Raw genomic sequence first — 1090723 nt, forward strand, 5'->3', positions numbered from 1 at the left:
CCCCGGCCTCTTTATTACATTTAGTGGGCAGGGAATGATTTACTGTGGAAGTTCTCATACCAACAGTTATGTTTACTCCAACTTATAACCGCACATCTGCAGGTGACTAAAATTGTGCAAGCGGAAAGTGAGTTCAAACACTGACATGCATACCTGTTTGAATCAGTGATTTGAACCCTAGGAATACATTAGTGTATACAAATATGGAAACCACAGGGAAAAAAAAAGCATTTCTAGTTATTACTATGATAATGAAGAATGAGAAAAACAAGAAAAACAGGAAAATAAGAAGTCATAAAATGCTAAGTATTCTGTGATGAATGTACTTTTTCATTCAGGTAAACTCATTTTTTTATTTAGGTAAAATACAAATAAATACCTAAATTTTATTTAGGTAACCCTCTCTGTTAAAAAACAAATGGATCAAATGCTATCCAAATTACCTAAAGTGGGAGGCGGGGGTATGATTAAATAATATAAACATATTTAAAAACTATTTTCAAAAGGATGTAATATAGGTAGACAAAGTATCCAGAAAGATACAATGGGCACAACCTAAAAATATTTAAGTCTAAGGATGGAGGTAATCTGGGCACTGGGAAATCAATTAAGTATATATAGAAATGATTCAAATGCCTTCCCTCAGCAAGAATTTGCCTATTCTATGTCTACCACAGTTGGACACTAGATTAGTTTGGATCTACAGCAAGAAATAAAAATGATAGTGGTATATCTTTAATAGTTTTCATAGAGAATACTGACATCCTATTCTAGTTCCTAGTAGTAGGAGGAAACAGAACATTAACTAAAGGTACTGTCTGTCTCACTGTATCCGTTTTAAGAGATAACAGTTTAAGATATCATGTTAAAAATTCTCTCCTAATATTTTTCGCTTGTTTCTCCAAGAAATTCTCATATGCCCTATATTCCAGTAAATCATTATTTACAAGTTAAGGTTAAGAATGCATATAAGATCAAAAGATACTCTCTATACAAAACCTAAGAACTTTAATATAACAATAAAACTAACTGGTGGTTTGAAATATCCTGTTTCTAGAGAACTTGATCTATGTTCAAGAGAAAAAACTCAATTCTTTTATGGTTTCAGAATGGGGAGAGGCGGGGGAGGAACAGCAAACGCTGGTAAGGTTCCAGAGAAAAGGGAACACTTATACACTGTTGGTGGGAGTGCAAATTAGTTCAACCATTGTGGAAATCAGTATGGCGATTCTTCAAAGAGCTAAAAGCAGAACTACCATTCGGCCCAGCAATCCCATTACTGGGTATACATCCAGAGGAATATAAATCACTCTACCATAAAGACACATGCACGCATATATTCACTGCAGCACTATTCACAATAGGAAAGACACGGAATCAACCTAAATGCCCATCAATGACCAACTGGATAAAGAAAATGTGGTACATGTACACACCATAAAATACCATATAGCCATAAAAAAGAATGAGATCCTGTCTTTTGCAGGAACAAGGCTGGAACTGGAGGCCATTATCCTTAGCAAACTGACACAGGAACAGAAAACCAAATACCACATATTCTCACTTATAAGTGGGAGCTAAATGATGAAGACGCATGAACACAAAAGAGGGAAACAACAGATAGGGGTCTACTTGAGGGTGGAGGGTGGGAGGAACTAGAGGAACAGAAAAGATAACCTTCGGGTGTTGGGCTTAATACCTGGATGATGAAATAGTCTGTACAACAAACCGCTGTGACACAAGTTTACCTGTATAACAAACCTTCACATGTACCCCTGAACATAGAAGTTTTTTAAAAAATAATAATGTTGGGGGAAAATCTAGTTTGAAGCAGGAGCTGCAGATTTCAGAACTATCAGGGCGAAATGTATCATTTGTGTTCTTACATCCTTATATTCGAAAAAGCAATCTATTAACCGTAAAGATAAATCAAAATATTTTTCAAAAGAATGAAACCTGTATTCATTAGCTATATTGTGGAGTCTGAGGCTACAAAACAGATCAAAGCAAATACTAAATATAAATACATCCTAAGATATGATACATTTAAAATATGAAACCTTGACAATTTTAATAGGAAATCCTATATAAACATAATTACTTAACAGTTTAAAGAAACCAACACAACATTCAAGACAACTTAAAACCTTAACTTACTTTAATGATAAAACACTTGAAATTGTCTTCAAATTTGAACATTTTAAAATAATTGTAAATGTTAGCTGAAAAATAAACAGGTAAAGTTAAAAGGATCAATGTGGGTTTTCAAAGATGGTTTTAGTATTAGAAGAATGTGCTTATCTCAGTAGCAAGTAGATTATTTTAAATGGCATGACATGAGTTGATTCTTTAAAAAAGCCCAATTTAGTAGAAAGGAAATACAATTTCTCTTTTGATAAACATATTTATATTTTCAGTTACTTCCTTTTTTAAAAAAAGTCCCCCAATCTTAGGAAGAATGGAGAAGCAAATAACAAAAAAACCCTAAAAACATTTTTGCCTAGTATGTGTAGCAACAGCTACACCCAGTGGCCAGAGATGAGTGGTGACGGTTTCTAGCTATATTATTATAAAAGGAAAACCTGGAAAGAGCCATTTTTCCATTTATTTAAGGTTTTAGGATAAAAGTCACCTTTCACTAAAATTAGGTTTTAAGGAAATACTCAAGAATCTTTGGGAACAAAAGCCTTAGCTCATCAGCTTGACGCAAGAGTCCAGAATAATTCAGTAGCTAAAATAAAACTCAAACCAAAGAGAGAACTTAACAGATACTTTATTGCTCACCTTTCACACAAAGCACACCTCCAGCCATTTTCTTTCACAGCTTGACAATGTTTACATGTACAAAAACCCAGCAAGAAGCATCATGTCATGTAGATTTCAGTAAGGGAGAATGTAAAACATCAACTCAGCCAGGCTTTTGTTTTCTGCAGCAATAATAAAGGGCCTCCTGCACTTAGCAAAAATCTGTCTTAACTTTGTAGTGCATTTCTTCCATTACAAAAAAAGTTACCTGCTTAAAGCAAACTAACTTGTATTTGCTGAGCCAGTGGTATTAACTCATGCATAAAACAAATTTCGGTTTGCTATTTCTTCTAGCAAATTTCAAGTAAAAATAAGGTTGAAGGAGGAATTTGTTTTGGATGGATGCAGGTCAGTTTGAATTGCTATACTTAACTAAATGCCTACATGTACTATAGCTTCACAACTTAGTTTGCTTTTATAATCTTTATGGATTTTGGCCGTGTTCAAGGTTTTCAGAGTTGAGCATATGATACAGTATTCCATCAACAAAATAAGGCTACTGAATGTGCTATCTGCAAAAGAGCTCATTTAATAGGAACTGACCTAAAAGTTCCATCATGAAGCACACGTGGCATAAAAGTCAACCGGGGGGCAGAACTGTGCTTGGAAAATAGGCATTGGAATACTTTAAGCAAAACACATATAAATGGTTATTCATATGAGGAAGGTTTCCTAGTAGTAAATCTAAAAAAGTCTAGGTGAATCCTCATTTTCAAAACTGCATATTGAAAACATGAAAACTACTTATTCAAGTAATTTCTTCAAAAAAGTTTGCATGTTCTGACTGTGGAATTAGTCTACTGGGCAATTAAAGGCAATTTTAACCACCTTTTAAAAAATTTTTCATAGAAAGGAGAGATGTTATGTGTTTCTCAAATAAACGGCATTATGTAAGTCCAATAAAAAAATCTAACAGAATTGAATGAAGACCTACAAATGCTTATGCCAAGCAGGAATCTGCCTGCCACCTGTGGTCTCACATTAATTCAAAATAGGTGCTGAATTCAGGATTCTGAAACTAAGTTTCTATTACTTGAGCTCTAGCAAAATGTAAGGTTCGGTAGCCTCAACTAGTGTAATGTCTTCCCTGTCCAAATCCAGAATGATTATACTGATAACCTCCATGCTGGAAATGCTGTTCAAATTGACCCCCTTGGTGATAATTCTGGCTCCCTCTTCCTCCCCAGCCTCCTCCCTGGCCTGCACGACCACCTCGGCCTCCACGACCACCTCGCCCACCACGACCACCACCACGATCACCATGGTGCCCGCCATCTTGGTATCTATTGTCCTGCTGGTAGCCACCACCCTGGTATCCACTTCCTGTATATGAAGAAGATGTTTGGAAGCCACCATAACCTCCGCCTTGATAGCCACCACTGCTGTGGCCACCATGATAGCCACCTGGCTGGAAACCTGAATCTCGATAACCACCATCTTGGTAGCCACCTCCTCCACCACTCCCTCCATCTGTCCAGCCTCCTTGATGCTTATTTCCTCTTCCTCCCCCTCGGCCACCATGGTCATAGCCACCACGTCCACCTCTCCCGCCTCCTTGTTCATGACCTCCTCGTCCTCCGTATGAGGAATGTTCATAGCCACCTCTCCCTCCTCCTCGGCCTCCTGTTTGCTGCTGGGGGCCATCTTGCCTCTTCTGCCACGGTGGCATCTCTGGGGGTGGAGGTTCGATTTCATTGGGTCTACCACCTCTGTCAGGCACCCTGCCCATCAACACCTACAGAATAGGAAAGATATTTTAAACTTTTATTTTATGAACAGAAATAAATGCATTTGGAAAAAATTAAAGGTACTCTAATCACCTTATTGATGGCACAGGCAGTCTTTTCTCTTATAGAGCCGCTGCTTGTCCTTAAAATCTTTGACAAGTCCTGCCTTGCAGCCAAAAGATGGGCAACAGAAATAGTAGTTTTAGGGGATAAGACTGAACGTTTCGGCTGGTAAACCTTGGCTAATTTTTCTGTCTGGCTCTGTTGAAAGAAAAGTGTTCAAAGAGAAATGTCAATTTTCAAAATGACATAAGAAACACATATTAAATAAGTTAAAGGTCTCCAAAATATCTGATAATGATATTTACTAGGCTCTAGATGGTAGGAAAAGTTATATACTCACTACTGCTCCTACATAGTCAAGAACTACCTTAAAAGTACAGCTGCCAGACTTGTTGACACAACAAGGAGTGACAGGGACTGTGGGGGCAGGGGTGGAGTGAGAGGGTGCCCCTTTAGGGTTATGAGGCCAACGTGATAAAAAGGTTCCCCCATCATTGGTCTCAGATCAAACATACTCATTTTCTCTATTTAAATATAAGAATATAAAGCTATTTCAACAATTTTGCTTTTTAATTTTCCTATCTTTGGTTTCTATGAGGTAATAACTATCTGCTGAATGACCAAGGTCTTTACCTGGATTGTCTCATTTAGCTGAAAAAAAACTTAAGTCTTACCAAATTCTCCAATTGTCTATAAATCATACCAAATCCAATATTTCTAACTTCTATTAGCAAATTAAATTATTTAAAGTAAACAAGTAATTTGAAATCAATTTATTATTTTAGTAATTTTCAGAATAACTCCATTTCTCTCATAATAAGAACTTCTCTCTCCAATAAGAACTGTAAAATTCAGATTTGTTAAAAAATAGAAAATTGAAAAATAAATGTTTTCATCATTGCTGAATAGTTGAAAGAGCCACTACTCAATAACTCACTAAGGAAAAATCCCTATGTGTGTCTTCTATGTACTTCTCCCATAGTTGCCAAGTAGCTAAATTGTTTAGATGTTCAGGGATCATGTCTATAAATAGTCTGCTCTTTTAAATTATTTAATGTGTACCTTAGCTCTGTCAGACCAGCCAAAGGATTGTACAGTGACATCCAAACGTTTTATTAGCAGCTTTCTCCGGACTTCATATTCATTGGCTATGGCTTGGTTAATTGCTTCTATCTTTTCCTGAAGCAAAATTAAAAAGACTAGTTAGAGTTTAAATCTGCTTGATTCTCTGTCCCAAAAGGGCAAAAACTACGTCTGTGTCATTCATAACTGAGATCCCGGCCATTTAACAGTCAAAAGTTCTTATTCCATATAATATACTAACAATTAATGAAATGATAGGTGACAAAAAGCTGATTCACAAAACATAATGAAGAGTATGTGAAGTACACAATTCTTATTTATCTTTCCCATAATTTACTGTGTGAAGCTCAGCCCAGTGAAGTTTTTGGCTTGAAGGCAATCCATTTGGCAACGAGAAACATGCACCATACTTAATTTCAGTTTACTTTTATCAGCTGTGTGAAATATTTACAAAGTATGAGAAAAGTGCTTCTAATCTTACACAAATAAAAATATTCTGCAGAAATCCTGAGATTCACAAAATGATTCTAAGGGTGTTCAACTAGAAAACTATGTATAAGAAAACATAATTTAAAAAGCACAAAATGTAAGTGTTGACATGAAAATCATAAACTCTATAGTTCTTTACAAAGTTTACTCAAGATGATTACTACTCACCCAGTGGGCTGGTCCCATTGGCTTCTTCAGTAAAGGCTTTCCCACATGATTAGGTGGAACTTTTGCTAATGTTTCCTTTAACTGACACAAAAACATAAATAAATGAATAAAAACTCTAAAAGTAAAACATCCTCATCTTCCCAATTCCCATCATATCTTGCCATCAAAAGAAGATTCCTGACAGAGGCAAAGGTGGAGGATGTTTTGAAATGCAAATGTAAAAGACCCACAAGATAAAGACACTCACTGGTCCCACTCCTCACGCCTACAGAAGTCCTTCATTGCACCTAGAACAGTGCCTGACAACAGTAGGCACTCAATGAACATTTGCTGAATGGATGAATGAACACACAGGAAAATATGGACTATGGATACACTGCTGCTCCCCTGTAGAGTTCAGCCAAATTTGTGCATCATGGTGCTGGTCTACCCCACAATGCAAATGTACCAATTCTTAAGAGTCCAGCAGATAAGCGTATAGGGAATAACTGTGCTTTAACAAATACCGTTCTCTTCTACTCATTTTTGTTAAAATTGCTTGTTCCTAATTAATTATATAGAAAATCTTAACTGATAATGTGTGGTATAAAAATAATTCTAATTTCTTTTCACATACTAGATTATGTTAGCAGTCAACAAATCTATTTTGTCAATTGAAGCATGAGGTTTGAAGTGACTGGATTAAAAAACAAAAATATTAATATCCTTTCTGTCCAGTCAATGGGGAGGAGGGTGGTAACATTTAGTGATAAAGAACTTAAATTGACTGTATCAAAGTTCAATGATAAAATAATTTTTAAAAGGACTGAAATCTTAATCCTTTTTACATTATATCTAGCTTACTTTAGCTTACAAACCAGTGTAAAGTTTCCTTTTTGAAAAAGAAACATGCTAACATGTTTTTAGGAAAATACTAAAATACTAATTTATCTTTAAGGCATCTAGGATTTAAAACCCAAAACTCATTTCGTAACAATTACTTAATAATATATGCACATTAGGTTCCCATTAAGAGAAATTAAATTAATTGCTTCATTTCAAACAAATGTAGGACTATGCCTTTAATACACTACAATTTGGTACTAAAGGTCTTACTTTTTTTTCAATCCCGCTGAAGAATTGGAACATAGTTATATTGGCTGGAGGTTTGGACATTCCTAGAGCAATACATATGCCTTTCAACTCTTGAAAGACCTCACTACCGCCTCCTTCTTGAGCTTTTTTTGGAGGAGCATTCACACAGAGCATTCTGGCAGCTTCTAGTTCTGAGATGAGGTATGCTGAAGTAAACAAAATAAGATTTCAAAATGAGATACAGCTATAGTTATAGTCATAAGTCTGGAGTCACAACTATATAGACCTATTGATATGTAACTGTTAAAGCTGCAAGAATGGATAAAAACAAGAAAGAAAAACTACTTTTACCTGCAAATGAAATAAGAAATAAACTGGTTATGTAATTCAGTTATTTAAGCGATATATAATGTTTAAATGTTAATTTTAAAATAAGCGATTCTCTTTGAAACCGAAGGATCGAGGTAAGTAACATCTAAAAATTTGGAATCTTGAATTCTGGTATTAAGGAACCTCCAGAACAGGGGTTGGCATCTGTTAAAAATTTTGCAAAAGAAGGCAGGTGACCAATTTTTAATGACAATTAATTTTTTTTTTTTAACTTCTCACTACTTGTGAGCATCAATGACACAACTACCTTGCTCTCTTGTCTCCCATTAATTAGGAGCCTGTCCAGAAGAGGTGTGAAACAACATTTATAAGAAGTCAAAGCTTAACTCACAGGAGAAGCAGGAAGGCACCCCAGAGCTCCTTTCCCATGGTCTCCAAATCTTATGTTGCCCTCTGGCTAATCAAAGAGAGCCCTCTTTCATCTATATTCTTCTCAGGACTCCCTTCCCCCTACTTTCCTCACCCCATTCCCTTCAAAACAACCATAAAACCTTCAAAGCACTTTTTGGCATGGTTCCCTTTGTGTCAGTATCATCCCCTTGTGTGCTGATTTCAGCCTGGTATAATGGGGGCTGCAATCTGTTTCAGGTAATTCAGTTGAAGGTATAAATATTCAATCTCATTCCTTTAACATTCCCAAGGACATTTCAATTTTTATAAAAGATGATTAAGAATCATTTGAATCTTAGGATTTCTGGTTATGTGACAAAGTGAGATTCTTCTGACAATATAACAAAACCAGTTTTGGGAAAAGATATTTTCAAGGCCCTCAGGTCCTATTAGAAGTAGAAAAAAGTCAACTTGTGTATCAAATTTCCTATACCCAAAATGTAATGCTAGAAGGACAGAGGCCATAATTTTGGCAAATCATTTCTGAAAGGCTGCCAACTCCTGTTCTAAAACAATAAATACAGCTAAGTTTCTGGAAAGGTCATTCTAAATGGATTTGACACTGTAAAATCTTAACATGTTCCATACAGCAAACTGTATTTATGAGTTAAAACGTCAAAACAGTAAAACCCCACTGTTAAGACAACAACCACTGTTTTTGTACATAAGGTTTCATTAGGACACTGCCACACTCACTCATTTATATATTGTCTATGGCTGCTTTCATGCTGTAACAGCAAAGGTATGTAGTTGTGACAGAGAACTTAGGGCCACAAAGCCAAAAATATTTACTATCTGGCCCTTTTAGAAAAAGTTTGCCAACTCTTGTTCTAGAAAATCATATACTATATGATTTAATATATTGGTTCTGTAAATTTGGGATAACATAGTTCAGGTATTCACAAAATTAGGTTACCAATATAATTATCATGAAAAAACTTTAATCGTAATCAGTATGTTCAAAGCACTGGGAAAGGCACTGAAGATAACATTTTTTAAAACATCAAAAAGATGACCTCTTCCGATAATCTAGTTAGGAATAAAGAGTATATGCAAAAATAAAAGATGAATAGTTCTTCATCTATTAGGAACTCAGACATCTTACTTAATTTACGTAAGGGCAACACTCTGAGAACCATAAAAGGCCAATGAAGAGCCAAACAGAGTCCTTAATCTGATACATGAGAGCTTTTCAGCCTCTCACTCAAAGGCTATTCTATTTTTCCAACAATTCTAATGAGGCTGGTTTGTTTTCCCCCCTAAAATACAATGTGATAAAAGATTCAAGTTAGTGAGGTAAGGGTGCTGGAAAAGTAAAATTATAGCATCCAGATGTGACAACTGATACTTCAAAAGATGAGAAATATTTACATAGACCAAGTCAAAAATGAGTACATGTAGGTAAATGCTAGAATGAAAGAGAGGTTACAAACTGGGGAGAATATTTTAGAAAGGGAGAATCGGCAGAAGCAAAGATAAAGAGGGAAACAGTGTGTATATATGTATGTATGAAGAATATAAAAAGTGAGTGACCTCTAGATGATTTAGTCATTTAATTGAAGAGCAAATAGTGGTATATTCTTGAAAAGCATTTGAGGTGATGATAGCAGATTAAAATAAAGTCTAGAATTATGACCCTGAGTCCAAAATAATGTTCACTGAAGTCTGCTTAAGAAACAGAAAAGTGTGAAAGGCATTTTATACTTACATTCAAGTGGTTTGTATAAGTATCAGTGCTAAAAAGGCCAAACTCTGAGCTCTTTGGAAGAATTAGCTATTCAGGGTCATTAGTAAGCATTCCACACAGCTATTATCTTCCTATGTAGATAACATATTCTAAGTGCCAAATATTGGTAAAGGATAAGCAATGCTATAAAGGAAGAATCAGCTGAGTATACTGCTATTGAATCAGTTACAGAAATTGTACAATATGAAGAATATTAAATGAATATGTAAGAACTACCAGCAGCAATATCAGTATCTAAAGCAACACCTAACCTTACGTGCACATTCCCACAATAACAATCATTTGACAGACAAAGGGGAAGTTACAAAAGTGATTCTGGAATAACTTAGTGCCTAAGTATAATGGCTATGAACACTTTTTTTTTTTTTAACAGAACCTTAAAAACTGAAGTTGTATAATTTTTTCAGAAACCATAATAGAGTTGTAAAAACAAAGATTTTAAAAATCCTCTGAATTGTCTGTCATAATGAGAACTATAATAGCCAGTTAACCAAAGCTTAATGTAAATGTGCTTCAGAATGCTACATAAATTCTGAGTTAAGACTATAGGTTGTATTTATTGGAAAGTTTATAGAAGGCAATAAAATTTTTGAATCTACTTACTGTTTTTCAGTGTGAAGAGACAAAACAGTAGTAAGTATGTAAAAAACATGGAAGGAAAGAACTTTTCATAAAAACTCATTTCTCAGAATAAGTACCAGAACAATGCAAGTATTATTCCAGAATATTTACAAACAAAACCAAAATCCCCAATTACCCAACCACAAAGAAATAGCAACAAGACAAAATACTTTAAATTACATTAACCATTAACTGTATCTACTATTATAAATGCTTACTCTCCTCAAAGAAATGAATTTCTAAACAAAATCTCCATTATTTCCATACTATCTTCCTAATATACTTAAAAATGTGCTTCTAGTCTAAAATGTAAGTTTAATGATCACACACTTGAGCAACACTCCAAAACTACCAGTGATCACATTAGGAGAAGCACAACGGCCTGAGTACCACTGAGGCTGAAATATTGAAAGAGTATCAGTTACAAAAACAATAATGCTACCAGTGCACACGTCTACCCTCAGCTCCTAAATTGGAAATTTAAGAAAGTTTTATTTTAAAATGAATTTTGAATTACATTCATAATGAAATAAACAAACAAAAAACCATGGTCAGTTTATTAGTCATGGAAAACATAAACAGAAAGTAATAGCTATATTCTAGTAGCCATGAACTTACTGAGCAAGAGGAGGCAGTTCTTCTGAATGAGAAGGCGCTTGGTCACATCCCCAGATGTCAGTGAAAGATACGGGCAGTTCATCTCCCCTAGTAGCCCACTCACCTCAAGCTGGAATTCTTCAGCTTCACTCGGACCTTTTAAGAATTAAAATAATCTTATTTAATGATAGTGATTATTTTTCCATTAGCATAACAATTATTATATATAATTGAAATTGTTAATAGGATTTTCATAACTTGAGTTTTTTCCCCTTCTAATTTATCCTTTCTTACACCACTGCAAAGTTTCTTCTTTTTTTTTCTTTTTTGAGATAAGGTCTCTGAGGCCTAGGCTGGAGTGCAGTGGTGTGATCAGGGCTTACTGTAACCTCAAACCCCTGGGCTTGAAGGATCCTCCTGTTTAAGTCTCCGGAATAGCTGGGCCTACAGGTGTATGCTACCATGCCTGGCTAATATTTAGAAAATTCTTTTGTAGAGACTAGGTCTCAGTATGTTGTCTAGGTTAGTGTCAAACTCCTGGCCTCAAGTTATCTTCCCACCTTGGCGTCTTCAAGTGCTGGGATTACTACAGGCATGAGCCACTGCTCCCAATCTAAAATTTTCTTTCTCAGTGTTCATTAGGTCATTCTCTTATTTGGGAGTCTTTAATGGTTCCCTAATTTCTCCCTCATCCAATCTGATTTTTTTCTGTCTGCTTTTAAAGATTCTTCATAGCTGCTTAGGTTTGTTCTTCCTAGCATATTCAGCTATAATCACCTACATTCCCTCCACAAATATTTCCTGTGTGTGCCAGGCCAGTCTCCTCACTGTCCCATGAATAGCCAGTCTTATTTCCACTCTGTGCCTTCATTTAAGTTATTCCCTGTGACAGATATGTCCTCTACTCTCTTCCCCTCTAGCAAATCCCACCCATCCATCAAAGCCCAGTGGCCTTGCTCCTTGATGAAACCTTCCTTGTACTTGGCTGAAACTTCACCCTCGTACTTGCTGATTTCCTCTCTCTGTGAACCACAAAGTGGTTCAGCATTTAAGTACTGTACTTGGCCGGGCACGGTGGCTCATGCCTGTAATTCCAGCACTTTGGAAGGCCGAGACGAGTGGATGGTTTGAGTTCAGGAGTTCGAGACCAGCCTGAGTAACGTGGCAAAACCCCGTCTCTAAGAAAAATAACAAAAATCAGCCAGTTGTCGTGGCACATGCCTGTAGTCCCAGCTACTAAGGAGGCTGACCTGGAGAATTGCTTGAACCTGGGAGGCAGAGGTTGCAGTGAGCCCAGATCGCGCCACTGCACTTCAGCCTGGGTGACAGAGTGAGATCTTGTCTAAAAACAAACAAACAAAAGGACTGTACTTATCTCCAGTTGTTTAATTTGTGCCTAACATTCTCAATTAGAAAAAATTTGAAGACAGCAAACATGACTTACAGTCTTGTATTCCCACAGCATATAAAAAAAGGTATAGAGTTCACTGGGTGAACCAAAGGAAAAACAAAGCTCTTTCTTCATTATTTTGATTGTTCTCTATTCACTATCACAAAGGGGAAGAAATTAACAAACTCTGAGAGAGTCACTTGATCACCTGAGTCCATTTTCTAATCTGTAATACAGGAAGCCTACATTATGAATATTTTGCAAACTGTGATCTGTGAGCCCTTGAGTTCCACAGAGCTCTTTTAGAGGCAGCTGGGAGGATGAGGAGGAAAGAGCTGGGCTAAAGGTACCTCGTCTCTACTTTGTTAGAATACCTTCTAACCTGTTTTACATGTTAGCTTCTGTATCATGTTTCATTTGAGAAAAAGGGGCTCCAGGTTAAATAGAGGTATCATCTAGTACTGGTGTTTTCAAAGGTTCCTACAGTCTCTCAAACATCTGGTCAAGAGGCAGTATAGCACAGTGTTCAAGCACACTGGCTCAGAACTTGACTACTGTTCTGGGGTTGAAACCAGGCTTCACCCCTACAGGTTGTATGACCTCAGGCAATGTATTTAAATTCTCTGGGCTTTCTTGTTAAAGGTATAACAGTAATAAAACCTGCCTCATAGGGTTGCCCTGAGGTTTAATGAGTTAACACATATAAAGTGTTTAGAACATAGTGAGTACACAATAAATGTAAGCTGTTGCTATCATTACTGTTACACTATACTCTCCTTAATAATTAGAACTGAATGCAACTAACACGTACACATTAAATATACCAGCATGCAAGCCATCATCCTCCACAAACTAACACAGGAACAGAAAAAAAACACCACATGTTCTCACCACTAAGTGGGAGTTAAAAAATGAGAACACATGGACACAGGGAGGGGAACAACACACACCAGGGCCTGTTGCGGGTTAGAGGGTGAGGAGAGGGAACTCAGAGGACAGGTCAATAGGTGTAGCAAACCACCATGGCACACGTATCCCTATGTAACAAACCTGCATGTTCTACACATGTATCCCGGAACATAAAGTTAAAAAAAAAAAAAAAAAAAAAAAAATTATATATATATATATACACACACACACACACACACACACATACATACACACATATATATATACACACATATATATACACATATATATATACACACATATATATACACATATATATATACACACATATATATACACATATATATATACACACACACACACACACACTAGCATGCAAGAAGGTGAGCTCTTCAAAACGTGATTATGTGGAAAAAAAGGAATTATATGTATAGCTCTCCATAAGGGTGGGTTAACAGGTGAGTATTTTCCTTGGTCTCCTATTATAGGTTTACCTACAGCAGGAAGGAACCAGATGGTAGAGTGGTAGGTTCCAAGCTTTTGCCTCTTTTGCAGTGTCGACAAACTAGTGCAACAGTGGAAACAAAATTGGTAAATGCAGAACAGCTCTCAGATCCATAAATTTGATTGTCCTGGATCTCACTGTGATGTATCTAACGATGCATTCTTATGATAAACAAAATGTCTTAACAAAGTGTTCTCTTTCTCCCCAAGCATAACAGAATAATAATGCATTTACTCTACATGCTATAGATGCTTCTAGAATCTGGTAATCCTAAAAGAAAAATATCCCAGTATCTAGTTCTAGCCATCAATCTAGGATCTTACATTTAACATCTTACAAAATATAGGAAGTTCATACATTCTATGCTTGTGGTCTCCATTTCTCTGTATCCCAGTAATAGGGTCTTTTCAGCATCCACGAATTTTTAAGTTACATGACTTTATTCTGGTATTTCAACTTCTGAATCACCTCTAAAAACAACGGACGGAAAAAAAATCTTGGCTTCTTTACAAATTTTTTACATTTACAAAAACTTGCAACTTTCAGCTTTAGTATTGATAATGTTCAGTTGACAATACCTCAATGTTATTTTTATACTTTGTACCTAAAAGTGAATGTTTACTTACTGTTAGTTGCTTGCACGTTTTCCTCTAGTTTACAGAGCACTCTTAATTCAGACACCAGCCAAGCACAGAGTTTGGTAAACTCGGGGGAACTGGCTCCAGCAGAGACTGCCTGAGAGAGCGCTCCATCTTCCAACAATGGGCCCTTGTAACTGGTGAGCAAGAAATTACATTTCAGAAGAAAATACAATCATACCTAATATATTACAGATAAAACATATCTATGTCTTATTTATATAAGCAATAATTTAATAAAGATAAGTTAGTACTTATCTTTATTTTAAATGGACAAATATAAACATAATTTAGAACTATACTGAACCATTACAAAAAGCAGCTAAATGGTAGCTGCATTTCAACCTTTCAAAATGTAGGTGAATATCTAACAGAATTGCATATACTACTAAATTATGTCAACTTCTGTACATTTACTAAAAGCTTCCATTGTAAAAAGATTTATTTTCTTACTGTAATTGAATTGAGTATTAAAAGCAAATTAACAAGTAATAGCTAATTATACTGTAACTTATTTCAGAAATAAAACTTAGGTTATCTTTTCTAAAAATTTTCCAGAAAACAACTAGATTATGTTTTTATTTTGAGATGAGGTCTTGCACTGTCACATAGGCTGAAGTGCAGTGAAGGCACAAGCCACCAAACCTGGCTTTTTTTTTATTTTTTATAAAATAGCCAGGGGTCTTACTATGTTGCCCAGGCTTAGTTAGGTTTTTAATGACTTCCTTTAAAAGTAAAAACTTTCCAGTTAACCATTTATATCATTTTTATAAATTTAATGCCAGTTAAGACTAGTAAGACATTCTAGTACCAAAGAAACGTCAGGTTAGGTTAATAAATATTGGCAGTTAATGAACTGGCGCATCTGAATCCTAATCCTTTGTAAGTGATTCCAATATAATTTTAAAAAATTTAAAAATGTTCAAACATTCATAAAAGATGACAGTCATAATGAACTCCAATCACCAATATTCTAAAATATAAGATTTCTGTCACTCCAAGTAATCTTAAATACATATTATTCAGATTGCTTTACATTCTCTTAAATATTGATAATAATGCTTACTTAAGATGATACAATAAATATGCTTAAGATAATATAATGTTTAGGCCAGGCGTGGTGGCTCACGCCTGTAATCCCAGCACTTTGGGAGGCCGAGGCAGGTGGATCACGAGGTCAGGAGACCAAGACGATCCTGGCTAACACGATGAAACCCCATCTCTAATAAAAATACAAAAAAATTAACCAGGCATGGTGGAGGGCGCCTGTAGTCTCAGCTACTCAGGAGGCTGAGGCAGGAGAATGGCTTGAATCCAGGAGGCAGAGCTTGCAGTTAGCCGAGATCGCACTACTGCACTCCAGCCTGGGCGACAGAGCAAGACTCCGTATCAAAAAAAAAAAAAAAAAAAGATAATATAATGTTGAGAACTACAGGTATGTTAGAGAAATGACAGTTCTCAAACCCTTTAAAATATGATTATAGGTTTATACAGTATATGCAACAAAATGAAAACAAATCATACATAAAAAAATGAGATCACATGTAGTCTGGCATCTAGATTTATAAACTATGTATTATTAGACACTGAAATCAAAAGACTAGGCCTAGAAGTTTCTCCTTGAGTTTCACATTTAGACTTCATTAGTTTATTCAACAAGTAGTTACTGAATTCCTACTGTGTGCCAGGTAAGAGATAAAAGATGACTATTTGCCAGGATCAGTGGCATACACCTGTAGTCCCAGCTACTCCGGAGCCTGAAGTGGGAGGATCGCTTGAGGCTAGGAGTTCGAGACCAGCCTGGTCACCAGAGCAAGACCTCATCTCTTAATAAATAAATAAATAGAAAAGGTAGTCATTTAATTCTAATATTTCTCAGTTAATCCTTTAAAAGTACATTTCAGTTAATTAAGGCTGACTTTTAATATTTGAATGCCACCAAACTAAGTAGTTAAGGTTAAAATTTATAACAGTTTTCAGAAAATCCATGGTTTACATTACACTCTATGTCAAGTAGTTATGTGATTACAATTACTACAGTAACAATTACTTGTACAGTACCCAAAAGAATAAAAAGTTAAAAAAAGGAGGGGGAAAAAAAAAGACAATAATGGGAAGAAACAGCATCCGTGGCCAATTCTTAAGTGACCACTATCCATGCAGAAAGACTACATTTAATAAGGTCTACCCCCTTCCTTTCATTCCACTCATTCCACTACAGTACTATAGTGTCATTTATTCCAGAAAGAAGCTTCTAGGATTTCATTTCCTTTCCCAGTAAAGGGACCCTCCTCAGGGCTCCTCACAGCATATTTTCCCAGTATCCTGTGAACCCCTCTTCCACCTCACCTTGTACTCTAAGGGCCTAACACTGCCACAAAGAAACTGTTCCTAAAAAAGTCCTAATGAATGAATGGTTTCATGTGTGAACAAGCGATTCAGTCTGAGATGTCAACTAAAGAGACTATTTTGCTGAATGACTTTAACATATGCCCTAATGAAAGAAAGAAGCCCCCTAAAGTCTGGAATATTTATAAAAATTCAGAGCAAGTTTCCAAGAAAAGAACAATAGTATTTCACTGTGACAAAGACAGATGATAAGCAAGACTACTTCGTTCCTAAAAATTTCTACTAGGGTAGTAAATTATTCAAATAGGCAGACTTTGGGAATCCTCAAGGTGTTTTTTCCTAAAGAAAGGTTTCTCTCAAAGGTTTCCTTGTCATGGAAAAACCTAAGAGAAAATTTTGATAAAGAACTTGTTACTTAGAAATACAGCTAGCTAAATCTGTACTTTGTTTTGATACCGTACCTGTAGGTAAGTATCTAACCATACAATTTGTTTCTGGAACCACATTTAGCCCAAGAGGGTCCACGTTCTCAAGTTTAATAGAGTACACTGATCTGGGTGACCCAGTGAGATAACAAACCCTATTTCCAGCTTCTAGATACTGATGAATTATGGTTGAATAAATATCAGGAGAAGGAGAGACACAATGCAAAACAAATACGCAGGTTCTTCGTGGGTGAAGACGACCCTGGTCTAATGGGGCTCAACGAGGCAGAGTATCACAGAGTCAAAGCAAACTGCTGGTGGTTCCCAGGGACGTGGTGATAGGTTAGATGCACAAGCGAGCTGGCCAGCGGAACAGATGCAGCGCCCATACAAGTGGCTTAGCGAAGCCTGGGTGCATGCAGAGATGACTGGGCAAAGGAGAAATTTTGAGAGAAGTGGGGTGGGGTAGGAGGAGGGGCTCAAGATGGGAGTAGGAAATTTGGAGAACAAGTAGGAAAGCAGAATCAACTTTGGCAACCTTTAGAGTTGAGGGGTTAAGGGGTAGGGCAGGAGGATGAAGCGAGGAGAGAAGCTCGGGGAGTGGGGGTGGCGAAAATCAGAGCCCAGACAATGACACGCATGACTGACAAACGCTGCGGGTAGCTCGCCTGCAGGGAGCACTGGGCAGGCCTAGGGGTGTTGGGATTGGAGGACCCCGAGCTAGCAGTGCAGACAGTGGACGTGGCATTGGGGGTGCCGGGGCCAAAGGGAAGCGACAGCCAGGAGCCACGGGGTGCGGCGTGGAGAGGCAGGTGTCTCAGACTGGGGCGCAGGAGGTGTTCCCAGGGGGCCGGCAGCGTGGGGCTTGGGAGACCCGTGCCCTGACAATCTTACCCTAGATCTTCCAACGACTCCAAGATGTCAGTCTCCATGAGGTCACACTCCATGCTACTGTGGTATTCAAATTTCCGAGTCGTCAGGCTCCCCTCTTCGCCGGCAACGCGTACACTCGCGCATGCGCGACTTCCCCGGAACTTCCAAATCCACAGCTGGCGCCTCAGCTCCCGCACTGCGCATGTCCGGAGCGTGCGCAAGAAACTTGGTCCCACTGACCGCCCCACCCCTGCCCACTAAAGAATTACAGGGCCCGCAGTTTTGCACATGCGCGTTACTGGATCGTGAAGCTAGCCGCCCAGAGAAGGGTAGGAGGACCGGCTGCGTGGCAGCTGGGCGTGGGGACCACGCGAAGGGGAGCGCTCTCGGCTCTCGTTATTGGGTGTACGCATGTGCGAATGTAGGGGGCGCGGCGGGCCGGGAAGGAGCTTGGAAGAGTCTCGGGACGCGGGTGGAGTCGGCTGTTAAACCGAGTCTCTGCATCCCAGACAGGAGATCGGGTGGCTCTTCGTAGGGTGCCGGCATGTGCTAGCCTTAGCTTGCAGGTCATGTAGAAAGGGAGAATTCTTGCGCTCCCGTCTTCAGGACGCGGGTGCGGGCCAAGTGCAGACGGCAGATAGCGTGCCATTTGATTTCCTCGTGGCTGCAGTAGCTTTATTTCAGGGTTAGGGATGAGCCAACTTTCCGCAGACTATGGATGTTCAGAAAGTTGGGTCGTTTTCCCTCATGCATTCTCTACCTGATGTCTAAAGCCCTTCCCAGACACTAAGCATGTTATTTTAAGGAGAAGGGGAGCTTCACTCCATAGCAAATAGAATAGAATATTTTTAAATCCACGTAGTTTAGACAGTGAATAAACTTTTTGGCTGTACTGTCATTACTTTTGACATTATTTGCCCGGGTGAAACATTGAGTTCACGATGTGGATGTGTTGTGATATCTTGGCAGTTACTGAGGGTGTGTTTAGAAATTACTGAAAAATCAGAAATGTTTTCAAAGTGATGGCATATTTAGAAAACTATATTTAACCATAAGTTGGCGTACTGTTAAATCGTGTAGGCATTTAATTAAAGAGTTTTCATATTGATACCTGTTGATTTTATTCTATAGTTCTCAAGCATTTTTGTGTCTGATGGATAGATGTTCCTATCCTTAGTAGTACCTTTTTCTTTTCTTTCTTTTTTTTTTTTTTTTTTTATGAGACGGAGTCTTGCTCTGTCGCTCAGGCTGGAGTGCAGTGGTGCGATCTCGGCTCACTGCAAGCTCCGCCTCCCGGGTTCACGCCATTATTCTGCCTCAGCCTCCCAAGTAGCTGGGACCACAGGCGTTCACCACCACACCCAGCTAATTTTTTGTATTTTTAGTAGAGACGGGGTTTCACCATGTTAGCCAGGATGGTCTCGATCTCCTGACCTTGTGGTCCGCCCACCTTGGCCTCCCAAAGTGCTGGGATTACAGGCGTGAGCCACCGCGCCCGGCCAGTAGTACCTTTTTCAGTTTCCTTATTTTGCATCATCTGAAGTGGGGGTAGGTTTTCTGCACTTACCATGGGCACTTGATATGGCCCATTATGATGCAGTCACCATAAGGCTGTGTGAATATTAGTCACATTCTACAGATGAGGACACTAAGGCTGAGTGGCTTAATAATCTTCAGCGATCTTAATGCCTGTAAGTATGAAACTAGATTTTGAGATTGAGGTATATCTAAATCCATATTCCTTCTTTTTTGACTAGTCAAATAAGGATTTATACGCAGGATGTGAAAAGAGGAAAATTTAGCTAGTTGAATTTGTTTAAACTTGTATATATTGTACATAATTACCTTATAATAATTGAATAATTATTTTCCTCATAGGGTTGTTGAAGGTGCTAAACAAAAAGTCATGCCTAATACAAAAATCAATTTTGAAAGAAAAAGGGTTTCATTCTTGACTCACTTTTGATGTAAGCTGTGTTCAATATTGAACTAATATTGAATATAATATTGTGTTCAATATTAGTGAATGAACGAGTGATGACTTCCCTAAAAGTATTAGTATTCCCTTTCTTTCTTTAAAAAAAATCCAGCTTTTGCAGGAATAGTATTCTCTTTCTAATTCACATCGTTAGCTTAAATGAAGGATTGCTGATATGAAATTTTTATATATTATGGTTTAAAGGAATTCTACAATGGCTTTCTCTGCAATTAAAAAAAGCTTTTAAATACTACTTAAACAAAATTGTGTTCCCTACCAGGCAGGCTCAGAAAGAAAGAAAAAAAATTGTCATCATTTTAATGGGATCTACGAGGAATCTTTTGCATTTTATTTAGAAATTATTTATGTTTATAATGGAACCTGATATCTGAAGACCTCTTTGAAACTGAGTTTACTAGAATGAAAGGAACAATGATTTGGAAGTGAGGAAGCTCTGGTTTTTGCATCAGATCAGTATAAGAAAGAATTTTTCTAACACTCTAAGAGTAGTCTTAAAGTGACTTAGGTATCGTTGAGAGATGATGAGCTTCCTGTCTAGAAGGTGTTCACCTAGAGGCTGAATAATTACTTAAGGGTACTCTTGTGAGAAGGCACACCCACAAGTGCCAGCACATGCCCTTTTACTGATGACTTTGATTCTAGATTCTTTCTCAAAAAAGAATATAAAATACCAACTTAAAACCCTTCTAGGGTCTGGCGCGGTAGTTCAGACCTGCAATCCCAGCACTTTGGGAGGCTGAGGCAGGACGATTACTTGAAGCCAGGGGTTCAAGGCCAGCTTGAGCAACATAGCAAGACTCTGTCTCTGTTAAAAAAAAAAAAATTAATTAAAAATGACTTCCAGGTGGGACCCAAGTGAGGCAGAGGGGCAGGGGCTGGCAGACCAGCGGTAAGCATGGCATATCAGGGCCTCACCATACGTCTCATTGCAATGAGCGTGTTTTAGGGCTTCACTGGTTTCTTCATGCCTTGGTTCATCCCTAAGGGTCCTAAGTAGGGAGTTATCATTACCATGTAGGTGACCTGTTCAGTTTGTTGCTGTCTCTTTTGGCTGATTGCAATCCTGGCCAACTCAACCCTCTCTTCAGACTGCAGTTGAAACATGAAATCATCTGGTATCCGAAGTGTCATTGGCCTTGAGGAAGACAGGCTTTACAGTGCTCAGTCTTAGCAGTCATGAGAAAAGAATTCCTTCTAGATGCAAAATCCAAACCACACCACTTTTCTTGACTTGCTTATTTTGGGCATCAGCTGCCTTAAACATTCACACCACATTTGAATGTCTAACACAATGCAGCATTTTTTTCTTCAACTTTTTTATGCTTTAATGAATTATGTGCCTACTTAACCTAAACTGTGCCAACTCCTCAAAATGATAATGCACTCTTTTGAGAGAGAAGATGCTTTTCTTCTGAGAAATGTGTTATTATGTCCTTGGAATTTGTGGATTTGTAGTGGCTCCTGCCTTCTCATAACATGGGAATCAGTGAACTATTTAGAACGTACTACTGCCTGACAAGACTCCAGTGGGGCAGTCAGTAGGAGAGGACGTTCAGAGGAAAGAGCTCTCCCAACAGAATTACACCAAATTATGTGTTCTTTTTTTTTTCTTTCTTCCTTTTTAAACAGAGTTTTGCTCTGTCGCTCCCGCTGAAGTGCAGTGGTGATCTCGTAGCCTCAACCTCCTGGGCTCAAGTGATCCTCCTGCCTCAGCCTCCCAAGTAGCTGGGACTGCAGCCGCTGGCCACCATGCCTGGCTAAGTTTTTTTATTTTTTGGTAGAGACGGTTTTGCCATGTTGCCCAGGCTGGTCTCAAAATCTTGGGCTCAAGCAATCCGCCCACCTTGGCCACTGCACCCCGTCATGAGCCACCACATCCGGCCCAAGGTATATTTTCAGCATGAATTTCTCATTTCTGCCATCTTTTGGAATAAATCATTTTTCTGTTTTCTATAGATAAAATAAAATATAAAATAAAGCTATTCTAGTGTCCCATCTTTGAGGGAGTCTGGTTACTGTCCATATTCTTAACTGCTGCTGCTACAGATTACCACAAATTTAGAGGCTTAAAACAAGACAGATTTATTATCTTACAGCTCTGGAGGTCAGACACCTGAAATGGATCTCACCTGGCAAAAATGGGCAGGTTTGCATTTCTTCTGGAATCTCTAGGAGAGAATCTGTTTTCTTCCCTGTTTTGGTTTCTAGAGGCCACCCACCTTCCTTGGCTTATGACTCCCCTCCTTCATCAAGACCAGCAACACCACTCCGACCCCTGCTACATGGTAGTCATGCCCTCTTACCTTCCTGCCTCCCTCTTTTACTTATAAGGACCCCCATCCTTGTGCCAGATAATCCAGAATAATCTCCCAACCTTAAGATCTTCAATTTAACCACACCTGCAAAGTCCCTTTTTCCATAGTCTCATGTTCCAACGATTATGATGCAGATAGTTTTCGGGGGAGGGGGGTCCATACCACACTGCCTTTCCTGGAGAGTAGAAACAATGAATGATCTTAAAGATCAGCCTTTTCTAGCTCTTCTTGAAGAGAATAAAGACAAATTATTTTTTTCACTTGTGAAAGAAATGTAAATGGGAAAATTGAAAACTGATTTCAGTTTCCAGAGGAACATGTTTTATAAGTCATAACCTTAAAAATTATTAGAAGGTTTTTAATTATATAGTAATTAAAAATTTATGCAGCTGACATCTTTAAGAAAGTTACTTCTAGCATCTATAGAAGTAATTTTTTATCATGGAAAAGAGGTAGGTATAAGCTCAAATATAAGATTTGTCATGGATTGGTTTCTAAGAGGTGATTAAATAGGCATCTAAAACAAATAACTTTTCTATCAAAAATAAAAGAACACTGTCTGAAAAATAGCAGCATTTTCCATTTTTAGTGAATTTATCTTTAGAATGACCCTCCAGCAAGGAGAAAATAGAAAGACCATAGATTTACTGGTGTTGCTCAGAAATGCAAGTTTGTATATGTTGCTAAATAAAGTCCTTTTCAGCTTGCACAGTGAAAGCACAACTCTTTTTTTTTTTAAGTTAGCATGTAGAATTAAATCTTGTATGGTCTCAAATACTTTATATTACTAAAGAATGCTGTTTTTTCAAATCATTCCTCTGGCTATGTTAGTATAGTTTCTGAGCCCTGGCAATTTTTAGAGAATATTACAAAGTTTGAGAACAACATCTTGCCTGTGTTTAAACTAAACAAAGGAAGTGCTATGTGTGTGAATGTACGTGTGTATATATATATATATATATATATTCACACACACACATTCACACACACAAATGTGTATATATATACAAAAACACACACAGAGATATATCCAGATCTTTCCAGAATAAAAGCTCCAAATTTGATTTCTGTTGTTCTCCCAACAAAGCTTCAGCCTAGTTGCCATGTTCTGCAATCAGGCACACAGTGAACCAGATAGAAACCCATCTAATTTGGATGCAGTAAGAGCTTATTAGACTGTAGCCTAGAGGTAATAAACTAGCCTTCACACCAGACCAAGCGTTGTATTTTGTTTGGCCTGTTTAATAAGTTAAAGAACTGAGCTTACATTTAAAAGTTTGGAGATTTTATTTTAAAAATCTGAGTGTCTGGCTTTTCTGGGGCGAAAACGTCTGCTGATTTGGCAGCATTGGAGGAACCTCATTGCCCATAAAGGCAATGATTGGCTTGGGTTGAGCAGGTTGCCCCTTCAACATGGGGTATGGATCTACCAGTTCCCTCTGTTTTCTGGACCCTGTAAGTCACACATTATGTCATATGTGTGAACATCCAGGCATTTATTTGCCCTGCATTATGGTTTGGGATTTCCAACCTTGTTTAGTCTTTTACTTGTTAAGCAGGTCTATCACTTTTTCTACCCTGTCTCCCATGGGCCTCTCCTCCTTTCTCTGCCTATTCCAGTCTCATGGAACTCCTCCTGGTCACTTAACATAACTTGCCCTTTCATGCCTCTATACTTTTGTACAGACTTTGCCTGGAATCCTGTTTCCCTCATTCGTCTGCCTGGCAGATTCCTCCTGCTCAGTCTTTGAGACTCAGTTTGGGAGAAGCCTTCTCTAACTGCCTTGGGCACTCATTCTCTCCTCCCAAGCCTTCCTTAGCATTTTGGCACAGGCAGCTTCAGGTGAGCACACGTGTAAACCCTCTGCTCTGTCAGCTACTTAGTTCACATCTTACCCTGTCCTCATGTCACAGGCCGACTAGTTCTTCTTGCCCGCTGCCCTAAAAGAACCAGTGAGAACCGGTATTGCAGCAAAGAAAGAGTTTAGTAATCGTAGGTCTGGCCAAGCAATAACAGGGAGAAATTTCTCAAATCTGTCTCCCTGATAATTCAGAGGCTAAGATTTTAAAGGGTACTTTGACTGACAGGGGGCTGGGGACCTGAAACAATTGACTGGCTGGGGTGAAATCACAACAGTGTCTGTAACTGTCTTCATGCAGCTTAGTCTGTTCTCAGGACCAGGTGGTACTGAAGTGCTGAATCTAAAAAATATCTCAGTGACCCAGTTCTTTAGGGTTCATAATAGTAAGGTTATAGGAGTAGTAGAGGAAGTTATAAATGTTGTGGCCCCAGTTACGTGACTCTGGGTCAGTTAGCAACTTGTAGGAAAACACATTAAGCAATGGCAGGTAATTGTTTATGCCAATTTTTCTTTTTTCTTTTTTCTTTTTTTTTTTAGATGGAGTCTCGCTCTGTCGCCCAGGCTGGAGTGCAGTGGCGCAGTCTCGGCTCACTGCAAGCTCCGCCTCCCGGGTTCACGCCATTCTCCTGCCTCAGCCTCCTGAGTAGCTGGGACTACAGGCGCCCGCCACCACGCCCGGCTAATTTTTTGTATTTTTAGTAGAGACGGAGTTTCATTGTGTTAGCCAGGATGGTCTCAATCTCCTGACCTCGTGATCCACCCGCCTCGGCCTCCCGAAGTGCTGGGATTACAGGCATGAGCCACCGCACCCGGCCTAACTATGCCTATTCTTTAGCAAAGTTCAAGCTCCTACCATAATTTTACCCGTGTCTTAAGAATGTGGCTTCAATCTCTGGATAGTGTGTGTGGGCATGGTAGGATAAGGCAGAGGCAGGGGGGAGTTAGTTTCCCTTGCCTCCAAGTTTAACTATAAACTAAATTCCTCTCATAGTTATCTTGGCCTCTGTGCTAGAATAAATAAAAAAGCAATTTAGCCTGTGAGGTTAGAAGCAAGATGGAGTTAGCCCTGTTAGATTTCGCTCATTATTTATAATTCTGCAAAGGTGGTTTCACTCAGGCCCCATCTCAGCTTCACTGCTCCACAAAAAAGTTGTTCTCTGATAGTACTGGTTAAAATTAATTTTCCTCTCTTCTGCATTTCTGAGGTAGCGGTGCTTAACTTGATTGAGTAGCATAACAACCTGGCAGACTTAAATGCAGATTCCTGGGCCCTGCCTCTGATGAGTCTATGTCAGCATTTCTGATATTATGGCATTCTGACATAGCACAGCAGTTATGGGGTGGGGTTTCTATATTTCTTTTCTTTTTTTTCTTTCTCTCTCTCTTTCTTTTTTTTTTTTTTTTCTGAGACGGGGTCTGGCTCTGTTGCCCAGGCTGGAGTACAGTGGGGCAATCTCAGCTCACTGCAACCTCTGCCTCCCAGGCTCAAGTGATCCCTCCACCTCAGGCCTCCCGAGTAGCTGGGACCACAGGTACACGCCACCATGCCCAGTTAATTTTTTTTTTTTTTTGGTAGAGATGGGGGTCTCACCTTGTGTCCAGGCTGGTCTTGAACTTCTGGGCCCAAGTGATCGGCCCGCCCTAGCCTCCCAAAGTGTTGGGGATTACAGGCGTGAGCCACCGTGCCTGGCTGGAATCTGTATTTCTTAGTACCACTTCAGATAGCTTCATAAGTAGTCTTTCATAATTTATCATTTATTAGTGTTTTATTTTTATGTTGCTTATTTCATGTGTTGTGATCTTTTCTCTCCAGTGGTTGTAAAACTGTAACCACCTAATGGGTTCTCCTTGCCTGCTGCCCAGATAGAGCTGACTTATCAAGGCAGGGACATTGCAATGGAGTTGAATTCATGAGAGCTGGGATTTCAGGGACTAGGGCTTTTCAAAGATAGTCTGGGGGAAGTGGTGGGGGTGGCTGCTGATTGGATGGTGGATGCAATCATAGGGTTGTTGGAAATGATCCTTCTGCATGCTGAAACCCTTCTGGGTGGGGCCACAGGAGCAGTGGGCGGGTCCAGGTTGGAGCCAGAGGCGTAGATGTCAGACATGTAAAAACCCTGAAAAGATATCTCCGAAGGCCACTCTTAGATTCTACAATAGATATGTTATTTGCAGGAGTAATTGGGGAAGTTGTATATCTTGTTACCTCCAGAATAAAGACTGGCAATCATTTATGTCTACACCTTAGCAGAATTCAGGCTCCTCCCCTCCTGCTAGCCTGGTGGCCTCTCATTAGCTTTACAAAGGCACTTGAGTTTTGGGGAAGGGCTATTATCATTTAAACCATAAACTAAATGTCTCCCAAAGCTAGTCTAGTAATAATTAAAGGCAGCTCGATTGCTTGAAGGCTAAAGGCAGGAGGGGAGTTGGCTAGATCAGATCTCCCCCACTGCCATAATTTTCTCACTGATACAATTTTTGCAAAGGCAGTTTCAACCCACCCATGTCCTACATAGTGCCTAATACATTGATGCCTATCCAGCAGCCATAAAAAAAATTGATTAGTTGATTGACAAGAAAATTTTCCTTTTTTCATAACTAGATTTTGCTCTCTTAAAGAATAGTGGTTCTTTGCAGCGAATAAATAAGTATACAATAATGAATTATGCTCTGAGCTCTTGGATCATCCTGGAACTCAGTCAATGCCTATTTAAAACTTGGCTATTCTGGGAGGATGATATATTCTCTGCTGACTTAGATTGTTCTTAGCAACTTTGTATTTTATCCTAGTGCAGAGATTCTTTTTGGTGTCTATGTGGGGGAGGGGGTGCATTAGAATCCTCAATGAGACTTTTCATGCTCTACAGCCCCCCTAGTCCCCATGAGAATCACAGCATTGTGATGAGAGATGCTACTGATTAGGAGTGTACTGGGAACAAAACAGGGTTAAATCAGAATAGCGGCTGTGAATCACTGTCCTAGAGAGAGTTTGCAAATATGACCATTATGATTAGATAAATGAACTAGAGGCTGATTTTGAATGTCCTCAGCAAATCATAATTTCCAACTCTTAGTAACAGTTATATATTTACATTCTTCATTATAACAATAGGATCATTGTTTGTAATCACAATAGAGATAAGAAAATACATTTTAAGCCAAAATGATTTTTTTTCAAATCCTTGGTTAGATTACTTTATGTTTTGGAAAACTTGGGTTAAGTCTCTATAAACCAAAAATAAAATTCTAAGACCTCCCAGCCATCTGAATGAGCTTCCTCCTCGGCCAGGGTGCTCTTAAAATTTAACCTGAGAGACTGGTTCAGGCCATGATGGGAAGTGGGGGTTGGACATGCCTCATTATACCCTCCAGCATTAACATCAACACAGACCTTAAGTCTAATAAGAAGCATTTACAATCTATTCTTTCTGAAGCCTGCTACCTGAAGGCTTCATCTGCCTAATAAGAACTTTGGTCTCCACAGTCCATTACCTTAACTCTGATATTTCCTTTCTATATTGATCCCAGGTTTTTAGATAAACTCAACCAATTGTCAACCAGAAAAATTTTAAATCTACCTATAACCTGGAAGCACCCCTACCACCCCCTATTCCCCCTTCAAGTTGTCCCACCTTTGTGGACCAAACCAATGTGTGTCTTAAATGTATTTGATTGAAGTCTCATGTCTCCCTAAAATGTATAACATCAAGCTGCACCCCAACCACCTTGGGCACATGTTCTCAGGATCTCATGTTCTCAGTATCATAGGCCATGGTCACCCCTATTTGGCTCAGAATAAATCTCTTCAAATATTTTACAGAGTTTGACTATTTTTGTTGACATCATGCAAATTTACTCTGAAGAAAACCTTGGGGGATCATTCTAGATTTTTCCCTTCTCAACCACTCCTAAGAGAGAATTAAGCCCTCCTGCCCTAAGGCATCCATTGTATGTAATAACTAACTTATTTCCCAGTATCTTCTAAAATGCCAGCTTTCTACTTGGAAAAAATGACAAGAGTCACTGAAATAATTTTCTCTAAAGCTCCAGTCTCTCCTGTGATTGAGAAAGGCTAAATTACCTAGATTCCAGTGGTTTTCTAACACTGGTGTGCATCAGAGTTTCTTGGACGTTTTTTAAAACATAGATTTCCAGGCCCTGTCCCTGTTCAGTAGGTCCAGGATAAAGCCTCCAAATTTGCAATTCTAATGATCACCGGGTCCCAGGTATTTCTAATGCTGCTGGGCCAGGGACCATAATTTAGGAACCACTGGTCTAGACCAATTCTTACATTGTTTGAAAAGCTCATGCCAATCAATAAGAAACTCATTTTACATCATGTCTCAGTACACTTAGGAACACACACACACACACACCCCTGAAACAGTTTTGAAACTGCCTTTGCAAAATTATAACTAAGGAAATTATGAAAGTGAGAGACATCAGACCTAACCAACTCCATCTTGCTTGTAACCTTTAAACTGTCCTTGTCCATTCCTGGATGTAGGCCAAACTAGCCTTGGGAAGGAATTTAGTGTATAGTTTAAGTAATAGCCTGTTGGGAACAGGCTCCCCAAAATCTGGCCATAAACAAAATATCTGCAGTACTGTGATATGTTCATGATGGCCATAATGCCCATGCTGGAAGGTCGTGGGTTTACCGGAATGAGGGCAAGGAACACCTGGCCCGCCTGGGGCAGAAAACCGCTTAAAGGCGTTCTTAAACCACAAACAATAGAGTGAGCGATCTGTGCGTTAAGGACATGCTCCTGCTGCAGATAACTAGCCAAACCCATCCCTTTATTTTGGCCCATCCCTTCATTTCCCATAAGGGATACTTTTAGTTAATCGAATATCTATGGAAACAATGCTAATGACTGGCTTGCTGTTAATAAATACGTGAGTAAATCTCTGTTCGGGGCTCTCAGCTCTGAAGGCTGTGAGACCCCTGACTTCCCACTTCACACCTCTGTATTTCTGCGTGTGTGTCTTTAATTCCTCTAGCGCCTCTGGGTTAAGGTCTCCCCGACCAAGCTGGTCTTGGCAATAGCCCTTCCCAAAAGCTAAACTGTTCTTGTAAAATGAATGAAAGGCCACCAGCCACCAAGGTAGAATGAGAGGGGCTGGAATTCTAAATATTACCAGCCATTATTCCAGAGGCCATAAGATTCACAACTTCCTCAATTACTATTAGAGGTAACATCACTATTGTGAACCTAATATCACCTTTTGAGATGTCTTTTCAAGGTTTTGCATTTCTAACAACCAGATGGTCCCACCTGGACCTGCCAACCAGTTCTGTGGCCCCCACCCAGGAACTGACTCTGTTACGGGATGGTCTTTGTTCTTCAAGCTCCCAAGATGGTGGGGGGCCACTCCCAAGATGGTGGCAGCTGCTCCCAAGTTGGGGCAGGCCTTTCGTTCTCTGACCTGGGATTCTTGGCTTCACAGATTCCAAGGAATGGAACCTTGGCCCATGCGGTGAGTGTTATGGCTCTATTAGAAGCTGTGGGTCACAGAAGAGAACCGTGGAACCCAGCGACTAGTGTTCAGCTCGATTAGGATGAACCCGGGCACTTAGCTGCACAGGTACAATGGCGAACCTTTAGCCCAATTGGGAGCAGCAATGGGCGCCTCACTGGATCAGGAGTTCAGGGGACACCCTGCTGGATCCGGAGGGGTGGAAGTCAATGGTGGGTCTGCGACAGCAGCAAACAGCAGTGGTAGATAGTGAGTGAAAGCTCAGCTTGAGCTCTAACAAACATGGACCAGAAGAGTGTGCAGTTGCAAGATTTAATAGAGTGAAAACAGTGCTCCCATACAATGGGAGGGGACCTAAAAGGGGTTGCCCCTCCCTGCTCCAATGCCTGGGTTTATATCCCAATCATTGTCCCTCCCCCTGTGCTCTCAGGCGATACATGATTTGACTATTTCTTTACCTCCTGCTTTTAGCCTAATTTGTATTTTAGTGAGCCCTGTTTACTACCTTATTGGTCAGGTGTGAGCTGAGTTACAAGCCCTGTGTTTTAAAGGTAGGTGCAGTCACCTTCCTCAGCTAGGCTTAGGATATCTTAGCCTAGGAAATCCAGCTAGTCCTGTCTCTCAACTCAGCATAAGTGAACAGCTTTGACTCCCTGTGACTTCATCCCCGAACCAACCAATCAGCACTCCCAATTCATTGGCCCTCTACCCACCAAATTATCCTTTTAAACCCTGATCCCAGAGTTTTTGGGGAGACTGATTTAAGTAATAATAAAACTCCTGTGTCCTGCACAGTCAGCTCTGCGTGAATTACTCTTTCTCTATTGCAATTCCCCTGTCTTGATAAACTGCCAGTGTCTAGACAGCAGGCAAGGTGAACCCACTGGGCAGTTACAAATTTGGGGGCTCGTCTGGAATTGCCCTCGTGGGTCTGCCCATGGTTCAGCAGCCCCCCTCCAGTGATGGATTCAGAGGCCAGCCCAAGCAGCCACCTAGTTCTCTTGGACTGGAGGCTAACTCTGGTCCTGTTTCTACTGGTGGGGTGCTGCCAACCCAACATGCAAGGATCTAATTGCAATAGAGAAGTAGTCCTGGGGAGACGTCCCATAACTGTATCCCCATCACAGGGTGTCTGTCTGTAGGCCCATTGCAGGGTGTCTGGGTTGGTGAGTATCCTAGGCACTGCCAATGCCTCCTTCCTTCTCCTGACTGGTTCTCTCGCCCCATGGTGGAGTGTCTGTCTGTAGCCTCATTGCACAGGGTGTCTGTTGCTCCACCATGGGGTGTCTGTCCTGGTTTGGCTCCTGAAAGGCCTTGGTTGGCTCTCCCTAAATAATAGGAAGGGTATTGGTTGAGGAGACTTCTCCTCAATCAGGAAGATTTCGGGGAGATTTCTCACATGGAGAATAGGAGGATAGTTGGGAAGGTATACTCTGGAATTCTTGGTTAGGGATCTTGATTCGGAAGGCCTTCTGTCCATCTTGTCTTTGTGTATGTGTTTGTATATGTGGAGAATATTTCTGAAGGAATTGCTGATGGAAGTCTAGCAGGCCTAACTCAGAGAACCCTCCTTATCTATCTGGTCACATTCAGTGAGTCCGGAAAGAAGTTTAACAGGCCTGATTGAGGGTAACTGCTCTTCATCTTGCCCAGAGACAACCCATTGAATTCTGGATTGGAGGTCACCCCTCCCCACCTTGAGTGGATCAAAGACAACAGGGACCAATGGGAAAAAGTTTCAGCATTGCCAGGTTGATGTTGGGTGCTGAGCGAGGTGACCAGTGTCCATTGTGTTATGTGTATTTTGCTTCTGCTGGGATGGAAAATGTTAATTTGGTTCCCTATGCAGCTCATCAGGCAGCATCTTGCATAATTGAGAAGCTTTTGCTGATGGTTTCATAAAACAGAAAAGGATTATTTTCTTTTGTAATGGGGCTTGGTCGCCGACAGCTATGGCACAGTGAACAGGGCCATCAAAAGCCTCTCCATTCTTCTGGAAGCTGCAGAGAAAGGGGACCCAGAAACCTGGTATACCAGCAAAAAGGGTAAGAAATTCTTATCAGTCAAGTTTCTGGCCTGCCTCTCTTTCTCTTTCTTTCTCTGCATGTCGGGTGATGGTAAATGATAAACATCACTGTGTCTCCTCTGCAAGGGTTTTATTAATAGTAAAAAAAGGATTTGTGAGACTAGTCATAGGCTATAGCAAATCTGGTGCACTTTGTGCCAAGAATTTGTCTTTCTGTAATGGAGAGGAGGGTATCACAGGATAGAACGTGGGCTTAGGACCCCTGTAAGCCAACTTTTCAAGCCAGCCTGGCAGGCTGGTCCGTTACAGACTTTGCTGCGAGTCCCTGAAACCAATACCAGATGAAATTTGTCTTGTTTTGTGTCCTTAAGAAGTTAACATTGTGACCATGTGGGGATACTTTATCTTGGTCTCCACCATCCAGAGGACAGGAATTTTGGGGTTCATGTCACAGCCTTAAAAATTACCTTGAGCAGTTAAAAGTCTTTGCAAGCTTGAAATTGGCTGCTGCAGACTTCTTCTGGGAGAAACAATGCTCAGTGCTGTGTAGTTTAGTAGCTAAGGCTTTATCTTTTGACAGCGGTGGCCCAGGTTCAATTCTTGGCTTCCGAATGATTCCTTTCTGGTTTGTTATTTGTGTAACTTTGCCATGTATGGAGGTTCCCTCCCTCTCCCCATGGATAGCTTCTGATTTCCTGTCTTGAATTTTCCTTTCTCTGAACTAACCTTGGGAAGATTCTAAATCTTGTTAAAAAAAAAAGAAAAAGAGAAAAAAAAGAAACTGCTTACCATCTCTTTAAAACACCTTATGCGTTAATGGTTAAGTTATAACCTTAGTTAAGACTTACTATTTCATGTGGGAGGTTACCTGGGGTAGAATTCAAAGGCCGGAAATATTGGCTGTCCTGGCTAGAGTCTGGTAATAAGAGATTTAAAAAAGAATTTTTTAACAAAAGAACTCTGTGGTTAAAATTGGCTTAATTAAAAATGGATATTCAAGCTATATATATTTAAAAGACTTTTTTTCCTTTTCTTGAATCATGTTTTTCTTCTAAAGAAAAGGGAAAAATGTTTTTCTTATCAGTCAACTAACCTGTTTTTCTTCATTTTGTCTTCTTGCCACTGTTGATGCCCACATGAGAAAACATAAGATAATTACTAACAGCCTGGGCTGCCTGGGGAAAAACAGGAGGTACCATGGACCCCATTCTGGGAAAAACTTCTGTTTTCCCATGGAACCCCAGGAATTGAAAGAAAATAAATCCCTCTCAAAATCTAAGGCTCTGTTCTCTTTTGCACTGTGTTAGCTGATGGTTTTGACTTTTGGGGGTATCAAACATTACTTTGCATTGCATTAGCTGATGATTTTGACATGTGGGGGTATCAAATTACTTTGCATTTTAGCCTTGGTGTATAATAACTAGGTAGAAAATATACTTTAAGGGATGGCTGAGGCAGTTATGGAGAAATACTTTGCTCTTTGCACACTTGGATTAGAGAAGCATGCTCTTGGCCACCTGGAAGATATGGAAACATCCCAATCCCCCCAACTGAGAGATAAGACTTCCTTGGGGGATGGGGTGATTACAAAATGGGCTGACTGTCTTTGAGTTGCCTTGCAATAAAATGCATGGTAGAAGCACACCACTATCTTCTCCCATAGTATTCCCCTCCTTTTTGGGGATCCATGATCCAGTATAAAATGGCACCCTTAATTTTGGGGATTTGTTTTTGCCTTCCTGCTGTGCCTGCTTATTAGGTCCTAGAAACTGCAAGCTTTCCTGGTTCTGTTCCTCCAAGGGCTCCACCCTGAAGTCAGTAATCCAATTAAGAAACTGGCAAAAGGAAGATCTTACAACTGCTGGATCTTCTGTCTGTCTGTCTGTGTATTTATATGTGTTGTGTGTGTGATGTTTATATAGAAGAAATCTGATTAATTGGCTTAGAAAAATAAGCGCTTAAATAATATTTTTTTCAGAAAAATAGAAACTTTAGAACAATGCCTTTTTGTTCACGTGACTTTAATAATCATTTGGAAATAAAGACAGCTTTAAAGATGATTGGTAAAATAAAAATGTCTTCAAAATTTGGACATTTGGTCTAAATTAAGGTCAAATACCAAATTCGCTAAATGCTTTAAGGTCATAAACTGCTTCTTTGACTTTTGAAAATTGTTCAATTTATCTACTTTGAAGCATTAAATTCTAGATAAGGCCTGGGGACATGTGGAGTAAAATTGCTTACTTATCAAGTATTTCACCAAAAATAAAATTTGCTAAGAGTCAACATTGTAACATGTAATTAAGACTACTAAGAAAACCAGTTTTACATACAGGATGTATAAGAAAAGTAAAATGTATTTTTGGTAAAAAAAAAATTATAAGATGGCATGAGAATGTAGTTTCTGTTAAAGGAAATGTAATTTTGTCAGAGGGTTTTATAGATTTCTTACCCTAAAAGAGTAATGGGACAAAACTTAAGGCTTAAGAGAGTTAAAGAGGGGTCATAGAGGACTGCTGTTGTAAAAAAAGTTCTGTGGATATAAGCTAGTTGGCTAAGATACAATGATGACTAATTTTTTTTCCATAGGTTAAACATTAGAATAAAAGCACACTGATGCGGGGTCAGAATCTGGGCTCATATGTCCAAATAACAGGGTTTTATTAGAAAATTAATTTGCTGGTTTATAAAAAAAATTGTAAAGCATTCTTAAAAAAGTTTACAAAAATCTTACCTTATGGTCAAACTAATTAAAACTGGATAGATTATAAAATATGTTTTTAAAACTAGCTTTTGCATTTAAGATGCACTAAGGTAAACATAAAAGTTGGTTTCTTCTTTTTTTAAAAAAAAAAGATTTTTATGTAATACTATGAAATGCTGAAAGATTTTTGTTTGCCTTTTAAGTAAATTACAAAAAATGTGGGAATTGGAGAGAGAAGAGACAGATTCAGTTAGCTTTATGCTATCTTATTGGGTCTTGTTTGGAAAACTGAGTCTCCCATCTAGCAGAGTAAAGGGTTGTCTCTTTTAAAACTTTTGAGTTATCGTTTTGGCTAAATAAATGACTTATGGTGATCTTGGATTCTATTTTGTGATATCCAGTGTTTTAAACCTTTGATATTTGACAAACCTTCCAAGATCAAATTCTAAGTTATTAACGTAATAATTAGGTCCCCTAAGTCCAAAAAGACATATTCATCTTATTTAATGTATTAAAATCATGCAGTAAATTGTCAAATATAAAATGGTGTTTAATTTTGGGTTATGTTCATACATATATGTTATTAGTATCTGTTTCAGAATTGTATAAGATTCCTATAATTCTGGTATGCCTCCGTATATGTTATCAGTAATAATTATAATTGTTATGTTAAATTCTTTTGTGCCACAGAGGTAATACATTTCCTCGTCAATTGTGCCTTTGTGGCTGCCCTAAAATGTTTTTGTCATCCACAGACAATTGTTGTCTCATTTTGGTTCTCTTCAGAAGACGGTTTTATAATCAGGTATAAAACTTTTGCAGGTGCTCTCAAATGCAAGTTTCTGATAACTTTGGAGGTTATGACATTAGAATAAAATAAGAAACTTTCAGGACTGTCATGGATAGCTGAAGTGATCATGAATATCAAACACAACACGAGTTAATTGAATGGACTAAACTAATAAAAAACTGAAGTAATCTTTTTTTTGACTTTTTGCTTAAAACATTGCTGATCCTTTTTGTTTTCCAGAGCCAAGAACACTTTTCTTTTGAGCTATTTACTGCTTTTGACAATTGAGTAAAACATACTCCTGTGAATAAAATTTGGAGCATATTTGTTTCTCTCTATCTGATTTCTCCAGAATTTGGAAACTATTTGTGAGTATTCTTAACTTATGGCAATATAGTTATTTGCATAAGTGCATTAAGAATGTTTTCTTTTGAAGAGACTGGTTGTTTCACCAAGGCTTTTACTGGAATGGCATGCTTTCCTTTAAGGAATCAAACTTGACTTATAGAGCCAATAAACATTCCCTGGGAAAACTGGCCTCATACCTTGTCTACACAGTCCCTGTACAGGAATCCTTGTAACCACCCAAGGGATTCACCTTGCCCACTGCCTAGACAGAGTCGATTCATCAAGACAGGGGAATTTCAATAGAGAAAGAGTAATGCATGCAGAGCCAGCTGTGCAGGAGACTGGAGTTTTATTATTACTCAAATCAGTCTCCCTGAGCATTTAAGGATAACTTGGTGGGTTGGGGGAAGCCAGTGAGCCAAGAGTGGTTATTGGTCAGAAGTGAAATCACAGGGAATCAAAGCTGTCTTCTTGTGCTGAGTCAGTTCCTGGGTTGGAGCCACAAGATCAGATCAGCCGGTTTGTTGATCTGGGTGGTGCCAACTGATCCATCAAGTGCAGGGTCTGAAAAATGTCTCAAGCACTGATCTTAGGAGCTGTTTAGGGAGGGTCAGAATCTTGTAGCCTCCAGCTGCATGACTCCTAAACCATAATTTCTAATCTTGTGGCTAATGTTAGTCCTACAAAGGCAATGTAGTCCCCAGGCAAGAAGGAGGTTTGCTTTGAGAAAGGGCTATTACCATCTTTGTTTAAACTATAAACTATAAGTTTTTCCCAAAGTTAGTTCAGCCTAAGTGCAGGAATAAACAAGGATAGCTTGGAGTTAGAAGCAAGATGCAGTTGGTTAAGTTAGATCTCTTTCACTGTCTCAGTCGTAATTTTGCAAAGGTGGTTTCGTCCTGACTTGTGGTAAGTAAAGAATGTCACTTTCTAACAGGCCCAGGAGCCCCAGATTATCTTGGGACTTTCAGAAGAATTTACCCAACTTGTAGGTATTTAAGTGTACAAACACATGGCTGGGCTCAGCTTAAAACAGTCTTATCTGAAATTCCTTATGGAACAGAGTTCCATCAAAGCCAGTTTAAAAAGCCCATATGAAAAATAATTATTCTTGGTGCACTTATACAAATAATCAGGCCAAGTATAATAAAGCAAATTGGTGTTACCATTATTTGTCTTTAGTAAAAATGAAAAACTGGAGAGAGAAAAATCATGTTTGAAAAACTATAGGATACCTGTTGTTAGATGTTCTTAAGTTTTTCTTTTTTTCTGCAATTTAGATTAAATCCTAATATTTTTGTGGGCTACAGGTCCCTAAATTAATGTTTTCAAATCTTTACTTTTAAAACTGGGAATTGCGCTTTTTATCCTAGAACTCATTATTTACTTTATAGGACACTGTCCACTTAAATGCTGTACTGAAAGGTGTTAGTATAGATAACAACACTAACACCTTTGTCATGCAAGCCTTGAAACCCCAGCCAGGCCTGCCTGAGTATGCTTGGACAGTTGCAAAGCAGTTCTACTCTCCTCCCCTTGGGGTCAACACCTACCCTCACCACAACAATTTAATTAGTTACAGTTTGTTTTCTTTTCTGTACTGTTTGTTTTTCTTTTCCTTTCTAATTTAAAAGAGTGTGTTTAACCCTCCATCTTAGACAATGTGATAGTCATGAAGTCTTTGTGTAAGAAAAGAAGAAGAAAAGATAATCTGTAATGAAGATCAATAAGGGTCTTCTCTGGTGCCCTTCAGTTAACTACTGTCTTTTACAAAACAACGTAGGTAAGGAAAAAAGTTAATCTATAACAGAGAAATAAAAATCACATTGGCCTAGGTGACAGCTGCCTGCTTATGTTGACTCAGGTACCATAATCACATTCCCTTAAGGCTCAGATATTTTAAAGTTCCAACAGCTTAGATTTTAAGTGACCTATTTTTACAGAGGAAGGATTCTGAGCATATTCTAAGGCAATGACATTTAAGTGGACTTTCAGCCTAGTTCAAAGGAAAACCGGGCCTGATTCATAAAGAAGGAAAATTGAGGATAAAGAACTATAGGGAAAAAAAAAGTTACCACTATAGGTGTATGACAGACATTTAGACTACAAGGAAGCCTTTGATGACCCAAAGGCCTGGAAGGGGGTAGGGGGAGGTGATAATCAGGGAGAAAAGGCTCATGTTATTGTAGTGGCCTTGGAAATGGGAAAACTGTGGATGAAAATGTCGGTAGGATGGGCACCACAGTTACTCCAGAAGTGATGTCAGGAGCCATGCTAATAGATGGGAACAGATTGACTCCAGGATTCACTAATGAGGACTGTCTGAAGACTGATAATTTGTTTGGGGTAATTCACCATCTGTAATTGTTCATCAGGCTAATATGTCTTGGGCAGTATAGTTACTTAGGAAAGAGAGTTTCTGGTTTGTGTGAACTGACCTGCTTCAGTCCATGAGAGGTGATGAACTGATACTGTTATTGAAATGCCAAGGGTTCAATCTAGGTCCCATTACTTGCCACACAGAAAGCCAATCACTGAGACAACAAGTATTGACAGGGAAGAAGGCTTTAATCGGTTGCTGCAGCCAAGGAGATGGAAGATCATTCTCAAATCTGTCTCTCTGACTGACTAAAATTGGGGGCCTTTATATAGTGGAGGAAGTGATGTAGCTACATAGGGAGAGGAATTAGAGAGGGTTAGGAAGCAATCATGATGAGTGAAGAATCTGGTGCCTCATTGTCTGGATCTGGAGAGCTGATGGGTTTCAGTTCCTGAGGAAGGAACTCAGATGTGACAAACGTAAGTTTCAAGTTTTAAGCACCAGGAGGGTCAATTTCTATGTTTATTGAAAAAGCCTTAAATGTCATTTCTATGGGACAATTGGGCTGTTTTCAACACCCGAATCTATAGTTTCTGATTCTCACTTTTTGTGTGTGCATTATTGTTGTTGTTTATTGTTTTTTATAAGGGGAGTTTTCTGTATGTAAAAATACTTCTCTTATTGCGTTGAATTGGTTGTACAATTGATCATAAGATACTCTATCAATAAAATAACAGATTTTGGGGAAACAAAAATACTGCATGACATGCATGTACATTTCTTTTTCACATTAAAAAATACTATGTACTACAGGATCACAATTAAGGTTTGCATTTAATCCTTTTATACATTTAAAGTCTGAAGATTCTTCTAGGTCACTTTTTGACATTGACAAGCTTGTACAACATCACGGTGACACTGACATCACTTGGATATGATGACTGAGCAAGATTGAGTATGAAGAATGACCCCCTAGGATGACTTTTATATGACTGAATGGAGGGTGATGCCTTTTAGTTGCTACGTAGAGCCATGGAACAGATCTGTGGAACTAGATCATGAGATGAATTTTGGATATGTGGAAGCATTTTGAAACATTTCTTTGAGAAATTCAAATGGAGCTATCAAATAACCAACTGGGGCCAGGTACGGTGGCTCACGCCTGTAATCCAAGCACTTTGGGAGGCTAAGACAGATGGATTGCTTGAGCCCAGGAGTTTGAGACCAGCTTGGGAAACATGAAGAAACCCTATCTCCACAAAAAATGCAAAGATTAGCTGGGTGTGGTGGCACACACCTGTAGTCTCAGCTACTCAAGAGGCTGAGATGGGAGAATGGACCCGGGAGGTGGAGGTTGCAGTGAGCCAAGATCACGCCATGGCACTCCAGCCTGGGTGACAGCGCAAGACCCTGTCTCAAAGAAAAAAAAAAAGCCATTGGATAAAAGTCTGGAATTGAGTGGCAAGGTCTGTAAATCTGTGAGTTACCTCCATCAGGATGGGACTTAATATCATAAAATGATATTTTATAAAGGTTGGCAGTGGAGAGGATCCAAAATATTAGGGTATGGGTAAGGTTTAGAGGCTGGAAGGATGGTAATCCATGATATGCAGTGGTGAAACAGTGGATAAAACTATCTCCTGCAAAAACTTGGGAGAAGTATCGTATATCTAATAAAGTTTAGCTTTAGACGACAAGATGGAAAAATAGAATATTAGAAGCTCATGTGGGTTTCTATTGGATGTATTTGCCAGACATTATTAGAAAGAGATGAACTCAGAAAATAATTACTGTGTTTGGAATCAGGAATGAAAAGGAGGACAGAAAATTATGAAATTCAGGGACTTATTCTTGGAAGAAGCAATGGCTTTTCAACTTCAACTAGAGAAAGCTAATACTAAGAAGGCTTCCGAATAACAAAAGCTGATTAAAACTAAGCTTTGTGTCAAGGGTCAAACCCGCTGATATTAAAACAACTGAATGAAATAAGATGTTTCAGAGTAAGCGTCCAGCCAAATTTGTCCAGCCCAGTAAATAAATACCTTTAGTGACTCAGAAAAAAGAGATTAAATGTGAGGCAATCCCTGTGCAGCCTTATAAACAGCAGGTATGCACAATTAATTTGTGAGAGAGCATTTTGAATGTAAGAAAGCAAATACAGGGCCAGGTGCGGTGGCTCACGCCTGTAATCCCAGCACTTTGGGAGGCCGAGGCGGGCAGATCACGAGGTCAGGAGATCAAGACCATCCTGGCTAACATGGTGAAACCCCGTCTCTACTAAAAATACAAAAAATTAGCCAGGCGTGGTGGCAGGTGCCTGTAGTCCCACCTACTCGAGAGGCTGAGGCAGGAGAATGGCGCGAACCTGGGAGGCAGGGCTTGCAGTGAGCTCAGATGGCGCCACTGCACTCCAGCCTGCATGACAAAGCGAGACTCCGCCACAAAAAAAAAAAAGAAAGCAAATACGTAGGCATTCTGAGTACCCTGTCTAAGGAGAAAAATAAAATCTAGGGACATAGAACTGACAGGAGTCAGAACATAAGGGGCTTGTTTTAAGGAGGTGATAAGCTGGGCATGGTGGCTCACACTTGTAATCCAACTTTGAGCAATCCCTCAAGGAGAATTACCTGAGGCCAGGAGTTTGAGACAAGCCTGGGCAACATAGAAAGACCGCCACCCCTCCGCCAAAAAACAAGCTGTCCATGGTGGGTACCCCTGTAGTTCTAGCTACTTGGGAGGCTGAGGTGGGAGGATTGCTTTAGCCCAGAAGGTCGAGGCTGCAGTGAGCCAAGATTGTGTCATTGTACTCCAGCCTGGGTGATAGGACAAGACCCTGTCTCTAATAAAAATAAACACATAGGCCAGGGGTGGTGGCTCATGCCTGTAATCCCAGCACTTTGGGAGGCCAAGGTGGGCGGATCACCTGAGGTTAGGAGTTTGAGCCCAGCCTGGCCAACGTGGTGAAACCCCGTGTCAACTGAAAATACAAAATTAGCCAGGCGTGGTGGTGTGCGCCTGTGGTTCCAGCTACTTGGGAGGCTGAGGCAGGAGAATCGCTTAACCTGGGAGGCAGAGGTTGCAGTGAGCCGAGATAGTGCCATTGCACTCCAGCCTGGGCAACAAGAGCGACTCCATCTCAAAAAAAAAAAAAAAAGAAAAAGAAAAAGCGAAATACATAAAAAATTAAAAAAATAAAGGAGTGATCTGGCAAAAGAACCACATGGTCAACCAGAAGCCCGTGACTAACTGAGACCTAACAATGACCCTGGGTCATCAACCTGCTATGGGCAGGAAGTAGCCTGAGAAAGCTTCTCAGTACTCAAGGAGGAGCTTCTATCCAATTCCACTTCAAGTGTGACCAAGGAGGGTGACAGAAAAGGAAGAATCTCCCAGAGGGTGAAGCCAAAGGTCAAGGTGGCAGTTTCAGAGTCTTCTTCTGTGCCTTTCCCACCAGAAAGGCTGTTGTTTAATGGTCAGAGAGCCAATGGGAGGCATTTTTTCAGCTACTGAGTATAGCCATCCTTAGGGGTGACTATCATACATTTAGGGGCTGGGGAAAAGAGCAGAGAGTGTGTCTATGTGACTAACAGTGAGATGGATTTGATTTATAACTTCCTTTATTCTTTGGTCTCCATATGCTCCCATGCTAAAGTGTGGTAGGCATGATGGCATTTTGGTTCCCTTAATACCTGTGTCAGCTCAGACTCTGTATCATACAGTCGTGAGTATTCCCTCTGCTCTGTGAACAGTTATTCTGGAAAACGGCCAAATATGCACCTACACATTGGAATAATACTCTACATAAATGAGAATGAACAAACCACAACTTTACACAACAATATTGATGAGTTTCGCAAACATAAAGTTGAATAACAAAAGCAAGATACAGAAGAGTACATAGTATATGATTCCATTTATATAATCATTAAAAACAGGCAAAACTAGTTTATCATCATTGAAGTCAAGATAGGTAACCATTGGGGGGCTAGTAATTGAGAAGAGAAGAAATATGGGATTTCTGAGAATGGTTGTATTGTTCTTTCTCTTGATCTTAGTGTTGTTTACATTGTCATTCTCTGAAAATGCATCAATCTTTACATTTATGACGTGCACTTTTCAGTATGTATGCTATACTATTAATATTTTTGTATAAGTCTTTGCGGGTGGATCTACATCTATTATTTTTATATCTTCATTTCTTTTAGATAATTACCTATAAGTAGGGCTATAAGGTCATAGGCTATGTTTAATTTTTTTTTTTTTTTTTTTTTTTTGAGACAGGGTTTCACTCTGTCACCTACGCTCAAGTGCAGTCAGTAGCACCATCACAGCTCACTGCTTGACCTCCTGGGCACAAGCAATCTTCCCACCTCAGCTTCCCAAGTAGCTGGGACTATAGATGCACACTACCATGCCCAGCCATTTTAAAAAAATTTTTGTAGAGATGGTGTCTCCCTGTGTTGCTTAGGCTGATCTCAAACTCTTGGACTCAAGCGATCCTGCTGCCTCAAAGTGCTGGGATTACAGGTTTGAGCCACCATACCTGGCCCTGTTTAATTTTTTTGACTACTGAATTTCCTAAAGAAGTTGTAGCATTTTACACCCCTACTAGGAGTAAATGAAAATTCCAGTTGTTCTACATCCTTGTCAACTCTCGTGATTGTCTTCTTCATGTTTGCCATTCTGGTAGGTGGTCATGATTTTATCTCTTTGTGGTTTTAATTTTTACTTCCCTGATAGCTTATAATATCAAGTGCCTGTTCACCATTCTAAATACTTAGAACAGGGTCAGGCACAATGTTAGTGTTCAATAGATGTTTAATGAATAAAGGAATTAAATATCAGGAATTTCAACGTTATACCTTTTACTAAGTATGTACCAAGCTCTAAACCACAATTAACAGCAGTATGCAAAATATGACTTTTCTTTATTTCTACATGTGAAGTTCCTAAAAGCAGAGTAGTATTAACTGTTCTCTTTTTATGTATAAAAGAGTGGTTAAAAGACTGGGTTCTAGCAACAGACTCCCTGGCTGTCTCATCTATTATCTGTGTGATTTTAGGAAATTTAGAAGATTGTTTCATGCCTCAGCCTCCTCATCTGTACAATTGCTGCCATAATAGAATCTACTTCATAGTGTTGTTTTGAGGATTGAATGAGGCAATTTATGCAATGTATTTAGAACAGTGCCTGGCATATAGTAAGCTCTCAGTAAATGTTAGTTTTTGTTATTTTCCAGATATGTTTAAAAAAAAAAGCTTACAATTCTTTTCTATAAACTGTGTATATGAGTAAGAAAAACATGGCTCCTTTTTACAGTTAAGAAATTGAAGCTCAACGAGTTATTGGTTTTTGTTTTGTTTGTTTGTTTGTTTGAGATGGAGTCTCACTCTATCACCCAGGCTGAAGGCAGTTGAGATACAGCAAACGCAGGAACTCTCTGCCCTCCCTTTTACTGCCTAAAAGCAGGGCGTAAATGTCCCCCATCTCTTGTGCCAGGTTGAGGGGAGCAGGCCTTATCATTGAAGATGAGACAGCTGGCACTGAGATGAGTCTGCATAAACAAATCTTACTAAAATAACCCCTATCTTCCACTAGTCTCCCCCATATATTTCGTAGTCACTTTTCCACATTTATTGGCCCTGGAAGCCCAAACCTCTTTTCCTTTGACTCATCATTTCTCCATGATTATTGCCCTTGGCTAAAATGGTATATAAACCTTGAGTCTTAACTCCTTCTTTGGGTTTTCACTTCTTTTCTGTGAAGACCCTGTGCATATAAAAATATTAACATCAATAAAATCTGTATACCTTTTCTCCTGTTAACTTGTATTTTGTCAGTTCAATTTACAGATCTCAGTTACTAAACCTAAGGAGGTAGAGTAAAAGTTTTTTTTTCTCCCCTACACTATATTCCCTTTTTTTCACTGTTACCAAGTAAAATTTCATTCATTTCTCACCCCCTTTTTAACAACAAAATTGACCTCTACAACCTTCTTTTTGCTTACATTTCTAGTGAGTACAAATATTTCTATTTAAGGAAAGAGGCTCAGGATGAAGAGAAAGAGAGATCTTCTCTGTTTTGCAGCTTTTGGGTGAGAGTGCTTTCTGTATCATTGAAAGCATTTGAATAATGTAATTTGATAAAGCACTAGAAACATTCATTAGACTCCTAATCTTGCTTTTCTGTGCAATAAAAGAGATTCCTGTGAATATTTATAACTGTTTCTAACTTGTTTCTTGCTTATGTTAATCTGCCCTTGAAAGCAAAATTTAAACAAAGAGAACTTGTAAAATTGCAGAGACTTTAGAAAATGGTGCTGTATCCCATGAAAATAACCTTCAAAGAGAAACATGTAATTCTGATTAGTTTTCTTACTTGTTTTTTTTGTTCTGATAATAATGTTGAAATTGACATCTCTATATTCCTAAAAAGAAAAAATATATTTATGAGTTGTTTTTCTTAAATCAGTTAACCTTTTCCCCTTCTGGTGTGAATGGAGGGGGGAGTTGTATGACTGCTAGACTTCATCATTTAAAAATGATTAACAATCTCATTTAAATAAACAATTGTGAGATATACTTTTATTAGCTCTAATGACTTAAATGATTTTCTTTGTGTATTTGATATGGCCTGTTTCACCAGCTTCGGGGAAAAATCACTTCATATTTTCATCTCCACACACCTTACTTGGCAAGAACTTAAATATCTCCCACTTTGATTTTCTTCTGCTCTTCCCAGTTGCCCAAGAGTCTTTGGACTGAAGCTTGAGTGCTTCCACACATCAGGCAGAGTGCAAGGTGGGAAGTCCAATCAGCCCAATAGTTGATGGTTGCTTTGGATGCTGTCACTCAGTTACGCTACTGAATATCTTGGACAGCCGGATGAACTCTTGTCCATTATTTCACTGATACCCTTCCTGGCACAGATCCTGGCAAAAGCTGCTATTGATGACCTGGAGTTGGGCTCCAAGGTTACATTTACATGCTCAAAGGGTCAACCTCCACACTTTGCCTTTTAGTTGAGCCCATGGTACCAGCCGAAACTCCCTGTTTCCTTGCAGTTGTTCCACTTTGAGGCTCATGACATCTTTTTAAACTAGTGGACTACTGTTTAAGCCACCCAGGTCCACCTGGGTCAAATGAGGCTTCAGTATCCACACCTCCCCCCACCCCTTTGGGTCTTGGGATCCTTAAGCAAAGTGGTCAATTTCTCCTTTTGAGTAGTGCGTTCAAAGGGGCCTTAGGTGGAGGCTCCTTTATCACACCCACAGGATTCTGTTACATCTTCTCCCGGGACAATGGCTGTATGTCTGCCTTATACCTGCATCACTAAAGGAGCTGCCATTCAAGAGATAGCTCACATAACAAGACAATCTATTCCTAGGTAAATTGTGCCTCAACTTTGGCACCAGAGGCAGCTATCATAATTTTGAATTTTTTAAATTTTTTAAATCAGAGACTCTAAACACTTATTGAAGGCCATATGTTACCAAGAATAAGGCCAATAGAAGGAAGGATTTGAGGCCTGGACATACGAAAGAAGTTATGGGTTTTTAGATCTGTTTGTGTTCATATTGTTCAGTAGAAAGCTCTGTGTGTACCAAAACAAATTAGGCCTCTGTCTGAGAACTATAGAAAAGGAAAAAACTTTTCCTTTACTCACTCAGGGTTAGTAACTGGGGGCTTGTGAATGAAATTGACAAAAGACAGATTACCAAGAGAAAAAACCGAGTTTATTCTTGCAAAGTACGTACACATGAGAGTGTTCAGTGCTGAGTAACTCAAAGGGGTGGTTAGAATTTGGAGCTTATATACCATTTTAATAGATAAAGGGGAGGAATAGAAAGGCACTATGGGAAAACAAATAACTTTTTAGCAGCATAAATGAGCTCTATGGAGAATAGATAAGAGATCTGAATCTTGTGTCAATGTCTGTTTAGATGTGGTGTCAAACTCACTCCTAGTCTCTGAGATTAGAGTTGCTTCTGGAGAGAGGATTTATGACAATTAGTTATTTTGGGAGGCTCTACTTTTGGGCAGATAAAGGATTTCCAGAGCTAAAATACCTTCATCTCAAAATAATTTTTATGACACAATGGCATATTTTGAAGTGTCATATTTTGGTCCCCTTCACAAAGGACCAAATTATTTGAACATTATAAAATACAACAAATTCAAAAAATATACAGAAAATAGTTTATCTCCTGTTTCTTTTGACATATAATTCACTTTAAAATTCAATGTAAAAAATCTAAATACCCCCAATCTCCCTAGATAGCTAACCACAGGTAATTTTAACCCTACATATATGCTCATTCCAATTAGATCATGGATAAAGGAGCTTTGTGATCTTGGAATTCCCTTTACTTTGAAGCCTCAGCCAATAGCAGGAATAAATTCTTAATGTCAATTTACCAATGGTAGCCTATCTGGTACATTGGTATAAGATGGGAAAATGCAATTAACTCACATGAAGAAAGCTTGGCTTCATGCTTTTCATATTTCTGATCTTTAGATTTTAGTGTTTACTTGCCAAAATCTTAACAATTTTCCTTCCTGCTCGGCATGTTTGTAGCTGCATGATGGCTCATCAGATAGGTCTATCCTTTTTCTTTTTTTTCTTTTTTTGAGATGGAGTCTCACTCTGTTGCCCAGGCTGGAGTGCAGTGGTGCAATCTTGGCTCACTGCAACCCCTGCCTTCTGGGTTCAAGTGATTCTCCTGCCTCAGCCTCCTGAGTAACTGGGACTACAGGCCTGTGCCACCATGCCCAGCTAATTTTTGTATTTTTAGTAGAGATGGGGTTTCACCATGTTGGCCAGGTTGGTCTTGTACTCCTGACCTCAGATGATCTGCCCGCCTCAGCCTCCCAAGGTGCTGGGATTATAGGCGGGAGCCACCATGCCCAGCCTAGATTGGTGTATTCTAATATCTACTGAAGACTGGATTACATTATTGTTATTTTTAACTAGAAAGATAAAATTTAGAGAAAGTATCATTTTCAAGTAAATTGTGTGCCTATGAATCTAAAGAAGACAAAAGATTAGTTGACTAAGCCCTAATGAAGTAGAAAATATCTGTATTTTGTTTAAATAACTATGGGTCCGTAGCCTATGGGGACACTTAGTTTTTTAATTCTATACTGCAGCAGATACTCAACAATGGCCTTGGAATAGTGTCTTTTTTATGTGGCCAGTGAAGTTTCCCTGCTGATGGCAGATGGCAATTTATTTTTAAATTGGCCTACACAGAAATACTTTTTTTTTCTACCTTGGCTATGGTGCTGATTTCAGGAAGACAAGCCTCCATAGAATGTTAATACTGGCAGGTTAGATTTTTCATGTAACCTTAATTGGAAGAACTGGGAATAATGACTGAAAATTCACCTATAAATACCTCCCACAGAGGAAAAATCTACACAGAGTTGTTGCTAATGATGTCAAGGTCTCCGGCTTCTTCTACAGCTGATGACTGTTATAAATCCAGACTTCTCCCTCGTGTCTTATCTTGGTAGAAATGCTTTGAAGACCCATTCTCCCTCTGCTACAACAAGGCCTTTAAACATTCCTGCAAAACTGCTCTTTTATATTAATGTTTCCTCGATGACTCCCCTGAGCCAATGACAGCATCTGCTCCCACAGTTTGCCAGGACATTAAAGCAAGAGCTCCTCTCAGCTCTGTATGATGTATGATGGACAGGTCTTATCAACTGCATTTTAATCAGGTTCTTTCTTCTCTGCTCCTAAGGAGAAGTGTTTTCCGTGTTGTGGCATTGACGTACAGAGGCTCTCACCAGCTCTTTTCATAAATTCATAAGAAAATTAGTTTATAGTTATGAAATAATACCTTACATTTTCCTTGTCCAGATTTGCTTCTGTCAAAAGAGGAAGATTTGCTATTTGCTTAGTAAGGGTGGGTTGAGTCAGTGTCTCTCTCTGTGTGTGTTTATTCATTTTATAAGAAGATAAGACATTTATCTGTTATGTAGTTTATGTCATAGAAAAAGTTGTAGATATAATAATTCTATTTTAGAATTATTTCTAAGTGGAAATAATTCTAGATCCAAGCTGTGCTTTGAAACTATCATTTCATTTTATGAGAATTTTATTTCTGAAATGACATTCATGATCTAATATTAAATGACTTCTTGTGAAGTTATTTCGTAGCACTGAAAAAAGGAATCATGGAAATAAATGATGTAAATATATGCATTTCCCAAATCTATCACTGTTTGATCCAAGGGCCATTGTATGGGTATTGCTGTGGAGTCTTGTATAATGAAAGAATCTTAGAATGTTTATCTTAGAAATTATTTTAGGTTAGTGTTTCCCTATTGATATGCTTTGGCTCTCTGTCCCCACCCAAATCTCATGTTGAATTGTAATCCCCAGTGTAGAAAGAGGTGCCTGGGAAGTGATTGAATTGGTGGGTGGTGTCTAATGCTTAAGCACCATCCCCCTAGTGCTGTCCTGTGTTAGAGTACTTATGAGATCTGGTTGTTTGAAAGTGTGTAGCACCTTCCCCTTCACTCTGTTTTCCTCTCGCTCCTGCCGTATTAGACATGCCAGCTTCCCCTTTGCCTTTTGCCATGATCGTAAGTTTCCTAAGGCCTCCCCAGAAGCAGAAGCCTGTACAGCCCACAGAATGGTGAGCCAATTAAACCTTTTTTTTTTTTAAATAAATTACCCAGTTTCAGGAACTTCTTTATAGCAGTGCTAGAACAGACTAATAACCTATGTTTTCCACAAAACAATGATTCAGAGAACTGCCAATCAGTTCAAAGGAAAAAAATGATGAGGAGAAAACCTGGCCTGATAGATTTATGGGGCAGATTAAACACATAAAGTTTTATTTATTATAATATTTCACATATCCATATAGCATTTAAAATGCTAATATAGATTGTGGTGTCCAAGAGGCAATGTTTTGCTTCCCAAGATGATTGGACCACAAATTCATTTCTCCCCCCAATGTATAATTTTGTGGGGCTCACGTTTCATCATTCTTGGGCAAGTGCTGATCAAGCACAACTCCTTAGTGATTCAGTGGAAGAAAATGGAACCCGTAAGAGGTCATTGACATGTCCAAGATCACTCAGATGCAGACTCAAAGCTGGAACCAGAACTCCCCATGTCTGTGTTTTTTCCGTGATTCCATACTAGCTCTACTTGCTTATACTTCACTACACGTAGACTACTGTTAGAGTAGTTTCTATGTGATTTCCTTTTATGATATGCTTTTAAAAATTAGATTATTATATTCATATGTTATAATAGTAATCTGAATTTGTTCACATTTTCTTTTTGCATTTTTTTTTTTTATGGTAAAAATGATACAGGAGGGGGCGGGAAGTGCTGGAAGGAGAAGGGCGGGTCCCTGGCTAGAGTTAAGGATTGTTTTTTCTATTTCTGTGGAGAATGTCATTGGTATTTTGATAGGGATTGTATTGAATCTGTAGATTTCTTTGGGTGGTATGGACATTTTAACAATATTGATTCTTCCAATCCATGAACATAGAATATCTTTCATTTTTTTGTGTCCTCTTCAATTTCTTTCATCAATGTTTTAAGAATTTCATTGTAGAAATCTTTCATTTCTTTGCTTGCTTCCTAGGTATTAATTTTATTTGTGGTTATTTTAAATAAGATTGCTTTTTTGATTCTTTTTCAGATCGTTCACTGTTGGCATATAGAAATGATACGGATTTTAGTATGTTGATTTTGTATCTTGTAACTTTACTGAATTTATTATCAGTTCTAAGTTTTTTTGTGGAGTCCTTAGGTTTTTCCAAATATAAGATTATGTTCTTTGTAAACAAGGATCATTAGACTTCTTCCTTTCCAGTTTGGATGCCCTTTCTTTCTTTCTCTTGTCTGATTGCTCTAGCTAGGACTTCCAGTACTTTGTTGAATAACGGTGGTGAAAGTGGGCATTCTCAGCCTGTTGTAGAGCCATCCTCTGGGAATATTTTTTGTCACACCTTTGGATCCATGTTGTTTCATGGATACTAAGTCTCTCTGTTTCTGTTTTTTTTCTGTGTTTTTTTCAAACCTTTATAAATGACGTTTTACATGTTTACATTTTTTTCTTTCTGAAAGCTTTCATACCCTTCTCTGTAACCTTGGTGTTCTGGAATTTCATAATTATATGACTGGGTTGTGGGTCTTTTCTCATTCCCTGTTCTGCTTTTTGTAGTCTTTTCCAGTCTCTGGCTTCATGTACTTAAGTATAACAATGTCCTCTCATCTGTTTTTTTTGTGTGTGTGTGTATGTGTGTCTTTTGTTTGTTTGTTTTTTACATTGTGGTAAAATGCATGTAATATAAAATTTACTGCCTTAACCATTTTTAAGTGTACAGTTCAGTGGCATTAAGTACATTAATATTGTTGTGCTGCCATCGCTACTATGCATCCCCATAACTCTTTTCATTTTGCAAAACTGAAACTCTGACCATTAAACAATAACTCTGTATTCCCCCTTCCCCTAGCCATTGGCAATCACTATTTAACATTCTGTCTCCTTGATTTTGACCACTCTAGGTACCTCATTATAGTAGTTACGGTTTTCTAGAGAAACAGAACCAATAGGATGTGTGTGTGTCTGTGCGTGTGTGTGTGCATGTGTGTGTACACATACATTATACGCACACACATACACATATAGAGACAGAGATTGATTGAGAGAGAGAGAGAGATTGATTTATTTTCAGGAATGGCAAGGCCAGCAGGCTGGAGACCCAGGGAAGAACTGATGTCAACATATACAATTAATCATCCTCATCCTGTAATCCCTGTGACTCAGGAGGCTGAGGCAGAAGGATTACTTGAGGCCAGGAGTTTGAGACCAGCCTGGGCAATAATAGTGAGACTCGTCTCTACAAAAACAAAAGGTAAACAAAATATTTAACCATCATACTCACATAAGTGGAATTATACACTATTTCTCCTTTTGCGTCTGGCTTATTTCACTTAGCATAGTGTCATTATGTTATGTCTTCTCCTTCTCCTCCTCCTCCTCCTCCACCACCTCCTCCTCCTCCTCCTTTTTCTTCCCTCTTCCCCTCCTTCACCTTCTCCTTCTCCTTGACTTAGCCTGCATTTCTTATGTTGAACAAGCACTGCTTTGGAGTTTATGAGGCAATTTAATCATGTTTACTATTCCCCTTTTATTATTCTGTGGCACTAGTTCTTTTAATTTTTATTTTTAAGTAAAGACAGGGTCTCATTATGTTGACCAGGCCTATCTGGAACTCCTGGCCTCAAACAATCCTCCCCCTATGGCCTCACAAAGTGATGGAATTACAGACATGAGCCACTGTACCCAGTCAGCAGCTAGTCCTTTCTTTGTCCTTGTATAAAATTTAATGCCATTCCCCTAGCTTTTCTCATCATTTTCAGATAACCAAAGATGCTTTCCAGTTCCATGTCATAGTCAAATATTTCATCTTGGTTTTAAGTGAAATCATCTTCGTTTCTCCAGCTTATGCTGCTGCAGATGGAAAGTCTGAAGTCACAGAAAAGTATATTCTCCTTCTTTTCTTCTTGTTACCTGGATCTTTATTTTATTTTATCTCCCACGTTATTCTAATTGCATTTTCTGATCTCTCTCCCCTCCAGGGCAGGAATCCTTTGAAGGGATAAAAGAAGTAATCAGAGACCTGTCCATGGTGACAATAGGGTCAAGGTGTGTGGTTTCTTGTAGGTAGTATTTTCTTATATGATTTTATGAGAAAACAGGCATTATGTTTTTTTTAAATTAAGTAGTCTATATATATTTTAATCTCATTAATAGATATGAAATGTTAGTATTTAACAAATCATAATACATCAATTCAATTATGTTGAAGCATCAGCTCTTCTGAGAACCCTTCCATAATATCTCCACAACCCCTTCACTCTCTAACAGGGTTAACCTCATCCCCATCCTCCACCACAGCTGGTGCCTGCTTCTATTTGACTCATAACAGACTGCATTGGAATCATCTGTTTGCTTGTCTGTTTCTCTACCACTCAATAAGCTCCTGAGGGGCCTCATTATCTCTCCAATGCCTGGATTATAGTGTTGTTAAATAAATTTCCACAGAATTGAACAGACACAGTTCAGAGGCCAAAAGATCAAAGATTCAGCAAAAGAAGGCCCCGAAGTGCGTGCTGATTCCAGAAGAGAGGCTGCTTGTCTGTTTGGGAAGAAAAACCTCCCAACTCTTGCTTATGATCTCTGGTCCTATCTCTTTTTCTCCTGCTTCAGTGAGTAGGGGGTTTGGCAATTTAAAACATTTTTATTTTTATTGTTTTGAATCGGGCAGCCTCCAGAATCACAGCAGATTCAAAGAGATTCCCTCGGGGTGGCAATTTTACCTACTCTCAGCTCAGGGCTGCCTCTGCTCAGCAGACATTAGACAACAGTGCTGAGAATATTTTCCTCCTAATAAGAAAATTCCAATCACAATGATCATGCTCAGATACCTAAAGAGCTGCTGGAATCTGAGCTCTGAATACCTGGGGAATTACTATACTGTGAAAAAAGGCAGTCTGAAGAAAGAAAGGACAATAAGGTAGGCTTGTTTGTAAATATGTGGTTCACCTTTCTGAGAGGCATCTTTAAGCTATAAAAGTGTATGGAATGTTTTATGGATTTTGTCTTCCTTCATAGCTCTATAAAATTTCAGTTTTATTGGTGCGAGCCCTCTGTGTGAAGTAAATGATAGATAAGCAGATGATCATTTTATTTCATGGTTGAGACAAGATGTGCTGGGCTTTATTGCACCTAATCTCCCAGTGAAAGAAGAGTTTTAAAGTGCATAGTAGTTAATTCTCTTTGGCAGACATGAGCTATAAACATGTTTTCATCTGCTTTCTGTTCTTATTAAATTAGAAATTTTCAGTGATTATAGGTTTTTACTTCTCTTGTGGGGAATTTGGAAATAATTTTAAAAATCGATCTTTCCTATTATTTAGATGCCTGGAGTGACTTGGAATAAAGTATTAATTAGTTTCAGCATATTATTATTATTGGTGTAAATGGCGTTTTGGCTCAGAATCCCAAGATTAGTCATCCTTACCATAGCCAAAACAGTGATTCCTGATCACCCCAACCAGAAAGAGTTCTTCTGTCTTTGTGCTACTCAGTCATTTCTTGTCAGCACTTCATAAACCAAGTTCCTTTTATTTGGGCACCTTGTGTAATAACATGGCCTATTCCCAGGCCCTTCATTCCTTTTATCCCTACAGATGGGACTGCCTAACTAGTATAGGACAGAAAAATTGATCTTTTTCATACCATGTCTGATAAATAGTTTTTGGCTTTGTGGAGCATTGAACCTATATAAGATGATAAGGTGACATGTAGACTCAATATTAAACAGATCTTTCACCATCTACAGTTGGTTAGAGACTCCCTCCCCAGGTTCAGGAGCAGGAACACAGAGGATGTGCATTTGTGGACCCTGGCTGCACTCTGTCTTCATAGGTCCTGGTGTGAGAATCATGCAGTTTTCTATTAGGCAGTTTATGGAATGGTGTTCATAGCTATGGTCCTGTCTTAGTCCATTTGTGCTTCTAGAACAAAATGCCTGAGACTGGGTAATTTACAAAGAACAGAAATTTATTTTCTCACAGTCCTGGAGGCTGGGAAGTCTAAGATCAAGGCACTAGCAGGTTTGGTGTCTGGTGAGGGCTCATTCCTCATAGATGACCCTGCCTAGGTGTCCTTACCTGGTGAAAGAATGGACGACAGCAAATCCACTTCCTCAAGTTTTTTAAAATAAGGGCCGTAATACGATCCATGAGGGCTCTGCTGTCATGCCTTAATCACCCCCTAGAGGCCCCACCTCTTTTCTTTTTTCTTTTCTTTTTTTTTTTTTTAGATGGAGTCTTGCTCTGTTACCCAGGCTGGAGTGCAGTGGCACCCTATCGGCTCACTGCAACTTCTGCCTCCCGAGTTCAAGTGATTCTTCTGCCTCAGTGCCCCGAGTAGCTGGAATTACAGGCACCCACACCACCCCTGGCTAATTTTTGTATTTTTAGTGGAGACGGGGTTTTGCCATGTTGGCCAGGCTGGTCTTGAATTCCTGACCTCAAATGATCCGCCCACCTCATCCTCCCAAAGTGTTGGGATTACAGGCATGAGCCACCATGCCCAGCCAGCCCCACCTCTTTTGGCAATGAAGTTTCAACATGAATTTTTGGGGACACATTCAGACCATAGTGGGTCCCAATAGAGGGAGAGAATTTGTGATTACAGTCAAAGCCCAAATTATTAGATTACATAGGTGTTGTGGGGAGGGCAGTTGGAGATCACTCTTGAAGTCATGAATTTTAGGTCAGGTATGATTCCATAAGAGCACCATGAGTCCAAAGGTTGCCCAGTAGGAGGAGAAAGTCAATTAGGAAAGGGCCTCAATTCTACTAGTAGGCAGCCTCATGTCTCCCTTTTCAATTTCTCTAAGCTATTTCCAATTTCCCAGTCAAATATATTCAGTGAAAGTAAGAGAACATACAGGTATGCCAGGAAAGCTTACATGAAAAATGCTTTCAAGGAAAAGAGCCTCACACATAATGGGATGTCTTATGGCAAGACCTTTCACTTTATCCCAAGCCACTCCAAGAAGTGGTCAGTCCAGTGTCCACAGGTTATTGAAAGATCTGGGCCCTGTCTTGCATACCTGTGCTGCCTAAAGGAGAGAAAGAGAGGGAGAATGTGGAAATTTGGTTACTAGATGGGTAAAAGGAGGTGCCTTGGAAGAACAGGAGGGTTGTTTTAAAGCTATTATCTGAACTTGTGAGTTTTTAAATTTTTCATTTTGATATCTTAGGGAAACTGGCCGTTTGTTGAAAATCTGTCTGACGGAAATCCAAAGAAGGTTTGACCTATCTCTTCTAGTTTCATACAATTCTGCTTGCAGACAGACAAACCTAGTTGACTTGACTTGCTAGCTCAATAATCTCATCTTTTTTCATTTTATAACTCAGCAAATAGCTTATAGTTTTTCACTCTCTCCTTAGCCTTTATGCTTCTGTTCATGTTGTCTCCTTGTCTAGAATGCCCCTCTCTAGCCCTGCCTGCTCCTCAAGCCACTCCTTCCTATGTTCACTTAACCTGGCATATCTCTACTAGCATGTTAAAATTTAGCTCAAGGATTGCCTTATCTAGGGCACCTTCCTTGTTTCACACCATGGCAGACCTCAGCTGCCTCCCCATATCCTCTCTTCTTTCCACTTAACAACACTCTGCTATTTTTAGTGGTGCCATGCATCGGAGGTGGCAGGGGCCTCTTCCTGGACCTAGGGGTTGAATCTTGACTGATTTAAGCCAATTGTAATAATTCTGTTTCCCTTGCCAGTGACTGTGTTAGAAATAATCATGTGATGTAATTCTAATTACTAACACAAGGGAAATCTGCTGGGAGGTTCTGGGAAAGTGTTTCTTACCTTAAAAAGGAACCTTAGCTTTCTGCCTGTGGACACCACCGAGGAAGCATCATTAAAGTCTCTCTTCCCACTGCTCTCATGTCAAACTCAGAGTCTCCAAAAGAGCCCGAACAGCTGCAGAAGCTCTTTATTGGAGAGCTGAGCTTTGAAACAACTGATGAGAGCCTGAGGAGCCATTCTGAGCAATGGGGAATGCTCATGGACTGTGTGGTCATGAGAGATCCGAACACCAAGTGCTCCAGGGGCTTTGGGTTTGTCACATATGCCACTGTGGAGGAGGTGGATGCAGCCATGAATGCAAGGCCACACAAGGTGGATGGAAGAGTTGTGGAACCAAAGAGCTGTCTCAAGAGAAGATTCTCAAAGACCAGGTGCCCACTTAACTGTGAAAAAGATATATGCTGACAGCATTAAAGAAGACACTGAAGAAATCACCTAAGAAATTATTTTGAGTAGTATGGAAAAATTGAAGTGATTGAAATCATGACTGACCGAGGCAGTGGCAAGAAAAGGGCCTTTGCCTTTGCAACCTTTGACAACCATGAGTCCGTAGATAAGATTGGCATTCAAAAACACCATACTATGAATGGCCACAGCTGTAAAGTTAGGAAAGCCCTGTCAAAGCAAGAGATGGCTAGTGCTTCACCAGCCAAAGAGGTCAAAGTCGTTTTGGAAACTTTTGTGGTGGTTGTGGAGGTGGTTTTGGTGGGAATGACAAATTTGGTCATGTAGGAAACTTCAGTGGTTGTGGTGGCTTTAGTGGCAGCCGTGGTGGTGTTGAATATGGCAGCAGTGGGGATGGCTATAATGGATTTGGTAATGATGGAAGCAATTTTGGAGGTGGTAAAAGCTACAGTGATTTGGCAATTATAACAATCAGTCTTCAAATTTTGGACCCTTGAAGGGAGGAAACTTTGCAAGCAGAAGTTCTGGCCCCTATGGTGGTGGAGGCCAATAATGTGCCAAACCACAAAACCAAGGTGGATATGGCCATTCTAGTAATGTAGTAGCTATGGCAGTGTCAGAAAATTTTAATTACTGCCAGGAAACAAAGCTTAGCAGGAGAGGAGAGCTAGAGAAGTGACAGGGAAGCTACGGGTTACAACAGATTGTGACCTCAGCCAAATGCAGTGGTGGCAGGACCTAGCTGCTACAAAGAAGACATGTTTTAGACAAATACTCATGTGTATGGGCAAAAAACTTGAGGACTGTATTTGTGACTAATTGTATAACAGGTTATTTTAGTTTCTGTTCTGTGGAAAGTGTAAAGCATTCCAACAAAGGGTTTTAATGTAGATTTTTTAAAATTTGCATCCATGCTGTTGATTGCTAAATGTAACAGTCTGATCATGGCACTGAATAAATGTGTCTTTTTTTTCTTTTTGAGAGAGCCTAAGAAAAATATCTCTTTTCTAGTTTGTGGATGTTATTGGTGAGGAGGTGACATGTAGAGCTATGGCAGTCCTCTTGTGATCATGAGGGGACATGCCTAAGAGAAAGGCCAAAGGGCTGAAATGGAAGAACAGAAAGATGGAAATAATTGGAACTTTGAAACTAACATTGAGTTACTGAGTTAATTGCCCTGGAAATGTCATTCCTCAAGACTACTTGGTATGTAAGACAATAAATCAATTGAATAATTGAATCAATAATTCAATTATTGTTGAAGCCAGCTAAAATTAGGTTTTCTATTATTTGCAGCTGAAATCATTCTTACTGGTACCAAACCAATCCATATCTTTCATCTATGCTTCTTTTAGAACTCTGTGAATTTTTCGTCTTTTTTTTTTTTTTTTTTTGTTACAGGATCTTGCTCTGTCACTGAGTGAAATGGGTCAGGTGTAACATATGTTTTATCATGCCATTTCAATGGTCTGTGTGTCATTAATGTCTAGTACATACCAGTTACATAAGTACAGGTACATTAATGGATCTGATAAAACCTTATTTGTAGATTGGGGATATAAAACTTATAGACTCATTATAATGACCAAATGGTGGTTCACAGCTTGGACATTAGAGTAAATCACCTTAGATTCTCATCCAGGCTCTGCCTCTTATTATCTGTAATTTCTTTTTTTTTCTGAGACGGAGTCTCACTTTGTCTCCCAGGCCTGGAGTGCAGAGACATGATCTCAGTTCACTGCAATCTCTGTCTCCCAGGTTCAAGTGATTCTCCTGCCTCAGCCTCCCAAGTAGCTGGGATTACAGGTGCCTGCCACTGCACTCAGCTAAGTTTTGTATTTTTAGTAGAGATGCAGTTTCACCATGTTGGCCAGGTGGGTCTTGAACTCCTGACCTCAGGTGATCCTCCCACCTTGGCCTCCCAAAGTGCTGGGATTACAGGCGTGAACCATCTCACCTGGCCTATTATCTGTAATATCAAACCTTATTTAAGGTTACTTAGCTTTAGTTTCTTCATCTGCAAAAGGAGGAAAAAAGTTGTTTATCTCTCCATGGTGGTGTGGGGATTAAATGAGAAAATCTAAGCCCATTTTTGAGTACAGTGCTTGGTACGTAATCACTGAAAGAGTGGCAGCCATTTCTTAAGAGATATTAATTCCTGAACAAATAGTGCAGTACCTTTAACCATGCCCGCCCAGGCCCCTGCTACAGTGAGTGCTGGCTGCTTAGTGCTCATTGCTACCCCCTTTCTCCAGAACATGGGCTTGGCAGAGCATTGCCTTGGCCCACTTAGCCCCTACTTCCTCCTACAGACAGCACACAGACTGACCAACCCTTCATGCAAAAGACTGGGCCCTGGCCTCAAGGCAGAATGGGATTTGTGCTTCAGAGCACAATCTCAGCTCACTGCAACCTCCACCTCCTGGGTTCCAGTGATTCTCATCCCTCAGCCTCCAGAGTAGCTGGGATTACAGGTGCCTATCACAACACACGGCTAATTTTTGTATTTTTAGTACAGATGGGGTTTCACCATGTTCGTCAGGCTGGTCTAGAACTCCTGACCTCAAGTGATCCGCCCACCTTGGCCTCCCAAAGTGCTGGGATTACAGGCGTGAGCCACTGAGCCCGGCCACAACAACTTGTGTCTTTTAAAGAATTTTTTCATAATCCCAGTGCTTGGGAAGCTGAGGCAGGAGGATTGCTTGAGGCCAGGAGTTTGAGACCAGCCTGGGTGGCATAGTGAGACCCTGTCTCTACAAAAAAAATATATATATAAAAGAAAATTTTATTTCTTCTATGTTATCTAATTTGTTGGCATACTGTTTTTTATGGTAGTCACCTATAACTCTTACGATTTCTATAAGGTGATCGTTATGTTCCCTCTTTTATTATTGATTTTAAAATTTTAAGTGTTTCCTCTCTCTTAATTTTTTGTCAGTGCAGCTAAAATTCCATTTTCTTTATCTTTTCAAATAACTAATTTTTGGCTTCTTTGATTTTCTCTGTTGTTTTCTATTTTTTTTTTTTTGCCTTCACCTTTAGTATTTTCTTTCTTCTGTTTGCTCCCAATTTAATTTGTTCTTCTTCTTCCAAGTGTTTTTTTAAATTTTAGTTATTTATTTTTTTTGAGATGGAGTCTCGCTCTGTTGCCCAGGCTGGAGTGCAGTGGTGCAATCTCGGCTCACTGCAACCTCTGCCTCCCAGGTTCAAGCTATTCTCCTGCCTCAGCCTCCCAAGTAGCTGGGACTACAGGCATGTGCCACTATGCCTGGCTAATTTTTGTATTTTTAGTAGAGGCGGGGTTTCACCATATTGACCAGGCTGGTTTCGAACTCCTGACCTCAAGTGATCCTCTTGTCTTGGCCTCCCAAAGTGCTGGGATTACAGGCGGGAGCCACCATGCCCGACCTTCTTCCAGTGTCTTAAGCTGCAAGTTTAGATTATTATTCTTCTCTGTTAATATAGATGTCTACAGCTTAAAATTTCCCTTTGAGTATTGTGTTGGGGCTCAAAAACTGAAGCCCCAAAATGTGGTGCTTTGACATGCTGAAATGAAGAAGAAGCCTTATGGTCTCTCTGACCTCCCCCTACCACCTACTCTCACAAAGCCTTGAGGAAGTTGTTCTCCAAAGCTCCTTTATCTGCCCCAAATCCTGACCAACAACAACAAAAACAATGGTTTTGGCTGGGTGTGGTGGCTCACAACTGTAATCCCAACACTTTGGGAGACTAAGGTGAGAGGATTGTTAGAGCCCAGGAGTTCAAGACCAGCCCAAGCAACATAGTGAGACCCTGTCTCTACAAAAAAAGTTTAAAAATTAGTCAAGTGTGGTGGTGCACACCTGTGGTCTCAGCTACTTGGGAGGCTGAGGAGGGAGGATCACTTGAGTTCAGGGGGCTAAGGCTGCAGTTAGCCATGTTCATGTGACTGCAATGTAGCCTGGGAGACAGAGTGAGACCCCATATCAAACAAACAAACAAACAAATGAAAAGCCAGTTTTTTCTTCTCCCTGTAAGACCAAGCACGAAGCAAGATCTGAACTGACCCTTTCACAAGATAATGTCTTTCTCCCAGGGTCATTCAAATCCAAAGAGAATTATGTACCAGTTAATCTCTGTTCCTCTTTATTGCCCCTCAACAGAATTCTTTTTCTCCTCTCTCCCATAATCTGTTTTGCCAGGATCCAAGCCCCATTCTTTGTGTAACCTCAAAATGGTATATAAGCTTCTGAACTCTGTTGGTGGATGGGTGATCACTCTGTGGTTCTTTCTGTAAACATGTTAATACATTTGTATGCCTTTTCTCTAATTAATCTGCCTTTTGTGAGTAGTTGACTTTTCAGCAAAACTTCAGAGGGTGAAAGGGAAGTTTTTCCCTTGGTTCCTACAATTGATTTAGCTGCATTGCATTAGTTTTGGTGCATTATGTCTTTTTATTCATTCATTTTATTATCTAATTTTGCTTGTGGCTTCTTCTTTGTCTCATTGATTATTTAGTAGTATGTTGTGTAATTTTCACATATTTATAAATTTACCAATTTTTTTTTCTGTTACTAACTTCTAATTTCGTTCCATTGTGATCTGATAACATATATGATTCCAGTCCTATTCAATTTATTGGAATGTGTTTTATAGCCTAACATATGGTCTCCTCTGGAGAATGTTCTGTGTTTCAGGAGAATGTGTATTCTGCTGTTTTGGGGTGAAGTGTTGAATAGATGTCTCTCAGGTCTAGTTGGTTTACAGTGTTGTTCAAGTCTTCTGTTTTCTTGTTCGTGTTCTGCATAACTGTTCTATGTAGTGCTGAAGGTGCAGTATTTGTCTCCAATTGTCCGTGGTTGAGCAAAACACACTCTGTTTCTCTACACTTTCAGCCAACACTTTGGATACCAGATGCGTGAATTTTTTTTTCTGCACCAAGCACTTCTCCAACTCTCTGAACATCAATTGGGTGTCTTACAATTTAATTTAATTCTGACCCTATATACTTGGAGTTAGCATCAGATTCCACAACTTGAGGGCTTACTAGCTATGAATTAAGGGCTCCCATGACCCACTTCTGTGTTTGACAGAATAGCTTAGGGAAATGCTTTACATTTACTGAACTCAGAGAAATGCTTTGCTAACATTGACTGGTTTATTATAAAGGATACAACTCAGGACCAATCAGATGGAAGAGATGCAAGGTGTAGGGGAGAGGAACACTGAGTTTCCATGTTCTCTGGACAGGCCACCCCCAGCACCTCCCTGTGAAACTCATCAAATCTCCTTGTTCAAGAGTTGTTTTTTTGTTGTTTTGTTGTTGTTGTTGTTGTTGTTGTTGTTGTTTTGAGACAGAGTCTCGCTCTGTTGCCCAGGCTGGAGTGCAGTGGAGAAATCTTGGCTCACTGCACCCTGTCTCCGGGGCTCAAGCAATCCTCTCACCTCAGCCTCCTGAGTAGCTGGGACTACAGGCGTGCACTGCCATGCCTGGCTAATTTTTTTGTATTTTTAGTAAAGACAGGGTTTCACCATGTTGGCTAGGCTGGTCTGGAACTCCTGGCCTCAAGTGATCTGCCCACCTCAGCCTTCCAAAATGCGGGGATTACAGGTGTGAGCCACCACACCCGGCCATGTTCAAGAGTTTTTACATGCCCTTTTCATGATATATCCTTTTTATCTTTTTATTTTCAACCCATTTGTATCTTTCATTCAAAAGTTTGCATCTGTAGACAGCATATGATAGGATCTTATTTTTTTAATCCAGTGTGATAATTTCTGTCTTTTAGTTTAATTGTTTCATCATTTATATTTAATATTATTATTGATACAATTAAATTAATGTCTGTCATTTAACTTTTTGTTTTCTGTATGTTTCATGGCTGTTTTGTTCTTCTGCCCTTTGTTGCTTTCATTTGTACTAAGTGAATATTTTCTAGTGGAAAAACTTAATTCCTTTAATGATTTTTTTCACTACATTTATTTTCTCAGTGGTTGCTCTAGGGCTTACCATGCACATCATAACTTAATGGTATCTACAGTTGACCTTGAATGATGTGGGGTTTGGGGAGCCACCCCCACAATGCAGTTGAAAATCCATGTATAACTTTTGACTCCCCCCAGATTCAACTAAGAGCTTACTGTTGAACTGAAGCTTTATGGATAACATAAACAGTCAATTAACATATATTTTGTATGTTACATTTATTATATACTGTATTCTTAAAGTAAGCTAGGTGAAAGAAAATTTTATTAAGAAAATCATAAGGAAGAGAAAATGTATTTGCTATTCATTGAGTGGATCATCATAAAGGTCTTCATTCTTGTTGTCTTCAGGTTGGAAGTGGAGGAAGCAGAGGTGTAGGAAAATCCACATATAAGTTGACCTGTGCAGTTCAAACCTGTGTTGTTTGTTCAAGGGTCAATTGTACTTTAGATTTACACTAACTTAAGTCCAGTGAGATATTGAAACATTACTCCTATATATTTCTAGTCCTGCTTCTCTTATTTGTGGTATTATTGTTATACATATTCTAGTTATATGTTACAAGACCAAGAATACATTGTTATAATTATTACTTTGTATAATTTTATGTATTTTAAAGAAGCTGCTAGAATAAAGGACAGCAACAATATATTTATAGAGGGTGTTATATTACCTTTCTTACTTACAACATTTCTGGTCTCTTTCTTTGTTCCTGTTGATTCAAGTTACCATCTGGTATTATTTCCTTTTTTCCAATACAGCTTCTCTTCCATCCCCTCCTTTGTTCTGTTATTTTAAGACACTTTACATTGGCATATGTTGTAGGCCTGATTATGCAAAAAGATACATACTGTTTTGTACATTTGTTTTTCCAATAAGTTAAGAGATGAAAGGAGAAAAAATGCATTTTTGCTATCTTCTATAATTACATAATTACCTTTACTGGTGCTTTTTGTTTATTTCTGTGCATTCTAATTATTGTCTGAGATCACTTGCTTTCAGCCTGAAGAGCTTCCTTTAGTGTTTCTTGTAAAGAGAGTCTACTAGCAACAAGTTATTTCAGTTTTTGTTTTCTTCGGAATGTCTTTCTTTTGCCTTTATTTATTTTTATTTTATTTTATTTATTTATTTATTTTTTGAGATGGAGTTTCACTCTTGTTACCCAGGCTGGAGTGCAATGGCATGCAATCTTGGCTCACCGCAAGCTCCACATCCCGGGTTCAAGCGATTCTCCTGCCTCAGCCTCCCAGGTAGCTGGGAATACAGGCATGTGCCACCACACCCGGCTAATTTTTTTGTATTTTTAGTAGAGACAGGGTTTCTCCATGTTGGTCAGGCTGGTCTCAAACTCCTGACCTCAGGTGATCTGCCCGCCCCAGCCTCCCAAAGTGCTGGGATTACAGGTGTGAGCCACCATGCCTGGCCTCTTTTGCTTTTATTTTTAAAAGATGGTTTTGTGGGATATATGATCCTTATTAAAAGTTTTACTCTTTCAGCAATTTAAATGAATCACATGATTGTTTCTGGCCTCCATTGTTTCTGATGAGGAGTCAGCTGTTAATCTTATTAGGGTTCCCTTGTACTTTATAACAGGGCTCCTCAACCCCTGGGTAGCCAACCAATACCTGTCCATGGCCTGTTAAGAATCAGGCTGCACAGCAGGAAGTGAGTGACAGGTGAGTAAGCATGACCGCCTGAGCTCCACCTCCTGTCAGATCAGTGGTGACATTAGATTCTTATCGGAGCACCTGCCCTATTGTGCACCACACATGTGAGGGATCTAGGTTGCACACTCCTTATGAGAATCTAATGCCTGATGATTGGAGATGGAACAGTTTTATCCCAAAACCACCCCTGCCACTCCCATCCCCAACCCCCACTCCCAGTCTGTGGAAAAATTGTCTTCCATGAAACTGGTCTCTGGTGCTGAAAAGGTTGGAGAACACTGCTTTATAAGTAGTTTTTTCTTTCTGCTTTCAAGATGTACCCTTTATCTCTGGCTGTCAACATTTTACTATGAAGTATATCTCTTTGCATTTATTCTTTGCATTTATTGTTGGAGGTTTTGAACTTTTTGGATATGTAGATTTATGTTTTTTATCAATTTTGAGAAGTTTTCAGCCATTATTTCTTCACATATTTTTTCTGCTCCTTTTTCTTTCTCTTCTCCTCTGGCACTCTCGTTATGTGTATTTGTTGCTCTTAATAATGTCCTATATTTCTCTGAGGCTGTGTTCATTTTTCACCATTATTTAATCTCTTTCTCTTTTTTTTTGACTGCAACATCTCTATTAATCTATCTACACAGTCACTGTTTCTTCTGCTAGTTTGGATCTATTGTGGAGCTTTGTTGGTGAATTTTTTATTTCAGTTATTGCATTCTTCAACTCCAGATGTTCCATTTGGTCCTTTAAAAATAATTTATATCTCTTTATTGACATTTTTTATTTCATGAGACAGTGCCATCATACCTTCCATTACTGGTTGAAGCATAGTTTTCTTTAGTTCTTTGAACATATTTATAATGGCTCATATGAAGTCCTTATCTATATATCTGAATTTTGTCACAGGCATTTTTTTTGCTGTCTGCCTTTTTTTTCCTGTGTGTGAGTTACACGTGAAGGTTATTAGAATAAAAATGGAATGAATTCCTTGTGTTAAAAACAAAACAAAAGAAACAATCTGACAAATAGAGCTGAGGAGCGCCATGAAGGTACGGTTCTCATGCATAAATGCTTGATAAAAACTATTACAAAAGACTCTGCAAAACCGCAACCTTATACAAAGGTCATGATAATCTTAAACACAAAGTAATAATTCTTCAAGGACACCTACCCAGCAACTACCCGTCCAACCCCAGACTGGTGTCACCCTTATGCAGAGGAACTCCCATTTGTAAAACCATCAGATATTCTGAGACTTATTCAATACCATGAGAACAGTATGGGGGAAACTGCCCCCATGACTCAGTTATCTCACCTGGCCCTCTCCTTGACACTTGGGTATTATTACAATTCAAGGTGAAATTTGGGTGGTGATACAGCCAAACCATATCAGTGAGGGTTATTAGGCCTTCAGTGTTTTTGGCCTGCTATACCAGACTGGGGTAGACCCTCCACCCTTTGTGTGGAAACTGGGTGGAGGCAGGGAGCCCTCACTGTCTTGGCTATATTCACCTAGAATTTAGCCTCTGCCACAGGAAGCTTGAAGTTGGGGGATGAGCAATGCTAGCAACATGACTCTCCTGGCAAGATTTCATAGCTTCTGACTGGGAACTGGAGAGACAGGGAGCCCTGTGTTCTTAGCCTCGCCTACCCAGATTGAAACTTTCCTTAAGCTGAGCTCAGGGGGTGAGGGAGGGAGTGGGTCATGGGTTAAATGCCATAGATTCTTGCTGTTCTTACCAATATTTAGTATATTTCTTCATTTGCTGTATGCCCTTCCTTAGGGAAATTTGAAGAGACATTAAATTGTTGCATGCTTATAATGTTTGGTTTTTAGGGGGAGTAGTCCTGGCAAAATCCTCACTCCACTGGCATTCCAGAAGTCATCCTCTATTTTGACTTTTGCTGGAAACATTGAAGGGACTTCCTTAGAGTATTCTTGGTGCTATGTATGCTGTGGAAGAGATACGTTAGAGGCAGTTTACTTTTATGGAGGAGACAGAGAACTCTGAATCTGAGTTGCTTTGCCTCCCTCCAGACTTAGAAGTCAGTGGGCATATGGTGTGGATGAGTTCCCATTCAGCTACATACTATATAAATGAATGTGGTGGAAACAAGATTTATTCATAAAGAATGAGTTCTCCCACCCTTTTACTAACTAAAGGTAATTTTATATTCATTTACACAGATTCTCTCCTCTTTTTAGTGTCTAAGGAGAGTTCTGTCTCTACCAGTGTGATTCCAGGATTTTAAAATTATCTGGGGCTGGGTGTGATGGCACACACCTATAATCCCAGCACTTTGGGAAGCCAAGGTGGGAGGATCGCTTGAGCCCAGGAGTTTGAGACCAGCCTGAGCAACATAGTGAGACCCTGTGTCTAAAAAAAAAGTATCTGGAATTTGAAAAACTAGTGGATAGGTATAAGACAAGAAAGATTAGAGAAAAGGGAAAATAGTTAAGTTGGGAAACTAAGAGATGAGTGGGAAGAAGCGATGAAGATGTGTAGGGGGTTGCGTACCTAGCTAGCTGCTGGAGAGAGACAGTTTTCTTGGTGGGGAGGTGTGAAAAAATTGGGAAGAATAAAAAAAAAAGGATTTAAGAAATTTTGTTTTGAGTTATGAGTGGATTTTCTATCAGGTACCTTGAGAAATGCAAGGAAAGTTTGTTATACTGTCTGAGTTTCTTTCAGCTGATGAGCCATACTCTCTATGCAAATACACATAGAGACTGCTCTATGTATTGCTCTTGTTCTTATTATATCCTAAGAAATAAATTCTAAATATCCTCTCTTCCTGCTTCTTTTTTGGGTTTCTCCCAGAAGTACTGACTATAAAGGATGTTGATTGTTTTATCAGACTCAGGAAAAACGGAAGAGATTCAAACTCTGTCTTAAGCATCTCATTGACGTGTAATTCTTTTTCTCATTAAAAAGATATAAAACCTGGCCAGGCACAGTGGCTCATCATGCCTGTAATCTCAGCAATTTGGGAGGCCGAGGTGGGAGGATTGCTTGAGCCCAGGAGTTTGAGACCAGCCTGGGCAACATAGTGAGATCCCATCTCTACAAAAAATAACACAAATAAACTGGATATGGTGGTGCATGCCTGTAGTTCCAATTACTTGGGAGGCTGAGGTAGGAGGATTGCTTGAGTCCAGGAGTTCAAGGCTGCAGTGAGCTATGATCACACCACTGCACTCCAGCCTGGGTAACAGAGTGAGACCCTGTCTCAAAAAAAAAAAAAAAAAGATATAAAATATTTTACTCTATTTTTTTTCCTAGAAAACCATTTCTTCAACAGTTATATGTATTTTAATTTTAATTTGATTGACACATTCATTGTAGGTGTAGTTTCTATAATCCCTAAATGCTCAGGAGTTGTGGCAGGAGGTCACAAGATTTGTGACTTCCCCAATTGTTCTTATAGGTAACATCACTATTGTAGAACCTAAGATTGGTTTTTTTCTTTGTTTGTTTGTGTTTTTTTTGAGATGGAGTTTCACTCTTGTTGCCCAGGGTGGAGTGCAATGGCACGATCTTGGCTCACTGCAACCTCCGCCTGCCGGGTTCAAGTGATTCTCCTGCCTCAGCCTCCCGAGTAGCTGTAATTAGAGGCATGCACCACAACATCTGGCTAATTTTCTATTTTTAGTAGAGATGGGGTTTCTCCTTGTTGGTTAGGCTGGTTTCTCCATGTTGGTTAGGCTCCCGACCTCAGGTGATCCACCTGCCTCAGCCTCCCAAAGTGCTGGAATTACAAGTATGAGCCACCACGCCAGGCCTGATTGGTTTTTTTAAAGATGTTTTTCTGACTGACTCCACCCAGACTCAACTGTACTGTGGTCCCACCCAGAGGTGGACCCAGTGCATGAGGACCATTTTCCACACTCTTATTATTTCATCCCCAACCCATCAGAAGCATCCATTCCCTAGCCCCCTGCTCATAAAATTGCCATAAAAATCCTAACCTTCAAGCCTTTGGGGAGACTAGTTTGAGTAATAACTCCATCTGCCACATGGGTGGACTTGAATTAATTAAACTCTTTACTGCAATGCCTTGGTCTCAGTGAGCTGATTTTGTCTGTGCAGTGGACAGGAAGAACCCACTGGGTGATTAAAACTTTACAAGTTATAGGGCAATGGAAAGGATGGAAGATTGATCTGAATTGGAGGTGGGAAAGCTGACAGATGGAATGTAATATGCTGCTTAAAAAACTTGAATGAGAAGGAAGGAAAAGCTAGACCATCAGCTCTCGTACTGGCAATCAAGCCCTAAGTTAATGTCTTCACTTTTTTATTTTCTGTACTCAATACTTATCTGGCCTGATACATACTAACTCAACAAATACAGTTTAAAAAAAGGAAAGATAAGGGTCCAGGGAGTTGAGAGTACAAACAAGAGAGAAGTTTGGGCTCTGTGTGGTGACACACAGCTGTAATCCCAGCATCTTGGGAAGCTGAGGTGGGAAGATTGCTTGAGCCCAGGACCTCAAGACCAGCCTGAGCAACATAGGGAGACCCTGTCTCTACAAAAATAAGAAATTAGCTGGATGCAGTGCTTCGTGCCTGTAGTCCTAGCTATTTGGGAGGCTGAGGTGGTAGGATTGCTTGAGCCCAGAAGTTCGAGGCTATAGTGAACTATGATTGCACCACTGCACTCCAGCTGGGTAGCAGAGCGAGACCTTGTCTCTATTAAAAAAAAAAGAGAGAGAGAGAGAGAGAGAGAGAGAAGTTTGATGGAGTCTGTTCTGCTTTCCCTTGTCTCAGTTCCCTGGACTCAAATCCTTCCTTGATTCTACTATAGTTAAGACAACAATTGGCTAGCAAGCCTCTGGTTGTGGCTGGCCTTTTGTCTATGCCTGTAAGAGATGGTTTAAAAATCTTTCTGAGGTGCATATTGAGAGTACCATAAACATATCCTTCCAATATGTAAATATATCATTCTGAAGCCCAAGAGAAATGCTAAATGAAACAATTACTTCCTGGTACTTGTTTCCCTTCCTGCTCACCACAGAATAATCTCTTCAGACTCATTAAATCCCTCAGTCACTTCAACCATTAGTTCCACTGCCTTTGCATACCTGAACAAATGGTTTCCTGTTTAAATCATGTTCAATTAGTTTTGTCTTAAATGAGAGGTTCTCAGCTCTGACTACGTGTCACAATCACCTGGGGAGATTAAAAAATACTGATGCCAGGGTCCTACCCAAAATTAATTAAATTAGAGCCTCTCAGCATAATGCCTGGGCACTGGTATTATTTAAATTCCCCTGGAGATTCTAATGTGTGATTAAAATTGAGGACCAATTTCCTAAACCCTTGCATGGACATGGTTCTTAATTATGCCTCCAAATAATGACTCTATCCTTACCCAGGAGAAACTGGCCATTGACCTTCATCCCATCCTTTGGGAATGGAAATACAGCATCACGTATTCTGAATTTGAGGACATTCCATTCCCATATACCACGGAATTGCCCCATTTTGTGCTCCCAATGCCAATTAAGTAGACTGAGCTGGCTACACACAGTCATGCCAGGCAGGAGCTCATTTTAGTGGGGAAGATGAACGTGTCTGTGCTATTAAGAACAGAAGCAACACCATCTGAATGCAATTGAAAATTTGATCTCAAGTTGGTAGACTGCTTAGAAGAAGCTGAGTTCCTAGGACAAAGTATTCCTGCCTGAATAAATCTATGGTAACCTCTTTGGCTTCAAGGAATCCTGCTGTCTTCTGCACATTCTTGTACTATTCCACCTCTATTCTAAGGTGATGCTGTGAAAACTTTAATTTTTTTTTTCAGAACAATCTTTCAAATGCAATTCCATGCAGAAGCTGGATATAGAGGTGGATAAAAGTGTAGTTGCTCTAGCTGAAGCAGAGATGTGGGAGGTTTCCACTCCCAGCTCTTACCTCCTCCTCAACTACCTGGAGGTGCTTCTGCTGAGTTCTCCAGTTTTCAGGAACACAGATTGAAAATCACCACTTTAGGATGACAGCAGCAATATCAAAAGCCAACAGGCAAACGATAACACTAGAACAGAATTTTGAGTTGTTTTGCTCCATAGAATGAAAAAGACACTCTTATTGAGTAGTCAAGGATACAGAAGTCAACACTCTCAGGAAGAATTCGAAGAAATGTGGAGGAAGCATTAAAGGAAAGGAAACAAGAGCAAGAAAAATGGAGAGTAACCAGGATAATGAGATTAAAAAAATTACACTGTGGGAGATATGGTTGAAAGAAATGACAATGTTTAACCTAGAGAGAAGGAATGTGATAACTTTCTTCAAATATTTTTAGTACTGTCACATGTAAGTAGGAGTGAAGTAGTTCTGTGTGGTTGCAGGAAATAGAACATGCACCATTGAGTGGGTGGCAGTTTTAGGGAAAAAGCTTTCGGCTCAAAATCTAAGTAAGTTTCTAATATTATAATGGGCCACCTAAAGAGGTAGTAAAGTCCCTGTCCTTGGAGATATTGAGTCATTGACTAGATGACAAAGTCACTTATTTACTCCCTCTTTTGATTTCTCCCTTTCTCATGTTAAAGAAGAAAAATAAATAACTGATAGACACTAGGATTAATACCTGGGTGATGAAATAATCTGTATAACAAACTCCCATGACACGCGTTTACCTATGTAACAAACCTGTGCATCCTGTACCTGTACCCCGAACTGAAAAGTTTAAAAAATTATTCATGACACTTGTTAAAACATGGTGAAGTAGACTTTGTACAGGACCATCAAGATAGGTACAGGGACCATTTCAATCACGTTTTGCAGAATGGTAGAGAGACCGGGCTCACCTTTGAATATAGAAAGGAAAAGTGGGAATTTGGAGTGAAGGAGCAGGGTGGAGTCCATTGGATGGAAAATTACTAAGAGGAAACATCAAGAGGAAGAAGGTTTATGGCTAAATCAACCTAACAGGATTCTTGCTGAAGACAGGCCAGGATGATCAGACATCACATGGTGGTTGGTAGAGGTTGAGAAACTTGATAGATATTGAGGATGATCAGATATCATGAATGGGGGATTCTGGCTAAAATGACTTAGCAGGAATTTTACTAGAACTGGACTCCACAAAGAAGTCCAAAGGAACCCAAAATTGGACCTAGTGAAAAAGATTGCTCAGAAGAGCTCGACTATGGTTTGGTCAAGGAGACAATCTTTGCTACTCACATGCTTGATCTCAATACTTACATTAATTTAAGGAAAATTATAGCTTTCATCCAAAAAATTAAAATTTGAGTACCTACTGTATGCCACATGAGTGGTTCCTAACTGCGGTGTTGACAGAGAGATATATCACAATTAGCTGTGAAGTATGTCGCAAGAAATTGATTTCTAGAAATAAACTATTAAAGCTTACAAATGATTTGCTTTAACATTAATGATAATTTAGAGTGTATTCAGTGTTGTACCTGTACCACAGTTACTTTCATTCTTCTGTATTCTGTGATTCATATTTGAGTGCGAGAAAGGTGCAGGTTATTAGCTAAAGCATTTCAAGTTAATTATAATCTATGTTATATCAAATTTCAATTATGGCCTGGAATAATTTGACTGATGATGATCTATCATGGAGAAGTGTGGCAAGAAACATGATCACCTCTATGTGTATTGCCTCTGGTACTATTTGTTTCACTTTCCTGCAAATATTTTGGTGTTTCTTCAAATTCTTAAAAGCCCCATGGGGATGTGTCCATCTGTCATAGGAGACACTTGGACAAGAACTGTAGGGTCCCTGCCTTTACCAGACTAGAAGGTGTAGCAAAATTGACAGAGCTTTGGTACTGGACACAACTCAATGTGATGGTAGTGCTGCCATTTTCTAACTCTGTCTCCTCTGGCAGGTCACTTAACCTTCCTAGGCATCAGTTTCCTCAGCTGTGAAAAGGGAATATTAACTTCATTACAAGGTTATCAGGAGGGTAAGAGACAATAAACATACATTGTTAAGTGCATTTGTTTAAAAAATGTATATACTGAATATGATAGCTGTTGTCCTTATTAATAACATCTGAACAGAACGAGAGGTAACATCCTATTCAACTGAGTTCAGATTCCTTCTGATAATATCAGAGCATACTCACAGTTCTGGGGGAAAAGTAATTCCGTAGAAAATGACTATTTTTGAGCTATTTTGTGAGGAAATATTATCTTCTGAGCTACTTAGTTTATTTTGTTTGTTTATTTTCTTCTTGTGAGACTTTACTATTTCAAAGCAAAACCTAAATTTGAATACTAGATGCAGCTACCAAGAAGTTATCAGCAAAACACAGAGCTACAGATAATATTCTTTTGAGTTTTTTCTTACACATCATTTTCAATGCTGAGCAGTGGCTGGCAATCCGGGGCCTAGTTGGTGAGACTTGCAGATTATTAAAGGGCTTTGAAAGGATTTGACTATTTTTACATGGATGAATTTTATGTATTTCTATAAAATGTAACTGACGTGAGCAGGCTTCACTGGACTGTGAATACCAGGTGGGAAATTTGTTAATGTCCATGTTATTACAGCTCTGAACTTCACCCAATCCCTTTGTAGCCCAGCAACAGGGCTGGCACAGAAGTGAGGCAAAGGAGGTGCTTAGGGTGCCAAGAATGCCCTTTTACAAATGCAAAATTTCAATAGTTGGAAATTATAACCATATGTGTAGCTGCTACTTAGAGTAAGCTAATATTTTAATAGAGGAAGAAGTATTTTTGGAACTCTGATGAGAATTGAGAGTCACAGGCTGATCTGAGGATTTCAAAGCTGTTCCATGCTAAACAGTTTCAGAGCCCAGTGAGAAGATACCCTGCTGGGATCTGGTAATTACCTGTCTATCTATCTATCTATCTATCTATCTATCTATCTATCTATCTATCTATCTGTCTATCATCTATCTATCATCTATCTATCTATCTATCTATCATCTATCTATCTAATCTAATTTCTCTCTCTTTCTGTCTCCCCAATCAATCAATCAATATTTATTTATTCATTTTTGAGACAGGGTCTCACTCTATTTCCCAGGCTGGAGTGCAGTGTTGTGATCGTAGCTCACTGCAACTTTGAACCTCTGGGCTCAAGCAATCCTCTTTCCTCAGCTTCCCTAGTAGCTGGGACTACAGGTGCATGCCACCATGCCAGGCTAATTTTTTGATTTTTTTTTCTGTAGAAATGGGAGTCTTGCTATGTTGCTCAGGCTTATCTTGAACTCCTAGGCTCAAGTGATCCTCTTGCCTTGGCATCCTAAAGTGCTGGGCTTACAGGTGTGAACTATCATGCCTGGCCCAATCATTATTTATCTATTTATCTGGCACTATCTTGTCTGTCAGTGTTACCTCATCAATTTAACCCATAAGTCAAGGTATTGATACATACAGGAGGCAGAAAAATGCCTAGGTAGATAAGGGCAGGTCCCCAATGAAACCCCACCTTCAAGTCAAATACAGTTTAGAGCCTGAAAGCCAAGCTACGAGTTAAATCCGTGAACTGGATTGAGAACCTGTTTTCCTGTTTGGTGCACTTTCCTCTGATTGATCTCCCCCCTTCACCTATTTTACTGATACCTACCCTTCCCTAACTGTTTTTTGACCCTGTTATGCCCATCTTTGAGCAAGGCCTTTGTTTTAACCTTTTCTCCATACTCACAAACCAATCAGCACACACTCCCTATTCTTTGCCTATAAAAACCCCGAACTCAGTCACACTGTGAAACTGCCCACTTCTGGGTAGTGGGGAGACTGCTGCCCACTTTCAGGCGAGAGGTCAGAGATGACCTGACCTTCCCATCCCCTCTCCGCTGAGAGCTGTTTCATTCCTCAATAAAATTCTCCACCCTCATCACCCTTCAATTGTCAGTGTGACCTCATTCTTCTTGGATGCAGGACAAAAATTTGGGATCCACTGAACATGGGTACTAAGTGCTTAGTTGTGATGGCCACGGGAGCTGTGGGCTGGAGTGCAAGCCAGACGTGACCCAGTAGGCTGAGTAGATGGGGCACCCTCTGCTGTGAGCCTGGCAAAAAGGCTGAGAAAAATCCTGCATTGTATCTGGGGGCTTGTCTGGGATTTGTTGGAAGGGTGACTGAATGTGGACCCTGCTACCTCCACCAACCTGTCATCCCGGGTGTTGGGAATGGTGGCTTTGTTTCCTTTCACGGAGGTCTAACCGTTGCGTAGGAATGGAAGGAAGTCCTGGGGCAACTGAGGGCATCTGGTTGAGGCTACACCTCAATGTTATCCAAAGGCCCCTGGATTGACTCCAGTCTCTGACCACCCGATAGGTTGTTGGCCAAGACCTCCAGTCTTTCCTATGGTATATTCTTTCTTTCTTTCATGGTGATGATGGCTCCTACCTCTCTTTTATAATGTTAAGTGTGTTGTTGCAAACTACAGAAATATTACTGGGTAGACTGGGCACTTGGCCCAGTCATCAAAAATGTAATTCAGAACAATGGAGTTTCTGTCCATTCTTAGAAATGGGGAAAAGGCAGCAGTTAAGAGCTTTTTCCCTGTTGAAGGATCCCATTTGCAGAAGAGCAAGAGGCTTACTCCCCCAGGCACCTTCTCCTCCCTGCGCTTAAGCTGTTTTGTTTCTTTTCTCCACCATGTTAGGAGTTAACATAGACCTGTAAATACGGGGAGCTTTTCTATGCAAGAGATTTTTTTTTTCCTTTTAGAAGGCGTCTTATTAGGCTAGGTCCCCTTTCTCTCCATTGTTTGAGGACAACCTGGTTCCACAGCTTCACCTTAGCACTCTGCTTATAATAAGGAAGCAACAGAGGAGTGCTCCCACTGGCTGCTGGCTGCAAGTTTGGAGAGGGCCACCTGGGACTTAATTTTATGAGTCCATGCATCCTCCTGAGGCATCTTTTTGTCCCAAACTCAATTCCAAGCTTTAGGTTGAAGCCTTAGAAAGGAAAATTGGATCTGAGGGATCCAGAGGCAGGCAACAATGGAAGCTAAGGGGCACAGCATAGGTGAGCCTGACTAATTCCTGCCAATTAGGCACCCCTCATTTCATGGATGGAGGTCATGCCTGTATGCATGGCATAGATGAAGTTACTGACAGCAGGGATGATAGGCTAGTACGTAGGTGGGTGCAGATAATTCCTACCCTCTAGGCCTCCCTGTTACATGGATGAAAGCCACATTGGCACCCATGGGCAGCAACTGCCAAGGTTCCTGGGACTTGGGGATATAAGGACAGAAGAAAAAAGGGGATACCTTTTTTTCTCTCCCTCACATACCCTGGGTATTTGCTAGGAAGAGAGAAGAACTAAGGGGCGCCTTTTTCTCCTCTTTCCAGATGGGTAACCAACCATCTTCAGTCTGTATGTCTCTCCAATGCATCCTGAATCACTGGGATTCCTTTGAAAAGAGAAAATCAACCTTCTTCTTCCTGTTTCCTCCTCTGTCCTCTCTTCATGGATGAATAATCATGTCTCCATACCACAGGACATTTCCCTCTGTGAAAAGTTTAATTTCTGCATTAAACCACTTGGCTTAAAAAAAAATGAACTGGGAAGACATTATAACTCACATTCCCCTCTGTGAAAAGTTTAATTTCCATAAACCTTAAATCACTTGACTTAAAAAAAAAATGAACTGGGAAAACTCTAACTGAGCAATCTCTTGAGGAAGGACAATGTTTACAGTATGCAAATAACCTATTTGTCTGCTCCCCCTTTACGGAACTCCAGGGTCAAAGGGCTTCATAGCTCGGGGGAAGGGAACCCAGAAGCCTGACATGCTGGCAAACGAGTAAAAGTTTTTTACCCATCAGACTTCTGGCTTTTCTCTCTCTCTGTGCAAACTGTTTGAATGAATGATAAAAATCACTGTTTATATACTCTGAAACGTTGTGATTAATGGAAAAAGGATTTGTGAGGTGAGTCTTAAGCTATAGAGAATCTGTGATACTTTGTGTTAAGAATTTCTCTTTCTGTATCTTTCTATCAGAAAGAGGGGTACCTTAGGATAAAATGTGGGTCTAGGCCCAAATGTCCAACAATGATAGACTGGGTTAAGAAAATGTGGCACATATACACCATGGAATACTATGCAGCCATAAAAAATGATGAGTTCATGTCCTTTGTAGGGACATGGATGAAGCTGGAAATCATCATTCTCAGTAAACTATCGCAAGAACAAAAAACCAAACACCGCATATTCTCACTCATAGGTGGGAATTGAACAATAACACAAGGACACAGGAAGGGGAACATCACACTCTGGGGACTGTTGTAGGGTGAGGGGAGTGGGGAGGGATAGCACTGGGAGATATACCTAATGCTAGATGACGAGTTAGTGGGTGCAGCACACCAGCATGTCACATGTATACATATGTAACTAACCTGCACATTGTGCACATGTACCCTAAAACTTAAAGTATAATAAAAAAAAAAGTGGGTCTAGGACCCCATAAGCCCATTGTTCAAGTCAGCCTGACAAACTGGTCAGTAGCTAATTTTGCTATAGGTCTCCGAAGAAAAAAAATGGGATGAGGTCTCCGTTTTCTTTTACCTACTTGGGAGCTTGACCTTGTAACCACATGGCAATACTTTTTTGGTCTCCGCCGTTTTACAGTGGTGGCCCAGGTTCAATCCTGGCTTAGGGAATGAGTATTTTCTGGTTAATATCTGTGTGACTTTTTCCATTTGCTGATTCTCTTCCCCTCCATGAACAACTTCCATAATAGCTTCCTTTCTTAAATCTTCCTTTCTCTGAGTTACCTTTAAAGATTCTAGATTTTGTAAAAACTGCTTACCACCTGTTTGAAAATACCTTGTACACTCACGGTTAAGTCATAGCCTTAGGTGAGGCTTGTTGGTTTCACCTATGAGGTTACTTTTGGCAAAGTTTAAAAGCCAGAAATATTGGCCACTTGGTGTGGCTAAAGTTGGGTAATAAGGGATTTAAAAGGATATTTTTTTGAAAGAGTGTTATGGTTGAAAGTCAGCTTAATTAGGGCAACCCCCTTTGGGTCCCCTCCCATTTTATGGGAGCTCTGTTTTCACTCTATTAAATCTTGCAACTGCACACTCTTCTGGTCCGTGTTTGTTACAGCTTGAGCTGAGCTTTCACTCGCCATCTACCACTGCTGTTTGCCGCCATCACAGACCCGCTGCTGACTTTCACCCCTCCGGATCTGGCAGGGTGTCTGCTGTGCTCCTGATCCAGTGAGGCGCCCATTGCCACCCCGGATTGGGCTAAAGACTTGCCATTGTTCCTGCACGGCTAAGTGCCCGGGTTCATCCTAATCGAGCTGAACACTAGTTGCTGGGTTCCACGGTTATCTTCCGTGACCCACAGCGTCTAAGAGAGCTATAACACTGCATGGCCCAGATTCCATTCCTTGGAATCCGTGAGGCCAAACCCCAGGTCAGAGAACAAGAGGCTTGCTGCCATCTTGAGAGCGGCTGCCACCATCTTGGGAGCTCTAAGAACAAGCCCCCACCCCAACCGGTAACATTTTGGCGACCATGAAGGGACCTCCAAAGCAGTGAGTAATATTGGACCCTTTCGCTTGCTATCCTGTCCTATCCTTCCTTAGAATTGGAGGAAAATACCAGGCACCTGTTGGCCAGTTAAAAACGATTAGCATGGCCACCAGACTTAAGACTCAGGCGTGAGGCTGTCTGGGAAAGGGCTTTCTAACAACCCCCAACCCTTCTGGGTTGGAAGCATGGTCTGCCTGGAACCAGCTTGCACTTTCAATTTTCCTGGGGAAACTGAGGGCCAACTAGAGGCAGAAAGCTGTCGTCTGGAACTCCCAGCATTAGCCGGTTGAGATTATGGCACAGCCAGAAGTCTACTCAACAGTCGCCCATGCGTGCGCCCCTGCCTTTCCTTCTGACCCATACCTTCTGGGTCCTGACCACAAATTTCTTGAAAGTATAGCCCCAAAATTCTCCTTACCTCTGAATCTACTTCCTCTGATCCCTGCCTCCTAGATACTGATGCTTCAGACTTTCACTTCCTCTCCCAAGTATTACAGCAGGTTGTATTTCCAAAGGGTTCTAAGGAAGATCTATGCTGCACCCTTAGGCCCCTAGGCTATGAACCCAGGGAGTCTTATCCCTGGTGTCCCTCCCAATTTAGGCATAGAGCTCTCAACATGGGCAGTTATGTGGGACCCGTTCCCCACCACCCTTGCCAGGGCCTTAGAATTGATAACCCAGTACTTTAACAACTGGAACTGGTTCTACAACAACATAATAGATCAGGATGAAAGCAAATTGAGTAAATAAAAGGGAGGCGCATATTCCTATAGTGGCAAATGGGGCAATGAGCGAACGTCCTTCCACTGTGTTTCCAAAAATCCATCTACAAAGACGGAAAGGAAAAAGTAAGTGAGAAAGAGAAAGATAGAAGTAGTAAAGAAAAAAACAGTGTACCTTATTTCTTTAAAAGCCAGGGTAAATTTAAAACCTATAATTGATAACTGAAGGTTTTCTCCGTGACCCTATAACACTCCAATACCACTTTGTTGTCAGTGTAAATAAGGGCATAGCCTGAAAGCACTGAGGCCACTGACAACTAGTAGCCGTCCTATAAAAAATCCTTAATCCAGGAACCCACGGGTGCCCAAATGCATTCAACCTGTAGCGGCAACTGCTTTGCTAACAGAAGAAAGTAGAAAATTAGCCTTTAGAGGAAACCTCACTGTGAGCACACCTCACCAGTTCAGAACTATCCTAAGTCAAAAAAGCAAAAAGATAGCTTACTAACTCAAAAATCTTAAAGTATGGGGCTATTCTGTTAGAGAAAGATAATTTAACATTAACCACTGAAAATTCCCTTAACCCAGCAGATTTCCTAACAGCGGATTTAAATCTTAATTACCATACAAAGGTCCGACCAGACCTAGGAGGAACTCCCTTCAGGACAGGACAATAGATGGTTCCTCCCAGGTGATTGAGAAAAAAACCACAATGGGTATTCAATAATTGAGGGAAACTCTTGTAGAAGCAGAGTTAAGAAAATTGCCTAATAATTGGTCTGCTCAAACGTGCGAGCTGTTTGCACTCAGCCAAGCCTTAAAGTACTTACAAAATCAAAAAACTCTATCTCAATCCTGACTCAAAAGGTTACCCATACCCTCTCTGAAATGAATTTGCATAAGAACTGTTGTTTGTAGGAATGCATCTTGATGGGGCAACTGGGTTATTATGAAATACCCAGGAACCCAGCCTGTCTCCAGAACTCACCCTTGAGCTCAAAGGCAATGTTGGGCATGCTGGTAAAGGACCACTAGAATCCAGCAGCCCAGACCCCTTTCTTTGTGGTCAAGAAAGGTGGGAATACAGGTGCAGGACTGCTACATCGGTGAGTGTAACTAATCTAATAAGCAGAAGTCCATGGGTGGTTACACACCCTGGAAAGGAATAAGCATTAGGACCACAGAGGATGCTCTAGGACTAATGCTTATCAGAAAATGACTAGGGGTGCTGGCATCTCTATGTTCTTTTTTCAGATGGGAAATGTTCCCCTCAAGGCAAAAACACCCCTAAGATGTATTCTGGAGAATTCATCCCAGCCAGAGTGTATATAACTTTTTCCCTCTCAGACTTGAAGCAAATTAAAATAGACCTAGGTAAATTCTCAGGTAACCCTGATGGCTATATTGACATTTTACAAGGGTTAGCACAATCCTTTGATCTGACATAGAGAGATATAATGTTACTGCTAAATCAGACACTAACCCCAAATGAGAGTTTGGCGATCTCTGGTATCTCAGTAAGGTCAATGATAGGATGACAACAGAGGAAAGAGAACGATTCCCCACAGGCCAGCAGGCAGTTCCCAGTGTAGACCCTCACTGGGATGCAGAATCAGAACATGGAGATTGGTGCCACAGACATTTGCTAACTTGCATGCTAGAAGGACTAAGGAAAACTAGGAAGAAGACTATGAATTATTCAATGATGTCCACTATAACACAGGGAAAGGAAGAAATTCCTATTGCCTTTCTGGAGAGACTAAGGAAGTAGCATACCTCTCTGTCACCTGACTATTGAAGGCCAACTAATCTTAAAGGATAAGTTTATCTCTCAGTCAGCTGCAGACATTAGAAAAAAGCTTCAAAAGTCTGCCTTAGGCCGAGAGCAAAACTTAGAAACCCTGTTGAACTTGGCAACCTCAGTTTTTTATAATAGAGATGAGGAAGAGCAGGCGGAACGGGACAAACGGGATCAAAAAAGGCCACCACTTTAGTCATGGCCCTCAGGCAAGCAGACTTTGGAGGCTCTGGAACATGGAAAGGCTGGGCAAATTGAATGCCTAATGGGGCTTGCTTCCAGTGTGGTCTGCAAGGACACTTTAAAAAAGATTGTCCATATAGAAATAAGCCGCCCCCTCGTCCATGCCCCTTATGTCAAGGGAATCACTGGAATGCCCACTGCCCCAGCAGACGAAAGTCCTATGAGTCAGAAGCCACTCACCAGCTGATCCAGCAGCAGGACTGAGGGTGCCCGGAGCAAGTGCCAGCACATGCCATCACCCTCACAGAGCCCCAGGTATGCATGACCATTGAGGGCCAGGAGGTTAACTGTCTCCTGGACACTGGCACGGCCTTCTCAGTGTTACTCTCCTGTCCCGGACAAGTGTCCTCCAGATCTTTCACTATCTGAGGGGTCCTAGGACAGCCAGTCACTAGATACCCAGCCACTAAGTTGTGACTGGGGAACTTTACTCTTTTCACATGCTCTTCTAATTATGCCTGAAAGCCCCACTCCCTTGTGAGGGAGAGACATTCTAGCAAAAGCAGGGGCCATTATACACCTGAATATAGGAGAAGGAACACCCATTTGTTGTCCCCTGCTTGAGGAAGGAATTAATCCTGAAGTCTGGGCAACAGAAGAACAATATGGATGAGCAAAGAATGCCCGTCCTGTTCAAGTTCATCTAAAGGATTCCACCTCCTTTCCCTACCAAAGGCAGTACCCCCTTAGACCCGAGGCCCAACAAGGACTCCAAAAGATTGTTAAGGACCTAAAAGCCCAAGGCCTAGTAAACCATGAACCATGAAATAGCCCCTGCAGCATTCCAATTTTAGAAGTACAGAAACCCAAAAGACAGTGGAGGTTAGTGCAAGATCTCAGGATTATCAATGAGGCCGTTGTCCCTCTATACCCAGCTGTACCAAACCCTTATACTCTGCTTTCCCAAATACCAGAGGAAGCACAGTGGTTTACAGTCCTGGACCTTAAGGATGCCTTTGTCTGCATCTCTGTACATCCTGACTCTCCATTCTTGTTTGCCTTTGAAGATCCTTCAAACCCAACGTCTCAAATCACCTGGACTGTTTTACCCCATGGGTTCAGGAGTAGCCCCCATCTATTTGGCCATGCATTAGCCCAAGACTTGAGCTGGTTCTCATACCTGGACACTCTTGTCCTTTGGCACGTGGATGATATACTTTTAGCCGCCCATTCAGAAACCTTGTGCCATCAAGCCACCCAAGCACTCTTTTTTTTTTTTTTTTTGGGATGGAGTCTTGCTCTGTCACCCAGGCTGGAGTGCAGTGGTGCAATCTTGGCTCACTGCAAGCTCCGCCTCATGGGTTCATGCTATTCTCCTGCTTCAGCCTCCCAAGTAGCTGGGACTACAGGCACCTGCCACCATGCCCAGCTAATTTTTTGTATTTTTAGTAGAGACGGGTTTCACCGTGTTAGCCAGGATGGTCTCAATCTCCTGACTTTGTGACCTGCCCACCTCAGCCTCCCAAAGTGCTAGGATTACAGGCATGAGCCACTGCACCCAGCCCCACCCAAGCACTCTTAAATTTCCTCACCACCTGTGGCTACAAGGTTTCCATACCAAAGGCTCAGCTCTGCTCACAGCAGGTTAAATACTTAGGGCTAAAATTATCCAAAGGCACCAGGGCCTTCAGTAAGAAACCTATCTAGCCTATACTGGCTTATCCTCATCCCAAAACACTAAAGCAACTAAGAGGGTTCCTTGGCATAAAAGGCTTCTGCCGAATATGGATTCCCAGGTACAGCGAAATAGCCAGGCCATTATATACACTAATTAAGGAAACTCAGAAAGCCAATACCCATTTAGTAAGATGGATACCTGAAGCAGAAGTGGCTTTCCAGGCCCTAAAGAAGGCCCTAACCCAAACCCCAGTGTTAAGCTTGCCAACAGTGCTAGACTTTTCTTTATATGTCACAGAAAAACAGGAATAGCTCTAGGAGTCCTTACACAGGTCTGAGGGACCAGCTTGCAACCCGTGGCATACTTGAGTAAGGAAACTGATGTAGTGACAAAGGGTTGGCCTCATTGTTTACTGGTAGTGGCAGCAGTAGCAGTCTTAGTATCTGAAGCAGTTAAAATGATACAGGGAAGAGATCTTACTGTGTGGACATCTCATGATGTGAATGGCATACTCACTGCTAAAGGAGACTTGTGGCTGTCAGACAACCATTTGCTTAAATATCAGGCTCTATTAGTTGAAGGACCAGTGCTGCGACTGCACACTTGTGCAACTCTTAATCCAGCCACATTTTTTCCAGGCAATGAAGAAAAAACAGAACATAACTGTCAACAAGTAATTGCTCAAACCTGCACCGCTCAAGGAGATCTTCTAGAGGTTCCCTTGACTGATCCCGACCTCAACTTGTATACTGATGGAAGTTCCTTTGTAGAAAAAAGACTTCAAAAAGTGGGGTATGCAGTGGTCAGTGATAATGGAATACTTGAAAGTAATCCCCTCACTCCAGGAACTAGCGCTTAGCTGGCAGAACTAATAGCCCTCACTCAGGCACTAGAATTAGGAGAAGGAAAAAGGGTAAATATATATACAGACTCTAAGTATGCTTACCTAGTCCTCCATGCCCATGCAGCAATATGGAGAGAAAGGGAATTCCTAACTTCCGAGGGAACACCTATCAAACATCAAGAAGCCATTAGGAGATTATTATTGGCTGTACAGAAACCTAAAGAGGTGGCAGTCTTACACTGCTGGGGTCATCAGAGGGGAAAGGAAAGGGAAATAGAAGGGAACCACCAAGCGGATATTGAAGCCAAAAGAGCCACAAGGCGGGACCCTCCATTAGAAATGCTTATAGAAGGACCCCTAGTATGGGGTAATCCCCTCTGGGAAACCAAGCCCCAGTACTCAGCAGGAGAAATAGGATGGGGAACTTCACAAGGACATAGTTTCCTCCCCTCAGGATGGCTAGCCACAGAAGAAGGGAAAATACTTTTGACTGCAGCTAACCAATGGAAATTACTTAAAACCCTTCACCAAACCTTTCACTTAGGCACATAGCACCCATCAGATAGCCAAATCATTATTTACGGGACCAGGCCTTTTCAAAACTATCAAGCAGATAGTCAGAGCCTGTGAAGTGTGCCAAAGAAATAATCCCCTGCACTGCAGCCACACATTTCAATCCCTGTATCTTTAACCTCTTTGTTAAGTTTGTCTCTTCCAGAATCGAAGCTGTAAAACTACAAATGGTTCTTCAAATGGAGCCACAATGCAGTCCACAACTAAGATCTAGTGCAGACCCCTGGACTGGCCTGCTAGCCCATGCTCCAATGTTGATGACATCGAAGGCATGCCTCCTGAGGAAATCTCAACTGCACGACCCCTACTATGCCCCAATTCAGCAAAAAGCAGTTAAAGCGGTTGTCGGCCAACCTCCCCAACAGCACTTGGGTTTTACTGTTGAGAGGGGGGACTGAGAGACAGGACTACCTGGATTTCCTAGGCCGACTAAGAATCCCTAAGCCTAGCTGGGAAGGTGACCACATCCACCTTTAAACACAGGGCTTGCAACTTAGCTCACACTTGACCAGTCAGGTAGTAAAGAGAGCTCACTAAAATGCTAATTAGGCTAAAACAGAAGGTAAGGAAATAGCCAATTATCTATCACCTGAGAGCATGGGGGAGGGACAATGATCGGGATATAAACCCAGGCATTCAAGCCATTGGGTCCCCTCCCATTTTATGGGAGCTCTGTTTTCACTCTATTAAATCTTGCAACTGCAAAAAAAAAATTTTGAGTCATCTTTTTTGCTAAATGACTTATGGTAACCTGGAATTCTATTTCATTATATCAAGTGTTTTCACCTTTAACATATTTCATAGGCTTCCCAAAATCAAATTTCAGCTTTGAAACTGTCTTTTCTGACTCCTGAATTTTGAATGCTACAGAGGGCTCCTGAAGCAACTAACAGAGAGGTAAACAGGATTATTTTACATATTTAGTTACACGGGATTGTCAGAATAAAAATAATGTTTAATCTTCTTCAGGTTATATTTTAGTGAATAATAGTAATATATGTTCCAAAATTTTATGGGATTTCTAAAATTCTAATGTCTAAGTATATGCTATCTAATCATAATTAAGGTTACTATGTTAAGTTATTGTAAACCACAGAAATAACTGAATTTGTCAGTCATGTTTTTTTTTGTCTTGTTTTGATCCTTTTCAAAAGATGGTTTAAAATCAGCTATAGAACTTTGACAGGTGCTCTTAAATTCAGGTTCCTGATGTCTTTGGAGATTGTGACATTGGAATAAAGGAAAAATGTCCAAGACTCATGAAGAGATGAAATGTTCATGAGTATCAAGCAGAAAAGAGTTAACTGAATGAACTGAACTAACAGAGAACTGAAGTAATCTTTTTTTAACTTTTTGCCTAAAACATTGCTTAACCTTGTTTTGTTTTTGAGAATCAAGGAAACTTTTCTTCTGAGCTAGCTACAGTATTTAACAATTGGGTAAAGTATACTCCTGTGAACAAAATTTGGAGCATATTTGTTTCTCTCTGCCTGGTTTCTCTAGAATTTGGAAACTATTTGTGAGTATTCTTAACTTACGGTGATATAATTGCTTGCATAAGTGCAAGAAGAATCCATTTTCTCTTGCAACAGGATGCAATTGGAAAGACTGGTTGTTTTACTAAGGCTTCAACTAGAAGGATGTGCTTCCCTTTAAGGAACCAAGCTTTACTAGCAGAGCCAATAAAAGCCCCTTGGGAAAACTGGCCTCATATCTTGTCTACACAGTTCCTGTACAGGGTTGCTAACCTGTGGTGAGTAAAGAATGTAACTTTCTAACAGGCTTAGGAGCCCCAAGTTATCTTGGGACCCCAACAAGAGAGGAATTTGGAAACTCAAAGGTATTTGAGGATACAAACCCATGTCTGGGCTTGGCTTTAAAAAGTCTTGTCTGAGATTCCTTATGGAACAGAGTTCCATCAGAGCCCATTTAAAAAGCCTATATGAAAATAATTATTTTTGCTGCACTTTATGCAAATAATCAGGCCAAGTATAAGACTAAAGTTTATTTTGCAAGCAAATCAGTCCTATCATGATTTGTTTTTAACAAAAATGAGGACTGTAGAGAGAAAATTATGTTTCAAAACTTATACTTTTGTCATTAAATTCTAGTCACATCAGTTGTTTTTAAGTTTTCATGTACATTTTAGACTAACCCTGCTTATTCATGTGAACCAACCAGTGATCTCCAGCTGCAGCTCAGAAGGAACAGAAGGAATGGGTAATGTAAAAATCTGAATCAAATATTCTAGTTCTGGGCAATTATCTTGCAAATCTTGCCCGGTGATAGGAGTAAATGGGGTGCCCATAACAGGAGGTTTCTTTTTTGGGAAAATAAGACCAAATCAGCTAACTAACCAAAGCCAATTCCCATGCACGCAAATCTTAGCAGGCGTAACTATTAATATAGCATGTCAACAGCCTGGGGATTTTTGAGCTGTCCTTATTCGCTTGTTCCATTTTAATCCATGTCTTCTAATAACCCTGTTTGTCTCATCTTGCTTTCAGGCCATCAAACTCCAATGTTCATGCAACCAGAGCCTTGGATGATGGCTCCTTTTTACCAGGGACTTTTAGATAGGCCTCTGAAGGATATCTGACTGCTGTTTTCCCAAAATAACAGCCCCTGTCAGCATGAAGTAGTTAAAATTGGTCATCGTTCTTATCCTAATGGAAGTTAGATGTACCTCTTCAGAGGAGGGAATGATAGAGGTAGGAAGCAGAAAAATGCTTAGGCAGATAGGGATGAGTCCCTAGTGAAACCCCACCTCCAAGTCAAAGACAGTTTAAAGCCTGAAAGTCATGCCACAAGTTAAATCCACAGACTGGATTGAGAACCTATCTTCCTATTTGGTGCACTTTCCTCTGATTGAGCCCTGCCTTTCATCTATTTTACATATACCTACCCTTCCATAATTTTTTTTTACACTCTTGTGACCACCTTTGAGTGGTTCCTTAGTTTTAACATTTTTTACATACTCACAAATCAGTCAGCACGCCCTCCCCATTCTGTGCCTATGAAAACCCTGAACTCAGCCACACTTTGAAACTGTCCATCTTTGGGCAGGGGTGGGGACTGCCTGCCTTCAGGCAGGAGAGAGAGACAACCTGAACTTCCCCTCTCCTCTCCACTGAGAGCTGTTTCATCACTCAATAAAATTCTCTGTCCTCATCACCCTTCAATTGTCAGTGTGACCTCATTCTTCTTGGATGTTGGACGAGAATTGGAGACCACTGAATGCAGGGGCTGACTGCGCTGTCACAGCAGCCATGGGAGCCGTGGGCCATAGTGCAAGCCAAACATGGCCCAGTGGGCCGAGTAGACAGGGTGCCCCCTGCTGCAAGCCTGGCAAAAGGGCTGAGAAAAATCCTGCATCACTATTATTTGGACTCTGACATGCTATTTAAAAAGAAATTAATTCAGAAATACAGCCCAGCATGGCAATGTAATATTAGAAATAAAATCTAAATTATTTTCTTGCCTATGGAGTTATGTTAAAATTCATTTATTAAGTGAAATCTGGAGGCTATTTTGTTTAAGTGTCATCTCTGTGACAAGTCATCCTCTGTTGATAAAAGAATAAAAAGCTTTTGGAGTAAGTGTTCATGCAGAACACCCCTGCATGGATTCCTGGAATGGTTAGGGCTACTTCTTCTTTGCATTCCATCAATAAGCTAAATGCAGTGAAGATAAAAAGTGAGAGGCTATGACAAAGAATCCTCTGTGGTCCATTGTGTGAATGATTTATAAATAATAGATGATGTTTATAATGATGCTGTCAGGTCAAAAACTGTGAAAACCAGAGTAGTAAAGAAGATTGCCTGAGGGGTAGGATCATTACTCATGATATAATTGTTTTGTTCTTTTATTTAGTAATTCTTTTATTTAGTAATAAAAGTAATTTTATTTAGTAATTTATTTAGTAATTTTATTTAGTAATTTTGCAGAAATCAGCCATGTTACACCACCCTAGAGATTCAGGATTCAGCCCCCTATATGTCAAAACTGACTTTTTTTTTTTGAGACATGGTCTGTCTCTGTTACTTAGGCCAGAGTGCAGTGGTGTGAACATGGCTCACTGCAGCCTCAATCTCCTAGGTTCAAGTGATCCTCTCACCTCAGCCTCCAGAGTATATGGGACTACAGGTGAACATCATCATGCCTGGCTAATTTTTTTACCTTTTTAATTTTGTAGAGATGAGGGGCTCTCCATGTTGTCCTGGCTGGTCGTGAACTCCTGAACTCAAGTGACTTCCTGCCTCAGCCTCCCAAAATTTGGGATTACAGGTGTGAGCTACCACACCCAGCCCAAACTGACTTTATTAGATAGATACAGATGTTGACAAATCAGCAGTGATCAGAAACTTTTTCAATAAGGTAAGATTTGATGATACATACATATGTCCCTTGTTCTTCAGACCTGCATTACAGGTATAAATCTAATATTATAATTAATTCAAAGGAAATATTAAATTATGTGTATTTTATGTCATAAAGTAAGTTTTTGAGCTTGGGTCAAAGAAATATTCAAACTTCTATTGTAGTCTACATATTTAAACTATGAGAAAACTAACATCGAAAGTCAGGGAATTGTCTGGGCGCGGTGTTTCTCTCCTGTAATCCCAGCACTTTGGGTGGCTGAGGTGGGATGATCACTTGAGCCCAGGAGTTTGACACTAGCCTGGGCAACATAGTGAGACCCTATCTCTATAAAAAAAATAATGTTAGGGAGTATGTCTGAAGCTGCACACAGCAGAAAATTCATAGTATCAAATGCTTGGAAAAATCAAAATAAGAAAGTTAGATATTCAATAAACTAGGAAAAAACAATAAAGCAACTGTGAAAACTAGGATAATGTATTAGTTTTTAAAAAGCGAAAATGTATTCCTTGAAACACTTTAGGACTTGATTTGTTTAACATATATTTTTTGTTTGCCTTCCCTGACTATTCATACACAAAAATACTGTATCTGCGGGAGTGCCAAGTGACTGTCTTTAAAGGGAGGATATGATTTTGGAGTTATGTGTAATTTGAGACTTTTGAATGAAATAGGTGATCTGTCTTTAATGATCTAGATGATCATCTGTCTCTAATGAAATAGATGATCTGTCTTTAATGATCCAGATTTGTTTTTGATGCAGTCAAAAAAGAGATGAGGGCTGGGGGCGGTGGCTCACACTTGTAATCCCAGAACTTTGGGAGGCCAACACGAGTGGATCACAAGGTCAGGAGATCGAGACCATCCTGGCTAACATGGTGAAACCCTGTCTCTACTAAAAATGCAGAAAATTAGCTGGGTGCCTGTAGTCTCAGCTACTTGGGAGGCTGAGGCAGGAGAATGGCATGAACCCAGGGGGTGGAGCTTGCAGTGAGCCGAGATAGCGCCATTGCACTCCAGCCTGGGTAACAGAGTGAGACTCCATCTCAAAATAAATAAATAAATAAATAAATATAAAAATAAATAAATAAATAAAAAGGTGAGACCAAGCTACTCAACCATTGTTGGACTTTACTCAAACATTGTTGGACTATGCTTTGAAACTAAGAAGACAGACAACACTCCATTAAACGAACAGAGTATTCTCAATGTTCATAGTCATACTTCAGTTTTACTCCTCAGATACTGAATTTCCCTACTAAAAGCTAACCATTTTTTGATAGAATAGTTTCTATATATTCCCCTGGCAGCACAATATGATACCACTTTGACCCCTGTTTTTCCTTCTTAACGATATATCTTGGAAGATAATTCCATATGAGTACATAAATAGCCTCTTGCATTCTTTTTATGGTTGCATAGTATTCCATCTTGATAGGTCAAGTTTTTGCTCATTTCTCTTCATTTTCATACTTACTTTTCAATGTGGCTTAGAATCCGCTTGTTTAATTAAAAATCCTTTTGGAATTTAAAGTTGAGAGTATGCTAAATTTAGGTTAATTTATAAATACTTGACATCTTTATGATGCTTTGTCTTCCAAGCCAAGCACGTGATATTTCTCCATATGTTTAAGTCTTTTTAACCTCAATGAACATTTTATAGTTTTTGTATATTTTTAATACAGTTCTTTTTTTTTGAGATGAGAGTCTTACTCTGTTGCCCAGGCTGGAGTGCAGTGATGCTATCTTGGCTCACTGCAACCTCCACCTCCTGGGTTCAAACAATTCTCCTGCCTCAGTCTCCCTAGTAGCTGGGATTACAGACACTAGCCATCGTGCCCCGCTAATTTTTGTATTTTAGTAGAGATGGGGTTTCACCACGTTGGCCAGTCTGGTCTCGAACTCCTGACCTCAAGCAATCTACCTGCCTCGGTCTCACAAAGTGCTGGGATTACAGGCATGAGCCACTGCTCCCAGCCCAATACAGTTCTTAGATTTGTTTCTACATAAATAATCTCTTCTGTTATTGTTTTAAATGATCTCTTTCTTTCCAATATATCTGCTAATTGGCTGTTTGACTGTTGAAGGCTATTAATAACTATAGATTAGTTTTGAGCCTACCCACTTTAGAGAATTATTTTATTGTTTGTGATGTTTCTTTTAACCTTTTTGGTTCTCCAAGTATTACAATTATATCATTTATAATTAAATGACTCTTTTACTTTCTCTCCTGTCTAATTGAATTGGCTAATACCTACTAAAATAATATTAAAAACTAATGAGCATAGCGAAAATCCTTGTCTTATTCATTTTTTTCTTTTTCCTAAGTAGATTGTGGTTGGAATCATTTATGTAAATCTTCTCTTGATTGTAAGGGATGCTCCTAATAAGGAAATGCTATAATTAGAACAGTGATAGTAGGACAAATGGGCAACCGGAGACTCACCAGGCTTTCCCAGCTCAGTCATGAGGTATCAGTAAAGCAGTGTAGGATACCAGGTTGGGCCAAAGGATGAAAAGGGGTCCATACACTGAACAAGAAACTAGTAGAGACAGGCATGCTTAAAGAGACTCTTCCACCCTACAGCACCACTAGGTGGCTGGTGAAAAAGCCAATGGTATTTGATGCCTCATTGTGGGTTGCCTCAAGCTCTTTGCTGCAGCGGTCCTCCTTGTCCCTGCCCTGCCAGGTGTAATAATCACAGAGTCCATTGGGTGGACTGGGGAGCCTGGCTCATGCTGGTGGACATACTAATGTTTTCTTCAGATTCTACTGCATCCTTACGATCAGACACTGTTTGACTTCATGGGACTTGGATTACAACTCATATTCAATATGCGCCTTAAAACGACTTTAAATCTCTCTTGATTTTTCACCATTGAATAGGCTGAGACACAGGAAACAATCAAACCTTACCAGAGCTGTCTTGCTACCATTACAAGAACGGCATAATTCTTACTGTTAGAGATAGGGACAGCATACTATCTGTCCTAGATAAATAGTCAACTGTCTGAGTTTTGGCTTAAAAGCCTCCCGAAAACCCAAATTTTGCAGTGCCTATGGTAAACTTTTTCAGTATTTTGGATGTGCTTCTTACCTCATGTAGGGATTCTCCTCAGCCCAGCCATTAGATTACTGGAAAGGCATCCACTGTGACCAGCAACATGCCTTAGAAACTCTCTAATGATCGGTACAGACTCCTTCAGACTGGCCAGTCACCTGGACAGCATGTTTCAGTGATGGCATTTTATAGAACAGAACTCATGGGAAAAACATGTGGCCATGAGGCAATGATGCCCTTTGGAATTTGTTAGTAGCACTTTCCTGGCACCACCATCTCATTTCAGAGAGTATTCCTTGCTTTTTAATGGGGGTTGGTAGACACAGAGTAACATAGGCAGAGCTTAAGCTCTGTTTTCCTTATCATTCGATGAATCCCAAATGAGAACCCCAACAAAGTGGCTGGCTCAAGAAACACCCATTTTTAAGTGAAAGTGGTGTATGCATGGAAGAAGTAAACCGGGTATTAAAGGCATCTCAGAGGTAAAGGGAAAACATCTAATTACCCTCTCTTTGCATGTTTTGGAGCCAAGGACTCAGCTTTCCTGATGGCTTCAATACCCCCAGGTTCCTGAGGATACCTGGTTCTGGTTGTAGATGCATCAGCTAAGTTAAAGGCAGTTCATATACAAGGGGTTGCCAAACCTGTACAGCACCAAAAATCAATCCTTGCATCTCTAGTTGGAATCTACAATCTGTTAAATGGGTAGAGAATGAGCACTGTGGTGCTTGCCCTGGAGAAACAGTCCCCCAAATGAACCTTGTTACATTTTGATAGGTTCCTGGACAGGTACCCTCCTTGTCTTATTTTTATTTTCGTTTCACACTATTAGGCCTTTCTGGCATTATTCCTGACTCTAATAGGATTGCCTTTAGTCCTGACATGTTGGCTTTGGGATTGAAATAGAACTATACATATATGGCTAATATAAATAAGTATAATATTTAAATAGTATAACATATAACAAATATAAATACATCACTATATAATGTATTCTGGAAATATCTACCTATTTCTATTTCAGTATTTAGGATAGTTGTCATATAAGTTTCCTGCTTAGATATTTTAATATGGTGAGTTGTAACACACTATGCATTTCCAGAATAAACCCTACTTGGTTTCCATGAATCTATGCATAAAAAATACAAGCTTACCCTTAAAATATCCTTCACAGAATGACTGTAGCAGACACTATTTATCTACTTGCCTACTGTAACCCATTCCTTATTCCTTTCCCCCTTCTATTAAATTCCAATTTGTGAGGTGTTATACGCATTGCTGTAAATGGCCATCTGTTTCATTAAGCCAAACATTATCAATTATGTTTCTTGACCAGTAATTGAATCAGGATGCATTAGTCTGCTAAAGATGTGTAGTGCTCAAGAAGGCATTCATCTCACCCCATTACATGTAGTTAGGAAGACAGTGGATAAAGATATCATCTTGGAGAGTAAAACCAGAAGTCCAGGTGGACAGGGGACAAGAGAGATCCTCCCAGGAAACAGACTCACAGAGTGACAGTTGGGTCACCAAAGGGGGACTCTCTCTGTTGCTATGATAAGGTTTCCTTGCATTTCTGTCCAGCAGGATATGTAAAATAGGCACTATCAATTAGTGATTACTGTACTCTGTTCCCTCTCTGTCTTCCTTTAGTTAAAAGAAAGATTACTTTCATGGATTTTTCTTCCTTACTATGGGATACTACACAATAAAGGCAAAAAAAAAAAAAAAAAAGGCTGGATTGTCTGTAGAGAATTTAAAAACAATAATAAAATTGACTAAAGTCTATCTGGTTTTGATGATCACCATATGCCAGGCATTCTGAACAATGTCAGTGATAAAAATATCATTTTCCACCAGGGTGGACAGCACCTACTGGCATCTTCCTTCATATTTCACTTTTGATAACATCATGAAAGTAATGCTGAATTAATTGCCAGATTAACCTAGCCTGGGGCTTTTGTATGTTGGGACTTCTTGTTATGTGAAGTATTATTGCTAAAGCCACTTTGAGTCAAGTTTTCTGTTACTCCTCTAGGAGGCCTTACTTGATCCTCTGCGAGGGAGCTAATCTGTATTATCATCCTCTATGCTAACACTATAGCTTTTCTATACCTCTTTGGTCACACTTGTTTGTAATTTTTTATTTGGTGTTCCAATGATATTTTGAAGTCCTTGAGGTCATACAATTTATCTTATTCATATTTATCTTCCTAGGACAATACATGTCATACTGGTTGCTCAATAACTTACTGTCTCCTGAATATATCTGTAGCCTTATCTGGCTAGTGTTATGCAGTCATCAGTGTTAGCATGTTGCTTTTTTGGAATACTCATGCTGCAGTGTGGACAACAGAAATTTAATAAGACTTAATAACTATATATTTGCTTTGTATTCCTCAGACTAGCCATCTCTGTCTTATAAAATAAAACTTCATGGTGTGGTAAGCAATGTGTTTTCTAGTTACCTTCAGGTCTTTTGTTGGTTATGTCTACCCACGTACTTTTTTTTTTTTTTTTTTGAGACAGGGTCTTGCTGTGTCACCCAGGCTGGAGTGCAGTGGTGCAATCTTGGCTCACTGCAACCTCTGCCTCCCAGGCTCAAGAGATCCTTCCACCTCAGCCTCCCGAGTATCTGGGACTACAGGAGTGTGCCACCACATCCAGCTATATTTTATATTTTTTGTAGAGACAGGGTTTCACCATATTGCCCAAGCTGGTCTTGAACCCTTGAGCTCAAGCGATCCACCCACCTTGGCCTCCCAAAGTCTTATGATTACAGGCATGTGCCACTGCCCCTGGCCCAGATACTTTTGGTGAGGGTGTAAGAAGTCTCCTAAATATAAATACAACAAAACCTTTTTAAAAGAAACGTACACTTTCCCTAAATCAGAGCTTAGAATTTGTTAGTCTCCTGTGTTATGGCTGAGAATCCACTAGATGGTACTATTACATAAGTGATCATAATGAAAACAATACACTGAAATTTTCTTCTCTGTTAACTGCTTACTGAAATATTTTGTTTTTCATTTCAAACTGTAGCAGCTTGATTAATGATGTAACTTGGTCTAGCGTGAGGAAGTAAATTGTCATTATTAAGATTTATGATAAACTCCTTGCAAAATAAATGAGTAAGGCAATCAATTAACAGTCATCTAGTAAATTATGTGCATAAACTATTGTGAACTACATGTTATATTTGAAAACTGAGCTCCTTTCAGAAAAAACTCTGGTGTTTATGAGAATGAAATTGTATTTGGTGTGGATTTGAAATTTCCTGCTCTGTAGATGGCAATTTATTGACTATTTGGTGTTTACAAAGTTTTTCCAGGAAATCAACCACTAATCTGGGAAAGTCTAAGCATTACACATTATGCAATTAGAAGATTTGGCTTAGTGGAGCAGCAACATGGAAGCCTCCTTGTCATATTTTCATCAGTATCATGTTCTAGATCTACCTTGGAATATCCTTGGAAGAATCCTTGGAACTAATTCAAGATGAACATGCTACATATAGAATTCTCTTCGGGCTAGGTGCGGTGGCTCACACCTGTAATCCCAGCACTTTGGGAGGCTGAGGTGGGAGGATCACTTGAGCCCAGGAGGTGGAGGCTGCAGTGATCCAAGATTGCACCACTGCACTCCAGCCTGGGTGAAAAAAAGAATAGAATTTACTTTATAGTTTCATTATAACAGAATCTACAAATCACTAAAGTAATGAACATATGGAGAATTCAGAGGCTTGAATGTAAGGGATAATTCTATACTTGTATTAAAAGCAGCAATTATACATATCAGCACCAAAGTCACTACAGTTATTTAAGTACTAGGAAATGTACCCTAATGATGAGCTAATATTGCATTTTTTTCTTTAAGCTCTTTTTATTTTTCTATTTTTAGGTACAGGGTCTTGCTCTGTTGCCCAGGCTGCCGTGCAGTGATATGATCATAACTCACTGCAGCCTCAAACTCCTGGGGTCAGGCAATCTTCCTGACTTGGCTTCCCAAAGCACCACACACAGCCCCCTTTCTTTAAGCTGTTAAATTCCTCTAACTAGGAGTTCTTAACCTCGTCCATGAATCCCTTGAGTGTTCATGGATTAGAAACAGGGGTCCAGCAGCTTTAAGTGGAAGAATTCCACTTATTCTAATTGATATCCATCATTTCCTTTGGTTGTGAATGTAGACAATACACCGTGGAAGTATTATTAGTACCAGTGCTTTTAACATCAACAGAAATCATAGACATTTACATGACATATTACATTTCTTGCAGCATCTCGAAATATCTTTCCTGTTAATCATACTTTAAAGTTATGATGGTCTGGTTCTTTGCTGAATTTTCTTATTAATATGTTAATAAATAAAAAATGCATTATTCTGTAATAGTTTAGAAATGATTTGACTACCATATTTCAGTGTAATTGTTTCCTTTCTAATCTTGTACATTACTTTATGCAATTGAAAATATCATTCTGACAAGGGTTCATAAGTTTCACACCAAACCACCATGGAGATACATAATAGAAAAATGTTCAGAAAATTTGCTCTAAGTCATATTTTGAGATAGAACATTCTGGCTAAGCTAAGCATTGCTCCTCTTCCTTAAAAAAAATGTAGCATCCTTTGGAAGGTGCCATCCAAGGGCGTGACTGACCTAGACGGTAGATGACCTTGAATAGAATCTGTGATGATTCTCCCATTTAGCTACAGGAGTGAATTTAGAAGGTGATTATTTCAAATAAGACAATATTCAGGATTTCTAAATTTATCAGCAAAATAAAGCTTTTTAAATGCAGAGCAGTTGACTTTCAACTTTGTGTAGCAAATGAGATTGAGAATTGAACTAAAAAGGCAGGAATCTTATTTCTTAGTATTCACTTCCCCTAAAGCAATTCAAAGTTTGAGGGGCTAGACTGAAGTTAACCTCTCCATTAACTTACAGGTCCAGGTAACTTCAAGAAGCTAAGAAACATCAAAAAAAATTTCTACCAGGAATAGAGTCAAAAGTTTGTTCAGTAAAATACAGTCACGCCCTGCATAAAGATGTTTCAGTCATCAACGGACCACATATATGATGGTGGTCTCATAAGATTATCGTGGAGCTGAAGCATTCCTATTGCTTAGTGATGACAGGCCTAGACTAATGTGTGAGCTTATATTTTATTTTTTAAGAAAAATATTTATTTATTTTTATGTTTTAATTTTTCTTGAGACAGAGTCTCACTCTGTCACCCAGGCTGGAGTGCAGCAGTGTGATCTTGGCTCACTGCAACCTCTGCCAAGCGATTCTCATGCCTCAGCCTCCCGAGTAGGTGGGATTACACGTGCCCACCACCACACCCAGCTAATTTTTGTATTTTTAGTAGAGATGGGGTTTCACCATGTTTGCCAGGCTGGTCTCAAACTCCAGACATCGGGTGATCCTCCCGCTTCAGCCTCCCAAAGTGCTGGGATTACAGGTGTGAGCCACCATGCTCGGCTAATTTTTTAAGAAAAAATTTTAAAAGTAAATTTTTTTTCTTGAATACAAAAATACTTATAGAATACTGCTGTACAATATGTTTGTATATTAAGCTGTTATTACAAAGGAGTCAAAAGTTATAAAAATTAAAAATTTTATAAAGTTAAAAAGTTACAGTAAGCTAAGGTTAATTTATGATTGAAAAATTGTTTTTTTGTTTTTTTGGGTTTTTTTTTTGAGACAGAGTCTTGCTCTGTCACCCAGGCTGGAGTGCAGTGGCACCATCTCGCCTCACTGCAAGCTCTGCCTCCTGGGTTCACATCATTCTCCTGCCTCAGCCTCCCAAGAGCTGGGACTACAGGCACCCACCACCACGCTCGGCTAATTTTTTGTGTTTTTAGTAGAGATGGGGTTTCACTGTGTTAGCCAGGATGGTCTTGATCTCCTGACCTCGTGATCCACCCACCTCAGCCTCCCAAAGTACTGGGATTACAGGCATGAGCCACCGCATCCGGGCTGAAAAAATGTTTTTATAAATTCAGTGTAGCGGCCAGGAGTGGTGACTCACGCCTGTAATCCCAGCACTTTGGGAGGCCGAGGTGGCCGGATCACTTGAGGTTGGGAGTTCGAGACCAGCCTGACCAACATAGAGAAACCCCGTTTCTACTAAAAATACAAAATTAGCCCTGCATGGTGGCACATGCCTGTAATCCCAGCTACTCGGGAGGCTGAGGCAGGAGAATCGCTTGAACCCGGGAGGCGGAGGTTGAGGTGAGCCAACATCGCGCCATTGCACTCCAGCCTGGGCAACAAGAGCGAATCTCCATCTCAAAAATAAATAAATAAATAAATAAATAAATAGATAAGTAAATAAATTCAGTGTAGCCTAAGTATACAGTGTTTATAAAGTCTACGGTAGTGTACAGTAATGTCCTAGCGCTTCACATTCATTCTCCAGTCACTGACTCACCCAGAACAACTTCCAGTCCTACAAGCTCCATGCGTGGTAAGTGCCCTACACAGGGGTAGTATTTTTAAATCTTTTATAATTTATACTGCACATTTTCTATGTTTAGATATATTTAGATACACAAATACTTGCCAGTGTGTTACAAATGCCTACAACATTCAGTAGAGTAACATGCTGTACAGGTATGTAGCCTAGGAGCAATAGTTTATACCACATAGCCCAAGCATGTAGTAGGCTATACCATCTAGGTTTGTTACATTCTATGATGTTCACACAATGATGAAATAGCCTAACAACACAGTTCTCAAAACATATCGCTGTTGATAAGCAATGCATGATTGTATAAGACAATATCCTAAAAATATAAAAAGACACTGAGAAAACCAGGCCATAATCAATTACACTATTAACTTCAAATTACTGGAATGTTGTAGAATCATCAGTAAATATTGTCTTGGTAGACATACTGCTGATAGACATTGCAACAATTATCTGTGACTAAAACTTTAAATATGTGTTTCATTAAACATTGCCCACATCTCATTCCAATTTAACTATGAACCTCGGCAAAGATTTCTATGATCAATGTGTTCTCTTGGTTCTCTCTCTTTCTTGCTAAAAATGCCAGTTTAGATAGAACAATGTATTTAAAGGGAAATTTGAAAACTTAGGGGAGTTGACGGAGGAAAGAAGGGAGCTTTATGATTTGTCTACTTGGTAGAAAACACTGCGTTACTTTTTCTTGATCTTGTAAAGACATTAATAATTTATTTATTTGTTAAATGTGATTGTCTCTGTTTTCAAAAAAAGGCTTATGGTGCCAAGTTCTCATTTTGTACAGTTCACCAGTGGGAAAGTTAGAGCTTCTGGGTGTGGGGTCAGTGCCCTTCATCCAGAAGGATTTATTGCTGGAGAAATCCAGGCATGAACACTTAGGGCAAGCTTGAGCTTATTGTAATGTAGGGGCCTCCTGTGAACCGTGGTTCATTTGCATGTGGAAAATCACCAGGTTTCCTGCTAGGTCCCTGAACTCTCTCCTTCTGCTCCACTAATGGCTCATGCTCTAGGCATGTTTCTGCCCCTTCAAGCATTACCTTTATTTTTCTTTGCAGCTTCTCTCCTCAGTCTCTGAGACACTCTTCTAATAATGCACCTCAGAGTTACTGGTAACATATTTACTCCACTCTTCTTGCTCAGTCCTTGAAATTCTGCATTACATTGATCAGAATTGATCAGAAACTCAGAAAAGAGTTTTCCGCCTCTTATTCTATATTGCCAAGTTAGTACCTTTCCAAGTTAGTTATCTAGTCCCTAGTTCTATCTATCTGTCTATCTATCTATCTATCTATCTATCTATCTATCTATCTATCATCTCTATCTATATCTATCTATATCTATCTCCATCTATCCTATTTATCATCTATCTATTCATCCTATCTATCATCTATCTATCTATCATCTATTCATCCTATCTATCATCTATCTATCTATCTATGGCTATACACCATGAAACTAATTTTCTATTATGGGTTAAAGTTTCTATCTTTTCACATTAGGTTAGAGTTGTGCCAATCACCATTTTCTCATTAATCTTTTTTTCTTTTAATTCAATACTAAATGCAATATCAGCCAACTTGTCACTGAGATTATGCCATTTTAATCCCTGAATCTCAGTGCCTCCCTGCTTTCCTCCTCATCAATGCTTCAGATGCAGTCAGCATTTTGTCAATATAATTTTGTTCTCATATCCCAAGATATGTTTTCTTATTCTCTCTGCACCTCCTGGAAGTCTGTTCCTCATTTCATCTGAAAGCCATGCTTCAATCTTTCTCCACTATTTCCCTTCTTTAATGCTTTAAAAACATCACCTCATATCCTGGATTTTATTCCATACCTTTTATAGCTCATTCTTTTTTTTTTTTTTTTTTTTTTTTTGAGACAGAGTTTTGTTCTTGTTGCCCAGGCTAGAGTGCAATGGAGCGATCTCGGCTCTCCACAACCTCCCCCTCCCAGGGTCAAGTGATTCTCCTGCCTCAGCCTCTTGGGTAGCTGGGATTACAGGCATGTGCCACTACGCCCGCTAATTTTGTATTTTTAGTATAGATGGGGTTTCTCCATGTTGGTCAGGCTGGTCTTGAACTGCCGACCTCTGGTGATCCACCCGCCTTGGCCTCCCAAAGTGCTGGGATTACAGGCGTGAGCCACTGCACCCTGCCTCATTCTTAATTATTTAGAAAATGTGGGCTATTAAGCCTCAACCAACTGGCATATCCCCAGTCAGTGCTAACACTTCTGTTACATACAGATGAGGATTCACAATTGCAAACATCTCAAAAAAGAATTAAGGTACCTACACGTGCTTGCATGGTGGGTTCTTTATGTGCAACTGGTTCTAGCCCATGAAATATTTTATCAAAGCTACAAAGGTGATCTCAGAAGCTAGAGTTTTATCTTGTGGGGTTGAGTTATAGACCACATCCTCTGGACTGGCCAGTAATGAATCATTCTTTTCATACATTCTTAATCTATAACAGCTTCTCTACCTCCAATTAGAAAAATAATTTGACAGGAAAAAGATACAGAATTTTGGGAAAAGTTTGGCGAAAGCATATAATCAAGGCTGGTTACACAACTTGCTGAACCCAGTGTAAGATGAAAATGCAGGGCCCTTGTTTAAAAATAAAAAAACTTTCCCTTTTCTTCCACAATCTCTCTTGGTCTGTCACAGTGTCTTTTATTTGCTACTTCATGTTGTACTGCCTCAGGCACGGGGACACTTGAGGGACGCCATCCTGTGACTTATGCTTGTGCCCACCAGCTGCCGGGGTCCCCCTCCCACTAGCGCCAAACCACTGAGAGAAATCTGTTTCCCTTTCCTCTGGAACATTTGCTTTAACCAACAGTGGACAGGTGATCCCCAAGGGATTGCAACCTCCTCACCATGATACATAAGGTACCTGGATTGGGTTAGGCAAAAGCCTAGCCCCCCACCACATCTCCTACTAAGTGTGCTGTGGAGCTGCCAGCCCAGAAAGAGGACCTGGCCACTGCCATGTCCCTCCCTGACATATGGGCAAGTGCGTTCTCATATGCATGACTCTGAAGGCTCCTCATGCCCATACCCAGGCCTCCACTGCAGGTGGAGGGTGGCAGCACTAGCTGAGTGGTGATGGGAATGGAAATGGAGGGTTGGGTGGGGCTCAGAGCACCCTGGAGATAAGAGCCTGGCAGGCCAGAGTCTGTCCCAGGAAGGCAGTGGGAGGCAGGACTGCTCTGGAGCCAAGGCTTCAAGTCCTCTGGCACATGCTCGATTGTGCCATCAGACTTTACTTACAAAAAAACGAATTGGAAGATAACATTGGTAAGAATTTTAAGACAAAGACTGCAGCGCATTAAACCCCAAACGAGAGGCTGTTATGAATGGGAATCCCTGGGCGGCTGCACTGGCAACTGGCCCAGGAAGCAGCCCCTGCATGCATCCCTAAGTCCTGGTTGTTATGTACAGCATTTCACACCAAGATAGAAAATCCTTTAAAATAAAAAGTAGGGACGATACCATAACACATTATGTTACTCTTCACGAGTGGCGGTGCTGCATATTCATTGAGTCTCAGAACCCCACAGTATTCAAAGCGGCAGCATATGCGAAAGTATTCACTGAATATTGAAACAGCAAGAAAACAACCCAACAACAGGATCGAATCTGAAATTAAATACATGAATGAGCATTCATTTAGCCAGTAAAGTTTATACACTAGGCAGAGATGCCAATTTTACACACTTATGTTTCCTAAATCTGAGAATATTTTTACAAAGAATGGTACCACTTAGGTTATTTTTTCCCTAGTGAATTGATCATTGTTTAGGAAGTAGTAGCATTTACATATGGAATCCACAAGAAGGAGCTCTGAATTCATTTTAAATATCAGGATTGGAAGTTTCTGTCTCAAGTATATCCGTGGAGAGTAGGACTGTCTTGAAGTATAATTAGTTCCAAGACAGAATTTTATCAGCTGAGTCTTTGGGGAGTGATAGTATGTAAACACTTATTAAAATGGTGGGAGGGAACACAAATTCTGCATAAGTCAATTTAGATAGATGCAAATAAAACCAAAGACTTTCTGCCCTCTGGGATTATTTGTTCCTTGGTGGAAGATATACGTCATATGCTAGATTTTCATCCATGTTAAGAGATAGCAAGAAAAGAGTAAGGATTATTTTGCAGCTTACAAGTGGCTCTGACAAACAAAGATATAAACAGTGTAGCTCGCAGAATCTGGTATTTCTCCCAGGGCACGTTTTGGGGGGTGAAAACATTTCTATATAATTGAATATATGAAAATATTGAGTTTTATTTTTATATATTAAGTTCTCACACCACAAAAGCCTGGACTAAAGTGTATTACGGGATGTCTTGTACAAATATAAATAAGTAAATAGTGTATTGTAAACAGGTAAGACAAAACAACAGAATAGTTTATAAGACATATATTGAATCGCAGGCTGTTTTTCTACCTCTGTTCTGTATCTATATAAAGCCACCTAGTCTTTTAAGCAAGCTGGAGAAATAAAAAGTGTCATATAGGAGTGAGGAGTATGCTGGGCAGCACCTGATGATACTCAAAGGGTGTGACCATGTCTTTAATCTTTCTTCTTGGTTCCCCAACCTGGCTTTGGGATAAAGATTGCATATTTTGCAAAAATTGGCTGGCTTTAACTGGCAAGGCTAAGTATTCGAGATTTTGTTGGTTATACTCAGCTGGGGAGTTTGGGAGATTTTTTTTTTGTACCCTTGTTACAAGGTTAATAGAAATGAACTGAGAAGGAGTTATATTGTTTGACATTGGCACTTTCCAAATAAAGGGTTGGGTTAGACTCAGATGGCAAAATACTAGAGGTCTTTCCTGGCAAATAGCACCACTTGCTCTTCTACTACCATTCCTTTGCGTTGCTTTTTTTTTTTTTTTCACCATCTGGCCTTATGGTGTGTATTTATTTGCTTTTAATCTGTTCCCTCCACTGAAATGTAAGCATCATCCTGCACACAGTGATTTTGCTCTGTGAGCCTATCTCTAGAATGCAGAACTGTACCTGGCACAGAGGAGGTACTCAATAATTATTTGAGAAATGAATAAATGTATAATGTACATGATTTTTAAAAAATTGGACTTTTTATTGAGGTCAAAATATATATAAAATTCGCCATCTTTATTGTTTTAAGTATACAGTTCAGTGTTAATAAATGTATTTATATTCTTTTTAAAAAATTCCTTTAATTCCTCCCTCCTCCATACCCTTCCTAGACTTTGGTTACCACCATTCTACTCTCTGTCTTCATGAGATCCGCTTTTTTAGCTCCCACATATGACTAAGAACATGCAATATTTGTCTCTCTGTGCTTGGCTGATTTCATTTAACATAATATCCTCCAGGTTCATCCATGTTGTCATATGGATGTACATACACCACATTTTCTTTATTCATTCACCTGTTGCCGGGCACTTAAGTTGATTCCATATCTTGGCTATTGTGAATCATGCTGCAATAAACATGGGAATGTAGATGTTCCTTCAGTATACTGATTTCCTTTCTTTTGAGTATATACCGAGCAGTGGAATTGCTGGTTCATGTGGTAGTTCTATTTTTAGTTTTTTGAGGAATTTCCATACTGTTCTCCATAGTGGCTGTATTAATTTACATTTCCACCAACAACGTATGAGGATGCTCCTTCTCCACATCCTTGCCAGCATCTGTTATTCCCTGTTTTTTGTTTGTTTGTTTTTTATACAAGCCATTTTAACTGGGGTAAGATATCTCATTGCGGCTTAGATTTGCATTTGATGGTTAGTGATGCTGAGCATTTTTCATATACCTGTTGGCCATTTGTATATCTTCTTTTAAGAAATGTCTGTTCAGATCTTTTGCCCATTTTAAAATTAGATTATTTGTTTTTTGTGATTGAGTTGTTTGAGCTCCTTATATATTCTGGTTATTAGTTTCTTGTCAGATGGATCATTTGTAAATATTTTCTCCCATTTTGTGGGTTGTCGCTTCACTTTGTTGAATGTCTCCTTAGCAATGCAGAAGCTTTTTAATTTAATATAATCCTATTTGTTTATTTTTGCTTTTGTTGTCTATGATTTTGAAGTCTTATACAAAAAATCTTTGCCCAGGCCAATGTCCTGGAGTGTTTCCCCAATGTTTTCGTCTAGTAGTTTCAGAGTTTCAGGTCTCAGGTTTAAGTCTTTAGTCCATTTTGATTTGATTTTGATGAATGATGAGAAATGGGGTCTAGTTCCTTTCTTCTGCATATAATTCTCCAGTTTTTCCATCACTATTGAGAAGATTATCTTTGCCCCATTGTATGCTCTTTGTGCTTTTGTTGAAGATGAGTTGGCTGTAAATGCATGGATTTATATCCGGGTTCTCTATTTTGTTCCATTGGTCTATGTGCCTGTTTTATACCAGTAACATGCTGTTTTGGTTACTTTAGCTTTATAATAAATTTTGAAGTCAGGTAGTGTGATGCCTCCAGCTTTGTTCTTTTTGCTCAGTATTGCTTTGGCAATTCGAGGTGTTTTGTGGTTTCACATCAATTGTACAGCTTTTATTTCTATTTCTGTGAAGAATGTCATTGGTATTTTGACAGGGATAGCATTGAATCTGTAAATGGCTTTGGGTAGTATTGTCACTTATCAATATCAATTCTTCTCCTCCCATGAGAATGGATTATCTTTCAATTTTTTTCTTCTTCATTTAAAAAATCTGTTTTATAGTTCTTACTGTATAGATCTTTTACTTTTTTATTAGATTGATTCATGGGTAATTTATTTTTTGGTAGCTATTGGAAATCTAATTCTTTCTTAATTTCTTTTGCAGATTGTTCACTGTTGGTGTATTTAATGCTACTGATTCTTGCATGTTGATTTTGTATCCTGCTACTTTTCTGAATTTGTTTATCAGCTCTAAGAGTTTTTTGGTGGAGTTTCTAGTTTTTCTGGGTATAAGATCATATTATCTTCAAACAAGGCTAATTTCTCTTCTTTCTTTACAATTTGGATGCCCTTTATGTTTTTCTTTTATCTAATTGCTCTGGTCAGGACTTCCACTATTATGTTGAGTAATAGTGGTGAGAGTGAGCATCCTTGTTTTGTTCTAGCCCTTAGAGGAAGGACCTTCATTTTCCCCCATTTATATGATGTTAGATGTGGGTTTGTCATATGTGTTCTTTGTTATTTTGAGGTATGTTTATTCTATACTCATTTTGATGAGGGTTTTTATCATAGAGGTATGTTAAATTTTATCAAATGCTTTTTCAGCATCTATTAAAATAATCATATGGTTTTTCTTGTTGATTCTGTTAATCTGATGTATCATGTTTATTGATTTTATTGATTTACGTACATTGAACTAGACTTGCATCCATGGAATGAATCCCACTTGACCCTGGTGATTGATCTTTTTAATGTGTTGTTGAATTTCATTTGCTAGTATTTTGTTGAGGAGTTTTGCATCTATGTTCATCAGTGATATTGGCCTTTAGTTTTCTTTTTTTTGTTTGTTCTGCCCTCATCTGGTTTTGGTATCAGAGTAATGTCGACCTTGTAGCAAGAGTTTGGCAATATTCTCTCCTCTTCAGATTTTTTGAAGAGTTTCAGTAGGATTGGTATTAGTTCTTCTTTAAATGTTTGGTAGCATTCAGCAGTGAAGCCATCAGGCCCTGGGATTTTCTTTGATGGGAGATTTTAATTGTGACTTCAATCTCATTATTCGTTATTGGTTTGTTGAAGATTGCTTAACTGCATATGAGTGGGTATATTTTTGGTCCCTTTCTGTTTCATTAACCTATCTGTCTTTATGCCAGTAACATACTGTTTTGATTACTGTAGCTTTGTAATATATTTTGAAATTAGTACATTTGATGCCTCCAACTTTGTTCTTCCTTCTCTGGATTCATTTGGCTATTCATTGTCTTTTGTGGTTCCATATGAATTTTAGAATATCTTTTTCTGCTGGGTGTGGTGGCTCACGCCTGTAATTTCAGCACTTTGGGAGGCCGAGGCGGGCAGATCACAAGGTCAGGAGATTGAGACCATCCTGACTAACACGGTGAAACCCTGTCTCTACTAAAAATACAAAAAATTAGCTGGGCATGGTGGCGGGCGCCTGTAGTCCTAGCTACTCAGGAGGCTGAGGCAGGAGAATGGCATGAACCCGGGAGGTGGAGCTTGCAGTGAGCCAAGATTGTGCCACTGCACTCCAGCCTGGGTGACAGAGCGAAATTCTGTCTAAAAAAAAAAAAAAAAAAAAGAATATATTTAAAGAATATATTTTTCTGTTTCTGTAAAAATGCTATAGGAATTTTGGTAGAAATTGCATTGAGTCTTTAGAACGCTTTGGGAAATAGAGACATTTTAAAAATACTAAAGGTTCCAATTAATGAACACAGGATATCCTTCCATTTGTTTGTGTCTTCTTTAATTTCTTCCATCAGTGTTTTTTAGTTTTTGGTTTACAAGTCTTCAACCTGTTTCACTAAACTTATTTCTAAGTATTTTATTCTTTTTGATGCTATCATAAATGAGATTGTTTTCCTAATTTCTTTTTCAGATAGTTCATTGTTAGTGAACAGACACACAACTGATTTTTGTATGTTGGTTTTGTATCCTGAAACTTTACTGAATTCATTTATGAGTTCTAACAATTTTTATGGAGTCTTTAGGATTTTCTAGATAAAAGAATATCCCATCTGCGATTGTGACAATTTTCTTCCTCCATTCTGATTTGTATACCTTTTATTATTTGTTTGCAGTTGCTTTGTCTAGACCTTCCAGTACTAAGTGGCAAGAATGAGCATTCTTGCATTGTTCCTTATCATAAAGGAAGAGCTTTCAGGCTTTCACTGTTGAATGTAATGTTAGCTGTGGTTTTGTCATATATGGCCTTTATTATGTTGAGGCACTTTTTTCTGTTCCTAGTTTGTTGAGACTTTTCTTTTTGTAATCAATAAATGATATCAGATTTTGTCAAATGCTTATTCTGCATCTATTGAGATTATTGTGTAACTTTTATTCCTTATTCTGTGATTATGGTGTATCACATTAACTAATTTTTGTATGTTGAGTCATCCTTACATTTCATGGATAAATCTCATTTGGTCATAGTGTATGATCCTTTTGATGTTCTGATGGATTTGGCTTGTTAGTACTTTGTTGAGGATTTTTGCAACTATAATCATCAGGGATATTGATCTGCAGTTTTCTTTTCTTGTGATATTTTTGTCTGGCTTTGCTATCAAAGTAATAATGGCCTCTTAAAGTGAATTTAGAAATGTTCCCTCCTCTTCAATTTTTTGGAAGAGTTTGGGAAGAATTTCATTAATTCTTCTTTAAATGTTTAATAGAATTCACCAGTAAAGGCATTTGGTCCTGGCCTGTTTTTGTTGGTAGATTATTGATTACTGTTTAATTTCTATGTTAGTTACAAGTCTGTTCTCTTTGTACTTCTTTAAGATTAAGTCTTAGGTTAGGTTAGGTTAGGTGTGTTTTTAGAAATTTATCCAGTTTTTTCTAGGTTATCCAGTTTGCTAGCATGTAATTTTTGATAGTAGTCTCTTATGATCGTTTTCATTTTGTGGCAGCAGTTGTAATGTTTTCTCCTTTGTTTCTGATTATATTTGAGTTTTCACCCTTTTTCCCTACTTAGTTTAGCTAATGGTTTGTTGATTTTATCTTTTCAGAAGCTCAAATATTTGTTTTGTTGATTTTTAAAATTTGTTTACCCCCATTTTCTTTTTTGTTTATGTCTGCTGTAATTGTTATTATTTCTTTCCTTCTGCTATCTTCAGGCTTAGTTTGTTCTACTTTTTCTAACTCCTTTAGGTGGAAAGTTAGGTTGTTCATTTGAGATATTTCTTCTTTTTAAATATAGGTGTTTATTTAATACAACTTTTGCTGAATTTTATAAGATTTGTTGTGTTACATTTTTGTTTGCATTTCTCTTGAAGTATTTTGTAATTTAAAAAAAATTTTATTTGTCCAAATGGCTGTTCAAGAGTGTGTTTTTTGGTTTCCAAATATTTTTGGTGTCTTGTTTTTAAATTAATTTAGTCACTATGTATTTTTATTGAGATGTTTAATCTATCTATATTTAAAGTAATTGTGAAAGGGAAGGATTTAGTTTTGCTTTTGTTAGTTTTCTCTGAATCTTATAGTTCTTTGGTCTGTCTTTTTATCTTTTGTTGTCTTCCTTTGTGTTGTATTGAGTTTTGTATTGAAATGCTTTTATTTTATTATTTTATTCTCTTTTTCTTTTGTGTAACTTCTATATACTTTGTGGTTACCTTTGGGTAAAATAACCACAGTCTATTTTAAGCTAATAACAGTCTATTTTAAGCTAATAGCAAATTCAGTTGCATATAAAAATTCTACACGTTAATATCTTCCTCCTCATTTTATGTTATTATAGTTATAATTTATGTCTATTCACATTGGGCATCTTTTAAGATAATTCTAGTTATATATTTTTTAAACAGTTTTGTCTTTTAACTTTTATGGTAGAATTACACATGATTTACCTACCACCATTACAGTAATACAGTATTCTGTGTTTGTCTTTATATTTACCTTTACCAAAGAGTCTTATTCTTTGTCATGCTGTTATGTTGTTGTTTAGTATTCTTCCATTTTAACTTGAAGAACTCCCAGTAGAATTTCTTGCAAGGCAGTCTATTAGTGATAAACATTTACAGATTTTGTTTGCCTAAGAAAGTCTTCATCTCTCTTTCTTTTTTTTTTTTTGAGACAAGGTCTTGCTTTGTCGCCCAGGCTGGAGTGCAGTGGCACAATCTTGGCTCACTGCAACCTCTGCCTTCCAGGTTCAAACAATTCTCCCACCTCAGCCTCCCGAGTAGCTGGGATTACAGGTGCTTGCCACCACGCCCGGCTAATTTTCGTATTTTTAGTAGAGACGGGGTTTCACCATGTTGACCAGGCTGATCACGAACTCCTGACCTCAAGTGATCTGCCCACCACGGCCTCCCAAAGTGCTGGGATTACAGGCATGAGCCACTGCGCCCAGCCTCTTCTTCATTTTTGAATTATAGTTTTGCTGGGTATAGTATTCTTGGTTGGCAGACAGTATTTATTTATTTATTTATTTATTTATGAGTTGCTGTCTTGCTATGTTGCCCAGGTTGGTCTTTAACTCCTGGGCTTAAACAATTCTCCCACCTAGGCCTCCCATGTAGCTGGGACTACAGGTGTGTGCTATTGCACCAAGCTGGCAGGTTTTCTTCTTTTAGCACTTTGAATACATCACTCCACTTTCGTCTGGCTTGCAAGGTTTCTGTGAAAAAGTCACTGATAGTCTTTTGGGGATTTCCTCTTATGTGACAAGATACTTTTCTCTTGCTGCTTTCAAAAATTTCTCTTTGTCTTAGACTTTTAACAATTTGATTACAAAGTGTCTTGGTGTGAATTTTTTGGGTTTCTCTTATTTGGTATCCTTTGGGGTCCTTGGATCTGGGTGCTCATTTCTTCCTCAGATTTGGGAAGTATTCAGCCGTTATTTTTTAAATACGCTTTCTCTGTTCTCCTTCTCAAACTTCCATAATGTGTATATTGGTCTGCTCGATGCTGTACTATAAGTCCCTTAAGTTTTCTTTACTTTTTTAAATTCATTGTTTTTTCTTTTTTTGATGTTTATTTTAGGTTCAAGGATACATGTGCAAGTTTTTTATATAGGTAAACTCATGTTAGGAGGTTTGATGTACAGATTATTTAGTCACCCAAGTACTAAGTCTATTACCTAATAGTTATATTTTCTGCTCCTCTCCCTCTTCCTAACCTCCACCCTCAAGTAGGCCCCAGTATCTGTTGTTCCCTTCTTTGTGTCTATGTGTTCTCATAATTTAGCTCCCACTTATAAATGAGAACATGCAGTATTTGTTTTCTGTTCCAGCCATTAGTTTGCTGAGGATGATGGCCTCCAACTCCATCCATGTTCCTGCAAAAGACATTATCTTGTTCTTTTTTATGGCTGCATAGTATTCCATGGTGTACATGTACCACATTTTCTTTATCCAATCTGTTATTGATGGGCATTTAGGTCGATTCCATGTCTTTGCTATTGTGAATAGTGCTACAGTGAATATTCACATGCATGTGTCTTTATGGTAGAATGATTTATATTCCTCTGGGTATATACCCAGTAATCAGATTGCTGGGTCAAATGATAGTTCTGTTTTTAGCTCTTCAAGGATTTGCCACACTGCTTTTCACAATGATTGAACTAATTTATACTCCCAACAACAGTGTGTAGGTGTTCCTTTTTCTCTGCAACCTCACCAGCATCTGTTATTTTTTGACATTTTAGTAATAGCCATTCTCACTGGTGTGAGATGGTATCTCATTGTGGTTTTGATTTGTGTTTCTCTAATGATCAGTGATATTGAGCTTTTTTTCATATGCTTGTTGACCACATGTATGTTTTCTTTAGAAAATTATCTGTTCATGTCCTTTGCCTGCTTTTTAATGGGTTTATTTGTTTTTCTTTGGTAAATTTGCTTAAGTTCCTCATAGATGCTGGACAGATGCTGACCTTTGTCGGATGCATAGTTTGCAAATATTTTTCCCCATTCTGTAGGCTATCTACTCTGTTGATAGTTTACTTTGTTGTGCAGAAGCTTTTACGGTTTTTTTTTGTTTGTTTGTTTTTTGAGACGGAGTTTCACTCTTGTTGCCCAGGCTGGAGTGGAATGGCACAATCTTGGCTCACTGCAACCTCTGCCTCCTGAGTTCAAATGATTCTCCTGCCTCAGCCTCCCGAGCAGCTGGGATTACAGGCATGTGCCACCACACCCAGGTAATTGTGTATTTTTAGTACAGATGAATTTCTCCATGTTGGTCAAGCTGGTCTCGAACTCCTGACCTAGGGATCCGCCCATCTCTGCCTCCCAAAGTGCTGGGATTACAGGCATGAGCCACCATGCCCAGCCAGGTTTTAAGTTTAATAGATCACATTTGTCAATGTTTGCTTTTGTTGCGATTGCTTTGGCATCTTCATGATAAAATTTTTGCCTGTCCTTATGTTCAGGATGGTATATTGCCTTGGTTGTCTTCCAGGGTTTTTATAGTTTTCAGTTTTACATTTAAGTCTTTAATCTATCTTGAGTTGATTTTTGTATATGATGTAAGGAAGGAGTCCAGTTTCAATCTTCTGCATATGGTTAGCCAGTTGTCCCAGCACGATTTATTGAATAGAGAGTCCTTTCCTCATTGCTTGTTTTTGTCAGTTTTGTCAAAATCTAGATGGTTGTACATGTTTGGCTTTATTTCTGGGCTCCCTATTCTGTTCCATTGATTTATGTGTCTGTATTGTACCAGTACCATGGTGTTTTGGTTACTGTAGCCTTATAGTACAGCATGAAGTCAGGTAATGTGATGCCTCCAGCTTTCTTCTTTTTGCTTAGGGCCTTGGCTCTTTTTATGGTTCCATATGAATTTTTAAATAGTTTTTCTAGTTCTGTGAAGAATGTCATTGGTAGTTTGATAAGAATAGCATTGAATCTGTAAATTGCTTTGGGCAGTATGGCGATTTTAATGATATTGATTCTTCCTATCCATGAGCATGACATGTTTCTCCATTTGTTTGGGTCTTCTCTGATTTCTCTGAGCAGTGTTTTGTAATTCTTATTGTAGAGCTCTTTTACTTCTCTGGTTAGCTGTATTTCTAGGTATTTTATTCTTTTTGTAGCAATTTTGAATGGGATTTTGTTCCTGATTTGGTCTTCGGCTTGGCTGTTATTGATGTACAGGAATGCTAGTGATTTTTGTACATTGATTTTTTTTATCCTGAAATTTTGCTGAAGTTGTTTATCAGCTGAAGGAGGTTTGGGTCGAGACTATGGGGTTTTCTAGATATAGAATTATGTCATCTGCAAACAGGGATAATTTGACTTCCTCTCTTCCTGTTTGGACGTACTTTATTTCTTTCTCTTGCCTGATTTCTCTGGCCAGGACTTCTAATACTATGTTGAATAGGAGTGGTGAGAGAGGGCATCCTTGTCGTGTGCTGGAATTCTGGGGGAACGCTTCCAGCTTTTCCCCATTCAGTGTAATGGTGGCTATGAGTGTGTCATAGATGACTGTTATTATTTTGCAGTATGTTCCTTCAATACCTAGATTATTGAGATTTTTAACATAAAGGGATGTTGAATTTTATTGAAAGCCTTTTCTGCATCTGTTGGATAATCATGTGGTTTTCGTCTTTAGTTCTTTTTATCTATTTATTGATTTGCATATGTTGAAACAGTCTTGCATCACAGAAATGAAGCCTACTTGATCACAGTTGTATCAGTCTGTTTTTATGCTGCTGATAAAGACATACACGAGACTGCGAAGAGGCTTAATTGGACTTACAGATCCAAATGGCTGGGAAGGCCTCAGAATCATGGTGGGAGGTGAAAGACACTTCTTACATGGTGGCAGCAAGAGAAAATGAGGAAGAACCAAAAGCAGAAACCCCAGATAAACCCATCAGATCTCAAGACACTTATTCGCTATCACGAGAATAACATGGGAAAGACCATCCCCCATGATTCAATTACCTCCCCCTGGGTCTCTCCCACAACATGTGGAAATTCTGGGATATACAATTCAAGTTGAGATTTTGGTGGGGACACACCCAAACCATATCATCCCACCCCTGGACCCTCCAAATCTCATGTCCTCATATTTCAAAACAAATCATGCCTTCCCAACTGTCCCCCAAAGTCTTAACTCATTTCAGCATTAACCCAAAAGTCCACAGTCCAAAGTCTCATCTGAGACAAGGCAGGTCTCTCCTGCCTATGAGCCTGTGAAATCAAAAGCAAGTTAGTTACTTCTTAGATGCAATGGGGGTACAGGTATTAGGTAAATACAGCCATTCCAAATGGGAAAAATTGGCCAAAACACAGGGGCTATAGGCCCCATGCAAGTCCAAAACAAAGGGGTTAGAGGCCCCATGCAATTCCAAAATCCAGCAGAGCAGTCAAATTTTAGAGCTCCAAAATGATCTTTGACTCAGGTCTCACATCCAGGTCATGCTGATGCAAAAAGTGGGCTCTCATGGTCATGGGCAGCTCCGCCCTTGTGGCTTTGCAGGGTGCAACCTCCCTCCTGGCTGCTTTCATGGGTTGGCGCTGAGTGTCTTTTCCAGGCATACAGTGCAAGCTGTCAGTGGATCTACCATTTTGGTTTCTGGAAGATGGTGGCCCTCTTCTCACAGCTCCACTAGGCAGTGCCCCAGTAGAGACTCTGTGTGGGGACTCTGACCTCACATTTCCCTTCCACACTGCCCCAGCAGAGGTTCTTCACAAGGGCCCCGCCCCTGCAGCAAATTTCTACCTGGGCATCCAGGTGTTTCCATATATCTTCTGAAATCTAGGGAGAGGTTCCCAAATATCAATTATTGACTTCTCTGTACCTGCAGGCTCAACACCACATGGAAGCTGCCAAGGTCTGGGGCTTCCACCCTCTGAAGCCACAGCCTGAGCTCCACATTGGCCCCTTTCAGCCATGGCTGGAGTGGCTGAGACACAGAGCACCAAGTCCCTAGGCTGCACACAGCACCAGGACCAAGGGCCTGGCCCATGAAACCACTTTTTCCTCCAGGGCCTCCAGGCCTGTTATGGTGGCAGCTGCCATGAAAGTCTCTGACATGGCCTGGAGACATTTTCCCCATGGTCTTGGGGATTAACATTACGCTCCTTGTTACTTATGCAAATTTATGCAGCCAGCTTGAATTTCTCCTCAAAAAATGGGTTTTTCTTTTCTACAGCATCAAGTTGCAAATTTTCTGAACTTTCATGCTCTGTTTCCCTTTTAAAATGGAATGCTTTTAACAGCACCCAAGTCACATTTTGAATGCTTTGCGGCTTAAAAATTTCTTCTGCTAGATACCCTAAATCATCTCTCTCATGTTCAGAGTCCCACAAATCTCTAGGGCAGAGGCAAAATGCTGCCAGTCTCTTTGCTAAAACATAACAAGAGTCATCTTTGCTCCATTTCCCAACAAGTTCCTCATCTCCATCTGAGACCATCTCAGCCTGGACCTTATTGTTCATATCACTATCAACATTTTTGTTAAAGCCATTCAACAAGTCTCTAGAAGGTTCCAAACTTTCCCACATTTTCCTGTCTTCTGAGCCCCTCAAACTTTTCCATCCTATGCCTGTTACCCAATTCCAATGTTGCTTCCACATTTTTGGGTCTCTTTCACCAATGCCCCACTCTACTGGTACCAATTTACTGTATTAATCTGTGTTCATGCTGCTGATAAAGACATACCTGAGACTGGGAAGAAAAAGAGGTTTAATTGGACTTACAGTTCCACATGGCTGAGGAGGCCTCAGAATCATGGTGGGAGGTGAAAGATACTTCTTACATGGTGGCAGCAAGAGAAAATGAGGAAGAAGCAAAAGTGGAAACCCCTCATAAACTCATCAGATCTCATGAGACTTAATCACGATCACAAGAGTAGCACAGGAAAGACCAACCCCCGTTATTCAATTACTTTTCCCTGGGTCCCTCCCACAACATGTGGAAATTCTGGGAGATACAATTCAAACTGAGATCTGGGTGGGGACACAGCCAAACCATATCTACAGTGGATACTCTTTTTGATGTGTTGCTAGATTCTGTTTACAAGTATTTTGTTGAGGATTATTGCATCAATGTTTATCAAGGATATTGTCCTGAAGTTTTCTCTATTTGTTGTATCTCTGCCAGATTTTGGTATCAGAATAATGCCAGCCTCACAGAATGAGTTGGGGGGGAGTCCCTCCTCCTCAATTTTTTGGAATAGTTTCAGTAGGAGTGGTACCAGCTCTTTGTACATCTGATAGAAATCAGCTGTGAATCCATCTGTCCTGGGCTTTCTTTTTTTGGTTGGTAGGCTATTTATTACTGACTCAATTTTGGAGCTCATTATTGGTCTGTTCAGGGAATCAGTTTCTTCCTGGCTCAGTCTTGGGAGGGTGTATGTGTCCAGGAATTTATCCTCCTCTTCTAGGTTTTCCAGTTTGTGTGCATAGAGGTGTTCATAGTAGTTTCTGATAGTTATTAAATTCCTTCTTCTTTTTGTTCCTTTAACTAAGCTACTTCCAATTACCTGTATGTGAGTTTTCTATCATTTCTTCTGCTTGATCTAATCTGATGTTGAACCATTCTAGTAAAATTTTTAGTTCAGTTATTGTGTTCTTCAGTTACATGATTTCTTTTTTTACTCTGAGAGAAGCTGGGGCTAGGTAGTCTCTTCCAGATCATATAGCACTGTGCCAGGGTTAGGGATTCTGGTGAGAGGGTGTCCCAAATCTCCCTACCAACTTTAGAGTCTGGTTTTGCATTTACCTGGGGTGCAGTAGCCTTTCAATTAGTTTTTGAATTTTTCAGAAAGGGAATTTGTAAACTTTTCAGAAAGTGAATTTGTTGCTGAGTCAGTATGTTTTTTGCGGGAAAGGAGGGTCTAGGGCTCCCTACTATGCCATCTTGCTAATGTCACCTCCTCTATAAATATTTTTTGTTGTCATCTTTTATTTCTTTTTCATCTTAATATTTTTCTGGTTCTCTTCTGTCATTGTAGTTTCACCTAATATGTCAATAAGCAAATAAAATGTTTTGTATTTTATTTGTAGGTACAGTTTATTTAAATAATGTCTGGTTCTAAAGATCTTACTTGTCTGCATGTAAATATTTCTTCAGCTTTCTTAGGTACCAGGAAAAAAGTTCATATTATAAGTGAAATTTCACTCTACCAATCAACATTTACAAAGGACTTTTCATCTCTGTGCCACCGCTTTCAGAAATGTCCTCCTTGGGCCTGGAGTTTTTTCTTTTTTGAGTGACTTCATAAGTATTTTCTGAGAGTACTTGAGGGAATGTTATGTTTAGAAACTAAATACATGTATTTTAATTACTATTATCTAAAATACGTATTCAAGAATGATTAACTTACCATGACTATATTTGAAAATCAGACAAAAGGTCACTCTTAGAGATTAGGGAGAGAAACATGCCAACGGTTTTCTTTTTTTCTTTTTTGAGGGGGAGGGTCCGCAAATGTCCTGAACCAACATCCTAAGATTTTTGTGTAAGTGTTAAAACACAGAACAAATGTTTCTTATTTCCCACTGCCGCTATCGTCCCTCTACATTGAGATTTTAGTTTGCTTGATGAGAGAAGCTCTAACTTATATTTTCCTTTGTGGACCATCTAGCAGAGTATTGCACACCTTACAGTGTCCAAATAAATTTATGATTTGAAATTTTGAAAAGTAACAAATCAGCTATAAATGGAAAAAACTGTGAATAAGTAGAAGACCTAACAAGACAAATAAGCCATATATTTAGCAGATAGAGGCACAAATTGAGAGGATATTTAATGACATTTCCTATGAACATTTTAAAGTTGTATAAGTGATTATAATAAGCAATCATTAGCCATGTTTTATATTGTTTATCCAAGATATTTTAATTTTAACCTGTAGTTAGGTTTAACTACAGAGCTGGTATCTGTTTCCTCCTCGCAGCTATATTCATGTATTCATCTAGGTAAAGATTCAGAATGCTAAGATAGCATCATTTTGCTTCATTCATATTCCTCAGTGATGATCATACCATATTTCCTCAGCTGATTAAAAAAAGGCAGATTCTTTGTTCTGTCTTGAAAGGTGATGTGGAATGAACTCAGCCTGCCTTTGTTTGTCCATATCACATGCCATATTAGTCTTAGTGAATAATCAAATGTCAGGAAAGGCTGTCTTTTCTAGCTCTTGGTGGTGCTGACACACAGAGAAACACAGTGTTTTATACTGTACAAGTTTAAGAGGATACTATATAGAATACAGATTCATAAAAATAAGGTTATACAAGTATGCAATAAATTAAACAATGCTGTCATGGATGTGATAAGATATAGGTAGGCAACATCAAACTGTTAGGCTTACTGCTATAGTTTATTCTTTAACTGATGCAAAATGTAAAATACTCAATTTTCATGTCATTGGAATCTCTTATTATATTTTTTCCCCTCAATTTCATCATGTCTTTAGGTATGTTACAGTTTAACCCTACACATGCTTACTATTTATGTTATATATATTGCATATAATTATAGATACAATGTTTGATCCAATTACAGTTTTGGGCTTGATAACAGAAAATCAGTAATGCAAACAGAACTGTCTTTTGGACAAATTTTCATTAAAAAAATCCCAAGTCTATAGCAAAGAAAGACTATCTGAATTTAGCTTTTCCTTCTTTCTTTTCTCTCTATATTTACTTTCTCATTGCTGAGAAAAAAGAAAGATAAAAACTGAGTGTGTTTGACTTGCTCTTTCCATACCTGTTACAGTAAAATTTTTAAAGCCCAAAATATCAGAGATCTGCTAAGGGGTAGCAGGGCTTGATACTTCATATGCCAAAGAGAATAGGAGAGGGCATGGTGATGTAACTTAAAGTCAGGAAGAAGACAGATGCTCCTTTAATAGAATATGATCTAAGATTGCACTTCCAAAATAGTGGAGTAATAATCCTGGAAAATCAACTTCTCTGTAGAAGCAATGAGAATGTTGGCAAAAATGGTCAAAATCAATATTTTCAGAAATTTGGAAATTAGGATGTGAACACTTGATGAGCAGTTATTCAAGAAAAGTGACTAAATCTTGGTAAAACAGTGAGCTTTGTGGTATTTTAACTTGCTCTATTCTCAGCCTCTTTTCACTTGAAGATAGATCAATTGAGGTTTTCTAGTTTGACAAAATGAAAAAAGAACAATGAGCCTCAGAGACAGAAGGACACCATGAAATATGTCAACAAATGCATAATGGGATTCCCAGATGGAGGGGACAAAGTGAAAGAGGGTGAAAGAATGTTTGAGGAAATAACATTCAAAGCTTCCCACATTGGCTGAAAATAATTAATCTACACATTTCATATGGTTTGGCTCTGTGTCCCCACCCAAATCTCATCTTTAGCTCCTGTAATTCCTATGTGTTGTGAGAGGGACCTGATGGGGGATGATTGAATCATAGAGGTAGGTCTTTCCCATGCTGTTCTCATGATAGTGAATGGATCTCACAAGTTCTGATAAGGTTAAAAACGGGCGTTTTCCTGCACACGCTCTCTTTTTGCCTGCCATTATCCATGTAAGATGTGACTTGCTCCTCCTTGCCTTCCGCCATGATTGTGAGGCTTTGCCAGCCATGTGGAACTGTGAGTTCCCCATTAAACCTCTTTCCTTTGTAAACTGCCCAGTCTTGGGTATGTCTTTATCAGCAGTGTGAAAATGGACTAATATAACATCCAAAAAGCTTAACAAACTCCAAGTAAAACAAACTCAAAGAGATACATATCTAGACACATCCTAATCAAACTGTTGAGGGATAAGCAAGAAGACAGAATATAGAAAGAAGACAGAACCAACTCATCACATACAAAAAATTTCAATTTGGTTAACAGCTAATTTCTCAGCAGAAACCAGGGAGGCCAGAAGGCAGAGGTTTAATGTATTCAAAGTGCTGAAATTAAAAGACTATCAACCAAGAATACAATATTTGACAAAACTATCCTTTCAAAATGAAGAAGAAATTAAGGCATTCTAAGAATAAATAAAAATGGAGAGAGTTTGTTGCTAGCAGACCTGCCCCACTAAAAATACTGAAGGGAGTCTTTCAACTGAAATGAAAGGACGTTGTAGAGTAACTTGAATCCATATGAAGAAATAAAGAGCACCAGTAAAATAAATAATAAAGATCAGAGTAGAAATAAATAAATAGAAAACAGACAAGCAATACAAAAATTAATGAAAAAGAAGTTTGTTTCTTTATGCCATCAAGAAAATTGACAACCCTTAGCTAGGTTGATCAAGAAAAAAAGAAATAAAATTCAAATTACTAAAATCAGAAATGAAAGAGAGGAAATCATTTTGACCTTAAAGAAATACAAAAGATTATAAGGGAATACACAAATGACCATATAACAAAAATTAGGTAACTTAGATACAATGAATAAAATTACAAAAAGTCACAATCCACTGAATTGGCTCAAGAAGAAATTGAAAACTAGAAAAGACATGTAATAGGTAAACAGATTGGATATGTCATTTTAAAACTTGCCATAAAGAAAAGCTTGCTGGAGCTCTCTCCAGATTGCTTCAGTGGTGAATTTTACCAAATGTTGAAAAAAGAGAATGAGTACTACTTCACAAATTCTTCCAAAATTTGTGAAAAAATAGCTCCTCAAAAAAATTCACATCTAAATTCCTGGAACCTGTAAATATTACCTCACATGGCAGTCTTTGAGGTGTTATTAAGTCAACCATCTTGACATGGAGAGATGATCCTGGATTATTTGCATGGCCTTAAATGCAATCATAAGTGTCTTCATAAAAGAGCGGGGTAAACAGACAGAAGAGAAAAGGTAATATGACCATGGAGGCAGAGATTTGAATGATGCAGTCACAAGAGAAAAAGGAAAATGCTGGCAGCCACCATAAGCTGGAAGATGCAGCAGAAGGATTCTCCTCTAGAGTCGCTAGAGCAAGCATGGCCCTGTTAACACCTTGATTTAGCCCAGTAACACCAATTTTGTATTTTTACCTTTTTTTTTTTTTTACTTTTTAGGATGGGTCTATGTTGCCCAGGGCATGCACCACCATTCCTGGCAAACATTATATTTTGATGGCAAAATGATGAATGATTCCCCCTACAGTTGGGAACAGCATGTCTGCTCTTATCACTTTAATTCAGCGTTGGACTCTCAGTTATAGACAGGGTAATTGGCAAGAAAAATAAATGAAAGGCATCCAGATTGAGAAGGAAGAAATAAAACTCTCCCTATTCACAGAAGGCATGTATAGATAATCTTAAAAAATCCACTAAAATACTATCAGAATTTCGAGCCAAATGGCGGACTGGACACAGCCAGCAAAAACATCTGCCACTGAGAGACTAGGACATTGGGAAGACTGGCATTGGCACACTCTAAGCAGATCTTCGAAGGGAATGCATTGGGACTGGACAGAGGGAGGATGCAGACACTGGGCTGAAGGAGGAGGAAGCTGGGAACCCTGCACAGAGCTACTGAGCACCGGGACTCATTCTGGGCTCTCAGCGACTTCTGGGGAAGGAGTGAGTTGAATAGTCCAGGAATGGCCAACTCTTGCCACAGACCTCTGGAACTTGACTGGCACTTGAGCTGGCATGGACACTTGAGCTGGCAAAGAGAGCCGCTTAAAGAGATGGTAGGAACAGGACTCCAGGCTGCGTGGAGCCCAGAGGTTTTGGTGAGGGAATGTCTGCAGTGGAATATGGCCAGGGACACCCATCTTCTAAGGCTTGCCATGCTTCTCTAGGACACTTTGGCCACAGGGTGACTGTCTGACCTAGAGAGAGCAGGACAAGCTCTCTGGTGAGATAAATCCAGTCCTATCTGAATGCCCAGGCCATTCTCAGGGCCCCAGCCTGGCCATGCTCGCAGAAAGCCCAGCCTCAGCTGCCCAACCAGGGTGCTTCCTGGGTGCCTTCATTATAGCTCTTTTGCTGGAAGACTCTGCCTGATCATCAGAGAGCTCCAACAGAGCAATCTCCATCAACATGCACCAGCCCACCTGCACCCTCCTCCCACTGCAGCCTCCGCTGTGCTGCTTTGCCAGCACATGCTTGCCCATGGCCACCTCCTTACTGCTTTGCTGGAGCATGTACACAGGCTGACCTCTTCTTCCCTCCCCCGCTGACATGCATGTGCACATGCGTTCTGTTGCACCACTGCTGCTGGCATGAATGCAACCTGCTTACATTCCACTGACACATGGGCACTCATGGATGTCAGCAACTCCACGGCTCCACCAGCAACTCCACACCACTGCTGTTGGTGTAAATGAGTGCACAGACACCAGTGTCCCTGTCCACTGCCTTTGCAATGACACCACCAATAGTGTAAATGCACACACAGGTGCTAGCAGCCCTGCTCTCCTACACCAACACTATCACTGGCTGAAATGTGCTCATGGATGCTGGCAGTCTGTTCCCCACCAACACTGCCACTGCTGCCTCTGTGAACATGCGCACAGAGGCCAGCAGCCTGCACCCACTAATGCCTTGCCTAGACTGCCACCACTGCTATTGCAAGTGCAAGTATGGACACCAGCAATCACTTCCACCTGTGCCCAGTCACTGGTGCAAGCACATGCAGGAACACCACGGTCCTGCTTCTGCTGGTTCCCCATCCCTGGCAATGCACATGCACCCTGCCATGCTGCCATGGCTGTGGGCACATGTGAGTGAGCATGGATGCCACTGCCACCACCCTGATGAAGTGCTTTGGCTGGCACCACCCTTCATAGTATTGTGGCTAGCAGACCAGGAACACCTGAGCCCCTCCAGTGTAGCAGGTTCCTAGCCATGAGGGTCCACAGAACAAAGCTGGAGGCCTGGTATCAGCCCACAGAGTTAGAGTACACAGACCAGGAGTGCTGAGCTGTACCTTGGCCTACTAAAATCTTCCAGAAATGAACGCAGTCAACTGAACCCACCTTATACCACAATCAAACTTCCAAGGGCATCAAAGAAGATAAAAGCGAAAAACAATCTATCCAAAGGACAGCAACTTCGAAGATTGAAGGAACATAATCCAACACAGATGAGAAAGAACCAGTGCAAGAACTCTAATGACTCCAAAAGCCAGAGTGCCTTCTTGACTCCGAACAACCATGCAAATTTCCCAGCAATGGTTTTTAACCAGGATGAAATGGTTGGAATGACAGAAATAGAGTTCAGAATATGGACAGGAACAAAGAGCATCTACGTTCAGGAGAAAGTTGAAACCCAATCCAAGGAAGCTAAGGAATACAATAAAATGATACAGGTGATGAAAAATGAAATGGTCATTTTAAGAAAGAACCAAACTGACATAATCGAGCTGAAAAGCTCACTTCAAAAATTTCATAATACAGGCGGGGCACAGTAGCTCACGCCTGTAATCCCAGCACTTTGGGAGGCCGGGGCAGGCAGATCACGAGGTCAGGAGATCGAGATCATCCTGGCTAACACAGTGAAACCCCGTCTCTACTAAAAATACAAAAAATTAGCCAGGCGTGGTGGCAGCGGACGCCTGTAATCCCAGCTACTAGGGAGGCTGAGGCAGGAGAATGGTGTGAACTTGGGAGGCGGAGCTTGCAGTGAGCCAAGATCGTGCCACTGCACTCCAGCCTGGGCGACAGAGCGAGACTCTGTCTCAAAATAAATAAATAAAATAAAAAGAGTGCGGGGTAGTGGCAAGTGCTCGTAGTACTAGCTACTCAGGAGGCTGAGGTGGGAGGATCACTGGGGCCCAGCAGTTTAAGGCTGCAGTGATCTATGATCCTGCTACCACTCTCCAGCCTAGGTGACAGAGGGAGATCCTGTTTCAAAAAAAAAAATAGAAGTACTGATCAAAATAAACATTATGGATTTTAACCAACTACAAATCAGATGAAATAACACTAGGAATGTTGTATTGTTTTCTTACATGAAGCCATCCACTTCTGGTAAATTTAGCCTTGGGTGAATGTGCTTTAGAAGTTGAGATTCATTCTTTAAAATACTAGAGAGTTTACTACCATATTTTTGCTTATTTTTATATTTTACCTTTCTTAACGTCTTTGGCTGCCTCATATTAACTTAATCCAGAACATTTTTGTGTTAGTTTCTTATTGATGCTGTAACATATTACCAGAAACTTAGTGGCTTAAAGCAATACACATTTATTTTCTTACCATTGCAGAGGCCAAAAGTCTGAGATTAGCTTCACTGGGCTAAAGTCTAAGTGTGGCCCTGGCTGGGTTTTCTGGAGGTTCTGGAGTGGTGGTAGTGAGGGAGGAATGCATTTCCTTGCTTTTCTAGCTTTTGGTTGCTGCCTGCATTCCTTGACTTCACCTCTTCTTCACATCATTCCAATCTCTGGCTTCTGTCATCGAATTTCCTTCTCCTCTTGTGTTGTCAAATCTCCCTCCACCTTCCTATTATAAGTAAATTTATGGTTACATTTAGGGCCCACCTGCATAATCCAGGCTAATCTCTCTATTATAAGATTCTCAACTGAATCATATCTGTAAAGTTCCTTCTGCCATTTAACGAATCTTGAACAGGTTGCAGGAATTAGGACCTGAATATCTTTGTGGGCTATTATTCAGTTTATCACAATATATAAAACATTTCTTTTCAAAGGCACTTAACCTTATTTCTGTTTTGTGCCAGTGCTTTTCTGTCCAAAATGCAAAGTTTATCCTATCACCAACTTTGGATCTGAAATTTTATAGAAAGGACACTCAGGCAACTGTCACCCTTTCTGGGATGTTCCCTGTTTATATGGTGTAAAGTGCTTCAACTTCCCAGGCATAAAGCGTCTTGGTGCTATGGATACATTTAAACCAGCCAGCCAACCAACCAACCAACCAACCAACCAAACAACACAAATACTCTTAACTCTTAAAAAGACATATCCTAATTTTTCTTCAAAAGAAGTATTATCTCTTTTTCTTCTTAACACTTTGTTCTGTTTTTGTTGATCTCGTTTCTCAAATCCCATATAGGTGGTATTTTGTTTGCTTAAGCAGGGTCTACAACTCTGCTATAGTAAGAGGACTGGAACCAGGACTGGGCTCTTTGCTCCCCACGTCCTAAAATATGCCCTTTTTGCTCCACATTCTTAGACCTTGCTTAACCCCAGTGGTCCCTATTTTCCCAAGGAAGGAGAGTTCCCATGGTATTTTTTGCTTGCCAGTTTCTGGTTCTTATGGTTCTTTCATTGGCGATAATCGTTCCTCTCTGAGTTCTTAGCGATAAAGACAAGCGGGTAGTTGGGGCACCATGAATCTTTCTATCAACTGACCCCTGATTTCACTCAGATTATATTAGAAGTCTCTTTACTACAGCAGGATTTTACTTCAGAAGAAAAAAGATGATACAGAGTAAGAACATGCAGTAATTGGAGGTGAACAGTGGCAAATGGCCATATAATCCCTCAATCTTGGGGATGTGTATTTGTCCATTTCATTTAAACATGGGGAGGATTAGTGTTCTGAAAATCCAAATTAAATTATGCAAACACTATCTGTATATAGAATAAAAAGACTGAAAAACTAACTAGAATTAATTGGAATTCCTAACCAATTTTCTGCACATTCTTTCTGCTTTGTTATGATTTTCCTTTTGGAAATGGACTAATGTAACCTACTAATCTTAGGCAGAATTGCTTACTTTCTAGGATAGCAAAGTAATTAAAGACTTGTTTTTATGAGAGAATTTTATTTTTGTTCCTGTCTGGAATAGAGTAAACAAAGATCTAATTTACGTCAACAAAACACTTTATAAAGCTGAGTAAATGACAATGTCAATAAACACATGAAAGGAAGATTTGCTTCCAATTCATTGGAATTCATTGACCTGACAAAATCTCATATCAACATTTCTTCCGGAACTAAAGCTTTGGATAAAGTAAAAATGTATTAGCACACTCTTTTTGCCTCTATCTTTTTGCATCCTCATTTCTCTCCATCTTTTTCCTGTGTAACGAAGTGACATTCAGGCAACACAAAGATGGGCAGCAGTTAGAAAAGGACAGGCCCCCTAATGGATTCTCAATGTTTGGTTATAAAGTCGGATTACTTGCTGGCACCTAACATTAGACTACTTGATGCAAAACCTCCGTTCCAGCCTGATGCTCCATTCCATCAAGCTAATTATCCCAAGCTAGAAGCACAGAGGGGTCACTTATGTGTGGGCCTTCCCTGTTAAAGCAATTTTTTTTTATGGGCCAAGGAGGAAAGTCTTCAATTTGGACTCGTACAGAGGATTTCCTTTGTCCTGTGAAACAGTCAGATGTTCAGGAATGATCCTTTATTTACACAGGAAGTTTCTAACAATAGATCCTGATTCTGCTATTAGGTTTCCTCTTTCTCATTTATTCTAAGAGAATTTGAAATTCAAAAAGAAAAGAGAAGAACTGTGAAAAAGCATGATGTCTTGAATGTGCTATTGAAGTGAAGATTAACCTTTATAACAGGGCATCTGCTATGCCACAGCTCTATGTGTAAAGTCTGTTTACTAAAGAGGGCATTAATCAAGACATAGGCATCCATTTATAATCTCTTTGCACTGTTGCTAACTCCAGAGTGAGCTAGTGAGTAAGATGGCTGAAGCCTGACAGCTAATTTAAAGCCAGGGTCTTCACTGTCCAGAGATTTATCAGAGAGTCAAGCAGCTTGTATCTTTTATGACTTGCACCTTCTTCTTTTTCAGAGGTAGTAAATGAAAAAGATGGAAAAAGGAGGTGCCAATCTATTGCAGCTGTGTAAAATCACATAAACACCATGCCCTGGGCTTTCATTATAACACCACCTTGTTAGCTAATTACTGTCAGCATTAAATTACAGAGTCAGGAGGACCCACTCAATACCAATTCATTCATTTCAGGTCACAGTTTGGCAGAAAACATGTAGCGAAAGGCCAAACCTTTATCCACTGAACCTTTTATTTGTGACTAAACAAAAGTCTTGACAAGTAATATAACTTGCATCAAGCAGGGCTACAGCAAAGGCCGATTAATAGTTTTTTGTTTATTTAATAAAGATTTGCTTTATCCTCTAGTCTACTTGACAGGACTTATCATTTTGCATACCAAAAGACACAAAAGCTTGTAGATTATTTTTTTCTCAATTCAAGCATTGTGTCTAAGTATTACCAACCTTACAATCAATGAGTAACATGATTAAAAAAATAAGCTCAACATTTTACATTTCTCAGATCTGAGCAGTTGGTTTTCCATACTGTGCTGTGGAGGTAAATTTTTGGTGGGGTTGGTTTTATAATACGTTGATTGGAGAGATTTACTATCACAACCTTTTAAAATTCCATTATTGTACAATTTAGAACACAGGTGGTGAGACCAAAATGGGCTTTTCAGAAGTGTAGAAAGCTTTTAATCTGCTTAGGTATTTTCTGGGATGAAAAGGTATATAAAGCTACTAACTTTGCAGAGGGGTTGATTTTCTTTTTTACTATCTAGCTGTCATTCTTCAAACAGCTTATTTAGGGAAAAAAATCAAATGTATTTCAGCCTCGTATATATGGTTGGCAGTCTGTCATAGCTTCTTAAAGTGATTTTCTGATTATATAGAAGATTGACATGAGAAATTCAAAATCAACATATCTTAAACTCATGCCGGTGAGTTTGAATGATGATATTAATCCATAAGAATCAATTTCTTCTGATTTGCTGTGCTTGGGTTTTACAACATAAGGAAAATGCATTTGGTGAAAACACTTCTTGCTTTGAGTGAAGAGTTATTCAAACCTTAATCAAGCAAGAGCCTAGACTAGGCACTTTCTCACATATGACCTTATTTATTTAATTCTCACAAGTATGGTGTGAGTTACAGATAATTCTGTATTACAGATGAGGAGAGTCAAGCTAAGCGAAGTTAAATATCTTCCTGAAGGCCACATGCTCTTAAGAGAATTGAAACACAAGTATTCTAACTTGAAAGTCACTGACTTTTCTGCTAGAACACTGTCCCTTCTGAACACAAATTGTCAGGAGGGTAAGATTATATCTCTTGTTGAGCTCATCATTGCTGTTCTCAATGGTCAATTTTAAAATGCAGCGCCCCCCAGGAAGGTTTCTGGAAGCATACTCTTGTTCTCTGTTAATTGGCAAACCAAGAGTTCTTCTTCAATTCATGGATGGCTTTGGTAGCTTTCACACTTGTGAACATAAACAGTTCACTCAGGTGTTGCTCTGATTTGCCCACTGTGTTTTCTCTCATTTTAAGTCAACCGGAAGACAAATAAATACTCATGACAAGTTGTTAACAGAGTGGAAACTGCTAATTAGAGGGTTTAACGGAAGTGGGTGAGTATGAAAATGTAGTAGTCTGTGGGAGTCCTCTGATTGTAGACCTCTGAGACTTGGCGGAGATTGGGGCCCGGCAGCTACATTTACAATACAAACGTTGTACATCTGCCCCTCTGATATGGTTTGGCTGTGTTCCCACACAAATCTCAACTTGAATTGTGTCTCCCAGAATTCCCACGTATTGTGGGAGGGACCCAGGAAGAGGTAAGTGAATCATGGGGGCTGGTCTTTCCCGTGCTATTCTCGTGATAGTGAATAAGTCTCACGAGCTCTGATGTGTTTATCAGGGGTTTCTGCTTTTGCTTCTTCCTCATTTTTCTCTTGCTGCCACCACGTAAGAAGTGCCTTTTGCCTCCCACCATTATTCTGAGGCCTCCTCAGCCATGTGGAACTGTAAGTCCAATTAAATCTTTTTTTGTTCCCAGTTTTGGGTATGTCTTTATCAGCTGTGTGAAAATGGACTAATAGACCCTCCTTTATTAGGGCCTAGTGAAAGGTAACCTTTCTACTATGATGGATTTCATAATTGTAAAATGGTTGCTAGTAAGGCATCACTTTTACAAATATGTTTTGTGTCTTGTCTATACTATTTTCCTAATGAAATCAGGGTGAGGCAGGCTTTTTGAGTGTCTCGGAAGGGCTTGGCACTGAAGGGGGCGATATTAAATAGGACATAGTCCCTGACTTCAAGGAAACGATAGTGCAGTTGAGCAGCAGAAATGGGCAGATGTTTACAATGATATGTACAACAATAAAAAGTGTACAGTATAGAGTAGAGGCACAAGAGGGTGTTAGGAACTCTGGGTATGAGGGCTAAGGAAGGCTTTCAGAAAAGGTGGCCTTAAAGAATAAAAAGGGATTTGCTAAGCAGAGAAAACTACAGGTTCAAAGGCAGGCAAGAGGATGTGAAACAGCATAACTCAAACGCCATGGGTCCAGGGTTGAATCAGGTCAGTGGAAGGGGTACACAGGAAGGCAGATGTTAGGTTGTGAAGAGACCTGTGGACCATGGAGCTCGGCCATTGTCTTCAAGGCCACTGAGTGCCACTGAAGGCCTTTAGCAAAGGATTGCCATGATCAGATTTGTGGTTAGGAAGCAATACTCAACAGTGTGGGTACAGATTTTAGAGTGACAAAACTAAAAGAATGGACACCAATTAGTACTTCATGTCATATTATCTTTAATTACAAATGGATTAAAAACACTGGCACTCTTTTTTTTTTTTTGAGATGGAGTCTTGCTCTGTCGCCCAGGCTGGAGTGCAGTGGCTCGATCTCGTCTCACTGCAAGCTCCACCTCCCAGGTTCATGCCATTCTCCTGCCTCAGCCTCCCGAGTAGCTGAGACTACAAGCGCCCACCACCACGCCTGGCTATTTTTTTGTATTTTTAGTAGGGGGTTTCACTGTGTTAGCCAGGATGGTCTCGATCTCCTGACCTCGTGATCTGCCTTCCTTGGCCTCCCAAAGTGCTGAGATTACAGGCGTGAGCCACTGCACCCAGCCAAAACACTGGCACTCTTAAATGATTTCTAAATTTGGTGATGGTGCTGCTGTTATATTTTATTTTTTTGATACAGACTCTTGCTCTGTAGTGCAGCCTGGGGTGCAGTGATGCAATCATGGCTCACTGCAGCCTCAAACTCCTGGGCTCAAGCTATCCTCCCGCCTTGGCCTCCTGAGTATCTGGACTATAGGTGTGTGACACCACACTCAGATGATTTTTTTTTCTTTTTCGATAGAGATGGGGTCTTGCTTTGTTGCTTAGGCCTGCTGTCATCGTTTAATGTTTATAAGTAACTAAATTGATCAACCTTGGTTTTAAGCTGGATGCCCCAGGGAAAGAGATGCTGAGATGGAAATCTGTGGAGAATCGCTCTCAAAATCAATACCTATAGGGCAGTGAAGAAAGCAGGACTGGGCAGAGAGAGGAGGTGGGCTGTGCTGCAATCAAGATAGAAGAATCAAGCCAGCCCATGGGGCACTAAGGACTTGGATGACTCTTGCGAGGGGTTGAATTTTTATAACTCTGTGGCCAGTCACTGGATGTGGTCTGCTTCCAGGGAGGTGGAGAGACTGTCTTAGGCTCTGGGCAATTCCTGGAGTGGGATTCAGCTAAAAGACATCAGCTGCGATAGTCTCGCAACTAGGGGAATGAATGCTTTATTCTATGAGAACTCAGCCGAGTGATCAGATGCAAGAGGGCATCCACTATCACTAAAGACATTAAAATCCCCCTGAGTACACTCTTGTAGCGTAATCACGTTCATGTACAGACTCTCTTAGGCCTTTGCACTTGCTTTTTCCTCTGCCTGGTTATTCTTTACCCGGATCTTTTATGCTGCTGAATTTTTTCTTGATACTTGGTTTTCACTTCTAATATCTCCACCGAGAAGGCTTTTCTGACTACCCTGTGTAATCAGCCACCACTCCTAACAGTCACTGTCTAGGACATCACCCTGTTTTCTTTTCTTTATATAGTGGAATAAGATAAATATAAATCTCATTATCTGTCCTCCCATCCCTAAAATGTGAGCTCCAGGGACCTTTTTCTGTCTTGTTCACTGCTGCATCCCCTGTAGGCAGAACAGGGCAGATCACATAGTAGATGAACAATCAATATTTGATGAGTAAATAAATAAAAATGAAATTTAAGAAAATGGATACCAGAAAAATTAGAATTTTTCAAATAACAAATTTTGAGAAATTATTTTGCTTTTGACACTGGTAAAAAATCAAGTCCAGGCTGGGTGCAGTGGCTCATGCCTGTAATCACTTTGGGAGGCTGAGGCAGGCGAATCATCTGAGGTCAGGAGTTCAAGACCAGCCTGACCAACATGGTGAAACCTCTTCTCTACTAAAAACACCAAAAAATTAGCCAGGTGTGGTGGTGCATGCCTGTAATCCCAGCTACTCAGGAGGCTGAGACAGGAGAATTGCTTGAATCCAGGAGGCGGAGGTTGGGGTGAGCCGAGATCACACCATTGCACTCCAGCCTGGGCAACAAGAGCAAAACTCCATCTCAAAAAAAAAAGAAAAAAAAAATCAAGTCCAGGAAAAGAATATGTGTCTCACCACTCGTATACAGTTTTCAGTCACCCACAGAGAACTACTGGAGAATATCTCTTGATCATGTGAGACGGATAGGCCTCTGGCAAGAGCTGAGCTCTAAGATCTCACATTGAGTATAATTTTTTTTTTTTTTTTTTTTTTTTGCCTCTGGGAAATTTGAGGGCTTTTATTATTGTAAAAAAAAAACTATCTTAGAGGAACATAAATTATGTATTAAAGAGACTTTTGGAATTTCAACATAGAAATCACAAGTGGAATTTGGGTAGAATTGACCAGCTACTCCTCTATAATCATCTAAACCATCTTCCTTCAAATAGAAACAAACTGAAAAATGTAGTAATTTTCATGTGTAGAGGCAAAAAGGCACTTAGTACAGCTTGAAGACTCAAATTATTCTGGAAACAACACTGCGGTACTTGGCTTTAATTGGAACTCCATCTCTTAGAAACAGATTTTGAGTCAAGCCTCATGACAACTGCTGACTTCAGAAGGGCCGAAGATAGCAAGGCATGGAGGCAGAGCCCTTCTTATCCCTTCCTTTAGCCTTCCCCTGCCTGCTTCATCCCTGTTATTGTAACTTACATAGTGATCCCAGTCCAGGAAACACTCCTGTGTTTGTTTAAGAAGAATGGAAGGAATCTCTGGAAGTCATTTATTCCAGTTCGTTTCACTAGCCAGGAATGAATGGATATTATTTACTATACATTCACTTTTACTCATATTTAAATATTTAGATTCTTTTACTAAAATGTTGAGTTCTCTGATACAAGTAAGAGTCCAGAGAGAAAAACAGGCAACATTTTGGTAGTTATTAAAAGCACTGAGAATACTTAGGGCAGATCTGCAGTATTTTAAGCAAAAGAAGAGAGTCAAGAACTGCAGGGTAGCACAAGAGACCATGCCTGGTATGCAGATTTGGCTTTACCTAAGGAAGTCCCATTTAAGAATTTGAGAAGCAGGCCGGGCACGGTGGTTCACGCCTGTAATCCCAGCACTCTCGGGAGTTCGAGACCAGCCTGACCAACATGGAGAAACTATGTCTCTACTAAAATACAAAAATTAGCCGGGCATGGTGGCACATGCCTGTAATCCCAGCTACTTGGGAGACTGAGGCAGGAGAATCGCTTGAACCCAGGAGGTGGAGGTTGCAGTGAGCCGAGATCATGCCATTGCACTCCAGCCTGGGCAACAAGAGTGAAACTCCGTCTCAAAAGAAAAAGAATTAGAGGCCAGGCGCAGTGGCTCACGCCTATAATCCCAGCACTTTGGGAGGCCGAGACGGGTGGATCACGAGGTCAAGAGATCAGGACCATCTTGGCCAACATGGTGACACCCATCTCTACTAAAAATACAAAAATTAGCCAGGAGTGGTGGTGTGTGCCTGTAGTCCCAGCTACTCAGGAGGCTGAGGTGGAAGAATCACTTAAACCTGGGAGGCGGAGGTTGCAGTCAGCCAAGATTGCGCCACTGCACCCAGCCTGGGCCATAGAGCAAAAGAAAAAAAAACAGAAAAGAAAAGAAAAGAATTTGAGAACCTTAGCCAGGCCACTGGCTCATGCCTGTAATCCCAGCGCTGTGGGAGGCTGACGCAGGCAGATCACTTGAGGTCGGGAGTTCAGGACTAGCCTGGCTGACATGACAAAACCGCGTCTCTACTAAAAATACAAAAATTAACCGGGTGTGGTGGCACATACCTGTAATCCCAGCTACTCAGGAGGCTGAGGCTGGATAATTGCTTGAACCTGGGAGGCAGAGGTTGCAGTGAGCCGAGACTGCGCCATTGCACTCCTGCCTGGGTGACAAGAGCAAAACTCCATCTCAAAAAAAAAAAAAAAAAAAGAGAACTAAAGAAGCTCAAGTAGAGAGTGGGGCCTCAGTACATGGCGAATGCTCAGTCACTATAGGTGTTCAAATAGAGCATGTACAGCCCTTGCAAAGGGTATCCTAGAAAAAATTCAGGAAACAGAAGCAAGTTGATCTCTAAGGGCCCTTGCAACCTTAAATTTCTGTGGGTACAGAGAGTGGCTCTCCATGATTTTGTGTCTCTAGATAGTTGTTTGTTGTGATAAATGCTTTACTTTTAAAATTGTAATTGTTATTCTCTTTAAATTCAAACTTTCCTTTGGAATTCCTTATCTTCCTAGACATTTAAATATGAAACTTATAAGTTATTTATAGATCAGTCTCTGTTTCTCTTTTTCTCATGCACGTCTCTCCCTCATCCTTGATCTGTTGATTTTTTAAATTAAAATAGTCTTTTATTTAGTTTTTATTTTTATGAAACTTTTACATACACACAGTTAAAACAAAAGTGTCCCTCACCCTTCATTTCCTCTTCTCTACAGGCAACCACTGTAAGTTCCTTTCACTGTTCCATTTGGTATATATCATCATACATCTACATAGCAGGTTCATATTTCTAGGTATTGATTTTTTATATTTCGGCATGATTTATTGAATTCTCACTAGGAAAATAAGGATTTTATTCTCTTTCACCACTTTCCTTACCTCCTTTCTCATCCTTTCTCCCATTGTGTTATAACTTAGGCTAAAGCATTACTCAGTCTTACAGTATTATGACTGTTTACAATTGAGGCACACAGTTTGCATTTTCCTTCATGATTTAAAATTTGTTTGGATTTCATAATTATGCTTTTTGTTTGTGTGTGTAGTTTCTTTGCTTCCTACAGACATACACATCATTAATTCAAACCCAAACTCTTCTACATTTTTCCAAGTCTCTTCTCAATTCTTTAGTTAGGTGTGTCAGATAATTTATTGACGTTATCTTCTTGAATAAATGCTCTCCTAGAACCTTTTGGCTTGTTCTGGCCTGCTGCAGTCTGGACTGGTTGCCTCTGTAGCTGGTGTACAGCTGACATCCTATCTTGGGATTTTCCTTTCCCTGTTGATTCTTAGGCCTACTTTGTAGAACCTTTTCCTGTATCCCATGTCTTCTTTCTTGGTTGACTCTGTAAACCAAAAATAAAATTTGAAGGCCCCCCCAACCATCTGAATGGACTTCCTCCACTAGGCCAGGGCCCTCCAAATTTAACCTGAAAGACTGGTTCAAGCCATGACAAGAAGGTGGGGTGGTGGCGGGGGGGTGGGGGGGTTGGACACACCTCATTATGCCCTCCTACCTCTTGGAATTCAGCAAAAGCCCACCAGCTTTTAGCAGCAACGCAGACCTTAAATCTGATAAGAAACATTTACAATCTATTCTCGCTGAAGCCTGCTACCTGGAAGCTTCATGTGCATGATAAAACTTTTATGCAACCAAGACATTCCTTTCTATTGATAGTAAATCAACCAATTGTCAATCAGAACATTTAAAAATCTACCTATAGCCTGGAAGTCCTTGCCCCTCTTCAAGTTGTCCCACCTTTCTGGACCAAACCAATGTATATCTTAAATGTATTTGATTGATGTCTCATGTCTTCCTAAAATGTAGAAAAGCAAGCTTCACCCTTACCATTTTGGGAAAATGTTCTCAGGGTCTCCTGAGGGCTGTGTCACAGGCCGTGGTCACTCATATTTAACTCAGAGTAAACCTCTTCCGATATTTTACTGAGTTTGACTCTTTATAACACTTTCATTTTTGGTAGAGTCACAAGATTCCACTGAAAGATTCTTTGAGGCAAATTTTTTGAGCCTTTCAGAAGAGAATGTTTTTCTTCTACCCTCATACTTGATTGATAACTTTTGACTGAAGGTAGAATTCTAGAATAGTTTTCCCCTAGATTTTTAAATGCCTTATTTTCTGCTTTTTACGGTTAATGTTAAAAAACTAAGTCATTCTGGCTCCCAAAACTTTGTATGTAAACTGTGTTTTTCTCTCCTCTACCGCCTTGGAAACCTGTAAGATTTTCTCTTCTCTCTGAATATCCTGAAATTGCACAGTGACATCTATGTTGATGAAAAATGTCAAACTCTGTAAAATATTTGAAGAGATTTATTCTGACCCAAATATGAGTGACCATGGCCTGTGACACAGCCCTCAGGAGGTCCTGAGGACATGTGCCCAAGGTGGTTGGGGTATAGCTTGGTTTTATGTATTTTAGGAAGGCATGAGACATCAATCAAATACATTTAAGAAACACATTGGTTCGTTTTTGATGTTCGTGACCTTCGGATTGAAGACTGGATAAAGAAAATGTGGCACATATACACCATGGAATACTATGCAGCCATAAAAAAGGATGAGTTCTTGTCCTTTGCAGGGACATGGATGAAGCTGGAGACCATCCTCCTCAGCAAACTAACACAATAACAGAAAACCAAACACTGCATGTTCTCACTCATAAGTGGGAGTTGAATAATGAGAACACATGGACACAGGGTGGGGGCATCACACAATGGGGCCTGTTGCGGGGGTGGGATCCTGGGGGAGGGGTAGCATTAGGAGAAATACCTAATGTAGATGACAGGTTGATAGGTGCAGCAAACCACCACGGCATGTGTATACCTATGTAACAAACCTGCATGTTCTGTACATGTACCCCAGAACTTAAAGTACAATTAAAAAAAAAAAAGAAAAAAGAAATACATTGGTTTGGTTTAGAAAGGTGGGACAACTCAAAGCAGGGCAGGTTGGGGGGGCTTCCAGGCTATAGGTAAATTTAAACATTTCCTGGTTGACAATTGGTTGATGTTGTCTGAAGACTTGGGATCAATGGGAATGTTCAGGTTAAAGAAAAAGAATTGTGGAGACTAAGTTTTATTGTGCAGAGGAAACTCTTAGGTAGCCGACTTTAGAGAGAGCAGGTTGTAAATTGTTTGCTATCGGACTTAACAGGGTTCTTAGTTGATTATCTCCTGGATCTGGGAAGGAAGGAAGGAAAAGAAAGGAGGAAGGGGATTCTCTATAGAATGTGGATTTTTCCCACAAGAGACTTTGCAGGGCAATTTTAAGGTATGGCAAGGGAATGTATTTTGGGGTTAAATATTTTTTTCCTTGTCTTATAATGTTATGCCAGAGTCAGATTGAAAAGTATAAGTCACGATATATAAGGTCAAATAAAACCCATCTGATGAGAATTTATGGTTTGTAGAGCATGACTCCCTAGACCCTTTAGGTAGGAATTTGGGTAAGATAAAAAATCGGAGCTTAGTCCTCATCTATTTTTATTATTTGTGCTGGCCACGTGAATTAAGCCTTTAAAGTCTAGAAAAACATGTCCTCTAGCTCTGGGCTATTTTCTTGAATCATTCCTTTAATGGTTTCCTCCCCTCCATTCTCTATATTCTGCTGGAAACTCTACTATTTGGCTGGTGAATCTCCTGGGATGGCTCTCTGATGTTGCTGTTGTTCCTCTCCCGGTTTTCAGCTCTCTTTTTGGTCTCCTCTCTGGGAGACTTCTCCACTGTTATTTTCCAACGTGTCTACTGAGTTTTTCATTTCTACCCTTGGATTTTTAATGCTTTATTTTGTCTCTTCTCTTTATTTTGTTTTAATAGCATTCTGTTTTTGTTTCATGGATATAATATCCCCTTCTATTTCTCTAAGTTTATCAACATTAGTTTTATTCCCCATGTTCTCTCAAGAGTTCATTCCCCCAACTTGCTTTTCTTAATCAGTTGATTAAATTTTGGTTTCTATCATTCAGCTTAGTTACTTTCCTCATGTGTCTGGTGATTCTCCTGTGTGAGAGTAGGGAATTAGACTTGTATAGAAAATCTGCACAAAGCCTGGCATGGTGGCTCGTGCCTGTAATCCCAGCACTTTGGGAGGCCGAGGCAGGAGGATTGCCTGAAGCCGGGGTTTTGAAGAACCCCATCTCTTCCAAAAAATACAAAAATTAGCTGCGTGTGGTGGCATGTGCCTTGACTCCCAGTTACTTGGGAGGCTGAGTTGGAAGGATCGCTTGAGCCCAGGAGGTGGAGGCTGCAGTGAGTACAGATTGCACCACTGCACTCCAGCTTGGGTGACAGAGTAAGATTCTGTCTCAAAAGAAAGAAAAGAAAAGAAAGTCTTACTGGTCTTAGTGGATGGTTGTTGGTTGTCATTTATGGGATGCACCACAGGATGATTTGGCTGGGCCTTTGCATATCTTCCAGTATCAGTTTTTCCTTTTGAGCTGGTCAAATTCACCCAAAAAGAATCTTTTCATCTCCTGTCTAGAAAATTTATGTGTATTGCTAGAATTCTGGGATCCAAATTGGAGAAGGGAGCTGGAAATCTTAGCACTGGACATGTAAACCCTAATTTCATACTCCCGCCTTCATTTTCCATAAATCACATTCTTTTCCTTATCTGTGCTACATACTCCTCAGTGTGGAGACCCTGTATTTTATTTTTTTAGAGAATAAAACTCTTGTTTGCAAGGAAGGAGGGGTTTTAGTGAACTATTTCTCAAACAACAGACTTCCAACCAGTCTTTTTCTTTTGACACAGAGGACAGATTCTCGCTCTGTTGCCTAGGCTGGAGTGCAGTGGTGCAACCTCGGCTCACTGCAACCTCGGCTCACTGCAACCTCTGCCTCCTGGGTTCAAGCAATTCTCCTGCCTCAGCCTCCCGGGTAGCTGGGACTATAGGTGCATGCTGCTACGCCTGGCTAATATTTTGTATTTTAGTAGAGATGGAGTTTCACCATGTTGCCCAGGCTGGTCTCAAACTCCTGAGTTCAGGCAATCTGCCCGCCTCGGCCCCCCAAAGTGCTGGGATTACAGGTGTGAGCCACCGCACCCAGCTTTTCTTTTTTTAGAGACAGGGTCTCTCTTTCACACCCAGGCTGGAGTGCCATGGCATGATCACAGCTCTCTGCAGCCTGGAACTCCACGGCTCAAGCAATCCTTCCACGTCAGCCTTCCAAGTAGCTGGTACTACAGGCATGCACCACCATCCCTGGCTAAATTTTTAAATTTTTGTAGAGACGAGGTCTCCCTATGTTACCCAAGCTGGTCTCAAACTCTGGGCTCAAATGATCCTTCCACCTTAGCCTCCCAAAGTGCTGGGATTGTGGGTGTGAACCAACGTACCTAGTCCACTCCTCTTATTTTTAACTCTGTTTCTATAAGTACCTGGTGCTGCCAATTCCTCAGGTTTTGGGAGATTCTGTGTTATAAATTGGGTTGCTTCAATCCATCATCTTTATCCATGAATTCCATTCTTAGAAATCTCTTATCTATCAAGGACATGTCAGTATCTTTATTATTTTTCAAATGTATGACGTTAATAGCTTTTAAAAATAACTTTGTTCTCTGTGGTAATATTAGTTTATGGTTCTAATTGGCTTACACTCTTTATGAACAAGCATAGAATACTGCCCAAATTTCACTTTGCACGTGTCACTTCTTGCTCATAAAACGGTAATGAATCACTATGTAATTAAATACTATTTTTTATCCTGCATTCTAGGATCTTCGTGATGAATGTACATCTTTCTGGGCTAATATTCCATTACTGTATACATTCAATTAAATAAGTATGGATTCTTCATGATTCCCTCTCCTGCTTTATGACTTCTTGTCTCTTTGTCATTGTTTCTCACAGTTCTTAGAGCGTGGAAGTTCCTCCCTACCCTTTTCTGACTATTGCAATGTTATTTCCCCCTCAGTGCTCATTTCCAGGGTGACCTCTTTCGTGAAATCTTTATTTCAGTATTCCTTCATTCATATGGTCATCTTTTTGCTCATTCACTGTATATTTACGGAGCCCCTAGCATGTGCTAGGCAATGTGCTAGGCTACAGGGATACAAAATAAGCAACAAAGACATTGTCCCTGCCCTCATAGAGCTTACAGTGCAGTGGGAACAGGATGGAAGCGGGAGACAGATTTAAATAATGACACAATAAATACCTAGCTATGAGTTGTGATGAGCATTAAGAAGAACCGATTGTGTCTAAAAAGTGAACAAAGTCTTCCCTGCCTAAGTGACGTTTGGGCTACAATGTGAAGATAGGGAGGGGATGGAGCATTCTTGGTAAAGGGAAGAACAAGGGAAAATCTAGGAAGTGTGAAGGACTGAGGAATGTTCAGTGATCCGAAGGAAGACCAAAGTGACAAGAGAGCAAAGCGATACGGTGGCAGATGATGGGACTGGAGAGTTAGGCAGGGTCTAGATCAAGCAAGGCCTTGTGGTCTAAATTAAGGAATTTTGCACCTTACCATAAGGCTAATGTAAAGTTCCTGAAGTGGTTTGAGTGGGAAAAGCTATGACTAGATTTGTATTTTTACCACATCACTCCACCTGCAGTGTGCAGAGAACATTGGGTAGGCTCAGAATGGAAGCAGGGAGGCTATTTAGGAGGCAGTGCAATTCATGCCTATGGGAGATAATGGCAGCTTGAACTCAGGCTATGGCAATGGTGATGGAAAGAACGTGAAAAATATTTAGAAGGTAAAATTGACGGGACTTGATGGACTGGATCTGGTAAGGGAGAGGGAATAATGAGGGAAGATTCCTGAATTTCTGGATTGTTCAAAGGGGTGGATGTTGATTCACTGAAATGAGAACATTGTCTCCTCTTTTAGGATATAAAAGAATAATGCAAGCCAAAATGTGCTGTTTTGCGTATGTTTTTTTCTGACTCTCCCCACTAAACTACAAGCATAGTGAAGGAGAGAATATGCTTCATCTCTGTATTTGCAGATCCTCCTATCCCCAAAGTGTCCAGTCCAGTGTTTATACCAGTGGAAGGAAGAGATAATGCTTGATTCTGATTTTGGAAACTGGAATGTGACTGAGAGTTGGACTTAAAAAAAAAAATAGGCGGCTGGGCGCAGTGGCTCATACCTGTAATCCCAGCACCTTGGGAAGACAAGGTGGGCATATCACGAGGTCAGGAGATCGAGACCATCTTGGCTAACACAGTGAAACCCTCTCTCTACTAAAAATACAAAAAAATAGCCGGGCCTGGTGGCATGTGCCTGTAATCACAGCTACTCATGAGGCTGAGGCAGTGGAATAGCTTGAACCTGGGAGGTGGAGGTTGCAGTGAGCCAAGATTGCACCACTGCACTCCAGCCTGGGCGACAGAGTGAGACTCCGTCGCAAAAAAAAAAAAAAAAAAAAAAAAAAAAAAAAAAAAATTGGTTTAGGAAATATTTTTACCTCCATCTTCTAATATTTTTTTCCAAGTTGTATGAAAAACAAATGAGATGGCAAATATAAAAATATTTGTGAGAGAAAAAGGTCTCTCAAAAGGGATTTATGTCATTATAATCATTATACTTATGTTTTCTTTGGCCCTCACTTTAAGTTCCATATATTTCTCTTATTTGTAAAAAGGAGAACAAGGTAAGACATATTAACAAAGGATCTAATCAGTGCCAGATATAATGAGATAGATTTGTTTTTGCTATGCACACCACTCCATGGGATGTCTGCTGGACCACTTCCAGCTATTATCCTATATGTGTTTGCAGAAACTTCTTCCTTACTTAGTGTATTACGTAGTATTTGTCCTCATTGAATCTTAATCAGTCTTTAAGTAAAAGCAATTACTTAATAAATGTTGAAATTAACTAGTTCTTGAAAGCATACAAAGGTTTTCGTTAGGAAAACCTTTGTAAACATCATTAAAACAAATGTCATAGGACATTTGGAAGACAAAACGTCTTTCTGGTTCATAGATTTCAAATACTGTAAGACCCATAAAACAGTGCAGCTTATCACCTAGCCAGTGTAAAGTATTGTGAAATACCCAGTGGTGCTGTCTTTGATGGTTAAAAAGGGTTTTTATTTATCTTTTGGGGTAAATTAACTATTTGGAAAATATCAATAATGAGGGACAGTCTTTTGCACTTTGATATTTTCTATTGCCTTATGTTACCACTGTACTATCAAGCAGAAAAATATTATATCCCTATCTGAGTGATATATCTACATTAAAGTTCAATTTCACCTCTGAAGTGAATATGAATTGTATTTAATGAAACTCTAAGAGCAGTTGTACAGAGTGAAAAGGCCAAATAATTTGGAATCAAATTTGTCAAGTAACATTTTACAAAAGTGACATATTTTCTTTTTTCATTCTTCATCATGCTCACAATTCAAAACTGAGTCCAAATGTCACATCACCTGTTTTGATTCGTCTCTTCTCTGCCTGACAGAATTAGGCTTTTTCCTCTGGGCTGAAACAGCCCCTTTTCCTTTCCTCTGAAATAAAACTTGCAGCATGATATTGTAAATTTTGGGTTTCCTGAAGGGAAATGATTTTCTATTACTCATCTTTGAACCCCCTATGCCCATCAGAGTTCTTGGCCCACAGCAAGAGCTCAACATGTTTGTTGAATGAATAATGTAAATTCCCCCAAAGCACATGAACTCATTTCATGCTAAAAAATTTCATGTTCAAATGTGTATTAGCTAGTTTCTGTAACAAATAAACTCCAAAATTTCAGAGGCTTGACCAAATGGAATTTTATTTTTTATTCATATAACAGCAGTGTGGTTGTTCTTGGTCAGCAGGAGGGTAGCTTTCAAGGACTCATACTCCTTTCTTTTATCTCTGCCTTTCTCTAGGGCCTCAGTCAGAGTCTTAAATTTGTGTTGATTTACATCTTTGTAATATATAGAAATCCCTGGATATATTCTTATATAATGCAATGCATACTGCCTTAGGCAAGCCACTTACCTCTCATTAGTTCATATACTTAATATTTGAGAGTCTACGATATATAAGACAATTCTTTAGGCTCTTAGGATATAACAGCTAATGAAACAAAGATCTCTGCCCTTGTGGAACTTACATTTTATCGGAGGTAGACAATGAATAATGAGTTAAATAAATAAAATCATACACTATGTTAGATGGTGATAAGTGCTATGGAAAAATAAAAGGTGTGGCAAGGCAAAGGAGATTAGGAGTATGTAGATGGTTAGTTGAAAACGGGGTAGATTTACAGCATAGTGGAAATCAACAGTTCTGTTTTGGCCACTCACTTTACAGAAGGGCTGTGAAGGAGGCAGGAGGTTTGAGGAATCTGGAGTTTGTGGGAGAGGAGTAATCCTGACATAGAAACTTGAGAGTCATCAGTGTGTGAATGCGATTTGCACCCAAGAAGTGCATGGGACCTCTGAGGGAGTAAGGTTAGATTGAAAGGAGGTGAGACCTGAGGACTGAGCCCTGGGGACATCCCAGCATTCATAGATTTGTAGAGAAGGCAGAGCCAGCCTGAGACCGAAGAGTGCCAAACCAGGGGAAGGTTTGGGTGTCGGAACTTGATGTAGAAAGTGTTTCAAGGAGAGTGTAGACAAGCACATCAAATGCGGCCAAGAGGATGAGGAAGATGAGGACTGAGAACTGTCACTGGCTTTGGAAGAAAGGAGATAATTGCTGATCTTGGTAAGAGGCATTTCCATGGAGCGGAGGAGTAGAAAGCCTGATTAAAGTCGTTGGAGAGGGAATGAGGAAGTGTGGGTGGTAAATACATAGCACTTTTCCAAGGAGTTTTTCTGTGAAAGGGGGCAAAGAAGTGAGGTGGTAGCAGGGTATCACGCGTGTGTGTGTGTGTCTACCTATGGACAAAGGAGGTTGTTTTGCTTTCTTTTCCTCTTCTTTTAAAAAAAACAAACATGGGTATGTTATTATGACATGTGTGCCACCAAAGGGAATGACCCAGTAGAGAGGAGGCATTGTTGAGGTATGAGAGATAGGAGAATTTAAGAAGTGAAGCCTTGAGATGGCCACAGAGGATGCGATTCATAGCTCAAGTGGAGGGTCTTTCTTGAGGGAAGTGACACAGAGGGCAGCATGGCTAATAGAGAGCTTGGGCTCTGGATGAGGCAGCATCCCCTCTTTTATCCTATTGGACAATTCTCTAGTTTCAAATACATTCTTGATATGGATGCTTACCTGGATTTGAAGGATCTTATAAGGCTGAAATTCACAACATGTTCTCAATTTGGTGGTGGAAGAGATAGTGAGAAGCTGTAACTTATGCAATGGTCGCCTGGCTGACTCTTCCTATCATTTTACTCTCAGTTTATCACTTCCTTGAGATACCACCCTCATCTAAATTATGTTCTGCTGTTTGCTAATACAGAACACGTACTTCTCCCGTTATGGCACCTACCACATTTTATTTTAGTTTTTTGATAAGTTTTCTTGTTCTTTCGCTTAACTAAAAGCTCCATGAGGAAAGCAACCATATTTCTCTTTCTCTCTATTGTAACTCCAATAACTGCACAGCCCAGCGTCAAAGAAGAATTGAATACAGATATGCCTACCAGGCAGTGGGAATGTAATACATATATTTGTTGAAAGAATAAATAAATGAGATTGTGTATGAGAGAGTGTTCAGATTTAAACTAACTACCTTTTAGATTTTTTTAGCAAGATCTCAGGAAATCCTTTTCTAATTCAATGAGAGGTAGGGATTTATGTGGAGAAGAGTCTTTAATGATATCCACCCAGACATCCATTTTTTTCCCTTGCATTGTCACAAAACATCTGAATTAGATTATGGCTGAAAAAATATAATTGCGTTACATTCATGTGATTTAGTGACACAAATTATTTGTTAATAAAGTTTCTTACACATATGTAATAGATACCAATTTTTTTCCTGACATTCAGGGAATAATTTTATCTTTCTTGAGAAGGATTTTATGAGAAATGGTATTAGCTCCCACATGTGCAAACCAGTGAAAAATCCAATATTAATCATTTTTAAAGTTGTCCAACGTTGTTTTGTACAGTCATGCTGTAGGCTTGTGTCATCCTTATAAAATGGTCCTGCAGCCTCTCAGTTCTTGAGTGGGGCAAATCCCTGGTCTCATCCAGGGTTGCAATTATGGCTGTTATTCTTATGGTCACATGATGCTGTGGCTCAGATGCTGGGTCCATTTGTGGTCCCATTTATGGGCCCAACATTGCTATTCCACATCTCCAGATCCAGGTCCTTGCTCATGTTCTGCAGAAACTCCACATGAGAGCATCTTGGGTAGGTCCCCAGACTGGGCTCCTGATGTCCTGCCCTGTACCCTTTAAGTGCCTGACACCTTTAAGACCCTGCCCCTGAGCTGCTGCAGAATCTGCAAACCTTGTCCTTATTCACAATTCTGCATTATCTAGTGGAGCAAAGCCTAATTCTCCCCTTCCAATGTCCCCAATACAGAAAAATTCATCCTGCTTCTTCTTTCAAAACTAGGGCTTCAGGAAGCACTAGATAACCCAGAGCACCTAGCCTCAGACCCACCGCAAATGAACCTGTGTTTTTGGGAGTGAAAAGGACCTGACTTCAGGAACACAGAGGCTTGATTCCTTCCTTTCAGATGGATCTACAGCAACTGGGAACAAAAAAAGCAGAAATTAATTTCCCAGTTGGCATCCTGCTATATAATATTTTCAATAAGTCACGTCGTAAACACTCAATACACGTTTGCTGAATGCACTGGTTTCTAACACTATACAAGAAACCCCTTTAATATACAGATAACATTTTTAATTCGCACTTTGCATAAATGGTTGGGCTAGAAGCCTTAAAAATTTGTGGTCTGGAAAGTAAACTTAAACATTACCTTTAACTTCACTGTTTTTAATATTCTTAATTTGTCTGAAACATTTTCCACACAAAACTGACCTATTTCTATGTGGCTGACTGAAGATAGTAAGCTCATGTAGGATTTAGCTCTTGATATCTTATTTTCTCTAGCTTACAAACAGAAATATTTATTTTAGTTGCCTGAAACATATACTCACGGTCAGATCTGGGGGTATGTAACCATTGTGTTTATAGGCAAAGAATGATCAAGTATCTGCATCTCTCTGTTCCTCTCCGGGATTTACTGTCAAAAGCCATGCTTGCCCGGTCACAGTATCGCCTGGTCAGTCTAGCTTCTGTGGAAGTCTGTTATTTTCCTTGATTTCTTGGGTTAGAATGAGTGACCAGAAACACATTCTGTCTCCCAGGATACAAGCCTATTGAGGTTGCTGGAAAATGAGCACAATTTGGATCAGCTCATTAACTGCAATGGTTTTCAGAGCATCACACAGAGCATGTAACCCTATGTGGTCAAAGACATTGCCCATTAGCCAGCATCTGGACAATCACCTTTCCATGTGGTTTCTCTGAAAGATTTCACACTCTCTATAACTGAAGCAAGGAAAATAGAACACCTTTAATGAGCAATTACAATTAACACACTGACTCACTGAAAAGTCAAAATTGTGGTATGTTAGGTATTAGTATATATATTTGTAATCATGTTTGATTTTGATTGTCTTACAGCTAGCACTTTTTTAAGAAGACTTTTTGAGTATTTTCTGAAAGAAATGATAGTTCTGATTCAATATAGGTTCAAAGAAGACTACAGAGATATATGTGGCCCTGCCCATGACATTCTAGGTGGCCTCAGGCAAGCCATTTTACAGGTAATGAGGGGCTGGGCTAAATCAGTGCTTCCCCATGATGACTGAAAAATTAAAAATCCCCTTGGGAGCTTTTAAAAGTACCAATTTTCAGGTACTGCCCCAGATTGATTAAATCAGACATTGTGGGGTGGGAGCTGGCAGTTGTATTATTTAATAGCTTCTCCAAATGATTTTACTGTGCAGCCAGGATTGAGACCATTAGACTGGATGATCTATACATGTTTTACCAGCTTTCACAGTCTATGAATTATTTCAATGTGTTTTCCCTGGAAGGAAGTTTCTATTATACTGCAGTCTTTTTATTCAAATTTTTGGTGGCATTTCCCTTATTTTTCAATGTAAACATTGTTTAGATAATTTGAAGAAATAAACATCACAATTTTGTATTTGAGGTTTCTAACAACATAGAGCTGGAGAGGAGGGCAGTTTTGGTGTTAGCTAGGCTGTGAGTCTATATGCAAGTGAGGGGTGGTCTCCAATGCCTGTCAGTTACTTGACCAGTGTGTCTGTGATCCAAGGGCCTGGCTGACTCCCTCAAGGGTAGTCCTGCCTTTAGCACTAAGGTTAGGACCCAGAATCATCTGAGCACTGCTGAATAGAAGTCCTTTAACTTGACATGTAAGAATCATTGCACAGAACTCCAAGTGTGAAGGATGCTAGGTGGTGTTCATGTGCAGCTGGGTTGAGAAACATTGACCACACTGATACAATCTAATTCCTTATAAAATGTAAAACATAATTGGCACCTTGTAATTTAATTACCATATGCATAGCATAAGACTAGCTGTGTAGTTTAGGCTAAATATGTTCTGTGTGCCAGAATTTTGATCTGTAACATGGAGCTAATAATAGTACCTTTTAATTGGATTATAATGAAGCTTGGTTGAGATGATTGAGGAAATGAGCTTAATTTAGTGCCTGGAACATGGTAATCACTCAAAAATGTTACCTATTATTACTAAAACTATGGCTATCACTATTGTTATATTATTATTTTTTCCTGCTTTTACCTTTATATTGATATTAAAAAAAATTATGGGTGTGGGTGTGGGGGAAGGGGCAAGCCTTCTTTTCTATGATTAACAGCAGGAGCTGATGGGAACCAAAAGTTCCAGGGAATTAAAAAATATATATATACACACACACACACACACACACACACACACATTTATATATATTGCACTATGCACGTGAGTCCCAGAGAAGCAGGAAGCAGCAGCAAGAAGCAACTAGCACACAGCAACACCCGGGCATGTGCACCACACACTCAAGCAAAGCCATTCCTCCGGCTAGGGCAGCAGCAATCCTCACCTTCCCATCAGCTCACAATAGAGAAAAAAGAAACCTCCTTTTTTTTTTTTTTTTTTGAGACTGAGTTTCGCTCTTGTTGCCCAGGCTGGAGTGCAATGGCATGATCTTGGCTCACTGCAACCTCTGCCTCCCAGGTTCAAGCGACTCTCGTCCCTCAGCCTCCCGGGTAGCTGGGATTACAGGTACCCACCACCATGCCTGGCTAATTTTTGTATTTTTAGTAGAGACAGGGTTTCACCACGGTGGCCAGGCTGGTCTCGAACTCCTGACCTCAGGTGATGCACCTGCCTTGGCCTCCCAAAGTGCTGGGATTACAGGCATGAGGCACCGTGACCGGCCATTTTTTTTTTTTTTTTTTTTTTAGAGATGGGGTCTGGCTCTGTTGCCCACGCTGGAGTGCAGTGGTGTGATCTTGGCTCACTGCAACCTCTGCCTCCTGGGTTCAAGCGAGTCTCCTGCCTAAGCCTCCTGAGTAGCTGGGACTGTAGGCACCCGCCATCACGCTGGGCTAATTTTTGTATTTTTAGTAGAGACGAATTTTTGCCATGTTGCCCAGGCTGGTCTCGAACTTCTGACCTCAAGTGATCCACCCACCTTGGCCTCCCAGAGTGCTGGGATTACAGGTGTGAGCCACCCTGCCAGGCCGAAACTTTTTTTTTTTTTTTTTTTTTTAAAGGCCACCTAGTAATTTCTGCCCTCATGACCAGGAAAAAGAAAAGAAAGAAAAAAAACCCAAGCTGGTACTGCCTTGAAGGGCGGAAGTGGCCATTTTCTCCTCTCTGCCAGAGCAGGACATGTTGTTTATTTATTTATTTACTTATTTCTTTCCACACGCTCTGAAGGACACCGTGTTAAAAGGACACAGTGTTAAATGTTATTTTTAACACTGAGGCTGGAAGGCCACATCACTGTCCCTCACAAATACTTCAAACAGTTGTCTTCAAGATCTTACGGTTCTTTGCCTGACTTTTTTTTTTTTTTTTTTTTTTTGATACCGCGAAGAACAGTTGGGATGAAAGGGATCCATCCATTGCTTCCTTTAAGATGGCCTCTAGGCAGTGGGTTTTCTGTAAGTCTGGCACAAATTCTGGAGCCAATCTCTGGCAAGGCAGAGTGCTAGGCGAGGTCTAGGGACCCAGGGTCTGCGCTTGAAGCCTCCCGCTCACTGGAAATTATTGACTTCCAGAGATACATACATTTTTTTTAATTTAAAGGGGAGGTGCACAGCACACCTTCCTCCACTGGGAGAAAGGGGGCCCAATTCCCACTCCCCCAAACACACACAAGTACACACTGACTAAGGCACAGCTAGGGCGGGGGCGGGCAGAAGGCCCCTTGGGAGGACGTGGCGCCACAGCTGCAATGGGTGTGGGGGTGTGGAGCTCATCACCGCTGGAGGTGCTTGGGGGCAGGAGAAGAAAAGCCTCAGGGCTCCCCAGGAAATAGGAGAAGATGGTCGGGAAATAGGCAGATAAGAAAACCAACAGGAAACCTAGAAAAGAATTGAGAGGAAAGAAACAAAAGAGAGAGTGGAAAAAGAGAAACGGGTGAAAACAGGTTGTGGGCAACAGAACAAAACAAGAAGGAAACAGCAGAGGAAAGGGAAGAACATACATCAGAGAACTGGGAAAGTGCGATGAATTGGGAAGGAAAGAAAAGGGGAGGAGGGGAGATAGGGAAGAGGAAAACCCAGGAAATGAATACTCAATAAAGAAAACTCAGCGGGGGCAGGATGAAGAGGTTGGAGAGGCAAACGGGGCCCTTTGGGAGTCTTAGACCTTGACAAAAACCAGGTGGGCAGAGTACACCAGGTCGCCCACATAGGCCAGCAAGTTGACGGCCGTCAGGTTGGTCACAGCCAGTCGGCGGTCCCAGATACACACAAGGTAGGGGTTTCTGTCGCTGCAGCTCACATCTCTCGTCTGCCAGGGCTGGACACCATACTTCTCGTTGAACTGGTAGAGGGGCCAGAGGACAAGGGCAGTGGCATAGAGGAGGACGGACAGCAAGGCCAGCCCCAACAGGAAACTGGGGAAGCGGATGGGCAGCATGTTGGTGCAGTGCCCCAGGCTCAGCAGGATAGTGAGGGCCGCCAGGACGAAGCAGAGGGCGTACACCGCCACCCACCACTCCAGGGCCGGCCGGTTGTGGTACACGTAGGGGCTATTGATGAACACGAAGATGAGGCAGGCCACGAAGGTCTCCAGCACCTTCAGCAGCCCCAGCTCGGAGGCCATGTAGTCAGTGATCTCGCCGGGCCGGGCCCGGGTCCAGGTTACTTCGGTGGCGTAAGCCACACAGGCGATGCCAGAGAAGACGATGGCGGCGATGGCGTGGTCGCGGGAACGGCCGTGGGACAGGAACTGCAAGTAGGTGGTGGGGTAGATGATGGAGGCCGAGAGGCACAAGAGGGCCGCATAGCAGGCAAAGGTGATGGGGAAGTTGCGCCAAAACAAGGGGAAGCGGGCCTGGGAGCCGCCCAGCTCCACGAGGAGGATGACCAGGGTCATGGCAAAGCAGAAACACTAGGTGAACATGGACCAGTTACCCATAGGCCCCTTCCAGGCGCCCACGCTGGCCACCAGTGACAAGGCCACGCAGGTGGACACCAGCTGCAGCAGGCGGAGGAGGCCCAGGGGCTGGATCAGGGCCCTAGAGGACCCTACGACGGTGGGGGACCGCATGGTGGTCGTGACGGTTGGGTGGGTAACAGTCACCGGCATGGCAGCAGTCCTGGCTGAGGAACTCACGGAGAAAAGGTCTGGCTGTGGAAACGGATTAAGTCACACGCCTGGAAAAGGCTGGGAACAGCGAGAGACAATGTCAGTGTCCACTGGGTCTGGGCTTCTCCCTCCCAGGACCCGCCACCCCGTGGAACAGGAACATAGCACCGAGCAGGGAAGAGACCTGGCCTTGACCCGGAGAAGTCCCGCCCCTCTCCTTCCACCAGTTCCACTACCTGTGTGGGCTGCGGCCCAGGAAACCCAGCGGAAGTGCACACCCCGGGCAGGCGTGGGCACGTGTGTGATGGTAACCCCGCTCTGGCAGGGGCCAGGGGGCAGGCGGTGGTGGTGGCAGGGCCTGGGGCAGCACTGAGGGGCCAGCGGCCCAGCAAGGCCCGACTCTCTCTCCTTATAAAGGCTTCAAGTCAGCCTAACCATTTTTAATTTTTTAATTTTTTTGAGATAGGGTCTCACTCTGTTGCCCAGGCTGGAGTGCAATGGCATGATCAGGGCTTACTGCAGCCTTGACCTCCCGGGCTTAGGTGATCCTCCCACTTCAGCCTCCCAGGTAGCTGGGAGTACTGACACCAGGCACCACCTGCCTGGCTAATTTTTTGTGTTTTTAGTGGAAGCGGGGTTTTGCCATGTTGCCCAGGCTGGTCTTGAACTCCTGGGCTCAAGTGATCCACCTGCCTCAGCTTTCCAAAGTGCTGGGGTCAGAGGCGTTGGAACCAAAGCAACTTCATCTTGAATAGGAGCTGGGTAAAATAAGGCTGAAACCTACTGGGCTGCATTCCAAGAGGTTAGGCATTCTAAGTCATAGGATGAGACAGGAGGTCAGCACAAGATATAGGTCATAAAGACCTTGCTGATAAAACAGTTTGCAGTAAAGAAGCCGGCTGAAACCCACCAAAACCAAGATGGTGATGAGAGTGTCTTGGTCATCCTCACTGCCAAACTCCCACCGGCACCATGACAGTTTACAAACGCCATGGAAACCTCAGTAAGTTACCCTGTATGGTCTAAAAAGGGGAGACATGAAGAATCCACCCCTTGTTTCTCATATAATCAGGAAATAACCATAAAAATGGGCAACCAGCAGCCCTCTGGGCTGCTCTGTGGAGTAGCCATTCTTTTATTCCTTTACTTTCCTAATCAACTTGCTTTCTTTGGAGTAGCCATTCTTTTAACTCCTTTAATTTCCTAATCAACTTGCTTTCACTTTACTGTATGGACTGTCCTTGAATTATTTCTTGATCAAGATCTAAGAACTCTCTCTTGAGGTCCAGATCGGCACCCCTTTCTGGTAACAATGGGATTACAGGCAAGAGTCACCATGCCTGGCTGTTGTTGTTATTATTGATCTATGGCCAAGACTTGCTCCAGGAAAATCTGCAGTCATACATTCATTCTGTTGCTTGTCATTCTTTGAGGTCCACACCCAAAGCCTAGTCTCTAGGGGCCACAGGCTCTGGGGAAGTGGGGGGCTGAGAAGCCATGCACTCACCTTCACCCTTTCTTTGCATCTGCTTTGTGCAGCTCTACTCTCTCAGGCCATCTGCCCTTGGATGAATAAGTGCCCTGGCTCTCTTATAGACCCCAGTTTCAAAGTTCTTCATATTCATGTATTTGTTCATTCATTCATAAATTCATTCATTTATGTACTTCCTCATTCAAAGCGATACTTAGAAATTAAATATACTGAAAAGTTTCCTGAGGCAGAAATAATTGTATTCAAGCATATAAACACAACCACAGTTTCATTCTCTGCTGTTTTGAGAGTGAAAGCGTGTTTTTAAAAGAAGAAAAGACCTCAGAGAAAACTGCATGTTGATTGTGAGAGGCTGTGGAAGCAGTAAAGAAGCCAGCTAAAACCCACCAAAACCAAGATGGTGATGAGAGTGTCCTGGTCGTCCTCACTGCTACACTCCCACCCGTGCCATGATAGTTTACAAATGCTATGGAAACCCTCACAGTCCAAACCATGTGTGGGAGCAGTTGCCTCATTGGGGTACTAGGAGATACCAGCAGCACCCGGACTCCAGAGCCAAGTCTCTGCCCAGCACATGGCAGACACTTGCTCGTGCTACTTCTCTTCACTGTATGTTTACATTAAACGAGCATCTGTGTTCATCACATTATTGGGCAGGTAGCCATGTTCAGTATACATTATTTGTTTGAAGGTGTGACCAGCTTACATGGGGTGAGAATTTCAGTTGAGTCATTGGGTTTGAAGTCCCAAGTAGAAAATGTTATTTCCATAGAGCAAAAGGATGAGGAATGTTTGTAAACTTGTATTTGTTGCTTTTGTACTACTGAGGCTGTTGCTCATTGATGTTCAGAAAATCTAAGTCGGACTTTCAATATGGTCACTGAACTGGGTGCTGCAGGAAGTGACAGGCTGCTGCTAGTGTTACCCACATAATGCAAAGTTGCTGCAAAAGCTCCTCCAGTCCTTTTTATGTAAATTCTAGTGACTAAAGAGAACATCTGAAGGCCCTGGTTTACAAAAGATGCCCTTATTCACCAATGTTCTTTTTAAAAGACATTTGTATGAGAATACATTACTGACAATTATAACATGTTCAATTTGGTCAGTTTGCTTTTTTTTTTAAATGTATCTGATATTCACCTGCATTGCTGATTTTAAGAAGTGCTTTCATATATGTTGCCTTGATTTTGATGTCATGTTTCTATAGATCTCTGAGACACATCTTCTGTGTGCATTATATTGTCAAGCATTAGGAGTTTAGTTCTTATCTCTACCTTGAGGGACCAGAATGGACCTGTGATGCAGGAAGGATGCCTGCACACTGGCAGACTTATTGTAGTCAAGGATTTTGTATTGGAAAACCTTAAAAAATAATTTTCCTGGCTTTAAGATATAATAGATATTTACTGTAAAATGTTTGCAACTAGAAGAAGTTATAAAAAAGAAAATAAAATTACAATCTGACTGTGTATGTAAACACACATAATTATTACCTCCCTTAACACCTCTTCCCTGGATCAATTTAACAAAATTATACTCTCTTTGCTTACTCAGCATTATATTTGAAAATTTAACCATATCATTATATATATATATGCATCTGCTTTGTGCAGCTTTTATATATATAATAATATATAATAAGTATATATATTATATATATATAATTTTAATAAGTATATATATTATATATATATATAATATATATATATTATATATATATATATATATATATATAATATATATATATACTTAGAGGCAGGGTCTTGGGTCTTGCCCTGTTTCTCAGGCTGGAGTGCAGCAGCACAATCATAGCTCATTGCAGCCGTGAACTCCTGGGCTCAAGCAGTCTTTCTGCCTCAGCCTCCCAAGTAGCTGAAACTACAGGGGTATGCCACCACGCCAAGCTAATTAAATAATGTTTTTGTTTTGTTTGTTTTGTTTTATTTGTTTTTAGAGACAAGCTCTTATTATGTTGCTCAGGCTGGTGTTGAACACCTGGCCTCAAATGCGCCTCCTGCCTCAGCCACCCATAGTGCTGTGCCTGGCTCATCATACTTTTAAAAATAGTTATTTTTAGTGGTTGCATAACATTCTGTTCTTTGGATAGATAGTTTACCATCTGTCACTTATGTTTGGTCATTTCAATTGTTCCTAAGTTTTTTTGCAATTATTCACAATGTTATAAATAGAAAATAAGTGCTGGTATGATTTATAGATGGTACTAATAGTATTCTAAAATGTTGGTATTAATCTGGATTATGGCAAAATCCTAATCTGGATAATATTCCAACATGCTAATCCTAATCTGGATTGTGGACTCCTCCCAAGTCTATCTTTCCTGCCTGTCTTTGGTTCTGGCTCCCACATCACTTCTCTCATCTGCCTTTCCTTAACTTCAGGACATACTGGGTTCCAGTATGTCCTTAACTTTCCTTAACTTCAGGACATACTGGGTTCCAGCCCAGGCTCTGCCCCTCACAGTTAGTAGAAGGTTAGAAGTTTATGCATTATGACTAACTTTTGTGTTATGATTAATATGTAGCTTGGTTTGAAGTTTGTTCCTAAGATTACACAGCAATCAGTTTTTCAGTGAATGTAGTCATATTCTTTTTTTTTTTTTTTTTTTTTTTTGAGACGGAGTCTCGCTCTGTCGCCCAGGCTGGAGTGCAGTGGCGGGATCTCGGCTCACTGCAAGCTCCGCCTCCCGGGTTCACGCCATTCTCCTGCCTCAGCCTCCCAAGTAGCTGGGACTACAGGCGCCCGCCACTACGCCCGGCTAATTTTTTGTATTTTTAGTAGAGACGGGGTTTCACCGTTTTAGCCGGGATGGTCTCGATCTCCTGACCTCGTGATCCGCCCGCCTCGGCCTCCCAAAGTGCTGGGATTACAGGCGTGAGCCACCGCGCCCGGCCGTCATATTCTTAATTCAGTATTCTACTTCTTTGTTTAGTGAGCTACTCTTTAAGACCCAAAAAGGACCAGATAATACGGTAGAAAAAAGTACAAAACCTTTCAAGTGTATTCTCCTATATTCATGGTTACTTTCTGGAATAAATACTGAGAATAGTCCACCTCATTCCATGAAGTAGTTCTTATGATTTAAAAGAATCATAAAATAAAAGAAGAAAAAAAGACAAATCAAAATGGAATCATGAAAAATAAATCCTGACTCAGATAAGAGTTTAAACCTAAGGGAAAGCTTTAGAACCACAGAAATGTGGCCCAGATGGCCCCAACGGTTATGAATGTTGAACTTGAATTAGGCCCTGAACTGCTAGATCAAAATGAGAACGATGTTCTGTCCCATAATTCGCAATAATCTCAAACTGAAAACGTACCCTGCATTATGGGTTAAAGCAATTTGTGAAGCACAGAAATAGTTTTACCTTATTCAACCTATCCTTTAAATTTCGCTAAAGGCATCCTGGAATATTTTATGATTGTTCATGATTAAAGGCATCCTAGAATATTTTATGACTATCTTCCCACTGAGGCATACTCCATGAAAAACTGAAAAGTAAAACACAGAAATGGTGACCTCCGTTGTACATTCAAAATATCTATGGTTTGTTCATCTGGGTGTGATTTGAGACTCCAAACCTCTCTTTAAATATATGTATTCATTTTTGACTAGATGATATATTCACATCACATGGTTCAAAACACACAAGGCGCAAAAGGACATACAGTAAACATCTTCCTCTCATCTCTGTCCCACAGCCACCCAGTTCCTCCGCCAGAGGAAACCCATGTCACCCAATCTTTTTTTTTTTTTCCCCCTGGCTGGAGTGCAGTGGCTGGATCTCTGCTTGCTGTAAGCTCCGCCTCCCGGGTTCACGCCATTCTCCTGCCTCAGCCTTCGGAGTAGCTGGGACTACAGGCGCTGGCCACCATGCCCGGCTAATTTTTTGTATTTTTAGTAGACACGGGGTTTCACCGTGTTAGCCGGGATGATCTTGATCTCCTGACCTCGTGATCCACCCTCCTTGGCCTCCCAAAGTGCTGGGATTACAGGCGTGAGCCACCGCGCCCGGCCACACCCAGTCTTTTTGTAGGGTCTTGGGGATTAGGTGAAACCATCAAATGAGATCAAGAAAAAATAAGTACAGTTTATCAGATGATTTCAACACTTGGCTTGAGGAAAGAGGAATGCCAATAACCGCACTCCCAAAGTGTTGACCTAGTTTAGCTTTTGTGATTTCTGCGGTCATGGCTGCTTCCTGGGCATGTTACCTGTAAAGTTGCACTGAGCTCCCTGTGCCTGGCTTAGTGCTCTGCTCTCACCATCTTGAAATTCCTAATGCATTTTCATTATGGGCCGGGTTCTGCTAATTATGTAGCTAGTCCTGTTAGTGATACTTTTGAGATTAAAAACAATAGGATAATTTATGACTCGAGTAGTCCATGACTGACATGAGACAGTTGCTTGCTGTGAAAAAAATTCAGATTCTCACCTGTCTCTGAGGTTCACAGGGTTGAAACATTTGCTAAAACAGTGAGAAACCTCCTGATTGAATAAAATTTCTAAAAGAATGGGAAAATACCAAACTGAATAGTAATGAGCTGCTTTTGAATATTAAATTCCAGATAGATTTATTATGTTTACACAATTGTATGTTTAATATTTACTATATTCTTAAAGACTATAGGTTTGTTTTTGGCAATTGACATTTTAACCATATTGGAGTGGGGTCAAGGCTCCGGTAGAAATCTGTCAATAAATATGTAGTACCCTGTGGTTGTGTTTTGAACATGAGCCCTTACTAAGTCTTCATAATAAGGGATATGAGGCCAGAAGGTGACATTCCAGCCTAGTGCAGACCTCATGGGAGTAGGGTTGCCAGATAAAATATAGGACACTCAGCTAAATTTAAATAAACAACAAATAATTTCTTTAGTATAAGTATGTGCTAAATGTTGCATAATTATGTATGTGCTAAATAAAACTAAATATACTAAATATAACACTTGAGACATTTATACTAAATATTATATAAATAAATATACTAAATGTAACATTTGCAACATAATATACTAAAAAATCATTAGTTGTTTGTCTGAAATTCAAATTTAACGGCATTTCCTTTATCATTACCTACTAAATCTGGTCATTCCATTTGTGGAACAAGATAACCAAGAGAATTGTAGAAGAAGTTGCAGACTCGACTTGAACTTAGCGTCCCACTGCTTAGGGTCAAATGCTGGGTTATAGTGGGGAGATGTGAAAGTTAGGTAAGAGCCCACTGCACACTTGTTACACAGGTTGAATATCCCTTATCTGAAATGCTTGGGAGTAGATTGTTTTAGATTTTGGATAGTTTCAGATACTTGCATATATATTAATATAATGTGATATCTTGGGGACAGGACCCAAGTCTAAACATAATGTTTGTTTATGTTTTATATGTATCATATATACATATCTTGAAGGTAATTTTATATAATATTTTAAATAATTTTGTTCATGAAACAAAGTGTGTGTGCATCGATCCATCAGAATGCAACCCTTTTGGACAATATGTGGTTGTTTGGCCTCACCATAATTCCTGACTCTGAATTTATATGCTACTGATAAGCAATCATTTTCTCACACTTATTCACATATAAGTACTTAACCATAAAAAGTATGATATATCATTAATACAGTGAAAAAATGTGTTCAGGGTAGGTAAGCAGCCCAGTAACATCACTAGAATACCAGTAATCTGCTATTAAAAATCAGCAATAACAAGTGACAGGCTTTCAGTCTCCACCTATGATGCTATGTTTTGATTAAATGGTTACTATGTACTGGTTTTTTTTCTTTGTAAGAGGAAACATCAGAAGCACTTGAAAGACCAGGAAGTGAGTCCTCTAGGGATGAGAAGGCATTCTGCTGGATGTCTTTTTAAAAATATTCCTCCAAAGTCATCTGCCTCATTAACAACATTTTTGTCTTGAAAGTCTCCTTTGATTTTACGAACTGACATTATTTCTTGTTGTGTTATGAACAAACACTGCTCTAGTCCTTCAATAAGCCCATCACACATTTTCACCATGTTGTCTATAGGCACCTTTTCTGCAGTGTTAATGTAATCTTCATCATCACTGTTATGATCACTTGATTCAAAACTATTTCAGGCCAGGCGTGGTGACTCATGCCTGTAATCTCAGCACTTTGGAAGGCTGAGGTGGACAGATCACCTGAGGTCAGGAGTTCAAGACCAGCCTGGCCAACATGGCAAAACCCGGACTCTACTAAAAATACAAAAAGTAGCTGGGCGTGGTGGTGGCCGCCTGTAATTCCAGCTACTCAGGAGGCAGAGGCAGGAGAATCACTTGAACCCAGGAGGTGGAGGTTGCAGCGAGCCGAGATCACACCACTGTACTCTAGCCTGGGTGAGAGTGAGACTCTGTCACCAAAAAAAACCAAGAGAAAACCCCAAAACTAATTCAGTTATTTTACCATCAGCGAATGAACATGTGGGGCTTCATTATTGATGTTAAAAACTTCTTTGATTGGCCAGGCGCAGTGGCTCACACCTGTAATCCCAGCACTTTGGGAGGCTGGGAGGATCATGAGATCAGGAGATCGAGACCATCTTGGCCAACATGGTGAAACCCCGTCTCTACTAAAATACAAAAAATTAGTCGAGCGTGGTGGTGCGTGCCTGTAATCCCAGCTACTTGGGAGGCTGGGGCAGAGGAATTGCTTGAACCCGGGAGGTGGAGGTTGCAGTGAGCCAAGGTCACGCCATTGCACTCCAGCCTGGGCAACAAGAGTGAAACTCCATCTCAAAAAAACAAAAACAAAACAGGAAAACAAAAAAAAGCTTCTTTGATCTCCATGTCCTCCAGCTCACTGACACACTGTGAGGGTCTATTTTTTGCATATGTAAGGAGGATAGACATTATTTTATCTCACTTGACATATAGGATCCTTCAAAATCACCACCTTGTTCATCATTATCACTGAACATAGCTGCAGGCCAGAGGTTGTGCCAGGTATGCACAACTGTGTCTTCAGTTAGAACTATGTTCCAACAGTTGGCAATAGCATACATGGCATCCTTCATGCTAAACTCCTTTTGAAAACCTTCCACATTCATGCCTCTGTTCACTGCTGCTAGCATGCTGTTCAAGAAAGTGTTTTTATATTTACTCTTTATTGATTTAAGGATACCCTGGTCACATGACTGAATGAGTGAAGTAACATTTGGGGAAAAGTACATGGCATACACAGTGTTTTTTGATGAGAATTTCAGCTGGAGGATGAACAGAGCAGTTGTCAAGGAATAACAGTCTCGTAGTTGTCATTTACTCCAGCTTCCCTGTAGTGAGCACCAGCAAAATGTTTGTAAAACCAATCAGAAAAGATGTCCCTGGCGATCCATGCTTTTTTGCTAGTGTAAAAATGGGCTGGTGAGAAATTCACTCTTCAAAAACAATGAGAATGCAAGCTTTTGCCTAACAGCAAGTTTGCACTTATGTGTGCCTGCTGCATTAGTACATCCCAGCACAGTTATTCTATTGTTGGCATCCTTAATTCCTCTATTGACTATCTCCTCAAGTGTAGTCAAGTGTCTTTCTGGGGCAATAATGCCAAAATGGTGATGTTTCATCAACACTATAGACTTGTTTTGGTGTCAGATTTTCATCAGCAACAACCTTGGCAAACTCATCAATTAATTTTTCTGCTGCTTTGTAATCAGCAGATGCTTAATCACCACAAACTGAAAAAAATTTTGCCATGCTTTTTCTTAAATTTCAGCAACCAGCTCATTGAATATTCACAGTTCCTTCCATTTTCACTTCATCATGACAGATCTTTGTTTCATGATCAACATACCATTAAGTGGCATGTGTTCACTGCAACACTGATGGATTCAAGACACGATTGAGAACTTCATTTATCTGTAGCTTTTTTTTTTTTTTTTTTTTTGGAGACAGATTCTTGCTCTGTCACCCAGGCTGGAGTGCAGTGACGCGATCTCGGCTCACTGCAACCTCCACCTCTGACTCCCGGGTTCAAGTGATTCTCCTGCCTCAGCCTCCCGAGATGGGATTACAGACGCCTGCCACCACGCCTGGGTAATTTTTGTATTTTTAGTAGAGACAGTGTTTTGCCATATTGGTCAGGCTGGTCTTGAACCCCTGACCTCAGGTGATCTGCCTGCCTCGGCCTCCCAAAGTGCTGGGATTACAGACGTGAGCCACCATGACCAGCCGAGGTATTTGCTTTATTGGGGTGGTCTGGAATGGAACCCTCATAAACTTAGAAATATGCCTGTACTATGTGCTGGTAACTGTGTTAATGTGCTTTGCTTGATTAATTTAATTTTATTATCACAACAATATTATGAGAGAAAAACTAATATTAACCTATCTTAAAAGATGATAAAAAGGGTCCCTACTGCAAAATTGTAATATAATACCATAGAAATTCACCTTTTTAAAAGTATATAATTCAGTGATTTTTGGTATATTCACAAGGTTATGCAACCATTCCCATGATATATTTTTATTTTTTAAATTTTAATAATATATTTTATTTAACAAAATATACCCAAAACATTGTAATTTCAGTATGCAATCAATAGAAAAATTATTGAGATATTTTTTATTCTTTTGTCATACTAAATATGGTATATATTTCACACTTAAAAGACATCTCAAATGCTCAATAGCCACATATATCTACTGGCTACTCTACTAGCATAGCATTAGAGAGATATAGAGACTACTATTGACTTTTTCAAAACAGTTTATTTTTAACTAATTATAGATTCACAAGATGACAAGAAAAGTGGAGTAAGGCCTTGTATACCCTTCATTCTGCTTCCAGTAATGCCGATATCTTATTATAATAATTATAGTACAATAAAAAAACCAGGAAATCGATTCTCGTCTGTTGTTGCCTTTTTAAAAATCTTTTCAGTGTATTAAAAAAATTTTTTTTCAATAGGGTTTTGGGAAGCAGGTGGTGTTTGGTTACATAAATAAGTTCTTTAGTGGTAATTTCTGAGATTTTGATGTATCCATAACCCAAGCAGTGTACACTGTACCTAATGTGTAGTCTTTTATCCATCACCCGCCTTCCACCCTTTCCCTCTAGTCCCCAAAGTCCATTGTATGGACTTATTTCTTAAAATAAGAAATTGCATCCTCATAGCTAAGCTCCTGATTGTGAGAGAGAACACGTGATGTTTGGTTTTCCATTCCTGAGTTACTTCACTTAGGATATAATTCTCTCTCTCTCTCTCTCTCGTGCTCTCTCTCTCTCTCTATATATATATATCACATTTTCTTTATCCACTTGTTGATTGGTAGGCATTTGGGCTAGTTCCATATTTTTGCAATTATGAATTGTGCTGCTATAAACGTGTGTGTGCAAGTATCTTTTTTGTATAATGGCTTCTTTTCCTTTGGGTTGATACCTAATGGTGGGATTGCTGGATCAAATGGAAGATCATTTTTAGTTCTTTAAGGAATGTCTACACTGTTTTCCACAGTGGTTGTACTAGTTTACATTCGCACCCACAGTGCAAAAGTGTTCCCTTTTTACCACATCCATGCCAACATCTATTAATTTTTGATTTTTTGAATATGGCCGTTCTTGCAGGAGTGAGGTGGTATCACCTTGCAGTTCTGATTTGCATTTCCCTGATAATCAGTGATGTTGAGCATTTTTCCATATGCTTGTTGTCCATTTGTGTGTCTTCTTTTGAGAATTGTCTATTCATGTCCTTAGCCCACTTTTTGATGGTATTGTTTGATTTTTTTCTTGCTGATTTGTTTGAGTTCTTTGTGGATTCTGGATATTAGTCCTTTTTCAAATGTATACATTGTGAAGATTTTTCTCCCACTCTGGGTTGTCTGTTGATTCTGCTGTTTCTTTTGCAGTGCAGAAGCTTTTTAGTTTAATTAAGTCCCATCTATTTACCTTTGTTTCTGTTGCATTTTCTTTTGGGTTCTATGTCATGAAGTCTTGCCTAAGCCAATGTCTAGAGGGGTTTTTCCAATGTTATCTTCTAGATTTGTTATGGTTTCAGGTCTTAGGTTTAAGTCTTTGATCCATCTTGAGTTGATTTTTGTATAAGGTGAAAGATGAGGATCCAGTTTCATTCTTCTACATGAGGCTTGTCAATTATCCCAGCACCATTTGTTGAATAGGGTGTCCTTTCCCCACTTTATGTTTTTGTTTGATTTGCTGAATATCAGTTGGCGGTAAGTATTTGGCTTTATTTCTGGGTTCTCTATTCTGTTCCATTGGTCTGTGTGCCTATTTTTATACCAGTACCATGCTGTTTCAGTGACTATGGCCTTATAGTATAGTTTGAAGTCAGGTAATGTGATGCCTCCACGTTTAATCTTTTTGCTTAGTCTTGCTTTGGCTATGTAGGCTCTTTTTTGGTTCCATATGAATTTTAGGATTGTTTTTTCTAGTTCTGTGAAGAATGATGGTGGTATTTTGATGGGAATTGCATTGAATTTGTAGATTGCTTTTGACAGTATGGTCATTGTCACAATATTGATTCTACCCATCCATAAGCATGGGATGTGTTTCCATTTGTGTTGTGTATAATTTCTTTCTGCAGTGTAGAGATCTTTCACCTCCTTGGTGAGGTATATTCCTAATTTTGTTGTTGTTGTTGTTGTTGTTGTTTTACAGCTGTTGTAAAAGTGGTTGAGTTCTTGATTTGACTCTCAGCTTAGTCACCATTGGTATATAGCAGAGCTATTGATTTGTGTGCATTAATTTTGTATCCTGAAACTTTACTGAATTCATTTACCAGTTCTAGGAGCGTTTCGGATGAGTCTTTAGGGTTTTATAGGCATATGATCATATCATCAGCAAACAGCAACAGTTTGACTTCCTATTTACCAATTTGGATGCCTATCATTCCTTTCTCTTGTCTGATTGTTCTGGCTAGAACTTCCAGTACTATGTTGAATAGAAGTGGTGAAACTGAGCATCTTTGTCTTGTTCCAGTTCTCATGGGGAATGCTTTATATTTTCCCCCATTCAGTATAATGTTGGCTGTAAATATGTCCTAGATGTCTATTACCTTAAGGTTGTCCCTTCTATGCCGATTTTGGTGAGGGCTTTAATCATAAACGGATGCTGGATTTTTTCAAATGTTTTTTCTGCAGCTACTGAGAGAATCATGTGATTTTTGTTTTTAATTCTGTTTATGTGGTGTATCACATTTATTGACTTACTTATGTTAAACCATCCCTGCATCTGTGGAAGCCCACTTGATCATGGTGGATTATCTTTTTGATATGCTGGTGGATTTGGTTAGCTAGTATTTTATTGAGGATTTTTGTATCTATGTTCATCAGGGATATTGGTCTGTAGTTTTCTTTTTTTGTTATATCCATCCCTGGTTTTGGTATTAGGGTGATGCTGGCTTCATAGAATGATTTAGTAAGGATTCCCTTTTTCTCTATCCTGTGGAATAGTGTAAGTAGGATTGGTACCATTCCTTCTTCGAATGTCTGATGGAATTCAGCTCTGAATCCATCTGGCCCAGGATTTTTTGTTGTTGTTGGCAGTTTTAAAATTACTATTTCAATCTTGCTGCTTATTATTGATCTGTTCAGAGTTTCTATATCTTCCTGGTTTAATCTAGGGGGGTTGTATATTTGCAATTTATCCATCTCCTCTAGGTTTTCTAGTTTATGTGCATAAAGGTGTTCATGGTAGCCTTGGATAATCTTGTATTTCTGTGGTGTCAGTAGTAATATCTCCTGTTTCATTTCTAATTGAGCTTATTTGAATCTTTTCTTTTCTGGGTTAATCTCACTAATCAATTTTGTTTATCTTTTCAAAGAACCAGCTTTTTGCTTCATTTATCTTGTGTATTTTTTGTTTGTTTCAATTGCATTTAGTTCTGCTCTGATCTTTGTTATTTTCTTTCTTCTGCTGGGTTTGGGTTTGGATTATTCTTGTTTCTGCAGTCCCATGAGGTGTGACCTTAGATCGTCTATTTGTGCTCTTTCACACTTTTTAATGTAGGCATTTAATGCTGTGAACTTTCCTCTTAGCACCACTTTTGCTGTATCCCAGAGGTTTTGATAGTTTTGTCACTATTATTGTTCAATTGTTCAGTTCAAAGAAGAATTTTTAAATTTCCATCTTTTTTTTTTTTTTTTTTTTTTGAGATGGAGTCTTGCTCTGTCACCCAGGCTGGAATGCAGTGGCGCAATCTCGGCTCACCGCAAGCTCTGCCTCCCAGGTTCACGCCATTCTCCTGCCTCAGCCTCCCGAGTAGCTGGGACTACAGGTGCCCGCCACCATGCCCAGCTAATTTTTTGTATTTTTAGCAGAGACAGGGCTTCACTGTGTTAGCCAGGATGGTCTCGATCTCCTGACCTGGTGATCCGCCTGCCTTGGCCTCCCAAAGTGCTGGGATTATAGGCGTGAGCCACCGAGCCTGGCCTAAATTTCCATCTTGATTTCATTGTTGACCCAGTGATTATTCAGGAGCAGGTTATTTAATTTCCATGTATTTGCGTGGTTTTTAGAGTTCCTTTTGGAATTATTTCCAATTTTATTCCACTGTGGTCTGAGAGAATACTTGAAATAATTTCAATTTTCTTAAATTTACTGAGACTTGTTTTGTGGTATATCATATAGTCTATCTTGGAGAATGCTTCATGTGCTGATGAATAGAATATATATTCTGCAGTTGTTGGGTAGAATGTTCTGTAAATATCTGTTAAGTCCATTTATTCTAGGGCATAGTTTAAGTCCATTGTTTTTTTTGTTGACTTCCTGTCTTGATGACCTGACTAGTGCTGTCAGTGGAGGATTAAGTCCTCCACTATTATTGTGTTGCCATCTATCTAATTTCTTAGGTCTATTAGCAATTGTTTTATAAATTTGGGAACTCCAGTGTTAGGTGCATATGTATTTAGGATTGTGATATTTTCCTGTTGGACTAGTCCTTTTATCATTGTATAATGTTCCTCTTTGTCTTTTTTTAACTGCTGTTGCTTTAAAGTTTATTTTGTCTGATATAAGAATAGCTACTCCTGCTCACTTTTGGTATTAATTTGCATGGAATATCTTTTTCCACCCCTTTACCTTAAGTATATGTGAGTCCCTATGTGTTACATAAGTCTCCTGAAGACAGCAGAAACTTGGTTGATGAATTCTTATCCATTCTACCATTCTGTATCTTTTAGGTGGAGCATTTATTCCATTTGCATTCAATGTTAGTATTGAGATGTGAGGTACTATTCTATTTATTGCCTTAATACCTTTTTAAAAAAATTTTGTTATTGTCGTATAGGTCCTGTGAGATTTATGCTTTAAGGAGGTTCTATTTTGGTGTATTTCAAGATTTGCTTCAATATTTAGAGCTCCTTTTTTTTTTTTTTGAGACAGAATCTCACTCTGTTGCCCAGGCTGGAGTGCAGTGGCGCAATCTTGGCTCACTGCAAGCTCCGCCTCCCGGGTTCACACCATTCTCCTGCTTCAGCCTCCGGAGTAGCTGGGACTACAGGTGCCCGCCACCATGCCTGGCTAATTTTTTGTATTTTTAGTAGAGACGGGGTTTCACTGTGGTCTTGATCTCCTGACCTTATGATCCGCCCACCTCGGCCTTCCACACTGCTGGGATTACAGGCGTGAGCCACTGCGCCCAGCCAAGATTTAGAGCTCCTTTTAGCTGTTCTGGTAGTGGTGGCCTGGTAATGGCGAATTTTCTCAGCATTTGTTTGTCTGGAAAAGACTGTATCTTTCATTCATTTATGAAGCTTAGTTTTTCTGGATACAAAAATTGTTTGTTTAAGGAGGCTAAAAATAGGACCCCAATCCCTTCTAGCTTGTAGGTTTTCTGCTGAGAAATATGCTGTTACTTTGATAGGTTTTCCCTTATAGGTTACTTGATGCTTTTGCCTCACAGCTGTTAAGATTCTTTCCTTTTCATCTTGACCTTAGATAACCTGACGACTATGTGCGTTGGTGATTATCTTTTTGCCATGAATTTCCCAGGTGTTCTTTGAGCTTCTTGTATTTGGATTTCTAGATCTCTAGGAAGGCCAGGGAGGTTTTCTTCAATTATTCCCTCAAATATGTTTTCCAGATTTTAGATTTCTCTTCTTCCTTGGGAACACCAATTATTCGTAGGTTGGATGCTTAATATAGTCCCAAACTTCTTGGAGCCTTTGTTCATTTTTTCTAATCCTTTTTTATTTCTCTTTGATGGGTTGGGTTAATTCAAAAGCCTTGTCTTTGAGCTCTGAAGTCCTTTCTTCTGCTTATTCGATTCTATTGCTGAGACTTTCTGAGCATTTTACTTTTCTCTGTGTCCTTGATTTCCAGAAATTGTGATTGTTTTTTGTTATCTATTTCACTGAAGATTTTCCCTTCATATCCTGTATCATGTTTTTGATTTCTTTAAGTTGGATTTCACCTTTCTTGGTGCCTTCTTGATACGCTTAACAATTGACCTTCTGAATTCTTTTTCTGGCAATTCAGAGATTTCTTCTTGGTTTGCATCCATTGCTGGTGAGCCAGTGTGATCTCATGGGGGTGTTAAAGAACTTTGTTTTGTCATATTACAAGAATTGTTTTTCTGGTTCCTTCTCATTTGGATAGACTATGTCAGAGGGTAAGATCCTGGGACTCAAGGGCTGCTGTTCAGATTCTTTTGTCCAACAAGGTGCTTTCTTAATGTAGTATTCTTCCCCTTTTCCTAGGAATGGGGCTTCCTGAGAGCCAAACTGTAGTGATTGTTTTTGCTCTTCTGAGTCTATCCATTCAGCAGAGCTATCAGGCTCTGGGCTGGTACTGGGGAGTGTTGAGCAAAGATTCCTGTGATCTGATTTGTCCTCAGGCCTTTTGGCCGTGGATAACAGCATCTGCTCCTGTGGAGGTAGCAAGGGAGTGAAGTGGACTCTGTGAGGGTCCTTGGTTGTACTCTTGTTTAGTGCACTGGTTTTGTGTTGGTTAGCATCCAGCCAGGAGGTGGCACTTTCAAGAGCGCATCAGCTGTGGTCCTATAGAGAGGAAGCAAACTTGCCTGAGGGTCTCCTGGTTAAGTATTCAGGTTTCGCAGGCAGTGGGCAGGGCCATAGAGCTGCCAAGAGATTATATCCTTTGTCTTCAGCAACCAGGGCAGGTAGAAAAAGACCACTAGGTGAAGTAGAGTTGTTCAAGGCCTTGGGAGCCCACCCCTTGTATCGGTGTGCCCTGGATATGGAGCACAGAGTCAGGAGATTATTTTGGAGCTTTAAGATTTGGTCACTGCCTTGCTGGGTTTTTTACTTGTGAGGGGTCTGTAGCCCCTTTCTTTTGGCTGATTTGTCCCTGTTGAAACAGAAATAACTACCCAATGCCTGTACCCTCATTGGATCTTGGACATAACTAACACGTTTTTTATTTTACAGGCTTATAGGTGGAAGGAACTTGTCATGTCTCAAATGAGTCTTTGGACTTTTCAGTAAATGCTGGAATGAGTTAAGACTTTGGGGATTAGTGGGAAGGCATGAATGTATTTTGCAATGTGAAAAGGACATGGGATTTGGGATGAGCCGAGGTGGAGTGATATAGTTTGGATGTTGTCCAAGCCTAAATCTCATATTGAAAGGTAATCCTGTGTTGGAGTTGGGGCCTGGTGGAAGGAAGGTGATTAGATGAATGGGGGTGGTGGATTTCCCTCTTGGTACTGTTCTCACAGTAGTGAGTGAGTTCATGAGATTTGGTTGTTTAAAACTGTGGTGCAGTGGCTGGGCACAGTGGCTCATGCCTGTAATTCCAGCACTTTGGGAGGCTGAGGCGGGTGGATCACAAGGTCAGGATATCGAGACCATCCTGGCTAATGCGGGAAACCCTGTCTCTACTAAAAATACAAAAAATTAGCCGGCTGTGGTGGCACATGCCTATAGTCCCAGCTACTCGGGAGGCTGAGGCAGGAGAATAGCATGAACTTGGGAGGCGGAGCTTGCAGTGAGCCCAGATGGCGCCACTGCACTCCAGCCTGGGCAACAGAGCGAGACTCCGTCTCAAACAAACAAACAAACAAACCTGTGGCACGGTGGCTCAAGCCTGTAATCCCAGAACTTTGGGAGGCCGAAGTGGGCAGATCACCTGAGGTCAGGAGTTCGACCAACCTGGCCAACATGGTGAAACCCCGTCTCTACTAAAAAAAATACAAAAATTAGCCAGGCATGATGGTGGGCACCTGTAGCCCCAGCTACTTGGGAGGCTGAGGCAGGAGAATTGCTTGAACCGGGTACATGGAGTTTGCAGTGAGTCAAGGTCATGCCACTGCACTCCAGCCTGGGCAATAGAACGAGACCCTGTCTCAAAAACAAAAAACAAAACATCTGTGTAGCACTTCCTTCCTCTTCTTTTCCACCCGCTCCAGCAATGTGGAGATGCCTTCTCCGGCTTTGCCTTCCACCATGAACAAAATGTCCCTGAGGCCTCCCCAGGAGCAGATGCTGCTGTGCTTCCTGTACAGCTGGAAGAACTGTGAACCAATTAAACCTCTTATCTTATAAATTACATGATCTTAGGTATTTCTTTATAGCTATGTGAGAATGGCCTAATATGTAGCACAAAAAAGGATGATGATAGGGAGATCCCTCTGCTTTCCCTGTTCTCTGTCTCATTTCCAAATCCTGTACTTCTCAGTGCCTGGGTTACTGAAAAAATAGCAAGTTACATATAAAAGAAATTGTAGCTTCTTTTGAAGCTTTACAAAGTTTAATACTTCCTATCAGTCTTCCTGTTTCTTGTGTTACCAAAGAATAGAAAATAAAAGCAAGAAAATAAACACATACACAAAAAACATAAAGCAAGAGGGAAATGGTTTGAGGGCTACTGTTGTTTTACTGCTTGTGTTGATTTCACTCTTTTTACACTACCCAACTGTGTAAAGGCCCACAACTCATGCATGCAATAGGCAGCAGAGAGAACAGCAAATAAACCAGAAAGAGCATCCCATTTCACTCCTTAGTAGCAACTCACTAGAATTCCTCCCACTGTAAATGAGAATCCCAAAATGCAGGGAAGAAATAGTACATTTTTTCTTCTTACAGATCCAGTTAGTCAATATTTAACCATTCAGCTCGGAATCATACATGCCTCATTCCAGTAGTAGCTTCTTTTATACAGTGTTTTGTTAGAGGGAGTGTGGAAAGGGGAGAATGTTTGAGTCAAGCTGTTAAAACAAAGCACATGTGCCAGCTAGTCAGAAGGAGGCACTTTCCCCTGGGCAAGATTTCAAGCAGGGGCAATAGAAGGTAAAATCTTAAGTTCACTTTCCTGTTAAAAACCGAGATTATTATTTTGATCCTGCTGTTCAGTGTTCTCTTTCTCTCTCTTCTTTTACCAATTGAAAAATTCCCAGTCTGAGGTCTCAGAAATAATGCCACACGTCTACAGCCAACTGATCTTTGACAAACCTGACAAAAACAAGCAATGGGGAAAGGATTCCCTATTTAATAAATGGTGTTGTGAAAACTGGCTAGCCATATGCAGAAATCTGAAACTGGACCCCTTCTTTACACTTTATTAAAAAAATTAACACAAGAGGCCGGGCGCGGTGGCTCACGCCTGTAATCCCAGCACTTTGGGAGGCCGAGGCGGGAGGATCACGAGGTCAGGAGATCGAGACCATCCTGGCTAACACGGTGAAACCCCGTCTCTACTAAAAATACAAAAAATTAGCCGGGCGTGGTGGCGGGCACCTGTAGTCCCAGCTACTCGGGAGGCTGAGGCAGGAGAATGGCATGAACCCGGGAGGCGGAGGTTGCAGTGAGCCGAGACAGTACCACTGCATTCCAGCCTGGGCGACAGAGCAGACTCCATCTCAAAAAAAAAAAAAAAAAAAAGAAAAAAAATTAACACAAGATGGATTACAGACTTAAACGTAAGACCTGAAACCATAAAAACCCTAGAAGAAAACCTAGGCAATACCATTCAGGACATAGGCATGGGCAAAGACTTCATAACTAAAACACCCAAAGCAATGGCAACAAAAGCAAAATTGACAAATGGGATCTAATTAAACTAAAGAGCTTCTGCACAGCAAAAGAAACTATCATCAGTGTTAACAGGCAACCTACAGAATGGGAGAAAATTTTTGCATCCTATCCATCTGACAAAGGGCTAATGTCCAGAATCTACAAAGAAGTTAAACAAATTTAAAAGAAAAAAACAACCCCATCAAAAAGTGGGCGAAGGTTATGATCAGACACTTCTCAAAAGAAGACATTTATGCGGCCAAACAAACATGAAGAAAAAGCTCATCATCACTGGTCATTAGAGAAATGCAAATCAAAACCACAGTGAGATACCACCTCATGCCAGTTAGAATGGCAGTCATTAAAAAGTCAGGGCCGGGTGCGGTGTCTCATACCTATAATCCCAGGACTTTGGGAGGCCGAGGCAGGTGGATCATGAGGTCTGGAGTTCAAGACCAGCCTGAACAAGATGGTGAAACCCTGTTTCTACTAAAAATACAAAAATGAGCTGGGCATGGTGGTGGGCGCCAGTAATCCCATCTACTTGGGAGGCTGAGGCAGGGAATTGCTTGAACCCAGTAGGTGGAGGTTGCAGTGAGCTGAGATCACCCCACAGCACTCCAGCCTGGGTGACAGAGTGAGATTCTGTCTCAAAAAAAAAAAAAAAGTCAGAACAACAGATGCTGGAGAGGATGTGGAGAAATAGGAATGCTTTTACACTGTTGGTGGGAGTGTAAATTAGTTCAACCGTTGTGGAAGACAGTGTGACGATTACTCAAGGATCTATAACCAGAACCAGGTCAAGGATTTGACCTGGCAATCCCATTACTGGGTATATACCCAAAGGATTATAAATCGTTCTACTATAAAGACACATGCACACGTATGTTTATTGCAGCACTGTTCACAATAGCAAAGACTTGGAACCAACCCAGTGCCCATCAATGATAGACTGGATAAAGAAAATGTGGCACATATACACCATGGAATTCTATGCAGCCATAAAAAGGATGAGTTCATGTCCTTTGCAGGGACATGGATGAAGCTGGAAACCATCATTCTCAGCAAACTAACACAGGAACAGAAAACCATACACTGCATGTTCTCACTCGTAAGTGGGAGTTGAACAGTGAGAACACACGGATACAGGGAAGGGAACATCAGACACCGGGGCCTGTCGGTGGGGTTGGGGGCTAGGGGAGGGATAGAATTAGGAGAACTACCTGATGTAGATGACGGGTTGATGGTGCAGCAAACCACTGTGGCACTTGTATACCTATGTAACAAACCTGCATGTTCTGGCCGGGCACAGTGGCTCACGCCTGTAATTTCAGCACTTTGGGAGGCTGAGTTGGGTGGATCATCTGAGGTCAGGAGTTTGAGACCAGACTGACCAAAATGGTGAAACCTGGTCTTTACTAAAAATACAAAAAATTAGCCAGACTTGGTGGCAGGTGCCTGTAATCCCAGCTACTTGGGAGCCTGAGGCAGGAGAATCCCTTGAACTGAGGTGGTGGACGTTGCAGTGAGCTGAGGTCGCGCCATTGCAGGCCAGCCTGGGCAACAAGAGTGAAACTCCATCTCAAAAAAAACAAAAACAAAACCAACCAAACAAACAAAAATCCCTGCACCTTCTGCACATGTATCCTATCCCAGAACTTAAAGTATATTTAAAAAAAAAAAAAAAAAAAGAACCTTTCTGTCTCCCTGTAGCAGAGGCACATAGCCCAACCACACATTAAGGCTCCTACACAGTGAGACTGCTCAGAAGGCCCACGGATGCTCTGATGTTGCTTCCTCCCTCATAGCAATGGGTACCAGGAATGCTTTGCTCTAATTCTGGGGGGTTACACAATTGGAGCAAACCACTCAACTTCCCATTGTCTGAATTTAACTTGTGAAATGAACAAGAAGCAACTTATCCACAGGAGTTTAAGGGAACTGATTAAGGTTTGTAAAGACCTTATTGGATGAAAGACAATAAAATTATGATCATAAATAATTTGACTACAGATTTCTACATTATCCTCCCAATGCATGGGACCCAAAGTACTTCATGTATGAGTCTATTTAAGCTGCACAGATTCCTGATGAGACAGAAAAAAGAATGATCTCTAAACTCACATTCTGCAATGGGAAACTGAGGCCTCAGATAAACTGAGTTTGCATTCTTGTTGCTTAACTCCCAGTGGAATGCATTTGTTATGAATTCATATTGCACTTTAGGTAAAATCAGGGAGAAAGCTTGATTTATGATCTAGATTTGTCTCCCGAGAGCACTGTTTGTATTTTGATTACTTAGTAATTTACATAAGAGGAAAAGAGTGCTGATGTACTTGCTCTACAATGTCATAGCATATGAATAATATGGAGAAAACAGACATTGAAAGAAAAAAGATGACACAGAATAATTCAACAAAACACTTCAGATATGACTGATACATTTCTGTCCAATTGAGACAGTAACACACATGCACAAAGCCTCTTTGGGGAGAGTCAGTGAAGACAAAAAGGTACAGATTATATCTTTATATATAATGAAAATTACTCTCCAAATGGCAGTTTAACTTATCTTGATGGAATATTACCAGTATTTTACAAAATGCCTATAAATTACTCAGCTGGCTTTCATCATACTGACCTATTTTAAATATTTCAGAAGTTATACTCTGCTTCTAATTGGACTTGATGCAACTGGTTAGAAAAGAATACATAGCTCACTTTGGGGAAATATAATAACTCTTCTGGGCAATTTGGGTGTCATTTAGTACATCGGATGGGGTAATTTTCTAAATGCTATCCTAGAATTAATGCATGTTTGAAAGAGAATAATTTGCCTCTTTCTTAGTGATAGGTTCAGGCTCATTCTTTACAATAAAATTCATTGGTTAATCTAATTATAGCAACAGTCACTTGAATTTTCATGTTTGATCAGTCCTGGTCCTGAACACAGAGGAGTAAGTCCTCCTCTGTGGGGACTTCAGGATCCCAATAGCTCTGGTCAGTGCCATTTACAAGGTTTGGATTTAAGATTCTGTTTAATCCCACTGCTTTCCTGAACAAGTCATGGAATTTTAGAGTGAATACAGCTGTTGTTGTATCTTTTGAGGAGGTTTATTTGAGTCCCCTCTACCTTTTCTTCTCTTCTACTCTATGGGATCTGGTGACTAGAATGTTTTAAAGCCTCAATATATATGACATCCCTGTCTAAGTTTGAATGAACAGAGGTTGCTTGAAAAACGTGTGTTGCATACATTCTTTGATTGCCTATCTGTGAGTCAAGGGAGAGGACATTGACTTGAGAAATGGGATTATGATCCAGAATTTTGGCTATCTTGGTATATGTTGTATGGGTCCTCGAAGAGGATGCGTATTCAGTTGTCAGTAAAATGTTCTACAAATGCCATTTAGATCCTGTCGGCTGATTGTGTTGTTGAGTTCTTCTGTATCTTTGATGGTTTTTATATCGTTGTTCTATCTACTTTTTTCTTTTTTTGACACGGAGTGTCACTGTGTTGCCCAGGCTGGAGTGCAGTGGCATGATCTCGTCTCACTGCGAGCTCCGCCTCCTGGGTTCACGCCATTCTCCTGCCTCAGCCTCCTGAGTAGCTGGGACTACAGGCGCCCGCCACCAAGCCTGGCTAATTTTTTGTATTTTTTTAAGTAGAGACGGGGTTTCACCGTGTTAGCCAGGATGGTCTCGATCTCCTAACCTCGTGATCCGCCTGCCTCGGCCTCCCAAAGTGCTGGGATTACAGGCATGAGCCATCGTGCCTGGTCCCTGTTCTATCCACTTTTGAGAGATGGTTGTTGTATTCTCTAACTATAAATGTAGATTTGTCTGTTTCTGCTTTTACTTCTGTCAACTTTAACTCAATTATTTTGCACCTCTGTGGTTTGGTTGCTTACACATTTAAGATTGCTATGTCTTCTTGGAGTATTGATCTATTTATCATTACATAATAATGTCTCTCTCTGTGTCTGATAATTTTCTTTGTTCCAAGGTCTACATTTCCTGATATTAATATAGCCACTTCTTTTTTCTTTTGATTAAATTTCACATACTATGTCTTTTTCTGTACTTTTATTTTCAACCTGCCTGTATCATTGTATTTGATATGAGTTTTTTTGTAGACAGCATATAGTTGGGTCTTATTTTTAATCTACTCTGCCAATCTGTGTCTTTTAGTTGGTGTATTTAGATAATTTACATTAAGTATAATATTCATATGTTGGGGTTTAAGTCTGAAATTTTATTTTTTGTTTCATTTCTCTTTTTTTTGTTTTTGTTTTCTTTTTCTGCATTCTTGTGGGTTACTTGAACTTTTTGAAAAAATTATATTCTGGTTTATCTTTAGTGTTTTTGAGTGTATTTCTTTATATTACTTTTTAAGTAGTTCTACAGGTGTTAATTTGCATTGACATAATTTATCTTGGATTACTACTGTCAGCATTTTACCAGTTTGAGTGATTCATGGAAACCTTAGCTCTCTTTATGTTTCTATACTCTCTTCCACTTATAATTGAAATGTTTTCTCTATATACATTGAGAATCACATCAGTGTTATAATTTTTGCTTTATTCATTAAACATAATTTAGAAAACCCAAAAGGAGAAAAAAAATCTGTTGTTTTAACCCATATTTTTGCTTACCATGTTTTCTTCTTTCCTGATGTTTCAAGGTTCCTTTTTTATTGTTTTCTTTCTGTTTAAAAACTTTTAAATATTCTGTTAAGACAGGCCTGCTTCCAACAAATTCTCTTAGTTTTTCTAATCTGAGAATTCTTTGATTTTTCCTTCACCCCGATGGATATTTTTGCTGGATATAAGATTAGGAATTGACATTTTTTTTTTTCAGCATTTGAAAAATGTTGTGTATTTCCTTTTGGTCTCTGTGATGAGATTTCTGCTGTCATTTGAAGTGTTTTACCCCTCTAAATAAAGTGTTATTTCTCTCTCACTGTTTTCAAAACTTCTCTTTGTTTTTAGTTTTCAGAAGCTTGACTACGATGTATGTCTTTGGATGTATCCTGTTTGCATTTAATACAGTTTCTTAAATACGTAGGTTTATATTCTTTGCCAAATTTGGGAAATTTTCATCCATTATTTCTTTGAATACTTTTTAGTCCATTCTCTTTCTCCTGTGATACAAATGTTAGATTTTTTTTTTTTTTTTTTTTTTTTTTTTAGTTTAAGAGTTCCTGGAGTCTCTGTTCCTTTATTTTGTTTTCCTATATTATCTCTATTGTTCAGATTTGATAATTTCTATTGTCTATCTTCAAGTTCACTGATTCTTTCCTCTATCCTCTTGATTCTGCTGTTGAGCAGTAGAACAGTTATTATCTGAAAGTTTTATTTTCTGTATTGCTGGGCTGTCTCTTTCCTGATCTTTTGGCTAGAGAAAGGTAGCAGGCTTTTCTTGGGGTGATTTTTTTTTTTTTTTTTGTCTGTGGGGAGCTGACATATTTGTCTGTGCCCATTGGCATTTCTGGGTTGCTAGCTTCTCAGTACCCAATCTGGGTATGTATGAGCAAGAAGAAAACTGAGGGAACTCACCACTGAGTAACATTCCTCAGGTATGAGGTCTCTATCTTGTCTACCTGCTTTTCTCCATCTTTCAGGTCTTCTCATGTTTGTTTTATGACATCCAGGATCTTTAGCTGTACTTAGGGGAAGGACTAGGGGAAAATATGTTTGCGCTGTCTTTCCTTGGATCATAGACTTTTCAAACTGGGAAGAACTTATTAGTCAACTTGGGCTACCATAACAAAATACCATAGGTTGGGTAGCTTAAATAACAGAAATTTATTTTCTCACAACTTTGGAGTCCAAGATCAGGATGACAACATGCTCATGTTCTGTTGAGGCCTCTCTTCTTGGCTTGCAGATGGCTGTTTTTTAGCTCTGTCTTCACATAGTGAAGAGAGAATGAGAACAAGCTCTCTGGGATCTCTTCTTATAAAGGCACCAATCTCATCATGAGGTTCCTTCTCTCATGGCCTCATCTAGTCCTAATTACCTGCTAAAGCCCTCATTTCCAAATACCATCATATTTGTGCTTAGGAATTCAGTATAAAAATTTGGGGGAAAAACAAACATTCAATTCATAACAGAACTTCAAAGATATTACAGATGGACATCTGAGGCCCACGGACATTCATTGAGCTCTTTCAACTACCCACTTAATACTTGGCAAAAAGTATTAATAGAATAAAGGCAGGGTGTCCTAATTTTTAGCCTGTTGTTATTCGTGTTGTACTATATTACATCATGACTAACTACTGAAAAATTATTTTTGAAACATGAGAGAGAACTACATCATGATAATTCTACCTCCATCCCCCCCAAAAAGAGCCTATCCAAAAACCTGAGACTTATTCCTAACACAATGTTCTTTGTTATAAGACTAGTTTTTCTTTTCTTTTTTTTTTTTTGAGACGGAGTCTTCCTCTGTCGCCCAGGCTAGAGTGCAGTGGCGCCATCTTGGCTCACTGCAACCTCTGCTGCCGGTTTCAAGTGATTCTCCTCCCTCAGCCTCCTGAGTAGCTGGGATTACAGGTGCCTGCCACTGTGCCCAGCTAATTTTTTTGTAGTTTTTGGGGTTTCACCATCTTGGCCGGGCTGGTCTTGAACTCCTGACCTCGTGATCCACCTGCCTCGGCCTCCCAAAGTGCTGGGATTACAGGTGTGAGCCACCGTGCCCAGCCTATAAGACTAGTTTTTCAAATATGAATCTGTTAATATAGAATGATAGAATTTTTTTTAGTTCGTGTGTGATTTTCCTCTCAACTTGTTAATATTTTGAAATGACCAGGGGCATACTGTTTCACAATTAAAGAGAAAATTGAGGCATTACATAAAAACCATAAGAAAAGAGTTTCAAGTCTTTTAACTGTGTCTTTTTTTTTTTTTTTAGTCTAGCTCTGTTGCCCAGGCTGGAGTGCAATGGTGTGATCTCGGCTCACAGCAACCTCCACCTCCTGAGTTCAAGTGATTCTCCTGCTTCAGCCTCCTGAGTAGCTAGGATTACAGGCATGCACCACCACACTCAGCTAATTTTTCTATTTTCAGTAGTGACGGGGTTTCTCTATGTTGGTCAGGCTAGTCTCGAACTCCTGACCTCAGGTGATCTACCCGCCTCGGCCTCCCAAAGTGCTGGGATTACAGGCGTGAGCCACGGCGCCTGGCCCGTAAATGTGTCTTCGAGTGCAAATAATAGCTAGTTTAGTGGCTTTAGGAACTGCTGTGTTTCCTAAAACATGAAGCTTTTTGGTAAAGCTGTGAGTGAGATGAAGAAGGTGTAAAGATATTACCTTCTGTGTTAAAATTGATTATTGAAAAAGGCTATACACTGGATTACATTTTTAATTTTGGTGCAATTGGTCTCTTAAGGACCCAGATCTCAAGGGCAAAGAGAAATTCCCAAGATCCAAGAGTGTGGATAACTATGATGTTGGGTGCAATGATGTTAAACTAGTATTAAGTCAGAAATGGTGAATAGTCTGAGATTTTACCCTACTTGTAAGCTAATAAGTTAGTTTGCCATACATAGGAGATATATCTATGTATCTCTATCTCTATCGCTATCTCTGTCTCTCTCTATCTCTATATCTCATAAGGCACTTGAGCCAGAGACACAAATGGTTTATTATTCATAGCATAGTAGTCAGAGTAGCATCTTGCATCAGTTCCCCACATTTTAATTTCCCACAGGGAGATGTGAATGAGGGCCAGATTCTGCCTGTGCATGCCTTGGGTTTTCATTATAGAAGACAAACCCTGAACTTAGGAGACTCTAGCTTTTATTAGGGTTGCTGGTGATCTGCCCATTCTTCCCTCTGGAGAGCTATTCCTCATAACCCTGGAACTAAGGAACTATCCTCTGGGAAGGAAGCAAACCTTTACTATTCTGGAATGCCTTTGGAGAAGGAGATGTTCTCTGTTTTAGGGTTGCTATTCAATTATCCTTGAACAAAACTTGTCAGTGCCCCTTGCTCAGAAAGTCTGGACGATGTAGAAAGTGAGGAATCCAGGGAGAATTGTCTCCCAATAAATGCCAGTGGATATTTAACTGTGCTAGTATTTTTATTTGGATTGGGATTGTTGGTGTAAATGCTCTGGTTACAAAGTTGTGCAGGTTTTGAGTGATCTGTTCCAACTTTATTTTTTCCCATAAAGTCTCTAATTTTTGAAGCATAATTTTGCAGAAAATAAAGTTTATCAGAAAAACGTACTTACATTATAGCAGCAATGTCTATTACCTCCAAATCTGGAAAGAAACCAAATAAGCAGATTTATCTTTTCCCTCCTCTGACTCGAGGTATTAGAATGAGGATGAAATACAAGGAAGGGAATGGCCCAGGGGTTCACATGCATTGGAGAGACACTGTAAGACCTGAGGATGCCCATTCATGCAGAGGCAGATTTACAGTAAAGATAAAAAACTTAAGCTTCAGAGACTCTGACTTGCCCAGGCCCTTTCTAATGCTGTGAGAGGGGCCTTAGCACAGTGTTTTCACATCATCGTGTGTTTTTGTAAAATTTGCGAAAGGAAACTATTTTAACTTCAATCAGTTAAGAGAGCTGCTTTTTCCATTATAGCTTTCCCTTGTGCTGGCAATAGAGCGGCCAACAGCAGTTTTTGGGAACTAGCTAAGGGAATGTTGAGCTGCGGATATAGTTAGAGTGGATTTAGTAGGATATATTGAAGTGGCTCACAATTTCATCCATGAATATTGAAATTGTTATTAGCCCTCCTGGTGTAGAAATTGCCTCCAGGAACACTACTTTCTGCTGTGTAAGCTCAACTGGAGTCATTTTAAGCAACTGCAGAGCCAGAGGCTGTATAATGATACGAAAGTGTCCTGTTGTACCTGGCAGTGGAAATTTGTGGGTGCTAGAGGAGAAACAAGGTTTGAAAAGTTTGGAACCAGAAGTTAGAACATGGAAAAAGATTCAAATATGATAGTTTACATATGAAAGAAAAATGACAGAGAACCCCAAATTTGATAATTCCCAAAGCTTATATGACCACACCAAGAAAACATTGTGATGATTAAAGAAATTTGGCTGGGTGCGGTGGCTCACGCCTGTAATCCCAGCACTTCGGGAGGCCGAGGCAGGCAGATCACAAGGTCAGGAGTTCAAGACCAACCTGGCCAAGATGGTGAAACCCTGTTGTGCTAAAAATACAAAAATTAGCTGGGTGTGGTGGTGTGCGCAGGTAGTCCCAGCTACTTGGGAGGCTGAGGCAGAAGAATTGCTTGAACCTGGGAGGTGGAAATTGCAGTGACCCAAGATCGCACCACTGCACTCCAACCCGGGTGACAGAGTGATCTCAAAAAAAAGAAATTCTCAGCAATAAAACTAATAACAATGTAAGCATATTTTGGTAAATATGCCAGTAGACACTAAATTATCTCTAGTCTCCCCACTAAAAATGATTTTACAAAAATTGTCATGTTAAGGAGTAAATGAAAGATTGTGTCCATAAATATAGAAAAAAAGTATTATAGAAATGTGTAGGCAGTTAGCTAACTATTCTTCCGGAATAGTTTTGTGGGTTTTGCTAGTCTTTTAATACTCATAATGTTTTGGTTTCTTTTTTCATTCTGAATAAAAATGTATGTAGAATTTGGACCATAACTTGTGTTCTTTTTCTTACAGAAAACCCATCAAATTGTATAAATTGTAGGTCTCATAAAATCCAGATCTATTCCTTTTTTTTTTTTTTCTTTTTGAGACAAAGTCTCACTTTGTTGCCCAGGCTGGAGTGCAATGGCACGATCTCGGCTCACTGCAAACTCTGCCTCCTGGGTTCAAGCAATTCTCCTGCCTCAGCCTCCCGAGAGCTGGGATTACAGGTGCGTGCCACGATGCCTGGCTAATTTTTTTTTTTTTTTTTATTTTTAGTAGAGACGGGGTTTCACCACGTTGGCCAGGCTGGTCTCAAACTCCTGAACCTCAAGTGATCCACCTGCCTCGGCCTCCCAAAGTGCTGGGATTACAGATGTGAGCCACCACCTTCACTACCTTTCCCACATGGATGGAGCAAATACTCTCAGAAGAAGAATGGAGCCCATGTGTTCTTCCAGAGCCCGTACATAGCATCAGCTGACCTCCTTCTTTTCTTATACTCACTCCATCCTGCTGTAACTCAGTCTATGACTGAACATGAGATGTCCAACTCTCTAATTGTAGCTGAGAAGAGAAAACAAACAGGTATTAGGCACAGTTATAAAAGGGAGGTAACCCCACTATATCAGAGAAAAATTATTGGGATAGAGCAGCTCAGATTGAGCATAGTATCATGAGAAGAAATGGCAACACAAAGATGGAAACATACTCTAGCTGCAATAAACACAAGTATGAACAAAAATAAAAAGTAACAGTAATCCAGTCTGGGAGGCACCATGACAATGACCCAGAACAAAAGAAAATTCCTCACAAGAGCTCTGCGTTATTTAGCAACTTCATAAAGGTGACAATCACATGGTGTCTCAGGGAAGAGATGACAGATAGTAATGAGGATGCTGCAGAGTAAATAAGACAAATTAAGGATCAGACCAACACATGACAGAACCAACATGGTGATTTGAAAATCAGGGAACAGATAGCATAGGTGAAAATAAACATGCTAATATACAGAAAAGGCTTTAGATAATGAATGCAGGTGAAAAATATGATATTGAAGTAATTGAATATAAAGTAACAGACATGGTGAATAGACAAAGACAATCCAATGTAAAGATAACTGATGACCCTGAAATACATAATCCAACAGATGGAATTGAAAAAGCATTCAGAGATTTATATAATAGAAGAAAATTCCCTGAAACAAAGAAAGAAGTGAATAAGTATACTGGAAAAGGCTACTGCATCTTAGGTGAAAGTAAAAAGCAGTTGACATCAAGCCATATGCTGATTAGGTGTAATTTGAGGGATAAAGAGAGACTTCTTGGCCAGGCACGGTGGCTCACGCCTGTAATCCCAGCACTTTGGGAGGCCAAGGCGGGTGGATCACGAGGTCAGTAGATCGAGACCATCCTGGCTAACACGGTGAAACCCCGTCTCTACTAAAAATACAAAAAAAATTTAGCCGGGCGTGGTGGCGGGCGCCTGTGGTCCCAGCTACTCAGGAGGCTGAGGCAGGAGAATGGCGTGAACCCGGGAGGCAGAGCTTGCAGTGAGCCGAGATGGCACCACTGCATCCAGCCTGGGGGACAGAGCTAGACTCCATCTCAAAAAATAAAAATAAAAATAAAAATAAAAGACTTCTTTAGGCCTGGAGGCAGAAAAAAGAGCTTCACATACAAAGAAAAACGTAACATGTTGCCCTCAAGGTTTTTCAGTGTAACACTAAGTAACACATTGGAAACAAAATGATTTCATATTATAATTTTCAGGTGAGTTGTTGTTCAAGTATAAAGGAAACATGCATTCTCAATATTGTACCAAATACTTCAGGCAATGAAGCACTCATGAACCCTTTTCCAAAAACAACAAAACAAAATTTAATGAAATTAGAGAAATAGAACAAAATCAACCCCCCCTCTGGTAGGAAGAATACTATCCATCCCTTCCCCTCTGTAAAGATATCCACATTCTAATCCTCAGAACCAGTGAATATATTACCTTATATGGCAGGGGAGACTTTGCAGACACAATTAAGGATCTTGAGATGGGGAGACTACTATGGATTATCCTGGTGATCCCAGTGTAGTTACAAGGGTCCTTATCAGCAAAAGTAGGAGACAGGAGGGTCAGAATCAGAGAGATACTTGAAGATACTACACTGCTGGCTTTGAGGATGGAGGAAGGGGCCATGAGCAAAGGAATGCAGGCAGCCTGTAGGGGTGATGCTGGGCAGGTGAGCCCCAAAGTGGAACTTAGCCTACAAGGCTTCTTGGCCTTGCTCGGGAAAGAATTGAAGGGCAAGCCAGAAATAGAAGAAAACAACTTTAGTTAAGAGGCAGTGTTACAGCTCTATCACTGCTCCTGCAGAGCAGGGCTGCCCCATAGGCAGAGAGTAGCAGCTCAGGGAGTTCTGCAGCCATATTTATACCCACTTTTAATTGCATGTGGATTAAGGAGTGGTTTGTGCAGAACTTTCTAGGGAAGGGGTAGTAACTTTTGGGCCACTGGGTCATTGCTATGGAAAGGGGCAGTAACTTTGAGTGCTGCCATGGCAACACTAAATTGACATGGCACACTTGTGGATGTGTACGATTGGAAAGCCTCTGCCCCGACCCTGTTTTAGCTAGTCCTCAATCTGGTCTGGTGTCGGAGTCCACCTCCTATCTCAGAAGCTGGAAAAGGCAAGGAAATGGATTCTCTTCCAGAGCCCCCTGAAGGAATGTAGCCCTGCCAACAACTTGATTTTAGCCCAGTAAAATCTATTTTGCAATTACGACATACAGAACCATAAGATAATAAATTTGTGTTGTTTTAAGGACTAAGTTTGGGGTAATTTGTTATAGTAGCAATAGGAAACTAATATGCCACCAAGCCAACCAACCAAAGAAAAACAAAAGAAGAAATCGCCAAGAATTCAGGAATAGGGACACCCTGGTAAAAGGCATTGTCAGGGAACATTGAATGCTTTTAAATATTGAACTCAGACAAATTAACTCTAGGAATTATCATTTCAGTGTACACAATAATGATATAGTCTGTTGATATATTAGTTGAGATATTAGTCAAGGTGCAGTTAGGATTCTATAAAAAGAAACCTAAAAATAAATTGGCACGAATGAAGTAGAAATATATTTCATTCCTATATCACAGTCTGCATAGACAATCCAGGACTGGTTTGGATATCAAGGGCACTGGGGACCCGGACGTCTATGACTTTGCTGTCCTGCCATCATCAGCATATGGCTTTCATCTTATGTACCCACATGGATGCTTTAGCTGTCACTGTTGTGTCTGTGTCTTAGCCTGGAGAAAGGTGGGAAGGGGACAGAGGCAAGGGTACGGTTCTTCTCTTTGAAGGCACAATCCAGAAATTGCATCCATTCCTTCTCCAACATTTCCTTGCCCAGATTTGGTCAGATGGCTACACCGAACTACAAAGGAGGCAGGGAAATGTAATCTTTATCAGGGGAGTCTTATGCTCAGCCAAAACTTGTATTATAACTGAAAAAAGGAGAAAACAGAGATTGACGAAGACCAAGCAGTTTCTGCCATACTTGATAATGTAAAAATAATGATACAACCTGAGTCAAAGGGTGGGGAGGGTGGGGGAAGCTGATGTGATCTGCTTCCTTCCTCACGTTTTTCTAGCAGGTACCCAGTGCACTGGAAGCATCTTAAGTTGAAATGTAATTAAAATAATTTCAACTTACAGCTTTTCATGATCACCTTTTGACCTAAGAGTGATTTTTTTTTTTTTTTTGGGTTTTGGCAAGTAATTTTTTTTTTCTTTTTTTTTTTTTTTAATTGATCATTCTTGGGTGTTTCTCGCAGAGGGGGATTTGGCAGGGTCATAGGACAATAGTGGAGGGAAGGTCAGCAGATAAACAAGTGAACAAAGGTCTCTGGTTTTCCTAGGAAGAGGACCCTGCGGCCTTCCGCAGTGTTTGTGTCCCTGGGTACTTGAGATTAGGGAGTGGTGATGACTCTTAATGAGCATGCTGCCTTCAAGCATCTGTTTAACAAAGCACATCTTGCACCGCCCTTAATCCATTTAACCCTGAGTGGACACAGCACATGTTTCAGAGAGCACCGGGTTGGGGGCAAGGTCACAGATCAACAGCATCCCAAGGCAGAAGAATTTTTCTTAGTACAGAACAAAATGGAGTCGCCTATGTCTACTTCCTTCCACACAGACACAGCAACAATCTGATTTCTCTATCTTTTCCCCACATTTCCCCCTTTTCTATTTGACAAAACCGCCATCGTCATCGTGGCCCGTTCTCAATGAGCTGTTGGGTACACCTCCCAGACGGGGTGGCGGCCGGGCAGAGGGGCTCCTCACTTCCCAGACGGGGCGGCTCCCAGGCGGAGGGGCTCTTCACTTCCCAGACGGGGCGGCTGCGGGCGGAGGGGCTCCTCACTTCTCAGACGGGGCGGCCGGGCGGAGACGCTCCTCACCTCCCAGATGGGTTCGCGGCGGGGCAGAGGCGCTCCTCACATCCCAGATGGGGCGGCGGGGCAGAGGCGCTCCCCACATCTCAGACGATGGGTGGCCGGGCAGAGACGCTCCTCACTTCCTAGACGGGGTGGTGGCCGGGAAGAGGCGCTCCTCACTTCCCAGACTGGGCAGCCGGGCAGAGGGGCTCCTCACATCCCAGACGATTGGTGGCCAGGCAGAGACGCTCCACACTTCCCAGACAGGGTGGCGGCCGGGCAGAGGCTGCAATCTCGGGACTTTGGGAGGCCAAGGCAGGCGGCTGGGAGGTGGAGGTTGTAGCGAGCCGAGATCACGCCACTGCACTCCAGCCTGGGCAGCACTGAGCACTGAGTGAACGAGACTCCGTCTGCAATACCGGCACCCCGGGAGGCCAAGGCTGGCAGACCACTCGCGGCTAGGAGCTGGAGACCAGCCCGGCCAACACAGCGAAACCCCGTCTCCACCAAAAGAACACGAAAACCAGTCAGGTGTGGCGGAGCGCGCCTGCAATCAATCGCAGGCACTCGGCAGGCTGAGGCAGGAGAATCAGGCAGGGAGGTTGCAGTGAGCGGAGATGGCAGCAGTACAGTCCAGCTTCGGCTTGGCATCGGAGGGAGACCCTGGGGAGAGGGAGAGGGGGAGGGGGAGGGGGAGGGAGAGGTAAGAGTGATCTTTTAGGAAATACTTACAGTGGAGAAATATTCCTTTAATATTCAGGAATCACTTCAATTTTGCTTCAGTTTTTTTGTAGTTAAATAAAATTAAAGAATTTTTAAAGTTAAAATAGCATTTATGTAATGATTTAATTTTAATGAAAGTTGATCTACCTTTCTGAATATATGAATAGACAGTCAACTAGAATAATATTCACATAATGTTGATTCTGGCTATTTTTGGGAAGTAAGATTTTAGATAACTTTTTTCTTTGTTAGACTTTTCTATGTCAGTTTAATTTTTATAATGAGCACACATCATTTTTAACAAAATGATAAAGGCTTTGTTCTTAACAAAGCTACAGTCATTACTAATGTGAGGAGGCAGAGATTTTTAAAAAATATTATAAATATTATGGAATATCTTTAATTAATGCAATAGCTTGAATTTCTAAAACAAATCTCTTTAGCAACTCTTTTTAATGTATTAATTATGTTTGCTATTTTACATATCTCCTTTCTGTTTTCCTGTCATGATTAGCAGTATTCAAGAGTGAATATTTTTAGATAGCAAAATTAAGGAGGTGTTTTCACTCCAAGTTCTTGCGTAGGCCAGGATCTCCAAGAAGCAGAGGAGGTGGTGACAGCTTTGAAGAGAAAAAGATGCAGATTGCTTTCCAGATTATGGAAAGAAAGAGACAAACCTGTGGGTTATCTGTCTGGGATTGATAAAAGAATGTACCAGACGTATCAAAATGCTATCCCCTCAGAGCCGCACACAGCCTAGAACCTGTACTGCCCTAAAATGGTGTTTTCTAGCATACAACATATCTTCCTGGCCATAGCTTATTGGATTAGGAGTGGGCACTTTTATCTAGGGTAGCCAGTATTTCATCTGGTTGGTGACCACCTATATGGCTTGGCTTAATGATATGATGCATAAACCTCTGGGGCATGCTCCTGTCCCTGATTGGGCTCCAGGGAAGCTGACTCTGCGAGGGAGATCAGTGTATAGGAAGTTTATCAGGAGTGCTGTTGAGATCAACATCTATGCAAGAAGAGAGGAGGGAAAGGGAGGGGAAGAGAGTAGCAGGAAGGGATAGGAGCAGGAGTGGGCAGAGGGAGAAATTGAATGGTGATGTAGTCTCAATTCAGGGCTGAGCAGATACCACAGCAGGTCCTACAGCTGAGATGACCCTTCAGAGGTGTCCTGAGTTGGGACAACAGGACTGGGCCTTTATCCTCTTTCTCAGTCAGTTCCAGCTGCCCTGGAGGGGGACATGACCTTGGATGAGGCAGCTCTCTTCAGCTGAAGCAACCTCTCTGTAGGGGGCTGACAGCTGGGGGCTATCTGCAAGCAGCACTCCCAGGGGCTAGGGCAGAAATCTCTTCATTTCTGAAAGGGATCTGGGTGGCACAGCTCAGTGCCCGCTGCAGCTCTTTTCATCTTTTGGCTGTAGTTTGAATCTCTGTTTTGGGATTTAAAGTAGGTAACAAAGTGTGCATTATCATTGTCCTTGGGAGAGAGTAAAAGTCACTGTGAAGAAGGGGCCATCGAGGCCATTATGAGGCACACAGAGTTAATGTCATGAAACAGAAACTGTGAGTACACAAGGAAGCTGCTTGAAGCAGGAAGCTGGTGTGACGCACAAGAGAGCAGAGGTGTGTCACCAAGCACTCCAATGACATAGCTGGAATTAGGGTGTATGAGATCTTGTGGCTGAGCCCTTAGAGACACTTCGAGCTCCAGTGTGTCTTTTTATTTTATATAGATGACATTTTCTTTGTGGTTCTACATATATTCTTTCTTTAGATGGTAGCTTAAATATCTGAAATTCTGTGGTGACTTACGTGTACATAATCCCATGCGTGAATACAAGGAACTCAGAGAAGATCAAGATACACAGACCATACTGTTTTTTGGGCCATTTATCTATGTCTCTGTTGTTGTAATAACATGGCCCCAGGCAATGCAGGATGATAAAAAGTTTAGGTCTGTATTCAATGGCCTTTTATCACATTGATCCAACTCCATTTCTATGTTCTTGCTCTGTGGCACTCATTCCTAAATTGTGCATATGTTTACGTTGTATGCTGGAACAAAAAATTCCTACAACAGATATTTAGTTAATAAATATCCTGAGAGTATTTAGTTAAATAAATGAGATGGAGCACTATTTGTTATTGACCTTCATAATACTATGAAGAATATAAGCATTATTCTGTATCTATTACATGCCAAATACTAAGCAAAGGCCTTTACATACGTTATTTCAATGAACACGTGAACACCATTATGGTAGAGAAGTTTTTTTTTTTTTTTTTTAAATCCCCTTTTTACAAATGAGGAAAGTGAAGCTTAGGCAATTTAAGCGTCTCACTAAAGGTTACAAGGTTAGTAATTGGTAGAACCAGCACTTCAACTAGGCAGCTTAACTCAAGACTGTGTGCTTAACTATTCACTCCTCCGCATCGTAGATCTAAAGGATTGTAATCCTTATGTCAGCAGTGCTGGGCTTTTGATGGGGTCATGGGTGGTGGTCTGGCAAGCTCTGTTCTCCTCATCCAGGGGCTGTTCTGTCTGAAATTCAACGCTTTGAAGTTTCCTCTTCATGCTCTTCTCTCAGCTGTCCTCTTTTAAGGGGCAGAAATTTTACAGGACACCAGACGGCTGAATTAATTCTCACCAAGATGTTATTGTATTTTTGAAACAATTTAATCCTATAAAACCACCCTCAGATATTGGATGTCTGGGAGTCTAGGGCACACTGAAGAGAGGTGACAAAGTTGAAGGGCACTGGAGACAGATTCACCTTGGAGGCATTTTCCCTACCATTGACTCTATTTAAAGAAAAGCTTGTGCATAGTCCATCTTTTTGAGAACACAGAAGATAAATCCAGGTGAATTTTAAAAGTTGGATGCATTCCAAATAAGGTTTATTTTACTTATTTTGTAAATCAACGTTTTATAATTGGTAAAATATGCTCACATACAATTTTGGGAGAATGGTGGTGGTTCTGAGCTGTACTTCAACTCCTTCCTGTCAGTGTTCTTTTGTTGCTGAAACAAGACCCTTCAGGTGGTGGCAGCAGTGTAGTTTGTTACTTTAAATGCTAAGGCCTGTGCTAGGCAGTTGCCTAGCAACCCTTGTCTCTTTTGTATTCCTTTGTAAGGAGGGTTTTTTTTTTGTATTGTACAATGCAAAATTTTGTATTTGTATTTATTGACGATTTAAAATGAGATTCTTATGTGTGTGTTAGAATACAACAAATTCTATATGAGCCCATCAAACCCCCTGAGTAATAATTATGAGACAGCCAAGCCTTATTTGGTGAAACTACAAACACTAACAGGCCCACAATTATTTCAGAATCCTGCTGGAAAGCATAAAGGTCCCAAAGAGTGAGCGGCATCTAATGGAACTGCGTGTTTCTTATGAAATGTTGCTTTTTAAATACATAGACTATTAGTGTTTTCATGGGCTACATGTACTTTTATTGAAGATATTATCCAAAGTTGCTTAGTACTCCAAGCTACAGCAATAAAAAAGATACAAAACAATATAAAACGTGTAGAATATCTTTCATTATTTTTTCCCAGAACTTATGAACACAGTGACTTGCTATTTGTTATGTTGTTAACTCCGAATGAGGAAACCCTTAGGTTTTTATGTGATTTAAATTCTAATTTTCATTTTTTAAATTGGCTTTCCTTGGTTCTCAAGGGTTCCACAGGTTGATATCTAGAAGGCTTGAGAACTGATCTTCCGTAAGTATTCATGTCGGAAGCCATGATCTTTTTAAAGCCTGGGAAAACTAGATTCTGATCTGCGGAGATAATCTTATGGCAAATATTTAGCTGCCCCAAACATAGAAGCTAAGTTTTTGTAAACAGTGAAACCTAAATATAGAGTTGAAACAGAGTTTAAGGTCTTCACCAGAACAAAAGATTCCCAATTAAGTAAAGTCAGGATCAAATAGAAGAATATTTTTAGAAGTTAATGTGATCCTCTCAGTAACATGGAGCTAGTATTAAACAGTGCTCAGAAACGTTCACATTCTCTTATGTTTGACAGGTTGTTGGTATATGATACGACTGGTTATAGAAACAGCCATGTTAAGCACATTCTCTAACTGGTCTACCCAAATGTTCTGGGGCGGAAGCAAGAAACAATGGATCATTCATTTGCCAGTGGCTCATTTGGAACAACCTCTCATCTGCAATATGAGAATTTTATTTACTATACATTCTAAAAATAAGATAGGACTTGAATAAAGCAGTGGAGGGAAGACCTCTTTGTCAGTACTGCCCCAGAGCTTGCCCAGTAGGGGCTATTTTGCTAGGGGTCAGCCACGTGGAGATTCAAGAAGGTCCCAGGTGACAAGAAAAAGGAAGCTAAATTAACCGATGTTCAGAAAAGACCTAAGGTTGATGTTTATTCCATTATGCTCTAACCCAGTGACCAACACCTCCATGATTTTGGCAAACTGAGTTTGTGTGTATGTGTGCACGTGTAGTGACCTCTTGCTTTTCATTCATTTCCTGTTTGCAGTTTTTATAACTTTTAAATGTTTTTTCTCCCTTCATCCTACTGTAGATAATCATCCTGAATAAGTTTTGCAGATAGGAAAATGTGTGTGTGTGTATGGGCATGACTGAGGAAAGACAAGAACATGAGGTTAGTAGGTGATTCGTAGCAGTGTCTATCCATTCATCCTTTTGAGTTGACTTATGGACGTAGCATGTCTTTGAAAAATTATATTCATAGGCGGTATGGGTGAGGAAAGATTCTGAATTTGAGAATTATCTGATTTTTATTCCTTCATACTTTAGGAGGGAGAGACATGGAATGAGGCAGCTCTCTTCTTGGAGTCAGTTACGCTTAAATATCTAAATCTTTTGGATAGGGAGAACTACTTGACTTACTAGATGCAATGCCCTATTATAAGAGCCATGGATAAATAAGTGTGACATTGGAATCAAGTTCCCTTTCTTCTGTTCTTGAACAGAAAAAAAAAAAATAAGAGACACTTGAAGTCTTCCCAGTCAAACATGCGTCAACATTAGTTCCTGAATTTCATGAGCTCGTTGGCTGTTGCTTGACTCACAGGTGGACCTCAGCCCACTTTTAAAGCTTTCTACTTTTTATGTATTTCTTAGAGTTCTCAGAAGAAGTCTTCTGTGTTCTCACAGATCAGACCTTTTGCTCCTTTCTGCTCCTGGGCTAGTCCATGTCACGCCGTTGCTTCCAAGATGACTTGCTTGGTTATAATTTTTCATCTTTCCCTTGCGGTACTATATCTATTGCGCCATGTGAGGAGACGTTGCTGCTTTGCTCTGGGACTCTGTTTATCTAGGCTGATGGTCTCCTGGGGCCAGTGTGCTGCTTGGAAATCCCTTCCTCTGGTGTAGATTCCCTAGGATGGTCTAGTCGCAAATTCTCTTGGTCCTCGTACTGCTGCAACATTGTATCAGTCTGCTCAGAACAGAAGGGTTGCAGTAGACAACTGGTTTTGCTCATCCAATTCTCATTTTCTTCATCTCATTTTTTTTTTTTTTCCTGTGGGGAGCTATGCCTCCCTCTTCCATGTGGTCTAGTGGGATTGTCAATAGCAGTGTCTTACATACATGGCCTGTGGGTGTCCTCATGCCCCAAACTAGGACTAGCTGACTTCTCTAGGAAATCTGTACCTTGACGGGAGGGACACATTATTAGAAGGAAGTTGTTATTCCAATGGAATTGCCTTAAAAAGATAGTCTATGTGTTTTTGACAGTGATCCCTTGGGCTATGCTGATTTCTGTCCTTCCTGGGTTTACATGGATTATGGCTGAAATATCCAGAGTCAGTTTGGATTGCTTAAAACCAAGGAACTGTTGCTGATGCTGAAGAGGAATGGTTACTTCCCTGATCACTTAGGGTTAGTTGTAACAGATTGCTCAGTTTTTAAAGAGTTAGAAGATTTAATGAGATGCTCTTTTTGGTTATAATGATAACTTCTGTCTTTCCAGAGGATCTGCTGGTTTCCGAGGTGACTGGGGTGGAATGGGTTCAGGGGATACCCCTCCAAGCCCAGGCCCTGTTACTAAGGCTCTCTTGTAACGTGATTCTCCACTGAGGGCACAAGGTCCAGTGGGGCAAATAATTGCCTGGAGATACAAGTAATTTGAGAAAGTGTATTGAATATTATATAGTTACGTGAGTTACAAGTTGGAAAAATTTGACATATACAACCATGTGGTAAGCATATACCATGCTTCCACCACAACTTCTCTCTTATTCAACTCCATTTTACAAATTCAAAACATTATAGGATCTGAAGATATAAATGTATTCTATATGTTAACTGTTCTTGAAGCACTCACCATTCAGCAGCAGAAAGAACCAGCTTAAACAACTCACTTTAATAAAAGTGCATGATTAGAGGCAAGTGCAAAATGTCCTGGGAGCTCAGGGAATATTAATTCTTCCTGTGTTTGGTTCGTGAAGGAAGACTTCTTGGAGGAGGTGACTTCTGGATTGGAATTTGAAGATCAATAGGAATCTACTGGGCTAAAGCTCTCCTTGCCCTGCTCAGAGTCTGACACCCTATGCCAAACAGTGTGGACTCCTATCACTAGTGTGAAGGGTAGTTGGGCATTCTGCTTGGTGTCACCTAATGACTTTTACACTGAATAGTCCAAGAAGGGAATGAAGGGATGTGATCCAAAAGTAGGGAAGGGGATGGAAGGGAAATGAAGGGAGGGAAAAGCAGGAGAAGGGTGGGGATTAGAGAGGAAAATGAAGGGAGTGAAGAGGAGTGGAGGAGAGGAGAAGAAGGAAATGAGAAGAGGGAAATTGTGTTTTAGCTTTTCAGTTCTTTCATTTTTAGCTGGTGCTTATTATTCCATTGCACGAAAAGCCCACAGTTTATCCATTCTTCTAATGAGGAAAAGTTAGCTTATTTCTGTATTGCTCTTAAACATGTGGATCAGCTTTTAATGTACATGCAGTTATGAGAACACTGGAAGATAACTAGCATTAAACTTTAGTTAACTGTGGTCTCCTTTGCATATTTTCCATGTGTGAATCTACCACATTTTTTCTCTTGCTTGGGAACAGCCTTGAATTTTAAAACAAATTCATTAGGTTATTTAATCTTATAGATCTATATTTGAACATTCTTTGGATATCTCCTCATGTTAGACTGGATGCATTAGATAAACCTGGATTTAAAAAAAAATGATATTGGATGTATACTTTAACAATTAAAATAAAAACTTCTACACTCTAAGTTTAGATTTTGCTTGCAGTTCTAATTCTTATTGGAACTTGTGTACTTCATTTAAAACTACATGAGACTCCTGGGAAAAGTATTTTTAAGGCATGGCTCAGAGAGGTGGATGAAGGCTGAGAGTGAAATAGCTAAAATTAAACATTCCTGGGGAGGTTTTTAAATGTCGTATAGAAATTTCTTCACTTTTAATGGACATATTTTTCAAAAATAGGATATTTTGAAGGATGCTAAACTTTTATGTAAAAGTATATGTTTCATTAAAAGGATATTATCTTATTTTGAAATTAAGCTAGGTCTTCCCCAGTTTCAGCAAAGCCTTTAGGGCTCTGTGTATTTCTTTGTTCACTCTTTTCCTTACTCATCTCTCTCTCCTTCATTCACTCAGCAAATATTTGTTGATCACCTACTATGTACAAAGCACTGTTCTAGTTGCTGGGGTTATAGCACTAAACAAAAGAAACAAAAATCGTTGCTCTCAGGAACTTATGTGCTACTGGGAGAGAGAGAGAATAAGCAAGAAAACAGCTGTATATGTTTAAGTAAGATGTATACATTAGATTGTGATAAGTGTAATGGAGTAAAGCAAGGAAGGGGAATAGGCAGTGTTGGGGTGTGATGGGACAACCTTAGATAAGGTAGTGACATCTGCAATGAGATGGTAACGTGGGAAGGAAATTCTGGGCCAAGGTAGCAAGCGCAAAGGAATGTGAGATGCAAATGTCCCTGACAGGTTTAAGGAAGAGCAAGGAGGTGAGTGTGGCTCACAGAGGAATGGAAGGAAGGGTAGGAGGAGACAAGTCACAGTGTTAATGGGGATGGAAGTGCAGGGCATATAGGGCCTTGTAGATCACAATAGTGACATTGCAGTTTGCATTGAGTGAGACAGAAAGGGAAAGCCATCATCCTGACTTCTTGTACTTGATCTTTCTCACTTCTAATGATCTATGGTTCGAATGCATGTATACCTCCAAAATTCATATGTTGGAACTTAAACCTCAAGGTAATGGTACTAAGTGAGACCTTTGAGAGGTGATTAGGCCATAAAAGATGACGCATTTCGTAAAATGTCTTTTAGTATCTCACAGGAAGACTATGTGATTTATCTCCTTCATGCTTACTGTGATGAATCTATTAATACGTATTGACTATTTTGTCATTCTTGGAATGAAGCTATTTTGTTGTAGCATGTAATTCTTTCACTATACTCTCTAACCTTCTTAGTTTATATTTTAATTGGTTTTTCTAATATTTATAAATGAAATTTGCATGTTTTTTTGGTGCATTCCTTTTCAGGTTTTGATATATGATATGCCGGCTTTTAAAAATTAAGTGTTGTTTCTTCCTTTCTCCATTTTCTTTGATAATATATTGTTTTTATAAAAATGATTACTATTTCTTATAAGTAATTCAAGTTTGAAAGAAAAACAAGGCTGGGTGTGGTGGCTCATGCCTGTAATCCCAGCACTCTGGGAGGCCGAGGTGGGCGGATCACGAGGTCAGGAGATAGAGACCATCCTGCCTAACATGGTGAAACCCTGTCTCTACTAAAAATACAAAAAATTAGCCAGGCATGGTGGTGGGAGCCTGTAGTCCCCACTACTCGGGAGGCTGAGGCAGGAGAATAGCGTGAACCTGGAAGGCAGAGCTTGCAGTGAGCCCATATTGCGCCACTGCACTCCAGCCTGGGTGACAGAGTGAGACTCTGTCTCAAAAAAAAAAAGAAAGAAAAACAAAAGAGAAACATTCTAAATTCTATCATTCATTCAAAAATAACTGTCATTAACATTAGATGGACCTACCAGATATTTTTTGATGTGTATGTATTGTTTTTCTGTATGTGTGTGTATTGTTTTTCTGTGTGTGTATAAAAAACTGTTCCTGGAACATAGTAAGTGCTCAAGTAATGATATTTGTTGATTGAACAAGTAGAACATTAGATGGAATGAATTTTGCAAACATGGAGTCAAACTAAATTCTATTTTTATTTTTAAATTGTATTAATATATATTTTAAATAAAAAGTAACAAAATTAATTTTACAAAAACGAAAATAAATAACTGAAATAACTGAAACTGTAGGCAATTTAGAAATTTAGGTGAAGTTTTGTTTTTGTAAAGTATTAATTTCTAAAAGAGCCCTATATTGTTCAAGAAAAACAATGGCATGATGAAAGGAAGGTTTGATTTATTACATTTACTTTTACTTACTTTTTACTCAATTTATAGATGAAATTGATTGATAACATTTAAATATGCTTTTTATCTCATTTTCTATTAGCTTTATGTTATTTTACATTATATTTATTTTGCTTAATTTCTATTCTTTACTCATTTTCCAGTTTGCTTTAGCTGTATTACCATAATTTAATACTTTCAATACTTACCAGTCGTCCTTTTAACCAGCCTTCTTTATTCATCTCAGTTGCCTTGCTTGCACTGTTCAGGAGAATTTGCAAGAAAGTCTTGTGGGTGCTGAACTCCCTGAGTTCTTTCATGTTGAGAACATTATAATTATTCAACCTCTTCCTGGATAGGTTCTTGATTTTCACATTCCCTCAGAACTTTGCATATATTGTTAATATCTTCTGGTAGTGAATATTTCTGTGGAGAGGTCTAAGGCCATCCTGTTTTTAAGTTTTATTTCATTTTATTTTATTATTAGGCCATCCGTTTTTAAGTTTTATCTCATTTTATTATTATTTTCTAATGATACCTTAGAGTTTCTGTAAGAGAGGAGGACCCCCTGTATCCACATTTTCACCCACCCCTCTCTTCCCCAAAGCCTTTCCCACTCTGTCTGATCACAAACGGGAAACAATAAGGCCATCTCTCAGCTTCTGGTCTTATTAGGGTAGACAGATACCCTGTCATGATACTGTCGTCTTGCAGTCACTCAGTCCACTTCTCTGTGAATTGAGGCTATTCGTGTGACTTAAAATTGAATTTCAGAAAAACAGTGAATCCTTTTTTAGTATAAGTGTGTCCAAATGCAACTGGACATCCTGTGATTTTATTAGCGAAATCTGGCAACCTTAGGTACTACTTGTTTTCTGGCCTTAGGTGGGGTGTGAGTGGGTGAAGAGAACTTGCCTGGGGCCTTGCAATATTCCTTCTCTCCCCTGGCTTACTATTCTCTCAGACGATCTCATTTCATTAATTTTCTCATCTGTTTTCAACCCTGCTGAGTCCTTGTTCCTTGCTGGGGATGATTACGTCTGGGTGGAAGTAATAAATACACCTTCCCTGTCTGCGTTTCACCTGGCCTGTGGAGATGGTAGCTGCATTCCTCCCTCCTCACTGGGAGCCTAGAGAAAGTTGGCCAGGGCTTCTTCCCCTCAGAATTAGTTTGTTCAAGTCTTTCCAGGGAATGTCGTCTTCTCGGTCACTCAGTTCGCTTGTCTGTGAACTGGGGCTATTAGTGTAACTTCTCAACCTATCTTGCATCTGAACTCCCTCGCACCTCTTGTGATGTGGACTAAAGGTCCCACTGCACCATGCCACACCATACCAGCGTTTTGCCTCTTTTCCTCTGGAAATTTATGGCAGAAATTTGGGTTCTTACTTGTTTGTGTGTGTGTTTATTCAAACACATACACACAAATTCTTGTTTGGAATTTCATGTTTTTGTCCTAGTTTTTTTTTTCTAATTTTTTGAGGGTTTTGACATTTTTAGAAAGAAAATATATGCACTTTAAAATTATCTTAGTTTTCCTTGTATCAGTTATCACTTATCTTTCTCATTCTTAAATTTGTGTATTTGTGTTTTATCTCTTTTTACAGATCTTTGGTAGCATAGTGGTATATTTAGTTTATTTATCCCCCTACCCCACCCCCACCTCCCACAGGACTAGCTCTTGTATTTATCAATCACTTCTTTTTTGTTTTCCAATTCATTAATTACTATTTTTTTAATTAAAACTTTTTCCTCAAGTTGCAGTATCATTTACCAACGTAACATGCACGCTGCTTAAGTGCGGAGCCTAATGAATTTTTACCTTCACGTTTACCCTTATGATCACCACCCTGGTCAAGTTATAGAGCTGTTCATTACTTCCAGAAAGTCCCTTTGTGCCTTTTTCCTATTAATACCATTTAACCCCACCCTAAAAGATAATCCCTCTGCTGATTTCTATGGCCATAAATTAGAATGGACTGTTCTTAAGCTTCTAATAAGTGCAATTACATTACATTATAATGTGTGTGTGGGTGGCGGGGGGTGGGGGTGTCTGGCTTCTTTTGCTCAACATTTTTTTTTTTTTTTTTTTGAGACAGAGTCTCACTCAGTTACTGAGGTTGGAGTGCAGTGGCGCGATCTTGTATCATTGCAACCTCCACCTCCCGGGTTCAAGCAATTCTCGTGCCTCAGCCTCCTGAGTAGCTGGACCTACAGGGACATGCTACCATGCCCGGCTAATTTTTTGTATTTTAGTAGAGACATGGTTTCACCACGTTGCCCAGGCTGGTCTCAAACTCCTGAGCTCAGTCAATCCACCCACCTTGGCCTCCCAAAGTGCTGGGATAACGGGGATGAGCCACTGCACCCGGCCCAACATGTATTTTTTAATTCATTCATATTATTGAGTGTATCCATTCATTTAAAATGGATTTAAATTCTGTTTTTATGTACACTTTTTAATTTTTCCAACTCAAATGTCCCAGTTGTTTTATTCATATTTGTTTGGTAACATATAAGTGTTTCAGGCCATAGATTTTCTTTGCCTGCAGTGTTAGTTTTCCCCTTAGGTTTTAGTAAACGTTGCCTTCATGCTCATGGTTTCTAATTTCTCTGCTGTTGCACTTTGATTCACACTTTGACCCACAAGTTATAAAGAAGAATCTGTCTCAAAAATTTGCAAGAATCTGCGTTTTTAATTTCTACCTCTGTTTTGGATTTCTAATTTTATTGCACTGATTATAATCAGAAAATTTGTTTTGTGCTATTTTTGTTAAAAATTATATTAAGATTTCCTCTACTATGTATTATATACTCATTCAAAAATGTTCCACAGTACCTTTAGAGAGCACTTTTTGTCTTTTTAAAAAAGTTCATGGAATATTTACAAAGACTGATTACAGGATAGACCACAAAAGCTGAACATTACGATTCTCAAAGTTAATAATGTATTTTTTTCCCCTCAATCTGTAGACATTATTCCATTGTCTTCTGGCATTTAATATTGCTGAAATGTATGAGTTTAGCTTGATTTTTTCTTCTTTTGTAGATTTTGTTTCTTCTGTTTAATTACTTACAGACTTTTTCTTTGACATTCAATAGCTTGACTGTATTTCTGTTTCAATGGTTTGCTAATAATTTTACTTGTATAGTGTGAGCCCTTTCAATCTGTGCATTCCTATCTTCTTTTACTTCAGAAAAATGGTTTTCTATTATCACTCTATATGTTTTTCCTTTTCACTGACACCACTTTTTTCTCTAGGACTGCAATTCAGATGTTAGATGTCCATTATCTTTATTTCATGCCTATCATCTTTATCTCTAATCACTTTTATACATTTTACTTTTCCTTTTGCATTCTGTTTCTCCTCTACCCAGTCCTTCATATCACTGACTATTTTTGCTAATTTTGACTTCTTGCTGCCATCATTGTGGTTTTCACAATGTAATGTTTTTATTAATCTTATTTTTTTCCTTTTCATTTTCTTCTATTGTTTTATCTCTTAGTTGATCTCATTGAGAGGTGACAACATCCTAGCAGCCCTCGCTTGCTCTCAGTGCCTCCTTGGCCTCAGTGTCCACTCTGGCCGTGCTTGAGGAGCCCTTCAGCCTGCTGCTGCACTGTGGGAGCCCCTCTCTGGGCTGGCCAAGGCCGAAGCTGGCTCCCTCTGCTTGCAGGGAGGTGTGGAGGGAGAGGCATGGGCGGGAACCGGGGCCTCCTGGTGCTTGCAGGCCACTGCGAGTTCTGGGTGGGCATGGGCTCTGCAGGACCTGCACTTGGAGTGGCCGGCCGGCACCACTCGGCCCCGGGCAGTGAGGGGCTTAGCACCCAGGTCAGCAGCTCAGCACCCAGATGCTCCAGCTCCCCCAGCATTGCTGGCCCGCCCACGCCCCGCTCGAATTCTCGCTGGGCCTCAGCCGCCTCCCCGCGGGGCAGGGCTCGGGACCTGCAGCTTGCCATGCCAGAGTCCCCCCACCCCCATGGGCTCCCACGCAGTCCGAGTCTCCCCGACGGGTGCCACCCCCTGCTCCATGGCACCCAGTCCCATCGACCACCCAAGGGCTGAGGAGTGCAGGCGCGCTGCGTGGGACTGGTGGGCAGCTCTGCCCACAGCCCCAGCAGAGGATCCACTAGGCTAAGCCAGCTGGGCTCCTGAGTTGGGTGGGGACTTGGAGAACTTTTATGTCTAGCTGGAGGATTGTAAATGCACCAATCAGCACTCTGTGTCTAGCTCGGGGTTCGTGGATGCACCAGTCAGCACTCTGTATCTAGCTAATCTGGTGGGGACTTGGAGAACTTTTATGTCTAGCTGGAGGATTGTAAATGCATGAATCAGCACTTTGTGTCTAGCTCGAGGTTTGTAAATGCACCAATCAGCTCTCTGTGTCTAGCTCAAGGTTTGTAAACGCACCAATCAGTGCTCTGTGTCTAGCTAATCTAGTGGGGACTTGGAGAACTTTTATGTCTAGCTAGAGGATTGTAAATGCACCAATCAGCACTCTGTGTCTAGCTCAGGGACTGTAAATGCACCCATCAGCACCCTGTCAAAATGGACCAATCAGCTCTCTGTAAAATGGACCAATCAGTAGGATGTGGGTGGGGTCAGATAAGAGAATAAAAGCAGGCTGCCTGAGCCAACAGTGGCAACCCGCAGGTCCCCTTCCTCACTGTGGAAACCTTGTTCTTTTACTCTTTGCAATAAATCTTGTTGCTGCTCACTCTTTGGGTCAGTGCCGCCTTTAAGAGCTGTAACACTCACCGGGAAGGTCTGCAGCTTCACTCCTGAAGCCAGCAAGACCACGAACCCACCAGAAGGAAGAAACTCTGGACACATCTGAACATGTGAAAGAACAAACTCCGGACACACCATCTTTGAGAACTGTAACACTCACTGTGAGGGTCCGCGGCTTCATACTTGAAGTCAGTGAGACCAAGAACCCACCAATTCCAGATGCATCATGAATCTGAATCTTCTTTGATGTCAATTTTTGTAAAGTCTTTGTCTTCTCTGATTTTTCCAATACTTTGAGAAGTTCTAATCTATAAATGAGTTCTGTATTATGAGGCACTGTTCTTGGAATAACTGTTCTTCCAATATTCCAATAGTCTTTATTCCTATTTGTTTAGTGGAGTCTTTTTTTTTCCCTTACACCACCTCCTCCTTTTTTTTTCTTTGTTTTGGTTTTGGTATGAACTCTGCATAAGTGCCATGTTTGAAACTTCATCTTATTTATTCTGTCGGTCTGAATGCAGGCACTTCTCTTCTGTCTGGCCTGTTATTTACTCAAGAAGTGGATAGTGGAATTGTCTTTCCCTTGAATGTATTCTTCTCCAGATAAATTTGCAAACTTTAAAATTGTGCTAATGGACGCTAAGGTGGAAAGTTAAACTCTGTTTAGTCCTTCATGTGTTTGAGGGACAGACGGACAAAATAAGGAATCTTATTTTAGGTGTAGTGTCTTCACATTCTTTGTAATTACATATGATGGATCCTCTGTTCTGCGGCCCATCACCCCTCAGCTTCTGTCCATTTCCCACTTTAGGTCTGTGGTTCACTCTGGCAGGAGTCTGGGTGAGTGGGAACCCTGGGACTCAGTTTCAAGACCTTTTGTTTGCTGATTAGAGTTCATTTAATTTAGCCAAGCAAATGTATAGGCTTCCATTTATTGTCTGTCCTCATCGCAAGGATTTTTAGTGAATAGATAGTAAGATAGAAAAAAAGAAGCATGATTTCATTTCCCTGTCTTGCAGCCACTCCTCTCAGCATGTACAGTTGTTCAATAAATATTTGTTGAGTTGATCGTTGTAGCTCCTCCTACTGACTGTTCACAACTCCTGCTCCCATTTTCACATCCATAGAATTTTGGTGTGGGCACTTTAGGGCTCTTGCTTTTTGTAAGGGAAATTTACATTCTTCCTATGGGGTGTGGAGTCAGATGTTGGTTTCCACGCATCTTTAACTTGTCCTGAATTTTGGCATGAACAGATATTCATTATGGTGTCTTTTATGCCATTTTCACCATTCTCTAGTTTCACCATGGGTGATGGTTCTCTGGCTCTGTTTTTGGTGGTGGTTATTCATTTCAGTGAGTTTCTGGCAAAGGAACTAAGTAAATGTGCATTCATTTTGTCACCTTTTAGCAAAAATTCTCAAGTTGTTATTCTAAGACAAAATATAAATAATGAGACAACCGTTCCTATGGGTCATATTTATGAAACTGTTTGAGATAGCTGTCACCTCCATTTCCAAGACTCCCTGTTGCTAGTACTAGGGTGTGCTGTTTGGATTTCTGACACTCCAGACTTCATGAGGTCCTCAACTCATGACTAATCCACAGGGTTTTGACTCACGTTCTTTTGACTTATGGGACCCATGTTTCTGTGGATACATGACTGTACTCTCAGCCTTTTTAGCCAAGTTTCTGAACCTCTTGAATTTAGCTAATTTCCAAGTTGTTACTGATCTTGCTTTTAATTTCTCACCCTCCAGTTTCCAGCTTTGTATTCCCAAGTCCGCCATCACTCATGGTCTAGGTTTAGAGCTTGTTTGTAATAAGAAATTCAGCACTCTGCATTTACTACTTTAAGTTCCTTTGAAGTTAACCCAATCTTGTTTTCCTACATTTGAAGGAAAATGACTTCTGTGAATGGAGGTTGTTAAAAACATATGAAACTGAGCTACAGAGATCCTGTGGCATTTCAATTTAATTGGTTTTATTGCACCAAAATGTCCAGAATGGTGAAAGAACAACGTAGACCCAACTCTCTGTAACCCTCACTATCCCATTTGTACAACATCTTGCTTGGAACAAAGCAAGGAGCGGAGCACACTGGAGTTACGTCTAATGCAGTCTTGTTTGTATTTAGAGCAAAGCTGTGGGTATATAGGGTGAAATAGAGGGTTGTGGCTCAGTGCCTGGATTTTCTTCAAGGATTTGCCAATGCCTTAATCAGTGATTATAAGTCACCCATTAACTTGGCTATTCAGTGCTTCTGATTCTCTGTTATGGAACTGGAAACTTTATCTATCATGATTTTTGTAGTCTAATAGATGTTGTGATGATTGATGAGACAATGTAAGCTCACCAGATGTCCTCAGCTATGAAGAAAGCCTGGGGTTCTACATACTTGGCTAGGATTTGTAATTGTTCACTTTAGTCTTGGATCAGGATTTCAGTAGCCTGCTGGTAATCAGTCCAAAAGGCAGTTTCAATTTTTTGCAGATTGAGACAATGGTAGGGAAGTAAACATTTTAAGGTTTAAGTTATGGTTTCCTTTCAAGGTAGCATATTTTGGCCAGACTAGGTTACTTTAAATAACAAAAGATTCCTTACCCTTTTTTTTCATTGTTTTACAATGCTCATTGTAGAATTTTTTTCAATTAAAATTTTTACATCACTAAGCAATGAGATTTTTAATTTGGAATTTCAAATGAAGTCTGAAATTATAGTCATAATTTTTTTTGTTTTGTTTTGAGATAGAGTCTCACTCTGTCACCCAGGCTGGAGTGCAGTTGTGTGATCTCGGCTCACTGCAACCTCTGCCTCTTGGGTTCCAGGGATTCTCCTACCTCAGCCTCCCGAGCAGCTGGGATTATAGGCATGCACCACCATGCCCAGCTAATTTTTGTATTTTTAGTACAGACAGGGGTTTCGCCATGTTGGCCAGGCTGGTCTTGAACTCCTGACCTCAGGTGATCTGCCTGCCTTGGCCTCCCAAAGTGCTGGGATTACAGGCCTGAGCCACCAAGCTTGGCTGGTCATTAGAAATTGAAGCAACTTTATGTTTTTCTCTTTGTGTATGTTTTGTTGTTAAATTGTGCTTTTTATTTTTATTTTAGGAATTACCGTCCTGTGCTAGGTATTCCCTGGAATGCTCAGGATCACCCTTGGCTGCTCCTTATTGTCACTCAGACCTTAGCGAGCCCCTCCTTGATGATCCATGAAAAATAGCTACTGGTCACTCCCTTTCACTTTCTCTTTTCAATTCTGTGCATAGTGTTCATGGTCATCGAGTATTTCCCCTCCCTTCCCTTCCCTTTTTCTTTATTCCCTTTTCCACTCCACCACACCTTCTCTCTAGTTTTAGATACTGGCCTTGTTTAGATATCTGTTCACAGCTACTCATAAGATTATGTGAACTCCAAAGTATTAATAGTAGGGACCTTGTCTGTCTGAGTCACCTCTGTTTCCAGCATCTAGATTAAGACTCAAAGAAGGTACATGATCAAACATTAAATGAATTAATAAGGTATTAAGTTTGGTTCAAAGCTGCCTCCCTTTGTATTTTAAATTTGGCTTAATGGTTTCTGCATACATAGTGGGCTGTAACCTGACTTGATGTGTCAACAGACTGTAACCTCCTCTTTTGTAACAAGTAGCCGAGTTTCAGCCAATTACAGGTAGCCAACTGTTCACACCAGGTTCAAATAAGGCAAGCACCCAGCTATAACTAATCTGGCTGTTTCTGTACCTTGCTTCCGTTTTCCATAGGTCACCTTCTTTTTCTGTCCCTTAATGTTATTGGACCATGTGGTAGCCCTGTAGTTGCTCTGAACTTCTGGTTCTGGTGGCTGCCTGATTCGCGAATTGTTTTTTGCTTTATTAAACTCTATAAATTTAATTTGTCTAAAGTTTTTCTTTTAACGGAACACATGAATTAGAAGTTTCCTAATAGCCTATTGAACACGATGTTGAAGTAATTACAATTAGTGAACATTCCATAAAACATCATTTAATGTTTGAATGAATGTCCAAATGACGGAACTGCTACATCCTCAGGGAAGATGTGCTTCTTTGTACACTCCCTTGTGTAAGTGTTTAACACATCCCTTCTGATTGAGTATGTTTGCTTTTTCCAAACTCATGGCTCTTCCTTTGATCCCATTTTTATGTCTATCCTGAGCTCAACCGCTGGCCTTCTTTTTTTGTTTTATCTGGGCAAATATGATTACTTCAAAATTGATGTGATTATATAGCAGGAAGGACTAACCCCACACAATGTTTAGTTACTAAAGTATTTGTTGAGTTTTGGATTGCATTATATTCTTTTAGCACTTTACATATTCAGGAAATAAGTTCATGCTCACTGTGTTCTAGATACTGGAATATATAGATGAGAATGCAAAGTTCTTATTTTGAGCTAATATATTGTTGGAGAAGATAAAAACACATAATCTGATGAATTCAAAAAGGTATCACAGGACAGGTAACATTGTTTCTTGAAAGTTGCATAGAAATTTTCCAGGAAGGTAAGAACAAGAAGAAAATTCTCAACAAGTGCCGAGTAGCCTCTTAGGCATGAAGTTCTACTCAACTCCAAGTTGCTTCTACACTGATGCTTACCCTTTACCAAGTAGGTCTAAGCAGTGAGGAGGCTGCTTAGCATTGTCTGGCAAATGCTACACATTTAATAAATGTTCAGTGAATAGATAAATAACTTCGCCCTTTGGGTAACAAAAATCCATCAAAAGTTTCCTTGTGGGCATACATGAGTAATGTTTTTCTTTTTTTTTTGAGATGGAGTCTCGCTCTGTTGCCAGGCTGGAGTGCAGTGGTGTGATCTCGGCTCACTGCAACTTCTGCCTCCTGGGTTCAAGCGATTCTCCTGCCTCAGCCTCCTGAGTAGCTGGGACTACAGGCACACGCCACCATGCCCAGCTAATTTTTGTATTTTTAGTAGAGACGGGGTTTCACGTTGTTGGCCAGGATGGTCTCCATCTCTTGACCTTATGATCAGCTGAAAGTGTTGTTTGTTTTAAAGGAGGCTCACACTGACAGAAGGGTGGAAAAATCTACAGGTGGGGAGAGCCTGGGGCCTGTGGGGACAGATGGGGACAAACAGGAAGGAGCCCATTGTTCCTGCTGTCCTCAGAGCCCCTGAGCGACAGCATGTATAGCACATATGCAAAGTGTGTGTGTGTGTGTGTGTGTGTGTGTGTGTGTGTGTGTGTGTGTGTTGGGGGATATGTTCAGGAAAAAACAAAGTAGAGATGTTTAAAGGAAGAGGCAAGGGCTATTCTATTCATGGACAATTGGGCACTGTGGCTATTCTTTCTAAGTTGCTCAGAAGTGTTCTGAAGCAAAGGTTCTATGAATTTGAATCATTGGGTTGTTACTGTTACTCTCTGAAGTTCCAACTTCCGAAATGAAATCTTTTGCTGTTTTTCCCTAGGACCTGATATTTGTCAACCTTGGCTCCTGCTTTAGGGTAATTTGGCTTATTTTTAATTTTTTTTCTTAAAAAAAAAAGCATTGCCAATCCTTCTTCCATAAGGATTTGTCTGTGATGGAAAAGTCTCTCCACCAGCATTTCTCCTACATTGACAGTGATTGAACTCAGGGTAGAATCCATTTGTCAAAGCAGGCTGGAGAAGGGAGTCCTACTCTGTGGGCTGCCACTAACGTGCCTCTCAGGCTAAGATTCTGTGGTGGCCACTAGGATACGGCGTTGTGGTCCTTCCTGAATCTCAGTCAGGCAAAAACTAACCCAGAGATGTACCACCTGTATTACTATTAATATTTTTCATTAAATACAAACTTTAAATTTACTTTAAAAAGTTAGGCCTGTTCCAAACAATCACATTCATGGAATCACAGACTTTGTGTGCTGGTTGTTCCCTCTCCCTGCCCCAGCACCCCAATGCACATAAGATGAATTTATAACTCATAAAATATGTTTATTCTTGTATCAAATACAATTAGCTTGTGTCTCTTCAATGGTACAGGACCTCCACACTGGGAAACCCTAACATAGTGTATTTAAGCTTGCTGGGACACACATGTCTTAGTCCTTTTATGTTGCTATAAAGAAATACCTCAGGCTGGATAATTTATAAAGAAAACAGGTTGATTTGGCTCATGTTCTGCAGGCTGTGCAAGAAGCATGGTGCCAGCATCCGCTCTGGCATGGGACTCAGTAAACTTCTACTCTTGACAGATGCAGATCACATGTCAAGAAAGGAGGCAAGAGAGAGAGGAGGGAGGGGCCAGGTTCTTTTTAGCAATGGGTTTTCCCAGGAACTAAAAGAGCAAGAGCTCATTTGTGACTGGGCGAACAACACCAAACCATTCATGAAGGATCCACTCACATGACCCAACACAGACCTTAATGCCCAGCAGTGCTGGCTAAAATCCAGAAGTGCATAAAGAATATAGTGGAGGGGCCTGTACCTCCATCCGTTGACTGCCGGCTCAGTCAGCTGGCCCACTGAGGAGAAGAAAGAAGCTCTTAGCAAATGAAGAGTGAAGAACACACATTTTTCTTCCCAGAGAGTTGACAGTAAGCCCAGAAAAAGGAAGTTAAGCCCTAGCTTTGGTGTGGCAAAAGAAGAAATGATACCAGAGGCTTAGAGATCTTCTGTGTCCTTTTTGCCCAGACAACGCGAAGCCCAGGAGGTGGAGCCACAGCCCCACATGAAGTGCAAGAATCAAAGGGGCCAAGGAAGGAATCACGGTAGATGAGAGAATTGTGTTTTCTCTGGAACCTTGGCCCCCAGTCTGATCTTGGCTGCTTGGGGAGTGACCAGATCTCCTGATGGCTTGGGCTTGCTTGCTCACATCGGCTGCAAGGCAGGGATATATAGGTTTATAGCTCATATATAGGTTTATAGCTCACACATAGGTTTATAGCTCATGAAGCATCAGGATTCTCATTGACCAAGACATTGCTCTGTTACATTTATTCAGTAATGGAGAAACTAAAGGAAAAAAGATGACTGCTTTTCACAGCAACTACAGGGGGAATTCAGGATGACAGAAATGTAGTTGCAGTGGCACTTCGATTAATAAAACCCATGGGAAACATGCCCTTTTACAAGGAAATCATCATGCTTGAGAAAATACGAAACAAAAACGACTGTAAATCACAAAGTTGCCTGTACGTGCTTTTACTTGACTTAAAAAACCCAACAAATAAAAAGTCCAAGCAATCAACCAAAAACCTGTTTCCCAGCTTGTGTTGTCTCCTCACATTGTGAGGTGAACAAAAAATTCTTTGAGCAAAATTTCTTTTGAGCCACCAATCACAGCTTTCTGTTACTTGCTAACATTCTGCCCAGTCAACCCCAGCACTCACTCCCTCCTGGATCCAGTGGTCATTCCCTCCCCAGCCTTCAATGTTTAAGACCTTCTTTCATTTTTCTTCCTCACCAAAACTGAGAAAAATCCACAACCCCAAACTATTTATCACTGATTGCTAACTGATGGTATCTTAGCATACTGTGAGTATGGCCCTTGGACAGTGTTTCAGATATCAGTGGGCAGGTGCTTTGTCACCAAAAGGAAAAGATTATGCATCAAATAAGATTGTAAAGTTCTGGGTTGAGCAACTTGAATGGGTTTCATTACTGCAGGACTTTTCAGAAACTTTAGTGTGTGTATGTAAATTAGGAATCATAAGAAGGGTATAGAGTGTTCAATGTTTTCCAAACTTTGACCATGGTAACAATTTTTTTTGAGTATCTTGAGGAACTAATGTTTGTCTTACACACTCTGAGAAATGCTGTTTCAGGTAAAACTCGTCTACGTGTATCTAAGCAACCTGTTAACATTGTACATCTGTAGTGGGTTGAATAGTGGCCCCCAAAAGATATGTCCAAATCCTAACCCCTAGTACTTGTGAATATGACCTCAATTCAAAATAGGGTTTTACAGATGTAGTGAGATTAAGAATTTCAAGATGAGATCACTCTGGCTTCAGGATGGGCCCTAAATTCAATGACTGTTCATATAAGAGATGAGAAAGGAGGAGACACAGAGACATACAGAAAGAAGGCCATGTGAAGAAGGAGGCAGATTAGAGTTATGCTACCAGAAGCCAAGGAACACCAGGAGCCACCAGAAGCTGGAAGAGGCCGAAAGAGATTCACTCTGAGAGCTTTTGGAGGGGACATGGCCCTACTAACACTCTGATTTTGGACTTCCGGTCTTCAGAATTGTGAAAGAATACATTTCTCTTGTTTTAAGCTCCCTGGTTTGTGGCAACATTGTCAGCTCTAGGAAACTGAATGCAACACTATCTCTAATTGTGGAGTGTGCTGACTCAGGCTTTGGCCTTTCATTACTGTAAAAAGACTAGGCATCTGTGAGCAGAGGGCAGATATTTTTGAGGTCAGAGCCTGATTCTACTTTTGATCACTGAAAATAAAATCTGTTTAATCTGAGGTGATTGGCTGAGGAGTGTAGTACATTAGAAGAAATAGCCATGATTCTCTCCAAAGACAGTTCTCTTCCTTTTTGGTCCTTTTCTGGTGTTTTCCTGTTTTGGTGAATGGTGACTGCATCTGTTCTGTCTCTTTCACTTTCCACACTTGATCAACCACAAATCCTGAAAATGTTAACTTCCAAATATGATTCCCATCCATCCTCTCATCTGCCACTTACTTGTTGCTTCTGAGTCCAGGCTTCATCACCTCTTGCTTGGGCTACTGGGATCCCCTGACCAGTCTCCCTGTATTTACTCTTGCTCCTCTCCAAAACATTTTACATGCAGGCGGAGCATGTTACATTTCTCCCACCTCCCCAGCTACCACTTAAAATACTACCATGATTTTTTACTTCTTTTAGATAAAGGAGAACATCCTTAATACAGGCTACAAAGCTTGCCATGTTATGGTCTCCACCGACTCCACAAACTTGTTTCTTCACAGCCTGCTTCCCTCTGCTGTCTTATTTGTAGTCATAGTAAATTTCTTTCAGTTCCTCAAAGACGCTTTGCTCAACTTGCTATACAGCCTTTGCTCATACTATTTCCTTTGTCTGAAACATCTTTCACTCCTGTCCTGTGACATAGCTAATTTTCACTCTTTTTTCAGATTCCAGCTCAGTCATCAGTTGCTCAAAGAAGTCTTCCCTGGATTTGATGATGATTAATTCTCCCTATAATATGGCTCTTTCCTGAACAGTTATCACAGTTGCACCTTTACATTTATTTGTGTGATTATTGCCTACTAAACTACATGTACATGAGAGGAGGGACCATGTCTGTTTTTGCCAATTGGCACAGAGTAAAGGTTCAGTAAGTAGTTGCTGAATGAATGAATGAACAACTAAATGACTGAATGACTGAATGAACAAAATCAATGAAGTAATGAAGAGAATGAACAAAGGTTGTTTCAACTGAAGATGTTGAAAGTTTAGTCCTTACAGGATTTGAGAATTATAAAATCTTACTTCCTCCAGAACCTGAAAGCATCAGTCACGGTTTTAAGTTACAAGCAAAAGAAACCAACTCTTATTAATTAAAGCAGAAAGGGGATTTGCTGAAATATGGTGGTGACTCACAGAATCTCTGATAAGTCTGGAAATCCAGGCTTGGAGGTTCTGTAGCCAGCACAGTGCTCACATTATGCATCAGAACACAGCCTGTGAAGATAGTGTTATTAGGTTGGTGCAAAAGTAATTGCAGTTTTGGCCATTGAAGGCAACGGTCAATTGAAAGCAATGGCCAAAACTGCAATTACTTTTGCAGCAACCTAATACTACCATACCAATGTTGAACAACGGGTGCTACTGATAGACTCATACCTGCTGCCGCCTCTGGAAGCCAAGTGCAGCTTCCATGCCTGCTGTTACTCTCACCAGAATAGCTTCTTTGCAATCCCTGCTTCTTCAAGCCACCTTCCCAAAGTCTGAGGGGGAATCTGGGAAGTGAGTGTCTGGCATTTTCAGTTTCACTCGTGAGCGGTGAGGTCAGTCTTATAAAGTTGGGGTATCTCCAGCCATCGTAACAGTGTGCAGATGTTGGAGAACACAAAGAATAATGGTTGTTCGCTGTAACCCACTTGGCTGTACAATGTTAACGTATCGTCTTTCCCCCTTATTAACATTAAACAATAAAAAATGTACCTGTCTAGTAATGTTAGCACCCCTCATCCAGGTGGTATGTGGTCAAGGCACAACAGTTACTATATCTAGCCCCAGAACCAGCATCTCTGGTTCCATTAGGTCATTCTTCAATATTCTGGACTAAATTCTAAAGCTTACTTCTATGACAGCACCATATATAAAAGAGTAGGAGAAAGGAAGAGAAAATAAGAGAAAAGAGTCTCATAAATAAATATCAGGGCTGCAAGCCTACAAAACTGTATTCCTTATTTCTAGAACTAACCCCAAGGCCATAGTTGATACTTTTTCTTTGTCTTCAGCCACCTCAGCTGGTCAGCATCCTTTATCAGCATTTTCCGTCTCTATCCCTGAGGGTTCTAAAACCTATCTGTGTGGGTTGCTGTTGTCTTCTAGTAAATTTTACCACTAAATATGGAACTATAATAAAGTCCCTCAGGGAAACTGTCCCCATACTGAAACAATAACACTGCTTGCCCTTGACAATCAGGATTACTCATCCTACTCAGCACCCTAATACTCCTTTTTTGCCTTTCCTCCTGACGAGCCCCAGATGAGATGTCGCAGCTTCCAATTCAATGTTGCTATTGTTGGGTTCCTGAGGAACACTCCCTCTGAATCATCTGAGCTCATGTGGACGAGATGGGAAGCAGACATTTTGAGATGACTTGTTAAGAGTAATAGAGGTGTTCCTGCCTTCTACCTCTTGGTTTGAATATATCCATATATTTTGACTAGCGGAGAAGACAACCACCCACACATATCGGTTTCTGGTTCAGAGTATATTTGTATCTTGTTGGAGAGCACCTCAATCTCACAAACTGGTATCTAAACTGAGTCTTCAATAGGCCATCCCACTGTTTTGTGAGGTCAGCTGCTTCTGGGTGGGGTGGCGTACGTAGTAAAACTGGAGGATTTCCCGAATCCAGATGTTCCAGGTTGCAGTGAGCTATGATCACACCACTGCACTCCAGCCTGAACAACAGAATGAGACCTTGACTCAATTCCTCAGTGTCCCTGAGAAATCTCATGGGCATTGGCCAACTGTCATGTTTATTTCACTGCAAAGTGAGTTCCTCAATTAGAAGCAATAGTATGTATGTATGTATTTTATAGTTCTTTTTTTTTTTTTTTTGAGACAGAGTCTCGCTCTGTCACCCAGGCTGGAGTGCAGTGGCGTGATCTCGGCTCACTGTAAGCTCCGCCTCCCGGGTTCACGCCATTCTCCTGCCTCAGCCTCCTGAGTAGCTGGGACTACAGGCGCCCGCCACTATGCCCGGCTAATTTTTTTGTATTTTCAGTAGAGACGGGGTTTCACCATGTTAGCCAGGATGGTCTTAATCTCCTGACCTCGTGATCCGCCCGCCTTGGCCTCCCAAAGTGCTGGGATTACAGGCGTGAGCCACCGCGCCCAGCCTATGTATGTATTACATAACGATGGTGACTATAGCATTCGGTAAGTCCAGGGATAAAGAAGCTACCAGAGACATTGTGATCAAGGGTAGTAAATCTGAATCCAAAATAAGTGAGGGCAAAGTAATCACAAATACCTTCTCCCTCCATGATAGAATGAATATAAGGAAATCAAAGCGCCAGGTATCTGGCTGTTCCCCTGTGATATGGTACCATAGACAGGACTTAGTGTTGGTCTCTGCTACTAGCAAGTAGGACCCATAGATATACAACAGTGTCAGCCTTGGTGAGAGGAAGTCTATGCTGCTGCATAACCTCCATTCCTATCTTCACAGTCATCCTGTTCATGAACCTAATTAGCAAGCATGGGTTGGCAGGGGAAAGAGACTAACAAATAACTGTTTATAGAAACCTTCCTTCCCAGTGAGAGCTTTTGGGTCATCATTCATATGGAACAAAAAATATCACTTCATGGTGGGTCCATTGTGATAAATCCATGTACATACAGCTCTTTCTCAAATATCTTTTTCCAAAATCCTCCAAGGAACTTGATCCTTTCAAGTTTTCATTCTCTTTCTCTCTTTTTTAGAGACAAGGTTTCATGTTCTTGCCCAAGCTGGGGTGCAGTGGTGTGATAATAACTCACTGTAGCCTTGAACTCCTGGGTTTAGGCAATCTTTCTGCCTCAGTTTCCCAAGTAGCTGGGACTACAGGCCCACACCACCATGCCTGGCTAATTTTAGTTTTTATAAAATTAAAAAAAAATTACTTTAGAGATGGGGTCTTACTATGCTGCCCAGGTTAGTCTTGAACTCCCGACCTCAAGTGATCCTTCTGCATTGACCTCCCAAAGTACTGGGATTACAGGCTTGAGTCACAGTGCCCAGACCCTTTCAAGTTCTTGACAATCTAGTGGAACTATTAATCACTGCCCATGAATTGATATAAATTCTTATTTTAGGTTTTCTCTGCTTCTCAGCAAGTGGCCCAGAGGAAGAACTGCTTAAAGTTCTACTTGCTGCAGCAGTCTACGTCTGGTGCCAGCAGGTTAGATAAAAGTATCTGTAAGTCAGGCTTAAAATGTCCTGTTGGTCAACTGGCCATAGCAAACTTCTCGCCAAACTTTAAGTCTGTAGATGGAGAGGTCATAACATAGCCTGTAAGAGTAAGACTTCTGCAGTGGATACACCATGAGTGTGAACCACTGACTTATGCCTTCAGGACATCCTGAAGCCTGATTTCATAAATACTATGTCCACTTGAAAATGGAGTGCTCCTAGGCACACCTGTATTTATGGATTGTTGAAATCAAATAACACCTAGTTTCCACGTCTCCTGATTTCCTATGATAAGTCATCCAGTCTCTCCCAGGGCTAAATAGCAAGTCAAGAGCTGTTTCTTGAAATGAGAATTAGTTATTTAACAAAGAGTGCATGATTTTACTATGAAATACTTGAGGTCACTTTTCCCATTGGGGGTAACTGTAAGGTCCTTACAATGATCTATTCTTCTGCAGACAGTTCAAGCACCGTTGGATCCTCTAGGTCAGAATTCCAGTGAGGCCTTTGGCTCTACTCACTGCAGTCTTTGGGAGCCTCCAGTAAATGTCACAGAATCAGAGTACAGGTCCTTTATTCTTCCCTCCTTTTTTCCCCTTTGCTTTTCTACTTTCCTTCCTTCTTGCACTCATTTATTGAGTTCCCTTTACTCCAGTCTATCCTGCCTGACTACAGAAAGACCCTGCCTCTCACTTCTTGAATGTAATGGAATCCCTGCCCTTTTCTCCCTATACCCCAAGACTCTCAGCTATAACTTTTATAATTCTGGCACTTTTGACATTATAATAATTAGCAGTTAATTCATTTTTTAGTAATGTAACTCTTCCTTTTTCTGGAGTCCTGGAACACATCACTAACTCTCCTACATCACTTGACCTTTGTCAGAAACTTTCTAAGTAGAAGAAATGTGTTGAAGCCACACGTCCTCTTCGTTAGTAGAAGTGTCACATATTAAGCTGAATTGCCGTGGGATCTGGGTTGCTGCTGAAACTGGGTGTTGGGACACATAATAACTGCAGGGAACCAGGATTTCAGCCTTATTCTTATTTGAGAGATGTTTCCTCTGAGAGCAGGATATATGTTTCTTCCTATCATAAACTCTGCCTCAGAAGAGCTCTATGGTCGTTTGGTCTATTACGCCAACAGGCTGTTATCACCGGAGGAAGGACACAGTCTAGCATCTCATCCCAGGTGGTGCTAAAGGCCTAGAGACATGGACTTGCTGTTGCTCCCTGGGCAGCTTTAGATTCATGGCTTCACTCTTCATGGGTTTGCCAGGTTATTGCACTTTATTCCTCTTTCTTAAAAATCCCTTCTTTTTCTTAATTTCTGTTCAGACAAAATGCAATCCCCCATTACACATCATTTGCACATACTTATGGACTAATATTATGAGCCTCCCATTTCTTATGAGCCACTCAGTTACTCTTTCTTGTTTCTCGGAGAATTAGCGTTCCTCTTACTACTCCTTGTCACACATTCCCTTCACTTCAGACATGACTTTGTGGCCTTCTGAAGCCCCAAATCTGGTGCGTCATCCTCAGAGAAATCTCAGTAAATTCACATTATTTCTTTGCTCAGAGGAATAACAGAATTTTGTATATGTACCCAAACAGTGGCATTTGTTTTCCTCCCTGGCCTAGCTCGTAATATAAACTTCTTTCTAATCTGCTCTTCTTGTTTGCCCCTTGGTGCTTTTTATCATTATTAGTTTCCTATTTCTTCCAGTCCCTTGGGCATGGTGAATATCTCAGTTGAATGAGTTAGCATTTTTACATTGAATTTTATACAGCTGTGTCTTACCTGTGTTTCCAAGCTTATTTTATATTAAATATGCTTGCGTTATTTTACCTTTGCTTACTGGTATTTGCAACATCTCTCAGGTTAGAAACATCCAGAAAATCTCATTAAGTTACTGATCACTCTATCTCCCAGGTCTTCATTAAGATATAAAGATTTAACACTTCAGCACTCCACCCATCATTTCAGTTTCACAGAAGTCTTTGAGGCAAAATGAGAAAGGACCCTGTGGACGCATCTGTCAGTTTTATTAATACTTTACCTTGTGTGTCATCTGGATCTGCTAATTCATGCATGCTTCTTAGACTTTCCTATGTCTTCCTTCACTTTTACTTTTCCGTAAGAAATTATCTTTATAAGATGATTCCTATTTATTAATTGTCCATATTTAGAGTCTTTCAGTATTAAAGATGGACACCCCCCTCCATCTCCATAAATTGTCAAATTGTTGTAGAGGCTAGGGCAACATTCATAGAGTTATTATGTTTTAATATGTTAATTTTTTTTATTCAGGGCTGGGCACAGGGGCTCACACCTGTAATCCCAGCACTTTGGGAGGCCGAGGCAGGCAGATCACGAGGTCAAGAGATCGAGACCATCCTGGCCAACATGGTGAAACCCTGTCACTACTAAAAATACAAGAAGTAGCTGGGCGTGGTGGTGTGCACCTGTAGTCCCAGCTACTAGGGAGGCTGAGGCAGGAGAATCGCTTGAACCCAGGAGGCAGAGGTTGCAGTGAGCCAAGATCACACTACTGCATTCCAGCCTGGGTAACAAAGCAAGACTCGGTTTCAAAAAAAAAATTATTTTATTCAACAGGCAGCACCCCCACATAAGAAGGTTTTGTAGATTTTGAGGGTGAGATGCAAAAAGGCTAAGTAACTTTATTCTTGGCCCAGATGGGTTTGATGCAGGTCCAGGCAATACCTGCTGCACCACTGACTCTGGAGGGCCAATCTGTCAGCCAGGCAGCAACACTGTTCTGTGGCCCATTGGCTCTTTACCAGTGGTTTTGGTTTACTTGGTGAAAACCCAGAGAAAATATCCAGTGAGTCAGCACATCGCTGAGGATGAAGCAACCATAGAGTACTGCTGGAAGGGTTTCAGGAATCTCATGGGGAAGGTGACACTTAAAAGGCTGCTCTAAGGCTGGGTGTGGTGGCTCACGTAATCCCAGCACTTTGAGAGGCCAAGGTGGGTGGATCACTTGAGGCCGAGAGTTTGAGACCAGCCTGGCCAACATAGCAAAACCCCATCTCTACTAAAAGTACAAAAATTAGCCAGGTGTGGTGGTGAGCACCTGTAATCCCAGCTACTCGAGAGGTTGAGGCAGGAGAATTGCATGAATCCAGAAGGTGGAGGTTGCAGTGAGCCAAGATTGTGCCACTGCACTCCAGCCTGGGAAACAGAGCAAGACTATGTGTCCAAAAACAAACAAACAAACAAACAAAAAGTCTGGGTGTGGTGGCTTACGCCTGTAATCCCAGCACTTTGGGAGGCCCAGGCAGGTGGATCACAAGGTCAGGAGATCGAGACCATCCTGGCTAACATGGTGAAACCCTGTCTCCACTAAAAATACAAAAAATTAGCGGAGTGTGGTGGTGGACGCCTGTAGTCCCAGCTACTCGGGAGGCTGAGGCAGGAGAATAGCATGAATCCAGGAGGCGGAGCTTGCAGTGAGCCAAGATCGTGCCACTGCACTCCAGCCTGGGGGACAGAGCGAGACTCCATCTCAAAAAACAAACAAACAAACAAAAGTCTGGTCTAAAAAGCACCTGTGTGGCCACCTCCTCCATTTGTGACTTCCCTTCCAGACCTCCTGCCATTCTCCTACAGGGTGCCACAGACTTTCTGATTGTGCCTCCCTCTCCACGTTTGCTATGGGACACTTTGTGTCTGTTTAGAGCATTACCACCTTGGAAGCATGGTATTCTTTTAAAGATCATGAATCTCTTTTCCCACCTCTGTCTCTGGTGTGGCACAAATTTAGAAAGACACAACTATTTCATTCTCAGGAGAAAGCTAACACAGAACAGTCTAAAGAAAGACACAGAGAACAGTCAAGGTAAATATGTACAAGATTGCTTTAGTAAACGGGAGGAAGGGTTTTGTCCAAATGGGCTCAGTGCTATCCGTGTGGCTACAGCTGCTTTGTGAGATTATCTCAGTCACATGCTCTTGCATCAGGACCTCTTCCATGGCAACCCCTGAACGCACTCTCTCAGTCGTGCCCGCCCTTCTGCTATAGACCCTTCCCTTCTCATCCACACTTGGTGCTGTGGATCCTGCCTTGCCTTGGGTCTGGAACTTGTTTCCTTGGGTCTCAGCATTGAATCAATCCTTCCAACTTCCATGCCTCACTGCAACTGCTTGAAAACTAACCCAGCCTAGGTCAGACTCCGGATTATCCTGCTAAGTCAGAAGAGGCGTCAGATGAATTGACGGTTGATCCCTTGGAACAAGGAGGCACCAAAGGCTGAGTGCTGGAAACACTGTATTCTGTAATAGCCGTCTTCAAGTTTGTCTAGATTAAATTACAGTCGCTCAACTAATCAACATACACTTTGAGCACTCAGTATCGTGAAGTTCTGTTCTGAGCATTTAAAGTGATACAGGTGTCCCAAGTAGAGTTGCTGGATTTAGCAAATAAAAGCACAGGTGACCCAGTTTAAGTGAATTTTAGAGAAACAATAACTTTTTAGTGCGTGTTCTAAATACTGCATGGAAACTTTTTTTTAGATTGTATAGAAACTGTGTGGGTGCCAGATGGACAACTCAGCTGACAACCTCTACCCTGAATGAACTTGAAATTGAAATATTGCACAGGACAAACTTATGCTAAAAAAGTGTTGTTTATCTGAAATTCAAATTTAACTGGACAACTAGTTGAATTTTATTTGGCAACCCTAGACCCTAAGGAACGTGCCTTAACTCAAGTAGTCAACAGCCTCATTGGGAGGATGGAGTCACCTGTGCAGCCTGTATTGGTACTAGGCAGCTCCTCACAAGGGCCAGGAAAATGCCATAGAACAATGAGCTCAGAAATAGAAAACTTTGGCCAGGAGCTGTGGCTCATGCCTGTAATCCCAGCACTTTGGGAGGCTGAGGCAGGTGGATCACGAGATCGGGACTTCAAGACCAGCCTGGCCAATACGGTGAAACCCCATCTTTACTAAAAATACAAAAAAAAAATAGCCAGGCATGGTGGCGGTCACCTGCAATCCCAGTTACTCGGGAGGCTGAGGCAGTAGAATCACTTGAACCCTGGGGGTGGAGGTTGCAGTGAGCTGAGATCGTGCCATCGCACTCCAGCCTGGGCAACAAGAGTGAAACTCCATCTCAAAATAAAAAAACAAAAATTAGAAAACTTCAGCTACATTCAAAGAATCAATAGGCAGAGTTAAAGTGTGCATGGGAGTGGTGGCTTACACCTGTAATTCCAGCATTTTGGGAGGCTGAGACAGGAAGATCACTTGAGGCTAGGAGTTTGAGACCAGCCTGGACAACACAGCAAGGCCCCATCTCTCTAACAAGAAAAAAAAGTGTGCATGGGGAAGGGATTGAATTTCAGGTGGCTGGCCAGGCATGGTGGCTTATGCCTGTAATCCCAGAACTTTGGGAGGCTAAGACGGGATGATCACCTGAGGTCAGGAATTCGAGACCAGCCTGACCAACATGGTGAAACCCTGCCTCCACTAAAAATACAAAATTAGCCAGGCATGGTGGAGCACACCTGTAAACCCAACTATTCAGGAGGCTGAGGCAGGAGAATCGCTTAAACCCAGGAGGTGGAGGTTGCAGTGAGCGGAGATTATGCCACTGCACTCCAGCCTAGGTGACAGAGTGAGACTCTATCTCAAAAAAAAAAAAATAAAAATAAAAAATAAAAAAAATAAAAGAATTTCAAATGGCTGAAGGTATAAAAGCTCAAGTCATTGTCAGGGGATAAGTAGTCTCAGCTAGAAGAGTAAATTGAGAATGAATGGAAGGGAAAACCAGTTTTGAACTCGGTTGTCCGTGTTTTTGTTTTTGTTTTTTTTTTTCTGGTTAGTGTGGAGCCATTAAAATTTTTCACCATGGGGGCCGGGTGTGGTGGCTGACGCCTGTAATCCCAGCACTTTGGGAAGCCAAGGCGGGCAGATCACAAGGTCAGGAGATTGAGATCATCCTGGCTAATATGGTGAAACCTCGTCTCTACAAAAACTTAGCTGGGCGTGGTGGCCGATGCCTGTAGTCCCAGCTACTTGGGAGGCTGAGGCAGGAGAATGGCATGAAGCTGGGAGGCAGAGCTTGCAGTGAGCTGAGATCACGCTACTGCACTCCAGCCTGGGTGACAGAGCGAGACTCCGTCTCAAAAAAAAAAAAAAAATTACCATGGGGAAGAAACACTGTGTCATGTTTTTAGATCATAATTTCCATGGGAAGAACCTGAGGAGAGAGAGAGAGAGGTTAAGTAATTTGCCTAACACCAGACTTGTCTTATTGTAGACAGGAGAAAGGCCATGTGGATACAGTCAACTTTAAACAACTAAGAGTTATACAGATGTTCCTTGCTTATGATGGGAGTCTGTCCTGAATTACCCACCGTTAAGTTGAAAAGATCTTAATTTGAAAATGCATTTAATACACGTAACTTACTGAACTTCACAGCCTAGCCTAACCTGCTTTAAGTGTGTTCAGACCACTTACATTAGCCTACAGCTGGGCAAAATCATTTAATACAAAGCCTATTTTATAACAAAGTGTTGAATATCTCATGTAATATGTTGAATAATATATTGAAAGTATATCGCTTTTACTCCATCAAGTTGAAAATTTGCAAGTCGAGGACTGTCTATCTAAAAACATGACTTTAGGACTGATTTTTTCTTTGTCCATCTTTACTGGATTGTGTAGAAACTGTGTAAGTGGCAGAGATGCACAACTAACAGCCTCTACCTTGGGTGAACTGTTCTCTTGGCCTCTCGAGATATTTGTAGTTTAGGAAGCATAAAATTTAATATCTACTAAGGATATTTCTCTCAATACAGGTTCACCTGCTTTACCCTGGCCCAAACACTGGGGTTATCAGGGAGGGCCATCGCCACCTTTATTGCTGCAAGGATCTGGCTTAGTTTAATCTACTAAACTGTTGTAATGGCCAGCACAGACCCACCCTTTGCCCATTTGTCTCTCTTTTTCAAGAGACATGTAGTGCAATAAGCATGTGAGCTTTTATCTAAGAGCTGCCAACGTTAGAACTGTTTCTAATCTGTGAAGTTCATAGTGATTATGCTATTTCTGCCTAAGTGTGAGGGCAACATTTCAAGGAAGCCCCATTCTGTGTGGATAGTCTTAGTGCTTTGATGCTACCCTTATGTGTAGGCAAACCCTAAAATCACACGTCAAATTAACATCAGGAAAACATGAGCGAATCTTCAGCCTTGTAATTTTCTGGGTGACTGAAATTGCTTCTATGTTAAGTGTTTATAATTTTGTTTTTCATCTGCAGGCTTATATTTTCTACTTTCTGCATTAACTAATAAATTCCTGTTTTCTGGAATGTACTAGGCCAGAATATCACCTATGAGTGGAGCTGTAGTAGAGACTTAGGAATTAGAAGGGATGTTCAACTAAATGACTTTTAGGTTCCCTTTCATTTATGATAATTTGTTATTCTACTTCCTTGGTGACTCAGAATAAAATTACATACTGATTTTCCTACTTGAAAACTGTAGTTGATAGGAAAAAAAAGGAGCACAAATATTGATTGCTCATCCATCCTACCTTTTGTTTAGGTTTATTTGAGTGATACATTACTGAAATTTGTCTTTTGATAATGATGATTTAATTCTTTAGCAACTATTTATACAATATTGGCCAGTGAAAAATTTCAGATGGTTCTCCATGTTTTAGACTATCAGAGCAATGCATTGGTCTGAAACATAACACCCTAGAAGACAAAAGAATGAAAAGAATGAGGTGCACAATACAAGAGTCATTCCGATTAAGATATGGTAGAGAAATCATTTTTTTTTTTTTTTTGAGACAAAGTCTCACTCTGTAGCCACTGCACCCAGCTAGTTTTTTGTATTTTTAGTAGAGACAGGGTTTCACCATGTTGGCCAGGCTGGTCTTGAACTCCCGACCTCAGGTAATCCACCGGCCTCGGCCTCCCAGAGTGCTAGGATTACAGGCGTGAGCCACCGTGCCTGGCTGAGAAGCCATTCTTAAATAGTGGATGACAGTCCTCATAACTCAGAATCAGATAGGAAGCTTTCCCAAAATATGGACTGCTAGACTTTACTTTGTACATTTGGGGTATGACATTGGAATCCTCTCTTAACTCAGAAGAAGCTGGGCTCTGGCCTTCTACCTACCTAAAAAAAGCTGAGCACTCCCTCTCCCACCAGTGTATGTGCAGATGGGTTGGGATTATTCTGGGAAGCAATCATTTCTCAGAGTCCCAGACATGATGTGGGGCAATCCCTGCCCACAGCCCTTCAATTCATTTCAGTTTATCTAGTATCCCTCCTTTGGCTGTGCCAAATCCTGTGCATTTTACACCCAGGTTCTCCTGACTTTCTCTCTCTTCTCCCCATGCATCAGTAAAATCGATCAATCCTATCACTACCACAAAACACAGACCTTTCTGCCTGTGGCACCTGCCTTCCTGAACCCCCCTCCTACACTAACCTTAAGATAGGATCCTGAGGCCGTGCGGTGGCTCACGCCTGTAATCCTAGTGAGAGGTGAAGCCAGCTGGGCTTCTGGGTCTGGTGGGGACTTGGAGAACTTTTCTGTCTAGCTAAAGGATTGTAAATGCACCAATGAACGCTCTGTGTCTAGCTAAAGGTTTGTAAACACACCAATCAGCACTCTGTAAAAACACACCAATCAGCGCGCTGCGTCTAGCTAAAGGTTTGTAAACGCACTAATCAGCACTCTGTAAAAATGGACCAATCAGCACTCTGTAAAATGGACCAATCAGCACTCTGTAAAATGGACCAATCAGTGCTCTGTAAAATGGACCAATCAGCAGGATGTGGGTGGGGCCAAATAAGGGAATAAAACCTGGCCACCCGAATCCGCAGCGGTCACTGGCTCTGGTCCCTTTCTTAACTGTGGGAGGTTATTTGTTTTGCTCTTCGCAGTGAATCTTGCTGCTGATCGTGTTTGGGTCTTCACTACCTTTAAAAGTTGGAACACTCACTGTGAAGGTTTGTGGCTTTACTCCTGAAGCCAGCAAGACCACGAACCCACTAGAAGGAGGAAACTCCAGGCACGTCTGAACATCTGAAGGAGCAAACTCTGGACACACCATCTTTGAGGAAACTGTAACATTCACTGCGTGGGTCCACAGCTTCATTCTTGGAGTCAGCGAGACCGAGAACACACCAGAAGGAACCACTTCTGGACACACCAGCACTTTGGGAGGCTGAGGCAGGTGGATCACCTCAGGTCAGGAGTTCAAGACAAGCTTGCTCAATATACTGAAACCCCGTCTTAACTAGAAATACAAAAAATTAGCTGGGCATGGTGGCAGGCGCCTGTAGTCCCAGCTACTCAGGAGGCTGAGGCAGGAGAATCGCTTGAAGCCAGGAGGCGGAGGTTGCCGTGAGCGGAGATCGTGCCATTTCACTCCAGCCTAGGCAACAACAGCAAAACTCCATCTTAAAAAAAAAAAAGGACCCTGCAGGGAAAGATCAGTCTACCAATGCAGGATGCCAAATTGACAGGAGATTCTATAAATAGGTGTATTTCAATACCTTTATAAATCTGAGGAATAGTGTACCATTTCATTTTATACATTGACCAATAGATTTTTTTTTGCATTGTTGGCAGATTGAACTTAGTAAATATTTTTGCTTTTAGCATGGACCTTAAATCACAAACCACAAAATACACAGTTCTGTCGTGCGCACTGTTTCCAAAGGGAGAGAAAATTACCTGCCCAGTCTAAGGTAGTTTAACTTCTGAAAGCGTAGGAAGGTTTATGTTGACTTGTTTGTTTTTCTTTTGGTGCAAGTTTCACTCCATCCTTAGTAATTGCTTTTGGAAAAGACACTTTAACAGAAAAGTAAACTGTTATACCTGGAAGATTGATTATACGTTTTCTTCCATTTCTCTGTCCTTATTAATTTTCTGTGACATTTGTGAAAGTCAATATATTGTTCATTTTTTATGACGACATGAAGAAAATGCTCAGCCGTGAGAACCTTTAAAAAACAAATGAGGCCGGGCAAGGTGGCTCATGCCTGTAATACTAGCACTTTGGGAGGCCGAGGTGGGTGCATCACGAGGTCAGGAGATGGAGTCCATCCTGGCTAACACAGTGAAACCCCGTCTCTACTAAAAATACAAAAAACTAGCTAGGCGTGGTGGGGGTGCCTGTAGTCGCACCCACTCGCGAGGCTGAGGCAGGAGAATGGTGTGAACCCAGGAGGCGGAGCTTGCAGTGAGCTGAGATCGCGCCACTGCACTCCAGCCTGGGTGACAGAGCGAGACTCCTTTTTACAAACAGGGACTCCCTGTCCCGAGTCAATTGAACATGTTTAGCCCGAATATTTTCTAATATGTATATGGGTATTTTAAAGTCTTTTTCTTTCATTGTGAATGTTACATATGGTTATTTTTGAAAATGTAGAAATTGAAAAAAGATTTAGGAAGAAAATAAAAACCATTAGTAATTTCTCCATCCAGATATAACCATTATTAATTTTTTTTTTTGCAATCACTGATAAATTATATGCTGGTATGTGCATAGTATATATGTTCTCTTTGTTGGACACAGTGATAGCATTTTCACACAATTCTACATTTATTTTAATTTACCAATATATCATGTAGTCACCCTATATCAGCATATGTAGAGCTACTTTGTTCTTTTTAGAGGCTGTGCAGTGTTCTGTTGTATTGTCCCTGAAGGTGTTTAGTGTTCTATTGATGCCTATTTAAGTTGTTTTAAATGTTTCGTTATTTAAAATGGGGCACTGAATATCCCCGAATGATACAATTTTATCCACATGAGTGTATTTGTAAGAGAAAGTTCTAGAAGCAGAATGCAGGGTCAGAGAATGTGCATTTGTAAGTTTGATAGATTGCTCTCCAGAGAGGTTGTAGCAATGAATACTTCCATCAGCAAAGTTTCAAACTGTCTGCTTTCCCACACACTCATGCTATCAAACACTTTGGACCTTGTCATTCCAATAGGTGATACTTGTTATATCATTTAATTTGCATTTCTCATTATGAAAGAGTTTGAACATCTCTTCCTGTGTTTAAAAACTATTTTAATTTCATTTTCTTTGTATTCACTCTTCAATCTCTTAGCCATTTTTCTATATTTTCTGTCATATTTTTAACATTTACTTTTAGGCACCTTTTAAAGAGTAAAGAACATAGCCCTTTGACTCTAATGTGCTTGCAAATTGTTTTTTCCTTTCCATTTTGTAATGAGTGTTTTTAATATTAATGATGTTCTCCCCCAGCCTCACCTGGCGTGCCATGCAGGTATTCTTAAAGTTTTTGTGTCATCAAATTTATCAGCATTTTCTTGTGTGGAGTTTAGATTTTGTTTTCTGTGGAAATACCTTCTTCCTTCCAAAATTATACAGAAAAACTTTTATTTGTCTTCTATTTTTCATTCTTTGTTTTATTTTACTTTGGCTAAAATTGGAAGCATTGGTTAAAATATTTTTTTTTTCTCAAATGGCGACTTAGTTTGACTATAGTATACATATACATTAAAAAATCCATCTTGCTTGTTTTGAGTATCATATTTATCATCTCAAATTTCTGTATATATTTGTGTCTATCTTTGGAGTGTCCTGACCCATTTATTCATCTATTCATGTGCCAATACTTCCTGTTTCTGTTATTGTAACTTTTAAATATGCTTTGTCATCTGGTAGGACTAGTGATCCCTCGTTACTCTTCTTTTTCAGAATTGTCTCCTTTAAAAAAATCTTGTTGGTATTCTTATGTAGTCCCAGATTTTGAGACATTGGTTTATTTCCAAGTTCGTTTATTTCCAAGTTTTAACTATTATAAGCAATGGTTTTAAGATTTACTATCAAGATAATTTTGGGGTTTTTTTGCAAATAATCTTTCATTGCATTCTGCTTTATTTCTTTATAAAAGAATCTTAGATGTGGAATTATTGGGTAAAAATAATTAATTTTCTAAAAGCCTCTTGATGCATACTGTCACACTAACTTTCCAGAATCTAGAATACATACTAACAATATGTATTAGTTGTCTTTGGTTGTCTTATGCTGTGTACAAAAATTACCCCCAAATTGAGCTTAAAATAATAAGCATTTATTAATGGGTCAGGTATCTGGCCGTGGCTTAACTCAATTCCTCTGGTTCAGGGTCTCTCATAGGACTGCAATCAAGGTGTCTGCCAGTGGTGAATTATCTCAAGGCTCCACTGAGGCAGGATTTGCTTTTGAGCTCATTCAGGTCACTGTTGGCACACCTCAGGTCCTCGCTGGTTCTTGGCCGGAGAATTATCTCAAGGCTCCACTGAGGCAGAATTTGCTTCTGAGCTCATTCAGGTCACTGTTGGCATACCTCAGGTCCTCGCTGGTTCTTGGCCGGAGATACCTGGTCCTTGCCACATTGGTTTCTCCATAGGCCAGCTCAGAACATGGCAGCTGCTTCTCTCAGAGGGAGCAGGGGAGACAGTAGGAGAGAGGAAGCAACATGAAAGTCATGGGTTTTTTATTTTTTATTTTTATTTTTGTAGGTAGCTTTGGAAATGACATCTCCCACTTTTGCTCTATTTTGTTTGGTAGTAGCAAGTTACTAAGTCCAGCTCACTCATGAGGGTGAGGATTACACAAGGCATGAATTCAAGGAGGCAGGAATCACTAGGGACAATCTGAGAGGCCACCTACCACGGAGCTCTAGTTTCATTGCATCGTCACCAGCCTGGAGTGTTTGTATGTTGTTAAAACCTTTCAGTTTGATATGTAAAAGTCATTGTATTTTGCTGTAATTTCATTTTCTATTTCTTTTATTACTAAGGAAGAAAAGACAATTTATTATTTATTGATTGTTTGTTTTTTATTTTTGTTTTTTTTGTTTTTGAGATGGAGTCTTGCTCTGTCGCCCAGGCTGGAGTGGAGTGGCTCACTGCAAGCTCCACCTCCCGGGTTCACGCCATTCTCCTGCCTCAGCCTCGCAAGTAGCTGAGACTACAGGTGGCCGCCACCATGCCCAGCTAATTTTTTTTTTGTATTTTTAGTAGAGACGGGGTTTCACCATGTTAGCCAGGATGGTCTCGATCTGCTGACCTCGTGATCCGCCCGCCTTGGCCTCCCAAAGTGCTGGGATTACAGGTATGAGCCACCACGCCTGGTTGATTATTTGTAATTTTATTCTTTAAATTGACTATTTTCCCCCTTTTTCCTCCTTAAGGATCTTAGTTTCCCCATCTCCATAGATTTGTAATGCTAACTTAATTTGGAATTGTGACCCTTCTATGGAAGAAAGAGTGCCCTGTTAACTTCAGGGAGCTGAGGGAAATACGTATCTCATTTTGTTCTGTGGTTCAATGCTAGTACTTTTTTCTTAACAAAAAGATTGGGGTATTAACTGCAGATACCATTGGGTGGTACTACTGAAACTCTCAAACAAAATAATGAAAACTTTGACATTTATTTCCCTGGTTGCCACTGTATTTGTAATAACATATTGACATTTAACGTTTTAACACATGTTACAGAAGATCTACCAATTTGCAGGCTAATCATTATCATCTAACTTTTTCAATGCAAAATTGGTTAAAACTAATTAAAGTGCCATGCTAAGAATTTGCAGAACTATAAAAGCCTTATCTATTAAAAGGTTCCAAGAAGGCCAACTCTCAGATAATAAAAAACTTGAATTTTGCTTAGAAGATCAAGAGTTGAATTGCAATAAGTAACATCACGTGCAATTGCAGGAAGCTTATTATTTCCTAAGACAATAAAGAAATATTGCAAAGAGAACATCAGACTTGCATCAATCAATATGTGACCCTGGGCAAATCATTTAAGCCTGTCGATTTCTTCATCTACAAAAAGGAGACCTATGGCTTTGTTACATATTTCGAAATGCCATGATCATTAATGAAGTAATATCTTGAAGACATACCATTTATGGGAATATTTCTTTTTATGACTCTTGATAAATTTTCTGCTTTGGAATTCAGCCCCTTCTGTTGCTAGACAGCTTTAATTGTAGGACAGTTATTCCTTACTTTAAGCTAAAGTCTGTCATTTGCTAACTTATCTCCATTCATTGCTGTTTTATACGTTGAAACCACTCTAAGTTTAATTCTTCTACTACATTATTAGTACTTAAATACTTTAAATAAACTCCTTAGTTCCCCTAGAAGATTTGTAAAGAATCTGCCCCTAAGCAGTATTCAGTCTAAAATAAAATTTGCCTTTTTATTTAGGAAAACCTACTAGAAAACCTGTTTTGTTTAGGAAAACCTGTTTGAGAACCTAGGGGAATTGTCATTTTCTTACGTCAGATCATAATCACTAAAACCCTTCAATAAAATTCAGCTACAAGTAGTGCTTTAGAATAAAATGACAATTACACACATATATTTGGTCATTATTCTGTGTTTGCTTAAACATAGAGCAAAATACGGGGCCGACAAAACACAGAAGCATTCTGATAGCTGAGCTCATGCGCATTTGTAAGATGAATTAGACTCACAGGAAAGGCCTGTTCTGGCAGAAAGATGACTCTAAGTGGGGTGGAGGGCAACAGGGAGCTGGAGGAGGATCTGCTTTACATTTAAGGTTGGACCGTGGGTTGGATGAGAATGTAGAGAAATTTTCTTTCTAGTGCTATTCCATAGTAAATGCTTAATATATTTATTTGATCTTTTAGTAGGATGATACTTTGCTTTAGTCTTTTGTCTGGGGTTGGTGAACATACAGAACCTACTATTTTGTTACTGGTCATCTTAAATCTTCATGAAATTCAATTTGTTTCATCAATTCATATTTTTGAAGTATGTGTTATGGGCTATACATTGTACTGGGCACTGGGATTGTTAAAGTGAAATAGGCAAGGTCTCCTTGCTGAGGAAGTTTGTGTTATAGATGAGTGAAAAATAAGAAAACAAGGAAGATGTTTTCTCCAACGGTCCAGAGAGCCAGGCCTTCCCATGGAGGTGGATCACAAGGCAGAAAAGGGGGTCCCTCGAGGCTTCGCAAAGGGAGGCTGAGGCTGACTCTTGAAGGCTGAGTGAGGGATGGGAAGGGCATCCGTGGCACAGGACAGAGTACATGCAAAGGCACTGAGGAAAGAAACCACAAGGCCTATTTAGACAACCACTAGTGGTTGGAAGCAGCTTGAATTAGGAAGCGCAAGAGGAGCAGTGGTAGGAGATAAATCTAGAGAAGGAGCAAAAGGCCAAATCATATCAACCACATGCAAAGCCCTTTAAAAGAAATTGTATTATGTACTCTCCTTGCTTCCTGTTTTCCCTTAGACTAATTTTCTCATCTTCTACTACAAAACTTATTCTACTGACTGTCATTTCCTGATTTATTTTCCTCCAGGCACTACTTCTAAGCACTTCTCCCTGTATGCACACAACCCTGTCCTTATCACCCAACAGCAGGCCTTTCATTTTGGCTTGGACTCCTGGTTATGGGTTCAGTGAGGCCAGGCTATTTAACTATACTGCTGCTTGTCAGGGGGTTTATGAAATCCTTAATCAGGGGTTTATGTAAATCAGTGTAAGTTAACTTCTAAAACCTTTATAAAACTGTTTTTATTTTTTTAAGACTAAATCACAGGTCAAAAGTTTAATCAGTCAACACAACTCTAAACTAGCTTTAAAAAAGAATATATTCATCTTACTGAAAAATCCAAATGTAGATCATTACCTGTCATTGCTAGCTCTGGGGCTCAAAAAATGTGAGCAGAACTTTGGCTGTGACTCCCTCCTTGTGTTTTGGTTCTTCTTTATCATGTGCTGGCTCTATTCTCAGCTGGCTCTGTCTATGTGGTGGCCTCTGGCAGCTCCAGATTGGTGGTACCAATAGAGTCAGGATTCTCAGTGTAGAGAGTGCTCCTCCTCCTCAACATTTCTACCTGATGCTTCGGATTTGAGTCTTATTGGCCTGGCTGTGCCATGTGTCCATTCCAAATAAAGGATGAAACGCAGATAAGCAACCACATGCCTATATCGGGAGTGGGATGGGAGCTTTGAGGGAGCCAAAGTTCAAACCACGTGTACAAAAGTATGGAAGGAATGGTTTCTCCTCATCACTAGGATGTCCTTACCAGAAGAAGGAGAAAGGAGTGCTTGTCAGCAAAAGCAAAATGTAACTAACATGAAGATTTTACAGTTGATCATTCATTCAATGATATTTATTGAGTGTCTGGGATTTCAAGGTATCACGATAAATAAATGTGGTTATTTACTGTCTTCAGGATGGTCAGTCTTCAAGTAAAAAATGATAGGTTAAGGTATCATATTAATCAACAAGCAACACTTATCTTTGAATCCACATTGTTTAATCTCATCTTCAGGGTTACAGGAAATTGTGAAGACTTTGATAAAATCATTATGCATTACAGAGACTGGAAATTTCAGACCTGAAAAAATGTATAAATTAAATCATTTTTATTGCATTAGAATGATTGTATTAAAAATGTTTTGAATACTGTGCCAGGGACTATGAAAAAAAGACTGTGACATATTTATTAGAGGAGAGTCAATGGGTGAAAACCAACTGTTTTTGTATTACTTGAGTAGAAGGTTGGAAAAGCCGAGACTTCAGAAGATTTTAAAAGGATAAAAGAAATGAATTTGACAATCTTGGGTGCAGAAATTATCCATAAAATTATGCTTAACCATAAAAAGGATGGTTAAGGATGATTGTAATCTTCAGGAAGAGAGATGATTGTAAGTGAAAAATAACACAGACAAGATACAAGATAAGTAGGCCAGGTGCAGTGGCTCACCCCTGTAATCCCAGCACTTTGGGAGGCTGAGGCGGGCAGATCACGAGGTCAGGAGATCAAGACCATCGTGGCTAACATGGTGAAACCCCGTCTCTACTAAAAAAATACAAAAAATTAGCCAGGCATGGTGGTGGGCGCCTGTAGTCCCAGCTACTCAGGAGGCTGAGGCAAGAAAATGACATGAACCCGGGAGGCAGAGCTTGCAGTGAGCCAAGATTGTGCCACTGCACTCCAGCCTGGGCGACAGAGCGAGACTCCGTCTCAAAAAAAAAAAAAAAAAAAAGATACAAGATAAGAAAGAATACAAGTCTTCCAGATGATAACACCTTTTAAAAAGTCAGCATTCCATTGGGATTCTTATTGGAATGTCAAGACACTCACCTTAAATATACTATAGTTCTGAAGGTGTCATGCACATCTTTGTAACCAACAATCCTAAACAATGTGGCATCTTACATTTACCCAGCCCTGTGTCTCCAGGTCCAGTCAAACCTCCGGGACGAGTGCCAAATCTAAGTGTCTCACTCAAGGTCATGCATTTTACTGTCTTCTTCTTCTTTTTTTTTTTGTTTGTGAGACAGAGTCTCACTCCGTTGCCCAGGATGGAATGCAGTGGCATGATCTCGGCTCACTGCAACCTCTGACTCCTGGGTTCAAGCAATTCTTGCGCCTCCGCCTCCAGAGTAGCCAGGTACAGGTATGCGCCACCACAACTGGCTAATTTTTGTATTTTTAGTAGAGATGGGGTTTCATGATGTTGGCCAGGTTTGTCTCAAACTCCTGACTTAAGATGATCTGCCTGCCTCAGCCTCCCAAAGTGCTAGGGCTACAGGCGTGAGCCACCGCGCCTGGCCAAGTCTTATTCTTTTAATAGTTTAAATAAAATTCTAACCTGATCTGATAAAAGCATATGTGACAGCTTGGATTTAAACCTTCCTTTTTTGGGAAGGTGGGTAGTGGGATTTGAGGCTCTGCTAGGGAGAAATTAAGAAGAAAAATGCAGAAATGTGCTCTGGAATAGTACAAATATTCTGGTTAAGAATCTCAATATGAGAAACATAACCTACTCTCTCTGACTTGAATTGTTTATTAGAAACAATCCTTTTTTCCTCACTGTTTTTTTATTAAGTTGACAGAACAGTATTTAAAAAATATGTGAATAGCCTAACAAACAGTGAATACAGTGTACTTAAGTTATTAGAAATTTAGAAGGCTTTTTACTTATCTTTACTAATTCTGTACCTTTCGCTTCCTTCTTACATAAATTATTCAGTTTTCAATGTTTTTGAACCTTATATGAAAGGAACCAAACTGAGCTTTTAATTTTCTTCAATATGCTTTTAAGTTTTGCTTAACATTATGTTATTGAGATTTATCCTTGCTCTTGCACATAACTGTATTCCCTTCATTTTTATTTGTGTAGTATTCCATTGTATGACTACATCACCATTTATGGATTCATTCTACTGTTGATGGTGTGTGTGTGTGTTTATAGTTATTGAATCCATGTTTTTTGGATTGAGTGGAATTGAAGGGTCATAGATATGCATCTCGGTAGATAAATGCCAAATTATTTTGTGAGGTGATTTTAACTACTGCTAGCAGCAGTGTAGAAGAATCCCAGTTGCGGCTGGGCGCAGTGGCTCACCGCCATAATCCCAGCACTTTGGGAGGCCAAGGTGGGCCGATCACAAGATCAGGAGTTCGAGACCAGCCTGGCCAATATGCTGAAACCCCGTCTCTACTAAAAGTACAAAAAAATTTAGCCGGGCATGGTGGCGCACACCTGTAATCCCAGCTACTCAGGAAGCTGAGGCAGGAGAGTTGCTTGAACCTGGGAGGTGGAGGTTGTGTGAGTTGAGATCGTGCCAAAAAAGAATCCCTGTTGCTGCATGTCGTTTCAACTCTTGATAACCAGATATAAATTATTTTTAGCCTCGTAAATTTACAATGGTAATTGATAGTGCTTTATTTTGTATTAATTGCTCACTAATGAAGTTGAGTATCTTTTTAGTTATTACCCTTTCAAGTTTCTGTTCAAATCTTTGGGCCATTTTCCATTGGGTTTTTTTCTCTTTTATTTTTAGTATTTCTTTATATATTGAATTAATCTTCACGTTTTCATAACTTGCCTGTTGACGTTCTTCTATAAGAGTCTTTTGATGAATGAAAGATCATGATTATAATGTTCTTAAAGTTATCCATATTTCCTTTATTGTTTGAACTTCTTGCATTAAGAAATCCTTTTTGATTCCAATGGTCACATATAAAGAATGTGACCTATTCTTTTTATATAGGTTTTATAGTTTTGCTTTATTTTACATTTCCCCCAAACATTTTCACATCAGTTTCTTTGGAACTGACTTTGCATTATGTGAGAGTTGCATCCCTCCTCCTCAATGTGAGTAACAAGTATTGTAGAATCATTTTTTTTTTAAAAGCACCCTTTCCACACGGACTGGTAGTGCCATATTTGCCATACATCTATATTACATCTATATGAGTGAGTATCTTTTTTGGAGTGCTCTTTATTCTGTACCTTTTGTCTGTTTTCTGTTCTGCCAGAAGCATACTGTATTTACTGCTATAGATTCAAAATACTTTTTGTTGTCTGCTATGGCATTTCTCATTTTATTTTCTTCTTCAACATATCTATTCTGTTTTGGGCCATTTGAAAGTAAGTTGCAGATACTGTGACATTTTACCCAAGAATATCCCAGGGTATGTAATTATCACAGTAATGAAATTTTATATTGCTATAACACTATTATTTACTATATATTCTATTTTAAAATTTCAACAGTTGTTCCAATAATGTCTTTTATAGCAACATTATTTCCCTGTTTCCAGATCCAGTCTAGGGTCACACATTACATTTAGTTGCCACATCTCATTAGTTTCCTTTAATCTGGAACACTTTCTCAGTTTTTTTGTCTTTTTTTTTTTTGAGACGGAGTCTCACTCTGTTGCCCAGGCTGGAGTGCAGTGGTGCCATCCTGGCTCACTGCAACCTCTGCCTCCCGGGTTCAAGTGATTCTCCTGCCCCAGCCTCCTGAGTAACTGGGACTACAGGTACTCGCCACCACACCCGGCTAATTTTTTGTATTTTTAGTAGAGATGGGGTTTCACTATGTTGGCCAGGATGGTCTCGATCTCTTGATCTCGTGATCCACCCACCTCGGCCTCCCAAAGTGCTGGGATTACAGGTGTGAGCCACCGCACCTGACCTTGTCTTTTATAATAGTGACATCTCTGAAAGTACAGCGCAGTTGTTGCTGTGAAATGCCCTTCAATGTGGATACAGTTGCTTTTTTTTTTGAGATGGAATCTCACTTTGTCACCAGGCTGGAGTGCAGTGGTACAGTAGGCTTACTGCAACCTCTGCCTCCTGAGTTCAAGCGATTCTCCTGCCTCAGCCTCCCGAGTAGCTGGGACTAGAGGCACGCGCCACCACACCCAGCTAATTTTTGTATTTTTAGTAGAGACGGGGTTTCACCATGTTGGCCAGGATGGTCTCGATCTCCTGACCTTGCGATCCACCCGCCTCAGCCTCCCAAAGTGCTGGGATTACAGGTGTGAGCCACTGCGCCTGGCCCAGTTGCATTTTTAATGGAAATGTTAGGTAAGTTACATCATTCCCTTCTCAGTGCATAATATCAAAATGTCAGTTTCTGTTATTATTGAGGCTTTTTTTTACCTTGTTACTTTTGTTTACCTGGTTAAGATGGTGTCATACATAAAGTTTTCCATTTTTTCCTATACAATTAATAAGTAATCATTGGAAAGAAATGTTTAGACTGTGTAAATGTCTTGTAATTTATCAAAATTTTATGTAATAATTTTAACATCCATTGATGATTCTTGCCAAAATCAACTATTTTTCCTATGGTTTCTAATCAATTCTATTTTAACTATTATGTCATTCCTTCTACATTTAACATTGCCAAAAGTAGATACAAGTTCTAATTTGCTCTTTAACAAATTTTCTTGATCATTTAGAAATAACTTTTCCTTTTCACTTGTCTCCAGGTTTTTTATTTCATACTATATAATAAATTTAGCTAGTATTTTATATGTCTTTGTTAATTCCAACATCTGATCTACTTGGGTCTAATTTTCTATTTGTTATTTCCTTATATGTTTTATTGTTTTTGACTATGGACTCAATTTTTTGGGTACTTTATCTGAGGCAATTCTTTGCCTTTCTCTGGGCACTTCTGGAAACTCCAAACAAATACTACTTTACATAAAATTCTTTGGTGAGGGTTTATAGGCCATTAAGGAAGTGTGAATTTGGGTTACAAAATTCTGTGAAGGCTGGCTTGTAGGTAAGGACTTTTAAGGGCAAATTTTTTCCTTACCACTCAGCACTGAAATTCAGCAGGCACTGTTTTTTTGTTGTGCTTGGCGTGAGGAGGTATGTGGGTTTATTTGAAATTCACCCTTTCCCTGAGGCTGTAGCTGTTGGATAGTCAGCTTCATGTGGTGGGATCTTCTATGGGATTCCTTGCCTTTGAAGGGCCCTGGCTTTATCTTCTGCCCCCAGTCCCCCAGAGGCCATGACAAATGAAGCTCAAGTTCACCAGTGTTGACATGCCTCAGGACAAAATCTGGCTCTAGTGAGTGACTCATGTCTCTGAATTCCTGTTTCCACTTAAGTTTTGGCCTCTGGATATTTCTTACCATTTTTGTTTTCCATTTGATATATCTTAAAATAAGCTTTTAGTAATTTAACTAGCCTCCTAGTTGTTTTTAGAGAAAGAGTTCTCTGGGTTTTTAACCGTCACACTGTTGGAAATGGAGTCCTCCGTGGTCTCTGTCTTTACATTGAGATCCAGGAACCACTTTGCCTTTAATAAACTCACGCAAGGGTGAACATATTCACACATACCAGTGGGGTAGATTTGCATGTGTCTGCTTATTCTTCTCGTAGAATAATGCGTAAGGCCCACTAGTTTAATACTTAATGAGGTTATTTCAGGCAGTTGTAGTAAAAAAATACGGAGTTCCCCTTCCTGTGTCCATGTGTCCGGGGCCTGTTGTCGGGTGGGGGGAGGGGGGAGGGATAGCATTAGGAGATATATCTAATGTTAAATGACGAGTTAATAGGTGCAGCATACCAGCATGGCACATGTATACATATGTAACTAACCTGCACGTTGTGCACATGTACCCTAAAACTTAAAGTATAATAAAAAAAAATACGGAGTTTCATAGGTGGTTTATTTGATCACAGATAATTTTCCAACTTTTTGGCTGAGTTGATCAAACAGTAAATACAATGTTTGGCAGGGAATTAAATGGGATCTTATGGTCTAAACAAATTTAAAGGATTATTTTATCTTTTCTTCTAAATATTTGTTTGAAATAACTCTCATATAATAAATAGGCATTCCATAAATATTGAATGAATGAGCAATGAATGAATGAACAAATGAACGACTGTTGTTCAACTGCTCAAACCCAGTTTAGTGTACACAGGATAGCCTGCGATTGGCCATCATTGAATGAGTAAGGTTTATACCTGGCCTCTTCCATGCTTACTAGCTTGCATAGACCTGGTCATGGGGGAGGGGTGGAGAAGGACGTTTTCAGTGAAACATTGTAAATGCTTGCCTCGCTTCAGCCTGTAAATTGAATTTCCAGCATAAATCCTATCCTAGGCATCAACAGTGCAGTATTATTTGGAAAGGTACAATTGATGAAAATATAAGAGCTGACTATTTATCAAGCTATCTCGTTCTTTTTCCACCAAGAGGTAAACAGCCTGTAGCATTTGCTGTCATTGAAATACATCGAATTTTCAAGGACTGCTTCCTAAATTCTGGTTATTTTATTTGGAAACATTTTGCCTGAAATTTTGGCAGCTGCTGCTCTGAGCAGGGTGGACTATGAGGCTAGTCAGAGACTGGAACAGAATTATAAGGACCTTAAACTCTCAGAGGGAAGCCTCAACTTGCTCTGGATTGTGGCCCAAAGCAAGACAGAAAGTTTCCTGGGCAGGATAGATGATTAGAAAAAAGTCCTCTGACTGGGCACAGTGGCTCACGCCTGTATATCCAGCATTTTGGGAGGCCAAGGCGGGCAAATCACAAGGTTAGGAGATAGAGACCATCCTGGCTAACATGGTGAAACCCCGTCTCTAATAAAAATACAAAAATTAGCTGGGCATGCACCTGTAGTCCCAGCTACTCAAGGAGAATCTCTTGGACCCGGGAGGCAGAGGTTGCAGTGACCAAGATCGTACCACTGCACTCCAGCCTGGGTGACAGAGCAAGACTCCATCAAAAAAAAAAAAAAAAGAAAGAAAGAAAAAAGTCCTCTGATTGGTACCCATGAGGTAGGTACCAGTCATAGGAAAAGCACAGGACTGAGTTTTCAACACACAAGCATGGCTTAAGTCTGGCTGGATATAGCACCTGAATATGAATTGAAAAATACCTTAGGCTATAAATCAGGTCCATCTAAGGCACTTCTTAAAGACGTTGTACCTTCCACCTCATCTCCCACTCCCCTTTGAACAGAACAGAACAATTTGTAGTTCTTTATGTTTTGATTCTTTGTACATCTTTAATGGTAACTAAAGCCTTATTAATTCATTAATTCAAATATGTTTGTACAGTGGCCTTTTCTAAGGGATTCCTCCCATGTGATTTGCTAGAAAGGAACATAGAGAGCTGCAAGACCAGGTTTCCTACATTCTAGAAAACAAGTTTCACAGATTATGAAAATCTTTATTGTTATTCATTCCTTCATTTCAGTTATAAATAAAAATATTATTACCACCTCCCTCCCATACATTACAGCCAGTGGCTAGGTGAAGTTATCTATTTGCAGGCTGCCTGCACTTTATATAATCTCTGGAAAGTCATTCCAACTAAATAGTTCATATTGAGTTTGGTCAAAAAATTGATGAAAAATTTATTATTCCAAAGCTATTTCATTTGTTCTTTACCTTTGCCAGTGACTAAACACTGAAGGGGTAATTATGTAAATTTTAACTAGCTATTTATGTTCAAATATTTTTGGTTCAGTAACCAAGACTGTAATCTGCTCAGTACAGAAAACCCTATCAGATGTTGTTTTTTGACATCTGGTTTCTGAGCATGATGGTGAAGTGTTCGTCAACTGCAACAGAACAGAGGTATAAGGAGCCTCACTTTTTGTAATGATCTGGCTCTCTGTCACTATCCACTGATCTGGAACGTAAGTATTTGTGGGTGACTCATCAAATGTAGAGAAGAGCTTTGAATGTGAGAATGTTTAAATTGCTTGAAAATATCACCTCTAAAGATAAAGTCTTGGCACAATTTAAATTCAAGATACAACTTAACATGGTTTTGAATTTCCCAAGAGATTCTTGAATTGTTCTCATAGGCTGAAAAACATACAGCAGTAATAAGTGACCAGATAACATCCATTTCACTTATTCCATTTCTTTGATAAGAACAGATATTAATATTTGATATAGAGAAAGATCACCTTCAGCATTTGCATTGTCTGGTTTAATTTGGTTTGGTTGTTTGAACTACATAACGCCAGATTTTCTGTGTTTTCTGAGAGAGTACAGGTATAAATCCGAAATTTATAGATGATTCGTATATTTGGCAAAATGATTAATCGAGAACATTTTAAACCAAATCCTGAGATGGAGAAGAAATTCTAAGATATAAAATTATACTCACAGAGAACAATGTGATCTGAAGAAATTCTAAGATAGAAAATCATACCCACAGAGCACAATGTGAGGTAGCAGCATCAACTCAATAAATCTCAGGTGTGTGGAGCAAATAGGTTTTGGGAAGATGACTTATGTGGATTGTGGACAAGAACCAAAATTTTAACAACAAAAACAGGTTAGCATGATTTTTCAGTATTTCCAGTGTCATAACTTGTGAGGGTTAGTATTTATGAAGAGGGCACTGAATAGTGATAATAATACTGAGAGTAATAATAACTATTATAATTCTAGCTACAGCTTTTATTCAGAACTTAGGCTGTACTCACTGCCTGTAGCTATAATTCCCAATTGTAAATATTATTATTATCCATTAAAAAATCTTTATTTTCCTCTGGGATGCGATCCTGTTTGTGCAGCTTGGTTCTTTGTTTTGTTTTGTTTATTGTTGTTGTTGTTTTGAGACAGGATCTCACTCTGTTGAGTGCAATGGCACAGTCATAGTTCACTGTAACCTCGAACTCCTGGCCTCAAGTGATCCTCCTCCCTTGGCCTCCCGAGTTGCTGAGATAATAGGCGCGAGCCACTGTGCCCAGCCTATCGCGTCTGTTTTGCAGTTGAAGAAACTGAAGTTCAGAGATACCATGTAACTTATTCTACTAGTAATAAATAATAAGGTAGCTAAGAATAAAGAATCGAGATTTCATTGGTGCTTTAAAAATTAGTAGGTTATGGAATCAATGGGCTTAAAAAAAACATATTCCAGGACTAGATAACAGAGTAAAAGTGGGGGAAACAATTGTTTGCTTAGATGGCACACTGTAAAGGATGGCATTTTGGAAATAGTGTCATGGCATGCTTCTTATACATCAGGTGGGTGAGTGGGCAGGAGTAAGATGTCCAAGCCTGTCAATGATCAAGAAACTTCTGGCAGCTGACTCTTAACTGCTGTGTCTCATTTCTTCTGTGTTGGGCTGGAACAGCTTTAAAGTAACATATTCTGGTTGCCCCAGGCCACTAGTGGGATGGGGTGGGATTAATGACAAGAAAAGGATAGTGAAAAAATACAAGATATGCTTTTATGAGGTGACCTCTTCTTTCTTTCCTAATGTTTCCTGCCCCTCTATCCTCCCTTGCTCCCATTTGGGCTTCTAGTACAATCTGACCTACTTGTTTTCAAACATGCTGTTTCTTTTGTTTGTAGCCTGACTGTCTATCTTGCAAACTGCCCCCTTTTTTAAAGTCAGTTGAAATCTGACTTCAGTGGCAAAGCTTCTCCTGACTCCCCATTAGGGAAGGCTTCAGTGCTCAGGCTGATGTTTACACAGCCCTCCACTGAAACAATAGTGTTAGAATATTGTGATTGTTTGCTTGTTTCTTTGACTTCCCACCAGATTGTATACTTACCTAAGACAAGGAGATTTTACTTTTTTTGTATCTTTGTGCTTCCAGTGCCTTACACATGGTACTCTATAATAAAAAATGTATTGAAGTTCAATAACTGAATAAATGAATAAATCAGTCATAGTTTGGAGAGAATAGTGTAGTGGCATAGTAAGGACATACGTAAAGAAGGCATTCAGGGGACTATTTAAATATCTACAAGTGCAGCTCACAGGAGAGAGGTGGGTGAGGATGAAAGACAAGAGCAGCTAAGTGATATTATTGTGGGAATTGTCAACAGACTACACAGCTAAGCTGAAGTTATGAATTGTACACACTGCTCAGATTATAAAATAGGCAAAACAGAAAAATGTACCGGTGATAACACAATCCAACTCTCTGGATAGCTGCTCAGAATTTTAGTGTGCTAAAAGCAGAACATCTGATTAATATTTTACAATTTCAGCTCTCAGAAGGCACCGGAAGGAGCAAGGGGAAGGCTGATCAGGGCCTAGCGTTAACGTAGTGCTGGCAGGCATGGTGTGGAAGAGACAGAAATCCCGGGAAGGGGAGACTTGGCTGTCTTTGCAATAAACGAGTACTTTTATTGTTCTAGCCATTAAAATTATGCACATATTTGTAAAAAGTGGAATGTAAAGAAATGTAGAAAGAGAAAAATATAGCCCTAATCTTTGATCCCCATTACTGCTAACATTTGTGGTATTTCTTCAAATCTTTAAAAATAATGAATGTATGTATAATACATGCATTTTTCACACATTTGGGATGTATTTTTCCACTTTCCACTAATTTTCACTAATTTGGTAATGTATTTTTAAAAATTAATATTATTCCAAGAGTCTTTTTCCCATATTATTTTATTTATTTATTTATTTATTTTTTGAGACAGAGTTTCGCTCTTGTCACCCAGGCTGGAGTGCAGTGGCTTGATCTCAGCTCACTGCAACCTCTGCCTCCCGGGTTCAAGCGATGCTCCTCCCTCAGCCTCCTGAGTAGCTGGGATTACAGGCGCCCAGCACCATGCCTGGCTAATTTTTTGTATTTTTAGTAGAGATGGGGTTTCACCATGTTGCTCAGGCTGGTCTCAAATGCCTGACCTCAGGTGATCCACCCGTCTCAGCCTCCCAAAGTGCTGAGATTACAGGCGTGAGCCACCGTGCCCAGCCTTCCATATTATTTTAGATTCCTTTATAATATCACTTTCTTAGATGTATAATATTCCATCTATGTATAAATCATAACTCGGAAATACTTATCTATTATTGTTAGATGCTTGTTTTCAGTTTTTGCTATAATAAGTAATGCTGCAATGAATAACTTTATTGAGGATGTAACTCATATCTTTTGTATATATTTTCTGGATGGATTTCTAGAGTGAAATGATTGGTAAGACTTCATACTTTCACTAATTTCTTTCCAGAATTACACTTCCACTAGTGGATTACAGAAGTGATATTTTCATTTTGTCATGTCTCCTATATAAATATACGTATACACATATGTTTGCATGTATATGTCTTCGTTTGTTTTCTGTTGCTATAACAGAATACAGACTGGGTAATCTATAAATAATAGAAGTCTATTTGGTTCACAGTTCTGGAGTCTAGGAGGTCCAAGATCGAAAGGGCACATTTGGTGAGGGCCTTCTGCTGTGTCATAGCATAGTCGAAGGCATCCACATGGTGAGAAACAGTGTGCACCAGACAAAGAGAAGAAATTGGGCTGAACTCATTCTTTCATTAGGAGCCCACTTTCGAGATAACTAACCCATTTCCACTATAATGGCATTAATCTATTTATGAGGGTGGAGCCCTCATGACCTAATCACCTCTTGAAGGCCCCCCACTTCTCAACACTATTAGAATGGCGATTAAATTCCCTCCTTCTCTCCCTCCCTCCATCCCTCCTTTCCTTCCTTCCTTCCTTTTTTTTCCCTCTCTTCTCTTCTCCTCCCCTCCCCTCCCTTTCCTTTCCTTTTTTTTTTTTTTTTTTTGACAGGGTCTCGCTCTGTCACCCAGGCTGGAGTGCAGTCGTGTGACCTTGGCTCACTTTGGCTTTGACTTCCTGGGCTCAAGTGATCCCTCCACTTCAGCCTTCCAAGTAACTGGGACTACAGGTGCGTGCCACAATGCTTGGCTAATTTAAAAAAAAAAAAACTTGGTAGAGGCAGAGTCTCATTATGTTGTTCAGGCTGGTCTTGAACTCTTGGGCTCAAGCTATCCTCCCACCTTGGCCTCCCAAAGTACTGGGATTACAGGCATGAGCCACTGGGCCTGGCCTGGCAATTAAGTTTCACATGAGTTTTGCAGGGGATATTGAAACCATGGCCATATATGTACACGTGTATATATAATTGTAAATGTACGTCCGACATATATGTTTTGATTTGCATTTTCTTGAGTACTAAAGAGCATCTTTGATTGATTAGTGGGTACAAATACACAGTTTGATAAGAGAAATAAGACCTAGTGTTTGATCTATCACTAGGGGGATTATAGTTTATAATTGCCTTAGTCCATTCTCACATTACTGTATATAAATACCTGAGACTGGGTAATTTATAATGAAAAGAGGTTTAATTGGCTCACAGTTCTGCAGACAGTACAGGAAGCATGGCAGCTTCTGCTTCTGGGGAGGCCTCGGGAAACTTCCAATCATGTAAGGAGCAGGCGTCTTACATGTAAGAAGCAGGGGTGGGGGAGGCGCTACATACTTTTAAGTGACCACATCTTGTGAGAACTCACTCGCTATCTCTAGGACAGTATCAAGGAGGATGGTGCTAAACCATTCATGAGAAACCACCTCCATGTTCCAATCACCTCCCACCAGGCCCTGCCTCCAACACTGGGGATTACAATTTGACATGAGATTAGGTGGGGAAACAGATCCAAACCATTTCAATAATAATATGTTGTATATTTCAAAAGAGCTAGAAGAGAATAAATCAAATGTTTCTAGCATAAAGAATAGACAAATATTTAAGGTAATGGATATCCCAATTCCACTGATTGGATCTTTACAAATTATATGAATGTATTAAATTATCACATGTATCCAAAAATATGTACATCTATTATGTATCAATAAAAAAGAGTTTCTTTGACTACTAAAGAGTTTAAAGATAACTAAGAGTTTAGAATACTTTACGGTCAGCAAATTGTCCCTTTAAGACCTTTGCCCGGTTCTTTCCTGTTTAGTTCTTATTTATTTTTCCTTTTCCTGACGTATAACACTATCATTTTAACAACAGAGAGGCAAAAGACTTGATCTTGCCTTGAAGTTATCCCGTCCATGTAGAATATTTAGAAATCAATTAAAATAATTACTGAAGACTTCTAAAGATAACAAAAGTTATCTTACTCAAAATGTACAGGGAAATTTTTTTTTCTTTTGAAATAATTCCAAATGCACAGAAAAGTGTCAACAAAGTTACAGTTATGTTTTCTGCACCATTTGATTGTTATGTTACTGCTATGATGCACCAATCATTTCTGAATACTTTAGCATGGAATTCTGACAACAAGAACATTCTCCCAACCAGTATGCAACCATGAAAATCAGGAAATTAACATCAATCTAAAACTGCCATCTAATCATCAGACTCCTTTCAATTGTCTCCATTCGTCTTCAGGATCCAGTCAAAGGTTATGTGTAGCATTGGTTTCATGACTCTTTAGTCTCTTTCAATCTGGAACAATTCCTCAGTCTTTCCTTAACTTTTATGATTTTGACACATTTGCAGATAAATTACTCTGTAGAATATCTCCCAGTTTGGGTTTATCTGATGTTTCCTTTTGATTAGATTGAGCTCATTCACCTTTGACAGGAGTATCATACAAATAAGGTTGTGTTCACCATGTTATCGAGTGGCAGTGATTTTAACATCCCATTACTGGTGATGTTACCTTTAATTAACTGAGGAAGGTGGTGTCTGCCAGTCTGCTGGGCTTCTCTGCTGTCAAGTGATAACTCTTCCCTTTGTAATTAATAAGTTTTTTTTTTTTTTTTTTTTGGTGAGGAGTTTCATTGTGACTCTGTACACACCTGTCTGTAATTTTTTTTTTTTTTTTGTAGAAACGGGATCTTGCTCTGCTGCCCAGGCTGGTCTCAAAACTGGCTTCAAGTGATCCTCCTGCTTCTGCCTCCCAAATCCTCCCTCCTGGGATTATAGGCATGAATCACCACACCCAACCACTGTAAACATCTCAATCTTAATCAAACTTTTACTTTATTCATTATTTATATTGGTATGAAACTCATGAATACCTATTTTATACAGTGGATTATAATATGATACTATGATTGTTTACTTTCATGCTGAAATTGTCCCAGATTTGGTCATTGGAGACTCTTTATGCTGGCTTCTGTGTTCTTTTGACTTGTCCTCATTATTATTTAAGCCCTTCCCTTTTTCTAGCACACAAAGTTCCAAGTTAATCTTATACTTTTCCTGTCCCTTTTCTGGAATTCGTCATTTCTCCAAGGAGCCCTGTTCACTTTTAATGGAGAGTGGCTTTTAGAAACCAAGATCTAAGCTTTAAACGTGTTCATTGCTATCTAGATATAGTTGCTTCCAAGCCCTTTCAGTGACTAAAGCTAGAGTGTATATGTGTACGTACACACACACACACACACAAACGCACACACACTGTCTTCTATATTTATTTATCTCTCTATCTCTCTTATTAAGATTCAACGTGGTGGCTCACGCCTGTAATCCCAGCACTTTGGGAGGCAGAGGCGGGCGGATCACGAGGTCAGGAGATGGAGACCATCCTGCTAACACGGTGAAACCCCGTCTCTAGGAAAAATACAAAAAATTAGCCGGGCGTGGTGGCGGGCGCCTGTAGTCCCAGCTACTCGGGAGACTGAGGCAGGAGAATGGCGTGAACCCGGGAGGCGGAGCTTGCAGTGAGCCGAGATGGCGCCACTGCACTCCAACCTGGGCGACAGAGCGAGACTTGGTCTCAAAAAAAAAAAAAAAAAAAAAAAAAAAAAAAAGATTCATGGGGCCGGGCGCAGTGGCTCATGCCTGTAATCCCAGCACTCTGGGAGGCTGAGGTGGGTGGATCACAAGGTCAATAGATGGAGACCATCCTGACCAACATGGTGAAACCCCATCTTTACTAAAAATACAAAAATTAGCTGGGCGTGGTGGCGCGTGCCTGTACTCCCAGCTACTCTGGAGGCCGACGCAGGAGAATAGTTTGAACCCGGAAGGCAGAGGTTGCAGTGAGCCGAGATCACGCCACTGTACTCTAGCCTGGCGACAGAGCGAGACTCCGCCTTGGAAAAAAACAAAAAACAAAAAACAGATTCATGAATTCTCAGTAATATCCACTATTCTAATCAAACACTACAGGGTTTTTTTCTTCTAGTTATTTCTCTTTCTGGATTTGTAACTTCCTTTTCTTTCTTTCTTTCTTTTTTTTTTTTTTTTTGGAGACAGAGTCCTGTTCATTCGCCCAGGCTGGAGTGCAGTGGCGCGATCTCCGCTCACTGCAAGCTCCGCCTCCCAGGTTCACGCAATTCTCCTGCCTCAGCCTCCCGAGTAGCTGGGACCACAGGCACCCGCCACCACGCCAGGCTAATTTTTTTTTTTTTTTTTTTTTTTGTATTTTTAGTAGAGATGGGGTTTCACCATGTTAGCCAGGATGGTCTTGATCTCCTGACCTCGTGAACCACCCACCTTGGCCTCCCAAAGTGCTGGGATTACAGGCATGAGCCACCGCGCCTGGCTTGTAACTTCCTTTTCTAACAATGAGGACTCTGGCCTCCATTATCTTCAAAAATATTTATTTATTTTCTCAATCCTCTTATATGTAACCCATCTCCTGTCTCTGCTGCCAGCATCTTCCTCCCAGAAACACTGCTCATCCTGCTTGGGCTGTGACACCCTGGCCAGTGCTTCTGTCACTGCCACCCACGATCCGTCGCTTGATGGACACCCTCCTTAACCCACTCTAGCTCAGTTTTCCCACCCAGGCCTCTGCTGCTACTTGCCCCATGTAGATATCTTTTAAACCCCACTGAGGCTTGGATGCTCCCTGGTGGCCACCCTACCACATCCATCCCCTGCAAGGACAAACCCTGACCCCGCTTGGACACAGGACACCAGAGCCGGAGCCACTGCTGTTGCTTCCACTCATTCTCCCTTTGCTTCCATCTGCATGAATGCCTGCCGTCCTCAGCCCAGCCTAGTTTCCTTTGGATAGAATTGCTCAGGAAGGAAGGGGGGCAGGTAGGAAGGACAGAAGCAGTGGAATTTCTCAACATCTGCCTTCTTCACCTTTCTCTCACTTCCACATACCTGACAGCAACTGAAATAGAAAAAGAAAATCAATAAAGCAACTTTCTTCTCTCACTTTGTAAACTACCTGCACAACTTTTTACCTTTTTTCTGTCAGATCTTTATTTGGAAAATCGATTTATATTATCTGAATTCTTTATATTTCTTCACCTTACTTTGCTTCTGCATATAAAGGGAAGAAACTTCAGGAGATGACCTAGCAAGTAAGAATCCTCAGTCCTTACAAGAACCAGATTGGAGTAGTGGCTAATGTATATCTTTTATTTCTATTATGGTGAATTTTTCTGAAATTGGTGTGACTGCTGGAGAAAGAGAAACTAACAAAGAGGGGAGAGAGAAAAAGGACTCAAGGGCGTAGGTGGAGAACGAGAAGAAAGGAATATATTGGAAAACAAAGCAAGAGAGAGTTTGAAGAAGGAGGATGTGGTCAACAGACATAATGATCCAGAGTAGTCATGTAAGATAGGAACAACAACAAATAAGCAAACTGGGGTTGTTGTCAATAAGATTGTCTGTTAAGCATTTATCAAATTTCATTCATTGTTTAGTGCTTTATATACTATCCCTACTTAATTCTCACATTAATTTTGTGAAATTGTATAATTATTATTATTCCCATTTACAGATTAGGAAGTGGAGACTTACGGAGGCTAAGAATTGTGCCTAAGATCACACCACTGGTATGAGATCAGATCCAGATTTTTCTTCCTCTAAATTTGAACTATTTCACCACCATGATTCACTATTCATTGCATTGTGAGGAACAAGGAAAGATTTCAGGAGCTAGATTGCACAAGAAGCTGCTTTTGAAGTACTAAGATCGCCATTATTTATTAAGCAGACATTAGATAACCAATTACTAGGCATGTTATGAAGGGAATTCTTAAACAGGAAGGGACACGTAAGGTTCTTTTGGAACACTATAATTGTTGGGTTTGGTGGTCTTCCCAAAGAAGAGGTAAACTTTCAAGCTTTTCTGTTAAAAGAAGGTGCCATATTGCCATTTCAGATCTTTTTGTTTTGTTTTGTTTTAGAGACAGAGTCTTGCTCTGTCACCCAGGCTGGAGTGCAGTGGCGCAATCACCTCTACTCTGCCGCTTTCTTTCCCAATTTTCCACTAGGAAGCCTCCAGGATGCCACTAAAACCATCTATAACTTTCAGTCCAGCCTATCGGGTGGGCCCTCAGGAAATGGGAACAATGTTTATACTTTTCAACTTCTTTCAGGCCTAAAACTTTGTCTTACCTTCAGAAAGAATTGTTTTCAGACATCTTTTTTTTTTTTTTGAGACGGAGTTTCGCTCTTGTTGCCCAGGCTGGAGTGCAATGGCACGATCTCAGCTCACCACAACCTTCGCCTCCCAGGTTCAAGTGATTCTCCTGCCTCAGCCTCCTGAGTAGCTGGGATTACAGGCACCCATCAGCAAGCCCAGCTAATTTTTTTTTTTTTTTTTTTTTTTTTGGTATTTTTAGTAGAGACTGAGTTTCACCATGTTGACCAGGCTGGTCTTGAGTTCCTGAACTCAAGTGATCCACCCACCTCAGCCTCCCAAGGTGCTGGGATTAAAGACATGAACCACTGCGCCCGGCCAAGACATCTCATATTCCTTTAAGTGATATAATGCATATCTCTGGCTATCATATCTGAAGGTATTTTGTATTTTTATATAAATTATATCTACACATGGATTTTTAAGTAAGAGGTACAGATCATCAATATTCAGTTAGTGGTTTAAGGGGAATGTTTAACATTAATGCACTACTGATGCTGGGACTATAAATTTCTGAATGAGGAAAAACAATCCATATTTATATTTCTAGATACATTTTAGTTTAACCTGTGTTTTACTAAATTTGCAGAAGATTGTTTCAAGCATCCTTGCATATTTCTGTGCTCATAACCTTTATAATTTAGATAATGGTGAGTGATCAGTGACCACACACTTACTAACACATGTAGCTGCAAAGACCTCTGTCTTCCTGTAAGTGGCAATTTATTTGGTTAATTTGAAGCATATTCTGAATTCATTGCTCATCTACTGACTGTGGGCTCTGTTCAGCACAGGTCAAGAGAGTAACATAATACAAATTATAAAAGACAATTATGGTACTATCCAAACCGATCAAATCAAGGCAGATAGCTAATTTCGACTTGCAAGTTCAACTGATAGTGTTTATGTGATCTGTCAAATACATTTAAAAGCAATCCAAGAATAGTCGTTCATAATGTATAGATAGTAAATTCTTGAGAGCACAGACTGTACGTTATTCATCTTTTTGTCTGCAGCAATTCCCACAAATCCTGGCATAAAGTAAGTGCTCAGTGAGTGTAGGCATATACACGTTTGTGATTTGGAGTAGTGACAAATCTCACCTTGTGACTATCAACAATTGTGTGTTTTGATTTGTAATGTAAAATGAATCTACTAGGAGATTTTTCCATTGAATTTGATTTAGTCATGTGTTTAATGACTTTTAGGGAAATTTAGTAAAACATGTATCAATTTATTATTTTAGTAGAGTTATTAAATTTTAATTTTTAATGATATTACCAAATCACAATGTAAAAACACTCTTAAGATGGCTAAAAAAGCCCTGGCGTCATGGCTTATGCCTGTAATCCCAGCACTTTGGGAGGCTGAGGCAGGCAGATCACCTGAGGTTGGGGGTTGAAGACCAGCCTGACCAACATGGAGAAAGCCTCTCTCTACTAAAAATACAAAAAAATTAGCTGGGTGTGGTGGCACATGCCTGTAATCCCAGCTACTAGGGAGGCTGAGGCAGGAGAATCGCTTGAACCCGGGAGGCCGAGGTTGTGGTGAGCCAAGATCGTGCCATTGCACTCCAGCCTGGAAAACAAGAGTGAAACTCCGTCTCAAAAAAAAAAAAAAAGTCTAAAAACAAATCTTTCTGAAGGTAAGACAAAGTTTTAGGCCTGAAAGAAGTTGAAAAGTATAAACATTGTTCCCGTTTCCTGGAGGCTCACACAGTAGGCTAGGCTGAAGGTTATAGATGGTTTTAGTGGCATCCTGGGGGCTTCCTAGTGGAAAATTGGGAAGAAAGGGGGAGAGTAGAGGCGGGGGCCAGAGAAGGGACAGGGTGCCAGGAGCAACTGAATATTATCTTGTTAATCTCCTCTCTCTCTCTGTCTCCTCCAGTCTCATGAAATGAAACACCTACACCACATGAGTTTGTCATCCTCTCAACTCTATTTGGGGAGGGATTGGGTGAGGAGGAGCCTGGCATTTCTGGGGTTCTCAAGCAAGGAGAAGTACAGGGGCCTCTCTCCAGTCAGTGCAGCCCAGTTGTTGTGCGGATGAGGCCTGGAGGGGCTGAGAACCCGACAAAGTGATCTCTGCCTGAGCGCCAGGCACCCTGGTTACTTCTGGCACAAAGAAGATATGATTTATTTGGGAAAAGGCGCCACTTACTTGCCCAGCTTTGGCCCAGAGGGGAGTACTTTTATTGCTGTGTGAAGAGCATTTGATAGAGAGACAAAACTAGGCACAGGAACCTGGGCCTCTCCTGAAGCTCTGATTGAGTGCCCAGGGCCCTGGAGTTTGAGACCATGATGTTTTCCTTAAGGTAGCCAGCCCTAAACCCAACAGTGACCTAAGCTGAGTTTGTCCTGGATATCTGCCCAGCCTCAGTTGGCCAACCTTTCCCCCAAGAAAACTCATTGTTTGAATTCTGGACCGCAGTCCGCCACAGCAAAATCCCTTTGACCCTCAGGGTTTGCATGAGAATTGCTATATTCACTCTTCCTCCAGTCCTGTATACCTAGGGTCAGGCTCTTCCATAAGATGGCAGGGTAAAGCTATATATATTTTATATTTATTATAAAATATTTCAAACATTCAAAATATTTTAAGAAATTCATTACCAAATCCCACCTACTCATGGGTCAGCTCTATCTGTTTTGACATTTGCTTTAGATATTTTTTAACTTTTAGGTTCAGGGTTGCCTGTGTGGGTTTGTTAAATAGGTAAATTGCATGTCACAGAGGTTTTGTGTACAGATTATTTCATCACCCAGGTAACAAGTGTAGTACCCGATACGTAGCTTTTTTATTCTTTCCCTCTTCCCCTCACTCACCCTCAAGTAGGCTCCGGTGTCTATTGTTCCCTTCTTTGTGTCCATGTGTACTCAATGTTTAGCTCCCACTTACAATTGAGAACATGCAGTATTTGGATTTCTGTTCTTGCATTGGTTCGCTGAGGATAATGGCTTCTGGCTCCATCCGTGTTGCTGGAAAGGACAGTATCTTGTTCCCTTTTTTGGATGCATAGTATTCCATGGTGTATATGTACTATATGTTCTTTATCCAGAGTACCATTGATGGGGATTTAGGTTGATTCTATGTCTTTGCTATTGTGAGTAGTGCTACAAGGAACATATGCATGCCTGGGTCTTTATGGTAGAATGGTTTATATTATATTATATAATGGGATGTCTGGGTCGAATAGTACTTCTGTTTCAAATTCTTTGAGAACTTGCCACAGTGCTTTCCACAGTGGCTGAACTAATTTACATTCCCACCAGCAGTGTATAAGTGTTTCTGTTTCTTTTTTTTTTATTATTATACTTTAAATTTTAGGGTACATGTGCACAATGTGCAGGTTTGTTACATGTGCCATGTTGGTGTGCTGCACCCATTAACTCGTCATTTAACATTAGGTATATCTCCTAATGCTATCCCTCCCCCCTCTCCCCATCCCACAACAGGCCCCGGTGTGTGATGTTCCCCTTCCTGTGTCCATGTGTTCTCATTGTTCAGTTCCCACCTATGAGTGAGAACATGTGGTGTTTGGTTTTTTGTCCTTGCGATAGTTTGCTGAGAATGATGGTTTCCAGCTTCATCCATGTCCCTACAAAGGACATGAACTCATCATTTTTTATGGCTGCATAGTATTCCATGGTGTGTATGTGCCACATTTTCTTAATCCAGTCTATCATTGTTGGACATTTGGCTTGGTTCCAAGTCTTTGCTATTGTGAATAGTGCCACAATAAACATACGTGTGCATGTGTCTTTATAGCAGCATGATTTATAATCCTTTGGGTATATACCCAGTAATGGGATGACTGGGTCAAATGGTATTTCTAGTTCTAGATCCCTGAGGAATCGCCACACTGACTTCCACAATGGTTGTACTAATTTACAGTCCCACCAACAGTGTAAAAGTGTTCCTATTTCTCCACATCCTCTCCAGCACCTGTTGTTTCCTGACTTTTTAGTGATCGCCATTCTAACTGGTGTGAGATGGTATCTCCTTGTGGTTTTGATTTGCATTTCTCTGATGGCCAGTGATGATGAGCATTTTTTCATGTGTCTCTTGGCTGCATAAATGTCTTCTTTTGAGAAGTATCTGTTCATATCCTTTGCCCACTTGTTGATGGGGTTGTGTGTTTTTTTCTTGTGAATTTGCTTGAGTTCATTGTAGATTCTGGATATTAGCCCTTTGTCAGATGAGTAGATTGCAAAAATTTTCTCCCATTCTGTAGGTTGCCTGTTCACTCTGATGGTAGTTTCTTTTGCTGTGCAGCAGCTCTTTAGTTTAATTAGATCCCATTTGTCAATTTTGGCTTTTGTTGCCATTGCTTTTGGTGTTTTAGACATGAAGTCCTTGCCCATGCCTATGTCCTGAATGGTATTGCCTAGGTTTTCTTCTAGGGTTTTTATGGTTTTATGTCTAACATTTAAGTCTTTAATCCATCTTGAATTAATTTTTGTATAAGGTATAAGGAAGGGATCCAGTTTCAGCTTTCTACATATGGCTAGCCAGTTTTCCCAGCACCATTTATTAAATAGGGAATCCTTTCCCCATTTCTTGTTTTTGTCAGGTTTGTCAAAGATCAGATGGTTGTAGATAAGCGGCATTATTTCTGAAGGCTCTGTTCTGTTCCATTGGTCTATATCTCTGTTTTGCTACCAGTACCATGCTGTTTTGGTTACTGTAGCCTTGTAGTATAGTTTGAAGTCAGGTAGTGTGATGCCTCCAGCTTTGTTCTTTTGGCTTAGGATTGACTTGGCAATGCAGGCTCTTTTTTGGTTCCATATGAACTTTAAAGTAGTTTTTTCCAATTCTGTGAAGAAAGTCATTGGTAGCTTGATGGGGATGACATTGAATCTATAAATTACCTTGGGCAGTATGGCCATTTTCACGATATTTATTCTTCCTACCCATGAGCATGGAATGTTCTTCCATTTGTTTGTTCTCTTTCTGCACAACCTTGCCAGCATCTGTTACGTTTTGACTATTTAGTAATAACCATTCTGACTGATGTGAGATGGTATCTCATTGTGGTTTCAATCTGCATTTCTCTATTGATTAGTGATGTTGAACATTTTTCATATGCTTGTTGGCCTTGTGTACGTCTTCTTTAGAAAAGTGTTTGTTCATGTCCTTTGCCCATGTTTTAATGGGGTTATTTGCTTTTTGCTTGTTAAGTTCCTTATAGATGCTGGATATTAGACCTTTGTCAGATGTGCAGTTTGCGAATATTTTCTCTCATTCTGTAGGCTATTTACTCTGTTGAGAGTTTCTTTTGCTGTGCAGAAGCTCTTTAGTTTGATTAGGTCCCATTTGTTAATTTTTGTTTTTTAACAATTGCTTTTGGTGTCTCTGTCATGGAATCTTTGCCAGGGCCCATTTCCAGAATAGTATTTCCTAGGTTATCGTCTGGGTTTTTATAGTTTTAGGCTTTAAGTATTTAATCCACCTTGAATTGATTTTTGTGTATAGAATAAGAAAAGGGTCCAGTTTCAGTCTTCTTCATAGGGCTAGCCAGTTATCCCAGCACTGTTTATTGAACAGGGAGTCCTTTCTCCATTGCTTGTGTTTGTCAACCTTGTCAAAGATAAGATGGTTGTAGGTGTACAGCTGTATTTCTGGGCTCTTTACTCTGTTCCATTGGTGCGTGTGTCTGTTTTTGTACCAGTACCATTGCTGTTTTCATTACTGTAGCTTTATAATACAGTTTGAAGTTGGTAATGTGATGCCTCTAGCTTTGTTCTTTTTGCATAGGATTTCCTTGGCTATTTGAGCTCTTTTTGGTTCCATATACATTTTAAAATAGTTTTTTCGAATTCTGTGAAGAATGTCATTGGTAGTTTGATAGGAATAGCATTGAATCTGTAAGTTGCTTTGAGCAGTATGGTCATTTTAACAATATTTATTCATCCTATACATGAGCATGGAATGTTTTTCCATTGGTTTGTGTCATCTCTGATTTCTTTGAGCAGTGTTTTGTAATTCTCATTGTAGAGATATTCTGCTTCTCTGGCTAGCTGGTAAAATATCTAGTATTCCCAGGTATTTTATTCTTTCTGTGGCTATTGTGAATTGGATTGCATTCTTGGTTTGGCTCTCAGCTTGGACATTTTTTTTGTATAGAAATTCTACTGACTTTTATATATTAATTTTATATGCTGAAACTTTGCTGAAGTGGTTTATCACATCTAGGAGCTTTTAGGCAGAGACTGTAAGGTTTTCTAGGTAAAGAATCATATCATCTGCAAACAGAGCTAGTTTGGCTTCCTCTGTTTCTATTTAAATGCCTTTCATTTCTTTTTCTTGCTTGATTGCTCTGGCTAGGACTTCCTGCTTTATCATTTTTTTTTCCTGCAGCTAAGACATACAGATACAGTTAAAGCTTCATGAGTATCTCCCACTGATTCTATTTCCATCTTTCTGGCCCTGAAGAAACAGTTATCCTGAATTAGTGATTGTAATTCCTATGGATGCTGTAATCAATTATTATTACTATCCATACATTATATAGAATATTATTTTTCACGGCTGGGCGTGGTGGCTCACGCCTGTAATCCCAACACTTTGGGAGGCTGAGGCAGGCGGATCATGAGGTCAGGAGATCAAGACCATCCTGGCTAACACGGTGAAACCGCGTCTCTACTAAAAATACAAAAAATTAGCCAGGCGTGGTGGTGGGCATCTGTAGTCCCAGCTACTCGAGAAGCTGAGGCAGGAGAATGGCATGAACCTGGGAGGCAGAGTTTGCAGTGAGCTGAGATGGCACCACTGCACTCCAGCCTGTGCGATAGAGCAAGACTCCGTCTCAAAAAAAAAAAAAAAAAGAATATTGTTTTTCACACTTCTAAAATTTATATAAATGGGACCATATATATCATTTTACAACTTTTCTTTAACTTAACACTTTGAAATTTATCCATGTTGATACTTGTAGCTTTCCTTCATTTCCTTTAGCTGTTATTATATATATCCAATTATATGAATCATTAGAGGGATTGCAATAATTATTCAACTTTCCCTTCTACTTTGTGCATTTTTAAATCTAAAATTCTCCCAGATTACTTAGCAGCACAGCCATAGAGTTTATTCAGTTATCTACAAACACATCAAATGCCTCTGTTTAAGGAACGTTGATATGGTGCCTTGCAGCTTGTCAAGTCCCATGTATCTGTGCAGAGATAGATAACACATGGGTGTAGTATGAAGCAGAAGACAGATACACAAACAAGCAGTGAGTCTGCAACCAGAGCTGTGTGATGTTTGGAGATGTACATTGTGCTTTAGGATCAGGGAGGAGGGACTGAGGCAATGAAAACAGAAAGATAGCAATTAGGGAAGCCTGCACAGAGGAAATGGTGATACTTGAATTGCTTTTGAAAGAGTGAATTCTCCTGGGAGCCAAGTGGAGAACCACCTTTATAAAGGGATTAGTTTGTATAAAGACAGGCAGGGGTGTTTTGAAAGGGAATAGTATGATCGGCAAACTGTAAGTGGATTGGTCAGCAAAGTAACTGAGGGAGAAAAATCACCTGGCTATCATAATTTTTCTTCCTTAGAATTGAATGAATAAATGGTGCCCACTACTCATATATAGCAATTGTGGTGGCTTTTTGTAACCACTGAAAAATATAATGTATGTGTCCATTCTTCTAACTGAAATGGTTTAATAAAACTCTCTTCTGCATTTCCTTCTTCAGGGGTTTAAAACATGTCTCTGGGGTCTGGCAGACTTATATTTAAAATCCAGCACTGCCACATTTGCAGGTATGTGACCTTAGGTAGATTACTTAACTTTTTTTAAGTTCTCAGTTTCCTCAACTGTGAATTGGAATAATAGCAGTTTCCTGTAAGCTGTGGACTGAATATGTCTCCCCCAAATTTATATATTGAAACCTAAGCCTTAATGTGATGGTATTTGGAGATTGGGTCTCTGGATGGTGATTAGGTCTTTAGGGGAGAGCCCTCAAGAATGGGATCAGTGCCCTTATAAGGAGCTGAAGAGACCAGAGTTCTCTCCTTCCACCATGTGAGGACACAGCTAGAAAGTGTCATCAGTGAACCAGAAATTGATCCCTCACCAGATACTAAATATGTTGGTGCCTTGGTCTTGGACTTTCCAGCCCTCAGAACTGTTAGAATAAATTTCTGTTGTTTAAAAGTTACCCAGTATATGGTATTTTGTTATAGTAACCCAAACCACAGTTTCTGCAGGCATTTCCCATTCCTGGGCTGGCAGGACTCACACTTGGCCGGGCTTCTATAGACATGATAGGCCAGACTGTGGAGTTCCTGGTGGTCCTGAGCTGTGTTAGCTCAACAAAGGGGATGGGCTACTTGATACCATAGTGTTACAAATTTGAGGGCAGAATGTTTATAGAGATTTCATCTAAACAGTCTTTTTTTTTTTTTTTTTTTGCTCAAAAAAGTTTCAGGAAAACCTAGGTTAAGCAATGTGAAACAACTTTCTTGAGTGACTGCGGGATCTCTCAAAGACTTTAATATATTAATGAATATTTTGAATCTCAAAGAATGAGGTGATGGTACACAATATTTTCCATACTTATTTGATCAGAGAATGTCCTTTTCAGGGTGCTTCTTTCACTGTCTTCCTGAGCAGTAATGCTTCAAAGAACACAGCTTGGGAATTGACTTAGACTTCATTCAGTGTCAGGACATAAAGCAAATTCTAAGATCCTTGAGTGTTCTGATTTTATTTTTTTCCCTGGAAGTAACACAGAGAATGCATTATAGGAATCATGTTTGTTTTGTGAGATGTTAATTAATCTCCAAGTATTTGTGTTGTCTTAGAAAAATAGTATCTCTGGTTTTCTTTATTAGTCTATTATGACTCTATTTTCCCATCCTAAAAATTTTCTAAGTCTTTCTTGAATCCATTGGATTTTTAAAAATTATGAATAATTAAAAAATTTACTGTTTTATAAGCATAACATTCCTTATTTGCCCTCAAATTTCTTGTCTCAGACTTCAAGTTGAGCCTCATTTGAGTGTTCTAGGACTCTATTTTTGCAGAATGTCAGATACGGATCCCTTATTAAATCAATAAACCAATTGATTAAAAAAACTGAATATTCTAAATTTCTCTGCTCTGGAAGATCAATAATGGTGTAAAATTCACAAGGGAGTATACGTTAAATATCAATAACGAATGACAAAATATGATCTTTTTCTATTTATAGGTTATGAAGTGTTCCTTTTTTGCTTCCATAAAGGACTTGAGAAATTTACAATCAAAGATACATTTTCAATACTATTTTTAAGCAGAAAGAAGATAATCAACACCACCACCAATAAACTATACAGATGGGAGAAATAAGTGTGCCAAAATGTAGGTTAATGTTACAGCAGTTGAAAATTAAATTAGGTTCAGGTCTTCCTGGAAGCCAAGGGAAGACAAAAGGAGCAGGGCAGGGACAAGGCATTATGAGGTTATAACATAAATCTTTAATTAGCAAAGGTATTTCTTTGAGGGTTTGCAAATGAGATAAGAATACATTGCTCCGTGGTGAACCAACTAGGTCTAAGGATAGAATTAAGAATTCCCAGGAGAATGAAAGTCTCATTGTATACCACTCGGGCTTTTACAACTTTTACTGGGCAGAAAAATTCACTCAGTTGAAGATGGTTTTCTTTGAAATTATCCCATTAGATTGCTTAATATCCTTACGGTGAGCAATCTCATGGAGGCTGTGGACCAAAGAGCCAGGAAGTACCATACATTGAATTAAATCAATGTCACTTCACCACTGATCATTGTTGGAAGGACACCTTCAGCCTTTTCAGATGCATGGGTCAAAAGGCAGCCCCTTGGCGCATATCCTTGCATGCTATATTATTTATCTATCTATCCATCTCTCTCTCTGTCTGTCTGTCTCTCTCTCTCTCTCTCTCTCTGTGTCTCTGTCTCTCCAGAACTCATTTCTGTGTCACTTCTGGACCCTTGAATGTCCTAACTCCTGAGAATGGTCCTGGGAATCTGTACCTGCAGCTAGGCAGTATTCATATGGCTTCTTGAGATCCTGAAGGATACTGTTCCCTGGTGCTCCATTCTACAAACTGCTGATACTTTGAGGTTTAGAGTCATCTGCTGATAAATGTTTTCACAAGTAGACACATGAGTCCAATACTTTGATGTACTTTAAAAATGATATTTTTCAAAAAGCCAATAATTATTTATGTACAGGAGAGGCAGAAAATATATGAGGGAAGGAGGAGAAGGAACTCTGGTGGTGGCACTCAACCTCTCCTTTGTGGTCATCTGTGACCCCAAATATTCACATCACACTCATTAAGACAAGAGTATGCAACCAACTGGTCACACCTCATGTAATGTAATACTGATTCCTTAGGTTTCTGGGGTGTGCCTCTTGGAGGTCTCAAGTCCCATCCCAAGTGGCTTATCAGAAATTCCAATGACTTACAGTCTCCCTGAGAGGACTTCTGGTAAATGTAGCCTTCTCCATTTAATTGCATTTCCAGTGATGTTTTAATGCCTCTTATTGATTGGTGACCCGGTCAGGTGCCCAGCTGGCTACCCTTTGATCTAGCCCTGGTAGGCCTCAATGAAACTTTCTGTGGGACCTTTTACATATATATCTATGACCCTTTAGCTGTACTGGAGGCTCTAGAAATCAATCAAATTCCAAGCAAAGCCTACAGTGAAGCCACATTTTAGCAAATGAAACATGAAAAACCTTGCCTGGGGAAAATGTGGAAGAAACTTGGCCTGTTTTGCCTCTCGATTGCATTGCCTCTTGATTGATTGCATTGCCTCTTCTTGGTTGCACTTTTGACAAGGGAAAAGAAACAGAAATTTTTGCAGTTTAAAAACCAAGCAATGTGTACACAGGAGAGGCATGCACAGAATAATCTAGCGCAGAACTATTTCCCTCACATTAGGGTGAGCACCACCTAGAGTGTGTTAAAGGCCCCTATAAGCCCTATAAGTGAACATGCCATTTTTGATGAGTAGTGCTCATTGTATGCTGGGAAAAGTTGTCATATCTGGGAAATGCAAAATGGGTGAGCATTAGAAAAAAAAACAGAATATTGGCAAGAAATTTTAATTACTTGAAACTTAGTGTTTAGTTGGGAAATACCTCATTATCATATGATCTGTCATCCATCATTGCCTTCCAATCTCCCTTTATCATTAGAAAATTGAAATGGTTTAGATGTTAGAAACAAAAGGTATAAATACACTTCAGTAGATTTGGAGAAGTGAAGAAACTGGGCTGTGAATCTTTACCTATTTAAGAGGAGACTTGTTGATATGGTTTCGCTGTGTCCCCATCAATATCCCATCTTGAATTGTAACCCCATAATCCCTGCCAGGTCATGGGAGGGACCTGGTGGGAGGTAATGCAATCATGGGGGCAGTTATCCTCATGCTGTTCTCGTGATAGTGAGTTCTCACGAGATCTGGTGGTTTTATAAGGGGCTTTCCCCTTTTTGCTCGGCCCTTCTCCTTGCTGCCACCATGTGAAGAAGGACATGTTTGCTTCCCTTTCTGCCATGATTGTAAGTTTCCTGAGGCCTCCTCAACCCTGCAGAACTGTGAGTCAAACCTCTTTCCTTTAAAAATTACCCAGTCTCAGATATGTCTTTATTAGCAGCATGAGAATGGACTAATGCACTCATGTACCCAATTTTTCCTAATATTTTCCCTAAATATACAACTAGAATTTCAGGAGACATAAAAGGTGTATTTTTCAATGTAATGCATCAAATTGGCTGATAATAGGGTGTTGCATTCATGAGAGACCAGGAAGTTTTTACTCATCTGTTCACTTATCCCCTTAACTATCCATTTCTCTCTTTATTCTTCATTCCTACACACTGTGGTGCTCTCTGAGGCAGTTATCAAAACTCTTATGACATAGACCTTGCTCTTACAGAACCCATAGCTGAATGTGTGTCACAGACTCATTAATGACAGAGTATATGCTTTAAAGCATGTGAGTCCAAGGTGCTCGGAGAGAACTAGAAGAGAATAGCTTTCTTCAAGGGATTAAAAAACAGAAGAGGTATGTAGGGAGTTGTAGAGGGGAGGCAAAAAGTCTTCTTGGGGAAGAAAATACATATATCCTTTAAGATTTAAGTGTATATGTGATTATAAAAATAATATCAAATGAAGATTAATGTGGAAAATGTGGATATCTTAGTCTGCTTTGTACTTTTATAACCGAACACCACAGACTGGGTAATTCATAAGAAACAAATTTATTTCTCACAGTTCTAGAGGCTGAGAAGTTTAAGATCAAGGGACTGACATCTGGTGAGTTGAGAGAGTAAGAGAGATAATGGGAGATGGAATTCACAGGCTCAAGCCTTTTTATAATCTACGTAAATTCATTAATCCATGAAGGCTGCATTCTTACGACCTATACACCTCCCATTAGGCCCCACCTTCCAACACCGCTGCATTGGGGATTAAGTCTCCAACACATGCCTTTTCAGGGACACATTCAAACCGTAGCAGTGGGCACACTGAAATAAAAAAAAAAGAATAAATGAAAGCCGGATTCCCCAACTTGGGAAGTCCACACTCTTCTTATAACATAGTTACTGCAATAATCACTAGTGGCTGATTACAGTTGATGAGCCGAAACCTGTTGGACATCTCTGTAGTCTGACCCTTTCACTTGATAGAAGTAGAAACCAAGGCCTTGGGTTGGGGGCTTGGGGTCATAAAAAAAACCATGTCTGCTGACACACAGTGAGTTAATATCTCAGCTGGGACGAAATCCTTTGTCTTACTCCCAATGAGAAGTTCTTTCTCTGCCCTACTACAAAAACAGCTTCAAATAAACTTTCAGCCAGAAAATAACAGTGTGGAGCATATTCTGGAGCTTGGTATCTGATTGCTGTAGTTTCCATAATTGCCCTGCATTTTCTGGGGGCTTTACGATGAACTGATATCAGAAAGTTAAGGTATGTACGTAACTCGAAGGTGACTTCAGAGTGCGGTTAATCTCCTGTGTACAATGAGTTTTTTAAAAGATTCATTTTATTGAAAGCGGAGGCAATGCCGAGCAGTGATCCTATTTGAATGCAATAGCATTTTTAAGGGAATCAGGTCCAGCCAATTTCTGATTCTGTAAGGCTAAATTCTATTAGGCATTAAAACTCAAATTTCAGGCAGCTTGCACTGACGAACACAAGGAACATCTGTAGAAAGTTTCTAGCATTATAACCTCTGAATACTGATTACTATAGAAAGATCTAGGCTGCAATGCTAACGGGCTAAAGTAAAAAAGCATTTCTTCCTAAAAATGCGTAAGTATCTTTCTTGTACCTTTCAAGTGGACTGAGAGGATGTTGATAAATACAACCTGTATGTTTTCAGTTGATTTTGTTGCTCCAGAGCATTTATAGGCTTAACAATAGACATGCTAATAAAAAGTACCATTAATTGTGCATCAGCCACATTCCAGACATTTTATGTACATTATTCTAATCTTTATAGTAACCCTGAAAATCAACAGTATTATCTTCATCTTACAGAAAAGAACATGAGAGCTCATAGAGGTTAAATACCTTGCTCTGTCCTCCTTTTCTCTTCCCTTTGTCTGGCCATGGTGGCTCAGATTATGAACTTGGCTTCACTAGCTGGGTTGAATGTACCCACATGCCCTGACCTGCTTTGCGAACTGACATATATTCTGAGAGATGATTGTTATCCAAGTTGTTGGATTTGTGGTTTCAGCCATTTCTGATTTGTTCTGCCCAGCAGTTCTTCCTGACCAGCTGTCAGGGCAATTAGAAGGAAGGATTGATGCTCAGAATAACAGGAGTAGGGGAAGAGGGCAGGGATCTATCCTTGAGGGTTGAGAGGCCAGGAATTGATCTCATGTGATGACAGAAGATTTTAGGGGGATATGTGGGGGTTGACTTAGGGGACAGACTATATTTCCATTACATGGCGAAGAAGGGATAAAAAATGGGTATTAGTTAGGAATTTTGCTGTTGTTGCAAGTTCAGTAATTAAACTTGGCTAAGCTAAGTAAAGGAGGACAATGCTTGGGTGTCTTCTCACAGTATTCAAAGACAGGAGTGCGGCTGCCTCTTGGTAATAACCTGCAGCTAGGGACCTGAATAGGACTGCCATTCTCCACATCTTTCTTCTGTGCTTCTTTCTTTCTGCCTTATTTTCCTCCCCTCCAGCTGCTGGTCCACAGGGCAGGAAGCATGGGCACTAAGATGCTCTTAGTCTTACATGTAGGAGGTACAGTAACTAAGACAGAGACTAGTCTTCGGGTTTTCACTCTTGCATTTTCTTTCTTTCTCTTATTTTCTTGTTTTTGCTCCCTGCTCTCCTCTTGAGTCCCACAACTTCCAGGAATATAAATAATCATAGCAGCATGGGTAATGTGTTAAGCCCTGGACCACCTGTGGCACGGACAGTGACACGTGTTAGAAACATGGCAGGTTTTGCTGTCATCTGGATGGGGTAAGGAGTGGCAATTTCTAGGAAGGTGGTACAGGGAAGACAATTCTACCGCAGCTACTCTCAAAATCCAGAATCCGATAGCACCAGGCCAAAGGTCCAGTAAGAGTATTAATTAATAGGGTGATTATGTGCAATAATGAAAACAGCCAACTTTAATGAGCCCAACCAGTACTGTGCCAAGTGTTTTATATACATTATCTCCTTCAGTCATCACAACTCTTAAAAAGTAGGTAGTAGTAGTCTTATTTTATAAGTCAGAAACCAAGGTCAGTGTACCCTGTACAGTTAACTACTATACATACTGCCTTACATAATGACTGGCCAATCTTTATAGAAGTATAACATGAGACTGGGTGACGTGGCTCACACCCGTAATCCCAGCACTTTGGGAGGCCGAGGCAGTCGGATCACCTGAGGTCAGTCATTCAAGACCAGCCTGGGCAACGTGGTGAAACCCTGTCTCTACTAAAAATACAAATATTTGCTGGGCATAGTGGTGGGTGCCTGTAATCCCAGCTACTCGGGAGGCTGAGGCAGGAGAATAGCTTGAATTCAGGAGGTGGAGGTTGTAGTGAGCCGAGATTGTGCCACTGCACTCCAGCCTGGGCAACAGAGTGAGACTCCATCCCCCCAAAAAAAAAGAATTATAACGTGAGGTGATTGAGGAGATTTATTACATGCTAGTGCAAATTAACTCTTTCCAATACTCTTTTGTTATCAGCAAACCAAACGGTTGCCACAATGCAAAGGGCTATGTGAGGTATGTTGATATGCTTTATGATCATGCATAGTTTTTTATTTGAGTGCTTAAAGTTGTCAGCTGTCTGTATTTTTGTCCCAGTTGTATAGAGTGAGACACAGATACACAAAATGACTTCTAGAAAGTCCAATGTAAAACCAAAGCTAAAGTGAAGAAGACAAGTGAAAATACAATTCAGGTTTCTGATTGCCCAGATTTTCTGATGCCCCTACCTCTTTTCACTTGAGTAGCTATAGAAAGTTTCTATTTCTAGAGAAAAAAAATTGACTCCATGGTTCTGAATAATAACTGATACCTTCTACATTGTTTTATGATGCTGGAGAGGAATTGACAATATATAAAATTTCAGAAAACTATGAAGAAGAAAGGCATTTCATAACCTTGGACACAGCAGCGGCGCCTCAATAAATATATTTATCTCCATTTGATTTAAGACAATATGATTTAACTCAAGGGCAAAAAAAGGATAAAGTAGGATGGTTGTACCCCTGATTCTACAGTCTCACTTACCAAGTGTTAGCATATCTAAGGAGGCATGATGATTCGGATCCCAAAGAGCTTAGTTGTGGACTTGCTTCTCATCTGTTTATTACTTGTAGAATTTTTTTTTTAGCCGTGGGTGTTTCCTCCTTTATGAAATGAAAATATTAATAACAACTACCTTCACTATCTCACAAGTTTACCTTGTGAATCAAATGAGAGAATTTATTTGAAAGCACGATAGACACTAAAAGTATTACACAATCTTTATCTTTTATATTTAGCACTTACTTCAGAAATTCACAAATTATAGAGAATTATAAAATGAACGCCCCTGTATCTACCACACAGCCTAAGAAATAACGGATTGCTGGGCCAAGCGTGGTGGCTTACGCCTGTAATCCCAGCACTTTGGGAGGCCAAGGTGGGCGGATTGCCTGAGCTCAGGAGTTTGCAACCAGCCTGGGCAACATGGTGAAACCCCATCTCTACTAAAATACAAAAAAATTACCCAGGCGTGGTGGTGTGTACCTGTAGTCCCAGCTACTTGGGAGGGTGAGGCAGGAGAATTGCTTGAACCCAGGAGGCGGAGGTTTCAGTGAGCCGAGATCACGCCACTGTACTCTAGCCTGGGCGACAGAGCGAGACTCTGTCTCAAAACAAACAGACAAACAAAAACAACAAACAAAACAACAACAACAACAAAAATAACAGATTGCTAATTTCAGGTCCCTCTCATCTCACCCTGGTATACATTTATTTCCCTGATCCAATCACTCGCCTTTGTCTCTGTAATTAATGATCTTGAATTTATTTAGCATTCCCAAAGTGAAATAATTAGTAAATAATTAGAAATAATTTAGTAACATATATATATATTTCTCTAGGCAATTCATAAGCAACCCTTGTATACACAGTATAATATAAATTATATCATGCTGGGGCATTCTTATGCCACCTACCTTTTTCACTCAAATTATTTTTGCAGATTTTGTCCATGTTACATGATCATAGCTTATTTACATAATCATGTTACATGATCATAGCTCAGCTTATTTTCAGTGTTGTGTAGTATTCCATTATACGAACAATCCATGTACTTATTCATTCTCTCATTGTTAAAAAATTAACTTGTTTTTTGTTTTCTTTTAAAATTTGTTGTTATATATAATTCTGCAGTCCATGTTCTTTTGAATTAAAAAAATTTTTTTTTGTAGAGGCAGGAGTCTCCCTATGTTGCCCAGGCTGTTCTCAAACTCCTGGGCTCAAGTAATCCTTCTGCCTCGGCCTCCCAAAATGCTGGGATTACAGGTGTGAAATACCATACCCAGCCCCAGTTCATGTTCTTTTAAAATCACTTTGGGCACACAGCTTTGTTCCTGCTCAAGTGAAGGCCTTCTTTTTTCTTCATTATAGATATTTTTATTTCTCCAAATTTGTTGTTTATCAGGAGTAACTGAAATAAAAAATATAATTGACTCCTATCCTCATCATCATGGAAATGGCTTTAAGAGAAAACTGGTCAGATGAACATTATTGCTTCTCATTTTCAACAGCAAATAGTTGCCACAGATAAATTGACAGCCAGGAGTCTGTCAAGAATGCTCAGGACATGTTATATAATACAACATGCCTGTTCACCAGGAGAAAAATCCTAGAAAACAACTTATGTGTACTTCTTGATTTCATTATGCAAGACAAGCACAAAAGCACCACCCGTGCCTCTGAAAACACTGGACCATGCACCCTTAAAGGAAGCTTTGCCTCCTACATCACGAGCAATCTTCCTCCAGCAGTTAAGCATGCCTGTGTACATGATGTCAGTTCCTTTGCACCCTGACTGCATCATCATGTGGTGGCGAATGGTGTCAAATGGATAGGAAGTCAACCCAGCAACAGCAGTGACGGTCTGTGTGATCATCTAGCTGATGAGGATGTGAGTGTTCTTGGGATCCGGAAGCATTCCCTTTGCAGTGTCATAGATACTGAAGTAGGCGGCTCGGTAGATGATAATACCCTGCACAGACATGTTAAAGCCTTGGTAGAGGCCCTTAATCCCATCAGATTTGTAAATCTTAACCAGGCAGTCACCGAGGCTTCGGAATTCCCTTTCAGCTCCAGCTTTACCCACATTGGCTGCTAGACGGGTAAGAGCAAAATCAAGAGGGTACACAAAACACAAGGATGTGGCCCCAGCAGCACTGCCTGATGTCAGATTCCCTTCAAAGTAGCGCCAAAACTGGGTCCTCTTGTCCACATCACCCAGGAAGATCTGCTTGTATTTATCTTTGAAGGCGAAGTTGAAAGCCTGGGTGGGGAAGTATCTGATGACATTGGCCAAGTTACCGCGCCAGAAGGACAGGACTCCCTGCTCCTTGGATATGCAGACCACGCAGTCTATAATGCCTTTGTATTGCTTATCTGCGGTGACTTGTTTGCTGGCATGCTGCACCTGCAGCAGCAGCTTGACCCGCTGGATGGGCACTACAGCCATCTTGGAGATGGCTGCGGCCACTCCACCTGCCAGGAAGTCCTTGGCAAAGGACACTGTGGCATCTGTCATGTTGAAAGGAAAGAGGAGGCAGGCTGCTAAGGGACGGGACTGGGCTGGGAACTGGCTTTGACTCGGGCTGTGAGAAGGACCATTTTAATGTCCTACACTGCTCATATCGGGCCATGGAGGTGGGATATGCATCCTCCTCAGTGTTTTGTTGATGCTGTGAGACCCTGCTCCCTCTCTCCTACTTAGACTCTATAAGGTCTGAATGTCTTAACAGACCATCACTCCCACTGTCCCCCCGTTGAGTTGTCTGCTTTCCCCTACTTCATTGTCCCTTATTTCTCAATGATTTTTGTCAATTCCAGCCTTTTTTCTTAATTTAAAATTTTAATTTTTGTGGGTACATAGTACCAGTACATAGTATATACACTGTCAGTCTTTTAAACAACATTCCTGGGCCAGGCGCAATGGCTTACGCCTGTAATCCCAGCACTTTGGGAGGCCTAGATGGGCGGATCACGAGATCAGGAGATGGAGACCATCCTGGCTAACGCGGTGAAACCCCGTCTCTACTAAAATTAGCTGGGCGCCGTGGCGGGTGCCTGTAGTCCCAGCTACTGGGGAGGCTGAGGCAGGAGAATGGCGTGAACCCAGGAAGCGCAGTTTGCAGTGAGCCGAGACTGTGCCACTGCACTCCAGCCTGGGCGACAGAGCAAGACTCCGTCTCAAAAAAAAAAAAAAAAAAAAAGGGCCAGGAGCCGTGGCTCACGCCTGTAATCCCAGCACTTTGAGAGGCCAAGGCCGGAGGATCACAACGTCAGGAGATGGAGACCATCCTGGCTAACATGGTGAAACCCCATCTCTACTAAAAATACAAAAAAAAATTAGCAGCGCGTGGTGGCGGGCGCCTGTAGTCCCAGCTACTCAGGAGGCTGAGGCAGGAGAATGGCGTGAACGCAGGAGGTGGAGCTTGCAGTGAGCCGAGATCACGCCACTGCACTCCAGCCTGGGCAACAGAGCAAGACTCTGTCTCAAAAACAAACAAACAAACAAACAAACAAACAAATAAACAAATGAAAAACCCCACAACATTCCTGTCTTAATTCTTGGTAATTTTAATATCCACAGAAATGATTCTCTACCACCATGGCCTTGAATTTCTTCAGTTCCTCCCCTTCAGCCTATCTCAGCCACTCACTCACATGGTCATAGCACAGAATTTCCATCACCTTTTCATAATCGCAGGTTCAGCCATTCCACCCTCTGTATGCCTTGTCCTATCTTGCTCATTTTAGTCTCACCACCTGAACAAGCCCCAGGATCTACAATCAATCCACTGCCCGGTGCAATTTTTCGTATCCCTGATTCACACTCATGTACTTTTGACTCTTCCCACGGTTTAAATTCCATCATTAATCATTATAGCCATTTCCTCACATACACCCTCAACACCCTTTCCCCTTTCCTGTGGTACTTACTTGCTTGGCAGAATTTTGATCCTGGTGAAGTCCAACTCTCCTCCTACTTTGCATCATCACAGCAGAAGAAAAATACATAGCATGCTTACTGGTCTCACTTTAAGTTCATCCTTAGTGTCAATGGATCTTTCATGCTGTCTGACAATCTTGTTTCCCTTGTCTATTTCTTACTCTACTGTGATTGTTTTGCCTTTCTTTTCTCAAAACTCCAACACCTCACCAGCGCTCCTGGCTATCATCTGATGAACTGCTTCTTATTTTACTGGGGACATAGCAAAATAGAACTTCCACAAGCTCCTGCCACATCCACTACCTACTGGCATCTATGCCCCTGTACCCTGTGTTCCCTCCTGGCTACTATAAAATGACCATCTGTGCTTCTGTATAAATCTGAGCCATATGCTGCTTCACGTAATGCCATTCGCTTTCATGTACTCAAGCACATAAACGTGTAGGAGTTTCTCGCATTTCGGTTCTTGAAACAAATAAAAGCACGCATACATACACAAACAAAAATCTCTGCATCTCTCTTGTCCCTCCAGCTACTACCTCATTTCTTGGTTTCTACCTGGTTCAAACCTCCATCACCTCTCCTGTACTGTTACAAGACTTCTAACTTCCTGCTTCCACACTTGCACCCTTATAGGCTAGTTTTTATTATAGTGATATGGTTTGGCTGTGTCCCCACCAAAATCTCATCTTGAATTGTAGTTCCCATAATAAGCACATGTCATGGGAGGGACCCAGTGGGAGGTAATTAAATTATGGGGGCAGTTATCTCAATGCTATTCTTATGATAGTGAGTGAGTTCTCACAACATCTGATGGTTTTATAAGGGGCTTTTCCCCCTCTTCACTCTGCACTTCTCCTTGCTGCCGCCATGTGAAGAAGAATGTGTTTGCTTCCCCTTCTGCCATGATTGTAAGTTTCCTGAGGACTCCCCAGCCATGAGGAACTGTGAGTCAGTTAAACCTCTTTTCTTTATAAATTACCCAGTCTCAGGGGTTTCTTCATAGCAGGATGAGAACAGTTTAATACATATAGCACCAGGGTGACTCTGATAAAAATTTAAATCAGATCACTCTTCTGTTCGCAACTCTTCAATGGTTCTCCATCACACTCAGAGTAAAATTCAAAGTCCTTTAAAGTCCTGCAAGGACCTAACCATCTAGCTGCTTATGATTTCTTTGATCCAGTCTCCTACTACTTACCTCTTGCTCACTCTGTCTTGTTACACTGAAGCCTGCCAAGCATGCCCTGACCTCAGGTATTTTGCACTTGCTTTACCACTTGCCTGAAATTCTCTTCCCTCATATATCCACATGACATTCTCCCTTACCTCCTTCAAGTTTTTGTTTAAAGTATCATCTTCTCAATGTGTCCTTCTCTGAATACCCAAACAAAATTGCAGTTCCTGCCCCCAGCTTTCCCTATACCACTTTCCTGCTTTATTTTTCTCCATAGCATTTATCATCTTCTAGTATAACATACACTCATTTACTAATTTTGTCTATCGTCTGTTTTCCATGACTATAATATAAGAAAGGCCCATGAGAGCTGGGCCTTTGGTCTCTTTGTTTTCTTTCTTTTTTTTTTTTTTGAGACAGAGTCTGGCTCTGTCACTAGGCTGGAGTGCAGTGGCGTGATCTCGGCTCACTGCAACCTCTGCCTCCTGGGTTTAAGAGATTCTCCTGCCTCAGCCTCCAAAGTAGCTGGGATTACAGATGTGTGCCACCATGCCTGGCTAATTTTTTGTATTTGTAGTAGAGATGAGGTTTCACTGTATTAGGCAGGATGGTCTCAATCTCCTGACCTAGTGTTCCGCCCACCATGGCCTCCCAAAGCGCTGGGATTACAGGCCTGAGCCACTGTGAAATATTTCTGAAATATGAAGGTTGTATATTATTTCTTAGAATTATTTATAGTTATCTTTCAGAATCTTCTGTTATTAAACAGAATATTTTTTAAAAATGCATTTCCTAACTATGCATAGGAAAATGATTGCATTTTGTACATAAATCTTATATTTAGTAAACTGGCTAAATTATTCATTGTTCTACAAGATGTTCTGTGAATTCTGTGGCTTTCTGAATAAAAATGTTTACCTTGAGATAATTATAGTTTTGCTTCTTTCTAATCTTTACCTTCAAATTCGTGTGTGAGTGTATCTGTGTGATGCATAGACATGTTGGAAGGCAGAAATGATATTGAGAAGCCTGACTTGTTACTGATTTTAAAGGGCATGCTTTTAAGGTTTAATCATTAACTATGATTTAAAACATCCATTTATAGTAGACATGATTTCTTAGATTAAGGGAATTCCCTTCTCTTCCTAGTTTGTAAGTTTGTTATTGAATCATTCATAGGTATTAGATGATATTTTCCTACAATTATTGAGATTGTTATGTGGTGTTTTAAAATGTTAAATCTTTTAAATGGACGGATTTTATCTTTAGAATTTCTAAGGTAGAACCATTCTTGCATTTGTGTGACAAATCCAACTTGTTCATGATGTATTATTTAAAAAATATATTGTTGGGTTTAGCTAGTTGATATCTTACAATTTTGTGACTACGTTCATGAAAATATTGTCCTATAATATTCTATTTTTACACTGTTCTTGCCTGGTTTTGATTTCAGTTATACTAGCTTCATACTGTGGATTGGTAAGCATTTACTTTTTTTTTCTATTCTCTGGATAATTTCCACAATGTTGGAATGATCTCTGACTTGACAGTTGATTGGAATCACCTGTAAAGTATCAGGCACTGGAGACTTCATGTGTAAATATGTTTTAACTATGATTCAACATCTCTAAGGATTCCAAAAAAATTTTAGATGTTCTATTTCTTTTTGTCAGTTTGGCAAGTTACATATTATTTTCTCAGAAATTGTACATCATAGCTAGACTTTCAAGTTTACTGGCTTAACATACAAAATCCTTCTTTTCTTTTTAATTTTGACTGTAGCTATTAGGTTACCTTTTCACTACTAATATAATTTTTAACACCTCTATTTTTTGTGATCAATCTTGATAGAGTCTATTTTATTTGTGATTCCAAGAAACTTACTTTTGCTTTTGTTTGTTCTTTATATATTTTTCTCTTCCATGAATTTCTAGTTTTAGCTGTAATATTTCTTTTTTTTCCCTACTATCTTTTTTTTTTTTTTTTTTTTTTTTTTTTGAGATAGAGTCTTGCTCTCTCATCCAGGCTGGAGTGCAATGGTGCGATCTTGGCTCACTGCAACCTCCGCCTCCCCGGGTTCAAGTGATTCTCCTGCCTCAGCCTCCTGAGTAGCTGGGATTACAGGCACATGCCACCCCACCTGGCTAATTTTTGTACTTTTAGTAGAGACAGCGTTTCACCATGTTGGCCAGGCTGGTACTGAACTCTTTACCTCAAGTGATCTGCCTGCCTTCAGCCTCCCAAAGTGCTGGGATTACAGGCATGAGCCACCGTGCCTGGGTGCTTTTGGGTTAGATGCCTACCTAATTACTCGTTATCATTTCTTCTTTTTTAATATACACATTTAAAGTCATACATTTCCTGGTGAGGAATTAGATATGTATTATATTTATTACCATTTGGTTCTATATATTTTAAAATTTTTATTATGATTTATTCTTTAACTCAGTAGTTATGTAGAACAGTGCTGTTTATTAGAAATATAATGTAAGCAAGTGTAATTTAAAAAACTTTAGCAGCCACAATAAAAATTGAAATTAAAAAATGAAATTTATTTTAACATAACATTTTATTTAACTCAATATAAACGAAGTTATTTTAACATGTAATCAGTATGAAAATTATTGTATTATTATTTTACACTTTTTGTTTTCTACTAAGTCTTTGACATCTGGTGTATATTTTATTCTTTTTTGTTTTTTTGAGACAGAGTCTTGCTCTGTCACCAAGGCTGGAGTGCATTGGCACGATCTTGGCTCACTGCAGCCTCCGCCTCCCTCTCGGATTCAAGCAATTCTCTGCCTCAGGCTTCCAAGTAACTGGGATTACAGGCGCCCACCGCCATGCCTGGCTAATTGTTTTGTATTTTTACTAGAGACAGGGTTTCACCATCTTCGCCAGGCTGGTCTCGAACTCCTGACCTTGTGATCCACCTGTGTCGGTCTCCCAAAGTGCTGGGATTACGGGTGTGAGCCATCGCACCTGGCCGTTATTCTTTTTTTTTTTTTTTGAGACAGAGTCTCACTTCGGCTCACTGCAACCTCTGCCTCCCGGGTTCCAACAATTCTGCCTCAGCCTCCCAAGTAGCTGAGATTACAGGCCCCTGCCACCATGCCTGGCTAATATTTTTGTATTTTTAGTAGAGACGGGGTTTCACCATATTGGCTAGGCTGGTCTCAAACTCCTGACCTTAGGTGATCCACCCGCCTCGGCCTCCCAAAGTGCTGGGATTACAGGTGTGAGCCACTGCGCCTAGCCCCTTTATTCTTAAAATACATCTTCATTTGGACACTAAATTTTCATTATAGATTCTTCATCTGTATTTAAACTTAACAAAATTTACATTTCAAAAGTAGATTCACATAATTGAAAGTTTTCTAGTAATTGAACTGAGTATCAAAAACTGCTTTTCCAGCTGGGTGCAGAGGCTCACGCCTGTAATTTCAGTATTTTGGTAGGCTGAGGTGGGAGGATCACTTGAGCCCAGGAATTCAAGGCTGCAGCGAGCTATGAGTGCACCACTGTGCTCCAGTATGGGTGAACAGAATGAGACCCTGTCTCAAAAAAAAAAAGAAAGAAATTTTCCTTTAGTTTTTAAACCCACATTAACAAAATTAGTTCCTCTGTTTTAGAATAGCTGATTTGATTTTGATGCAAAAGTATATCATTTTCAAACTGTAAGTGCAATAACTTTACTATTTTTCAACTCAGTATTAACATTTAATTGAAAGGGTATTGTATAAATTCTAAATTTACAAATATCAACAATGTGTTATTCCTTTTACTTACTGTCGTCAATCAAATCTTCACGTTGATTCATGCTAGAAAAATGCGTAAAATTATTACCATTGCTTTTTATGTAAGTTTTAATTTCAGCATAAATTTTCATACCTGTCTAGCTAGATCACAAGTAAACTTTTCCTTGCAACTTCACAGATAACTTCTTCATATGCAGTGTGATATCTGTGAGGAACTATAAATCACATTGCTATTTTTCTGTTTTTTGATTATTGCATATTTGGCAAATATATTTCTATTTCAAGGAAACCTTGAATAGGAGTTAAAGGTTGTGCCATAAGCTGTTAGCTCAGTGGGCTTGGTTTGCTCAAACACCACATATTCCATGGAAAGGACTGGCCCTTCACCTGCCTCCTAGGAGATAACCCTTAAGCCTTTGTAATATCCTGCTTTATCAGTGTCTTTGTATATCTGAGGCTTTGGTCCACATCAGATAGTTTATGCTAACAATATGATTTATGGTGAATTTCTGCTCTTGTTCGCTTGGGGCCCTGGACCACGCTGTATCAGTTTGACTTCTAGAGAAAGAGTAGTTAAGGTGAGCCATGCAGACATGCCCACTGACTCCTAATAAAAACTCTAGACCTCAAGGCTCAGGTGAACTTCCTTGGTTGGCAACACTTTGCATATGCTGTCAAACACTACTGCTGAGAGAATTAAGCCCTATCTGTGTGACTCCACTTGGAGAGAACAACTGGAAGCTTATACCTGGTTTCACCTGGTGCCTGTTTCCTTTGCTAATTTTAATTGGTATCCTTTAGGTGTTATAAGCCATAATCATTAGTTTAATAGCTTTTCTGAGCTCTGTGAATCATTCTAATGGGATGTTAAACCAGAGGATGGCCTTGGGAGACCCCCCAGTATAGTTGGGATTGTAAGTAGGATTTGTTGGGATGACCCTTACTCGCTGAAACATGGCAAAAGCATAGTTTGGGAAATGAAAGAATGAGAGGACAGGGGTGGACAAACTTTTGATTCCTATATGGCCACTAGATATGAAACAGCTTGAAATAGCGGCTGTGCCATGATTCTTTACTATAGGTAAAAGTCTCCAGTGGAATTTAGAAATGGTAAGTCCAACTCTCAAGTATTTGGGTTCCCTGTATACATCAGGAAATGCAAAACAAGAAACTAGCCAAATGTACAATTCCTTGCTTAGTGTTATCCATAATAGCTGAAATGAAAGTAGAAGATAGTGTTGGGGCAGATCCTAACACTGCATATATACCAAGCTCAGATTTCAGCCACTAAGCCTCAGGGCCACCACCAAAAGGATAATTTATGGTGGGACAACAGATAGAACCTCTGCAATCTCTGTTTACCAAGCAAGCAGTCTAAGTGGGAGAGGAGGGCCAAACCAAGAAACTACTGAAAGCAGAGGGTATGGCGTGAAGGAGTTGTCTCAATTTGTGGATTAATATCAATAACTTCCTAAAAAACCTTTACTAAAATGGATCGTGAGAGTGGCCAGTTCAGGGGCAAGTCACTCTCCTTGCTTTTGAATTCTGCAGAATGAAAGAGCATGTTTGGGTTGACACATAGCTATTGACTAATCACAGATGACTGTATGTGATTCAGACACATAGCATGTTATTTCCAAGGAGACAGATTGTGTGGAGGACTGAGTGGAATTCATCTGAGCATATGAATTCTCCTTCTCCTCCTTTAAATGCGAAAAAGAACTCCACAGATGAAGTGGCCAATATGTTGCATATGCAAGCCATGCTAGATTGACTTTATGATGATCAGGATGTCTCATAACCAGGTCATGGTAAATGCAGTGATTAAGGGAAGCTCTTTTGTGTGGGCACCCTATGTAAGCTTACTGCTGTAAAATCAAGCAATGGTCTGTGGGTGGGCCTTGTTAGGTTTGTTGTCTCAGCTTTGCCTTCTGGGTCTACAGATGCTGAGAAAGAGCAGTTCGCAAAAGAATGAGGCAAAGACAAAGGGTAGATTCAAGGGACTCTTCCCAGCAGGGTGAAAAATTTTAGATGGCAATTATTAAGTAGCATGAATAAAGCAAACATTGATGGGTTTGAAACAAGGTCTTGAAGCAGCACTGTGGGAAGCTGGGTGTACATATGGGAGCCCCTGATGGACCCCAGCATTGAAAAGCCATAAACAAAACCACTCTATTTACTTAATTTTAAAGAGTTTAAAAAGTTAGAAAGCAAAGGTGATAATGAGAAACCTGACTTAATTGCTGGGGGTGATGGTCTGGCCAGTTAATCAGGATGAAGATTTATAAAGGAATGAGGGTGTTGTTGTGCAATCCCTACATACACATATGTGGGTAAAATGGCCATCAAGTGGAAAAGAAAGTTTCCTGGGACTCCTTAATATGGGAGTCAAATGCACTGTGATTCCAGAACCTTTTGGTGAATTTCTAATAGGGCTACAGTTAGATTGAAGGATATTGGAGATGCAGTGGTTGATGGGATTTAGGTGAAAGTTTGGATAAAAATTAGAATATTCAAATGTACTTTAAGTGAAATCATTGTGTCTACTTTTCCTGAATGTGTTATTGGAGTAAATATTATGCTTGACTGGGGAACACTTGTCTACCTAGTATTGTAAAACATGAGGCATGTAGGTTATCTTTCAGCTAGTATTAATTGGACATTCCAAATGAGAATCTATAGAATTGCCTGATCCCATACAGGTTGTTAATCTGAAACAGTATAGAATACCTGGTGGACAATAAAGACCTTACTACTTTAATTAAGGACAATATTAGAAGCTGGAGTGCTGGTATCAAAAGTTCTCTGTACAATAGCCCTGGGTGACCCATGAAAAAGTACGTGACTAATGGAGATTCAAAGTATACTACTGAGGCTGGAATAAAGATGTGCAGCCTGTAGCATCAGCCGTCCTTGATATGGTTTCAATAGTGCAAAAATACAGTAGGCCAAAGAGAATGATGCTCAGTGATTTATCTTGCAAATTCTTTTTTTCCTGTATCAATCAGAAAAGAGCCAACCATAGTTTGGCTTTACATGGAAGGATCCCATTTTACATTTACTGTATCGCCACAGGGTTATTTGATATAACCAGCTTATTTTCATAATTTGATTAGAAGAGATTCAGACTTGATGCAGGTCTGAAGTTTAATAATGCACATATATTAATAATATAAAAAATCAGAAACAGAAGAATGAGCAAAACTGACATTAATGCAATGCTGGCGCACATTGCCAACAAAAACCTGATTGATAAATCTAGCAAAGATTCAGGGTTCTGCCCAAATGATAAAATTCTTAGTAATAACCTGGACAGGAGCCACCACAGGCATTCCACAGATGACTGAAAATAAGCTGCTGTTGTTGTCTCTCCTGAGAACTAAGTAAGAATCACAGTACCTTGCCAATTTCCTTGTATTTTGGAGGATACATATTCCACATCTGGGAATATTGCTAGATTCTATCCATAAAACTACCTGAAAGAAGGTCATATTTGAATGGAATCCTCGACAAAACCAGACTATGTCTGAATTGCAAAAAGTGGTAGCCCTCTCAATCCTTTTGGCCCTTATGATCCACACTCAGATAGGATTTTGGAAGCATCTGTAACACACACTTATGCAGACTAGAGCTTATGGCAAAAGTCTGTCACTACCACCCGGAGTGACTGCTGGAATTTAGAAACAGAAAATTTCCGTATGCAGTAGTATTGTATATACCCTTTGAGAGACAATTACCAGCTTGCACTGACAATAATCGAAACTGCCCCTATGACTGAAGGACATAAAATAATGTGGAATCCTGAAATATCCATAATGTCTTGGATGATATTAGAGAAACATTTTAATATGGAATGCAGACACAAAATAGTTCCATAATAAAATGGAAATGATTTATATGGGAACATGCTACTTGGGAGAGTGCAAGGAGGTAGTCATCACATTTAAGAGCAGATACCCCTCTTCCCCCTATAGCTGACTTTGGAACCACAAGAGGAACTGCAGGATGTTACTGTCACACCAGTGGTGCCCTATGAACAGCTCTCTATTGGCCAAGAAAACACTGCTTGGTTTATGGATGGCAGCTGCCAGGTGGACCGACATCACCTTATTTGAAGGCCTGTCACACTGTGACTGACTGATGGAAAAACTGATTGAAGAAGGCAAGAACCAATCACCTTAGTAGACTGAATAGCATGGTGTTTTTCTTGCAGTGGTGGAAGAATTGAACAATGATAATAGCCCCTATGTTTGGGTTTTTGCCAACTCATGGGCATTGGCCAATGGTTTGGCTATATGGTCAGTTAGATGGGCAATGAAAAATTAGACTAATAAAGAGATTCCTGTATAGGGTATGCCCCTATGGAAATGACTACGGGAATATAAATGATGCATTAAAGTAGGAAATCTTGATGCCCATCAGAAGAACATCCTTCTAAGATTGGAAGGTGATTGAAACCACCAAATCTGGTGTTTTCGCTTGAGGGGGCCACCTAGGTCCATGAAATGAATGAATATGGAGGAGCTGTAGGAATGCAAAGATGGTCTGGTCATCAACATACACCTTTTACACCTCTGCGGCACAAAATGTCAACAAGAACTGTCCAGTCTACCAGCAAGAAAGACAGAGACTGTGGAGGGCTATGGGACAGGCTCCCCAGGGAGAAGGACCTGCACGGAGCTGGAAAATAGGCTACATTGGACTGGTGCCAGTATCTCAGAGAGACTGTAATTGTATCTTGACAAGAATAAACACTAACTTAGGACTGGACTTTGCCTACCTGATGGGAGAAGAAAATGCTCACAATGTTACCCAAACATCAGACTTCAGTCTAGATCCTGCTGTTCACTGCACAGAAAAACGATCACTGAGACAAGGAGTATTGCCAGGGAAGAAGGATTTATTTGCATGCTGCAGCCAAGGAGAACAGGAGATCAGGCTCAAATTTGTCTCCTCAACTGACTGAAATTTGGGGTTTATATAGCAGGGAGGAAATGTAACCACATGTGAAAAAATAGGAATTCGGGAAAGATAAGGAAGAGGAATTGGTCAACAGGAAGCAGGTGGTCGGTTAGCCAATCATGATGGGTGACAGGTCTGGTGTCTCACTATCTAGATGTGATGATATGGTGAGTTTCGTCTTCTTGATACTGTCTGGGTGGCCTGTGGGTCAGTTTCCAAGAAAGGAACTCAGATAAGACAAATGTAAGTTTCAAGCTTTAAGACTGAGGAGGTCAATTTCTAAGTTTATCCAAAAAATAGTAAACATTACTTCCATGGGCCACTTGGGCTGATTTTAACAAGACTAAAAGGTCTGTACTGGTCCATTCTTGCATTGCTATTAAGAAATGCCTCAGGCTGGGTAGTTTATAAGAAAAGAGGTTTAATTGGCTCACGTTTCTTCAGACTGTATGGGAAGCCTAGAAGCATCTGTCTCTGGGGAGGCCTCAGGAGGCTTACAATCATGTCAGAAGGCAAAGGGGGAACAGGCACATGACATGGTGAAAGCAGGAGCAAGCAGGAGAGGTCAAGGGAAGGGGAGTGCCACACACTTTTAAATGACAGGATTGTGCAAGCACTCACTATCATGAAGACAGCACCAAGCCATGAGAGATCTACCCCCCTGATTAAAATACAATTTGACATGAGATTTGGGCAGGGACAAATATGCAAACTGTTTCAATCTGCCCTGGCCCCTCCTAAATTTCACATCTTTCTCACATTGCAAAATATAATCATACCTTCCCAACAGTCCCCCAAAGTCTTAACTCATTCCAGTGTTAATTCAAGAGTCCAAAGTTCAAAGTCTCATCTGAGACAAGGAAAATCCCTTCTACCTATGAGCCTGTAAAATGAGAAATGAGTTAGTTACTTCCATGATACAATAGAGGTATAGGAATTGGGTAAACATTGTTGTTCCAAAAGGGAGAAATTGGCTAAAAGAAAAGGGCTACAGGCCCCATGGAAGTTTGAAACCCAGCAGGGCAGTCATTAAATCTTTAAGCTCCAAAGTAATTTCCTTAGACTCCATATCCTGTACCCAGGGCATACTAGTGCAAGGGATGGGCTCCCAAGGCCTCAGGCAACCCTGTGGCTTTGCAGGGTGCAGCCCCCACAGCTGCTCTCATGAGATGGAGTGCTGCATCTTTCCCAGGTGCAGTGTCCAAGCTACTGGTGGATCTACCATTTTTGGGTCTAGAGGATGGTGGCTTTCTTCTCACAGTTCCACTAGGCAGATCCCCACTGGGGACTCTGTGTGGGGGCTCTAGCCCTACATTTCTCCTTAGGGGGCTCTAGTAGAGGTTCTCTGGGGGCTCTGCCTCTGCAACAGGCTTCTGTCTGGGCACCCAGGCTTTTCCATACATCTTCTGAAGTCTGGGTGGAGAGTGCCAAGCCTTATTCACTCTTGCACTCTGTGCACCTGCAAGCTTATCACCAAGCTGCCAAGTCTTATGGTTTGTGTTCTCCAAAGTGGCAGCCTGAGCTGTACCTGGCCCCCTTTGAACCATAGCTGGAGCTGGAGCAGCTGGGATGTAGGGAGCAGTGTTCCCAGGCTGCACAGGGCAGTGGGTCCCTGGACCTGGCCTACAAAACCATTCTGTTGTGCAAAACCATTCCATCCTCTTAGGCCTCTGGGCCTGCCATGAGAGAGGCAGCCACTAAGGTTTCTGAAATGCTTTTGAGGCCTTTCTCCATTGTCTTGGATATTAGCTCTTGGTTCCCTTTTAGTTACGCTAATTTCTCTAGCAAGTGGTTGTTCCAGAGCCTGCTTGACTCTTTCTATGCCACATGGCTAGGCTGCAAATTTCCCAAGTTTTACGCTCTGCTTTCCTTTTAAATATAAATTCCATCTTTAAGTTTTTTTTTTCCTCCTGTACGTGAGCTGAGGCTGTTAGAAGCAGCCAGGCCACATCTTGAACACTTTGCTGCTCAGAAATTTTTTCCACCAGATACTCTAAATCATCACTCTTAAGCTTAAACTTCCACAGATCCCTAGGATCTGAACAAAATTCAGCCAACTTCTTTGCTAAAGCATAACATGTGGGACCTTTGCTCAAGTTCCTAGTAAGTCCCTCATTTTTATCTGAGACCTTGTTGGCCTAGACTTTACTGACTGTATGACTATCAGCATTTTGGTCATAACCATTTAACCAGTCTTTAAGAAGTTCCAAACATTTTCTCATTTTCTTTTCTTCTTCTGAGCCCTCCAAACTCTTGTAACCTCTTCTCATGACCCAGTTCCAAAGTTGCTTCTACATTTTCAGTTATCTTTATACCAATGTACCATTCCTAGATTCACTCTTGAACTAATGTTTTGTTTTAGGCCATTCTTGCATTCCTATAAATAAGTGCCTCAGGCTGGGCAATCTAAAAGAAAAGAGGTTTAATTGGCTCATGGTTCTGCAGGCTGTACAGGAAGTGTAGTGGCATCTGCTTCTAGGGCGCCCTCAGGAAGCTTACAATCATGGCAGAAGGTGAAGGAGCAGGAGGCACCTCACATGGCAAAAGCAGGAGCAAGCGACAGAGAGTGGGAGGGAGGTGCCACACACTTTTAAATGACCGGATTTTGTGAGAACTCACTATCACAAAGAGCACCAAGCCATGAGGGATCCACTTTCAAGATCCAAACACCTCTCACCAGGCCTCACCTCCAGCACTGGGGATTACAATCCAACATGAGATTTGGCGAGGGACGAATCTACAAACAATACAGATTGTAATAGAAGACAAATATACAAACTATATCAGACTGTAAAAGAAGATACTGTGCCAACTTGGACCACCAAGTTACTTTGTTTTTTATACCAAATATCATACTTTACAACCCATAGTGTCCAACAACAAGTAAATAGATCAACCAAGTAAACATGTTGCATATTATCCTCAAAGTAATGGTTTAATTGAATACTGTTGTTTAAAATGGGGGTGGGGGATAAAGGCATGAAGGGCTGGCTTACATGCCTTCATGAGTGTGTGCTCACATTTAATATGATGGGGGGGCTAGGAGAGGGATGGATATTATGTCTGACTGAGAATAATTCCCTACCTCGTACTATAAAACAGAAGACAGGTAATTTCACCTAGATAGATTCCTCTGCCTTTCCATGGAACTTGTGGAAGGGAGCTAGGGGAATATGCTGGTACAACAATACAGTTCTTTCCTACATGTCCTCAATTATTTTGTTTCCTACCTGATGCAGTAGTCCCAGGACCGGGGCTGCAACTGCAGATGCCAGAAGCAGGGATGATTGCTATGCAAGAAACTGTAACAATATCTTTAAACTTTTATGCCGGAATTCCTGAAGGCCTGATGGAATGGAATTTGCCTTCATCCTATCTGGCAAAATTGGAGTTGACAGTAAATGCAGCTGTATTGGTATTGCTTAGCGGTTGTAATGGCCTACAAATTCTGTACCTATGTAATCCTACCCTGAATGGGTGGTGCTATGGTTTGACTGTTTCTCCCAAAAAGCATGTGTTTCAAACTTAATTCCCAGTGCAACAGTGCTGGGATGTGGGACCTAAAGGGATGTGTATAGGTCATGAAGGGTTCACCCTTATGAGTGGATTAATGCTAATTACAAAAGTGCTTGAGGCTGCAAGTTTGATCTCTTGATTTCTTGTCCTCTTTTTGCCCTTCTGCCACAGGATGACACATCTAGAAGACCCTCACCTTATGCTTATGCTGGCCCCTTGATCTTGGCCTCCAGAAATGTGAGAAAATAAATTTTCGTTCATTATAAATTAGTCAGTGTTCTGTTATAGCAGCACAAAATGGACTAAAACAGAAAAGAATGAACTGAGGAGACACTTGACAGCCTGGTGTTTGTGCTCACAATCCAGACCAGCGGAGTGGCTATATAACTGTAATATGTTCATTGTCCAATGCACACAGCAAGTCAACATGCTAAGACACTGGCTTGCAACAGAGAAAGAGGCTTAATCATAGGGCTGCTGAATGATGAACAAAGCCATCTCCCCAAGGAGTTTGGGGATGGGGTTTTGGAGTGGGTAGAAGTGTAGAGATCTTTGATGGGTTGAAGAGTGCAGGGTGAAGTCATGGGACAGGGAAATAAACTATATTCTCATACTGATATGGTTTGGCTCCGTGTCCCCACCCAAATCTCATCTTGAATTGTACTCCCGTAATTCCCACTTGTTGTGGGAGGGACCCGGTGGGAGGTAATTCATGAGGTTGAATTATGAGGGTGGTTTCGTCCATACTCTTCTCATGGTAGTGAGTAAGTCTCATGAGATTGATGGTTTTATCAGGGGTTTCTGCTTTTGCATCTTCCTCATTCTCTCTTTGCCTGCTGCCATTTGTCTTAAGACAGGACTTGCTCCTCCTTGCCTTCCATCATGATTGTCAGGCTTCCCCAGCCATGTGGAACTGTAAGTCCAATTAAACCTCTTTCTTTTGTAAATTTCCCAGTCTGGGTTATGTCTTTATCAGCAGCATGAAAACAGACTAATACACATGCTTATTCTGTTTCTCTGTGGGGCGTCTTCAAATTATTTGGGGTCAGCTGTTTTTTGGGTTTTTTTTTTTTTTTTTTTTTTTTTTGAGATGGAGTCTCACTCTGTCGCCCAGGCTGGAGTGCAGTGGTGCAATCTCGGCTCACCGCAAGCTCCACCTCCCGGGTTCACACCATTCTCCTGCCTCAGCCTCCCGAGTAGCTGGGACTACAGGCGCCTGCCACTACACCCGGCTAATTTTTTTGTATTTTTAATAGAGACGGGGTTTCACCGCGGTCTGGATCTCCTGACCTCATGATCCACCCACCTCGGCCTCCCGAAGCGTTGGGATTACAGGCGTGAGCCACCGTGCCCGGCCTGGGGTCAGCTGTTATACTGGAATTCAGGATCTGAAAAATATCTTAAGCAATTCTTTTTTTCCCCCCAGAAAACCCCTTTACTTTTTACTCCACATTATATTACACAATGATCAGGTATTACATGACCTGGTTTTTTGGCTTTCTGACAATGAGATCTCTCTCCTTAAGTGATGAAGGGTTTCAAAGCTCTTAATGGAGATAAAGCCTGTCCCTGCCTTCTCCATCACCAAACATCCATTCTTTCTTAGGCAGATCAGGTAAAAATATGTTTGTCCACGAAGCACCATGAACACAACGCAGTCATCACCACTGCCCTTCCTTGAGGGAACAGCTTCCCTATGACACCTAAGAGGACTGGCATCCATGACGTCAAGCTGCAACTTCTCACCTGAGGCATAGATAGAGAGGCTGTCACAAAGTAGCAAGGATGCAAAACATGACAATTGTCTCATGACAATTCAAAACAAAGCTAAAGAACATCCTATGATCTTCAGCAATTCTTTGTTAAACAAACACCTTACTCTTCTAATGTCAGAGATCCTATCTATCTTAAACAAAAGCCTTGTGATTCTAACATCAGAAATCTTATCTATAGGAACAATGGGGATGCAAATGGTTAGTATCTAGTGCTACGTGGCTTTCAATTACAACGAAGTGGGTCAAAATGCAGTCCAATTAATGCTTAAGTATAACTATATTTTTGTTCAGAATACTTGTTAACTGGTGAGGATGGCTTCAGCTAAACCTAACATCCATTCCAAAAGTGGAAAAGTTTAGGTAAAAAGTAATGACAAATAGGTTGAGCTTGGTGGCTCATGTCTGTAATCCCAGCATTTTGGGAGGCTGAGGCAGGCGGATCATGAGGTCAGGAGATCGAGACCATCCTGCTAACATAGTGAAACCCCGTCTCCACTAAAAATACAAAAAATTAGCTGGGCGTGGTGGCAGGTGCTTGTAGTCCCAGCGACTTGGGAGGCTGAGGCAGGAGAGTGGTGTGAACCTGGGAGGCAGAGCTTGCAGTGAGCTGAGATTGCACCACTGCACTCCAGCCTGGGTGACAGAGCAAGACTCTGTCTCAAAAAAAAAAAAAAAAAAAAAAGAATGACAAATAAAGAGGAGAAATAGTAGCTGAGGGTAAAGAAAGGAATGAATACATGGATTATGAAATGAGGGAAATCCAATACTACAACAGCCCTTTGAGAGAGGCTGAGAGCAAGAGAACCATATTTTCTTTTAGTACAATATATCAGATACCCAAAAAGGGTGGAGCCATGTGTTTGCTGACATTACTCTTGCTTTTTGAACCTGACAAGTTCAAATGAAACCTGCAAAACCAAGTAGCATCACTCTGGGAGATATTTTGGTGATGGAATGATGAACTGGATCAATTGTTAGTAACTGAGTAGAACTCTAGTAATATGCTCATGTCTGTGGATTCTTATTTCAGGATACAACTATTACAAATAATATCACTTGGGAAAGAATTTCCAGGAACTATTCCCTACTGGGCCATCATACTTTGGTGTACAACTCTTGGCAAGACTCTTTACTGTGTAACTACAAACATTGATGATCAAATACTTAGAAAGTTCTCCGATTATAATGAAAAAATATATAGCAATCGTATGCCGAACGTCTTGCCATGTGCTGTCTACAAATACATATAACACGTGTTTTGTGGGTGGAAAGCTATTAAACAGAATAGGAAAAGACAATAGGTTTCTGAAGGTATTAAAGCAGTAGGCATCACGTGAGAGTGTGAATTCCCTGGGGGACAGCCCCATCCTGAGAGGAGGAAGGCTATGGAAAGCTTTATGGTTTAGTCAAAGTAAATCAATCTAGGTGTGACTACCACTCATCTAACCCCAGTATGGAGGACCATCATTTTGGGGTACAAAATAGGTATCCTAATTGCACTCACGCAATTAGTACACAATGGCAAAACATGCATGGTAGATTTAAACAACGTTGGTTCAGAAGACTGAAAGAGGGCTTTAGGAGAGAGAGACACCTGTCTAGGCATCATGGAACAAGCTGGTTTTGCTTTTGATGAAGAGCAGCATCCAGAGGAAATTATTTATTGACTAGATTGGGCAGATTAGAGGAAATTCTATTCCAGGAGGAAGACAGGAATGGAAGTCAACCTCAAAAGATTATAAAGTTTAGGGAAGACTCAAAATAATGCTGGATCCAGTGTTGAGAAAGTGCTTGTACTCTGAACCAACATGGCCTTTTGATTATTTTAATATAGTTGGAGGCCAAAGTAGCCATGGGCAATGTATTAGTCCATCTTCACACAGCTATAAAGAACTGCCCTAGACTGGGTAATTTATGAAGAAAATAGGTTTAATTGACTCACAGTTCTGCAGGCTTAACAGGAAGCATGACTGGAAGGCTTCAGGAAACTTACAATCATGGCAGAAGGTGAAGGGGAAGTAAGCACGTCTTATCATGGTGGAGCAGGAGAGACAGTGAGCGAAGTGGGTAGTACCACACACTTTCAAACAACCAGATCTTGTGAGAACTTACTCACGATCATGAGAACAGCAAGGGGGAAGTCCGCTTCCATAATTCAGTCACCTCCCACCAGGCCCTTCCTCTGACATGTAGGGATTACAATTCGAGATGAGACTTGGGTGGGGACACAGACTCAAAGAACGTCATTCTCACATTTGAAACCAATCATGCCTTCCCAGCAGTTAATGAGTTCTTAACTCATTCCAGCATTATCTCAAAAGTCCAGGTCCAAAGTCTTATCTGAGACGAGCAATTCCCTTCCACTTAATGAGCAGACATTGAGAAAGAAAGAAAATATAATCCAGGTTGCATCCAAACCTGAATCACTGCCCACCTGCAGCAAGAAAACACATTTTTCTACCACTCTTGCAATATGCATAAACTTTATAAAACCCACCCTTATTTCCCCTTCTCCTCTGCAAAAATTTCAGAAAGTCGGTGGCTATGTTTTTCAGGAGGGCTCAGAAGATGGGAATGTGAGAGAGGTAAGCACAGAGAATGGATTTGAAGGGTATTTTCTTTGCCATCTCATTTTCAGTCTCACTTCTGATCCTTTTAGCTGAACGGAAGTCTTCTGATCAGCGTTTCAACCTCCTTCCTTCCCCTCCTGCGGCTGTGTATTGTGCACACCAAACATTTACAGTGGCTAGCCATGGCTTTTACTATTGATCCTTTTTCTTTGTTGTGTTTTTCCTCTGAAAATTCCATTCAGTACTTCGGCATTAAAAAAGCTCGGTATGAATAAAAACAACATAATTCTCCCCTTTTGTGTCTCTGTGAGAAGCCAACACCACAATACTTTGTGACCATCTTCTGTGGCTAAAATGACTTCTAAAACTTGTGGTTGTGCTCGGAGTACTGAAACAGGATGTGCAGAACATTGGAACGGGGCCATTCATCAGCGAACAAACTTCCCTGGGTAGATATGCAGGGAGGATCTTGCAGGCTAAAGTTTCGTCTTTGTTTTTCCTGTTTGCTGCCAACTACAAGTTACAAATTGGATACAAATTCCTTAACCTTTGGCCGGCAACCCTCAATTTCATGCTGTCTAATTTATATGTAAACAAGGTCATACATTTGCCTTAATTATATTTGCCTTAAGTTTTTCCACCTTATTTAGGGGAGGTTTTTAGTTTCTGATTTCCTGAACGCTGGTTAACTCTTGACTTTCTGGAACGTTGTACCGCAGCATTACTCTGGAAATGTCAACATTAAAAAAAAAAAAAAAAAGTTGAAAAAAACAATGCCAATCAGTTGGCCTGATTTGAACACCAGGGTGCAGCCTTACGGTCACAGACTATTCTTTAGTATTGAAAACAAGATCCTAAAGACCGTGAATCAAAAATCAAGTCTCCATTTGACAAATAATTGGTAGCACAACCTTATTTTGTTTAAATACAATTAGGTAAGGGAAGTGAGAAGGAATTAAGTGATGGTAGAGACAGCTCTGACTTCCAATGTTGTCTACAAAGCCTCTCAATAGAGTGAAATCTATATTTTTCTCATCTCAATCGGAAGAAATGTTTTTATTTCATTTCATATGGCCTTGGCCTATAGTTTATTTATTTATTTATTTATTTTTAAAGTCTGTTTTCAGGAAAACTCCTTCCCGCATCCTCCTAGGAACTTCTCTGCAATCTTCTGTGTTGGCTGCTATGTTAGTTTTCTAGGGTTGCCATAACAAATTACCACAAGCTGAGTGGCTTATGTCAACAGAAATTTATTCTCTCACAGTTCTGGGGGCTAGAAGTTTGCAGACGAGCTGTTGGTAGGGCCATGCTCTTCTGAAGGAGTTAGCCAGCTTGCTTTAGGCAGAGAGCGAGGGAAGGGCCTGCAGAGAACATCCGACTCACCTCACAAGTGCCTACATCAGATGTTTTGTGCAAGTAAGGGAACTTGCACAGGGGGCTTGCCTAAACATACCTGCCACAGACTAAAGGCCAGCATGCACTGAGGTGGGGGGTGGAGGTACCCGGAATTCATGCTTTATGTAGCGCTATCAGCTTTTATAAAAAGTCCTTGTATTCAACTGTGAGGGGGGCAACTGGGAACCTGGTTTCAGGACCCCTCTCTTTGCTGAGGACTTTCCTTTCGCTTAATCAGTTCTACTCCACTCACTCTTCAAGTGTCTATGTGCCTACTTCTTTCTGGTTGTGAGGCAAGAACTCAGACCTAGCTGAGCTAAGGAGCAAAAATACCATGCATCACCTCTAAAAGGTCTAAGGAAGAATCTTTTCTTGCCTCTCCTAGTTTCTCGGGGTTGCCAGCACTCCCTGGCATTTCTTGGCTTGTAGAGGCATTGCTTCAGTCTCTGCGTCTGTCTTCACATGGCATTCTCCTTTCAGTCTCTCTGTACGTCTTTTTCTCATAAAGGCACCAGTTGTTGGATTTAGGGCCCACTGTAATCCAGAGTGACCTTACCTTAACTAATTACAGCCTCTAAGTCCCTCTTTCTTTTTTTTTTTTTTTTTTTTGAGACAAAGTCTTGCTCCGTTGCCAGGCTGGAGTGCAGTGGCGCAATCTCGGCTCACTGCAACCTACACCTCCCAGATCCAAGCGATTCCCCTGCCTCAGCCTCCCAAGTAGCTGGGACTACAGGTGTGCGCCACCATGCCTGGCTAATTTTTTGTATTTTAGTAGAGACGGGGTTTCACCATGTTGGCTGGGATGGTCTTGATCTCCTGACGTCATGATCTGCCCACCTCGGCCTCCCAAAGTGCTGGGATTACAAGCGTAAGTCACTGCACCCGGCCCACCCTATTTCTAAATAAGGTCACATTCTCAGTTTCCAGGTGGACATAAATTTTGGAGGACACTATGTAACCCACAAAGTTGTCTTTCACTCATTTAAACTAAGTATACGTGATACAGATGTGAAAATGTCAATCACATATTGTTACTGAAATGCCAGGAGTTTGGTCTAGGTCCTACTGCTCACCACACAGAAAGTCAATCACTGAGACAATTATTATTGCCAGAGAAGAAGGCTTTAAGGGTGCTTCAGCAGAGGAGATGTGAAATCAGCCTAAAATCCATATTCCTGACTGACTAAAATTAGGGGTTTATATAGCAGAAATGAAATGTAACCATGTGTGGGAAAACAGGAATTAGGGAGGCATAAGGAAGAGGAGTTAGTTTACAGGGAGCAGGTGGTCAGTTAGGCAATCATGATAGGTTAGGAGTTGGCGTCTTATTGTCCAGATGCAATCATCTGGTAAGTTACGGTTCCTTGACACTATCTGGGAGGACTGATGGTTGGTTTCCTGAGAGAGGAACTCAGATAAGACAGTAATAACTTTCTCAGGTTTTAAGATTGGGAGGATCAATTTCTATGTTTATTCCAAGAAACCATAAATATCAGTTCTGAGACAATTGGGCCAGTTTCAACATCTGGAAATTTTGTTTATTCAGTCACCTGAGGCTGGCATTTTGAGGATGGAGACCTCTTATTTTTTTAGGGATGTTATCAAGGTTTGTTATATAGGACTTAGTTATTTCTTTTGTTCACATGTGGACAGTCTTCAGACCTTTCCCATGTATTCAGTACAAACAGATAATGTATAGGAGTTGTCAGCACTAATGGACTAACTCCAGAACGCATGGGGAGCACTTTGAATCCTCCCTGCCAAGGACAGTGCAAAGATGCACCCTGCTAAGTCCCACAGAGGAATTTAGACCAACACCTACATTATCATTTCATGAAAATTTCTCTGGCTTAAGCTGTTGCTTATACTTGAGTTTTACAATTGAGAGACAGTATATTGTGTCTGGAATTGGTGGGTTCTTGGTCTCTCTCACTTCAAGAATGAAGCCGCGGACCCTCACGGTGTTACAGTTCTTAATGATGGTGTGGCTGGGGTTTGTTCCTTCTGTTGTTCAGACGTATCCAGAGTTTCCTCCCTCTGGTGGGTTCACGGTCTCGCTGACTCCAGGAGTGAATCTGCAGATCTTCACTATGATTGTTACAGTTCATAAAAGCAATGCATCCGGAGTTGTTTGTTCCTCCTGGTGGGTTCCTGGTCTTGCTGACTTCAAGAGTGAAGCTGCAGACCTTCTTGGTAAGTGTTACAGCTCATAAAGGTGGTGTGAACCCAACAAGTGAGCAGCAGCAAGATTTACCGGGAAGAGCAAAAGAACAAACCCTCCACAGGGTGGAAGGTGACCCAAGCAGGTTGCTTCTGCTGGCTTGGGTGGCCTGCTTATATTCCCTTATTTGGCCCCACCCACATCCTGCTGATTGGTCCATTTTACAGAGAGCTGATTGGTCCATTTTACTGAGTGCTGATTGGTCCATTTTACAGAGAGCTGATTGGTCCATTGTACCGAGTGCTGATTGGTCCGTATTACAGAGTGCTGATTGGTGCATTTACAAACCTTTAGCTAGACACAGAGTGCTGATTGGTGCATTTACAATCCTTTAGCTAGACAGAAAAGTTCTCCAAGTCCCCTACCTCATTAGCTAGACACAGAGCGCTGATTCATGTGTTTACAAACCATTAGCTAGACACAGAGCACTGATTGGTGCATTTACAATCCTTTAGCTAGACAGAAAAGTTCTCCAAGTTCCCACCCGACCCAGAAGCCCAGCCGGCTTCACCTCTCAGTGCGACCTACACTTCTAAAATCCAGTGAAAATCTAGTTGAAAAGGGATAATAACTCCTTGCCTTTCACTCTAGAAAAAAAGTCCTGTCTGGGTGTTGCTAAAATAGTTTAGTGATATGCTGCTAATACAGAGCAATTGAAATGTACTCATTTAAAAATATCTAACCTTGAGTAATCCATTAGTGGAAAAAATCCATTTTTTTCATTCATCAAAAACTGATATTCTGGAAAGAAGGAAAAAGAAACAAAGGATGAGGATAGTCACTGCATGAATTTCTTTCCAGATTTTTAAACTTAATTTCTGGTCTTTAGTCTCTCATCCTCTTTTCTGAACTTGTAGACATCTGTTTACTGGTATACACTGATAAGAGAAAATTTATGTAAGTAAAATTTATATAAGTTCCTGAAGGTTCTGCTTTAGATGTATAGATGGTGAGAGGTCTAGAATCTTAGGGAATATAGAAGATTGGCCTTGATGAGAAAATGCTGGAAGTCAGAGAAGCACCTGCGCAGAGAACAGCAAATGGATCTAGGTACAGGGGACATCAGGAAGCTTGAAGCAGAGAAATCTAATGAATCCCAAGACAGACATAGTGAGACAATTACAGTTAATCCATATCTTGAAGGCATTCCTTTGACATACAATCTGCAATCTGCCCTACTAACAACTATTTTCCCACATCTGCTAAATTTATAGAGTTATGCATGGGTTATCCCTAAGAGAGCATGATAAATGATATAGATAAATAATTATAACAGCGGTTTGCTTTATTGTTTTATAACAAGGAGACATATTAGGAAGAATTTGTTAATTCCTGGTTATCAATTGCTCAAGCTGTTTATGATTATTTTAGGGTTTTGAAATAAACTATGAATTCTTCTCTATTTGAGAATTGATAGGAAATGGAATTTGAAAAGAAAGAGTATTTTGATTTTTCCTCCCACACTGATCACTTTCTAGTTTACCATGGTTTCTGAATTCTGTTTATTAGCCATTCTGTTAACTACATTAACTAACCTAGTAAATTTAGTAGGTTAAGAAACTGAAATATAAATTAATGAGTATAATCCATCAATGTCTGCAGTTTCAATCATAATATTTATACAGTGTGAAAAAGATGTCAGATGACTGCTAGGATTATCTTCTTTGAAGAGATTTATTAAATTTGCAATTATTTTGCCTGGAATGCCAACATTAAATTAATGTATTCCAAAATGTTAGAAACAGACCCACTTGTGAAGATATCATGTTACCATTTTTGTTTCTAGGCAAGCATAATAGATACCCATTCCACCAAAGGTAAAGTACATCAGGCAAATAATTAGTTCAAGCTGTAATACAGTATTTCCACCTGATTTTCATTTGTTTATTCATTCATTTACTCAACAAATGGTAAATTTTGTGAGATCCAACTATGTGTCACTCACTGTTCTAGACACCAGTGATATAGGAGACAACACAAACCCTACACTAACACTAGAGCTCACATTTCAGTGGGGGGAAGGGAGGGAAACAGGCAATATACAACAACAAAAAATAATTAACATCTCGGTGCGGTGGCTCAGGCCTGTCATCCCAGCACTTTGGGAGGCCAAGGCGGTGGAATCACCTGAGGTCAGGAGTTTGAGACCAGCCTGGCCAACAGGGTGAAACCCCGTCCCTACTAAAAATATAAAAATTAGCCAGGCATGGTGGCATGCACTTGTAATGCCAGCTACCCAGGAGGCTGAGGCAGGAGAATCGCTGGAGCCCGGGTGGTGGAGGCTGCAGTGAGCTGAGATTGCGCCACTGCACTCCAGCCTGGGTGACAGAGCAAGAGTCCATCTCAAAAAAAAAAAAAAAAAAGGAAAAAAAGAAAAATAAAACAACTTAACATCTCAGGTGCTGTCAAAATGTAAAATGCCATGAAAAAGTGTGAAGCAGGGTAAGAGGATGGTGAAATAGGATGGTAGCTTTGCTTCAGAGACTTGGAGGAGTAAGGGAGCCATGGGCAGAAGTGGACTCATTGTGAAGCAAATGAAGCTTAAAATTCAGGGACTTTCACTTGCTTGGGTCTCTGTGAGTGGTGGGACTTGCAGGACACTGCAGAGTATTCTTAGTGGAGAGTGGAGGCCAGTTTGCTTTCAGGAAATATTTCTCTGTAAGTGCATTCGTCATAACACTGAAACTCCAAAGAAAATGAAAGATGACTTCAAAGACATCTCCAGAGCTCCAGTAATTTGCTGTAATTTCTGTTCTCATTCTATATAAATATTAACCTAATTTTGTGTTTGTGATCTTATTTCTTTTTCTAAAACAGCATCCTTGACTATAATTATATATACTTCAGGTCAGTATATGTCATTTCTAGGTATTGCAATTATACATATGAGTAAGATATGACCCCAGCCTTCAGCTCACTTCATGATCTTAATAACTTTTGATATATTAAGGTGTAGAAGAAACAGAACTCAGCCAAGTTGATATCAAGTCGATAACTTGATATTTCCTTGAGTCTAACCGTCAGTTGTAAAAAACAGAATTCATAATAACTTCATGAGAAAAAAGAAAATGCTACTAAAATTAACATTTTCAGTTTTAAGACTAGTTGATTTTTAGATACAGAATATAAAGAAATATATATTAGAATTTTAAAAATTAACATTAATTAGAATTTATTGGGCTCTGATTTTCTAACGTCTTGGTATGCTTAACTCATTTAATCATCAAAACAAAACTTTGGGATAGCTACTAATAGTATTCTAATTTTTCAGATGAGGAAACAGGCATACAAAGGTTAAGGGAAGTGGTAAAGCTAGAGACCAAACTGAAGCTATCTGACTAAAAGCTGGCATTTAATCATTTTGCTAAACTTACTTCAAAAGTCATGGGATTCCATTTTTAAATTTCTAGTCCAGATTCTACTTCTAAATTTTGGGGTATCTCTCCTTAGATTTTAGCATCATCATCAGTAAAGTTGGATTAAAAAATCTTGACATTTTTCAGAATCTATTAAGGTTGTAACAATAGTCAATACATTTTTTTATTATGAGATATAGCTCTCAATGTTTTTTTAGACAGAGTCTCTGTCATCCAGGCTGGAGTGCAGTGGTGTGATCTGGGCCCACTGCAACCTCCACCTCCCGGGTTCCGGCAATTCTCCTGCCTCAGCCTCCCGAGTAGCTAGGACTACAGGCATGCGCCACCACCCCTGGCTAATTTTTGTATTTTTTAGTAGAGACCGGGTTTCACTATATTGGCCAGGCTGGTCTCGAACTCCTGACCTCGTGATCCGCCCACCTCGACCTCCCAAAGTGCTGAGATTACAAGCATGAGCCACCACACCCGGCCACAGTTCTCAATTTTAAAATGGCTTAGATTATAAATATATTATTTGTTTGATACCCACAATGTGCAATGTGCTTTATATGGGTTATGTAATTGAATAGTCACAATAGCTCTGCAGGGTCAGGATTAGTATTACTGTGTTATTGTTGAAGAAACAAATTAGCCAATTTGCTGAAGGTCAAACAGTTGTAAAGTTTGGAACCGGATCTGACCCAGTTCTGAATCCAAATTCCATGCTCTTTCCACCAGGTTAGTGATTCTCCAGAAAAGTAGAGCTTATTCTAAGGCAAAACTCCAAAAAAAGGTCAACTCTCAGGAAAAAAAAAACAAGACATTTTTGGGTATACCAGACTAGTTAGCAGAAGAGGGTGTTAGAATGCTGAAGCTGTTTGCTACAACTTCAGCCTAGTCAGTGAATTTCAAATAATGCTTCAGTTTGGCAAGCTTTTTCTAGAGAAGAACCTGCCAAGATCTACCCATTAGTAGAAATTTAAGATTTCCTTAGGAAGCTCTGCTGTCATTAATATCATATTATGTAAATTATCCTATAGACATTGAAATGTTTAGGAAAATAGAACCATTCTGAGCCTTCTTGGAAGTCTACATTACAATGACAATTATTTATGTGGCTGCTTTGGGCATGAAGTATACTGATAATTGTGTTTATTGGAATCCTTAATTTAATTGAATTAATTATTTTTTTTTTTGTTTTTTGAGACAGAGTCTTGGTCTGTCACCCAGGCTGGAGTGCAGTGGCATGATCTCGGCTCACTGCAACCTCCACCTCCCGGGTTCAAGCAATTCTCCTGCTTCAGCCTCAAGAGTAGTTGAGACTATAGGAATGTGCAACCACACCCAGCTAATTTTTGTATTTTTAATGGAGACGGGGTTTCACCATGTTGCCCAGGCTGGTCTCAAACTCCTGACTTCAGGTGATCCTCCTGCTTCAGCCTTCCAAAGTGCTAGGATTACAGGCGTGAACCACCAGCCTGGCCAGTATCCTTAACTTTAAACATAAACAAATGTAGAAGGAATAGAATAAGATCCCCATAATCCATTAACCAGCTTCAACAATTATCAATATTTTGCCAATATTATTTCACCTATAATTCCTCTACTGCCTACTCCTTGCTGTTGTTTTCCCTTGTAGCTTTATTGAGGCACAATTTACATTCCACAAATTAATCCATTTTAAGTATACAATGATTTGTAGTAGATTTACAAAGTTGTGCAACCATCACAACAATCCTGTTTTAGAAGTTTCATTACTCCAGAATATTCTGTCATGTCCATGTGCAGTTATCCCTCTCATACCCAGGCCCAGGAAACTATTTGCTTTCTGAATTTATAGATTTGCTTTTTCTGGACATTTTATATAAATACAATCATACAATAGTTTTTCTTTTGTATCTGGTTTCTTTCACTTAGCAAAAAGCTGTTAAGGTTCATTCATGTTTTAACATGTATCAGTAGTTTGATGATTTTTATTGCCGAATAGTATGCATTGTATGTATATACCACATTTTGTTTATTTATTCACAACTTAATGAACATTTGGGTTGTTTTTGGCTTTACTGTATAATGCTGCTATAAATATTCATATACAAGTCTTTGTGTAGACATATGATATTTACTCTTTGGAAGATTTCTATGCATGAATTGCCAGGTTTATGTTTATGTTTAGTGAGTTTAACTTTTTAAGTAACTGCCAAGCTCTTTTCAAAAAGGCTTCACTATTTCCCAATTTTACCAGCAGTGAATAAGATTATAGGTTTTCCACATCCACACCAAAACTTATCTGTTCTTTAAAATTATAGCCATCCTAGTGGGTGCATAATGGTATCACATGGTGGTATTGATTCCCTAATTGTTACTGAAATGCCAGGGGTTTGATCTAGGTCCCATTGTTCTTTGCATAGAAAGCCAATCACTAAGACAACAATTACTGCCAGGGAAGAAGGCTTTACTCAGGTGCTGCAGCCAAGGAGAATAGAAAGTCAGTCTCAAATTCATCTCCCTCACCAACTAAAATCAGGCATTTATATAGCAGGGAAGAAACTAAAACAGGAATTAGAGAAGGTAAAGGAAGAGCTGTTGGTCAACAGAAAGCAGGCGGTTAGATAGGCAATCATGATGGGTGAGGGGTCTTATGTCTTACTGTCCAGATGCAATGATCTGGTAAGTTTTAGTTCCTTAATACTGTCTGGGAGAACTGATAGTTGGTTTCCTCAGAAAGGAACTCAGATAAGACATTTTTAACTTTCATAACTTATAAGACTAGGAGGGTCAATTTCTATGTTTATTTAAAAGAAACCATAAACATCAGTTCTATGGGACAATTGGGCTGGCTTCATAATGACTAATGATGTTGAACATTTTGCATGCACTTATGAGCCTTTTATAAATCTTCAGTGAAATGTTGATTGAAATATTTTGCTTATTTTAAATTTGGGTTGTTTGTCTTTCTGTTCTTGAGTTTTAATGTTTCTTCATGTACATTAGATACAAGATCTTTATTAATTATATAATTTGCAATATTTTCTCCCAGTCTCTGTTTTTCATTTTCTTAGTGATGACTTTTGACATGAGAAAGTTTTTAATCGTGATGAAGCCCAATACATCATTTTTTCTCTCTCATGGGTTATATATTTGTTATAATATCTAAGAATTCTTTGCTTGAACCGGGGACACAAAGATTTTTCTCCTTGTTTCTTTCTAGAAGTTTTCTAGCTTTAGCTCTTACATTTAGGTCTATGATACATTTTGAGTTAATTTTTGTACAGTACACTGTGAGGTAATAACTGAAACCAGTGATTCTCATCTGGGGGCAGTTTTGCTCCTCAGAGCACATGTAACAATGTCAGGAGACAGTTTTGGTTCTCACAACTTCATAAGAGGTGCTGCTGGTATCTAGTGGGTAGAGGTCAGAGATAATACAGAATATCATCCTATTAATACAATGCACAGAACAGCCCCTTGCCACAAAGAATTAATTACTGGCCTCAAATCAATAGTGCCAAGGTTGAGAAATCCTGGAGTAGTAAAATAAGAAGGTAGCATTAATAATACATCAGATAGGCTGGGCGCAGTGACTCATGTCTGTAATCCTAGCACTCTGGGAGGCTGAGGTGGGCAGATCACAAGGTCAGGAGTTCAAGACCAGTCTGGCCAGCATTTTGAAACCCTGTCTCTACTAAAAATACAAAAATTTGCCAGGCATGGTGGGGGGCCTATAGCCCTAGCCACTCGGGAGGCTGAGGCAGCAGAATCACTTGAACCCCAGAAGTGGAGGTTGCAGTGAGCCAACATTGTGCCATTGCACTCCAGCCTGGCTACAGAGCAAGACTCTGTCTTAAGGAAAAAAATAAACATAAAAATAAAAATAAAAATAATACACGGGATATAGACCCAGACATGCCCCTCTGGAAGTGAAACTGTTGATTTTTTGCTGCTTTCCCTGCCCTGGTAGAGTGACCATGGAGCAGCTCCAGGCCAGAACACCAGAGACATCCACTGTTCTTACTTAAAGTTGAGTGGTTTTTCCATCAATAACCACTTCTTAATTGTTTGTATGCCTTTGATCAATTTCCAGAACCCTGAAATGATTGCTTTTGAAAATGTTGCCCTGTTTGTCATTGGTTTTCAGGAGTATTTGCTGCCATATGGAAGTTCCCCACGTTTTGAAAGAAACAAAAAAGTCTATGAACAAAGAAAACATTAAGTGTATATTTGAAAATATATTTATTTATTGATTCAGGAAATATTTATTCAACATTTATAATACAGCAGCTAGTGATGTGGCAAGGGTATACAAAATACCATCCTGACTCTTAAGACGCTTATGATTAAGTGGAGGAGACGGAAAAGTAAATGAGCATGATGCCTAGAGGCTCAGGGGGTGGGTCTGCCTTCAACTCTTGATGTTCTTACTTACTGCTGTGTGATGTTGGGCAAGTTGTTCAAGCTGTCTAAGCCTCAGTTCCCTCATCTGTGAAGTAGGGTAATTAAGAGCATCTACCTCATGTGATTTCTGTGAAGCTATTTTCATGTATGTAAACAGTTTAGCACAGTGCCTAGCATCTAGTAAACACTAAAAAATGGTTCACTTTTCATTTTATAATGTGATCATTGTTATGCTAAGAGTAAGCATGTGATACTGATACAAAGAGGAGACAGGGAAATACTGGGTAGAAGAGGGCAATTCCCTGTTAAAGGCCCCACCCACAAGCCTGGAAACCCACAGCCCTAAATGAGAACAGGCATTCCTGTTTTCAAGCCCAGCTGTTTTCAAGCCCAAAAGTTGTCTTTGGCCCACCATGCCCCCCCTATCCTGTACCCATATAAACTTCAGATCTCAGGGTCCAGAAGCTAGATGACAAGGAGATGAGCAGACGAACGGCGAGTGGCTCAGCGGAGAAGGAGCATCTGAATGCCCAGAGGAGTTCAGCTGGGGATGACTGTAGAGGAGATCAGCTGCTGGATGGCCAAACTCCAGCAGGAAGATCATCTTCCCATTCCATTCCCCCTTCTGGATCCTCATCCATCCCACTGAGAGCCACCTCCACCACTCAGTAAAATCCCTGCATTCATCCTTCAAGTCCATGTGTGACCTGATTCTTCCTGGATGCTGAACAAGGACTTGGGTCCCAAGGGGGTCCACTGAGCTGTTTAACACTTAAGCTATCTGCGAATGGCAGAGCTAAAAAAGCACAGTAACACTGGGGCTTCGGGAGTCACAGGCAACCACCCCTAGATGCTGCCGTGGGGTCAGAGCCCAAAAGTGCTCACCTTGGTTCCCACACTTGCCCATCTGTGTGCTCCCCCATCTCGTAAGGGATTTGAGCTTGTGGTGGCCCAGCCCAAACAGAGAGCCACACCCCTGTCCCATATCCTGTGAGGAGGGCCAGGGAACTCTCCCATCTCAATACTATTATCCAGAAGAAATGATTTTAAAACCGAGATTGGAAGGACAAGTAGGAATTATCAGTGAGTAGGTGGAGAAAATATGCAGGGAAGAGATTTCCAGAAGAGGCCCAGAAGGAAGAGGAACATGACCCAATATGAAGACAGATAAGTGAACAGATTGCACAGGCACTGGAAGCCTTAGAAGGATATGCAAAATAGTTCTTATATTTCATTAGAGCTCAGTCTTTATGATGTATATAAGGGGGAGAAATTGAGTTTGCTCGTTTGTTTTTTGTTCTTACTCCCTTTTCTATTCCCAATTTCCCTATCAAACCTGGACCACCCAGAAGCCACAGTTATACACTCTATATTTAACTCCCTCCCTGCATATCTTAACTAATTGCAGTACAAATTAAGAAAGATGTAATCCCAGCACCTTGGGAGGCCAAGGCTAGAGGATCACTTTAGTCCAGGAGTTTGAGACCAGCCGGGGCAATATATCAAGACTCTATCTCAACAAAAAATAAAAAGTTAGCTGGGCATGGTGGTGGATGCCTGTAGTCCCAGCTACTTGGAAAGTTGAGGTGAGAGGATCGCTTGAGCCTGGGAGATTGAGGCTACATCGAGCCATGATGGTGCCACTGTACTCAGCCTGGGTGACAGAGCAAGACCCTGTCTCAAAAAAAAATTGAGAAAGAAATTGTGTCATATAGATTAGAAATATTGATTACAACCATTCTGCTTTCTCAAAGTAAGATTTTTGTGCCCTTTTCAGTGTGCAGTCCAACAATCACCTCTCATTAGAAACTCATACATATAAGCTTATAAACAACAGAAATTTATTTCTCACAGTTCTGAAGCCTGGGAAATCTATAATCAAGGTGGATTTGGTGTCTGGTGAGGGCCTGCTTTTTGGTTCACAGATGGCCCCTCCTAATGGTTTCACATGGTAGAAGGGGGAGAAAGTTAATTTTGGAAGATGATGTATGTCCCTCAAAATAAGGGAACTCCAAAATGCATCTGTTGAGGAAAGTAATAGAGAAATAAAGCCACAATAGGAAGTGTGTGGCTTTGTTTTTGGCAGCAGCTTTGTTGTGATATCATTCATATACCATATAATTTACTCATCGAAAGTGTACAGTTCCATGGTTTTTAGTATATTCACAGGGTTATGCAACAATTTTAGAACATTTTCATCATCCCACAGAGAAACCCTTTATCCCTTAGCAGTCATCCTCATTTTCCCCATCCTCCCCAGCCCTAGGCAACTACTAATCTACTTTGTGTCTCTCTAGGTTTGCCTATTCTGGACATTTCCTATAAATGGCATTATATAATATGTCATCTTTTGTGACTGCTTTCTTTCACTTAGCTTGTTTTCAAAGGTCTTCCATATTACAGCACCTAACATTCCATTATATGGATATACTACATTTTATTCATTCATTCATCAGTTGATTGACATTTAGATTGTTTTCATTTACCAGTTATTATAAATAAAGCTGCTGTGAACAGTTATGTACAAGCTTTTTTTGTGGACATATTCCTTCATTTCTTTTTGGTGTATAGGAGCGGAATTGCTGGGTCATATTCTAACTCTATGTTTAACCTTTTGAGGAACTGTCAGACAAGATTGGCATATGCGTGTTGTTTTCCAAAGCAGCTGCACCATTTTGTATTCCCACCAGAAAGGTAGAGTTCCAATTTCTCTACATCCTTGATAACACTTGTTATTATCTATCTTTTTGACCATAGCCATCCTAGTGGGTGTGAAGTGGTATCTCATGGGTGTATGTTTTTGTAAATTGTATGTTTCCATTTACAGGAAACGTCTAGAGTGGGCATCTGTAGAGACAGGAAGTAAATGAATGGTTTCCTAAGTGTTTCCCCTTCCCCGCTTTCCTAGGGAAACCTAGGAAACCATTCATCATCCTGGGGGAACTGGGGAGCAATGACCAGAGACTGCTAATGTGGCGTTTCCTTTTGAGGTGATGAAATGTTCTAAGATTGATTATCACATCTGCGAATATACTAAAAGTTACTGAATTGTATGCTTTATGTGGGTGAATTGCCATATTTGTGTGGGTTTATTTCTGGGCTCTCTTTTTTTCTGTTGATCTGTGTGCATATCTCCTTACCAATACAAACTGTCTTAGATGAGTGTCCCTCTTCCACCTTTTTTCTTATTTTTCAAAATGATTTTCGCTGTTCTACTTTTTTCCATTTCCATATAATCTTAGAATCAGCTTGTATATATCTACAAAATTTCCTGCATGGATTTTTGATTGAAATCCGTTAAATCTGTGGGTCATTTTGGGAAGAATTGACATGTTAACTATGTTGAATCTTCCACTTCCTGAACACATTATGTCTCTCCATTTATTTTAGTCTTTTTTGATTTCTTTTTTATCAGTTTTACGGTTTTTGATTTCTTTTATCAACATTTTACAGTACAGATTCTTTACATGTCTTGTTAGACTTATACCAAAGTATTTCACTTTAGGGGGCAGCTATTGTAAATAGCATCACTTTTAGAATTCTTGTTTTCAATTGTTTATTGCTAGTATATAGAAACAGTATTGAATTTTTAATTTTGACTTTGTATCCTATAACGTTAGTTAACTCACTTACTGGTACTTGGACATTTATTTTTGCGGAATTATTGGGATTTTCTACATGAACTTTCATGTCATCCATGAGTAGGGTCAGTTTTCTTTTTTTCTTTTTAATGTGCACATCTTTTATTTTATTTTATATTGTTATTGCCTTGGCTAAGACTGCCAGAATTATGTTGAATAGGAGTGAATGGAATGAAAACCTTTGCCGTCTTGCTGATCTTAGAGCAAAGCACTCAGTGCTTCATTATTATTATTATAGCCTTTTTGATTTTGTCGATTTTTTTATTAGATTGAGTAAATTACCTTTTACTTCTGGTTTGTTGAGAGTGTTTTTCGTAGATGGATTTTGACTGGGGCTGCGATCGCATTGCCTAGGGATTGGTGAAGCAGAACCAGGGACCATGCAAGATTGGCATATGCATCGTTGTGCTGGGGGTTGATGTGTGTTTCCTGCTGGTGCAGTGCTGTGTGGCCATGTGGGTGGGTTATTAGGTGTGCTCAACCAAGCTTGGCTATGGCATCATCCTCTCTTAGGTCATTTTGACTTTAATTTCCGTAATGACTAATTATATTGGGCATCTTTTTATGTGCTTATAGGCTATTTGCATATCTTCTTTGGAGAAATCTCTACTTAGATCTTTTACCCATTTTTAAATTGGGTTGTCACTTTATTATTGCATTATAAGTGTGCTTTATATGGTCTGCAATAAGTTTTTTAACAGATATTTGATTTATACATATTTTCCCATTTTGTAGGTTTTATTTTTACCTTCTTGATGGTGTCTTTTGAATCACCATTTAAAATTTTCACTATAGTTCAATTTATTTTTTCTTTTTTTGCTTGGGTTTTTGGTGTCCTGTTAAAGAAACCACTGCATCATCCAAGGTCATAAAGATTTACCCATTTTTTTTTAATAAAAGTTTCATAGTTTTATATTTTAGTTGAAGACCCATTTTGAGTTAATTTTTGCATATGGTGTTATGTAGGGGTCCAACTTCATTTTTTTGGCATGTGAAAATCCAGTTGTCCTAGAATCATTTGTTGAAAAGACTATTCTTCCTCCCACTGAATTATCTTGGCACCCTTGTCAAAAATCAACGGGTTATAAATGTGAAGGTTTATTTCTTGACTCTTAGTCTGATTCCATTGATCTCCATGTTTACCACCCTTCCAGTACCACAGTCTTGATTATTGTAGCTTTGTAGTAAGTCTTAAAATGGAAAAATGTGAGTCCTCTAACTCTGTTCTCTTTCAAAATCATTTTGGGGGGGAAAGTGTTTTTACTGTATGATAGTGCATGTTTAAGAGGCACTTTAAGGTTAAAAAAATGGCAGGCCTAAATATTTTAATCGTACATTCTTTTTTCTATCCTGGGGCCTTCCAATCAAACAAATCTGACTCAAATGCTGCTCATGCTGTTAAAGATGTGTTCTTCCAGGCCCGGCGCTGTAGCTCACGCCTGTAATCCCAGCACTCTGGGCGGCCGAGGAGGGTGGATCACGAGGTCAGGAGATCGAGACCATCCTGGCTAACACAGTGAAACCCCGTCTCTACTGAACAAAATACAAAAATTAGCCAGGCATGGTGGCGGGCGCCTGTAGTCCCAGCTACTCGGGAGGCGGAGGCAGGAGAATGGCGGGAACCCGGGAGGCGGAGCTTGCAGCGAGCCGAGATCACGCCACTGCACTCCGGCCTGGGCGACAGAGGGAGACTCCATCTCAAACAAACAAACAAACAAACAAACAAACAAACAAACAAAAAGGTCTGTTCGTCCAGTTGCATGTGCTGTAGCAATTTTGCATTCACCTAGCTTATTCTCATCTGCTAATCTTCATTATTAAACCTGCCCAACACTTCATCTTTGGATTTGTGTTCTATTCCGGCCAGCCCCAGATTAACTTTTGAGCTTGAGATTTTCTGTATACATATTTTCCAATTGAGTTTGCTGAAACACTCACACTCTATATTCTTGTTTGTGCTCTGTGTATACTCCTTTTGGAATAAGATCATGCTCCACCTTGAGACATGCCCTGGCATCACTGGGACTCTTTGGACAGTATTCTAAGCTATGTATTGGTATTTTTCTTGTGGCTTGGTGCCTAAGTACATTTCTGATATTCATTTGAAGTTTAACTCTTTTCAACCAGCGGCGAAGAGTTCTGATGTTGAGATAGCACAACCGTGTATTTGTCTATGCAGAAATGCTGCATCTAGTGTTTCTTTTCGGTTTAAATGGATAGGTTAATGTAGTGCAACAGGCCTGCCAGTTCTTTAACCTTCAAGTGTCTCTTAAACATGTACTATCCTACAGTAAAAACATTTTCCCCCCAAAATGATTTTGAAAGAGAACAGAGTTAGAGGACTCTGGTTTAAACTCAACAGTTATGTCCTTTACATGAAGCAGTCAATATGCCTTTCAATTCTCTGGATCTTTATTTTGACTTTGGTTTTGAGGTTAACAATGTTCAATCAAGTTTTATCCCATTTTTAACGAATTTTTTTCTGAAATGGTAAAAAATGATGGAAAACAGGTAATGTATGTCAGTACACTCAGAACCTTATGTGTAGACTTGGGCTAAATGATGGCCCCTTACTCTGAAAACAAAAAGGCAATTGGTTCTCTCTACTGATATAACATATTTGTAGGAGGCAGTCTAACCACTGGAGAGAATACGAGTGTTTATAGAGCCACAGCAGTTGGAACTTACTGCTTTGTAGATAAGAGCCTGTGGGACTTGGAGGGATTTAATCAACATTCCAACTATAAACATTCTCTGTGCCAATTCCAGGTTATATTTAAGTTTCAGGTTCATTTCCCAAGAAGCAAGAGGTTCAGCACTTGTACCAGGATGTTTCGATGTTTCTTTTTTAACCTGGAATCCCAGTTGTTTATCGTTTCTAGAAATCAATGGCATTGTTTTGGAAATGGGAATGGAAAATTCTCCAGAGTCCTGATAAGGTCGGGTCAGGCTCTCCCTGAAGGTTGTTTGAGAGCCCAAGTTTGAATCAGTTGCATGAATAACAATTTTTACTGTGCCAGGGTCAGGATGATTTTTATTCAGCCCAATGCCTCGTCAATCGGCTAGCCTGGCTAAATATAATGAATCTTTTTAAAGGGGCTTACCTACTTGTCCTTGAATTCTTGACTGGGCTGATAAATGGCCCCAGTTGAGGCTCAGTTACCCTGTTTCCAATATTTATGGAGAGAGAAACGTTACAGTTTAGCAAGGCTGTCTTTAGAGATTAACATGCCTGGCCCTTTCTTCTTTCATTTGATTGAGTTCTGTAGATTTTTCAGTGGTTTCTGGAGTGAGCCTCTTTCCAGGCTGTACTAGCTATTCTTTGCCTCCTTCTCCCTTTATCCTTCTTGTACATAAAAAGAAATGAGGTTTTATCCTTTGAATAGAATAATCCACACAGTCTCTGAAACTCTGGTCCCTTAATTTCCACTCTGATTCTGGTTTGACAAGTGGCAATCTGTTTTTTACTCCTTCACATCTTTCCTGGCCATTTTAGAAACACTGAAGTGATTACAAACACAGAGGAAGCCTCCTTAGGAGAACTGACTCAGCAGCCCTCTGCTGAGAGAAAAGGCTATCTCCTTCTCATCCTTCTTTGTGACCAGGGCCAGTAAAATTATCTGTCTTCAGGAAATGCCTTGGCTTGCTGGGAGCACTAATGGGCATGACAATCAATATTGCTTCTACCGATACATCACACTCTTGGTAAGGGATTTCACCAGTAAATTTTCTTTCTCTGGGGATTCAGTCAACAATATTTATACAACACTCACAGCATGTAAAGCATGCATGGTAGTAGACAGGACAAAGAAGCAAGAGAATCACAACGAATGGTTCCTGCTCTTTAGGGCCATCTTTAATAGTTGAGAGATTGATAAGTATATTAGACAGGGTTCTCCAGAGAAAGAGAGGAAGCAAGTGAGAGAGAGAGAGAGAGAGAGAGAGAGAGAGAGAGAGAGAGAGAGAGAGAGAGAGATGAGAGAGGCAGATGAGAGAAAGAGACGAGAAAGAGACAGGGAAAGAGAGAGAGAGAGAGAGAGAAACTGATGGATTTATTATGAGGAATTGTCTCACGTGACTATGCAGGCTAAGTACCAAGATCAGCAGTCAGCAGGCTAGGGACCCAGGAGAGCCAACGGAATCAATTCCAGTCTGTGAGCAGAAGAAGACCAGTGTCCCAAGCAGTCAGGTCAGAGACGTTCCCTCTTGTCCTGTCTTTTGTTCTATTTAGGCCTTCAACTGATTAGAGTGGGCCACCCACATTAGGGAGGACAATCTGCTTTACTCAGTCTACTGATTCGAATATTAATCTCATTCAAAAACATCCTCACCAAGACACCCAGAATAATGTTTAAATAATATTTGGGTCCTTTGTGGCCCAATTAACTAGACACATAAAATTAACCGATACAATAAGTACATGCAGACAAGAACATGAAAAACACCAAGTAACTTATATACAGTTGGCCCTTTGTATCTGTGGATTCTGTATATGTAGATTTAACCAACCTCAGATCAAAAATAATTGAAAAAAAAAGAGTCTGTATTGAAGATGTACAGACTTTTTTTTCTTGTCATTGTCTGCTGAACAATACATATAACAATTATTTACATAGGATTTACATTGTATTAGGTATTATAAGTAATCTAGAGATGATTAAAAATATATAGGAAGATGTGAATGGGTTATATGCAAATACTATGGCATTTTATATAAAGGAGTTAAGCATTCACGGATTTTGGTATCTGAGGGGAGTCTGGAATCAATCCCCCATGGATACCAAGGGACAACGCTTTTGATGTGCATTGTTTGAGCTTGTGTTTAAATGCTGAGTGAGATTAAGCAGCTGTGTGCCCCTTCTCAGGGATATGATGGAGCTCAAAGAGGACAGGACAACATGGCAGCAAGAGCCACTTCCAATTGAATCATGTGGGCATGAGTGGGGACTGCCAGTGAATTCGCCCGGTTGTGGGGATCTAAGGGAGACCTGAGGCCCGGTACTAAGCTGATTTGGAGAACAAAGGGAACAAAGATGTGATCGGCCCACATCTCTGACGTTGAGGAGAATCAGAGGGAAGAGGCTACAGCTGCACTGGGGCCTTTGGTAATAGGATGGCACCGAAGGACAGTTGTATCCAACCAAAGCCTTTATTTACAAAACTGTCCAGGTCTGTCAAGGTTTATGTATCTGGTAACCAAGGCCAAGTGTCTGCTTCCCCTTTAAGAATCTTCTGAATTTTCTGCCGGTTGCAGTGGCTCACGTCTGTAATCCCAGCACTTTGGGAGGCCAAGGCAGGCGGATCACGAGGTCAGGAGATCGAGACCATCCTGGCTAACAAGGTGAAACCCCTTCTCTATTAAAAATGCAAAAAATTAGCCAGGCATGGTGGTGGGCACCTGTAGTTCCAGCTACTCGGGAGGCTGAAGCAGGAGAATGGCGTGAACCCAGGAGGTGGAGCTTGCAGTGTGTCAAGATCACGCCACTGCACTCCAGCCTGGGCGACAGAGCGAGACTCCATCTCAAAGAAAAAAAAAAGAATCCTCTGAATTTTCGATGCCAGGCGTGGTGGCTCACACCTGTAATCCCAGCACTTTGGGAGGCCGAGGCAGGTGGATCACCTGAGGTCAGGAGTTCGAGACCAGCCTGGCCAACGTGGCGAAACCCTGTCTCTACTGAAAATACAAAAATTAGGCAGGTGTGGTGGTGGGTGCCTGTAATCCCAGCTACTCAGGGGGCTGAGGCAGGAGAATAGCTTGAACCTGGAAGGCGGAGATTACAGTGAGTCGAGATCACGCCACTGCACTCCCTCCTGGGCGATAACAGCAAAACTCTGTCTCAAAATAAAATAAAATAAAATAATCCTCTGAATTTTCCTCAAAGAGATAATTATGATTTCAAGGAAAAAGGAGAACTCAGTGACAGCCAGATGCAAATTGGCCCCAGTGAAGACTTGGTCTTTTGCCCTGTGATTCTGTACTTGATTGAGCCTGAGATGAGGCATAGTTTGGATTTGAATACTTTGCACAGGGTTGTGGATAGGGCCTTCAGGGGACAGAGATACAGGTGGCAGGGCAGGGGTGTCATAAGGCAGCTATTGAGAGAAACAGTGTTGTGCTGAGAGTGTATAGTCTGAAGAGGGAGGAGCCGAGGGAAGCTCACAGAAAGCAGACATGTGCAGGTTCCAGAATCGGGAAACCATACAAGCTCAGTATGAGTTACTAACATGCAGTTTCTCGAGGCTAAGATTATAAAGAAATCAAGACTCCAGGTAGTCAAGATCTAATCAGAGAAGTTAAGATGGCAAAAGAAAAAAGGTCTTGGCAAGTCAGCAAGAGGAGACAAAGTTTGCATTCCTTTTTTGTTCTGGGTGACAACTAACCACACATTTCGTAGCTTAAAACAATACACATTTATTATCTCACAGTTTCTGTGGGTTGGAGGTCTGGGAAGAGTTTAGTTGGGTCCTCTTTCCAGGTTATCACAGGCTGTGGTCAAGGGATTGGCTAGAGATACAGTTTCATCTGAGGTTCACAGTCCTATTCCTAGGTCAATGGTTGCTGGCAGAATTTAATTTTTTGGGGCTGTAGGGCTGAAGTCCTCTGCTCCTGCAGACTGCCTCCCATTCCTTGCCCCCTGCACAGCATACTGGTTTCCTTCTTCAAGGCCAGTGGAAGAGCATTTGCTGATGCTTCCTGTCTCTTACCTCTAGATGCTCTTTTAAAGGGCTGACCTAATTAGATCAAGCCCACCTAGGATAATGTACATTTTGATTAACTCACAGTCAATTTATTAGGGACATAAATGACACCTGGAAAGTCCTTTCACCTTTGCCACATAAAGTAATCTAATCACAGAGTGATACTGGTCATATTCACAGATCCCAGACACGCTCGAGGGGTTGGGATTACACAGGGCATGTATACCATGGGCTGATAATCTTGGGGGCCATCTTGGGATTCTGCCTACCACAAAGAGTAATCAATCAAACTAATGTAATCATCTTGACCTTAAGAAACAATTTGGCTCTTCAAGTGCCTTGTATATATATTTCCTGTGAGGTCAATTCTAATTCCAATCACTAGAGTCTGCAGAAAGAGTAGATAACAGACTATACCTATGGGGCCAGAGTGTGTTCAGAGAATGGGAATGCAATAAGTAAGTCTCTTGGGAGGTTGGGAGTGATGTGATGAAAACTGATCTGTTGAAGATGATTTCATCTTCTCTGAGATCAATTTTGGGGATGGAGCAGGGGGTCCGAAATGTAATTTAGAAGTTGTTAGAACAGCCTAGCTCAGAAGATAATTATGTCTATACTTTGTAAAAAATCTCTGGGAAGAGAAGTGTAAGTTGAAACATACAATATATATTTTTGAATTAAATTTATACACATTGGGTATGGATTGGGTTTTGGGGGGTGTGTGGAAAGGAAAGGAGAAATTGGAAATGCCTCTGAGGCTTAAAACTAAAGTACTAGGATGGAAATATCAATTTTTTTCATTTAACATATCTTTTGAGGCCTCTTATGAGCAAAATAATATTAGAAGGAATATAAGGATATTTAGGATATAGTTTCCCTCTTCATGAGCTTGGAGTGTTGTAAAAAAAGAGAGGGTAGGTAAGGAGTCCCCGGTATCAAATGCAATAGAAAGATGGAGAAGATATAGGTCATGAACAGCAGTATTCTCAACGAAGTGGGTAGAAGTGCAAGTCACATCTCAAAAGACAGTAAAAAGAACTGCAGGATATCCATTTGAAAAGCAGGACTGAAAAATGAATTGAAAGGAAAGCAGCATTATATACAGGGCAGTAAAGCAAATGATTTCCTTTGGAGTTTGGAAAGAGTACAACAGTACTTAAATGACACTTATTATTATTTTTAATGATAAGGCTCCAGAGTAATTTGAACTTGTATTTGTCAAAAGAAAAACTGTAGACAAATTAAATTTAACAGAGTTCAGTTGAGCAAAGAACGATTTGAGAATCAGGTAGCCCCCGACCAGAATAAGTTCAGAGAGACTCCAGTGCTACCAAGTGGTTAAAGGAGAATTTATGAACAGAAAAAGGAAAATCATGGACAGAAAACAGAAACAAGGTATGGGAACAGCCAGAATGGTTGCACTTGGGTGTTTGTCTTAGGTGATGGTAAAATTAAGTGTCAACTTGATTGAAGAATGCCTATATGGCTTTGGTAAGGTATCCTTTCTGGTGTGTCTGTGAAGGTGTTGCCGGAGCAGATTGACATTTGAGTCAGTGGACTGGGAGAGGAAGACCCACACTCAATGTGGGTGAGCACCATCCAATCAGCTGCCAGCGCGCAGCTAGAACAAAGCAGGTGGAGGAAGGTGGGATCAGCTGGCTTGCTGAGTCTTCCTGCTTTCGTCTTTCTCCAGTGCTGGATGCTTCCTTCTGTTCCTCCTGCCCTTGACATAAAACTGCAGGTTCTTCAGCCTTTGGACTTACAGTGGTTTGCTGGAGGCTCTCAGGCCTTTGGCCACAGACTGAAGGCTACAATGCTGGCTTCCCTACTTTTGAGGCTTTGGACTCAGACTGAGCCACTATGGGCTTCCTTGCTCCCCAGCTTGCAGACGGCCTATTATGGGACTTCGCCTTGTGATCATGTGAGCCAACTGTCCTTAATAAACTCTTTCATATACACATATATCCTATGAGTTCTGTCCCTCTGGAGAACCCTAATACACCTTATTTGAACCCAGTTTGAACAGTTTTAATTGTTTGAAACTTGGTGAGTCTGGTCAAACATCCAGTTTGGTTACAGTTCATGATGTATGAAGAAACCTTTAAAATATGTAAATAGGCAGCTTTAGGCTAAACTTTTAACAGATTCAAACAGATACCCACAGTAGGACTCTTACCACTGTAAAGAGTGCAGATATTCATCCATATTCTCAAAATGGCTGTTTGGGATGCCATTCTAAGCTACTCCGTCACTCATGTAGGACTCCATTTTAAGCATCTGAATAGTCAAATGCCTCTAGAGAAAGGAAGCTCACAATTTTCTATTTAGATAATTTTGTTGTTGAACGGTTTTATTAAGTTTTCATTTCCCACCTAAGAGACTTACTTTTACAATAAAAAAATTTCTTGTTCAGCATACCTGCACTAAACTAGAAAAAAGGCTCCCAGGTACTTGTCTTCGGGAAAAATGCCCATCAGAGCACTCTTCACTGGGAGAAAAAAACCGAAGGTCTCTTTTTCCAAGGATAGTGGCTCCTCCAAACCGAGGATTGTATAGTAAATGCACCTGTTAGCAGTAACATACACTTATGCTGAGAATTACCCTGTATGGCAGATGTACCTGAATGTGAGTTCTGAGCTACGTAATCTGGGACTGGCTGACCAAGAGATTTGTTCTTTGTCTATGAGGAACATCTGAGCCCCCATCCCATAATGGAGGTTCCGAGTTTTGGGTTGAAGATTGCCAGGTAGAGGTTATTAGGGAAAGGGTGCTAAGTGAAAATGACACACAAACTACATGCCTTTTGCAGGTGGCTGTGGTTCTCTTGTCCAGCCTGCCGCCACTGGACTCTCTCCCCTCCACATAGCCTTCAGTAAAACCCCATGTCTTGTTTTGTGGCTCCGGGTCTCTTCCTTGGCCTCTTGAACCTGGTGCCATCCCCACTGGAGTTGATAGGAATTTGGCATAACCAGGATTTCTGCTCCCTCTGATATGGTGTAATCAAGCAAGGATCGTCTTCAGGATGCTGATCTCTTTGCTTTTATCCCTAGCCTGTTGCCCTGTGATATGATTTGGGTCTGTGTCCCCACCCAAATCTCATCTCAAATTGTAATCCCCAGGTGTTGAGGGAGGGAAGTGATTGGATCATGAAGGCGGTTTTCCCCATGCTGTTCTCGTGATAGTGAGGGAGTTCTCATGAGATCTGATGGTTGTAAAGTGTCTTGGCATTTCCCCTGCTTGCACTCACTCCCTCCTGCCGCCTTGAGAAGAAAGTGTCTGCTTCCATTTTGCCTTCTGCCATGCAGAAGGCAACACTATAAAATAGTGTTAGTCACCAAGCCTCAAAGGAGGAGGGAACTGGGTAGTATATAATGGGGTGTGGGTGCCTGTGTGTGTGTGTGTTTGTGCGCGTGTAAGTTTCCTGAGGCCTCCCCAGGCATGCAGAACTGTGACCTAATTAAACCTCTTTCCTTTATAAATTACTCAGTCTCAGGTATTTCTTTATAGCAATGCAAAAATGGACTAATAAAGACACCATCTCTCAATGGCCACCATTGGTGACATTTTCTAAATGTAGACTATAGCTACAGGAATTATATAGTCTATATTCTCTCACAGTCTAACTCTCTCTTTCTCTCTATATATAACCCACATGTAATATTAGCCTTATCTTTTTTTTTGAGATGGAGTCTCGCTCTGTTGCCCAGGCTGGAGTGCAGTGGCACGATCTCGGCCCACTGCAAGCTCTGCCTCCTGGGTTCACGCCATTCTCCTGCCTCAGCCTCCCGAGTAGCTGGGACTGTAGGTGCCTGCCATCACGCCTGGCTAATTTTTTTGTATTTTTAAGTAGAGATGGGGTTTCACCGTGTTAGCCAGGATGGTCTCGATATCCTGACCTCATGATCCGCCTGCCTCGGCCTCCCGATGTGCCGGGATTACAGGCGTGAGCCACCACACCTGGCCCAATATTAGCCTTATCTTAAACAATACAAACTCGGCCGGGTGTGGTGGCTCATGCCTGTAATCCCAGCACTTTGGGAGGCTGAGGTGGGTGGATCACCTGAGGTCGGGATTTCGAGACCAGCCTGACCAACATGGAGAAATGCCCTGTATACTAAAAATACAAAATTAGCCGGGTGTGGTGGCACATGCCTGTAATCCCAGCTACTTGGGAGGCTGAGGCAGGAGAATCACTTGAACCCAGGAGGCAGAGGTTGCAGTGAGCCGAGATCATGCCATTGCACTCCAGCTGGGGCAACAAGAGTGAAACTCCATTTCAAAAAAAGAAAAAAACCTCATTTTAGATGTCTGTTTGAATTGTAGTCTTGCTTGAAAAATAATGTTGTGTTAGCTAGTTAATTCAGTCTCATCTGATATCAAAAATTTGAAATTAGTCTGAGAAATCTGCTTTCGAAATACAAGTGCCCTATTTTATTTTGTAGATGTTTCCAGATTTACTGAGTAGTTTATCTTTAATTAATGTCAGTAATGAATTTAAAATTGGGAAAAATCAAGCAAAAATGACAGGCAATAAAAATATAACTCTGAAGTATCATTTATTATAACTATTATGGAGAGATATTTTGATAAAGTTTGCATGCAATAAAATGTGAATCTTGTATAGCAGATACCAGAACACCAGTGAAATTTTGGGATTTCAAGAGGGGATTAGTTAATGATGACTTGAAAATGTATTCTAGCAAGTACCAAAGTGCCTTATGACAAATTGATCAGTATGAAGTAGTAATTATTATGTTCCACAACTCCGGAGCCTACTAAACTAACAAATGTAACTTTCTCCCACAGAACCCAGAACAGCAAGATTTTAGGAATTATTGGAAAAGCATTTTTTGAACTGTGTGTTCATCTTAAAAGCCAAATTCTCCCTCCCTTCAAAGGACAGCATGAGGTAAACTATTATATCAGGCTGGAAGAAGACATAATGCTTTTCTCAAAGTGTAAAGTGGGTCTACTGAGGTCTGGTGAACCAAAGCAATATAAAAACTTTCCTGCTTCAACTCAGAGAAATCTAACTCAGGTATTCTTTGCCAAAAGGTAATAAAATAGTGTTAGTCACCAAGCCTCAAAGGAGGAGGGAACTGGGTAGTATATAATGGGGTGTAGGTGCCTGTGTGTGTGTGTGTGTATGTGTGTGTGTGTACGTGCATATATGGTGTTATAACTAAATGAAAATAGGTAACTCTTGGTCTAGAGAGTAGGAATTTCCTAAATAGTAGTACTATCTTGTAACTTTTTTTTTTTTTGAGACAGAATCTCACTCTGTTGCCCAGACTGGAGTGCAGTGGTGTGATCTTGGCTCACTGCAACCTCTACCTCCTGGGTTCATGCCATTGTCCTGCCTCAGCCTCTCCAGTAGGTGGGACTACAATCGCCCGCCACCACGCCCAGCTAATGTTTCGTGTTTTTAGTAGAGACGGGGTTTCACCGTGTTGGCCAGGATGGTCTCGATCTCCTGACCTTGTGATCCGCCTGCCTTGGCCTCCCAAAGTGCTGGGATTACAGACGTGAGCCACTGCAACCGGCAGAAAAGTACCTATTTTTGTAATGATTCTTTATATTTTGTAACTCAGAGATTTCACTAAGTTAGAGTATCTTTCCTCTTTAGTCAAGGTTTATTAATGAGAATGTTGTTAAACTATAAGATTAGTTCAACAGGAATGGCTTTTAACTTGGTCAGACACATACTCATTGTATTTCATATGTAGTATTCAGATAAGAACGAGTGTACAGATATTTGTATGTACCACAAAATTAGATTATGAGTTATCTGCTATATTAAAAAGAAGTGTATATCAGTGATTACTGGCTTTATCTGGACAAATTAAGCCTGCCTGGAGTTTTTCTAACAATAAGATCTGTTAATTAGCTCAGCTCCACACAGCTTGGTTAAGCTTGCAAATAATAGACCTATTGCCCATTGACTCCGTCCTGTTCTAATTCAGAAAGAGAGCTATCTCAGATCCTAGAATCAGAAAATCATTACCTAAAGAGACTTATTTTGACTTTCAATCCAAAGAGTTTGATGGATTCCAAACATTTTTGCCAGTGTTCTTAACTTACCTGGCCAGAATGGAAAAGGGTTTGGATGATGCAGGCATCCCATCATCACCCTTGAGAAAATCTTTGGAGTCCTTCTGGTTAAGAGGAGAAAGCCAAGATTTTTCAGGCTGTGGATGAGTTAAGAAGCATTATCCCATGGTCTCCTGTGGTCATCTCCCAAATCCTATTTTGTGTCTCATAGAGCCCTTGGAAAGATTTCTGTGCTGGCTCTCCCCCTTCCACATTTGTGTGCTGTAGTCATCCTACCTTCCCTGGTTGCAAGCAGTTGGAGTTTTGTTCTCCCTACTGTGTGGGGACTGGCATAGCTCTGCTTCCATGAGGAAGAGGCCCAGGGTCTCTCCTGCAGCTACTGCATGCCTGGAACATAGACTCCAGCCCCCAGGCTCACTGACCTCCTAAGTGTGTGTGTGTCTGTGTCTGTGGTAATTCTCTACCTCTATTCTATAGGGATATGACATCAGTGCTTAGGACCTAACACAGTGTCTTAGGCTGAAGGAAAACATCTACAATTCATTATTATGTGGAATGGTAGATCATCTGAAATCCACATGCAGCCATTGCTCCTATAGCTCCAGCTTTCATAATGCAAATTGATTATAACAGGATTGAATCATCAAAGGGCGCAATTTGTATTCTGAGGACCAGCATATGTTATAACTTGAACATACCTGGAAATGAACATTATTGCTGGAGGAAGGGGATATGGTAGAGGTGTCAAGTGCTTCCTTTGAATAGGTCTTTGCTTTGTTTTTCACAATGACTGGACAATGAGAAAATGAGAAAGTAGAGAAAGCTTGTGCTGATGGGTAGCTCACAGTTGGGAAAAGGAATGACTTTCATGTGGCCCTCAGCTAGATGTAGTCAAGGGCAGCAACATGCACTCAGCTATTTGGATTATATAAGCTGTGAAAAAACACTCCTGCTAGAAAAGTGAAGCTTATATTAATAGCTTGAAGCCCTCTATCCCCTAGTCTTGCTGATGTTCATTTAAAAACAGAATGCACTCAGGCCAGGTGCAGTGGCTCACACCTGTAATCCTAGCACTTTGGGAGGCTGAGGTGGGTGGTTTGCCTGAGCTCAGGAGTTCCAGACCAGCCTGGGCAACACAGTGAAAAACCCCATCTCTACTAAAATACAAAAACTTATCCAGGCGTGGTGGTGCGCACCTGTAGTCCCAGCTACTGGGGAGGCTGAGGCACAATAATCACTTGACCCAGGGAGACAGAGGTTGCAGCGAGCCAAGATTGCACCACTGCACTCCAGCCTGGACAACAGAGTGAGACTTGGTCTCCACAAAAACAAACAAACAAAACAAAAACCAAAAACAAAACCAGAATGCACTTACTTCCTACTATGTGCCAGGCCCCAGGGACATACTGTTGAGCAAAATTAATTGTATTCAAATACAGTTTTTGTTAATGCATGCCATTTTAGGACTTTAAGTATATTTAGGAACAGGAGGTTGTTTGGAGGCCACCATTCTCTCACAACAGCAAAACAGACTATGTTTCGAATTCGGAAACTCCCCAAATGCACTCTGGATCTCCTATATTTTCTTTTTTTTTCCTTTCTCTACTTTTAATGGACGCAGCTTGACAAGCATTAACTGAGTACTCACCATGGTCTGGAACCCTTAAAAAATCTGGGGAGAAGGAGATAAAGATGGTCCAGTTCTTAGTTTTATGGAGCTCACAGTCTATCAGGCATTATTTAATGAAGAAATAATGAATTGGGCTGGGAGCAGTAGGGTCACAATCTATCAGACTTTAATTGATAAATAAATAATAACGGGCTCACGCTTGTAATCCCAGCACTTTGGGAGGCTGAGGCAGGTGGATCATGAGGTCAGGAGTTCAAGACAAGCCTGGCCAACATGATGAAACCCCATCTCTACTAAAAATACAAAAATTATCCAGGCATGGTGGCATGCACCTGTAATCCCAGCTGCTTGGGAGGCTGAGGCAGGAGAATCGCTTGAAACCGGACGGCGGAGGTTGCAGTGAGCTGAGATCGTGCCACTGTACTCCAGCCTGGGCGAAAGAATAAAACTCTGTCACAAAAAAAAAGAAAAGAAAAAAAAAGAAATAATAAATTGCACCATGATGAGATAAAGGCAGGAACAGAGATCTACATAAAGCCCTTCAGAGGGTAAGCTACATGTTACAGAGCCAGGAAAGTGTGAAGAAGTCTCACCAAAGCAAATGAGATAATAATATCTAACTTACAGGTTTGTTTTCGGAATCGAGTGAGATACTCTATAACACTCAGCACATGATAATCCTACACTTATGCTAGTTACTATGATGATGACAGGTTAACCTTGTTTCTTATTATTCTTGGACTAAATACATTTTATCTTAAAACTATCTCAATACTCTTAGACTACTGAACTACTGTCTAATTTCTTCTTAATCTCTCTCTAAAACTTCCTCCTTCTCTATTTTTTTCTCTCACTCTAGAATACTTCTCTATCAACTTGACTAAATTAAAGCAAAAGACTCAAGGCAGGGCTGAAGTGGAAAGTGGAATTGGGAAAATGAAGGCAAATGGAAATTAGAATATTACAATTCTACATGCATTTTTGATTATCCACAGAAATTGGAAATCATATAAGGAAATTGAGATGTTTCTCTTCTGCTGTATCTGACAATAATATCTGCCACTGGGGACTGGACTGCGTTTTCCAGTCCACAAATGGAAAACTTGGGACACATCATTCTCAGCATGTTCATAGTATTTGAGTGGGAAGGCTACAGCTAGATTTAGAATAATAGAATTAATTTGTACTTACAAGAGTTTTGTAGAAAGGTACTTAGTATAATTTCCAAATGTAATATATAAAATATATTTTTCTGGAGGTAAACAATCTCGGGATAGTGATGCACTGTGTGCATGTAAGTAAATACCATCTTTGAAAAGTATTTAGGGCATTAACAAACTGCATGAAAATGAGCAAATATAGTTACAGTCTTACTCTATGACATTTAGTATCGTTTTTCTAAAACATTGAAAATAAGTAAGAGGCAATGTTGTATAAATGTTAAGAGAGCAAAGTCTATCACTAGTTATGTGACCTTGAAGCATCAGATTCTTAAACCCTAAAAGTGAGAGGTGAAGCCAGCTGGACTTCCTGGGTTGAGTGGGGACTTGGAGAACTTTTCTCTTACAAGAGGATTGTAAAATGCACCAGTCAGCACTCTGCAAAATGCATCAATCAGCACTCTGTAAAATGTACCAATCAGCATTCTGCAAAATGCACCAATCGGCGCTCTGTAAAACGCACCAGTCAGCGGTCTATAAAACGCACCAATCAGCGCTCTGTAAAATGCACCAATCAGCAGGAGTCTAAAGGTAGCCAATTGTGGGAAGGACTGAATAAAGGGCACTCTGATAGGACAGAAACAGAACATGGGAAGGGACAAATAAGGGAATAAAACTGGCCACCCCAGCCGGCAGTGGCAACCCACTTGGGTGCCGTGAAAGCTTTGTTCTTTCGGTCTTCACAGTAGATCTTGCTGCTGCTCACTTTTTGGGTCTGTGCCATCTTTAAGAGTTGTAACACTCACCTCAAAGGTCTGCAGCTCCATTCTTGAAGTCAAGGAGACCACGAACCCCCCAGAAGGAACCAACTCTGGACACAAAAGGAAAGGAATAGCAGTTATGTCTCAGGGTTTTTTGAGGATCAAACTGGAAAATGCTGTCAACTATAGTTATTAGTATACAGTAAGTGCTCAGCAGATTTTAGTTGTCATCAAATTATGTAGCATCTATCATTATCAAGTAACATCTGAACATGATGTGGACCATTCATATCCTAAAGACATAGGTGTTACCTTGTTATAATAATGCTCTGTTTCACTTTTCAGTGTTTTTGAGGATAAGGAAAATAAGTATGGTAATGTTTCTGTATGACTTTTTAGTTTAAGAAACCCTTTGCTTTATGGATTTCTGGATGTGTTCCAGGACTTGGGGACGGGGGACGTGGCTTTTCCCATTACTTCTGCCACAAAAGTCTTACCTGGCACTCAACCTAATTTAAATGTACTAGGTGGGTCCTGGCCCTGTAGCTCATTTGGGTCTGTTATAAAATCAACACTCCCTCTGCAACTCAGGCAGTCTGCCTCAGAGGAGACGAAGCCAGCAGAAATGCATGCTGCCTGCCAATGTGGGGCTTGTCTTGGAGTCTGAACAGAAGGAAACTTCTCTATGTTTGTGCCAGGTTTTAGTGGTAGCATTTTGGGTCATGTTGTACAAACGTGACACTTAGGATCTGAGTTGGAAATCCATGCTCTTAGACTCTGCCACACCTGCCTGCCTTCCCAGGTGGTTGGAGGAGTTGAGAGACCTGGTTAGTTTTATTCTTTATATATGAGTTTGTATTCTACAGGAAAGAAGCTTCTAGAAGTGCCACTTCCAGAAGTAAGCAGCCAGAAGCGTAGGAGGAAAAGGAATAAATCTTGATCAATGTATTGAAAATTATTGATCTCTGAGGACTTTGTTGTTATTGTTTCAGATTGGCCTGGCGAAATGTGCAGAATGCCTTAAAGCTTCTATTCATCTTTCATCTGTTAATTAGCTGTTACCCTGCCTGCATGTATTATGATCAGTGCTGTCATCCTCTGTTTCACAAGGACATGGAGTGAATAGTGTTAGGGGCCCTAAGTGCTCATAAGAGTGGAGCTCTAGCCTATACTATGTGATGCGATGGAGCAGCTGGTGAGATGTGGTGAAAGTTTAAGCAGCATTTTTCCAACACAGGCCCTCTGACATTTTAATTTGTCTACATGCCGATTCTGAATCAGTAATTTTGACTAAATTGACTTATCAAGTCATTAAAAAATCAGTTACACATAGTTTTTGTTTATTTCATGGCTGTCTGAATCAGCTAAGTCGATTGTCTTATTACAAAGTAAAATGGGCTGGGCGTGGTGGCTCACACCTGTAATCCCAGCACTTTGGGAGGCCGAGGCGGGCGGATCACGAGGTCAGGAGATCAAGACCATCCTGGCTAACATGGTGAAACCCCATCTCTACTAAAAATACAAAAAAATTAGCCGGGTGTGGTGGCGGGCGCCTGTAGTCCCAGCTACTTGGGAGGCTAAGGCAGGAGAATGGCGTGAACCTGGGAGGCGAAGCTTGCAGTGAGCCGGGATGGCACCACTGCACTCCAGCCTGGGCGACAGAGTGAGACTCCATCTCAAAACAAAGGAAAACAAAAAAAGGCAAAATGGCATTTTTTTTTTTTTTTTACAACAGCCAAATGGAAAGAGAACAGAACAGAATCCAAGCCTCATTTTCTTTATTAGTCAAATATGGGATTTATGCTTGCATCCGGGAGGCGGAGGTTGCAGTGAGCTGAGATTGCGCCACTGCACTCCAGCCTGGGTGACAGAGTGAGACTCCATTTCAAAAAAAAAAAAAGAAAAAAGAAAAGGGATTTAATACGAATGTCACAGGTCTTAATAAGATAATGTTAATAAGGAAATAAGTGAAAGTGCTTTATAAACTATACAGCCCAGTATGAAAGTAAGGTGTTAGATTTAACAATATGTCATTAGGCTCATTAGGTTATTTTCTTGAGGCTTTTCCTGCTTCATTTCCATTAAATATTCCAATTCATTTGGAGCTTTCAGCACATGCATAGGTTACATTTATTACTAAAGCTATGTTTTTTTTTTTTTTTTTTTTTTTTTTTTTGAGTCAGGGTCTTGTTCTATCACTCAGGCTGGAGTACAGTGGTGTGACCACGGCTCACTGCAGCCTCGAACTCCTGGGCTCAAGTGATCTACGATCTACCTGCCTTAGCCTCTTGAGTAGCTGGGACCACAGGCACGTGCCAACACATGTGACTAATTTATTTTTCATTTGTGGAGATGAGTTCTCACTATGTTACCCAGGCTGCTTCTGGACTCTTCAGATACATATCCACAATTACAATTTAACAAACGAGAGTGAGACAGTAAGACACTTTTTATGTTGTGGGATGGAACCCAGCTGCCAGTTACCTTGACCCTCAAATTCTCATTCTCATCCCCATCTCCATCCCTATCTCCAAAGCGAAGCTATGTCTCCTTAAAGCTGATATTTTTGGAGCTTTCTTATTCCCCATCCCTATGAATGTGATTTTAAAAAACATTTAGAAAAATTATATGAGCTGTAGTGCCAAAAAGAAGTCCAGAAATGTAAGACTACTGAACTGACACTATGAATATGTTTATTTCCTTGTGATATTTTTGCTTCATGTTCATAGCTGATAGCAACAGATACGTGCAAGTAAGGGTGTGGGACTTGTTTTCAGCTGGCATTCATTCTTAGTGGTTGGTGCCAATGGTACCAATTGTTACAATGTTACACATGTCATTTGTATCTATATTTAGACTAATAACCTCCCACTCCCCTTCCCTCCCCTGTCATCTAAACAAGCCACCTTATCTTAGCTTCTCCCAGGCCCCTTCTAATAATACCAGGTCCCCATCACCAAGGGTGACAGGAATGTGTCAAAGACATCTTTATGCCCTAAAATAAATTTTTAAAAGTTCAAGTTTATTGTTTCACTAAAGAATGCAAACCCAGACAACTTCCATGGGAAAATAAACTTTTTTTTCTACTTTTCAAAATAAACCTTCAAGTTGAAAAATCAAACCCTGCCTGTGAGTTAGTGTTGAAAGTTTATAAAGACAATTATTTTGCAATTAGTGTCTGTAGAACTTGTTGGAATTACAAAGGACAATGACAACTGACTTCTTTATTTTGCAAAACTAAGGAGGCTAGCGTTTGCCAACGCTTTTTATGTGTACATCTTGTCTAACTGAAGTCTTTTAGTTAATTTTGTCTTAGAGTTCTTTGGTGTCCTTTGTAGTTACTGAGAAGCTTGGCTTTAAGCTGCATCCTACTCTTCTGTTCTGCATGTGAATGGCCAGATCCAGAAATATACCTGTGTTTAGATCCAGAAAATATACCTGTGTCAGAGGTGTATGAACCAGAGCAACTCCATCTTGAATAGGGGCTGGGTAAAATGAGGCTGAGACCTACTGGGCTGCATTCCCAGACAGTTAAAGCATTCTAAGTCAGGATGAGACAGGAGGTCGGCACAAGGTACAGGTCACAAAGAACTTGCTGATGAAACAGGTTGCAATAGGCTGGGTGCAGTGGCTCACGCCTGTAATTTCAGCACTTTGGGAGGCCGAGGTGGGTGGATCACCTGAGGTCAGGAGTTCAAGACCAGCTGGCCAACATGGTGAAACCTCGTCTCTACTAAAAATACAAAAATTAGCTGGGCATGGTGGGCGCCTGTAATCCCAGCTACTCGGGAGGCTGAGACAGGAGAAATCACTTGAACCCAGGAGGCAAAGGTTGCAGTGAGCCAAGATTGCGCCATTGCACTCCAGCCTGGGTAAGAAGAGTGAAACTCCATCTCAAACAAAACAAAACAGGTTGCAATAAAGAAGCCAGCCAAAACCCACCAAAACCAAGATGGCGATGAGAGTGACCTCTGGTTGTCCTCATTGCTACACTCCCACTAGCACCATGACAGTTGACAAATACCGTGGCAATGTCAGGAAGTTACCCTATATGGTCTAAAAGGGGAGGCATGAATAATCCACCCCTTATTTAGCATATAATCAAGAAATACCCATAAAAATGGGCAACTAGCTGGGCGCAGTGGCTCACACCTATAATCCGAGCACTTTGGGAGGCTGAGGCGGGCGGATCACGAGGTCAGGAGATCGAGACCATCCTGGCTAAAGCGGTGAAACGCCGTCTCTACTAAAAATACAAAAAATTAGCCAGGCGTAGTGGCGGGCACCTGTAGTCCCAGCTACTTGGGAGGCTGAGGCAGGAGAATGGCGTGAACCCCGGAGGCAGAGCTTGCAGTGAGCCGAGATTGCGCCACTGCACTCCAGCCTGGGTGACAGAGCAAGACTCCATCTCAAAAAAAAAAAAAAAAAAAGCAAGCAGCAGCCCTCGGGGCTGCTCTGTCATTGGAGTAGTCATTCTTTTATTCCTCTACTTTCTTAATAAACTTGCTTTCACTTTATGGACTCACACTGAATTTGTTCTTGTGCAAGATCCGAGAACTCTCTCTTCCAGTCTGGATCCAGACCCCTTTCCAGTAATACTTGTGGTCATTTTGTTTTTCCTGAAAAGGTTACTGTAAAGGGCTGAATAATGGCTCCCAAAGATGTCCAGATACTAATTTCTGGAAACTGTCAATGTTTTTGATACCAAAGGGACCTTCAAGATATGATTTAGTTCAGGATCTCAAGATGGAGGAATTATCCTGGAGCATTTGAGTGGCTCTAAAGGTAATCATATGTGTCCTTATAAGAGGATAATGGAAGGAGATGTTACTCAGAAGAAAAGTAGGAGATGTGACAATGGAAGTGAGAGATTGGAGTGACTCATGGAAAGGGACATGAGTCAAGGAATGTAGGAGGCCCCCAAAAGCTAGAAAAGCAAGTAAATAAATTCTCCTCTGGAGTCTACAGAAGGAACCAGCCCTGCCAGCCGTTAGACTTCTGACTTCCAGAACTGTGAGAGAATGCATTTGTATTATTCTAAACCACCAAAAGTGTGATAATTTGTTACAACAGCCATGGGACACTGATACAGGCACAACTTTTCCCTTCCCTTTGGAATCAGTTTCACCACCAGGACCAACAGATTTATGTGGGAAATTACGGCACACAGGTAGGCCATTTCCTTGGAGAATGGAGCCTGCCTAGGGAGAGAAAAGAGGCCACATTTGTTGTTTTCCTTATGTTCTTTTCTTTCCTCTCATGCAAATTGAGTGCTCAAGGTTTTAGGGTTCCATCGTGGACAGTGCTCTTACCCTTGGAGGACCAAATAGGATCAGAGTGGTGTCTGGAACAATGCCAGAACTGAGGGCCTGCTTGGGGTTTCTTACCTGTAGCCTTTGAGCATCTGGTAAGATGAAGGCTAAAAAGGCTGGGTGCCTGGCTCATGCCTGTAATCCCAGCACTTTGGGAAGCCGAGGTGGGAGGATTGCTTGAGCTTGAGTTCGAGACTAGCCTGGGCAACATAGTGAGACCCCCATCTCTACAAAAAATTAAAAAAATTAGCTGGGCCTGGTGACACATGCCTATAGTCCTAGCTACTAGGGAAGAGGGAGGATTGCTTCAACCCAGACAGGGGAGGATGCAGTGATCTGTGTTTGGAGCACTGCACTCCAACCTGAGCAAAAGAGCGAGAACCTGTCTCAAAAAACAAAAGACAAAAAGATGAAGGCTAAAAACCTGTGAGGATATTAAGAAGTGAAAAAGCCACTTACAGGAAAAGCTGACAATTGACAAAAGTTGCAAATGCTGTGTTTGAGGGGAAGCTCTCTTCTGCCTTGCCCCTGCTGGGCACAATTTTATTAGGACAAAAGCCACAAAGAAAACCAAATCAACATAAAACTCATTAAGTCAGTTTTTTTTAACCGTAATCTTTGTAGTGGACTGATTAGTGTCCCCTAAATTCATGTCCACGGGAATCTAAAAGAGTTGAACTCACAGAATCTGAGAGTAGAATGGTGTTACTAGGGACCTACGGACAGGGGAAAGGTAGTGGAGGAGATGTTGGTCTAAGGATACAAAATTTCAGCTAAACAAGAATCAGTTCAAGAGATCTATTGTGCATCACACGGTGACTATAGTTAGTAACAGTGTATTCTTAAAAATCACTGAGAGTTGATTTTTTTTTTTTTTTGAGACAGAGTCTCGCTCTGTTGCCCAGGCTGGAGTGCAGTGGCGCAATCTCAGCTCACTGCAAGCTCCGCTTCCCAGGTTCATGCCATTCTCCTGCCTCAGCCTCCCGAATAGCTGAGACTACAGGTACCCACCACCATGCCTAGCTACTTTTTTTGTATTTTTAGTAGAGACGGGGTTTCACCATGTTAGCCAGGATGGTCTCGATCTCCTGACCTTGTGATCTGCCCGCCTCGGCCTCCGAAAGTGCTGGGATTACAGGCATGAGCCACTGCACCTGGCCCACTGAGAGTAGATTTTAAATGTTGTCACAACAAAAAATAAGTATGTGAGGTAACGCATGTTACCAGAACACCAGGGGTTCAGTCTAGGTGCTGCTGCATGGCTCACAGAAAGCCAATGACTGGGATGAGGGGTATGGCCAAGGAAGAAGGCTTATTTGGGTGCTGTGGCCAAGGACATGGCAGCTCAGTCTCAAATCTATCTCTCTGACTTACTGATACTAGGGGTTTATAGCAAGGAAGAAATGTAACAATGCGTAAGAAAACAGGAACTAGGGAGGGGAAGGAAGCAATCATGATGAATGGGGATTCCAGCATGTCATTGTCCAGATGTAGTGATCTTATGAATTTCAGTTTTTTGATACTTTTTTTTGAGAGGCCTAAAGATCATTTCCTGAGAAAGACAAAACAAATGTAAGTTTCAAGCTTTAAGGCCAGAAGATTCAACTTTCATGTTTATAAATAATAAAAAAGATCTATGAGAATATCAGGTTGGCTTCCCATATGTTAATTAGCTAATTTTAGCCATTTTGCAGCATATACAAATTTTAAAACATGTTTTTACACTATATATGCAGACATTTTTGTTAATTAAAAATAAATTAATTGAAAAAATTCACATCCACCTGGGACCTCAGAATGTCACCTAGTTGGAAATAGGAGGTCTTTGCAGATGTAATTAGTTAAGGATCTGAACTTGATATCATACTGGATTTAGCGTGGACCTTAATTAAATCCAATGAATGGCATCTTTATAAGAAGAGGGGAGGGGACACAGACACAGAGAGATGGAGGCCATGTGAAGACAGGCAGAACTGAGAGTGATGTAGCTGCCAGGCAAGCAATGCCAAGGATTGCTGGGAGCCATCAGAGACTGGGAAGAGGCAGGAAGAATACTTCCTTAGAGCCTTCGTAGGGATCATGGCCCTAACACAAACTTGATTTTGGACTTCTAGCCCTCAGAACTGTGAGAGAATAAATTTCTTATGGTTTAAGCCACCAATTTGGTGGTAATTTGCTATAGCAGCCCTAGGAAATGAACATCTTCTTATAGCAAAGATGTCCTTTCCTTTCTTTCTTTCTTTTTTTCTTTTTTCTTTTTGAGATGGAGTCTTGCTCCGTCACGCAGGCTGGAGTGCAGTGGCATGATCGCGGTTCACTGCAACCTCTGCCTCCTGGGTTCAAGCACTTCTCCTGTCGCAGCCTCCCGAGTAACTGGGACTACAGGTGCCTGCCACCATGCGCGGCTAATTTTTGTGTTTTTAGTAGAGATGGGGTTTCACCTTGTTGATCAGGCTGGTCTCGAACTCTTGACCTCAGGTGATCCAACTGCCTCGGTCTCCCAAAGTGCTGGGATTACAGGCATGAGCCACCATGTCTGGCCCTCCTTTCGTTTCAAATGTCACTTTCGTGATCTTTCTGGAGGCTAACACTTATGCAATTTATATATACACAATTTGAGAGGACTATATGTGGTCACAATTTGTAAGAGCTTACTTATATTTAAAGTGGGCTTTCTGTAGGTCACATAGTTGCAGCTTTTCTTTTTCTCCAATATGACAATCACTGTCTTTTAATTGGCCTGTTTAGACTGTTCATATTTAATGTGGTTGTGGATATAGCACCATTATGTTTTATCATATTTGGAATTATTTTCTACTTGTTGCATTAGTTCTTTTCCCCTCTTTTTCTGGTTTTATTTTACATAATTCAGTTTTATCTTCTCTCTTGGTATCTTATATATATATATATGTGTGTATATATGTGTGTGTATATATATGTGTATATATATGTGTGTATATATGTGTGTATATATATGTGTATATGTGTGTATATATATGTGTACATGTGTGTGTATATATATATATATATATATATTTTTTTTTTTTTTTTTTTTGAGACGGAGTCTTGCTCTGTTGCCCAGGCTGGAATGCAGTAGCGCAATCTTGGCTCACTGCAAGCTCTGCCTCCTGGGTTCATGCCATTCTCCTGCCTCAGCTGCCTGAGTAGCTGGGAATACAGGTGCCAGCCACCACACCCAGCTAATTTTTTTTTTTTTTGTATTTTTAGCAGAGATGGGGTTTCACCATGTTAGCCAGGATGGTCTTGATCTCCTGACCTCGTGATCCACCCGCCTTGGCCTCCCAAAGTGCTGGGATTACAAGTGTGAGCCACCGCGCCCAGCCTATATTTCTTTTTTAAAAAACATTTTTAGTGATTGCTCTGTGATTTACAATATACTTCTAAGTTCATCTTTAAATAGTACTATACCATTTCATGTGTAGTGTAGAGTTTGCACCAGACTGTTCTCAATAACTGTTTCCTGTCCCTCATGATATTGTGATTTATTTTACTTATTCTTATGCTATAATCACCTAACACATTGTTACTATTATGGCTTTTAGCAGTTGTCTTGTAGATAAATTAAGAAAAATTGTTTTTACTTTTATTCCTTCTCTGATGCTCTTCTTTTCTTTATGTAGATCCAAGTTTTTTACCTCTTTAAATATCCATCTGCCTCAAAAACTTCTTTTAATATTTTTTGGAGTGTTTGAGTTCTTGGTAAATTCTGGATATTAGTCCCCTGTTGAATGGATAGTTTGCAAATATTTTTCCCCATTTTGCAGTTTCCTTATTCACTCTTGATTTTTTTCTTTTGCTGTGCAGAAGCTTTTTAGTTTTAATTAAGTCCCATTTGTCTATTTTTGTCTTTGTTGCCTATGTTTTTGAGGTCTTAGTCATAAATTCTTTGCCTAGGTAATACTATTCAGCCATAATAAAGAATGAAATCACATCTTTTGCAGCAAAATAGATGGAACTGGAGGCCATTATTTTAAGTGAAACAACTCAGAAACAAAGACAAATACTGCATCTTCTTGCTTATAAGTTGGAGATAATGTGTACACTTGAACATAAAGTGTAGAATGATAGTCAGTAGAGACTTGGAAAGGTGGGGACTATGGAAGGGGTGTGGATGAAGAAATTACTTAATGGGTACAATATACGTGATTTGGGTTACACATACACTAAAAGCCCTGACTTTTTTCAGTATATTCATGTGACAAAATTACACTTATACCCCATACATTTATACAAAGAAAGCTAAAGCAAAACACCAAAACATTAACTGTAGGACAGATTTGCTGGCAATGCATTCTCTGTCTGAATAGGTGTTTCACTTTTGAAAAATAATTTTAGGCCTGATGAGGTGGCTTATGCCTGCAGTCCCAGTACTTTGGGAGGCTGAGGTGGGTGGATGACATGAATCCAGGAGTTCGAGATCAGCCTAGTCAACATGGTGAAACCCCATCTCTACTAAAAAATGCAAAAAATTAGCCACACATGGGGGCTCATGCCTATAGTCCCAGCTACTTGGGTGGCTGAGGTGGGAGGATACCTTGAGCCCAGGAGGTCGAGGTTGCAGTTGAGAGCTGATCATGCCACTGCACTTCAGCCTGGGTGACAGAGTGAGACTCTGTCTCAAAATAATGACAATGATAATAATAATTTTGTTGAATGTAGAATTCAAGGTTGGTATTTTCTTGTTTAGTTTCAACATTTTAAAGATTTCACTCCACTTTCTTTTTCTTGTGTGGTTTCTGATGGGAAGTCTACTATGATTTTTATCTTGTTTCCTCTGTAGTTAAGACACTTTATTCTTCTAGGGTCCTTCAATAATTTCTTTTTGTCTTTGGTTTTCTGCATTTTGACTATGATATGCTTAAGTGTTATCTTTTGATGTATATCTTCGTTTTTAAAAATAACTATTTTTTTTTGTTTTGTTTTTTGAGACAGAGTCTTGCTCTGTCGCCCAGGCTGGAGTGCAGTGGCACGATCTCGGCTCACTGCAAGCTCTGCCTCCCCCGGGTTCACGCCATTCTCCTGCCTCAGCCTCCCGAGTAGCTGGGACTACAGGCACCCGTCACCACGCCTGGCTAGTTTTTTGTATTTTTAGTAGAAACAGGGTTTCACCGTGTTAGCCAGTATGGTCTCCATCTCCTGAACTTGTGATCCGCCCGTGTTGGCCTCCCAAAGTGCTGGGATTACAGGCGTGAGCCACTGCGCCCAGCCAAAGTAACTTTTTTTTCTTTGAATTTCATAGATCTGTGGTTTGCCATCTGTCATTAATTTTGAGAAGTTGTTTGTCATTGCTACATAAAATATTCCTTCTGCCCTATTACCTTTTTCTTCTCCTTCTGATATTCTAATTACATGTACATTACTCTTTTTAATGTTGTCTCACAGTTCTTGGATGTTCTGTTCCTTTTTTTTTCTTCATTCCTTTTTCTTTTGTAATTTCAGTTTGGGAAGTTTCAGAGGACATGTCTTCAAGTTCACTGATTGTTTCCTCAGCAGTGTTGAGTCTAACGAAGTACCCATTAAAGACATTCTTTACTTTTCTTAATGTGTTTTGATTTCTAGCATTTCCTTGTGGTTTGTTTTTAAAATTTCTCTCTCTCTGCAGACAGTACCAATCTAGCCAGTTATCTATCTTTTCCCTTGTAGCCTTTAACATATTAATTTTAGCTATTTTTTTTTTTGAGACAGACTCGCACTCTGTCGCCCAGGCTGGAGTACAGTGGCATGATCTTGGTCCACTGCAACTTCCACCTGCCAGGTTCAAGCAATTCTCCTGCCTCAGCCTCCTGAGTAGCTGGGACTACAGGAATGCACCACCATGCCTGGCTAATTTTTTTTTTTTTTTTTTGTATTTTTAGTAGAGATGGGGTTTCACCATGCTGGCCAGGCCGGTCTGGAACTCCTGACTTAATGATATGCCTGCCTCAGCCTCCCAAAGTGCTGGGATTACAGGCGTGAGCCATTGCACCCGGCCCCAATTTTAGCTATTTTTAATTCCTTGTTTGATAATTCTAACATTTGTGTCATAGTTGAGTTTGGTTCTGATGATTGCTTTGTGTCTTCAGAGTGTGTCTTGTCTTTGGCATAGTTTGTATTTTTTCTGAAAGCTGGATGTGTTTTATGGGTGACAGATACTGAGATAAATAGGTATTTATTACAAGAATTTGTGTTAAAATATGGTGAGGAGATAGAAAGTTATTTAATGTTTGTTGTAGTGACAGCTATCAGAGGCATCAAATTCCAGTAATACCTTGTTTCTTTTCATTTCTTGGCTTTGGGACTTTTCTCTGTATTGCTCTCAAGGAAGAGTATGTCTTGCAGTTCTTTTAACTTGAATCCACCATTATTATACTGGGACTTGCTAGTGTCATGGTGGGTGTTGGGAAGAAAGAGCATGCTTTAATTTTCTGATTAAGTCTCAGTCTATCACTAGGCCTATGTCTTGGGGTATGTCTTTTACAAGTGTTTCTGTCCCTCCTCTAGGGCTATAGCATTTCTCCCTTCCTCCATGCCCCCTACTCCTTTTCTTTGCTACAGCATTCCAGATCTGTTTTTACTTTCGTGGCCCTGTCTCTGGTTGAATATGGCTCCCCATCCTCCTCTTGGGGTGAGAAAGGAGGGTTGGCATGGGCTGCAGTGGGCAAGAGCCATCTTCTCCCAGGAAGAATAAAATTGCAATATTTCCCCCCCGGTGAAGTCTTTTCCTCTGGAGTGTTGGCTTTTGTTTTGAGCTGGTGAGGTTATGGTGGGGTGGAACTTTGGGGGCTGGGGAAGGAGAGAAGGATCCATAACTTGAGTGCCTGCAAAGGAGAACTGGAAGAGAGGCAGTATGAGGAAAGAAAGTCAGCAAGGTCTACTGGCTTGTCTCAATCCAAGGAATTGGGAAATGTGGTGGAACCAGGAAAGGGAAGTTTAAAAAGAGGAAGTCACCAAAGTTGACAAACCTTGCCCACTGTCTTCAAAGGGGAAATGCCTGGGAATGGTATTGTGTCCAGAATTGGTGGGTTCTTGCTCTCAGTGACTTCAAGAACGAAGCCGCGGACCCTCACGGTGAGTGTTACGGTTCTTAAAGGCGGCGTGTCCGGAGTTTGTTCGTTCTGATGTTGGGATGTGTTCGGCCTTCTGGTGGTTCGTGGTCTCGTGAGTGAAGCTCACAGCGGTGTGGGGAGGCTCAGGCATGGGGGGCTGCAGGACCCAAGCCCTGCCCTGCGGGGAGGCAGCTAAGGCCTGGCGAGAAATTGACCACAGCAGCTGCTGGCCCAGGTGCTAAGCCCCTCACTGCCCGGGGCTTGCGGCCGGCCTCTCCGAGTGTGGGGCCCGCCGAGCCCATGCCCACCTGGAACTCGTGCTGGCCCACAAGCGCCATGTGCAGCCCCAGTTCCCGCCCACGCCTCTCCTTCCACACCTCCCTGCAAGCCAAGGAAGCCAGCTCCGGCCTTGGCCAGCCCAGGAAGGGGCTCCCACGGTGCAGCGGCAGCCTGAAGGGCTCCTCAAGTGCCGCCAGAGTGGGCACCCAGGCAGAGGAGGCGCCGAGAGCGAGCGAGGGCTGTGAGGGCTGCCAGCATGCCGTCATCTCTCAATCCCCCCTCTAAACAGGACACCCCAACTGCTGTTGGGAATTTGGCTGATGACCACTCTAGCTACTTCCTGCTGGATAGGGGCAAAGAAGGGGCCCTGCAGTTCTAGTGTCCTCCAGAGGGGAACTCTCTAGGCCAGTGGAAGTGCCAGCGGGTCAGTCCAGGGGTCCTTGGTAGAAGTTGTTAGTTGAACTCTTTTGGGGTTCCATTTGTGAGACCATCTGTAGCTTAGTGGCCTCGATTCTAGAGGAAACAAATTTGGCAAGAAGGTTAAAAATACAGGTTCCAAAGGTGAGTAACAGTAAGATGGCTGCCACGGGACCTAGAAAGGGGAGAAGGCATGTTGCCCAACTCCAGGGGTTGGTATAAGAATTTGAAAGGTGTTGTCTGATTTCAGAAGCCTTTTCCTGTAAACGCCGGGCGGCATCTCATACTATCCCTGACTGGTTAGTGTAAAAACAACACTCTTCCCCTAAGAAGGTGCAGAGTCCTCCTTTCTCAACAGTGAGGAGGTCTAGGCCTTGGCGGTTTTGGAGAGTCACTGCTGCCAAAGAGTCTATTTGGGATTGTAGAGTAAGGATAGGTTTTGTTATTTCTTGCAAACTGTCTGAGAGGCAGATATGGGTTGAAGATCCACATAAGTAGAATATGCCTTGGCTGGGTAGACAGAAATTTACCCTGGCTTTTAAAGGAATAGGGTACACTGCTTTTTTCTTTACTATTTCTTTCTCTCTCTTTCTCTCTTCGACTTCTTCTTTGTCTCTTCCTCTCTTTCTAACTCTGTCTTTGACTTTCTGTGTCTGTCCCTCTTTCTCTCTGACTCCTTCTCTGTCTCTCTGTTTCTTCCTCTCTCTCTCTTTCTCTGACTGTATGGCATAACTTGCTTATAAAATAACTTTCATTTTTGGAATTTGTTTAATAAATTGCTATGTGGGCAAAAATTATTTTTTCTTCACCTGTATACTAGCAAATAGTTTATTTTGTCTTCTCATATTTTTCCAGAAAATATATTTTTTATTTATCATTTGTTCCCAAAGTTACAAATCTAACAAAAAGGTATACGAATTAACATTGTTGGCTCTGCAATATTGCATTGACCACAAATCGTTTGATCGTGAACAAATTATTTAGCTTCTTTAATTTTCAGTTATTTATCTGTAAAATCTGAATAACGCATCTCTCATGGAGTTATTGTAAGTTTTCAGTGAGATAATATAGGTAATATGCTTGTTTAGTGCTAGGCACTGCCCTGGTAAAGAGTAAATACTAAATAATGAATAGTTATCATTCTTATAACTTCTATTGCTAAACATATATGATATATATTAAATGTTATGTAAATATGAAATAATATATAATATAATATACATGATATAATATGTTTAATATAAATATACATATAATTAATAATGAAGAATTACAATATAATTATAATTATATATAATTAGTATGATATATTTATATAATAAATTTAGATATATATAATATAAATATTAGATATGTTTAGCATACATAATATATGTTCAGCAACAGAATACACACACACACACACACACATACACACGCTTTTTTTTGAGACGGAGTTTCGCTCGTCGCCCAGGCTCGAGTGTAATGGCGCAATCTTAGCTCACTGCAACCTCCACCTCCTGGGGTTCAAGCAATTCTCCTCCCTCAGACTCCTGAGTAGCTGGGATTACAGGTGCCCGCCACTACATCTGGCTAAATTTTTTGTGTTTTTAGTAGAGACGGGGTTTCACCATGTTGTCCAGTCTGGTCTCAAAGTCCTGACCTCAGGTGATCCATCTGTCATGGCCACCCGAAGTGCTGGGATTACAGGCATGAGCCATAGTGCCCGGCCACATATTTTTTTCCTATAGGAAAATACAGCTATGTAAAATGGCAAGATTTTATTTCTGAGTTCCCTGCCAAAAATCTGGTTTATATGATTGGCTTCTAGCGTAGTTATCAGCACCAGTTAATAAAGAAAGATATATGTAGTATATATACCTAAACACACACATGGGCTGTGTGTGTATGTGTGTATATGTGCATGCTTATATATACACATATATTTTTATACACACACACTTGTTTTCTTGGAAAAAAATTCTGGAAAGAAAAAACTTTTTGTTATTTCTGGAGAGTTAAAATGGAAAATGGGGAGAAGAATAAAAAAGTTAAAGTTTTACATTTTATTGTATGTTTTTCTATGTGATTTAATGTTTTATATTGATTTATTTTATTTATTATTTATTTATTTTTATTTTATTTCTATTTTTTTGAGACAGAGTCATTTATTTATTTTTATTTTATTTATTTATTTTTTTTGAGACAGAGTCTTGCTCTGTTGCCCAGGCTGGAGTGCAGTGGTGCCATCTTGGCTCACTGCAAGCTCCGTCTCCCAGGTTCAAGCCATTTCCCTGCCTCAGCCTCCAGAGTAGCTGGGACTACAGGTGCCCGCCACCACGCCTGGCTAATTTTTTGTATTTTTAGTGGAGATGGGGTTTCATCGTGTTTAGCCAGGGTGGTCTCTATCTCCTGACATCGTGATCCACCTGCCTCGGCCTCCCAAAATGCTGGGATTACAGGCATGAGCCACCGCTCTCGGCATTTATTTATTTATTTATTTATCAGATAGAGTCTCGCTCTGTCACCCAGGCTGGAGTGCAGTGGCGTGAACTTGGTTCACTGCAAGCTCCACCTCCCAGGTTCGTGCCATTTTTCTGCCTCAGCCTCCCAAGTAGCTGGGATTACATGCACCAGCCACCATGCCCGGCTAATTTTTCTGTATTTTTAGTAGAGACGGGGTTTCACCGTGTTAGCCAGGATGGTCTCAATCTCCTGAGCTCGTGATCCACCCGCCTTGGCTTCCCAAAGTGTTAGGATTACAGGCGTGAGCCACTGCGCCAGGCCTTAATGTTTTATTTTATGATTTATATTATGAACAATATTATTTTCTATAATGAAAATCACTTAGATGCGTGATATATATCTATGTATAGATATCTCTAACTGTAGACTCTCTTTAGATATCTCTAGACTTATATGTATATACAGAGAGAGAGTTTTCATCCCAATGAATTTTTTTCTTGCTTTACAGTCGTTCAAAAGCACGAGTCCATTAAATGGTATTAATTTCTTAAAAGCAGAGATAAAACCTCCGTGTTTATAATTAATAACTGTTGAAGCATACAAATATATGGAAAACAATTACACAAATATTTCAGTATTTAAATTAAATGTTGTTTCTATAATTGTGGTATAAAATGGGTTTTATTTCATGGTAAGATGAGTGGGAAAACATTCTTCACATCAGAGTGACTTTTTTAAAAGTACACAAGAGAGATTGGAGAGATATTAGTTAAAGGATATAAAATTTTACTCAGACGGGAGGAATAAGTTCAAAGATGTACATTATGGTGACTATAGTTAATGACAATATATTTTATTCTTGAAAATTCTAAGAAAGTAGATTTTAAATGTTTTTACCACAAAAAAAGTATGAGGTAGTACATATGCTAAGTACCTCAAGTTTGCCATTTCATGATGTATACACATTCAAAACATCATGTACACCATAAATATTTATAATTTTTATTTGTCAGTTAACAAAGAAAAAGTGCACAAAATAAATATTGAGAATTGTTTTGGACATGCTATTGGAAGCTTCAGCAATAGGAAGGTGTTAGGGACCCAAATGTGCTTTTTCATGTTGTCAGACTCTTGACTGGAAATCACATCAAGAGAATACTGTGGAGATTTCTGCAGGGCATAGAACACAATTCTGGGTTTTATCAGAAGGACACACATCCTTGCGGTTGTCTGACCAAATGCTTCATATGCAAGTTCAAACCTTTCAAGAAAAAAAAATACCCACTTAACACCCTCATCTTTTAAAAAGAGAAAAACACATCCTTCAGGCTATTTTAGTGAACATGCACAGCAAATCCAGCCCTTCTCTTTTGTTGTGCACTCAGGATCCAGATGTAAGCACCCATAAAGCCTCTGTAAGCCTTTCCCAGGAACTGAGGCTCTTTGCATGCTCCTCTGGGACCAGACACAATATAAATCTCGAATAGTACTTGGAATTTAGCTCACATAGGGGTGGGCTAAGTTATATCAAACAGGTTTTCTGGTGCAATGATGATGATCTGAGCCATGAAAAATGTGTTATTAGCACTGTCAGTTTACATTCCCCACCAGAGAATGAACACAAGCGCCAGAGTTAATATGCTAATATTACCTTTCAATCCCTAGCTTTAGAAGAGGTTGAATTACAGAGATATTAAAGTACTGGGGGTGTTTTGAAGACATAAACTTTGTCTGATTTCATTGATCCAGACTGTACTGCTAACTGTAGGTGGCTGACCTGTAAGTGTGTGCAACTGATCAAAAGGCAGGGGCAGTGGGGGTCAGGTAGGAGAGAGGATTCTTACTAGACCCTGAGAGCTAGAAATGCCTTTACGATAAGGTGTGTCAGCTTCCCCTTTTTATACGTGAGGCACCTGAGGCATAGACATATGATGTGAGTTGCCTAAAGGAACAACATTTACTTAAAAATAAATTACGTTATTTGGTATTCAGATGATTACTAAATATTTATTACCAGATAATTTATTTGGTTTTTTAAATATTCCAAATTCATAAATGCCACGTCTATAAAGACAAATCTATTGGCCAGAGTTGAAAAGCCTCCTTCTAATTTATTTGTTTGATAGTGATTTAGTCTTACCACTAAACTGTATGTTCTACATGGTGCTGACAGACCATTTTGGCTTCTTAATTGGTTATTCAGTTGCCTTCATATTGACAAATACATTCAGTGATTAGTGGGATGCAAACAGGTGATTCGCTGAGGCGTTGATCATAGTAGGCTTTAGTAGGTTTCACAGTGACCTTTGGGCACCTTCTGTGATACTCTGCATAAAAAGAGAGAGAAAGATCAAGATCAATGATCTCTGGCATTATCTTCCTCTTTACTTTGGAGGTCACTAGTCCTACTTCATTAGGGCCATACTGTATAGGTTTCATTTAACCTTAATTACCTCCTTAAAGGACTTATCTCAAAATCCAGTCACATTAGGGGTTAGGGCTTCAACATATGATTTTTTTTAGGGGGGGTCGCAATTCAGTCAGTAAGAGAGATGGAAGACCTGGGGTGTGATGTGACTCTGAGTCTGACTTAGAAACTCATCCTTATTCTTTGGTGCCTGTTGCTTCTTAGTGTATGACGTGGCAATAGTGGTATTTTTCCCTATCAAATTAATGTATATTTTTGTACCATAGCTCAGAATTAACTGTATTGCACTCCCCTCCAATCCCCCTCTTGTGGTAGGTAGGAATGGCCAACGATTCTAACTAAATGATACAAAATAAAATACTTTGATGTTACTGGTATACTTTATCTCCAGAAAGGAGATTCCTTCTGCAACTGTGTTTGTGTGCTGACCTCCGATGTCAGATTCAAGCTCCAACTATCAGAGCTTGGAAAATGGGTTACACCATTAACTCATTCCAAGCCAGGATAGTCATTTAACATTCACTTGATCCACACAAATATATATTGAGTGCTATGTGCTAGGAGCCCTAATGGCTGGCAGTATGGCTGTGGAAAAGGCTGATAAAGTTCTTGCTGTCATGGAGAAGATGGGAAGGTAAGCAAAGAATAAGAATTCCATACAAGATTGCTACTCTGAAGAAATGAAGTAAGATGGTGAAATGGATGGGATCAGGACGTGGAGTAGTATAGTTTGGTGGTCAAGAAACCCTCTTTGCTATAGTGGCATTTGAGCTAAAACGTAAATGGCAAGAAAGGGTTAGTCATGGAAAGATTTGGGAATTAAATGGTCCAGGCCAAGGAATAAGAAGAGAAAAGGCTCTGAATGGGAAAATATGATTTTCTTGAGCAACAAAGAAAGAGGCCAGTGATTGAAGTTGGGTGGGGTTGGCCCAAGATGAGACGGAGAAGTCGACTGTAGCCAGGTCAGAAAGGGAAACTATGGGAAGGAGGTTGCCCTTTATTCCCAGTGCAATGTGACTCTCTTGCAGGGTGTTGTGCAAGAGAGTGACATGGTCTGATTGGCCTTTGTAAATAATCATGTTGGCAGCAACACATACCGCTTTCAACAATTGGGATTCTGTGTCTCTCTCTGACTTGAGTATCTTCCTGAGGCAGAAGGAAACAACGTATTCTGCAGAAGGGTCCATTTAAAATTTGTTTTGGAAGAGCTGCTCTGTCAGATAATCAGAATAGAATGGCAATACAAATGTAAGCTTTGCTTGTAGCTAACCCGTGTCTAGTCAGTGAAGAAACTCAGCCACTTGTTGGTGACTGCCCATCTTTTTTCTCTGTTGTTCAGATAATATTGATGATGTCTTAATGAGAAGTGACTTGCAGCTTCCTTTCTTCCTTCCTCTCTCTCTTCCTTCCTTGTAACGACCCTTCTAATGAGGGAGGAATTCTGTTGTCTGTCAGTACGTGCTCTTTTTCCTATGCAGATTCATCCTGTTCTAGGTTTATTTTCTGGGCACTGATTTCTTCTCTTTTGGCACTGATTTTATTGTCTGCTTATGAAGTCCTCCAGCTGTCAGAGACCAGCCTGGCCAACATGGCGAAACCCCGTCTCTACTAAAAGTACAAAAATTAGCCAGGTGTTTGTGACACATGCCTGTAATCCCAGCTACTTGGGAGGCCAAGGCAGGAGAATCGCTTGAACCCAGGAGGTGGAGGTTGCAGTGAGCCGAGATCACACCACTGCACTCCAGCCTGGGCAACAGAGCAAGACCCTATCTCAAAATAAAATAAAATAAAATTTAATTTCTTCCAGTTAGCAGAATTTGAAGACTATAATGGGAGCAGATCTGAATCTGAACCTGGGAAATATTTGTTGCGGGCTTGCGTAGTAGCTGTGAGCCAGACTTACTCACCAGGGAATTCCCAGACGGGAAGCTGTGCTGCCTCCACCTGTGGGCACTCCTCCTCTCTGTGCTCTGATGATACCTGTTATAGGACAGCTGGTGTGGTTTGGGGACATCTGAAACTGTTAAAGTCACATGCTCCCACAGAGCAGCTGGTGGCTGTAAGCGTCATCCATGGTGGAAGCAGGGAACGTAATAAATATATATATAGTAAAAAATATATATATAGTAAATATATATATATATATATATATATATATATATATATATATATATATATATATAATCAGAGGTACAAGGAAGGAAGCCTAGCAGATCAACATTGAGAAATAGGGATATGATGGGGAAAAATGAAATTGAGAGGACACAGAAGAGATCATTCTAATTTCATGTGAAGAAATAGGAAATGAATGATGGAGTAGGGACTGGGGAGAGGGACAGGATATGCACATCTGTGCCCGTTCACTGTGTCTGTGACACTTAGAGTCCAAGTCTTTGCCACAGCCCTCTCAGGAAGTGGGCTTGTGCACGTGGAGGCACAGCTTTCAAACAGGGCTGTCCTCTGGTGGTTCCTGATTAGCAGTGTAACATTAATCAAGTGCAATGTTATGTGGCCTTATTTCTCCTGCAGGGCCATATACTAACCTGTGCAAACAACCCCCATATCAGCCCTGAATAATGCCTCTGAACTTCTCTCTCTTTCTTTTTTTTCTTCCATGTTTTTGGTACCCTGTACCCCCTTGTACCATGTTTACCTTGGAGGCCAGGTGAAGTAAAAATTAAAATAACTAGGGCTACAAAGGAACCCAATTATATTACAAATGCTTTCTCTCTATATATAATTATATTGAAATATATCATCATATTAAAAAACAAACGTGTGATATAGCAATACATATGCATTTTATTAACATGTTAAATAACAAGATCTGATGTGCCTAGTAACTTCCATTATATTGCAACAGGATGAGCATATTTTGAGATATCTGGACCAGTAGTAATATGGTATAAAAATATCTGTGATTTCCATTGGTGACAAAGTAACAGGTACCATTGATTCCACTATAGTTTTTTTTGCTTATTCATAGTTAAATAACATGCTAAACTTCAGTTAGTTGTTAGTAAAAGTAAAATAAAAATATATATAACCTCCAATCAAATTCATAGACCCCCTGTATTTATCCATGGACCTTGGGTTAAGAGTTAAGAATCTCTGCCCTAGGAGGTCTCTGAGGTAGAAAAATTAGGTGGCCAGCCTATCCATCCTTAAATTGGTAGAATGTACTCTGGTTCTGGGTTCTTTCTCTAGGGTTAAAGGATCCCTGAGAATATGGAAGAATTTTGTTGATACCTGGAAGCTTAATGCTTTCTGAGCATGTGCTGGGTAATCAATGCTGAAGGATATCACCAGAATCAGCTGGACTAAAGTTTACAATCCACAGACTTTTCCAACTGACCTGCTTCCCCAGTGACCCATAATCTTGGCCCTAGAAGAGGCCCCTATGGGATAACTGTGGGCTGACGTAATTCCTACATGTGCATCAAAATGGCCCCATGGTGGCTACAGTCACAGCCTCCAAGCCACAGAAATATTTGTTCACATATCAAAGTGTTTCCTTCAAGAAGAAATGAGATTGATTTTCTTCGCTACCTATTGAGATGATTACCTCTATGCCAGTTTTCATTTGTAAATATCAGGACAAGGTAACCCACATGCTATTAGACATGAAGCCACAAATTCTCATGGTTGGGGAAATGATTAATGATGATTCTTTCACCTGAAGTGCAGAGGTACTGCCAGAACCAGTGACCTGCCTCCTGCCCAGGACATCAGACATTTCCTGTTGGTGGAGTACAAACTTTTGTAGTCTTCTCTTGTTTTCCTGTTCTCTTGTCTTACCAACTTACTGCTCTGCCCAATATATAATTTTGCTGTGTGCTTCATTGCAAAGAAAATGATAAGTATGAATATTCTGGACCCTCCTCGTATGGATCTCACATGGTGCACTCAGGAGGAAATAAGATTATTGGAGGGTTCACATAGATTGTGTGACTGTGTGGGGGGGATGTTGTATAGGAGACAGAAGGTTTGGACACATGTTTGGACGTGATCATCTTTTTGGCTGCTATCAACTATAAAAGTCATGATTCAGTGATTCTGTGAAATGCTCTGAACTGCTATGATAAAAGATGCCATGGACACAAAGAACATTATTATTAGCTCCATTTTTTGAAGTGATGTTGTAATCTTTTTTCATTTTCAGTTTTATTATTCATTTGAGCTCACTGAATTTTCTCACCAGCTCTTCTTTTGTATTATTACAATATCTAACAGGTTTAATCAGCCAATTTGTCTTGACAAAAATTACATGCATGGCTGTCCCTATTCATAGCACTGTTTTGTTTTTTAAATCTCCATTCAGCCATAGCTTCCCTCTCAAAGAATACCCCATATGTATATTCAGTCCTAGTGTTTTGATTTTGCCAAAAGGCCCCTTATCTGTTTTCCACAAGCAGAACCTGCTTTAATACTCATTGTCTGAGAGAATTGTTTTTAATCACTCCATATTCATGTGGAACTCATAGGTAGCTCCAATATCAGATTCAAAGTGAACCAGCATTACTTAATAGAGTCTTTAAATAGATTATTAGAAGCAATTTTATTCCCTTGTGCTATTTAGTTCCATGCTCCTATTTTATCAAGAATATTTCCTTTTACCTGGCCTTGTCAGACTTTATTAGAGAGGGAGTGCATTAATAAGTTAAAAGTCTTAGTCAATATGAGAATCTTACATGAAGCTTCATGTTTTGCCTACCTTGGAATTATCTGGAATACTGGGCATGTATTCAGTTTTAAATTCATTACGTTGCTTTTTTGTTGGTCAAACCTTCAGCTCTATTGCCGCAAAGCTCAAATTCTCTGGACTTCTAATGAATCATCTTAAGAGAATTTATAGTACATATTTCTCACCTTGAACTAATATTTTAGACTTTGATTTGGGAGATGGTAATGCTTGCACAAATTTCTAAGCCACTTTGACCATTGCCGAGACCATCGCCGAGACCCTAACCCAGCGGTGCTAGAGGAACTGAAGACACACACACACAGAAATACAGAGGTGTGAAGTGGGAAATCAGGGGTCTCACAGCCTTCAGAACTGAGAGCCTCGAACAGAGATTTGCCCACGTATTTATTAACAGCAAGCCAGTGATAAGCATTGTTTCTATAGATTATAGATGAACTAAAAGCATTCCTTATGGGAAACGAAGGGATGGGCCAAAATGAAAGGATGGGTTTGGCTAGTTATCTGCAGCAGGAGCATGTCCTTAAGGCACAGATCGCTCATTCTATTGTTTGTGGTTTAAGAGTGCCTTTAAGTGGTTTTCTGCCCTGGGCGGGCCAGGTGTTCCTTGCCCTCATTCCGGTAAACCCACAACCTTCCAGTGTGGGTGTTATGGCCATCATGAACATGTCACAGTGCTGCAGAGATTTTGTTTATGGCCAGTTTTGGGGCCAATTTATGGCTAGATTTGGGTGGGGGGGCGCTGTTCCCAACATGTCCCCCTTCTTTGATTTACAAATCGATAAAAGGAAAGGCAGCTTTGTCATGGTGAGCTACTTCTCGCAGGAATCAGGATCTGCATCTGCAGACTATACAGTGACAAACAACACAGATTAAAAGCACAATCATCGTTTAAATTACAGAGCTTCCAAGTATTTTTATTCATTTTAATGGGTTACTAGCTGCTAGTCTGTTTGCAGCTCCTTCAGGCACTCCATTTCCTGGCATTAAGGTCAGGTGTGCCTGGGATGCTTCAAATATTGGTTCTTTTAATTTTGCAACATCCAAAAACAAGTTTGTAGAATGTGCTTCTAGATGCTTTTTTATTCTTTCCCAAATTTTGATCTTACTAAGAGCTATTAATAGTTTCCATAAATCCTTATGTTTAGCTCCTACAGCGAGCCATATCATTTGAGGTTGAGGTGCCACTATACCACCATGGTTCCAGATAGTAGGAACTCTGGCCGTACTTCTTGCCATTTCTACCATCTGACTGTTTGGTTCGGATCAGCTGAACATAGTGTGGCTGTGGCATGCAGGCTGAGAGGTACAACTTAAGCTAAACATCCCCTTAGGGGACCAATTAATAATGATTCCATAGGAATCGTTGTGCAGCTCCTCTGCCTGTTCTGCAATGCAATCTTCCTAAACAAGTATGTTCATTTTTTCTGACTGGGTCCAATCCTGTTTACAAAAAAGTTTTTGAGGGTGATATACTTCAATTATAGGAGCAGGTTTATTATGGTAAATACTGAGATCAGAAAGCATGTGTAACTGTGTTATAGAGTGATTACATCCAGGCACTATTGCCAGCCAAGATTGATAAATATGCCCAATGAGTATAATTGTTCTCTGAGTCAGCCCTTATTGAAGGAATACTCACGGCAGTGGTGATCACCGTTATCATAGCTACCATTAAATTACTTATTGTGACTGGCTGTCCTGCCTTCCTTAGGTTTTCTTTTGCCATCTGTGACAGCTTTTTGATCTGTCCCCAGGTGGGTGTCTGTGTTCAACGGGTGTTGCTCGTGACAGTTGGGGTCCTCCTCAGTGTCAGTATCGACATGGCTGCAACTGGGGGTCCTCGGGATCCTCCCCAGAATCTCTTCCTTGGCATCTGGCTTGTGATAACTTTTCAGGTGTCTTGATGGTATCCAAATCGGCTGTTGATTTTGGCCTGGAGAAACACAAGCATAACCTCTACCCCAAGTTATTATTTTACATATTTTCCAACTTTTTGTTATCGGATATCTCCACCAAACCAATTGTTTTGCTTCTGTCTTTGCAGCTGGTTTTTGTAGATGCTGTTCAGCTGCTGATAACATCTGGCCTTTGGGCAGGCTCAAAAAATTTAAAGTTAATAATGCTAGATTCAATTGTGTATGGGCTGTCCCGTAATCCCTATTTCTCCCCCTTTTTTGTTTTTGTCATCAGTTGTTTATCTGTATGAAATCATAACTGAGCATTTTTAATTAACTGTGTGGAATGAACCACGTATGAAGAATCAGAAATTATATTAATAGGCATATCAAAAGCAGTCAATACCTCAATTACAGCTACAAGCTTCGCTTTTTGAGCTGAAGTATAGGGCATCTATAAAACTTTACTTTTTGAGCCAGAATAAGAAGCTTTACCATTATTAGACCTATCTGTAAAACAATGAAAACACTTAGCAGGCTGCAGGTTGTTTACCGCAGGAATTGTAAATGCAAACCATTCAGTCTTGCTCAGCTAAGGGGATAATAAAGAAACAGTCTTTTAAATCTATGACTATTAAAGACCAGTTTTTTGGAATTATAGCAGGAGAAGGCAATCCTGGCTGTAATGCTCTGATAGGTTGTATAACTGAATTGATGGCTCTTACGTCAGTTAAGATTCTCCATTTACCTGATTTTTTCTTACTTACGAAAACTAGAGAATTCCAAGGGGAAAATGCTGGAGCTATGTGCCCATTTTTTAATTGTTCAGTAACTAATTTCTCTAAAGCCTCCAGTTTCTCTTTACTTAGTGGCCATTGTTCTATCCAAATTGGCTTATCTGTTAACCATTTTAAAGGTATAGCTTCTGGAGGCTTAACAGTGGCCACCATCAAAAATTATATACTAATCTTTGGCGGGAACTTTGTCCTTCTGCTTGAAGCGGTTCTTTCAAACCTTGCACATTTTTTCCTAGTCCCATACTAGGGACGTACCCCATTTCATGCATCATATGTTGACTTTGAGGGCTGTATAATTGTTCTGGAATTAAAACTTGTGCTCCCCATTGTTGTAATAAATCTCTCCCCTATAAATTTATAGGTACAGAAGCTATACTTGGTTGAATAGTCCCAGGTTGTCCATTGGGCCCTTCACAATACAAAATATAACTACTTTGATATACTTCAGGGGCATTACCAACTCCAACTATGTTAAGTTGAGCTGGTTGAATTGGCCACGTGGATGGCCAATGCTGTAGAGAAATGATTGAAATGTCCACTCCTGTATCTACCAAACCTTTAAACTTCTTTCCCTGAATAGTTATTTCACAGGTAGGACGTTTATCAGTAATTTGATTTACCCAGTAAGCTGCTTTGCCTTGTGTATTTGTGCTTCCAAATACTTCTGTTCATTTAAATTTTACTTTTCCCCATTCCCACATATGGCACAATAAGGAGCTGTGCTATGAACTCTCCTGGCTCTGATTTCCAGGGAACAGAAGTAGATAAAACAATTTTAATTTCTCCACTGTAATCTGAATCAATGACTCCTGTGTGTATTTGTACCCCTTTTAAATTTAAACCAAACCTGCCTAGAAGTAATCCTATTGTCTCCGCTGGCAAGGGTCCACAGACTCCTGTTGGGACCTTTTGTGGGGGTTCCCCAGGCAGAAGGCTCACAGCTCTTGTGCAGCATAAATCTACTGTGTGTGGCACAACCAGCTGTGGCAGGGGACAGTCATTGTACAGGGGTGAGGGAATGGCCTGAGCTGGAAATGCCCCTGTTTGGAATGGGGCCCGGGGCGGGCCCCTCATGTTGTTTCCTGAAATCGGGTTCCTGTCTTTATCAAACTTAGAGTGACACTGATTAGCCCAATGTTTTCCTTTTTTACATTTTGGACATATTTCAGACTCAGCAGTTTTCTTTTTTCCCCTATCTGGTGGCCTGACTCGCTGAGTTTTTCTACATTCTTTTTTAGTATAACCATGCTTCCCACAGTTAAAACAAGCTCCAGGAAATGGAGTATTTCCTTTATCCATTCTCAGTCCTGCCATTCCCTGTGCTAGCAGAATAGCCTTATGCAAATTACCTCCAATACCATCACAGGCCTTGATATAATCAACTAAATGTGCTTTCCCTCTGATAGGTCACAGAGCAGCCTGGCAATCAGGATTAGCATTGTCAAAAGCTAATAACTGCAACACTATATCCTGAGCAGCTTAATCTGCAATCACCTTTTTAAGAGACTCCTGTAACCGAGCTATAAAATCCACATATGGTTCTTTTGGTCCCTGTTTCATAGCAATAAAGGAAGGGTATTGTTCTCCACTTGAAGTGATTTTTTCCCAAGCTCTAATACACACTCCTCTAAGCTGTTCTATGGCATCATCCTGCATGACCACTTGTGCATCTCAACCAGCCCAGCTGCCAATCCCCAAAAGTTGGTCTGCAGTTATATTAATTTGAGGTTGGGCCTGGGCGTTGCAAGCAGCCTGAATGGAAGCTTCATCTGCCCACCAAGTTTTAAATTGTAAGAACTGAGCAGGAGTTAGACAAGCTCGAGTAAGAGCATCCCAGTCAGTAGGAATCATCCGACTGGAAACAGCAACATTCTTTAACAGTCCCATTACAAAAGGAGAACCTGGTCCATACTGATTAATAGCTTCTTTAAATCCTTTGACTAATTTAAAAGGAAAAGGCTCAAATGTAGCTATAATATTTCCCTGTTGATCTGGGGGGTGTATTCTAATAGGGAACTGCCAAGCCTCTAAATCACCGTCTCATCTAGCTTGCTCAATTCCTGCTTGAATAGAACTAAGAGCGGTCACTTGAGGTGCTGCTCAAACAGTCACTGGGGCAACTACTTTTTGCTCAGTGTCCTCCAGAAAAGAAAGATCTGGAGGGTCAGGCCACTCTTTTTCTTCAAAATAATAATGAGGGGGGTGCAGAAGGGAAGGGATGAACCTCTCTCTCCTTTGCTGCTTTAGCTTTAGCTGGCAAATAAACCTGCTCTGTAACCTCTTCTGTTACTTTGTTATACTCTCCTTCCTCCTCATTATCAGTGTGAAAAAGTTCCAAGGTAGAATGAACCAGAGCCCATACTTGTCCCATTGTTACCCTGACACTTCTGAGCTCCTCTTCTTACTCACCACAGGGATTGCTTTAAGAGTACTCAGGTGTCCTCCAGCTAGTTCCACATTCTCCAGCCATCATTCCGGTGACCCTTCAACCTGGATTCGAGCCCCCACAATGGACGCCACTTGCTGAGACCAGCTCGGTCAGGGAGACCCTAACCCAGTAGTGCTAGAGAAATTAAAGACACACACACAGAAATATAGAGGTATGAAGTGGGAAATCAGGGATCTCACAGCCTTCAGAGCTGAAAGCCTCGAACAGAGATTTACCCACGTATTTATTAACAGCAAGCCAGTGATAAGCATTATTTCTATAAATTATAGATTAACTAAAAGTATTCCTTATGGGAAATGAAGGGATGGGCCAAAATAAAAGGATGGGTTTGACTAGTTATCTGCAGCAGGAGCATGTCCTTAAGGCACAGATCGCTCATTCTATTGTTCGTGGTTTAAGAATGCCTTTAAGCGGTTTTCTGCCCTGGGTGGGCCAGGTGTTTCTTGCCTTCATTCCGGTAAACCCACAGCCTTCCAGTGTGGGCATTATGGCCATCATAAACATGCCACAGTGCTGCAGAGATTTTGTTTATGGCCAGTTTTGGGGCCAGTTTATGGCCAGATTTTGGGGAGCCTGTTCCCAAAAGACCGTGATCTCTAGAGTGTTACAGAGTATTTGGCTGGGGCCTTATACTTTAGAGAGAGCAGGTCTGTTGCCATGTTTTGCCTCCAAAAGTAAAAATGCAAGCTGGCCAATGAATTCATCTTTTGTCTTTTAAAAAGTCAGTCCCAGGTTGGTCAAAGGAATGCTTAAGGTACAGATATTTTGAAGGGGTTTCACTTTTAAATGCAATTTGTTTGAAAAGCATCAGTATGTAATACTCTGCCCCTGAAATCTTTTACTTTGCTTTTATTCTTTGATCAGTTAAAATCAGAGGACTTGCCCTTTGTCACACTCCATGATATTTTATTAAGAACTACCCTCAAATTACAGCACTTGTTGGGATTCTATTCCTGGGTCTACTTCTCATAGAAATTCTGCTTAGTATTATTCAACTTCAATTTATGCACATGGAAAATTATATTTCAAATGCCAATCTTTGGATTATTGAATTATTTTGGGTACACATCTAAAGCAAATAAGAAATATAGCCAAAAGTTAAAATGAAATTATTTTGTTGCTACTCACTATTTGATGTCATGTTTCTCTGCTCTTTCCATGATCATGAATAATTTTTTTCTCTTTTGTTTTTCTGAGACAGGGTCTTGCTGTGTAACCCAGGCTGGAGTGCAGTGGCGTGATCTTGGGTCACTGCAAGCTCCGCCTCCCGGGTTCACGCTATTCTCCTGCCTCAGCCTCCTGACTAGCTGGGACTACAGGTGCCCGCAAGCATGCCTGGCTAATTTTTTTGTATTTTTAGTAGAGACAGGGTTTCACAGTGTTAGCCAGGATGGTCTTGATCTCCTGACCTCGTGATCCGCCCGCCTGGGCCTCCCAAAGTGCTGGGATTACAGGCGTGAGCCACTGCGCCTGGCCGATCATGAATAATTTATGTCTATTTGTGTATCAGTATTACAGAAGATAGATATTTTATAGATAAGAGAGTAGGAGAATTTAATTATAAATATTAATCTGAGAGTGACTGCTGAATTCCTTAGATCTTCAATTTTCCTATTTACCCAAAGGAACAAAGACACAAAGACAGGCATATTTAGTTCTAACAGTAGCTTGTGTTTCCCTGAATTTGCATTTAATTAATTGCTAGCAAATCAAATGATATTTTTAGTACCTGGAGGTGGGATGTGGCATTGGCATGCTATTTAAAGAAATATTTTAATGAATTTAACAAATAACCCCCTAATACATCTGTTTTTATAAATTTGGATTTTTAAATAATGGGTTTTGGTAGAAGAATGATTCAAGTTTCATAAATGATGTCATATTTTACATGCTCTAGGGGTGCACTCTTATTAAAATTCAACCTTATATTGAACACTTCTATAAATAATGTTTTCTGATTCATTTCATAATTTATATTTTTGATAAATTCAATTTTTATAAATCAGTTTTTCTTAAAGTAGAGCACAGCTGGATTACTCTTCTTTTTCCTACAGATGCATAGTGTAGGGTAATTAGTTAATCTCTACAGTGTCCTGAAAAGATGAATAAAACATGGAGTGCTATTCCTACCAATCTCCTCTCTCACCTTTTCTCCTCCTCACTCTCAGGTGGGTTTGTAGTGGTTGAATAGATGTCAAAGAAATGGTTACTGGCTAATTTACTCTACCTCAAGGCTTGCCAGTGCTCTCTTGGAGAAACATTTTTATTTTATGAAAAGAAAAATAAATAAAAATAATCAAGTAGAAGTAAAAGAAAACAAGGAAAATAGGAGCTTGAAAATTGCAGGTGTATTACAGATAAAAGAACGAACAGAGGACAAAATAAATCTTGAATTTTATGTAATTATTGAATTTGTTTTAAAGCCTAGAGTGCAGTAGGGAGAACAAAGATCTAACTTACAGTCTTCCATCTCGTGTACGCCTCCTCTTCAGGCGTAAGGAAATTCTGTATCATCTCTGCTGTGTTCTAGAAAACTCTAAAAATGCTCTAGGTTCTGATGTTCAGCCTTAGCTCTCCCAGAAACCTTTGCACCCGAGCTACCAGCACACATAGGCCACACACACACACACACACATATGCACACACACACGTTTGCTGCTTTTTCTTACTTGGGCTTTTTTTTTCGGGTAGGTGGTGTTCACTTTCTCCATTGTACAAATGAGGATACCACTGGTGTCTGAGGCATTTTGTCTCTTCTGATTTTAAAATAAGATGCTTGAAGGTTCTGGAAATATTGCAGCTGAGATGAGGCTCTTTCTTTCCTTTCTGGCTTCTCAAAGCTTTGTGTGTGCTTAAAAGTGGCTCTTGAAGGAAATGGATGTTCTCTATTGGGAAAAGGCATTAACTTTAAGAGCAAAAGTCAAAGAACTGACCCTCTGTACCCTGGTTTCTGTCCTGCTTAACCTGTAGGCGTTATTAAAGACTGGGAAATATGGATTTGGGGTCCTTACTTCTATAGACAGATCATCACCTGTTTCTATAATTTTCTCAGGCCTAAAAACCATGCATGTTTCCATCTAATACTCTTTTCAGGGAACTATTTAGACCATGCCCAGGTTTTGTAACTTACTATTGTCCAGGGAAATAGACTTCTGTAGGTTGATATTGCCTACTTCCTTTAGGTTATCCTGTCTTCCGTTTATATCACCTTAAAGAAATGTTTCTGGGCAAATGTGTCAGTAAGACTACCATCACTGAGGGAAAAAGACACCAACAAAAAAAATAAAAAATAAATTTGAACCATAAAGGGTTAAGAAATTTGCCAATGTTACTGGAGTCTAGGGAATCACCTGGAAGCAGAAATCTTAGGGATCTTGTTTCATTATTGGCTCAAAGTGGGGCCTAGGACAAGTTGCTTCTCCCCTTTTGGACCCGTATTCTGAGAATACAGTAATTCTTGTCACTAGGGAAGCACCCAATATCCAATGCTGTTTTTATTTGTGTTTGATTTTTTCAAAAGGAGCTTTGCATTTATTGACAGAGAATTCACATCATACAGCTCATCCATTTAAAGTGTAAAATTAATTGTATGTTTTTTTAGCACGTTCACAGGGTTGCACAACCATCGTCATAATCTAGTTCTAGCACATTTTCATCCCCCTTCAAGGAAACCCTGTACCCATTATCAGTCAATCCCCATTTCTCTCCTGTATCCTTCCCTCAGCCCTAAACAACCCCTAACCTACTGTCTGTCTCTGCAAATTAGCTTATTCTGGACATGTACCCTAAATAGAATCATACAATATGTGGCCTTCTGTGACTGGATTCCTTCACTTTTCATAATGTTTTCAAGAGTCAAACACATTGTAGTGAGTGTCTTTGTAGTGAGTGTCTTCATTCCTTTTTATGGCCGATTAATACTTTACTGGATGGATATACCACATTTTCTTTATCCACTTATCAGTTGACCAGCATTTGGGTTCTTTTCATTTTTTGGCTATTTGTATTGAGATACAAATCCTTTATCACCTATATGATTTGCAAGTATTTTCTTGTGTTTCATGGGTCATCTTTTAGCTTTCTTGATGATCTCATTTGCAACACAAAAGTTTTTAACTTTGATGTAGTCCAATGTCCAATATATATATATTTTTTGAGATGAGGTCTCACTCTGTCACCAGACTGGAGTGCAGTGGCGTGATCTCGGCTCACTGCAATTTTCACGTGTGGTGTTCAAGTGATTCCCCTGCCTCAGCCTCCCGAGTAGCTGGGACTATAAACATGTGCCACCAGGCCCGGCTAATTTTTAGTTTAGTTTTTTTTTTTTTTTTTTTTGAGATGGAGACTCACTCTGTCACCCAGGCTGGAGAGCAGTGGCGTGATCTCAGCTCACTGCAAGCTCCGCCTCCCGGGTTCACGCCATTCTCCTGCCTCAGCCTCCCGAGTAGCTGGGACTACAGGCGCCCGCCACCAGGCCCCGCTAATTTTTTGTATGTTTAGTAGAGACGGGGATTCACCGTAGCCAGGATGGTCTTGATCTCCTGACCTCTTGATCCGCCCACCTCGGCCTCCCAAAGTGCTGGGATTACAGGTGTAAGCCACCACGCCTGGCCAATTTTTTGGATTTTTAGTAGAGACGGGGTTTCACCATGTTGGCGAGGATGGTCTCCTGACCTCATGATCCGCCCAGCTCGGCCTCCCAAAGTGCTGGGATTATAAGCATGAGCCACCACGCCCAGCCTAAGTGTTTTCTTTTGTCACCTATCTTTCGGTGCCAGATCCAGGAAACCATTGTGTAACCCAAGGTTACAAAGACTTATTCCTTATGTTTTCTTATGAGAGTTTTATAATTTTAGCTCTATGATTGTTTATCTCTTTTCACTGTAGAGTTCATCCAAACACTGAATACTTAAAAAAAAAATGGTCAAAATGATCCAACTCCTGGTAGCTTCAAATAATGGAAAAGCTGGCAAGAATTGAGGCTTGTGTTGAATATTTCATTTCAGGCAGTTGTATCATGATTCCATGCTCCCATCCATATTTCCTTTGCTATAATAAGTTTTAACTTTAATTTGTTCTGCCCACATTGCTTGACAATTTAAGAAATAGTTTCTTTAGTAAAGTCTGAAACTGATAGCTATTATATTTTTCTATGAAATGTTTTGCTCTTTATGTGTTGCCTATACTGCAGTCTATCCTCTAAAATCACTTTTAGTTTTTCCTTTTCACGTGCTTTTTTTTTCAATCTCTTTTTAATTTCTCACTTTTATTATTATGTCCTGGGAGATTTTTAAAAACCCTTCATTTTTTGACAGGGCTTTTTTTTTAAGATAATAATGTTTTGCCTAATTATCTTGCAGTATCTACAGCCCTTAATATGTGGTGAGAATTTAATACACATTTAACAGCAAAAGATTTATGCTTGACCTTTTCAGATGGATATCAATTGTATTAGATTTCCTAATTAGCCATTGGTCTAACCTCACTGGTGCTTCAAAATTTAGGTGGTGGCCCCTCAACATGTAAAGCTCTAGTGTTATTCTCAATAAGAGAATAACAAGAATGTGAACTTGTAAAGGCTTTTAGTGATGGTAATGGCCAGGCTTCATAGCATTAGCCATCACTTGCAAAACCTTGACCTCCATGTTTCTTACTAGATATGGTCACACATGTTATTACGGGAGCCCTTGGCTTCTCCCCTTCACCTCTAGGGAAGCAATTATTTCTATTCTACTTAGAAAAACTGTATCCTATATAGTGGTTGTCTTCCTGCTTCCCAGGAAATAATCTGCTGGAATTCAAAATACAATTACCACGCTTGACCACTTTCCTATATCCTGGAGCTGACCATTATTAATGGCATCCAATTATTCATAGCAATCAAGCAGCTGACCTTGCTAAACAGATCACCGCAGTGGGCATCTGACAGTCAGTCTGCTGGCTGGGCATAATAGAAGGAGACAATGTCATATCCTGGTCCATCTTTGGTGAAAACAACATGTCACTTGCAGACTTACTGGAATGCTATAATGACTTGATTGCTAGATTTAGCCTGTCATTATTTTAAAAGCATGTGTTTATATATGCTGGCAGGAGCAGGAAAAAGAAGTTGGTTTAGGTAAGCTTGGTGTCTGAGAATGTCTTTGGCTTGCTCTGTATCACTGCAAATTAACAGAGTGACCTTTGATTAATCATTTAGGTTTCTAAGCTTGAATTTTTTTGTCAATTCTAAAATGAGGGCATTTTGCCTACTTTCAAGGGTGGGCATGAGAGTTGAATGATATAAGCATGATGAAACAATCAGGTAAGCAGCAGTTGCTCCATCACTGTCAGTTTCCTGTCCATTGAGTCAATCTGCGCCTTGGCTCCAACAGAGATAAAAGGAATAACATACGGGCTTTTTTATTCCTCCCTAAGGTGCAGGATAGGTTTTGACTCCCACATGAATGCTGCTTTTTCATTTTTCTTTTTCCACAAGCCCACAAGTCAAAGGTTTTTCTTTATTGTGCTGTGGCATTAAAGTGTGATATTTGTTTGCAGTGAAGGATCTTAAGCATAAAAACTGACATAAATTTCCAGGTGGTTGGCTTTTGACTCTTCAGTTTCCTTGACTCTATTTTCCCTTTGAGTTGGCATGATCTATAACAGCTCTGCTCCAACTGCAGAAAGGAGCAAATTGTTTACCTTTGAAAGTACATTAATTCTCTCATGCCACCAGGAGGGGGGTTTTCACAAGGAACCAACTTTATTTGAATTTTAAGCCAAGCAGTTTGAAGGGGGATGGAAAAATGCACACAGTTAATATTCACTAGAGTGTCACTGACAGGTCTAATTCAAAGTGACCACATAAAAACTCCTTTATTAGTCCTTTCTCCTTGTCACTATGAGTTATGCTCTAGTGTCATTTGCATCCCGTTTAAAAATCCATACTTTTATAAGTTTGCTAGATTGAAATGAAGATGAAATATTCTCTTTAGAATTTCTTATCTACATTGCTTACCAGTGGTGAATATGCAATGCATTTAACTTGCCATGAACCTTATGAAGCATCAAGCAGAACTTACTAAGAGAAATGGGAACTTAATTTTAAAGAAGTTGGCTGAGAGTGTCTGATTAGCCCTGAGGGCAATTGGGAATTTCCTGCTGACCTGTGAAATAGCCTGTATTTCTGCACTCCTGGTGGGCCATATGGCTATACAAATAGGTGAAGGAGGGTGCACAGAGGGACCTTGTGGTGGCTTAGGACTCTGGTACATTCAGCCTGTAGGCTGGGCAATTTAGAAAGTGGCCCTGTCTGCTTTGTAGGTAGTAAAATGCCATAGCGGCTAAAGGAATAGACTTAAATCCTGACAGATCGAGGTTTTTTTTTTGTTTTGTTTTGTTTTTTTTTTGAGACGGAGTCTCGCTCTGTCGCCCAGGCTGGAGTGCAGTGGCGCAATCTTGGCTCACTGAAAGCTCTGCCTCCCCATTTCATGCCATTCTCCTGCCTCAGCCTCCCGAGTAGATGGGACTACAGGCGCCCACCACCACGCCCAGGTAATTTTTTGTATTTTTAGTAGAGACGGGGTTTCACTGTGTTAGCCAGGATGTTCTCGATATCCTGACCTCGTGATCTGCCTGTCTTGGCCTCCCAAAGTGCTGGGATTACAGGCGTGAGCCACTGCACCTGGCTGACAGATCGAGTTTTAAATGTTAGCTTTTCACTTTTATCACTACGGTTTTCTTATGTGAGAAATAACAGTAACTGTCAAGGCTCTTGAAGACTTGGATGAGATGATACATGCGCTAGTATTCTCTTGCTACATGCAGTATATTGAATAGTGCCCCCTAAAAGATATGTCCAGGTATAAATTCCCAGAACTGTGAATATGATCTCATTTGCAAAAATGGTCTTTGCAGGTATAATGAAGAATCTTGAGGTCCTCCTGGATTACCAAAGTGGGCCCTAAATCCAGTGGCAGAAGACACAGACACAGAGAGGAGACCAGGTGAAGACAAAAGAAGAGGCTGGAGTGATGCAACCATCAGGTAAGGAAAACCAACAACTATCAGGAGCCGGAAGAGGCAAGAAACGGAATCTCTTCTACAGGATCTGGAGGAGTGTGGTTCTGTGAACACCTTGATTTCAGACTTCTGATCTGCAATTCTGTGCGATAAAATGCTGATGCTTTTTTTTTTTTTTTTTTTTTTTTTTTTGAGACGGAGTCTCGCTCTGTCGCCCAGGCTGGAGTGCAGTGGCGGGATCTCGGCTCACTGCAAGCTCCGCCTCCCGGGTTCACGCCATTCTCCTGCCTCAGCCTCCCAAGTAGCTGGGACTACAGGCGCCTGCCACTACGCCCGGCTAATTTTTTGTATTTTTAGTAGAGACGGGGTTTCACCGTTTTAGCCGGGATGGTCTCGATCTCCTGACCTTGTGATCCGCCCGCTTCGGCCTCCCAAAGTGCTGGGATTACAGGCGTGAGCCACCGCGCCCGGCCAGATGCTTAAAATCACTTTTGGCTGGGTGCTGTAGCTCACGCCTGTAATCCCAGCACTCTGGCAGGCCAAGGCAGGCAGATCACGAGGTCAAGAGATCGAGACCATCCTGGCCAACATGGTGAGACCCCGTCTCTACTAAAAATACAAAAATTAGCTGGGCATGGTGGCCCGCGCCTGTAATCCCAGCTACTCGGGAGGCTGAGGCAGGATAAACTCTTGAACCCGGGAGGCAGAGATTGCAGTGAGCCGAGATCGTGCCATTGCACTCCAGCCTGGCGACAGAGCAAGACGCCGTCTCAAAAAAAAAAAAAAACAATTGGGATTCAAATGACACTCAGACATCTCTCATAGTGACAAGGAAATAGGACTAATAAAGGACTTTTTATGTGGTCACTTTGAATCAGATGTGACAATGACAGATTAGTAAATATAAACTGTGTGTGTTTCCCCATCCTCCTTCAAATTGCTTGGCTTAAAATTCAAATGTTAGTTCCTTGTGAAACTCTCCCTCCTACTGGCATGAGAGAATTCATGTATTTCTGAAAGTAAACAATTTCCTTCTTTCTGCAGACACAGACAAATAGAACACAAATCTTCACTGCAGGATTAAATGCTATGACGAAATCTAGTTGGGTTTGGGACAAAGAACAGAAGGATTACTTAAATGGTAGAATCAGTGTGGTGGGCTCCTGGCAAAGATGGGAACAGGGACAGAAGTAGAGACATTGGTTTTAAGCAAATGACTAAGCATGGATAACAGAGGCAGAAGTCTTAGGGAAAAATAAGTATTTTTGTAGAGGACTTCTGTTATTAAAGCAAAGTGTTGACTTCAAAATTTGACATTGCCATCAGGCATGAGAAGCAGAAGACTTTTGCTGGGTCGAATATTGTTGTTCTGTGTACGGCACAGCAAGGGAACTTCCTGGATGTTCTAGGGAAGGGATGGGCAATCTTTGACCCTAAAGAGCCAGGTGGTAAAGAGCTTATGGGCTATATGGTCTGACTTTACATTATAGCATGAAAGCATTGATAGACAATATGTAAACAAATGAGTCTGAGACAGTTCCAAACTTTATTTATTGGACACTGAAATCTGGGTTTCATATAGTTTCCACATGTCTTGATACATATTTTTTGTCAACCATTTAAAAATGTAATAACCATTCTTAGATTGAAAGTTGTACCAGAACAGGCAGTGAGATATATGTGGCCCTTTCACAGTTTGCCAAGCCCTGTTATACAGAGTGCAGCTTCTGTTCCTACAAGGAAAGGAGCAAGCTTTTATGTCTAGATATTCTTCTGCAAGCAGCAACAAGCAGGCAGAGTGGAGAGTTATATGGGGAAGAGAAGTTTCCTTGGGCAAAGCCGTGTGATCTCTGCAGAATTCTCAGCTCCTGCTGGCCCAATAATCATGGGCCTGAGCTTGACTAAAAAATATTATTTTTTGCTTCATGAATCAACATTTAATGATAATGTTTCTACTTGATGTTTCAGTGACAAAAGTGCAAATTGTGCGTGAAATTGATGTACATTATTCCATAATGAAGTAATCTGAATAGAAAAACACATTAGGTATTTATATTGACAACAAGCCATTTAAAACTATTAGGACATTTTGAAAAGGAGAACCATGTCCCTGAAAACATGAATGACTGGAAATTGGAGCTATTTAGTTGTGACCAGGGAGATGGAGCATTCTGTTCCAGCACTGCCCAGTTGCCTTTATGGTCATAGATTTTAAAATGATGAAAGACAGTTTGTATCTCTTGTTCTGTGACATCATTTTCTCAATGATAATAAATAGTGCATTCCTCTATAACTTCATTTACAACCTTCACCACACTTTGGGGCTCTGGAAATATGCTGATAAACAAATGGTTATGAATTTGAATGTGAATTTGTGAAATACTCTGTGGATTTAAGTATCTTATTATTCAGATCTTGTGGGTACTCCACAAATTATTAAGCTTAAGTTATGCCATGTCAATTCTGAAGTATCTGCCTTCCACCTTCTTTTAAAACTTTGCATTTTATACTCACCGATTCCATATCAGTTTCCACAAAAGTACATCCTCTTGTCAATAAGCTTTTGTAGGTTTAAGATTAAATGTCAATGTAAGTGGCACTACTCTGTACAGATAATAGATTTTTAGAGCTTAAGGTGGCCTCAGAGATGACCTAACCCAACTTCCTGATTTTACACCTGAAGGAAATGACAGCGAAGTGACTTTGTGATTCATTAGTTTCACCATTGGCCATAGGTGGTTTCTATTTCACCCTATACTGAAACTTGGCCCTCCACTATACAGTCTGAAATACTTGGTCAGCGGTTTGTAAGAGAGACAAATTATTCTCAGCGTCTCTTCTGTAGCCTCTATTTTTCTCATAAATATATCTGAAAGATCAGGAAATCACAAGCGGGTTGGATTAGGAACTTTCTTTTCACTTAGCCCATGGCTTTGGATCTTGATGCTAGAAACTATTCCATTAATATTGTTACTTGTTAAAAAAAAATTAAATTCGATTTTTAGATTTGGAGGTACATGTATGTGTTTATTCCATAGGTATATTGCATACTGGTGGGGATTGGGATGTTACCTTTACTAAGAGAGTAAATTGGGCCTGGCGCAGTGGCTCATGCCTGTAATCCCAACACTTTGGGAGGCCGAGGTGGGAGGATCACGAGGTCAGGAGATGGAGACCATCCTGGCTAACACGGTGAAACCCCATCTCTACTAAAAATACAAAAATTAGCCTGGCGTGGTGGCAGGTGCCTGTAGTCCCAGCTACTCGGGATGCTGAGGTAGGAAAATGGTGTGAACCTGGGAGGCGGAGCTTGCAGTGAGCTGAGATCGTGCCACTGCGCTCCAGCCTGGGTGACAGAGCGAGACTCCGTCTCAAACAAACAAACAAACAAACAAATAAACAAACAAAAAGACTAGTGATGGGGTAGAGGTCAATGGGTACAGGAAGCAACAGTTAGTATAAAGGCATCTAGTTGGGGCAACTGTGTCACACAGAGAATGGTCAATATTTGTCTTTGGGCAGGCAGCAAAACTGTGCGAAACTGCAGAACTAATCCCTGGATTTGGGGCAGGATCCAACTTTTGGGAAGAACTCTAGCAAGACATATCCACATCCTCAGCTGGGGTTTAGAGGGCTAGGAATGAGAATTTTCTAGAACTCATTCTAGGGGAGAGGAACCTAGAGAGAAGCCCAGAAACCTTGTAATGGAAAAAAGGCAATGAGAAAGGGGAGGAAAAGAAGCTGAGTAATTAAACATTTAAGCTCATATTTCCTCTGTGTGGCCTTAGGGAGTGAGTTCTCAATGCAGTCACTCAAACAGATATGCAGAGGTAGCAAAGGCAGGGTTGAGGGCAGTGGCCTGGTCTGCCCCTGTCACTCCAATGTAGATTATCCTTAATCATTGTGTATGAGCCTTGTCTGTTTTTTGCATGGTCTGTTGAGTCTAGCAATGCTTACTTTCTCTGCAGAGATTTTCAATTTGGAAAGTTTTGTGATTCTGTGAAAACCAATTCTTCATGAAATCTGGAGACAACATTTTTTAACTGCTTTTATTGCAGAGGAAAGAATAGACAATAGCATTCCATATCATAAATTCCTATTACTAATATGGTAGAGCTATAGAAAATGAAATGGCCTTTTATGTATTTAAGTTTGCACTCATAGGGTTATCAGAGTATCAGCCAATGGGTTTTGCTTCAGCAATTCTTGTGTCGGCATTTGATTATTAGCACTAGTGCTATGTATAAATACCTAAATCATAAAAAGTATTTAAAAAATATAACGTTTCCTTAAAACTCATTGAAAAACCCAGTCTCGGAGGTGGAAGTGATCTGGTCCTTTCTTGACTCACCTTTGCTCCCAGTAGATGAGCCTGCTTACCAGAGTGCTTTCTTTTGCTTGGTCTCAGTTCTGCTTTTGGGCAATTCCACAAGATCATAAGCAGGATCTTGGGTCAGCTTCATGCCCATCTTGCTGCTCTTTTTCCTGTTAACCAGGATGCCCATATGTGGATCTGGGTGAAGCTTCACATGCCTAACAATGGCATATCCTTATCGGTGCAATGATTATATTTACATCCCCAAGGTGGGAACTCAATAATTCCACTCTATAGGATCTAAGCTGATCTAATTTCTGGGAGTGCTGCTTGCTGAGATGTAGTTACTTTGGGTGGGTTTTTGAACCCTGACTCATGTATAACTCTGGGCCTTTCTGACCTGTCATCCGAGGTTCCTTTCTGAATACCTGAAACCTACATTCTATGTTTTGATCTCTAGTGCTATGCAAATTATGGGTGTGAAGCTTGATCTGCACAACCTATTTTCTTCACCTGTTTTCTACTTCTTTGCATTCTGTCATGAACGTTAAACTTCTCTTACTTGTTATAAGAGTAAGAAGCCTCTTCTAGGATCTGATTCAGTCTTAGCGTACTTACTGCTCCCAAATCATTTCCTAGCCTCTATACAGATGCCAGTGTCTTGATTCCTTCACCCCTCCTGCCTTTTCTCTGGTTCTCTGGGTCCCTTAACAATCTCATCTCAATTATCTTGCTAACCAATACCTTTTCAATACCTCTTGAATATCTAAAACTATCCTCATTCTTTCCTATCTCAATCCAAGACTAAATGTCAATGCCAGAAGCCTTCTACATTAAAATAAAAACAAGAACCAAACCAAACCGAACTATACATACTTAAGAAACATTTAGAAGCACCCTACCATCATTGGATTAGTGAAAAAACAGGGTCGTATACCTAGATAGCCTTATATGCATTTATGTCACAGCCTGACCAGGTTTATTTTGATAGATTGCTGTCTACCTTAAAAGGAAATACTTTCTGCAGAGCTCCATGTACAACATGAAAAACTACCTTTAGTTGTATTCATAAATAATATTTGAAGTAGAAAACAGTTTGCCTTACCAGAACCCTTCTTTACTTTGAAATGACTGATAAAATTTCCTTAAAATATTTCAATGATATGAAAAATATGTTAGGACATTTTATTATTTATTGCTTTCGATATAACATGAACACAATGCCTGCAACTGGTTTTCAGAGGATTTGAGTTTTGATCATTTATCTTTTGATTTATTGGTTGGAAACATTTCCCTCACTGAGAGGCTTCTTTCATAAATTGTGGGATATCACACAGTTTGTAAAATAACCTGGAAAAAGAAAAGAAAGTAATAATTTTAAAAATCCATTTGATAATTTTAGCTGGATTTTGTCTTCTGATGTAGGCTTTCTTAAGCCTGTTGAGAGAGGCTTCTTTCAAAACTATTTTCTTTTTAATAAGAAGGAAAATTAACATAAACTTTATTTTTTAAATAAATTTTTAATTTAAGGCCCAGCATATGGACTGTCTTGGTTAATATGCCATCTGTGTTTTAAAAGAATGGTATGCTACTGTTGGGGTATTCTTTGAATGTCAAATTATGGTTATTTTTCTATATGATTACTAATTTTCTATGTACTTGTTCTATCAATTACTGAGAAATAAGTTTTTGAAATCTTCAATTATAATTACAAATTTGTACTCCATAAAATCTGTAGTTTTTTATTTATTTTTAAGTTCTATTTTTAGGTGCGCTCACATTTAGGGTTTTTATGCCTTCTTTATGAACTCCTTTATCATTATGATTCTTTTATCTTTATCCTTGTTAATATATCTTCATTTAAAGTCTACTTTATCTAGTATTAATGTAACCACATCAGCTTTATGATTAATATTTGCCTGGCACATATTTTTCCACAAACTTACTTTCAACATGTCTATATATTTTTTAATATGTCTTTATATTTGTAGCCTGCCTGCCTTCTTCCCTTCTTTCTCACCTCCCCTTCCCTCCCCTCCCCTCCCTCCCTGCCTCCCTCAGTTCTGCTTTTGGGCAATTCCACAAGATCATGAGCAGGATCTTGGGTCAGCTTCATGCCCATCTTGCTGCTCTTTTGCCTGTTAACAAGGATGCCCTATGTGGATCTGGGTGAAGGTTGCATTTACAACCTTCACCACACTTTGGGGCTCTGGAAATATGCTGGAAATATCCCTCCCTCCCTCCCTCCCTCCCTCCCTCCCTTCCCTCCTTCCTTCCTTCCCTCCTTCCTTCCTTCCTTCCTTCCTTCCTTCCTTCCTTCCTTCCTTCCTTCCTTCCTTCCTTCCTTCCTTCGGACAGTATATAGTTGGGTCTTATATTTTATACAGTCTGACATGTCTACCTTTTAATTGGAATGTTTGGACTATTTATATTTTAGGAAAACATTTATTTAAGATTGGAGGATTGTAGTTACTTCTTCCTGAAATGTTTGATGATATTTACCAGTGAATTTCAGTTTCATTGATTTTTCTCTTTTGTTTGTCCACTTTATATTTCATTGATTTCCACATTTATTTTTTTATTTTCTGCTTTCTACTTACTTTGGGTTTATTTTGCTCTTATTTTACTAGCTGCTTTTTTTAAATTTTATTATTATTATACTTTAAGTTTTTGGGTACATGTGCACAACATGCAGGTTTCTTACATATGTATACATGTGCCATATTGGTGTGCTGCACCCATTAACTTGTCATTTAGCATTAGCTATATCTCCTAATGCTATCCCTCCCCCCTCTCCCCACCCCATTATTTTACTAGTTTCTTAAAATGAACCTGGATTATTAATTTTAACTTTGCTTTTTCTCTAATGTAAGCATCTCAAGATATATATTTTCCTTTAAGGATTGCTTTAGTTGTAACACACAAAGTTTATTTTAAAAATTAATTTATATTTTATGATATTTTTCTTTATATTAAAATTAACATATAATTGTACATATTTATAGGGTACATAGTGGTGTTTTGATATATATATATAATGTATAGCAATCAGATCAGGGTAATTGGCATATTCATTATCTCAATTATTTATGGTTTCTTCATGTTGGGAATATGCAATATCTTCCTTCTAGCTATTTGAATTTATGAATTATTAACTTTGGTCATTCTACAGTGCTATAGAACACTATAACTTATTCTTTCTATCTAGCTGTAATTTTGTATCCTCTAACAAATCTCTCCCTATAACCCCCTTATTTCTACTCTTCCCAGCCTCTGGTATCTTCTGTTCTACTTTTTACTTCTATGAGATGAACATTTTTTAGCTTTCACATATGAGTGAGAATATGCGGTGTTTCACTTTCTGTGCCTGGCTCATTTCACTGAACATAATGTCCTCCAGTTTCAACCATGTTCTGTGAATGACAGGATTTATTTTTTTTTAATGTCCAAATAGTATTCCATTGTGTGTATATACCACATTTTAAAAACTCATTCATCTGTTGTTAGACACCTAAGTTGATTTCACATATTGGCTATTGTGAACAGTGCTGCAACAAACATGGGAATGCAGATGTGTCATCTAGATACTGATTTTCCTATTCTTTGGATAAATGGCCAGCAGTGGTACTGCTGGATCTTATGGAAGTTCTGTTGACAGTATTTTGATGAGCCTCTGTACTATTCTCCATTGTAACCATACTACTTTACATTCCTACCAAGAGTGTATGAGTTCCCTTTTCAGCATTTGTTATTTTTTGTCTTTTTGATAATAGCCATCCTAACTGGGGTGAGATGATACCTTGTTGTGGTTTTGATTTGCATTTCCCTGGTGATTAATGATATTGAGCATTTTTTTCATATATTTGTTGGCTATTTGTATGTCTTTTTTTTGGAGAAATGTCTATTCATATTATTTACCCATTTAAAAATCAGATTGTTTTTTGCTGTTGAGATGTTTGAATTTCTTATATATTCTGGATATTAATCACCTATTTGATGGAGAGTTTGCAAATATTTTCTCCCATTCTGTAGGTTGCCTCTTCACTCTGATTGTTTCTTTTGTTGTGCAAAAGCTTTTTAGTTTGATATAATCTCATTTGTTTGTTGTTACTTTTGTTGCCTGTGACTTTGTGGTCTTCTTTATAAAGTCTTTTCTCAGACCAATGTCCTGAAGCATTTCCCCTATGTTTTCTTCTGGTAGTTTATAGTATGGGGTCTTAAGTTCAGGTCTTTGATCCATTTTGAGTTGATTTTTCTATAGGGAAAGAGGTGGGGGGTCTAGTTTCATTCTTTTGCATGTATATATTTAGTTTTTTCAGAACCATTTATTGAAGAGACTGTCCTTTCCCCATTGTGTGTTCTGGATTCTTTTGGCAAAAATCAGTTGGCTATAGTTATAGGGACTAATTTCTGGCCACCCACGAAGTTTAATTTGTTGTATTTTCATTATTCAGGTAAAAATATTTCTATTTGCTTTGGTAATGTTTTCCTTTTACTCATGTTTTACTTAGAATTATGTTGTTTAATTTTCAAATATTTGGGGATATTACAGATATAATTTTGTTACTGATTTCTAATATAATTCTATTTTAGTTAGAAAATGTATTCTGTATGTTTTCAATCATTTGAAATTAAGGTATGTTTTCTGACCCAACATATGGTCTATCTTGTGCACATCAAAAGAATGCAATTGCTTTGAGTAGTGGTCTCTATAATTTCAATTAATTTCATTTAGTATTTTAAAATTGTTTAACAGTGCATTTCACATCATCAAGATCCTTTGATTTTTTTAAAACATTGTGATATGCTCCTCTTTGTTTTTACTGTTATTCCTTTTCTTGAAGCACTTTTTGTCTAATTTTTAAATATAATCAGTCTGTTTATAAAAAGATGTCCATCTGCAAGTTAGAAAGAGAGCCCTCCCCAGAGACTGAGTTGGCCAGCACATTTTTCTTGGACTTTCCAGACTCCAGAATTGTGAGAAATAAATGTCTGTTATCTTAGTTACCCAGTGTATGGTATCTATAATAGCAGCCTTAAGTGACTAAGACGTACCTCTTTGTGTACAACGTAAAACTCTTTGATATGGTGTACCTGTGTCTCCACCCAAATCTCTTCTGGAACTGTAGTTCCCATAATCCCACTGTGTTGTGAGAGCGACCCAGTGGGAGGTAATTGAATCATGGGTGGTTACATCCATGCTGTTCTTGTGATAGTGAGTGAGTTCTCATGAGACCTGATAGTTTTATAAGTGGTATCCCTCTATCCCCGGCCTTTGCTCTGCATTTCTCCTTGCTGCCACCATGTGAAGAAGGACATGTTTGCTTCCCCTTCTGCCATGATTGTGAGTTTCCTGAGGCCTCACCAGCCATGCTGAACTGTGAGTCAATTAAGCCTCTTTCCTTTATGAATTACACAGTCTCGGGTATGTCTTTATTAGCAGCATGAGAACAGACTAATACACCCTTACACTGCAGTGATTCCATTTACTTCTTTCCTATAATTGCTCCTGTAGTTGTCACATATTTACTTCTACGTATGTTTAAAACCCACAATTCACTGCCATTATTTTTGCTTTAAACAGACTTTCAAACAAATTTTAAAAATGAGAAAAGATTTTTAAAATATTTTCTCATATATTCACCATTTTCAGTGCTCTTTATTCTACCCACTTTTTTTTTTTTTAATACCAGTTAATAAGTATTTTAGGCTTTGCGGGCAATACAATCTGTGTCATAATGACTCATCTACGCTCATGTGAGTAAAATAAGCCATAGATAATTTATAAACAATTGAGCATGGCTGAGTTCCAATCAAACTTTATTTGTAAATACCAAACTTTAAATTTCATATATTTTTACTAAACTTTGAAATTTACATAATTTTCAAAATATTATTCTTTTGATTTTTCTAATTATTTCAATATGTTAAAACTATCTTACCTTATGGACCACATAAAAGATGGCTGGATTTGGCTTATAGTTTATAATTTGCTAACTTCTGCTATAGATCCATGTTTATTTGTGGTACTATTAAGCCTCAACTTAAAGGCTTAATAGTAATATTCTGCAATATTCTTTAGTAATCTGTAATATTCTTTAGTGCGGATTTACTAATGACACTTTTTTGGTTGTTATTTGTCTGAAAATCAACTTATTTCTCCCTCAATTTTGAACAATATTTTCATGGGCTATAGGATTCTAGGTTGACAGGTTTTTGTTTTTCAGCACTTAAAAGATGTTGTTCTGTTGTTTCCTGGTTAGTCATATCTCTATGCTCTGTTTCCTCTGCCACAAAGTGAAGTCTTTGGTTTCCACAGCTGCATCTTGGAAAGGTAGAATACTTTTTGCAAATGCAAAAATCACCTCCTATGTTTCTCTTCTCTTATGAGCAGCCTACATTGCCTATTTTCTAGTATCTAAAAACAGTTACTTTACATAGTTTGTTTAGTTATCTATTTATTTTTACCATGAGAATACATCCTATACCTGTGATTTTTGTCATGGACAGATCCAGAAATCTTTTGTATATGTTTAAAATAGAAGTGGTGATTAGCTTACATTGTATTCATACAAAATCATATTTGAATCCCAAGAAATGTTTAATATTTAAATTTCACTTTGTCTTTTCAAAACCTTTAAAAATATAAGTCCTAGACCATTGGATTATGAGGCTGTAGCAAAGGGTTACCTTAGGCCATGAAACTTGAGTGTTATAACATCAACCAATCAACATTTATTGAGCATCACCTATGTACCAGATGCTGGTGGATCTCAGAATTGTTGCTCTTGCAAGTTCAATATTATATAATAAATCTTGATATTCTAATACCACTTTTTGAAGAAAAGTTGAATAATGTCACAAAAACAAACAAGATTCCATAATTCTAAAGCATTGGGAGCTGGGCTCTCTGCAAAAAATGAATTAAATAATTACTGAGAATTACTGAGAAAAAAATAATTACTGAGAATTAAATAATTACTGAGAATTTTAGTCCTAACTCTGTTGGAATGATACTACGAAGTTCACATAATCCTTTTAAGCCTTACTTTCCTTTTCCATAGCATGAAGCTGTTATGCTCAATGATCTTTAAAGTTCCCTTTCATATCTAAAATTTGTGATTTTCTGTATGTCCTTGTGTGACTTGTACTTTCTTCTGCCTTATTCAATTAGGACATAAATAGAAAAGCATAATATTTTTGAGATTCTGCATTCTGAAGGCGGTCTTGATTATTTAAAATAGGAAATGTTAGAGTGCATTTAAGTTGCAAAAAAAGATTTTCTAAACATAATAGCTAGTTACTTACATATATGCTTTTATGTGTCTTCTGAGTCATATCTACTCTCAATAGTTGCTGACAAAACAAGATTTTACTGCTGAAAGAGCAGCAGATCTAATATTGCTGCAAAAGAGCAGGCTGAATTTTATTTTGCCTTGGGTCATCGATAAAATTCTAGTCATTCTCTGATCCTACACTCTTTATTGTTCCCCATGACACATCATAGGTAAAAGAAAGCTTTGCTTTTGCAGGAATTGCAAAACTTTAAATGAAGAACTGGAAAACACCTAAAATGTCCCATGTAAGTCTTAGAGAGCTTGGAAAACATTCTCCTGGACTTAGGGGCACATGCAAATGGGTGTGTCTTTGTTGGGTAATGCTGACAGCTGTAACATATAGACCTACATATAAAATGGCTTGCAGTAATAGGAATTTGTTTCTTGTGCTTGTAGCTCTCTCTGGCAGGTGAGCATGTCACCAGCGAGGTTTCCTTCTTGTGGTCATTCAGGAATGCCCATCGATGGAGGCTCTGCCATTATTCAGGGCCTTCAGCAGATCAGGACTGTGCCAATATAACACCTTGTTTCCATGGCTGCTGCAGATATATCCATCCCACTGAATTAGAAGGGGAAAAGAGCATGGATAAATTTTTGAGATATTTTTATGGGCCTGTCTTTAACCCTGTTGACTTCATCTATCTGAAAGCAAAATGGAGACATCTTAGAACCAGGAAAAAAGCCAAGTCTGTATGACTCCAGAACTCATGTTCTTAGCTACTTTTTTTACCTTTTTTTGTGTGATCTTGAAGTATTTGTTCAACTCTGGAACTCTACAAAATAATCTCTTATTATAACTCAATCTTGAAATGAACTTGCACTGATGGAGAGCAATAAAATTTTATTTGTATGTTTCCTATAATTTTCCTGATTTTTCCACAGAGACCCCATTTCTGTCTTTCCACTCAGCTCTAGAAACTGGATGTGAGAGCAGAGTTCCTCATTTTGCTGACTTGGAGATCTATGCTTGCCCTGGGAAATGAAAGGAACATGGATGGGCACGCAATCCAATATCAGCAGCTGCTTCTTTCTTGGGGCCGCAAGTTTCATATATGTCAAGGAAGATGGGTTTTAAAACTCTCTAAGTTAATCCATAGCCCTTTTATATGAAAGGGGTCTTTCACCTCTTTTTCTTCTGGATCAAAGAGGCTGAAAAGATTTCTTTATTTGCAATAGTATTTACTAGCCAATAACCTTAAGTTTTATGTAAAAATTCACTTCGCACAGGTGTCTGCTTTAAGGTAAAAAAAATCTCAATAATTGTTAGTGTTCAATTTTTAAGTCCCCAGAAGTATTTCTGTATTCTTCAATGCATGCAACTCAATTTCCAGATGTGCCCCTTGAGGCTCTTCTGCTTTTTGTTATTTTTCTGGGCAGCCATCTCATAAGTCTCATCAACAGAACACATAATTTCAACTGTCCAGAGACTATACTACATTTATATGGTATTGCTAAGATGAAAGACACTTTCCATCTGTCAAAAAATTGAGGCAGACTTGCCAAATGTCTTGCTTCTTTTAAAAACATATTCATCTGATATTGTTTGGATATTTGTCCTCTCAAAATATCATGTTGAAATTTGATTCCCAATGTTGGAAGTTGGGGGTCTAATGGAAGGAGTTTGGGTTATGGGGGTGGATCCGTCATGAATGTCTTGGTGCCATCCTTGTGGTAATGAGTAAGTTCTTGCTATATTAGTTCCCTAGAAAAATGATTGTTAAAAAGGGTCTAGAACTACCCACCCCCTGCTTCTGCTGTCTCATCGTGTGACTTCTGAACATGCCAGCTCCCCTTTGCCTTCCACCAGGAATGGCAGCAGTCTGAAATCCTTCCCGGAAGCAGCTGCCGGTACTGTGCTTCTTGCACAGCCTGCAGAACTGTAAAGCAAATAAACTCCTTTTCTTTATAAATTACCCAGCCTCAGATATAGATATAGATATAGATATATATATATATATATATACACACACATATATATATATATATATACACACACACACACATATATATATATATATATACACATATATATATATATGTATATATTTTGAGATGAAGTCGCACTCTGTCATCCAGGCTGCAGTGCAATGGTGCAATCTCAGCTCACTGCCACCTCTGCCTCCTGGGTTCAAGCAATCCTCCTGCCTCAGCCTCCTGAGTAGCTGGGATTACAGGTGCCCACCACCACGCCCAGCTACTTTTTTGTATTTTTAGTAGAGATGGGGCTTCATCATGTTCGCCAGGCTAGTCTTGAACTCCTGACCTCAAGTGATCCGCCTGCCGCGGCCTCCCAAACTGCTGGGATTACAGGTGTGAGCCACCGCACCCTGCCTAGATATTTCTTCATAGCAACACGAATGGACTAAGACAGAAAATTGGTCCTGAGGAGTAGAGTGCGGCTATAATCCCAGCACTTTGGGAGGCCAAGGCAACTGAATTGCTTGAGCCCAGGAGTTCAAGACCAGCCTGGGCAACATGGTGAAACCCTGTCTCCACCAGAAAAACAAAAATTAGCTGGGCGTGGTGGTGCATGTGCCTGTAGTCCCATCTGCTCAGGAGGCTGAGGTGGGAGGATTGCTTGAGCCTAGGTCCGAAGGTCAAGGCTGTAGTAAGCCATGATTGCACCACTGCACTCCAGCCTGGGCAACAGAGTGAGACTCTGCTTCAAAACAAACAAACAAACAAAACAACAACAACAACAACAAAAACTCATTAGTTTTGTTTGTGATTAATCATATTTATTCATTTGTATATGTTGAATCAACCTTGTATTCCAGGGATAAAGCCTACTTGATTGTGATGGATAAGCTTTTTTTTTTTTTTTTTTTTTTTTTGAGATGGAGTCTCACTCTGTCACCAGGCTGGAGTGTAGTGGCATGATCTCAGCTCACTGCAACCCCTGCCTCCCAGGTTGAAGCAATTTTCCTGTCTCAGCCTCCTAACTGGGACTACAGGTGCATGCCACCACACTCAGCTAATTTTTGTATTTTTAGTACAGACGGGGTTTCACCATGTTGGCCAGAATGGTCTCAATCTCTTTACCTTGTGATAAGCCTGCCTCAGCCTCCCAGAGTGTTAGGATTACAGGTGTGATCCACTGCACCTGGCCTAGATAAGCTTTTTGATGTGCTGCTGGATTTCCTTAAGACGGAAATACCGTTTGACCCAGCAATCCCATTATTGGGTATATATTCAAAGGAATAGAAATTGTTCCATTATGAAGACACACGCACTCATATATTCATTGCAGCACTATTCACACTAGCAAAGACATGGAATCAACCTAAGTGCCCATTTATGATAGACTGGATAAAGAAAATGTGGTACATATACCCCATGGAATACTATGCAGCCATAAAAAAGAACTAGATCCTGTTCTTTGGAGGGACATGGATGGAGCGGGAAGCAAACTAATGCAGGAACAGAAAACCAAATACCACATGTTCTCACTTATAACTGAGAGCTAAATGATGAGAACACATGGACACATAGAGGGGAACAGTAGACACTGGGGCCTGTCAGAGGGTGGAGGGTGGGAGAGAACAGAGAGGATCAGGAAAAATAACTAATGGGTACTAGGCTTAATACCTGGGTGATGAAATAATCTGTACAACAAATTCCCATGACACAAGTTTACCTCTGTAACAAATCTGCATATGTACCCCTGAACTTAAAATAAAAGTTAAAAAAAACACATCCTTTCTCCTGATTCTGCACACATATGCATACAAGTGCACACGTGTAAACACCCTATGCACACACACTTTGTAATTGAGCAAATATTTCTCTATAAGGCTTATCATTTATGATACCCACAGAGTTTCAGTAAAAGTTAATGCCTATGATAATAATCTCATGGAGATGAGCTCCATTTTACATCATTAGCATAGGAATATCAACAGAAAAATCCTGTCTTTGTACAGGTGTACTTGTTATCCAGCAGTGTGCTATGCCACAATTTATTCCTTCTGAGGACAATATATAAGGCTCAGGGAGTTGTATACAGCCACTAAATTTTACTTAGATGAATCCAAGGGGCCCTGCTACTTAACATCTTTGTAAACCAGTGTGAGTTCCTAATGACTCTGAGCTTTAATTGCTACTTTACAAAATTGGGAGAATAGGATTAAATAACATCTAGGTGCTTTTGCAGACTCTGAAATCTCTGATTTTAGGATCTGTAAAATCAGATCAGATTAGACCAACCATAGAGTTGGTCTGATTGTAAACTCATGTCAATGCCCTTGAAATTAGGTAACAGATTACGTCCAAAACAACCCACTGCAAGAATAAATTAACAGAACTAGAAATAATTTCTAGCAATCTGAGTGAATTTTTAAAACTGCAATAAGAAGATGACTGTGATTGTATGAGATCTGAAAAAGTTTGTAGTCTTTCAAGGAAAAAATATATAAAAAGTGAAATGTCATGCTTATTAGTGTATGATTAATACAAATAAGGTAGTGCTTAGAGCACCTCTGTCCAATAGAATATCTGCAATGGAAATAAGGAAATGTTGTATAACTGCACCATCCAGTATGGCAGCAGTAGCCAGTATGTGGTCATTAAGAACTTGCAATGTGACTAGTGGGACAAAAGAACTGAGAGTTTTTAATGTTATTTGTTTACTAAAATAGCCACATGTGGGTGGTGGCTACCTTTCTAGAGAGCACAGTTGTGGAGAATGTGGTATGTTCATTGAATTATAAGCTTCTTTAGGGCAGGAAATCTGTCTTATTTATCTTCGTATGCACTTAGGAAAATCAACAGAGGACATATAGTAGTAGCTCAAGAAATAATTGTTGTGACAATAAAGAACATTCCTTGAAAAAAATGATCCGTGCTCAAGTATATTTGGAAAACACTACCTCCTGTATCACTTTTTTGGAGATTCATAATGCATATTAACATATATGCTTTGAGATATCATCTAACAAATAGAACTACTTTAAGTCTACATCTTTCAAGCTTATTTCATTACAAACTCCTTTGTGTATGTGTGTGTGTTTGTATAAAAGAGAGGAAGAGAGAAAAGAAGGAAGTGGGGAGACAGATAGGGAGACACAGGGAGAGAAAACATCCCATAGAATACAAGTCTGTAGAACACAGTATGGAAAACAGCTTATTTATTGGGAGACTGGTTTGGTTGGTAGATGACATGACCACCTATTAGATGTATGAGCTCATTCCTGTCAGGAGCCTGCATTCTGCTCTCAAATTTAATACAGATGAAAAATATTGATGGAATGAAGGGCTTTGGAGCAGAAACCAGAGGGTAAGCATCCAGGTAACTTGGATGTATGATACTTAAAGACTGAGAACCCTCTGTGGAATTGAGAAAGGAGGCTTGTAATCTGGGACTCCACATGAGGACTCTTCATGAGGTGAGTGATTCTCCATTGAGAAATACTCACTGTTTCTGGATATTGAATGCAATGTTTGTCGATATTTTTAAAAGTCTTTTAGGGATCATTTATTTAGAAGTCCTCTGTGTTTCTTTTTGGAAGGACATCAACTTTGAATCTGAATTTGCTGTTTAAGGTACTAGGACATCCCCCATAAAGACTTTTGAAATTTACATTAAAACAAAATTTAAAAAAGCTTCAAGCCTTTACCCCTAGGTTATCCATGATTGAAATTTTGGTTGGAGCTGAATAACGTTTAACGAGAAATTAGAAATGGTTAACGTCTAATTCAAGGAGCAAGAAGAAAAAGATCAACGCTTCTCATTTATCTAGCTTTGTGTCTTCTTGCAAGTCAATGCATAGAAGTATGAGTGAGAAGTGGAGCTGTTGGAAACTACCTAGTATAACCCATTTTTTTTTTCCCAGAGAGTGAAAATACTCAGTTACCTCCTGGTTTATGAGGCAATGAAGTATTCCAGCACATAAATATTGACGCTGAGACCCATGGGATGTAGGAGTGCTGAGCACATTTGCAAGACATAAAGACCGAAGGTAAATGAAGTTACATCTCTTCCTATAAAATGCAATCTGTCCCTCAATGGATTTTACCATCCTGTTGTTTTTATTTCCTCCGTCTTTATAATTGGAGACATTCTGCCGGCCTGTTGAAAACACCACTAGTATTTCTTTCTGAAAGTTAGCCAACCTACTAATTCTCCTTAAAATTCTGATTAGGTGTTTGCAGCTAAAATGAACACATCAGAGAAATGACAGAATTTTTGAGCGAAAAACTGAGAACAAGAAAATGACTAAATAAAGGCATTTAAAAAATAATCTGTAGGAAGAGTATTCTGAAATGAAATACATTTTTTTAAAATGGAAAATATTGTGTTGCTTTTTACTTGCCTTGGAGCAGGAATAATCATAATTTTGCATATTGAATACAGCTGCTCTAACATTTACTTAGTTTTTATTCAGATGGATTGGGGCGGGGGAGAGATATCATATTAAATATTCTGTTATAATTTTCTTTTCTTTTCTTTTTTGAGATGGAGTCTCGCTCTGTCGCCCAGGCTGGAGTGTAGTGGCACAATCTTGGCTCACTGCAAGCCCTGCCTCCCGGGTTCACGCCATTCTCCTGCCTCAGCCTTCCGAGTAGCCAGGAGTACAGGCGCTTGCCACTACGCCTGGCTAATTTTTTGTATTTTTTAGTAGAGACGGTGTTTCACCGTGTTAGTCAGGATGGACTCGATCTCCTGACCTCGTGATCTGCCCACCTCGGCCTCCCAAAGTGCTGCAATTACAGGCGTGAGCCACCACGCCTAGCTTATAATTTTCTTTAGAAAGTTGCATAAAACAAGTTCTGGACACAGTGCATTGAATCTCTAGGATTCCTGGGGTAAACATGCATTTCCTGATTAGACCCTGCTTTTCAACACAAGAATTCCCTGGTGAGCTATGAAGCTTTAGAAATCTTATTTTACAGCTGGGTGCGGTGGCTCATGCCTGTAATCCCAGCACTTTGGGAGTCCAAGGTGGGCAGATCACGAGGTCAGGAGATCGAGACCATCCTGGCTAACATAGTGAAACCCCGTCTCCACTAAAAAATAAAAAAAAAAATTAGATGGGTGTGGTGGTGGGCACCTGTAGTCCCAGCTACTCGGGAGGCTGAGGCAGGAGAATAGCATGAACCCAGGCAGTGGAGGTTGCAGTGAGCAGAGATTGTGCCACTGCACTCCAGCCTGGGCAACAGAGTAAGACTCTGTCTAAAAAAAAAATAAGAAAGAAATTTTATTTTACTTGCATGTATCTCTAATTCCCCAGCCAGATCATAATATCTTTAAGAAAAAAAATCATAATTAATATATTCAATTAAGAAACAATTATCTTTGTCCTGATCCATCCCAGGTGTTGTTCTAGGCATTGAATCCAGCAATGAACATTACAGTTGTAGTCTTTGCTCTGAGAGCTTACATTCTACTATTAGGGAAGAGACAGATAGTGAGCAAATGAAGGGCTGAGTATGTTTTAGATACTCATGAGTGCTAAAAATAAATGAAGAAGGTGATATGATAAGAACGAAGGTAGTCTAGGAAGGGGCTTCTGGGAATAGAACTTTAGAGCTGAGACCCAGGATTAGGAAAGATTCTGAGTCAGAGGAAGACAGATTGAAGTAAGAGAAATAATAAGCACAAAGGCCTTAGAGTGGGAGAGTGTGTGCTTTTGAGAACAGAAAGATGACCAGTCCAATGTGGCTGGAGTAGATAATCCACTCGGAGAGTTGATCCAGATCACTTAGGACCCCACAGACCAGGTAAACACTGCCATGACCTCACCGACCTTGTTCTACTTGGCGAAACCACAACTCTGACTTAAATTCCAACTCTGTTTACTCAACCATACCAGCTGACCTCAAATCAAATTCATGACATGGATCCTAAACTGGCTTTTAATGCTGCCTGGCAGTCATGGCAGTCATGCTACATTTCTTTAGTCCAATTATTCTCTCATTCCTTTAGATGAGGGTTTCACTTCTATCACCCAGGCTGGAGTGCAGTAACATGATCTCAGCTCACTGCAACCTCCGCCTCCTGGGCTCAAGCTGTTCTCTTGCTTCAGCCCCCCTATTGGCTGGAATTACAGGTGTGTGCCACCATGCCCAGCTAATTTTTGTATTTTTAGTAGCGACAATGTTTCGCCATGTTGTCCAGGCTGGTCTCAAACTCCTGGCCTCAAGTGATCCACCTGCCTCGGCCTCCCAAAGTGCTGGGATTACAGGCATGAGCCACCATGCCTGGCCCCTTTAGATACTATTTCATACCTTTCCTTCTCTTCTCAAACCTAGCACATCTTCATTCTGAGATTAAGACCTTGCTCTTACTGTACTGGGAAAATTGAACTGAAGCAATCAGAAGAGAACATCTCACACTCCATAACTACATCTACTCATCTACCAGCATCTACATGGACATATACTAATTTCTGCATTGTTACTGTGAATGTAGTGTCCACACTCTTATAGAAAACCACTCCTGGCTGGGTGCGGTGGCTCACGCCTGTAATCCCAGTAATCCCAACACTTTGGGAGGCCAAGGCGGGTGGATCACGAGGTCAGGAGATCGAGACCATCCTGGCTAACGTGGTGAAACCCCGTCTCTACTAAAAAATACAAAAAAAAATTAGCCGGGCATGATGGCGAGTGGCTGTAGTCCCAGCTATTTGGGAGGGTGAGGCAGGAGAATGGTGTGAACCCGGGAGGTGGAGCTTGCAGTGAGCCAAATTCACGCCACTGCACTCCAGCCTGGGCAACAGAGCAAGACTCTGTCTCAAAAAAAAAAAAAAAAAAAAAGAAGAAGAAAACCACTCTTTCCATATGTACACTAGATGTCAGCTTCTCTCACCTTCTCATGGACTCGCCTATAATTCTTTTTCTTTCTTAATTTATAATTATTTCCTCTTTACCAGATCATTTCCAATAGTATATAAAAATGCAGATATTTTTCTCACTTAAAAAAAGCAGGCTGAGCATGGTGGCTTACGCCTGTAATCCCAGCACCGTGGGAGGCCAAGGTGGGCAGATCACCTGAGGCCAGGAGTTCAAGACCAGCCTGGTCAATATGGTGAAACCCTGTCTCTACAAAAATACAAAAATCAGCTGGGCATGATGGCAGGTGCCTGTAATCCCAGCTACTTGGGAGGCTGAGGCAGGAGAATCGCTTGAACCCAGGAGGTGGAGGTTGCAGTGAGCCAAGATCGCGCCATTGCACTCCAGCCTGGGAGACAGAACAAGATTCTGTCTCAAAAAAAAAAAAAAAAAAAAAAAAGAAAAAGAAAGAAAAAGCAACAACACTTCCTTCACCCTATTTCTTTGGCTTACCTTTTCAACAAAATTCTAAAAGACTCATCTATCTGCCTTTGTTGACTCAATTCCTTTATTTGTAATCTAAAAACCTATACCAGTCAAGCTTTTGTGCTCACCACTCTACCGAACTACTCTTATGAAAGTTGCTAATGACCTACGCTGCTAAATCCAATGGCTATTTGTCAGCCTTCATGTTAATCCACAACATCTGGCAGTAGATTACTCCCTTATCTTTATTCCACTTTCTTTTCTTGGCTTATAGTGTACAAGAATCTTGTTTTTTTCTCTCACCTTATTGATAACTCTTTTTAGTTTTGTTTGCTGAGCCATCCTTTTCTGATTTTTGTTTGTTTGTTTTCCTGAGGGATTACTTACATACAGCAGAGTGTATATATCTTTCTTTTCTGTTTTTTTTGAGACAGAGTCTCACTCTGTCGCCCAGGCTGGAGTGCAGTGGTGCAATCTCGGCTCACTGCAAGCTCCGCCTCCCGGGTTCATGCCATTCTCCTGCCTCACCCTCCCAAATAGCTGGGACTACAGGCACCCGTCACCACGCCGGGCTAATTTTTTTGTATTTTTAGTAGAGACGGGGTTTCACCGTGTTAGCCAGGATGGTCTCGATCTCCTGACCTCGTGATCCACCCGTCTCAGCCTTCCAAAGTGCTGGGATTACAGGCGTGAGCCACCGCGCCTGGCCATAGCAGAGTGTATATAGCTTAAGTATGAAGATGCTACTTATGTAATCACCACCTACATTAAGATGTAGAACATTTACAACATTCCGGGTGTCTCTCTCATGTTCCTTCCTAGACAGTACAAAGTTTACCTGCTATTCTTACCACTGTCATTATGGCCTAATTTTGCCTGTTCTTGAACACAATACTAAGAGAACAATATAGTATGTGTTCTTCTTTGTCTGATTTCCTTCACTCAACATTATGTCTGTGAGATTTATACTTGTTGTTTCATGCATCAATAGTTCTTCCTTGTTCATTGCTGGGTAGTATTCCATTGTTTGAATATATTGTGATTCACATATCCATTCTACCTACTGTTGATAGATATTTGTGGATTTTTCTTTTCAATTTTTGGATAATGCAAATAAAAATGCTATAAACATTCTTATAGAAGTCTTTTGTTGAATACAGCATTTATTAATGTTGGGTTTTTTTTACCTAGGAGTGGAATAGTGGGGTCATAAATTAAATGTATATTCAGGTTTTATAGGTGCTGTCTAACATTTTTCCAAAGTGGCTGTACTAATGTGTTCTCCTATCAACAATTTAAGAGAGTTCCAATTGTTCCATATGCTCACAAATGTTTGATATTTCTATTCATTTAAATTATAGATATTTTGATTTTTAATTCCCAAGTACTCCTAGGCTCCTGTCCTATTCTCTATCTAAACTTACTGTTGTGATGATCTCATCTGCCTCATGACTTAAAAACTGTGCATGAACATGTAGTTAACTCACAGATTAACATTAAAATCAGTCTGAACTCCAGATGACTGTCTACATGACATCTCTGCTTGGATGTTAAATAAATGTCAAACTTAACATACTCAAAACTCCTAATATTCCTTCCCACATGTGTTCCATCTTCAGCCTTCCCCATTTCAGTTGATTGCCACTCCATTCATCCACTTGCTTGAGCCAAAAGCTTTGGGAGTATTCTCAATGTTTGTCTTTGGTACTGTGCAAACAATTGCTTAGGAAATATGTTGGATTTACCTTCAAAATATATCCAGATTGTGTGTATTTCTCAATACCTGCACCTGCTACCACCCCAAACACATCAGCCAGAGTTATCCTCTTTATTCACAAGTCAGATCATATCATTCCTGTTCTCAACATTTTCCTCAAAGTAAAAGCCAAAGTTTTTACAGTGAGGTGGGTGTGGTGGCTAGTGCCTATAGTCCCAGCTTCTCAGGAGGCTCAGGCAGGAGGATCACTGGAGCCCACGAGTTAGAAGCCGTAGTAAGCTATGATTGAGCATCACTGCACTTCAACCTGGGTGACAGAGCAAGACCCCATCTCCAAGTACCACCACCACCAACAAAAAACAAAGTTGTTATGATGATTTGCCAGGTCCTACATCATCTATCTCTCATTCTCCTTCCCGATTACCTTTCTGCTCTCATGTCCTATGTTGTTCATGCTCACTCTCATGCTAATAAGTGACCTTATTGTTTCTTGAACATGCCAAGTATATTCCTCATTAGAGGATTTGCCCTGCTTGGAATGCTTTTTCTGCATAGCTAACTCCCTCAGTTCCTTCAAATATCAACTTCCCAGTGAGGTTTACTCTAACCATCTTATTTAAAATTTTAACCCCCTCACACACCCACCCAGATTCCCAATCTCTCTCATTTTGCTTTTTTTTTTTTTTTTTTGCTCATAGAATTTATCGCCTTCTTATATAAATTATATTATAGGCTGGGCACGGTGGCTCACACCTGTAATCCCAGCACTTTGGGAGGCCGAGGTGAGTAGACCACGAGGTCAGTAGATGGAGACCATCCTGGCTAACACAGTGAAAACCCGTCTGTATTAAAAATACAAAAAATTAGCCAGGCATGGTGGTGAGCACCTGTAGTCCCAGCTACTGGGAGGCTGAGGCAGGAGAATGGTGTGAACCCGGGAGGCAGAGCAAGACATATATATATATATATATATATATATAAAATAAAATATATATATTTATCTTGATTACTGAGTGTTTTGTTATCCCTTTATTCTTGGTCCTGGAATCATATTATTTGTTTTATGGGTGAAGAACCTGAATTTTGGAGAGGGTGGATCACTAGCACAGGCTTACATCATTAATAAGATTAGAAACCCAGAGAATGGCTTAGTTCCAAAGGTTTTGTTCTTAGCCACTATGCTATATTACCTAGATTCTTGTTAACTTTTGTGTCTTGTTTAAGTTTCAACCTGACATTCAATCCAGAGCTCCTTTTATCTATACACTTAAGGAGCGCTTGTTAAATTTGCCTGAATTTTTATTCCAGATAACACTTCGTTATTCTCCTGGAGATATTGTTCAGCATATGAGAGATTTGCACCCATCATTCACACAACAACACGTTTCTGATTAGTCAGAAATATATGTCCATGATAACCATTATTTTGAACTATAATGGGATCACTCATTCTTATCTAACAGCTTTCTGATACCCACAGTCTACAGGTAATAGTCTTTTAAGATTATTTTTGAACTTTCCTGGTAAATCAATATTTGTCCCATCCTGACTTCCATTTTTCCAAAAGGAGTGAACAAGCTTTGGATAGCTGTTTCTAATCTGGCCATGTTCTACGTGGTTTTCATTTTCTTATCACATTTCCCACCCACATCCAAATTCATAAGACATACTCCTTTTGCTTGGCTGAGGCTAGAAGGCCAGTGTATTAGTCTGTTTTCATGCTACTGATGAAGACATACCTGAGACTGGGTAATTTATAAAGAAAAAGAGATTTAATGGACTCACAGTTCCACATGGCTGGGGAGGCCTCACAGTCATGGCAGAGGACGAAAAGCACATCTTACATGGTGGCAGGCAAGAGAAAATGAGAGCCGAGAGAAAATGAGAGCCAAATGAAAAGGGAAACCCTTTATAAAACCATCAGACTTATTCACAAGCACGAGAACAGTATGGGGGAAGCCACCTCCATAATTCAATTATCTCCCACCAGGTCCCTCCCACAACACATGGTAATTATGGGAGCTACAGTTCAACATGAGATTTGGGTGGGGACACAGCCAAACTATATCAGCCAGGCTCCTTCAGTGGCATTGAAGTAGCTTGGCATTTGCGTCCAAGTGGATCCAGTGGCTTCATTGTGGCTGGTTAGTGCTAAGACCAAGCGTGACTAGCTGATGCATTACACTGTGACTTTAGACAATGTAGTGCTTATTTTAGTTTTAAAATCTTAATAATATCAATTGTCACAAAAATTTAGTCACCAAACTTAGGACAGTCACAAATTTTGGTCACACTATTCTCAGACAGCAAATGATATATCTTTCTTTTTTTGAAACAGAGTCTCGCTCTATCACCAGGCTGGAGTGCAGTGGTGTGATCTCGGCTCGCTGCAACCTCCACCTCCTGGGTTCAAGCAATTATCCTGCCTCAGCCTCCCAGGTAGCTGGGACTACAGGCGTGTAACACCATGCCCAGCTAATTTTTTGTGTTTTTTATAGAGATGGGGTTTCACCATGTTGGCCAGGATGGTCTCTATCTCTTGACCTCGTGATCCGCCCACCTCAGCCTCCCAAAGTTCTGGGCTTACAGGCGTGAGCCACTGTGCCCGGCCATCATTTTATTTTATATATAACTTACCTGATTCTTCACAAGTCCATATGTGTAAGTCAGAAATTAAAAGAGAACTGATAATTTAATTTGGTAGTATGGTATATTTTTAATTTACTTCAGAAGTAGGTTGATTATATTCTGTAATTCATGGTACATTTAAATGATTAGTTAGTATAGATCCTTATTTATTTTGTTATTATTATTTCTCCTTCTCACTCTCCAACGTATAGGCACTCTCTCCTGAATTTAAAGTATATACTCCCAGTCCAACTTCCACAATTTGTAATCTCTTAAAAATGTAGAGTAATGTTGGCAAAAGGCTCCTGGCCTCACTGTTCTATTGAGTTTATTTAATATCATTTCCACCAAGGGTCAAGGCCCAGGGAGAGAGGTCAAGGCACAGCTGCCTCCCTCCCTATCTCTTCCACCAGTCTCTCTTTTCTTCTTCCCACAGGCCATTGGTTCAGGAAAAGGTAGCTTTTCTCCCTTCTTCCTCCTGTCTTCAATAGACTTCTCTACAGGAAACCTCTGTGCTGCAGTTTGCCAATTCTACCTATTGATGTGTTTAAGAATGAGCAGCACTCAGCGGGGGCAGGGTGTGGAGGGTGGTGTTGGATTATTATTATTATTATTATTTTCTGTATTTATTTATTTTTGAAATGGAGTCTCGCTCTGTCACCCAGGCTGGAGTGCACTGGCGTGATCTCGGCTCACTGCAACCTCTGCCTCCCAGGTTCAACCGATTCTCCTGCCTCAGCTTCCTGAGTAGCTGGGACTACAGGTGCACGCCACCATGCCCAGCTAATTTTTGTATTTTTAGTAGAGACGGGGTTTCACCATGTTGGCCAGGATGGTCTTGGATCTCTTGACCTCGTGATCTGCCTGCCTCGGCCTCCCAAAGTGGGAGTTGGATTATTTTATTAAGACATTTTCCCTCCCTTCATAAGCCCTCTTTTTCATGAGATTATTTGTGGTAAAGTATATGTGACATAAAGTTTAGTATTTCAAATGTTTTCTCATGTACACTTTGGTGGTATTAAGTGCATTCACATTGTTGTGCAACCATTACCACTGTCCATCTTGAGAACCATTTCATCATCCCAAACTGAAATTGTGTATTGAAGAAAACACTAGCTCTCTATGGCCTTTTCCCCCAGCCCCTGATAACCACCATTCTACTTTCTAATTCTATGAATTTGACTATTCCAGGTACCTTGTACAAGTGGAATCATTACAATATTTATGCTTCTGTGTCTGGCTTAATAGCCACATTTTTTCACAATAGCTGAAAGATATTCATCAACAGATGAATGGAGAAACAAAAATGTGGAATACGCACACAATGGAATATTATTCAAAGGGAATTAATTCTGATACATGCTGCGCATGAATGAAACTAGAACACAAAGCCTCTACTTTCAAGACCATTGTCTCACCAAAGGGGTCAAGAAAACCAACTCTGAGACTCAAAGGAGATCAGTGGCCTCATTGTTTACTCTTTCTTTCACTGGGACAAATAAAACTTAATGACTTAAATTCAGAGAGTGAAGAAAATCAATATGGTGCATTTTAATATTTATAAAATATTATTTTTATTGCCTCAATTTAATTCATTAGATAAGCAGAGTTTTAAAATGGATGCTAACGAAACCTCTTACAGAGTGCATTAAAAAGTGTGTGTGTTGGCCAGGCATGGTGGCTCATGCTTGTAATACCAGCACTTTGGGAGGCTGAGGCAGGAGGATTGCTGAAGTCCAGGAGTTTAAGACCAGCCTGAGCAACAAAGTGAGACCCCATCTCTACTTTAAAAATAAAGTGTGTGTGCCAAGAAAAATATTTTCCTTGTTTAATCATCTGACCACTATTTGAAGATTTTTGCATCTGGTTTATTAGATCCATACTCCTGGTGGACATTTCACCATTTAGTCCTATGGTCACACCCTCGATCTGGCCATTACCAGTGGTGGCACCACCAGGCTCTGAGGGCATGTCATATTTTTGCCACTTACTCCTTCTGATCCCCTGCTCCCTCACTCCATAACTCTTTGATCCTGTCCACTTTTTAAAATCACATATCATCCACTTCCTGGTCCCATTTATCTCCCCACCCCAGGTTAGGGTCAATGACTTGTCATTATAGTTATGCCTTTTATACATCTTTAATTCCTTTGCTCATCTCTATTCTATAGTCCTGTAAGATTTCATACTCTATGAAAACAAACTGTGTACCAACTCTAGGCCCAAAGTAGAGCAGCTGGACCTGGCTGGAGAAAAACATACAACTGTTTGGATTGCTCTTATTTTAAATTCACATTTGCACATCTTAAGAGATTGGAAGCAACCTAAGTGCCTATCAACAGATATCCATTGATAAAGAAAATCTGGTACTTATATACATGATAAAGCACTATTCAGCCATGAAGAATGAGATTCAGTCATTTGCAACAACATGGGTGGAACTGGAGGTCATTACGTTAAGTGAAATAAGCCAGGCACAGAACAACAAACATGGTATATCCTCACTTATTTGTGGGATCTAAAAATCAAAACAATTGAACCCATGTACATAGAGAGAAGAAGGACGGTTATCAGAGAGATGGGAAAGGTAGTGGAAGGGAGCTGAGGATGGTTAATGGGTATAAAAAGTGGTTTGAATGAATGAATAAGGCCTAATATTTGATAGCACAACAGAATGACTATAGTCAATAATTTAACTGTATATTTAAAGATAAAAGATTATAATTGGATAGTTTGTAACACAAAGGATAAATGCTTGAGGGGACGAATATCCACTTTTCCATGATGGAATTATTACAAAAATAAAAAAAAATAATAATAAAGGGAGCCCTCAGCAGTGCCTGGCAACCCTTCCTCATGAAAGTGCATCCACTCTCCTGCTCTTCAAGTTATTGTTTCGTACCTTCTCGCTCCTCAAATTCCAATCCTCGTCTTCTGCTTATGTCAGCTGATGCTGTCAAGGCTTTCCTCTGATGATACAATCAGAGGAAACAGAAAAGGACCTGCTCATGCTCTCGCCTTCTTCCCTTTGTCCGCTCCTGCCTTCCCTGCGGTTGTGGTGCCAGGACTTTTGTCAGTACTTATCTCAAGCAAGTCCATCTCTCTCACCTGCTGAAGGACGTTCCTTCTCCAATCCCATCTATAGCATCATTTGTCTTTCTACTCTGCCCACTAGATTACTCCATTCAGGATATAAACATAATATTCATTTTTTTCTATTAAAGTTCTTGGACCTTGTGCCCCTTTTTAGCTCCTGCTTTAATATCTGCTTCTTTTCTGGCAAAACTCCCCAAAATAATGATCTTGTTTGCTGTCTCCCTTTCCTCATATCTATTTCCCCTTTAGCCTACTCTGATTAAGCTCTTAGCTTACCACTTTACTCAAACTGGACTAAAATGACCACCACCTTGACAAATCTAATGGTTAACCTTAATCTTCATATCTGATTTGACATGATCAGTCCCTTTTTCTTCTAGTACATTTTTTTTTCTGATTGGCATGTAGGACATTAGCCTCTGATTTTTCTCTTTCCTTGCCTTCTCTTTCCTCCCTGGAAATATTGAGCTGCCTTGGGATTCAGTCCTTGGCCTCTTTATCTACACTCTCACCCAGTACCTCAGCTTTTATTACAGATTTATGTCCTCTCTGCCACATATATCTGACCACAGCTTGATATTTCTACTTGTAATTCTAATGTGAATCTAGGAATTTACACAACTAAAACACATATCTGGATTTTCCTCATCCCCAAATATCCAAACTTGCTTCTCCCCAACCCATCCCCATTTCAGTAAGGGCATCCTCATTCACCCAAGGGCTCAGGCTACAAATCAAGGTGCTGGCAGTGCCTCTGTGTTTCTTCACTTCTCATCTAATACCTCAATACATCTCATCAGTTCTACCTTGGCAACATATCCTAGATCAGGTCCTCCTTTATAGAATTCCAGTGCAAGCCATCATTACCCCTCAACTGGAAAACCGCAGTCACCTCCTGCTTCCATTGCTGCTCCCTGTTGCTTATTCTCTACACAACAACCATATCAATTATTTTAAGGTCACACATTTAGTTGTTGGAGGCATTCTTTCAGAAACCTCCAACCTCTTGCTGTTGTCTGGACCAGTTCCTCCCTAAGCCTGTTGTACAAGTGTCACCTTAAGACTTCCTTATACCATGATCCTTTGAATTCTTTTGATTCCTACATTTAATCCCACATTTTGGGATTCCATGTCTTTTCCTTATTTCTGTCCTCTATTTTTGCCAAAGCAATTCTTTAGTCACTAGCTGAGAAAAACAGCATGGGAGAGAAATCATGAGACCTTGCATGCCTGATTATGTCTATATTCTACCTTCTCATATAATTGATATTTGGTTTTATATAAATTCTAGGTTTCTCCCCTAATGTAGAAGGCATTCCTCTGTTGTCTTCTAGCTTCCAGTATTTTTTTATTGATAAATTTGATCATTCTAACCCCAGATTCTTTGAATGTATCTAGCTTTTTTCTCTTTGAAAACCTTTAGGATCTTTTCATAATTGTACTTCAGACTTCCACTATAATGTGCCTTATATGACGCTTCTTACATTCACAGTGCAGAGCACTCAGTGGAGTCTTTCAATTCGGAAAATTGCAACTTTATGCTCTAGAAAATTTTTTGAATGTTTTCTTCCTTAATTATATTTTTCTCCCATTTCTTTGTCCTTTTTTTTTTTTTTTTTTCTGAAAAGCCTTCTTAATGTGATATTCGACTTTCTGGGTTGAATTCCTAGATTCTGTATTCTTTCTCGCCTATTTTCTCTTTCTCTTTATATTTTCTGTAAGATTTCCTCAATATTATCTTTCCATACTTCTATTGATATATTTGTTATCTTACTTTTAATATCCAAGGGCTCTTTCTCTTTCTCCAGTTGTTTTCTTAGGATAGCAATTATCCTTGTCCTATTTCATGAATACAATAACTTTTCTTGTCATTTTGAGAATATTAATATTAATATTCTTTACATCATTTGTATTTTTTTATGTTTTCTTGCCAGAGCGGGACTTCTCATATTTGAGACTAATATACTAATGAAGCTTATTGGAAGCTCTGTGTTCATGGATGAAGTTTGTAGCTGGCACGGTGGCTCACGCCTGTAATCCCAACACTTTGGGAGGCTGAGGCGGGTGGATCACGAGGTCAGGAGATCGAGACCATCCTGGCTAACACAGTGAAACCCCGTCTCTACTAAAAATACAAAAAATTAGCCGGGTGCAGTGGCGGGCACCTGTAGTCCCAGCTACTCGGGAGGCTGAGGCGGGAGAATGGCGTGAACCTGGGAGATGGAGTTTGCAGTCAGCCAATATAGCGCCACTGCACTCCAGCCTGGGCGATAGAGCGAGACTCCATCTCAAAAAAAAAAAAGAAGGTTTGTAGTTAATGGATTTAACAGGTGAAAATTAAGTTTCATTCATCCTTCTCTCTTTTGGTGTACTCCTTTTCAATTGAGGATTCTGTCCTCTACAGCTCAATTCTTTTATTTTATTTTTGAGATGGAGTCTCGCACTGTCACCCGGGCTGGAGTGCAGTGGTGCAATCTCGGCTCACTGCAACCTCCGCCTCCTGGCTTTAAGGAGCCTGTAATCCCAGCTACTTGGGAGGCTGAGGCAGGAGAATCCCAGCTTCCCAGATTCTCCTGCCTCAGCCTCCCAAGTACCTGGGATTACAGGCGCCCGCCACCATGCCCAGCTAATTTTTAGTAGAGACGGGGTTTCACTATGTTGCCAAGCTGCTCTCAAACTCAGGACCTCGTGATCTGCCTGTCTCAGCCTCCCAAAGTGCTGGGATTACAGGTGTGAGCCACTGTGCCCGGCCTCAATTCTTTTATTCACATAGGACTCATATGTAAAAGGCTAGGAGTTGCAGTCTTTGTTGAGATCTTGTCTCCTACCATGTGGACATTATTTTCCTATATGCTAATGGAAGACACACACACACACACACACACACACACACACACACACACACACACACTCACTTCTCTGGAGAACCCTGAACCCTGACTAATCCAAAATCTGATGAGTGGAATGGGCAGGATTCAAATTAAGATTTGTTTGACTCCAAAGCCTCTCCTCTGTCCTTAGTCCTCCTACTGTAAGTAGTGAATCTTTATCAACAATATCCCAAAGAAGTTGACGTTTTCCAATAAGTATGTGTTATTGAGTACCCTAAAAGTGGGTCAGTTATGTAGTTCTACATTGAATGTTTCTATGCTTTAATTAGCTTAAACAATTAATTTTCTTTGTGTTTTTCTACATTCAGTGTTGAGAGAGAGAGAGAGAGTGTGTGTGTGTGTGTGTGTGTGTGTGAGAGAGAGAGAGAAACAAAGAGAAGATTCAAACTCAATAAATGGCATCTTGGGGCAAGTTCACTAGACACAAACCTTGAGAGGATTCGTGTGCAGGCAATCTATTAAGGAAGTGTTCGCAAGAGTAACCAGTAAGGGAATGAGGAAAGTATGACAAAGGAGAAGCAGTGCTGCAAATGTGTGATTTCAGATGAAGCCCCAGCCTGCTGGAGCAGGAAGCTCTGAGGTGTAAATTGTACTTTACAGTCTGTTCCAACTGGAGGCAAAGGAGCTAGGTTTTAATCAGTCATTGGCTAAGGGCCACTCCAGAGGGATGTAAATTTCCAGGCACTTCCAGTTGTGTGTGAGCTGTCAAAACGGCTCTCGTAACCACAGAGCAATTCTTCGAGAGTCTGTGATACAAACCATTAGAAGAAAAAGACCACACACCTGGGAGAGGGCAATAGAAGGATTTGAGATGATTTGGGCAGAGCACAAGTAAATGATGAAAGGATCATGGGAATTATGGTCATAAAGCTAAAAAGCCCAAAGAATAGAGCTGTGAAATTCTTACTACAGGAATAAGAAAACGTTTATTACCATTGCAGATGGCTTGATTTTTAAGCATATGTTAGTTTACAAATGCTGTTTATCTGTCTGAGAACTTGAGAGTGCTACTATAAAAGACATATAAAATATGTGTGTTAAAATAGAAATAAAATTCAAACCATATAGCTATTTGGAAACACAAATTTAACAAAAGCCTAGGCTCCTATAGTTACTTTTTGTTGTCGTTGTTGTTTGTTTGAAACAACGTCTTACTCCTCCCAAAGTTCTGGGATTACAGGCATGAGCCACCGCACCCGGTCATTATTGAATTTTTTAAAAATAAATTTAGACTTGAGTTTTCTGAGAGTCATTGCAAAAAAGGTGGGTGAAGAAGTAGAGGAGGAAGAAAAAAGAAGAGGAAGAAGCCACGGCTAAGTTTTCAGAGGAGATACATTTTTATAAATCCCAGTTTATTACTACTAGTTTTCCCATGGAGATTTATACTAGGAAAGGTGAACAATCAAATAGACAATATTATTTAATAGTCATCTATTGATAGAAACAGAAATGTTCATTACATGACCAGTCCTCATTTTGATCCTCCAATCATTAAAAGATAATCCATGAACACGTATTTCTTTGGAGGGGGTTAAAGTAATGCAGCTGAGAAACACAGCTTTCTGCTTTCAGCATTAATGAGGACAAGGGAGCTAAGTCTCATCCCTTCTTTCTGAGACGGTTTAATTCAGTCACAAAAAACATATTGAAAATGGCACCAAGGTCATCGATTGATCCAGACTGCCTGAGTGTTTGTGCTATCTGCTTTGTGTTACTGAACATAAGCACATTCTTCCCAGTCCTTTTCAAACTAGTTCTCTAAAACAAACACTTTAAACATCTTAATTTGTGAATACAAAACATTAACAGGCAGCCTGCTTATGACTGGTTGACATATAAAGAAGTATAGGCAAAAAAACTTCTAGGCAAGCCTGCCTGCTGCTACCAGTTTTGTTAAGAGCCTACGTTATCTTTTAAGTAGGGAAGGAATATACAGCTCTCCTTAAGACACTGTTTTCATGTGGCATTTTACAACTGCATTATTACATCTCATTTCAGTGACACTGCAAATGGTGATAACCTGCAATTGGCAGGAGCGATGAAAAAAAAGGAAAAACAAGAGCGATTAAGGATTTTCTTCCCTCCGAATCCCTTCTCAAAATCCATCCCCATGTTTTGACCTGCTTATCAAATTAGGAAATCCAAGAAGATATCTCATTCAGCACAAACTTACATCATCTGGTTCTGAAGCCCACTCATCAGTGGCTATCTGTCTGTCTCTGTATTATACACAGTATAAGATATATAGTATATATATATGTGTGTGTGTGCATGTGTGGGGATATATATGGCCTAGCCTGCAGACTTTGAACTTGAACTTGCCATGTATGGGAAGACCCAGAGAAGAGTTGCAGTTTGAGTCCATAGGCAATTTGCTGGCAGAATTGCCTATTTTAAATATATAACCTACCCTGCAGATTTTAATCATGCTTAAGTTAGCTTCCTAGCAAATTTTAGATAGCTCTTATTCCACATATGGATTCAGTCATTTCTAAACAACAACAAAACTTGTAGCGCTTTTATAATTTATTACACATATAAAGTCTTAAAAATATCAGTTTGATTAGCTATGTGTGGGCTGTGAGATCCTTCGCAGATCACTAGTCAATATCCTGTAGTCTGAAATAGGTACATCAAGTAACCAGCAACTTACACGAACGTGATCTCAGCCAGGCCAACTTATGTCCGGACATGCCACTAGTTATAAAATAACTCTAAAAATGAGTGCTTAGGTCGATTTAGCTGTTTCAAACAATAGAACATTTATTGCTTTAAATCAGGTTGAAGAAAAGGTACTAAAATTTTTTTAAAATGTTGCCAAAGGAATCTGAAATGTCCAAGTTTTCTCATTTATTTACAAGTGGAGTGATTGTTGAAAAGGAGAATGGGAATTAGTTATAAAACTAAAAAGTCCAGGCCGGGCGTGGTGGCTCGCGCCTGTAATCCCAGCACTTTGGGAGGCCGAGGCGGGCGGATCACGATGTCAGGAGATGGAGACCATCCCGGTTAACACGGTGAAACCTCGTCTCTACTAAAAATACAGAAAATTAGCGGGGCATGGTGGCTGGGGCCTGTAGTCCCAGCTACTCTGGAGGCTGAGGCAGGAGAATGTCGTGAACCTGGGAGGAGCTTGCAGTGAGCCGAGATCGCCCCACTGCACTCCAGCCTGGGCGACAGAGTGAGACTCTGTCTCAAAACAAAACAAAACGGAAAAACTAAGAAGTCCAGTGAGTGAAGCCGTGAAATGATCACTACAGGGGAAAAAAAGCTTTGTTAGAAACACTTCTGAGGACAGTTTAGCTATGGAGGTGGAGTAAAATAATGGTCAATCAGGCTCTGGACATAGTTAGTAGGAAAGATATTGATACCCCACCCCCCTCCTAAGGGAAAGAGATGATTCTACAGGGAAGTTATACTTCTGGAAAAAAATAATGGGAAGACATCATTTAAGATAGAGACTGGAGAAGGAGACCACGATCAAATTTCTGTCCCATCATTTCATTTAGTTCATGGGTTATAGCAACACCCTTTGACTGTGTGGTTGCTGTGAAATTTTAGAAAAGGCTTATGGTAATGTGTCCAGTCGGAAAGAATGGTCATTCATTTCTTCTTATACATTTTGTAAAAATTAACAGATCAAATTGTATTTATGTGATTCAGTTCTTATAGTTAAAGAATAGCAAAGAGACAGCCTCTGCATATTTGTGTGGATTAAGCACCAGTTGTAGTTTGACTAAGCCAGCCAAGGATTGCACTCCTGCGTGATGCGATCATTCTATTGGGAGATGTTTTCTTGAATCTTTGCTAATTGCACTAAAAATTAATATAATAACCACAGTTCCCTTTGGAACACGTTTATCCTAAGTTTTCTTTAAGGAGAAGGAAGAGAAAGATCATACCCAGAGTAGGAAAGAATAAAAATAATAATGAGTGATGGTTCAGTACACCTCATTTTTGAACTAATTATGACACCGAAAGTATCAAAGTATGTTTTGGAAATCACGCGTTAGAATGTCAACATGGACAACTAGGGGTAAATAGTTTAAAGTTGTCCTAGTTGAGAACAGATTCAGTTAAAGAAAGGGAAAGGTCTCTGGATCTCATTATTTCTGTAAGAAGGAACAGCATTTACTTCTTTTTTTTTTTTTTTGAGCTGGAGTTTCCCTCTTGTCACCCAGGCTGGAGTTCAGTGGTGCGATCTCAGCTCACTGCAACCTCTGCCTCCCAGGTTCAAGTGATTCTCCTGTCTCAGCCTCCCAAGTAGCTGGGATTACAGGTGCCTGCCACCATAACCAGCTAATTTTTTTTTTTTTTTTTTGTATTTTTAGTAGAGATGGGGTTTCACCATTTTGGCTAGGCTGGTCTCGAACTCCTGGCCTCAGGTGATCCACTCACCTCGGCCCCCCAAAGTGCTGGGATTACAGGCGTAAGCCACCATACCTGGCTGAGCATTTACTTCTAATATACAATATGAGATTAGCCATCATGCATATAATTGTGGGTATCATATGAAATTAACTTTCTTTAATTATGTGTATTTCAGTTCTCATTAAGAATAAGAATTCTATGCTTCTCCATGCAAATGTATTTATAATTTCATATCAGTTAATGTAAAAAGTGATCCCCTAGTTGGATTTCAGAATATTGGGTATTATTACTAGGGAAGTTGACCTGAGTTTGAATGAATATAAAGAAACTGCTTTTAAATTAAACATGTGAAAACTTTCAGTTTTTTGCTTTCCTTTTGGAAATGCTTATAGTGTGGAATGCAAACATTCACCTAGTTAGAGAGAAAGCATCCCTAATCCCCATAAATTCTGTTTCGAAGCACATCAGCTTATATTGTACATCCTTTCCAGAGTAAAACTATTAATATTGTACCACCGTGAACTCATGTGTGTGCTGAAATGGAGTTTCTGTAAGAGCTAGTAGTTTTGTAGTTGTACTGTAAAAAATATTGATTATGCCTTACAAAGAATCAGCAATAAAACAAACATATTCTGATTGAGATAAAAAGAGATTGAAATCCTTAATTTGACACTAGATTTGTGAGCACAAAGCAAATGGAAGTTGGGCCATATTTGGCATTTCTTCAATAAATAATGATCAATGTTTAATATCCTTGTGATGAAACTAATTCATCTTCTGGTTATTGACCTGTTCAGATTTTCTGTTCATATAGTATCTTCCAGGGTGAGACACTTCTTCACTTTAAACTGGCGCTTAAAAAAAATCAGGTGAAGGTTTCTCTGTGGACAGAGGCAGATCAGTGATTAAATTTTCTCAAGTCAGTAGAGAAATTACAAAAAATAAAGTCAATGTTGTAAGTTTTTCATAAGGGTAAACTCATTCCATTAAAAATGTCTTTATGATTGCCTTCTATTTACTTACCTGGTTTTAAATTTGTCTTTTATGAAATGATGGTAACAGAAGGCAGTACTTACATTTTTGCCTTTTTAAATATTCTCACTTGACAAAAGAAAAGTTGATACCATATATTGTAAAAAAAAAATCACTAATTAAAAAAAAAATCACCCAGTTAAAAAAAATCACTAATTGGTATATTCTAGGACTTGTAAATGCTAAGCATCTACAGCTGTACTGGCCATGAAACTACTGAAATAAAGTTATTATTAAATAACTATGCCTTAATTGCCTGCCTTCACACCCACTCTGGCCACCCAATCCCCTTTCTTGGGACCCTAGACCTCCTCAAAATTAAGTATCTACAGGGTTAGTCCCTGTCATAGCTGGGGTCACCAGGATACTTTCTGACTGCTCATACTTTACCAGCTGTTAAATATATATATATATATATATATATATATATATTTTTTTTTTTTTTTTTTTTTTTTTTTTTTCTTTTCTTCCTGAGACAGAGTCTCTCTGTGTCACCAGCCAGGCTGAAGTGCTGTGGCACCATCTCGGCTCACTGCAACCTTCAACTCCCTGGTTCAAGTGGTTCTCCTGCCTCAGCCTCCTGAGTAGCTGGGATTACAGGCATGTGCCACCATGCCCAGCTAATTTTTTTATGTTTAGTAGAGATGGGGGTTTCACCATGTTGACCAGGATGGTCTCGATCTCCTGACCTCGTGATCTGCCTGCTTTGGCTTCCCAAAGTGCTGGGATTACAGGCGTGAGCCACCGCACCTGGCCTGTTAAATATTTTAAATAGGGTCCATGGTAAATTCCCAATGCTTGGGAACTACTGGTGTCATATGAGTGTTGTTATCTGTTTCTTTAAAAAAGTCAAAAACACTACAGGCTGTCAGGCCATGTAATTAAAATAAAAAATACGATTAAGTTACTATTGACAATAGTCACCCTGTTGTACCATCAAATAGTAGGTCTTGTTCATTCTTTCTATTTTTTGTACCCATTAGCCATCCTCACCTCCCTCCAGCCCCCCACTACCCTTCCCAGCCTCTGGTAACCATCTTCTACTTTCTATGTCCATAGGCCATGTAATCTTTTAAAAACCACATTCAAGGTAATTTGGCAACTCCTACTTTGATAACTGTAAGGATAGCGTTGTTTTCGTCCGTTCCTAGAGAATTGATACTGTTAGGCTTTGTGTCTCCAGCTAAATCTCATCTTGAATTGTAATCCCCACAATCCCCATGTGTCAAGGGAGAGACCAGGTGGAGGTAATGGCCTAAATGCAGCCACCAATTAAGAAAGCATTTGAGTTCTTTAATTGAATCATGGAGGTGGTTTCCCCCATGCTGTTATCGTGATAGTGAGTTCATTCTTACGTTATTGCGGGATCTGATGGTTTTATAAAGGGCTCTTCCTCCTTTGCTTAGCACTTCTTCCTGTCGCTTTGCGAGGAATGTGTCTTGCTTTCCCCTTCACCTTCCACCATGATTGTAAGTTTCCTGGGTGCTCCCAACCACGCTGAACTGTGAGTCAACTAAATCTCTTTCTTTTATAAATTCCCCAGTCTGGGGCAGTTCTTTATAGCAGTATGAAAATGGACTAATACAGTAAATTGGTTCTACAGGGAGTGGTGTTCTTCTTTAAAGATACCCGAAAATGTGAAAGCAACTTTGGAACTTGGTAACAGGCAGAGGATGGAAAAAGAATACAGTGTAAAATGTTCATAAATAAAAACACAGGGCTTTATGCTTCCTAGGAATAATAGTTCTATGATGAGAAAGAGTAAGTAGCAGGACAGAGATGGACATCCTGTGTCTTTTTCTCTCCTCAGAATTCGTCCTTCGGTGAGAGAAATTTGATCTGTACAACTAGGAAGAAAAAAATATATTGCTAAAAAACCCTTGTAGATTTGACAGCACATTTTAGACCCCCCAAAAGAGGAAAAATACCTAAAAAGACTTTAAAATACATTAAAGAGAGTAAAACAAGTTTAGAATCTTGTCTCAAATCTGTTAAAGCACATTAAAAAAATAGTTCGTATATACTTGTCTTCAAAGCAAAAGATAGGAGGAGCAGAATGTGTGGTCAACTTGGCTTGACCTTTGAGCAGGTGCTGTATTAAACTTCAGAGAGAGCACACCCCATTGCTGCAATCAAGTGACTACAGCTGGTACTGCCCCTGAGCATTTAAGGTGCAGAAATGCTTTAAAGAGGTAGCTAACCTCCTTTAGCATCTGAATCGCCAAAATGTATGACGCTCTCACGTGAATGATATTGCCATTTACAATGGCAATATTTGAAAAAAATAAAGGTAGTCACTTTGATTTCGCTTTAATTTCTTGAAGGTCTGATATTTCTGCAGAAGAGTTGTGTTGAAGGTTCTCTATTATAAGATACATAAAACATTTTGATGCCACATAGAGGTTTGAAAGTATTGAAAATATTATTTGGTTATGATTTAAGGTTTCACATTACTTGTCCTTAGAAGGAGTTTGGGATAGAAAGAGTTCATGGGTACACTAAAAATGAGCAGAGGTAATGTCTCCACAGGTTTGCTTTAATGGGGCTTTGATGGAAAGACGGGCATAAAAATGGGGAAATTTGTGAAAGAAGGTATTGAAATAGCTATTATAAAACAGGAGTCTGTGACAATGTAAAACTTTAATTCTTAAAATTGTTTTGGCTTTTCTTGAGAATGCTGCTTTTCTTTTTTTGCTAGCTTCTTAATAATCTCAATTAGCTTCTTGTTATCTAGAGAGAACAGGACAATTCGAGTAAAATTTTCAGAAAAAGAATTATTTAATCACACATAAGAAGCTACAGATTCCTCACATTCATTTCACAAACTTAAGTAAAATGAGTTACTTATCTAGGTTTTCTTTATTTATAAAGACTTTATATATTAGGAAATTTACAACATATACATTAGTAGAAAGAACAGTATGATGAACTATTTATCCAGCCTCAACAATTATTAACTTCCCCTGCAACTTCCTGGCTTCTAACCCCCAGGTTATTTTGTAGCAAGTCCCAGAGATTCTATCAATATATATTGACTATTACTAATATTACAATATAATCTAAATAACAAATATTCATTACAAACATACCTTCAACATTATCACAGCAAAGAAACCCCACATTATATTTATTGTGCCATAAATAATATAACAATAAAATACCCAGTGTTCAAATTTTTGTCTCTGTTTATTTTTGGTTTATGTGACATAGGACATAAGTAATATCTATACATTGCAATTGGTTAATGTGTCTCAGGTCTCTCTCTCAGGGGTGTGTGTGTCTGTCTGTCTTCTAGTGGGAACCTTACCTCCCTCTTTATTATTTTTTTAAAAATTGATGGCCAGGCACTGTGGCTCACACCCATAATCCCAGCATTTTGGGAGGCCGAGGTGGGCGGATCGCCTGAGGTCAGGAGTTCAAGACCAGACTGGCCAACATGGTGAAACCCTGGCTCTACTAAAAATACAAAAATTAGCAGGGCATGGTGGCGGGCGCCTGTAATCCTAGCTACTCGGGAGGCTGAAGCAGGAGAATGGCTTGAGCCCAGGAGGCAGAGTTTGCAGTGAGCCAGCCTGGGTGACTGAGCCGGACTCTGTCACAAAAAAAAAAGAAACAAAACTTCACAAAATTTGCACATATTTATGGTATACAACACGATGTTGTATACATCGTGCAATGTATGTACAATATATGTGTATTTTGCAATATATGTATGGATTGCACAATAGCTAAATAAAGCTAATTAGCATATGCTCAAGCCTGCTAAAGGATTCCTTTTACTATGTGATTTTTATCTTTCTTTTCTTTCTTTTTTCTTCTTTCTTTTTTTTCTTTTTGGAGATGGAGTCTTGCTCTGTCACCCAGGCTAGAGTGCAGTGGTGTGATCTCGCCTCACTGCAAGCTCCACCTCCCAGGTTCACACCATTCTCCAGCCTCGCCTCCTGAGTACCTGGGACTACAGGCACCCGCTACCACGCCTGGCTAATTTTTTGTATTTTCAGCAGAGACAAGGTCTCACCGTGTTAGCCAGGGTGGTCTCAATCTCCTGGCCTTGTGATCCACCCGCCTTGGCCTCCCAAAGTGCTGGGATTACAGGCGTGAGCCACTGTGCCCGGCCTTGCATTTATTTCTTTTTGGGTTGTTTTTGAAGCAACTGGGCAGTTTGTATATAGAGTGGGTTTTGTTGATTGCATCCCTAAGGTGGTGGTTACATGTTGCTCTGATTCCTGAATCTTTTGTAAATTGTTGGTTAGATCTAGAGACTTAATTAAATTTAGGTTTGATGTTTTTTAGTAACACTACTTCATAGGTGGTGTTTTAGTCTTTTATTGCTGCTGTAACAAAATACCCAAGGTGGGGTAATTTATAAAGTACAGAAATTTAATGCTCATGGTTCTGGAGGTTAGAAGTCCAAGATCGAGGCTCTGTCAGGATTGGTGTTCAATGGGAACCCAGCCTCCTCTTCCAAGATAGTACCTTGTTGCTGCAACCTCCAGTGGGGATAAATGTTGCATCTTCATATGGCAGAAGGGATTGAAGGGTGAGAAAGGTCTACTAGTTTTCTTTAGTCCTTTTATAGCATCACTAACCCCATTTATGCAGGCTCTGCCTTCTTGACTTAATCATCCCCTAAAGGCCCTGCCTCCTTTTACTATCACAATGGGATTTAAGTTCTAAAAAATGAGTTTGGGGGAACACATTCAGCCCATAGCAGGTACTGTTGTTTACTTTCTTCAGATGTACAAAATATGTCTTGTTACTTCTTTTTTTTATGTGTAGGATATTAGCAGCCATTGAAGATCTTTACCTAGATATTTTTCTGTCATTTCTTCTTATCAAATATTTGGCTACTCTGAAATACAGTCATCAAGTCAAGGCAGAATAATTGCTTGATTTCCTCTTTCTAGTTACCAGTGTTCCAAATAATGAACCAGTTCATAGCTTCCTCTAAAGAAGAAAAGTGATATTTTAAAGTTATATTTTTGTATCATTATAAACTCATTGATTTAAATATACTTGATCCATTTTGATCACAGGTAGTTTGTTTTCTTTTTTCCCCTGTGATTGGAAATGGAATCCTCCATTGTATCCTTCACCTATTTTTGAAAGTATAGACAGATACCATTGTTTGTAAATTAATTTAATTACCTGCTACCTTATTAATTTTTAAAATTGTTTATTGTAGTTTTTGTTGATTCTGTAGGGTTTTCTAAATGTATACTATACTATCTGCACAGAAATAGTTTTACTATTTTAATTTTTATCTCAATATTTTTCTTGTCAATGTTCATTGGCTAATACTTGCAACATAATACTAAATAGCAATGGAAATATCAGTGCTCTTTGACTTATGATGGGGTTACATCTCAGTAAACCCATTGTGAGTTGAGAATGCATTTAATCCATCTGCTCTACTGAATATCATAACTTAGTCTAGCCTACCTTAAGTGTGCTCACAACATTTACATTAGCCTACAGTTGGGCAAAATCACCAAACACAAAGCCTGTTTTATAATAAAGTGTTGAATATCTCTTGTAATTTATTGAATATCATACAGGCATACCTCAGAAATATTGTGGGTTCAGTTCTGGACCATTGCAATAAAGCGAATATCACAATAAAATGAGACTCACACAGTTTTTGATTTCCCAGCACATATAAAAGTTATGTGTACATGGTACTGCAGTGTAGTAAGTGTACAATAACATGTCTAAAAAAAGTACATACCTTAATTCTGAAAGAGCATGAAGCGAGCACCTGCTATTGGGGAAATGGCACTGATAGACTTGCTCAACTCAGGTTACCACAAACCTTGGATTTATAAAAACTTGCAACATCTGTAAGCACAATACAGTGAGGCACAATAAACTAAGGCATGCCTATACTGTAGCCTATACTGGAAATGAGAAACAGAATGGATGTATGGGGACTCAAAGTACGGTTTCTACTGAGTGCATATCACTTTTGCATCATCAAAAAGTTGAAAAATGATAAGTGCAACCGTTGCAAGTTGAGGATTGTCTGTAGTGGGCTTTCTTTTCTTGTTTCTGGTTTTATTGTGAAAATCTCTAATGCTTCTCCATGAAGAAAAATCACTGGCTTTGGGCTAGGAATTATATATCCTATTTTATTGAGCATTCTTTTAATATGGGTAAATGTTGAATTTTGTTAAATATCTAATTTTTGATATGTATGGAGATTTAATATGATTTTTCTCATTAGCTCTATTAATGTTATGAATCAGCAGTGTATTTCCTAATATAAACTGCCTTGCACTCTGGGACTAAATTATACTTCATGATGTATTAATTTTTAATATGCTCTTGGATTCTGCTGACCAATTTAAGATTTTTTTGCATGGATATTCACAAATGAAATTCTTCTGCAGTTGTATTTTGGGATGAATTTTTTTTCAGATTTGTGGATTGATGTTATATTTACTCTATAAAGCCAATATTTTAAGTATTTTTTGAGTCCTGCTTTCATTTGCTTTACTTTTCTGGGTTTTCTTTCACTAGCTTTCTGAATTGATTATGCAATACATTTTCTTTCCATTTTTATTTTTTGTCAAATAGATATTTAATGCCAGAAAATTTCTTTCATTGCCTGTCTTAGTTGTTTTCATAATTTCTCACATGCATTGCTTTCATTGTTATTTTGAAGAAATTCTGCAATTTTATTTTGTATTTCTCCTGGGATCCGAGTTATGGTGTTTTTGTTTAGTTTTATTTTTTAACATCAGGTGGAAGGGCCTTTAAAAGTTTTTGTTATTTGCCTGCAGGTCCACTGCATTATGGACAGAGAATTTTATTTGTATTATTTCTGTTCTTTGTGACTTATTCTCTTGAGACTGTCTTTGTAGCCTATGTATAATAAGAAACTCTCTTAAAGATTTCGGGAGCGCTTGAAAACATATCAGGTCTACACAGACACTGGATTCAGGTGCTTTATTCAGGTATGACATAGATTGCATCCCAGAAGCTGAGGGAAAAGACAGACCTCTTATTGGGCAAAGCAAAATTATTTACTATACACTGTCATTTAATAGCTAAAGGTAATCAGTGAGTTTCTTCTATTTTTCGTGTGTTTTTTTTCTCACTAATTTCTCATAGTATATGACATCCACCCTTAAGTCAGTTTTATATTCCAGAAATAAAATAGATAATGCAGTGTATATACTACTTTAGTTGCTTTCATGTACTTGCTATATCATCTGTGTATCTGTGTCTACATCCACACCTGTCTATTTATATGTTTAAATTGGGCTTTATAATTTTGTTATACTCCTTTCCGTCTCTCGGGAGGAGATAGGTTATGGACTGAATATTTATGCGCCACCTGCCCCCTCCCCCCAAATTCATGTTGAAATCCTAACTCCCAATGTGATATTAGAAAGTGGGACCTTTCGGAGATGATTAGGACATGAGGGCAGAGCTCATTTAAAAGGGACTCCAGAGAGCTCACTCACCTCTTCCATCATGTAAGGACATAGTGAGAAGTTAGCTGTCTATGGACCAGAAAGGAGGCTCTTACCAGACACTAAGTCTGCTAGTGCCTTGATCTTGGAATTCCCAGTATCCAGAACTGTTAGAAACAAATGTTTGATGTTTAAGACATGCAATCCCTGGTATTTCTATTACAGCAGCCTGAACGGATTAAGACAAAGCCTGTTGTCTTTTGGTTATATACTATACCATTTGGTTATATATATACCATATATATAGTATATACCATGTTTGTATATACTATACAAAATATTGAAATTAGCTTGTCAGCTTGTTGTCCCATCATTCCTTGCATCCAACATTTCATATGCAGTATTATCTTTTTTACTCCCTACCTAGAATTGACCAAACTGCAAAGGATGAGGGCATGGTCTTCTAGAATGTCAAGTCTGCCAAAACTTCCGACACCAACTGCAAGGAGTTAGGGTCCAACTACAAATTTGGAGGAAAGACTCCATACAAGACAACCCTTACTTTTGATACCAAATGCAAGATTGAAGGGTTCTCCAAACCATGCTCAGCTTTGATAATTCACTAGAAAAGCTCACAGAACTCACTGAAAGCTGTTAGATTCACAGTTAGTTTATTATGGGAAAAGGATAAAAATAAGCCAAAGAAGGGGCATGTAAAGAAGGGTTTGCAAGGATTCCAGACACTAAGCTTTTATTGTCTTCAGGTTATGTTCTTCTTCTGACATTGACGTGTGACCGTGTGCATGGGGCATTGCCAACCAATGACACCCACCCAAGTCTTGGTGTTCACAGTTTTTATTGGAGCTCCATTACGTAGACATGATTAATTGACTGATTGCTGACATGGTCAGTTTCAAACTTCAGGATGACTGATACTGTGTGAACCCCAAACCCCCATCCTAAATCCTACAATTTATTTTCCTGCCATAGCCAGTCTATACCCTAAGATTATCAGGTATGACCAACTCCATCCTGGTGTGGTCAGCCCCCCAACCCTAAATAATAACAATGTTCCTATCAAGTATGAAATAGATTCACTTCCAGAGGCTAAGAGCAAAGCTAGACTTCTTGTTGGGCAAGGTCAAATTTTTTACTGTACACCCTCATTTAATATCTAAATGCAATAAATGAGGTTCTGTTTCATATGTGTTTTTTTCTCATTCATTCCTCATTTTGATAGCAGTTCTAAGTATGTAGCCATTATATACTATTGTCAATATATGTAGCCATTATATACTATGCTATCTCCCTTAATGGTTTTTTTTTTAGGTATATAGGTAAATATATGTTTTATGCACACTCCAAGTTTTTACAGTAAGTGATGTAAGGAATAGATCACATCTTCATCCACTGGAGATGAAACTTCAGTGGCATAGATGGATTCTCCATATCAACTGTTAGGCATAATCAGTATGGATATCACCTACAGTGAGGAGACCAAAGGTCTGACTGCAGCAGAACGGGTTCCCCAGGTATAATGTATAGGAAGACTGAATACATGGGGAGAAATACTTATCACATATTAGTTTTCTTGTTTTGTTTTTTAAGATAGTTTAAAGCTATAAATTTCTATTAAATACCACTTCAGCTATAACCTTTAGGTGTTGTTATATATGGCACATTCATTAATGATCAGTTTAACGTATTTTATAAATTGTGTTATGATTTATTGGACCTATGGCTTATTTAGCAGAGTGTTTTAGATTTCACAGTAAGAACTTTCAAAATTGCTTTCTGGTTACTGTTTGCTAACTTAAGTGCGTTATGGACAAGAACTTAGTCTGTATAATACTGATTTTTGGTATTTTGGGAATATTTTTGTGGCCTGAAATGTGAATTTTTAGAAATGTTCCAAGAGTCTTTGGTATGAGTGTGCATTATCTCATTGTTGGTTACAGGATTCTAAATATATTCAATAGACAGTTTATTGAAATTTAGAGGAAAAGAGTTAATGCAAAGCTATAATTCTCTGACAAATTTGTGCAGTATTAAGTGAAGGGTTGGAAATAGGTGACAGTGTCTTGCTGGGGTTTCTGTGTTCCTTTTGATCCAAGGATGTATGTAAGTATGCTTAGAATTATTTCCTATGTAATCTATAATTTATGACATTCTGCAGTCCTAAAAAAAAAAAATCAGATCTAGCTATGATCTAGGTGATCATCTCCTATGAGCTAGCAGATTAGCACATGATTTAAGCAAGGGGTCCTGGCCTGAGGTTTCTATGTTCTACTGTGATCTTCACTTATGTCAATTTCTTGTCATGTCTCCCAGTCAAAATTTTCCCTGTGCAGTAATGAGCTACATCAGAAGCTGAGTCTATACGTCTGAGACCTCGTCATGTTGCTGACGTGCTACTCATTTGTTCCCTGTCCTGCATCCTTTCTCTATGCTAATTAAACATGGTGAAGAATAAGCCAGTTGTGTTTTGTAAGTTATGCTGACATTTAAACCTGAAAACCACTCTGGGATCTTGCAGTTAGGACTGCTATTTGGCCTGTTTTTAAATTTCTCCTATACATTATGGAGAGATCTATGTTAAAATTTCCCCCTTGAATAACGGTTTGTCAGTACCTTCTTGCAAACTTATCAATTTTTACTGTATATATTAAGCCATAGGTGAGAATTTCTATAACTTCCATCAGAATTTTTCTCTATAAAATTGATAAATAGTGTTAATTCACTACACAAATATTTATTGATTATTTAGTATGCATGAGGCTTTGTTTTGGGTGCTTGGGTTATATCACCTAACAAAACAAAGTCTCTGCTGTTATACTTGCATTTTTATTGGTGGAAAAAGATGAATGAATACTTGTATGCATCAGGTAATAACAGCAATGAAGAAAATGCACATCAGGTAATAACAGCAATGAAGAAAATGCACAAAGTAAGGGGATTAAGAGGGATGATGAAGTTACAGGTAAAGAGGGAACGTTTGATCAGAGACCTAAGTGGAGTGAGTGAGTGAGACTGCTTGTAGCTGAGGAAGAGCTTCCAGAGAAAGGAAATGACAAGGGCTAGGATGATGGAGTGAAAACATTCTTGGCATGGTTGAAGAAAAGCAAGGAGGCCTGCAAGAATGAAGAGAGAATGGAATAACAAAACTGAGTAAGAGAGCAAAAACAAACAAGAGTGAGGGACCAAACTGAACATCCTTGCTTTACTAGAAATCTGAGATCCATGACTCGGGCCTGAGCTTGGGAGAAAGAGGAGCAGATGTTAATAGGATGGAATTAAAATGTTAAATTTGGTTGGATTGGATTTTTAAAATTCATTTTTATTAAATATTGAATATATTTAAAAGGTTACTCTATATATGTAAATTACCAACACCCTCCCCCCTCCACCAATATAATTACACCTGTGTACTCAATTTCCACTTAAGAAGAGTATCTGAATTTTAGAAGCCCCTTAGATGCTTTTCCTGATCTTTCTCCCATTAGCCCCCAAACTAGAGGTGGAAAGATTTTTTATACTTTGACTTTTCTTTAAAGTTTTACTGCATTTTATTGCATTGTTGTGAGGGTTAATCAGACGTTATCTGGATGTGTCTGTGAGAATGTTTTGTAGATGAGATTAATATTTAAATTGACAGACTTTGAATAAAGCAAATTGTCCTCCAAAATTTGGTGAGGCTTATTCATAAGCTGAAAGCCTTAATGGAACAAATACTAGCAAGAAGGAATTCTGCTAAAAGACAGCCTTCAGATTTGAACTGTAGCACTGGCATTCCGTGGGCCTTTAGCCTACTGGCGTATCCTGTAGATTTTATACTTGACAGCTTTCAGCTTTCTTTTTCTTTTTATTTTTTTCTTTTCTTTTCTTTTTTTTTTTTTTTTGAGATGGTGTTTTGCTCTTGTTGCTCAGGCTGGAGTGCAATGGCACAATCTTGGCTCACTGAAACCTCCACCTCCCGGGTTGAAGTGATACTCCTGCCTCAGCCTCCCGAGTAGCTGGGATTACAGGCACGTGCCACCATGCCCAGCAAATTTTATATTTTTAGTAGAGACGGGTTTGCTCCGTGTTGGTCAGGCTGGTCTTGAATTCCTGACCTCAGGTGATCTGCCATCCTTGGCCTCCCAAAGTGCTGGGATTACAGGCATGAGCCACCGTGCTGGCCTATACTTGTCAGCTTTCATAACTGCATGAACTAATTCCTTACAATAACTCTCTCTATATATAACTAGATATAGATATAGATCTATATATAACTAGATATAGATATAGATCTATATCTATTTAGATCTATATAGATATAGATCTATGTCTATTTAGATCTATATAGATATTTATACTATTGACAATAGTACATATATAATATACAGTATATACACTATTGACAATAGTGTATATAGAGATATATCTCTATATTGATACATATGTAGAGATATATCTCTATATTGATACATATGTAGAGATATATCTCTATATTGATATATATGTACACACACAGGAGATATATACGTATGTATCAAAACATGTAATATACGTATACACACGTCTTTTTTATTGTTTCTCTAGAGAACCCTGACTTACACAATTGCTAAACAAAATTTATATTCAATAGATTTTTTTCTGAGTGTGTACCAGTGAGGTGTTTACATTCTACATCAGAAACCACTGCATTAGAGAATGCACAGTCAGCAACAAATTTTAAGTAAGGAAATGCCTTGATTCTACTGTATTAATAAATGTTGTAAGTTATAAAACTTATACAATGATCACATTAAAGTAGCATTAAATAAAACATACAAATAAACATTCAAATTTGTTAGTGTATCATCCTTGCAGACTCATCCAAATATGCATACCTTGCTTTAGATAATGGAAGTTCAGAAACAATTTTTTTTTTTTTTTTTTTGAGAGGGAGTCTAGCTCTGTCTCCAGGCTGGAGTGCAGTGGTGCAATCTTGGCTCACTACAATCTCCGCCTCCCAGATTCAAGATATTTTCCTCCCTCAGCCTCCCGAGGAGCTGGGATTACAGGCATGTGTCACTATGCTCAGCTAATTTTTCTGTTTTTAGTAGAGATGGGGTTTCACCGTGTTTGCCAGTATGGTCTCAATCTCCTGACCTCGTGATCCACCTACCTCGGCCTCCCAAAGTGCTGGGATAACAGGGATGAACCACTGTGCCCGGCCCAGAAATGATTTTTTAGCAAAGAAATGTTGTTGCGGGAAGTCAGGGACCCCCAACAGAGGGACCAGCTGAAGCCATGGCAGAACATAAATTGTGAAGATTTCATGGACATTTATTAGTTCCCCAAATCGATACTTTTATAATTTCTTATGCCTGTCTTTACTGCAATCTCTGAACATAAATCGTGAAGATTTCATGGACACTTATCACTTCCCAAATCAATACCTTGTGATTTCCTATGCCTGTCTTTACTTTAATCTCTTAATCCGTCATCTTCGTAAGCTGAGGATGAATGTCGCCTTAGGACCCTGTGATGATTGTGTTAACTGGACAAATTGTTTAAACAATATGAAATCTGGGCACCTTGAAAAAAGAATAGGATAACAGCAATGTTCAGGGAACAAGGGAGATAACCTTAAAGTCTGGCTGCCTGTGGGCCGGGTGGAGCAGAGCCATATTTCTCTTCTTTCAAAAGCAAATAGGGGAAATATCGCTGAATTCTTTTTCTCAGCAAGGAACATCCCTGAGAAAGAGAATGCATCCCTAAGGGGAAACCTCTGAAATGGCCGCTTTGGGGACATCTGTCTTTTACGACTGTAGATAAGGGATGAAATAAGCCCCGGTGTCCCGTAGTGCTCCCAGGCTTATTAGGACGAGGAAATTCCCGCCTAATAAATTTTGGTCAGATCAGTTGTCTGCTCTCAAACTCTGTCTCCTGATAAGATGTTATCAATGACAATTCATGGCTGAAACTTGATTGGCAATTTTAATTTCACCCCGGTCCTGTGGTCCTGTGATCTTGCTCTGCCTCCATTTGCCTTGTGATATTTTATTACCTTGTGAAGCACGTGATCTCTGTGACCCACACCCTATTCATACACTCCCTCCCCTTTTGAAAATCACTAATAAAAACTTGCTGGTTTTACGGCTCGGGGCATCATGGAACCTGCTGACATGTGCTGTCTCCCCTGGACACCCAGCTTTAAAATTCCTCTCTTTTGTACTCTTTCCCTTTATTTCTCAGACCAGCTGACACTTAGGGAAAATAGAAAAGAACCTATGTGAAATATTGGGGGCTGAATTTCCCCTGATAGAATGTCATGATGAAATCAGTGCTTCAGTAAGATCATTCTGGGTGTGGCGAGAAGAGGTTGGATTACAGCAGCATTTCTCACCCTTAACTGCCCATTAAGATTAGGATTGCATTGAAAGCTTTAATAAAATGTTGATCCTGGAAAGATTTAATTTAATACTTAAAAAAAAAAATTCCAGGAGATCCTGTTGTCAAGACAGTGTTCAGAACCACTTAGCCAAAGCAGTTTAAATGGGGGCAAATATTTACATTTAAGAGATAATTGCAAAATAGAATTGCATGACCTGATGGCCACAGCTGGACATGGGATAGTGAAAAATAAAAGACAACTCTGAGAATTATAACTTAGATGGCTGAACAAATGTATGATAGGCCAACAGTTGTGTCACTATGTATCAGGCTAAGTGGCAGCTATCTGGCAAATATCTGTTAATTTAATCTTACCTGTTCACCAAACTCATTTTCCTTTCCTCCTGTGCACAGAGGTAGGCTATATTTTCCAGCATGTTTTGCAATTAGGCCATGTGACCAATTTTTTTTTCCCCCGGAAGAAATGTTGGCTGAAGTAATATAAACTATTACCAGGTCTAGCCCATAAAAACAAGAGCTTTTAGGAAATCCTCTTTCTTTTAATTTTTTGTCTGACATTTGAGACTGATGCCTAGGATGTGTTATAGACAGCATATTTTTCTTCTTTCCTGAGTCCCTGAATAAATGGATAAAGAAGGGCAGAGCATTACAACATTTTTTCCCTCCTGCCATTGAAATTAAAGGGAGTGAGAGATAAATTCTTGTTTTGTGAAGTCACTGAGATTTTTGGGTTTATCTGTTATAGCAGCTAGTATTGCCTTAATAATTCTACAAAATAAGTACAGTTATTAGCCTTCTTTTGAAGATTAATATAGCAGAGAAAATAGTTTTAGGTGGAAAGATATTAAGCTGCCTGTATTACTTTTAGGTAGAGGGACTTATAAATATAGGTCTGAAGCTCAGGATGAGGCCAGTGTGATAATCACCTTGTGAGTCATCAGTGTACAGGTGATTGTTGAAGTCATGGAAGTGAAAGTGATCCCTTGAGGAGACAAAGCAGGGAATAAAGGAAGTGGACTCATTATAGAATTTTAGTACAAGCAGTATTTCAAAAGAGGATACCATGTTGGAGACCAAGAAAAAAAGTCAGCGAGGTTAAAAAAAAAAAAACCCAGGATGGAGGATTGTCAAGAAAAGCAAGAGAAGAGATACTTATAAAATGGAAGGCCTATCAGTAGTGCCAAAAGCGACAGAGTTATGTGAACTAAAGACCAAAGAAAAGGCCACTTATCCAATTAGGTGGTGAATGCTGACCTTTCAGAAAGCCCTTGCAGAAAGTTGGTAAGATTGCAAGCCAGGCTGAAGTGGTTTGACATGTGACTGAGACTGAAATGTGTGGGCAGTGCATGCAGAGCACCTTTTCAAAAGAATTGGCAGCAAGAAAAAAAGGTGTTCTATAAAATAAGCACTGCGATCCCTCTATCAGCTGAACACTAGAATAAGTGAGATTTGGGACATTAGGGAATGTGTCAGACCATTTCCTATCCCTTGAAAAATGTCTGTGTTTATGGGAAAATAAACGAATAGTAATTATGATTTACTTCATAATATTTCCAAGTTAATAGTTGATGTAAATGGGACTATGTTTGAAAAAGTTAGCACCTTGTAAGGCAGGATGGTGATTTAAAAGTTATTTTGTAAAGTTGGAGAGTTAGGCTGAAACAAAGTGACATTGTAAGCATCGAGTTTAGAAATTAAAAAAATAAGGACCATATTGTGTGATCAGAAAATGGAGAATAAGTATGTTCCAGGAAAACAGGAAAGAAATGATCCTGGAGATGGATTAGGCATCATGATGAGTTGCTAATGTAGTACTAGTATTGTACAAATGTTATTAATAGTTAATGGACAGGGAGGGAAATCCATGTTCCTTTTTGTATTTAACTCTTCTCAGGCAGGAACACTGTATTCATATTGAAGTGTCACAAAGTAAGGATACTGCAGAGACACTGAAGAGGCTCATGAGGAATAATATACTTAGAGAATTGTTCATATATGGTATGGAAAGGGAATGGAGATATTTAACATAAGATCAAGTTATGATGAGTAATTTCAACTTTTCAGTAAAGTTTTGCAATTAGATGTGGCTTAAAAAAAGAAAACACAGGAGCACAATATTGGAAGTGGAATAGGATACAGGAAGATATTAGAGGGGCCAGTGTGATAACATGGTATCTGTATGCCAGATGGGACCAACGTGGGATCCACTAACAGGAAAGCCATCATGAGACTGGGAGAGAGAAGCACAAATATCAAGGGGCACACGTAGCATGCTGAGTTATCACAAGACTAACTCGGAGGAGAACAAGGCACAGGCGAAAGCTAGGCAATTATTCTAGGTCCAGAAGGATGGAGTGTTGAGAGGTTAAGTAGACTGGACTCCATTGTACAGGGGGAGGTGGGTTAGTCACAGACTAAACAGTAAATGCAGTATCTGAGCCAGAGGAGAATTTGCCTTGAGCTGAAGGAAGCTGAACCTTCAGAGCATCTTCTCAAGCTCTGGGGTAGGGTGGGGGTGGGGTCCTAGCAATGTGTTCTTGTGATTGTATATTTCTGTAAAGTTTGCAAAAGTAAGATTGTCCTGAAATTTTTTTGGCAAAATCCCCATTTCTTCCAAAATTATGTGTTGAGCCTCACTAAATCTGTGTTCGTCTTAGCATCAGTTCTGGGGCACAAATATCAAGAAAAAGAGTTGTCCCTTTGCTTCAGACTTGGGGCTTCCATGTTTCCTTCACTGACAAAATAATTGGAGATAAACTTAGCCAGATAATAATTGAAAGCAGCTGAAGGGAGCAGCTAAGAAGGTCAGTTTCTAGGAGCAGGCTGGAATTATGTGGTTAAGGAGAGATCAGGCCATGGCCATCTTTAAGTAGATGTGTCTGTCTTTCAGATTTAGTTTTTGTGAAATTATCTATTGTTATTCTCTTTTTTTACTGAGTTATTTCTCTGTTTCTCTTAAAATATTTATATTTTCTGAATATGCTATTTGGTCCAACGGATATGAACTCAGTTTTGTACCTCCCTTCCTAGATTAGGAGCTCCTTCAGGGAAGGATTATTTCTTATTAGAATCTGGCTACCTTACTGAAGCCTAGTTGGTGCACAATACATGAAATTCCTAGGCTTTCTAATTGTTCTTCACTGAATTGGGAATGGTGTAGGTAAGAAAATGTTTCCTGGAAAACTGAGGCACATGCGTGCAAAAATGTAAAATTTTAAATAATCTGAGCAAATTTTATACAACCCCTCTATGTCCTCATCCCACATTGTGCATATATATATATATATATATTTTTTTTTTTATTTTTTTGAGATGGAGTCTCACTCTGTCACCCAGGCTGGAATGCACTGGTGTGATCTTGACTCACTGCAACCTCTGCCTTCCGGGTTCGAGCGATTCTCCTGCCTCACCCTCCTGAGTAGCTGGGACTACAGGCACATGCCATCACGCCCAGCTAATTTTTGTATTTTTAGTAGAGACAGGGTTTCACCATGTTGGCCAAGACAGTCTCGATCTCTCGACCTCGTGATCTGCTCGCCTTGGCCTCCCAAAGTGCTGGGATTATAGGCGTGAGCCACTGCGCCTGGCCATCGCTTATATTTTAAACTCAGTTCTAAGCTTATTGAAATAATTCTGAATGTATTCTATTATTACAGGATAATTGATCAAGAATAAAAAGAGACATCACCTAAATCAATCTTCTTAAATTCCCATGATGTGGGAAAAATTGTTTGAAAATAAATATTTGATTTTAATATGTTGTTTGTAGGTCTCGTTCATTCATTTATTCATTCATCCAACAGACATTTTTAAGTATCAAATACATATCCAATTATTTAATAATGTCTAGGACGACACTGGTAAGCAAGGACGAGATCTGTGCTCTATTTGACTTATAGTCCAAGTGTGGATTAATCAAAGGCACATGCCATTTGAAATTATATAGAATAAGATAGAAATGAATGTATCTGGAAGCCATACAACAATAGAAGCTGATCAAGACCTATGGTTGCATGTATTTGGGTAGAGGGGATATTCAGAAAAGGCTTCCTAGAGGATACAATACTAGAATTGAGGTTTGAAGGATGTCGAGGAGATCCTGGTGGAAAGGGAGTATGGAAGGTGATGAAGGGGCTGGTAATAAATGTTCCATGTAGAGGAAACACAATGGCCAAAGAGTCTGTTGCCAGAAGGTGCAAAGACTGATAGAAAACTGTGCTTAAAGTGAGAAGAAAGATAAGATTGATGCAAGGTGAAGATGGAGATGGAGGCAGAGGTCTGTGTCCTACATGGTCTATGTAGGACATTCCGAACTATGATAAGGATTTGGCTTTTTCATAAGAACAGGGAAAAGCCATCAGATAATTTAAGGTAGGACTTGATGCGATCACATTTGTGTTTTTGCAAAGATCACTCTGGCTCCATTGTATGGAAAATATTAGAGGGGCCTAGTGTGTATGCAGGAAGTACAGTTAGGAAGTTACTGCATTGGTCGAGGTAGAGATGGCAGCTTGAGCTGTCGTGATGGAGACAGAAAGAAGTGGAAAAATGTGTAAGATACTTAGAAGTTAAGTGGACAATATTTTGTAATGGGTTACACCTAGGTAGGGTGAGGGAGAAAGTGGTGTCAAGATGACTTCTAGATTCCAGCTTATGCAACTGGCTGGATGATAAAATATTCACTGAAGCTGCAACTAGTGGTAGAAGATGGGGTTTGGTGTGAGAGATCACAGGTTTGATCATGGATATGTTAGATATGCGGTGCCTATAACATAACCAAGTGCTATATTAAGTAGGTGGTTGGATATGTGAGTCTGGAACTCAAAGCATAGGTTGACCCTACAGATGTGAATTTGTCTCAGAATATTTGGTTGTTTATGATATTTCTTATAAGAGTAGAGAAGGGGCCGTGCGCGGTGGCTCACGCCTGAAATCCCAGCACTTTGGGAGGCTGAGGCGGGTGGATCATGAGGCCAGGAGATTGAGACCATCCTGGCTAACATGGTGAAACCCCGTCTGTACTAAAAATACAAAAAAATTTAGCCAGGTGTGGTTGCAGGCACCTGTAGTTCCGGCTACTCGGGAGTCTGAGGCGGGAGAATGGTGTGAACCCGGGAGGCGGAGCTTGCAGTGAGCTGAGATTGTGCCACTGCACTCCGGCCTGGGCGATAGAGGGAGACTCCGTCTCAAAAAAAAAAAAAAAAAGCATGAGAAGGGAAGAACATCTAGGAGTGAACCTTAAGAATGACAGCCTTTAATGGTGGTTAAAAAAGGATGAATCTGCAGAGGAAGCCTAAGATGTAGAGAGAAAACACCAGGTGAGTGTTTCCCTTGGGAGCCAAGGAAAAGTAGTGCTTCTAGGCTAATGTAATAACTGACATTGCCAAATGCTATTAGCAGGCGAGGTAATATGAACAATACAAACATTAATGGATTTTAGGTTTTAGCAATATGGAGGTCATTGGTGATTCAACAGAAAGCTGTTTTAGGGAGGTAACTATTTAGAGAGAAGTAAACTAGGAAGTTCGTGGGAAAAGCGGGGAGTCAAGTCAGTTGTTTGAAGATAGTTGGCTACAGAAGGAAGGAGAGAACTAAGATGGCAGAAGGTAAACACAATAGAATATAATGCTGGGAAACCTTTTGGATGACTGTCCGTTGAAATCTCTTGTGTAATCAATGGTTCAGAAGTTTATGCTCTTTAGGTAGGACTTGAATAATTTTGGTACTTAGAAATGTATAGTCATGGCTTGTATGATACATTGTTGGCAATAGCTATTATTTGTTTATGGAAATGTCTTTCCATTACAATATTTCTTTACCATGAAAATATATGATCTACTTAACAGTGAAGCCATTGACTTTATGAGACCATTTCAAGTAAACAGAGGGTGGTGAAAACCAGGGGCTATTCCTTCCTGTTTTCTTGCACTGTAATAAAATTTTGTGTACTGGAACTGGCTGGGTTTATACCCCATGGAAATGGACAGTGCTGGAGCATGCACATATGTAAGATAAATAAATATAAAATACCATAAAATACAGGGGGATGTCTGGCGAAGAATGCTCTATTATAGTTTTGTGCTTTGAGATGGTAGCTAAGATGTGGTAGAAGGGGAAATATTTTGAGAACTGCTTTATGGAAGTGCCTGTTTGTTGCAGAAATTCACCTTTTCTACTAGTTGCAAGATCCTAGGAAAAGTGGTCAATCACTTTTGGTCTGCTTTGTTATTTGCAAAATTGGTATTAAATGCAAAATGGTATTGCAAAAATGGTATTAAAAATAGTAAATAATAGTACCTTCTTCATAAGGTAGTTGTGAGAATTAAGAGGTGATGGTTTTAATGTAGGAAGCACTGTTCGATGGTAATGATTATTATGAGGGCTTTGAAATCTCTTTATCATCTAAAGCACTGCTTCTCAAATGAGTACAACTGGGATTAGGTGGAGGTGGCTGGAGAGGTTACTGGAAGTCACAAGAGAAATGGATATCTCCCAGAAGTGTTGATTTTGTTGATATTTGCTACATTTTTATAGTTTTACATGGAATATTTTTAAAACGCTTTTTTAATTTTTTAGAGAAAGAGAAGGCTTCAGAGCAATATGCTGTTCTTGGAAGAGAGGGGGTGAAGGTTCAGACTACAGTTCTGGAGGCTGGGGATATGTATCCATTCATTCCTCAGTGACAATGGCTAAGAATTACTGGTCAGAAGGCTGAGCTATTGTTGAAAGACATAGAAGTAAAGACACTTCCCCTTCTACCACTGATTTGGGCAGATTAAATGTCAAGAGGATTATATGGATTTGCTTGTGCAAATCCTAAAGTGATTTTCTGGATCTGGGAAAAATCTTGACATGTTTTAACTTAGCACTTTAACTGAGAAATGTTCCCAGCATCTTGCTGTTTTAAGTAATTGAAAACACTGCCAACTCAGATTGCTTCCGAAAAAGGCAAACCAAGATGTTTTCAGAGACACTGCATAATATGCCTTGCATTTATTTTGGTAAATATCTTGATTTCCTTATTTACTGTGTCTAAAAGAATTTGGCAAATTATCAATTCTGGAATACATAATTCTTGGAGAACACACTGTTTTTTTTTTTTCCAATTCGATAGATTTGCTAAATATATACTTCCTTATTAACATTTGGGTGTTATTTTTTTTAAGTCTACATTTAATTAAAACATAGGCACAAGGACAAAATAGATACATACAAACAGCAGATTTTATGTCAGCTTTTTCACATGTGTAGCTTTTGTATTTGGAGTTTTGAGTTTAACTTTTTAATTATTTTGAGAGGAAATTTGGGGCTATAAGTGAAGAGGCTGGAAGAGGAGTTTGATTCTTGTTTTCTTAGGGAAAACATTCCTTTTTCTTATTTGGAAGGATGTCTTCCTTTATCTTCTAGGCTAATACAAAGCCCACTGTGGATATTGTTTCTCCTGTGAAGTCTGTCAGATCGTCTTACCCATGAGAATTGATTATGTCTTCATCTGTGTAACTTTCTGTACTCACTAAAATATGGAGCAATTATTTTCTTGCATATCTGTATTTCCCATAATTTGAGCATCATTGCTTATATTACAGGGACAGGTATTTAGTAAGTGCTTAATACCTGTCAATTAATTGGAGTTGACTCTAGTGGCAGGTGGAATTAAAAGTAGAGAGGAGGTTCACAGAGACCTTAAGGAGGTATCAAAAGAGCCACTCATTAACAGAGTGTCTCACGGAAGTACTCCTGAAGCAAAAACAGGCCTTCAGATGGTAGAAGAGTACAGACTTATACCAGAATATATTGGGTGTTTCTCAACAACTCAGTAAAGAAAGGATTGGTGTCTGGGTGTATAGGCAGGGCAACTTGGGAATGAATTCAGTCAACTTTCATTAACTTTCAAATTATGAATCTATGCTATGGAAAGTAATTACATATTTATTACTCAAGAAATTTGTTAATCAGGTAATTTATTAATCAAGTAACCTATAAGCCCTACAACCTTTGAAAATAATATGACAAGTAATTACATATTTATTAATCAAGTAATTTGCACCCAGCTTTGTGGTAGTTGCTCAGAGTAGATTGGGGATGCAGAAGCGTTGGAAAGCCTGTCCTCTGACATGAAGCAGCTTACATTCAGTGGGAAGCAAGCAAAGCTAGAGTTCATGGAATAAGAGGAGACGACAGAAACTCGTATAACAATGCAGAAGGGGAGGTATCTTGTTGGTAGGAATTGATCAGTTCTCAAAGCTGAGGATATCAGGTGATAAAGTGTGCTCAGGTTCTAAACGAGAACTGCTAAACAAATTTCCATAGATTTAAAAAGATGCAGCCAAAGTGGACAATCAACTTTCTACTCCTGTCTCTCACTTGGGTCCACAAGAGCAAGCTGACAGGAGATGCTTTGCAGAAATACCACAGCATTGGGAAGCTTTGTGACCCTTCACCAGATGTATAGAATCAACTTGGGGGAGATAATTTCAAAAAAAAAAAAGTCAGTGAGGTGTGGGAGAACACTTGGAAAGATTAAGGGGTATTTTCTAGAAGTGGAATGTGGCATACAAACATTGCCAGATGTTTGCTGAATTGCTGAAGTGCAATAAGGATTTTTTTTTTTTTTTTGCAATAAAACTGACTGGGTTTATATCCCCCTGAAGTGGACAGTTTGGGGAAGGGACACATGGAAGAGAAATGACAAATGGAAGAGGCCCTGAAATGCAGGGGAATGTCTGAAGAAGGGAAAGTGATACATTTTTTTGTGGGAGAACTGGAGATTGACCCCTTTAGTTTGCAGGGAGATCAACTGGTGCTGGACTCTGGCCTGAGGACATCTGAAGTCAGGAAATGGCTGGAGCTTCCTCTTTCTGCAGGCAAGAAGGAAGGGATGATTCCTGAGCCCATAAGCTATATTCAGAAAATACCCTGGACAAGAGTGGGTAAGTTTCCATAGGAGGAGTAGATACTAAGGATAGTAGTTATGTTAGGTCCTGCCCAAAAGGCTGTCTGAAAAAGGGAGACCCAAGCAGAAAGAGAGTATGTAGGGAATACTACTGAAGGTTGCAGCTGAGTGGCTGCCAAGAAATGTTAGGCAGAGAGTACATAAGACATGTCAAGGTTCTTAGCAGAATTAGCTTCACAGAAGGCACAAAACTGTGCCCCTGAAGAAAGAATGAGCATTACACACCTGTATCACTGTGTTAGACCATTCTTGCATTGTTGTAAATAAATGCTTGAGGCTGGGTAATTTATAAAGAAAAGAGATTTAATCGGCTCATGGTTCTGCAGGCTTTACAGGAAGTGTGGTGCCAGCATATGCTTCTCATGAGGCCTCAGGAAGCTTGTAATCGTGGTGTAAGGTGATGGGGAGCCAGCATGTCAATTGATGACAGTGGGAGAAAGAGTGGGAGGTGTCACAACTTTCTAAACAACCAGATCTCATGAGGCTCAACTATCATGAGAACAGCATCAATACATTCATGAGGAATCCACTCCCATGACCCAAACACCTCCTATCAGGCCCCACCTCCATCAATGGGGATTACATTTCAATATGAGATTTTGTGGGGACAGACAATCAAACTATATCATGCTGCCTCTGGCACCTCAAATTGAATGCCCTTCTCACCTTGCAAAATATAATTATCCTCTGCCAATAGTCCCCAAAATTCTTAACTCATTGTAGCCTCAAGTCCAAAGTCATAAGTCTCATCTGAGACTCATCTCCTTCCACCTATGAGCCTGTAAAATCAGAACAAGTTATTTATTCCCAAGATAAAATGGTAGTACAGGCATTGGGTAAACATTACTATTCGGAAAGGGAGAAATTGGCCAAAAGAAAAGGTCATTAGTCCCCACACAAGTCTGAAACTCAGCATGGCAGTCATTAAATCTTAAACCTCCAAAATAATCTCCTTCAACTCCATGTCCCACATCCAGGGGACACTGGTGCAAAGTGTGGGCTCCTAAGGCCTTGAGCAGCTCTGCCTCTGTGGCTTTGCTTGGTATTCTGATGGTCTAGAGTTGAGTGTCTGTTTTCCAGGTATAGGGTTCAAGCTGCTGATGAATCTACCATTCTGGGGTCTGGAGGGTGGCACTCACCTTCTTCAGCTCCATTAGGCAGTTCCCCAGTGGTGACTGTGTGGCAGCCCCAACACCATACTTCCTCTTGTCATTGCCCTAGTATAGATTATCTGTGAGGGCTCTATCTTTGCAGCAGGCTTCTACTTGGGCACCCAGGCTTTCTCATACAGCCTCTGAAATCTAGATGGAAGCCACCAAACCTCCTTCACCCTCGCATTCTATGTGTTTTACACCATGTGGAAGCCACCAAGGCTTATGGCTTGTGCCTTCTGGAGGGGTGACCTGAGCTGTACCTGGGGCTCTTTAAGCCACAACTGTAGCTAGAGCAGCCAGGATGTGGGGAGCAATGTCCCAAGGCTGAGCAGGACAGGGGTTTCCTAGGCCTGTTCCCCAAAACCATTCTTTCCTTCTAGCCTTCTGGGCCTGTGATGGGAGGGGCTGTCTCTAAGATCTCTGAAATGCTTTTGAGGGCTTTTTCCCATTGTTTTGGACATTAGCACTTTGCTCCCTTTTTAGTAATGCTAATCTCTCTAGCAATTGGTAATTCTGCAGCCTGCTTGGATTCTGTCTGTGCCACATGGCCAGGCTGCAAATTTTCCAAATTTTTATGCTCTGCTTTGCCGTTAATTATAAGTTTCAAATTTCAGTCATTTCTTTGCTTCTCTGATTATATGCTGTTAGAAGTAGCCAAGCCACATCATGAACGCTTTGCTGCTTAGGAATTTCTTCCATCAGATACCATAAGTGATTACCTTTAAGTTCAAACTTCTCTGATCCCTAGGGCGTGAACACAATGCAGCCAAGTTCTTTGCTAGAGCATAACATGAGTGACCCTTATTCCAGTTCTCAATGACGTCTTCATTTCTACCTGAGACCTGGTCAACCAGGCTTTTACTATCTGTATTTCTATCAGTATTTTGGTCACAATCATTTAACCAGTCTCTAAGAAGTTCCAAACTTTCCCTCATCTTCCTGTCTTCTTCTGAGCCCTCCAAACTCTTCCAACCTTTTCCTCTTACCCATTTCCAAGGTCACTTCCACATTTTCAGGTATCTTTAGAGGAACACCCCACTCCTCAGTACCAATTTTCTGTATTAGACCATTCTTGTATTGCTATGAAGAAATACCTAAGGCTGAATAATTTATAAAAGATGTTTAATTGGCATGGGCAAAGACTTCATGACTAAAACAACAAAAGCAATGGCAACAGAAGCCAAAATAGACAAAAAGGGTCTAATTAAACGAAAGAGCTTCTGCACAGCAAAAAAAAACTATCATCAGAGTGAACAGGCAACCTACAGAATGGGAGAAAATCTTTGTAATCTACCCATCTGACAAAGGGCTAATATCCAGAATCTACAAAGAACTTAAATTTACAAGAAAACATGAAACAGTGTGCAAAGGATATGAACAGACACATCTCAAAAGAAGACATTTATGCAGTCAACAGATGTATGGAAAAAATGCTGATCATCAGTGGTCATTAGAGAAATGCAAATCAAAACTACAATGAGATACCATCTCACACCAGTTAGAATGATGATCATTAAAAAGTCAGGAAACAACAGATCTTGGAGAGGATGTGCACAAATAGGAACGCTTTTACACTGTTGGTGGGGGTGTAAATTACTTCAAGCAAGGTGGAAGACAGTGTGGCAATTCCTCAGATCTAGAACTAGAAATACCATTTGACCCAGCAATCCTATTACTGGGTATATACCCAAAGGATTATAAATCATGCTGCTATAAAGACACATGCACACGTTTATTGTGGCACTATTCACAATAGCAAAGACTTGGGACCAACCCAAATGTCCATCAGTGATAGACTGGATTAAGAAAATGTGGCACATATACACCATGGAATACTATGCAGCCATAAAAAAGGATGAGTTCATGTCCTTTACAGGGACATGGATGAAACTAGAAACCATCATTCTAAGCAAACTGTCACAAGGACAGAAAACCAAACACCACATGTTCTCATTCATACGTAGGAGTTGAACGATGAGAACACGTGGACACAAGGTGGGGAACATCACACACCAAGGCCTGTTGGGGGCTGGGGGATGGATAGCATTAGGAGAAATACCTAATGTAAATGATGGGTTGATGGGTGCAGCAAACCACCATGGCACATGTATACCTATGTAACAAACCTGCATGTTGTGCACATGTACCCTAGAACTTAGGGTATAATAATAATAAAGATGTTTAATTGGCTCATGGTTCTTCAGGCTGTGCAGGAAGCATGGTGCGGGTATCTGCTTCTGGTGAGGCATAGGAAGCTTACAATCATGGCAGAATATGATAGAGCACCAGTATGTCACATGAGATGAGCAGCAAGAGAGAGGGAGGAGGTGTCACACATTTTTAAACAACCAGATCTCATGAGAACACACTCGCTATCTTGAAGACAGCACCAAGATGTTCATGAGGGATCCACTCCATTACCCAAACACCTCCCACCAGGCTCCACTCTCAACATTGAGGATTACATTTCAACATGAGATTTGGAGCTGACAAATACACCCAAACTGTAACAACCACAGAGGACTCTAAAGAACAACAGTATTTATCAAAGAAGTGGTTGACTTAATCATCTTCTTCCTGCCCCTGCCTCTGAGTGGTAAGAAACAGCAGAATAATTGAGGATGATGTGGGGCAATGTGGGGAAAAGGAAGAAACTCAGTGTTTGAAAGTGGCCTGGGGAGCTGTAGGATTTCCCAGGGTACTGTATAAGAGCATAACAGGGACAGCCAGAAAAGAGTGTTAGAAATCAATGGTAGGAAAATAAAGTCTTTTCTTGATTTTATCATATTGAATTGAGCCCACTCAAAGAAGTGTTGTATACCTTTAATTAAATTGTGAGTAGTTTTGGAATGACTTAAGCATCATAGATGAAATTCATCCCAGGTGAATGGCAGGGAAAGCCTCAGGGAGGGGCTGCATCTTTACCTAGCTCCTTAAGTGATGACTGAGAGGAGCAAGAAAAGCATTTTATTAATACTTTTTCCATATAAACATTTTTCCTACTTTTACACAAATAGCATATTGGATACACTGTTCTAGGTTTGCCTTTTTTTTTTTTTGCACATAACAATGTATGTCAAAGTTTATTTCTTATCAGTATTTTAAAAAACTTTACCATTTTGTTGTGACAGGGTCTCACTCTGTCATCCAGCCTGTAGTTCAGTAACATGATCATGGCTCACCACAGCCTTGGCCTCCTTGACTCAAGCAATCCTCCTGCCTCAGCCTGCTGAATGGCTGGGACTATAGGGGTACACTACCATGCCTGGCTAATTTAAAATATATATATATATTTTGTAGAGATGGGGTCTTGGTATGTTGTTAAGGCTTGTCTTGAACTCCTGGGTTCAAGAGATCTTCCCTCCTTGGCCTCCTAAAGTGCTGGGTTTACAGGTGTGAGCCACAACACCTGGCTATTCTTGTTTTTTGGCGGGGATGGGGTGGGGGGAGTGGCGGGCGGTAGGAGGGAGTCTCACTCTGTCACCCAGGCTGGAGTGCAGTGGTACAATCTCCGCTCATTGCAACCTCTGCCTCCTAGGTTCAAGGGATTCTTTTGCCTCAGCCGGCTGAGTAGTTGGGACTACAGGCGTGTGCCACCACGCCTGGCTAATTTTTGTATTTTTAGTAAAGACGAGATTTCACCATATTGGCCAGGCTGGTCTCCAACTCCTGACCTCGTGATCCACCCGCCTCGGCCTCCCAAAGTGCTGGGATTACAAGCGTGAGCCACCACACTTGGCTGCTGCTATTCCTTTTTATGCTTACATCTTATTCTGTGGTAGGACTATATTAAAATTTATTTAACCAATAAACTTTGAGTGTTTAGGTTATTTCTTTTTTTTTTTTTTCTGTCACTAACAGTGCTGCAAAGGATAACCTGTGCACGTGTATCAGTATAGAATAAATTATTTGACATGGAGTTGCTGCATTTTAAAAACAGATATTGCCAGATTACCCCATATGAAGAATGCATTGGATTTCCGCTTGTACCAGCAATGTGTGAGAGTCACTGTTCCCCTTTCCCTTAAAAGCATGGAGTGTTATCAAACATTTTAATCTTTATCAATCCGATAGTTGCAAAATAGTATACCAGTACAGTTATCTTTAATTATAACTAAGATATATTGGTATTTCCTTTGCTGAGTATTGTCTATTCATATTCATTTTTTTTTTTTTGAGATAGTCTCATTCCATCACCCAGGCTGGAATGCAGTGGCATGATCTTGGCTCATTGCAATCCCCGCCTCCCGGGTTCAAGTGATTCTTGTCCCTCAGTCTCCTGAGCAGCTGAAATTACAGGCGTACGTCACCACACCCAGCTAATCTTTGTATTTTTAATAGAGATGAGGTTTTGCCATGTTGACCAGGCTGGTTTCAAAGTTGATCTCAAGTAATCCACCTGCCTCAGCCTCCTGAAGTGCTGGGATTACAGGCGTGAGCAACCATGCCTGGCCTATCTGTTCATATTCTTAGCACGTGTTTCTATTGGCCTTTTTTTTCTGATTGGTTTCTAGAAACTCTTTGTATACTAAGGAATTTAGCTACTTTTTTGTGACATATGTTGCAATTTCCCTTAAATGTTTTGCTTGCTTTTAGGTTTTACTAATGGTATTTTTGGCATGCTGAAATTGTTGTTTGGATTTATTAATCTTCTATTTTAAAATATATGTGTTTTGTAAAAAGGACAGGCTCTTCAATAAAGATCAACTGAAAATAGATTAAACACTTAAATGTAAGACCCCAAACTGTAAAGCTACTAGAAGAAAACTTAGGGAAAAAGCCTCATGACATTGGTCTGTACAATTATTCTTTTGGATATGACCCTAAAAGCACAGGCAACCAAAGCAAAAGTAGACAAACAGAATTATGTCAAATAAAATGCTTCTGCACAGCAAAGGAAACAACAGAATGAAGAGACAGCATATAGAATGAGAGAAAATGTTTACAAACTTTAATAAGGGGTTAATACCCAAATGTAAGAAACTCAAACAACTCCATAGCAAGAAAACAACCAGATTTTAAAATGAGCAAAGGACCTGAGTAGACATTCCTCAAAAGAAGACATACAAATGGCCAATCAGTATATCAAAAAATGCTCAACATCACTAATCATCAGGGAAATGCAAATTAAAACCACAATGAGACATGACCTCACACCTGTTGATTGACAATTATCAAAAAGCCACAACAAATGTTAGTAGGAATGTAGAGAATAGGGAACACTTGAACTCTGTTGGTAGCAATATAATTTAGTTCAGCCATTATGGAAAACAATATGGAGATTCTTCAAATATTAAGAATAGAATTCCCTACAGCTAACAAGGGAAAGAAGATATCTCTAGAAGAACTAAAAACCACTAAGATATCAGAGATGATGCAAACAAATGGAAGAATATTCCTTGCTCATGGATGGGAAGAATCAATACCATTAAAATGTCCATACTGCCCAAAGCAATTTACAGATTCAAAGCTATTCCCTTAAACTACCACTGACATTCTTCACAGAACTAGAAAAATCCATTTTAAAATTCATACAGAGCTAAAAGAGAGCCTGCATAGCCAAGGCAACCCTGAGCAGAAAGAACAAAGCTGGAGGCATCATGTTACCTGACTTCAAACTATACTACAAGGCTACAGTAACCAAAACAGCATGGTACTGGTACAAGAACAGGCACATAAACAATGTAATAGAACAAAGAACCGAGGAATAAGACCACACACCAACAAGTATCTGATCTTTGACAAACCTGACAAAAACAAGCAATAAGGAAAGGATTTCATATTCAATAAATATTGCTGGGATGACTGGCTAGCCCTATGCAGAAGATTGAAACTGGACCCCTTCCTTATACCATATACAAAAATTAAGATGGATTAAAGACTTAAATGTAAAACCTAAAACTATAAAACCCCAGAAGACACCATAGGCAATACCATTCAGGACATACGCACAGGCAGAGTTTTCATGAAGAAAACACCAAAAGCAGTCTCAACAAATGCACAAATTGACAAATATGACATAAGTAAATGATAGAGCTTCTGCAAAGCAAAAGAAACTATCAACAGAGTAAACAACTGACAGAATAGGAGAAAATTTTTGCAATCTGTCCATCCGGCAAAGGTCTAATATCTAGCATTTATAACGAACTTAACTTTACAAGAAAAAGAAACCCCATTTAAAAAGTGAGCAAAGGACATGAACAGATACTTCTCCAAAGAAGACATGCATGTGGCCAACAATCGTATAAAAAACTCAACATCACTGATCATAGAGAAATGCAAATCAAAACCACAATGAGATACCACCTCACACCAGCCAGAATGACTATAATTAAAAAGTCAAAAAATAACATGCTGGTGAGGTTGTAGAGAAAAAGGAACACTTTTATATCATTTGTGGGAGCGTAAATTAGTTCAACCATAGTAGGAAACACTGTGGCAATTCCTCAAAGACCTAAAGACAGAAACCATTCAACTCTGCAATCTCACTACTGGGTATATACCCAAAAGAATAGAAATCATTCTATTACAAAGACGTATGCATGCATATGTTCATTGCAGCACTATTCACAATAGTAAAGACATAGAATCAACCCAAATGCCCATCAGTGATAGACTGGATGAAGAAAATATAGTACATATACAGCATGGAATACCATTTAGCCTTGAAATGAGATCATGTCCTTTGCAGGGGCAGGATAGAGATGGAAGTCGTTGTCTTCAGGAATCTAATGCAAGAAAACCAAATACCACGTTTCCACTTATAAGTGGGAGCTAAATGATGAGAAAATATGTACATGCAGAGGGGAACAACACACACTGGGGCCTGTTGGAGGGTGGAGGTTGGAAGGAGGGAGAAAAGCAGGAAAAATAACCAATGGATACTAGGATTAATACCTGGGTGATGAAATAATCTGTACAGCCAGCTCCCATTTTTACCTATGTAACAAATCCGCACATCCTGCACATGTATCCCTGATCTTAAAATAAAAATTAAAAAAAAATTACCATATGATCTAGCAATTTGTTGAAAAGCCTGTCTTTTTCCCATTTTGTGTTTTTGGTACCTTTGTTTAAAATCAGTTGATTGTAAATGCATAGATTTATTTCTGAGCTCTCTATTCTGTTGCATTGGTCTGTGTCTGTGCCGCTTTGATTACTATACCTTTGTAGCATATTTTGAAGTCAAGTAATGTAATGCCTCCGGTTGTGTTCTTTTTAATCAAGATTGTTTTGGCTAATTGGAGTCTTTTGTGGTTTCATACATATTTTAGGATGGTTATTTCTATTTCTGTGGAAAATATTGATATTTTGATAGGAATTATATTGAATCTGTAGACAATTTCAGGTAGTATGAAGTTTAATGATATTCTTCTAATTCATGAACACAGGATGTCTTTGTTTTCATTTGTGTCTTGTTCAATTTTGTAATCAGTGTTTTACAGTTTTCAGTGTAGAGATCTTTTACTTTTTTGGTTGAATTTATTTCTAAGTATTTTTCTTAGCCATTGTAAATAGGATTGCTTTATTGATTTCTTTTTCACATAGTTCACTCTTATATAGAAACATGGTTTTTTGTATGTTGATTTTGTATCCTGCAACTTTTCTGAATGGATTTATTGGTTTTAGGAGGTGTTTTGGTAGAGTCTGTAGTGTTTTCTATATGTTATTTGCAAACAAGGATAATCTAACTTCTTCCTTTCCAATTTGTGTGTATTTTCTTTTATTTAATTACTCTGGCTTGGACTTCCAGTACTATGTTGAATAAACGTGGCAAGGGTAAAAATTCTTGTCTTCATCTTAGATGAAAGCTTTTAATTTTCTTCATTGAGTATTAGCTGTGGGTTTCTCATGCATGACCTTTTTATGTTAAGGTACATTCCCATACCTAATTTGTTGAGAGTTTTTATCATGAAACAATGTTGAATTTTGTCAAATGCTTTTTCTGCTTCTGTTGAAATGATTATATGACTTTTACCCTTCATTCCGTTAATGTGGTGTATCATATTTATTGATTTGAGTATGTTGAGTCATGCATGCATCCCTGGAATGAATCCAACATGGATCATAGTGAACGAACTTTCTAATGTGTGGCTGAGTTTAATTTACTAGTACTTTATTGAGGATTTTTGTGTCTGTGCTTATCAGGGATACTGGCTTGTATTTTTCCTTTCTCGTTTTTGGTAGTATTCTTGTCTGGTTTTGGTATCGGATTAATGCTGGCCTCATAAAATGAGTTTGTAAATAGTCCCTCTTCAATTTTGTGGAAGAGTTATAGAAAGACTGAATTAGTTCCTTAAATGTTTGGTAGAATTTACTATGAAGCCATCGGGATCTGTACTTTTCTTTAATTGGAGACTTTTTTATTACTAATTAAATCTCCTTATTTGTTGGTACATTCAGATTTTTTTTCTTCGTAATTCAGTCTTGGTAGGTTGTATGTGTATAGGAATGTATCAGTATTGTCTAGGTTATAGATTTTTTTTGTCTGGGCATGGTGTCTCATGCCTGTAATCCTAGCACTTTGGGAGGCCAAGGCGGGTGGATCATCTGAGGTCAGGAGTTCAAGATTAGGCTGGACAACATCTGTACTAAAAATACAAATATTAGTATTTTTACTATCTGTACTAAAAATATAGATAGTAAAATATTAGCTGGGCATGGTGGCAGGTACTTATAATCCCAGCTACTCGGGAGGCTGAGGCAGAATCGCTTGAACCCGGGGGATGGAGGTTGCAGTGAGCCAAATTGCGCCTCTGCACTCCAGCCTGGGTGAAAGAGTGAAACTCCGTCTCAAAAAAAAAAAAAGAAAAGAAAAAAAAAAAGAAAAGAAAATTTGTCATGTAATTGCTCATAATGGTCTCTGATGAGTCTTTGTATTTTTCTTGTATCAGTTGTAATGCCTCTTTTTCATTTCTAATTTTATCTTCTCTTTTTTCTTAGTCTAACTAAAGGTTTGTTAATTTTGTTTATCTTTCAAAAAACAAACTTGTCGTTTTGTTGATCTTTTATTTTTCTATTTTCTATTGCATTAATTTTTGTAATCTTATTTTTTTCTTCCAACATTGGACTTTGTTCTTTTTCTAATTTCTTGAGATGCAATTTTAAATTGTTTGTTTAAGATTTTTCTTTTCTGTCTTGAAGTAGTCTTGTTTAGATTGAATCTTATTGAAGTCCCTTGCCCTTTCTCTACCTGGATATTTATAATTCTCCAGGTTTATAAAGATTTCTGCCATTTTTTCTATAAATACATTTTCTACTCCTTTATCATTCTCTTCCCTTTCTTATATTCATATGGCTCAAAAATTTGCTTTTTTTTGATGCTTTCCCATAAATCCTGTAAGCTTTCTTCATTTTTATTCTTTTTTTCTTGACTGTATATTTTCAAATAACCTTTCTTCAAGTTCACAGATTCCTTCTTCCACTCAATTATGCTGTTAATACTCTCTGTTACATTTTTCACTTTATTTACTGTATTTTTCAACTCCAGAATTTCCATTTATGTTTTTAATAATAATTTCTATTATTAAAATTAATTTCTATTTAATTTTGGTCATTGTTTTTCTCATTTTATTGAATTGTTTATTTTCTCAAAGTTTGCTGAGCTTCATTAAAACAGTTATTTTGAATTATTTGTCATACTGTTCATACATCTCTATATCTTTAGGGCTATTCACTGGCACTTTGTTGTTTCCCTTTGGTCAGGTCTTGTTTCTCATTGTTTTTAATCCTTGTAGCTGTGGATTGGTATCTGTACATTTGAAGGCATAGGTACCTATTTCAGTCCTCACAGACTGACTTAATCTGGGAAAGCCCTTCAACAGTTAACTTGTCAAGAGATTCTGAAAAGGTCATTTGGCATGGTCCACAGATGGACTTCTTGCTACTGGAGTCCTTGGCCTGGATAATCTGGTGTCTGGGTCAGCAGGAGGGTGAGCCTGGAGCCAGGATACACTTGGGTGGACATATTGATTGCATCTGCTGAGGTGGGCCTGGAGCCTGTATCCATGGGGATTGGCCTAAAACCTGTGTCCTCATGGGCTGGCCTGCTGTTGGAGTGGGCCTAATCCCCAGTGCTGCTGGGGCTGGCCTGGCACTGGGGAAGTCCTGAAGCCTAGTATCACTGGGCCAGCCTGCTTCTGAGGGATATTTGTAGCCTGGAAACAGTGAATTTGATCTGGTGGCAGTGTGGACTGGAGATCAAGTCTACCATGTAGGTCTGAAGCCTGAGGCTGTGGAGTCCAGCTTACTGCCAGGTTAGGCTTACAGGCTCAGTGTGAGGATATTGGGCTGGAATCTGTTGCTGTGGGGGCCTCTACAATGCTGGGTTTTACTGTGGCAGGTCTGTTGCTGGGATCCAGGACAATGTCTTGTGTTCGCTTCTTCTGTTTTTCCAAGTGGAGGGTTATCTATCTCTCTCTATGATGTGCTGCCTAGGTATGGGGGAGGGGTGATGCAGGTAACATAAAGCTGTTCTTCCTACCCTCTTCAGTGCATATGTTTTCTGTGTTACACTCAGGTACTGTGATCTCTCACCTAGCTTACTTATCTCTTGTGAAGGTATTTTTATGCGTGGATAGTTGCTGTCTTCATGGTTTCTCATCTTGTCCATTGTCACTTATGAATTGAGAAATGACTTGAGGTAGACAGTATAGAATTTTTGGTTTGCTGAAATCATTTTTCCTTCGATCACAAATCTTGTTACCTCTTCAATGGCTTAAAGCAGATTTTATTAAAAAATATTTTATCTGTATGTTCCAGTTGTTCTCATTAAGAAGTAGAATTCTCCCAGTCTTTGTTTTTTGTGCACTTGTTTTGTTGTGCTGTTTCTCTTTTGTCACTGAATTATTTTTGTTCTTAATTTTGTTGTTTTTCTCTAAAAAACTAGCTCTGTAATTTTTAATTAGTACTCATTTTTCTAATTTACCCAATGCAGTGTTTTTAAATTAATCTTTTCTTTTGCTCTACTTAGATTTATTTTGTTGTTCAGCTTGTTTTGTTTCTTGAGTTAGATGTGTGTATATGCATATATACCTATATATTGTATTTGTAAGATAATATATATATATCATTTATGTATAGCAAATTGATATATATTTAGGACTATAAATATTTCTCTAAGAATGAATTTAGATATAGCCTACAAATTTTGGTATGATGTATTTTTATTATAATATGTAAAGATAATATGCAATTTCAATTTTGACTTTTTTGACAAAATTTAATTAAATGGGTTTTTTTTCATTTTCAGATTTGATGCACTTTTTGATTTTGGTTTTGTTTATAATTTTGCTACATTATGATCAGAGAGTTTGTCTGGACCATTTCTTTTTTTTTGAGTTTACTGACTTTTTTTGTGGCCTAATAATTTTAATTTTTTTAATGGACTCTTGAAAGAAAGCCTACTCTATATTTTCATGGTAGATTTTAAAATATATGTCCTTTAGATGTTCTTCATTATGTTGTATAGATTGCTTCTAATATGCTTCTATGTTTTTCTTTGAATAGTCTCAGGTTTATTTATGAATATTGATACCATTTTTCATAATATATAGATATTTCTACCATTATAGTTTCACTGATATTGTGCCCATTATTTTTTATGTTTTATTTTTATTTTTTGAGGTGGAGTCTCACTCTGTCACCCAGGCTGGAGTGCAATGGTATGGTCTCGGCTCACTGCAACCTCTGCCTCCCGGGTTCAAGCGATTCTCCCGCCTCAGCCTCCTGAGTAGCTGAGACTACAGGTGTGTGTCACCACACCTGGCTAATTTTTGTATTTTTAGTAGAGATGAGGTTTCACTATGTTGGCCAGGCTGGTCTCAAACTCCTTACCTCATGATCCACCCGCCTCGGCCTCCCAAAGTGCTGGATTACAGGCGTGAGCCACCATGCCTGGTCTGTGCCCATTATTATTATTGTTTTAGAGAAACAGATTTTGCTCTGTCATCCAGGCTAGAGTGTAGTGGTGTAGTCATTAACTTGCTGTAACCTCAAACTCCTGAGCTGGAGTTCCTCTCACCTCAGCCTCCTAAATAGCTAGGGCTACAGGCTCGTACCACCATGCCTAGCTAATTTTTTAAACATTTTTTTTCCAGAGATGGTGGTCTTTCTCTGTTGCTTAGGTTGGTGTCGAGTTCCTGGCTTCACGTGGTTCTCCTGCCTCAGCCTCTCAGAGGTATGATATGTATGATAGCTGGGATTAAAGTGTGAGCCACTGTGTCTGGGTGGTACCCTTTATTATTTTACAGATTTTTTTCTTTTTTTACTTTATTTTTTTGTTATTAATCATGTGATACTATGATTTCTGCCTCTTTGTCTCTTTAATAAGCAAATAATTTAACTTGCTTAAATTCGTTTTCAAGTTTTCTGAGTTAATGTTTTAGGTTTTACTTATATTTATAGTATTTATTTGGTTTTGCTTTGTAATTGAATGTGGAAGACTTTTGATGGACAAGTTTAATCTTCTATTCTTATGGAAATGGCAAATGTGTTTGGTCTTAGTTTTGTCATATTGTTGTATTTCATGCTTATGTTTTTATAGCTTTACAAATATTTCATGGCCTGCTCTGCTTTCTCTGATTTATGCTTGTGCTTCTTTTGATAATTAGAAAGGTTTATACTTTTGTTGTAGTTGTTTCCTGTAATTTTATATGATATCCTTCTTTCCTTGGACAGTATTTATTAATTTTCTACTCTGATTAATGATGAAAACAGTACACTTTCTTCTTTTTTCCTTTCCTTGCTTCTCTTTCCTTCCTTGCCTCTACCTCCTAAGTTTAGTTAATTACAGTTTAGTCTTCCCTTGGCATTATGGGTTCTTAGAAACTGCAACTTAAGGTAAAACAATACATAACAAAACCAATTTCTTTTATTTTAAAAAATATTTTCTTTTTTTTCCCATTTTTTTAATACTTTTAAGTTCAGGGGTACATGTGCAGGTTTGTTACATAGGTAAACATGTGTCATGGGGGTTGGTTGTACAGATTATTTCATCACCCAGGTATTAAGCCTAGTAGTTGTTATTTGTCCTGATCCTCCCTCTCCTCTCACCCTCCAACCTCTGATAGGTCCCAGTGTATGTTGTTCTCCTCTGTGTTCATGTGTTCTCAATCATTTAGCTCTCACTTATAAGTGAGAACATGTGGTATTTGGCTGTTTCTACATTAGTTTGCTAAGGATAATGGCCTTCAGCTCCATCTATAGCCCTACAAACAACATGATCTTGTTCTTTTTTATAGCTGCATAATATTCCATGGTGTGTAAGTACTATATTTTCTTTATCCAGTCTATCATTGACAGGCATTTGGGTTGATTCTGTGTCTTTGCTATTGTGAATAGTGTTGCAATGAACATATGCATGCATGCGTCTTTATAATAGAACAATTTATATTCCTTTGGGTATATACCCAGTAATGGTTCTGCCTTTAGGTTTTTGAGGAATCACCACACTGTCTCCCACTATGGTTGAACTATCATAATCTACAATTCCATCAATAGTGTATAAGCATCCTTTTTTCTCCACAACTTCACCAGCATCTGTTATTTTTTATTTTGTGGCTTTTCGTAATAGCCTTTCTGACTGGTGTGAGATGGCATCTCACTGTGGTTTTGATATGGACAGGAGACAGGGAAATACTGGGTAGAAGAGGGCAGTTCCCCTGCAAAGGCCCCACCCTCAAGCCTGGAAACCTGCGGGCTTAAATGAGAACAGGCATTGCTGTTTTCACAACCAAAAGTTGCCTTTCAGCCTGCCATGTCCCCTTTTGCTGTACCCATATAAACCCTAAACCCTCAGATCCACCAGAAAATGAGCAGACAAGCAGACAAATGGAAGAACGGTGCAGCAGAGAAGGATAGAAGAGATGGAGCATCTGAAGATTGGGAGGAGTTTGGCTGGGGATATTTGGAGAATTGGTCATTGGATAGCAAAACTCCAGGGGAAGATCATCTTCCAACTCTGTCCTCTGTCTAGCTCCTCATCCATCCTGCTGAGAGCCACCTCCACCACCCAATAAAACCCGCATTCACCATCCTTCAAGTCCGCATGTGACCTGAGTCTTCTGGGACGCTGAACAAGAGCTTGGGATACAGAAAGCTGTCAAACTGCCCTTGCAAAAAGGCAGAGGGTCCACTGAGCTGGTTAACACTTAAGCCATCAGCAGATGGCAAGGCTAAAAGAGTACACTGTAGCCTATGCCCCCTTAGGCTCCTGCACCTGTTCGTCTGCATGCTCCACCTTCCATAAGGGGGTTGAGCAGCAGCAGTGACCAAACAGATGAGCCACACCCCTGTCAGATGCCCTGAGAGTGGGGTCAGGGAACTCTCCTTTTTCAGTTTTGATTTGCATTTTTCTATGATCAGTGACACTGAACTTTTAAAAATATGATTCTTGGCCACATGTGTGTCTTCTTTTGAGAAGTGTCTGTTCATGTCCTTTGCCCACCTTTTTAATGGGGTTGTTTGTTTTTTTCTTGTAAATTTGCGTATGTTCCTTATATATGCTGGATATTAGACCTTTGTCAGATGGACAGATTGCAAAATTTTTCTCTCATTCTGTAGGTTGTCTGTTTACTTTGCTGATGGTTTCCTTTTCTGTGCAGAAGCTCTTTAGTTTACTTAGATACCATGTGTCAATTTTTGCTTTTATTCCAATTACTTTTGGCATTTTCATCATAAAATCTTTGCCTGTGCCTTCATCCTGAATGGTATTGCCTAGCTTGTCTTCCAGGGTTTTTATAGTTTTGAGTTTTAAATTTAAGTCTTTAATCCATCTTGAGTTAACTTTTATATATAGTGTAAGAAAGGAGTCCAGTTTCAATCCTCTGCATATGGCTAGCCAATTATCCCAGCACCATTTATTAAATAGGGAATCCTTTCCCCATTGCTTGTGTTTGTGGGGTTTGTTCAAGATCAGATAGTTGAAGGTGTGTAGTCTTATTTCTGGGTTCTCTATGCTGTACCATTGGTCTATGTGTCTGTTCTTGTATCAGCACCATGCTGTTTTGCAAAACCAATTTTATTTTTCTAATCAGTGTTATAACAGAACTACTTGAAAGAAACAATGTTATTTGAGGCCTGCCATATGTCATTTCACTTAAAATCACAGTTTCCAAGAATCTGTTGATGAAGTTAAGTGAGGACTTGCTGTTAAATAATATTTCTGAGTATTTGCTTTTGTTATATCAAGTAAGTTTTTTTCTCTGGTACTGATTTTTCAGATTTGACTATTTTAACCCCCAACTACTAAAAGCGATGAAGTTGGGGCACACATTACTTGTCATCCTTATGTCACCTTCCCTCCTAACATTTTGGTTATGTACATTAAGAGTTACAACATCTGTTGCCAACCAAACTCCCCAAAGTTGTTTAGTCTTAGTACCACAGTTACAAAGATGCAACGCTCACTGATACTTCTGCCATTCTCTCTCCAGTCATCCTTTGGTGGGTATATAGGAGATTCATACAGAAACCTTCATGGTAGCAATATTCTTCATGTTTTTGCTGTTCTCCATACATTATCAGATTTAATTTTTATGTTTTTGAATAGAGACATGTTAAAATATCAGTGAGGATAGATGAATGCTTTTTGGATAGTGAATACTTTTTGTCCTTCTGTTCTTGCTCCTGCCTGCTTCTTGCCATCTACCTGGTTATAGAGGCAGGGATCTCAGCAGCTTTGGTTTTATGAGATGACTGTATATCCTTTGGCCACAGTTGATTGGTCCAAGGTAGGCACCAGATCTAAGTTTTGACAATGAGAGTCCCAACTATGGAGATTTGGGGAGAGGAGTGAGAGCAAAAGAAAGAAAGAAAGAAGAAAGAGAAATTGAGAGAAAGACCAGTCATTCTCTGGGTGGCTGGACCTGTAAATAAGGCTGTTTATGGCCATGTTTTTAGACAGTAATTAGGAAAAGCAGAGAGAAAAAAATAAATAGGGCAGAGGCACAGAGAGATGCAGAACTAAATAAGAAAGAAGATCTTGTACGTTTCCTCTAGCTTCCAGTTTATTCCAGAGGCCTGGCTGTTTCTCTTGTTTCCATGTGACATTCTTGTAACTGTATAATAAATTCGCTTATTTTACTTAAATAGGTTTCTGCTATTTGCAACTATAGGAAACCAACTTATACGCTGTATGATAGCATAGGATAGGAGTCTTCTTAATGAAAAAGAGTGAGAAAAATCATATTCGATTGATCTTTCTTATCCTATAGGATTTTTTCAACTACGGAGTTACCAAGTGAATTCAAACACAGACTCTTTATTAGCTGGCTTAATTAGCAGATTAGATCTGGTTTCAGTATCGGACACACTGGCTGTGTCAATATAATACAATAGTGCAAAATTAAAAGCAACTGAGGGATTCAGTCGTTTGGATTTGCAGTGGCTCCTTAAGTCAGCCCACGAGCTGCAGGCAGGTACATTTGGATTGCCACAGCTCGCTAATCTTTCCCTCCAGTTCTCTTGTGGTTGTTATACTTGTAGCCCAGCCATTGGCTGCCCTTCTTAAAAGCTTTCTGATCAAAAAGCACACTTCCCCAAATAGTGCTGTTTCAAAAGTGCTCACACCCTAAAAGCCAATGCTTACCAACAGGGTCAAAGTGTCTCCAGACAATTGAATATTATCTTGGTACCTTGAAAAAGAACCTGAATTTCTCAAACTTCTGTTTTTTGTCGTTGCTGTTGTTATTTTGTTTTGTTTTATTGTGGGAAGGTATTGGGTGGCTGAAGGAGAAGCTGTAGTGCTAGGAATCAATACCCAGTGTCAGGCATCTTGGGAGCTTTTCAGGCCAGCCCAAATACAGCTTATATATATATAATAATGTAAAGTTTAATTAGTCTTTAGCTTACAACTTGCCTTAAAACTCGATTAAAATTTTATTTTTCATTAAAAACGAGATGTTTTATAAAACATTTAAAAGTAAAATAGAACAAAGAAATAAAGTCACTCTCCCACCAACCAAAGAAACACTGTTACATTCTAACATTTTCAGATTTTGTTTTTAACTTGACAATGTCTTTGCTTATTTCATTTATGTGGTACATGTTGTATACCACATGTATCATATATATGGTCAATATACGTGTATATTGACCATTCTGTATCTCCTTTTTAATCCAAGAATTTTCTATATAATTATAAACTAAATGTTATCAAAGTCTTCATGGGACAGATATCAGTTTATTAGTCATAATTTGGGGGCATTCGTGTTTCTAATTTTTTGATATTTTATTGTTGCAATAAGTATCTTTTGCATAAAACTTCTGTGTGTAGGATCCCTTGTACATTAGATCCTCATAAGTCTCTGCTTCCATTTTGAATGTTTTCATTCTGGCAGTACAAGTTCACCTGCCACTTCTTCCCGGTTTCCGTTTAGATTTGCAGGCACTAGTCCTGGGTCTGTGGAGTGATGAGGAGGCCCAAGATAGGTTTGGGAACACTGAATGTGAACTGCAAATTTGAAAGAATCTGAAATCCGTGTTAATCCCTTTGTTTTCATCTCACTGAGCCCCAAAGATGAAAACTGGCTGAGAATGTGCCGGGATTTGCTTGGCCAGCTGGCGAGGCATCCCCGAATAATGGGAGATTATTAGAATCCTGCCCTTTTCCAGCAAGCCTTTATCCACATTCATTTTTGTGTTGTGCCAATTAGGGATGGCACAGTGGTTTGCTTTGTGTGCATTCTGGCAGCCCCACCCACACATATTTGGGAGGAAAATCTCACAGAACGTGTATGTCACTTTGGCTTTCTGTAACAAGGCATGACAGAGGGATCTCGGGTCCCTCATCCTAAGTGCATAAGTAGCTGTATGCCTGAAGAGATTATCTGTGAACCTTTTAGTGCTCTGGCATCTTTAGGCACGAAATGTCTCTTATAGAGGACCAGTAATCACACTGAGTATGGAGTGGAAATCACTCTCTGAAGTTTATTTTTCAGTGATGACATTATATCAATCCAAACTGGAGCCACAGTGGGACACAGCAATAAAATATAATTTGATGCAAGGTGGAGTTCGTTGACCCCATTCAATTGTATTTAGTGATTAAAATATGTAAAGTAACTCACTATAAGCATTTTTATCTATGTTGCACAGCTCTGCCCCATGGTCAGTACTATGAAGAATCTTCAGCATATAAAGAGCCAGACTCCAGTGTACTGACCCAGGGCCCTTAAGGGGATCTGTATTAAAACCCAAGTTCTTCTTCGTATCCAACTGCTAGGGTTTATCCTCTTTTCACTTCTTAGGCATCTGCTTTCCTCTTTATGGGTTTTATAGATGCAAAAGTAATACCCCAGCTACCTCTTACTAATGCATAACAGGCTTTGTTAATTTTAGCCAAAAGATACTTGTTATGTCAGCGCAGCTGTGTCAGCTGCAAGTAAGAGCCCAACTACTACGATGCCTGCGTGGAACTCCACAGATACCCATTTCTCTCATAGCCATACAGTCTTGTTGAGGTTAGCAATTGATGTAAAACCAGAAGAACCAGAGATGGGGCTTCTCTGTGGGATGACCTGATGGATTCAGTTCTTTCTTTAGGTGTCTTTGTGTGGCTCTGCTTAAATCCTTTGTGCAGAACTATGGGGGTGCCCCTCCTCTGTTAGTGAACTCAACACTTGCAGTATTAGCAATTAACGAGGGATTGATGGAGCCCAGAGAGGGTTTAACTGCTTTCCTTCTGGTTACGGTCATCAGTGGGCATGGGGACATACTCAGGTGGTGTGTAGGAGCTGTGATTCCATATAAAAGCAACCCCTTCATCTCGACAGTATCTCTCCCTTTGTTCCTGGGCCTAGGATGTGGGGTTATTTCTCTTCTGATATTCAGAAGAGAAATGCCAATATATTCCCATGGTGTGTGTGTGTGTGTGTGTGTGTGTGTATGTAATGAATGAACTTTACTGCCAGAGGGGAGCTTACCGTATTTCATTGAATACTATAATTTGAGCGCTAGAAGACACCATACAGATCCTTTAATCCAACCACCATAATTTACACATCAGGAGAGAGATATAGAGTGATTTTAGGGATTTTCTCAAAGTAAGAGAGGATTGACACAGCCAGGTCTACAACCTGGGTGTCCTGATCTCAGCCAAATGACTTTTAATCACACAATGTCTAATTTTAAAAGACAAGAGAACACTTATTTCAGTAAAAATACTTTGCTGAGGCAGAAGAGAAACACCAAAGTGTTTATCATTATTGTTCTTATTACTATTACTAATTAGCATAGTACTTTGTGCTTTTTCTTTTTTTAACCACTTTAAGTATAATTGACCTACAAAAAGCTGTACATATATAATGTATACAACTTGATGAGTTTGAAGATAAATATATACCTGTGAAACCATCACCACAATCAATGCCATAGATGTATCCATCACCTTCAAAAGTTTCCACCCATCCTCTGTTTGTTTATTTATTTGTTTGTTAGGAATATTTAACGGAAGATCTACCTTCTTAGCAGATTTTAAAGTATGAAATACAGTATTGTTAACTTTAGGCACTATGCTGTACAGTAGATCTGTTGGACTTACTCATCTTGTATAAATGAAACTTTGTACCCTTTAACTAATACCTGCCCCGTTTTCTTCTTCTCCTAGCACTTGGCAACCACCATTGTACTCTCTACTTCTGTAGGTTTGACTATTTTAGATTCCTCATATAAATGGAATTATGTAGTATTTGTCCATCAATGTCTGGCTTATTTCTCTTATTTCTGAACCTCTAGGTTCATTCATGATGTCACAGTAACAGAATTTCTTTGTTTTTAAGGCTGAATTCCATTTATTCCATTTTATTTCATTCCATTGTGCATATAGAGGAAATTTAGAAATGTGTTAGTTTCCAAATACTTGGGGATTTTCTAGAGATATTTCTGTTATTCATTTCTAATTTAACTGCATTGTGATTAATGAACATACTGTGTCTGACTGGAATCTTTTTACATTTATTAAGACTTGTTAGTGGCCTAGAATATAATCCATATAGGTCAATGTCTCGTGTGCATTAGAATATGTATTCTGCCTTTGGTGGAGTTTTGTTTTTCCATACTTCAGAGTGTTCTATTAATGTCAGTTAGGTCAAGTTGGCTGATGGCATTATTCAAATCTAAATCCTTACCAATTTTGTGTTTACTTTTTCTAGAAACAACTGGAAGAGAGGTGTTAAATTTTCTAACTGTAATTGTGGATTTTTCTGTTTCTCTTGGCAGTTCTATCAGTTTCTGCACCATATATTTTGAAGCTCTCTCATTAGGGGCGTAAACATTTATTAATACTATGCTTATTGTTCAATTGACCCCCTTACAATTATAAAATGATCTTCTTCATTCCTACTAATCATCTTTGTTCTGAAATATACTTTGTATGATAGTAATACTATCATTCCAACTTTGTTTTCATTCATGTTAGCATGGCTTATATTTTTCAGTACTTTTTCTTTTCACTTATTTGTTTCTTTATATTTAATACATTTTTCTTGTATTAGTATATGATTATGCTTTAAAAGAAAAATCTATCTGACAGAGCTGGGTGTACTGGCTCATTCTTGTAATCCCAGCACTTAGGGAGGCTGCGCAGGAGGCCCACTTAAGCCCAGAAGTTTGAGACAGCCTAGGCAACATAGTGAGACCCATCTCTACAATTTTTATTTTTTTTTAATTAGCCAGATGTAGTGACACGCATTTATGATCCCATTTACTTCGGAGGCTGAGGTGGAAGAATTGCTTGAGCCCAGAAGGTTGAGGCTGGAGTAAGCCATGATCATGCCGTTATACTTCAGCCTGGGCAACAGAGCAAGACCATGCCTCAACAAAATAAAATTTATTTGACGATCTCTGCTTTTTCAGATGTTTAAAATATTTACATTTAATGTGATTACTGATATGGTTGCATTTCACTTGATCATCTTTCTATTTGCTATTTGTCTTATCTCTTTTTGTTCCAGTTTTTCCTCTTTATTCTTTTTTAGATTAATATTTTTTATAATTCCATTTTATCTATATTGTTGGTTTATAAGTTATAACTATTTTAGTCACTGCTTTATGCTTTATATTATACATATTTAACTTACCACATTCTACCTTCAGATAAAATTACACCACTTCATGAGAATTACAAGAAATGTTCAACATTATATTTTTTTCTCCCCTCCCCACTTTTGTAGTATTGTTATGTATTTTATTTTGACATATGTTATAAACCATGCACTCTTATTTTTGCTTAGATATTTAATTATCTTTTAAAGGAGACTTTGATAGGCCGGGTGCGGTGGCTCGTGCCTGTAATCCCAGCACTTTGGGAGGCCGAGGCGGGCGGATCACAAGGTTAGGAGATCGAGACCATCCTGGCTAACACAGTGAAACCCTGTCTGTACTAAAAATACAAAAAATTAGCGGGGTGTGGTGGCGGGTGCCTGTGGTCCCAGCTACTCGGGAGGCTGAGGCAGGAGAATGGTGTGAACCCGGGAGGCGGAGCTTGCAGTGAGCTGAGATCCCGCCACCGCACTTGAGCCTGGGCGACAGAGTGACACTCTGTCTCTTAAAAAAAAAAAAAAAAAAAAAACAAAAAAAAGAGAGACTTTGATAATAAGATATATATTTTCCCATGTTGTTACCATTTTTGGCGTTCTTTTTATCTTCCATAGATCTTTATTTCCATTTGCTGTTGTTTTCTTTCTGCCTGAAGGACTTTCTTGACATTTATTGTCGTATAGATCTGGTGATAAGTTCTTTCAGTTTTTGTATATCTACCAAAGCCTTTGTTTCATCTTCATCTTTGTTTATTTATATTTTTAGAGACAGGTCTTGCTATGTTGCTCAGGCTGGGCTCAAGCTCCTGTCCTCAAGTGATTATACTGCCTCAAGTCTCTCAAGTAGCTGCGATTACAGGTGCAGCCAGCTTGCTTGGCTCATCTTCATTTTCGAAAGGTGTTTTTCCAGGGCACAGAATTTTAGATTGATAGATGTTGTTCTGTCTTTTAGTTTGCATTGTCTCTGACAAGAAATAAGCCATAATCCTCATTTTTATTTCTTTGTATGTGATATGACTTTTTCCTCTGGCTACTTTTAATATGTTCTCTTTATCATTGATTTTGAGCCATTTGAAAAGATGTGCCATGGCCTATTTTCTTCAGTTGCTAGTGTTTGGGGTTTGTTTGGCTTCTTGCATATACAAGTTTAGTTTTGATCAAATTTTGAAAAATTTTGACTATGATTTTTTCAGATATTCTTTTATGCCACCTCCATTCTCTCCCAACCCAGTGATTGCAGTTACACATGATTGGGCTGCTTGATATTGTTCCACATTTCATGATGTTCTGTTCATTTTTTTAAAAAAACTCTTTTTGATCTTTTCATTTTGGAGAGTTCTCTTGCTATGTATTCAAGTTCATTAATTTTTTTTGCAGTGTCTAAACTGCTCTTTATCAGGTCTTTTTCCAACTCACACATTATACTTTCATCTCTAAAAGTTTGATTTAGGTCTCTCAAAAAATGTATCCTCCTCTCTATACTTTAATTTTTGAAGGTATGATTATATAGTGGTAACATCTATTTTAATGTCCTTGTCCTCTACTTCTGACATCTGCTTTTATTCCGAGTCAATTTTGATTGATTGTATTCTTTCTTTATTATAAGTTGTATTTTCCTTCTCATCTGTTTGTCTAGTAATTTGTTATTGGATTTCAAATGTTGTGAATTTTAACTTCTTTGCTTTTGTGTTCTTTTTTATTTAGATAACTATTGGCCTTTGTTCTGGAATGCATTTAAGTTACTCAGAAAAATTTGGCTTCTTTAGATTTTTACCTTTAAGATTTGCTAGGTGGAAGTACAGAAGTGCTCAGTCTAAGGAGAATTATTTCTCCCTACTGAGGCAAGATCCTTCTGTATAATCTACCCAATGCTAAGTGGGTCATGAGGATATTTATTTTCCCCAGTGGGAACAGGCATTATTCTATGCCTGTCTTGCGTGAATGTTGGGCGCAGTTAACCACTAATCCTTTTGGGGGCTTCTTTCCTTAGCCTCAATGCATTTGCTGATCATTACTCAGCTGAACGCTGAGGAGGTCTCTTTCCAAATGTTAGGAGTTCCTCCTCTGTCCAGTTTTCTCCTTTCTTGTGCGTTGTCTTAAGAACTGTAGCCACCTTCACAGACTTTTAGCTCCATTTCCTCAAGTCAGATGGTTCATTGTGCTTTGCTTAGGTTTCTTCTACCTGCACCATAATTTAAAACCTTTTAAGAACATAAGCTGAGTAATTATATAGGGATCACCTTATTTGCTTTCTGTTTTTTCAGGGATCACTTTCCTTCATTTCCTGACATACGACATTGTGAAAATAATTTTTAAAGAATATTTTGCCTTTTGTTCAGACTAGAGCATGAATTTGGCCAGATTAGAAGTCCTCAAGTGAACTGAAGTCAGATTTCAATATTGTATACATTTTTCAACTTCTTTGTTTATATCTAATCACCTCTCAGGAAGGGGATTCATCTTAAACTTGTGCATATTCCCTGTGATACTGTATTTGCTGTAAATTTACAAATGTCCTGATATAAGAAATAATGATAGCATAGGAGTAACTTGCAATTAAAAAATGTGTGTCTATCATATGATGTTTAGTACTGTTCTCTTGGGTTTACTGTATTTTTATCTAGATTCCTGTAATATAAGAAGAAGGGCTGGACCAGTCTGACTTTGAGTGGAAGGTGGGAGTCCGAGGGCCTGGAATCCTGGGGTTTAAACTAAGTCAATAATCAGGTAGAAAAGTTAAAGTCCAAATGGTAAAAGGAAAGTCATGAGAAAGAGATACAAGGGAGTTCAGTGACTGGGATTCAAATCTCGGTGAGAAATCGAGTGTGGAAGCTGGAAACAAGGAGAGAGTGGAGAAAAGCAACACTGTGAATATCCTGAGAGATATACTGGGTGTAGATGGCCCTCCCCTTGAAACTTAAAAAAAAAAATAATCTGCACTTTGGGAGGCCGAGGCAGGTGGATCACTAGGTCAGGAGTTTGAGACCAGCCTGGCCTATATGGTGAAACCCCATCTCTACTAAAAATACAAAAGTTAGCTGGGCATGGTGGGCCTGTAGTTCCAGCTACTCGGGAGGCTGAGGCAGGAGAAATAGCTTGAACCTGGGAGGCAGAGGTTGCAGTGAGCCGAGATGGCACCACTGTATTCTGTCTCAAAGCAAGACTCTGTCTCAAAAAAAAAAAAAATCATCTGGCATGGATATGGTGAAAGGATGAGTGAACCTGACATAAAGAGATAGAAGTATGATGGAAAATCATTTACAGCACATAACTACAACAAATTCCTCTCTCAAATCTGTTAGTGTGGCTCTAATTACTACATTAGGTCTATAAACTCCGCCGCCATCCTGCTTATTCACAGTGGTTTCCTGGCTTTGTTGCTTTATAACTAAGATATATGTAAACATAATAAACACTCACACAAAACATCTGTCTCAAATTGGTTCTTTTTCTTTGTAAAGAAGCCAGAAACTTTGATATGATCACAGTAAAAAGATCATACTGTTTGTTATACTTAGGGCTTTTAATTACCTTAGCAAGTGTTTTAAATGAATAATAAGTTTACAATTCAAACAGAATACATAAGGTTGTAATTTCTTAAAACATATTTCGTGTTGATTTGTTCTTTGTACAGATATAGCTTCTAAATATAGTAGCATCTTGATAGGCTTTAATATAATTATAAATTTGTATTATTTCTGCCATCCGTCACATTCCATAAAAGCCAGATAAAAACTTCTGAAAACCGTTTAAAGTAATGATAGTGCTATGTTCTGGCACTTTACTGAAGGTCATGCAATGCATAATCTAATTTAATACTCACAATAATGCTATGAGGTAGTTATTACCATTTTCTAGAAGAAACTCCGGTTTGGAAAGTGTAAGTATCTTGTCCAAAGTTGCAGTTATCAGGGAGAGCAAAGTCAGGTCTGTTTGACTTCAAAATTCTTAATCACTACTTTGCTCTTATTTCTCCCTCTTTCTCATTTTCTCTTTCTGTCTGTTTTGTTTGTAGAGGACTGAGCTGCAAACTCAACAGGCTTCTCAGTGCCCCACCTTACTATCATCTTACTTAGCCACAAGACCATCCTAGAATCTGTTGTTGGAATTCATCAAACGGGCTTGCCAGCTTTGTAAAGAGTTTGGATGAATTAGGAGGTTCTCTGTCACTCCCTGTAATGCCTTAGAAACATACTTCAGGATGATATTGCACAGGCAACCCATAAAAATTAACATAACACAATATGTTTTCTTTATCTCTGCTGTTGTAAAGTTCAGATTAAATTTCCTTTTAATACAACCCAGTAGAAACCAAATTTTCATTGTTTATTGGACAGGAGAGAAGCTTGAGTCTGTGGGCGCTGCCTCACGATGACTGACGGGGGCAGCAGAGGGCTTTCCAAGTGAGCTTGCACAAGGCCAAGTGAGAGAAGCATCCCTTGGCTATGTTGGAAGTAGCGGCGGGGGGAAGGGTGAGTTGTGGCACGAAAGGTTATCAGGAGTCATGGGAAGAAAGAGAAAGAGAGATCAAGTCATGATTGTAGCTAGGCCAGGTATGAGAGACTTGGAGAAATTGGTAAGATTAGAGTTGAGGATAATAACCAGTTGAATAGACAAAAACCCCATTTGTAGATACAAGGCTATCTGGCCCTATCCAGCTTCAAGCTATAAAGTGCCATATTTATGGCTTTTCAAAATCCTTCATGGTGTCTCTTAGGATGTTATAAATTTTGTATTTATTATGGTTATTATGTTCATTTAATATATCTGTTTATATTATTTAATTTTCTTACGTTCTAGTAAAAATCTCACAAATTCTCATAAAAATCCTATGGTGGATATTTATCCAAATGTTACATAGAAAGAAACTGAGTAAGGTCAGAACATTTGGGGTTAGATCTCAGGTCGAATCCAATCTCAGATACCAAATTCTCCCTCAATTTCTCATACCTTGACAATTTTCTTCTACCTAAAGATTATTTTTGTAACTAGGAAATGTGAAGAAAATCAATGCAGTGATATTTCAAAAGCCCAAATTCTCTAAATCTATTTTCGTTTACTCAATGTTCTTTAGAATGCATTTATTGGAATGAAAATCTTTTCCTTGGAGATTGAGTTCTTTGGTGCACAATTTAAATCATTTTATTATTGAATTATCTGAGGGTAATATGAGAATAGTAGATGTTATAAGACTAGGGATTCCCTAATAGTCTCAGTTGCAGAAATGTAAATGACCCTGAGAGCTTCAATAACTCATAGAATTGTCACCTCATTTTAGGAGCTGATGCATGTTACCATATAAACATGACATATTAAGCTGAGATGAAAAATTGAAACAGCCATTTATACATGTTCAAAGTGTTTATGAAGTTGCATACTAATATATTGGTTGGTATATACAAATTTTAAAACAGTTTAAACATATTTAAAAGTTTATTTTCCAGTATAATTCTAGAGGAAGGGCTGGCATTTGTGGAACCCTGATTTTCTCAGGGTTTGATTGAAATATTGAATTCAGCAAAACTTGAAAAGGTTAAAAGTCAAAAGTGATTTTAGTGCTGGCGTAGCCATAGACCACACATTAGGATGCTCTGCCTAATCTCAACATAGCCTTTAGGAAAATAAAAATATATAAGTAAAAAGAATGTGTGTGTGAAACAACTACTTTTCAAATGGTTTAATTGTATACAGGGAAACCAACAATAGAATTTTCCCTTAAGTTACCCAGATATGGCAGTTTTATGCATACATTGTAGGACTCTGCTTAGATTGATACATTTTGCTTAGATTAAGGCTATGTAAAATTAATGGATGGAATCTTCAAACCTAATCCTTGGGTTAATTCTGTTAATTTTAAAATGTTAATTTAGGCAAATGCTTTGCGTGTCTGTATGTGTATCTGTGTGTGTATGAGCACATGAGTTTAATGTGTCCTGTTCACCTTTGCACCCCTTGCCTAGCAAAACTCTCAGCGGGCTGCTTTCACTTAATGTTTATGAACAAAACTATACGGTTGTAGGAAAATTACATCGATTTTTGCTTTGTAACAATGACAATATCAGCTGATAAAATTGAAGAGTCAGATGAAGATCAGCAAATCCAAATTCTAGTGTATCATTTATTAACCATGTGACTTTGGGAGAGCCATGCAACTTCTGCTTTTTCATTTCTACCGTGGAATAATTATAATTCTTTACTCTAAGGATGGTTTAGTGCAGCAGTGCACAACCTTTTTGGTACCAGGAACCAGTTTTGTGGAAGACAGTTTTTCCGTGGACCAGGGTAGATTGGGGTGTGGTTTCAGGATGATTCGAGTGCATTACATTTATTGTGTACTTTATATTATTATTACATTATAATATATAATGTAATAGTTATATAAGTCAACATAATGTAGAATCAGTGGAAGCCCTGAGCTTGTTTTCTGGCTATTAGATGGTCCCTTCTGGGGATGATGGGAGACAGTGACAGATCATCAGACATTATAAGGAATATACCTTAAGGTATTAAAAGCCATCTATGACAAATCCACAGCCAGCATTATGCTGGGGAAAAGTTGAAAGCATTTCCCTTGAGAACTGGAACAAGACAAGCATGCCCACTTTAATCACTTCTATTCAACATAGTACTGGAAGTCCTAGCCAGAGCAATCAGACAAGATAAATAAATACAGGGCATCCAAATTAGTAAAGGGGAAGTCAAACTGTCACTTTTTGCTGATGATATGATTGTCTACCTAGAAAACCCTAAAGACTTAGCCAAAAAGCTCCTAGATCAGATAAATGAATTCAGTAAAGTTTGAGGATACAAAATCAATGTACACAAATCAGTAGCTCTGCTATACACCAACAGCGACCAATCTGAGAATCAAATAACACAACCCCTTTTACAATAGTTGCAAAAAAATTTAAATACTTAAGAATATACCTAACCAAGGGAGTAAAAGGCCTCTACAAGGAATACTACAAAACACTGCTGAAAGAAATTATAGACAACACAAACAAATGGAAACATATCCTATGTCTATGGATGGGTAGAATCAACATTGTGAAAATGACCATACTCCCAAAAGCAATCTACAAATTCAGTGCATTTCCCATCAAAATACCATCATTCTTCACAGAACTGGAAAAACAATCCTAAAATTCATATGGAACCCTAAAAGAGGCCACATAGCCAAAGCAAGACTAAGCAACAAGAACAAATCTGGAGGCATCATATTAACTGACTTCAAACTATACTATGAAGCTATAGTTACCAAAACAGCATGGTACTGGTATAAATATATGCATGTAGACCAATGGAACAGAATAGAGAATCTAGAAATAAAGCCAAATATTTACAGCCAACTGATCTTCGACAAAGCAAACAAAAACAAAGTGGGGGAAAGGACACCCTATTCAGCAAGTGGTGCTGGGATAATTGGCAAACCACATATACAAGAATGAAACTGGATCCTCCTCTCTCACCTTATACAAAAATCAATTCAAGATGGATCAAAGACTTAAATTTAAGGCCTGAAACTGTAAAAATTCTAGAAGACAACATTGGAAAAACTCCTCTGGACATTGGCTTAGGCAAAGAGTTCATGATCAAGAACCCAAAAACAAATGCAACAAAAATGAAGTTAAATACATGGGACTAATTAAACTCACAGCAAAATAAATAATCAGCAGAGTTAACAGACAACCCACAGAGTAGAAGAAAATACTCAAAAACTATGCAGTCAACAAAGGACTAATACCTAGAATATATAAGGTACTCAAACCAATCAGCAAGGAAAAAACAAATAATAACATCAAAAAGTGGGCAAAGGACATGAATAGACAATTTTTTTTTTTTTTTGAGATGGAGTTTCACTCTTGTCGCCCAGTCTGGACGGAGTGCAATGGCATGATCTCGGCTCATCGCAACCTCTGCCTACCGGGTTCAAGCAATTCTCCTGCCTCAGCGTCTTGAGTAGCTGGGATTACTGGTGCCCACCATCATGCCTGACTAACTTTTGTATTTTTAGTAGAGACGGGGTTTCACCACATTGGCCAGGCTGGTCTTGAACTCCTGACCTCAGGTAATCCACCTGCCTTGGCCTGCCAAAGTGCTGGGATTACAGGCATAAGCCACCGTGCCTGGCCATGAATAGGCAATTTTCAAAAGATATACAAATGGCCAATAAACATATTTAAAAATGTTCAGTATCACTAATGATCAGGGAAATGCAAATCAAAACCATAATGTGATACCACTGTACCCCTACAAGAATGGCCATGATTAAAAAATCATAAATAGATGTTGGATGTGGTGAAAAGGGAACACTTTTACATTGCCAGTGGGAATATAAACTAGTGCAACTACTATGGAAAACAGTATGGAGATTCCTTACAGAACTAAAAGTGGATCTACTATTTAACCTAGCAATCCCACTACTGGGTTCCCAGAGGAAAAGAAGTCATTATATGAAAAAGACACTTGCACATGCATGTTTATAGCAGTATAATTCACAATTGCAAAAATATGGAACCAGCCCGAATGCCAATTAATCAATGAGAGGATAAAGAAAATATGCTATTATATGTACATATATATGCTATTATATATATGAGATTATATATAATATATATATATATCTCTCATATATATGGAGTTGTAGATCATTATTCTAAGTGAAATAACTCAGGAATGGAAAACCAAACATCCTGTGTTCTCACTTATAAGTGAGAGCTAAGCTATGAGCATGCAAAGACATAAGAATGATACAATGGACTTTGGGATGCAGGGGAAACACTGGATCAGGAGTGAGGGATAAAAAACTACACATTGGGTAGCGTGTACACAGTTCAGGTGATGGGTGCACCAAAATGTCAGAAATCTCTAAAAAACTTATCCATGTAACAAAACATCACCTGTTCCCCAAAAACTATTGAAACTTTAAAAGATTTTCATAAGGAATGAGCAACCTAGATCCCTTGCATGTGCATTTCACAATAGGGTTTGCACTCCTATGAGAATCTAATGCTGCCACTGATCTGACAGGAGATGGAGCTCAGGCGATAATGTGAGTGATGGGGAGTGGCTATAAATACAGATAAAGCTTCACTGGGTTGCAGCTGCTCACCTTTTGCTGTGTGGCCCAGTTCCTAACAGGCCACAGACTGGTACTAGATTGGCCTGAGGGTTGGGGGTCTCTGGTTTAGTGGAAACTGAATTAATGTGTAACTAACATGTGTATAAGCTGTAAATTCTATGTAGATCGAAGTATCTATTTTCTTGCTTTGAGATCAGATTTTTATTTCCAAACTTCATAATGGACACCAGCTCTGTTTTATATAGGCTTGGTACTGTTCCCACATGCCCACATGCCCACATGCTGGGGAGAAGGTCACACTGCTCTTTGGGCTGAATGTGGATTTCTCCTACTGCTAATGACTAACTCACAAACTCTTGTGCCTCTTACAGGACATAGGCACAAAGAATGACTAGGAAAGTCTGGCCGAGTTCAGTGGCTCACGCCTGTAATCCCAGCACTTTGGGAGGCTGAGGTGGGTGGATCACGAGGTCAGGAGTTCGAGACCTTCCTGGCTAACACGGTGAAACCCCGTGTCTACTAAAAATACAAAAATTAGCTAGGTGTGGTGGTGGGCACCTATAGTCCCAGCTACTCAGGAGGCTGAGGCAGGAGAATCGCATGAACCCAGGAGGCAGAGCTTGCAGTGAGCAGAGATCATGCCACTGTACTCCAGCCTGGGCAACAGAGCGAGACTCTGTGAAAAACAAAACAAAACAAAACAAAAAAACAAAACAAAAAAAAACCTACTAGGAAAGTGTTGGAGTGAGCTTTCCTTTCTATTGTTAATACTATAGCAAAATGCTGAAGTGTTTTTAATCTGATAAAGAAAAGACATTACTGGAATGTTCATATTGCAGCCCATTTAAAAGCATCTTGGAAGTGCATCCGGTGGTGATTGAGAGGCAGATTAGATGGAGAGAAACTAATGAAGTGAGTGAGAAAATGATGTTGGGGAAGATTCTTGTCTCTTTTCTTTCTTGAGATACTAGAGCCACCTGAACCCTGATAAATATGGGTTTTTTTTATTTTTAAGGCCTCACACATATCAGGAAGGTAGCAAAGCAGAATTAAATTGCATGATTTTCATTTTCACTGGGCTTTAATGTTTTACGTGCATGTTGTTTATGGCTTTCCTGGTTTTACTACTTAGACACATCATTCTTGCCTAGGGTCAACATAGAAGCAACAGAAGGTGTTTTATCTGAATTTATTTTTGTAGATTTCATGGCCAGAAAGTAATAAAAAAATAATAATGTTAGATTTTCATTCAACACGAAGCACAGTGCCTGGCCATAGTGGGCAACATAATACGTGTTGGCTGAATGAAAGAATCAAAATAAGCTTAGAATAAAATCTCAACTGATCACTGGGAAGTTGTGGTGCTTACTTATGTGTGATCTGGCTCCTGCTCAATTCTCTAATCTTTTCATGATGAACTTGCACTGTTTCCCACCTGCTCCCCACCTGCTCTCCTGTATTCCAGCCATCGATGCCTCCTTTCCGTTGCCCTACCTGTCTGAGCTCTTTCCCACTTCAGGGGCTTTGCATGTGCAGTTCCCTCCATCTATCACACCCTCCCTTGGGTCTTTCCATCTCTGGCTCCTTCAAGCCACTGCTCTCACCTCCTTTAAAGTCCTCTGTGACACGCTCTGGTGTGCAGACTCTACGGTGACCTCCATGATCCCCGCCTGCAGTGTTCATGCCTTTGGATAATCCCCTTCTTTGAGTGTTGATGGATCTGTGACTTGTTGCTAACCAAAAGAATATGGTAAAGGCAATCAGATATGCCCGTGATTATGTTACATTATATAAGACTGTCTTGCTGGAGACTTTCTTTGCTGACTTGATGAAGTAATCAGCAATGTTGGGAAAGCCCCTGTGTCAAGGAACTATGGACAGCTACTAGGAGCTGAGGGCCACCTTCCACCAATGGCGAGCAAGAAGCCCAACCCTCATTTTTATAGCTGCAAATACATACGTACATACATACATACATACATACATACACACATACATACTTCTGCCAGTAACTTGAGTGAGTTTGAAAGTAGATTTTTTCCCCATTCAAGCCTACAGGTGAAAATACAGCCAAGTTGACACCTTGATTGCTGTCTTTTAAGACCCTAAAGAGGACCCAGCTAAGCTGTGCCTAGACTCTTGGCCTGCAGAAAACATGAGATAATGTGTGTTGTTTTAAGCTGCTAAGTTTGTGGTAATTTGTTATGCACTAATATATAACTAATAGACACTGCATCTAGCTAATATTACTCTCAATTACTCCCTAATATCACCTTGTTTAAATTTTAAAATCTAGTGGCATGTTCATTTACTTTCAGTTATTTAATATCCCTTCTCCTGAATATATTACTAATTTTATAACCTCTGAAAAATCACTTGAATTCTCTGAAGTTGTTTCCTCATCTATAAACTGGGGTTTTGGAAGGTTATGGAAGTAACTAAGCTTGTGTTTGGGAGGATCCCTTGTGATCTTTTAATTCCTGCCTTTTCTGACTTCTGCATAGCTTTAACTGGATGATTCATCCTTTATGCCCTAGATTTTGATGTATACAGGGCCCTAACATCTTGTGTTACTCCCTGGATTCTTGACTTTTCTACCTGGCTTTCCAGGTGGAAAACAACACTGTTTATCTCTGTCCCCTTTATTACAATCCGTGGGCTGAGCTTATTAAACAAGAAGGATAGTGATGGCTACCAGCCTGTAGCAAATGAGAATTTTGAGTCTGGTATTTTTCTAAGTACTGTGATGGTCATGGAAAAGAGTGGTCTCACCAGGCCAATTCCATGGCCCTTTTCCCACTAGATAAACAGAATGTGTAGATTATCCTTCTGGCAGCATTGACTGGGAACTTCATGAACAGATTGTGCTCCCAATTAGCTGGCGAATGAATACTGAGCCTGGACTATTTAAAAGAGTTAGGAGCAGATCCTCAAGACCTGAAAAATGGTAACAGAGTTCTTGGATAACTGTCATACTTCATCTGAACTTGTGTTTCGTAGGGTCCCAAAGATCTACCTCTGCCTTCATGGCTTCCACAAATAATCACCCAGCTTATTTGTATCTTTTGATATAAATCTTATTATATGTTACCCTAGCCCTTTAACAAAATGTATGTGGATGAAATGCCACAGAATTATAGAAAGTTGATGTAGAAAGGGACTTAGCAACAATAAAATACTAATGATGGGTAGCATTTTTTAATACTCCGTGTCATGGACTGTGCAGAGTGCTTAATACGCAGTGTCTCATTTAATGTGATCCAACTCACTCATTTTACAGATGGAAAAATCTGGCCATTTGGTTTATTGGTAGCTTTCACTTATAGTGTGGACTCTACTTCATCATAGTGCTTAAATATGAACGATTGAGTGTATAAACTGCATTTGTATGACAGCTTAAAAGTGGACAATGTAGCACAGTAGTTAGCAGCTCTAGTCTTTGGGTAATACAAATCTTGATTTGAATCCTGGCTCTGCTACTTACCAGCTGTGTAACATTGAGTCAGTTACTTAACCTCTATGAACCACTATTTCTCCATTGGTATCATGGAGATTATAATGCTACACTGGGTTGTGGTAAGAATGAAATAACATCTAGAATGTAAAATTAATACTACCAAGTGATTGTGCATAGATGATAGCTATTATTATAAAGTGATTTCATACCAATTAAACTTCATGTCATATCTTTACTGTTGTAACCCATATTTTATTTTAATATCTTATTTTACACATTTCACAGATGAGGAAATGAAGTCACAGAAGGAAGGGTCATTTCCTTAGTAATATTAGGCAAGAGCTAGGCCGGGCGCAGTGGCTCACGCCTCTAATCCCAGCACTTTGGAGGCCGACGCAGGCAGATCATGAGGTCAGAAGATAGAGACCATCCTGGCTAACACAGTGAAACCCCATCTCCACTAAAAATACAAAAAAATTAGCCGGGTGTGGTGGTGGGCGCCTGTAGTCCCAGCTACTCAGGAGGCTGAGGCAGGAGAATGGCGTGAACCTAAGAGGCAGAGCTGGCAGTGAGCCGAGATCGTGCCACTGCACTCCAGCCTGGGCCACATAGTGAGACTCCGTCTCAAAAAAAAAAAAAAAAAAATTAGGCAAGAGTTGAAACTCAAATTGAGATGATCAGGTTTCTCTATTTGCTGGAAACTTAGCTCTTTGCCTTAGGCTTTAACTCCTTGAGTACGGGAATTTTGCTTCTCCAGGGAAACCAGCACATTAGGTCTTTGATAGCTATGTGTTTATTTTTTAACAACAAGTTAACACGTAATTCAAAAGACATATGTCAAGTCACTTATCCCTTAAACCAAATCTTAAATGTAAAAGAGGTATCACAGGAGGGCAAGTGTAGCATGACATATCCAGGGATCTGGTAAAGGGCACCACAGCAGTTACTTGGACCTGTTCTGGAGGAGTTAATTATATAAGCCAATTATACATATATTAGTCTAAGGATCAATACATGTATATATGCCATACTTTTCCTCCATGCTTTCTGTCTGCCTGAGCACAGTTCCAGAATTTTATTCTCATAGGAAAATTGGGCTTAACTAATTAATTCACTTAATGGGTATTTATTGAGATCCTCACATGTGTCAGGCACTGTATTAGACCCTGAGTCTACAATAATGAGTGAAAGCTATTTCCTTATGAAATTCATAGGAGGGAAGAAAAATGAAATGTTGACTAGAAAAACATGATTGTGATAAGTACTATTGAGATTGAGATAAGCTTAAATTGCTCTTAGAACACGTAGTGGGGATACCTGATCAGGATTAGGAAGATCAGAGGAGACTTGTTGAAAGAAATGATAGTGAATTAAGTCCAAAGGAGTTAACCAGGCAGATAATAGAAAAGAGACGTATTAAGTGCTACATGCTCAAAGACATGGAAATTTGAATTATCAGAGACCATTCTGGAACCTATAGGTAATGCAATATAGCTGAAATTCACAGAGGGAGAGGGTCAGGGCAATGAATATAAGTGGTGAAGCAATCATGGGCAGATCTTGAAGACCTTATAATCCACAAGAAGGATATTGGACTAAAACCTATGAGAAACGTTGAAGGGTTTTAAGCAAGAGGATGGCATAGTTATGTTTACAAAGATGACTGATCATCTGTGAAGAATAAGACTCAAGGGTTAGTGCTGCTGGCAGAGGAAACTTCAAGAGGCTGGTGTCATAAACCAAGTAGAAATTGTAACAATGACTTTGTAATCAAAAACAAAGGATTGAAGATAAAGAAGAAGCTGCAGGTGATTCCTAGATATTTGACTTGGGTGACTAGGAAATGGTGGTATAATTCACTGAACTAAGAAATAAGGAGAAGCAGATTTTAATGGAAAATGTGATTCTGTTTTGGAGCTATTACATGTGAAGAACTTAAAGGGCTCTCGTATGGAGATTTCTAGCAGGCAGTTTTTCAGGTTGGAAGAGGAATCAAAGGTAGGGATGTAGATTTGGGAGTCATTGAGGTACAAATAATTAGTGAAGCCAAGGGAAAGGATAACTTAAGGAGAGCTTTCATGGGTGCATGTAGTGAGAAGAAGGGAGAGGAGAAAGAATGGATCAGGATTTTGGAGGGAAGCAATGGTGTCACTGAAATTAAAGTTGGAGAAAATGATGAGGTTAGGGAATAATTTATAGTCGCAAATGTTGTAGAGAGAGACGGAGCAGGAAAAATAAGGACTGAAAAGTGTTAATTGAATTTAACCACACATAGGTCACTAGTGACCATGGTAAGAACAGTTTCAAAGAAGAGCCAGAAACCAAGATGGTTATATGAAGGATAAAGTAATGGCAGCAAATGGAGACAATTCTTTTAAGAAGCCTGCATATGAAAAGGATAGAAAAGAGGGACAGAGCTTTGAAGGAGTTTTTTGGGGCTCTTTGTGTATTTGTTTGTGTTTGTGTGCACACGCATAGGTTTTAAAGATGAAAAAAAAACTTGTATATATTTATATTTGGAAGGTAAAGAACCGGTGGGTGGTGTGGAATTCATACTCAATTTTTCTACCCTTTGGGCGCATAGCAGATAAGATTTCACTTTCTCACACCCTTTGAAGTTAGAGCTATGTGACTTGGTATTGCTAGTGAAGTGTAAGCAGATGTGACATTGTCAGTTGGGGTGGAAACTAGAGCCAGTGTACAATTTTCTACCTTTCCCTTTCCTGTTTCCGTGTTCTAGAAACCATGTGTCAAGATAAATCTCCCACTAGCCTGAGTCCCTGAAAGAATGCAGTGAAATGAACACAGCTTCCCAGGTGACCTGAATTGAGTATGTAACATGAGCTAAAAGTCAGGAACTTATTTAATGCTGATTTCTCTTATCTCGCATTCTGCATTGCATCTCAGCTCTGTGTCTACCATTTCCTTTTTTTCTCTTCAGAACTATTCTGTGCAATGTACAACATTTCCTGTATGACCACCCCATTCATTTCAGGCCTTTGGACTCAAACCTGGATTTACATCATTGTACCCCTGTACCCCATCCTTTCCCTGGCCTTTGGACTTAGACTGAATGACAACCCTGGCTTTCTCGGGTCTCCAGCTCGCAGGTAGCAGATTGTAGAACTCTCAGTCTTCATAATTATATGAGCCTTTTCCTATGGTAAATGTCTCTGTCTCTCCTCTCCTTTCTTCTCATCTCCTATTGATCCTGTTTCTCTGGAGAGCCCTGACTAATACACTATTCACGTGGTCTTTCTAGATGTACAATATTTAGGTGATTAAGATAATTTCTTATTAAAACTTCATTTTACAGATAAGAAAATTAAGACCCAGAGTGGAGTGAAATGAAAACCCAGGTTTCTTTCTCTTCTCAGTCTTCTTTTTCCCATGCCCTGACTTCCAGTTTCTTTATGATGCCTGGTCACATATCTAGCTTTGATTCATGACTTACATTTGGCCCAGGGTAGAATCCCTGACTTTCTCATGACTTACTCTTTTCCTTTGAGCCTGGCCTTTACCTTACTTTACCTGCTCCAATTTTTAGCTATTTTCTTCCTCTGCTGTGCCCTGAGTTTAGTGTGACACTGGGGACTTGCCTATATCCAAAAGCTGTTATTTTAGAGCACGCACATTGTGAGGCCTTAAAACACAAAGAATCAGAAGGGCTGCTGAGCGAGGTCAGAAGTGTCTTGCACCTGCCCAGGGTTGAGCAGGTGGAATAGTGGCCAGTAAGGCCGCAAGGCTCAGGGGTGCACCAGACCCTGAGGCTTCCTGTGGAGAGTTACAACTTAAAAAAGCATTAGAGGCCCTGAGGCCAGCTCTGTGTTCTTAAAGTACTCCAGGGATGCTTTTAGTATTTTAGAAGAAAGAGAGCTTTCTAGAAGGGAATAAGTTTGCCACTCAGAGATGGAAGCAATTCTCTAAACCAAACCTTGAGAAAAATTCTGATGATTTATAAGCTTAATACTAGCTTCTGTCTATCAGCAAAATTTTGAAAAGCTAGATGAGACTTTACTAGTTTAGGGAATACGTACAATGACTATTTTTGGTTAAATTTAAAAAAGCTATACATTATTATTATTCATTGAAAAGTATTTGAAGAATAGTTGTGAGTTGTACAAGACTAACATTTCAAAGCAAGAGGGACCAAGTAATTTGAATATTCAAAACTGACCTTATTTTATCCCTGGGTTGCCTTTAGTACCCATTTTCCAAAATGCAAAGCAGCAACTTCCCTAAAAAGCATTCATCTCTGTCAGATTTGTTTATCAGATTAGCTAGCAGAGAGCTAGTTTGGCCTACTTCCTGCTGCTCAGGGCTGCCTGGAGGCAAAACTGAGACTGGGAGAAGACTAGATGGGCTTGATTAAAGGTAGAGTTTATTGAAGTTTCTTTGGTTGGGAAGGAGGAAAGGAAGCCTTCTCTAAAAGAAAAAAGGCAGTGGGCCCTGAACTAACTTGACCCAGGGCCTGAACTAACTTGACCAGTTTGGGCGATTCAATTAAAATAAATATTCAAATGCATCAAACAGGTTTTAAATAATTAGGAAATATATGCAAAATAGTTTAAAATTTGTGTTTGTTGTGGTTATCTGAAACAACTGATCTCGAAGCCTAATTCTATCAAAATAACAAAATGTAATTCATAGCATTAGGAATAGAACTCATCTATCCGCATGTGTTGGTGTCCTTTGTCCTTCTGGCGGTTACCATTTCTTGTTTACATTGAGGTGGTTGGTCGTGGTGAGGAGGGAGGAAGCATCAACTTGCAATTGCAAAATGTATACTGGAATTCCAAAAAGCCACGCCTATTAAATTCTCTCCATCTTCTCTCCCTATTCAATAACTTTTTATCTTAATTTCGTGGGTCAGATATTAGGATGAGCCAGAATTGCAGGTTCTGCCAAGAAGGAAATGGCTAAGAGAAAAATATTTTTTACTGCTTAATATTTATTGAATCCATCTATATCTAATTACAATATTGTGTTTCATCTCCTACAAGATTGCTTTTGTGCATGGAGTGAGATGACCTGTAACGTATGCTACCATTATTATCAGGGCCTCCTTATAGTTATCATTGTTGATTTAAAATCTTAGCCAACCACAGTGTGCAGAAATCTGAAGCAAAATTAGCATCCTGTGACTGTACATTTCTACTCGATTAAAAAAGGTCCTTATGAAACCCAGTATAATTCCTTCCTGCACATACCTTCATTTGCTGCTAAATGGGCTGATACACACAAAAATACAATATAGAACATTTTGAATGGTGGGAGTGTGAACTTTTTTAGCATGTATTTTTTTGCATATGTTTGTGCACATAATATATTCAAAACTACTACTCTATTCATTAAGCAGATTTTTACTGCTAAATTAGGAAGGAAGAGTGGGAAGGATAGTGCACGTACTGCATGTAGTGGGCACTCAGTATAGGTTTGCTGAGTTGAATCAGATCCTCTGTATGCCTGAGACAGTGTTGGAGTGATGGTGAGACAACAGAGGCTATGCGTTCCTTGGGAGAAGTCTCAGAGGTTGGTTGACTCCTCAGTTCTCACATTCCCAGTCTTTAACAATGGGGGTACTTTTGTTCTTCTTAAGTTGTCTAAGTCCTTATTTATTTTTTGATAGAGACAGTCTCACTGTGTTGCCCAGGTGGGTCTTGAACTCTTGGGCTCAAGTGATCCTCCCGCTTCAGCCTCTCAAAGTGCTGAAATTACAGACATGAGCCATGGTCCCTGGCCTAAGTCTTTAATTTTGTTCCTTCTTGTCTGTTGACTTGAGAAGGCCACCTGCAAAGGGAGGGTGAACCATGAATTGGTACAGAGAGAAATTTCTCAAAAAGAAAAGTTAGGGAAGAGAAGAAAAGGGACTAAATAAGATACATATTTTTCTTTAATTTAACTCACAAACACAGAGAAAAATTTAGCTGGAAAGGTTTTCTTTTTTAACTCAAAAATTTGAGCTTTCTAAACCAATAAAAACACATAGCAAATTCTTTTTTGTCTTCCTTTATGGAAAACTACCTGAATCCTTATAAAGGAGACATAATGACTGAAAATGAATTTTTTATTTTGGAAAAATACACTAACTGTATGTATCTGATGATGTGTAACCCACTCATTTATTGAAATAAAAATGGTAAAAAGTAATGTCATGCTTATATCTTTTGCTTGACCTTTTAACTTCTGTTTTCCTATTTTTGTGCGACTGATTTCTTTGAGACCAGAAGACATTCATTTTAGTCCTTACACACACACACACATACACACACACACACTCTTTCATTATTATCTGAAAGGTAAGTTATTTTTTGTGTGAAATGATTGGAATCCAGGAAGGCTAATCTAGTCATTCTGTACCTTCTAGAATAAATTAAAGAAATTGAAATTGAGCTTTCTAAGTGAAAGGTCAAAGTGATCCAGTATTACTTTTGCATCCATTAAAGTACCAAAAAAAAAAGACCCAATATTACTTTTAGAGATAATGTCAATGATATCTTACATGAAAAATATTGCCCTAGCCGCTTGTGTGTTGTGATTCCATGGTGAAAGATATTGCAGAATCAGTAGTATTGTATTCGCTCAGAAGTTTGTATTTTGTTAATCTATCACCTAAAATGTGATGGAACCCAAATTTAAATTTCTAGTCCTAACATTTTCCTAAGTTCAAGAGAGTTACTTTCAAATGCCAACTGTACATTTCTAACTGCTATAGGTAGACTTTTAGGATGGCCCCATGACTTTTGCCCTGGGTGTTGCTCTGGTGATATATTCAATTACATGGCAAAGATTAGTCATCAGTTGGCTTTAAGATAGGGATATTATCTGGGTGGGCCTAATCAAATCATGTGAGTACTTTAAAAACAGAAAGTTTTCTCTAGTTGGTAGCAGATAGGAAAATCAGATAAATTCAAAGCATGGGGAAGATCTGATGCTCTGTTGCTGAATTGAAGATGGAGAAACCCAAGAAGCAGGAACCTAAGAGTGACAACCTGGATGAACTTGGATGTGGATTCTTCCTTCTGGCCTCAGATAAGAAAAAGCCCAGCCTTGACAGACACTTTGATTTTTCTCAGCAGAAAACCCAGTTAATCCTGCCTGGACTTCTGATCTACAGAACTGTTGCTCTCTGCCCCAGGTCAGGGAATGGCTGTGGGTGTGGCAGGGCTCAATTCAGCCCCTGGGCCCACCAAACCTTGGATGGAGCAAGGCAGTACTTATCCATCTAGACGTGGAACATCACAGCACATTTAAGTGACTCAGCAGAGTCTTCTTGCCAACCCCTGATCCAGGTAGTGAGAGAGTATCCTGGCATGGAGGTGCCAACACCTTGGGGGTCTCCTATCCAGCATTTTTTGTGGCAGTGGGCCATAGAAAGAAGATATTAACTATGTTCATAATTTTTTGCTAAACAGGCTTCCTTCTATTCAACTACTTTTACAACTGAAATTCAAATCAATCTTTTGGTATACAGTACCAGTCACCAAGAAAAAAGTGTCAGTCATCATTTGTGTATCCATAAATCACTACTGTTTGCCTATAATTCATTTTTGTCACGTAGTCTTCATGACCTTTGCATTTGGGTACTCAACTATCCTTTCATGGATTGTATTGTGTTGTGTTTGAGTAGGTTTCAACTCAGTAATTCCTGGATTGGCTCTATGTTCAGTGCCCATCCTTGTGTTCCGTCATGTGGTCATGAAAGGAAACAAAGGGATTGTGCAAGGGTCTTGGAGCTTCAGTTTGCATTGAGAAGCAAGATGACATGTAGCATAAAAGAGTAGGTAATATCGGCCGGGCATGGTGGCTCATGCCTGTAATCCCAGCACTTTGGAAGGCTGAGGCAGGCGGATCACCTAAGGTCAGGAGTTCAAGACCAGCCTGACCAACATGGAGAAACCTTGTCTCTACTAAAAATAAAAAATTAGCTGGGTGTGGTGGCACATGCCTGTAATCCCAACTACTTGGGAGGCTGAGGCAGGAGAATCGCTTCAACCTGGGAGGTGGAGGTTGCAGTGAGCCGAGATCTCACCATTGCACTCCAGCCTGGGTAACAAGAGTGAAACTCCATTTCCAAAAAAAAAAAAAAAAAAGTAGGTAATATCTGCAAATATGTATTCTGTAGTAAGAAGGCTTGAAAAACAACTAACCTCATGGGTGGGGTACTTGAGTATACCTCCATCTCCACCATGAATATGCTGTGTTGGCTTTTTTGGAGCCAGCTTCCTGGAGTCTCAGTTTTTCCATCTGTAAAATGTTTGTTCTGAATAGGTCAGTAGGTATGGGAATGGAAATAAGGTCATCCCTCAAGAGCTCCATCCATATACCCTCATACTTCTCATGGAAATACCTTAGAATGGAAATCGGAGCTTTTAAATCAACAAGCAAATACGGAAGGCCTAATTATGTGATACGCAGAGAACAGCCAATTTAAGGATGCCCTCCCCTCTTTGGGGGTAATTTAACGATCCCACAGCTATATATTTGATTGTGCTTTCACACTTGATAGCAGATTAAATATTTTTGAACTGGAGAAGTATAAGACTTACGTGTTTGCGCTTAACAGTAGTGCAAACTCCATTAAGTTACCCTAAGCATTGGATTTTCTTAAAAAAAAAAAAATCCAGAGATGGTTTTGGCTAGATAATCTTACTTTACCAGCTCATCCTTAGATAATCATAGTTTGACAATTATCTATACACCAAGACTTGTTTATCAATATTGTACAGTCTGGGATTATACTATAGTAGTCCTGACAGTATCATTGCCTTATATAAAAATTTCTGTCTTATTTATGGAGAATAAATAATAAACAGGCCAGTTTCTGCATCTGACCAATTAGTGAGTTTGGAAGTAGAATTTTTAGGACAATTATACAGAATTTCAAAGGCAGGGCATTTTAACAGGGCAGTGGCCCTTTGAACAGTCATGCGGTTGCGTTCATTGCAAGGGCATCTACATTGAGGAGGCAAGGACACATGTCCCCAGCCTTTATACAAATGTGTTCTTTTTCTCTTCTTTCTCTTTTCATTTAACATGACATTTCTGCCTTGATTCCTTCTGACCTGAATTTTGAACTCTTGCCCACAAAAAAGATGTAAAGTCTTCAAAACACACAAAAAACCACTGCATTAGGCTACTTCATATTGCACCCAGTTTTAGACTTGATTTGCAGAAGGTTGTTCCTTTAAAATCCTTTTTGTCCTTTTTGAAATTAATATACTGCAACACCTGTTAATATGGCTGGACCATTCACAGTTCTAATTTGAATCATTTAGCTGTTTAAAAAATGATAGGGAGTAGCTTTCATCCCTTTGGTGGTATGCTGAGATTAAATGCTGACTTTCTCAAGCCTTAGCAGGCAGTCTAAGTGAGGACACTTCAGAAGAGATGCTGAACAGACCTGAGAAGCCGCAAACATCTATGACACTCTCAAGGTGAAATTCAGCAGGCTTCTGCTGTTATAGTTTCTAAAAGTGAATACAGGATTTGGCATTGCTGAGACTTACCTCTACCCAAAGAACTCAAAGATTTGAGGGAGAGGAGAAGGCAGAGAGTTGGAACAGATGCCAAGGCAGCTGGAGACAGACCCTGAAATACATAATTGTAATCAGTTTAGTTAATAAACATGGGGTGCTTCCATGCACCATGTTTTTAAAGAAGTAATAGACTTTTTATTGCTACTAAGCCTGAAATAAACAAGTGATTTGATCATTTTGTCTAGATTGATTGGTAATGAATCAATTAGCAACCATTAAATTCAGTCAATAGCCTAGTTACTAATTGGTTTACAAATCTACCACTCCAGTAAAATGGGTCAAATGTCTACATAAAGGCTTGGAAACTCAGTGTCCTAGAGAAAAGAGTATTTAAACACGTATTTATCATAGGCTTAAGTCAAGTGTATGAAATCTTTTATATCTTGATCCATATTGGGACAAATTGATTGAGTAACTGAAGGCCAGTTTTTGCAGAAAAGACTACCTGAAAAGGAAGAATTGTTATGTCTAGCCAAAAGGAAATGCCATGTTCCTACAATTCTCCAGCCTATAATAATATAAGCACTTTTAAAGTTCTGATTTACACTTTTTTTTTTCCCAAATACAATGTACCAAGCCTTGCAGTTTACTTCTGGGTATGTGAAGAATGGTCTCTGTAACAGCCCATGGTTGGTACCTAATGCAGTGCCACAAACTGCCTGGAGGCCATGACCAGAGATCTAAATATAGGTTGGAAATTTGGCTGGGAAATTCCTCTGCAGCCCAGGAATGAGACATGAGGCCTAGAGCATAAACACAGCAGCTTATACATCTTTTCAGCAGCCTCTAGGCTATGATTGTTAAGTAGCCAGCACAAAAGAGGCTATCTTCTCCCCTCGTTAAATTTAACAAATACTGAAACATTCAGGATAAAAACACAAGCCCAGGTGCTTTTGGTTATGCCAGCAAACATATTTTAAAAGTGGACTATTAAAAGCTTCCAATTAAATTCAAGTCAACTTTAAAGAATGCTACAGGAACAAACAAATCTTGCTATTTCAGTGGCTTAACATATAAAAATGTATTCCTTGTTCAAGCAAAATCTTCTGCAGGCTCAGTGGTTCTTACCTTTACCTCCCTTCCAAGTGGTAATTCAGGGCTCCCGATTGCTTCTGTCTTGTAGCCCCTCCACTTTTCCACACAGGAGTCCTGGGTTGCTGCAGCTGAAAAAGAGAATTTAGAGGGTTGTTTGTAGACTTCTCACTGTTTCAGCTCTCAGGTGACAGATATCATGTCCCAGCCATGGATGAAGCTGGAAACCATCATTCTCAGCAAACTATTGCAAGGACAAAAAACCAAACACTGCATGTTCTCACTCATAAGTGGGAATTGAACAATGAGAACACTTGGTCACAGGAAGGGGAACATCACACACTGGGGCCTGTTGTGGGGTGGGGGAAGCGGGGAGGGATAGCATTAGGAGATATACCTAACGTAAATGACGAGTTAATGGGTGCAGCACACCAACATGGCACATATATACATATGTAACAAACCTGCACATTGTATACATGTACCCTAGAACTTAAAGTATAATAAAAATATATATATAAAAAAAATCATGTCCCAGCATAGTTTACTGGCCTGAACTAATCACTTGGCCCACCTAACTGCAAGGTCTCTGAGAAGGGGGATCTGTCTTAGGTCTCAGATACTCAGCAAATCCAGCTATCAGTGTTTCAAATCCACCTACAATGTGCTGCTTGTTTTACTAGGTGGTGAGGGTAACAAAGATGAATGTGATAGAGTTTTTCCATATAAGAAACTTACAATCCATTGGCTCAAGATCAGTCATTCAAAAATGTGAATATTACAGTATAAATAATGGCCTTCAAAATTCAAAGCTTAATGCCAAATTCGACATTTATTGAGACTTTAAATTGTACATTGGCTACCTGTATAACTTTGGCTTCCTGTAATTTAGTGGTATTGGAAATGTAAAATTTAAATAACCCTATTTGTTAGTATGAACTGCTTCTAATTATAAGGAAGAAGTAAGTCAACATATAGAAGAATTGTGCAGGATTTGAGACCAAAATTCAGAACTGTTCCTAAGGGAGGGTGGGCAGATGGGGATCCCCAAGAAGAAATGATAACTCCTTAGAATTAGAGAACTTTCACCAACTGGAAAGAGGCCAATTATCATCTCACTTTGTCAGCTGAATACATTATAAAAAGGAAAGACCTTTGCCCCTTTTGAGTTACGTGGTGTTCAGAATTCCAAGTCCCTCAGGAACTGTTTTCTTTCTTACCATTTTTAGAGTTGTTTTTTTCTAGAATGTAAGAGCAAAATGTGATCATTGAAGAACATTTAGGAAGTACAAGAAAGGTTTTAAAAAAAGAAATCACTCTTAATGCCTTTACTCAAAGACAACTTCCATTAACATCTTGGTATACTTTATTTTGAACGTTTTATATACATTTTATTTTATGTAATTAAAACCAAGTCTTACAATTTTATATTTACTTTGTTTATACAGATATCACCTCATTCTTAAGTTTCATAAGCATATTTTTAAAAATGTGGGAAAACAGTTTATGAAAATTCCAAATGTTACTTAGCTATTCCCTAATACTAGTCACATAGGTTGGTTCTAAGCTTAAGCTATTTAAATAACACTATGATGAAATTAGCAATTAGTAGATAAGGCATTGAAAGGATGCAATAGCCTTCCTCATGTAGACTTCAGTCCTTTTTGTTGACACAAGTGTTTCATAGAACATCCTCCAAAAGATAAAACTTAATACTGTATTAGCTTCAAGGGACCATGAGGAAATGAGACAATACATTCACCTCCCCCATGTTATAAGGCTTCTTAAAAGAGTAGATTTTGATTTAATTTGGAAAAAGATGTCAAGGATGAAAGCACAACCTTGTGTGAAAAGCAAGTGTATTAGTTATCCTTGGCCATAATATGGCTAAATGAAAACCAACTGAAAAATCACAGCAGCATAAAAAATAAACATTTATCTAGCTTATTCATCTGCAGATTGGCCAGACTCATCTGCCCTAGGACGGGCTTCCCCAGGCAGTTCTGCCTCAGGTTGCAGGAGGTGAGAGGCTCTGCTTCTCACTTCAGGTGTGGCAGTTGGCTGAGGCAACTCTGAAGTGTCATGCATCCTCCTCAGACCAGCAAGAAATTGAGACATGAACTTCTCATATCCATGGCAGAGCCATTTCAGTCTCTTAAGTCTTGTCAAGCCTTTTGTCATGTCTTGTCTGCTGACATTTCACTGGTCAAAATAAAACAGATAGCTAAGCCTGAAGTCAAGACAGAGAGAAGTAAACTCGGGCTGTGGAGGTGCTAGAGAGAAAGAGTGGATATCTCCTAAGAATCGACCACAGCAGACAGAAAAATCACAGTGTCCTATGATGCTTCGTCTTTATTAAAGAACCTCAACGTTGTAGAAATAGGTAAAGGACCTCTTGAGGTCTGGGATAGTTAATTTTACATGTTAACTTGACTGGGTTAAGGGACACCCAGATAATTGGTTAAACAATATTTCTGGTGTATCTGAGGATGTTTCTGGAAGAGATTACCATTGGAAACGTTAGACTGAGTAGAGAAGATCTGCCCTTACCAATGTGCATAAGCATCATCCTATCCATTGAGGGCCTGTATAGAACATAAAGGAAGAAGAAGGATGATTTTCTTTCTCTTTACTTGAGATGGAACATTCATCTTCTCCTGCCCTTGGATATTGGAGCTCCTGGTTTCTGGGCCTTTGAACTGGACTTATACCAGTGTCCAACTTCCCCATCCCCTGGTTTGCAGGCCTTTGGCTTCTGAGTGGATGCTATACCATCAGGTCTGCTGGTTCTCAGGCCTTCAGACTTAGACTGAATTATACTACCAAACTTTTCTGGTTCTTCAGCTTGCACACAGCATATCATGGGACTTCTAGGCTTCTGTAATTGTGTGAGCCAATTCCTATATTAATCTCCTCCTCCTCCTCTCTCTCTGTTTCTCTGGAGAACCCTAATACAAAGTCTCCTTGTTTTTTTCTTTTTCATACATGCACCTAATTATGAACAGGATGCTTCTGTGGACAGCCTAGACAACCTATGAGCAAATTGAGATAATGGGGCCCTGACTTGAACACGAAATCCCTTAAACTAACAACATTGTGTTGGACACAACCTCCTCATTCTCTGTTCTTTAAGGAATTAGCCTTCATAGAAGAATCTGTTTCATTTGACAACCCAGTGTCAGGCAACACTCACCTTATTTTTTCTCTAGGGCAGGGATTCGCAATCTAGCTGTGCATTAGAGTCAGCCAGGGAGCTTTTTAAAACTGCATGATGCCCTAGTCCTACACAAACCAATTAACTCATAATCTGTGGGATTGGAGGCCCTCGCATAGATATATTTTAGGTGCCCAATGATACCACTGTGTATTCAGCATTGAGAACCACTGCTCTGGCACAGTCATTTTTTCCTTTTCTCTTCTTTCAATCTACTTTCTGTTTTCCAAGACCCCACATTTGATTCATAGTCATATTTAATTCCACTCTTATCTGTCATGGAATACTAAAAACCTGCACAACCAGTTGAATTTTTATCAAAATTTCTCAGAAGAGCTAACTTAGCCAACCTATATATTCTTCTACATTAAGAAATTGATTACCTGTGCTGTATCTTACCCAGTATAGACTCAGTCTTGGCTGCACTTTGGAATTACTTGGGGAGCTTAAAACCAAAACCAGAACCCAGAGAGAACACTTGCCTAGCAGCAAACCCCTGAGACTCTGGTTGAACTATTATGGGGTGCAGCCCTAGCCAGTGCTATTGTTTTTAAAGCCCCTTGGATAATTATAATATGTAGTCAGTTTTGAGAACCACTGAGCCCCAGTAGGGCTAGGAAATCGGCCATGAAAACATAACCCTAAGGCACAACCAATGAGTGACTGTATCTTCCCTGGTCCTGAGGATTCTTTGAATAGTGAGAAGTATTTCTTTGGATGTGGCAGAATGGAAAATTGAATACAAGTAATGACAGTGATACAAGTAGTTTGCTTGGCTGTGCCAAAGGCTGTGCATGTGGGAGTGATGGGAAATAGACTTGTCAGGGACAGATGTGGACACAAGGGATCATGTAGTAAAATCTCAAATACAAGGCCAAGGGGTAGAAACATAACTTACTAGACAACGAGAAGCTCTCATAAGTCCCCAAGCAATACAAAGCTCAGACATCAAGTGTTTCTTAAATTGTCTTCTGCTTTGAAATCACAATGTTTAATTCTATTTTGACTATTTGTGTGGGTGAACCTTTCCATTCTTGCTTCTGCATATATGTTGCATATTTGATATATTGAATAAGCGTGCCACTTGAAATAGAATCATTAATTTTTCTTCTGTCCCTTTAAAAATATTCATTGGAACTAGTTCCCTTGCCTCTGGGCAAGAATCTGGGTGGTCTATAACTTCTCTAGCAAGTTCCCCATAATTGGCATATCAAAAGCTGGCTTTTCCCTCTGGCCATAGCAGGTGTTTAAGGCTGACTCTTCTCATGAGACATTCAAGTGTTCTTTGGAGGAAAACCTCGCTCATACCTCCAAATTTTGAGGGATCTCTAACTTGTAGCTCCATTGATAATAGAAAATATTTATCTATTCTGTCTGGCAACTTAGTCTTTCCACAGCCACTAGAAATAAGGTATTGCCCACAACTGTCCTCTTCTCAAGTCTGTTCTTCCTTTGGATAGGTCTAATAGCACTCTCTTTCTCCTGCCTAACCCACATCTGGTCCATGGGAAATGCTTATGCATCTTTTGTGCCAAAGATGCCAATAAACTCTGGGAGTACTGTCTGAACCCAACTCAGTCACCATTCCTTTGACTTGTCAGTAGTGGCTAGTCACCTTGTCTCTGGACCATTAAGTTTGCAGGAGGTAGTTAGATACCAGGCTCCAAAGGTCTTGTTACTAGGAGGGACAAGCTCTTGGAGTGGTCTGTTGAATCCTCTTTTACCTGTATGAAGCGAGGGCTAGCATTTCCCTACTCTGACTTGGAATTGGGAGTTAGACTCATTGCACATTAAAGAGTTTCTCCAAAAATGCCTCTCCAGAGCTGATGAATTTAAAAAATATATTAATTACCGTTAATTACATAAGTCATTGATGCTACTTAACCTGAACAGTTTTACCTATAGTTATCCAGGCAAGGAGTGGCTAGATTGCAAACCATACCTGTGTTTTTAATGATCAATTTGGGACTCATATTTAAAACTACCAATTGTTTTCTCTGTCCTTGGCATATTAATGCAAAATCCTCATACTTATGGCTCATTACTCCCTTTGGCAGTCTTATGGGCCTCTTATTTCACCTCCGATTCTTCTCTAGTAAATGACTGCCTGCTTCCCCCCAAGAGGACCCCAAAGCAAATTTTAGGTATGCCACATAGCCTATATTTAAAACCATGTTGCTCAAAACACACTCTCCAAATTTGATAAAAATCTGTCAGGCTGATTTTGCTTGATGTAGTAACAGAGACATGTAAAAACATATACAAACATTTTTGTTTAGCTATACATAGATGCAGTTAAAAAGAAATAAATACTAGGCAGTAAATTCAACTGGCTAAGGAAAAGAGTATTTTGATGGTGTTGTTAGAATAGATGGGAATTTGAGTGGCATTGTTTCTCAGGCCTGCTGGAGGCTGGGGGATAGTAAATTTTCTCAAATACCATTTAAGTCTTTGTGCCCTTGCTATTTGTCTTGCCAGGGCTATCATAGGTCTTGATGGATTTGGTATGTGCAGTCATGCTTGGCTGATGGTTTCACCTCTCTAATTGTCCCACTAGGAATTCCGTTATGGGGCCATCCATTGAACTCTGCTGTTTGCTAGAGCCTGTTGCGTTGCCGTGTTCCCTGTGGCTTTAGTCTGGTAAACAGTTCTCCCTGTTTATTTTTCTCTATAGATGTGAGCTAGAATAAAATACTTAATTTTGACCTTCTCAAATTTCTAAATATAATTGCATCTTATTATGCATCTTTGCTACACTGGAGATATTGCTGCACACAGCTAATCCTTTCAGAAGAGAGAAATAAGTTCTTTGACTTCTTGGAAGGTATACATTCATCTTCATTTTTGCTCTTGTAGCTGTCATCTGAAAATAAATGATAAATGAGCTCCCTCTGCATTTTACTGGAGAACTTAGCTCCTCCCAACACAAATGCCTGGGAGTTTGAATTTTCATTTTATTTATTTATTTATTTATTTTTATTTTAAAAATACTTAATCACCAGCAGATTTGGGAGCTCACCAAGAGGTCCCAGAGTTTGTTATGCATAAGTAACAGCTTATAAACAAGCTGTGATTTCTAAAATTAAGATGGCTTGTCTAGTGATGTTGAGGGCTGTCTTACATTTAGTGACTGTGTTGGGGGAGATCAGAGGGGAGTTAGCTTAACATTTACCTTTTGTAAATACCTTTTGTCACTCACTCCTCCATCATTTGGACTCCTTAGAAGGACCTCTTGCTCTTGGTGGCAAATATTTATTCTTTACAAAGAGGTTGTCAGGGAATGAGGAATGCTCAATCCTTACTGAAGTCCTGGCTTCTGAATATTTTCTGATAACAAATGGTTTGAAGTTTTTGTACTTAATGCAGAGAAGTGTTGCTTAACTCTAAATTTTTTAAATTAAGTGTTCTTAAAGAAAAAGGTACAAACCATACGATTGTTTAGTATATTGCAAGCAAGATATTTCTTTCTTTTTTTTTTTTTTTTTTGAGACAGAGTCTTGCTCTGTCGCCAGGCTGAAGTGCAGTGGCGCGATCTCGGCTCACTGCAACCTCCACCTCCCGTGTTCAAGCGATTCTCCTGCCTCAGCCTCCCGAGTAGCTGGGACTACAGGCGCGTGCCACCATGCCCAGCTAATTTTTGTATTTTTAATAGAGATGGGTTTTCACCATGTTGGCCGGGATGGTCTCGATCTCTTGACATTGTGATTCAGACACTTTGGCCTCCAAAAGTGCTGGGATTACAGGTGTGAGCCACAACACCTGGCCAAGATACTTCTTTGATATCTTTATTTTTGAAAGTCCTATAACGTTGACATTCAAATCTGTGTTATATTTGTAACATTTATCTATGTTTAATGTAAACAATTTACAGTTAAAATTAAATATTTTTTCTCATAGTCAATATTTGAGTAAAATTAATATGTAATTATTCTTGCTGTAGGTAGAAATTAAATGTAGTCTGTTTTTTTGATTCCTCCCATTTTACTCTTTCCTGGGTAATTATTCTCCTCTTGGCTTTCCTTTCAGTGCATGTTCTATGTGGTGAAGGGTATTGTCTCTCTCCTCCACTGCAGTAAGCTTCAAGCTGTACTTTCCCATGCTATGACTCTATATGTCCCTCAAGTTAGCCCTCTTTAAATTAGGAGCTGCCTAATTTATTGCATGTATAACTGCTGCCCCTGGCCAATGTAAAATTCTGCAGTAAAGGACAATAACCTGCATGGTCATCATTTGTTTATTTATTTTTTTTTAATACAACCTCCTTCCCCCTCCTTCTTCCCTCTCTTCCAGTGCATTTTAAGTTCACTTCGAAGGCTATTTGCTACAAATCCCTTTCAACAATTTTATCTTATTCCCCACCTACTTCTTCTAGAAATACGTTGTTCATTTCTTAAAGATCTGCATATTTTTCTCAGATAAAGTATTCAAATCACAGCAAATGTATCCCTGGGTTCCTTTCTGAGTGAACTATTAATGCTCCTAATAGAGCTACGCATGTGTGTGCACACAGTGGATAGCAGTCAAAATATTACTGTCACTAATAATTCTCATAATTGGGGATTCCACAGGTGATGTGTCAGTTCTCCTTTTGCTAAGCAGTCCTTCATGGTTCTTCCCCAACACCCATTTTTTTGTGTGTTTGTTGTACTCGCTTGGAATCTCTTTAAAAAAGCAAAGATGGGCCAGGCACGGTGGCTCACACCTGTTATCCCAACACTTTGGGAGGCCGAGGCCGACAGATCATGAGGTCAGGTGTTCGAGACCAGCCTGATCAACATGGTGAAGCCCCGTCTGTACTAAAAATACAAAAATTAGCCAGGTGTGGTGGCGTGTGCCTGTAGTCCCAGCTACTCGGGAGGCTGAGGTGGGAGAATTGCTTGAACCTGAAAAGCGGAGGTTGCAGTGAGCCAAGACTGTGCCATTGCACTCCAGCCTGGGCAACAGAACAAAAAACAAACAAACAAACAAACAAAAAAGAAAAAGAAAAGAAAAAGCAAAGATGATGCCAAGACGCCAATAGGAACAGGGCCCTTTTTTCTTCCTGGGTATTCTACTTCCTCTCTTATCTTTTATTCTTCCTATTTCTGGACTACACATATCTTCTAATAGTTCTCTGTTAAAAATCAACAGTAACACATTAATATTTGTGAAGGTGGTATGCAAAAGAAAATTTAATTGCATTATTTATACTTGGAAACTGAGAACAGAAATGGGTTAAATTGTTCTAGATGAGAAACCAGGGTTTGAACTTACTGCCATTGACTCACGGCTATTTCTCCCTCCCTCCCTTGCAATAGCACTTCAAAGTAGACCATAGCATAGATTTCCAGACATAAATAGAATCCTTAAATTAGAGCTGTGACCTGCCTTTAATAATTAACCAATAATGAGGTACTAGAAATTCATCTAATTACCTAACATATGTAAAGTTTCTGCTAAGCTGCTTTGATTTGAAGGGACAAATTAATTTAGGTTAGAATCAAATCCATTTAGTTGAAATTGTGCCTTAGCTGTAGATGATCCTGAAGCAATACATACATAAGTAACTGTGTGTCTCAGAATGCTGGTTAGTACTTGGAACTTCCAATTCAGAAATTTCTAGTCAGATTTTACAGAATGTAGTTGGAGTTATTATAATAGTTTTTGGTTCTCACTGTTAAGCTGTAGTTTTCTTGCATTCATACATTCAACCAATACATACTGACAGCCTAATAAGTGTCAGGTACTGTTCTCGGTCATGCGAGAATTACTCCCTGAGTGACAATGTTTACAATTTAACAAATCAACCATCATTGCAAGGTGGATCTAGAAACAAAGACAAATAAGGATAGTATGAAGACATAGATTCAGTATCTCTTGACTTCAAATTACAGTCTCCCCTCTCCATTGGTTGTTTAAATGTGGAATCATAGAATGTTTGGGCTGCGTGAAATCTATTCCATTCTTCTCCATGTAGAGAAAACTGAATCTGAGCAGATGAAGGGATATGCTCAGGATCACAAAGCAAATTATTGGCAGGTGGGTTCAACTCAAGATTGCTGAGTATTAGGCCAATGTTTGTTACAAGACAGTGTTAGGAATGACAGGTGCATCTTAGCAAGACCAAAGAAGCCCCTTAGGCTTTGTGAAGTCTCAGATGAGCCTTGATGGGAAATGCAAAATATGTATTTTAGGTTGTGGTCAGGGTTCTCACATTCAGGTTGGATGGTACAGTCATTGGTGCTGATTAATGTATTAAATATAATCAAATAAATAAATGTTTTTAGACAGAAAAGAAGCAGCTGGCATCTCTGAGGATTGCTCCAACTTAGGTGAAGCTGATTTCTCCCTGCATGGCCTTTATACTGATCTCATTACTGTTGAACACAGGTTCATGGACATAATAGAAACTTAGAGTTGGATGGAACATTAGAGACTATAACACATTCGTTTCACTTACCAGTTGGGATAACAGACTGAGTAAAGAAAGTGACTTGCCTAGTGATGTGCTAATAGCTAGAGACAGAGCAAAGCATCTTGATTCTTAATTCAGTGTTCTCCTGTCTCCCTATCTCGTGTTCTGATGTAATTTGGTAGAATATCAGAGCCTTGTTTCACAGGTGGTAATCAAAGGATTTACCCTTCTTTGGCAAGCAAACTCTCTGCTAGCATTATAAGATGATTCTGGGTCTGTTTGCATCCACTCTTGGATTTCTGCCATCTTTTCTTCCAGTGTGCTAAGGTATAATCATCTCTTGTTTCACAGAACATGACCACAATTCAGGAAAGGTTGTTCTGGATGGACCTTGGCCTTATTCCTTTAAGAATAAAAAAGTCATGTACATTACAGTGACTATAGTTAATTATACCATATTGTATACTTGAAATTTGCTAAGAGAGTAGAGCTTAAGTGTTCTAATCACACACAAAACAAAAGGTAACTATGTGAGGTGATGGATGTGTTTATTAAACTGTGGTGATCACTTCACTATATATATATATATATATATATCAATTTATCACATCGTATACCTTTAATATATATAATTTTTATTTGTCAATTATGCCTCCATAAATCTGGGAAGAGAACCAGTGCCCAGAAAATACATGTTTGATAAATAATACAAAAAAGAAAAGGAAAGGTGATCATTGGAGTAGAGATGAAAATTTTCTATACCCCAAAAAGAAGTTATTTAAGAAAAATCCCTACTCCCTTTATGGTTACTTCTGTCTCTGGATATAGTTCATTCTCTCAAGCATCTTATTTTACAATGATATGAGAGACGTATGCATATGTATCTGGAAAGCTATACAGATATTTAAGCAGAAGAAGCATGAAAATTATGTTGATTCCCAACACCTCAAATAATCATGCTTGAAAAAACTAAATTGTGGCTGAATAATAACCATGACTTTCACTGTAAACGATGGAAGTCCATTAGAAATCTGAGGCACAAGGTTGGTGGACCATTGCTGGCAAGCAGCAATGCTTACGTGTTAGTGGTGATTTGAAAGCCTTCAAAAGTTCAATCTGGAACGAGAGGTTTGCATAAAGCCCTTTCTATATAAGCTGATGAAAGTTCAGAGATTGGCTACTGCTGTTTGCTGGGGATGATCACAACAGAATTGCTCATGGTCTCCACACCTTCACTCAGTTGCTCTCACATTCTTTCTTCTCAGACCACATTTCCAAAATTGGCCATGTCCTGGTTACGCAGAAGTCATTATACAACAGAAAAAGGGATGCATTCCTGTTGGTCTATGTGAGCTAACAAATCCCTGATCTCAATCAGGGAAAAGTTCAACCTCATTAAATTTTCTTATTTTCTAAGCTCCTTCTATATATCCACAAATATGCTAGCTATTTATATAATTTTATGGCATGACCTGCCATGTCATATAATGTGTGCTTGTATTCTGACCTTCACCCTTTTTCTTTTCTTTTCTTTTCTTTTTTTTTGAAACGGAGTCTCCTCTGTCACCCAGGCTGGAGTGCAGTGGCGAGATCTCGGCTCACTGCAAGCTCCGCCTCCTGGGTTCACGCCATTCTCCTGCCTCAGCCTCCCGAGTAGCTGGGACTACAGGCGCCCGCCACCATGCCCGGCTAATTTTTTGCATTTTTAGTAGAGATGAGGTTTCACCGTGTTGGCCAGAATGGTCTTGATCTCCTCACCTCATGATCCGCCTGTCTTGGCCTCCCAAAGTGATCGGATTACAGGTGTGGGCCACCACTCACGGCCTTTTTCTTTTTTTTTTTTTTTTTTTTTTTTGAGATGGAGTCTCGCTCTGTCGCCATGGCTGGAGTGCAGTGGCACGATCTTGGCTCACTGCAAGTTCCGCCTCCCAGGTTCCTGTCATTCTCCTGCCTCAGCCTCCCAAGTAGCTGGGACTACAGGCATCTGCCACCATGCCCAGCTAATTTTTTGTATATTTAGTAGAGACGGGGTTTCACCATATTAGCCAGGATGGTCTCGATCTCCTGACCTTGTGATCCGCCCACCTTGGCCTCCCAAAGTGCTGGGATTACAAGCGTGAGCCACCGTGCCCGGCCCACCCTTTTTCTTAATACTCTCTTGTACCTGTTGTACTAAGATCTAACTCCTTCCCTCTTACTGCTTCCCTGGTGTCGCTCTACTTTTCCACTTTGACGTCTTCATTCTCATCATGAGAAAAACCTCAGAGTCACCAATGATATGCCTAGAAAATCTTCTCTCTCTCTTTTTTTTTTTTTTTTTTTTAACGTGTTTGCTGATAAAACAATTGCACAGAGTAGCAGGAAGATTTCTGTGGTCCTACTACTCTCACTACCTTATAATTGTGAAGAGTTCCAGATTTCCATATTTTACTGGATTTTTGTAACACTGTGAGTTAACAAACGTTTCAATCATGTTGTTTAGGTAGGAAATTGAGTCTCAAAAGATAAAGTAACAGTAAAAGTCATAGAGCCAGTTGGTAATAAAAGCAAGACTGGAGAAAGGATCTCATTTTTGTTTTAGAACATTTCCCTAAAGTATCCCAGTTTTTCATATTTTCTTATCTGTAAATTCACAGTTTGTTTCCACATAAGTAGCAGAGTCCTCAGCCTACGAACCAAGTCAATACATGATACAAGCCTGATCTACCTGACCTGTGAATGTTGCTGCTGGTAAAGGTGACAGTGAATTGCCATTGAAAAGGTAGAAGATTCAGTGAAGTCCAGAAAGTCTCTATGCAATACAAGTGTAATCTATTCATAACTTCAGGTTGTAGAGGGAAGGAAAAGGAATGCAATGAGCACTTGTTGTCTATTGGGTACGAATGCTGTGCAGGTGCTTTACTTGTGAGTGCAGCAGTCCTGTGACAGTGTTGAGTATTTTCTGCATTTTCAAAATGAGGAATGTGATGCTTTGAGAGGTTAAAGAACCAAGATTACGGCCGGGCGTGGTGGCTCACGCCTGTAATCCCAGCACTTTGGAAGGCCGAGGTGGGCAGCTCACGAGGTCAGGAGATAGAGACCATCCTGGCTAAAATGGTGAAACCCCGTCTCTAGTAAAAGAAATATAAAAAATTAGCCGGGCGTGGTGGTGGCCATCTTTAGTCCCAGCTACTCGGGAGGCTGAGGCAGGAGAATGGTGTGAACCCGGGAGGCGGAGCTTGCAGTGAGCCGAGATTGCACCACTGCACTCCAGCCTGGGTGACAGAGAGAGACTCCGTCTCAAAAACAAAAAAACAAAAAAAAAACCCCAAGATTATGCAGCCAGAGAGTAGCACATTTGTGTCAATGCGTTGCTGTGGACCATACACTTCTTCCTTGAGTAAAATTTGACTTCTCTGTCAGAGCAAATGCATTCACTTTCTCACTAAAGAGAACTAGATGCTCTCCTATACTGCAGCAGTTGAGGTATGACAGTGAAAGACATGACTTTCACTGTCTACGATGGAAGTCCATTAGAAATCTGAGGCACAAGGTCGGTGGACCAGCAGTGGAGAGCTGTTGAGGTAGTGAGTTAACAAAAGAAACAGGCCATGATTGGAATTTTAATTCAATAAATTATACTATATTATTATCATTGTCAGACTCAATAAACTTCCATGTTTCTTATCTTCTTTATTCTTTTCCTAAGAAAAAATAACAATCTTTCTTCCACTTAAACTGGTGTTTTCTTTCAGTCATGCAATCTTCAACTGTGTATTTGTGCGGTGTCATACTCATAAATTTGCATATTCTAGTACCCAAAGGAGTCCTGGGAATTTCAAGTTTAATGTAAAATAAATTTTGGAATAGAGACTCTCTAGTACTTATGCTTCCAGACATTCTCTGGAGACTTCTAATTAAAAAATAAATAAAAAGCTTTTCCAAAGCTACCAAACACATCTAAGAAGTAAAATCCCATTGACAAATACTTTGGCTGAATGCCATCAACTAAAACTTCTGCTAACAAATTTCATTGAGGCTTTATTGGGGAAAAAAGCAATTCCATTAAAACAACAACTGAATCAATTCCAGGTTGTTGCTAAAGACTGTGCTTCGGAGAGATGGTTCGGATCATTTAATTTTTTTTAATGGAAATGTGTGCATAATGAAATTTCCTCACATTCAGCCTCTTTTCTTGGCAGCAAAACATCCCTATGGATACACTTGTCAACATAACAACTAACACAGTTTTTCTTTCATCCAAGAGATAGCATTTGCAATCACTGATGAGATCTGGAAAGATCTACTAGATGGATGGTTAGCCAAACAACGTCCTAACAGTAGAAGCTTTTCCGGAGATGCTGGTGGAACAGTGTCACCAAATGTTGGTTTATTCAGTCCTCTAATGAACATTTATTGAGTTTCTGGGCGAAGTGATTGAAAGAAAGGAATTCCTCTAAAGTAGTTTTGCAGTTATAAAGCTCTATCTAGCTTAAGGGATAATAATCCATTTCCTGATTTTTTTCTTGTTACCTAAGACTGTGCTTAAGATAGTATCCTGTTTGGGGTTGGGTTAAAGGATAGTTGGAGAAAGGATGGCACTAACATTTCAAAAATCTTTCTGGTAATGAACTGAATTCACAGACTCCAAAGAGTAAATGAAAATCTGTTGGTGTAAATTAAGTGTACCCTAAGATACCTGTCAATTGCTTCTCTAGTTTATTTTAAAAATGGAATAAGCAGGCTTCAGTACTAAAATTTGAGGAATTTTTTACAATGTGAGTTGCGGGATTCTCTTACACACAGTATATGGTTATTTTCTCTAACATTATTTCTTGATTGAACCACGTTGGATATTTCTTTTTTTTTTTTGTTTTGAGACGGAGTTTCGCTCTGTCGCTCAGGCTGGAGTGCAGTGGTGCAATCTCGGCTCACTGCAACCTCTCCCTCCTGGGTTCAAGCAATTCTCTGCCTCAGCCTCCCGAATAGCTGGGATTACAGGCACCCACCACCACGCCCAGCTAATTTTTGTATTTTTAGTAGAGATGGGGTTTCACCATCTTGGCCAGGCTGGTCTTGAACTCCTGACCTCGTGATCCACCTGCCTCGGCCTCCCAAAGTGCTGGGATTACAGGCGTGAGCCACTGCGCCCGGCCCACATTGGATATTTCTAATGGTCTTCAAAATGCTTGAGCTTGTAGGAATATATCAATACGAGACCCAGAAATAGAAGGAGCGGCTTTAGAGATAAATTCTGGCTGTAATACAGAGGCTGAGTGATGCATTTTCTAAATGGTATAAGGAGACAGAGGAAACCAGCACTTCTGTATCTGTATGTTGGGCTCAGGCATGAAGTGTTAAACTCATGGTCTGCTTATAGGTTTAAAAATTCATTATAGCTGGGCGCGGTGGCTCACGCCTGTAATCCTAGCACTTTGGGAGGCCAACACGGTCGGATCACCTGAGGTCAGGAGTTCAAGACCAGCCTGGTCAACGTGGTGAAACCACGTCTCTACTAAAATACAAAAAAATTTAGCCACGCATGATGGCGAGTGCCTGTAATCCCAGCTACTCAGGAGGCTGAGACAGAAGAATCACTTGAACTGGGGAGACAGTAGTTGCAGCGAGCCGAGATCGCGCCACTGCATTCCAGCCTGGGCAGCTGAGCGAGACTCCATCTCAAGAAAAAAAATTTCATTATAAAGGTACCAAAGGAAAGTCCTGCTTGAGAGACAACATTAGGCTGATCACTCAACTGGCATGGAGTGATCTCCCTCATCTACATGGCAGGGAAGTGTGGGAGCTGCCGCTATTCAACCTCTGTCCCAAAATGCCTCAGCATGCTCTACCATGTCTTAATGTATGTATTAATGAGAGAGAGCAAAAACTGGAAGGAGATTATGCTTTTAAGTTATAAAGACACTTTCTACAATTTTCTCACTGGGCCCTTTGAATCTTCCCCAGAATGTTCTGGAATCTTATTAATAGACTTCCCTATCACCTCCAATTCCATCCCACTCCAACATCTGTCAGTTAATAAACATGGGCCTCTGTAGCAGAGTTTCTCAGACTTTAATATGCATAAAAATAGGTATACAGATTCCCTCAAGGTCTTGATAAAATGCAGATTTTGATTCAGTAGGTTTGGGGTGGGGCTGGAAGCTCTGTATTTTGAAAAAGAAGCTGGGAGATGCAGATGCTTCTGGTCCATGAACCATCCTTTGAGTAGCAAAGCTCTGGATCTGCTTTCAAGGGAATAAAATTGAATTAACATTTGTGAGTCAAAACTCATAAAAGCTATAGGCTACATACAAGGCAATGTACAGGTAATGTTTCATCTCTTTTTCTCAAGTACGTGCAAGGTGCATATTATGTCCGTTTAACAGATGAGAAAACTGGGGCTTGGAAATGTTAACTTTCCCCCAAATCATAGCAAAGCTAACACTAGATCCTAGTTTCTCTGACCTGAAAGCTCAATATCCTTTTGCCAGACTAGTGCTTCCCAGTGTTGATGCTTCTCAGAGTATGCTGACCTGCCAGCGTTTTCTAGTTTGTCAAAGAACATTCCAGGGAATAAGTAGACTGGCTTTCCACCCAAACACCGCTAATATAATTGCAGTGTGCTTTTTTTTTTTCTTCCAAAAGCCATAAATGCAGAGGGGCAATAAGAATAGAATAAAAAAATCTTTGGCATGCAAAAGAGCAGATAGGCAAGTGGTACCTGTACTAAGAAGCCCGGAGAGTGCTGAGCCGAGGTAGTTGGTGGGAGGAGTGGGAAGTCAGCTGACAGCACATTAGTGATCCTCTGCCTCAAAGGCCATCTTGAGAGTTTGCATCGTCCACCAGTCGAATAAAGTTCTAGAACTTTTAGAGTAGCTCGGATAGAGCTTAACCTTAAGCTCTACATATGGAGGACAGTAGTGAAGCCCTGAGAAGGAAAAGGCAGAAATAATGAAAAGGACAAAGAAAACGAGGATGATCAACATTATTGCCACCAATGCTTACTGTAAATGTCATAAAAATACAGGCACAAGGGAATCCCTGCCATTAAGAGACATTAGCATAAAGCAATGTCTGATGGAGCTGAATAAAAGTGACTTTTTGTCTATTTATTAAAAAGCAGAAGGGGGTCTTGTTGAAGAGGTGGCACTCTAACTGGGCTGGGGAAAAATGTTGAACGTATATGGAAGAGAAAGAGCTCTTTCTAATCCGTGTGGATCTGGAGAAGAAAAGAAACTAATACTAAATTCTTTTTAGTTCTATAATAGAAATCAGCAACCTAAAGTACTAAAACTTGAGGACTTCTTACAAGGTGAGTTGTGGGATCCCCTTTTATACAGTGCATCATTTTTTTCTCTAACATTAACCAGTTTAAAACTAACCTTAAAACCTGTTTATAGTATATAATTCAGTAGTTTTTTGTATGCTGATAGAGTGTGCAAGCATCACCACTATCTAATTCCAGAATGCTTTCATCACCCCCCACGGAAACAAAAAACACATGCCCGGCTGGGCACAGTGGTTCACGCCTGTAATCCCAGCACTTTGGAAGGCTGAGGCGGGAGGATCACAAGGTCAGGAGATTGAGACCATCCTGGCTAACGTGGTGAAACCCCATCTCTACTAAAAATAAAAAAAATTAGCCGGGTGTGGTGGCGGGCACCTGTAGTCCCAGCTACTTGGGAGGCTGAGGCAGGAGAATGGCATGAACCCGGGAGACGGAGCTTACAGTGAGCCGAGATTGCCCACTGCACTTCAGCCTGGGTGACAGAGCGAGACTTCTGTCTCAAAAAACAAAACAAAACAAAATGCCCATTAGGTGTTACTTCCCACTGTATGTCATTCTTTTTTATAGCAAATAATAGTCCATTGTTTACCCATGCCACATCTTCATCAGTTTATAGAGTCTCGGATTGTTTCCATGTTTCCTCTATTATGAATAATGCTTCCATGGACATTTGTGTACAAATTTTTGTGTGAACATAGGTTTGCAATTCTTGTGGGTGTATACCTAGGAGCAGCCTATGGTAAGTCTATATTTGACTTTTTGAGAAACTGTCAAACTGTTTTCCAAAGTGACTGTTCCATTTTGCAGTCCTACTAACAATTGTATGAGGCTTTTAATTTCTCCATATCCTCACTGACATTTATTATTGTGTGTGTTTTTCATTTTAGTCATCCTAGTGAAAGAGAAGTTGTAGCTCAGTGTAGATTTTATTTGCATTTCTCTAACAATTAATGAAGTTCTAGAATGATGTTGAGCATCTTTCCATGTGCTTATGTTCATTCAAATCCTTTGTCTATTTCCCCCCAGGTTTTTCACTTTATTTGGCATTATGGTGGGTAGTTTACCTGGGTCTGGAGGCTACGTTCTTTTTTTTTTTTTTTTTTTTTTTAGACAGAGTCTTGCTCTGTCACCCAGACTGGAGTGCGATGGCACAGTCTTGGCTCACTGCAACCTCCGCCTTCCAGGTCCAAGCGATTCTCCTGCCTTAGCCTCCCGAGTAGCTGGGACTACAGGCGTGCACCACCATGCCCGGCTAATTTGTTTGTATTTTTAGTAGAGATGGGGTTTCACTATGACCTCATGATCCATCTGCCTTGGCCTCCCAAAGTGCTGGGATTACAGGCATGAGCCACTGTGCCTGGCCACGGAGGCTACATTCTTGACCCAATTGTCTGCAACCATCTCGAGAGCACATTCTGCTGCAAACCACAATGACAAAACTGTTTCTTGGCTCACTGGAGAATAAAGTGTGAGTTACTGAATCATTGACAGCATTGTTCTCTACTTCTAACAGACTTCTTTTAGGAGGTTTGGCTAAGGAGATGTATGAACCCTGTGGTTACAGGGCACCCAAATGCATAGTTGTTCTATCTGCAAGATGACAAACAATCGTATTAGTTGTTTCTTTTTATTTTAATCCCCATAAGAAGAGTCATTAAAATAATGATTTGTGTATATTTTCTGCAGCATCTTTGCATAATGTTTATTATATTCCAATGCTTTATAAATATTGTCCCATTTGCTTGGAGGAAGGGTACTGAGTAGGTCATTTAAAAGGTCAAGAGATAAGAAAAGATCATTATAACCTAACAACATGATTATTATTATTTTATTATTTTTGATCATATGATACTAATACTTCTCAAACTGATAGGTAAAGAAGAGCTTTTTTGCTCAAATTAATTTGAGGTATGCTATATAGAGTATATCTCTCAGACATTCACAGTGCATATCAGTCTCTGGGAAGTTTAAATAGAAAGTTTGATTTCATTTATCTTATGTTTTCATGTATTATTTGACCACAGAATTCTTATCACACAATACATTTTAATCCTTGGCAGAGCTAGTGTCCCTTAAGAAGTGCTTTGGGAAATCATGGTGTCATACTCTAGATAAGATATTACAGCTCTGGGAATTTGAAGGCCAGAACAATTATTTTTAACTGTGTAGGTGGGAAGGGAATCAAAAAATCTTCATGCAATGGTGACAGCTAATGAAATATGACAATATTGTGAATCTTACTTAGAGCATAGAGCTGCTATGGTCATCATATGAGAGGGTCCTACAAAGTACAGCTGATCTTTGAACAGCATGAGTTTGAACTGCATGGGTCCATTTAGATGCCAATTTTCTTTTCTTTTTTTTTTTTTCATTTTTTTTGGGGGGGAGGTGGGGGGACGGAGTCTCGCGCTGTGGCCCAGGCTGGAGTGCAATGGCGCAATCTCAGCTCACTGCAAGCTCCGCCTCCCGGATTCACGCCATTCTCCTGCCTCAGCCTCCCGAGTAGCTGGCACTACAGGCGCCTGCTACCACGCCCGGCTAATTTTGTTTTTGTATTTTTTGTAGAGACGGGGTTTCACCATGTTAGCCAGGATGGTCTTGATCTCCTGACCACCTGATCCACCCGCCTCAGCCTCCCAAAGTGCTGGGATTACAGGTGTGAGCCACTGCACCCGGCCTAGATGCCAATTTTCTTCCATCTCTGCCACCTTTGAGACAGCAAGACCAACTCGCCCTCCTCCTCAGCCTACCCAACATGAAAACAACAAGGATGAAGACTTTTATGATGATCCACTTTCATTTAATGAATACTAAATATATTTTGTCTTCCATGTGATTTCTTAGTATTTTCTTTTCTCTAGCTTATTTCAAAGAATGTAGTATATAATACATATATCATGCAAATTATGTGTTAATAGACTGTTTATGTTGTTGGTAAGGCTTCTGGTCAATAGTAGTTTATTAGTCATTAAGTTTTGGGGGAGTCAAAGGTTATACATAAATTTTCAACTGCACAGAGGATCAGAGTCCTTAGCCCCCACATTGTTCAAGGGTCAATTGGACTCGAAAAATTTTAGTAATTTTGGCCTTAAAAAAATGAATGTTATTTCAGCAGTCAGAGACGCAGAGCTATTAGGATCCAGACCTCTCAATTTTAAATCTTATCTCTGTCACTTGTTAGCTGTTTCTCGACCTCTTCTGCAAGTTACTTAACTTCTCTATGACTTATATAACTCCCCAGTTAAATGAGAGTAACCTAGGGTTAAATTATCTAATATACATAGAATGCGTATAATAATGCCTTCGGAGAGTTTTTCAACTTTGACATGATTGACTTTTTTGGCCAGTTAATTCTTTGTTTTAGGGGGTTGTCCTAGGACCCATGGCATCTGCCTACTCGATGCCACTAGCAGCTGCCAACTCCCCAAGTTGTGGCAATCAAAAATGTCTTCAGACATTGCCAAATGTCCCATAGGGGGCAAAATTGCCTCTGGTTGAGAACTGCTGCCATAGAATAGTAATAATAATATAAAGGATATAGTAAGAATTTAATATTCTTTTTGTTTACAGGAGAATTAATTGAATATCCATTTTTCCCTGAGATAAGTATCAGTTCCACATATTTTACATCTTTGGTCCATCCCCTATTCTCTGTTAGCCTTTAATCCTGTGTTGAACAGGTAATTAATTGGCACAAATTGAAAGATAGACTGATGATAAAGGGAAATTGTCCCTGCTGGAGAGAGCAGGAAAAGATAGTTATACAGTTTTTATGGAAGATGAATAGAGAATAAATTAGGTACATCTATGTGTATATATTTTACTAAGACAATAAAATAACTTAATGATTCCAGAGAGGAAAATTACATAGGTATAAATGAGAGGGAAGCATTAAAAAATTGATGCTCAGGCTTCATGACTGAGTTCAAGTTGTGACGAATGGATAGAGTCTCAATGTCTTGTATAGAACTCCCGTCTTTTGCTTAGTCTGGCTAAAGATTTGTCAGTTTTCTTTATCTTTTCAAAAAACCAACTTTTATTTTCATTGATCTTTTTTATTGTTTGCCTTGTTTCAATTTCATTTATTTCTGCTCTGATCTTTACTATTTATATTCCTCTACTAATTTTGGGTTGGGTTTGCACTTTTCTTGTTTCAAAAGATGCATCACTATGTTGTTTATTTGAAGTTTTTTTTTTTTTTTTTACTTTTTTGATGTAGGCACTTATAGCTATAAACTTTCCTCTTTGTATTGCTTTCACTGTATCCTACAGGCTTGGGTATGTTGTGTTTCCATTTGTTTCAAGGAATTTTTCAATTTCCTTCTTAATTTCTTCATTGACCCACTGGTCATTCAGGAGCATATTGTTTAATTTCCATGTGTCTGTGTAGTTCCTAAAATTCGTCTTGTTATCGAATTATAGCTTTATTCCATTATGGTCAGAAAAAAATGCTTGATATTATTTCAGTTTTTTAAAATATTTTAAGACTTATTTTGTGTCCTAACACATGGTCTATCCTTGAGAATAATCCATTAATGAGGAGTTGACTGTATTTTTCAGCCATTGGATGAAATATTCTGTAAATATCCATAGGTACATTTAGTCTATAGTGCAAAGTCCAATGTTTCCATGTTGATTTTCTGCCTGGAAGATCTGTTCAATGCCGAAAGTGGGGTGTTGAAATCTCCATCTGTTATTGTATTGGTGTCTATCTCTCTCTTTAATTCTAATATTTGTTTTATATATCTGGGTGCTCCAGTTTTGGGTGCATATATATTTACAATTGTCGTATCCTCTTGCTGAATTGACCCCTTTATCATTACATAATGACCTTCTTTGTCTTTTTTCAATAGTTATGTCTTGAAATCTTTTTTGTCGGTATAGGTGAAGTGTGTTTCTTGTAGGCAGTAGTTCACTGGGTCTTGTTTCTAATGTATTCAGTCATACTCTATGTATTTTGATCAGAGAGTTAGTCTATTTGCATTCAATGTTATTATTGATAAGTAAGGACTTACTTTCGCCATTTTGTTATTTGTTTTCTTCTTGTCTTGTGGTCTTCGCTTCCTTCTTTCCTTCCTTTCTATTTTCATTTTAGTGAAGGTGATTTTCTCTGGTGGTCTGTTTTCATTTCTTGCTTTTTATATTTTTGTGTGTATCCATTGTATGATTTTTGATTGAGGTTACCATGAGGATTGTACATACTATGTTCTTGCCCATATTATAAATTGATGACAGTTTAACACTACATAAACTAACAAGCAAAGATAAAACTAATGAAAACGCTACACTTTTACTTTTTCCCCTTGCTTTTTAACATTTTGTTGTTCCAATTATATTTTATTGTACTATGTCTTGAAAAGTTTTCATTATTCCATCACTGTTTTGGATTGGGTCATTATTTAATCTTTCTACTCAATATATGAATAGTTTACACACCACAATTACAGTGTTATAACATTCTGTGTTTTTCTGTGTATTTACTGTTACCAGTGAGTTTTGTGCCTTCCGGTAATTTTTTATTGCTCATTAACATCCTTTTCTTTCAGAGTGAAGAATTCCCTTTAGTATTTCATGTGGGGCAGGTCTGGTGTTGATGAAAGTCCTGAGATTTTGTCTGAGAAAGTCTTCATTTCTTCTTCATATTTAAAGGATATTTTTGCCAAATCTACTATTCTAGGGTAAATTTTATTTTCCTTCACCCTTTAAATATGCCATGCCACTGTCCCCTGACTTGTAAGGTTTCCACTGAAAAGTCTGCTGCCAGACATATTGGAGCTCCATTGTATGTTGTTATTTGTTTCTTTTCTCTTGCTTCTTTTAGAATTCTTTCTTCATCCTGGGCATTTGAGAGTTTGCTTATTAAATAGATTGAGGTAGACTTATTTGGGTTAAATATGCTTGCTGTTCTATAACCTCGTACTTGAATATTGATACTTTCTCTAGGTTTCAGAAGCTCTCTGTTGTTATTCTTCGAATACGCTTTCTACCCAGATCTATCTCTTTCTACATCCTCTTTAGGGCCTCCTTAGATTTGCCTATTTGAGGCTATTTTCTAGGTCTTGTAGGTCTGCTTTAATTCTTTCTTATTATTTTTTCTTTCGTCCCCTCTGTGTGTTTTCAAATAGCCTGTCTTGAAGCTCACTTATTTTTTCTTCTGTTTGATCAATTCTGCTTTTAAGAGACTCCAAAGCATTTTTCAGTATGTCACTTGTATTTGTCAACTCCGGAGTTTCTACTTGATTCTTTTTAACTATTTCAATCTATTTGTTAAGTTTATCAGATAGAATTCTGAATTTCTTCTCTGTGCTATCTTGGATTTTGTTGTGTTTCCTCAAAACAGCTATTTTGAATTCTCCATCTAAAAGGTTACATGTCTCAGTTTCTGCAGGATTGGTTCCAGGTGCCTTATTTAGTTTGCATAGCAAGGCCATGTTTTCCTGGATGCTGTTGATGCTTGTGAATGTTTGTTGGTTTCTGGGCACTGAAGAGTTAGGTACTTATTGTAGTCTTCACAGTTTAGTTTGTTCGTACGCATCCTTCTTGGGTATGATTTCCAGGTATTCGAAGGGACTTGGGTGTTGTGATCTGTCTTTGGTCACTATAGCCATATCTGCATTAGGAGGCACCCCAAGGCTCAGACTCATGGAGGTACCACCTTGGTGGTCTTGGGTAAGATTCGGAATTCCCTGGATTACCAGTCAGAGACTCTTGTTCTCTTCCTTTACTTTTTCCCAATCAGCCAAAGTCTCTGTCTGTGCTGAGCTGCCTGGAGCTTGGGAAGGGGTGACACAAGCACCCCTGTGACTACCACCCTTGGGACTGTGCTAGATCAGAGCTGAAGCCAGCACAGCACTGGGGTCTTACCCATGGCCTGTGGTAACCACTGCCTGGCTATGCTTATGTTTGCTCAAGGCCCTCGGGCTCTTTAATCAGTAGGTGGTGAAGCCAGCCAGGCTTGTGTCCTTCCCTTTAGGGTGGTAAAATTTCCACAGGCCTGGGGTGTCTAAAGATGCCATCCACAGGCAGGGCCTGGAGTCAGAAACCTTAGGAATCTATTTCGTGCTCTATTCTACTGCAGCTGATTGGCATCGCAGGTACAAGACAAAGTCCTTTCCACTCTTCCCTCTCCTTTCCTCAAGCAGAGAAGTCTTTCCCTGTGGCCACCACGACCCCAGGCCTGCCGTAAGTACTGCCTGGCTACCATTGATATTTATTCAAGGCCCAAGGGCTCTTCAGTCAGCTTGTGGTAAACGCTGCTAGGCCTGGGACTCACTCTTCAGGGTAGTGGGCTCCTCTCCAGCCTAGGGCATGTCAAGAAATGCCATCCAAGAGCCAAGGCCTAGAACTGGGAGCCCAAGAGTTTGCTTGGTGCTCTTCTTTACTATGGCTGAGCTGGTACCTAAGCTGCAAGACAATGTCCCCTTACTCTTCCCTCTCTTTTTCTCAAGCAGGAAAAGGCCCTCCTCTTAGCCAACACATCTGAGAATGTGTGGGTTCACTCCTGATGCAGACATTTCTGTGAATTTTATCTAAGGTCCTTGGCAAGTATTGCCCGGGCACCAATGCTGATTATTCAGGGCCCAAGGGCTCTTTATTTAGCAAGTGATGAATCCTGCCAGAATTTGGTCCTTCTCTTCAAGGCAATGTGTTCCTTTCTGGCCCAGATTGTGTCTAGAAATTTCATCTGGAAACTAGGATCTGGAATGGGGACCTCAGAAGTCTGCCTGGTGCCCTATCCTACTGTGAGCTGACAAGTTACAAGACAAAGTCCTCTTTACTCTTCCTCTCCTCTCTTTAAGCGGAGGGAAGGACCCTCTCCCAGATCTGTAAGCTTTACTGCTTGAGGTTGTGGGAGTGGTGGCCTAAGGACCCCCTTGGCCACCCTAGCTGGTATCTCTTAGGTCACGTGCTCCCCAAGTCCACTGGCTCTGAGCCGAGCATAACACTGGGACTTGCCCAGGAATTTCAGTCTTTGTGGCCTAGACTGCTTTTCAAGTTTATTTAGGACCCCAGAGCACTTTGGTCCACGGTGGCAAGGCTTGGTGGAACTCAGGTTCCAACCACTGAAATGGGCAGTTTCTCTCTGGCTAGGGCTGGTCTAAATGCTGTCTGTGTGTGTGCTGGCTGAGTTCTGCCCTCTGTTGCTTTCCACTGTAACAGGGCAACACTGAGTTTCAGTGCAAAGTCCCACAATCATGGCACTCTTCCTCCCCCAAGGGCACAGATTCTGTCTCAGCACCATGCAGCCACTGCTGGGGGATGGCAGAGGGGTAGCATCAGCAATTCAAGAGTGTCTTTCCTACCTTCTTCAGTGCCTCTTTCCTTGATATGAAATTAAAACCAGGTACTGTGATAACCTGCCTAGTTTTTGCCTCGCAGGAAGGTGCTTTTATGTGTGGACAGCTGTTCAATTTGGCATTCCCTCAGGGAGGACTGTCAGTGGAGGCTTCTACTCAGCCATCTTGCTCCGCCTCCGTTTGTATAGAACTCAGATAGGTTATCACTAAAGCTGTTGGGACATTAAAAACATAATTGACATATTTTAGCCGTGGATATTCATCCTTCAGTTTTAGGTGTTGGCAAGTGGCTGGAGAATATTGGCGATTAGTCCTTCTTCAACTCTCATAATCAAAAATACTTACGAGAGCTCTAGGAAGTTTACTTCCCAGGAATAAATAGTGTGTTTAATTATATCTAATATTTACTTTGTTTTTCATCATTTATTTTAATTTAGTTTCAAAACTTTCCCAGAGTCAGTACCTTAGCTTTTTATTTTTTGTAGAGAATAAGATGCTTTGTGTAACAAACAAAAATGAGCAAGCAAAAATGACTTCAGTGTAGCTTGGCTAAATAGCATGGGGAAAAATGGCTTAAATTTTTGGATTTGAAACACTGTAATTTCCATTTTCTGTTTCAAACTGTGCAGCAGAGGAATAAACAGGGTCCCAAATTTCTTATGATGTGGCTGCCAATAACCTGGATGATCTTGGGTATGTCATTATCTTTCTGAGTCTCAACAACTTGAAATATAAAAGGAAAAGGCTAAACTAAGTCATCTCTGTGGTCCTGAGAGTTCAAACATTCTATGATTCTGAAGATGAAATCTCTCTTTTATAGGTCTACATTTATGTCAAGGAAAATGTCATTGTGAATGTTTCATCATCACAGCAAAAAATGTGAAGTAGACGATTGAGCAGTACATGTGTGTATCATGATGCAACCAGTCATCCCTTATTTATACAAATCTTGCAAGATACATGACAGTCAAAAGCCTTTCTATATTCAAGTATAAAAAAATCTATACAATTATATTCGACTGGTTAGCAGCTTGTGCCTGGGGTTTTTATAGAGTTATATTTCTTTTCTGTGTTCAGAGAAGGGTTTTCTAAATGAATATAAGATATGGGACACTTTACTTGGCAGTATCTTTTAAACTGAGGACTAAAATTATTAAAATATAGCTCATGATTTATTCCCTTTATTTGTTTCATTAAGCCTCGTTTTTATTTTCTCAGAAAATAATATATATTTTGTCATCATAGAAATGAGTTTCAAATAGGAACAAGGAATGAGATTACAGATTTAGCCCACATGCAACAAATCTGACGTATGAAAACCTAAATTATTCATTTTTTCCCAAATATTTATAAATATGAATTTATTCCTCAAGAATCATATTACTATAGACCATTTAACCTGATATGCATTCATTCATTTATAATTAAAACAAATTCAATTTATACACAATTTTTAGGATTTCATTTATTGCTTAAAGTCAACTTAATGTATTTAAGCAACTTTTGATTTTTTAAATGAAACTGCAAGTAAAATTTCCATTTGATGAGGTGAGAGAATTGCTTCAGCCCAGGAGATCAAAGTTGCAGTGAGCTATGATCGTGCTGCACTCCAGCCATATGTGACAGAGCAAAACCTTGTCTTGAATATATGTGTATATTTAAGACAAAAACCTTAAATATATATATATTTAAGACAAAAACCTATATGTAAGACAAAACCTTGTCTCAAATATATATATTTGAGGGTTGTAATTGCATTGAACTTGAAAAATAATGCAAAATGAGGGGACAAATAAAAGTTAAAAAAATTAGGTTAATATGAAACAAAAGAACTACTGTTTCCAACTTTGAAGCTGAATAGACTAAGAAAAAATAAATACAAAATCAAAATAGTGGCCTGATTTTGGAATTTAAGGATTAAGAAAGGGATCCCCTTGCTCAACGTGCCCCTCTTTTTCTCTCTCCTACCCACCACACATTTATAATTGGGAGCAATAGGTTCATTTACATTTTGTTTCCCACATGGGAGAAACTGAAATCTGGAAGTTTTGTGAAGATTCTGCTACACTAGGGATTCAGATAGGATTGCTCAGCTGATAATGCTGAGTTTCCAGAATGGCAAACTTCATATTGGCCTACATCTCCATAAAAATGTATTTAAGAAATTGAACATTCTTTGTGTTTGGGGTCAGGAGGGTTCTAAAGATGAAAAAGAAGAACTGATTCATTTTACACCTACCTTGAGCTTAACACTGTGTTAGTCACTTTATGTGTAAGGCTGATAATATTTTCTGTATTTCACTGAATCAGACATTAAAACCCCTTTATGCCTAGTGTTCCATTATAGGAACGCTAAGCATGTGGGAGTTATTTATATCCAACTGCTCAAAGTCATCAGCAAGGTCTGATTGCAAAAATTCAAAAAATTGCAACCTCAGGCATAAATGGGTTAATGCCTGGCAAGTATAGCAACTGGGCCTCAAACCTAGCCATCAGATTTAATACATCATCTCTTGTCATATATTAACTCCCTAAAATATAGTCATAGTCTACAGGTTGCTTATCTGCTGGTGTTTTCTTATGATTGCAGAAAAATTAACACTTGTGGGTGTGGTAATTAACATTAGGGAAATATAAAATGGTGTTGGAGGAGATCAGGGTAGGAAATGATTGTATTTAATGGAGCAACTGAAAAGTCTTTGTGGGAAAAATGGTATTTGAGACCAGTTCTCAAGAAATGAGAGAATTTTAACAAGTGGAGATAGGCTCTGGGGGATTCTAGAAGAAAGGAAGGACTCAGCTAAAATTACATAGGCAAGAAAGTACAAAAGTAATCAAGAAAAAGAAATTAGAGTTTTATGGAGGTTTTAAAGTAAAAAAAAAAAACCAAGGAGTTATTAAATACTAAGAAAGTGTTTAGTTTAAAAGACATTTAAAGAGGATATCGGATGGAAGTATTATTTTAAAGGACTTTGAGGAAAGTTGTGACTAGTGAAGAAAGATTAATGTTGCCTCACAAAGAGACCAAAAGTACAGAGCTCAATTAGGAAATAATTATAATAGACCAAATAGATGTGGGTCTTGGCAACTGATTGTATGTGACAGCATAAGAGAGGTGTTAGAGACACTTTTCTGGTATTGTTTTCTGTTCTTTTCTTTTTAACTACAAAATACTACTTCCTTTTGTACTAGTTAGTGGTTTCTTATATTAAAGTTTCCCTGATCAAATTACTGGTGTGGTTTCTGTCTCTGACAGGATTCTCACAGACACATTATTGTTCTACATATAATAGATATCACATAGATGTAGCATTGGGTAATTTCAGAGTGTGCCTTCTAAATGTTGGTATATTTTCTTTTCCAAGCACTAGCAATTTATCGTCATGCAGCAGAATCTACCTCCAAATTTAGTCCAAGAACCCGTTACCCAAGTATATGCTGAAATAAAAACAAACACCATAAAATTCCTCTAGTGAAATGAATTTGAAAAATGTATAAAAATATTTTTTCTCTCCTGCAACAGGCATATTAAAGAAACAAATATTTGAATAAGAACAAGATAGAATAAAAATAACTTAAGATTTAACTGTGATTTGTTGAAATTGTATGATCTAAGATAGATAAATCATCAAATGAAGAAATCAAACACAAAATATGTTTTGTCAATCCTCTATGTCCACACTAGTGAAGAGAAATAAGAATATTGGTTAGTTCTTGTAGAAATTATTGTTTTTTTCTAGAGACATCGCCCAGGGACATTCTAAGATCTAGACCAGAGGTAAGAAATTATGGCTACAGGTTAACCTCCTGTTTTGTAAATAGAACTCTAAAGACAATTTACATGTTGTTTATACCGCTTTTGCTTCACAGTGCAGAACACAGTAGTTGTGACAGGGACCACATTATCCCCAAAGTCTCAAATATTTTCTCTCTGTTCCTTCAGGGAAGTTTACCAACCCTGGAGAACATCAGCTCTCCCTTTCTTCCCTCTTTGCAATTGAATCTTGAAAGAAGCTAAACAAATGGACATGGATGTGTTTCAATAAAACTTTATTTACAAAAACCAGCTGCGGGCTAGATTTGGCTTAGAGGCTTTAGTTTGCTGACTCTTCTAGAGCAGAGTATGTAGGTAATAAATATTTACTGAACAAATGAAACAAATGGATTGTTTTTACATTCTAAAATTGCCTGCACGTTCTCTTCTTTTTTCAGTGTGTGTGGTATCTAGATGAGATGCATGGTGATGACTGGAGACTGGGCGTGATGAATGACTTAGGAAACCTCTGGAGGGTGCCTGCTTTGTGGCCATAAACCACTGTGCCCATGTGGAAAACACTGCAGTCCTGGGGCAGAAGATAAACTTCATGCTTGATAAAAAAAAAAAAAACAACCAAAAGGTAAGGTTTTCTTCTGGTGTGCTGCAGTCTTTAGTCTTCTTCTGTTTTCCATTCCCACTGGCAGTTCAAAGATGTCCTTAATCCATCATATGCCTCTTGAATGTGTGCTGTGGGTTTACTGTCATGATGAAAAACTACTTCATGAACTTAGTGAAGGAACTCGGGATTGAGTCCGAGCTGCTTACATAGCTTCTGGGGAAAATTCACCCAAATGTGGGGGAAGCAATCCAAGAGGCACTTCAAGTATTTGTTTTGAAATAAAAATATTGACAGTGGTACATATTTTTTTTCCCAAAGGTGTTTGTTATTCCATAAATCCAGATAGGTGAATTTCATTAGCGAACTTCAGATCACTGATTTGATGATACTACCTCTGTTATGTCTCAAATCTGCCCCGGCACCTCTATCCTACTGCTGCTAGTATAATTCAGACCCTCTCCCCTGAACTGTTACCTTAGACTCCTCATGTCTCTAATTTGTTTTACCTTTCTCAGCTAGATTAATCTTCCTGAAGCACAAATCCAATCATGTCAATATTTTTCTCAGAAACAAAATAGTATCCCTTTGCCTGGAGAATAAAGTCTAATCTTAGCCAGTTGACTCAGCTCCGGCTCCATTTATCTCCACCATTCATTACCTCTCCTGCTTATAACCAATTACTGGCATACCTCAGAGACATGATGGGTTCAGTTCCAAACCACCACAATAAGGTGAATATCTCAATAAAGCAAGTCACACAATTGTTTTGGTTTCTCAGTGCATATAAAAGTTATATGTACATTGTAGCTTATTAGGGTACAAATTGAATTATGTCTAAAAAAATCTATATACCTTAATTTAATAAAAACTAGCATATTACTAAAAAATGCTAACAATCATTTGAACCTTCAGCAAAGTATAAACTTTTTTCCAGTCTTGCCTTAATGTTGATGGCTGCTGACTAGTCAGAGAAAATGATTGCTGAGGGTTGGAGTGGCTGTGGCAATTTCTTAAAATAAAAAAATGAAATTTGCCGCATCAATTGACTCTTCCTTTCACAAAAGATTTCCCTGTAGCACGTGATGCTGTGTGATAGCATTTTACCCACAGAAGAACTTCTTTAAAAATTGGAGTCAGTCTTCTCAAACCCTGACGCTTCAACTTAAAGTCACTAGCTGCATTAACCCTTGCTAACAAGAGAGTCAGCCTGTCCTTTGACGTTTGAAGCCAGGCATTGACTTCTCTCTAGCTATCAAAGTCATAGACGGCATATTCTTCCATTTTAAGGTGGTTTCAGTTGCATGAAAAAACTTGTTTAGTGTAGCCAGCTTCATCAATGATCTTAGCTAGATCTGGATAACTTGCTGTAGCTTCTACATCTGCATCGGCCTGCCTCATCTTGAATTTTTATGTTATGAACAGGGCTTCTTTTCTTAAACCTCATAAACCAACTTCTGTTACTGTCGGACTTTTTTTCTTCAGCTTTCTCCCCTCTTTCAATCTTCAGAGAACTGAAGAGAGTTAGGGTCTTGCTTTCGATTAGGCTTTGGCTTAAGGGAATGTTGTGGCTGGTTTGAACTTCTATCGACATGGCGAGTGACCATGGCCCGTGACACAGACCTCAGGAAGTCCTCAGAACATGTGCCCAAGGTGGTTGGGGTGCAGCTTAGTTTTATACATTTTAGAGAGGCATGAGACACCAATCAAATACATTTAAGAAACACATTGGTTTGGTTCAGAAAGGCAGGACAACTCAAAGTAGGGAAGGGTGGGAGGAAGCGGGTGGCTTCCAGGCTATAGGTAAATTTAAACATTTTCTGGTTGACAATTGGTTGCATTTGTCTAAAGACCTGGAATCCATAGAAAGGGAAAGTTCAGGTTAAGATAAAAGATTTGGAGACCAAAGTTCTTTCGAAGTCTCATAATGGCTGCCCTTAGAGACAATAGATGACAAAGTTTCCTATTCAGATCTTAGTTAATCTCTTTAGGATTGGGAGAGTCTGGAAGAAAAAGAACTAGCAATGTTAATAGAGATTCTTTATAGATGCATATTTTCCCCCCAAAGAACACCTTTGCAGGGCCATTTCAAAATAAGGCACATAAACATGTTTTGGGGTGAAGTAAGTTTGATTTTTTTCCTTGTCTCATAATGTTATGCCAGAGTCGGGTTGGAAAGTAAGTCACGATATATAAGGTTCAATAAAACCTATCTGATGAGAATTTATGATTTGTAGGGCATGATTCCCCAGACCTCTTAGATAGGCATTCGGGCAAGATAAAAAAAAAAAAAAAATCAGAGTTGGCCGGGCATGGTGGCTCACACCTGTAATCCCAGCACTTTGGGAGGTCTAGTTGGGTGGATCACAAGGTCAGGAGTTGGAGACCAGCCTGGCCCACATAGTAAAACCCTGTCTCTACTAAAAATACAAAAATTAGCTGGGCATGGTGTTGTGCACTTGTAGTCCCAGCTACGTGGGAGGCTGAGGCAGGAGAATCACTTGAACCCAGGAGGCGGAGGTTACAGTGAGCTGAGATCATGCCACTACACTCCAGCTTGGGCAACAGAGTGAGACTTCATCTCAAAAAAAGAAAAAAAAATCAGAGTTTAGTCCTCACAGACCACTAAAACTTCTTTCATATCAGCAAGAAGGCTGTTTTACTTTCTTACCATGTATATTCATTGGAATAGCGCTTTTAATTTCCTTCAAGAACTTTACCTTTGCATTTACAACTTGGCTGTTTGGCACAAAAGGCCAACCTTTGGGCCTACTGTGGCTTTAGAAATGCCTTCCTCACTAAGATTAATTATTTCTAGCTTTTGATTTAAAGTGAGAGACCTGCAACTTTTCTTTTCACTTGAGAACTTAGAGACCATTGTAGAGTTATTAATTGGCTTAATTTAAATATTTTTATGACTCAGGGAACAGGGAGGTCCAAAAGAGAAGGAGAAATGGGGGAGCAGCCTGTTGGTGGAGCAGTCAGAACACACACAACATTTATTACATTTACCATGTTGCTTGGGCATGGTTTGTATCACCCCAAACCAATTATTATAGTAACTTCAAAAATCATTGATCACAGAGCACCATAAAGGACATAAAACAATGAAAAAGTTTAAAATTTTGCAAGAATTAGCAAAATGTGATGCAGAGACACAAAGTGAACATATGCTGTTGTAAAAATGGTGCCGATAGACTTTCTTGATGCAAGGTTGGCACAAACCCTTAATTTGTTAAAAAAAAAAAAGAAAACAAGAAACTATTATTGAAAGTGCAGTAAAGTGAAGCACAATAAAAGGAGATGCTCCTGTACTTCCTTTCATGGAAGGTGGCCAGATAAAATACAGGAAATCCACTTAATTTGAATTTTATGTAATAAATGGGTAACTTTTTAGGATAAATATATCTCAAATATTGTGTGAGAAATATTCAGAGGAAAAAAGTATTCATTATTTATCTGAAATTTAAACTCAACTGGGTGTCCTGTATATTTATTTGCTAAATCTGACAACCCTACTTTCATGTCTACCATGTTTACCGGATTAAAATAATCTTTGTTCTTGGCTGGGCATGTTGGATCACACCTGTAATCCTAACATTTTGGGAGGCTGAGGCAGGTGGATCACTTGAGGTCAGGAGTTGGAGACCAGCCCGGCCAACATGGTGAAACCTCTTCTCTACTAAAAATACACAAAATTATCTTGATGGAGTGGTGCCTGTCTGTAATCCCAGCTACTGGGGAGGCTGAGGCAGGAGAATCGCTTGAGCAATTGAGGTTGCAGTAAGTGGAGATCACGCCACTGCCTTCCAGCCTGGGCAAAAGGGTGAGACTACGTCTCAACCAAAAAAAAAAAAAAAAAAAAAAAATTCTTTGTTCTCTTGTTCTCTATATGTACCTCATGATTTTCAGCTGTTCTGATTTGGCCAGAATTACCCCCTAACTACCTAGATGCTATAAATAAAAGTATAGGGCATAGTGCATCAACACCCCTTTTGCAAAGTTGACGTGATGTAGAGAAAAGGATATAGATGAGAGAGCAGGAGATATACTTTGATTATCATCATGACTTCAACTTGGCCAGCTCGGTGACTTTAGAACAAATGACTTAATTTATCTAGCCTTCAGTTTCTTCATCTACACGGTGAGGATAATGACACCAACTTCACATGATTGTTTTTAGAATTAAGCATGAAACTTTAAAAAATCTTTATAAAAACATATAGCTCATTGAAGCACTTCAATAAATGACAGCACGTTATTGATTTTATCCTCATATCAGCGCTTCTCAAACTTGAGAACCCTCAACGTACCCACCCCCAAAACGTATCTGTGGATTCCAATGTAAGAAGTACTTCATTAAATAGTTCAATGTAAAAGTGGTTACTGTAGATGATCATTTCGTATCTTATAACTGTAAATGCTAATCAGACTTAAGCAATGAAACTCGGTGGCAAAACAAGGTCACTAAGTATTTATCTAGATAATCCAGAATAGAATTTTAGTTTTAGATTCTCAACAAAAACAAAATATTTTAAAACTGTCATAAAAAAACTTTATGGAGTCACAAGAATATACCAACAGATCCTCATTACGGAAACACTGTAGTGTATCATACTTGTACACGTGCTTTATTCTCTGCTAGACAGATTGTCTTTGGAAAGGCTACATTTTTGGGGTCTCTGTTTCTTCTCCATGGATTCTTCTGCAGAGTGGAATGTTATATTGAGGACTGGAGGGCTAGTTAACTAAACAGATAAATACTGACCTTTTGATGAATTCAGAAGTATAGGCTTTAAGTGGTGACTTACGTGTATGTTCAGCCAATTTACCACTGCATTAAAAGCCCCTTCTTGATATTTTATTCATTTCATCTCTGCTAGGTAGGAAACGTGTTATGTGGCTTTGGTCATGGTATACTGGACATCTCACCTGGCTGGCGTGTACTGAGTCAACCACATTTTCTCTCGCAGGATACAGAAATTGTTGTTAGTCTCTGGTGGGTGCTTAAAATGAAAGTTGTTCTCTGGCTCCCACAGGGCATCTGAATTCTGCTGGGAAAAGCAGAGAAAACTGTCTGCAGAGGGTAATAGTAATGCAGTAGTTACTGAATATAAGTATGGAGAAATTGCAAAGTAACATTATGACCTGGCTTTCTACTTTTTGATAGAGTCCCTTATGGGAATAAAGTGGTCATAACTTCTATTGTTGTTTAAGGGAATTTGAAGCAATTTTTTGTTACAACCAAATAATCAAATTCAGACACCTGGGTCAAAATTGGAACTGGACTATACCTGTCAAGAGAGTTGCTTGGAATAGTGAGGAACACCTGTGGGCAGTGTAAATTTTAGAGCAGGTGGTATGCATAGTGCTGCATCTTCACGGAGGAAGCTAATGGAGAGTGAGTGGGAATGGTAGATGGGTAAGAGAAAAGACCACTGATTGGCTGAGTGGCCATCAAAACACTTGGAGAAATTGTCTAATGAAATTTTTACTCAGTCATAGTATACAGTCTGTACCCTCACTTTCCTTTTCCCATGAAATGCTTGGAAAAGTTATAATATTTACTAAATTTTGGAATGTCTTATATTTTTTAAAATAATGAATATGCAGGACAAATAAGTTAGAGGGTGAGGTTGAAGCCTGGTTTGACTAAATGTAGCAATGGGGCCCAGAGTTGGGTTTCAAATATCCTAGGCTGTTGCTTCAGTTTTCATTTGAAGAAAGGGTTTTGCTGATAACATTTTTTTCATGAAACCAGTATAGAAAGAGCCTTGGATGAGGAATTAAAAGATATGGATTAACATCCACGATGCCTCACCTCTTTGTTGCATCTCAGGTTATGTTACTGATAGAATAATCCTGAAAAATATTAGAAGGTTTTTATAAAGCCTGAATATTATTTTTAAAAAGATGAAAGCAGTTTGTAAACTGTAAAAGACTAAAGAGGGAAATGATGACATTATTTCATTATTACCTCATTGTTTATTTCATCATTACCTCTTATTGTTTAAGAAGTAAAAGATAACATCAGCAGTTTATTTCCATTAGGGATTCAATCAAAAAGTAGAAAGCCAGGGCACAATGTTACTTTGCAATTTCTCTACATTCAAAGACTAAAGAGGTAAAAGATGACACTGTTTAGGCTTACAATTTAGATTTGAGCTGTTTTGTTTATTTTTACAATGCATATCTCAGTAACATAGGAGGAATTTATAAGTTGTTGAATGAGTGAATCTAGGCTTCAAGGTCACATATATGTTATTACATACAGTCTGCCCTCTGTATCTGTGGGTTCTGCATCTGTAGATTTAACCAAGATTGAAAATACTTGGAAAAAAAGAACAGTAAAAAATAACAATACAATAATAAAGTATAACAACTACTTACGTCGCATTTAGATTGTATTAGGTATTATAAGTAATATAGATGTAATTTAAAGAGTACAGGATACAATAAATTAGCCAGGTGTGGTGGTGTGTGCCTGTAATCCCAGCTACTCGGGAGGCTGAGGCAGGAGAATCGTGAACCCGGGAGGGGGAGGTTGCAGTGAGCCAATTTGGTGTCATTGCACTCCAGCCCAGGCAACAGTGCAAGACTCCATCTCAAAAAAAAAAAAAAAAAAAAAAGTACACGAAACTGTGTGTAGGTTCTATGCAAATCCTATGCCATTTTATACAAGGTACCTAGCATCTGTGAGTTTTGGTATCCATAGGGGTCCTGGAACCAATTCCCAGGAGATACAGAGGGACAACTGGACATATAAATAAGTCAATCTCAAAGTATTCATTGACAAAGAGTATACAAACTGTCCTTGTCTACTGTGGAACAAAGGACAGAAAATAGCAACAGAAATGACATAGGTTAGAGTCACATCTGAGAGTTCAAATGATACTTGACAGTAGAATGGTAGCAGAGAAAGAAGGGATATCCCTTCTCTAGAAGAGATTCTGTTCTCCTTGGAGCAATTTAAGGCTAATCTTGATGCGCTTGAAAATCTCTCAACATGTTTTTTTCTATCCCTTTAATTTTAGGATTGAAAGGAACCCAAAATCTTCTTTACTGCTGGGATAGACATTGATGTCTTCTGTATGGGTTTAGGTAACTCTGATGCAGTAGAAAGTGTCCAACAAACACAGTGCAGTATATGAGTAGTTTGGTTGGTTTCTCAGTGGGCTACTTTAAGTAAATTTATTGAAGCATTTTTGATGTATAATTCTATAAGGCGTAAAACAATTTATGGGCCTTTTTACCTCCAATGAATCACCCTGAGGGCATATGGCAGGTTCATCTGGGCCTTTTGATGTAACAAAGGGAGATTGTGACTTACTGCTCTTGTGACTAATTTCATGTAGGTTGCTTTTGTTTATGGACAAACATAAATGAATCACCACATACATTTCAATGGCTTTACAGAAATATATAAACAATACATTTCAGTTTCTGACTGTGACAGCTTCCAAAATGATGATAACATACAGACTGGAAGATACGGCAACTCTACAACTTCCTTTCATAGTCTTCCTGGCCAGATGATTCTTACTCTTAGAATTTTACCTTTAGACTGGGCAAGGCAGACCCCTGTTCCAGGTCCTGCACTTTATGAGGCCTCATGTATCACACAAAAACACAGAGATTACATTTGTTAAATAACGTGATATTATATCACCTTGTACCTGTTAGACTATTACAGTGAAGATGAAAGATAACAAATGTTGGAGAGGATGTGAAGAGAACCCTTGGATACTGTTGATGGAAATGCAAATTAGTAGAGTCATTATGGAAAATGATATTGAGGTTCCTAAAATTATTAAAAATAGAATTACCATATGATCTGGCAATTCCACTACTGGGTATATATCCAAAAGATATGACATAAGTATGTCAAAGATATATCTACACTCCTGTGTTTATTGCAGCATTATTCACAATCGCCAAGATACAGAATCAACCTGAGTGCATCAGTGAATGAATGGATAAAGAAAATGTGATATACATACACAATGGAATACTATTCAGCCTTAAAAAAGAAGGCAATCCTGTTATTTGCAACAACGTGGAGGAACCTGGAAAACATCACATTAAGCACAGAAAGACCAACTACTGTATGATCTCACTTACCTGTGGAGTCTCAAAAGGTTTATCTCATAGAAGTAGAGAATAGAATGGTGGTTACCAGGAACTATGGGTTAGGGAGCTTGAAGAGATATTTGTCCAAAGAGACAAAATTTCAGTTAGATAGGAGGAAGAGTTTCAAGATACCTGTTGTATAGCGTGGTCACTATACCTAATAACAGCATGTTATATTCTTGAGAATGACTAAGAGAAGATTTCATATTCTCACCACAAAAAATAAGTATGTGAAGTAATGCATTAATTAATTAGCTTGACTTCATTATTCCACTATGTACGTTTCAAAACGTGTTGGACATGATAAATATATGCAATTTTTATTAACTTTTTTAAAGAACATGTGTTTACTTCTGTCACTTGGGATCCAGAACTTAGCACTGGCACAGTATAATCTGAAACCATGAACATTCATTCTCATGATTAACACTGTTCAGGCCTCAGAGAAAGCACTTCTCTATGTCTTGCCCTGTGTTTTCAAAACAAAAGGCAATTATGTCCAAATGCTATAAAAGTTTGTGAGTTGTGCTGCTGCCAGTGTCACAGATGGATAGTGCTTTGAAATGAGAGAGGATCTGAGTGGCAAAAGCACATAGATTTTTTAAAAGGCAAATAATTTGTATCAATTTAGGTTTGGTTAGGACCACTTTAGGTGTTATGAAAAAAGGACATTTATTAAAGGAATTAGGGTTAACACAATATGGGGAAGAGCTGAGAGAGTGAACACTGGAAAATCTTCAACTGGAGGGTCAGGGAAATGGTCACTAATAGTTACGCTGAAGCAATAAAACACATGATTTCTAAAAGGTTATTAGGAAACTTCTGCAATATCAGTATCTCTGGGAATCTTCCTACCAACTGTCAGGCTACCACAGAAATGTGAGTGCCTCTGAATTGCCTGGGAAGCCACAGTGCATCCTCATCTGCCCATAATTCTAGACACCATGAACTCCTAAGAATAATGATCTCCCCTCCATTCTGCCTGCAAAGTACCACAGGAGTTTTTCTAATTGAAAAACTATAACTCAGAACTATACAAAGTTGTGGATCCTGGAAAATGTAGTTCCTGACTACTCTGCAAGATGAGGCAGAGAGAAGGGGTGATGGTGAGTTGACAGCAGAGAACTGAACACAATGCACTCCTTTGTCAACTCAGCAACCGTGCATGACACTTCTCCCTATATTTAATTTCGGAATAAAGGCAAATACAACATCTTGCTTCCAACTAATACTATGCAATTAACCTTAATTCAAGTGTACACATTCTTTTTCCCAAAAGGGAAAATGCCAAAGCTCAGATGTCACTTTATTCATCTCAGATAGTTCATGATTTCAATATTGAAATATAGAGTTGACTACTTTGAGCATATTTTATACTTGGTGGTATGAGGATGGAGGTGGAGGTTAATTTATGCAAATATGTACCTATCAAAGAATAAAGAAAATTACTAGCTTTTTTTTTTTTTTTACTAGCAATTTGTCACATGGCTGTTGTTGGTATTTATGGTATGAAAATACCAAATTGTCTTCCATGAAATGGGTCCTTGGTGCCAAAAAGGTTGGGGACCGCTGGCCTAGGGCAAAAAGATTCTGGATACCCTCTCCCATTACCCAGTGCATAATTGTTTTTTGCCCTAAACCAGTGGTCCTCAACCTTTTTGGCACCAAGGACTGGTTTTGTGGAAAACAGTTTTCCCGTGAACTTGTGGGGCAGGGGAAGGGATGGTTTCTGGATGGAACTGTTCCACCTCAGATCATCAGGCATTAGATTCTCATTAGGACCACACAACCTAGTTCCCTCACGTGCGCAGTTCACAATAGGGTTCCCACTTCTATGAGAATCTAATGCTACTGCAGATTTGACAGGAGACAGAACTCAGGTAGTAAAGCTTGCCCAGATGCCACTTACCTCCTGCTGTGCACCCCAGCTCCTAACAGCCACTGACTCAATACTGGTCTATGGCCTGGGGACTGGGCATCCCCGCCCTCTGCAAGTACATCAGGTAGTCATAGTTTGCCTAGTGGGAACTCAGAACTTGTGCCTATGTTGCTAACAAGTTGCTCTCTCAGCAACGCTTGTAGCCATATCAGCCATGGTGAATGAAAATGCATGTTTCTGAGCCTACACTTACTCTCCACAACTCTGGCCATGGTTGATACACACAGAATAGAATATTTTGTCCATCTCATTGAGGAGCCTGTTCTGCTGTGTTTACCCTGCTAGAGTTACATGAGACACAAATATCGCTCACATTTTGTGCTCATTCTGATTCATCCACATCTTTTCACAGTTTTTCCAATTTTTCCATGTAGCTTTTTAAAAATCCCCAGCCATTCAGCTAAGTTGTTAACAACTGCCCACAAATAAGTGGAGATTCATCACTCATCTTCACTCTTCTTTCAGACAAAGCAGATAACTGCTCAAAGGTCTACCGGCAAGAAGGATATCCTTTAAAAAGTTCCCCTTCAAGACTCCTGCTACCATCCATTTGAGTGGTTTTACATTACCTTCTAGAACCGTTTATAAGCCATGCCCAACTGTTTTTCCCCTTCCAGTGAAGAGAAGATTCCCTGAGGCCATAATGTGAGGTGAGGAAGAAGAGGTATTGCAATAGGAGTAGACAACAGAGGAGTTTAAATCACTTGCGCATGCAACTGAGGTATCTTCAGGACCCAGTCTCAAATACAGCACTTCTGCTTGCTAATCTATTGCTGTCACCCACTTCAATCTTTATGGCTTTGTAGTTCAGAGAGTGCTCAACTTATGATGAGCAGTTCAGGTTACATAGTAACTCTGTGGCTTATGCCATGTATTCTGGGCCCAGTGTATAGCAGAAGCTGTAATTCAAAAGGAGAATGGGTTTATGCAGAAAAGGGTATGATTTACGCCAGAATCCCAGGGGTCTGCATGGTAATTTATCTTTAGGGTCTTGCCGAAGGCTCATACACATCTCTGTCAGATACCTCTTGTACTGGAGCACTGTATCATATGGCACAAATGGCTGAGCAGCTTGCAGAGCAATGTGGACCTGTCACAGAGCCTTTTCTTTCCTTACTCTGGATTAAAAACTAGAAATCTTACAAGTTGTTTGATCAATGTATCCCAGAAGCCTTCATGCCCAACTCTGACATATGTTGCCTTCAAAGCTGAAAGAGGCCACAGGCATTGTGCTTCTTTCTTGGTGGTGGTGGGTACCAGATATACCAGCTGTCTCTTCACCTCTGAGCTGATACATTGACATGCCTAAACCACTAAAAGGATGGAAACTTTATCGAAGCTACAGTATCCTGATTTATTGAGGGGTTTATTTCACATGCTTTGTCATACATGTGTGCAATCAAAGTGTCTAGCAAGGGATTGGATAAATTTTTCTGTAAAGGGCCATTTAGTAAATATTTTAGGCTTTATAGATCACAAACAATCTCTGTCTCTTCTTTTTCACCTTCCTCCTCCTCTTGTGCCCTCTCTTTCTCCTTCTCCTTTTCCTCCCTTTCTTCTTCCAACCCTTTAAAAATGTAAAAATCATTCTTAGCTAATGAGCTGTGCAAAATTAGGGTAGTTTGTAGAGCTTTACTTTGGGGCAATATTTTTCAAATTATCTGTGGTATGTAATTTTTAAAAAATTTTAAAATTTTCAACCCATCCAGACTGCCACTTTTGTAAAATACAATAAAAATGAGGAAAAATAAAATTATAAAGAAGTACAAAATACAAGTTTAAATTTTAGAATATTAACAAGTGGGGCAGGGTGGCTTATGCCTGTAATCCCAGCACTTTGGGAGGCCAAAGAGGGCAGATCACGAGGTCAGGAGATCGAGACCATCCTGGCTAACACGGTGAAACCCCGTCGTCTAAAGATACAAAAAATTAGCCGGGCGTGGTGGTGGGCGCCTGTGGTCCCAACTGCTCGGGAGGCTGAGGCAGGAGAATGGTGTGAACCCAGGAGGCAGAGCTTGCAGTGAGCTGAGATTGCACCACTGCACTCCAGCCTGGGCGACAGAGCGAGACTCTGTCTCAAAAAAAAAAAAAATTATATATATATATATATATATATATATAAACAAAATTTTAACAGACATAAAGTTATGCTGTCAAATTGCTGTAAAATTTCTAAATGCTTAATCTGAATTTCAGTACTTAATTCATTGCAGATTAATGACAAATAACCTTTAAATCCCCACCAGTATGGAGATTACGCTTTGCCTAATACTGATCTAGAGTATTTGTTACTTTCTGCTCACCAAGGCAATCAACATTTAATGGACTGCTGTCATGGTCAGTGGAATGGCCAGATTATTAAGATCCTTATACCCTAGATTAAAACAATAGTCTGGAAAGTTAATATATTCCTGAAAGAAGGGAGAAGAGGCGTATTGCTGCCCCTTCCTTTGTTTAAAAAAAGAAAAGATACAGAGGTGGAAAGGGAGAGGGAGAAAGATAATTCACAGATCAGCAGTTGCGTATCAGGTAGTAGAGTTTTTGTTGATTTTCTGGAGTAGCAGCTGTTAATTGGAGTCACTCCTCAATTAATTTATGACATTTTCCTGTAATTCTCCAAGATTCGTCTGGCTGAATAGGTGAGTTCAATGGGTATGTGAAACAAATAACTGTTGCTCTGTCTTGTAAATCCTTGTTGGTGGCCATAATCTCTATGGTCCCTTTGGCAACGCAGTTTTCCTTTTTGTTTTGCCACTCCTTGTCATGGACTGTGAGTGCCAATGGGGTCTTTGTAAGACAGAGTTATCGTTATCTTACAGCTGTACTGGGACACATCTGTTCTTATCTCTGGGAAATCTGGAAGTCTTGTATTGACACCTAAGCAAGATAATGATAGGTAGAGTAGTAATGTTGAAAGTGCTATTAAAAGTTCAAAATTTCCTTGGTGGAAGCCAGAACCGACTTTTTTACATTTTTAAGGGGGTGCAAATTAATGAGTTACACCTGATTTAGCCAGTTACACCGGCTGGTTTTGGCTATGTGGTGAGTGGGGCACAGAAGACCCCAGGGGAATCCTTTGCCTGAGCTCTCCTGAAACACTAAGAATCCTCACACATATCTTGATGGCTTATAAGCCTGAAGTAAGGCTCGTCCTGTGCAATTGAGGAAGGAACCTGGAGAGCTCTGCCTGGAAGTCCTTCGAGCCTCTGGATCTTCCTGTGCTGGCTTTCTTCCCATCTACCATTCACTTTGCTTATATATACATTTGTGTGAATGTATTCTGAGGAATTTTGTGAGACCTTTCAGTTCTCTGACCATGTGTAATCATTGTAAGGTTCTTATTTATTTATTTATTTAGAGGTGGAGTCTTGCTCTGTTGCCCAGGCTGGAGTGCAATGGCCTGATCTTGGCTCACTGCAACCTCCGCCTCCCAGGTTCAAGCAATTCTCCTGCCTTGGCCACCTGAGTAGCTGAGATTACAGGCACCTGCCATCATGCCCGGCTAATTTTTTTTGTAGTTTTGTACAGACGGGATTTCGCCATGTTGGCCAGGTGGTGTTGAACTCCTGACCTCAGGTGATCTGCCTGCCTCTGCATCCCAAAGTGCTGGGATTATAGGCGTGAGTCACGACGCCCGGCCGGTCATTACTCTCTTCAAATTTAATCAATCAGAGAACCAATTCCAGATTCTTATTCTTAAGACTATTATCCCTAGAACACTTTCCATACCAACAAGGCATATCAGTTTGAGTTTTGTCAGGAATATGGGAATAAAAGGGTTTAATAGGAGTTAGGGCTTCATAAATGTAGAAAGATTTTTGGGAATGAGGTTTGGAGAGGCTGTAGGCAGGAGGTCACAGTCACTGACCACCATTGATGTGGGTGATATTAAAAATGACTGCCATTTTCAGCATTTGTTGTGAAAATTCCCACTAGTAAGGAAAAAAGTAGCTATTTTTAATAATTTTGACTTAAAATGTTAATTATTAACTCTTAAATATTCAGACATGTAGTATATGGGCCTGCAATCATATTCTTGCCTGGTCCCTGTAAGTACAAGGGGCAAGCCTCAGTTTTCTCATGTTTCCTTGACAGAGCCTTTGCTTTGTGGAAATCTTGGGTTCGTTTACTATGTATCCCCTGATGATCATATTTGACCAACTCAGATTTTTCCTTCACTATCGTGGCGATCCGCTTTGTGCTTGTAGATGGTCTCCAGGGCTTTATGTTACCTCTAACATTGAGTCTTGAAGCCAGTATTATTAAGTTTGTATGAACTTAATAGACTGTCATGTAGTAAGTTTATTGTAGTATATTTGCAATTAGTGAAATAATTTCTTGGTAAATATGGGGAAGATTTTAGAGCTTATTTACCCCTATGGTTAAAGGAAGAATAATATATAATAATAAATGTTGTATGGCATTTTCTGGGAGTAGATGTTGAGCATTGTTAGACAAAGGGAGTGATTTGGGGCTCTCCCCTTTTACCCGTACTGTTTAACCAAAACCAAAGATGATTTGTTTTTATTTTATTTGTTTATATTTCTTGGTAATATTTTGTTTTAAAGTAGCTGTTTGGAAGTTAAAAAATGTTTAAAATACACTAAACTAATGCAAGTCCTTATTTTATATTTGAGGAGATTGAGGTCCAGAAAAATAAATGAACTTGCTTAAGTTTACATAATGAAATAATGATTGATCTGGGAGTAACGCCTAGGTCCCTGCAACCTGACTGTGCCCTTTCCAGTTTTCTTACAAGTGCTCAGATTGCAGAGATCAAAGAACTCTTGGAGCTCTTTAAAAAGAAACATGAAATGCCCTGCTAACTTGCTTTATTTAAATGCAAATAAAATTTCATGTCAATTAAATAATTTGTTACATTCTAGAATATATGAACATAAGCTGATGTTAGAAACACACACACACGCACACACGCACAGAGAAAAATAACTTGAAATTTAAAACATCAATATTTTCCCACATGCTTGTTTCCTTCAAGTTGGGAAAATGCTGTGTTAATGGTAGAGTACCTAAGTGTAACTGGAGAAATATCACTATTATCTGAATGCAGATGCAGAATTTGAGAACCTTATCCCACTTCATGCCATTTTTCACCCACAATTCCTAAGGCTCTGATTAAACGAAATTATAGCTAGTGTTTTATATATTTAAAATTGGCATCTATTTCATGTAATTGAAAAACAATTTCCTTAATCTCTCTCAGAAAGCTTAAGGAAATTAAATTCTGGTCTCTGGTAAGAGATTTAAAATGCATTCCAAAAACATGTTCTTTAATGTCTCTGAGTTTGGTCTTCGGTTGAAAAGTGTAAAGATTCAGAGAACAGTATTCAAGTGATCTGAAAACGTCTTATGATTTTTTAAGCATGTTCTAATATAAGTCTAAATTTTCTCTTTGATAAATCACTTTTTGCTAATCTAAAAAGAAGATTAATGCATCACAAATAGTTCAATTATATGTTATGGAGTTGAGTGTCATAAACATTAATAGAAAATTATCCAAAGTATGAAGATAAAAAATGAACTCTTAGGTAAGCTGAATCAGGTGCTCTTAGATCAAATTGGACTCTAAAAAATCTTATTTAACCCCTCAAGGGCTGTTTACCAGATATTTCATTTACAGTTGGGATGTTATATGACAAGTACATCCAATAGGGTGACAATCCATGAGGCGATTTGAAAGTTTGAGCATGTCTTTTCATTCTGCCTCTATAGTTGCTGAAATCTGTCTTTTGAATATTTCTGCTTTGAGGTTAAACAGTTTTAAAATATGGCAAAGCTGGTGAATAAAAATGTGATTTGTCATCATTGAGTATGGTGACAGTGTAGTCAGTCACCAATAAATGTTGAATATATTTATTCTATGTGCCAGATATCCAGGTGGTGATTCTGGAGGTGGAGATGTGAAAGGATATGGTTTTAGCTTGGGGTCTTCAGAATATGTGATGTAATGGATGAGGATGTGGGAGGTAATACTCACGATTATAGAGTTGCCCTAGGTGTTGCCAGACTAGAAATTGTTAATTGACTGGAATACAGTAGGTGGCTAAGAAAGATTTTAAAGTGACCGGCAGCTAAAAAGGAACCTTTCCAGGCAGAGAAAAGCAATGCATTAAGAGACAGTGAAGAAAGTGGTTCTTAGAAGAATCTTTAGAGGTCTTTAAATCGGGACTTGAGATACTATGGAGAGTAATTAAGTAGAACTGCTTGGACCTGGGATTGGGACAAAAAGAACTTCATTTTCTTAGGGACCAAGGATCCTGAGGAAACTAATTCTGGTTTCAACAATGGGGAGGGTTAACTGTGGAGAATGAGAATGAAGAGTAATGCTAGATGTTGATCTACTGGAAGATAAAATGCAAACAACCCCTAAGATTTAGATTAATTTCCTAAAATAAAGAAGATGAACGTTTGGCCTAGACACTCAGAATTTCTCACCTAACTGTTTACAATTCTATTCTGAGTACATACTATGCCTTTTCTTACTATTACTTTTACATTTTTTGCCACTCTCAACATGTCTCTCTCCCTTCCCTAAATCTTTATTCTAAGTAAATTCTTATACAGCTTTACTGAGTATAAATAGGTCATAAAAATGAACTCAAAAGTTTATATAAACATATAAAAAAAGACTGAATATGGTAGTGAAGGAAAAGATAAATTGTATTAACACATAGAATTGTCAGATTAAGCGAGTAAAAATACAGGAAACCAGTTACATTTGAATTTCAAATAAACTAAATATATTTTAATCTAGGTATTTCCCATGCAACATTTGGAAGATACTTATACTAAAAATGTATTTGTTGTTCATCTCAAATTTGTAATTAACTAGGTGTCTCATATTTTATCTGACAACCTAGTCCCAACTTCTTTCTGCAACTAAATTTCTTTCCATATCTTAATCCATTAGCTCCTTTATTCTGATTTCTTGGAAGATGTATAATTTTTTTGTAGAACTGATCCATTTATCTGTACTCTTGATTCCACTCTTTCCTATCTTTTCTGGGACCTTACTGTATCAGTCATTTTTTCCATTTTAAATTTTGTCTCCTCTCTCATGATATCCTCTTGTTTCCCTCCTACTGTCTTCATTAGCTCCTTTCTTGCTATAAAGTGTCTTTATTCAACACAATTTTCCTTCAAGGTTTTTCTTTCTCAAGCTACTTCCCTTACCTGCTAAGCAGTGGATCTCTACCTACTGATTTTTCTTCTTCACAATACTCTTGTATTTTAATTTTGTATTAATGTCTCAGTGTCTAAGCAGTAATAAGTCTCAAGAGTGGAAAAAGGGTAGTCAGGAGTCAGGGTGGGGCGTGAGGATCAGTGTGTTATCTAGAAGCTTCTAAGAATGGCAATTTGAGAAAAGGCTAAATGACAGCCAAAGGAAGAAGTAAAATTTAAAGTGAAAAACAATCATCCAAATAATAAAAACAGGTTTCAATAACATTTCTTAACATTTACTGAAACCTTCTTTGGTCCAGGTGCTCTGCTAAGTATTTATATTCATAGTCCATTTAATCCTTTCAACAGCTATATGCAATTTTATCACTGGTTCTTAGATTAAACAACTGAGGTTTTGTGGGGTTAAAAAAGAATACTTGCTCAAGATCACACAACTACTGAGTGATGAAGCAGGCATTTGAATATATAGGTTTTCTCTAAAACCAATGAGGTGGGTTCATAAATAACCATCACTTAAGCAGTTGAAATAAACAAATGCCTACCCAATTGCTTATATCAGTTTTAGTTAGCTCTTGAACTCTATGTTGTGTCAATATTGTAATTAATATTTACTCAGTTATTGGATGAAACATAAGTACTTAATTTTTAATGATATGATTGTTTTATTGTTTGGGGAAAGGCAGTCTGGATCGATGAAGACTAAAATTTCCATGTTATTCATTTTCCAGATGACATTTTTAATTGATACTAAAACAGTAACTTGGCCTACTGCAAATACTTACGAGTCTCCTTTAATTAACCAAGTTTCTGATATACCTTGAAATTTAACATCTCTCAGGCATTAAGTGATGGAAACATAGGTTGTAAAATGTGGACTTGAGTCTTAGTGACCATACAGTGTATTGTTTACGTTTTCAGTATTTTTATTTTCAAGTTTAGTTTGATTAATTTCAAAACCTCTCTCACTCCAGTTCAATAAACACTTACTCAGCGCTTGCTATGTGCATAGACTATATGGGTCTACAGTTAATAAAATAACAGCAAAGTCTTTGATTTTATGGAGGTCATTGGGGAAATGAAACTCACACATGTTATACAGGATGTTTAAAGTGATGCTGAGATCCTGGGCTGTGATGGCAACAGTAAGGCTCAAATGGAAGGCACCCATGTCGGGGGCATCATTAAAAATCGGTGACTGACGGAATATGTCAGTCAAGAGAGAGCTAAAATGGCAATTTGGAAAGCAAAAAAGAGAGGGAAAAGAATGAAATAACATCAGCTATATCAAGAAGTTTGGACAAGCAATTATTGACCAAGTTCAAAATTGTATTTCCTTGAAGTATTTCAACTTTAAAGGCTTCTTGTTCCAAAACTAAAATTTAAAATAGAATTTATCCTCTCTAATCCTCCTGCCATTCCAGTTTTATCATCTTCTCGTGTTCTGATTCTTCTCCATCATTTTCACATCAGTTTGACTATAAGAGAAAAATATTCAATATTGACATAACAATTATAGAATTTAGGTAGGATATCCTTATTTTATTTTAAAATGCAATGGGAAGTTGATACTTTGACCTTATTTAAAGCAAATGCATACACAATTTTTGGAAAAGGAATAATAGAATTTTCACTTGCATGTAAGGGGGCCAGGATTTTCAATGCAAGGGGCCCATGATTAAATACAACACAGGGTATTTAGAACTCAAAATAGTTACATGGCAGTTCCAATTCCAGATGCGTAATGTTTAGTCCTGACTTGACAGAAGACAGTGAGTTTTGATAAACAAGTATAAAAATTTCCTTGTTTTTAATTGGTTTTTACAATCTCATTCTTTTCCATTTGAGCAATTACTCATTAAGCACCTTCTATGTGCATAGCCTAATTGGTCCTATGGCAGATAAAATAATAGCAATAATCCCAGTGTTTGTGAGATTGCCCTGTCACCCAATTACAAACGCATCTGTTCTTTGGATGCCTTTGTAATTCATAGCTAGTATTAGGAAGTTCATTTTACTCATACTCATCTTGGAAACCAATCTCTTTAATTAAGAAATGCAAAGCTTTTCCAGGCTGAGGAAACATAGGACAAAATTTTATTTTTTCCCCTTTAAGTTCCTTATTCATTCCTTTGAGATACAGAGTTGACTAAGTAAGTTTGCTTTGTGATTTTCTCACTCAAGGTTATTAATTTGATTTCCAGATGGGTTACAGACACATACGATTTGCCCAATTGTAGTTTCAGTGCACAAACATAGACACTGACTCATGCAAATTTTGCAGTTAGCTTCACAATTCTCTAACTAGCCAATCTTTAACTTGTAATTATAGGGCAGAGATAGTAGGCAACGTCTGATTATCGTGTAGTTACATGAACAGTGGTTTGTTTAAGGGTATGATAAGGACAGTGCTCAGACCAACAGGGCTATTATTACATTTCTCTCCATGTACAGCATAGGTTCCTCCTTGAGAGATCAGAGTATTTCTAGCCCTGTGCATTTTCCTTTCTTTTCTGTATTTCTTTCTTTCTGGTAACAGTTTTATTGAGGTGTAGTTCATACATCATGTATACAATTTACCCATTTAAAATATAGAATTCAATAGTTTTTAGTATATTCACAGAGTTGTGCAACTATAACCAGGATCAATTTTATGACATTTTCAACACCCGCCAAAAAGAAACCCTGCACCCTTCAGCCATCAACTCCTAATTCCTCCATCCATTTCAGCTTTAGGCAACCACTAAGTTACTCTGTCTCTATAGATGTTTCTATTCTGGACATTTTATATGAATGGAATCTTATGTAGTCTTTTGTAACTGTCGTCTTTCACTTTGCATGATATTTTCAGGGTTCATCAACGTTGCAGTATATATCAGTACTTCATCACTTTTTGTGGCCAAATAACATTCCATTGTATAGATATGTCACATTTTATCTATTAGTTGATTTTTATCAGTTTATATGTACATTGTTTCCATCTTTTGGCAATCATGGACAGTGCTGCTATAGATATTAATTTACAAGTTTTCATATGGACATGTGTTTTCATTTCTCTTAGTTATATACCTAGGAGTGGAGTTGCTAAGTCAAATGGAACCTTTATGTTTAATTTTATGAGGAACGGCCCAGATGTTTTCCAAAGTGGCAGCACTTTACATTCTCATCAGCAGTGTATGAGGATTCTGATTTCTCCACATCCTCACCAACATTTGTTGTTATTTGTCTTTTCAGTTACAACCACCTTAGTGTGTAGAAAATAGTATCTCATGCTGTATGTGTGTGTGTGTGTGTGTGTGTGTGTGTGTGTGTGTGTGTGTGTGTTTGCATTTTCCTGATAACTAATGATGATGAGCACCTTTTCATGTGATTACTGACGATTTGTATATATTCTTTGGAGAAGTGTCTATTCATATCCTTTGCTAATTTTTAAATAGTTGTTAGTCTTTTTATTATTGAGTTATAATTGTTCTTATATTTTAGATACAAGACCTTATTAGATATATAATTCTAAATGATAGTATCTCCCATTTTGAGCGTTGTGTTTTCACTTTCTTAATAGTAGCCTTTGAAGCACAAGAGTTTTTAAAGTTGATAAAGTCCGAATTATCTTTTATTTTTTTTGTTACTTGTGCTTTTGGTATCATATTTAAGAAAATACTGCCAAATCCATGGTTCTGAATATTTATGCCTATGTTTTCTTAAAATTTATAGTTTTATCTTTTACATTTAGATCAGTGATTTTAAGTTAAGTTGTTCATATGGTATAAGGTGAGGGTTTAACTTCATTCACTAGCAATGGGGATATCCTGATTGCTGGTCCTGACACCATTTTAATATGATAAGTTTTTATTGTGGTTACCTCTCAGAATTTCATTAACTTCCTTATTGTCAATGTAACTGAATAATTGACCAGACGAATTGGTCTAGAATATATTTGGCAGATATTCTATGATTCAGCCAATTTTTCTAATTTCCCATAGGACAAAATTTGAGGATAGAAGAATATTCAGAAATTTTCTTCAAATATCAGATGTGGGTGATCTATTCTGAAACATTTTACTCACTCTCTATTATTTAGGGCATGTATTTTCTGGGGTGGTTTCTTAGTCTATTTGGGCTGCTTTTACCAAATACCTTAGAATGAGTAATTTATAAGTAAGAAGAATTTATTGCTTATGGTTCTGGAGGATGAGAAGTTTATTTTATTATACTTTAAGTTTTAGGGTACATGTGCACAATGTGCAGGTTTGTCACATATGTATACATGTGCCATGTTGGTGTGCTGCACCCATTAGCTCGTCATTTACATTAGGTATATCTCCTAATGCTATCCCTCCCCGCTTCCCCCATCCCACGACAGGCCCTGGTGTGTGCTGTTCCCCATCCTGTGTCCAAGTGTTCTCATTGTTCAATTCCCACCTATGAGTGAGAACATGTGGTGTTTGGTTTCCAGCTTCATCCATGTCCCTACAAACGACATGAACTCATCCTTTTTTATGGCTGCATGGTATTCCGTGGTGTATATGTGCCACATTTTCTTAATCCAGTCTATCACTGATGGACATTTGGGTTGGTTCCAAGTCCTTGCTATTGTGAATAGTGCCACAATAAGCATACGTATGCGTGTGTCTTTATAGTAGCATGATTTATAATCCTTTGGGTATACCCAGTAATGGGATGGCTGGGTCAAATGGTATTTCTAGTTCTAGATCCTTGAGGAATCGCCACACTGTCTTCCACAATGGTTGAACTAGTTTACAGTCTGGAGGATGAGAAGTTTAAGGTTAAGGTGTAGAGTCATTGTTGGTAAGGGCTTGCTCTCTGCTTCATAGATAATGCCTTGCTGCGTCTTCACATGGGAGAAGGAAGAAGGGAGGTTTTTCTGTGCCTTTTTAAGAAGGGCATTAATTCTGTTCACGAGGGTGGAGCCTCATGACTTAATAACTTCGCAAAAGTCCAACCTCTTAATACTATCACAGCAGGTCTTAGGTTTTAAATATGAATTTTTTGATAGCAAGGAGGAACAGCATTGAGTAGCAGTGAGTAGATCCCTTATTATTCATAAACAGCATGATCTAAGTGAGGTAATATGAACTTGTCTTTGTATTATGCTTTAGCTTCATTAATCCAGAATAAAGATTGATTGATTTTCCATAGTTTGTATCTTGTTGGGGGAGAGGGGCATGTTTGTGTGGAGTTATTAGGAGTCGTGGTTATTGAACCGTTGTGGGGGATTCAATGTGGAAAAATTTTCTATGGATAAAAGCAACCTGTGTTTTAAGGCACAGATGATAGGTTTTATAGATACTATGGTTACAAAATCTTTGATCCATAGGAGTTTCCTGAGTAGACTGACTTTCTAAGCAGAATATCCTTGGCTTGGTTTAATTGAGGAGCCTTCTTTTTAATTGTTTTTCAAATTTATTATTTTTTAAATGATATTGTATTTATTTATCATGTGTAACACATTTTGAAGTATATATACATGTGGAATGGTTAAATCTATCTAATTAACAAATTAACTTACATGGTTATCATTTTTGTGGTAAGGACACTTATTCACTCTCAGCATTTTTCAAGAATTCAATATATCATCATTAGCTATAGTCGCCATGCTGTACAGTGTGTACAGTAGATCCCTTGAACATATTCCTCTTGTGTAACTGTAAATATGTATCCTTTTACTAACATCTCCCTATAGCCAACCCTGCATAATCATTCTAGCCTCTGGTAGCCGCCTTTCAACTCTTTATCAATGAAATATAAACATTTTTAGATTCTACCTATGAATGAGATCAGTCATATTTGTCTTTCTGTGCCTGAAATTTCATTTAACATAATGTCTCTACGTTTATCCATGTTGTTGCATAAAAACAGAATTTTCTTCTTTTTCATGGCCCAGTAGTATTCCATTGTGTGTTATACACCACATTTTCTTTATCCAGTCATCCACTGATGGACCATAGTTTGATTCTGTATCTTGGCCATTGTGAATAGTGCTGCAATAAACATAGGGAGTGTGGATATCTCTCTGCCATACTAATTTCAATTTCTTTGGATAAATACCCAGTAGAAGGATTCCTGGATCATATGGTAGTTATATTTTAATTTTTACCCCATACTGTTTCCCATATTAGATGTACTAATTTGCCTTCCCTCCAACAGTGTGGAAGGGTTTCCTTTTCTCCACACTCTCATCAACACTTGTTATCTTTTGTCTTTTTGATAATATTCATTTTAATTGCAATGAGGTGATTTCGTATTTGATTTGAGTTAATTTCCTGATGATTAGTGTTGTTGAGTATTTTTATATATCTGTTGACTATGTGTATATCTTCTTTTGAGAAATGTCTATATGGGTCTTTTGCCCATTTTTAAAGTTATTTGTTTTATTGAGATGGAGTTGAGTTCCTTATATGTTTTGAATATTACCACCGTATCAGATATAAATGTTGTAAATATTTTTTTCATTCTGTAGCTTCTTTCTTTACTTTGTTGTTTCTTTGCCATGCAGAAGCTTTTTAGTTTGAAATATAACCATTTGTTTATTTTTGATTTTGGTGCTTGTGTTTGTGAGATTATACCCAGAAAATCATTGCCCAGACCAATGTGATTGGGCTTTTCCTGTATGTTTTTTTTCTAGTAGTTTCATAGTTTTGGGTCTTATATTTAAGACTAATACATTTTGAGCTGGTTTTCTGTATAGGTTGGTAGGTAAGAGTCTAATTTTACTTTTCTAAATGTGGATATCCAGTTTTTCCAACACTATTTATTGACAAGACTTTTCTTTTCTCATTGTTGGTCAAAAATCAGTTGGCTGTAAACGCATGAATTTATTTGTGTTCCATTGGTCTTTGTGTTTGTATATACCAGTACCATGCTGTTTTGGTTACTATAACTTTGTTGTATATTTCGAAGTTAGGTAGTGCAGTGCCACTGGATTTGCTCTTTTTGTTCAAGATTGCTTTAGCTACTTGGGATCTTTTTCTGGAAACCATCGTTCTCAGCAAACTATCGCAAGGACAAAAAACCAAACACCACATGTTCTCACTCATAGGTGGGAATTGAACAATGAGATCACTTGGACACAAGAAGGGGAACACACACTGGGGCCTGTCATGGGGTAGGGGGAGGGGAGAGGGATAGCATTAGGAGATATACCTAATATAAATGAGGAGTTAATGGGTGCAGCACACCAACATGGCACATGTATACATATGTAACAAACCTGCACATTGTGCACATGTACCCTAGAAGTTAAAGTATAATTTAAAAAAATTTTGAGGATTTTTTTTCTATATCTGTGAAGAATATCATTAGAATTTTGATAGGAATTGCATTGAATATGTAGATGACTTTGAGTAGTATAGACATTTTAACAATATTAATTGATATCTATTTGTGTCATCTTCAGTTTCTTTCATCAATGCTTGATAGTTCTCAGTGTAGATTTTTTGCCTTTTTGGTTAAATTTATTTCTAAGTATTTTATTTTTTGCGGCTGTTCTAAATGGGATTGTTTTCTTGGTTTCTTTTTGAGATAGTTTGCTCTTAGTATATGGAAATGCTACTTTTTTTTTTTTGAACAGTTGAGTGCAAAGACATTTACTGTAGTAGCATTTGTAATACCAGAAAACTTTCAGTTACCTAAATGTATGTCAAATCCAACCACACAATAGAGTAGCTGCTAAACAATAAGGCAGGTCAGTATATACTAACAAGATGACTGATGACTTTAATATACTTTTACAAAGGAAGTGGATGAACTGGCCAGGAGTCGTGGCTCACGCCTGTAATTCCAGCACTTCGGGAGGCCGAGGCGGGCAGATCGCGAGGTCAGGAGATCGAGACCGTCCTGGCTAACACGGTGAAACCCCGTCTCTACTAAAAATACAAAAAAATGAGCTGGGTGTGGTGGCAGGCGCCTGTAATCCCAGCTACTCAGGAGACTGAGGCAGGAGAATGGTGTGAACCCGGGAGGCAGAGCTTGCAGTGAGCCGAGATGGCACCACTGCACTCCAGCCTGGGCGACAGAGCGAGATTCTGTCTCAAAAAAAAAAAAAAAAAAAAAAATGGACGAACTGTTAAGGTGCAATTTTCTAAGCCTTAAAAAATGACAAGTATTTTGCATAGATGTAATTGATTGACTATGCACAAAATGGGAAATTGGACACAGGCTAATTTCATGTTCAGATTTATGTAGAAATGTATTCTTTCCATTTTTAACAAGGAATATATGTTATGCTATTTTGTTTTTTTTTAACTTTTAAGTTCGGGGGAACATGTGCAGGCTGGATATATAGGTAAACTTGTATCATGGGGGTTTGTTGTACATATTATTTCATCACCCAATTATTAAGCCTAATACCCATTAGGTGTGTTTTCTGAACCTGTCCTTCCTCCCAACCTCCACCTTCCAACAGCCTCAAGTGTCCATTGATCCCCTCTTTGTGTCCATGTCTTCTCATCATTTAGCTCCCACTTATAAGTAAGAACACATGGTATTTGGTTCTCTGTTCCTGCATTAATTTGCTAAGGATAATGGATTCCAGCTCCATCCATGTTCTTGCAAAGGACATGATTTTGTTCTTTTTTATGGCTGAGAAGTATCCTATGGTGTATATGTACCACATTTTCTTTATCCAGTCTACGATTGATGGGCATTTAAGTTGATTCCACGTCTTTGCTATTGTGAATAGGGCCGCAATGAACATAAACACGCATGTGTGTTTATAATAGAACAATTTACATTCCTTTGGGTATATACCCCACATTGGAATTTTGGGAGGAATTGCAGGGTCTAATGGTAATTCTGATTTGAGGTCTTTGAAGAGTTGTCACCGTTTTCCATAATGATTGAACTAATTTACACTCCCACCAGCAGTGTATAAGCATCGCTTTTTCTCCACAACCTCATCAGCACTTGTTATTTTTTAACTTTTTAATAGTAGCCATTCTGACTTTTATGAGATGGTATTTCACTGTGATTTTGACTTGCATAGAAATGCTACTGATTTTTGTATCTTGACTTTGTATGCTGCAACTTTACTAAATTTGTTTGTAAGTCCTAACAAGTTTGTTGGTGGAGTCTTTAGAGAAACTCTTTTAGTCTTTATAATATGTTGTCTCACAAAATTTGATAATTATTAAATGTAACATTTTATTAACAATGCATCTCTTAATGAGATGAATATACATTTTTAAAAAGTGTTGTTTACATGGGCAAGCATTGTTTATTAGTAGAATGGGAGAAGGTTTAGTATCAGATTTATTCCTAAATTAATAATTTGTTTGTTTTTCATAGTTTAAAGACTAAGGACATGTATTTATATTAACAAGCAGATGGGAATAGCAGAAGGATGGTTATATTAATTTTGTCCAATTACATGAACTTCAGCATTATATATCTGAATCACATCATCTATAATTTAAAATAAATAATTTTAAATTACCAACTTATTTTTGAAAGTAGTGAACTGGGAGGAGACTGACCTGCCAAATGTTTTTATCAATTGGCTACTACTAACAATTGCATGAATACTAAATCCAGGAAAAAAATAGCATAAATTTACAAAAATTAATTTATATACATATTCTTGTTGCAGAAATGTAAATAGGATGTTAAATCAAAGACTTTCAAACATAGAAACATGTCACTCAGATAAAATTCTGTGGGAGAAGTGAAATGGAAATACAAATTAAGGTTAAAAACGAGTCATGTGAAATATTAATCATTTAAAGAGGAACTTATTCACGTATTTTTATAATGCATGGCACATATTAAATTGCCATAGTAAGTATATTAAATATATTACATTTTTAAAGTGATATATCAGTTTTAAATTTTCAATATTTACAACATGGTAAAAATTATATTCTTAGCATTTACTTGATCTTCCAGTGAGAAATTAGATGTTAATCTAAAATTTTCTTTACTCTTTTTTTTCTTTGAGACGGAGTCTCGCTCTGTCACCCAAGCTGGAGTGCAGTGGCACAATCTCGGCTCACTGCAAGCTCTGCCTCCTGGGTTCATGCCATTCTCCTGCCTCAGCCTCCGGAGTAGCTGGTACTACAGGTGCCTGCCACCACGCCCAGCTAATTTTTTTGTATTTTTAGTAGAGATGGGGTTTCACCGTGTTAGCCAGGATGGTCTTGATCTGACCTCGTGAACCGCCCACCTCGGCCTCCCAAAGTGCTAGGATTACAGGCGTGAGCCAACATGCCCGGTCTAAAATTTTCTTTCCTCTTAGCTACACTCTTTCCAGAACCTTGTACTATTATTTTTAACTTTGCTGTTTATTCTTTCCAGGCATTGGGCTCCAGTACTGTTTTCATATAATCAGGTTCCATAGTCCATTGTACATGTTTCCATTACCTCAAGGCCTGTTCATCTCTTCCTTCCTTCCTTATTCATTTCTTGCTTATGCCCTTAGTATTTTGCGCCATTCACAATTAATCATACTTCTTGGAAAAGTTTCAATTTTGAAACTGGATAAAAATTATTTTTTCAGATAAGTCTGCATTTCTCAGTTGATGATAGTTAAAAAAAAGCAAATATTGACTGGTCTGACTGTATGTTAAATAGTTTTAGTAAATGTTTATGTACTAAATATTTTAAATAAAAGCAGAGGTTATTAGAGTGTATAAATATCAAGATTTAATTGTATACTGTCTACAAGAAAACCACTTTTTATTTATTTATTTAGAGACATAGTTTCCCTCCGTCACCCAGGCTGGAATGCAGTGGCGTGGTCTGCAACCTCTGCCTCCTGGGTTCAAACAATTCTTGTGCCTTTGACCTCCTGAGTAGCTGGGATTATAGGTGCACCCCACCACACCCAGCTAATTTTTTTGTATTATTAGTACAGATGGGGTTTCACCATGTTAGCCAGGCTGGTCTCAAACTCCTGGCCTCAAGTGATCTGCCTGCCTTGGCCTCCCAAAGTTTTGGGATTACAGGCGTGAGCCACTGCGCCTGGTCGAAAACCACCTGTAATATAAAAATACAGACGGGATACAAAAGAAATGATAGGGAAAGATATTCCATACCAACACTAATCATAATAAAGTTATATAAAAAATTAATCAACAATACATAAGAATACAATATTATGTACACAATAACCTATAAAAATGCATGAAGGAAAAACTGATAGAACTGAAAGGAGAATTAGGCAATTTCAGAATTACAGTTGGAGATTTCAAAACTCCTTTCTCAGTAATTGATAAAGCATGTAAACAGAAAATTAGTGAAGATATAGTAGGTTTAAACGACACTATCAAATGAGTTAAATCAATTCACATTTATTGATTTTTCTGTCCTCAAATAACAGAATACTTTGTTTTTAATTTTCTGAACTATACGTGTAATGCTCATTAAGATAGGAGACATTTTGGCCATAAAACAAGTCTCAGTCAATTTAGAAGTATTGAAATAAAACAGCATATTCTCTAACCGTAATAGAATCGAAGTTACTTTATTCTATGTAAAGTTCTAAATGCCACTAACAAAAGGATATATAGAAAATCTCAAAATTTTAAAAATTAAGGTAGATGGTTTTAAATAACCAACGGATCTAAGAAAAATTGAAAATGAAATTTTTTGTTAATGAAAAGGAATGCACCTAAAGCAGTATTTATTATTTTAGAAAATAATAAAGGCCTAAAATCAATTATTTAAGTTTTCAATTTAAGAGAAAAAGAAAAACACCAGACCCAAAATAAGTACAAGAAAGTAAATAATGAAGTACTAAAATTATTAAAAAGGGATGAGAGAAATCAATGAAGCCAATACCTGGTTTCTCAAAATAGCAATAAAATTGAGAAATGTCTAGTTAGATTGAGCAAGAAAAAAGAGATGACGTAAGTTACCGTATCTGAAATAAAACAGGCAGCTACTTATCCTACATACATTAAAAATAATAAAAGAGGCTGGGCGTGGTGGCTCACACCTGTAATCCCAGCACTTTGGGAGGCCAAAGTGGGCGGATCACCCGAGGTCAGGAATTTGAGACCAGCCTGGCCAACATGGTGAAACCCGGTCTCTACTGAAAATCCAAAAAATTAGCCAGGCATGGTGGCAGGTGCCTGTAATCCCAGCTACTCGGGAGGCTGAGGCAGGAGAATTGCTTGAACCCAGGAGGCGGAGGTTGCAGTGAGCCAAGATTGTGCCACCACATTCCAGCCTGGTCGACTGAGTGAAACTCCATCTCAGAAAAAAATAAATAATAATAATAAAAGAATATTGATAAAAATGTATTCATTATATTTAAAAACATATACAATTGGTAAGTACCTTGAAAGGAACAGGCTACCAAAATTAATGCAAGAAAAAAATTAAATGTGTTTATATTTTAGAAACACCTGTAGGGCCAAATGCTTCATAGGTGAGTGGTATAAAACACTTAAGGCATGAATTATACTCATTTTATATAAACTCTTTCAGAAAATTAAAAAGGGCAAGCTTCTTAACTTATTTTATGATACTAATACATTAGTCTCCCCCTTATCTGCAGGGGTATGTTCCAAGACCCCCAGTGGATGCCCAAAACTGTGGGTATTACCAACCCATGTGGTTACTGTAATATGATTGTTCACATACATGCATACCTATGATAAAGTTTAATTTGCAAATTAGACATAGTGAGAGATTAACAACGATAATAATGGAACAGTATAACAATATTTTGTAATAAAATTATGTGGCTGTAGTCTCTCTTTCTCAAAATATCTTATTATACTGTACTCACCCTTCTTGGAATGATGTGAGTTGATAAAATGCCTACACGATGAGATGAAGTGAGATGAATGACATAGGCATTGTGATGTAACATGAGGCTGCTGTCATCTGCTTTGGGTGATCCTGGGTCATCAAGCCATGATGATGTTGATGGTTGGATGTCAGAAGCAGATGTTGATGTCTAACAGGTGGGCAGTTTCTACAGAATGGATCTGCTGGACAAAGGGATGCTTCCTGTCCCTGGTGGAACAGAGTGGGATAGTGAGAAGTTTCATCACATTACTCAGAATGGCATACAATTTAAAAGTTATGCATTTTTTATTTACCGAATTTCTGATTTAATATTTTTAGACCACAGTCGACCTCCAGTAACTGAAACTGCTGAAAGCAACACCATGGATAAGGGGATACTACTGTATTATCCTAATGAAAAACCAGAAGGTAGACATTATGGGAAAAGAAAACTACTTAATCATATCCCTCACAAACATTAATGTTAATATCTTTGGTATAATATTAGCAAAATAAATCCAGCAATATATAAAAATGATAATATGCTAAAACTAAGTGGAGTTTATCCAAGGAATGTAAAATAAGATTAATATTTAAAAATTAAGATTCTAGTTTTATCCAAGACTGAATAAGTTCACTACAGTCTAGCTCTGTATCCCACTCACTGAAATGAAAAAATTCTGGAAGGAAAACACACACACACACACACACACACACACACACACACACACCCATCTCTAGCTGGGAAGTAAACAACAGTAGACAGATGGGGAGGGAGCAAAAATTAATGAGTGACCATAAATGGGGTAAGGCTAAACCTCAGATATATCTCTTTTCCTGGACAATAAAGAATACTATAAGCAATTCTATGTTCATAAATTTTATAACTTCAATTGAAGGGTTAGCAAACTGTGGCCTTTGGGCCAGTTTAACCGGTTGTGTTTTTATAATTAAAATTTTGTTAGAAGACAACTACATGTTAATTTATTGTCTATCGCTGCTTTCATGGTACAACATCAGAGCTGAATGCTTGTGATAGAGACAGTATGATCTGTAAACCTGAAATATTTACTGTATGGTCCTCTATCGGGAAGATTAGTTCACCTCTGACTTTCTTTCAGGGTCAATCTTAAGTCAGATATTATGGAATTATTCTTGACTTGGTATCAAATCTATCAGCAAATATATTGGTTCTACCTTCAAACAGAATCCAGAACTCAAATATTCCTCTTTATCCTTACAGCTAATCTTCTGTTCCAGACCACAATTTGCTCTCACCTGAATTATTGCTGCGCATTTCTCTACGGTTTATGTTGGTTGGTTTGCTTTCTTCACTACACCTCTGCACTCCTTATTAACCACTGAGAAGCAAAACTGATTTGTTTGAAATGGAATTCTGCTCATAACCTTCCTGTGTCTTCCCAGTTTGCTTAGAGTAAAAACCAAAGTCCTTACAATGTCCAAAAGACCCAACATAATACTCCCATCTACTTAGCATCTCTACATCCAGCATTTGATATATCTTATTTCCTGCTCCAACTCATTTCCTGATACTCTTCCTGATTGACCCACTTTAGCTCCATTGGACTCTGAGCAGTTCCTTGAAAATGTCAGACCCTCTTCTGGTCAGGTTTTCAGCACTGTGCTTCAGATTTCTACTCAAATGTCATACGATCAGTGATATCTTTTGTGAGCACTCACAGTTACAGTGTTATCCTCCAAATCCCCACTCTCCCTTCACTTTACCTTGTTATATATTTTTTTCAGTATTCATCACCATCTAACAATAAAAAATATTTATTGATGAATATAGAAGCATATATAATACTTGCTCGAGAAAAAACATTTAATATTGAGAAATTTTTCAATATATATTCGGAGAAATACATGCTCCCCTGAATAGTCCCCAATTCTGTAAGTAAATTATATATATATATGTGTGTGTGTGTGTGTGTGTGTGGAAAAGGATGTATAGGTTTACCAAGATTTTACTTCTTTGAGGAAGAATGAGTGGTTTTGCTTTTCTTCTTCAACTTTCTACAGTTAGTTTATTATTTTATAAATGGGCCCAAATATTATAAAAATGCAAATGTATTAACTGAAAAAGGTGGTTAATTGAGAGAACTCTTTATCTTAGTCCTTCTGTTTGGCATTAGGAACAGATATTTATAGGGCCCTGAGTTCAGGGACTTCAAACAGCAGATATGTTTCCAGACAAGCTATTCTTGAATGTGTACTGCTGAGGAGGTACTTATTTTAAGGGGCTGGAATATGGGTTGAGGACATCACATTATCTGCAATTGTCTCTTTTTTTTTTTTTTTTTTTTTGAGACAGAGTTTCACTCTTGTTGCCCTGGCTGGAGTGCAATGGCGCGGTCTCAGCTGACTGCAACCTCTGCTTCCCGGGTTCAAGGGATTCTCCTGCCTCAGCCTCCCAAGTAGCTGGGATTACAGGCGTGAGCTACCACGCTCAGCCAATTGTCTCCTCTTTTTAAACCTATGTTTAGGTGTCTAATCATTCAAACTATCTTTCAGAGGGACGTAATTTTAATAATTTAAGATCATTCAAATGTAGCAATTCACACTCCACATTAATTTGATAATTACTTTTGACAAGATTACAAATTTAATTATTTAAATACATGACTAGACTTTTGACATGTGTAAACTGTGGATATATTATTCATGCCTCAAGTCGTCTTCCTGTTTTCATCAGGGCTTCAAATAAACCAAAGCCTTAACACCACGTGGATTGCTTTCACTTCTAAATATATCTATGTGAAAACTTCACCGACCACAGCTAAACTAGGTGTTATCAGCTAATTGTACTGTCAATTTTAGATTAACAGATTCCAGGAGAAGGTGGGAAAGTCTAATAACCCATGGCTGAGAAATTTGTTTACATTTTTTCACCTTCTGAAGAATTAGTGAGCATTGTCTTCAGAGATGTTCCAAGTTGAAACAGCATGTATGTCCTAAATAGAATAACAACTTTTTAAACAAAGTGAGTTTACTTCAAAGAAATGTACCTTTGTGAAAAAATAAATGGAATTGTACAATTTTAAAGTTCACTAGCCACTAAAATTACTTGTCACTGTATAGAAGAGTCATTTAGACGTCTCACTCATTTGGTTCCATAAGATCTGATATGAAAATACATCGCCAACTCTTGTTTGAATTCGAACAAATGGGTATTTATTTACTACACTACCAGCCACAGAATTTGATGACCCTAGTGTTACGGGAAGTAGAATTTCTAAAGTTTTCCTTGGAAAACTCTTTCTTGGTCTAATTTTTGCAGACACATACATTTCTTGGAAGTTTTCTGGCCGCTTCCTCTAATAAAGTGATAACTGCTATAATCTCTCTATCTCTATAGCCTCGTGGCATCTAATATCTGTTAACTCTTGTTGTTGAATAGTCTACAAATTCAGATGTTTTCTCCACAGAACTCCTATGTCCTGCCACAAGTCTCCCTTCCTCCATTGATTTTTGTGTTCATGGTAAAGGGGAATCTCCTGACTAGAAGTGTAAAATTAGCCAATTGTTAGAAGTAATGAAAATAAGTAGAATAGATTCCTTGTCCAATGTTGACTGGGAACCTAATGATGCTTTTGAAAGCCTGCAGGAAATAAGGGATAAGCTCTTGGCCAACAGACCTTGGAAGGGAGAAATAACTTCCATTGGCAGTTGGAACAGATGGTATCTTTATATATATATATATATATATTTTTTTTTATTATACTTTAAGTTCTAGGGTACACGTGGGCAACGTGCAGGTTTGTTACATAGGTATACATGTGCCTTGTTGGTGTGCTGCATCCATTAACTTGTCATTTACATTAGGTATATCTCCTAATGCTATCCCTCCCCCTCCCCCCACCCCATGAGAGGCCCCAGTGTGATGTTCCCCTTTCTGTGTCCAAGTGTTCTCATTGTTCAATTCCCACCTATAAGTGAGAACATGCGGTGTTTGGTTTTTTGTCCTTGCAATGGTTTGCTGAGAATGATGGTTTCCAGCTTCATCCATGTCCCTACAAAGGACATGAACTCATCCTTTTTTATGGCTGCATAGTATTCCATGGTGTATATGTGCCACATTTTCTTAATCCAGTTTATCATTGTTGGACATTTGGGTTGGTTCCAAGTCTTTGCTATTGTGAGTAGTGCTGCAATGATGGCATCTTAAGCATGACAGATTTCCCACCATTCCAACTAGGATCAATACTCAGTAGCATGAAATAAATTGGCTAGCAGTTGAGTGAGAATTCTGCCTATTAGTTTGATTTAGGTATTGGTTGATTTGCATAGTTTTGCCATGATACTTTGTTTCAGTTCATTACTTGTGAGTGGATTCAATAGCAACCATCCCAAGGATTGTGTGAGGACCAGCTCATTGACATGAAGTTGAAACTGGAAAGATTTGAAAAGAAAGAGCAAGTGAATTGAAGGGGCTAAACTACATCTCTATGTTGGCTTTCTTCCTCTGTGGATATTCAGATAAAGCAATTTCATAGGCAGCACTTTTCTGAAACAGAGAGTAAGTGAAGGAAATTGGCAATGTATATGGAAAAGAGACCAATATTTATCATGAGTTTACTTTATACCTAGTGTTTTTCAACTGGAATTCTTTTAATTCTTACTGCAGATCACACAGTAGGTGACAAAACCTGGCTTCAAATCCATGTTTGAATCTGAAAGCCATTCTTTTTATCTTTCAATTACATCGTGGATGGTCAGTCTTCCATTAGCCTTTAGCTCTTTTCTTCCTCAAAACATTATGCCTGAGCCCATTCTTAAAGGTTTTTCTCCTCAGGAAATTCTTGTGTTCTCAACCTGGAATACTGGTATATTATATTCATTGAATATAAGAGTTAATTGCATTTTAACTAAAAACCCAATAACAATGCAAAGAGATAAATTTCTAATGATGAATTATGAGATAATTTATTTACCTACTCATGCAACAATGAGCTATTCACCAAGCATCTATTATATGCCAAGTACACTGCTAAGTACTGAGAAAACAATAGTGAACAAAAAAATGACAGTTCTTGTTTCAAAGAGCATAGAGCTTCATAGGAACAAAGACACTGATCAAAGAACACATAAATTTATATTAAATTATGATTGCTAAGACTGATACAAAAAAAGTTAAAGGATGCTTATAATATTAGAGACTTGGGTTGCAGGTTGGGTTCCCTGGAAGCAGACTTCTAAGATGAAAATTAATGCCTAGGATGTTTATCAGGGAGTATTGTTGAGATCCACACTAGTAGGAGGAAGAAGAAGAAACAACTGGGCTAAGGTGGAAGTTGGGTTGTGATGCAGGCTCCATGAAGGCCTCAGCTGACCTACTGGGAACCATGATACTTAGATGAGCCTTTAGAGTTGCCTCAAGTTGGAATGAGGGTCCAGGTCTTTATATTCCACATCAGTTAGTCATTGGACTTCTGCTGGTTCAGAAGGGCAGTATTTTGATGACAGGGTAGAATGTATGGAAGTGGACACAACTCTTTCCTAAACATTTGGCTTAGGTAGGGAGGAGAAAGATAGAGAATGGCCGCTAGAGGGCAGTGTAGACCACAGTGAACTTTTATTTTCAATAGAAGTATTTGAGGCATGGTTGTATTGAAGAAGAGAGGCTGCATGGAATATTACTGGGGGAGATGCTTCTAGGTAGGCATTTTAAACATATCTCACCATAAAACAATCTTTGTGTATATCCCACTTTGTTCTTGACCTGGGTATAAATAAGTATGGTACACATAGACTTAAAACTTTACACTCTTAAATATTGTACTTCCTACCTTTTTCAAGATATTTACTGGTAGACCTACCTCAGTAAAGGAGGAAGATGAAGGTTAAACATGGTAGCATGAGTCATAGTCTGTATATGGGATAAAAGAGAAATGTATTTGGCATAGAATATTGGGAACAATCATTTTAGGATGTCGAATCGTTCTTCACAATCATACCAGAAGATGTGACTATTGATTAATCCAGAAATATAATTTTGTGCCTTTGCTGTAAGTATTAGAAATTTATCTGGTATAATTTGAACCAGCAGGTATGACTAGTCCCAAAAAGAGGAGGTCTCAAGATGCAACAGCTACTGGGTATGGTGATAGGAAATTACATCAGATATTAAGACTCAGGGTTAAGCTTATCAGTAATCTGGATGTATTTGGAATTGAAAGTAGGGAAATATGAATTTTAAACTTTATGACACTAATATTCTAAACATGTCGCTGTACCATTTAATTATAAGGTGCATTAGTCAGAATTCTCTAAAGAGACAGAACCAATAGGACAGGTAAATATATGAAGGGGAGTTTATTAGGAGATTTGACTCACACGATCACAAGGTGAAGTCCCACAACAGGCTGCCTGCAAGTTGAGGGGACAGGAAGCCAGTCCGAGTCCCAAAACCTCAAAAGTAGGGAAGCTGATAGTGCAGCCTTCAGTCTGTGGCTGAAGGCCCAAGAGCCCTTGGCAAATCACTGGTGTAAGTCCAAGAGTCCAAAAGCTGAAGAATTTGGAGTTTGATGTTTGAGGGCAGGAAGCATCCAGCATGGGAGAAAAATGGAGGCCAGAAGACTTAGCCAGTCTTGTCCTTCCACGTTCCTCTGCCTGCTTTCATCCTAGCTGTGCTGGCAGCTGATTAGATGGTGCCCACTCAGATTCAGAGTGGGTTTGCCTCTCCTAGTCCACTGACTCAAATGTTAATCTACTTTGGCAACACCCTCACAGACACCCAGGAACAATACTTTGCATCCTTCAATCAAGTTGACACTCAATATTAACCATCACAGGAGGAATTTGACTGTATCCACTTTCTCTCTGGGTATTCTGTTGTTTTCACCAAAACATTCATGGAGAAGGGCCATAGTATGTTTATTCATTCAACAATTTTTTTTTTTTCAATGTGTATTGTGAGATTGGCGCTGTGCTAGTAGCAGAACATAGGTTAGTAGGGGACAAAAGGATATAGAACTGTCTTGTGTGGGAATACAGACAATGGCATATAAAAGTATCAAGCTGTACTGATTGCTACACATGCTTTAAAGTGAATTAAGTGCCATGGTAGAGAATAATAGAGCAGGAATGACATGGTAGGTGAAGGAACCCACTTTAGACACAGTGGTCAGAAAAGATTTTTCCAAGCAGTTGACTCTTATGCTAAGACCTCAGGGTGAGATTGAGCCAGCTACAGGAAGTGGAAAAAGCATCCCACGGAGAGGGAACTGCATGCATGAAGACCCACAGGCAGGAGAGGCCTCGGAGGTAAAAGGAACTGAAGATGTCCAGGAAGACTTAAAAGATTGCAGAGTAAAGAAGGAGTCACATCACAAGAATCCACTGGGAGCCACATATCAGAAGCAGAAATTTTATTTTCAGTGCAATGGGAAGCCATCACAGGGTTTAAGAAGAAGGACCTCATGATCTGATCCACACATTAAAATGATCTTTCTGGCTGATTCGTGGAGAATAATTGTGGTAGCAGAAAGAATAGAAGCAATAGTCTATGTAAGAAATGATGATGGTATGGGAAGAGAAATGATTGGATTGAGTTATAGTTTGGAGGAAAAAAGTGGCAGAAAATATTAATCAATTGAGTGCGGGATGTTAATGGAGAGAAATAAATCCTGAATGACTCCCAGATTTCTAGATTGAGCACTTGGATGAACTACAACACAATTTACCGGAAAGGAAAAAACTTAGGAGAAAAAGATTCGAGGAGAGATGGACTACTAAGTATTCAACTGTGGGCACGTTATGCTTCAGATACCTATAAGCCATCAAAGTGGATATTTCAGGTAGGTAATGGGACATGTGTATGTTTAAAGATGAGAACAATGATCTGTGTGAGAAATAAATTTTGGAGTTGATGACACTTAAATGATATATAGTCAGAGTAAAGCATAAGATCATTTAGAAAAGAAAATGACCAGGGGAAAAAATGAAAATCCATCACAGAGCTCTGAGGAACTCCAAAATTTAGATTTCAGGTGGATGAAATAGAGATCTTGGTGCTGAAGTGAGAATTATCCTGGTATGACAACATGATATCTGGTTACATTTTCAAAATGACAGGAATGCAAAATAACAGTTTCCATTTATGAAGCACTTACTGTGGCAGCCGCTCCTCCAAGTGCTCTGCCTACATTGACATATTTTATCCTCACTACAATCTTATGTAGCAGGTACTACTGCTATCACCCTCATTATAGAGATGAGGAACCCAAAACCTAGAAAGAATAATTGCTATAGTCTGAATGTTTGCGTCCCTCCCTTGCATATTCTTGTGTTGAAATCCTAAAGCCCACGACAATAGTATTAGGCCATAGGGGATTTGGGAGGTGATTAGGGTCATGAGGCAAAGCCTTCATGAATGGGATTAGTGCCTTTATAAAGAGAACCAACAGAGACCTCTCACCCACTTCCAGCATGTGAGGAAACAGCAAGAGGGCACTATCTATGAACAAGGAAGGGGCCCCTTACCAGACTCTGAATTTACTTGTACCTTGATCTTGAACTTCCCAGTCTGCAGAATTGAGAGAAATAAGTTTCTGTTGTTTATATGCCATGCAGTTTATAAGATTTTGTTGTAGTAACCTGAACAGGCTGAGACAATGACTAACTTGCTTAAGGTTACAAATGGAGTCAAGATTTGGATGCAAGCAGCCAGGCTCTAGAGTCTGCTCATAATTATGTAACTATTTTGCCTCATAAAATGCTCTTTACACATTGTATAGTATATTATCCCAGGTAGCATAGGTTTTGAAACCAGGCTAAATCTAAGGATGCGCATAACTAGTAGCATCTTGGCATGGTTTGCTTTAAACAATTAGATAATTCACCGTAAGGGGAAAGAAAGCCAGAGTGCACAAGTATTAACCAAGGATAAAGTCTCATAATAGCATCTGTTTCTTGATAATTCTCTGACAAGTACAATGAATTCTGGTCCTAGTGATAGAAAGCTGCAAGCAAAAATGGGTTAGTGTTTCCATGCTCTCTCTCAGACAGTGGGAGCACGAGGCAAACTCTGCAACCAAGTGTAACACGGAAGTAGGTGTCTGTTCCTTCATTTCAGCTGAATCCACAGAGTGGTTTCTGGGTCTGGAGGGCTCAGGCATAGTGGCTGGGGCTTTCAGCCCTTGGATTCTTTGGGAATTTAGTGGTAGCAGATCAAGGAGACAGCGGCTTTGGTTATGGCAGCGTGTGTTCTACAGCAGCTTCATGGACTCTGTGTGAGCTTCGTATCATGTGGGAGAAACTTTATTGTGGATTTTCAGGTATCAGAAAGTTTAGAAGACATTCTGGGAGACAGAATAAGGGATAGAAAAAATAATATAAACCATGTGTGTCAGCTACTAAGTTATTTTTTCTTGGCTCCACATTCACCCTTGTAAATTCACCTCGAGTTGCTGGAGAGCAACTCTGAAACCATGTCTGCTTCCAGCTGGGTCCATGTTAGGCTCTGCCAACAGGAGATACCAGAGGGAGACTTCAGAGCTGTAGGAGAAAAGAGATTTTCTCGTTCATCTTTGCTTCCTGTGAACTTCCTGTCTGCTTGCTGTTCTTGGGGGTGTCACTTCAGCCTTACTTTTTTTTGCCCCAGCTACAGCAGCACCTTCCTATAGAAGCAGCTGAACCCAGATTGAAGTTTCCAGCACCTGAAGAAAAAGCTTCTTTGTCTTGTTCTTAAAAATCTGGGTCTAAGTTCTATGGTGCCCTCCTCCAAGCTCAGAGACACCAGCAGGCCAGCAGTCTTTCCTCAAATGGCTGAGTTTCAGCTTCACAGGATCCCTTGTAGGTTTTAATACTTCCAATCTCTTCCTTTTGTTCCCTGGCTTTTGGAGTGATAGCTGCCTCTTGCAGGTACTATTCTCATTATACTTTAGAGATCTCTTTTTATTCTTTGATTTTTCTAGTTATCAACTACTTATCTAGTTAAGGCATCTTTGTATTAAATTTTCCCTGTTCAAATAACTGATGTGGTTTCTGTCTCTTGCCTGGGCCCTGATGGATACATCATGTGTGTTGATGAGAATGCATTAAACCCACGGACAGGAAGGATACTGCCAGAAATGGTTGTGAAAAGAATTTACCTGCCATCTGGTCCTCTCCATAACATGACTATTTGCTTTCCTAAGGCTGTCAGGAGAATCTCTGTGGGTTCAAAGCTCTTTCTTCCAGAAGGGTCCAGTCCCTTTTATGGGATCACCTGGTTAGGTCAGGTTTACCTAGGATAATCTCCCTTTTGATTAACTCAATGTTGATTTACTTGGCACTTTACTTAAATCTGCAAAATCCCTTCAGCTTTGTCAGCTAATTTAACCTAATCATGGGAGTAAGATCCCTCATATTCACGGACCTACTCATATTCAGGGAGAGAAGATTATACAGAGCATGTGCAATGGGGGTGGGAATCTTGAGATCTACCTTACGATTCTGCCTACCAGAAAGACGGTAATTACCTACCAAGGTGAGTTGGCTTCAACCTCCTGAATCCTGAACATACTTGGGATCATCTGGGCATGGTTAATTTGTATGTTTCTCATTTAAGTATGTAGATTGGAAGCTACTTCAATCTAAGTGATCTCATTTACCCTTCCTCCAGAGTAGACCACAGCTGCTCTAGAACTGAATCGCGAGAGCACATGCTGAGTGAGTTGATTTGGCAATGGACGCATACTCCATTCTATCTGAACGCTAGTTGAAATGGTTTTTGCAATGGCATTGCTAAGCTGAGTTGAAACTAAAATGTTGCAGCTTGTGGAAATCCCAGAGGTGGCAGAAGCTCAGAGTGAATGATTACCTGAAAAGCCAGCATAACCTTTTGCAACATACATAAGTTCACAATATAGATTCATTATAATTTTTCGTCCAAAGTAATGCATATCTTCTATTACCATTATTAGTTTACTAACTAGTACCTTTTATATAGCAAGTATGCAGCAGATATTTGTTAAACCAAATTGCCTTTTCAGAATGGTTGCTTATATGTATCTGAACCAGCACATACACAATTAGAATTACCATGACCTTGAGCTCTCCCAAACTTGCTTTTAAACTATTAAAAGTATAAAAACATCAAATCGCTTTTGTCTAGATAATTATATTTCTGACTAAAGTGACCACTGTACCTTTAGAAATCATGCTCATTTGTCAGTAGCAAGTACTGTAATTATTCACTGTATTGTTCACAAGAGTGAACAACTTGCTTTTTGTCATCCAAAGGCTAAACAAAATAAAATTACCCAATAGCTCTGCAGTGAGTTGCTGAAGGTATTTCATTCCCGTGGTGCTTATGAGTAATCCCATGCATAGAAACAATACCAAAAAAGCATTCTTATCTTTTGAGACAACAATAATTTCCCATAGTTCTCAGGACTCATTTGGTCTTGCCACATTGTTTTCCAAAAAACATTGTTAGTTCCTTGGGTTATTAATAGGAGTTACTGACAAGAAGGTTTCTGTATTAGTTCATTCTTACACTGCTATAAAGAAATACCCGAGACTGGTTAATTTATAAAGAAAAGAGGTTTAATTGGCTCATGGTTCCACAAGGTGTACAGGAAGCATGGCAGCATCTGCTTCTGGGGAGGCCTCAGGGAGTTTTACTCATGACAGAAGGCAAAGCAGGATCAGGCATATTACATGGCAGGTGCAGGACTGGGGGTGGCGGAAGTACTAACACATTTTTAAACAACCAGATCTCGCGAGAACTTTATCACTATATAGTACCAAGAAGGCAGTGGTGCTAAACCGTTCATGAGAACTCCACCCCCATGATCCAATCACCTCCCACCAGGCCCCGCCTCCAACAGTAGGGAATTATGATTTGACATGAGATTTGGTGGGGACACAGATCCAAACCATACCAGTTCCTGTTGCATAGAATGTTGGGAAAGGTAGCATGCTTTGCACTGAACCTACACCCCACCAAAGGATCACAATTTAAATTAGCAATTAAAAAACTCTAAGCCTTCATAAAAACAGGTATTTCTCAGCTAACTTGTCCATAGACACTACTTTTACCCTCCTCAGTGGCTCTGTGGACATCTAATTGTAATCCAAGAAAATAAAGTTGCTGAAATACACTTTGAGGAATGCTAGATAGATTAGCAAGGCATTTAATAACAAGGGTTGTAATTATTTGTTCTAGGCAGAGTTCTTCTAATTGGGGTGGGTGAATTGGGAGAATAAACGTTGATTGAGCACTCGTTACAAATGGAACAGTGCACAACATCTCTTCTTAATGTTTAGCTGTTCCTAGAAGAGAGAGAATCTGAATCCTATTTTGCAAATGCAGATGCTGGGGTTCAAGAGAATAAAACGTCTACAGGCAGTCATGTAGCCTATCACATACAAGGTCTGGGCCCTTGGCACTACTTAACGTGCACTCTCATGTATAGAACCCTCAAAAACAAAATTGCTGACAGCACATTTTCACTTTTGTTATGAAAACATAGATTTCAAGAAAGGGCCCTGTAGAAGTTCTTGGAGAAAAATTAAGAGCCTATTCAAGTCTTCAAGTGAAGCTTTGAATATTGTAGGTTAGGCAGGGACACATCAATACTTTTATTAACTAGGGCCACTGAGGTTGAGAATGATGAGTGCTAGTTGAGCTGGATGTCAGACCAGAATACCGTCTGCCTTTTGAGATGAAATGACCACCTCCAGCTCCTAAAAAGAAACTGTTCCCAAGCTTTATTAATGTTCTGACTCCATCATTTGGATCCTGACTGGGTATGTGCCGCCTTGTGAGATTTTGATTAAAATTGTGCCTTCTGGAATTTTCTCCTTAAAGAAAAGGTAAGTACTCAACCAATCTCTGAAACATGCGTCAGCAATAGTTGATAAATACTTTAAAGATTTTATTTCCCTGAGATATACTGTAAGCAGAACAATTTAGGGAAATAATTTCTTAGGGGAAAAAAACTTATAGCTAGTTTACTGAGGACTCTGACGTATAATGGTAGTCTATATTTTGAGGACTGTCTTCTCTGTATTATATTTTAGGCCTTTTTTTGGAAAAATTGCTCTTGTGCTATAACCTGCTGGAGTGATTTTGAATAATAGTGTTAAGAAAAGGCAGTTTGTTGAGGTTCAGGGTTTTATTTGTTTCAGTTAGTAGGGAGAGCAGTATTAATATGTATTACAATTGCACAGTAAGAAAAACAGGATGTGTTTATTTTTTCCATGGGTATGATATATGATGTGGTTTCAAATCTCAAATGTTACTCAATTTCATATATACGGGCATTTAATCAAGATGGACTTTAAAATATCACATATGATATTACCAATTACTGTTACCATGAAAGGTGAGGAAGATTTCTTTAGTTGAATTATTTATAACCAAAATGGCCCAGATACAGGCTTGCTGCATGCTTTCTCCAGGAAAATGCCTCAGTCACCTTGTCATTGAATGACTGAGCCTTATTTCCCCTGTATTTCATTGTACTCCAACCAGCTCAGCCAAGCACAAAAGTGCAACCCCACAGACAACAGTTCATTGCACTTGGCAAGTCTTCCCATTAAGCAGGAATGTTTACCGTATTTATATTTGTGTATGTACTGTACTCATAAACATGCAAGCTGTACTCATTTCTGTTATGATTTGTGGCTTCTAAAATCAATCAGTCACCTAGATAACAGGCTACCTGGTTTCTTCCCATGCTATGATGAGGTATGAGTATATCTGTCTATGTGTATAGCTCAATGAGATTATTCTCATTTACTGCTACTCATTAGAATTCCTTAGCAATCTTAAAAAAGAACAAAAGCGGGATATTAACAGAACAATTACATCAGAATATCTGGCAGTGGGATGAGGGTATAATTATTTACTTACGTACTTGTTTTAGACTTTTTATTTTGGAATATCTTTAACATATATGTGGAAGTGAAAAAAATAAAATAATGAATCTACAGGATGATGTAACCATTGCTCAGCATCGACAATGTCTGATTCATTGTTAGACTTGTTTTATATATAGCCAACCCCACTTTCACTAACCCTTCCTTTGGGCTATTTGGATAGAAGTCCTAGCTATGACTTCATCTGAAAAATATCTTAGTGTGGATGTATGTGTAGTTAAAAGAGGATAATTCATTGAAAACTTGTAATACCATTAGGACACCAAAAGTTTAACTTACTTCTTTTGTATAATCAAATATCCTGTCAATGTTCGCACTTCCCAGATTGTCCCATATATTTATAATTTGTTGGCTCAAATCAGAATTCAAAGAAGGTATATTTATTGAGATCGGTTAATGTGTTTCTCACATCTTTTAAAATCTATAGCCTACGTCTCCATCTCTTTTTCTTGCAAAAAAGAGAGTGAGTCATTTGTTTGCAGTTTTCCAAAGGGTTAGGAATAATTGAATTTCTGTTACATCATTTCATGTGTTCCTCTGTTCTCTTTATTTCCTGTAAATTGATAGTTAGAGCTAAAAGCTTGGTAGAATTTAAATTGGATCACTTTGGAAAGATTGTTTTGTAAATGTTATTGGGCACACCCATCATTAGGCAAAATATTTCTGGTTGTTTCTCTTTTTGAGATATTAACAGCCTCTGATGATCAATGCCCAGACCCATTTTTGAATTAGTTTACAAAGTGATGCTATTCTAATTCAATTTTTCCTTTTACTTACTAGCTGCAATAGTTCATTCTATAATGAAGTTTTCCATCATCAACTATCTAATTACCCTGAGATTATATAGTTTATACAGTAAAGAAAGGAAAACTCCTTGATTCTTTTCTCTTATTTGCTAGTTTTCAAATGAGACCACATACCAGTTTCTTCCAATGAGGTTTAAAATTTGATATGATGAATGCATGAATTCTTAAATATGTGATATATTTTAATACTTGCAAATATTTTTCTTATTTGTGCTTAAATTGTCTCAACAATGGCCAGGGTATCCTCTTCATTTTGGATTCTGAGCCCTTTGGACACAATCCTAATAGTCACTGCTTTCTTGCTTTCTGGTATGAAGGCTCATCTTAAACATTCCTAAAAACAGCCATTTCTCTAAGAAGCCCTAGTTCCTTTTATGAGGAAATGTAATTAGAGACACAGATCTGATAGCTTGACATGCTCATTGTTACTAGATTGCTCATTTTAGAGCAGTTCACAGTAATATTGAGCAGAAGATACAGAGATTTCCCATGTACCTCCTTCCCCAACACGTGCACAGCCTCTCTTGTTACCAACATTCTCCACCGGAGTAGTGCATTTGTTACAATCTATGAACCTACCTTGACACATCATTATCACCCAAAGTCCATAGTTTACATTAGGGTTCACTTTTGGCATATAGTCTATAGGTTTGGACAAATGTATGATGACATTATCCACCATTATAGTATTATACAGCGTAGTTTCATTGCCCTAAAAATTCTCTGTGTTCTGCCTGTGTATCCATCTTCCCACTCAAACCCTGGCAACCACCAGTCTTTTAATTGGCTCTTTAGTTTTGACTTTTCAGAATGTCCTGAGGTTGGAATCCTACAGTATGTAGTCTTTTCAGATTGGCTTTTTTTCACTTAGTAATACGCATTTAAGTTTCCTGTATATCTTTTCATGGCTTGATAGCTCTTTTCATTTTAGTATTGCATAATATTTTACCTTCTGGATATATTACAGTTTATTCACCTACTGAAGACATCTTGGTTGCTTCCAAGTTTTGACAATTATAAATCAAACTGCTATAAACACTCATGTGCAGGTTTTTGTGTGGACATGTTTTCCACTCCTTTTGTTAAGTACCAAGGAGCTTGATTGCTAGATTCTATGGTAAGAATCTATTTAGTTTTGTAAGAAACTGCTAAGCTGTCCTCCAAAGTGGCTGTACCGTTTTGCATTCCTACCAGCAATGAATGAGTTTCTGTTGTTCCACATTCTTGCTGGCATGTGGTGGTGTTGTTTCTGGATGTTTACCATTCTAGTAGTTGTGTATTGGTATATCATTGTTGTTTTAATCTGCATTTCCCAGATGACCTATGACATGGAGCATCTTTTCATATGCTTCTTTGTTTTCTGTATATCTTCTTTGATGAGGAGTCTGCTAAGGCCTTTGGCACATTTTTTAATCAAGTTGTTTGTTTTCTTACTGTTGAGGTTTAAGAGTTCTTTATATATTTTGAATAATAGTCCTTTATTAGATATATCTTTGCTTTTTACAAATATTTTCTCCCAACCCGTGGCTTACGTTTTCATTCTATGACGGTGTCTTTTGCTGAACAGAAGTTTTTAATTTTAATGAAGTCCAGCTTATTATTTCTTTGATAGTTCTTGCTCTTGGTATTGTATCTGAAATGTCATTGCCAAACCCAAGGCCACCTAGATTTTCTCCTATGTTATGGGATTTTTATAGTTTTGTGGAAAATAGAAACATATTTTAGAACTCAGGAATATGGTGTTTTTCTTTAATTTTATTACCCTTACTTGTGAATCTTCTTTCTTTCATGCCAAAAATGTCAGTTTCTAATTACATTAATAGAGGGACTCACTTATTTGTCCCATATGGCACATCGAATTTTCTAAAAATTGTCACAAAAGTGTTTCCAATCCTGTGTGTGCATCCAGAATCTTGTTGCTTCTGCTTCCGGATGTGGAGTCAGTTTTCTTCCCTTGAAATTGGATATGACTTTCTGTCTGCCTCAGTGAATAAAAAGAGACAAAAACAACATTGTATGATGTCTGCATGGTAGGCAGGAGGTGATTCAGCTTCTTTTGGACTTTCTCTCAGAATGCTTACTCTTGGAAATAGCCACATGTTTTAAGGAAGTCCAGGTTCCAGAGAGGTCACCTGCAGACATTCTGGCCAACAGTCCCACCTATGATCTCAGCTGACAGGATCAACCACCAGAGTTGTAAGTGAGGAAAATTTTAGATGAGTCCATTTCCTCAGGTGACATGGATTGGAACAGAAATAAGCTATTTCCACTAAGAGCTGCCCAAGTATTTTTTTCAAGAGCAAAATTAATGTCATTTTGTTGGTATTAAGTTACTCATGCTTTGTTGCTTTTAAGTATAGCCCTCTCTCTTACCTTTTTAATTATATAGCTTTAGTGAGATATAATTTGACATAAAAAACTGTGGAATTTAAAGCACATAATTCAGTAAGTTTTGACTTGTACATACACTGTGAACCCATCAGGGCAATCAAGATAATGAGACAACAAATCAGTCCAAGAGTTTCCTTCCTCTCCTTCGTATTCTGTGTAATCCTTACTTGCTGCCCCTCCCTGGTTCTCACCCCTCTTTGTCTCCAGGCAACTATTGACTGGCTGTTATTATACATTAGTTGCATTTTATAGAATTTTATATTAATTGAATCATACATTATGTACTCTTTTTGGCCTGGCTTATTTCATTTAGCATTATTATTTTGAGATTCATCCATGTTATAGAGTTATCGATAGTTCATTTCTTCTTACTATTGAATAGTATTCCATTGTGTGGCTATACTATAATTTGTTTACCCATTCATCTCTTGATGAGCATTCAGATTGCCTCTAGATTTTGTTTGTTTGTTTATTTTTAACAAATAAGGTTGGTATGTGTGTTCATGTGCAGGTATTTGTCTGAACATCTGTTTTCATTTTTCTTGGGTAACTAGGGGTGAAATGGCTGGATTATATGGTATGTGTGTGCTTAACATTTTATAAGCTACCATACTGTTTTAAAAACGGTTTATCAATATTTTATATTGCTACAGGGAATGTTTAAGAATTCTAGGTAATCCAGGCCGGGCGCTGTGGCTGACGCCTGTAATCGCAGCACTTTGGGAGGCCGAGGTAGGTGGATCACGAGGTCAGGAGATCGAGACCATCCTGGCCAACATGGTAAAACCCCGTCTCTACTAAAAAATACAAAAAATTAGCCGCCTGTAGTCCCAGCTACTGGGGAGGCTGAGACAGGAGAATGGCGTGAACCTGGGAGGCAGAGCTTGCAGTGAGCCGAGATCGCGCCACTGCGCTCCAACTTGGGCGACAGAGCAAGACTCCGTCTCAAAAAAAAAAAAAAAAAAAAAAAAAAAAAAAAATTCTAGGTAATCCACAGCATCACCAACACTCGTATGTTGAGTTGTTTTTAAATTTTAGCCATTCCGTTTGATGTGTCATGATAGCTCATGTTGGCTTTAATAGGCATTTCCCTAATATCTAAAGATGAACATATCTTCATGTGCTCATTTGTCATTTGTATATCTTTTGTGGTGTACTGTCTGTTATAATCTAGTGCACATTTATTAAAATTGAAGTTTTTCCTTCTTATTGATTTTTGAGTTGTTTGTATCCAGATATAAGCCCTTTATCAATGTCATCATATTTTAAAACCATGCATTTTGAAGTAATATATGATGCAAACATAGGAATCAGGATATCCCTTACCACACACACAACTGCCTAAAAGTAACAATGCGAACGCTATCACCAAAAGCATGATTGCTTTGTTTGCCAATGTGAATGTTTTTCCTTTTATAAATTAATCTCATTTTATATTTACTGATATGATCTGTATGTTTGACCTCTGGTTCTGTAATATTGGTTTTCATAATGATTATGTATACATACCCTTTCACTGTGTATTCTATTTTATGTACTTGTGTTCTCTCTCTCTCTCTTTCCTCCTCTCTCTGGCTATTTTTTATTTGTTCCCTCCTGCTAGAATTTTTGAAATTTCCTAGTACTAACTTCTTTTCTGTTCCCCCCGCCCGCCCCCAGCATCTACAGGCACACCTCCTTTTATTGCATCTCACTTTATTGTGCTTCCCATATGTTGTGTTTTTTTTTTTTTAACAGATTGAAGGTTTGTGGCAACAGCGCATGGAGCAAGTTTATTAGCACCATTTTTCCAATAGCTTGTGCTCACTTTGTGTCTCTGTGTCACATTTTTAAAAATTTTTGCAATATTTCAAACTTATTATTATATGTGTTATGGTGATCTGTGGCCAGTGATCATTGATGTTACTATTGTATTTGTTTTGGGATGCCACAAGCCTTGCTCTTATAGAAGGTGAACTTAATGAATAAAGGTGTGTGTTCTGACTGCTCCACCAACCAGCCATTCCTTTATTTCTCTCCCTCTCCTTGGGCCTCCCTATTCCTTGAGACAGAACAACATTGTCATTAGGCCAATTAATAACCCTACAGTGGTCTCGAAGTGTTCATCTGACAGGAAGAGTCATATGTCTCTTACTTTAAATCAAAAGCTAAAAACGATTAAGCTTAGTGAGAAAGGTATGTCCAAAAAGCTGAGATAGGCCCAAAGCTAGGCCTCTTGTGCTAAACAATTAGCCAAGTTGTGAAGGCAAAGGAAAAGTTTAAAGTGCTGCATGTAAATGATGAGAAAGCAAAACAGCCTTTTTGCTGATATGGAGAAAGTTTAAGTGGTCTGGATAGAAGAGCAAACCAGCCACAACATTCACTTAAGCAAAAGCCTAATCAAAAGCAAAGGCCCTAACTCTCTTCAATTCTGTGAAGATTGAGAAAGGTGAAGAAGCTGCAGAAGAAAACTTAAAGCTAGCAGAGGCTGGCTCATGAGACTTAAGGAAAGAAGCCTTCTCCATAAGATAAAAGAGGTGAAACAGCAAGTGCCGACATAGAAGCTGCATGTAGCAAGTTATCCAGAAGATCCAGCAAAGATCGCTGATGAAGATGGCTACATTATAGAGTAGATTTTCTATATATTAATAGATTAAATAGCCTTCTGTTGGAAGAAGAAGGCATTGAAGACTTTCAAAGCTGGAGGGAAGTCAGTGACTTCAAACCTCAAAGTACAGGCTGACTCTTGTTAGGGGCTAATGCAGTTGGTGGCATTAAGTCGAAGCCAGTACTCATTTACCATTGTGAAATTCTTCAAACCCTTAAGAATTGTGCTAAATCTACTCTAGCTGTGCTTTATAAATGGAACAACAAAACCTGGATGACAGCACCTTCTGTTTACATCATGGTTTGCAGCAGTATTTTAAACCCACTGTTAAGAACTACTGCTCAGAAAAAAAAAAGTTTCCTTTCAAAATATTACTGCTCATTGACAATGCACCTGTTCACCCAAGAGCTCTGATGGAGGGGTATAAAGAGATTAATGTTGTCTTTCTGTCTGCTAACACAACATCCATTCTGCAGCCCATGGATCAAGGAGTCAACTCAACTTTCGAGTCTTATTATTTAAGAAATACACTTCATAAGGCTATACCTCCCATAGATAATCATTTCTCTGATGGATCTGGGCAAAGTAGTTTGAAAAGCTTCTGGAAAGGATTCAGCATTGTAGATGCCATTAAGAACATATGACACTAACAGGAGTTTGGAAAACGTTGACTTCAGTCCTCATGGATGACTTGGAGGAATTCAAGACTTCAGTGGAGGAAGTCACTGCAGATGTGGTGGAAATAGCAAAAGAACTAGGATTAAAAAGGGAGCCAAAAGCTGTGACTGAATGGCTGCAATCTCATGATCAGTTTTGAAGGGATGAGAAGTTGTTTCTTATGGATGAGCAAAGTAGTTTCTTGGGATGGAAACTTTTCCTGGTGAAGATGCTGTGAACATTGTTGAAATGAAAACAAAGGATTTAGAATGTTCTGTCAACTTAGTAGATAAAACAGTGGCAGGGTTTGAGAGGATTGACACCAATTTTGAAAGGCTTTCTACTGTGGGTAACATGTTATCAAGTAGCATGGCATATGACAGAGAAATCTTTCATGAAAGGAAGAACCAACTGATGTGGCAAACTTCACTGTTTTATTTTAAGAAATTTCCACAGTCACCCCATCCTTCAGCAACCACCACCCTAATCAGTCAGCAGCCATCGACATCAAGACTTATCACCAAAAAAAAATTACAACTGGCTCAGATGATTATTATTTTTTAGCAATAAATTTTTTAAATTATATACATTGCTTTTTTATTCATAATGCTATTGCCCACTTAACAGATTACAACATAGTGTAAATGTAACTTTTATATGCACTGAGAGACAAAAAAAAAATCAAATGTGTCTCATTTAATTTGGATATTTACTTTATTGCAATGGTCTGGAACCAAACCTGCAATATCTCCAAGGTATGCCTGTATTTGAAATGTCCTTTACTCCCAGAAGGCAATTTATGCAGAAAACTTTATTGCAGAAGGCAATAAGTAAGTTCCTTCTCTTTTCATGTCTGTTCCTGTTTCTCTGTCCCTGTTTTATTATACCGTCAATGTGTAGCCATCATAAACTTTAGTTTTTCCACTATAGCCATCATTTTATCTTAGTTCTATAGATAAATATATAGTTAATATTCACTGTCAGAAATTATGCCAGTTTTTTTCTAGACATTTGGTTATCTGAAACTTTCTTTAGAGAAATAGTGCTTTCTCTTTTTTGCGAGGGTTGTGGCTGTAGTGGTTTGCTTACTTGGTAAATTAATAACTGTGCCCTTTTTACTTGGAGTTATGTTTGGCTGGATGATACACTAGTTCACATTTTCTTATGTATGTTGCCTCATTTTGTTTTTGATATAATGCTGAAATGTCTGATGACAACCTGATTTTCATAGAAGTGACTTGGAGGCAGGAGTGCTAGACATTTTTTCTTTTTATTTAAAGTCTGATGATTTTATCAGAATATGCCACGGCCGTGCTATGATGATTTTCCCACGTATGTGGTATGCCTTTTCCATGTGAAGTTTCAAGTCTTCTTATTTTTATATCTTTAAACTTCATGGAAGTTTTCTTGATTGATAATCTTCGTATTTGTTCTCTGCCTTTGCTTTGCTTTTCGCTGGGGATTCTTAGTACAATGTCCAATCCTTTTTGCTTATCCTCGATAGCTATATCTTTCTCAAGAATAGTTTAGATCTTTTTCAGTGTTTCTTTTTGATGTTAAAACATTTCTTCCTTTCACTTTCTATTTTTCTTAAGGCATTATTCTTTATGTTCATTTACTTTTGAGTGACTTCAAGTTCAGACTTCATTTCTAAAATGGTTTTTTCTTTTATGCTCTTTCTTAAATTTTGTCACCCTATCTTTTCATGCTTCCCCTTTTCTATTCACCTCATTTCCAGGTGTTTCTACTTCTGTTTCATGCTGTTATTTAATAGTTTCTATTACTTTATTATAAATCCTTTCACTTTTTTAGAAATATTAGATTCTGCTCCTTATTGATTAAAAAACACCTTTGTATGGGATTTAATCACATTCCTTTTCTTTTGTTCATGCTTAAAACAAATAAGTTCCTGTATATTTTAGACAGAAAGGGTGGTCCCGGATAGCTTTTCTAGATTCAGGGCTTTAGCACTATCTTATCTGTTGTTTCCATGCGGTGACTACTAGTAGTAATCATAATGGCTTCAGTGAATTCTGAGATCTAACTCCGGTGCACCCTTTCCCCACTTTCATCTGAATTTTCTTTCCCTTTGCTTTATTGTACCTGTCCTATTCAAATGGCATTCTCCTCAGAGTGGGATTTTGTCTTGGGAGGTAGCTTCCCTTTATTCATTTTGAAAATTCACAGGGCTTAGCTTGCCGGTGCCACATCTAATCTTACACTGGTCTCTGTCCCGCACAGTCGTATGGGGCTACTGAAAGCTGCGCTTGCTTCTGCAGCGGTTTCCAGATTGGAATACACTTTTTATTTATTATTTTTAAAATTTTTCTTTAAGTTCTAGGGTACATGTGCACAACGTGCAGGTTTATTACATATGTATACATGTGCCATGTTGGTGTGCTGCACCCATTAACTCGTCATTTACATTATATACATTAGGTATATCTCCTAATGCTATCCCTCCCCCCTCCCCCCACACCATGACAGGCCCCGGTGTGTGATGTTCCCTTTCCTGTGTCCAAGGGTTCTCGTTGTTCAATTCCTACCTATGAGTGACAACATGTGGTGTTTGGTTTTTTGTCCTTGTGATAGTTTGCTGAGAATGATGGTTTCCAGCTTCATCCATGTCCCTGCAAAGGACATGAACTCATCCTTTTTTATGGCTGCATGGTATTCCATGGTGTATATGTGCCACATTTCCTTAATCCAGTTTATCATTGATGGACATTTGGGTTGGTTCCAAGTCTTTGCTATTGTGAATAGTGCCACAATAAACATACGTGTGCATGTGTCTTTATAGCAGCATGATCTATAATCCTTTTGGTATATACCCAGTAATGGGATTGCTGGGTCAAATGGTATTTCTAGTTCTAGATCCCTGAGGAATCACCACACTGACTTCCACACTGGTTGAACTAGTTTACAGTCCCACCAACAATGTGGAATACACTTTTAAAATAAGTGTTTGTTAGCACTTTGAGGGCCCTCCAGTTCTCAGAGCCATTAGGAGTTGCTTTGCTTTCTTGCCGTTTCTCTCGCATGGTGTGGACAACGCATGGTTTTTGCTACTGGTGGTTGTATCCACTTTTTTGTGTATATTTTGGGGTTCTTATATACTACTGGTTTTGTTGTAGCTGTTGCCTGTGGGTGTTTGCATCTATTCGCCCAGTTGTTCTGCTAGATTTAGTTGGATGGGGGAGGAGGGACTTTGGGTGTTTAAAAATCAGGGAGCCACTGCTGCCATTTTCCCCACATCCTTGGCATTTCTCTTTCACAAGTGTCCCTGGTGATTATAAAGTGTGGCCAAAGTTGAAAAATGAAAAGATCTGAACCCTTGCTCTATCTCTATTACTTTGTGGCAACGTTAACTTTTTAAAGCCACTTAAATTTTCTTATCAATAAAATGAGCACAGCCATACCTGTACTGTCTTCCTCATAGGGTTGCTGTGCTATACAAGATTCATGCATGTGAAATTCTTTGAAAATGTAAAATTAGATCAAATCTATAGTGTTAGCAGTTTATGCTTAAATAAACACTGGATATCGATAGCTCCAGTAAACACACCTTTGATCCCCATGATCCAACATGCTTATATACTTATTGCAGAGGGAAGGGGAGGGGGTGCTTATGTTTCTTACTAAAGAAACTTAAGCTCTAGTATTACTTTGAGACACTGGTCTCTCTTTGTCCAGAAAGGTGTTTCTCAATGTGTGTTCTTGAAGGAGAGGCCTGGAGGTTGAGCTGCTGGGTTGTGATTCATCCAGAACTGCCTTCCCCTTTTTCTGTTTGACATGTATTCTCTTACAGACAATTGTGTTTATAAAAGAGTTCCTCAACAACAATGACAAGAACAACAACAACAGTAATATACTAGTTTAGAAATGTGCTGGATAAAGGCAATCCCTAGTTTATGTAGAGATGATGAAGCAAATTTTTATTTCCTCTTTGGTTGTTGGGAATGCTATGCATTTTCTATCAAACACACATATTACATGCTAGCTAATCCCCAAGCTACCCTTCAAATGATATTGAACCCACAATGTAGCCAAACTACATGCTTGTAACATCGATCTAAGTATACTCTGTGGTATTCTCTGATGGCAAGGAATAATATGAAGCCGAAGATAAAATGGAATTTTTTTTTCTTAACAATTCCTGGTACTCTGATGATTTTAGAACAAATTTTAAGTAGTAAAGTTTTAATTTTCCATCAATTTACCTTTCTTTCTGTGCTCCTCTTCAATACCCTAGGCCCCTCTCCTCCCGGCCTCTAATGACTTCAGCCTACACCTGTGCAGCATTTTAACAGAGGGCAGAACAAAGGTTTGGGCCTCTAAAATGATTTACTGACCTCCTCCGGCCCCAGACTACAGTCTCTTTCCCACAAAGCAGCTGATCTTTGTCAGCCATTAGAAAATTAATGTAATTAATCCATTCACACTCGTGAATGACTGATGGCCCATAACCATTCTGCAGCTATTAATATTTTAAAAAGATGATGCTTGGATTGCTAATTGGGGAATGTTGAACACTGTTGCTAAAAAATGCAAAGGAAAAAAGCCACCAAAAACCAAAACATCGGCCATAAAAGGGACGAAGTTTGCACAGATGAGCTAATAGGTGGGTCCCTGGGTTAGGACCACTGTTAAGCATGCAAGCTGTGCTCTGCCGATTTCCAGAAAGTGCTTCCGTTACGAAATGTGCCCTGAAGAGCTGAGTCATTCAGTGGCCTTATTAGAGTAAAAGTCCATCACACATGTTATTGCTTTTTTCTGTTTTATTGCATAGTTTCTTCTATTCTATTTCATCTTCACATTACGTTTCTCCCCAAATGGTAGAGCCAGGTCACTTGTAAATACAGGTTTACACACCAGATGTTTTGAATTGGGGGCTGTCTGTAGGCCTTCTTGGACTCTCAAGTGGGTCCGGTGTCAGAAGCTGCCAGTTGTCTTCCCCAACATCCATTCTCTCATTTTCTTTCTTTCTTTCTTTCTTTCTTTCTTTTTTTTTTTTTTTTTTTGAGATGGAGTCTAGCTCTGTTGTCCAGGCTGGAGTGCAGTGGTGCAACCTCGGCTCACTGCAAGCTCGGCCTCCTGGGTTCACGCCATTCTCCTGCCTCAGCCTCCCTGGTAGTTGGGAATACAGGTGCCCACCACCACGCCCAGCTAATTTTGGTTTTGTATTTTTAGTAGAGATGGGGTTTCACCGTGTTAGCCAGGATGGTCTCTATCTCCTGACCTCGTGATCCACCCGCCTCAGCCTCCCAAAGTGCTGGGATTACGGGTATGAGCCACATGCGCCCGGCCTCATTTTCTTTAATTAATAGAATGCTGATATGTTGGGGGTACAGGCAGTGTGGCTACAAAAGGCTTACATTTCCTAATATTCCTTGTGGATAGATTGTAGGCATATGTAAGGAATACTAATACATAAGCAAAAGTGTTGTATGAGTTTTCAAGAAACACACTCTACAAAGAGGGGCAACCCCTTTGTCTTTACTCCTTGTCTTCTGCCTATGGGCTGGAACTTGGACTCGACAGCTAAAGATACAGTAACCATTCTAATGAGGCAGACAGATAAGAGCCAGTGTTCTTGATGGCAGTGTGAAGCCAAAATACCAACTCTGGTCAATGCATATGTGAATAGCTTTTATTTGAGAGAGAAATAAACTTCCGTCTTGTTTAATCCTCTATTTTCCAAGTCTTACTAACAACCAAACCTATTACTATTATAAGCTCCTAACTCACCATTTTACTGGAGTCAGGGCACTATTCCAATGTCATTTATAGTTAAAATAAATGGCTTTAATCCTGTTTTAAAATGTATAAAGTTTTAGTTTAAACTGTTTATTCTACCAATAAATTAACTTCTGAAAGCTGTTAAGACCATAGAAATTCTTTCTTATTCATACTTAAACTACAACAGGAACGCAGAGGGATGTCTAATTTATTGCTTCTCAGTTTTCAATATGTATTTGAATCATCTGAGAATGTTAGTAAAATCCAGATGCTGATTCAGAAGGTCTGGGATGGAGCTGAGACTCTACATTTCTAATAAGCGCCAGGTGATAAGCAAGGCTACTGATAGGCACCTTGGATGATCTGCATTGAATCACACAGGGGGTCTCCCCTCATCAGAAATTCTGAAAGTGGGGATCAGAAAGCTGCATGATGAATAGACATTACATAAAGTTCTTAAAGAGAAGTTTAAGAATCATAGGTATGGCACATACATTGTTATTCGCAAATTTCAAACAGCACAGTAGCATTGGAGTCTGGGAGAGAATTTGTTTCCTTCTTTAAGAAGAAAGAGTAAATCGCCTTCCAATTTGGAAAAGATAACCTCTGTTTTTAACTTACAGTGTACAGAAATCATCACAGTTTTAAACTTCCAGCTTCTTTCTTGCCCATAGTGGAACAGAAGGGTCAGCCTCTGAAAAGAAGAGCCAGAAGAGAGATTCTCTTTGTCTCTGAAATACTTGCTCAAGTGTCTGATTGGGAATTGGAGGAGGCTGAGAAACATTCTTTAGGTCAAATAATGCACTGTTACCCTTAAGGATTATTTGAAATAAGACAAAATCATAGAGATCTGCTTGATCTCAGGGTTATGTTAGATTTTTTTTTCCCCAGAATTACATCACTTGTAGAGTTTATGGTCTGTGGGCCATTTCTCTGGCTGGATAATCAAGCTCTTTGAATAGGGTCAAAATCTGTACATTCAAGGTAAAGTAAAAAATTACAGCAGTCATCCATATTGATTCAGGCAAATAAGTTTCCCTGGAAACATTCAGAAATTATGAGAGAAAAAGGTTTCTTTTTTGGTTTCAGTAGTTTGTAGAAATACCTTGAGACTCTCACATGCTTTTGTGTATAAATTCAGTCATGTATGATTATGCATACACAATGAAGTATTTTTCTTCTGAGTAATGTTTTATCCTTTCCCTGAATAAATACCCTCTCTGAAAATCTTCTTTGATTTTAGTTTAAAAATGGGCCTTTGATAATAAGTTCTGATTTACTTGAGGTTTTCTTTATGCATTTTTTTGTTTTTGTTTTTGAGACAGAGTCTTGCTCTGTGGCCCCGGCTGGAGGGCAGTGACACAATCTTGGCTCACTGCAACCTCCACCTCTCAGGTTGAAGTGATTCTCTTGGCTCAGCCTCCCAAGTAGCTGGGACTACAGGTGTGTACCACCATGCCTGGCTAATTTTTGTATTTTTAGTAGAGATGAGGTTTCACCATGTTGGCCAGGCTGGTCCCGAACCTCTGACCTCAGTAATCTGCCCACCTTGGCCTCCCAAAGTGCTGGGATTACAGGCCTGAGCTGCTGCATTTGGCCATCTTCTTTATGTGTGTATGATGCATTATGTTTCTTGTTTACCTCTCCCTTTTTGTCATTGCTTGGTTGAGTGAGGCTTCTTGCTGTTTTTTCCTAGCTTCCCTCCTCTGTTTGTTGGAAAGTATATGATCCATCTTATTCTTTTAGTGATTACTCTAGCTATTTTAACATGCATATTTGTGAAAGTCTAGAGTTAGCTAATATTTTTCTTTTCCTCCAGAATTACACAAGCATCTTCAAGTATTTAACTCTGATCTTCACCCTTACTGCTTATGTGTCATTGTTGTTCAGTGTTTTAATTTTCCCTGTATTATTGCTACCCGTGGCTAATTATTGTTGCACTCGTTGAGGTTGTTGTTGCGGTTGTTGATTTATGCAGTCAATGTTTGTTTAGATCTACCCACTTATTTTTCATTGTTACTGTTGTTGATTATTTTTCTTCTACTTTTAAATTTCATCTGGGATTTTTTTTTTTTTTTTTTGGTCTGAAGTATACCTGAGGAATTTCAGATAACGAGGGGCTTTTGATGATAAATTCTTTGTTTTTCTTTGTGTAAGAATGTCCTTATTTTGCTTTTATTCTAAAAGTTCAGTTCCCCCCTTCCCAAGTTGCATAGGGATGAGACAGAGGCAGGCCCGGATGAATGCTGCACACACAGTGGATCTATGTCACAGCTGAGAATGGTGAGCCCAAGAAACTCTCAATCATATAAAGGCATCTCTAGCAAGCCTGCTCATCCTCCTCTCTGGGGACACACACACACACACACACACACACACACACACACACACACACACACCCCAGAGAAGGGAAGGAGAGGTCTTTATTTTCCTGAAATATTCCAGGGAGGGAAACATTATTTATCTTCACTTTCGTGAAATACCTGTCAATTCCTGGATGTGGAGAAACATGAGAGATTGATGGAGAATTGTCACCTAAGACATATGTTCAATTCATTACAGTTATAAAGCATTTCCACATCTGTTATGAGAATTTAAATGAGAATGAGACTGGGATTCTGTCCCTCACAAATCTGACAGCAGGTTGAAGGGGGGAGACAAGGGAAACATTCAGAATGATTTGATCCAAAGGAAGTTACCTGTTTCTAGGACTTGAGATTTATTTCAGATGAGTAAGATTAGAGAGAGTAAAAATGAACTTAGCCCAAGCAAATAAATGTTACAAATGTCTACTGAATGGATGAAGTTTTCAAAACTTGAAAAAAATAAAAAATTTCGATAACGTACTCAATCTAAATATCAATTTAGAATTATGATTTTACAAATTAATTTTTATTGACAAAAGTTGTATATATGTATGTTGTACAATATGATATTTTGAAGTACATATTCATTGTGGAATGGCTAAATTAAGATAATTAACATATGTGTTGCCTCATATTTTTTGTGGCGAGAACACTTAAAATCTCTCTTGGCAATTTTCAAGTATATACATTATTTTTAACTATGTATTATGTCACCCTGTTGCACAGTAGATGTCTTGAACTTATTCCTTCCGTGCAAGTGAAATTTTGTACAGAATTGTGATTGTAAGGGATGGAATTTACTATGGCCAAATAACTGTATACTGAAGCTATTCACTGTTTAGATTGTAAACATAAGCATATGTTGGATATTAAAACTGAAAAGTCTTTGATAAAAATGGATAGTTACATGCATATGATCAATAATAATTACCACAGGTTATTCAATAGATATTTAACTACTGTGCTGAGGTAGACTTCAGTTGTTTTGCTAAGTCTAAAAAAATCTAAAAGAAATAAGACTAAATCCTTGACCTTGATGTAGGCTTGCAAGACTAAGACCTTAATGGAGGTGAGTATGTGCATGCTAGTGGTAGAAGGGCCACTGTAGATAGAAGGTAGTGAAGCTAAGAATGACAGTACCATGTGTCTATCATCTTGTGAAGGCACGGCTTTAGGCAGAAAACTTAAACTACCCTCTTTTGATAGGGATGCTAGGGAAGCAGCTTCATTGCCTTGGGATTTATGCTCTGAGAAGAGTGAATATCCAGACGTGAACCCTTGAGTGATGCCATGTTTCAGTCTGCAGCTTATTAGACAAGATCTAAGAGGGTGCAAAAATTACACCTCTGATGTGAACTTCAGAGATCAAAGCAGATCATCTCAACCAGATTATGTAGACGTTTAGATGTTCTTTGTTTTTTTTAACCCATGAACAGTTAATAAAATCAACTGTTAGTGTTCTAAGTTTGACCAAAGTGCTCTAAGGGATCTTAAGGGAGAAGATTTCCATTCTTGAATCGGAATATCAAAGGGTGAGTAACACTTTCTAAGAATTGTGTTGTGCTCGTAGCAGTCCCTCAAGAGATTATTTCCCAAAGAAACCATGAATGCTTGACTTGGCACTACACCAACCAGACTTCCCTCTGCTTCTAGAAGTTCCCCTTTTTAAGACCAAAACTTGCTGGGTGTGTGTTTTTATAAAAATGTATTATCTTCTCTGCAGTTTCAAAGTATGATATCATTAAATAATTTAGAAGGCAAAGAAAAAACAAAAACCATCAGATCTGGTTAATAGCAGTAGAGTGACAGAGCATCTGTTCTTTTCCACGAACTGTTATCCTGTCAGAAACTCCTCATTCCTCAATCCTCACCTCTTTAACTGTGGTAGGTGCAGTAATGCCACTCTCCACAAAGATGTACATGTCCTAATCCCCAGAACCTGTGAATGTGTTACCTTATATAGCAAAATGGACTCTGCAGATGTTACAAAGTTAAGCATCTTGAGATGGGCAATCAGTCCTGGATTATTCAGGTAATATAATCAGAAAGGACCTTGTAAGAAGAAGGCAAAAGAGTCAAAGTAAAAGAAAATGATCTGATGATGAAAGCAGAGAGGAAAGACAGAACATGTGATGAGAGAAGCAGAAGTTGGAGTGATAGAGTTTAAAGATGGAGCATGAAGCCACAAGCTAAGGAATGGGAGGTTGCCTCTAAAGCAACCTAGAAAAGGCAAGGAAACTGTCAGAGCAGAAGGAATGCAGCTCTGCCAACCCTGCTAGTGGGTAAGACCCATTTTGGACTTCTGACTTCCAGAACTATAAGAAATTAAGTTTTTATTACTTTATGGCACCAAGTTGGTGGCAATTTGTTACAGCAGCTCTGGCAAACTCAAACAGTAACCATGCTGTGCTTCCTGGCGGAGTGGGCCTACTCCTGTCTGACCCGTGATCATTCATTACAACAATCTCTGCTATTATTACCAAGAAGAAATTTGAACACAGGAAACCTGACTGAAAAGAAAGTAGGAATGAAGAGGTGAGCATGATATAGTACGATGGCTTTTTCACATTAATTTATGAGGAATGGCCTGCTAAAAATATTTTTCATATTTGTAATTGTCAATTATATGAAAAGCACTCTAAACGTTACATTTTGCAAACTGTATTTATAATTATATATTTAATACATTTAAAATAATAAAATTTTGTCTACGTGTGACTCTTCTAAAAGTTCCAGCCTGTATATAGGACGAGAAAATATTTTAAAGCCTGAATTATTCAATTAAACTAAAAATTTCCAGGCTTTCATTTTGTAATGCCAGGTTACAACCTTAATTTAAAATTCTCTATCCATTCAACTTTTTGCAGATGTGTATTTTCTCTATTTTTTCATATGCAGGAAAATGGCTTTGCTTCTGATCAGTACTATGGAGAAGAAAAGCATTTTGCTTCATCCATTTTGTGAGTTTATATTTTGGTGTCAGAGATAACACTCAAGGACTTGGAGTTCAGAGTATCAGTCACAGAGCAATATTTTCTGAAAAAAATTAAAAGCGATTTTTTTTCTCACAGGGAAAAGAGAATACATAGAGTATGCAGGGAAGACAAAGAAGGTATGTAGGAGGGGGTGGTGTTAATGGAAAAGCAGTTGGGAAAACAGATTAGAGTAGATCATAAGTGACCCCCAAGTCTAAGTTCTGGAAATAGTTTCATGAATGAGTGTCTTAGTTCAAGCCCAAAAGCCATAGATCAAGTGGTTTACATCACAAACATCTATTTCTCATGGTTCTGGAGGCTGGGAAGTCCAAGACCAAGATGTGAGCTGATTTGTGTCCTGATGGGATCCCTCTTCCGGTTTGCAAATGGCTGCTTTCTTGATGTATCTTCATATGACACAAAGAGAGATCATCTCTCTTGTGTCTCTTCTTATAAGAGCACTAACACTATTATGAGATATTCACTCTTAGGACCTAATTATCTCCAAAAAGCTTTATCTCCAAATACTATTGCACTGGGGATTAGGGCTTCACCACATGAATTCTGGGGGGACATAAACATTTAGTCCACAGCAATGAGAGTATAGTCATAAGCAATCTTAATGATATTTGCGGTGTTGTTTGTTCTTTTGTACATACTTAAAAATCATGTATCAAGGTGATTGTATTGTTTTCAAACTCTTACATTCCACAGTTTTAACTAGGAAACAGGGGAGACTGCAATGTCTTAAATTAATAATGAGTTTTAATTTATAATGTATCACTGAATGGTTGTGGGACTCGTAATTCCTTTACTTATCTATTGCTGATGATTCTTTAACTTTTAGAAGTTTCCAAATTTTGGTGTGTATGAAAACAAATCACCTAGGGAGCTTGTTTAACTGACTCTTACTGGATATGTTTGAGGATGAGGCCCTGGTATCTTAATTTTTAGTAAATACCTCAGGTGATTTTTTGGGTGGTTGTTCCACAAACCACACATGAAACAGCAACACCGGTCTCCCAGCCTCCACCCCATGCCCATTCTCCTGAAGGCAGCCTTCTGAAGTTGGGATGCAAAGCCTGTTGACTTGCCACATAGAGGTGGTTCCTATACCAGCAGCATGAATATCACAGGAGAGTTCCTTAGAATTGTAGACACTCAGCCACATCCCTGACACAGAGTCAGAATCTGCATTTTAACAAGATCTTAGACTTGAGTGCAGTGGTGGAATTGTTCACAAGCACATTTAATTTTGAGAGGCACCATCCTCCTAGAAATTAATCAGCCTCCCCACCAGTGGTTCTCAATCCTCTAAGGAGCTCTGAAAAATTACACAGATTCACTTCAGGCTCACTGACCCTTCAGCAGTACAGAGGCAGGAAATAGCTTTTTAAAAAAGATCCAAAGTTGACTCTTGTGCACGCCCTGGTTAAAAACAATTGCTCCGTAGGGCTTCTTGGCAAGTCAGAACATTTGTGATGACAAAAATCACACCAGATCACTCTGAAATCTCAGTTTTCCTTTGTGATGTGACAGCCTAAATTTCAGAGCAGACATTTGTATTACCTCAGGTAGCCTTTGTTCTTTTCAGCTTTCGCGTCCTAGTTGTCACACTGGGAGAACTCAAAGAAGTCAGAGAGTTTTCATCTCTGTCTTGCGCCCTCAGGGGAAGGCTGATTTATTCCCAAGTTCTGCCTCTTTAATTTTTTTTTTTTTAAGTTGAAGGCTGTACTAGTGTAGGTCAGCAATTCATAATTCACTCTGAGACTGGGGAAAGGACTTTGAGGTCCTCATTTTCTTTAGGACTTGAGTGGTAGTTTGTTAAAACTCCAGAGCTGTCAGCCTTCCCTATAACTGTGGTCCTTATAAATATGAGGAAATAATGAAACTTTATTAAAGGACAATCCAGGCATGAATCCTTAACTATTTTATTTAATGGATCTTGTATTAAAGTAACTTTTGAGACACTCTGAGGTAATTTTTAACTCAGCCATTTGTGAGGTAGTTTACTGAAGGTATTTTAGTTGATAACTGAAAGGAACTCTGAATTATGGCCTTAGTTCAGATATGTCCTTAACGACCTACCAACCAACCTTTCATAGGTAGGATCTGAACCAACCGAGGGCAATCAGATCTTTGCTTGATGGTCTGTGGCTGAATCAACTTGCTACTTTTCCTGAATCCTGGAAAAGATACAGGAAATTGGGACCGATTATTTGAGGAAGTTCTGTTGCTGGTGAGGAAATTCTGTTGAGTTCTGTAGGAATTTTTATAGCTTGTTTTGCATTCAGTTCTATCAACAAGCCAGCAGCAACTCAAAGGGAAGCCTCCTTCTGGCATATCAATCACACAGGCACATAGGATCATATAGCATATAGGATCAGTCCCAAGAAGAACTATGGGGTGGGGGAGAGGTTTTTCTTCCACTTCTTGGATTCAGTGACTTTGAGATGGACCTCTTTTTTCCTGTGGACAAAATGTCATCACACCAACATCTTATTGCCCATGCTCTTCACCTTGTCTATGTTTTGGAATGGGACCATGCTTAAATAAAATTGCTTCTTTCCATGATAATGCATTTTGGGGCTGAGGAAACTATATGCCTTTTAAGTAATCCTTGCTTTGCCCTAGCCTGCTCTGCCCCTCCAAAGTCCGGCCTCAGCTCATAGTTTAGAAGGCATTAGTTTTAAGCTGAGGAGTATTAGAAAGTAATCTTTATGGTAAATGGTTTTTCCCTAAAGGAGGTGGCCTACTGATAAGTGAGAGAATAATATCCATTGGGCCATCTTGCCACCTAGGGGAACCCATTTGCTTTGAAAATAAGAAACATCTCTTTCAGCAGGCGGTGATTTTCTTCAAGGATTTTATAACAAAGATAAAAATTGTGGTTGACAAGTGTGATGGTTAATATTAGGTGTTGACTTGGTTGGATTGAAGAATGCCTAGATAGATGGGAAAGTATTGTTTCTGGGGGCGTCTATGAGGGTGTTGCAGAGGAGATTAACATTTGAGTCAGTGGACTGGGAGAGAAGACCCACCCTCCATGTGATTGGGCACCCTCCCATTGGCTGTCAGGGCAGCTAGAAAAATCAGACAGAAGAAGGTGGGATATATTGGTGTATTAGTCTGTTCTCACACTGCTAATAAAGCCATACCTGATACTGTTTAATTTATAAAGGAAAGAGGTTTATTTGACTCACAGTTTCACATGGCTGGGGAGACCTCACAACCATGGGAGAAAGTGAAGGAGGAGCAAAGTTACATCTTACATGGCAGCAGGCAATAGTTGTGCAGGGGAACTCCCATTTATAAAACCATCAGATCTCATGAGACTTATTCACTACCATGAGAACAGTGAACAGTGCTGGGGAAACTGCCCCCATGATTCAATTATCTCCACCTGGCCCCACACTTGACACATGGGAATTATTACAATTCAAGGTGAAATTTGGGTGGGGACAACACAGGCAAACCATATCAGTTGGCTTGTTGAGTCTTCTGGCTTTCATCTTTCTTCCATGCTGGATGCTTCCTTGAGCATCAGATTCCAGGTTCTTTGGCCTTTGGACTGTTGGACTTACACCAGTCATTTTCCAGAGGCTGTCGGGCCTTTGGCCACAGACTGAAGGCTGCACTCTTGGCTTCCCTACTTTTGAGGCTTCTGGACTCAGACTGAGCTACTACTGGTTTCCTCCTAAGCTTGCAGGTGGCCTATTGTGGGACTTCACCCAGTCATTGTGTGAATCAATTTTCCTTAATAAACTCCCTTTCGTATATACATATATCCTATAATTCTCTCCCTCTGGAGAACCCTGACTAATACATAAACTTAGTAAACAGGGAAGTTTTCGTGTTACGTAATAAGTGAAATAACATGCAAAGTAGCCAGGAAAGCAGGTCTCTGCTGCATCATATTGATAAATGTGTTAGCATTTAGCCTGAAAAGGAACCTTTGCATATGACTGGTTATGAGACTGAAATGAGTTGAAGGAAGGAATAGGCACCAGGAGGAGGATCCTAACTTCACCACCAAGGTTAAGGATGGCGGCTCCTCTTCTGTGAAACTTTACCACGTGCTTTTCACAGCGGTAAGCCTCATATACTTTTTTGTCAGATTGGAATATCACTAGTGATTTTGTGCTCATGAAGAAGTACCTTGATTTTCTGAAGCTGTGATTCAGCAAATTATACTTGGGAGTCATCTAGTTTCAGTCACTTGGACCATGATTATGTCATATTATAGCAATTTTTATCAAGGAGTGGAGTGACCTGGTACAACACTTTGTGTTAACTTATTGCTGACTTATGTGACTACTTTGTAAGAGAAAAAGTAAAAATGTAAGGAGAATTTTGCCATTTTTAATATTTTGGCATTAGACAGTCTTTTCGGCTCATGAAAGTTGCTGAAGACTTAGAGAAATAGGTCTCCCTTCACAGTCAACACCAGGCCTGTTTCTCAGCCTATAGGACCTGATGCCTTCTGTTTTATCTCATAGATTTCCTGGGGCCTTCTTGAAAACTCCTTACCCACTGCTCTTTGGATCATGGCAACTGACATAGGATCCATTTGAATAATTCTACTTTCTTGCAGCAAGATTCCTAAGGCATAAATAAGAACTACTCTAAAAATCATATTCTTATTTCTGTCTTTATTTCTTAACCCTTATTTAGGGACATAGGTCTTTTGGAGCTGTATAACCCAGAATGAGTTGAAATGCCCAGAAAGAAGAGTGATATAGTAGAAAGAGCAGGGTTTAAAAACCAAATACTTGCATTTGACCAATTTCCTACCTCATATTTAACAGCTAGGAGAAACTCAAATTGTAATCAGAAGGGGGTATGTCTCTCTGTTCACCATAGCAACGCTAGGGCAGAGCAAACATGTAGAATATGATCCTTTGGAAAGATGTGTTGATTAGTTGACTAATTGACTAATTGGAAGATCCCATGAGATGTGTATGTAAAAGCACAGGAGAGGAACTAAATGAATGTTATTTACTTTACTCTTCTGGTTTGTGGGTGGTAAAAATCATTGTTTTCTGTGAACGTGCATCAGCCATGCAGTCCTGGTGCTCAAAAATGTCAGGGATCAATTTGTTCAGTAGCCGGTGTCCAAGGAGACAAAGTCCAGCAGGAGTCGTTGAAGAGATAGCATAGCCAGGTTTTTTTTTCTTTTTCTTTTTCTTTTATTTAAGTTTTAGGGTACATGTGCACAAAGTGCAGGTTAGTTACATATGTATACATGTGCCATGTTGGTGTGCTGCACCCAGTAACTCATCATTTAACATTAGGTATATCTCCAAATGCTATCCCTCCCCTCTCCCCCCACCCCACAACAGTCCCTGGTCTGTGATGTTCCCCTTCCTGTGTCCATGTGTTCTCATTGTTCAGTTCCCACCTATGAGTGAGAACATGTGGTGTTTGGTTTCTTGTCCTTGCGATAGTTTGCTGAGAATGATGGTTTCCAGCTTCATCCATGTCCCTACAAAGGACATGAACTCATCATTTTTTATGGCTGCATAGTATTCTATGGTGTGTATGTGCCACATTTTCTTAATCCAGTCTATCATTGTTGGACATTTGTGTTGGTTCCAAGTCTTTGCTATTGTGAATAGTGCCGCAATAAGCATATGTGTGCATGTGTCTTTATAGCAGCATGATTTATAATCCTTTGGGTATATACTCAGTAATGGGATGGCTGGGTCAAATGGTATTTCTAGTTCTAGATCCCTGAGGAATCGCCACACTGACTTCCACACTGGTTGAACTAGTTTATAGTCCCACCAACAGTGTAAAAGTGTTCCTGTTTCTCCACATCCTCTCCAGCACCTGTTGTTTCCTGACTTTTTAATGATCGACATTCTAAGTGGTGTGAGATAGTATTTTTTTTCTTTTTGTTTTCTCTTCATATGACACATTTTCAATTTCTTACCTAATCTTGGTTTATAATGACATTTTTGGAGGTTGGAGGGGAGAACTCTAATCAACACTATAGATACAAAAACTATGTAAAAATAAGGCAGATGTAGCTCTTTAATTTGACCCTTTCTGCTTGCTTCCATTTTATCTTTTTGTGTGTGTGCTGCCAGGGTTTCAGTCTTTACAAATCGAGAATGTAGAATACTAAGCATTCTGACAAGCTAAACCCACAGCATCAGTTACTAGCTATCTTTCTTCTGCTATCACTGAGCAGTTATTGAAGACTCAGTGTACAGGACTGTGCTAATTAGTGTATAGACTATGCAAACAAAAATTAGCATTGTAGAAGCAGTGAACAATATTAAGAGTGCTGCCGATCTGGATTTCTTCATTCCAGAAATGAGAATCTTGTCTGCAACGGTCTCCCTATGAAAATAGCAGGAGTTCTTTAATTAGAACTTTAGGGAGGCAGAGAAACAACTTGTTGGAAGTGACTAAATGCATTAGTTGTGAATAAATGAAAATAGTATATAATAGGCTGGGGGTACAATTGCTCAAGCCTGTAATCCCAGCACTTTGGGAGGATCACCTGAGGCCGGGAGTTTGAGACCAGTCTGAGCAACATAGTGAGACCTCATCTCTACAAAAAATAAAAAATAAAAGATGCATGGTAAATACATTTGAAACTATTCCTCCAGGGAGTATTGTAATAATTTTATTTATTATCCAAACATCATCTTCTGTTGAGCTCTTAAGGTAAAATTGCTTTCTCTTTTCTATCTTTGTTCAGCTTCTCTTAATAGTTTGTGGGGTGAGAGGTTAATCTTGGGTATATATGTTTAAATAGCTGAATGTGATCAACTATAAAGAAAAAAAAATATTAGAGCCTAAAAGTATTTGGTCAGCCAGATTAAGAAAAATCTTGTATCCTCAAGTATTCTGTTTCATCTCTTTTATGAGAAAATAGGCAGTTGTACTGAATTTGAAAAATGCTTGTTACATGCACGTTCTTACAGTCTGTAGGCTAGTTTAGTGATATATGCAGCTGTTGAGTCAAACAAGAATGACTAGAAAAAACTGCTGAAGCTCGATCAGTAATTGTGGATTAAAGTTAGTGACAACTAGCCTAAGGGTGGTTGTTGATAGTCCTAATGATTATTCAAAAGCATTGTAAAGCTTTTGAAGAATCTTTTTAATCTCTTCATCTCTCTGTTCTATTACTAATAAAATGAGGGGCTTTACTTGGATGAGGACAATACATATTTTATAGATTTGTATGGCACTTTACAGTTTACTAAGTGTTTTTACATTTTTCCTTTCCTGAGGTAAATTAAGGCTTTTTTTTTTTTTTTTTTTTTTTTTTAAGATGGAGTTTCGTTCTTGTTGCCCAGGCTGGAGTGCAATGGCATGATCTGCAACCTCCGCCTCCCAGGTTCAATCAGTTCTCCTGCCTCAGCCTCCCAAGTAGCTGGGATTACAGGTGCCTGTCACCATACCCAGCTAATTTTGTATTTTTATTAGAGATGGGTTTTCGCCATGTTGGCCAGGCTGGTCTCGAACTCCTGACCTCAGGTGATCGACCTGCCTTGACCTTCAGAAGTGCTGGGATTACAGGTGTGAGTCACCACACACAATCTTGGCTCACCGCAACCTCCGCCTCCCGGGTTCAAGCGATTCTCCTTCCTCCGCCTCCCAAGTAGCTGGGTTTACAGGCATGTGCCACAACACCCAGCTAATTTTTTTAAGAAATTTTATTTTTAGTAGAGATGGGGTTTCTCCATGTTGGTCAGCCTGGTTTTGAACGCCCGACCTCAGGTGATTCACTGCCCTCGGCTTCCCAAAGTGCTGGGATTACAGGCATGAGCCACCACACCCAGCCATAGGGGTGATTATTTAAATAAAGAGAATAACAGCTGTGTGGGATCTTGTGGTGGGGGCGAACAGATAGGGCAGCAGGCTGTTTAGGAGTGATTCTAATAATTTATTGTGCAGATTTGTATCAGGAAAGGAGACTCTCGAAGAAATAGTGGCGTTCAACATTAATGCCATTGAAGCCCTGGCCTAAATTCTTGCAGAGAAAATTATTCCCACTTTTAGAACTCACCTTGAACTTCACAATGACTGGAGAACCCACTTTACCAGTCTTTTAATAAAGCAGGTACGTTCAGTTTGGCCAATTTTACAGCATTTCCATTGTGCCTACTATCCAGTCTTCTGGCTCAGTAGAGCAAACAAATGGAACTATTAAAATACAGTTGGCCAAATTTATGGAAACCATATACCTTCCTTGGCCTAGAGTTCTTCCTTTGATATTAAATTTTAGAGCCACTCCCTTTAGAGCTCAGAAACTTTTAGCTTTTGAAATAATCACAGGCTCTCCTATATACTTCACTCCCTCTATTTTGACTCTCAGTTAACAGCAAAGAGACATACTTCAGTATTGCAAAGACATTATTAAAGTGATGGATAAAAATCATACTTTGGTAGAACAGTCTTCCCACAGTACTCTCCTGGGAGACAAGGACCTACAGTACCGTGATCTGTAACCTAGTGACTTTGTCTACTAAAAAAGGCACCTACATAAGGATTCTCTCAAACCACATTGGAAGGGCCCATATTCGGTCCTTTTCACCAGTCCCTATGCTATCAGACTCAAAGACATTGACTCTTGGATTTACATCTCTTTTTTAAAAATGGTCCCTACTTCTGACTGAAGCAACTCTCCAACAGGTGATTTAAGACTAAAATTTACCTGGAATTGAAGCAGATGATGTCTACAGTAGATCCCTATTTCAGGATGCCTAGATCAGGTCACTGTATTCTTTCCCTTTTATTATTGATCTCTTCTTATATGCCTTTATTTTCCTGGAAAGACAATGCTCTAATTTGCACTTTCCAATCTATTACAAGGAGGCGGCATTACTGACTGTTGGATTTGTTACCAAAAACCTTGATCTGTCATGATATAAGTAGACCTTTAGTCTACCCCATAACAGATTTTGTTAATGTTCCCAATGTAACTGTGGTTCCAATTTTGTATCCAGTCCTTTGTAAAAAGTCAAACTTTTGGACCCAGATATTGAGATTCCTGGCTTCACCCTAACAGTACCAGCAGTCTACATAAAAGACTTTGGAATTAGACTAAGATTGTGAAAGTAAAGGTATGGTATTAAGATTCAAGAGAAAAACAATTTGACAGATTACAAAAACATTGATGATCCTGGTCTTCTAATTACTGATAACCTCAAACAATGTAATAACTCAATAATAGAACCTTGGATAAATACCACTGACATCTCCCTATGAGTAACAATTAATACACAAGGTACTCCACATAGAATTAACTGTTATGTTTCATCAAAATACATTTTTATTTATGGAGGATTTAACAGTCAATCATAAGCATGGACAACATCATGTCTCAACAAATGGAAAATAAAATGCCAGTGTGGTTTAAGATATTTCCGGATTCAACACAAATTAACAAAATCTGAACATTGGTTGGTACCTTTTAACTTAACACCATTAAAAGATATACCTTACTGGGAGACAGAAATCCAGCGGGATAGGCCTCAGCTGTTTAGATACTTTTTCTCTTGGATTGCAGTTAACCACTTAAAAACAACGATCAGAAATTTATCTTTTTTTTTTTTTTTTTTTTTTTTTTAGGTCAGAGTTGCTTTATTACTACTCTGTAGAGGCAAATATGGGATAAAGCTCTCTTTTTCAGTATCAGTGTAATCTTTGCAAAAATAGAATTTAAAATACTGTATTAGACCACTCCTAAGACACTATAACAATATTTTGAGGCAGTGATTAAAATTACATACAGAAGTTAGTAGCTGGTACAGTGTCACTATGAATTTTACCTGTAAATGATAGTATGGACTCATTTCCTTTGCTGAGTGATTTTTGTTGTTAGAAAAAAATTCTAGGCCGCTTATTTGGCAGTCTCTCTTACCCAGATGAATTCTTTTTTTTTTTTTTTTTAGTATTTATTGATCATTCTTGGGTGTTTCTCGAGGAGGGGGATTTGGCAGGGTCATAGGACAATAGTGGAGGGAAGGTCAGCAGATAAACAAGTGAACAAGGGTCTCTGGTTTTCCTAGAAGGAGGACCCTGTGGCCTTCCGCAGTGTTTGTGTCCCTGGGTACTTGAGATTAGGGAGTGGTGATGACTCTTAACGAGCATGCTGCCTTCAAGCATCTGTTTAACAAAGCAAATCTTGTACCGCCCTTAATCCGTTTAACCCTGAGTGGACACAGCACATGTTTCAGAGAGCACGGGGTTGGGCGTAAGGTTATAGATTAACAGCATCCCAAGGCAGAAGAATTTTTCTTAGTACAGAACAAAATGGAATCTCCTATGTCTACTTCTTTCTACACAGACACAGCAACAATCTGATTTGTCTATCTTTTCCCCACATTTCCCCCTTTTCTATTCGACAAAACTGCCATCGTCATCATGGCCTGTTCTCAATGAGCTGTTGGGTACACCTCCCAGACGGGGTGGCGGCCGGGCAGAGGGGCTCCTCACTTCCCAGAAGGGGCGGCCGGGCAGAGGCGCCCCCCACCTCCCTGATGGGGCGGCTGGCCAGGCGGGGGCTGCCCCCCACCTCCCCCGGACGGGGCAGCTGCCGGGCGGAGACGCTCCTCACTTCCTAGACTGGGCGGCTGCCGGGCGGAGGGGCTCCTCACTTCCCAGACAGGGTGGCTGCCGGGAGGAGGGGCTCCTCACTTCTTAGAGGGGGCGGCTGCCGGGCAGAGGTGCTCCTCACATCCCAGACGGGACGGCGGGACAGAGGTGCTCCCCACATCTCAGAGGATGGGCAGCCGGGCAGAGACACTCCTCACTTCCTAGACGGGATGACGGCCGGGAAGAGGCGCTCCTCACTTCCCAGACTGGGCATCTGGGCAGAGGGGCTCCTCACATCCCAGACGATGGGCGGCCAGGCAGAGACGCTCCTCACTTCCCAGACGGGGTGGCGGCCGGGCAGAGGCTGCAATCTCAGCACTTTGGGAGGCCAAGGCAGGCAGCTGGGAGGTGGAGGTTGTAGCGAGCTGAGATCACGCCACTGCACTCCAGCCTGGGCAACATTGAGCACTGAGTGAGCGAGACTCCATCTGCAATCCCGGCACCTCAGGAGGCTGAGGCTGGCAGATCACTTGCGGTTAGGAGCTGGAGACCAGCCCGGCCAACACAGCGAAACCCGTCTCCACCAAAAAAATACGAAAACCAGTCAGGCGTGGCGGCGCACGCCTGCGATCCCAGGTACTCGGCAGGCTGAGGCAGGAGAATCAGGCAGGGAGGTTGCAGTGAGCCAAGATGGCAGTACAGTCCAGCTTCGGCTCGGCATCAGAGGGAGACCATGGGGAGAGGGAGAGGCAGAGGGAGCATGAATCAGAAATTTATCCTTAAAACTTGGGTCTATAGCAGATTCCATACCTAAGGCTATTGTAGCTCAATAAACTTTCTTAGAATCTCTTGCTAAAGTGGCATTGGATAACAGGATTGCCTGGATTAGTTATTAGCTGAGAAGGTGGTGGTTGTATAATTGCTAACACTGCTTGCTATGCATGTATGAATTCCTCTGGGAAAGTAGAAACACAATTATACAAGATAAAAGAAAACCCAAGCTAGCTGGCTCCAACAAATCTCACCAGATACATCGGAACTTTTTGATCTGTTCAGTTGGTTGCCTTAAAATTTAAGTTCATAATCTAGGACTATTCAAACTGGATTTATTGTATTGTCACTAATGACTTTTTGCATTTTCATATTAAAGTTTTTTTTTTTTTTTTTTTTTTTTTTTTTTTTTTTGCCTGACCATTCTTTGTAAAGCCAGCACTCCCAACAAGATAATGTTAGCCCAGTGTCTTGAGATGATTGCTAATACCTATGGGTCTAATACAGTGAAACTCAATGTTGAACTCCAGGCAAAGCTGCAATGAGAAAGATTTTCCTTTTGGCCTCTCTTTTGCTAAATGTGGCCCAGGTCCCTGACATGGACTCTCATACCTAACCCCCAAAAGTAGGACAGAGGAAACTCGGACAGGTTCAGACCCTGCAGTGAGGGACAATTACGCCTAACCTCAGAATAGTTAATCAGTGACATTTTGAGAGAAAGATCTTGATCAAAATGGGGAAATGTGAAATTTGATTATACAAACTGGGCTATTCTTGTCATACCCAACGAAATCAGAGTTGAAAGGTCAGGGGAGAGAGCAGTCTGGCGCACATAGCACTTGGTCCAAGAATGATCCACCAGCTTGGCTGCTGAAATGGCCTGCTGTAACCTTAAGATCAGTTTTACCTAGTGGCTGCTGATACGGACTAGATGTGTGCTGTGACGTTAAGACCAGTTTTACCTACCATTGTCATTCACTAATTAAAGAGTGTCAGGTCCCCAAAACTTCACTAGTGCCACTGAGCTTCCTTTCAAATGTGTAACATGTCCCTTTCTAATAGAACTTCCAACCTTTTCTTTGTTCTTCAAACATGCCAAAGACCATGCCATTCTGTATGTATGCCCTAAATAGTGATTCTGTTTTTATATGCATTCCCAAATGAAACACTTTGCATAGTGATTTGTTTCTATATTTTTATTTGACTTTAACAGCCCCAACTGTCGCTAATGGCAAAGTCAAGAACTCTGTCTCTGTAGGGTGATGATGCTTTGGGAACCCAAGTGACGTTGCCTCCATTCCTTTTATTCCCCTCTTCGCGTTAGTACTTAAGGAGCTATCTCTTTATCTCCATAACTGTAATGTGCAAGTAAAGGATAGATTTTTTTAAATCAAAAATATACTAAAGAATATTCCAAAGACAGCAGTTAAATATGCTTTTCTATCAAAATGACTAAGTGGGTCCCAAAGGGAAAAGCTTGTTTTCTTATCTCAGAATTCTGGTGAAAGAAACAAAGAATGCCCAATTAAGATAAATATTTCAGTATTTTATCTATTTGTTCCTATGCGGTAAAAAGGAAACTCATAGATAAAATATAGTATTCATATCACTAAATGTATACTGATCTTAACATTCCTTTCCCAAAGGATTCTAAATATCTTTTGTCCAATAATTCTTAAATTTTGTACAGTTTCACAAAATTAGGAAAATAGCCCAATATTTATAATTTTCTTTTTGTAACTTCTGGAAGTGACAGTTATGCTGAACGTGTTCCTAGAAATCAATGCTGTAAAACATTTTCCCATATATAATATTAAAGATGGAAATCATATTTCTTATCTAGGTTCCAGTAAGCCATAAATCATACCCATGACCCAAAACATTTAATAAAATCTGGAACAACAAGCTATCACCATAAATATTTAATAGGTGGCTTTTATTCTTAGAAAAAAAATATAGAACATTAGACTGTATAAGAAATTTTCATTTTTACTGGTCCAAAATGGTTAAATAATGGTATTCTTTAATAGTTTGACCTGTTCTAGAAAACATATGTGAAGCTCACAAAAACAGAATTTTGATAAGTTATAAATTTGGTCACAACCAATATATTATCTTAAACATGTTTTTGAACTTTTGTTTAAAAATAACATTGCTTGCCTGATTTGAAAAGTCTCTTTTGGGAGAATCTGGGTGACAGTCCTAGCAAGTTTGCACTGATCATTCTTTTCCTCACAATTTTTGTTCCTGTAGTGAACAGAGCATCAAAATTCATTCTGTTGACCTCAATTTTGTGCATAAAATACCAGCAGCACAATTGGTGGTATTGTACATGAAGTTTTGATGATGCTGTTAGTGAAAAATAATATATATGAAAGTGTTAGTATAAGCATTAGGAAAGTATACAAAGATATAGCAATATAAATTTTATTGAAGCATTATTTATTATAGTGAAAACATGAAAAAAAATGCCAGAAGAAAACGATTAGCAAAATATGTTACAGTACAAGGGGCAGGTTTATAGATATCAAAAAGAATGCTGTAGAGACTATTAATATTGGAAAATTATATTGTTAAGTGAAAAACATAGATTGCAAAACAATGCAGCATAAAAATCCATTGATATACATAGGTAAATAACAAAAGGGTATTCAACAATGGAATTGCTAATCATTTTTCTAGTTGTATGTATTGTGTTAGTTTCCTTCTTTTGCCAGTCTGAATTTCTAGGTCTAAAAATTTTTTGAAGAATATGTTTTATCTTGATATAAAAAGGTTTCTTTATTTGTTATAAAATAACATGTTCTCATTATAAAAAGTACAGAATGGCATAAAGTAAAAATACTCCATCCAGATACCTCTCCCATCTGGATTTCCTATTTCAATTCTTTTGAGCAATTGCTTTTAAAATTTCCTTGGGTTTTCTTCAGAAAATCTTGATATTGTTTCATACCATCACATATGGAACAAGTTTTTAATAGTCATTTAGATTTTTGCTTAATGAATGTGCGATAATGGAATCATTTCTGTTTCAAAGAAAATTTAGGGCTTCCCCCTCCCTACAACATTTTTTGTGAATTATTTTAAATTATGCCCTGGTGAATTACTTGTAGGTATGTTTTTATATTCTTTAAAACACATTTTTATGGGATAAATTGCTCACAGTTGAGTTTTAGGGTAAAACGATTTTAAAATGTAATTTTTGTAGGTATGAACAAAACTATAGCATTCAATATAATATACAGAAAATGATACGAGAAGATAATTGATAGACACATAAATACAAATGTTCAATAAGTACGTTCAGCTCTATCTGTGGGCTCTGCATCTGTGGTTTCAGCCAGCTGTGGATTGAAAACATTCAAAAAAAAAAAGAAATGGATGGTCACATCTGTACTAAACATGTACAGACTATTTTTTTTCTGGTCAGTATCCCCTGAACAATACAGAATAAAAACCATTTACATAGCATTTGCATTGTATTAGGTATTATAAGGAATCCAGATGATTTAAAATATACAGAAGGATATGCATAGATTACACGGAAATACTACGCCATTTTATGTCAGGGACTTGAACATCTGTGGATTTTGGTATTATCCGGGATTCTTGGAACCAATCCCCATGGATTCTGATGGATGATTGCATATGAAAATCAACAGTAAGTCAAAGTAACATGATTTTTCATTTATCAGATTTGTTAAAATTAATGAGTTTGGTATATCAAGTTTTGACAAGAATAGGGGAGACATATAGTGTTGAAGGAAATGTAGTTTGGTACAGTGTGCTATTCTTTCCATTAGGGAAATAGTAAGGGCTGATCTTTACCTTATACTCTCAGTTTTTCAAAAGCACGGTAGGCTTTAGCTTTGAACTTACTAAAGAATCCTTCCCCGTATCTACAGAATAAACAAGACTCTTAAGAGATATCTTTCATTTTTCACAGCCAAATTTCCCTTCCTCTAGGCTCTGTTAATCCAACTGACCCTGCAAAGAAGGTCTATATTCTACATGTTCTTTAAAAACTCTAGAATATGGCCCATGCATTTTTTACTAGTCAGTCTTGCTGTGTAATGACGTCAAAATCACTGAGGCTTATAACACTAACATTTATTTTTCTTCCTTTAGGGGCTGTGGGTCAGCTGGAGAGGCTCTATTTCAGGCTGCGCTTCAGGTTCCATTCTACTGCATGTGTTTTTCCTTCTTATTGGATCTGGATATTAGGACACATTCTTTTCCTGCCTCCTAGGAAGGCAAGGGGGCAAGCCAAGCCATGAATGCATATTTAAGCCTCTGCTCCCGTTATGTTCACTGACATTCCATCGGAAACATGCCCAAATGTCAATGGGGGTGGGGAAATATACTCTACCTGCTTTAGTGGGAGGTGCCACAAAGTCATACAGTAAGGGCAGGAAATGCGTATGTGTATACCACACATGTTCATTTTAACATCTCGAGTGACAGAATGTAATTGGCATGCTATAGAAGGATAATGTGCTTTAAAAAGAATTCCCTAGTGGATCTCCAAAATACAAAAGTTAGGACTGTAGTGGTTACATAAAATAGGAGTATCTATGTTATCAGGATTGATAAAATTATTTTTCTTGTGAAATTTTTGTTAATGGTCAAAATAATGAACATACCAAAGCCTTTATGCCTGGTATATTTTACCAGCCATTTTCTCATATAGTCTTTTAAATTTGATTTTCATAGCTACTGTGAGAATCATCATTTCAAGTACACTGAATAGTTAAATGAATTGGGTGGAGTTCAATAGTTGGACTTTTAAAAATAAATAAAATACTACAAAATGACTCCAGTCATATGAATTTTTAAATTTTCTTTCCCAAGGTCACAGACAGTATGTGGTGAAACCAGTCTTGGAACTCCTGTGTCCTGTCTCCTTCTAACTCTGCCAATGCACATCTTCTGTAATCAATGGCCAATAGATAGTCTAATTTTTCCAAAAGCCTCTTCTATAACCACGTTAAAAAGAGATTAGCCTAAAGGTGTAATCAGGTTTAGTACTGACCTTATGACAGAAGAGGCTTGTTCAGACAGCCAAGCCCACATGGCTCAGGGAGTTTAGGCACCAGGCATAATTTCTGTGAGAATAGGAATGAATAAATATTTACCTCAAATTTGGCCCAGGCCATTGCCTGACTGCTTCATTGCTTTTGTCATTATCTTGCAATATTTTCATCAGCACTTATTTAACTTAGGAAAAAAATCAAAATTCAGGAGCCTCAGTTGTAATCTACACTGGGGCAAAATGGTTGTTCCAGATAGATTTCGTGATTACCTTTGGCCTATTCTAGCTAAGCCTGTAGATTAGGCAAAGCTCATTCATCCATTAATGGAGCAAGTGACTGGATTTGTGAAATGACAGAGATCATGAAAGATCAGTGAGGTGGCTGTTTCTATTTACACTACCTTAAAGGAACATTAATTTGGATAAACCTGACCCAACCCCTAAATTTCTATTTGCAAATCATCTTGGGATTTCATTTTTTAGGAACAAAATTGATACTGTGATACAAAGAAAAGAAAAATGATCTTTTTTATGTCAGTCTCTCACAAACTGCACAGAAGTGGGCATTGTTATATTTCAATTCTCCTTTCCAGAAGAAATGTAATTTTCCTTCCTCCTTTAAAAAAGAACACTAAAATATAATGGTAGAGGCAGATCTTTTTTGTTTCACTTAATAACTACTTCATCCTTGAAACAAAAGAGAATAAAACATAAAAGCTATTCTTAATTCCAACTTTTATTGTTGAACAAGAATAGGGATAAAAAAACGTTATTAATGAAAGAAAATTGTTAGGGACCAGAGACTCTAAAGATGAAGGAGCTCTTTTGGTTACCTAAAACTCTTCTAAAGTAAAAGAAACGAGGTTTTCAGTTAGGTTAGAGAAATTGTAATCTTTCATATATAACTATTTTAAGTTTTCAGGAACTAGAAAATGTGAGTTAACTTATGGTTACGTCAATGTCCTCATATTGCCCACATGATATCTAAAATAACAGTGTCCTAAAAAGTGCCTAGCCCTAAATCACCCCCTACTTAAACAGGGGAAACACGAATCTTCAGGAAAATCGTTAATTTCTATCTTTGAGCTTGAACAATAGCAATGAAAAAGCCAGACTTAAAAAAAATGTCCCTATAGAGAAAAAAATATCTAAGTGACATCACCCCATGCCCCAAAACACCCAGACATTTAGATACTGGGTGTTAAATACTTTTTATTCACAAATCGTTTTAAAAGCCCTATGTAAGATGCATAAAGTCATCTTCAGAAATGGCTGTATGTTCAAGAAAGTTAGAAGCATGTATCAGCCATAATAGATCAGGGAAGTTTCCCCAAGGGAACAAAAGCAGCTCAGCAGGAAATAGACATTAGAAAATGTAATTTTGGGCTTAGAGGCATAGACTGAGACTTTGCAGTGCTACTTCCATACTAGGTGTGATGTTAATTCCTTATTAGGCCATGAAAATGCACTGAAGAAGCAGTTTCCCCAGTTATGCAATATGTTCTTTTCCCTCACCGAATCACTTAAATGGAGATTTTTTTTATCTGTAAATATTTGGGGGCCACTAAGTGCCTTTTTTTTAAGGACTTTTGATATCACTGTCTTCTTATTTCTTCTACAACTACCTGCAGATATTATATATCAACTCAGCATGAGTATTGAGGAGAATAAAGAGGATAGATCTTGGCCAACAGCATGAAGAGGGGCAAGAAATGAGAAAGAAAAAAATAAAAATAGTGGTTGCATTGGAGCTGGAAAATGGCTTGGAGGAGCTCCTACCTAAATAACTGGTAGCCATGAGAACAAAGAGAAAAGGCTAGGTGGGGTTCTGGGCTGCTTGGCTGAGCAGTCACTGAGTGGGAAGTATACTTCTCTGTGTTGCAGACAACAGCCTTGGGCAGCCTGAAAGGAGCTGAATGGCTCACCCACTAGGCCCTATACACTGGGTGGCTTCAAAGATCAACCTAGAAGTCTGGGAAAGAATAGGAATGAGTTCAGGGAATTCATTTCTTGGTCACAACATTCAACTTTGGACTTGGTCTTCCGAAAGCGTGCTCTTTTCTGAATGTGCTGTCTTTGACTTTCTCAGGGCCTTCCATCCCCCAAATCCAACATCCCAGTACTTGTTTGTCCTTCTGGGCTTCCTCTGCAATCCTAGAAAATACTGAAAGCATGTTAAAAACTTAAGATAGAGTTGGTGCTTTCCTTCTCACCCCTCTATTCTTTTGCTCCCTGTTCCTTGTTATTATGATTATTTGGCTGTGGACAGCATTATGTTTTCCTACTTATCTTTTAATGGCCTGTCCTTCATGTTTCCTTGTCAAAACCCAGCCTACTTTTCAAAATCCATTTGAAGTTCTACTACTTTTCACTTCTTTTTCCTTTCAGTCAGAATTAATAGCTTCAGTCTTTATGTTCCTATCACTCTTGGCATCTTTATTTTGGAATATAAGACTTTCTGCCTTGAATTAGATTTCGTTGTACAGATGTTGTCTGTCTCACTGGACCACAAACTTCTTGAGAGCAAGTGCAGTATCCTGTTTGTTGTCATAGACTTCACAATGTGTAGCACAATGGTGTGTCCAAAATTGGTGGGTTCTTGGTCTCACTGACTTCAAGAATGAAGCTGCGCACCCTCGCAGTGAGTGTTACAGTTCTTAAAGATGGTGTGTCCGGAGTTTGTTCCTTCTAATGTTCAGACATGTTCAGAGTTTCTTCCTTCTGGTGGGTTCATGGTCTCGCTGGCTTCAGGAGTGAAGCTGCAGACCTTTGCAGTGAGTGTTACAGCTCTTAAAGGCGGTGCATCTGGAGTTGTTTGTTCCTCCCGTCCGGAGTTGTTCATTACTCCCAGTGGGTTCGTGGTCTCGCTGGCCTGAGAAGTGAAGATGCAGACCTTCGCTGTGAGTGTTACATCTCATAAAGGCAGTGCGCACCCAAACAGTGAGCAGCAGCAAGATTTATTGCAAAGAGCTAAAGAACAAACCTTCCACAGTAAAGAAGGAGACCCCAGCGGGTTGTTGCTGCTGTCTTGGGCAGCCTGCTTTTATTCCCTTATCTGACCCCACCCACATCCTGCTGATTGGTCCATTTTACAGAGAGCTGATTGGTCCATTTTACAGAGAGCTGATTGGTCCGTTTTACAGAGAGCTGATTGGTCTGTTTTGACAGGGTGCTGATTGGTGTGTTTACAATCCCTGAGCTAGACACAGAGTGCTGATTGGTGCATTTACAATCCTTTAGCTGGACATAAAAGTTCTCCAAGTCCTCACTAGATTAGCTAGACACAGAGCACTGATTGGTGCATTTCCAAACCTTGAGCTAGACACAGGGTGCTGATTGGTGCGTTTACAAACCTTGAGCTAGACACAGAGTGCTGATTGGTGCATCCACGAACCCCGAGCTAGACCCAGAATGCTGATGGGTGCATTTACAATCCTCCAGCTAGACACAAAAGTTCTCCAAGTCCCCAATCAACTCAGGAGCCCAGTTGGCTTTGCCTAGTGGATCCCACGCCAGGGCTGTGGGCAGAGCTGCCCTCCAGTCCCACACCATGCGCCCGCACTCCTCAGCCCTTGGGCAGCCGATGGGACCGGGCGCTGTGGAGCAGGGGGTGGTGCTCGTCAGGGAGGCTTGGGCCATGCGGTAGCCCATGGGGTGGGTGGGGAGGCTCAGGCATGGCGGGCTGCAGGTCCCGAGCCCTGCCCTGTGGGGAGGCAGCTGAGGCTCAATGAGAATTTGAGTGCATCGCTGGCGGGCCGGCACTGCTGGGGGACCCGGCGCACCCTCCACAGCTGCTGGCCTGCGTGCTAAGCCCCTCACAGCCAGGGGCCAGCTGGCTGCTCCAAGTGTGGGGCCCGCTGAGCCTGCATCCACCCGGAACTCATGCTGGCCCAGGTTCCTGCCCATGCCTCTCCCTCCACACCTCCCCACAAGCAGAGGGAGCCGGCTCTGGCCTCGGCCATCCCAGAGAGGGGCTCCCACAGTGCAGTGGCAGGCTGAAGGGCTCCTCAAGTGCAGCCAGAGTGGGCACCAAGGCCGAGGAGGCACTGAGAGCGAGCAAGGGCTGCCAGCACACTGTCACCTCTCAATGCCACACACTGTATGTGTTCCACACATTTACATTGCTTAATAGAGAACTTAAAATATGTTTCTCTCTTAGGGAGTATTTGCATTTTTATGGGAGATTTTTCAAAAATGCAATGTCTTCACCCACTAAAGAATAATCTCCCATGAAACTTTCAGAAAGTGGAAGATACATTTTGGCAGGAACCTTTTCCAGTGCTCTCCAAATCCTACCACATAGGCTCCTTTTTGCAATAATCCTAGCTCTGGTTGCTCATGACATGTTTTGAGTACTAATATTATCTTGCAGAGAATCCCTTTGATCTATTCAGTGTAACTAATCAGAACCATATGGCTTTGTCAGTGATGAGGCTCCCTAAATGACTGATTGGCCGCCTAGTAGTTCCAACTCAAACAGCAGGATGAATTCCTCTGGGTACTTTCATACAGTACTAATGTGCAACTTAATTTGCTTGTATTAAAAAGAAACTAACAAACACAAAAATGGTCTTCCAATACTAGCAATGATAACCAGAAAAACCAGTTTCTAAGCATAGCTCTGGTTCAGTTAGCTGTGAGACTTTTAAAGTTATTTTATTTTTTATTTTTTAGAAACAGGATCTTGCTATGTTGCCCAGGCTAGTCTTGAACCCCTGGTCTCAAGGGATCATCCTGCCTTGGCCTCCTGAGTAGCTGGGACTACAGACATGAGCCACCATTTCTGGCTAACAGAGAGACTTTTGCATATGGACATTTCTCTCTATTTATTCATTTATTTAATTGATATTTATTGACCTCCCACTAAATACCAGGCACTGTATAATGGCCTTGATATATAATAAGAAATGGTAGGGCATGGCTCTTTCTCTCTAGAACTATTCTGTAAAATAGTGAACTTAAGTGAATATAAGAAAATTACACAATTTAAATAAGTCTTTCAGTCTTAGAAAAATGGTGATCTTAGTTAACTGAGGACAGATTTTACTTTCAGTGTTCTATGTTTCACTGTTCATCCTTCTATATCTTCCTCCAGCTTCCTATAAATTTATGCATTTTACATTTTATAAGGAAACATCTGCCATTTATTGAGTATTTTTCTGTTTTAGGTCTTGTAGTAGGTTGAATGATAGGCCTCCAAAAACTCATGTCCAAAAATTTATGAATGTGAACTTACTTGAAATTAGGGTCACTGTAGATAAAGTGAAGTTAAGGATCTTGAGATGAGATGAGATCATCCTGGATTATCCAAATGGGTCCTAAATTCAATGGTAAATGCCACCTAAGAGACAGAAGATAAGAAAACACACAGAGGGGAAAACCATGTGAAGACAGAGTCGGAAATTGGCGTGATGCAGCAGGAAGCCAAGGAATGCCTAAATCCACCATAAGCTAGAAGGCCCGGGGCCTCTAGAGAGGTGCAGTCTTGCCAACACCTTGATTTTGGACTTCTTGCCTCCTGAATTATGAGAGAATAAATTCCTAATATTATTCCTAAAATTCAGAAAATCACTAAAGCCCAGAGTGGTTGATGAATTGGCCATGTTCTCATGCACAGTATTTGTTGGAGACTTAATCGAAACCCATTTCTATTTGGTTCCAAAGCCCCTACCCTTTCTACCACCCCAGGCTTATTTAACATTAGGGCAGGAATGAATGATAATCTCAAATGGGCTATCTTGCTCATAATGCAAGGCATTCTTTATTGGTTCTGTATCATAGTACCCACCAGGATATTCAGGTAAAGTCAGGGCTGAGTGTTTTTCCCCTGTACCATTTTTCTCTCTTTTTCTTATTTAATTTTATCTTCAAGTTTTTTTCTTTCTTACCAAATTAAAATTATGTTTTATTCATTTATTTATTTATTTTCCAGGCATAATTCCCATTCATCTTTCCCTTTGCCATCAAGCTCACAATAACAAAAATATGCAGGCAACATAGTCTTTGCTGTAAGTTACAGTTTAGTACTGCTGCTAATGTGCGATAATGACATATTTCCCTTGAATGTTAAAATACCACCTTCTTCCTGGTGACTATACACCATATATAATCTTGTTTCAAAGATTTGTGGTTTTGTTTTTAAGTTGAGCTGGTTGCTTGTATTTCTTAAGACACTGAAGGCATAGTAGTTCAGAGGATATTTTCTCTCAGAAATATAACATTCTTCTGGATTTTAAAAATTAAAAAGATGTTATACTTTACACACTTATATGTAGAATTAGTGTCTACTGGAAACTAGTTTATCCCATTGCTGAGAAAGCATTTACAGAAACATTTAATGAGAAAGGAATGCATTGTGTTTAAAGTAGTTAGTTGTCATTGATCTCTGATCTTGTCTACAAAAGATTTCATCCCAGTAGGGAATTATTTGTAGTGTCTGAAATTATGTGGTCTTACCTTAATTTATCCAAGATTTAAAACAATTCTATTAGCCTGACACTTACTGACCAATGTCATTTGTTGATTACATCCTAGTCCTTGGATTCCTCTCCTAATTCTTCTCTGATTCATAAAGCTGATTACCATAGCACTTGCGTTCTTTATTGAAGTAACTTTCGATTAAGATAAATGGAGGAAAAGGGAATGTCTAAACTATTTATATCACTTACAGAGGCATAATTTAGTTGTGGAATAAGAGATTTCAATAACTTTTTCAAAAATCAATGATCAAGGAGACTAAGCTTGGATAAGACACAGTCACAATGCAAAAGGCATTTTAAAGATGGAAAGAGGCCGGGTGTGGTGGCTCACGCCTGGAATCCCAGCACTTTGGGAGGCCGAGGTGGGTGGATTGCCTGAGGTCAGGAGTTCATGACCAGTCTGGCCAACCTGGTGAAACCCTGTTTCTACAAAAAATACAAAAAAATTAGCTGGACGTGGTGGCATGCACCTGTAATCCCAGCTACTCGGGAGGCTGAGGCAGGGGAATTGCTTGAACCAGGGAGGTGGAGGTTGCAGTGAGCCGAGAGCACACTACTGCACCCCAGCCTGGTGACAGAGCAAGACTCCATCTCAAAAAAAAATATGGAAAGAAAAAACAATTACTTACCGAACTATGGCATGACTGTGATTTGTTTTTCAAGGAATAGAGATGTATTTACTAAGTGTTTCTTTTATCAGGTTCTATATATAGCCAACAATTTTAGTGAATTAAAAGTCCATAGACTTTGAAAGAAGAAAGGACCTTGACAACATTTAGACCAAAGACTACTAGAATTTCAGAGACATTGACCTGGATTGAAAATAATGAGGATGAAATCTGTTACTCACTGGCAAAGTGGCCAAATAGATCTGAGTAGACGCAAAGAGATGTTAAATTGCAGACATCTATGCTTTTCCTTTCTCTTTGGAGAGTTTTTGAGTGTCTCTTTCTTCTAACAAATATATGTTCTTTGTTTGGAGTTTCCTGCTATGTCTGAATTAGAATTGAAGGGAGTTTGTAGATTAGACTCTAATGATGGATAACAGGTCTCGTTAAAACTCTTAAAACTTTGCCTTTACACTATAGCTATCTAGGTCTACTTAAGGTAACTTTAAGATTACCAGGCATCTGTACATTTACTTTTATTGTGAATTTTTTTTCATTAAAAGCCAAGTATAGGCCAAAATATAGTGGAAACTCAAAATAGTTTCATCTCCTTTTTGCCTAAACTGTTTTATGGAAAAATGCCTTCACCACCCTGGTTAGTCTCTTCCCTGACTCACCTCATCTGTAAAGTTCTGGTATTGTTGGTCATGGTGGTGGTGGGGGAAGTCGCTGTATTTTAGCAGTGGTTTTAGACTCCTTGGAAAGTGCTTTAATGAAAGGAGATAAGAATGCAATTGTTACAATAAAATTACTAGTAACTATTCTTTTGGTTCCTAATCATTTGGCAATTATAAGTCTACCTAGGGCCTTGGATTCTAACTCCCATTAGATTTACATAAATCTCCTTGAAAGTTGGATGCTGTTTGATAAACAGCTTGTGGCATGTGTTATGGAATCTTTGGGCTGTTGCTTTTCTGGCCAGAAACCTCTGTGGCCAATGACACATTTGCCCAAGTTCTTGTCCTGCGTCTGGGAAGAATGAGTTATGCAGACAAGTGGAGGTTGAGCAAGATAAAGAGGAGCTTTACTGAGTGTTAGAACAGCTCAGAGGAGTCCTGCAGTGGGTAGCTCTTCTCTGTAGGCAGGTCATCCCCGTTGAGTGTCCAGCTCTCAGCAGAGAGGAGGCCCTGGACTGGGTGGCCCCTGTCTGCAGGCAGGTCCTCCCATCTCTGCAGCTCTTAGCAGAAAGGAGGCCTGGAGTGGGTAGCTCCTCTTTGCAGGCAGGTCGTCCCCATGGAGTGTTCAGCTCTCAGCAGAGAGGAGACCCTGGAGTGGGTGGCTCCTCTCTTGTAGGTAGGTCATCCTGATGAGTGTTCAGCTCTCAGCAGAGAGGGTAGCTCCTCTCTCTAGCTGGTCATTGGGATGTCTACAGCTCTCTGCAGCTGGTTGTCAGGATGTCTGCTCTGCTTTGCTCTGGCTGAGTCCTGAGGATTTTATGTTCTTCAGAGGGAGGAAGTGCATGCTGGTGAGTCCATGGGCAGCCATGGGTGGGGCCAGGAAAAAGCACCATGAGTTCCCCCTTGAGTTAGCAGGTCTGGCAGCCCCTACAGAGGCTTTAGGCCTTCCTAACACTGAAGGTGAGGCTTCACCAGGACCCGTCTGCTTCCGCCTAGGAGCCTATCCGCATCCTGCCATGATCTATGGCCCAAGAGCCTGTCTGCCTTCTGCTACGGTCCATGGTCCCTGGGCTGTTCTTGCTGAGGGGTGCCTGCAGGCCAGCGCTGAGCTGCCTCAAACCCCCTTCAGCTTCCCTCCTGTGCTCCTCAGTGCCCAAAGTCCAGAGGGGACAGAGGTGGCAGGGGGCTGGCATGTCAGGTCTCCCCTGAGTGTGCGCCCACCCCACTGGGCTGCGAAAGCCCCCTGGCTCAGCCCCAACCTTGCTCCACAATTGAAGTGGGTGCCCCGGGGGAGTGGAGAGAGGCCAGGCAGTGGGAGCAGGCACTTCTGGGCCTTCAGAGGGCAGGAGGTCGTTCCTGGGCCTCCAAGAGCACCGATATACCTGGGTCCACGGCTGGGCTTGGGTGGCTGCAGCTGCACCTGTGAGCTCCTACCCAGCAAAATTGGAAAGGGCAGGGCTCCCGCTTGTCCCCGGCTCCCCTGGCTCAGTATAGCATGCAACCCCGGCCATGCCTCTGATATTGGAGCAGGCACTGACAGCAGGGAGAAGGCAGGCAGCAGGGAAAGGCACTTCCAAGCCTGCCCCCAAGAGCACAGAGAGGCCTGAATCTGGACAGCTGCAGCAGCACACAGGACTCCTGCCTGCTCCGTGGAGTGTGTGTGGAGCACGGTGCTCCTGCCTGCTCCGTGGAGTGTATAGCCCCAGCTGCACCTCCCTGCTGCAGCAGTGTTTTGGCAGTGGCCGCTCTAGATGGGCCACTGCTGCCATCAGCATGTAGCAAAGGTAGGAAAGTGGGAGCTTTTTATTCCTGTGGGGAAGAATATTTTATCATTGACATCGTTTCAAATTGTGGATACTTGGAGATCTCAAGAAGCAAACCAGTCTCAGCTGGTTCTATTATTGTATTTATAATCTCTAAAGACAAAGTACTCACCCTGAGTATGTTAGTGGCAAATACATACACACACATACACACACACAGGCACTCACACAAGATATATCATATTAGGTCTTTAAAAATGACATATTTGGCTGGGTGCAGTGGCTCATCCCTATAATCCCAGCACTTTGGTGGCTGAGGCAGGTGGATCACCTGAGGTCAGGAGTTGGAGACCAGCCTGGCCAACATGGTGAAACCCCATCTCTACCAAAAATACAAAAAAAATTACCCAGGCATGGTGGTATGGTGGGTGCCTGTAATCCCTGCTACTCAGGAGACTGAGGCAGGAGAATTGCTTGAACCCGGGAGGCGGAGGTTGCAGTGAGCTGAGGTTGTGCCACTGCAATCTAGCCTGGGCAACAAGAGGGAGACTCCATTCCCCACCATCCCCCTCACCCCAAAAGACATATTTATTTAAAACTGGAGACCTGAGCACATTATGTCTACAACATATTTCAGTGTGTAAGGACTACATGTATATATGTGTTATAGGGGTGGCCCAAGTCAACACTCAGGCTCATAAGGCCACCATATACTATATTTGGCACCAATCTACTTAGAAGAGGACTCTATCTTGCTAACAGAGCAGTGCCAGGCATTTCTCTTCTGCAGTAGTTTTGTAGCATTCTACGCAGCTAACAGGGAATTATCTTCTCCCAAGTGATATCTCAGATACAAGGAGGTGAGATTTACATGGGTAAATTCCATAGCATCCCTTACTTACAAGCCACATGTCAAAATCTTACTTACAAGCCAAGAGACAAAATCTCTTGTATTATCTCCATAAGCATAGCTTCCGGTGGCAATTTCTGGATACAGGCATCACTATACTTAGGGAAGGAAGCCCAAAGTGCGTGTCCCTACCGGGTGTCCCCAACACCTTCAATCATGTATTTGTATTTCTCCCAGTCAAAATGAAGTCTGGGATCATTTCTATAATATTATAATCAATATTTTCTAGTAGCAGAGTTGACATTCTACCTTTATCTGTTGCCTAGAGAAACAAAGTTAGTTAACCAAAGGACAAATCCTCATAAAGCAGGGGAAGATGTTTTGTTAAATCAGTGCCCCCACTGAGTGATAGAGAGTCTAATTCAGCCACTAAGAAATCACCATACTTCATTAAAGCAATTTAGAACACAGACAACTCAGTAGTAAGAAAACAACGCAATTGGCCGGGCGCAGTGGCTCACGCTTGTAATCCCAGCTCTTTGGGAGGCAGAGGGGGCAGATCACGAGGTCAGGAGATTGAGACCATCCTGGCTAACACGGTGAAATGCTGTCTCTACTAAAAGTACAAAAAAAAAAAAAAATTAGCCGGGCATGGTGGCGGGCGCCTGTAGTCCCAGGTACTCTGGAAGCTGAGGCAGGAGAATGGCATGAACCCGGGAGGTGGAGCTTGCAGTGAGCCGAGATGGCACCACCGCACTCCAGCCTGGGCAACAGAGTGAGACTCCATCTCAAACAAAAAAAGAAAAAAAGAAAACAACTCAACTTAAAGATGGGCAAAGCATCTGAATAGACATTTCTCAAGAGAAGACATACAAATGGCCAATAGGCATGTTAAACAATGTTCAAAATTACTATCATCAGGGAAATGCAAATTAAAACCACAGTAAGATATCACCTTATACTTGTTAGATTTACAGTTATCAAAAAGACAAAAGGTAAGTGTGGCAAGGATGTGAAGAAAACAAAACCCTTGCACGCTGCTGGTAAGAATGTAAATTAGTAAAACCATCATGGAAAACAATCTGGATGCAACAAACATATGAATAACAGCTGAGAAATGCAAATCAAAACCACAATCAGATAGCATTTCACAACCAGTTAGAATGGTGATCATTAAAAAAGTCAGGAAACAACAGATGCTAGCAAAGCTGTGGAGAAATAGGAACGATTTTTTTGGGAGGCCGAGGCGGGTGGATCACGAGTTCAGGAGATCGAGACCATCCTGGTTAACACGGTGAAACCCCGTCTCTACTAAAAATACAAAAAAATCAGTCGGGCATGGTGGTGGGTGCCTGTAGTCCCAACTACTTGGGAGGCTGAGGCAGGAGAATGGCATGAACCCGGGAGGTGGAGCTTGCAGTGAGCCGAGATCGTGCCACTGCACTCCAGCCTGGGTGACAGAGTGAGACTCCGTTTCAAAAAAAAAAAAAAAAAAAAAGGAATGATTTTACACTCTTGGTGGGAGTGTAAATTAGTTCAACCACTATGGAAGACAGTGTGGCAATTTCTCAAGGATCTAGAGCCAGAAATACCATTTGATCCAGCAGTCCCATTACTGGGTATATACCCAAAGGATTATAAACCATTCTGCTATAAAGACACATGCACACGTATGTTTATTGCAGCACTATTTACAATATTAAAGACTTGGAACCAACCCAAATGCCTGTCAATGATAGACTGGATAAAGAAAATGTGGCACATATATGCTATGGAATACTATGCAGCCATAAAAAAGGATGAGTTCATGTCCTCTGCGGGGACATGAATGAAGCTGGAAGCCATCATTCTGAGCAAACTAACACAGGAATAGAAAAGCAATCACCACATGTTGTAACTTCTAAGTGGGAGTTGAACAGTGAGAACAAATGTACACAGAGAGGGGAACATCACACACTGGGGCCTCTTGGGGATTTGGGGGGCAAGGGAAGGGAGAGTATTAGGACAAATACCTAGTGCATGCAGGGCTTAAAACCTAGATGACAGGGTTAATAGGTGCAGCAAACCACCATGGCACATGTATACCTATGTAACAAACCTGCACGTTCTGCACGCTTATCCCAGAACTTAAAAAACCCAATCTGGATGTTTCTCAAGACATTAAAAATGAAACATATGAGCTAGCATTCCCACTACTGGGTATATACCAAAAGGAAGTGAAATCACCATGTTGAAGACGTATCTGCACTCTTATATTCATGGCAGCACTAGTTACAGCACTATTCTTGCTCATCTGGAATGTAAAAACATTGATCTCTTAAAAGTAGAGAGTTAAGTGGCTGTTACCGGGGGTGGGGTGGTTGGGGTATTTAGAGAGATGTTGATAAAAGAATGCAAAATTTCAGTTAGATAGGAAAAATAAGTTCAAGAGATTTATTATACAACATTGTGACTATACTTAATAGTATTTTGAAGAATGCAGTTGCATTGTTTGTAACTCAAAAGATAAATGCTTGAGGGGATGGATATCCCATTCTCCATGATGTGCTTATTTACATTGCATGCCTGTATCAAAACATCTCTTATACCCACATATAAATATATAAACCTATGTACCCACAGAAAATTTTTAAAATGATTTTCAAAAATTAAAAGAATATATACAGTTGATCCTTGAACAACAGGTTTGAACTGTGTGGGTCTAGTTATATGTGGACTTCTTTCAATAAAAGTTCCAGAGAGTGAGCCTGCCTTTCCTGCCTCCCCTTCCACTCCCTTTACCTCTTCCACCCCTGAGACTACAAGACCCACCCCTGCTTCCTCCTCCTCAGCCTACTCAACATGAAGACAATGAGCATGAAGACCTTTATGATGATCCACTTCCTATTAATGAATAATATATTTTCTCTTCCTTATGATTTAACATTTTCTTTTCTCTCTCTCTCTTTCTCTTTTTTTGAGACAGAGTCTCACTCTGTCACCCAGGCTGGAGTGCAGTGGTGCAATCTTGGCTCACTCCAGTCTCCGCCTCTGGGTTCAAGTGATTCTCGTGCCTCAGCCTCCTGAGTAGCTGGGACCACAAGTGTGCACTTCCATGCCCAGCAAATTTTTCTATTTTTAGTAGAGATAGGGTTTCACTATGTTGGCCAGGCTGGTCATGAACTCCTGAACTCAAGTGATCCACCTGCCTCGGCCTCCGGAAGTGCTGGGATTACAGGCTTGAGCCACCACACCCAGCGGCATTTCCTTTTCTCTAGCTTACTTTATTGTAAGAATACAGTATATAATACATATAATTTATGAAATGTGTGTTAAGCAACTGTTTATGTTATTGATAAGACTTCCAGTCAACAGTAGGTTATTAGTAGTTAAGTTTTGGGGGAGTTAAAAGTTATATACAAGTTTTCAGCTGCACAAGGTTTTGGTACCTCTAACCCCAACGTTGTTCAAGAGTTGACTGTATTGTAGTCTTAAAAAATGCTAAAAGAGTGGATGTAAAGTGCTTCTACCACAAAAATGATAACAATGTGAGATAATGTATATGTTAATTGGTTAGATTTAGTCATTCCACAGTGTATATACATGTGTTGTACATGATAAATACATAGTATTTCATGTGTTCGTTTAAAATTTTAATAAAAAAGAGAGAAATGCCTTACTAAAAAAATACAAAATAATTTATTTTCTCAGTTGGATAATTACCTTTTTCTAGATTGAGCTTAGAGACTATTGGTAAGAAGATATTTCATTTATTAATGTATTATTTTTATTTTCTTACCTTCCAACATTATTTCTGGCTATACATGATTGATGATATTCTTGGTGCTTCCAAGGATATTTATATAAACATATAAAATGTTATAAGCATTAAAATTATAAAGATTTTATATAAACATATAAGCATAAAATAATTTGGAAGCACTGAGAATATTGTTAATATATTATTTTCTTTTAAGGAGTAAAATATGTTTTTCTGAAGATATATAAGGATGACTCATTGGAGGTTGACTTTTTATTCCCCTGTATTTTTATTTGACCATAGCGATCAAAATATCAGATTATTCCTTAATATAGTACCCTGAAATCAATGTGCAAATGCTCAGTGCTGTAGGTGCTTGGGTCTAGCCTAGGAGTGTTTATGTGTGCACATGCATTTTCTAAAATGATAGTGCTGCTTATATATATTGTCGAGGCAAACATTTTATTTCAGAATGTTAAGGAAGCAAAGTAATTATGAAATATTTTCATTGATTTCCTTCCTTTAGAAGTTCTTGCATTCCTTTCATTTGTGAGTATAACCTTGGGACTCACAGACTTGAGAACAGCATGTAAGCACAGTGCCTTGATCCTCCCAGGAAAGCCAGCACTTATTAAACACCTGTTATTGGAGCTGTGTGCCCAGTTTAACACCATAATTCTAAAGATTTTTTAAAAATTTGGATATAATGCATACTAAGGAGATTAAAATATGGTTCAAAAGATATAAGAATAAAGATTAATTAGTCTGAGATAGAGAAAAGTGAAATAACCAACCTAACATGTACAAATCTAAGCATTCCTAAGTGTTTTGTAATTTATTAAAATTTATAATGAAGTGTTCTGTGTTCTCTATATACAGAAACATTTATATGCTGTGTATTATATCAAAACCAGACCTAGGGTGCATTTCCTTGAAGTGATGTGAGTAGTTTTAAATTTTTCCCATCATGCTTGCTGAAATATTGTTCTCTTTTAGGGTAGATTGTGTGCACGTTACATTTGTATTGGCAAATAACATTTAGTAGAAGGAAATAAATTCAAATCAGGTTGGATTTTCTTTCCTAACTGGCTTATCTCTATAACCAACAATTAGAAGATGATGGAAGATAGCGTACAATTTGTTATGAAGATGTGTTATAAAACTGGTATAAAATGTATAGCATCAAGAAACATTTTAGAAAGGACTGTTCTTCAAAGTGACCACTTTCTTCTCTGGGAATGACTAAATAAGGGCTCAGAGAATCTTTCTCATCTACTATATTATATTGGATCATTTTTCTTCCATAGGTAAAGTTTAATAGGTGACTATGTCAAGATACATACTTACTAGATGCTATCTGAAGAACTGTGATATGCATCATGACATAAAACACGAAATTTGTAATGGCAGTTTGCCCACCAGGAATTTGATGTCATAAATTATGTTGCTATGGAATAAGAATGATAATGTTACCTCCATTACTCATGTAGAAAATGCTCCATTTGTCCAGGATATAACAGTTTGCTAAAACCCTTTCATTTATCCGATTGTATCAATTATTTCCTTATTTTATGGCCATTTAATTGAATATCTTTCTATACTCAATTATTTTATTTAATAATTCATTTTACATTTATTGCCTACCTACTATGTAAGAGACATTGTTTTTGACACTTGGTAGTTTAGCGAAAAAGGAAAGATGAATACTTGCCATGTTCACAGTCTCAGAAATTTTTTTTAATTTAAAAAAATTTTTTTGAGACAGAGTCTTGCTCTGTCACCCAAGCTGGAGTGCAGTGGTGCAATCTTGGCTTGCTGCAACCTCCGCCTCCTGGGTTCAAGCAATTCTTCTGTCTCAGCCTCCCGAGTAGCTGGGATTATAGGCGCCCATAACCAGGTGTAGCTAATTTTTATCTTTTTTTTTAGTAGAGACGGGGTTTTGCTATGTTGGCCAGGATGGTCTAGCTGGGATTACAGGCACCCACTACCATGCACAGCTAATTTTTGTCTTCTTTTAGTAGAGACGGGGTTTTGCCATGTTGGCCAAGATGGTCTAGAACTCCTGACTTCAGGTGATCTGCCCACCATGGCCTCCCAAAGTGCTGGGATTACAGGCGTGAGCCACCACGCCTGGCCCACGCTCAGAAATTTTTTATCTTCTATTATTTTTATACATACATATATATGTGCACTTTGTCATTTGGAATAAATGAGGGGATGAAAGATAAAGACAAATGATATAGAACTCAAACCAGTGTAAATTGCTTTGGTTAAAAAATGGAGAAAAAAATTTAATAAGTGAAAAATATAATTGAATAAATTATCTGATGATATAATCATGACTGGATAGAGAAACACTGCATAAACATTAAATGGAATCATTACTTCATGACTTAAAATACCCAAAGAGGGTTCATAGAGCATGTTGGCCAGAAGGAACAATATAATGAACTAAGCAGACACTTGAGGCCAGTAGCTCCAGGCTGCGGTGTGCCATGATCATGCTGGTGAGTAGCCACTGCACTGCTCGTCAGCCTGGCCAACAGAGCAAGACTCCATCTCCAAAAAAAAAAGAGCAATTTACTGAATTGTCACATGGCTATGTCTCTGACTCTGAGCTTTTCAGGATTTCTAAAGAATGAGAAAAAGACATAGAGTTATCTGCAGATGGCTCAAATATAGGAAAAAGATCACTATGATAACACCTAGATTTCAACTTGTTTCATAGGCTTGATGTCAGCATTCATATTTCAGGTCAAATGACACTTCTTTAGATAGGACATCACTAATGCTCAATTCAAATAAAACGTCCTCTCTCACTCTATATTACCATATTATCTGTTTTATTTTCTTCATAATTGCATTATCTCACAATATTACTTGTTTGCTTGTGTATTATTTAGCACCCCAGATTAGAATATGAATTACATATGAACAATAATTTTGTCAGTGCTGTTCATTACTGTGTTCCCAAGTGCCTGAAAGGTTTACAATAAATATTTCCTGAAGGAATAAATATGAATTAATGAATGAATCTATGACAAACCCATTGAAATTATGTGGAGATAATTTTAGGTCAAGTCCTAAATAAATTGCATGTCTGCAAAGTAGAGGAGGCTTTTGTTGATGTTCTTTTAATTGACAAATATTGATTGAGAACTTGCTTTGTGATAAACAAAACAAAAGAACAATTTGATGATTTTAATTGTTCTGAAGCTTTAAAGGAACTGATGGCTACCACAATGTGAATGCAATCTTAATAGCATGAATTAAAATATCCTGTCCTGGGTAAGGGAGATAATCGCCATAAAATGTTTTGTACTAACAGAAACTTTCTTAAAAATTGTATTTAAACAAGGTCATTTAAATCATGCTGTGTTCAGAATATCACTGGCAGAATGATGAGGAATCTAGAAATCATCTTAATTTGAAGGTGTTTGAGGGGCCTTTGGCATTTGAATACTCAAAAGACAGAATTCAAGGCAATCACTGCTTCTGAAAATTGAGAGATGAACCCTGGAAAGGAGACAGACAGGAGGAGCTGCAAGCTCTTTGTATAAACTTTGTCTAAATCTCTGGCTGATCCTTAACATATTCATGCATGGAATAGATTCCAAATAGGTCAGCCAGGGACAAAAGATATGAACTGAGACTTGAGGTGCCAACCAAGAGACAGAATTTGCAATCTGAGTTCAACCAAGTAAACTATCTGTGAAAACAAAAAAGCAACACCTTTCAGAGAAAAATAACAAAATCTGGGGTCTCCATATCACACCAACCTGAAACCAAAAGATCTACCATGAAATGACCCAAATGTTCCAATTAAACAAATTTAAACCAGCTATGAGAACTGTGTCAAGAACATAAAGGAATGTACACAGTACATTAAAAATTAGGAAATTTCAGTGGACAAAAATAAACTATAAAAAGAAAAAAATAGAATTTTAAAAACTAAAAATACTATATCCTCAATAATGAACCAGTAGTATACTTTCATAATCTCTTGTTGCTTCTCACTCACTTCCCTGTTAGGAGTTTTAGTGGTACTATGTATTTCACTTAGTATTGCAGAAATAACCAAATCTTGCCTTAGGATATCCAAAATTTCTGAATTTGCTTTTTACGTTGCCCAAGTGATAATGCAAAACAAAATCAGCCGCTGGGTATTCGCTATTAACCACCATTTCCTTTTTTTCTTTCTTTTCTTTTCTTTTTTTTTTTTTTTGAGACTGAGTTTTGATCTTGTCGCCCAGGCTGGGGTGCAATCTCGGCTCATTGCAACCTCCGCCACCCGGGTTCAAGCAATTCTCTTGCCTCAACCTCCCAAGCAGCTAGGATTATGGGCATGTGCCACCACACCCAGCTAATTTTGTATTTTTAGTAGAGACAGAGTTTCATCAGGTTGGCCAGGCTGGTCTCAAATTCCCGACCTTAGGCAATCTGCCCACCACGACCTCTCTGTTTTTAAGAAGAAAAAATAGCCATATTCCAAGTGGGCACCCTGACTCTGTTGTACAATCTTGGGTTACAGAGTAGAAAAAAACAACATTTTGCAGTAGAATAACTCTTCGTACCAGTAAGAGGTGGTCAGATGACAATCCTGAATCTGAGCAACTAGTGCAGTAATTTATTCTCCCTTTGAAATGGAAAGAGTGAAATGGATATAGAGGCAAGAATTTTCTTTTACTGCTAATACACATAACTACTTGCCAACTGGATTCTACTTCTGTTTATCTACTGTGACTGCTCTCTCTAAACACGTCAGTTTTCACCCAGTGTCTGAAAACATCGTCTTCTCATCTACTGGATATCATGGCACATTAGTGTTCTGGTTCTCCTTTTCCTTTAGATGTTGTTTCAATATATTCCTTAGTACTGTCTTTCCTGCCTCCAAATATAGGCTGTGGCTATAGATTGGTACTTAATCTTCTGTATTTCTGGATCTATAGTTATTATAAAAGGCTTATACGTTGCTTTCTCTTGTGTACTTTCAAGGATCCAACTGTACTTGCTAAATGAATGGTTCTAAAAATAACAATCTTCAAGCTTCTTCTTTCTTGAACCACAGGTTCGAATGTGTAATTCTTTCTTTGATATCCCTTTGATTTATTTATTTTAAATAAGAGGAGGTTTTGATCTGGATTAATGGGGCTCCCATCATAAATCCTATAGTCATTTTTGCTTTGTGCCTCCCTTAAGTTTTCTGGATTATCTGATGTCAACTCCTGGGGCATATTCCATTATTGTATCTGTTGTGCTTTTTGTACTTTCTTCTACCACCATAACTCTGAACTTCATAAATTCATAACTGAATTACTTTGGTGGATCACACTGAGACTCTGTATTCTATATACTTTTTCTATGTTATGATCAGAATGTACTCCTTTTTACTTCTTTTTTCCTCTGCCAAATTCTTACCCTTAGTGTTAGTCCTTCATAATCAGAGTGACCTTTTCAAATACAAATGTGGTCACATCATTTTTCTATGTAAAATAAATTTTTTCAGTATTCTACCAGATAAAGTTCAAACTCCTAACTATGGCATGAAAGACCTCTTCATACTTCATTATCAATATTTCAGATACTGTTTCTCTCAACTGAAGAACTTATGTCCCAGCTCTATGGGTAGGCTTTCTCATACCTAAGTGGGTTATACATTTTTATACTTCTATGCATTTGTATATCTATCCCCTTTGCTAGAAATATGGCTCATCTTCCTTTTGTATATTGTCAGACTTCTGTATATGTACTAAGACCCAACTCCAGAGTAACCTTCTCTGAGATGTTTTCCATAACACTCTCCAACCCCCAGCCCAGATAGGCATATGAGAAAATACTCCTCAGTTCTGCAAAGTGCTGTTTGCCAGAATGGACCATCCTTTTCATTTAAAGTCTCCTTTCTTGGCTCTCTTGATTTTCATTTGATGTCTTGATGTCTCTGCCCCTTTTTGACCTTGCAATTTCTATCTCTTAGTACATTTCTTCCTTTATTAGTCTTTACAGCATCCTACTTACCTTCATAAGATTTATTCTATTTTAATTACATATTAAATTTATGCATTTTGTCTATCATCCACTCACTGAATTGTAAACATCATGATATCACCAGCAGTGATTTTTCTTTTTACCCCATCTTTACACAATAACAGACAGTTATTAGGTACTCAGTTATTTGTAGTTGATAAAAGAAATAAATGCCTTAATAAAATGTTTTTTTTTTTTTCGAGGCAGAGTCTCACTCTGTCACCCAGGCTAGAATGCAGTGGCGCGATCTCAGCTCACTGCAAGCTCCACCTCCCAGGTTCACGCCATTCTCCTGCCTCAGCCTCCGGAGCAGCTGGGACTACAGGCACCCGCCACCACGCCAGGCTAATTTTTTTTGTATTTTTAGTAGAGACGGGGTTTCACTGTGTTAGCCAGGATGGTCTCGATCTCCTGACCTCGTGATCTGCCCGCCTTGCCCTTAGTAAAATGTTTTAACTTAAATATATTCTAAAATATTATGAGATTTTTGAAGAAAATATAGTGTTAAACTTTTCTTTATATACCTATAGTCCATTATCATGCTTATACCTAGCATGTATAATACTAAACTTACTGTTGAATAAAATAAAAATTATGCAATAAGAGTCCATATGTGAATAGGGAAAGAGAGGGTCATTTGAGTGGGAAATGGTGAAAGAGAAGATTAGGCAAAGAATCTGCAACTACTTAAGGCCAGTTTTATGTTAGTCTTTATTTCTAAGATGAGAGAAATAGAGATTCAGGTATGCTGATAAAGGTGAATTCACATTTTTACTCATTGTAAGTATGTTAAATCGCTGTTATAAAATGTTTTGCATATTTTGCTCATAAAAAGATTAGAATTAATTATACTCAAAATTATATAGCATCATGTACCTCATACCTATAATTAACTAATACAGGCAGAAATGTTACTTGTGGTTTGGAGGGAAGCTGAGGATTGGGAGTGGTGGTGGTATAGAAAAGTGCTATTTTGTAAGACCATTTCATTTCTGGGAATGAGGCCAAATGGGCCTTGTGATTTTTCTTTTGTAGACTAGCTGTTTAAAAAAAAATTTAAAAAATATATTAAAGCCATCACGCAGTTAAATAAAATTTACATGTAAAATAGCAAATTTAAAATCAGAAACCAGGTTATCAGTAAACAAGAGTAGAAGAGCAGAAGAGAATCATTCAAAGCAGAGGCAGCATTTTTTACAGGGCCTTAAATAATGCTCTGGGTCTTCATACCATGGATAAATTGAAATCAATCAAAAAATTATTTATTCCTACTCTCTGAATGATGACTCTTACAGGGAACTGGATAGAAATTTCTAGCCCCATGGCTCAGAAGAACATGTTCTCCATGAAGCCTGACTGTACATTTGTCCTAGGTATCATCTGCCATGAGACCTTACTCTGTGATCAAGGGATGTGTATTGTCAGGTAAAACAACCAGATCCATCACCAAGTTCCCATTATTGTGTCCTCTACTCTTCTATGAATTCACACACACACACACACACACACACACACACACACACACACATCTTTTCTGTGTTGTCAGTTTTAAGGGGCTTGGGCTTTCTCCTTCCCTCACAATTCACATTTGATGAGCTCCTGCCACTTCACATCTCTGACTCAGGCAAAAACCTTCTGGGTCACTGGCCCAACTTGGTTACATCATGGTGTCCATGGTGTTTCATCTTGTGTGATACACGTTGAGATTATCTCAAGTAAGAGAGCAGGCCTGACACAGTTGCCTTACCTATGGTGGTTAGCTATGAGTCTTACTTTCGATGTCCTCAGTAGGCTGATGGGCAGGGAGAGCTCCTGTAGAAGATGTGCCTACCCGGAGAGTCAATGAGCAACTTTGAAGACTAAAGCTTTCTGTCTTGAGAGTTCAGACTCCCTAATCTATTCATGGTCTTAAGCTGTCAGGATCAGTTAAGGAGACCCGGTTCTTCCAGTGGGGAAAGGAACACTCTGAACTCAGTGACTCACATTTATACCAGGGAAGAGAGACATGCTCTTAGGCTAATTTAATCTTTTTTGGCATTTATTTTCTCTTCTGCTGAGTTTTCAAGGTAAAATGCTTTCCAAGGCTAGGTAGGTAAAGCAGTAAGTGAATCAGGGAGGGCCAGGGTGGAGCATCAGCAAATGCGATGGCACATGCAGCACTGAAATGGGATAATTACTGCTTGGCAACAGCCAGTTTTTGTTTATTTGGCTGTTGCTTTTGTTTCTTGCTATTTAGACTTATTTTTCAAAAAAAAAAAAAGCTGTCTATCTGAGCTTTTATAAGAAATTATTTGATTTTTAAATGTTCTAAACCATATCAGTTTAAAAGAAAACTGCGGGGTCAAATGAATCTCCTGGGAAAGACAGATACGGCTACCGGGTTACCATATAAGCTCTAGGGGCATGATACAGATGAAACAGAGAGAATGTGGAGGTGGGGGGTGATCTTCAGGTTTGATAAATGATGCTGCTCTTTATACCACTGGACATTTCAATCCTGATCCCATGCATTCCAAATTCAGTATGCTACTTAAGCCTCAGAGAACTTGCTATGCCCTTTGGGGGATCATTATCCTCAGAACCTTGTATCTTAATGTCAAGCAGATTGCAGCAAATCAACACAGCAAACTCCTTCTCCAGAGTGTACGTCATTGCTCTGACTCAAGCTAATTATTTGTGAATCATGTTGGTAGTGTAGTCTGGCAGGGAGGATATGGATATTAGAAAACTGAAATATTTATTATCTGGTTCTTTACAGAAGAGGTTTGTCAGCCTTTCGTAAAGTCAATCAAACTAAAAAAGCATGGCGTGAACTGTGCATGTGTTCAGATTGTTACAACAAAATACTGCAAGTTGGGTGGCTTATAAACAACAAATTTATTTCTCATAACTCTTCAGGCTAGGAAATCCAAGATCAAGACCCTGGCAGATTGAGCATCTTCTGAGGGTCTATTTATTCATAGCTGGAGCCTTCTATTATAGTTGTGTCCTCACATGGTGAGAAGGAACAAGGAATCTCCCTCTATTGGGTTTCTTTTATGAGGACATTCATTCTATACAGGACCCTCATGACCTAATCACCTCCCAAAGGCTCCACCTTCTAATACCAGCACCTTGAACATCAGGATTTCAACATAGAAATTTTGGCGGGGACACAAACATTCAGACCATAGCAGACTGACATCTGTCACTTGGTGATTATAACTCAGTTACTTGACTGACTTGATGACTAGTTGCTGTGACCTGCTGCCTGATGACTATAACCTGGTGACTGTGACTTGGCGAATAGAGACTTTGTGGTGGTAACTGGTGACTGTGGCTTAGTGACTGGTGACTAACCTGGTGACTAGAGACTGTGACTTGGCATTTGGTGACTGAACTGGTGACCGATGACTGTGACTTGGTGAATGGAGACTTTGGTGTGGCACTGGTGAATGTGAACTGGTAATAGGTGACTGCGGCTTGGATACCCAAAGGCTTACCTCAGAAACATCAAGAAACTGAGCTTAAGATAGCAAGATTAATTCCTTGCTCATTTCAACTGTTAAAATATTGCCCTGCTTGATGAGGCTTAGGGTAAAAAACTATTAAAGGACTCAGCCAGGTGTGCTTAGTTATGGGAAATGGAGAAACTGGCTTTCAGTCACTTACATAGAGAAATGTTCTTTTTAAAAAATGAAAATTAATGTTTTATAAAATAGTTTCTATGTAGAAACCCCCCAATATTTCTGTGTTTTTCCTTTCCCTGCTTAATTGTAGTTAATGCACCACTCCATGCCCATTGAGATTTTGACTGCAGCTCTTATTTTCTTTGATTCATATTGTTTCTCTCTCATGATAGTTCTCTAAGGACAGATATATCCTTAACTCAGGATCGTATTTTCATAGACATTAATCTCCTGTAAAGTTTCATTAAAAGTTTTAGGATTGGGTTTCTAATGACATTCGTCAAGCAGAGCATAGCAAGAAACATATGAATAATCTTAGATTTGGTAATTTTTCATTATATTAATCATAAAACCCATATGTTCTCTTCTGTGCATGGACAGAGAGAAGGAGTATAACAGATTGCTATAATACATGGCGAAGGAGAAAACAGTGTAGCCCTGTGGGAATAATGATGTTACAAATGCCAAACTTCTTAGATATGGAGATCAAAGATCTCTGTCTTTCTCTCTCTCTTTCTCTCTCTCTCTCTCTCTTTTTTCTCTCTCTTTCTTGCTTTCCAAGAATACTGTATATAATCCGTAAATAATTTGAAAGGGTGGTCAGTAGTTATTTTGAACATATGTCATGGTTCTTGGAATATAGTGCATTGGTCTTTGAATTCCCTTTTCAACAATATTAGATCCCGTTTTCTATTTTAAAAAAGTGGCTAAGAGGTGGGTGCTTTCAGCCCAAAGAAGTAGATCAGTTGAGTATTTTTTGCCTATAGAGGTTGCCATCAAATTAAAGAATTGGCTTTCTTGTTAGGGACAGAACAGTAAGTATAATGTGAAAAGAAACTTCTTTCCTATTCTGGTTCATTATTATTTGCTGAGGATATAAAGGGGAGACTGTCCAAATGCAAACCCTCAGGAAGCTTCCAGCTTAATGAGTTCAAAGGAAATACATGGCAGGAAACAGCCAGAAGTAAAACAGTAGCTGCCCAAATGTGAAATGTGTAGTTTTTCAATGGCTTGGGAGAAAAGGACTCCAAAGATTTTCACAGATCCCCTGATGAACAGGTGCCAAGAATATAGCATAGGTATCATTATTATTATTATTATTATTATTATTATTATTATTATTTTGAGACAGAGTCTTGCTCTGTTGCCCAGGCTGGAGTGCAGTGGTGTGATCTTGGCTCACTGCAAGCTCCACCTCCCGGATTCACACCATTCTTCTGCCTCAGCTTCCTGAGTAGCTGGGACTACAGGCACCCGCCACCACACCTGACTAATTTTTTTTTGTATTTTTAGTAGAGACGGGGTTTCACTATGTTAGCCAGGATGATCTCGATCTTCTGACCTTGTGATCCACCAGCCTTGGCCTCCCAAAGTGCTGGGATTACAGGCGTGAGCCACCATGCCCGGCATGTATTATTATTTTATAATTTTAAATTTTTGAGTACATTTGTGGGTACATTATAGGTGTATATATTTATGGGATATATAAGATGTTTTAATACAGGCGTGCAATGCATAATAATCACATCATGGAAAATGAGGTATCCATACCCTCAAGCATTTATCCTTTGTGTTACAAACAATCCAATCACACTCTTTTAGTTATTTGAAAATGTGCACTTAAATTATTACTGAGTACAGTCACTCTCTTGTGCTATCAACTAGTAGGTCTTATTCATTCTTTCTAACTTTTTTTTGTATTCATTAACCATTCCCACTTTAGAATAGTTACTAAAAACAGCAAGGTTTAGATTACATCATAAAGAATCAGAAAGTAGTGACCTTCATGATATACCAAATGGTTTATCACATATCCATAGTGTCTACTTGTAGCACACTATATAAGAGATGGAAAGGGTTTTGATGATCAAATAAATGTTGAAATTTTTGATGTATAGGACAGGTTAAAGAACATTCTATTATTTGGAATGGAAAATACAAGCGTAAGGAAAGCCAAAGTCTGTGAATCAAAAGTTTTGCCTGAATATGTTTTAAGGATACAAGTTGTTAAAAAGGATTGATAGCCAAAAAATCACATCTTGACCAAAAAATGACATTTGTATATGGATTCTTCCTTCTACTCATTGAACATGTCCACTTGGTCCTCTTAAGTAAATTTTGAAATCTAAGGAGAATAGCCAAGGGGATTAACATACCTGATATAGTAAATGCAGTGAAAGAGTTGTATATAATAGCTGTGGTTAATTATTCTCCTTTTTAGCTTATATTTCCTATGTATCATCAAGGTAATAAATTATCATTATAAAATATTTCAAATATTAGTGAAATATGGGCTTTCAAAGTTACAGCCCCCTTCAGTGGTCTGAAATATTTGTGTCCCCTCAACATTCGTATGTTGAACTCAACCCTTAGAATGATGGTGTTGGGAGGTGAGGCCTTTGGAAGATGATTAGTGCTCTTATGAAAGAGGTCTAAGGAAGCTACCTTGCCCCTCTAACCTCTAACCTCTAACCTTGCAGGGATACAGTTAGAAAACAGTATCTGTGAACTAGAAAGCAGGCCCTTACTAGATGCCAGATCTGCTGGTGCTTTATCTTGGACTCCCCAGTCTCCAAAACTATGAGAAATACATTTTTGTTGTTTACAAGCCATGCAATTTATGGTATTTTGTTATAGCAGCCTGAATGGACTAAAATATCCTATAACATAAACAAAAATACTGTTAAGTCCTTGATATACGTTAATCCAGACTTTTTTCTATAGGTAGACTAAATAAAATATTTAATACTTCCCTTTTCGTAATAGTTGTTTTTTGTTGAGTTTCAGGCACCTGTCACCTTGGATGTTATTCTATAGCCCCAAAGCAAATCAACTAATAGATTTAAAAAAGGATAGAAAGGAGAAATACACTTTTACTAGGATACTGTCTTAGGTATTTTTTATGTACAGTATCTCGTTTATTCCTCACAGCAGCCATACTAGATGGGAGTTTTGTTCTTAATTTAAAAAATTAGGACTCTGGTTTAGAGAGCTGAAGTCACTTGCACAAGGGTCATAGAATTTGAGTTGCAGAGCTGGGATGTGAGTCTAGGTCCTTCTAACACTGAAGTCTGTGGATATTTCCCTCAGATTGGGTAATACTTAACTGTTTCAATATAAACAATCGTTTGTGTTCTTTTATTGTGTCTAACGCATCAGATCCACATTTATCTGAATTTTTAATCTTTTTGATGCTTGTTGTATGCACACTTCCATATGTATATGATTTCCGAGCTTAGATAAACCACATTACTGTTTTTTTCTGGGCTTCAAATTCTTATCTTTAAGATGAAGGGATAAGCCCTAACGTGCTTTCCAGTCTGCTAGTCTATGATGGAAGGACTCTCAGACAGCCTTTGTGACAAAGTGTCAGTAGAGGAGTTGAACTGTTTTCCTGAAAATGTCTTTGGTCTATGAGCAATCTTACACCATCATATCCTGATTTCTATACAGCCTGGAACTGATTACCTGCATTAATGAGATAGCTCACTGACATCTAAGCCAACACGCTTGTATTAGCTATACCATATTGGCCTTATTTATTCTCTTAATTAATTGACTAAACTAAATAGAATGTTGAACACTAAAAAATACCCTTTAAAGTTCTAACACTTCTCCCCAAGTATCCAACATCTTCCAATAATATGAGTGATAGTGCCTGAGAAGAATGGAAATTTTCTGTGATAATGGTTTCCTCTACAGATATAATTCAACTAGGAGGGGAGGGAAGGTTAAGAGCATCTTTATGCATATTGTGCCCCTGTCTAGTTTTAGTGAGTTGGATCTAGGTACCATTTAATGAGAGCTTTTAAAAAAGAGTATTGTCATTTAAAAATTGATGACAGAGGAACAAGGAGATGGGGTTCTTCATTCTAGGCTTTCTGTTTCTAGAAAATGTAAGGCAAACTAGTAATATGCAAGTCAAAGGCAATATGATACTATCTTAACTCTCATTAAAATCTAGAAATGTAATTAAACATAAAAGGATTAACTTTTAATTAAATAATGTTAAATTGCTTTGAAGCAATAAGAGTAATAACACTCGGTTAATCACATAACTGAATAAGACTTTATATTTTCTTTTAGATACAGTCAGTTTGTTCTGGGGTAAGAAAAGAAGCTTTTATTTCAATTCAATGTGTAGTTTTTATGAGAGGACCTCTTGATATTCTAGTGCCTCCACTCATTGTACTGTCTTAATGGATAATACTGAAAATGAATGACTGAGCTTTATTGCAGTAGATTTCTCTAAAATCTCAACTCATCCATTATCGATTATAGATAAGAAGAAGTTGAGTGCTAATGCTATATTTTTTTACTAAATCTCTCTTATTCATGAAGTCTGAAATTTGGAATGCAACTAACAAGTAACTCTTGATTCCACCTTTCCTTTGTTGTGTTCCAGGCTGGAAACAATAGAGACATATTACTACCAATTTTGCAGGTAAATAACACCAACAAGAATTGGTCTTATAAACACTAAGTTGAAATTAAATATTAATTCTCAACTGTTTTCTAAGAGCTGCTAGTATAGTAAATGCAAAGCCGGAGATTTGCCTAACAGGGAAGCCCAGTATTAAAGGCTATAGCTGGAATGCAGTCTCTACCTTGTATAATGTCAGATGATCCTCGCCTGGGTTGTCTATATATTTTTTTTTAATTGATATTTCTCTCCTACTTTTCAAAGCGAGTTAATGATGACCTAATATGGATGGAAATAGCTATGGTGTATGTATATGTGTGAGAAAGTAGGGTATAGCTTTTGATGAGCACTAGTTAGTGTTTTAACACCAACTACATTGGAGACATCTCTATGTCATGTATTACTTAAAATAATCCTCCTGGATAGGTTTCACAGTCTCAAATTTATAGATGAAAACCATGAGGCCACTAAGTCCATATGTGGTAGATACAGAATTAGAGTGCAGTTTTGTGTTGTCTGTCTTCAAAGCTCTTCTTCTTAAGGTTTTGGCTCACTGTCTTTCTGTCTATGCATATTTACTTTGCAAAGAGAAGCATGACTTTAATATCATATATTTAGCTAAATTAAAGCTGTAAGCTTGCACAAAGCTTGTGCCTGATCTCATCTTGCCTTTTTCTTATTTGTATAAAAATATATTTTCTTTTCTAGGGACAACTATCTCCTTTATCTACCTATTCCCAGTGAAATGTAGATTATTTTGTATAATCAAGCTGTTTACTTGAGTTGCTACTAAAAATAAAATCCCACACTGTCTATTTTAATATTAATTCATTCAATTATTTGGTAAAAGTTGTGTGTATATGAGAGAGAGAGAGTGTGTGTGTGTGTATTTGCAAGGTTTTCAGACCAAAAAGTAGCTACCATGCAATTTTCAGGATATGTTTTACAATATTAACAAAGAAAAAGAACTAAGGTAGATAGCAGTTTGAAAGTAAAATGGTTTTTCTATGCATGGCTTCACTTAGCATAATGTCCTCCAGATTCATCCATGCTGTTGCAAATGACAAGGTTGTCTTCTTTTTTAAAACTGAATAATATTTCAATGTGTACCTATATACTACATTTTCTTTATCCATTCATCCATTGATGAGCAGTTAGGTAGATTCCATACCTTGGCTATTGTGAATAATGCTGCAGTGAACACAGGAATGCAGATTTTTCTTCAACGTAATTGATTTCATATCCTTTGAATATATATCCGAAGTGGAACTGCTAGATCATATGATAGTTCTTTTTTTAACTCGTTGGGTAATGTTCATGCATGATCTCACTTATATAAGGAATCTAAAAAACTCAGACTCATAGAAGCAGAAAGTGAAATGTTGGTTTAACAGGAGCTAGGGCAGGGATGGGATGTAAGGGGAAATGTTGGTCAAAGGGTACAAAGTTTCGCTTAGGAGAAATAAGTTCTGAAGATCTATTTAAATGCATGATGACTACCCATGACAATAATGCATTGTGTACTTGAAAATTACCAAGAGAGTAGATTTTAATACTCTCATCACAAGTATTAATATATGTGGTGATGTATATGTTAATTTGCTTGGTTTAATCATTCCACAATGTGTGTGTGTGTGTGTGTGTGTGTTTGTGTGTGTGTATGTATCCCTCTCTCAAAACATCATATTGTATATCATAAATATATAAAATTTTTGTTAATTACAAAAGTAAAATTATTGAATATACTAGAAAATAATCAGAATTTGGTTTAAAATAAAATGATAATGCAACATTTTTATACAATGAAGCAGTTCATAAATGCTTAGGTATAAGGTCAGGGAATACAAAGACAATAAAACTCTAATATCTTAAAAGAACCCAAAAAAGGTAGCAAAAAATTTCAAAATATGAAAGCTAGCTATAGCAGTGAACACTAGTATTAGGAAAATTTGCAACAGCCATTCAACTCTAGTATTAGCCTAATGATATCAAAGTCCATGGAGAGTCCAAGTAGGAGCTGGAGTCTTGCAGACTGCAGGAGCCATCCTAGGCCCCTGGAATTATATGCAATGTAATTCAGTGAATAGTTCCAGATGTTTGAACTTCTCAAAAGAGAGTTAGAACACTGTGACAGTTGCTTCGTTGTCTGTTCCTGCCAAGCTAAAAGCCTTAAACAGAGGCTCCAAAAGTATGCCTAGGTGTTTGCTTCCTGTGTCTGCTCTGTATTTGTCACTGCTCAGCAATCATTTAGATATGTATTTGTTGCAACTTATTTGGCCATCTAGATGCTAAATAACAAGGCTATCCAGAATAATTTATCTGCTGTACTACAGGAAGCAGAAGTGCTTCTTCATATTGAATTCTAAATGTGAAATTATTATTTATTGATAATTTTGGGGGAGAGTGAGGCATTGAAATTCCATAGAAACAGCCTTAGAGCAAAATATAGTCTTCTGGGGATACTATATTTCCTATTAATCACTTTCTTCTCAATGCTGACAACACCAAGGATTATAGAAAATATCTATTACATAACTCCTGAGTTTATAACTTTTTACTCTATCTTAGTTTTTAATCTCCATAAAGACAAAAGTATGTTTTTCATCTTTTATATGCACTTTAGTATTTGTAAAATTCTGGGCCAACAGGAAGGCTCAACAATTGTATGTTAATTGATTAATCACTGATTGAGGCACTATTTGTTTGACCTAAAATAGCCAATAGGTTTTGTCAATTCAGTGATGAAACTAGAAGAGCTTGTTGTTTGGTTTGACTTTTTTTTTTTTTTTTTAGGGACCAACTTTCCACATCAGTTAATTAAAAAAAATAAAATAAAATTACTCCCAGGGCCTGTATAGATAAAACCTGAAGAACTCTTTCAAACACTTTGAAATCATCAAACTGAAGTGTTTTTTCATTGATCATTGCTTTTTGGGGTCTGCCTGGGAGCATTTGAAGAAGGTCATGTTCTCTTTTATGAAAGTGGGGGACCATAAGCTTATGAGGAAGAAAGGACCTTAAGTAAACTTCTGCCAGACAGACTTGGAGTTTCTGAAATACAGATTAACTGCAGTGATTGATTTTTTTCCACTTCAGTAGCATACAAGGTGATACAATATGAGGCAAGGACATAAACCACGTTCAGGAAGCCAACACGTCATCTTGCAGTCTGTCAGTCAAAGATACATCAAACCTCAGACTGAAATGAAAGTCTACCATGCAGGAACGCTATCCAGTTTTCTTTATGGATATGACACTGGATCTGTTACTGGTGCATAACTTCCAGGACACCACTATCCTGCCATGTTTCGTATTAGATGGCAGACAGTTTCCAAATGCCAGGATCTAGGAAGCAGTTGATCATCAGGTGTTGACAATAGTACCATTAAAAATCAGCTCCACCAGGCTGGACATCTGTAGGGAGTGAATAACAAAATCTCCCAGTTCCGGGGCAGAGAAGGTGGCATACGATGGTTCCTTATAGGAGTATTATTTGTATGCAAAGATATACCACGTTGTTACCTTTAGTTCATAGTGCTCCAGAGGGCATTTTTCATCATTTAATACACACCCACTATGTATAAGAACATTGACATGTACTAAGAAAGTCAAGATGAATAAGAGTGTTTAGCTCAATAAGTGTTTGTTATTGAATTAAATTACTGAAAATACAATATCCTGAGTGCCAAAATAGTATATGCAATATACTAAGTGTATTAGCCCATTCTCATACTGCTATGAAGAAATACTTGAGACTGGATAACTTATAAAGGAAGGAGGTTTAATTGATTCACAGTTCTGCATGGCTGGTGAGGCCACAGGAAACTTAAAATCATGGCAGAAAGGGAAGTGAAAACATCTTTCTTCACAAGGTGGCAGGAGAGGAAGTGCCTAGCAAAGGGGGAAATGCCCCTATAAAACCAATGGATCTTGTGAGAACTCACTATCACAAGAACAGCATGAGGGTAACTGCCCCCATGATTCAGTTACCTCCCACGACATGTGGGGATTATGGGAACTATAATTCAAGGTGAGATTTGGGTGGTGACACAGCCAAATCATACCATTCCACCTGTGGCCCCTCCCAAATCTCAAGTCCTCACATTTCAAAACATAATCATGCCCTTCCAACAGTCCCTCAGAGTATTAACTCATTCCAGCATGAACCCAAAAGTTCAAGATCAAAGTCTCATCTGAGACAAGGCAAGTCCCTTTTGCCTACAAACCTGTAAAATCAAAAGCAAGTTAGTTACTTCCTAGATACAATGGAGGTACAGGCGTTGGGTAAATACATCCACTCTAAATGGAAGAAATTGGCCAAAACAAAGGCGCCACAGGCTCCATGCAAGTCCAGAATCCAATAGGGCAGTCATTAAAACTTAAAGTTCCAAAATGATCTTCTTTGACTCCATGTCTCACATCCAGGTCACACTGATGCAAGAGGTGGGCTCCCACGGCCTTGGGGAGCTCTGCCCCTGTGGCTTTGCAGGGTACAGCTCCCCTCCTGGCTGCTTTCACAGGCTTACATTGAATGCCTGCAGCTTTTCCGGGCTCACGGTGCAAGCTGTTGGTGGATCTACCATTCTGGGGTCTGGAGGACAGTGGCCCTCTTCTCACAGTTCTACTAGGCAGTGCCCCAGTGGAGACTCTGTGTGGGGGCTCTGACCCCACATTTCCCTTCTGCACTGCCCTAGCAGAGGTTCTCCATGAGAGCTCCACCCCTGCAGCAAACTTCTGCCTAGATATCCCGGCATTTCCATACATCCTCTGATATGTAGGCGAAGGTTCCCAAACCTGAATTCTTGACTTCTGTGCACCTGCGGGCCAACACCATGTGGAAGTCACTAAAGCTTTGGGCTTGCACACTCTGAAGCAATGGCATGGGCTGTACATTGGCCCCTTTTAGCCATGGTTGGGATGCAGGGCACCAAGTCGTGAGACTGCACAAAGCAGCAATGTTCTGGGCCCGACCCATGAAACTATTTTTTCCTCCTAGGCCTCCAGGCTAGTGATGGGAGGGGCTTCTATGAAAGTCTCTGACATGCCCTGGAGACATTTTCCCCATTGTCTTGGTGATTAATATTTGGCTCCTCGTTATGCAAATTTCTACAGTGGGCTTGAATTTCTCCCTCCAAAATGAGTTTTTCTTGTCTATTGCATTGTCAGGCTGCAAACTTTCCAAACTTTTATGCTCTGCTTCCCTTTTAAACATAAGTTCCAATTTCAGATCATCTCTCTCAAGTTCAAAGTTCTACAGATCTTTAAGGCAGGGGCGAAATTCCACTAGTCTCTTTGCTAAACCATAGCAAGAGCCACCTTTGCTCCAGTTCCCAACTGGAGCATTTCCATCTGAGAGCACCTCAGCCTGGACTTCATTGTCCATATCACTATCAGCATTTTGGTCAAAGCCATTTAACAAGTCTCTAGGAAGTTCCAAACCTCCCCACGTTTTCCTTTCTTCTTCTGAGCCCTTCAAACGGTTCCAATGCCTGCTTTTTACCCAGTTCCAAAGTCACTTTCACATTTTCTGTTATCCTTACAGCAGCGCCTTACTCCCTTGCTACCAATTTACTGTATTACCTCATTTTCACACTGCTATAAGGACATACCTGAGACTGGGTCATTTATAAAGGGAAGAGGTTTAATTGACTCACAGTTCTACATGGCTTGGGAGGCCTCAGGAAACTTATAATCATGGCAGAAGGCACCTCTTCACAGGGTGGCAGGAGAGGGAATGAGTGCTGAGCAAAAGGAGAAGCCCCTTATAAAACCATCAGATCTCATAAGAACTCACTCACTATCACGAGAACTGCATGGGGCTAACTGCCCCCATGATTCAATTACCTCATACTGGGTCCCTCCCATGACACATGGGGATTATGGGAACTACAATTCAAGATAAGATTTGGGTGAGGACACAGCCCAATCATATCACTAGGGGATAGCAAAAGAGGATTCTTTTAAATTAGCCAAAGTAGCCATTTAGTCTGGGACTCCTTGGATGTGAACCTGGTTACCAGAAGAATCCTAAAATCTGATCATAACTCAAGGCCTTCATATTTTTTCTACCTAATTCTTCATACTTTCTGTAATAATTATTAATACTTATTTGATGGCCTTTTTGTTTTTGTTTTTGAATGCTGTTGTTTATTTTCCTTTTCTAATAATTGCAACTTTAGATTCAGGGGATACGTGTGCAGGTTTGTTACATGGGTATATTGCATGATGCTGAGATTTGGAGTACAGTTAATCCTGTCACCCAGGTAGTGCACATAGTACCCAATAGTTAGTTTTTCAACCCTTCCTGCCTTCCCTTCCTTGCCCCGTTCATGGTTTCCATTGTTTATTGTTGCCATCTTTATGTCCATGAGTACCCAATGTTTAGTTCCCGCTTTTAAGTGAGAACACATGGTATCTGGTTTTCTGTTTTGTGCTCAGGATAATGGTTAATAATGGCCTTTTTCTCTGGAGATTTTAGGGGTGCTATACAATAAAAGTGTAATGTGACACACAAATGCAAGCCAGTTACTTACAGTAGTCCCCCCACTTTATGTATGGTTTACTTTCCCAGGTTTTGGTTACCCACAGTATAGCACAGTAAGATATTTTGAGACAGACCACATTCACATACTTTTCTATTATAGCATTTTATTCTAATTGCCCATATTATTAGTTATTTTTGCTAATCTCTTATGGTGCCTAATTTATAAATTAAAATACCATAGGTATGTATGTATAGAAAGAAACATAGTATGTATCAGGTTCAGTGCTATCCACAGTTTCAGGTATCCACTGGGGTCCTTGGAATGTATCCCCTACAGACAATCAGGAATGTAAAGTTAAATTTTCGAGCAGCCACATTAAAATAAGCAAAAACAAAATAACAGCTTAAATTAATTTTATTAATATATTTTATTAACCCGGAATATCCAAAATAGTATTATTTCCACATGTAATAAGTAAAAAAATGAAGTGAGATATTTTATATTGTTTTTCATGGTTAGTCTTCAAAATCTGGTATGTGTTTTCATTGACAGCACATCTCAATTTAAACAAGCCACCTTTCAAGTAGCCAACAGGCACATGCAGCTAGTGGCTATTATGTTGGACCACACAGCTTTGAAAGAATTTCATGTTGGCAGAGAGAGAGTACATGAGTCTTGTTACTCCTTTTTTCCATGTTCCTAGTATAGTACTTAGGGTTCAAAATATTTGATGAATAAATTAACATTTTTTAAAGGCTCTTGATAGTTTTAGCTAAAAAGGGAGTCAGGTATCCAAGAATGATTCCTCTAAGCAATGGATTTGGGCCTATATTTTTTAAGTCAAAGCAGCACTCTTCATTAGTGGTACAACTAAGTTTTGAAAACTATTTTAGAATAAAGGCAACAACCCACTGAATCTCATTAGTGAATAGATTTAAAAAGAAACCTTTGAATGTGAAATACTACAGCATGTTTCTACAAAGGGCTAGTGTGTACTAATGAGGAGGAAATGGTGGTGTCTGGCTGTGTTGTAATTGCATTTAGAGAGTGTACTTCATTATTGCATTACAGTAATCTCTTAGATATCCTGTGAGTGAGAATTCATTGTGTGAATTATTTGAACCCGTTGGTTTTTTTATTCTCTTCTTTTGCTATTTTGTCATTTATCTGTTTAATTGCTTATGAACCTTGGAGATTAAACGTATTACAGACTAAAGAAGTGAAAAGTAGGTCAGTGGAATTTAATTACTGAGAAACCTTTATTGAAAACATTTAAAACAAACAAACTACAGCTATAATAATCACCAAACATCATTGGAAGTCACAACTCAGAATCTTTTTTGAGCACAAAAAATACCAATTATATTCAACATAACTTTAGAAAAAAGCAATGGAAGCAGGGCAAATAAAACCACCTACATTATCTACATTATCATCATGATGCATCTGTACAGTACCTAAGCAAGCCAGTTTAATTTACAGAACTAATCTGGCAATACTCTTAAAGTTTCTCTGACAACATGTAATTAGAAAAGAATTGAACTCATTTCTGAAAGCAAATGCTAAGAAATGTTATATGCCACTGATCCACTACCAAGAAAGTAAGGACCATCCATTCAGCTCAAAGGTTTTGAAAAACCAACAGTTAATGTCCAGTTCTCTTCATATATATAAATACGTATATACACACACACAAACACGCACACATTATATATATACACACACACATATACAGACACATATACATACGTATGTGCTATACTAGGAACATGGAAAAAAAGGAGTGACAAGACTCATATACGTGTATATATGTATGTATATGTGTGTGTGTATATATATATAAAATAGAACTTCATCTTCTAGAACAGTCTTAGGTTCACAGCAAAATTGAGTGGAAGGATACAGAGATTTCTCATCTACTCATTGGTCAATTCCCTTTTCCATGAACAAATCACTAATCTCTCAGCCAGGTTTCCTAGTGGGAGACTCCCAGGTCTAAGACATTGTGGCAAAAAGGAGTGTGGTGTGTTATAAGTCACAACATTTTCCTGGAAAAAACTGATTTTCATATGAGAGCCTATCAATTCGTTTAAGTAGATAACAAATATTGAACACTTACTTTGTGTCGTCTTTGGGTTAAATATTGTAACATATTTAAAAGCAGTGTGAAGCTTAGCTACTCCCTTTTAAAAGCCAGTGATAACAGAGATGAAACAATTAGAGAAGTATTAGGCAGGAAACTATAAGGAACTACTGCTTCATGGAAAGAAAAGTTCTGAGGAAGGGTAGATCAATGAGGCTACAGAAATGAGGAAAGACATCATGGAAGGAATGGGATTTGAATTTCAGTTTGAAAGCTGAGGAGTGGAGAAGACAGAGAGCAAAGGTGTAGATCCATGAGCCGAGTGGCATGTATGAGTTGCCGGGGTGAAGTTGAGTGTGTGCTGGGAAGTACGAGGGGATTATAGTGGAAGATGAGTTGAAGATCTTGAAAGCCAGGCAGAGAGATTCTTGGATTTTACAAAAACAAGCTGCCAAGTCACAAATCCTAGGGATGTAAGGTTCCTCATTGTTCAAAATAATTGAAATGTCTTTCATCTAGAGGCAGAAGACAGGATTCAGTTATTTCTCTATCAGGCTTAGGAGTATATAAAAACTGAGATACATTTTTAAAGATATAAAATGATGAATGTAGCAAAACATGGGAGGCCCAAGTGGCTGAAAGAGAAGAATGGATAAAGAGTGGCTAAAATGTTACCTTTTAATATGATTGCTGAAAAGCATGATGTCAGAAGGATAATGTGCTTAAGGTTGAAAATAGATACGGTTGTTTTGGGACATTGTATTAGTCAAGATAGCTTATACTGTGTAAGCATTCTTCCCAGTTCTCAGTGTTGTAATGTGACAAAAATATATTTCTCGTGAGAATAGTTGGATTCTCTCCCTAGTGCCTCCCCAGGGCAGCCGCACTCCATGTGATATCTCAGTGGTATTCTCAAGACAAAGCTTCCTCCTGGTCACTGTGATAGGAGAAGAGAAATGGGGAAACCATACAGGTTTGTCAGAATTGATGCTTTACTTTTGCCCACACATTCATCAGCTAAAACTGTTATTTTCCCCTCAATTAACTAAAGGGTGGCTTGACTGGTATAGTCTCTATTATATCCAGGAAAAAAAAAAAGACAAATATTGATGAGTAATCAAAAGGTCAAAAATAGACATTTGGAGGGTGAAAATATCTACAGTGCAGTTAAAGATACAGGGTTCAGGTTCATTTGATAGCTAAAAATAACATCTGAGTATCATTATTATAGATGTTCATTTTGCTCTATTACAGAAGTTAACATTTATATGCAGCAGGATTAGAAGGATGAAGTGACAAATTGTGCACATCTGTAGGAAGGCTATCTTGAATTGGAACCCAAGCCTGGTCTGAAACCAATGCCCTACTCTTAATCATTATATTAATATTGGACCAGGTTTGTTCTTCCTGTGGTGCAGAAAGCCAATGACTAAGAAGATGAGTTTTGCAGTGGAGAAAAAGTTTATTCACAGGGCAGCCCATTAAGGACACAGGAGAACATCTCTCAAATCCAGCTTCTAGAATATAGGGCTTAAGGGTATTTATGGGGTAGAGAAACAGGGTGGTCTAAGGTATGGGGACAGGTAATTGGCCATGTGGAAAATCAGGCAACTGATGATCATGCAAACATAGTGAGAGTTCAGGGGTCTTCCTAGAACACATGTTCAGACAATGGCAGCGTTAGCATGATATGAGGCAGGATTTTTGGTTCTCTGATGTCAAAAGCTTTCTTATTGCCTCTCAGGCATTTGCACAGGCCCAGTTGAAGCGTCAGTGGTCTCAGCCAGTTCAAGCTGGACAAGAGCTTCCCTCAATTTTGTGAAAAACAACTTGAGTAGTCATTACCTGGTGACACATACTTTAGAGGTTTTACCTCTGCAGAAGCTAGTGAAGGTTAAATTAAAGAGTGTTTAGCAGTGCAGCTTTCAACTAGGTAGGTTAAAAAAAATCAAGAAGCAAGCAACTAAAAAGATTAGCCCTCAGTTTCAGTATTATACTTTTTCCCTTACATACATCACAACTGAGTTAGCAATTTGAACTGAACAGCCCAATTATAAAATGGTTATCAACAAATTATTAAACTGAATGGAAAAGTAAGTTCAAATATGAATTTTCCTGGTCTGTGGGCTGATTGCATATGGTATGGCACTTTTTTTTTTTTACCCTATATTCAGATTATAAAATAAATGATCCTACCTTCAGAGGTAATTTCCTGGGTTGGCGGTTGTGAAGTTTATGATGCGATGCAGTATGTATCGTAAGGAGACCACAGCTATTGTGGGCAGGGAGATTTCAGGGTGAGCCCTGGTCCTGACACCTACCATCTGGAACACTGGGTCCATCAGCTGGTTTAAGAACCATCATTGAACTTTACAGGGAAATCTGTGTTTGGACTAGTGCTTTAGCAAAACACCAGCAGATGCTCTTTTAGCTACTTTCCCCAATATTTTTGTTGCTAAGTGAGAGTGAGAATCAATATCTTTATTCTGGGGTGGGTATGTGGGACTGTGTTGTCAATAAGAAGATCATTATCATTGTTGCTCATTGAGGGGTTATCACTGTTTTATCATTCAAGTCCTTCAACTTATTATATTGACTCAGGCTATCTCCAGAAACAACATGACAATCTTATGAGATCTATCTTTGTCGATTGTGACACATGTAAAATACTCCTGCTAGTCGAATCCACTTAATCTCTTCTAATGACAAGGAGGGTCTCCTGTGAAAAATAGTACTGGCCAGAATAAGAAATGTGTTGAAAAGATTGAGATGAATCTATGTCAACAAATTCCTTCATGATGCCAATGTGAACATTTGCCACCTTAAAATTTAATAGTAAAACAAAACAGACTAAAACAAAACAAACACTATTATACTCAAAACACTATACTTTGTGGTATTTCAATAGATGACATCATCCCTGCTTTAGAGAAATGCTCTATTGTTTCTCAAATTTAGCATATCTCTGGAGGGCTTATTAAAGCACAGACTGCTGGGTACCACTCCACAGTTACTGATTCAGTAGATCTGGGGTGGAGTCTGATAATTTTTATTTCCATTAGTTTCCAGGTGATGCTGGTGCTATTGTTCTGGGAACCATGCTTTGAGAACCACTGTTATTCTCAGACCTACTGAATCAGAAACTCTGAGGAGGGCACCTAGTACTCTGTGTTTAAGGCATTTAGCTAATTCTGATGCATGACAGTTTGGAAATCACTGATCTAATAATATTGAACAGACTCTGCATATGGGCCAGTTTACCTTTACCCAGCAGATGGGCAAAGTTCAAAGGAAGAGATTCCAATTTCATTGGCCTTCCTTTTAGTGGGGATCTATTATGTGAGTAGGGCTTTATTTATATACTTCTAGGAGCCAGGGAAATTAAATAAGATAGTATCCTTATTTTCAGGAGCTAACAGTCCAGTAATGGAGAAAGTCATGTAATCAAATAAATGCCAAGACATGTAATCAAATAAATGCCAAGATACCATTATGTAATCTTACACATAGATGGCACCTTTAATGTAGTGGTTTGAGGAAGTGGTGAGGACCAGGAAAGGCAAAGGGAGGAGCCTTCAGGCACAGTGTTTAAATATCACATCCTCTGTGAAACCTGACCAAGGTCTTAAAAAGTTATTTATCCAAGTGAATAGAAAGGAGAGGGAGAGGCATTTCAGGCAGAAGGAATAACATTGCAATGAAACATTTCTGGAATATTAATTATTGGAATGAAACATTCAAGGAATGTTAACTAGATGGGTATGAAACATTTAGGGGAAATTAGCTAGTTAGATATGAAACATTTCAGGAATACTAACTAGTTTGGTTTGACAGGAGTAAAGGGCATTCACTGAGAAGCAAGCAGATGGAGCAGAGTTGATAGGCTCCTGGCACACATTTTAACTATTTGCTAAAATGTTGACTTACGAGCATCCAAGTTGTAAACTGCCACCTCCCTAACTCCCTCGTGTCATCCTCCCACTGATGAACTGACTGCCTTTCCCCTTTCCCTTCAACATTCTGCAAATCTAACAACTAAAGGGTAATTGCTCTACAATGAAGGAGGCCTCTGATCCCTTGCTTCAGGGCGACTGCTGTTTGTTTTTTGCTTGTTGGTGCCCAAGCCTTGCTGGCTTTTATTGTCATCCCTAAATTGAAGAAATTGGAGTAAAAATGTAGGTAAGACCAGATCATGAGGATGCCACAGATAAGGACTTTGAACTTTGTATTGTAGATACGTTCAGAAAGGATAGAGGGGGCCTATGGCATTTTTGGATGATTGCCTATCATGACAGAGGAGGAAACATGCAGACATGCCTTGCTTTATTACACTTTGCTTTATTGTGCTTCACAGATAATGCAGAGGTTTTTGTTTTTGTTTTTTTGAGACGGAGTCTCACTGTGTCACCCAGTCTGAATTGCAGTGGCACGATCGCGGCTTACTGCAACCTCTGCCTCCTGGGTTCAAGTGATTCTGGCGCCACAGCCTCCCGAACAGCTGGCATCACAGGTGCACACTATCACACCCAGCTATTTTTTGTATTTTTTATAGAGACAGCGTTTCACCTTATTGCCCAGGCTGGTCTCCAACTCCTGAGCTCAAAGTGATCCTCCAGCCTTGGTCTCCCAAAGTGCTGGGATTGCAGGCATGAGCCACCACGTCCAGCCACGGTTTTTACAAATTGAAGGTTTCTGGCCTCGAGCAAATCATAGATGTCATTTTTATAACAGCATGTTCTTACTTCATGTCTCTATGTTACGTTTTGGTAATTCTTGCACTATTTCAAAATTTTATTATTATGTTATGGTGATCTGTGATCAGTGATTTTTGATTTTACAGTTGTAATTGTTTCAGAGTGCCACAAACTACACCCATAAGAGAGAATGAATTTATTTCATAAATGTCGCATGTATTCTGACTGCTTCACCTACTAGCCATTCTGCATCTCTCTCCTTTGTTGTGGTCATTCTGCTCCCTTAGACATCAAAATATTGAAGTTAGGACAATTAATAACTCTGCAATGGTCTCTAAGTGTTCAAGTGAAAGGAGGAGTCTAATGTCTCCCTTGAAATCAAAGGCTGGAAATAATTAATATTAGTAAGGAAGACATGTCCAAAGCTAAGATAAACCCAAAAGCTAGGCCTCATGTATCAAACAGCCAAGTTGTGAATGCAAAAGAAAAGTTACTGAAGGAAACTAAAAGTGCTATTCCAGTGAACACACAAATGAGAGGGAAACAGCCTTATGGCTGATATGCAGAAAGTTTTAGTGGTCTGGATAGAAGATCGAACGAACCAGCCACAACATTCCCTTCAGCCAAAACCCGACCCAGAGCAAGTCCCTAATTCTCTTTAATTCTATCAAGACTGAGAAGGTGAGGAGGTTGCAGGAAAAAGTCTGAACCTAGCAGAGTTTGGTTTGTGAGCTTTAAGAAAAGAAGCCGTCTTCATAACAAAAAGTGCAAGATGAAGCAGGAAGTGCTGAAGGAGAAGCTGTAGCAAGTTATCCAGAAGATCTAGGTAAGATCATTGATGAACGTGGCTACACTTAGCAACAGATTTTCAATGTAGATGAAACAGGCTTCTATTGGAAGAGGATACCATCTGGGACTTTCATAGCTAGAAAAGAGAAGCCAATGCCAATTTTTAAAGTTTTAAAACGTGGACTGACTCTCTTGGCAGGGACTAAAAGAGTTGATGGCTTGAAATTGAAGCCAATGCTTAGTTACTATTCTGAAAATCCTGTGGACCTTCAGAATTATGCGAAGTCTACCCTGCCTGTGCCCTATAAATGGAACAATAACTCCGAATGACAGCACATTTGTTTGCAGCATAGTTTACTGAATATTTTAAGTCCACTGTTGAGACTTACTACTCAGTAAGTCTCAAATTTTGAATAAATTTTTTCAAAATATTACTGCTTATTGACAGAGCACTTGGTCACTCAAGACCTCTGATGGAGGTATACAAGGAGATTAATGTTGTTTTCATGCCTGCTAACACAACAAACATTCTGCAGCCCATGGATCAAGGAGTCATTTTGACTCTTAAATCTTACTATTTTAAAAATACACTTTATAAGAATATAGCTGTCATAGTGATTCCTCTGATGGATCTGGGCACAGTAAATTGAAAAACTTCTGGAAACGATTCACCATTCTAAGTGCCATTAAGAACATTTATGATTCATGGAAGGAGTGAATAAAAACATCAAAATTAACAGGATTTGGGAAGAAGTTGATGCCAATCCTGATGTATGGCTTTGAGGGGTTCGAGACTTGAATGGAAGAAATCACTGTAGATGTTGTGGAAATAGCCAGAGAACTAAAGTTAGAAGTGAAGTCTGAAGACGTGACTGAATTTCCACAACCTCATGATCAGACTTGAATGGATGAGGAGTTGCTTTTTATGGATGAAGAAATAAAGTAGCTTCTTGAGATGGAAGCTACTTCTGGTGAAGATGCTGTGATCCTTGTTGAAATGACAACAAAGGATTTAGAATATTAAATACATTTGGTTGGTAAAGCAGCAGCAGGATTTGAGAGAACTTATTAAAATTTTGAAAGAAGTTCTTCTGTGGGTAAAATGCTATCAAATAGTATAGCATGCTCCCAAAAATTTTTCATGAAAGGAAGAGTCAATGGATGTGGCAAATTTCATTGTTCTCTTCTTTTAAGAAATTGCTGCAGCCACTCCAGCCTTCATCAACCACCACCCTGATCAATCAGCAGCCATCAATATTGAGTCAAGAATTACCCCCAGCAAAAATATTATGACTTGCTAAAGGCTCAGATGAGAGCAATTTTTAGCAATAAAGGACTTTAAAATATGTAGATTTTTAGACATAATTCTATTGCACACTTAATAGACTTTAGTATGGTATACACAAATGTTTTATATGCACTGGAAAACCAAAAAAATGTGACTTGCTTTATTGCAATGTCTACTTTGTTGTGGTAGTCTGGATCAGAACCCACAATATCTCTGTAATATTCCTTTTTACAGAAACTGTCTAGAATATTCATATATTTTCTATGAGATCCTTATCTTTCATAGTATTTTAAACACCCTGCTAGTTAGTATTCAGTCAGCTGAAATCCCCAAAACCTTGAAATCCCCCACATGTTCACTTCAGTTAAAACTGATGTTTAGTCATGAAGTCTTTGCCCATGCCTGTGTCCTGAATGGTATTGCCTAGGTTTTCTTCTAGAATTTTTTATGGCTTTAGGTCTTACGTTTAAGTCTTTAGTCCATGTTGAGTTAATTTTTGTATAAGGTGTAAGGAAAATGTCCAGTTTCAGTTTTCTTCATGTGGCTAGCCAGTTTTCCCAATACCATTTATTAAATAGGGAATCCTTTCCCCATTGCTTGTTTTTGTCAGATTTGTCAAAGGTCAGATGGTTGTAGATGTGTGGTGTTATTTCTGAGGCCTCTGTTCCATTCCATTGGTCTGTATATCTGTTTTGGTACCAATACCATGCTGTTTTGGTTACTGTAGCCTTGTAGCATAGTGTGAAATCAGGTAGTGTGATGCCTCCAGCTTTGTTATTTTTGCTTAGGATTGTCTTGGCTATATGGGATCTTTTTTGGTTCCATATGAAATTTAAAGTAGTTTTCTCTAATTCTGTGAAGAAAGTCAATGGTAGCTTGACGAGAATAGTATTGAAACACCAAAAGCAATCGCAACAAAAGCCAAAATTGACAAATGGGATATAATTAAACTAAAGAGCTTCTGCACAGTTAAAGAAACTATCATCAGAGTGAACAGGCAACCTACAGAATGGGAGAAAATTTTTGCAATCTATCCATCTGATAAAGGTCTAGTATCCAGAATCTACAAGGAATTTTAACAAATTTACAAGAAAAAAATAACCGCATCAAAAAGTAGACAAAGAATATGAACAGACACTTCTCAAAATAAGACATTTATACAGTCAAAAACATGAAAAAATCTCATCATCACTGGTCATCAGAGAAATGCAAATCAAAACCACAATGAGGTACCATCTCACACCAGTTAGAATGGTGATCATTAAAAAGTCAGGAAACAACAGATGCTGGAGAGGATGTGGAGAAATAGCAATGCTTTTACACTGTTGTTGGGAGTGTAAATTAGTTCAACCATTGTGGAAGACAGCGTGGTGATTCCTCAGGGACCTAGAACCAGAAATACCTTTTGACCCAGCAATCCCATTACTGGGTATTTACCAAAAGGATTACAAATCATTTTCTTTCTCCCTCCCACTCACTCCTCTTCAACTACACCCACATGTTCTGGGCAGAGGAAAAAGAACATGTAAAATCCCTGAGGAAGACAGTGTGGCAATCCCTCAAGAATCTAGAACCAGAAATACCAGTTGACCCAGCAATCCCATTACTGGGTATATACCCAAAGGATTATAAATCATTCTACTATAAAGATACATGCACACATATGTTTATTGCAGAACTGTTCACACTAGCAAAGACTGGGAACCAACCCAAATGCCCATTGATAGACTGGATAAAGAAAATATGGCACGTATATACCATGGAATACTATGCAGCCATAAAAAGGGATGAGTTCATGTACTTTGCAGGGACATGGATGAAGCTGGAAACCATCATTCTCAGCAAACTAACACAGGAACAGAAAACCAAACACCACATGTTCTCACTCATAAGTGGGAGTTGAACAGTGAGAATACATGGACACAGGGAGGGGAACATCACACACTGGGGCCTGTCAGGGGTTGGCAGGCAAGGGGAGGGATAGCATTAGGAGAAATACCTAATGTAGATGATGGATTGATGGGTGCAGCAAACCACCATGGCACGTGTATACCTATGTAACAAACCTGCACATTCTGCACATGTATCAGAACTTAATAAACCTGATGTTTAAAACTGAGCCCAAAGAAGTAGAGAGTAGAACTGTGGTAGTTAGAGGATAGGAGGTGTAGGGACAAAGAGAAGCTAGAGAGAGGTTGGTTAAGGGATACAAAGTTACAGCTAGATGGAAGAAATAAATTCTAGTGTTCTGCAGCACAGTGGAATGAATATGGTCAACAATAATTTAGTATATATTTTTACAAAACTAGAGAAGAGGATTTTGAATGTTCACAGTATCAATAAATGATACATGTATGAGGTGATGGATATGCTAATAATTCTGATTTTATTACATATTATAACACATATGAAATATTCTGTATTCCATAATTATGTACAATTATTACGTGTCAACTGAAAATGAAATGTAAAAAATCTTGATGTTTAGAAAATACAAAAGGTATTTGAGGACAAAAACTTGACTAATCACTTTTATGTGCCTTTTAGAACTCATGCCTAAGTTTTATTTTGTAGTTAAGGTTCTTTATTTATTGAATCATATTGATTCATCTAAAGGATATTAGGAAGTCTTAGGAATTCTGCATCATCAAAGATCAAATTATAGTCAGTAGTATTTTAATGTCAAATACCTATACGGAGGGAATTTCACTTTTTGAAAAACAAAAATCCTTGCATACTATACATTTAATAACTTTCTCTACTTTAATGTTAGATGTTCTGGATCACAGAATTCCTGATTATACCAAGTTTTATTATAGTTTTATGAGAGAAAGACCATTAATACTAAACTTCTTTAGAGTAGCATATTATTAAGAGTGACTGTTTCATCCCCATTAAATAATGTCAGGAGCCTAATCTATATTAACAGGTGGGCTGAGAAAATAGGAAGTGTTATAAGCAAGGCACATGGAATTTCATGATAGCCTCCTTCCAAATACACATGGAAATATTCCACTTAAGGCATAGTATGAAAAAATAAGGTTTGAGCCTATAATTTAAAGAAATATCCCTTTTTGATGATAGGAAAAGATACAGACAAATAAAAAAGAGGGTGCCTCTATTTTTGGTAATTATTTATTTGGATGTCAGAGAACTAGATTTATCATGTAATTCAATAAATTTCTGCCTAAGGGTAATCTCTACATAGTCCATCCTAGTGTAACATTGCTTATAAATATCTTTCTGCCTATTTGATACTACTCTTTAATTCTCTTCCGTTATTATTTGAAATATTTGACTCCCTAGAGCTTACATTGCAGCAAATTTGGCCACAATAAATCAGCTGGAGAATAGTAATTCATATAATTACTTCATTCCCAAGGATTGGGAGAGTTAGGGCAATGTGTGCTCACATATTTCATCAGAGGCCAAATATAAAGTCAGCTTGTGAAAGGAGTTACATTGAGTTTCTTTAGGAGGACCATGAAGAGTTCCAGAAGGCTTGGGGAGACTACTGTCAAAATAAGAACAAAAAAGCAAGTTTCCCTTCCAAGTAAACCAAGGGATAAGGCGTAGGAGAAATCGTTTCAAGACACATAAAAAGAATACTCTGCAGCAGATAGTTAACTCTAAGAATTAGGGGGAAAAAAAACTCTTGGATGATAGAATCAATAAAGAAAGCTATTAGGAGAGACATTGAGACTTCAGGGACTATCCTGTTGTCCAATGTATTCCTAACTTTCCTTTTTGAGTGGAAAGTAGTTTTATATTTAATTCAACGTTCTTCTGGAATGGCAATTTTTTGTCTTTATTTTGGAGAGGGAGTCTCGCTCTGTCGCCCAGGTTGGAGTGCAGTGGCATGATCTCGGCTCACTGCAAGCTCCGCCTCCTGGGTTCATGCCATTCTCCTGCCTCAGCCTCCCGAGTAGCTGGGACTACAGGCGCCCGCCACCACGCCTGGCTAATTTTTTTGTATTTCTAGTAGAGACGGGGGTTTCACCATGTTATCCAGGATGGTCTGGATCTCCTGACCTCGTGATCCGCTGGAATGGTAATAATTAATGGATTGATGCTGGCTTTTGCTTGCTGATGGTATTTTCTTCACCTAGGGTCTGATCCTCAGCTTTACCTGGAGTCTCATTTCTCAGTTTGAGAAATGTACTTTACTCATTTCTCAAGGGGAACAGTTTGTGGGACGCTAAGCCAAAAGTAGAAAACGAACTTTTCAACGAAAGGCCAATTATTTATGCACAGAGATAGAATTCTCCCTAAAGTGCCTCTCACATAACACCCACTTAAACTCAGATTGGAAAATTTGACCCCTGTTAAACAGACTGAGATATCTAATGCAACTGGTCAGCATGCTCTTTTCCAATAGGAGAATCCAATTGCCAGTAAGCTAAGACTAGGAAGAAAAGTAGTAGTATGAGAAACAAATGAATTTGCTCATGTACATAGACAATGTCATCTTCATTTTTAAGGGCTATAACCTGGTAAACCAGCAAGTAGTCATTAGTGGAGTCCCCTTTACCCTGGTTCATGCTGAAGTAACACAAACAGTTTTTACTACTCAAATTGTTTTTCAATTGCCCAAATACCCTGTTGTTACATGGTGTCACATTACACTTTCCGAGATGGTATGTTTTCACTCAATTGTTGTATTTTAGACTTTTATGTTGCTTTTTTCTGACCATATCCTCAGATTCCAAATTCATGGAATTTTGATGTACCCACTAAATATATTTACGAATAATGATTGTGACTCAGAAATTGTGGCAATAAAATAAAGTCACAAGAAGACATTTTGGAAGTTGATTGTGGGGTGGCATTTTGTATAGAGGAAAACATGGATACCTTGGAGGCAAACTGACCTCAGTTTGAATCCCTTGTCTGGTACCAACTAGTTGTATAAATCTGGGCAGATACATCACTCAACCACTGTAAACTTCAATACACTCATTCATAAAATATAAATATTGTCAGGTACTTTATGATTTTATGAAGATAAAAATTATTATTACCAAAAAGATCCCTGATATATAGTAAAAATTCAAAAGATAGCTCTAATATTATGATTATGATTATTTTACTGCAGTTTTCTGAGTTGACCAGATCATTATTTTTGTATGCAGGGAAGTAGGCAACAGGTTTAACCTGAACCAATATGCATACATTTGTCAACTTACAGAGGAGAGCAAAGTTATAGTCAGATTCAGCTAAAACACACACACACACACGCACGTACGCACATGCATGCTCCTGGACCTACAATGGGATTACATCCCAATAAACCCACTGTAAGCTGAAAATATTTTCAGTCAAAAGTGCATTTAATATTCCTAACCTGGTAGCTTCATAGCTTGTGAACATCATAGCTTAGCTGAACCTACCTTAAATGTGTTCAGAACACTTATATTAGTCTACACTTGGGCAAAATCATCTGGCAGCGCAAATACTGTACAGTATGGGTTGCTTTACATGGTGATTGTGTGGCTGAGTGTAAGCTGTGGCTTGTCATTGCCCAAGATTGCAAGAGTATGTCCTACCACTTATCTCTCGCCTAGAAAAAGATCAAAATTCAAAATTTGAAGTAAGGTTTCTACTGTGCATCACTTTCTTATCACTTGTAAAGTAAAACAAAACAAACAAAACAAAACATAAGTTGAACCATCGTAAGTTGGGGACTATCTGTATCTATACCTCGGAAGGGTAAAATTCAGGGAAAGTATAGATTTTAATACTCGAACATTTATTTATATTTAGGTATATGACAAGAGATCAATATGAACCTCCAAAGTGGGTAAGGGATAAGCAACATAAGTCTAGTAGCTACTGTGCTGTATTGAAAAAATCTGGCCTTAAGGTATAAAATTGCAATTTATTATCTGCCTGTTGGTATGCCGGGCATTTCCTCATACATCTTTCACCTCGTAATATATTTTTCAGATATGTGTTTCTAGCCCAATTTTACAGATAGAAGAATTAAAGGTGGTTTGCACTACAGAAAACAACAGAATGTAGAGATAAAATGCCTTGTTGTCAGTTACCAAGGAGAGTCCTATACATGGTGAAGGATTGAGCTGCTCAGGAAACATACCTGGCCTAAAGCCAGGAAGGTAACCTTTGCAGAGGGATTCAGAGAGCTCCGTGCTGATACATTCTCTGGGAAGCCTGTCCTCATTCTTAAACCAGGTTCACTCTTCTACTGTTTGCTTCTATGCTTCTATGACACTCTGCTGTTGTGTTCACCACACTTGACTAGAATTATTTGAAGTAATCAAATTCTTTTTAGTGCATGTTTTCTTATTCATTAGACATGACGTTCTGCAGCTAGTATATAACAGGCTTTAGTACATAGATGGTAACAGATGGATGGCTAGATAGTGATGTAAATGTGGCAGATTGATCTTTTCTCCTCCTTCTCACTCCGTTCCTGGAAAAGGGCCTTTGATAGATGGGGAAAAAAATGAATGATTTCATTAGCACAATGAAGAGAAGATTTATCTTTTAAGAGGCAGCCAGTATTAGCAAGAGAATGGCTGTTTTGTCCTGTGAATGTTTATCCTGCAAAACTGAGGGGCTTAATACCCACAATCAGCGATGGGCTCCCACTAGATCTGACAGTAAGTAAATGCACTGGTTTAGATGATGGTACTTACTATGGCAGGAAAAAAAATACAGTGCGCCTTCAAAAGTAGAAACTTACTTTTGCTCATTTAAAGAGAAAATGGTGATGGGGGAGAAGAGTGCTGTGTCACATAGTCATTGAGGAATCCACGCCAACAAGGGCTTTGAGAAATACATTCTACCTGGGAGCCCAAGAGGAAAGGGAAAAGGATTTGTGAAAAGCAAGCTAGCTTTGCCACATTAACCTAAATAGAAAGCCACTCAAGTGTCTAATGCAATTTTTGTGGTTCTCTGAAGACTTGACTCCACAATTTGACTTATATTTCCTTTAAATAATTTTGTCCTGGTGGAGTAAGTCTTGCACTAATACAGATGCAAATACTGGAACATTGTTTTTCTATGCATAACTTGATGGTAGTGATTAATTTATACTCTAGTCAATAAAAACATGCATTTCTTTGTGTATTATGTAACATATACATATATATAGTGTGTGTGTGTGTATATATATATATAAATAAATATAAAAGGGTTTAAGATAAAGATGTGTGCAGCAGACAGTAGATTGGTATGATGTCAGAGAAGGAATTCCTGGATGACTCGGGACTACATTTACTGTGAGTTTCAGTCTGATCTCTGCAGAGGACATGGAGGGACAGAACTGATGCAGTGAGTTTATACATCTTCATTTTCCCTCATTCACTTTTTAAGAAAATTATTTTGTTTATTAACATATATACTTTTTAAGCTTTGAAACAATAAATTTACAGAAGTATTGAAAGTACAGTATAAATATATATATTTTTTGCTGAACCGTTTGAGAGCAAGCAGTAACCTGTTGCCCAAATCACTTCTATTTTAGTGTGCATGTGATTAGCATGTATGGGATGATTTATTACACAGCCATTGTGATTGCAACATCACTGAATTCTCAGACCCCACTCAACAGCCCCATCAATTTTTCCTATTAATGCCCTCTAGAGTAGAATGATACAGTTCAGAATCATGTGTTACATTTGATTATTATGTCTCTTTATTCTCCTTAGGTCTAAAACAGTTACTTAATCTTTCCTTAGCTTTCATGACCTTGCCACTTTTGGAGATTACAGGTCAGTATTTTGTAGTAGAATGCCTCTGAATTTGAGTTTTTCATTATGACTAGATTCAGGTCATGTATCTTTGACAAGAACATCAGAAGTAATGATGTGTTTTTCTCACTGTATCCTGTCAAATGGTGTACAGTTTTTATTATCCCAACTATTAATGATGCTAATTTTGATAATTTGATTCTGATGATGTCTGTCAGGCTTTTCCACTTACCTTTTCGCTTAGTAGATAAGTTTATTGTGGGAAGGAACTTTTAACTATGTAAATATCCTGTTACTCATCAAACTTTTAATCTAGTTGTTTATTTGTATCTGTATTGAGATATATTTTCTTACTTAATTCCATGCATTACCATCCATTATTGTCATTATTTGTTTTGATGTTTAATTTGCTCCCAGTTTGGCCAAGTGGAACTCTTCAATCTGGTTTCTGTGTCTTTTTGACATGTTTCTAACTTCTTGGAGCACTTTCTGTCACAACATTATGATCTAGGCTTGTACTTGCCCTGCCCCAAACCTAAAATCTATTTTCTCAAGGACCACAAAGTTCATTTTAGTGGAGAATGGTATTTAGAAGCCCAGATTTGGGAGGTAGATGTGCTCATTTATATTGGGGTGTCATTGCCCCCAGGCCCTTGCAGCAGATAGCACTTAAAGATATATAAATGTATATACACATAGGCATACATCAATATCTGTATACCTTTCTCTAGCTTTATTGATTAAAAACCATGAGTTTGTACAGATACTTCTAATTCCAATATAGTAGCACAGGGTTTATTCTAGTTTTCTCCTTTCCACATTTGTAACTCATTTATCTGATGGTGAGAAACCTAGCTCCATTGCCTTTATTATACTTTTAAAATTTATCTGCCCACATGTTAACTAACCCACCATCTGCTGCTAATTCCCTCATTCTGTGTTTCCTTCCTTATCTTGTATACACGAGTCTACTACCCTAGGCCATTTTCTTCCCTACCATGGACAATCTCCTGCCTCTGTCTGGCTGACTGTCCACTCCAGGATGCATCCTGGCATGGACTATTCTTGACTCTGCTTGTTTTCTGATACCTCAGGCCAGGCTGCCCCCAAGCTTGGATGCCACCATGGGGTCTGACTCCCAACCAGGATGCCCTTCTCTTGCTTGAGCCCTGAAAATCTGCACCAGTCTGGATCTCTGATAAATACCTGCCTCACCCACTGAGGCTCTGACTTCCTATACTGGGTTTCCCCCACCTCTGGAGGTTGCCCTTTTTATCCTGCTTGATCTCTGACGCCACTTACGGGACCGCCTCTCTGTTGGAATGTTACATTTACCACTCTGGGCTGTCCCCATGTGTTATTTGTCTGTTCACCTTGCTTGGGCTGATGTCCTGCATGGGCACCAGCTTTAACCTTACTTGAGATCTTACACCCCACATCCAGCAACAATCCGCAACCTGGATGTAGCCACCTTTGTGTCACTTTGCTCAGGGTCTCTGACATCTCATTCTACACCATCACAGCTTCCCCAGCCCACCCCTTACCAGTGTGGCCAACTACGTTCCCTTGCTCCACCAGTTACTTTAGGAGTGCATTTTTTAAGGAAGAGAAGGGAAGAAAAAGGGCAAGAACAGTTGCACTGCCTTTTTGAATGAAGATCCTTAGGGGGATGTGGAGTTATTTAAATTTTTGATTTAGTCATTAATTCATAAAGCAAATATATGTAAGCACCTACTCTTTGTCAGGCTCTGATCTGAGTTCTGGGTCTATAGTGCAGTATACAAAACAATGCCCCTGATCCCATGGGTTTATATTCTCATGGAGTTGGAAAGATACTCAATACTAAAGGAACTAATTTGGTTTTGGCCTGCCCATGTAAGGACACTGGGGCATTAATCTGGTAAAGTGGCCACATAATTAGTCCATCCTGTGCTTGGTGCCATGAAGAAAATTAAGGCAAGAATTTTGTAAAGTGATTTGAGCAGACTTAATGGGAAAGGCCGACTATAAGAAAAAAGTCCAAAACAGAAAAGTTGCAGGAATAAATGTCCTGGAGACATAAAAGCTCAAGTACGTTATAGAGAGGTCAGAGTGACTTGATCACTAGTTAGCAATATTTGGGAGAGCTCTTTCAGATACACTAGGGAATTAGATAAGTAATCAACACTTCTGTGGTGCAAAAGCTAGACCCCATGGGTCTGAACTAAGAATATGCCCTAATTAGGACTAAAGTTTAACTTTTCCAAGTAGTAATTTGCAATCAGGTAATATCCAGTGATATTGCCCATATGGTCTTACTGAAGTTAGAAGCACCAGGAGGCAGCTTGGAGCTATCTCAGTGCTGAGTAGAGAGTGATGGAGAGAAAACAAATTTATCTTCCTTGAACTAAGCATATCCTTCCTTGTCTGTTCTGTTTAGACTTGGCTTGTGACTGTGATGCTCCAACCTACAAAAGGGGATACTTAAACTGCCTGAAAGAGAATTTATGGGGATGGGTACCTCTGTTTTCAAGGACAAGGCAACCACTGGTGCAGACAAATCCTTCCACATGTGCTTGAATGAATTGCTCACTTTTAAATTAGTTATATTAGAAAAGTTTAACACCATAGCACCTTGTTTGTGAGGTGGTTTTTAAGGAAGAAGAATAGAGAAAATATTTGCAATGAATTCTGCCAAATAATTCAAAGTCATCTGCTCAACAGTTAAGGAATAGCAAAACCAGCCAGACTGGATTTTTTTTTTCTGTTTATGCCCAGACTTACATCTGAGTTCTCTTTAAGATACTATAAAATCAGAATGTCCCATTCAATTTAAGGTTCAGTACAGCTTGGTATATAGATCAATATAGTGGTTTATGGATTCATTATATTTTGTCATAATGTATGTGGCTTATAGGGCCTTTAGTGGCTCATACTAAGAAAACCGTACCTTTCCTGAGATGATTAAAGAAAGACTGTGAGGAAATACCTGATTCTCTCTCCTTCAAATCTAGCAGAAAATTACCACATTTAACAAGCAAATAAATAATTTCGTGAGAAATCAGCAGATGCTAATACTGACTTTACTAGATGATTTCCACTTTTGTTTTTCGGTTTCTAAAATGTGTTTATGTGAAAATAATCACCCTAACAACCTTAGAAGTTATTTCCTTCTGTAAAATATAGGTATGATTAACAAGAGTATATTTGAACTCATAGGCTCACAGCACAACAAATGTTTGTATTTTCCTTCTTTACTAATTTTCTATCTTTTACATCTATACTTTCACATTGATAATTGTTTAATCCTCACAGATTATGGTAAAAAGTATAGAGAGTTAAAATATTCACATTTTAAACACTTATATTTTATTTTCCCAGTAACTAAAAACTGAAATACCTGTATTTTGGGGAACTCCACTTTCTTCTGGGCTGGTAGGAATTCCTGCCAAATTGACCCTCCCACAGATAGCAGCCATAAACTCTGGGTAAAATTGGAAAAAATTCCTGGCTGGGTGCAGTGGCTCACACCTGTAATCCTAGCACTTTGGAAGGCTGAGACGGGTGGATTGCTTGAGGTCAGGAGTTCAAGACCACCCTGGCCAACATGGTGAAACCCTATCTCTACTTAAAAATACAAAAATTAGCCGGGCATGGTGACGCACACTTGTAATCCCAACTATTTGGGAGGCTGAGGCAGAATGATTTGAACCTGGGAGGCAGAGGCTGCAATGAGTCGAGGTCACACAATGGCACTCCAGGCTGGGTGACAGAGGGAGATTCTGTCTCAGAAAAAAAAAAAAATTCCTGAGGACAGGGGAAAGTGAAGTGATCAAAAGTGAGCAGATTTTCTAGGGGAATTTTACAGAAGAAGGGAAAAACACTGATTGCATTTCCTACTTTTACAGGTTTTAGCCTAAGAGTATGTTGTAGTCACTGATTTGAGGGGCAGATAGAGAGGGTTAAAATCAGATAGAAAACCGTACAATTCTTCTGTCCTGAAGGACCAGAGGGCACAGTTTGAGACAACCACAGCTGTTAGAAAACAGAAAAGAAATCCCAGAAAAGAGAGAACCAGAAACAGAAAGCCCTAAATTCTGAGTATAAAGTTTGCTCAAATCTCTGGCTGGCCCATCAACCATGCATGAGTAGGGTGACCTTCAGGCTCTAAAGCTAAGGACAAAAGAACTGAACTGAGATTTGAACAACCATTCAAAAGGTAGAGTTTAGAGCTTGAGTCCAAACACATTAATTGCCTTTTAAAATAGACAATAAAGGAAAACACTCTTTGGAAGAATATAGTAGATCCTAGGGTCCACAACAAACAATATTCAGGACACAATCCAAAATTTCTTCACGTATGAGAACCAGGAAATTGTGATCTACTTTGAAGCAAAAAGATAATCAGTGGAGACTGACTCCCTCATGACCAAAATGTTAAAAACTAGACAAGTATTTTAAAGCAAGTTTTATGACTATGCTTAGTGAATGTAAAGAAAATATGCTCATGATGTTTGAAGTTATAACATCTCAGAAGGGAAATAAAAACTATAAAACAGAACCAAATAGAAAAAGATATTTCTTATGACTAGTACTTAACCCAGTGTGGGTCACAGAGTAGACAGTTTATTTCTTCATTTTTATTTTTATGACTGATTTTATTTCAAATGGCAGATTAACACAAATTAAACTTTATATCTATTTTTCCAGCTTTATTGAGATATAATTGATAAATAAATTGGAATACATTTAATGTGTACATCATGATGATGTGATATTCATATACACTATGAAATGATTACCACAATCAAACTACTATTAACACAATCAAATCTAATTAACACATCCATCACTTCCCATAGTTACCTTTGTGTTGTGTGTCTGTGAGAACACTTAAAGTCTACAGAGTAGATGCTTTAAAAATATTTGTTAAATATTACTCAGAACTTTTTGATTTTTCTTTAACTTTTTGTCTTGAGTCTTACTTTTTTATTCTTATTGCCTGTTTGCTTAAAATTTGGCTTTATTCTTTAAAGAGTTTTTAGCTCTACCATATTGATTTCTTCATTCAAGCAGTTACTAGGTATGTAGCAGAAGAATGATGATGATGACAATAGTGATGGAGAAGGAGGAGGAGGAGGAGAAAGACAATTTGCTTCATGAAGACAGGAACATTTTATGTATCGCAGGTGCCTAACACAAGACCTGGGACATAGTTAATTACTCTAATTAATATTTACTAAATGGGCTGGGAGTGGTGGCTCATGCCTGTAATCACAGGACTTTGGGAGGTTGAGGTGGGAGGATTGCTTGAGACCGGGAGTTCAAGCCAGCCTAGGCAATATAGGAAGATTCCATCTCCATAAAAATACAAAAAATTAGCCAGGCATGGTGGTTCATGCCAGTAGTCCCAGCTACTTTGGAGGCCAAGGGAGGAGGATCGCTTCAACCGGGGAGACTGAGGCTGCAGTGAGCTCTGATTGCACCACTGCATTCCAGCCTGGGTGACAGAGTGGGGAACCCTGTCTTGAGAAAAGTTTTTACTAAATGAATTAATAAATGAATAAACAAACAAAGGATTGAATACAAATATTCCATAAACTATCTCTGTTTTACTTTATCTTTTATCCACACCTTGCTCTTTTAAATTCTCCTAATGTTGAGCTACCAGTTTCACATTGTCTATTTCTTCATTTCACTCTTTCTTCTTTGTTCTTTTGGGTGCTCAGCACTTTCTCTCTATGGTTTTATTTTTCACCATGTCTTTTCTGAATCTCTTCTTGACCATCTGTTTTTCAATATGGATGAGGTGGAATTCACAGATTTGCCACCATTTCTTTTTCAAACCTCTTGGGGTAAAACAAAAACATTAAATTGTAAGACAGTTCTGTATTGATCATAACTGGCTACCTTGCCTGTGAAAGATGCAGCCTTCTAAGTTGTTATTTTTCTTTCACAGAGCCATGATAGTAGCTCCCTTCAGCAGCACACCATGTAGAGGTTCTTATATTAGACTAACAGCTTTCATAGAATAAACATATAAGGACCTTGCCTTTCAGCAAATTATTCAGAAACTGAATCAACACTGTTACCTTACTAGTAATAATTAAAAGATAATATTGTTTTCATTGCAAGTAAGAGAAACTCAATCTAGCCCAGGCATAGAAAGGTAATTTATTAAGGGTCTTATCATAGAAACTCTGGTTTAAGTGTCAAACCAGGAGATAGAGTGGTTCAAATAATGTCACCAGACTTAGCCATGTGCTCACTATCTCTTTACAGTGCTTCCCTCTTACTTTATTTCAACCTTAGGTGGACGTTCTTTTTATGATAGAAAGATGCCTTCTGGAAGCTCCAAACTCCCATTTAACTTCTCTGAGTCCCTCTCTGGGTGCTTACTCACTGATTAGACAGATTTGGGGCATATGCTATTATGAAAACACTCATTACATCCAGGGCAAGGAATATGCTTTTGCCCAGATTGCCTAATGTGTTCACCTGTAGTGGACATTACTAGTGCCCTGAAAATATCTCCTGATCTTCTTCGCATGCCCTTTTGGCCTATCCTTGAGTACTGTGTGCTTTGCTGCTATTGCCTTGCAGCTGCAATCTTCAGAGGATTGCCCTGAACTGTCTTGACTCAGAGAAAGAGAGAGAAAGAAAGAGAGGTAGAGACATCATGGAAAAGAAAGAATGTCTGTAAGTCTATATTGGTTTTGGGTCAGCCCATAGTAAATTACAAGACTGAGATATAAAAGACAAGCTCCCTTGCTGTGAGGCAAAACAAACTCTAATTTGCAGCTTTATACTTCAGAGCTCTCTGTCTCTGGCATGAAACAGGGTAGAACTTTACCCTAAATCACATGCTTGTATGACTTCCTCCTCTTCCCTATCTTTCTCCCCCCTCTTTCTTGTGGATTATTTGGGAAGCACCTCCTAAAGAAATCATTTGCAATCAATTTCTTGGCTTAGAATCAGCTTCTGAGAGAATCTAACCCAGAAAGTATCCTTGACTGCAGGAGTCCAGACTAATATGGAGTCAGAGCTGGAAAAGGAGGCTAAGGAGAATCAACATGCTGTTACCAGATGGGAAATCAAAGCTGGTAGATTAAAACAATAGTATGAGGTGTAACTTCCAAATTAGTACAAGTTAACTCCTTTTATTGCTTCTTTCAATTCTGTTTTTTTTTTTTTTTTTTTTTTTTTTTACGATGGCAACTATTTCTTCTACAAAATGTGTAGAAATAATTCTCTTTGGCTTGCCTTCTGTCTTTATACTATTAATACAGTTCTGTCTTCCCTTTCTGTTTTGACTTTGGTTGGTTGAGACTCAGATTCCAGCTTATATGGAGATATTTTTGAGATATTGAGAGGTCTCTTCTGTTGTGATCTCTGTGATGCAGTTTGTATAAAATATGTCTGAGCTTGGTCTGTCCATTCCTAATCTTTTTTCATCTTAACATGAGGTAACTCCAGTACTCAAGTTGTATTCTATAGACCACTTGCTTTAAGGGGACAATCTTGATTTATTTCATTTGCCAATTTAATTCCAAAACTTCTCATTACTGGCATAATGAGATATTTTGCATATTTAAATAGCACTTTTCTTTGTTTTTCAGTATCTGGTTTTAAAGAAAAATATAATTTTGTCCATAAAAATGTGTTTTAAGGATTTCGTAATATGAGGGTGCCTTTAATAAGTTCATAGGAAATGCATATTATGAAAAAAACTATACATATTTCAAAGTTGTTGCACAAAAATAAATTTGTAATAACTTGTTATAACCTAGCTGTATAGGATCTAGTTTGAGGTACCAAGAAGGATAAGATATCAGTTTGAAAGGAGCCCCTATCAGAGTAACATGAATTCTGCTAAAACTGAGGCAAAAACAAACATCAAATTTATGGTGAAGCTTGGGTGGAAGAATGTGAAATCATTGATGTTTTACGAAAAGTTTATGGAGACAATGCCACAAATAAATTAGTAGTTTGCAAATGGATAACTCATTTTAAGAAAGGAAGAGGCAGTGTTGAAGATGAAGCTGGCAGCAGCAGATCATCCACATTAATTGGCCAGGAAAAAATTAATTTTATACATGCCCTAATTAAAGAGGGCCGGTGATTGACAGCAGAAACAATAGCAGATACCATAGACATCTCAATTGGTTCAGCTCACCATTCTCACTGAAAAATTAAAGTTGAGCAAATTATCCACTCTCTGGGTACCAAAATCATCGTGCCCAGATTAGCTGCAGATGAGAGCAGAGCTTTCAATGGAAATTTTAAACAAGAGGGATCAAGATCTTGAAGTATTTCTTTGAAGAACTGTAACAGGAGATGAAACATGGCTTTACCAGTATGAACCTGAAGACAAGGCTTAATCAAAGCAATGGCTACCAAGAGGTTGAAATGGTCCAGTCAAAGCAAAAACAGAGTGGTCAAGAGCAAAAATCATAGCAACTTTTTTGGGGGATGCTTAAAGCATTTGACTTGTTGACTTTCTGGAGGGGCAGAGAACAGTAGCATCTGCTTATTATGGGAGTGTTTTGAGAAAGTGAGCCAAAGCTTTAGCAGAAAAGTGCCTAGGAAAGCTTCAACAGAGAGTTCTTCACCACAATGACAACGTTCCAGCTCATTTATTTTATCAAACGGTAATTTTGTAAGAGTTCTGATGGGAAATCACTAGGTAACCATCTTTCTTTTCTGATTTGGCTCCTTGTGACTTGTTTTTGTTTCCTAATCCCAAAAAATCTGTAAAGGGCACTGATATGGTTTGGTTGTGTCCCCACCCAAATCTCATCTTGAATTGTAACTCCCACAATTCCCATATGTTGTGGGAGGGACCCAGTGGGAGGTAATTGAATCATGGGGGTGGGTCTTTCCCATGCTGTTCTTCTGATAGTGAATACGTCTCATGAGATCTGATGGTTTTATAAAGGGGAGTTTCCCTGCAGAAGCTCTCATCTTCTCTTGTTTGCTGCCATGTGAGATGTGCCTTTCACCTTCTGCCATGATTGTGAGGCCTCCCTAGCCATGTGGAACTGTGAGTCCATTAAACCTTTTCCTTTTGTAAATTGCCGAGTCTTGGGTATGTCTCTATCAGCAGCATGAAAATGGACTAATACAGTCACCTAGTGTTCTTCAGTTAATAATGTAAAAAGACTGCATTGATAGTGATTAAATTCCCAGGGCCCTCAGTCCTTTAGGGACGGATTAAGTGCTGGTATCATTGCTTTAAAAAGTGTCTTGAATTTGATGAAGCATATGTTGATAAATAAAGTTTACATTTTTTGTTTTTGTCTTTTAATTCCATTTTCCACAAACTTTTGAAGTTCCCTCATGTGTACCTGCTCTCCTTCAGTCAATGATGGTTTTTTCTCAAGTTATAGTAAGTTGTTAACTATATAACCAGCCATTTCTCTATATGCATTATTTTTATGCAGCTCTAAATGTTTTCGGTACAAGAGTTTTAAGAATCCAAATCTACGTTCTATATTTAGAAATGTCATTGGTTTCAATTTGAACTTTATCTCTAAAATTAAAAATGTTATTTTTACACTGTTAATACTTCTTACTCATATACTTGAGTCATTTCAATATTTTATAAACTTCATTGATAATGTAAACAAAGTCTGTTTAGAAAGAAAGGTCTCAAAAACCCAATTTCAGGTGCCACCTTCTTCCTAAAAGTAGCCTGATTTTATTTTGTGTCACTTTGTTCTTCACTCAAAGTTTTATTTATCATAATGTATAGTAATGTATAGCTTCCCTACATATTCTCTTTTCCTGGTGAATTGAGAGCTTCTCTATAGCTAAACAGTTTTTTGCTTATATTCATGTGTCTAGCATCTAGCACAGTCCCAAATACAAAGCATAATTTCAAAATGTCAGTTGAATCAATGCTTCATGAATAACACATAAAAACACTGAATAATCTGCTAACTTCTGTTGCTGCAATGTCTGCTTTAAAAATAATTGTGCTTATGAGTTGTGGACCCTCAAAGTTGGGAAGGTCTTTAAAATTCACTAGGAAGTTGAGATTCTTCCTAAGAAAATTCAGAAAGCTGGTAAGTTCAGAAGTTGGGATCAAACCCAGGCCTTCTGATTCCATGCTAAAATTCTCTCTTTATTCTTGAATTGGCAACCTGGCATTTGCTCACATCTTTATCCTTGCTTTATGACTTCCTTTGCTCCTGAAACTACTCTTGAAAATGTATGTTATTTAATTCCTTTTTTTATATTAGAATAGCGTGTTTCCTAATATTTTTCTCTTAAATCCATTACTTCTCTTTTATTCTCATTTCTTTAACTGAATCTGTACAGTTTTCTCTGTTTTTTAATTTTCTCAAATTTTGTTACTCTTATTTTATTTCCTTCTATATGTTCTCACATGAATCACTTCTACAAATGGAAGTCCCTACTTTATTTTCTGAAAGTTCATGGCTGTACTTTCTGCTTGGAAGGTTAAAAAATCTTTTAAAATTGTCTCACTATTTTCTGATGTCCTTTTAGTTTAAAATATATAAAATTATATGTTCATATATCATCATAAAATATTCCTTGTAAATAGTTGGAAAATTATTATATCTTGTTATTCAATTGTCTAACAGATGATATGTAACTGGGCACAAAAATACATGAATTCACATATTTAGTTAGAGATCATGTGCAAAAGACAGAATGAGTGACATATACCAAAGTTGAAACACCAAAGGGTCTAAGAACTGGTTTTGAAAGTTTAAAATCCAAAATAATAGTATAAAAATTAAAGATATATTTACAATAAGAAGACAAATAATGAGGTTTAGACCTATTGTGTATCATAGTGATTGCTATAGTTTGGAAATTTATTCTCTCCAAACCTCATGTTGAAATTTGATCCCCGAGGTTGGAGGTGGGGAGGTGTTTGGGTCATGGAGTGGATCCCTCATGAATAGATTAATTTCCTCCCTTAGGAGTGAGTTCTCACTCTATTAGTTCTGTGATAACTGGTTGTTAAAAAGAGCCTGGCACCTCCCCCATCTTATTCTCTCTCTAGCTTCATTTTTCACCATGTGATCTCTACACACATCAGCTCCCCTTCACCTTTGGCCATGAATGGACACAGTCTGAGGATTTCAACAGGTGTCCAATCTTTCAGCCAGCAGAATTGTAAGCCAAGTAAACCTTTTTTTTCTTTAAAAACTCTCCAGTCTCAGGTATTCCTTTCTGGCAATACAAACAGACTAAGACAGTGATACAATATTTCCAGATGACTAAGAGGACAGTCAATTTTTCAACTTCAGCTTCTATTCTGATTTCTTTCTCAATAAGGCTTGCCATAATGGCCTTAAAGAAATGTAGGCCAAAGGTTTAAGGAAGAGTTGTGTTCAACTTTTCAGGTGTGTACAGGTTTGATCACAGGTAGTAAAAAATATTGTATATTCTTGACTAATTTAATTTTGAATTCTGAGTGCCCAGCAGATACTTGCCTGGGGTCTGGTCCAATGCAGGTGCTCACCAACGTTGGCAGAATGAATGGATGTTGTTGCCAACAATAATCTGAAGAAACATGGAAAGTAACAGAAGGTCAGAACCCTAAAACAGGGAAAAATATGTCTTCTGAAAACTATAAAACAATGAGTTTACTGAGGATACCTAGCAGCCTACTAGGAATGGATTGGAAGTATGACCTAGAAAAACAGGAAAGGGGGCTTCAGACAAGCAATTAGATAAAACTATGGGATACATTAAAATGGGCCCAGATTAATGGATTCATGATTTTTCAGATTTATACAGATCCATGATTTTTCTTATCCACCCTTTTGACCACAAAACAAATTATTCCATTGAAATCTTTCTGAAAGACAAACATGTAGAACTATTACAGGGAGAGGTGGCAATTTGGAACTTTATATTCTTGTCTCTTTTCTTGTTCCTTCCTTCTGTGGTGGCCCAGAGGAACCTGCAGAGAGCCATAAATATAGGTTCCCAAATTGAAGCATGCATGGAAATCAGCTGAGGTATGATAAAATGTATAATTCTGTACCTTACCACAAGAGATTCTCATTAACAAAGAAATACCCAAGTATCTCAGCTAATGGCTATGTAAATACTGTCCAGGCTCTGAAAAGCACAATCGGAAACCAGCAAGTAAAGATAAACTGCCGTCTGTGTTCACAGCCTGTTAGGAAGTTAAAAACCTGGGGTAGATGAAATTCTGAAAGGAGTTAAATGCAAACCAGTTGTAAGTTAATATGGAGGGAAGTTTTGTGCCATTAGTACTGTCATTTGGTGTCATGACTAGTTAAATCCTTTTATTTATTGCTTTTTCAGATAGCATTCACAGGACACGTTCAATGTTCATGCAGCAACTGAGAATTTGACATCATATAAACGGAAACAAAAATATCCTTATTTTTCATCTTTTCTACAGAGCTCAGCCTTTTGCTTGTCCCCAGGACAATTCAGCCAACTCAGGAGGCAGCTAATTCTTCTCAAACAGTGACTGTTTTACTTTGTCCCCTTCACTTTCCAGGGGCTATTGCCATATTGCCAGTTTAGCTCTTGTATTCCTCCCTTTTCATCATCCACCTGTGTTTAAAAGTGTCCCAGGTGCTCATGTTCAATTATTCATTGGCATTTCATTCTTGCCATAACAGTTCCTCTCAGTGTGCCCTACTGAATCTTTCCCTTCTATTTTATGTATGTACATTTACATGTAGAATTTTTTCATCTGGAGCTGCATTCTCACCTTTCTTCTAGGTTATTCTCTGGACCATAGCTGTGAATCATTCACCCCAAGTCTGAGAGCAATATGGTGGGCCACGTTCAACCAGGGTTCTGATTTTACCTACTGTGCGTGAGCATGTCACAGGTATCCCTCAGATCCAATTTTTCTTTGTCTCATGAACTGCTCTGTATTACAAAGAAGCTGACATCTATAGGCGGCATATCCCATGTTCCATGTCAAATAACTTCCATCTCTGTTCACCCAAAAGGTGTACTGATGTAAATCTGGAACATGGGAGGAGGAAACACTCCAATTTCCATTCTGTCTCCAGCGGCATGTCTGACAGGGGTGGGACCATCCATGACTCCAACTCCTTTCCAATAGATCAGTCATGTTCCAGTTTCTTTCAGGTAACCCTGACTCTGAGTTTTGGTAATACTGTCTCTTTATCATTTTGTCTCTCCAGCTCTAGGGTATAGTGTGGTTTTGTGTTGCTAATCTCTGAATTACATAGATTTCTCAGCTCCTCCATCACCTGTGTAACCAATCCCCTGAATTAAATTCCCTCTGAATTAAATACTTGAAATTGTGTTTGTTTTTCTGATTAAAACTCCACTGTTACACCATATTACTTCTCACTCTCCATTTCTCCCTTTCCACTTTCTTTCTCTCCTATTTTTAACATTTATTTTAGGTTCAGGTGTTCATGTGCAGGTTTGTTATACAGGCAAATTGCATGTTATGGGGGTTCGGTGTGCAGAGTATTTCATCACCAGGTAAAGAGCATAGTACTGGATAGGTAGTTTTTTGATTATCTCCCTCCCCACACCGAGGGCCTAGTGTCTATTGTTCCCCTCTCTGTATCCTTATGTTCTCACTGTTTAGCTCCCACTTGTAAGTGAGAACGTGCTGTAATTGGTATTCTTTCCCTGCATTTAGTTCACTTAGGCTGATGGCCTCCAGCTCCATCCATGTTCCTGTAAAGGACGTGATCTCATTCTTTTTTATGGCCAGATAGTATTCTATAGTGTATATGTACCATATTTTCTTTATATAGGCTACTATTGATGGGCATTCAGGTTGATTCCATGTCTTTGCTGTTGTGAATAGTGCTGCAGTGAACATCCACATGCATATGTCTTTATAGTAGAACAATTTATATTCCTTTGGGTATATACTCAATAATGGGATTGCTGGGTTGAATGATAATTGTGTTTTAAGTTCTTTGAAGAATTGCCATACTGCTTTCCACAACGGCTGAACTAATTTACATTCCCACCAGCAGTGTAAGCATTCCCTTTTCTTCACAATCTCACCAGCAGCTGTTATGTTTGACTTTTTTAGTAATAGTCATTCTGACTGGTGTGAGATGATGTCTCACTGTGGTTTTGATCTGCATTTCTGTAACGATTAGTGATGTTGAGTATTTTTTTCATATACTTGTTGGCCACGCGTATGTCTTCTTCAGACTCTTCCGTCTTTATTTCTTCTCCTTCTGTTTCTCTTCCTCCTCCTCACTTTGGCAGCCTAGGAACTTCTAAACTTAAATGACAAAGCTTCAATCCTATTTCAGATTTTTCAGTGAAACAGACCACCCTTAAAAAGTTATTATGAAGCATTTTTTTTAATTTGAATTCTGGTTTTGTGTGAGACCTAAAAGTAGTCATGAAAGCTCTTTATAGTTTGGTTTTCTTATGTGTATAAAGAGAATAATACTCAGCTTATAGAATTAATTTGAGGATTAAATAATATAAATCTGCTGAAAAGCATATGTTGTTTGGCAAGTTGTAAGCCCTCAAAATATTTGCTGATCTTGTAGTTTCTATGTTACATGTACAGTTCCTAGAATATGTCCTGGTATTTAAGAAACTTTCAATTCAATATAATGTATCTTCTACATGTATATACTGCTCTACAAAGACTCTTGGAGTTCAGATTGATAAAACAGAAAAAAAAACCCTAAAACTCCTTAATTTTTGAGAAAGTTTAAAATATATTCAGCATACGTGTTTACTAAGGACACGTGAGTATCAAATAACTAAAGTCTTTTAATAACTGTGGGGGTTTTCTTATTGAACTTTGCCTCCACCCTTTAATTCTTTCCAATAGATTGTATAACCAGGAAAATATCAATTTTCTCATTCAGTATGAATCTATCTGTCTTATTTACCATGAACCTTGCAGTTCTTTGGTGCCGTTCTGATACTTCCTTTACTCATTCACTTCCACTGACCCTATTCCTTTCCCTCATCATGACAATGGAGTATTCTAGCCCTCACTTTTGTTAGAATAATTCAGAACCTTTTAAGACACATAGATACAATTTTATTCATTTTTAATGCTAATGTTGCCACATTAAAGATTTAGCAAGGAATTCTAGAAAAATGACTGCCTGCCACAATTTTTTACCTTTCCCTTTTCAACAGTAGTCATCTGTCTCATATGGATCAAATGGCTGCTGGGGCAACACACTCCTGTATGCACATAATGCATTGCGTGCTGTGGGAATACAGGTAGTGAGAACTGGTGTGGACCAGACTAGAGATAGAATACTAACATCTAATAGCCCAGAGAGAAGGATCAGAACTAAGACACTTTCTAAGAGATCTTGACTCAATGATATGTGGGAACAGGACCAGCTATATAACATGAGGATCTAGTGTAAAACAAAAGTGCAGAAACCCTTGTTGAAACGTTATTAGAAAATGTTAGATGATGGCAGAGCATTAAACAAAGCTTGGGTCCTTCTATGTTCAGGGCCTTATGTGGCTGCACAGATTGCACACTCACTATCTAGTCCTGAGTGGGTGTAGGTGTGTTAAGAAAAGGAGGATGCAAACATCAATCTTGTATGATTGTGTCAGACTCCCTAGCCCAAGAATCAAGCAGCTAAACTGATGGGCTGAGTTCTCCCATGTGTGAGGCTCAGGGAGTGTGAGTGGACTGGGAAGCAAAGAGGCTTCCTCCTAATATCTCATCAAGTGACTGGCATCCTGACTGCTACTGTACCACTAGCCCACAGGGTTTGGTTACTTCATCTTATTTGACGCTGATCTGAAATAGCAAATACTATCAATCAATGGTCAAAAGTAAAAAAAAAAAAAAACAAAAACCAACAACAACAAAAAGAGAACTGATAAAAACATTGAAGAAATTTTTAAAAATTTGAGAGAGGGCAAGATGGCCAACTAGACATAGCCAGGTGGAAAAGCTGCCACCAAGGGACCAAGATGATTGGCCTACTCTTAACAGATTTTCAGAGGGAAGGCACTGAGAGTGGACAGAGACATGACACACAAGCGGGCTGAAGGGGCAGAAAGCTGGAAGCCTCGTATGGGGCTACTGTGCACCGAGGCTCATTCCTGGCCCCCAACAACTCCAGGGGTGAGTTGAACTGGCAAGGAGCAACACACTCTTGCCATGAGCCTCTGGAATCCTGGCAGGAGAAGACTCAACCTCCATGGACACTTGAGCTGGCAGAGCTGCTTAGAGAAGTGGTAGGGGAAGCAAGCCAGCCAATGTGGAGGGCAGATTTGGTACGAGAGCCTCTGTAGCAGAGTACAGCCAAGGACAGCCATTCCCCCAGGCTTGACTTTCTCCTATAGGAGACTTTAGCCCTAAGGGAACTGTCAGTCCTGAATTCTGCAGGGTGGTCTTGCCCATCAGATGGGGACATGCAACCTGAGCCACTGCGTAGTCTGCTGGTGTCTCCTAGGTCTCCAGCTTGGCCACATGCACTGGCAGGGCAGCCTCGGGTGCCCTAGGGGCTCCATCATAGCTTCTGGGGGGTGGACCCTACCTGACTGGAGGAGAGCTCCAGCAGTGTAGATTCTACAGCCACACACACAGCCTACCCACTCCCTCCCCTGGGCCCACAGCAACCACCCTCCCCCCATTACTTTCCCAGCATGTGTGTGCGGAAGCAGGTTTTGCTTTCCTTGCCCCAATATGCCCATGTGTGTGCATGCACCCTGCCTTGCCACTGTTGCAACGGAAGTGCAACCTTCCCTCTTCTGACTGACTGCCATTAAAGTCAGAGTATTGGCAGGTACAGAGCCAGCCAGCCCTGCTCCTGCCAGTGCCCACGGTTGCATCATTGCTGCTACAGGAGTGAAACTAGGCAATGACACTTGTAGGCTCAAAATAAAGGAGTGGAGAAAAATCTACCAAGCAAACGGAAAACAGAAAAACACAGTGGTTGCAATCCTAATTTCAGACAAAACAGACTTTAAGCAAACAAAGGTCAAAAAAGACAAGGAAGGGAATTACATAATGTTGAAGTGTTCAATTCAACAAAAAGACTTAATATATATATATATAATAGTTATATATATAATAGTTTTACATATATACACATAAATACACACACACACACACACACACACACACACACACACATATATGTCCAACAGAGGCACACCCAGATTCATAAAAGAAGTTCTTACAGACCTGCAAAGAGACTTAGACTCCCACACAAGAATACTAGGGGATGTCAACACCACACTGACAATATTAGATCATTGAGACAGAAAGTTAACAAAGATATTCAGGACTTGAACTCAGCTCTGGGTCAAGTGGACTTGATAGATATCTACGGAACTCTCCACCCCAAAACAACAGAATATACATTCTTCTCATTGCCACATACACTTACTCTAAAATTGATCACATAATCAGAAGTAAAACACTCCTCAGTAAATGCAAAGAAAAAAATACTGAAATCATAACAGTCCCTCAGATCACAGCACAATCAAATTATAATTCAAGATTAAGAAACTCAAAACCACACAACTACGTGGAAATTGAACAACCTTCTCCTGAGTGAATCTTGGGTAAATAATAAAATGAAGTTGGCAATCAATAAGTTCTTTGAAACAAATGAGAACAATGAAACAATGTACCAGAATCTCTGTGACACAGCTAAAGCAGTGTTAAGAGGGAAATATATAGCACTAAATGCCCACATCAAAAAGCTAGAAAGATCTCAAATCAGCAACCTAATGTGACAACTAAAGGAACTAGAGAACCAAGAGCAAACCCCAAAACTAGCAGAAGGCAAGAAATAACCAAAATCAGAGTGGAACTGAAGAAGATAGAGACACAAAAAACCCTTCAAAAAATCAAGAAATCCAGGAGCTGGTTTTCTGAAAGAATAAAATAGATAGACTGTTAGCTAGACTAATAAAAAAGAGATAAGAATCAACTAGACAAGATCAGAAATGGTAAGGGGGGATAGCACCACTGACCTCACAGAAATACAAACCATCAGATAATACTACAAACGCCTCTATGCATATAAACTAGAAAATCTAGAAGAAATTGATTAATTCCAGGACACATACACCTTCCCATGACTGAACCAGAAAGAAATTGAGTCCCTGAACAGACCAATAGTGAGCTCTGAAAATGAGTCAGTAATAAATTGCCTACCAACAAAAGAAAGCTCAGGAATGGATGGATTCACAGCTGAATTCTACCAGATGTATAAAAAGAGCTGGTACTATTCCTACTAAAACTATTCCAAAAAACTGAGGAGTAAGGACTCCTCTCTAACTCATTCTGTGAGGCTGGCATCATCCTGATACCATGACTTGGCAGAGTCACAACAAAAAAAGAAAACTGCAGACGAATATCTTTGATGAACATCAATGCAAAAATCCTCAACAAAATACTGGCAAACTGAATCCAGCAGCACATCAAAAAGCTTATCCAGCATGATTGAGTAGGCTTTATCCCTGGGATGCAAGGTTGGTTCAACATACACAAATCAATCAATGTGATTCATGACATAAACAGAACTAAAGACAAAATCACATGATTTTCTCAATAGATGCAGAAAAGCCTTGGATAAAATTAAACATTCCTTCATGTTAAAAACTCTCAATAAACTAGGAATTGAAGGAACATACCACAAATAAAAGGAACCATCCATGACAATCCCATAAGCAGCATCATACTGAGAACAAAAGCTGGAAGCATTCTTCTTGAAAACCTGCACAAGACAAGGATGCCTTGTATCATCACTTCTATTCAACATAGTACTAGAAGTCCTGGCCGGAATAATCAGGCAAAAGAAGGAAAGAAAGGGCATCCAAATAGGAAGAAAGGAAGTCAAACTATCCCTGTTTGCAGATGACATGATCCTTTATTTAGAAAACCCAATAGTCTTGGCCTCAAAGCTCCTTAAGCTGATAAGAACTTCAGCAAAGTCTCAGGATACAAAATCAATGTACAAAAATCACTAGCCATTCCTATACACTAACAACAGTCAAGGTGAGGGCCAAAACAGGAATGCAATCCCATTCACAATTGCCCCCCAAAAGAATAAAATACCTAGGAGTACATATAACCAGGGAGGTGAAAGAGCTCTACAAGGAGAACTACAAAACACTGCTCGAAGAAATCAGAGATGACACAAACAAATGGGAAAACATTCCGTGCTCATGGATAGGAAGTATCAGTATCAAAATGACCACACTCCACAAAACAATTTATAGGTTCAATGCTATTCTTAGTAAACTACCAATGACATTCTTCACAGAATTAGAAAAGACTATTTAAAAATTCATATGGAACCAAAATAGAGTCCAAATAACAAAGGCAATCTTAAGCAAAAAGAACAAAGCTTGAGGCATCATGCTACCTAGATGAAATAACCAAAACAGCATGGTACTGTTACAAAAGCAGACACATGCATGAATGGAACAGACTAGAGATCCAGAAATACGGCCATACACCTACAACTATCTTCAAAAAACCTGACAAAAACAAGCAATGGGGAAAGGACTTTCTAATCCATAAATGGTGCTGGGAAGTTTCCCAGCTAGTCAGTTACTAGCCATATGCAGAAGATTAAAACTGGACCCCTTTCTTACACCATATACAAAAATCAACTCATGGTGGATTAAAGACTTAAATGTAAAAAAAATAAAAATCCTGGAAGACAACCTAGGCAATATCCTTCTGGTCATAGGAATGGGTAAAGATTTCATGACAAAGATGCCAAAAGCAAATGGCAACAAAAGCAAATTTGACAAATGGAATTAAATTAAAGAACTTTGGCACAGCAAGAGAAACTGTCAACAGAGTAAACAGACAACTACAGAATGGGAGAAAATTTTTGAAAATTATGCATCTGGCAAAGTATCGGGGGAACCAGCCCCCAATATTTCAACATAAGTTCTTTCCTATTTTCCCTAAGTGTCGGCCAGTCTGACAAATAGAGTACAAAAGAAAGAAATTTTACAGCTGGGTCTCCCTGGGTGAAATCACATGTCGGCAGGTTCCGTGATGCCCCCTGAGCCACAAAACCAGCAAGTTTTTATTATGGATTTCAAAAGGGGAGGGGTGTATGAATAGGGAGTGGATCACAGAGATCACATGCTTCAAAGGCAATAAAATATCACAAGGGTAGAGAGGCAGAGTGAGATCACAAGGCCAGGGCAAAACTAGAATTACTGATGAAGGTCCATGTCCCGCTGGGCACACATTGTCATTGATAAACATCTTAACAGTAATCAGGGTTTGAGAGCAGACAACCAGTCTGACTAGAATTTCGCCAGGCTGGAATTTCCCAATCCTAACAAGCCTCGGGGAGCTGCAGGAGACCACGGCATATTTCATCCCTTATCTACAACTGCATAAGACACTCCCAGAGCGGCCATTTTAGAGACCTCCCCCTGGGAATGCATTCGCTTTCCCGGGGCTATTCCTTGCTGAGAAAAGAATTCAGTGATATTTCTCCTATTTGCTTTCTGAAAGAAGACAAATATGACTCTGTTCTGCCTGGCCCCGCAGGCAGTTAGACTTTATGCTTATCTCCCTTGTTCCCTGAAAGTCGCTGTTATCCTGTTCTTTTAGGATGCCCAGATTTCATATTGTTCAAACACACATGTTTTACAAACAATTTGTACAGAAAACGCAATCATCACGGGGTCCTGAGGCGACATACATCCCCAGCTTATGAAGATGATGGGATTAAGAGATTAAAGTAAAGACAGGCATAGGAAACTGTAAGAGTATTGTTTGGGAAAGTGATAAATGTCCATGAAATCTTCACAATTTATGTTCAGAGATTGCAGTAAAGACAGGCGTAAGAGATTATAAAAGTATTAATTTGGGGAACTAATAAATGTCCATGAAATCTTCACAATTTATGTTCTTCTGCCGCAGCTTCAGCCGGTCCCTGCATTTGGGGTCCCTGACTTCCCACAACAGCAAAGGTCTAATATCCAGCATCTATAAGGAACTTTAACAAATTTACAAGAGAAAAACAACCCCACTAAAAAGTGAGCAAAGGACATGAACAGGCAGTTTTCAAAAGAAGACATACATGCGGCCAACAAGCATATTTTTAAAAGCTCAGTATCACTAATCAGTAGAGAAATACAAATCAAAACCACAGTGAGCTACCATCTCACACCAGCCAGAATAGCTATTATTAAAAATAACAGATCTGTCAAAAAATAACAGATATTGGTAAGGTTGAGGAGAAAAAGGAAGGCTTATATGCTGTTCATGGGAGTGTGAATTAGTTCAGCCATTGTGGAAAACAGTGTGGTTATTCCTCAAAGACCTAGAAACAGAACTACCTTTCGACCCAGCAATCCCATTACTGGGTATAGCCAAAGGAATAGAAATTGTTCTGTCATAAAGACATGTGCATGTATATGTTCACTGCAGCACTATTCACAATAGCAAAGAGATAGAACCAACCCAAATGTCCTTCAGTGGTAGACTTGATAGAGAAAACCTGGTAAATATACACCATGGAACACTATGCAGCCACAAAAAAGAGTGAGATCATATTCTTTGCAGATACATGGATGGAGCTGGAGGCCATTATCCTTAGCAAACTAATGCAGGAACAGAAAACCAAATACTGCATGTTGTTACTTATAAGTGGGAGCTAAATATGGAGAACATATGGGCACAAAGAGGAAAATAATAGAAACTGGAGCCTATTTGAGGGTGGGGGGAGGGAGCAGGGAGAGGATCAGGAAAAGTAACTGTTGTGTACTAGGCTTAATATCTGGGCAATGAAGTAATCTGTACAAATCCCCATGACATGAGTTTACCTATATAAGAAGCCTTCACAAGTATCCCTGAAATTAAAAGTTAATGGAAAAAGAAAAAGATCTCTTTTTCTTGTTAAGATTGTATACTGAAAAATATAAGATATTTTGTAAAACTTTAAGATATTTGATAAGATAATTTAATAAAGTGGCTGTGTATAATAGAAACATACCAAAAACCCCCATATTTTCCCTCTAGTATTAACTGTGTTTTTATTAGGGAAGTAGAACTACTTGGAGTATCATGGAAGAGAAAATTTACTGCAGGAATTAAACATTACTCAATGTAGTCCTTGGAAAGTAAAGGTTCCAAAAGAAGAGTTTAAAAAATCAAAGAAAAATAACTAACCCTCATACAGGTATTTCCCAGCTTGCATACCTAGAAGGTAGGTTGATCTGGTTACTGTAGTTGGAACCATGAATAGACTTGCATAGAGGTTCATGGAAGGTTGTGTACATGTCAGTGAATGATATTTGGTTCATCATGGCCACTACCTCTTTGAGTTCACAGTGAAGCGCTGGTGGCAGGTCATTGATGGTCAGTAGAACCAGAGGTTAGGAAGGAGAGTTGGGGAAGAGAAAAAAACAAACAAACTGGAACACGCTTGTGCCTTTATTCAGAGCTATATGGCTGCATCTTCATTTCTACCTCGAATATTCCATGAAACTTCACTTTGGTCAACTCTATCTGTAATTATACAAGGAAAGAAAATCAGGGAAAATTGGTGCCCAGCAAGGCCATGTCTAAAATAGAACAAGTGAACTCAGTTCCTAAAAAGAGAAATAGTCTACTCTCAGTAGCAAAATATCAATACATTATTTACTAATCAATTTAACAAGACCGATGTAAGATCTGCCTGAAGGAAATTATAAAATCTAATGACATTACACAATATTTGGTCTTTCCTTAGAATATTTAATACTTTAAAAATATCAGTTCTTCCAAACTTAATATATACATTTAACACGTTTAGAGTTAGACTCTCAATAGTCCTTTTTAAATAAAATGATGTTTAAGTAGACACATAAGAATAAATCTTCAGGGATACTCAAGGGAGAAATAGAAGTGACTTGTCAAAGAGATTCAGAATATATTAGTAAACGGAAAGCTTCTTCTCATAAATCATTATGATATGGCCACGGCAATAGACAAAGCGGAAACAAGGAAGAGAGAATCCAAAAGTAGATCCTAGTGCATGTGAGCATTTACAAATGAAAGACAAATGCTGCATGATCTCACTCATTGATGGAATCTGAAAGAGCTGATCTTACCAAAGTAGAGAGTAGAACGGTGTTTTCCAGGGACTATGGGGTTAAAGCGGTCGGAAATAAGTTAGTCAAAGGATACAAAATTTCTGTGAGATAAGTAAGTTCAAGAGGTCTATTGTACAATATGGTGACTGTAGTTAACAATATATTGTGTTCTTGAAAAATGCTGAGAGTGGATGTGAAATATTCTCACCACAAAAATGATAACTATGTGAGGTAATACATATGTTAATTAGCTAGATTTAGTCCTTCCCGACTGTATGTATACTTCGAAACAGTATGGTGGCAAACACATACAGTTTTCCCTGTCAATTTAAAATAAATAAATATGACAGTATTTCCATATAAAGGGAAAATAATGGATTATTTAATAATGCAAATAAAAGCAATGAAATATTTAATAGAGCACAACCTATCCGCCAAGAAAAAATTAAAAGTGGGCCCCTTTCTTCTCTATATCAAATGTAATTCCTAGTTGGGTTAGATATTTAAATGTAAAATTTAAAAAAACCTAGTAAGAAAATTCTGGAAGACTATATAAACATGCCAGAAAAAAGCGAAGGCTTCTAACACTCAGAAGCTATAAAACAACAGAGAAGACTAATTGTGTCTGTAAAATCTAAAAGTTCCTATTATGGCAAAGATACTATAAATAAAGTGAATAAACCAACAATAAATTTGGAAAAAAGAACTTGCATAGCAGATAAAACAGCTAACATGCATACTGTATAAAAGACTCAAAAGTTAATAAGAGAAATATAAAAAATAGAAAAATGGCAACAGATGAAGAGAATGTTTCTATCAGTGAGAAGCCATGTAGTCAAAAATAATGAAAAGATGCACGCATACATTAGTAGTCAAGAAAAGAGAGATTAAAGTAATAGATTTAACGTTTTACCTTTTAGACTGGCAAATATTGAAGTGAACATAAAATCTATTGCCGCCTGGGAATGGGAAAAATGGCATGCTCATAAAATGTGAAAAGAAATGTGAGCGCAATCCCTAAACACTTATAAAAAATGCATATACCTTAAAACCCAGTAATCCCTTTCCTAATAATCTATTCCCTACAAAAAAAAAAAGTATCCGTATGTAAGGATTCTCTACAAGGTTGTTTACATCAGCATTGTTCATAGTGGAGAAAAAAAATCAATAAAAAAAGATAAATAAATTATTGTGCTTCCAAACCACTAACAGCAATGAACGAGAACTATGCCAGATACTTTATACCATTTCTATGACATTACATATGTTAGCCCATTTTTCCTATACATGGATATCTGTGTGTAAATACATATATATGTATATATATGAATATGTATGTGACTAGGCATCGAGAAAAAATGTGAAAAGTTACATTTTAGGTTGTTAACTTGGGTCATCTAGTGGGGAGGAGGCAGGAAAGAAGTTAACTGGATGGAGTGGGGAATAAGAGGAAATGCAAAAATGTAAATTACAAATGAAAAATGAATGAAAAGGAATGCATAATTGTATTTCTGCATAAATACATTGTATGTGTATCTTATCCTTGTCATGTAAAATTAGAATTCTGTCACTATGTATATAAAAATACGTTTTAAAACAGGGTTTGAACTAAACCCTTGGCTGGCCCTGAGGTAATGCACCCCTTCCAGAGGTTAAATTTTCCTTTTTTTTTTTTAATTTTTATCTTTTAATATTTCTAGGACCAAGAGGTCAGTATATTGGGTACTGATTGTAAAGTGAAGGCAGAAGTGGCCTTCAGGGGATTTACATCTTGGGTACATTTGCCATTGACTTATTTAATGGGAAGTGAATCATATGCTTTTTCTTTTTGAGAAACTAGAATAAGTTTCTGGGGAGTGCTGAGAAACAGGGCTTAGGACCTGGGACACTGGAAGAATAAGTGTGTTGTCACAGCAATAAGAAACACAGAAGGAGACGCTGCTTTATAGGGAAGGTCACAAATTTAAGTAGAACCGACTGCATTTGAGAAGGTGATTTCAACACTTACAACTGGGCGTCAGCGAGGAGACAGCAGAAAGAGTGGTTAGAAGGTTGGGAGTGGGGAAATGGGCCTTCCTGGGGAGACAGAGGATGATGCAATCACTGAATGAATTTGAGAATGCAGGTCAGAATCTTGGGGATATCATGCTTTAGAGAGAAGAGCAAGGGAGACTAGAAGGGTGAGAAAGGTTAATGCAGAGAAGTAGAACAAGCTGAAGAAAAATGGCCATGGAAGCAAAAAGTGTTCATCTTCAGGGAGAATGTGCCTGATCACTCCAGGGAAATAGAAGGGAGAAGATGCCCTAGGCAGAGAGAAGACAGCGAGATTTGGCAACTCAGGGATATACCACTAATCTTGAGGGGGCATGTGTGCATCCAGTGGGCCATAAATGCTAGATTTGACCCTAGTGGAGGTTCACTCTTCATTAGAGACGAGAGGAAGGAGTGCAAGATGATGTGGAATTTGAGGACGGAGATCATTTAAGACTAACTTGAGGGATGTTTGTGAATCCTTTAAAACACATTATTACTACTTTAAGAAGATAGTAGTACAATTTATCTGTGCCACCAAAATGCTTGTAAAACAGCTACTCAGAACTCAGAGTGGAAATTGGTCTGGAGTGAACATGGCCACTCTATTAGGCTCCTCTTGGGCAACACTAAAGTCCTCTCCACTGCACCTCTTACTCCAGCCGCAGCTGCAGTGATCTGTGCTAGGTGGGCTTCCCCCAGCTTCATGCAGGAGCACCCTGGCAGCATCTCAGGACTGCCCAGTGCATGTCTCTGGCTGGCTGACCTGCAGCTTCTTGTTCACAGGTGTGTGAGACATCCACTGGCACCTACTTGGCACCCACACATGTGGAATCCTGAAGTGTATATGTGTGTGTGTGTGTGTGTGTGTGTGTGTGTGTGTGTTGGGGATGGTGACCCTTAGACCAAAGAATAACTGTCAATAGATAAATACCTCCTTTTCTTTTTCCTAGGGAGACACATGTGCTGAGATATTTTCCATATGACTTCTCATTTGCTCTTTTCAATTACTGCACCGTTTTCTCCATAGTAGCAGTGGCCAACTCCATAATGCATTCTTGTTTCATCTCCCTTCTTCTCTGTTTCGGTTTCCCTATCCCTCATTGCCAACACTGTCTTCCAAATTATTGCACTTAAGCTTTTATTTCTGGCTCTGCCTTCTGGGGAACCCAAGGTAAGATAGCTGCTGTTTAAAGAATAGAAAATAGGGGAGCTGTGTGGTCCAATAAAAAAAAGATAGGGAAAGGAATGAATGTTTTTTTCACAAGCAAGTATGCTTCTGTATCCTTTTATTTCCTTTTTTTTTTTTTCCCAAATGAGCTTAGGTCTTCAGTTACTTTTAAAATGTCTGTAATATGTAGAGATCCTTAGGTGAAAAGCAATAGAAGAACCAAGTGTTCTGTAATAGATCATCAATTAATTGCAGAATATACAAGAGAGGGTAAAATAATTCAACTAATTTTGAATAAAATGCTTTTATAATTAAAATCTGTTAGGAGGAACAGTCCTAATTTTCCTTTATGTGTCTTGAAAATTTGCCAGGAATTTAAAAGTCTTCCATCATTACACATGGCTTCTGGACTTTAACAGTCCCTCAGCTCTTTAGTTAATTTTATGACCTAAACCAAAATTACTTCTTCAGGCTTTCTTTTCTTTTTTATATCACCCAATTTACTAAGATTTTTGGAGATGGTTATTCTGATTATTCTTTTGTTATTGTGTGATCTACTGTAACAATTTATGCTATTCTGAAAGCAGTATTTGAATACACTATTCTCTTTTTGAGGATGATCTGGGAGCTTTCCAGTCTTACGTCTGTCACTTCTTGTCTCAAGGTTGTTCAAAAATTATGTAGTATTAATGCATATCAGAAGCAAGACCAGAATTTGCGCTTTCTCTATTGCATTCAATTAAGAGAACTCATCCAATTACTACCTCTATTTGCTTAGAAGTTATCAGCTCATGATAAGTTTCTCCAAGGGCAGCATCCTAAACCTTTGTGGCTCCTTTATCTTTCCCGCATTTTGTTCTAGGCTAAACCTGTTTGAGCATTCTTCAAACAGAGCAATAAGCTCTTAAAGGAAAACAGCAAATTTGTCCTAGGGTACAAATTTCAATGTCAAACTCTATTTTTGCAATTGAATTAAACCTCTAATTTTGAGCTTGTGAACCTGAACAGAAACCTGGCAGAAGTAAACTGTATCTGTATAGGTCTGATCCCAGTTGCTTACCTTTGGCACCATTAAAATAGACATCTGGAGAATTATAGCACTATGATAAAGTAGGTAGGCTCATGGATGTTGGTGTCAAATTGTCTGAGGCTAATTTCTGACTCTGTCACTTATTATCTGAGTTTGATGCAAGTTACTTAATTTCTCTAAACCTCTATATCATTATCTGTGAGCACAGACAATAAGTACAACCATCTCATCAAATTGCTATGCCTATAGAAAGCACTCCCTGATAGGGGAACATCATACACTGGGGCCTGTCGGGGGTTGGGGGGCTAGGGGAAGGATAGCATTAGGAGAAATACCTGATGTAGATGATGGGTTGATGGGTGCAGCAAACCACCGTGGCACATTTATACCTATGTAACAAACCTGCATGTTCTGTACATATATCCCAGAACTTAAAGTATAATTTTTTAAAAAAAGCACTCTTTGATAACTATTATCATTATTCATTATAGCTGCTAACATAAACTGTAGTCAATTACAATAAATACCTGCAATACCTGTCGTCTTCTTTATGATGAATATGAATTGCCTTTTAAAGATTTTTGAAAAGTAAGGGAGAAAGAGCCAAGGAAACTTGAGATTTAATTAAAAAAATCGATGCTTTTACTGTGTATTGGTAAAGATCATGTTTTCTTGAGCCTAAAAACCTGGGTTCAAATCCCAGTTCTGCCACTTATTAGCTCTTATTAGCACTTAAATGAGCTATTTAACCTTTATGTGCCTATCTTCTCAGTCTGAACAGGAGTTAATTACAGGGCTAACTTCACACAGTTGTTATCAAAGTTTAGTATTTTTTCTTAAACCAGTACCTGGCCAGGCTGGTTTCATAGACACGTGACCTGTGCACACAAGATGCCATGCTCGGAACAATCCAGTGCTTAGGCTTAGATTAATGTTCTGCTGTATCTATCTTAAAATTAATAATAATTTCACATTTTTCTTTTCTTTTTGAGACAGAGTCTCACTCTGTTGCCCAGGCTAGAGTGCAGTGGTGTGATCTCTGCTCACTGCACCCTCTGCCTCCCGGGTTCTAGCAGTTCTCTGCCTCAGCCTCCCGAGTAGCTGGGATTACAGGTGCCCGCCACCATGCCCAGCTAATTTTTGCATTTTTTTTTAGTAGAGACGGGGTTTTACCATCTTGGCCAGGCTGGTCTTGAACTCCTGACCTTGTGATCCACCCGCCTCGTCCTCCCAGAGTGTTGGGATTACAGGCATGAGCCACCACACCCAGCCAATAATTTATTTTTCTTAGTAATGTTAAGCATGCATAAGAGCAGAGAAGGCAGGCTTAATAGGCATGTCCATTCTGTTCCTTGCTGCTGTGTGAGCACATATTATTTGTGATGCCCCATGAGCACCGAATGTTAGTGGACCCAAATGTGTGAGTTCAGTGAGCACAAGGTGAATGTGTTATGTCTATGACTGATTAAAAGAGAGCACAGACAGCTCCAAGACACTATACTTTTTGTTCAAACCAGAACTATCTTCAAAGGCAGAAAGAAGGCAATGGCATTCTAAGAAACAGAAATGACAAAAAAAGCCCTATCATATTATTTCTTACTCATTTTATTTCCCATTATTAGCCAGTCATTTATGCTGAAAATGATGAGGTAGAAGGAAAGAGAAAGAACTCATAGTTCTTTTTCCTTTCAGTTCTTTCTTGCTCATCAGTGAGCTGAAAGTAGACAGTGTTGGTTGAATGTGTCTGTATCAAGACATGAAATAAAAATAGCTGAGTTCTTTTTGTATAGTTTCCTCTGTTCTATCAAGGAAAAATATGTATATGTACAACCTGTGAGATATATGAATTCCACAACTCCAACAGTTCTGCAGGAGATAATGCTCTTACATTTTCATTTAAAATTGGTATTGTACAATATAAAGATTGACAATTAAATTCATGCTAAAATTTTAAAAAAGTTTTCCATATTTAGAATGAAATTAAATTAAATGAAAAACATCATGACAAGTCAAAAGACAGACTGTGGAAGAAAGAAAACGTCTTTATATTTTAATACCTTTTATGGCACTTTTAAATTGTTTTTTGAACAAAGGACTCTATATTTTCATTTTTCATAGGGCCCTACAGATTATATAGCTGGGCCTGGTGCTTGACACATCATTGGTACTATACATGTATATCTATATGTATATATGTGCATACACAGAGGCATATATACCTCAAAGGAATCAGTGGGCGTTGCATATTGTTATATTGGAATATTGCATTCCTAAAAGGAAAATAGAGAATTTATATCTCTGAAAGAAAAATATTCGAACAGGGAAAGGTGGCTTACTCAGTACCTGAACCTGTCCCTGTGAGTTTGACATTCTCCATGGGCTTAGATGCCCATTATTCCTAGATGGGGAAGTTTTTCTTTTATCCCGTAGAAAGTTCTCTATAGCCAGATGGGCAAGGAGCACAGTACCTACTCAGTTTGTTCCTCTTGTCATCCCTTTGGCACTTTTCAGGGTTCCTCTGAAGAACTTTAAAGTTTTTGAAGACTTTCAAATACATTATTTCATCTAAGCCCCACAGTCCTTTTGAAGTAGGTAGTGGAGAAGCTAAAACTAATGTATGTGGCTGGCTAGTTACCAACATCCCCCCCGAGAGGCATTGCCTTCTGAGTTCATCACAGCCCAAGGTCTGACCCCTCTGTGTTACAGATTTAGAAAACAGACACTGTCAGTTTTCCAGAGCTGTACTGGACTTACACATGCTGGTTCACATCAACTAAATCTGCAGGAGAATAAAGTGTAGAACCCAGAAAGCCGATGCTGTAATTTATAGAGAAATATACCTTTCCAGCACACCAGAACATTCTCTCCCTGTAGAAAAACATCCTGGGAAGTTCGATTATCAGAAGGTAGCTCACGAGCATGGAATCAGAATGACGATAGTGGACTGGATAACTCGTATGTTTCAAGGCATCAGCCTCTGATGGTCTGATAGATCTGTCCTCAACAATAAGGAGAACTGGACACATTCACATCATTTTATCTTCCTAGGACGCTTTGTTCTCCAGTCAGTGCTGGAGGCGTGCTGATAATTTATGCCTTCTGTTCTCTTATACCCCTTGCTGATTGATTCATTTTCTGATTCTTTCTTGAGATATGTGATTTTTATCATATATAGTAACAGCCAGATTATTTTCCTTCCTGCTTCTGGCATAGGGAACAATTTTCCTTTCCCGAGGTGTTTTTCATATAGAAGAGATTTCATGTGATATGTGCCAGATTTAAGGTTTAACTCTTAGCTTTTAGGAATGCATTGTTCTCACCTCTGCCTTCAGACAGTGCTGTCCTCATTTTACAAAATGGAAAATAGGCTCAGGAATGTTAATAATGTGGTTCGTGTAAGGAAGCCTGATGTTTACTTGCCTTTGATATTTTTTGTTTATTTTTTGGATTAAAGTAAAATGTTCTTCTTGCTACTGTATTATACTATATTACATCTGTCCTCTTAAAATTTAAATACTTTTTAAAAAATTCAAGACAGCATTATATTAATACTCTACCAATTTTTTTTTACTTGACCTACAAAATATAGTAGAATCTGCCTCTTAGCTATACTTCTGACTTCATATTCTTTCTCTCTCCTACTCACTCCTCATCAGCTACACCCACATGTTCTGGGCAGAGGAAAAAGAACATGTAAAATCACTGAGGAAGACAGTGTGGCGATTCCCCAGGAATCTAGAACCAGAAATACCGTTTGACCCAGCAATCCCATTACTGGGTATATACCCAAAGGATTATAAATCATTCTACCATAAAGACACATGCACGTGTATGTTTATTGCAGCACTATTCACAATAGCAAAGACTTGGAACCAACCCAAATGCCCATCAATGATAGACTGGATAAAGAAAATGTGTCACATATACACCATGGAATACTATACAGCCATAAAAAAGGATGAGTTCATGTCCTTTGCAGGGACATGGATGAAGCTGGAAACCATCATTCTCAGCAAACTAACACAGGAACAGAAAACCAAACACCACATCTTCTGAGTCATAAGTGGGAGTTGAACAATGAGAATACATGGACACAGGGAGGGGAACATCACACATTGGAGCTTGTCGAGGGCTGGGGCTTAGGGGAGGGATAGCATTAGGAGAAATACCTAACGTAGATGACGGGTTGATGGGTGCAGCAAACCACCATGGCACGTGTATACGTATGTAACAAACCTGCAGGTTCTGCACATGTATCCCAGAACTTAAAGTGTAATAATAAAAAAAATTATTTTTCTTCTGCCAAGAATGTTCTTCCCTCAGATGTACCCTTTGTTCCATCCCTTCAGTTCATTCAGAACTCCACCCACATTCAATTCAATCTGACATTAGACCACTATCATCCTCTTTCTCACTACCACACTTTTCTTCATAGAATTTAACACTGTTATTATGTGTCCTTGAAATATTGTATGTTTATTTTGTGTTTATTGTCTCATTCTCCTACTGGAATATAACCTTCAAAGGAGCTCTCTTTGTTTTATTCACTGCTGTATCCTCAGTCTTTTAAACAACCCCATCACATTGGACTATTGTGGAATAAAGAACTACACGTAGGGCACTTAATCAATTCTTGTTCTTACTAAGTGGGTGATATGCACTTTGTTGTCTAACATCCATGTACTATGGTTCTTTCATTGAGCGACTCTGAATGGGTATCCTGTGCAGAGAGTAAATATTCATTAAATGTATACTGAATAAACAGGTAGATAAATCAATAATAAACTATTATGGAATTTAAGAGGAGGAAAATGTCTCTTTCCACTGGATCAGAACTTAGGAAAAGATTCATTAAAAAAAGTAGCCTTTAAATGAGTTCTTTAAAGATAAATTTGATTTAATTCTGTGCTATGGGGATAAAAGGAACTCAATACACATTTGCCAGGTGCTCCATAGCACTCTCTGCTTTGCCAGGTTAGCATCTTAGAAACATCCTAGAATGTAAACTCTATGAGGGCAGACTGTTTCTATCTAGTTCATCTGTACATGCATGCACACATACACACACGTATATATTTATTACATATTTATATATAAAAACAAATAGATATAAATAAAAATAAAATGCTACAAAATTTATAAAAGGTGAGCTTTTAATAAATATGACACGAACGATTCTAAGTGAGGAGGTGAGGTGGAAGTTAGGCCTGTTTTGCAATTATGCCTATGAGTTAGTATTAGGGTTGCCAATAAGATTCAAATATAATTTGGCAAATCTAGAAGCTCATTTTTGTCCAGAGGGAAAAGTTGGAATGATTAGTATGTATACAGTTCAGAATAAGCTTCAAGTTGGTATAAAAGTTTATTATGAAATGTTGACATGATCATTTTTTAAATTAGAGTTTCAGAAAAACCATCAAAGTTTGAATTTTTAGAAGATTATTTGATGAGACTTTGTCTTGTGAAGGTTTTAGTAGTTAAGTTCCGAAACATTATGTGACCTGAAGATAACTGGTGATAATTGACATTCTCCTTTGGGAATATCTCATAGGAATGTGTTTCTTTACAATAAGCGCTGATGTTTCTTATTTCTCCATTATTTACGTTTTTCTCCATTTAAGGGGACTTCTAAAACTTATTCTACATAAGAATTCTCTCTAGGCCACAGTTTTAAAAATCATCTTTTTGTTTTATCTCTAACCCGGACTTTTGCTTCATTCTTTGGGTTCATCACCTCTACTTAAATGTCCCATAAACACATCAAAATTAATCAGCCCAGGCTAAGTTCATCACCAACCCCACCATGCTCTACCCCACCCACTTCATCACCATTCAGTTGATGGCACTACCACCAGCTAGAAATGTGGATGAGGATACACTACAGTGGTTAAAGGGCCTGAGTTTGAAGTACCACTCTGTCACTTTCTACCTGTGAGAACCTGGAAAAAACTTAGCTTTTGCATATTTAAAAGGGGGATTAGAAAAGTACCTACATGCTATGGACTGAATGTTTATATCTCTCCCCAAATTCATAGGGGAAGCCTAATTCCCAATGTGATGGTATCTAGTGATAGGACTTTTGAGAGGTAATCGGGTTATAAAAAGAGACATAAGATAACTTGTTACTTCTCTATCTCTCCATCATATGAGGCCATAACCAGAAAAGGGTCCTCACCAGAAACTGAATTTGCTGGCATGTTAATTTTGAACTTCACAGCTTCCCAAACTGTGAGAAATGCATTTCTGTTGTTTAAGCCGCTCAATCTATGGTAGTTTTGTTATAGTAGGTCAGACCAATTAACATACTACCAGATTAGATTTTTGCTGAATATAACAATGTTTGTAGGACGCTTAACACAGATTATAGTTCTAAGTGTGCAACAAATATTTCTTTAGTGCGTAACATTAATTGATTCATTCATTGAACAACTTTTTGTTGAGTGCCTACCCTGCGCTAGGCTGAAGGATGCAAGACAAACAAGACAGATGTATTTTTGTCACTCATGAAATTTGCATTCTAATGAAAGAGATACAAAACAAGCATCTGTATTGCTATTGGGTCTTAATAAGTACTGTGAAGAAAGGCAAATTAGAGTTTGAGAATGACTAGGGTGAGTGCAAATTTTATTTTTATTTATTTATTTTTTGAGATGGAGTCTTGCTCTGTCGCCCAGGCTGGAGTGCAGTGGTCTCAGCTCACTGCAACTTCTACCTCCTGGGTTCAAGTGATTCTCCTGCCTCAGCCTCTCTAGTAGCTGGGATTATGGGCACCCACCACCATGCCTGGCTATTTTTTTTTTTTTTTTTGGTATTTTTAATAGAGACGGGATCTCACCATGTTGACCAGGCTGGGCTCAAACTCCTGACCTCAAGTGATTTGCCCACCTTGGCCTCCCAAAGTGCTAGGACTACAGGCATGAGCCACTGCGCCCAGCCCTGGTGAGTGCAATCTTAAATACATAAGGGAAGACCTTTGTGAAAAAGTGGTTTTTGATTACAGACCTGAACGAAGTGAGAAGATGAAGCCCTGGCAACACTGGAGGAACATTCCAGATAGAAAGGACTAACAACGACAAGGCTCTGTGACCAGGGTGAGAGTCAGTGTGGTTGGAGTATACAGTAAGCAAAGCAGAGAGGAATATTAGATGTAGACCTAGATCTGCCCAATCACTGACGGCAGGGTAAGCCATAAAAAGGCATTTATATTTTGTTGTGAGTGTAATGAGAAGAGCTCGGAGAGTTTGGAGTAGGAAAGGAACTTAATCTGGTTGACATTTTTTAAAGAACACTGGTTACTGTGTAAAGAAATGGCTGTAAGGAGGCAAGTGTGGAAACTGGGAAACAAAACAGAAGACTGCTGCCTGAGTCCAGGTAAGTCATGACAAAGGACTAGGATGGTGATGGTAGAAGGGCCAAGTGGTCCAATTTGGGATAGATTTGGATTGTAAGCAAGACTGGCTGCAGCCAAATTAAATGTGAAATAGGAGGAAAGAAAGGAATCAAAGATGATTCCTAGGTTTTAAGCCTGAATAATTGGGAGAATGATGTTGCCATTTACCAAGACTTGAAATATTAAGGACGGACCAAGCTACAGACAAGTTCAGGGGGATTCTTTGGGACATGTTGAGTATAAGATGCCTGATACATTTCCAAGTGGAGATGTCAGCTGGGCAGTTGGATTTAGGAGTCGAACACAGCAGAGAGATCAGGGCTTGAAATAAAAATTTGGAAGATATCATAATTTAGAACAGTCATTTTCAACTGGGAGACAGTTTTGCCTTTCAGAGATATTAGTCTGGAGATATTTTTGATTGAAACAACTAGAGTTGCTACTGGCATTTAGCAAGGATACAGATGCCAGAGGTGTTGCTAACTATCCTACAATGCACAGGACAGCCTCGTGCAAGAAAGAATCATTAGACCCAAAATGTCAGTAGTTCTGGGATTAAGAAACTCTGATTTAAGAACCTACTGAAATCTGTGTGACTATATGAGATGGTTTAGGAGGGAGTTTAAACAGAGAATAGAAGAAGGCTGAGGCACTAACATTTTGAGACAAGACACTGTGAGGAGGGTGCAGTTAAGGAACAGCAAGAAAGAGTGGTCATTGAAGGAGAAGGAAAACTGAGAGTATGGTTTGAGAAGCCAAGTAAAGAAAAATATTTCAAAGAGGAAATGATAACTGTCAAATGTTGTTGAAAAGTTACATGAAGATTAGGAACAGACCATTTGATTTGGTGAGATTTTGGAGACAAATGTGTGCAGTGGAGGAACAGACATAAGAGCCTGACAGGAGCAGGTTAAATAGAGAATATGAAGTATGGAGACGGAGAAAGCAAACATAGACAGAGAAAGTGAAGACGTAGGGTGAAGATAGACAGCACGTAGGTTTTAGAAAACATGTTTGTATCGTAAGAATGATCCCATATGGAAGAAGACACTAATAGTCTCTAAGATATAGATACTCATTTGACATTTGTTGCATGCATAAATTATCTTTGGCTCCCTCCCCTTTCCATTCAGTCATAGTTGTAGATATTGTGATGTTCCATCTAAATTCCTTTCAGTGCACCCATTACTCAGCCTGCTATGGGTAATCCAAACTCACTGCCCCTCTTTTCAGGAGAACTGATCCCAACCTTTCCCATAAATGGCATATTCCCTCTCAGGGAAGCCCATAGCAAATGACTGACTGATGAGTGATAAACAGGGCTGGACCTACTTGTCTTAGGGAGGATGAGTTATGTCCTAAAAGCCATCCTACATGGATTAGGTGTTTACTTTACCTGACATGACATTAGGCTTCCATTTTCAGGACATCTCATTGTTCCCTAAAGCTGCCTTTGTTTCAGTCAATGTATCCAAATTTCAGTCAGTAGAACAGAAGAAAAAATGCCAAAAAAGGCATGCCTCACACCTTTAATAAATATTTCTCAGACTTTTCTCACCCTATTTCTGCTTGCATCCCATTGACTAGGCTGACACCTAACTGCAGAGAAGCTGAAACATATAACCTTTAACTGGCAAGTGAGTATCCAGCTAATAACTGGAAGAAGAGGGCAATGCATACTGGCAACACAAGAAGTCTTGGTTATAGAAAGTATCTTCTTCATTGCTGTTTTCTTAGATATAGCATAGGGCTGGCCCATATTAGGTTTCAAGAAATATGGATTAAACTTTGCAGAAATAGTAAACTAATAAATTTGTGTAGTGTCCTACAGATTTCAATATTATATCACTTATTTGCTCATTTGACTCTCAAAATAGACTTATAAAGTAGGTATCACTGTGTCTCTAGATTCCTGTAAAGTAAATTGGCCAAGCCACTCAGCTAGTATGTGGCTAAGAAGAACCTATACTCAGGTCTTATGACTCTAAATATGATTTTTACTCACTACATCAACCATGGGGAAAAAAAAAAGAAGTGTCTAGTTGTTCCTGGGAGATTTTTTTCCCCCTTACCTGGGCAATGAGCTATCAAAGACTAGGTTTGCAACCCCTTTCCCTGGGGAAAACTGACTCCAGTGGTTTTCTTTAGCACAGCTGCAGGGACAGACAAACCAGTTCTAAAAACTTGTTTATCAATTTACCCAGCAGGGCATGAAATGCAGTGAATGCTTGACAACTTTTTAGGGAATAATTTTCTTTTAGATCCTGTGCTTTAAAAACAACATATGGAGATATTTGGTTTTATAACGAAATTATAGCTAGCATGAAATGTTTATTAATCATACCTAATAAATTACAATTTTCCAAACCTAGTTGGAAGTCAGAAACAAGGTATGGTTAATTATTTGCACACCTTAGTCAATACCATTATGTTAGACAGAAGTTGTAGCATTGGAGGGATTTTATATCAACATTTCTATTTATTTTTTCTCCAACTGAATAGTACCTACAGAAATATTATAAAACACACAGGATTTCATTGGACCTTTGAAGGCTGTAGTTCTCTAAGTTCCAATCTGAGGTAGGGTTGACTTTGGCAGGCTAATGATGTGTGGTCCGTTTGAGCTATGGATGTGATGCCGAAAACAAGGTGTGGTCAATAAGAGAAATTTGGGATGAACTTTGAAAGCCAGCAAAGAGGATACCAAAGAGGGCCAGCAGTAAATGAGGTAGTGACTTCAGAACCTGAAAAGCAAGCAACCAAAGAAAAACAAGCTAAAGGTTCTTCATGGTCTCTCCAAATATTTTGGATGGCAATCCCTTGGAATATTCAGTTTTGCTTTTGAGTGTTTCCTCTTAGTTTTTATATTTAGAAATTATTTCAGGGAGATGAAAGGTACCATGAAACTATATTGGGCTTGACCCATTTCTAGTTTTCATTCATTCATTCAAGAAACTTTTTGTGCATATACAAGATGCTATAGACATAGGTTGGGGAAAATTAAAAAAATCACGGTTTATGTTCAATGAACTTACTGTCTATTGATTCTAAATAGTAACTCTCTGTGATAGTTCATTTCACATGTCAACTTGGCTAGACCAGAGTATTCAGATATTTGATCAAACATTCTAGATGTTTCTTTGAATGTACTCTTTACATGTGATGAACATTTAAATTGATAGGCTTTGAGTAAAGCAGATTACCATCCATAATGTAGGTGGGCCTCTTCAAACCAGTTGAATGCTTAAGAGAAAAAGATGAACCTGTCCCAAAAAAGAGGGAATTCTTGCAACAGACTGCCATTGTACTGAAACTACAATTCTTCTCTGGTTCTCCGGCTTTCCAGCCCACCTTGTAGATTTTGGACTTGCCAAGCCTCCACAATTATGGGTGCCCAATTCCTTAAAATAAATCTCTCTTTCTATATATGTGTGCATACATACTATTGGTTATATTTCTCTTGACTAATACACTTTACATGGGACAAGTGGAAAACATCACCAACAAAATAATAGCTTGTTTTAATTTGTCATTTTTATTGCAACTTTTTTTATTTTAGATAGTAGCACTTTACAAATTTACTGGATTAACAGTTTTCAAAGGGCTTTCACATGAGTTTTCCCACTTGTTTATAAAACTTTTGACAGAAAATTAGGATAGAGTTCAATTATCCTCATTTTATAGATTTGAAAAATATTGTTCAGAGAATTTATTACTTACTCAAAATCAGCTGGGAAGTGATAGCACTGGCATCAGTACTCATATACCCTGCCTCATAGTGTAGTAATCTTTCCATGACATGTTCCTGCACCTTTGGGTATGTGAGAATATTCAGTCATGGTAATATACACACACACATACATTATATTAGAATAATACATACTGAAGAAAACCCGTGGACCTTATTGTAAGACAAAAACATTAAAAAGAAAATCTACAAGTTACCTAGGGGAACATCAGTTCAAGCTCAGAGAGAGGGCTACTTCTAACTTTCAGTGGGATAACTCTGGGTATTTCTTGTATGGTTTAGGCAGGAACAGAGCTTCTTTTTTTTCCCTGTGTTCCAGCCTTATGATATCTGTTGGACACAGGAAGAATCAAACATAATAATGTTTCAAGGTCTTGGAAGGCAGGAATGCAATGTTTTCTTAGAAATATGCAGAATATTAAAATCTTTTAATTATTCACACAGCTCAGCCAGGTTTTGATCCCTAACATTAGAAATCAGCACTTAAGGTCCACTCCTTTTAAGGTGGCCAAGTCCAAAAAAAGTCATAGGTTTATCTTGGCTTGGTGTAATTCTGCCATAGGACAATAAAACAAGGTAGTCGTAAATGATTTCAAACACCATTCATTGTCCTATCACAAGCTAATTTCTGCTAAAGTAGCTTCCAGTTTCTGTCGCCTTGTCTACGGGTACTTTTCTCTGCCCTTCCCTCTCAACCCTATCGTGGGCTTTGACTATAGGTGAAACATTAGTTACAGGAATTTGACATGAGCTACTTTGTGGAAGCCTGCCCCTTAACTTGCTCAGCAGCAGCAGTGATTAATATATGGAAACAAAAAAAAAGTGTTTAAAATATTAGACTCACAGGTGGAAATTAACACACACACACACACACACACACACTCACACTGTATTGATTAAGGAATTGAGGGATTACAAATAAAGTAGCTCATTTATGACACTGACATTGATGGACGAAGTAACTTAATCCACACTGGTGGTGGTCTGGGTATCAGTGATGGGACCTGATTCATCTTTGCTTCCCCGAGAAGGTAAAGGGCACAGAGAATGTGCTCAGTAAGACATTTCTCCATGTATGAATGAACACTGAATGTTAATGAGATGCTGTAGCTGGAACATACTCTTCTTTCACTCCATAGGGTAAACTGGGCAATGGGCAGGTTCAAAGTTAGCTTCGGTCAGTCAGATTGATTCCTGGTGAGGACCTGCTTGAAGTCCATGGACAATGGAAGCACCTGAAATGTCTTCCTCTAGAATGCCCTTCAACTGGGACACATTCCCCATTAGAGACCATTCAAATTCCATACTTGTTTGTTAGCAACCTCCTATGCCATCTATAAACTGCTGTTTTCTAAGTTATTAGCATACTTAGGACTCTTTTTCTAGTCCAGAGAATGTGGGCCATTTCCCTCCCTTTGTGCTGCTCATCAGCTTTCCCTTGGGCTGTTGCAGCTCTGTTGTAAGTGCACCTCTAAATGGATTTGGTTTGAACACAATCTGTCACTGCACTTGTGGCAGGGTTATTAGGTGACAAGTGCATTCTTGTGGTTTTTGAAGGAAAACATTTGTGGCAGTGGGGAGCACAACGCCCTGGGAGTCAGGAGACCTGGATTCTCCTCCCAGGAGCTGTGTGAAGTTTGCATGATGACTTTTTTTCTCTCTGACCTAATTTCTGTTTCTGTAATTGAGAAGGTTAGCTCATGTGCTCTTCAGATTTCCCTCCAACTAAATGTCCTCTTGGTTTGCTAAAATGTTTTCCAAATGAGTATTAACTGTTGTATTAGGAAAGGAGGTCTTAGAATTGAGACTGGAGAAGATTGGAGAATAACCAAGCCTTCACAGGCACAGTCTCAACTACATACCAGACACATTGTATGGTATGTATTTTGGTATTTTGCAAACTTATCTGTAAAACTGGCAGAATAATAGTTCCTTCCTCACAAAGTTGTGAAGATTATAATATATGTTGCATTTGAAATAGCAAAAAGCAAGACTCAGGGTAAAACTAAATAAATATTGCTTACTTAGGGGATTGACTGAAAACTGAGAGAGAGACAGAAAGAAAAGGAAAGAGAGGGAAGATGAAACATTCACAACCAGCTGATATTTTAACTTTCACAGGTGGAAATAAAATGCAATAAAAAAGAATTGATTCCAAGCCTTATACTGCAAGTATCACTGATTGTTCATTCAAAGTATGAATGAACAAAAAGTAGTTTTCTATTACAAAGTTTTCTATTACAAAGCTTTTTATTTGTATCAAGAAACATGCTCTTTGCTTGGGGGTATCAGGGGAGGCCTACATATGTAAGCATTTTAAAAAAACTTACCCAAATCATAAATCCATGTAATGATTCTATTGGAAGAATAAACTATGCATGTGTGTAAATGTGTATGTGTGTCAGTGTGTTTGTCAGTTATTACTATTTAGTATTTTTCAAATGATGTACAACAAACATGCAGAAAATGTCTGTTTTGGCATCATTACCCATTTCTCTACAGTCTCTTCCAAACTCCTCCCACAAAACTTAGCAATTTTGGGAGGTAGTTTTGTGTGTATTTCTCCAGGGTTTCCTTATCAAAACTTAATTCCTCTCTTTTGTTTTCATAGAGACAGGGTCTCACTCTATCACTCAGGCTGCAGTGCAGTTATGTGATCATATCTTACTGCAGCCTCAAACTCCTGGGCCCAAGTGATCCTCCTTGCTCAACTTCCTGAGCAGCTCAGACTACTGCACCGAGCTATACCTTGCTTTTGGACCTAACTCTTGATCCTGTAAATCTTTCCACTCAGTAGGGCAGATTATATTTTTCAAAAGTGGTGGCAACAGTAGCTGCCAATCCCACCTGCTTTTCTTCCAATGTGACTTTGACACTGTTTCCATCAAGAGATGGGCCCATGTTCCCACCCCTTGAATCTGGATGGAGTTGAGACCATGGAGAAAATGATGCAGTGGGAAGAGGCTAGAATATAAAAGGTGATGCAGCTTCCTTCTAGCTATGTCTTTAGGATACTGCTCTTGGAACCCAGCCATCATGTAGGAAAACCTAAGCAATCACTGAGAAGCCCTGTGAATGTGTTGTGATTTCAGCGCCAGCGGAGGTTCCATAAGCCAGCATCAAGCACCACATATGTAAGTGAGCAAACCTTCCCGTGATTTTAGCCTCCAGCTAAAGAGGACAGCCAGCCTTCAAGCCTTCCCAGTTAAGGCCCCATATGTCCTGGAACAGAGATAAGCTGTCCTCATGAGGCCTTTTTAAAATTCTTGGCCCAGAGAGAATTTATGAAAATAATAAAGTGGTTATTTTATGTCAGTAAGTTTAAAATGGTTTGTTATGCAGCGTTAGTCAATTAGAACAGAGTTTCTACATTTTTTTTTATTTTTGCAGCTTGATAGTCTATGTTAGAGCTAAATCATATTTTCTTTAACTACATTCTCATAGATATCCACTTGAGTGGTTAAATTTTTTGGCTTTTGAAAAATATCTTCTAATAAATAACCTTGTTCATATATCATTTTAAGTCGATTCAGGTTTATTTATGAATATATTTCCTGAAGTGAGATTTCTGGGGCAATAGTAAATGAATTTGTATGCTTGACTGTTATTTCTCAATTTTCTTTTATAGTCGTTGTATGTACTTACACTTATACCTGTGGTATCTAAGAGCGCTTGTCTCAATACAGTCTTACTAAAGTATATTGTGGCACTTTCAGTTTTTTTGCTATCATAATAAATGAACTATGGTATCCCCTAGTTATAATTTACATTTCTTTTATCGTGTGTGAATTTGAGCGAGGTTTTGTATGAATGTACTTTTAGGTAAACTATCTCTTTGTATCTTATTTTCATGTCTAGGTGCTCTTATTCAATATCAAGTAAGTTAGTCCTGTATCTAAAAAGTGATTTGCAGATATTTTTCATATTCGTCAGTTCCTTTCAGCTGTCCTTACCGTGTTTTGTACAAAGTGGAATTTTTTTTATTTTTTGCTTAAAGTTATCAATATTTTTATGGCTTTTGGATTTTGAGCCTTAATTAAAAAAATACTTTCCCTCTCCCATGTAAAAAATTACTTCTCTATCAGTATACATCATTATATGTGTTATATATATAAAATATATACATACACATAAATATATCTAAAATTTTATATATATTAGTAATATAGAACTTATCAGTACCTATTACTCACATATAGACACATTTTCTACCTAAATATATATATATCAGTTTAATATATGAATACCAGTAATATAGAAATCCCCCTTATTATGTGTTTCAAAAATAAATAAATATAAAAACATGTATCAGTTTAATATCAATATAAATAGTGGCCTTATACTATGTATAAATAGAATATGCAAATATGTAAATTAGTTATATATATAAAATTCACAAAATATCTGTTGAGTACTATTGAACACTATGCATTAAATACTACTTAGTTTTTTACAACCTTTACAATGGGTGTTGAATTTGGCCAAATATGTTTTCAGCCTATTTTCAGATGATCAGATAATATATTTTGTCCAATGAACTCTTGATAATATGATGAATTTTAGATTTAAATCATCCTTTTCTTTTTTGCAATCTGGTCAGGTTTTGGTTTAATCGTAGTTGTTTTATAAAAGAGTTTGAACACTTCCTTCTTATTCCATTGGAATCGTCTCCTCCTTCATGGTTTGCTTAAAGGGCTCATAGTTTCAAACCTCACTTTGAGGCTCTGAGAGATTAAGGTGTACTGGTACTTAAAGACCCTGAGAAACAGCTGGCGTCAAATGCCAGAAACATAAATTAGGGAATCAAGACTTCTGATTTGGTATTCCAATTATGGAATTATTAGCAGTTTGATGTCACTTAATATTTTCATTTATCTTTTTCTTCATTTAATGTTGGAATAATTTAATGATAGTTGCAAATACGGGGTTCACAAAGATCTTAGACATATCCTTCATGAATGTGGAATATGTAGATGATGAAAATCTATATTCACAATAAACATACAAAAGACTGTATCTGTTTTCCACCTCCAGAGCCTTCATTCCCAAACACTCCCTTAATCCCCAGTGCATTAAAAGTGCTTACGTTTTGCTTGTGGGTTTTTATGGACCACATGGACTTTTTTCCTACCAGTCCTTGCTTTTTTAGACCAAAATAAACTATATCAGTTATTTACTTAACCTGCAAATGCTGAGTATGCATGTGGATTTCTTCATTGTTTTAATTGAATCTTTTTTCTACTTTTTCAGAGAGGGACTTTGTGTAGTAAAACTTTTGAAACCTCCTATGTCTGTTAATGTCTTTATTTAGCTCTCACAATTAAATAATAGTATTGGTGGATGTACAATTCTAGGTTCAAAATTATTTACCTTCAATCACTTACACATATGACTTCATTGTATTGTCTCTAGAGTTCAGCTATTTTTGAGCCTGTTACAAATTTGACATCTTATTCTTTGTAAGTACTGCTTTCTCCAGAAACATTTAGAAATTTGTTTTTCTTTAGTATTTTTCCAATATTTTTCTTTAAAAAAGTTTTGAATTTTATCATTGATTTTAAAAAAGTATTTCTCTTCTTTTTCTGTCATTCCCAGTATTAAGTATAGCTTAACTTTACTTTTGAAATTTTTAATCTTTTTTTATTTTTAGTGAGTTTTGGCAGAATTCCTTTATCTGATCTTCCAGGAAATAATTTTGCTATTCTAGTACATATATTTTGTTATATAGCTTATCTGTTAAGTTCTTTATATTTTTGAACATGGATTTCTACTTTGTCCTGCTTCATGTTACTAATACCTTCCCTTATCTCTTTTACAGTATTTTTAATGATTATTTTTAAAACTTAAGTTACCTGGTCCAATATTTGGGCCTTATCTGGCATAGGGTGTCCGTTTTGCACTCTCTCTTTCTCTTTTAAATTGTTATTATGCCCCTCAAATGTCTGGTTATTTTTGCTTTTGAGCTGTAAATAGACAAAATTGAGTAATTCTGGCTTCATGCTCTGAATTATTATAGTATCCTCTCCATGTCCATTGCATGAGAACATACCGAAGACCAGTGCAACTCTTCCTGACACAATGTCATTATATTTGTAGCCAAACCCCAATATGCAATACAAGCCTTATTCTCCTTACCTTGAAACCATGAGGGAAAATATTTGTATTTCAAATCTTTCAGTGTAATCTATTCCCTAGATTAATATTCCTGTTTTCACCGATTGCAGCAAAATAGAAGTTTTTTACTCTAGAAACAGAATGCCAACCCTCTATGCCTAAGGTCATGACTTTAAACTTCCTTTTCTGAGTTGTCTGTTATTGTAGGCTTAGTTGATTTTAAGTTCTTATGGCTCCACCCAAGCCACAAAAGGTCAAGTAGGTGCAAAAGCTGAGGTTGCATTTTGAAAATTGCAGAATGCGTGTTTCTCTAGGTCTGGGGCCAGCTACTAATCTTCTGGGCCCAGTGTAAAATGAAGAAAAAAAAGCAAAGAAAAAGAGCCTGAAAAAGGGTAATGATGGTTACTAAAATAAAAAGTTTTTCTCTGTCTTCGGTGGTCTCACTCACCCTTAACTTGTCACAGTGTTTTTTTAATTTACAATTTAATGTCATTCTAAGTAGGGAAAAGTTGCATTTTGTCTTTTTTTTTCCCCTTGGCCCGCTGCCTAAGGAAAGGTCACATGCTCTCATCACCACCTACTCTGCAAGCTGTTGTTCCCACACCTGACCAGAAAAGTTACATTTTAAATAATTAACAAGAATTTTACCATTCATCTTTATACTATGCAATGCCAATTATAATGCAAATATAAAGGCATTTAAGTTGTTTATGGTGTCACCAAAATTACATAGTTCATACATAAATATTTTGTTCTTACCAAAACAGAAGAAATACTGCACAAAAAAGAACTCAACCCTTTTTATTTTACTTGATGGATATACATTCTAACAACACTTTCTATCCTTGGTTTACAAATTAGTAAGAAAGAACAAAAAGGTAAAGAAACAAAACATAGGTAAGTAACAGGAGTGAGAAAGACTAGGATACGTTTCCTTTGTCGTTGTGCCTCTTAGAATCCCACTGTCTTCTTTCTGGTTCTAACAGAAAGCATAGTCTCTGAGACATGAGTGCCCTTGCCTACTTAGTCCATGCTTGCTTACCTTATACTTGCTGTCTTAGTCTGTTTGGGATGCTACAACAAAATACCATAGACCAGATAGTTTATAAACAACAAAAATTCATTTCTCAGTTCTGAAGGCTGGAAGTCCATGGAGCCTGTGGGTATAGTATCTGGTAAGGGTCTGTTTCCTGGTTCGTAGATAACACCTTGCTGTGTCCTCACATGGCAGGGGACAAACAAGGTCCCTTGGGTCTCTTGTATAAGGGCACTAATCTTATTTATGAAGGCTCCACCCTTATGACCAAATCACCTTTTAATAGTCCCAACTCTTAATGCTATTGTGTTGGGGACTAGGTTTCCACGTATGAATTTTGGAGGGACACAAACATTCAGAACCTAGCATTTGTTTGAAGTTTGGTTCAATTCTCATGTATTGTGAGTTCACCAAAATTCTGTGCTCACAGGGCATCCCCAGTGCTATAAGCAAATTCGGTGGCAAGGAACAGGCAGATATGCATTATCTCCTCTGCTCGTGACCACGCTCCATTGTTCTATTTGACTTCACTTACAAAACGTGAGTTTAATGATAAAGTTATTAACAATTTCAATATGGTTACTGATATGGTTTGGCTGTATCCCCACCCAGATCTCATCGTGAATTGTACTCCCATAATTCCCACATGTTGTGGGAGGGACCTGGTGGGAGATAATTTGAATCATGGGGGCAGTTTCCCCCATACTGTTCTCATGGTAGTGAATAAGTCTCATGAGATCTGATAGTTTTATCAGGGGTTTCCGCTTTTGCATCTTCCCCATTTTGTCTTCCTGCTGCCATGTAAGAAGTGCCTTTTGCCTCCTGCCATGATTCCAAGCCTCCCCAACCATGTTCATAGATAGCACTGTAAGTCCAGTTAAACTTCTTTTTCTTCCCAGTCTCGGGTATGTCTTTATCAGTGGCGTGAAAGAGGTTAATACAGTAAATTGGTACCAGTAGAGTGGGGCATTGCTGAAAAGATACCCGAAAATGTGGAAGTGACTTTGGAACTGGGTAACAGGCAGAGGTTGGAACAGTTTGGAGGGCTCAGAAGAAGACAGGAAAATGTGGGAAAGTTTGGAACTTCCTAGGGACTTGTTGAATGGCTTTGACCAAAAGCCTGATAGTGATATGGACAATAAGGTCCAGGCTGAGGTCATCTCAGATGGAGATGAGGAACTTGCTGGGAACTGGAGTAAAGGTGACTCTTGTTATGTTTTAGCAAAGAGACTGGAGGCATTTTACCCCTGCCCTAGAGATTTGTGGAACTTTGAACTTGAGACGGATGATTTAGGGTATCTGGCAGAAGAACTTTCTAAGCAGCAAAGCATTCAAGAGGTGACTTGGGTGCTGTTAAAGGCATTCAGTTTTATAAGGGAAGCAGAGCATAAAAGTTTAGAAAATTTGCAGCTTGACAGTGTGATAGAAAAGAAAAAAACATTTTCTTAGGAGAAATTCAAACCTGCTGCAGAAATTTGCATAAGTAACAAGGAGCAGAAAGTTAATCCCTAAAACAATGGGGAAAATATCTCTAGGGCATGTCAGAGGTCTTCACGGCAGCCCCTTCTGTCACAGGCCCAGAGGCCTAGGAGAAAATGGCTTCATGGGCTGGGCCCAGGATCCCCGTGTGCTGTGTGCAGCCTAGGGACTTGTTGCCCTGGGTCCCAGCCACTCCAGCCATGACTGAAAGGGGCCGATGTAGAGCTTGGGCCATGGCTTCAGAGGGTGGAAGCCTCTATCCTTGGCAGCTTCCATGTGATGTTGAGCCTATGAGTGCACAGAATTCAAGAATTGGGGTTTGGGAACCTCTGCCTAGATTTCAGAAGATGTATGGAAATGCCTGGATGCCCAGGCAGAAGTTTGCTACAAGGGCAAGGTGCTCATGGAGAACCTCTGCTACAGCAGTGGGGGAAGGGACATGTGGGGCTGGAGCCTACACACACAGTCCCTACCAGAGCACTGCCTAGTGGACCTGTGAGAAGAGGGCCACTGTCCTCCAGACCCCAGAATGGTAGATCCGCCAACAGCTTACACCGTTTGCCTGGAAAAGCTACAGACACGCAATGCCAACCTGTGAAAGCAGCTGGAAGGGAGGCTGTACACTGCAAAGCCACAGGGGTGGAGCTGTCCAAGACCATGGGAACCCATCTGTTGCATTAGCCTGACCTGGATGTGAGACCTGGAGTCAAAGGAAATCATTTTGGAGTTTTAAAATTTGACTGCCCCACTGGATTTTTGACTTGCATGGGCCCTGTAACCCCTTTGTTTTAGCCAGTTTCTTCCATTTGGAATGGCTGTATTTACCCAATACCTTTATCCCCACTGTATCTAGGAAGTAACTAGTTTGCTTTTGATTTTACAGGCTCATAGGTGGAAGGGACTTGTCTCAGATGAGACTTTGGACTGTGGACTTTTGAGTTAATGCTGAAATGAGTTAAGACTTTGGGGGACTGTTGGGAAGGCAAGATTGGTTTTGAAATGTGAGGACATGAGATTTGGAGGGAACAAGGGCGGAATGATATGGTTTGGCTGTGTCCCCACCCAAATCTCGTCTTGAGATTGTACTCCCATAATTCCCATGGGTTGTGGGAGAGACCTGGTGGGAGATAATTTGAATCACGGAAGCAGTTTCCCCCATACTGTTCTCATGGTAGTGAATAAGTCTCACGAGATTGGATGGTTTTATCAGGGGTTTCCGCTTTTGTATCTTATTTTCTTTTGCCACCACCGTGTAAGAAGTGCCTTTCACCTCCTGCCATGATTCTGAGGCCTCCCCAGCCATGTGGAACTATAAGTCCGATTAAACCTCTTTTTCTTCCCAGTCTTGGGTATGTATCTATCAGCAGCATGAAAATGGACTAATATAGTTTTAGCACAGCATTAAACCAAGTCCAGAGCCCTTTTGGATGTAGGGCTCTATGAGACTGCACAGGCTGCCCATTCATGAAGCCAACCCTGCCTGGAACAACTTCAAGGATTCTCACTTTCAGCATTACCCAATGATAAGGGTATTTGCCCTTGATGAGAAAGGAGAAACAATGAGGTGACAGAGGGTTCAGGGATGAAGACGTTAGAGCCACCAATGAACAATTCCATCAGCTTCTCCACTGAGGTGAATGCTGCGCCTGTATTTGAGTTACCTTGTGAGAGGAACGACATTGTAAGGTGCTAGTAGTAAGTGCCCTGCAATTGCACTCAAGGGTCTTGTGCTCTGATCTCAGCTTGGCCCCTACTAGGCATGATACAACTTCTCTGAGTGCCAATGTTCCCATCTACACAATGGGGATAATATTAGATACCTCATAGGGCTTCTGTGAGAAGTAAATAATGAATGATATACGCACATTGTAGGTGCCACTAAATGTCATTTTTTATTCCCACTCAGGAGAGTTATTAATTCTGTGCTACCAAAAATTAATAGGTAGAAAGCCCTGTGCTGAAGAAAATCTGGAAGGAGGATTGAAAACGTCTGCAATTTGGCTCCAACCAGGGCTTCAGTTCCAAGGATAGTAGCAGGCTGACTATTAAAGATGATAATGTCTCTTGATAGTCATTAAGCTTTATAATATCAGTAAATTATTAAAATTATATTTTTAGTAATCACTAATTATTTGATGATAGAACTGCCTATATAGGAGAAATGAACAGTTATGCACCTGAATTATAGCGCTGGACTAATTCCCTTTACTTCTGTTTTAATCTAGGGCTGAAGTTGCCTAGGGTATATTTAAGTGTGTATGTGTGTATGTATATATATATAAATGTATGTATATATGCACACACATACATACATATATATTTATAGTTTCACCTTCTGTAAATGAATTTTATTCAGTTTCCTTCCTATTTGCATGTAAATATGTCACTTCTCATTTCCTGGCAGAGTAAGGGGACCAGCAAATGTTGGCCAGTCTGCTGCTTGGATTCACAATCACCCACCACTAAACTGGCATAGACTTTATTTGTGCTGAGTTTTCTTTTTATTCTGTAAATCTGTGGTTATTGCAATCACTGATGCACGACTATAGGGTCTGTAAGAACATATTCTTGACTGGGAAATGATTCCATGGTTCATTTTACCCTTGACAGCCTACAGAAGTAAGCATAACTCTCCAAAGGACAGCAGGGAGAAGGCAAAAGAGGAAGAAGCAGGCAGGGACCCAAAGGGCACTTGGCCTTTCAAGGGACTGGGCAGGCTAGCAGGCTGTGGGCTCATCTTTAAACGAGGTCCACACACTTCAGAGAACTTGGCCCTGGACTGGGGATATGTTAAAATCTACGGAAAATTCGTCCTGACCCTATCTTTTCTTCTCCCGCATGTTCACCCCCTAAGACACCTATTTCAAGCCATGCTGTATATCTCCATTGACAAAAATATTTCTTAAGCCCTAGACATTTTCCACTCACTTCTAGGTCCGGGGAACTGTAACTCTATATTTAAGAGTGGAGTAGTTCATAAAGCAACCAAACTTTTTTCTCTTCTTTAACTCCAAACTCCCTCAGGGGCCTAGTTTTTTCCTGATATTTAATGAAAAGGTGGGAAGTTTCCATAGTTTACCCAGCCTTCTGGATATGGTAGGTTTAAAAAAAAAAATCCTTGGTTTACAGGTGGTCACAAGAACAGTAATTAAAATAAATCCTCCAGTGTAATAAAAATTCCTTACTTAATTCCAAGTTCACAAATCTCCCTTTTTTCAGTTGAGACCTGCTGTGGTGGGATGATTTTTCCTTTTTCCCATTCCCGTTGTCTTTCACTTCTTATCTATTCCTTCTCAATAGGGAGTCTCTGACTTCCACAAGGAGATGGAGGAAGTATGTGGTAGCAAACATTTTTGTTGACTATCCTCTTTTGAACCGGCATGTTGCCCTTTCCGGATTCCTCATAGATGTTGCTGTCTCATGAGATGCTTTCCTAAGTTTATGGAATACTCTACTTCTCCAGAAAGGACCCACTTTTTAGGAAGGGGTGGGAGATTTCCTTTGACTGGCCACCTAAGTTTCTGGGCTTCACATGTGGTAGCTGGTTGTGCATTCCCTAAAAGCTGTCTTCTTGAGTGGAAATTATCCCAGGCTTGATCCTGGTAAGTGGTTCAGATTTAGTATCTTGGCACATATTATTTTGCTGTTGGCCTTTGGGGTTTAATTCCGTTTCAGCATCCTGTTGTGTTACGATGAGGACAACAAGGGCAGAGACAGCATAGCAGTTGAAAGCAAAGGCTTTAAGCTTGGGTAATATGGCAAGACTCATGTCTACAAAAAAAAAATTAAAATAAATCAACCGGGTGTGGTGGTGCATATCTATAATCCCAGCTACTCCAGAGGATTCTTTGAGGTCAGGAGTTCAAGGCTGCAGTGAGCTATGATTGCACCACTGCACTCCAGCCTAGGCAACAAAGCAAGACCCTCTATCAAAAAGAAAAAAAGAAAAAAAGTAAAAAAGAAAAAAAAGCAAACGCTTTATGGTTCATGTCCTGCATGTTTAACTGAATAGCTGTGTGCAGCTTAACCTCTCTGAGTCTCAATTTCTTTATCTGTAAAGTGGAATGCTAATACCTAATTCAGAGACTTGTTATCGATGAAATGATTATAAGATCTAGCACACAGGCACTCAACCAACATAGGATATTGCACCTGACCTACGATTTCTCAGCAATCACATGGTCCTGGATTTACCCTGTGCCGTGGCAAGAAGCAAGTGGTCCAATACTAGACTTGCCATTACATGCTCTACAACAGTTATGAAAGTGTTTTTCAAAAATACTCCAGCCAGCCACTTAAGAAGAGATCTTTGATGTGTAATGTGTTCAATTTTTAAACTGTCTGCACGTATAATTTCTCATGTCATTTTCATGACATCCATGTAGAGCAGGCAAAAGAAGGCAGTGCATTTGGCCCTCCGTATCCATGGGTTCTGCATCCCTGTATTCAACCAACCCTGGATTGAAAATATTTAAAAAAAATTGCATCTGGTATTGAACACATATAGACTTTTTCATCATTATTCCCTGAACAATATAGTTTAACAACTATTTACCTGGCATTGTACTAGGTACTATATGTGATCTAGAGATAATTTAAAGTATACGGGAAGGTGTACATAGATTATATGCAAACACTACACTATTTTATATAAGGAACTTGAGCATTCATGGATTTTAAGTCAGAGAGGTTCTGAAACCAATTCTCCAGGGATACTAGGGGAAGACTCTATATTTGCCTCTTTACAGATCAGGTGTTTGGCATGTTGTAGGGCAAAGGCTGTAGTGACAGTACTAGACCCAGAACCCAGGTCATCTGGCTTCCCAGTGCTTTTCATGCTGCACTGGCTGTCTCACACTCTGTCACAACATTATTTGCCAAATGAGCTCTGAGTTTAGCATTAAGGTGGAAGAGATGTTATTCCCTGTGGCGATAGTTCAGCTGGAGACTTTAGTAGAGAGAAAAGTTTCTTGCACGCGTGGGTTTTCATCTGTGCAGGTGGCTTTCTGGGGCGAGTGGACAGGAATGAATGTATTTGGTGAGTTACAGGCCTGTGCTGACCTATTAGGGCACTGGTCTCTCCTTTCCTTCTGACAGCACCAGTTTCTCTAAAAATCACCCCATTGACATGCCAATAACAGAGTAGAACATGTTGACATCCAGCTGTTGCTTTCATTACCAATTTGTTTTAATTGGTCTCACACTGTTTTCCCTTCACTTCTTTGTGCGGTGTTGGTTTAACTCTGTCTGAAACCAGCTTGGCTTGAGCTGTAAACCTTTTATGAGGGGAACTTGCTGATGTGTGGAAAGTCAGGGGCAGCTGGCTGGGCCCGGCTGGCAAGTCTGGAACATTCCAGCCCTGACCTTAACCATTCAATGATTTTGTTTGCTCTTTCAGTGTCTCCTTTTTAAAATGTAATTCCTGAAAACTTAAAGAAAGACTATTTCTCTGGCCAAACCTCTAAGAACATTTATTCTAAATGTGTAAGTAACACATTGGTAAACTGAGAATTAGATAAGCTTGGAATGAAGGGTATTTGGCAATTATTGCTGTTGTGGGGGATAAAAGCACTTATAATTTAAATAATCATGAGTAGGACATTTTGTTCCAGTCGGCGTTACTAATTAACCACTAAGCAGCAGCTCAGTATGGCGAATGCACTTGGAGGAGGCAGAAGTCCAGATGGTGGGCTGTGATCCAGAAGTTTGAGTGTCAGTCAAGACTGCAAGGTGATTACAAGGTGACCAAGAGGGAGGTGACAGCTGGCATTTGCAGAAAGGTATCTTTGTTGGTACCTGCTGGTGGTGACTACTTACTTAATGTATTGAGTAGTGTGAGATAATAGTTTAATATATTCACAAAGAATCATGATGTAGAATGTATTCATATTGCATAGCTTAGCTTTGATTCTCAGTTATGCTCAAAATGAGCTTTTATACAGGGAAAAAGGAAAACACACACATACACACAGATGCACACACACACATGCACACCCACACACACATACACACATACACAGAGTAAAAACAAGGGGCAAGGTTCCTTTAGGAACCAGTCATTTACTTGCACCAATATTTATTGAGCAACTACCGTCTCCTAGATGTTACAACTGTTCTAGGATCATGTAAAAACGAGACCACTACCCTCAAGAAATTTACAATCCATTAGAAGACAAAAACTAGTGGCTGGGCACGGTGGCTTACGCCTGTAATCCCAGCACTTTGGGAGGCCGAGGCAGGTGGATCATTTGAGCTCAGGAATGTGAGACTAGCCTGGGCAACATGGTGAAACCCCAACTCTACCAAAAATACAAAAATTAGCTGGGTGTGGTGGCATGTGTCTGTGGTCCCAGCTACTTGAGAGACTGAGGCAGGAGGATCACTTGAGCCTGGGAGGTGGAGGTTGCAGTGAGCCAAGATTGTGCCACTGCACTCCAGCCTGGGCAACAGAGCGAGACTTCATCTCAAAAAAAAAAAAAAAAAAAAAGAGATAAACTACCATGAGAAATTTTAATTTAGGAAACAATGTATTAAATGTCACAGTCACAAAGTTTAAAAAGAAAACAGTATCACAGGAACAAGGAAGAGGTTTCTTCTGGAGGATTTATTTAAAACACCAACAGCAATCTTTGCAATAAAAGCAAAACAGGTTTTATTCTGTTCAGTGCAAATTACCTCAGTTGTCTATTGCACCTGCATTCACTAAATAAATATCTCATTCTAAACTGTGACAAAAGCAAGAGTCCCTTTTCTTTTCTTTATTCTTGACTTAAAAATTATGTGATCAGTCTGTTTTGAGATATATATATGTGACTTATATATGCGATATATATATCTTATATATGCAAAAAGATTGTGTCCTTGTAGAACCCACAAAATTTACTTATTTATCCTGCTTTAAAAAGTCAGCTGGACAAGGGGATATGTGGTTGGCTGATCTGAATCCTCAACCCTGAATTGAAAGGGAAGTGTCTCCCCGAAAGGCATGTTTATATAATCGAGAAATTAAGAATATTGGGCTATTTGTTTAACCCATGCTGAGTGCCTCCAATGTGGCAATCTCTGTGCTGGGCATGGTAGTCACCCATACCTAAAGAACACTGAGTCTGGCATGTGTGCAATGCACAAATGCGCATGAACAAATACTTGAAAGGCTAAGAGAGTGGAGTGGTGTTAGGTAGCAAGGAGCTGGGACAGAGAGGTGGTAGGATTGGAGGCAGAGGCACACTTTACAGAGCTCAAAAATTGGCCTTGGCCTATTCTGGTAGCAGTTGTCTACCCCACTCCTGAAAAAATTATCTATGCATTATTTTTGGCACACTGACACAGGTAGGTGGCCAAGGTTCTTTATGTGTTATAACATTGGTCATACTAAATATTGCAAATGTGTAAATTTAAGTAACTTTTATCTGAGACTGGAGATTTATCTGTGTTTGTAAATGGTGACCTTTTGTATAAAATCTACATATAGGCAATGATGAATTCTTAGAATATGACAATGGTATAGTTCAAAATTTCACAAATCCTAAATTACTATAATAAACACATAATAAGCTTTAGGTTTTGCAATGCATTTTTAATTTATTTATTACTTTGGCTTTTCTGACTACAGTGTTAGAAATTTTCTTTCCCAATTATTTGTTTACCTGATTTTTTTACGCATTTTCAATCAACAATTGGTCTGAGGATTTGGTACTAGGTAGCAAATAAGGGAATCACACATGTAACTCGGTGATATTGGAATCCTAAATTACATCCAATTGAATCTGATTAAAGGTTCAAATTTTCAAAATAAAATTTTCAAAATAATTAAAAATGAAAATGTATAGAATTCCTGTCATTTTGTTCATAGATGTCTTAATAATGTGTGATGTAGTGAGTAATGACTCATGGCTTCTGCACCTACTGTCAATGAATTCTACAGCACCACACAATTTGGAGTGGAGTAAGGAACAGATTTCACAGGAGGAACTTCTGAGCCAAGGGTCATAAAGGGTCTTCTTGAAGGAGTATGCTAGGGCCAAGAGACTCCGTTGAATGCACTGTAGTGGGATAGTGTGGTCAGGAGTCCCCAAGATCTCCCTCAGGTGATTTGCTAGAAGCACTCACAGAACTCAGAAAAGCAGTTATTCTCACAGTTGTGGTTTATTATAGTGAAAGGATACAGACTAATGTCAGCAATGGGAAATGCACAGAGGGCGGAGTTCAGGAGACACTAGCATGAGCTTGCAGCCATCTTCTCCCAGTGGATTTGTACGGATACTGCTTTATCGTCCCAACAATATGTGACAACACATGGAGTATTGTAAACCAGGGAAGCTCACTCAATCCTTAGTGTCCAGGGTTTTTATTGAGGGTTGATCACATTGGCACAGAATGTCCACAAGGCTGACCTTAATTATTTGGTCTGAAGTTCCTTCAGAGATCAAACTGCTAACATGTGGCCCACGGTCCCCACTATAAATCACATTGTTAGCATAGACTAATTGGTGTGACCCAAGGTGCCAGATAAACCAAGATGATTTTACTGGGCAGGATGTTCTAAGGGCTTAGAGGTTACCTGCCAGAAGTCAAAAGACAGGCTTTTCTCTGGAATTCTCAGGGTTTGAACATCCTCAGCGACACTGCGTTAACCCTTTACTGCAGTTGGCATTCCAGGGGAGGGTCCTTACCCATTGTACCTATTCATAAGAACAGTTTTATCAATGGGAAGATTGTTGGATCACTGAGGCACTGAATAACTTGTCATTTGTTTAGTGAAGTTGTCAAGAAGGCCAGCTGCATTGCGTATAGGAGACTTTGGAAGCCTAGTGCAGTCCCCTCAAGCTGGAAGAAGGAGGAGCCCTTGGTCTCAGCTGCTTGCAGTCTAGGTAACCAAGAGTGAGTGTTGGCAGTCATCTTTGAACAGTGAATTATCTATAGGGAATTTTATATCCCTAAGATTTGTGCCAGTAAACAGAAATTGACTGATTTGAGGAAATTAAAATGTCCTGCCTGAAGTCAAATTTAAAACTAAAAGGAATTGGAAAGTTAATGTCTGCAGAACAGACTGCAGTTGGCTCAACTATCTTTCTTTTTAGAAGACAATGAAGAAACATTTCCTTCTTGCCTTCTTCCTTCCTTGGTGCTTGCCTGCCTGTCTTCACCAATATACCAGAATTATGGAATGCACTCATACATACTTTACAATGGAATCAAATCTGACAAGTAGGCAGTCCTTGCAGAAACCATGGCACTCTTTCTCTACTTGTGTTATACAGTAAACATCCCTATGAAAGTGATTTGTTTTCCTACGTACCCCTCAACCACTCTACAGAAAATATGAATTATTTTTTAACTCAAGGTTGATGGATGAAAGGGTGGGTAGGGGAGGGATATGACTTGAATTTACACATACTGTGTTTCTCAAAACCTGAAAGCTTACATTCTATTCTAAAGGTCTAGATGAAAGCAAGAGGTAATGTTCAGCTGAATCTCTTAAAATTATAAACTTTCCTAAATTAGCTTGAAAACATATCAGTACTATAAAGATTCTAATTTTTCTATAGCTCAGTGGACTGAGGCTAGTTGATTGTTTAAACTTTGTCCAAATACTCTTGGGTAACAGAGATAGGTAAAAACAAAGCAATGTGACACATTTGGAAGTTGCTGAGTTATGTATCAGAGTGAGAGAAACCTTCTAAAGCCATGATTGAAAAATATGAATAGCTCTTCAGTACACTGACTTTCGTTTTTTAGCCAGGATAAAGTTTTATAAATGTGACCTCAGTACTAAATAAAAGTCATCCCAATTAAAGAGAATTTGCTAAAATGATAATAAAATCCTGGGACAAGTCTTTGGCTGGGTATGAAATTCCCTAAGGAGGTAAGCCACATTCAGTGTGTGCTGCCAAATATTTTTGAGGTTGAATTGCTCTGGGGATTATTATCAATGGGTTTTCATCTCTTCTTTTTGAATCAATGATTTCCTTTGTTGGATTTAGACTGTCTTTGTATTCTCCTGACACTCATAACAAAAGATGCCCGATTTAGAAATGCTGTTTTTTAGAAAAATTCAGTGTCAGGTGAATCATTCTGTCCATTAGCCACCTGTGTTCTTCACTTTTGTCTGCAGTGCGCTCTCTCCAGCGGGGTTTCCCTCATCCTGTGTTGGGCCCAATTTCCACTTGAAAAGTAAATATTCTTTTCTGTCCTCAGCAGTGCTTCAATTTCATTCTCTCTTTATACCCACTTGCTTCTCTGGTTCTCCCAACAACCATCCTGACTCAATCTCTCATTTAGGACTTTCAACTTATCAAGGTGAAAGGCAAGGATAATATTTCAGAATGAAAACATTCGATTTATTGCCACAGAATTCATTGCCAAGAATTTTCCAAACCACTTAGGTATAACAATTATTTGTTTTTATTACTTAGTTTTGCCATTTTACTTTTTCAATAACTATGCTATATATATGCATATATATGCCATATATTTTTATATCTTTTACTTTTATGTCAATTACTGGTCATTCACATTTTCAGCTGAACCAAGCTGTCTAAAAGGCATGTACTACTAGAAATTTGTTCAAAATAGAAAGTCTTGTTCTTTACCTTTTTAAATGGAAGGCAAGGGATTAACTACAGTAGCCAGTTGTGTTTGCTTTAATTTTAGAAGTGGATAACATGGGTATATGGTAAACTCTATTTGAGTAGTAAGAGAATCACACATTCATAAGGTAAAAATACTTAAGTTGGCAGACATCTGTGCTACTAATTCTAGTCTTTATTGAGTTGTCTAATATTAATTGTGTTAGATATTACATATTAAATCCAGAGGATTGCTATAAATTACAGGCTTGATATATTTTTACTGGATGATCAAATATAAGAAAGCTGAGCTCTACCTTCTTAACAAGGATGGGATAAAAATAAACAAATACTCTGAATTACCTAGATGGCTTTTGTTTACAGCACATGGGAGACACTACCATGGTAGGTAAGTGTTTATAAGCTCTGGAGTGAGGCAACTGGTGTTCAACTCTCCTCTTCCACTGACTATCACTGAGATTTTTCGTTAATGGTTCAACTTCTTTAAGCCTATTTTCTCTTATCAGAAAAATGGGAATGACAGTTATACTTATTTCTGAGAGTTCCTATGAAAATTTCCATATAAAGTGTTTGACACATTGCTTATCGCATACTAAATACTCAGAAAATAGTTTTTTTCTCTTTGTAGGTGGAATTGGAATTGCTGTATAGCAAAACTTTCTACAATTGAAATTATTCAGACCACAGGGATACATTTTATAAGCTGACACTCATCAAAGCATATACATGAGAGTAGTTCTTAAGATGCTTCTATTTCTCTAAGGTTATCTAGCTAGAAGTTTTTAGAGATGGTCAGTTCAGCTGGTAACGTCTATCCCAAACATTTTTTTTACCCCAAGACTTGGTTAACACTTCTATGTTAAAATGATGCAGAACTTGTAAACCTCATTCCATTACTGGCTCATGTAGAACGTGATTCAAAACGTAGATTCAATGTTATTTTCTAGAAATAATGCTAAAATATTGACCTGTTTTTGCATTTGTAAACCTCCCTCTGTCTTTTTTGATAGTTGATTTAATGTCTTTGATAAGTATGTTCAATGTCTGGGCTTCCTCAGGGAATAGAAAAAAATCTATTCTTTTTTATTTGAATAGATTTTTTTTGAATAATACTTTTTGTTTCTATGATTTGTGATTTTTTTTTGTTGAAAACTACACAATTGAATATTATGACATGGTTACTCTGAAAATAAAATTCTCCTTCCTCATAGTTTGCTCTTCTTGATTGTTGAAGGCTATAGTCATCTGTTTAGTTACTTTTTCCAGTGATTTTTGCTATGATTATATTCTTTGTCATGTGTATTCACTGAAGTCTTTGTTTCTTTAGTTTGTATTAAGCTAGTGTTTTGACAAAATTTTCTGGACACCAGAGGCTAAAACAGAATAAACAAACACTTACTCCAGTCTTTATGGATTGGCTCTGTGCTGTGGCACTTCTTCAACACTTAGGCCATTTACAACTGTGCCTTAGACTTCACTTCCTGCTTGCACTGAGTCTAGAGATCAGCCAGAGGTGAAAGCTTAGGGTCTTCTCAGATCTTCTGTGAGCATTCATTCTGCCCTGAGCATGAGCATGACTATACATTATTTGTCTCGATCCTAACCTTTTCACCCCAGGTGGCTATACATTTTTCATTCACCTTACAATGTTTCCAAGCAATTCTTGCCACTTTTCCATGAGTTTGAGGGGTGAAATCGAGACTAGTGTCTTGAAGTAGTGTTTCAGATAGCTCCATACAGGTTAGAACAGACGAGCATAATATTTCACGTAAGGGCTATTTTGCCTCCCCTGGAATCAGGTTCCATGTTTCCACACTGGACATGCAGGCTGCCATATTCAAGATGGCTGCTGAGCTGGGGAGGGATTAGGAATGGACAAGTGGAAATACCACAAAGCTTTCACTCTGTTTTCAGGTTGCTTTTTCTTGAAACAGCATTTGCTTGGTTGCTGTAAACTTTTGACTTTATTCTAGAGTTTGGAGGAAGTTAGTTCTAATAGTTTCTGCTGTTTTTTTGTTGTTTCTGTGGCGTGATGAGCATTTGGAGCTGCCTACTTTGCTATTTTGCTGGTGTCATTTCTGTCTCTATCTCTTTTAAATTTGATTGACTTAACATCTGGGCAAAGTTATAAGTATATTTTATATGTTTTTCTTCCACCAACAATGATATCTTGATTTTTTTTTAGGTATGGTTGGTAAAGCCAACATTACTTATTTTAGCATATAATATACAAGGCTTTGTCCTCATAAATTTGTGATAAATTTAAAATTGTGATTTTACCAGACATATCAGTGATTCAAATCTTGTTCAATAAAACAGCATTGGAAAAAGGCAGTTGTTTAAATATACTGATTATTCATTCATATAGTAAAAGCATATTGAAGGTATAATATATTCCAAGCATTGTAGTAATGGATCCCGGGTGTTCACAGTTGTATATAGGATGGACCCTGATCCTGAGCTACTTGAACATACTAACAAGTACTAAAATACAGTGCAATAAATGTCATAAAGTTAGGTTATCTATAAAATGCCAAAGAAACCAAGAGAAGTCAGAGTATAATTATGTGATGAGAATAGCAAAGTTTCAAAAAGGAGGAGACATTTAATCAGAGGCTTAAAAGATGGGTTGGGGTTTAGCAGGCATTCATGATAAGTTGATAACATATCCCACTTGGAATGCCATCTAGATGGAATGAACAGCATGTATAAAGTCTTAAAAATTTAAAGCACAGCCTATTACAGGAATAGAGAACAATTTAGCTGGGCCAGAGGAATTGGCCTGTGGGAGAAGATGCAGGAAGGCAGGCTAGAAAGTTAGGTTGTGGCCAGATCATGAGAGATATTGTGAGCCATGCTGAAGAGTTTAGACTTGATTCTGTATGTGAAAGAATGACATAATCAGACTACCCGAATTAAGACTTCTCACTTTCTTCCTCTATAAATCCAAACCACTTATTCACTAGGCAATGGGAACTAAGCAGCTTTTCAGTAAAAGATATTTTATGTAGAGCGAGGGACCCAGATATGATTTCTGACTACAGTTAGCTCACCCTATGGGCAGTACTTTCTGTGTTACATGCGTTTGTGACTCTCCTTAAATGACTCATCCTATTCCTGTTGATTCCATTTTTAAGAAGACTTTATCACCTTCTTTAGTTCGGTGGGGGCAGGCATAGGACTAGATGCCATGATTTACCTCTGATTTCTTTCTTTCCACTTCAGACTTTCCACTTAAACTGTCTCTCTCTCTCTCTCTCTCTCTCTCTTTCTCTCTCTCTCTATATATATATATACACACACACATATATATAACATATATACACACACATATATATATGCACAAATATATATGTATATATTCATGCTGCTGTTTACACAATCTCTATTCAGACTTCTCTCCTTCCAGATACAATTCCACCTCTTTATATCCTAAATCATGTAATCTAAATCCTTTGAGATTTTCACTGATGATCTCTCTTGCTTGCATTTTCAGTTCAATCCAATCTCTCTCCTTTCCTTATCTGCTAAAGTCCTTGGATGTCCTCATTTTCCCATCATGTAACTCATTTCTTGAATCCCTGGAATTAGAAACCCACCTATTTCAAACCATCTTCTAAAACAGCACTGTTAAAGACAACAGTGATTTCCCAGTTACCCAACTAGGAATGTTAGTTCTACCCCAGTGCTCACTTTCTCATCAGCAATTGACATGTCTCACCTCCAGTGGTTTTTCCCCAAATGAGATTTATCCTGCTAACTGTGTCTCAACACTATTATATTCATTCTCCATACTGCAGAGTCCCTGACACCCCTGAAAGACTTTATGTCCAAGATCATTTTATGGATAAGAGTCTGTCATGGTTTCCTAGATAGCATTGGGCAAAGTGCTATGAACTTGTTATGCCATTGCAGAGAACAGGAAATGCTGCCTCACCTCCTCTGTACACCATTCCTTTGGGCAAATGCTTTCTCTTCTACTGGATTTTTATTTTCAACACCTGCTTGTTACATAAATTTGTCTGCAACTTACCTGTCTCTAATTTATTATTTTTATTTTTGTTTGCAGCCACTTAAAGGTTTTTTTGTTTTGTTTTTAAGTGGCTGCCAAAAACTTGTTTGTGTTTCAGAACTGAAGTTTCCAAGAGCACATAATAAAGTACTGAATAATCTTTAATGTAAAAAAACAATACCAACAACAGCACAATGCAGATAACAGAGAGTCTACTTAGTTCATACCGCACAGATTCCTCTGTTAATTTTGATCAGTATACAAGACGTTGCATTAAAAGGGAAATTCTGAAGGAGACTGCTTTAAAGGAATCTTTCTTAACACTTACACTCTTCTCGTAATAAGAAATGTTTGATGAATCTGTTAACAACAGCACTTCATATTTTTATGGCACTTAACAGACCTTCAAGTGCCTTTATAGACATTATCTCATTTGATCCTAACAACCAATAGGGAGATAAGCCTTATTATCACCTTTGCCAGCTGCTCCCGTTTTCTTTGAATATCTTTTCAATGGACAAACCAGTTTTTCTTCAGTGGAAAAGAGCACATTAGACATGGACATCCCTCTAGATCTCCTTTTCCATTTCTGTAGCAGCCCAATCAACTTTCCCTGACATTCCCAGCTGGCTCTGCTCAATTATTCCTTTCAACTCAAGTTGACTGACTATCCATCAGAATTACTTGTAGAGTTTTTTTTAGGAAACCTCTTTGTGCCTGAGTCTCCCTTTAGACCAATTGCATCAGAATCATACGTCAAGATGAGGAGTGCTCAGGCAGTGGTTGTTTTGTTTTGTTTTGTTTTGTTTTTGAGATGGAGTCTTGCTCTGTCGCCCAGGCTGGAGTGCAGTGGCGTGATCTCAGCCCACTGCAACTTCCACCTCCCGGGTTCAAGCCATTCTCCTGCCTCAGCCTCCTGAGTAGCTGGGACTACAGGCGCCCGCCACCACACCCAGCTAATTTTTGTATTTTTAGTAGAGACAGGGTTTCACCATGTTGGCCAGGATGGTCTCGATCTCCTGACCTTGTAATTCACCAGCCTCGGCCTCCCAAGGTGCTGGGATTACAGGTGTGAGCCACAGCGCCTGGCCAGTGTTTTTTTTTTTTTTGTTGTTGTTTTTAAAGCTCTTTGGGTGAGTTTAATGAGCAGCAAGTTTAAGAACCACTGGTATAGATGCAAAGCTGTTGTCTTCAGAGAAAAAGGAGCAATTTAATTCCATTTTCTAAAAGAAGAAACTTTTACATACTAACCATCACTGCCCTTAGTGGTTCTTCTTTTAAGATAAACAATTTTTGTTCATTCAAATAACAGTAACAATGTATTTATATGTTCATTTATACTTAAAGTATTTTCATACACATTATTTCTCAACTAAACTCTATTTTATAATTAGTATCTCATTTTATAGGAATTGAGGCCCAGTCAGGTTAGGTTGCTGGCTGCAGATTATACAATTTAATAACGTTAGGTTTCTGGCTACAGATTATAGTTTGCGGTATGTTTGCAGTGGGGAGAAGGGAGGAGGTGTACTCCACCTCTCATCCGCTATTCCCCTTTCCTTCCTCTGGCTATTTGGAGTGTGGTCCATGAGTACACAGAATCTGCAGCATTACCTGGAAACTTGTTAAAAATGCAGAATCCCAGGCCATTTCCAAGATCTACTGGCTCAGAATCTGCATTTTAATAACTTGTCTAGGTGATTTAGACTCTCATTAAGGTTTGAAAAAATCCCTGCTTTATACCAAGCTACCTCTTGGATATCTTTAGTCCTGTATTTTGTGGTGTCTTTTTACAAATATATTGCACGTATTGATGTCATGAGGGATACTCTTTCAGCGTTCTTGCCTGTAAGATTTCCTTTGAAGTTTATTTCCCAGTCTTTTCACTGTTACTCAGGGCACTTTCTCCCCAGCTCTCCTACTGCACTGGGAATGAATCTATGATCATTTTATGCTGCTTTGAATTTTGCAGGTACAAGAGCTATGGGGGACCCAGGGAAGATTAATGTTATAATTATTATAATTATATATTATATTATATAATTATATATTATATATATAATTATATAATATATAATATAAATATATAAAAATATATATAAATAAATATATATATAAATAAACATATATATTTATATATAAAATAAATATAAAAATATATAAAAATAAATATATATAAATATATATTATATATATTATAATTATATATATATATTATAATTATAATTATATTAATGTCATAATTTTCCTCTTTTTTCTGAGCCGGAGGGTATAACCTAGGAAAATGCCAGTCAGACCCTTTTTAAAATTTAGATTCTCAGTGGATCTTGCCGAACTCTTGTTCGTTATTATCATTGTTCACAGTCCATAAGAGGACTTCGGGGATCTCATGCAGTAACGTCTTTCCTAATAGGTATTCTCTCTACAAACTTAAATTGAAAAGGTTCCTAGTGATATGCATTGTACTTTAGTGAGCTCTGCTTCCCTAATGAGTTCTTAACCTAAGGAAGTCTCAGAGAAGGCAGAAAGAAGTATGGTGGATGCTGCAATTGAAAGCTTGACTCCCTCTCATGGTTGCTGCAGTTGAAAGAAACAAACAGGCTGTTTTCTGAATTCAAGGCTCTGCTGAAGTGTTGCAGCAGTGTAGGAAGAGGTCCTGATGTCTTGTCTTATGATCTACTGTGCAGTTTCTGTGACATGCCAGACTCAGTGCCCTCAACTTGCTTCACTTACTGCCCTTTTATATCTGTCTCCACCCCCGTATTTTCCCAGACTTAGAGAGTTAATGAATTTATGCTCCTGTTTGGGGAAAAATACACAAAACCCCAGCTATGATCCTAAAGTTAATTTTTAACTTTCCTTTGACTAGGAACTATGTGCATGCCAACTCTGTTTGATATGAGAAAGTAAATGTGGTTAGGAATATAGCTACATTCTTAAAGAAACATACAAATGCATATCATATCTTTAAAAATACAAAAACAAAGCAATACACAGCATCCCTCATTTAAACCCCTACCACTCTTTCTTTATAGCTCTCATGGGGCAGTTATCTTTTCCCTTGTGTTCTAGTATATATTTATTCTTTTTACTTGATTATAAGCTGCTTGGAGTATCTTATTCATCTTGGTGTTTCTTAAGGTGTTTAGATCAGTGCTTTTCCCATACCACAGAGTCTCACTGGGGTCAATGCATATGTCAAATTACATAATGGAGGGAAGGAGAAATATGAGTCAGGGCGTTTGGGCTCTATCCTCATTTCAGACACGGAACAGAAAGAACAACTTGGAGGGAGCAATCAACATCTCCAGGTTTTGTTTCTCATTGGCAAAATGTAGGCATAGGAAAGAAAGATCTTTCAAATCCTTTCTAATACCATGATTTTAGCATTCTGAGTTTGAGATGAGGAGACAGCCATGTAGATTTTCAGGTGAGATGGCAGGCTTAATGATATGCATTTGGGGGTCATTGGCATAAGGGTCTTAATTAAGCCACAAGAGAGGATGAGATCTTACAAAAAGTATGTAGGGTAAGGAATAGTTTAAGGTGGAACTCCTGTCGAACAACTTGTAAAGGACAAATACATAGATTGAATCCTGTGATGATGACTCATAGATAATATTGGATGGGTAGAACAAATAACATGGATAGAGTGTGGTCAGAGAAGACTTACCTTCCCTCCTGCGGGAAGGCAGCTTACAAGTTTGGCTGGGTAGTTCTCTAAGGATGGGATGATCCAATGCTACTTCCTCAGCATTGCTTGACTCTCACACTCTCTGTTTTCTTCTCCATCCCCTCCAGGATTGAAGAAGGTACTAAATGTGGTGTGGGTATTCTACTTCTTGTTCATTTTTATTTGTTTTCATAAATTAAACTTTTATAAATGATATAGTTTTATAAAATAGGAAATTGATGTTAAAATCTTTCTTCTGCAAATGTATAGCTAAAGCCCAAACTCCTTTATATGGTATCAGAGGATCTTCACCATCTGGTGTTTTTCCTTCAGCCTTTTTAAGGCTCAAGTTCTGTCAGTCCCAATCCAAAAATCATCTTACGTGAGCAATGCCAGATGATGATCAATCCACAGATATACCATATTCTTGTGCCGTAGTGTGTCTTTGATTATTTTGCCTCCCTACCTAGCCTAGCTTGCTCACTTTTTCTTTTCTTGGCAAATGTCTATCAGTGTTTAAAACACACCTCAAACATTTCTTTTTTGGGTTATCCTCCTTCTAGGTCATTTTGTAGCTCTCACATTTGTTCCGGTAGCACTTTTGGACATCCTGCCATTTTCTCTTTCATCTTAGCCCATTATTTTAAAGCATGTTTACCTACCGCACTAAGCTGAGTCCATGATGGGTTTATTGTCACCGCATCATGGGTCAAATTTAGAGTGAAATTTTTGGGTAAAGGTTTATATTCATATATCTTGCTCTTTTTTTTTTTTTAATCAACTGAATTCCACACACATTTAGTAAGCTTCTCTCATATTCCTTGTCCTGTGCTGTAAGGAAATAGGAGTGGGTTAAGTCTTGGCAACTGACCACCAACAGTAACTTGGTAAAAATTACATTTCTTCCTGATCCATAGCAAATGTCCAAAGGCACACAGAGGAGGAATATCTCTGACATGCCCTCTGATTTTATTCCTGCTTAATTTCTGATATCGAACATGTTAACAAGATTCTAGGTAGTACGTATTTGTTAGAACATTCTGCTATCCTGTTAAAGTTTACCTTCATTAATTTCTTGTAAAGTGCTCAAAGAGGTGAATAAATCTACACCATGTTTGAGTTGCCTTCAATCCCATAATTAACTAGCACACTGCATCACACATAGAGTCAAAAAAACTTTTAAAATTAATAAATAACCTCTTTCCACAAAAATGTATTTATCAACCAGTACTCTACAAAGTAACTTAAGGCAGGTACAAGAAAATAAAAATTCTAGGGCTAAAGTAATATATTTTGTACAAATGTTATTTCCACAATTAGAATGTAAGCTAACTTTGATTTTTCTTTCAGTCACTTATCTCAAATATTTGAAGAAGTTAACTAGAATAACATCCTAGGCAAGATAGTAACAAATACCTCTGGTTTCTTTTAATAGCTGCCTCCATTTTTTGGTTACAGCTACAACCAATAGTCTCTTTGGTCTAGTTTGCCTGTTTGGTTGTCAATTAACCCAAGTCAAAACTATAGGCAATATTTCACCTCCAGTGTTTCTGCTTTTGCTGATTTTTTTTTTTTTTGCCAAAATACATAGATTTCTCTAAAGATTAGATGTCATTTCTATTGGATCTAAGTAAGCCTTACTGTAACTTCCTATAGTTTGAATTCTTGGCTGCTGCTTAATTTCTTCAAATTCCAGGGAAGGGTTTTCCACTGCCTTTTCAATACCCTTATTATCACAGAGAATTTAAACTCCTTGCACCTTTTCTTTCAAGCAATGGAAAGAGACTAAGAAAAACATGGCACAAAGCACATTGGTTTGAAATTATATATTTACAAATGTCTATCTCCAGAGTATAAATGTTCTCCCTTTTATATTTTTATCTGAGGTAGCTGTTAAAAGAAATTACCACAAAATGAGTAATTTATAAACCTTGAATTCAAGGTACCATCTTGGAAGCAGAGACTGAGCCTTCCTCAGACACTGAACCTACTGGTGCCTTGTTCTTAGACTTCCCAGCCTCCAGAACAGTTAGAAATACATTTATATTGTTTATAAATTACTCATTTTGTGGTAATTTCTTTATAGCAGCACAGCACAAATGGAATAGGACAAATTCTTCAGAAAACTCTCAGGTTTGGTCAGGCGCGGTGGCTCACGCCTGTAATCCCAGCACTTTGGGAGGCCTAGGTGGACGGATCATGAGGTCAGGAGATTGAGACCATCCTGGCTAACACGGTGAAACCCTGTCTCTACTAAAAATACAGAAAATTAGCCGGGCATGATGGCAGGCGCCTGTAGTCTCAGCTACTCGGGAGGCTGAGGCAGGAGAATGGTGTGAACCCGGAAGGCAGAGGTTGCGGTGAGCTGAGATCACGCCACTGCACTCCAGCCTGGGCGACAGAGCAATACTCCATCTCAAAAACAAAAGTTGGGAAAGCAAACAGCTGAGAATTTCCTGTCTGCATAGCAAAGGAAAACCACAGGGTAACACAGGAGCTGACTGGGAGCAGCCGATATTTCAGCACATCAATTATGTGCCAAATACTATGACAGCTACCTCAGATAAAAATAGTGGACATAGGCCGGGCGCATTGGCTCACACCTGTAATCCCAGCACTTTGGGGGGCCAAGGTGGGCAGATCACCTGAGATCAGGAGTTTGAGACCAGCCTGGTCCAACATGGTGAAACTCCATCTCTACTAAAATTACAAAAATTAGCTGGTCATGGTTGTGGGCGCTTAGAATCCCAGCTACTTGGGAGGCTGAGTCAGGAGAATTGCTTGAACCGGAGAGGCGAAGATTGCAGTCAGCCGAGATTGTGCCACTGCACTGCAGCCTGGGCGATAGAGTGAGATTCCATCTCAAATAAATAAATAAATAAAATAAAATAAGTAATAGATATACTGCACATAAGCAAAAGCTTCTTGGAGTTCTTGGTAACTTTTAAGAGTGTGAGGGTTTCTTGACACTAAAACATTTGAGAATCACAGGTCTGGAATGTCACTCATAGCTTGGCACTACCTAACTTTCCAAGTCACTTACCTAACTTTCCACGCCAACCTTCTCTCTCTCAGCAATGACATTTTCAGTCCCTCATCCTATTCCCTTCCAACACAGGTCACTGACGGAAACTCTCTTTCTAACCCTCTGTATCCAGTAACCTGATTTCATTATTCCAGTTGCCATTTCCTTAGTCAAGCCTTTCCTAATCTTCTTAACTAGGTCAAATTTACTATAATAGAGACTCATAGCTTTTCTATCTCGAATTCATTGTCATGGTTATAATTTTACATATGTTTCTGACATGTAGATAATATCTGAAGGCCCACTAACTAAAATGCCATGAGATCAGCACTCTAGTCTGTTTCTGTTCAGTACTGAAGCTCCACTGCCTAGCATAGCACCTGGTGCCTAGTAGAAATGCATGGAACAATTAAAATGAATGAGCAGAAATTGTCACAGGTACAACAGTCTTATCTAAACACGTAGTGTTACAAAGAGTGGAAGTAATATACAAAAAGAAAGCCCAGAGATTCTCAAGGTAGACTCTAATTTTACGAATATTTGGACAGAAAAAGGGTGTAAATGGTCCACCTAGAAGGGAAAATGAGGTGAGTAGGGCCCAGGGATAGAAAAGCACCAATTTGGAAACAATATTTAGCAAGAAGTGAGAGTATCCATAAGGGAGTAGTAGGAGATATGATTAGTAAGACAATCAAAAGTTCAGGCTTTTGAATGTCAACCTCAGACATTTGGGCTTCAAACCATAGATATGGGGAACCCAATAAATGCCTGTGGAAAGGATTGGCAGGAAAAATATTGCATGTTGGGCATATTCTTCTACTAGAAGTATGGAACACAGATTAGAACGGGGGTGGTGAGACTCATTGGGGAGCTACCTGGACTTCCACATAAAATTCCTTTGAATGACTTGTGGCCACACAAAATCTGTTTTCAGAGACCCAGGGACAACATATGTGGTACTGGGATAAATATTTTAAAATAGCGAAGCTGTAATAAAATGAGCTTTTCTCCTTAGTCTTCCAAGTTATTTCCTGATGTTGAAAAGTGTTTTTATAATACAGAGTGTGGACAAATTATGTCTTCCAATGTCCAGTAGAATGGTTCTGGGAACTCAGTTTTCTATCATGGTGGGAGTGATGCGTGTTACCCAGGTTTGCATGACCTGGCCTGGGAAGCTGCAATTGTGCACCTGGTCATGGGTTGTGTGATGTGTTTCATCCCTTTATGGTGCATTCACCAACTGGGTTGTAAACGCCTTCACTTCAGATTGAAATTTTATATACTTGGCATCATGTTACAACCAAAACTTCAATAACTTGAACTGACATGAAAGGTGAAACTATTTTTTTTCATTTTCTCTTAAACAAGTTTATAGTTGTTTGCCTCAAGGAATCACAACAACCATAAGCTCTATAAATGGTTGTTCTACAGATAGAGCATGTGAGCTTAGTCTGTTTTAAAAATCAAACAAATGAAAACATGGAGCCTTATGCCCTAGAACTTTGCTAATAATTTTCCACGTGGGCTTTCCTAGAACTGAAAGTGAATACATGGATGGGAACTCTGATAAGAAAAGCCTTCAGAATTATGGGGAAAAATACATATCCTTTACTATAAATGGAAGAACGTTAAAATTCGTCATCTTTTAAGATGCCAGAATGCATTTGCTACATCCGACTGGTGAGAACTACCATTTATTCATTGCATAGTCAGGGTTGGCACTATATTGGGTCCTTTAAATATATTCATTCTCCAATTAAATTCTCATAAAACCCTGGGTAGTGGTAGTTTATCTCCATTAAAGGAATGATGATTCTTAGACTTAAAAAATTTAAGTAACTTTCCTAAGTTCACACAGCTAATTAGTGTTGGAGATGGGCTTTTCTGACCCACTCATTCACTCACAAAAGACTTTGGAGAACCACTAGTGAACAAGAGCCCTATTCTCATGGAACTTATTATATTCTACAACAGCGGTCCCCGACATTTTTGGCACCAGGGACCAGTTTCATGGAAGACAATGTTTTCACAGACAGAGGGGTTTAGTGGAGGGATGCCTCATGGATGAAACTGCTCCACCTCAGATCATCAGGCATTAGTTAAGATTCTTATAAGGAGCATGCAACCTAGACCTCTAGATTCCATGGTCATGGATAGGAAGAATCAATATTGTTAAAATGGCCATACTGCCCAAAGCAATTTGCAAATTCAACAGTATTCCTATCAAACTACCAAAGTCATTTTTAACTTAATTAGAAGAAGTTATCTAAAATTCATATGGGATAATTAATCCCAAATGCTCTCATGTGGAGCAAGGAGATCTGAAGAAGTCTCCTTACCTTGGGAAGTTATCTTGCCCACTCTCCTCCTGTGCCGTATCCTCTATTCAAAAATATTAAACCTAGGAATCCCAAGAGGACCCACAGACCCTCTGAAGGAAGCCGACTGCTCCTGCACGACCTGGGGGACACCCCAAGTACTGTGAGTACCCAAACTGCAGAAGTGGGCAAGGGAGATCCTCTGCTCCTGATCACACACCCACCCCCGGGGAAACTGAAAGTCTAGTTTGCAGGAGAAGTTTCTGACCGTATGGGGAGCTGAGTCACTTTAGAGACCCGAGCGAAATACAGGGGTAGAGGTAGCAGCAGGAAAGGCCTGGGAGCTCACCGCATCCCTAAGCAGGCCATTCCTGCCTGGCACCACAGGGATCCTTCAGGAGGGTGGCCAGAGGTGCAGGGTAAAATGCCACAGGGAGAAGCAAGTCTCCAGCTGAACCTTGTAACAATTTGAACTCAGCAAGAAGCCTCCTGACCAGAACTCTAGAAAGGGTGCGAATCCAGCATGCAGACTCCACAGGTGGAGGAAGAACCAAAGCCCTTTTCTTTCCCAGCTGGGAGGTGGGTAGCCTGGGGCAAGTTCTCAAGCCCTGATCGTCACTGCCTGGAAATAGACTCGGTGCTGTTGGGTGGGGTGACACCTTGGGAGTGAGACTGGCCCTTCCGATTGCATGGGAGCTGGGTAAGGCCTGTGACTGCCAGCTTTCCCCAACTTCCCTGATAACCTGCATGACTCAGCAGAGGCAGCCATAATCCTCCTAGTTATATAACTCTATTGATCTGGGAACCTCAGCCCCCATCCCTGACAGCAGCCGCAGCAAGATCTGCCCAGAGAGTCTGAGCTCATAGACGTCTAGCTCCGCCTGCACCTGATGTTCCTTCCCTACCCACCCTGGTAGGGGAAGACAAAGGGCATATACTCTTGGGAGTTCTGGGGCTCCACCCACCATCCATTCTCTATACTACCACTGCTGATGCTCTCTGGAAAGCGCCCCCTCCTGGCAGGAGGCCAACCAGCACAAAAATAGAACATTAAACCACCAAAGCTAAGAAGCCTCACAGAGTCCATTTCACCCCCGAGCCATGTCCACCAGAACAGGTGCTGGTATCCACAGCTGAGATACCCGTAGACAGTTCACAACACAGGACTCTATGCAGACAACTCTGAGTACCAGTCCAGAGTTGGGTAGACTTGCTGGGTGGCTAGACACAGAAGAGAGATAACAATCACTGCAGCTCAGTTCACAGGAATCCACATCTGTAGGAAAAGAGGGAGAGTACTATATCAAGGGAACATCCGGTGGGACAAAAGAATCTGAAAAACAGCCTTCAGCACTAGACCTTCCCTCTGACAAAGCCTAAGCAAATGAGAAGGAACCAGAACATTAACTTTGGTAATATGACAAAACAAGGCTCTTTAACCTCCCCCCAAAATCACACTAGTTCGCCAGCAATGGATCCAAACCAAGAAGAAATCCCTGATTTACCTGCAAAAGAATTCAGGAGGTTAGTTATTAAGTGAATCAGGGAGGCAGCAGAGAAAGGCAAAGCCCAAAGCAAACAAATCCAAAAAACGATGCAAGAAGTGAAGAAAGAAATATTCAAGGAAAAAGCATAAAGAAAAAATCCTCAGGAAACATTGGACACACTTATAGAAATGCAAAATGCTCTGGAAAGTCTCAGCAGCCTTGCTAGAGACCTAGATATCCAAATACAAGAAGCACAAAGAACATCTGGGAAATTCATCACAAAAAGGTCATCACCTAGGCACATTTTCATTGGGTTATCTAAAATTAAGAAGGAAAGAATCTTAAGAGCTGTGAGACAAAAGCAGCAGGTAACCTATATATGAAAACCTATCAGGTTAACAGCAGATTTCTCAGTAGGAACCCTACAAGCTAGAAGGGATTGGGGCCCTATCTTCAGCCTCCTCAAGCCAATTATCAGTCAAGAATTTTGTTTCCAGCAAAATTACGTATCACATATGAAGGGAAGATACAGTCTTTTTCAGACAAACAAATGCTGTGATAATTTGCCACTACCAAGCCCCCACTATAAGAACTGCTAAAAGGAGCTCTAAATCTTGAAACTAATCCTGGAAACACATCAAAACAGAACCTCTTTAAAGCATAAATCACACAAGACCTATAAAACAAAAATACAATTTAAAAAGCAAAAACAAAAAACAAAAACAAGTTACACAGGCAACAGAGAGCACAGTGAATGCAATGGTATCTCACATTTCAATACTAACATCAAATGTAAATGACCTAAATGCTCCACTTAACAGATACAGAACTGCAGAATGGATAAGAACTCACCAACCAACTATCTGTTGCCTTCAGGAGACTCACCTAACATATAAGAACTCACATAAACTTAAAGGGGTGGAAAAAGGCGTTTCATGCAAATGGACACCAAAAGTGAGCAGGGGTAGCTATTATATCAGACAAAACAAACTTTAAAACAGTAGCAATTAAAAGAGACAAAGAGGGACATTATATAATGGTAAAAGGCCTTGTCCAACAGGAAAATATCACAATCCTAAACATATATGCACTTAACACTGGAGATCCCAAATTTATAAAACAATTACTAATAGACCAAAGAAATGAGATAGACAGCAACACAATAATAGCAGGTGGCTTCAATAGTCCACTGACAGCACGAGACAGGTCATCAAGACAGAAAGTCAACAAATAAACAATGGATTTAAACTATACCTTGTAACAAACGGACTTAATATATATACAGAAAATCTCATCCAACAACTGCAAAATACACATTCTATTCAACAGCGCATGGAACTGTCTCCAAGATAGACCATATGATAGGCCACAAAATGAGCCTCAATAAATTTAAGAAAATTAAAATTATATCAAGCACTCTCTCAGATCACAGTGGAATAAAGCTGGAAATCAACTCTGAAAGGAACCTTCAAAACCATGCAAATACATGGAAATTAAATAACCTGCTCCTGAATCATCATTTGGGCAAAACCAAAATCAAGATGGAAATTTAAAAATTCTTAGAACTGAATGACAATAATGACACAACCTATCAAAACCTCTGGGATACAGCAAAGGAGGTGCTAAGAGAAAAGTTCATGGCCCTAAACGTCTACATCAAAAAGACTGAAAGAGCACAAACTGACATTCTAAGGTCGCACCTCAAGCAACTAGAGAAATGAGAACGAACCAAACCCAAACCCAGCAGAAGAAAGGAAATAACCAAGATCAGAGCAGAATTAAGTGAAATTGAAACAAAAGAAATACAAAAGATAAATGAAACAAAAAGCTGGTTCCTTGAAAAGATAAATAAAATTGACAGGCCATTAGCAAGATTAACCAAGAAAAGAAGAGAGAAAATCCAAATTACCTCATTAAGAAACAAAATGGAAATATTACAGCTGAAACAACAGAAATACAAAAGATCATTCAAGGCTGCTATGAATACCTTTACACATAAACTGGAAAATCTAAAAGAGATGGATAAATTCCTGGAAAAATAGAACCCTTCTAGCTTAAATCAGGAAGAATTAGATACCCTGAACAGACTAACAACAAGCAGTGAGATTGAAGTGGTAATTTAAAACTCACCAACCACAAAAAATTCCAGGACCAGATGGATTCACAGCAGAATTCTACCAGACATTCAAAGAAGAATTGGTACCAATCCCATTGGCACTATTTTACAAGATAAAGAGGGAACCCTCCCTAATTCATTCTGTGAAGCCAGCATCATCCCAATACCAAAACTAGGAAAGGACATAATCAAAAGAGAAATCTATAGACCCATATCCCTGATGGACACAGGCGCCAAAATCCTTAACAAAATACTAACTAACCAAATCCAAGAACATATGAAAAAGATAACTCACCATGGTCAATTGGATTTCATACCAGGGATGTAGAGATGGTTTAAGATATGCAAGTCAATAAATGTGACACACCATGTAAACAGAATTAAAAACAAAAATCACATGATCATCTCAATAAATGCAGAGAAAGCATTTGACAAATTCCAGCATCTCTTTATGATTAAAAATCTTAGCAAAATGTAATAAAAGCCATCTGTGACAAACCCCGCAGCCAATATAGTGATGGGAAAAAGCTGAAAGCATTTTTTCTGAGACCTGGAACAAGACAAGGATGCCTACTGTTACCACTCCTCTTCAACATAGTACTGGAAGTCCTAGCCAGAGCAATCAGATGGAGAAAGAAATAAAGGGCATCCAAATAGGTAAAGAGGAAGTCAAACTGTCAGTGTTTGCTCACAATATGATCGTTTACCTTGAGAACCCTGAAGACTCCTCCAGAAAGCTCCTAGAACTGATAAAATAATTCAGCAATGTTTCCAGATACAAGGTTAATGTACACAAATCAGTAGCTGTTCTGTACAGCAACAGTGACCAAGCAGAGAATATAATCAAGAACTCAACCCCCTTTACAATGGCTGCCAAAAAAAAAAAAACCCAAAAACAAGCAAACAAAAAAACTTAGAAATATACCTAACCCAGGAGGCAAAAGACTTCTACAAGGAAAACTACAAAACACTGCTGAAAGGGATTATAGGTGACACAAACAAATGGAAACACATCCCATGCTCATGGATGGGTAGAATCAATATTGTGTAAATGACCATATTGCTAAAAGCAACCTACAAATTCAATGCTATCCCCATCCATATACCACCATCATTCTTCACAAAATTAGAAAAAACAATTCTAAAATTCATGTGGAACAAAAAAAGAGCCTGCATAGCCAAACCAAGACTAAGCAAAGAGAACAAATCTGGAGGCATCACATTACCTGATTTCAAACTATACTATAAGGCCATAGTCAACCAAACAACATGGTATTGGTATAAAAATAGGCACACAGACCAATGGAACAGAATAGAGAACCCAGAAATAAAGCAAAATACCTGGCACATAATAGGTTTTTTAGTAAACATTTTTCAAATTAAATAGCTATTTAAGTAACATATGTATGAATAATTAAATAAGTGAATACAAAGTAACATACAATTCAGTTTGGGATGAATTGTACAGATAATAATTACTGTAGAAGATCAAAGAACTTGGTAAGAGAGTTTGGAAGGGAGGTTAAGGTAATTTCATTGGACCTTGAAAGACATCTCAATTATAAATAAGAAATGGCTTTCTCTTTGAGATAAGGAACCCGCATTTGAGAAAAGACAGAGACATAAATGAATATGAGTATTCTTAGAATAATGAAGAAATGTATCTTGAACTGAAAGCTCTCTTTGGAATTGTAATAAGTAACTTTTAATCAGTACTAGTGGCATGCTGGAGGGATTGAATTTATGAATGAATAGAATCAGGAAAACCTGTTATATTCTATGACAATGTAATAATAATCAGATAATATATTTAAGAACCAAGAGTTGAGAACCTAGGTTAAAGTACTAGCAGTTAAAATGGAAATCAAAAAGTAAATTAGAAATTTGTGGGAAATAGCACAAGGAGTAAAATATAGTTAAACCAATAAATATTTCTACCACCCTAGTCCCAGCCATCAAAAATTTCCCTGTCAGTGGTCTTTGACTTGGTCTCTCTAGTATTAGACTTTCATTGCTTTATCTCTCAGTCCCACATCAGCTCACGTTGCTATAATAACCCCTATTCAAAACCCTCAAATAGCTTCCCATTGGTTTAACAAATTAAATCCAAACTGTTAATACAGTCAACAAGGGCCTTTATGGTCTGGGCCAGAGTAATTCTCCAGATTCATTTCCCATCATTGCCCTGGCCCATGCTGCTCTGGCCACTTGGGCCTTCTTGCTGTGATGGGAATATGCCACCACTTTCTATCCTTGTGGTCTTAACCTAGAAGGCTTTTACCTAAAATATTTATGAGGCTGGCATCATCACTCCATTCAATGTTTAGTTCAAATGTTACTGCCCCAGGAAAGACTTATTTCATCACTCTATCAAAATTGATTAAAGTTCATATAGATTCACTTTCTATTCCCTTATCCTGATTTAATTTTCATCATAGATTTCTTCTTTCCATGGAAGCATGTTGTCGAGTTATTTATTGCCTTGCTGGTTATCTGAATCTTTCTCTACCTTTAGAACAAGGGTTTCAAACCCCCAGGCCATGGACTGGCACCTGTCCTTTGCCTGTTAGGAGCCAGGCCGCAGAGCCGGAGGTGAGCTGTGCTCACTGGCACATGACCACTTGAGCTCCGCCTTCTGTCAGATCAGCGGCGGCATTAGATTCTCACTGGAGCACAAACCCTATTATGTTCGTTAGGGAAGATGGCTTGTAGTTTTCTTTTCTCATTGTGCCTTTGTCAGGTTTTGGTATCAAGGTGATGCTGGCTTTGTAGAATGAGTTAGAGAGGAGCCCCTCCTCCTCAATTTTTTGGAATAGTTTCAATAGAATCGATACCAGTTCTTCCTTTGTATGTACAGTAAAATTTAGCTGTGAGTCCATTTGATCTGGGGCTTTTTTGGTGAGTAAGTTTATATACTACTGACTCATTTTCAGAACTCTATAATTATCTGTTCAAGGTTTCAATTTCTTCTCATTCAATCTCTGGAGGTTATGTGTTTTCAGGAATTTATTCATTTCCTCTAGATTTTCTAGTTTGTGTACATAGAGGTGTTCATAATAGTCTGTGAGGATCTTTTGTGCTTCTGTGGGATTGGTGTTAATGTCACCTTTGTCATTTCTGATGATGCTTATTTGGATCTTCTCTCTTTTCTCTTTGCTAATTTAGTTAGCAGTCTTGGTTTTGTTTTTCATTTCGAAGACATAACTTTTGATTTTATTGATTCTTTGTATACATTTTTGGGTCTCAATTTCATTCAGTTCTGATCTGATTTTAGTTATTTCTTTTCTTCTGCTAACTTTAGAGTTTGTTGTTCTAGTACCTCTAGGTGTGGTGTTAGATCATTAATTTGAAAATCTTTCTAACTTTTTGAGGTAGGCATTTAGTGCTATAGGCTTTCCTCTTAACACTGCTTTTGCTGCATCCCAGATATTTTTAATGTTGTGTCTCTGTTTTCATTTATTTCAAAGAATACTTATTTCTGCCTTAATTTAGTTATTCACCCAAATGTCACTGGGTTGTTTAATTTCCATGTAATTGGGTGTGGTGGCTCATGCCTGTAATTCCAGCACTTTGGGAGGCTGAGGCAGGTGGATTGCTTGAGTCCGGGAATTTGAGACCAGCCTGGGCAACGTGGTGAAACCCTGTCTCTATAAAAAATATAAAAATTAGTCAAGTGGTGGCATGTGCCTGTAGTGCCAGCTATTTGGGAAGCTGAGGTGGGAAGATTGCTTGGACTGGGGAAGTCAAGCCTGCAGTCATCTGTGATGATGCCACTGTACTCCAGCCTGGACGACAGAGCGAGACCCTGTCTGAATAATAATAATTATAATAATAATAATAATAAATAATAATAATAATATCCATGTAATTCTGAGATTTTGAGAGATCTTTTTAGTATTGAGCTCTATGTTTATTCCACTGTGGTCTGAGGGTATGTTGGCATTATATCAATTTTTTTGCATTTATTGAGACCTGCTTTTCGGCTGAGCATGTGGTTAATCTTAGAGTATGTTCCATGTGCAGGTGAGGATAATGTGTATTCTGTGGCTGACAGGTGGAGTGTTCTGTAGATGTCTATTAGGTCTGGTTGATCACGGGTCAAATTTAAGTCCAGGATTTCTTTGTTAGTTTTCTGCTTTGGTAATCTGTCAAATGCTATCAGTGAAGTGTTGAAGTCCTCCACTATTATTTTGTAGCTAAGTCTTTTCATAGGTCTAGAAGTTCTTGTTTTATTAATCTGGGTGCTGCAATGTTGGCTATGTATCTATAGAGGATAGTTAAGTATTCTTGTTGAATTGAACCCTTTAGCATTATACAGTGCCCTTTGTCCTTTTTAATTGTTGTTTGTTTAAAGTTTGTTTGATATAGGAGTAGTGACCACTGTTCTTTTTTGTTTTCCATTTGCATGATCGATCTTTCTCTACCCCTTTATTTTAAACCAATGGCTGTCGTTATATTTGAGATGGATCTCTCAAATACAACAGATGGGTGGGTCTTTTTTTTTTTAATTCCACCTTGCAACTCTGTGCCTTTTATTTGGGGGTGTTTAGCCATTTACATTCCTCATTAATATTGATACGTGACCTTTTGATCATATCATGAACTTGTTAGCTGGTTGCTTTATACTTTCTACTGTGTGGTTGCTTTTTAGGCTCTGTGGGCTATGTACTTATGTGAATATTTGCTTATTTTTTAAATCATCTGTTGATGGATGTTTGGGTTGGTTTTAGTTCCTAGCTTTTGTGAATAAAGTTTTTATAAACATTTATAAGTATTTATGTAAAAATACTTTTCTTGAAGAATATTTGCATTTCTCTTTAACACTATGAAAGGAATTGCTGAATCATATGGAAGGTGTATTTTTTAATGGGTAAGAAATTTCCAAACTGTTTCCCTAACTGGTTGTGGAATTTTACACCCCCATCCATAACAGTAATATGTAATAGTTTCAGTTATTCAAAATCTTTGTCAACACTTTGTATTGCCCTTTACTTTTAAAATTTTTATTATAGTGGGTGTAAAGTTATATATCATTGTGGTTTTAATTTGCATTTCCCTAATTAATGATATTGATCATCTTTAGTGTTTGCTTATTTACCATTTGTCTATTTTATTTTATAAAGTGCTTGTTCTAGCCAAGTCCCTATTTTTCTTGTTTTTGAACCACATGAGTTCTTTTTGTATGTGTATGTGTATGTATATACATATATATATTCTCAAATATATATCTCACAGTCTATGCCGTGTTAAAAATATCAAATAGCGTCTTCTGAAGACCAGATATTTTTTATTTTAATAGAGTCCAATTTTTCAATATATTTTTACAGTTTGAGTTTTGTGGTGCCATTTCTAATAATTTTCTACCTGCCTCAAATTATGAGGATTTTATGTTTCTCCTAAATATTTTTAATTTTTAGTTTTCATGTTTCACCTCATGACTCATTTTCAATTAATTTAATTTTCTTGGATGAGGTACTGTTTGGTATTCATTTATTTTTCATATAGAATTCTAGTTGTTTGTTCAAATGACAGGTATCTTCATTGAATTACTTTGGCAACTTGTCAAAAATCAGTTGATGACTTCTGGTTTAAGATCTGACATGTAAGGAGCATGGATGTTATTACTCTCCTGTCCTCACAATGAGAAAAAAAGCAAACAAAGTAAAAATTAATGACTTCTTCTAGATATCAGATAACTGAGGTCACAGAGCAAACCACCACTCTGGAAAGATGAGTGACCTGAATGCAATCACAGTTGAGATCAGCTAGAGTGAAGCAGAAACTCTTGGAGGCAGAAACAAGTGGTAACACTTCTATGGTAATTTTGAGGAATTGCTGGAGTCTGAGTGTAGACTAACTTGATGGTTAGAATTTCTGGGGGCCTAGTTTTGGAGAAAATATTAATAAATGTCCTTCACATCATTAATCATTAGAGAAATGCAGATTAAAACCACAATGAGATATAACTTTACACTCACTATAATAACAATTTTAAAACTAAAACAATTGACAATACCAAGTGTTGACAAAGGTTTTACTAGAGGTAAGACCCATGAAAGGATGAGACCCCCCAACCTCTTAAAACTAGGCCCCACTAGGTTCTCACAGAAAATATCAGAGAACAAAATCTCCTCTCTTTCGGGCAAGAAAAAGGTAAAATTAGACAGTTTTAAATACACCTAGAAAATTCTCCATAAAAATGCCTGCCTCCCAAAGGAAACCACTTTACCTGAATTTTATCTGACATGAAGCAAGGACAATTAGACAACTATAGCCTCCTCGAGCTTTTCTCTCTTACATAGAAGAAAGAAAAATGGCTAGTAAATGACTCTGGCCCACTAAAAAGCTGAGATTCAGTCATAAGATTATAGAATGCTTCTGTTTGTACCACATCAACAGGGCTCCAGTATAGCAGTAGATTACAGCTGACAGAACTGCAAGACACAGATTCAGTTTAAGAAGGAGGTCTGAGAGAAACCCCAAAACAACAGGAGGTAAAAAACAAGCAAACAAAAGAACAAAGAAACTAGACAAAACTGAAGACTCTTGCATCTACATTCACTGCAAACATTAAATACCACTAAGCTCCTAGCCAGGTGTAATGTAAAAACCTCACATTAAAAACTTAGTTAACTCAGTTTCTGCTAATTGACACATTATGTTCAGCTTTCAACAAAAAATTAAGTAAGGAGACGAAACAAGGATCAGAACTAGACTCAGGTATGACATAGATTTTAGAATTATCAGATAGAAAATTTACAATAACTATGATGAATACATTAAGGGTTCTAGTGGGAAGAGTTGACAATATTCCAGAATAGATGTGTGATATAAGCATTGGGAACAATGAAAACTCCACGAAGAAAATCAAAAGGAAATGCAAGAAATAAAAAGCACTGTAACAGAAATGAAGAATGCCTTGGATAGGTTCATCACTAGATTAGACATGACTCAGAAAACAATCAGTGAGCTTGAAGATATGTCAATAGAAACTTATCAACTGAAATGCACAGAGTAAAACAAACAAAAAGATCACTCCAAACCAGAACAGAATATCCAGGACCTGTAGGACCAATACAAAAGGTGTTACATACCAGTCATCGATATACCAGAAAGAGTAGAAAAACAGAAAAGAGAAGAAGAAATATTTAAAACACTAATGGCTGAGAATTGTCCAAAAATAATATTATTTATTACCAATGTACCACACTCATGCAAGATGTAAACAATAGGAGAACCTGTGTTTATAAGGCAGAAGGTGTATGAGAATTCTCTGTGCTGTCCTGTATTAGTTTTTTAAACAATATTTCTTTAAAGTTTTAAGTTTTACTATTTTATAGTTTTTGCCTTAGCAACTAAATTCTTTCCTCTACATACAATTTGCCATTTATTATCTCTTTGCTTCAGCTAGAACAACAACCCTTAGTGTGTCTTATAGTGCATGTCTGCTGTTGACAATTTCTTTCATTTTTTAAATTCATCTGAAAATGTCTATTTCATACTTGTTTTAAAAAGACATTTTGTTGAATATAAAATTTACATGAAATATGAATGTCAAAATATATGAATCATATATGAATTTTATATGATATATTTTATGATTTTCCATTTACTTTTGGTTTTCACCATTTGCCTATCTAGGTGCGATTTTCTTTGTATTGATTCTGCATGGGGTTCTCTTCTTATATAATCAAATTACTGTTAGCCCTAAAGTTAGTTAAATTTTTGACTATTTTGCCTTCAGATATTTTTTCTGCCCTAGTCCCAATCTCCTTTTTTTCTGTGACTCCAGTTATATATATAGAGAGAATGTTTGCTAAGTCCAACAGCTCAATTATCTTGTCCATTCTTTATCTCCTTTTTTTAAAAAAAATTCTCATTTTTTTGCATGCTTAGTAATGTTTACTGTTTACTGTATAGTAGATAATACGTTAAAGAGAAATTATATTCTCTTTAACGGAATGATTTAAAGGAATGATGGTTCCTTTTTAACAAGAAGTTATTCTATAGGATGATCAACCTGAATGTGTGTATTTTTAGTTTCGTTAGCGTGCATCATTGGAAACTCAACATATTTTTAAAAGCTCCTCTATACATTGTATAATTTAAATTGCAAACTTTGTCTTTTCTGTGAATTTTGTCAGTGTTCATTTTAGGTATTGTGATGGTGGATGTAGAGTAACTTTTACTCTGCAATATAGTTTTCACTTCTAAGTGAAATATTCAAAGGTGTAGATTTTATTGTGTTTTATTTGGATAGCGATGGTGTGAACAATGTCTGTCTACTCTGGCCGCTACAACATTCCAAAGTCTCCTACTCTTAACCCCATGGTAGTCATTTGCTAATAAACCTCATGTGGTCTCACCCTGTGTATGCATATCCAAACTTTGGCTGAGGACTCATGGGGAACTTCCACACAGATTTTTAAAACCCACCTCAATCGACACCAGTTGTCTCTAGTTTCCTCCCATGAAGATTTCTGCAGCCTCTGCAACTCAAACTCCTATGTTTGTCTCCTTAGTTTAGCAGACCACTGTGCCCTGCTTGGGCTTCATTTATCTGTGCTATTTTTGGGAAATTGTCTCTGTGGATAGAACTAAGAAAAACATGGGGCTTCCTTATCTCTGTGACTTTGTCCAATTTTATATTTGTTTACGGTAGGACAACTTCAGTATCAGGTACTGTTATAACTAGAAGTCAAAGCCATATGTCTTATATTATTATATTTGAATTGAGTATAATTTGTCTTCAACTTTATTGTAAACCCCTACAGACAAACACTAATTCTTATATTTTATTTGAAACTCCCAGAACCTTGGCATTCGGTGAACATATATTTGTTTCTTTATTCATTCATTAAGTTATTTTACAACCTTTTATTAAGTACCTACCATGTGCCAGACATGGTCCTACGTCCTTACAGGGGAAAATTAACACAGGACTTCCACCTATATTAGCTCATAACCTAATTGAAGATGGGCTGTATTTTGTGGAATAGATATGTAAATTAGTTCTTAAAAAACAATATAGTTTATAGCTATAAAATACAATAGAGGGAAAATAGATTAAATCATTTCTCCTGGATAGTCAGAGATAGCACTGTATTGCAGGTGATTAAAAATTCAGATTTAATTGAATTATCCAACATATGAATATAAATCGTTTTTTAGAGAATAAGGCGACATCAAAATAAGTTTATGCAAAATTAGCAAAAAGAATAATCTTATGACAATATTGCAGGGTGATACTATCGATAGTTACCCATTATGTTGGTGGAGGAAAGGATTCGTTTTATGTTTCTGAAGAAAATGAGGCATCAGTGAGTAACATCCTTTCAAATTTGCAGTTTTTTTCCATAGCGCATGAATGGTCTTGTTCTCATAGCTTTTGTTTTCTGCCATTTTGCAGTGTGTCGTTATTAATTTTTGTGCTATTTAGTTTCTTCCAAAGTGTAGTAAAGTATCAATTAATATTTTATTATCTCAGAAGTGCTTGTTTCTGTGATGAGATTTGCAATGCTTCTGTAGTTGGCTTTGCATATAATTGGCACTGTCCTAGTCACTGCTACTCTGATTGATGCTATAGGCGTTGAAGGCATGTGGCAAAAGGGAATATAAAAGGGAATATGGGATAAAAATCATGAACAAACATACTTCATTTTCAGGTTTCATGATTATGTTAGAAACTGCTGTGTGTACAATCAATTAATCATCAACATTTAAGTGCCTGTTATTTGGGAGATGTAAAAAAGAAAAGTATCAAACATAACTTTGCCCTTCAAGGAGGACTTACAAAGCTTTCATAATCAATATTAGTTGAGAAAGCAAAACACCTGCAGGAAAGAGCCCTGAATGTATTCATTAAATATATTGCACATGTTCAGTGAGCAAAACATTATGGAAGATGCTGAGAAGCTAACAAAGAGGAGTAAGACAGAATATGTGTCTGGAAGATGCTTACAGTCTGGCAGAGTAGACAGATATGCAAGTAAATTGTTACAACACAATGCATAATGAAATACGTGTTAAAGCAACAAAGAAATTATTGAGTACTTATATATTCCATTCATTAGCTCACTTAATCCTCAATGCAACCTATGATTTAAGTACATTATTATTTCCATTTTACAGATTGGAACACTAAGGTATACAGGTATGTGAAGTAACTTACTCAAGATAACCAACTAGTAAGTGACAGAGCTAGTGTATGATTTCAGGCAGCTTGGTTTCCACATTCTACAAATAAAGTTATAATGTGACGCATAAAAGGAAGCAATTCATTCTTAGAGTATAATGCTGAGAGACTTGAAAATATTATAAGCCACGTTATCTTCATGGGTTAATTGTTAGTGATAAGGTATAAGTTGTCTCCAACTGCATGGAGAATACACAGATATAGAAAATATAACCATCTTCTGTTCTCAAAGCTAACACAAATTCTCATGCCACCGTAGAGTAGAAAGGAGCCCAGGATTCCTATATCTGCTACCTACCCACTACCTCCCTAAAAGATCAAGGATTACTGCAAACTATCACTCAAGACCACTCAAGTCCCCTAAGACTTATTTTTCCAAAACCTTATAATTATTTAGTCAGTTCCTTAGATCCTTTTATCCAAGTTTTACCTCTAGAGCACACATATCTCTCCAGTCAGCAGAAATATTTATTCCTCTTTATAAATTATTAAATTAACTTTATGGCTTAAAACTAAGTATCTCATGAATTTTGTTATCATGAATTAGAAATAAGTCTGTATAATGCTTTATAGTGTTCTTCTACATAAATTATCTTATTTAATTTCCATAACAGTGTAGTATGTTAGGGAAGGTTGATATTAACACCTCAATTTTAACCATGAGGAACTGAAGACTTAGGAAAGTTTGAACAACTTTCTTGAATTCATATGGCTGTGTGTTGTTAGGCTTGACTTAGAACTAATCCAGCCTACTCTTTTTTTCTCTCTCTCTTTCTCTCTTTTCTGCTGCCTAGGGCCTGATGATACCTGGGTGTTCAGAAGAATTTGAGTTTATGAAAGTGCAAATGTGGTTATCACAGCTACAATGGTGGTGAATTCATTAGGGCACAGCCACTCCATGAGACCTGGCCTAAAGTAGGCATCCAGGCAGCCTCAGTCATTTGTTAGTATTGTCACAAGTGGCTGAGAACTTCACTATGATAGATTAGAGATGGGAGTGTGTGAACTTTGTAGAAGCAGGGAACTTTGCTGGACTTTGAAGGAGGAATAGCATTTGAAAAGGTGGAGACAATAATGATGCCATTCTGGATAGAGAAGCAGCATGAACAAAGGTACTAATAGAGAGATTGCTAGAAAACGCATTTGGATTATAAACCATATTGTGGGAATTAGTTGGAAATCAAGTTGGATACACAAGATGAGAAGGATATTAGTTTAGAAGTATGACATGGAAAATATGGAGAATATAATACTCTTGAAACAGGGACTAGTATGCTTAATGGGCTGTTTGGGGATCATCAATCCATTTTTGTTTGGAAGAATGAGTAATGTTGAGGCAAGGAGATTAGAGCAAGGTCAGCTGGGAGCTCTATCCTGTATGGTGATGAGGTCTCCAGTTATGAGAATGATGTGGGAATAAAGAGAAAGAGGACATTTTAAATATGGAAATGTTTTGATACAGTGACACACCGGATTCAGAGGATGAGGCATAGAGAAAATTTAAAAATAACTTCAAGGTTTCTGGTTGAGATAAAAAGAATGTTGAAGCCACTTGCAGCAAAAACTGCTAAAGAAAGGGTCTAAGGTTTAGAAAAACATTTTTCTTGCTTGTTGAGTGTGATGTGATGTGATCCACAAGGAGGATGTCCACCAAGAGAAACCTTATGGGCTGATTAGAAAGTGAAGTCGGAAGAATTTGATCTGGAGACTTTGATAAGGGGTGGCATTGAATGCCATCAGATTGGGGGTAAACACAGAGGCATGAATCAGAGAAATAAAAGCAAAGGGTCAATATTGGAGGCTTGTGGAATTGCCTCACTTAGGTGCTGGATGATGTGTGGAAGCCTGAGAGAGAGACCCAAGAAGGAGTGATCAGAGATGCAGAAAGAGAGCCAGGAGAGAGACATGTCAGTGAAGCCAGAAAAGAGAAAGGATCAAGAAGTTGAGTACATCAATAGTTAAAAAAATAAAATACGATCAACAACAGGAACTTAGGAGAAACATATGATTGAGTATAATAATAATGTAAACAAAGGAATTTGGGCAAAAGAATTCAGGTTGAAGAAATTAATCCAGTGTAACTAACACTCTCAGTAAATAAGTGTATTTTTATTAGTTCTAATAGTTTTATTAGTTTATTAAAAGTTCTAAACTAACACTTTTTTTTCTTTTTTGCTGTTTTAAATATACAATGTTACAAAGTCAGTGACCTACATGGCAATTTGTAGAATTCATCCTGAAAGCTGCGGACATAAATATGTCCTTTAGAAATTTCACCCGTTTGGATAAAATTAGTTGAGAAAAGTTAAAAATATTTACAGAAAGAGTGAAATTTAAAAATTAAGTAAGGTACAAATTCTGTGCAATGTTAAAAGTAACCCCAAATCAAAGTTGAAAAAAAAAAGGCACACAGAGGTAGCACTTGCAGACATCCTAAATAAGCTATGTACGTTCAAGCACCTGGTGCTGAGAAAATTTTAGAAGCAGTATATTTAGTCACAGTTCCACTAGCTCATCATGCCTTTGCTATTTTCTAAATTCTGACTTTATTGCTAGAGAGATTTACATGAAAAATGATGCTTTTAAAAGTTTCAACTGTTTCTCCTGTTTATTCCTTCACCTGAAGTCATAATCATATTTCCATAGGAATAAATGATGATTTCACAGGCAAAGGATTATAGCTTTTGGGGGACAATTAGGTGTCAGAATATGAAGTTCTTAAAATGAAGGTCTTGTTTATAGTATCAAGTGTTTGTGACAAACACAATGAGTAGTGATGAAAATGTGCCCCAAAATATGACGTGTCATGTGGGCGATTGTCTACATTCTGAAGAGATTTCTAGCATCTAGAATTTTTTGTTATGGTATGAATTTAAAATAATGGAGGCCGGGTGCAGTGGCTCACGCCTGTAATCCCAGCACTTTTAGAGGCCAAGGAGGGCGGCTCATCTGAGGTCAGGAGTTCGAGACCAGCCTGGCCAACATGGCGAAACCCTGTCTCTACTAAAAATACAAAAATTAGCCAGGCATGGTGGTGCATGCCTGTAATCCCAGCTACTGAGGAGGCCGAGACATGAAAATTGCTTGAACCTAGGAGGCAGAGGTTGCAGTGAGCCAAGATCATGCCACAGCACTCCAGCCTGGGCAACAGAGCAATACTCCATCTCTAAATAAATAAATAAATAAATAAATAGAATAACTCTGCTCAGCCCTGTCATAGGGAGTTCTTGTGAGGAGATATTTCTTTTGTGGCTTAAATTGCTCCTGTAATGTTATGTTGCTACTGCCATTATTGCTACAGAGACTTCATTTGTATTACAGAATGTAGGATACCAAATGTCAGCACATGAAATGTGTCTACATGGAACTAATCCCTGTGATGGTCAGAAGTGAGTAGTGCTCCAGCTAGTTCAACCTAGAGTCAAAATTCAAGAATTCCATAAAACCACTGGGAAAACAATTGTAAAGTGATTCCTGGGGAATTCACTTTTTCTACCCCCAAATCTTATATCCACTGGAGAATATACATTCTCTATTAAGCAGTCAAAGGTGAGCTCTAAGGTGGTACAGATGGAACACTGCTTACCTTTCCAGTGCTTAGCTTAGTGCCTGGCACATGGAAGTCACTCCCCCACACTGGCCCCCTCTGTGTGTGTGTGTGTGTGTGTGTGTGTGTGTGTGTTGAATGAATGAATGAAAAGGAGGATCAGTCAGAAGTGCTTCTGGAAACAGACTACTTTTTGCTCTGTGCCTGTGGGAAAAAAACTCTGCCACACTTTTCCAGGCTAGGATGAAAACTTAGAAGCTACTGCTTCTCTTATGGTTTGATAGCATGGACATTTTCCAACATGATTGTGTGTGTCTTCTGCACTACCAGTTTTTGTTAGATGGTTTCCTGGAAAGGTGTTTCCTAGCTGGTATTGTCGACTGCATCCTCTAGGGAGCACTGAGTAACCTCTATTTAACCTCTCCTGGTATAGGAATATCTTCCCATAATAACCTTCCTACACACTATGCTTACCATCCTGACATGGAGATTGAGGCCAGAGTTACATTAAACATATGTAAAAGTTATACAAACATGCCTTATGAAGTTTGGCTTCCAAATTTGTGAGGAGGAAAGAAAGCATGCTAGAGAAAAGACAGAATAATCTTTTTCCTTTCTTTATTGAAAATTACATGACAAAATCCTTGTCATATGAAGGGGCCATCAAAGGCTATTCAGCTAACGATGTAGGAAAATAGTATTTTAGATATGTGTTGGTTAGTAAATAAATAATAACATGTTAGTTTTCTGGATTTTACAGTTTTTTTTTTTAACATTTGTAATTGATTTGAGATTTCTTGAATCATTCTAATTAAGCATTTGCTTTAATACCTAATTTTGTATTTATAATTTTGTATTATTTTTCTTAAAAAAAGGGGTGCCCAAGTTGTATAAGCTTCAGGCAGTACAAAATCTGTTTCCTGCCTCATATGTCCTGTTGCTTGCATTTCCCTAATGGAAAAAGCCTTATCAACATTTTTGTTAAGAAATGAGAAAATGTCTAAAGGGTTCTGGCATTATTCTGTTTCCACCAGAGAGGCTAGAACCACTTTATGTAATACCCCTGGGGCAATCAGTTTATAGTCACCTCTTTAAAGATGACATAAGAAGTAAAAAAACAAAAACAAAACAAAACAAAAAAAACAAAAAAAGTTCAAAGCAAGTTTCTGGGTTCTCTGCTTTCACAGATGTGGTTCAAAGAGTGCTGAATTTAGAGTCAAAATGTTTGAATTATGATTCCTGACCTGCCTCTCATGAGCTGTGGGACCTTGAGGAGATCCTTTCCCCTCACCGAACCTCAGTCATCTCTATCTCTCAAAGATGGCTTTTATCTTGGCTTATTTCACAAAGGTCTCATGATCAAATGAGATAATATATGTCAAAGAGGCACTGCTGTGATTAAAGTGCACTGGTTTAAGTTGTTGCTGATATTTGTTATTTCTTAGTAAGGAGAAAACATTCTATGACCGAGTAGGAAAGCACCTCCTCTACCCCTATTCAATGTTCTTAATAAGTATGTGTATGAGTCCATTTTCATGCTACCGATAAAGACATACCTGAGAGTAGGCAATTTACAAAAGAAAAAAGCTTAATGGACTCATAGTTCCATGTGGCTGGGGAAGTCTCACTATCATGGTGGAAGGTGAAAGGCAAGTCTCACATGGCAGCAAACAAGAGAAGAGAGCTTGTGCAGGGAAACCTCCCCTTATAAAACCATCAGATCTGGTGAGACTTATTCACTATTATAAGAACAGCATGGGGTAGACCTGCCCCCATGATTCAATCATCTCCCACCAGGTCCCTCCCACAACACGTGGGTATTGTGGGAACTACAATTCAAGATGAGATTTGGGTGGGGAAACAGCCAAACCATATCAGTATGGGTGCTGGAAGATGGCTGGGGGAGACAAGGAGTCAGATGACATGTAGGGGAAGTAAAAGGAGCAATGGGGGTGAGGGACAATGCTAGTTTCATAAATGTCCCAGATAATGAAGCCAAAGAGAAAGGTCATTTGCGGCCTTCCAGCCTGAATTCCTTCAAGCCTGTTTGTGAATGTGATCTCAATTAGTCTATCAGCTGGCTACTGCCTACTAACAACCAGTTAGTTATTTTTGACACTTTTTCTTATAATAATCCATATATTTGATGGTTACTGTATTATATGGAGCTGTCGCCACACCAAGTTTTCCATATCGAAGGCTGCAAAATGAACAATTGTTCTTGTCTTTTGTTTTCAGGATCAGTTGCACAATTCGTGAAGAAATATCATTTGTGGGGGCTATTGGAAAGATTATCCTACTAGGAATGAGGGAATTCTATTTAATCCTAGCTTTTAAAAAGGCAGTATACACTGAAAGTAGGTCGTATACCCTCTCTGAGTTTCATGTTCTTTGTTGGTAAAATAATATCAGCCCAATTGCACCAAAGGCATTTTTAAGATAAAATAATAAAGCGTAGATGTTGAAGAATTTTACCAAGCATAAAATGCTACCCAACTAAATGGTGATATTATTTGCTAAGAACTCCTAATGAGGAGGCAGTTAAATAAATTAACTATGAGATTGAGAAATGGAGAAATCAGCAGATGCAAAATCTACTAATTTGATAATTCCTAGGGCCATTAGTTTGTCATATGTACACATGCACTGACATAAAAATAAATAGAAAGCACTCTTTTCATCTAAAAATGGCTTTTCCTCTTCTGGATAGTTTCATAATGACAATCTGGCATCTATCAATTCCATCTAAAAGCATTGCTTGAAGCATTTAATCAGTCTTTCATAAATGTGCATGTCTGCTGCTTTTATAAATGTGACCAAAAAAAAAGGTTCTGAATATATTTTGCCCTTTTTCTGATTCTCAGACAGAACCACTGACAAGGATTCTAGACTGAAACTTCCCACAATGCACTGATGGTGACTTCCAGACAAATATCAGCTAACCACTGTATACCATCAGCTGCCCACATTGGAAGAAACAAATCAGAAAACCGCTGTTCCATATTCAAAGAAATGAAAGAACGGCATAAGTAAAATGACAGGCTATTAATTCTGGTTTGGAAAGCATGAATAACACTTTTGATGAAGTTTAAATTTCTTTTGGCTCTTCAGAAATGGATAAATCATTTAAAATAAAAATAGATGTTGTTTTACAGAACACTCATTTCTCTCAATATTTATTATTTGGGGGAAAAGTGTTTTTTTAATGATGAAAAATAATGAAGTGTTCACATGAATGCTTCGATATAGCACACAGTTCATTCTCTGATGCCTCAGTGAGCTCTAGACTCAAAAATTATTTGGTATAATTTAAGTAAACGTCCAGTATATAAAATTTTAATTGAAAAGATATGATATTTCATTAAATGCGGTCACACATCACTATTGTCGCCAAATGAGGCTTGGCAGTATCTCCAAGACACTTTTCTACTGACTGGATTTTGTCTTCAGCCTGAGCCAAATGTAGCCTTCAAGATATACGTCAGTTATCATGTGCTGTACAAGAGAGATTATATCTGTATATAGACATGTTATACATTTATATGTTTTCTATCATTTATACAATTTATTTTTATATGAATACTTTTATCTGCAATTTCATTATAAAACTTCAGCAATGTTAGAATAATTATCAATTTGTAAAAGCCTTCCACCTGGAAAAGTATTTATAGTTCTAGGAATTAACAGAATGCTGTGACAGTAAGATACAAAAAGAGAAGAAAGCATTTTGGAAGTAAATATTCCCTGGGAGTCTGTCTAGAATGTGTAAGCAAGAAAGATAAAGGGAGCTCTTTTTGGTTTTTGCAAATTCTTTTTCCCATTTCTGAGATAATGAGCTTTATTTTCTGTTTTTCCTGGGGTTGGCACATTCACCTTGAAGAAGTTTCAGGGAATACCAGTGAGGCATGCACACTACCACTGTGTTTTAATTAGGATCCATTCTCCTACATCATCATATCTAACTTGACTTATGTTCCCTGCAAAGTTATATTAGAACCAAAGAGCCCACAGGACAGCTCTGCCCCGCCTAATTATTCTGAAACTTACTGAAGGGGTTAGTGAGCATGTAGGTATCAACTGCCAGCTTACTGAACAATTCAACGTACCTGGAGAAACTCCTGGACGAATGTAACTCTACCACTTTTCTCTGTTTGCACCAAATTTGGGCATTTACTTTGGAATGCTAGTTTCATGTAACAGTTCATCTTCAACCCTTCCTTCTTCTCCGAAGTCTCCAGGATGACACCTGATGCCACCCACACCAGCAGCACAGTGGCCATTAGTGTAACATAAGTGACCTGCTTCCCATTTTTTTTCTGTATAAGGGGCTACCACACTGGGCTTCTCAGCCAATCACTCCTGTCCATATCCTCAAGGATTCACAATTAGTAAGAATCTCAAAGAACTGGTACGCAGGTTCTTCTGCTTATTTTTCATACTTTAATGATTTGGGGGAAAATCTGAAAAGTGGAATCATGCAAGTGTCAAAAAGGGATTCTGAATAATATCTTGTTATGTTTTCTCATTTCACAGTCCTGATTGAGACTTGGGGCAAGCTGAAGTTTTGTTGTGTGTAATTATTGCTATTTTTAAGCTGAAAACACTTTTTTTTTTTTTTTTTTGAGATGGAATCTTGCTCTGTTGCCCAGGCTGGAGTGCAGTGGCACCATCTCAGCTCACTGCAAGCTCCGCCTCCCGGGTTCATGCCATTCTCCTGCCTCAGCCTCCTGAGTAGCTGGGACTACAGGCACCTGCCAACTACACCTGGCTAATTTTTTTGTATTTTTAGTAGAGACAGGGTTTCAACCGTGTTAGCCAGGATGGTCTCCACCTCCTGACCTCGTGATCCGCCCGCCTCGGCCTCCCAAAGTGCTGGAATTACAGGTGTGAGCCACCGCGCCTGGCTTGAAAACACTTTTTGCTTGACAAGGGGTTGGTACTCAAATATACTTTTGGAGTAGATAGTCTCTTTGTTTTGACGGAAAAAATCTAACATCTGAATATATCCTTTAGGGTTCATCTTATAATGCAGAGATGGAGGTACTTCTCAGTTTTCCATAAGAAAACATAGTTTAAAAATGTAGCTCTTTAGAGTGAGATTCTAAATCAAAATTGGTAAAATAAATCCCATGGATGACCAAGGCATAACTGTGGCTCTAAAATGGTTGGACAAATGTGTGGGGAGATTTTCTTTTCTTGATATACTTGAACAGGTTGTGTCTGTAAATTTTGCCTTGCAAATATTACAGAAATGTATATGTCTGTGTAAATGAGAACATGTGAGTGGTGGAAAGAGAGGGAGAGAGAACTTTCGTTGTGGTAGCTCTTCACCTCCCATGGGAGGGCGTAGATGGAAAATCAGCAGGTAAGGCCTTCACGCTTGGGCTTCGTGATGGGGAAGCAAGAAATGAGAAGGGAACGGCCTGTGCTTGGCTTGATTCCACCTGGATTGCCTGACATTCGACTTGGCCTCCCACACAAGAACAAATAACCCAATATATTGATTATAATCTGATATAATTGTTGTTTAGGGACCAAAGGGTAAGTCCATTTTTGTCGTAGGTGTTAATGATTATCATCAGAATAGCTAACACCTACTGAGCACTTATTACATACCAAGCGATATTCTAAATGCTTTACACACGTTAATTGTTGCCCTCACAGTAGCCTCTGAGTTAGGAACAATTGATAGTCCTGTTTTAAAGATGAGAAAACTGAGGCCCATGGAGATCAAGTAACTTTCTCATGGCTCCAGAAAGAAAGGAAGCTGCAAACTGGGAAGGGGCTGAACTTCTAGGGTTGGTGGAGTCAGGTTGCTCTTTATCTTGGGTTTGTGATTTTCCTGATGGAAAATGGTTACCAACAAAGGTAACCATTTATGGCAAGACTTCAGAAGGTCCCTCTCACAGTGGGCTTCCCAACAGGTAGAGGGAAATGAAAAATCCATGAAAGCATCCCACTGGTGAAAGTGCTAGCCACAGGGCACCTGCCATACGGAATTCACCTACATCTGATTAGAATTCGGCCAGTCAGTTAAGGTTTGTTTTGTTTTGTTTTGTTTTTCATCCTTGTCTCTATCTCCGTCTGAAATTCAGTTCCTTGGGTTGCTATATGATTATCTTGTAAATGCATTAAAATGTATTGGTTGATATGATCATAGGCATTAAACTATCCTGACTGCTGTTACATGAAATAGACATAGTTGTAAAGTAAACATGACCAATCTCACTGATTTTTAATTTATGTCTTTCTACCTCCCCGAAGGCAACTACTATCCTGACTTTTGGTATGTGTGTGCGTGCACGTGCATGTGTTTATTAGTGTCTAGCTTTTTATTTTTTATTTTATTTATGTATTTATCTATTTATTTATTTTTTGTGTGTGTTTTTGAGATAGGGTCTTGCTCTGTCACCCAGGCTGGAGTGCAGTGGTGCTATCTCAGCTCACTGCAACTTCCATTCCCCCAGGCTCAAGCGATTCTCCCACCTCAGCCTCTCTAGTAGCTGAAACCACAGGTGCATACCACCATGCCCGGCTAATGTTTTTGTATTTTTGGTAGAGATGGAGTCTTGCCATGTTGCCCACGCTGGTCTTGAACTCCTGAGCTCAAGCAGTTCACCTGTCTTGGCCTCCCAAAGTGTTGGAATTACAGGGGTGAGTCACCATGCCCAGCCTAGCTTTTTAAAAAAGTATTGAATTCAAGTGGTGAGAATAAATATCCATATCTTGTTTATTTAAAAAAAACAACAACTTTTGAGTTCAGGGGTACATGTGCAGGTTTGTTACATAGGTGAACATGTGTCATGGGGGTTTGTTGTACAGATTATTTCGTCACCCAGGTATTAAGCCTAGTACCCATTAGTTATTTTTCCTGATCCTCTCCCTCCTCCCACCCTCCACCCTCCAATAGGCCGCAGTATGTGTTATTCCCCTCTATGTGTCCATGTGTTCTCGTCATTTAGCTCCTACTTATAAGCGAGCTATACATGTGGTATTTGGTTTTCTGTTTCTGTGTTAGTTTGCTAATGATAATGGCCCCCAGATCCATCCGTGTCTCTGCAAAGAACATGTTCTCATTCTTTTTTATGGCTACATAGTATTCCATCATGTATATTCATCTTGTTTCTGATCTCAGAGAAAGTATGTCATTAACCAAAATGTCCCTTCCATTCTTAGTTTACCAGGATGTTCTTTTTGAATCATAGATTGATGGTAAATTTCATTAAACTTTTTCTTTGTCTATTGAGATAAGCACATGAGTCTTCTTCTTTACTCTGTTAAAAGGGTAGAGTACAATGATTGTCTAATTTTCAATCAACATTTCATATCTGAAATAAATCTTATTTATGATATAATTCTTATTGAAATAGTTTTAATATAGTTATTATTTTGTTTGTTTGCATTTATGTTCTTGAGTGAACTGGACCTATGATTTTTCTCGTACTGTTCTTTTTGTGTTTTGTTATCAAGATTACGATGTCCTCATAAAAAGTTGAAGACTGTACCCACTTTTTCTAGTTTTGGAAAACTGTACGTAGCATTGGTGCTGTTTCTTCCTTACATGTTTCGCAGAATTTGCTAGTGAAAATGATTAGTGTAGAGTTCTATTTGCAAAACAATAATATAGTTCAACTTTCTTATTTACAAAACAGAAAAAATCAGGGAAATGAATGATATATTTAGTAAGCAATAACTCAGAAGCAGGTGAACTGCTTCACTAATTTCACTTCCCTGGAATTATCAAATCAGTGTCTTTAATAGTTGAAGGAATATATAGGTTTTTCCATTTTTTTGTTTTGTTTTATAAATTATATTTTCTAAGATTTATTTCATCCAAAAGTTTAGTTATCAAGAAAATTGTTTATATTATCCTGTTACCTTTTTAAATGTCTGATCTATAGATTATGTTTTTTTAATTCTTGATAGAGTAGGACCAAATTAGGTTCTACTCTGTTTTTTAAAGTCGTGATCACATATCACTAGAGGTTCATCAGATTTACTTCTTTTTTTTTTCTAAAATCAAATATTAGCTTTTTTGATATTCCTTATGGAAGAACTCCAGTGAAGTGGCCAGAACTTGGAGATACTGACTTAGTAGTAGTTTAAGTAGGCATTGTGCTAGGGGAATGATGTAGAAGCAGAAGGTCACTTGACTGCAGTGAACCAACACCAGCGAGGAAGCCAAGCCTATCCCAGAGAGACCAGATATTAGAAATTCATCCTTTGAATGTCACGTGAGCCTTTGAGATTGGAATTCAATACTAGAACAGAGAAGGAATTTCAGTAATGAATGAGATGGAATTTTCCTTCCATCCCAGAAGGCCTGAAGTTAGAATTGTATTGGTATTATCAACATTTTCCTAGCTTTACCTTCATAATCTCTCATTTTTGTTTTTCCACAGAGGTGAATCACTTCAAAGAGAAGGACCAGATTCTCATGGACCCCACTGCCATGCTGGCCAGACATCTTGCTGCCATTGTTTTCCTGTTATTTACTCCCAAACAGGTAAATTTCCAGATCTTAAAAGGAGTTATGCTATAAATAAGTTTTTGTATGTGTGTTAGTGTGTGTGCATGTATTATAGGGATTTGATTATAATTTTTAATTAGCACAACTTCAGGTACACATATATCAAAGGAACACTATGAGTATTTGGCAATTAATGTTTGTAAATCACCTTGAGATCCTTGAGGTAGAACGATGCTATATAAATGAATAATGTGGTAATAAAATTAATAATGCATGCACTGACATTCCCAAGCCAGTTGCCTGAAAAAGATCTTGAAGTTGAAGGAGAGCTGTGCAAAATGTAGCTATCTAAATAAGAAAATATTGTCATACTCCCCTTAAGCTATAATGAAAAATATCTGCAAAATACAGAATACAAACATAACCCATGCCTTTGATTTCTAATATATGTATGAATGCTTATCATTTGGATAAGTAAATATTTCACTATTTGTTTATAGTAATTACATCAAGAATTAAAGACTGTAATCATTTATCTGGGATGATATTATGTGGAAACTAATTGGCAGTTGTTTCAACATAATTGCTTAATGTTGTTCAATGATAAATTATGATTCTATTACTAATTCAAGTCTTGTCAATGGCATAATGGATATTTCTGCAAATATTTTTAGAAATAATCTGTAAAAGGCAAAAAAGAGCCTAAGGTGCACTCAAGCCATAAAATAAATGACTTTTCATATCTTCATTTCCTTTCAATATTAAAGGTCAATGATCTTATGCCTCTAACAACATCCTTTCCCTCTGGCACTGCAAAAGGAGGAAGAGGAAGAATATACATGTTTACTCTATGTATGCCACTAAATTCAACCATTTATATTTTGGTCAGTTGAATTCTGAAAGTTCTGAAAATGGCATCAAACTTTATAGAACAAGTAAAATGAGTTGTTTCCCTAATTACACATAGTAAGTTAGGGCACTGTGTTGTTACTAAATAAAACTTTTAGAGTTGAGAAAATAGAAGGAAAAGCATGATTTTATTAGATATTAACTACTTCTACACCCCAATTTCACCACTCTATTTTATACATAGCCAATTTTATATGAGAAACTATATTGTTTATTTTTGTTGCTGTCGTTTGTTTGTTGTCCCCCAACAAGAATATAAGCTCTTTGGAGCAGCATCTTGTCTGTCTTTCTTACATGTGTTTCTACTTTACCTACCCCATAATAAACATTTAAGAAATATTTCTGAATAACTAATTAATGATCAAGAACCCCATTGTTTCCTTCCCCAAACAATGATATTATTATTTGGGGAGATTTTTATTGTTATAGGGAATTATAACAATTCAACTGTTGCTATGAAATTTCCTAATTTCTTGGAAACAAATACCTAAAAGGAAAATAGGAAGGCATAGAACTTGCTTCCTGGGAGTCAGTGCTGTACAGGAGCTGACTTGTGTTGGCTCACAAAAGCTGCTTGTCTTCATTTCCAAGTCTGTGGTTAGTGATGTTACATTGTTTGCTTTCAATAGGCTTTGGAGGGGTATGTAGACCACAGAAATAGGAATATTCCACAAGTCAGGGCCTCCTGCCTCACCCTATCCATGGAGAGCTTGTTAAATATCTAACAGCATACCATGGTGGAGGTAGGGGGAAAATAAAGGTAAACTTGATAATGGATAAGTCATGGAAAATCATGATATAGAATAATATATATATAATAGCTATTTTTTTCTTCTATGCTGATGTCAGAATAGAAAGAGGAAGTGTCTTCAAACTTGGCAAATTTACAAACATAAATTAAAAATAATGAAGTATCCTTATGGTCTTTAAAGCATTCTCATTTAGATAACGCACTTTTACTTCAGGTCTAGGCAAAATGTTTCTCAATTTCAGTACACTAACAGAGTAGAAGAAAGCCGGACAAGTGAGAATGAAGGTTGTTGGAAAAAGCCTAGATTCTACTCCCACTTCTTAATCACAGTTTGTAGACTGAAGTGATTTATATTGAGGTTGGAGACACATACAACTGAGAAATTCTCTAAGAAGTTCAAATGTGCCTAGATTTGGGTAGAACTGTAGGCCCAAAGGTAAGGTTTTAGAAACATCTACATAATTTATGGTCAAGGTTTATAAGTGGATATGACCACAAATTCAGAGAGAAAAAATGCTCAGTTCAGAGAGATGGGAGAAGTTAGAGTACGGGGAACTGTTAGATTTTTAAAAGTAATCATTGATAAATAATTGACATAGGTGGAGATCTTGGATTCTTCAGGGCCACAAAAACTAATGGAATGGTCAAGAGCGTTTATTAACTATAAAACCTTGCAGGGGCTGGGCACGGTGTTTCACACCTGTCATCCCAGCACTTTGAGAGACCAAGGCAGGCAGATCACCTGAGGTCAGGAGTGCGAGACCAGCTTGGCCAACATGGTGAAAACCCGTCTCTACTAAAAATACAAAAATTAGCTGGGCGTGGTGGTGGGCGCCTGTAATCCCAGATACTTGGGAGTCTGAGGCAAGAAAATCGCTTGAACCCGGGAGGCGGAGGTTGCAGTGAGCTGAGATCACACTGTTGCACTCCAGCCCGGGTAAGAAGAGTGAAACTCCATCTCAAAAGCAAAAGGAGAACAACAAACCCTTGCAGGAAGGTCAAAGGTAGATGATGGAGCAGCAACAGCTGACTTGGAAATTCAGTCTTAGAGAGCAGTTTCCATTCAATAGCAGTAATGGAGGCTAAATCAAAAAGGAGTTACTAGTGGATAGGTGCTTTGGGGCAATGAATAATATTAAATTTTTCAAAGGCTGGATATGAAAGGGAGAGAACAGGAGAGCTTCGTAAAGAAATGAGAGTTTATGTATATTTTATTGTTTTGGAATGAAGAAGACAAATATTTTTATGGGTAAGAAGAATCCAATGGAGGCCCGGGTGTGGTGGCTTACTCCTGTAATCCTAGCACTTTGGGAGGCAGAGGCAGGCGGATCACTTGAGGTCGGGAGTTCAAGACCAGCCTTCCCAACGTGGAAAAACCCCGTCTCTACTAAAAATACAAAATTAGCTGGGTGTGGTGGCGCATGCCGGTAATCGCAGCTACTCGGGAGGCTGACGTGGGGAATTGCTTGAACCTGGGAGGCAGAGATTGCAGTGAGCTGAGATCACACCATTGCACTCCAGCCTGGGCAATAAAAGCGAAACTCCATCTCAAAAACATAAGAATCCAATGGAGAAGAAAAGTAAAAAATAAGACACATGATTTAGTCAACAAAATAAAGAGACAAGGGAAAGGATAAAATTATATAGAGATTTGGGTGTTGAGGGAAGGAATTTGGTATATTCAATGGTACTTACGGTCTTTCTCTCAGTCAAATAAAAAAACCAGGCCATATGGTGAGATAGAAACAGGATTATTGTAAAGAAGTAAATATACTACATTTGTCAGAACCTGACAAACGCAGGCTTATTTCTAGGTTTTGCTGCTTATTTTGTAACTTTGGACAAGTCACTTATCATCCTTCAGTCTATTTCCTTAAAAATGAAAATAATAATATCAATCTAGAAGATTTATTTTAGTTTTAGAGCTAACAATAGCTGACATTTATTGAATAATTTATAACTACGAGTTGTTAAATCAATGTTTTGAAGTAAGTGTTATTATTATTCCAATTTTACAAGTAAGGAAACTGAGCTATCCAGAGATTAAGTAACTTTAATAGGGTCACAAAAGTTGTAAGAGGCAGAGCTAGGATTTGAACCTACGCAACCTAGGTTTGAAACTAAAACATCTTAGTACAGTCCTTAACATGTAGAACATTCAATAACTAGAGCTTGTAATTATTGCAAACTTTATTATGTTAAGGACTTGTAATACATTTTCTACCTTTATACAGAGTTAAGCTTGTTAGAATATCATCGGGAAAGAAATTAAACATTTTATGAACATCATGGTCAATTCTGGGTAACAACAGAGGTCGTACCTAATGTTTGATAGAGATGGCTATATTATAGGCATAGATTAGGGCCCAGATATGTTTGCTAGTGCCCTAAATGACTAATTTTATTTTCTTTTTAAATGATATCCTGCAATAGTAGTCCCATCCCAATAATATTAATCACTTCATATAAACTTAGATAATAGAGATTTATATCACTTGAAAGATATCTCTCCCTCATTTCTTTTCCCTTGAGGATTTATAGTGTATCAAGATATTGTTCAGGGAATATTGAGGAACTAGTTTTTACTGCTTATCAGATGAACTTGAACTTGGTATCAACTGACATGTACATTAATTGGGATCCTTAGTCACATCTCACTAATCTGGATCTCTGACATCTGCTTCTATGTTTGTCTCATTTAAAACTAGCACCTTTTATTTTTAGTAATGGAAAACTGGGTAATTTTGAATATGTAGTACAAATAGGTAAGCTAGACAAGTATACTAACAAACAAATTGTTAGCTTGAAGTATTAGAAAGTTGGTAGTAGAGAAGTCCTTGACCAAAACCAGAGAGAATAGCAAAACAGATGGTGGTGAGCCTGGACTCTAGAGATACATTTCCTCTAGGGACATTTTTCAGTTTCCAAATGAGTGATCAATAAGCCAAACAAATATGTGACAGTTTCGTAGGGGTAACTGAACAAAAGCTGAAGTCTTGAGCTTCTCAATGATAGGAAGGGTCTGATAAACTCTCCACTATTTCATTTGAAACACTAAAGTTCTGCTTCCTAGGGATTAGGATGATAGAGAAATAGAATAGCCATCACAGGGAATGAATCATCTAACCTTGACATTGAATTACAGTGACCTCAGATTTCTGGTATTCCCAGGAACCTGGCAAAAACAAATAAATATTCTGTCTGGAAAGATATACCACCTTTCTAAACCTGAAATTATTTATAAAAGCAATTTTTCATATACAATGTCTGGCATGCAATAAAGAATAACTAAACACACAACGCTGTGACACAATATGAATAAAAATCACGAGAAACAATAGAAAATAGAAAAAGACTTTAGAGGATTAAGAAATTTTTTATGAGAAGGATTCTAATATAAATATATTTACATGTTCAAGGAGAGAAAAGAAAAGAGGGAATTTCAGTGGAAACCATTTTTAAAAAGAAGGCAGAATTGAAAAAGTGCAAAAGATATTTAGCACAATACAGTAAGATATGTAAGATACTAAAAAATTTATCAGTAACTAGGTTTCGGTGGGTATGTTTTAAAATGGGTTGAGGACAAATGAACATAGAATTAGTGAAATGATACATCTGTAAGAAAAACACATCCAGAATGAAAAACAGAGACAAAAAATGAAAAATACAAAAACAGAGAGGAGATGACAAAAGATGCAGTGATAAATTTTAATTTGGTGTAAATAAGTTTCAGAAGAAAAGAAATGAGAATGGAACAGAAGGGATATTTTAATAATGACTATGTTTTCAAAAAGAATGCATTAAGCCAGAGATTCAAGGAGCTTTATGAACCCAAATAAGAAAAGTACAAAGAAATCTACTTTTGAACCCTTTAGAACTAAACTGCAGAAAATTCAAGGAAAGATAAAATATGTTAAATTTAGTGAGAGAATTGAGAGATTACACTAAAGTGAAGCAAAATTAGACTGATTTTTGACTTCTTGATAGAAACATGTAAAAAAGCCAAAAACCAAGCAAACACACACACATTCTCTCTCTCTCTCTCTCTCACACACACACACACACACACACACACGCACACACACACATACACACACACACACTGGGGTGTTACCTTTGAATTTCTTAAAGAAAATTCAACCTAGATGTTATACTTAGACAAAAAGATGCATCAATAATGATGATGTAATCAAGACATTTTCAGATCAAAACAAAACATAACACAAGAATTTATCATCACTAAGTTCACACTAAATAAGATGTCCTTATCACAAAAGGAAAGTCAAAGGTTTGGCAGGTTATAAAGCTTCATGAGACTGGTTACTATGTGATTAAATTAGACTGAATATTAATTGTATTATAGACTAGTAATAGCATATGATAGCATGTAAAATATACATATAGATTTAAGACACGTAGCTACAAATCTCTAAGACAAATAAGGTAAACGTAGTTAAAATATTGTAAGCTTTTTGCTATATAACATTAGAATTGATCATTTAAAGAAGCATTTTGTAAACTCAGAGTAACCACTAAAAGAACAGTATGTATATGCATAAATATATATACGTACGCATGTGCATAAGATATGTGTGCATGTACACACACATATTTATATGTATATATATCTTCTGAACTAACAAAGGTGATAAAGGGAATAATAAAATTTCTCAGCCAATCAAATATAATCTAAGGGAGAGGGGAAAGGGAAACTTAGATCAAATAGTACAAATAGAAAACCTATGGTAGGAGGTAGCTATAAAACCATAGCTTTGGAAGTAAGTATAAAAAATTTCTATATCCAACTGGTACAAACAATAAAGACTTATCCTCAGGGCCAAAACAAAAATCTGTTCCTAAATTCCATGCAGTGGTTCTCCTTCAAAATTCTCATGGCTGAAATAAGGTAATCAATAACAGATCAGATTTGGTCGAAGTGCTGAAATTCAGCCAGTCACTTACCTCTATACTTACTCAAAGTCTTATATAAGATTAAGTCCTTGCTTTGTTCAGAGCTCTGGTTCCTGCAAGCAGACTTCTTTAAATAGTGGATAATGCATTATATTCACTCTTGTTTCATATATATTTCAAGGGTAGTCTCTTCCCTTGACAAAATACTGAATATTTTAAGCATTTCAGTTCTCTTAAATTAATATAATAAATGATACTGGAACAGTTAGAAACCTATGTGAAAAAGATTAAATTAGACTACTATCTTGTACCATTCAAAAAAGTAAATTTCAGTTACATTGTAGATCTTAATATGCAAAGGAAAACAACAGTACTTCCAGAAAAATAATACAGAAAATGCCCTAGGGCCTTGGATTAGAAAATGATTTTTTAAATAAAGTTCAAAAAGAACTAACCGTAACAGAAAATATCAATAAATTTGACTATTAAAACTAATATCTACTATTCACCAAAATGAAAACAGATCACTTCTCAAAGTCCATATGGCATATTTTGTACCGCTCAGTCATATAAACAAACCTGTGTTTGTTTCCTGCCTTCTGTACCACACTACATCATGTGGGACCTCTGTGAGCCTACTTTATTCTTTGGGGTGGGATTTTTCAAAAATATATGCCACCCACCAGGACTTCCTCTGGAAAATTAAAGTCATAAGCATCTTACATTTCAGGATACATAACCTTATTTCTAGGGTATATAGTTTTCCTTTCCATCCTCACCCTAATGCTCGCCCATGGTTGGGACAGGGAGAAAGCTCCCTTTTTGTTCCAATCATCGGAGTTTATGTTGGATTCACTCTAAACCTCTTCCTTTCTCTCTCTCCTCCCTTCTCCCTTATCTCACCAGAGGCTCTAATTCCTATGGGGTTGGAGATATTTGCTCTTATATCATCCTGCATACACCCAGATGATTTGAAAAGATATCATTATTATGACATGTCTCAGTTCTTCAGGGCCACAGAGTTCTGGCACATGAGAACCAGGATCCCAAGACTAAAATAGTCTTTTCTCTAATTGATTTCTGCTACGATGAGTTTCAACTGTTACATATTAAACATAAACATTAAAATGAACTTCTAATATCTTACTACATTTTTCTTTCCATGGGATATAACCCTTGGACATACTGCTGCTTCCTATATAGATAAAATGTTTATGGGTTAATGAGAATTACATGAAAAGGAAAATTTATCAGATAATCTATCAAATATTATCCCATTAAACATATTTAAACTTACATATGCTACTACTCATAACCTTCCAATGGCTAGCATTGAGCTTCATTATTTAAGAATATGGAAGAGTTAAAAAAATGGATTGATCACATTGGATGAAAGGGCTTGAAAAGATGTTAAAGATATAAGATCACACACTCTGGAAAATAACATTGAGGTTTTTTTTTTCAAATCTTTATTAATTTATTCAACAGCTATTTATCAGGCACCTAGTATGTGTCTGGTGTTGTAAACAGTCAAAAGTGACACTTTACAGAGCTTATATCCTTATAGTGAGAGACAAAAATAGCAAAAAAAAAAAAAAACAACCTCTAAAGCAATTATATAATAAACAATCAGACATAACACCAAGATAAGAATGATAGTGGGCCTCATTTTTACAGAGTAGTCTGAAGAGGCCTCTTTCTTGTGATGACATTTGAGCAAATAACTAAATGAAGAGGAGAGTAAGCACTAGAGATACCTATGGGTTGACTTTTCCATGTATAAAAGAGTATCGTGGTGTGTTTGAGTTCCATGATGCACAGCAGTGCCTCCAAAGATTTGCAAAGGAAGAAGAGAGTGCTAGACAGGCCAGATTATACAGGCCATCTGTGGTCTTTGGATTTATTCTAAGTGTGATTGAGAAGGAGGAGTCATTGTGAGATTTTGTGCAGGAGAGTATCACGATGTGATTTACATTTTAAAGGATTCATTTTGAGAATAAACCATGGGAAGTAAGTATTGAAGAAGACATTGCAGAAGTCCAAATGTGAGTTCGTGGTGGTTAGGATCGGAGAGATACTGACACACACTCGAGAAGATTCTGTATACATTTCAACTCTCTGCAAGGGGCTAATATATATAGTATTTTGATCAAGTGTTTGCATCATATTTAGAATATAGAGAATAAATTAAAGGAAGTTTAGTAAATTCTTATTAAATCCTGTAGTTACGGGAGTTCTAAAAAACATTAGTTTAGTGGCTTCAGATTATTTATTTTGTTTAGTAGTGTACAATAGGCCATTTCCTCAGATATGAAATAGCAATTTTTTATTCAAAAATATTTCAAGGGTATATTTCCAGTATAGTGTTTGCTTTGAATCATGCTCTATTCCAAATACATCCATATAAGAGGTTTCACTGCATTAAAACTTTTTTTGTTAAAAAAAATTTGTGAAAATACCAGGTTTCTGACTTCCTGAACTCCAGAAATGGTCTAGCTCCAGAATAAATTAATGTTCCTCTTTCTTTTCAGCTAGAAAATTCTCCCCACAAGATGTTTTCCTAGAGCTACTCTTTTTGGTGTAACAAAATGACCAGGTGTCTTTCTTCATGCAATCTGGCGTCTTTCCCCACCCTCATCATTGGTGCAGACACTCTTGGAGTTACACACTAGTTTAAAATGAACATTGGATGAGTCTATACTAGTTTTCAAAGCCTGGCAGGAGAATCACCATCTAGGTTGTAATTAAATTTCAATGAATTGTTGCAGTGAGAAATTATTTAAACAAACCTGGAAACAGTATTTAAATCTTCCCTTTCAAATGGTGAAATTATATACAAAACTATTAAAATGCAAAATCCTAGGATTAACCTCTAACTTTGAGATTAGCTTGGTTTTTGTGTCTCAAATCAGCATTTCATTTCCAAATCCAGAAGAGTTTTTAAAAAATGATTTTTAAATGGCATCCTCTGAGTTCATTATGAAATCTTATTCTAATCCTGTAATAGTATTAATTAAGTCATGGGGAATTTGGCTCTCAGGATTGAAAAATAAATTACTGACAATTTTCTTTTAAAAAAAGATTGATAGGTGGGGATCTATGAAACCCAGGCATACCTAACTTCGAGTACAGGGGTAAACACTGTAAAACATTTTTTTTTTTTAAATCTGAAATGTAGAAGTTGAACAACATCAATAACGTGTCCTGCCTGAATTCACAGGGGAAGCTTCACAGTGATATGAAAATACATCAAATAGCCTTCTTTGGCTTTAATCATTTTTTACAATAGGGATTTTTGTTGTAGCTATTTTATAAAAGCAATACACATTTGTTGCAAAATATTTAAACGTTATAAAATGTATAAAGTAGAAAAGGAAATTCTCCTCTTTTTTTCTATTCCTTTTCCTTGACATACTACCTCCCTGCTTACCCTGAAATAATCGTTGCCAATAGTTTGATAAGTATTTTTTATGATATAGTATATAATATATAGCTGGGCATATGATATAAATATGAAATGTAATATAGTATGTAGTGGACCTCATTGATTTTTACTTATCAATACATCATGAACATTTTACATGTCAAAGCATGATTTGTGTCATTTGTTTAAAGAGCTACATAATATTCCATTGAATCGGTATATCGTGTGTGTACGCACACAACTATTTGTGCATCTGTTATGTTACAGCAATGGAAAAAGCATTTTACATACATTAAGTAGTTTAACTCTTGGGGAGCCTTATGTGATGTCTACTATTAGGATCTTTTTTATGTCACAGGAGATACTAAGACATAAGGAAGTTGAGACACTGTCCAATATCTCAGTATTCAGTATGGCTGGGTCCTGATTCCAAAGCTCATATTCTTTTAACTATGCTACAAATCCTCTCACATTTTAACTGTTAATAGTTATTTTTTCAATTTGAACGAAAGGCTCCATTGAATAAGGAAATGTCATTTTGTATATTTCTAGCCCTTTCTTTTGGATAAATTTCTCAGAGTGCAATAGTTTCAACTCCGATCCTTACTGAGAGAGAAAGACACTCCTAACAATATTTTATGTGGGAGTGCCTATTTCCCCAAACACTTGCTGAATCTAAGATTGATTGAACTTGTTAATTTTGAAAAATTGATGGATGCCGATTAAAAGAATTTAAGTCTCTTTTTTTTTTCTTTTTTTGAAATGGAGTGTCGCTCTGTCACCCAGGCTGGAGTGCAGTGGCACGATCTCGGCTTACTGCAAGATCTACCTCCCGGGTTCACGCCATTCTCCTGCCTCAGCCTCCCGAGTAGCTGGGACTACAGGCGTCCGCCACCACGCCCGGCTAATTTTTTGTTTTTTTTAGTATAGACGGGGTTTCACCGTGTTAGCCAGGATGGTCTCAATCTCCTGACCTCGTGACCCGCCCGCCTTGGCCTCCCAAAGTGAAGTCTCTTTTCAAAATCTTAATGCTTACCTGTGTTTCTTTTATGAGGAACGTCACGGAATCAAGAGTTTTTGTCTTCATTCTTATTAACTTGTAAAAATTCTAAGTTAAAGACATAACCCTTTGTTGTATTTGTTGTAAATATTTTGAAAATTTGATGTTTCTCTTTACATTTTGTTTTCGTGACTTTTTCAAGTCTAATATTTAGGTATAATGGACGTATGCCCATTAAACCTGTGACTTCCTTTTATTAGTCTTCTAGCCATAGTATTCTGCTTAGAAAGATTTAGCCCAAATTTTTAAAAATATTCTCCTTCTTATTCATCTTGTTATTTTTTATTGTTATGTTCTAATTCATATTTAATAATTTTGGTATGCATGATATGCATCTCTGTCATACCAAATGGAGGATTAATTGTCCCTGAATTTACGTGGACTTAGCCCTCAGTCTATATAATTTCCTTCCTAATCTTCAGCATAAATCCATACCTCATACTGTTTCTGTAAAATACTTGTCTTCTCTGTTTCATCCATTATTATGATTCACATCTTATTTGGCCAAATTTAATTCTTAAGCAACTCTTTTCAGAATAACATGATTGGTATTATACCTTCTGAGCCTTTAATGACCAATATAGGTTTTTTTTTCCCTCAGAGATGAAGAATAGGTTAAATATGCCAGAATTTCCTAAATACTCCACTGACTCTCCAATGAGATTTTAACATATTTTAAAGTAGAAGGGGCACTGTTGTCCAATAAATTTGGGAAAGTGTGTTAACAGAATTAAAACTCTTTTTGATGTGTGCGTTTACGTTTGAATTTATTGCAGGGTTTCTCAGAGCTCTTAATAAAACGTGGTGTTTTATGTTTTTCTAGGAAATAAATGTAATATATATTACATTTATAAGTACGCATAAAGTAGGCATAAGATAGGGACTCCCCTCCACTTCAGACTGGGCAAATAGGAAGACCCCAAGTGTATATACGGAAGTATATATACATATATATATATGTACATATATTATATGTATATTATAGATTCTATTATATATGTAATGTACTTGTCCATAGATTTGTTTTTAATAAGTAACACATGTCAATATCTCATACAACAATAACTGGAATGGTTTGGAAAATTATCGTTGCAATTATTGGGGTGTAAAATTTGAGATGCTCTGTTCATTGAGTCTCACGGAGAATCAAATCCTATCAAAATGTAAGGAAAATTTTCCCTGCTTACTTTTACCAGTCTGTTAAAGAATTGAGCTCTAGTCTATGTATTGGAGACTTATCCTGTTTCTTTCTGTATAATAGTCATTCATTTATTCATTAATATTGAATTAATGCCTACTGTATATCAGGAACTCTTCCAAGCCTTAGGAATACAGAATAAAAGAAGTGAGAAAATAATCTTGTGGAAGTTGGTGGAAGGAAGGGGGAAGATAGAAAATAAATAAATGAGTAAAATACAAAGTTTTTCATATGGTCAACAAAATATAAAATAAGGGGCATAGGGAATATGGTGTATATGTGTGCGTGTGCGTGTTTGTGCACATGTGTGTGGTAGGGGTGTAGATTTTGGTATGATTCAGTGTTAAAAATGAGGTGAGAAATGTTTTGCTGAGAAGGTCATATTTTAACAAGAACCTAAAGGAGATGAAAGAGCAAGTCGTGTGTTTGGGATGAACACTGGCATTCAGGACAGGCAAAAAGAACACTGAGTTAATTTTTCTCTTCATGGGTTTGTAAAAGCAGGCCAGCAATTCAAACAACACATATCTCAATGAGAAGATCTTCTATTATTTTAACCTAGGGGACATTTAGGAGATTTGTTACATCTGTATATATCAGCTGTAGGAAGGTTCTAGCTGCACAGTAAGTGACTTTACCCTCTCTTAAACATTCCCTTTTCTACGAGAGCTCCACAAATTTTCCAGGTGCAGCATTTATCCTTAGAGAATTGCCCAGGAGATGATTTGAATTTGTTCTGGAGCTCTGCTGGAAAAGTAATCCACACTCAGCTCTAGGCTCTGACAGGAACCTCTAATTTCTTCATGTGACTAACTTTTGTATTTTCGAAAAAGCTGCCACTCAGCCTACAGAATGGGAGAAAAATTTTGCAATCTACCCATCTGACAAAGGGCTAATATCCAGAATCTACAAAGAACTTAAACAAATTTACAAGAAAAAATCAACCCCATGAAACAGTGGGCAAAGGATATGAATAGACACTTCTCAAAAGAAGACATTTATGCAGCCAACAGACACATGAAAAAATGCTCATCATCACTGGTCATCAGAGAAATGCAAATCCGAACCACAGTGAGATACCATCTCACACCAGTTAGAAGGGAGATCAATAAAAAGTCAGGAAACAACAGATGCTGGAGAGGATGTGGAGAAATAGGAACACTTTTACACTGTTGGTGGGACTGTAAACTAGTTCAACCATTGTGGAAGACAGTGTGGTGATTCCTCAGGGATCTAGAACTAGAAATGCCATTTGACCCAGCCATCCCATTACAGGGTATATACCCAAAGGATTATAAATCATGCTGCTATAAAGACACATGCACATGTATGTTTATTGTGGCACTATTCACAATAGCAAAGACTTGGAACCAACCCAAATGTCCATCAATGATAGACTGGATTAAGAAAATGTGGCACATATACACCACGGAATACTATGCAGCCATAAAAAAGATGAGTACATGTCCTTTGCAGGGACATGTGTGAAACTGGAAACCATCATTCTCAGCAAAGCAACACAAGAAGAGAAAACCAAACACCGCATATTGTCGCTCATAAGCGGGAGTTGAACGATGAGAACACATGGATACAGGGAGGGGAACATCACACACTGGGACCTGTCAGGGGGTGGGGGGCTGGGAGAGGGATAGCGTTAGGAGAAATACCTAATGCAAATGACGAGTTGATGGGTGCAGCAAACCCTGTGTAACTAACCTGCACGTTGTGCACATGTACCCTAGAACTTAAAGTATAATTAAAAAAAAAGTTATCACTCAAAAAGTTAACTTTACTGGCACTGTTTAATATGTTAGTGGGGCAAATGCTCCAATGATTGTTTCAAACTGTGGCTAGTGGGAAGGGGTTGCGGTTGGCTGTCACTGGCACACTAGGCTGTGGGGAAATCTAGCACTGTTTGCTCTCTCCTCTTGGAAAGCATGGTTAACATCATGAGCACTGTAAAAGCCAGGGATGGGATGGCACGTGTCACTCAAGAATTGGAAATTTAAGGCTGGGCACAGTGGCTCACACCTGTAATCCCAGCACTTGGGAGGCCGAGGTGGGTGGATCACTTGAGGTCAGGAGTTTAAGACCAGCCTGGCCAACATGGTTAAATCCCATCTCTACTAAAAATACAAAAAATTAGCCGGGCATGGGGGCATGTACCTGTAATCTCAGTTACTCAGGAGGCTGAGGCAGAAGAATAGCTTGAACCCAGGAGATGGAGGTTGCAGTGAGCTGAGATAGTGCCCTGCACTCCAGCATGGGTGACAGAGTGAGACGCTGTCTCAAGAAAAAAAAAAAAAGAATTGGAAATTTAGGAAAATAGAAATTTTATTCTTTATCACCTTCCCATATTTTCATTTGTCATTCATCTCCACATGTTGTCCCACTGGAAGGTGTTCAGGGGCAGTGGCATGCATGGAGTCATCATCTCCTTTGATAAAAATGCCTTCTTCTGTAATACCTTCTAAAGGACCTGCCTGAGGCTGTTTTACAGTTAACTCCATTTTTTTATAGCAGAAGAGGTATCTCATAACAATACAAATTACAATATAGTACAGCAGCTATGATTTGTCTGTCCCTACCAAATCTCATGTAGGGGGTGGAGTCTAATGAGAAGTGTTTGAGTCATGGGGGCAGATATCTCGTTAGTAGATTAATGCCCTCCCTCAGGGCTGAGTGAGTTCTTACTCTATTAGCTCCCAGGTAGCTTGTTGTTAAAAGGAGCCTGGCAAATCCCTCTTCTCTCTCTTGCTTCCTCTCTTGCCATGTGATCTCTGCACATCTGGGTCCCCTTCACCTCCTCTTATGAGTAGAAGCAGCCTGAGGCCCTCGCCAGAAGTCAGACAGATGCCAGTGCCATGCTTCTTGTACAGCCTGCAGAAAGGTTAGCCAAATAAGCCTCTCTTCTTCATAAATTACCCAGCCTCAGTCATTCCTTTATATCAACACAAAATGGACTAAGACAAAAGTAAATCTATAAATCAGTAACATAGTAGTTTATTATCATTATCAAGTACTATGAACTGTACTACATAATTGTATTAGTATACTTTTATATGATTGACAGCACAGTAGGTTTGTTTACACCAGCATCACCACAAACAGGTGAGTAACGCATTAACCTACAGTGTTACAACAGCTAAGAAATCACTAGGCGATAGGAATTTTTTAGCTTTATTATAGTAGGAGGTCACTGTTAGATACATAGTTGGTTTATCATTGAGTGAAACATTATGAGGCACATGACTGTACTCTGTTTTTCTCTTTCTTCTTTGACTCAGCATAATGTTTGTGCGATTTGTCCAGGGTGTTGTTTACATCACTATTTCTTTCCTGTAGTGTTTCATTGTCTGCAAATACAGCATTTCGTTTATCTATTCACTTGTTGATGAACATTTCTCTTATATCCAGTTTTTGGAGATTTCAAGTAATGCTGCTATGAACATTCACGAACTGTTTCTCCTGGGACCAAATCAATTTGATTCACTGATAGGATCTAACTTCACAAATGAAACTACCTGCCTAGATTGCAGAGCTATAATACTGCTGTTAACACTGCTAGCTGGGAAAATTTTCAACTCTGATGTGGCAGGAAAAATCTTGCTTGTGGGGTTCGTGATAAAGCTTTGCAACAAAGCTTTTTCACTGATGAAAATTTGAAATTGAAAATCATCTAAGAAAAGGCGATGGACAATGGGATGAATCACTATAAATAATAGAGAGTAAAAAGGAAAATATGATACACATGACATCCATAATGTACAGACTGTGTGAATTCTCCAGGAAAACACAGGCAGGCAAACTCTATGGATCAGCCACACAAGTCTGCCATCATGCTGGTAAGAACTATAACAACACTCTACTTGTCAACAAAATTGAGTAAAGATTACATGAGAAAGGCTTGCTGCTAGGCAAGACTATGACACTTAATCCATTGGAATAAACCTCAAGAAATATTAAATAATTAAATACATCACACTTCAGTCACCTTTCATCAGATGACTTTAATCATTCAAATAAAAGTCTTTAGGGAAACTATGTAAAATTCAAACAGATCAGTTCAAGATGCCTCAGAATGCAGCAGATTTTGACATAGACCTTTGTTGTAAGGTGCAATTCAATATAGATTGTAGTGTAGTAACAATTTATGTTATATAGCTTAATTATTTTTGCCTCATATTAGATACTGCTCTGTGAGTGTTATAATGGAATAATGAAAAGGTGCCCAATGAAACTCTCATAAATTTTCTTCAGAGGAAAATATATAGAAATTAATTGGGATTTTTAAAGTAAAATAAAGCTAAGAAACAACACAGAATTCTCCTAGATGGTCCAGAGTCACCATAGAAACACATGGTCTACTGTTGATTTCCTCTCACGGAGAGGGGATTATGCCAAGCGTGAGAAAATTCCTTTTCACTTTTGGCAGATTTTTTTTTTTTAATTCTCCTGGCTCCCACTTCTGTTCTGGTAATTCGGAGACTGTAGACATCAGAGTATAAATTTATGACAGCAGAAATTTGTTCTGCCTGTTTTGTTCACTTTTTTTGGGGTATAAATGTAGGGGGTACAAGTACAGTTTTGTTAATGGATATGTTGCATAGTGGTGAAGTCTGTGCTTTTAGTGTAAGCATCACCTGAATAATATGCATTGTACCTGCTAAGCAATTCCTCATTCCTCACCCCTCTTCCACCCTGCCACCCTTTCAAGTCTCCAGTGTCTATTATTCCACACTCTGTATCCATATTTACACATTATTTAGCTTCCACTTAGAGAACATGTTGAGATTTGACTTTCTGTTTCTGACTTATTTCATTTAAGATAATGGCCATCCAAGTTGCTGCCCAAAATAATTTTATTCCTTTTTATGGTGGAGTCATATTCCATTGTAGATACATATCACATTTTCTTTATCCAAAGAAAACAAAAGTGTTTCGTTCCACTTTAGTATTCTCAGCATCCAGAACGGTGCTGAGTTATGGTCGAATAGTGGATATTCAGTGGAAATTTTTTAATGAACACTGCTTTTGTTTCAGGCCGTATCTGAATTCCATGATGCTCTAGGCTCTGCTATCATTTTAAAAAACGCTGAGATTGAATCTGCAATGTTTTATACTCACCTCAATCACCAAGCAAGCAACAAACAACCTCAATATATTCCTGAGTGTTCACGAAATGATGAGGTGATCCTCATACCCATTTTCCAGAAATATACCTCCATAACACAGTTCAGTCCTAACTGTGGTGCTCTAGTGTACCTACACTGCCATTTATTCAAAGTTGACTGTATCCTCAGCCTTGTGCAAAAAAAGTGTTATATTCATCATTATTCTCATTGTGGAGATGAAATAAGGAGGGCTGCTTCTTCTCTGACATGTTTCGCTTCAACATGAGGCAATAAATTCTCAATTACTTAATTTCCTCCACAGAAAAGGCATTTCACGGCAGTGAGGACATTGGTAAATGTTCAGGGGATGAATGGATGGATGGATGGTTGGAAAAATTTGTAGGAACAAGATCTTCAGAAAATCAAGAACTGATTCTTAGTGTGAAATAGTACATTATAACTTTTATTTGTCTGTAAAGGAACTTTGTAAATTGTGTCCACAGTCAGATAAAACTGTGAAATATCCAAAATTTACTGGGAATTATTTCAAATGTACAAAAGATTTGTATAGTCTTAAGCACACAGGAATGCAGGCTTCTAAGACTCAATCATGGTGTTTAACTTAAAGAAAAAAAAAATAACCAAACTACACATAACCTAGGATTTCATCAAATTATAAGGCTATTAGAATCAGGTAGGAAAACATTTAGATCTGTTTAAACTCCTCAGAAATGCAAAGTTTAATAAAGTATTCAACCTAGGTGAGAGTTGAGAATAAGTAGGCTCTGTAACCTACATGACTAAACAGTTTTGAAATGTCGAAGCCAATGGTACGGTGACTACTACTGATTGTCCAGGCTTTGAGACAAATCTCCCTGGAAGTTTACAGTTCTGTCTTGTCTTCAAGATGTTACCTAACCCCAGTTAAGTGAGATGATAATTTTCTTTCTTACTGGGTATATGTAGTTTACTCCAAGATATTTAGAATTAAATACAAAACAATTAAGAAAATAAAAACATTAGCATTACTATGTTAATTTTAAAAAGATGTCTAATAGATATTTGCCACTTCATGTGCTTCTACATTTTAATAGAACTTGATGTATTAATGTGATAACCTTATAAGTCCAATTTAATACGTAAAATTGAGTAATTGATGTAAGTTTATAATAAGTTAATATCTTACTAGGTTTTTGCACAGTTTTGGAATATCTAAGATAACTATATTCACAGTACTTACAAAGTTTATTTATTTTATGAGAATCATTTAGTACTATAATCTGAAAAGTTTTGTTTTCTAGGTCAATTACAGTCATTCAAAATGGGAATTTCCATGATTAAGTTTATAAATATGGTTAAAATATTTGAGAGTATTTAATAAAATGTATAAAATGAGCCAAACATTATTCAAAGTTCCCTTAAAAGCAATTATTTAAATTTGCTAAGTTGTAAATAGAAAAATAAGACTTGTATGCTAAAGTTAAAAGATTTAAAAATAGGGTTTTGAATTTGTAACCATAAAAAACTGAGATTAATTTTTAATCCAAATGAACTCTGAATAGGCTTTTGAGAACACTCACAAAGAAAACCTCACAGCAACACTGATTTTATCTGCTACGATTTTATAAGCTATTATAGTTACGTTTAGCATAGTCCTCATACCTAAGATCCTTAGTGCTGATTGAGTAAAAATGTAACTTAGTCACCAATAACAATTGCACTTGCAGATGTCACACTTGAGGGTACTGGGTCAAGGAGGCCAAAAATAAAGCTAGTGAGGAAGAGTTTGTCAATATGGGAAAGCTCTTCTGTGTCATAGAACTTAACACCTGAAAAGTTGCCTCGGGGCTAGTTTTAATTTGTTGCAGTGAGACTCAACAGCAGCTTCCAAAAGGGATTTCAGAGCTGTCATGGCATATGGTGGCGGATGAAATCAAAAGGCTCAGAGAAGCATGCATGATATCATCTACATAAGACTGGGAGACCTAGCAGCTCACTGTATACCTGAGAAGGGCCCCAGGGGACGCCCCATTTACTAAAGCAACACATAACACCGGTGAGAGGTGCTGATGTCAATAAAAAGCTGGGTCGTGCCTATCTATGTAGGCCAGGGTTGATGGTACTAGATGCTGGCCATTTAATTTAATAACAGAGGCCATTTAGCAACTCTAAAATACCTAAAACATGGTGGACATACTTACCATTATGGTCAGGAAGGCTGGAGTAGCAGCCACAAGGATATGTAGATATGGATAATAAAGCATAGTGGATCTAGAGAAAAAAAATGGATTGGGTAGTCAATGAGGATATTGCTTAATTCTTATAATCAAAAGTGTTCAAACTTGGGTCAACAGAAGGACAGAAGGCTAGGTCAGCGCCCTGTGAAAGTCACTATGCCTTGACTAGTTTTTGAAAACTGACCTTAGATCCAGAAACTATTAACTGAAGGACTGGCCAAGACCCATGAAGAAGGACCACAGAATAACAAGGCAAGCATATACAGTAAAGATTCACCTTATCCTTCCCTAAAAGACCTACCACTATTTACTTTGAAAACCATACATAGAGAAAAAAGGACTAATTGGCCAGTTCAAGGGTTATTGGATAGAGTCTAAGTTGACTCTGATACTGAGGGACCCAGAGCACCCTCATCGAGGCTCCCCTGATAAAGCAGGCATAGATGAGTCAGCTAGTATACTTATTGCCCATGCTTGTCTTACTGTAAGACCACTGAGGATGTGGATCCATCCAACAATTCCCTGGTTGCCCAATATATAAGAAATATACTTGGCATTGGTAAAACCCACACTCTAGTTTCATGACTTCTAGAGTAAGAACTGTTAGAGTCCAGAGTCCAGAGTCCATGGATCAGGTCAAAACTAGACTACCTGAGATTACATGCTTGCTCTTGTTTGCCTCATTCCTTTGAAAGCTGTTTCAATTGTACTTCCACCTGAAGTCATGGGGACTTTAATCCTTGACTCCACTTCTGCCTCTAGAAAATCCAACCTTCAACCTTATATGTGTTATCATATTGGCCTGTGCCTTAGACTGTTTGTAGTAAATTTGGAGAATTATTTAAGCACTTTGTTGTTTTAAAATGTGAGTGATATATTTATAAATCCTATGTCTTATGAAAAAATTACATTTTTCTTTCAGAAGTTGATACCACGTTTTCTTGGACACACTAAAAATATTCCAAGTAGATATTGTTGAAATAAAATCACTTTCTGGAAGCTATGTTATAGAAGCCTAAAAGTGACTTTGATATTGAAAGTAATCTATATTTCTGTAGTTCCTGCCTGGTTTCTCTGGAAAAATATGTGGAAGATAGCAACTTTCCCAGCAGATACTGCCAACATAAGGACCTTTCACTATCATTTCAAGTACTAAATCAAAGCTTCTTGATTGTGATAGGCTCCTTCTAAAGGCTCAGTATTTGGAGTTCTTCCTCCATACTTTGGTGGGCAAAACTGCAGCTGTGGTTAAGCCTTGATCTGTTTCTCTGGTATGTTATTCCTGACCAATTTTTCTAATTTATAAGTTCATATTTATTTAAGTTTAAGGAATTTATAAATATGGACATCTTTTAAGCTATCACTGTCATACCTTCTCACCTGACAGCAAATGGGCTGAAATAATGTTTAGGGTTGCTAAGAATGTACAAAAGAGAATAGGAATGGAGAAAATTAAATTCTCATTACTCAATATTTCATTTGTGGGCAACTCCAGGACTCATGCCAAGTTTGTTGAATTACAAATGGCTAATGATTCTTTCTGCCGACCCCTCCCCCGGCCATCTAGAGTCATTTAACAATGTAAAAGTGAAAATTGTAACTACCCTCATTAACAACTAGAGGGGTGTGTGTGTGTGTGTGTGTGTGAGCGAGAGAGAGAGAGGGTGTAAGAGTGAAAGATGGGGAAAAGGAGGAGAAGGAAAGAGAAAGAAGATCGGAGGAAAGAAAATATTTAAATGAAAAAAGTCCCGTAAGGAAACAAGCAGACCATGGTAACCACAGTTAATGCCTTTGGAAAAGGAAATAAATACCTCCCTTCTGTGAAAGCTGTAAAGAATTGGAAAATGCTGCTCCCTAAAACAGTGAGCAGGAAAAGTTTAAAAATGACAGCTTTGGTGGAGCAAAATGGTGTTTTTTTGGGGGACACGCAAGGTAAGTGAGGAGCAGATTAATGATTCCTGAGCAGTTGATGATAAGGGCACCCTGTAGGAGTAAATGTCTCAGCAGTGAGTGACTCAGGCTTCATCTTTCAAAGCAGTAGAAAATTTCAAGCCACACTTCTATCTCAGTTTCCTCTATATCACCTTTGGATTTAGTGAAATTAGTCATACGCACAAACAACTTTCTAGTGAGAAGGGGAGATTGACAGAGATAGGCAGTTGTCTCTCAATACCCTTGTAAGAATAAAATCATTTATTTTTAGCTGTCATATGACAAACTAGACCCATTTACTAGTACCCCTGCCCTTGTTAGGAGGTGTGGTTATGATACTAAGTTCTGTACAATAGGTTCTTAGCAGAAGTGAAGTGTAGAACTTCTAACTCATGTTCTAAACAGGAGGGGCCTACCTTTCTCCCACCCTGCCTCCATCATGTTGCTTGGAATGCAAACATGGTGGCAAGACGTTCTGAAACATTGGACAACAATGACATCCCAGGAAAGGCAAAGCAACAGGAGCCTTAATTGACCACATGTATTTTTTCATGTGTTTTTGGCTGCATAAATGTCTTCTTTTGAGAAGTGTCTGTTCATGTCCTTTGCCCACTTTTTGATGTGGTTGTTTGTTTTTTTCTTGTAAATTTGTTTGAGTTCATTGTAGATTCTGGATATTAGCCCTTTGTCAGATGAGTAGGTTGCGAAAATTTTCTCCCATTTTGTAGGTTGCCTGTTCACTCTGATGGTAGTTTCTTTTGCTGTGCAGAAGCTCTTTAGTTTAATTAGATCCCATTTGTCAATTTTGCCTTTTGTTGCCATTGCTTTTGGTGTTTTAGAGAGGAAGTCCTTGCCCATGCCTATGTCCTGAATGGTAATGCCTAGGTTTTCTTCTAGGGTTTTTATGGTTTTAGGTCTAACATTTAAGTCTTTAATCCATCTTGAATTAATTTTTGTATAAGGTGTAAGGAAGGGATCCAGTTTCAGCTTTCTACATATGGCTAGCCAGTTTTCCCAGCACCATTTATTAAATAGGGAATCCTTTCCCCATTGCTTTTTTTTTCTCAGGTTTGTCAAAGATCAGATAGTTGTAGATATGCGGCATTATTTCTGGGGGCTCTGTTCTGTTCCATTGATCTATATCTCTGTTTTGGTACCAGTACTATCACTGGCCATCAGAGAAATGCAAATCAAAACCACAATGAGATACCATCTCACACCAGTTAGAATGGCAATCATTAAAGAGTCAGGAAACAACAGGTGCTGGAGAGGATGTGGAGAAATAGGAACACTTTTACACTGTTGGTGGGACTATAAACTAGTTCAACCATTGTGGAAGTCAGTGTGGCGATTCCTCAGGGATCTAGAACTAGAAATACCATTTGACCCAGCCATCCCATTACTGGGTATATACCCAAAGGACTATAAATCATGCTGCTATAAAGACACATGCACACATATGTTTATTGCGGCACTATTCACAATAGTAAAGACTTGGAACCAATCCAAATGTCCAACAATGATAGACTGGATTAAGAAAATGTGACACATATACACCATGGAATACTATGCAGCCATAAAAAATGATGAGTTCATGTCCTTTGTAGGGACATGGATGAGATTGGAAATCATCATTCTCAGTAAACTGTCATAAGGACAAAAAACCAAACACTGCATGTTCTCACTCATAGGTGGGAATTGAACAATGAGAACACATGGACACAAGAAGGGGAACATCACACTCTGGGGACTGTTGTGGAGTGGGGGGAGGGGAGAGGGATAGCCTAATGCTAAATGACGAGTTAATGGGTGCAGCACACCAGCATGGCACATGTATACATATGTAACTAACCTGCACATTGTGCACATGTACCCTAAAACTTAAAGTATAATAATTAAAAAAAAAATTGACCACATGTAGTACAGCCTTAATAATATACTATTATATGATGGTATAAAATTCTTCTGTCTTATTTAAATCACTGCTGTTTTGAGTTTTTGTTTTATGCAGCTGCAAAAATATCTTTGCTATAATATATAAACTTTGAAGTTTGATACATTTTCTGCAGTTTCCTAAGTTTATGTATTTTCTATCATAATTAAATATTTTCCACCCATGTTCTTAAATTAAAAGTAAAAGCAAGGTAAATGGATAAGACCTATCCCATAGAAAATATTTTTCTGAGGAACGCTCAAAGTGAAATATGAATTACTAATTGAGGACCTTGGTAAAAAGGTAAAGCTGACAACAGTAAAAAAATAATTGAGCTGTAGAATTGGGCCATGTTTGTTTGGCTCCTAACATTAACCATTTTTTTTTTTTTGAGATGGAATTTCTCTCTTGTTGCCCAGGCTGGAGTTCAATGGCGCAATCTCGGCTCACTGCAACCTCCGCCTCCCAGGTTTGGGTGATTCTCCTACGTCAGCCTCCCTAGTAGCTGGGATTACAGGCGTCCGCCACCACACCCAGATAATTTTTTTGTATTTTGTAGTAGAGACAGGGTTTCACTATGTTTGTCAGGCTAGTCTTGAACTCCTGACCCAGGCGATCCACCTGCCTCGGCCTCCCAAAGTGCTGGGATTACAGATATGAGCCACCATGCCCAGCTATATTAACCTTGATATTACAAATCTTGGGTTATAAAAAGGCTCAGAAAATGATAGTATCATGTGGTATTAGTATGTTGATTAGCATTAAGTTGGCCCCAGGCAAATTAACAACTACAGAATATTTAAAAATATATAATTTAGGTCCATTTTTATATTGACCTTTCTGGTATATCTACTGAGGACATACCTGAACAAAAATGTATACAGAATAATAATTATGTATATTTTACAATTGCTGAATTAGAGCCATATGCTTTTTGTATACTCATTAGTACATTCCACAGTCTCCTTCTCACGATGACACTTAATGTTAAATAATTCTCTAAATGAAGGAAGAAAGGGGTTAGACACTGAGGCACCACTTTAGAGTTTTCTTCCCCTAAAGCACTTGTATTTAAATGCCCAAAAAATTTTGGTTGGGATTTTTTTCCCAAGGAACATTTTGACCCCAAAAAGGTGTTTATTGAACATCTCATCCCTGACCTGCCTTACTACTGTTACTATTACCACTAATTACCATAAGACATAGGGGTTGGTAGGTCAAGATAGGAAAGGAGAAGATGGAGGAAAGGAAAGAGGTAATGAAAGGAGAATAGAAAAAGAAAGAGGGAAGAAGCAATAAAAGAGAAAGAACAGTAGGAATCGTACTGTTCGTGGGAAAAAATGAAGTTACAAATTCAGCTTCAACAGAAATAGGTTCACTTATACAAAAGCCTTTGCAGATAACTGAACTACACTGGGACCAGAGTTGTGTACTTCATGTCACTAAGTGACTAAAATGTAAGATATGCTATAAAAATACAAGCTAATAGCAACACAGGATGAGGTCTGACTCTCTGAGCTAAACATTTGTTTTTTTAGCTCATAATCTGTGCTAGAAATGTAGACAAATTTCCTCTGGTCATTTCTGATATATTTTCTTAGAACTCCTTGATAAACATGATTAAAAGAAAAATATGAACAATATCCACAATGTTACTGTATTTGAATTTGCTCATTTTTTTATGAAAGAGGGTTGTCTTTGATAGATTTTACATTAATTTCATGGAGATAGCCTTGATCTCTTTAGTATATAATGAAAGGTCTTGATTCATTGAAGAAAAAAAATACCTGTGGAGTATATTTAGAGATAATGCTAACTGCATTTGGTTGTCATGGAAACTGAAATGTTAAAATAATAATGAAATGATTGGAAAAAAACTTGCATGCAGTTGTTATGGTAACTACCCATTTTGATAAATATTTTTCTTTTTTCTCTAAATTAACCATCTGAGATACTAGCATCTCAAAATTACTGCTATTATACATTTCACGTAAAATGTTTTTCATACTAAGGACATGTTAGCTTAGAAATATCTCACACATATGTGAAGTGACACAACATGAGTGTGTGTGCATTGTGTGTGTGTGTATATATGTGTGTGTATATATGTGTGTGTTTAAGTGTGAGTTTAGTCACAAAACGAGGCATTTCTAGATTGTAAATAGTAACTGAAGTGACTTTTCCAAGTAAGGGGTATTGGAAGCTTCCTCAGTTGGTAGAAGGTAGATAGGTAGTGATTCAGGGAGGTTACTAGCAAAGAAGAATTAGGTTGCTCTGCTGACTGGTGATAAAGAAGAAGGAACGGAAGAGAATTAATTTTTTAAAATGCAGTGTTAGGAACCAGGATTTTACATTTATTTTCTAATTTAGACGAATAATAACCCTTGGAAGTGAGTAGTGTTCTCATTTCACAAGTAAGGAAATGGAATCTTAGAAATGCTAAATAATTTACCCAAGGTCATAGTCAAGTAAGTGTGAAGCCAGGATTTGAATTCACGTATTTCTGTCTTAAAATCCATTCTACTGCTTTGAAAAATGGCTGAATCTATGACTGGCAGAAGAAATATACAAGATGATCCTGGAGCATCTTGCAGTGGCAGAAAGCAGGAGCGATCCCCTAACAAAAAGCCCCACATTGTTAAAGGCCTGTCAAAGGGATACAAGGGACATAGGAAGTAATTGAGCTTCCCAAAGCCTGAACAATTTTAGCACTAAAAGAAATAAAGTAATACTGGCTTATCACTCTAAGCGGGAGATAAATATCTTTGAGACTATATTTGTACAAATAAATGATTGCGTAAATAAATACTTGTGGGAGAATAGACAAATTTCCCCCACAGAAAAATTCCAGGTGAGCTGTACAGACACTCCCCGCTCAAGGAAGTGGAGCATAATTCCCCACTCCTTAAGAGGGGGCTGGGGCCAGGTGTGGTGGCTCACACCTGTAATCCCAGCACTTTGGGAGGCAGAGGCGGGTGGATCACGAGGTCAAAAGATCGAGACCATCCTGGCCAACATGGTGAAACTCCATCTCTACTAAAAGTACAAAAAAATTAGCTGGGCGTGTTGGTGCTTGCCTGTAGTCCCAGGTACTCTGGAGGCTGAGGCAGGAGAGTCGTTTGAACCCAGGAGGTGGAGGTGTGCAGTGAGCCGAAATCGCGCCACTGCACTGCAGCCTGGCGACAGAATGAGACTCCGTCCCAAAAAAAAAAAAAAAAAAAAAAAAAAAAAAAGAGGGGGCTGTACACAATGATGACTTCCTTGCAAAGATTACAGTATGGATTGGGGGAAAAGAGTCATTTGACAGTGGAGAAACTTGATAAATACTGCTACAGCCAAGTAAACAAGGTTAATATCAACAGTGGTAAGTCATGTAGCTGGTATATACCCTTGATATAATGTGATTAGAATTACACTTTACTCCTGTGATCTTCTTCCCCAGAACCTCAAGTCATAGTCTAATTATGAGAAAAACATCAGATTAAGGGTCACTCTACAAAGTATATGACTGAAGAAAGACATTAGATAAAAACTCCTAGGAAAAGAAATCTCCATGAAGCATGGACTTGAGTTAATAATAGTGTGCGGAAATTGGTTCATTAATTGTGACTGATTAGCAACTTCTAACATAAGATATTAATAATAGGAGAAACTGGGATATGTGGAACTCCGTACTATATTTTTAATCTTTTCTGAAAACTTAAAACGATTATAAATGAGAAGTTTATAAAAAAAAGAAACATTCTACATTCATTATATCACAATACAGGCATATCATTTCATTTTATAACTGCTTTTCCTCTTGACATTTGTTTTATTAGGATTTTACCTGGAAAATTATAGTTACATAGTGGAAAATGTGATTTATGGTTGGTCTCCAACCAAACTTTTTATCTCCCAGGGATTTTTGTATCCAGAGCTTTTTTGAAAAATAATTAATAGAGTGAAACGTGTATAAACTGTAAAATGTTTCTTATACCCTTTCTAACTTTTTGACTCCCTTTTCTGTCTGCCAGTGGATGAAATTTCTTTGCCTTTGTATATGTATGTACCAGTGTTGATCTGGATAAATTAGAGACTTATTACTAATCTTTTCTAAAATTAATGCAAATATTATGTATCATGACATCCCTCTATTGCAAAAGTCACTTGTCTCTCCTGAAAAATCTCTCCTGATTTTTCCTTTTTTTTTTTTTTTTTTTTTTTTGAGACAGAGTTTCACTTTTGTTGCCCATACTGGAGTGCAGTGGCATCATCTTGGCTCACTGCAACCTCTGCCTCCTGGGTTCAAGCGATTCTCCTGCTTCAGCCTCCCGAATAGCTGGGATTATAAGCGCCTGCCAACACGCCTGGCTAATTCTTTGTATTTTTAGTAGAAATGGGGTTTCGCCATGTTGAGCAGAGCTGGTCTCAAATTCCTGACCTCAGGTGATCTGATGATTTTTCCTTTTAAAAATCAAAGTGTGTGCAGGCTTAGAATTACCACATTTATTTAGTAACATTGAATATGCAATTTTAACACTTCTATTTTAATCAGGAAAGCTGAACATGAAAAAAACCTACAGGTGTAAAGGTGGTGTCAGGGTTTCTGCAAACCTATTCCTTGTATTTTTTCTTCTTGAAAACTGGCATCAATGCCAATAACCCAGAGATCAGTTAAAATGAAAAAATAGTTAGCCATGTGCCTCTGGTGTTCAAGAGGAGCCAGGTGTTAAAGGGTCGAGTTTCACAGGTGTTTGCTGTAAGATCCTTAGGCTGAAGGCTCATAGAACTGTCACTTATGTTTATTTTATATTTGTATGTTTTAGGATATCTCAAGGATGCTTATGGTTTTTTTCTGTCTCTCACATACGATCTCCTTCATTACTGTGTTCTATGGGACACTGACACCATAGATTATGGTTGTTGAGACCAGAGTTAGGAGTAATAGACATAACTTTTAGACCTATTTCTATCACCTATTAAGTGGCTGTCAGTTTCCTTATCTAACAAACAGGGGCAATAATACCTGACCTGACTTTGGCAAGTTGGTTGATAAATCAAGTAAAATAACTGATGTGATAGCAGCGCTTTTAACTATAAAAACCCATATACATTAGAGAATTATTCCTATTTCTATTGATGAAGAACAACTACACAGAAATGAGCGAAACTAGTTGCAGGTATTGAAGCTCAGAAGATGATAACCTAAAATATGATGCTTTGATATGATGAACTAAAGAATCACCCTCAAGGTGTCTCTGATCTTTCCCCTCCCTCCTGTTTCTCAATCCTCTGTTTCGACCAAAGCACAGGATGAGGCTGTTCCCTAAAGTTCTCTTATCTACCTAGAAACCAGACCTGCCAAAGAGGAACACAATTGCCTTTGATCCCCTCCCTGAAATGCGATTAATCTTTCCAGATTAATAGCATTTAATATCACAGAGGAAAAGACTGAAAATTAAACACCATACTTAGCGCCCAGAGAAACTTTAACCTAAACCACGGTCTATTATCTGGTCCCATTCAATTTCCAAAGAGAATTATTTACTAACAACTGTCTGAACATTGGCCCAATTTATTCTCCTAAGAATCACTTACTGCCATTTGAAATTTTAAATTGCAATTTTAAATTCTGTGAAGAAAAGAGTGTAAAGGATCTGGACCCCTTTGGTCATTCTTGTGATTCTCTTGTGCTTATACACATTAAATAACTCTGTATGTCTTTTTCTCCTATTCATCTACCTATTGTAAGTTCATTTTCAGTGAACCTTTAGAAGGTGAAAGGGAAGCTTTCTCTTGGACTTTACATTTGGAATATAGTATGCCTCTCTAGAAATGAAGAAAAGCTATGTGTAACTATCTGTAAAACTAGTAGTTCACCTTCCACATGATAATAAAGCGTGAGGGCATACTTGACCTGAACTTTAAAAAATGCTTTGTCTACATGAGGATCATAATGAAGAATGTTTGAGGGCTAGTATTCCAGTTGTGTAAACAGAGTCTAGCTATATGTGAGACTGCAGATAGGCAAAATCCTACTTAGTTCCTATTATTTGAAATGTAAAACAGGGGAGCAGTCAAAACAAAACCACAAGAACACACCAATGTACACTGGGAATTGCATAATATTATGGACATTAATATTTTATTTTACAGAGATGGCCTTATGTAAATTCAACTCTTCCTCTCCCTTTCTAGAAAATGCTTGATTTCTCTTTTTCTTGACAAAATTCTGGAATAATTACACTGTTATTTCTATTTCTCTTGTAGTTCAAATTCTACTCTAAGAAACTTCCAGTCAATATTGTCTATGGGTAGAAGAATTAGAAACAGAAACAATAAAGTAGTGGGAAGGTTTGTAGATATTTCTGAGGTTCTGAAGCCAGAGAATGTGCTTGGGATTTAAGTAGTGGGCGGGTAAGAAGGAATAAATTATTATGAGAGATTGAGTTAAAAAAAAAGAACAAAAAAGGTCAAGTGCTATACTTGGGGAACTGTCTATAAGTTGGAATGTGAAAATGATCTAGTAAAATTAGAGATGGGGTCTGAGGGATAGGGAGAATGTAAAGATAGAGTAAGGAAGATTACACAGCTAGAACAACTTTATTTTCCTGAATATCTTTTTCAATTGCTTTTGAATATAGGCTTATACAGATTTTAAAAATGCTTGTAAATCAGTGAACTAGAAAAGTTTCTACCTTTCAATTCTGATTCAAGCATCATTTCCTCTGAGAACTAGAAAATTAAAAATAAAAACATGCATTAGCCACATCACTACCTTATGAAATCTAATTTAAATATCTCTTCTTTCATTTGATTGAGTCATCGGTCTGTTTATAGCCTTGTTTCAAAGTGTATTGTATTTGAAATTCCTTACTGATGAATTGGAAACTGCAATTAAAAGGATATTGGGAAAACATTATTTTGAGAGTGGAAAAACAGATTCTCACTAAAATAATGTTGGATGGATAATAATTTTATCAGCAACTACCAGCAACTACTCTCTGCATTTCCAACTATAGAGGAACTTTGGTAGTTTTTACGTCTCATTACATCTCATCAATATTAACAAATATAACAACACAAGCTATTGTGGCACTTCTGCTTTTAATTTTTCTTTGATAAAACAGGTCTTGGCTAGTGAAACACGGGCTAATGTTGACCCGGTAGTGTTTTCCAATTTGATGAATCTTCATCTAACCTCTTTAATTCTTGCACATTTTATCATAGACACCAGTGTAAGTGAAGACCTATAATTCTGTCTGCATTGTCTGGACACTATGTGCAATTTCTGTTTCTTTCTGGAACCAGTAAGATGAAGAGTGAGAAATAGGAAATCTTACCAAGCTATAAATTGGCATGAAAATGGTAATAACTATTAGGATGCAAATATTTTTTGATTCATATGTCTCTGTTTCTTACTGAAATAAGAAATAGGAGCAGTTATAATTGTTATATTGAGTAGTTTTCTTTATCCAAAGACTTCTGATTCGATTTCACTGGTATTATTTTCAATTTATTACATTTACTCATTGCCTAGAATAGACTAATTCACATGGAAAAGAATCATTTTAGAAAATAGCTTAGTAAATAATAATATATAAGCCAAATTGTGTTTGTAAATTCAAGGCATATTTGACATCAAGTGGGAGACATTCGCAGGCTGACCTTAAACCTATCTCTAGAGTAGCTCTACTCAAAAGTGGTACTCTACTCTGTCTTTTACAAAATGATGCAATTAGATATTATAGTATCTTAGTTGTCATAGGTACTATGGTTCATGTACAGATCTTTTCACACAAGTACAGATAGAAAAGCCAAAGTGGCTCTGGCCAGCTTCCAAGAACATTTCAGTGCTCTTCAAAGACACTTGGAAATGGACTTCAGGAATGCAAATGTTAAGTTATCTGCGACTAGAACTCAGCAAGATAAATACACCCTTTAAGCAGCAACTAATCGAATTGACTTCCTTTTCCTTTCTGCTTCATGAGAGGCCTGTTCTCCAAGGCTGCATGGCTCCCAGGTGCCTTTGTCTCTGTTTTGTGGTCAACTCTAAATACCTACATTTGCTCTACAGTGACATTAAATGGGTCTTTAGGTGTGCGGTGTGTCCATCTAGACAATTTATCATCCTGATATGGAAGACCCTACAAGATCAGAGTGGTTTTTTTAAAATTTTTCTTTCTGTATTTCCAGAACCTGGAACAGTGCCTGATACAAGAAGACATTAGCTAATGAGTTGAGATTTAATCATTAGATGGACTATAGCTTATTGATCTATAGGTGTATATTAGTGTATTTGTTACAGATAAATTACTCTATCTTGTGAAGTTAAATTTTTTCTCTAAAATCCATATTTTCCCTTTTCCATCCTGTTCTTCCATGGAGTCTTTCAGTCTGCCAAACGAGGGTCCAAACGTCTAGTGCCCTACAGAAGCCTCCAATCCCCTTTGAATTCTTCCCACTACATTCTTCCAGCCTTCCATCTCTCCTGCAACCTATCACTGGCTTAGACTGTTATCTCTCACGATGGAACATCTATGAAGGTTCACATAGATTCACAGAGTTTTTGTTACCTGTATCTGCTCCTTTCCTCCAATTCCTCAGTGGCACAGCAGAGGTCACGTGGCAAACTTCCTTTTTCAAGACTAGTAGGGTATGTGAAATAGGAGGGTTAACCCGCCCTTCTTTTTTTTTTTTTTTTTTTTCGAGATGGGGTCTCGCTCTGTCTCCCAGCCTGGAGTGCAGTGGTGCGATCTCAGCTCACTGCAAGCTCCACCTTCTGGGTTCATGCCATTCTCTTGCCTCAGCCTCCTGAGTAGCTGGGACTACAGGCGCCTGCCACCATGCCTGGCTAATTTTTTATATTTTTAGTAGAGATGGGGTTTCACCGTGTTAGCCAGGATGGTGTCGAACTCCTGACCTCGTGATCCACCCGCCTCGGCCTCCCAAAATGCTGGGATTACAGGTGTGAGCCACCGCACCCGGCCAACCCACCCTTCTTATCTGTCTCCAGAACACAGAGAACAGTTCTCTTTTTAGGAAAATGTTATTTCTTGAACTCCATGTGCCATGTGTGTGAGAGGAAGGGTGGGAGTGACCTTGGCAGCTTGAGATACAACTCAGTATAAAGTAAAACCAAGAGCCATATTACTTTAAAATTTAATGCTGAAGATTTGTAGATCATCAGAAAAATTATTAATTAATCCTGTTCACCCTTTTGATTTCTTTTTGGTCATAACTACTCTGTGATAATATTTACTATTTTCATTTCTCATGGAAAATGGAGAAACTAGCATCTCTCTTATAATGTGCATATTTCTCCATGTTTTCAAAGCTCCTTCAAAGTTCTGTGTATTTCAATAACAACATTGATTTTTAAAAACTAAAGGTACATCTGCTAGGTCTTCTCTTCTTTGTAATTAGTAAACACAACTAATTATAAAAAGGAGAAGACCTAGTGTAATAATTTGTGTTTAAAACACAAATATATATAGGTTTAAAACACTGGACAGAATGAAGGGGCTCAGCATAAAGTGAAACCATATTATATAAGCATATATATATGTGTTTAAAACACTAGACTGTGTGTGTGTGTGTGTGTGTATGTATATATATACTTTATATACTTCCCACTGAACTCTTCATATGTTGCCATGATTACAATTAGACAGGGAGAAAAAAGTGCTGGCACAGCACACTCAAGCTTTACTCAATAATAAGGCATAATTCTAATAACCACCAAATATGTATAAAATAGGTTGAGCTACTTCACAAAGATTGAGAAAATAATAGATTTTACTTTAAAAGGAATTGTCATTTGAATGGAAACCCTAATACCCGACTTCAAACTAAAAGTAACATTAAAATGAAGTCTATAGACCTGAAAAAGAGGCCAGGATCATATTCATGCTGATTAGTGAAACACAAAACGTGACTCTTTTGAATCACAAAATGAGATTCTGAAGCATTTGTTCAAATGTGGCAAATAAATATGTCATCCTTTACTTATATAAAATTGTGATATTCTCTCCCTTGGAATATTTAAGGAATGCATGCAGACATTTTTTTTTCACATCACTCTAGAATCAAACTAACTCGAGTGGCATGTAGTCAAAGAATGTGAAAGAAAATGATTAACAGGAGTAGAAGATTTGTATAAATTAGCTGCTGTCAAAGACAAAATTTAATGATTAGAACTTCCCATTTTAGAAAAACAAAAGTTAGAATGTATAATTATGTGAGGGTTAAAAAGGCTCTTAAAATTTAAAAAAATTTATAAAGGTTAATCAGATTTTTGATGATGGTCTGATTTAGAATCACTTTATTGAAGTTGAAAAGAAGTTTATTTATGCCCCATCCTAAATAATTTATGAGCTGGGGCACCATGAATTTTTTTTCTTTTTTCTTTTTTTTTTTTTTTTGAGACGGAGTCTCACCCTGTCGCCAGGCTGGAGTGCAGTGGCGCAATCTCGGCTCACTGCAACCTCCACCTCCCGGGTTCAAGTGATTCTCCTGTCTCGGCCTCCCAAGTAGTTGGGACTACAGGCACCCGCCACCACACCTGGCTAATTTTTTTTGTATTTTTAGTAGAGATGGGGTTTTACCATGTTGGCCAGGATGGTCTTGATCTCTTGACCTCGTGATCCACCTGCTTTGGCCTCCCAAAGTGCCGGGATTACAGGTGTGAGCCACCGCGCCCGGCTAGAACTTCCCATTTTAGAAAAACGAAAGTTAGAATGTATAATTATGTGAGGGTAAAAAGGCTCTTAAAATTAAAAAAAAAATGTATAAAGGTTAATCAGATTTTTGATGATGGTCTGATATTTAGAATCACTTTCTTGAAGTTGAAAAGAAGTTTATTTATGCCCCAATCCTAAATAATTTATGAGCTGGGGCACCATGAATTTTAAAATAGACTTTAAAATAAAATAATGGGTTTAGATAAGTTACTGGAAAATGCAATACCTAATAAAATTTATTATGAGATGCCTACTATTTCGGATATGACCCTAACATTTTACTATTGATTCAAGGAATATATTCATCTTCTATTGAGAAAGCAGACATGTTGATGCTTCGGTCAGAGAAAAAGCTACTGAGTTGGATGGACCATGGATCTGCCCTAGTTGGGTGTTTATCTTTTTAATGGAACTTATACTTTATGAAATATCTATAGTGGTGAAGCTAAATGTGCTGAGATACGGAAAATGTAAAAAGCATGATTTCCTGTAGCTTTACCAGTGCTCATCTATCTCCCTGTTTACAGCAGGCTCCAGATTGATCTTTGGATGGAAATGGATTAGGGATAAATATGTGTTAATTTAGCATAGCTTTCTGGATTCACACCATCGTAAACTTTAGAAGAAAAATGAGAGGACTTCCTTTCCTTTTCAAAAAGTACAATCCATATTGGGCAGAACCAAAACACATGCCTGAAGAGTATGCATTTAAGGAGTCATTTCTGTGACTGACTTTGTTGTACAACTAAACACAGATGTGAAAAGATTTTCAGTAACATCACATGTGCAAGTTTTCTGGAAGTCTTGAGTAATCTTTTAGAAGTACATGAAATTAAAAATTTTTTAAAACTGATTTGTTTTAATCTCATATGCATGTATATAATTATTTAAATACAGACCCTCACATCAAAACTGAATTCATGTGTCCATATTTATTGAGTACCTTGTTGCAGCAGGCAATGTTCCATACCCTTCTAGATAGGCTAGCTTCGTGCATCATTATTAAAACCTACTGAGAATGAATTTAAGAATGTCAGAGTGATCCACGCCCAGCAGTGAGGTGAAATGAGCTCTTTCCTGCTCACCTCACAGTATCTAAGGTCCTGCTGAAAAAGAAGGACAATCCATGGGGTCGTTGTGAAGGTTAATGATGTGTGCGCGTCCTTTTTTTCCTCAACATATCTGAGGTGCTAACCAGAGTTAGTCTGCAATAGCAGTTTCATGAAGTTGTCAATGTTTGTAAGAATATAGAATGCATGGAGGATCCAAATTAGTGTAAATAATTCATTTACTGTTAGAGAATCAAGTAGATAGATATGGTTGTATATATTTTTTTCGCATGCCATCCATTTACAAACTGGGATTGACAAGAATCTATTAGAAAATATGACTGCACTGTGTTCTCACTCGTAAGTGGGAGTTGAACAATGAGAACACATGGACACAGGGAGGGGAATATCACACACCAGGGCCTGTCGAGGGGCAGTGGGGTAGGGGAGGGATAGCATTAGGAGAAATACCTAATGTAGATGACAGGTTGATGAGTGCAGCAAATCACCATGGGGCGTGTATACCTATGTAACAAACCTGCATGTTCTGCACATGTACCCCAGAACTTAAAGTATTTAAAAAAAGAAAATATGACTGCACTAACAATGTTTCCTTTTCCCAATGTGTCCTTTTCCCAAGTGTTTCACTATATTGGATACTTGAGTTCAATATAAAATTTATAGTTATTCTCAAAGACATACTTGACTTGAGTGGTACAATTACATTTAAACTAGATTCAGTTATTTACATCTTTAAGGGACACTATTCACTATTGCTTTTTTTTTTTTTTTTTTTTTTCACTGAAAGCTCAGCAGACCTATAAAGAGCTTGGCTTTAAAATTCTCAGGCCACAAATGGCAGGTTGATTTATATTTGGTAGTTTAACTTTTCATTATAAACTCAATATTCTTATTGGTTGCATTGTCTCATCAGCACTAACAAAGGGTGGGACCTGATTAACCTACAGAGGACTGATGGCTTGAAGAAATGTCTCCTGTCTTGTTGACAACAGGCTAGTTTCTTGACTATTGAAACTAAGCTCTCATCAGATGTCCAATACCTCATTCATACTCAATACTGTCTAGACTATGGGCTCTTTGATGATAGGGATAGTATTATATTTATTCCTTGACTCTAATAGCACAGCTTGTTATAGAAATTGATATATATTAAGAATCTACAAAATCAAATTCCAGGCTTTAATTTCAACTTGGACAAGAAACCTGTAAAGGGGAAGTTACCTTTGTATGTCTTGTATGTAGCATCAGGTTAATCATAATGCTAGTTGCCTTCAATTTCTGCTGCTGGTTTCTATCCATATTGCACTAGTTACTGACCCCTGAAACCCAATCAAACCTAGGCCTTCAGTGTTTGGGTCATTCCTCCATTGACCTATTCATCTGAGTTATCAGTGAGATCTTTACCTCACTGAGCCTTTGGATTTAAAATTCTATCTCCATTCATTCCCCAAGGAAATACTTGACTCATGTAGTACAATTAAAATCAAAATGAATTTACTAATTTGTTCCTTGAAAGACATCATTCCTTTCTTCACTTAACAAGAGGATTTTTGCTAATTCCTCTTACGTCATCCTTTGCCCACGTTCATCAAAGAACTTTAAAGCAGAAAAGGGGTTAAAAATTCTTGCCTCTACGACTTTCCCTTTCCTGATTTTTGAGACAAGAGAGGTTTTAAGGTGTAGAGAGTTAAGCAACTTGTATAATATTACCAATGGAGTTAGAAGCCTAGCCGAGGATCAACATTCTGGAATCTTCTCTCCACATCATAGGTTTCCTCTGTTTCTTCAGAAACGTTCATTTGTGCCTCAGGCCTTGCTACTATTTCTATTACTCAGCTACCAAAACCCACCTGATTGTCTTTACTTCCACTCAGAAGCGTTTACCATGTTACTAGATTTCTCTGAGTAACTTCCTGGGGATAAGGATTAGTGTTAAGCTTCAGGGAAGGTACCCTAAATTTTACCAGTTGCAAAAACTTCTCGGGTGTCTATGTCTGACAGTTTTAATACCATATCAGAACCTGCTTTAGGGGTTCCTGGGCCCTGGACCCACTTTGGATTTTAGGAGGTAGATTTTGTCCCTTTGACCCCAAAGTATGATGCATTCAGCTTATTGACCTCCCCTATTTCTTCCACATGAAACCATGGATCAGTATTTAGTCCACAGTTTGAACTTTCTTTCTTCCTGGGCCTTGGGAAATATCCTGGTGATATCGAATCCATGTCTACCTGAAATCGGCAGCAGGCTGCCCCTTTGTGAATGTCTTCAGTATTTGCCTAAAGTATCCTTCAGTGACAAACCTTTTTCCACTCTTTAATCCCTGACTTACTTCTGGCCTTGAGAATCACCTTCTGTTTATTGTAGATTGAGGGCAAACTGACAGCCCCAGGCACAGAAGATGAGGTACCCATCATCCAGTGCCAGCTCAATTTTTTCTCTTCTGCCTCTAATTTATTTTATTATTCTCCAGGCATCTGCATTATTAGCAATTTCTTTTTCTGCATCATTTTTTTCATATTTATGTTTCCTTTTCTCCTCTTCCTCCTCCTCAACCTCCTTCTCTTTTTTTTTCTTTCTCTCCCCCTTTTCTTCTCTATCTCTTTAGTCCTTCTCTCCAATCTATAAACATTCTCATCTCTGATCTTCAAACAAAAATAGAATCTTAACCTTACTTGGTCTTATAAAATGATTTACCATTAAGTCTCTTCCTCCAGAAAAATCATTTTTCCTCAGCCCTTCTTTACTTCCCAGCCTACTACACTCTGGCTTATTTTGAACTCACTATCTTTTTATTCCCTGTACTTCTCTGAATACATGTACTTGAAGTTCTCTTACAACCTCTCATTAAAGTGTTGCTGTCAACAGGAATTCCATTTTTCTCTATAATGACACAACTCTACTCTGGCTCGCTAATCCCATGCACACTAATAGCTTCAAATAACTACAAATATTCTGATTATTCCTAAATCAAGGGTCTTGCCCAAAACTCTATTTTGAGATTTAGACTCATACTCTACCATTTGCAGAACATCTCTCTCCACCTGTTGAGTTTTGTAGGTTAAGAATGACCATGTAATTCATTTCCTGACGTGACACTTTTGAGAGGAGAGAGGGTGTTATTAATAATTAAGCTAGAACAACAGGCATAAATCAGCACAGTTCATGCAAATCACCGTGAATGATCATCCTATACAGGTATCTCAAAGGCAGCATGTCACACAGAAGTAAACTAATCAACTTTGTTTCAAACCTCATCTTCCTCCTACATTCTCTAAAGTAATTACTAATACCACCATCGTCTATTCACCCAAGCAAAAAATCTGAAAACATCTTTGATCCCTCCTACTTTTTTACTCTCATACCTTCATCTCAATCCTCCGATTTAGCCTAATGCATATTGCTTGGATGTATCTGTTTCTATTTCTGCTCTCATTATTCAAGTACAGGCTCTCATCTTTATAGCTTGTCCATAATTGCTCTCTCTCCAGTCTTGATCCACCAAAATTCATTCTTGACCCACCAAAATTCATTCTTGACAAGCTGTCAGAATGCAACCACACCACATTACACTGTGGAAAACCCTTCAGTATTTTTCTTCACCTGGAGCAGAAGTTCCCATCCTTTTTAAATTAAAAGTGTTCCACAAACAAATCTTCACAGGGTAAAGTTTGAGCTATTAGTGTTTAATACAACTTATCATTTTGCATGATGCTATAAATGGTACTATACATTTATTTAGGCTTATAGATAAATTTGCAATTAAATAATCGATACAGCTTGCAAACTGTTGAAAAATAAAAATGTATATAAAATTTTATTTTTCAATGTGCTTTTGTTTCTAAGTATGGCTTTTAAGATGCATTATATTAACTCATGACCCCCTGAGGAGCCTCAGTCTAGTTTGAGAAACTGGTTCCTTATTGGCCTGACACAGTAAGTTCTCCATCATCAGGTCATTGCCTATACCTTTTCTCCATTACTCATCTTTTCTCTGTTGCTCACCTCACACCTTCTCAATGAAGGTAATTGCAAACAACTGGCTGGATATGGAGAGAAATCGAGGGATACTGGAGGGATATGGAGTTTTTTCCAGTGGGCTTTTTGACATTTGGTTTATCTGTCTCTCTTGTCTTTCCATTCAAAGCCATCTGGACTCTTTCCCTAGAATAGTCTTTCTAAAACCCTGCTTTTGTTATGCAAAAGAAACATACAATGACTCTTTCCTCCCATATAAGCCCTGTTGTCCTCTGTCTGGTATTCAAGTCCCTGGAAAAATGGATCCCCACACCAATCCAGTCCAGTCTTAAAGCATCCCAATATTCCTCAACATCACACACAGCTTGTTCCAGGCCAGTAGCCCTGCATGTTTCTGGGTGCCCATCCATCACATTCTTACTTCTACTATATTGGCATTGTCCTTGGAGTCTTCCCCTCCTGCATATCTAGACAATCTTCTCAACTCTGTTCTACTTTTAAAAATCCCATTCATTCCTCAAGAACCAACTCAAGTCACTCTTTCTTTAGGAAGCCCTCTTGAGAACTTAAAGCCAAATTAATTCCTACTCTCTGAACTCCTACAAATGTTGAGGGAGTCAGGCAGCTTGTCATAGAAAGAGCATAAGCCTTGAGCTGAGATTCCTGGATTTGGAACCATGTCTGACACTTATTAGCTGTGGGCAGATTATCTGATACTTCAAATCACTCATGAGTAATACACAACTCAAAAGTCTTGGTTCTACAGTAAAAAAAAGTCCATTTTAAACATTACTTGACTGCCTCTCTTACGAAATTTAGATGACAGGAAACGTCTTATATTCCAACTTTGTGGTCAGATTCAGAGAGTTCTCAGTGGTTGACTTGTTGATTGATTAATTTCCTTTCAGATACAAAATCTACACAGAGCAAATTTAAGCCACCTACAGTATTTAATAGTACTCATAATTAAATTCAATTTCTCTTTATTAACTCTGACCCCTTGTAATCCTTTTCATTAATTATGCACGACTTCTACATTATGTTTTCTTTGAACTGCATATTCCTATAGCTGTTTTTACCTTTCACGATTTTCTTTTATTTTAATTTATCCAGTAGTACCATTCTCAGCGCAAAATATTTTTAATATTTGAAATCTACCAAATTTCCCCCATCATATAGAATGAAGGACATGAATACCAGAAATCCAATTATAGCATTGCCATATATAGTTTTTCCTAAATAAAATCACATTTCACTATTTTTATTTGAGCTTTAGTTAGAGCAATTGCTACAGAGGAAATAAATAATAGTAATAGAAAGTTTTCTGAGTTGGTGCTTTTGGAGATACCATTATTTATCACTGTGGCTGTTAGACAAATGTTTATTGCTAGACAGCTAAGGCCAAAAAGAAAAGAGAGATTGAATGAAGACTGCCTGCTGTTGGCATGCATGAGTGTGTGTGTGTGTGTGTGTCTGTCTCTGTGTGTTTCTATATGCATGTGTATGTGTATGTGCACATGTGTTTTCTGTGACATGGAATCATTGTCTAGGGAACAGGAATCTGTCGCAGAAAATAGTAAAATCTTGCATCCATGAAAGAGAAAAAAAGATAAGAGGAAACAGAAAACTATCAGATAACAACTAAATTCCTTGTGTTTACAAAAATAATAATAACAGAACAAACATCTCATATTCCCTGTTCCAGTTTCTGGGACTTCTCCTAGGAAAGACAATTATTATTTTTATTGCTTTTAGTTTGCAAACTTTCTCTCTAATGTGCCAATGGATAGCTCCAAACTAGTAAATAATTACGTATTATACACAAATACTGTGTTTGCCTTTCTACTGTAAACTTCCTAGCCCCAAAGCAAATTAATCTCCTGATTGTGTGCTCTGTTACTTACAGTAAATACATCACCAAATATAGTAGATCGGCAAAATAAGGCCTTTATGATCACCAGAAAAAATTGTGGGCAGTCTAATTTCTAGTAAGTGCTGAGGTATGTCTATGTCCCCACATCTAGAAAACACTGTAGAAAGGAGGTTTAAGTTTAATTTTATCTACATTTTTTCCTCTATGAATAACTTAATTAACAAATGAAAGAATTTTAATAAAGTAGTAAAAGTAATGCAGAAACCATGCTATTCCTTCTTTCCATTTTTATCTGCAACAATAATAATGGACCTACATGGCTCAATTTTTCTAGCACAAAATGTAAAACCCTAACATGTGCCCATTTTTTTTTTCTTTTCTTTGATTACACAACAGAATTTGTTCATTTATCGAAAGCTAGCTCACCCTGTCCCTTCCTTTTTTTCTGGCCTCCATCTTCTCTCATGTTACAATTTTGTTCCCATAGTCACCTCCTCTCTCTCTTCTGCTTCACAAATCGTCTCCTCTTCCCCGCACACACCTGTTTCTTCCTCAGTCTTCTCTGTCTTGGGAAGTGGCACCAACATCTCCCCACCTACTCAATCCCAAACCCAGGAGTCATCCTTGATTCATCACTTTCCTTCATCTCCCAGGACCAAACCATTCTGAAAATTTTGCTCCCAAAGGATATCTCAAACTGTCCATTTTCCCTCTCTTCTCTAACATAACTCTAGACCAAGCCACCCATATCTCTCAGGCAGACTCTCTTGTTTCTCTAATATTTAGGCTTTACATCACATGCAGAGTAGTGTTTTTAAAATGTAAATAAAATCACTTCAGTCCTTTGATTCAATCTCTTCTTAAAATCCTTCCAATACAATTCAAACTTCTCACTGTGGCTCTAACAGGGCCTCGCAGTCCTCCCACATGATCGGGCCCAACCTCTGCTCATCCTCAGCTCACATTGCACCTTCCCTTGCTCATCTCTGTAGCCATAGTGATCTTCTTTCTTCTTTAAAAGATGCCAGTAATGCTGCAGTTGATATTTTGGGTCTTGGCACTTTGGCTACATACTTTCCTTGAAAGTCCTTCCTTAGCTTTTTACAGAGCTGCTCTCTCTCTCATCCTCCAGCTCAAAGGTCACCTCCTTAGACAAGCTTTATGAACACCACTTTCGAATTTAGCCTTCTGTAGCCATCTAGTTACTCTCTATTATGCCTTATTGCTTTATTTCCTTTATGACACTTATCAAAAGCTGTAATGATCCGGTTTTGCTATTTGCTTAGCTTTTTGATCCCGCTTGAATGTAAGCCCCCAGAGAGCAGGAACCTTAAGTGTGTCATTGTTGCCTGTCCAAAATAGTACTTAGCACACCTACAATTATAGGTTCTGGTGTGAATGACACCTCTAGAGTGTTTCAACATGGCATTCCTGAGTGCATCTCTTTCCCTTTGGTGAATCTGTATAATATTTTGCAGGTACTTTTGTGTTTGTACCACAGCTGAAACTTTTCTTTCTGTTAGTCTTACCAGGATAATGATCTTGGCATTATATACGGAAAAGCCACAAGAGGTCTGCAGAATTACCATTTTAAAATCTAAAAAGTCTTCTAATGAACAAAGTAGATTTGAAAAGAATTGACTAGTTCCTATGAAGTTATGAAATCTATAAAATTTGAGACAGAGGTACAAAAAATTAAATCAAATGATGTAGCAGCCTAGGTGGAAGGTTGCATGTGGAAAAAAAAAAGGGGTAGAATGAGGTAAGGATGTGACTCAAGTGTAGAAAAATGGGTAACACTACCACCTGTGTTCTTTAATTTAAGGACTCTAAGATACGGTGCTTAAAAATGGAAGTCAGCCTGACAGTTGGGATTGTGAGAAAAATCACCCTGGCTATCTGCAGCTCCAGACCTCATATTCCTGACCTATATTTCTGGTCCTTATATAATTTTAATCCTTTGAGAAGGTGCATGGGGTGATGTAATTATTTCCTTAACATCATTAACCACAGGAAGATTTAGGATTAAGCATAAATATTTTTAATTGAAACCACACACATAGTGTAAATATTTTTGTGTTAAGAAGGTCATTTAGCATTTTGGTTAGTTTAAGAGAATTAATGTAAAGACAATTTAGTAATGTTTAACAGAATTTGTCTTTTCCAAGTAAAATATTAACCTTATGATTCTAATTTAAAATATGTAATTAAGTAATTGCTTCAGACTTGTAATTTACTAAGACTGTGTTATGTTGGTAAATTTAAATAATCTAAGAATCATCATATCTATAGTTTTAATTTTCTGCTGGTTTTATAATACGTATTAGGGTAGATTTTATTTTATAAGTTAGCCAAAGTACTTAATCAGGAAACTATATTAAATTTACGAATGCAATTTAAAACATTGTGTGTGTTAGTTTATAAATGAGACCATTGCTAAAATTTGCGGGAAATGTAAATAGAATAAAAAGATTTTTATGTTGGATCTCAAGCTTAAAAATAGGGTTTTGAGCATTATAAACAAGCCACCAAATAACTTTTGGACCCTAAAATTACCCTTGAGATATCAAGGGCGGTGAAACGAGAGGTAGAAGGAGATTTGCACTAATCTCTGAGTTTCTTGAATTAAAAAGCCTAGCTGAAGCCAAAATACATCACATTGTTAGGTTGTGAGCCATAACAGACAATGGAAACTATGCATATTAAAAAATTATGAGCTTCAGTCTTTTCTTCAAACTCTGTTCACTACAGGATAATAGTGTTGTCTGCCTGAAGTAGCCTACAGATAAGTGGAAAGTTGCTAAGTTCATCTCGAAAATATGCACAAATACATACATTCTGTACCACTTTCATTCTCACAGAAAACTCTGAAGGTTGGCACTGTTACCGCTATTTTCAAGTGATTCAAAAAGATTAAGTGGTTTACCCAGAATCATATAGCAAGAAAGTGACGAAAGCAGAATTTGAACCCAGAATTTTATAACTCTGAAGCTTTTGGTTTGTCTCACCCTGTTTGCTAATGAGGTAATTCATTATTAGATAACATAGCTACAATTATAATCAATCAGCCTTTATTATATGGCAAGGCCTTGACCTTGAAGTATCAACTGACAGTCAGGTAGAGAGAGGTAGGTAAACTTTTCTGGTGTGGATGACTGAAACTAACAAATATGACTTTTGCCTCCCTTCAAATAATTATACCAGGAAGACAGATGCTTAGGCAACTTATTTGAAGGCTGTATTTGCATTGTGTTTATTGTTTCTTTTTTGAAACAATGGACGCATTCTTACAAACACTGTATTCTGACAATATTATATAAAATTGTGATGGCAATTAATTTAAAACTTCTGAAAGTTCTGTAAATCCTATAACATTGTGGGAAAGCATTTTTTTTGTTTGTTTTGTTTTTTGAAAAGGAGTCTCGCTTTGTCGCCCAGGCTGGAGTGCAGTGGCGCGATCTCGGCTCACTGCAAGCTCCGGCTCCCGGGTTCATGCCATTCTCCTGCTTCAGCTCCCGAGAAGCTGGGACTACAGGCACCCGCCACCGCGCGTGGCTAATGTTTTTTGCATTTTTAGTAGAGACGAGGTTTCACCGTGTTAGCCAGGATGGTCTCAATCTCCTGACCTTGTGATCTGCCCGCCTCGGCCTCCCAAAGTGCTGGGATTACAGGCGTGAGCCACTGCGCCCAGCCTTGGGAAAGAATTTTGATAGTTGTTAAGCCTAGCATTTCACTGGTAAACTGGCCTGTGCCTGTGTGCCCGTGCATGCACAAGTGTGTGTGTGCTCGTGCATGCATGTGTGTGTGTGTGCCCGTGCATGCATGTGTGTGTGTGTGCCCGTGCATGCACGTGTGTGTGTGGGCCCGTGCATGTACGTGTGTGTGTGGTGGTGGTAGTGTTTTCTAGTCAAGTGTGAAACCTGCATTAGCAAGAAATAGTGAGGATGGCATTAAGCCCTTGTAGACTGGGACACTGGCCTTTGTCAGTGCAAACACTAATGTTTTCAAGGTTTTACCGGTTAGGTCCTAACCTGTTGAAGAGAGGCAGCTGTATGCCCGATGGCTTTTCTGGGACTGCAAGAGGGCCCTGATTAGCTTCTTGGACTATGCTATTCAAGTCAAATTTTCAATAATGAATAATAAGGATTTTTATTAGTACCATGACAAAACTCAAAAGGCCAGGTCATTTGTGTTGGACTCACCATGGGCCTCAATCAGTACTAAGTGGGGAAGACACTTGTATGAGTCAGCTGATGGTAGTTTTCTGGCTGTGATACCTCAGGGGCATGAAGCGAGTGTTCAGATCAACCTAGAGGAAGGTCATATTGAGTAGTCACATTGAGTCTGCCTGGTCGGTGGCCCTTACACATATGATTTTGTTAGACGACCAAAGGAACCTGTCCTTTACCCGGCTTCTGGTTTGCATTACATGCAACTCTAGAACCAGTGATAAAGTGAGAACATCATATGAAGCTGGGAGATATGCAGCGTGGCAGAGGTGACAGAAACACAAAGGCTTTAAGGAGTGGGGCCTTATGGTCACCTGTAAATGTCCCTATAGACCAAACCTAGAATTCCTTTTCATTAATGCCTGGGAAATAGTATGGGTTAGTGGATACATGCACAGATTCTATGACCACATTACCTGGATTCAAATCTTGATCTAGCCACTTATTAGCTGTATGACCTTTTAAAATAAAATAAATATTAGCTATTGCTTTAACCTGTAAGAAACTACCTAAAAATTGGATGAACTTTGGGAAAGAGTTGCTCATTCAAGGCGCCCTCAAGATAAGTGTTGCTGAAGATTTTTTTAAGACACTGAAGAATTACACCATGGAAAAGCTCAACTCAGTTACCTTCTAGTTACCTGCCCTTTCTTAACAATGAATTCACTATCAAGCGTGGTTCCTGATCTGCTTTACTCACGGTTTTGGTTTAGAATTCACTATTTTTACAAGGATTTCTCCAATTATAGAAAATATATTCATTTGTAGGTCATTTGAGGAAATTAGTTGTTTAATATTTACATACTTTAATATAGAGTTACCTTTTTATATTGAAAAATAGAGTAGGGAAGCATGGTTTTTTTTTTTTCCCCTCTGGGTTATCATTTAACCAGACCTTAATAAGCTGTCTCTTTGGTCTAAACGAGTGACCTCATGAGCAGCAGCAGCATCACCACCAAGAAGAATGTCAGAAATGCAAAATCTCAGGCCTCACTTCAGAGCTGCTGCATTAGAAATGCTGAGACTAAAGCCACTGCCTAAACCTCCTTTGTTAACCGGCAGTCTTGCTATGGGTTCACTTTAATCCACTATGAACAATGACCCTCTAATGCCCAAAATGAGATGTACACAAGACAATCCATTGGTATATGGAAAGAAAATACTATAAGTTCTATTTACATATTGATGTTGTCCTATTCTAGTTTATATATTTGCGTTTGTATTACAATGTACAAAACATATATGTATATTTATAGGTATGGTATGTATACACACATACATATATACACAAACACACATACACACATACATAATATCATACATACAATGTTTAAATAATTATAAGTTAGCATACCTAATATGAAGTACAGTTTGGAGGTTCTTCAAAAAACTAAAAATTGAGCTACCATATGATCCAGCAATCCCACTGCTGGGTGTGTACCCAAAAGAAAAGAAATTGGTATATCAGAGAGATATCTGCACTCCTATGTTTGTTGCAGAACTATTAGCTAAGATTTGGAAGCAACCTGTGTCCATTCAACAGATGAATGCATAAAGAAAATGTGGTATCTATACACAAGGGAGTACTATTCAGCCATAAAAAAAGAATGAGATCCAGTCAATTGCAGCAACATGGATGGAACTGGAGATCATTATGTTAAGTGAAATAAACCAGGCACAGAAAGTCAAACATCACATGTTCTTACTTATTTGTGGGATCTAGAAATCAAAACAATGAACTCATGGACATAGGGAGTAGAAGGATGGTTACCAGAGGCTGGGAAGTGTAGTTGGGGGTTGAGAGAGAGAGGTGGGGATGGTTAATGTTTACACAAAAAGTAGAAAGAATGAATAAGACCTACCACGTGGTAGCACAATAGGGTGATTATAGTCAATCATAACTTAATTGTCCATTTTAAAATAACTAAAAGTATAATTAGATTGTTGTAACACAAAAAATAAATGTTTGAGGGGATGGATACCCCATTCCCCATCATGCATTTATTTCACATTGCATGCGTGTATCAAAACATCTCACGTACCCCATAAATATGTACACCTGCTATTTACCCACAAACATTTTTTAAAATAAAAATAATTATAATTTGGAGAAATTATAACATATATGTACACAAATACATATAAATATTTTTTCTTACAGATAGGTATGTTGCATAAAAAATTTTGGACACCATTGTTCTGAAGAATATAAGCAGTTATGACATATCCTGAACACCACAATGTCCAGGAAATGAAAACAATTACAGTAAAAGTAGTTTATGTATTTTCATTATAGTTAAAATTCAGCTAGCTCTCCAGGCACTTGCTTCAGATATTCTTACATTGCCAATTGCCAATGGTTATCACAATTAGGTCTGAATAGTTTATCAGATAAGTACAGAATGAGTAATAATCAATGCTTTTGCTCCCCCCAGCTGAAATGAATGACATATATTTTGCTAAATTCTATTGACTAAAGAAATTCAATAATATATATTTGAGCAGAAAATTCCACCTGCCCTTTGCTGGCATTAAAGAGCTTTTAAGTTAAATACAAAAGCAGAGTTGGCTTAGCGAAAATAAATCAGCACTCAGTATGGTCTGCATTATTCTAGGAGTGATGTGCAAGACCCATGCTTCTATTATTCCCTCCTTCTGACTTTGTACTACTTTATTTGCTATTACTTCCAGATGAGGATTAGAGGAGGAAGATATATAAAGCCCACATTTATAAATTAGACTCTTCACTAACATCCAAATAAGTAGCAACATATAGATACGGAATAGGCTTCAAGGCTTGACATACATTTGGAATATCTATTCTTGCCATTCTTTCCACTCATTAACATCTAGTTGAGTGTCTACTATGTAAGTGATACCTGTCTTTGGATTTTCTCAAATGTCTATGATTTTGTATATAATCTCTTAAGTTCCTTTTGTAGTTTCCCAAGAAATTATTCTGGATAAAATAGGAATGCAATAAATTCACATATAAATGGATTTAGGACTTGTTGAATGGCTTACGGATTACTAGGCAAAAATTTGCCTTGACAAGTTATTTCTTGAAATAAAGTGCAGAAAAATACAAAATATTGCTGTAAGAAAATAAAAGAGACCTAAATAAATGCATACATTTACCATGTTTATGTATAAATAGTCAATATTATTAAGAGTTATTTTTCCATGATTTATAAATTCTGAGAAAAGTTTCTATAAACTTAGGAAAGTACTTATTCTTTAGTCAAACTAACAAGTGGTTACCCAAGCTGCTCTAAACCTGTTAAGTTAATCAATGACAACTCACCTCAGTGAATGTGCAAACTGATCAGTGTGAACCCCTTGTTCCTAAATATTAGCAATCCTATTTCAATTTAGTTTAATAAGCACACCTCTAAATGTTAACCAATCTTGCCTCTCTAACCTTGTGTCTATGGATGATGTCCCGTCCACTTGTTCCTCTGAAAGCCCATCAACCTCTGAGTTTCACACTGTTCAAAAATCCTATATAAGGTTAATATTCTATTTTGCTCAGAGAAACAAGCATAGCTTTACCTATTATAGTGAGTGAATTAGTTTGCTAGGGTGTCATAACAAAGTATCACAGACTGGGTGGCTTAATGAAAATGTATTAACTCACCATTCTAGAGATTAGAAGTTCAAGATCAAGGTAGCTGCAGGGTGGTTTTTATTGTGGGGCTCTATCCTTGTTTTGTAGATGGCTGTCTTCTCCCTGTGTCCTCACAGCAAGACTTGGACTCTGATGTCTGTGCCTTAATCTCTTTCTGTAAGGAAACAAGTCATGTTGGACAAAGGCCCACTCTAAAAACCCCACTTTAACTTAATAACTTCTTTTAAGAACCGATCTCCAAATACAATTATATTCTGAAGTACTGAGGGTTAGGACTTCAATATGTGAATTTTGGTTGACACAATTTAGTACAAAAGAGTAAGTAATAAATTCATCTTTGTTTTAAATAATTTTTTTCTCTAGAACTATAGCTTCAGAGCCTGTTTAATGTAGTTTAGTGTTGTGTCCTCCTCAAAAAGACATGTTAATGTTCTAACCCTGGTTCCTAAAAATGCGACCTCATTTGGAAATAGAGTCTTTGAATATATCATCAAGTTAAGATGAGATCATACTTGATTAGAGTAGGTCCCAACTCAATATGGCTAATGTTCTTATATAAATGGGAGAAGACATATAGAGATAGACACACACAGGAGAAAATGCCATGTGACAGTAGAGGAAGAGATTGGAGTCAAACAGCTGTTAGGCAAGGAATGCCAACTACTTCCAACAGTTTTGGGAAAGGAAAACAAAGTTTGAGGACCACTTTCTAAAAAGCTATAGCATTCATTATTGTGATATTGGAATAAAAATGTTTAAAAATAGATCAATGGATCAGAACATTTATAGACTCAATTGATACAGTCAGTTGATTTTAGACAAAGATATCAAGGCACCAAATGTGGAAAAAATAGACTTCTGAGCAAATGAACAACCATATGGGAAAATAGTGAAACTGAACTTCTTTCTACCTGATGCAATAGACAAAAATTAATTTGAAATTGATCACAGAGCCAAATATAAAAGCTCAAACTACAAGCTTACAGAATAAAATATGAAAAATTCTTCACAAATTTAGAGTATAAAAATATTTCTCAGAAAAAAAAATCACAAAAGTTCTAACAATATGTACAAATGGCCAATAAGCATAAGAAAAGATGCTCAATATAATTAGTCATCAGAGAAATGTAAATTATTAATAAAATTAGAGTAAGATATCATTTTATATATACTAGAATGACTATATTAAAATATATATAAAAATTGAAAATATCAAGAGTTGGCAAAAATATGAAGCCACTGAAACTTGAATATATCATTTCTGGGAGTCTACAATAATAGACTTTAGCAAGTATTTTATTAGTTCTTATGTTTTATATACACTACCCTCTGATCCAACAATTTCATTCTTAAGTATTTACCTAAGAGAAATGAAAGCATACACCCACAAAAAGATTTGTACATAAATTTATTATCACAGCTGCATTCATAATAACTAAAAGCTGGGAAGCAGTGGTATGTCAACAGGTAAGTTGTGCTGTATTAATACAAGGTGTGCTATAGTCATACACTGGAATAATATTCAGATAAAAAGTGAATGAACTTTTGATACTCATGGATAAATCTCACAGAATATCAAGTGAAAGGAGTCAGATACAGAACTTTATACTCTGTTATTCCATTTCTATGGAGGTCTAAAGTTGGCAAATCTAATCATTGGTGACAGAAACCAGATCAATGGTTGTTTGGAACAAAAGGTGAGTTTGAGTATTGATGGTGAAGAGGTGAAGCATATTATCTATCTTGATTATGTAGGTAGCTATTCAGCATATGCATTTGTCAAAGCTTATCAAACAGCACATTTAAAATTCTTTCCATTTTATTGGGTATATATTAAAGTTCATAAAAGTAGAAAAATAGAGTTTAGAATGTTAGCAAGATGGCAGCATAGGACTCTCCATCAGAAACGTCAATTTCAATTAACTATCCACACACAAAAATACCTTTGCAAGAACTGAAGAAACCAGGTGAGATTACAGCACCAGGGAATAGCACAGAAGTAAGAAGAGATGCATTGAAGAGTGTAGGAAGAACAGTTTTACTTTACTCTGGTCACCCTGCTCTAACCCCAGGCAGCACTACCCAGGGAGAGATACTCTCTAGAATGATACCGAGTGGGTACATCCATAAAAATTAAATTATTTGACTTTCCATTTTCTGCCACATTTAGGTAGTTTAATTTGAGAGTTAAATTTGTATATGAAGTTAGTCCCATGTCCTCACACACACTTGCCTGAGTCACAAAGTAGCTGTCAGGTTTGTGACGTCAGATTAGGTTTCAGTATCTGCTGCTTCATAGGTTCTGAATCATCTGTCTTCCTCAGTCTCTGGTCCTTGATTCAAGATTTAATCCCCACTTGAAACCCCATATTCCTCTTGTTACAAATTCCCTCTTCGAGTATTTTTTCTGGTAAGAGCCACTTCAGTCCACAAATTTAAATTTTATCAAATTTAAATCTCAAGGAATTTCCAGACCCTTTCTCCTATAAATCTGTGGATAGAAATACAAGAGCTAGGCTGGGCGTGGTGGCCCATGCCGGTAATCCCAGCACTTTGGGAAGATGAGGCAGGCGGATCATGAGGTCAAGAGATCGAGACCGTCCTGGCCAACATGGTGAAACCCCATCCCTACTAAAAACACAAAAATTAGCTTGGCATGGTGGCATGCACCTGTAGTCCCAGCTACTCAGGAGGCTGAGGCAGGAGAACCACTTGACCCTGGGAGGCAGAGGTTGCAGTGAGCCGAGATCACGCCACTGCCCTCCAGCCTGGTGACAGAGCAAGACTCCATCTAAAAAAAAAAAAAAAAGACAAGAGCTAGAATTACTATACTTAGATCCATTTAGGATCATCCAAGATTCACATAGAAAACAATATGACTACCTAAATCCAGAATGTCTGCCTGGGATCTTTTATACCCAGAGAGCACCTGCTATATAGTAGCTGTTCAGTAAGTTCCATCCCATTCATTTCTTCCTCTAGGTGCTGTCATAAGAAAGTGTGTAGATCTGAACAGGAGCATGTCTGATGTCTAGAGGGAGTTGTTAGTGTTGAGTACCACAATCTCTTCTTGGAAAATCTTCTTTCCCAGATAGAAATCCGTACAAGAAAAATGGTTAGCATTGCTTTTAGACAGCCTCCTGCCTTACCTGCCCCCTCCAAAGAAAAATTCCCATGTGGTATTTTTTATATTTTAAAAATAGTCCATATTAAAATATTTCAGCTTCTTAGGGGCTTGTTTTAAGTGGTGATAATCTTGAAATAATATTGTGAAATGAGATCAGTTTTGAGTTGGTAGAAGCATTTTGATTATCTTCTGGCCACGGCCATTATTTTGTTCTTTTCCTTAGTAATTGAGACTTAGTGATTCAGTCTTCCATGGATTCCCCAGGATCATGAAATCTGAAAGCAGATTTCTGCATTACCAGGTCATTTTCCCAGTCATGTGGAATTTTTTAAGGAAAATGAAAATGATATATGGAGCTTTGTGCCACAATCGTATCATCTTCAGCTATTTAAGCTTTGGTTGTTCACAAGGTATTAGAATTGACAATTCTTTTGAAATATACTTTATGGCTATTTTTACATTATCAGGAAGTTATTATTAACAAAGTCCATATTATAGTTCCAGTAACCTCTAGGAAGGCAAGAAATTGAAAGGTCATATCAATGATAAAATAAACTGTTCAATTTGTTGGTTTTAAATTTAAAAAAAATCCCAAAGCATATGCAAAAGAATCAATAAAACATAAAGTGGTAGAATTTTGGAGCTGCAAAAAGCCTTAATTTATTTCAGAAGAGGAAAAACATGAAAGCACTTAGTAAACTGTGAAGTACCATATAAATCTATAAAATGTGAATTGTCTTTATCTTTGAAAAATCCCTTATTTTTTATGTGACAGAACAGAGAGATGGGGAAATTAAAAATGTTCTTCAAAAGCTTTTCCATTGCCTTCGCAAAATCATTAGAACCATCACCACCGACCTCTAGACAAATTTTCGCTAACTTTAATCTGCAATTATTAGCTGAATTTCAGCCGTTTTTTTTTTTTTCTGGTCATTCTCATTTAACCCAACATCTGCATATACCACTAAACTAGCCCAGAGTCTGTAAGACTGTATACATAACAAGCATTTTCCAAATTCCCCACAACCACATATTTTTTTAGAAAAGAAATGAATATTTGAGGCATACTTTGTTTTTTTAAAAATCAAGCTGACCAAATACTTTTAGGTCCTAATATATTGTTTTCTTTTATAACGAATAACATTTAACTATTTAAGCATATAGATTCAGGATGAACTTCTCACATTACAAGCTGTTAAGAATGGCTGGTTAAAGAGAGAAAAAGAGGGAACACATTTTACCTTACGAGTTTATCGGAAGATTATGTTAGGGCAGTGAAAGAAATTATTATAATACTCCTTGGAGCAATAGCTTTTGAATGTATTTGATTCATACATCTCTTTCTTCAGAAGAAGGCTTTCCAGGCTTGTGGTAGCCACAAAGCAAAACCCTGTAGTAGAACCACAAAATAGAAAAAGTAAGGAATAAAGGCATACCACATACCACTAGAGAAAAATCACCCGATCATGAAGGAAGACAGCAAGAGAGGAATATGGGAACGGAAGATCTATAGCACAATCAGAACACAATTAACAAAAAGGCAACAGTAAGTTCTTACCTACAAATAATTAACCCCATTGCTTAATGGATTAAATTCTCCAATAAAAAGACATACAGTGACTGAATGGACAAAAACAAACAAACAAATTATATGCTGCCTTCACCTTTCAGGACACACAGACTGAAAGTGAAAGGATTGAAAAATATATTTCATGCAAATTGAAACCTCAAGACATCAGAGGTAGCTATACTTACATCAGATAAAAAGTTTATAAGTCAACAACTATAAAACAAGAAGGCCAATTATACAATGATAAAGGGGTCAATTAATGAAGAGAATAGGACATTGATAAATATATATGCACCCAACATTAGAGCACCTAAATACATACAACGTTTGCCTTATGTAGATCTGAAGGGACAGAGAGACTAAATGAAAGAGCAAATCTATAAAACTCTTAGAATAAAACATAGAAGTAGATCCTCATGACCTTGGATTTGGCAATGTAGTCTTAGATATGACACCAAAACCACAAACATCCCAAGGAACAAATAGAATTCAAAATGGAAAACTTCTGTGTATCAAACAACATTATTAAGTAAGTAAAAAGAACCTAGAGTGAGAAAATATTTGCAAGTCTTATAGTGGATAAGAATGTAGTATATTAGTCCATTTTCCCACTGCTATAAAGAACTACCTGAGCCTAGGTAATTTATAAGCAAAAGAGGTTTTAATTGACACACAGTCCCACATGGCATGGGAGGCCTCAGGAAACTTAACAATTATGGTGGAAGGTGAAGGGAAAGCAAGGCACACCTTACATGGCAGCAGGAAAGAGACAGAGAGCAAAGGGAAGTGCCACACTTTTAAACCATCAGATCTTGTGAGAACTTACTCACTTTTATGAGAACAGCATGCAGGAAACCACCCCCATGATCAAATCACCTCCTACCAAGTCCCTCCCTTGACATGTGGGGATTACAATTCAAGATGAGATTTGGGTAGGGACACAGGGCCAAACCATATCATCTAGTATCCAGAATATATAAAGGACCCTTAGAACTCAGGAATGAAAAGACAAACAACCCAATTAAAATAGGCAAATAATTTTAATAGACATTTCTCTGAACAAGATAGACAAATGGCCAACAAGTACAAGCAAATGTGCTCAACCTTGTCAGTCATTACAGAAATGCAAATCAAAGCAATAATGAGATATCCCTTTACATCCACGATGATGGCTATAGTTGAAAACATGAAAAATAACAAACACTGGTAGGGATCTGGAGAAATTAGAGCCTTGCACATTGCAGGTGGGAATGTAAAATGGTGAAACTGCTGTGGAAGACACATTGGGGGGTTCCTCTAAAGTTAACCATAGAACTACCATAAGACCCGGCAATTTAACTCCTAGGTATATACCTCAAAAAATTCACAACAGGTATTGTAACAAATACTTGTGAGCAAATATTCAGAGCAGCACCCTTGACAACAGCCAAAAGATAGAAACAATCCAGTGTCTATTGAATAATGAATTAATAAGCAAACGTGGTATATATAGTGTTATACAATGGTATTATTCAGACATAAAATGAATGAAGTACTTACAGTTGTTTCAGCGTGGATGAACTTGTAAAACATTATGCTAAGTGGAAAAAGTCAGCCACAAAAGTTCACATATTTTGATTTCATATGTGAAATATCTAGGATAGGCCAATCCATAGAGAGAGAAAGCAGATTAGTGGCCAGGGTTTGGAATGTGGGTTGGGGGAGATAAAATATGAAGTGCCTTTTTAATGAAAATGGGGATTCCTTTTGAGATGATGAAATGTTTTAGGGCTAGATCGAGGTGATTGCTCACAACATTGTGAATGTATTGAACACTAGTGAATTGTACATCCATAAAAAAATGTGGTTTATCATAAGACAGTAATAACACCAACAGAAAGAGCAAGATTTCTATAGGCAGGGTCATATGTCATCTGAAATTAATATTGTTAGCTTAATTGTATCTCACACCGAAAATGTTCTGTTCTATCACTTATTGGTTTAAATTACTCTACGATAGAAGCTATGAAAATATGCCTTTCAGATATTCAACCGCAAAGAGTACTACTTACTGAGAACCCCAGCTTCTGAATTTTGACATCATCACTGTGTTCCCACCAATAGTCCACTTCCTATGGACTGCTCCCAGACAATGACTGAGCCTGGCAGGGATAAGACAGGCCCATTATAGAGGAATGGGGGACCTTTCTGAAAGGTGACTTTGGATCAACGACTTCCTTGGAACTGCAATGCCTTCTAAGGCTCTAACACCCATCTTCCTTCCTTCCCCCTCTCCTTTACAAGGCCAGATCTGCATGTGATCTAACAGCTCGCCTGGTCTTCCTTGAGTCCCTTCCCAATTTCCTTCACAGGTACTTCTCCTTATAAACCTCTTGCATGTTTAGTCTTGTTTTGGCATAAGCTTCACAGAGGATCTGGACTAACACATCTATTTACACTAAAATGAAAAGATGAATTACAGAGTGGTAATAAGTTTTTAAGATCCAACCCAAAAATTCAAAGGCAGTTTGTGCTGTTAGTCTCGTGGTTCACATTTAATGGTAGACCCCTGGAGTTGGAGATTTACTTTTCTCTACTTTGTTGGAAAAAACTTTATAGCGCAGCAATGGTCTAATCAGTAGGTTCTCATCGAATGCTCATAAAGCTATTCAGTAGTTCTTATAGCTGACTTGCTTTTAAAAAATACCTTCTACAAAATAGAGAATGTGTAAATTTCTTCTCTTTGATTTATTAACACTCTTTATTGTATCTTGTGCCAGTACACCAGCTGACTCAATAAAGCTTCAATGGAGATAATGTTAAATGCTAGACTCTGAGGTTGGCTACAGTTCTAGATGTCAATAAGCAAACAATCACTTAGCATGCCCTCTACGGGGAATAGTCTTGATTAATTTAAAAGATTAGATTAATTTCATTGAAGAGACAGATTTCCCCTGTAAACGGGACCAGTTTCAAAAACAAGGGTATCACTCTTTTACTTCTTTAATAATAGTAAATATTTATTCTTTATGACTTTAATAAATAGGAGTAACTCACCAATCATTATCAATTTAACCCCAAGGAGTAGCGTCTTCTTCAGGAATTTAGAGGTATTGTGTCTCTATCTGAATCTCATTTCTGGTTCTGTCATTAGCTGTCATCCTGGCAGAATTTCTCTTCTTTTTGTGGTGGGTGTTAGGGTATTTATCCAAAAACAATAAAGTAATTTCCACATTTAACAAATATGTCTTTGTTTTGCCAACTCTTTATAAATACAACATTCGATTAAAAATCATATAAACTTAGGCTATTACTGATATTTTTGTTTTCTTCTAATCTTTACTAGGCATTAACCAAGTGGTAGACAATGAAAGGATCCAGTACATTCCTTCTTAGTGCTTAATAATAATCAAATATAATGACCTTGAGGTACAAAGAAAGCCCTAATTTCTACACAAATTCTATGTGTTCTAATTTATACATATATATGCATAATGGATCACATATGCATATATATGTGTGTGTGTATTAGATTATAGAGCAATTGTGTAGAGATTAGGACTTTATATCTTTCAGATGTTAAAAGCAAAAATATACATTGAAACTAGTATATGTTTTAGACACTTGTGACTTTAAGACAACCAAGAGGTATTATTAAAATCTATCTACTCATTAAAATGTCAATATAACATTAATTAGTTACATAAATATTTTGTTGGAATGTGATATAGATTTGATTATTCATTTCAACCAGAAAATTATGAATTTCTAAATATTACTGCTAAATACAGTTATCTTGGAAGCTAAAATGTGGTCATCTACAGGGAAGTGATAAAGAAAGAAAAAAATTATTATTTTAAAAGTAGCATTGGCGCTATTAAAGCAGCTTTAAAAGATATGAAAAATCAAAGCAAATTGCTGAAGCTTTAGGGAGTTTCTACAATCCTGGATAAACAATGGATAGGGAAAAGAGAATGATTATATAGTCATAGACTGGAGCTATTTCATATGTTCATTTCTGGTATTTACGTTGTTAATATTTAGGGAGACAGTACTATAGAAAATGTTTTACTACATCTCTGTATTTTAATCTAATAAGTATATCTTAAGGGTTTGTTGTATTTTCAGGCATTTTCAAACCACTTTTAAGTTTTAAACATTTGCCCAGAACTGCGTATCCAATTTTGAAATAAAAGTCGTTAGGTAAATATAATTAGTTTAGTAGATATTTACCTTAAGGTTTACTTTCTGGGATATATTTCTTTCACTAGATTGGCTTGTTGGAAGGAATTGAAGTTAAAAAATCAGTGCTTACCTTTTTGTCACAGATTAGAGGGGAGTGGGAATTGGTTTAAAATGAGCTTGAAACTGGCCTATAAGGAGGAAAAAGGCTTTGACCTTGAACAGCAAAAGACCACAATTACTTTAGGACCTGGAACGTAAAAAAACCATGTAAATCCTCATTTCATATCACCTCACTGATTAGATTTGAAGTGACTATTAAGTCATATCAAGTCTCTCCAGCATAGGACAATGTAGAAAGCCAAAGCGAGTGCTATTTGTGCCACCAGTATAATGAAGCTGTGCTTTGCTCTTTAATTAGCAGAATACCTATGGCGCTGTCCTAGGGCCTAAGTGAAATTTTACATCGAAATCATTATGCTGAAGAGCAGCAAAGGTGTTTCACATGTTAATAGGGGGAAGTAGTATTAAGATTAAAAAGATTTAACCATGTTGCATTTTATTTCAGTAATTACTTAACCATTTTTAACGAAACCTGCCAACTTAGTATCTGTAATTATGGCATGTATTAAAACCAGCCAAGCTGTTAAGTGCACACTCAAATGTGTAGCTACTGCTCTAATACATCACTCAATCATTTTCCATTATACTATGCAACATTAGTCACCATTATTGCAGCGTGCAGCCCTGATAAACACTTAATGCTAAAGGAGAAAGTGTTGGGAATATTGCCTAATGTTCTTTATCTCTGCATTTACATTATGTTTCTCATGTGGTTCTCCTTGCTTCAATTCATCTGGTTTCATTTGTTAAATTTGCACAAATTCTTAACATAAAAGTATCCCCAAATGTGTATGTTGTAATTAGGTTGTAATTCTGAGCAGAGGTTCTAGTGACATTTAAGAGAAAACTGAGAGGCCTAGGGGATCCTGACAACCCAGGGGAATTTAGAAAGGGAATAGTAGAAATAATTGAGCAAATCAGGAGCTGATTATTTTATGCATGGCTACTTACAAAATACAAACTTCCTTACTTACTGTTGTCCTTTATTTCTCTCAATTCAGTCCTTACATCACACCTGTTAAATATCTAGTGCTTTAGTTTGCATCCATTTAAATAAACTTATTGATGGAAATTTGCTTTGTTCAAAATGTCTATCTGCAACTAGGATCATAGGACCTGTTGGCACTCAAGTCTGTCACCTCTTCATAGGTGCAGGTGTCTCACTCAGCCCTTTATCTGTATGTCCCATCACTTCAGACTGTGCTTCCCCTATCCTGAAATGTTTTAAGCATTTCCTGCCTTGGCCTTACTGATTTCAGATAGAGCAGCGTTTTCTGGTACTGTCCTGTTCTCTGGCATCCTCAGCAGAGCTGCAGCCAAGCCACCACTTCATAGCCAGTCAGTAAGCAGTGTTACCAAAGGGTCTTTCTGTTTCAAAATCAAAAGGAAAATCGAAGTTTTCAATATAACCTCACCACATTGCCTCTGAATGTTCATAGCAAATCAAGAACCCTGAATATAGCAAGACAGTGGTTTTAAAATATTGGCTTTCCCTTGAAGGGAGTTGCCTATTGAAGTTTCTATCCTACAGTGTGGGAAATAGAATCAGGATTTTCATCCTATAAATATGTTCTTATTGCAGATAAGACACTGAAGAAAAGAGACTTACCCAAAGCATTTAGGCTGGGTCTTGAAGGAGACTATAAAAGCTTCTCTTTCAATTCATTTATTTATCAGCCCGTGAGTCTCTGGGTTTAGGTCCATCCTGTGTTTTCAGTGCTGTTGTCTTCCAGAATTCCAAATGCGTTTCCCCTTCCTGTCTGCCATTCCAAATTCTATTCAGTTTTAACCCTGCTTCCTCCTACAGGATTATATTAATTAGGTTAGCCCACTTTAACTTTTCATTTTAGGATTTTGATAGCTCTTAGTGCCAGGAATGTAAAATTTAACTGTAAAAGAGTCATCTATACTTCTATTTTTATTTATTTACATTTATTTATTTATTTATTTAATTTTGAGGCAGAGTCTGGCTCTGTAGCTCTGTAGCTGGGACTATAGGCATGTACTACTACCACGCCCAGCTAATTTTTGTATTTTTGGTAGAGACGGGGTTTTACCATGTTGGCTAGGCTGGTCTCCAACTCCCAGCCTCAGGTGATACACCTGCCTCAGCCTCCCAAAGTGCTGGGATTACAGGTGTCAGCCACTGTGCTCAGCCAAGAGTCATCTGTACTTAATAATGATTGCCGTGCCATACAAATCAACTAGAGGTCTTATTAAAATATGGATTCTGACCTGGCACATCTGGTGTAGGGCTCAAGTTTCTGCAATTCTGACCAGCTCCCAAGTAAGTACAGTGCTGCTGATCCCTAGATCATTCTGTAACCTGCAACGTGCTAGTTCACTCATTCCTAAATACAGGTTGACTATCCCTAAATTTGAAATGCTCCAAAATCCAAAATCCTTTGAGCACCAACATGACCCTCAGAGGAAATGTTCATTGGAGCATTTCAGATTTGGGATTTTTAAATTAAGAATGCTCAATTGGTAAAAACTACTGCAAATATTTATTTTACCTGGAGCCCTTTGCAAAATGCTGATTCCTAGGCAGTTTACTTTTTCACATCTGATAAAACAGAATCTACATGGTAGAGGCCCAGGCATCTGTATTCTCCACAAAACATCAGATTATTCTAAGGCACAGCCACTAATTCTAGCCCACTGTCTTTATATTGCTGACAAAAAACTTAGTTCCACAGCATTTGCAATCTTAGGAGTTGACAGATAGGGAATCTACATTTTTCCCCCCATTTAAAAAACTTACTGGTATGAATTTACAGCTTAATTTTTAGCTTTTCTAGACATTTTTACCATCTGTAAAAGGGACATAGTATTACCTAACTCACAAGATTTCTATTAGAGTTGTCAAAGATAATACATGAAGATGTCTAGGCCACAGCAGATGCTGAATTTATTTTTGATAGGACATCATTTCCTAGTTGTATATATATGCATTCTCTTCTAAACTAGATTACAAGCAATTTGAGGGCAGGGATCAATGATATGCTCCCCTTTTTGATTTCACTTCTCCCTACCACAAGGCTGAGAACAGAGCAAATGCTTAATAGATGTGTAATAATGTGGATCAGAACAAACTTCTTCTTGTCTTTTTTTTCTTTTTTGAGACGAAATTTCGCTCTTGTCCAGGTTGGAGTGCAGTGGCACAATCTCGGCTCACTGCAACCTCTGCCTCCCAGGTTCAAGCGATTCTCCCGCCTCAGCCTTCCAAGTAGCTGGGATTACAGGCATGCACCACCGCGCCCAGCTAATTTTGTATTTTTAGTAGAGACGGGGTTTTGCCATGTTGGTCAGGCTGGTTTCGAACCCCTGACCTCAGGTGATCCACCCGCCTCAGCCTCCCAAAGTGGTGGCGCCAGCCACCGCACCCAGCCTTCTTGTCTTTTTAACATACAGTCTGTCTGCTCACGTTAGTTAGTGTTAGGTAGTTATGTTTACAGGACCCTGAACCAAAGGCCACTGAACTGAACTTAGAATTCCCGTGTCCTGAACAGCTCTTCCATGTCTACAGAAAGCTGACCTCACTTTGGATTATACCATACCTCATCAAAGATCAGAATGCTGGGTCAACTAGAAGGTCAATTTGAAATTCAGATAGATTATGGTTTGGGTTTCAAACTGAGAATGCAATTTTGCTTCGATTTTAATTCCCAAATCAACTTACCTTGTAACTAAGCTAACCACTGTAGATGACTCTGGAGTAGAAATAACTCAATCTAATAATTCCCCATCACATTAGTACTGTACTTATTTTTTTTAACTCCTCTCTTCACCACTAGACTACAAAAAGTACCTTAAAGTCAGAGTGTGTTTTTGCCTTTCTCTCCCCAGTGGCACCGCAATATAAGCTATATAGTAGATAGTAGTTTCATGGGCTAAGTCTATACCTTTATAGTTTTTCTGGGTAGGGAACAAGAGAAAATGAATGCTGGCCTGATGTTTATTAGGCTCCCATTCTGAAGTGTTTGCAATACTTTTAGAATACCTTCTAATTTTGTGGTTCCATCAATGCTTCTCAAAGTAATTCTTGCAATTTTCTGGGAAGGGATAGTGGTGGTAAGGAATAGTATGGAGATACAAATATAAAAATAGCCCAGAAGGTAGACTAATTAGAACTCCCAAGCAGTCACAATCCTGACATCATAAACTATTTCTGTACACCAGAGTGGAAGAAGAATAGAATATTTCATCTGTTTATTTCATGGTGCTTTCCCAGGACCTAGAGCAATGACTAGTGCGCAATAAATACGTATTAAGTATATGAGTGAAATAACAAATATTGCTAGTCATGCAAAATTGTTAGATTCCCAAGACACACCTGTGTAAGGGATGGTTCTTGCAAACTAGTTGCTCCTTGGTCAAAGTGATCTGACAACATAATTCATCAACATTCTGGTCACCTTGGTCTCTGTGTGTGGCTACAGTGTGTGTGTTTGTGTGTGTGTGTGTGTGTAATTGTTGAGATTTTACATATCTCAGGTATATGCTATAAAATTATCAGTAAAGCTAAAACCAGAGTAGTGTTTTTCCCTAGTGATTAAAGGGAATTGTATTATCTTTGAGAATGCTTGCCATATTTAAGTAGACCGAAAGGTTTTTGAAGAATAAGAGCCAGTGGGAATTTGTAAGCACATTCAATACATAAATGTATGAGGCCCATTAGGGAGGTTAGGAAGGCTTTCTGTAGATGGGTTGATGACAGATGGCTGAGAAAGTATCTTGGTTTAGGAATGTCTAGGATGGTTGTCAGCCTCATTAAGTAAAATTTTTCAAACTGCTCATTTCCTCCTGACTAAATCCCCATCTTGTTTTCTTATCTTGTACTAGCCATGTTGTCTTCAAAGGGAACAGTCTGTCCAAAATATGCCACATTACAATTTTTTCTAGTGTATTATTTCTGCTATAACAGGCTCATAGTATATTAAAGCAGTTGATTTCTTGCAATTCTTAATTCCAAGCATCTCATTTTACAGATATAGATACTGAGTCTAGAGAAGTTGGAAGCTGTCTGAGGTCACATGACTAGTTAGTGACAAAGCCAGAAATAGAACCCTGACTGTCAGGCCCCTACTTATGCCAGTACCTCATGCTCTGACAAAGAGCTGGGACACAAACATGTCCACTGGCAATCTGGTTCAACAGCGATGCTACATCTGCAAGAAGTTGATTTGGGTTCAATCATATATGTAGCTGTCAAAATCAAATACAGAAATAAAGCTTGGTCTGATTTTATATGAAGCAGCATTTTAAAGTCTGTATCATAGTACATTTTAATTACTCTATTTTTGTCCTAAATATAATACTAGGTTACTTGACATTTCTTAGAGAGTTTTACATAAGCCGAAGATAAAATGCATTTTAAACTGTAAAATATATTTGTATCTGACTTTAGGCAAGCAATTTTTCCTGAAAAAAAAATTAACTTTTTGCAATTAGGTGTTTTTTAACTGTCTTCTCAAGCATGTATCCCCACAAAAATATTACTGACCAAAGTTACCATTAAAAGTAGCTACTCTTGGGAGACCAAAGGAGGCAGATCACCTGAGGTCAGGAGTTCAAGACCAGCCTGGCTAAAATGGTGAAACCCCCGTCTCTACTAAAAATACAAAAAATTAGCTAGGTGTGGTGGCAGGTGCCCATAATCCCAGCTACTATGGAGGCTGAGGCAGGAGAATCTCTTGAACCTGGGAGGCAGAGGTTGCAGTGAGCCAAGATTGCGCCATTGCACTCCAGCCTGGGCAACAAGAGTGAAACTCCAGCTCAAAAAAAAAAAAAAAAATAGTAGCTACTCTTGATGAGATCTACCCTTGATTGTTTACAATTTGTCAAGCACTGTACAAAATTATTGGCAAATATTCTTTGATTATATATGCACAGTAATCTTATGGGACAAATGTTATCTTCATCTTACAGGGAGAATATTGAGATATAGTAAGTTTTTCAAAGTCACGAATTCAAACCTGGGTCTTCCTGAGTCTCTAAAGCTGTACACTTGATCACTCTGCTATACAGCTACCCTGCTCTCTAATTTTAAAATTTGGCTTGAGAAATGGAGTAAATGTTTTAATATTATATGTTTCATAGAGACAGAATAATTCTGATAGATAATTAACTATATTTAAGACAATACTATATATAATCTTCCCTAATCTCCAGACACCAGAGTGAGTTTGACATAATGGAATTTGTACACAACTTGACATCAAGGGACCAGGATGAGAATCTTATTTCAATAACCTACTAGTTAAGTGGTTTTGGTTAAGTTTAATCATTTATCTTTAGTATTTGCAACCATAAATTTGGAATAGTGATATTAGTTGCAGGATTATTGTGAGATTAAAGATAAGTAAATACTTGGCATAATGCTTTTCATATTGGGCAATCAATAAATAGTAGCTATTATCACCATCCTTCTCTCTATTGGTGTCTCCTGCAAGTTTTTTCAGCACAAAAGTTTTCAACAAAGGACACCATTTTCCTCCAAATTTCTGCTTTCTTTCTTTCTTTTTTTTTTTTTTGAGATGGAGTCTTGCTGTGTTGCCCAGGCTGGAGTGCAGTGGCACGATCTCAGCTCACTGCAACCTCCACCTCCCACTGTCAAGCGATTCTTCTGCCTCAGACTCCTGAGTAGCTGGGATTATAGGTGTGTGCCACCACGCCTGGCTAATTTTTGTATTTTTAATAGAGAAGGGGCTTCACCATGTTGCCCAGGCTGGTCTCGAACTCCTGATCTCAGGTGATCCGCCTGCCTCAGCCTCCCAAAGTGCTTGGATTACAGGCGTGAGCCACCACGCCTGGCCAATTGCTGCTTTCTTTGTCAAGATTTTTTTTCTGACAGTTTGGTGACAGATGTGTCAAATTTTATTTCAAATTTCACTAAGGAAGGAAACTTAAGAAGATTAATTTAAAAATCCTCTCTTGGTTGAGGCATTTTATTTGTTAGATAACCCTGATAACTGGATACAAAAAAAAAGAGAATTGCTGTTTAAATGCCATTACTCTTGACTGACAATTAGCTATATACGTAGGTAACAAGTTTCCCAGAAGGGATCTTAATCCATTAACGTCTAGCAGCAAATTGGTTGAGCATTTTTCTGGGTATGTTAATTTCTCTCTAGGAGGAGATTGGACATTCTATTATGAGAAAGTTCCCACCTTCTACCAGGATGGGGCCATGAGTCCTCATTTCCTTCTCCATTAATAGCATCTGGCTTTCCTATCCCAGTATATCTCCTTTTGTACTATTACAGTGGTCTAATAACTGGTCATTATATCATCAGAACCTGTTGTTCCAATTCATCTTCTATATGATAACCAAAATTATTTTTCTAAAATCTAAATCTAATCACACCACTCACTAAGTTAGAAAGTTCTCCATTGCTTAGAAATTGATGTGATTATTACACATTGCATGCCTGTATCAAAACACCTCATGCACCCCATAAATATATACACCTACTATGTACCCACAAACTTTTTTTAACTCTAAAGTCCTTAAACGTGCTTCCTCACAACTTGTTCCCATCCTCCTGCCCAGACTCTTTTTTTTTCTATTTTTTTTTTTTTTTTAATTTTTTTTGAGACAGTCTTGCTCTGTAGCCCAGGCTGGAGGGTGGCAGGGCGATTTCGGTTCACTGCAACCTCCGCTTACCCTGTTCAAGCGAGTTTCCTGTCTCAGCCTCCCGAGTAGCTTGGATTACAGGCATCTACCACCACACTCAGCTAATTTTTTGTATTTTTAGTAAAGACGGGTTTCACCATGTTGACCAGGATGGTCTTGAACTCTTGGCCTCAAGTGATCTGCCCGCCTCTGCCTCCCAAAGTGCTGGGATTATAGCGTGAGCCACCGAGACCCGAGACCGGCTCCAGATCCTATTTCATGAAATCTTTCTTCTATCTGCAGTAGCAAACTAACCCTTTACTGACTATTCTAAGGATTTGGCACACCAAGGTGCCTTTATTTATGCTTTCTTCCTTCTTGTGCTTTTTGGAAGATGTGATTCATTTTATTTTATTTTATTTTATTTTATTTTATTTTATTTTATTTTATTTATTTATGTATTTATGTATTTATTTATTTATTTATTTATTTATTTATTTATTTATTTATTTGAGACGGAGTCTCGCTCCGTTGCCCAGCCTGGAGTGCAGTGGCGCCATCTCGGCTCACTGCAAGCTCCGCCTCCCGGGTTCACGCCATTCTCCTGCCTCAGCCTCCCGAGTAGCTGGGACTACAAGCGCCCGCCACAATGCCCAGCTAATTTTTTGTATTTTTAGTAGAGACGAGGTTTCACCGTGTTAGCCAGGATGGTCTCGATCTCCTGACTTCGTGATCTGCCCGCCTTGGCCTCCCAAAGTGCTGAGATGACAGGCGTGAGCCACGTCGCCCGGCCGATGTGATTCATTTCTAAGGACCCTTATTAAGTGACACCAGTTACCTGAAGTACCTTTCCCAGTATCCCACTGGAATCGCTTTTATTCTCACCTGTTAAGTAATAAGAAGCTTTTTATTGTTTTATTTAACAAACACTGACATTGCACCTAGTATGTGACATATACTATGTTAAGCACTTTATTCACTAATTTGTATTTAGTATAAATATTAACTTACAATCCCATGAAGTAACTATGATTTTGTTTTTATTTTACAGGTTAAAAGCGTGAGGTACAGAGAAGTTAAGTTTTTACTCAAAGTCACATAGATATTAAATGCTGGTGCTAGGTTCAAACTTAGGAAATCTGGTTCTGAGTCCCTCCAGAGCCCATGTTTTTTATCACTATGCTAAAATCCCTCCTATAGACTATTACATATTGCATTATGGATATATTGCAATGCTTAAAACATTACAGTATTTTGGTGTTTACATATCTATCTCTCTACTAAGCTTCCTGAAAACAGAAACTGTTTAATTTCGTTTCCCAGATTGCTGGCTTAGCACCTGACATGAAATGGGTATTCAATAAATGCTTGTTGAATTGAATTGAGTTAAGATTAAAGCCAATTTGTTTGTCTTTCCTCTGCTGATAAATGGACTTGCATGGCAGTTGTTTGCCTTGAGGTTTGTTTCTATAAACTCAGTGGGAGAAAAGGTAAGAAGATAAAAGCAAGTTAGCTCAGCAAAAAAGAAAGACTAGTAAATGATCAGAAAACACCATTAAATACTATCACAGAAGTTCTTTTCAGGAATGAATATTTACTTTAGCCATCTAGTGGGGGAGATAGAAGTTTACACAATAATAGGGTGACTAGGAAGCCTTGTGTCAATAGTGCAATTTGTTTACTGAATAAATCAAAGAGTCGTATACACAATTTGTACACTTTGAACATTGTTAAATGAAGTTGACCTGTATTCTTTGGAAAGGGAAATGCTGCTTCTGATAGAAATCCTGATAGCTCAAGTAGAAAAAGCTGAACTAATTGAATCTTCAAAGGAAAAAAAAAATTACAAATCCCTTTAGAGGGAAAAATATAATAAAAGAGGATAAAACCAAAATAATCATTTAGGCTTTATCATTATGGATTATGAATATTCTCATGGAAGCATTTGGCACTAATGAGCTCTAATAGGACTATAGTATTACAAAGCTGTCGTCATGGCAATTAATAATACATATGATCTCCACTGAAATATCAAATAAATCTATGGTAAAATGTATATTGGACTTGAGTAAATGCCAAATGGGTGTAATGGTGAGAGGCATTGATGATGGAAAGATAGCACTGCCTTTTCTCTTATGTAATTCAGTATTCAGGTAAATAAACACACTTCATGTTATAAATGATTGGCTTCTAGTTCTTCCGTCAATGAGTAAGAATTCAATCATATAAAACTACTACAGCTTAATATTCAGTAAAGTAATAGACTCAAAATCAGAATTGTTGAGATGAAAGCACCTTCAAAGTAGGTTATGTTCAAATTCCCACCCAATATAGACGTTTTTTTGCTTCTACAATATTCCTTAAAAATAGTTATTCATTCTCACTAGTTCTACCCATCAGGAAATGTAATACTTTATACAATAATCCTTTCCATTTTTGTCCAGCTTTAGTTTTCAGAGGGGCCAATGAATAGAGCAATATTAATTTAGATCTCACTTGAAGTTCAGCGTTAAAATTCTTCTACACATTTTAAGAAATGAAAAAAGTTTGCAAATAAAATGCATATTTGCTACTCATAAGAAGACTTGCTGCAGTAATCTATAAAGAGGAATCTGTAAATATATTATTAACAACGATTTTTATAAAAAATGGATCAGATAATTTCATATGATTCTTATTCCTTTGGTTAGTCTTAATTAAAACTCTACCTACAACACTTTGTTGGTAATAGAGTTAATGTATTTCTGAAGAATAGAATCCTTTTTATGCAATCTTTAATTCAGCTGTTATTAATATTCATAATATTTGTCTCACTTTGAAAACACCTAGGCTTTGTAATACTTAAATTATTGGAGTGGAGTGCTTAAATTATTCTAAGCAGTGTCTCTCTCCCAAAATGCTTGGAACCTAGTTTTCTGTTTAGCTGGCTCTTTCTGAATGCTGAATGTAGAGGGAGATCCCTTTGTTATCTATGGATTTTGTACTATTACATGCATCATTGTAATACTATGGAACAAGAGTTCAGAACAATGAAATCATTGATGACATCCTAAAGACTTTACATTTAAAAAGCTGAAATAAAACTTACTTTCACTTCTTTGCATTATGATGGACTTAACAAACATTCATTTGGTGTCTGCTATGCACCAGACAGCACTCCTAATACCTCATACTCAACAACATGGGGTTGTTAATACCTCAAAAACTAGGGGTATATAAGTGTTGGAAGCAAAGAAAAAGAAAACAAAACTATGTAATATTCTCTGTAGTAAGCACTTAAAATGGACAAAACTAGTTGCTAAGTGTTTTAAATGCATCTTCTATTATTAAATACATCTCTTACTAGCATTTATTAAATCCTTACCATATGGCAGGTACCATAGTAAATGTTTATAGATATGCGTTTATTCCTCACAACAATCCTATAAAATAGATACAATTGTGGCTGTTGTTTTATCCATTTTATAGATGACAGAAGTGAGGCACAGAGAAGCTTGTGGCATTTTCAAGGATATACAGCACCTTGGTGGCACTGCCAGAAATACATGGCTACTCCATGAACTGTTACGAATACAAACTTCAAATGACCACTTTTTAATTAAATAATTGGAAACATCTACAGGAGAGTCTTCTATCTTTTTTGCTTTAAAGTACAGGCAGCAACAGTACAAAGTAAGAAAGCCATTTTCTAGGAAAGGTGAAAAATAAAACTAGAGGATTCGAAACGGAAATCAGGTTTGATGATAGAGATAATAAAATTTTCTGAAATTTTAGTGAGAACTTGAAAGAGAATATGTAAAGAGGAAAATGATTCAGTAACATCCCTTTAAGACATAAAGTCAGGATATAAATCTCATAATTAGGAGAAAAATGTAAATTGTTTTGTGGTAGATAGTGTGGCTTAAGTTCAGCTGGTTCAAGTTCAGCCCCATAATTAAAAAAAAATGACACAAAGCATGAGTCTTCGATGTCATTTCAATCATAATGCGAAGCAGTTCAATTCACAAACTGTGGTAGTCAGAAGCAGCATTAATTATCCCCTGGGTATCTTTGTCCTCATAGCATAGCACGGGAATATAAGGATTAAAGACAAGATGGGTCTGGTAATGAGGAAAATTCTCTCAAGTGAAGAGATCATTTTTGGGATAACTATTTGTTGGCTCTTGTGCCAGACAATTTAAACACTGCCAGGTCTAACTTTTAGAATACATTTACAGATAAGTCAACTGAGGCTGTGATTTCACAGTGACACAATAAAGTAGAATCAGGTTAAAATCCAGGAGGAATTCTTGTACACCTGCAGGGACACACACATTTCTCTAAAACCTTTCATTCTATTACTCAAGGCTTTTCCTGTTCTACCTCTGTTGGTGATTTATCTCTCTTTAAATACTTTTTCCTAAGTTAAACATACCCATGACTAGACTCAGTCCTCTAGGAAGGGTTTAATCTGGGCTATATAACAGGATAATAAAGCTCCTGTGAGATACTTCATTGTTTAATGGTACAAAGAAAATGAATGATGAGTATGAATTTGCCAACATTGAAGGGCATTCTGCCTATATGTGAATTAAATCTGACAGATCATCATATGCAAGAAATGCCCACACCACCTAAAAATGTGCTTATGTTCGAGAAATGAGATCTATGTTTAGCTGTCAAATAGAATTAGGTGAAGAGAGGATGCAGAACTGTCAAAAACTTGTAGGCTGACAGTGTTTATTCAATGCAGATTGTAAAACAAGACAATTATTACCAGAGAGGCTTTCTCTCTCTGTGGACCTGGATTGGTAGCACGCTATCACCAAAGCATCAACCTGCTTTGGTCATAGTTCAAAAAAATCACTGGCCATCATAAGAAACTTGAATTTCCTTCTAGATAAGGTCAAGAAAGAACAAAATTAGAATTTGTAACTTTAGAAATAGATTTAAGAAATGTTCAGAATAGAGGGGCCATTTGGTATACACATCAAAAACAATTCCTAATTACATTATACATTTAACAACAAATGATTGAGTAGAAGATAAATTTCACCAATGGGATGACCGAGAAGCCCTCTGCAGATTCATTTGACTGATTTAATATGGGGATATACTAAAAGCACAACGCATATTTACAAGGCTATTGTACAGCAAGCAAACTGTGAATTGTGTGAGTGGCCATTGACTCTTTGTGAGGCTTTAAGCCATTTTGATGGCAGAACTGTGGGCCTTTTAGGTTCCCGGGCAACATTAAATAAGCATGGATGCTAATATTGGCAAGGGCCCTAAACAGATCATGCAGGGTAAAACCTGGTGATGAAAATCTCAGCTCATAAGCCAGTCTAAGCAGATGTTCTATGATCAGTCTAATGTAACACTCGGAAGTTTTGGTGGCAGAGAATATGAGATTTGTATACAGCATTTGAGGCCTTGCTCTTCCACCTTTTATTCCCGTGAATTGTCTGAGCCTCAGTTTCCTCATCTGTAGATTAGGCATAAAGAACACTTACTTCCTAGGGTTTATAAGAGGATTAACTATTTTGTTTAGAAGGATAATCAACAAATGGCATAATTTTATGATTGTTAGCAACATGAACACTATGTGTGCCTACCCAGCTTTATGCTAGGTTTTGTGAAGTACAGCAAAACGTTTGAGCCATGTATTTTAAGGAGCTTGGTATCTGGGGAAGGTACAGACACAACAAATAAAAGACAGTTGATCTACTTAAAATATTGGTCATTGGTGATTGGAAGAATAGAAACTTAGATCTGCTTTATGTACATTTTGTTGTTGTTTGTTGAGATAGAGTCTTGCTGTGTTGCCCAGGCTGGAGTGCAATGGCACGATCTCAGCTCACTGCAACTTCTGCCTCCCAGGTTCAAGCGATTCTCTTGCCTCAGCCTCCTGAGTAGCTGGGATTACAGGCATACGCCACCATACCCAGCTAATTTTTGTATTTTTAGCAGAGGTGGGATTTCACCATGTTGGCCAGGCTGATCTTCAACTCCTGACCTCAGGTGATCTGCCCAGCTCGGCCTCCCAAAGTGCTGGGATTACAGGCGTGAGCCACAATGCCCGGCCCATCATGTACAGTTGATTAGATCTATTACCCAGTTTTCTGGCTACCTTTCCTTCTTTTCCCACTAACATACACAAAAATAACCTTGCCTGTAGTGAGCTGGATTTTCAGACGTAGTTGCATCAGTCATTTTACTATTTTGTAGAATTGCAAGGGAACTAAAAAATAATCTTTATCCTCAACTTATAGGCAGAATGATCCTTATCAAGGAGCTTGAGGATTGAGAGGAGACTATGATGTGTATATGCATGTATATGTCGACTATCATATATATGATGTATATATCTGTTTATACACATGAGTATATAATATCTGTATATATATAAGTGTGTGTGTATGCATGTGTGTATACATGAAGGTGAAGTACACTAATCATAATTTACAAGCTCGATAAATTCTCTCTCTCTCACACACACACACATACACGCACACACACACTTGTAAACAATACCCAGATTACAGTGTAGAGCATTTCATCTCTAGAAGAAAACTTCATGCCTAGTGAATAGCTCCTTTCCAAGAGTATTCCAAGGATATACCGACCTGATTTCTATCACCATGGATCCCTTTTGTCTGTTTCAAACTTCACACAAATAGAGTCATGCAGTATGCATTCTTTATTGCTTGGCTTATTTTAGTCATCATTTGTATGTTAGATTTACCCATGTTGTTGTGTATATCAGTAGTTCTTTTTATTGCTATGTAGTATTTTATTAAAATGCACTGTTTTAGTGGGTCTTTAGAAAAGAAAATTACATACTTGCAAAAATCAAATAGAATGTAGCTGGTTGTGGTTCTTCTTTCCTTAAAACTTTAGCCTGCCTTTCCTCTGATAGTATGATGTTGGGTCTATCAAATTTCCTCCTCCTTGGTTTTGGGTACATCTTCAACATCCTGAGGAAATTTCCACTTTTACGTATCTTACTATTGAAATTCCATAGTTCTTAGGGGGTTTTATCTGCTGACAAAATGTTGATTAGCACTGGCCGGGAGAGTTGATAGAGGAGGTTCAGTTCTCTGGAATATGTATTATTGCACTGTCGCTGCATTTTTAGCTCCTAGCCTCTTTTTGCGTAGTAGATGATTAGTAAATATTTGTTGAAGAGGGTTGACTTGCTTCCTTTTTGGCTCTACAAAATTACTCTAACTTGTGCTTACTCCTATTATAAACCTTGCACTTTTCTGGAAAATTGCTCAGAGCTTGTACATTTACCTGAAATGCCTTAATTTGTCCATTTCAATGCTTTCAGTCTTCAATGATATGATTGGACTGAGCAGTATTGTGAGCTTCCTAAAACATAAATCTGCACATAATGGCGCTCAAAAATAAGCTATTAACTATTTTGAAGGATAATCTGGAACAGCAGTGTAGGCGACTTAGCATTTTGAAAATTGTTTTGATGGTACTTTGCTCAGACCTTTAAAAAGACATGATGGATATTGGGGGCAGTAATTTTTAAGTGTCCTATTAAAAATATTTCCCTAAACATTAGAAATTTGGGGAAGCTAACAGTTACCAGACGCATATAACATGTCCAGCAATATATATTATCTCTGACATTCTCAATGGCTCTACAAAGTTTTCATTCTGCAGAAATATAGATGGAAACAGGAATAGAAATTGGAAAATTAGTGAAATTTTTATTATTAAAATGCAAATAAATATAGTTGATATTAATTATTTAAGAAATGAGAAAGTGAAATTAACTCAATTGATAATAATCCATACAATTTTAAATAATTGAGCAAGTGGTGAAAAAAATGGAACGCTATAATTTTTTAAAGTTGTGAGTGCCCATATTTCTACAGGCAATAGAGACTTTGATAGTCCATGACATAACATATATTGTCCAAATGTGAAAGAGGGACCTGGAGAGAATTGAGGCTTCTTACTTGTTTTCTTTCTATTTGTTCTCTTCTCAAATCACAGAGCTTTATTTGAAATGTTTCTAAAGACCCTTGGAGCACATTATTTTCCCTTTATTCAAAAAAAATCTTTGCTTTCTATAGCTTACTTTCTATTATTACCTTGCAACACATTCCACACTATTCTTTATAAAATCTCAACGGTATGGCAGTTTTCTCTTGATGATTACTTAGTTGGAGACCTGCATTATTTCTTCTGCTGTTCATTTTTTCAAGTAAACATTTGTCATGTTCTTTGCTTCTTTTTTTGCCAATGCCGTTTAGCTTCTTACAAATTCTAACTTTATGGTTATGTCTATCTGACTATGAGCAAATGGAATGGAAAAATCTTGGAGTATCAGTTCATCTGGGCTTATTTATGCATCGCTCAACATCTGTGTCTTTCTGAACCCCATCAACTGTAAGGCTAAATGGTAGATACTGGTGAATGAAACCAGAAAGTTTTAGCTAAATTTAACTCGTCAGTTTAATCTGGATTTGTTATGTTCAAGAATGTATATATTTGACTTTGGAAAAGCTTAGTGGAATTAAAAATAGACTGATTTGATCATATGACTAGTCAATACCCCAAATACGGAATCAGAAGGGCTGTTAGAAGCATCATCAGATGAATTTTTTACTATACTATTTCTTCTGTTTAACACTCACTTCCTTTCAATCCTCAGCTAAATTTCCAAGGTCAATAAAAAACAAAATCTGTAAGGGCTCCATTTGCCTGGTTGAAAAGAGTCCTAGCAGGACTCAGGACACCTCTGTTTCCTACGTGCTCCCCTGCAGTTAGATACTACACACAGGCCAGCTGACTATACACACAAGTGACAGAGTTCTCACCTGAGCTACCTTTCAGACAGAATGACTAACTGTCTTAATTCTATGAATTCATCTAGAAGCCATGAATTCTGGCCTCAAAAGTAGTAACAACAGGAATGATGACAATTTAATAGTAATCACTACCATCAATGTATTATTTTGAGCTTCAGGGTAGGAGGAGGAGACGGGTGATTGCCATTGATTTAGCTCCTCAATTCCCATTGAGAACTTTCCATGTGACCATCTGCCACCTCTGAATTCTAAATTATTACTGGGCTAATAATAATAATAATTTCCTCATCTGTTTTTAACCCATCTTGTATCTTCCTTATTTCCTGTCTCATAAATTATTAGGGCATTTCCCAGAGTTTCTTTGCTGCACAGTCATCATTATGAATAACCAGATGAGAATATCTTCTCTGGCCTAATTTTCAGAAATGCAGACTCTGGGTATGTGTTAGAAGAAAGGGAGCTTGGTGGCTGAATTCCTATCAAGTCCTTTCACATCCTTGGCTGAATGACATCTCCAGTTTTCTCTGGGCAAAGAAGTTAGTTTTTAGAATACTTGTTCACAGGCTTATTTGGGAAATAGGCATGAAGGATCTTCTGGTGCCTATAGTCAATAATAATTTAAAATGTTATATTTCACATATTTTGAGCAAAATATTGAATGCCAGTTTCACCTAATGGATTCATTTTCTTTTCAGAAGTTTAGACTTTTTGGAAGTAAACCTTATGAACATGAATAGAGGATTTTCCTGTCCCTATATTCCAGAGATTTGGTAATTTTAAGATTTCAAATGAACAGCTTTGAAATTACATGTTGTTTGTGCACTGAAAACAGCTGGGTATCATGTCCTCTAGCTCTAAGTTGCCTTTCATTAATAACCTATCGCATCTGACTAGGACTGCGGGAAATGAAAGTATAATTCTGGCTAAAGGAATTGGTAGAAATAAGTCATAAGCCCTAGAAAAATGTTGTAACTGTAAGTTTTATCTGTAGCGAAACTATATTAATAAAGTTACTAAAAGTAAAAAGTCATTTACAGCTTGCAGTTGAGGAAACTGTTTTTGTAGGAAAGCTCTTTCCTCAGAATGTTGAACTGGAAGATGGCTCGGTGGGTGATAGGACTTCAGGTGCTGGACAAATGCCAGGAGACTCACTCCGTTAAGGTGTAAGTGTGGAGCTCATGAACATTTGTATCCCATCAAGTAGAAAATTGCTATTCCACCTTGCCATATAAAGTTGGCCAAATGTCTTCCTACTGTTTTTCATTTGTTTAAACTTCTCTAATATGCAGCTAATTTTCTAATTATTATAATATGATACATTTAGCAATAATATTTTGTGAAACTGGCCTAAGTAATTCCTCTTGCAACTGGAGACTGGACAAAAGTTATGGGGGAAAAAAAACAGGAATATTAAAATGATTGTATTAGAGAAATGTTTTCCATACAGGTGTGGTGCATTCTGGATACTGACTCAGGGACTCTGGGCATCTTCCCAGAGACACCCCTAGATATAAAACTTGATGTAGCTTCTTGTAGTTCCTTTATTTCCAACTAGGGCATGGGACTCTTGGCAAGGCTCTGAAGTAGAAAGTACCCTTTATAGACAGATAAAGAAGTACAGACAATCTGATAGTGTAAAGGTGGTTGGGGCATTTGTCTTTTAGGGAAAATAATCCACATAAAACCACCTTTCTCATAGTTTTGTATGTTTAGGGAGAGCCCAATATTTTCAAAAAATGTTTGAAAGGCAGTAATTCCCCAGTGCAAGCCTACATTTTTATTTTTACCTATTATGTACCTAGTTAGCTTTCTGTAACTTCAAGAATTTGTCCTTATTTTCACCTAGCTAATGTGAAAATTTCATGCATTTATCACTTCACCTCATCACCACTGCAATTCTTTTGTTTTTTTCTTTCTGTTCAGTGATCTTTTGTTTTAGGAAAAAGGAGTTAGATTTACAGCCTTGGCAATCAAAGGTGTCTCTTTTAAATAACAGAATAAATATTGTATGGATAGTGAGAGTGTTTTTGTAACTGCAGGCAAGGACCTGTGTCTGCTCCTGTGGTCTCCTCAGCAGGCAGATTTCTGCTAGCACTTGCTGACATTTTCCATAGCAATAAGAGCAGCCAATAAAACAAGTGAAGACCATTGTGTGGCCGAATGGGATAAATGCATAATAAAAAAAGAAACCATAATTAATTCTTGTCTTTGGGATAATGGAATCAGAACCTTGGTGCAGAGACCTCCCTCTACCCCATGAATCATCAGTGTTAGACTTACAGTGCTTTGGGATGTTTTCAATATAATTTGGTTTTGTCGGACATTATATATATAAAATAGAAGATCTTGTTTACAGTACAATTTTAGATCATCTTGGAAGACATTATGTATAAAACAAAACTCTGCTTTAAACAGTAATGGTTAAATTATTAAGCAACGGAAGTGTAGAATTAGTAGTGCAGAAAGTAATGACTTGTGAAAATAAATATAATTTAAAAGCTATCGAAGCCCCCAAAACACTTTAAGCCTTGAGAGAGATGTGACTGTGATCTGAGTCACATATGGCTACAACTTCTATTTCTCAGATTATAGATTACTTCATTTTCTTATTTTCCTTGTTCTGTACAATGACTAAAGATAATTAAATGATGTCAGGGACAAAAACCTCCTGCCTTCTTAATTAACGACCCTTGCTATAGATTAACTTCCCCTTTGTTGTTCTGCTTTGCTTAAACCAGATGACAGAAAACCCATGGCTATTCCAGCCTCTGTAAAAAATGTTAAATGTACCCTTCCCCAAAAGAAACACTGCCTATAACCAATCAAACTGCTGTAACGATGAGCCAAGTTTGTATGAATACCTGGTAATCCTGCTAAAAACTCTATGTCTGCCTATAAATGTTAACTTCCCTGCTTGGGAATGCTGACTCCATTCTTTTAGAGTTGGTGTTTGCAGGTGGGCTTTCCTCAAACTTTGCACGTGCATAAACTCTCTTTAAATTGGATTCTGACTATTTTGATAAATTTAGGGTGACACACATCAAGGATTCAGAGTCAGAAAGTTAACATGGGGACAAGTAGACCAGAAAGCTTCATAGGAATAGATAGCGCTTGACCTTAACCTTGAACAATGAGTGGGCTTCTTGATAGATACAGAGGGGAAAATGATAGAAGCCCTGAAGGTACAGATAAGAAGGGGTTCAAATGAAAAGAGTTGGTTCTCAGGCAGTAACAAGATCACCAACACTTGCTAGAGCAAATGGAATCCAGCTGTGGAGACCTAATAGCTGAGGAAGTCGACCTCTGCTTTGTGGAGTGGATAATGGTTAAGTGGTAACTTTTGAAAGTATTTCTTTTTTTCTTTTTTTGGCTTCTCTGAACTGTGAGAGACAGGGTGATAATTTCCTTTTAAGTAAGTTAAGTAAGCAGAAGTGTTTAAGAATGTAAGACCTTGAAAGCCAATATTGGAGGGAATGAGTTGGCTGTGATGGTTTGCCTGAGGACACTTTGAAGGTAGAATTCATTTCATCTCAAACTTTTCACACTTGGAAATGTCATTTCTGTAAGATTGTGTTAAAGGATCTTGAAATCATTTAAAAAATAGAGACAATAAAAATCCCATCACTGTGCCAAATACTCTACTAGGTGCCTTACATAACGTTATAAGTTAGCTCTTTGCAGCAACTTTATGAGGTAGATGTTACTATGCTCATTTCACAGATAAAAAATTTTAGCTTCAAAGAAGTTATTTGGCTTGCTTGACATCCCAGAAATATGAGGTGGCAGCGCTAGGCTTAACTTCAGGGGACTCTGCCTTTGCATTCATGCTCTTGAGTTATGTGCCATGGAGAGTGGAAAACAATGGACGGTGATCTAGAAGCTTATATATTTTTTTCATGGAGGAGGATCCTTGCACACATGAAATTAAGCCAGACAAAGATCTGAGATAGTACATAACTTAGTGCTCTACTTCAAGGTCAGGCTACAAGTTATTGTCAGTAGCGAGATGAGGTTTCTACTTGTTTCTCCTTCAGTCAACAAGCACTGCTATAATTCCAATTGTGCATATGTGTAAAGTTTACAGGGCACTTTAAAAAATGTTTTAAAATAAACTTCACAAAAACTCATGAATAAGAGGTGGCGGATGTGCATTTTTTTCCACTTTCTTGGAAAGAAAAACTGAGATTCAAGAGGTGCTAAATGGCGGAGTTGGCAATCAAATCCAGTTTTTGTTACTAAGTCTAATGGCATGCTTAATTTCTACGAAGTGTCTGATTGCCAGCACTATGTAGCAATTTTGGCTATTGGAAAGATGACTGAATATGATCTGTTATCTTTGCATTGTATCTGTTCATTATATCTATTGCAGCTTCCAATTTGTTAAAAATTTTGTTTAAAATATTTCTCTCCTTAAAATAACTTCGTTTTTCTAACCCGGTAGGGTTCATATTTTCTAATTAGCTATTCTTGGGATGATCCTCGAGTTAACATTTCTAATTTCTTCTATTCTTTTGGTTCCTAGTTTTAAGATTTCTCTATAAATGCAAAACCATTACCCCTTATGTCAAACAGGATAGAACAATGTTGGCAATGCTGATGAATGAATATGAGAAGTAGGAACCTGGTGTCAGGGAAAGAATCTGTAGGTCCTGTTTCTTTTTGCACAAGTCTAGTTAAGGTTAGTTATTCATTGAATAATTATATTTCATTGAAAGGGCAGAAAAACAACACAGACAAAATCCTGGTTCCTTAAAATGTGCTGTTCTTTCCTTATGGGTAAGGTCCTCCTTTCAGAACTAAATGAGGTTACAAATTGAACTTGTATTTTAGCTTATTAAAGACTTGGTCTCACTTTTAGCACTCAGGACCCTTGGAAGCCTTTGAAAGCCTCCTGCTGCTTTTCCCACAACCTTTGCACCATGACAGCCCGGCCACACTTATCTCTGCCTTGTAGAGCTATGGGAGAAAGTCAGGGTCAAATCATTAGGCATTTGTTACACCAGAAATCAGCATCATTGTAGGAGGTGGGTGACAGCCCTTTTCTGGGAGGGAGAGAGAGAAGGGTATGCATTTTACATTCCCTCTAGTGTAATTTGAGACCACGCCTGCAGGGTCCCCTGCTGCTGCATTCTTCAATGTTTAATCCCTTGTCTGGGGAAAAGCCTACAGCAAAAGCCTCAAGCGTTCTCCTATCACATCATAAGCAGGGAGACTTAAGAATCCTGAGAGGTATTACTACTGGAAGAAAAACGGAAAATGCAGTACAATCGTCCTCAGCGTTAACTACGTTTAAATGCATTCAGCAGTCATACACTAATAATAAAATGAGGAGAAATTTCTTCAGTGAGAAACTATGTTCTGACTCTGTGATTCAATTAAAATGATTTAAAATGAAGTAGGAAAGATTTCCTGTGGCTGTGCGATATCACAGGGCTTCATGCAATTGAAAAGGAAAAATGCAAACACACTAAGAGTATCTGGAGAAAACACATGAGGAATGAATATCAAAGAAATCAACAGGAGAAATCACCTTCCCTAAGTATAATGTCAAGGAAACTCTATTGAAAAAAAAATATTCATAATATCTCCTTCCAGGGGAATATGCAGAAGCAAAGGCAAGCATTTTTAAGACTAGCAAAAACTACACTGGAATTTAAAGCGAAAATTAATAATCTAGCTGACAAAGACCTACGGAAGGTGTTTATATGTTCCATAGGGGAAATAAAATCAATGAAAGAATGAACATATTGCATTTATACATAACTCATGTTTTACGGCATTCTAGTCTCAACACTGTATTTTTGTTATTCCAAATGATTAAGGACCCACTGTAGCCCATTAAGTTTTTCGTGAGATGATGATATGGTAGAATGACAATGAATATTTTGCTGCTATTCATGTTGAGAGGCTTGGAGAGTATACTGGTTGCATGCTTCCAGAAAAGAACAATAAATACTCCTTGCAGGTTTTATGAATTTACTTTTTCTTTAAGGTGGCTTAAACATGTATTTTTAAAAGAATGGGGGTCAGACCTGGCTGATACTCAGCTGTAGGTCCAGTACAGCTGAACAGTTTGTTGATAGCCAGCATCCTTTCTCATTGGTCAGTGCCTAGAAAGAATCAGCTAAATATTTAGAATATAACTCTGAGACAGGGCATATAGTGAATTTATGCCTCCTTTATTTATAATGTGATATAATATGAATTATTACAGCATGTTTTGGTCACAGATCATAAGAGTAGCACATTCTAGCTTCACATGAAATATTGCTTACTTCAGATAGAAAAAAGATATTTGTTTTGAGCTTTACATCTTTTTCTTAAAGAAAAACATCTATTACTGAATATTGAATGAGAAAATAAATATAATATTTTCACTGCTTAGTTATGTTTAATTACTTAGATAATAAATATCTTTCCTTATCCTTAGAGTAAGTATACTGTCTTGTACAATGATATTAAGAACAATATTATTTTAATGTTTAAAATTGTAATTACATATATTCTTCTTTCATTTAAAAGTTTTCTGAAACAAACAAAAAAGACCCACTAAATCTTATAAAATTAAACTGTATTTGTGATTTATTTGTGCAGAAAACATACACAATAAAGTCAAAAATTAAACCTTCCCATGCATAATAATTGTCAAGAATCTGGTAGTATTAAAACATTGAATATTGGACATGAGCTTTGAATTGTTTCTCTAATAGTGATGATAGTTCTTTGCTTCTCATTTAACATGATTTGACTGAGTACCAAGGGAATACCAGATGCTATTGCAGGCAATGAGATTATAGAGGTGAGACCCATGGTCTCTTCTGGATTTTCAGATCTACATTGGGGTCTTTTTTGGGTTTACAAATCTATTCCTATCCTTTCATTACATGACTTTGATGTTTTTACATACTGTGACAGAGATCGATCAGCTCAGAAAGAGTATTCTATTACTGTACAATTGGATAGTAATAATCGTAATGACGTGGGCAAATACTTATTAAATGCTTATTAACATTTGGTTCTAAATGTTTAATTTTACTTAATATAAACAAAATACCTATGATAATGTTTTGTTGCTCTTCCCATTTTATAGAGAGGAAACTGAGAGAAGGTCCAAGTTCAAACAACTTGTAAGTGCCCGAACTGGTGTGCAGAATTCACTGTGACCTGGATATGCATTGATGTAAATTCTAACCTAATAATTCAACCAATCAGAGAACCTATGATATCAGGACTGTTGCATGCATGGATGTTGTCTCTACCCAAATAGATTGTCACCTCTTGAGGAATATTTCTTCTGAACTGTCTCAAGAGATTAACTCAGTCTTGGGTGACAGAGAACCCTCCTGTGTGCATGTTGGTCAAGCTGCAGGGCTCCCTCCCCTGTGGTTAGCTTATGGCCCTCTGGAGGCCTATTGAATCGGAGCTAGGTCTGGCTCTGCAAGGTTTCCTGCCCCTCAGCTAGTGTTTCCCAGAGGCATCAGGCCTTGCCTTTGGAGATGGTGCTCTCCTTTGAGAAGTTTTACTGATATTTTGCTGTTATAGTACTTTTCAGTATCTGCTTTTTCTGCATCCTGGCTCCCTACAATGTAAACCTTCTTATTCCCCTTCCTAGCAATTTCTTTTTCTCTTTCAGCTCTGTGCTCTTGGAAGGGTTTTCATGAGTGATTTGCTGCTATTTCTGAGATTCTCAAGTGCTTAGACTAACTAACTAACACACCCCTTTTGATCTCTTAGGGACTCCCCACATATGGTTTTGTGCTCCTCATCTTGGAGGCTGCGGGGCTGTCTCCTCTTTCAGCTAGTTATTCTTCCAGTTAGTTTCATCACATGGTATCTCCTCTCCTTTTGGAAGAAAGTGTTGTCTATTCGGGTTCCACCTTTGGTTCCACTTCATCTCCTGCCGCTCCTGCTACATAACAGCTGATTCTTCACTGGCCCTGTTGCTAGAGGTTGACGGGTTGAGGGCGCTGGCCACAACTGACTGCCCATACCCTGGGGTTTGGTGACATGTCATCTGTGGCTTTCTGCCCCTCTTTCTTGATCTCATCTGAAGAAAATTATTTTTATTTCTTTCCTAAAAATAGATTTCCTGTTCTCGCTTCATCAATGAAATTTCTTCCCTTTCCTCTCTGAAGGTATTAATGAGATCTTTTCCTTCTTTGTCTGCTGTTCTGCATATTCTCCTTTCCTTCAAATTATTTATTTTGTGTTCGATTTGCTCACTATTTATCACATTATAAACTTTTATCAGATAGTTGGAACCTGGCGAACCTAGGTTGTTTGCTCTGATTTACGAATGGGCATCATGAAAACAATGAAAGTCTTTTGAGTGTGTGTGAGTTTACCCATTCTGAGCTTTAAGACAGGGTAATTGCTGCCTGGCCTGCTTTCTTGAGGAGGCTGTGATGTCAGTAATTTTAGGTACCTGCCTAGAGCCAGTCACGTTTCTTGGAGAAAGACCCTCTCATCTCTTCTCTGAAGGAAGTAGACCTAGCTGCCTTACCTGAAAGCTGAGTGAAGAAATGGAGTTAGGATATTCATGTTTCTTATCACCCTGTTGATAGTGTGGTGTCCCTGACATCAACCTATCCCTGAATTCTGAAATCCTGTATGTTACCCTCTGCAGCAAATGAATGTCTAGTATTTTAACAAGGTAGAGGAGAGGGAACTAAGTCAGGGAGGAGATGTGATTACATCTTGAAAAGTCTCTCTGTTTTTCAGCCCCACCTTCATTTTTTATTGCAAATTTCCCTGGTGCCCCAATTCTTTGAAGGAATCAGCGGTGCAGTTCAGAGTGTGTCTCTGTTTTTCTGACTGCTAAGACAGTTTTGGGTTTTGTTTCTCAGCCTCTAATATTTTATTGCTCTTGTCTCTTGTCCCATTTTGTTGCCTTTGTGGGTTTACGGTGTTTGAGAACAATTTTTATTGTTGTTTTAATGGAATGGTTGAAGGGAAGCAAAAGTAAATTCATGCATTTGGTTCACCACCATTATGCAAAATGAGCTCAAAATTGGCACTGTGATAAATACCCAAGAATATAAAAAATGTGTACCTTTACAAATTATATATTTTTTTGCCATTTTGAGGACAAAGACTCCACATCTTTGAAACATTTATTATTCTACCTTCTGTATTATAATTGTCGCAAGATCTGGAACTTCTGTTATGTCTCAAGTTCCTCTGCAAAGAAATAATCTGTTTTCCTATAGGAAAGATGCTATCCCTTACTATATTACAAATCTAATTTATAGAAAAATGGCTGCCATAGGTTTTTTTAATCTTCTGAAAAATCACTACCTTATATCAACACTATAAAACTAAATCTCTAACAGTATTTTTCTAAACCACTAAATGAGGGGTATTAATTACAAATGCCTAAGATTAAGTTTTAATTATAACTAATGTGTTTCCACTTTGAAAAAGTTTGTTCACCCCCTTCCTTCTAACCAAAGTTCTCTTATTGGCTTTAGTTTACTAATTATTACAGAGAGACAACCTGTTATTTTTAAAAACAAATCTCATTATCTGATTATTTTAGCATGTATTTTTTAGGTATCTATGGTTGTAAAGCAAAGTACCCATAAACCAAGGGGCTGAAAGCAACCATTTTATGTTGCTTACAGTTTTATGTGTCAAGGAATTTGAATGGTCTTGGCTAGGTGGGTTGTCTCTGGTTCACATGACATCATCAGAGTTTCCCAAGACTTGAGGATTGCATTTCAAGATGAAATCTTCACTCATATGGCTGGCACTGCAGTGCTCCTTAGCTTCTCTCTCCACCTGGCATTTTATCTTCCAGGCCCTCTTCATGCGTCTTTGGCTCTTCCAGGCTAGCAGTCTCAGGGTAGTCAGACTTCTTACATTAACAGTTGATTTCCTCCAGAGCAAGGGTTCCATGAGCAAATGTTTCACGAGATAGAAAGTGGAAGCTGACCTGGGCCTGGCATCACACCGCTTGTGTTGTTTTCTGTTGGTCAGAGCAGTTACAGAACCTACCCATTCAAGAGGAGGTGGTATAGAGGCCTCCTCACAATGGGTGAAGTGACAGAGCATGTGCAGTCACCTCTAGCCTGATAATCACACACACACACACACACACACACACACACACACACACACACAGACAGCAAATATATAATATATACTGCCTGTAAAAATACATGACTAATTTCAGGACCTAAAGAAATACATGGCGGCCGAGCGCGGTGGCTCTCGCCTGTAATCACAGCACTTTGGGAGGCCAAGGCAGGCGGATCACCTGAGGTCAAGAGTTCGAGACCAGCCTGCCCAACATGGCAAAACCCCATCTCTACAAAAAATACAAAAAAATAGCTGGGCATGGGGGCAGGCGCCTGTAATCCCAGCTACTTGGGAGGCTGAAGCAGAAGAATCGCTTGAACTGGGAAGGCGGAGGTTGCCGTGAGCTGAGATCACGCCACTGCACTCCAGCCTGTACAAGTAGAGTGAAACTCCGTCTCCAAAAAAAAAAAAATACTTGGCATAATTTTTTGGAGATTATAGATATCTGCTTTATATGGGAGTACCTCAAACACCTTCTTCCCTTCCATTTCTGTCATCTGTTTATATCTTTTTGGTGGAATTTCTGCTAAACTTCTGCTATAGCTTTGACTGATATCTCTTGTGATTGCTGAGAACAAGTCTTCACAGAGAGAATTTTCTGAAGAGCCACCAAACTGCCTATTGGACAGTGCTGGGATTGCCGCCTCATTCCCCAGAGGATGTGGCTGTGTTTGAACCATTATCCACATGCAATTAAGATGGTAGAGCAGTATACAAAGTATCTCCGCCAAGGAAATGTCATCTTTCAAAGCAACAGCTGTAGCAGGAACCATAGCAACCGTCCCTTAATACCAGAAAAAATAACCTCATGGAAAAGACACAATCTTGACTGATCTAGCTGCTTGACCTTATACAAATAATTATATTTCCTATGCATTTAAATTTATAAAGTAGAACCAATCATTCTTCTATCAAGGGATTGTTGTGAGACTGAAATAACACTCACATTGAGTCACAATATCTGGAAAAGAACTGGATATGGGTTTTGGGCTATAATAATTAACATTATTATGTTTTGAGGAGCAATATAAAAATGTATTGGTATAACCAGCTACAGAGGTAATGTACCTTAGCATTCATTATACCTAACTCTATTGATATTTAATGTCAAAATATATTGGGTTCTACAGACTCCCTGAATCTGTGCCACCTACAAGTTCATTCAAGTATTAGTTAAAGTAAGGAGCACTGCCTTTAAGACACGACCAAAACTTCCCAGAGGATGAGCACAGTAGGTTGTCAGTACCTCTCCTCTGATAGTTTTTTATGTGGCAATTTGCTGAGACTCCATCTTAAATCCGTGAGCTTTGTCTGTCCAAAATTCAATAAATTCCACTTTTGCCTGGAGGATATGATGTAAGGAGTCTATCCCTTTCTTGACTTCCGCATGGATGACCAGTTCATTAGGACAGGGTCCTGTCGATATAGGTATCATCACCATTATTATTGTCATCATCATTTTACATATTCTAATCACACATTGATTTCAAAGAATGCAAAACATAAGGCTGCATCCCTGACCTTAGTCACGTACCATTTCGAGGGTGCCCTGTTGATAATAAAGGAGACTATATATATAAAGATGTGGTTTGGGGAGTGTAAGCCATCACTATTACTAGAAAACAACACAAACCAATGCAGCCAGTCTGAGGAAGCTCATGATATGACAGAGAGGCATAACTTGAGTGAATTTGTGGCATCCAGGAAGACTTGCCTCTCTCACCTGTGGCCTGGAGCTTGTGGTCCTGATACAATACGCTTACTAGTAATTACTTTCACAAGAAAGGGGCATTAGCTTCAGAGACCTGCAGATGTGGATTCCAATCTTCACTACATTACTTAATGGTTTTGTGTCTTAAGAAAAGATAGTTAACTACTTTGATACTTGGATTTTTCAGCTGTAAAATGTTTATCTTATAAAAAGTGTTGTGAAATTTAAATGTGATGATATATGTGAAACTCCTAACATTACTTGCACTTAATGTTTACATCAACAACAATTGATTCAGGAAAGCCAGACTTCCCCTTCCCTCCCTCCCTCCGTCCCTCCCTCCCTCCCTCCCTCCCTTCCTTCCTTCCTCTCTCTCTCCCTCCCTCCCTCCTCCCTCTCTCCTTCCCTCCCCGCCTTTCTTCCTTTTTCTTTTTCTTTCTTCCCTTCTTATTACCTCATCTGGATGCCTAGTCAGATTATTCTGAAGCAATTATCAGCTATTATATTACATCCTTGCATCTTGAAATATTTTAATATGTATACTTAAATTATTTTCAAACATAGCATTTGTACTATGATGATACCTAAATTATTAACAATAATTAGTAGAATTATTCTTTATCATCATCATCAAATATTCAGCCAATGTTCACATCTCCTCATCTGCCTTGTAATTATTTTTGCAATCTGTTTGCATTGGGATCAAGATAATGTCCATATATCGCTGATATGTCTTTCAAGGGTCTTTTTAAAAATAAACTTTTTATTTGAAAGTGATTCTAGGTATACAGAAGAGCTGCAAAGCTAGTACAGAGAGTTTTGGTATATCCTTGTGAAAGTTGCAGATGCCAGCATGAAATCACTTTTTGTCAGACCCAAACAAATTAGAGCCAGGAAAGCATGAAGAGGGAGAGCTCGTGCTTGCATATCTGAGATAAAGACTGTCTCAAGGACTTTCTAAAATAACCCGACAAAAAAAATTATTCCTTCTTTAGGACTGCAGCAATAAGATGCTGTAGATAAGATGCTCTTGGAAGAACATCTGCCCAGTAATGGCATCTCCACCAATGAACTGATGCTATCTCTGGCTTTGAGCCTCTGAAATCAATGAACTCTGTTTCCAAGTAGTTTATGTGAACTTCTCCTTGTGTCAACAAAAGCTTGTTTACCCTCCTTTTTCAGGTGCATATATGGCTTGCCATACCCATGGATCTGAGATTATAGTCCTCTTTTGTAATTCCCAAATAAACTCAACATACTTTCAGACATTTTTCTCTGATTTCTTTTTTTAGGTTGACATTCTTTACTCAGTTTTTGCTAATGTTAGCGTCTTACATAATCATGGTACTTCAACACTAAGAAATAACATTACTATAATACTGAAAACTAAACTACAGACTTTATTTGAATTTCACCAGTTTTTCCACTAATCCAGCGAGCATTCTAGGATTCTATATTATATTTAGGTTTAAGTCTCTTTTAAACTCTAATTTTCCTCTAGATCTTTTTTATTGCCATGTTTCATATGATAAGCCAGACATTTTTTAATACACACTTTTAAATGTGAATTGTAACTTTATACGTGCGCTATTTTTAACGTTTCTCTCTACCTTGAATTGGTATTATGTATAAATATTTATCAAATTTAGAATTTATGTATTTATTAGTTGGTATTAAACTGCTTAATGGACAGGGTTGTGTACTTTCATCATGAAATTCCTGAGTCTAGTTTTCTCTCCTTCTGATGTTAGTAGCAATTGATGATCATTGTTTAGATCCATTAACTCATTAGGGGCTACAGAATGGTGATATTCTATCATTCTTCATTGTATATAAACTATTTCAGAATAAGAAATTTTTCCTCTTCAACTGTAAAAGAAGAGAATTTTCCCCCTTTATTTAATAGTTTTCAAAGAAGTGCAGTCATTTCCTGACATCTTTCAGTCATTTATATTTATAATCTACTCTATTTTCATGGCCCTTTTTCAATACTGTTGGTTATAGTTGATAGATATAGATAGTCAGAGAATTTTTAGGTTTATAGAAACATTTGAACAGAAAGGGCAGAGTTTCCATGTACTTCTTCTCCCCACACACAGCTTCCCCTATTATTAACATCATGCACTAATGTAGGATATTTGTTACAATAGGAATCAGTACATTCCTATTAATTAAAGTCCACAGTTTAGATACAGTAGGGTTCACTCTTTGTGATGTGCAAGTCTGTGGATTTTGTGAATATATATCATGTGTCCATCATTACAGTATGACACATAATAGTTCCACTCCCCTAAAAATCCCCTATGTTACACCTATTTATTCCTTCCTTACTCCTAAGCTCTGAAAACCACTGATTTTTTTTTTCTTTTTGCTGTCTCTACACTTTTGCCTTTTCCAGAATGCCATATAGTTAGAGTCCTATAGCATATAGCCTTTCAGACTGGCTTATCTCTCTTAGCAATATGCATTTAAACTTCCTTCATGTCCTTCTGTGGCTTGGTAGCTCATTTCTTTTTATCACTGAAAAATATTCCATTGTCTGGATGTACTGTAGTTTGTTTATCCATTCATCTATTAAAGGACATATTGGTTGCTTCAAGTTTTGACAATTATGAGGAAAGCTGCTATAAACATTCATGTACAGGCTTTTCTGTGGATATAAATTTTCATTTTATTTGAGTAAATACCAAAGAATGCAATTGCTGGGTCAAATAATAAGACTATGTTTCACTTTATTTAAAAAAATGTCCAACTATCTTATGATGTAGTTATATTTTGCATTCTTGCCAGCAATGAATGAGAGTTCCTGTTGCTCCTTACACTTGGCAGCATTTAGAGTGTCAGTGTTTTGGATTTTGCTCATTTCTCGTAGGTGTACAGTGGTATCTCATTGGTTGTTTTTTTGGGTGGGGGAGGGGAACAGTCTGGCTCTGTCATCCAGGCTGGAGTGCAATGGTGCAATCTTGGTTCACTGCAACCTCTGCCTCTTACACTCAGGTGATTCTCCCACCTCAGCTTTCTGATTAGCTGGGACTACAGGCATGCGTTACCATGCCCGACTAATTTTTTTTTCTTTCTTTTTTTTTGGCGATGGAGTTTCGCTCTGTCACTCAGACTGGAGATCATTGGTGCGATCTCTGTTCACTGCAACCTCCGCCTCCTAGGTTCAAATGATTCTCCTGCCTCAGCCTCGTGAGTAGCTGGGATTACAGGCACCCACCATCATGCCTGGCTAAATTTTGTATTTTTGTAGAGACGGGGTTTCACCATATTGCCCAGGCTGGTCTTCAACTCCTGAGCTCAAGCGATCCGCTCACCATGGCCTCCTGAAGTGTAGGGATTACAGCCGTGAGCCATGGCACCTGGCCTATCTCATTGTTTTGATTGTAATTCTCTAATGACATATGATGTTGAGCATCTTTTGATATACTTATTTGACATTTATATGTCTTTTCTGGTGAGATGTCTGTTCAGATTTTTTTACTTATTTTCAGTTGGGTTGTTTGTTTTCTTATTGAAGTTTAAGAATTCTTTGCATATCTTAGATACACATCCTTTATCAGCTATATGTTTTGCCATTTTCTTTTAGTTTATGGATTATCTTCTCATTATCTTAGACCATTTTTTTCACAGAGCAGATGTTTTTAATTTCAATGAAATCCACTTACTGATTTTTTTCTATGGATTGTTCTTTTGGTGTTGTCATCAAGAAAGTAATTGCCAAACCCATGGTAACTTAAATTTTCTCCTATGTTATCTTCTAGAATTTTATAGTTTTGCATTTTACTTTTAGGTATATAACCCATTTTGAGTTATTAGTTGTGAAATGTGAAAAGTCAATGTTCAGACAAACTTTTTTGCATTTGGATGTCTAGTTGTTCCCCTAGCACTGTTATGGTCTCAATATATCTCCCCAGATTTGTGAGTTAAAGCTTAATAGCCAGTGTGACAGTATTAAGAGGTGGGGTCATTAAAACGTGATTAAGTCCTGAGGGCAGAGGCCTCATGGATTAGGACCCTTATAAACAGGCTTAAGAGAGTGGGTTTCCTCTCTTCTCCTTTTCTGCCATGGGAAAGCACAACATTTGTCAACTGTTTTGACCTTCCGCCCTTTCACCATGTGAGGATACCTAGAGGGTGCCATCTATGAGGACAGGGGCCTTCACCAGACACTGAATCTGTCAGCACCTTGATCTTGAACTTCCCAGCCTCCAAAACTGTAAGCCATACATTTCTATTGTTTATACACAAATTATGCAGTCTTAGATGTTTCATTATAGCAGCACGAATGAACTAAGAGAAGCACCATTTGTTACAAACACTATCCTTTCTCCATTAAATTGCTTTTGCTCCTTTGTCAGAGATACATCGACTATATTTTTGTGGGTATATTTCTAGACTCTCTATTCTGTTCCATTGATCTATTTGTCAATTTTGTAGACCAAAATACGAACATTAGAGAGTAGCATAGCCTGTCTGATTAAACACTATTTGGAGTATCTTAGTTATTTTCTGGGTGACAAATTTTGAGAAGAGTCTATCATGAAGTAGAGTATGTTCTTGCATTATTCTAATAATAATCACCCTGTTGTGAAGGTAGTGCTGAGACCTCAATACCATAGGAGTATAGATAACGGAAAAACTCAAAAGCTAGAAAAATGGAGGAACAGATGTGAACACATGATACAGAATGGAAAATATTGGCTGGGCACGGTGGCTCACGTCTGTAATCCCAACACTTTGGGAGGCCAACATGGGCGGATCACTTGAGATCAGGAATTCGAGACCAGCCTGGCCAACATGGTGAAACCCCATCTCTACTAAAAATACAAAAACTAGCTGGGCGTGATGGTGCACGCCTGTAATCTCAGCTACTCGGGAGACTGAGGCAGGAGAATCACTTGAACCTGGGAGGCGGAGGTTGCAGTGAGCCGAGATTGCACCACTGCATTCTAGCCTGAGTGAGAGAGCGAGACTCCATCTCAAAAAAAATATATATATATTAAATGGGTTATGTAAAAGAAAATTTAGACATATTATGTATTTTCACAGTAGTAACTAAGACTAATGGCTAAAACTTGAAAGGAAAACATATTTTTATTAAAGTTTTTTTTTTTTTTGCTAAAAATATACTTGAGGTCTGTGACTCCTTTTCAGTCACTGGATAGAATAAAGCAAATCCCTGGGGTATACTGTGGTAGAGTTGCTACATCAGATGGAATTTTAGGTTAAGAGACATCCGACCAGGTATGGTGGCTCATACCTGTAATCCCAGCACTTTTGGAGGCTGAGTCAGGCAGATTGCCTGAGGTCAGGAGTTGGAGACTAGCCTGGCTAACATGGTGAAACCCCCATCTTTACTAAAAATACAAAAAATAGTCAGGTGTGGTGGCACATGCTTGCAATCCCAGCTACTCGGGAGGCTGAGGCAGAAGAACTGCTTGAACCCAGGAGGCGGAGGTGGCACTGAGCCGAGATCGCACCACTGCACTCCAGCCTAGGTGACAGAGGGAGATTCCATCTCACAAAAAAAAAAAAAAAAAAAAGAAAAAGAAAGAAAAGAAAAAGAAAAAAAAAGGAGACATCCAAAGGTACATCACCACTTGAAGTCTATAATTCTCTTAGAGCTCATCTGAAGAAATAGATTCTGAACATAGGGTACTTGGTGGTGTATAGCCCTAAGTGAGGATTTTAAGCAGCGAGGGCAAGGTAGAAAGGACACAAAAGACTAGCTAGTCGAAGAGAAAGGGTTGGTATAAAGTGAAAAAAGTAGAAAATACAATTCCCTTACTACCACAAGTCTAAGTCTGCAAACACGTGCACTAAAATGGTCCATCATTAGCATGAATAGTAGATCCTTCATTCTTCTCAGACCTATTCTGAAAGACAGCTCATTTTTTGAAGCCTATTTTCTAGAAATAAGAATAGCTTTGAAAACACAAAGCGATTGGGTCAGAACATTCAGGACTGGGACTGACCTCAAGAAAGTAAATTTGTTGTGGACTTTCTGTGGGACAGGATAGCTTATAAGAACAGCTCACCTAGAATTTTATTCCAGTTTAAAGTCAATGTCAAAACAATGCACCATTCAGCACCAAAAGGCTCATACCAGAAGGAATTTTAGTTGCTATGACAGAAAGAGACATCCATAAGCCAGTCAATGAGATAATATGACAAGTTATAACCCTTCTATAAGAAAGCGTTTCTTTGGTTAAGGTCACTTATTAGCAAGGGGTGAATCTCTGGAAAGTAAATGGTTAGCAGGGTTTATTTTTCTTCTTTCATGTGAACTACCTAATAGGATTTTTTCAGCACAGTGAATAATAATTAGTTGGTGTTCTATTCTCTGGTATGAATAAATTGAAACTGAATACTTTTTCTGTTTAAGGGTAAAGCGAAGATGACAATAGCCTCGTTCTGCTAAAAAAAAAAAATCCTTCATCACAATTAGGAAGACAAAAGAAATCAGCTTTGCAGATCATTAGAATTAAATTTGATACCAATTACACTGTCAAAAATGAATATAATTGAATTCAAGTCAGCAAGCTTTGACTATATTATTTATACAAAGATACTTAAAACTCAGTTTAATCAATCTTATAAAGCCTGGGTGTAAATAACATAGTTAGAGTTGGCTGAAGAATTTCATCTGGAATGGAATCAAATTTTCCTTTGATATTCTGTGCAAATAGGTCATATTCAGTGCTGTGGCTTCCAGTTTTTTTCTTAAATGTTAAAACAGTCATTGTAAGAGACCTAACTGACACATTTTCAATTATCTTTACTTTTATGTTGTTATTTTAAATATGTGTAACCGATACTTAAGAAACACTCCAATTAGGGATATAAATCCTTAAACTTGACTTGTGTTGAAGGAGGCACACTAACCTTGGTAAACAGACTCTTGCCATGCTGTACCCTGTGCTTCATTGACATAAGGCCATAAACGCTCCTCCCTGTAAGCTGAACCCTCTACTCCATTCTTCCTATTTCTGTCCATCTGTGTAAAATACACATCCATCAGTAGAACACTTTCAACAGATAACTTTCCAAGACAGCAGAAGTTATTTTTATTGCCCCTTTCAAATGAAGTTTTACTAGAACAAATTTTCATATTCTGCCTCTAAACAAATGCTATTTCTCAAGCAACATGGTTGTACTTAGCTCATTTTAAATTCTGACCAACCTTCTGATTCTGACAGAGTTAGTCCAGTTGTCTGGCCATGTTATATGTGCTTATTAACTTGTTAAAGTAAAAGAAAGAAACACATTATTCAATGAATATACTTATGGGCCATTAATATAATGCCTACTCTTACTTCTAATGAGTGAGATAAATACAAATGAAGAAAAAAGACATTTTTTCTAACTTGCAGAAAATGCCACTCTCTACTAATATTATTACAAAGAATTAAATGGCACAAAATTCCAAATACATTTTTGTCATTAAACAAGCAAATATATGGCAACATAGCTTCACACATATTTTGTATCTGCCCAGATTATTATAATAGTAGTTTCTATTTTTTCCTATTTTATATCCAACCTTTTTTTCCTTTGGCAAATGAAAACTTGAACTGCAGGGTTATAAAATTATATTTGATTTTTTAATCAAAAAATCAAGTACATGAGGGAGTACATGAAGGAGATAAGAAAGGTCTTAGACTAATTAATGAAGGGGCTTGTTAAGCAAGCACTACTAATAAACAGCCTCCCATGTAGTTCTTGGAGGTGAGCTCTCCACCCCACCAAAGCCCTATCATCTAATGACTTCTCCATAGTTCACAAACTGCCTTCCCATTTGTAATGGAGAAAGGGCAGAAACTCTAAGGAAAACATAAGGGTTGCATAGAGATTTCATGTGTAAAGCCAGTGCCACTGGAGGCTGCAGTGATATGTTCAGGCTTCTGAAGCTGTGTCCATTCTCCCCTGGTGGTAAAATGATAAGAATACTTAGGTGAGAGCTAGCAAGGACATGGATGTGAGGCGCAGTGGCCTGTCTGTCCTGCATCCAGCATCACAGAGATGATTCCTACCAGGTGAGAGGAATAAGGAGTCAGAAGTGATGTAACACATCCAAGATAGTCTGTGATGTAGAATATGAAGATATATCAAATTTTAAGTTAAATGTTACCAGCGTAAAGGTCATAGATGGACACCTGGCAGGTAGAATTAAAAAGAGAACATCCAACCTAAAGAGCGAACATTTAGCATTTACTATGAAAACCTTCTGTCCTAAATTACTTCTTTGCCCTTTCTAGAATAAGTATCTTCCCTGAGAGAGCTGGTGCTTTTGAAGTAAAGTCCAAGGTTTCCATCCTTGTATGAACCACTTGGCTTCCGAGGAAAAAGGATAAAAGGACATAAGACAAAGAAACAAATTTCACAAGAGTAATGACAAAGGAAAAGATTTAGAATAACCTAAACTGTATACTATACTAGCACAGATCAAAAACATAGTGTTTCATAAGGCATAGGGATGCCCTTCTTGATTGGTATAATGAGAAGTGAGTCGTTTTTAGCATTCGAAAAATGAGTAGAGATTCCAAACAATAAATAGTTTTGAGATATAAATATAACAAAGTGGAAATCTTCCAAAGTGGATATTTTCTTAGGATATAAACAAACCTTCATTATAGGCTGAACCAAATTAATTATGCATTTCATGTAGTCACTTAATTCTTTCAAACATGTGCCTGACACAGTACTAGATACTAGAGATGCAAAAATAATCTACCTTGAAAAAGACAGGTGTCATTCACATATAATTAATTATAATTGCATCAAATGCTACCAGAAAAAGAATGATATGCATTGCTCTTTTGAAAATTCCTTGTTCTAGCCAAGAAAAGGAACTAAATTTGAAGCAAGAAAGAGGTAAAAGTAACTTCTTGCCAGGCTGACATTCCTATTCCGTTCAACTTTTCTATTTATTATGCCCTAGACTTAATCACTGAGACCTTCGATTCTCTCATTTAGGAATGTCTTTGCCTCCTTCAGGATTAGCTCGAATACTAGTTTCTTGTTGACACTTACTGGGATAGGCAGTAAGAACTAATCATTTCTTTTCTTTACCTCTGGTGTGTTATATCTTTTATAGTTCTTACCACATTTACTTGTTAACATTATTTTCCACTTGAGGATGGAGACTAATTGAAGGCAAGGCTGTTCAACCCTTCTGATGTCCAAGCATATTTGTAGTGTTCTATGAGGTAATGTTTTTTGTCCTCTTGTTTGTTCAATAGTAGGATAAATTATTTTATTTGTCAAATACTTTATAATTGACAGGATAAAAAAGTGGTGAATTAAGTATATGCCCACAGAAGGACTTTTTCACAAAACATTTTTCACTAATGTTTTGGTTATTTATGTTGCTTCAGGAGGCTGTTTTCATATGGGAAAGTGAGAATCCTATTTATTTAAATATCATAAAAATGTCCATCAATAATAGCAATTATTGATATCAATGAGCAGAATTTATTTGGAGCTTCTTTGAACATAAAAGTTTCTCAGACATACTTCATGAAGAAATCCTTCAAAGTTTCCCCAAAACTATGCAAAGATATATAATAAACCAAATATAATAAAGGATTAATCTTCATAGATCAAAATAAATGCCGAGCTAAAATAATTTTCTATTTTCATGATTCTGGAAGCAAAACCATGTATACCCACGGAAGTTTCTTTCTGCATTAGCATGATTTTACTATATTAGGAAAGTTTTGCTCAGGAATAAAAAAGTTAGAAATAATTATTATTAATTTTAGAAACTCCTATAAGCCCATTTAAATGAACATTAGACTGTCGAACTTTTCAATAGATAGCATGGAAAGACTGTTTGCTTGCAAAAACTCTGTCCTTAAAAGCTTGTCTTACTATGTCCATCAGTCCTAAACTATCATATGATGAACCTTACCGAAACCTAAACAAATACATTGCCTTAAACCATCATCAAAACCTCTTAAAAATCCTAATTTTATGGCCGGGCATGGTGGCTCACGCCTGTAATCCCAGCACTTTAGGAGGCCGAGGTGGGCGGATCACGGGGTCAGGAGATCAAGACCATCTTGGCTAACACGGTGAAACTCTGTCTCTACTAAAAATAGAAAAAATTAGCCAGGCATGGTGGTGGGCACCTGTAGTCCCAGCTACTTGGGAGGCTGAGGCAGAAGAATGGCATGAACCCGGGAGGTTGAGGTTGCAGTGAGCTGAGATGGCGCCACTTCACTCCAGCCTGGGCGACAGAGCGAGACTCCATAACAACAACAACAACAACAACAACAACAACAACAACAACAAAAATCCTAACTTTGTTGTTTGCTTCTGAAATTCTACCAAGATTACGTGAAGGTGGTGATATTCCTTACCACGATAAGCAATAAACTCAACTTTTTCTTATCAACAGGTAATTTTGGGAGCATGTTATCCATTTTTTATTGGATGACTAACAAGTCCTTTCTCATTAACCTGCTAGGGTTTTTACACATCAGTTGAACATATTGTTTCCCAGGTTAGGTATGAGTTCAATGAATTTCAGGGTTGGGGAAAAAATAGAAGTTTAAAAAGTGGCGCTTGGTATTTTTATAGAATGTATGAAGCTGGGTTGTCATAAACTGGATAGTGTTTGAAATTTCAAATAAAATATATTTAGGCTTTATTTAAACACAAGAATTGATACCAGATAATTTTCTTTGATTACTTAGTAATTTGGAGTTTATACCTGAATGCTTTTTTTCCACTCAGATAAAAAGGTTGCAGTCTGGTGCTCTGAAACCATAGAAGTAATGAGCTTCCATTCTTAAGTCATCCTAAGTCACTTTATGTAGTTGTCCTTTATGAATACTGGTGCTCTGTGATGTAACAATTATTCGCTTGGTTCTCTTACACAACTTCCCAGAACACTAATGTTTTGGCCATTTATGTAGCTTCAAGTAGCTGAAACAGTATTGGCTTTGGATACAGATGGACCTGAGTTTTACTCTTCATTTTGATTTGTACTACATTTGCTATCATTGAAAATTAAGTAATCTTTCTAAGCTTTCATTTCCTCAACTGCAAGATGAAGATAATACAACTGAATTCCTAGATTTGCCTTGAGGATGAAATGAAATGGGAAATATAAAGTACCTAGTACAGGACCTGGAGTGTAGGAGGCACTAAGTCATTGATAACTATTTTAATCTCTGTTATTTGCCATCTTATCCATGGGCTTCACTTTGATGAGCGCAGTATCTTCTGCTGAATGACTCTACTTTTTTGCTATGATGCGCCTACTCTTCTACTGTTTCTTTAACTGATATTCCTTTCTTCCAAATTATTCCATGTAAAAGGTACTCTTCCAGAGCCTACATTAAATTGTTTGGTGAGCATCAGCTTACTGCAGAGCTGTAAACCTTGGTTTAACCTGCTATCCAAATTGTGAGCGAAAGGCATTGCCTGAGTTAAAATTTTATTTAATGCTTTCCTGAATGTATTGAATCCCCTTATTTTAAACCATAACAATTCGAATGTAACATATAGTCCTAAGTATTTTAAAAATTATCAGTCTTTACTCTCATATGCAGTTCAAGCAATACAATTTAACAATTCTAAGACACTTTATGGCTCATAATAATTTTTTCCAACATCTTATTTCAGATGGTCTATAATGAAGAATTGACTTTTCTTTGTTCTCAAGCAAAGGACCTTTGGTAAGTTTCCAAAACATAAACTCATGTAAGTAAATGGGAACTTTAGAGGTATAATCAATCAGTGATTCAAAATATTCTTTTAGGGACACCTCTAATGGCTATTTTTTCCACATGTCTAAAGGCATTGTGCCTTCTTTGTATGTGAAAACAATTCTATCAATCTACCACAATCATAACAACATTTGTTGGCTTTCCAATAGTGACATTAGAATTACACATTCTAGAAGATACAAATTAGAAGGACTTTGAAGTTGATCTAGTCCAGATAACTTGTAAGCAGCTAGAGGTTCAAGGACTTGCTCAAGTTCACACTACCCATTAATAAGGATTCAGAGATTCATCTGTAGTACTCTGATTCTATAACTCCCAGGCCAGCATCATTTCTACTTTACTTCAGATTTGGTCTGATCTATTTTCTTTCTCACTGTCTCTGCTGAATTAATGACACAAATTTGTGAGATGGATGGCCAGAGCTATTGTCATTTTTCTAAAGAGATATCCATCTGCCCTCTTCAGTTCAACAGAATCCATGCAAACTTTTCTTTCAGTGTCTTCTTTATTTTTGTCAAGCCTGGGAAAATGAGAAAAAAATCTGAGTGTCAGGCATTGCATTGATTTCATTGGAAAGCCTTTTCATCATAAACAACAAATAGTTGTTGAACTCTCACTTTGTTTAGAGTATACTTTATCATTTTCATTTTTTCTCATTCTGCTGGGTGTCTCCCTCTCGATTTTTATGTCTTTTCTAGAGAATATCTTTTGTTTAAAATTATTCTCAGTTTTCCTGCCCCTCAAAAATAAGCCGTGTGTGAGTTTTATTTTATATGCAGGCATTTGCTTGTGGGGAAATGTAAACTTAACATACTGGTTATACTTCATATGGTTACCCCTTCATATAGGGTAACTTCATATGGTAGCCTCCTTCACGAGACAAGGTGATGAAACTGCCTTCTGCAAGACACATTTTTTTAAATTCAGTATCAGGCAAACATACCGTAGCTGTATTACTTTCCTATAAGTAAGTAATTTTGAAAAGAAAAATTTCACAAAGTTGCTGTGGCCATCATGAATATGGGACAAAAGAAGATGCAAAGAAAGACCAGTTCAGTGCTAAATTGCTGAGTCTGGGTGAGGAATAATGATGACTGGAAGAGTGTAGTAGTCTTGAAGATCATGATAAGTATAAGGATTTGGGAAAACACAGCCAAAGGATTTGCTGGTGAACTGGATATGGGGCTTGAGGGAAGAAAAGCAGAAACATAATGTCTACTCTTAAGTTGTTAACAAATTGTGCAATTTCAATGGAAGATATCAGGTTGGCCATTGGCTCTATGGCGTTGGAACTCCTGCGAAGAGGTGGGAATTGTGCAATATTGATGGTATGTTACCAAAGTCATTGGCTAGGTCACACAGAATTAGTGAAGAAATGGAGATGACAGAGCTAAGTACTGAGCAGAAGGAGGTAGACAAGATCCGTGAATAATAAAATTTAGAATGAGAATGTATTTTGGAGGGAGGAAATGGTCAGCTGTGCCAAATGGTGCTGTGAGATTGGTAAAGTGAGGGCAGAAGAATGCCCATTGGTCTTGGCAACTTGCTTCTCATTGATGATCTTGACAAGAAAAATTTTAGTGACATAATAAAGAGGGATGATCAATTGAGGTAAAAGTGAAGAGAAAATGGAAGTGGAAGAGAATGGTGTCAGCAGGAAGAAAATTAGCTCAAGAAGTTCGAAGAGGGGAAAAAATGAGGTTGTGGCTGATAAGGTAGTTACTGCTAAAGGAGTTAGTTTATTTTTATTTTTTACAAGTAAACCAATAAACAGAATTATACAATGTGACTCATTCCGAATTTTTGATTTGTAAAAAATTTGTAATTTTATTTTGTCTACTGCTAATCTTGGCTATTCATTAGGTGACACCAGCCAGCTAGAGGAGAAAAGTTAATTAAACATCCTTTTCAGGTTAAAGTCTAGTCCAATATGATGATTTAAATCATCCTACTGATAAAGATTTCTAGAATAAAAGAATAATCAGGTTCTTATGATGCCTACCCCAGCTTCTTTCTAATATAGTTTCTCTCTTTTGTGTATGGAAGGTGGGTGTTGCTTTCGCATCCCTATGGTGAAGAAAAAGACTCAGATCTTGTGTAGTTTCTTCTTTTCTGGTTGCTGGCCTTTTATTCTGGGTATTTAATGCTGAAGTCTGGGCTCTAACTCAAAGTCAGCTTACTCTTGCAGGATCAATTGTCCCTGGCTCTCTGAGCGTGGACTCTCCGAGTCCTTGTTAAGCCCGTCTCCTACCCTCTAGCCCAGTGCTGGAGACCAGCCAATGTGAAAAAGTCATGTTATGAGACAAGGTAGGCCCCACGGAATACCCATAGGCTATCAACATAACATCCATGCATCCCATGCACTGAGGGCACATCCAAATATTTGAACATCAAGAGCACTCTCTGGTAACCTGACCACATTGCAACCCCAAGTTGGTAAAATTAGGCCTTGGTTTGGTTTGCAAAGCCAGTGAGTCAGAATTGGTCTTCTTTCCTAAGTTATAAAGGCAGAGCCTCCAGTACTATTGGTGATACTTGCATTTATTTAATGCAATGTTTTTTATACTCCTCCAAAGCCAGAGAGAGAAATATGTACTCACATCTGGAATCATCCTTCCATCCTGAGTCAAAAACAACAACAACAACAATAACAACAACAACAAACATGCTTAGCATCTATTCCCCCTTTTTTATGGCTGCGTTTAAATTTTACATCTCTATGCTTTTTCTAAGTATGCAAAAGGAAAGGAATTTAACTCTTCACTTTATCCTCTAGGCTGAAGAATTCCTCAGACCAGTGTTAAGAAAGATTCATTATCTATATTGAACATATTGCCCTTCCTATACATTTTAATATGTTGGTGAAAACAATAATCAAGTAGAGGAAAAGAGACCAATGATGGAAAAAAGAATGATAATTCTAGGAGAGAAGAGCTTGAGTAGGGAAGAAAGGATGGAGTCTGCAATGCATATGGATGTGTTGATTATTGATAGGACCAGAGCCACTTTATCCATTTGAACAGCAGACAAATGGGAAACGTGGGTGAATATGCAGAAGGGTGGGAAATGTAATGGAAGAAATAGGGAAGCCTTCACATCTGATTCCATCCGTGTTTTCTGTGAGATATGAGACTACGTCATCACATGAAATTGAGAAGAGAGAGTGCCAGAGAATTTCACTCTAAAGAAAAGATGATAAATATTTTATAATTTTACCTCATTTCCTGTGTAAGACATTTCTCCCACTTGAAATGTTGGATATTTCTTAACTTTTTCACAACCTTGCCTGTTTTATGACTAATGTCAAAACCTCAATAATTTTTTAAATAAATGTTTAACTGTTCTAGTCATTAAAAAATACGAAACAAAGTAAGTTATAAATTTATACCTTTTATGTGTTAGCAAAAAAGTTATAATACTCAGTGATGGCAAGGTAACTTACTTGTAACTTACATTGCATTAATGCAACTGAAATAAGTGAAAGTGTTTTATTCATTCAGTTACTAATTTATTCATGAACTATTGACTATCTCTTATATGCCAGGCATTGTTTTAGGCACTAGGAATGTATCAGAGAATAAAACAGATGAATATCTCTGTCCTTGATGACCCTTCTTCCTAGTGGGAAGAGAAGATAGATATTAATATTGGTAATAAAATATCAAAAATAAAGACTAATGATTACCAGTTGAGGACTTGTTATATCCCAAATACATTAATTGAATTTTCCACTTATTATATCATTTGATGCTGAAAATAACTCTATTAGGAATATTAAGAAGGGAAGCTGTTAATTAGCAAACCATATAGACTAAGCTTAGTTAGTAGTAGTAAATTACAGAACATGCAGATCATAGAGCTACTGGTAAGTCAGGAACAGAAAACCAAATAGCAGTAGAAATGGCTAGAGTTGGAAGTGAGAGAAGCTTCTGACCTGCAGGCAGTACTCAGAAGTATTGAGTCCTGGCCTCTGTGCCAGGCACTTTCACAGGCATTGTACATACCCTGGGTTGTGTAATCCTCACAAAAGCCCTTTGAGGAGGTATTGTTATCCTCACGTCATGGATGAAAAGACTGGAGGTTATAAACCATGCAGGATCACACAGCACATGGCAGAATCTCTTTCTCTGCAGCTTGGCTCTTCTTTCTCACAGACTCAGAAAAAACGCAGCAGGGAGGCTATTTTTTGAGAAATAATATGTTAAAGTACATGAGAGGGGGAAAAAAAGCCTTCCTGGCATTGCCAAAGATGATAGCATGAATGAAAATAAAATTGGAGAACACATGGCTGCTGATGGAGCTTATAAAGACCATGAAACATATGTGGGAAGATGGAAGAAGACGGAAAGAAATAATAATGAATGAAAAGTAGGACAGTGGATTAGTTCAGCAAGTTTAAACACTGACCTCTGGGCCGGGCACGGTGGCTCACGCCTGTAATCCCAGCAGTTTGGGAGGCCGAGGCGGGCGGATTGCCTGAGCTCAGGAGTTCGAGACCAGCCTGAGCAACACGGTGAAACCGCATCTCTACGAAAATACAAAAAATTAGCCGGGCTTGGCTGCGTGCGCCTGGAGTCCCAGCTACTTGGGAGACCAAGCCGGAGAATCGCTTGAACCCGGGAGGCGGAGGTTGCAGTGAGCCAAGATCGTGCCACTCCACTCAAGCCTGGGCGACAGAGCGAGACTCCGTCTGAAACAACAACAACAACAAACCAAACAAAAACAACACTGACCTCTGTACGCTCAGGTTCCAGGCATCCACCACCCAATCTATTTAAAAAGTTATTGGCAGTCAAAACTAAAACTTGGCCGGGCGGAGTGGCTCACGCCTGTAATCCTAGCACTTTGGGAGGCCGAGGCGGGTGGATCACCTGAGCTCAGGAGTTTGAGACCAGCCTGGCGAACATGGAGAAACCCCGTCTCTATTAAAAATACAAAAATTAGTCGGGCGTGGTGGCACGGGCCTGTAATCCCAGTTACTCCAGAGGCTGAGGCAGGAGAATCGCTTGAACTTGAGAGGTGGAGGTTACAGTAAACCGAGATAGCGTCACTGCACTCCAGGCTGGGTGACAGAGCGAGAATCTGTCTCAAAAACAAAACAAAAAACCAAACAAACAAAAACACAATAAAACAACAACAGCAAAACAAAACAAAACAAAAAACCTAAAACTTGCCGTTGTAATACAGGTCTATAATGTCGGAGGAATTTAACTATATAGTAAATGAAAATTATTCATAATGTGTGGTCATTTTTCTCAGGCAATTGATTTTTGTTAAAATTCTCAGTTTCTGAATCTGGTCATGACATAGATTAAATCAAACTGCCTTAAATTGGAGAAATTCCATGCATACTTATTTTCAGGTAGGGAGGTGAGGACACCTGTATTCCTACCTATGGGGAGAAACAAATGTGTGTTACAGAATTACTGTTCCACTCAATTCCCCAATACTTCCATTTACTACCATCTCTCTTACCTGGGTTTCTCCCAGACCCTTAATAGTCTCTTAACAGGTGTGTCCTTGCCTTTCCTTTTCCTGCACCAATCTATTCTCATCTTACTAGTTAAAGTAATATTGCTAAAATACGAGATGATGTCACTCCTCTGCTTAAAATCTTGGAGTGTTGGGCCGGGCGAGACGGCTCACGCCTGTAATCCCAGCACTTCGGGAGACCGAGGCGGGCAGATCACCTGAGGTCGGGAGTTTGAGATCACTTGACCAACATGGAGAAACCCCGTCTCTACTAAAAATACAAAATTATCCGGGCATGTGGTGCATGCCTGTAATCGCAGCTACTCCGGAGGCTGAGGTACGAGAATCGCTTGAGCCTGGGAGGCGGAGGTTGCGGTGAGCTGAGAACGCGCCATTGTACTCCAGCCTGGGCAGCAAGAGCAAAACTCTGTCTCTAAATAAATAAATAGATAAATAAAATCTTGCAGTGTTGCCCCATTTCATTCAGATTCAAGGCCCACAAGACCTTACATATTTGTGTGTTTATAACTTTTATTATGTTCCATTCCTTTCTTCTGTGTATACCCCTTTCCAGCCATGCCATACTTATTCCCTTCCCATTTCTCTATCATGCCAGGTAGCCTCTCACATTAGAGCCTTTGTTCTAGGGGCTGGTTGTCTCTGCTTAGAAGACTCTCCCCCAGATATCTACATGACTAATACATGACTGTATGATATCTTCCTGCCTCCTGGGGTACCTTGTTCTGTTATCTGAACGTCACTTTTTCCATGAGGCCACTCCAGCTCCGTCTTACTTTGCTCTACTTCTTAGATACTCATAATATATCAGTTTATTATAATAACTGCACATTGTCTATTTTCTGCTGCAAGAGTACTGCTCTAGATAAAAGGAATCTTTGTTTCAGTAGGTGTATGTTAACTGCTAGGTACGTAGTAGACATTCAGTAAATATTTCATAAATGACTGGCTTTTATTTCAATAACTAGTGTTTCATTGCTGAATACAGTGACCTACATACAGCTGGTAATAAGTACAGGGACTGATTGATTTTCTAAACTTTGTAGGTGAATTCACATCTCCCTAATCTAATTTTCCTGGGAATTACAGTGACACAGACCTTTCCATTTGTCTCCTTCTTATGGACAGGCCTCTGTTCATTCTCCTCTAATATTTTGAATTTAGGCATATCATTAAGTTCTACTGAGTGAGGACACTGGGCTTGGACAGTAAATTTCTCTCTTTACTCCTTGCTTGTCCTAAACCAATGGTTGCCTGAGCACATTTACCACCTGTGTCAGTTCGTGGGGGAGAGGTGGAGAAGGGTAGGCCACCGTGTTTCAATTCCTTATCATTTCACTCACACATTTCTTACTTTATCTTTTATACACATATATACCTCAGTACACAAATACATACTATTTGTAATTATGAGAATCGTTGAGACTTGATCATAGCAGTTTTTTCATATCTATAAGCATGTGCAAACTATAAATTATCTTGGTGTATAGGTTTTGATAGGATATTGCTCTTATCCTCAATTTTTTACACGATTTCTCTTATGTTTCTTATGTAGTCTCTTTCTGGTCCTAATGAATAAACTGGCAATTTTTATTGGTATTTGTTCTTTCTGTCAAAGATAGAATATTCTATAATTTTTTTGAAATATAGGAAAATCCTTGCATGGAGTTATCAGGTCATTTCCCCATCAGTATGGATTTGGGATTAATGGAAAAATTTCCAATTAGATCTACCTTATCTTCATCCCCAGTGAAAGTAACTTTATGGTTGTGTATGCTTATCAGTGCAGTTATTTTGTAGTGTTCTAAAAACTCCCTAGTTAAGAGTAATCAGAAAAGCACTTCTGTTTATAGTAAAGTCAGAATGAGTAATTTGAACAAACCCACTTGCTAATTATAATTTAAATATATAGATGAACTAAAAAAAATCTTTCCAAGCATTAAATACCTACCAAGATAATGAAGAGTAATTGGACCAAGATGTAAGAGAAGGAAATCAGAAAGATGAGCCCAGAATTCAGACTGCTTTGCCTTAGGAGTATCTGCTAATCCAGAGGAGCTGCTGAGCAGGTCTTTGACAGAGCTTCAGCGCTTTTGGGACAAAAATTGAAGTCTACAGCTTGCCAAGGGTGAGCTCCCTGGATGAACTTCCGTAGCATAAATGCAGGAACCAAATCTACATGGGAGACTGAGCTAGAAGTCAAACAGTCTTAGAACACATTGCAGACCAGTGTAAGTCATTTTGGTGACCAAGACAAATTAGATTAAGGTGAACCTGGAAAGCTAGCATCTACAGACACCTGTGAAGCAAATGAAAATCATCTCCAGATGATAATAACATTATCTTGGACTCAAAATATTTCTACTACATGTTTCAAATACTGTATCTGGTACACAAGGATAATTAGGGCACAAGGAAAGAAGGCAGCATGAAAGAGAATCGTCACAAATGACAGACGGCAGACAAAGCCCCACAGGTGTGCCCATATAGTGAGAATATTGGGCTCAGATTAGGCAAAACACATTTACTACATTAATGGAAATAAGAACAAACTTTAAAATATTATCAAGGAATTGGAAACTAGATACCATGACATTCTGGTTTTAAAGAAAAGAATTGCCTAGGAAATGCTAAGACTGAAAAATACAAAAACCAAAATGGAGAGCTCAGGTGATGTGTTTGAAGACAGGGTAAACACAGATGAAAATGGAATTCATGAATAAAAAGAGAGGTGAAGAGAAACCATCAACAGTAAAGCTGAAGAGACAAAATATGGAAAGTACAAGATAGAGGGCAAGAGATCCAGAAGATATGGTGAAAAAGTGTAATATATATTTACTTGGAATCCCAGAAGAGAGAAAAGAAGACATAAAGCAGAAAAAAATATTTGAAGAGAAAATAATTCTCCAAAACGTTTGGAAGACACCAAGAAACAGTGTCACAAAGCCTCATTAATTTCAAATAAAACTGTGAAGACTAATTGGCAGGAAGAATAATAGGAATCAGTAAATTATGCTAAATTCAATTGAAGAGTATCTCATTAGGAATACTCTTAATTTTCTGGTACAATCTATGTAAACTATAGTAGAAAACAATCTTACTGGTTAGAGTTCCACTTAATAAAAAATGTGAAAAGATTTATAATTAACATATCAATTATTTGAAAGTATATCTAAAAATGATTGAGAATGGTTTGTTATCTAAATTGGTTATACTTTCTCCTTACATGATACATTTTCTTTGTGAATTCATTTTGTTTCAACAGACAAGGAAAGAAAAATAATTCCAGGTATGTGCAAATTCAGTCTGAGATTGAAAATTAATATATTTTCAGTTTATATATATATTTAGTGTAATGAGATGAAATCACAATTGTCCTATCAGATGGCAAGCTTTATATAAATCTGTTCATATAGAGTTTTAATAGGATATTAAATCAAGGAAAACTGAACTCCCCAATCTTGGCTTTTTGCCCCCCGCCCCTGCTGTGGGTTTTTTTTTAACAATTTTTTTTTTTTTGGTGGACATATGGACAGGTTGAATAATGTAGAAGAGCTTAGAAAAAAGCCTTCATACTTCTGTATATCTACTGTCTAAACTTTTAATTAAGAGTGACTGTGGTTGGCATTTATAGATACTGCCATATGTTGGTAGAGAGTATGTAAATGACAAGATTCCCCATATCCTAATTTACTACCTCTGACGTTGAGGTACTCTTTGTGATAAAATTCCAGTCTAAGGCTCAGATGAAGCTTCCAATTACAGAGTGCAATTGTCCTCCTTGAGGTATAGATGCTGGATGGTAACCTCGAAAATTTCCCACCAGAGGCTTAACTGAGAGTGAAGTGATGAAAGAAGGGAAAAGAAATCTTGGCTGATTTTCATGAAATAACCTCCTGCCTGGCACAAGCCCATACTGGGCTTCAGAGTTCATAGAGTCCTGGGGAATGAAACTGAATGAGTCTTCACAGCAGGGCTGGAGTGCCCAGGAGACAAACTGAAGAGTGTTCAGGGCAAAAGAAAGACAGGAGTCAGTGAAACTTGCTAAGGCATAACACTGATATTGGCATCTGTCAGTGACGATGGCCAAACCCCTTCCTCCCCTTCAAGTACAAAGGAAAGAATTTTTTGATGTACAGTATATAGCGAATGGATGTTAAAAATTATGTTTTCTTTTTTAACAACAATGTTTACTGAGAGGTGCTCATCTTATGCATGAAAATGCACACTTTCTGAAATGGGGAGCATGTATTGGAAAGAAATTAGGACAGAAAATGGAGAAAATAAGTGGAATAAAAATGGGGGAGGACAGAATATAAAAATAGCAAAATAAAAACAAAGGAAAAGTACACAGTGAATACCACATTAACATCTGATAATTTCGTTATGCTCCTTATGGAAAGTAGAATGGAGAATATTAAAGTGAAGAAAGTTGCATGCCTTCCTGCCTTCCTGCCTTCCCGCCTTCCCCCCTTCCCTCCTACCTTCCTCTTTCCTAAAAGATACCTTGTGAATTGAGCTGTCAAATGTCATATGATAGACATTCGGGGGAAAAAATGCCTTATTTTACCCCCTAGAAGACTTAGAGTTTGGCCTGTGTAAATTCCTGATACTCTTTCCAATCATTTGAACTTAAGAGTTTAGAGGCCTAGGGAGCTATGTGAAATCTCTCTCAACTGTTCTAAAGCTATTCAAAGTGAATTTTCTAATACACCTACAACGATTAAAAAAAATTCCTTAGGTATATCAGAATATAAGGGTCCTTACTTTTAGGTGGGCATCCTGCAATGTTCCAGGAGAGGAGTCTTGGTCATAGTGGGTTGAAATCTTTCAAGTGTACTAAATCACTAGAGCTTCCATTTGAGGTCCCACTAAACAGCTTTTTACCTACCATGAGGGCTTATTCTCACGTTGTGTCCTGCTCAGTTCTGATAGAAAACAATCAAAAACAACTAAGAACACCAAAAGAATGATCCAGAGCAGTCACAGTCATAAATTTCTGCTTGCATCAAATTTCTCCTGGTTAACAGTTTCCTGCTGAAACTGTTTCTGCAGAATAACTGCTTTCAGCTGCCTCATCCTGCCTTAATAGCAAGTAAGATTTGGGGCCTCTTGTTAGGGACAGAGCAAGGCACCTTGATTCATTAGACAGATAGATGATCTAAGAGATGTCAAAGGAGGGGGAGTCATTAGCTGCCCCCAAGGATCCCAGGAAACATTCCACTTCTTACTGATTGCCAATGTCTTCCCCAGAAGAAAGTGAAACTTCAACAGTAATAATTAGGACAACACATGGGGAACAAAGCAGTTATATTCAAGTAGGTGATAAATATTATTGAAATGATGGATTTTTATGGGACTCTTCATAATTTGACTCTACCTTCCCAACTTTCTTCCCCTGTGTTTGCCTGTGTATATGTTGTACATTGTGGCCAAACAGGAGAGCTCGGTGACCACACAGATTTGAGCCTTTGTTTACATTGTTTTCTCCCTGAATACTCTCCCCACCCATTCATACGGACTCATGGCAATCTCTATCTTTTGGAACCACTTTAAATGCAATCTCTTCCATGTAGCTTCTCTGATGTCTTTACATGAAGGCAGTATTTTTTTTTGTCTTGTTGGTAATATTTTAACCTCATCAGACTTCAAGTGCTCTATTCTGTGTTAATGTTACTTACAGAGATGATTAATTTCATTTCCCGGACCATAAGCATTTTTAAGAAAGAGTCCATGTCTGATTCAAGAGTCCCTGAAACTTTTACAAAGCTAGCACTCATTCTTTTCTTTATTGAGGTATAATTAATAGATACATTAATGCTTTTATTATTTTCTTCATTTCTTCAACAAATATTTTTTGAGCAATTAGTTTTTCTAGGTTCTAGTCTAAGCATTCATGCCATAATAAAGCTTTATTTCTGGTGGGGGAAGACATTCAATAAACAAATTAAAATAGTTCCAATATAGAGTACGTTACAAGTGATAGGTACCATGGAGAAAAGAGAAGAAAGAAAAGAGCAAACAGGGCAATGACTTGTTCAATTTTTAGTGAGGCGGTCAAGGAAGGCCAAGCTGATTCGGTTACATTTGAGCAGACACCTAAGGGAAAAGAGCAAGCCACGTGGCTAACCAGGGAAAGAGCATTGCAGGCAAAAGGGAGAAGTCATGCAAACGCCTTGAGGCATAAACTTGGCTGGAGAGTTTTAGCAATAGAGAGCCAGTGACCCTGGAGAGAACCAGCGAGGGGAAGAGTAGTTGAGGATGAAGTTCCAGAGGCAATGGGAACTCCACTGTGGCTTTGTTCATCATTAGAAGGACTTTAGGTTTTATTTGGAAAGAAATGGGAAACCACTGAAGGAATTTTTTTTTTTTTTTTTTTTTTTGAGACGGAGTCCCGCTCTGTCGCCCAGGCTGGAGTGTATCTCAGCTCACTGCAAGCTCCGCCTCCCGGGTTTACGCCATTCTCCTGCCTCAGCCTCCCAAATAGCTGGGACTACAGGCGCCTGCCACCATGCCCAGCTAATTTTTTTGTGTTTTTAGTAGACACAGGGTTTCACCATGTTAGCCAGGATGGTCTTGATCTCCTGACCTCGTGATCCCCCTGCCAAGGCCTCCCAAAGTGCTGGGATTACAGGCGTGAGCCACCGCGTCCGGCCTACCACTGAAGGATTTTTAAAATCCCACGGGAGTAGGATAATCTGACTTGTGTTAGAAGTTTGTGTTCACGTGGTTGGATTCTGTATATTCAGTAGCAGCAGAAGCCGCCTGCATTGCAGGAATAATAATCCATCCGCAGGCAAGGTCTCTGGTTGTGCAACTAACATTACTTGTTAGATAAAGCACAGTAAGGAACAATATATGCAGGCGTATCTGACTTTTAATTTCCTGTTACCAGGATCACTGTTCCTAAAACAAAATCATAGAGAGCTGAGCACGTGGGGTGTGAAGTATTGACCACTTCAATCTACTTGTTTTACCTTTGTGGCTGAGTTCACTGATTTTCTCAGGGTTTCTATTTAATGGAATTTGATTTTTTTAAAGGGCCATGACTGGGTTTTTAATGCATTTCCTGATGTCAACGATTCACCAAGGATTTTCTAATTATATTACATTCCTTTGAAATTGCACATTCATTTCACACGCCTACTCTGCAGAGGGACACACTCTAAACTTAACTTGTCTACCATACTGACAATATCTAATTAGAAGGAAACAAAAAAAAAATCCAGTTCTGCCTGCATTTTAATAAAAGTATTAGTATAAAGTATATAAAAGTATCATACTCTTATCAAATCTTCCTTGTCCATTAGCCTACAAGGAAATACGAATTACAATTTTATTGCTGCATATTTTTCTTTGCTAAATGCATTTGAATATAAATGAATTCATTGACTTTAAATTTCAGAAGTTGCATATAGGTAAATAGCAGTGGTGAAAATTAATAAAATAAAAAAGCCAACTAATTTCCATCCAGATGTCTTAGACTGTATTGCCCTGAGGAGACCTGGATTTAATTTGGGAGAAATAAAACTAGTCTAATTTCATATTACACTCAGAAAAATTACTTTAGGTATCTTATACCTTTTGGTTCCTATAATGACTTTGTAACTATGAATTCCTATCAGTGAGAATTTAAATAGTTCTAATTAACTAATCTCATTTTAATTGGAATAAGTTTTTTAGCAAGGTATTGGCAGTTTTAAAATAATCATTTTCAGATTAAGAGATAATGTTTTTTCAGATAAAAATAAAAATAACCCCAATATTGATAACCTGATGATAACCTAAATTATAATCATTGGTTACATGGAAAACTATAAATACAGAACTTAAGTGTGTTATCTCTAATTATTTATAACTTTTGGATCATCATGAAAATTATGAGTCATATGAAAGTTTCTTCTCAAAATCTACGATCATTTTTTGCTAAATTAACGAGTAAGAGTAATGCAGCATTGATGATAATAGTCATTGGATGTATTTTTTTGTCTCTGGCACTTAACATTCAGGTCCCTATTTGAGACAAAAAGCTGAGTCTCATGGATGACAAATAATGTGCTGTAGTTAACCTGGCTAGGAAGGGGAAGGGCCAGATTTCAGATCCATGTCTTCATTGCCCTAAGTCCTATCTCTTTACTTTGTACTGTATTTCTTCATCATAAAGATCAGCTTTTTAGGTTTTGATATTTCTAACAATGTTTCAGCTACAATCTTTTGTTCAAGTAAAAAATAATAGCAGTACACCTAAGATAATATATACATAGCTTCATATACTCCTGAAAATTCAACAAAATAGACATGATTCTAAGACTTCAAAAAGAGGATATTAAATGAAACAGCTATAAGAACACAGAGATGGAACTAGGATTTTTGCTTTCATAGGCTGAGGGTGCTTTGTGGTAGCTGATCTGTACAGATTCGGACTTTATCTGATAGAAAATATGTAGCAATAAATGTTAGTTTCTTTTCTCTTTCTATAAATCTTGTTCCCCAATGTATCAGTGACTTAAAAGAGACATGTACAACATGATTAAAAATTTGGATATATACATTCCTGGGGAGGGTGTCGTGTGTGTGTGTGTGTGTGTATTTATATAGTAATAAAATTCAATCTAAGATAATTGCCCTCTAAATATCAAATAGGTCCCAGGCATTTGTTTTTATAAGGGCTCTTGTATTTACATAATAAACTCTTAACCAACATTAAATTGATTATTTTCTTAACTTGCCCCAAACAATCACTGTTCATAAAATAGTGATGATATTTTATAAAATTCGTGATGTGTTAACACATAGAAGAGCAAACACATTTAACATTCTTTTACTTAAATCATGCATATACCAGCTAAAATATTTCTGTGTGCTCTCATAGGTACATATACAACCTTCTGAGATCTGTTGTCTTTGTTTTAATTCCTGGGATAAATGGCCTAATGAGCCCTTTTCATCTTTTTGTGCCAGGCCACCAAAGACACATGTCCCTGAATAGTCAAAGAAAGACTACTCTTGGGTAGACAGGTCGGTGTGGATCCTTGCTCAGTCCAATCAGTTGTGGTCAGGGATTGGAATCATGTAATCCAGAGGCAGCTCAGCAGGGAATGTAGATAAGGTGAGCAATGACAATAAAATTTAAATGTTAACATATAAATGTTCACATTCAAAACAACAACTTCTCAAATAAAAATTGCTAACATTTCAAATGAAAAACCGATGATGATTTTGTTAATCATAAGATCGCAATATAACATAGAACATGTAATGAAGGATACTGACCAACTCATAAGTGTCCCTAGCACAGTGACCAAAAGGGGAAGGTACTATAATTTATGGGGTATGTAAAATGGTTTTAAGAAATAATATGAGATTTGCCTTTAACTACTTAGGTTAACTATTCATCTAGAAGAAAGAAAATACCAGTGCTATGTTATTTCCCTGGGCAGAATTACAGGGGGTGGGTTTTGGAGCCATGTGAGAAACATCTTTAAATCAAAAATGCCCCAAAATGGAAAGCCGTAGCTGTCGTCAGGTCAAATGCCTCCCTTTCAAAGCAGCACAGGCGTTTTTATATCCAGAGAGAAATTGAGCTTGATGATCTGTGAATTCTCATCTTTTAAGAGTCTAAGAAATTAGTTAAGTGTAGTTAAAATTTTACACTTAAATTAATATATCAAATTAGATCATACTAGGCATTTACTGGAACAAATCTCTGAAAATTTCATAATACTGTGTTCAAAAGCTCTTAATGATTTCAAAAAAATCTCCAATTTTCAGTCATAGCTTTTTCTGAAGGTCTCAGGTTGGAAAGAAACACTCGACATCCAATTTCTCTTCTAAAGAGATTTTTATTCTCAAAACTAAGCATTCTGAGCTCCAAGCAATTCATCAGACTAGTGAGGACTTTCTTGGGATGATAAATTTAAACTGTTAACCTTTGGAAATGTGATTCTGAACAGAAGGAAAATGTCCAACATACAGGCTGCTCTCTTAATATTTGGCTAAAACATTGCCTGATATGAGCAAGAGTATATACACTTTAAAAATCTACTTTGAAATACTGTGTGGATGTTCTTTGTACTCAGTGAGGCGTAATACATAACATTCTGCTTCAAGCTATGGAGTAGTGTTGGTAAAATCAAGAATACAGTGTTGAAGTGAATGGGTGAACATGTGGTAAACAATGTCTGATCAGTAACCTCCCTCTAGCCCCAGACAATAGTTGATGATAGATCTTAAGGTATACCCATTCCTGACTTGCTGTTTTCAGATTATTCATGATATGTAGTGTGTCCTGGTTTCTCCTAGTTTATTCGAGAGAGCTTAGGGAGCACATTTTTGGAAAGTGTTGAACGTAGTCACTGCTACTCTCAAAAATCTCTAGAGCAGTATCCGAGTAGGAACAGAGGCCTGTATATTCTATTACAAATCGTATGATTCTGCTCATGTGATAGCTGGGTCACAGTGCCAGAATGGACTCTCTTATTTTCCTGAAATATATTTTAAAGATAATTTATTTAAAACAAATTTAAAGCCAAATGTGGGTTAAAATATAGGGAGAAATCTATGTAGGAAACAATATCTTTATGCTCTTGTTAAAGTTGATTCCCAATAAAGTTTTCCTCCCATCATAAATCCCAGATGAAGGAGAATATGCTTTCTTTCCCAGGTGAATATGGTTCTACCAGTTGTAAAAGATAATGCAGCAAAACATGTACTACTATGTCTTTAGGGTCGGCCAATCAAGATTATTAAATAAACTGTGCTCATTTTCTCTGATGTTGTCATGTTCATGGGGATAAGATAGTAATTAGAAGTTTGCTCAGTACGCTAGGAGAAGCATGGGAAAATCACCTGTAAATGACCCTATGCTTTCAACTCAGGACCTGACTAGATTGCTGAGTGTAGAGCATTTATAATTTGGAGAATCATTCTTTGTAAAATCAGACTGGTATATATAATTTTTGATCCAGCACGCCCATGGGACAAAAGGAGCCTCTGGATACGAAGCTAACCCCAGGAAAAAAAATACTTTTATACATACACCTTTGGGGATGACAAGAAGCTAAGATTTTCTCCAACAAGGCAATGACACTTTTAGTGAAGCAACTATCTTGGATATACCCTTGATGCTGCAAATATCTTGTCTTAAATTTTCTCTCTGGATCTGAAGCTTGATGATCCTAATCCGCTGAGGAGTTGAGTTTTGCTTTACCCAGACAAGTTTTCATGACTCATTGCACTCTATTTGAGGTTATAATGACCGCAGCCTTTCTAATTCTGTCCAGGCCTATATAATGGCCATAGTTCATTCTGAGTCACCATCTCTCTCATATGTGTCTTTGCTGGACTGAGTTGCCATTCAACTATTTCTGTTTTTCCACCCCGAACACCACCAAATACAACTTAGATGGATTTAGTCACTGAGGACTCCACGGCATCTGTAAGGTTCATCTTTCCATGTGGTCCCAAACTCGGTGAACTCTGCCCACTATGCAGCAAATTGACATGAGCAAGAAGACAAACAGAAAAAGACATGAAAATATTGTTCACTACACTTATACACTCATTTTTAAGAAGCTGTCGCTATTGACAATTCAAATTTGAATTGAAGTTAGACTATCATAAGCTAATTATAATTGGCTAGAATGCTAGATAATCATATAGTCATTGATTATAAATACACCAGACAAAGGTGCAGGAATGCCTAGTGGAATGACGAAAACAACTATGAAGAAGATAACACCAGGCAGGACAATGTCAGGGGCAGCCACTGGGACCAAACAAGAAGAATTGAACAAGTAGAGCACCAGATATTGAGGAGTCAATGGGGTAAGCAGTAATCTGTCAGTTAGGTGTAACTGGACAGGTCAAAACAAGAAGTGATCTCCAAAATACCAGATGTAAACAGTAAAACCAGATAATTCAAAGTCATCCCAGCGTCATGAACAACTCTGGAAAACAGTTCCCCAGAAAAAAAAAAAAAAAAAAGATTAATTTAAATTTTGCTAATAATCACATGGTCAGTCCTGCTCCCAGACAGAATTCTAATGGTTAAATTGATATTGCTCTTCACTACTATAGACTAAACATTCTTCACTTCTTATATATCATATAGTCCCTTCACAGTCCCTTAGGCCACTTGACTTTCAGCAACCCCAAACTTAATACCCTTTGTTCATCAGCCTACACTAGCAGAACTCACTTGGTCTGATCAAATTAGTTCATACCCGTTCATTGATGCCAATTTGGAGTATTGTTCTCAACGCTGTTTGTCAGTGCATCCTGTTGGTGAAGCTCTTTTGATTTTAAATTAAACGCTAATTTCTAGCATACCACTTAATGTCCTTTAATCTTCCTTTTAGATAAGATTATGCTTTGTCAAAAATCAGTGGTATTTAGTTAAGACAAATGGAAGCAGTATTTTTCCAGTTATAGGAATCAAATGTAGACTTAGCATCTGCCTACCAAGCTCTGCCAAATAATGTAGTCAGTGCTTAAAGAAATTCTACTTTTGACACCAGTACTGAGACTGTGTCGACAGTTCTTTAATGAAAATTTCTGGAACCAATCAATGACTTTTCCCTGTAACGCATCCTCTTCAGGTAAATGCTAAGATTAATGGGTTATGTTTAGACAGTTGAAGTGTTAAAAGAATTGTTTCTGTTATGCTGATAATTTTTCCTGTGCCAGATATATGAAGCATACTATCCAGACAATAAAAATTGAGGATGTCTCAAATTAAGCAAAAGCTCATTACGTTCACTTCTCAATTAATAAGACATAATAACTTAATAGTACTTAACTTTGTGCCCCTCACTTCTCCTTCATATTCCAGCTGCCAGAATTTGACTGTTCATTTCTAGCCATCTGACATTTCATTAGCACTGTCACCAAAAAGGTGAGAAGGGAATAAAAACGAGGCATAAATTCAATCAATCAGTTTTACAGCTACATAGCGGCGATGGTGACTACTTTGGTGGAGGAGGAGTTCTACAGGAATGGCAAAAATTGAATTTTTAGAGTATTGACAGACCTTACTGTCTACATGTAATGTTCTATTGTCTAGTATTCTCAGCAACTTGGCAGATTGCACAGCAATTTAGGTAGACGTGTATTAACTTAGTAGCACCACCCATTTATCCATGTGACATACCTTATTATCTAAGTAACATTTTCTTGGCCGCTACTAACATGAAATATTCATACTGTTTGCTTTTTGAAAATCTAGCAATTTTACTGTTTGCTATTTTATTATTTTACTTAGTAGTAAAATTAGCTGATTCATTCTGTAATTTGTACAAATCCACCTGGTCATTAGAAGGTTGTAGTTGTTTGAATGTTTTGTTGATTGTGATAAATGACAGAATAGTGGTATGCTGATCATCAAAAACCATAAAAATAAATACTTGCAAATTAATAATCACAAACAGACCTCAGGAAAAATTTCCTCTTTCCTTTTGCATTACACCTCTGCTGTGGACAGAAAGCTTTATGAGATGCAACTTCAGTTTTAGATTGTTTGGGTTCTAAAATAATAGTTCTTAATATTACCACAAATTATAATTATTAGGTTGGTGCAAAAGTAATTGCGGTTTTTGGCATCACTTTCAATGGCAAAAACCGCAATTACTTTTGCACCAATATAATACTCAAAAATTGGTGACATAAATATTTCTATAACTTATTTTAACATAATTACAGAATGAGGGGGAAAAAGTACATTTTATTTTTATTTAGTAATTTTAGCCAGATAAAATGTATTCTTTTATAATGTGAATTTACTTAGTAAATATCTACTATAGATTTTATTAATGAGGATAATAAGTTTTAGACAGTAGTTTTTAGCGAACTATAATTTAAATCTGAGTTGTTCTTGGACTTTTAAAATGTGCAATAATAAATTAAACATCTCACGCAAATATGAACATTTGAATGTGCAAGCATTTCCAGGACTGTTTATATCATTTGTTGAAACTGCTTGTTGAGGACAAGAGAAATTCCAAAATTTTATTGTCCCTAATTCTATTTTGATTTGGTCATCGTCTCACCGTTCATCCATTAAGAGAGAGGCTTTCATAAAGTTACGAATAGTGATAAAGTACACATTTAAAAGAAATAAATTTATTATGTATTTATTTTGATAATATCCACTATATTAAAATCGTGTATTTTCTCAACAAAAAATGTTTCAAAAAACAAAGTCAATTATAAGAGTTTTAATATGCTTTACCCAAATTAAATTTTTTTTTATAAAAGCAGATAAACTCTCTGGCTGTCACCATAATCAACAGTTTCTTACTTGCATATTTTGTGTGAATGTAAAATACATCTGTCATATATGATAAACAATGGATAAAACTTATCTTTTTTAAACTATTAACAAACTATTTTGTTTGCAAAAAAAACCCCTAATTTTTAAAACATATTTTAAAAATGAGGGTAGATACCTGGGCAACTGGCCACCTGGGAAATCTACTTCTCTTATGTTGGAAAAGAAATTAAGTTGAATATCTACCAGTTTTTCTTCACTAAAAGCACTAAAGTGTTAATATGTAGAGTATGTTTTTCACATAGAGTTTACTAGTAATTGCAGTAATAAGTTGGTGTGCAAAAGTAATTGTGGTTTTTGCCATTACTTTTAAATTGCACAATTCTTCTGCACTAACCTAATGATAACCTTTAATTTAGTAGTTAAATAATTTGCCAAAAGTTCAAGACAGCACATTGTACAACTTTTGATACCTCGTTTTCTGCCAACAATAATTCTCAATTTATTTCTTAGAGTAGGAGGTATACCATCAGTACAATTAATGCATGTATGTTTTACATGTAAATGTATAATGATATTTAATGCATCAATTTCTTTCCTGGGTAGCTCCAATTACTTATACAGCAAGAAGTCTGTCATTTCTTTCTTTACCACACAAACACTGCTGACTGACTTCGGCCTCAGTGTTAATTGATTCATTGACTAAATAAGTCCTCTGTAAGACTAGCTTTGAAGGCTTCTGTTAACGTGTTGCAAGATATTGTGACTCATTTTAAAGATTTTAAAAAATAAAACATGCAAGCTATATTGTATGTCGATATAATTATTATTCTCATATTTAGGCAAATCAACTTGAATTTCTCTGTATCTATGTATTAGCATAGTTATTTTGGGAATTGTCTATGCCATTGGCAATTTGGTGAGAGTCGTGCTTTAAACCAGAGTTTGGCAGACTTTTTCTGTAAAGAGCTAAGCAGTATATACTAGGCATGTGGCCACTGTTTGGTTTCTCTTAATTACTCAGCTCTGTTATTGCAGTGTTAAAACAAATGACAAGGTCAGGCACAGTGGCTCACGCCTGTAATCCCAGCACTTTGAGAGGCCAAGGCGGGCGGCTCACAAGGTCAGGAGACCGGGACCATCATGGCTAATACGGTGAAACCTCGTCTCTACTAAAAATATAAAAAATTAGCCGGGCGCAGTGGCGGGCGCCTGTAGTCCCAGCTACTCGGGAGGCTGAGACAGGAGAATGGCGTGAACCCGGGAGGCGGAGCTTGCAGTGAGCCGAGATCGCGCCACTGCACTCCAGCCTGGGTGACGGAGCGAGACTCTGTCTCAAAAAAAAAAAAAGAAGACAAATTGTAAGCAAATGCATGTGTCTATGTTGCAGTAAAACTTTATCTACAAAGATGGTGGGTCAGATTAAGCCTGCAGGTAGTAGTTGCCTGCTTTCAACAGTTCTACATTAGACACTAGACGTATCTGGCATAGGTATTAGCCTCTATTTGGAACTAAATTATATGTCATAGCATTCCTAGTGTTAAGACAGCATTTTAAAACTCAATTGATTTGTAGAATAATAGGAATGCTTGATAGTAGAGGAATGATATAATTTCTAAGATGAGCATGGTTTGGAAATGTATGAGGCTAAAAGAAAGTCTGTAATTACTCGGAACTCCTTAGAGGGAACTGTTCAAGTATAACCTGTTGGTTATTATTAGTGGTTATTATTTTTGCAAAGAAGGGCATGGTTTCCAAAAGAAATATCAGTTTGTTGTACAATTTGGAATTAGAGTATATCGTTAATCTATTCATTTTAAAATTTGAGGACTTGACAATCTGTACTGGTAGTCAAAATCATACTCAATGGAACATAGGTGAAACTAGAGTGATTTTTTGTTGTTGTTGTTCTTTTCTGGTCTAACATGCAATGTTCTATGCAAATGAACACATCAAGGTTCTTATTAAATTTGATGGAACTTTGAAAGCGTGTGTGGGGAGAGCTACTCTATTTCTGGGGGCTCAGTAATTGCCTCTACATAGCATAATTATTATGATGCTTTTTAGGGTCTTAATTTTTTTCATTCTAGGTGGGTTTGGAACATCCATCTATATTTAACAATAGTTTAGGCCAGGCATGGTGGCCCACGCCTGTAATCCCAGCACTTTGGCAGGCCAACACGGGTGGATCATGAGGTCAAGAGACAGAGACCATCCTGGCCAACATGGCAAAACCCCATCTCTACTAAAAATACAAAAAAGAGCCCAGCGTGGTGGCACACGCCTGTAGTCCCAGCTACTTGGGAGGTTGAGGCAGGAGAATCTCTTGAATCTGAGAGGCGGAGGTTGTAGTGAACCGAGATCGCGCCACTGCGCTCCAGCCTGGTGACAGAGAGAGACTGCGTCTCAAACACCAAACAAACAAACAAACAAAACCCAAAGTTTAATTTTTAATTTTTCTGGTTGTTCATGTGGCTCCCAACATTTATTTTTGTTGTACGTTTAGTTCCTTGACTACTTTGGATGATTTTTTATTTTCACTTTGTATTTACAAATTTTAAAACACATGAAAGTTGAGAAAATATACCCCTAGCAATCATATTCAACAACGAATAATTCCCTTATAATCTTTTCTTACAATTTCATATATTTCTCTATTTTAGCTTTGGAGGAGCTAGAGAATTTTAAAGCTTGTCTTTGAAAAGTGCATCATGTGTTTCACCAATAAATACTTAATTATGATCTCCAACTGATACAGACATTTTAAAATAACCATCTTGCCACTATCGTATATCATAGTATTAAAATTTCCTGGAGCTGGGGAGGCAGAAGCTTCAGTTAGCGAGATAGCACCACTGCGCTTCAGCTTCGGTGACAGAGTGAGACTCATAAAAAATATTTTTAATTCTTTAATATTATGTAATATACAGTCCACAAATACATTTGCAAGATTGCTTTAAAAAGCATTTTATGGTGATTTGTTTAAGTCAGGATACAAACAATGTTTTACTATGACCCTATTCATTTATAGACTACTTGTTCTTGAAAAGAGCAGGGAGTTAGAAATAGATTGAACACCCTCTTCAAAGTCCTTCCCTAGACATGGCAATCCACTTACTGAAAACACGTACACAAAAACCTACATGGAGGAATTGCACATCTTTGTTGAAAAACAGAAATAAGGACTTTAAGATCAGGAACAAATAATTAAAATCTTAACAATTTATATGCTGACAAGTCATTGTTGCCTTCTCACCTCCAAAAGTATAAGCCCCAAAGCCTTTACTTAATCCAGGCCTCCAGATCTGTCCTGAGCTAAGATTCCAGGTTTATTTCTTTCTTCCCATGTTATCCTCTAGAAATTCTGCATTTCTTCAGACAGGACTCAGTCCACGCGTTCCCTCTATTTCTGTTGCTCTTCATCTCCCTCATTCATTGTTCTTTATGAATGAAAGTAAAAGGCACAGAACTTGAAACTACAGTTATGCCTCCCTGATTATAATTTCTCTTAAAATTCAAGAAGTCATGAGCCTACTGTGGTGTACTCTTACAGCATCTACACGAATTTCCTATGTCGTGTCCAAAAATTTTAAGTATTTTTAAAAATATTAAGGTAAAAAGAAGAAATAGATCATAATAGAATAGAGAATAAATCAGAAAGGCAGTGGTTCTGCAGTGAAGCTCATGGGAAAGATAAAGGAGAATGGAGAAAAGTAAACTCTGAGCCTAAAATTTTACAGCATCTCTGAAGAAAAGAGAAATAGCAAAAATATGTAAAAGGGATTGGTGATGGCCAAAGATACAGGAAGATGGGGGTCTAGAAATTAACAAATCCTGAGGCGTAAGTACAGTGACAGACACGTGGGTGGGAGGAATGAGTCATCTACCACAAAGAAAAACATTGTTAGTTACAATGTATAAGTATTCATGATAACTACTGGGAGGCAAACGATTGCAAATTGTCCTTTGAGCAAAGGATGGTGAATGACAATGGTGGGAGTGCCCATTAGTACAAATTTGAATGAGTGTAATTTCTCATTGCTTTTTTGAGTCATATTCCGTACTATAATCTAAGGAAAGTCCCTCCTGAACTGAGGTGAGAGTTTGCTTCCAAATCATAGGTTTCTGAGGGGATTCTTAGCCTGTCCTAGGCAATTGTCTGAAAGTTTAGTCCCAGTCCAGACTACCCCCTCCGTGTATGCTCAGTCTATAACAAGTAGCAGGGGAGAGTGATCTGTTTTAGGAAAATATTACTGGCAGAAGAACAAAGGTGGCTTCATGAACAAGTAGCCCCATGAGGAGGGGCAAAGTGGAGTCCGACAAACCATTAGATGACTATTGCAGAGTCAAACTGGAGATGACAAACTGGAACCCAAAATAAAATTGAACCATTCTGCTTTTATTTAGTCAAATTGCATTACTGCATGTTTGACCCCATTGCATAATAATATAAATTCTGATTAGCATAGATTTCCTAGAATTGACAGATAGCATAAAAACTATGTATTTCTTTCTTAATTCTAAGTTGAGCCAAGATTCAGCTGTTTCACTTCACATTCAGTGATTTTATTCATATATTCTTCACCTCTGAGAGCCAACATCAAGTTGAGTCTTGAGATTCCTGTCTTCTTAGCTCAAGCTTGTTCTTGCTTTTGCACATCTGCTCTAATTCCTAAAGCTAATTATATATTAAGGACAATAATAGTTTGACGAACGTGTTGGAGGTTCCTTTTTGGAATTTCCTGATGAGTAAATTTCTCTCTCTCTCTCTGAGTCTCCTAATAGCCTTGCATAAATCTCTGGCTTACACAGAGTTAATTTATAGTTTTTAAAGCTTGCTCTTAATAATGCTATTGGTAAAATCTAATTTAAAGGGCTACTCTTGGTCAAGTCTAGGTAAGGCCACTGTTAAAGTTGGAGTAGAATTTCATTATAGTATCTGTTTTCTGTGTCCTAGATCCTGTATATTTTTCTTAATCAAATGAAAGTATAGGTGAATTAACTCATTTGTATGAGCACTATATAAATAAAGCTGGGTTATTTAGCTTTAGAGATTATTTAGAGGTTGTAATCCTCTAAATGTATCAACTCTTTGGTACTAGCCAGACATGGAATCCACAAAAACAACATAGAAAAAATATGAAAATGTTTGGGGTTTAAAAAAAATCTAAACAGTATAAGTAATTCAAAACTTTATTGATCATGGGCCGGAAGTAATATGTTGCAATAAACACATTAAGATAATTAAATTAACATAGGAAAAAATTCTATAATAGGACAAGTGTCCTCTGTTGTCTTGTTACTTTGTATGGCCTTTAATGCATCTTGATGCCCCTCAGAAAGGGGTAATTGTTGGTGGTTGTGGCTCACCATAGAAATATATTTCTTGCCTATTCAAGTTGTCAATAAACAGAGATTGATAGAAGGAATATACCTGCATCTTAAAGCCTTTTCTTTTTATAATCACTAACATATTGTAAGTTTGTAGAAATAATATTATTCAAATCTGATTTTGGTACATTGTGATAAAATGTGTCTACATATTCTGAGAAAGATAACTGAATAAAAGGATAAAAATCACAGTAAATCCTATTAACTTTTAAAGATAAATAGAAAAGTTGTAAATCCTATATATTGCATTAGAAAATAACTATGAATAAAGAGCAAGAGGTTACAGACTAAAACATTTTTATTTCAACAAAGTCTTTCAAGCCTATAAATACAAATTAATTGTTCTTCTTTGGAACAATTAGATAATTTGGAGGTTTGACATTATGCATCTTGGAATAAACCCTAGGCAACTTCTGTTGCATTCATTAATGAAACAGCGTACATGTTTTCAGACACCCATTTGGAAATGTCACTTTGGCTTGTCTCTCCATGTAGAAAGGAAAGAGAGAAAAGCTTTTCTCAAATCAGTCATTAGTAAAAGTCAAAGAAAATAGAAAAATATACAATGGCAAACATTAAATATAATGCATAAATAAAAATGATATAACATATTCGGCTCATTAACTGTAAAAAAAATTAAATCTTTGTTTACTTAAGTAGTAATTTAACATGTAGCAGGATGATAGAATGTAGATCTAAAATTAAAAATATTTTGGGCTGGGCATGGTGGTTCATGCCTGTAATCCCAGGACTTAGGGAAGCAGAGGAGAGAGAATAGCTTGAGCCCAGGAGTTGAAGACCTGCTTGGGCTACATAGCGAGACCCTGTTCTCCACAAAAAGGAAAAAAAAAAAAAAGACAAAAACAAAAGATTTTAGAGATCACTTATTAAACACTCATGTGCCTCTATTTTAAACAAATAGTGAAGATTGATAAATTAGTACAGTTAAATCTCCAATTTTTTTTTCCTCTTTAACTCACATATTAAATTACAGTGTGAGGTAAGGAGATTAAGAGTCCTTTAAGAGAGAGGAGCAGGATGCTGGGAAAGGAAAAGATGAGAAATAGGACAATTATAACATTATTAAATTTGTGTAAATCTGACTTGGAACAAAAACCTAAAGAAGGCCAAATCATGTGAGATTAATATGCCGAAGTATTAAAATGGGACTCTTTTTCTAGCAGTTTACAATTGACAATAGAAATTAACATTCATGTAAAAATACAACAAACATCTGTACAATAAACTGAGATGCAATAATAATAGACAAATACAAATATACATGCTTTATGTGATAAGTATATTACTAGTAAAGTTATATGCCAATGGATTAAATTACCTTTAATGAACTGGATAAATTCATGGCCTAAAGAAAATTAGTAATTTTTAAAATATATTATGTAATTCAACCAATATATATTAAATGCTATTTGTTAGGTACTGTCCTAGAAACAATGTAAACCATGCTTACCGAAGCAGCCTTTTAACCACACGTTTGATCACTGTAACAGGCTGACTGTGGTACCTGCCTTACCCCATCTTCTGCTATGACTACTGTTTACCTTGGAGGTGGGGTGTCACACCCGTACAGGTACTCTGTCACTCTTATGCCAACCACATCTGATTGGGTATGGAGTAGATATCTGACTAAGGGGGGCATATTTTCATAGGCTTGTTCCAGTAAACTTGAAATCAGGGAATAGGGAGATTGGATGATTTAACCCCCAGATACAGCACTTGTAAAGATAGGAGAGGGGTAGCCATGTTGGCCCAAATAAGATGTAGCAGAAGAGTCAGGCAGACACATTCAGAGGGGCACATTAGAGACAGCCCATGTGGCCCCAGAGAAGGGGAAGTGGAAAGCATAATCTTGTTTCTACACTGTATTTTTTTTTTCATTTTTGCTTTCAATCCCTGTGAAGTGTGGCTATATTCACTGACCCTAAGTTCCAAAAGATACCCATTTGTTCCTTTATCCTTCCCCTTACATTATTGCTTTTACCTATTTATTTGTTGGTTAGTTTTGCTTAAGGAATTTTAGAAGGAATTTTACTAATTTTTTTTGACTTGCAAATAAAGGCACCAGTGCTTACAATTTACATTTTTTTCTATATGTGGTATTGAGACGAAAAAGTCAACAACTTGAAAAAAATCCATTTTGATGTTTAACTTATAGACCGTAAGCAAAAATGCATAATTTATTTCTTGTATATTTGAATATGTCATACTCAAGGAAAACAATTGAGTTTTTAGCAAAATTTTGGAGAAGGGATGAATTTCTGAGTTTAGAAGTACAATAGTTTCAAAGTTAAAATTAGTGGATTTGACAGCATGATTTAAAAACTGCATGCAAAAAAGAAAGATTGTCTTAAAAAACAATCAACTGATTATGTAGACACACTATATAAGACAGTGTTACTACCTTTCTAATATAATTATCCTACAAAAAACTATAAAAATTTTAAGAACTTTACAAATAAATGGACCAACATCCAAGTGCACAAAGATGATTAAACAAAATAATTGATATTACTGTGAAAACACTGGAATCTCTACTTTTAAGTAAACGAATAAATATTCACACAAAATATTTTAAAAAACAGATTTTTTGCTATTAAATTGGAATTTTTTTTTTTTTTTTTTTTTTTTTTTTTTTTGAGACGGAGTCTCGTTCTGTCGCCCAGGCGGGAGTGCTGTGGCGCGATCTCCGCTCACTGCAAGCTCCGCCTTCCGGGTTCACGCCATTCTCCTGCCTCAGCCTCCCGAGTAGCTGGGACTACAGGCGCCCGCCACTGCGCCCGGCTAATTTTTTTGTATTTTTAGTAGAGACGGGGTTTCACCGTGGTCTCGATCTCCTGACCTCGTGATCCGCCCGCCTCGGCCTCCCAAAGTGCTGGGATTACAGGCGTGAGCCACCGCGCCCGGCGGAAATTTATTTTTAAATATTCACTATTGCGCAAGATGGTTTGCAAATGGTAGTTCCATATATTTCAGATAACATTAACTAGTACAACTCTTTTGCAAACTGATTGGAGATACTGCTGTGAGTCAAGAAATGAAGTGTGTGTGTGTGTGTGTGTGTGTGTGTGTACACTCAAGATACAGTCCCAGAAGAGAATTACTAGGCTAAAGGATACAAATATATATTTTTACACACACATAGGTATATTACAGAAAAGATCTATATTAGTGTGTATTTAAAATAAACTCATCACAACATTACACCATGAAGCTTTTTTAAAAAAAACTTGCTGTCCAATTGTTGGAGAATATTTAGAAAATTTGGTAGACACATTGTGGCTTTCCGAGTAAATGCTACACAGTACTGGGAAACCAAACATGAAATAATATCAGATTAAGAAAATAAGCTTTGGCAACTAAGCAAGACCTCATTTCTACAAAAACTAAAAAAATTAGCCAGGCATGGTGGTGCGCACCTGTAGTCCCAGCTGCTCGGAAGACTAAGGCTAGAGGACTCCTTGAGCCCAGAAGTGCAAGGCTGTAGTTGCTTATGATTGCACCACTGCACTCCAGCCTGGGTGACAGAGTGAGACCCTGTCTTTAAAAAAAAAAAACCTGTCTCCCCTTCTCTCTCTCTCTCTATCTAACTATTGCTTATCTAATTATACCTAGATAAATAAATGGATAGCGAGATACATAAAGGGTACATAGATAGATATAATTAGATAAGCAATATTTGCTCAAAACATAAAAAACAGGAAAAAAGAATTGAATAAAATGAACCATAATAATTAAGATAATTTATAGTGATTTTTAACATCTTTAATTCCAAAATGTGTACAATTAATATATATATCCTTGAGTCTAGTTTTTAAAAAATCTCAATACCCATGTGATTAAAATGGCACGCTTGTAACTATTTTTGTAGGTACTTTAATGTTGTTTCTATGTTAATTTCTGAAGCTAAAATTTAATACAACTATTTACAGAAATAGATAACTGGAATCAATCTACATGTCAAAAAAACTAAGAGAATGGCTAAGTAAATTATACTGTTTCTATAAATATTTGGGAAAATAGTATGCCAACTTTACTTACATACAAAGGCAATGTACCAGCATTAGAAAACTTGTATGAATGGTAAGTGAGAAGTTCACTAAACCTATGCTCCCTATCATTACACATATCTTTAATTCTATGCCTATGGGGGAAGAGAATGCAATATTATTTCATTAATAGTATTTGGGGAGGAAAGTTATGAATGTGTTCTTTAAGCTCAAGCTCTCCAAAAATTTGTCATGTTATTTTGTATTTTTTAAAAATTGATATTATTAAACAATGATAAGTCAGAGTTTTTAACTGGAGATTATATGTCATCCGGTATACCAAGAAAAAGTTTCTAAAGCAAACAATAAGACTGTTAGGCATACTGTACATATAGTAGTAATGGGGGGTTTTACCAATGCTTGAAAAAGCAAAAGTAGGCATTGGTTGAAAAAGTGCTACCTTGGAATTGAAAACTGCAATGAAAATGTCGGTTTTAACTAGAATACAATTAATCCAGCTGCTTACACTGTAAGTCTTTATTGAAACTGTGGCTGTTATATCCCTACGAAGGTTTTTTAAAGTTGCTAAGTACGTGCCCATCAGAATAATGGAAAGCATAATTATCCTTATTGTGCTTAGTGACATTGAAACTGCTATTATTCTGTGATTGGAGTTGCATAATTATAGATAATTGCTGCTACTGTATTTTCTGTTCAAATATAGCTGTGCAAAAATTACTTTATTTTAATTAAACATGTTTAGGTTTTTAAAGTTTGGTTTGCTATCATAACCAAACTCTATTTAAATGTCCCAATGGTATATATTTTTCTAACTCTCGCTAATTAGTTTTTTAACAAATCAGCTGTTCAGTTCGTGATAAATTGACCTTGTTCCACTTAACAATCAATTACATGAAATATAAACTTAAATTATTAATGTATTTCCTTTTCAAGTACCTAATTCTAAAAGCAAACATAGAACCTGTTCTAATAATGTTGGTGATACTAGTTTTAGCTCTAGGAGATGGTATCTGTGGGTTAAAAAACGTACTTAAGGGCTTAATGAATATAAAACATATTGATAAACAGCTACAATAAATATGATATGACAGAAGGGACATTAACAAAGAGAATGATAAAACCTGTTTATCAAAATTGTCAATATCTCGGAAAACGTATTGCAATGAGAATCAGCTATGCATAGGGCTGTCTGCACAGAGCTCAATCAATTCCTTTCACACATCGGGCTTTGTACAAAGACCCTGCCAAAACTCACAAAGCATATGCCTCTTTCAGTAACACATACTCAGTTTGGAATTTATTTTTCACTGACTGAGAAACACCCCTGAAGTGGGTGCTAGTGCCCTTCCCACCTTATGGCATAGTCCATTTGTCTGAGATTCATAAACACATTTTACAATATCGTCATTTGCTGTCATTTCTTTTCCCCACATGTGACTGTGTGGTCAGAATTCACTCTTGGAACCAGCCAGGAGTCTTTGGTGAGTTACATGTCATTGGTTTATGCTGCTTTCAGTCTCATGAGCAACTATAACTCCAGTGAGCAAATTCAGGTGATAACATCAGGTACTATGCTCCCTACCTGGGTGACAGAACATTCCTACATTCATCCCTAGTGACACACAATTTACCCATGTAACAAATCTCCACGTGTACCCATGGAAACTAAAATAAAAGTAGTAGAAGAAAAAACAACCAAACAAATTCAGGTGATAAAACATAGTGTGAAATTTCACATATTTCATTTACATTTAAATTAACCCATCCCAAGGCACCTAAAAGTCAAATGCACTGTGGAATGAGGACCTCCTGCAGACATTGGGTCTGCAGCTCTCCAGCAATGAAGTCCCAGGCAGGGAGATAGGGAGAAAGGTGAGGAGTTGAGTATAATGAAAACAGAAAAATGAGGAGTTTTTTTTTTTTTTTTTTTAATTAAAGACCCTTTCTTTAATTCCAAAGCTTGTGCTCACCCTGTTAGCAATAAAACTCTCAGTAAACATTCAGTTCACGTAATCAACTTTTTGAATGGGAAAAAAAGGTCTTTCCAGGGGCAGGCGCACTGTTGAGAAACGTTGGTAAAAATGTGTATCCAAATCTAAACTCATTTTCTTCCTAACCAAGATAGCTTTTCCTTTCGAATGCCTTTGTTTTGCTTCTTTCTCTCTCTCTTTCTCTGCCTATCTCCTATCTATCTATCTATCTGTCTATCTTTCTATCTATCTAATCTTGCTTTGTATTTTTGTGTTTTGCTTGTTGTAAAAGGCATTTTCTAGTTCTCCAAGCCCAGTGTTGACCTGGTCTCCTCTCTTTTCCTTTTCTCTCTCTCATTCTTATGCATACATTCACTGGATATTTTACAAACTTCACCATTCATTCCACTATAAAAGTACATTTTATTTACCTGCTCAAACTTTTCTCCTGCTTTAAGGCCCAACTCAAATGCTACTGTCATCAAATAATCTTTCCTCATTACCCACATCTTAATGTTATGACTTTTAAACTCTGGTTGTTCCTCTCTTATAACAGATATTCTATTTTGCATGACGTGTTCATGTAGTACTTGTTGTTTTATCCTACTAATCTGAAAGTTCTTTAGGGTAAGTGTCCATTGTAGGTATGATATATGTCACAGAAAGTAACATCACTTTCAATTCCACAGTCTGTAAGATGAGAAGAATATAATACTCTTTTAATATTTGAATAAGTATAGGTCCTAATCTAACAAGGAAACTTCCATCTGTTACTTTATATCGATCTTCTTCAAAAAACATAAAGATATGATGACAGTTTTTATATGTAACCGCTTACTATTTATATAGTGGGTTAACTGTGAGATATACTATTTACAGGAGATGGTAATGAAAATAGGCAGCATTCTTTCCACTTAACGATCATGCTCAAGTAGAAGAGTAGTCTCTATAAATATTTTAAATCTTCATAATTGGAAATGCTGATTATAAACATAGACTATTTTAAAATGGAAATTTAAATAAACACCACTCTTAGAGCACAGTCTTGTACATTTCAATTATAGAAGGGAAAAAATAGTGAAAGAAACCCAAAAGATAAATCTTGTCCTACCGTCTGATGAGTGACTCCATGTAATTTACTTAGGACTTACAGATACTATAGACACAGTGGGGGTGAGTGTATTAGTCAAATTTTCCACAGCACATGATAACAGCCCAGATTTTCTACAGCACATGAAAACAGCATTCTGCAGTCAACTTTGCAAAATCCCATTTCCTGGGAGAAGCAAGCTAGTGTGTAGTAGGAGAATGGCTCCTGTCCAAAGCATGTCTTGTTAAAAAAAAAGAGGGCGAGTGAAGCAAGGAAAACATTGAAACATTTTTAACTCCTGAAAATCAGAAAGTTTAACAAGTGTGGCAAAGGAGAAGTGAATATCAGACTTTGATCATGATTTTAGAATTTGAATATGTGGTACATACAGTTTTTATTATAAATTAATTTCATGATATATAAATTATTCGATAATTCTAGAAATAGTGGTCATGTTTTCATGCTTATAACAGGGCTCACATTTTCCTCTGGTTTCATATATTATCACATATGTTATATATGCATATAACTTTTTTGGCCCAAAAAACTATTTTTAAATTATTTTACATTTAAAAGGGTTGTGGGAAATCTATGACTTTGACTTTCATGCTTAAGGACCTTTCAGGCTAATCATTTCAATGCTGTGAAACACTTAAACTTTCTCCAGTGGAATAAAGAATAAACATCATTCTTTCATAGACTTAAAGTTCTGTGGAAAGCATGTCTTCAACTACAGGAGTTTCTAAGACTATACACAGCACACCTTATCAGGGAGGAAAAAAATGACTTAAGTCTAAAACATAGGTTGGCAACCTGTGATCCATAGAACCCTGGGGGCCCCTGAAACATTTTTAAGTGGCCCATGAGGTCAAAACCATTTTTATAATAATATCATATATTTTTTTCTGTTTTATTGTGTTAACATTGCAGTAATTGTGCAAAATTAATGGTGAGTGAAACTGCTGGTGCCTTAGCACAGATGGAGACTGTGGTACCAAACCATACCATTAGTAATTGGGTCCCTCATTGTCACAAACTCACAGGGAAAATAAAAGCCAATTTTATTTAAGAATGTCTTCAATAAAGCAGTAAAAGTTTTACTAAATCTCAACCCTAGAATACATATCTTATTAAAATTTTATGGGATAAGGTGATGAGTAGGAATTGAAAAAAAGTGAATTATTTGATTTTCAGGCTGAATTCGCCACTTTTTCCATGAAATACAATTTTTTCTTGATGAATGTTAGACACACTGTAGTTATTTAGATTTGGTTATTTTGCAAGTATTTTCTCAAAAGTGAAGGAACCCAACCTGTTATTTCAGGTAAACAATTGACAGTGTTCATTGACAATGATAAAATTTGAGCTTTCGGGAAGAACTGAAATTCTGGGAGACTTTTATTTATCACAAGGAGCTTAATAACTTTCTAATATATAAAGACGGTTGTTGTGGATTATTGATGATATTCGCTAATATCATTGAAAAATAAGAGAAAGGAAAAAAGAAAGAGAGGGAGAAAGGAAATGAAAGGAAAGGAAGAAAGGAGGGAGGGAGGAAGGAAGGAAGGTAGGTAGGTAGGTCAGTCTCTGCTACTGGTTCCTGACACAAGCTTCTAAAACCCTTGTAACCTCCCAAGTAACAGGAGTGCCAGCATCATCTTTTGTTCTAACATTTGGTCTTCAATGCCGTTTCTGACACAGAGCTCCTAACTCTCTTGGAATTTCTTTTTTTTTGAGACGGAGTCTCGCTCTGTCGCCCAGGCTGGAGCGCAGTGGCGCGATCTCGGCTCACTGCAAGCTCCGTCTCCCGGGTTCACGCCATTCTCCTGCCTCAGCCTCCCGAGTAGCTGGGACTACAGGCGCCCGCTACCACGCCCGGCTAATTTTTTGTATTTTTAGTAGAGACGGGGTTTCACCGTGTTAGCCAGGATGGTCTCGATCTCCTGACCTCGTGATCCGCCCGCCTCGGCCTCCCAAAGTGCTGGGATTACAGGCGTGAGCCACCGCGCCCGGCCAACTCTCTTGGAATTTCTAATGAGGTAACTCTTGGTAGACTCCTGGATGGGGCTGGTTACCAGAAAGACCAAGCCATGATGAGAACCTTGGAACCTTCATTCCCATCCCCTATTCTCCAGGGAGGGGAGGGGAGCTGATAAGAAGTCAAATAATTAATCATGTCTAGGTGATGAAGCCTCCATTAAAATCTCAAGAATACAAGGTTCTGAGAGCGTCTGGTGTCCACAATTATTTAAAAAGGATAGGGCAAGCACCCACATGGCAAGAGGCTGCTGCGACCCAATGCTACAAGGAAAGAAGTTCCTGTGGTTGGCACCCCATCCAGACCTTGCCTTATATAACTCTTGATCTGGCTGTTCATCTGTCTCCTTTATCATATCTTTTATAATAAGCCAGTAACATAGGTACTTTTCTAAGTTCTCTGACCCTTCATAGAAAATTATCGAATCTGAGCAAAGGGTTGTGGGAACCTCCAATCTGTAGCCAAGATGGACAGAAGTATGGGTCCACTACTTGCAATTGACATCTGATGGGGTGTAGGAGCAGTACTGTGGGACTAAACCCTTAATTTATGTCATAATTTGTGTCATAATTAAATTCTAGGAGAGCCAGTTGTTATCCAGAGAATCAGAGAATTGCTTGGTATGGAAAACCCACAGATTTTGTGTTGGAAGTGAACTGTTGTTTAAGAGTGAAGAGAGAAAAATAGTTATTTGGTTATCCTATTTGGTAATAATTAGCTATATTATTGTACAGTAAACAGTTAACTTAGCAGGCTTAAGTGGTTCTATGCATTCCAGAGAAAGGACTGGCCCTTGACCAGCTCCTAGTAGATAACATCTGAGACTTGGAGTATCCTGCCTAATAAGGGTATTGTGTATGTTTGAGGCCTTGGACCATACTGTATCAGTTGACCAGATAGTTTATACTAACAGTGTGACATATGGTGAACACCTGTTTTTGTATGCCTGAGGCCCTGGACCATACTATATCAGTTTGACTTCTGGGGAGCTAAAGACTAAGTCACTAAAGTCAGTCATGTGAGCACTGCACATCTCTATGTCTGACTTCCAGTGAAAACCATAGACACATGGGTCAGGTCAGTGTCCCTGGCAGGCAATACTTTCCCTATATTGTCATGCTTTGTGCTAATAGAATTAAGTACATTCCTATTTGACTTTTTGTGAACTGAGCCAGAAGATGATCTTGGAGACTGCCAACACAACTAAAATGAAATGTGCCAACATTTAGAACTTCATGACTCAGTGAACCAATACTTTCCAAATGACTAATGAATGTTGCTACAAAGGTATGCATAGATAAAAGATCCAAAATGCAAAATAAACTCATAGATTTGGATGTAGCACAGTATAAACAGTTTATCAATATGGTTTCAGGTTCTACTTTGCAACTAACCTCTAAGAAACTACTGGCACCTGTTGAATTTTAGCATGATATTAAAGAAATAATCCACAATTACCTAAAAAGGATATTAACTTACTCTTCCCTGTTCTGACTGTGTATCTTTGTGAAGTCACCTTTTCTTCATATTCTGCAACCAAGTCAATATATTACAAAAGAGTGAATGCAGAAGCAAATACGAGAATCCAGCTATCTTCTATTAAGCTACAGGTTAATGAGATTTGCAAAAATAAAAAGCAATTTCACTATTCCTACTAAACTGTTTCCTTTTCTAGAAATATATTTTTATAAATGTATATTATGTTAACAGAGTGTAGTTTTATTATTTTAAAATGAATTAATAAATATTTTTAAATTTCTTAAATTTAAACCTAAGTATAGCAAATAGTGATAGATGCCACACATGAAAAAGTTCTTATCCTCAATAATTTTTTAAAGTATATGGGAGTCTTGATGATGAAAAGTTTGAGAACCACTGGCATTGTGGTCAGGTATATTTTCTCCTGCTTCTCCTAGGTTTCTTACACTCTCCTGTTTAGCGGGGCCTGAATAAGGGAAAGGATTTATTCCTTATTTAACTTGCTCTGGTGCAGTCCTTCTTTATTGTTTCTCCCTCTTTCTCTGACTAACACTGGTCATTCTTTAACAGTTTCTGTGTAGCAGGTATGCTCGTTCCCTCTTGGAGTGCCTGGTTGATTTTAGTTTGAAGAATGCAGGATACACAATGTTAAGAACCAAGGAAAATACTCTTTCCACTTCTCTTTCTTTGGAGGCACATGGCCTCTCCGATCTGTTTATTTGTGCTTGTGCACATGTCTGTCCTGCCTGTCTCTTTCTTCTTCTGCTTTATCTACGTTTGGCCCAAACCTGGCTACTCCTCTTTATCTTTATAAATGTGGTATCTTTAAACCATAATTTCCAATTTTAACTCCCACCCTTGACTATATCCTATATACTGTTTCTTTTGAGGTCTCCTTGCCCAGAAGAACAGCCTCTTGGAAGAGTTAATAGCTAGCTGGCTGAAGCCTAACTAAATGCTCCGGTCCACTTGACTCTGGATACACACATGTTCCCTTGCATGGAAGTTGATGTATGTGCCAACAGCTCCACTGCTTCCCAAAACCAGGAATAACCAAAGTTCTTTCTTTCTTTCTTTCTTTCTTTACTTTTTCCCCTGAAGCTGTTCTCAATCTCTTAGGTGATTCTTTGAGAGCCCCCCATCCTTCCCCACCCCACACCACCCTATACTGGGGGACATAAACCCATATGGAACAGGAGTTGTTAAGAAGGATAGTCATCCTTCTTACCTGTGTTATTCAAGGGGCACTTTGGTTTAAGCAAGAATGGGATAAGAATTTGGGGGGGAAAGTAGTAATTTAAAGCAATACCATTATTATGGGAAGGAGCTATGGGAGTTGAGAAGAACATGGTTGTTTGTAAAGGGACTAAGACTCTCCACAGGAGATGAAGTATTTTAATTGGTGGTGCCATCAGCATAAATATGTGTAGAATTCCAAGTGAGGGACATACAGTGAGATGTGTCTGACCTCCTGCTTCCCGTCATGGTCTGAACTTTTTCAGATTTTTATTTCTTTAGAGGAGGGATTCCTCTTGGCTAAGAGGGGGTCCATTCAATCTGTTGAGGAGCTTAAGATTTTATTTTTCATTTTATATTCCAACTCCCCATTGATACTGCTTCTAGCTAAGCTTTTATTTTGTCCCATATCAATACTGGGGTGGTATGCTGCCTGCTCCAGTTTCATCATGTTCCTCATTGGGACCCCTATGGCTAAGGAACTTAGAGTTAAAATACTTACAGCCAATTAAATGTTTTAGGCCAGACAAGAATGGAGGTGGGCAGACACTTAATAACCCAAATTGTCCCTTATAATCATATGTGATAAACCCTGGGCCTGGAGAAATTGAATAGTTTTAAATTCTGCAGGTAAAATAAAGAATTAACAACACTTCAAACAAAAATATCATATGCCTTGCCTAGTTTTGAGAATGACAGGAAAGGATGCTCACAGGTAGCTAAACATTTAAATTATTTACTATCAAGCACAGAATAAATTATATTAATTCAGATAGAGGCAAAACTATTAAGTGAATACAAGCTTGTTGTGTTTCATGAAAGCAGTTTACTTTGATTGTTCCCTTTGCCTGGGTCTAAAGATGAGGCTTTGGTTAACTTGAGTTTGTTATCAAATACTGGCAGGAGTTGGTGTCTCCTCTAGATGAGATATGTGTACCCAGGAATCAAAGCCCTGTAATTTAACAGCACCAGGATTAGTAATAGCACCTGATAAAGGCTTATTCAAAGGGCTGGAGGCTAGAGGTGGTAATACTTGAGTCCGCGACCTGACTGGAAGCTGTAAAAATATTTTACAATTTTTAGTGATTAATTTTTATGGCTTTGATAAACCTCAGCAACAATCCAGAGACTTAAACTAGAATTTGATTATGAGGGTACTTTAACACGTTAAAAGGCCCAAAATATTTGATTGATATGGAACCACAGGTTATTGTAAACAATAGTTACTTATTTATCCAAAGTGATAATGCCCTATACGGTGTGATTACCTCTCTTCATGGGAGGCACACTTAAATAACCTGGAAGGTAAATTTAATGAAGAGAAAAATAATACAGTACCCAAATTTAATCAGACATGAGAAATGTGTATTCAAGATTATGAGTATAGCAGGGGAACATAAAAAGTTTTCTGGTTTCTCTGAAAATTTTGACACATCAGGAAAAACCAAGAGTATGGAATTATTATAGTGGAGGTACACATTGTTTTTATAGACCTCCAAGATAAAATATTACAGCATTAGGGCCTAATAGTTAAAACCAGAGGAAGAAAAGTTACAGGAGGTGATAGAAAAGCTGAAAAAGAGATGTCATCTCAGATCTTCTCAAGTGCAGAAAGAGCTGAAAGCAGCAAGACCTAACAGTTGAATTTCTGAGATAGGAATCTGAGTTTTCAAAAGATACAGGTTGTAGAATTGAAAACTAAAATTTCTCTATAATTTCATTAAGAGCAAATCAGTACCTCAAGAAAATATTGTTTTAACATAGGGAAACATTCTTTAGAAAGACTATTATAAATAATCCCCTTTTAATTACAGCTAACTTAATCACACACAAAATTCCTTTTATATATTCCCCTGTGTGAATCTTACCATGAATTATATAGACCATCTATGACATGCTTTGACTTTCTGACTTGTCCTATGCTCTTTCTTAAATAACCATTCTAATCTATGACCAGAATTTACCATACAAGATCTTTTCTCATATAAAATTACTCTTTTTTCTTATAATCGTCCTCATCAAAAATACGTCTTCACATCCATAACTTTCTTTACCTATCTCTTTCTTGCTTACTGGCTCCTTTTTACCCAGTTTCATAAATAATATTTTGAAGTCCATAATTTGAATAAACTTTTTGATAACTTTTGAATTAGACAAAATTATTCTTTTTCTCAATAAGAACACATTTTTTCGGCACATTTTATATAAACCTAGGAAGGCAGAATTCCTGAATTGCCCACAGATACTAGCATTTTATAGATGAGATTCATTCCATAGTTCCTAAAAACATGTATCCCCACATAATAACCCTTTCTTGTGGTAAAAGACACAGACATCCAATAAGCATCCAAAGTGATTTTAAGGTTTTTAAATTAAACCAGAAATTCACTTTATAATGAGCTTTAATCTCATTATATTTACTTAATAATCATTATTATGTTTTAATAGTTTATTGAAATTTCTTATGAAAACTGTGATATTAGACAAAGCTAGATATCATTTAAAGTGATTTCCTGGCTAATCATTTTTAAGGTCTGAACATTAGATAAACACCTAAATAAGAATCAAAATTGAACACACAGGCATTTTGCTGATAACTCAGATGATCTGATATTTTCATTGAACCAACAATCTTATATTGGTCTTTATATAATTCTGAAGACATTTCTACTCTTATCAATAATTTTAAAACCAGCTTTATCTACCACAGATTTATGTGAAATTGAAAAGCATTTGGACTTGCTTAATTTATGAGTACTCATTTATTTATAATCCAACTGGATATCATGGTAGGTGCAACACATAGCATGATACATGTAAATACACATAAACATATCTAAACACATATACACATACATAAAAAGAGCCAGTAACTTTTACCTCAAAATTCTAGTCATAAGATGGCAATATAAATTCACCCTTTTGTAGAAGTTAGCTGGATTTAAATTATTTCTGACAAGATTGACAGCTGTCTACATGGTTAAAATTTGTTTGCTCTGATAGGTAATCCAAGGAAAGATGTAGATTATAATTTGGTTAAAGTAGTCTTTATGGCAGTTTGATTTTAAAAAAATCCCTTTTATTTCTCTTTTACTCTTCAGTTTCAGAAGAGGAGGAGATTATTATAAACGGAAGGAAGAAAAGAGAAGGAGAGAAAGGAGGGGGGTTAAAGGGATAAAGTGTAACTTTCCCTTTGTTTCTTTAAGAGGGAGAAATAGAGAGAGCCACTCTAACCTGAATAAGAGGCCCCTGGGTGGGACTTTAACCCACAGTTCTGCATGAACAAGACCAATAGAGGTAGAATAGGAAAGAGAAAGGAAGGTAGGGAAAAGGGGATCCTATAGCAGCAAATGTGAATGAGGAAAGAGAGGTAAGGGGTAAAGAGCATTGCTCAAGGGGTACATTTGATGGCTCCAAGCTGCCAGAGAACTCACCCAGCAGTGGAGACACCAAAGAAAGTGTTCACATCACCACTTGTCTGCTGCTGCAGGAAGTCATCTGTCAAGTCAGGGCTCCAGGACCCCAGAAAAATGGGCTTGAGCAAGGAAGCTCATTTGGGGCTTTCAGTTTAAGCAGAGGGAGAAACAGAGACAAGAGACCTGTAGCTAGCCATTGCAGAAAAAAAGGAAGTTCTGACTTTAGGACAGACTAGAAGAGGTTGCTGAATAGGGTGGAATAAGAAAACTAACAAAGAACAAAAGGTGGTTCAGTCTCTAATAAGAACAAAATACATTTGAGACTGACTGCTGATGTAATCACCCTACCCAAATCCAGGATCCCCCACAAATCAATTTATGCCAAATGCCACAAGATACAGAGCATCCAGGAGTCATCCAATGAGGGTCCCCACAACAACTATCAAAAATGCTGGAGCATCTGGGGGTGGCCAGTAGTGAACCCTAAAGGCACACAACTGGGAGCATAGAACAGTGTGACTCTGGCATCTCAGAGTCAGAACAATGGGAGACATCTCAAAATAACGAATAACTCAAAACAAACAAGAGAAGTGTCCAGCCTTACACAGAATATAAAAACAAAAGCCCAGTATCTAAAGCAAAGACTGCAAATGCAATAACAAAATAAGCATAAGCATGCATTTATGCACTAAGAGTGGAAAAGGAAAATGGCTGATCGTTGTAAACTAAAGAGAAAACATCTGAGAGAAAGGGAAGCGAGGCAGATTACAAAGGATATGGCCAGTCAGGTGTGCTGCCATCCCAGGAACCCAGATGATGTGAAACAATGAACTGATTACCAGGCCAGAGGATCATTCCTATTTCCTAGTTCACCTGAAAAGGTAAAGGGGGAAGAAAAGAGTAAAAGAGAAAGTAAATCAGTTAAAGGAGAGAGGGTGACACCAATGGGGAACAAAGGGAACACTCACCTGTCTGTGGAAGCCAAATGATTTGAATTTGGAGTCTGGTTGAGGGTCTCACTCAGGTCCCTGTAGCTTGTTAGCCCCTTCATGGTCATCATGAAGTTATCCCAAACCCTAGAATTGGGGCTTTGCTTAGGAGGGTTCTTGGCTTTGATCGGGAAAAATTAAAGAGTGAGCTGACAGAGCAAAGTGAAAGGAAGTTATTAGAGCCGCAGAGTACAGGGAAATGGCTGCTCTTCCCATAGGAAAAAAAAATAATAGCAGCAGTCCTCATGGATGGCTGGCTACCTATATTTATGGGTATTCCTTAATCATATGATAAATAATGGGCAGATTATTCATGAGTTTTTGGAAAAAGGGGTGGGTAGTTCCTGGAACCAAAGGTTTCTCCCCTTGTTAAACCATACAAGGTAACTTCTGGGTATTGCCATGGCATTTGTAAACTGTCATGGTACTGATAGCAGTTTCTTTTAACATGCCAATTCATCACAATTAGCATATAATGAGCAGTGAGGGCAACTAGAGGTTGCTTTTATTGCCATCTTCGCTTCAGCTGGAATTGGCCTCTTGTTTTGCTGCACCCTGCTTTGATCAGATCCTGTTTTGTTCAGTGGGGTCTTGTGACTGATGCTTGGGAAGCAAGTCCTGCTATTCTACCTCAGTAGGAAGGTGCATTGGAGGTGGCTGAGTCTAGCAGAGTGGATTCTGCTAACTTCTAGCAAATCCAAGGGGAGGTATATGGCTCCAGTTGTTTGTTCTCCCTTTAGAATATAAGGTGCTTAAATTTTCTTTAAGGCCCTGCCTTTGGGCCTTACCAGCCAATTCCCGGGAAGTGTCATTTGACATTCTGTTATATGTTCAGGTATCTGAGTGGACACTGTAATGACGTAAATGATTTTGAATTGCGTAATATATATATATATTCCATGCTATACATATAATTATGATATACATATAATTTCTGATATATATATGTGTGTATATATATATATATATAAATCAGGAAAAAAATTAGAGTGATTCTGGCACTCTAACTCAATTGCTGATAGGCCTTAAATTCTTCCAAAAGAGTAAAATAATGTTATTTTAGGTAAACATAACAAATAGTTATAGAGCATTTGCAAAAGGAAAGAGCTATAGTTTTTGCCTCAAGAAGCTTGTTTAGTGAAAATATGCATCATTAGTTTACCCAGCTGAAGCATGTTACACAAGTTAAACTAGAGAACCAGAAAACTAGAGGAAAGGAATAAATTTCAGCTGGTATGCTAGGAAAACACTTCACGTGGGAAATTTGAGCCTAACTTGGGGGGAAAAAAAGATTTGACCAGGTCAATGTAGTGGTTGCACTGTAATTAAGTACAAAACAAAGAAACAAAGAAAGAAAACACCATACCTGTAGGAGAAATGTATGAGGGCACATACTGGGAAGACACATATCAGGGGTTAATAGAGTAAGGTAAGGAAGAGTTAGGTAGGTGGAATGGGAATGGGTTTGGGCAGAGGATGAGGCTCTCAGGCATATAGGTTAGACTAGCATGCTGATAGAGCACACTTCCCAGCCATCTGAAGGAAGTACATCACTGTGACGTAAATTACTTAGTAATAAACAGAGCTATTTTTAATAAATGTTCATACCAGTTATGTACTACAGTAAAAAGAATACCATAGGGCCACATAGAGATCAATTTTTTTAAGTGCTGCATGAATTTGGGCCTTTTGGCCTTTTTTTTCTCATTAAAAAGGGCAGGAATAAATCTTTTTGCTTTCAGTAATTTATTTTGTTATTAAAAATTATAAAATCATATGGCACTTACTTTCACAGACACTCTGTGTACCGATGTTCTCATTTGCTCTCCCCAAGAATGCAAATTTTTCTTGTCCTGGGAAAGTCAACTAGAGGAATTACAAATAACAATTCTAGATAGAAAAACAGAAAGTAGCAAATTTCAGACTTACTAACTATAGCCATGAAATCATCAAAAAGGATATTGGTTGCCAAAATATATAATTTTCTCAACTTGTGTTAAGGCAAGTTTTTTTTTTTTTTTGGTTATTGTTGTTGTTGTTTGATGCAGAGTCTCACTCTTTCGCCCAGACTGGAATGCATTGGCTCAAACTCAGCTCACTGCAACCTCTGCCTCCTGGGTTCAAGCAATTCTCATGCCTCACGCTCCCCACTAGCTGGGATTACAGGTGTGCACCACCATACCCAGCTAATTTTTATATTTTTGGTAGAGACTGGTTTTTGGCATGTTGGGCAGGCTGGTCTCGAACTCCTGGCCTCAAGTGGTCCACTGGCCTCAGCCTCCCACAGTGCCGGGATTATAGGCGTGAGCCACCGCGCCCAGCTAAGGCAACTTTTCTCCTAAGACAACAAGTTAACCTCTGGCAAGTTTGACTCACATTGCTCCAGCCTTGGGAAAGGTGAATGAAGCTCACCCTATCTGTTTTGATTAATAAAGATTATTAATAATCATCTGGGGTGGGTTGGAGTAAGGGGTTGCTAGGGCCAGGATACCAACAGAGATGGCCTCCCAAATAACAAGAAGCTTGATCCTAGGAAAAAGAAATCCTGGAACAGATTTGGGGTGTGATGGGGCCCATGTTAAGAATCCAAAAGGTACATATGGGGAAAGGACTGCAGACCAAGGTAGCTCTGTGGCAGGATTTCTAATAATCTACCTTAAACCCAATATCAAATAACCTTACCTTACACTGACAAATAATAACATAAAATGAAATTGTAAAGAAGCTGACTAACTTCTTGTCATCCGCTGACAATTCCAGAATAAACAAATATCAATTCTCGTTTCTGAGATGACTTCTGTAACTACATCAGAGAGAACAAGAGAAATAGAAACCACCTTACAAATTAAAGGAGGGAATTTTCATATTCTCCACCTCAAATTCTTTAATTACATTTACATGATGGTTATTTAAAATATAAAGTTCCTACGAATAATTTTGGATGCTAGAGAGTAAAATAAATTGAAATATTTATGTCTTCTTTGGCTTACATTTGAAACTTATTTATAGATTTGTTTATGTTACTGATTACTTATTAAAGGCAGCAATTCTAGCAGTGTACTTAGGATGCTCCAGATAATATTCCCTTCTAGACTTTGATTAAATTTTCATTTTTGGCCAGGTGCAGTGGCTCATGCCTGTAATCCCAGTACTTTGGGAGGCTGACATGGGAGGATTGTTTGAACTTAGGAAGTTGAGGCCAGCTTGGGCAACATAGCAAGACCCTGCCTCTACAAAAATAAAAAGAAGAAAATTTTCTTTTTTTCTTTTTTATACTTTTTGGATTTGGTTTTAATTGGCAAGGTTTTTAGAGAAGTCCAAAGTGTCTGACATAAAAAGGAAAGAGTTATAGTCGTAATTCATCAAGAAATTTGTTTTTCCTTCTAGATATAGTAGGTAATAAACACTTCATGTTAGATACACACAAATAAAAAATTCATTTGCTCATGGCATCAGCAAAATGGCAGCTAATTCTGAAATTGAGTAACCCCATGTAGCAAAAGTCAGCTGTGATTAAACAAAACTGGTCGGTTTCTCTTCCTCTCCTAGCTGAAATAGTAGTTGACCCACCGTACTGGCCTATTATGACCTGAGATAACAATCCAGTTGCCATTCAGCTGAACACTTCCTGAGGCCAGAGACTTTGTCTGCTTGTGTAATAACTCCTGCATTGCCAGTACCTAGAATAGTGCCTGACTTTTAGGAAGTGCTCATTACGTATATGTTTAAAATTTAAATAAATACAAAAGCCTTTCTCATTTTTGTTTCCTCTTCCAACCCAATGTAAAACTTCTTACTAAGGCGAATGGTATAGTTTGTTTTTCTTACTTTGAGTTTTTGTAAACAAATACAAAATACACATAAGCCAGTTAGTTTTCTAAAATGGATTAGAATTAGCACAACAATATTTCTTTACTTACTAATTTTTAAAAAATTTGTCTGTTGTGAGCAGACTTTTGATTAAGCGCTAGAAATTTAAAGATGTGCCATGAGCTTTCTTTTTCAGTAGAGAAGAATGATATAAACAACCATTATTCTGGCTGATTATAGAAAAAGGCATTCGACAAGCAAAGAAAAGCAACTGGCTAATGGGTTTTTTGAGTTAGACAAGGCTTCCTGGAGCAGGTATAACCTGTGTGGGTCTTGCAGGATGAGACAGAGCTCTTAAATCCCTTACTTAAATTAGTTGAACACACATACCTCACATAATCTTGAGAAGTGGGAAGTTTTGTATCTATCTTCTCTATCAGAGCCACCTTGATCCCATGTACATAGGTTTAGAAAAAGAATTTTACCAAATTTCAAAGATATATTATTTTAGCATCCTAGAAAATAACAAATACCAAATCATTTGCTTCTTTAAAAATGTGGTAAGAGTCTACTATAAAAGTTATTATTAGGTAACGCTGGCAGGATCATAGACAAAATGTGCCCCTAAAATATGATTTCAAAATAATATAAGAACATCAAAAAAGAATTGAACCTCCAAGATGTTAGGCTCGACCCTCTCTATTGGTGTCATAATACATTTCTGTTACCCTGAACGTTTTTCTTTGATAGTGAGAATACTGTAGAGAATTTAGCTTCTAGGAAAACAGCTTCCTCTTAATAAATTAAATGGCGAATGCCCTTTCTGATTCATAGTTAACATCTGTTACCCATAATTAATTTTCATCATGAATAAAACAAGCACATTATCAGCAAAAAGTGAGCCAGTCTGGTACATTTTACAGAGAAGGTGGGTGAACGGAAGAGTTTTCGTTTTGTTATCTTTCTCAGGATAAAATAATTCAAAGAGTTCTCTGACTGTTGAAAGAGTTCCTCCTCAGCAATGTGCCTGCTTTACCTGATGATCACAGATCTCTGACTCTTACAGTAGCTAACTTTGAAGAGAACTATATATGGTTTCAGCAGCTTCAATGGAACTTTCTTCCTTTGCACTAAGTACATTCACTTATGGTTTATCATTTTCACTCAGGATCACTTGAAAATTTAGACATAATAGAACTGTTAATGGGATTGCTGGGTCAAATGGTATTTTCTCCTCCTACCTTGATCTGTATCTTATTTTTAACATAAAAAAAATTACATAGTTTTTGTTTTAAAAAAATGAGAAGGATTGATAGTAAAAGGAAAAGTAGGGAGAAGTCAGGGTTGTGAAGAAATTTTTTTCCTACTATTTTGCTTCTGGCTGTCTTGCCGAATTACTTTTAGTTAGCAAGACTGGATGTGCTGCTCAAAAATTCTAATTTAATGTGTATTTTACAATTGTTTTCACTGGGAAGACATAGCTCAAAGATGCCAGCAGGAACTCCCAAGTTTAAAAAACTGAAAAGAAGAAAAAGAATAACACAATAATACTTGAAGCTTTTGCAAATTAGTATAAAACTTGTTAAAATTTCATAGCATTTCTTTTTAGGAGATTTTATTTAAGAAATAATATTCAACTGTGGTGTAGGCATCTTACAGAAACTCTTTTTTCCCCCGTAAAGAAGGTGGGGATGAGATTAACCAAACCTGGTGAAATTGAGTTAGAATTGTAGAAGGACTGAAGAAAATCAACACGCCTAGTAAAAGAAAAGCATTTAGTAGGAGGAGAGGTGAAAGAAATTTCATTATGAAGGCTAGAGTCACAAAAGAAAAGTGTAATTGTGTTAGACTGGATCTTCTGAGAGCAGACAGCAAGGTCGGATTAACCATGCAAACGTTTTATTAGAGGAAACAACTGCTAGGTGATTAAGCTAACATGAAGGAAGCCTGAGAAGGCTGGACGAGCTTTTAGACTGCAATGCAAATCTGTGTGAAGGAGAGGGAAGGAAGGGAAGAATGCAAATCTGTGTGGGTGGAGACATCTTTGATTGCAGTTTACGAATGTTTGGCAAGGTTGTGGAGTTGTCCTCAAGTCAATTAGATGTCAGTGGAGTCCTACTGCTGTTAGTGGGTTATTCAGTGCCTCTTCCAGAGTGAACAGTGGATGCTTTTTGTTTTGCTTTGTTTTGGTTTGGTTTTTATTTTTTTGAGTGCAGTAGCATGATCTAGGCTCACTGCAACCTCTGCCTCCTGGGTTCAAGCAATTCTTCTGCCTCAGGCTCCAGAGTAGAGGGTTTATAGGCACCCACCACTGAGAGGTGAAGCCGCAGGGCTTCTGGGTTGGGTGGGGACTTGGAGAACTTTTCTGTCTAGCTAAAGGATTGTAAATGCACCAATCAGCACTCTGTGTCTAGCTAAAGGCTTGTAAATGCACCAATCAGCACTCTGTAAAAACGCACCAATCAGCGCTCTGTGTCTAGCTAAAGGTTTGTAAATACACCCATTAACACTCTGTAAAAACAGACCAATCAGCACTCTGTAAAATGGACCAATCAGCGCTCTGTAAAATGGACCAATCAGCAGGATGTGGGTGGGGCCAAATAGGGGAATAAAAGCTGGCCACCTGGCAACAGCAGCGGCAATCAGCTTGGGTCCCCTTCCACGCTGTGGGAGCTTTGTTCCTTCGCTCTTCACAATAAATCTTGCTGCTGCTCACTCTTTAGGTCCGCATTACCTTTATGAGCTGTAATACTCACTGCAAAGGTCTGTGGCTTCACTCCTAAAGTCAGCAAGACCACGAACCCACCAGGAGGAACAAACAACTCCAGACGCACCATCTTTAAAAGCTGTAACACTCACTGCGAAGGTCTGCGGCTTCACTCCTGAAGTCAAGCGAGACCACGAACCCACCTGAAGGAAGAAACGCCAGACACATCTGAACATCTGAAGGAAAAAACTCCGGACACACCATCTTTAAGAACTGTAACACTCACCGTGAGTGTCTGCGGCTTCATTCTTGAAGTTAGACCAAGAACCCACTGGAAGGAACAAATTTCGGACACACCACCACATTTGACTAATTTTTGTATTTTTAGTAGAGTTGGGGTTTCACCATGTTGGCCAGGCTGGACTTGAACTCCTGGCCTCAAGTGATCCACCCACATCAGTCTCCCAAACAACTGGGATTACAGGTGTGAGCCACCACACTTACCCACAGAGTGGGTGCTTTTTGATGGACATTGATGTGTGATATAAAGATCATCCTCTTCGTACCCACTCATATTTGTCAGTTCATGTGTCTCTAGCCCAGAATTTTTTGTCTCTGATCTTTTGGTCCTTTTCCTTTTATGATCCTTACCAGAGCAGAGAGCCAGGGCATTGGCCACTGCCTAGGAATCTCTATCTGTATTCCCACTTGCGGCCACTTTCCTTTCTACAGACCCGCTCTTTAGTCATTTCCCCAGTTCCCAAACACATAAATAGAATAGGACTGGACTTTAGCCATCACTGTACTTGTCCCGTAGCAGTCCCCATTCTAATTGTGAGCCACAATGGTGCTTTGGATCCCCCAGATCAAAGTAAACTCAGACAAGTAAACTCAGATACTGTGTCCAATAATCCTGAAAATTTTTGGTTATTTCCCCTTTTCCTCAGTGGACACTCACTCAATAAGTAGGTTCCTTTGTGGAAAGGTTGGGGAATTGTCATGGTATAAGCTTGTCATTGTCTTACAGGGTCCTTTCTTGTAGGGATCCAGGTACATCTTTAGTCTTGGTTCATATCTGGGAACTAAGTGAAGGATTATGATTTTGTATTTGCATGATCACCTTCACTCCCTCTAGTTCTCCATTCCTCCTTCTCTTCCTCCTCCTCCTTCTCTTCCTCCTTCTCTCCCTTCTTCTCCCTTTTTGTTATATGTGTTAAGTGTCTTATTAGTGCCTGCCTATTTTGCTCTTACCACCACGATATCTTGCAGGTTAACTTTTTGGACTATACCCCTGACTTTGCACATCCTCCTGGTAATTATGACCTCCTGGCTTTTGGAAGTTGTATTAGTCAGTGTTCTCTAGAAGGACAGAACTAATAGGAGATATATATATATATATCTCCTATTATATATTATGTATTATATTACATATATAATATATATAGTATATAATATTATATATATTGTATGTGTATATACAAAGGGGAGTTTATTAAGTATTAACTCACAGGATCACAGGGTCCCACAATAGGCCGTCTGCAAGCTGAGGAGCAAGGAGAGCCAGTTTGAGTCCCAAAACTGAAGAACTTGGAGTCCGATGTTCAAGGGCAGGAAGTATCCAGCATGGGAGAAAAATGCAGGCTGGGAGGCTAAACCAGTCTAGCCTTTTCATGTTTTTCTGCCTGCTTTATATCCTGGCCATGCTGGCAGCTGATTAGATGGTGCCCATGCAGAATAGGGGTGAGTCTGCCTTTCCCAGCTCACTGACTCAAATGTTAATCTCCTTTGGCAACACCCTCACAGAGACACCCAGGATCAATACTTTGCATCCTTCAATCCAATCAGGTTGACACTCAGTATTAGCCATCACAGAAGTCAAGCCCTATCATCTGGCCTTGATTATATCAGAGGGCCCATCATACATACAAATGAACCCAGCTTTGTAAACTACCATTGTAGATCTTGAAACCTACTATATCCTGCACAGGATAACTACCACAAAACTTCTTAGTGTTGCTGGGGCCATCTCACCTATGTATTTTGATGGTTTTGGTGGATGCATTGTCCTTTGGGTCCTCCTATGGAACATCATCCTCTGGTGAGTGTTGCCTTACTTAATACTTCCATTCCAGCATGCCCAGTTCCCTCTGCCTTTTTATTCCTTCCTCTACCTTCTGCCGAGGCAAGAAAGGCATTTTTGCTACACTGTGAGTTGGCCATTATTTTTTCCCCAGGCTTCTAAGAGCCATTCCAGGACCAAGATCTTCATATCCTTTTGGGTCATATGTTTTAAGAAAATGCTCTCAAGTCAATGAATTCCTGTTTATCCAGTCTTATGTTCAGGCCTCTTAATCAAGTACATCTAAAATCCAATCCCAGGAGCACTCTTCTGGTGCCTACCAGTGCATATGGCTATATAAATAATTTTTTTTTGCAACTTTTGAAGTGTATAGTTTCTCCTTTATGTTCCCCCTCATCCCAATCAAACCCAGCAAGTCCTTAGCAGGACTTTTCATGGAATTTAATCCTAATTGTTTGCCTGGCAAGCTGGAATGGAGGTTGGAGGTGGGGGGCAGCTCCTGAGCCACCTGTTGCCTTGTTGAGGAACGATTTCTTCAGCATTTCCCAGCACAGTGGAAATGCTAGCTTTGAGAATGTGTGGGCCGTATCTGCAATCCTATACAGTTCAACCTTGATTGCTGAATAAATATTTACAAAGGCCTTCCATCTAGATATCCTTGTCCCATGTTTTGGGAACCCAGATTTCTCCCACTAGGTCTTTTCTCTTTACATAACAAACCTGTCTCAACTGAGCGTTCAAATGTCTCTGGAGATCTGTAGTACTAACAATCAGGTCTTCAGTTTGCCACTCAACTGTGTCTGCCCTTTCACTGCAGGAGAGAAGAGCATCTTTGTAAGCTACCATGATGTCTCTTGGGATCCCACATTTAGACATGTGTTTGTTATTAGTCCTCTACTTCTCATTATCTTTCTGCATGGCATCGATTCAACTTTACAGTAATCAGCCAACTGGGCTCTCTTCATAGGTATTGTTTCTATAACTCTCAAATGCCTGCATTTTTGCATCTGGCACAGAAATCCCCTCCACAGGTACTTTTTCTTAGAACACCAGTAGTGACATCTTTAGCAAATATCCTGCCTTGGTGTGTCAGTGGCTACCTGCACCCCACTTGCCAACCACGATAGGGTCTTCTTCATCTGCCAGGTGGGGGATGAAACAGTCCTAAATCTTCATGTCACTGCTGGTCTTCTTTGGTTGCTCCTGGTACCATTTGTGTTAGTCTAGGTCCTCTGAGAAGTAGATGCCATGTTGTGATGAAATGTGCAAGAATTTTGTTAGGGAGAAAACCAGTGAGAGAAAATATGGAGGAAGCCAGGAAAGGCTGGGAGAGCCTTGAGACTACAATGCAAATCTGACTAAGTGTAGGCGAGAAGGGTAGGCAGAAGTGTCCTGGTCAGCTATGTTGTCTACTGAGGTTCTTCTAGGCCATCAGAGAGTCCTGAGGCAAAGACCTGTGTCTCCCAGCATCTGACCTGCCTTAGAATCTCTGCAGCAATCAGTCATTGATTGGCTGGGAGAAGCTCCTGGACACTGCTGTCCTAAGCCCAAATGTGGTGGTGGATTTCCAAAAATAGCAGCTGGAGCTCCCTCTTGGTCAATCTTGATTCCTGTTGTTGGAGGTATGTGACTTACATTCTCATGTCCACTCCAACTGAAAAAGGAAAATGTAAGATATTTATAAGATGAGGCCATACTCCAATGTTCACACTTATGAAATTTAGGGCACGGTGGCTCACGCCTGTAATCCCAGCACTTTGGGAGGCTGAGGCGGGTGGCTCACAAGGTCAGGAGATTGAGACCATCCTGACTAACATGGTGAAACCCCGTCTCTACTAAAAAATACAAAAAATTAGCCTGGCGTGGTGGCAGGTGCCTGTAGTCCTAGCTACTTGGGAAGCTGAGGCAGGAGAATGGTGTGAACCCAGGAGGCAGAGCTTGCAGTGAGCCAAGATCACGCCACTGCACTCCAGCCTGGGCAACAGAGTGAGACTCTGTCTCAAAACAAAACAAAACAAAAACAAAAACAAACAAAAACAGGAGAAGGTGGAGAAGGTGCTTTTTTGTTGTGAGGGAATCCACTATAAGAAATAATTTGTTTCGCAATGATTTCATACTGGAACAGGCTTTCATTGAAGATTTTGGCATTGTTAAGCCTGAACCTCTATATAGAATGTTAATTTAACCAAATATTGAGCTAATATAGGGTAGAGAAGGTCATATGGTATAGATCTTGTCCCAAAGAAGTCTTCACATAAACCTATAACATTTGGCCATATTTAGACAAAGTTAAACAGGTATCTCTTTAACTGCAGTGATTCTCTGAGTCTTTAATATTCAAAGAGGTATTATGCAAATTACACTACTGTAGGATAATTAAGAATATGATATTGGCCAAAATTTCAGCGATGTAATATTTATACATTGCTGAAAGTTACATTGAGCTTTTTGTCCTTGTCAAATAGACTTTTCAGTAAATCCAGTTTGAGAAATGTTAGCATAGAAAATAATCTCCCAGAGTGGCTTAGAAATGCTTACATTTAAAGGCAAGGTATGAGATTAGTAGCACCATCCTTCTAATTATGATTGTATAAGTTGGTTTTAAAGCATTTTCTTAATGTGTCTAGAAGGTAAACATTATTGTTGATAGTCAATGAGCACATCTTAGTCTCATAACATGTGCACCTCTGTCCAATGTCACTTTTAAAAATGACATATGACAAGTTCTTTAATTGCTTTTGTCTTTTATCTTCTAAGGTGGTCAGCAATCTTAGATTTTGTAAATTACCAGGAGCATACTCTGTCCTAACCCCTAATATTTACAGCAGGTCTCAAGAAAAGCTTCTTTTTCTACAAAGAACTTAGCCAACTCCAGTCATAGTTTAATTAATAAATATCTGAACCGGTAACCAACTCCTCAGTAATGAGAAGTTTAAATCCTGGGAACTAGAAGACAGTTGTGAGAAGAGGTTGAACAGGGAAGCAGTTTCTGTGCTTTTTAGGATTTGTGTTTTCAAATTGTTGGGAATAAAGAGCAGACAATTTTTTTAATAGAGAGGAAATATACTCTAAAACATCTTACCCTGAAGAAATATTTCATTGCTTCAAGATTCTTTAAAATTATTGTGGCTCCAAAGTGGTTTATTATTAGATGGACTAAATCGTGTAAGTCAATGTTATCTTGTAGTTCAAACACATCCAATAACAGGAACTTCTAAGTAACATCAAAGCAGTTGTAAACAGCAACTCAGGAGAATTACAGAAGGCATCCTTAGATTTGATCTATATGTATACATGACACTATGCCTGCCTATTTTAATTAAAATCACTATGTTATACAAAAGTTGATTAATCATAAAGTAAAATTGCTATCAAGGGAAAAATTCTTATTTTCCTATTACATGATTCTTGCCATTATAACATGACACAAAATACTTGCAGTTCTGATGGTAAAAACACTTTGGGATACAGATCTGAGAATGCTTAACTTTTATATGTGTAAAACTCTGATAAAGTCACACCAAAGCTGCATGCTGTGTTGAGTGGCTTGAAAATATGTCTTCAAGAATTTTCAAAGAATTGGGTATTCTGCCAAAAAAAAAAAAATCCTAAAAACAAACAAACAAAAAACAATTTTGTCATTAAAAGGAAAGTTTATGAAAATAACACTCGACATGAATGAATTGAGCTCTGAGTTATTCATACTACTTGATTTTTAAAAAGTATTTCAGACCTATAAGGACGTTTCTGAGGAGGCAGTTAGCTTTACATCTCTCAGATTAAGTTATTGAAGAAAACATCATTTTTTTTTTTTTTTTTTTTTGCAGTCTGGGTCCTAGCTTCAGAGAAGTAAATGTCATTTTCTTACTATCTCTTTGTCATCTTTTTCAAAGACTCAGAGCTTTTGCTGTGGCATTAACCAAAATAGGTAGCAAAGGAGACATCAATGAAGAACACTATCTTCATAAAACTTAATTATTAGTATCCCTCATAATCATACATGCAAGTCCTCAAATAGTATATGATATCTGATGTTACTATTCTTTCTCTTCTTCCAGTTGACTAGAAGAGGTCTACAAACAATTTACAATGCAGATACTGAAGGCTAATCCGGGCCATGAATGGTTTATTCAAGCGTTTGACAAAACATTAACTCCATTTCCCAATAGAAAGTTGAGGTCCCTGGTAAACTTTAAAAAGACTTTTGTTTTTAAATTTAAAAACTTATTTTGGGAAATGCTTTCAAACATAAAAAATAGTTACATGAATATATATTCACTTATAAATTTATATTTGATTACTTCTTTACTTTCTGTCATAACAGGTTATTGCTAGCTTATCTTGTACTTAGCCTGCCCCAGCCCTGGAAATAGCCTCTTAAGAATTTTACTTCTTTTTAGTGGAAAATTGTACCAGAGGTCAAAATCTGAGCATGACTTGTGCTCATTACTACTGGAGTGTCATTGCTTCTTGTCAGCTCAATTCATTCATGTTTGAGAAAGAACTATGAAATATGAGCATGTATACAAATACATATGCATACCTGCAAATAAACACAAACACACACGCGTGTGTGTATATATATAGATATATAAATATGCATGCACATACACATACTTACATACATACATGCATATACATTCTACTAATGAGCACATCCTTGGGTTACTTTCAGATTAAATATAAGAAATACTTATGAAAAGCTCACCATGAGCTGCTTTGTCAACATTTTTCCAGTCATCTTTTGTTGAATGACTCTCATCCTTGAGTAGATTATCATATTACTTTTCATTTCTGCACTATCCTTAATTTTGCCCTCTTATTTCTTACTTTCCTTTCACTGTGTCTTTAAGGACTACACCCTTATTTATATATCTGATTCTGTTCTAGAACCGATGCATCTTCAGGGATGCCACTTCTGGTACTCCACACTTTCAGGCTCCTTTTCTGTGGTTAATTCTATGGCCTACCACATTCTAAAGCATGCTCAGGATATTATCATTTATTTTTGCACATATTCTTTCTGAGTATGATTTTGTCTGTGCTTCATCTCAATTCTTTGCTCTCCTCTACTCTTATGCATGGAGAATTGTTGGTCTTTTCTTCTCTGTTCTCATATCTGCATATTTGTAGCCCAGAGTGAGCAGTGGGAGAGCCACTGGAAATTGTTTTTTTTTCCTCCAAGTTTCAGGTAATTGTAAGGTTGCATTTTCCTGTCTCCCCAAAATACTGAAAGTATTGGTTTTGTGTGGTTAATTTGCTCTTATGGTTGATTTTATGGAGAGTCATTTTTAGGGTGGGTGAAAGAAAATGTTTGATTCTATTTGAAATTAAGCAACAGCCATTGTTCTCCAAACCTGGAACTTCATCAAAAGTTATTATTATTATTATTATTATTATTATTATTGTTTTATTTTATTTGAGATGGAGTCTCACTCTCTCACCCAGGCTGGAGTGCAGTGGCACGATCTCAGCTGACTGCAACTTCCACCTCCCAGGCTCAAGCGATTCTCCTGCCTCAGCCTCCCAAGTAGCTGGGACTATAGGCATGTGCCACCATGCCCAGCTAATTTTTCTGTATATTGAATAGAGACGGGGATTCACCATGTTGGCTGTGTTGGTCTCGAACTCCTGACCTCAGGTGATCCACCTAGCTCAGCCTTCCAAAGTTCTGGGATTACAGACATGAGCCACCTTGCTTGGCCATTACTTTCAATCTTGAGAATGAATCAGTATGGACTTGAAGTGGGTAGAACTGTAATCTCAAAAATTATGAAATCCTATTGGTCAGATTTGAAGGTAGTAGATAGAAAAAGGGAAATGAAAAAGTGAAATGAAAACCGTATTACTATTCTTTAGGGTTTTAGATTCCTGCTTAGAGATACAAAGCCAGGTTTAAGAACAAAAAAAGACTAAAGCACAAAAAAAATTCAGTGATAAAGTAGATGAAGCTACATAAATTCATTGGTTCCTTTTACTGGTCAATGCATCTGATAGATCTACTTCTGAGAAAAGAAACAAAATAGCTTGGCAGTAGGGAAAGTTTCACGTTTACACGCTTTCAATGACAAACTCATTTTCTCAATGTTTGCACTCTTATTTCCAGAACTTAGGCTTTTTGTCTCTTCTGGTATTCATCAGAAAGTTGCATTTTGATCTCTTATCTTGTATTAATAAATGCTTATCTGTCAGTAAATTCTTACCTTTAGAGTCATTAAGGGAGAGAAGAACATCAGGTGTACTTCCATTTAATCTTTTAAAGCAACATTTGAAGTCAAAGATGAATACATTCTTTACTTTCATAGAAGCTATAATTGAAAGTAGTTTCATGTCTTTTGAAAAACTATAAAAATATTACCAGAATAGAATAAAATACTTTTATAGAAACGACTCTTTAAGTTTAAATATTTTTTGGAGTTAGAACTATGAGCCAGATGCTAAGATGTTCAACTAATTTGAGGGGAGTGACCAGGAGGTCAGGAATTGAAAGGGACCAGGCGGGAGATATGGGTAGTGCAGCCATATGGCTGAGGGTCAGAGGAGTGGGGATGACACAGGAGAGTGGAGGAGTAATAGACTGGAAAAGCACTGGGGAGTAAGGTTGTTTTTGATCATCTCCCAAACCAAAGATTTTGGCAAATCAGCAGCATTTAACATAATACAGCTTCCAGGGAAATGGTCCCTTAAACAAGAGCCAAGTGGAGGGAATATTCTGTAATCTGCAGTAATTTGCCTATTTTCTAGGAAATACAAGCTAGGTGAGTGTTGGCACATTCAGGTCAGAGAGGCTTGAAGTACAATACGGAAGAAAACTAAGGATGGCTGGGATGGGAGGAATCACAGATGACCTTTTCTCACATTTCAAACAGAAATCACATACAAAGTAGCTTTAATGCAGGCACAGGTAAGTCTTCCATTTGAGTCTGAAGTTTAAAGAATGGCCCAGGCAAAGGGCTGTAGTAGAAACTGATATCTTATCAGAGGGCACTGAGGCAGACACAGGCAGAAGTCTCTGGTTGAGTAAAAGGCCCAGTGTGTGGGCTTGCAAACAAACCTGTGCAGGTAAAGACCCAGATGAAGTAGGAGATCCACATCTAATCTACTGTGAGCTTTAGTTCTTTCCTTTCAGCAGTGTCTAGATGCTAAATGCCAATCTACTGTCTTCTGGCCTCCAGTAATGCAAATTAGATATCCAAGACAATGTCCTTATTTTTTCCATTACTTAAATTATAGTACGATATACCTAGATAAATGTCCTTTGTTCACAATTCAGTGTGAATTTCAGTGCAATCTTTCAATCTGTAGACTTAGGGTTTTCTTTAGAGATAGCGTCTTCTACTATGACACAATTAATGCACCCCCTCCATCCTTTTCATCTTCTAGAGCTCTCATTATGCAATATTAAATTCACTTTTTCCAAGTTGGGCATGGTGGCTCATGCTTGTAATCCCAGCACTTTGGGAGGTCGAGGCAGGTGGATCACTTGAGGTCAGGAGTTTGAGAGCAGCCTGGCCAACATGGCGAAACCCCAACTCTTCTAAAAATACAAAAATTAGCCGGGCATGATGGCAGGCTCCTGTAATCCCAGCTACTCGGGAGTCTGAGGCATGAGAATCGCTTGAACCCAGGAGGCGGAGGTTGCAGTGAGCTGAGGTCGCGCCATTGTACTCCAGCCTGGGCAATAGAGCAATACTCAGTTTCAATAATAATGATAATAATTAATTAATTAATTAACTTTTTCCTCATTTTTTTTCCTACCTTTTGCCTCTACTTTGAAATGTTTTTCTTGTATTCTACCTTCTAGACTACTGAGGATCACTTGGATGGGAGGCGGGTTTCACTAGTGTCATCTCCAACTTCAGTTCATCCACTGAATTGTTCAGCTGTGAACAATTATGTTAGTGTGCTACATTTTTATTTTGTAAGTTCTGTTATCAGTGTTTTAAATTTGGGCTCTCAGTTGTCATTTACATGTGTTCTATCCATTCTGACTGACATTTTTAGATGATGAGATAGATGGTTAGTCCCTCTGTCTTTAACTCAGGTATAGTAATAGATGAAGCATAATAGATGGAGTGTGTGGTTGCAATTCACAATTGGTAGATTTCCAACCAGCTTTTTCTCCCCTGTAACCTGATCTCAGATACAGAAGCAGGCCTGTTGATCATTTGCACCTGAAGTACCTGGAAGGTGTCCCTAATGGAAATCTACCTGCTCCCTGGTTTCCTTAAGTTTTCACAGTGTCAGTATCATGGAAGTCTTGATCAAATCATTTGGTTCCTGTGGGCATTTTGGGGTCCAGGGAATTAGTTAAGCTTGTTATACATAGGGTTATTGTCAAATGGTATTCTTTCCCTCCTTCCTGAAGAGGTGCTCTCTATATACCTCAGAGTGTCAGGGTCTTCCCAGGATATGCTACTTCTGGCTTCTAGGTTAAGGCTCCCAAATAATGTCTCCAGGTACTTGCCTGGACCACCATGAAGAAAGGCCTGCTCCAGTTATCTGTAATGAGATTCTAGAGTAAGGGTATTGATGAAATACAGGACACTCAGTTAAATGTAAGTTTCAGATAATTTTTTATTAGGTTGGTGCAAAAATAATTGCAATTTTTGCCATTGAAAGAATGGCAATGCTTTGGGAGGCCGAGGTGGGCGGATCATGACGTCAGGAGATTGAGACCATCCTGGCCAACATGGTAAAACCCTGTCTCTACTAAAAATATAAAAATTAGCTGGGCATGGTGGCGCGTACCTGTAATCCCAGCTATTCGAGTGGCTGAGGCAGGAGAATCAACCTCCACCGGGAGGCAGAGGTTGCAGTGAGCCGAGATAGCGCCACTGCACGCCAGCCTGGTGACAGATCGAGACTCACATCTCAAAAAAAAAAAAAAAAAAAAGAGGACAAAAACACAACTACTTTTGCACCAACCTAGTGTAAGTGTGTCCCAAATATTGTATGGGACATACTTACAGTGAAAAAAAAAAAAAAACCCAGCATTTGTTGATTATCTGAAATTTAAATTTAACTGACTGAATATCCTGTATTTTTATTCCCTAAATCTGGCCACTTTAACAAAGAACTCAAGGCCGTCTTGCACACAGCTGCCTGTGGGGTCAAGCAGAAGGCTGATGCAGGAGGGGAAGCTAGGTCGATCTTGAGAAAGGAGGGGAAAAAGGTGCAATTGTTATCACCATGTTCCCAAATCTCTTTTTCTGCAATCTCCTACTTTCCTTTCCACGTTGCCTATTATGTATATTCTGTAGAACAAACAAGACCTTATGAGGTGACCCAGAAAGTAAAAACGACTATAATAAAACCTTTTCCCATTAGAATCATGTTTCTGTGAATAAAAATATTTTAAATATTTTGGTTTCTTTTCTACATCAATGATTTTATTTTTATTATGTTAGGTCACAAAGCAAAATCTAGCAATATACTATTTAAAAAAACCACATTTAAAGTGGATAATTAAAGAAAATAATTAAAATAAAAGGATACCAAACAAAGAGAAATAAAATATTTTTAAAAAGAAAAAGGTAAGAGTGGAAAATCAATATTAGGTTATTAGAAATTTGAGTCTAACATCATTAAAAAGGACAAAGATGTATAAAATTTATTATAATATAATAAAGGCACAATTTTTTAAGAAACTATATTAACCATAAATTTACATATTATAAACATTATAGCTAAAAATCACAAAGACAAGAAATGCGAGAAATATATGACTAGAATATATGACTAGAAATATATGTATAATGGAAAGCTGCCCTATGTGCAGAGGGGCAAGTTTAGTGACCAAAAGAATACCACAATAAAGTGGATACTTTTAAAGGGGAATTATTTTTTAAAAATGAAGAGTTACGGCATTTTTCCTGAAGGGGTTATAAAACAAGGAGTGCTTTCATAGATTACTGGTGGAAATATAAAGCATTACAAGAGTTTGGAAAAGTAATTGGGCATCAGCTATCAAAATTGAACTTTCAAAAATCTTTTGACCCAGCAACCTCATTAGTGGAAATCTTTTCCATAGAAAGGAAAGCAGTAATATATGAAGTCAGATAGATAGGAATCTTTACTGCGGTACTGTTTGCAATGACAAGAGATGGAAAATAAATGAATAACCCAATATAAAAATAAAATTCTACCCTTACTAAAGAATATATATTAGTTGAAAAGAAGGAAATTACAAGAGTTATTAGCTGAGAGAGAAAATGAAAATGTAGAAAAATATATATAAAATATGATTTCATTTTATTTATTTTATATATCACTTACCATATAAATGTGCATAGGGTTGAGTGAATAACGATGAATTTACCTTATATTGGTGGGTATGAGGGACTATTGCAGGTGGAAGGAGAGAGACAAAAATCAGAGGGGAGAGCCACACAGAAGATGAAAAAATGATGAATCCTACCCCACGATGAAAACATTTATAACATGATCACATATATGAACTTATGTGAACATATATATTTCCTTTTGTGTAAATCAATCAAATTAATTGGCTAATTAAAAAACTCTTTGGATCCTTGCCCAATGTATGCCATGACAGGAAAATCTTTGTTCTAGTTTTTGATCTCAGAAGTTATCTTTCTTCTCCCTCTCCTTTGTGATTCCTTTTTATCTGTGTCTTTAATGAAAGTTGGTACCCTCAAAAATTTTGGGTCAGAAGTAGGCATCTGCTTACCAGCCGCAGATCCACACATGTTTGTTTTCAAGTTTGTTTCTCTCTTTTCCTTTCCCTCCTTCCCAAGCATTTCCTGCACAGCTCTGTGTCAGGTGTGGTAGCTCAGAAAACTCTATCACTTGATCTCACTTTTCAAGGAGCCCACAGTACAGTCAGAGACACAAGACATGTACATCCTAAAATACTGCAACTTTAAGATAAACCAATGCAAATGCCCACCTGAGCCAGGACGTAATTAAGCAACACACATACCACCTAAATAATAAGCCAAATAATACAATTCATAGGAGGGGGTATTTCCCATGGGCTGGAGTAATCGAAAGAGAATTTACTGAGGCTATTAGGACAAGAACTAGATTTCTGAAGTGTGTGGATGAGAGTAAGGAGTGTAGAAGTATTCCATGTAAGCACATCTTCTGAAAAAGAAGCCAAATACTCCCTAGAAACCAATGAAGAAACACCATGAAGAAACATTAGCATCCTGTCATTTGGTAAAAGTGTCAGCATTCAGTTTTAATGAGAGTGTCTGTCCTCAGATGCATAACTTTTTGCTAAATAAACCTATGTCCTACTGCTCACTGCACTTAGGCCTGAGAACTGGTCTACTCAATGTGAGAATTCCTTGAGCAGAATAATAGCTAATATTTTCTGGATTATCACTATGTTCCAGGCACTGCTGTAAGTATCCTTTTTCTCTCTCCAATACTTTTGTGAGATTGCTACTGTTATTATCTTTATTTAGAGGTGAGGAGACTGAGTCATGGGAAGGCTAATCCTTGCCCAGAGTCACATTGTTAGTGAGAGGAAGAACTGAGATTGGAGCCTGGGCTCATAATCACTCTGCTGTCACTTTCAATGGTGGCCATATTACAAGGCAGTGTTAGAGTGGCTATTAGACAGGATGTGGGAACAGCTTCATTACATGAGAGTGCACGTTTAATGATACTTATAAAAATGAGATTCTAGTCATACAAACCAACTTCCTGCTGCATCAGAAAAATTCCTGTAGGACCAGTGGTAATTAATGAAAGGAATCTTTAGATTCCTTCACTAAGCAGTGTGGTGGGAATGTTCTAGGGTACACATGGCATATATTAATACTTGCCGTAGAATTTAGACAACTGTCAGCCCATGTGGGAGCTCATATTTAAACTAATTTAAAATAAATGAGTAATTAACATTTCATGAGCTAATGAATCAAACATTTTGCTAAATGAAAAAAAAAATCATGTCTGCAATTCAGCCTTTAATCTTGACTACAATTCCTGTAATTCAATTAAAGAAAAGCTCTTCAGCCTTTGCTTGATTAAATAACACCTTTTTGTTTTTCCTCTAAAACTATCTAGATTTCCATCACACACTACCCACCTTAATACCCACTTGGGATAATAATGCATTTTGACTTTTGTTCAGTTAGTGAATGAAATATGCTGAATATTCTTCTTAGGATCGTTTAAAATGTGCTCCATACTGAAAGTAAATCTCTCTTTGAAAGGGTAGGGAAAGGAAAGTGAGTGGGATTTAGAATAGGAGATTGCAAAAGGTCTTTCAACCTAATTGTTTAAAGATTGTTTTGCTGTTTTCTATATATCTATATGAACTTTATGAGGGTTTTTAAAAAAACGTTTAAGCCCTGTGCTGAGTTCTTTATACAGAATATCCAAATAGACCTCCTTGCAATATTAGGTGGCAGTATTATTACCATCCCTACTGTAAATAGACCCACACATGAATTCAACATTTATTGAGCATCTATTATATGTCAGACATTGTGTTACACTGTGACATTTCTCCCTGTCACAAGGTGGCCCTGCTAGAAGTCTTCACATTCCCTTCAGCTTGGCTCAACTTTCATTAGGTTACTTTATGACTCTAGGTCTCACCTCCCTTTCTCAGAGCATTTGCATTAGAAAACCTGGAATTCCTTTAAATTCTTTCTCTGTTCCTTTCAGAAGTAAATCTTCTACAACCCAGGAAAGTCTTTTTCAAGGCCCTGAGAGCCATCTCTTCCAGAGGTAATCATCAAGGAAGATGAAGCCCCTATCTCCTTATCTCTGTGGGAGGGTAGGGGCCTTTATAAGTGCCAATTAGCAAATACAGATGGCCTAGTCACATTGACCAATCTCCCTTCCCCCTAATACCCTCCAGTACTTTCCTGCTAGCTCACCCTAGTGCTTAAAAGCTCTCCAGCCTTTTGTTTCAATTGGAGTTGAGTTTAATCTCTTACCTTTATTACAATCATCTTGAATAGGCTTCCTTGCTTGTTTAACTGGTTGGGCATTTTTTATCTATAGATCCATTCACATGGAATACATTACGAATGACTTGTAGCCCCCTGGAGTGGTACAATGTGTCATTGTGTGGCCCTGGTCAGGCTATTTTCCAAAAATGGGGTTTGGGGGAATTAACATATGACTACTGTAAGTGCTATGTAAGAAAAGCACAAAGTACTATACGAGTTTTTAACAGTTAATTCCAACCGAAGCGTCTAGGAATACTTTTTAAAAAATAAAAGATCACATCTCATTTCCATTGGGGATCTATCTTGCGGCATAATTAGAACTGTGAAGGTGAAGACAATGTGTGTGACTTCTAGATGGAAAGAACAAAGTGCAACCATCAAAGGGCTGTGACCACATGAGTGTGACAGAAGTAAAAGAATAAAAGGTGAACAATTGGACACTTCCCCCTTACACAAGAGAAAAGAATCAAAGGGAAGTGGTTTCTGCAAGCTGAACTTCTTGGCTACTGTGAGGCAGTAACAGTGAGTGGATGAGGGAAGAAGCCCAGTGAGTCCCTGGTTTGTTTTTCAGTCAAAAAGTGATGTTATTAGCAAAGAGGAAAATAATTCATCTACCAGTGGGTGGGCAAAGAAGCAGTAAGACAAAACGTGAGTAGACTGGGTTTGGGGAACTTGGGGTGGAGTTCTAAATAATAGAAAAGAAAAATCTGCCGGAAATATCTCCTTAGGGTTTGTGGGTGCTTATGTGTATGAACATATTGAAAACTGTTTTTTAAGTTTTGCTAATAATTATCAATGGAATCAATCTTTTGATAGTTTTTGTAAATTTGATAAAGTTATATTTCAAATATTATTGCTTGTTGGATGATGCTTATTTGAAAGAGACACTTACACAGGGACATAATTTTGAGGCTCCTGAGAATTACAAGGGCTTCATCAGGAACTGAAAAATGATTAGTGCCAGAGTGACTAAAATGTAGTGAGGGATGAGGAGAGCGGCATGAAATGAAACACATTAATAGAGAAGTTGGGTAAGGAAGAAGGCTGGGTGAACTCAGCTTGTAAGCAGCAGAAGCTGAATTAAAACCCAGGCCTCGGTAATGCCAAAATACGCATTTTGAACAATGAATTTAATTGAACATTAAGCAAATGAACATTAAATAAATGAGACAAAACCATTCTACTCACCTATGACTGACAGCTTTCAATTTTTCATCAGCACAACCCCAAAACTGCAATAGTAGGCCATGGAATTTAGTATGAAGAAAATACTCAAAGCTACTAAGTAAATGGTTTTACTTAGAGACATTTTGATACAGGTATGCAATGTGTAATAATTCCATCATGGAAAATGGGGTATCCATCCTGTCAAGCATTTATCCTTTGTGGTACAATCCAATTATACTCTTACAGTTATTTAAAAATGTACAGTTAAATTATTAATGACTATAATCACCCTGCTATGCTGTCAAATAGTAGATCTTATTTATTCTAATTTTTTTTTTTTTAATTTACCAATCTTTCCAACCTTCCCCCGACTCCCACTACCTTCCCCAGCCTCTAGTAACCATCTTTCTTCTTTCTATCTCCATGAGTTCAATGTTTTTTATTTTTAGATCCCACAAATAAGTAAGAACATGACGTTTGTCTTTCTGTGCCTGGCTTATTTCATTTAACATAATGACCTCCAGTGTCATCCATGCTGTTGCAAAGGACAGGATCTCATTATTTTTATGGCTGAATAGTAGTAATACATGGTGGATAATTACCACACTTTCTAATCCATTCATCTGTTTATGGACACCTAGGTTGCTTTGAAATCTTGGCCATTGTGAACAGTGCTGCAACAAACATGGAAGTGCAGATATCTCTTTGATACATTGATTTCCTTTCTTTTGGGCATATACCCAGCAGTAGAATTGCTGGATCATATGGTAGCTTATATGGTTTGGCAGTGTCCCCACCCAAATCTCATCTTGAATTTTAATCCCCATATTCCCTACGTGTCATGGGAGGGACCCAGTAGGAGGTAATTTAATCATGGGGGTGGTTTCCCCATGCTGTTCTCATAATAATGAGTGAGTTCTTATGAGATTTGATAGTTTTATAAGCATCTGGCATTTCCCCGGCTGGCACTCATTCTCTCTTCTGCTGCCCTGTGAAGAGGTGCCTTCCACCATGATTGTAAGTTTCTTGCAGCCTCCCCAGCCACGCAGAACTGTGAGTTAATTAAGCCTCTTTTCTTTATAAATTACCCAGTCTTGGGTATTTCTTCATAGCAGCATGAGAATGAACTAATACAGGAGCTCTATTTTTACTTTTCTGAGTAACTTACAAACTGTTCTCCATAGTGGTTGTAGTAATTTACATGCCCACCAACAGTGTATGAGTGTTCCTTTATCTGCACATCCTTACCAGCGTTTGTTATTGCACGTCTTTTGGATATAAGCCATTTTAACTGGGATGAGATGATACCTTATTGCAGTTTCAATATGCAGTTCTCTGATGATCAGCGATGTTGTGCACCATTTCACATGCCTGTTTGTCATTTGTATGTCTTCTTTTGAGAAATGTCTATTCAAATATTTTACCCATCTTTTAATCAAACTATTAAATTTGTTTCTATAGAATTATTTCACCTCCTTATATATTCTGGTTATTAATCATTTGTCAAATGGTGGTTTGCAAATAGTTTCTCCCATTCTTTGGGTTGTAACATTGTCAGTTGTTTCCTTTGATGTGCAGAGCTTTTTAATGATGTGATGCAATTTGTCCATTTTTGCTTTGGTTACCTGTGCTTGTGGGGTATCACTCAAAAAATCTTTACCCAGACCAATGTCTTTGAGAGCTTCACCAAAGTTTTCCTGAAGCAGTTTCATAGTTTGAGGTCTTAGATTTAAGTCTTTAATCCATTTTTATTTAATTTTTGTAGATGGCAAAAGATAGGGGTCTAGTGTCATTCTTGCACATATGGATATATGGTTTTCCCACCACCATTTATTGAAGAGACTTTCCTTTCCCCACTGTGTGTTCTTGGCACCTTTGTAAAAAATGAGTTAACTATAGGCGCATAGATTTATTTCTGGTTTCTCTTTTCTGTTCCACAGGTCTATGTGACTGTTTTTATGCCAGTGCCATGCTGTTTTGATTATTATATCTCTGTGGTATAATTTGAAGTCAGGTATTATGATTTCTCCAGTTTTGTTCTTTTTGCTCAGGATGGCTTTAACTATTTTGGGTGTTTTGTGGTTTCATAAAAATTTTAGGGTTATGTTTTTCTATTTCAGTAAAGCATGTTATTGGTATTTTTATAGAGATTGCATTGAATCTTTAGATTGCTTTCAGTATTACAGACATTTTAACAATATTGATTCTTCTAATCCATGAATGAGGAATATCATTCCATTTTTTCGACGTCTTATTCAACTTCTTGCATTAATGTCTTATAGTTTTCAATATAGAGATCTTTAAATGCTTTGGTTAAATTTATTTCTGGGTATTTTTTAAAAAGTTGTAGCTACTGTAACAGGGATAACGTTCTTGATTTCTTTTTCTGATTATTCGCTTTAGCATATAGAAATGCTACTAATTTTTGAATGTTGATTTTGTATCCTATAACTCTACTGAGTTTATCATTTTTTAATAGTTTTTTGGTAGAAACTTAAGATTTTTTCCAAATGCAAGGTCATATTATCTGCAATCAAGTATAATTTGACTTTTTGCTTTCCAATTTGGATGCCTTTAATTTTTTTCTCTTGTTTGATTTATCTAGCTGGAATTTCCAGTGCTATGTTGAAAAACAGGGGAGGAAGTGGGCATTCTTGTCTTGTTCCAGATATGAGAGAAAAGCCTTTCAGTTTTTTACCATTCAGTTCGATACTACCTGTGGGTCTGTCTTATATGGCTTTTATTGTGTTATGTCCCTCTATATCCAATTTTTTAGGGTTTTTAATCATGAAAGGTGTTGCATTTTATCAAATATTTTTTCAGCATCAAATGAAGTGGTCGTATGGTATTTGTCCTTCATTCTGCTGATTTGATGTATCACATTTATTGATTGGTATGTATTGAACCATCATTGAATCGCTGGGATAAATTCCACTCATTAATGATGCATGATCTTTTTAAGATGAATTCATTTGGAAGCACTTTATTGAGGATTTTTGCATCAGTGTTCATCAGGTATATTGGCCTGCAGTTTTCTATTCATTTATTTAATTTGTCTTTGTCTGGTTTTGGTATCAGGGTAATACTGGCTTCATAGAATGAGTTTGGAGGTATTCTTTCGTCATCTATTTTTTAGAATACTTTGAGTAGGATTGGTATTGGTTCTTTTTTGAATGTGTGATAAAGCAGTGAACCTGTCAGGTCCTGTTCTTGTCTTTGCTAGAAGACTTTTTAAAATGAACTTAATTGCATTAATTATTGGTCTGCTCAGGTTTCAGATTTCTTCCTGGTTCAATCTTTGTAGGTTTTATGTGTCTACAAAGTTATCAATTTCTTCCAGGTTTTCGTTTTTTGGCACATAGTTGCTTGTAACACCCTCTAATGATTCTTTGAATTTCTGCAGTATCAGTTGTAATTTCTCACTTTTCATCTTTAATTTTATTTATTTGGGTCTTCTCTCTTTTTTTCTTAGTTAATTGGGCCAAAGTTTCATCAATTTTGTTTATCTTTAAAAACACCAAAATTTTATTTTGTTGTACTTTTTTTTTTTTTTAAGACAGAGTTTCGCTCTTGTTGTCCAGGCTGGAGTGCAATGACATGATCTTGGCTCACTGCGCCTGGCCTTTGTTGGTCTTTTATATTGCTTTTATTCATTTTAATTTCATTTTTTTCTGTTCTGATTTTCACTATTTCTTTTCCTATACTAATTTTGAGTTTGGTTTGCTCTTGCTTTTCTAGCTCTTTAAGATGCACCATTAGGTTGTTTATTGAAAATTTTTCTACTTTTTTGACATAGGTGCTTACTGCTGTAAACTTTCCTCTTCGTACTACTTTTATTATACCTCACAGGTTTTGATATACTGTGTTTCAATTTTCACTTGTTTCAAGAAATTTTTAAGTTTCTATCTTAATTTCTTCATTGACCCACTGGTCATTCAGGAGCAGACTGTTTAATTACCATATGGTTGTGTAGTTTACAAAATTCCTCTTGTTATTGATTTCTAGTTTTATTCCATTGTGATCTGATGTATTAGTCTGTTCTCATGCTGCTAATAAAGACATACCTGAGACTGGGTAATTTATGAAGGAAAGAAGTTTAATTGACTCATAGTCACACATGGCTGGGGAGGCCTGAAGGCAAATGAGGAGCAAAGTCACATCTTACATGGTGGCAAGCAAGAGAGAGCTTGTGCAGAGTAACTCCCATTTATAAAACCATCAGATCTCTTGAGACTTATTTACTACCATAAGACACCATGGTGAGACTTATTCACACCATGAGAACAATATGGGGGAAACTGCCCCCATGATTCAATTATCTTTACCTGGCCGTGCCCGTGACATGTAGGGATTATTATAATTCAAGGTGAGATTTGTGTGGGGAAACAGCCAAATTATATCATTCCACTCCTGTCCCCTCCCAAATCTCATGTCTTCATATTTCAAAAGTAATCATGCCTTCCCTACAGTCACTTTGCATGGCAAGAGTCACCTTTACACCAGTTGCCAACAAGTTTCTCATCTCCATCTGAGACCACCTCAACCTGGCTTTTATTGTCCATGTCACTCTCGGCATTCTGGTCAAAGCCATTCAACAAGTCTCTAGGAAGTTCCAAACTTTCCCAAATTTTCATATCTTCTTCTGAGCCCTCCAAATTATTCCAATGTCTGCCTGTTACCCAGTTCCAAAGTTGCTTCCACACTTTTGGGAATCTTTACAGAAGCACCCTACTCTACTGGTACAAATTTACTGTATTAGTCTGTTCTTATGTTACTAATAAAGACATATTCAAGAGTGGGTAATTTATGAAGGAATGAAGTTTAATTGACTCACATTTCCACATGGCTGGGGGACCTCACAGTCATGGCTAAAGGCAAATGAAGAGCAAAGTCACGTCTTACATGGTGTCAGGCAAGCGAGTGTTTGTGCAGGGGAACTCCCACTTATGAAACCATCAGATTTCATCAGACTTATTCACATCATGAGAACGGTATGGGGGAAACTGTTCTTTTTTTTTTTTTTTTTTTTTTTGAGACGGGGTCTTGCTTTGTCACCCAGGCTGAAGTACAGTGGTGCCATCTTGGCTCACTGCAACCTTCACCTCCCAGGTTCAAGTGATTCTCCTGCCTCAGCCTCCTGAGTAGCTGGGAGTACAGGTGCACACCACCACACCTGGCTAATTTTTGTTATATTAGTAGAGATGGGGTTTCACCATATTGGTCAGGTTAGCCTCGAACTCCTGACCACAGGTGATCCACCTGCCTCAGCCTCCCGAAGTGCTGGGATTACAGGCTTGAGCCACCATGCCTGGCCCCTGAAACTGTTCTTATGATTCAATTATCTCCACCTGTCCATGCTGTTGACTAGTGGGGATTGTTACAATTCAAGGTGAGATTTGTGTGGGGGCACAGCCAAACTATATCATCAGAGAAGGTATTTGATATAATTTAATTTTTTGTTGAATTTTTAAGACTTGTTCTGTGGTGTTACATATGATCTATCCTTGAGAATGATCTATATGCTGAGGAGAAGTATGTGTATTCTGTGGCCACTGGATAAAATGTTCAGTAAATATCTATTAAGTTCATTTGGTATGTAGTGCAGATTAAGTGTGATGTTTCTTTGTTGATTTCTGTCTGAATAATCTGTCCAATGCTGAAAGTGGAGGTGTCGCAGTTTCCAGCTACTATTGTATTGGGCTCTATCTCCTTCTTTAGTTTTAACAATAGTTGCCTCATGTATCTGGATACTTTAGTGTTGGGTGCTCTTATAGTTGTTATATCCTCTTGCTGAATTGACGCGTTTATCACTATATAATGACCTTCTTTGTCCCTTTATAGTGTTTGTCTTGAAATGTACTGAAAATATTTTATCTGATATAAGTATAGCTACTCCTGCTCTTATTTGGTTTCCATTTTCGTGGCATTTTTTTAATATTACTATTTTTCTCAGTTCCTGTGTGTCTTTATAGGTGAAGTATGTTTCTTGTGGCAACAGATTATTGGGTCTTATTTTTTTAAATCCATTTAGCCACTCTATCTTTTTTTTTTTTTTTTTTTTTTTTTGAGATGGAGTCTCACTCTTTTTCCAGGCTGGAGTGCAGTGGTGTGATCTCAGCTACCTGCAACCTCTGCCTCCTGGGTTCAAGTGATTCTCTGGTCTCAGCTTCCCGGGTAGCTGGGACTACAGGCACGCCACTACACCCAGCTAATTTTTGTATTTTTAATAGAGACGGGGTTTCCCCATGTTGGCCAGGATGGCCTCCCTCTCTTGACCTCGTGATCCAGCCACCTTGGCGTCCCATAGTGCTGGGATTACAGGTGTGAGCCCCTGCACCCAGCCCACTCTATCTTTTGATTGGAGAGTTTAGTCCACTTATAGTCAATATTGTTATTTTTCAGTAAGGACTTCCTCCTGCCATTTTGCTATTGTTTTCTGGTTGTTTTGTGGCCTTCTCTTCTTTATTTTCTTCCTTCATGTCCTCTTTGGAGTGAAGGTGATTTTCTCTGATAGTATGCTTTAATTTCTTGCTTTTTATATTCTGTGTCTGTTGTACATTTAAATGTTGTATTTTTAAATTTGATGTTACCATGAGGCTTGCAAATAATATCTTATAACCCATAATTTTAAACAGAGGACAACTTAATACTAATTGCATAAACAACAAACAAACAAAGAGAGACAAAATTCTTAAAACTCTACATTTCCATTTTATATCCCTGCTTTTTTAACTTTTTTTTGTCTCTATATCGTATTTTACTGTGTATGTCTTGAAAGGTTGTTGTGGTTATTATTTGGATAGATTCATCTTTTGGTCTTCCTACTCAAGATATGAGTAGTTTACACACCACAACTTCAGTGTTATAATTTTTTTTGTTTTTCTGTGTACTTATTATTACTAGTGAATTTTGTACCTCTCGGGTGATTTTCTTATTGTTCATTAATGTTATTTTCTTTCAGATTGAAGAACTCCCTTTAGCATTTCTTGTAGAATGAGGTTGATGTTAATTAAATCCCTCAGTTTTTGTTTGTCTGGGAAAGTCTTTATTTTAGCTTCATGTTTGAAGTATATTTCCATTGGATATAATATTCTATGTTAATAGGGCTTTTTTTTCATTTGGCACTTTAAATATGTTATGCCACTGTCTTCTGGCCTGTAAATTTCCACTGTGAAGTCGCTGACAGATGTATTGGAGTTCCTTTGTATGGTATTTGTTTCTTTTCTCTTGCTACTCTTAGGATTGTTTTTCCTCCTTGATCTTTGGGAGTTTTATTATCAAGTGTCTTGAGGTACTATTATTTGGGTTATATCTGCTTGGCATTCTATACCCTTCTTATACTTGAATATTGCTATCTTTCCCTAGGTTTGGAAAGTTCTCTAGTATTATTCCTTTGAATAAACTTTCTTTTTTTTTTTTTTTTTTGAGATGGAGTGTTGCTCAGTCGCCCAGTGAATAAACTTTCTACCCCAAACTCTCTCTCTTTCTCTCTTCTTTAGGGCCAATATCTCTTAGATTTGTCCTTTCGAGGCAATTTTCTAGGTCTTGTAGGCATGCTTCATTCTTTTTTATTCTTTTTTCTTTTGTTACCTCTGTGTTTTCAAATAGCCTGTCTTCTGGTTCACTAATTATTTCTTGTGCTTGATCAATTCTGCTGTTAATGAACTCTGATGCATTTTTCAGTATGTCAACTGCATTTTCAGTTCCAGAATTTATGCTTGGTACTTTTTAATTATTTCAATTTATTTGTTGAACTTATCTGATGGAATTCTGAATTCCTTTTATGTGTTACCTTGGATTTCATTGAGCTTCCTCAAAACAGCTGTTTTGAATTCTCTGTCTGAAATATTACATATCTCTGTTTCTCTAAGATTGTTCCCTGACAACTTATTTAGTTTATTTGGTGAGGTCATGTTTTCCTGGCTGGTCTTGATGCTTGTGGATATTCTCCACTGTCTGGGCATTAAAGAGTTAGGTATTTACTTAGCCTTGCAGTCTGGGCTTGTTTTTAACCATTGTTCTTGGGAAGGCTTTCCAGGTATTCAAGGGGACTTGGGTGTGGTGATCTCAGTCTTTGGTCACTGTAGCCATACCTGCTTTAGGGGTCAACCCAGACTGAATAATTCTTTGGCTCTTGCAGACTCAGTCTTGGGTAGAATTCCCTGTATTACTAGGCAAAGACTATTTTTCTCTTCCTTTACTTGCCTGCAAACAAACAGAGTCTCTCTCTCTCTTTGTGCTTGGAGTTGGGAACTTTAGAAATCTACCTGGTGCTCTATTCTACTGAGCCTGTGCTGGCCCCCAAGCCTCAAGACAAAGTCATTACCACTCTTCCCTCCCCTTTCCTCGAGTAGAGCAGTATCTCCCCATGGCCACCAGTGACCCAGGACCATGATAAATACTACCTGGTTACCACCAATGTTACTCAAGGTCCACGGGCCCTTCAGTCAGCTTGTCATGAGTGCTGCCAGTCCTGAGTTACTCCCTTAAGGGTACTATGCTCCCCTCTGGCCAAAGGGAGCTCCAGAAATGCTGTCCAGGAGTCATGGTCTGGAATCAGGGATCCCAGGAACCCACTTGTTGCTCTACTCCACTGTGACTGAACTGGTACCCAATCTGCAAGACAGTCCCCTTTACTCTTTCCTCTCTGTATTAGTCCATTCTCATGCTGCTAATAAAGACATACTCGAGACTGGGTAATTTATAAAAGAAAGAGATTTAATGGAATCACAGTTCCACGTGGCTGGGGAGGTCTCACAATCATGGCGGAAGACAAAGAAAGAGCAAAGGGACTTCTTACATGTTGGCGGGCAAAGAGGGCTTGTGCAGGGGAACTCCTATTTATAAAACCATCAGATCTTGTGAGACTTATTTATTATCATGAGAACAGCATGAGAAAGACCCATCCCCATGATTCAGTTACCTCCCACTGGGTCCATTCCGTAACACATAGGAATTATGGGAGGTAAAATTCACGATAAGATTTGGATGGGGACACAGCCAAACCATATCACTCTCCTTTCCTCAGACAGGGTCTCTCTTCTTATCAATCACACCTGGCAATGTGCTGGGTTTAGGTGGATTCCCAAATTTCCCAAGTTCCAAACGTTGATGTGGTTTGGCTCTGTGTTCCCACCCAAATCTCATGTCAAATTGTAATTCCAGGTGTTATGGGAGGGGCCTGATGGGAGTAGATTGGATCATGGGGACAGATTTCCCCCTTGCTGTTCTCATGATAGTGAGTGAGTTCTTACAAGATCTGAGTGTTTAAAAGTGTGGCTCTTCCCCCTTTTGTCTGTCTTTCTCCTGCCCATCATGGTAAGATGTGCCGTGCCTTCCCTTCAACTTCTCCATAATTGTAAGTTTCCTGAGGCCCCCTGAGCCATGTGGAACTGTGAGTCAATTAAACCTCTTTTTTAAATAAATTACCTAGTCTCATGTAGTTATTTATAGTAGTGCGATAACAAACTAATACAGAACATTGGTACCAGGAGTAGGGCACTGCTGTGAAGATACCTGAATATGTGGAAGTGACTTTGGAGCTGGGTAATGGGCAAAAGTTGAAACAGTCTGGAGGGCTCAGAAGAAGACAGGAAGATGTAGGAAAGTTTAGAACTTCCTAGAGACTTATTGAATGATTTTGGCCAAAATACAGATAATGATGTGGACAATGAATTCCAGGCTCTGGTGGTCTCAGATGGTGATGAGAAATTTCTTGGGAACTGGAGCAAAGGTCACTCTTGCTATCCTTTAGCAAAGAGACTGGCTGCATGCTGCCCCTACCCTAGAGATCTGTGGAACTTTAAATTTAGGAGAGATGATTTAGGGTATTTAGTGGAAGAAATTTCTAAGCAGAAAAGAGTTCAAGATATGGCCTGGCTTTTTCTAAAAGTGTATGCTCATAAGTGTGAAGAAAGAGATGCTCTGAAATTAGAACTTATGTTGAAAAGGGAAGCAGAGCAAAGAAGTTTGTTAAATTTGCAGCTTGACCATGTGGTAGAAAAGAAAAACCTATTTTCAGGGGAGAAATTCAAGTTAGCTGCAGAAATTTGCATAAGTAACGAGAAGCCAAATGTTAACAGCCAAGACAATGGGGAAAATGTCTCCAAGGTATGTCAGAGATCTTCACAGCCGTTCCTGCCACCACAGGCCTGGAGGCCTAGGAGGGAAAAATGGTTACATGGGCTGGGCCCAGGGCCCTGTTGCTGCTCTGTGCAGCCTCGGAACTTGGTGCAGTGCATCCCAGACACTTCAGCTCCAGCCGTGGCTAAAAAGAGCCAAGGTACAGCTCAGGCTATTTCTTCAGAGGGTGCAAGTCCCAAGCCCTGGCAGCTTCCACATGGTGTTGGACCTGCAGGTGTGCCAAAGGCAAGAATTGAGGTTTGGAAACCTCTGCCTAGATTTCAGAGGATGTATGGAAACACCTGGATGTCCAGGCAGAAGTCTGTTGCAGCAGTGAAGCCCTCATGGGGAACCTCTATTAGGGCAGTGCAGAGGGGAAATGTGAGGTGTAGCCCCCATACAGTGTTCCCACTGGGGCACTTCCTAGTGGAGCTGTGAGAAGAAGGCCACTGTCTTCCATACCCCAGAATGGCAGATCCATTGACAGCTTGTACCATCCACCTGGAAAAGCCTCAGGCACTCAATGCCAGATCATGAAAGCAGTCACAGAACTGTACCCTTCAGAACCACAGGAATGGGGTTTCCCAAGGCTGTGGGAGCCCACCTCTTGCATCAGTGTGCCCTGATATGAGACATGAAGTGAAAGGGGATTTTGGAGCTTTAAGATTTAATAACTGCCCTGCTGGGTTTTGGACTTGCATGGGGTCTGTAGCCCCATGGTCAATTTGTCCCATTATAAAATGGTCAATTTATCCCTTTTGGAATAGGAACATTTACCCGATACCTCCCTAATGTATCTTGGAAGTAGCTAACTTGTTTTTTATCTTCCAGGCTCATAGGTGGGAGGGACTTGCCATGTCTCAGATGAAACTTTGGACTTGGACTTTTGAGTTAATTCCAGAATGAGTTAAGACTTTGGGGGACTGTTGAGAAGGCATGATTGGTTTCAAAATGTAAGATGGAAATGATATTTGGAAGGGGCCAGGAGCAGAAGGATATGGTTTGGTTCTGTGTCCCCATCCAAATCTCATGTTGAATTGTAATCCCCACATGTCAGGAGAGGGGCCTGGTGGGAGGAGATTGGATCATAGGGGTGGATTTCTTCTTTTCTGTTCTCATGATAGTAAGGGAGTTCTCATGAGATCTGATGGTTTAAAAGTGTGGAACTTCCCCATTCATTCTCTCTCTCTCTCTCTTTCTCTCTTCTGCTCCACAATGGCAAGATGTGACTTGCTTTCCTGTCACTTTATGCCATGATTGTAAGTTTCCTGAGGTTTCCCCAGCCATGTGGAACTGTGAGTCAATTAAACCTCTTTTCTTTGTAAATCACCCAGTATCAGGTTATTTTTCATAGCAGTGTGATAATGGACTCATAATACTTGCAGTCAGTACAGCTGTTAGTCTCACCCAAGGCCCATGGAAAGTATTGCCTGGCTAGCACTGCTGATTATTCAGGGCTCAAGGGCTCTTGATTCAGCAGGTGGTAAATTCTGCCAGGAATGGGTCCCTTTCCTTCAAGGCAGAGGCTTCCCTTCTGGTCCTGGATGTGTCTAGAAATGTCTGGGAGCTAGATCCTGGAATGGAAACTTCAGGACTGTGCTTGGTGATGATGTCTCACTAGCTTGTGTTCACTCCAAGCCCACTGGCTTCAAGCCCAGCATAGCACTAGGCCTTGCCCACAAATTGCAGTCCTTGCGACCTACAGTCCCTTTCAAATTTATTTAGGATCCCGAAGTTCTTTAGCTGATGGTGGTGCTGCTTGCTGGAATTCAGGTTCCCACTGCTGGGACAAATGATTTGCCTTTTGCTAGGGCTGGTCTAAATGCTCCCTCTGTGAGGATTGGCTGAATTCTGCTTCATATTGCTTTCTGCTGTGACAGGGCAACACTGAGTTCCAACGCAAAATTCCACAATCACCGCGCTCTCCCTTTCCCAATTACACGTATTCTGTCTCTGTGCTGTGCAGCTACTAGCTACCACCAGGGGCTAGGAAAGGGGTAGCAATTCAAGACTATCTTTCCTACCCTCTCCAGTGTCTCTTTCCTTAGTATGTGTTAGAATGAGGAACCGTGATTGTTTACTTGATTTTTAGTTCTTATAAAGGTGCTTTTGTGAGAATGGATAGTTGTTCAATTTTGTGTTCCTGCAGGAGACATGATTGCTGGGGGCTTTTATTTGGCCATCTTGCTCCATCTTCTCTGGGGCCCCCAATACAGTTTTATTTCTTTTTCCCTGACAAATTCATTAATCTTATAAATAAAATAAACATATTCATTAATTTAGAAAATAACACATTTTTGATATGAATGTAAACCAGAAATTGTCAATAAAGTAAGGCATTCCTTTTGACACATATACATATATTTCAAATCCTTCTTAAGTGCTCTACCAAGTTCTCATAAAGGCCTACATTTCACTTTTGCAAAATGTGAGCACAACTTTTAATACTAATCTATCCCAGAGAATGTTGGGGAAATCAATACTGTGATGTTCTGTAGAATAGAATATACTTTCTTTATAATAGATGAGATGCTTGCATCATATCCAGCAAGCTCTAAAACATGTTATGTGTTTCCTAAACTATGTATAAAATAGTCCCATAGGTGTACCAGAATTTGCTATTAGGGCAATAAGTTGTTCTGATATAACAGTGATATTGCTAAGTATTGACCAAGAAAATATGAGACAACAGTAGGTGACTTAAAAATCATTGTGAGACCCTGTTTTATAGGGTGATTGTGTTGTAATTATTATTAATGTATAATTACTGCTAAAGATTAGCATTATTGCTCATTGTTCTTCTGAGCTTTTCAAAACTTTCATGTGTAGCCAAAATTGCTAGCATTTGAAGGTGTACAGCAAATAAGAAAGGCTGAGATAAAGACATTAATGCCTTTGTTTAAGGAATGAGCAAAGAAGACACATTTCATGATCAGAATCATAGTTATTAGAAATGGGAATAATGAGATAATAAGAGGTAAGTAGGAATGTGTATCAGAATCTGCAATCTTTCCTCACCTACCTCCTTACAGAATATCTGTTTTCCTCTCCCAGAGATGAGGCAAGTTCAAGTCTTTGGGTTTTCACTAAAAAGGAAAGTGTCTCACCCTTTCCTGGAACTCTCTTCTACTCAGAAGCAAAAGGGATGGAGCCTACCAAGAACTGGGTAGTGACTGAGCTGCCTTTCCTTCAGCAATGTCCCCAACATCATCAGCTACCATAAACACATACATTTACACTCTGTACTCAACACACTTGACTACAGAGTGCCCAGCTCCTTCCTCATGCTCTAAAGTCTAGGCCTCAGTGACTTCTGTTAAAAGGAAAAATCTTTTCAATAGATTTGCAATAAAGGTATCCTTTGACAGGGGCTGGACACCCAAGGAATCCCATTTCTTTGATCCAGGTCCACAACCGCTTCAACTAAGTGTGGTGTATATATTCAGATAGATTTATATGACAAAGTGAAAAGTATTCCTCAGGAAAATTGTCTCCATTATATGACAAATTCATATTTGTGAGAAAGAGAAAAGAGAATAATCATTTATTTCTGGGACAAAGTGGATCTAATCTACAAATATTTTGTGTTTTTAGTTTTCTACTTCAGTCAAACTGATTGAAATTAACCTCTAAAACAAACAAACGAACAAAAACCTTAAGAAAGATTCTCACTTATGTTGGAAAATTGAGGCAACATGAAAGTGATTTGTTATTCTGTAATTACTGTGTAAAGTACTGTGCTAGGTACTGTGAATACAAAATAAATTGGTCACAAGAAATCCTTAGTCTCCATGGGGAAAGTCACTCTTCCCATACTATACAACTCAGAAAATGCCTCTGGATCCTGTTTTTTGCTTTCTCTTTCAAGCACACACTTTCTCTCTTTGTGTATGTGTGTGTGTTTGTGTGTGTGTGTGTGTGTGTGTGTGTGTGTGTATATATATTTATATATATATGTCCCTTTCTATTTTATATAAATATTTATTTAAATTTCTGTCTCTTTCCTTCCAGGAGTCAGGAAGGGCTTTGTATTTAAAATGAACTTTCAATTGAGATGCAATGAATGGATATTGTCAGATAGACAGGGAAGGAAGGGCAAAGAAGGTTTAGGTAGCCCCTGTAAATGGACAAAGTTGTCAATAGTTGGATCTATTTAGGGAATTCTATGCAGTTTAAGATTATTGGAGTGCAGGGTTTAGGGGGGCATTACAGGAATGAAATTGTGGGGAAGAAAGCAGGGGCTAGATTATTATTTAACGATATGAAGCTGCTTGGACCTTATTTTTTAAGAAAGTATGAGTTATTGACTGGTTTTAAAAAGGCTTTGGTGGTTTTAAAATATGGCCATAAATTATCTTATATTCTTCATGTGAACTGTCCTTAGTGACTCACTTCCAAGGAATAGAATGCGGTCGAAGTGACTGTGAGCAACATCTGAAATTAGGATATAAAAAACATTGTGAATTCCTCCTGGCTCTTTCTTGAATTCCTTACTCTGGGCAAATGAGGTGACATACTATAAGGACACTCATGCACCCTTATAGAGAGTCCCACTTGGTAAGGGTCTAAGGTCTCCTGGTAACACCTATGTGAGTAAATCATGTTGGGAGTAGACCACCCAGCTCCAATCAAGCCTTCAGATAGCTGCAACCCTGGCCAACACCTTGACTGCAAGCAACCTCCTGAGATACTTTGAACAAGAACCACCCAGATAAAGTCTTTCTGAATTTCTAACCCTCAACAACTTTGCAACATAATACATGTAGTTTTAGTCACTAAGTTTAGGGTAATTTGCTATGCAGGGATTGATAACTGATAGATATTACTTGATCAGATTGTCATGTTAAAAGGGTCACTCTAGGAGATCAGGATGTGTCTTCTCATTCTTTGTCACTAGATAATGCTTATTCTGACAGTAGAGCTGTGTCTAGAACTTTAATCATGCACCTCTGGATTGAAAAGGCAAGAACTGCCCTAATTTACCATAATACTGTTCAGTGCTGTGATGGGAGAACTCACAAGCAAAAATAAACCTAGAGAATAAATATTAAGCCAACCAATTTAGTCCTGTCTATATGTTTCAGAAAGGAAAGGAAAAACAAAATGAAATACAAGAATGTCAGTGTCATTTCTCATCACTTTGGATTATAGAACTTCAGATTCCTCTTTCCGTTCCTGACTTAATACCAGAGAGCTTCTAAGTGAACACTTCCTATGATAAGGAAACTCATTACCTCCCCGAAACACCCAATTCTCTGTTAACCAGTTCTGGTTGTTAAGTTATTCTTGCTTTGGTTGAGGTGAAATCATACTCCACAAAACCTTACTTAATTCTTCCTAGTTCTACTCTGTCAACCAAACAGAATAAATATTCTCCTTCCACATGACTGGAAGATATTTAAATATTTAATAGTATCTTAAAATAATATTTCCTTTGAAGCACTCTGTGGAAGAAATTTCTACATTGATCTAGAGATTCATCTGGGTGACAACCAAGATTCTATTATTTTATGAAACAGTTGTCATCATAAACCCCACAGATGCAATAAGGAAAATAACAACTACTCTATATTGAGTGATGGCCAGGTGCCAAATGCTCAGAGTTAACCTTTGCAGTAACCCTGCAGAGATGGTTTCATTATTCCACTCGTGTAGATTAGGAAACCAAGTAAAATGCCCATTTGTGTGTAGTTAGTAAGTGATAGAGCTAAGATTTATGTGTAGTTCTGTATTCCTTTTCTTCTTGAGAGGAAAGGGGGAATACCAAAAAAGAGAGAAAGACATAAATTTAAAATTGCAATTTAAATAGCTGTAGTGCTATGTCTTATGTTCGACCTCTTGTAGGTTGATTAACCTTACTATTCTCATTGTAAAGAAGTTTTAGGAGCACGTTGTGCGCATTGAATTGGAAAATATTCTGAGTTCCTGGCCTGTTCTTCCTTTATCATTTTGATCTAAGATCTAAATTCATAGTTTCAGACAATTTAGTTTGACACGTATTTCTCCATCAGTACTGTTAAACTCCTACATTGCTTTAGTTTTTCAGGGAAATACCAGACTTTGTTCAAGCAATTATTTGAATGTTATCATACAAATTTTAAATATTTTCTAAAGTATTTTAATTTTTGACTGAAATAGTAAAATGGCTAAATGAAGTAGGAACTATGGATTACAGATATATAAAGGAAAAATAGCATTTTAGGGGTCTTACACATTTGGGATTTGTCCTTTAATAAATTGTTTTTGTTGATTTCAATTTTATTTGCCAGATGTATTTGCTTACCTTAAGGTCCTTGTATAATTACTACAATTAATGAGTTGTTCATTATTTTGCTACCACCATTGATTTTAAATTAATTGATTTTTAAATTCTGACAGTGTCTTCTATTTCTCATACTACTAGTTGCCTTTAGTGCTCCAAGGGCATTGTTTAATTTCAGTGTTCCAAACTTTTATATAAATAGATATATTATGTTAAATAAACACTTGAAAAAGTTTGAAAAACATTTTCCCATGGATCCTAATACAAGTAAGCAGAAATTGTATAGAGATGTATTTTAGTTTTGAATATCAATTTATTATAATAAGACAGAGGGCCTTTGGAAGATAATATTAGTTAAACAGTAAAAGAATTCTGTTTTTAAAAAGAGCCTAAAAGCCTGGGCTTTGAAATCAAAGGGAGTGAACTACTAACAGATGTGCAATATCAGGTTGTAACCTCCCTGTCTTTGGTATTCTCATTGTAAAATAAAGATAATACAGGTTGAGTATCCCTAATCTGAAAATGCAAAATCTGAAATGCTCTGAAATCTGAAACTTTTTGAGCACTGACATGACACCACAAGTAGAAATTCCACATATGACCTCATGTGATGGGTCACAGTCAAAAACACTGTCAAAACTTTGTTTCATGCACAATATTATTAAAAATATTATATCAAATTGCCTTTAGGCTATGTTTATAAGGTGTATATGAAACATAAATGAATTTCATGTTTAGACTTCAGTCCCATTCCCAAGGTATTTTATCATGTATATGCAAATACTCCAAATTCCAAAATTCAAAACACTTCTGGTCCCAAGCATGTTTGATAAGGCACAATCAACCTGTCATATGCTCTTCAGAGATGATGAGTTGATGATATAAGGATTAATGTACAAGGCAGTGAGCAATTATTATTGTCTGTGATTGTGAGGTGATCACATCAACTAAACTGAGATACTTCTAAGAGTAAAAGGAGTGCTAAAATAACTTAAATTACTCTATAATTTTTTTTGAAATATTATTTTGTAGGCCAACTTTGTTATATAAGTAAACCTATTCAAAAATAATTTTAAAAATTATAGTTTCTAAAAATAAGAACTAAGGAAAAGAGTAGCATGGTGGTTGGCAAGATGGCCAATAGGAACAGCTCCGGTCTGCAGCTCCCAGTGAGATCAATGCAGAAGGTGGGTTATTTCTGCATTTCCAACTGAGGTACCTGGCTCATCTCATTGGGACTGGTTAGACAGTGGGTGCAGCCCACGGAGGGCGAGCAGAAGCAGGGTGGGGTGTCACCTCACCTGGGAAGGGCAAGGGATCGGGGAACTCCCTCGCCTAGCCAAGGGAAGCCATGTGCTGTGAGGAAAGGTGCATTCCAGCCCAGATATTACGCTTTTCCCATGGTCTTCCCAGCTTGCAGACCAGGAGATTCCCTCGGGTCACTACACCACCAGGGTGCTGGATTTCAAGCACAAAACTGGACAGATGTTTGGGCAGACACTGAGCTAGCTGCAGTTATTTTTCATGTCCCAGTGGCACCTGGAATGCCAGTGAGACAGAAACATTCACTCTCCTGGAAAGGGGGCTGAAGCCAGGGAGCCAAGTGGTCTAGCCCAGTGGATCCCACCCCCACAGAGCCCAGCAAGCTAAGATCCACTGGCTTGAAAAGGGGATCTCACTGCCAGCACAGCAGTCTGAAGTCGACATGGGATGCCTGGGCTTGGTGGGGGGAGGGACTTCCACCATTACTGAGGCTTGAGTAGGCGGTTTTCCCCTCACAGTATAAACAAAGCTGCCAGGAAATTTGGACTGGGCAGAGCCCTCTGCAGCACGGCAAAGCTGCTGTAGCCAGACTGCCTCTCTAAATTCCTCCTCTCTTGGCAGGGCATCTCTGAAAGAAAGGGAGCAGCCCCAGTCGGGGGCTTATAGATAAAACTCATCTCCCTGGGAAAGAGCACCTGGGGGAAGGGGCAGCAGTGGGCACAGCTTCAGCAGACTTAAATGTTCCTTCCTGCCGGCTCTGAAGAGAGCAGTGGATCTCCCAGCACAGCGCTTGAGCTCTGCTAAGGGACAGATTGCCTCCTCAAGTGGGTCCCTGACCCCTGTGCCTCCCTACTAGGAGACACCTCCCAGCAGGGGTCGACAGACACCTCATACAGGAGAGCTACTGCTGGCATCTGGCGGGTGCCCCTCTGGGACGAAGCTTCCAGAGGAAGGAATAGGCAGCAAACTTTACTGTTTTGCAGCCTCCACTGGTGATCCAGGCAAACAGGGTCTGGAATAGACCTCCAGCAAACTCCAGCAGACCTGCAACACGGGGACCTGACTGTTAGAAGGAAAACTAACAAGCAGAAAGGAATCGCATCAACATCAACAAAAAGGACGTCCACACAGAAACCCCATACAAAGGTCACCATCAAAGACCAAAGGTAGACAAATCCACGAAGATAAGGAAAAACCAGGGCAAAAAGGTTGAAAATTTAAAAAACCAGAATGCCTCTTCTCCTCCAAAGGATCACAACTCCTCGCCAGCAAGGGAAAAACTCTGGATGGAGAGTAAGTTTGATGAATTGACAGAAGTAGGCTTCAGAAGGTGGGTAATAACAAACTCCTCTGAGCTGGAGGAGCATGTTCTAACCCAATGCAAAGAAGTTAAGAACCTTGAAAAAAAGGTTACAGGAATTGCTAACTACAACAACCAGTTTAGAGAAGAACATAAATGACCTGATGAAGCTGAAAAACACAGCACGAGAACTTCGTGAAGCATACACAAATATCAATAGCCAAATCAATCAAGCAGAAGAAAGGATATCAGAGATTAAAGATCAACTTAATGAAATAAAGCGTGAAGACAAGTTTAGAGAAAAAAGAATGAAAAGGAACGTACAAAGCCTCCAAGAAATATGGGACTATGTGAAAAGACCAAACCTACATTTGATTGGTGTACCTGAAAGTGACAGGGAGAATGGAACCAAGTTGGAAAACACTCTTCAGGATATAATCCACGAGAACGTCCCCAACCTAGGAAGACAGGCCAACATTCAAATTCAGGAAATACAGAGAACACCACAAAGATACTCCTCAAGAAGAGCAACCCCAAGACACATAATTGTCAGATTCACCGAGGTTGAAATGAAGGAAAAAATGTTAAGGGCAGCCAGAGAGAAAGGTTGGGTTACCCACAGAGGGAAGCCCATCAGACTAACAGCGGATCTCTCTGCAGAAACCCTACAAGCCAGAAGAGTGGGGGCCAAAATTCAACATTCTTAAAGAAAAGAATTTTAACCCACAATTTCATATCCAGCCAAACTAAGCTTCATAAGTGAAGTAGAAATAAAATTCTTTACAGACAAGCAAATGCTGAGAGACTTCATCCCCACTAGGCCTGCCTTACAAGAGCTCCTGAACGAAGCACTACATACAGAAAGGAAAAACTGGTACCAGCCACTGCAAAAACATACCAAATTATAAAGGCCATCAACACTATGAAGAAACTGCATCAACTAATGGGCAAAACAACCAGCTAGCATCATAATGACAGGATCAGATTAACACATAACAACATTAACCTTAAATGTAAATGGGCTAAATGCCCTAATTAAAAGACACAGACTGGCAAATTGGTTAAATAATCAAGAACTATCAGTGTGTTATATTCAGGAGACCCATCTCACGTGGAAAGACACACACAGGCTCAAAATAAAGGGATGGAGGAATTTTTACCAAGTAAATGGAAAGCAAAAAAAAGCAGGGGTTTCAATCCTAGTCTCTCATAAAACAGACTTTAAACCAACAAAGATCAAAAAAGACAAAGAAAGGCATTACATAATAGTAAAGGGATCAACGCAACAAGAAAATCTAACTATCCTAAATATGTATGCACCCAGTAGAGGAGCGCCCAGATTCATAAAGCAAGTTCTTAGAGACCTACAAAGAGACTTAGACTCCCACACAATAATAGTGGGAGAATTTAACACCCCACTGTCAATATTAGACAAATCAACGAGACAGAAAGTTAACAAGGATATTTAGAACTTGAACTCAGCTCTGTACCAAGCAGACCTAATAGACATCTGTAGAACTCTGCACCCCAAATCAACAGAACATACATTTTTTTAGCACCACATTGCACTTATTCTAAAATTGACCGCCTAATTGGAAGTAAAACACTCCTCAGCAAATGCAAAGTAACGGAAATCATAACAAACAGTCTCTCAGACCACAGTGCAATCAAATTAGAATTTAGGATTAAGAAACTCACTCAAAACTGCACGATTGCATGGAAACTGAGCAACCTGCTCCTGAATGACTACTGGGTAAATAACGAAATTAAGGCAGAAATAAATAAGTTCTTTGAAACCAATGAGAACAAAGAGACAATGTACCAGAATCTCTGGGCCACGGCTAAAGCAGTGTTTAGAGGGAAATTTATAGCACTAAACACCCACAGGAGAAAGCGGGAAAGACCGAAGATTGACACCCTAACATCACAATTAAAAGAACTAGTGAAGCAAGAGCAAACAAAGTCAAAAGCTAGCAGAAGACAAGAAATAACTAAGATCAGAGCAGAACTGAAGGAGACAGAGACATGAAAAATCCTTCAAAAAAATCATGAATCCAGGAGCTAGATTTTTGAAAAGATTAACAAAATAGATCACTAGCCAGATTAATAAAGAAGAAAATAGACAAGAATCAAATAGACACAATAAAAAAATGATAAAGGGGAGATCAACACTGATGCCACAGAAATACAAACTATCATCAGAGAATACTATAAACACCTCTACGCAAATAAACGAGAGAATCTGGAAGAAATGTATAAATTCCTGGACACATACACCCTCCCAAGACTAAACCAGGAAGAAGTCAAATCCCTGAATAGACCAATAACAAGTTCAGAAACTGAGGCAGTAATTAATAGCCTACTGACCAAAAAAAATCCCAGGACCAGACAGATTCACAGCTGAATTCTACCAGAGATAAAAAGGAGAGCTGGTACCACTCCTTCTGAAACTATTCCAAACAATACAAAAAGAGGGACTCCTCCCTAACCCATTTTATGAGGTTTGCATCATCCTGATACCAAAACCTGGCAGAGACACAACAAAAAAAATAAAATTCCAGGCCAATATCCCTGATGAACATCGATGTGAAAATCCTCAATAAAATACTGGCAAATTGAATCCAGAAGCACATCAAAAAGTTTATTCACCATAATCAAGTCGGCTTCATCCCTGGGATGCAAGGCTTGTTCAACATATGCCAATCAATAGATGTAATGCATCACTTAAACAGAACCAATGACAAAAACCACCCGATTATCTCAATAGATGGAGACAAGTTCTTTGATAAAATTCACCACCCCTTCATGCTAAATACTCTCAATAAAGTAGGTATTGATGGAATGTATCTCAAAATAATAAGAACTATTTATGACAAACCCACATCCAATATCATACTGAATCGACAAAAGGTGGGAGCATTCCCTTTGAAAACTGGCACAAGCCGAGGATGCTCTCTCCACTACTTCTATTCAACATAGTATTGGAAGTTTTGGCAGGGACAGTCAGACAAGAGAAATAAATAAACTGTATTCAAATAGGAAGAGAGGAAGTCAAATTGTCTGTGTTTGCAGATGATATGATTGTATATTTAGAAAACCCCATTGTCTTAGCCCAAAATCTCCTTAAGATGATAAGCAACTTCAGCAAAGTCTCAGGATACAAAGTCAATGTGCAAAAATCACAAGCATTCCTATACACCAATAACAGAGAGCCAAACCATGAGTGAACTCCCATTCACAATTGCTACCAAGAGAATAAAATACCTAGGAATACGACTTACAAGGGATGTGAAGGACCTCTTCAAGGAGAACTACAAACCACTGCTAAGGAAATAAGGGAGGACACAAACAAATGGAAAAACATTCCATGCTCATGGATAAGTAGAATCAATATCATTAAAATGGCCATACTGCCCAAAGTAATTTATAGATTCAATGCTATCCCCTTCAAACTACCATTGACTTTCTTCACAGAATTAGAAAAAAATACCTTAAATTTCATATGGAGCCAAAGAAGAGCTCATATATCCAAGACAATCCTAAGCAAAAAGAACAAAGCTGGAGGCATCATGCTACCTGACTTCAAACTATACTACGAGGCTACAGTAACCAAAACAGCATGGTACTGGTACCAAAACAGAGATACAGACCAATGGAACAGAACAGAGGCATCAGAACTAATGCCACACATCTACAACCATCTGATCTTTGACAAACCTGACCAAAAAAAGCAATTGGGAAAGGATTCCCTATTTAATAAATGGTGCTGGGAAAACTGGTAAGCCATATGCAGAAAACGGAAACTGGACACCTTCCTTACACCTTATACAAAAATTAACTCAAGATGGATTAAAGACTTAAATGTAAGACCTAAAACTATAAAAATCCTAGAAGAAAACCTAGGCAATAGCATTCAGGACATAGGCATGGGAAAAGACCTCATGTCTAGAACACCAAAAGCAATGGCAACAAAAGCCAAAATTGACAGATGGGATCTAATTAAACTAAAGAGCTTCTGCACAGCAAAAGAAACCATCATCAGAGTGAACAGTGACCTGCAGAATGGCAGAAAATTTTTGCTATCTGTCCATCTGACAAAGGGCTAATATCCAGAATCTACAAAGAACTTAAACACATTTACAAGAAAAAAAAAAAAACCTTCAAACAGTGGGCAAAGGATATGAACAAACTCTTCTCAAAAGAAGACATTTATGCAGCCAACAAATATATAAAAAAAGCTCATCATCACTGGTCATTAAAGAAATGCAAATCAAAACCACAATGAGATACCATCTCATGCCAGTTAGAATGGCAATCATTAAAAAGTCTGGAAACAACAGATGCTGGAGAGGCTTTGGAGAAATAGGAATGCTTTTACACTGTTGTTGGGAGTGTAAATTAGTTCAACCATTGTGGAAGACAGTGTGGCAATTCCTCAATGATCTAGAACTAGAAATACCATTTGACCCAGCAATCCCATTATTGGGTATATACCCAAAGGATTATAAATAATTCTACTATAGAGACACATGGACATGTATGTTTATTGCAGCACTATTCACAATAGCAAATTCTTGGAACCAACCCAAATGCCCATCAATGATAGACTGGATAAAGAAAATGTGGCACATATATACCATGGGATACTATGCAGCCATAAAAAAGGATGAGTTCATGTCCTTTGCAGGGACATGGGTGAAGCTGGAAACCATCATTCTCAGCAAACTAACACAGGAACAGAACACCAAACACCACATGTCCTCACTCATAGGTGGGAGTTGAACAATGAGAACACATGGACACAGGGAGGGGAACATCACATGTTGGGGCCTGTTGGGGGGTGGGGGGGCTAGGGGAGGGATAGCATTAGGATAAATACCTAATGTAGATGACGGGTGGATGGGTGCAGCAAACCATCATGGCGTGTGTATACCTATGTAACAAACCTGCATGTTCTGCACATGTATCCCAGAACTTGCAGTATTAAAAAAGCAAAAGAACTAAATATATATGCCCAAACTTTAAAGCAACATTAAAAATCTTTATAGTGGATGTTTAAATATTGAAAATTATGTAAACAAAAAGTTTTTTTGTGCATATATACATACTTTAATCTGTTTGTATTTGTTTTTACCTTTTAAAATTTTTTAGACAGGGTTTTGTCTTATCATTCAGGCTGGAGTACAGTGGAAAGATCATAGCTCACTGCAACCTCTAACTCCTTGGCTCCAGCAATCCTCCCATCTTAGCCTCTTTAGTCACAGGACTACAGGCATGGGCCACCACACCCGACACATATATATATATATATATAAATTTTTTTTTTTTCTTTTCTTTTCGAGACAGAATCTCACCCTGTCGCCCAGGCTGGAGTGCAGTGGTGCGATCTCGGCTCACTGCAACCTCCGCTTCCTGGGTTCAAGCAATTCTCTGCCTCAGCCTCCCAAGTAGCTGGGATTACAGACGCCCACCCCCACACCCAGCTAATTTTTGTATTTTTAGTAGAAACGGGGTTTCACCATCTTGGCCAGGCTGGTTTTGAACTCCTGACCTCATGATCCACCCACCTTGGCCCCCCAAAGTGCTGGGACTACAGGTGTGAGCCACCACACTTGGCCCCGACTAATATATTTTTAAAAATGTTTTGTGAAATAAGGTCTCACTGTGTTGTCCAGGCTATTCATGAGCTCTCAGCATCCTAAAGCACTGAGATTTCAGGCGCAAGTCACTGTGCCCAGCTAGTCTCTTAGTTTTCTATGTGTCTAATATTATGTCACTTATATTTCTGTAAAGAAAGAATTTTTAAAAAATATGACATCATTGTCTTTACATAAAATTGCTATAGTCTTCAATTGTATTTAATACTTATTGTATTTAAGTTGTTTATATTTTTAATTAAAAAGTTTGATGTATCAAAATTTTTGAACAATTAAATGTCCAGTTCAGATTATTGCAATATGTGAAATATAATGGTGCTTTTTTTATAGTTTATTTATTTAGTAAGGCAAAACTTTTATCAAATACATAAATTTATTTTTACACATACATGTCTGATGTGGAGTGGAGGAGAGACAGAGAGTTTAATTTCCTGAATAGTAAATTATAATCATCATAAAACATAAAAGTTAACATATTAATGAGACTTTACAAATAAAATGACCAAGCAATAAGTGTATTACATTATCTCCTTTAATATTTACGAAAGCTCTGTGCAGTAGGTATGATTATTTTCATTCTTCAGATTAGAATATCAGGCTCAGAGTGGTTAAATACCCTGATTGGGTCACAGAAAGAACAAATATCAATTCAACAAATAACCTGGAAGTTGAAACATTTTCCTGACTATAATGTCAATGCTTCCACTTTTCACTATATACTATTTCACAGAAATTAAAATCTAGTTGCATTGTATTCAACCTCATTTAATGTTAGGTACATTCTTTAAGACCAAGCATACTGGTTCTGGAGATACACATTTGGACAAAACATGATGTTAGCGGGCTCACAGAGGTTACAGAATTCTGATCTTAGCCAAATTAGGGGCCCAATGGTGACCAATAAATATTGTCATCAGATTCTATCTATATTCCAAAACCAATAATCACATCTTAAAGTAAAATAATCTGAGGTATTTTTTAACCAATAGAATTGCCAAACAGAAGAAAAGTATGTTATTTTCAAGTCCCAGTGATCACTGTTAAATTAAGACACAAATAGATCTGTAACATCATTATCTATGGCCATAAACTCAAACTCACCTCTTATTTCCTCCTTGGAAAATTAATGTGCTTAAACATCAAAAAAGGCTAGCCCTGTACATTTACTATCTCTTTACAGAAAATGTCAGCCAGTACATATCAATTTTTGAAGAAAACAAGAATGGGAGAGACAAAACTTTTTTATTTATTTATTTATTTTTTTGCATATGTACTGTGTTACAGGGAGTCAGGTATTATTTGTAACAGGTATTAAGGCAATCACTCAACTCTCTTGTCTTCTTATGCCCTCACAACAGGGACCTTGGACAAAAACTAAACTTGAAATCTTTTAGGCTTCTCTGGTTGTTCTAAAGTGTTCAGGCCTGGGACTACCCTGGGACTACCCTTAGTTCTACAAGTGCACATACCAGGCAGTTCTGGAAAATGAGTTTTCACATGTTTGTTCTGGCCCTTGTATATTGTAAGGTCAAATGGTGAAAGGACATAGTTCAGTGAAAACTTAAAAATTCATTAGATTTTTCTCTGAGCTCACAAAGGTTAAAAACCCATGGCCATGCATGGTTGCTCATGCCTGTAATCACAGCACTTGGTGGGAGAGGCGGGCAGATCACAAGGTCAGGAGTTTGAGACTAGCCTGGCCAACATGGTGAAACCCCATCTCTACTAAAAATACAAAAATTAGCTGGGGATGGTGGCGGGCGCCTGTAATCCCAGCTACTCAGGAGGCTGAGGCAGGAGAATTGTTTGAATCCGGGATGTGGAGGTTGCAGTGAGCCGAGATTGTGCCACTGCACTCCAGCCTGGGTGACAGGGCAAGACTCTGCCTCAAAAAAAAAAAAAAAAAAATACCCTAAGTGTTGCTTGGAGGCAACACCACGGATTCTGAATAAGAGGGGATCACCCTAGGTCATAGAAGTCAAGTACTCTCTCAGGACAACTTTCCATTCATTGGCTGGTCTGGAAATAATTAGCCTCAAGTGCTTTGTGCATAAAAGCCATAAAATTTTCATTCTTCAGTGTGCTTACATTGTATACTTCATTAACTTCCTGGCATCTCAGTACTTTTAATTATAGAATCTTGATAATAAGTTATTAAATTGAAAAGTTGAGAAAGAGTTTTCTGAGTGGAGTGAGATGTTGAATTAGTTTTAAAATAAATTCTACTGTTTTAAAATTTTTAGCAATAGAATTGTGAAGGGCTTAAGTTGCTTTGGCATTGTAAAAATGACTGGCTGCTTCAAGCTAATTTTTAAAATAAAAATGTCAAGCCGTGTTTATTGCTTATGACTATGTATCTTAAATCACGTCTTCTAATCTGTACCACACTGTTCAAAGGACACATGAAGATACATGAAGTGATACCACTTTTCTGTAATGGTGGATTAAAGAGCTGCGTACATATAGAATTTCTTTCTTTAGGTAACACATTTTTAATAACAAAAGACTACAGAAAACAAAAGTCCTCATCTCCCCACCCCCCATGATTTCTACAATATAGGGGAGAAAAATCACTGAAAGCACATTTTGGTGTATGCATTTATACAATGACCAAAAATTTACCACCATTTTTTTTTTTTTTAAGAAATATGTGTTGGCCAGGCATGGTGGCTCATGCCTGTAATCCCAGCACTTTGGGAGGCCAAGGCAGTCGCATTACCTGAGTTCAGGAGTTCGAGACCAGCATGGCCAACATGGTGAAACCCCCTCTACTAAAAATACAAAAATTAGCCAAGCGTGGTGGCACATGTCTGTAATCCCAGCTACTCGGGAGGCTGAGGCAGGAGAATTGCTTGAGCCCAGGAGGCGGAGGTTGCAGTGAGCTGAGATCATGTCACTGTACTCCAGCCTGGCCGACAGAGTGGGACTGTGTCTCAGAAAAAAAAAAAAGAAAAAAAAGCAAAGGAAAGAAATATGTGTCAACTGTATTTAATCGTAATCTATGTGCCCTGGAGAAGTGAATAAAGGGCATTTTCTCAAGCTCTGCCTAACCTCAAAAACTCAGAAAAATTTCAGAAAGTGTTATAAAGTTTTATAAAAATCTGAACATGATCTGAAACATCATTACATTATATATTTACTATTTGGTTATAGTGCAAAAAAAGAATGTAATGAGAGGTTATTCCCCAGCTTTCCCTCCGTCTTCAATATAAAATTAGTTTTGTTATATTGTGTTTTTCTTCACCAGGTCAATCCACTCCTGGAAATTACCTTCAGCTCTCTTTGAAAATGGCTTCACTGTCTTCATTTATAAGTAAGTTTTGGTTTGTTGCACATACAGTGTAGTCCTAGCATCAATCAATTTATTTTACATGCATTTGTTTTACTGTCTTTTTCTATTGTATGATGAGCATCTTCTCACACTAATGGGACAAAACAGTTTCATAACTGTTTACATTTGTGGATTTTGGTCCTAGTTCTAAGGCTCTGGGCAGCTGGGATAGATGACAAAGTATTTGTCTAACATTTGTTTTGGGGAACGGAGAGGTTTAATTTCAAAACTGAGCTGTTCTTACTCCAAAAATATACCTTTGAAACTATCAGTTGATGCCTCAATCTATTATCCCATTAAACACTCTCCCTATTCAAGAAAACCGTGGCAGGTTTATAATGAGTTAACATCTATATTTTATAAATCCATGGATATCATCTTGCATTAATTGAATGTCTGAGAGCAACAGACCTCTGTCTAGATATGGAGGTTATAGTCATACACGCATCATTTGGACTGATGGGACAAATATCTTCACCTGGGGATAGCAATGCTGCTTAATCTTCTGTGCCAAACATTGTTACTTTCTTAACTGGTATTCATGTTTGCCCCTGGCCCCAGTCCCAACCATGCAAACTAATAGAGAGCTAACTTTGCTCAGAATGTCACCAAGATTAGTTACATTTCCCAATTCCTTGACCAGTCCTGGGTACTGAGATTTTTTAAAACTCCTGGGAACTTATTAGGAAGTTTTGCTTTCCCTCTGTGGATTGCACCCACTCCCCTCATTGCTTTCTTATGCTGGAAGAGGAGATAGAAAATGAACGTGAAGCAGCCATTTTGTGACCATGAGAAAGGACGCCATGCTCTATAGATGTTAGAATAGAAAGATAAAATTTGGGTCACTGATGGCACCTTGAAGCCACTGTACCAGTCCTGGTTGGCTGGTATTTGGGCTTTCTTGTTATGTGACAAAAAATACACCTTTTATTTGCTGAAGACACTATGAGCATCTATTTGTGAGACAGATAGCCAATGAATACTTACCGTTAAAATTGTGAGAACTGAATGAAAACCTATACATCAACTATCCCTGAACATTGAAAAAGCAGTTTATATTGATTAGGTATGTAATTATTGTCTTGTTGTTATTGTGAATGGTTAAGCTCCCACATAGAATTTTAGCAGTATGAAAATCAACTTTGTATAACAGATAGGACATGGAGTCAAACGTATTGACTAGCCACTGGAGATATAAAACTTTCAGTATCTTCTCCCAAGGAGAAGTTCTAAGAAGGCTAAAGATAAATAAAATTTTACAAAACTCTGCGATGGCTCAAAGGAGTGCTTCCTGGAAAAGACATCTGTGTTGGTAAGAAAATAAAAAGATAAAGGAGAAGGAAAACATTTAGAAGCAGAAGCAGTAAGTGAAAAGAATAGAAGCTCAATTGGGGTTCCAAATGCAGTTCAGAGTTATAGAAGCAGAGGATAATAGGCTGATGACGAGGCATGGACCTTATCAGAAAAGAACTTGATGCTGTGTTTACATCTCAGGATTTTATCCTGAAGACAATGGAGTATCTTTGCAGAATTTTAAACCAGGAAGTGTTGTGATTGGCATGTTACATAGGTCACTGGCAGAAGTGTAGAGCATATTTTGGAGAGGAAAAGTCCAGAGTGAGAAAATTCAATTAGAAGTTATGGTGATAGTTCCCCCTGAGAGATGGTAAAAATGGGGAAGTGGGATAGAATGATAACATAAAGGAATTAACAATAAAGTATTTCTTCCCCAATTGTGTGTCTGTGAGAATTTGGTAGAGGATGAGAGTGTGGCAGAAACACAATGTAATAAAATCTCTCACTACAGCAAGTTTCAACCTTGTATTCTGGACTATTAAAATTTGTTATAAATGGTAGCCAGGTGAATAAATACTATTCCTAAGGAAAAAAAAAAAAAAACAGGAAGTTTCAGAACACGGGATGATTTCTTGAAGTGAGATTTTAAAAGAAATCACCATCATTTTGTAGTTAAAAAAATAATTCTCAAGCAACAAGATACCCTTCAATAGCGAAACAGAGAAACAACCCCTGGTATATCCACAAAATGGAATACTATTTTGTAAAAAAAAGAAATGAGCCATCAAGCTTCATACTAACTATATGACTCTAACTATATGGCATTCTGGAAAAGGCAAAACTGTAAAGACAATAAAAAGAGCAGTAGTTGCCTGAAGCTCAGAGTGAGGAGAAAAGAGATAAACAGGAGCACAGGGCATTTTTAGGGCAGTCAAACTATTATGTTTGATACTGTAATGGTGGATACATGACACAATGCATTTGTAAAAACACATGGAACTATACAACATGAAGAATGAACTTTAATGTAAACTCTGGACTTTAGTTAATAATAACATATCACGGCCGGGTGTGGTGGCTCACACCTGTAATCCCAGAACTTTGGGAGGCTGAGGAGGGTGAATCACCTGAAGTCAGGAGTTTGAGACCAGCCTGGCCAACATGGCGAAACCCTGTCTCTACTAAAAATACAAAAATTAGCTGAGCGTGGTGGTGTGCACCTGTAATCCCAGCTACTCGGGAGGCTGAAGCAGGAGAATCACTTGAACCTGGGAAGCAGAGGTTGAAGTGAGCAGAGATCGCACCATTGCACTCCAGCCTGGGCGACAAGAGCAAAACTCCGTCTCAAAAAAAAAAAAAAAAAAAAAAAAAAAAAAAAAAAAAAAAAAAAAAAAAAAAAAAGAAAAATAATAATAATAACGTATCACTACTGGTTTATTAATTGTAACAAATGTACAATAGCAATGCAAGTTGTTGATGGTAGAGGAAACTGTAGGGGCATGTGGGAACTCTGTACATTCTGCCCCATTTTTGCATAAACCAAATTTGGTCTAAAAGTAGTTAAATAGAAAAAAACCTCATCTCTAAATAAAACAAGTTCCTGTAATATTAGGTCATAGAAATATATATTTTTCAAGACAAAGAAGTCTTTGATCTCAGGCTCCTTGGCATAAAAACCATCCTCCAACAGAGGATCTCCTAACTTTACTTTTTCAAATATTTTTCTTAACAAGGAACAGAAACTTTTCTGAGCTTTTAAAAAATATTCTCAGCCTAATATTCCTTATCAGATAAAGGATAATATTCTGCAGAGATTTCAAGTGATAGATTTGTTTTTTCTTTTTTTCTTTTCTTTTCTTTGTTTCTTTCTTTCTTTCTTTCTTTCTTTTTTTTTTTTTTTTGAGACAGGGGTGTCACTCTGTCACCCAGGCTGGAGTGCAGTGGTGTGATCTTGGCTCACTGCAACCTTTGCCTCCCAGGCTTAAGCGACCCTCCCACCTCAGCCTTCTGATTAGGTAGGACCACAGGCACACGCCACCATGCCTAGCTAATTTTTGTATCTTTTGTAGAGATGGGGTTTTGCCATGTTGCCCAGGCTGGTCTGGAACTCCCTGGCTCAAGTGTTCTACCCAAGTGATCTACCCACCTCGGTCTCCTAAAGTGCTGGGATTATAGGCCTGAGCCACCATGCCTGGCCTCAGTTGATAAATTTCTATCTAACACTTTGGATTTTCCTCCTGACTTATGAAATCTTAGGTTTTACAAAACAGTATTTGGACTTTACCCCTTCAGACCCTGCAGTTCGATTGTCAAAATCCCACAAGCATTTGTTACTCCTGTCATATGCAGTATGCACTTCTAGATGTTACCATGGCATCCGATACCATTCATCTCTAAAGAACAGGGAAATTAGTCCATGGGGAAGGTGACATTTTCTTTATAAAAAGCAACCTCTAAAGAGATATCATGTGAATTACATTATTGATCGCCTGTGACTGGTTCTCCACTGATAATTTCTAAGATTCTCAGGTGATTTCTGACTCAAGTGTTTACTTCAGAGTAAAGCCAAATAAATCTGTTTCTATGGTTATAGACAAATATTTGTATGAAACACTTTGAAAATCATACGTGGAAATTCCTTCAAAATTGGTTATTTAAAGTGATGTCATCATATGCCTATATTAGTGTACCACTTTTGACATTGCTGTTTAGGGTCAGATTCCTGGTCAGTATCTTTTTTTTCTACCAAGTATTTTTAGCCAAGCACAGTATTACCAACCTAGATTAAACCTATTTGCTGGGCATAATTCTAAATGACTTAATCACTCTTCACATGAAATATATTCTTCAATGGAGAAAATGCCAAAACTAATCAAAAGAATTTCAGGTGGGGTGCAATGGTGATTCCATAAGAATTCTAAAATGCTTTGAACAATGTGAGCATTACTGAAGTGCCGTATATTCACCTTTATTTAAAGAAAGCTACTTTTATTTGTAGGTTCCTCTGTTAGCAAATCATGCTCTTTTCTTTTTAGTCATATCATAATAAAAATGTTAAAATAAAGGATTCCGAAGGGGGAAAAGTAATAATTTTTTTTCCAACTAGTTCATTTACACCTCATAAATGATGCTAGAAGCATCAACAAAATGTTAAAAACAAAGCATGAATTTAAAGTTTAAATGTTATGAGATACTGATGTTATAAATAATGCCTATATTATTTAGGTACATCTTAGTGCCTCCCAGTAATGTGGTTTAATCCTGAGGTCCCAAATACAAATTCCATCAAACCTCCATTATTTTTGTCATTAATTGTAAAGTTACCAGATACTTAGCAGCACCAGAGATTTCTGTCCTGTTTTTTTTGTTCGTTTGTTTGTTTTGTTTTTCATCAGTATTTGTGACAATGGTTGATCTGTTTGAGCGATTTATGCCTGAGGAAAGATGTAACCTCAACTGGCAATTAAACTGTTTTCCTTATCCAATTTGCAAACAAAATATAATGCATGTGAGAAAGGTGTTTTACCAGATTACCAAACCATAAGCTAGGAAGTAGTTAGCAAGAGCTTATCTTTAAATTCCACTTCACTTGCAGCTGGTAGAAAATGTAGAAAGTGGGGGATAGGTCTCACATTGCCCTCTTTACTCCCCTAATTTGGTTGGTTGATTCAGGTATGAATTTGTCTGGACTCCTCCCTGTAGAGTTACCAGATTTAGCATATAAAAATAAAGGACACCCAGTTAAATTTGAATCTGATATTTAAATTATGCTTATCTCCCAAATATTGCGCAAGCCACACTTACACTAAACATTATATGGTATTTATCTGAACTTCAAATTTAACTGGGCACCCTGTGTTTATCTGGCAAACTTACTCCTCAGCACAGCAAAGTTGGATGCCTTTGCCTGCTTGCCATCACATTGAGGAAGGTCATACGTGTGTGGGGTCTCATGTAACCTGGTAAGGATCATATCTTGGCACACGGAGACAGGTTCATTGGCCTTCAAGGGGCTATGGTCTCTGAGCAACTACTGGGATACAAAAGGTCACATAGATGCTTGGTATGAATATGGTGGTAAAAAATCAATTATCAGCCGGGCACAGTGGCTCACGCCTGTAATCCCAGCACTTTGGGAGGCCAAGAAGTACAGATCACGAGGTCTGGAGATCGAGACCATCCTGGCTAACATGGTGAAACCCCATCTCTAATAAAAATACAAAAAATTAGCCAGGCGTGGTGGCGAGCGTCTGTAATCCCAGCTGCTCGGGAGGCTGAGGCAGGAGAATGGTGTGAACCAGGGAGGCAGAGCTTGCAAGCTTGCAGTGAGCTGAGATTGTGCCACTGCACTCCAGCCCGGGTGACAGAGCAAGACTCCGTCTCAAAAAAGAAAAAAAAATTAATTATCTTGGAATCATTATAAGTTATGGCAATGTGAAATTTATGTACACCTATTCACATTAATATGTTTGTACCTGAGGAGTATGTGTGTGTTTGTGTGTATGTATGTGTGGTGTACCTATAATGAAAATGAAGTCCAGGTCATTTGTTTTGATCCTATCCACACTCTATTGTTCAAGGAAGCCATGAAGAACAATGCTTCCTCCCACAACAAGTCTTCTTATCTTAGTTTTATTTTACTGTAACCTGGCTGCCTTGTAAAAAGTCGCAGCAGAGATTCCTCAGAGTGTTTATCAACCTCAATTGATTTCAAATGGCATCAACACAGCACAGTGGGCACTTAGAAGCTTATGCCACCCCTGTAATTTACATTAGTCTTATTTTAAAGATCCTTTAGTTCACCAGGCATTTGGTAGAATGGAATCACTAAGCCATGACCATTTACTTTATGAAGATGATTGGATTAGTGCTCACCTCACGGATTAGCAATCTTTTGCTAGCCCCATAGAGGTTTCCCCTCTCTTCTGATTGTTTCTTTATAAACAAGTTATTTTATCAGATAGATCAGATAGTGTGTGCCACGTAAACTGGTGGATATATTTGCTTCCAGCAAACCAGTATTCCCTCATCCATATGTTGACTGTGGTTTGGTTAGGCATTCCTTGCAGGTTTGTTTGGTTTTCTTCCCCATTTGGATAAGATCACTGCCAGATTGTTAATTGTAAAAGTTAATTTGTTTCTGAGAATTGCTTACCCCAATTCTTATTCAGCACATTTTAAAATACTTGATTACATCAAGTTTTTCATTTCTAACTTGATGTTAGGAACTCACTTCTTTTTTTGGTTCAGAGGGTTTAGTTTCTCCACCCATGGTGGTTTTGTGAAGTAGTTTTCAGGCCTACATCAGGGCATGTCTTAACTTTTATTGCTAGAACATGCTAATGTTTGCCAATTAAATCAGAATTCTTTTTAATTTTTTAAGCTCATTATTGAAGCCTAATATGCATACAAAATATATAGTCATAAGTGTGCAACATTATTTTTACAAAGAAAATACAAAGTAAATGAATTTGCACAAAGAAAGCATGGCCAGCACCTCAGAAATTCCCCACCCTCAGGCTTCCTTCATGTCATTGTCCATCACCAAGGGTAACTACTGTCTTTACTTTTAACAGCATAATAGAAATGAATCTACTATTTTGTTTCTAGCCTCTTTTGCTCAACATCGTGTTAGTTAAATTAGTCCATATCATTGCATAAATTGTAGTTTGTTCATTCTTATTGCTGTATAATGATGCATTTCATGAATATAACCCCATCTATTTATACATTGAACAGTTGATGGGCATTTGGATACTGATGTTATGAAAATTATTTTGCATGTCTTTTGATGAAGATACACATTTCTTTTGGTACATGCCTAAAAGAGAAACTATTAAACTCTTATTTAATTTTATAACTAACACTTAACTGTTTTATTAGGATTAATACTTCTGAGGCCCCTCAAGCTTTTAACATGGTTGACATTTTAGAGCATAAAAACCTTAAAAATCTGGCTGCAACTTTAGAGCTGGGAACAGAGAACCGTGCAGTGTAATGGGGTATGAATAATGCTTGAGTCTATTGTCTCAGATCTGATCCAAGTCACCTAAACTCTCTATAAAACGGTCATAACAAAATAGTTGCTATTTATCTTACACATTTTATATGAGGATCAAAAATAATTTTTTTCTGTGTGTGTAAGTAAAATCTTAATTATAAATATAAAACATCAAGGATCCACAGTAGTATCTTTGGATATCTGGATATCTTGGGAAAATGTATAGTTAGATCTGGTTACTAGCCTTGTGAACAGGTTTATTCAAAGACCATTAATGGTCAACGTTAGAAATCCACTAGTATATCAACAGGAAATACTTCTCTATAGTCAAGAGTTGAATTCAAGTCCAGGTTTGATCATTTCTATTCAAATAGTCAATTTATCCTAACTTGATGCAGACTCCTTCTGGCATACATCAATGATTTTTAGATATATAATTCACATAGCATATCTCTTGAACACAGCCTACACTTCTAACTTCTTAAACACAGTTCCATAACTAATGCATACTGTGTGTCCTTAAACCTCTGTCCTACATCACACTCTTCCAACCCAGCACATAGTGTCTTCCACATATGACACCCAAAATGTTTTTGGTTTAACTTACCTCTACCTATAGTTTCCCATGAATATTATTTAATCAAAATTTCATTTAGAGTTCTAATCAAATCTTAATTTCCCCAGTAGAGAAAGTAGCTGTCCCTAGTTGTACCAGTTCATGCTCCAACCTAATTAGGATGCCCTGCAGGCTCCCTATGGAGTCAATACCCTTGTAAGTATTTATGAGAAGTCTCATGGAAATTTCTTGTATATACTCACTTTACTAGGTGGTGATTATTCCCTGGTATTCATTGGGACTTGGTGGTGATACACTATTGGAGACATCCTAAGTATTTCGGCTGTATTAGATACATTTCTTTATTTCTTCATTTCCTATGTGTCTACACTGGCTCACTGTCAGACTTAGATAACAGTCCAAAAAAACTAGGTTGAGTGACAAATTTAAGTAAATGAATAAAGATACCATGCTCTGCTCAGAGTTTATTTTTTATCCACTCCAACGATTGTATTAAGTCAAGTTATCATGCCTGGCTTTTTCCCTGAGAAAAAATGTATTCCCAGCAGATCCCCAAGCCTCATGCAAATTAACTTTTGGGTGACTTTAGCCATCAGTTTTTCATGCATATTCAGGGCTGTTAGAATCTCACTTAGCTTCACATAGAGACCCCATGCAAATATTCAATCTTAATCTTTATCTTATCCCAAATGTCATGGTTGATTTCACCAGACTCCTTCATACACTTAAAGCTGTACTGCTTTCCAGTTTGGGGGTAGACAGACGTAATGAATATGGAAACATGAAGTAATTAGGCCATTATTTCTTTTTCACTGAATAGATAAGGCACCTGAAAAAAAAATCACAGGCGAAGCACAATATTTACTTGCAAAGTCAAAATTACAAACATTAATTTAGCAAGAAGTGTGTATATAATCTATTAACCTTTTGTTTTGTTTCCAGCATTCCTATCTCCTTTAGCATCCACACTTACTTCCTTTCCCAGATTAAATCCCATTTTCCATTTTTCTTCCATTGTGAAAGAAAATGATGAGTACGCCTCTATTGATGAGTGCGCCTCTATTTCTCCACCATCCCTCTACCTCTCTGCATGTGTCTGTACCCATGCCACTTACTTTACCTTCCTCCTCTCACAGTGGATGGACTTTTCTACTACTTTCTAAAACTGACTCGGTCACTTGTGTCCTAGTCCCCATCCCACTTTTCCTACTCCAGGCCTTTGCTCCAGCAGTTACGTCTTCAGATTTCCCCTTTCCACTGGACCAGCAATGGCAGGCAATCTTTAGATTGCACTGAGAGTTGTTTAGACTCGCTGCCTGTGCTTCCCCAACTCATTCTTTCTTGAACACACTCCACTCAAGTACTTATCCATGAACAAAACTGAAACCCATTTTTCAAGGTTGCCATTGATTTTATCATTGTCAGAATTAGTGGTCAATTATCAGCCTTCATCTCCCTTAATCTTTAAGATGTTTTTAACATAGATAAAACCATTTGACACTTTTTTTGTTGTTTTTGAGACAGAGTCTCACTCTATTGCCCAGGCTGGAGTGCAGTGGCATGATCTCAGCTCACTGCAACCTCTGCCTCCCGGGTTTAAGACATTCTTGTGCCTCAGCCTCCTGAGTAGCTGAGACTACAGGCGCATGCCACTATGCCCAGCTAAGTTTTGTATTTTTAATAGAGACAGGGTTTCGCCATGTTGCCCAAGGTGGTCTCGAACTCCTGGCCTAAAGTGATCCACCATAGCCTCCCAAACTGTTGGGATTACAGGCATGAGCCTCTGCACCTGGCCTTGGCATATTTTTTACTTGATCTCTCCACTTTCATTTTCCTTTGACTTCACTGTCTACTTGATCTTTGTCTCTTTTATGGTTCACCCTCTTTCTCTTGATCTATACATGTTGCAGTGCCCTTATTAAGCACTGCATTAATTAGATGATCTTTCCATGTTGGACTAGCTACACTGCAATTCAGTTCTTAAGATTCCCAAAATTTTATCTCCAGTCAAAATTCTACCCTGAATTTAGGCTCCTAGTGATGGCTCCACTGGGCTCAGATCAAACTTCACCTGCCACAACTGATCTCTTGACCCCACTCTCCTCAGCTTCCCTGTCTCCCAGTGTTTCCTATGCCCATCTACAGCACCACTCCGAACCTGATACACCAGAATCTTCCCCTTATCCTTGCTGCCTCTCTTTTTATTGCACCGGAGAGCAACACATCTCATATATGCCGCCTTCACAATACATTCAAACAAAAACTCTGAAAAGGTCCACTTCTATAGCATTGTCTGAGGTATTGTTCTTTCCCACATAGATTTTGTACTATACCTTCTGAACTAGTTCTGCTGCTGCCCTCTTACCAAGCCTTCTGTTTGCCCCCCACATATCAACCTTTGAAATATAAAACATGATCTATAACTTTCTTGCTCAAAACTACTCAATGTCTTCTCATCCCAGTGTAATAAACTTCAAGGTTCCTGCCTTGTGCTAAGAATTCCTGCTTTTAGGATCTGGCTCCTGAGACCACACTGGCTGCATAACTTGGCTGTCTTTCCTTTGCTCACACACTTGCAGCAATACTGGCTTTCTTGCTACTTCTTAAACAAGTTAAGCAAGTTCCCATCCCAGGTCATTGTACCTTGTAGTCACCCGGTCTAGAACACATAAACTGTTGCCTCATTTTATGCAAGTTTCTGTCTAAAAGTCTCCTCCCTAGAAATGAAAATAATTTACTTATCAGCCTGTCTACAATAGCCACCCCTACTGGTCAGAACTCCATTACTCTGGGCTATTTTTCATCCTAGAGCACGTGTGTATTCATGGAGTTTTGTTTTTTCCTTCACTTTTGGCCCATTTTAGCCACTTAATTGTAAAATGCATATAGTCAGAGCCTGTATTTTGTTTACCATTCTATTCTTGCACATATAACAGTGTCTGACATGAAGTAGGTGATTAGTAAATATTTGTTAAGTACATGAATTAAATCGGAAGGAAATAACTAATTATTTATCTGGGAATGTTCAGTCTTTTTAGAAGCACCACGAGTTAACAAATGAATCTTGTGTTTGTGAGGACAAATCTCCCCAAATCCCCACTGCAGAAAGAGGAAGGAATTTTTTTCTAAATAGTCTGGTTAAAAAACAGGTGGTGGGGGAGGGAGAGCAATTCAGAGAGACTTTGGGTGTTGGCCAAGTCCAGGAGATGGGAGAATGGATCGCAATTGCCTAATGCAGCTCAGCGATTGGTTTAGCTCCTAACCAGCTTCCTTGCTGCTTCTTTGTTTGACTGACTGTCCTTCACATTCTTCTCTACTGATAGAGTTTGTTTTTTGTTGTTGTTGTTGTTGAGATGGAGTCTCACTGTGTCCAGGCTGGAATGCAGTGGTGGCGTGGTCTCTGCTCACTGCATACTCCACCTCCCAGGTTCATATGATTCTCCTGCCTCAGCCTCCCGAGTAGCTGAGACTGTAGGTGCGTGCCACCACACTTGGCTAATTTTTGTATTTTTAATAGAGATGGGGTTTCACCGTGTTGGCCAGGCTGGTCTCAAACTCCTGACCTCCAGTAATCTGCTGCCTCGGCCTCCCAAAGTACTGGGATTATAGGCCTGAGCTACCTTGCCAGGCCTCTACTATTAGGTTTTAATGATAGCAGAATGGTGAAGTCCATGTGACCGTGGACTTGCTTTTAAGATTTCAAAAACCATTTTTTTTTTTTTTGAGATGAAGTCTTGCTCTTGTCCCCCAGGTTGGAGTGCAATGGCGTGATCTTGGCTTACTGCAACCTCCGCCTCCCGTGTTCAAGTGATTCTCCTGCCTCAGCCTCCCGAGTAGCTGGGATTACAGGCACCTGCCACCACGCCTGGCTAATTTTTGTGTTTTTAGTAGAGACGGGGTTTCACCATGTTGGCCAGGCTGGTCTCAAACTTCCGACCTCAGGTGATCTGCCTGCCTTGGCCTCCCAAAGTGCTGGGATTATAGGCATGAGCCACCACGCCTGGCCTGAAAACTTTTAAGATTTTGAAAAACATGGAAGGAATTTGTAGTATTTTGAAATTACTTATTATGTAGATATGTTCTTTATTTTTCTTTTTAAAATTAAAATAATTGATGTAACACATGTCAAGAGAGATTTTAAACGATAATATTGAAACAAATACCTGGGCACTCACTATTTGGTTGAAGAACTAAAACATTACACTGATATATGTGAGGCTCACTGTGTTCCTCACCTTGTCTAGATTACCTTCCACATACATATACCTTGCAGGAAACCCCTGTCCTGAATGATTAACCATTCCCTTAGTTTCTTTATAGTCTTACTACATATTCATGTTTTCCTGAAAATATCAAGTTTAGTCACTTTGAGTAAAAATAATATTCTATTAGTATCCTTTTATAATTTGCATTTTCACACAAATTACTATCTGGGCAGGCTGCTGGTGGGGAACTGTGTTTTTTTTTTCTAATTTACATTTTTATGTTCCCTTTTATGACTCCCATCTTTCGTGGGCGCTAGCTTTATCTCTTATTTCTTGTTATGCCTGTCAAGACTCACTTTTAGCCACCAGGAATTCATACACGCAATTGGATGAACATGGATTCAGGATATGCCTGCTTCCCTGGATGCTTTCTAGTCGTTTCTAGAGTCCAAGGATTTTTCTTATTTCCTTCTAGTTCAATAGTTAATATAAAATATTTAAAATGTGTATTTGGCACATTTTTTGGATATTCTTTATTGGCTTATCTACTTCTATGGGAGGTTAATCCATCCTATTTCTTTCTTTAATTGTGACACCAACTCTGAGACTGAACTGTTTGAATGTTGGCTTTATGATAGATTTAAATGAGGTCTTACCTTAGGTAAACAATGGTAGAGAGGGCATAAGTGTCTAGGAGATTCCATGAATTTGAAACTAGATACTTTCATGTGACAAAGGCAGGTATGCCCATCTCCTACAATATGAGTGACATCAACACTCAGCCACTGCTTGCTATGTGCCATGCACATTTCTAACCATATTATTTAATTCATTCAGTTAATACTCACAGAGGTTTTATGAGGTAGGTGTGAACTTTATAACATTTTTTAGATCACGAAACTGAGGCACAGAGTGCTTAAGAACCATGCTCAAGTTCACAGTGAAGAAGTAGAAGAGCTGGAATCAAAGAAGTCTAAAGAGAAAAACAGCTGTAATATGTTCACAAGGATCACTGAAGATAAGAAATAGAAGACTAGAGTAAAGAAGAGAGATCTTGAAAATACCAGCCGTTGAGAACTCCCAGTGGGGAAGAAAGATTTTTTTCTCCCTACTCAAATTCAGTCTTCTTGTAAGTTTCTAATCATGTGTGGCCATTTCCAGTGTCATAGCTGACTTTCTTTGGTGTTAGCAAAATCAGGCAGGAAAATAAAAAAAAATAAAATAAGGAAAATAAGAACCAAATACCCTATCAGAGATGTTGGGTTACTTGAAACACTATAGTATAAATACAGCTAAATGCCCTTTAGAGACAAGGATGTGCACTCTCACCACTCTTGTTTAACTTATTGCTGGAAGCTCTTACCAGAGAAATCAGGCAAGAGAAGGAAATAAAAGGCATCTACGTTAGAGAAGAGGAAGCGAAAATTTTCTTTTTTGCAGATGACATGATCTTATATATAGAAAAACTTAAGTACTCCACCAAAAAGGTCTTAGAACTAATAAATTTAGCAGAGTTTCAGGATACAAAATCAGCATAAAAAATCAGTAGCATTTTTACACACCAATAACAAACTAGCTGAAAAAGAAATCAAGAAAGCAATCCCATTTACGATATCTACAAAAAAACCTCTCAGAATAAATTTAATAAAGGAGTTGAAAGATCTCTTCTATGAAAACTACAAAACACTGATGAAAGAAATTGAAGAGGACACCAACAAATGGAAAGATATCCCATGCTCATGGATTAGAAAAATCGATATTGTTAAAATGGCCATATTGCCCAAAGCCATCTACAGATTCAATGCAATCCCTATGAAAATACAACAATTACAGGATTAGAAAAAAGAATTATAAAATTCACAAGGAACCAAAACAAACAAAAAAGCCCAAAGAGCCAAGCAATCCTGAGCCAAAAGAACAAAGATGTAGACATTACCTTACTTGACTTCAAAATATATGACAAGGCTCTCGTACAAAATAGCATGGTATTGATATAAAAGTGAACAAAAGGGACTATATTAAACTAAAACCTTCTGTAAAACAAAGGAAACAATCAGTAGAGGGAAGAGGCAGTCTGTAGAATGGGAGAAAATATTTGTGAACTATTCATCTTATAAGGGACTAATATCCAGAATATACAAGGAACTCAAACAAATCAACAGCGAAACAAAACAAATATTTCTATTAAAAAGTGGGCAAAGGATCTGAACAAATGTTTTTCAAAAGAAAGCATACAAATGGCCAACAGGTGTATGAAAAGATGCTCAAGATTACTAATCATCAGAGAAATGGAAATTAAAACCACAATGAGATATCCCCTTACCCAGTTAAAATGGCTATTATCAAAAAGATAAAAAGCAACAGATGGTGAGGAGGTGGAGAAAAAAGAATGCATACAGTTTTGGTGAGATTTTAAAGTAGTGCAGTAGTGCAGCCATTCTGGAAAACAGTATAAGTTTTCTCAAAAACTAAAAATGGAACTATTATACAATTCAGCAATCCCACTGCTTGGTATTTATCCAAAGGGAAGAAAACCAGTATATCAAAGGGATACCTGCAGTGCCATGTTCATTGCAGCATTAATCACAGTAGCTGAGATATGGAATCAACCTAAGTGACCAGTAATGGACGAAAAGATAAAGAAAATGTGGTATATATACACAATGGAATTCTATTTGGGGGCACAAAAAATAATGAAATCATGGGAGAGAAAATGAATGAATGAATTAAGCCAAGAACAATGAAAGCTTGTGAATCTGGAAAAAGGGCTGAGGAGGTAATAAGTTCTAAATTGGCAGGTTTAATATGTGTACAGAAAGAAAAGAACTGGTGGAAGTACATGAACGCAAAAGGGCATGTTCTGATAAAAATGGGCATCAGAGTCTTATCAAGGAAATACACCAATAAATCAGAGCCGTAGAAATGGTAGTTATGACAGCAGGGATTGGAATCCAAGAATTGGATGCTAAGGCAAGACAACAGGAGTTTCACAACTGGATGACCAAAACATAGCAAGTCAGACTTGACAATAAGCTGGATAAATCTGATTAATGCTCTTAATATTCCCTGCTTCCCAAGAATTAATTTTTCAGTTCATGTGGTAGAGGTTGAAAATAAGGGTAGTAGTTTAGTGGCCACATCTGCTAAGTTTAAAAAGAGCGAGGGACGAGGAGCCAGGTGGACCATTAGCAAGCTTAATATGCCATTAGAACCAGTCTTGGCAGCATGGCCTCTGTCACTTAAGTTAACAAAAACATCATTAAAATGGTCACCTTTCAGCCAGGAAACGACGGATTATTGCCTTCCTGGTCCCACCTTTCTGCTCTGTGTTCTCGTACTTGTTCCTAAAAATCTAGTGCTGTCAGCAAGAGTGGATAACAGGAAGGGGAACATCACACTCTGGGGACTGTTGTGGGGTGGGGGGAGGGGGGAGGGATAGCATTGGGAGATATACCTAATGCTAGATGACGAGTTAGTGGGTGCAGCACACCAGCATGGCACATGTATACGTATGTAACTAACCTGCACAATGTGCCCATGTACCCTAAAACTTAAAGTATAATAATAATGATAAATAAATAAATAAATAAAAAGAAAGAATAAAACAAAATACTTTAAATAAAAATTTTAAAAAATTAAAAAAAAAATCCTTTTTTTAAATTTGCCTCTGACCTAGACTGTGGCTCAAGATTCTGTTGAATAGATGTGTTCAAAACCATCATTAAATATTTTTATCCTGCCAAACAAAATCATAAGAATGCTATTTTAGAATAAATTTATTTGGATACTAAGAAATTCTATTACTACTTTCTATGCCAAATATTTAGTAAATACTGACCTAAATGAGTGTCTTTTACAATATACCCTATTCATGTTGACTGCTTTAATGAAGTGTATGAAGAATAATGAACCTGAAGACTATGGAATTATATGTTACAGATGTATAAAGTCACTAGAGAAAGATGAATAAAGGGAAAAGCAAGTTCAAGTCAATAAAAGATTAAACTAACATTTGGAAGAAGCTAATGGAGGGTCAGCTGGCAATGAAAGCTCAGCCTCTCTCATTGAACTGAGTCCTTGCAAACTCACTAGCCCTTCTCACTGCGTGCACACCACCACAGTAAAAAATGGTAAAATTTTGAGCTAGGGGAGATATTGGAGATTATCTAATCCTTCTAGCCTCTCATGTTGAGGATTGTGTAACCCAGAGAGGTTAAGAGACATGCTTAAAATAAGACAGCGTCATGTGGCAAAAGTAGCCAATTATGGCAAACATTACACAAGTTTCAAGGAAGAAACAAACAGAAACTAAAAAGATCAAGCAGGTGTTTCATTGGGCTTCTTGGGGGAAATGCTTTTGTTAATGATTCATTGTCTTTAGTGTGAAGTTTATCTGATATAATTTCAAAATGATTTTTGTCTTAGTAAGGTCAGATAAGAAAAAATATCCTTAAGGAGACTTTGTGTCAAGAAGAGGAGGAACAAGAAAAGTGAGAGAGAGTGTTAGAGGAGAGAATGATAGAAAGGGAAGTGAAAGCCTTCAAAAGGTAAAAGAGAGCAACATAAGAGACATATTTGTGTGATTCCTTCTTGGACACTTGGATTTGCAACTTGGAAATGTTTCAATTAGAGTGTCATTATATAGCGATCAGTCCTGAGAACTTAATGAGAAGAGTGAATTTTGATTATCTGAAAGTGCTTTCTCACTTAAAAGAGCATTTAATCCAAAGGACAGTCTCAAAGCCTTTAATGGGACAGAACTACTTGCCACAAAAATATAACATCAATAATTTCTCCGTTAGTTTCTCATTATTTGTATACTTTCCAATTAGACTGCAATCCAGGAATCTCTCTCTTTCTCCCTTGCCCCCAACTCTCTCTCTCTGAAACACACACACACACACACACACACACACACACACACACATTCACCATTACCTCTTTGTAATTGGCTCAAGCTTTGCTTTTTGTGTTTGTTTGTTTTGTTTTTGTTTTTGTTTTTGTTTTTTGAGACAGAATTTCACTGTCACCCAGGCTGGAGTGCAGTGGGGTGATCTCGGCTCACTGCAGCCTCATCTCCCTGTCTCAATTGATCCTCCCACCTCAGCCTCCTGAGTAGCTGGGACCACAGGTATGCACCACCATGCCCGGCTGTTTGTTTGTATTTTTAGTAGAGATGGGGGTCTCACCATGTTGACCAGGCTGGTCTCAAACTCCTGAGCTCAAGCAATCCACCTGCCTCGGCCTCCCAAAGTGCTGGGATTACAGGTGTGAGGCACTGCGCCCAGCTGGCTCAAGCTTAAATGTGAAAAAGAAAACATTTTATTTTAAGTAAGTAAAAATGAAATAATTACTTTTCTTCCATTTACCTGCCTGCTATTATTGAGAGGTGACAGCATGCTGGCAGTCCTCAGAGCCCTCGCTTGCTCTCGGCACCTCCCCTGCCTGGGCTCCCACTTTGGTGGCATTTGAGGAGCCCTTCAGCTCCCCCACTGCACTGTGGGAGCCCCTTTCTGGGCTGGCCAAGGCTGGATCACACTCCCTCAGCTTGCAGGGAGGTGTGGAGGGAGAGGCACGAGCGGGAACCAGGGCTGCGTGCGGCGCTTGCGGGCCAGCTGGAGTTCCGGGTGGGTGGGGACTTGGTGGGCCCCGCACTCGGAGCAGCCAGCCAGCCCTGCTGACCCCGGGCAGTGGGGGACTTAGCACCCAGGCCAGTGGCTGCGGAGGGTGTACTGGGTCCTCCAGCAGTGCCAGCCCACTGGCGCTGCGCTCGATTTCTTGCCAGGCCTTGGCTGCCTTCCTACGGGGCAGGGTTCGGGACCTGCAGCCCGCCATGCCTGAGCCTCCCACCCCCTCCGTGGGCTCCTGTGCGGCCCGAGCCTCCCCGACGAGCGCCACCCCCTGCTCCACGGCGCCCAGTCCCATCGACCACCCAAGGGCTGAGGAATGCCAGCGCATGGCACAGGACTGGCAGGCAGCTCCACCTGCAGCCCTGGTGCGGGATCCACTAGGTGAAGCCAGCTGGGCTCCTGAGTCTGGTGGGGACCTGGAGAGTCTTTATATCTAGCTCAGGGATTGTAAATACACCAATCAGCACTCTGTGTTTAGCTCAAGGTTTGTGAGTGCACCAATCGACGCTCTGTATCTAGCTGCTCTGGTGGGGCCTTGGAGAACCTGTGTGTCGAAACTCTGTATCTAACTAATCTGATGGGGACGTGGAGAACCTTTGTATCTAGCTCAGGGATTGTAAACGCACCAATCAGCACCCTGACAAAACAGGCCACTCGGCTCTACCAATCAGCAGGATGTGGGTGGGGCCAGATAAGAGAATAAAAGCAGGCTGCCCGAGCCAGCATTGGCAACCAGCTCTGGTCCCCTTCCACACCGTGGAGGCTTTGTTCTTTCGCTCTTTGCAATAAATCTTGCTACTGCTCGCTCTTTGGTGGGTCCACACTGCTTTTATGAGCTGTAACACTCACCGCGAAGATCTGCAGCTTCACTCCTGAGCCCAGCGAGACGACGAGCCCACCGGGAGGAAGGAACAACTCCAGGCACGCTGCCTTAAGAGCTGTAACACTCACCGCGAAGGTCTGCAGCTTTACTCCTAAGCCAGCGAGACTACGAACCCACCAGAAGGAAGAAACTCTGAACACATCTGAACAGGAGAAGGGACAGACTCCAGACGCGCCACCTTAAGAGCTGTAACACTCACCACGAGGGTCTGCGGCTTCATTCTTGAAGTCAGGGAGACCAAGAACCCACCAATTCTGGACACATTATGACCCAAAATTTTGCAAAAAAAAGAAAAAGATGAAAGTGGTTAAAAATTTAATGAAATAAATATGTGTGAAGTGCCCCCCGTGGCATATTGAGCGGGCTAATTCCTCAGGTGTGTGAAAGAAGAGTCAGCTATCAAATAGTTCATATTAGGCAGATTTTCTTTTTGTCCAGAAAGTTGGAAAATGAGTTTAAGACATGGCAAAACCTCAAAGATACTGCCAAACTAGCAGCAGTTTAAAGAGAAGTCAATAAATTTATCAATTCCAAGTGGCACTTACCACCCAGTGTTTACCAACATTATTGGACCCAGGGAATGTTGTTTTCTGACTAACACAGAGCTTACTGAAAGAATAGTCTTTCAATAACACATAGTTAAAGACAAAGCTTTGGTAATACAGAACTGGAAAATTAGCAAGTACAAAAACAGGGAATTTAATAGTATAAACTGCATACAGAGACAGAAGTAAGAGACTAATAAAAGCTACAGAGAAATATTTGGCTATAAGAGTAGTTCAGCATCAGTAGAGGAGAGGAAAACAGCAGACCTATTTTTACACAAGACAGTCCCATCTCATCATTCATACTGAGGGCAAGTTACACAGCAAGGAGTGAGCAGCTCAGAGCAGCTGTTTGTTACGCAAATGGGGTTTAGAAGATATCATTCTGCCCGCTTAATTTGGTAGGCCCCTTTAACCTCAAAAAAATTGGAATGCAAAATGCTAGTTGGAAAAACATCAAAGCTGAAATATTTGTACTTTCAGACTATATGTCATTATTTTAATTAATTTTATTCTTCTACAACCTATTTTCTAACACACAACTGAGAACATGCTTAGGGCAGCTTTATCACCATATGTTATAAACTGAATCATGCCCTGCCAAAATTAATATACTGAAACCCTAACTCATAATGTAACTGTATTTGGAAATAGGGTCTTTTTTGTAGGTAATGAGTCACATACATGAGACCCTAATCCATTAGAACCGGTGGCCTTACAAGAAAAAGAACAGAGGAGCTCTCTCTCTTTTTGCCATGAAAAGACACAATGAGAAGGCTGCTGTCTGCAAGTGAGAAAGAGAGCCCTCGCCAGCAACTGAATCAGCCAAAACTTGTTTCTGAACTTCTAGTTTCCCAAGCTCTGAGAAAATAAATTTTTATTTTTTGTGATTCAGTCTATGGTGTTTCATTTTGGCCATCCAAGCATATTAATATACCATATATTTGGTATAGATTAACTTTTTCTATCTTAATTCTTTTATTAAAGTATTTAGTGAGCATTTACAATTTGTATGCAATTTCTTAGACAATGGAGGCATAAAGATGAAAATCACCTCTTTGTCATCCTCAAGGAGCTTAATTTCTCTGTTTCTTTTTCTTTCTTTCTTTCTTTCTTTCTTTCTTTCTTTTTCTTTCTCTTTCCTTGTTTCTTTCTTTCTTTCTTTCTTTCTTTCTTTCTTTCTTTCTTTCTTTTCTTTCTTTCTTTCCTTCCTTCCTTCCTTCCTTCCTTCTTTCTTTCTTCTTTTTTTTTTTTCGACAGGGTCTTGTTCTGTTGCTTACGCTGGAGTGCAGTGGTGTCATCTTAGCTCATGGCAACCTCTGTCTCCCGGGTTCAAGTGATCCTCCTGCCTCAGCCTCCCAAGTCGCTGAGATTACAAGTGTGCACCACCAAACTTGGCTAATTTTTGTGCTTTTAGTAGAGACAGGGTTTCACCATGTTTGCCAGGCTGGTCTCAAACTCCTGACCTTGAGTGATCCACCCATGGTGGCCTCCCAAAGTGCTGGGATTACAGGCATGAGTCACCGTGCCCAGCCAAGGAGCTTAATTTCTAATAGCAGAGAGGACAAGTACATAAATAATTAAAAAACAAAGTCAAAAGTTATGAATATCTCATGAGAGTGACAGAAGCATGCTATTATAGTTCATTCAACATTCAACAAATATTTATTGCACACTTTTTGTCTGGCAAGTACCTCGAAGGGTGCTGGTGATACAGTGGAAAAAACCTCTGCCTTCATGGAGTATGTATACTAGTGGGAAGACACAGACATGAAGTAAACAAAAAATATAATGCATTATGTCATGGTAAATGTTTCAGTGTGAAATAAAGCAGGAGGGGGGATAGTAAGTGCTGGCAGTGATAGAGAGTGCTGGGGAGTGCTGGCAAGCCTGGGGGTTTATATGGGAGTTGGTATGAGATCTGCTATTTTCAGGATGGTAGTCAGGTAAGATTTCTCTTAATAAAGTTAAATTTGAACAATCACCTAACAGAATTGAGTAACAGAGCCATTAGAATATTTGGGATTGAAGTGTGGGATACTTTGAAATGTGGCCCCCTAAATTCTGTCATTGAAAATGTCAAGAAATCCCCATTTTATCTGAGCAGGATTATAACTACTTCAACCAACACAGTAGGGAGGAAGTGATGCTGTGTAATCTGAGGCCATGTCATCAAAGCCCACGTAGCTCTCATTTGTTTTCTTGGGATGCCCCCTGTGAGGAAATCCAGTAGCCATGTGAGATATCCACCTACTCCGAGACTACCATTAGAGGGAGAACACATATGGTGTGAGTGTTATGTTTGACAGTCTCAGTTGAGTTTTCAAAGAGTTGTCAAGTAAGAATTGCCTAGCGTGGTCACGGTGGCTCACTCCTGTAATGCCAGCACTTTGGGAGGCCGAGGCTGGCAGATCACAAGGTCAGGAGATCAAGACCATCCTGGCTAATATGGTGAAAACCTGTCTCTACTAAAAATACAAAAAATTAGCCAGGTGTGGTGGCATGTACCTGTAGTCCCAGCTACTCGGGAGGCCGAGGCAGGAGAATCACTTGAACCCAGGAGGCAGAGGTTGCAGTGAGCTGAGATTTCACCACTGCACTCTAGCCTGGGCAACAGAGCGGACTTCGTCTCAAAAAAAAAAAAAAAAAAAAAAAAAAAAAGAATTGCCTAGTGAAGTCCTTCCTGGCTCACAAAATCATAAACAAAATAAATAGTTGTCATTTTATACCAATAAGATGTAGGGTAATTTGTTATGCAGGAATGGTAATTAGAACAGGTGTGGAAGAGTACTCCAGACATGATCAGTAAGAAGCGGCATCAATATTGTAGGAGGCCTAAACCAAGGTGAGCAAAGGAAAGAGTCAGGGGTGGGGATGGTGTGGTACACATATCAAGTAGGGACTCCTAGGCTCTTCTGTTTTCTTGTGAGTTGAAAACTACTGAAGCATTCTGAGAAGAATTGCATAATCTAACCTCACATTTTTAAAGGATCACTCTCACTGCTTTGTGGAAAAAAGACTTAATGAGCAAGAGTGGAAGCAGGGAGTCCAGTTAAGTGGCTATTGCAATAATCCTGGGGAAAGATGGTGGTGAAAGTGGTCAGAGTCTACATACATTTTAAAGATGGACTTGCTAATGGATTGGATGTGGAAGTGAGAAAAGGAAAGAAATCAAGTTTCATTCTTGGCTTTAGCCAATCAACTGAAAGAATGGAGTTCTCAGTTTCTTATATGGAAAATACAAGCAGAAGAACAGATTTGTAGGGGGAAAATCAATCATGGGATTTGGTTAAATTTAAGATTCATGTTAGACATACAAGTGGAGATTTTTCATAAGTAGATGGATACACAAGTCTATAGTTCAAAGAAGTGGTTGGGACAGCATTATACATTAAGGAATCATGACAGTATAGATGATGTTTTAAAACAAGATCCTGAGTAAGTTTGTGAGGTAGATAAAGAAGAAAAGGGGTCTGAAGTCCGAGTCTCAGAACACTATAAAGAAGCTGGAGAGATTGGAGGAACCAGCAAAATATGCTTTGAAGGAGAGAGAGTGTTGTCTCAGAACTCAAGTGAAGTGAAGAATTTATCAACCAATAATAAAGTAACATTAGGACTGAGAATTGGTCTTTGCTTTTATAGATGTCAAGAGCCATTTTGCTGCATTGGTGGGGAAATCTGATTGGAACCATCAAGAAGGAATCAGGGGAAAGGAATTGGAGACAGCAGAGTTGATAATACTTGAGAAGTTGTTCTGTAGAGAGCCACAAAAAATGGGTGATTTCTAGATGAGAGTGTGAGATTTTTTTTCTTAATTATTGATAAGACATACTGTAGATAGTTCTGATGGAATGGAGGTACTGATGGGAGAATGCTTCAGGTTTTTATGCTGATGGTATTCATCCAGTAAAAGGTAAACATTTGAAGATTAAAGACAAAGTGTACAATTATTACAGCAACTTCCTTGAATAGGAAGAAGGAATATAATTCAGTACATGAGAAGGGGTTGAATTCAGTAGCTGGCAGAGTTCATCCATATTACTAAGCTTGAAGGCAGAGCATGAAGATACAGAATTAAATATGCTTGCAGAATTTGTGGTGGAAGAATGGCAAAGTTCCCTCTTTCTTGCTTATTTTTTTAAGTGATATAAAAATCACATGAGCTGGGAGTGAGTAGTGTGTAAAGGGATATCAGAGAGTTAAGGATATGCAGTAATTGCCTGGGAGACTAAAGAAACTAAAGCAATGTAGCAGGACTGCCAAACAGCTCTAAGAACCCATCTGAAGTCAGTCATAAAATGTGGAAAGTGGGGCCAGCCAGCAGAATTAGGAGTTTATCTTCAGCTACATTCAATTGCCTGATACCACCACAGAGAAGATGGGAAATTGGATTTAGCTAGGGTTGAAGTTTTCCTAGGTGGTATAACACAGTGAGAGGGCAACAAGAGAATGAAGGTGGTATGCAAGGAGATGACCATAATATAAGCTAAGGAAAGAGTGCAGTAGGGATATGAGGGAACAGAGAAAATGTCATAGGATTGATGGGTGGTAGAACTGATAACGTCAAAGTGTCTGGGGAGGCAAAGTATGGGAGTGAGTGATTGGAAAAATAAGAGGTAGGCTGGAGAGGGAAATTCTTGAAATTGAGATTACGGATGTGATACATTATTCTTAATGAAAAATGGAATGTGCCAGCCAGACACGGTGGCTCAATCCTGTAATCCTAGCACTTTGGGAGGCTGAGGCGGGCGGGTTGCCTGAGCTCAGTTCAAGACCAGCCTGGGCAACATGGTGAAACTGTCTCTACTAAAATACAAAAAAAAAAAAAAAAAAAAAATAGCCGAGCATGGTGGTGTGTACCTGTAGTCCTAGCTGCTTGGAAGGCTGAGGCAGGAGAATTGCTTGAGCCCAGGAGGTGGAGGTAGCTGTGAGCCAAGATCCTGCCACTGCACTCCAGCAAGGTGACAGAGTGAGAGTCCGTCTAAAAAAAAAAAAAAAAAAGAAAAATGGAATGTGTCCATGAAAATGGGTAGAGGGCAAGATTATCTACATGAAATTGGAGAGAGGCACACACATATTCTTGAAACGTGGGTGTATGCAAACCATGGAGCCATAGATGACTGAAATAAGGAAGAGTAGCAGGTGTTATAATGTGATGGCATGAGTTTCAAGGTGAGGTGGTAGGTAGGATGGGGGTTGGGGGCCTGTAGTTCCGAGGAAAAAAAATTGAAGTAACATTGAAGAGCAAGAATTATATCCATCTCTTTCCAGGACCAGTAATTTGAGGGTATGGAAAAAAACACAGCCTCTACTTGAGAGAGTCACAGGGAAATTGGTGTCCTCATGGAAGAGCCAGGTTAGAGCAAGTAGATGGACAGTTTAGATTATATGGGTTCATTGGATTTCTTGTGGAGAATGATGTGCACAGGGATGTGGGCACAATGGAATTACCCCCAAGTTCTGCTGGGCAGATTGGGTTGGTAAAACTGGAGAGGAGCGGTTTCTTTCAGGTATATTCAGGGTCTCACTTCTACTGCTAATGTGTGAGGCTGGGGGACAGGCTGTATTATGGGGACCATGTGGATGTAGTTCAAATAAGCGAGTTGTTTTCGTCGAAGGGCTAGGAAAAGTTGTGGGTATTTGAAATTGACATGCTTATTAGATACTCTTATAGAACGCTGTTTTTTTTTTTACCAGAATATTGTACCAATTTTTATTTTATAGTATTTGTTTGTTTTGCTTAATGTCTGCTTACCATGATGGGTTAGTTATAAGCTCCTCAAGGGTAAGGGACAGGTCTAACATATTTGTTCATTTTCACAGTTTGTAGCACAGAGATGCTTGCTATGTACCTATCAATAACTACTGAGAGAGAGAGAGAGAGAGAGAAATAAAGAGAGAGAAATAGACTCAAGAATAGCATTTACACTTACTTGGTATGGGGGTTGTCAAACAGATCCAAGATACATTAAGTTTCTAAAAGTCCAGGTGAAGTCTATGGCAAAGTAGAGGCAATTTGCCCTGCCTAAATGCTTTTAAATATCAACAAAATACATACATACATATATATACATATATATATATGTAATATAAAGATAAATACCCAATATTTAGAATATAGAATGTTTAATAGAATAGAATATGGCTGCCTCAGGCAGCCTCTATCTTCACGCGAGCAGGGGGACTACTATTTTCTATCACCTGAAAATCTCGATGAAAGTGTTTTAGCCTAAAGATGACTTTATGCCTTGCCTTCTCTGCTCTGTTTCTCTGGGAAAAGAATGGAAATAGTTCATGTGTAGTCACATGTTTGAGTGCCTGAAGGGGGCAGGTTTGCTGAAAAGAGACTTACTTTAACAATATATAACTTTTAGGACAGATAGAAGCAAGTTCTGAACAAGTAATAACACTGCGTTTTTGGCCCTTTGGCTCTGAATAACAGCAAAAGTACACTAAACACTTTTTCATTACATTGCTTTTAGTTTCTTTTGGTGCTCTGTGTCTGTATCCTTTTTTAATTTTCTGTGTCATAAGCGGTTTCACGCAGAAGTCTGTGCTTTTAAGATGAGAATTTTGTAGTGATCTCTTGCTAAAATACCAGGCCAGTAAGGCAGTTCAGAGAGTTGAGAATATTTTACTGAAGAATTAGTGTGGCCTGAGTAGGGGGAGATGACCTACATTTTGGGAGAATCCATCTAGAGAAAAGGTCAGCAAACTATTTCCATGAAAAGCCAGAGAGTACATAGTTTGGGCTTTACAGGCGATATGGTCTCTATCCTAACTACTCAGCTCTGCCATTGCAGCATGAAAGCAGCCAGAGACGATGCATAAATAAATGGGTGTGGATGTTTGCCAATAAAACTTTATTTTCAAACCCAGGCAATTGGCTGGATTTGGCCTCTCAGCCATAGTTTGCCAACCCCTGATCCAGAGAATCCAATTGTTGCTGCCACAGTCTGGCCCTAAGTATCTCTTCAACAAGTCCTTCATTAGTTTCCCTGTCTCCGGTTGGCCTCTCACCATTCTGTCCTCCACATGTATGCCAGAGAGATTTTTCTACAACCCATATGAAATCATGTCATTTTTCGGCTTCAGTTCCTTTGTTCTTCGATCATATTGTCTATGTCTGTCACTTAGCCATGTTTGCTGGGCTGGTTCATCTACTGCCTTCTCAGACATGGCTTCAAATTATATCTGCTATTGAAAACTGACTCTTCCACCCATAGGCAAGCCTGTCATCAGGGCCCCACTTTCCCCAACTACATTTCAAGTATGGCTGAAACTTAGGTTCTGTCTTCCCCATTGACACCGAGACTGCCTAGACAGAGGTAATAAAACTTCCTTCATATGAAGGAATCAAGAAATATATTAGTAAGGGTAAAACCTAGCGAGGCAAGATCTCAGCTGTTTTAGGCCTTCAAAGATACTATTTATTCTTTTTTTTTTGTGACAGAGTCTCATTCTGTCACCTAGGCTGGAGTCAGTGCCATGATCTCCACCCACTGCAACCTCAGCCCCCCGGGTTCAAGTGATTCTTTTGCCTCAGCCTCCCAAGTGGCTGGGACTACAGGCGTGCACCACCATACTGGCTAATTTTTGTATTTTTAGTAGAGTCAGGGTTTCACCACGTTGGCCAGGCTGGTCTCAAACTCCTGACCTCATGATCCACCCGTCTCGGCCTTCCAAAGTGCTGGGATTACAGGCATGAGCCACCATGCCTGGCCGATACTATTTCTTCTAATGCACAATTTCACTGAGCTTTGCATGACACTCCTCACAGTCTAGACTGTTCAAAGTCTAGAGTTCCTATATATATACAGCAAACAGATGGAAGGGGTAGTGAATGAAGTAAAATTGTTCAAGTCTAGAGTCCCTAGACTTTGTTCTAAAAGTTCTTAAGGCTGCAATATTTGCTAAGCCCATTTTCACTTCTTGCTGATACCAATGCATAAAGTATGCTTTTATTAAAAAATGCATTTTTAAAACTTGCATTTGATCAGTACTCTAGCCAAGGTCATCCCATTAATCTTGCACTGTTAAGATCTTAGAAAGATATTTCTTTGACCCAGCAATCCCATTACTAGGTATGTACCCAAAGGAATATTAATCATTCCATTATAAAGACACATACACTTGGATGTTTGTTGCAGCACTATTCACGATAGCAAAGACATGAAATCAACCTAAATGCCCATCAATGATAGACTGGATAAAGAAAATGTGGTACATATACACTATGGAATACTATGCAGCCATAAAAAGAATGAGATCATGTGCTTTGCCGGGATATGGATGGAGCTGTAGGCCATTATCCTTAGCAAACTGAGGGGAAACAGGAAACCAAATACTGCATGTTCTCACGTATAAGTGGGAGCTAAATGATGAGAACAACTGGACACATAGAAGAGAACAACACATGCTGGGGCTATTAGAGGGTGGAGGGTAGGAGGAGGGTACTAGGCTTAATACCTGGGTAAAGAAATGATCTGTATAACAAACCCACATGACACACATTTACCTGTGTAACAAACCTGCACATGTACCCTTGAACTTAAAAGTTTAAAAAAAAAAGATCTTACAAAGGCTCAAAAAACTTCTCAACTATTGATTTGCTAATTTTCTAATTGCTTTATTTGAATTAATACATTTAATCCCCAGGGATTCTTTAAAAATAAGTGTGGATTATTGTCTCTGTTTTTTGGTGAGGATACTAAGGGGAAAGGGGCAGAAGTACCTGGTTTGTAGTATACGCTGAAGAACTGGAGTCCCTCACTTGTCCATTTCCTGATATCATTTACTTGTCTCTATTTTTCATTCCAGTCACAGTTGCTACAACTAGTTTTCTGTCTAGAGATGAGGCACTGAAGTACTGTTAAGATGGCTCCACACTCATCTACACACTGACATTAAATGAACATCTATTATACATCTGTACCATAACTGACAGTTGTCTCTTAAATACACTTGATAGATGACAAGAGTGACAAGAAAAAATAATTTTACAAACCCTAAAGGTATATGTAAATGTTAGTAAATGTACTGACTTTCAAACATAATGTAAATGTATTGACGTTCAGACATAATTGTGTTGTATGTAATAAAACACAAACAATATATATATTATAAATAACATACATTACATACATAACACACACATATATAAAGAGAGAGAAGACATATCACATAATGGAAAAGTAAAAATTATTCAACTATGCATTAAAAAAACATGATATGCACAATCATTTGTTCAACACAATTCCTTCTTTGCTCTTTAGTTTTAGCAGGACACTTGGCTTTTATATGCATAGCCTATTGACTTTCTGTCCACACTTGTATAAGTAAAAGTATAGTAAATTACTGAGTTTTCTGATATTAGTCATTGTGTTTCTCAGAAGATATTGCTATATTCTGCAAAGGCTCAGCTATCAGCCTTTTGACACCCTCCTAAAGGAAGATAAACTCAAAAAGGAATTCCTGATTATATAATTTTGTCTAAGTAAAGATAGAGACTTACATTTATAAAACCTCTTTATTCCTTCCAAAGCACCTACACTTTCATTATTTTATTTGATCCTAACAATGGTGTTGTGAGAGGTATAGAAACAATTGTATTGTCCTCATTTTACCCAGGAGGAAACTGAAGCTTAAAAAATGGAAGTAACTGATGCGTGCACACAGATAAGGAGCTGTTCTGAAACTTGCATCAAAGTGTTCTGAGGGACCTGACTGTTAGACAGAAAACTAACAAACAGAAAGGAATAGCATCAACATCAACAAAAAGGGCATCCACACCAAAACCCCATCTGTAGGTCACCATCATCAAAGACAAAAGGTAGATAAAACCACAAAGATGAGGAGAAACCAGAGCAGAGAAGATGAAAATTCTAAAAACAAGAGTGCCCCTTCTTCTCCAAAGGATCACAGCTCCTCGCCAGCAATGGAACAACGCAGGACGGAGAATGATTTTTGACGAGGTGACTGAAGTAGATTTCATAAAGTCAGTAATAACAAACTTCTCTGAGCTAAAGGAGGATGTTCGAACCCAATGCAAGGAAGCTAAAAACCTTGAAAAAAGATTAGACGAATGGCTAACTAGAATAAACAGTGTAGAGAAGACCTTAAATGACCTGATGGAGCTAAAAACCATGGCATGAGAACTATGTGACACATGTACAAGCTTCAGTAGCTGATTCGATCAAGTGGAAGAAAGGGTATCAGTGATTGAAGATCAAATTAATGAAATGAAGCAAGAAGAGAAATTTAGAGAAAAAAGAGTAAAAAGAAATGAACAAAGCCTCCAAGAAATATGGGACTATGTGAAAAGACCAAATCTGCGTTTGATTGGTGTACCTGAAAGTGATGGGGAGAATGGAAGCAAGCTGGAAAACACTCTTCAGGATATTATCCAGGAGAACTTCCCCAAACTAGCAAAGCAGGCCAACATTCAAATTCAGGAAATACAGAGAACATCACAAAGATACTCCTCGAGAAGAGCAACCCCAAGACACATAATTATCAGATTCACCAAGGTTGAAATGAAGGAAAAAATGCAAGGGCAGCCAGAGAGAAAGGTCAGGTTACCCACAAAGGGAAGCCCATCAGACTAACAGAAGATCTCTCTGCAGAAACCCTACAAGCCAGAAGAGAGTGGGGACCAATATTCAACATTCTTAAAGAAAATAATTTTCAACCCAGAATTTCATATCCAGCCAAACTAAGCTTCATAAGTGAAGGAGAAATAAAATCCTTCACAGACAAGCAAATGCTGAGAGATTTTGTCACCACCAGGCCTGCCTTACAAGAGCTTCTGAAGGAAGCACTAAGCATGGAAAGGAATAACTGGTAACAGCCACTGCAAAAACATGCCAATTGTAAAGACCATCGAGGCTAGGAAGAAACTGCATCAACTAATGAGCAAAACAACCAGCTAACATCATAATGACAGGATCAAATTCACACATAACAATATTAACCTTAAATGTAAATGGGCTAAATGCCCCAATTAAAAGGCACAGACTGGCAAATTGGATAAAGAGTCAAGACCCATCAGTGTGCTGTATCCAGGAGACCCATCTCATGTGCAGAGACACACATAGGCTCAAAATAAAGGGATGGAGGAAGATTTACCAAGCAAATAGAAAACAAAAAAAAGCAGGGGTTGCAACCTTAGTCTCTGATAAAACAGACTTTAAACAAACAAAGATCAAAAGAGACAAAGAAGGCCATTACATAATGGTAAAGGGATCAATTCAACAAGAAGAGCTAACTATCTAAATATATATGCATCCAATACAGGAGCACCCAGATTCATAAAGCTAGTCCTGAGAGACCTAAAAAGAGACTTAGAGTCCCACAAAATAATAATGGGAGACTTTAACACCCCACTGTCAATATTATACAGGTCAACGAGACAGAAGGTTAACAAGGATATCCAGGACTTGAATTCAGCTCTGTACCAAGCAGAACTAATAGACATCTACAGAACTCTTCACCCCAAATAAACAGAATATACATTCTTCTCAGCACCACATTGCACTTATTCCAAAATCGACCACATAGTTGGTAGTAAAGCACTCCTCAGCAAATGTAAAAGAACAGAAATCACAACAAACTGTCTCTCAGACCACAGTGCAATCAAATTGAAGTGAGGATTAAGAAAGTCACTCAAAACCACACAACTACATGGAAACTGAACAACCTGCTCCTGAATGACTACTGGGTAAATAACAAAATGAAGGCAGAAATAAAGATGTTCTTTGAAACCAATGAGAACAAAGACACAACGTACCAGAATCTCTGGGACACATTTAAAGCAGTGTGTAGAGGGAAATTTATAGCACTAAATCCCCACAACAGAAAGCAGGAAAGATCTAAAATCCACACCCTAACATCACAATTAAAAGAACTAGAGAAGCAAAAGCAAATAAATTCAAAAGCTAGCAGAAGGCAAGAAATAACTAAGATGAGAGCAGAACTGAAGGAGATACAAAAAAACCTTTCAAAAAATCAATGACTTTTACACTGTTGGTGGGACTGTAAACTAGTTCAATCGTTGTGGAAGTCAGTGTGGCGATTTCTTAGGGATCTAGAACTAGAAATACCATTTGACCCAGCCATCCCATTACTGGGTATATACCCAAAGGATTATAAATCATGCTGCTATAAAGACACATACACACATATGTTTATTGCGGCACTATTCACAATAGCAAAGACTTGAGACCAACTCAAATGTCCATCAATGATAGACTGGATTAAGAAAATGTGGCACATATACGCCATGGAATACTATGCAGCCACAAAAAAGGATGAGTTCATGTCCTTTGTAGGGACATGGATGAAGCTGGAAACCATCATTCTCAGCAAACTATCGCAAGGACAGAAAACCAAACACTGCATGTTCTCACTCATACTTGGGAACTGAACAATGAGAACACTTGGATACAGGATGGGGAACATCACATACCAGGGCCTGTCATGAGGTTGGGGGATGGGGGAGGGATAGCATTAGGAGATATACCTAATGTAAATGATGAGTTAATGGGTGCAGCAAACCAACATGGCACATGTATACATCTATAACAAACCTGCACGTTGTGCACATGTACCCCAGAACTTAAAGTATAATAAAAAAGAAAAAAAAATCAATGAATCCAGGAGCTGGTTTTTTGAAAAGATCAACAAAATTGATGGACTGCTAATAAGACTGCTAACTAATAAAGAAGAAAAGAGAGAAGAATCAAATAGACACAATAAAAAATGATAAAGAGGATATCACCACTGATCCCACAGACATACAAGCTACCATCAGAGAATACCATAAACACCTGTATGCAAAGATACTGGAAAATCTAGAAGAAATGGATAAATTCCTGGACACATACACCCTCCCAAGGCTAAACCAGGAAGAAGTTGAATCACTGAAAAGACCAATAACAGGCTCTGAAATTGAGGCAATAATTAATAGCCTACCAACCAAAAAAAGCCCAGGACCAGACGGATTCACAGCCAAATTCTACCAGAGGTAAAAAGAGGAGCTGGTACCATTCCTTCTGAAATTATTCCAAGCAATAGAAAAAGAGGGAATCCTCCCTAACTCATTTTATGAGGCCAGCATCATCCTGATACCAAAGCCTGGCAGAGACACAACAAAGAAAGATAGTCTTAGACCAATATCCCTCATGAACATCAATGCAAAAATCCTCAATGAATTACTGGTAAACTGAATCCAGCAGCACATCAAAAAGCTTATCCACCATGATCAAGTTGGCTTCATCCCTGGGATGCAAGGCTGGTTCAACATATGCTAATCAATAAATGTAATCCAGCATATAAACAGAACCAAAGACAAAAAGCACATGATTATCTCAATAGATGCACAAAAGGCCTTAGAAAAAATTCAACACCACTTCATGCTAAATACTTGCAATAAACTAGGTATTGATGGAATGTATCTCAAAACAATAAGAGCTATTGATGACAAACCCACAGCCAGCATCATACTGAATGTGCAAAACCTGGAAGCATTCCCTTTGAAAACTGGCACAAAACAGGGAGGCCCTCTCTCACCACTCCTATTCAACATAGTGTTGGAAGTTCTGGCCGGGGCAATCAGGCAGGAGAAGGAAATAAACGGTATTCAATTAGGAAAAGAGGAAGTCAAATTGTCCCTGTTTGCAGATGGTATGTTTGTATATCTAGAAAACCACATCATCTCAGCCCCAAATCTCCTTAAGCTGATAGGCAACTTCAGCAAAGTCTCAGGATACAAAATCAATGTGCAAAAATCACAAGCATTCTTATACACCAATAACAGAGAAACAGAGAGCCAAATCATGAGTGAACTCCCATTCACAATTGCTTCAAGGAGAATAAAATACCTAGGAATACAACTTACAAGGGATGTGAAGGACCTGTTCAAGGAGAACTACAAACCACTGCTCAACAAAATAAAAGAGGACACAAACAAATGGAAGAACATTCCATGCTCATGGATAGGAAGAATCAATATCTTGAAAATGGCCATACTACCAAATGTAATTTATAGATTCAATGCCATCCCCATCAAGCTACCAATGACTTTCTTCACAGTATTGGAAAAAACTACTTTGAAGTTCATATGGAACCAAAAAAGAGCCCGCATCGCCAAGTCAATCCTAAGCCAAAAGAACAAAGCTGGAGGCATCACACTACCTGACTTCAAACTATACTACAAGGCTACAGTAACCAAAACAGCATGGTACTGGCACCAAAACAGAGATATAGACCAATGGAACACAACAGAGCCCTCAGAAATAACACCACACATCTACAGCTATCTGATCTTTGAGAAACATGACAAAAACAAGCAATGGGGAAATGATTCCCTATTTAATAAATGGTGCTGGGAAAACTGGCTAGCCATATGTAGAAAGCTGAAACTGGATCCCTTCCTTACACCTTATACAAAAATTAATTCAAGATGGATGAAAGACTTAAATGTTAGACCTAAAACCATAAAAACTCTAGAAGAAAACCTAGGCAATACCATTCAGGACATAGGCATGGGCAAGGACTTCATGTCTAAAACACCAAAAGCAATGGCAACAAAAGCCAAAATTGACAAAAGAGATCTAATTAAACAAAAGAGCTTCTGCACAGCAAAAGAAACTACCATCAGAGTGAACAGGCAACCTACAGAATGGGAGAAAATTTTTGCAATCAACCCATCTGACAAAGGGCTAATATCCAGAATCTACAATGAACTTAAACAAATTTACAAGAAAAAAATCAAACAACCCCATCAAAAGTGGGCAAAGGATATGAGCAGGCACTTCTCAAAAGAAGACATTTATGCAGCCAAAAGATGCATGAAAAAATGCTCATCATCACTGGTCATCAGAGAAATGCAAATCAAAACCACAATGAGATACCATCTCACACCAGTTAGAATGGCAATCATTAAAAAGTCAGGAAACAACAGGTGCTGTAGAGGATGTGGAGAAATAGGAACACTTTTACACTGTTTGTGGGACTGTAAACGAGTTCAACCATTGTGGAAGACAGTGTGGCGATTCCTCAAAGACCTAGAACTAGTAATACCATTTGACCCAGCCATCCCATTACTGGGTATATACCCAAAGGATTATAAATCATTCTACTCTGAAGACATATGCACACATAAGTTTATTGCATCACCATTCACAACAGCAAAGACTTGGAACCAACCCAAATGTCCAACAATGTTAGACTGGATTAGGAAAATGTGGCACATATACACCATGGAATACTATGCAGCTATAAAAAGGATGAGTTCATGTCCTTTGTAGGGACATGGATGAAGCTGGAAACCATCATTTTGAGCAAACTATTGCAAGGACACAAAACCAAACACCACATGTTCTCACTCATAGGTGGGAATTGAACAGTGAGAACACTTGGACACAGGGCAGGGAACATCACACACCAGGGCCTGTCATGGTGGGGGGATGGGGGAGGGATAGCATTAGGAGAAATACCTAATGTAAATGACGAGTTAATGGGTGCAGCAAAACAACACGGCACATGTACACATATGTAACAAACCTGCACATTGTGCACATGTACCCTAGAACTTAAAGTATAATAATAGTAATATTAATAAAAGTGTTCTGAACTAAAGCCTAGGAAAAGGCGTAAGCACAGTTTCTACTATCTTACTTCTTGAAAAAATACAGCCTGCTGATGTCCTTCAGAAATTTCCCAGAGGAGCTCCCACACTTGCAGATTTCTTGCTGAATTGGCTTTCCTCACCCCGTGCCTCATTTCACACTTGGCTTACCCCCTCAATGGCCAATACTTTCCCACTTGCTGTGCTCCTTATTCTAGGCTTCTAGGCTACCAGTTTTGAAGCCTATTAAAATACATCCTGCTATGTTCTCCTTATTTCTAAATTTTGCTTCTTCCCATCTGGAACGTTAATTCTGGATGTAAATGTATAGGTAACAACCCCTTCGTTTAACAATTGTTGGGGTCATTCCCTTTGTGACTTGTCTTTTTTCTGCTCTCAGAGGCAGCCCACATTGGCACAATCTAACACTACAGTAGACATCCAGCCTGCACCTGCTAATGAGCGCAAAACATTGCTCAATGATAACCAGGTGACTTTAGCTTACAAAATCATTTCATTTTTTATAGCACAGATTTTAAGTGTCTAGTATCTAAATCACTTTCTTCAGCCCAAGGTTAGTCCAAGCAGTAAGACCCTGAGAGCACATGCCTGACATCAGAACTCTCATAAGACATTCAGGAAATACCATATACTGGGGAGGGTACAGACTCAAGAATATGATGGTAATGAAGACACGGAGGATTATAGAGCCCCAATAACTCAGCCAATGGCAAAATTATAAGTTAGAGATAGAAATAATTAGAAAGACACTCAGAAGAGCAAGTTCATAAAGAAAAGTCAAGATATAGGGAGAGAGCCATGAAATTGCCAGAAATAAACCTTACTAAGCTGGCGTTATGTTGAAAGGACTAAGGACCAGATAAGAACTCATTAATAGCATCACATCTCCTCCCTGTTATACAGTGTTGGACATTGCACCTTGTAAGAACCACATTCCTGGGGTTATTATTATTAATACCTAATGAGAAATTATATGAACTAAAACATATTAAATATGCATAACATCTCAAAATATTGGTCTACAGTCTGGCAAATTAGAAACAGAGCTCTGGCTTTGACATTCACACAAGGGTAAGTCAAAATATAAGTTAAAATTAAAGTGAAAAATAGTTTGCTTTGGAAATAAAAGCATACATTATTTCTTAGTACAGAAAATCATATCAACCTTTTTTCATTAGAAAAGTTTTGTTTCGTTCACAAAATGTATTGTGCATCATGAACCATATTTTAAATGTCTCCATCATTTTAAAATGTGTTCCTAGTAATGCATGTAAATGGCTTAAACATGAAAACCAAATGACACAATGATGATATACAGCTGTGCCTACATTGTATACATCTTCTATGACATATTTCACTTGCTCTCTCTATGGCAGTAAAAATCAAGGATTCACTTTTTACTAGTTTAACCAAACACAAACTAAAAGCAATCGCTCTTTACTATTTTGACTGAACACAAACTAAGAGCATAGAAATCATTTTTAAAAACTGTCACCTATAATATGCTGCCAATACATTATAATGGCAATTGCACATATCACATGTTCAGGCATTTACTATAGGGGGTTTACAGCGATGAAAACAAAATGAACACAAGATATATTACATTGCATCTATTTAATGTATGTCAGTTTTTATTATATATGTTGGTCATAAGAAATAATTCTTACCTGACAACCATTATTTTTCCTGTCAGATTCTGGAAAACTAAGGCATACAAAGAAGTGACCCATTTTATTATGAAAAGAATGCCAAAATTTGTGTACTCTTAGCCTAGATCATGAATATTTACCGGCTAAAGCTATCTCTGTATCTGCTTCAAAATTATCCTAATTGGAACAAGGAGTCAAATAGACAAATAAGCATAACAATTGCTTATACAGATAATCAGTGTTTTCAGAGGAACTGAGAGAAAAGTTTCAGAAGACCATGAATATCCCAGTCTCTCCATCCCAGATTGACAGAGAACATTCTGATATAAGAACAAGACAAGGATGCCCACTCTCACCACTTCTATTCAACATAGTATTAGAAGTCCTGGCTGGAGCAATCAGGCAAGAGAAAGACATAAAAGGCATCTAAGTAGGAAGGGAGGAAGTCAAACTATCCCTATTTATAGATGACTTAATTCTATATGGAGAAAACCCCATCGTCTCTGCCCAAAAGCTCCTTGAGCTAATAAGCAACTTCAGCAAAGTTTCAGGCTACAAATTCAATGTGTAAAACAGTAGCATTGCTATACACTAACAGCACCCAAGCCGAGAGTCAAATCAAGAACACCATCCCATTCACAATTGCCAAAAAGAGTAAAATACCTAGGAATACAACTAATGAGGAAGGTGGACGATCTCTACAATGTGAATTACAAAATGCTGCTCAAAGAAATCAGAGATGACACAAACAAATGGAAAAACATTCCATGCTCATGGATAGGAAGAATCAATATCGTAAAAATGGCCTTACTGGCCAAAGCAATGTACAGACTCAAGCTATTCCTGTCAAACTACCAATGACATTTTTCACAGAACTAGAAAAATCTACTCTAAAATTCATATGGAACCAAAAAAGAACCTGAATATCCAAAGCAATCCTAAGCAGAAAGAACAAAGCTGGAGGAATTACATTGCTAGACTTCAAACTGTACTACAAGTAACAGTAATCAAAACAGCCTGGTACTGCTGCAAAAACAGACACATAAACCAGAGGAACAGAATAGAGGGCCCAGAAATAAAGCCACACACCTACAACCGTGTGATATTTGATGAAGCTGACAAAAATAAGCAATGGGGAAAGGGCTCCCTATTCAATAAATGGTGCTGGGATAACTGGTTAGCCATATGCAGAAGACTGAACCTGGGCCCCTTCCTTACACAATATACAAAAATCAACTCATAATGGATTAAGTATATAAATGTAAAACCTAAAACTATAAAAACCTTGGAAGATAACCTAGGAAATGCCATTTTGGACACAGAAACTGGCAAAGATTTCATGACAGAAACACCAAAAACAATTGCAACAAAAGCAAAAGTTGATAAATGGGACCTAATTACAGGAAAGAGCTTCTGGCGCAACGAAAGAAACTCTCAACAAAGTAAACAGACAACCTACAGAATTAAAGAAAATATTTGCAAACTATACACCTGACAAAGATCCGGAATCTATACATCTGACAAAGATCCAGAATCTATAAGAAATTTAAACAAATGTACAAGCAAAATCAAACAATCCAATTAAGTGAGCAAAGGACACGAGCAGACATTTTTCAAAGAAGACATACATACAGCCCACAAGCATATGAAAAAATGCTCAATATCACTCATCATTAGAGAAATGCAAATCAAAATCACAATAAGATACCATCTCATACCAGTCAGAATGGCTACTATGATAAAGTTAAAAAAAAAGAACAACAGATGCTGGTGAGGTTGCTGAAAAAGGGGAACGCTTATACACTGCTAGTGGGAGTGTAAATTAGGTTAACCATTGTGGAAAGCAGTGTAGCAATTCCTCAAAGAACTAAAAATAGAACTACCATTCGATCCAGCAATCCCACTACTGGGTATATACCCAAAGGAATATAAATTGTTCTACTGTAAAGACGCATGCCTGCATACGTTCATCACAGCACTATTCACAATAACAAAGACATGGAGCCAAGCTAAATGCCCATCAACAGTAGACTGGATAAAGAAAATGTGGTACATGTAAAGCAAGGAATACTATGTAGCCATAAAGAAAGAATGAGATCATGTCCTTTGCAGAAACACAGGTGGAACTGGAGGTCATTATCCTTAGCAAACTAACAAAGGAACAGAAAACCAATGCTGCATGTTCTCACTTTTCAGTGGGAGCTAAATAGTGAGAACACATGGACACATAGAGGGAAACAATAGACATTGGGACCAACTTGAGGGAGGAGGAGAGGAGGACGGAGAGGTTCGGAAAACAAAATGATCAGGTACTATGCTTAGGACCTGGGTGATGAAGTAATCTGTACCCCAGGCTCCTGAGTCACAAGTTTACCTATATAACAAACCTGCACATGTACCCTTAAACCTAAAATAAAAATTAAAATATTAAAAAGAAGAATAGCTGAAGTACAATGTTAGCCAAAGCTTTTAAAGGCAACTGTAGAGCACATAAAGGCATTGGTGAGTAGAGGCAGAGAAGTGAAACAAAGAGGTGAATTTAAAGGTCTGTCTGGTAAAACTTGTTTTTAGTAATGAATTCTTGAAAACCTACCCTCACATAGAATATTTGAACAGTTTAATATTATTTTTGGGTGGTCGTTGTTGGAAATATTGCTTATTTTAGATTCCTGTTATTAATAAGTAGCTATTAAGCCACATGCCTTATAAATAAACCTAATAGGATTAAGACAATAACAGTTGGGTTTGCTTTCCTGCCCAAGCACGCTTCTAAAAAAACCAAATGGCCAAGTAAAATGAATCATAATTACTGAAGTACACAGGTCGACTTCCTGCTGAAACCCTGGTGCATAGGTTACAGAGAATTGATCCTGGCACTGGTACATGCCTAAAACATGTCAACCTATGTACTAAGTCTATGTGAAGAGAACATTTATCTCAATTAAATATCTAACTCATTCTAAAAATAACATTTATTTAACATTTAACATTGATAATTCAGATCACTTATGCCAAACTGAAAACTATGCAGATGATTTCTGATATTCAGAAAAGGCTATGGGTTGCTGTTATCGCGTCAAGGAAAATGAGATTGAATTAATAAAGGCAGAATAATGCTGATGGCATATGTATTTGTAAAAGAATAGACACTCTTCTGCAGCACTCAGTAAAGGGTGGTGCTGATATCATCCTACATGATCCTTTGTTCTCATTCCATTTCCCTGGAGCCAAATAAACAGGACATCTTACATTATCTTCTTGATCAGGCTTTTAGTTCTGAGCAGCCTCCATTGCTACCTTTGCTCCTTGATTGACAGTCCATTCTAATATTGATTCTTTAACTGCTGATTTATTGTTTTTGTTTTATCTCATTTCAGAATTCCATCCCCTTTGTGGTCTTTGGTCCTGGTGCTTAACATTATTTTCTCAGATTTCCCTCACCAGCCCTGATTAGATGATTCTTCCTAGCCCCTCATCCCTATGGCTGTGCTCTCTCAGGTACAGTCATCTTGCCCTTCCCACCACCACTCACATGAGTACTCAGCTTGGGCGCTGTCCTTGACCCTAAGAATGGGAACAAGAAGTGGGGTTCGTAAAGTCCAGATGTCTTTCTTAGTTTAAACCTGAGGATATTAATTTAACTGTGCTTTTCAAAGGCAAAACAACACTTGGAATATTAATTGGGTACCTACAGTGTACCAGGCATATTAGAAAGCTTTATCTTAATCTAATCACATCCATGAGAGATCCCTAAGATTATATCTTCATATTTTTACCTGAGGAAACTGAGTTTTAGGTAAAAAAGTTTAAATAATGCAACTGAGATTGCCCATCAATAAATGATGGGGCCAGGAAAAAATTACCTGTCTCCAAAAAGTTGAATACCTTGATATTTAAGTTGGATATCATGATATTTAACCCCAAAATGATTATCTGAAAATTGACTGAATTTATACAAGTAGACGGACTATGAACACTTTACCAATGGTAAACACACATACATACATATGGAGAGGGGGAATATCGCTATGAGTCATCTAGTGGTAAGCTGGCTCTTACCCAAGGGGAACTAGGACAGTGAGAATCTGGATTTAATCCCACTACTCTTATACTTGGTGTCTCCATCATCTAATGCATCATGATTTGCTACACATTTTATGGTGGTCTGGTTGCTTCATTAAAATGGACTCTGTAGCATAATGGTTAGGAGTCCAGCTACAGGGTCACATGCACCTGCAGTTCATGAGCTGCATTACTTGGGGCAAGTCACTTGGTATCTTTGAGTTTCATCTTCCTTATGTTTAGGATTTAAAAATAACAAGTGTGCCGGGCGTGGTGGCTCACGCCTGTAATCCCGGTACTTTGGGAGGCCGAGGCGGGTGGATCATGAGGTGAGGAGATCGAGACCGTCCTGGCTAACACGGCGAAACCCTGTCTCTACTAAAAATACAAAAAATTAGCTGGACATGGTGGCGGGCGCCTGTAGTCCCAGCTACTCGGGAGACTGAGGCAGGAGAATGGCATGAACCCGGGAGGCGGAGCTTGCAGTGAGCCGAGATTGCGCCAGTGCACTCCAGCCTGGGTGACAGAGCAAGACTGTGTCTCAAAAACAAACAAACAAACAAACAAACAAACAACTAAAAAAGAAAAACCAAGCATTTCATTGCTCTTAGAGTTCCTGGCTTGCAGGAAGCACTTGATAAATGTGTACTATTGCTGTTATTATTTATTTATAGTAGTACAGAAGGTGTCACTCTTTTTGTTAGCTGCTCAAAGATGAATTGTCTTGGCAAATGTATAATCCATTTAGCTATTTTTTCTTTAGTTATTTCTGTTTCTGTTTACTGTTTTACAAATTCACAAGCATACTGAGGACATGGCTTCCCTCTAGTGCATGCATGCTCTGTGAACACCTAGAAAGTATTTGCTGCTCAACAATTTCTATGAGTGTCCAGGAAAACTTGCAAATATAGGAAGTTTATAAGTTGCTTTGTTATTGGTCAAAGAATAACTTTCAGGCTGTGTATTATTCCGATATTTTATAATAGCATCTTTTTACTTAGAAACTTTTCTGACAGCAGTTCCTTGATCCATATTGTGCTCTATAAACCTGAGCTCTGGTAACTAAAATTTAAAAGTTAAAATTTTTCATTTTGGCCAAACCATAATTTGGCTGCTCTGTTCATACTCACAGATGAGTTATATGTCCACAACCTTATAACCAAAAGAGAGGATTTAATCTAAACCTCTCATTAATTTAAAACAGCAGAAAACAGGGAACTCTGTTCTAGCAGTGGTGTACTTGGAATTTTGGAATCAATTTTTTCTACTGAGAACAAATAGGAAACCTGAATTAAATGTAAAAAACAATTGTTTAAGGAAATCAGAAAGCTACCACGGTGCCAAGAATGTGTTTGGATCGTATCTAGAAGAGGAGAGATGCCCACAGAGGTAAACAAGGCATTTTGTACAACTTTGTTTTTTCTTGATTGACTATCGATTATAAAGGACATGAAGAGCCAGGTAGAGCTTTATAGAAATTTATATGAATCATGGAATAAAAGTTGAAGTTTAGGGCCACAAGTGAGTGGCACCTATTAAGGGTAATCCAGAAATAGATTATCCTTCTTAAAGAACAAAACCAAGTTTTGAATTTTATTCATCCCAGATTGAGATGATTTCCTTAGCCTAGATGCATATCAGAAATAAAAGTAAGTTATTCCTATAGAAGATAATTTTATAGACAGCTTCAAGTTATCTCTGTAATTTGTCATATACAATATGTAAGATTTTTTTCAAAAATGATCAGGCACACAATTGAAGACCAAGCTACATCTAAACTGGACATTTTTTTTTTAAAAAAGACAATAGAAATGAACTCATAAGAGAGACAGATAATGGAGTTATTATATATCAACTTTAAGATGTTACATGATTAATTTACTCAAGTAATTAAAGATTGGGAATTTTATCACAGAACAGGAAACTATAAACAACCAAGTATAAAATCAAGAACTGTGTCTTAGTCCATTCAGACTGCTATAACAGAACACCATAGACTGAGTGGCTTATAAATAAAAAAAAAATGTGTTTCTCACAGTTCTGGAGGGTGGAAAGTCCAAGACCAAGATGCTGGCAGATTCAGTGTCTGGTGGAGGCCCACTTCCCGGTTCATGGATTGCAGTCCTCTTGCTGTGTCCTTATATTGTGGAAGGGGCAAGGGAGCTCTCTGGGGTCTCTTTTATAGGGACACTAATCTCATTCATGAGGGTGTCACTCTCATGACTTTATCATCTCTTGTAAAGACCAAGTCCAAATATCACCACATTGAGGATTAGGTTTTCACACTGAATTTTGGGGAGGACATAAACCTTCATTCTATAGCAAGCTGAATATTATAATAATGGAAACAACTAACAAATAAAATTAACATTCTATTAGATACTGCTTAAATTACAGTTAAGGACCAGAAGATGTGCAAGAAATGTAAATATTGAAAACATGTCTAAGAAAAAAGGATAGCATAGATACAAAAAAGAAAAAAAATCATATTGAAACAGAGTAAAAATATCTAGTGTAAGATGAAAATGTGAAACAGAGTAGGGCTGAAGCAATATTTGAATAGATAATAAACGACCAATTTCAAAAAGGCAAGATTGTAAAACAGCAACAAAATTCCAGATATAATTATGGTAAAACTGCTAAAAATATATTATCTCAAAAGCAGTCAGTGAAAAACGGCACATTATCTTCAAAAGAGCACCAATAAGACTGACAGCTGACTACTCAACAGAAGTGATGGAAGCCAAAGGAAAATCAAAATGATATTTTGAAAGAATAACAAGATAATAACTGAAAACAATTACGTATCAAAAAATGATCCTTAAAAATGCAAGTTAGAATAAACATTGTTTTTTAGATAAACAAAACTAGAGAGATTTTGTATATGGCAGACCTGCACTAAAGAAGGTAAGAGATGATGTTCTTCAGATAGAATGAAAGCAGTCTCAGGTGGATAATTTGAGATTTTTGAGAGAATGAAGAACAATCTAAATGGTAAATATGTAAGTAAATCTAAAAAATATGAACTGTATGTAACAAAAATAATAAATTATTGAGGCTTAAAATATAATGAGAGAAATTACTTGAGAAGAAGACCACATAGCTTGGGATGATGATTAATAGAATGAAGGCCATTGAATAGTGTAGAAAGTGACAATAGTACTTTTTTACATTAGAGGTTAATAAAATGTAGATATGTGGTAATCACTATGATAAGCACTAAATAAAATGTGTAACTCATGACCTAATGAAAATAAAAAGAAACAGTTTAATAAAACTATTTTAACAACCAGAAAGGCAATAATAAATAAATAGATGAAATAATCTCCTAGTAGATGGGGCAAAAAGAAGGCAAATAGTAAGGTGAAAGTTCTATATCTATATATCTATATTAGTAATAGTATTAATATAAATGGGTTAAACACTCCATTTAAATATGGATTATTAAATTTGGTGAAAAAGAGCAGATATGTGCTTCTTATAAGACACACTTTCAATATAAAAACAGTAATATTTCATTACCTGCAAAGATTGGTAAATTGAACTACAGTGACATTAGAAATTTTTCACCACAATGTCATTAACAGAATATAAATATGTCACAAAATGGGAACATAATTGACACACATATATGTTTTGTACATAACCCTACAATAGAAAAGAGAAATTTTACTCAACAGAAAAAAATGGTGAGAGAGTAGAATAGGTATTTCACACATATGCAGATACTCAAATGGCTATACAGATGTTTGACATTGCTACTTCTCAGGAAATTAGAAGCACAATTTTGGCCAATGCAGGCATACAGTCTAAAATTGATGAAAATTAAAAAGACTGATATACTGCTGTGCTAAGTGTTCATTGCTACAGACACTTTGAAAAACCATTATTATCTACTAAATTTGAAAATATAGGTAGGTGAGGAGGAAGGTAGTACATAGATAGAGCTTTTACTACCTAGCAATTTTATTAATTAACCACACACTACACACACATACATGGACAATCACACGCATACATTTCACACATTTTATGTAAAATACATGTATAAAATGTTCATAACAGCATTAACCAAAATAGTGCAAACAAATAAATTATTTGTCTACTTCAGAATAAAACTAAATTGCAGAATATTCAATATTGAAATAGTATAGAATGAAAAGAATAAAGGCAACAAACTGTTGCCAAACAAAACAACATGAAGGAATATTTCAAAGTATTGCAAAAACAGATGCCAGAAAAATGATCTGTAATAAGAAGTCCTTTATATAAACATCAAAAGGAGACAAAACTAATCCATGGTGTTAGCAGTAAGAATAATAATGACCTTTAAAAAGAAGGAATGTATTGTGAATAGTGCTGCAATAAACATAGGTGTGCATGTGTCTTTATAGTAGCATAATTTATAATCCTTTGGGTATATACCCAGCAATGGAATTGCTGGGTCAAATGGTATTTCTAGTTCTAGATCCTAAGACTTGGAACCAACCCAAATGTCCATCAGTGATAGACTGGATTAAGAAAATGTGGCACATGTACACCATGGAATGCTATGCAGCCATGGAAAAGGATGAGTTCATGTTTTTTGTAGGGACATGGATGAAGCTGGAAACCATCATTCTAAGCAAACTATTGCAAGGACAGAAAACCAAACACCGCAGGTTCTCACTCATAGGTGGGAATTGAACAATGAGAACACTTGGACACAGAGTGGGGAACATCACACACCAGGGCCTGTCATGGGGTCGGGGGCTGGGGGAGGGATAGCATTAGGAGAAATACCTAATGTAAATGACGAGTTAATGGGTGCAGCAAAACAACACGGCACATGTACACATATGTAACAAACCTGCACGTTGTGCACATGTACCCTAGAACTTAAAGTATAATAATAATAAAAAGAAGGAGTGTATAGTGATGCAGGAATGAATAGGGTGTGTTCTGGAGTATAATATTGTAATACTCTAATTTTTTAGCCTAGATGATAGTTATATGGGCTTGGTCTTTTTGTGATAATTCATGGAGCTATACAATGACAAGTTTTGCCTTGCTATATTTTTGTGTTATATTCCAATAAAAGTTTATGTAAAAATAGCAAAAATGACAGGACAGACATTTTCACTTTCCTCTTGTCTGTTTTTTTTTCTTAGGAAATGAAGGCTATACTTTCATATCAAAGTTGTCAGTTAATGGATAGAGACTGGCCTTGTCTGCTTCATAATATACATGTTGTATTTAGAATCTGGAGTCTCTGAGAATGCTTTACGTGTGCAATGAACCTTGTATTTCAACTCAATTATTTATTCTGTTTTTAAACTATGATCTCCTCAGCAGACATTTTATTTGATATTTGCATCTTTTATAGTCAAGAAATGTTAAGAATTCATTTAATCACTAATTCAACTTATATTTATTGAGAACCTGCTATGTACTGTTTAGCATTCTACCATTCTTTGTGTTGGGATTAATTATCAGGATGGAACAGGCTGCTGTTCTTGTGGATTGATTGTAGATAGCTACTCTTTCCTAAATCCACTATGGAGGGGCCATTTCTTTTCCATGGTGCATCATTGAAGTCCTAAAGGATCAAAATAAAAAGTAAAAAATGTCCAGAGTCCCAGTAAATATGTTGCCTTTAAAAGTACCCCTCAGATGGACAGGATTATCTAGAGTTCTCTAAGGCACCATTTTCCATTTTAGAAATGTTTCTGGTTAGAGTGCTGATACAAAAAGAAATCTCTAGAGAGAATGGCATTTCCTTCTGGATCAAAGTTATTAATAATCATAGTTTTAGTCTTGAACCTCTTATTGTTCCAGGAAGACAAGCTAGTGTTCCTGTAATATAGAACCTCTCAAGTCATCTGCATCACTGTGTGTGTCAGGAGATGGAACCATGGCTGCTGGTGGTAGTGATAGCTCACAGCACTCACACTTCATCATTTAATCAATACCACGATGAAAAGTTGAAGGCTAAGTGGTATCCTGTTCAGAAAGGAAAAAATGTTACCATGCTGTATGTGAACAAAATTTTCAGTGTCCGGCAACTCTTACAGATGGAAACATTAAATTAATTATAGGGGGAAGATCCAGTCTGCCTATAAAATTTTGAATACCCCCAAACACTTCTTTATTCAAAAGTAACTGCTGCAGTCAATAACAATGCCTGAAAACCACTCTTAGAGTCACTGCTTGGAATTATTTTCTTAACACTTCTTATAAAAGGTAAATTCCCTTGGAAGACATAATAATTCATTTACACTAAGATGTTAATGACCATTCTCAGAAGATTATTTACCAACTGAGAAGGGCAAAGAACGATGGACTTTTCTAGAGTGTAGCATAAGGGAAGACACTCTTTCTTAGAGTCAGGGAAACCTGAGTTTAAATCCTGCCTCTGGAATGTTCTGTTTATGTGATGTTGAACACATTACATGATTACTCTGAACCACAAGGTTGTGTAAAAAAGAGGAATAAAACACTTTGTTCATGAGGTTCCTGTAAGAAGCAAGTTAATCAATGAAATGCATGTAGCATTATACATTTAGTAGAACGCTTGGCAACAAATAGTTGTCCAATATAGATAATTTCCTGAGAAAAGAAAAAAGTATAAAATGAAATATGTGCTGAAGAAAAATATAGAATTTTAAAATGTGATTTTCTGTGCACTGGTAAATTCTTCTAGAAGATGGAGCAAGCTGTGTGACAATAAAATTTTGAGGCAATGTTGGCCCAGGAGATATTAGAAATATCAAAGAAGGAAAAACAACCAGAAAGAATGGAGAAAGCTTAAACAATCTGTTTGCAAATTAATGTTAGATTGCTAGTAAAAGGGTGAACTAACAGACTGGGAAAATACATTGACATGGTGGGTATGAAAAACCAGGAAAGCAATAAGGTTGAAAAAGACTTGAGGGATTGGTTGTCATCCAATTAATTAGCTGCAACACATGCCTGTGTGATTTCACACCCCACAGAGGGCTCTTCCCACACGGCAATGATGTGAATGCATCCGGAATACCTCATTTAACAGTGCTTCTTCAGTCCCTCGACCTTGAAGGGTGATCAGAGTGATCAAGATGAATGATTAAGAGTTCAGTAGGCTGTTCTCTGATGAAAAAATTAAGTGACTGAGTATGTAGAACTTGATTGGGCTGGTCAATTGCAAGTCAATACAAACTGTTATAACATGACTCATTATTACACAGACAGTCACCAGTCCAATCAAATCTCCAATCCTGACTCTCTGAAGTGAAAATAGGGGATGAGACTGTTGGGTTGTAACCCATGTCCTATTTTGCTAGGATCTGCTGGATTTCTTGATCTGAATCTTGAGCTTGATTGAGCCTCTGGACCTGGGTCCTATTGCTCCCCCTCACCCCCTTCATTCCTGAGCCAATTCTGCTTTATTTCATATTATTACTGTGAGGTACTCATCATCCAACCACATCAGACCCCACATCAGACCGCTGATACTGATCATTGCTTAGAGACATTCTAGAATTTCCTATTTCTCTGCCTTTATTCATCCTGTTTCCTTAGCTTAAAATGCTTTCCTTCAATTCCTATCTAAAGCTGGCCATACTCCAGTTTACTCCTCCAGATCCACCCTCCACACCTGCTCAATGGCTGGGAGGCCGGTTACTTTGGAATGTATCACTTGGCCTTCTTGCCTTCTAGCTTGGTGGTAAAATTTGGCTGATGGGAGGTATTGTCACAGGGTCTGAGGGTGGGAGTGGAAAGATAGAGGGCTTTTCTTTTTTTTCAGTGTCTATCCAAAGCCAGCATTCTCCTACTATAATAATCTCTCTTTGAGGTACAGCTGTGTCTCTCTCACCTTGACCCTTTCATCATAAGGAAGATAAGAACATTGTGTTTTTGTGGGCCTCCGGATGTTATACGATCACTCATTTGTCCCCATAACCTTGCCGGATTGTCTTTAATAATTTCTTCATTAGATTTTCTTCAATCTTTTTTTCTGACAGTGCCATTTGTTCCTTTGTCATATAAGAAATATTTGTCAGTTTCTCCATATGAAATTGATACCTCCTTTGGGCTCCTAATTAAAATAGCTACTGCAGCAAGTATGAAATCTCAGACCATGGGCTATGGTATGCAAAGAGTATAATTGTTTTGTTATAAATCAACTTAATTTTTATTTTCTCTTTTTTTCCTATTCCAACTTGAGGGCAGAAAGTTAGTCATCAATTTGAGATCACCCCACACTCAAAAGAGTATCAGGTTTAGAGGGAGGCTCTATAGCACAGTAAGATAGTGGAGCAACTTGTGCTCAGTCCTCAGTCCATTGATTGAAGTGTACATCTGTAATGGACATAGTAATGCAAGACCCAGATTTCTCTTCAAAGAAGAGCATGTAGCTTCAGTTGGTGAGATTTCTATCTGGAGATGGTCTTTAGTTGATGTCACATTATCAAAGGTTATGACCTTCTTGGGGCTATACATATTCAGTGATAGTTCACTACGGCAATATAAAGTCTCAGCCGTTTTGTTCCAATGCATAACATTTTGAAACACCTTTCTAGTTCCATCATCTATGGGGTTGGATGAGGCCTTGGTTGGACCTGCATCACAACTCTGTTCCTCACCTCCCTACCACAGGTGTTGATCCCAAAGGCATTTCTTAATAAACTTTCTGAATGCTAAACTCTATTTCAGAGCCTGCTTTCCAGGGCTCACAACTTGCAATTGTATCTTTGGTCCTAGCTATTTCTCAATAATCAGCTATAACTGATTATTGTGTCCTTTCTATCCCCTGCCCCTCTCAGATTTGCTTCTGTCCTTCCATGTGTGCTCTATATGTTAGTGCTCTATTGCTGCATAACAATGTTGACACAAACTTAGTGGCTTAAGACAACACATGTTTATTATGTGGCATTTTCTGTGGATCAGAAAGAAGTCTTATACAGCTTGATTGGGCCCTCAGAATTTCATAAGGCTGCAATCAAGGTGTTGGCCAGGGATTCAGCCTCACCTGAGACTCATCTGGTTAAGGAGCCACTTCCAAGCCCATGCAGTTGTTGACAGCATTCATTTCCTTGTAGGATGTTGGATAGTCTTGCTGACTGTCATCTAGAGGCCACCCTCAGCTTCTTACCATGCAGGCCTTCCCAACATGGCCTCTTGTTTCCTCAAAGCCAACAGGGAAAATAATCTCCTATTAAAATGTGTTTCAAATCTTAAGTTATCATGAAAGTGACATCCCATCATGTTTGCTACATTCAGTTGGTTAGAAGCAAGATGAAGTTCCTGTCCATACTCAAGGGGAGGGCCACAGAAAGTATGGATAGCAGGAGGCAGGAATCATGGGGTCATTCCAGAGTCTCTTTACTGCATACTGGAATCTGTAAGATTTCCATGGCCTTGTTTGTCTAAATTCATCAAAGCCGCTATTCTCTTCCTGGGATCTTGCTGTCTTTCTGGGAATCTCCCTGGAGAGCAGGGATCAGAACATTTCTCTGTTGAGCCAAGCAGACTCTTATCTCATTGATGCCCCTTCTGTATCAGATCAAATGAAGACACAAAAATATAAGTGAAGAGAAGTAAGACTCTGGCAATTTTGCTGAAGGTTAGAGTATTAACTATTGCTTAGTTACAGATATCCAGTGAGTGATTTTTTTCTTGTTTTCAGGAAGAGTAGGGAAGGAAAAGGAGTGAAGAGGGGTAGGGAGGAAGGGAGAAGATTAGGGGAAGTATTAATGCATATTAGGACATGCACTTCCTATCCCAGAGACACATGGGGAGACTCAGCAATTCCACGGAGCAACAATTGGTTTTTAAACAAATACTCCTATTGAACATTGAATCTTGAATTTTCCACATTAGAATCTAAATCACTCAGCTTGCCACCAATTCCTATATCTTAGGGATAGAATAGCAAATTTTTTTCAAGTTGTTTTTAGAGAAACCTTAGATACTCAACTAGGCTGAGAAGACGCAGATTCTCATACCATCTCATAAGCCTAAGAAAGCACTTCCCCAGATACCTGCTGACCAGGCCTTAAAGATAGTCCATGTTCTGAAGCAGAAAATGAAGCACTCAGGAGAAAGTTTTGTTAAATAGTATCCGTCCTTTTCCTTGATGTTGGTTGCCAGAGCTATCCCTAAGCATGGATGAATTAGGCCTTCATCTGCTCAGCATGGGTGAAGGCTGCCATCAAATATTTGGGACACAAATCACTTCTGGCACTGCCCTGCTTTAAGTTTACCTTTATTTCCACAAATTTTACCTTCAAGTAGTTTAAAGTTATGATCTAATGTTAACAGTGTATCAGCAGCAAACTCTAAAATCTGTACACATATGAAAGGATTTCCAAGCAATTATCAACGAAGTCAATCTAACTTAGCCCAATGAAGTATTAAAGATATTCTGTGATATTCTTGTATTGAGTGATAACAAACCATACAAATGTATAATATCATGTATAAAATGATTAAGTGGGAATGGGACATATTTTGAGCATTTTGGGGGGCCTGAAAACATATTATTTACTTTGCTTATGTCATTTCATTATATTTTCATATCTACCTTGTAAGGTTGGTGTTAGAACCCTCATTTTGTAGAAAAGAAATCAGGGGCTTACAGAAATTAATAAACTGTCAATATCACAAAACTGGTAGAGATTGACCGAGGATTTAAACCTAAGTCTGTGTCCTATAAATCATGTATTCTACCTGTCATGCTGCCTCCTGGAATTAGTAACAAATTTACATATAACCCTAAGCTACATTGCTGGGACAGCAGGGAGAATGAAAATCTGGAAAGGAGAAACGGAAATACGTGCTCTCAGTCTCTTCTTTTAGAAGAAAGTGTTACGTTTGTAGCAATTTATAAGCTTCTCTTCCCTAGGAGTTTTCTTTCTGGAATTTGAGGCACAGTATCCCCCACAAACAGACTCAGTGAAATGCATCCACTCCCCTTCCATTTTCTCTTAAAGAAGAGTGGCACCAGCCGAAGGGCTTCAACCTAGTACAAACAATAATGGCCTGACAGCTGCCAGATACAATCATTTCTGTTAATCAGAAAACACTTGCTAGAGAGTTAAAGAGAAGGGCTGTAAGAGCTGTGCATGGGAAAACATACACCATCAAACATCAGTGAAATCTTCCTCTGGCATGGACTATCCTTGCCATTCATTTATAAGACAGAGTCGTAATAAATAGGAAGAGAAAGAAGTCTAATTTCTGAGAATAAAAAGCCAAAACTTGTAAGAGATGTATTAGTGGAAAGTAAGTATAGTTAATAATTGACTGATAGGGAAGGAGAGTAGGAAAATGTCAATCAGCTGGAAGTGCTTAAAGAGCACAATATTTGCAATATGTAGGCATTTGATCAACCATAAATGTAATAATTCCTGTTATTATTTTTGGACACTTTACATACAGAGATGGGTGAATTAGCCCACAGAAAGCTGGTTTTGCACTGATAAATCCTGGAGAGAAAACCTCTCCTGTGCATAAGACATATAGAGGAAAATAGCATTTTCTCTGAATTAGACATCAAAGGAAACAGGTTATTTTCTAAAATCCATTAATTTGAAATGTATATACCTTAACATATACAGAAGACAAAGTTTTTTAAAAAACTGTTTTATCATATGTGTTTATTTTTGAGATGGAGTCTCACTGTGTTGCCCAGGCTGGAGTGCAGTGGCACCCTGTCAGCTCACTGCAACCTCCATCTCCTGGGTTCAAGCAATTCTCCTGCCTCAGCCTCCCGAGTAGCTGGGATTACAGGCACCCACCACCATGCCCAGCTATATTTTCATATTTTTAGTAGAGACGAGGTTTCACCATGTTGACCAGGCTGGTCTCGAACTCCTGACCTCAGGTGATTCACCTGCCTCGGCCTCCCAAAGTGTTGGGATGACAGGCATGAGCCACCACACTCTGCCAAAACTGTTTTATTCTTATTAGCACTTTTTCATTAGCAATTCAGGTCAAAGGTTAAAGTTGCTTTCATAGTAAAATCTGTAAGATGAGAGAAATTATTAAGCTCAGAGGCATTTTGCACAGAAATTTTTTAAAATTAAAAAAACTTAATGGATTAAGGATGTAAGCACAGAAAAGTTTAATGACTTAGATTTTGTTTGTCGGAAAGGAAATATGGCCTGGCACCTCCTTTGCAAGGTTCAGTGTCTCAAGGAGGAAAAGTGGGTAACAAAGACTCTAAACTAGACAGGCATGTTGATGGGAGGTTTTGATGTTGTTGAATGGAATGTAGATAAGGTACTATGGAAATGGCTACACTTACTGGGGGAAAATGCAGAAGAGGTGGCTTTTTGCGTTCCTTCTATACTTTCACGTCTTTTTCCTTCCAATCTCAGTTGCTTTTCTCAACTAAGTCCCTTCCCCATCACCCTTTTCCACTGGTGAGTTTTAACTTATCTTTTGCTTTGTTTTCTTGAAAAATGAAGACAGTTTGACAGCTAACCTGTCTTTCCAGGGCTTATCTCCAAGTTCAAACCACTTTGAGTTTGCCCTTCATTGTTTAATACAATGGTTACATAAAAAAGAAATGTTTCCTAATATCTGGCATTTATCTCTTCTTCACTAGAGAAATACTGCAGTATGGACTTAATATTTTTTAACATGCCAGCAACTTGCAAGAACTCCAAGTTATCTTAATACGGGTACATAGGTTGTCAGCAAACTTTCATATTTATTTTTTATTTTATCATAGGTGTGAATGTGTTATATTCATTATATTGACTTTTGGGGTTGATTTCTTTTAGGTGAATATTCTCAGGAGTTCATTAAATTATTGACTGCTCTTAGTCTTTCTATTCATCTCCCCTAACCTAACATAATCATTGCTAGAGGGCATTTTGGCAAACAGAACTGTGTTACCCTAGATAAGTATGCCACTGTAAGCATGCAGCATAAAAGAGCTAGGAATGGCATGCTTCATCAACAGTAGCAGTTGAATTCTCCTTGATGATGTAGATAATAGAATAAGCCTTAGTTTGGTGACAATAGGTAGGCATAGTAACTATGCGCTTGCTTGGTAAAAATGACAGGAAAATGAGAGTTTTGATATATTCTGATGGGAAAGCTGCAATATGCTTCCTAATTGTGCAAATTGAATCCCTTTTTTATATGTTCCCAAGACTGCAATCTTTCTTTTTTGACTTTTTAAGGTAAAGGACAATTACAAAAGGGCCATGCAAGCAAAAATACTTTAAAAATGTTTTAAAGGATGGACAATAAAGGTCAACAAATATTTTTAATAAAAGATTATTTTTTCCCTGATACCGTATATTCCACAGAACATATTTAGTCAAACAATGAAACTCCTGAACAAAATTCTTATGTAGAAATTTATGCAATTTAATACTTAGTACATAATTCCAACTGCATTAATATTTTTAGAGATTATAATGTACTGGAAAAAGAGATACTCACCTTCCTCAAATCTACAGGTTTAGAGTCAAAAGTCACCAACCTTTTGATAGAAACTAGTACATTCTCATTGAGGCTTTGGAGCAATAGAGAGATATATGGAAAGGAATGGAGGAATATATGGGGGAGAATGGAGGTTTACATAGGGAGCACAAGGCAAGTACACAACACCTTCACCTCACTAGGAAAGCCACGAGCCAGGCTGCAGTGATCAAATTATTTGCAATCCCTGTTTCACAGTGGTTTATACCCTACTCTCAGGGCTCTCATGATGCAGGAGCTCTACAAAGGGTTGATTGTAATATTTCCATTCTGATCACCGGTATGGTAAGGCTAAGTACAGGATCACATAGGATGGGGCCCCTAACTCTGACTCAGTTGAGAAGCTCTTTATCTTCTATACAAATTCATTTTCTGTAGGACACATCAGTAGAAAATCCTCAGCATTTGCCCCTTTCTATTGACTCCAAGAATTAGGTTACTGTTTAGACCTTGTATTTAAAACTTAATTCTTAAATCTGAGGAGCAGCCTAAAGAAAGGGAGCATGGGCAAAAGAATATTCCCAATTTTGCACGTTATTTTGTATTTGGTGAGGAATCAGGTGTGTCACCTACTTGCAGTTACAGAGTTGGAGATACTGTAAGGACACTTGCATTTGAGTGAAATCAAAAGTTGTCCAGACATAAGCTATTCTTCTTTACCCATGTAGCAGTGCCCTGAACACTTCCACCACTGTACTTTCTGTGTGTTCTCTTGTTGCCTTTCCTTGGCATTGCTGTAAGAAGTGGTAAAATATTCACTACATTTAGGTTACAGAAGTCTACACCCAGAGGATAAAAACGACTTCTTTAAGGTCAATGACTAGTTCGTAGCCAAGTCATTCCTTCCCAAGCATCCCTCCCTTCAGAAGATAACCTGGGTTTTTGACAAAATATTCAATTTTCTAGAAATTTCTTTATTGAACCAATAGTCCTGAATTGTGTAATTATGTATTTGAATAGAATAGACCAAGGGAAAGCCTGTGGCTCCATTGTTTTAGGCTTGGCTGTGTGCTGCAGCAGTCAGGCAGGTCTGATGCAAACTCATACTTTGGAATATATATATATATATATATATATATATATATATATATATATATATATATATTTTTTTTTTTTTTTTTTTGAGATGGAGTCTCGCTCTGTTGCCCAGGCTGGAGTGCAGTGGCATGATCTCGGCTCACTGCAACCTCTGCCTCCCGGGTTCAAGCAATTCTCCCACCTCAGCCTCCTGAGTACCTGGGATTACAGGCATACACCACCATGCCCAGCTAATTTTTGTATTTTTAGTAGAGATGGGGTTTCACCATGTTGATCAGGCTGTGGAATCAATTTTTAATGCTCAATGCCTGATTAATATCTCTAGATAGTACATGGTTAGGTACAGAACAAAATGTGAGAGGAAAATTACATGTATTTTTAATTTCTAGTGTTATAAGTAAAATAAGGGTGAAGACTAAGAACTTTAATTGTGTATGCTCCTTCCAAAGTCTCTTTCAAAATACCATCAGCAAATTATAGTTAGATTGATTGAGAAAGCACGATCACTGAATCTTTCAGTTAACTAACGGGAAAAGACAGTAAAAGCTATAGTTCTTCTATTAATAACAAAAAGTACTGTACTTTTTGTCACGTTTCTTCCCTTGTAAAATAATTGCTTATTGCTTTTTTCCTTTAATGTAAATTAAATTTTTCTTGAATTTTTCTCTATTTTTAGTTCCCTAATTTAACTAATTATACCCTCTTTGCCTTAGACATTTTCAGTTCTCTAAAAGGCTTGGCTATTGGTTACTAGAAGGGGATTTTTAATCTATCTGATGGCGTAGCACATTCTCAAAAGTAATGAAAGCAAAAAATTATTTTTCCAAAGAAATGCAAAATGACAGTGGCTTAAAATGAAAAAAACTTAAACTCATGTTTTTCATGTTTCTAAAGACTCTTTAATCTGTTGTCAAAACCCAACTACAGCACATGGAGAAATAAGAAAGGATTATTTCACAGGCAATTTGAATTGTTTTTTATTCATAGTAATAAAAATTTTCATTATAGTAAATGAAATTCAAAAGGGCTAAAATATATTAATTTTTCAGTTTATCCTTTTAGTTGGACATAGTATACAACAAAGCATATTTTAATTTTTATCACAAAAATAAAATAATGATTAATCAATAAGCAGAGGTGGGACAAAAGAGATTTCTGTTCAACAAAGGGAATTGAAATTATTTGCGTCATAAATATTCACAGTTTTATTTTTAAATTTGGTGAACTTGCAAATAATTTACAACTGGGAATGGGCGATGAAAAGAATCCAAAGCTATGCCGCTCCTTTTACAACGTTTTAGTAATATATTTCATAATTTCATGGTGCTTATTTCCACTGAGGCACACAGAGCCATTTAAATTTATTTTAACAATGTTTTCAGCCTTAAATTCTGTTTCTGGACAAACTTTAGAACTTTTTTATGTAATATGTTTTTATGAGTTTATCTTAAGATTTAAATAACCAGTCAGGTGTGGTGGCTCACCCCTGTAATCCAGCACTTTGGGAAGCCAAGGCAGGCGGATCACGAGGTCAGGAGTTTGAGACCAGCCTGGCCAACATAGTGAAACCCCGTCTCTACTAAAAATGCAAAAACTTAGCTGGATGTGGTGGCAGGTGCCTGTATTCCCAGCTACTCAGGAGGCTGAGGCAGGAAAATCACTTGAACCTGGGATGCAGAGGTTGCAGTGAACCAAGATCACGCCATTACACTCCAGCCCCGGTGACAGTGCGAGACTCTGTCTGAAAAAAAAAAAAAAAAAAAAGATTTAAATAATCTTGCTAAATGATACAATAAAGAAAAAATGATTATATACTATCACAACTAACAGTTCTTGGCCATAATCATTAACTTTTATAAAAAAAGAATTTTAATATTTTACAGAGTAGAATATTTTACAAATTATAGGAGAGATCTTTTCAAAATTTTTGAATATGTCAATTTATAGATATCACTACTAATAAACATTGTTAATAAACATTTATAATATGAAATTTACTCTTTCTTCTATTAAAATATATTTCTTTTCTCTATCAGAACCTTGACTTCATTATATTAAGATAAGCAAAGAGATGTTTAAACATTGTTGGGCAGCAGAGTTTCATAAGCAAGCGGCTAGTGCAAGCTCAGTGAAAAGGAGCATTTTTATCTTCATTGTTGTTGAAATATGTTATCTTGGAATTGGAAAATGTTTAACTTATCCAGGTAAAAATGCAGTTATTGCTTTATCTACCTCAGAAACCTCCAGAAAGCAGGAATGAACTGATGTTATTATAGCTGTAAAGCACACTGGAAGTTACAAAATGCGTCTCACTTGATCTCTTAACTCTGTGGAGACAAAGACCATTTTCTTCATTTTACAGCTGGAAAACCTGAGGCTCAGACAGATACTGTGGAATGAATTGCCAAGTTTCCACACATAGCCAGTTGTGGCCAGGTATGGTCAGGTCTTCTGCCTCATCATCCAGCACAGTTTATCCTGAGGAAGATAAACTGGGTCAACGAGACAAAGTATGCAAGGTTTTTTTATTGACTATTAATAAAAATTCCCAACTCCTACTGTGCCTCCACCTTTAAAATGCCTGGGGACTGAGGTGTAGGCACAGTATACATATCAACATGCTTATTTTTTCATCTATTATGTGGCAGTACATGAGAAACTGCACAAATATTTTACTTGTCACACTCCCACAATGATTTTTTTTTTACAGAAAAGTAATGAGGGCAAGGGGTGTGATAGGATTCCTGAGGTCCCTTACAGCTCTCATTCTGCAATACTGCCATGCTGAGAGCAGAATAAATGCTCACAAAGAGCACAGCAAATGAATTAAAGCTACTTCAGACAAATGCAAGTTATACTTTGAAAGACAGTAGTCCTGACAGCATCTTATTTCTGACAGCATTCTTGACAGTCATTCTGAGACTGACATAATACTTGGAAAAGGAAACATTTGGAATTTGTTTTTCTCTATTAATTATTTTACACTATGAGTTCTGCAGATTTTACGGAGTATAACCATAGACATACATTTTAGCTATCTATTCATCAGCTCAAAATCTCCTTCAAATTCCTTTTTCTGCCATCCTGAAACAACTTTGCTTTCCCCAGAGATTCAGGCAAATGATTGCATAAGGGCAAAAACTAACCAGATGACGTTTTCATTTTAAAGACCCTTTCAAGGTTCATACTATACAAGTTAGAGGAGCAGTGATTATCGGATCTGAAGTTTAAAGGAAAGGTTTTAAGAAGAGGCAGGGTCATGGATTATGAAAGAGGAGGTGAAGACATTTCAGATGGGGTGAGAAGGAGATTGCAAAAGAGAAGTGGAGGCCTGTGTGCAAAAGTGCGCTGGCAAAATTGTGGTGGGGATTAAGGAAAGCTGGCCTGAAGAGATTAGGAAGGAAACAAAATGAAGTGTGAAAGTTATGAGGTGGGCAGTTAGGAAAAAGTCTTTTGATGTTAGGATGATTTTTTTTTTTTTTTTGCAGCCTTTGGGAAGTTAGCATTTCCAGCTATGGAACCTTTTAAAAATGGAAGTTGAGATTCTTTATCTTCCATTTAATAGCCTGCTTTCATTGTTGCCCTACAAAAATGGAAAATACAGGGTCCTGGTCCCATTCCTGGAGCTCAGGCCTACAGTGTAACTAGATGGGCCCTAGCTTTAGCAGGTTTCTTTAAAGGATGTCAGTAGGGTGGAGAATTCAGGTATCTGCTGACTCCTGCATAAACGTTCTAGCTTAAACTAAATGACCCTTGGTAGTGACATCCAGAGCCCCTTACATGCTGGCCTTGAACCCGTAAGGCTGAAAAATGCCTTTCAGCTTCCTCCTGTGAATTATCTGAGTGACAAAAATAGGAAAACAGGAGGAACACATCTCTCAGTGCTTTGCATCTTGGATGAGATATGACTTCTTTGGTCCCAATAAAATAGTGTTTATTAAAATAATGTTTTAATGAAATTACTCAAAATTTTAGCTCACATTATTCATCTTATATTTCCTTTCACCATTTTATAGTGCCTCAAATAAAATAATGTAATAAATTGGTGATTAGTCATTAGTGAAATAGTAAAGATTCATGTTCACTAAACAATATTATTATCACATTCATCAACATCATATCTTCAATTGCTACTGACTGTATTAGCAATTTTTAATTTGCACATATTTTGTATATTATAAATGTTATAAAAATGAATTTTTGTCACTAAATTAGGTAATATAATTTTTCATGCCACAGATCAGTTTATCAGTTTAGTTGAATAAATAATTGTAATGAATTCTACAATGCATTAAAATATTTGATTTTCTTTAATCACAACCAGAAGTAAAATTAGGTGGACTAAAGAACTATACATAATTGAGTTTATGGGTTGATGGATAAATAGTTACTTTTAATATAAAGCAATAGAACCTAAAGGGATATCAAGTAAATGTTCTGTGCTGGAATTTTATAGTTTGATTCTAACATTATTTTGTGACCTTCTGCCTGGATAGAGACAAATAGATCTGTTACTGTAACAAATGTTCAATTGAAAACATCTCATGGCTGCTGGAACAAAGTGATTGCTTGGCTGAGCTGCCCTTCCTTCCTCCTTTTATTCCTTTCTCCTTCCTTAGGCATGTTTCCATTCCATCACATCACCATCGTCAGTGGACAGTCTGCTTCTTGATTATCTTGCTGTAGCCTCTGTAAATACGTGCCCTGCTGCTGTGATAGAAGAAAATGGCAAACAGGAGTTGGGTGGATATCAGAACACTCCCTGACTTTCAGTAGGAAAAGTGTACCCTTCCCATTCATCTCAAGGCATTCAGGGCATCTGGCAATCATGTAGTGACATTCTTCTCCCCGGAGAATTACCACATTTTTAGGAAAACACTCAGCCTCTAACTGAATGCACTTCCCTCATAAGGCTTCTAAACAGTCTTCAAGCTATATTTCTCCTTCCATTCCATAACTCTGAGACAATGTTTGTGTCCATTTTGTTCTCTTATTCCTCTCACCAGGCTTTTGCTTGCTCTCCACCTTCATGTTTTTTCTCTAATTAAAACCTGAATTCTCTTCATAACATCATTTCACTTTGGACCTTCTTGAATAGGGAGTCTATGGTTTTTATTAATTCAGAATGCCAGTAAAAAGAATGCCAGTAATTTCTGCTTCTATCTCAGATGAATAGGTTATCATCTTTGCTCAACAGTATTTTGTTTATTGAAATCCAAGAATGATCAAAGCGGGAGTGTCACATAGTGTCTTTGGGAGTCAGACAGATCTTAGGAGTCCTAGATTACTAACTTGATGACCCAAATTTGAATTTTTTTTTTGGTTTTTTTTTTGAGATGAAGTCTTACTCTGTCACCAGGTTGGAGTGCAGTGGTGCGATCTAGGCTCACTGCAACCTCCGCCTCCTGGGTTCAAGCGATTCTCCTGCCTCAGCCTGCCGAATAGCTGGGACTACAGGATCGCACCACCATGCCCAGCTAATTTTTGTATTTTTAGTAGAGACGGTTTCACCATGTTGGCCAGGATGGTCTCGATCTCCTGACCTCGTGATCCGCCTGCCTTGGCCTCCCAAAGTGCCGGGATTACAGGCATGAGTCACCAGGCCTGGCCTGAAAAAATTTTTGAAGTGTAAATTCTGTTCTCCTCTAAAATGGAAGTACACAATAGTGGCTTCTTTGCTTTTTTGTGAATGTTAAATAGAATGATGTAAGTGAAATAATTAGCACCATGTATGGCACCTCATAAGAATGCAGTGTTACCACACTTCTCTAATAATGCTACTGTGGATCAATTTTTATTTTTAAAGTGTTGAGGCTGGTGATGTAGTAGTAAGACTATGGGCTTTGAAGGCACATACATCTGAGTTTATGTTCTGCCTTCACCACTGTGTAAATGGGAGATCTTGGATAGTTTATTAACCTTGGCATCTCAGTGTGATTATCTATAAATTGAAGTTATGAACACCTACTTAGCATCTCCAGAGTGAGGGTAAAATGTCCTAATAAAGGTATGTGACTAGAACAATGGCTGCCATATAGTAATTACTTGGCAAATGACAGGCATGGCCTAGAAACAGAATACTCTTCCCATTTTTGTTGTTTTGAGACAAACTCAAAGATGGCCTTGTATATTCCATAACAACTTTAGCATTGGCCTCCTAATTTGTATTTTCCTTTTGTTCTACCATTATTTGAATAACTTCAGAATTACCCTGATTTTTTAATATATATCACATTTGGACCACATTATCATTAATAAATGTTCTAAGATCTTAAAATTTGAAATTACTCTTGCTGACCATCATTATTTCTCCTTACACTCCATCACTTTCCTATTCTTCAAGTTTATCATATCTAAAATATTTTTTGATATAGTCTAGGTGGTTACACAAACACACACAAATGTGCATGTATATATATATGTGTGTGTGTGTGTGTGATCATATTATCTGTAAAGAGAGACAATTTTATTTCCTCTTTTCCGATTTGGGTGCCTTTTTTTTTTTCTCATGTCTGATTGCTCTGATTGGAAATTCCAGTACTATGTTGAATAAAAGTGGTGACAGTGTGCATCCTTATCTTCTTCCAGCTCTTAAAGGAAAGGCTTTCAGCTTTTCCCCATTCACTATGTTACCTGTAGGTTTGTCATATATGGCCTTTATTACGTTGAGATATGTTCCTTTAATGCCTGATTTGTTGGTTTTTGTCTTTCATTCTGTTGATGTGATGCATCATGCTTATTGGTTTATGGATGTTAAACTATCCTTGCATCTCTGGAATAAATCCCACTTGATCATGCTATATTATACTTTTGATGTACTGTTGGATTTTGTTTGCTGATATTTTGTTCAGAATTTTTGTGTCTATGTTCATCAGGGATATTGGCCTATAGTCTCCTTTGTTTGTTGCATTCTTTTCTGGTTTTGGTATCAGGTCCAAATCAATGTTGGCCTCTTCAAATGAGACTGGGAGAATTGCCACCTCTTATGTTTTCTTGAAATAGTTTGAGGAGAATTGGTCTTATTTCTTCTTTTTAAGTTTAGTAGAATTTGGCAGTGAAGCCATGTGGTCCTGGAATTTTCTTTGTTGGGAAACGTTTTATTATTGACTTGATCTTTTACTCATTATTGGTCTGTTCAGGTTTTCAATTTGTTCCTGATTCAATCTTGGTAGGTTGTATGTGTTCAGGAATTCATCCATTTCTTCTAGGTTTTCCAGTATATTAATGTGTAATTTTTTGTAACAGTCTCTAATCTTTATTATTTCTATGGTATCATTTGTAATGTCTCCTTTTTGTTTCTGATTTTGTTTACTTGGATCTTCCCTATTTTATTTTTGGTTAGATAAGCTAGCATTCAATCATGTTGTTTATCTTTTCAAAATAACCAACTTTCTGTTTCATTGATCCTTTGTGTTTTTTGGGGGCTCTTTTTTTGCTTAGGTCTTTATTATTTCTTTTCTTCTACAAATTTGGGGTTTGGTTTGTTCTGGCTTTTTAGTTTCTTGAGTTTCATCATTAGATTATTTTAAATCTTTCTACTTTTTTGATGCATGTGTTTATTGCTATAAAATTCTTACCACTGCTTTTGCTCTATCTTACAGGTTTTGGTATTTGGTGTTTTGATTTTTACTTGTTTCAGAAAAACTTTTTGTTTTCCTGCTTAATTTCTTCCATGACTCATTGATCATTCAGGAGTAGTTGTTTAACTTCTATGTATTTGTACATTTTCCCCAAAGTCCTCATGTTAATTGATTTCTAGTTTTATTGCATTATGGTCTGAGAAGATATTTGATATAATTTTGAGTTTTAAAAATGTGTTGAGACTTGTTTTGTGACCTAACAAATAATCTATCCTGGAGAATGTTTATTGTACTAATGAGGAGACTGTATTCTGTAGCTTTTGGATAAAATGTACTGTAAATGTAATATCTGCTAGGTCTATTTAGTCTAAAGTGCAGTTTAAATCTCATGTTTCTTTGTTAATTTCTGTCTTGATAATATTCATAATGTTGAGAGTGGGGTATTGGAGTCCCAAACAATTATTGTGTTGGAGTCTATCTTTTCCTATAGATCTGATGATATGTGCTTTATGTAGCTCCATGCTCTGGTTTTGGGTGCATATATGTTTAGAATTGTTATATTCTCTTGCTGAATTGACTCTTATATCACTATATAATGACCTTCTTTTACTCTTACTACTATTTTTGACTTAAAGACTGTTTTATCCACTGTTAGGTATAGCTACTCTGCTCACTCTTGGTTTTCCTTCATATGGAATATCTCTTTTCACCCCTTTACTTTCAGTCTATATATGTCTTTACAGGTGAGCTTTATTTTCTTGTAGGCAGCCTCCACAGTTGGGTCATAATTTTTTTAAGCCTTTGGCCAGTCTATATCTTTTAAGTGGAAAGTTTAGTCCATTTACATTTAATATTATTATTAATATGTAAAGAATTATTCTTGTCATTACAGTAATTGGTTTCTGATTGTTTTGTGTATCATTTATTCCTTTATTTCTCTCTTATTGTTTATCATTGTGGTTTGGTGGTTTTCTATAGTGGTAACATTTGAGTTATTTATCTTCCTTATTTATGTGCTTGCTCTACTAGTGGGTTTTATACTTTCATGTGTTTTCATGATGATAGATATATTTATTTTGCTTCCAGGTGCAGGACTTTCTTAAGCATTTTTTGTAGGGCCAGTCTAGTGATGAATTCCCTCAGCTTCTGCTTGTTTAGGAAAGATTTTATTTCCCTTCATTTATGAAGGATAATTTTGCTTGATGTAGTAGCTTTGATTGACAGTTTTTTTTCTTTCATCACTTTGAATATATCATCCCATTCTCTCCTAGCCTGTAAGGTTTCTGCTGAGAAATTTACTGTTAGTATGATGGTGGTTCCTTCATAAGTGACTAGATGCTTTTCTCTTGCTGTTGTTAGAATTCTCTCTTTGTCTTTGACTTTTGACAGTTTGTACATTATGTGCCATTTTCGAAATGTGCCATTTTTGAAGTGTATCTGTTTGGGAATTTCTGAGCTTCCTATATCTGGAAGTTTAAATCTCTTGTTACACTTGGGAAATTTAAGCTATTATTTTGTTAAATAGGTTTTCTATTTCTTTTGTTTCCTCTTCATCTTCTGGGATACTGAAAATTCAGATATTTGGTGCTTTAAGATGTCCCCTGTATCACATAGGCTTTGTTTATTCTTTTTTATTATCTTCTTAAATGTTTGTATCACTAGAGTACTACAAAAGATCTGTCTGTCTTCAGCTTCTGAAATTCTTTCTTCTGCTTGGTCTAATTTATTGTCAATGCTTTTGTCTTTTTGTATTTCAGTCAATAAATTACTCAGTTTTATAATTTCTATTATTTTTGTTTTTATTTTACTTTAAGTTCCGGGATACATGTGCAGAACGTGCAGGTTTGTTACATAGGTATACATGTGCCATGGTGGTTTGCTGCACCTATCAACCTGTCACCTATGTTTTAAGCCCTGCATGCATTAGCTATTTGTCCTGATGCTCTCACTCTCCTCACCCCCACCCTGCCTGACAAACCCCGGGGTGTATTGTTTCCCTCCCTGTATTCATGTGTTCTCATTGTTCAGCTCCCACTTATGAGTGAGAACATGTGAGAACATGTTTGGTTTTCTGTTCCTGTGTTAGTTTGCTGTGGACAATGATTCATCCATGATCTTATTCCCTTTATGGCTGCATAGTATTCCATGGTGTATATGTATCACATTTTTTTAATCCTGTCTATTATTGATGGGCATTTGGGTTGATTCTATGTCTTTGCTATTGTGAATAGTGCTGCAGTAAACATATGTGTGCATGTGTCTTTATAATAGAATGATTTATATATTTTTTGGTATATACCCAGTAATGGGATTGCTGGGTCAAATGGTATTTATGGTTCTAGATCCTTGAGGAATCTCCACACTGTCTTCCACAATGGTTGAACTAATTTACACTCTCACCAACTGTGTGGAGCTTCCTCCACAGCCTCACCAGCATCTGTTGTTTCCTGACTTTAATAATCGCCTTTCTGACAGGAGTGAGATGATGTCTTATTGTGGTTTTGATTTACGTTTCTCTAATGATCAGTGATGTTGAGCTTTTTAAAATATGTTTTTTGGCCACATAAGTGTCTTCTTTTGAGAAGTACCTGTTCATGTCCTTTGCCCACTTTTTAATGTTTTCTTGTAAATTTGTTTAAGTATCTTGTAAATTTTGGATATTAGACCTTTGTCAGATGGGTAGATGGCAAAAATTTTCTCCCATTCTATAGGTTGCCTGTTTGCGCCGATGATAGTTTCTTTTGCTGTGCAGAAACTCTTTAGTTTAATTAGATCCCATTTGTCAATTTTAGCTTTTGTTGCAATTGCTTTTGGTGATTTAGTCATGAAGTCTTTGCCCATGCCTATGTCCTGAATGGTATTGCCTAGGTTTTCTTCTAGGGTTTTTATGGTTTTGGGTTTTACATTTAAGTATTAATCCATCTTGAGTTAATTTTTGTATAAGGTGTAAGGAAGGGGTCCAGTTTCAGTTTTCTGCATATGGCTAGCCAGTTTTCCAGCATGATTTATTAAATAGGGAGTCTTTTTCCCATTGCTTGTTTTTGTCAGGTTGTTGAAGATCAGATGGTTGTAGATGTGTGTTGTTATTTCTGAGGTCTCTATTCTGTTACCTTGGTCTATATATCTGTTTTTGTACCAGTACCATGCTGTCTTGGATACTGTAGCCTTGTAATATAGTTTGAAGTCAGGTAGCATGATGCCTCCAGCTTTGTTTTTTTTTTTTGCTTAGGATTGTCTTGGCTATACAGGCTCTTTTTTGGTTCCATATGGATTTTAGAGTAGTTTTTTTCCAAATTTTTGGAGACTGTCAATGGTAGTTTGATGAGAATAGCATTGAATCTATAAATTACTTTGGGCAGTATGGCCATTTTTATGATATTGATTCTTCCTACCCATGAGGATGGAATGTTTTACCATTTATTTGTATCCTCTCTTATTTCTTTGAGCAGTGGTTTGTACTTCTTCTTGAAGGGGTTCTTCATGTTCCTTGTTAGCTGTATTTCTAGGTATTTTATTCTCTTTTTAGCAATTGTGAATGGGAGTTCATTCATGATTTGGCTCTCTGCTTGTCTGTTATTGGTGTATAGGAATGTTTGTGATTTTTGCACAATGATTTTGTATCCTGAGACTTTGCTGAAGTTGCTTATTAGCTTAAGGAGCTTTTGGGCTGAGACGATGGGGTTTTCTAAATATAGGATCATGTCATCTACAAATAGAGACAATTTGACTTCCTCTCTTCCTATTTGAATATCCTTTATTTCTTTCTCTTGACTGATTGCCCTGGCTAGAACTTCCGATACTATGTTGGAGAGGAGTGAGTTTCTTAATCTTGAGTTCTAATTTGGTTGCATTATGTTCTGAGGAGTGTTTTACTTCCAATTATGTGGTCGATTTTACAGTAAGTGCTATGTGACACTGAAAAGTATGTATATTCTGTTGTTTTTGGGTGGAGGGTTCTGTAAATATGTATTAGGTCCACTTGATTCAGAGCTGAGTTCAAGTCCTGAATATCCTTGTTAATTTTCTGTCTTGATGATCCATCTAATATTGACAGTGTGGTGTTAAAGTCTCCTACTCTTATTGTGTGGGAGTCCAAGTGTCTTTGTAGTTCTCTAAGAACTTGTTTTATGAATCTGGGTTCTACTGTATTGGGTACATATGTATTCAGGATAGTTAGCTGTTGTTGTTGAAGTGATCCTTCTACCATTATGTAATGCCCTTCTTTGTCTTTTTTTATCTTTGTTGGTTTAAAGTCTGTTTTGTCAGAGACTAAAACTGCAACCCCTGTTTTTTTCTGCTTTCCATTTACTTGGTAAATTTTCCTCCATTCCCTTATTGTGAGCCTGTGTGTCTTTGCACATGAGATGGGTCTTCTGAATACAGCATATTGATGGGTCTTGGCTCTTTATTTAATTTGCCTGTCTGTGCCTTTTAATTGGGGCATTTAGCTCACTTACATTTAAGGTTAATATTGTTATGTGTGAATTTGATCCTGTCATCATGATGCTATCTGGTTATTTTGTACACTAGTTGATGTAGTTTCTTCATAGTGTCATTGGTCTTTATATGTTGGTGTGTTTTTGCAGTGTCTGATACCAGTTCTTCCTTTCCATGTTTAGTGTTTCCTTCAGGAGCTATTGCAAGGCAGGCCTGGTGGTGGCAAATTCCCTCAGCATTTGCTTGTCTGAAAAGGATTTTATTTCTCCTTCGCTTATGAAGCTTAGTTTGGACAGATATGAAATTCTGGGTTGAAAATTCTTTTCTTTAAGAATGTTGAATATTGGCCCCCACTCTTTTCTGGGTTGTATGGTTTCTGCTGAGAGATCTGCTGTTAAACCTGATGGGCTTCCCTTTGTAGGTGACCTGGACTTTCTTTCTGGCTGCCCTTAACATTTTTTCCTTCATTTAAACCTTGGAGAATCTGATGATTATGTGCCTAGGGGTTGATCTTCCCAGGGAGTATCTTAGTGAGGTTCTCTGTATTTCCTTAATTTGAATGTTGCCCTGTCTTGCTAGGTTGGGGAAGTTCTCCTGGATAATATCCTGAGGTGTGTTTTCCAACTTGGTTTCATTCTACCTATCTCTTTCAGGTACTCCAGTTGGTTGTAGGTTCACTTTTTTTTTACGTAGTCCCATAGTTCTTGGGGGTTTTGTTCATTCCTTTACATTTTTTTTCTACTCTTGTCTGCTTGCCTTATTTTAGCAAGATAGTCTTCAATCTCTGATATTCTTTCTTCTGCTTGATTGAAATCAGGCTATTAATACTTGTGTATGCTTCACAAAGTTCTCGTGCTGTGTTTTTCAGCTCCAATAGGTCATTTTTGTTATGCTTTAAACTGGTTATTCTAGTTAGCAGCTCCTATAACTTTTTATAATGGTTCTTAGCTTCTTTGCACTGGGTTAGAACATGCTTCTTTACCTCAGCGAAGTTTATTATTACTCACCTTCTGAAACCTCCTTCTGTCAATTCATCCATCTCATCCTCTGTCCAGTTCTATGCCCCTGCTGGAGAGGAGTTGCGATCATTTGGCCTTTTGGGTTTCAGCCTTTTTTTGTTCTTTCTCATCTTCCTGAGTTTGTCTAGTTTCGATCTTTGAGGCTGCTGACCCTTGGATGAGGTTTTTGTGGCGACTTTTTTTGTTGGTGCTGTTGTTGTTGATTTCTGTTTTTTGTTTTTTCTTTCAATGGTCAGGTCTCTCTTCTGTAGGGCTGCTGCAGTTTTCTGAGAGTTCACTTCAGGTCCTATTCATCTGGTTTGCTCCCGCGCCTGGAGATGTCACTCATGGAGGCTGGAGAACAGCAAAGATGGGTGGTTCCTTTGGGATCTCTGACCTTGAGGGGCACCGACCTGATGCCAGTAGGAATGCTCCTATATGAAGTGTCTGATGACCTCTGTTGTAGGGGTCTCACCCAGTTGGGTGGCACAGGAAGCAGAACGCACTTAATGAAGCACTTTGGCTGTCCCTTGGTGAAGGGGGGGGGTGTGTGCTGTGCTGCAGAGAAACCCACTCGTCTATGATGCCCAGATTCCTCAGAGCTAGCAGGAGAAAGACTAAGTCTGCTGGTCCACTTGCACTATAGGCACCCCTCCCCCTAGGGTCTCAGGCCCAGGGAGATCAGAGTTCTGTCCCCAGACCCTGGCTGGAGTTGTTAAAACTCCTTCAGGGAGGCCCCGCCCAGTGAGGATAAATGGATCAGGGTCTGGCCTGAAGAGGCAATCTGGCCATGGTCTGCCACAGCTGGTGTGCTGGGCTGTGGAGAATACCTCTTGGGACCAAGCCATCCAGCCTCCCTGGCTCCAGCAGGGGAAAAGTGTGGCCTGGAGCTACAGTGATGGCTGCTGGGCTGCCCACCTGTAGCTTAGTGGGTTAAATAGCTAGCAGCCACAGTGTTGGCTGCCGCCCCTTCCCCCAGTGAGCTCAAAAGGCTTAGATAGCAAGCAGCAGCTGCAGTGGTGATGGCTGCCCCTCCCAGCCTGGGGAACTCAGCAGGATAAGGCAGATTTCAGCTGCGTGGCTGTTGAGAATCTATGTGGCTCCGTGGTTGGGACCCAAGGCCCTGGTGGTGTGAGCTTATGAGCGGGATCTTCCGATCTGTAGGTTGCACAGTTCCGTGGAAAAAGCACGGTTTCCCATGCTGGGTAGCATGCTCACTCACCACCTCCCTTGGCTGGGGGTGGGTGTTCCCCTGCCGCCTGTGGCTCTCAGGTGGGCCACAACACCACACTGCTCTTCCTTCCTCTCTGTGGGTCACACCAGCCACCTAGTCAGTCCTGATGACTGAACCTGAATACCTCGGTCGCCAGTGCAGGATTTGCATACTGTTTTGGTTCTTTGCAACGGGAGCCTCCGATCATTGCTGCTTCTAGTTGGCCATCTTGGCCCTGCATATAAAAAAGCTCTTTTTTTTTTTTTTAATGATAGCTACTCTTTGGTAAATTTATCATTCATATCCTGTATTTTTTAAATTATTTATTTGTACAGTTTTACTGTGTTCTCTTGTTTCTCACTGATATGGTTAGGCTTTGTGTCCCCATCCAAATCTCATCTTGAATTTTAATCCCCCTAATTCCCACGTGTGTCAAGGGAGACGCCAGGTGGAGGTGATTGAATCATGAGGGCGGTTTCCCCAGGCTGTTCTTATGATAAGGAGTGAGTTCTCACGAGATCTGATGGTTTTATAAGGGGCTCTTCCCCCTTCGCTCAGCACTTCTCCTTCCTGCCTCCTTGTGAAAAAGGTGCCATGCTTCCCCTTCACCTTCTGCCATGATTGTAAGTTTCCTGAGGCCTCCCTAGCCATGCTGAACTGTGAGTCGATTAAACCTTTTTCCTTTGTAAATTACCCGGTTTCGGGAAGTTCTTTACAGCAGTGTGAAAGCAGACTAATACATTCACTGAGGATCTTCATTATCATATTTTGAATTATTTTTCCGAAATTTCATAAATTTATTTTCATTTGACTCTGTTGCTGGAGAATTACTGTGTTCCTTTGGAAGTGTCGTATTTCTTTGCTTTTTAATGTTTCTTATATCCTTACATTGATAGATTCTCATATGGTGTACCAGTCACTTCTTTAGTTTTTTTGAATTTGCTTCTGTAAGGAATTTTCTTGAAGTTGTATCTATGGTGTTCGTTGGGTGGGGTATTTTGGCTTTGTTTCTGGATGTGTACAGTAGTGTAGTCTCTATATGATTTTTTCAGCTGTAAACAGCATCAATGGTGTCTGTGATTTCCTCAGTGAGTTGGGGTGCAGTTGTTATTGGTGGCTGTGATGAAGTTTCCCTGTGGATGGAAATGTCAAGTGGGCCAGTCCTTAGGTCCTAGTAGTGCAGCAATGGGCCAAGCATGCCTGTCTTGGGCCCCATGGTGGCATACACTTGCACTAGTCTTAGCAGGTTTAGGTAGGCCAATTTTGCACCTCTAGGCAGTTTGCTCACATGCCAGTAGTGGCAGAGATGGGCTGGACAGATGGGTGGGTCCTTAGATCCCTGGCAAGTGGGCATGAAATGACTAATGATGATAGCAATGGCAGGATGACCCTCTGGCTCCCAAGAAGTCTCTGCACTGGTTTTGGCATTGGCTTTGATAGGGTGGACAGGGTAGTCCCTAGGCCTGTAGGTGGTGCATGCAGGCAGGTGCCAGGTGTGGTGGTAAGGGCTAGTTGTGTGGTCCTCAACTCAGGTACCCGGGAGAATTCTCATATGGCAACAGTTACGGATGGGGATTTGTAATCCCCAAGCGTTCAGATAGCAAGCTTGGCACTGGAAGTGGCACAGATGGGTCTGGTGGACCTGTCCTTAGGCCCTCTGGTGGTGTGTGCAGGTGCTGGCTGTGGTAAGCACAGATGGGGTTTTAGAACCCCAGCAGAATGCTTGGGTGGGAGTAGCAGGAGCTGCACTGCAGCCCTGCTACTGGAAAAGGCACAGCTGTTGCCAGTGGCAACAGCCACAGGCAGGCAGCTTGGGAGCATGTGCTTCGACTCTAGGTGGTGGCAGGTGGGATAACCTGTCCTTAAGGTGCCAATAAATGCACAGCGGTTCTGCTGCCAGAGGCAGTGGGGTCACCACCAGGGGCTTGTGCTTTAACCCTGGCGGTGGCAGCAGCTGCAGGTGAGGGTTCCTGAGGCATGTAAAAATGCATGGTGGCTTCTCCACTGGTGGGGGCAGTGGGATTGCTGCCAATAGCTCTCACTTTGGCCCTGGCAGCAGCAGCCAGCCATGGCAGTGGCCGTGGACAAAGAATGTCAAAATTTCTCCTGTGGAGACAAAGGAGCTGTTGTTTCCCAGGGCAGGATGTAGTCTGGTAGGGGCTGGGCTCTCAAAATGGCACTGTAGCTGCTTAGCACTCGGGATGTTTGGCACCAGCATGAGCTCCTCCTTTGGATCAATGGCATTGCACTGCCACTAGGCAGCTCCCTATGTTCGTTTCAGGGCCTGCAAGGGTTGAGGTCTCTTGTGCTAGCATAGCAGGAGTCTGAGGTGGGAATGTGGACTGAGGTCTTTCCCTTATCCTTTCTCCACACTAGAGAGTCCTTCTAGCCTCCTAGCCAATCTTACTTGAGCTGGCTGCCTCACTTCCCCCTTCTTCCTTGGTTTAGGTGTTTCCTGTTCTTTCTCTGTTTAATTAGTGTGTTCTCTTTCAGATGATCTATTTGAAGCATGATTACTTGCTATTCTTGCTTTGTGGAGGAGGCCAGTACCAAATGCCTCTAAGCAGCCATTTTGATGCCCCTCCTGTATGTTGACATTTTAGTGTCTGTAAGATCTGTAGTGGTATGTCCATTTTCAGTCCTGATATTGGTAAGTTATTCTTTCTCTCTTTCTCTTTACAGCTTTCTCCCTTCATTCATCTGCCATGCTGATAGTTTATCAATTTTATTAATCTTTTTTGAAGAATCAGTCTTAGTTTTTATGAGTTTTTCTAGATTTTTTCATTAAGAAATTATTTCTGTTCTTTTTATTGTTTCATCTCTTTACATATTTCAGTTTAAATTGTTCTTTATTTTTTAGTTTCTTAATATTGAAGCTTACATCATTGATTTATTTCCTCTTTTTCATAAAAGCATCCCAAATAAACACGTCATCTTATTCCCTACTAAGCCAAACTGTTCTTACAGCTCTATAAGTCATCTTACGAAGTTTCTCTATCATTTAGATTATAAATTTCAATCATCTTTGACTCACCTAAATACTTACATTTGATCTTGCAAATTGTGTTGTATTTTTCTCCAAAAATATTCTTTAAAACCTCTGCAATACTCTAAGTCTTCACCTTTGAACTCCTTTAATACTCTCATATTTTTCATAAAATTAATTGCACCTTATTTTTTCACATCCCAAAGCCTCCATTAACGTTAGTTTTACCCACCTTCCTGATTCACCTCCATTTGTTTTTCTCCTACTCCGTTTTTCTTGGCCTATGGTGAAACTGAGCTATTTACCATCTCGCATATCCTTTGCTTTCAAGCAATGTGCCAGAGATACTTCTCACATTGATCCCCTGACCTTATACAAATTGTATCCATTTATATGTCAATCTCATTTACTCTGGGAGAACTTTTTTGATTTCCTAATTTTATGGAATGACTCATTTCTTGAAATTGCTTAACAGTTTATTGCATTTCACTTAAGACATTTACCTGATACTACTTGAATTATACCTATATTGGGGAATTATACCTATGACGGGAAAAATCTAATTTATCTATTTTTATACTACTTACCACATTAACTACAGGAAAAAAATCATAAATATACTTTGAATTCAATTACCATTGCTGTAGTAAATGGATTATGTTTTTAGACTTGAGGATTACATTCTGTCCCTTAGTCTTCCACATAGTCCTCCATAAATTTCCAATTATTTAAAAGTTACTAAAACCAGAAGCAGTTTCCTAGCTACTCTTCTCTAGAGGGATGCTGGTTCAGTTGTCTAAGAGTGAGTAGAAATAATTAATCTTAAATAAATGAATTTTACTGACTATAACCAGTAGTTTTTTTTTTTCCTCACCCCTGTTTTCCTCTTCCTTCCCACGAGCATGCACCACCTCACCCAGACTCATAAAGGAGGAAACTGGCCATACTTTTCCAATGCTGACTCAAGTTCAACCCATCATGTCTTAGTGGTGGGGCAAGTCCAGAGATGTTTTAAAAGGATATGTGTCAGCACTTTATCTGGATAATTTGAAGCATATTGGCATATTTTTTTTTTTTATCTTGCCATGGTATTTGGATCAGAGCAGCACATTCAACCTTTTGAGTTTACTAAAGATTATTTAAAACTGCCACATAATTACTTTCTAAAAGACAGTATATTGCCTTACAACCCTATGCCAGGTCAATGATATAGACAATGAATCATTAGTACACATTCCAGAAGAGTTCATATCTTCCTTGGAGGTTGCTTGTCTAACCTAGCCTAATTGTGTTTGATGTGCATTTCATGACAGGACAACAGAATGAGTAGGAATGTTTGCTCAGAAAGGTTCTCCTTTGTTGCCCTCCCTTCCCTCTTCCCCCTTGCACTGTTTCAGAAGTGAGCGTGCGGTCTCTCTCTCTCTCTCTCTCTCTCTATGTGTGTGTGTGTGTGTATATGAAAGAATCTTTAATAAATGAATTTTACTGATTATAACCAGTACATATATATATATATAAAACCAGTACATATATATGTGTGTACCAATACATATATATATGTGTGTGTGTGTGTGTGTGTGTGTGTGTGTGTGTGTGTGTGTACTGGTTATATATTTTATTTATATATATTTTATATATATTATATATATTTTATATATATTATATATATATTATATATATATTATATATAATTATATATAATATATATTATATATATTATATATAATTATATATAATATATATTATATATATTATATATATAATATATATATAATATATATATTTTATATATGTATTATATATATTTTATATATATTATATATATTATATATATATTTTATATATATTATATTTTATATATATAATATAACATATATAATATATAATTATATATTATATATATATTATATTATATATAATATATATTATATATAATATAATATATAATTATATATATTATATATTTTATATATTTATATAAAAATTATTTTATATTATTTTATATATAAATATATATTATATATAATATACATTTATATATATAATATATAATATATATAACCAGTGCCCATACATATAAGAGAGAAAGAGAAGAGAGACAATACTCTCATGAGTACTGCTCTCTCTCTGTATATATATAAAATATATATAATATGAGAGTGCTTCTCATAATATATTAAGATAAGTCTCTCATATTATGAAAAGAAAGGCAGTCTTGCAACACCTGTCATTGTAAAATTTAATTTTTGGAAGCAGGCTGCAGGGGGAGGCTTATGAATAATGAGGAGAGAGAAAAAGGAAAATTTTGAGAAAAGAGTAATTTTCGTGGTATTGAAAGATAATTCAAATGCAACAAATCAATAAAACAGATAAATCTGTAAGAAAAGGAACTGCTGGTGAGAATATATATTATATATGTTGTAGTTTTGTTAGTTAAAAAGGCTCACAGGGAAACTAACAGCAGAAAACTAGAGGTTTTTGAATCCCCCATGAACTCGAGGAAGCATCTGTTCCATGTGTTGCAAGGCTGAATGTTAATAATGGTAGTATGCTACAGAGATTTTTTTACTTTGTGTTTTGTGGTCTCCGGCCTGTGAGTTTATTTAGGTATATCACTACTTCCCCAACCTCACCCCTCACCTTCACTTAAAATATGTATATAGTGCTGAAATGGTCACTGGCACAGGTAATAACATTGCAATATTATTTGATAAAATATCTTACAAAGTCCCTGAGAATAATCATTTGAACTCACTATGCTCTTGCTCTCTTCACTGACTTCCCCGCAAAATAAAGGCCCTATGCTTCCAACACATGTGAAATTGGGAGAATAATAAAATGCGATCATTTGTTTTATTATTTACTATTATAAAGAGACCCTTTATAACAGACCCTTTATAATTCAGTGTGCTGTTAGGAAAAAAAAAAAAAGCTCCTCTATTTTATTTCCATAGGTCGTGTGACCAAAAGGATGGAAGCTAATGATGCAGGTAATACAGTATGGATGATGATTTACCTCTGATTTTGTCCATTTGCTCTCTGGGAGCAATTGTTTGCTTGGCCTGAGGAAAGCAGCATAGATGCTATCCGAGAGCCTTGTCAGTTCATTCCTTTTAGCCTTTTGTGAGAGTAAATAGACCTCTTCAGGATTTCATATGAGCAGGCTTGCTGTCACCCTCATCTCAGCTGAGAATTGCTACAGACAGGTATGCTGCAGGCCACTCCTTTTCAGTGAGATAACTAGAATATGTGACCAGCACATTTAGGAAAAATGCCAGGGCCGGGCATGGTGGCTCACACCTGTAATCTCAGCACTTTGGGAGGCTGAGGCAGGCAGATCACCTGAGGTTGGGAGTTCAAGAACAGCCTGGCCAACATGGTGAAACCCCGTCTCTACTAAAAGTACAAAAATTAGCTAGGCGTGGTGGCACATGCCTGTAATCCCAGTTACTCAGGACGCTGAGGCAGGAGAATCGCTTGAGACAGGGAAGCGGAGGTTGTGGTGAGCCAAGATCGCGCCACTACACTCCAGCCTGGGTGACAGAGCGAGACTCCATCTCAAACAAAAAAAAAAAGAAAAAATGCCAGGCCCTAAGTATGACTGGCTGTCACTATGCAGGGAATGATGTTCTGCCAGAATATCTTTCGGTCTTCAGAAGGGTTCCTGAAAGGAATATCTTTGAGCATTCCATATCTGTGCCTTGGTTTTCAAATTAAAACTCTTGACAAGCAACTGTTGACCTGTTGCTTGTCTCAGCATATTTTTAACTTGGCTTTAGTGAACTGACTTACCTTCTAGTTAACCTATACCCAGTTCTGAATCTTGTTCTAACACTGGATCTCTGTTTCTAGAAGGTGTGAATGATATTATAGGGTATTCCTTGGCCTCTATATGAGAACACTGGCTGGTATTAGAGGTGAGAATAAAGCCTAGCTAAGATTTTCACTGGATAGAAGGTAACCTATCCACCACTTCTTTAGCTGTGCCCTCTTCCCAATTAGTTCAACTGCCCATCATGATGCCAATATTTCTATTTTCAAAATGTACATTCATTTTAATGTCAATACCTTGGGGTAATGAGGGCCAAATAAAAATCTATTATCAGGTGCTTCAGTCTGTTAGGGCTAATATAACAAAATACCATAGACTCACCGGCTTTAAAACAACAAACATTTACTTCTCAAAGTTTTGGAGGCTGGAAAGTCCAAGATAAAAGTACCAGCAAATTTGCTGTCTGCTGAGGACCCAGGTTCTGGTTTAGAGATGGTGCCTTCTTACTGTGTCCTGATATAGTGGAAAATGACAAGAAACCTCTCTGGGGGCCCTTTTATAATCTGGTTCATTAGGTCTCTGTAGTCACCTCCCAAAGGCTCTACCTCCTAATACTACCACATTGGTGATGAATTTTCAACATATAAATGTTGAGGGGACACAAGTATTCAGACCACAGCATCAAGTAACAGGTCATTAATGTTAAAGCATTATTTGATAGTCAGCTGAGAGAAATATTGAAACATACGTCACTGATAACAGCATAAACAGGTTAGTTTGTGGAAGTTTGGAAGTGAGTAGAGGAAGCAGGTCTTCAATTATGTTGCTTTGTTTTGTTCCCTTTATTAGACAGGCAGTCCCTTCTTCCCTTTCATTTCACCACTGGCCAATTGCTCCCACAATCTCCATTTGTAAATGTTACTACGTTAATAGCCAAAGTAAAATAATTACATAATTAATAATACATTACTGATTTTATTCTGAGGTCAAATTTATTTGAACATACTCTAGTATCTTTTTTTTTATTATACTTTAAGTTTTAGGGTACATGTGCACAACGTGCAGGTTTGTTACATATGTATACATGTGCCATGTTGGTGTGCTGCACCCATTAACTCCTCCTTTAACATTACGTATATCTCCTAATGCTATCCCTCCCCGCTCCTCCCACCCCACAACAGGCCCCGGTGTGTGATGTTCGCCTTCCTGTGTCCATGTGTTCTCATTGTTCAATTCCCACCTATGAGTGAGAACATGCGGTGTTTGGTTTTCTGTCCTTGCAATAGTTTGCTGAGAATGATGGTTTCCAGCTTTATCCATGTACCTACAAAGGACATGAACTCATCCTTTTTTATGGCTGCATAGTATTCCATGGTGTATATGTGCCACATTTTCTTAATCCAGTCTATCATTGTTGGACATTTGGGTTGGTTCCAAGTCTTTGCTATTGTGAATAGTGCTGCAATAAACATATGTGTGCATGTGTCTTCATAGCAGCATGTTTTATAATACTTTGGGTATATACCCAGTAATGGAATGGCTGGGACAAATGGCATTTCTAGTTCTAGATCCCTGAGGAATTGCCACACTGACTTCCACAATGGTTGAACTAGTTTACAGTCCCACCAACAGTGTAAAAGTGTTCCTATTTCTCCACATCCTCTCCAGCACCTGTGGTTTCCTGACTTTTTAATGATCTCCATTCTAATTGGTTGTAAGATGGTATCTCATTGTGGTTTTGATTTGCATTTCTCTGATGGCCAGTGATGATGAGCAATTTTTCATGTGTCTTTTGGCTGCATAGATGTAGTCTTTTGAAAAGTGTCTGTTCATATCCTTTGCCCACTTTTTGATGGGGTTGTTTGCTTTTTTTTTTTCTTGTAAATTTGTTTGAGTTCTTTGTAAATTCTGGATATTAGCCCTTTGTCAGGTGAGTAGATTGCAAAAATTTTCTCCCATTCTGTAGGTTGCCTGTTCACTCTGATGGTAGTTTCTTTTGCTGTGCAGAAGCTCTTTAGTTTAATGAGATCCCATTTGTCAATTGTTGCTTTTGTTGCCATTGCTTTTGGTGTTTTAGACATGAAGTCCTTGCCCATGCCTATGTCCTGAATAGTATTGCCTAGGTTTTCTTCTAGGGTTTTTATGGTTTTAGGTCTAACAGTTAAGTCTTTAATCCATCTTGAATTAATTTTTGTATAAGGTGTAAGAAGGGATCCAGTTTCAGCTTTCTACGAATGGCTAGCCAGTTTTCCCAGCACCATTTATTAAATAGGGAATCTTTTCCCCATTTCTTGTTTTTGTCAGGTTTGTCAGAGATCAGATAGTTGTCGATATGCGGTATTATTTCTGGGTGCTCTGTTCTGTTCCATTGGTCTACATCTCTGTTTTCCTACCAGTACCATGCTGTTTTGGTTACTGTAGCCTTGTAGTATAGTTTGAAGTCAGGTAGCCTGATGCCTCCAGCTTTGTTCTTTTGCCTTAGTATTGTCTCGGCAATGCAGGCTCTTTTTTGGTTCCATATGAACTTTAAAGTAGTTTTTTCCAATTCTGTGAAGAAAGTCATTAGTAGCTTGATGGGGATAGCATTGAATCTGTAAATTACCCTGGGTAATATGGCCATTTTCACGATACTGATTCTTTCTACCCATGAGCGTGGAATGTTCTTCCATTTGTTTGTATCCTCTTTTATTTTGTTGAGCAGTGGTTTGTAGTTCTCTTTGAAGAGGTCCTTCACTTCCCTTGTAATTTGGATTCCTAGGTATTTTATTCTGTTTGAAGCAATTGTGAATGGGAGTTCACTCATGATTTGGCTATTTGTCTGTTATTGGTGTATAAGAATGCTTGTGATTTTTGCACATTGATTTTGTATCCTGAGACTTTGCTGAAGTTGCTTATCAGCTTGAGATTTTGGGCTGAGACAATGGGGTTTTCTAGATATACAGTCATGTCATATGCAAACAGGGACAATTTGACTTCCTCTTTTCCTAATTGAATACCCTTTATTTCCTTCTCCTGCCTGATTGCCCTGGCCAGAAATTCCAACACTATGTTGAATAGGAGTGGTGAGAGAGGGCATCCTTGTCTTGTGCCAGTTTTCAAAGGGAATGCTTCCAGTTTTTGCCCATTCAGTATGACATTGGCTGTGGGTTTGTCATAGATAGCTCTTATTATTCTGAGATACGTCCCATCAATACCTAATTTCTTGAGAGTTTTTAGCATGAAGTGTTGTTGAATTTTGTCAAAGGCCTTTTCTGCATCTATTGAGATAATCATATGGTTTTTGTCTTTGGTTCTATTTATATGCTGGATTACATTTATTGATTTCTGTATGTTGAACCAGCCTTGCATCCCAGGGATGAAGCCCACTTGATCATGGTGGATAAGCTTTTTGATGTGCTGCTGGATTCGGTTTGCCAGTATTTTATTGAGGATTTTTGCACTGATGTTCATCAGGGATATTGGTCTAAAATTCTCTTTTTTTGTTGTGTCTCTGCCAGGCTTTGGTATCAGGAAGATGCTGGCCTCATAAAATGAGTTAGGGAGGATTCCTTCTTTTTCTATTTATTGGAATAGTTTCAGAAGGAGTGGTACCAGCTCCTCCTTGTATCTCTGGTAGAATTCGGCTGTGAATCCATCTGGTCCTGGACTTTTTTTGGTTGGTAAGCTATTAATTATTGCCTCAATTTCAGAGTCTGTTATTGGTGTATTGAGAGATTCAACTTCTTACTGGTTTAGTCTTGGGAGGGTGTATGTGTCGAGGAATTTATCCATCTCTTTTTTTATTATTATTATTATTATACTTTTAGGGTACATGTGCACAATGTGCAGGTTAGTTACATATGTATACATGTGCCATGCTGGTGTGCTGCACCCACTAACTCGTCCTCTAGCATTAGGTATATCCCCCAATGCTATCGCTCCCCCTTCCCCCCAACCCCACAACAGTCCCCAGAGTGTGATGTTCCCATTCCTGTGTCCATATCTTCTCATTGTTCATTTCCCACCTATGAGTGAGAATATGTGGTGTTTGGTTTTTTGTTCTTGTGATAGTTTACTGAGAATGATGATTTCCAATTTCATCCATGTCCCTACAAAGGACATGAACTCATCATTTTTTATGGCTGCATAGTATTCCACGGTGTATATGTGCCACATTTTCTTAATCCAGTCTATCATTGTTGGACATTTGGGTTGGTTCCAGGTCTTTGCTATTGTGAATAGGGCCGCAATAAACATATGTGTGCATGTGTCTTTATAGCAGCATGATTTATAGTCCTTAGGGTATATACCCAGTAATGGGATGGCTGGGTCAAATGGTATTTCTAGTTCTAGATCCCTGAGGAATCGCCACACTGACTTCCACAATGGTTGAACTAGTTTACAGTCCCACCAACAGTGTAAAAGTGTTCCTATTTCTCCACATCCTCTCCAGCACCTGTGGTTTCCTGACTTTTTAATGATCTCCATTCTAATTGGTTGTAAGATGGTATCTCATTGTGGTTTTGATTTGCATTTCTCTGATGGCCAGTGATGATGAGCAATTTTTCATGTGTCTTTTGGCTGCATAAATGTCTTCTTTTGAGAAGTGTCTGTTCATGTCCTTCGCCCACTTTTGGATGGGGTTGTTTGTTTTTTTCTTGTAAATGTGTTTGAGTTCATTGTAGATTCTCCATATTAGCCCTTTGTCAGATGAGTAGGTTGTGAAAATTTTCTCCCATTTTGTAGGTTGCCTGTTCACTCTGATGGTAGTTTCTTTTGCTGTGCAGAAGCTCTTTAGTTTAATTAGATCCCATTTGTCAATTGTTGCTTTTGTTGCCATTGCTTTTGGTGTTTTAGACATGAAGTCCTTGCCCATGCCTATGTCCTCAATGGTAATGCCTAGGTTTTCTTCTAGGGTTTTTATGGTTTTAGGTCTAACATTTAAGTCTTTAATCCATCTTGAATTGGTTTTTGTATAAGGCCTAAGGAAGGGATTCAGTTTCAGCTTTTTACATATGGCTAGCCAGCTTTCCCAGCACCATTTATTAAATAGGGAATCCTTTCCCCATTGCTTGTTTTTCTCAGGTTTGTCAAAGATCAGATAGTTGTAGATGTGCGGCATTATTTCTGAGGGCTCTGTTCTGTTCCATTGATCTATATCTCTGTTTTGGTACCAGTACCATGCTGTTTTGGTTACTGTAGACTTGTAGTATAGTTTGAAGTCAGGTAGTGTGATGCCTCCAGCTTTCTTTTTTTGGCTTAGGTTGACTTGGCGATGTGGGCTCTTTTTTGGTTCCATATGAACTTTAAAGTGGTTTTTTTCCAATTCTGTGAGGAAAGTCATTGGTAGCTTGATGGGGATGGCATTGAATCTATAAATTACCTTGGGCAGTATGGCCATTTTCATGATATTGATTCTTCCTACCCATGAGCATGGAATGTTCTTCCATTTGTTTGTATCCATTTCTTCTAGATTTTCTAGTTTATTTGCATAGAGGTGTTTATAGTATTCTCTGATGGTAGTTTGTATTTCTGTGGGATCGGTGGTGATATCCCTTTTTATCATTTTTTATTGCGTCTATTTGATTCTTCTCTCTTTTCTTCTTCATTAGTCTTGCTAGTGGTCTATCAATTTTGTTGATCTTTTCAAATAACCAGGTCCTGGATTCATTGATTTTTTTGAAGGGTTTTTTGTGTCTCTTTTTCCTTCAGTTCTGCTCTGATCTTAGTTATTTCTTGCCTTCTGCTAGGTTTTGACTGTGTTTGCTGTTGCTTCTCTAGTTGTTTTAATTGTGATGTTACGGTGTCAATTTTTTATCTTTCCTGCTTTCCCTTGTGGGCATTTAGTGCTATAAATTTCCCTCTCCACACAGCTTTGAATGTGTCCCAGAGATTCTGGTTTGTTGTGTCTTTGTTCTCATTGGTTTCAAAGAACATCTTTATTTCTTCCTTCATTTCGTTATGTACCCAGTAGTCGTTCAGGAGCAGGTTGTTCAGTTTCCATGTAGTTGAGCAGTTTTAAGTGAGTTTCTTAATTCTGAATTCTAGTTTGATTGCACTGTGGTCTGAGAGACAGTTTGTTATAATTTCTGTTCTTTTACATTTGCTGAGGAGTGCTTTACTTCCAACTATGTGGTCAGTTTTGGAATAGGTGTGGCGTGCTACTGAAAAGAATGTATATTCTGTTGATTTGGGGTGAAGAGTTCTGTAGATGTCTATCAGGTCCGCTTGGTGCAGAGCTGAGTTCAATTCCATGATATCCTTGTTAGGTTTCTGTCTCATTGATCTGTCTAATGTTGACAGTGGGGTGTTAAAATCTGCCATTATTATTGTGTGGGAGTCTAAGTCTCTTTGTAGGTCTCTAAGGACATGCTCTGTGAATCTGGGTGCTCCTGTATTGGGTGCATATATATTTCGGATAGTTAGCTCTTCTTGAATTGATCCCTTTACCATTATGTAATGGCCTTCTTTGTCTCTTTTGATCTTTGTTGGTTTAAAGTCTGTTTTATCAGAGACTAGGATTGCAACCCCTGCATTTTTTTGTTTTCCATTTGCTTGGTAGATCTTCCTCTATCCCTTTATTTTGAGACTATGTGTGTCTCTGCACATGAGATGGGTTTCCTGAATACAGCACACTGATGGGTCTTGACTCTTTATCCAGCTTGCCAGTGTGTGTCTTTTAATTGGAGTATTTAGCCCATTTACATTTAAGGGTAATATTGTTGTGTGTGAATTTGATCCTGTCATTATGTTGTTAGCTGGTTATTTTGCTCGTTAGTTGATGCAGTTTCTTCCTAGCCTTGATGGTCTTTACAATTTCGCATGTTTTTGCAGTGGCTGGTACCAGTTGTTCCTTTCCATATTTAGTGCTTCCTTCAGGAGCTCTTTTAGGGCAGGCATGGTGGTGAGAAAATCTCTCAGCATTTGCTTTTCTGTAAAGTATTTTATTTCTTCTTCACTTATGAAGCTTAGTTTGGCTGGATATGAAATTCTGGGTTGAAAATTCTTTTCTTTAAGAATGTTGAATATTGGCCCCCACTCTCTTCTGGCTTGTAGAGTTTCTGCCGAGAGATCAGCTTTTAGTCTGATGGGCTTCCCTTTGTGGGTAACCCGACCTTTCTCTCTGGCTGCCCTTAACATTTTTTCCTTCATTTCAACTTTGGTGAATCTGACAGTTATGGGTCTTGGAGTTGCTCTTTTCGAGGAGTATCTTTGTGGCGTTCTCTGTATTTCCTGAATTTTAATGTTGGCCTGCCTTGCTAGATTGGGGAAGTTCTCCTGGGTAATATTCTGCAGAGTGTTTTCCAACTTGGTTCCATTCTCCCCATCACTTTCAGTTACACCAATCCGACACAGATTTGGTCTTTTCACATAGTCCCATATTTCTTGGAGGCTTTGTTCATTTCTGTTTATTCTTATTTCTTTAAACTTCTCTTCTCACTTCATTTCATTCATTTGATCTTCCATCACTGACACCCTTTCTTCCAGTTGATCACATTGATTACTGAGGCTTGTGCATTTCTCACGTAGTTCTCATGCTGTGGTTTTCAGCTCCATCACGCCCTTTAAGGACTTCTCTGCATTGGTTATTCTAGTTAGTCATTCATCTAATTTTTTTTCAAGGTTTTTAACTTCTTTGCCATGGGTTCGAACTTCCTCCTTTAGCTCGGAGTAGTTTGACTGTCTGAAGCCTTCTCTCAACTCATCAAAGTCATTCTCCATCCAGCTTTGTTCCATTGCTGGTGAGGAGCTGCATTCCTTTGGAGGAGGAGAGGCACTCTGATTTTTAGAGTTTCCAGTTTTTCTCCTCTGTTTTTCCCCATCTTTGTGGTTTTATCTACCTTTGGTCTTTGATGATGGTGATGTACAGATGGGGTTTTGGTGTGGTTGTCCTTTCTGTTAGTTAGTTTTCCTTCTAACAGTCAGGACCCTCAGCTGCAGGTCTGTTGGAGTTTGCTGGAGGTCCACTCCAGACCCTGTTTGCCTAGGTATCAGCAGTGGAGGCTGCAGAACAGCGGATATTGGTGAACGGCAATTGTTGCTGCCTGATCGTTCTCTGGAAGTTTTGTCTCAGAGGAGTACCCGGCCGTGTGAGGTGTCAGTCTGCCCCTACTGGGGGGGTGCCTCCCATTTAGGCTACTCTGGGGCCAGGGACCCTCTTGAGGAGGCAGTCTGTCCATTCTCAGATCCCCAGCTGCATGTTGGGAGAACCACTACTCTCTTCAAAGCTGTCAGACAGGGACATTTAAGTCTGCAGAGGTTTCTGCTGCCTTTTGTTTGGCTATGCCCTGCCCCCAGAGGTGGAGTCTACAGAGGCAGGCAGGCCTCCTTGAGCTGCGGTGGGCTCCACCCAGTTCGAACTTCCTGGCCACTTTGTTTACCTACTCAAGGCTCAGTAATGGTGGGCGCCCCTCCCCCAGCCTTGCTGCCACTTTGCAGTTTGATCTCAGACTGCTGTGCTAGCAATCAGTGAGGCTCAGTGGGTGTAGGACCCTCTGAGCCATGTGCGGGATATAATCTCCTGGTGTGCAGTTTGCTAAGACCGTTGGAAAAGTGCAGTGTTAGGGTGGGAGTGACCTGATTTTTCAGGTACCGTCTCTCAGCCCTTTCTTTGACTAGGAAAGGGCATTCCCTGACCCCTTGCGCTTCCTGGGTGAGGTGATGCCTTGCCCTGCTTCAGCTCACTCTCAGTGTGCTGCACCCACTGTCCTGCACCCAGTGTCCGACACTCCCCAGTGAGATGAACCCAGGCCTCAGTTGGAAATGCAGAAATCACCCATCTTCTGTGTCACTCACACTGGGAGCTGTAGACTGGAGGTGTTCCTGTTTGGCCGTCTTGGCTCCACCCCTCTAGTATCTTAATAAAGTCTGTCCATAAACTCCAGTGAAAATGGACATTTCCATGCAACATTTGATTTTACAATTCTTTGTTTTCACATTGAGATTGCCTTCCCATTTTCCCATTTAGTCTATTTTTTGTTTGTCATCCCTTGCCTTTTGTTGAATTCTTATGCACCCTGTTTTGTGGGTATTGTCAGTTCCTCTGGCTTAGATTGTGTCAGTTTACTAATAATGACAATCTCTAGTTTGGAATAAGACTAGAAATGCTGTTAGACATGAAATAAAAGGCACTGTGGAAATTATGTTATCTCTCTCCTTGGAAAGCTTTCAACATACAGGACAGATGTGGGCTGGTTGACACAGCGTCATATTTATCAGAATAGATTCATGTTTTTGTGAGTGCTGAGCCTGCACTTGTTTTCATAATTTTCTGTTTGGTGGTTTAGTATGTATTTTATTGATATTTTTACATGCAGTCATTTTTATAATTATACTTCTCAGGGCATATTAAATTCAACAAACTTTTATTGCTTTCTTACTTCTTGTCAGGCACTGTGGAAGGTACTGTGGTTTCATGGGAACAACAAAGGTCTACTTTTTGCCTCCATCAAGTGTATGGTCTATAAATAATTCATACTAATAACATTTACGTGGTATTTCATAGTTAACCAAACACATTTATTTTTATCTTCTCATTGATCCTCATTGCACTCTGAGAGTAACAAGAGTGGGTATTAACATTCCCATTTCACAGAGGAGGAGAATGGCTTAGAGAGGTAAAGTCAGCTTCTGAAGGTCATGGCTAGTAAGAAACAGACTTAGGGCACTGAGTAGAATAAACTGTATTTTAAAAATTGTCCTACAAAAGATAATAGCCCTTAAATTCCAATAACAGCAATGTGGCCAAAGACATTTGCTTTATCATACCTCCAAATAAGTATTATTAACTTTTTGATTAAAGTAGTTTCCATCATCCACATTAAAAAAAATAGATACAGTGAAAAGAATTGCTGTAAAGGCAAGCCATTTGACACTCTCCATAAAATATTGGTTCTCAGTCGCATAGTTAAATCTTAGAAGCACTAATTTGTATGTCAGACTAATAACATAGTCCAACAGAAGATCAATTTAAATGGACATTTATTTGTTGATTTTTATTTTTAAAGAGACACCAGTAGGATAAAAACCATTTTATAAAAGAAACAGTAATCTTTTTCTTTGCTCCTTCTGGTTCCTGCTGCAATTCTGTCTGGCTCTCTCACGCTTAACACAAAGGCAGATGAAAGTCAGAATACCTCTTTATCATTGGTTGCAAGTATTGCCTTTCTTCTTCCTTTTAAAAAATACACATGATTATTTTAATTAAGAAATTTATTCACATGTAGTTCATGAGACTTTTACATAACGTCATCACTGCAGGTGATCAGCAAACATATGAAAAATATCCAGTACTTTAAAGGAGAAAGAGGTGCTAAAGCTTTTCAAATTATTTTTCTTACCTCTGTGCAGCATTTGACATTCTTAACCACTTTTCTCTTGAAGTTCTCTCGTCCCTTAAATTCTACAACTCTGCATTGCATAATTCTCTTCTTAGCTTCAATTCTCTGATTTTTTCACTTTGCTCATGCTTTCAAAGGTAGTAATACCTTGAACTTGTATTCTTAGGCCTTTTCTGATGGATTTCATCTTCTGATATTATATCTACCTTCACGATTTCATCAGTCACTTAATATGAATAACTCCTTAAATTACATATTTAGTTTTGAATTATCTGTTAAACCCAGTTCACCAAAATATCTGCTGGATAGTATCATCTCACATACTATTACTGGTAATTTGGTATTTTAAAACTGACATTTTACCCTCAAATTTTTTTCACTAAGTGGATGTTTGTCTCCCTTTCTTTCTGTTGGCTATCCTCTTAATCCTCCGGTCTGAAAACTCAGATTTCAACCTACATTTATCCTCCTCCCTGTGCCCCCTTATTTTTAAAGCTATAATATTAATTTCTAAGTCCTGCCAATTTCATTTGTAAATCATAATTCTTTTTGTTTGTTTTATTTACATTGCCACCACCAGATGCTGTGTTATAAGTGTTAGATATATTTTCTAAAACATGCTTACTATCAGTCTGACCATGAGCAAAAGTGTCAGTATCCCTTAATAAGTCAAAAGTCTGATGGGCAAATCTGACTGTAATCTCTCTATGTAACCTTTCCTCACTTATTCAGCTGATACCCCAGTTTAAGTTTTATATTTTGTTCTGGGTGGACATTTTGTCCCATCTTGGTTCTATGGTTCTACCCATGCCATTTCCTCAAGAAAGGACTCCTCCTCTCCTTCCAATCAAATGATAGGAACTACATGAATCTTTAACAGCTCATTTTATTTCCTATATTCTGTGTAAGTCACCACTGATTATTCAGAATCTTTCTTGCTTCTATTTTTCTATAGTAAATCATTTGTCATTCTGCATATAAAAACTTAAAAATTTAATTGTCTTTTATATATAAGTGTTTCCAATTTTCTCAACTGATTTACAAGCTGCTTATTATCAGGGATTATATCCTATCTCTTCTTGCAGCTGCTACAATAACTACTTTAAATGACTTTAGGCAGTCAATAATTGATTGGTTACATATAAAGAAAACAAATTCTTATACAAATTATTTTATATAAATAAGTTTATGCATGCTTTTAAAGATAATTATGAAGAATATGCATTGTAATAATTGCTCATGAATGGGTTGCAACTGTTTCACGCACTCAATAAACTAAGATCAAAAACCCGTTAATCAGCTTCAATTAGTTTGGCAGTCAATAAAGCCCAAAACAGATGACAAACAAATACACTGTTCCAGTGTCTGACACTCTAATCCCAGGCCCAGCTTTCTCCAGGCTGCATCCATTCACTGCTCTTTCTTCTAAATGGGACAATCATCAAGGGAAGATAAACTAACTTACTTGGGGACATAAAATAACAAAAATAAAAGCCCACCTTATGTAAGAGTTGAGCAGCAGTGGCCTGATGGTGGCAGCAATTTTATATATACATAAAACTGAGCCCAGTATATTTTAATCAGATTGGCTTAATGGCCATCAGCAAGCTTCCATAGTGTGTGTTCATGACTGCCTCTTTCTCCCCTTTGTTTGTAAATTCTGGAGACCAGGAGATTTTGAATGCTCTGTGCTTAGCAATTTTGTGTCCATAGCTTGGGTGCAAAATGTATTCATACATCTTTTTTTCCTTAGTGCACAGTATGTGTTTTTTGGCTGTATAAATGTCTTCTTTTGAGAAGTGTCTGTTCATATCCTTTGCCCACTTGTTGATGGGGTTGTTTTTTTTCTCATAAATTTGTTTGAGTTCATTGTGGATTCTCTATATTAGCCCTTTGTCAGATGAGTAGGTTGCAAAAATTTTCTCCCATTCTGTAGGTTGCCTGTTCACTCTGATGGTAGTTTCTTTTGCTGTGCAGAAGCTCTTTAGTTTAATTAGATTCCATTTGTCGATTTTGGCTTTTGTTGCCATTGCTTTTGGTGTTTTAGACATGAAGTCCTTGCCCATGCCTATGTCTTGAATGGTATTGCCTAGGTTTTCTTCTAGGGTTTTTATGGTTTTAGGTCTAACGTTTAAGTCTTTAATCCATCTTGAATTAATTTTTGTATAAGGTGTAAGAAAGTTTCAGCTTTGTACATATGGCTAACCAGTTTTCCCAGCACCATTTATTAAATAGGGAATCCTTTCCCCATTGCTTGTTTTTGTCAGTTTTGTCAAAGATCAGATAGTTGTACTGGTACCAAAACAGAGATATAGACCAATGGAACAGAACAGAGCTCTCAGAAATAATGCTGCATATCTACAACTATTAGCATCTATTTTCAAACTTAGGAAAGACTGAAGCAAAAGAATAGGTGATTATCTGTTGGCTTTCTATGTGGTATGAATAATTCCTGAAGCTCATGATTCAATTTTCAGTAGAATGTATTTATATTTAGATTTCAGAAAGAAACTCTAACTGTAGTGCTTGACAGTTTAGGAACCAGTAATTAGGAAACTCAGACACTTTCCTTCTGGAAAATCATTTGAAATCAAGAAGATTCACCATTTCCTCCCCCATATTAGGGGCTGTTAGCTTGGAGGGCACTAGCTGATTGAGATACTCTTTCTTTGGGGCCCTCCTAGTCTTACAGTTTCTTAATTCCAGTATTTTTATTTCTAAAGATGAGGTTTCCATCAGAAAATGATATCTGGATGACGCCTTGTCGCCGAAGCAAGCTGGGTTTCCTGTTTGTTTTCAGATGGAACACTAATAGGCTGAAACAAGGATGAATCCAATGAGATACTGGGACAGGACACATAAGGATGTACTTGCCTGACCCTGAGAGTGAGTGTCTCCTTACATTTTGTCCCCTGTCCACTTCATTTGCCTCAGTCTAGACCTGGCATCTCTAGTTAGGTAATTGTTATCTTTGAGCTTTAACCATAGGGAAATTAATATATGTGCTGCTGAAGCAAGCACCTACCATGGGGGGAATTAAAATTATTCTGAAAATGACAGAGATGACGTATTTGGCTGGGACATTCGCGCTTCTGCTGTTCAACTAGGGCTCTCATGAGTTTGACACAAAGCTTTTGTTAAAACTGTCTTTGGAACCATTCTGCTCCGGGTAATGTGGCCCCTGACTCAGAGTTTTGGGGACAGAAGATAAACTGACAGTGGCCATCCAGACCTCAACACCCTCAGCTGCTGGTCCCTTGGGGTATTTCACTACAAGCTTTAATGACGTGCCATCCTCTGGAGTCCTAGATCAGCACTTGCAGGCAACTTGACTCACGTTTATTCATATCTCTGCTCATATATTTCCACTTCAGAGGTGGAGAAGCGTCCCTATCATCTTGCTAATATATTGCTTACAGTCACTCCCTATCTATCTTTTAGCCTGCCTTATTTTTCTTCAGAGCACAAATATTGATGAAGAAAGTTCAAGTAATTGCCTATTTTCTCCACTCTGAGTTAGCTCAATGAGAGCAAAAATTTTGTCTGTTTTGTTCTCTGTAGTATCCTCCAAATATAGCAAGATTTGCTGGCACCGAGTAGGCACTCAACAAATATTAAAAGTTAAAATAAGCAAATGTATCTGTAAACAATGCATTTTCTCACAACACTGATTCTCAAAATTGATGGTAATGAGAATCATTTAGTGAGTGGTAATAGTAGTGGAAGAGACAGTAACTTTTAGAATGTGGATTTCCAGACCCATCCCTCTAAATCCTGGGTCCTCAATGAGGGGCGATTTTTCCTTGCGGGAACAATTGGCAGTGTCTGGAGATATTTTTTCTTGTCACTACAGGTGTGTGCGTGTGTATGTCTCTGTGTGTGTGTTTGTATTCCTGGCATCTAGTGAGTAGAGGCCAGGGATTCTGCTAAATATCCTACGAAGCACAGGATAGCCCCTAGGAATTTTCCAGTCCTAAATGTAAAAAGGGCCATGGTCGAGAAACTCTGCTCTAGATTCTAATTTGGTAGGTAAAGTGGGACATTAGATTTTGCATTTTTAACATGTACTCTGAATGATCTGATACAGATGATTCATGGACTCTCAAAATACCATCATCTTCTTTGAATAATTAATTTATTTCTCTGTGGTTCAATCTCATGAGAACATTATTAGGTACACAGAACATTCGATTAAAACATCTAGTATTTTGCACCAATATGCATGATTCTTGTTGATATAAAATAGTTAAAATGAACTTCATGGAGCACCGTCATGACTTATTATTACCAGCGGGAAGCAAGCCAGGGTTAACACCCTCCCTGTCTAGTCAAGTCTTACAGGCTTGTCAGCACCATTGTCAAGGTCTATGCCTACACAATTACCGCATGCAGTCTGCTTTACTGTCCCACAAAAGAAAAGCACTATAGCAGATAACTGCTTCCAGGATCCCTGCTGTCAGAGAAAATAAACAAGTTATAACTTCTCCATGGTCCTGCTACCGAGCATTTTCAATGGTGCCGATTGTGGCTTCATTTGGGCGTTAACATGTTGTTTCTCTCCAGCAAATGGTCCAGCTAACTTTTGACCTTATCTTAGGTCATGTCATATTGATTTCTGACTGAAGTCACTGTTGGAAGATAAGCCTTTACCCTCCCCCACTACACAACTTAATACTACTCTCAATACGCTAATAACATCTAAATAATTTTTGGTGGGCGAGTGAAGTAACATTTCGTATTTTGTGCAATGCATAGCGTCAGCCATTGAAGAGGACATCTTTAGCAGGGTACCCAGCAGGCTGTTAGTCTCCTTGCTCCTGCAATACCATAATCTCAACCGTACCCCCTCTACTTGTTGCTTTACCTACCATTTACAACCACAGCTTCCTTCACTGACCCAAGCTAGGAACCTCTATGCCTCCTTCTTCTACTTACCTGATTTAATTACCTTATATAGTTGTTTCTATTTTTATCATATGGCCCATATCCATTCCCTATTCACCATCTCTGTTTCTGTTTAACCCTTGAAAACCTGTTCCAATATTATAGCTGCTCTCTGTTTAGTCTCCCTTCTACTTTTATCTCTCAACTACCTTTCAATCTACCTTCTGATCTATTTCTGTTTTTCTTTTGGAAATAACTGTTATTATGCAATCCAGTACATATAATTCATAAATGACCACTTACTGTCTATGGAAAAAATGCAAAATCTTCAGATTAACAATAAAGACTCTTCATAACTTGGGCTCTACCTCCTCCTGCTACATCATAAATTGCTTCTCTAGTATTGTAACAAAATTGTACAACTTAATAAGACGTACTCTTTCACATCTCTGCTTTTTCCTGTTTTTGTTTTTTTTTTTGTTTGTTTGTTTGTTTGGCATGGAGTGTACTCTTTTCTCTGATCCTTTATTAGAGAAACTCTTATTTTTACTGAGAGATAAATCTCAAATTAGAAAACATCTAAAAAGTGTTCTTTAATCTCCCTGGACCAGATATAACAGGTGAGTTTCCCTAGGAAGCACACTCTAACACAGAGACTTGCATGTAGGAAGTTTATTGGGGATGTGTCCTTAGAATCGATACTTGTGTAGGTGGAAGGGCAGAAAGGAAACAGTACTGTCCAGAGAGAAGTTGAATTATGATGCAGTCACAACAAAGGGCTCAGCCATTTCTATGAGAAGCTCTGGAGCTAGCATGACCCTTCAGGGTTTTTCTGAATTGGGACAAGGGGACTGGGCCTTTATGCCTCAATACTGAGAAGTGACTGTATGTGGACTGTGCCAGGAAGAAATGTGACATGGGCAAGCCCCAGGGCAAGTTTTAGAGAGGGACTCAGCTGGGAGCTGTAGATAACTCATATTTTATCAGCTGAGGGAATAAGTCCCTTCAGTCCTTAAAGCAGAGACTGGGAGGACCTGAAAGCAGAATGCCATAGCATCCACCATACCAGAGGTACCCATGCCTCCTGCTCAGACCTTTATTATAGAACTTGGCAGTTTGCACAATGGCTACTTGTTCCCATTTCCTGTTCACCACACTAGGCTGTTTTTGAATGAGTGAGTTTGGGAGTTGGGCTTATGGATCAGGAGAAGGTGTGGTATGCATCCCAATGCAGTAAAAGTAGCTTGTGCTAGCCCTACCTTCATTCAGTATAAAAATGTAACTACTTCTATATAACCGATGGATAGCATTGATCTACATATTTGATTACTAGTTTTAAATAAGATTGGCTTCTGTTTCCCAATAATTAAAAATGTGATTAAAACTCCACAAAGCTTTCAATAGGTGATATTTATGTTTCTCCTTAATAAAAGAATTAGCTTTTTAATAACATTAGTAGAATACTAGTGTGCACTTATGAGAAAGAGACACTTTGTCATACAAAAATTTGGGCAAAAGAATGGAAAATAATATTAGATGCCTTTAGTGCCTCGAAACATACTTAGATTCCCTCTTGCTTCTATAAGAAAACATTATTACACGATCAAAGACATATATTGAAAGAAAAAAGCTGTGGCTTTTGAATGCAGCTCATTTAGTTCTGTTCATTAGATGCTAAAGTATAATTAGTTCATTATTATGAATGAAACTGTTCAGGAAATGTAACAGAGTTTTCATAGAAATATATTTAGCATAGCATGCAATTAGTAATTTACGGTTTATACTATTCATCATCAGTCAGTTGATGTCAACATTAAAATTTCATCTTGAACACTGCCTGGCTTCTCTTTGTTTAACTTTAAACTTGAAAGTTAAATTTTAGATGTTTTATTCCTAATTATTAAGTTTTAAGCAAATGATTATATAACTATGAGGTACCAAAGTATTTATGGCCTGAAGCTCAGAAATAATTTGACAAACCAAGGGACACCTGGAGCTACCAGAAACTGGAAGAAGCAAGGAAGGATTCTCCCCAGAACCTTCAAAGAGATACCGTGACACCTTAATTTTGGACTTCTGGCTTCCAGAACTGTAAGAGAATAAATTTGTTAAGTCCTAGGAAATGAATACAGATTTCTATGCCCTCCTAAATGATTGTTTTTAAATAATTAATCAATACTTATTTATACAACTTCCCTCTGTGATATTTGAGGGTTTGGGGGCTTAGAGATCAACCAGCTCTATGTTAACAAGTTTTGGGGCTGCTAGATCCCAGAAAGCCAGCGTACACTTGCTGGGCTCGCTGTAGCACCCAGGGAAACTGAAGCAGCCTGGCACAGGTTTTTACATTGGATGAAACAGAATTCAGGTTTGTAGTGAGTTCTTACAATTTTATGTTGCCTCAGCATCCATTTTAAATATAGATTGGATTTTCTCATATCAGAACTGGGGCTTAGTCACCCTTCAGTTTCCAGTTCTCCACCTTCTCCCAGTTCCTAAAGGTGGTCGACCCAGATATCTGCCTTATAAAACTGCCTCCTGGTGACCATCTCCCTATGGGACAGCTAGATACAACCTATACGACTTGCCCCATTGACCCCCACACGCTGCATGGACTGAGCAGATAGGCTGCAGTGACCACCCCTCAGTTACAGCGTGACTCCATGGAGCTCCTGTCTGCTTGCTCTAAATCTACCAATTAGAACTCTCCAAAGGAAACCTTTGTGGGTGACACCCTGGATCCCAATAAAGCCTCTGGCCCATAGGTCTCTCGCTTTCTTTCTCTTGCTCTCCACCTTCTGGTTGGGCTCACATGTCCAGAGCAGCTTCCCTTTCCCATAGGCTCTACGAGGTCTGCTGCCCTCTTCTGTCTGTGATTTGTAAGCAATACTGTTTCTGTTACTTCATGTGTTTTGCTGTGCTGCCTCTTCTGTGTCTCACCTGACCCGCACTCCCAAACTTAACTCTCCTCCTGGTCAGGGCTCCCCTAGAGGGTGGCTACCTTGGTAGGAATAAACTGGACATAGGTCAAAAAATAGCTGTAAAGGTGTCTGCCAGGATGAAAAAGTTTTCTGTGCAAGGCATACCTGGTCATGGATGAGACACTTATGCATTAGGCCATCCACCAGAAAGAAAAAGTGTCCCATGAAAGACACGTTGTGAATATCCATGATCACATCCCCTGGAGCCCCATCAGGGCAGGGCTATAATTATACCCACTTTCAAAAGAGACCTCAAGACCAAATCACAGGAAGTATACAAGGCTGTTTGTAAATCTCATCCACAAACTGGGACCCCACATTTTTCTCCTTCAAAACAAAGTTCTCCACACTTTGATTAAGAATACTTAGCTCTGCCGGGTGCCATGGCTCATGCCTGTAATCCCAGCACTTTGGGAGGCTGAGGCAGGCGGATCGCGAGGTCAGGAGATCAAGACCATCCTGGGTAACACAGTGAAACCCCGTCTCTACTAAAAATACAAAAAATTAGCCGGGTGTGGTGGTGGGCACCTGTAGTCCCAGTTACTCGGGAGGCTGAGGCAGGAGAATGGTGTGAACATGGGAGGCGGAGCTTGCAGTGAGCCGAGATGGCGCTACTGCACTCCAGCCTGGGTGACAGAGCGAGACTCCGTCTCAAAAAAAAAAAAAAAAAAAAAAAAGCTCAAGTGTTTTATTTTAGAGGTGAAGAAATTAAAACTCTTAAGCTGTAAATATGTATCCACAGTAACACCACGGTTAATTTTGGGCCCATGTATTCGGGTTCTTACTACTTTCTACACCCCATTGGCCCATTGGTTAGGAGGACAATTAAGTCTGATACTGAAACATAAACATTGGTAGCTCAATCAAGTATAATCACTTATATTTGGAAAACAATATTTGTAAATGTGTATTTACATTTATCTTTACACGTTTTCTACTTTCAAACTTTATGATGTTAACTGCGACACTATGAAGATTAACAAAACACGTAGATTACCCTTTACACACTCTACATTTTTGCTACAATCATGATATTTAATCATTATAATAACTTCAGATAAAGTCATTTTCCCAAAGTAAATGGCAGGGCTGGAACTCAAACATTTACTTTCTAGCTCCCAGCCCATTTTTTTCCCTACTGGAATAGCAGCAAAATGTAGTACAAGTAGGGTGACCATGTAATTAATTGTTAAAAGCTGGGTCATTTTAAGAGTGAAGGAAGCATTATTTATAAATACACTGGGACAAGTGGTGTAAACCAGGACTATGCTGATGAAACAGAATATAAAAAATAAGAAGTCTGGGAGATTACTTCGTTTCTTTTAAGCTGAATTTTGAACATTACAAAATTGTAATTTTGTAATTACATTGAACCCGCCAACGTCCTAGTATGTAATGCAGTTCTGATTAAGAAAAAGGCATCTCTTTAAGTTATGCACTGGAGCATTCACTCTCAACACTGTGGTGGAAGCAACAATGCATGCCAAGATAGAGCGTACTACAAATATTTGTAAGAATACCTTGAGTGCTCCTTGAGAAATCAGACTTAATGGGAGATACCCATAATTTTTTTTAGGTTAACTCAAGATGTGGTCCTCTCAGTAGCTATGCATTTTGTAAAGTTCTTGCTCTCTTCTTCCAGCACAGTTGGGCTGATTTTCCTTTGTGATTCTTAAATCCTTCATGCATACCTTTTTAGAGTACTGAATTTATTATACTGTATTTTTTTAAAAAAATTATTATGTTTTGCTGTGCAGAAGCTCTTTAGTTTAATTAGATCCCATTTGTCAATTTTGTCTTTTGTTGCCATTGCTTTTGGTGTTTTGGACATGAAGTCCTTGCCCACGCCTATGTCCTGAATGGTAATGCCTAGGTTTTCTTCTAGGGTTTTTATGGTTTTAGGTTTAACGTTTAAATCTTTAATCCATCTTGAATTGATTTTTGTATAAGGTGTAAGGAAGGGATCCAGTTTCAGCTTTCTACATATGGCTAGCCAGTTTTCCCAGCACCATTTATTAAATAGGGAATCCTTTCCCCATTGCTTGTTTTTCTCAGGTTTGTCAAAGATCAGATAGTTGTAGATATGCGGCATTATTTCTGAGGGCTCTGTTCTGTTCCATTGATCTATATCTCTGTTTTTGTACCAGTACCATGCTGTTTTGGTTACTGTAGCCTTGTAGTATAGTTTGAAGTCAGGTAGTGTGATGCCTCCAGCTTTGTTCTTTTGGCTTAGGATTGACTTGGCAATGCGGGCTCTTTTTTGGTTCCATATGAACTTTAAAGTAGTTTTTTCCAATTCTGTGAAGAAAGTCATTGGTAGCTTGATGGGGATGGCATTGAATCTGTAAATTACCTTGGGCAGTATGGCCATTTTCACGATATTGATTCTTCCTACCCATGAGCATGGAATGTTCTTCCATTTATTTGTCTCCTCTTTTATTTCCTTGAGCAGTGGTTTGTAGTTCTCCTTGAAGAGGTCCTTCACATCCCTTGTAAGTTGGATTCCTAGGTATTTTATTCTCTTTGAAGCAATTGTGAATGGGAGTTCACCCATGATTTGGCTCTCTGTTTGTCTGTTGTTGGTGTATAAGAATGCTTGTGATTTTTGTACATTGATTTTGTATCCTGAGACTTTGCTGAAGTTGCTTATCAGCTTAAGGAGATTTTGGGCTGAGACGATGGGGTTTTCTAGATAAACAATCATGTCATCTGCAAACAGGGACAATTTGACTTCCTCTTTTCCTAATTGAATACCCTTTATTTCCTTCTCCTGCCTGATTGCCCTGGCCAGAACTTCCAACACTATGTTGAATAGGAGCGGTGAGAGAGGGCATCCCTGTCTTGTGCCGGTTTTCAAAGGGAATGCTTCCAGTTTTTGCCCATTCAGTATGATATTGGCTGTGGGTTTGTCATAGATAGCTCTTATTATTTTGAAATACATCCCATCAATACCTAATTTATTGAGAGTTTTTAGCATGAAGGGTTGTTGAATTTTGTCAAAGGCTTTTTCTGCATCTATTGAGATAATCATGTGGTTTTTGTCTTTGGCTCTGTTTATATGCTGGATTACATTTATTGATTTGCGTATATTGAACCAGCCTTGCATCCCAGGGATGAAGCCCACTTGATCATGGTGGATAAGCTTTTTGATGTGCTGCTGGATTCGGTTTGCCAGTATTTTATTGAGGATTTTTGCATCAATGTTCATCAAGGATATTGGTCTAAAATTCTCTTTTTTGGTTGTGTCTCTGCCCGGCTTTGGTATCAGAATGATGCTGGCCTCATAAAATGAGTTAGGGAGGATTCCCTCTTTTTCTATTGATTGGAATAGTTTCAGAAGGAATGGTACCAGTTCCTCCTTGTACCTCTGGTAGAATTCGGCTGTGAATCCATCTGGTCCTGGACTCTTTTTGGTTGGTAAACTATTGATTATTGCCACAATTTCAGAGCCTGTTATTGGTCGATTCAGAGATTCAACTTCTTCCTGGTTTAGTCTTGGGAGAGTGTATGTGTCGAGGAATGTATCCATTTCTTCTAGATTTTCTAGTTTATTTGCGTAGAGGTGTTTGTAGTATTCTCTGATGGTAGTTTGTATTTCTGTGGGATCGGTGGTGATATCCCCTTTATCATTTTTTATTGTGTCTATTTGATTCTTCTCTCTTTTTTTCTTTATTAGTCTTGCTAGCAGTCTATCAATTTTGTTGATCCTTTCAAAAAACCAGCTCCTGGATTCATTGATTTTTTGAAGGGTTTTTTGTGTCTCTATTTCCTTCAGTTCTGCTCTGATTTTAGTTATTTCTTGCCTTCTGCTAGCTTTTGAATGTGTTTGCTCTTGCTTTTCTAGTTCTTTTAATTGTGATGTTAGGGTGTCAATTTTGGATCTTTCCTGCTTTCTCTTGTAGGCATTTAGTGCTATAAATTTCCCTCTACACACTGCTTTGAATGCGTCCCAGAGATTCTGGTATGTGGCGTCTTTGTTCTCGTTGGTTTCAAAGAACATCTTTATTTCTGCCTTCATTTCGTTATGTACCCAGTAGTCATTCAGGAGCAGGTTGTTCAGTTTCCATGTAGTTGAGCGGCTTTGAGTGAGATTCTTAATCCTGAGTTCTAGTTTGATTGCACTGTGGTCTGAGAGATAGTTTGTTATAATTTCTGTTCTTTTACATTTGCTGAGGAGAGCTTTACTTCCAACTATGTGGTCAATTTTGGAATAGGTGTGGTGTGGTGCTGAAAAAAATGTATATTCTGTTGATTTGGGGTGGAGAGTTCTGTAGATGTCTATTAGGTCTGCTTGGTGCAGAGCTGAGTTCAATTCCTGGGTATCCTTGTTGACTTTCTGTCTCGTTGATCTGTCTAATGTTGACAGTGGGGTGTTAAAGTCTCCCATTATTAATGTGTGGGAGTCTAAGTCTCTTTGTAGGTCACTGAGGACTTGCTTTATGAATCTGGGTGCTCCTGTATTGGGTGCATAAATATTTAGGATAGTTAGCTCCTCTTGTTGAATTGATCCCTTTACCATTATGTAATGGCCTTCTTTGTCTCTTTTGATCTTTGTTGGTTTAAAGTCTGTTTTGTCAGAGACTAGGATTGCAACCCCTGCCTTTTTTTGTTTTCCATTGGCTTGGTAGATCTTCCTCCATCCTTTTATTTTGAGCCTATGTGTGTCTCTGCACGTGAGATGGGTTTCCTGAATACAGCACACTGATGGGTCTTGACTCTTTATCTAACTTGCCAGAGTGAACAGGCAACCTACAACATGGGAGAAAATTTTTGCAACCTACTCATCTGACAAAGGGCTAATATCCAGAATCTACAATGAACTCAAACAAATTTACAAGAAAAAAACAAACAACCCCATCAAAAAGTGGGCGAAGGACATGAACAGACACTTCTCAAAAGAAGACATTTATGCAGCCAAAAAACACATGAAGAAATGCTCATCATCACTGGCCATCAGAGAAATGCAAATCAAAACCACTATGAGATATCATCTCACACCAGTTAGAATGGCAATCATTAAAAAGTCAGGAAACAACAGGTGCTGGAGAGGATGCGGAGAAATAGGAACACTTTTACACTGTTGGTGGGACTGTAAACTAGTTCAACCATTGTGGAAGTCAGTGTGGCGATTCCTCAGGGATCTAGAACTAGAAATACCATTTGACCCAGCCATCCCATTACTGGGTATATACCCAAATGAGTATAAATCATGCTGCTATGAAGACACATGCACACGTATGTTTATTGCGGCACTATTCACAATAGCAAAGACTTGGAACCAACCCAAATGTCCAACAATGATAGACTGGATTAAGAAAATGTGGCACATATACACCATGGAATACTATGCAGCCATAAAAAATGATGAGTTCATATCCTTTGTAGGGACATGGATGAAATTGGAAACCATCATTCTCAGTAAACTATCGCAAGAACAAAAAACCAAACACCGCATATTCTCACTCATAGGTGGGAATTGAACAATGAGATCACATGGACACAGGAAGGGGAATATCACACTCTGGGGACTGTGGTGGGGTCGGGGGAGGGGGGAGGGATAGCATTGGGAGATATACCTAATGCTAGATGACACATTAGTGGGTGCAGCGCACCAGCATGGCACATGTATACATATGTAACTAACCTGCACAATGTGCACATGTACCCTAAAACTTAGAGTATAATAAAAAAAAAAAAAAAAAATTATTATGTTTTAATTTTTCATGGCTGTGTCCCTCTGCCCCAGTAGAATGTATATCTTATCACTCTGTGCGGTCCTCGGCACAAAGTGTCAGTTGCTTACCATAGCTAAACTGGATGGGGAAATATTACTATGACCAGGAGAGGGACACAGAAGAACACAGACTTATCTTTCTCAAAATAGAGAAAGAGAAAAAAAAAAGAATCATGTTAATCGCTTGAAGGACTTACACAAAATTTGGCATGCTTAATTTAACAATATCAATAAACATGAAAACAACAGTTACATCTATGTGTATGGTATGTGTCAGATACTGTTTAAAGATGCCTTCACACTGCTTGGACACTAAGAAGCAAACCCATCTTAACATGATTTCACTCTTTCATAGCCTTTGTTAGCATAACTTTCCTACTTCAAAAGACTCTTGCAGGAAGATAAAGGTTCCAAAGGACTATTTTTTATTACAGGATTTCTCAAGACCCATTACCTTTTCAATCGAAATCATCAACAAATTACTGCCTAGGATTCATGACTCACTCTCTCTTCAAAATATTCTCCTTACTGTTTTCACCAATCCTAAACTATCATTATTCTCAGCCAGTCCTCATAAAGATCCTCACTGAAAAAACCTCCTTTCACCTAGACTGCAAAATTTCAGTAAGTCAGACTTTGTCCTTTCCACTTTAAGATGCTATCAGACTCTGCCAATGTGCTGTTCTCCTGAGTAAGTCATAGTCTCAGCTTTGCTTCATTAAAAGTTTATAAACAGCTTTTGCTGTTCTGGGGAGCTTTCAGCAAGCACTTCACCTATAAATAACTTAACTCTCACAGCAACCCCATGAGGTTTAATGTATTATTATTTACATTTTACAGAAGCGACCTAAGCCCAAAGTTACACAGTAAGTAGGTGGGAGAGCTGAAATTTGAATCCAGGCTGTCTAGCCCCATGGCCAGTATATCTGTATTAAATTCCTGGGAGTCATTTAAAAACTACTATAATTGACTTCATTTGGAAGAAATTTCAAAACATTACAATAAATAAAAACATTTCAAAAAAACTACAAGTAAAAATGCAATATTGTATTATTTACAATACATAAATCACTTATTTCTCTGTTCACTTGTTCTGTGTTCTTTCTCCATCTAAAGGAGCAATGATAAACATACTGGCATTTACAATGGTCATGATGCAGGAAGAGTGTCTTAATTCCTAAAAACTTTCTGGCCTTTGAAAAATAACCACTGCATTTATAACCCCCGAATGGCCACAGTAGGTATACATGAATTTCAACTTGAATTTATACTTCTAGGGAAAGATAATAATCAGTTACTAATTTGTTAACAATACTTCTGGAGTAAAAGTCCATGGATAATCAAATGGGGGTGAAAGAAAGGAATTCTCTAAGTGGGTTTTGTTGGGAATTGTCAAAGGTAGGAAGAAATAGGAATATGGATTCTGGAGAGAAAATGTGTAAGGCTAGATTCCTGTCCTGATGACTGTTATACTTGATTTGAATAAAAATGTTTATCCTAGTGCAATAAAGAAAACTTGAATGGCTTACTAATGTTATATGTGATGGATTCAAGGCCCTATATTATGCCAACAACCTAGAAGAATGTGGCAAAACTGACAAAAATTTGCATACAAAAATATAAACTCTGGCTTTTAGATCTGAAAAATAAATTATGTTGAATGCTTTCTAACAACTAAAGCTGATTTACAGTGAATTAGTCAGCCTCAAAATACAGTGAGTCCTCCAATACAAATATTTAAATAGAACATAGGTGGACCTCTTTCTGGAATATTGTATGACAATCATATATAATAACATCTAAAGGTCTTTCTAATTCCTAAATCCATGTTATAGATGTACCAATGTATTTTGGTAGATCTAAGCCATGCATTCAAACTTCAGTAATGTAGCATTTAGTCATTTCTCAATTTACATATCTTACCAGTAAATATTTTTTGGGTGCTGCCTAGAGGATTTGGCAAATCCCTTTTCCCTACTTATATACTTGCGCATATGACTTTGGGCATGTCCAGATGTCCAAAAAAAGGAGACCTGGAGAGAAAATTTATTACAGACTTTGGAGTTAGAAGGCTGGTCTCTGCATCAGAGGTTGCAGAAGAAAGGGAAGATTGGTTTTAATTTCCTGATGTGTCTGAGATTAGATCTTGTCCCTCCGTAACCTTCATGTCAGAATTGACTGTCTGAGTGAATCCAAGATTTCAACTATTTGGAGTGTAGTTGACTTACTATGAGTCACCCTTGAGTAAGCCTGACTGTGGAATAGGAGCCTTTACACTTGACCCTAAGGTTGTTCTGAGCAGTGGTTGTGATAGTAATAGCGTTAGGAGTATCAGTGATTGGAGGGGGTGACTCAACCAGGGATGCTGCAATTCCAGAATAAAGCATCTCAACTTTGAATTTAACAGTGGTAGCATTGTCAAAGCAAGTCACCTTTAGATGACTTAGAGGGCATTAAACCATGATGGCCAGATCAAGGGCTGTTATGCTATAGGGCAAAACCACTTTGGGGCTAACACATTTTTATTTCTTGGCCACCAAAATCCTAGGCATCTGCCATCCAGCACTGATACGGCTTTAAAAAAACTTTTCTGTATTTGAAACTTTTTTATTTAAGTGAGCATAGAAAGCTGAAAAAAATGCTCTTTTGGCTCTTTAAGAAGCAAGCGTGTGTTGGTACATTATTTCTCTCTTTTTTAAAAAAGTTTATTATTGTAAATAATATTATTCTTATTTTTATTGGTGTACAGTACAATTAAAACCTCAATAGACTTGTTTAACTATCACCACTGAGCACTTCCATCTCCCCCCAAAACTCTTTCCTCATCCCTAACCTCTGATTTCCACTGATTTGCTCTCATCCCCTGCTTTTGCCTTTCCAGGCAGTCAAATAAATGGAATCACATATGTGAACTTTTCAGACTGGCTTCTTTCACTCAGCATAATAGTTTTGAGATTCATTTATGTTATTGTGTGTATCAATATTCCCTTCTGATGTTTTATTGCTGGGTGGTATTCTATTGTATAAATATAACACCTTTTGTTTACTCACGCATTCTTCGAAGATATTAGGGTTATTTCCAGCTTGAGGCTATTGCAATAATGCTGGTATAAACATTTGTGCAGAGGTTTCATGTAAACATACATTTTCATTGCTCTAGGGCAAATATCTAGGTGTAGAATTGTAGGTCATATAATAAGTGTCTTTAACTTTAAAATAATATATGAGTTATGAGTAATACGCTACAAGCAAAGGCAACCAAAGTGAAATGGACAAATGAGATCACATGAAGTTAAAAAGCTTCTGCACAGCAAAGGAAACAATCAACAAAGTGAAGAGATAATCCACAGAATGGGAGAAAATATTTGCAAAGTATCCATCTGACAAAGGATTAATAACCAGAATATATAAGGAGCTCAAACAACTCCAGAGGAAAAAATAAAACCTAATAATCTAATTTAAAAATGGGCAAGAGATGTGAATAGACATTTCTCAAAAGAAGTCATACAAATAGCAAACAGGCATATAAAAAGGTGCTCAACATTATTAATCATCAGAGAAATGTAAATCAAAAATGAGATATCATCTCACCCCATTTAAAAATGCCTTTTATCCAAAAGGATAACAAATGCTGGCAAGGATGTGGACAAAAGGGGACATTGGTACACTGTTGGTGGGAATGTAAATTAGTACAAGTACTGTGGAGAACAATTTGGAAGTTCCTCAAGAAACTAAAAATAGAGCTACTACATGATCCAGCATTCCCACTGCTAGGTATATACCTCAAAGAAAGTATGAAGAGATATATGAACTCCCATGTTTGTTGCAGCACTATTCGCACAGCCAAAATTTAGAAGCAACCTCAGTGTTCATCAATAGACAAACAGATAAATAAAATGTGGTACGTATACACAATGGAACACTATTCATCCGTAAGAAAGAGTGAGATCTTGTCATATGCAGCAACATGGCTGGAACTGGAGGTCATTGTGTTTAGTGAAATAAGCCGGGCACAGAAAGACATACTTCACATGTTCTCACTTATTTGTGGGAGCTAAAAATTAAAACTATTGAACTCATGGATATAGAGAGTAGAATAGTGGTTACCAGAGGCTGAGAAAGGGTAATTGGTGGGGGAGAGGGGCTGGTTAATGGGTACGTAGATATAGTTGATGGGTACATAGATGTAGTACATAGATACGTACTACATAGATGTATAGAATGAATATAACCTAGTATTTGACAACACAACAGAGTGACTACAGTCAACAATAATTTATTGTTGATTTTAAAATGAATAAAAGACTGTAAATGGATTATTTGTAACACATAGAAATGATAAATAATGATAAATGCTTGAGACGATGGTTACCCCATTTACCCTGGTGTGATTATTATGCATTTTATACCTGTATCTAATATCTCATGTACCTCTTAAATATATACACCTACTATGTATCCACAATAATTAAAAATCAAAAAATTAAAAAGAAAATACAGTGAAATATATTTTTATAAGAAATGGACTGACATCATTTTGCATTCCCATGAGAGTTCCAGTTGTCTTGCATCGTCAACAAAACTTGAGATTATCAGTGTCGTTTTCCACTCTAAGTAGGTGCATAGTAGAATCTCATTGTGGTTTTATTTTGCATATTTCTAGTACTTAATGACATTGAACTTCTCTTAATGTGCTCATTTGCCATTTGTGTATTTTCTTTGGTTAAGTGCCAGTGGAAAATCTGCTCATCTTTAATTGAATTGTTTACTCTTGAGTTCTGAGAATGCTTTATATATTTACCAAGAATGTATAGTCCTTTGCTTGCCCAGAATATGTAGGCCTTTGATTCAACAAAAATCCTTTGTTCAGTATGTGATTTGCAAATATTTTTTCATCGTCTATAGCCTGTTTTTTCATTCTCTTACCAGAAACTTTCACACAGTAAACATTTTTTTAATGAAGTGAAACATACCAACATTTTATTTTATGAATCATGCTTATTATGTCCCATATAAGAACTTTTGGCCAATGTTAAGGTCACATAGATTTTCTCCTATGATGTTTTTTCCTAAAATTTTGGAGTTTTACATTTTACATGTAGATTTTAAATCTATTTTCAGTTAATTTTGGATGCAGTATGAAGGTTAGGTTGAGGTTTACTTATCTTTTTACATATAGATGCATAATTGTTGCAGTATCATTTATTACAGAGACTACCCTTGCTCCATTGAATTATCTTTGTATTTTCGTCAAAAGTGAATTGACTGTATTTGTGTGAATGTATTTCTGGACTCTATTCTGTTTCATTGATCTATATGTTTTCACCTCTCCAATGCCACATCGTCTTGACTACTCAAGCTTTATAATAAACATTAAAACCAGGTAGTATGAATCTTCCAAATTTATTCATTTTAAAATTATTTCAGTGTTTTACTTCCATTCCCTTTCCACATAAACTTTAGAATCAGGTTGACTACATGTACAAGCTAATACCACAGGGATTTTATTTAGGACTATAGTCAACCTATACATGAATTTGGGGAAAAGTAACATGTTAAATGTATTGTTATATTGTGTTCCAATTCAGGAAATGCAATATATATTTCCACTTATTTAGGTCTCCAATTTCTTTTATTAGTGTTTTGTATTTTTCAGCAAACAGATCCTGTGCATGATTTGTTAGAATTCTACTTGTGTTTCATTCTTGTTTGGTGTTTTATTGTGTCTGTGTGTGTGTATGTACGTGTATATATGTGTGTATATATGTGTGTATGTGTGTATATATATATGTATAAATTTTGACCTTGTATCCTGCAGACATGGTAAACTTATTTATTAGTTCTAGGAGACTTTTATAAGTTCCTTGGGACTTTTTACATAGGTAATCATGACATTTGTAAATAGAAAGAGTTTCATTTCACCCTTTCCAATCTGTATGCCATTTATTTCTTTTTCTTCCTTTATTATACTGGCTAATACTTCTAGCACAATGTTGAATTAGAGTGATGAGATTTAATATCCTTGTTTTGGTTGTAATTTTATGGGAAAATATTGACTGTTTTATGATTACATATATGGGTTAAAACGTGTTTTCTTTTGACGTACTGTATCAGGTTAAGAAAATTCCCTTCTTCACCCTATTAAACCTATTAATGGTTTGGGGAAAATTGGATACCCACATGTAGAAGAATGAAACTGAATCCCTATCTCTCACCTTATACAAAAGTCAACTCAAACTGGATCAAAGGCTGAAATCTAACATCTGAAACTATAAAAATTCTAAAAGATAACCTAGAAAAAACTCTCTGGATATTGGCCCAGGCAAATAATTTATGGCTAAGACCCAAAAAGCAAATGCAACAAAAATAAAAATAAATAGGACATCATTAAACTAAACAGCTTCTGTACCACAAAAGATAAGAGGACAGACAAGACCAGAGGACAGACAAGCCACAGAATAGAAGAAAATATCTGTGAACTATGCATCCGTCAAAGGACTAATATCCAGAATCTACAATGAACTCAAAAAAAAATCAGCAAGAAATAAATAAATAACCCCATCCAACAGTGGGCAAATGACATGAACAGATATTTCTTAAAAGAAGATTTACAAATGACCAACAAACATATGAAAAATGCTCAACATTATTAATCATCATGGAAATGCAAATTAAAACAACAGAGATACTACTTTACCCCTGCAAGAATGGCCATTATTAAAATGTAAAAAAACAATAGATGTTGGCATGGATGTGTTTAAGGGAATGTTTATACACTGCTGGTGAGAATGTAAATTAGTACAACCTCTATGGAAAGCAGTATGGATATTTCTTTTTTATTTTATTTTATTTTTTTGGAGATGGAGTCTTGCTCTGTAATGCAGGCTAGAGTGCAGTGGCATGATCTCAGCTCACTGCAAACTCGGCCTCCTGAGTTCAAGTGATTCTCCTGGCTCAGGCTCCTGAGTAGCTGGGATTACAGGCGCCACCACAGCGCCCGGCTAATTTTTGTATTTTTAATAAAGATGGGGTTTTACCATGTTGGCCAGGCTGTTCTCAAACTCCTGACCTTGTGATCCATCCGCCTCGGCCTCCCAAAGTGTTGGGATTACAGGCATGAGCCACTGCGCCTGGCTAGATATTTCTTAAAGAACTAAAAGTAGATCTACCATTCCATCCAGCAATCTCACTGCTGGTTATATACCCATAGGAAAAGAAATTATTATATCTAAAAGACACTTGCACAAGTATGTTTATCACAGCACAATTTGCAATTGCAAATATATAGAACCAACCTAAGTGCCCATCGACCAATGAGTGGATAAAGAAAATATGGTATATATACACCATGGAATACTACTCAGCTATAAAAGAGAACAAAATAATTTCTTTTGCAGCAACTTCAATGGAGCTGGAGGCAATTATTCTAAGTGAAGTAACTCAGAAATGGAAAACCAAATACCGTATGTTCTCACTTATAAGTGGGATCTCAGCTCTGGATATTCAAGGGTAGGCAGAATGGTACAGTGGACTTTGGAGACTGAGAAGTGGGAAGGTGGCAGAGAGTTGAGGGATAAAAAATTACATATTGGATACAGTGTACTCTACTTGGGTGATGGGTGCAATAAAATCTCAAATTTCACCATACATACAATTCATCCATGTAGCCAAAAAACACTTGTACTGCAAAAGCGAAGGGAATTTTTAAAAAATTAAAAAAGGAAATTCCCTTCTAGTCCTAGTTTCCTGAGAGTTTTTATTACAAAGTGGCATTTTTGACTTCCTTTTGCATTGATTAAAAATAATATTAAGCAGCACTATATATATAGGAAAGGGAGCATATCAGGAGTGCAGAGAAACAGCTCGGTTTATTGCTGAACTACCCTATTCAAATATTTGAATTTGCTAGAGAAAAACATATGTATCATAGCCTAAAATGTTGATTAAGTAATTAATTGCACTGTTTTTCAATCAATGCCCTATCAACTGATGATTTTTTCAAAGTTACTTTTTTTTTTTAAGTGTTTGAGGCTGATTGAACTCAGCTGTCTCATTGCACTTCCCTTTCACTTCTTTGGAAGAGTTAATAATTTGGTTTGCTGTTCTCTAGTGTACAGTATAAGGTTTAGATGGATAATTACATCACACAATACATAGCAAGCCAGACTGCATTGGCCACTACTTGTTTCTGAGTATAATTTAAGGCGCTGACATTGCTTTAAAAACCTCTAAGTGTTTGTAGTTCTCACTATATTAGAAATCACTGCTCCCAGTTGCAGTCTCAAAATAAGGAAGATTAGCCAATGTAGTCCTACTGATATTGCTCAAAATCTACCTTTAGGGGGCCAGGGTTTAGGCATTTATTGGCCTGACCTAATGTAAGGAAGGTCTTGTCTGTCCCTACCTGAAAAATCAACCTTGGGGTTTTTCAGGAGCTGGTGTGAGGCGTACAGTTTTCAAATTTTAGGGTGGCATCTTAAAATTTTATAGCTGACTTTGTAAAACATGCAATATAAACTGCAATGTCACAAGGAATCTCTTTTTTTATTGCCATTATTAGCTATTTCTCCCTCAAGCAATTCTTAGAACATTTTAAAAATTAAACAAATATGGAGAGCATTTAAGAAAATGTGTGGCATGACATAATTACAAATTTAGAACAAAGGCTGTTCATACATTCATTTTCTTACTAGTAAAATGTATTCAGTGGGTTTTGCAGCATTATTTTTGATTCTTGGACTGCACATCTCTGGCCAAATCTTTGTATTCCGTTTACTTCTCTTCCTCAAATCTGTAATGGTACATTACTATACAGAGATTTTACTTATACTATTTTAAGAATCCAGCCATTGCATAAATGTGATAAAAACTTTTCAATTCAACTGTCTCTTTTCCTAGGAGAATTACAGTGAAATATCATTTAATACCGTTGCAACTTATTTGTGCTTCTGAGTTTTCACACATTAACAAAATAATAAAAATCAATTAGTTTACTTATCTATTAGGTTTACCATGGGGGGAATATTTACATAAACTTATATTCACACACAAATATAAAGATGCCTATGTTATACCATGTTCTGTGTCTTATAGTTTGGCAGAGTGAAAAGAAGTCAGGCTTTGGAGTAACAGAACTGCACTTAAAGACTTGTTTGGCCAGTAGTTGAGTAATCTGGACAAATTACTTAACTTTTTGGCTTTTGGCTTCCTTAGGGTAAACTAGGAAGGATAACATCTACCTATTAGAAGTATTGTATTAAACTAGATGAATTACATAAAGTTATAAAAATGACTGGACCACTTAAGGTTCTCAATAAATGATAGTTTCTATCACTATAGTTATATTGCTGATTTTATTGGCAATCTTCAGTGAATGATGATTTGATTTTATCATTCAGCTTGTATGATTCAGCCTATTAAGATTTAGCCCATAAGACCTATATTATCAATTGACCCCACTTATGGCAAGCTAAGAAATATAAAGACAAACGTGAAGTTATATCAGCACATCTGCCTCCAAGTTGCTATGAATTAGGTTTCCCTGGCTCTCATTGCAGTTATATCTCCTTCTCTGAGTTACCATTCTGTAATTTCTGTTTCTTCCCATTAGTAGCAGCTCTACCTGGGCAAGACAGCTAATTTTTAGAAACTGGAAGAAAATACAAAAATGGCAAGGAGGGAGAGAGCATGGTTTAAAAATAGGAGAGTGGGCCGGGTGTTCACACCTGTAATCCCAGCACTTTGGGAGGCTGAGGCGGGTGGATCACCTGAGGTCAGGAGTTCGAGACCAGCCTGACCAACATGGCAAACCCCATCTCTACTAAAAACACAAAAATTAGCTGGGTGTGGTGGTACGCACCTGTAGTCCCAGCTACTTGGGAGGCTGAGGCAGGAGAATCACTTGAACCCGGGAGGCGGAGGTTGCAGTGAGCTGAGATCACGTCATCACGCCACTGCACTCCAGCCTGGGTGACAGAGTGAGACTCTGTCTCAAAAAAAAAAAAAAAAAATTGGGGAGTGATATTTTATGACTTTAAGCCACGGAATTGATTGCTTTTTGTGACTGTAAATGGTTTTCCCCATTCTCTGATTACTGTCTCCTACCCCTATAGCTTGCATAAGTTATCCAAATATAATAAGTCTTCTACATCATCTTAACCACTGATAACCCTCTCTTATTTCTCCATGTTGGTTCTTCCCATCTCCACCCTGCTGACCTTTCAGTTTTCAACCTATGGCTCTTCATTTATATGTCTCTCCTAACAGAAATCTAAATTCCCTTGCTACTCAATATTTTCATCACTTCCATCTTACACTACTCCAATGGATGTCACTTTGCCTGTATCTGAGCAGGTAAGCAGTGCTGAAGGAATACACTATGAGGAAAAACTTACACCACTACGAATTAAGAGCCACTACATGCTAATATGCCCTCAGCATCCCTAGGAATGTTTACTATGTTGCCCTATAACTGTGTTAATTCTATTTGATTCTCCACAAATATCTAACCCTGTCACCTCTACCTTCATTCTTACCATGTGATGTTACCTTTCTTTTACAAAATTAAATAGAAGCTTTTATACGTGGAGTTACTAAAAATCTGGATGCCAAACCACACATATTTGTATCTGTTCTGATTCTCTCTCTTATCTCCTGTTTATTTCTGCCCATCTCAGAAACCATACACTTGAAGGGTTATTGTTTATCCTCCATCTCTACCTACTTCTCTGTTATCTTTTTTATTACCATTTATGTATGCTCAAGTGTCTTCTGTCTTAAGATCGCACAGGCCGGGCACGGTGGCTCACACCCGTAATCCCAGCACTTTGGGAGGCCGAGGCAGGTGGATCACAAGACCAGAAGATCGAGACCATCCTGGCTAACACGGTGAAACCCTGTCTCTGCTAAAAATACACACAAAAAATTAGCTGACCATGGTGGCGGGTGCCTGTAGTCCCAGCTACTAGGGAGGCTGAGGCAGGAGAATGGCATGAACCCAGGAGGCAGAGCTTGCAGTGAGCTGAGATTGCGCCACTGCACTGCAGCCTGGGTGACAGAGTGAGACTCTGTCTCAAAAAACAAACAAAAAAATCGCACAAACAATTCCTTTGTGCGTACTTCTTTATCTCTCCTCCTTTACAACCTGAGCAATCTATACTATATAAACTGTCCTCATTTCTCATTTCTTCAATTCATTCCATTCTGATTTTTAACCCAGCAAATTCACAGAAATAGAACTTGCCAGGATCAACTATGATTTCCATTTTGTTAAATTTACTGGGTATATTTCATGCTCCCAGTAGCAACCAATAATATTGAAACCATTCCCATTACTCAATACTATTTTTCATTTCCATTACACCAAATTCTCCTGGCCATTTTTCTTCTTCTTAACTCTTTCTTTTCAGTTTCTTTTACTGGATCACTGCCTTCTATCCTGCCTTTATATTTTGGAGACCCTGAAAAGCCCAAATCTGATCATGTCATTCCCTTGCATAACAGCCCTCATTAGCTTCCAATTTTTCTTAGATTAAAAACTAAACTCTTAATTACCTGTAGGCACTGCACAATCTGGGGTCTCTCCAGACTGACCTCTACCACTCACTCCCTCCCTTACTTCCTTTGAGTCCTTAACACTTCCATGCTTTCTCCCATCCCAGGACTTGCATCTAGCAAGCTCTCTTTCTCCCCTCTTTTCCTGGTTAACACTTATTCACGCTTTGGATATCAATTTAAACACTTCCACAGGACGGTCTTCCATAACACTTCTCAAATCACATCCTGCTGCAACAGCCCCCAAACCAAATCATTCCCCTATATTAAATACTTCCTCATGGCCTTGCTTTGGACTTTTCCTTTGAAGCATTAATCATATGAGATCTCATATTTGTATAATTATTTGAATAATGTCAGCCATTACATTTTAAGCTCTGTGAAGGCAGGAAGTATGTCTATTTTCCTTGCCATTTGCTTTTGTTCAGGACTGGCAGAGTGCCTGGCACTTAATGAGGAATCAATAAATGATTGTGGAATCATGTCTTTAATGCCATTTATCTTCCAGCTATAGTGGATTACATAGAGGACAATGCCCTGTATTCCTACTTTTATGTTTTTTTTTTAAGTTTTTATATACATTCTATGTCTTTTTTAAATTCTCTCAATAGCTCTGTAACATGGTTGTTTTTCATTGTATGAGGAAATTGTGGATCAGAGAGTTTGTGACTCAAGATCACACATTAGCAATTGATAAAAATGAGTTTTACATTTAATCTTCTCCTTCAACCCTTTATTGAGATACAATTTATGTACCAGAAAGTTTACCCATTTAAGGTATATGACTCATTAGTTTTTAGAATATTCACAGGATTTTGCAACCCCCTCTATCCTAAAATATGTTCTATATTTTCTAATTTTAGAAAATTTTATCACACTCCAAAGAGAAACATTATACCCATTATTAATCACTCTCCATCTCTTCCTTCACTCCTTCCTCCCTCCCTCTAGTTGTAGGCAAACACAAATTTACTTTATATCTACAGATTTGCTTATTCTGAGCATTTCATATAAGTGGTGTAATACTTTATTTGACCTTCGTGACTAACTACTTTTACCTAGCGTAATGCTTGTAAGGTTTATTGGAGTTATGCCATGTGTTAGCATTTCATTCTTGTTTATGATTCAGTTGTTTTCTATTGTATGGATATGTCACACTCTGTTTACCAATTCAGCAGCCGATCAGCATTTAGGTTGTTTCTGCTACTGGCTACATGTAATGCTGCTTTGAACATTCATACGCAGGTTTGGATGCCCACATGTTTTCATTTCTCTTGGGTACCTACCTAGGATTAGAATTGCTGCATCACATGATAATTATATTTAACATTTTGTTGAACAGCCAAACTGTTTTCCAAAGGGGCTACATCATCTGACATTCTAACTAGGGATGTATGGAGGTTCCAATTTCACTACATGTTTACTGGTATTTAGACTCTATTTGTCTTGTTGATTATAGCCATTCTTGCAAATGTAAAGTGGTATCACATTGTGTTCTTTACATTTTCCTAATGACCAGTGGTGTTGAGGATCATTTAACAAGATTAACCATTCATATATCTTACTTGGAGAAATGTTTATTCAAATCCTTTGGTCATTTGTAACTGGTTATTTATAATTATTGAGTTTTATTAATTCTTTATAAATTCTGAGTGCAAGTCCCTTATCAGCTATATGACCTGAAAATATTTTCTGCCAGTCTGAGGGTTGTCTTCACTTTCTTTTCTTTTCTTTTTTTTTTGTTTGTTTTTTAAAGAAATGGGGTCTTGCTGTGTTGCCCCCGAGGCTGGAGTGCAGTGGTACAATCATAGTTCAGAACAGCCTTGAACTTCTGGGCTCAAGGGATCCTCCCACTTCAGCCATCCAAGTAACTGGGAATACAGGTGTGTGCCATCATGCCTGGCTAATTTTCATGCTTTTTTAAGAAGGGGTCTTGCTGTATTGCTTAGGCTTAGGTTTGTCTCGATACTCCTGGCTTCAAGTGATTCTCCTGCTATGGCCTCCCAAAGTGTGGGGATTATAGACGTGAGCCATCATGCCTGGCCCTTTTCACTTTCTGGATGATGTCTTTGAAACACAAATGACTTCAATTTTGATTAAATACAAATTATAAATCTTCTCTTTGATTGTTTGTGCTAAGAAATCATTGCTTAACCCAAGGTCTCATATATTTAATTCTGTGTGTATTGAAAGAATTTTATGTTTGGCTCTTACATTTAACTCTTTGATACATTTTGAGTTAATTTTTTGTGCATGCTGGAAGAAGGGGGTTGAATGTTATTTTTTATTTATTTATTTTTTTCAGGTAAACATTTAGTTGTCTCAGCACTATTTGTTGAAAAGGCTGTTCATTGAATTATCCTGGCCCTTGTCAAAGATCAATTGATCACATAAATGTTAGGGTTTATTTCTGGATTCTCAATTGTATTCCATTGATTTGTATGTCTATTTTTATGTCAGTAAAAAACTGTCTTGATTAAGGTAGCTTTGCAATAACTTTTTACATTCTGAAGTGTGAGTCCACTACTCTGTTCTTTTTCATGATTATTTCCTTTTAGCTATTCTGAGCCTCTTGCATTTTCTCAATAATTTTAGGAGCAGGTTGGCAATTTCTGCCCCCACCCCCTCAAAAAAAAAGATCAGTTGGGATTCCGATAGGAGTTGTGTTGAATCTATAGATCAATTTATAAAGTATTATCATCTTAATAAGTCCATGATCATGGGATTCCTTTCTATTAAGCTTTAAAAATTTTCTTTCAATGATGTTTTGTACATCATTGTAACTTTAAGTGTACATGTCTTGCATTTAAAAATATTCCTAAGTATTTTATTATTTTGATACTATTTTATTTTTGAGAAAGGATCTCGCTCTGTTACCCAGGCTAGAGTGCAGTGGTGCAATCTCAGCTTACTGTAGTGTCTGCCTCCTGGGCTCAAGTGATCCTCCCACTTCAGCTTCCCAAGTAGCTGGGACTACAGGCACATGCCACAACACTTGGCTAGTGTTTTTTTTGTAGAGGTGAAGTCTCACTATATTGTCCAGGCTGGTCTCAGACTCCTGGGCTCAATAAGTTCTCCTGCCTCAGCCTCCCAAAGTGCTGGGGTTAGAGGTGTGAGCCACTGTGCCTGGCCTTGATACTATTAAGGTTGGAATTGTTTTCATTTTCAGTGTATAAAAATACAATTGATTTTTTTATATTGATCTGGTGTCTTTAAATCATGCTGAACTTGTTTATTAGTTATATTTTTTAGAAGATTTCTTGGGATCGTCTACATACAAGACTATGACAATTGTATATAGAGAAATAGTTTAACTTCTTCCTTCCCAATTGGGATGCTTCTTATTTCATTTTCTTGCCTAATTTCCCTAGCTGGAACCACAAGTGCAATATTGAATAGAGGAGACCAAGGTGGACCTTGTTGTTTTACTTTTGATGTTAGATATTCAGTCTTTGACCATTCAGAATGATGTTAAGTACACGTTTTTCTAGATGCCTTGGATCAGATCAAAGAAGTTCCTTTTACTTTTATTTTGTTGAATTTTTTATCACGTTTCAGATTTTTGTCAAATTTTTTTATGAATCTTATTGATGTGATAATATAATTTTAGCCCTTTATTAATGTGGTGCGTATATTCATTGATTTTTGTGTGTAAATATAATTTTTATTATTCTCCCTTTCTTACTGTAATACTCCTAACTGCAGTGTTCTGCTCTCTCATTTGCTCTATCAGTTGAGTTGTTATTCATGCTTCCAGGCACATTTTAGTGAAAACTTCTTGAAGAATCTCTGCTCTATAGCAATGTGTATTACCATGTGATTCTTTCATAATTTTTATTTTCTCTTAGTCATTCATGTGCATGTCACCTTTATATCACTTCATACTACATAATCACATACATAATAACCTGTATAAGTGTTCTGAGAGGAGGAAACACATCCCATGCTTGTATCATGCAATAGAAGAATTCATAGCAGAATACTACATACAGAACTTACACAAAAAAAGTTGTTCAGTGAATGTTTGCTAAGTTGCAAAAAGTTTCCAGTTTTGTTGTGCCAATCTTTTAATAACTATATCATCAAAAGACTTGATGTAATCACATTATACTCAGACATGCTAAGTTTAAATTACTAACCAGATTTCCATTTTCATTGTCATGTCATTTACTTGGGCTTTCAATCTTCTTGATGTAAAGTAAAGTTATGGAAGAAATTTCAATATGTGGATGAATATTTCTAAAACATTTGAACAAAAAATCCATTTAAAAATGTATCCAACTGGAAAAAGGCATTTTCTGTTTAACTCAAAAAGTAGTTAAGTGTTGAATATTCAGATGACATAGATCCAATCCTCAGCTTTCAAACATTGAAGACAGTTTTATAACACTAAATTTAGCAGCTAAACAAAGCAAAACACCAAAACTTTATTTGTCAAGCTCATGTACTCATAGTATATGCTGAAAATCTAGTCCCTTTCTAGCTTCTTTATGAAAAGAGTTCTGTCTCTGCTCTCCATCATTGGCCTAGGAAGAGTACAAATATTCTCATCAACTGCATTCTTCTTTCAGACTCAAGTGTGAGTGACTCTTTTACACATTCAGTGGTCAGAATTTATAAGAAGTCTGGGATAGGGGATTTAATGCAGCTGCCAGAGGAAATGTTGCTTTGGCCTTGCTGTGGCCCCAAAGATTAGCACGCAGCATATGGTTTCTGCTTTTTGCAGCATAGCAGGTGAGGTGACCATAAAAGGGATTATGTTAATGGGAAGAATCATTTCATAAAGTAAACAATCACTTTATTCATTGTGTAGTCTCCGAATTCACATGTTCACAGTCATTTAATTAACATTTAGTGAGAACCCATTGGGTATAAAATAATATGCTACACATTGGGCATGCTTTTGGGGGTAACAGGTGAGCAAATACAGAAAGAATCACAATCTATTCATATTTTTTTTTCTTTAGGCTTATTAAAAACTAGTTTAAAAATAAAGTTGGCCAGGTACAGTGGCTCACAACTGTAATCTCAGCATTTTGGGAGGCTGAGGCGGGAGGATCACCTGAGCTCAGGAGTTTGAGACTGGCCTGACCAACATGGCGAAAGCCTGTCTCTACTAAAAATACAAAAAAATTTAGCAGGCCTTGGTGACGTGTGCCTGTAGTCCCAGCTACTCGGGAGGCTGAGGCAGGAGAATCGCTTGAACATGGGAGATGGAAATTGCAGTGAACCAAAATCATACCACTGCACTCCAGCCTGGGCAACAGAGTGAGACTCTGTCTCAAGAAAAAAAAAATGTCAAACAGACGTATTTATTTCCTTTCTTTAAAAAAAAAAACAACAAAAAACTAAGGAGTTTTTGTTTGTTTTTGCTTAAGGCATCATGGACTAGACTGGACTGGGGAGAATGATTTCCATCAGTTGAACATGAGACCTTGGAAAAGTCATTTTACCACTTGTATTCAATACATTTATAAAATGAGAGTTTGACTAGAACATCTCTAAGGTGACTTATACCTCTCAAGTTCTATAAATGAGCCTGTGCTGTTCATCCCATTGCCCCACCAGTATGCCAATTTAATATCATGACTACAATAACATTAGCAGAGAATGGCCAAATATTTATCCTTAAGTGCACTTGTCACAGTGTTGCTGAATACATTGGGCTATCCTGAACCTGGAAATGTAGGTAGGGGCTAAGGGACAGTTCAACTATATTATTTTTTTACAAAGAAAACACAGGTAGAGTAAATTATCTGGACACAGAACAATTCTGTTATGTGATTGACAGTGAGCAAATTAAGGAATTCTTTCCACCAGTTTAAGACACTCAACATAGATTTGCTATATTGACAGACTTTGACTGCACATGTGTTAAGTGGTGTACTTCCCAAACTATGTTCCAAAGAATCTTACTGTTCCTCAAGATGTTTTTAAATATTTTCTTTGGGTCTAGAATTCTTTGCTCAAATAATTTTGGAAACTCTTTAGGCTACTCTTAACCTTTGGGAGATTTACAATAACGCGTATTGACTGACTAAAGGTTCTGAAAGTGCTTCAATCAAGAAAGCACAGATTCTCAAACCTGCATAACCACAGTAACTTTTTTCTATGGAGAGCCTAACCGTGGCTCAAGGTTTTCAGATTCAGAAATGCTAATTTCCAGGAATGTTTTCCTGTTGGTTAAATTTTCCAAAGATTTCACTGTAGTTAAAATATTCAAGTTATGATTTATAGTCCTTTGGATATATACCCAGTAATGGGATGGCTGGGTCAAATGGTATTTCTAGTTCTAGATCCCTGAGGAATCGCCACACTGACTTCCACAATGGTTGAACTAGTTTACAGTCCCACCAACAGTGTAAAAGTGTTCCTATTTCTCCACATCCTCTCCAGCACCTGTTGTTTCCTGACTTTTTAATGATCGCCATTCTAACTGGCGTGAGATGGTATCTCATTGTGGTTTTGATTTGCATTTCTCTGATGGCCAGTGATGATGAGCATTTTTTCATGTGTTTTTTTGGCTGCATAAATGTCTTCTTTTGAGAAGTGTCTGTTCATGTCCTTCGCCCACTTTTTGATGGGGTTGTTTTTTTCTTGTAAATTTGTTGGAGTTCATTGTAAATCATGCTGCTATAAAGACACATGCACACGTATGTTTATTGCGGCATTATTCACAATAGCAAAGACTTGGAACCAACCCAAATGTCCAACAATGATAGACTGGATTAAGAAAATGTGGCACATATACACCATGGAATACTACGCAGCCATAAAAAATGATGAGTTCATGTCCTTTGTAGGGACATGGATGAAATTGGAAATCATCATTCTCAGTAAACTATCGCAAGAACAAAAAACCAAACACCGCATATTCTCACTCATAGGTGGGAATTAAACAAAGAGATCACATGGACACAGGAAGGGGAATATCACACTCCGGGGACTGTTGTGGGGTGGGGGGAGGGGGGAGGGATAGCATTGGGAGATATACCTAATGCTAGATGACGAGTTAGTGGGTGCAGTGCACCAGCATGGCACATGTATACATATGTAACTAACCTGCACAATGTGCACATGTACCCTAAAACTTAAAGTATAATAAAAAAAAAAAAGCAAGCAAGAAAAAAAAATATTCAAGTTATGTTGTTTCTGCATTTTTCCTTTGACACCTTGTTGTATGTCATTTCATTATTTATGGCTCAATTTTTTGTGAACACATTTTGTCTATTTTCTGGCTGTTTTCTCAGCTTTTTTATTTTTAAGCCTCTCATCTGCAGCCATATTTTTTGTTCTAACTTTTCCTATTAGACAGTTCTGAGATTTTTGAAAGAGTATACTTTATACTCTTCACATTTAATTTCTGCTTTAATGTTTAGTATTTTAATTCATGGGGTAGGGGGCAATTGGAGGTATTTGGAGTACAACACAGTATTTTTTCTTTGTACCTAGAGAAGTCCCAGAGATGGGTAAAATTAACTATTCCTACTCCATAATTTATAGAAAAAAGAAATGCAGTACAGCTATGCAAAGAATTGCTCCTCAAGAGAGAGACATGCACTTTCTCTTCTATCAGTCACTTTCCTAAGCTCTCGAGATTGACTATCCCCAGAAAGATGATCTTCACAGCTGATTCCAGCTCCTTTGGATTCCCCTTAGTCGTTCCTTCAGAATGGACTTATTTTATGTTACTTTCTCAGCTGTTCTCTGTGTTTTTGGCTTGTTACCTCATAAGAGTATAAACTCCTTGTGGGGAGGTACTGTACATATTTTTACATGTTTGCACGTCCAGAATATTTTTGTTTTCATTCATGAGTTTTAAATAAATATCAGAACACCTGAAGGAATAAAAAGAAATGTGTTTCTACTTGAATTAGATCTCTAATTTACAAACTGAAGATCTGAAGTAACATGGAAATTTGAGGGGCAGGAAAAGCTACCCTCTACAGAAATAACATTCTACACTGAGAGGAATATGACTAAGAGAAAAGGTTTCACATCTCCTGATAATAATTATTCTAGGTTATTTGTATTAACTGTGTCTCATGAGATGTGCCTCACAGGAGTCAAAGGCAAAATCATCCCCATTTCACAAGCGCTAAGGGATTTGCTTAAGGGATCAAAGCAAAGCTTCAATGTAAAGGCCTATCTTCTTCCAATGGCTGTGACCTATCACTGTCCTATGCTGGTGGAAGGGCTGGGCTCTCTGATTCAGATAGCAGTACTTTCTATACATAACAGGGCTTAACTAGCCAATATTTATGGATATATATTGAGAAGCTTTGTAATTTTCAGATGAGAATTGTGGAGGAATATAAAGTCAACAGCAAACACTGGTTATTCTTTCTTCTTTTTCCCCCTGTCAAATAAGTGATTTTATTTAAGCCTGACTAGATGTCACTGTGTGAATTGGGTGATACTGAATTTCATTTCTACAATAAGTTTTTGATATGAAGTGACCAATTATAACTCAGACTGGACTATTTTTCTTGAAATGGCTATAATACCAATAGCTTATTATAGTGGATGAAGAAGGTTAAAGAGAGGATAAAGGAAAAAGAAATTTAAATAAGACTGGATGTATGCGCTGAATTCCATGCAATCTAAACTCCAGATATTAGGAAGTAAATTTCAGTAAATCTAGCTGATTTTTTATCTGACAGTCCACTTCAAAATCTGATATTGACTACAGCTTGCTTCTCTGTGCTCGGATGCTTTTACTGACTTTTCTATTCAGTGCCTTGTGATGCAGTACCAAAATGATTGGCTCAGTATATTTTCCCTTTGGGATTATTGTTGGAATCTTGGAAATCTTACAGATGCATTTATTACATTTCCAAAATTTTAGTGCTTGCTTAACCAACCAGGGGTTTGCTGCTTTATGTAGTGGGGTTCAGGGGAAGAAAATAACTTACTGAAGGTAATACAGATAGTTTCAAAGTTATATCGTAGCTTCTGTTAATGGAGCTTATAACCCCAGAGAAAAGTCTACTATTAAAACGATTTGGGCCAGCATGCAAGAGTGTGGTAATGACTTCTGTGGCTACAGTGGTGGTTGCTATTTGTTATTGTTCTTCTCTTTGTTGTTTTCTGTAAATTTGCTAATTCCCACTGCTACTACCGCACCCTCCACATACATTTTTTTCTTGAAATTTTTTAAAAAGCTTTCTGTGTTATTTTCTATACATAGCATGTTATGAGTTGATTTATTCTGACAAATACAAAAGCATGGCTCTAACTCATTTTAAATATGTAATGGTTATTTTTAAGCCAATCTTGAAACAATGTGAGATTTTATCTTTTATTTTATGTGGCTGACGAAACTCTACTTTTAGAGATCACACAGGTTTTACTTCATCTTTATCTCTGTCTTCCTTTTCTTGTTTTTCCTTATATTAACCTGCTCCCAAATCTGAGGCTTTATTTTATATATTTTTAAATACTCTCAGCAAATTTTTAACAGATTATTGAACATATAGTGATTGTTCTCTATTCTAAAGGGTCATATGTATGAAGGAGTAAAATACTGTAAGAAGTAGGTAAGAAAAATGAGATTTGATTATTTTGCCTGAAGGAAATTTACACTCAACCAGAACTATTGTACAATCATTTTCTATGTTTTTTTACTACCTTCTGAAAGCAGTCCTATGAGATATGTCAGCAGCCTCATGGCTCGATATACAAGTGAGGGAATAGAGGTTTAGAAAAATTAAATAACTGTCTCAAGTTCACAGAGCTATTGGGTAATGTGCACTGTAGTAATCAGGATAGGGTAGGATATGCCGTAGGCATGGAACATCCCTGAAATCTTGCTGGCTTAAAACAGCAAGTTTAATTCTCACTTATGTTCCAGCCCCGTGTATTTTGGACTACCCTCCCATCTTATGATGATACTACCTGGAACACACAGCCTCCAAGGACACATTGGCAGAGGAAGAGGAAGATGGCAGAGACACAAACAGGTGCTTACCTTTTTGATGTGAAAGCAGTGCATTTCATAATCCTTTGAACTGGACCCATAGCTACCGCCAGGGCTCCCACCTAACCAAAAGGGAGGGAACACACATAGAAAATTCAATAAGTCCTAAGTATTTCTGCCATGAAAAGAAACAAATTAAATTTAGTTTGTTGAAGTTCCAAACCTCTTTTCACAGCATCACAGTATGCTTTCTCTAATAATTTCCATTTCAGTCAACAATGAAATTATTTTTCAGAATTCCTTTAACAAATGAAAACCAGAGGCTTCTATCTCATAAATATGACTAAGCAAATATACAGACATGCACACACATATAAATGGTAATTATAATATACATGGAATTTTGTACAGTGTTTATTTTATTAGCCTAACATTTAATAATGAATCATTTTCTATGTCTTATTCTCCAAGAATACATTTGAATGGATGTACCATAATTCATCAAAAGATTTCTCTACTGTTGCAAATTTAAGTTGTTTCAACATTTTGATGATTATAAGTAAGACTGATTAAGTGTGTTTCCTGTTCTCTTCCTTAATTTCACTATATTTACTTCAGATAGATTTCTTGAATGAGAATTCTTGAGTCAAAGGATATTAAGAAATTTAAGGCTTTTTAAAAATCTTACAAAATTGTTTTCCAGAAATGTTGTATTGATATGCACTTTATTAGGTGTGCGTGAGGGAATACCTATCAATCACTTTTTCTCAGATATATATATTTGAATATATATATATCTTCAAGTATTTTTTAGACAGTTTTGCTCTGTTGCCCAGGCTGGAGTGCAGTGATACTATCTTGGCTCACTGTAACCTCTGCCTCCTAGGTTCAAGTGATTCTCATGCCTCAGCCACCCGAGTAGCTGGGATTACAGGTGTGTGCCACCATGCCTTGCTAATTTTTTTATTTTTAGTAAAGACAGGGTTTCGTCATTTGAGCCAAGCTGGTCTTACACTCCTGACCTCAGGTGATCCACCCGTCTCAGCCTCCCAAAGTGCTGGGATTACAGGCATGAGCCACCATGCCCACCTGGAATTTTGTATTTACTTGGTAATTATTTGGAGGTGGGCCTCAATTCTTGTTCTCCTGTAACTGAATCATCATTTTGTCCTTCTGTGAAGAAAGGTAACTTATTTTCTTTATCATTAGCTTTTATTAACTCACAGCTATATTCCAAAATTATAGTCTTCCCTTGTTCTTACAATTTTCATACCTGCTTCAGAGACTGAGAGTAGTCCTGGATCTTTTTATTTTTGTTATTTATTCCATCAGTTCCTTCATTCATATCAATCATTCAGCAAGGGCTTATATTTTTCCTCGTCTCTTATTACATTCTTTTCCCCTTATCTGCCCTTGCAAATGAAATTCCAGATGGCAAAAAGTGCAGAAATGGAGGAAATCCGAAGTTAAGAAAATAACAATACAAGAGGAATACTGCTGCAATGAGAGTCATTAGGTCTTTATGTTTGAATGCAAGTGCATTGAGAATCTTCCAAATAAATTCCATGTAGAGTGGAACTAAATAATGGGGTAAAACATCCATGACTGGATCAGCAATTTGCTTCTCCTGGTATCCAGTTAAATAGCCCTGTGAAAACAAGGTTACTGGTTCAACCTTTATAAGACACTGACAGTGGAAATACTTCTCCGGAATATCAAGCTCATAAGGATGGTTCCTATATCAGGAAACTGACCTCTGCTTTATTCTAGGAGCTATATTACCAGCCTCCTACCTTCTGTTTTTCCATTTGTTTTATTTAATCAGCATAAATGCAGCTTACCATACCTGTTCTATTGATTTTTGTAACAGATTTTAGTAGTACCCACAGACTGAAGCAAAGACAGTTCCCTCTTAACCTTTGATTGATGTATTCTTTTACCACACATGACAAAGTGATAGATGCACTTAGTTAACTTTCTCCAAAATCATTAACGCCATACTCACTGGTTGGCTACTCAGGGGTTGGTTAAGTAGCTGTCATGCATTTGCTACCTGAAACACTGCAATACTGAATAAGGAGCCCATTAATTTTCTTTCAAGATCAACTCCAAAGGGTAGGTATGAAATGCATAGTTAGGAAAGAAGTGGAATAATATACCATAGACTTCAGAGAGATACTGGGTACTACAAAATTACAACCTGAGCCTTAGATTAAAAAAGAGAAAGTAAATTGATTTTCTCTGAATTTATACTTGGGAAAATTGTTTAAAATGCTAACAAGTTTTCTAACAAGCCATAATTTAGCTGTTGAGTTCTCAGGTATACATAGGTAACCTCCAAGTTTTAATCTTGAACCCACCAATACACTCAAGCAGTAGATGACAAATTTTTGTTTTAAAAATCATTTTATATGAGACAGGAATGGAGAATATAGCAAATATAAAATTGAAATAGAAAGTAGTGCTTAAATAGTTACCAAAGGTACCTAACGAATAAATAATTATTCTCCAGAAAAATGGGGAAAAAATGTTACTGACCTAAAAAGTCATCTGTCTATTACTAATACTTTACTGAGGTAATTTAATAGTCCTCTTCTACATTTCATAACAGTATTACTCACATAGACTCTTTAACGTATAACTAGATTTTCCCTTATGGAATAAAAGGTATTGTCTGTCTTTAGCTTTGAATCCACAATAATTTGTCTACTATAGTTAATGAAGCAATAACTAAACTATAAGAACCAATCAATTGAATACCATGCCTCCCCAAAGGCTGAAAAACACTTACTTGCTTTTCTTCTTTCTCCCGGTTGTTATACCCAGGTAAAGAACAAAGAATCTTTTCCTGATATAGTATGTTTTATGTTCTTGGGAAGATTACCTTTATATAGTAACCTTACTCCTTGAACGGCACATAGGAAGTAGAAACAAACAAATAATGTCTTACATCTGTCTTATTATTCCGATAGAATCAGGTTTCCCACTGATTGACAAACAAAAACAACAGACACTTCTAAATAGCCAGGCTCTTCCCCCACAAAAAGTTAATACGGCCGGGTGCTGAGAATACACCTGTAATCTCAGCACTTTGGGAGGCCAAGGCAGGCGGATCACGAGGTCAAGATCATCCTGGCTAACATGGTGAAACCCCGTCTCTACTAAAAATACAAAAATTAGCCGGGTGTGGTGGCGGGCGCCTGTAGTCCCAGCTACTTGGGAGGCTGAGGCAGGAGAATGGCGTGAACCTGGGAGGCGGAGCTTGCAGTGAGCTGAGATCGTGCCACTGCACTCCAGCCTGGGCAATAGAGCGAGACTCCGTCTCAGAAAAAAAAAAAAAAAGAGTTAATACATGTTCAAGGAATCAAAAATGGAGAGGATCTAAAGGAGTGAGCTGGATTGCCCAGCTTTCTGTGGGGAAGAGGGACAAGGGGAGGGGACATTGCCTAGCCTGACCATGAAGAAGTTTGTAACTGATGGGGAAAATGACAGTCACATATTCTAAAAATAAATAGGTATTAAAAGATGTTCATCTGTCCATTCAACAAATATTTTGCATTGATTATATTTCACATGGAGTTCTAGAATCTGGGGAAGACAGTACACATGATAATAGAACTCATGTTCTACTGAGGTAAGAGACAGAATAAACATAGAAACAATTACAGAGTACAGGTTTTGAAACAGGTGCAGAGAAGGTAACAGAGACTCGATGTTGACTGGCACAGGGTAAACTGTAGATTATTTTTTTTAGACATAGTGGTTTAACAAGTGCTTCTCTCACAGGAAACGGGTTTTGAGCAGAAACCTGACTGATGAGGAAGAATGGGTTATTGAAAGACCTGATTGAAGAGTGGTCCAGGCAGAAGAACAGAAAGCTTAAAAGCCCAGAGTTGAAAACAAAGTTCAGGAATAGTAACAAATGGAACAATGGAGAGGAAATGTAGCTGGAGCTAATTATTGTGTGTGAGTGGGAAGGGACAAGGAGAGGATGAGAAATGCTCTATCAGAAATGATTTGTGATCATTTTGGCTGCCATAGTTTCCTAGTCATTTTAGCTAATATGTCATGTCACACTCAAATATCTCAGCTTTATGACCTGAGGTATTAGAATAATAATGTTGTATGTCTCTTATAAAACCATTCCCTTTTTATTGATTTTTGTTCCCAGAGATTATCATGGAGTTATTATGATTTCCATCTAATACTTCCTCATCTTACTGGATTATTGAACAATCAATACTGTTTGTCTACAGAGCAGAAGCCATCTTTATTTCTCTTACCTCTTTTTGGTAAAAACGAAGGAGGGATCACTCTTGCACTGGAAAACCAACAAATCACTGTGGAAACACAAGTAATAACATCGTGTTCTGTGATACATATGAGCAAACTACATTGTTTATTCAGAAAGAATCACTTCTGCTTTCAGCCAGTTTTGTAGCACCCAGACATCTCAAATTGCACACCACAGACAGGCTGCCTTCATTAAGGCAATGCTGAGTCCTGAGGCTGACCTGTATTTCGAGCAGAGAGCTCCCTTTTAAATCTAGGGAGTTGTGAACTAGTCACTGATTTGCCTATTTCTGTCAGAGTTTTGCACTGAAATACCCATTTTAAAAGCAAAAAATATATAACTAAATACCTTTCCATGAAACAAATTTCTGCCCACTTTCATAATCCTACATTACCATTGTTAATATGCATTACATGGGCTGGACATGGTGGCTCATGCCTGTAATCCCAGTACTTTGGGAGGCCGAGGTGGGCAGATCACTTGAGGTCAGGAGTTGGAGACCAGCCTGGCCAATATGGTGAAACCCCGTCTCTACTAAAAATAGAAAAATTAGCCAGGCGTGGTTGCGGGCGCCTGTAATCCCAGCTACTCGGGAGGCTGACGCACGAGAATCGCTTCAACCCGGGAATGAAAGTTGCAGTGAGCTAAGATCACGCCACTGCCCTCCAGCCTGGGCAATAGAGCAAGACTCAGTCTCAAAGAAAAAAAAGCATTACATAACGTGTCTACATGTACTATGTGATTAAACATGAATTATCTCACTTTATGCTCAAAGTATCTTTAGAAATAATTTTTGGCCAGGTGCTGTGCCTCACGCCTGTAATCCCAGCACTTAGGGAGTCTGAGGAGGGCAGATCACTTGAGGCCAGCCTGACCAAAATGGTGAAACCCTGTCTCCACTAAAAATACAAAAATTAGCCGGGTATGGTGGCACGTGCTTGTAATCCCAACTACAAAAAAAAAAGAAAAAAAAAGTTTCTAAGTACCCATAAGTAGTACTCTATGTGTTTTGTCTTTTTGTCTGTCCTTTACTGGACAATAAATCCATAATTATACTTCTTACACCCTCCAATGAAAAACTTAAAATCTCATAAATCACAAACAATACAATACTATATAAAATTATTCACACCTAGAATTTGGAAAACATAGGCACTTGGCTCGGGGCAGATGATGTAATATTGAAAGATGACAGAAAATAAGTAACATTCCAGCCCGATTAGTTTTTATCTACTTTATGCTTTAGAATAATTCATTTGTTCTTTAACTTATATTCATTAATTATCCGGTATATGCCAAGAGAGATTTCAAGCATTTATTATTCATACAGCTGTTGCACTAGGGGGTTAAGAAACAATGAAATAAGTACATTAAAATATTACAATTGTTACAATAGAGTGAGGTAAAAACTCCAGGAGGAAGATTTGTTAAAGGCAGCCCAAATCTGATGGAGGAGGTTAAAGATGAGTTTCAGAGGAGATAGCACTTAAGAAGATGCTACATTTTGGACTGAACCAAATTAAATAGGCATGTTTGGCTCACGAGTCACATAAAATAAATTCTATACTATTCAAATGAATAGAACTATATAGTATGCTATTGTGTTTATGAGTCTGAGCCGAGATAGGAGGCAGGACCGGACTCCACAGGCATGGCTTGGGTACCAGCCTAAATTGAGTACTAGCTAAAATAGGTCCTGGGCAGAAGCGGAGGAGGTTAAAGATGAGTTTCAGAGGAGATAGCACTTAAGAAGATGCTACATTTTGGACTGAACCAAATTAAATAGGCATGTTTGGCTCACGAGTCACATAAAATAAATTCTATACTATTCAAATGAATAGAACTATATAGTATGCTATTGTGTTTATGAGTCTGAGCCGAGATAGGAGGCAGGACCGGACTCCACAGGCATGGCTTGGGTACCAGCCTAAATTGAGTACTAGCTAAAATAGGTCCTGGGCAGAAGCATCTCCCGGTAAGACATGCCCATCAGTGTTCCATGTCAGCTTACCATTGCCATGGCAACACTATGAAGTTACTGTCCCTTTTCATGGCAATGACTAGACAGCCTGGAAGTTAACACCCCTTTTTCTGCATAAACCACCCCTAATTTGCATATAATTAGAAGTGTGTGTAAATATGACTGCTGGACTGCTACTCTGGGCACACTGCCTATGGGGTAGCCCCTGATCCGCAAGGAGTGGTACCTCTGCTGCTGCTGTACACTGCCACTTCAGTAAAGTTGCTACTTAACACCACCAGTTAGCCTTTGAATTCTTTCCTGGGCAAAGTCAAGAACCCTCTTGAGCTATGCCCCAGTCTTGGGGCTTGCCTGTCCTGCATCAGAGCTCTAAGGTAAAGAACTATATGGGCTGGGGATATACATTTTGGATTCCAGGAATATAGCTGAAAAAATCTATAATTACCATTTTGATTTAAAAGAAAGACTGAGAATAGAACCCATTGGAATCTTAATTATTCTAATACTTATGGTATAAAGGCAGAAAAGGAAATCCTGAAAATATGTTGCAAGTGAGTGACCAGAGGTGTGAGAAGAAAACATGCAAGACAATGGAATAGGAGCAGTCTGGGAAGGAGCACATCTCAGGAAAGCAATGCATGGCCCCCTTTGTCATATTTCTGAGCTCTGCCAAGGATGATGAGAACTGAAGAGATTGCTTGACTTTGACAAATTTGAAACTGATGACTAACTGAGATATATCAATTAAGTGGTGGGAGTTTCCTAGACTTTTAAGAGAAAGTTACCATGGCAATGAGGGTAATACAAGTGAGTGAAGCATTTTAAGAAGATGTGGTAAATTTGAACATGTTTATCTGATGCAGAAAATAAAACAATGAAATAAAAAATATAGTAAATTAGGGATTATTTCAAAAGGAAATTTTCCTTAAGAGGCAGGAGGAGATGGGGCTGAGGACAGAGGTAGGTGTACAATTTTCAGAAGTAGAGGTAGGGAAGCTCTTTTCCCCATTAAGCAGATAATATATGTATCTGTTTTAAAGAAATTGAGTCACTAAGTAGGAAATTGATAGAGCTCAAGCTGACATTTTCTGTCTTAAAAAGAATAGTCTTTATCCTAACAGAATGAGTTTAAGACTAGGATTATAGGTTTGAAATGCAACTTTGGGGTCACTGTTAATGTAAAAAGGGAATTATATGATAAAAGGCCACAATTGTCTTTCTTCACACATGATAGACATCATTACTCAATCTCAGCAATTTTTCCAGCTGAGCCCAACTGTACTTTCACAACCCTCCCCCATATACAGTACATTCAGGTAGCCGCTACCAATCAACCGAAATTGTTCCAAGAGTAGAGGTCTCTATATCAGTGACAGGATTACAAATTCAATTTTAAGGTCACTGCACAGATGGTATACACTATAATTTTAGTGATTCCAGTCAGCAAAGTTATGATCTTGTGAGTTAGTTTAGCAACATTTACCAGTTCAGGCACAGTGGAAATGGAAAAGTGTTCAGGCATTTTCAGAAAAGTGGGGCAGAAGGACAGAAGGGTTGAGGGTATATGCAGTACTGGCAAAAGGTAAATGGAGGTGAAGGCCATGAAGTCTAGGCTGGCTAAAAAAGGAAGAGAAGTTTGAGGGACAGTAAGAGACTTCAAGAAGAGAGGAAATCAAAGCAGTCTAGGGATCATAGTCTCACAGTATGTATAATGAGAAAAACAAGAGCTCAAAAAATGAGAGATTGACCACAGTTGCTTCTCTTTGTTCAACCTAATATAAAAACACTGGGCCAGGCGCAGTGGCTGATGTCTGTAATCCCAGCACTTTGGGAGACTGAGGCAGGTGGATAATAAGGTCAAGAGATCGAGAACATCCTGGCCAACATGGTGAAACCCCATCTCTACTAAAAATACAAAAATTAGCTGGGTGTGGTGGTGGGCACCTGTAGTCCCAGCTACTTGGGAGGCTGAGGCAGGAGAATCACTTGAACCCAGGAGGCAGAGGTTGCAGTGAGCCGAGACTGCCACCGCACTCCAGCCTGGTGACAGAGCGAGACTCCAACTCCAAAAAAAAAAAAAAAAAAAAAAAAAATTTGGGTCTTTACTTCTTCAGGTATTCATTTTCTTATGAGGGATCTTGTGTCACATAAAATTTACATTAAATCATTATGCTTTACTCCTATTAATTTATTTTATGTCAAATTCTCAGGCCCAGCCTGGGAGCCCTAAGAGGGTAAAGGTAGTTTTACCTCCGCTGAAATAACAAACATATGACAGTGGACAGTGGAAATGGCTGGATAATCCTGGTGGGTGAAATCATAGAAGGTGCAGATGTCAAGGAACAGTTTGTTAGATGTTCCCAGAATAAATGCTGGATTTGCAGTGTGAACCAAGATGATGACATACTATAGTTCTTGATGAATATGGGCAAAGTGTCAGAAAAATAGTAGGCAATTACGTGGGCTGGGATAAAGGAGGGGATTAATGTTTTGTTTTTTGGAGAGATGGGGGTCTCACTATATTGCACAGTCTGGTCTTGAAGTCCTGGCCTCAAGTGATATTCCTGCCTTGGGCTCCTAAAAATTTTTGGGACCACAGACATGAGCCATTATGTCCAGCAGGGATTTTAACCAAAGATTTAAATGAAGCAGCGTAGAAGTGACAGTGGCATCTAGAAGAATAATTGCTTCCCTTCTTATCTATTGATCTAGACTAAGAAATTAATCCTACATCACTGCAAGGAGCATGTACAACAATATGGAGAACACACGTTCACACACACACACGGGTGCATACATGAGCATGTATGCATGCACATATGTACACATAAACAGTGTGAATAGTATAAAAGATTTCCCAAACAATATTTACTATTAAAAATTGTGATATACTGTGATAATGTATGTTTTAGTCTATCCTATTTTATTGTGTTCTATTGCATTACATAAATGCTGGTAGAAACACGCCCCTTATAGTATTTTTTATTTTTGTACATATATTTATGGGGTACATGAGATGTTTTGATACAAGGATGCAATGTGTAATAATCACATCATGGAGAATGGGGTAGCTGTCCCCACAAGCATTTATCCTTTGTGTTACAAACAATCCAATTATACTCTACTCTTTTAGTTGTTTTACAATGCAGAACTAAATTATTATTGACTATGGTCACCCTATTGTGCTATGAAATAGTAGGTCTTATACATCTTTTTATTTATTCTTTTGTACCCATTAACCATCCCCACTTCTCCCCCAACCCCATTATCCTTCCCAGCCTCTGGTAATCATCCTTCTACTATCTATTTCCATGAGTTCAATTGTTTTGATTTTTAGACCCACAAATAAGTAAGGACGTGCTATGTTTGTTTTTCTGTCCTTGGCTTATTTCACTTCAAATCGCAGTCTCCAGTTCTATCCATTTAGGTATTTAATTTTATTTGTGGCTATTGTAAGTGAGATTACATTTTCATTTCTTTTTCAGATTGTTCATTGTTGGCATATAGAAATACTACTCATTTTTGTGTGTGGATTTTGTAATCCTGTGACTTTACGGAATTGGTTTATCAGTTATAATAGTTTTTTTTTTTGTAGAGTCTTTAGACTTTTTCAAATATGTCATGTCATCTGCAAACAAGAATAATTTGACTTCTTCCTTTCCAGTTTGGATATTATTTACTTCTTTCTCTTGTCTGATTGCTATAGCTAGGACTTTCAGTACTATGTTGAATAATGGGTGAAAGTGGGCATCATTGTCATGCTCCAGATTTTAGAGGAAAGCCTTTCAATTTTCCCACATTTGGTATGATACTGGGTATGAGTCTGTCATATATGGTTTTTATCATGTTGAGGTATGTTCCTTCTACACCGTTTTTTTGAGAATTTTTTTATTATAAATGAATGTTGAATTTTATGAAATGCTTTTTCAACATTAATTGAAATGATCATATGGTTTTTGTCTATCATTCTGTTGATATGATGTATCTTATTTATTAATATGTTTATGTTGAACCATCCTTGCATCTCAGGGACAAATCCTGCTTGGTCATGATAAATGATCTTTCTAATTTAGTATTGAATTCAGTTTGCTAGTGTTTTGTTAAGGATTTTTGCATCAATATTCGTTAAATGTATTGACCTGTAGCTTTCTTTTTTTGATGTGTCTTTGTCTGGGTTTGGTATCAGAGTAATACTGGTCTTGTAAAATGAATTTGGAAGTATTCCGTCTTCTATTCTTTGGAATAGTTTAAATAGGATTGGTAGTAGTTTTTCTTTAAATGTTTGGTGGAATTCAGTAGGGAAGCCATTGGGTCTCAGGCTTTTCTTTGCTGGGAGACTTTTTATTATAGCTTAGATCTTGTTACTTGTTACTGATCTGTTTAGGTTTTGGATTTGTTCATGGTTCAATCTTGGTAGGTTGTATTCATATAGGATTTTTTCTCATTTCTTTTAGATTTTCTAATTTTTTGGAATGTAGTTGCTCAGAGTAACCACTAATAATCCTTTGCATTTCTGTGCTATCAGTTGTAATATATCCTTTTTTTTTCTCTCTGATTTATTTCTTTGGGTCTGGTCCCTTTTTTTTTTTTTTTGTGGTCTAACTTAAGGGTTGTCAATTTTGTTTATCTTTTCAAAAAACCAACTTTTTGTTCTTTTGGTCTTTTGTATTGTTTTTTCATTTCAATTTTATTTATTTCTGCTATTATCTTTATTATTTCTTTTCATATGGTAATTTGGGATTTGGTTTGCTGTTGCTCTTCTAGTTCTTTAAAATGCATCATTGGATTGTTTAATTGAGTTTCTCCTCCTTTTCGATGTGGGCAGGTATTAGTCTGTTCTCATGCTACTAATAAAGACATACCCAAGACATACCCAAGGTTTAATTGACTCATGATCCCAACTGGCTGGGGAGGCCTCACAATCATGGTGGAAGGCAAATGAGGAGCAAAGTTATGTCTTATATGGCAGCAGACATGAGTGCATGTGCAGGGGAAATCATCAGATATCATGAGACTTATTCACTATCACAAGAACAGCATGGGAAAGACCCATCCCCATGATTCGATTACCTCTCACTGGGTCCCTCCTGTGACACACAGGAATTACAGGATCTATAATTCAAGATGAGATTTGGGTTGGGGACACGGCCAAACCATGTAGGGCATTTATAGCTATGTACTTCCCTCTTAGTGCTGCTTTTCCTATATCCCATAGGCTTTGATAGGTTGCATAAACAAACAGATAAGAAGAAAAGTGATAAAAACTGTATGCTTTAATTTCATCCCCTCACTTTTTTACTTTCTGTTTGTTTCTATTTATATCTTTTTGTATTGACTATGCCTTGTAAAGCCGATGTAGTTATTATTTTTGATTGGTTCATCATTTAGTCTTTCTACTTAGAATAAGAGTAATTTACACACCATAGTTACAGGGTTATCATATTCTGTGTTCTTCTGCATTCTTACTATTACTGGTGAGTCTTGTTCCTTCAGGTGATTACTTATTGGTTATTGGTAACATCCTTTTCTTTCTGATTGAAGCACAGCCTTTGGAATTTCTTGCAGGACAGGCATGATGTGGATGAAATCCCTCAGTTTTTGTTTGTCTGCAAAAATCTTTATTTCTTTGTCATGTTTGAAGGATACTTTTGCCAGATATACTATTCTAGGGTAACTTTTTTTTCCTTTATTTCTTGAAATATATGTAGTTCCACTCTCTTCTGGCTGGTAAGGTTTCCACTGAAAAGTCTGCTGCAAGAGGTGTTGGAACTCTATTATATGTTATTTGTTTCTCTTCTCTTGCTGCTGTTAGGATCCTTTGTTTACCTTTGATAATTGGAAGTTTGATTATTAAATTCCTCCAGGTAGTCCTTTTTGGGTTAAATCTGCTTGATATTCTACAACTTTCTTGTACTTGAATATTGGTATCTTTGTCCAGGATTAGGAAGTTATCTATTATCACTTTGAATAAACTTTCTACTTGTATACTTCTCTCACTGCCACCTCTTTAAGGCCAATAAATTTTATATTTTCTAGATTTTGTAGGCATACTTTTTTCTTTAATTCTTTTTTTTTTTTTTTTTTGAGATGGAGTGTCGCCCTATTGCCCAGGCTGGAGTGCAGTGGTGTGATCTCAGCTCACTGCAAGCTCCGCCTTCTGGGTTCACGCCATTCTCTTGCCTCAGCCTCCCGAGCAGCTGGAACTACAGCACCCACCACCACTCCTGGCTAATTTTTTGTATTTTTTGTAGAGACAGGGTTTCACTGTGTTAGCCAGGATGGTCTCGATCTCCTGACCTTGTGATCCACCCGCCTCGGCCTCCCAAAGTGCTGGGATTACAGGCGTGAGCCACGGCACCCGGCCTTTTCTTTAATTCTTTTTGGTTTTGTTTCCTCTTACTGTGTGTTTTCAAATAGGTTGTCTTCAAGCTCACTAGTTCTGTCTTTTGCTTCATCAATTATGCTATTAAAAGACTGATGCATTCTTTAGTATGTCAATTACATTTTTAGCTCCAAAATTTCTGCTTGATTTTTTAAAAATTATCTCTATCTTTAATTATCTTGATCTCATTGTTAAATTTATTGGATAGAATTCTTAATTCATTCTCTATGTTATCTTGAATTTCTTTGAGCTTCCTTAACACAGCTATTGTGAATTCCGATTCACAACACAAAAACAGATATGTGTCTGAAAGGTCACATATCTGTTTTTCCCCAGAATGGGTCACTGGTGCCTTATTTAGTTTATTTGGTGAGGTCATGTTTTCCTGGATTTTCTCTGTACTTGTAGATGTTTATCTGTGTCTGGGCATTGAAGAGTTAGGGATTTATTTTAGTCTTTGCAGTCTGGGCTTATTTGTACCTGTCTTTCTGGGAAGGCTTTTCAGATATTCTAAAGGACTTGTGTGTTGTGATCTAAGCTGTAACTGCATTAGGGTGGCAGCCCAATCCCAGTAGCACTGTGGTTCCTGCAGATTCATAGAGGTACTGCGTTGATAATCTTGGTGAAGATCCAGGAGAATTCTCTGGATTACCAGCAGAGACTCTTGTTCTCTTCTGTACTTTCTTTCAAACAACTGGAGTCTCTTTTTCTGTTCTGAGACATCTGAAGCTTGGGATGTAGTGACATAAGCACCCCTGGCAATCTATTGGATAGTGCAGTGTACTACTTTGCCGTAAAAGTAAGACAGTTAGGCCATTTCCCAAAACTGTGTTACCATATTGGTGTGTATGTGTGTGTTTGTGCGCTGACAAAAGTGCTGTCGCCATTGAATATTGTCAAACTGTCAGCTGTTAGAAAGATCCATAGAAAAACACTCACTCTTTGGTGTTCCTTTTTTCTCACAGAATGATACAAGGTGAGGGTCAGGTGGCATACAGATCAGGTGGAGGGAATCATCTCACTGCAGAGGAATCCTGGACAAAATGTTCTGCCATTTTATGGCTCCATGGAGCTGGGGGAAAGATAGACGGAAGGGTTAGGAGTAGAAAAGTAACGAGTCAAAGTGGGAAAAAGTGCCCCAGCCACGGGCTCCCAATAATGACATCTTGGTGGAGGCAACCCTCCTAGCTTAAATCAGAAACAATTAGATACCCTGAACAGACCAATTACCAGTAGCAAGATTGAAACAGTAATTTAAAAATTACCAACAACAGCAAAAAAAGCCCAGGACCGGATGGATTCACAGCAGAATTCTACCAGATGTTTAAATAATTGGTATCAATCCTTTTGACCCTATTCCGCAAGATAGAGAAAGAAGGAACCCTCCCTGAATCATTCAATGAAGCCAGCATCACCCTAATACCAAAACCAAGAAAGGACACAACCCAAAAAGGACTTGGGATTTTTATTGCTATTGTTATGGATAGCCATTGGAAGATCCTTAAGGTGAGGATCGACAAAAATCAGACTTACTTTTTAACAGACGGTCCCCTTAGCTTCTGTAGGAGAAAGGAACCTAAGAGAACGTCTAGGTGACCTCTTAACAAGTTACTGTACAATTCTAGGTAAGATATAAAAAGACCAATGTGTTAGCAGTGGAGATGAAGAGAAATAAACACATTTAAGCTATGCTTTGAAGGCATAATTTATAAACATATTGAGATATTGTATGTGACATGTGAAGAAACATCAGAAAGACTCAAGCTTTTGCCTTAAACTGCTAGATGCATGGTATGTATACCAGACTGTAGCAGGTTTGTGTGTGCATGTGTGTGTTTCTGTGTAGTGGGGAAAATGACTGGTTCTTTCGTGAGCTTTGTTAAGACTCATGATAATATTGAGATGCCTGTTATATATCAAAGTGGAAAGGGAAAACTGACTATCACATCTATGTCTTTGGTGTTCAAAGAAGCACTTTGGGATAGAGATATAAATTTGTGAGTTTTTAACAGATGAAAATTAAGGCAAAATTAAACCATAATCAACCCAAGGGAGTAAAACTTAGGCTGCATTAAGAATGTCTGCATTATTAAGTGATAGTAGATAACAATATGAAAACAATATTGTGGGCCAATAATTGATAGTATTACACATTATTTATCATATATAAAAACAAAAGTAAGCAATTCCAGATATATACATACTCCAAAAGTATACCTACCACCCCTACTTTTAAAAGAAAGCACTTAAAGTCATGCTTACAAGCTGTTGAGAATAAATCGAAATTTAGTATTCAGTAATAACTAACTTGTGGGTTTATATTCCTTTACCAGAAATGTGTTATAAAAAATCTGAAATATGGATGCAAATTTATGCACAAAGATGTTCATTGTAAAATTTTTGTAAATAATGAAAATTACAATAAATGTTAGGAAAATGTCCATATGGTGGAATACTAGGAAACCATTGAAAATGATGTTTATGAATAATTTAAATTACACAGGAAAATAATTATGAAACACAGTTAAATAAAAAAGCAGGATATCAAATTATAGGTGCAATATCATTTCTACCAATACGTGCAGAAAAAACATACTGGAAGAAAAAAAAGGAATGTTATTGGTGTTTGCCTCTGGGAGGTAGAATTACTGTTTTTCAGTTTCATTGTTAGTTTTTTGCTCTGTAAGATTTCTGTATCAGTATTACTTCTATGAATAGAAAGCTATATTAGAAAGTTTTAAAACTTGAAAAGGCAGTGAAGAGTTTATAGAAACACGTAATAATATGATAGAAGGCTAAGTATAAATGCAGAATATAAGTATAATACATATTCCCACCAAAATGTACAAAAATAAGTGAATACGTGTGCGTGAACAAGCTTAAAGAGACGCTCACCAAAAAAATAAAATGATGTAATCTGCATTAATAGGAGTTAGAGAATACTGTGAATTTCATGTTACTTGTGAATAGGAAAACAAACACTGAACTTCAACAGTTCCTATTGAAATTCCCTTTAGTATTGCCATCTTATGAATGCAGAAATTAGTGGAAAGAAGGGAAACTGTAAATAGGTCATAGGCAGTGAAGAGAAAAGAGGAAAGAAGAACAAAGTCCAAAAAAAAATCAATCTGAGAAAGAGAAATTCAAGCCTAAGTGCCAAAATGCTGAATAATGATCAGGGACTTAGCACTTCATAGCACTGGCTAGAGCAGGAGGCCTAAATTAGAGGGGTACTAGAGGTAGTAGCTCCAGAATCACCACTACTAGTTGAGGAGAGAGAGAGCGGTGCCCCTTAGAGATATGATAATGATGGAAAAGAGAGAGTGAGAAGAGAAAACTAAAGGTCCTAAAGAAACACTTACAAGATAAGCCAATTTACCCTTCTCTCCCATCACCAATGCCAACTATTAATGAAACTACATGTCACTTATATTGACAGTAGAGCGCACTCTTGAGAAAGAAGCCTTGTCCACAAAATGCCTAGATATAGAAAAATCAGAGCAATATCATACCAGACTATAGAAAAAAGAAAAAAATGAAAGCATTTCAGTTGTTAAAAATTTTCCTTAATATCCAGTATAAAAGAGAACAAAACTATCATAAAACAATCTCAAATTAATCTTACACAAACACTCATATGTATTTGTAAAAAGCACTGAAATTCAAAAATTACCACAAATATATAAATAGTAAATACAAGAGTTGAATTTCAGTGAGAGTTGAACAGAGCTCAGGAAAGAAACTTTAAATAAAAAAGTAAAGAAATAAAATAACATAAAAACAGAATTGAAGGATATAATTCAAGATGCCCAAGGGAGAGTAAAATTGAATGAAATTTTAATAAGAGGCATTGAAAGGAAGAAAGAAACCGTGAATATTCCAGCAATTTCATTACTCGGTATATACTCAAAGGAGTATAAATCATTCTGTTATAAAGACACATGCACATGTGTGTTCACTGCAGCATTATTCACGATAGCAAAGGCATGGAATCAAACTAAATGCCCATCAGTGATAGACTGGATAAAGAAAATGTGGTAAATATACACCATGGAATACTATGCAGCCGCAAAAAATGAGATCATATCCTTTGCAGGAGCATGGATGGAGCTGGAGGCCATTATCCTCAGCAAACTAACACAGAAACAGGAAGCCAAATACTGTGTGTTTTCATTTCTAAGTGGGAGCTAAATGATAAGAACACATGGACACATAGAGGAACACACATGCACTGAGGACTTTTGGAGAGTGGAGGTTGTGAGGAGGGAGAAGATCAGGAAAAATAACTAACGGGTACTAAGCTTAATACCTGGATGATGAAATAATCTAACAACAAACTCCCATGACACAAGTTTACCTATGTAGCAAACCTGCACTTGTACTTCTGAACTTGAGTTTAAATAAAGTAACCATGAATATAAACATGACCAAAAAAAAAAAAAAAGTGGAAAAGTAATAATGGCTGGAGAAAAAGTGGTTGAAATGAAGGACATGCAAAGGAGTTCTACATATATGCAACTGGGATCTCTTAAGAAGAATAATAGGCCGGGCACGGTGGCTCATGCCTGTAATCCCAGCACTTTGGGAGGCCGAGGTGGGCGGATCAGGAGGTCAAGAGATCGAGACCATCCTGGCTAACACGGTGAAACTCCGTCTCTACTAAAAATACAAAAAATTAGCCGGCTGTGGTGGTGGGCGCCTGTAGTCCCAGCTACTCAGGAGGCTGAGGCAGGAGAATGTCGTGAACCCAGGAGGCAGAACTTGTAGTGAGTCGAGATTGTGCCACTGCACTCCAGCCTGGGTGACAGAATGAGACTCCGTCTCAAAAATAATAATAATAATAGTAATGCAATGGAATGAAACTAATATTTATTTTTAAAATCCATAAGTAATTTTCTAGGAAAAATAAAATCCTTACGTCAATATATTGAAAGAACCTATTATACACCTGAAAAACTGAGCCAGGGCAATCACCCTGAAACGTACCACGGTAAAATTTTAGACTTTAAGGTCAAATGAAAAATTCTCAGGGCTTACAGTCAAAATGACCAAGTTATTTATAAGAGTAAGAAAGTAATACAGGCACCAGATATCTCAACAGCACATCAGCGATAGAAAGGCAAGAGGAGAGAAAGATTTTCAAGAAACTCAGAAAAAATAAACAACAAACTCTGATGGCACATGCTACCCATGTAACAAACTTGCACATCCTGCACATGTACCCCAAACTTAAAGTTAAAAAAAGAGAATCATTCATTAAATTTAGCATCTCAGGAGATAATCAAATTTGATCAGGGCAGGATATTTACGTGGTATATAAATTATATGTTGATTCTAAAAGTAAAATCACTTTAATATGTACAAACTATATCATGCAGAATCTGGATAATCCCCTAACCATGTAATTAAAATCAACATTACCAGTAAAGTAAAAATGAAGTAAATTGTGTGCCACAGAATGTAATACTTTAAGGATATGGTATGTCTTATGTCATATTCCGGGCAAAAATACATAACCTGATTGTAATTTTGTAAATTAAAAAGTAATTTACAAGTAAATTAAAAGAAGTGCAAGGTAAAAGTGATCTGTGATGTTGAAGTGAGTAAATTCTCACTCTTTTAATATATGCTCTAAGAATTTGTAGGAGTTCTGGTTTGCTTTAGTTTCTTGGTAACTTCCTGCTTAGTAAACTGAGGCATGTGTGGAATAGAAACAGTTTCCTGCTCCCATATTACCCAAACCTGTAATGTAAAAATAGTTTTGAAACTTCACTCAATTGGAATGTTTACACTCATCAGCCAAAGGGGAGACTTTGGTTACCACGCTGTGCCTGTTGGAAATCAGTCTGAACAGTGTGATCCCACGACGTCCTGAGAAGCATCTCTCTACTACAAAACAGGCAATCTAAAACAGAAAACACACCAATCTGCTATAAATCTACAGATATGAATACTTCATACGTAGTTTGAAATCTCTGCCTTCAATAAGGATAAAAAGATATATATATATATATATATATACACACACACACACACACAAACATAAAATGACTCCATAATTTTAAACATTCTAGCAATGTAACATTTGAAACCCAATTTGTGCATTAATTTTTGTTTTTCATCATTAGGCATTTATTGAGCCTTTATTGTATGTGTTAGATGCACTGATAGTTTCTGAATATTCTAGCCTTGAATAATTTCTCTTCATTTCTAATTTAGTTCGATGCCACATGTGTAGCGACTCAAGCAGTTCTTCACCAATAGGACTACTTAAATGTATCTTCCATACAGTGTGTCAAATATGTGACCTTCAGATATATTTTTATTAAATACAAATCTGACCATGCTATACCCTGTTTTAAATTTTTAATACTTCCCTTGATCTGAAGAATAAAGCCAGCTATCTCAGCATAATTCACATTTCTCTCTCCAAAACTTCTTTCAGTTGATGTAGTGCTTTCTGCTTTTGGAGCAGATCATATCCTTATATACTTTTTCTTAAGCCAATCCTCTTTCTTGGGGTTATTTTCTTTGTGCTTCTGAGGAACATCAAAATGTTCCTTTCTTCACCCAATGATATTAAGAACTCCTAGATCTGGGCTTTCTTGGCTATTATGACTGCCCACACTTGTACTTGAGTTTATTTCTATGTGTCCTGTTTTCTCCTAGCTGTAGGTATAGTACAGGCACCACCTCTTTCTTATCCCAGTGCTCTTTTGGAATGTTTGGATCCTACTATAGTTTTCATAAATATTGGCCAAATGGAAAAATTATGTTTACTATAACTATACAACTAAGTCAACTAGTAAAGAAAATAAAGTGTTAGGAGAAGGGTATATAAAAGAAAAATCCCCCAAAGACTTCAGAAGCAAGAGCACATATTGCACAAATATTCTGAATCCATGTACTGCCCACTGAAATGTTTCAAATTGTACCTAATGATACTCCATTAACAACACCCAAGATGATTTTGAAAACATTAAAGATGTTGGACAGAATTAGACGTCTGACTTGAAATAATTCCAGTGAGACATGGACAAGCAATCACTTTGAAGTAAAAATGTTTATGCAGCACAGCAGAATTATCAAATACCCTACCTACTGCCAAAGAACAGCTACAGCCAAATATTAAGTAACGTAAAAGAAAAAAGGAGCCACAATTCTCTCAATAGGATATAAAGAATAGGCTGTGGTTCAGACGTGTACTTGGGCACAAACAAAGCATACATTCAATCATATTATCTTTCACACAAAACAGGTAGAGAAAATGGGCAGAACATATAATTTTGCATCTCAAAAATTTAACTCATAATAATGCTTTCTTATTCTTGAATAATTATTTGATTTCAATCAAGGGCAATATAAAAAGTAAGAATTTAATTATAAAGTGTGTAACATTTTTATTTACATTATTTTCATATTTTTTCTTGTAAGTAGGTCTACATAAATACTTCAAGTGAGTCAATTATTAAAAGTACTTAAGACTATGAGCAGCCTAAGGATTACATTTCATGGCATAGCTTCCCTTATTTGCATACATAATGACACCTACTTTTAGCAAAGAGGCTTTTGAGAGGTAAGGAGTGGATAATGTACAGAATTTATAAACATTAGCGGTATATCTTTATCCTCTCTTAGCCTCCTGCCTCTACACTATGAAATTTAACTCATGATTCCTTTCAAACTGTTATAAACCATCTAAATTTCTCTTACTACATTTTAATCCCATTTTCTTCTCTATCTGATGGAGAGATGGAGATTACTATTTACAACATTGGCAATAATTATGAAATTATCTTCCCTTTTAATTTCCTAGAAAAAATATGTATAGTCTGTCTTCCTTCTCGAGATTCTTTAGCCATCATTGCTTCCAGTCCCTTTCCAATTCTTCTCAGCAGTCATTTCTCAAAGTATGTGTTCCTGAAAAAAAAAAAAAAAGGTGGGGGGTGGACTTAGACCTGTAAGTCTTCACTAATTAATATGGTGAGAGTCTATTTCACAAGTCTTGTTCATTGAACTTATTGCATAAAGCCTCATGATTTTATTGAGCAAAGAAGACTTTTGCTCCAGTTTCTGGAGAGAACCCCACTGGAAGATTCTTTTGTATTTCAGTCTCACTCCATGGAATACTGAATGTTGTCTGATTGATACAGTTCCAGAAAAGTTCTGTGCTTGCATTTGGCCGGACTCTTGATCTAACTCTTTTGGCCCTGCTTGCTTTCAAGAGAAGCACTTTTCCTGCTCTTCTGCTGCTCCTCTGTGGTAAGTCCATCTGTCTCAGGGCATAGAATCTGTCTTTTTGAGGATCTTCTCTTTCTCTTACTCTTTCTCTCCCAAACTTGAGTAGATACGAAACAGACTGTGCTACCCTCTCCACTTGGCTATGTAAGTGCACCCAGCATTTGTTGTGTCATCCCAGTTTGTCTTCCAGGAAGGCCCTAAGATTTAGTTGGTTAAAAATCGATGTTGAACCCTTCAACTCAAGTATCAAAAGCCCTGTATTTTGTGGTTAACAAAGATGATACTTGGCTAATATTTTTCATCTGCTCCCAGTTGGTCCAGTATAAAGAAGGGAGTAAAGATAATGAGCTAAATTCACCACTTTCTTCAAAAGTCAGGAATTTCTTCCTAATGCCAGTTGAGAATTTGAAGAACTCATCATGTAAAAATATATTTTCATAATATTTAGAAAAGCTTCAATGGTAATATTACCATTTATACCAAAATCCCATTGCATCAACAGATTTTTTAAAATGTCTTTGTAGATCAAATCTAACATTTTAGGTGTCAAAAGTATTTCTCATCAATTAAAGAACATTTTTACAGATAAATACATGAATACTGACAGATTCAGCATTTATTATCAGTGACTGCAAGGTAGATAGTGAAGCAGGAGAACACATGTGTCCCAAATGTTCTGCTGGGCCAGGTTGAAGAATAGAATCCAATCAGGAAAAGATGATTCCACCATCTTTGCAACAGAATTTTACCTACGTGTATCAATCTTTCTGGCTTGAATAGAGTTTCTGGACTTTGATATTATGGCAGAATTATGACTTGTTTTATTTGATTAATCATACGAACAGTAACCCAACCACTTCTTTGAGATATAATCCAAGTTCTTCAGGGAATAATAATAATAGTGATAACAATATTAAGCTTAACAACAATATTTAACATTTATTGGGCAATTACCTTATGTTGATATTCTTTTAAAGGTTTTACATATATTATCTCACAACTGCTTCATGAAGTGGAAAATATCTATATTTTACACATGAGGAAACAGTATAGGATGATTACTTTTCCAAGAGCTACATAAAGAAGAAATAGGATATGATTCAAAGCATAATACCCAGGGCTTGAACTCTTAGGCACCATTTTCTGTTGCTGCTGGGAAGGAAGAGCTGGAGAGTATAGGACGAAGAAAATCATCAGCTGTTTATAGGACCTGGAAAATTTGACTCAGTTTACTAAATGGTGAGTTTGAACCAGAGTTTAGATAAATCTAATGAGGTCAAAGTGCAACCAGAAAAATGTTAACATAATCTAGAAAGGCACTGGGAAGGTAGGATTTTTAAACAAATTCAGAGCCACTTGTGAAATACTGAGGTGTCAAAGGTCAGAAATCCAGGAAATCTAGACAGTCTGAAAGGATGTGGCAGATAGCAAAGGCTATAACTGATATCTGTTCACTGTCCAAGATGGTTAGGTAAACTGAAGGCATTCAGTCATTCAGAAGCTGAAAAGGTAGAAAATGTTGACACCAGCCATTATGGGAGCCTAATTCTTGATGAGGTAGTATTCATCCTTTATACTTATGCACATTTAGAAAGACATCTTGAGAATCTTGGAGCAATTTCTACTTATCCTCTTACAGAGAGAGCATCTGATGCACATAGATGTGCACTCAGTCTGCCTACGTTATTTACTCTAAAATGATACTGTCCTTGCTATTAAAGTATTTATTCACCCTTTTGTGAGATAATCATATACTTAGAATAAAAGGAATGTAATGCTGACAGCTGAAATGTATTGCATGCTCAATATGTGTTAGGCATTATATTAAGCACACTCTGATGGTAAGTTACACATGTGAGAAGTACGCACTAAGTATTTGGTGATAGTGCAGAAAAGATAGTGAGCACAGAACTTGGGCAGTAATGGCAGGATTGATGAGAACAACGCATGCTGGAAGATAATTCTCCATGGGCTTCATTCATTTCTCATATTCTATGAGCAGAAACACTGTTTATACAAACAAGTTTTGTTTAGGACTGTACAAGGATGTTTACATATTCAACAGTCATGGAAGATGGAAATAATGTATCCTTCCCTGCAGAACAAGTCTGTCCAATATGATAAGGATAGTGCTTCTCTCTAAGGTAATGTTTGGGCAGGCTTGCTTGCATCCATTATAAAAGATACAAGTCTCCTAAAATGGCGTTCTTTGGCTGTGACACAAACCCTCTGCATATATAATATCCAACTGGATTGCTTCTTGCTGCTTCCATAGGACTTTGGGACAAGGAGAAGCAGTACACACCTGAAGCTCATAATGTTTGCATACAATCAGTAAGAAAGTCTTTTGTCTCTGATACAAGAGTCTTGTGTCTTCTGCCAACATCCATAAAACTGTCATATGCTAACTTGGCTTTCAAGTAGGGAAAATTCTCAGATACTTTATAGTTCTTGACAATGGGTAAAGAAGGGATAAAACAGAAAATCAGAAATATGTGGGAAGGCATCTCAAACTAAAACAAAAATATATGAATTGATTACGGAACAAAGAACAGACCAGTTTGATTAGACTTAAATATTTGAGAATGAAACTAATGGAAACAAAGGATGGAAAGAAAAGTTGGACTTATATTAGATGTTACAGGACTTGGAGGGATAAGTAGTTTGGAATTTAATCTAGGAGAATCTGAAGAGCCATTGTTAAAGATTCAATGTTTATGTTTCCCCAAATTCATATGTTCGAATCCTAACCTCCAATGTGATAGTTTAGGAAGTGGGGCGTTTGGGATGTAATTAGGTCATGAGAGTAGAACCCTCACGGATGGGTGTAGTGCCCTCACATAAAAGACTTCAAAGAGCTCTCCTGCTCTGCTCTCTGCAATGTGAGGACAAAACTCATCAACCCTGAAGGGGTCCTCACCAAAACGGGACTATGCTGGCACTCTGATCATGGGCACCCAGACCCCAGAACTGTGAACAATAAATCTCACAGTTTGCTGTTTACAATCCACCCAGTCTATGGCAATTCGTTATAGCATCTTGATCTAAGATAGCCATCAAAAGTTTCAGAGCAAAGGGATTCTCTCTTTTTCTGTCTGTGATCTCTCTTCAAAGGCCATATCCAGTACCTTGATTTTACCTATCTATCTGCTTTAGGCAGATCCTTCTCACAATACGCAGCATCTATCTGTATTATATACACAGCAATAATCACATATTTTCAAACTTTTATAGCCAAATTATTATTCACACGTAATTAAAATTTTATATGATTGTAATGCCTAAATAGTGACTTCCACCATTAATTTACTACCAATATTCAGGTGAGAGAAACATGTCATTACCTTTTGGAAATAAATACAACAGAGATCTCTACATTAATTTTGGCTGTAATAAAGTGTAATTTATTACTAAGTTGGATTTACAAAGGAACAAAATTATTTTTGTTATTCCTATGAGAAAGCTGTTTATATGATATATTGGAAATGTGTTCAATTGTTCCTGCTCTTATACATTCCCAAAATAGGTAAATACGGACCCTAGGACTTAAGTGTGAATAAAATTCGATGTTGGGACATGCTTGCATGTATTTATCATTTTGGATTTTGGTGTATCACATAAATTATCTTTTGAAATGCCTTTCATTTCAAAATGGTTCTCACAAGCCTATAGTTAACCAGGTTCATCTATTCACTATAGAAAGAAAAAAAAAACTTGACCTCATCAACTGTGAAGAACATTTCATACTTTATAGTATTATATTTAGAAGGTGATTAATCACAGGTGTTAAGAAAGAATAATTTTTATTAAAACACTAGCAATCAATCAGTATGTCCTTAGTACAGTACTTGTAATCACATTTTAAGCCATGAAAGTTCTTCGACTGCTCTAGGAAGAGCCATAATTTCCAAGTAGAAAAAATAAATTCTTTTCACTAAACATTTGATTAAGGGAATGAGCCCTGGAGGACCCTTTGAACATTTCTCCGTTCAGAAATCAAAAGGTATTTTAAGAATGATATTTATATTTGACCAAGGAGTTGGATAAAGAGAATTACTTTTTGACTCCATCACAAAGTAAGGCACTTCGAAGCTTCTTTCTAAAAAAAAAAGGAATGTTATTTCTGCTCAAAAGTGAAGGTATAATAAATCATCGTGACTCTCAACTCACATGTAAACATTAAAGCTAATTTGTCTCAATGATTGGCTCATTTATTTTTTTCAAGGATACAGAGGGAGGATCCTTTGTTTTTATCACTTACAATATGTAATAAGCTATTTATATCACTAAAGCATTATATATACGTATGAAGTCCTGATACTCTAGCGTTGAGATGACAAATAAATGACAGTGTGCTACTGCTCCGACATTCCATACTTATGGTAGATATTATTCATTGTAGTCTTTCCCACCAAGTTCAGAAATAGCCTCAGATTTCTTCATGAGACAGTTCTTTGGCCAAACACTGCCAAACAATGAAAGTTAGCTCAGGAATCAAATGTGCATTATTGCTCTAATAATATAATACATGTGCTTTCTAAGCCACATGTTAATTCTGGCTGAGGGTGAAATCCCTGGCCAAGTAATAACTCATCTTTAGTTGAATCCATTGTATGCTTGGCTCATTTATTTGTTCATTTAATATTGGCTGTAAAATGGTTATTACAATTTTACTGGTTGAAAATCCATTGAATTTTATATATCTGGAGCTAAAAGACCCCCAAGACATTATCTATTTATGCTGCCTTATATTATGCATGAGAAAGTTTGAAGGCATATAGTGACACATTTACCAAAATTCTACAACCAGCACATGGCATAGCCAAATTCTAGAACCTAGGACATGTGAAGAATTTATTTCATTAAAATCCAGTTCAGGCCACACTTTTGTACCTTAACAAAATGCAGAGAGCAAATCTCAATAGCTTATTGGCAATGAGATTTAATAAACAAGAATTTGAATACTTGGGCTGGTTGATAATAATTACAAAGATTCTTAAATACAGTTACTTAAGTTGTAGCTATGGCAGTTTCTCATGTGTATAATGAGAGTAATATAAATAGCTATCTAATAGGATTATTGTGAGGATTAAATGACTTAATATATATAAAGCATTTAATTATAAGACATGAGAAACTCTTAAAATATATTTTCTATTATATTATTTTTATTTAAAATTCTATTCTTAAAAATGCCATCATAGGCTGGGTGCAGTGGCTCACACCTGTAATCCCAGCACTTGGGAGGCTGAGGCGGGCAGATCACTTGAGAGCAGAAGTTCGAGACCAGCCTGGCCAATATGGTGAAATCCTGTCTATACTAAAAATACAAAAATTAGCCTGGCGTGGTGGCACACATCTGTAATCCCAGATACTCAGGAGGCTGAGGCAGAAGAATTTCTTGAACCCAAGAGGCAGAGGTTGCAGAGAGCCGAGATCGTGCCAGTGTACTCCAGCCTGGGTGACAGAGTAAGACTCTGTCTCAAAAACAAAAGCCACCATTACCAGCTGTATAAATAAATTCTCACAATCCTTAAGGAACTTGTCATCCACATTTTATAAAATCTTTCAGCACACAGAATGTACTAGCACGTTTAACAAGCCATTTAACAAACTTCAAATAAATTTTAAATCAAAATTGAATATGAACACACGGATGGGTGAAGGTGTACACATACATATTCATACACACACATATACCCAAGACACTTTTGCCTGTAAACCTAGACTTAAAGTAAATAGAATGCATCAATGTTTTCAGAAGAGTGAATAAGATCAATCTTAGGGATATAAATTTAGGCAAAAATTATAAAATCTCCTAATCTGTGATACTGTGATAATAAATTAAGGTAAAAAAATTATATGGCCATCTCCTTAGGTAGATAAATAATTTAATATCTATTCTTAATCAAAACACAAGCAAGGTTATATAACCAAAATAGAAATATAAGAAAGCCTAAAATTTCATACAACTCATTTATAAGAAACCTAAGACAAACATTACTGATGTTATATATTTTTTCATTAAATCCAGGAGCAATATAAGGATACCTACTATCATTACCGCTATTTGAATTATATTGAATGCTCAAACTCAGCGTTTTTTAACTAACTTTGTCACACTGATATTTTAGACCAGATAGTTACTTGTTGTGAGAGACTGTCTGATATTGCCAAATGTTGGATAACTAGTACAAACTGTACCCAGTGTATAACTTCCGCTTTAATTAATGAGAAAAGATAAGGAAAAAAAATACAAAGTACACAGACTGGAAAAGAATAAAAGCTATTTTCAGATAATATGATTGATATAACCAATTAAAATGAAAGACAGAAAAATTATGATCCTGACCAAAACCATAAAGTGTTTGAAAATTTGCTTGAGAAAAAAATCTTCGCTGGGATAAAAATTATAAATCTTTAGTACAAAAAATTTCTGATTGAGCAGAGGAAAAGTTCATGTGCATGAATAAGAAAAGTTGATATTATGCAGATAACAGTTTCGCTCAATCAATTTATAAAATCAAAGCAAATCTAATAAACATTGACATACACATAAAATAAATTTGTAAGTTATAGCTAAGAACATTTTTAGCAACAACAATAGTGGACAATTTACCCTATCAGATATCAGAATACTCTATAAAACTATTAAATACATCAATATAGACTTGGCCTCAATTCATGCTGCAACATCAATAAATTTTGAAAACATGCTAAATTACAAATACAAATACAAAAGGCCACACACTATAAAATTTTATTTATATGAGAAGTCCAGTATAGCATACTGACATAGACATAAAATATATTAATGGTGGACATGGTGTGAGGGTAGGAGGGAATTGGGAATGATTGCTAATATGTTTGGGGTTTCTTTTTAGAGTGATTAAAGTGTTCTGGTATTAGATAGGATGATGGTTGCACAACCATGTGAATACACTGTAAACTACTGAATTGCATAATTTAAAGGGGGGAATTTTATGGTATATAAATTATATTGCAATAAAGCTCCAAAAAATATGAAATTGGCCCATAGACAAATTGATGATCAAACATGTCCAATAATCTAATAAATATGTACATATAAACTGTTTTATATCACATAAATTATATTATATTTTTATTCTATGGGAATTATATAGTATATGTAGAGAGAAAGGGATATAAATAATAGTAGTGGTAATTTCAACCCATGAGGGCAAATGTGAACTATCAATAAATTATGTTGTGATATTTGATTCTCTCAGGAAAAAGAAAAAACTGCTTACCTCTCATCATGCACAAGTAAAAAGTTCATATTAGATCAAAAGACAAACATTCTAAAACAACTTTTAACTCATTAGAAAAACATAAATGTAAATAAGCTTCTATAGCAAGAAAGAGTAAGGCTTTCTTACCCAAGTCATAAAATAAAAAAGGCATAATAAAAAGTAAAACGTTGAAAGCTTCAAAATTTAAAATTCTATACAAAAATTTAAATAATGAAAAGACAAAACACTAGAGAATTATTTGCAATCTGAAAAACAGATTACAAAGTAGCAAATAAAAATGCTATAAAATCTTACATATTGATTTTAAAACCTGGAGAAAAGTGTGAAAGATATTAAACATGGCACAAAGAAAAATTAAAGTTAGTAATAATTATTAAATTTGCCTAACGTAAATAGTAACCAAGAAAATGCAAACTATGCCAATGAAATAATTTCTTTCATAAATGTGGCAAAAAAGTGAAAAATCTAGTATGAGTAATTTGTGTTGGAAATTGAAACTTTCACAGACTGTAAGTCATTGTGTACAACCTTTTGATAAAATATTAGAATTACTAGATAATAAATAGGTAAACAGATATATATGTATAAATATTGGGAGGATAGGCCATTGTAATTCATACAGAAATATATTTAAACACTTTCTCCAGGAGGTATGCAATTGTATATATTGTAATATTATTCATAATACTGGAAGACTGAGAAGGAAGCTGTGGTACACTGTGTTTTTTAAGATGTCTGTAATAATATTTCTCATTCCACATGATTTTACAGAAGCATACTACTCTTTCTCTAAATATATAATCTATCTCCCTTCCCCTTAAACTTTTCACTGGAGTTTGTGACTTCTTCAAATAATGGAGTCCTGTGGACTCTATATGAATCAGGTGGGGTAGCTTGACTAATGACTGTTAATCTATTTCCAGGGTGTCTCAACCACATGGTTAACAAGTTACTGATTTCCCAGACTCAGTAACTAAAGGTGAAATAGTTTCCCGCTAGTGTTCTTTCCTGGAACGCTTGTCCTTGGAACACTGCCATCATGCCATGAGGAATTCTAAATAACAGAGAAAGACCTTCATAGAAAAGAACTAAGTTATCAGCTGACGACACATGGCATATAGACAACCCTTCCCACCAAGCCCAACCCAAATACCATATTTATAAGCTCACAATATGATTGTTGTTGACTTTAGCCACTTAGTTTAGGGTAGTTTGTTAGATGACATTAGATAGCAAGACTACAACCTACAGTTTCATTACATGGAAAATAATTACACTACAGTATGTGATATTGTATAGCCTCTTAAAATAATTCATTTTTTTTTTGAGATGGAGTCTTGCTCTGTCACCCAGGCTGGAGTACAGTGGTGCAATCTTGGCTCACTGCAACCTCCACCTCCCAGTTTCAAGCAATTCTCCTGCCTCAGCCTCCTGAGTAGCTGGGACTACAGGTACGCGCCACCACACCCATCTAATTTTTTGTATTTTTAGTAGAGATGGGTTTTCACCGTGTTAGCCAGGATGGTCTTGATCTCCTGACCTCGTGACCTGCCTGCTTTGTCCTCCCAAAGTGCTGGAATTACAGGCATGAGACACTGCAACCAGCCAATAATTAGTTTTTAAATATATATGCTTGTTTGTGTGATGTGTGCAACGTGGGTGTGATGTACATACATATGTACAGATTTTGAAGACATATTGTTAAGTGATAAAAACCAGTTGTGGAGAGGACACAGTGAGATGGCAGAATAGGATTCTCCAGTGATTGTCCCCCCAGGATCTCAAAAAAGAAAATATTCAAGTTTGTGGAATTTAAACAAAAAAATAGCAGAAACTTTCCAAACCTGGAAAAAGATATAAATATCCAGTTAAAAGAAGGCCAAATTAAGTCACAGGATTTGATGACTTCATTGTTTAATTCTAGCAGACATTTAAAAGAACTAATACAAATTCTTTACAAATTCTTCCAATAAATTGAAAAGAAGGGAATACTTCCAAACTTATTTTATAAGGCCACTCTTACCCTGATATCAAAACCAGACAATGACACAATAAGAGTAACAACAACAACACATTCACAGGACAACATCACTGATGGACATAGTGATGGGACACTGATGGGACATTCATCCCAGGAATGCAAGGATGGCTCAAAATATGCACATCAATAAATGTGATATATCATATTAATAGAATGAAGGACAAAATACATTTGATCATTTCAACAGATGCAGAAAAATCATTTGAAACACTAAACAACTGTTCATGATAAAAGTTCTCAACAAGTTAGTTAGATATAGAATGAGTGTACCTAAACACTGTAAAGGCTATATATGACCAGTACAAGTAATATCATACTGAACAAGGAAAGTTTTTCCTGTAAGATCTGGAATAAGAAAAGAACGCACACTCTTGCCACTTGTATTCACTGTAGTATTGGAAGTCATAGCCAGAGCAAGTAGTTAAGAGAAAGAAATAAAAGGCATCCCACATTAGAAAGGAAGAAGTTAAATTGTTCCTGTTTTCAGATGACATGATTTTATGTATAGAAAATTCTAAAGACTCCACCACATAACTTTTAGAACTAATAAACAAATCTAATCTGCAGGATAAAAAACTAACATACAAAAATTAGTAGCATTTTGATCCACCAACATCAAACAATCTGAAAAACAAGAAAACAATTCCATTTACAATAGCTATAAAAAACTTAATAAATTTAAGCAATGAGGTGAAAGAGCTTTACATTGAAAACTATAAAACACTGATGAATGCGACTGAAGAAGACACAAATCAATAGAAAGATATTCTGTGTTTTTGGAATAGAGGAGTTAATATTGTTAAAATGTCTACGGTACCCAAAGCAATCTATAGACTCAATGCAATTCATATTAAAATACCAGTGAAATTCTTAACAGAAATAGTAAACAAAAATCCTAATATTCACATGGAACCACAAAAAACCCCAAGTAGCCAAAGCAATCTTGATTAAAAAGGACAAAGCTGGATGCATCATACTACCAACTTCAAAACATACTACAGTGCTATAGTAGCCAAACAGCATAGTCCTGGCATAAAAACAGACCCAATGGCCAATGCAACAGAATAGAGCCCAGAAAGAAATTTACTACATTCATGGCCAATTGATTTTCAACAAAAGAATCAAGTACATACAATAGGGGAAAGATAATTACTTCCATAAATGGTGTTAGGAAAAATGGATATCCACATGCAGAAGGATTAAATTAAACCTTTATCTCTCACCATGTATAAAAACAACTGAAATGGTAATAACTTAAATGAAAGACCTAAAACTGTTAGAAAAAAAAACATAGGGGAAAAGTTCCATGACATTGGTCTGAGCAATGTTTTTTTCTAGATACATAATGGTTTTCTCAAAAGCACAAAAGCAAAAATAGACAATAGGATTATTTAAAACTTAAAATCTTCTGTACTTCAGAGGAAACAATTAACAAAATGAACAGACAACCTACAAAATGGAAGAAAATATTTGCATCTTATAAGGAGTTCATAGCCAAAATATACAAGGAACTCAAACAACTCAATAGCAAGAAAACAAACAAAAAAATTTAAAAAATGGGCAAAAGACCTGAATAGCTATTTCTCAAAAGAAGACATAAATGGCTCACAGTATATTTTTTAAAAAATACTCATCATCACTATTCATCAGGTAAATGCACATCAATGCCACAGTGAGATATCACCTTACTGTTGTTGGAATAACTAGTATTAAAAAGAAGGTAACAAGTGCTGGAAAGCATGTGGAGAAAGGGAAACCTCACAAGTTGGTGGGAAGGTATATTAGTGTAGTCATTACTGAAAATAGTATTAGATGTTCCACAAAAAATTAAAAATAGATCTACCATGTAATTCAGCAGTCCCATGACTGAGTATATATCCAAAGGAGGTGAAATAAATATGTAAGGGAGAGAGGTATCTGCACCCCCATGTTTATTGTAGCATTATTCACAATAGCCAAGGTACGGAATCAACATAAGTGTCCATAAATGGATGAATGTATGAAGAAAATATCGCACATATGCATAAGAGAAAACTATTCAGCTATAAAAAAGAAGGAACACCTATCATTTGCAACAACATGGATGAACTTGGAGGACATCTTGCTAAGTGAAATAAGCCAGACACAGGAAGATAAATACTGAATGATCTCACTTATATGTGGAATCTAATAAAGCTGAACTCACAGAAGTGGAGAGTAGAATGGTGGTTACCAGATGTTGGAGTGGCTATGGAAAATAAAAGGTGGAGAAATGTAGGTCAAAAGATACATATTTATAGCTAGATAGGAGGGAGAAGTTTTTGTAATGTATTGTACATCACGGTGACTATAGTTAATGATGATATATTGTAGTCCTGAAAAATGCTTAGAGAGTGGATGGTAAGTGTTCTCACCACAAAAATATTAATTATGCAACGTAATGTAATGTATTTGTTAATTAGCTAGATTTAACTATTCCACAATGCATATATCCTGCAAAACGATATGTTGTACATGATAAATGCATACAATTTTATGTCAGTTTTTTGAAGTTAAAAAAACAGTTTGCTCAGTAACACTTAAAATATAGCATTCATTTCCTCCCCACCCAAACAAACAGATTTCCAACTGTGCTTACACCTACAGATCATGTTGTTACCAATGGAAAACAAGTCATGGAAGATATTTTCTTCATCTAATTTTATTAGAATTTTACAGGGAAAATGAATTTATGCCTTACTTTTATACTTAAAAGTAAATATAGAGCAATTTTTTGAAGTCCCAGAAATAAGCTTCAAAAGCCTGTATGAATATAGTTGCAGTGTGGATACAGAAGGAAAGAATGCTTAAATATTTCTAACGGTATTTTAGGATTTGAGTACTGGGAGTTTTGACTGATTTCTATTGTAATTGAAGTCAAAATATCATCAAAATGTTTACAATCCTATCTGAAGCTATGTTTTTATTCTTGATATTTAGAACAATGTGTTTCATAAGTCCTAAAGCAATGTGTGATCAGATATTTGTATTTCTCTCTTTGGTGAAATAAATGGAAACAAATTTGTTGATGCATGTTTTACCACAGCTGTCAGAATTCCCTTGTTACGTGGACGTCCTTCTACCAATCTCTGCCATCCCTTTGCCCTTTCATGACTTCAAACACACATGGACAAATTCCTATTCAACTACATTCAGGAGCAGAAAACCTTCTGTCTTTGATAATTGGAGACAGCACTGCTTTCACTAATACTAACCTTGCTGATTTGTTTTTCTCCAACTATTTTTGGTTATCTCAACTATACTATCAATAGCAATATAACAATAAAATAACCACACCAAAGAGCTAAATTTTAAGTTACAACTAAGTAATTTGCTCAAATACATGAAACTAGAGAGTGATAGTGCCAGGATTTGAACCCCAATCTTTCTGACTTCCAAAGCCAGTGACCCCTATACTATCTCCCTTGATATACTTACACCCCCACATGAAAATGTGCCAGCAACTCTGTCACACTCTTACCAATTCCTGTACTCTCCATTTCTATCGCCGTAGCATTTGCCACCTTCCAAAATCTACTATAGGCATCCTGGAGTCAAAGGTCAACAAGCCTCTCTCAATTCTTCCCCTGCTTTATCCTATTGATGTGGATCTAGCAGATGGTAACAAATAATCTGAGTGTCCTTTTGGGTCATTTCATTTTAGTGCTATACATTTAGAATGTATGAGGCTCAAGACTTAATATAGGAAAGTGTACCCAATATGTCCAAAATTCTAGCCATATGCTTGATGGGTAAGCAGAGTTTACTCAGGTGTATCTGAGTTTTATTTTATGAGTTTTAAAAATCCAAGAATGTGCTCCTTCAGAGATGCCAACATTTTTAATATTTATTCATATCTTCAACTTATACATACAACTTTGTAAACCACATTGTTCATTGAATTTTTTCTCTATTCTCCTTATTCCTCTTTGACTAAATTTAAAATCATTTTGAAAGGTACTTTTTGTTACCGTTCACCCAGTTTGTGAAACATTTTTTTAAGACAAACGATTCTTTGAGTTGATTTTATTTGCAGAAGTATTGTAATATTTTTAATAAAACAAACCTCTGTATAGCAAAATCATCCTATATTATAGCAAAATCATCCTATATTTAAGCAAAAAATTAGCTGTCTACCTTTTCCCTGAAACATATGACTTACTGGGTACTTTCTTTGTTTTTAAAATCTATTGATTAATTACTTGACTCAAGAGATGCTTCTCTGGATCCATTCATAATACCTTAGTTGTTGCTTAGCAACTAGTTTTCCCTTTTTCTTGGCTTTGCGAAGCTACATGTATGGAAGGAGAGGATGAAATTATGGAATGAGATTAAGTAAATGTCTTTAAGTTTCCTAGATATCAAGTGATAGCTAGAAAGTAATAATAAAATGACATGAATCTTTGAATCTTCTTTCCTAGGTGAACATGTCATAGATGGGAACTACACATAAATAATAATAAAATCTTTCCTATAAGATAGATCTTAATTTTACTCTACTTATGTCTTTTATTCAGTTTTGTTTTATTTGTACTTCATAATATACTTTACATTTTGCTTAGCGGTTTCTTAATAACAATCCAATAATTATAGTTAATAAAGTGCCTTTTGTAAATTGTCCTCACATTCAAAATAAAGAAAGAATGGTGAAGGACACATTCAGATTTATCCTAGCATTCCAGTGAGGCATAAATGTCATTCATCACTTTTATGAAATGGAAAATTAGAACTGTTATTTGCAGATCTGTGTCTTTTTCATTGTCAAAAACCTCTCAATATTCTGGTCAATTAGACAATAAGCTATGAGAAAAAAAATCTTAATTATTTGTATTAGTCCACTGATCAGGACAGTTCCTTTCAAGGAGGAATATTTAATAGAAGTTTCTGGAAGCATAAGTGGATGAATGAAAAGCTGCAGAAAAGGGCTTAAGAATGGGTAAGCAAAAATACAAAAACAGTCATGTTCATTCAACAAGACTCAAATGAAGGAATTTCTAATCACTAATTTTATAATAACCTTAAACCTTACCCATAGTTCTCACTGTCGTTTGCCAACTTTCTAGAAGATCCAAAGCCAAAATGTCAAAAATAAGACATGATGATTTTCACAGACTCTCTTAATTCTAAAATAATTGATACTAAGAAGTTTATCACTCTAATAAAGAGATTCTCTAAAGTTTCAACAGACAGACTATAATATACAGAAATAAATGAACAACAATGGACAAAGAGGTTTGGATCAATTTTATGAATAAGATAATATTAGAAACTAATATGATAGAAATGCATAGAGTCAGATGTTTTCTGTATAGTTAGAGAAAGTCACACACAAGCACACACACACACACTGACATATGTGACTGAAACATGCCCAATAAAGTAGGAGGTCTATATCATGAAGCCTTTATTTTGAAAACATGACTATTATTCTTTAACAATACAAATTAATAATATGCAAGAAGACTGACTTTGAATTTATCTGTTTTTGGTATTCTGAAAGCTTACCCAATAATTATCCACATAGGTATTGAGATTCTATGTACCACGTAGTATGCTAAGCACTAAGATATCCAGGCAAAATATGTAGTTTAGACAACAATCGAATAACATGATAATATGAAAATAATTAATGAATATCTTATTATAGCAACCTCTTTAGAGGCTAGCTCCAGGTAAAGCAGAATCATAACTAGAATCAAAGTCTTGATTTACTCCACAGTGCTTTCTTCTTCTTTCTGCTTAATTGCTGTGTGTGTGTATGTGTGTGTGTGTGTGTGTGTGTGTGTGTATGCTGTGTATATAAATGCTGTATATATATGTGTGTATGTATATATACATGTGTATATGTGTGTATCTATCATAGATCATTTATGTGCATATTAAGTGACTAGAGTTATTATATATGTATCTTATTAAGCAATAAAATTAAAATATATACAATGAACACTTCTCTAAAGACTTACTTTCCTATTTATTTTTTAAGAATTTGGAAAAACTCTTGATTTCCCAGTGATAATAATGAAGTTTCTTTGTGAGAATCAGAGGAATGTCTTTTTTTGGAACAATACAGGTTCTGAACTTCCAGAATAGAATCATATGGATTAGAATCTTACTTCCCTCATGTAATACCTCTGAGATATTAAACAATTTACCTCTCCTTTCTGAAACGCTAATATGTGGTACAAGGCAGTAGCTTTCAGACCTTGAAATGATCCACAGTAATATATAGATTTTACATTAAGATTTAGCACACACGCACGTGCATGCATACACATACACCCCCTCCACACACACACAGAACAAAAAGCTTTTGGAGACTATATTTACCTTTCTATATGTGAGGCACTCTACTAATTTCTATTTTACTTTGTCTATTTTATAAAAAAAAAATCCTTGGCTCCATTCTACCAAATTAATTTCTAGATTTACCATTGGGTTGCAAACTAGTTTGAAAATGTTGAAGTGTGGAGTTAGGAAGTCATCATCCTATAATTTGAGATATTTGTGTATGAGGCATGAGAGCATCTCATCCTGCATTAGCATCTACATGAAATTGTTCAATATTCCACATATACTCTGCTGAATTGATTAAGGACTCAGTGCATTAGATAAAATAAGAAACAAAAAAATTACCAACCTATTGCTTTGTTCTTAATGGTAACTGTTTGATGACTAAGTGGTAGCATGCCACCATTTCCTGCTTTTCTGGGAATTTTAAGAGATTACCAGAAATTAGTTCTTTAAAAATCATAAGTGATATAAACATTACTCTATATTTTATGAAATTATAGCTTTTGGGTGTTACTGTTTAGCTATATAAAGCATAGTACATCTTTTTCTGTGATATTACAAGTTTTTTTTTCTCTGATAGCCTACAGAAAATAAATATTTTTCTTTGTCATTCCTATGCACGTGAAGATGAAGTAAGGTTTGCATGCTTGAAATGAGGAATTCCATTTTGTAGAGTTATATATTCTTAATGCCTTTTCTGCCTTTAGATTTATTTCAGGCAAGAACCCTGAAACACACGGTAGGAACAAAAGATAGAAAGAAGAGTCTTGGGGGGTGGAGCCAAGATGGCCGAATAGGAACAGCTCTGGTCTACAGCTCCCAGCATGAGCGACACAAAAGACAGGTGATTTCTGCATTTCCATCTGAGGTACTGGGTTCATCTCACTAGGGAGTGCCAGACAGTGGGTGCAGGACAGTGGGTGCAGAGCACCATGTGTGAGCCGAAGCAGGGCAAGGCATTGCCTCACTCAGGAAGCAGGGTCAGGGAGTTCCCTTTCCTAGTCAAAGAAAGGGGTGACAGACAGCACCTGGAAAATTGGGTCACTTCCACCCTAATACTGCGCTTTTCCAACGGGCTTAAAAAACGGCACACCAGGAGATTATATCCCGCACATGGCTGGGAGGGTCCTATGCCCACGAAGTCTCCTGATCGCTAGCACAGCAGTCTGAGATCAAACTGCAAGGTGGCAGCCAGGCTGGGGGAGGGGCGCCTGCCATTGCCCAGGCTTGCTTAGGTAAACAAAGCAGCCAGGAAGCTGGAACTGGGTGGAGCCCACCACAGCTCAAGGAGGCCTGCCTGCTCCTGTAGGCTCCACCTCTGGGGGCAGGGTACAGACAAACAAAAAGACAGCAGTAACCTCTGCAGACTTAAACGTCCCTGTCTGACAGCTTTGAAGAGAGTAGTGGTTCTCCCAGCATGCAGCTGAAGATCTGAGAATGGGCAGACTGCCTCCTCAAGTGGGTCCCTGACCCCTGAGCAGCCTAACTGGGAGGCACCCCCCAGTAGGAGCAGACTGATAACTCACACGGCCGGGTACTCCTCTGAGACAAAACTTCCAGAGGAACGATCAGGCAGCAGCATTTGCAGTTCACGAAAATCCACTGTTTTACTGCCACCGCTGTTCTGCAGCCACTGATGCTGATACCCAGGCAAACAGCGTCTGGAGTGGACCTCTAGCAAACTCCAACAGACCTGCAGCTGAGGGTCCTGTCTGTTAGAAGGAAAACTAACAAACAGAAAGGACATCCACACCAAAAACCCATCTGTACATCACACCATCACCAAAGACCAAAACTAGATAAAACCACAAAGATGGGGAAAAAACAGAGCAGAAAAACTGGAAATTCTAAAAAGCAGAGCACCTCTCCTCCTCCAAAGGAAGGCAGTTCCTCATGAGCAATGGAACAAAGCTGGACGGAGAATGACTTTGACGAGGTGAGAGAAGAAGGCTTCAGACAATCAAACTACTCCAAGCTACAGGAGGAAATTCAAACCAACAGCAAAGAAATTAAAAACTTTGAAAAAAAATTAGATGAATGTATAACTAGAATAACCAATGCAGAGAAGTGCTTAAAGGAGCTGATGGAGCTGAAAGCCAAGGCTCGAGAACTACGTAAACAATACAGAAGCCTCAGGAGCCGATGTGATCAACTGGAAGAAAGGGTGTCAGTGATGGAAGATGAAATGAATGAAATGAAGCGAAAAGGAAAGTTTAGAAAAAAAAGAATAAAAAGAAATGAACAAAGTCTCCAAGAAATATGGGACTATGTGAAAAGACCAAATCTACATCTGATTGGTGTACCTGAAAGTGACAGAGAGAATGGAACCAAGTTGGAAAACACTCTGCAGGATATTTTCTAGGAGAACTTCCCTAATCTAGCAAGACAGGCCAACATTCAGATTCAGGAAATACAGAGAATGCCACAAAGATACTCCTCGAGAAGAGCAACTCCAAGACACATAATTGTCAGATTCACCAAAGTTGAAATGAAGGAAAAAATGTTAAGGGCAGCCAGAGAGAAAGGTTGGGTTACCGACAAGGGAAGCCCATCAGACTAACAGCTGATCTCTCAGCAGAAACTCTACAAGCCCGAAGAGAGTGGGGGCCAATATTCAACATTCTTAAAGAAAAGAATTTTCAACCCAAAATTTCATATCCAGCCAAACTAAGCTTCATAAGTGAAGGAGAAATAAAATCCTTTACAGACAAGCAAATGCTGAGAGATTTTGTCACCATCAGGCCTGCCCTAAAAGAGCTCCTGAAGGAAGCACTAAACATGGAAAGGAACAACTGGTACCAGCCACTGCAAAAACATGCCAACTGTAAAGACCATTGAGGCTAGCAAGAAACTGCATCAACTAACGAGCAAAATAACCAGCTAACATCATAATAACAGGATCAAATTCACACACAACAATATTAACATTAAATGTAAATGGACTAAATGCTCCAATTAAAAGACACAGACTGGCAAATTGGATGAAGAGTCAAGACCCATCAGTGTGCTATATTCAGGAAACCCATCTCACGTGCAGAGAAACACATAGGCTCAAAATAAAGGGATGGAGGAATATCTACCAAGCAAATGGAAAAGAAAAAAAGGCAGGGGTTGCAATCCTAGTCTCTGATAAAACAGACTTTAAACCAACAAAGATCAAAGGAGACAAAGAAGGCCATTACATAATGGTAAAGGGATCAACTCAACAAGAAGAGCTAACTATCCTAAATATATATGCACCCAATACAGGAGCACCCACATTCATAAAGCAAGTCCTGAGTGACCTACAAAGAGACTTAGACTCCCACACAATAATAATGGGAGACTTTAACACCCCACTGTCAACATTAGACAGATCAACGAGACAGAAAATTAACAAGGATACCCAGGAATTGAACTCAGCTTTGCACCAAGTGGACCTAATAGACATCTACAGAACTGTCCACTCCAAATCAACAGAATATACATTTTTTTCAGCACACCACACCTACTCCAAAATTGACCACATAGTTGGAAGTAAAGCACTCCTCAGCAAATGTAAAAGAACAGAAATTATAACAAACTGTCTCTCAGACCACAGTGCAATCAAACTAGAACTCAGGATTAAGAAACTCACTCAAAACCACTCAACTACATGGAAACTGAACAACCTGCTCCTGAATGACTACTGGGTACATAACGAAATGAAGGCAGAAATAAAGATGTTCTTTGAAACCAACGAGAACAAAGACACAACATACCAGAATCTCTGGGACACATACAAAGCAGTGTGTAGAGGGAAATTTATAGCACTAAATGCCCACAAGAGAAAGCAGGAAAGATCCAAAATTGACAACCTAACATCACAATTAAAAGAAATAGAAAAGCAAGAGCAAACACATTCAAAAGCTGGCAGAAGTCAAGAAATAACTAAAATCAGAGCAGAACTGAAGGAAATAGAGACACAAAAAACCCTTCAAAAAATTAATGAATCCAGGAGCTGGTATTTTGAAAAGATCAACAAAATTGATAGACTGCTAGCAAGACTAATAAAGAAGAAAAGAGAGAAGAATCAAACAGACTCAATAAAAAATGATAAAGGGGATATCACCACTGATCCCACAGAAATACAAACTACCATCAGAGAATACTACAAACACCTCTACGCAAATAAACTAGAAAAGCTAGAAGAAATGGATAAATTCCTCAACACATACACCCTCCCAAGACTAAACCAGGAAGAAGTTAAATCTCTGAATAGACCAGTAACAGGCTCTGAAATTGTGGCAATAATCAATAGCTTACCAACCAAAAAAAGTCCAGGACCAGATGGATTCACAGCCGAATTCTACCAGAGGTACATAGAGGAGCTGCTACCATTCCTTCTGCAACTATTCCAATCAATAGAAAAAGAGGAAATTCTCCCTGACTCATTTTATGAGGCCAGCATCATACTGATAGCAAAGCCTGGCAGAGACAAAACCAAAAAAGAGAATTTTAGACCAATATCCTTGATGAACATCTATGCAAAAATCCTCAATAAAATACTGGCAAACCGAATCCAGCAGCACATCAAAAAGCTTATCCACCATGATCAAGTGGGCTTCATCCCTGGGATGCAAGGATGGTTCAACATACGCAAATCAATAAACGTAATCCAGCAGATAAACAGAACCAAAGACAAAAACCATATGATTATCTCAATAGATGCAGAAAAGGCCTTTGACAAAATTCAACAACCCTTCATGCTAAAAACTCTGAATACATTAGGTATTGATGGTACATATCTCAAAATAATAATTGCTATCTATGACAAACCCACAGCCAATATCATACTGAATGGGCAGAAACTGGAAGCATTCCCTTTGAAAACTGGCACAAGACAGGGATGCCCTCTCTCACCACTCCTATTCAACATAGTGTTGGAAGTTCTGGCCAGGGCAATCAGGCAGGAGAAGGAAATAAAGGGTATTCAATTAGGAAAAGAGGAAGTCAAATTGTCCGTGTTTGTAAATGACATGATTGTATATCTAGAAAACCCCATTGTCTCAGCCCAAAATCTCCTTAAGCTGATAAGCAACTTCAGCAAAGTCTCAGGATACAAAATCAATGTACAAAAATCACAAGCATTCTTACACACCAATAACAGACAAAGAGAGAGCCAAATCATGAGTGAATTCCCAATCACAATTGCTTCAAAGAGAATAAAATACCAAGGAATCCAACTTACAAGGGATGTGAAGGACTTCTTCAAGGAGAACTACAAACCACTGCTCAATGAAATAAAAGAGGATACAAACAAATGGAAGAACATTACATGCTCATGGGTAGGAAGAATCAATATCGTGAAAATGGCCATACTGTCCAAGGTCATTTATAGATTCAATGCCATCCCCATCAAGCTACCAATGACTTTCTTCACAGAATTGGAAAAAACTACTTTAAAGTTCATATGGAACCAAAAAAGAGCCTGTATCGCCATGTCAATCCTAAGCCAAAAGAACAAAGCTGGAGGCATCACACTACCTGACTTCAAACTATACTGCAAGGCTACAGTAACCAAAACAGTATGGTACTGGTACCAAAACAGAGATATAGATCAATGGAACAGAAGAACAGAGCCCTCAGAAATAATGCTGCTTATCTACAAACTATCCGATCTTTGACAAACCCAACAAAAACAAGCAATGGGGAAAGGATTCCCTATTTAATAAATGGTGCTGGGAAAACTGGCTAGCCATATGTAGAAAGCTGAAACTGGATCCCTTCCTTACACCTTATACAAAAATTAATTCAAGATGGATTAAAGAGTTACATGTTAGACCGAAAACCATAAAAACCCTAGAAGAAAACCTAGGCAATACCATTCAGGACATAGGCATGGGTAAGGACTTCATGTCTAAAACACCAAAAGCAATGGCAACAAAAGCCAAAATTGACAAATGGGATCTCATTAAACTAAAGAGCTTCTGCACAGCAAAAGAAACTACCATCAGAGTGAACAGGCAACCTACAGAATGGGAGAAAATTTTCGCAACCTACTCATTTGACAAAGAGCTAATATCCAGAATCTACAATGAACTCAAACAAATTTACAAGAAAAAAACAAACAACCCCATCAACAAGTGGACGAAGGATATGAACAGATACTTCTCAAAAGAAGACATTTATGCCGCCAAAAAACACATGAAAAAATGCTCACTATCACTGGCCATCAGAGAAATGCAAATCAAAACCGCAATGAGATACCATCTCACACCAGTTAGAATGGTGATCATTAAAAAGTCAGGAAACAACAGGTGCTGGAGAGGATGTAGAGAAATAGGAACACTTTTACACTGATGGTGGGACTGTAAACTAGTTCACCCATTGTGGACGTCAGTGTGGCGATTCCTCAGGGATCTAGAACTAGAAATACCATTTGACCCAGCCATCCCATTACTGGGTATATACCCAAAGGACTATAAATCATGCTGTTATAAAGACACATGCACATGTATATTTATAGCAGCACTATTCACAATAGCAAAGACTTTGAACCAAGCCAAATGTCCAACAATGATAGACTGGATTAAGAAAATGTGGCACATATACACCATGGAATACTATGCAGCCATAAAAAATGATGAGTTCATGTCCTTTGTAGGGACATGGATGAAACTGGAAATCATCATTCTCAGCAAACTATCACAAGGACAAAAAACCAAACACCCCATGTTCTCACTCATAGGTGGGAATTGAACAATGAGAACACATGGACACAGGAAGGGGAACATCACACTCCGGGGACTGTTGTGGGGTGGGGGCAGTGGGGAGGGATAGCATTAGGAGATATACCTAATGCTAAATGATGAGTTAATGGGTGCAGGACACCAACATGGCACATGTGTACATCTGTAACAAACCTGCAGATTGTGCACCTGTACCCTAAAACTTAAAGTATAATAATAATAAAATAAAAATAAAATAAATAAATAAAATGCTAAAATTAAAGAAAAAAAAAGATAAGTCTTATACCTACAACCCATTTCTCTACTCCTGATGTATCTGGACTGTGGCTTACGATCCCTCATGCTGAGATGTTTCTAAACAGGCGTTTCCTAAGTTTAAAACTGTAATGCCAGCTACTCGGGAGGCTGAGGTGGGAGAATCGCTTGAACCCGGGAGGCAGAGGTTGCAGTGAGCCGAGATCGCACCACTGCACTCCAACATGGCGACAGAGCAACACTCTGTCAAAGAAAAGAAAAGAAAAGAAAAACAACAACAACAACAACAACAATTTGAATCAATAAGGTTGTTTTTCCTAAGTTCTCCTTAATTATTATTTTTTTAAAGACCATGGATGTGTCTATATTATATGTTTGGATTAAGAAAACAAATCAAGAGCCATAGAAATTGAAATAATATAAAAAATTCAAAGAAAAGTATCACGTCTACTCCCAGTTTCCTGGAAGAAAAGATCACATTAGCAATGCAAGGTGCGAACTCCTACCTATGTGTCAAGGAGCATGGCATACTATGGTTTCCTTGCAACTTCTTCAACTATGTTTCCCCAGCAGCACAGCATTTGCTCCCCGTGGATGAAAACTGACTACAAGGGTATTTCTAAAAGTTGGAACAAAGGGGCCATACTACCTAGTCTAGGTGTGCCCAGAGTTCAGACTTTGAAAATCTATTCCCAAGGCCTACCATCATCTGATTGCACAGAGAATAGAGACTGGTGAGCGAGGCCAACTCACAGACCACAGAAGCTGGCCAAGAGGATGGCCCATAGGTAAATCTCATTTTTAAAACGCTACCATGGGGAACGAAACTGACAGACGTGTGAATCATGCTCCTCCCACAAAGATCACTTCTTTGGTTGTCCAGTGCTGACACCTGCCTTAGATACCTCCACCTTCCAAACTCTTTCTCCTCCCTTTTTATCTCTTTTCATTGTATGCTTAGTGAATACTTATTTTTTTAATCCTCTTAAAAACAAAACAGAAACAGAAAGAGAAAGGTAGGCAAGCAGGGATAGGGAAGGGCATGGAGAATCTCAGGAGCTCTTAATTCCACATTTCCAAGTTCTAAAAGCTTTTCTGAATCAAAAGATAATTGTATAGGCTTAAGGTTAAACACATATAATCATAGTTTCTTTGGGGAGTCACCATATCTGATGAACAGAAAGGATGATATAACCACAAGCTGGTGGAATTCATAGTCGAGGTCCTTTGACAATGTAATGTGTGCAAAAATGTTGTTTATAAAAAAAACTTTACTGCAAAACTTTTTAGTTCATTAGACCAGAGTGACCAAATCACACACTGGCATACAAATGTTAAGGATGAATTAGCCTTTATTATTTTTGTTATTGTTATTGTTAAATTATTTCCACCAAAATTTAGGAGGTAGAGCCAATGATAAGGTAAGAAACTGCATTACTGATGTAAAAGGAGATGCAGTTTTTTTCTTCTTCAAAACCCCATTTAATAAGCCTCCCCTCTGTCAGACTTTTCCTGACCATATAACCTTTAAGCAGAGCCACACTTACCTCTTCTGTATGCCTCTCAGATATCTAGAGTATCTTAAACGCAAATGTTAGCTAAGTGAATGAGTAAATGAATAAAAAAAAGTTCCCAACCAAATGACATTTAACAAATCAGATATTCCTGTTAATTTGATTTTGTTGAATATTATTAATACAAGCATTTTATTAAAGTACCCAGAGACAGAAAAAACTTGTATTTATATTTGAATTGAATCACCTATTATATCCTTTGTTTTGATAGCATAAACCTGATATTAGTGCTAAACTTTATCATCAAATTTTTTGTAGATAACTTAGATTTTACAAAAGTATTAGGATGTAGCCATAAAAAAGAAAAGAAAAGAAAAAATGCCAATAGAAACTCTTAACTTGGAGTCTTACCTAAAACAATTAATGGTTTTCTCTAGGAAATCTCACAGTATTCACTACAATATATCCAAAGATCCAGCACCCACTTTTCTTTCAGAAAAAAAAAATAGTAACTGCTCATGAGAATAATTGGACGTGACTAGAGTGGGGATTGAGAGTGTTCTAGGTGTTGTTAATAATTGCATTGCTGGGGTTTAGCTGTCTTTTCTCTTTTGAACATTTGTCAGAGGAAACAATACAAGTATACATGTAATACAAGACAAATTGTGGATTGGGTCCATGGTTATCTATAGAGAGACATGGAAGTCAACCAGAGATCATCTTCCCTAATGCCAAGACTTGACTCAAGCTCTCCGAGCAAGAATGGAAAGAAGTCCTGAGCAAGAGCTTATGGCATTGTTTTCCCAGGGTTCAGAACAAATAATTGCTAATGTGTTCTTCCTTACTCTTTAGCTTATTTGAGAGATTACCATGAGCTAAATATAAAGTGCATTATTAAAGATGAGTCTGAGGAAATGACTTTCATCATTAAATATATCATGATTGTATGCAAACAGCTTAAAAATGAAAAAAATAAGCTATCATGATGAAAAGAGAGAGATCGATGGCCCTTTTGGAAGAATAAATGAGTTTATTACTAGAGAAAGCTGACATGGGAAAATTAACTGTCTTGGTAATTCTGTCAAAATATATCTTTAAATCCCAATGTTTATCAGTATCAAATAATGCAAATGTTAAAGACTGTGTCTTTGTGGCTTATTTCAGGTTTATTTCTAAGATGTTTTTATTGTAAAGAATATTGTGAACCTGCCTTGGGACCATTTACAGAGATGTCATGGAATCACAGTGTGGGCCTTTGGACTATGTGGCTTCTAGCTTTTCAGTGCCTTTTGTACAATATGCTCACACATTGATTTGCATGACTATATTAAACTATATTAATTTGCACGACTACGTTAAACTCTATAATTGCTGTTACATTCTCAAATAACTTATAATTATTCCAATACTGATTATTTCATTTGTGGGCAACTCCTCTGTTTTCCTTTTTTTTTTCTTTTACTGTATCTTATGCCACTTCCTCAACAACATCTGAAACATGAATAAGAACGATTCTGAAACATAAATGATGCATTATTCTTACACTTCTTTGCATCTAGTTCTACTTTCATGATTTTTCTGAAATAAATCTCTGAAAATACTCACTAATGAGAAAATGTAACTGATTCCTTTCACTCTCCATACTTATCCTTTCTGTAGCACCTTACGCACGTGAAACAATGGAGTAAGAAAACTCTGTCTGGACGTGTCTTCTCTGGCTTCTGTGATGTCGTGAAGTTATACTCCCTTTTACTCTTGACTGTGTCTTCTGTCTCCTTCATTGACCCTTCTTTCTCATTGACCCTTTATATAAACACGTTAGAGTACATCATTAATATTTTCTCTTTTTCTGTTTCTTTTTTTTTTTTTTTTTTGAGACAGAGTCTCGCTCTGTCGCCCAGGTTGGAGTGCAGTGGCGCAATCTCGGCTCACTGCAAGCTCCGCCTCCCGGGTTCATGCCATTCTCCTGCCTCAGCCTCCCAAGTAGCTGGGACTACAGGCGCCTGCCACTACGCCCGGCTAATTTTTTATATTTTTAGTAGAGACGGGGTTTCACCATGTTAGCCAGGATGGTCTCCATCTCCTGACCTCATGATCCACCTGCTTCGGCCTCCCAAAGTGCTGGGATTACAGGCGTGAGCCACCGCGCCCTGCCTATATTTTCTTTTTCTATAGTCACTCAGTTGGTTACCACATCTTTCAATTTTCTACAGTATAAAGGTGACTCTGAAGTTCACTATAAATGCCTCAGTTTTCTCTTACATTTTGAGAAAATAATTTTAAAATCTACATGTCAAAAAATTTAGGTTTTGGCCAGGCGTGGTGGCTCATGCCTGTGATCCCAGCACTTTGGGAGGCTGAGGCAGGCGGATCATGAGGTCAGGAGATTGAGACCATCCTGGCTAACACGGTGAAACCCCGCCTCTACCAAAAATACAAAAAAATTAGCTGGGCATGGTGGTGCGTGCCTGTAGTCCCTGCTACTTGGGAGGCTGAGGCATGAGAATCGCTTGAACCCGGGAGGCAGAGGTTGCAGTGAGCTGAGATCGAGCCATGGCACTCTAGCCTGGTGACAGAGCAAGACTCCGTCTCAAAAAAAAAAATTAGTTTTATTTTAATTATTTTAGTTTCTCATCCACAGTCTTAGTATGCTTGGGCTGATATGACAAAAGACCTTAGACTGAGTCATTTATAAACAACAGAAATTTACTGCTCATAGTTTTGGAGGCTGGGAAGTCCAAGACCTTAGACTGAGTAATTTATAAACAACAGAAATTTACTGCTCATAGTTCTGGAGGCTGGGAAGTCCAAGATCAAGATGCCAGCAGATTAGGTGTCTGGTGAGGGCCTGTTCCTCATAAATGTCACCTTCTATGTGTTCTCATGTGGCATAAGGAACAAACAAGCTCCCTCAGACCTCTTTTATAAAGTCACTAATCCTGTTCACCACTCTCTAACCTCATGTCTAGTTATTTCCCAAAGGCCCTACCTCTTAATACCAACACATTGGAGATTTTAATGTATGAATTTTAGAGGAACATGAACATTCAGACCATATCATCCATCCATTTCCAAGCCAACTTCTTTCTTTGTCCAAATGTTATCATTTACTGTATCTCCCATATTCAAAATTTGGGGTCAATGTTGACTTTACCTTTTAGCTTGCATGTAAGATTCAGTCACTTGCCAGGTCTTACTGAATTTATAAACTAATTCATATTAGTGCTAAACACTTACTGTATATGACAGATTATATTTAGCACTTTGTATTATGTTATATATAATAATAAATATATGTGTGTGTGTGTTTGTGTATATATATATGTGTGCGTGTGTGTGTGTATATATATATATATATTTATTTATATATATATATATTTAGAGGTGGAGTCTCACTTTGTTGCCCAGGCTGTGTGCAATGGTGCAATCATAGCTTACTGCAGCCTCAAACTCCTGGGTTCATGTAATCTTTTCACCTCAGCCTCCCAAGTAGCTGGTACTACAGGCATGTGCCACCACACCTGGCTATTTAAAAAAAATTGTAGCAATGGGGTCTCACTATTCTGCTCAAGCTAGTCTCAAACTCCTGTGCTCAGTGATCCTCCTGTGCTGGCCTCCCATATTGCTGGGATTACAGGTGTGAGCCACCATGTCCAGCCCATATATTATTTTTATACTCAAAATATGACAGTGAGTGGGTTACTACTGTCCACATTAGGAAAATATTGAAATAAGGGTCTAGTATGTATTAGTAACTTACCTAAGCAAGTCAGAAACTGGAAAGAGCCTGAGATTTAAACCCATTGTTTTTCTTTTTTAACTACAAGATCTGGTGCTCATTCCACCAAACTGTATCACTTTTGTTACATCCATCTACTTCTTTTACATCTATCTACTTCTTTTAAATCTTAATTCCAGATAATAGTACACCTCCCCTTGCCTGTACTCTGACTCTAATTCCATGATGCTCCAAATTTTCCTAAATTTCATCTTTATCATATGACTCTTCAATAAATTTTTTTCCCAACTGTTTGCAAATTATATAGAAACCCATTAAGTTCATCAGGTAGAGGTTTTTGCTATAGTCAGCAGATGCTGACTTGGTATAAGCTAAGCAAAACAAAATAAAAAAACAAAGCAAAACTACACACACACACACACACCCGCCCCGCACACACACACACACACACACACACACACACAATTTATTGGCGGGATATTTAGGAGCTCACTAAAGTAAAAGAGAAACAGGGCCTTGGGAAGGAGGAGAAAGGAGAAAGTGGACAACTTCTAGTAGAGGACTCGTGAAACTTGCATGATGATGCTATAAATGACTGACTCAACTCCAACAGCCATTTGATGCGTGCACTTCCTTGATCAAGACTCAAATTCTTAGGTGACAAAGTGATTGGCCTAGTTTGGGTTGCATGTCCACCTCTTGGCAGAGTGTAGGGGAGAGGAAAAGGACTACATTGATGGTAATTCTAACTGGATCATATGGTAAGAAAACTACTGTTCACCTATGGACTGGAGAAGAGGCACCCATAGACATAAATGACAGGTGTTCATATGCAAGTGCTCCAGTGCAGCTGCAAGAATTATCATGCTGCAGGCAGTTGGTGATAATACCTTCTTCAGTATTATCACCAAGTACCTCTTCCTATTTGTTCAACACAGGAATTTTCTCCATTTTCCACACATGTTGTAAGTAAGCCTTTCAGGCCACTGCTCCCTTTAGAATTTTTGCTTCTCTTGTGTTTTTATCTAACAAAAGTCTTCATATCTATATAGGCCCTGCCCAAATATTACTTTGTTATTACAATTTTAAGATTTCTATAGACAGGTAATTGATCTCTCTTTTCCTTTCCCTTAGCATGTCCTTTTCTCAAAGTGTCCCTTTACTTTCAAAATCTGCCTTGTCTCTTTTCGGCTGAAATGTGAATGCTTTGATCACATGTGCCATGACTTATTCATCTCAGCATCACCGCTAAAGTTGAACACAAGTTTCTGTAAGTTGTAGTGATTAAAAAATATAGGCATAATAATCTTTCTTGTGGCAATTCTCTTACTGTTGGTTCAAAGTGCTGGATTTAATCTACAAGGTGGCAATGTCATTTATCTCCAAACTGTAATATCCTTGATGGGAAATTGCACACAGTATTTATCATTATTGACTATTACATAGTAGGTCATGAATAAATGTGTTGATTCATTCCTTGATTTAATATTTTTAATAGTAATGTAACAGAAGGAAAAAGATAAAGTTACTAAAAGGAGAAGGAAGGAGGACATAAGCTAAAATTGGCTAGAGATTTTACACAGAACACAGCTATGAGGTGGGCATTATCATTCTTAGTTTACTCATGAGAAAATTGAGGTTTATATGGTGTTAATTTCTTACAGGTAATAAAATTTATATCCTAGATTTGTCAAGTACTAAAGACTGCTCTTTATCCTAATTGAGAAGTTTATAAATCTAAAGTAATGCATATACATGATTTTTTAAAAATCCAATAATCCAATGGGTTTTATAATAAAAATGAGCCATACTTTGCCCTAACCTTTCATATTCCTGAGGCAGCCACTCTTAATCATTTCTCTTTGGAGTTACTCTGGTGATTAGCTCAATTTTTCTAGGTGATATGTATGTGTTGCTCTCTGTTGACTGATTATAAGCAGTAGATGGCCATTCTTATAAGCCATAAGTAGCCATTCCTCTTCGAACAAGGAATGAAAAAAACGCTAAGAATAAATTATAGAATACTGTAACAAATCGACAAGATAAATCTGTGTCGCATATAACCCAGTAGGACAAAAATTCTTAGAAGAGGAAATACAGTTGTCCAATCAACATAGGAAACTATTCTAAGCACAACGACTAATCAAGAAACTGTGAAATCTATCAGTGAAATCTCATTTTCAACCAGGAGACTGGAAAATATAAAACCTTAATAATATCGGAATGCAGGAAAATGAACACTCACATGCAGTTTTGTAAGGAGTGGAAATTAGCAAATGCACATTGGAGGGCAATTTGTGCCCAGCCTACTATCCAGTGTTCCACCGCATTGTATTCTAAAGATAGGAACTGGTGCATGTGATCACAGACTTGAGTTTGAGGCTATTTACTGCAACAATGTTTGCACTAGGGAAAACTGGAAACATTTTCAATACTCATCTTTCACAAGTTGCCTGTTTATATTCTTTCCTCTTATTTTAATTGGCTATTTACATTTTTTTTTTGTTTTTAGGAGCTCCAAGACAATTTTGAATATTAATTCCTTGCTTCATGAGTTTTGCAAATATTTTCAGCTAAGCTCCCACTTACTGCCTAACGTCTCCATGTCCTTTCTCCCTTTCAAGGCTTTTCTCTCAGTTCTAATCTACTTTAATTAACAACTTTACCTTCACTTTGTGTTTTAGTTTTAGGATTGTCTTTCTTACCTTAAAGCCCAAAACATATTTTCCTGTATCTTCTGTTACCTTTGTGGTATTGTTTATTTTAATTCTTTCAAAATCCCATTATTCTTATTTTCATGATCCATTGGCATAAAAGGAAAGGAGCTTTATGAATTTTTCTTGCCTTCCAACAATTTTCTAAATCACGTATTCTTTAATATGACTCATATTTGAACCTCAATTTCTTTGACAATTTTTTTTGCCCAGGTTTGCTGACTGCATTCCTTTCTTTCTCGTAGTAAAAGGGAAAAACAAAGTGGACTTTATAAATTGCTTGCTTTCAGCCTTATTTGACCTTATCTCATTGATTTTGTCCTCTTTGCTCTCCCAGATCTGGAGCAATTCAAGAGCTCTGTTGGGCTTATTTTTTTCTTCTGGTCTTCTGAATCTATATAGCAGTCTCCTCTGTTCTGTTTCCTATTTGCACCTGCTGTGCAGAAATTAACAAAATGCCTCATTTATTTTTAATAAGGATTTATAATATTTATATTTCTTTAGTATTATTGTAATTGACACTGTGGGTGGAGGGGTCATGTAATATAGCTCACTATCTTGTAAAAAATCTGCTGCACACCTGTTATCTCTATACTATCTGTTAATATCAAGTGGGATGAGCTGTGTTCTTTTTGGGAAAAAATAATGAGAGACAAGTTTTATGTACGAATTTAAATGGAGTATCTTCAAGTTTCAATTGTTTGAACTCTAATTGGTCCTCGTTAGCAAGATTCAACCATTTTCCTCAATTATATCCATACATATTTTAATCAGGATTCAGTTGGACTCTTTTTGTTCAAAACTACTTATTTCAAATTTCTCAAATGCCTTAAAGTTGAACCAAGCCATACATCTTTTAATGGCCATTCACATCGCTAAACAAAAATGTAAACTTACTTAATATAAAGGACTTATACAAATTATGCAGGCCGCATTCTTGAACTACCATTCTCATCTTTCTTACATGCTTTCCTGCTGCTCCTCCATTCATCTGCCTGGGATGCTTCACTTCCATCGCTACCCCTCCTGGGGTTGATGATACCCTGCTGACAGCTAGAACTCTATCACTGTCAGCTTGTGGGACACTGTTCCAACCTAAGGCACCTCAGCTGCCAACCATTTTTCTATTCTCATTTTCTACTGACTCTCTCTATTGTGATCAAGGGCACAAGTGACACCTTGACTAGTCCAAGCAGACGGAAGAGGATGCATAATGCTGCACAAATAGCAGATACCAAGCTTTTGGCAGATTTCAAAGCTGTCCACATTGAGGAAAAACAACCTAAATATCACTAAAAGACTCTAGCAAAGTCCAATATATCATCTTTCAAACTTTCATTTTTTCTTCAAAGAATAGGTACCTGGTTGTTTTTCCCTGACTTTACTCATTGCAGAATGTATGTATATGAGTTTGGCATGAAAGGAGAGAATTTGGAAGATAGCATCTAGAATGAGAAGCAGGAGAGCTGAAAGACCAAATTGGTGCACAGTGTTAGCCAGGAGATGTCTCTGGTACCTACCTCAGCACTTTTATCTCAATGATGCAATGGAAAGAAGAGGGAGAATTTTAAATGGGAAGAACATAAGAATATAAACAAATTCTTGCCGGCCCAGGTCAGATTGCAAATTAGGGCCACTCATCTCAGAGGTGTTCCCTTCTTTTCTCTTTTGTGTGTGGCTTTTTTACTTTATTTATTTATTTTTTTGAGACGGAGTCTTGCACTGTTGCCCGGCCTGGAGTACAGTGGCATGATATTGGCTCATTGCAACCTCCACCTCCCAGGTTCAAGTGATTCTCCTGCCTCAGCCTCCCAAGTAGCTGGAATTATAGGTGCCCGCCAACACGCTCAGCTAATTTTTTTGTATTTTTAGTAAAGACCGAGTTTCACTATGGCGGCCAGGCTGGTCTTGAACTCCTGACCCCGTGATCCACCCATTCCCCAACGTCCCAAAGTGTTTTTTCATTTTTCAACAATCTTTTTTTCTGCATTCCTCAGGGACTGGATCCCAGAGTAGCTCTTCTAGTTTCTCCTATTCTAAGGAAAAGTGAAATAAATACTTCACCTAATGTTGGTGATTATTTTGCTTCTCAGGGGAAGGTGCATTCTAACTTAAACACACATGATTTGATGGAATAAAATAGAAAGCCTAGAAAAAAGCCCTCACATATATGGTAAAATAAATGTTGACAAGGGTGTCATGTCTCTGTGGGAAGGGCAGCAAAACTTGTTTTCCTCAGAACACAGGCAACATTCATTGTGGCTGTATTGAATGGTACTAGAAAAAAAAGTCTATCCTGGGTGATGGGGTATAAAATCACCTGGTTTCCCAGGATCATACACTTACACCATTGGAGATCTGCTAATACTGAAGGAAAGGGAAGGGCAGGAACTCCTATTCAAAATCAACCTCAGGTAAAAAAGATGTACTGTGGCCATGAGGAGGTTATTATACAAAAGCAAGGGTACAACTGGCAATTAACATTTGACATCATCAATTTTACTGGAATCTTTAAGGAAGTCTTGCACTTTTCTAAAGTAATTTCCAACCCTAAAATTCTGTAATTTATTTTATGTTTGTACATTTTGTACAAAAACAAAATAAATAATCAACTCTTTAATTCAAGGTTTACTATCTGTATTACATTTTGTTGCACTTTTTAAATGTATGAACTAGAAAAAACTATATATTTAAATCTAATTTCTATCAAACTCGATTGAATTTGATTGTATGATAAGCAACTGTTAGATGAAGTAATCTGTAAACTCAAGCAATTGTTCTGGGCCACTATTGTATAAATTCTTATACTAGGCATGAGAATGTACTACCCCGTTCTCCTGAGAGTTGATTAGTTTAATTGTGACTATATATAATTCAACTATTTGCTTCATATTGCCAAACTTCTGCTTAAAAATTTTATACCAGTTTACAGTTTCAATAGCATTACATGGGTCCATTTTTTTGTATCTTCCTCAATGTTGGGAATTCTTCATAAGTTTTAATTGTTTGATAGGTGTGTATTTTATCTCTCTGCTTAATTAGTATTATTTTTACATTATTTTATTTTTGTCTTGTCTTTTAAATTTATTTCTTTGTAAATTATCTACTGACAATTATTGTCTATTAGGAAATATATCTTTAAAAAAAATTTGTAAGAACTCAGAGAGAAGGAAGAAGCCCTGGATATCAAACTGAGTATAGTAATGCAACTTAAAATTGTCCTTCTCGTTCCACTATTATATACAACTTTCTTACTTGCTTGAGAGAAAATTAAACCAATATAAATATTACTTGAAGAGAGTTCTCCCATAATGCAGCTATAATGCTCTGCTATATCACTAGAAGAATTTTCAGCACCATGGACAGCCTCAGAGTTCATCACTGTTTTCAAGGCTATATTGAGGAAAAAATGAGTAAATTTATGAAATTTCATCAAATTACCTGAACTTTCCAGATTATTTATCCAGTTCTACATTATATTTCATAATGCACTGATTAGAAAATTTTGTATATTTTCTTGAAATGATATTTTAATTAAAAATTCTATTGAAGGCTGGGCCTGGTGGCTCACGCTTCTAATCCCAGCACTTTGGGAAGCCGAGGTGGGAGGATCATGAGGTCAGGAGTTCAAGACAAGCCTGACCAACATGGGGAATCCTCGTCTCTACTAAAAATACAAAAATTAGCTGGGTGTGGTGGCGCCCGCCTATAATCCCAGCTACTTAGGAAGCTGAGGCAGGAGAATCACTAGAACCCGGGAGGCAGAGGTTTCAGTGAGCTGATATCATGCCACTGCACTCCAGCCTGGGTGACAGAGTGAGACTGTCTCAAAAAAAAAATCTATTTAAAATAGAAAAGGAATGTGTTTGCTCTTGCTTCTCTAATTCTTTTAATTGTGATGTTAGGGTGTCAATTTTAGCCCTCCCAAGACTAAACCAGGAAGAAGTTGAATCTCTGAATAGACCAATAACAGGCTCTGAAATTGAGGCAATAATTAATAGCCTACCAACCAAAAAAAGTCCAGGACCAGACGGATTCACAGCTGAATTCTACCAGAGGTACAAAGAGTAGCTGGTACCATTCTTTCTGAAACTATTCCAATCAATAGAAAAAGAGAGAATCCTCCTTCACTCATTTTATGAGGCCAGCATCATCCTGATAGCAAAGCCTGGCAGAGACACAACAAAAAAAAGAGAATTTTAGACCAATATCCCTGATGAACATCGATGCAAAAATCCTCAATAAAATACTGGCAAACTGAATCCAGCAGCACATCAAAAAGCTCATCCACCACAATCAAGTTGGCTTCATCCCTGGGATGCAAGGCTGGTTCAACGTACACGAATCAATAAATGTAACCCATCATATAAACAGAACCAAAGACAAAAACCACATGATTATCTCAATAGATGCAGAAAGGGCCTTTGACAAAATTCAACAGCCCTTCATGCTAAAAACTCTCAATAAACTAGGTATTGATGGGACGTATCTCAAAACAATAAGAGCTATTTATGACAAACCCACAGCCAATATCATACTGAATGGGCAAAAACTGGAAACATTCCCTTTGAAAACTGGCCCAAGAAAGGGATGCCCTCTCTCACCACTCCTATTCAGCATAGTGTTGGAAGTTCTGGCCAGGACAATCAGGCAGGAGAAAGAAATAAAAGGGTATTCAATTAGGAAAAGAGGAAGTCAAATTGTCCCTGTTTGCAGATGACATGATTGTATATTTAGAAAACCCCATCTTCTCAGCCCAAAATCTCCTTAAGCTGATAAGCAACTTCAGCAAAGTCTCAGGATACAAAATCAATGTGCAAAAATCACAAGCATTCCTATACAACAATAATAGACACAGAGCCACATCATGAGTGAATTCCCATTCACAATTGCTTCAAAGAGAATAAAATACCTAGGAATCCAACTTACGAGGGATATGAAGGACCTCTTCAAGGAGAACTACAAACCACTGCTCAAGGAAATAAAAGAGGACACAAACAGATGGAAGAACATTCCATGCTCATGGTTAGGAAGAATCAATATTGTGAAAATGGCCATACTGCCCAATGTAATTTATAGATTCAATGCCATCCCCATCAAGCTACCAATGACTTTCTTCACAGAACTGGAAAAAACTACTTTAAAGCTCATATGGAACCAGAAAAGAGTCTGCACTGCCAAGACAATCCTAAGCCAAAAGAACAAAGCTGGAAGCATCACGCTACCTGAATTCAAACTATACTACAAGGCTACAGTAAACAAAGCAGCATGGTACTGGTACCAAAACAGAGATATAGACCAATGGAACAGAACAGAGGCCTCAGAATTAATACCACACATCTACAACCATCTGATCTTTGAGAAACCTGACAAAAACAAGCAATGGGGATAGGATTCCTTATTTAACAAATGGTGCTGGGAAAACTGGCTAGCCATATGTAGAAAGCTGAAACTGGATCCCTTCCTTACACCTTATACAAAAATTAATTCAAGATGGATTAAAGATTTAAATGTTAGACCTAAAACCATAAAAACCCTAGAAGAAAACTTAGGCAATACCGTTCAGGACATAGGCACAGGCAAGGACTTCATATCTAAAACACCAAAAGCAATGGCAACAAATGCCAAAATTGACAAATGGGATCTCATTAAACTAAAGAGCTACACAGCAAAACAAACTACCATCAGAGTGAACAGGCAACCTACAGAATGGGAGAAAATTTTTGCAACCTACTCGTCTGACAAAGGGCTAATATCCAGAATCTACAATGAACTCAAACAAATTTACAAGAAAAAAACAACCCCATCAAAAAGTAGGCAAAGGATATGAACAGACACTTCTCAAAAGAAGACATTTATGAAGCCAACAGACACATGAAAAATTGCTTATCATCACTGGCCATCAGAGAAATGCAAATCAAAACCACAATGAGATACCATCTCACACCAGTTAGAATGGCAATCATTAAAAAGTCGGGAAACAACAGGTGCTGGAGAGGATGTGGAGAAATAGGAACACTTTTACACTGTTGGTGGGACTGTAAACTAGTTCAACCAGTGTGGAAGACAGTGTGGCGATTCCTCAAGGTTCTAGAACTAGAAATACCATTTGACCCAGCCATCCCATTACTGGGTATATACCCAGAGGATTATAAATCATGCTGTTATAGAGACACATGCACACGTATATTTATTGTGGCACTATTCACAATACCAAAGACTTGGAACCAACCCAGATGTCCATCAATGATAGACTGGATTAAGAAAATGTGGCACATATACACCATGGAATACTATGCAGCCATAAAAAGGATGAAAGGACATGGATGAAGATGGAAACCATCATTCTGAGCAAACTGTCACAAGGACAAAAAACCAAATACCACATGTTCTCACTCACAGGTGGGAATTGAACAATGAAAACACTTGGACACTTGGTGGGGAACATCAGACACCGGGGCCTGTCGTGGGGTCGGGGAAGCGGGAAGGGATAGCATTAGAGATATACCTAATGTAAATGATGAGTTAATGGGTGCAGCACACCAACATTGCACATGTGTACATATGTAACAAACCTGCACATTGTGCACATGTATCCTAGAACTTAAAGTATAATAAAAAGAAAAGAAAAGAAAATCAAAAAGATCATTCTAAGACTACAGTGTTCAAACGACCATTACCATAGATGGATAAATGGTCAGGCTACAGAGATATTTCTCAAATATCAATAATAACATAGCCATAATTTCTCCAAATTACAGGTCAATGACTTGGAGGAAATAGCCTTTATCAGAACTGTAAGATCATCTTGTTAAGACTCTCACATTATCTAGTTGTGCAGTCTGAAAAAAGAGTAGGGCCAGAGAATTAGAGGAACAGTACAGCCCTCTACCCAAACCTAACAACTGTAGGTCACCTAAATCTCAAAACCAGTATTCACTCCACCATGCTCTGATGGTAGGTATTCTAGTTATTCTTACATCTGCGGGGACTTTTTTTTTTAATTTCAGGTTAGGTGGAGGCATCAGAGCATGCTGCTATGCTGTTCAGCATCTCCTCGAAAAGCAGGTCCAGTTTTTCTGCAACTAGTGGCTTTTCTCCAGTTTTGCAATCATAGAGACCAACCTTCATGGGAGGTAGTTGTGAGCTATGGATTCATTTCCCTTGCAACAAGAACAATGTCATAAAAAGCTTTCTGGTAGTTTTGCTTGCCTGTTATAAGCTGTGGCAAGCATTTTAACCATGTTACTAGAGGTTTCCATTACCTTAAGTGACATCTTGCATCGTTGGTGCCAGCATAGCTTGTCACTCAGTACCATAGACCCACATCTGCCTCCCTCCAGATCTGTCCTAGTCACTAAGGCAATTTTGCTTTCTGATGAGTGATTTCAGGCTGAACCAAACCACAGTTTCTTACTCCGTGGTTACGCAAATCACTTCCTCAATCAGAGCAGACAGATTCAGGTAGCAGCATTCATTGACTCCTGATAGAGGGAAAGCTTTCCATCTGATGAGCTGGGAATATTAAGCAGCATTAGAAAAAAAATCAAAGCAAATATGCTGAAAACGTTCGTAAATGCCACGGACAGAAACCAATATATTACTTCTTATAAATGTCCTTATCCAAGCAAACATTCTCAGGTCAAGGGAAAATAGTTATCATATTTTAATAATCTTATTTTGAGTTTATGCTAGAAGTACCAAAGACAACAAAAAATAAAGTACATTGGCAAGAGGAATGTGAAAGATAATATGTGGTGTGGCGTAATTTAAAGATCCTAGTAGTTAAAGTCACAGTGTACTGGTTATGATTGTGACTTTAACTACTAATTAAAGTAAATTGTCAATGTGACTATAAACAAATCACATAATCTATATAGTCCTCCATTTCGTGATACATAACATTGGGATGAATATGAGCCCTTCTAAGACAACTTCTGATCTAACAGTCCTCGATTTTAGTCCTAAGAATAAGACAGCACCAGTCTTGTCAGAGCGTCAAGGGCTTTCTTCCCAGAAAAACTATTTCCTTTGTACTTCATTATCTCTAAAAACACTCCAACACTTTTACAGGTTAGCAGACTAAGACAGACACACATTTCAAATATATTTCTATGATATATATATATATATATATATATATATATATATATATATATATACATGAAAAATCTGTACTGGCAAGGCAAAGGACTTAAATTGCTATCTGCAGACACAGACAAACACAGAAGCAAAAATAATTCCTTTGTGCTTTAGTACACATTACTAAGCAACGTATCTATTTCTTAACTTTATGTAGTGACGCATAGAGGCACTCCAAATTGGGGGTATAATTTATATCTCTTCGTTCACTTTTTAATTTTTCTATCACTTTATGCTGTTTCATAATCATGTAATTGGACACTAGTAGTTATTAAAATTATAATGTATATTTTTAGTTTATAGATGACAAGATATCTATGATATGTTGATGTTAAAAAGATGCTACAGGGAGTTTAGATGATCCAATTATGTTTAATTATAAATTATCAACATATATTACAAACAATTATAAATGCATACACAAATATTTGGTCTAGGAATGGTATTTGGTGATTATCATTAGAAGAGTGTAAGTATTTCACTTTTCACTATTGTTTCAATTTATTATAATGCATAAGCATTACTTTCATAATAATAAAACCCATGATGAAAATATATGTAAATATTTCAAATAAAAGTCTAAAATCATTACAAGTGTGCTTTTTCTAAACCTTAGTAATCATATTTAGATTTAAAATATGTAAATAAATTGCAATTATTTCCTATATTTGTGGCAAAAACAAGTTATATTCCATTTTATGCAACAATATTTTCTACACAAATTGGGGTGTATCTATATAAATAATCGTTCATTTTCAAATTTGAGAAGCAATGAAAATTACTCTCAAAAGCCAACTGCATAGTTTAATGTTGGCACTTATCTGTGAATTCCTCACCTAACAATTTTTGCTATATAGCAGGTGCCCAATGCATGTTTTTAAATAAATGATATATTTTGATATAATGAAATTATAGTAGATAATATATAGATAAGGTATCTTTAACCTTCAGGTCAAGATGAAAACTTAAATGTTAGCCCCTCTTTTTACAGATGAGGAAATGAAGACAGTTTTAAATTGCTGAAGTCTCTGATTGAGTGCCATTAGTGAAGAAAGGCACACAAGTTTTTTGTTTGTCTATTTGTTTGTTTTTCATTTCAAAGGATTTTGTTGATGTGTCTTGGAGGGAAGAATGACCTATTTCTCAGACAAGCTGCATGGCCTCTACAAAATCTAAAATGGTTTGGCTATTAATTTATTGAAAAATAAATTCATACTTTGCTATAAAATGTTTACTGTAAAATATGTTTGAATGCATGTAAAATTTTTATAAAGTAGAAGAAATCCCATAACTTTTTGAGTTATATCACTTATATTCTTTTAGCCCTTTCTTGTGTATGTTTGTGTAATATATATGTACTTTTTTTAATCCAAAGAATTATACTGAACTATCTGGTCTACAGTGTTCTTATTTTACTTACTGAAAATATTTGAACATGTTTGAATTGTATTAAATGTTTTTCTATAATTATATTTTAATAAATCCTTATTATTTCATTTTATTTTATGACTGTGCTATCATTTATTTAAACTACCATGGATTTTCCCCTGAACTTTGGAATGCTAAATTGTCTTGGGTATATAATTGGAGTTTTTCAGGATGAATTATCAATAGAAGTCTTTTCTAAATTACAGAATGCTTCCAGATCCCATGTATTGAAAATATTTTAAATCCAGAGAAGGGGAACAAAGAAAAGTAATATATCTATCAGTGACTGTGATCGCTTCATTTTTTACATCCTGTATTGAAAATATTTTAAATCCAGAGAAGGGGAACAAAGAAAAGTAATATATCTATCAGTGACTGTGATCGCTTTATTTTTTACATCCTCCCCAACACTTGTTATTATCTGTCCTTATAATTATAGCCATATGATAGCTTTTTAACAGAGAAGAAGAAAACTATGCCTCTGAGTCTCTGCCCTCATATACTGGTCAATATTGAGTTGTTTTCTACCTTACTAAGCTGATCTCCCATTGATACCCAAAGATGTGGTCTACCACAGCCAAAATGGTAGATTCAACTGTACTCTTTTTTTTGCATCTGGACATTTTTCTCTTGCAATTTTTTGAGTTCTATTCAACAACAGAATTCAACAATTTTCTGAAAGTTCTATTCAACATCTTGAAAAACTAAAATGTTTCTCATGCTTAGGGTCCAAATATTTAAAAATCTGATTTTCCCATTCTCCCCAGCATTTCAGCTGGAAGTGATATATTCTGCCTTAGAACTTTGGTAGCACTCACTGTTTACCCTCTTCATGCATCACTTTGCATGTTATACCATATACTGTGTCTATGTCTTGCCCTCTAGATCAGCAGTCCCCAACATTTTTGGCACCAAGGACTGGTTTTGTGAAAGACAACTTTTCCATGGATGGGCAGAAGTGCGGGGAGGGATGGTTTCGGGATGAAACTGTTCCACCTCAGATCATCAGGCGTTAATTAGGTTCTAATAAGGTGCCTGCAACCTAGATCCCTGGCATGCGCAGTTCACAATAGGGTTCTCGCTCCTGTGAGAATCTAATTCCCCCTCCGATCTGGGAGGCAGAGTTCAGATGGTCATGCTCCCTGGCCCACTGCTCACCTCTGGCCATGCGGCTGGCTTCCTAACTCCATGGCCCAGGGGTTGGTGACCCCTGCTCTAGATTGCAAGCGCTATCTGCAGCATGATTTGTGTGGCTACAAGAAAGAAGGAGGTAAACTCTGGATTAAGATTGTAATTTTTTTCTAATTCTCTGAGATAATTTTTACATATTTCTAATTTCTTTTAGTAGTTTTACACAATTAAAATATTAGCACATGGGCTTCTAACCTAGTAATTCGTTTTAATGTGAGAATATTTATAACCTTTTGATTAAAAATTCTGAGTCCAAAACTTGTTCAGCAATTGACTACTTACAATACCTTCAGTGAGCATTAATTTTTAAAAAAATCTTTATATATTTAATAGTGTGGAAGACTTTGTAACTCTACAATTTTCATTTATATGGAAGGGTATTGAAGTTTGGCTACCATATTTTCACTTACACAAGTTAAATTTCTCTTTAACCTCTGAAGAAAGCAGGTGAGACAAAGTATCATCATCTCCTCTTTTGTTTCAGGTAGGTCATAAACATTTTATACCTTCTTGGACATAAGAACATACAGACTCTAGATAAGTCTGTAAGCCAATGGTAGATGGCCACATATAAAATCAGGCTTTTTGCCTCAATCTCAGACCTCTAATTTGGCTGCATAATCTTGATTCAGTTCCTAAAGTATCCTGAATTTTGTAAGAAAACAGGATGTTGGCTCTAAGCCATTGCACAGCTGGGGAGAGGATTAGCCATGAAAGAATGAGAATATATACCATCTGCAGAACTTCTTTCCACCCTCACATTCAGCTGTGCATGGGGCAACCCACTGGAAGGAAGGTGCGGTAGAAAGAGGGAGCCGGTGCAGCTGACTTTGACGTGTGGCTAATTGTTTATACTTTAAAGTCGCTAAGAAGAATAAAGTATCTGCCAGTTGTTTTTCTCTCCCCTTTTCTAACCTCCAGTAACTGAGTCAGAAACTTGGGCAATGTGAATTGTCTGGTCTAACTGCCCATCCTGACCTCATTGCTTCCATGGCAGCAGTGTGATTTGAAAGAAAAAAATGCTGTAAATGGGCTAGGTTTCCACAGCCAAAGCTAAGCAGAGAATAGAAACAATTACACAGACAGCTTAGGGAAAGACAGGTAAGGGTTTCAAGATGTATCAGCCAAATAGAAAATTAATTCATTAAAAATTGAAAACATCAATTCGCATCACAGTTCAGTACTTGCTTTGCAGAAGGCTCTAAAAATGATGACCCCAAGTGTTAATGGCAAAGAGATAGAAAGTAACTACATGCCACTCATTTATCCTGCTTGACTCAGACCTCCCAACATCAAACTTTTTGTCCCGATCACCCTCAGCCCCTACTGAGAAAGCCTAGAGCCACAAAACTCTCAATCATTACCTAATCCAAAGTTTTAGGAACTCAGTCTTTGGGCAACCCAGAGAATGATTGTCAGGTGGTTTTCAGCAACTTCTCATCCTCACTTTAATTGCCTCCCCACTCTGTTCATTCCCCCAGGTTCCTTTCCTTTTCTACATTTTCCTACCCAGGGGATATATCCTTCCCTAGCCTCCCAAGATTTCATGTTTTTCCTGAACATCTAAGTATACGAATTACCCTATCTGACCCACAATTCACTGCTATTTCTTTTTTTAAAAAAAACCAGATGTTTATCTTGTAGCTTGTATTAAATATGATAATACAAGAACAGTTTTAACTCTATACTACAGGTTAAAGTTTTACATTTTAATGGGGATTAAGGTGAAACTGGGATGGGTATCTTCTAAAAGCTTAAACCACTGGAGTTACAACAGTGTGGTAATTTCAGGCACTGTGGAGGGATAATGAGGGACCATTTTGGGGCAGGTGTATCCCTATTGCCTGTTAAGCACACTCCTGCCATTCCATGAATAAAGCTGGATGCCTGTTAAATTCGAGCAGTGTTTTATATTTTTTGTTCTTATTCTGGAGGTGAAATATGCTGTCATTATTATGTCAGGTATGTTCTTTATACCTTCTTCACCTCTAACATCTTTATTAATCATTTCAGTACTGCTTCATGTAAAAGTCTAGCAAGGAATGAATTTATTTTGCTTCTGCTCTACTTAAATTTCTATCCTCTCTTCTTTTGCCCTTCTGAGTTAGTGACCAAAGAAAATCTCCTAAATTCTCCTGCTCATAGAAAATGTGAAAAAGAAAATGGCACCACCAATGGGCTACCCTAGTGGCATTTATTTCTTTCAATAAATGTCATGAAAGACATATTTGGAAGAAAAAGAGCCTGAGCTCTACTTTAAATAGACCTAGGTCTGTTTTATTTCTGTTCTTTACCAATCATAAGAACGTTCCAAGATTCCTGCTCTATCTGGGCCTCAGTTTCATCATTTCTAATTTCTAACTATTTACCTTGCAATGTTATTGCTGGGATTGGAAAAAATGTATATGGAGTGCTTAATGGTGTAAATACACAGAGTACAGTGAATGATCAGTATTATTTGAAGGTAACTGTAGTAAGTGTGTTAGGTGTTGCAGAGATGAATTGGGTAGACCTGCTTTCCTCAAATGTTCACAGGCTAGTGGTGATGCTGAGACAGCTATGATCCCAAATATCAAGAAAACTCTGAAATTATGGATTGAACTCTGCCTCCCAAATTTACATGAAGTCTTAGTCCCCGATATAACGAAAGATAGGGCCTTTAGGAGGTAATTCAGATTAAATGAGATGATAAAGGTAGGGCCCTAATGCAATAGAACTGGCATTCTTATAAAAAGAGAAAGAGACATCTGGGACAAGTACACAGAGAGAAAAGATCATGTGAGGACACAGCAGGATGGCAGTCATTTGCAAGCCAAGAAGAAAAGTCTCAGGAGACACCACTCTACCAAGACTTTGATCTTGGACTTCCAGCCTGCAGAACTACAAGAGAACAGGCAGCTGACTTTAGGAGATTAGAGAAGGGAGATAGATTTTATGCTAGTTAGTTTCTAGATGAAGAAAACCTACATGGAAGCAAGACTTGGAGAATAAGTGAGTGTTGAGCAAAGGCAGATGGGGGACACATTTGAGCCCAAGGAAGAGCCTGCAGGTCCAGTAGGGAGATGGAGGCCCAGGGACAGAGCAGAGTAGCTCAGGGGGCTCTCTTCAGGCGTAGCATTATTTCTTCACTTTGGGAAGTTAAGCATGTAAAAAATAAATTTGATTGTGTGTAGACACAACTTTTTGACATTAAAATAATCATAATGATAGAAAATTGCCTCCTTTCCCAGAAAGGTCTGAAGCAATTGTGCTCTGTAGTAATGTAATTCATTTCATTCATTGTGTTAGAATTCCATGTATAAAGGACATGTTTTGAAAAACAGAATTAGGTGTCATTTGACACCGCTTTCTCTCCCAACCAAGAAAATAACAGAACTAAATGTTGTTCTTACATATAAGAGCTTTTGAGTCAAACAGATGGAATTAGATTTCTGGTCTCTCAACTTATTAGCTGTTTGCCTTTGACAAAATCCTTAATTGATGTGAACCTGTTTCCTCATCTACAAACATAATAATAACTCCTACTTTCTACCTTACAGACCTATGTTTATGAGAACAAAACAATGGTGTGCACGCAAGCAGTTAGTATTGTGCCTGGAATACGGTAAGTATTAACTATTATTGTAATCATTATGCTTTGGTACTTATCAGGGAAAAGGATAAAACAGGTTGTTGCCTCTATAGCAGCCATCAAATCAAAGGGGGTGTTATTTGATGAAAACCACTTACTTCCCATTTTTATCCTACCTCCCATCGACATTTATTCCTTTGTTCCTAGCATCAGCGTTAGGCATTTATTTTCTGGGCAAAAGCAGTGATGACTCTAGAAGTCCTTTTGAAAAATACAGATACTTACGAACTAAGTTAAGTTGTTGGCAGTGTTTACCATACAGATTATTTCTTCAGCCAGCTAAAATGAAACTCTAAGGAAAAATACGTTTTGATAAGATTTAGGATGAAGAGACACATGTGTCATACACTCAGGGGAGCAGAGTCTGGTGAAGGGGTTTGGAGCGTGGTGCTGGGCAGCCCTGGATAGCTAAGTCAGCATCACAGCCTTGGGGAGAGGGGGGTAAACCAGAGGAGGGGAGCTCTGCAGATTGCAGTCGTCCATGCATCTCGAAAACAAGGTTGGCCTGGCTTGTCATTTTCCCTGTGGTTTTGCCTCAGTAACTAATTAAATGTAAGTTTATAATAGACTGTTTGTGGTAAAGTATAACACACCTGTCCAAATTCTCACCATTCTTTCGGAGAAACAAGCCAAGCCTCCCTACAGCTTTGCACATGGAATTCTGGGGTTCATGCATTGTTCTCTTGTCAGTACTAGATGAGGAAATCTTCCTGATTAAACTCTTGATCCCCTGAGGAATGTTGCTTATCTTCCAGATATTAACTGATTTAATCCTCATAACAACTTTATGATGTAGAAACTATTATGTCCATCTCTCAGACAAAAAGGCTGAGACACAGATAAATCAAGCCTATAGAAGTTTACAAAAGGGATAAGGGGTAAAGTCAGGACAGTTTCCTTGTTCTTAACCATTAGACTTCTATCAGCAAGTACTATCAGACACAATAGTACTTGATTTTCCCTCTCCCCTTTTAAAAAAATCTATTTGTACCCCAAGGACAAATTCATGGTGCCATGTTAGTCTAATACAATACTTCCTTGTGAGCTGTTTTCTTTGCTTCTGGCTGCTACTTTGATTACATTCACTTAGTACAGCAAAGAGGAGCTGGTTGCTGATATTAATCCAGAATTGATAGAATTCTTAAATGAATAATTTTCCAAATATCTCAAACAGTGGCATTTTCTCTGAGCTCTTTAATCTATTATAGTTTTCCTACAAGTAAAATATAACTAGGGGGAAATATATTAGAAATCCCAGGGATGTCTTATTTCATTTTTTTAAAACTCTGAGATCTTTTCTTTTCAGCTCTTCCTAGAAGAGCTGAAGTTCTAATTTTTCTCCCTAAAATTCAAATGTGTGTGTAATGGCAATGAATATACATATACAAACACACACGACATGTATACATGCATTCATATATACTCCAAAGATCTAAGTTTACTTATTTTTTAAAATTGTTCCTCCAAAAAGCACATATAGCCTAAAAACCTGGAATAGGTCAGTCCTCTTCATCCAGACAGTTCTGCCACTTGTCTTCTCCCTAATGTGCCTTGTTACATTTCATTGACCTTGGATGAGCCTTAATTACGTGTCAATAGTATGAGGTTTTTTTTTTTTTTTTTCTGTTAGCCTGATAACTGATTTATGAAAATGTGGAGAAGAAAGTGAGAAATGATGTCAAAACCTGGTGCAAAACATTCTTGATCTAAAAATCTCTCACAAAACATTGTTGCTTTGGGATCATTCTCATCAATTTTTATATCCTTATCCCTAACAAAGCTAGTAGAACATTGCAGATAACAGTACAGCCAAGGACCAACTGGCCCTGGGCCTAGGAGAAGTCCTTAGGCCAACTTGGCCTAGTGATCCAATCTTTCTGTGCCTCAGTTTCTTCATCTGTAGCATGCAGCTAATAATAATAAATACATAAATCTCTACCTTATAGGGAGGCTGTGAATAGCAAATGGATACACACGTAATTAATTTATATGTTATATATGAATATATAAAATGTATATTAATTATATACACCTATAGTTAATATATGCAGATGTGTGTATTTAAATATGGACACACATCTTTTAAGATGACTTGCACCAAGGACATGTAAGTGCTAAGTTGGTATCTGCTATCATTATTTGTTCACTATTTGTGGCTGCCAATGAGCTTATGATACAGACAGGGAGAGATAGAGAACATATTGCATCGTGATTACATGTGTAGAATCTGAAGTTAGATGGCCTTGGGAAATTTATTTGACCTTTTAGAAGACTATCTGTCACAGTACTAGTATATATTAAAGTTCAATAATTATGATCCTTATTATTATAATTATTAATTCATCATTATTACATCAATTTAAATAGAAATTTCCCAGTATTAGTCTTAATTGTAATATTGAGCCCACATGGAACTGTCCCTAATATAGAATCTACATTCCTATATTGCATATTGCATGTGGTTTGAATCTATTGTAAGTTTCAATATGGTCACAAAAAACTTATTAACACCCTAATAATGAGAAATCAGGCATTGCAATGGACTGTTTGTGTCTCTCACAAATTTATATGTTGAAGCCTTAATTCTCAAGGTGATAGTATTAGGAAGTGGGGTCTTTGGGAGCTAGTTATATCATGAGGATGGAGCCCTCACAATTAGGATTAGCACCTTTATAAGAAGAGAAGTTTGTTCCCCTCTCTCTGCTCTCCATCATGTGAGGATATGAGAAGCAGACCATTTGCAAAAGAGGAAGCTGGTCCTCACCACCCATTGAGTTTGCCGGCACCTTGGTCTCGGATTTACCAGTTTTCAGAACTAAGAGAAATAAATATTTGTTTTATAAGCCACCCATTCTATGGATATTGTCATAGCAGCCGGCACTGACTAAGATATACATTTACCTAAAAAGTTTCTCTTTGATTATTTTCTGCAATGTTTTTATTTTTCTCTGGAAATCCTTGGCTTCTGCCTTGTACTGTGTCTCTTATCGAGTTGGACACACATTATTAGCACAATCAAGTTTCTGTGTAGTAACAGAAGATAGCAGTTCTCTGGAAGAGGATTTCCAATTAATTTCCATGCAGCAAGGCTGCTGCTGCGCTGTCCATCATTGTCAGACACTTCATTCTTCCTACGTGACCAGGAATAACAATGAATGCTTCTAGCAAGAAAACTGCCTGCCAAATCCCGCATCTTTAAAAATGGACTCTAAGCAGGCACCATATAATGAGCCTGACCTCATCTCAGATCTCATGAAAGAATCTATTAACCAACCATCAGGATGTTTATTAACTGTTCCTTACTCACACCTTAGTGGAGCATAATATGAGATTTGCTTTCTTTAATTTACTTTTACAAATAAATCAATTACCTTGTTCCGACTTATGCTTTTAAAGGACTCTGGTCTTTACCACTGTCAACTTTTGTACAGTTTAATGATATGGTAGTGTAGGTAACCATCTTAAACCATCTATTTCCTTTCCTTATATTTAGCTACAGAGAGATACATTGGCTGTTCTCAATACTTCTACTTAGATGAAAAAGGAACATTTTGCATGTCACTCATTTTTTTCAAATCTTCAAACTTCAAAGACAAGTTGGTCTGTAGATTCTTGTTTTTTCTTTTAATTAAAGAGTAACTGTATGAACTTAATATTTTTTAAATGTGGTTATCTTCTAGACTGATGTGGCTTGAATTTGTCTCTTTTATCATATATTACATCATTTAACCAGTTTTGAATAAACAGAATCTAAAAACTAATTCTCTAATGCATAATAAGGTTGAGATTATTTGCATTCACATCTCCCTTAAGATTCAGCTTTTTATTTCCTGCATGACCTTTACCAGACATGCAGACCTTCAGAAGCCTCAATTTTATCATCAGTGAAACAGGAATAATGATAGTACTGTCCCACAGGCTTGTTGTGAGGATTAAAGGGAACGACTCGTTAAGTGCGTTGCAGTTCTACACATACAGTAAGGGCCCAGAACAGGTTTTCTGTCCCTTTTGTTATTATTACCTTAGAAATGTGACATGAGATTCCCACACAAAGGATTAAGATGGTTTTTCAGAGATTTAGAGCCAGAAAATGAAGTATATCATTGATTTTTTTTTCCAGGAACCATGTTTAACATAGGGTTCATAAGCCAGTAAATTCACGCAGGCCTTTGCACTTGCTATGCAGACCTAGGGTAAACGTTCAGGCCTGCAATTAGCTCACCATAGTGGAACTGATATGTATTAGACCTCCTTAGTGGGGAAATCACAATTGAAATTTGTATATATTGACACACTGACAAGAGTCTGGCGCCTGAGGAAAGAGATTCATGGATGGCATGTGCTGATTACAAGAAGAAAAATAATGACCTCTGACTTGCTGTGTTCGTCTCCAAATATTCTACATAATAAATGATTAGCAGCCTTAGAAATAATCTCAGCCTTTTCTTTAAAATGTCTAAATAGTAAGGAGAATAGAATGTAAATGCCTACATCTCCAGATAAACAAATACTATACACTAGGTGAAAACATAGAATAAATCATTAGATACATAGCGTTATTTAGCTAAGTAGTAACGTAAACCAGATGGCAAACAGGCAGCTGTAGGCTGAAATCAGGCAATAGATATGTTTTTCTAGGCCTACACAGTGTTAGATGGGATAGCAGCTAAAACATTTTAAATTATTTATGAGCATTTGCAAAACACAATATTCTATATAAAATTCATATGTACATATACATGCTTTATTAAAAAATACAAGATACGTATAGGCATACACAAGGGAGCCCTGTGTTGAAAGAACACTTTTTTATTTTGAATATGGTGATACTTACAAGAAGCTATACATGTGACAAAAATAAAACTGTGCGATTGTTTAACAAAATTGCATAAAACATACACCCAAATGAGTGCTTATAAAACTGATGAGGTCTGAATAAGCTCTGTGGATTGCACTAATGTTAATTTTTATCAATGTAATTGTACCAATGTTTTGATAGTGTACTATAGTAATGCCAGCCATTACTATTGGGGAGGCTGGGTAAAAGGTGCATAAGACATTTTTGTATATTTCTTACAAAAATAACTTCCTGGAAGTTATAATTATTTCAAAATAAAAAGTTAAAAATTATATGCAAGTCAAGAGACTCTGGCAACAGATTCCCATGTGGCAGTAATTGTCTAGAGTTACATAGCAAGTGCTACTTTATACAAGGCATGGAGGAAAGGAAGTGAGAATTTAAAAACAGGAAGGTAAGAAGAAAGGGAGGAAAGAATGAGAGGACTAAGGGAAGAAGAAGAAATATCTATTTCAAAGACATGGAAATGTTTATAACTATATATATCTACATAACATATAGAAAACTATAAACATATTAAATATATAAAAATCTATATGTAGAAATAAATATATATGATGAACACACGTATACATTTGAAATATATATGTATATATATTTCCATATATCTGAAATGAAAAATAATTACTTCCAAAGAAGACAGTAAAGAAGGACAAAATAGCATTGACTGGTTGTGCAAAAAAAAACACAATATAATGTTAAAATGAATATACTAATATTATTAATGAAACTGAATTATGCACACAGGTAAAAGAATGTGAGATGAATATTATCAGAATTGATATAAAAATCTAGATACTAGCTATTGATAAGACACATATTTAAAACATAAGAACATGAAAATACTGAAAGTTAAATGATGGAAAAATTATTTCAGCAAATCCTAACCAAAATAAAAGCTGCTGGACATATGTTAATATAGATTTTATAGTAACTACATAAAAATTAATGTTTTAGTTCACCAGATGTTATGTGATGTTAAAAATTAAGTTTTAGGTACCTAAATTACTTCAACATATATAAAGCAGATCCTGGAGGCAGAGCAAGATGGCCAAATAGAACCTTCCTCTGATCATCCCCCAGGCAGGAACACCAAATTGAACAATTATCCACACTAGAAAGCACCTTCATAAGAACAAAAAATTAGGTGAATGATCAAAATACCAGCTTGTAATATCATACTTAGAAAAGAGGCATATAAGAGGGTAGGAAGACAGCATTAAATTGCCCAACCCCCTGCAATGGTACGACATGGAGACAGAAACTCTGTGCTTGAGGGAGAAAGAGTGTAGTGACTCTGGGACTTTGCAAGGGAACTCAGTGCTGCTGTGGTCACAGGAGAAAGCTACACAGGGCAGCATCCAGCCAGCACTTACAGAGGAAACATTTAGATCAGTCCTAACTAGAGGAGAATCATGCAATCCAGCCGCTGCAACTTGAGTCCCTCCTAGACCTACCACCACGGGCTAAAGCACTCTGGAGTGCTAAGTAAAGTTGAAAGGCAGCCTAGGCCACATGGACGGCAATTCCTGGGCAAGTCTTGGTGCTGTGCTGGGTTTGGAGCCGGTGGACTTGGGGTGCAGGTAACCCAGAGAGACACCGGCTGGGGCAGCCAAGGGAGTGCTTGTGTCACCCCTCCCCCAACCTAAGGCATCATAGCTTGCCGCTCCTAGAGAGACTCCTTTCTTCCCCTCCAGGAAAGGAGAGAAGAGAGTAAAAAGGACTTTGTCTTGCAACTTGGATAAGAGCTCAGCCACAGTAAGATGAAGCACCAAGCAGAGTTCTGAAACCCCCATTCCAGGCCCTAGCTCCCACACAGTATCATTAGGCACACCCAGGGTCAAAAGGGAACCTGCTGCCCTGAAGTGAAGAACCTAGTCCTGGCAGGATTAATCACTTGTTGACGAAAGAATCCTTAGGCCTTGAATTAACATCAGTGGTAGCCAGACAGTATTCATCACAGACCTTAGGTGACCTAGTACTGTGCGGGCTTCCGGTGTGACCCAGCACATTCCCAGCTGTGGTGACCACAGAGAGAGATGTGTTTTGCTTGAGGACAGAAAAGGGAAGAGTAAAAAGGATTTTATCTTCCAACTTGGGTGCCAGCTCAGCCACAGGAAAATAAGGTAGCAAGTAGATCCCTAAACTTATCAACCCCAGGGTCTAGTTCCTAAACAGCATTTCTAGGTCCACCCTGGGCCAGAAGGAAGCTCCCTCCCTGAAGGGAAAGACACTTGCCTGGCTGCGTTCACCACCTGCTGACTACAGAGCCCATGGGCCTTGAATAAACATAGGCAGTAGACAGACAATAATCACCACAGGACTTGGTGAGACCCAGTACTAGGCTGGCTTCAGATCTTACCCAGCACTTCTTAGTGTGCTGGCCATGGGCACTTGTCTTACCTGTTCCCCAACTCCAGGAAGCTCAGCACAGAGAGAGGGAAACACTCCTTGTTTGAAGGAAAATGAGGAAAGAGAATAAGAGACTCTGCTGATAATCCTGGTAAGGCTCTGTATTAGTTCTCACACTGCTAATAAAGACATACCTGAGACAGGGTAATTTATAAAGGAAAGAGGTTTAATGGACTCACAGTCGCACATGGCTGAGGAGGACTCACAATCATGGCAGAAGGCAAATGAGGAGCAAAGTCATGTCTTACATGGTGACAGGCAAGACAGTGTGTGCAGGGGAACCCCCCTTTATAAAACCATCAGATCTCATGAAATTTATTCCCTATCATGAGAACAGCATGGGAAATACCTGCCCCCATGATTCACTTACCTCCCACTGGGTCTCTCCCACGACAGGGAATTATGGGAGCTACAATTCAAGATGAGATTTAGGTGGGGGCACAGTCAAACCATATCAGGCTCCCAGATCTTACCCAAGAACATGAAGGTGGT

At 38.4% G+C, this 1090723-nt stretch overlaps 1 protein-coding gene, 8 long non-coding RNA genes and 4 pseudogenes across 16 annotated transcripts, besides 15 other annotated features; 7 read left to right on the top strand and 6 right to left on the bottom strand.

Moving 5' to 3' along the window:
* Positions 2545-3364: an enhancer, noted in NCBI's record as "OCT4-NANOG hESC enhancer chr2:33808516-33809335 (GRCh37/hg19 assembly coordinates)". NCBI's record gives its function as "activates a minimal SCP1, AML or CMV promoter by ChIP-STARR-seq in naive H9 embryonic stem cells {active_cell/tissue: H9 hESC(naive)}" and the evidence as "EXISTENCE:reporter gene assay evidence [ECO:0000049][PMID:30033119]".
* Positions 2756-18395, bottom strand: FAM98A (family with sequence similarity 98 member A). 2 transcript variants are annotated; one of them, NM_015475.5, is made up of 8 exons: positions 18265-18395; positions 14585-14733; positions 11176-11310; positions 7431-7615; positions 6336-6416; positions 5658-5774; positions 4626-4793; positions 2756-4540 (listed from the first exon to the last, which is right to left on the bottom strand). In NM_015475.5, exons 1-8 carry the CDS (start codon positions 18315-18317, stop codon positions 3872-3874), a joined length of 1557 nt encoding a protein of 518 aa, NP_056290.3. In that variant the 5' UTR covers positions 18318-18395; the 3' UTR covers positions 2756-3871. The 2 variants fall into 2 exon arrangements, with proteins under 2 accessions (NP_056290.3, NP_001291467.1); NM_001304538.2 differs by lacking the exon at positions 7431-7615.
* Positions 17649-17838: an enhancer, noted in NCBI's record as "active region_15570". NCBI's record gives its function as "activates an Ori minimal core promoter by ATAC-STARR-seq in GM12878 lymphoblastoid cells {active_cell/tissue: GM12878}" and the evidence as "EXISTENCE:reporter gene assay evidence [ECO:0000049][PMID:35858748]".
* Positions 18389-18458: an enhancer, noted in NCBI's record as "active region_15571". NCBI's record gives its function as "activates an Ori minimal core promoter by ATAC-STARR-seq in GM12878 lymphoblastoid cells {active_cell/tissue: GM12878}" and the evidence as "EXISTENCE:reporter gene assay evidence [ECO:0000049][PMID:35858748]".
* On the top strand, positions 18441-75333 carry LOC105374455 (uncharacterized). Of its 5 annotated transcripts, none has more exons than XR_939941.3 (4): positions 18441-19934; positions 51707-51773; positions 71409-71486; positions 74856-75333. It is a non-coding gene; the product is annotated as an uncharacterized LOC105374455 (long non-coding RNA). The 5 variants fall into 5 exon arrangements; XR_939944.3 differs by lacking the exon at positions 18441-19934 and adding an exon at positions 51423-51609; XR_939942.3 differs by lacking the exon at positions 51707-51773.
* Positions 18489-18538: an enhancer, noted in NCBI's record as "active region_15572". NCBI's record gives its function as "activates an Ori minimal core promoter by ATAC-STARR-seq in GM12878 lymphoblastoid cells {active_cell/tissue: GM12878}" and the evidence as "EXISTENCE:reporter gene assay evidence [ECO:0000049][PMID:35858748]".
* Positions 18679-18908: an enhancer, noted in NCBI's record as "active region_15573". NCBI's record gives its function as "activates an Ori minimal core promoter by ATAC-STARR-seq in GM12878 lymphoblastoid cells {active_cell/tissue: GM12878}" and the evidence as "EXISTENCE:reporter gene assay evidence [ECO:0000049][PMID:35858748]".
* Positions 21079-21881, top strand: ATP6V0E1P3 (ATPase H+ transporting V0 subunit e1 pseudogene 3; annotated as a pseudogene).
* Positions 26544-27430: an enhancer, noted in NCBI's record as "OCT4-NANOG hESC enhancer chr2:33832515-33833401 (GRCh37/hg19 assembly coordinates)". NCBI's record gives its function as "activates a minimal SCP1, AML or CMV promoter by ChIP-STARR-seq in naive H9 embryonic stem cells {active_cell/tissue: H9 hESC(naive)}" and the evidence as "EXISTENCE:reporter gene assay evidence [ECO:0000049][PMID:30033119]".
* On the top strand, positions 55538-56751 carry HNRNPA1P61 (heterogeneous nuclear ribonucleoprotein A1 pseudogene 61; annotated as a pseudogene).
* A 586-nt stretch (positions 75334-75919) lies between the features above and the next one.
* LOC124905986 (uncharacterized) lies at positions 75920-86331 on the top strand. Its single transcript, XR_007086274.1, has 2 exons — positions 75920-77051; positions 82069-86331. It is a non-coding gene; the product is annotated as an uncharacterized LOC124905986 (long non-coding RNA).
* Positions 97598-97892: an enhancer, noted in NCBI's record as "tiled region #135; HepG2 Activating non-DNase unmatched - State 19:H4K20". NCBI's record gives its function as "activates a minimal TATA promoter and a strong SV40 promoter by Sharpr-MPRA in HepG2 cells {active_cell/tissue: HepG2}" and the evidence as "EXISTENCE:reporter gene assay evidence [ECO:0000049][PMID:27701403]".
* Positions 125982-716842, top strand: LINC01317 (long intergenic non-protein coding RNA 1317). Its single transcript, NR_126403.1, has 7 exons — positions 125982-126049; positions 274784-274849; positions 345936-346064; positions 363524-363649; positions 705739-705842; positions 708357-708362; positions 716570-716842. It is a non-coding gene; the product is annotated as a long intergenic non-protein coding RNA 1317 (long non-coding RNA).
* On the bottom strand, positions 145157-147313 carry MYADML (myeloid associated differentiation marker like (pseudogene); annotated as a pseudogene). The gene has a single exon (NR_003143.2). The product of NR_003143.2 is annotated as a myeloid associated differentiation marker like (pseudogene) (transcript).
* SLC25A5P2 (solute carrier family 25 member 5 pseudogene 2) lies at positions 258618-259842 on the bottom strand (annotated as a pseudogene).
* Positions 282013-283212: an enhancer, noted in NCBI's record as "BRD4-independent group 4 enhancer chr2:34087984-34089183 (GRCh37/hg19 assembly coordinates)". NCBI's record gives its function as "activates an origin of replication core promoter dependent on BRD2, P300/CBP, MED14 and CDK7 cofactors, and independent of BRD4, by STARR-seq in HCT116 cells {active_cell/tissue: HCT116}" and the evidence as "EXISTENCE:reporter gene assay evidence [ECO:0000049][PMID:35650434]".
* Positions 459907-470195, top strand: LOC124905987 (uncharacterized). 2 transcript variants are annotated; one of them, XR_007086275.1, is made up of 3 exons: positions 459907-459962; positions 467575-467629; positions 470171-470195. It is a non-coding gene; the product is annotated as an uncharacterized LOC124905987 (long non-coding RNA). The 2 variants fall into 2 exon arrangements; XR_007086276.1 differs by lacking the exon at positions 470171-470195 and adding an exon at positions 467783-467868.
* On the bottom strand, positions 467051-486180 carry LOC105374456 (uncharacterized). The gene is made up of 3 exons (XR_939954.2): positions 486097-486180; positions 485208-485326; positions 467051-467245 (listed from the first exon to the last, which is right to left on the bottom strand). It is a non-coding gene; the product is annotated as an uncharacterized LOC105374456 (long non-coding RNA).
* Positions 486322-488646, top strand: LINC01318 (long intergenic non-protein coding RNA 1318). The gene is made up of 3 exons (NR_132381.1): positions 486322-486399; positions 487310-487376; positions 488195-488646. It is a non-coding gene; the product is annotated as a long intergenic non-protein coding RNA 1318 (long non-coding RNA).
* Positions 541130-542329: an enhancer, noted in NCBI's record as "MED14-independent group 3 enhancer chr2:34347101-34348300 (GRCh37/hg19 assembly coordinates)". NCBI's record gives its function as "activates an origin of replication core promoter dependent on BRD2, BRD4, P300/CBP and CDK7 cofactors, and independent of MED14, by STARR-seq in HCT116 cells {active_cell/tissue: HCT116}" and the evidence as "EXISTENCE:reporter gene assay evidence [ECO:0000049][PMID:35650434]".
* Positions 551550-552051: an enhancer, noted in NCBI's record as "NANOG hESC enhancer chr2:34357521-34358022 (GRCh37/hg19 assembly coordinates)". NCBI's record gives its function as "activates a minimal SCP1, AML or CMV promoter by ChIP-STARR-seq in primed H9 embryonic stem cells {active_cell/tissue: H9 hESC(primed)}" and the evidence as "EXISTENCE:reporter gene assay evidence [ECO:0000049][PMID:30033119]".
* Positions 580843-582042: an enhancer, noted in NCBI's record as "CDK7 strongly-dependent group 2 enhancer chr2:34386814-34388013 (GRCh37/hg19 assembly coordinates)". NCBI's record gives its function as "activates an origin of replication core promoter dependent on BRD2, BRD4, P300/CBP, MED14 and CDK7 cofactors, with strong dependence on CDK7, by STARR-seq in HCT116 cells {active_cell/tissue: HCT116}" and the evidence as "EXISTENCE:reporter gene assay evidence [ECO:0000049][PMID:35650434]".
* Positions 716843-725383: 8541 nt separating the features above from the next.
* Positions 725384-762754, bottom strand: LOC105374457 (uncharacterized). The gene is made up of 5 exons (XR_939952.1): positions 762509-762754; positions 761524-761613; positions 759144-759292; positions 754785-754929; positions 725384-725444 (listed from the first exon to the last, which is right to left on the bottom strand). It is a non-coding gene; the product is annotated as an uncharacterized LOC105374457 (long non-coding RNA).
* Positions 784969-785544: an enhancer, noted in NCBI's record as "OCT4-NANOG hESC enhancer chr2:34590940-34591515 (GRCh37/hg19 assembly coordinates)". NCBI's record gives its function as "activates a minimal SCP1, AML or CMV promoter by ChIP-STARR-seq in primed H9 embryonic stem cells {active_cell/tissue: H9 hESC(primed)}" and the evidence as "EXISTENCE:reporter gene assay evidence [ECO:0000049][PMID:30033119]".
* Positions 827137-827639: an enhancer, noted in NCBI's record as "NANOG hESC enhancer chr2:34633108-34633610 (GRCh37/hg19 assembly coordinates)". NCBI's record gives its function as "activates a minimal SCP1, AML or CMV promoter by ChIP-STARR-seq in primed H9 embryonic stem cells {active_cell/tissue: H9 hESC(primed)}" and the evidence as "EXISTENCE:reporter gene assay evidence [ECO:0000049][PMID:30033119]".
* Positions 964263-964840: an enhancer, noted in NCBI's record as "H3K27ac-H3K4me1 hESC enhancer chr2:34770234-34770811 (GRCh37/hg19 assembly coordinates)". NCBI's record gives its function as "activates a minimal SCP1, AML or CMV promoter by ChIP-STARR-seq in naive H9 embryonic stem cells {active_cell/tissue: H9 hESC(naive)}" and the evidence as "EXISTENCE:reporter gene assay evidence [ECO:0000049][PMID:30033119]".
* On the bottom strand, positions 1017166-1035677 carry LOC105374459 (uncharacterized). Its single transcript, XR_001739398.2, has 6 exons — positions 1035594-1035677; positions 1031306-1031393; positions 1030712-1030844; positions 1021399-1021455; positions 1018389-1018763; positions 1017166-1017237 (listed from the first exon to the last, which is right to left on the bottom strand). It is a non-coding gene; the product is annotated as an uncharacterized LOC105374459 (long non-coding RNA).
* Positions 1071825-1072025: a silencer, noted in NCBI's record as "peak3654 fragment used in MPRA reporter construct". NCBI's record gives its function as "represses an SCP1 promoter by STARR-seq MPRAs in K562 erythroleukemia cells {active_cell/tissue: K562}" and the evidence as "EXISTENCE:reporter gene assay evidence [ECO:0000049][PMID:32103011]".

Source organism: Homo sapiens, chromosome 2 (assembly GCF_000001405.40).
Source record: "Homo sapiens chromosome 2, GRCh38.p14 Primary Assembly".
Lineage (NCBI taxonomy): Eukaryota > Metazoa > Chordata > Mammalia > Primates > Hominidae > Homo > Homo sapiens.

Excerpts from the sequence above, each read along its gene's own strand:
- FAM98A (NM_015475.5), bottom strand. The coding sequence starts at position 18,317 with ATGGAGTGTGACCTCATGGAGACTGACATCTTGGAGTCGTTGGAAGAT. Across the intron at positions 11,311-14,584 it reads AAACGTGCAAGCAACTAACA|GTCCGAGTGAAGCTGAAGAA; the intron begins GTAAGTAAACAT and ends AATTCTTAAAAG. Across the intron at positions 4,794-5,657 it reads GCTGGTCTGACAGAGCTAAG|AGCCAGACAGAAAAATTAGC; the intron begins GTACACATTAAA and ends TTCTTTCAACAG.